Raw genomic sequence first — 986607 nt, 5'->3', positions numbered from 1 at the left:
AGGAGGGCTGCCGTTGCTAGTTGGTGCGAAGTACCGAGCATTGAGCTCTCGTCCTCTTCGTCTTGGTTTCTCTACTTAGGTAGAGATATTGATCTCAATGACAAAATGGCTGCTATTCAAAACAACCAGCCAAGGAATGCTACATTCTGCGAGTTTTACTGACGCTATTTTATATCACACGAGCAACAACTGCTAATATTTCGGGGAAAACTCAATAATTTAACTTATATTGTTGTTCATAAAATACAGGGTGGGCAAAAAGTCCGTGGAAATTTTTAAAATTCATAAAAACCGGAAAAATAACCGAAATAAAAAACGGTTTGCGGGGTTAGCATCCATGGAGGAAAGAATAACAGGAGGTGACGTGACCAGCGTGTCCGTTGAAAAAGCATGTGGAATCTGGGTTGCCAGATGAAGCCGGTGATGTCTCTATTAAAGGGACCAAGTAAGCCCAAACAAACCGTGGCTTCCAATGCTTTCCTACGAGAAACATCCCAGTTTTTAAAAATCATTTAAAAATTTACTATTCACTTTAGGAACTCGATTATTTTTCCTCAAATTCTTTGGATATATTTATACAATTGAACGAGAGCTTTTACAATTTTAGTTGTTATTTGTTTTCAAATATTAACTTCAACAACATGGAACTTTTTGCAAAAATAACCAAAATTTACCCATATCTTGTGCCACAAAATTTCTTCTCGGTATTTTAATTTAAAAAAATGTTATGCCAAAGCATGTAACACCTCAGTGCTGAGAGAGACACAATGTTTAAAGACACTTGAACAAGCGGTGTTTGAAAAAAATCTGACTCTTTTATGCGAAAAACATTAGCATATATAATGCCTTTCAGCTGTTTATATTAAAATATTGGAGAAATACTTCCAGGTAGAACAAAAACTCGAGCACAGACAATTTTAGATTTCAAATTCAATTCGAAACTGGTTTTTTTTTTCAAATTTTCGTACACATACCACTTTAAAAGCAAAGTAATAGGTACAAAATGAAGAGGAAAAAAACAGCCCTAGTGATTATTTTCCGAAATACTATAGGCTATAGGCCAGAGAGATGACTTATCGCGGCTCGTAAAAAAAGTTTTTTATTTTAATATTTTTTTTCTCAATACTACATCTACATAGCGGAAGGTTCGGATGGGCGGCATATATTTCAATCATACGTATTCAAGAATATACGGAAGAAGGGTGGCGAAATTTGTACATCCTACAGGCAGCAAAACCATAAATACACAGTGGCGAAGGACGCTCGAGCATTTCCAGTACTTTGAGGCACGGGGGCGGCAAAATGCTCTTTGCCCCGGATGGCAAAAATGCTAGCTACGTCCCTGTCAGAAGGTGCTCGAGCACCTCAGAATTGATTCAGAAATCAAAATTCCTCATGTAAAGCTTAGACGAGCGCCCACGGACCTCAAACATATCTAACTAATACATAACTCTATCATAATGATGAACGAAACAAAAAGGCAAAATAAACAGCTAAAAGAAAAAATTATGAAAATTGCATTTTATTGGAGCTTCATATAATTTTAATTAATCATATTCCCATAGACATTAATGTGATACATCGAATTTTTAAAATAAATTGAAGACACTGAGAACTAAAAACTTATGACGAGTTGAAAGTGAAAAATGATCTTCCCCCTTTCAAAAATAAATTAAAAATGTAAAAACCCCTTATATACAAGTATAAACTTTTATCTTTTCCCATTATTGGATCATGTAGATTACCTGAAGACGCATTAAACAGTCATGGTGCTTAAATTTATTTAGATATTAATATTTTAAAAGAATTTGATCTGGCAAAACACATGTTAAGTATAGGGAAAAGAGCGGTTTGTTTGGGTTTACTTGTCAGCCCATAGGGTTGCCACAACGGCTTCAATTTTCGTGCCTGATGTCACCTCCTTGTATTCTTTCCTCCATGGTTAGCATCGCTAAGGTCACGGGAATTTTTTTAAGACGGGAGAAAATAACTAAAAGAACAGCCGATAGGTGGTGCTGACGTACACAATTCAAATAAAAGATATGCAACTAACGAGCAGAGAATGCTCCAAATCGTTTATTACAGCAGTACGTGTTCCACAAGACCACCACCACAAGGGATAACACATTGCAGGCGAGTCCCAAATCCAGCAACGGCAAAGTGCAGCAGGTCCACATACACGGTTTAGAACGGCGAACTGATTGTGGATTAGGAGCGCAAGTTCTTATAACTGTCACATTTGCATTTCCACTGAAGTCGCTCGTACCTGTGCGAACTATCAGCTGGTGCCCCCCCCCCCCCCGTTTTCATCAAAAAAATTCCCGTGCCGAGCGATGCTAACCCTGCAAGCCGTTTTTATTTCGGTTATTTTTCCGGTTTTATGAATTTTTAAAGTTTCTACGGACTTTTTGCCCACCCTGTATTTAATAATATCATACTATATGTTTTTATGCGGCACATCCGGTCACTGATTCTAATCAAAGGATTTTAACAGTTTTATTTGATAGGTGGCAGCAGGATTCTATAGTTCAATGATGTTTCTTACTTGTAACGTAGGCCTAATACTGCACTGTATAGTTATTTTCAGCATTTTCTAGAAGGCATATTTTTGTTGATAAAATTTCATTTTATTGGTTATGGACAAAAGTATTTAATCATTTTTTTTATCATTGTTGTCGCACCACGGTCATTTTCTGCACACGAGGTATAATTAGACCGGGACTTTATTGCCGAACGGCAGCCTTTTTTATACTCGACTAGAGTTTGGTGCGCTAACACGCGATGTAGGACGCTCTGCGGTAACGATATTCTGTTGTACCCCTTGTGTATGGACAAAAGTAACCCAGAAGGATTTTTTAAGTAGTATTTTTTATATTTCATATATACATTTAGTATCTATATGATATGTTTTGAGGTAACGACCTCAAGAATACCAGAAAATTATTAAAATTGGATTTTAAACTTTGTATATTCAATATTAATGTTCTTGCTGCTTTTTAAGGAATAATTAAAAAAATTATTTACATCACATATTTCCTCCAGAGTAGGTTGTTGGTACAAGTCTATTATATCATTTTCATTGTTCATCAGCACTCAACTTTTTGAGGTCTTCCTCATATCCCTTATTCTTATAATTTTATAGTCATCAAGTCGTCGGAGGAAAATTTTTCCATCTTTTGCCCAAGCATACTTGAAGTCGTTGCTCTTGCTAAACTCTCTGGTCAGGAAAAACAAGCGTTTGCTCTCCTGTGAAAGATGTTCATTTATATATATTCTGTTGGATGCGAAGTTGGGGTTTATTGTATCAGCTGCCAATTCTTCAGACTTTGCTTTTTGTATCCACGATTTTTTGAGTGTTCACTTGCAAATCTTATTATTATAGGTTTGCTTTTATTTTCATTTCTTGTGGGTACTCTATGCAAGTTCTCTATTTCTGTGTTTTCTTGTATCCCTATTTTTTTCTTGCTTTATTGCATTCACAATTTCTATGATATTCTCTGAAGGCATCTCTGGAACTCCATTTATTTCAATGTTGTTTTTCCTGCTCTTGTTTTCTATGTCATTTATTCTAATTTTGAGCTCCTTCACTTCTTTTTTCAGGTTTCGATTTTCTGATTTAATTTCCTTATCAATACATTCAATGTATGATTTCATTTCACATATCTATTTCCCGAGATCCTCAACACACTGTGAATTAAAAGTTATTGCCTTTGTTATGTCAACTGTTCCTTTGTTCAGCTCCTCTTGTTTTGTTGCCAGTTTTCTGATTACAGCAGTAAAATCATTTTTCCTGTCGAAGTTTCTCAATGATTTTTTCCAGTTTGTCAAGTTTGTTGTCAAAGCCTGCTTTCATTTTTTCGATTCCCTCCGCATTAACACTTGGGGCATAAATAAGCATCCTTTTTTACTTTAGCCATTCTCTTTTCTGAAAGCACTCTCGCTTGTTCCTAAAACAAACAGGGTGTAGCATCAGAGCACATTTTTGCATTGAAAAACCTCAGTCTTGTCCACAAAATGGCACCTTTTTTTACACTTCTCACATTCCATGTTTCCCGATTTTTTTTTAAATTGCTTATGTTTCACTTTTTTACTCTGATGTCACTACGATCGTTGTTTTGTTATGTCAATTTGTTACATAAATTCACGTAAATTTTATAATTTCCATGCACTTGATACTTACATTTTTTCAGAATATAATCCCTATCATGCAATATCTTGTTAAGATTCGTCTAATATTCACAAAAAATAGAGAGCTCTTGAACGTACGTGTTTGTAAACAAATGCGGCATTGCCAACTTTAGAAATTAGACAGATACATACTTGCTGAATGCAAGCATGTATCTGTTAACAATCGGGGGTTCAACCCCGAAACTCGGCGATACGTGTAGTTGATGTAGGAATGAATTGCGACCAAAGAGCCAAACGTGTCTAAATAAGAAAGTCGTATTATGATATTATGAATGAGAGTCGTATTAACGGGTGTTCCACTGTACTGAGGTTTTATGGGTGTTTTTGTGTATACTGACCCTACTACATGAGAAATATAGCTATGCAATACTTGATGAGTGATTCCGTCACTATTGAATCTCAAATGCTCGTAAAAGTTAGAGGCGGGGGAAAGTGGAGAATGGCGCGGCGTTTGTCTTTAAGGATATGTTGGTAGCAGTCCCGCTTTGTGATGAAGTTATCCAATGGTCACCCACGAGCAGGGCCATAATTACGAACTTATGCCATTTGTCATTGCTTTTTAGGAGCATCCGAGCCGTCGTCCAGATCGTCACTGAAATTATCCTTAAATATGCCGCAGATCACTTAAGGTAATCTGAGAATGGGCCGCGGGTAACTTGAGTGTTGTAGAACTACGCTGCGGGCCGTTTAAGTGCTATAAAACTGTGCCTGTCACTTAAGGGATCTCTAAATGTTCCACGGACTACTTAAGTGTTCTGGAACTGTGCTGCGGATCACTCAAGTGATCTGAAAATGTGCCACGGGCGGCTTAAATGCTCTGGAATTGTGCCACTGGTCACTTAAGCGATCTGTAAATGTACCGCTTAGTTCATTTTAAAAAAATTACGTTTCAGGTGGCTGGCCACATTAGATAACTTTGGGGGGGGGGGGCCATGGGTTGAACCCAATGGCTTAAAGCAGTGTTTCTCAACCGCCGGGCCGTGACATCAATCGTACCGGGCCGCGAGAATATATTCATTACCCTTTCATTTTTCAAAGCATTTCCACGAATAACTAATTGGTTATTTCACTATTATGGTACATATTATTTTAATTTTTCAGTATAAAAATCATACAAGAGGAAAGATGAAAAACCCTCCTAGAGTTCCAGAACAATATTAACGGCCGTATTCACCAACACAGTTTCAACTGCGATCGACACGGATTGGTTAAAATCCTTAATTTAACCAATCCGTTTCGATCTTCAATCCTTCCACCTGCGATTGCAGTTGAAACTGTGTTGGTGAATACGGCCGTAAATCGTTCAATCGTTTTGTTGCTAGACCAGAAGGGAAATGTCTCTGGTCCTCCCTCCCCTCGAAACTAGTATTTTTAATTGTATTTTTTTTTTTTCTTTTCGTATTTTTGAGTATCCGTCTTCATGAGACCCAAACAATACAGAAGGGGTTTCCATACTCTCCGTGCTTTTCCCTCGAAAATATAATACTGCTTCAGGGCTCTGTTGAAAACCAGATGACCCTGTTGTTTGCGTGTTCACGGTTTGCCATTGTCGGCACCACAGAAAATGTCCTGAAGACAATAATGCCATGAGAAAACTCGGTATCCCACGTTCCTTGGAGACTGGAAAAACATCTGTGATAATCGCCACTGACCGAGCCGCATAACTTCAAAGGGGAATAATTGTGAGTGATTAGGAATTCCCGTGTAATATTATAGAAAACCACCTTCGACCATTGGACCCATTATTTATGGACAGTGGTAAATGCCTCTAGCAGTCATTATAACGATTTAATATGTATTCTCAGAAACGAACGAAGTATTTTACATATTCGTGGCAAATGTCAGCGACTAATGAGTGAAACACCTGCTGCACACAGAAAATAGTATGTTTTGAATTGGTCATCAAGGTGCACATAACTACTTGTGATAACTCGAATAGTGTTTTCTTTGCAAAAACGCAGTGAACTACGTTGCGAGGGTTTTCGTTTTGATTTCTTTTCCAGTGTGGATAGGTTCACAAATCTAAATTTTTGTTAAAAAATAGAGAAAAGTAAGTTTTAGAGTATATAGAAAAACCGCGATCAAAGTTTTGTAATTTATCAAGTTACGCAATTTAACATAAGCATCTATCGTGAATATACCGAAAAGAGTGTCTCGCCCAAAACTGAACAATTTTCTGCTCTTCAGTGGACTTTTATGGTGAGTTACAATATATAGCCTACATTTTTATTTTATATCATTACCTTCTCTCTAGCTGAGATTAAATACAAAGTTCGATCGTAAAATATATTTTACACTAATTACGTTATTAAAATAGTGCTAATAAATGAGTGCTGCGTCGATGTCAACACAAAAAATTCCATTACCCACTATGAATGAAAACTTGATTGATTTATGTAAGACCAATTAAATCTTTTAATGAGGTAGAGGCGCCGAAATGAAGAAAACATTGAGGGGGGCTGAAAGTTGCCATTTGTCCCGTATATACGGTTTCAAGCCCTTATGCAGGAGAGGGGGTGGATCGTTGCGTTGTATATTGATTATTGGTGGCTTAGCCATGTCGTAAAATATATTGGGGCGCTCAAACAGCCTTAGTACCCAGGTTCTGGCGCCTAAGCAATGAGGATGTTGCTGCAGTTGCTGATGAAACGCTTCGTTTGTTTGTCTGCACGTTATTAATACATTACCGAAAAAAAAAATGTTGCATCACTCCAAAAGATAATAATGGATTCAATTAATTAAACGGGTTTAAATTAATTATTTACAAGGGTTTAAATTTATTATTCAATTAAAGAGGGGTTTAATTAATTAATTGATTAAATGAGTTTTTAATTAATTAATTAGCTCGCAATCAAAAGGTAATTGGTTGTTTATTAACTATTAACTTATGAACGAGTAAGCTATTTCAGACCGGGCCGTAGACTCATAGAAATTTGATTCACCGGGCCGCGGTTCCAAAAAGGTTGAGAACCACTGGCTTAAAGAGTAGGTCGCAATGAATTTCTTAAAGATAAATTTTGGCGTTCTTTGCCTTTGAATAGCATTGAAAGTAATAGAAATTCATTAGAATGATATATACAATGTATTTTCTTCCGATGTATTTTAAATATTTTTTCATTTTTTAATTTAATTTTTCTTTTAAATATTTTTTGCATAAAAAACATTTCGATCGTTTGGGGCAGGCTTGTTCTCCCCCTTCCTGTGTACGACTCTGATCCGAATGTGCATTAGGAGATAGGGGGCAAAGCTGACGAAGTTTTGCTGACAGGTGGGGGGTCAAAAATGACTAAAAATCTGCTGACGTAATACTTGTATGGTCCCTTAGAGCGTAGGACTCGCAATCCAGAGGTTACGGGTTCGATTCCCGTAGTTGCAATTTTTTTCCCCTTCCATCTTTAATTTTTTATTTTTTCTTACTCTTCCCTCTTGTACTAGACTTCTCACACACACACAGTCCCGATAAAAAGCTCCCCTTCTAATTTAGGGTCAACCACGATTATCGCCAGAAATGTTTTGTGGACAAATCTGCCGCACAGGATATACTATGGATTATTACTAAAAAATTACAGCATTTAATTAAATTTCAAATATCTAAATTCAATTTTAAATAATTAAATTCAGTTGAGGTGAATCTGGTCATGTCAAACCTAGAAGTTTCAGTTACAGTATATCGCGCGAGATCCTCACGCAGATTTTTTTTTTTTATTTTCTGAAAAATCAGTAAATCCTCAGGAAATTTCAGAGGCGTTCCAGGGAAGATTGGTTAACACTGTCACTTGCCTCCCACCCATATCCAGGAGCAAGAAACTTTGCTGCTCATTGACTTGATTTTTGAATAAATATTTAGTGCACGAAAATTTTGTATGTAAGGGTTGATCTCTGAACCCCCAGGGGTCCGTCAGCCTCCCTATTTTTACAGGTTATATATTTTTACAGGATTTCTACAGGTTGTTCGACTAAATTGTAAAAGTAGTCATACTTTTCCTCTTCATATTTCTACTTATATGCTTCGCATCTGTGCTTTTTTACAGGTCTCTGAGGCGCCCCCCCCCCCCAATGACTTGTCGTGGCTTTCCTTCTACTTGGTTTTTACCCATCAGCTTCCTTAGAATATTCCAGGGGCTTCTAAAGAACCCTGATCTTTAGTTCGAACGTTCGAAACGCATTGGTTCTACTACCATCCTTTCCAAAAATCTTTTTGCCAGTGAGCTAGCTACATTGATATGTGCGTATTCAGTACTTTTGAATTGTTTTGTTTTTTTTTAAAGTATTCCGGGAAGCTGTGGATAAACATTATAGCAGGAGAGCAAAAGTTCGGGAACCACCGCTTTACTGCCATCCCAATAATTAATGAATATAAAATGCAATGCACCCCATCCCCACCTCAGTATGTGCTAGAGTCCCATATAGACCAAATGACTTTCAACATTCAGCCCCTCCCCCTCAATGTTTTCTTCGTGTCAGCACCTCTGATACTGCCCACTATGGAAAACACGGGTACTGACGACGCTACCATAACAACCATATTTTCAACATGCGAGCTGCTACAATGTACACTAATTGTATTTCCTTTTTACGTCACCATATTCAAATCAAATGTCCTACAGAACCCCCCTGACATACCAAAACGATACATCAGGGTGTCTTAGGGCCGCCCGCCCCCATAAAGAAGAGTGAACTCGCCATCCATCTTTGAGCAAAACAAAAGGTTTGCTGCTATAAGTGATGTCTCGGAAATCGTTGAAGAAAAACTAGGATAGGACAAGCATAGCGATAATACTGACGTCGCATTAAAAAAAAATGGCAGATGAGTCAGCCTGGTTTTTCAAGGAGCTCAAAGGAGAATGTCTCAAATCTAGAAAGGGTTTCGTGTTATTATTTGTCATCAATTTTTTTCAAATGCATCACAACCATTTTAATCAACCTATTGAATTAAATCATTTAATGTTTCAGGGGCATTTAAAGTCAGGGGCGTGATTCGGAGAGGAGCGCCACAAGTAATCTCTTTTAAAGAATTTGAGTTTCTAACCTTCAAAAAGCATAATATTAAAGTAACAAAAATTTGTTAAGCGTAAAAAGACATTTTCATTCGATATTTTTTTTACGAAATTTTAATTTTTGATCGTCTAGGGGGGGGGGGGAGTGGAACGGTACCCTATGTTTCTCCTCCCCCCTCCGTGTATGCCTCTGATTGGAGATTATTCCCCTTTCAGTGCCCATTTTTCCCAAGTGCCCCACCACTGAAACTTTCTTATAAAATGGCGTGAGCTAAACTCATTGCTCGTGAACCTGAGGATAAGGCCCATGATTACAACCACATCAGGGAGGTGCTCTTACGCCGTTTCAAGCTGAGTGCAGAAAGGTTCCGGCAGCTCTTCTGTACTCACAGAAAAGCACCAGGAACCTGTAACTACCTGTAAGGACTATCACTTTGAGACTATCATGTTTGAAGTGAGTGGACTACCTCAAAAGATATCGTGGAGAAGCTTGATGCTTATGACAACCTGCGAAAGAAAAAGAACGAGATTCAATGTGAGTGGAAGTTGCAGTCCAAGCAACATGAAATTTCTGCGTCTCCCGTGCGACGAACAGACTTTCTTTCTAATTAACGTGCGAATCCGGAATCGGAAGATGCAGGACGTCATCCTGTCTTACGATGTCATAGTTGTGGGGGAACCTGGTGTTACCAAGTTCCCGATGACGAACGTGTAATCCTCCAACGGATAGACCAGGATCCAGTGTCAATGCTTTGGACTTACAGTTTATCAACCCACCATAATACGGAATCGGAAGATACTAGAAGCAGTCTGTCCTAAGATGTTACGGCTGCGGAGAACCTGGTGTCAAGTCCCGATGTCAAATATGCAATCCTGCCGCCTTGGACTTTTACAGTTTCTCCACCGAGAGACGGCAAACAAATGCTATCGAAGTCATGTCATAGGTGCGGAGCGGTGTGTGTTGACACGGGTGTCACACATTCGATGCAAGAACATAGCTTGCCCTTTTCCCGCAACACTATCATTATGAGACTAGCCGATGGATATACTCATAGAGCAGAAGTCCTAACTATGACTGTGGACATCAACATCCAAGGTAGTGATTCATTTGGCTCATTATTTGGCGAGATTGGCGATCCGACACTCGATATTTGGCGATTTAACTCATTATTCGGCAATTTAATACGGCAAAGTTTCTAAATTAGCAATCGTAATTCGGCGGACATGCTCTTTTTACTCCCGGAATGAAATTTTTTTTCACGAAACATCGGGATTTGACGCAATGACGATCGACTACAGAAATTTCTACTGCTTCCAGTGGAGACTTTTTTTTTTGAAAACGGAAACTGTGTGTGCGACTCGCATTCGCGCTTTAAAAGCTGAAAGACCATTGCAAACCATCTTCAGTTGCACGAACACGGATATTATCGGGGTTTCGCGATGGAACATTAGTCAACAGAGGCAAATTTATTGTTTAGTCACCATACTCTGTGCTCGCCTAATTTACTTCATCATCCATCTGATTATTCCACCCATTACTTTGCCATAGGCCAGCGGTTCTCACCCTTTTTTGACTCATGGGGTTCTTTTTAGTGTATAATTTCTATGGTGCATCTTTTTTTTTATAAACTTATTTATATTTACTGGGTTTTTTTATTTCCCATAAGCGGCCGCAGCGTACATGGGAATTGCACAGACAGGACTCCACGGAGCACCAGTTGAGAACCGTTGCCCTAGGCTAGAGCTCGCTTAGCTCCTCTGTAAATGCATATCTGTTCATCACTATTCAGGTCAGCAAATGGTAAGAATGGTATATGCATTGTTTAATTAAAACTCAAATGACTTTTGTGTGTTCTGCAAACTTCAGCTAGAAAGCAAATTTCCCTAAAGTAAATAATTTGCAATTTGTAACAATGTCAGTGTAAAAAAAAATAATATTGTGTAGAAAAAGACTATCTGATCACACATAAAAATGAGAATTGTAAAAATCAACATTTTTTACTTTTAAGCACAGGATAAATTGAGTCTGGAATATTTTTTAATACAAAAAATGTAATCGATGGGAAGAAAGTTAAGGTTTGGTGTCATATGCTCATACTCTACAAATGAGACTTGATGCCATATAATATGAATCTTGAAATGTATTCAACATTTAAAATTTTTTTGCATTAATAAAATTAACTGTCTGTAAAATCAGACAAAATTTCATATGAAATACTAATACAGAATTATTTTTGTAATAGTTCTCTCTCTACCACAAATTTGTTCATTTTAAACTCCAACTCAGTGACTTTTTTTTTAAATGAAGAAAAAATATTACATCATTTATGAATTTTTTTTTTATATTTTTTCCCCCAATACATCTTGCAAAAACTAAGGACTAAGTCTAAACTAAGGACAGCAATTATATTGTGACGTACAAAATTTCATAAACTGAAAATAGCTTATGAAATATTTATTGTACAAAATATCTTACACGCATATAGGTATTAAAAATATCATTAAGCTGTGCATGATTAGCGGGGATGTGTTCGATATGTGCACTTCCTGGACGTATAAAATCTTCAGGGGTGGGAAATGACAAAGTCCATTTCGGAGCAGATATTTATAAATTGGAGCAGCAAAATGAACAATATTTTCTATTTTCGTTAACCCTCACCCTTTTTCAAAATAAAACTGCACCGTCTTTTGTCATCAAACATTTTTTCATCAGCTTGTTTTGTTTTTGGTGTTTCAGGCTTTTGACACCTTGTTTGAAAGAGCGGCTGTCATAAAATGTTTTGCACCAGTCTATTTAAGATGATTTTTGCTTACTAATGGCACTATTTGCTGTCTGGAACAGCCGCCCTTCAAATGGGCTAAAAATTTTCTAGTCTTTATATAGATATAAATTTTCTATATCAAGTTTTCAATTTTTTTATACTCAGAAAGAAATTGTTGCAAATGGGAGAGAATTTCGGAAGATTCAATCGTGGTTGGCAATTCAGCACTCATTACTTGGCGAGATTGGCGAACTTACTCGTTATTTGACGATTTAACTCATTATTTGGCGAGATTGGCGATCCGACACTCGATATTTGGCGATTTAACACTCATTATTCGGCAACATTGGCAATTTAACGCTCGTTATATTGCAAAGTTACTAAATTAGCAATCGTAATTCGGCAGACATGCTCTTTTTACTCCCGGAATGAAATTTTTTTTCACGAAACATCGGGATTTGACGCAATGACGATCAAAGCTGCATTAAGAGTCTTTCAAGCGGCTTTGATGACGATCGACTACAGTAATTTCTGCTGCTTCCAGTGGAGACTTTTTTTTTTGAAAACGGAAACTGTGTGTGTGACTCGCATTCGCGCTTTAAAGCTGAAAGACCATTGCAAACCATCTTCAGTTGCACGAACACGGATATTATCGGGGTTCCGCGATGGAAAGCCCGATAATTTAAATAAGGCGATAGTTGAAGTACAGTGAAATAAAACACGCTCTTTTCGGAAAGAATTGTTTCGCGGCAAGCAGGAACAAAAAATTTTTGACGTCCTTTCCGAAATTCCGGGCATACTGAAGCGAAATTCGCTATTTGGCGCAGAAAAATAGAAAATACGAAAAAAAAGTTTTTAGGTTGATGCAATGAAGCACCCGTACAATCTGCACACCAAAATACGAAAATACTCTATTGGAGCAGGATGGCGCAAGATGTTAATTTTGGTGCAGTGCGGCGCAATTGGCACAGAGTACCCACCCCTGAATCTTGTAGACCCAATCAATAATGTATTTCCCTGAAAATAAGGCCTGGTCTTCTATTAATTTTTGCTTCAAAAAATGTATTAGCATCCTAAAAAAATCACACTAGGGCTTATTTTTTGGTATAACAACTTTATCTTTTCGAAGACATTCTTGAATGATGGTTACACAAAAATCAACAAAAAATTTCAACTTCATAAAACATTTCTTTTGAGTGTTGTAGTTTAAAGTAAATAAGTAGTTACTTTATTTAGATTTTCAAACAAGGTGGAAATGCGTCCATGCCCACCAAAAATACTTGTCACTTCATTCAGTCCCTAGTGTCGAATTGTACCAGTTGTTTACTTATGGCCAGGACTATACTATAAAAGTTTGATAAAAGATCTTTCACAAAACTTCAAAAAAAGAACCAATATGCTTATTGGCTACATTCAGTCGAATGTAACCGATACGTTTATTGGTTGCATTTTTCAAGTTTTATCAAAAAGCTTTCATGAAACTTTTATAGAGTAGTCCCGGCCTATGACAACAGCATTCATTGGATATCCAGAATATGTCATGGAACGGAATTGCACTATAAAAGTTTTACAAAAGATTTTATAAAATTAAAAAAAACAACCACTAAGCATATTGAATACATTCGAACAAATGTAATAGGTAAAGTTCAATATGCTTATCAGTTGCATTTTCAAGTTTTATAAAATAACTTATATAAAACTGTTATAGTGTAATACTAAACTAGCCATATATGTTGCTTTTCTATTTATTATTAGGAACGCTGTGAGCAGTATAATTTTCTTCATTTTTCTTTAATAAAAGTCAGTCTCAAATTTATTTGTTTACATAGGCGATCACTTCTCGTCCAGGGAGGACTGCTTTGGTGTTAACGAAAATTTAATTTTTGTCCACATTATAATTTATTTCAAGTATAAATTTCAACGATATAATTTATATTTGATATTAATAAAACCATCATCATTAGTTCAATACATCCGTAATGTCTTGCAACAACATACTAAATGTGTCAAATTGACAATTTTAGCTAGGGTTTATTTTCCAGGTAGAGCTTATATTAGGAGTATCCTGAAAAATGTGTGTGATGTAGGACTTTATATTCGGGGTAGGTCTTACTTTTGGGGAAAACACTGTAGAAGTCTTCTATCAATCCCCAGGGGGGAAAAAAAATGTGTGAGGGCAAATTCAGGCGTTCTGCACTTCCTGCAGCAGAATTTTGGGTTACATGTGACGTCTAATCGATTCCAAGAGTTTTTAGGTTGATGCAATGAAGCACCTGTATAATCTGCACATCAATTTCTGCAGCTTCATCTTCTGGAAATAAAGTCTACAGCAGAATCAGAAAATGTACTGCAGCTGCAAACAGCTATTGTGACTTCTTTTCCAAGGATTAGCAGATAATTTGTGTCATAAAATTAATTACAAACATGGGGAGGTTCATCCCCAAGAAGGTGTACATATTTAACATACAGGTATCCTCCTTACAGGCTCTAATCATATACATACAGTGAAACACCCATACAACAATACTCAAGCAACTGGAGATATGTATTGTTATAAAGGAGTTATTATTATAGATGATCATTGATCATTTTTTGTCGCACCACGAACATTTTCTGCACACGAGGGCTAATTAGACCAGGACTTACAATTTATTGCAGATTCCAAACAGCAGGCTTGTTTTTAATACTCAACGAGAGATTGGTGCGCTAACCCCTCGATGGAGAACTCTCTGCGGTAGCAATCTTTTTCTGCGGTCATGTCGCCGTTTCTGTTGTACCCGTGTCTGGAAAGTTTTCTGACAAGGACGAACCGGATATCAAACTCGCAACACCTCTAAACATCATTTGGTACTTTAGGTCAGTATCTTATCGACCTGGGCTACCGAGCTCCTTATTATAGATGTTAAAGGAGTTATTGTTATATATATTAACACTATTCGAAATTGCATCAAAACCAGAGAGCAATATCATTAGTAAAGCCCGGAGGTTTGGCACTAAAAATAGTTGAAATAGATAGGCAAAAAGGTACTAAAAATGCTAAAATAGACACTAAAAAAGGCATTTATAATTTATGGAAGGAAGAAAAAATAAATATAAACTAAAGTATTAAGAGTTCAAAACTATCTGAAAAATTGGTTGCACTTAATCCGTCTACTGTTGTAATTAAAGTTTACAATAACTACATAATTATCCAAGTTAAATTGATTTCAAGCCCAATTTAAAATGCTAGTAGACCCTCAGAAATGGGTCAATTCCAGGGCGCACCGTTACCAGACACATAGCCCGTAGAGAAAATGAATCTCTTCTTCAAGTTGTGAATAATGTCTTATTAATTTGTCATATTATTTGGAATAATCATCATTTCTATAATTGAAACCTTGTTCTATTTTTTGTATAAAAAAATTCAACTTTTTCAAAATATAACCATACATGCGAGACTACTTCAAGCATGCGGCCACAGATTTTGTTTTTTAACATCATAAATGTAAAAAATTCAGGCATCATTCCTGAAAACAACTATGGCTCTATTTATTTTATATAAGTTGTTTTCAGGATGCCTGAATTTTTTACATTTGTGTTGTAAAAAACAAAATCAAAACATGCAAGCCCTGTCTGCTCCTATCCCACCTTGCATGAGCCATGACGTCAAATGATGACGTCTTGAGACAGCCATTGGTGAGTTATACATACACAATGAAGTCTAATGCCTGAGCGAGACATATAACATGTGAAGTAGAGAAACATAATCATTAACGTTTAACACCATCCAGTCAAAGCAAAGTTGCAGCATGGCAACACCAAGTTTTCTCTCTCTCATCACTTATTCGCCTTTATATGAGGCTGGGGGAAGGGGGGTTCTGATAACGGATACTGAGAGTTGAAAAATTTTAAAAAGTGCAATTCTTTTGTTCTCAATGCTCACAATATACAAGTTTTTCAGATTATGGCCTCTGAAATTCCATAATAAACTTAAAAGTATATTAAAATAGGAATTTATGGCAGGAAAAGTGCAAAAAAGTCATTTTTAACAAAAAGTTAGAAAATAGGCAAAAAAAGACATTTATGGCATTTTACCTGAACGTCCACGCTCTAATCATTAGTATAGCGATATGACCAGAGTTAGTGTTTGGTGAAGTAAAGAGCAATATTGTTACAGAGGCGATTATCATTATAGACTTATAAATATAATTTTTATATATTAATATAGGATTTTCACTGTACAGTGATTTCTTGGGAAACAAAAATAATCCAGTCCCAAATCATGTTCGTTAGCTGATTTTCCTTAGGCTTCTATGGAAAATTGTTTGGTCATTCTTGGTACTGCCCAAAATTTAGATATATTTTTCTAAAAACACTAAAAAGCATCTTAAAAAAGACAAAAATGCACCAAAGGCTGAACTGAACAGTTTCACAATTGGATAAATGTAGGCCTCCCACTCAAAAAATTAGAAGAAGTAGAACTAAAAAGTAGGGTGGGGGAGTAAGGGGAGGGTACCCCCTTAGACAACATAATCATAGCATAACAAAAAAATATTTAAAATTTTTTTACCCATTAATTTTTTTTATAGCACTATTTCAGTGTGTTATAAGATTGACTCAAGTCAAAGCAAAATGACAGAAATGGCTTGGTTACAAAAACAATTTTTGGCCAAAACAATGCACTAGCAACCACAGAAAATTCTTTTCTGTCCTCAAATTATAAATTACATTTTTTTTTTTTTTTTTTTGGAGTCTTCCAGTCCACCCTGTCCACCCCAACTCTCTTCGACAACAAATTATGAAGGCATGTAAGACTTTTAAGAATGACGCCCCTTCCAGACCACTTTCAAAAGCACAGTGCAAAATGTGTAAATTACAAGTTCTAATGTAAATAAGTCAAGATGTAAATATGTCAATTGCGTTGCCATCCTTTTTTAAAGGGATTTGTTTGCATTTTACTGTTCAATACCAGTGTAACTGTTTTTGAAAAATGAAGCAATTTCATTTCTAGCTCTTTGCTCAGTTATGTATACATTGTTTATGACTCTGCATGCCCCTAAAAATACAGAAGACAATTGAATGCTATTGGGTATCATCGGAAACACCAACCCTAAAATAGGCCTATGTATCCAACTGCTTTGTAATGCAAACTGTTGTTTTGATACCTATGCACAAAATGTGCACCATAATTTTGAATGATGACTGCTAGTTACTGTCCAAGACCATGAAAAGTAAATACAAAATTATTTTTTCCATCCAGACAGAAGTTTTTAATGACTACTCTACTTGTTGAACTCTCAAATTAAGCAAAAAAAAAATTAATAAACCAAATGGTCACATACAACCCCGAAATAACCTTGAAAATAATACAATTTCTGCTTTGGCAGGATCATTAATTGCAATCTATAACATCTGTACCATTTGGCAATATATATATATCAATTTGATATATTATGGATGATTTGAATTATTATGGATATATCAATTTGATATATATATATCAACGATTCCCTGCTCAATTAAAACTTATTACATGAATTTTGTAGACAGGATTTGGTAAAAATGTAGGAAAAGAAGAACAAAAACCAGAAAGTAGGATAAAAATAGGACATTTTACCAAAAAGTAGGAAGATTGGGAGCCCTGTAAATGTGAATTTACAGGAAGAGAGGAGATTTCGAGGCAGGGCCATTTTGAGAGCATCACGAGCCCCAGGGCCAAGTGATTTTTTGGAGGCCCTACCTGGCAAATTCTTGAAAAATTCAACTAATTTTAATTTTTTGAGGCCCCTGGGCCCTGTCCGGGTGGGCCCCATGCACTAAGACAGCACTGTATTGAGGATGTTATTTTACACTATGTACACAACCTCAGTTGGATTCATAAGTATCCTCATTTGTGATTTTGCCAGCTAATTCCTGTCTCATATATTCAGATGGAAAAGATATCCTATAGAATGTCCAGACTGTTTTATTTGGCACTAATAGTCCTACACTTGAAGAACATGCATAGGCAGATACAGGGAGGAGAAGCTATTCCACCTCCCCCGCTTCAGTGAAAAAGTTGTATTATTGACACAAAAGCAGGGGGGGGGGGTGGACATTCCCCCCACCCACAAGGAGTCTGTATCTGCTTCTGAGAACATGTCCAATGGAAGCATTCTCAGTGCATTTTCCCTCAGCTTAATCTTTTTAAATGAAATGGTTCATACAAAAACTTTCTGAAAGAGATATACATCTTTCAAGTTTTGAAGGGAACACAAGTTTTTGAAGGGAACTTCTGAAGAAAGATTCCCCAGGTACGCATGAATTAATATGGGATCATGTGACAATAATTCTGATGATGACTACCATGAAAATTCAGCTGACAACATGCCTGTATTAGGTAGGGCCATTTCAAGAGCATCGAGGGCGCCCAGGCCAAGTGATTTTTGTACCTGGCAAATTCTCAAAAATTTCAACCAGATTTCATTTTTATGAGGTCCATTCTTCTCTTAAGGTTCAGCTGAGTTAAGACGGCACTGGTGTTAGGTTACTTCACAAAAAAAACTCTTTGTTAACCAAAAAATACAAAGGCAAAAGGTATCACTGGTTTTTATTCCAGCAATGTATATAGAACATTATTATAGAATATTATGTACAATAAATATTTTATAAGTTTTCAGTGCATGATAGTTTGTGTGCACCACCCTGTAAAAAAAAATAACTCATTTAACTCTTTATAGCAAGCAAAAAAAAAATGTCCAAAAAAATAATAACTACCACATGGGTAAAAAAACAATTAGTGATGGGACGAATATTTAGCCAGTATTCAATATTCTACCCTTTTGCCAAATATTCGGTAATGCTTAGGTATTTGGCCGAATACCTGTGTAAAAATCGAAGCGCAACAAATCAATTTTAAAAACTATATTAATTGGAATTTTTCACATAAATTAAAAATTTGCAGATTATATTTTGTTATGTGATGTATATCCCCTTTCTGTAAGAGAGGCAATGTCAGAGTGAATTTCTGGGATATAGAAAACATGAAACTGAAAATAGAATCCTATTACAATAAGGTGGAAGTGAGCATGAATTAAACAAGTTCATTAACTGAAGGATGTACCTAGACAAGAAACATATTAAGCTACTGAAAGAGGCAAAAGGAGGATACAAACATTTAAACAGGGAAAAATAAGAAAATAGGTTGTAAATTAATTATTACGCACATTACTAATTGAGAGTAAATAATAGTTGACATTTTTTTTATTAGATGAAGAATTGCGACAAGTATTGAAAAAATTGATTCTTTAAGTAATATTAAATTACAATACAGTAGAACTTGGTTAATTCGAACTTGATAAGTTCACATTTTAGATCATTTGAACTTTTACGAACTCTTGAGTTTTCTGCCTAATTTAATGTTAAAATTTCTTGTTTAATTCGAATGTTTCGGATAATTTGAAGTTGGAGGGAAAAATTATGATACAGACTTTGTTTTATTTGACAAAGTTGTTAAATAAATTATCAAAACAAAAGTTTTTAATATTCTGTTTTTCTCTATTCTTTCTATGATAATTAAATGCCTATTCTGATATTGTTCAACTGGAGTGCACCGAGAATGTGTACCACTTGATACCAGGGTTGGCAGGTTTTTGGCACATGGCAGTCACATCAAAAACCTTTGTCAAAAACTGTCAAAAACCTCAAATATTGCTTTTTGATATAAAAATTCCCATTGGAAATGCACACGTTAATTGCATGTAACGTTTAAAGTGACTATGTTATACAAAGAATAAATATTTAATATTATTCTAAAATAATTTTCTTCACTCTACAGAATTATTTTGGACAATATATATATATATATGGTTTTTTTTCTTATAAAATTTGAAAGCATAACATGAACATTGAAGGGAAAACTGTGGAACGATTCGACATTCTTTGATGACATTCTAAGATGATTCTTGACCTTCCAAAATTTCTTCAACTGCTTATATGTGTTTGTACTGATATAAGCCGTCTGCTGTCCTCTTTTTATAACAGATAAGTGTTTAAAAAAGTTTATTACATCATGTATGTAATGTTGATTTCTGTTATTATTAAATTATCTAAATAACCACTGATACTTAAAAAGATACTCTTATTACGCATAACATTGAAATATATCTAGCGATCAAAATACTAAATTGTAGGACTAAAATGTCATTTAATTTGGCAATGCTAGCTTGTATGTCAAACTTAGTTATTCTTACTTTTGCACTATGATATGCTTTGGGTATCAAGTCTTGTCAGCTCTGCTTTGGTTGAAAATACTCTTTAAAACTCTGTGAATTTATACACCCTGATCTAAGAAATTTTTAGGTGAAAATAAATTAGTTTAATTAGTGCATTAACAGATGCTGCATGAGAATTTTTATATGGAATAAAATTTTGGGCGGATCAGAAAATTTAAAATATCAAAATATATATTTTTCCTCAGTAATTATCATTCTGAATATAAAGCCCTTTAATCTAAATAAAAGTGTTTTGTTATTTAACATATCTATCAAGTTAACAACAACTATTTGACATCATTGACAGTAATATTTTGATAGTTTTAATGCAGAGTTAGTTTCTGGGGTCAAAAACCTAACCCTGATGCCCTATCATACATATTTTGAATAAGCAGCTGTATTCCACTTAGCAAATTGAACACAGGTAATGAGTAGCTTAGATAAATAAACCATAAAATAATATTTTATATGTTCTAGGCTCTTATGTTGAATAATTGCAAATTATAATTAATATTTTGTTTTAATTATTGTAATAAATTAATGTTTAAAAATAAAACATTCTGGTATGCAAAAAAGTAAGTTTTTCATCATGTTGTATACCTATTGTGTTCAAAACATTATCAAAAGGCATTCATTTAGGTTTTTCACAGTTTTTGATGGTTTAAACCAGTTTTTAACGTTAAAAATCCAACCCTGCTTGATACCAATTATGTTGTTTAACCTATGGATCAAGGTGTACCATTAAAAATCTGAATCTTTTCATAGTCAAAGTACAAATTGTAATATGTTGCTGAAAGTGTATTTCACTGATAGCATAAGAATGACAAGCGAAATTTGAAAAAGTTTTTCAACTGATGATCATGAATTGTTTCCATAAATAAGGTTAAAAGCATAGTCAAGAAATTCTGCAGTGATGTTGATTCCAGAACAGTAGCCAAGATAAATTATTATAATTATAAATAATTAAAATTGGAGAAACAGTTTTGTAACTGATAAAATTTTAATATTTGATAATTATTATCCCCCCCCCCCCATGTGAATTCTAATGATTAAGTTGCAATTTGTAGCCTTTTTACAGGTCCAGGATATATTAATTGAATAATTCAAATTTTGGATAAATCGAACGTCTTTCCAATGACTCTGAATTTTGAATCAACCGAGTTCGACTGTATATCATCGCTAAATTTGACCGTCAGTATCATGACAATAAAAATCTTTCAATTACCACAGTTTTTAATATTTATTTAAATAATAAATTTCATAATTGTGAAATGCAATATCATTTTAAATTACCAATAATTTCATTTTCAATTAAGAACACTAATTTTACTAATAATTTTGTGAATTTAAAGAAAATCTATATTCGACCGCCGAATATTTGGTATTCAGACAAATCATTCGTCCCATCCCTCAAAACAATCAAACATTGTCATAACTGTTTGAGAAAATATTAAAATCAGTGCATTTATGTGTTACAATACAAAACTCAAAGAGAAAAAAAAAGAAAAACCACCAGATAACAGCGAGGTCTTGCCAATAGCAATTTAAAACAAAAACTGATTGCCTCAGAAAATAAATAAATATGCACACAAGCTCATAAGAAAAAAAAAATCAACAAATATGCATAACGAAAAAAAAAAAGCTTCAGCAACAGTGATGCAGTTTCTTTCATAACTTTGTTAATGATGAAAATGAACACATAAGAATGAGATCAAATGAATAAATCTGAACTCTTGAACGAATACTGATATTACTACTACTACTATATAACTATTTTACATAAAATAATAGAACAAATACTCTCCCTCAATTCATATGTTGGTTTGTCACATCGGTAAAGACTTGCCTGCCATCAGCATAAATACCATTCAGGGAATTGATGGCTTTTCCATCACCTTTTGCTGCTGGTGTTTTTCAACACCATTATCTCACTTATCAGCTGGTTCTCATTTTCCAAACTACTAGTTTCTGCATTTTTTTTATCATGACGAATGTCTTCAAAATTGTTTGCATCTACTGTTTCGCTTCCACTATCCTGAATACTACCATAGAATGGCATTCCAATTTTAAAAGCAATCTCATTATTATGAGGTTCTGTACCTTCTGATATCTTTTCAGCTCTTTTATTCCTCAAAATCTTATTAAGATCTGTAGAGCTTGAAAGATAAAACTGCTCCTCTGATGCATCACCAATAGCTCCTGGACTGGCTGGATAATAAAATGTGAACTGCTCATGAATAGAATCATTTATTTTCTGTTCTTCAAAAATAAGAGGTACAGCCATTCCAATTGCCTTATTAGATACATTCGATCCTGAAATATGTGGTTGGACAGCATTCTCCATTGAATTATACATTTTCCCACTAAGTTCTCTATTCTTTTTAAACTCTGCCTCATGGATTTCAAATACATGACTAAATTCACTAGATTTTTTCCTTTCCAAATTGCAGCAAGGACCTTCAATTCTAACTACGTTTTCATTAGCACTTTTCCATGGCTTCTTTTGGCAACTTCTGTGAATGATTCTACCAATATCTAAATCTGATCCAACACATTGTCCACATTTTTCAGCAGTTGGTTGACAAGAATGAAATTTTGTTTTTGCCAAAGCTATGCTATGAATCTGCTTATGCGTGCTTGAGAGTGTAGTATCTAAATCTTGAATTTTGCATTCTCTTTCAGAATACAAATTATCAGAAAATTGGGATTTTGAATCAAAATGGTGTTTCCATATGGTGTTTCCAATGGCAGGTTCTATTTCCATATTTATTATTTTGTTTCCGCCATTTACAGTTAATCTTGCTAGATCCTCATCACAAGAGACCTTATTCTCATAATCATCTAAATATAGCTCACACTGCTTATATTTCAATATAATGAAATTATTTATAGATAACTCAGATGTTTTAGCATCTGCTAGCATTTGCTTTGAGTCTTTGAAATATTTTTCATCTTGGTATTTAAAAAATGAGTTATCTGGATTGATATTGTGTTTCTCTTCTATAAAAACAGATTTAGAATATGAATTCCCTGAAAATTCAAAATTCTCCATATTTTGTGAAAGTTTGTGTTGACTTACAATAATGGGTTCAGGTTGCATTGTTTCCTCTTCACTTTGATGACAAGGAATAAACAATTTCCGTAAAGTCTGAATCAAATGATTTTCATCAGAGTCTTTACTGTGTGAACTAATATGAACAACATGCGGCCTCTTTTTCTTTACTTTCTTGGGAGTGTGCCTGGATCCTTTGCAGCTTGCCTAAAAGAAAAAAATATATATAATATATATATATATATATATATATATATATATATATTTATAAATATCTGTTCTTGTATTTTCACTACGGGTGTCCCTCACTTTATGTGATAAATTGGTTCCACAAAATAATTATATTGAGTTTAATTCAGCACGTGTAAGATGGGGATGCGTGTTCCTTCAAAGAATATTAAAAAAAATTAAACTTGAAACCCAGCAGTGCATAATACAAACAGGAGAAAATAAACTGCTGAGTTGTTTGCTTTTTAATTCGGATGACATAACTTCTTGAACATATACAACAGGCATTCCTTAGATATAAACTTCACTTTAAGTTCAAAACACACACATCACATTTTAATATGCATCAATTCATTAGAAGTTCCCCAGAAAGGTTTTTTGAGGTGCCTGTGCAGTTTAGTAGTAGTGATAGAAATGATATGACTGGTTTATTCCAACCTATCAATAAATTTTGAAAAAAAATTGTAATGATTTTATGCACAGGATATATTTTGCAGTCTTTAACCGGGTGAGTGTGGATCTCTGCTTCCTGATATTTCTGAGCTAATAACTTTTCCCAAGAAAATTGTTGAGATTTTTGTCAAGGAGGAAAAGTCACGGGACACTTTTCCCTCCAATTGACATGTGTGATATTTTAATCCAGAATTAGTCATGTCTTAAAAGTGTAATTTGTCCAGTATACGTGTTATTCAAATCACGAAAAATTAATTGTTTGCTCTCTGTTTGGTTGTGGTACGCCAAACAGAATCCTGTGGTTGTCCAGTTTCTTTTCTTTCTGTGTATCCATTCAGTTTAATATTCGAAAATGTCCAAAATTAAGCCATCACCATGTAAAGTAGGACACATACACACACTTGTGGTTCACACGGTATGTTTTCTAGAAAATTAAGAAAAATTGATATGATCCTGATCAGGGTTTAAGCTACAGTCACATTTTTAGTAAAATGCAAAAAAAAAATCTTAGAATATGAAAGTAAAAAGCTACTTTCACAAAAATGCGTACAGGAGGTACGAAACAAGTAGACACATCCAACCATCAATCATTAGCATTATAACATTTTGCAAAAGCTTCCCCCCCCCCTTTTTCGCTTTTTTGCTAAAGGAATTTTTTATCTAGCTTAAACCCTGATCCTGATGTCTGAGAAATCTGTCGACTTCACTAAAATAATCCTTGAATTTTTCTGATTCGTTGCGTAGAATTTTAAGCCAAGTCATTCTGATGAGAAAAGCAAAGATTTTCTCGAATTTGAGTTCCTCCTTTGTGTGGAAAAGGGAAATATTGATGCTGGCTAGGTTCCGCCTAGATATTTGAAGTATATTGAAGGTATCTCAAAATGTTATAAACAGTGGTCAGATTGCAAAATCTGGTGAATTGCAATCTCCAGCACATCCCCTATATGTTAGAAGTTAATCAGGAATGGGGGCGCATTTGGTTTAATAAAGCTGAATTGCAAGCACATCCACATCATGACCATGGCATACTCCGATTCTGTTGTTGAACAACAATTTTTGTGCTTCCAACCTCAGGTTGGACAACATATTTAACATTTCTTAAGTTGTAGTTTTTTGTGATGTTTCCATGAATTATGAAATTGTGGAATGCTATAATTAAGTTATCATTTTGCCATGACTGGCTATCGTTTCCATTCTGCAAGCAAATTTCCCAAGTGGTGGATGATGTCAAGCACATCCACATCATGACCATGGCATACTCCGATTCTGTTGTTGAACAACAATTTTTGTGCTTCCAACCTCAGGTTGGACAACATATTTAACATTTCTTAAGTTGTAGTTTTTTGTGATGTTTCCATGAATTATGAAATTGTGGAGTGCTATAATTAAGTTATCATTTTGCCATGACTGGCTATCGTTTCCATTCTGCAAGCAAATTTCCCAAGTGGTGGATGATGTCATTAATTTTACATTTTTAATTATCTTTTTCCCCTTTACCAAATAAAATTACATTTTTTCAGGAACATTCATGTCAATTTTCAAGTCATTCTGACAATCATTCTGTTTTTACAGTGTTTTGAAATCCAAACCTTAGTTATAATCACCCTGTATATAGTAAATCATCGCTAATTAATCTGCATTATTTATGCTTCATTAAATACATTATATTCACCTAATTTTTATTACTTTTTGCGAAATAGCTTCCTAATTAAGTATACTGAAAGTAACTGGAGAAAAACCTTTATATATTATATGATTAATAATAACATTAAAAGAATTTTCAAACACACAGTAATCCATTGAGTTAAGCAAAAAATAATTAAATTACAAAAGTTGGTTTTTGTTAAAATGTAATAAATATTTATTGATTAATTAACATGGGAATACTGTTAATTACATTAATAAACATTTTATTTTAGTTAATTATTGGAAGTTTGAATGATTTTTCAGAAATTTTATTGTTTTTAATGTTAATACTATTTAAAACAAAAAACCGGTTTAAACCAAAAAAACCCGGTTTTTTGGTTTTTTTTAAAAAAACCGGGTTTTTTACCAACCCTGCAATGTTGTCAAATAGTTTAAAACCTGATAGATATGTTAAATGACAAAACACTTACTTTTATGTATAACACTTATATAATTACTGAGAAAAAAATTATTTTGATATTTTAAATTTTCTAATCTGCCTAAAATTTTATCTGATATTATAAATTCTTGCACAGAACCTGTTAACACATTAATTTAACTCATTTATTTTCCCCTAAAAATTTCTTAACTTCAGTTGCATAAATCCAGAGTTTTAAAGAGTACTTTCAATCAAAGCTAGCAGGACTCAATACTCAAAGCATTGTTTTGCACGTTCAGATACAGCTTCAATTGGAAAAGCATTGCAAATTATTCTTACTTTTCACCAAGTATAAGTTACAGGAGTTTCTTACACACATCATATACAAGCCAGCACTGAGCAGTAGTAAAGGACATTTTAGCTCTACAATTTAATATTTTGATTGCTAGGTGGTTTATATTCTAATGTTATGCACAAAAAGGGTTTTAAGTATAAGTGATTATATCTAGATAACTTACCAGAAATCCATATTACATAAAATATATGGAATAAAATAACTTTTTAAACAACTATCTATTCTAAAAAGAGTACAACAGATTTTAATATCCATGCGCATGTACACTCGTGTGCAAAATTAAGAGTATTTGCACATCGTATCTATTTTCACAAAAAGTACTGAACCAAAGGTACTAATAATGCCACCAAAGAAGTATGCAAATACGTACTGCAGTGTCGAATACGTAAGTGTACACATACATGTGAACAGAGCTGTGATAAGGGCATGAGGCGTTTTTCGTGTGCTCGTACTCCTCTGCGACATTCACTGTGTTTCTCACAAGAGTTTGGTAAATTTTATAAGCTATCAGGTGAAATGGGTAGCCACAAACATATGGATAATGGAATGAGATGGAGAATCGTCGATAGATTGAAGGCAGGGCAATCACAAGTGCACATGGCTACAGAGCTCAATGTTACGCCCAGTGTCATCTGCAATTTGTGGAAACAGTTTGGATTGATATCAAGAAGACCTGCACAAGGTCGTTGAAGAGCCACTATGACCAATGAGCATCGTTATTTAGCACTTTCAGTGTGGCGCCACAGGACTGCTACAGCATCACAACTCTCACATGAGCTGCATGCTGCCACTGGAACTCAAGGTTCATGGCTGTTGCCCGAAGGATTCATGAGAGAGAGCTTTATGGCAGAAGACCAGCTGTTTGCATCCCGCTAACTGCAGTACACAAGAGAGTGTGTTTAGGATGGTGCAACATCAGCCTTGGACCAGACTTCAGTGGAGCACTGTGCTCTTTAGAGATGAGTCCACATTCAACCTGGATACTGATTCTCGATGTACACTCATTTGGAGAGCGCCTGGTACCCGATACCATCCCTCCCACAGCAGGGAAATGGACCACTATGGTGGTGGAGGTGTCATGGTCTGAGCAGGCATCATGTTGGATGGACGGCAGCATACCCCTCCATGTGTTTGGCAGAGGGTCTGTGACTGCTAGGAGGTATAGAGAGGAGATCTTAGAGCCCTATGTTTGACTTTTCAGGGACACAGTTTGCCCTCGATTCACATTCATGGATGACAACGCTCGTCCACATCGGGCTCACCTGGTCAATGACTACCTGGAAAGTGAGGATATTCGGCATATTGATTAACCAGCCAGATCTCCTGACCTAAACCCTATAGAACATGTCTGGAATGCCCTTGGGAGAGCAATTGTATCTTGCCATCCCCCTCCAAGAATCATCCCGGAACTGAAAACTGCATTGCTGCAGGAGTGGGACCGATTGCCACAGGAACTCCTCAACTGTCTCGTGTCCAGTATGCCGTTGCACTGTGCGATCTGTCTGACAGTGAGAGGGGAACATACCTCATATTACTCATTTTTGGTTCGATCTCGCAGCGTGGATTTCAGACATTCCTGCAATGATGAGCTTTACTGACAATCATGCGTGCATACTATGACTTTTGTATGGTACATCTGTGTGTTATATATAACTGTGTATTCATACCAAATTTCATTAAAATCTGTCTACTAGTTTTTTAGTAATTCGACATAGTGTTCTCTTAATTTTACAAACGAGTGTATAAGTGTAACACGTGTGTGTTATATATAACTGTGTATTCGTACCAAATTTCATTAAAATCTGTCTACTAGTTTTTTAGTAATTCGACATAGTGTTAATTCTCTTAATTTTACAAACGAGTGTATAAGGAATTGAAGAATATCATATTCCAGTTTTTTCTCAGCTTTTATGCAAATTGTATATTTTAAGAAAATGTACATACATATTGTCCAAACAATTCTGTAGACAGCAGAAAATTATTTTGCAATCATATTACGTATTTATTCTTTTTATAACATAGTTACTTTAAACACTACATGCAATTAATGTATGTTTCCAATGGGAATTTCAAAAATTGAAGAGCAATATTTGAGGTTTTTGACATGAAAGTAAACAGTTAAACCGTCAAAAACCTGCCAACCCTGGTGGATGCTTTTATTATGATGTGTTTTCAACTTGCATGATGTTGCTTAATAATTTAAACATTTTCATTTATTCAAGGTGCCATTATTTGATCCCTTTCTTTTGTTTGTTTCTTTGTTTTTGTGCTTTTTTCTCCGTCAAGTCTATTAGTGCAACCAGCCTTTTGTGCATGTAAATAAATACATTCTTTTACAGATTTAATGAGTTTCAATAAAAAATGAGCATTTTCCCGCATATACAGTCGAGTCCATGGCCCCCCACATCTTGTAGCGGGACCCTAGGCTGGGATCTTTAGAGGGCCCCCTCGGTCAGACTTTTAACTGGCCCTTTCTGTAGTTAATTTATAGCGTAAAAAAATAAAAAAACGATGATAACCATCCCGGGCCCTGTCAGCCCCCCCCCCCTATGTGGGGGCCATGGTAGAGTCCTATTTTAACGAATACCGTTATAGCAAAAAAATTTTAATTTAGCGAACACTTCTCAAATCCCCCAGATAAGTTTACATAGGAACAATGCAAAAACCTGAAATTCCTTTACAACAAAATTTTATTACAACGAAGTGATTTTTCCGTTCTCTAGAGTCCGTTTTAACGGGATTTGACCCTACTTTCTCAATTTTTCATATTAAAAAAAATTTTCACGTCCAACAGTATTTATTTGGTACAACATATACTAATATTTACATCTATATTAAATCAGCCATTTTTAGGGCACAGAATTCAATGCTGTTTTTTTTTTTTTTTTATCAGGGCAATCCCTAGTGCCTCATTATAATGAATTACAAATACTTATTGCAATTATATCTAAGTTTAGCTCCCTATATTTTTCTGCAATTTTTTTCCATGCACAAAATCTAGAAATATCTTTCTGCACCGTATCTAAAGATTAGGTTCAAGTCTATATTTACCAGATCTATATTTCTTTTAATTAACCACTGTACAGCATTTCAATAACATGTATATACCATATTCGTTATTTTTACTTCAATATCATTGAAGTTGAATAAAGGAAAAATGAAATTTAAATTTCGTTATTTTATTCAATGTTTTTAAAAAAAAATCAAGTGATTTAAATAGTGATTTTAATCAAGATTTAAATCAAGCTAATTTAAATTTTGACGTACCCTGACAAAAAATACAAAAATGGGAAAAAAAGTTTCAAGAGATAAGGTATGGAAATACCCTGTGACAATTTCATACAGAAGCTTAATATTTGCAACATGTTCCATCACCTTTGGTAGTTCATTTTCTACTCAAACAATTATTTTTGATACTCTGAACAATTGTTTTTTTGTGCAACTAGTTGCTGGTTACAGATCATCTGCTGCCAAAAAGATGAGAGTGAAAGATGTGGAAATTTTTCTAAACAATGGTAATGTTTTGCTAATTTTTTCTCTAAGCAATTTGAAATGTGTTTTCAAAATTCACATTTTTTTCTCTCAAGTATGGTTGAAATGATTTTTTATAACAGAATCAGGGGTGGGAAGACATGAAGTTCATTTTGGAGCAATTTTTGGAGCAGCAAAATACAGGATTTGGAGCATTTTTCGGAACTAAAAATTACTTTTAGAACAAGGATGTATAAATTAGAGCAACAATATTTGGGATTGATAACAAAAATGGAAATAAAAAACCACAAAAATTTATTTAAAAAAGCAGCCATATTTCCTTGAACTTTTCACACCCTTGTATTTATATTTAAGATGGCACACTTTTTGCTTGCTGATGGCATTATTTGTTGTCTAGAACAGCAGAAGTTTAAATAAGCTGAAAATTTTCTATACTAAGTTTTCAATTTTCTTCTTTAAATTAGCAATTTATTCAATAGAAAAATCTTAATTTTTGGTATTTTTATAATTTTGTGTACAGTAGTAGTTAGTGCCACCAATCTTCCAAATCACAATGCATGGATACGTAACTAGATACAGAAAAATCTCCCATTTGAACAAAGTTTGAGATTGGGAGGTGGCCATTATTGGAAGAGATGGTTTTTTTTCCAGAAATAAAACTAACTAAAATTTGAGATGCATGTACATAGAATGTGAAATGACAATCCATTCAAAAACTGATTACGATAGTTATATAGTTAATTATATTAAAATATATGATTATATTAAAACAACCCCAAATAGTTCTTTGTTCATATTGGACTTTCAACTACACCAGTGTTTCCCATAGTGGGCAATATCGTCCCTTTGGGGGCAGATGAAATGATCCAAGGGGCGGTAGAAGCTATGGGGTTCAGTATAGGATTCTATGGGTTGGCTTGAGTTGGGGGGGGGGGGTGATAAGAACAAAAAAAAATTTGAAGAGACACGATGGAGCAAAAAGTTTGGGAAACTATGAACTAGACTTTTCCAGGGCATTCTCGAGTCCAATCCAGCGCAGAGCAATCATGCGCTGGTTTTGAGTGATTCCTACAAACTAATTGAAAAATGAGCCTTAAATTTCATCTGGTGTAGCTGCCGATGCTTCCGCTGAATGGGACATTGGACACTATATCGATTCATCATTAAATGATTTTTCATGTGAAAAATTACTGCTAAATTGTTGGAATCCTCCTGAAAATTACTCATTTCCACCACAACACAGGTTGGCAAAAGAAAATTAAAGTTTCAATCTCTTGGCTCAAACAATTCAAGTGGTTAGCTTATTCGAAACATCTTCAAGGAGCATTTTGTAAACTGTGTGTTGTATTTTCCCATGAAAATTATGGCAAGGGAGGGCATCAGCGACTTGATGCCATGGTTAAAAAGCCTTATTCGAGGTGGAAGGACGCTCAAGAGGATTTTCTAAATCATACCAAAACTCGCTACCACCAAGCATCTAGCGAATATGCAGACAACTTTTTAAGAGTCGCTGAAGGCCAACAAGACAATGTCACAAATCAACTCAGCATTAAAAGAAGCAAACAGAACTTAAATATAACAGAAACAGTGAAATCTATCATCAAAACCGTGATCTCATGCGGTCGTCAAAAAATTGCCCTCTGAGGAAAATGTGACTCTGGAAACGTTACACATGAAACAGATGTGAATGATGGAAATTTTCTATCCCTTTTGTGTTTCCGTGTGGATGCTGGTGATATTGTTTTAATGAAACATCTGGAACATGGGCAAAGGAATTCCCAGTATATCAGTCCCATGATCCAGAACGAGATAATAGAGCTCTGTGCCAAATTCCTTCAAGAAGAGATAGTACGGAAAATAAATTTGTCACAGTATTTTTCGGTTTTGTGTGATGAAACCACTGACATTTCTGGAACAGAACAACTGAGTCTATGTGCGCGACATTTTGCTAAAGAGGAAAAAAAATATGAGAAGACTTTCTCCTTTTTGCACCTGCCACGTTACGGGCCATGGTTATTCACGTTTGATTCTACAGAATCTGCAATGTCTAGGCATAAACTGTGATTATCTGGTTGGACAAGGGTACGATGGTGCTGCAGCTATGAGCGGTTATTTACATGGAGCCCAAGCTTTCATTAAAAAAGAATATCCCCTAGCATTGTACGTGCATTGTGGAGTACATTGCCTGAATCTAGTGTAAAGCAATTCCTGTACGATTCCAGCGATACGAAATTGCATAGGCACTGTGCAATCAGTTGGAACATATTTTTCAATCTTCTCCAAAAAACAACGAAGTTTTAAGGAGGAACATTAAGGAACTAATTCCTGTTTCGAAACAAAAAACCTTGATATCGATAAGTGAAACTCGTTGAATTTGTAAACATGACGCTTTATTACGATTCCGGGAGATGTATGTTGCAATTGTTCTCTCACTACAAAGTTTGCAAGAATTGAAAAACCGTGAATCCACCCAAAATGCCCATCAATTATTATGCACTGTCACCAATGGTCAGTTCGTGATTGCTCTTTGCATACTTGATCTCATCTTCTCCTGAACCCTGCCTCTGTCTAAAACTTTGCAGGCTTTGAACTGTGATTTGGTATCAGCATTGGAGCATGTCGATCTGATTTTGACCACACTGAACCAACTAAGAGATATCGTGGCAGAAAAGTTCAGTGCAGTTTTCAACAAAGCTTTGAAACTTATCTCTGAGGTGGACGAAGAAATCAATGTGCCCAGAATAACATCAAGGATGACCCAGAGGGGAAATGTTGCGAGCAGTATTCCGGAAGAATACTTACGAATAAACTTGTTCCTACCTTTTGTCGACCATGCACAAATGCAGATAACTGATCGAGTCAATACTCACAAATCATTGGTAGTTGCAATGCAAATATTTCTCCCTCGTCACATCAATTCAAATTGTGGGAAACAACTCACTGCATGCAAAGAATTTTATGATAGTGTCCTTCCAGAAATTAGAACACTCGATGCCGAGTATTCTGTATGGCGGAATAAATAGATTAAAACTGACAAAAATTTCAGACCGGGAAATGCAATGGAAGCCCTTTTACAATGCAACGCAAATCTTTATCCTAATATCCATACGTTGCTGCAAATTCTTTCTGTACTGCCGATTTCTACAGCTACTCCAGAGAGGACATTTTCTGCTCTTAGATGACAAAAAACCTATTTGAGAAATACAACTGGTGAAAATAGAATTACCGGCTTAGCCCTTTTAGCCATACATCGTGACATTGATTTGAACCAAGAAGAAATCCTTGACAGATTCATCAAAAGCTCAAGACGCGCAAATTTCTGAGGTAAGAAATTACTGAACTTCTTGATTTTTTTAAATAAGATTTGTCACCATGAGCTTCGTTTCTGTCAGCTTGATAAAACGTAATTTTTCTTCCAATACCTGAATTACGATAGGTTATTTCACAAAAAATTGTAAACAAATATACAGTATATAACCCGTATATACTTATAACTTGTTGACAGATAACAATGCTCAAGGTTATGTATTTTAAGTTAAGAAAAAATTAATGTATGTCATTACTACAATACGGTTCGCATAATTGATCGTAGCTTGGAAGAAATTTTCTAGAGAAAAAAAAAAAGATTTTCGTAATAATCAGGGAAATACTCAGCGATCGACTTCTAGAGAGGGCACAAAAATTTTCTAATGGAGAAATTTTGAGTATTACAAACGTTCAAAAAGCATTTACAGAAGTTCTTTAATCCTTTAGGCAGCACAGCAGAAATCATTAAACCCCATTCAAAATGCCATCTTTTTTAATGAAATAAGCTTTCTGCTGATTTTCAGCAGGTGCTAACTAATGGGTATAGGGAAAAGTGTTCCACTGAGAAATCTACGTTACAAAATATCTGGGCTTGCCAATGCTAAAATAAGAAGCTTTTAGGAATGCAAGATATCACGTCAATGCCTCTTAAAGGGTTAAAATAGCATGCAAAACGAACATATTTTCTTCAGATATTTTATTTTTTTACAGATATTGAATTTTTTTAAATTTTTGGAGGGGGGCATGGGACCCCGGCGTACGTCTATGGTAAAATGGATATCGTCATGGAGGGGAGATTTACAGAAATGTGTGTTTTAAAAAAAATGCCCCCCCCCCCAAAATTTATTTCTGGCTACGCCCTTGAGTCTGGAGATTGCCCCACCCCCCATGGCAATATTTTTCTTTTTCTTTTCAAAGGAATAGAAATTTAAAAACCACAGAGTCATATTTAGCCAACCACCACTGGGAAGTGTACAAGGTGTCAAGCTGCACCTTAAAAAGTCCTGGAAAGGCTGCAGATTTTCACCCGCTCTCAATATTTTGATATATCCTACATTTCCTTCTGTTAGAATTATATTACAGAATCATTACATTGTAAATAGTTAGAACTTTAAAGATAATTTTTTTTTCACACTTTTTGACAGTAATTTTCTTCATTCCCCCCATACTTGGTGCCATTCATACAGTAGTGCCTGTCCTGTGCGGAGTATAGCCCTTGAGCCGCCCCTGTTGAGAAGGAGTGAATGAGTTGTGAAATCATAAAAACTTAAATGTTCTTCTGTAAATTAACTCTTTAACGCCCAGATAGAAAACCTGGGAGGGTCGTGAAAATACCAAGTTTTTTGTGTTCCAAGTGGACTCGTCCAAATTTCGGCCACTTTTCCTCTCCCCACCCTTTGCATTGACGTTCACCCCTTCATTTCAATGGATTTTCGGGAGATAATTTATCTCTATATATATATATATATATATATACTGAAAACACCCCTTTCCTCACAGTATTATCTCTTTGTAAAATGCATTGAGTACCCTTACTTCATTCTCAAGGAGCATTCTAGTACATCAGCTTTTAAAATCCCATTGATAGGGCATTGCAGTTGTCTTTCCCGTTCCCGCCTCTGACAAGAGCTTCCATCTTCTTCACCGTTGGTGACAAAAGCCCACCAAAACATACCCATACCCCCGAGCTGGGCCGACTTGAGGCGGTTATGGGCATTAACCTACTCGGCCGACTTCGGGCGATCTGGGCATTACAGAGTTAAGCAATGTTTATGTGTTCAAGGGTACTACCACTTATGTTCCAAATCAGAAGTGAGAAACTGATAATAGATGAATATAAACAATTGTTTGTTTTTTTTCAATTTTATGGGTATGAATTCTGCTGGCTTCTTGTTATACTCAGAAAGAAATTGTGCAAAATGGGAAAATTTTTTGGAAGAATAAACATGATCAAGGAAACATTTATTTTCTGGATATTATGCTGAGGTGAACTCAGAAAGAAAAATCATCTCGTCTCCTCCAGGACACGAACCCAGGATCTCTTGCATACCAGGCAAGAATGCTACTGTCTACCCTGAACACGATGTTTGGCGATTTAGCACTTATTATTTAGCGACATTGACAACTCAACACTCATTATTCAGAGATATAGACAATTCAACCCTCATCATTCGATGACATTGGCGATTTACCATTTGTTATTTGGCAAAGTTGACGAATTAGCACTCATGATTGGGCAAACTAGCTCTTTTATTCGCAGAATGAAATTTTTTTTCACAAAACATCAGGATTTCATGGAATGACGATCAACCAGTCATTTCTGCTGCTTGCAGTGGTAACTTTTTCTTCTCTTTTTTGTTTAATTAGCTATTTGGCTCTTGAAATATGAAAATATGAAAATACACTATAGGAGCAAGATGGTGCAGGATGTTAATTTTAGGAAATTGTGTGGCAATATGTGCAGAGTTCCCACCCCTGCAGAATTAGAGATACAGTTAAACATATTGAATTTTATAATATTTTGTACCTTTATTAGAGGTAGGAGGTAATTTTTTAAAAGTCTATCAGTTGTGCCACTTACACATTTATAAGATTTTTTTCCCCACACAGCCTCTTATTATGAAGTACCTCATAAACGGGTTTCCACTGCATCTCTATCATAGTTCGTAAAACACAATGAATCCTAAATTGCGGAGAAGAAACTAGATTCAAATCGACCAATTTAATAGATTCTTGGAGTTCAGACATTTAAGAAGTTTCCGGAATTTGTGATTCAAATTTCCCGTCATGCCAGAAAACCAAACATGTTTTGTCACTTCGACTGTTACATGTCTATACACTATTGAATCTTCAAATTTGCTTCAAACAAGGTAGTAGTATAAAGCAAGGGATACCTATGAATAAAATGTACACTAATGTCATAAGCTATCTGTCTGTGGAACAAAAATTCTAGTCTGATTACCTTGTTTATGAGACTTGCCTTCCATAAATAAAAAATATCCATAATGAATAACAATGTAATAACTAGAGCCAAGAAGTTTAGGCACCAGATATGATTGAAATAGACAGGCAAGAAGGCACTAAAATGCCTAAAATAGGCCTTAAAAAAGCATTTATAATTTATGGAAGAAAGAAAAAAATAACTAAAACTCAGGTATTAAGGGTCTCAAAACTAGATTAAAAATTGGTTGCATTTAATCCTTCTACTGCTTTAATTATGGTTTTATAGTAACTGCATTATTATAAGAGTTAAACTGATTTCAAGCCCAAAATAAAATGCTAGTAGACCCTCAGACATAGGTGAATTCCAGGGCTAGCATTACCAGACATGAAGCCCATAGAGAAAATGATCTGTGGGACTCATTCAAGTGGCAAATAATTCGTGTTTATTTGTTGTATTACTTGGAACAATCATTATCATCCCTATAGTTGAAATATAGTTACCTCTTGTTCTGTTGTGGTAAAAAAATTTAACTTTTTTTATATCACCACATATGCGAGACTACTCCAAGCACGTGGCCATGTGTGGCCATGTGTGGCCACATCTATCGCACACCCCTGAGGACAACTCTGGTCAATTTAATTGAATACTAAATATGTATGTAAAATAAATAGCCATGGTTGTTTGCAGTGCATCTATGGTGTAAAAAAACAAAATCAGAACAACATGGGGCCCCCAGAGCCCTGTCGGCTCCTACCCTACTTGTGTGAGCCATGACGTCAACTGATGACTTCTTGAGACAGTGATTGGTCAGCAATACATATACAATGCAGTCCAATGTCTGAGCGAGACATGTTATGGAAAGCTTGTGGAGAAGCAAAAATTTCTAATTTTCCTCTGCTTTTCTAATATGGGCTGCATTCATCTGAAACAAAATCATTCACGTCTAACACCATCCAGTCAAAACAAAGTCAATGCATGGTAACATCTGTCTCTCCGATCACTTATTCACATATAAATGGGACTGGAAGGTGAAGGGGGGAGCATTCTGATGGTAATTAGTTACCGAGAGAGAGAGAAAATTTTAAAAAGAGTAATTCTTTTCTTCTCAATGCTCAAAATATCTAAATTTTAGATTATGGCCTGTGAAGTTGAGTAGTAAACGTAAAAATTTGTTAAAATAGGCATTTATGGCAGTAAAATTTCAAAAAAGGTTGACAATAGATAAAAAAAAGACATTTGTAACATTTTGCCTAAACTTCCGGGCTCTAGTAAATATAAAACAGAGAAAAATCCATAATTATAATGACACACCATCATATACTCATCTGACAGCAAAAAGTATAATAAAAATCTTGTTTATAAACAATTAAGTAAAAAAAGAACTGAAGCTTTCATATAATCACATCAAAATTAAAATAAATTAATGTTCAATAAACGTTGCTTTACTATGCAAGATATTTTGTGAAACTATTACTGCACTTTTTTGAATGAAATGAGAGGGTAAGAAGATAGAATCATGTACCTTATGTTTTGCCACAAAAGAAGAAAAACTCAGCTTTTCATCAATTGTAAATTCATCTAAATGAAAAAAAAAAACCTTTGTTTAATATAAATTTAATTTGTACATTATCATAGACACAGTAAAAATTCAAGGACATTTATGTGCAATTTTCTGTTTTTTTAATGTTTTGCAGAGAGGTGTTTAAACTACTTACAGAAAGCATCTAGAGTTATACATTTCTTTTTTCCATTACAATACATACATTAATGAGAAAATTAGTTATATTCAGTAGAGGAAATTTAAATATTTTAACAACCAATTTGCAGCTGACAAAACTAATATTTATACATGTATAATTATTGGGTGGTTGTCGGAATGTTGGAATGCTCTCCTTCCCAATGCTCTCTCCTTTATGGGGATATGCAATGTGTTGTGTTCTCAATTAAACTTTACTTTCCAGATTAAATGCTTTAAGGGCAGGGGAAACAACACATAAAAGGGAGGTTTAATCAATACCTTTTTAAAGGTAGGTGGTACATACCATTAAAATAATAAAGGTAACGTGATCAAATGTTCCAGATTAACAAATTGAAAACTTGAGAAGCGCTTGAGGCCAAAACCTAATTGATGCCCATAAATCAAACAACAAACATAATGCATATTCTGAGGGATTTGTCAAAAATAACAGGCACTACTATTCAGTCACACATGAAATAAATACAAAATTATAATTATTATTTTAAGCTGCGCAACTTATTATGAACAGTTCATGACTCGCTGAGAATATGGAAGGAGCATCATCCTGTTAGGGTGGGCCAACGATCACAAGAACTGAAATGTTCTGTGGAGGATACAAGTGTCTGCTTGGCTATTCACATTGTTGACAGGTAATCACAAAGGGAAGATGGATAGAAAACTATGAGCAGGAACGTCTCGCACTATTGAGGGCTTATGCGATTACGAGTCTGAGAAATAGGCCGGCTTTGTTCAGGCGAGAACAGGAAAATATTCAAAGGAAAAAAAACTTACATGATGTCACGATGACTGCTTAGAATGGTGTTTTCCAAAGTGGGCAATATCTGTGGGTCATGGAATGATCCAAGGGGCAGTAGAAGCTTTGGGTTTAATATAGGATCCTATGGGTTGGTTCTCAGTTTGGGGATAAGAAAATATTTTTGAAGGGGACAATGGAACAAAAAGTTTAGGAAACTTACGCTAAGTACTACACAATGAGCACATCTACTCGTTTTTTTGAGCTAGAAATAACACTCTTGATACACTTTTGAAAATTCACTGCTACTAAACCATACATGCACTTTGTTCACATTCTTCACAGAACTTATATAAATATAACGCCACAACAGGCAAAATACTCAACGAGGTAACTGAGAAAAATATACCCATAATAACTTCTAATAAATTGGTACATGTTGGAATGTGCGTGTACATGTTGTGAACCTAACTTGAAGTTTGTTACTGTGTAATGTGTGTTATCATCACATCATCAGTTATGTTGCTACCATCAATTTTTCTAACTATGAGTGAAATATAATGATTGAATAATTGTACTGTTGTAGGCCTGTTGCTCTCTGTAGTGAGACTTTGTTAAGGGCAGATCGGCTTGCATTCGCACCTCAAAATTGGGAATGGGAAATTAGTGTAAAACTTTTTATGAACAAATTAACTGCAAATACGGTGTGGAGAATATGAGGTTTCACTCGAACACAAGGCAGTAGTCAGTAGTATAGTCATAGCTGCACCACACGAATTCAATCACTAGACTTTACCATAAAACTTCTTGAATAATTAATATAAGGAACAAACTTTGAACAAAAAATCATAATTCAGCTATTAACCGGTCCCAAAGAGAGCTACTTTTCTGTGCAACTACATTTTAAAAGAGAAAAGATATCATTGATCATTTTTGTCGCACCACGGTCATTTTCTGCACACGAGGGCTAATTAGACCGGGACCTACAATTTACTGCCGATTCCGAACGGCAGGCTTGTTTTTTATACTCATCGAGAGATTGGTACGCTAACCCCTCGATGGGGGACTCCCTGCGGTAGCAATTTTTTGCTGCGGTGAAGTCGCCGTTTTTTATTGTACCCGTGTCAGGAAAGTTTTCTGACAAGGACGAACCGGGTATCGAACTCGCGACACCTTTAAACATCCTTTGGCACTTTAGGCGTGCATCTTATCGACCTGGGCTACCGCGCCCCGAGAAAAGATATTATTAGAAAGTACAAACTAGCCTATGTGCCAAGGAATATGCTTGTACAAGGTTAAGGTATGAGCCATTGATATGGAAATAAGAAGAGAGAAAAAAAGAACATATTAAGATGGTGTTTATTATTATTATACAGCATGCATAGAAATAGTATTTTGAAAATTAAAGAAAATTCTATTAACCCTTTGAAGGGCGGTGGGAACCCCTTTATCCCACCTTTTTCAAAAATTCATAACTCCACGAAAAATAGGAATTTTTTGGTGCAAATCGAATTAAAATGTAGTTTATAATTCCAAAAGTTATCAGAAGATGGCTCCAGTTGTCCACAATCTTTTTTTCATATTACTAATGGTAGTTCTTTTTCATCAAATATTTTTGCTGACACTATAAAAAAAGTGATTGCAGATTTTTACCAAATTTTGCATCACCAACTGGGTGAAATGATACAAATTCAATGTATAGTATTATGAATTTTGTCTTGGAAGTAATTTTTGAATCCTCAAGATTTTTTTCAGAACGTATTTGCTGAAGAAAAAGGGTGGGATACATGCAGTCCCACCGCGCGTCTACAACATCCCCCCTACACAGGGCAGCACCAATTTCAACAGAAATCATTAAACCCCATTCAAAATGCCATCTTTTTTAATGAAATAAGCTTTCTGCTGATTTTCAGCAGGTGCTAACTAATGGGTATAGGGAAAAGTGTTCCACTGAGAAATCTACGTTACAAAATATCTGGGCTTGCCAATACTAAAATAAGAAGCTTTTAGGAACGCAAGATATCACGTCAATGCCTCTTAAAGGGTTAAAATAGCATGCAAAACGAAGATATTTTCTTCAGATATTTTATTTTTTTACAGATATTGAATTTTTTTAAATTTTTGGAGGCGGGCATGGGCCCCCGGCGTACGTCTATGGTAAAATGGATATCGTCATGGAGAGGAGATTTACAGAAATGTGTTTTTTAAAAAAAATGCCCCCCCCCCCCCCCAAAATTTATTTCTCGCTACGCCCTCGAGTCTGGAGATTGCCCCACCCCCCATGGCAATATTTTTCTTTTTCTTTTCAAAGGAATAGAAATTTAAAAACCACAATCATATTTAGCCAACCACCACTGGGAAGTGTACAAGGTGTCAAGCTGCACCTTAAAACGTCCTGGAAAGGCTACAGATTTTCACCTGCTCTCAATATTTTGATATATCCTACATTTTCTTCTGTTAGAATTATATTACAGAATCATTACATTGTAAATAGTTAGAACTTTAAAGATAATTTTTTTTCACACTTTTTGATAGTCATTTTCTTCATTCCCCCCATACTTGGTGCCATTCATACCATAGTGCCTGTCCTGTGCGGAGTATAGCCCTTGAGCCGCCCCTGTTGAGAAGGAGTGATTGAGTATGGTTGTGAAACCATAAAAACTTAAATGTTCTTCTGTAAATTAAGCAATGTTTATGTGTCAAGGGTACTACCACTTATGTTCCAAATCAGAAGTGAGAAACTGATAATAGATGAATATAAACAATTGTTTGTTTTTTTTCAATTTTATGGGTATGAATTCTGCTGGCTTCTTGTTATACTCAGAAAGAAATTGTGCAAAATGGGAAAATTTTCTGGAAGAATTTTTTGCAACACAATGTGTTTTGTAACATGATACTGTTGCGTCTGGGAAATTTTTTTTTTATTTGTGTGTCTTCTTTAGTACAGAGAATGGTCCCCTCTATAAAGTAGAAGAAAATTCAAAATGCTGCTGCTGAAGCTCTTGCTTTGATTGGAGAAATACCACCGGATCCAGAATCCTCAATTGAACTTGATGAAGAAGTGCAAGAATGGGAAGAATTTCGCGTATCGGAGATGAAGAATTGATTATCGTAGAAGAATCTATTGTTGATGAAACATCGACTCCAGGACCATCAACAATAGATATAATAACTTGAGTAAAACCCCACGACACAACACTGTTCCAGAATTCGGAGAAAGGACTGGGCCAAGTGATGAGATTTTGGACCTGGAAGAACAATCTCAATAATTCAGTCACTCGCACTTGATCCCATGCAATTAGTTCCGAACAGTGCTTAGCAGAAAAGTTTATTTTCGGAACATGGAATATACAGATTTCTGCTTCTGATAATCCTTCATTTCTAATTTTCAGAATTCTTTTGATTCCCAGTTCTTTGTAAATGAGGTTCTCATCTGAGAGTAATGAGAGCAATAAATTCTCTGGATAGGTGTATAAAGTGTTCCTTTGAATAACTGGGTCAATGATGCATAATATTTTGTCAGGTAAAAACCTGGATAACTCCACTAAATTGAACAAATGTTTTGCTCCATCAGCACACAATGACTTTATCTTAATGTTGAACCACATTGGTGCAACTTTCGTCATGTACTCAGTTAAAATGCTGAGATTTTCATTGGGCTTTCCTGTTACAGAGTATAACTTTAAAATAGCGTTAGCCACTTAGCATTTGAAAATTTACCTGGATTACAGTGTGATAACAAAAAGCAGGTAAATCACTCATTTCCAGGGTTGGTAAAAAAACTGGGGTTTTTTTTGGTTTAAACCAGGTTTTTCGGTATAAACCGGTATTTTTGGAATGTTTGTTTTTTTGTATTAACATTGAAAACAATAAAGTTTCTGAAAAATCATTCAAACTTCTAATAATTTATTAAAATAAAATAATTATTAATGTAATTAACACTGTTCACATATTAATAATAAATATTTCTTACATTTTAACAAAAACCAACTTTTGCAATTTAATTATTTTTTGCTTAACTCAATGGATTACTGCGTTTGAAAATTCTTTTATTGTTATTATTAATCATATAGGCCCTAATATATATATATACTAGCTATAATACTCGGCGCTGCCCGGGTTTTCTTTAATGAGGCTTTTGGATTATGCGATATCTCCCTCTTTCTTTGAGGGACATGCAAACCATGTCTAAGTTGACCAATATGGCGACTTCCTGCGTGACTTCATGAAATAAACAAATCTAGATTTAAAGAAACATAGAAACAAATATTTTTTTTCTTATAATCCCCTTAAAAAAGGGTACTAGGTATTTCGATCCCCCTAACGAACTTCAAGATAACTATTTCTGCCTGTTTCTGCTTCCAAAAATGCTTAATTAAAGCTGTGGAATTTCTTCAATGTACTTTACGAACCCATAATTGATTTTAAAACAACCTAAACTACAGTCAAATCCTTTTATAACGAACGCCAAGAGACTGATAATCAATCAATTCAATCGCTATTACAAAATTTCATTATAAAGGAATTCCAGGTTTAAACATTGTTCCTATGTAAGCTTACCTGTGGGATTAGAAAAGTGTTCGTTAAAACGAGATTTTCACTACATCAGTATTCGTTAAAACGGGATTCGACTGTATATCAATTTATGCAGTTGAATATCAAAAGACAATACTAACTTAATTTCCATGCTTAATAAGATATAAATAAAAAGTGGAAATTAATGTTATTGCCTGGATATCCAACTTAAAAGTATAGGTCCGGATAATTACTTCATATTTAATCTCCAGGACTTCGTATATCTCTAAGTATATCTCTGAGTGGCGAGACTCCCCGTTAAAAAGTCTCGCCACAGAGAGCAACAGTCCTACAACGGTAAATCATTCAACCATAACACTTCACTCATAGTTAGAAAAACTGGGGGCAGATGACAGCACTACACATAGCAAGCATTACACCGAAACAAACTTTACGTCAGGTTGCACTACACGTACATTCCCGCATGTACCGATTCGTTGGGGGGTTCCGCAGGGGGGGGGCGTGCATGTGTGGTGTAGCAGTAGCAGGTAGGGACTCCAAAAAAAAAAAAAATGGCTCTGGGATCCATGATGTCTTAAGTCAGCCACCTCGTTGGGCAATTTGCCTGTTGTGGCGTTGTATTTGTATTTGTATTGTATAAGTGAACTCAATATTTCAAAAATTGAGAATTCAATAAATTTTTTTAAATTATTGATGTGACAGAAAACACCACCAAATTTTCGCATTTCTACAGTAAAATCAGCGATTTTAACGCTGATTTCTATGAGGATCACCCTTTTCCTGACCCTCAAAGCGATTCTGATGATGATTATGGCACCTATTCAAAACGCCTCATTACTGGGAGTATTGAAAATGTGGCCAACCATTATAAAGGCATAAACTATTATACATATACTAACAGGATTAGAGAAGTGACAAACCATTGCAAAGGCATAAAACTAGTCTGAAACGCATTGCTAGGGAACCACGGTAACCAAAGTAAACATTCCGAAAGTGATTGTTGAGGTCCAAAAACCATTGTTGCCCGACAATTTTTAACCCATTTGGTGCACTTTCTCTGCACTGACGAAATTTCAAAGTAGCCTATCGTTCAAGTCGGGTTTCGTTTGGTATATATGCAAAGTTTGGCGGCGATCGATCTAAAACTGTAGATTTGTAAAGAGAACATACACACACACAGAGAAAATCAATTTTATATATAGATAAAGGGTTTTCTTCAGTTACTTTTAGTATACTTAATTAGGAAACTATTTTGCAAAAACTAATAAAAATTAGGTGAATATAATGTATTTAAGCATAAATAATCCAAATTAATTAGCAATTATTTACCATATACAGGGTGATTATAACTAAACTTCTGATTTCAAAACACTGTAAAAAAAGAACGATTGTCAGAATGACATGAATATTCCTGAAAAAATGCAATTTTATTTGGAGAAAAATACTTAAAAATGTAAAATTAATGATATCATCCAACATGTGGGAAATTTGCTCGCAGAATGGAAACGATAGCCAGTCATGGCAAAATGATAACTTAATTATAGCATTGCACGATTTCATAATTCATGGAAACATCACAAAAAACGAAGTAATTGAACAAATAACTATAACTTACTTAAGAAATGTTAAATATGTTGTCCATCGTGTTCTGGCTACGAGGTTGAAAACACAAAAATTCTTGTTCAACAACAGATCGTAGTATGCCATGGTCATGATGTGGATGCGCTTGCAATTCACCAGAGTTTGAAATCCGACACCTGACACCTGCACATAACATTTTGGGGTACTCCCAAAGCTAAAAATTACAAGGGTTAAGGTCAGGTGTCATGTCATCCTGTTATTGTCAAAATGGTTCTTCAGCAGCTGCTTTGCTGGTATTGCAATGTGCATCTTGATAGAAGTTGTACTATCATCCACACACTGATGATGTTGAAGTGCCCAAATGATATGGTTACACAAAATGATATTATCCTGCTGGCCAAGTACAGCATCATCTACTTGCACTTTTTTCTTTTCTTTTGCCAAAGAAATTTTCATTGCTTCAGGAGTACCCATACAAATTTTCAAGTCATTCTGACCAGTAGTTTTAATTGTGTAGTTTTGGAATCAAAACTTTAATTACAATCTCCCTGCGTATAGCTAGTTATTTTTCATAAAGCTATTACTACTATACAGTAGAACCTTGATTAACTGGACTTAATGGTGAAAGTATAAAAAATAAGTTATATTGAATATTAAGACTGGGTGATATACAGTACGAGATGTGGTACTTATGGGAAAGAAAATGAAAATGTGTGTGGGGTAATGTAACTACTAGTCTGTCTACCCTGGTCTTTGTCTTTTAGGGACAGCTGGTGTCTTTATTGGATTATAAGACCACTTGTGCCCCTAGCATGATGGTGTCACTACTGTTGCTGCTTCTTTGTGAAGGAAAAAAAAAACCCTGTGAGATAATGCACCACTATATTTAGATGTGTAATGCAATCCAAATTCATGAATTTGTTAAAAATAAAGCATCAGAATATAGCCAACGGTTAAAAAATGCAGTAAGAATGAGAAATTCTGGCTTCTGTACATCACTGTAAATAACTAAGATACTTTATATGAAAAAAATATATACATTTCAGGCCACTTTTGAGACTTTTTGGAAAAAGAACCACTTATACCATCAGAATGTGCCCAAGAATATAAAATGTGGTAAGAATGAAAAATTTTGACTAATAATGAACCATTATATATATATATTTTTTTCAGAGTATGCCATGGTCATTATGCGGATGCGCTTGCAATTAAGTTTTATTAAACCAAACGCGCCCCCACATTAATATTCCTGAGGAACTTCTAACATATCGGGGATGTGCTGGAGATTGCAATTCACCAAAGTTTGCAATCTGACCACAGTGAGGTACCCCCCACAGCCAGAAGTTGCAAAGGTTAAGGTGCATCCTGTCAAAATGGGTCTTCAGCAGCTGCTTTGCTGGTATTGCAATGAGCATCTTGATAGAAGTTCTATCGATACACTGATGCTGTGGAAGTGCCGAAATGATGTGGTTGCACAAAATAGATTATACTGCTGGCCAAGTACAGCATCATCTACTTGCACTTTTTTTCCTTTTGCAAAAGAAACTTCCATTGCTTCAGGAATATCCATGCAAATTTTCAAGTCATTCTGACCAGTACTTATTGTATAGTTTTGGAATCAAAACTCTTTTAATTATAATCACCCTGTATACAGCTGATTATATTTTTCATAAATCTGTTACTACTATACAGTAAAACCTTGATTAACTGGGCTTAACAGTGAAAGTATAAAAAAAAAAAGCTATTGAATATTAAGACTGGGAGATATACAGTAGATGTGCTACTTGTTGTGGGAAAGAAAATGAATATGTGTGTGAGGTAATGTAACTACTAGTACACTAGTCTTTGTCCTTTAAGGGCAGCTGGTGTCTATTGGATTATGGGACCATCTGCCCCTAGCATGATGGTGTCACTACTGTTGCTGCTTCTTAGTGAAAGGAAAAAGAAACCCTGTGAGATAATACACCACTACATTTAGATGTATGATGCAATCCTTATTCATGAATTTGCTATAGATATATAGAGCATCAGAATGTAGCAAAAGGTTGTAAGAATGAGAAATTTTGGCTTTTGTATATAACTTGAAATAACTAAGAAACTTCATATGAAAAAAAAATATATATATATATATATTCTGGCCACTTTTATGACTTTTTGAAAAAAATCCACTCATAAAATCTTATGTCATTTAAAGACATACCACCAGAATGTACCCCAAGGATATAAAATTTGGTAAAAATGAAAAATTTTGGCTAATAATGAATCAATATGATATTTTTCAAGGAAAAAATTATATTTAGGCCACTTTTATTTGATTTTTTGAAAAAAACCATTTGGTTTAAACCAAACAACCCTCTGCCCATTTCTATTGCCTGTACCATTTCCACAAGATATCTCTGATCTGCACTTAAATCACTGTTGTCACTATCCATTATCGGAAGGTTATTAGAGATTGGTTTAAATTTCACAATAGGTAATCTTTCACAATTTTCCAAACTTTTCCGATATCACCTTGAGGCCTGTGTGGATTGATGGAACATCCATCTAGATGCTTAACAAGATGCCTTAGAGATAACTCATTGAAGTAAAAAAGACAAATAAGCCATTGCAAGGGATGGCCTATTTCTTTCTCTATTAATCTGATAACACTATTTTTGTAACCAGTATTGGTAACAGTTCCGTCACATCTGTTCGCCATCAATTCTTTCCTATCAAAATCTTGCTTCATAAAGTCTAGGATTGATGACTTTATATCCCTTGCTCTACTGCTTTTTGGAGTTGTGTGACCAAGACAAATTAACCCGGTTTCCTGCAATATGGTTATGTGTTCTTCAGATATGGTCATGTGTTCTTCAGATATGGTCATGTGTTCTTCAGATATGGTCATGTGTTCTTCAGATATGGTCATGTGTTCTTCAGATATGGTCATGTGTTCTTCAGATATGGTTATGTGTTCTTCAGATATGGTTCTTCTATGGAAAGAATCACCTTCTTTGACATTAGTTAAGGTTTTGTCTTTTCGACCGTTATATTCCTCGCACATTTGTTCTAGGAATTTTATCTTGCAAAAGACCTCTCTGCGATGCTCTTTCATGCCTTATTTTCTTCCGGTCTATTGTCATATTTGGCTTCTCTTTCGTCAATAACCCAACATCTTCCAGCACAGTATTCGCAATAATTGCAGCTGATCGATCAGACACACCAGTTCTATCACAAGCAAGAGCAACATTTGGTAATTTAGTTCTTATCTGTGAGGATGATGGTAGAACTTCAAAGGCAAATGAAGTACTTGCTACAGCACCGATTGATGAACCAGCTTCAGTATTGGTAGATAGAAATGCTAACTTCAACAGTAAACTGTGTTTCGGCTTATATTTATTTATACAATAACGTTGGCGGAGGCCTAAACATGAGAATGGGGTTGATGACAGAAAAAAAGTTTTATATTTTTCGAAAATATAAATGCCGTGGGTGAATCAACGAAAGGGGAGGGGAGAGAGTTCCAGTTAGAAATGGTATGTGGAAAAAAGCTAAATTTAAAGCAGTCGGTGGAAGCGGAGATAGGGTTTATGAGCGGAGATAGGGCTGCTGGAGAGATATGTTGGCTTGGAAATAATACCGGTGGTATCAAAATTAAAAAGGCCATGGAGAATTTTAAAAAGCATGGTTAATCGAGAAAGAAGACGGTGAGTATTAAGAGGGAGAAGATTAAGTTCGGGTTTAAGTTCAGAGACAGACACATAGGAGGACCAACTGTCATAGATAAAATGGGCGTATTTATTTTGTATTGACTCCAGCTTCTCGATATTGCTAGCGGTGTAGGGGTCCCAAATTTCAGAGGCACAGGAGAGGACTGGAAAGATATAGGTTTGATCTTAAAAACAGAGAAGTCTAACATCATGAGTAGAGTGTTTTAGATTACGATGAAGGAAAAAGAGTTTATTGAGACATTTTTGACAGATATAATCAATGTGTTTATTCCAGCATAGGTCTGCGGAAATGATAATACCAAGGTATTTGTATTGAGAAACCTGGGATATGGATGAGTTATTGAAGGAGTATGAAAATTCGAAAGGTGAGGTCTTCCATGAAATCCTTATGAGAACCGTTTTAGAGATGTTGAGCATGGCTCTACATGGCATTTGCTTATTGTCATGAGGCTTATTCCGCTCTGTAGGAAAACAGTCATGCTGCTTTTCTTATCGGTGAGTGGACGGCGTGCCGCGCTGGATGAATTACGTTGCGCACAGCACAGGAAACCTGCTCCTAGGAAAACCCAGCTTTATTCTTCAACAACCCACATGTATATCAATACAGTACAATGTACAAAGTAATAAAACCAGTCCTTCAAGGTCGCGCGATCATGATGCATGGTAGGTAAAGATAGGGAAAAAAGTTGGAGAGGTTTTTCTCTCTACTTTTTTTCTTCTTAGAACTAGGAAAGAACGTGTCCTGGAAATGGCATCTCTGACGTGCCAATGTCTTGAACAAGTAACATTCATTAAATACCTTGGCGTTTATACTGACCAAAATTTGAGATGGAATTTGCATATTAAATACCTTCAAACTCAGCTCCATTTCATTTTATATAAGCTCTATCAGCTGAAACCATACATCAATAACCACTTTCTCATAACATTCTATTATTCAATGTTTCATTCATATTTAATGTATGGTCTCTCAATTTGGGGAGGAGATTATCTAACTAATATTAAGCCTATTATTTCTCTCCAAAAAAAAGCTATCAGATGCATCACTAATGATTATGTTATCCCACTATTTGATCAATTTCATCGATTAAAAATTCTCCCAGTGCATTACCACTACTTTTATAAATCCTTATTAATAATAAAAAAACACCAATACTCCTTACCTCTCACGTATCACGTACTTCTGCTTGTCTAAATGCCATCTTCTCACTGCCATTAGTTTATAAAAATATTCTTAAAAAGCACTTTTGCTTTCTGATTCCGAAATTCTATAATGATCTACCCAGAGAAATCACTGACACTACTGCATTTACTTCCTTTAAAAAATGCCTCAAACTTTACCTGCTCGAACTCTGCATTGAATCCCATTTATGATTACATCCTCTAACATTATGCTTAATAAAATCATATCTTTAAATCACCTTCCATAATCCTGTGCAAATTCATGTGCTGGCTCTATATTTATTATGTATATCATTAACATGTTATTCATATTTTTTTTCTTTTGTATTTGGGGTCAATATTAAGAATTCATGTTGATATTATTCATATGTAATTTTTATAGCACCTCCACCATTGCATGAGAATAGCATGAGAATATCCTTTGTTATTAATCTTTAACATATTTTATTTATTTTCTGTTAATTATACTATTTTTATTGGTAACTATCATCTTTTTGTATTGTTTTTTTTCCCCATCATATATCTGAAAATAATTCCACTGAACTATATTTTATAAACCTATTCATTGTAACAACCAGTATGGGACATTTCGTCTCCTTGGTTGCCAATAGTATCATGTAACATGTATTCACACAAATTGTAAAATAAATTTGAAATTGAAATTGAAAAAAAATTGAAATATTATAAAATACATTAAGTATAAAAAAAATTCAAATACTTACTAAAAACCCCACCTTCCAGATTTGACTTGAAATGTTCTAACCCAAGGTTAAATAATCGTATTCTACTCAAGGTATCATGCTGAAATTAAATTAATAAGAAATTAGAAGGCAATTATCTTAAAGATAACAAAGAATCATTACACAATTTTATAATGGATATATCTCTGCCCATCGTTGATCTTCAAATAAAACAGCAAAGCCTGTCAAATAATACCCTTACTTAGGTAAACTGAGTTACACAATTACATTATAGAAAAGTCCCAAATGTTTTCACATGAAAACTATCCTATGTTTTTTTAACAACCATTTTTGATGATGGGGGTCATTATAACAACCGTTTATAGCAGTTTCCCAAAGTGGACAATATTGCCCCTTGTAGGGGACAATAGAATAATCCAACGAGGGGGGGGGGGGGTAGAAGCTATGGGTTAACCCTTTCACTAAGGAAGGGTTGGATAATTTTTTAACCCTGTAACATTGCTTACATACGTTGTTGGTCGGTATGTTGAAGTATGTATAACTACTTAACGATTATCAGATGACAGCACAAACGTAGGACAAATACAACGCCACAACAGGCAAAATGTCCAACGAGGTGGCTGAGAAAAAGATGCCCATAAAAATATGGATGTCATATATTTCAAAAATACAGCAACCCAATTAAAAATGCAATTAACAAAAATTATAAACAATATATACACATGATAAAATATTATACAATGCCCATAGAGAATACTTATGGTTGTCTTATTATAAGTATGGATAGTTTTTCGATTTACCCCAACATGTTCATCGTATTTTTTTTTAAACGTGTCAATTGTCTTACAATTTACTACCTCCGAGGGTAAGCTATTCCATTTATTAACAACCCTATTAGAGAAAAATTCCCTGCAACACCATAACCCTGCATTGTCCCTCACCAATCGATACTGGTGTCCCCTTGTAAAAGCCAAGGGGTACTAAAAGTACCCCTAAAAGTACAAATGTACTAAAAGTTCATGGTCCATCCTATCCATCCCATTGAAAATTTTGAACACTTCGATCATATCTCCTCGACACCTGCGTTCATCCAATGTAAACATATTCAAAAAATGAAGTCTCTCTTCATAACTCAAGCCCTGTGTGCCAATAAGGACACGCGTAGCTCTTCTCTGCACCCCTTCAACCAAGTATATGTCCTGTAGGTATGGTCTCCAAAACCTTACAGCATACTCCAGTCCAGGACGAACTAAGCTCGAAAAAGCGGAAGAATGACTTTAGGAGAACGCGAAGAGACTTTTTTGAAAATGAGACCAAGCATTCTATTCGTTTTTTTTTACCACCGCTGAATAATGTTCAGAAAACCTAAGCCGCTCGTCAATGAGAATTCCCAAATCGGTTACCCTAGTTGCATCCGGGATAGTGACACCATTCAACTCATAAGAGAACCGTGGGCTATTCGAACCAAAATGAGCGACCATGCACTTATCAATGCTAAACCTTGTGCTCCATTCATTTGCCCATGCTGCAATCCTGTTTAGACTGGTCTGGAGCGACTCCCTATCGCTTTGATTCCCGATTACCCCCATTAACTTCACATCATCTGCGAATTTGCTAGTAATTCCATCGATACCCTGATCGAGTTTATTGATAAAAAGTGAAAAAGGTATGGGCCAAGGACACTTCCTTGAGGAACTCTACTTGTGATGTCTGTCCAACCAGAGAATTCCCCATTCCCCATACCTCGTTGTATATATATATATAAACTCAACTAGCTTTTTTTTTAATATATTAGGTAATTAATAAAATTCAGTTAGATCAGTGTTTCCCAAAGTGAGTGATATCACCCCCTGGTCCATATCCCTGGGGGCATAGAACCTACCGATCTAACGTAAGATCTCATGGGTTCACTTGAATTGGGAAGCAAGTTCGATGTTTGGCCTCTGTAAAAGTTTTTGCTGCATTACACTTCTGTGTAATGCAGCAAAAACTTTTACACTTACACTTACACTTACACTTAACATTACACTTCTGTGTAATGCAGTAAAGCCATGCTTTTACAAAATGTTCCCTAACAAATATAAAAAAAACAAATTATGGGTATTTTATGGTAAGTTAAATATTTATTATGGTTTTTTTTCATTTTTATTTTAAGCATATAGTGCTGACAAAACTTTCGATTACAAGGTTAATTAATTCATTATGTATTAAATAAATTTTTGGAAATTTTTTTTCAGCTTTAACTAGAACTAAAATAAACTATTAAAAAATTTACATGTTAATTATTTTATTTTTTGTGAAAGGGTTAATATAGGATCCTATGGGTTGACTTAAATCGAGGGCAATGAGGAAGAAAAATCTGAAGGGAGAGCAACTGAATTTTTTTTGGGAAACTATGGTCTACAGCAGTTTTCCACCCTTTTTGATGTTGCAGACTCCCTCTAGCAAAGGTCAATTTCGATACCGCTCCACCCCCACAAAATCAAAAATGTATTTTTTCTATAATTTGCATATCATAAAATATTGAAGTAATAAGTTGCTAGCCTCTGTCGAGGAACGTTTCTATTTGTCCCATTTAGAAGCATCTTAATGCGAGGGCTTTCACCATTCTCCCCTAGCTTAGATCAAAATTCATTCTAGCGTACTGTGAAAGAGTACGAATACCATCAGGACACCCTAACCTTGAGACCCAATCTTCTCAGGGCCGTCTTAAGAGCATCATGGGCTCCTGGGCTAAGTGATTTTTCTGAGGCCCTACCTTACAAATTCTAGAAAATTTCAACCGGATCTCATATTTGTGAGGCACCTCTTTTCCTGAGGCCCACCACGGGCCATACCCTGGTGGGTCCATGCGTTAAGACAGCACTGAAGCTTCTCCGTAGTGGCAATGCTCGTCAAAGGGATTACTGACCCAAATTTTCCTTCATGGCTATATTAAAAATTAAAATCAATTTTCTTATTTCTTGTTAAAGTTAAGATTTTAAGTTAAATTTCAAAAAAATAGAAAATTTTCTATTAACTAAATCATATCAGACATTTACCCAGCTCTGACAAGCATTTAAAGTAGCCTTTTATGTTTGGGCTTATTTGTTGTTAATATTCCTCACGAAATCAGACATTTTTTGGAATAGAATGCCATCACTGTGTTTCACTGTCATCGACATCCCTCTTCAGCTTTCTTTGTAGAAACTTATCCATGAAAAAATGTTATGAAGAAATTAGATAATTTATTAAACTTCTGCTCATTTGCTTTATATTTTTTTTCAATTCAGCAATCAAGACTATTTCGGTATAAGGGTCCAGCTGGGGGATTCAACTTGCAGATGTGCAGACAGGCAAACACAGCAAACTTTTTTAACAACTATCAACAACAAGGTTGCTTCAGTTCATTTAAAATTCAGCTCGATATTCATTCTTTGGAGATGCTGTCTTTGCGTGGCATCATTTTGCACTCGATAGGATAATAGAATTCAGAGAAATCTTCAATCAAAAACAAAAATACTTTTGAAAAACAGACTTCTGTAATATTTGGCAAGTACAGAATGTTCTACAATCGACTGACGGTTTCAAAACAGGAAAGCAAGGAAACAGTGACAGATATTAAAGTCATCCTTGTGGAGAATAAATGTGCAAAGTCAGAAATTCCGATATGTCATTCATGTTGCAAGATGTATAATTATTAAAATAAAAAAAAATTAACTTTTTATACGAACATCCTGAACATAAAAACCAAATAAGAAAGTTGTTACCCTGTCTCCGTTATTTTTTACTGATGCCAACAAAAAAAACACATTCCTGCAATATTCACACAGATATTTTAATTCAAAAATTGGAGGGAAGTTGGGAAAAAAGCAGTAAAAAAACTAATGATTCTTTCCCAACTTTTCTCTGATTTTTGAATTCAAATATCTCTGGGATTATTGCACTTAGAAATGTCTTTTTTTCTTTCTTTTTTTGCAGTACGAGAGACGGGGCAATAACTTGCTAATTGGATTTTTTGACACAGGGTGTCTGCATAAAAACTTAAATTTTTTTTATTTTAATAATTATGCATCCCCTTGCAACACGAATGACACATCTGATGTTCCTGACTTCGCACATTTTTATTGCACAAGAATGATTTTAATATCCGTCACCATTTTCTTACTATCCCATTTTGGAAATTGATTTCCATTTTTCAGTCGATTGTGGGAAAATATATATGTGTGTATATATATATATATGTGATGTTCTGAGAAAAACATCACTCGAAAATAGTGCAAAGTTTATTTCATTATTATCGCAGCAATAGCTCTCAATAAATTTACAAGGAACTTTTTAAAAACACACTAGCATACAAGTTGAATGCTCAGTAGGGTGGGTCGTGGTTCTATGTAAAAAAAATTTTTTTTAAATTTCTATCCGGCACAGCAAGAAAAGAGTGCCGAATGATGTCTTTAGCTCACATATTATTTTTTTTAAGAATGGGTTATCATCTTCTGTCCCCGAATTGACTTTGAAGAATACGTATTTTGAAAAAAAATTGATGATTACTTTATGATTAACTTTTATTGATGATTTTTCAAAGGTTTTTCTTAAAATAAATTTTTAAAGTGTGTCTATAAAACAAATACAAATCACATGAGTAACATTTATTTATTACAAGGAAAAAGTTTAAAAAAGTGGCATTATTATCATCATATTTCAAATAGCGCAAAAATCCTTCGAACTACTGAATTTCGGCAAAGCATTTCGAGACTTACTTACTAACCGAAACGACGACCCAGTCTATATACCGAAGAATTTCTAACCGATAGGTCACCGCCGAGGTAAAAGAGAGTATGACAGTGGATCAGATATATTCTACTTCTGGCAGTCAATGAGATCGATGTAAGATGATACATCAAATTTTACTACAGGAAGTTGCAACAGTCGGAGTCCATTTTTCTGAATGCAGCGGGCTGCTGGTTCACAGATGTGTGGTTCAGAGTTGGTCAGCATTGTGATCAATGAATTTTGAGGGTGTGTGAAGTAAGTGTTTCTTTGAGAATTACGGGATATATTTTACCTTTCAGTTCTGTGGGTAAATACCTAGTTGCAGTGATGAGCTTGATCAAGTGCCGTGTTCCATCTTTACAGGTGAGTTCCCCCCCCCCCCCCATATGAGTTTTCATAGAAAACCAAGTTGGAACATAAAACTTGATGACATACGTTGCTAGAATTATTAAATTTTCGGAAGGAGATTCCATGAAAACGTACAAATGTACAATTCGATTAGCACGAGTTAGCTATAGGGCATGAGATATTTTGCCTGGCAATTTGTTAATCATTTTGATCATTTTTGTCGCACCATGGTCATTTTTCTGCACACGAGGGCTAATTAGACCAGAACCTACAATTTATTGCAGATTCCGAATAGCAGGCTTGTTTTTTATACTCAACGAGAGGTTGGTGCGCTAGCCCCTCGATGGACGACTCCCTGCGGTAGCAATCTTTTTCTGCAGTCATGTCGCTGTTTTTGTTGTACCCCTGTGTTAAGAAAGTTTTCTGACAAGGATGAACCAGGTATCGAACTCGCGCCACCCCTAAACATTCTTTCGTTTTTAGGTGAGTATCTTATCGACCTGGGCTACCGCACCCCCTGGCGATTTGTTTGCTAAATCCTTAGGCCTTTTGAAACTGCTGAGACGTTTCTGTACAAATATGTTTGGTCTGCGCTAATACCTTAAATAGAAAACTTGGATAACTGTTGAAATAACTTTAAACGAAGCACAACTTTTTTTTCACATATTTCTATATCTTTGCCAATTCTCCCTGAAAATGTTTTGGGTCCTGTTGTGCTGCCATCAATATGTAGAAACAAGTGTCGGAAGGGTAATTTGTTCATATGCAGTAAATAGATAATCCACTGTAACGGCTTATCTAACTTTTTTTCAAGCAGACGTATGACACCACCTCCATATTTACCAACGTTCACATTAGTTCCACGACACACCCAACTACCACTGAAAACTCCATAGATATTTCTGATTCCAAGAAGAAATCGAAGATTGCTTGTTCTGTGCATTCAGATGTGTCAGAAGCTGGTGCTTCAACAATGTTTCCATTATCAGTGGAATATGCTCCTCAAGAATGCTCTGTCTATACATTTTTCTGTTTTAAACTTCCATCTGTCGAAGTATGAAGCAGTTATTTGTAGAACTTTGGTTGCTTGTTGGTCGATTAGGAAGCTTTTCTCTCTGACAGATATTTTTTGTATTTGGGGCAAATGCACTCTTCGATGTTCTTAAACTAGCAGGATGGAAATAAATGTCAAACAATAATTTAGGGGCGAAACTCTTCTAATCGCTTCTTTGGTATTTTAGGGTGTGATTTTAAAGGATTTTTGTATTTCATACATGATATGCATTTCACTTGTTTGTGTCGGACAGAAGGAATGTGGAAGCTCTTGACCCATATTTCTTCGATTTTTGCCACAGCAATGTCCTCTAGTTCTTTATACGTGGGCTCTTTATTAGTTTCGTTATCACGTTTTATCTTATGACGGTTTCACTCATAGAATTTCATAACATCTTCGTAGGTTGGTAATATATGGTAATTTAATGTCACTTGAATCACGAAATAACAAGCATTTCCACTTGGAACGAGTATGATCCATGATGAAAATGGCACAAGCGAGCGCAACACAACCTCGCCTTATTTCAGCCGGAGTTATACTGAGGAAACATGGGAGCCGCATGAGCATGCGCAGTGTCTTCCTAGACTATCCCCACTCTACCCACCCATCCACCCCTCACAACATGACGAATTGTCTATGTTTGTAGAAAGTAACGTAATTGGTTGAAACCCTAACTGAAACCTACCTTGAAAAAAAAATTCAAAAAAATTGAAAAAATCAATATCAATCCGGAGGCAGTTACACTAATCAGAATGTAAAAAAAAAAAATCACATGTGTTACTTTGAGACCATTTAGCCCCTTAAAAATTTGAATTTTATTTTTTTGACCCACCCTAATGCAGTCTATTTATAGCAAGAAACAAAAAATTTGACCCACACCATATATAACTAGTATTTAAATAGCAATGCATCTCAGAACTATTTCCAGAAGAAAATGAAACGGTTTATGCAGCACAAAATACTAACCACAGATTCCTTATCTTCACCTGGTACATACATAGATAATGTCATCAGTTGTTCTCTAGTATTGTGATATCTTGCCCTGAAAATATAAAGAAAATAATAACTGAATTAAACTAAATTTAAAATTTTCAGTTGGTACAAACAAAAAATATCACTCGAGATTTACAACTCATTGCACTTAAGTTATCCCTAAGTAATGCAACTGGCTACATACAGTAAAACCCCTCTTAATGGACACCCTTTAGATACGGTCACCGCTCCTTTATGGCCAAGTGATATTTTCCCCTTTAGCGGGACAAAAAATTTGTCCTTAAAGGTATAATAAAAGTATGCATTTCAAATCCCTGATTTATGGCCACCCCTCTTTTAAGGACAAATTTTTTTTTGTCTGGCCATAGACCGCAAAAGAACATATACAACGAGTAACTTCCAGCCCCCCCCCCCCCAACAATGTTTTCATGTCTGTGCTTCTGGCTGGGTCTTTTCTTAGCAGTCTTGAAAATTGTTATCTTTGTTTGTCACTTTCTCAATAGAACAACTTACTGCCCAGTCTTATGCTATTGATTTCATTTGTTGTTGGATGTTTGTGTGAAATAGTCTATACTAGAGATGTGAGGTGAGAATATTCTCGGAGAACGAGAATATTATGAGAATATTCTCCTGGATGTAAAATTTGGAGAATAATCAAGAATATTCATTTCTCTTTTAAATAATATAAATTTTTTTACTAATTTTGTTTATATTGTGAAATATAAATCAATCTGAAACATTTACAACAAAACAATTTTTGGTATAATCACCCCTCAATGACAAGTTTTAGTTCCAGGTCATGACGAGAGGTTTTAAAAGTTTGGTTACAAAGATTTTAGAAACCTTTACATTAAAACCTTAAAAAATTATTTCAAAATTAGATAAATTTTCAGAAATAAGTTCACAACAAAAGAAATTAAATCAAAGTTGATTGGTAAAAGAAGCTATTCTTATATAATCACCTTCATTCTAAGATACAGAACTGTTGTTTTCTTCAATGCACATACACTTAAATTCTGTATCACTCACATTTCTTTAAAAGTTGTGCAATTCAGCCCCGTTCGCTTAATTTTCTTGCTTTCAAACTTTAATATTGTGGTTTACAAACTCCAATATACCCATCTTCTTGACGGGAAGAGAGATGGGGACAGAGAATATTCGTGTGAATATTCTCTCAAAGGACTACAGTAGACTCTGTAACTCAATACCCCAAAAGTATAGACAAACATGGCGACTTAAGCGGATGTCGAGTTAACAGGGTTTCACTCTAAATTTTTGTCGGATCGTTTTTGTGTACTTAATTATATACATTCTAACAATTGTATTAAATAAAATGCTAATTCTCATTAATTTTAATTCAGGGTTGTTTCAAAATAGAATCAAAACGTATAAAAAAAATTTACTTCATGAAAAATAATCAAGTACATTTGCTTGTTTTTCTTTCCGAAGAGAAAACAAAAAATTTTTTACACTATTCAGTTTATACCGCGATTGTTCGGTTCTTTCCTGACTGCTTAGGAAGTGATGTTTTTAGTGCATCATGGAGAGATGGTGCAGATACTTCTTCATCTAAATATTCTGTGTGTGTGTGATTCTATTTCTTCGAAACATGAAGCACTTGCTTTGGGTGATTGATATTCTAGGATATCGTCATCTGCTAAAAGTCCTGAAGTTACAAGATCAGAGTCAATACTCACAAATTCATCGTCGATACAATCACCCATAGTGCTATTTATGCTTTCTCCACACTTAATCTGGGAGGAATTTTCAGAGAAATAATCGTTTTCCAAAGACTCAGAACAAAAACTAACATGATGGAAGCAGTTCCGAATCGTGGCACTCATGCTGAGTTCCATGCAGAATCAATCATTTCAACTGAACCAAATAGAAGTTTTAGTGTCAATTCTAACAACCACAAATTTTTTGTCTGTAATTTTCTGTAAAAAGTTTTCATATGTAGGATAATCCCTAATTTCTTTGATTGAGACTTTTTGCGGAATCTTCTGCTTTCTCTTGAATTATTGATCCTGATAATGGGATTGAGTGAGACTGGGGATTTGAACCACACAAGAGTTGCTTCCTCTACATCGCTGAATTCTGATTTCTTATAAGTTTTCTGCTTGGTTCATGATTCAAATGCTGAAAAAAAAATTTCCCTCATTTTTAGCAAATGTTGAAATGGATTCCGTGCAACTCCATATTCTTTGGCGAGTTCACTCTGAGTTTTTCCCAATTCTAGTTTTTTGAAAACTTCAACTTTTGATTTTAAAGTATGAAGTTCGCGTGGAGCCATTGCATTCATGTGTTATAGGTTGAAATATCACGGATGTGCCAATGTTATAATTAAATTTTTACGGTTATGAATAATCACGGCACCAATGTGACGGTGATTGTTTTTCACGGCACCAATGTTCTGATGGTGCAAATGTTTAGTCTCACCACTCTTAATTTTAAAATGAAAATGAAATTCACTTTTCGAAAAAAAACATCAATTATGTTGTGGTGAAAAGTTGTTACTGAGTACTGTTTAAGCTGACAGTACCCCAAGAAAGAAAACTTTTGGCCTGGTGATCATATTAGTGGGGTACCATTTTTGAGTTGTTACCGTATCCGCAACAACCCTTTGTGTGTCGGTGAGTAATTCTCCTGAATAAATATGTACTAGAGCAATTAACCCAAACTTTAACCCAAAGCTTTAACAAAGCTATAAAATAAGCTTTAACCCAAACAATTAAGTCACAAAGAAAAAGGAATATGTCCACACACAGAGGTCTAAATGCACATTAGGTTCTTTAATTCTTAATTCATATAACCAAAAACAAAATACCCAAAAAAAAAAAGATGCTGAAATACCTTACTTTACTTATCAAAAATTAAAAATTATTTGGGTGCGAAACAAAAAAATACTAAACATCGCTGCAGTTTGGTTTTGCCCAACCACTCAACAAAATTTGAAAGAGAAAATTTACTCACTATCTCCCATATTAACGTCACTTCATTCTTGACAACCGGATTTCGATGAACAGTTCCCTTTAACTTGAACACTCAGTACGGACAGTTCATTATTTCATGTCATCCTTAGACGGGCGAATTGAACGATTAATGTCCTCTGTATCTGCTGAAGCGATGGCCCGTGCACATTCGTTACGATGTCGGAGCATCAAAGTTCTCCATCTGTACTACCACTCACGGTAGTGTGGACATGGATGACGTAGCATCCTTAAATTGGACTGCAAGAGAAAGCTGCTGGGCTTCATCTTATATGACTTAGCTGCTCCTGGGTTCCTTGCATTTAGTACGAAGGTGTAACAGCCGGTGAACCTTCCTCGTGGATCAGTTGGGAGCAACTGATATTACGAAATGACTCTTCATACTGTTTTTTTTTTATAGCTGTTTTTCTTGAACTTACATCTGCAAGTAAAATGTTAAGACTTTTGGCAGTTCTAAATTAAATGTGGTTTGAGTGACTTGACTTGGGATTTGAGTTTCAGGGGATCTTCAAGTTTCGTGGGGGGGGGGGGGTGGGGGGGGGGGATTCTTCAACGGCGGGACAGCTCTTTCTCATACAACTGGTCCCGATGAACTGCACGCCTCCAAAGTTTTTCAGTGATAATATGTAAATTGAGTGATGGGCGGGGCTTGAGAAAACGCACCCTCTAATTCGTCGCGCAAACTGCGTCATCCAAAATTTTACCCAATTGCATCACGAGGCGCCAACACAAACATGAAACCAAAAGAAAAACATCTTCAGTCATCAACACATGACTATTCTAGGTTGAAAATATGCCAGGCTTCTTTGTCAAAAGGGGGGGAAAGTGTCCTACTTTTCCCACCGTGACATCACAGACGGTTTAAGAAAAAAAATTTTACCGCAGGAAAAATTTTTAGAGAAAACACTCCATAAAAAAAAAACAGATGTCAAGATCCACTCTCAATGATGTTACACAGTACTTGATGAAAAGAAAGAAAATGATTGAGTGATTTAGTTCCCTGGCAGTTCAAAGTGTTTCAAAAGAAGAACAATCGCAACAGTTACCATGACACATCTGATATTTGGGGACAAAGAAATGAAGACAATGTCTACACAGACGAACAAAATACAAAGTGTGTCACCTGAGTTATTCCAGTGTTTTACCTCTATACTGCTTCTCATACGATCGAAATATGACTTCGATTCAACGAATTTGTCCATGCTTCGGACTCTACACACGCATCATGAAAACGATACCAACACACCATGAAAATGAAACTAACGTAAAAGAAAGGACAATATCAATGAAAACGAAACTACTACATCTCAAGGTACAAACATTGAAATCATCAATACACAACAGTGATCTGGTGTTTCACAGATACAACAAAAGAGATCTGGTGTTTCACAGATACAACAAAAGAGATCTGGTGTTTCACAGATACAACAAAAGAGATCTGGTGTTTCACAGATACAACAAAAGAGATCTGGTGTTTCACAGATACAACAAACGAGATCTGGTGTGATACAACAAACGAACAAAATCTTTAAATCTACAAACCGACTTCTTCTGAGATTCATTTGATTGTCCTCAATCATACTCGATACACTAGCATATGTTTACGTGTCATCACAAAATTCTTTTTTTTTCCTGGAATACTCAAGCAACAACACATATGATTAATATTCGATTGCTGACATTATAAACAAATGATATTTGTTATACAAACAAAATAAACATGTATGTTACATTGTGACAAATTATACATTTGTGAGTCAATTTCCCCTTCCATTTTGTCTCAGTGGTCAGGCAAATGCAAATTGTTACATTGACAATTTTATGATATGATATACACAGAATGAAGAAAATTTTTTTTTCAATGTCAGTCTTTAAGGGATGCTGTGACTCGGTGAACTGGTTGAAATTGATTATGGTTACCATGGTCGCAGCATCAGCTTATGATACAACAGAGCAAATTAGAGTTGCGACAAACATTTAATTCTTATACAACACTTCAATGATTTGTATTCTCATTACGACATTTGTCATGTCTAGACATGCCGTTTCATGATATACAAACGATCAATGAATGTTCATGTTACATGAAAGTTTGTACTAGAGAGTGAGAGTTCGGATTGACCACACGTCCATTTGACAGGACAAGGGAAAAAATTTTACTTCATCTATCCTTATGAAGGATTTGACTCAAATTTTTTTTTTTTTTCATTTTATACACAGACTTTATGGTCTTTTTCCATTTTGAAAAGGTATAATCGGGCAACATTATCCTCCAAAGAGACACAGCACTTACATTGCTTTTTGTGTACGAAAGAAAAAGAATACTGAGCGAATATTCATGAGACCAACCCTGAGCATACATTGGCAAATTCTGTTTTTCGATTATACACACACACAAAAGAGAAAAAAAATTGCATGGAATTCTTACAATCACACATCATGCCTAGTGTGAACATGAAAACTACGGAGAACATAGAGGTGTTCACTCTTCTGGTAACAGATTTTTTTTTTGCGAAGCCACCTTCCCTGCACACTTCTGTAGCACAATGTTTTTTCTGTGGTGCATTCCACCCTGCCAATGCAACGAAATAACTCACGAGCTGAGGGTTCAGCTGTGCCAGAAAATATGGGCAAATTATTATATGCACCCATCAAAATAGGCCACAGGGTTTGTGGATCCTGTGCTTGTGCCATAGTCACTGTGTGTATGTGTCTGTTTACCAAAGGGTAAAGAATGAGCAGTAGAACCAAAACAATTATTTGTGCATCAAATGAGAGGTCACCCCTAAAGAATTCGATCAACATAACCTGTACATATGAATATATACACTATGTACTTAAATTATATCCACTTTATACCAACATGAAATTTTTCAATCGTAGGCACACCAAATATTCACATATTTCATAGCTAACCTCCACAATAAAATTTCTGTGTGTGTGACATTTAATTAGTATTTTACTTGACAAGAGAGCAGAATATTTTATATTTTCATGCAACACAAATGCATTTCTTAGAATAGCTTCAGGAGAAAAGATAATTACTCAGATTCGAGTTGCTCACGGCACCAATGTTATAGTGCAAAACAAAAAAAATTATGTTATCGCTATAGTTTGGTTTTGCCCAACCACTCCAACAAAATTTGAAAGAGAGAATTTACTCACTATCTCCCATATTAACGTCACTTCATTCTTGACAACCGGATTTCGAAGAACAGTTCCCTTTAACTTGAACACTCAGTACGGACAGTTCATTATTTCATGTCATCCTTAGACGGGCGAATTGAACGATTAATGTCCTCTGTATCTGCTGAAGCGATGGCCCGTGCACATTCGTTACGATGTCGGAGCATCAAAGTTCTCCATCTGTACTACCACTCAGGGTAGTGTGGACATGGATGACGTAGCATCCTTAAATTGGACTGCAAGAGACAGCTGCTGGGCTTCATCTTATATGACTTAGCTGCTCCTGGGTTCCTTGCATTTAGTACGAAGGTGTAACAGCCGGTGAACCTTCCTCCTGGATCACGAATGATATTACGAAATGACTCTTCATGCTGTTTTTTTTTTATAGTTGTTTTTCTTGAACTTACATCTTCAAGTAAAATGTTACGACTTTTAGCAGTTCTAAATTGAATGTGGTTTGAGTGACTTGACTTGGGATTTGAGTTTCAGGGGATCATCAAGTTTCGTGGTGGGGGGGGGGGGAGGAAGAATTCTTCAACGGCGGGACCGCTCTTTCTCATGCAACTGGTCCCGATCACAGAGTAATAATACTATAGAGTGCGCGCGAGGGGTTACAATGTGAAGCAAAGATCCGGAGTCACGTGACTCCAGTCGAAAGGCTGGTCAGGGAATCTCGCTGGCAATGCTTTCCTTATGGCTACTCGTATGACGATCTACACGCGCTGTCGTATTTTTGATTAGAATGGCCAACACTTGCGCAGCTTTCGGATGTTCTGAGCGGTTTAGGAAAGGGGGACCAGTATCCTTTCACAAGGGAATACTTTTTTGCTTATTCCCCTTCTTATAAATTAAAAATTGGAATATTAAATTGACGATGCAATGGATTTCTGACGTAATCTCAGTTTTTAACGACTCCATTTTTGATTTAATTCAATTAAAGTTCCAAGTTTTGGTAAAATTCAAATGTCATGAATCATTATTAAATGTTTTAATAGAATTTTTGGCAATAAATGATTGAAATTGTGAGTTTTATGAAGTTTTAACTGAAATATACGTCTCCGCAAGATTTGGCGAGCTAGTGAGTTCATTCGACTTTTGCTCAACTTGGAAGAAAATATGCTTTTCAGGAGGAGAAATTTATGAGAAATATTCTATTTAAATAGAATGTGAGGAAAACTCCCCCCCCCCCTATACAATTGCAGTTTTGCATAAAAATGCATAACAACCTCTAAAAATATTAGTATAATTCAGTATCATATTAGTATCATTCTAAAAACGATTTAATACCTTAAATTAAGATTAACATATGCATACTTTTGGAGCGAAGAGATTACATATGACATATATATATATATATGTAACATGTGTAAATATTATATTATATATATGAAATATTATATCCTAAAATATTATATATATATATATATATACATACACACTTTAAATTATTACATATATACTCTACATGGAATTTTAATTCTTATAATTTAGAGAAATTGATGATGAGATTCTGTAATTTTCTTGAGTAAAATCTATTTTAATCCTGAAATATTATGTAAGTGTTTACAGTTTTGTGTGATGAGGTTATAAAAGGTTTTTCAGGAATGTTAGAAATGAAACTTTTTCTTATTGTTTGAATATTATTTCATGACTGAATATGGTATGAGTGTGAATGTGTTACATTACATAACATAATATGATGCATTATAATTAATTATACATTAATTATGAGTATATAGAGTAATTGTAATGTTCTGGAAAGATATATTTTTGTTTTAATAACCCCTCGTATAAATAAATTTTCGAAATTAAAAGCGACAAAGTGAATGAAGAGAATATTTAAAGATATAAATGAATTAGGCTTTACAAGATATACGTTGTTCCGTTTTCCAATATTTGTTTATTTTATAGAATTTATTTTTTCAAATCTGATACTCCCTAAATATTTCACATAAAAATGAGTGAAATTCATTGAAAAAATGAAGGAAAGTTTTCATCAACTTGATCGAATTGAGTCAAATTTCGTTACAGCAACATCCTAGCTTCTGCGAAAACGCGCCAAATGTAATAGCGCAGAACCTGTTCTTTCCCCGACAATACTGCTCATCTTTTCTTCACGTTCGACAAGTTTTATGAATAGCGTGCGCGGTCTATTTATATCTTAAGTCTATGGTCCCGATGAACTGCACGCCTCCAAAGTTTTTCAGTGATAATATGTAAATTGAGTGATGGGCGGGGCTTGAGAAAACGTACCCTGTAATTCGTCGCGCAAACTGCGTCATCCAAAATTTTATCCAATTGTATCACGAGGCACCAACACAAACATGAAACCAAAAGAAAAACATCTTCTCTCAATATGGGGTCGATTTAAGAAAATGAACGGCTTTCAGCAAAGTTTATAATGACAACAATAATTTTCAATATAAGATTTCCGGGTTAATTGCACAAATATTCATCAAAATGAAAAAAACATTAACATCATTGTGTGGGGAAAAAAATTAGCTTTCCAACGATATGCGACATCATATATAAATATTCTTGTTTCGCGACATGCCGAAAAATTTAAATCCAAACAAAGGAAATTCTTAAAAAAATTCAAATTCAACACTTTCTCGATGACAGAGAATAATTTCAAGCATATATAACATTATTTCAAAAGTTTCTCTCCCTCAAAATATTTTACAACACAAGCCTTTTTTTTTTCTTCAAAGAATTGGAAACAGTGGAGAGAAAAAAGGGGAAAAAAAATATAAATTTTTAAAATTGAAATACTCACACGGTCTCAAAATTATTTAACTCTTGATTAACAAAAATGTTTGTTTCCCTTATTTAAAAAAAAAACATTGACTCAGAATATGCAAAAGGCGAAAAATCGGCTTTTCAAACATTTAAAAAAATATACAACAGATTACGACCAAGTGAGAAAGAAAAAAAAGAAAAGGAATCTTATCTTCCTTTTACATGTACGGGACGCATTTGCGTTCGAGCGGGAACAAGAAAACTGACTCATCAATATGGCGATGATATCTTTGATTATCAGTGAATCATTAGGTGTGTCTCTCTCACAAAAGAAAGGATATATTATTCAAAAGAACACGCATTTTCTTGTTCAATTTAACTCGGCATTTCTCAAAATTTTACAGGAAGAATCAGAAAAATTCAAGGAATTTTTTGTTGAGCTCAAATGATTGAGATGTCAAAGCAAAGCATTTAATATTTAGGATTTTCCGACACATACAGTGTGATGCATAAAGAGTGTGTGTCCACTCTATACAAACGATCTGTGGTTCAGATCTCGGGCATTTTATGAATATCAGACGGAATGATAACACAAGAGGGAAAAAAAATATACAACCACGAGATTCATCTCAGCCTTCCACATTAAAATGAAGACAGAAGCTCAATAATTATTTACACGACAAACACAATTAAATCTACATTTAGCAAATTTCACTTGACATGACTATTCTACGTTGAAAATATGTCAGGCTTCTTTGTCAAAGGGGGGGAAAGTGTCCTACTTTTCCCACCGTGACACATGGCCGTCGATACTCACAATGATAACCAAATGACATATTCAGCGTCTAACCAGGCTTTAGCTCTTTTTCTTTTATTCCTTTCCCAAGAAATCGTAAAACCGAGTTCTGCCAAAAACATTCTCCGCAACAGACAGTATCAAAACTCACAATAGATAAAATTTTTGTCCCTATTGGATGTTGAAATTGTCAACATCCAACAGGGATCACATTACATTTTAGAGATCATCCACACTTCTTTTGCCCATGAAAAGAATGAAAGACCTGTCCTGGAAACGGCACTAAAATGATAGGACGGCCATGAGGTTTAGAATATTCATTCTTCACATGCACGCTGCCCCCCCCCCATTGCACAAAAAATAGACCCATCATATAGAACAAAGAAACAAAGGATTATCAAAGTACCCACAGACAACGTCAAAAAATTCATAGAATGTTAATACACTGGAAATTGTGTAAAAACCAGCAAAAAGGGACAGTAGTCGACTTAAGCGGAGTTAAGCCAAACATGTGTCGAGTTAGAGAGTTTCCCCTTCATTGAAATTAGTATTGGGCCAACTAAGGGAATAATAGATGTTGAGTTATCCACGTGTCGAGTTACTGAGAGTCTACTGTATTATAAATTACTAGAGAATATTATAAAAATAATTATTCTCAAGTTATTTATCAAGATTATTTATTATAATACATGTTATTACACATATATTCTTGATAATACTCTCTGGAAAGATTTCGGTAACTGAAGAATATTCTCATCGAGGAGAATATTCTCTGGAAGGACTATTATTAAAAAAAATAACTTCAGAATATAATTATTATTTTCTATAAGAATATTCCCCAGTAATTTATGAAAATTGTCCTTCCAGAGAATATTCTCAAGGATATTATATGTAACTATATTATAAATAACAGGAGAATATTCTCATCAACAACTTATAAGAATATTCTCAAGTTATTTATAATAGTAGTAGTCCTCGATTACATCTCTAGTCTATACCAATGGTTCTCAACTTTTTTTGATTTGCAGAGCCTTTACTGATACATAATTTCTATGGCAGAGTAGCCCGTAAGCCTATTTTCTAGTTATTCGTCAAAGTTATTTTTATTATTTAAAAATAGTTATAATTATTTTTTTCAAACTCTTTTTTTTATTATTATTTTCCTTGGGCAACTGCAGGGCTCCGGAGAGTGCATGCAGAACCCTTGGGGCTCCGCAGAATACTGGTTGAGAACCATTGGTCTATACTTAAGGTCCCATCTAAGAACTCGCGAGTTTCATTGTGTATAAATCAATTATTGAGAATGTGGCTCAGCCTTCTCACAAAGTATTTATCTTATTGGGGGGGGGGGGGGGGAGCTGAAGTCAGACACCAATGGACATGACAATCAATTTTGTACTGAGGAGAGGGATTGAAATCCTCTCAAAAAATACTCATTTTAATGAGGTTCATTAAAATTAGTATTCAGCTCATCTATCATGGAGATGATACAATTAATTTTAAAGGTGTTTTTTCATGGCAAAATATATCAAAGCGTATAAGGTATATCTCAAGGTATCCGAGGTCCTCCGCAAGTGCTGGCAGGTTAGAGAGGTTCAATTGTAATTACCTAAGTATTTTAATAAATAAAATGAATAAAAATCTGATAAGAGTATTCAAGATTGTAATGTATGAATTTTTACCGCTCATTTGCATTGTGTACTAAAACTCGCTCACGTTCACTTCTACTATGATTCAAGCATTTTTTACTTTCTTTTGAAATCCTTCTGACTTTAGCCATTTTCTGATCCTAGCAACCTAATAATAAAAATTCAAATAAATGAGATTACTGAATACATTGAATTGCATAATTTTCTAGTTAGCAAAAAACAAAAATGATTGTACATGTTCTAATAAATTGATGCAAATTAATAGTAGGGGGCCTAATAATAATTATTTTATTTACACAATGGTGTTTGCCACCTGATTTGAGCCATCAAATGATATTTCATAAAGAGATGCCACTGGAAAAAATTAGAGAGTAAGATAAAATTTTGTTGCTTCATACAAAGAATAACAACACTGGTCAACAATTTTTAACTTTTTTTCCTAACATGAGTGAAATAAGTTTTTCCAGACTAATTTTGGGGTGATGAATTCAAATTTGAATGTAAAAAATCTCCATCATATATAGTTTTTTCTGTATGCATGATGATCATTTTTGGAAATACACATAATACGCTATGAAAAACTTATATATACATTTTATGAAAAAAAAAAACTTATCATAAAATGGAGATAATTGGCACATTCTTAATAAAAAATTATAATACATTTATTACGATAGTTATTTTATCATATCCATACATCATTATAAATGAAATAGCAAAACAATTTTTTTCTTCATACACATGCATATACACAAAACGAAATTCATATGCATTTTTCCGGTATTTTATAAAAATAATTCAGTTATGTATCGTGTTGCTTTCTTTTTTCTGCAAAACCCAGCAGTAATCACTCACCATCGAAGGGTCCTACTTTTTTTTATATCACCCACCTGTCTTCTCCATAGTTTGAATGTCTTGGTTTAACCTTTATCCTTGTTCATCACCGACTGCTCCCAGGTAAGAAGGGAAAAATAAAAATTGATTTTTGGAGTCATTCAATATCCAAGATTTTTGTACGACAGGGGCAGGTCTTAATTAAACAAGATGTTGATAATTTTCTTCTCTGTGGTTCCCTAAAAACCCATTCATTGTAGATGTCCCCTAAAGTAGAATATGCCAAAATCATTGCAAAACACTGGAAGAATTTCAAGAAAAAATTGTTATGGTGATTTTTACAGCAGAACATTTCCAGTCAGCCGAGGACTTGAGTGGCTGTGGGATGAAAATACCCAACATGATTTTGACAAATTAAAACAAATGATAGAGCAAGCTCCATGTCTACATTATTTTGATGTCAAAAAGTCAGTGACTGCTTCAGTGGATGCCAACCAGCATGGATTAGGAGCAGTTCTCCTACAGGATAACAAACCAGTTGCAAATGGATCTGCTACACTTACAGCAGCTCAAACACGCATAGTGTGTTTGAGCTATCAGATCAAGAAAGAACTGTTAGCTGTAATCTATGGGCTGAAACATTTCAATTATTACACCTATGGAAGACCAGTAGTTGTTCAAACCAATTACAAGCCCCTTCTAGGGTTGAGTAAAAAGCAATATGACACGATCTCTCCCAGACTTCAGCGCATGCTGTTGAGATTGAACAAATATTATGTTGAACTTCTGTTCAAACCTGGTAAAGAGCTAAAGATTGCAGATGCCTTGTCAAGAGCTCAATTGCCAAATGACAAATTTGAAGAGGATTACGAGCAAGAAGCAGCTGTCTCGATTAATCTCCTTGCATGTGCTACACCCAATAAGTGGCACGAATATGCTTTGATGACAGCGAGTGATGCAGAGCTGCAGGATGTGCTTCATCATGTTCAAAAGGGATGGCCAGAAAAGAGTAGAACCAGAGCAGCAGCTCAGCCTTACTGGCACTGTAGAGATGAGCTGTATTATTCTAAAGGAGGAATAATATGCAGAGGCCAGAGAGACTTGTTGTGCCACAAGTTGCAATACCAGAAGTCTTGGAAAAACTGCATGTCTCACATCGAGGTATTGTTGCTTGCAAATTGAAAGCTAGAGAATATTTCTACTGGCCGAAAATAAATGAAGATGTGGAAAACTACATCAATAGATGTAAAATCTGTCAGCAAAATCAGAGGGCAAATTCTAAAGAAGTCCTGTTCAAACAAATTCTGCCTGGAAAACCATGGGAAAAAGTGGCGTGTGACTTTTTCTACTTGAGAGGTCAACAGTATCTTTTCATGATCGATTATTTCTCAAAGTACATAGAAGTTAAAAACATGGAGTACTAATGCAAAGGCAGTAATAGAAGCAATGAAAAGCATCTTTGCAAGGCATCGCATGGAATACCAGAAGAATTGGTGAGTGACGAAGGGCCACCATTTAATGCAGAAAGTCTTTGAAAAGTTTTCAAAGAGTGGAATGTGACACACAGTATTACTTCACCTCACTTTCCCAGAAGCAATGGCCAAGTTGAGAGAGCTGTACAAACGTTGAAGAAGTCTCTCACAAAAGCTCTAGAAGAAGGTAAAGATCTACATACGGTCCTACTGGATTATAGGATACAACCTACACAGGATCTTCCTTCTCCGGCTGAACTGCTGATGGGCAGACGATTAAGATCCTTTTCGACAACTCATCCTCATCAACTCAAGCCAAAGTTTTCTACAGCTGAAGCCAGTAAAATCTTGAAAACTAGACAAGCATATCAGAAGGAAACATTTGACAAACATGCAATGCATCATTCTGAACTCAAATAAGGCTCAAGGGTCTGGTTCAAAAAAAAGACCTCGTGAACCATGGCAACAAGGTGTTGACACAACCTCGTTCCTATATCATCGAGGGAAAAGAAGGAGGTACACATCGAAGAAATAAAAACCACATAAGAGAAGACAGAACAACTAATGAAAAGACAACCAGAACAGTTGAAGATTTGTACCCTTTAACGCAGTTAAAAAGATGACATCTTCAACTTCAGATACAATTCCAGGAGCAGGTCAAATCCTGAGAAAATCAGTGTGGACTGTAGTTAAACCCATACGTTCTAGAAATTAAATTGAATATTCATTATCACATCATCATACATTAACTATAATAGAACTTTAATGTTTCTTTAAAAAAAAACATGTAAAATATCTACTACTTAATACCATTCATAGAGGGCAGCACTATCCTGCCTTGTAAGATGGTGATAGTAATAAAGAAGGGCATCATGCTCTGGATGTCATGCCAACTGGTTGTAGTAATCTATGTCCATCACTATAGTTAGTGGACCAAACAGTAAACAGCCAAGCTTCAATATATATCAATTGGCACTCAGAATCATTCAATGATATCACTAAAAAAATGCTGCATAACAACATTTATGTGATCAGTGGGATCCCGGGTTTCTGATAACAATAATTGATTCTTAATAATAACAATTATATCCAAAAAAAATCCCAGTTGTGAGTAGGATAACCACATGTCTGGTTTTACTAAACAGGATGTATGGAAACCTATTCATTGGACTACAGAGCTGGAGCCTCTGTCAGTTTACGTTTTTACCCTTTAAGCAGCAACAACAAGATATCTTGTCTCCATAAAAGTCTCTTATTTTAGAGGCTTTGGCAAGCCCAGGTGGGGTTTTTTTTTTCCATTTAATTATTGAACAAACAGCACAACAGACAAAACAGACAATAAATTATAAAGGAACACTTTTTGACCCAAAGGGATATAAACAAACTTCCATAGGTGGTACTAATGAATTATATACAAAATTTCTTGGCAACATAAATAACGAGTTTTAATCCCAATTCAATTGTCCATAGCATCTTTGTTACCTTTCTTGTACATAAGTGTAACACTTGACTTTTTTAGTTTGTTATTAAATATTTCAGTATCTAGAGATTTATTAATCAAATTGGTTATTAGTGATCGATGGTGATGATGGATAATCTTAATTATTCTTGGTGTCAGACCATCGCTTGTTGCCGGTTTATTAATATTAGTTGAGTTAAGCTTTCAGTTTGTGGTAAGCCTATTTTTTATGAAGAACAACTGAATTGGGATTAGAACTTTTGTTATTTACAAAGGCATTTATTTGATTTTTTACTTCAGTATCCTTCACTCGATTTATAAAACTATCATCAAAACAGTTAGCTAGTTTACTTTGGTCATTACAATTGGATAATTTCATATTTTTTTTTTTTTATAAATTTGTGGTTTATAAATTTCCACTTTTCTTTTATTTGATCCTAAATTGATATTGTTAACATTTGATTTCACAATCATGTCTATATGGATTTTTACGATAGGCCTACGTCATAGTTTTTCCTTAACATTTATCATTTTAATTAGGTCATCCATAATTCATTCATTAAGCTCTGCCTTACTTTTTTCTTTAACATATGGTTTTAAAGAAAAATGGTTTTAAAGGGTAAGTTAGAATTCAATTTATGGATGCTATAAAATGTATATAAGCCTGATTTGTATTGATAACCGCGTGAAATCAACACCTCTAATAAATCGTTTAAATAATTCACAATTTGTCCAGGTTTTTTTCATATAATTTAAATTATCATAATTATATGGTGAAAGTTTTTATATGTAATCAATTAGTAGATGATGATCAGTAATTCCCGCATCATAAATGCCCATTTTACAATGAAAATCATTTTTAGTGAACGGTAAATACATGGTAAACATCAGTTAAATCAGCAATTCTCTCTCTCTCTCTGACTCTTGTAACACATTTTTCAAATGAAGAAAAACCATTTTAACAGAATAGATTCAAATATTCACTAAATACGAATGTCAATATCATTAAATGGGTTCATATTTATTTCACTCATAATAACCGTATCTGAGTTTTTAAATTTGTTCAAATTTATTCGAAGTTCATCATCGAATTGTTCAATAATATAGTTATGAGATCTATAAAATACCAAAAAATATATTGAAATCACAAATTTTTAGTGTTAAATTCTCCTGCTGTTTGAAATTGACTTGAAATTGAATTAACTTTGTATACCTTCTCTAATGTATATGTAAACCTCTCCTAATTTGTTATATTCACAACAGTTATAAAAACTCTAATAGCCTGGGATTATATACATATTCACTTAGGCATATCTTCATAAATCAAAATCTTCATTAGTATAATTAAAAAATACTATAAAGTTACCAAAATTTTTCCTCTGTATTTATAAACTCTTTTATAGAATTAGGTGAATCCAAGACAGTCACTCTGTCTCTGTTCATTTCTATATAGCTTTTGAGTTGCTAAATCAAACATTGTTTATGAGTACTTTTTCCCAGTGCGCTAACTAGGCAGGCGCAACAGGTGCACCAGCACAGGGCCCACATGGAAGGAGGCCCAGAATAGGCCTAAATGGGCAATTCCCTCTGGGTCCAAGAATGAGCCAGAAGGGGTGTAAATGTAAATTCTTGCAAAGGGCACAGGAATGGCTAGTTACAGCACTGTTTTTTTTTTCCAACTGACTGGTGTTTCTAATCCTTAATACTGTTGTCTCCGACTGTCTTAAAAACACCTTCCAATTTTTGTCCAGGAATACTGGTAGTTTTGTTCATACTTGAATTTCCTTACAGCATAAAACAATTGCTTGATATGTTGAGAAAAATGTTCACTGATGTAAATTCTCTGAGGAATGAAGTTCTTGTTGATGGTATCAGTATTTAGAGAAGTATGCTTTGTAAAGTTGATTTCTCAATGGAAAACTTTTCCCCTATACCAGGACCAAAGTGCCTCTTCGGAGCCCCGGGGCAAACTTTTCCTTCGGGCCCTTTTTAAAGAGGTTGTTATTTTGCAAAATAAGTTAATTTTTTGGGTTCCCATTTGACTTGGGGACCCTGGGACAGTGCCCTCAGGGTTGCAACTAAGGGGGAGCAGGTGGCTCTCGTGCCCCAGGCGCTAGACCCGAGGGGTGCAAAGTTCATTCTGAAATCTCTCCTTCAACATTACAAGGGGACGTCAAAATGTGCGCTTGCCTGGGTGACCAAGCATCTAGTTACGGCCCTGAGTGCCCTCATTGCCCAAACCTAGTTACGATCCTGCCCTATACCACTTGGTTTGCACCTGCTGAAAATCGGAAGAAAGCCTACTCTATTTAAAAAATGATATTTTGAAAGGGGTTTTGGTGATTTCTAATTGCCACTTGAAGGGTAAAAGAGGCCATGGGTTGTGGCAGCCCTAATCCATAAAGAAAATTCAGCTACTGAATTCTTTATGAAACAGGTAAAGCCAGATTTCCCTAGGAGCAGGTTCATCTGCACCATGTTGACCGAAAAGGACAATTTTGCATTGGCAGAAATGTGTAACTTTATCTCGCTACGCATTTGTGTTTTCCTAGCATGGCACATCATCTGTTCTGTTGTCTGCTTCTACACATATTCTTGACATTTTGCATGATAAAAAAGGAGACAGAAAGAAAGGGAAAAGAAAACACAACAAAAATAAACACAAAATCGACAAAACTCTTGGCGCACGACACATTTGACTCCTCCAGAAGCAGTTGGTCAATCATGCTCGATGTAAAGTGCTGGTGTGTTGCGCTCTGCAGGAAAACAGTCATACTGCTTTTTCTATTGGTATACCGTGTGGGTACCGTGAGTACCAGAGTACCGTGTATTGTGCTGGGCAATTCACGCTGCACAGAAAACCTGCTCCTATGAAAACCCAGCTTAAAGACGAGTTTTCCTAAGATTAGGTATTTCGCACCATGTAAACCGAATTGGTCCATTTTACGTCTGCAGAAATGTGTTAATCAATGTTAATAATCATGTTACGCATTCGTGTTTTCCTAGCTTGGCACATCAGCTCGGGGCGACTATTTGGCCCTGGCATCAACTATTCTGTCATTTGCAGGCTCCGGTTTGTAGAAAAGAGAAAGAAAACACAACCAAAATGAAGAGAAGATCGGGAAAAGCGCGGCACATGCTGCTTTGACTCCTCCAGAAGCAGTCGTCCAACCACGGCTGTCGTAAAGAGCTGACGTGAGGCTTGTTGCCCTCTGTAGGAAAACAGTCATATAAGCAGGGTTTTCCTAGGAAAAGGTTTTCTACGGTGTGCTCAGCGTGAAATCGCTGGTTGGTTAAAAACCTGAAATTCACGTTTTTTTTACCAATCTGCGTTTTCACGCTGCACACAGTGCAGGTAACCTGTTCCTAGGAAACCCCGGCTGTACCGTGAGTGGACGGCATGTCGCGCTGGGCGATTCACGTTGCACGCTTCACAGAAAACCTGCTCCCAAGAAAACCCGGCTTAAGAGTAAGAATGAATACGTAGGTGCAACTTAGGACAATTATATTTCATTAAATGAGGCTGACAAGGCTCCAACCCAGTGGTCCAGGAATGGACACTCTACTTTCTTACTTCATATATTTATCCATGAAGTTAATATAAAGACCCCCCCCCCTTCCGTCTCAAATTCGTTTTCTATTATTTTCCTTTAGGATAATCCGAGGCGGTCGAGGTCCCATTTACCTCGGATTTTCGAAACTACTGTATTAGTCATACCATATTATTGCTGTTACACGAGTAGAGATGAAATATCAATAATTAAAAGAAAGCAATAAAGAGATCACCTCGTACTCTTATTCAGCAACTGCCGCTTTTCAGCTTCGAAGAACAAAGACGGACCAGCTCGACGTCCAATACTATCAGCCTAAGCTTTGTTCATGTTTCCCGCCAAAACACTTGAATAAGCAGACGGCAAAATACCACTAACAGTTGTAGTTGTTGTTTTTTAGCTGCCGTGAACTGACCATATGTTCTCGAGAGAAATATGGGCAGGTGAGATAAATCAACACTTCCTATAACAACAGATGGCGTTGGCTCCAGGCACTAGGGGTTAGTTATAGAGAGACGACTAAAGGCAACGCCATCTATAGCTAGTAGTTATAGGAGGTGTTGCTAAAGGCCCGTTTCACGACCTATGCGCATGCGCCAGTGTGCGTGACCTGCAGCTCTGGAGGCAAAGCTGCATTAAGAGCATTAATGTTTCATATTACATTTCAAGCGGCTTTGTCTGGAGGGGTCTTTTTGCTCTCTCACGGAGGGGTTTATTTTGATTTCAAGCGTGATCCTGTTCATACTCCGTCGTCTCCTGAAGTTTCGCTAGAATTCCGCCGAAATAGTGGATGGTGAGGTGGCCAGAGGACACAACCTTCAAGTTTATTGAAAAATATATTCGCCATGAATGTTTGTTGAACTATAGAAATGGAAATTACCTTGTTCAAGCAAGCTAAAAATTATTCGATGTTGGGAAAAGCTATAGAATATTCTGTCGACGTGATGTCAGGAGTTAAAAAAAATTGAAGATTCAAAAATATATATCAGGTGGGGAGGATTTATATATTAAAAACTGGAGGGGGGTTTCGAATATTTCTCTCGTCCAGAACGAATTTGCTGCCATCTGTTGTAAAAATAAATGATCAAATATTTAACATAAAGATATCTCTGTAGATCAAATTAAAAAATAATAATGATTTCGAAAATTTGGAAATAATTTTTGTTTAATGAATTTTGATTATTTAATTTTTAACCCTTAGAATTTCCTACGAATGCCAAGAATCTTCTCCCGTATTTTCGGCTTACATAATTCATAATTATCTCCTCTTTAACATCGATTAAAATATCATATAATCGTTATTTACAACTTAGAGGAGAAATAGAGAAATCTTATATTTCTTCTCGATGACTTACATAAGTTTATAATATGTTGTGTGTTCTTTTTCCCCCTGTGGCGTCATCTCTCGCCCCCTTGCGTGGGTGGCAGAGGCGAAAAGAGGGGACAAGCGAACTGTTTCCCTTGCGTGACCTACTTGCTCAGTGTGTTGCTCTCGCGCAAGTGAGAAAAAAGTTTCTCCTTTTTTATTATTTGGAATTAATATTGTTAACCTTTGTGAATAGTTTTTTAAAATTAAATGAACTTAAATATTATCAACCGTTTCTTCAATCAGAGTCAGAATATACATCGTCCTCAATGTGTATCATATAACTATACCCCCCTTGAGTAAGTGAAAGTGAATAAATTTATATTCTTTAAAAAAAATATCATATAATGTGGCTCTGATCACAGTATTCTCAAGTTCTACCTGATCATCTTCATCCATCGTTACGAAAGCTATGAGCTTTAAAAAAAAGCACCTCTCTGAATGCCAGATAAATAAAAAATTATTACTATTATTCTCCCGCGCGTTGTGCGTCTGTCTCTCCCCGTGGATTTGAGTAGACTGAAGCGCGCATGCGCCAACTGCGCCCACCTCCGTAAAAATTATCCAATGAGCGCCTACTTACCACTTATCGTGTGGACAGTTTCAAGAAGAATCGGTAAGTTGAAATTAAGTTACCAACTAAAGCGCTTGCCTCGTGTAAACGGGCCTGTAGGCGCCGAAACCTACGGGCTGACGACATTTGAGCCCCCCCCCCCCCAATAATTTCCGAAAAAACAATGCAATGCGCCTTCCCCAGTAGCACAACGATATAGTACAATATCTGGACCATATTGTTATATATCGAAATGTCAGAGGAATATCAGATGTCATAACTATGATATAGAACGATCTTGTCCTATATGGTGCAAATTATTTATGATGTTAATTGATCAAGTCTTTAATTTTTCAGCCGAATATGTATTTGATTCCATGTGAATAATCTCTACTTTGAAGGAACACAACTTGGGACAATAAATTATTTTAATATAGTTTGAAAAACATAGATTTATATCGTGAACCTGACAAAGATCTATATCAGATTCTCAATAAAGACCTGATATAGATCTATCAAAGAAGACATAGCTCTATGTCCTGAACATGACATACATCTATATCGTGAACCTGACAAAGATATACACTGCTGGCCACCCAAATTGCAACACCAAGAAAGGCAAGAGATATCGACAATATTTATTTTGTAGATAACATGTTGACCAAGCATCAAATGATTAAATTTATAGACTTCTGTGAAGTGTGGTTCCCGCCAAAATCAGTAGCCAGAGTAGCCGCCATTGTTGGAGATCACCGCTGCCACACGCCTCGGCATTGATTCAAAGAGACTTTGGATGTGTTCTTGGGGTACAGCAGACCAAGCAGCTTCCACGCGTTGCCAAAGTTGATCTGGTGTGGCAGCTGGGGATATAATCTGGGTCAACTGTTGAGCAACCATGGACCACATGTTTTCTATCGGCGAAAGATCCGGAGAGCGAGTTGGCCAGGGAAGCAATTCAATCTGGCGATTGACGAAGAACCTTTGGACAATGCGTGCCACGTGTGGTCGCGCATTATCCTGTTGAAATATGGCTGTGGGCAAGCCCTGAAGGTAAGGAAGGACAACTGGCTCCAACACCTCGGAGATGTAGCGCTGGCTTTTTAAAGTACCGGCAATGCGTACTAGAGGACTGCGAGAGTGATATCCAATACCGCCCCATACCATAATACCCGGTGCAGGACCAGTTTGGCGGTGCATAAAGCAGCTGTTCAGCATCCTCTCTACACGGTGTCTCCAGACTCGAATCCGACCATCGTGGTGTTGCAGACAGAAGCGTGACTCGTCAGTAAAGACAATTTCATTCCATTGTGCCGTCCACATCGTTCTTTCATCGCACCCTTGGCGGCGGAGACGTCTGTGGTTCTGCGTCAAGGGTAGACGAAGCAATGGACGTCTTGCGGACAGACCACTCTGCTGTAAACGGCGTCGAATGGTACGCGCAGACACTGGATGATGCGGTACAGACTGAATGTGCTGTGCTATGGTTCGTGATGTGGCTGAGCGATCCGTCACTGCCATACGCACAATACGCCTGTCATCACGTGAAGTGGTGCACTGAGGTCGATGCGATCGAACACGTCGGTCCGTCGTACCCTCCTGCATCCAACGATCACATATCCGCATTACAGTTGTTTGGTTTCGTCCAACACGACTACCGATTTCCCTGAAAGATAATCCACAATCTCGGTAGACCACTATCCTTCCTCTGTCGAACTCGGATACTTGATCAAAAGATGATCGCTGTTTTCTACGAGGCATAATTGATCGTTTTTTTGAAAAAACCACAAGAAAAACACAATTGCCGTACTTCAAATCGTCCAAATCTCCAAGCCTTAAATAACGCTTTGAAGTGGCGCCACTGGCGCGTGTGATGTGCGTCTGCGCTGAAATTCAAATCATTTGCATATCTCACCTCCGCTAATGCATGTTGTAAATTTCATATTATTTGCATGCTTCCTTCAGGGTGTTGCATTTACGGTGGCCAGCAGTGTATATCAGATACACAATATGCTGATATATCAACATATCGTGTGCATTTAAATGAAAATATTGCCTTCAAATAAAAATTTTGAGAAAATTTAAAGTCGGTACAATTTTTTGTTTGAATGGGAATTAAAAACGTTTGAATGATCAATTTTTCATATGAAATTTTGATTTTAGTAGGATTAATTATGTTGATATATCAAAATCATTTCATCAGTTATAATTGAATCCTTACTGTGTATGTTTTATATAGTAGATGTTGACGTGTGTGTAGGTGGAGCCAGTCCAAACAGGATTTATAAGCGCGCGTAAGTTAAGACCCATTTCGTTCGCTAGCACACCTTGGCGAATTTCTTGGTGTTATTTTGCAGCAATAGGTTAATTTCAAATTGTAACAGTAAAAATGAGTAACCACCAACGTTTAGATGATGAGATGAGGTGGCGAATTGCGGGGAGGCTAGAAGCAGGCCAATCTCAAGTTCAGATTTGTAGAGTTCAATTTAACGCCCAGCGTCGTGTGTAACTTATGGAAACAGTTTCATGATATCAGATCCATCGAGAGAAAGCCTGGGAAAGGTGGTCCAAGAGCCACGACGGCCAGAGAAGATCGCCATTTGTCGATTATAGCGATGAGGCGTAACAGGAGTGCTACAGCTTTTCGGCTCTCTCGTGACTTGTATGCAGCCACAGGAACCCATGTATCAAGTGTGACTGTTTCCAAAAGACTTCATGAGAGAGGGTTGTTTGCAAGAAGACCTGCTGTTTGCGTCCCGCTCACTTCCACGGACAGGAGAATCCGTTTATCATGTTGCAGAGAGCATAGGGATTGGAGTATGGATCAATGGGCGACCGTTCTCTTCACTGATGAGTCCCGGTTCAGCCTAAGCACCGATTCTCGCCGTACGTTCATATGGAGAGAACCAGAGACCCGCTACCCAGGGGCGTAGCCAGAAATTTCGTTCGGGGGGGGGGACCAAAGTGACAGAACAATGGATTTGGCCATCTTTTTCGCTTTTTTCGGCCATTTTCTCACATTTCGGGGGGGGGGGACCAGACCCCCAAGTCCCCCCCCCCCTCGCTACGCCCTTGCCGCTACCTACCCTCCAATGTCCGCGAAATCGACCATTATGGTGGAGGAGGTTTAATGGTCCGGGCAGGCATCATGTTGGATGGCCGCACACCTCTCCATGTCTTTGAAAGAGGCACTGTGACTGGTGTGAGGTATAGGGATGAGGTCTTGGAGTCCTTTTCAAGGGTGCAGTTGGCCCTGAGTTCATTTTAATGGACTATAACGCGAGGCCACATAGACCTCTTCTGCTCGACGATTTTCTAGAGAGTGAGGATATTCGCCGGATGGATTGGCCAGCCAGATCTCCAGACCTTAACCCTATAGAGCATGTCTGGGACGCTCTGGGGAGGGCAATGGCAACTCGCAACCCCTCTCCGGGAACCATCCAGGGAATGAAAACAGCGTTGCTGAACGAGTGGGACCAATTGCCACAGGAAATGATAAACTGCCTTAATTCAAGTATGAAATCACGCTGCGAGACCTGTATAAGAGGGGACCATACCCCCTATTAACCCATTTTTTTGTTTATTCTGCAACCGCTGTTTCATACCTTCCGACTCCAACGAGTGTTGTGTCGGGAATGTGTATTACAATTATTGAATGGTTATTTGTTTTGTATTGTATCAATATATGTACATATCAAATTTCATTAAAATCGGTACAGTAGTTCTAGAGCAAATCGACCAAGTCTGCAAATTCTCTTAATTTCTTACACCAGGGGGTGAACTATCTCTGCGGTCCTTGGGGTGAACTATCTCTGCGGTCCTTGGGGTGAACTATCTCTGCAGTCCTTAGTAACTACTAGTCCTAATGAACTACCGGTCGGAGGACTGAAGCTAAGGACCGCTTCAACTACTAGTAGTTAAGAGGTACTATGTACTACCAGTCCTTAAGGTCACGTGACGTGAAACAGTAGTTAGAGGGGGAGAAAATTTTTGGTTTCGAGAGTAACAGATCTCTAACCAATCGGGATGCCGTTTGAAGCCTACAACTACTACTAATTATTTAACAATCGTTTTTCCGCAGTGGGTTGTGGCAGCGATTTCATGTTTACAAACAAACATGTTGTAAACAAACTTTTTTTTTCCGAAGGACTCGCCATACACTTTTTTGTCACCCGTGTTTTGCAATTTTTTTTTCTCTAATATCGCTGGCTAGTCAAAGTATTTTTCTTGTCCGAGCTCATGGACCCCACTTTTGGATGCTTGAAGAAGCGAGTATATGGGACCCCAGCTGCATATAAGCGGGTCGCATACTGATGAAATCAAAATTTGAAAAAAAAATTCTTACAACCAAATATATAATTTTAAATTAAGGTTACCGGCACTAGTTGAGCCTATGGCCGTAATGTGCCTTTTCGGGGCAGACTTTCCCTTTTTTTTGGGGGGGCTCTTCTTGAAAGGGTTATTATGCAAAATAATTATAGATTTTTGGGCCCCCTATTCACTTCGGGAGCCGTACTTGAGGCCCCAGCTGAATACTGTTTTTAATATTGAGTGCTACTTTTTGTTAAATGATTTTTTATTATCCATTTTTATTCCTTTTAAATTCATTGAAACAACGAATTGCAAATTCTTTCTGGAGCAATTAAAATAATAAATTATTGATAATTTATAATTAAAAGAATTAACTGCCTTGCTGCGTATTGTAGTTCTGTATTTTAAACTATGGGTTTCTCCTCAGTATTAAACAATATTATCAGAACATGATTCTCTATGAATGAGCACTTACCTGTTAATGCAAGTGAATACTTCAATATTTAAAATATATATACTTCTATATTAAAGATCTTTCATCAATTTATCTGTTTCATATTTAGCTTCCAACAAATAACTTCACCTGATAACTTTCATTTGATCGTATATTTCATTTCAGTTGATTAGAAGATGAATGATTGAAGTTGATTAATAGAAACATGAATTGAATAACAACTTGCACACATGATTTGTCATACAAAAACATTTTATTTCAAACATATATTCATAGAAAGTTATCATAATCACAATTTATTTGTTGTACTTTTCTTAGAAATCGCATCCTTCAAGAATATAATTTTTTGAGATTCATTAATTTTCATTTGCATCTTCAAATGTTGATTTACCTGAAATTAGAAAGAGGAAGAAAAAAACACCTTTATTATGCTTATCAATCTTTAAATGTACTGTATATTTGATTTCAAATTATAACAGTCTTTATTTGCATAAGTAGAGATAATTCGTGCACAATAGCACTTTGTTGACTCGCCACCATTTTATCACAGTAGGATCCAAAATGCATCAACTGTGTTTTACAAGGGAGGCCTGGCATTGCACACAGATGCACTTGTTCATGTCTAGATCTTTTTACCTAGGGCTTCACAAATCTTAGGAGCCAACATTGCAAAAAAGAAAATCATACTGACACCTAAAATTTTCTATGCAGATCACAAAATATTTTGAGTTTATGTCCTGCATCTTCCGATATGTGAAGATCATCACCAAGTGCTAAAAAAGTTGAATATAATTTGTTTTTACTTTGGATTATTTCTCCTAAAAATATGCTTGGCTGCCAAGAAATTTGGCCGGCACCTAAAATGTTTTTCAATTTTTCGAGCCATGGTTCTACCCTAAAATTTTGGTCAGACAGATGAAGTGAAAAAACCTATTGGCACGCAGCTAACTTCAAATTTTCACTTTACTTTCAGCTTCGCTCTAAAACACATCCTTAGCAACCTCTTGTGGATCAGGGAACCCTATTTAAATTAACATAGAAATTTTGCAGTGTTGTATGGTCTTACTAGTTAAAAAGTATAATATTATTTGTCGTCAAACATATTGTTTTAATATTTCCATTCACAAAATTTGCTCATCAGTAAATATAACACGTTTTTCAAAGAATTAATATTGCTTTTCAGTTAGCAAAGCTTCTAAAGGTTTTTTTTAATGCCCTCCCTCTCATTTATATAGCCAAGACAGGTTTTTCAACAGTATACATGTTTTTACTTGCACTGGTCAAATTTTGAGTGGTACAGGTAGCCATTAAGAAATCTATCTTAATTTGCTCAATTCAATTATGTCAAAAAGAGTTGTTCTTTCAATAGTATCTGAAAAAATTATGATTATAAAGAAAATTACTCATAGCAAGATATTTCTCGAGAAAAACCAATATGGTATGGACTAAAAACAATACCACCTTCCCCCCCCCCTGCTTATTTTGTTTTTGCACATATAAAACGTGTTGCTGAAATTACAATAATTTCAGAGGGAAGTATGTTTCTGTTAAGTTTTATATTGAGAAATATTCAAGTGATTTTACAGTTTACAATTTTTATGAATTTTCTCAACTTAAAATTGAATGTGTATAAAATAGGTTATTTTATTCATCATGCAACATAAATGAGACACTGAAATACAACATTTCTTAATAAATATGTGAATTTATGTAATACAACCTCTCCGAAACACTGTTATGTCTGCGATCTGATATAACACCAAAATTCTTTGGGTGGGATGGTGGCATTAAATCGGGGGTTCAACTGTATTTGTTCCACTAGGGTTGTTGATACAAATGAAATCAGTGAAAATGATGCGACACAATGTTAAAATTTATGTCATTAAATCATGCATGGAAATATTTTATTTTACATGAAAATAATAATGGAAACTGTTGCTCAAAGTCAAATACAAAGAATTAAAATTACCTTTGTTTGCTCTGGTATAATTGTTTGGTAACTTTGAAAACCTTCACATAACTTCGTAGCTACCTACAGCCAATTTCCTGGGAAACAAAATTTTTCAAGAGTTAGAAAAGTCTCACAAATGTATATACAATATATATATATATCAGCTGTTTACTAACAACATCGTTAAAAAATAAATGCTTGTTAAAAGTTTAAATGTTAAAAGTTTCAGTTCCATAACATCTCAAAATGTTATATTTTAAAGTTCTTAAGTATTCGACATGGAAATTTTTTTTCTGTCGTTACCCATACACACAAAATCAAAAACAATTTTTGGCAAAAAATTCAATTTGAACACACACAGCAAGGCCATAACCCAAATACTGAAGTAGTAATATGTTTCAAACACTAATCTGCTTCCTTTCATTATAATATATATATACCTCAACACTAAAAACTGTGCGTGAAATTAAAACTTTGTTTTTTAGTCCCATTGTACGAACTTCATTTTTTATATCAACAAAACAATATAATGATTCCTTATTAAATATTCATCTCAGAGCGAGTTACAGAGTGCAATTTTTAAAGTAGTAGCATATGATTTTTTTCTGAAAATTTAACTTTCACTAAGTATTACAATATTGTTCATTTGAACAGTTCAAAATATCAAATCTATATTTTAATCCTTTACACTAAATTTAGTGCATGAGTTTTACAAAATTTAATATTTAACATTACTGCCAATTTTTACCATGCTTTATTTCAATTTCACCATTACTCATCACAAAAAAATTAATTAAAATTTTTGCCATTTAGGTGCTATAATTTATTATCAATGAATTGTATTTGTTATTATTTATTTACGCATGTGCTCAATTCATTTAGACATAATTTTTCATTAAAAAAAATTAATGTAGCAAAAAACATAGAATGTAAAATTTCAATCTGATATTATCGTAATAGAAGATTCATCTTTCATTCGCAATGTAAATATTTTCAATACAACCCAAAATATACATGGGCTATTTGATATTTTTCCAGCATTACCAAGTGGGATCCACTGCCCTATTGATTGCGTGACATTATGTCCATTTATATTTTTAAATAACGCATTTACCGAGCAAAAAAATATTAAGAATATTTCTAAACACTCTTCTTATATAGTTCGATAGCAATAAAATAATTCTTACCTCAGTAATGAACATGCTAGCACTTCGTCGTGGCTTCGATCGCCGATGTCAACATATACGTATGTATACTACAGCAGGTTTTTGAGGATATAACGATGAATCACTTCAACTTTGATGACACCGAAGATATAATCCAAGTTTTATCTGTCATTATTATCGTAAAAAAATTTTTAATTCGAAAAAAAACAGCATATTTCATCGCTAAATATCACAGCGAGAGCTCGCGGCCAGAGGCAAAATTTCCTCTTTTCCAAGATGGCCGCCGTGAACTACTTTTCTTGCTGCTTTAGGACTGGTGCTAGGCAGTCCTTAGCAGCGGTCCTAAGTAACTACTAAAAAAAAGTCCTTAGCTTAGAGATAGTATCGAAAAGTCGAACTACTGGCCATCTAAGGACAAATCGGGGCTTAACTACTTTTTTTCGGCTAAGGACCGCAGAGATAGTTCACCCCCTTAGCCGAAAAAAAGTAGTTAAGCCCCGATTTGTCCTTAGATGGCCAGTAGTTCGACTTTTCGATACTATCTCTAAGCTAAGGACTTTTTTTTAGTAGTTACTTAGGACCGCTGCTAAGGACTGCCTGACAGACCAGTCACGACCCGGGCTCGTGTGATATTTAGCGATGAAATATGCTGTTTTTTTTCGAATTAAAATTTTTTTTACGATAATAATGGCACATAAAACTTGGATTATATCTTCGGTGTCATCAAAGTTGAAGTGATTCATCGTTATATCCTTAAAAACCTGCTGTAGTATACATACGTGTATGTTGACATCGGCGATCGAATCCACGACGAAGTGCTAGCATGTTCATTACTGAGGTAAGAATTATTTTATTGCTATCAAACTATATAACAAAAGTGTTAGAGATATTATTAATATTTTTTTGCTCGGTAAATGCGTTATTTAAAAAAATAAATGGACATAATGTCACACAATCAATAGGGCAGTGGATCCCACTTGGTAATGCTGGAAAAATATCAAATAGCCCATGTATATTTTGGGTTGTATTGAAAATATTTACATGGCGAATGAAAGATGAATCTTCAATTACGATAACATCAGATTGAAATTTTACATTCTATGTTTTTTGCTACATTAATTTTTTTCAATGAAAAATTATGTTTAAATGAATTGAGCACATGCGTAAATAAATAATTACAAATACAATTCATTGATAATAAATTATAGCACCTAAATGACAAAAATTTAAATTAATTTTTTTGTGATGAGTAATAAAAATTGGCAGTAATGTTAAATATTAAATTTTGTAAAACTCATGCACTAAATTTAGTGTAAAGGATTAAAATATAGATTTGATATTTTGAACTGTTCAAATGAACAATATTGTAATACTTAGTGAAAGTTAAATTTTCAGAAAAAAATCATATGCTACTACTTTAAAAATTGCACTCTGTAACTCGCTCTGAGATGAATATTTAATAAGGAATCATTATATTGTTTTGTTGATATAAAAAATGAAGTTCGTACAATGGGACTAAAAAACAAAGTTTTAATTTCACGCACAGTTTTTAGTGTTGAGGTATATATATATTATAATGAAAGGAAGCAGATTAGTGTTTGAAACATATTACTACTTCAGTATTTGGGTTATGGCCTTGCTGTGTGTGTTCAAATTGAATTTTTTGCCAAAAATTGTTTTTGATTTTGTGTGTATGGGTAACGACAGAAAAAAAATTTCCATGTCGAATACTTAAGAACTTTAAAATATAACATTTTGAGATGTTATGGAACTGAAACTTTTAACATTTAAACTTTTAACAAGAATTTATTTTTTAACGATGTTGTTAGTAAACAGCTGATATATATATATATTGTATATACATTTGTGAGACTTTTCTAACTCTTGAAAAATTTTGTTTCCCAGGAAATTGGCTGTAGGTAGCTACGAAGTTATGTGAAGGTTTTCAAAGTTACCAAACAATTATACCAGAGCAAACAAAGGTAATTTTAATTCTTTGTATTTGACTTTGAGCAACAGTTTCCATTATTATTTTCATGTAAAATAAAATATTTCCATGCATGATTTAATGACATAAATTTTAACATTGTGTCGCATCATTTTCACTGATTTCATTTGTATCAACAACCCTAGTGGAACAAATACAGTTGAACCCCCGATTTAATGCCACCATCCCACCCAAAGAATTTTGGTGTTATATCAGATCGCAGACATAACAGTGTTTCGGAGAGGTTGTATTACATAAATTCACATATTTATTAAGAAATGTTGTATTTCAGTGTCTCATTTATGTTGCATGATGAATAAAATAACCTATTTTATACACATTCAATTTTAAGTTGAGAAAATTGATAAAAATTGTAAACTGTAAAATCACTTGAATATTTCTCAATATAAAACTTAACAGAAACATACTTCCCTCTGAAATTATTGTAATTTCAGCAACACATTTTATATGTGCAAAAACAAAATAAGCAAGGGGGGGGGGGGGGAAAGGTGGCATTGTTTTTAGTCCATACCATATTGGTTTCTCTCGAGAAATATCTTGCTATGAGTAATTATCTTTATAATAATTTTTTCAGATACTATTGAAAGAACAACTCTTTTTGACATAATTGAATTGAGCAAATTAAGATAGATTTCTTAATGGCTACCTGTACCACTCAAAATTTGACCAGTGCAAGTAAAAACATGTATACTGTTGAAAAACCTGTCTTGGCTATATAAATGAGAGAGAGGACATTAAAAAAAACCTTTAGAAGCTTTGCTAACTGAAAAGCAATATTAATTCTTTGAAAATGTTATCATATTTACTGATTAGCAAATTTTGTGAATGGAAAGATTAAAACAATTAATATAATTGACGACAAATAATATCATACTTTTTAACTAGTAAGACCATACAGCACTGCAAAATTTCTATGTTAATTTAAATAGGGTTCCCTGATCCACAAGAGGTTGCTAAGGATGGGTTTTAGAGCGAAGCTGAAAGTAAAGTGAAAATTTGAAGTTAGCTGCGTGCCAATAGGTTTTTTCACTTCATCTGTCTGACCAAAATTTTAGGGTAGAACCATGGCTCGAAAAATTGAAAAACATTTTAGGTGCCGGCCAAATTTCTTGGCAGCCAAGCATATTTTTAGGAGAAATAATCCAAAGTAAAAACAAATTATATTCAACTTTTTTAGCACTTGGTGATGATCTTCACATATCGGAAGATGCAGACATAAACTCCAAATATTTTGTGATCTGCATAGAAAATTTAAGTGTCAGTATGATTTTCTTTTTTGCAATGTTGGCTTCTAAGATTTGTGAAGCCCTAGGTAAATACATCTAGACATGAACAAGTGCATCTGTGTGCAATGCCAGGCCTCCCTTGTAAAACACAGTTGATGCATTTTGGATCCTACTGTGATAAAATGGTGGCGAGTCAACAAAGTGCTATTGTGCACGAATTATCTCTACTTATGCAAATAAAGACTGTTATAATTTGAAATCAAATATACAGTACATTTAAAGATTGATAAGCATAATAAAGGTGTTTTTTTCTTCCTCTTTCTAATTTCAGGTAAATCAACATTTGAAGATGCAAATGAAAATTAATGAATCTCAAAAAATTATATTCTTGAAAGGTGCGATTTCTAAGAAAAGTACAACAAATAAATTGTGATTATGATAACTCTCTATGAACATATGTTTGAAATAAAATGTTTTTGTATGACAAATCATGTGTGCAAGTTGTTATTCAATTCATGTTTCTATTAATCACCTTCAATCAATCATTCATCTTCTAATCAACTGAAATGAAATATACGATCAAATGAAAGTTATATGGTGAAGTTATTTGTTGGAAGCTAAATATGAAACAGATAAATTGATGAAAGATCTTTAATATAGAAGTATATATATTTTAAATATTGAAGTATTCACTTGCATTAACAGGTAAGTGCTCATTCATAGAAAATCATGTTCTGATAATATTTTTTAATACTGAGGAGAAACCCATAGTTTAAAATACAGAACTACAATACGCAGCAAGGCAGTTAATTCTTTTAATTATAAATTATCAATAATTTATTATTTTAATTGCTCCAGAAAGAATTTGCAATTCGTTGTTTCAATGAATTTAAAAGGAATAAAAATGGATAATAAAAAAATCATTTAACAAATTGGTTTTTAAAAAAAAGTAGCACTCAATATTAAAAACAGTATTCAGCTGGGGCCTCAAGTACGGCTCCCGAGGTGAATAGGGGGCCCAAAAATCTATAATTATTTTGCATAATAACCCTTTCAAGAAGAGCCCCCCCCCCCTCAAAAAAAAGGAAAGTCTGCCCCGAAAAGGCACATTACGGCCATAGGCTCAACTAGTGCCGGTAACCTTAATTTAAAATCTTACATTTGGTTGTAAGAATTTTTTTTTCTTCCAAATTTTGATTTCATCAGTATGCGACCCACTTATATGCAGCTGGGGTCCCATATACTCGCTTCTTCAAGCATCCAAAAGTGGGGTCCATGAGCTCGGACAAGAAAAATACTTTGACTATTATTATATACTGAATCTTATTCTAAAAAAAAAGTCCCAAGATGAAAAATGCAACGTCCTCATACGGTTACAAAATAATTAAACTAGCCAGCGATATTAGAGTAAAAAAAATTGCAAAACACGGGTGACAAAAAAATGTATGGCGAGTCCTTCGGAAAAAAAAAGTTTGTTTACAACACGTTTGTTTGTAAACATGAAATCGCTGCCACACCCCACTGCGGAAAAACGATTGTTAAATAATTAGTAGTAGTTGTAGGCTTCAAACGGCATCCCGATTGGTTAGAGATCTGTTACTCTCGAAACCAAAAATTTTCTCCCCCTCTAACTACTGTTTCACGTCACGTGACCTTAAGGACTGGTAGTACATAGTACCTCTTAACTACTAGTAGTTGAAGCGGTCCTTAGCTTCAGTCCTCCGACCGGTAGTTCATTAGGACTAGTAGTTACTAAGGACTGCAGAGATAGTTCACCCCCAGTGTACACTAAAAATTCATGAAAAAGTAAAAAATCATCTAAAAAGAAAAATATGCATTTAAAAAATCACAAAAAAATTTTATTTAGGCATTTTTGATTTCTAGTTTGTTGTAGCTGCTCAGAAAAAGAATACCAGTAACAAAAGAATTTCAACACTATTTCTAAAAAAATTTAACCGTTTTGACATCTCTAGGAATTGCCTTAATAATAGAACCCTTGATATTCAGAAAATAAGAAAATTGGAGTAATTGTTGCTCTCTATTAATTCATTAAATTCCACCTGTGGCAAAAAACCGATGTTATAAAAATACAGTGAAACCCCCCCCCCCCCTCAAATGCGGTCACCCTTCTTTTACGGCCAAATTATATTTTCCTCTTGTATATAACAGAAGTATTCATTTCAAATCCCTGATCAACGGCCACCCCTATTTTACGAACGAATTTTTTATCCCGCCAATGAACGCAAAATAGAGGTTTTACCGGTACCAAAATCATTTTTTCGATACGTCAATAATGGATGGGGGACAGTTGGCCCCCTCTCGATAGGAGGCTCTAGGGTAGAGAGCAATGTAGGCATGTGTAGTGCTTTCAATTAATTTTTTCGCGTCAGTTTTTAATGGAGATAATGATATTCGATACACGGGTGTTGCATGGGGTAATAAAACCCTCAACGATATTCAAGTAGAAGACGTGGAGGTCCTAAATCCTCTAAGAAATGTATGTGCAAGCAAAGCACCAGGACCAGATGATATCTATCCCAGGGTTCTCAGGGAATGTGCTAATGAATTGTTGGGGCCAGTCGCACAGATATACAGGAGTAGTTTTGCTGAGGGTACCGTCCCGAGAGGTTAGAAACTGGCTAACGTTGTTCCAATATTTAAGAAGGGTAGAAGAGAAGCGGTGTCAAATTATCGTCCAGTGAGTTTGACGAGCTCTCTCTCGAAAATTTTGGAAATTATCATCAAAAGGCAGTTTGTGAAGTGGATAGACGAGAATAATGTATTGTCGGATAATCAGCATGGGTTCAGGAAGGGGAAGTCATGTGTAACTAACCTCCTTTGCTTCTATGATTACGTGACTAAGGCTTTGGGTAAGAACAAAAATGTCGACGTTGTTTACCTTGATTTCCAGGAGGCATTCGATCGGGTCCAACATGGCAAACTTCTGAAGCGTTTACACGAGATTGGAATAGGGGGCAACTTGCTAAATTGGATAGAATCGTGGTTAAGAGATAGGTCGCAACGAGTTATGGTGAACGGGGGATTCTCTGGTTGGACAGACGTCACAAGTGCAATTCCTCAGGGAAGTGTCCTTGGCCCCCATACTTTTTTTACTTTTTATCGACAAACTCGATCAGGGTATCGATGGGATTACTAGCAAATTCGCAGATGGTGTGAAGCTAATGGGGGTAATCGGGAATGAAAGCGATAGGGAGTTGCTCCAAAGATTGCAGCATGGGCAAATGAATGGAGCATGACGTTTAGCGTAGATAAGTGCATGGTCGCTCATTTTGGTTCGAACAACCCATGGTTCTCTTACGAGTTGAATGGTGTCACTATCCCGGATGCAACTAGGGTCGCCGATTTGGGAATTCTCATTGACGAGCGACTTAGGTTTTCTGAACATTGTTCAGCGGTGGCCAAAAAAACGAATAGAACGCTTGGTCTCATTTTCAAAAAGGTCTCTTCGCGTTCTCCTAAAGTCATTCTTCCGCTTTTTCGAGGCTTAGTTCGTCCTGGACTGGAGTATGCTGTAAGGCTTTGGAGACCATACCTACAGAGGGACATAGACTTGGGGTTGAAAAGGTGCAGAGAAGAGCTACGTGTGTCCTTATTGGCACACAGGGCTTGAGTTATGAAGAGAGACTTCATTTTTTGAATATGTTTACATTGGATGAACGCGGGTGTCGAGGAGATATGATCGAAGTGTTCAAAATTTTCAATGGGATGGATAGGATGGACCATGAACTTTTAGTACACCGCCAATCGACTGCTTTTACAAGGGGACACCAGTAGTGAGGGACAATGCAATGCTATGGTGTCGCAGGGAATTTTTTATCTAATAGGGTTGTTAATAAATGGAATAACTTACCCCCGGAGGTAGTAAATTGTAACACAATTGACACGTTTAAAAAGAAATACGATAAACATGTTGGGGTAAATCGAAAAACTATCCATACTTAGAATAAGACAACCATAAGTATTCTTTATGGGCGTTGTATAATATTTTATCATGTGGATATATTGTTTATAATTTGTGTTAATTGCATTTTTAATTGGGTTGCTGTATTTTTGAAATATATGACAACCATATTTTTATGGGCATCTTTTTATCAGCCACCTCGTTGGGCATTTTGTCTGTTGTGGCGTTGTATTTGTACTGTATTATTTGCAATATTTATTTGAAAGATCATAAAAAAAAAGATTACGCTTTAATAAACTTTCAAAAATATGCATGTATTCTGAAAATTCTTCGATTTTATGCATTTATATGCATTATTGCTAAAAAAGGCCAAAATATCCAAATGCATTTGCATATAATCTGGGCTCTAGTCATAACCAAGACAGGACCGAAACCTCGTTCCTATATCATCGAGGGAAATGAAGGGGGTACATATCGAAGAAATAGACACCACATAAGATCACCAGAACTAGAAGAGTTGAAGATTTGTACCCTTTAACGCAGTTAAAAAGATGGCATCTTCAACTTCAGATACAATTCCAGGAGCAGGTCAAATCCTGAGAAAATCAGCGAGGACTGTAGTTAAACCCACATGTCATAGACAATAAATTGAATATTCATTATCACATCATCATACATTAACTATAATAGAACTTTAATGTTTCTTTAAAAAAAAAGCATGTAAAATATGTACTACTTAATACCATTTATAGATGGCAGCACCATCCTGCCTTGTAACATAGTGATAGTAATAAAGGACAGTCATGCTCTGGAATGCCATACTAACTAGTTGTAGTAATCCATGTCTATTGCTATAGTTAGTGGACCAAACAGTAAATAGCCACGCATCAATATATATCAATTGGCACTCAGAATCATTCAATGATATCACTAAAAAAATGTACCTTTAACCTTAACGCATGGACCGGGACATCATGACAATCAGATCTGGTTACAATTTTCAAGAATAAGAATATAAATTGGTGGGGGGAGGGGGGGATTCAGTTTTGGAGAGAGTAATTATGCAAATTGGTAGGAAGGTATTTATAACTAGGTAAGGGTGGAGGTCTCAGAAAAATCTGTTTTACTCAGGAGCCTATGATGCTGTTGAGATGGCTCTGAACTTACTTTATAGTAATAGAGCAAATTTCAATCCAAAAACTAAGCATAGTCTCGAGTTCTTGTTGGCTATTAACTCAGTTTCTCTGCTTTTTTGTCACCCTCAGGGCCGAAACTAGGAACTAAAATTTACCCCATTACTTAGGGGATCTGTATCCATTTTGGTGCCCCTCCCCACAATTTTTTATGAAAAAAGAGGAAATTCTGCATCTTTCCTGGTACAGTGCCCGGGCACCAGACCCACCTCCCCATACCCTGCCGTATCTTAGTTGCAGGCCTGGTCAACCTTTTGATAAAAATCTTTAACTGTACAATCAAGTGCTCTCAAAATTTTAAGATTTCCTACCGGATGGTTGATGCTTGAAAAAAAAATTGAATTAAAGGAAAAGTACTACAGTAGACTCTCTGTAACTCGACACCTATTATTCCCTTGGTTGGCACAATACTAATTTCAATGTAGGGAAACCTCTCTAACTCGACACATGTTTGGCTTAACTCTGCTTAAGTCGACTATAATTTTTGTCCCTTCACCACAACTAGTTTTTAAAATTGGCCTTCTGTTACCAGTTCTAAGAATTTTTTGACATTGTTTATGGGTACTTTGACAATCCTTTGTTTCTTTCTTCTCTATGATGGGTCCCTTTTCTGCATTGGGAGTGGGGGCGTGTACGTGAAGAATGAATGTTTAAAACCTGTTGGCCGGCTTATCATTTTAGTGGAGTTTCCAAAAAAGGTCTTTCATTCCTTTCATGGTCAAAAAAAGTGTGGATATTGTCAACATCCAATAATGATGAAAATCTTATCTATTGGGGGTTTTGATATCGTCTGTTGTAAAGAATGTTTTCGGTGGAACTCAGTTTTACGATTTCTTGGATGGTTTACCCGATTCAAAGAGCGCCATGGCATTGTTTTTAGGAAAGTTTGTGGAGAGAGCATATCTGCATCTCAAGAAACTGTTGATAATTGGAAGAATAATATTCTGAAACTAATGATAGAAGGGTATAAAGATGCAGAAGTGTTTAATTGTGATGAGACAGGTTTATTTTTTTGCATTTTGCCTAACCAAACGCTTGCCCTCAAAGGCAAAAAATGTGAAGGAGGTAAAAAACACAAAGATCGTGTGACAGTTCTTTTGGCTGCAAACTCAGACGGTTCTGAAAAATTGAAACCGTTAGTTATTCGGAAAATCAAAAAAAAACCCCGCAGTGCTTTAAAAATGTTAAGACTCTTCCTGTGGACTATGATAGCAACAAAAAGGCATGGATGGTTTGATCATTTTTGTCGCACCACGGTCATTTTCTGCACACGAGGGCTAATTAGACCGGGACCTACAATTTATTGCCGATTCCGAACGGCAGGCTTGTTTTGTATACTCGTCGAGAGGTTGGTGCGCTAACCCCTCGATGGGGGACTCCCTGCGGTAGCAATTTTTTGCTGCGGTCAAGTCGCCGTATTTTTGTTGTACCCCTGTGTCAGGAAAGTTTTCTGACAAGGACGAACCGGGTATCGAACTCGCGACACCTCTAAACATCCTTTGGTACTTTAGGCGAGTATCTTATCGACCGGGCTACCGCGCCGGCATGGATGGCATCAGAGATTTCCGCATGGTTGAGGAACATAGATAGAAAATTTTTAAGTGAGAAAAGAGAAAAGTTTTATTTATTTTGGATAATTGCACTGCTCACATCAAAAAATAGCGGACCTTTCTGCAATAAAATTATGCTTTTTACCACCTAATTCAACAGCAATTTCACAACCACTGGATCAAGGAATTATCCTAAGTATGAAAACTGTTTACAGAAAATTACAGACTAAAAAAATTTGTGAATTTGTGGATGTTGGAATGGACGCAAAAATTTCTGTTTTAGATGCTATTGAAATGATTGATTCTGCGTGGAAGTCTGTCACGACGTAAGCATTCGGAACTGCTTTCGTCATGTTGGTTTTTGTTCCGAGTCTTTGGAAAACGATAGTTTTTCCGAAGATTCCTCTCAAATTACGTGTGGAGAAAGCATAAATAACGCTACAGGTGATTTTATAGAGGATGAATTTTTGAACGTTGACTTTGTAACTTCAGGACTTTCAGAAGACGATGATATTCTAGAATCAATCAATCAAAGAGGAAGTGCTTCATGTTCCGAAAAAATAGAATCACACACAGAAAGTTCAGATGAAGAAGTATGTGCACCATCTCGCCATGATGCATTATAAGCTGTAGATGTGATACGTCGATTCCTACGCACTCAGGAAAAAGAATAACAATCGCGGGATAAACTGAAAAGTGCAGAAGAATTTTTGTTCTCTCTGCGGAAAGAAAAACAAACAAATATACTTGATTATTTTTGATGAGGTAAATTGTTTATATATGTTTTGATTCTATTATGAAGCAACCCCGAATTAAAATTAATGAGAGAATTATTATTTTATTCAATCGAATTGTTTGAATGCATATAATTACATACACAAAAACGATCGGACAAAAATTTAGAGCGAAACCCCGCTAACCTGACATCCACTTAAGTCGACATGTTTGTCGATACTTTTAGGGTGTCGAGTTACAGAGAGTCTACTGTATTTGATAATTTTTTGTGGTGCTCTTTTTCTCTTGATGCCGGGAGCATGTGCTTATTTTGCTTGATGGTTAATCCAGCCCTGAGTTTAAGTCTATATTTACTCCAAAGATCTGTGTCACTTCTTTTAATCACAAACTTTACATGTTATCAATAACATGCCTACAATAACACAGGTTACTTTTACTTCAATATCATTAAAAATATGTAAAGGAAAAACAAAATTTAAATTTTGTGATTTAAATCAATGATTTTTTTTTTAAAAAATCAAGTTATTTAAATCATGACTTAAATCAAGCTGATTTAAATTGGCATACCTTGCATTAATGTGGACACGCAATCAAACACATTTTACATATATTATCAATATTCCATCGATTATTTTTCCTAAGTAGAAACACAAAGGCTTAAATTGCTAAAATAAAAAAAAAAAGATGACTATTGGAAAGAGTAGCTGAGATAGCTACTACCACCACACCACAATGCAATAAATTTTAATACATCTTGACATTCTGAACTATCTGACACTTTCGCAGCCATGAGAAATTTATTCCAGTCATCTTTATTGGATACTTTACTTCCTATTTCTAGTTTATTCCGAAGTACTGGGTAGCCTGTAACAATGCAAGGTTGATAATGTCTTCCATTGGAAGAGATTAGAGATGCTTCATAAGTAGCTCTTTCATCTAGCGGCAAGGTCTGTTCAACTTGTTGATCCATAGATATAGCCAAAACCCATTCTTTCACTTCTTCATGCTCAGATTCAGTCAAATACATTTCAGATGGAAAAGAAATATTTGTTGGAATATCAGTTCCTTCAAATATAGAATAATCAACACTTTCAGGAGGGGCACTCTCTTCAATAGCCTCACAAATATCAAGATAGTGGTTCCAAAAAACAAAAGCCATGCTTTCCCACCCCACGCTTCGAGCTGCATAGCCAGCTTCAAAAAAAGCTTTGTCACACGGGATGTAGCTGCTGTAGCGTAAGAGACTTACAGACAGTTTTGCTGCCTGTTTCTCTAAATTTGGTTGACACATGGCAGCTGATCTCACTGCATAGTAATGGGACACCACCAACAATGTATTAAAATCTTGACTGGCGGGAATTTCAACATTCTGTATATTCTGACAAAGATCAAACAACACATCTCTTAAATTTGCCCAAGTCTGATAAGCTTCTGCTTTGAAGAGATTTTTAACCCTAAAGATTGCAGAAATTATTTTGTGATAAGTTTCTAAAGACTCTGCATATGCAGGTGCTCCAAATTTAACAAGAACCTGTAAAGATTCTTCAGGTTTTTTTTGATCAATTAGTTCTCTAACGAATAAAATCACATATTGATGGAGAATAGCAGGACCCTGCTTTTCTGCCATTTCAAGACACTTTCCCCATTGCTTCTGTTCAACAAGCATATCCAAAGCAGCGCCAACATCTAGATCAGCTAGCTGATCAGTTCTGCCTTGTGATCTTAAATAGCTTTTATAGCAATTGTCGACATATTCAATAAGCTGAGGACTTAGTTCATTAGCAACTCTTTTTGCTTTGCCCCATTCTTCAGCTAAAATTAGAGCATCAATAGCTGCTTTGACCTTGTTTACTTTTAGATACAGTTGGGCTGCAGATGTATGGCGCTTTATCTGCTGGAGCTTGGGTGCAATCTGTTCAACCATTTCTTCTGTTTTCTGTTGTCCAAGAAATTTCCATGATAAATCTGAAGCTCTCATCCAACACTTATCGACAAAATCATGATTGTCACATTTTGATGGAACAATTTGCAAATAGCAATTGACAGCTTTAGCATATTGCCCTGCTTCTTCCCATGTACGTGCTTGGGTATACAGATGTTCAATGTCTTTAGTTCCTCCACCAGATGTCTCAAGTTCGTATTCTTCTTGTAAGGTAGGAAGTTTTGCAGGAGTATATTCTTTGCAAACTCTCAAAGCATCACTCCACATGCCAGCCTCTTTATAGTATTTGACAGCAAGTTCTGGTCTTTCTGCTCTTAAAAGAAGAGATTCTGCACGTTGAAAATCTTGTTTTTCAAAAGCAAAACGAGCTTGACCTACAAGAACATCTGTAACAGATTCCTTATCATGTGTTTCAGCAACACGTTGAGCACATTCCCAATTCTGACAGTGCACATACATCAAAACAGCCTCTTTGGGCCTTTCTGCTTGGATGAATTCAAGTTCAGCTTCATGAAATTTGCCCTCATCTTCCAGAAACATGGCATATTTCAAGTGTATGTCAGGTAATTTATTTTTTGCAGCTGTTTGTGCCAGTTCAAATGCAAACTCAAATGCACAGTTTTCAGCTGCATAATCAATAGCACTTTCCAAAAGCCCAAATTTATTCAACAGTTTTACAGCTGAATCACCCCCAAGGTTCTTAGCCCAAAGATAGGCAACTTGTTTTGCAGCAACAGGAGTTCCTTTTGTATTAGCTACTCTGAATGCATCTTCCCACATATCAACATTTCGATACATATTAACAACTGCTTTCCAATCATCAGTAGCAAGATAGTATTGTTCTGCTTGAAAAAATGTTCCTTCTGACTCTAGTTGTTTAGCTAAATGCTGATATGTTTCTTGTAAGGTATGAGGGAAGTGCTGCTTAACCAACTGAATAACATGATCATATTGCTTACGATTTTTATACATAGTGACAGCAAGTTCAGGTTGTTGGGCTGAAATATATAGCTTTTCAGCATCTTTATAGTTTCCTTCCATTTCTAGATTTTTAGCCCGAGATAAATACATTGCAGTCACTTCTTCTGGATCTAAATACTGGGATGCTAATTTATATGCTTTGTCCCAAACACCAATTTTATTGTACATTTCAATGGCTTCTCTCACCATTCCTCCTTCTACTAGTAGATGCTCTGCTAGATCATATGAACCAACTAAATAGTAGTGTTGTGCCATAACTTTAAAATATTTACTGATTGAAACTGGATCATCAACTATTTCCATAATGTCTACAGCTTTCTTCCAAAGTTTCCCATTCACAGCAGCATCTAAAGCCTTTATAGTTTTGCCTGCTTCAATATAATGATGTATCGCTGCTTCTAATTGTTTAACAGACATTAGATAATCCCCCCATTCTTCTTCTAAGAGAACAACTTCCTCTGGGAAAGCTCTTCGAGCTAATTCAACTGCTCTGGAAAATGCATTTCCCAATCTATAGCATTCCAGAGCTTTTCTATAATCCGTTATTTTCTCATACAAATCTCCAGCATGTTCATAAAATTCACCTTTCATCAACGAAGAGGCTATTTTTTGTACAAGTTGATCATTTTCAGCAAGTACAGGCATGGTACTGATCACTCTCGCAGCACGAGAAGGAAGACCAGAAGAAAGATACATATCAATAGCATTCTCATAGTCACCTTCCCTTTCCTTCAGCTCTCCGGCTTTTTCCTCTTGATCAGTTTCCAGCAACCAATGAAGATATAGTTCTTGCAGCTCATTAAATTTAGGATGATCTCTCATTTTAGCAAGTTCTAAAGCTTGTTCCCATTTATGATGATCTTGATACATTTTTATAGCATCATCTATCTTGTCTTGTTCTAGATATATTTGTTCAGCAAGCTTGAAGTCTTTTAATAGAATAGCCAATCTGGCCTTCACTATATAATGATTGAAATTTGAGCCATTAACTGAAAATGATGCTTCTTCCATTATAGCAATCGTTTCTCTCAGGTACTGTGCTTTTGACATATTTCCCAGAGCTGCATAACAGCGTTCTGCAAGAGGCAACATCTGCGCATCCAATGCAAGTTTTGCAAGATTATGCCACATATCCTCTGTTTCTTCTGAATATCCTAATGTTTCTAAATACACTGCAGCTCTTTTGAAACCTCTGTTGTTGATTGCAGTTCCAAATTCAATTAAGCCTTCATCAAGGCCATACGTGATCGTAGACATTCCTTCTCGAACGATAACATCAGTTTTATTATCATAACGTTGGATTTCTGTAATTTCACCTTTTATAGGAACTACAGTTACTTTGTCAGGTGAATTGATGTTGTACCAAACACAAAGACTGCTTCGATTTTGGGCAACAACAACATCACTGTTTGGAACCCATTGAACGAAGGAACAATAATTTAGCATAGCTTTTTTTTCAGTAGTAGAAACACATGCTAATGTAAGTCGTTGACGTTTATCACGGAATAAAAGTTTGTTTCCCATCTCGTTTAGTTCCAACCAATCAATTTTTGAATCGTGTGATAATTGTGTCAATATCTGTTCACTGTTTATATCCATGATAACAATTGTTTTGAGATCAATCAAATATGCTAATGTCTTGTTTTTTTTTCCATTTTCTTGTTCCGAGAATCGAATACTTATGACGTGAGGACTAGTGAGCTCAGTTCGTACACACCCTGATATTTTATTAACGCCATATTCCACGATTGACATTTCACCTGCATTAAAAATCAAACAAACATTTTCATATCCAAAATAAAATTTTTCTCTACCACTTACAGAACTCCAAGGTATCTCGCTCATTTCTCCAAGTTCCATGTCTGCAACTAACAGAGTTAAGGCTGTTCTGCCTACAATATACCTATCTTTTCCATGAACTTTGATATCAATGATTTTATGACCATACTTTGATTTCAACACACATTGCAAATCATTGGCAACGTGTTTAATAATGGCTTGACTCGAATCAACAAAATTAATTAGAAACTTTTTTTTGTACATATACTTCTTTAAACTGCAGTTGAACAAATCTACTACTCCACATAAAGTGCCAACAGTCAACTTGGAGCCATCTCTTGTCCACGCAAGACAAGAGGTAGAATACCAATTTTCAACTTCTTTTGGCTTTCCTTCCTCCCACTCGACTGATTCCACATTGAATGAGAATATTCTCAATCTATTGAAACTGCCAAATACAACAGAATGGCCACTCGGACTGCATACTGCCGAAGCAAAATCAATGTCATTACTGTTGCGGCTGAAGTCAAACCTTTTCATAACTGATCCATCTAGCGAATAAACAATTATCATTTTATCACATCCTCCAGCAAGAATAGCATTTGATGCCCACGCTAATGCGTAGGGAGGACAGCTATGGGATAATATTTTTCCTTGAATCTCTCCAGAGCCTTCATCATCAAAAAAGAATCTTATAACAGATCCATCGGCATGCCCAGATAATACTCCTTTACCCGAAACATTTGTCGTAATAGCAACTACGTATGAATCTGATGAGTAAAGAGATGATGACTTGTTATTTTTCAAATGGGCTACTCTGACTTTGCCTTCCTCTAGGCCAATAACGAGAGGGCCTTCACTGGGCCAGACCATGCAAGTGACAGCACTGTGTAAAGCAAACTTATTACAGATCACCTTCTTGTCTCCCCACTCTTCCCCTATGCGATACACGAATACGATGCAATCCGTCTGCCCGATCGCTATTTTCGTCGAGTCGGGCGAAAAAGTGATGGCTTTCACATAATAGCTTTTTCTCGAGGCAGCGGGATCTGCCGGCTTGGTGGAAAATTTCTCCCGCCGCTCACCGAATTCATCGAAGAGTAGAATAACCCGATCCGATGTGCATACTGCCAGTTTTTTACAGTTCGGAGACCAACACATCGCCATTATTTTAGCTTCCTCGTTCTGGGCAGGCAGTATGCTTTTCACTCTTTTTAAGCGCATAATTTCTTCTAAAAAATAAACCGAAATTTTCTGTAGCAAACAATAAAAGTTGGAAGGGGAGGGGGTGTTCGAAAAACTTGGAATTTTCCGATTTAATTGTATTTTATGTTGATATAGCGTTGCTAGGCAACTGCCACTGATTATGTTGATTTGAATTTTTCTAATGAGGAAAACAATTTTTTACAGATATATGTACACGAAAAAAAAAATTTCCTAATGAAAATTTATTAGTGAAGTGAAGTTGGAAAAACAATTACGAATTTCTCTTTTTCCATTGAAAATTCGAGCTTCAATCTCAAATATTTTCATCCTTCTTTTCACAGAAATCGTGGCACCCGACTCCCTTCAACACGGAGCAAAAACTGAACTGAGTAAATACCTTGTTGGATAATCATTCCGTTCGCTTTCCGAAAGATCAGTGTGAATAAAAGTTGACAGAGCTTGGAATAAAGCCCTGTATAATTGAAGAAGAAGACAGAGCTTGGAAAGGGAATAAAATCAGATGCTCCAAGTCCCAATATGGAGTGCTTGGGTGAGTGCAATTAGAATATTTTCCGTGAACAATGAATTTTTCTTGTCTTCTCTGATGAATGTCATCGTCTGCTTGTCCTCCAACATGGCCCGGAAGCGAAGTTATGGTGGCAAAAGATCAGTTATTGTTTCTATCGTTACCCGTTCACGAACTATGTCTTTTTAGAAGTTAACGCTGGGCAAGCAAACCTTCCTTATTGTGCTGCGACTGAATGGATAGGTAGTAGTTTCAGGCAACCCCCTTCAACAAAGCTACACCAGATCTTACCGGATGGGGGAGGTTTATTCGCTTAAAACCACGTGTGTTTCAGATCAAATAAACAAATAAATTCTACACTAAGCCTACATGCACCGAAATTAAACCTTCATACGAAAAGATGTTTTGCTTTCTTATTTGAACAATTCCATACAGCGAGGGAGTTTGTTTACAAGAGCTGCAAACCCCTCCCCGATTTATTTTTTAAAATTATTTTAGCATTTCTTACTGAGGCTAGAGTACAATGGCATCATAAGAATCATACCTTTTTGTTGACAATTCTGATATTTCTCAGATCTTTCAAGTTGAAAACTAGATGTCTGCGGTCAGCCAGGGCTAGCAGGCATTTTGGCGCCCCCCCTTGTTATGGTGAAAGAGGTGTTGAAGGGTGAAATTTGCACCCTCTCTGGTACGGCGCCCGGCACACAAGACCCCACCTGCTCCCCCCCCCCAGTGGTGGCCCTGATTATTACCCATTTAACCAACTAGACAAAGCCTAGGTACCAGGTTAACATAGTTTACCCAGCGCGACCCAACCCGCAAGGGTAAAAGGCTTACATCCCTGGAGGGACAGAGTCTGGGCCATGTGTGGTTTGTCAGGTTAACATAGTTAACAGATAGAAATTTGTACTGGTGCCTAAAATTTTCTAGGACTAAATTTTCCTTATATTAAATTTTAGTCAGATGACAATGCAGAATTTTCTGATTTTTTATAAAAGGAGGGGTGGTCACAAGTCTCACAAAACTATTTTGAAAGCAGAGGATAGGGAGCCGAACATTTATTCACTGTACGGCAGAAGACTTGCAGTCAGTGGGGTAGCCAGGTTTTGGTCAGTGGGGGGAAACAAAATTCATAAATGCCATTTTTTTGTTCCTACTTCAGGCGCAAACTTAAAATTTTGCATTAGTAGAAAAAACTTGAAACACTTAAAATCAAATTAAATTATTTTCTGTTTTCAGTTGTTATTTTTCAAGTAAAATTAATTACTTTTCAAGTGATTAATTTATTTTAATCTTTTAATTAAGGGGCCATTCGAGTATTGCGTCAGCAAATTTTTAGCCATTTTTGACCCCCTCCTCTCCTTGTCAGCGAAATTTCGTCAGCAATACCCGTTACTTCCTAACATATTGGTGGGATCAAAAACGTATGCGGGAGGAGGAGCCTAGGGAGCTCGTGTGCCTCTCTCCCCACAGGAAAAAAAATTTGTTTAATGCAAAATATATATATTTTTATTAATTAATTTCGAAAGAAAATACCTTTATATGTTATAATCGATTTCGGTCGATTTCAATGTTATTTGAAGGGTAAGAACTCAAAAATATTTCTTTAAGAAATTCATTGCAACCCACCCCTTCTATTCATATATAGTAAATCCTTGACCTGCAGATCAAATGTGGCAAGGGCGTAGCGAGGGGGGGGGGACTTGGGGGGTCTGGTCTTCCCCCCCCCCCCCCCGAAATGTGAGAAAACGACCCAGAAAAGGGAAAAAGATGGCCAAATCCATTGTTCTGTCACTTTGGTCTTCCCCCCCCCCGAAATAAAAGTGGTTCCCCCCCCCCCCCCCCCCTGAACGAAATTTCTGGCTACGCCCCTGAAATGTTGTCCTGAAGTTTATCTGATATGGCTTGGCTCCTCAAACCTAATTTTGTGAAAATGAACTAAGTGGCACATTTACAAATCACTTAAATGACCCATTGCACAATTCCAGAGTATTTAAGTGGCCTGTGGCACATTTTCAGATCACATTCACATTCAAAGATCACTTAAGTAACCCACAACACAGTTACAGAACACTTAAACGATTCGTGGCACATTTAAAGATCCCTTGAGTGGCAAGTGGCACAGTTTTAGAGCACTTAAGTGGCCCCCAGTGCGGTTCTACATCACCCAAGTTACCCACGGAACATTACCAGATTACTTAAGTGATCCGTGGCATAATTATGTATCACTTGAGTGATGCGTGGCACAGTTCTAGAACCCTTAAGCAACCCGTACACATTTCCATAGCACTTAAGTAGCCTGAACACATTTCCCAATCACTTGAAAAATCTGTGAAATATTTAGAGATTACTAAAGTGGTTCTGTAGGGGACTTATCAATAGGGAAAATGTTAGTGGACGTGCCCAATAACTATCCAAACGTTTTTCAGAATAAGATGCCATTCAGAATATTTTAGATCTTCATGAAGGGGGTGGTTGATGACAGAAGTATCATCCAAACCCCCTCCCACTGTGTCATAAAAAGTCGGAAAACGGAAACCCCCTCCCCCATCGATGCTCACGTAATACTTGAAGAACCCCTAATTTTAAAAAGATGTAAATACTATTTCATGTTTTTTGTACTTTTTTTATACAAATACAAACACCAGAAACACAACTGGGAAAAAATTTTGATTCAAATATAAAAAAGTAGAGGTAAATAAAATAAAAAAAAAATTATACATTATCTTTAAAATTATTCCAAGATACGAAAGTACAGAAAAATCTTCAGTCTTCTATCCAATCGCTTTTACCATGTTACAATCTAATCGTAAGCACACATCGTACATGCACTTACAAGACTTTTCTCTTAAAGAATTTGTAACAAATTTGTGCGTGCTAGAAAGTTCTTGCTTATATTATGCGTGACCATAACGTATCTATTATGTCATATTTATGCGTGATTTGTGTTCGAGAAGTTTTGCCATCTGTCTTCCATAATAGAAGAAAAGCTGGCAGATGCTTGAAGTTTCGTGCTATGCAAATACCACGGTGAAAGCCTGCCTTCTCTCAGCAGGGAAACTTGTCAAATGAAAGATTGGTTAGCATTGGTACCTCGAAATGGGAAAAACAAAGAAAAAAAAACTCCTTCCAGTCAACCACCACTCTGCCGCTAGTAGGGTTTAAACTGTGATCATCGCGAAATAAGTCCATCACGATGCTCACACGACCGCACAGTGTCAATCACCTACTACTGGATTGCAGACGTACAAGCAGAGGGTGCTATAAATCCAAAAAAGTTTGGGAACCACTACTTCAAACGAATTGGTGTGTGCCGGAAATCTGTCATATGTGTCCATAATGTATTTTAAGTATGTCTGAGGCGTGTTTGAAATGCCACTGCATATCTTCCGAATCAAAGTAAAGGTGGCAGGTGTATGAATTGATTGAAATAATTTTTTTGTTTCATGGTCTAACCTACTTTCTTTGGAGAAACTGTTTGAAGAGGAGTTCTCTCGGATCGAAGTTAAAAAACCTAAGGCATTGTGTGCACAGTATATTTATATTAACGGTGTGTGTTTTATAACAAATCAGAGAAGAATGAAAATATATCGCATGATTAATGATGCTGACTAGCACTGGGGGGGGGGGGGCCCTCAATTTTTCCATGTGCGGCGTTCCCTTACCCTAATCAACGCTTGTTCTCAGCTCCCCAGAGCAGTTTAACAAAGAATCTCTTTTATAAACCCTCGGGTTGCTCCACGGTGCCCCAATAAAAATTGACGGCTCGCAGTTTGAGAACCCTTGGACTAGGGAGTTCTTGGTTTTTTCCCTTGTTTGACCAGAGGGTCTTCGGGTAAGTGTTGGCACACCGCTCGTGAGGAAAGTCCATATTAGTAAACATCATAAGCCCTCGGATAAGTGCTAATTGAAGAACATTAAGTAATCATTTAAGAGTAGACTGAAAATTTCGCGGCCACTTTTTGTTTTTCCTGAAATAATACACGTATGTATCATTAGTTACTTCTAAATTTTCTACATAATACCTGGGCAATTCCAGGCCCGGTACAGATACCTCAAGTGCAGAAGGGACTTCATAAAGATGAGATTCAATTAACATTTCCTAGAGTAAACTGTTAGGCAGGCATTTTTAAACAGGTGGGGGCCTCAAAAAAAATCCCTTTGATGCTCATAAAATGATCCTGTGTAGACCATCAATGTGTTGGTGTGAGAAATAAAAATAATGCCTGGAATTCTGCTCTAAAAAGCAATGAGTATATATAGTGCCTTTATATTTTATTTTGGAAATTCTCAATGGATTCTCAAATTGTTCATTGGGGCTCATTGCCAACGTTTTTTGAGGGGTATAACAACGCATTGATGCATGCTCATTCAGTTTTGAAGTGGTTCTTTTTTACATTAAGCCAGGGGTTCTCAAACTGTGCGTCGCTGCAAACTGGTGCACCTCCAATCTTTTTCTGGGGTGCCATGGAGCGGTGACTCTCACAAAGGTTCTTTAAAAATATTTTTTGTTAAAAAGCTCTAGGGAGATGGCATTGGACAAGCAAATGAATTGAATTGAATTGAATTGAATTGAATAAGGAAAAGGTGTGGCTTGGGTAGATAAAGTTTGAGAACCTCTGCGTTAGGCTATTCTAGGCAGCAGAGTTTAAGCTATGGTTGCATTTTTTGTAATATGCGAAAGAAATACTAGCCACTTTTTCAAAAATACGTACTGGAGGTACGAAACAAGTATACATCCATCAATCATTAGCATTTCAGCATTTTGCTAAAGCTTTTTCCCCTTTCTGCTTTTTTGCTAAAGGAATTTTTTATCTAGCTCAAACCTTGCCGGGCAACCGGAGATAAACGATGACATAGTCAGGGGCACCACGTATGCCAAAAGTTTAAGAAACACTGGATTAATTGGACATGAGTCATCACACACTACTTCTCCAAACACCAACTCTGGCCATATCCAGTGTCACAACTAGGGGGGAGCAGGTGGGTCTGCCGCTTCGGGCACTGGACCAAAAGGGATGCAAATTTCACGCTTTTACCTCTCTTTCAACATTACGAGGGGGCACCAAAATGCATGCTTGCCCCTTCTGACCAAGCTTCTAGTTGCGGCTCTGGCAATTTTTTGGAAATTCCTATCGCAATATTGCAATTTACTGCCATTAATGAGATGGGTTGGAAATGAAGGCACTGTCTATCTGTGGTCAACTCAAGTTCGTTAAGTAAATACTTTATATCCTACTAAATTGCAACTCCCTAATACTTTATAATTTACAGTTGTGTAATATATAAAAGTATGTATTTCAAACCCCTGATTAACGGTCACCCCTCTTTCAAGGATAAATTTTTAGTCCCGTCGGTGTCCGCAAAAGAGAGGTTTTACTGTATATACCAATAAAAATTTTCAGGTAGTTAAATTATTTAATTTTCTGTAACAATATTTGCTGTTTGAAATTAATTCGGAGTTGAAGAAAGACAACCCAAAAGTTGACCCATTTTTGACCACTCTTACAATTCGTGACCAAATCACTTTTTTTTTAATATATGGTGACTGGCTATTCGAATAACATATTTTTGAAGTTTCAAAAAATTGGACATGAATTGAGCACGTTTTTCTTCGTAATTAAAATAAATTTTCCAATTAACTGAATTTCTAATTAATGTTCTGTCTTAAGACTATTCCCCTTTTTGGATTCGCACCTGTCCGAGGGAGTTCCAGCGGCCAACATTTTTTTAATATATATTTGTGCAATAAATTTTGCTTTGACTAAATTCGATTCAACAAGGAAAAAGGGTCTCGCTCTTGGATGAGGGTAGAAGGTCCTGGGGAAACATGGGGGGCAGCACGAGAAGAGAATATGGTGTCTTAAGACTGTCATGGGCCCCCGGGCCAAGTGGTTTTCCAGAGGCCCAACCTGGTAAATCCTAGAAAATTTCAACCGGATCTCATTTTTGTGGGGCCTCTCTTCTCTTGAGGGCCCATGTGTTAAGACAGCACTGACTGATGCCCCGAACTCCGAGCTAGAGGGGTGCGTAAATGTTATCCTTTCATCTTTCCTCAATATTAAAAGGGGGGGGGGCCGAAATGAGTGCTTGTCCCGGCTGACCACGCATGTCGTTGTGGCCCTGTACATCAGTATTTATGTTGCAAGGTTTAAGGTTCATACAGGGCCGCAGCTGGATACTTTTTTAACTGGAGCTAGCAAGCTTTTGTCATTCCAGTGTAAGGAAAGGTTAAAAGGAGTGGTTAAAGGGATAATTCGGCATCCCTTTTTGTTCAGTACCCGTTACAATGGACCTCCTTTCCCTAGTTGCGGCTTTGTGTGTGTGTGTATATAAATCAAAAACTGCTTGAGAAGTGCAATATGGTTTTGGTTAGGTTGTGTGTGGGCAAATAATTAACGATTAGGTTTGGTGATTTCGATGATACCCAATAGCATTCAATTGTCTTCTGTATTTTTAGGGGCATGCAGAGGCATAAACCCTAGTTAAAACCCATACAAAACTCAGCAAAGAGCTAGAAATGAAATTGCTTCATTTTTCAAAAACAATTACACTGGTATTGAACAGTAAAATGTAAACAAATTCCTTTAAAAAAAGGGATGGCAATGCAGTAAAATCATCCAATTCACCTTGACCTCCAATGTAAATAAACATCGGAGCTTGTAATTTACACATTTTTATAAATCATTGTTTGTAGCAAAACGTCAAAATCTGGCTGTTCCAGCATTAAAAAAGTGTTAAACAAAGAGACGTGGTGCAAACCTGGAATTTTTTTTCAGAAAACGCAATCACATTTTATGTATGTGACATAGATGAATAAGCCTGACTAATGAATGAGGCTAATAAAATTTTGAAAAAAAAATTTTTTTTCTTATGAAAAACTATTTTTTTGTTCATGTCCCAAAGTTTTTCCCATTTTAAAATGTCCACTCTGTTACGGTCATTTGGGAAATATATTTTTATACCAGATTAAATCTGATAACACTTTGGAGCTCATTGAAAGGTTTACTTTTAATGCTTGATCAACTATTTTGGATTTGACTTTTGCAAAATGACTTAATATTCATTTTATGTCTTTAGTACCAATTTTTTCTCTGTCAGATGTCCACTCTGTTACGTCATTATCATAAATAATTAAGACCTTTTTTTTCATCTATATCAGCATGTAGTGATAGCACATGGAGATATGCTTCAAAATATAATAAAAGTTTTCACAAATCATTTAAATTTATAATGGAAAAAAAATAATTTAGGCTAATTTGTCCACTCTGTTACGTCTTCCAAAAATTCAACCAACCCAACAGAATGGAAACTATGATTTAAAGTAAAGTTTTCTTAGTTAAGAGGTTTTGAAGTTTCATGTTAAATTTAATAAGTTATCTATTCAATTTAAACCCTTTACCACATTCTCCATCATATTATTTCAGGGAAATTCAAAAATTAAATAGTATAGATCATCAAAGTCACTGCCAGGCACAGATCCAGGGAGATGTGGCGTAAGGGGCATTTTAGTATGAATAACGGTCGTTCTATGGGACAGCAGAACAATTATTTCCCTATATTATTTTTGTTTCCTGGCTCTATCCCCCCCCCCCCTCCAAGTCTCATTGGATATACTCTGGATCACTAATGTGAGAGAGACATAAACGCGAGATTTATACCAACATCAAATCTCCATTCAATTTCAACGAAAAATTTTGAAGTAAAAAAAAGTTGGGAATAAGGAAACACACACATATGCTTATGTTGGCAGCACAGTAATTTGGTATATAAATGGATTTCACTATATAAACTGAGATTAATCCAAACAACTCCTGAAACCATAGTTGATGATGTCATAGGTCTAATCCTGTATGTATGGCAAACGTTTGAATTGTCATGACAAGATGGTATCTATGAATGAAATTTCTAAATCACTGGATGGAATAGCACTGTACAGTGTGAAGAATGGCAGCGCAAACAAGAAAAAGTAGAAAAGAATGGTAAAATGATAGACGTTACAAAAATAACAAAAGAGCAGAGATTGTGGAACATAACAGACTTAATCAATGTTTTCCAAAAAGAAATGAAATTGTTCAAGAAACACATTTTTAACATCCAACACCAATATAGAGCTTACCAAATGTGTATTAGAAACATACAAAAACATGAAGCTGTCCTTCATGTGTATTCCAGTGAAAATTACAATTGCAAATTATCTGAAGAAGTGCAAAGTCATCATTTCAGTGGGTCAAGAAATCAAGTATGTCTTCATACCTGTGTGCTGTATGTTGCAGAATGTGAGAAGCAGGGTTGACAGGTTTTGACGGTTTAAACCGCCACATCAAAAACCCTCCATCAGAAACCTGTATCAAAAACTGTCAAAAACCTCAAATACTGCTTTTCAACATATAAATTCCCATTCAAAATACGCACATTGATTGCATGTAATGCTTAAAGTGACTATGCAATACATAATGTGTGATTTTAAAGTAATCTCCCCCCCCTCTACGTAATTATTTTGGACAATTATATACATGTATATATACTTGTAAAATATAGAATTTGAGTAGAGCATAGCATAAAACTACAGAAGGATATATAATGTATTCAAGATAGTTTCAACCTTCTAAAATTTCTTCAACTGTTTATTTATATATGAATATATAGAAGGGGGGCAAAGCCAACCCTCCATCCCAACTCCTTCAATGGAGCTAACTACTCCTCACATCTTCTTTAATTATAAAGCAAAATATTCCTCAGGCACTGCGAATGCTTGCGAAATAGTTATTCATTGCCAGTTTTCCATTCTGATTTCGATAAGAAATGCACTGCCATCATAAATACAACAGAATACTCGATGCACCACAATACATACGTGATGCACCACGATAGGCAATACAGCACAATAAGTAATGCACCACTATATGCAATGCACCACCATATCAGCAATACGGCAGATTAAGTAGTGATTCACTACATACGGTGTATCACAACACGCAAAGCACCACTATCGGCAATAAAGCACAATACTCAATCCACCGCTATATGCAGTGCACCACAATACAGCACAAAATGTGATGTACCACCATCGGCAATGCAGCGATAAGCAATGCACCAACATCAGCAATACTGTAAAATAAGTAGTGTACCACGCATGATAAGGAATGCACCACAATATGCAATACATCGCAATAGGCAAAGTACCATAATATGTACCACAATACACCATAAGCACATCATTACAATATGCAATACAGCACAATATGCAATGCACCACAGTATGCAATGTATCGCATTGAACAAAACAAAATAATACGCAATGCACCACAATACGCAATAAGCACTGCGTTGCAATAAGCAAGACAGCATGCGATGCGCTACAATATGGAATGCACCACTATTTGCAATACACCACAATAAACAATACACCCCAATATGAAATAAGCACTCATTAAAATGAGTAATACAGCACACGATGCACTACAATACGCAACACATTAAAATCAGTAATGCACCAACATTTGCAGTGCACCACAATAAGCAATACAGTATAATATGCAATCCACCACAATAAGCAATACAATATAATATGCAATCCATCACAATACGCAAACACGATGTATCGCATCAAGCAAAGCAGAATAATACGCAATGCACCTCAATACGCAATAAGAACTGCATTACAATAAGCAATACAGCACGTTATGCACTACAGTACGTAATGCATAACAGTACAAATCAACAACCAGCCAAATCAGAAATGCAATGCAATTAGTGAAACATCGCAATAAGCAATTTACCACAATACGCTATACAGACTTCATAGGACTGCATTATAATAAGCAATACAGCATGCGATGCACTAAAGTCAACATTGTATTGGCAGTGGACCACAATAAGTAATACAGCACAATACATAATACAGTGCATCACAATAAGCAATACAGCATGCAATGCACTATAATACGTGATGCATAACAATACACAATGCACCATATTGCAGTGCACTATAATACGTGATGCATAACAATACACAATGCACCATATTGCAGTGCACTACAATAAGGCCTACAGCACAATAAGCAGTAGACACAGCATTATAATAAGTAATACGGAACACGATGTACTACGTAATGCACACAATACGCAATGCAACACAATTAGAAGTGCACCACACAATACACAATGTACCATACAATGCGCATACTGCATTGATGCATAACAATACGCAATGCACCACATTCACCATATTGCAGTGCACCACAATAAGCAGTAGGCACGACATTATAATAAGCAATACAGCACACGATGTACGTACAACACGCAATGTAGCACAAAACGCAATACGTACTTCATTATAATAAGCAATACGGTATGCGATGTACTACGACACGTAATGCATAACAATACGCAAAACACACCATAATAAGCAATACAGCTCAATACACAGTAAATCACTATACATCGCAATAAGCACCACAATACGCAATACACACCATAATAAGCAATACAGCTCAATACGCAATAAAGCACTATACATCGCAATAAGCACCACAATACGCCGTAACCACTGAAGCACAATGAGCAAGCGATACACTATAATTATCAATGCATTATATAATCAGCGATGCACAACTATTTGCAGTACACCACAATAAGCAATACAGCCCAATGCGCCACAATACGCAATAAGCACTGCATTGCAATGAAAAATTCAGTACGCGATATACTATAATGCATAACAATTAGCAACGCACCACAATAAGCAATACAGAACGCGATGCACCACAATACATATAACTATATGCAATACAGTACAATACGCGATGCATCATATAAGCAAAGCACCATAATAAGCAATGCATTAGAATAAGCAATACAGCATGCGATGCATTACAATACGCAATGCACCAAAAATAGCAATATACCACTATTTACAGTGCCCCACAGTACAGCATAAAATGTAATGCACCACAATACGTGATGTATCTCAATAAGCGAAGCACCATAATATACGCATAAAGTACTGTATTACAGTGAGCAATATATCGCGCGATGCGCTGCAATGTGCAATGCACCACAATAAGCAATACAGCATAATACGCAATGCTACACCATTGGCGATTCGGTGCGATAAGCAATGCACCACTATATCAGGGCACCACATTAAGGAATACGGCACAATACTTAATGCACCTCCATCGGCAATACAGGACAGTGCTTATTGCACCACCATCGGCAATGCAGCACAATAATTAGTGCACCCCCATATTCAAAGCACCGCAATAAGCAATGCACTATATTCAGTGCATCACATTAAGCACAATACGCAATACACTACAATAAGCAAAACAACACAATGCGTAATTTACCCCCATCGGCAATACGGCACAATAACAAATACACCACCACCGTAGGCAATACAGCACAATAATCAATGCACCACAATACGCAATGAACCACAATACACCATAAGCACTGCTTTAGAATAAGCAATATGGCACGTGATTCACTAAAATTTGTAATGCATAACAATGCGCAATTGGCCAATATTTACAGTGCACCACAATAAGCAATGCAGCACAATACCCCCATGCACCGTATAATGCGCATCATCACAATGCATCACACTAAACAAAGCACCATAATACGCAATGAGCCAAAATAATCCATAAGCACTGCATTACAATAAGCAAAATCACCATGAAAAGCACTATAGTACGCAATGCACCACAATACGCATTACAATGAGCAATGCAGCACATAATGCACCACAATATGCAATGCACCACAATCAGTAATGCACCATTATTTTTGCAGTGCCACAATAAGCAATGCAGCACAATGCGCAATGAGAAGCAAGTATTCATCCTTGACTCAAAATGAAACCTGTCAATTTCCTCATAAAGAGATCTGTCCAATGCTCCGCCCGGACCCTGTGTGTTGGGAGCACTGGTGATGTACACATACCTCTGGGTACATGCACAAAGCGTGATCCTTACAGGTCAAGCGGTTCCCGATGTCCTCAGGAGTTGAATGAAAACTCGACCCAAAATCGTTACCGACTTCCGTAACATAAAAACGTCACCCATTTCCTTAACATAAAATCGTCACTATTTTGGTTGCTTCGAAACAGGCCCTTTTCGAGTTTGTGATTTTATATTATAGAGTAATATTTGCATATCAATATCAGCTCTACTTTTTTTTACAACAGATACATGTTTAAAAAGTTCTTTCATGCTTGCTATATATGCTAGCCGCTGTGGTGGTCGAGTGGTTATAGTGACGGACTCGCGATGCGAGGATCCGGGTTCGAACCCCACAGTGGTGGTCGGCTGAAGTTGGTTTTCTGTGGTTCCCAACTTCAAGGCGCAAATGCGAGCCGATCTCCCCGTTAAAAAGTCTCGCCACAGAGAGCAACAGTCCTACAACGATAAATCATTCAATCATAACACTTCACTCATAGTTAGAAAAACTAGTGGCAGATGGCAGCACTACACATAACAAGCATTACAGAAAAACAACAAAAACTTCACGTCAGGTTTCACTACACGTACACGCACATTCCCGCATGTACCGATTCGTTGGGGGGTTCCGCGGGGGGGAGGGGTGGGCGGAGTGCATGTGTGGTGTAGTAGTAGTAGGTAGGGCCTCCAAAAATGGCTCGGGGATCGATGATGTTCTTAAGTCAGCCACCTCGTTGGGCAATTTGCCTGTTGTGGCGTTGTATTTGTATATATAATGTTGATTTCTGTTGTTATTATATTATCTAGACAATCCCAGATATTTAAAACAATATTCTTATTGTACATAACATTAGAATATATATATATCCAGCAATCAAAATACCAAATTATACTAAAATAATTTTTCCCTTGAAAAATTAATTAGTTTATTATTAGTCAAAATTTTTCATTGTTACCACAGTTTATATTCTTGGGTTACATTCTGGTGGTATATTTTTAAATGATGAGTGTTTTTTTTCCCCTCCAAAAAGGCCTTATGAAAGTAGCCTGAATATACATATTTTTTATGTAAAGTATCTTAGTTACTTAACTTATATTACAATATCAAAATTGCTAATTCTTACATTTTCTCACCTTGGGCTATGCATTCTGACGTTCTATTTTTAGAAAATTCATGAATGGGGATTGCATCACGTCTAAATGTAGTGGTGTATTATCTCACAGGTTTTTGTTTTTCCTTCACCAAAAAGCAGTAACAGTAGTGACTGCATTATCATGCTAGGGGCAGATGGTCTTATAATCCAATAAAGACACCAGCTGCCCTTAGAGGACAAAGACCAGTGTACTAGAGAAAAGTCCAACTTTGCTATTTGTTGTTTGAATTGTAAAGTAGTGAGGATTAATATGGAAACCAGGTTCAGAAATTTCATTTGGTATTTTTTTATGTTTAGTGAAACCAATTTCTAAGAAATCATAAATATTTAGTCTATTATTAGTTTATAATATAATGAATCGTGATGGAAGGCCACAGCATATAGCCTGGCAAAATTTTAATAAAGTAGAGAAAAATGGAAAGATATATGCAAAATGCATTAATTGTGGAGTTATGCGATGTAATCGTGTGGACAGGATGAAGAGCCATATAGCTCAGTGTATTGAAAGGGGCAATGATGTTGAACAAATACGTGATGTACAAAAAGCAACTACATCAACATCTACAGAGTCCACTGCTTCACAGCCTATTATTTTGTTGGAATCAACAGAACCTGAAATTTTCACTCAAAAAAAAGAAACAAAAAATTGATGACTTCATTGTGAAATCAAATTCTGCTACAACTAAAAAAATTGATTTATTAGTGGCAAAGTTTTTTTATGCCAATAATATCCCATTCAGTGTTGTTGAACATTCAAGTTTCAAAGATCTAGTTGCTGCTTTGTTACCTGGTTATAATACCCCAAGTAGAAAAGCTTTGACTCAGTCATTGCTTGATGAAGTTACAAGAGAGGTTGAGAAAACTGCAAAAGACAATCTCAGTGGAAAAGCTGTAACTTTAATTGAAGATGGATGGAGCAATATTCATAACGATCCAGTCATAGCTACATGTATATATTCTGAAGGTAAATCCTATTTTCTTGAAGCTGTTGAGTGTGGTGCTATTATGAAAAATGCAGATTACCATATGCAAATAATTGACAATTCCTTATGTTTGGCCCACGATAAATATTCTTGTGAAGTAAAGGCAGTTGTAACTAATAATGCGAAAGTAATGGAGAAAGCCAGGCAACTTTTGCTTAATGAGATTGACCAAAATTTAATAGCATATGGGTGCTCTTCTCATTAGCTCAACTTACTCGGACAAGATCTAACACCTGAAGCTGTGCTCAAACAGGTGGTTAAAATACAAAAATACTTTAGAAACCATCATTTGCCTTCGGGATGGCTTAATGAACATATGGGGTCAATAAAACCCCTAATTACCTGATGATACTCGATGGAAGAGTACACTTACTTGTCTTGAAACATTTTTACACAATAGGCCATTTTTTCAGAAAATAGTAGAAGATCACGAAAATGACATTGACAAAGGAATTGTTATTTTAATCAACAATTATAATTTATACAAACAGTGTAAAGATCTTTCATTCCAACTCAAGCCAATAAGTGTTGCATTGGATATTCTTCAAATAGATACAGCTACAATTGCTGACTCATGCCGTGTTTGGCTAAGCCTTCTCAAAGAAAGTGCTCTTCAGCCTCATATTGAAAAGATACAAAACAGGATGGACCAGAGTCTGAGACCATTTCATTATTTGGCATATAATTTGCACCCAAAATATAAAGGTGAAGGACTGACTGATGTGCAAAGTGATTTGGCTTGCACATGGGCAACAAAGAAAATTAACGGTTGTCTGCCATTGTTAATTTCATATGAAGCAGAAGAAACTCCTTTTCCACCTTCTTATTTCAGTGCAGCAGGAAGAATGACAAACCCTGTGATTTGGTGGAAAGGACTTTCTAAATGTAATGCTTTTTCAGCTGAGCCTGCATCTGAACCCATAAAACTATAGTCCGTTTCAGGTTAACTTTGCAGTGAAGGGGAAGCTACGAGGGAACCGCATCACTCGTTGCTATGGGAACGAAAGCCTCTTAACCAATGTATCGATGCGCGGAATCGGTAAGGTATGGCCGATTCTCGCCAATCTCACTGAGAAAAATATTTTTTACGTGTAACGTAATTGCACAGTTAAATTAGTAATAATTATAGAATTAAAAGAAAACCATTGCCGATACTTTCAGAAATTAAAGTGAGGTTTTTGAAATCATTTGTTTTGTTTTTTGATCAGAAAATGTTTTAAAATTTAGAAAAAATAATTATCTTGTATCAGAGCGTGTCACTTAATCTTCATTGATATGCCTTAAGTAACATTAAAAATTTCAAAAAAGTCATATTTTTCTGCAATATTTCCCTTCCCTCAGCTGAAATTTATTTACAAAAAAAAATCCAAACAATATTATGAAAGCAACGTATAATTTTAAAATACTGTATATTAACCATGGCTCTCAAAAACTTGGGGATTTTTAATTTTTTCTTCAATTTATATGGAAAAAATTAATGTTAAATAAATTAAGAAGAAGCAGGCTAACTCTGTTTTCATGTGTAAATGCAGGAATAGCAGCAAATAATAATAATGATACGGAAAAGTTTAGAATTTTTTTACTCACTTTTCTTGCCGAAATTTCCGTCACTCGACCTCCCCCTTCCCCGAACGGTATACGTCGATGCCACTTGTTTTCCCGACAGCTTTAGTCTTTTGTTACGGTTGATGTGCTGCTCATGGTTATTACGGATTATTCTTATGGAGTTTTGTTTACAACGAATATTCAAAAACCAAAAATATAGTATTCAGGAATGGAAGAGCAGAGAACTTTAGCGTGGCTATCTCTGGGGAAAATTAAGACACAACTGTCACATAACAGATGAAAGCCCAAACCACTGTGGACCCCCCCCCCCCACTCATTTATTGTATCTGAAGAGACGCTAAAGGCAAGGGGCATGAGGAGAAACAGGTGGGTGGAAGATGGCGTCCGTTCGTGTGAGTGGAAGTCGCGACTCTGTCAACACTCTCCATGATCGGAAACTAAAACTATCCCATAAACATGGCAAAAAGTAAATAATTAAAAAAAGGAGGACCTATAACCCAAACTTCTGCACCCATAGAGGGCCTCTCGCAAGTCACAATAGTATCGGCACTCTCGTGGAAGAGAAACACTTCTTGTAATCTATGAGTGAATATCTGAACTCACTGAAGCCTATTTTTAGGAGAAAATAAAACTGATTGAATATTCGTGTGTATGTGTAAGCCTGTAACTGCATGTAAAACTGAATGAAAAATTGTATCGTTATGGAAAATTCAACCAAATAAGGAAAAAAAAAAAATGTATATATACAGTATACAATTGTGTAACGAAAAAAAACACGACAGTGATATTGGCGGGGAAAATTTCTAGGATATCGCGCCAGAGTGTCGTTGCCGTTGCTATGGATTTTTAATAATGGTAACCAATATTTTTTATAATTTAAAAATTTTAAACAAGCAAACATCGGTTCAAAACGATTTTTTTTCAGTATTTTTTTTAAAATCATAGAAAAAATTGAAATATTCTGTATAAAGGTTCATCTTAAACCTCCGATATATGAGAACTATATTTTGCGGCGAAGGAATACACTCTCTACCTTTCTCTTCACTGCAAAGTTAACCTGAAACAGACTATAGCAATGCTTTTGCTGTCCAGTCCCGCCAGCTCAGCCTCCATTGAAAGAGTATTTTCTAACTTTGGATTTGTCCATTCAAAACTTAGAAGAAAAAAGAAAAGAGTATTCAGAGAGTATAAAAGTGAACGAGGTGACATCATCGTTCATTTTTAAAAGAACAGCATTGAAGAACGCAATAAGGTATAGTAAGAAGGAAGTTGAATATAGGTTGGCAGATAAAATTGACTCTGACCCAAAATAATTTTTTAGATACGTCAATAATGGATGTGAGGAGACAGTCGGCCCCCTCTCGATAGAAGGGTCTAGGGTAGAGAGCAATTTAGGCATGTGTAATGCTTTCGATGACTTTTTCGCGTCTGTTTTTAATAGAGAAAAACATATTCAATGTATGGGTGTTGCATGTGGTAATAAAATCCTCAACGATATTCAAGTGGAGGACGTGGAGGTCCTAAATCTTCTAAAAAATGTGTGTGCAAGCAAAGCACCAGGACCAGATGATACCCAGGGTCCTCAGGAAATGTGCTAATGAATTGTTGGGCCAGACGCACAGATATACAGGAGTAGTGTTGCTGAGGGTATCGTCCCAAGGGATTGGAAACTTGCTAATGGTGTTCCGATATTTAAGAAGGGTAGTAGAGAAGCTGTGTCCAATTATCGTCCAGTGAGTTTGGCGAGCTCCCTCTCGAAAATTTTGGAAATTATTATTGTAGTGACCTTATGTTCTTTGAATAGTGAGCACTCATCATGACAAGCAAAAACAGAAATTTATTAATAAAAAAAAAAATAAAATAAGAACTTAAACACGAGACGATGATCCTACTCGATCGCCTTTCCACACACTTCTCCCTCTCTGTTTATTTTCGAATGTCCAATTTTGTTTTTGCAATCTTCCGTCTCCTGAGGCTTTTCTTCTTGCGCTCTCGAGCCTTATACCATATTGTTACGTCAAGGTTCTCAACTGAGAGACGCGCTACAGAACACTACAATTATCAAGAGGCAATTGGTGAAGTAGATAGACAAGAATAATGTATTGTCAGATAATCAGCATGGATTCAGGAAGGGGAAGTCATGTGTAACTAACCTCCTTTGCTTTTATGATCACTTGACTAAGGCTTTGGGTTAGGGCAAAAATGTAGATACAAGATATATAGAAGACTGGATGTTGTGAAGATATTTATTATTTGAGATGTTACTTTTTTAAGGAAGGAAAAAACTCATCTCTGCCTCTACCGGGAGTCGAACCCGGGTCCCTCGATTGCCGGACGAGTGCTCTGACCACTAAGCTACAGAGGAGATAGAGATTTTCCTTCGCTAGAGCGTATATATGCCGAACGGAACCGTGCAATGGACGGTGAAACCGATCAGCTAATAGCTCATGGACGACGAGCCACCAGAGGGCTATATATATGACATGAATGTCGCTCTCCACTTGTTAATACAAGATATATAGAAGACTGGATGTTGTGAAGATATTTATTATTTGAGATGTTACTTTTTTAAGGAAGGAAAAAACTCATCTCTGCCTCTACCGGGAGTCGAACCCGGGTCCCTCGATTGCCTATATCCAGTCTTCTATATATCTTGTATTAACAAGTGGAGAGCGACATTCATGTCATATATATAGCCCTCTGGTGGCTCGTCGTCCATGAGCTATTAGCTGATCGGTTTCACCGTCCATTGCACGGTTCCGTTCGGCATATATACGCTCTAGCGAAGGAAAATCTCTATCTCCTCTGTAGCTTAGTGGTCAGAGCACTCGTCCGGCAATCGAGGGACCCGGGTTCGACTCCCGGTAGAGGCAGAGATGAGTTTTTTCCTTCCTTAAAAAAGTAACATCTCAAATAATAAATATCTTCACAACATCCAGTCTTCTATATATCTTGTATTAACAAGTGGAGAGCGACATTCATGTCATAAAAATGTAGATGTTGTTTACCTTGATTTCCAGAAGGCATTCGATCGGATCCAACATGGTAAACTCTTGAACCTTTTACACGAGATTGGAATTGGGAATTGGAATTGTGTGCTGAATTAGATAGAATCGTGGTTAAAAGATAGGTCAGAACGGGCTATGGTGAACGGGGAATTCTTTGATTGGACAAGCGTCACAAGTGAAGTTCCTTAAGGAAGTGTCCTTCTCCTCATATTTTTTCACTTTTTATCGATAAACTCGACCAGGGTATCGATGGGATTGTTAGCAAATTTGCATATGACATGAAGCTAATGGAGGTAGTCGGGAATCAAAGCAATAGGGATTTGCTCCAGACCAACTCAAACAGGATTGGAGCATGGGCAGATAAATGGAGCATGAAGTTTAGCATTGACAAATGCTAAGCCACTCATTTTGGTTTGAACAACCCATGTTTCTCTTACGAGTTCAATGGTGTCACTATCCCGGATGCAACTTGGGTCACCGATTTGCTAATTCTCATTGATGAGTGGCTTAGGTTTTCTGAGCAGTGTTCAATGTTGGTCAAAAATGTGAATAGAATGCTCAGTTTCATTTTCAAAAAGGTCGCTTCGCGTTCTCTTAAAGTCATTCGTTCGTTTTTCGAGGCTTAGTTCGTCTTGGACTGGAGTATGCTGTAAGGTGTGGAGACCATACCTACAGAGGGACATAAACTTGGTTGAAGGGGTGCAGAGAAGAGCTACGCGTCTTCTCGTTGGCACACACAGCTTGAGTTATGAAGAGAGACTTCATTTTTTCAATATGTTTTCATTGGATGAACACAAATGTCGGGGAGATATGATCGAAGTGTTCAAAATTTTCAACGGCATCTATAGGATGGGCAATGACTTATTAATTCGCTGTCAATCAACTGACTTTACAAGGGGGACACCACTATTTTGTTGGCGCCACTCAGGTGCCGTGGTATACTCGTCTTCCACTATGAAGGTTACCATCAAGGTCCATGGGCTCGAACCCGGGCATAGAACGTTAGAAGCAAGTTCTTTACCTACTGAGCGTGAGGTGACCAGCGATGGAAGGAGCCTTCATTTCCCACCCAACTCCACTGGTTGGAAATTGCTGTATGGCGATATATGACCGGAGTTGGTGTGCGGTAAAGTAGTATTGTTTGGTAAGGAACAATGCTAGGTTATGGTATCACAGGGAATTGTTCTCTAATAGGGTTGTTAATAAATGGAATAGCTTACCCATTCTTATTGCATTCTTAGAATAAGGCAATGATAAATGCATTTTATGGGCATTGTATAATATTTTATCTTGTATGTATATTGTTTATAGTTTTTGTAATTGCATTTTGAATTGGGTTCCTGTATTTTAGAAATATGGCATTTATATTTGTTGTGGGCATCTTTTTTGCAGCCACCTCGATGCGCATTTTCCTGTTGTGGCCTTGTATTTGTATATGAAAGGATAAAATTGTAGGATGGTCATTGACACAGGAGCCACCGTGAGCATCGTCAGGACGGACCTGGCTCGGAAATTCCAGCAACGAGTTCTCTACGTACCACCATCGTTAACGCTGCAGACAGTCACAGGACAGAAAATGACTGTGCGAGGAAAATTCAGAGTCTCACTGAAGTTCGCCACGGTCACCTACCGGTACGCCGTCTTCGTGGCAGACATAAGGGATCCGTGCATCATCGGAGTGGACTTTTTGAGGAGATACGGATTTTCCTTGGACATGAGGAACGACCAGTTGCACACGCCGAGGGAACGTGTCGCCCTGCTCGGGTGTGGTCGTAACGAAGTACCTCCAAGGAAAGTGATGGACATTCCAGAAGCAGAAAAAGAGTGCATCGCCGATGCAGAGAAGACCAATGGCAGGACCGGAACTGTTCGCTCACCAGGGTCGATGGCTGATTACGATCCAGCCTCGTAAAGAAAAAGCGTCTGGAAATGCCGACGCCCTGACGAGAGGACCGAGTCAACAGAACCGTCGTCGTTGCTCCAAGGCAGAAGAGAAGTGCGGACCGGTGAGCCCTATAGTGAGACGGATAAAGTCTCAAGTGACGATCCTTGGAGCGATGAGAACACCCGAAAAGCCCAACTAGAAGATCCCGACATACGACCGATCATGGAGTTGAAGGAATCCACCGGGAGTAAACCAACATGGCAAAACGTCGCCTCTTCCAGTCCGACGACCAATAGGTACTGGGCGCTATGGGACTCTCTGGAGATGAGAGATGGCGTGCTGTACCGCAAATGGGAGTCGGAGGATGGAAAGACGTTTCGGTGGCAACTCGTCCTGTCAAGGAGCCGTGTGAAAAATGTGCTGAAAGAATTGCACGAAAGCCCGACCGGTGGACATTTTGGCATGATTAGGACTCTCCAGAAGGTCCGTAAACGATTCTGTTGGGACAAATCCAGGACCGATGTGCACGAGTGGTGCAAGAATTGCGACGCCTGCGCCGTCCACAAAGGAATCGCCCCGAACATCCTGCGACCGCTACCGAGGACCGCCCACGAAAGCACCGGATACTCGTCATCGCTGATGAGAAAGGACCTTCGCCAGTCAGGTGATCTGATGTTCCGGCGGCCGACAGATGCTGCTCTTCTACCGGAAGAACACCTCCAGGAGCACCTCGAGAACATGCATCGAATCGCCATACACCGGATCAACATCGGCCACGAAAAGATAAAGAACCGCTACGATGTGAGGTCTCATGACTTCAAGGAAGGGAACCTTGTCTGGCTCTGGAACCCGAAGCGCCGGAAAGGACTGTGCCCGAAACTTCAGACGTCATGGGAAAGACCCTACAGAGTCGTGAAGAGGCTGAACGACGTCATAGCTCGGATCCAGAAGACGCCATCCTCGAAGTGCAAGGAGGTCCACTTCAACAAACTGGCCTCTTACCACAGTGACAACCCGCCGAACTGAATTGTCGGGGCGAACAATTCTAAGAGAGGGGCAATGGTACGATCTGTAGGCGATAGATGGCGCGATTTGTTCGATGGCTCTCAGAAATATCGAAATCAGTTGATACCGGTTTCGGTCTAGCGCAGCGGTATGCGATTGGCGAAAGAATTGGCGGGAACATTCTAGAAAGTACGCCCCTCCAGACAGTGGTCCAACCCCTTCGTATGGTGGCGCCGCCAAATTGGAAACTGTAAAATAGAATGTTGTGGAATGTTCTTTTTCTCGAAGTTTCTCCGGGGTTATATATAGTGCGGCGCTCACAAGAGAGAGGCACAAGGAGATTCAGTTAGTCGTTTTTAAACTTTGCGAGAAAGTTGTTAGCTCTCTAGTTAGCTTGTAAATACGTGTAAATTGCTGTTCTGTAAATAAATCTGTTGGTCCGTCGAACCGCTTCTTGTTTTGCAATCTCGAAGTCTTGTGGAAAAATTATCCGGAACAATATTATTGAAAAAAAAGAATATATGTTTGTTTTAAGATAGAAATTATTTTAAAATTTGAAAAATGGACTGGGGACAGCCAGGATAAGGACATTTCTTTAACAAATGAAAATTTGTTCTAGCAAATTAAAAAAATATCTAGGATCTTGTACCAATCGTTTCATTTAAAATTTAAAAAATAATTTATGTATATGAACTTAAGAAATCACCTGGGCTTTGCAAATCAAAATATTTTGTGTCACCCTCAGAGTTCAATTTAGCTATTACATTTAGAAAATTTTAGGTACCAACACCGATTTTCTAACTATGGGGGACCTGACACTAGGATTTATCAAGCTCTTTGAATTATTATCTAATTGGCAGCCATATTAGAATTTGGTGGATCCAGGTTCGAACCCTCAGAGCTGCTTTTGCAATGAATTTCCAACAATGGAGGCAAACAAATGTATGATAAAAAAGAAAACTGCAGTTCTCGGTCAATCATCCAGATTCAGGTGTTGCTTGAAAGACTCTCAAACGAACTAAGAAACACACAGTACATGAATTAAATATACGATGACTGAATTAAAAAAAAATATTTTAGCTTAAAGGAACCCTCCCCCTTTCAGCATGATTACAAGAGCCAAGCACGATTTTTCCTCGAAACAGTCCTAAATAATGTTTTTTGATTTTTTAGGGACGTAATGACTCCTTTAAACATTCATTGTTACTCTCCACAAACATTGTGTTATTCTCGGATTCCAGTTTCCAATTTAGTGATAACACAAAATTTTAGGCGCCATATAAAAATACTGTATGTCGACAATCCGCAAATTTTCAGGTCCCTAAAATTAGCTGCCTTTTGTATTTTAGGCACATCCCACATGCCCCCTTCCCCTGTGCATGCCTCTGCCTCAAAGAACACTATACAGGGCCATTCTAAATGCATGGGACAAACTTTAAGAGGTGATACCTAAACATCAAGCATTTTTGATCATAGAATGTGCGGTCAAATCGCAAGAAGAGACTTTTCAGAAAGTGCACAACAGTACAAAACAAATATATTTTTCCGGCGAATTTGCTGCGATACGTTGAGATTATTATGCTATCAACTATTCGAGGGTGCATATGTACCTTCGGATCATGTACATCACCTCATAGAGATAGTAGGCCTCTGCAGTGTTTGCCATAAACGTCATTCAGACTACCTAACAAGTTTGCCACACAGCATCGTATTTTGGCGTCGATTCTTCCTGATTGCCTCACAAAAGCTGCATAGTGATTGGATGTAGGGCATAGAAATCGCCAGTTCTGAGCTCGATCATTTCTTTTCCTCACAAAACATGATACTGGCACGAGCAGGGAATTTTTTTCCCTGAATATTTTGAGGGAAAATAGACTACTTACTGAAGTCGCAGGCAGAGTGCGGAGACCTTCTATCTCTAGGAGGTGATGATTAGATTCGAGTTTTTTTTTAAATTGGTAAAAGGAATATCAAAGTTATGCTACGCCAAACAATTATCAAGCGGTATAATGACTTATGGTAGAATTTGTGCTACCCAGGTTGCACCAGAGAAGGCCTACCACGTTACAATACCCTGCACCCTCGAATGGTTGATTGCACTTATTGCAGCAAATCGTCAGAAAAATATATTTGCTTTTGATGAAGTGTTGTCATGCACTCTCCAAAAACACCCTCTACCGCTTTTGCTATTGCGATTTGACCGTACATTCTATGATCAAAAATGCTTGTTTGAGAGTCTTATATTGGGGCCTTCGTGATTTTTTTTTCCTTCTTACGGTAAGAGAAAAAAAACGAAAATCACGAAGGCCTCGCTTATATCACCTCTTAAAGTTTGCCCCATGAATTTAGAGTCACCCCGTATATATAAGGCCCCCCCCCCCCCCAAATTCATATTTGCCCAAATCCCCAACCTATGAGGAACAAGCCCTAAGTGGGTGGTTTCCTCTTGTTTATTCAGTTCTTTTGCAAAAAAATAAACAGCATAAGGGCTCCCACTCGTCCTACTTGTCCTACTTTCTCAGTTTTGTCATGCCTTCTAATTTTTGTCCTACTTTTCCTACTTTTTTACCAAATCCTATCGACAAAATTTGTGTAATTGATTTTAATTGAGCAGGAAATTATTGATATATTGCCAAATATTACAAATGTTGGAGAATGCAATTAATGATTCTGCCAAAGCAGAAATTGTATCATTTTTAAGGTAATTTAGAGGGGGGGAGGGGTATGTGGACCATTTGATTGATTAATTTTTCATTTGCTTAGTTTGAGGGTTCAACAAGTATAGTAGTCATTAAAAACTTCTGTCTGGATGGAAAAATAATTTTGTATTTATTACTTCGTGGTCTTGGACAGTAACTTTCATCATTCAAAATTATGGTGCAAATAGGTGAAACAACAGTTTGCATTTCAAAGGAGTTGGATACATAGGCCTGTTCTAGGTTTGGTGATTCTGATGCTACCCAATAGCATTCAGTTGTCTTCTGTATTTTTAACGCATGAACAGGCATAAACAATATTTACAATGCTCAGCAAAGAGCTATAAATGGAAGTGCTTCAAATGTGCGTCAAAAATGATTACACTGGCATACAGGGCCACAACGACATGCGTGGTCAGCCGGGGCAAGCACGCATTTTGGCGCCCCCTTTTAATATTGAAGGAGAGATGAAAGGTTAACATTTGCGCTCCTGTCTGGCTCGGAGTTCGGGGCATCAGTTAGTGCTGTCTTAACGCATGGGCCCACCCGAGCACGGCCCGGGTGCCTCAAGAGAACTAACATTTTTGGGAACTAAAAGGTCTAATGAGTATCATAATGTTTTTTAAAATTTGATTTTTTACAGTTTTTAAAACATGAAATTTTCAGAAATTTCATTCCGATTTCCTATCTGAATTTTTTTTCCTGATCATCAAAAGAAATATTTTTTTTTTTAAATAGGTGAAAATAATTTTTTCCTTGACTTTTTTTTTTTTTGGTCATATGGGGTTTCCCAAAATTACAATTATTATGCTTAATTTCCATAAATTAGAAATTTAGTTAATTGGAAATTCACTTTAATTACAAAGAAAAACGTTCTAAATTCATGGCCAATTTTTTTAAACTTCAAAAATATGTTATTTAAATAGTTTTTTAGTATATATGTTATTTAAATTAATTATGCTGATTCCAGTCATCACATATAAAAAAATTTGTGCGATTTGGTCACCAATCGTAAAAGCATCAAAAATGGGTCAACTTGTAGGCTGTCTTTCTTCAACTCTGAATTAATTTCAAACGGCAAATATTGTTGCAGAAAATTAAATTTCATTACATGAATATTTTTATTAGTATATACAGTAAAGCCCCTCCTTTTTGTGAACACGGACAGGACAAAAAAATTAAATCCATGTAAAATGGGTGACTGTTAAAAAGAGGTTTGAAATTCATACTTGTATATATTATACAACTGTAAATTATTATTTGTCCGTAAAATAGGGAGTATCCGTTAAGAGGGGGTTTTACTGCAATGCAGCTTATAAGCACGAATTTGCATGCTAACTGGAGCCAACTTCAGCTTGGCGAAAATAATTTGGCCAATCCCGAGATGTCACGTGACATTAAAACATAAAAAACCCCGGTTGCTAACAGCAGTGTGTGTTGTTTCACGCGAAATTCCACGGTTGCTGATAAGATCAGCCGAACCGTAGTGTGCCGGCAGCCTTATTCTACGCCCTATACACGTCGGATCTTGTAATTTACACATTTTTTGCAATGTGCTTTCGAAAGTGGTCTCGAAGGTGCATCATTCTTAAAAAATGTATGTCTTCGAAATTTGCCGTGCCTTGTCGAAGAGAGTTGACAAGCTCGTCACTTTGGAAGACTCCAAAAAAGAATGTAATACTATATATGAGGAGAGACAGCAGAGAATTATCTGTGGTTGCTAGTGCATTGTTTTGGCCAAAAATTGGTTTTGTAACCAAGTCATTTGTCATTTTGTTTTGGCTTGACTGAAATAGTGCTAGGGGGAAAAAAATTAATTTAAAATTAAAAAAAATTTTTTTAGGGATTTTTTGCCATTATGCTATGATTATGTTGTCTAAGGGGGTTACCCTCCCCATCCTACCTTTTAGTCCTGCGTTTTCCTACTTTTTCTCATTTTTTGAGTGGGAGCCCTGCGGCATGTATATTATCTATGTTTAATTAATCTGGAATATTTTTTTTTATCGGAAATGTTATGAGGAAAAAATTTGAAAAAAAAGAAAAGTGTTGTGTTAAACGCTAGATTAAAACTTAATACTGTACAACAGGAAATAATGTAAGGAAATGTCTGTTTTTTATTTTTGTCGACCTTGAGAAGTGGCGGAACGCCAGGAAAGGAAGTCGCCACCTTGCTCTCTCATTGTTTATACGTACTAGACAAAAAAGAAGAAAAAAAAAAGCAGTGGGTTAATACCCAAATGCACAGCCGAATCCTGTTAACCGGTTTTTTTTTAATCCTCTTCTACCCGTTCTTCTACAACTCTAGAATATTTGGCCCTTTCAACTTAGTAGTGGCATTACTCCCTCACCTCTGAGAGAGTCGTTACTGTAATTCTTTTCTCCCACCCTCTCAATCATTATTCACAGGATTACTAGGGCCGAGCTGTTTTTCTTTTTCCTCGGAAGATGCGAATCAGCGGATCAGAAGACCAAAATCATGTCAGTGATTCGGGTGAGGCGCTGAATTATTTTATGTATTTGATTTTTTTTAATTGAAAAAAATATAATAATGGGGTAATCATAGAAAAAATTAATTTTAGTGTTTGAAAGATTAATTGAAAAGAAAAATTGTGCTGACGCGTGTGTGTGTGGCGTAGAGTCGTAAATATAAATTTCGTTTTTTCTGCAGTAAGTTCCCAACGTGGGGCATTTCGATTTTTGAGGGAGGCGATTCTAGAATGAGTCATTAACTATGATTTGATTTTTAATACATTTCTCGTGATCAGGCCCGTCTTAAGAGCATCATGGGCCCCCGGGGCAAATGGTTTTACTGAGGCCCTACCTGATAAATTCTAGAAAATTTCAACCGAATCTCATATTTGTGAGGCCCCTCTTCTCTTGAGGTGCCCGGGTGGGCCCGTGCGTTAAGACGGCGCTGCACGTGGTTCTGGGGGGGGGGGGGGTCTCATACGCAATATAGTCTTTATAGTCTTTTGGCAAGCTTTCTGAATAATTTTTTTGTCGCGGCGCCTCAGGATTTCAGAGATGCTTGAGTGGGGCATGGCCAGTAAAAAATGAGAACCTTTGGTTTCCGTCAGTGGTTCCCAAAGTTTGGGATCGTTTTAATGAACTGGAGAGGATCGAGAAAGAATTCCCAAAATAAAATCGTCTTCACAATAAATCAATTTTATCTTTTGAAAAGTAAATAAAAATATATCAAGCCAATATGGCCTACAGTAATCTTGCTCTCTGGAATTGCCGCAGATTTTCACCCACTGTTCATGGGTGAACAAATCCTAGGCGCAGGTTGCCATGGCGACTAAAAAATTGTTATTGACACCTAAAATTTTCTTCGCGCAGCAGACCTGCCAGCACTCCGGATTTGGTCCGGCAATCCCTGATTTTTCAAACGTTTACAGGGTTTCCGGATTTTAATTGCATATTGCCGGGTTTGATGAAGAGAAAAAAATCGTAGAAAAATAAAAAACATCAAATTAATTTTTGGGTTACATAATCAAAATTCTTATAAGAGAATCAAAATATTCTTCGGGTATACGGATCCTCGATATCCGAATGCGGTTTTTCTTTTTTTACGGGAATCTTCAATATTCAAACTAATTGCAATACCAGAATAGGGAGCGCTTGCGACAACGTCGTACAACGGTGATTCCGGGGTCGGCAGGGTACCTTCATTGTGATATTTTCCCGGATGATAACGGAATTTTGAAGAGTGGTCAAAGCCATTCAAACTTGTGAACATAAACGTGCTTTGGAAGCTTTTCTTTGTGTGCGCAGTCGATAGCCCTGCACAAGTCAACTGGAATCTTTTTGTTGTGAGGTTTTGAGCACAATGTCTGGTCGAAAACATCAGTGTTTTCAAAAAATGTTTCACGGCAGATTATCCTTGTATAATCAGATCAAGGAATTCTATATTTTATTCCAGGTGCCTGTTCTGGTTGGTGATAGCACGAGGGAAAATATCTTTAAATTAGTAATCGGCTCTTTGGAAGAAAATAATATTCCATTAGGAAATTGTATTGTGTTAAATGTGGACAATGCACCTGTTATGGTAGGCAAATATAATGGTGTGGCAGCATGTTTTAAAAAAGAAGAATATCGTATTGATACTTTATTATTTTCAAAGGAGCCCTAAGCGATATGAGAAAAATAGTTTTTAGTTTCTTTGTGTAGCAAAGAAACTAGAATACTTAAACATGTACAACAAGGTGGCTCGCCTTACACAAATGTTTGGCAAGGTTGTTGGAGCAAAGGGAAGAATCATGCCCCCCCCCCCTATGTGGGGCTGACAGGGCTCTAACCTTGGGCCCGGGGCAGTTCTCGTCATTTTTTGCTTTTCTATGCTATAAATGAACTACAGAAAGGGCCCGTGAAAAGTCTAACTGGGGCCCCGCTTCAGGATGTGGGGGCCATGGGAAGAATTACTGTCATATTTCAAGGAAGAACTGAAACAGAATAAGGCAGATACCCCTAAACATTCTACCATCCCAAAAGTCAGTGAGAATATAACAAATTGCTGTAAGAAAAGAACAAAAGAACAACTATTGGAAATGTTGCTAAAAACTTAGTGTCTGAAAAGAAACCAAAAGAGTCTCAGAACAAAATGTCCTCTGTACTGACACGGGAGGAAAGAATTTTCATGTTTTTATACATAGAGCAATCTGTTCATTTCTGACATTTATTTTATCATCTTTCGATAAAACAAATTTACTGTTACAATCAAATGTCAGCAAGGCCAGATCAATTCTCTTTCACGTCTTAGAAGATGTATTGTCAAAATTTGTTTTGCCATCTGTCATGAAAAGTGCATCTTCAATTAAGAGTATCAAATATGATTGAGTTGTGAAAACCACACACACCCCCACCTGATGCAGATTTAATGATCGGTAGGGATCTTTAGAAAAAAATGGTTTTGCTTTTGAAAGATTGACAAAAACTGAAGTTCTTATGTGAGAAAATTTTGCATTGCTACTTGTTATTACATGAACCAAAAGTTTCCTATTGATCATGAAGTATTCATTAATGTTGAAGTGCCTGCCATCGATTTAGTAGAGAAATCTTCATTTTCTAAAGCACGGTTTTTTATGAAAAAATATTCATCAGTTATCTTCAGAGCAATTAAAATTTCACGTGAAGATGAGGCCTATGATATTATCCCGTCTGAATTTTGACATCTACAGCATGAAAAAATTCCGTATGAAATTCTCAAAGAAAAACTAACATTCAATAGAAATTGATAGACAAATGCAAAAGTAATGATGGTGCATTGAAATACACACGCACACACACAAAAGTGTAGAGCTTGATGCTGCTCATCCTAACAATTCCTCACAGCCGTGCCCAGTGTGAGAGAATTTTTAGTTATGTAACAAAGGCAAATGTAACAAAGACTCAGTTTAAGTCAACCACGACTGATAGTCAAATCTCACCAACAAGCACCATGTTTTGAACAAGAGTGATCTTTTGCAGAGGGCTAGATCTTCCACAACAAATGCATTGCATAAAAATTAGTCCCATTTATAAATAGCTTGTACAGGGTGATCAGCGAATAAGCCCTTATTTCAAAATTAAATCTCTACAACAAAGATCAATAGAATTATGCGGTAAACGGTACGTTTATTAGCAAAACTGTTGTACAGAATTTAAGAATGTTGTACAGAAATTTCGGAAATTTTGTTGTTTTTTTTTTTAATTTTTTAAAATTAAAAAAAAAAAACGAGATTTTGGGGTTCCGAAAATCCTCATTTGTGTGAAGAGAAACCACTGCATTCGCCTAAAGTTACTGCATGGGCTGCGGTATGCGCCAGAGGCATTATCGGCCCCTTCTTCGTGCGAGAAACGATTATTACTGAACGTTACATTACAATTTTGGAACAATTTGTCAGCACACATGACGCATACCGCAGCCCATGCAGTAACTTTAGGCGAATGCAGTGGTTTCTCTTCACATAAATGAGGATTTTCGGAACCCCAAAATCTCCAGTTTTTTTTTTTTAATTTTAAAAAAATTTAAAAAAAAACTAAATTTTCGAAATTTCTGTACAACATCCTTACAGTTTTGCTAATAAACGTACCGTTTACCGCATAATTCTATTGATCTTTGTTGTAGAGATATTTAATTTTGAAATAAGGGCTCATTCGCTGATCACCCTGTATATAGTTGTTTTCAAAGTTATCAAAGTGTTGATTTTTAATATATATGATGGTAATACTTTTCAAATACGATTGTTACGGAACATCAGAATTAACATGAAAGGTAAAATAATCCAATCATCATAGTTAATGTAATAGAGTTCTAGAATAGGCCTCAATATTTTATACCCGTGAATATTTCAAACATGCATAAAACATAGTTTACTGCAATAAATTACTCATTGGCATTTCGCTACTTTGAGAACAAAAAATTTCCTGTAATCTACATCAGTAAATTTTATTCCCCCTGTATATTTTATTATTTGTATTTTATTAGAATATTCTTCAGTTACCGGAATCTTTCCAGAGAGTATTATCAAGAATATATGTAATATAATATAATATAATATAATATATGTAATATATTCTTGATTCTTAATATATAAATAGTATATGAATATATGTAATAACATGTGTTATAATAAATAATCTCAATAAATAACTTGAGAATAATTATTTTTGATAAGAATATTCTCTAGTAATTTATAATAGTAGTTCTTTGAAAGAATATTCTCTGTCCCTGTCTCTCTACTAGTCACGAAGATGGGTATATTGAAGTTTGTAGACCACAATATTAAAGTTTGAAAGCAAGAAAATCAAACCAACAGGGCTGAATTGCACAACTTTTAAAGAAATGTGAGTGATACAGAATTCAAGTGTTTGTGCATTGAAGAAAACAGTTCTGTATCTTAGAATTAAGGTGATTGATACAGGAAACTATTCTTATATAAACTTTGGTTTAATTTCTTTTGTTTTGAACTTATTTCTGAAAATTTTAAAATAATTTTTTAAGGTTTTAATCTAAAGGTTTTTAAAATCTTTATAACCTAACTTTTAAAACCTCTCATCGTGACCTAGAGAATATTCTCGAACTAAAAGTTGTCATTGGGGGTGATTATACCAAAAATTGTTTTGTTGTAAATGTTTCATTCAGGCAATGAAAACTGATTTATATCTCACAATATAAACAAAATTAAAAATATATATATTCTCGATTATTCTCCAATTTTTACATCCAGGAGAATATTCTCACCTCACATATCTAGTACATCTAAAGAAATTAGTGTGACCTTATGCATCCGTATTTTAAAAGGCATTCACGTGTAATTCCTAAAAAATGACTTTTTATGGAATTCTATGAGTTTAACGTTCCCACTTATAACGTTTCCCCGCTTAGTACAACTTATTTTCGTGGCTTCAACTTCAAGTAATTCTCATTAAGATTTCTCGTTTAAAGTGTTTTCCCGCTCACAACGTTTTTTCGTGACGTTTTCTTTTTATTGGCTTGGGGGGGGGGGGGGAAAGCCGGATCTCATATTCGCCTCTCAGTTTTCCCGCTCTTAGAATGTTTTTTCATGACGGTTTTTCGAAAACGTTATAATGTGCGATTCACTGTATCCCTGTCATCTTTTTATACCTCACGAATCAACCTCTCAACTCGTAAGGAAGGGGGGGGGGGGTCACACACACACACACACACACACTTTGATTCTTTTTCCAAACTTGGGGCAAGCATTTTGATCATAGGATTTGGTTTTTTTTCTCCGCCCATCATTATTGATTCATTAAGAGAATTTGTATAAAATGTACCACTTTTCTTCGTCCACCGTTTTGGTTCGAGGGTAGATGGGTGAAAATGAAATGAAGTGAGGCAAAGTGAGACTTTTACTGCAGTAAAAGTCCGTTATAACGAGTGGTTTATAACGACAATCTCGCTATAATGATTGTCAACAGCTAATGTTAGATACAAAAAATATTCCTCTGTAGCAAGAATGAAATCGAATTCATGAATGAAAACCAGAACACATTCACTATAACCAGGGTTGGTAAAAAAACCTGGTTTTTTTGGTTTAAACTGGTTTTTTGTTTTAAATAATATTAACATTAAAAACAATAAAAAATTTTAAAAATCATTCAAACTTCTAATTAATTAAAATAAAATATTTATTAATTTAATTAACACTATTTCCATATTAACTAATCAATAAATATTTCTTACATTTTAACAAAAACTAACTTTTGCAATTTAATTATTTTTTGCGACTCAATGGATCACTGTGTTTTTGAAAATTCTTTTAATGTTACTATTAATCATATAATATATAAAGGTTTTTTCTCCAGTTACTTTCAGTATACTTAATTAGGAAGCTATTTTGCAAAAACTAATAAAAATTAGGTGAATATAATGTATTTAATGAAGCATAAATAATGCAGATTAATTAGCGATGATTTACTATATACAGGGTGATTATAACTGAGGTTCTGATTTCAAAACACTGTAAAAAAAGAACAATTGTCAGAATGACTTGAAAATTGACATGAATATTCCTGAAGAAATGGAATTTTATTAGGTAAAGGAAAAAAAAATACTTAAAAATGAAAAATTAATGACATCCAACACGTGGGAAATTTGTTTGCAGAACGGAAACGATAGCCAGTCATGGCAAAATGATAATTATAGCATTTCACGATTTCATAATTAATGGAAACATCACAAAAAAAACAAAGTAATCAAAAAACTACAACTTACTCAAGAAATGTTAAATATGTTGTCCACCGTGTTCTGGATATGAGGTGAAAGCACAAAAATTCTTGTTCAACAACAGAGTATGCCATGGTCATGATGTGGATGCGCTTGCAATTCACATTTATTGAACCAACCTCTTCCCCCCCCCCCCCCCATTAATATTCCCGAGGAACTGCTAACATATAGGGGATGCGCTGGAGATTGCAATTCACCAAAGTTTGCAATCTGACCACTGCTCATAACATTTTGTGTTACCCCTCACGCCAGAAGTTGCAAGGGTTAAGTTGCATCCTGTTATTGTCAAAATGGGTCTTCAGCAGCTGCTTTGCTGCTATTGCAATGTTCAAGAAGTTGTTCTATCCACACACTGATGCTGTGGAAGTGCCGAAATGATGTGGTTGCACAAAATAGATTATACTGCTGGCCAAGTGTACAGCATCATCTACTTGCACTTTTTTCCTTTTGCGAAAGAAACTTCCATTGCTCCAGGGGTATCCATGCAAATTTTCAAGTCATTCTGACCAGTACTTATTGTATAGTTTTGGAATCAAAACTTAAATTATAATCACCCTGTATATAGCTGATTATTTTTCAAAAATCTGTTACTACTATCCAGTAGAACCTTTGATTAACTGGGCTTAACCATGAAAGTAAAAACAACTATTGAATATTAAGAATGGGTGATATACAGTAGATGTGCTACTTCTTATGAGAAAGAAAATGAAAATGTGTATGAACGTAATGTAACTACTAGTACACTAGTCTTTGTTCTCAGGGCCAGTCTTAGACTTAGTGGCGCCTGGTGCAAAAACAGTAGTCAGCGCACCCTTCCCTAGGTACGAATCCAGAGCGATGTGTCAGAGGCAGATTCTTTCTACCATATTATCAGATTCTTGGTGTGGTGATCGTCCCCATCGCCCCCCCCCCCTCCCCCAATCTTGGTTGGATATTAAGGGACGAAGAAGTCGGAAAAAGCTTCTTCTAGAATGGGATTACGATTTAACTTTTAAAGAAGCATGAAAAACCAACTTGTTTGATTTAATTATGAGATTTAAAAACATTAAAAAAGCAAAACGTGACACATTTATGCAGGGTACTCATCACAAAGGATCTATCTTCTTCATACTTATTTTAATTGAATTTTATGGTAAAATTCGTGTATAGTGCACACATCACGTACGGGCTAAGCTGATAATAAAAGTGGTTAAAAGTGAAATTACGAGTGGTTAAAAGTGAAATTACGAGTGGTTAAAAGTGAAATTACGAGTGGTTAAAAGTGAAATTACGAGTGGTTAAAAGTGAAATTTATAAATGTGAAATTTCTTCCATATTTATAAAACTCATGAACTTGATTTGAAATTATCCCTTTCAGACCCAGTACTAAGAAACCGAAGCCTTTTTTCAAGAAAAACCAGCTAAAGCACCGGGATCTGCAACTTGGGAGGTTCCCCTAGCCGAATGGGGGGGGGGGGGGGGTAACTCCTCCTTTTTCTGAGCATAACCATTTCAAGGAGACTCAAAGAAAAGACTGCCCCCGTGAAAGCTATGGCCCTGGGAAGGAGCACGGCCGTCTTAAGAGCATCATGGGGCCCCCCGGGCCAAGTGGTTTTTCTGAGGCCCTACCTAGTAAATTCTAGAAAAATTTAACTGGATCTCATTTTCGTGAGGCCCCTCTACTCTTGAGGCTTCCGGGCCGCTCCCGATTGGGCCCATGCGTTAAGACGACACTGGGAAGGGGTTGTTTTTTCTCTCTGTAGATTTTTTTAACCTCAGGGACTTCGGCTTACAAAATTCTTGAAGTTTGGCCCTTTGAATCCCTGATGTTAAAAAACGAATATCTAAAGTAAAAAAAAAGCAACCCACACGTTTGTGCATACAGGGTCTAAAAAGGATTATGCATAATCACCAGTAAAAGTGATAAATGTTGCAAAATTTATCAAACTTACCGAGACGATTGGTGTTTGTGAGGCTTGTACAGATTGAACTGCTCTGAAAAAGGAGTTCGATCTATGTTTCTATTATTTTGATTATTTCAAATTTGCTCAGCTGATCGTAACTTCCAACTGTTCTTTCTACATCTCCTTTTAATGACAACAAAAGACCACTCAATCTGTACGGTTCACACACACATACGTTTCACTCAGGGGCGGCCCGAGACAAAATCTCGACCCTAGCGGGACCTATTTTTGGGTCCCCCGACCTCTCCAATTAAAAAAAAACTTCTGTTTCAATCGCTTCGTTTTGATGCGTTCAAAGGAACAGCGATATTTTATGTCATAATATGTCGAATTTTTTAGGTGCAGTGCCCATCGATTCTTTTCTTTTCGAAAAATAACTGTAATTATTGTGTATATATACATACACACACACTCAAACCTCCAATTTTTTTTTTCTACTCTCATTTTTCATGTATATTTTATGGTTATTTTTTCAAATACGTATCTTAAAGCTATTTTTCTAGTAATGTATATTTAACACGTTTCGGCGCCCCTTCTCATTTGACGCCCTTTATTGGATTATAGGACCACCTGCCCCTAGCATGATGGTGTCACTACTGTTGCTCATGGAGGAAAGAATAACAGGAGGTGACTCTACCAGCGCCTCCCTTGAGAAAGCATGGGGAATCTGGGTTGCCAGATGAAGCCAGTGATCGCTCTATTAAAGGGACCAAGTAAGCCCAAACAAACCGTGGCTTCCCATGCTTTCCTATGAGAAACATCCCCGTTTTTAAAAATCATTTAAAAATTTACTATTCACTTTAGGAACTCGATTTTTTCCCCTCAAATTCTTTGGATATATTTATACAATTGAACTAGAGCTTTTGCAATTTTAGTTATTTGTTTTCGAATATCAACTTCAACAACATGGAACCTTTTGCAAAAATAACCAAAATTTACCCATATCTTGTGCCACAAAATTCCTTCTCGGCATTTTAATTTTAAAAAAATTATGCCAAAGCATGTAATACCTCAGCGCTGAGAGAAAGACAATGTTTAAAGACACTTGAACAAGCGGTGTTTGAAAAAATCTGACTTTTTTTTTTTGCGAAAAACATTATATATGCAAAACATTAGCATATATAATGCCTTTCAGCTGTTTATATTAAAATATTGTAGAAATATTTCTCCATTCCAAGCAAAAACTCGAACACAGACAGAATTTTAGATTTCAAATTCAATTCGAAACTTTTTTTGTCAAATTTTCGTACACATACCACTTTAAAAGCAAAGTACATAATTGGTACAAAATGAAGAGGAAAAAAAAACAGCCCAGATTATTTTTCTAAATACTATAGGCCAGACAGATGACTTATCGCGGCTCGTAAAAAAAGTTTATAATAACGTGATCCTCACGTATTCCCAAGGGATCAGCATGATCCGTCCAGGGACTTTGTTAGTATTAGTAAACATCCATGCCCGAACCGGGATTCGAACCCAGACCTGCACAGTGAGAAGCTAGTTCCCTAACCACGATTATTTTTTAATATTTTTTTCTCAATACATCTACATAGCGGAAAGTTCGGATGGGCGGCATATATTTCCAGTAATACGTATTCAAGAATATAAGAGTGGAACGGAAGAAGGGTAGCGAAATTTGTACAGCCTACAGGCAGCAAAACCATAAATACACAGTGGCGGACGACGTTCGAGCACTTCCAGTACTTTGCGGCACGGGGGCGGCAAAATGCTGTTTGCCCCGGACGGCTGAATCATGTTCGCCAGGGGTGGCAAAAATCCTAGCTACGGCCCTGTCAGAAGGGCACCTCAGAATTGATTCCGAAGTCAAAATTCCTCATGTAAAGCTTAAGACGAGCGCCCACGGGCCTGAAACACTTTCGAAATGTCCCGGATCTATCATAATGATGAACGAAACAAAAGGCAAGATAAACAGTTAAAAGAAAAAATTATGAAAATTGCATTTTATTGGAGCTTCATATTATTTTAATTAATCATATTCCCATAGACATTAATGTGATGCATCAAATTTTTAAAATAAATTGAAGCACTGAACTAAAAACTTATGACGAGTCGAGAGTGAAAAGTGATCTTCCCCTTTTTCAAAAATAAATTAAAAATATAACAACCCCTTATATAAGGATAAGATTTTATTTTTCCCCTTTATTGGATCATGGAGATTACCTGAAGAGGCATTAAACAGTCATGGTGCTTAAATTTATTTAGTTATTAATATTTTAAAAGAATTCGATCCGGCAAAACACATGTTAAGTATAGGGAAAAGAGCGGTTTGTTTGGGCTTACTTTCAGACCATAGGGTTGCCACAACGGCTTCAATTTTCGTTCCTGATGTCACCTCCTGTTATTCTTTCCTCCATGACTGTTGCTGCTTCTTTGTGAAGGGAAAAAGAAACCTGTGAGAAATACACCACTACATTTAGATTTGTGATGCATTTCTTATTCATGAATTTACTGAAGATAGAGCATCAGAATGTAGCAGGGTTGTTTGGTTTAAACCACGGTTTTAACCAGCTGGTTTTTTTTTAAAAATCAGATAAAAGTGGCCTAAATATCATTTTTTTTTCTTGAAAAATATCATATTTGTTCATTATTAGCCAAAATGTTTCATTTTTACCACATTTTATATCCTTGGGGTACATTCTGATGGTATATCTTTAAATGACATGAGATTTTATAAGTGTTTTTTTTTTGAAAAAATCTCATAAAAGTGGCCAGAATATATATATATTTTTCATATGAAGTATCTTAGTCATTTAAAGTTATATATAAAAGCCAAAATTTCTCATTCTTACAACGTTTTCTAACCTTTGGCTACATTCTGATGCTCTATCTTTAGCAAATTCATGAATAAGGATTGCATCACACATCTAAATGTAGTGGTGTATTATCTCACAGGGTTTCTTTTTCCCTTCACAAAGAAGCAGCTACAGTAGTGAACACCATCATGCTAGGGACAGGTGGTCCTATAATCCAAAGCCAGGACACCAGCTGTCCTTAAAGGACAAAGACCAGTGTACTAGTTGTTACATTACCTCACATACATTTTCATTTTGTTTCCCATAAGAAGTAGCACATCTCCCAGTCTTAATAATCAATATTGATGTTTTTTTTTATACTTTCACACACACACTGTTAAGCCCAGTTAATCAAGGTTCTACTGTATAGTAGTAACAGATTTATGAAAAATAACCAGCTATATACAGGTCGATTATAATTAAAGTTTTGATTCCAAAACTATACAATAAGTACTGATCGGAATGACTTGAAAATTTGCATGGATACTCCTGAAACAATGGACGTTTCTTTCGCAAAAGAAAAAAGTGCAAAATGTGCAAGTAGATGATGCTGTACTTGGCCAGCAGTATAATCTATTTTGTGCAACCACATCATTTCGGCACTTCCACAGCATCAGTGTGTGGATAGAACTTCTATCAAGATGCACATTGCAATATCAGCAAAGCAGCTGCTGAAGACCCATTTTGACAGGATGCAACTTCTGGCTGTGGGGGTACCTCAAAATGTTATAAACAGTGGTCAGATTGCAAACTTTGGTGAATTGCAATCTCCAGCACATTCCCTATATGGTAAAAGTTCAATCATTCCTCAGGAATATGAACGAGGCAAAGGGGGCGCGTTTGATTTAATAAAGCTGAATTGCAGGCACATCCGCATTATGACCATGGCATACTCCGATTCTGTTGTTGAACAAGAATTTTTGTGCTTTCAACCTCATAGCCAGAACACGCGGTGGACAACATATTTAACATTTTTTGAGTAAGTTGTAGTTATGTGTTCAATTACTTCATTTTTTTTTGTGATGTTTCCATGAATTATGGAGTCGTGCAATGCTATAATTAAGTTATAATTTTGCCATGACTGGCTATCGTTTCCATTCTGCGAGCAAATTTCCCACACGTTGGATGATGTCATTTTACATTTTTAAGTATTTTTTCCCCTTTATCAAATAAAATTGAATTTTTTCAGGAATATTCATGACAATTTTCAAGTCATTCTGACAATCGCTCTTTTTTTACAGTGTTTTGAAATCAGAACCTTAGTTATAATCACCATGTATATAGTAAATCATCGCTAATTAATCTGCATTATTTATGCTTCATTAAATACATTATATTCACCTAATTTTTATTACTTTTTGCAAAATAGCTTCCTAATTAAGTATACTGAAAGTAACTGGAGAAAAACCCATACATATTATATGATTAATAATAACATTAAAAGAATTTTCAAACACACAGTAATCCATTGAGTTAAGCAAAAAATAATTAAATGGCAAAAGTTGGTTTTTGTTAAAATGTAAGAAATATTTATTAATTAATATGGGAATAGTGTTAATTACATTAATAAACATTTTATTTTTGTTAATTATTGGAAGTTTTAATGATTTTTCAGAAATTTCATTGTTTTTAATGTTAATAGGCCTACTATTTAAAACAAAAAACCGGTTTAAACCAAAAAAACCTCGTTTAAACCAAAAAAACCCGGTTTTTTAGTTTTTTTCAAAAAAACCGGTTTTTTTACCAACCCTGGAATGTAGCCAAAGGTTCCAGAACGAGTCTGTCGTTGAAGTTTCTATTTATCAGTCTGACTCGAAGTCTGTCGTGTTGAAATGAACCTTTTTCTTCGTATGAAGAGGTTGTGAAATCCTCGGATGAGGTGCTTGATTTTCGTTAGGTTTTCCATTGGCTTCAGATGAGTTGAGGTTCTCGGTGAAGCAGGGTTTCAACGGGTTTGTGGAGATGTTTTTTTCTTTACCGTTTACTGAAAGAGTATAATATTGCTCAGTCCTTGTGATGACTTTGTATGGACCTTCGTACGGAGCTTGAAACGGTTTTCTCACAGCGTCAGTACGAATGAATACACTAATGAATATAATAGTTTAACGCTGAAGAGACGAAAACATGCTGTGCTGAATGCTTTGAGGGCGAAGCTGGTCTAAGGTCATTGAAATGGTCACGAAGATGTTGAATGAAATCGGAAGAAGATGGAGATGAGGCAAATGTTTCTAGAAAATCCCCTGGCAGTCGGATGTTCGTGCCGTAAATCACTTCTGCCGGGATTGAGTTGAACTCTTCCCGAAATGTGGACCTTAATCCCAGGAGGACTGTAGGTAAGGCCACTGCTTATTGCTGTGACATCTGATTGCTGTTTTCAAGGTTCGATGCCATCTTTCGATGAAACCGTTGCATTTGGGATTATAAGCAGTGGTGCGCCGTCTCGTGATTCCGATGATGTGCGACAGTTCTGTAAAGAGGTGGGACTGAAATTGGGAACCTTGGTCAGTAATAATGACACTAGTAGCACCAAAGCGAGTGATCCATCCGTTGTATATCGCAGCTGCCACTGTGTCGGCTCGAATATCTGGAACTGGTATGGCTTCAGGCCATCTCGGGAACCTGTCAATCAATGTTATGCAATACTGATGTCCTTCTGAAGAGGGTAAGGGACCGATGATATCCAAATGTATGCGTCGAAGCGCTTGGAAACTGGTATATAATGTCCCACAGGTGCTCTGGTGTGCTTGTGTATCTTGGACTTCTGACATGTCAGACAGGATTTTGCCCATGTTTTGCAATCTTTTTTGATTGATGGCCAAACGAATTTTTTTGCAATAGTTGTGGCAGTAGCTTGGATGCCAGGATGTGAAAGTCCATGAACAGAGTTGAAAACAGTTTTCCGGATGGACTCTGGAACATACGGTCTGCTTTATCCAATGGAAACATCACAGTAGATTTGTAAGTTGGAACCAAAAACTGGAAATTTTTGAAGTTTGTGTTTGAAAAAAGTATCTTGATCAGTTCATCGTCATCCTCCTGTGCTTTAGCCATTTCAGTGTAGTCCACAGTTTGAGGCATATGAATTTCGTCGAGTCTGGACAAGGTATCAGCTACACATTATCTTTACCAGAGATATGTTGTATGTCTGCTGTGAACTGAAATATGAAATCAAGATGGCGTATTTGACGAGGAGAAGCCTTTTCTGCTTTTTGCTGAGTAGCGAAAATGAGAGGACGATTATCAGTATAGAGTGTGAATTTTCTGCCTTCAAGGAAGTAACGGAAATGCTTTATTGTTGAATACGCAGCGAGAAGTTCTCGGTCGTACGTGTTGTAACGAGTCTGAGTTGGAGAAGTCAGTCGTTGAGAGAAGTAGCTTAGCGGTTGCCAATCATTCTTGACTTTTTGCTGAACAACTCCAACAGCCATATCGGATGCATCAACCATTAGAGCAAGTTCCGCATCAGGGGACGGATGAGCGAGAATAGTGACATTAATGAGCTGTTGCTTGGTTGATTCGAATGCTGAAATAGCTTCTTCAGACCACTTGATTGGAGATTTGTCGTTTTTCTTGCTGCCTTTGAGGTAGTCGTTAAGAACAGCTTAAGTTTTGGCAGCACTGGGAATAAATCGCCGGTAAAAATTGATTATTTCGAGATATTTTCGTAGATCTTTTACAGTCTCTTGTACTCTTGGATGACATTGATTCGTTCGGATGTTGGACGGATACTTTCAGCAGTGATGTGATGACCAAGATAGGTGATTTCAGGTTGAGCGAACGAGCATTTTTCGAGATTGATTACAAGACCAGCATCTTTGAGTCTCTCGAAAACTTGTCGTAAATGGATGTGATACTCGTCTACACTTTTTGAAGCAATAAAGAGGTCATCAATGTATACGAAACAGAAGTCTAAGCCTCTGAGTACAGAATGAAGAAAACGTTGGAAGGTCTCAGCCGCACTTCCTAGGCCGAATGTCATTCTGGTAAATTCGAATAAGCCGAATGGTGTTGTGATGTCAGTTTTTTCAATGTCCTCTGGTGCAACTGGTATGTGATGATATGCACGAACCAAGTCGATAGTGGAGAAGATTATGCAACCGTGCAAGTTTGATGGAAAGTCTTGCAGATTTGGAATTAGGTATCGATCCGGTTGAGTGATGGCGTTGAGACCTCTGTAATCACCACATGGTCTCCAACTACCAGTCTTCTTTGGCACCAGGTGTAGAGGACTGGCCCATGAGCTCTGGGAGGGTCTGCATATGCCTTGTTGCAGCATATAGTCGAATTCCTTTTTGGCAATTTGCAACTTGTCAGGAGCCAAGCAACGTGTTTTGGCAACAACGGGCAGGCCTTTTGTAACAATGTGATGCTCGACACGATGGGGTACAGTTCTCAGAACGGGTGATTCATGAGTCAAACAGGAAAATTCAGCCAGTAGAATTCTGATGCGGTCGTCTCTGATGTCGTGAGAAGCAGTCGTCAGTGCACAAGAAGGACCAGAGACGACTCTACCTGATGAGCTAAGTGAAGTGACAGGATCGACGAGGCGTCGGCGTTTGATGTCTACGAGTAAGCCGAATACCTTGAGAAAGTCCGCGCCGAGTATTGGCTTAGACACGTCTGCCACGATGAAAGTAAAGAGAAATGTTCGTCTTAAACCAAAATCAAGGTGTAGACATTCGGTGCCGAAAGTTTGAACTTTGGTAGAGTTTGCAGCATACAAGGAAAACATTTTTCTGGAAAGGGTCGTTGATTTGCAGTTACCGGTATCACGGAAACGTCCGCTCTTGTGTCGACCAAGAAATGTCTATTACAAGAGCGATCAAATAGAAAAAGACGACTGGGGACTTGGCTGGTATCACACGTCATCATGAATGATGCCCCGGGTCGTTTCCCTGATTAGACGAACTGACATATGCATAGGGCTTTGTAAATCTCCGGGCGTCATTTCCGTAGCGCCTATGATACCAGCAAATGTCCTTTCCGCGATGAGTCACATCTCTGCTACTGCTTCGTTGAAATCGCGATCGACTGGTCGAGCCTTGTCGACTTCTAGCTCGTTTTAGTTCTTGCATCTCATTAGTTAATTTTGCGATCTGAGATGAAAGAGAGGTGAGGCATATTTCATGTGAGGATGACTGAGACGCGTCATTTTCTGGTTTCGCGATCGCCATGATATTCGGATTCGCGTGATCACAAGTTTCGAGAATTTTATCGGCCATGTCGGCTAATTTTGACAACGATTCCGAGCTCACCGATAAAATTGCTTGCGTATGCTGTGGCAAGAGCTTCAGCCATAGAGATTTGAGAATGTCGTCGCTTACCTTGTTTACCGCGAGGTTTCTCATCTCCCTGAGCAATTGTGATGGTCAACGATCGCCCAAATCTGAACCGGGGAGTAATTTCTTGATTTGGGTGCTCTCTGATTCGGACATTCTTGATGTGAGAGCCTCTTTCAACGCAGCATATGGACGATCATTAAGCGGAGACATGACGATGTCACTGATCACGTTGAGCAGTCGTTGGTCCATGGCGCAGACCACGATGTTGTACTTAGTTTCTTCACTGGTCACTCTTGCCGTTTTGAACTGGGCCTCCAAGTGCACGAACCATAACGCTGGCGTCTCACACCAGAAAGAAGGTGGTTTGATTGCCACACTGTCTGTTTGCAGGCCTCGCGTGGTGGATCCATCAGTAGAATCGGTTCCCATATCGGGCGGGTTCGGGAAACAGGGGTCACCAATATATAGTTATATGTGAGCTGACTTTGAGACAACTATATTATTCGAAGCAGTAGTTAACCCTTCGATGGGCAGCGCCGTATATATCCGCTCAAAAATGTTGTGGCGAATCTGGGCAGCGCCGTATATATCCGGCCGACCTGATCAGTTGCCTTCCCCTACTTTCTTTGTGTAAATCTGTCGCCCTGCAGTTGACGAGCTCCTCCTCCAGTATTCAGAAGAGATCATGACATTGTAGGACGCTCTATACAGGTACACAATACAGAAAGCACACGGTAACAATGCTATTATCTCTTGCATTGTAATTGCTATCTTGAGGTGCAAAGGGTTGTAGGGAAAGAGAATTCTTGAAGATGTTTCTGTGGTCTGAAGTATTTTTTTTTTCAGTCCAAAAATAGAGTATCGCTTTTTTTCCCTTTCACTCAGTTATTTCTTCTATATTTGATTTTTATTTTATTTTTGAAACTTTCGGGTGATGATTAGTTTAGAAATGGATATGATACAGAATTTATGTTCCAAAATAACTATGAACGTTAAACTAACACCTCTTGAGCTGAATTTTTTTTCGTAGTAAAGAAAGGACCCCCCCCCCACTCCTTCACCCTCTCATCATAAACTGACTTATTTTCCGCTAAACTATGCTATATAAAATTATCCGTGGTCAACTATGATACTGTAACTAAGCCATCCATCCTATATCTCTAACATAATATAAACCGTCCCCAAAAATTAAATCCTATTTCTGCATCTTCTGACTATCTATAGTCGAATGGAAAAACTCTCTCCCCTCAACTATCATTGATCACAGTCTGTCACAATCAAACACATTCTTTTGTATCGGTCTCGACAAACAATATTGTATGAGTAAATGTAAGGAATTTCGCAATTTCAGCATTTCTTTATTTTTTCAACTACAATCTCTCGTTATTATCTATGCATATCATTTCCTCAATAAACTCAGTCTATAAATCGAGTTTATTACACTGCTGATGTATTCCAAAAACATAGAAATTTTAGTATCCATTACACATCTTTCACGTTCTTTGCGAGCATCGAACTTGAATATTACCATAATTATTTTAAACTTCTGGAACTTTAGGTCGTACATTGCAGTCAGTTCTGTGAAGTTTTTGAAGTGACACTTTCCCAAGCCTGCACAATCTTCCAATCCTAACTTATCACATTCCTGAGTTAACGCAAAAGGGAAGGTCTAACCACCCCGATGAGCCACTATAATAGTGTTATTTTGCAGGAAAAAACGTAACCCCCCCACCCCCCAAGGAAATATTAAATTGTGAAACGCACCTCTCTCCCTCTGAGAAAATCCTGCCTACGCCCATGATCACATTCACCTCTTTGGCGTAGTCTTGTCTGTTATTTCTGTGATTGATAAATGTCAATATTGTGTTCAGAAAAGTGCTCTTGTAGCGAAACTGCGTGGATCACAGAATGCCCACTTACATGGGTTGTGATATACGATGCAGTTCATTGGAAAATTCCGTCGCTCTCAAAATAATAACATTTTGAAAGTACGATGAAACTTTTATGAAACGGCCGTTCGGTATTCCGAAAAAAAAGACCGTTTGTGAAGTTGATCACCGAATAGAAGTTGGGCGATGGTAGAAAGAAGAATAAGGTGGAAAGCGTGTGGTGTGTCAAAATTTCGGATTTCATTGTCACCAAAGAAAAAATCTCATGCTCAATATATTTTACAATGCCCAAGAAACAGGTGCATATACTTTGGGCAGAGCATTGAATACCAGATTATCCGATCAATTCTTGAATCTGTATTATCAGAGATCTGTTTTTTCCTCGTAGTGAGTCCCTCAATGAAAAGGAAAAGCCTTGTGTTCGTTCTTTCCTCGCATTATTTTATTCTCTCACTGTTTTTATACTATATGTCTGCGTGCTAAAAAGTAAAGAAAGCTCCCACAAAGAGCAAAAACTTTCACGTCCTGTTTCTATTCAGTAAAGATCATTGGTGATCTGTCGTATTTATCCTGGGCCATGGGCGAAAATTTTTTAACTGTCTTATCAGCTAGGATCAATTGTATAGCATTAGCTTTTGTCATCTTATTTACAATTTTTTTTAACCTGATAATGTCACAACTGAATAGGAAATTCGATTGAGCTGGAAAGGTATTTATACTGATGTCCGAAGATTATGAGGTTATACAAAGAGAACTATATAAGGTGTTAATGCATTCAAATAAAACGAAGAAAAACTTGGTTTTTTTTTTCCAACTCTTACGGCCTAAGTTTGAAAGAAAAAACAGCTTGACAAATGTGACGGGACCACGGATCAGTCTGGATTAGGGAGTTAACTCAATTTTTTTGGAAGAGACTCTGTGAACACTCCTTCTTTTCAATCCCACCAGTGTCTCTTTTTACCCCCTCCCCAAAGGTAGGTTTTGCGGACGCCCATGGAAGAAAGCAAGCAGTTCATTCAAAATAAATTGGTTGTATTGACCAGAGCTGATCATAACTGAACGAGGCAGAACTAAATTCTAGGAAGAGGAAGAATTTCAAGAAAAAGACAAGAATTTCTCATTTGGTACCCGTGAAGTTATCTGTATCCGCCCATTAGTATAAGCCTCTTATCATCGTGGCTTGTTATAGCCAACACCAGAGGTAAACACAAATAAGCATTTGGTTGTTTCAAACAATGCTTGTCTCGCGATCTCACACATTCCTACTTTCCCACCTATTTCCTTTCTCCTCGCTCTTCTTTTCTACTTTTTGAGCCATGTGTGTTTCACAATGGTTTTTGATGATTCTGTATAACATTCATACTATTTGACAGGCGAGTAAACGCAAACCCCCCCATAAGTACAATAATACTGGCTCTATTGAGTGAAGATGAATTCGATGAGAGAAGTTAATATCAAGTTCGGAGAACGATTGCTCGTATTGATCAGTTTCATCCGAATCTTAGGATGAACTCCAGAGTGTAAGAGACTAGTGCAGTCGTGTTGTATTGAAAATTCCACCACCACCTCGAGTACGCCATTTTAGTGGGAACCCAGGCATATAGGTCCCACTATACAACGTTTCAAATTCATTCAACTAGTTAAACCTTTTTTTATGAACCAGTTATTGAAAACATAGTAACGTAGATCAATGACTTTGCTGCAGAATATATTCAACAAAATAATGTGGCACCAAAATCAAAGCGTGTTGGTGCGACACGAACAATCCACAAAAAAATTCCAAGTTTCCAAGTGCTATATTCACAGAGATATTCAAATTCGAAAAGTGGAGGCAATTTGGGGAAGAACAGAGTTAAAAGCGTGTAAAACTGTTTTCCCGCATTTAACGCTGTTCTTTTCCGAAATCTCCTCCGTTTTTCGAATTCGAATACCTCTGTGAATATAGCATTTAGAAACCATGGAATTTTTTTGTTGGGCATCGGGACAGACAGGACAACAACTTTCTAATTGAAAGCACGGAGGACGGTATAAAAATTTAATTTTTTTTATTTTGCTACACACTGTATTTTCATTCTCAAAACTAGTACAGGGGAATTTTTGAACGCCTGCTGAACGTTTTTTAAATTGAAATCATACCTCTACGACGGACGGTTGATGAGATAAGGGCAGAGCTAGTACTAACAGACAGGACCGTAACTAGAATTTTTGCCGCCCGGAGCCAACATTATTTTGCCACCGCCACAACTTTAAAATTCGATATACTTTTTTTAAAGGTGCTCTTGTTACCACCTAAAACTACCTCCCCCTAAATTTTGCCGCCCGGGCAGTTCACTCCCCCACCCGTCTAGTTCCGGTCCTGCTTACAGGATACCTAGTATAAAGAGTTGATGAAAACTAACTTGTATATTGAAAATAATTGGGGCAGCTTAAGACAAACATTTCACGAAACTTTGTCGAAGACAAAATTATCCACGAAAAAATTATTTCATTTGTATGGTAACTAATCAACTGTTAATTATTAATATTTTTTTTTCAAAACATTTTACGGAAGTTTAAATATAGCGTACATATATAAATATTCGTATCATCGCATACTGAATACCAACAGATAAATTAATAGACTGACATTTATCCAGTAAACATTGAATGTCCACGATGTGTGTCACACAATAGAAATTGATTTTATATTGAGTATTCACGAAACTTTCGATTCAATCCCCGTAAATTCCGGTAAGGATGTATAAGCCACATCTAGAAAGGAAAAAAGAAAAGTTTTCGTGGAAAAATATTGTCGTCGAAGCCTCAAGTAAGACGCACATAATTTTCGTCAAAGAATTTAAAAAAAAATGATTAAAATTCTTCGTACGTTTCCACTTACGTTCTTTGATTTCTTTATTAATTTTTTTTACCATTACTTGATTAAAAAAAATAAATTAGTAAACATTGAGCGTTTTTCAGAAGTGAAAATTTATAGAATTTATTGGAATTCTCGAAGTTTTCATTATTTTCAATCGAATACTCTGTTGTAAATGAAAAAACGTTGACGCTTGAGATTTTCATGTAATAATAATTATTTACGATTATCTTTCAATTAAAATAATGATCTTTTTGCATGAATCCAAAAAATAGAAAGAAATTGGTGAAAATGAAAATTTCTCATTTTTCTCCAAGAAATCGGGGAAAAATGATTTCCTAGGTTTCATAAACATTTAAACACTCAGCGAGGCCATTATGGCTAACCTACAATAGGTCTATTCATGTTGTTGAGGTATTGTTGCGATGGGAGGATCCCCAATTACCGAAAATCCGGCTACCTGCTGGTGAGAATGGGGGAAAGCATCGTCTTTCCTGAACAGGCTCTGCCCATTTTCGAAGGATTTATCTGAATATGCGTAACTGTCGAAGGGTTAAACAATAAAACAATTATTTATTTGCAAATATAAACGAAGGTAAAATAATACGGGATTCGGACGAGAGCAGGGATATGTGCAAAGATGCGACCGGCAAATATAAACAACAATAGCTCTCTGGCCAGACGGCCTTGACATTAGATTTTTGTGGTATTGCCACAAAGAGGAAAATAATTTTTTTTAATGCTGGGAAGACAATCTTACATCATCCCCACTGTCGACAAGGAAGTGCAGTTTCAAATTTCTGTCTTTGACAAAAAGTCGAAACTTGCGACAATCTTGCAGTGTTGCTGCCGTAGAACTTGCCGCGGATCCTACTGCAGGTGGGAGTTTCCTCTCTTGAGTGATTTTGAACCCAAACTACATGGAGCTTTACATTTCTCAGAACATGTTTCGCGGAATCGGAAATGATAACAGTAATTTCCGTTGGGATTGAAACGTGATCGGGAATTGCTGCGAGACCTAGAACGGGAACGATTCGGTACGCGAAAACGTGATCGCACATTTAATTTCGATAAGTGCTGCTCCAGAAACGAAATTTTTTTCCAAAAGGTATTTTTTTTCATCGACACATTTTCATTATTGGCATTACAGCTTTAGGATCTTGGAGTTATATTCGATCAGCCATTGCAGCCAACTTAGAGGCCTTTCACACGGAGCGGACGCGGGTCCGGAAGAAGTTTAAACAATTGGAATATACTGAGCCTTTCAGACGAGCCGAAATATCTCCGCACCTAGGAAATGTTCATGCGGGTCCGGACGTCGTCCGCATGTGTCAAAACCTAAGTGCGGGCTCCGTATCCGCACATAGAAGTTTTGACAATTGGGTTGTTCGGGGCTATTCACACGACGCGGATGCGGAGCGAATTCGTCCGCATCTTTGGCTACTTTTTGAAGGTGATTTTGCACGGAATTTTTTAATTATTTGCCATAAATACCCTTAAAAACACCATATGAAGGTCCCTGTTCATCAAATATGATGCACACACGTCCATCCCTCCGTTTCCTTCTGACTTCTGAGATGGAGACATAGCAACTTTAACTGCCTTTTGTCCATACTTAACAATTTTATACAATAAAACTTGTCAACAACGGCCACTGACGAGATCAAAATTATAAGCCGTTCTGTTCATTACGAATATTTAATTGACTACATACTTTAAAATTTTTAAATTAAATTTAAAAGTTATTAATTTTTTTCTTTTTAAATTTTTAAAATTATTTAATAAATATTTATATTATATATATATATTTTTTTTTTTAATCTTTTAATTTTTTTAAACTTTAAAAAAAAATACTTTTATTAAACAATGTTATCCACGTACGGTGTTCACTCAGTACCAGATCAAGACGTTTGAAGACCCTAGCACTTGAATATTTTTGGTGGTTCCCCGATACCTAGAAGTATATTTTACTCGATATTCAGTCTATAAACTTGAAAAAATGAAATTTTATATTTCAGAAGTGACTAATCTAAGGATGGGATTTCACTCTAAAAGGTTTATGAAAGTTATTTTATAAAACTTGAAAAAAACTAATAACTGATTAGTTGCGTTTTTAAAAGAATTATTATAAAACTTTTATACTGTAATCTCGGCCTAAGGCTGGTATTACACTATCAAACTTTGATAAAAATTATTTTATAAAACTTGAAAAATGTAACCAATAAACACATGTGTTACATTCGAGCGAACTTAACTGATCCGCCTATTGGTTGCATTTTTCAAGTTTTAAAAACGATCTTTAATAAAAATTTTATAGTATAATCCCGGCCTAAGACAGAATTGTGATGTGAATATTTCTAAGCACAGACATTTTTTGAAAGTCTTCACCCCTCCCCTTTTTTCTACTTGCAAATTCTTTGATATCTCCTGAATTTATTTTTTATTTTTTGCAGCATCGAATGTTTTGGATGTTTTTGGAATTTTTCTTTCATATTTTTCTGAAAAGACAGATTTTTTTTCAAAATCTTTTGAAAATATTTTAAGACATTTTCTCCCATCGACTACTTGTGAGGATCGGAATGAAGGCATCTTTATACCCATATTCTATGAGGGCTCTAGATTAAACCACCAAAGAATGGCTCTAGGCTGCCTATGGGCACTGAATCAGGGGTGAAGGAGAAAAATAATTACAAAAATTGCAAAAAAATAGTTTTTATGCACGAGTTTCAAACTAAAGATGCGGGCGAAACACCCGCATCTTTGGTGCTCGTGTGAAAGGGTATGCGCTTAGACTAAAGATATAATAGACAGCGCACGCTATTAATAAAACTTGTCGAACGTGAAGAAAAGATGAGCAGTATTGTTGGGGAAGAACAGGTTCTGCGCTATTACATTTGGCTCGTTTTCGCAGAATATAGTGATTTCTTGTTAATGCTAGGATGTTGTTGTAACGAAATTTGACTCGATCGAGAGTTGATGAAAACTTTCCTTCATTTGTTCAATGAATTTCATTGAAAATATTTGAATTTAAAATATAATTTTCATTCTTTTTTGTAAAATATTTAGGGAATGTGGGATTTGAAAAAAAAAATCATTTCTATATAATATAAACAAATATTGAAAAACGAAATTTTTTTATTTTCCCAAAGGGATAATTCCTTATAATTTAAGACTTTTGAGTTTTTAAATATTATTATATATATATATAACCTATCTACAGCCTATTTCATTTATATTTTTAAATATTTTCTTCTCACTCACTTTGTCACTTTTAATTTCGAAAATTTATTTTAACTAGGGGTTATTAAAACAAAAATGATCTTCCAAGAACATTAAAATTACTCTAATCATACATTTATTTTGAGTATATGGTTATAATGCATCATATTATGTTATGTAATGTGACACATTCACACTCATACCATATTTAGTCATGAAATATTTAAATAATAAGTAAAAGTTTCATTTCCAACATTCCTGAAAAACCTTTTATAACCTTATCACACAAAAATGTAAACACTTACATAATATTTCAGGAATAAAATGAATTTTTCAAGAAAATTGCAATACCTCATCGTCAGTACTTTTCTAAATTATAAGAAATGAAATATCGTGTAGCGTATATATGTAATAATTTAGAGTACGTAAATATATGTTACATGTGGCAAATGCTTAACCTCTTCGCTCCAGAAGTTTACATATGTGAATCTTCATTTTTTTTTTAAGCATTAAGTAGTTTTTAGAATGATTCTTTCTTCAAGTTAATATCTGAGGTACACATAGTGACTTCAGATATTAACTCAGATGGTCCTAATAAAGATATTGACTAAAAATCAATTAATCAATTAATTAATTGATTTTCTTGTTTGAGGGCAATTTCACATACACAACAAACACCAATTAATCAATAAAAAAAATTTATTTTCTGTAATAGTTTTATCTCAGGCGTGAAGAGAGGTAAAAATACTATTTTTAGAGCGAGTTATACATTTTTATGCAAAACTGCTATTGTTTAGAGGGTGAGTTTTCATTACATTCTATTTAAATAAAAATATTTGCCATAAATTCCTCATTCTGAAAAACATATTTTCTTCAAGTTGAGTGAAACTCGAATAAACTCACTAGCTCGCCAAATCTTGCGGAGACGTATATTTCAGTTAAAAGTTAATAAAACTCATTATTTCAATCATTTATTACCAAAAATTCTATTAAAACATTTAATAATGGCTCATGACATTTGAATTTTACCAAAACTTGGAACTTTAATTGAATTAAATCCAAAATGGAATCGTTAAAAACTGAGACTACGTCAGAAATCCATTGAATCGTCAATTTAATATTCCAATTTTTAATTTATAAGAAGGGGAATAAAGTATTCCTTTGTGAAAGGATACTGGTCCCCCTTTCCTAAACCGTTCAGAACATACGAAAGCTGCGCAAGTGTTGACCATTCTAATCAAAAATAAGACAGCACGTGTAGAACGTCATACGAATAGCCATAAGGAAAGCATTGCAAGCGAGATTCACTGACCATCCTTTTGACCGGAGTCACGTGACTCCGATCTTTGCCTCACATTGTAACCCCTCGCGCGCGCTCTATATTATTCTAACTCTGTGGGTATGCGGACCCGCATCCGCTCCGTGTGAAAGGGGCCTTAGTAACGTCTTCCCCACTCACCATCAACACATTGCGAATCGGATCTGGTGATTTCTCAAGCACCAAGGTTTTTATTAAATTATCCGAAACATCAGCCGCTGCCAGATTTTTGAGGGCTTCAATTTCTGCAAAAGCTGGCTAGGTCACCTAGTTCGATTCCAGTGATGAGCCGTTTAATGCAAATAGTATCACTTTTCTTGAATAAATTCAGCAATCTAGATTTTGATTTCCGCATATTTATTGGCATTGTTGCTGCTGACAATGTCTATGTTTTCGGCATATTTTGGTGCTAACTGCGACACCATATGATTAAATTTCGTGTCGTCCGAAACGATACCATTGATCTTTTAAATGGCACCTCTGCTTGATAAATCCATGTCTCCGGTTTATCAGTCCAGAAGGGAGGAATCTTTACACTTTGTGCAGTTCCGACCGCGTGCATGTTGAGGTTGTGTGTGCGTGTTTTCTTTTTCTTCATCCATTTTGTTTATAGTAGATGGGGTTTCATATTCTCCCAAGACAGCAGTTCCCAACCGGGGGGCCGTTAGGGGGTACGCGAAAAGAAAATGGTAATGACGGCCATCCATCTAAAAAAGAAAAAATAATTTAAAAACATTAAAAAGAATTTTTAATGTAGGCAGAGGTTTTTACTAATATTGTCAGTTGTAATATATTGACTTTCCCTATCAATAAAATCTTCTATAACAGAGGGGTTGCGTCCGCTGAAAGGGGTTCGGCCCTCCCTCCTCCCGCCCGCGCCCAGGCTATGATCGGAATTCGTGAACTCCTTCCTCTCGACTCACTTTTCTTCGGCGTTTTAAATTTGATTGTTGACACATGCCGGGTTGCACATAAAAGCGAAGAATTAATTCGTGTTGTATTTAACTTTTGTTGTGGGCGTTTGTATTGAGGCGGGTGTGTGTTATTCCCACAATTTTCTACGTCAACTTTTCTACCAAGAACCTACTGCTCGTGATTTGCGCTATGGTTCAGCGGCTAAAAACTAGATCTGTGCGGAAGCGGACTGAAACACCAAAATGAAATACCGTGGACCTGTGAACGTGAAAACATATTTTGAATCTTCCAAAAGTGGTTCTGCCAAAGCTACCGAAACCTCCTACTACATTAGCTATCGTATTGCGAGACAAGGAAAAAATCACACTATTGGTGAAATGATGCTGTCAGATGCATGTTTGCAGAGGAAAGTGCTCTTATAATGAGTTTAATATCTCTGTCAAATAATACGGTAACTCGGAAGAATACAGGACATGCCAGACGATGTTGAGAGCACAGTCACAAGTCACGTCAAAGGTTGTGCATTTTTTGTCTATCCAAGTCGACGAAAGTACCGACGTTGTGCAATTTGTGCAATATTCTGTGCTACTTGTAATTACTATAGTTCGTTTCAAGTTAACTTTGCAGTGGAGAGAAAGGTAGAGAGTATATTCCTCCGTCGCAAAATATAGTTCCCATAAATCGGAGGTTTACGGTGATCCTTCATGCAGAATATTTTATTTTTTTCTATGATTTTGAAAAAAATACTGAAAAAATATCGTTTTGAACCGATGTTTATTCGTTTAAAATTTTTAAATTAGAAAAAATATTGGTTACCATTATCGAAAATCAATAGCAACGGTAACAACATTCTGGCGCGATATCCTAGAAAATTTCTCCGCCAATATCACTGTCGTGATTTTTTCGTTACACCCAATTGTATACTGAATTTACATACATATTTTATATTGCACTATTCGGTTGAATTTTCCATAACGATACAATTTTTCATTCGGTTTTACATGCAGTTATAGGCTTACATCAATACGAATATTCAATCAGTTTTTTTTTTTTTTTTTAGCTTAATTTTTCAAAACTTTGTAATTCAATTTACAGTCCCAAACATCACATTATTTTTCCCCCAATATTTGTGTTAATTTGTTTGCTTACTTGAAAAATAAAAAAAGCTAAATAATGAATTTATTTTATTTAATTCAACTTGTGCTTTTTTTTTAAGTTTTTTGAAAACTGTAATGGGTGAAAAAGATTGGGGGGTGAGAGTCTGGAGGATTCGGGGTGGTGGGGGGGCGGTACGCGGAAAGGAACCGAGCCAGCTGGGGGTACGCGGACTGAAAAAGGTTGGGAACCACTGTCTCAAGACAATATATAAATAAGGGGCCGTTCAAGTATTACGTAAGCAAATTTTTAGCCATTTTTGACCCCCCCCCCCGGTCAGCAAAATTTCGTGAACAGCTTAGAATATTTCATATCTTCAAAAAAGGGGTGGTTGATGACGTAAGCATTATCCAAACACCCCCCCCCCCGTCATCAAAAGCCAGCAAATCGGAAACCCCCCCCCCATCGATGATGACGTAATACTTGAACGGCCCCTAAACGTGTTTTGTAGTTTTTTTATTTGTTCTATTTCTCACTTCTATGTACAGTATATGTAAAATAGAAGGATTATGTGTGAAGAAAAGGGGCCATTCAAGTATTACGTAAGCAGATTTTCAGCAATTTTGGACCCCCCTCCCCCCTTCTTGTCAGCAAGAGGCAGCAAAACACTGACCCCCCCCCCCCCCAGCAAAATTTCGTGAGCAGCGTAGAATATTTCATAGCTTCAAAAAGGGGTGGTTGATGACGTAAGCAACCTTCAAATCCCCCATTGTCATCAAAAGTCAGAAAATCCGAAACTCCCTCCCCTCTTCGATGCTGACGTAATACTTTATTGACCCCAAAGGTGCATTGTGTGTGTGTGTGGGAGGGATGCCGTGGTGAACGAGAAGGGGGGGGGGGAAGATGAGGAGAATCACCATCGTAATCTCGTTTCTATATCACGACGGTGGTGGAGAATAGAGAGGGAAAACAGACACAATATTTTTTTCAGAGGGTTACAATAAAGCTTCATGATGAGGGAAAAAAGGTTGAAGAAAGTGTGCTGGATTGAATTTATTCCACTGGCATTTGGACAGTGTTACGTCCCTGATCGTAAACGAGTTAAATTTTGTCTATTATAAATTATATGAATTGTATAAGAAGATAAATTATATTTTTGTGAAGATAGTATAATATTGATTATATTATACGTGTGATGTATAATGATGATGTATTATATTGCGGGGTGTAATGTGATAGGCCTCCCCGTGGTGCACTCTGGGTAACGCCAAATCTATCACACGTCATTGTCATCGCATTTTTGTGCTCATATCTTTCACTTTCAATAGCCCAGATTACATGTATATTTCCACACATCTTACAGTACTTGCCTTAAGTCTCGTTTAGTTCCTGTTCTCGTCTTTAATTTATCGCCCCTCATTGTGGGCCCCGCTTAGGTGGGGAGGGGTCCTCCCAGATGGGGCATTGCTTTTAGCGTATGCCCTATCTGGGACGCTGTCTACCTGCGTGTTTGCCGTGCGTGGAGACCCGTAAGGCTGGAGATGGGGATCCTGGTTAGCCTGATGCGCTAGCTTTGGCCTCGGATTCAGCCGAAACGGGAGGCTTGGATTAGCCCCGTCCAGGTCAATCGGCTGTGGTCGCCTCGGTGGCTGAAGGGGTTACACTACTGGGCAGGTAGAGGGGCCGGGCCTGCCGGACGTCGTTGAGGTTTGTTGGTGCTGCTTCACGACGATCTTGGATCTTGAACGCGTCTGCTCGCCTGCTTTGGTGGTGTATAGCTCTCACTTAACCTGGCGTTGCTACTAACCTTCATTGGTTATGTGTGCGCGTCCCCTCGTAGGGCTCCATGGTGGGCATGGTGGGTGAGAGTCGAACAATACCCATTCAAATATGGGAAAAAATCAAAATACACCAAAACGTCAAAGAACTGCTTCGAACCAAACACATGTCACTGTAACTGCTGCTTCAAATTCATCAACTGCTTAATTCTTCTTTCTGCACTCTTCAGATACCGAGAAACAACTGGCCAAAGTATCACCATTTCTAATAGATAAAGCTCTCTATGGCACAGTAGGTACCTTAAAATCAGTGAAGGCCCTTCGTTCAGGAGACCTCATCGAAACGAACACATCCAAACAAGCCGTAACTCATTGGAAAGCTCACATCTCTCGGAGACATTCCAATAACAGTCAAAATCCATCCCACGTTGAATTATTCACGTGGTGTCATTTCAGATACTAACTTAATTAACATGGATGAAGAAGAACTAACACGAGAGCTGGCGTCTCAAGGCGTAACATCAGCCAAACATATTATGAGTCACAAAGATGGCAATCCAGCTCCAACACGTAATATAATTCTCACATTTTCATCACAACGTTACCGAAAGATATCAAAATAGGTTATTATAACCTCAAAATCCGTCCATACATTCCTAACCCTGTTCGATGCTTTAACTGCCAAAAATACGGTCACTCACGAACGGCGTGCCGCAGTCAACCCACCTGCGCAAAATGCGGTGAGAAGGACCACATTTCGGACAACTGCACTAATTTACCATTCAAGTGCGTCAATTGCGGTGGCAATCGCCCCGCATTTGACAGGAAATGTCCGAAATGGAATGAAGAAAAAGAGATCCAGAAGATCAAGGTCCTTAATAACATCTCATATATTGAAGCACGCCGTCGTATAACCTCTAACCAAGCTCCAATAGCTAGTAGATCATACTCTAATATGGTAACAAATCCCTCGTCAACTAATAAGACTAACACTGTCACCAAAGCATCTGTAACAACTCAGACTGAACCAATAGCTGATACATCAACTCAAACATCATCATCTAACCAACCGTGTAATAGTTGTGGCTGCTGTTGCACTGCTGGATTCCGGAGGGAGTCCACTACCTCCGAAGAAGAGGCAGGAAAAGCAACAGCGCACACATTCAAAAAACCTACTGGTACTAAACCCAAGATTAATTCTGGAAATAAATCTAAAACGTTAAAGACCGGATATTCAAGAAAAGCAATACAGAGAGCAATAAAATGTCCCACCCTCAAGAATGTGTCACTAATTGATGGCAAGTCAATTGGTGACATGGATCTTGATAATCCATCAGAATCTGGTGGTACTCGCCGGAAACTAGACCGGAATAAATTTAAAGACCTCGAACCGTCTACTTCTACCTAATTTATGGCCAACATAATCCAATGGAACATTCGTGGTCTTTGATCCAATTATGAAGATCTCAAGGATTTGATCAATCACTATCATCCTGTTTGCGTGGCACTCCAGGAAACTTTTACGAAGCCCTCGGAGACATGGAACATCAGGCGACATTCCCTGTTCCGTATCGATTACGATGACGGGAGTAGGGCTTGCCGCGGTGTTGCTCTGCTGGTTCCTCATCACGTGTCGTCGCGCGTTCTAACGCTGCGCACGAACCTGCAAGCCATCGCGGTGGAAATCTCTACAGGCCTAAGAATTACCATCTGTTCTATTTATTTGCCACCAAATGACACCATCTTACAGAGAGATCTAGAAGATCTGATTGATCAATTACCACCACCATTTTTTCTTCTTGGAGACTTCAATGCACATAATATGATTTGGGGTTCAGCAACACCCCTCGTGGGGAAATGGTTGAACGTCTGTTAGACAATATGTACCTTGCCATCATGAATGATGGCAGTTTCACTCATTTCCATGCCCGAAACAATAGTTTCACTGCAATAGATCTATCGTTATGTTCACCCACACTCTTGCCGAACTGGTCCTGGTCGGTTGATCCAGACCTCCACGGGAGCAATCATTTTCCTCTAGTGGTTAAGTGCCTTGACCGCCGCCATAGCATACCTCAGGGACCTCCTCGGTGGAAGCTTGTGTTGTGGCCGCCCGATTTGCTGATTTCACGGTCAAGGCAGAAATCACGGAGGATATGGTTTCGCAACCCGAAGTCGACCATTTTGTCGACCTTGTGACCAGTTGTATGATCTCAGCAGCCAATGAAACAATACCCAAAGTCTCCTCGAAACTTCCTAAATTCCCTAAACCTTGGTGGAATCACGAATGCAATCTTACAATTAAAGCTCAAAAGAAAGCATGGAGTAGGTTTCGGCGGTATCCTACCCATGAAAACAAGTTGGCATTTTTAAAAGCAAAGGCGATAGCGAGAAGAACCAGGCGCCAGGCTCAACGCGAGTCCTGGCAAAAGTTTACGACGGGAATCAATTCATCAACTTATTTGTTCATCAAATTTACTTATTTTTATTATTCAAAAATATTAATATATATATTTTTCAAATTTACTGTTTATTTTCCTCGAGCGGCCGCTGAGACCCTGGGAGTTCACACGGAACCCTTAGGGCACCGCGGAGCACCGGTTGAGAACCACTTGTCTATATGTTGTTTTTTTTTCATTGCAAAAGCAACAGATAGACAGCCACATTCATATACGATACAAAAATAAATACCGGTGCTACAGCGGAAAAAAGATGGCTTCAAAATGACCGGATCCGAAAAATCAATGGTCATTATCAGTCTCATCCCATCACCATTTTAAATACCAATGGCACTATCATCAGCGATGTGAGGGATATTGCGGACACCATCGCCGCCCATTTCGCCGCTGTCTACAGTGATGCGAACTATCCCCCATCGTTTCATCCCATTAAATCATCAGCCGAACGTACATCGTACACCTTCCGGCCTTTTACACCAGAGGGGTACAATTCATTGTTCACCCTTCATGAACTGACGACGGCCTTGCAGCGAAGTCTCCTGACTCAGCTGTAGGGCCCGATGCCATTCATTACTCCATGATTCGGCATCTCTCATCTGAATCACTCTCACATTTACTCATATTATTTAATCGGATCTGGGTTAGTCATTCATTTCCTGACACCTGGCGAGCAGCCATAGTTCTTGCATTCCCGAAGCCTGGCAAAAATCCTCAACAACCTAATAGTTTACAGACCTATCGCATTGACCAGCTGTTTGTGTAAACTTATGGAACGTATGGTCAACTTTCGCCTTATGCACTACCTTGAGGTTAACAATATTTTATCTAAACATCAAAGCGGCTTTAGACGGTTCAGGTCTACAACATGCAATCTGTTACGCCTTGAGACATCAATAAGACAAGCATTTGTGAAGAGGGAGCATATGCTAGCCATATTTTTCGACATAGAAAAGGCCTACGACCGTACTTGGAGGCACGGAATTCTTTCCGACCTCTATAATTGCGGCTTGCGGGGCAACTTGCCCATTTTTATTAAGAACTTTCTCGCTCGACGTATCTTCCAGGTACGGATCGGAAGTACATTATCAGCTCCCCAAATCCAAGAACAAGGTGTACCTCAAGGTAGTATTTTAAGTGTTACCCTGTTTATTTTAAGACTCAACGGTGTGTTGAACCAACTCCCGTTGTCTGTCACTGGCGCACTTTACGTGGATGATCTGTTGATATCATATCAATCAGTGAATATGAGGACAGCCGAGAGACAATTACAAACCGCACTCAACAAGAGCAAGTGGGCACATAATAACGGCTTCTCGTTCTCCGCTGACAAAACTGTCGCTATGCACTTTTGTCGGCGTCGAGACCTACATGATGACCCACGATTGTTTCTAAACAATAGTCAAATACCAATAGTAGAAAATACAAAATTCCTCGGCATCACATTCGATAAAAAACTTACTTTCAAACCTCATATTGCACAATTGAGAGCTCGTTGCGTGAAGACGATGAACCTCTTGAAGGTCATCTCGTCTACATCATGGGGAGCAGACCGTAAGTCGCTCATTCACTTGTATAAAGCTCTAATAAGATCAAAGCTCGACTACGGTTCCATTGTATACGGGTCAGCACCTCGGAGCTATCTGAGTGTGCTCGACCCAGTTCATCATCTTGCTCTCCGCATTTGTTCTGGAGCTTTCCGGACGTCCCCTATGGAGAGTCTATGTGGAATGCAACGAGCCATCTATTACAACAAGACGCCAACAGCTTTCTTTGAAATATTATATTTAAATGAAGTCTTTACCAGGTCATCCACTTCATAATGTCATTTTCAATCCGTCATTTCATAGACTTTTTGCTACTCGCCCTTCATGTGTTCCGTCTTACGGTCTTCGTATGAGGGCACTTGTGGAAGAACTAGAATTAGACATCAGTCGTGTCGCCCCAGTTGCTTGGCAACTGGCACCATTGGAGCAGGCTCTGCCAAATGTCTATCTATCATTATCATCATACTCTAGAGCCACCACGGCAGATGTCATACACTCATTGCCATAAAAATTTGCGCACCCAGAAGTCGTCGTCAAAATGAAACGAAATTGTACACATGTAAGTACTACGTTGATATAAGTAAGTGATTAGAAAATCCAAGAAAAAGGATCATTTATTGCAGAAAAAAGTACAGATGAACAGAAGTTTTAGTACTCTGTTGGACCCCCTCTAGCGTGAATGCACGATGCGATACGAGCGGGCATTGAGGCATACAAGTTCCGTATGATGCCCTGAGACATCTCGTTCCACAGTTGCTGTAAATGCGCCTCTAGTTCGACCAACCTCGTAGGGTGTCCAACTTGCCGTCCCAAATGATCCCAGATATGCTCGATTGGTGACAAATCTGGGGATAGAGCAGGCCAGGGAAGGGTGGTAATGTGTCGGAGGCAGTCTTGTGACATCCTTGCTGTGTGTGGCCTAGCATTGTCTTGTTGAAAAATGGCTCCTGGGAGCCCCGCCATGAGTGGCAACACATGTGGCTGAAGGATGTTATGGACGTACCGCTGGGCTGTCATTGTGCCATGGATCAATATTAGGGGTGACCGTGTATCGTAAGCAATGGCACCCCATACCATGACACCAGCTGTGGGAGCGGTGTGTCGCTGTAAAGCGAAGGCAGGATTGAAGCGTTCACCACGGGGCCTCCACACACGAACACGATTGTCATCACTGCTCGAGTTGAATCTCGATTCGTCGCTGAAGACGACCCGGTTCCATTCCGTTGCAGTCCAATCCCGTCGTGCTCGACACCACTCCAAACGGGGGCATGGTGGGTGGGTGTCATTGGCAGCACACGTAATGGGCGCCGCGATACCAGATGTCAGCCAGGCGCCTTGCGATGGTTCGGGAAAACACAGGGGCCCGTAGTGAAGCTGCTGCCTGTGTCTGGATAGCGGCCAATGAGGCAGTTGGTTCTACGCGTGCGTTTCGGATGATGTGACTGTCTTCTCGACGACTGGTCTGTCGAGTGCGTCCTGAACCTGGTCGCCGTGTAAATGACGTCTCTTCTGTCCACTGGTCCCAACACCTCCTCACAGTAAAATCAGAACGGCCTAGTTGACGAGCTACTCGCCGAGCTGACCACCCAGCTTCCATCATCCCGATGATTCTTCCCCTATCGAACTCTGACAACTGCTCATATGGTCTTCAACGGCGGCGTAACGGCATGTCTACCTCAGCATTTCCTTTGCAAATGATTAAATCCAGCAAGCTCTGCTTACCTGTTTTATACTCCAAGGAGAACGAAGTTCAACGCCCTCTATTTGCATTACGCAATGCGCAATCACGCTGCATTTCTAATCATTTGCATATCTGCCCGACATGTACCTTCAGGCCAACTTTCGTTTCGATCCCACAATTATTTCTTGGTGCGCAAATTTTTATGGCAATGAGTGTATATCGACAGATATTCTATAGGCACAGGGGTAGGTACAATAAGTACTTCCCCATATATACCGACGGCTCTAAGAGCCCTGGGCATGTCGGTTGTGCCTACATCTGCTGTGAGGAGACATCTTTCAAACTTCCCGACACATTCACTATATATTCGGCAAAACTGTACGTAATCCTTCAGGCTCTACGTCATATACGACGCAAACGCCACCGACGATGTATCATTTATAGCGACTCGCTCAGCTCATTTCAAGCACTGTGTTCTTTTACTTTTCACGAACTACATTACCTCACTCATCATGATACTACAGTAAAATTTTACTGGGTACCAGGTCATGTAGGAATACCGGGCAACGAAAAAGTAGACAACGCAGCTCGAACAACAACCAACATTGATAATAGCCTTTTGGTACCTGCCAGTGACCACTTCTCAATCCTCAGAGAAGTGATGCATCGCCGCTGGCAGGACCATTGGAACAATGAAATTAATAACAAATTACATGCCATCAAGCCCACACTTAGCCATTGGCGTTCGAGCTGCAGGACTAACCGAAAGGAGGAAGTTCTGCTTGCCCGGTTACGTATAGGACACAGTCGCATCACACAATCATATCTATTATTACGGGAGAGTCAGCCGGAGTGCCCTCATTGTCAAAGTCCATTGACCATTGTTCATGCTTCTATACTTGTCCACATCATCGTCACCATTTTACGACCGCTTTTGGTCATAGTCATCTTTCACTTCATGACATTTTAAATGACAATAGCGATGCGTCTCGCATTTTTAAATTCATCAAGGCCATTGGTTTTTATAACAAATTATAGTTTTACAATTCATGTCATTGTTTTACGTTTCACGTTGCTTCTTATCATGGACAGTTTTATTTTTTTTAACATGACCAAAGAACAATTTTTATGTTATAATTTTTTGGCGCAGTTTGACCAAATTGGTCCGTGCGCCAACAAATGTAAAATCCGTCCGTATTATATTGCGTGATGAATTTTCATAAAGGTATCCGACTACGTTGAAAACGTGATTTTGGAAGAAAATATGGATTTTCATTTTTTTACTTTTTATAAAAGCCCTATTTGTTGTGATTCCAAAACGGGCCTTGTTTTGTTTATATGATGCTTAGAATCAAAGTTACGTTCACTTTAGTGTTGCGTTTTTACATACAAGTAATACGCGAATAAAGACTTTAAACATGTTCTACGAAGAATGCTATTTTTTTGACATTTTACTTGAGTTTGTGACATGATTTGTAAAAATTGATTCATTGAATCCTTACGAAATTTTAATGTGATATTTTGCTATATATTGTTGAGGTTATGAACCAAAATCGAAGGTCTATCACATATATTTTTTTGAATTACAGTGTTTTATAGACAAAATGTAGGATGAAATTTCAAAAAATTCACACGTACTTAAACATATTTTGGTGTAACTTATGAACATATCATGCAATCCTTTAAATTTTTGTTCATAACCTGCAACATCACTAGCTAAATTCACTGTGAAAATCACGAAGCATTTCATTGATAAAATTTTTTGCAATCGTGTTTCGAATATCACATGAATTTTGCCTAAAATTTGACATGAAAACGACTTTTTCATAGAAAATATAATAGATAGACCAAAATTTGTCACTGTTTTCACCATTTCGAGACACGTTCTATCAAAAAATGTATTTAAAGTTCACTCTAGAACTATTTTACAGAAAAGTGACAAGAATACCTTAAATGCAAATCATTTTTTTGTTTCGATCGAAATACATATATGACTGTTATGTTTTTTTTTCTCCTTTTTTGAGATGAGAATTTACATTACCAAAAATTTTTTATAATCATTATCTGTTTTTCCATTCGTTCTCGAATATCGAAAGAAAAATCGAGTTTGACTGAAAATGCAGTTGCTCACATTTCCATATTTTTAAAGCCACGGATGCCAGCTATGTCTAATCATCTCTGTACGTGTATGAGTGAGCGTATGTGTATTTCGGATACATAATTTTGATGAACCTGTGGTTGTTGATTGGATTTTATTGTCCTGGAAATTTCCGCTTGGCTTCCTTTAGTCCCATAATCTAAAGGAATAAATGCGGGTGTCCTTGCTTTTAGAATCAGGTATCCTTGAAACTGCATATTGTAACATTTTTGTGTTTCGCTGCTGTTCACATGACATTGAAACTTCGCTGTCGTTGAGAGGTTTCGGAAATGAAGTATCGTGACAACGGATAGAGCATTCAGAATTTTTTTCTCTGCCAGATAAATACTGAAAAATAAAGTGTCGTAATAGGAATAATGGGAACAACCAGAATCAAAAGGGTAAACCCGGATGATTCCCATCAGGGTTTTTTTGTGCACCATCGTCGGATGTTTATTTCATTTTATCATCACTCTTTTCACTTCTTTTGCATAGATGCATGCGTAATTTTAGGGTTTTTCGTTTGGTTTTTTAAATAGAATTTTTCGTCATCTTGTTATTATGGAGTTTAAAAAAAACAGAAGCGCTGGGAAATCCTTTGACCTTTTCTATCGGAAAGATTTATTTTTCGTTGATGTGCCATTTAAACGAAATGTGTGCATTTAATGATGTGCATTGATTACGAAACCCTGATAATAAACGAAATGAATACATCTTTATTCTCTTATTTTTGATATTTTTCTCACCCAGGTGCGAATGCATTGAAAAGCCGTGGATACTAGGGTGGGTCGGGAAAAAAAAGGAGTTTTTATTTTGAAATAGTTATAGTGCGAAAAAGTTGCCTCCTTTAATAATAAGAAAAATGACGTAAAAAATTTAAAATCGTTTGACATCTTCTGTTCGCGCATCATATTTGAAATTTATGGAAATGAACGAAATCGGATATTTTTCTTAAATATTTCGATATTATTTAAAATTGTGCGATCGAAACGTAAAAGTTTATGATTTTCAACAAAGTTATTTCAAATTTATTTCAACGAACATCATTCAATGTTTATCGGTCGAGCCAACGTGTTCGAAAAACGGAAATTGGCCGAATTTTTGCAAGTTTCATTGTGCTGTTTCTCTTCGCCTGTTCTATCAGAGCAAAACGACCCAGAACTCACCACGAGGAGGTAGCTGCACATCGCGTTTCACCAACACAACCTATAGAACAAGGCCTCCGCACGAAGCTCGTGACGTCACTGAAGGCGGCCATTTCACCTTTCGCCATTGGATGTAGCAGGCTGACGCATGCGATATCTTTACCTTTTTTGCAGTATATCCAATTGCAATGTGAGAAATGGCCTTCATTGACGTCACAGGCTTCGTGCGGAGGCCTTGTTCTATAGATGGTGGTGGTTCCACTCGCACCCTACCTAATCAACCATCCAAAGTAGGAGAGTCTGTGTAATTTACATTATATTTTGACCCTAGTTACCAAATTGATGCTTTCAAAATCAGACTTTTGGGAGAAATCAGTCATAGATTATTTTGATAAAAGTGTACATCAGATTTAGCTTCGTATCTGTATACTTTGGTTGAGACGTTGGTAACAAGTTTGTCCCATATCTGAACCAGCTGAGTGTGGCAGGGAAGATTTTTGATGTCTCTGAGGTAGTGACGGAATTAATGTTGGAATATATCATCATCATCATCATCACACTTCCCATAGCTTTGGAGGAGGATGCAACAGGCCAGTAAGTAATCTATCTCAGTGTATGAAGGTTTTTAACAACTGGCCGAAGCGAAGATAAATTTAGGAAAGAGAGAAAATTCAACTATTCTTGCGGGGAATCAACCCACGTCCTTCCATTTTCCGGGTGAGCGCCCTAGACCCAGTGTCGTAGCCAGGTTTTTGTCAATGGTCGAGTGAAATTGTAAAAGGCGCCTTTTTTCTGTTCGTGAACTGAACGCAAATTTAAAATTATGTATTTGTCATGGCCGAAACTGGGGGGGGGGGGGGGGGCAGGGAGCAATTGCCTCGTGCTGCAGAATTAGGAGGCGGAAATTTTAGGTAGAAACAGTAGTGTTTTGGTCGTTTCTGGAGTGGTCCCGTTGTTTTTTGGTGTGTTTCTGGATTGGTGCCGTGCTATCTTCCTTCTCGGTTTGTAACCTTAGCGTAATGTGCTTTTTTTTTGGTAAAATTACTTTTAATTTCGATAAAAACATCAATTTTTAAATTTATTTTTATTTTCAGTTTATGTTTATTTTTAAAATTATTAAAATTACTTTTGATTTAATTGATTTCTATTTTTATAATCAATTTAAAATTTGACTGGTTGTCCAATGTCATAGTCCATGACATTTTGTGCACTCTGTTACGAAAGCAAATATCGCTTTAAAAAAATTATTATTTTTGTTGCTTTTATCTTTTAAAATAATGAAATCAACTTATTTCTTACACATAAATAAGCTTAAATTCAGGTTTTTAACCAATGTATGTTGATCTCTTATCCAAAAATTGTGGCCACAGTTTAAAACATGTCGGTGAATACGGCCCTAAGAGTTTTAACTTTCAAGCGGCTTTGGGCCGAACTGACGTTGACACGCTTCGGTGTTTAGCGATCGACTGACTATTCCCCCCTCCTGCGCTCACGCACACACAGATCGTCCGTGACGTCACAGCTCGCAGTTCTTATTCGTTGGAGGCGGCACCGCAGTATCCCCTTCGCATTGTTCTTGAACACGTTAAGGCACGACCCTGTCCACAAACTTGATTTTGCGACCGGACAGCGTCTTTAAAATGCCCTTCACTGGCGGGTCTTTGGTGGGTCGCTGTTGCGTACTTCTCGGCTTGATGACGGTGGGACTTCAGCATCATGTGACACGAAAGCGGGCTTGATTCGATCGATGCGCACGACGCACAGTGGTGCGTTTTGCGAAAAACGTGGTCAAACCTCTTTTCTCGCCTTGAAACTTTTAGCATATTCTTGAAAACAGTTTGGAACAATAAATATTGTGCTTTTTTAACGGCAGGGCGCAGATTATATGATTAAAAGGATTTTAAGGATATGAAATGGATAAAATATGATATGTTTGCATTATGGCTATTGATAGAATTGCGATAAAAAGCATAGCAGGGATTTGTTCATGATATCTCATCATCATATATATGACATTTGAATTGCAGTAACATGTAAGAATATTGCTGAGATGAATTAAAAAACTTATAACAACATAAAAATAATGCATAAAAAAATTAATTAAGAATTCAAAAAGAAGTAAAAACAGGAAATTAAAATAAGCATAAAACGTAATTTAAACACAGAAATTTGTAATGGATGGAAAATTGGTTGTGGTCTGGGTGTAAAATCTCATGGTCACTACTATACATTAATTGTGTATCATAATAATATTATAATAATTATAATTTATTAACAACTAGCTATAATACCTGACGTTGCCCAGGTTTTCTCAACATACTGCGAGCATTGAAGAAGTCACAAACCATTGTAAAGGAATAAACATATCTGAGGCACATTGTTAAGGAACCATGGTGAATAAAGTAAACATTCCAAAAGTCATTGTTGAGGCCCAAGAACCATTCTTGCCTGACAATTTCGGGCATTTGACCTGTTTTGTCGAACTTTTACAGTGGCCTATCGTTCGAGTCGGGTCCTGTTTCGTTTACAAGTATATGTAAAATTTGTTCCCAATCGATCTGAAATTGTGGATTTGTAGAGAACATATACACACACACAGACAGACACACACAGAAAATGAATTTTACATATATAGATATCGCTCAAACAGTCAAAACTTGTTTTGGGTTATTTTTAAGACGTTTTGCAACAATCTTAAATTTTTTTTTTTCGTTGTTTCCCCAATGCTAGACACGAATGGATAAGAAAAAGTTATTAATTCGTGCATCACATCTTGATAATTTTTGCAAGAAACTTTTTCGAATTTAATCAAGTTTTTGATGTATGTGCTGCTTCCTTAATGAATCAGTTATTGTCCTTGTTGTTCTCTTATTAGTCTCTGCAAATTCTGATATGTGTTCACCACCGATTCTTTGTGTGTACAGTACTTCGCAGAAAATGAGAACGGTTGTTAAGATCAGTCAAGATTTCCAATTCATTTTTTTACGTATTCTGTATACCCTTCAAATTTTACTTAATTTAAGCATTTAAAACGTCATTCTGTGTTCATTTCTTTACGAGATTTTCTAAATCTGTGCATTGCTGCCTAAAATTTGAGCTATGATCCTTTATAAGTATTTCGTTAAAAATATAAATTTTTTTCAGAGAGGAGCACCGAGTTTGAAAGTTGCAAAACATGCCTACGATTTTTTTTTTCTTTTTGTCTTTTTTAGTTTCAATGTTAAAGCTCAAATAATCTGCAGTTATCAGAGCAATAATCTGCCATTTTTAAAGAAATTTTCTCAAATTCAAATCTATTCCGCCTAAGGCAAGCCTCAGCTATGGCATGTTGAAGAAAAGTCACTGGGGTCAGTGGAGTAGCAGATATTAGCAGCTAATTTCACCTTTTTCATAAACTAAACATGTTAAAGTATGTTGAGAAATGAATTTCAGGAGGTCACATCAGGTAACTTTTTTCTACAGCCATTCACAAAAATGAACTTTTTTAAAAAATGACTTGGTATTAACAATAATTTATTTTTCAATAAAAATACCAAAAACGAAATTCAAAATGTATTTCTAAATTGCTAACACACTTGAAAGAAAAGAAATAACTTCCTAAAATTCCCCGGAGAACTACGAAATTTCTGAATGAGAGCAGCTTTGTAAAAGGTTTAGATTGATGTGCGGTATACTGCTACTTGAATCACCACATTGGAGCTCCTTCTGAGCGAAAACTAAGAGGTGATGAACGAAAAAAAACATACGTCGAAAGCCGGGGGATATTCACTCTTCATCTGTAAAAAAATCAGGGTCGAATGGCAAAACGTTTTTTTGGGGGTTTTGACCACGATTTTCGCAAAACGCACCACTGGGCGACGTACGGCTTTACTTTCTTCAGTATTTTGAAGCCATCTTTTTTCCGCTGTAGCACCGGTATTTATTTTTGTATCGTATATGAATGTGGCTGTCTATCTGTTGCTTTTGCAATGAAAAAAAAACAACATATAGACAAGTGGTTCTCAACCGGTGCTCCGCGGTGCCCTAAGGGTTCCGTGTGAACTCCCAGGGTCTCAGCGGCCGCTCGAGGAAAATAAACAGTAAATTTGAAAAATATATATATTAATATTTTTGAATAATAAAAATAAGTAAATTTGATGAACAAATAAAAAATAGGCCTACGGGGCTCCGCCATCGAAATTATATATTGGAAAGGGCTCCGTGTGTCAAAAAAGATTGAGAACCACTGATTTAGACAAAACGTTGTCTGCTGGTAAAATCGAAGAGTGCTCTAAAACAATTTTCACACCTACCGTTCTTTTCAAGCAGTTTTTGATTTACATACACACACAAAAAGCCGCAATTAGGGAGAGCAGGTCCACTGTACCGAGTGCTGAACTAGAGGGGGGGGGGTGCCAAATTACCCCTTTAACCACTCCTCCTAACCTTTCCTTACACGGGGACGCGAAAAGCTTGCTAACTTCAATTAAAAAAGTATCCAGCTGCGGCCCTGTATGTACCTTAAACCTTTACAACATACATACGACGAGCCACAACGACGTGCGTGGTCAGCCGGGGCAAGCACGCATTTTGGCGCCCCCTTTTAATATTGAAAGAGAGATGGAAGGTTAAAGTTTGCACATCCCTCTGGCTCGGAGTTCGGGACCTCAGTCAGTGCCGTCTTAACGCATGGGCCCAGGGGCCTCAAGAGAAGAGAGGCCTCACAAAAATGAGATCCGGTTGAAATTTTCTAAGATTTACCAGGTTGGGCCTCCGAAAACCACTTGGCCCGGGGGCCCATGATGCTCTTAAGACGGCCCTGGCATCAGTCCCGCCTACTTCTCCCTAGTTGCAGCCCTGGTGCCGTAAGTACAGGATGTTAAGCGGGAGGGATAGCAAGTTCGGAGGGGCGGCAAATTTTAGTAATTCGTGGTCAGGAACTTTAAATTATAACGTGAAAAAGGCATTCGAATAGCCAGCACGTGGCAGAGGCATAAATCTGTGTGCAAACGGATTTACACAGGTGAAATAAATGAAGAGAATTTGCATATTTTATCGAATTTCATGAAAAGAACTGAACTGAATGTAAAACCACTGCTTCTAGACAAAAATGCAAATCTTGTACGTCAAATACGTAAGCGTACACGTGTGTGTAGGCGGAGCCAGTAGAGAAACAGGCTTTATAAGCGCGCGTAAGTTAAGACGCATTTAGTTCGCTAGCACAACTCGGCGAATTTCGTGGTGTTATTTTGCAGCAATCGGTTAATTTCAAATTGTAACAGTAAAAATGAGTAACCACCAACGTTTAGATGATGGAATGAGGTGGCGAATTGTGGGGAGGCTAGAAGCAGGCCAATCTCAAGTCCAGATTTGTAGAGAGTTCAATTTAACGCCCAGCGTCGTGTGTAACTTATGGAAACAGTTCCAGGATACCGGATCCATCGAGAAAAAGCCTGGGCAAGGTCGTCCAAGAGCCACGACAGCCAGAGAAGATCGCCATTTGTCGATTATAGCGAGGCGTAGCACTCCAGCTCTCTCGTGACTTGTATGCAGCCACAGGAACCCGTGTATCCAAGGTGACTGTTTTCCAAAAGACTTCATGAGAGAGGGTTGTTTGCAAGAAGACCTGCTGTTTGCGTCCCGCTCACTTCTACGGACAGGAGAATCCGTTTATCATGATGCAGAGAGCATAGAGATTGGAGTATGGATCAATGGGCAACCGTTCTCTTCACTGATGAGTCCCGGTTCAGCCTAAGCACCGATTCTCGCCATACGTTCATATGGAGAGAACCAGGGACCCGCTACCTACCCTCCAATGTCCGCGAAATCGATCATTATGGTGGAGGAGGTTCAATGGTCTGGGCAGGCATCATGTTGGATGGCCGCAAACCTCTCCATGTCTTTGAAAGAGGCACTGTGACTGGTGTGAGGTATAGGGATGAGGTCTTGGAGCCCTATGTTCGCCTTTTCAGGGGTCCAGTTGGCCCCGAGTTCATTTTAATGGACGATAACGCGAGGCCACATAGAGCTCTTCTGCTCAACGACTTTCTAGAGAGTGAGGATATTTGCCGGCCAGATCTCCAGACCTTAACCCTATAGAGCATGTCTGGGACGCTCTGGGGAGGGCAATTGCAACTCGCAACCCCTCCGGGAACCATCCAGGGAATGAAAACAGCGTTGCTGAACGAGTGGGATCAATTGCCACAGGAAATGATAAACTGCCTTATTTCAAGTACGAAATCACGTTGCGAGACCTGTATATCCGTAAGAGGGGACCATACTCCCTATTAACCCATTTTTTTTGTTTATTCTGCAACCGCTGTTTCATACCTTCCGACTCCAACGAGTGTTGCACGATCATGCGTGTGTATTACAATTATTGAATGGTTATTTGTTTTGTATGGTATCAATGTATGTACATATCAAATTTCATTAAAATCGGTGCAGTAGTTCTAGAGATAATCGACCAAGTCTGCAAATTCTCTTAATTTCTTACACTAGTGTAGTAAGAAACATTTTAATGATTTCGTAAGGCCATTACGTTCCCCTCGTGTCATCGCATCCATCTGGTAAAAATCATCATCTGATATAGTCTTCGGATCCCGAGAAGAGTTACGCGAACCCCCTTCTCTGGAGAGGGTCAATTTTGGAGCGGGGAAAGGATAAAAATTATCCCGGGTTGCCAGTATAGGTCGTCTTGGCGCATCTCTCTGTATGCGGGTATTCTTCACGCTTCAGTGAACTCCGTCAGTCTTCACGCTTGAGTGAGCTGCGCTTTTTCTGTTGGCGTTTGTTAAAAGATGTACTCGAAAATTGTTATAAATTTTGGAAGTAAATTGAATCTTTTAATTTAAAAAATTTGAATTTTTATTAAATTTAATATTTTGAACTAAAATATTTGATACAGAAAAAAATTCGAAGGGAGTAGTGATCATTTAGTAATAAAGGGAGTAAAATTACTTTAAATTAATTACTAAATTCCTAAAATAATGAAATAAATTAATTGTTAAATTACATTAAATTAATAATTTAGTACAAAAGGAGTATTAATATAATAATAATAATTTATTACTACTGTAAATTATATGGCATTTTCTTCGGTTTAATTTCTATACCGCAGCAAGAGAATGCCACCTGCTAGCAATTAGCCGTTCTTCTGTTTACCTTCTCTTATAGCCATATCATCGTCTTTTTTTTTTTTTTTTTTGCTTTCTCGACGGAAGCTACTCATATGAGCTTTTTAAATAGGTGACAAATCTAGTAGTGACAAATAAAAAGATTGAGCATGCCTGCTTGTCAAGTTTGGAGTTACGTCTATAGCCACCTATAAGGGCATGTCCCCCAAGAGCAGGGCTGACAGGGATCCAGCCCTGGATGATTCTAATCATTTTTTACAACTACAAATTCATTTTAGAGTGACCCGTCAAAGATTCCAATCTGAGAGCCCGGCTGCAAGATGTGGGGACCATGCTTAAGGGCATCGGAAGAATGGTCCTCTCCTGCTGCAGCAGGGATCCTGGCTGGGATCTCTCACCGGCCGTCCATTCTGAGTTTACAGTGTGGGGGGGGGGGGGGGAATTATAAGAATTCTCCTATAGGCTGGATTTTGTCAGCCCATCTCTCATTTTCAGCTTGTCTGGACCACTACGAAGATTACATGCAAGGTCCATGGGTTCGAATCCGGACATAGACCATTCGAAGCAAGTTCTTTACCTACCGAGCCTAAGGCGACCACCGATGGATGGAGCCTTCATTTCCCACCCAACTCCACTGGATGGAAATTACTGTATGGCGATATATGACCGGAGTTGGTGTGCGGTGTAGTAGCACATCCTTCTGGGGGGCCATGGTCGAAAATGTTTTATACGAGCAGTGTTCGGCTTCAGCTTGATGCATGGAACTGATTATTAAAAAAGGCCGGAGTTTTCGATTTTTTCTGCGGAATAAAAAATATATTTTTTGTATTAAAATAATGTGCCGTAAGTGCTCGAGCAGCCGGGCCGTCTTAAGAGTATCACGGGCTTTCCCGGGCCAAGTAATTTTTCTGAGGCCCTACCACGTAAATTGTGGAAAATTTCAACCAGATCTTATTTTTGTGAAGCTAATGCGACAATGCCGTAAGACGACACTGTCGAACAGCCGGTGTTCACGCAACAAAAACACTGCGATGACGACGTTATCGAGAGCACTGCCGTGGTGCTTTTAGTGAAATTTCTAGGAGGCCAAAGTAGCGCTAAAGACGCCAAACGGGAAAGCGCCGTTGCTAATGCGCTGTTCTCGATGGGCAGTTGCTTTACCTAAAAGTAAATAATAGAATCGTCCGACGTAACGTGACGTAGCCAGTGTTGTTCTCGTGATCGGTAGACTATACTTCGGTATTTTAGATTTGATTTTTGACGCATGCTGGGCTGCAGCCCACATGCATTTTTGGATAAAAACAAAGAATAAATTAATTCGTGATGTGTTTAATTTTTGTTGTGGGTGTTTGCATTGAGACGTGTGCGTGTTATTCCTGAAATCCTTCTGTGTATGTCAACTTTTCTACCAACTACCTACCTACTATTCATGTGATTTACGCTATGGATAAGTGGCTAAAAACTGCATCCGTGCGGAAACGGAAGTTGACTGGATTTTGAATGGCTAGAGCCTTCGTACCAGAGTGATATTTTCCATCAGATTAATAAACTCAATCAAAAAATTGTAGCATTTTTCAAGTTGTTGACAAAATTGAATCCTTGAAAAAGAATTTGATTTTTGGGCAAAGTGCATTAAAAAGACAACCTGGAGTGTTCGAAACACTTCACGATTTCTTGTCTCAATTCGGTGAATATTTAATCCTTTTAATGAGTATTTTGAACCGGCTTCATTGTCGATTGCAAAAAAAGAGAAATTGCTAGAGCTCGCATCAGATACCACTCTGAAGAATCTATTTAATGGCGGAATAGTGAACCTAGTCAGTTTTAGGCACATCTCGGTGACGAATGCAGTGAACTTTCTAGAAAATCCACAATGTATTGTTGCCGTTTACTACCACGGAGTTTGTTGACTGCGCTTTTTCTTCGTATACTTATATAAAAAATAAATATAGAAGCAAATTGAATGCAGCTCCGGATTTGAGATTGTATTTATTCTCTTTTGAGCCTAATTTTTCAAAACTTTGTATTTCATTACAGTTTCAAAAATATCACATTTTTTCCCCTAATCTTTGTTAATTTGTTTGCATTGTTCAAAAATAAAAACTAAAATTTAAAAAATAAGACCATTTACTTTAATTCAACACACTTTTTTGGAGTTTTCGGAATCTGTAATGGGTGAAACAGATTGGGGAGGGGTCCCCTAAGGGTTTCACGGGTGGGGATACGCGGAAAGGAGCCTGGCCAGCTGGAAGTACGTGGATTGAAAAAGGTTGGAAACCATTGATATAAAGGAAGTATTTTAGAAATCTATCTGTGCGAGGTCTTTAGAAGGAAAACTTGATGAAAGGCATGCAGGAGTTCGTTGAACTGTCTTTCCCTCCTGATCAGCGTTCAAGTGAAAGAAAAGAAAGAATAGTGAAATCATCCCTTTTTCCGGCTTTGGCCTAAACGAATTTTCGTAGGAGTTGGTTTTTCCACCACGTGCTTCACCATATTTGGATGTGCTTCTCGCCTCTTCCCCCCCACCCCCCAATCCTCACGCTTCCCTACATACTTCCCTCGATTCTGATTAATTGATCTTCTTCATCTGTCAACTTGTTTTTATTTATCAATTAATAAAAGGAAATAGGAGATTTTTTCCCTGTTCTTTTTTCCTTATTATGATGTTTATATATGGCTGGATATCGGCCATAACCTTATTTTTTTGCAAAACACAATCTTGAAAGGATTAAAAAATTATTTTTATTAATTTTTTTAGGGATTTCATTAACAATTATGAAAAAATCATTTTGAAAAATAAAAAGCATCCCATAGGTGCTTAATTGGGGGAGCAAGACTCTAATTTTTCAATAGTTTTTCATATTAGAAAAATGAATAATTATAAAAAATAAAATTAAGCATTATAAAATTAAAAAAAAAATTTCTAATGATTGAAAAATTGAACCAACTGTAGTGGAGGAAATATCGGAACACAGCAAGACCATGCTGGTAACACTAGAATTGCATGATTAGCATTAGACTAAAACGATAACAAGTGTACATCTAAGCTGCTTAACTAGTAAAAGTAGTAGTGATCACATTCATCTCGCGACAATATATATGCTTCAAGTTAGGCGTGGCAATAGCCGCGCGCTCTCGTTGTTGATATGCAAATTAATCGGGAGTGTTGCCAGATCACAACACACCCTTTCCTCTATGTGACTTAGTCCTTTGACCACTTCGGACGGACGATTGTCCTTTTGGATCTCTCACTTGACCCAGTCACTGTTGGAGGGTCTAGAGCCATTGGATTGGGAGCTGCCTTGACACACTCTGCAGGTATGACAGGTTCAGGAACATCAGCTTGAGGACTAACTGATTTTTCTTCAGGCACTGTTGATTCTTATTGCTGGATTTTTATTTGAAATCTCCACGGCAGATGCACGCTGCAACATCTGGTCTGCATGTCACCTGACCAGATTGCCGTCCTCCGTAACTGCACGGTACGACGCAGGACCCGTTGGGTCTGACACTGTCCGTAATTTCGTAGGAGCACTGGTTCATCTGCAACAAAGGCTCGCGAAAAACGATTTCCGTTTTTTTTAGCAGTATCAATTCCCTGTTTGTTTTTCCTCTCGGAAGTCAGGTCTGAATGTTGATTCTCCAAGACAGTCTCCAGCCGATGAGAAATGCATGTGACGCACTTCCACCCACTTCGAAAATGCATCGACTACGATGAACTGCTGTCCTTGGAATGAACCTGCAAAGTCAACTTGCAAACGAGACCATGGTTTGCTTGGAATCTCCCATGGATGTACAGGAGCTTTTGGAGGGGAATGGTGAGTCTGTTGACAGAATACTGCAACGCTCGGGGCCAGTCCTAGAAATTCTGTCACCTGAGGCGAATAATATTGTGCCGCCCTTAAGATACGACTTTCTTGAAAATAGTTTTCTTTCTTCACCTCTATTACCTTAATGCAGTGGTTCACAAATTGTTGGTCACGACCCCTTGGGGGGGGGGGGGTAACATTGATAATTTAAGATATCGCGAGAGAATTTCCAACTAAAAACGTCCAGATGAGAGTAAATATATAAAATCAATATAATACCTCTTCCTTTTGAAGCGGAAGTGTGGTCCCATAGTGCATATCGCGGTTCTCAACTTCGAGGCGCGAATGCGAGCCGATCTCCCCGTTAAAAAGTCTCGCCACAGAGAGCAACAGGCCTACAACAATACAATTAATCAACCACTAGCTATAATACCCGGCGCTGCCCGGGTTTTCTTCAATGAAACTTTTGGATCCACGTGATATCTCCCTCTTTCTTTGAGGAACATACAAACCGTGTCCATGATAACTGATACGGCTTGTGGCCTCAAATGCATAAGGGGGGGGGGGGCAACCTCAGGTTAATGCGATGTGGCACTATTATTTTAATGATTGAGAGACGAATTCGTAGTACATAGATACTTCTAGCCTGGTACGCCCCCCCCCCTCCCGAATATTATTTGGCCCGGGAGCCCATGTTGCTGTTTTTACGGCTCTGCAGCCCAGCTTTGTAACAGTCTAGAATCTAGGCTGTATTGAGTAAGGTTTTTGATTTGAAACATTTCATTAAAGCAGCAGTATGAGGGCTTCGTGTTTTTTTGTCGTTAAACATCAGAACAACTTTAGGCAACATGCCGTAGCACATGCCACTGCGCCTATAGTTAAGGTGGTATAGGAGCTCAAACTATCTAGTCAAGGCGCCCATGAATAAGGCGGTATTTCTAGTAGTTCAAACTCTAGCCAAAGTGCCGATAAATAGTAGCACGTGCTCTCAGATGAAGAACTTGAAAACAATTTTAAAAAACGATAAGAAAAATTCTACTTTTGTATCTCTTCTCTGAAAGGAATAGGGCACAGCCAATCACAGTGAGATTGCAAGAGGAACATACGAAAGGAGTTTTTTATTTTTTCACTTATTCTTTCATTCAATATTCATTCTTTTAGCTGATGAAGACATAGCTTTGTGTTTTATGTGTGATGTATATATTGTATATAATCGTTTTCGTGGTCCGGGGGACCCAGGAGATTTGGGGGGGGGGAGACACTCATACTTCCGGCCTAACTCAATCGGTAGTAAATTGCCTACGGCGATAGACCGAAGTTGTGCTCGGTTTGAATGAATGAATGAATGATGAAGACATAAATTGAGTGTTTCCCAATTTTTTTTTTGAGCGATCAAAAATTACTAAGCACAATAGGTGCCAATGTAGGCAAAATTTTGAGGTCGCTCCCTCTGCTACCCCTTTGGTTACGCCACTGCGTATGACACCTCCATATTTACCAACGTTCACATTAGTTCTTCGTCACACCCAACTGCCACTGAAAACGCCATAGATATTTCTGATTCGAAGAAGAAATCGAAGATTGCTTGTTCTATGCATTCAGATGAGCCAGAAGCTGGTGCTTCGACGATGGTTCCATTATCAGTGGAATATGCTCCTCAAGAATGCTCTGTCTATACATTTTTCCGTTCTTTCCTGTTGTAATTAAAGTTTTATCCTTCCGTGTGTCCATCGAAGTATAAAGCAGTTGTTATTTGTAGGACTTGGGTCGATTAGGAAGCTTTTCTCTGACTGGTATGTTTTTTGTATTTGGGGCAAATGCACTCTTCGATGTTCTTAAACTAGCAGGATGGAAATAAATGTCAAAAAATAATTTAGGGCGAAACTCTTCTAATTGCTTCTTCGGTATTTTAGGGTGTGATTTATAAGATTTTTGTGTATTTCATACATTATACGCCTTTCACTTGTTTGTGTTGGGCAGAAGGAATGGAAGCTCTTGACCATATTTCTTCAATTTTTGCCACGACAATGTCCTCTAGTTCTTTATACGTGGGCTCTTTATTAGTTTCATTATCACGTTTTATCTTATGACGGTTTCAGTCATAGAACTTCATAACATCTTCGTAGTAATGTCTCTTGAATCACGAAATAACGGACATTTCCACTTTGAACTTGTACGATCCATGATGAAAATGGCACAAACGAGCGCGACACAATCTCTCTTATTTCCCTCCATGCCTTATTTCAGCCGGAGTTATACTGGGAAACATGGGCGTCGCATGCGCACGCGTAGGGTCTTCCTAGACTCTCCTCCACTCTACGCCCCCCCCCCACCCACCCCTCACAACATGTCGTCCATTTCGGGCATTTTCCTAGGTCTGACAAACTTTTAAAGTATTAGTAGCCTATCGTTTAAGTCGGGTCCCATTTGGTCTAAAATTGTAGATTTGTATAGAAAACACACACAAACACACAATTGTAGATTACACTTCACTCATAGTTAGAGAAATTGATGACAGGTGGAAGCACTACACACAATAAGCAATCCACAGAAACAAACTTCACGTCAGGTTCACTACACATACACACGTTCCAACATGTACCAGTTCGTTAGAAGGTCCGCAGAGGAATATTGACGAGGTGCATATAGCAGCAAATCCTTCTGAAAAATGTTTTTTGTGAATTGCTATTGTGCGCACACTCCGAAAACCACCCTCTACTGTCTTTGCTATTGCGATACGACCACGCATTTTATCGCCAAAAATGCTTGTTAAGTTGTCTTATATTGCCTCTTAAAGTTTTTCCCATGAATTTAGAATGACCCTGTATTACTAAGACGTAGCGAGAGGGGGGAACTTGGTAGTCTCCTACTACTACTGAACAACAGGAACCTCGTCCATATTCCTCTGCAGAACTTCTAACGAATTGATACATGTTGGAATGTGTGTGTCCGTGAGACCTGGGGGGTCTGCCACCACTGAAGAAAGGGGTAAAAGATGGCAAATCTATTGTTCTGGTACTATGGTTCCCCCCTCAAAAATTCAAGTGCTTCCCCCCCCCCCTCCGAACGATATTTGTGCCTACGGGGCTACTTATATTATTATATTACTAATTTAGGCCGTTCAAGTATTACGTAAGCAAATTTTTAGTCATTTTTGACCCCCCCCCCACCGCCGTCAACAAAAGTAGGCAAAACTCTGACCCCTCTTGTGAGCAAAATTTCTTCAGCACTGCCCCTTACCTCCTAACACATATTGGTGGGATCAGAAACGTACGCGGAAGGAGCGCATGGGGGGGGGGGGACTCGTGTGCCTTCCCCCGAGACGAAAAAAAAGTTTTTTTTTAATGTAAAAAGCATTTAAAAAAAAATTAAAATTTCGAAAGAATACCTTTATATGTGTGCGTACAATTATAGTCGATTTCTGTTAATTTCAGTGCTATTTGAAAGGTAAGAACTCAAAATTTCTCGTTAAGAAATTCATTGCGACCCACCCTTTAAGCCATATATGGTAAACCCTTTACCCGCGAATCAAATGTGGCCCTGAAGGTTATGTGATGTGGCTTGCCCCCCAAACCCAATTTTGTGAAAATTAACTAAGCGGCACATTTACAGATCGCTTAAGTGACCTGTGGCACAATTACAGAGCATTTAAGTGGTCCATAGCACATTTTCAGATCACTGAAGTAGGCCCGTGGCACATTCAAAAATCACTTAAGTAACCCGCGATGCAGGTCCAGAACACTTGAACGATCCGTGGCACATTTGGAGATCCCTTGAGTAACATGTGGCACAATTTTAGAGCACTTAAGCGGCCCCCGGTGCGGTTCTACATCACTCAAGTTACCCACGGAGCATTCGCAGATTACTTGAGTGATCTGATCCTCGGCATAATTACGGATCACTTGAGTGATACGTTGCACAGTTCCCAAGCACTTAAGCGGCCCGGAAACATTTCCAGAGCAATCGAAGGATCCATGAAACATTCAGAGATCACTGACGTGTCTCTGTATGGGATTTATCATTAGGGAGAATGTTAGTTCAGATGCCAACAAATGAGCAAAAGATTTTTCTCGTATTTGGCGCACCGGGTAAGATGACATCAAGAATATTTCATATTTTCATAAACGGTGGTTGATGACGTAAGCATAATCCAAACATCCCCCCCCCCCGTCACTTGTCATCAAAAGTCAGCAAATCAGAAACCTTTTCCTCCATCGACCTTGACGTAATACTTGAATGACCCCTTACGTGAGGAACATCAATGAACAAGAACCCCTTCCGCCACCTATCAAATAAAGCTGTTAAGCTGTTACAATTGTTCAATTAAAATCAGGGACCGGATTTTGATTAATGTACCGCTCAAAAAAAAATTATATATATATATATATATATATACAGGGTGGTAACTATCGACCGCCCAATAATTACACACGTGGTTCCTTGTGAAAAACTAATATGGAAAAGTGTTTTCCGTTTTTTGATCTGACCCATTAATGAGTTATAACGCTTTAAAAATTGATGACGTCACTTAAAAATCCGGCCAAATTCACCAAATGTATAACTTGGTGTTTTAGGCAATGCTAAAAATGTATTAACCCTGCTATACAGAAAACGAAAGATATAAAAACCAGTTTTTTTTTCTCGCACTTTTCAGGAAAGAGAAAAAACGTTTTTTACAAGTCAGAACAGGTTGTTTGCATCTCACAAAGCTAGCTTCACAGAGGTTATATAGATGAGCGTTTTATTCTCCAGAAAGTACTGCGTCTAACTATTTATTGTTATAATTTCTAATTTGATGGCATTCAGCATACAATAATATTGTGACGTGCACCTTATATTAGGTGAGTGCCACGGATCAGCCTTGCAAGCAGCAAGGTTATACAGTCAACGGTATCCGACGCGAAAGCACCCAGACCATAAAGTTATTTTGCGACTGGACCGCCGATTGCGCTAATTAGGGTGTGTATTACCACAACCAAACGTAGACGCTGAGCCAGTATCGTTCGTAAGAACTACCTCGTTTTCTGGAGAGATTGCCTCCCAGACTTTCTTGACGACCCTCCCTTGGCTATCTTGCGAAATCTTTGGGGCACCGGCCCATTACGGATCGAATGTCCGCGAGTGGTTAAATCAAGAATACCCAAATCGGTGGATTGGCCGCGGTGGCCCAATACAGTGGTCTGCTAGATTTCCTGACCTAAACCCTTGAAATTTTTTTTTTATGCGGCCATCTTAAAGCGCTTGTGTATAGGAATACGCTTGATTCGCAAGAAGACCTCGTAGCCGCCTTGCCTGCGGCAGTCACAACAATGACACCGTCCATGCTGGAGAGGGTTCAGCTCTCCATCCCACGTCGTGCATCTTCATGTATCTCAATGGACGCAGTACATTTTAAGCACTTACTAATGTAAGATGCAATCTTCCTTTTAACCACTGGGGTTGTTGAGTGATTATAGTGATCACACTCGCATCACGAGGTCTCGGGTTCAAACCCCACCGTCGTCACAGTGGTGGTCGGCTATAGTTAGTTTTCTGTAGTTCCCAACTTCGAGGGGCGAACCGATCTCCCATTAAAAAGTCTCGTAAAAGATAGCAACAGACCTAAAACGGTACAAATATTCAATCATTACACTTCACTCACAATTTGAAATATAGATGACAGCATTGAAACGTCAGAGACAACGCTAGATACTCAATCAGACTGTCAAGCACACTCACATTCCCGGCAAAACTCATTCGGTAGTGGCCATAGCGATAGATCGAAGTTTTGTTCGGTTTGAGAGAAAGAAACTTCTTCTTACCAAACTGACCTTAAAAAATTTTGAGAGTGATGAAATTATTTTTCAAAGTTCTTTTTTCGAATAATACTGGCTCTAATAACTACTGTGACGGTCAAGACCGACCGTATTCGTGAATATAGGTGGCGCGCCCGAGATTCGCTCTCGTGGCAGTCGTGTTCGAGAGTAGTTCGAACGAAGTTGTTGTGATGTCGCCCACGCGGTGTATATTTTGTTGTAAGCCGGATTTTTTTCCCCCAGATGTTAATTTTTAGTCCCTTCTTGAAAATAAATATAGTAGTTTCAACCCTACGAGGCTACAATTTGACGCCCAACGTGAAATATGACGTTTTTTTCAACTCGAGGGGAATCGGTGTTCAGCCTGAACGTACCTAGTAAGTGAAACTTTCGTCGCAAATGTTCGTTTTCAACCTGAAAGGATTTCATCGCATCAGCTGTTTCGAAATTCGCGAAAGTGTTCGTTGAGTGTGAAAATGTTTAATGTTCAGTTTTTTATATCGCTCCGCGAGTCTAAAAAGTGTAGATTTTTTTTTATTGTTATTGAAACATTGGCGCATATATATGGTGTGATATGGCTTATTTAGAAAAAGGAAAGAAGCAAGACCTCATCGTTCTAGCTCAAGCATTGGGAGTAGCAGTGTCAACCGACATGACAGTCGTTCAGATAAAATCTGCAATAGTCGACCACGAGGATTATGATGAGGACTTTATGAAAGAATTCCTGCTAACTGTCATCGTTGAGAGAATCTCGGACTCTAAACGCCAAGATCAAAGGGAACAAGCCACACTTCAAGCGGAAAAGGAAATCGAAATCCGAAAGTTGGAAATGCAATTCGAACTTGAAAAACTCAAACTTCAAACCGAAGTGGCTTATAACGGTGCCAGCTCTGTGTCAACGTCACCAGGACTTAGATTTGAACTTCATAAACTGCTCCCGAGTTTCGACGTTCAAAAGGAAGACATATCCTTGTTTCTATCTCTCGCTGAACGGCAACTCAAATTGACGAAGGTCCCTGAAGAATTTTGGGTATCCCATCTCATCACAGTCCTGCTGAGTAGTGTAACATCGCTCATCGCACAGGAACCTGAAGATAAAGCATCTGATTATCAACATGTAAAAGGGGTCCTCCTGAAACGTTTCCGATTATCTGCTGAAAAATTCCGTCAACTGTTTGCTACTCACAAGAAATCGAAAGACAGTATTTGGCGTGATTACTATTTCGAGCTCAGGTCGTTCTTCGAGAACTGGTTAACTGAATCGAACATCACAACTTTCCATGGGTTAAAGGACTTGATCATTACCGACCAGATGAAAAAGAAAGTCCCTCCTGAATGCAAAGAGCATCTAATGGATGAGTGGACAGAAGTAATCTCACCCACTGTTCTTGCCGATAAACTGAATGCCTGTGACAATATCAGAAGTGTTTTTAACCGAAACAATTTTTCGAATAAACCCGAACAAGTTCGTAAAACTGTGCAACCCCAAAAATCCGCACCTTTACATGACAGATCGTCTATCGTTTGCTATGGATGTCGTATGCCAGGGTTCATCAAAGCAAAATGTCCAAATTAATCTCCATCGACTGCGACAGCTGTGAAATCACCAAACAACGCTATTTTGTACAGCTGTCAACCCACAGACGCTCAGGTATCGCTACCGCTGATGGAAATTCAAGTATGTCGTGGAAATTCAAGATCGTGGTCTAATATGTATCGACACAGGTGCGACACACTCGGTTGCAGGGGAACTCTTATACAAGCTTTTCCTAAGTAAAAATATACCAATGAACAGTGCCACCACGACTATTTGTCTGGCTGATGGTACCCGGTCTATCAGCAAGGTCTATGAAGTAAAAGCACCTGTACGCGGTGGAAATCGAACTGTCAATACTACCTTTTTGGTGTTACCAGAAGCAAAGGGTAACCGATCACTGCTGGGATTGGACTTCCTGACGGCAGCAGGCTAAAGAGGAAATGTTGGTTTTCCAGTGACACTCCCCACTACCAATTCTCATTCCCACAGGTTCCAACGACTCCTGCAGTATCGGAATCAGTGGACCTCGTGCATTCATGCCGATTGCGTGCTGATGAGGGAAGAGACTTAGCTCCCTGTTAAGCGAACATCAGGATGTCTTCAAACCAGGGGGAGAGCCTACTCCATTCGTTCAGCATCATATCAACACTGGAAATAGTTCACCAACACCTGTGTCTCAGTACCGAATGTCTTCAGCGAAAACCAAGAGGGGTCGCAAGCCTGTCCCGCCTGGACTCGTGAACATCCGAAGCCAGAGAGAAAGGGGACGCAAAAAGGTCGAGGCCTTGATAGAAACAATGGGTCGCCGCGAATTCTCCGCTCGACGCCAGATATTTATTCAGATGTCACGTCTGCCAGTTCGTTCAGAAGAGTCAGTTTCAGAGACACGTTGACGAGCAACACTCAAGAAACCATTCTGTAAGGTTTCCCCCCCATCGGGAAGAGGCATGATGGGATTAGAAAGCGTGGGTGGGGGAAGAAGGGCCCCCACCGGAGAAGAGTAAAGAAGCTTGGTGTGTTTTCAGTAGTTAGAGAGTGGCTCCTGTGGACTCAGGAGGTAATTTCAAAGGCTCGGTGTAAGCGAGGAGGAGGTGTTAATAGTATAATGTTTATTGTGATAAAGTATGATTAAACCAAATATTATATATAAAAGTGGCAGAGAGTGCTTATGTTTGTGTGTGGCAGTTATTCATTGAAAACGAACCCTACACATTCCATGTCCACAAAGTCACCAACTTCAAGCAGTTGCAAGGTTGTGTATGCCAGTCGCTTGCAGGCTGCATACGTTTGCGGAACCTGCCAGTCCACATTCAGTCGGAAATTGCAGATGATAAAGCACGTCGTGACCCCACATGAACGAGGCGTATGCCGAGGAAACGACAGCGTCATTGCCAGAATCGCGACAGCCGATTCGCGTCCAGGGGATCGTCTGTCAATACTGTGAGATGACCTTCAAGGACGAATCCGTCTTCCAGGATCACGTAGAGTTCCACAACACGAAAGAAGAAGACGAAAACTGTAGACACTCATTGCCGAGGCGCTGAAATTCTGCGGTGTCCCAGAGATCTCCATGTAGACATGATGTGGCCAGTACATCTTCACCTCAGGTATCACTTGGAGTGAATCATACATCAGCATTTCGACCTTGCAAGAACATTGCACAGAAACCGGTGATGCCTATGCGTCGACGAGGCCGCCCTCCGAAAAAGTCGTAGATTGATCTACCTACAAGTCATCGTTCTCGTGAAGAATGAACTATATATATATTATTTTTGAAAATATGTGTGATTTTTATTTTTTTTGCCCGCCACTATTGAAATGTGTGCGTCAAATATTTTTGATTGTTTATATGCACCGTATTGTTTATGTTTGAAGACTCTTCCTGGTTTCATACCGAGACGGGTTCAAGAAACCAGAGGGGTAGTCTGTAACGGTCAAGGCCGACCGTATTCGTGAGTATAAGTGGCGCACAGAGTTGCCAGATTGGCGGTTTTCCCGCCAAATTGGGCTGGTTTGAAAACGGTTCGGCGGGAAATTTTTGGCTTTGGTGGGTGGCGGGTTTTTGGGCGGTTTTTCCAAAATTGTGTTCATGGCGAATTTCTCCCTATTTTTCTTTGCTTGCGAGCAAAGAAGTTTTTCTTTTTCACTTCAGTCCCCACCTCATGTTGTGTTTTCTTCCTGACAAGGCAGAAGGGATGGGGGGGGGGGGGGGGCATCTCACCCAACTATGGAAAGCCAGAACTTTCAACCATAATGCCTTTGCCACCCAATAATTGAAAACAAAAACTTGGGAACTGTCCTAGGCTCTAGATAGTGGTTTTCAACCTTTATGATACCACGGCCGGTCGGTTATCATATATCCAATGTAGTATAAGGGAAGTAGTATGTTGTATTTGCAACTATAAGGGAAATGGGAGACTTCAGTGACCTCACGAGCTTCGCACGGAGGCCGCCTGCTATAGAAGGTGTTGCTCTGACCCGACGGTTGGGAAACAGTATCTAGACCACAGAAGCCTGTGAAAGAAACCGTAGCCTTCACAAGCGTGGAGCTGGCAGAGCTCAAGCCCAGGAACCAGTTCTGTCTTAACGCATGGGCCCACCAGGGCATGGCTCGGGGGCCTCAAGGGAAGAGGGGCCTCAGAAAAACTAGAGGTGGTTGTATTTTTCGGGGATTTTCCATGTAGGAATCAGAAAAATCACTTGTCTCTCGGGGCCCTGGATGCTCTTAAAACGAACCCAGAAGAGTAGACAAGAAGACAACCCTCTTAAATTTTTTGTTTACTAGACCGTGAAAAATCTGGTCTGGGATTTAAAGCTCATACCTAATTTTTAAAATCATTGTACCAAATTTCGTAGGCACCTATGCACAATTTGAGGCAGTGCCGTCTTGACGCATTGGCAAACCCGGGCACGTCACGGAGGCCTTGAATGAAGAGCGGAGGGGGGGGGGGGGATAATGAGATATGGTTAAGATTTGCGACATTAAGCATGTGAATTGGTAAGTAGGCAATTGCAGTCTGGATAGAGGGCTGAGCAAAATCAATTTGCCCGGAGGCCCATGATGCTTTTAAGACGGCCTCCACTCCAGGCCATCTCTGGGCCGTTTTTCCAGGAAAGAAAATGTGTAGCCCTGACTTTCGCAACTTTTCGAAGAAATCAATTTATTCGGTAAACCCCCCCCCCCCCCATATTTTTACGGAAAAGGGGGGGGGTTACTGGACTATAATAAGAAAAGCTATTAAAACCACACATTTCCAGACTAGAATATCGCCAAACTGTAGCTCGCTTGTTGCTTCATAGATGGCAGCACAAGTTCAAATATTTTGGGCTACTTTTGAAGAGGATTTTGGCTGGAAATTTTTTAAGGACCTGGCAACTCTGGTGGCGCGCCCGAGATTCGCTCTCGTGGCAGTCGTGTTCGAGAGTGGTTCGAACGAAGTTGTTGTGATGTCGCCCACGCGGTGTATATTTTGTTGTAAGTCGGATTTTTTTCCCCCATGTAAATTTTTAGTCAGTTCTTGAAAATAAATATAGTAGTTTCAACCCTACGAGGCTACACTACCATAAAACTAAACGTTTGGGAATTAAACGTTTTGATTCAAATATCAAAATTTTAGGCCTCAAAATAAAAGTTTCCAAGGGAATTTTAATGGTTTTAGGGTATATTGAGGCTGCTGATTTCAAAACTGCTGATGGTTTCGGTACAGTATCAATACTTCAATGTAGTCTGCAGCCACTAACGTTTACGTAGAAATTTTTCTTTCCAATTTTTATTCACTTTCCTATTTTATTCAACACATTATCACATTACCAGACATCAGTGATCTTTATGTATGGATGTTAAGTTTAGTGGGCGCGCCCAGGGGGTACAACAGAAACGGTGACATGACCACAGAAAAAGATCGTTACTGCAGGGAGTCCCACATAGAGGGGTTAGTGCACCAACCTCGCGGTGAGTATAAAAAAAGGCTGTCGTTCGGAATCATCGGCAATAAATTGCCCGTTCTAATTAGCCCTCGTATGCAGAAAATGACCGTGGTGCGACAAAAATGTTCAAATGATTTTTTGTTTAAGTTTATAAATAATTCACACACGCCACACACATATATTACAATTCCAATGTATTTGCATGCTGGCTTATGACCTGAGCGGATCGAGAGCTCGCTGTTGGGAGAGGGGGATTTAAAAAAGATTTTTTATGATATAAAAAAATAAATAAAATGAGCAAATCACTGTGAATAGGGTGACCACATACCTCCTTCATTTTGCCTCGTATTTTTCGGAATAGTCCCGTTATTTCTGTGTTTTCCGTCCCGAATTTTTTTTTTAAATGTAGTGGTTTTTCCTATTTTTTAGTCAGTTTTCTTGAATTTGTTATTTAATCAAAAATGTTCATACAGGTAATTTTCAACGGATTGATTGAATGCAATATTATCATATAGAAGCTTCGAAAATTTCATGAATTATCGCATTTTGCTTCGCCTCCTCCCCAAATAGATACGCGTTTTGTTTATGGTGTTACCATCGAAATTCAACTTTCATTCACTCAAAAACTAGAGCCGATCTGATAAAACCTATGTCAGATTCAGTGTCAATGCTCCAGGGGTGCAAGAGCTGCGCCGAAACGGTTCTCTTGCTACATGGTGCGCCAAGGTGCCGAATCCCTGCGCATTTGCGCCAATTCTTGTTTGTGGTTCGCGGAGGTACCGCTAATGCACTTTAGTGCGTCAAATACCCGGAATTTAGGAAAAGGAAACATGTGAAAATTTTGTTTACAGGACACGTTCATTCCGAGGAAAGGAAAAAGATACGGGGGCGGGGGAACTTCAATTTGAGCTCTTTCCAAAGAATGTGAGTATGAGAGGGATTTACTTGAATTTGCCTAAACATCTTGCATATATCAGCAGAGAATGCATACAAATGCTTCCGAAACATCAGTATGATTGGAAATAAATCTTCTTGGATAACTCCTTCTTTTAGCAGAAAATCATTGAGCGAGTACCCATTAGTAGATTTAGCACTTGCGTTGAAAACAACGCGCAATTTCGTGCTAACCTTTTAACCTTTCAGATTTGTATACCCGTGATGTGGCAAAAAAGTAATCCGTTGCAGTTGCAGAATCCTGATTCGTTGTTTCTCCCATTTGGTGCAATTCCTTATATCCATTCATGAAATCACAATAAAATTCTTTCATTGGTGGATTTTTATTCAACCTTCTTCAAAGTTGATTTTACCTCAAAGTGGCTAGATCCTTGGAATCCCCCAACGGAAGTTTCCGAAATATCTGGTTTCGTAGGCATCTTCACCGCATAGTGCCCATCATCCATTCTATAATGAGTGGCTCGAAAGTGTTGATCACAATAGTTCAACTCTTCACTCGCGGGTGATTTGATGTCTTCCACCGACTCGATTTCCCAAACAGACTTGATTGAATCATGCAATGCATCCATGGTCAAAAAACAGTTCTGATTTGCATCGCAAAGTGATAGTCTTTTGGAAAGGTGAATGCTGCCCGTAACCAAATACCCGAAACAACTATCCTTCAACAAAAGTTCGTTATCTTCAAGACGAAAACTGTACGATTTCAGATATTGGAAAAACGCCCGCCCCCAGTAGCAGTTGAACTTTGCTTGGTTTATGAAAATTGGGGTCTGCCAGAGAAATGACAATTTCTGTTATTCAATTATCTGGAATATTCATCCGTGTAACGTCTAGATATTTAGATGGAGTAACATCTGTTATTTTTGGCATAATTAACAAATCCATACACCTAGTTTTTATCACCCGTGCGATCCGAAATCCGGGAAGAAATCAGAGATTTTAAATTGAACGCAAAGTCATTCAACCCACTTATCGGAACACCAACTTTTTCTTTTTTCAATTTGAAAAGACTGGCTGGTCAACTAGTTTATGAAATTCGATTGAGCAGCCGTGTCCAAAATAGCCCCGAGTGGACGTTTTACGTTTTGAGAGCCCCTGACAGACCATGGCAGTATTTACCAGAACATAATTTTCGAAAGATTTTACGTCTTGAGTAGCCTCAAAAAGAACAGATTGTCCCTTGTTATAGGGAAAACGTCAAGATCCTTCACCTTTGCCAAACCTACTTCTCCATGCTGTTCTTGGAAGTGTGGAGTTGACTCTCTAGACGGCACCCCCGTGCAACAGAATATGATGAGTTCCCGATTTACAAATGGAACATTTTGAATTTCCTTTTGCACGGCGCAGCCATATGCGAAGTGCACAGGCAATTTATGCATATCTTGTGTTTCTTTGCTACACAAAATCTCTCGTTCATGGGCAATTCTTTGAATTTAGGGCAGTTATAAACTACATGTGATTGATTACAACTCATATTATACAATTCTTATTTTGGAAATTTTGCAATAACCCTTTCTGTTTGGTTGGAACACTCTTGCACAATAAATTGAGAACCTGGCTCCTTTTCTTAAGAAACTGGAGGAATTCATCTAACGTAGGAATTTTCTGCCCTCTCATAGTCAACTCGAATTGCATGACAATATTTTTGTCTAATTTCGCCATAATCAGATTACATAATATAAGATCTGGCAGTTTACCTTTATCTGTGGTTCCCAACTTCAAGGCGCAAATGTGAGCCGATCTCCCCGTTGAAAAGTCTCGCCACAGAGAGCAGCAGACCTACAAACAGCACAAATGTAATTCAGTCATAACACATCACTCACTTCCCTTCTGAAACATAGATGGCAGCACTGAAAAATCAAAATACTACATATGCACTCAAACTGTTAGGTACACACAGTTACACCTCCGGCACAACTCACTAGGTAGTAAATCGCCCATAAATGGTGATAGACCTGAGTTGTGCTCGGATTGAAAAAAAAAGTTTACCTTTATCGAAATCTTTGCGTTAGAGCTCTTGAGTTTCTGTTCACAGTGTCTACCAGATCTTGCAAATCCTTCGCCGATTCGTGTGATATTTTGCGAAATTTTATGTTTTGAATGTAAGTGTCAAGAATACGACGATTTTCATACCTCTCTGTTAACGCTTTCGACAATGACTGATACGAGTCATCCGAAGTCTCAATGTATTGATCACGACCTTTGAGACATGAACGTAAATAATATATTTTATGATTGTCACTTAGTTTGGGATGACAACTCATAATACTTTACAAACTATTTTTAAATCTATTAAAATTTTCTATATTGCCCTCGAATGTAGGCTATGAAACTGTCGGCAAGGACAAATTGGTTGGTTTTGTATGTTCGAGACATTCATTCTTTTCATCTGCAATAACCTTGCTATCGGCATTAGACAATGAAGTGAAGTAAGTAATTAAACTTATCTGGTTCTTTTGAATCCGCTCTTCCAGTTCCAATAGCTGTCCGTCGATGGCAAGAAGTTCCTCATCTTCGGCTACACCATAGTAGCTGTCACGGAGCTTGGCAACCTCCGGAGTCATTTTCCGAAGACTTTCTAACTTCAAGTCCAATTACGCGAGAAGATAGATAGACCGCTCACAACCCCGGACTGATGCAAAGCACCTTACTTCCGTTATCTCAAAAGAGGCAGAGTTGTGTCGGAAAAGTTAGGAAACATTTATAGTGGTGGCTCCCCTTGCCCCGTGCTCGCAAGTTTCGAATCACTTGCGTCGTTCTCCCCATGAACACAGCCAGCACGATACAACGTACAAGACATTTGATTGAAATAGACAGCTGAACCAATTGACTAGGGAGAAAAATTGCACGTGCGCCCAGTGGCACATAAGAGCCTAAGACCGCAGCCAGGGATTTCGAAAGAAGTGTGGAAAAGATTTGTGGGCAAGAAAGAAGAAGCTGGCATGTTGAAGTAGGAGAGATTTGAGATTGGTCTAAATACACAATGTATATGTTACCGGCAAAGTATGAAATCTAAATGCCTAGTCGTTTCAGGCAAAGTATGAAATATCGGTTTTATTCTGCTTATATAATGCTGCTTATATACTTTGCCTAGACATTCTATAGAATGCCTAAAAACAATCAGGCAAAGTATGAAATTCTTCATCTGTAAAACAAACATTGACAAAATTTTCATTATATAAGCAGCAGGATGCCAAATGCGCCAAATAAAATGAGATTTTTGTTGAATTATACATTTTAATAGATTTCTGATGAATGACAAGTTCTCCAAAAAATTTTCCTTTTCGCTGTCGTGAGAAAGAATCTCTTTAGGGGCGGTATAAAATATTACAATTTCGTCAAATTAAAATTTCACAGAATCTTCATTTTTTTCAGGAAACGTTTCCCTTTGGCTCTCGTGAAAAGGGATCTGTTAAGAAGCGGTATAAAATATTCAATTTATACTTGTACGATTACAATTTATAATTTTTCTTAATTTTTTTCTGTAAACTCTTCCTTTTGTCTTTCCTGACAAGGGATCTGTTAATGAAGGATATAAAATATCACATTTTCGTGAAATTAAAATTAATTCGTCAAAAAAAAAAAATCACAACTGAATTTAAGCTTGTAATTTCCTTTTGGAATATCAAATTGGATACGGACAATATTTTATCGCTTTCGGACGCTTTTCGTGGAGTACCTTTTACTAAAATTTACTATGTTACTAAAAAAACCGGCATAAATTGATAATTACGCATAATCGCTTTAATTATACGTTACTATGCATAATCACCTATCAAAACGAATGAAATTATTGTGCATAATAACCGACGATTATGTATAATCACCAGATTCATCACAATTATACGGTATTTTATATATGGCACCAACGTGTAAATGTTGTCAAAATTAGTGCTCAGTGATAACAATTCTGAAAAGTGCCCCGTGGTCTAAAACGTTTGGAACCACTTTTCTATCACTTTGGTCTTCACGAAATAAAAGTGGTCCCCCTTCGAATGAAATTTCTGGCTACTGGCCTAATGAGACATAACGTCAATTATTTCACCACTGACGTAAGCCCCAAAGTTGAGGAAAATTATTTCATTGCTATCCAAAGAATTCACGTAATTTTGGTAGATTGTAAAAACCGTGTCATTAAGTTTTATTGCATACTGAGGCTGACCAAATTTCTTCAAGAAAAATACGAAATATCGCTAATCATTGCCATACATGACGCCAAATGTAAGCAAAGTTGCCAACTTTTTCAGAAATCACTAAAAAAACGCCAATGGCAGGAAACGGAGCATCACTCTGAATTGCAGTGGATAAAAATGGATTCCACGAAGTAAAACGTTTGAAGCGGCAAACGATTAAATAAACGTCTAATATTTGCCGTCGTGCTGTGGAATAGTTAGGGAGCTAGCCTTTTACTGTGAAAGTGTTAGTTCGAACCCCGGTTCGGGCATGAATGTTTACTAACATTAACAAATTCCGTGGACAGATCATACAGGATCTCTTGAACATATGTGAGGATATGAAAGTGAAAAAAACATGGCGTGAGGTGAATATTCTTATTCATAGTTGTAATTATCGTGATATAATTTATGAGTTGAAAAATACTTTCAATAGTTGATTTTAATAAAGTATAAAACTATAAGCATCTAAGTAGGCTATGTAGAACATTTGCGACAAACCGCGGCATTCTTGCAAAAAAGTCGGGACTGCTAAAATAACGTGGAAAATACTTTTTTTGTCCCGGGAAATGCGTGACGTATGGGACATATGCATAATGTCACCACGAAACGTGTGCTAGGTATATTTTGCTATTTATCTTTTATTTTCACTGTCCCGAATTTGGTTTTCAAAATGTCCCGTATTTTCGACTAAACTCACTCAACTCGCTCAATCTTGACTGAAAACGTGGAGGAAGATAATTTTAATTCCTTACAAATCACGGTGCGATTAATTATGATTGTAAACATAAACGTTCATGTCACATATTTGTGACGTGCTTTTTTTTTTTTTAAATAACAAGAACAAGACATTTTTTTATAAAAATAACAGTAACATAACATTTATTTCGTGCAATACATTTTTATTTACTGCAATTTATTGTACTCCTTCGTACATACCAATCGGCATTTCTATCCCATCAGTTTTAACCATATTTAGCAGTTTTTTTCGACATTTGACAATTTTTTATAAGATAGAATAGCAATAAGTAGGGTGACCATACATCCCGTATTTCCCGGGACAGTCCCGGTTTTTTCTGTTTTTTGGCTGTTTCGACTTTTTTTGCAAAAATGTCCCGGGTTTTCAAGTATTTTCAACCAGGCCAACTTGACTTTTTATTCTTCAAATTAATGATTAAAATTATCTTTCCAACTTAGAAATTACAAAAAATTCGAGAATTATATATATATATTGTAGGTGATTGAGTGTGCAAGACATAATTTATGTAATCGTGTCTAGATATGCTGTTGGCAGGACATGTGAAAATGAAATAGAGCAATCAAAACATTTCAAAATGCTAGGAAAATATCATTTCCATTATTTCAGACGTTTTTACATATTGATATATTTCATACTTTTTGTTAGTGTTGTTAGTTGTTTGGTACTCCGATTGGAAATAATTCATTATTTTAGGTGCATTGAAAGAGAAACTTTTCTGGAAGAGATTTTTTTTAGTTTTTGGTATTTGATATTCGTTTTTGTCTTACCGAGGTTCTATTTGTTTTTCTCTGTAACCATTCTTTGTTTCTTGTTAAGAAGTTAATCATTCTGAAAATATATAGCTGTCTGATGTTAAAAACATAGCTATTTATATTACTGTTTTCACGATATGTGTCCATTATCATACTTATTTTATTATATAGCCTATGTTGCTTAGTTTTTCAATGTTGGTTTGGTATGCACCAGGGTTGTTTGGTTTAAACCAAGGTTTTTTTCAAAAAATCGAATAAAAGTTGCCTAAATATTATTTTTTCCTTGAAAAATATCATATTGGTTCACTATTAGCCAAAATGTTTCATTTTTACCACATTTTATATCCTTGGGGTACATTCTGATGGTGTATCTTTAAATGACATAAGATTTTATAAGTGGTTTTTTTCAAAAAGTCTCAAAAAAATTTGTTGCAATGAGCACTCCATTTTAGGTCATCTTGAATGATTATTCCTAGATATTCATACTCGTAAACTCTTTCTATGAGTTCACAATTACAGTTATGGATTTTAACGTGAATTTCAGTGTCATGATGAATGCTTTGTGTTTTTATGCATTGATATTTTGTTTTACTAATGTTTAGTTTAAGTTTATTTTTTGTCATCCACTGATTGATATTTCTAAGGTCATTTTCAGTTTTTATTAAAAGATTTGTTATATCGTCATCTTCTATATATAATGCTGTATCGTCTGCAAATGAGATAAGCTGTCCGTTCAGGTGCATTTTGCAAAAGTCATTTATATAAAATAAGAATAATGTGGGACCCAACACTGATCCCTGGGGAACACCTTTTTTGGTTTCGTGGTAATCACTAATTTCCTTATTTATATTAACAGCTTGGTGTCTATGTAAATAATAAGTTTTGAACCATTCAAGTGTCCCCTGACTCCAGCTTTATATAATTTTATTGTTAATATATTATGGTTTAAGATGCAATAACATTGATTTCAACTTTTTATTTGTATCTTCTCAAGCACGGAAATGAAAATTAATATATATGTCTCCGCATTGTCTTAAAATATCCAATTGCATCAATCCATATAGTTTAGGATGTTTTGAAATTAATTATGGGCCCATAAATTACACTGAAGAAATTCCGCAGCTTTAATCAAGCATTTTTTGAAACAAAAGCGGGCAAATCGATAACTTGAGCTTCAAGAAAATTTTTGAAATATCTAGCACCCATAAAAAAGAAAAAAAAAATTCATTTCTGTGTTTCTTTAATTTTGATTTGTCTTTCATGAGTTGCGCAGGAAGTCGCCATATTGGTTACCTTGTCTACGATTTGCATGTCCCTCAAGAGAGGGAAATATCACGTGATCCAAAAAGCCTCATTACGATTACAAACAAGAATATTCATGTCACGCATTTGTCATGTGTTTTTTTTTTCATTCACTGCAATTTGAAGTGACGCTTTATTTCCCGCGATTGGCGACTTTTCTGTGATTTTAGCACGAGATAACGACTTCGCTTACTTTCGGCATTATTTAGCGATAACTGACATTGTCCCGTATTTCGAATCCCAATTTCACGTCTCTAGCAAGTATGATCAGCCTAGTAATAAGCAATTCTTTATTTAGGATCTCGAGGTATCTCGAATATCTCCCGTATTTCCACCGATAAAATATGGTAAACTTACGTATACCAATTTGTTTTCCGTGACCGACACACCACGGTCACTTTCCCTCGAATATGAGTTTACGCGCGCTTTATACATTATATTTGTTGTTCATGAATCCGTAGATAAAAATCTCGGTTACTTCAAGACAAAATGATGTCGCATAATCTGCATTTACAAGTTCCATTTATCAATGATGAAATATTAACACTAGAAAGACGGACGGGGGTCTTTATGACCCTGCACGCTGTTTAAGCTTACATATCTCTGCTAAAAATAAAACCGAACCACTTGAAATTTCTCGACTTTTCTTGAATTAGCATGTTCTTATTGTATACCAAAGTTTTTTTCGTTATCTTTTTTAACAACGAGGGTACGAGCGGATAATACTTAGAAAGACCGAAGGGGGTCATAGCGACCCTTCCCTATATTCTAGCACATTATGCGGTAAATACTACTATCGTCGTCACAATTGATTTCTAAGTAGGTTATAATTAAGGTGACCATACGTCCCGTATTTCCCGGGACAGTCCCGGTATTTTCTGTATTTTAGGTCGTCCCGACTTTTTCGCAAAAGTGTCCCGGTTTTTCCCGTATTTTACACGACGCTTACTTCAATTTTTATTCTTTATTGAAGTCAAAGATTGAAATTATTTTTCAACTAATAAACTATATTATGATAATTACAACTATAAATGAGAATGTTTATCTCCCACATTTGTCTTGGTGAACGTTTTTTTTCCGTGAAATTCATTTTAATCTACTGCAATTTGCAGTAACGTTTCATTTCCCGCCATTGTGATTTTACCGTAATTTTAACAATATTTGGCAACTTTGCTCTGTTTTAGCGTCATTTTTGGCGATAATTGGCGATGCCCGTATTTTCCCGTATTTGGAATCTCAATGTACCGTATTTCTCTCGAGGAAATATGGTCAGCCTAGTTATAATCCTTCTGAAAGTCTTTTTTTGCATTTGACCTTATGTGTGACCTTTCTTTTCCTCTCATTCTTATCTGCAAGTGTCGTCAGCAGGTATGTCATTTTTGGTTTTTGTCAAGTATTCTTGCCATATTATCCGATAAATTGTTTATTCTGGGACGTAGAAAATTTGAGTGCATGTGAACTTTTCAAACGGTGAGTTTAGAATGACGAGAAAACGTATATTTACTGAAGAAATACTCCAGGAGATTCAAAGATTACGTGAGAGAAACTCTGGAAGCAGTGATGATGAAAGTGCAGAAAAGCATAGATCTACCCTATGCCGAACTGTGGAGAAGCATAGATCTACCCTATGCCGAACTGTGGAGAAGAAAGTAGTGGTTCTGATGACGAAGATTTAAATCAAAATAAAATTATTTCTCCACTGGTGCCTCAGTTGATAGAAAATAGAACGCCATTTTGAGAAACAAGAAAAAAATCGTGAGAAAAGTTACTCGTTATACCTCGTTGAAGCCACAGTAACGATCTAAGAAACTGCAGCAGATGGGAGCATATGGAAAATTATAGAATCTTCTTCAATTTTAGGCCGTCGAAGAATAGACTAAAGATATAATTATATACTATTATAACTCTGTGCATCGAGGATCGCAAAATATACCGAGAGAAAATCAAGGCCCCACATTTTATGCGTCAAAAAACATAAATGAAAGTGTTCTGAGTTCGTGACGCCTTATTTTCAGAGGATAAAATGATGCGACATATAGGCCTACAGAAATGTACAGAAGCTGAGAAGCTCATCGTCGTCTAACTGAAACTTCTTGGTCAGTTTCTTTGCTTGCACTGGATGCAACGATATCCATTATGTACGCAAGAGGTCTATATGGTGCAAAAAACTTTCCCCTGAATTCATTGTAATCGTCGATTCGGGGGTCCCCCATTTTTTTCCCAAGCAATGACGAGATCGTTTCAAAGAAATTTTGAAAGGTCTGAAAGATTAAAAACTGACCAATTTGCTCTTGCATCTTCACTATGGAATTCATTCATAGAATACAGTGCGACTTACTACAACCCAAGGCCCAATCTAACAACTTTTACCCTCAAAAGCAATATGTCCATTTAAACAGCCCATACCCCAAGTAAGCCAGATGAATTTAAGATAAAATTCTGTCTTTTTGACTTCGTTGATTCCAAATACATTCTAAAGAAAATCCGTTTGTATTACATTGGAGCAGATAACACCAGACCAGCAAATCAACTTATCTATGAACATGCAATTCGATTAGTCGAACCTTATATAGGAGAAGGTCGAAACATAACAGATAATTATTTTGCATCACTGAGATTATGTGCATTTTTGAAATCGAAATCGACAAGCTTGGTTGGGACACTTCGAAAAGACCGTCATGTGGTACCTCCAAAAAAAGAAACACAGGATCTATACTCGTCGATAGTATTCAAAACTGGAACTGATATCACGCTGATATGTTTTCAGGGGGAAAAGATTAAAAGTGTTCTAGTTCTGAGTTCACTTCATACTGATGTAACTTTCAACGAAAACGTAAAAAAGACCCCAGAAACAGTTGCCTACAATAACGAAACTAAATATGGAGTCGACATCGTGGATCAAATGGCGCGATTATACACAACCAGGACTGGAAGTCGTCGCTGTTTCCGGAAAAAATGGCGGAAATTCTTTGAAATTTTAATTTGCGAAATTGATATTTTATACCGCCCCTTAACAGATCCCTTTTCACGAGAGTCAAAGGGAAACGTTTCCGGGGAAAAAATTAAGATTCTGTGAAATTATAATTTGACGAAATTGTAATATTTTATACCACCCCTCAAGAGATCCTTTCTCACGACAGCGAAAAGGAAATTTTTTTGGAGAAAAAAAAATCTTGTCATTCTCATCAGAAATCTATTAAAATTTATAATTCAACAAGAATCTCATTTTATTTGCGCATTTGGCATCCTGCTGCTTATATAATGAAAATTTTGTCAATGTTTGTTTTACAGATGAAGAATTTCATACTTTGCCTGAAATGACCAGGCATTTAAAATGTCGGATTTCATACTTTGCTGGTAACATATACTGTATACAGCGCCTCCACCGTGACGGGAAACGAAGAAACAAAGCCTCCGTCCACAGTGCTGGACAGTTTTGTTTCCCTTTCTTTTTGCAGAATATGCAGTATACACGCACACAGTATAAAACACAGAGCCTGCACTGCGACGGGAATAATCAAACAGACCCTCCGTTGACAGTGCTGAACATTCACATTTGAATTACACACAAACATTATTTACATTACAAAAATTTCCCTTTTTTTATACTTTTTTACGCGAGAAGAGGTTGCAGCTGCACGCCGACTCCATCATCGGATTCAACTAGCGATTCCAAGAAATGTTCTAACAAAGTCAGTTTGTTTGCCTGCAATGACCCGCACTGACGATTTAACTGCCGCAACGCCATTTTCGAAAGTTCAATGTCTCCGGGATCCAGAACCAAAATGTACGGGCCGAAAGTTCTGTCGATTGTTCGTGTTAAATCAAAAGCTAGTGGCTCTACTGAGAACATTCGCTAGTAGGTTTATTCTTTGTGAAAATCCCTAATAGTGGTTGATGATCGGTAATTATAAAAAAACAGGCGTCCATATACAAAAAGGTGAAATTTTTTAACTCCAAAAATAAATCCCAATTCTGACGCGAAGGCAATGGGAGCTTCATTACTATCAGGAAAAACGAGTTTCTCGTTTCAAAAGAGACGAGGACATCCTGTGATATCAAGTTTCTTAAGGATTCAAAAGCATCATGAATTTTTCGCCATTTGAATTTGGTATCCTTATCCAATAACGTATGCAAGCAGGGGCGATCTATAGTTCGCTTTTAGGGGTGATTTTTTTTTTTTAACATTGTTGTAAATGGAATGACTATACGTTCTGTATTTACTGGGATATTCGAGATTTTCTTCCCGATTTTTTTGCTCAGGCATTGTGCTACGGGTCATTTAAGCGATCTGTAAATGTGCCGCTTAGTTCAGTTTTACAAAATTAGGTTTGAGTGGGGCAAGCCACATCAGATAGCCTTCAGGGCCACATTTGGTTCGCGGCTCCAGGGTTTACCGTATACGGCTTAAAGGGTGGGTCGCAATGAATTTCTTAAAGAGAAATGTCGAGTTCTTACCCTTGAAACAGCATTGAAATGATTATAGCACAGAAATCGATTATAACACATATAAAGGTATTTTCTTTCGAAATTTAAATTTTTTTAAATATTTTTTACATTTAAAAAAATATTTTTTTCGTCTGGGGGGAGGCGCACGAGCCCCCTATGCCCCCCTTCCGCGTAAGTTTCTGATGCCAACGATATGCGTTAAGACGTGGGGGGCAGTTCTGACGAAATTTTGCTGACGGGGGGGAGTGGGTCGGAGTTTTGCTGACAAGGGGGAGGGGGGGTCAAAAATGGCTAAAAATTAGCTGACGTAATACTTGAAAAACCCCAAAGGCATTTGTTTTTATTAGTCCTCAATCTAGGTTACCAACTGATCGAAAACTTGCTCTAATCTTTCAGCTAATTGCTTCTCAGAGCATGCCCTGACTAAATACGTCATCGAAATAAGGATGACCCCTCTGAATTTGAAAAGAAATTTTCAATCAAATTTTGAAAAATGCCTGGAGCTACATTGATTCCAAATTGGAGACGCACCATTGAACGCACCCTTATACGTAACGATCGTTTGCGCCTCGGCTGATGCCTCGTCCACAGGAAGCTGAAAATAAGCCTGGGCTAAGTCGATTTTCGCATAATAAGCATCCCCTTTCAGATTTGAAAGCAGCTGATTTACAGCTGTAATTAGATAAGCAGAAATGCCGTTGTGCTTGCTCCACCGGGACCCAAGTTATTGGACAAATCTGGGTCCCTCTCGAAAAAAATAATTAAAGTATGGCCCCCATTCAATAGTATCATTTTGCTGTGAATCAAATAATTCATTTCTAAGAACATGTTCAATCCATAGGTCATTGAAAAAACATTAATTTACCAGCTTATAACTAGGTTCTTTTATTTTCATTTACCTACTTCTAAACAATGCGTCTCATGGGACGCGTGATCGAAATTTTTATGCATTCTTTTCCGAAATTCCAGGTATTTGACGTGCTGTATCACATCAGCGACATCTCCGAGTCTACAAATTATCTTCTGATTGATTTTCCATTTCAGAAAACCTTGGCTCTTTTAATAATATCGCCTGATTCAGTTAAAGCGGGTGATTCTGATGAATATAAGTCCTTGCCATGTGATTTCCGGCGGCAATGATTTTCTTTCACTTCCCCGATTCCACACACTCTTGTCTACCACCGGACATGAACTGCCGCACATTTCACGCCTGATTATGAGAGCCATGTCAGATTTATATTGGTGAAACCTGACAGCGTGCTTGTGTGTCTAGCAATTTAATGTCAGCATTTGTTTCTTCTGATATTATTCTTTCTTCGTTCTTTATCTTCTGATTCCCTATTCATATAAATTCTTGCAAAGCGATTTCCTAGTAGAATGATTTTATTTTCACTAAATGATAGTCCACCACTCTGATCTGTCGCCATTCAACTGCCACATATTTTCACACCTGAATATTGGAGCTGTCAGATTTGTGTTGGTGAAACTCAAGTGTTTTTGTATGTGTGCCCAGCATTCAGCGTGTTTTGTGTTCAGTTGGTAGTGCCATCTATCTAGGGCTGAAACTAGATACTTTCTCAAATGGGGCAAGCACACATTTTGGCACCCCGTCTAATGTAGAAAAAGCAGTTATAAAGGGTGAATTCGGTGCCGCCTCTAGTCCAGAACTCGGAGGGGGGGGGGGCACTAGATCCGCCTGCTCTCTCCCACCCTAGTTGCAGCCCTGCATTTATCCTCCAAATTGATAATGCAAATTTAATGTATACGTATTTGTGTTGTAGGTCTAGATGATTTTCGTGGCAACCAGAGCTTTTTCAAAGGAATAGCCAACCTAAAACCTTAGAAAATCGTATTTGTAGTCGATTACCACTGCGCAATCGTGGTTCCAGACCCGGATTTTCACCAAAGGCAAAATTATGGGGGGGGGGGGGTCCCGCGCGCGCGCGCTCCCCCCAAGAAAATGAAAAATATTTTTGTAGAAAATTAAAATATTGGAGAAAATAGTCTTATATACTATGTTAATTTAAAATTCTTTTTCAGCGTTGATAATCCAGAATTTCTGTGGAAGAAATCCTTCTGCCCCTCCAAAAGCCAATTCTGCGTACACACCAGTGATTTTCGCGATGCGAAACGGTGACTACCGTCATAGCAGCTAGATGACAAAACTGGACATTCAAGATATGAGATTCAGTTATTTTTGTCTGTTTTGAATGGTCTCGGAAAATGTTTTACACTTTAAACGGGTATTTAAAATCCTTTACAATTTTTCATAAAATGCTCATTCGGAAAGAACAAGACGAATTTCCGCCGTATAGACGCTGCCTTTGAATGCCAGCAGATAGCTGCGAAAGTACCGTTATTTCCGGTATGTAACCGGAGGGGGAAAAAGTCCGCAGCGGAATAGTAACTCCGAAATTTGGAAATTCTGTACACGGCCCCTCATTAAAAAAAGAAGCAAAATACCTGTATCTTCAACAACCGCGTGTATATCAATACAATATAGTATAAAAAGTGGTAAAACCACTTTTTCAAGATCGCCGATCGTGATGGACTAATAAAAGAAGAAAAAAAAGGGGAAAAAGAGGTGGGTAGTTTTTCTCTCTACTTTTTCTTAGAACCAATGATTTTTATTCGTCCTTTTCCGAAATTCCGGGTACTCAACGTGCTAGAAGGCATCTCTGGGCAGGGTACATATTATGCGATTAAAAAGATCTTAAGGATGTGAAATGGATAAAAAAAAATGATATGTTTATGTTATGGCTATTGATAGATTTGCCAAAAAAGAAAAGCTTGGATTTGTTTATGATATCATATCATCAGTGGAGGCCCCGGTTGCAAAAGAAAATATTGGGCCCCTCAAACTAAAAAATAATATAAAGTTTAAGTTTTCGGGTCCCCCAGGCGCCTTTAAATCTGCCTCTGCCCATCATCACATAATGATATTTGAATTGCAGTAACATTCTAGAATACTGCCGAGATGCATTAAAAACCTATAATAACCCAAAAATGCTGCATACAAAAAATTTATTAATAATTTAAAAATATGTAAAAACAGGAAGTTATAAAATGAGCATAAACATAATTTAAATAGAAATTTATAATAAAAAGTTTGTAATGGATGGAAAAGTGTTTGTGGTCTAGGTGTAAAATCATGCGGTCACAACTATATAATAATGTGTATCATAATATTTTGATCATAATTGTGATTTAATAACTAGCTATAATACCCTGCACTACCAAGGTTTTCTCAACTTACTGGGACCATTGAAGTGACAAGCCATTGTAAAGGAATAAACATGTCTGAGATGCATTGTTAGGGAACCACTGTGAATAAAGTAAACATTCCAAGAATCATTGTTGAAGCCCAAGAACCATTGTTGCCTGACTGTTTCTCGCCCTGTTCTGACAAACGTTTACAGTAGCCTATCGTTCAAGTAAGGTCCTGTTTTGTATACGAGTATATGAAAAATTTGTCAATGATCGATTTAAAATTGCGGATTTGTATAGCATGCACACAGAAAATCATTTTTAAATACATAGATATCGCTCTAATATTCTAAACTGGTTTTGTGTTATTGATGACGTTTTGCGTTTTAAGAATATATATATATATATATATATGCTTCACTTACAGAGATGTCGTCATAGGGTCGAGAGCATTTTACTAGTTTTTAGCTACTGCTCTCTTTCCTGTCCCAGCTTTCTTCATCACATTATGTCAATTATGTCTCTATTGTGTCAATTAAAATACTTTTTTTTCTTTCTCTCTTTGCATTTTCTTTCAAATATTGTAAAATATGTAATTTAATTGTAAACTCTAATTTGTATGGTTTTATCGAATTGACTAGGGACAATGTATAAATTATGTTATGGTTGTCTTAAATTTTTCTTCGCCGTTCTATTTCATTGTGCTAGATATGAATGGATCTGAAAAAATTATGAATTAATGCACATCTTGAGAATTCTTGCACAGGAAACTTTTTTGAATTTATTTAGGTTCTAATGTATTTGCTGTTTCTTTAATGAATCCGTTATTTTCCTTCTTTTTGTTCCGTTATTAGTCTCGGTAAATTCTGGTATGTGTTCACCAGCTATTTCTTGTGTGTACTTCACAGAAAATGAGAATGTTAAGATCAGTTGAGATTTGCAACTTATTCTTTTTTGCGTTTTTTTGTACACACCTCAAATTTTGCTTCATTTAAGCATTTAAAACTTTTCATTCTATGTTTATCTCTTTAAGAGATTTTCTAAATCGGTGCATTGCTGCTTAAAGTTTGGGCAACGATCCTTTGTAAGTATTTCGTTGAAATATAATTTTTTTTTTTCAGAGTGAAGCACCTTCAGTTTGAAACTAAAAAGACAAAAGAAAAATCTGAGGCATGTTTTGCAGTTTTCAGTGTTAAAGCTCTAATAATCTGTAATTATCAGAGCAATAATCTGCCATTTTTAAAGGAATTTTCTTAAATTCAAATCTTATCTGCATTTGTTTAGGTAAGCCTCAGCTATGGCATGTTAAAGAAAAGTTGTTACAATCAGCGGAGTAGCAGATATTAGCTGCTGATTTCCCTTTTTTCATAAACTAAATATGCTGTATCATGCATGTTGAGAAATGAATTTATGATGACGGATCAGGACATTTTTTTCTATCGCTACGCACGAAAATGAACTTTTCAAAAAAATTACTATGTTTTAAACATAATTTATTTTTTAATAAAAATACCAAAAATGAAATTCAAAATGCATTTCCAAATTGCTAACACACTTGAAAAAAAAGAAATAACTGCCTAAAATTCCCTATAGAGCTACGAAATTCTGAACGAGAGCGGTTTTGTAACAGGTTTAGATTGATGTGCAGTGTACTTTTACTAGAATCGCCGCATTGGAGCTCCTTCTGAGTGAAAACTTAGGTGATGAACGAAAAAAAAAAAAAAAGAAGCTGGGCATTATATTCACTCTTCATCTATGAAAAAATCAGGGTTAAACGGCTAAACTTTTTTTTTGTGGGGGGGGGGGGGGGGTTGGCCGTGATTTCCACTGTGCAATTGATGGTGAGGACAAAGATTTTTCCCCATGTAGAATTTCTGTTGATCCGATTCCGTTTACGTCACCAAAAATGAAGCGGGGATAGATCGAAACACATCAAGACCATGCTGGTAACTAACTAGAATTTATTGCATGATTAACATTAGATTAAAACGATGACAAGTGTATGGAGTTAAATTACATAGTTAAGCAGAAGTAGTAGTGATCACATTCAACTCACAACAATATATATGATTCAAGGTAGGCATCTCATTTGCCTCACATGCTTGTTGTTGATATGCAAATTAGTCTGGAGTGTCGTCGGATCACATCACCAACTTTGTGCAAAAAAGAAATCATTCATTTATGTGATTGATGAAACAAATTATTTTTACTCAGCAAAATGTTTTTTGTGCTTAACTTTACCCACAATGATCACCTTGAATCAAAAAATTTTCTGTGAAGAAATTATTGTTTGTTGTTTCTTAAAAGTTGCCAGCATCATTGCTGTTGGATTATCTTTACTTTTTAGCAAATATGGGGGGGGGGGGGTGTTATTGTTATGGAGTGAATATATAATGCATTTTATATGGCACAGATAGTGTCTGACTCATGCAATTTTTTTTTTTTTTTTGTAAACAATTGAATATGCATGGCTTGTGGTGTGGGCGGATACTCCTCTGCTTTTGGAGCAATGCCATATTATTTAGCTATAAGTATTGTGTTGGCCTTGAATATGATGGGTATGGAGGGGTGGGGGGAAAATCTTTAAAACTTTGTTTGTGTGCATCCTGCTTGAAAGCAAGCTCCACGTAAGATAAAAACAGAATATCAATAGCTGCCACTGAAACTAAGACTTAAGTTTGGTTTGGTAATCTGATGTTGAGTAGAGAGGTCTGTAAATTTAGAAAATGTAGTTAAGATATTTTCATGTAGATTGTGCATTGAAAGCTAATCTAGTGGAAAATGATTTTTTCTCCCAGTCAGTGTTTTATCTATGTTCTTTAATTTAATGATTATTTAATTTTTTATTTTTGAATTTTATTTTTATAGATTTTTTTAATAAAAATCTTAAAAATTAATGAAAGTATACATTGATAAAAAATTCTGTAGATGAAAGAAACAAAACAAATTGTATCAGAGTATAAACTGTGAAACAATGGCAGGTTTCAGGCTGCTTCAGTCATTCCAATTCAAGGTTTCATTTCTTATTTCTTTTTGCAGAAGACATCTTGAATCATGACAATGATGCCCTAAGAGAACGTGTTTTCGATCTGGAAAGAAAAGTTCAAGAGCAAGCTGATGAAATCGTCTGTTTGAGGGGAACATTAGCAGATGTTTTAAGAAGAGTCACACAACTTGAAGGCAGAGGTTTGTACCTCAGTGAATGTTACTTTATTTACGACGACTCAAGAAAACATGAAATATACTGGAAATGCTTCCATTAAGTTTGAATATTTTCTTTATGATATTATCCATGTCTTAAAATTTTGATGCTGAAATACTTTCAGCTATTACACTAGAATAGAATTGCTTGCAAAAAAAGGTAGTTGAAAAATGAATTTTTATACAAGTAATATCTGCGCTTGCATCTCGTTGACTTAGGTTACCCTGCGTTTTTGCCTTGAATTTTTTTTTTTAATTTGGCGCACTTTGAGCAAATCCTGAAGGCTTTTGACATCACATTTTTAGAAGGGAAATGTTTCCTTAGGAAGAAAGTCACATTTAAAAGATGAATAGATAGAAAATAAAGGAAACCTGCACATTTGCCTCACTTCTTTCAAGGAGGGAGTGACATTTATCAGTGGAAAAGTTTACCTTGAAATTAATTACAGGCATAAATTGGGTATCACTGTAATCTGAAGTTTTGGAAAATATGCATTTGCATATATATATGTATGTATATAAAACACATAACACACACCATGGGTGTTCTAGAGAATCACAGCTACTTTGTGCATGTCCCTTATAAACATTCCTCTGGAAAATTTGTGATACATGTTCGAGAAATGCTGCCACCTGTCATGAACTGCCATCTGTCTACCATCTGAAATGCTAGTTGTAGATGCCTAACTTATTACGTTTATGTAAGTATTGTGTTGAAGGTCTTCAAGCTCTTTGTGGAGAGTCTGGAGTAACAGACTATGGCCATATTCATCAAAAGCGCAAGCACCCATGTAACAAATTATTGGGACTGGTGTCAAATTGGTGTGATTTGACTTTTCTGATTAATTAGATTGCTCAGAATGGATCCTGTTCATAAGTAAGGGAATGGCAATGTTAATATTTCTGGTTTGTGGCATATCTTGATTGTGAAATAATTTACTCCATCATTGAAGCAATGATGGAGAAAAACAATTCAAACAAAAATTCTTTGTTTGAATTGTGTTCATAGTTGGGGTATTGTGACAGCAAACAATGGGTATTGTGAATAATAGCTGTAAAATAGAATCTGTTATGCATATTTCATTCAATACCTACATGGGAAATTTTTAAATTATTTCATATTAATTGATATGTAATCAGTCTTTTTATTTTTCAGCAACTGTGATAACTAGTAATAATAATCCTGCCAAAGCCACAAATAATTCTCTACCTGTGCGGCCATCAAATATGAATTCGTCGAGGCAGCTAACCTCTCCAGTCATGAACACAAACAATCATTACACTCCACCGACACCACCGACTCCAAGCAATGTCAGCTCATCGAGAAGGCTTACCCAGTATCCTTCATCTGGATCCTTGCATAGTGAAGGAGGACGTAGCTCAAGTTCGGCATCACCAATACCATCACCATCAGTATCAAATACCAGAAGCTCTCCTTCGCCAAGACATACACCATCCCCAAGTCGGCATATTTCAATGTCCACATCAAATCTCATTCCAATGAAAAAGTTTTCTTCCAGCCAAGAATACATGCCTAATTTGAACAACCATTCTAGGTGAGTTTATCTTTGTGTTACAGAGGTTTATATATACAAGGTACATAGTTAACACCGCAAATTACTGACAAAACTATCGATCCTAAAGGCATACTTCCACTTAGAAAAGGTATCCAAATAACATGTGGACCTTTTACATGTGGTCATATACATTGCAAGGGGTTATAGTTATTGAGATAAAAAAAATTAACATTTAAGAAATTAACTAACCTAATATACAGACACCATGTGCTTTAAAAATACAATTAGAAGGTTGTTGCCCTGTCTCTCTTGGGGCAAACAAAACAAAATAAAATTCTCGTTTCTAAGTGCAATATTCGCTGATTTATTTGAATCCAGGTAAAACATTAAATTAAGGTAAAACATGTTTTACTAACGTTAATGCTGTTTTTCCTAAATTTTCTCAATTTTTTGAATTTAAATATCTCAGTGCACGGAAATGAAATTAACACTTAGAATCACTGAACATTTTTCTTCTTACTCCCCCTGGAGAAACAGGAAAACAACTTTCTAATTGTGTGTTCATATAAAAAGTTACTTTTTTTTCAATAACTATTATATAGCTTTTTCTTCTCTGAGGTTCTTCACGTTATTTGGATACTTTTTCTAATTGGAAGTATACTTCTAGGACCAATTAGTTGGCAGTAATTTGCAGTGTCAGCTATGTACCCTGTATATATATTAGCATTCGTCAAGAGAAGAAAAGTGTTGCTGTGTGAATATCTTATCAAGACACTCTGATCACTTCAGGTCTAATTTGTTTCTTTTGCTCTGTTCTTCGCAGACGAATCACTAGTGGTTCATTGTTCAATCTGAATATGAGAGGGTCATCTATTAGTCAAATCAGGCATGGGTAATACCAATTTTTACATACGATATAATTGTGGTGGTGATGGTTATAATAAATGTGGTGGTGGTATAGTAAAAAAAGTATAATCATAATGACTTTAATAGTATCAATTTAACCTAATGTACAGCATATTTATGAAAAGGCTTGTATTAAGTTTTCCCCCTTGCATAACATATATTAACTGATATCTCTTCAACCTGCTCAAAATAAGTTGTATTTTTTGCTCATTATCTTAATGAATTATCTTATTAAAAATTGTTAGTAAAGCAAATTATTGGTCCTTAATTGCATACTGTCAAATCTCATTAAGACAAATTGCTTAATATGAATTAAATATTTGTCATACCAGATTAATAGTGGGAATTATAAAAACAATGTATCTTTGTTTTCTACAAACACGTAAACTCTGGACTCTAATTTAAGATGAATGGCAATTTGTTAAAAGCAATATAGAAAAAAAACCCTACTGATATAGATGACATGAAACCCACAGAATGAAAAAACTTAGACTTTGTTTCATGACTTACAGCAACATTGAAGGAAATGTATCCATACATTCCCAAACCATAATCTTCCTATTTTATCATTCATTAGCAGGTCCTCTCCTCCAAAAATGTTTGAAATGTGCAGTGTGCTTTTGCTGAGGCAAATGTTATGATCATCTGATTCAAAGACCACAAATCATGACCAGTTCATGACCATGCTCAATTTATTAACGATTAGGAAAGCAAATTTGAGTGGGGCAACTATGTTATTTACATAAAGAGTTATTAGTTATCTTGCCATAAAATTAGAAAAAAAGACATTCTTATTTTTATACAAGGTGAATGTTCCTAGAAATGAAAGATGGAAATTTTTAATTTCTCAATGATGAGACATAGCCAAAAAAAAAAAAGCCCATATTTTGGGACATTTGAACAACTTCAAAGGAAAAAATCAAATAATAATAACACATTGCAGTGGCAAGTTTCAGGTTTTCATTGCATTTGTTCAAGCTATTCAGAAGAGAATGTATTCTATTAATTACTTTGCCGTATGTTAACAACTGATCAATAAAAATCATCAGAGTCCTATATTTTCTCACTATCTCAATACACAACACTTTCTGGCATACATGGATTGTTGGAAATTCCTTTTAGTAATGATTAGGAGGTGCTTGTGTTGTCTAGTAGTATGCATGTTGAGGCTAAAACATTAGCCCATGCTATTTTATCACTTAGGCTGTGAAAGTTTACATTCTTCATTGTTGAATCATTTCTATCAGTTCTAATTCAATACCTTTACACACACATGGAAAAAATTCATAGTTCTTAATACCAAATGTTTCACTCTTTTATGTCAAATTGAACTCAGTTATATTATGTTTATTTTTAATCATTGATTCTATTAGTAATAATTATATACATGATTATTTTTTTTATTAGCACTCGAGAAGCAATGATGATGCAAGGTATGTTTTAGAATAGCATTTTTAATTTACGGACTGTGTGCATCTTGATAGATATATATATATATATATAAATTTTTTTATTTATTTCCCAATGATGAAAAAGATCATAGCTAATTGATTCATTAGTCGTATACAGTAGTTTCTTGAATAAATAAATATTGTTTTTTATTGAACACAATGGTTTATGAACATAATTTATTCTGTGCTCGTAATCCGAATCACTCTTTCCATATTCCTTCGCATTAGCAGCATGTCAAGGAACATTGAGGGGTGGTGTCCCTCAAGTTTGGCGGCTTGTTAAAATGCAAGGGTTAACGATGATCATTGCTTGGCTTGTCAAATACAATAAAAGCATCATCTTCAACGTTTGCTTATATCATAAAATCCCATTCATTTACTTTTCTTTCCTTCACTCTATCCCATCTTACAAACTCGCCCCTGAACATAATTTTAACAAAGTAAATTGCCCACTAATGCAAATATTCTTTGCTCCCACTTCAATGATTTCTTATCCATATCCTCTTTTAACAATATTCACACCCTTTGGACCACTTTCAAATGTATTATAGTCAAATGCTCAGCTACAGTACCAATTAAAAAAGTTTCGTCTAAGTATTTTCTTAATCCGTGGATCACTAGGGATATTCATATAAATAGGAAAATCGGGACTTCGTTTTCGTAGCGTTTATCAGCAATCATTTATCAAGGGGGAAGCCCTCAGTTGCCGAAATTCCTGTGTAATCGTTATTGTATTCCATTAACAGCCGTGCGGTAAACATGTTTTTTCGTGGGCAGCTTTGTAATTTGTGTGTTTTTAAATTGTTTATTCCGATTAAACATGTTCAGAAAGAAAATATATAACTTTAAGCTATAATAAAGGTAAAATATAAAGCTTATAAGAGTTTATATACCCAAGATAAATATAGAATCACTGATAGCATTAACAGAAGGAAACATATTTTATGAACAGTATTTAGATGTGATTTCTCTATTCTGCATGGAATGGATATGGAATTATATTCTGCTCAGAGGCAATGCAGAACCGGCCTTGGGGGGGGGGGGAGAGAGAGATGTAACGTTTTCTTAATTGATTGGGGGGGGGGAATTCGAATTTTTTTTTGATCCAGTCTGTGAGTGCCCCCCCCCCCTCCTCAGGAGAATCTCCGGATTTCAAAAGTTGGCACGTCTGCTATTCTGTTTTTCCTGATGACATCCCAAATTCCATTCTTAAATTCTGTTCTGATGCAGTCTCAAATTATCTTTTAATCCTGTTCAATGTATTCCTAAATACTGCTATCCTTCCCAATGACTAGAAAATCAATAAAATTATTCTAATCCACAAATCAGGTCCACTTTCCAATCCCCTTAACTTTAGGCCAATAGCAGGGGTGCAAGAGCTGCGCCAATTGCGCCGAAACGGTTCAATTGCTACATGGTGCCGAATCCCTGCGCATTTGCGTCAATTCTTGTTTGTGGTTCGCGGAGGTACCGCTAATGCACTGTAGTGCGTCAAATACCCGGAATTTAGGAAAAAGAAGTATGGAAATTTTGTTCATGGGACGCGTTCTTTCCGAGACACGAAAAAAGATTCGGAGGGAGAAACTTTAATTTTTTTCACTTCCCGCCATCTACCACAATCGCGTTATCTCGTGACCTTGGAAAGTAGTTCTACTACCTTGAAGTATAAAGTCCTATCTGTTATTGGTTAACCGGCGGGCTATCAAAGTCCCTGAATGAATATGCCGAATTTTCCGATTTCGGAGACCGTTTTTTCTCCTGCGGGTTATATACTGAAATTAACGGTAATTTCGCGGCTGCCATCCTACGTTCAAAGACGGCATACATCGAAAAGGGGGATTAGTTTACTCGTTTAAATTACCGACATTTTTCGAAGATCATTGGGAAAAAACGGGATCTGTAAAAACTCCAGCTAAAATATTCATAGTTTTGTCATCTAGCCAGTATACGGTCGTGTGGTTATCGTCGGCGGTTGCCGATCGTGACAATTTCACATTGCGAAAATCCGGATTTGGTGAACAGGAGCGGCTGGAGGAAAAAAAATTCTACCCATGCGGAATCTATTTTTGGCGCTATTGACGACTTTTTTTTGGTCAACAAAGCTTTTTTCACCCTTTCAACTCCATTTTGCACCCCTCCTAGAGCGACGCCTGATATGGCCACACGGTCCGCCACTGCATTGGTGGGGGAGGGGCATGCTCTTAACAATAGTCAAAGAAAGAAATTTGTACTAGCAACATGCTCATTTTACATAACTTCTGTGAGATACCTTTTTTATATTAATGTCCTACCATTCAAAACATGTTGGAGAGAATGAAACGTTTGCACTCTTTCTTGTTTTTTGCACTCCTTCGTGTGCATTGCTGGGATGGTACATTACTCCTTCACATATTGCTGGGATGTTGCTTAACATTGTATCACCAACAGAACTATTAATTATGTGTGATGAATGGGTTGCACTATAATGCAAAGAATTACAAGAAGTGAAATCAGTTCAGAGAATAGAGAGATAGATATTGGGCAGACATATTCAAACTTTGCAACCTTGAAAGCAGCCCAAAGTTCAAAATTTTGCCAGTTTTGGTGAAGCCTTTTTTATCTTTAGCACATGGTAACGCAGACAGTGAAAGAGAGTTCATTGTTAACAAATAAGTAAAAGTCTGTTCGAACATTGAAAAATCTGTCCATCCAATGCTTTAATGGAATGAGACATACAAAATCTTCTGTTCAAGGGCATGAAAAATTTGAAAAAAATTGTCATTGAGATGCTGAACTTCTGAAAGCGACTTCATAATCTATTAACATGCTATTAGGTTGAGAAATTGTTTAAGTAAGTAAGGTATTTTTTTTACAGTGTCTGAGGAATATTTTGTTTTATAATTAAAAATGTGATGAGTAGTTAGGTCCATTGGAGGAGTTGGGGAGGGGGGGGGTGCCCCCTAGCCATATTATAATATTATATACAGTATATAATTATGTAACAAAAAAGAGCACAACAATGATATTAGTGGGGAAAATTTTTAGGATATTGTGTCAAAATGTTGTTGCGCTTGCCATGGATCTTTCATAATGGTAAACAATATTTTTTCCAATTTAAAAGTTTTAAACGAATAAACATCGGTTAAACTGTATATTTTTTTCAAAATCAAACAAAAAATTGAAATAGCCTATAAATGATCATCATAAAGTTCTTATATATGGGAACTATATTTTGTAGCGAAGGAATACTCTCTACGTTTCTCTTCACTGCAAAGTTAGCCTAAAACAGACTATAGTTCATTTATTGACAACCCTATTAGAAAAAAATTCCCTGCGACACCACAATCTAGAATTGTCCCTTACCGAGATCGATACTGTTGTCCTCTTATCAAAGCAGTTGATTGATGGCGTATGAATTATTCATGGTCCATCCTATCTATCCTGTTGAAAATTTAACACTTCAATTATATCCCCGACACCTGTGTTCTTCCAATGTAAACATATTCAAAAAATGAAGTCTTCATAACTTAAGTTCAATGTGCTAATAAGGGCACGCATAGCTCTTCTCTGCGCCCCTTCAACCACGTCTATGTCCCTCTGTAGGTATGGTCTCCAAAACATTACAGCATACTCCAGTCCAGGACGAATTACTTCAGAAGAACGAGAAGAGACCTTTTCAAAAATGAAACTGAGCATTCTATTGACATTTTTGACCACCGCTGAACAAAACAAGGCTCACAAAACCTAAGCCACTTGTCAATGAGAATTCCCAAATTGGTGATCCTACACTGGTGTAAGAAATTAAGAGAATTTGCAGACTTGGTCGATTATCTCTAGAACTACTGTAATTTTAATGAAATTTGATATGTACATACGTTGATACAATACAAAACAAATAACCATTCAATTGTGTAATACACACGCATGATCGAGCGCAACACTCGTTGGGGTCGGAAGCTATGAAACAGCGGTTGCAGAATAAACAAAAAAATGGGTTAATAGATGGTTTGATAGTGGGTATGGTCCCCTCTTACAGATATACAGGTCTCGCAGCGTGATTTCATACTTGAAATAAGGCAGTTTATCATTTCCTCTGGCAATTGGTCCCACTTGTTCAGCAATTCTGTTTTCATTCCCTGGATGGTTCCCGGAGGGGGGTTGCGAGTTACAATTGCCCTCCCCAGAGCGTCCCAGACATGCTCTATAGGGTTAAGGTCTGGAGATCTGGCTGGCCAATCCATCCGGCAAATATCCTCACTCTCTAGAAAGTCGTTGAGCAGAAGAGCTCTATGTGGCCTCGCGTTATCGTCCATTAAAATGAACTCGGGGCCAACTGCACCCCTGAAAAGGCGAACATAGGGCTCCAAGACCTCATCCCTATACCTCACACCAGTCACAGTGCCTCTTTCAAAGACATGGAGAGGTGTGCGGCCATCTAGCATGATGCCTGCCCAGACCATTAAACCTCCTCCGCCATAATGGTCGATTTTGCGGACATTGGAGGGTAGGTAGCGAGTCCCTGGTTCTCTCCATATGAACGTACGGCGAGAATAGGTGCTTAGGCTGAACCAGGACTCGTCAGTGAAGAGAACGGTTGCCCATTGATCCACGGGTTCCTGTGGGTGCATACAAGTCACGAGAGAGCTGGAGTGCTACGCCTCGCTATAATCGACAAATGGTGATCTTCTCTGGCCGTCGTGGCTCTTGGACGACCTTGCCCAGGCTTTTTCTCGATGGATCTGGTATCCTGGAACTGTTTCTATAAGTTACACACGACGCTGGACGTTAAATTGAACTCTCCACAAATCTGGACTTGAGATTGGCCTGTTTCTAACCTCCCCACTATTCGCCACCTCATTCCATCATCTAAACGTAGCTGGTTAGTCATTTTTACTGTTACAATTTGAAAGTAACCGATTGCTGCAAAATAACACCAAGAAATTCGCCGAGGTGTGCTAGCGAACGAAATGCGTCTTAACTTAACACGTGCTTATAAAGCCTGTTTCTCTACTGGCTCCACCTACACACACGTGTACACTTACGTATTTGACGTACAAGATTTGCATTTTTGTCTAGAAGCAGTGGTTTTACATTCAGTTCAGTTCTTTTCATGAAATTCGATAAAATATGCAAATTCTATCATTTATTTTACCAGTGTAGTTGCATCTGGGATAGTGACACCATTCAACTCATAAGACAACCGTTGGTTGTTCAAACCAAGATGAACCTGAAAAAACAATACCCTGATTCAGTTAAAAAATGTGGGGGCCAAGGAAACTTCCCTGAGGAATTTCACTTGTGACGTTTGTCCAGTCAGAGAGTTCCCCGTTCACCATAACCCATTGTGACCTATCTCTTAACCACAATTCTATCAAATTTAGCAAGTTACCCCATTCCCAATCTTGTGGACACGCTTCAAGAGTTTACCAAGTTGGACCTGATCGAATGTCTTCTGGAAATCAAGATAAACACCATCTACATTTTTGCCCTCACCCAAAGCCTTTGTTACGTGATTATAAAAGTGAAGGATGTTGGTTGCACATGACTTCCTCTTCTTGAACTCATGCTGATTATTCGACAATACATTATTAGCGTCTATCCACTTCATTAATTGTCTTTTGATAATAATTTCCAAAATTTTCGAGAGGGAGCTCATCAAACTCACTGGACTATAATTGGACACGGCTTCTCTACTACCCTTTTTAAATATCTGAACTATATTAGCAAGCTGCCAATACTGTGGGACAGTACCCTCAGCAACACCATTCCAGTAAATCTGTGCAACAAATAGGAGATGTGTGTACTTTTGAGCCCATTTTGCTGATGATTACGAAAACCTCATGAACAGCTCACAAGTAAAAATTTAAACATTTATGAGCTTACATTGCTTAGCAGTATCAGTGCCGAAATGGGAATCAAAATATACAATGTCTTTACTTAAGAAATTCGTTGCTTGAGCGCAATGCAGTCAAATAACGAGTTGAATCATCTATTAGAGTAAACTAGATTTTTTGTCATTTCAGGTTTGTTATAACAAGCTTCAACTGCATTTATTATTAAGTACAAGTTTAATAGCAGTGTAACTGCTACTCTATTGAGAAATCACCACTTCGTAAAGAAGGTTTTTTATCAATTGGTGGTGGGTCTCCACAAAGAGCTTTTGAGTTTGATTATACCAACAAGAGTAATTATTTTTATAGAGTTAGTTGATTACTTTACTCTTCAAAATTTTCATATATCTGTATATTGTTTGGATTTTTTCTATATTTATTTTGTTCTTTGGAAATTATAGAAGAAGGAATTATAAAGATGTACCTGAGAGGGAGACCTTTGGTAGCACATATACCAACAGAATATTTACAAGAATATTCCATAAGTAAAGTGAACAGTGCTCCGTCACAAAGGTTGAAGTTGGAGTGGGTGTATCCTTTTCTAATTTAATTCTTTGGTATTTTTTTTGTTCATATTTTTTATAGTACTTTTATTAATCAAGCTTTGTAGTTTAATCCTTTAATATTCAGATTGGCCAAAGATGGCCCAGTAGCGGATATGTTTAGAGACTCATATGAAGGACAGAAATGAAAATGAAATCTGTTTCTTTCCCAAAGGCTGGAACAGAAAAGATAATTTTACAGGCTTTAAGTCAGTGAACATTTGGATGAATCCGGCTCACAGATCTCAATACTGAACATCATAATTATGCTAGATAAGTACTCTGACTGTTTGGTACACACTTCGTTCCTGACTATGCCACGAAGCTGGGCTGGAAGAGATTTAAGCAACGGTATAAGTCTGGTCCTGGCATTCATTTATTCAATCATTGAAGCCATAATTAAATTTTATCTCAAAAGTGCAAATAAATTTTATTTTATTTTCAGTGTCAACCAACTTATGCATCTTTAAACAAACATTGAAAACATAGGTTTATTACATGTGGCTTGGTATTTTTATTTTTTTACTAATTGTAACAATGTGTGACAGAAGGGGATCACCCGGCCATCCCCCTCACCATGGTCTTCACAGTGACGACAATCTCCACCAGACAAGAAATACAGCAAGAACAAGAAAGAGACATATACAAAAGAATAGAAAGAAATACATGCATACATATAAATGATGAAAAGAATATATGCAAAACCCACAAAGTGGTAAACAAACAGAACAAACCCCAAAATACATATACATACGCAGCAATGTATACATATATATACAAAATACAAGAAACAGACACCAAAACAATCAAAAAGAAACAAAGCAACCAACAACAGGCATCGAGAAACAAAACAAAAAAAAACAATAGAGTCATAAAAACAGTCATGACTATCGACGAATCGCAGGACGACGGAATGTGGCTCTCTGGAAAGCACAGAAACATGCCAGATTCCCAGCAAGAACATGTGTTGAGATCACGGGTATGTCTCGCTTCTGGATGAGCCTGCAGTACACGAGCTGATCGGCTGACAATTTAGACCAAACACCATGCCACGAAAGTGTAGGTGAAAGTACGACAACGAACTCTGCGTTAAACCCCTGACATAACATCTGGCTCTGCACAGTGGTGACTTTTAAAGAAAACCCCTCATATTTCAAGAACCAATCAGACAGTAGAATCTATAACCTGTAAAAACTTAATTGAACAGCAAAACTCATTTACATATCATATGGAATAAACCACTATTTTAAACTTTTGACATATGGAAGTTGGCAACACAGAAAAGGTAAACATTGAAGACCTGGCCAGGGTCCGCAATAATAGGCCTATTGCACATTGAAATTCTAATGAAATTATTGACCGTGAAGTGGTATGCGGACCACAGATTGAATGAAGGTAAACACATTGTACATTATTCTTGTGTAATTGCATTGCAACATATTTATCACAATTTGATATTTCACATTAATATTTTAATTTTACAGAGTTAGACGACGATCCTGCGCGGCGACCCCGCCGGTGATCCGTGGGACTTCCCATCAGCAACTGGAGGGCCCCTCATGTTACAATGGGCCCAAGTTAACTTATATAACCGTCCATCTCCCTATTTCACACCAATCTTTAAGGATGCTATCTACCTGGTGTTTTCTAGTTGAAAAAGGTATTTGAGATGCTTTGTAGTGAAAGCAGCGCCTCATTAACATAATAATCAGGCACCAGCACTGTGTTTGTAATACTTTCTGGACCAGCTGTTGATATCATTAGCTCCCCAATTTGTGAAAACTTATAAGTTTGTTTTGTCCACATTTTTCTTTAATTTGAATTCAGCTATGGATACAGAGGCAGGGATTGTCGTTCCAATCTGTATTTTTTGCCCACTGGAGAAATGGTTTACTTCATTGCCTCAGTTGTAGTTTTGTATGATGTGGAGGATCAGATACAACGACATTACCTTGGCCATTCAGATGACATAAAGTGGTGAGTATTGAGATGGCTCTTTTTCAACTTCAAAAAAAAGTCATTTCAACTCTCTACCTAAAACCCTAACCGGTAACATTGAAATCACAGTATTTTTGTGCATATAATCTACGGACAATATGTAAAAGGAAACCATAGGAATTTGTTAATGCAGATTACATACCGTTGCATCTTATTTGATAATTCTTTTCCCTCGAATGGTTGAAATAATCAAGATAATTATATAGAATATCCAGGATTGGTGTTTTCCCATAGATGGAAAAAACTGCAGTAAAAAATGTACTGGCGATTATGGGTTTTTCCAAGCATCAGGGGTGCAAGAGCTGCGCCAATTGCGCCAAACTGCGCCGAAACGGTTCTCTTGCTACACGGTGCGCCATGGCGCCGAATCCCTGCGCATTTGCGCCAATTCTTGTTTGTGGTTCGCGGAGGTACCGCTAATGCACTGTTGTACGTCAAATACCCTTAATTTAGGAAAAAGAAACATGAAAATTTTGATCACGGGACGTGTTCTTTCCGAGACACGGAAAAAGATACGGGGGCGGGAGAAACTTTTTTTTTCACTTCCCACCATCTACCACAATTGCGTTATCTCGTGACCTTGGAAAGTAGTTATACTACCTTGAAGTATTAAGTCTTGTACTGTTATTGGTATAACCGGCGGGCTATCAAAGTCCTTGAATGAATATGCCAAATTCTCCGATTTCGGAGACCGTTTTTTCTCCTGCTGGTTATAGGTTATATACTGAAAATAACAGTAATTTCGCGGCTGCCAACCGGTGTTTAAAGACGGCATACATCGAAAAGGGGATTGGTTTACTCGTTTAAATTACCGAAATTTTTCGGAGATCTTTGGGAAAAAATAGGATCTGTGAAAACTCCAGCTAATATATTCATAGTTTTGTCATCTAGCCACTATAAGGTCGTGTGGTAACGTCGGCGGTTGCCGATCGTAACAATTTCACATCGCGAAAAACCGGATTTGGTGAACAGGGCCGGCTCGAGGGAAAAAATTTTCTACCCATGCAGAACCTTTTTTTTTGGCGCTACTGACCACGTTTTTTTGGTCGACAAACCTTTTTCCACCCTTTCAACTCCATTGGGCACCCTTCCTTGAGCGGCGCCCAATATGGCCGCACAGTCCGCCACTGCATTGGTGGGGGAGGGGCATGCTCTTAACAATAGTCAGAGGAAGGAGTTTGTATTAGGAGCATGCTCATTTTACATAACTTCTGTGAGATACCCATTATATATTAATGTCCTACCTTTCCAAAACATGTTGTTGGAGAGAATGAAATGTTTGCACCCTTTCTTGTTTTTTTCACTCCCTCTCGTGCATTGCTGGGATGGTACATCACTCCCTCACGTATTGCTGGGATGTTGTTTAACATTGTATCACCAACAGAAATATTAATTATGTGTGATGAATGGGTTGCACTACAATGCAAATAATTACAAGAAGTGAAATCAGTTCAGAGAATAGAGAGATAGATATTGGGTAGACATATTCAAACTTTGTAACTTTGAAAGCAGCCCAAAGTTCAAAATTTTGCCAGTTTTGGTGAAGGCTTTTTTATCTTCAGCATATGGTAACGCAGACAGTGAAAGAGAGTTCATTGTTAACAAATAAAGAAAGTCTGTTTAAACATTGAAAAATCTGTCCATCCAATGCTTTAATGGAATAAGACATACACAATCTTATGTTCAAGGGCATAAAAAATTGGAAAAAAATTGTCATTGAGATGCTGAACTTCTGAAAGTGACTCGCGATTCATATTCTATTAACATGCTATTAGGTTGAGAAATTGTTTAAGTAAATAAGTAATTTTTTTTTTTAAATATTTTTCTCGTTTTTTGCATTTTGCTTTTAAATTTGATAATTCCTTTAAATTCTGTGAGAAGCTAATTATTTTTTCACGGAAACCCTTATTATATTCTGCATGCACTTTTTTTGCTATATCAGGATGAGTAAGATTTTGGTATTCAAGCAGCAGAAATTCTTGTTGCCTAGGTTTTTAGTATGCATGTTGCTTAATTTGAAAAGTGTGATTCGTAATCTATTAACATGCTATTTTAGGTTGAGAAATTGTTTAAGTAAATAAGGTATTTATATATTTCTCGTTTTCTGCATTTTGCTTTTAAATTTAATAATTCCTTTAAATTCTGTGAGAAGACAATTTTCCACGGAAACTCTTATTATATTCTGCACCCACTTTTTTTGCTATATCAGGATGAATAAGATTTTGGTGTTCAAGCTGCAGAAATTCTTGCTGTCTAGGTTTTCAGTATGCATGTTACTTAATTTGAGTCTAATAATTTTTATTCATCATTTCACTAATGTATGTTTTATTAGTGACAGATAAGATAATTCAGAAAAAATTTTAATGAATTTTAATTTGTGAGTGAAATTTATTTAGAATTATTTGTTCCAACCATTTTTGGCAAAACTATGGGCATTTCACAGAAAAATTACTCCTTATATCGCAGATATAGTTCGTGTTTAGTTCTGCTCCATTTTCAAAATTGCTGCTCCAAAAATGAAATTTGCTGCTCCAAAATGGATGAGGGGCACTTGCACCCCTGAAGCATCAAAAATTTATATGCTTCATATATTCATACATTTTTTTTAGCATAATTTCAGAAAAAAATTGTTTCAAACACACAAACTCTTGTTGAACATACTCTTTGAATTATATTAATGCAGCGTTTACCAACCTTTAAAAGTTCTGGGCATCCTTCCTTGAATACAGAGAATATAGTTTACTACAACAAAAATCACTGAGTAAAAATTCATCAGTAGAGTTTTGTTCAATTAATAGTTAAATCCACATTCATGTGAAACTTGTGATTGATGCTTCTAGCACCAGATACAGTCGAATCCCATTTTAACAAATACTGTTATAGAGCAAAAATCTTGTTTTATAACGAACACTTTTCTAATCCTCCAAATAAATTTACATAGGAAAAATGCAAACACCCGGAATTCCTTTATAACGAAGGGATTTTTCCGGTCTCTTGGAGTTCGTTATAACGGGATTCGACTATACTTGAAAAATCAGGCCTTACAGTTGGCAACAAAACACATAAATTGTCCTCAAGGTCTTGAATTCTTATTTTTTAACACGTGGCAGCACTACACATAACAAGCATTACACAGAAATAAACTTTACGTTAGGTTCCCAACACATACACGCACATTCCAGCAATTAAAAATTCGTTAGAAATTCCATAGAGGAATATGTACATAGTGCATTTACAGTTGAGTAGTAGTAGTCTATTTCTTTCTTTGTATTTTATTGTCTCTATAGTAGAGAAGGCTTGCTCGCATAGATACAATGTTGAAAGGGCAAAAATGTGTTAATTGCTTTCTTCGTTAGATTAGGATACTCCTCTCTCAGTCCAAGCCAAAAAGCAGCCAATGCCTCACTCTTGGTGAACTTTTCTTTCAGTGTAGAAATGGCGCAAAGATAAATAAATTCATCTCGTTCGTAAGCACTGTCTGCGAAATTAAATGGTGAGACAAGCCAGTCGAGATTCTCAAGGGATTGAAAGTACATATCTATTGCATCTTGCAATCTTGATAAGTATTGACAAATGAGGTCTTACAACTTATCTGAAGGTATGTGTGTGTGATGTCACTCTTGTTGTTAGTATGAAGGTTTCGACAGCTGGTTGATGCGAAGATAAATCCAAGAAAGAAAATTGGTCTTGCGGGAACCCAGGTCCTCTCACTAAACCATTAAACTAGAAAGTCATTGAATCCTCTTTCCATATAGCTTGTGTGCACTGAACGGAGCCATACATGGGCAGCCAGAACTTAATCAGGCCAAATCTCACATTGCTGAAACTGCCACCAGATGATGACTTATCCAATAAGTATGTCATGCATGAGAGTAATTAATTTGACTTAATTAATTTTAAGACCTTAAGTGGACCATAATATTTTTTGATTTATCTTCATATTTCATGGCACCCTTTAGCGGATATCGAGATACACCATTTTCGAAGAAGACTGTATTACTTTTATCAAAGAATAAGCATAAATTATGTTTTACAAACGTATTTAAAACATCTAATACCCTACCATTCACACAATTTTATTTGCAATGAAAGTATCAAATTTTGTCCAAAATAAACTAATTCTTTCTAAAATAGACGATAACTGCTTAAGTCATGGTACTGTTTTCCCATAGAAATACATAAAGCTATTAGTTAATTGGGACCAAATTTTAGAAAGAACATAAACCTTTCAGAAAAACTATGTAAGCCATAAAGACCTAACCTGTCTTTTACTTTCTTACTATGGGTAAAATACTATGGTACTCTCGGAGATGCCAGTGATGCGCTATAGTGCTTCAAATGCCCGGAATTTTAAGAGGACGCATAAAAATTTGGTTCCCGGGATGCGTTCTTTCCTAGTTCCAAGAAGAAAACAGGTATAGAAAGAAGAAACCCCCCCCCCCCCCTCCCCAAAACTCTTTTTCTTCCCCTTTTTTCTACTGCTCATCAAGATCGTGCAACCTTGGAAACTAGTTTTGCTACTTTCAGGTGAAGCATTTTACTGTACTGAGTTTTATCGATATAATCCACAGGTTGTTGAAGAATAAGATGACGAGGCATGAAGTTGCATCCCTGAATGAGGGGCCCTATAATGAATTTTTCAATTTCGGAGAGTTTTTATTTATCTACAAAGAAAGTCTATACGGCGTGAATTCACTTCATTCCTCCAAGATTACGAATGCATATTTTTTGAAAAATCTTTAATATTTGGAACGCCCATTCAAATTGTAAACAATTTTCCAAGATCATTGGGAAGGGGGACCGAATCTGTAAAAACTGTACATCGAATATCCAGTTTTGTCACCTAGCTGCTATGTGGTTGTCACCATTTGGTATTTATGTATTAAGTGGCGTAATTATGATCAGCAGATGGTTTGGTACAACATTTGGGTCTTAAATCTACGAACTCTTAGAGCTATTCCAGATTCCTATCATAATATCGACCTTCAGAGTTATGTACACCCTAAAGAGCAGCTCATGTAACTATTTGCTCACCATTTCGGATTGCAAAAATCAAAGGTGTGTATGCAGAATCAGTCTTTGGAGGTGGGTCATGGCCCCCACATCCTGGGGCAGGACCCTTAGGCTTGGATCTTCACCGGGCCATAAAGTCGGACTTTTCATGAGTTTCTGCAACAGTGAATTTACAGCATGAAAATACAAAAAAATAATGGTATTTGTCCCATGTCCCAGCCCTGTCAGCTCTACCCTTGTAGGGAGCCAAAGGGTTTCTTTTACAAAAATTTTTGGTCACCAACTCTCAAAAAGAATTTTAAATTAACAGATTGCACAAAAATATATTTTTTAAATATTTTTAATTTTCGATCTCCTTGGGGGGGGGGGGGGGTTGTACAGTGGTAATAGACTAAATACAATTGTCTAAGGTTTCCCAACTTTTGTGTTTTGAAAAAAACTGTTGCCACAACGATCACACAGACCTACAACACAAATATGTATATGTTACTGCCAAAGGCAGAAGTGTGGATTGAGGTGGGGCCGGCCATCCCTGGCTAAAGCTTGATGTGCTGATGTAAGATGGCCCTGTAGGAGCCAAATTGATTTTTTTTAATCGCCAATGTGTGTTACATGTCTATTGTGATGAGAGGGGAAAAAATTGAAATTTAAGACAGAACTATAAAAATAATTTTATAAACATATTTTTTTTCTTCCAAATTTTTGAGAAAAAATGATTACCGCATTGTGACTGCAGGTTGATGGGTTGCCATAACTAATGTAGACATAATTATCATGAAAAAATACTCCAACTTGGCAATGACCCTGAATCATGTCTTTATTTTATCATATACCATATGACCATAATACTTAGTTCTCTTTTAGAGGCATATGCAGGGAGCTGCTGAGGGAACCCGTTTTGCCCCCCCCCCCCAAGTTAATCAATAATTAGAAAAAAAAATTTACTATTGAAAAAATAGAAATAGCAAAAGAAAATACCCTTTAAATGCTATATTAACTAATTTAACACCTTTTGTGCCCCCCTCAAAGCGTTGATCCTGCATATGCCCCTTCTCTCTTCAAATTCTTCTTTTTCATGACTCAATTCATCTTGAGTATGTACAATCATGGTAAAAAAAAATAATGCACCAAAAAATAACAGTCACATTATTATGAAAATTGGCAGGCAGTTATATTACATGTAGTTAAGGAAATTAAATTAAATTTGTGTTTAGAGATCATGCAAATATTCTCGCCACCAGATGGCACGGAAGTGTTTCACGTGCTCTTCAAAATAGCTTTAGTGAATTCTCTAATGAGGAAAGAAAAACATAATAATATTTACAATTCCAATATCGATGATGAAAATGATAAATGATTGTTATCACTTTGTTCTTTTCATTTCCCATAGAATATTTCAAAGATCATTATGTTGAGGTAATTTTTCTATTTTATTTTAGCTTAGCTGTGCACCCTAACAAACTCCTAATAGCTACTGGCCAAGTTGCAAGCTCAGAAAGGAAAGGAGAAAGAAGGGTGAGCTAAAGCAGTTCATGTATTACTCAATATTGTGTGTAACTAGCTAAAGGTGTATATTAGTGAAGCGTGTTTGAAACAAAATTGTTGATGCTAGTAATAATGACCTTGGTTCCGTCGAAACGTGATGAAAATTTTTTTTTCATTTTTTCAGCTATGGATGCAGACTTTTCATAGTAAAATTCAGTAAATTTAAACTCCAAAGCGAGATTCTAAAAAATGCCTCCAAACTCAAAAACAGCAATATATCTATCTCAAAAGATTTCTCCTTCGATACACGCAAACTTTGTGGTCAAATCTGGAGGGCCAGTCAAAAATTCCAAGACGAAGGTGTTAAAGTAAAACTTATTCACAATTTTTCACTCATTAATAACACTAAATATGTCTGAGATCCCACAATATTAATTAGATTCTCCCCATCTTCCCCGCTCACGCTTCTTTAAACCCTTCCTTGCCCTTCCTCTCTTATACAAATACAACGCCACAACAGGCAAAATGCCCAACAAGGTGGCTGATAAAAAGATGCCCATAAAAATATGGATGTCATATATTTCAAAAATACAGCAACCCAATTAAAAATGCAATTAACACAAATTATAAACAATATATACACATGATAAAATATTATACAACGCCCATAAAGAATACTTATGATTGTCTTATTCTAAGAATGGATAGCTTCTCGATTTACCCCAACATATTTATCATATTTCTTTTTAAACGTGTCAATTGTGTTACAATTTACTACCTCCAGGGGTAAGCTATTCCATTTATTAACAACCCTATTAGAGAAAAATTCCCTGCTACACCATAACCTTGCATTATCCCTCACCAATCGATACTGGTGTCCCCTTGTAAAAGCAGTCGATTGGCGGTGTACTAAAAGTTCATGGTCCATCCTATCCATCCCATTGAAAATTTTGAACACTTCGATCATATCTCCTCGACACCTGCGTTCATCCAATGTAAACATATTCTCTTCCCATATCCCTTCAGAGGACCCCTTTAGGCTACTCTCCCCCCTTCCCCCGGAGCAACTCCGTCCACACAACCTCCAAATTAAAAAATAATACCTTTCAATTGGGAGCTATTAACACTCGCAGCCTAAAAAAAAAAAACCAGATTTTCTTGAATCATTCCTACTCATCCATAATCCCCATTTTCTTGGAATTACAGAATCATGGCTACATAATACTGTCTCTAATTCTGAAATTTTACCACCTGAACACAATGCTTTTCGAAAGGACAGAAACTCTTGGGGGGGGGGGGGGTTCTTACTTAAATTCTATCCCTTTAATTGAAACTCTGTTACATTCCGACCTCCAAATTGTTGGAACTGAATGGCTTCAACCTAACTGTTCTTCACTTGCCATCTTTTCTATTTCCCGCCCTCTCCAGACTTCCACCTTTTTGAAAAACTGAGAATTATTGTTGAAAAGTTTACCAATGCAAATTCTATTATTATGTCTGGAGACTGGAATCTTCCTGGTATTGACTGGAAAAATATGGAATCCCTGTCCGGCAATCACAGAATTAATAACAAAGTTTTAGATATCTTCCTTAAATTTAACTTGGTCCAATTCGTCTTAGAACCCACAAGAACTACCTTTTACTCTAGCTCTACCTTAGACCTTATCGCTACCTCCAATCCAATTTCAATTCTTTCTACTTCCATCTTCGAGGGTCACTCCAACCATAAAATCTCAGTCATTAACTTTTCCCTCCTCCAATCTTACAAACTTGCATGTAAACGTAATTTCAACAAGGCAAATTATCCACTTATGCAAAATATTCTTTGCTCTCACTTCAATGATTTCCTATCCATATACTCTTCTAACAATATTCACATCCTCTGGACCTCTTTTAAATGTATTATAGACAAATGCTTAGCTACAGTTCCAATTAAAAAAGTTTCTTCTAATTATTTTCTTAATCCGTGGATCACTGGAGACATCATCTAGAGAGAAAAATCTGCCATACTTCTTTCAAATATAAAACCATCAAATCCAATTCGCTCAAATACGTAATTTCAGCCTCCACTCAAGACCTCAGAAAACTCATTTCCACCCAAAAGACCAAATATCTATCCCGTTCTCTACCCCATTACTTAAAAACTTATCCAGCAAAATTCTGGAGTTATCTTAGACCTAAATCTGGTGGTCCCATTTCCCTCATATGTTCAAATAAACATACATCTTCTCCTTCAGGGATGGCTGCCGAATTCAATTACTTTCTGATCACTTTTCTCAATAGACCTCTCCAATACTTTTTTTTGGTTCTATCCACAACTCATCCCCAGAATCTTTCTCCAAACAGGGTATTCTAAAATTATTGAAAAAACTGATTCTATTCTTATTGCCGCTGTGGTGGTCGAGTGGTTATAGTGACGGACTCACGATGCGAGGATCCGGGTTCGAACTCCACAGTGGTTGGCTGAAGTTGGTTTTCTGTGGTTCCCAACTTCAAGGCGCAAATGCGAGCCGATCTCCCCTTAAAAAGTCTCGCCACAGAGAGCAACAGTCCTACAATGATAAATCATTCAATCATAACATTTCACTCATAGTTAGAAAAACTGGTGGCAGATGGCAGCACTACACATAACAAGCATTACAGAGAAACAAAAAACTTCACGTCAGGTTTCACTACACGTACACGCACATTCCCGCATGTACCGATTCGTTGGGGGTTCCGCGGGGGGGAGGGGTGCGCATGTGTGGTGTACCAGTATACCAGTAGTAGGTAGGGCCTCCAAAAAATGGATGGGGGATCCATGATGTTCTTAAGTCAGCCACCTCGTTGGGCAATTTGCCTGTATGCATTGTATTTGTATTTATTGTATTTTGTCCATGATGACATCCCAAATTCCATTCTTAAATTCTGTGCTGATGAAGTCTCCGACTATCATTTAATTGTGTTCAATGTTTCACTAAATACTGCTATCCTCCCCAATGACTGGAAAATCAATAAAATTATTTCTATCCACAAATCGGGTCCACTTTCCAATTCCTTTAACTTTAGGCCAATAGCAATCATCCTCGAACGTATTGTAGCAAAAGAAATCTATCCACTCAGACTCCATCAACTTCCCCCCACAACCAACACGGCTTTAGACAATCTCTCTCTACTGCCTCTCAATTGGCCCTCTTTATCCATGACCTCTTAGGAGCCATTGATAAAAGCCTACAAACTGATATTGTTTTCCTAGATTTCTCTAAAGCTTATGATAAAGTTTCCCATGATAAACTTCTTCTTAAACTCTAATGCCTTGGCCTCAACGTGCAATTACTTAACTGGTTGGAGGCTTTCCTAAAACATTGTAAACAGTTTGTCCATTTTAATGATCATAACTCCCTATCCACCCCTGTAAAGTCTGGGACCCCTCACGGATCGGTCCGTTCCCCGTTACTTTCCTTAATTCACATCAATGACCTCCCAAAATCCCTCAACAGCACCACTAGATTATTCGCTGATGATTGTGTAATTTATCGTATCATTCACCAACAGTCTGATCAATAACTTCCCCAACACAACCAAACAACACGGACTGGTGTTCTTTATGGCAAATGCTAATCAATATCTCAAAAATGGTTCACATGAAAGTTACCCATAAAATACTTCCTCTTGAATACTCGTAATCTATCAATAATTTAACATTAGCCTAAGTTTCTCAAATCAAATACCTTGGTGTCATAATGGTCAGCCAACCTACGTCGGAACAAACATGTTGACTATGTTTACCAGAAGTGTCTAAATAAACTATTCTTTCTCCACCGCAACCTTAAACACTGTACTCGGAATATCAGCTACTCTGTTACCAAACTTATATCTCCCCCATTCTCTCCTATGGCACTGAAATCTTGGACCCCTACACCTCCAGTAATATAGAAAAACTTAAAACAATCCAAAATAAATCCATTCGATTTTCTCACGACTGCTGGTCTTCTTTCGTTTCCCCCGTGTTCAAACTTGAAAACAAACTTCATCTCCTCCCTCTCTCTACTCTTCATCTCATTTCTCGATTAACATTGCTATATAGAATTTTCCATGGTCAATTCAACATAGATACTTCTGGTATCTTAGCCAAACCACCCTACATCTCTAGAAGACTCGACCATTCACTTAAATTAAAACCAATTTTTGCTTCCACTGACTGCTTTAAATACAGCTTCTTTCCTCATACCATTGGTGAATGGAACAAACTTCCAAGATCTATTGTCGAATCCCCCACTATCACTCAAGTTTTATGTCCAATATCAAACAATATCTTTGGCATTTCCAATCGCATCCTCTTGTATATGCCCCAGGGCCAACAATATTGTATAAATAAATGGGGCATACAAAGCATGTGACACAAGTAAAAGTTGGCAGTATCTACCAATAGATCATATTAAAAAAAGTTACTGGAACTCTGTTTATGTGAATATGCCCTGCTGAAGTTTGGGTACTAAGCCAGTTGTACTTTCACATGATGATCATAATGTACTATATTAAAAATATCAGAAATGTGGTTTAATTGCAGATGGAAGTAAAGTTAGTGGTGTCTATGGATAAATAACAAAGTTAAGACGAATGCAATGGTAACCCATTGATATTAAGAAATCTTTAATTTTGTGTATCAAGTTGCTAAATCATAAGTATATATCATAAAGTTACTTGAAAAGTACTCTATAATCACATGATAAATTCAAATAAATAATATTTTCTATTATATAAATATGTGTTCAAGTGTGCAGTGCAACCTTGATTATCCACAGTAATTTTGAAGATGATCATGGATGTTACCAAAATCCATGGTTAAACCACTAGAAAAAAAAAATAGATCATAGCACAATAGGATTCACAAAACAGTTCAAATAAAATAAGTATTTTTGCATTTCGCCTTTTCAAAATTAATATTTTGTTTATGTCCTCATGTTATTCATGTCACAACCATGATTCAAATTAAGGAAAGCAAAAATTGAACACAAAAAAATTAAACATTTATGTAAATTATACTGTCCACACTAGACCTGATTTCTGCATCATGAAGTTAGGCATTCGCCCAGGCTTTCATGATTTAATCCCTAAAATCAACTCTTGAACTGTTCCCATCATATAAAGAGAATTAGCTTAGTAGCCTGTTCAATTACTTTCCGATCATTTGGGACATGCACATTCAATTTATGAAAGAAAATTTTTCTCACATACAGGACAGTATTTCCAGCTATTTGTGCAGCTCAAAGGTTAAACAGTAAACTGTATTCATGAAGGGGCTCCTAAGTGCCAGCTTTTTCCAGGGAACCCTTTCCCATCCTTTCCCAGTCAAAGTTCCTAACTCAATTTTTGAATGATTCATAAATAATCATGTTTTCAATAACAATATCTTATAGTTACCAAATAATATTACTCTTCTTCACTCAACCTTAAATTATCTGTATATGCTTAGCTCTCCTTTACCTTCTTTGAGGTTCCAAAATTTTTGTACCTTGATAATCTGTTTCTTGGATAATCGAGGTTATACTGCATTACTCATATATACTGTATATATAAGACACAGTAGAACCTCGATTGACTGACATAATTGACATGAATCTATAACTCAAAATTTCTGTTTTACTGAATGTGGATCAATTTAAAGATTCAGTATTATATATGCTGATTGTTATTGGATATACATTCAACTGACACATAGAAAATTAGATCAGTTGTTGCTTTTCAGCTGTATTATGAAGTTTTTTACATTATTTCTGATAAGTAACAATTTCTAGCCAACAGTTTCCTCAAAAACATCACTCAAAAGCTCACTTCAACTCTTTACTTGTACCACTCATTTTTTATCATTGCTCTCATTTGATGTTGCCATATTTCCCATGTAAAGGATCTTATATTTAGAAGAAATGCTCCAGAATTCTATACTAATTTTCTATTTTCCAATTTTTATTTTCTATTAAATTAAAACTATTAAAATAAATAAATATATATGTATTTCAAAACATTTTTGTAATTCTCATTTGTGTAGCTTTGAGTATATTGCAAAATTTTAAAATTTAATGAGAGAAAATTTCCCTCATTTTAGTACCATGATGTGCCACTAGTGACATGCATGCCACTCATTGGCACCTCCTGTCTAACAGTATTTTTGATGGTTATTTACACTTGCAAAGTTTTTTGATTTCATTTGCATCAGAAAGAGGATCTCAAGCTTCTGTTGTAATTTTCAAATTTCTGTAAATGAATAAATTATCACTGAGAAAACTGATGACTCTTAACAGAGCTTCCTGAATAAGTGAATGTCAGATAATCGAGGCCCTACTGTATGTGCACATGCTAGCACATACATAACTTTCTCTTTTTTCCTTTTTCTTTCTAGCACCGTATTTCAAAGAGGGTAAAACTTTTTTTTTTAAATTAATTTGTCTATGCATGTTATATGATCGTGTTCGTATTTAGCCTAGGGTTTTGTTTATTTGACTTCATAGATCAATTCTCTTTATGTTTATATAGTTTTGGTACGAAGTAAATGCCTGTCAAACAGAATTGATGTGTATAGCATTGCATGACTAACCTCAAACTAATGCATATGAATCATTAAAACCTGTTCCATGAAAAAAGTAACAAAATATAGTCTAAAATAATGGTGATGTGAAGGTGCACTAACAGTAAATGGTGTCAGTGCTTATTATATTGGTTTAGTACTGTAAAAAATATTAATGGGGTGGGGGGGAAAGGTTGAAATAAATATATTTCTATGCAGTGGTGAATAGGAGCAGCTTGTACATAGTCAACATATTTCTGTAGCTTTTCCCTTGTAAAGAGTGTCGACATCTGTTTTTAAGTTTGATTTATGGAGAGCATGATTAAAATTTTATGAGAAAGATTTGATATTAAAGGAGAGAGTATTCTTTGAAAAACTGAAAGTACTCTTGTAAAATATTTACTTCAGATTGTGCAGTGCATTGACATAAAATTTTATTAAAATTCCTCATCGTTCCCTTAATCATTGTTCACAAAGTCACAAGTTCACAAAAATTTTTTGACTGACTTTCTTTCAAACTGAATACAACTCAAATCTGTCACCATCTATGGGTGATTTACTACCTAGTGAGGTTTACCGGAAATGTAACCGTGTGTGCAGTGTTGTGTTTGATTTTTCAGTGTCGCCATCTATATTTCAGAAGTGAAGTGAGTGATGTGTTTTGATTGAATTTACATTTGTATTGTTTATAGCCTATTGCTTTCTGTGGTGAGACTTTTTAAAGGGGAGATTGGCTTGCATTCACACCTTGAAGTTGGGAACCGCAGAAAACCAACTTCCGCTGACCACCACGATGGCAACAGTGGGGTTTGAACCCGGGACCTCGTGCTGCAAGTCCCTCACTATGACCACTCAACCACCACCGCAGCTTTTTGACAGACTACTACAGTTGATTAGAATTTTTAATTATTTCATCAAATGAACAGTTATCAACCACAAACCAGTTGTATAAACATCAGCATATCTACTGTAGGAGTTAAAAATCTTTGAAATATTTTTTACCATTTTTCATAACTAGAGTCTGATGTGTTGGGGGGGGGGCAATTTTTTTACAGTGAGGCCCAACAGTGTTCGTAGATGCCAAACATGCATAAAATATAAAAAGTAATATTTTGAAAAATTAATTAAAAATTAAAATTATTTATACTTTTAAATTATTCAAATTTAAATAAATTAAAAATGAAAACTAAATTAAAATTTATATTAATAAAAATTATATATTTTTCAATAAGCAACACACTTATTTAAGGAATTGCCTGTAGTAACTAATGTTACAATTAATGAATTAGCTGTTTTTTTACAATAAATTTGAGTATTTGCTCCTGCAACACTCATCAAAAATACTGTACACAATAAAAAGTTTGAGGAGCAAACTGAATGTGTTATATTTATAAACATGGTAAGGTCTCATTAGCTACCTGGAAGTTGAGTGGTTAGGGAGCTACTGTGCAGGTCTCTGACTGTGCAGGTCTGGGTTCAAATCCTGGCTCGAGCATGGATGTCTACTACCACTAACAAAGTCCCTGTAGAGATCATGAAGATATCTTGGGAATACGTGAGGATCGCGTTAATTCTGATGCACATTACCAGCTGAACAAAATTTTATTAACACTATCAAGTGCAATTGTACAAATAAATGAATACTTTGCAGATGAAAAGAGAGCAGAATATAAAAAGCATGTGAAGAATTGTTTTTTTTTTTTTAATGTTCCTAAAATCCTACTTCCTTCTCCTTTGCTTGATAAAACTTACGACTCGTTAACTGGACACAGCAATATACACAAAAATACATCGATATGTATTTGATACATTTTTTTCCAACTTTACGTGTCAAAGTATGTAGATACGTTGTTTATATATATTGATGTAATTTATTGGTCCCCATAAAAGTATTAAACGTTTCTCTTTGCGATGGAAGTTGATAACAATTATGCAAAATAATGTGAATAAAATAAGGATCTTGGCCAACAAGAGGAAATGAATTCTGAGCTACTTCAGATACCAGAAATCGAGTTTAATAAAGACAATACTTGAATATTTTAATTAATACAAACCCCATCACACAAAAAGAAAGCAGTTATCTGTTAAGTATGTACTTCGGACACACAATGATAGTCCCTTACCCGTAACGGGTCGCACTGTTCTTGCGAAAAATGTATGTGACCGCTGAAACTTTAAATGCCACATGCTATCAGAAAAAAAGCTTAACCTACGCTGTATAGCTTTTGCCCTCTCACTTGCCCTTGAATAGAACAAGAACTCAGCAAAACATGCCTACGTGGCATGTAGATGTAGATTAAGATGTAGGATACTTACGGAACAGAAATGTGTGCCTAGAATGAGCTAAAACACCTGAGTGTCCAAACATTGGCTGACTTGGACCAGGACTCCATGTGACGCAAACATGACACCGATTTGTCGATGTACGTCTTGCAATACTAAAACTTGTGACATCCAACGAACATGGACGGACCGCCACAGACGGAACTTTGGTTATTGAGTCCATACATACCAAGGACGATACAATATCAATTCTTAGACCATGGTTCATCATGATTATTTCGTTGATTAATACTCCTGTAATCTGACTAGTTATTCTGTTATACAAATTTTTATAGATATATATACATGCACTCATTTAACAAAATACCTGATGCACCCATCTTTCAGGAATGCTTCAATTAGGCCAGGTGGACCCCTCTGTGGTCTCTGCTTGTCTCGTACTCTATTCATATCAGCTCAGTATTTGCTACCCAGCACTGGACCTGACCAAAAGGAACTTTGTTTCCCATCCATGAGAGATCCTCAGGTAGGCCCTCTGTGTTTGCTCGGTACGTTGTTTAGTTTTTACCCTTGATCTGCTTGCTGTATGCGCAGAAAAGTTGAGGAACCACTGCTGGAAACTCAAGCATCCATAGCGAGCTCTGCTCACTTCAGCAACTTTTGGTGTTCACGAATATGCTTTGAAGACTTAGCAATTTGTTTGGAGAACTTTGAACATTCTTCTTTCAATTACTCACATTCTGGACAGTTAATTTGTCTTTCTCTGAACGATTTTAGAAATTCAAAGAAAATTTTATAACACCAAACTTATATCCTCTCTTTGAATAGAAAGAGACACTAGACTACAGTAAAAGCACTAAGCTTTTGCCCATTGATGATATGTCTGTATTCACAAATAATATATTTTAACTTCCTCATTCATTTCTCATTCTTTTCAACTTATAATTTTCAAACAAGACAAGAAAATTCATTAAAAATTTCCAGTTTTTTATACTCTATTTATGAAAATTTTTGCATCTGAAACCTATATTCTTTGTCTTCAAATAAATTATTCCATACTACTACGTATATAGATACTCTCAATAATCCCTTCAGTAATCTGGTGTTTTTAGGCCTGTTTTCTTTGAGCATAGAAGAGGAAAACATATAACATGTCTATGAGCAGAGCAGAAGTTTATATTATTTAAAGGGATTCATTCAGTTTTCAGTAATTCTGCGATTTCAGTAACCAATCACAACCTAGTCTGATATGTGCCAGATTAGCGAAAGTCTACTGTATTAATAAATCGTATTAAATCTCTAGTAATTCCAGAAAGATTCAACTCGATCAGAGTTTTTGTTTTGCTGTTATTTTTTGTTTTCTCCTCAATTTATTTTCTGCAACACTCGGATTTCAAAGCCACATGCCCTGCTACTGAAGACAGTGTCATATTTACGGGGAGGGATTGCTTAGCGAGCTATAGTCCACGGGAGCAACTTCAGATTGGCCAAGAAAATTAGTATAATGGGAGATGGGTGGTGAAATTTGTATAACCCTTAATAAATCCATTTCCATGACAGCAAGTGAGAAACAAGGCAAAGTGACCTAGAGAGTTTGCAAGCACATGAGTGAGCAAAACAGTTTCTTAAAGGGAGAGCAAGCACGTGATTGACCAAATGAGTGACCTACAGAGCAAAAGACCAGTTCAGTGAGTGGCATAGAATCAACTGTCTTAAGCACATCCTGGGCTTGCAGGCAAAGTGATTTTTGTGAGGCTCCCTTCCCGCCGCGACATGTTTACTTTCAAAAATTTTAACTAGGTATAATTTTCACGAGACCTTCCCCTCCCTGCACTTGATGTCCTTGCCTGTGGAGGTGTATGCATTAAGACAACATTGCCTAGAGCAGTGTTTCTCAACCATCGGGCCATGAGGTCAATCGTACCGGACCGCGAGAATATATTTGTTACCCTTTCATTTCTTAAAACATTTCTACGAATTGGTTTATTTCACTGGGACATATTCGAATTTTCAGTTTAAAAATCATACAAGGGAAGAGATGAGAAACCTTCCTATAGTTGCAGAACAGAGGCTTTCAGCTGCAAATTAAAGGAATTTGGAAAATCCTCCTTCCCTTATCACACTGAAAATCATTCGTTTTGTTGCAAGGCCCCAAGGAAGAAAAACATGTGCCTCTGCCCCCTTGAAACTAGTATTTTTGATTGTTTTTTTCTTTCTTTCCGAAATTTTAAGTATCCGTTGTCATGAAACCCGAACAATACAGAAGGGGAAAAAATTATTTTCCCATACTCTTCATTCCTCTTTTCTGAAAATATCCTACTGCTTCAGGGTCATCTGCTTCTGTTGACAACCGATGACCCTGTTGTTTGCATGTTCACTGTTTGCCATAATAGGCATAATGAAGACAATAATGTCATGAGAAAACTTATTATCTGTAGAATAATTCCTTGGAGACTGGAAAAGCATCTGTGCTAATCGCCAGTGACCAAGCTGCATAACTTCAAAGGAAGGGGAATAATTGTGAGTGATCAAGAATTTCCGGGTAATAGAAAACCACCTTCAACCATTGAACCTGTTATTTATGACTAGTGGTAAAAACCTCTAGCAGTCCTATTATAACGACGGAGTATGTAGTCACCTGCTCTCAGAAATGAGTGAAGTATTTTAGATATGCATGGCAAATGTCAGCGACTAATCAGTGAGGCACCTGCTTTGTTATTAATTCGTGATAAGTTCAGGAATCAAAATTTTTCCAATTTTAGAGTAGAAAAATTGTGTGATCAAGGTTTTAAAGTTTATTAAGTTTTACACAATTTTACATAAGCATCTATCATGAATATGTCGAAACAAGTGTTTCACCCAAAATTGAACAATTTTCTACTCTTCAGCTGACTACTTTTTTGGTGAGTTACAATGTAGACAAATTTTTTTATATTATTACTTTCTTTCTAGCTAAGATTAAATACAAAATTCGATCATAAAATATATTTCACACTAAATTATTAGAAGTGCTAATTAATAAATGCTGCATTGATGCCAGAATAAATAAATTTAATTGCCCATTGTGAATAAAAACTTTGTATTTTTGCAAACTATGTAAAATTATTCTATAAAATTTAATATTAAGACAGTTTCGATTGATTTGCGATCAATTAAATTTTTAAATGAGGAAGACGTGCTGAAATAAAAAAACTATAAGGGGCTGAACGTTGCCACATACAAATACAAATACAACGCCACAACAGGCAAATTGCCCAACGAGGTGGCTGACTTAAGAACATCATGGATCCCCGAGCCATTTTTTGGAGGCCCTACCTACTACTGCTACACCACACATGCACCCCCCCCCCCCCCCGCAGAACCCCCAACGAATCAGTACATGCGGGAATGTGCTCATCTCCCACGTAAACTCTCGTAAAATTAATTGCAGTGCCAAACAGCCTCAGTAACCATGTTCCGGCACCTCTTCAATGAGGATGTTTGCTGCTGTTGATACGCTTCGTTTATGTTTGACTTCTGCATGCGATTAATACAGTACCAAAAAGAAAAAATGTCTTATCACAGTCCATAGGATAATAATGGATTCAATTCATAAGTTCATCAAAAGTATTTTGATTAATTTATTGGTGTAAATTAATTAAAAAAGTTTAATCAATTGATCAATTAGATGATTTAATTAATTAATCAATTAGTCATTTTAATTAATCAAATAAAAGGTAATTGTTTATCAATTGTTATCTTATGAACGAGTAAACCATTCCAGACTAGGCCGATAGAATGCAACAAACAATGACCAAAACAGTGTCAAACACCTGATGACCAAACAGTGTGCAAGCATGTGAATGATGAAAACACTGACTAAGCATGTGTACTTGCAGAAGTGGGGTAGAGGCAAGCGGGTTATATCACAAGGTGGTAAATTCGAGGAAAGAGTAGTCACAAGAAAATTAGACTAGATTAGAAGAAAGGTGGCAACATTTGTGTAGCCCACTGGCAGCAACCCGTAAATGCACGTCTGACTGAAAAACATCAAAATTACTCTCAATCTTCAAACCTAAATTTCTCTGGGTTTTTTTTTTAAATAAACAACTTGTAAATAATGAAAACTTCAATTTATAAACTACTGAGTGGTAAATCAAATTCTTATGAGAGTAGAAAGTCAAGATAAATATCTTCATATTTTATCTTGACTTTCTACTCTCATAAGAATTCATGATTCACCATTCAGTATTTTGTAAATTCAAGTTTTTAATTCTTAAATATGAATATAATATTCTTAATAATCTCAAATATTTCATTCTTAAAATATGAAGATATTTTATAATTATTAAAATATAACATTGAAGTATAGGTTGTTTTCGATAACAAGAAATGATTAGCGCTTATTTCAATAGTATATGTGGGTACCAACTTGTGATTATAATTAGGAAAAATTTGAGAGTAAAAAACTTCATAATGAAATTCTAATTTCACGATTTAAAGTAATATTTTTTAAATAATACTCTTTTAATTTAGTGTAGACTAGGGTTGTCAGAAACCTATTCAAAAACATGTTTTCCTGCCACAGCTTTGTTAAATATAGAAAGCTTACTTTCGTGCATAATGGAATGATTTGCATTTTTTAAATAATTTATTATGATTATCAAGTGCACAATATTAATTTTAAGATTTTTTGCATGGTTAAATTTAATTCCCGCAGAACATCCCGACTCCACACAATCAATTTTATATAGTGGATTCCGATTATAATATTCGTCAGGGACAAAACTTGTAGGGGGGGGGGGCATATTTCAGAGCAGTCTTAAAAGCATCATGGGCCCCCGGCCAAGTGGTTTTTCTGAGGCCCTACCAGGTAAATTCTGGAAAATTTCAAACAAATCTTATTTTTGTAAGGCCCCCTCTTCTCTTGAGGTCCCCCGGGGCATAGGCCAGGCTATATGAAAGATGAGACTGGTGTATTTCACCCCTTTACTTCCTTTCATTAAAGGGGGGGGAGGGATCAAAATGTTGACCAAGCATTTGGTCGCTGCACTGCTCTTAGAACCTTTTCCCACGTAGTACGATTCATTTTCGTGATCCCACCTTTCATTAATACTCATTGATATTTCCCATATAAAGTGTTTTTCCACTTACATCATTTTTTATGACAGTTTCTTTTTAGAAATGTTATAAGTGGAATCCCCATTTTCAAGGTTTAATCCAGGTATTTATTTATTCGGGCCTGAAAGATTATAAAGGCTTCAAATTATTGGATGGGGCCGAGGCCTATATTTTCAGGTATTATAGAGAGGCTATGTGTAAAAGCTCACCTTCTGAAGCAGGGCTCTTGAGCTAGAGATTTTTTTTTAGGGGGGGGGGGGGTCTTTGCTCAGATTTTTCGTATTTTTAGGCCTCACTATAACGAATTTATAGACTTAAAAATAAAAAAATGATAAGAAGGCCTGTTACACACCCTGTGAGGGGCCCCTGCAGTGGTGCATTTATAGGAGGCTTAGCGGGCCATATCCCAGAGCAGCAAGTTCAGAGGGGTCTCAGATTTGAAGAATGATTGGCCAAGAAAATTGGGAGAAATGTTGCGAAATTTGTATAACCCTCAATAAATCCACCTCTGCCTAGATAGCTAGAGGCTAGGTCAGTGAGTGACTAAAAAGTGATCTAGAGAATTTGCAAGTTCGTGAGTGAGCAAAGGAGTTACGTAGTGTGGCATGCAAGCATGTGAATGACCAAAGGCAGGACCTAAAGAGTGTAGAAGCATGTCAATTGCCAAGAGTGATCAACCTGCAGAGCGAGGGACCAGGTCAGTGAGTGACCTAGAGCGTGGGCAAGCTTGTGAATGACCATGAGAATAACCTAGAGCAGTGGTTCTCAACCGGGGGCCATATAGCCCCCTTGTGGTACTGGGATACTTCAAGGGGGCCACGGAAGAAAATAGACAAAGGGGCCATGACAGGTGGTTTGGAGAGCTGAGAATTAAAATTAAGGTGTGAAGAAATAAAGATTTTATATTAGTGACTAACACTTATGCGGTGAGAGAGAGAGAATCCAACAAAACCACCCATAAAACCAGGGCAGCGTCTTTAGGGCATGGACCCACCGCCTACATTTTGCAACAAGTTCCCTAGGATGGGGTTTTTCTCAAGTCCCCGGCTAAATTTTTCAGACCCCCTTCCCTATATGAAAGTTATTGTATGAAAAAAAAAATGATGAAAACCATATTAGGCTCCCTCCCCCTGGCTCTGTCAGTCCCACTCTTGTGAGGGGCCTCATGCCCATAAGTGACCCCACCTTATGATATTTTGTATAGTACTTTTTTTAGTATTTTGTATAGTAATACTTTTTTTGAAAATAAGTAGGAAATATATAGGCTGTTTATTTCCAGCTAAAGTATGGGACTACCATAGCATCACTTTGTCTAAGGAGGGGGGCCCTATGATATTGAGACGGTCCTGATAGAACTCGGACTAGCGGGGAGATCAATAAATTCTAGGCTAGTGGTCTGGAGGCCAATTTTCTTTGCAAAATTTTCGTTCAGTGTAAATTCACTGAAAAAAATCATTGCAATACGTGTAAAGTGTCTTGCTTCTAGATGAGAGTTGAAAACTCTGGGTAAAACAGGGGAGCCACGAGAAAAAAATATGGTTCAAAGGGGCCCACGGCAAAAAAAGGTTAAGAAACATTGACCTAGAGCATGTGTTGATGGTCAAAAAGTAACCCTTTAGTACAGTGAAAAAAAACTGGTTCCTTGTTTTCGGAGAACTAACTTTGATGTTTTGAGAGGAAGGTTAGCGGAAGTTTTCAAAGACCCGTTGGAATCAGTCAGGATGGTAAGTCAATGGGAAAAATTTAGTAGGAAGCTGTCCTGTTTTGCACAACGTCATACCTTTGTTCGAAAAAGTGTGTTTGTACTTCACACCCCTATAGTTCATGGATAGCGTGTGTAACCTTTATCTTGGAAAGAAAAGAGCATTAAGGGTGGTATTCACCGACATGGTTTAAACCTGTAGTTACAATTTTTTGATAAGAGATCAACATAGATTGGTTAAAACCCTGAATTTAACCAATCCGTGTCGATCTCTTATCAAAAAATTGTGACTATAGCTTAAACCATGTTGGTGAATACCGCCCTCAGTGAGTCTAGGTTGGCAGATAACAGTGGCTCTAACCCAAAATCAGATAGATACATCAATAATGGATGTAAGGGGACAGTTGTCCCCCCTGTCAATAGGAGGGTCTATATAGGTTAGAGAGCAATGTAGGTATGTGTAATGCTTTCAATGACTATTTTGCGTTGGGTTTTAATGGAGATAATGATATTCGATATACGGGTGTTGCATGAGGTAATAAAATCCTCAACGATATTCAAGTGGAAGATGTGGAGGTCCTAAATCTTCTAAAAAATGTGTGTGCAAGCAAAGCACCAGGACCAGATGATACCCAGGGTCCTCAGGAAATGTGCTAATGAATTGTTGGGCCAGACGCACAGATATACAGGAGTAGTGTTGCTGAGGGTATCGTCCCAAGGGATTGGAAACTTGCTAATGTTTTTCCGATATTTAAGGGTAGTGGAGAAGCTGTGTAAATTATCGTCCAGTGAGTTTGACGAGCTCCCTCTCGAAAATTGATTATTGAAAATTATCAAAAGGCAATTGGCGAAGTGGATAGACGAAAATAATGTATTCTCGTATAATCAACATGGGTTAAGGAAGGGGAAGTCACGTGTGACTAACCTCCTTTGCTTCTATGATCACGTGACGAAGGCTTTGAATAAGGGCAAAAATGTAGATGTTGTTTACCTTGATTTCCAGAAGGCATTCGATCCGGTCCAACATGATAAACTCTTGAAGCATTTATACGAGATTTGGATTGGGGGCAACTTGCTGAATTGGATGGAATCGTGGTTAAGAGATGGGTTATAACGAGTTATGGTGAACAGGGAATTCTCTGGTTGCACAGGTGTCACAAGTGGAGTTTCTCAAGGAAGTGTCCTTTGCCCTATTTTTCACTTTTTATCGACAAACTTTATCAGGGTATCGATGGGATTACTAGCAAATTCGCAGATGACATGAAGCTAATGGGGGTAATCTGGAATCAAAGCGATAAGGAGTTGCTCCAGACCAACTTAAACAGGATTGCAGCATGGGCAAATGAATGGAGCATGACGTTTAGCGTTGCATGTGCATGGTCGCTAATTTTGGTTCGAACAACCCACGTTTCTCTTATGAGTTGAATGGTGTCAGTATCCCGGATGCAACTAGTGTGACAGATTTGGGAATTCTCATGGACGAGTGGCTTAGGTTTTCTGAACATTGTTCAGCGGTGGTCAAAAAAGCGAATCAAATGCTTAGTATCATTTTCAAAAAGGTCTCTTCGCGTTCTCCTAAAGTCATTCTTCCGCTTTCCCGAAGCTTAGTTCATCCTGGACTGGAGTATGCTGTAAGGCTTTGGAGACCATACCTACAGAGGGACATTGACTTGGTTGAAGGGGTGCAGAGAAGAGCTACGTGCATCCTTATTGGCACACAGGGCTTGAATTATGAAGGGAGACTTAATTTTTTAAATAGGTTTACATTGGATGAAAGGAGGTATTGGGGAGATATGATCGAAGTGTTCAAAATTTTCAGCGGGGTTGGACTGGATGGACCATGAATTATTACAAGGTTTGCACATCCTTACAAACTCCTTAAAAAGTCCTAACTTTTCATTTCCTTCTGGAAGGGCCCTTATAACTCCTTACTTTTTGTAGCCAGTCCTGAAAAAGTCTTTATTTTTGCTCTGAAGGGATGATTGGCAAATAATAGGCATTCCCCATGATGATGCATTGCCTAGGAAAATAAGGAGCTTTCCCAAATATAAAGAGGGAGAAAAGAGAAAAACCCTCCTTTGTAATAGGAAACGTGAAAGCACGGAATGGGATTGAAACATCCAATTGTTGTGCGTACCTGCCACACAACTGTTACGATTTTATCAAATTAATATGATCGATCGTACGTTTTTGCTTCAAAAATTTTTTTTTTTACCGAATCGCTAATATTAACGTTTTCCTGCCTATGTCACAAACAAAGCTGGTTAAAGAATACTCTTTAACCAGGTTTGATCGCAAACTGGTCATCGTTAAAAATCGGTGGTCTGTTTAACGACATCACTCAGCGGAACCAGTATACAGTGCCGTCTTAATGCATGGGCCTACCTGGGCATGGCACGAATGCCTCAAGAGAATAGGGGGCCTTTTAAATATGAGATCCGGTTGAAATTTTCTAGAAGTTACCAGGTAGGGCCTCAGAAAAACCACATGGCCTGGGGGCCCCATGATGCTCTTAAGACGCCCTGCCAGTAGCCGAAAATTCCCCTACTCCCAGTGGTGAGGAGAAAGTTGAACACCGCTGGGTGTTTTTTTTTTTATTGGTGCAGCAAAATGATGTCTCAAGTCGCCTATCAGTATACTGAGTGGCACCTCAATCCTTTAGCATCCGTTTGATGGATCAATATTTTTGCAAAATTTGCATGCCATCCTAACCTTTTATGCTTTCATTATTAACCCTAACCCTTTATGCTTCTTACAACATTATACTTTTTTCAATTCAGGTCGAATTTTCTGAATGAACTTTTGCCAAAAATAGAGTTCATAATTACACATTTTTGATAGATTTACAATAATAAACAATTATTTTCTGATATTTGAGTATCGTCAATTTTCTCATGTCTGAAATTTATAAAATTACTTTTTGGATTACTTTGGAAACTTATTTTCGGAAATTTTTGACAAAAAATAATATTGCTCTTGATATAGTTCTATTAATATTGATCATTCAGGTGACTAGAATGTCTAATTTTGAGTTATGAATATCAGTTGATTTTCAACCCTTTAGCATCCATCTAATTTTGGAATTAGAATTTTTATGTTTTCACATGATCGGGGGACTGTGTCCCAGTGAGCGAAATTGTATTTAATTTTAGATAAAACATTACAGTAGAACAAAAGATAGACACAAGCAAACAATTTTTTCGTTTAATTTTGTAAAATTAAACCATACCTTCTTTTCTCATGCAGCGATTATCTTCTCTGATTGTAATTATGTAACTTCCTAATCAATTTTTAGTATGGGGTCCCAACTTGCCTCTTTTATTCCGTGAATTGGAAAATGGACTGTGTTAAAACTTTTTATGAATACAGTGGGATTTTTTTTTCAGACAGTGTGAGTTTGGCAGGTCTCTTGCGTGTGTGGGAGAGTCATTAACAATCCGATCATTTCCCGGGAGGGGGGGGGGAGGCTGGATGAATATTGTTTTTTTTTTGTTATATAACATTGTAAAATTTGCAGCAGTGGAAGCCCAAGATAAATCAAGTCAGGTGACCCTGGAATTGTTGTGAAATTAATACAAGTGAAAAATTTTCGTGACGCTCACGGGGGCAGGGGAGTCGATGGGGAAGTTGACAGGTTTCATTTTGGGGGCCCTGGATGAATCTCAATTGTTTTTTGTTGTTTAACATTGTTGTAAAATTTGCATCAGCGGAAGCTCGAGATAAATCCAGTCTGGGGCCTCCACTAAAAATCTGCAAATTGGGTCCCGGGTCCTCGGTTACGGACCCTGGATTTTATACCTTGGATAAATGAATACAAATGAGAATTTTTTTTTTTGCCCTCACGGGGGGGGGGGGGGGGGGGAGTCTGACAGGCCTCCAGGTTGGGGTCCCGATGGGGAAGTTGACAGGTTTCATTTCGAGGCCCTGGATGGATCTCATTGTTTTTGTAGCTTTAGCAGTAAACTTTGCTATAAATCCATGTATCGGGCCCATAAAAATACTCTGCATATTGACTTTCTGCGCTTTGATTGGGGCCCTTAGATTTTAGTTGTTGGTAAAATTAATATGAATTATAATTTTTTGGGGTCCTCATGGGTTGGGGGTACAACAAGGCTCCAGTCTGGGGACCCTCATGGGGGAAGTTGACTCATTTTGGGAGGGTGCTTGATGAATCTCATTGGGTTTCTTTTTGTTGTTTTAAGATTGTAAAATTCCCCAGTAAGCTGGTGGTTTCACATGCCACTTTTCATATCACTCTGACAAAGATATGATGTGACGAGAAAAAGGGTGTTGCCGCCGAAGGGTGCAAACGAGTTTTGTCCCCAGTATAGCTACAAACTTTTCCCTGATATATAAGTTTTAATGAAAATTTTTTGACTCATTCACAAATGCAGAACATATAAAGCTGTCATGACTTGTAGAAGAAAAAACTAGTTAAGTTTTCTTAAAAATACATTTTGTGGCTTTTTTTAGAGAAAACAATGTATATGAAAGGATTTGAATAAAAAATGAAGTTGTTAGTTATGTTACCGGCAAAGTATGAAAACCAGGCATTCTATAGAATGCCTGGATTTCATACTATAGAATTGTATATATTACATACTTGTACACATACTCATTGTATAGAATGCCTGGTCGTTTCAGGCAAAGTATGAAATACCGGTTTTATTCTATACTTTGCCTAGGCATTCTATAGAATGACTAGTCATTCTTGCCTAAACATAATCCAGGCAAAGTATGAAATATCTTCTTCCAACAAATCTTTTGGGGGGGGGGGGGGGTATAAAATATTACATAAAATTGAAATTTCACAGAAATTTTCGTCATTTTTTTCCCGCAACCATTTCCCTTTCGCTCTCGTTAAAAAGGATCTGTTGAGGGGCGGTATAAAAAATTACAATTTCATCGAATTTTTTTCATTTTTTCCCGGAAATGTTTCTCTTTCGCTCTCGTGAAAAAAGATCTGTTGAGGGGCGGTATAAAATATTACAATTTCGTCGAATTGAAATTTCACAGAATTTTTTTCGTCATTTTTTCCCGGAAACGTTTCTCTTTCGCTTTTGTGAAAAAGGATCTGTTGAGGGGTGGTATAAAATATTACATAAAATTAAAATTTCACAGAATTTTCGTCATTTTTTCCTGGAAACGTTATCCTTTCGCTCTCGTGAAAAAGGATTTGTTGAAGGGCGATGTAAAATATTACATAAAATTAAAATTTCACAGAATTTTTGTAATTTTTTCCTGGAAACGTTACCCTTTCGCTCTCGTGAAAAAGGATCTGTTGAGGGCCGGTAGAAAATATTACAATTTCATCGAATTAAAATTTCACAATTTTTTTTCCGTGATTTTTCCCCACAAACGTTACCCTTTCACTCTCGTGAAAAAAGATCTGTTGAGGAGCGGTATATAAAATATTACGATTTCATCGAAGTTTTTTCATTTTTTCCCTGAAACGTTTCTCTTTCGCTCTCGTGAAAAAGGATCTGTTGAGGGGCAGTATAAAATATTACAATTTCGTCGAATTGAAACTTCACAGAATTTTTTTCGTCATTTTTTCCCGGAAACGTTTCTCTTTCGCTCTTGTGAAAAAGGATCTGTTGAGGGGCGGTATAAAATATTACATAAAATTAAAATTTCTCAGAATTTTCATCATTTTTTCCTGGAAACGTTACCCTTACGCTCTCGTGAAAAAGGATCTGTTGAGGGGCGGTATAAAATATTACATAAAATTAAAATTTCTCAGAATTTTCATCATTTTTTCCTGGAAACGTTACCCTTACGCTCTCGTGAAAAAGGATCTGTTGAGGGGCGGTATAAAATATTACATAAAATTAAAATTTCACAGAATTTTCATCATTTTTTCCTGGAAACGTTACCCTTACGCTCTCGTGAAAAAGGATCTGTTGAGGGGCGGTATAAAATATTACATAAAATTAAAATTTCACAGAATTTTCATCATTTTTTCCTGGAAACGTTACCCTTACGCTCTCGTGAAAAGGGATCTGTTGAGGGGCGGTATAAAATATTACATAAAATTAAAATTTCACAGAATTTTCGTCATTTTTTCCTGGAAATGTTACCCTATCATTCTATAGAATCATCATTCATATCATTCTATAGAATGCCTAGGCAAAGTATAGAATAAAACCGGTATTTCATATTTTGCCTGAAACGACCAGGCATTGTATAGAATGCCTGGATTTCATACTTTGCCGGTAACAGTTATTTTGTAGCTTATGAGCATATTTTCATTAACAGTTTACAGTGATTTAACTCTTATTTGGTTAACATCTGTTATCTCTCTCTCGCAGAAGTGGCCACTGCTGAAGCAAGATAAAAACAAAATTTATTGCAAACTCAGTGCACTTCAGATTTCTTTAAATCATTTTAATACTACTACTGCAACTCTCACTCTCCTTTTTCTTACTACACTTCTCAATACCTAATCCTGATCATCTAGAATTTGTGTTCTCAAACAATCGCTTGTTATTCGCGCATACAGTCACAGCATATCTCTTTTCAGTAGCTGAAATTCCTACCTATCATACTTTTAATTTTGGAAGTTAAAATCTTGGAACCATTGAAATATAAATTTAAAAAAAACATTTAAATGAAAATCAATCCGCATGCAGGGCATCTTTTATTTTCAGTCTAGTGGTGTAATTTTTTTTCTGGGGGGGGGGGGGGCATGACTCCTTTAAAAACTCCTTACTTTTCATTTGAAAAACTTCGTATGAACCCACCCTGTATTAGTACACCGTCAATCGACTGCTTTTACACAGGGACACCTGTATCGATTGGTAAGAGACAATGTAAGGTTATGGTGTCGCAGGGAGTTTTTCTCTAATAGGGTTGTTAATAAATGGAATAGCTCACCCCCGGAGGTAGTAAATGGTAACACAAATGACATGTTTAAAAAGAAATATGATAAACATGTTGAGGTAAATCGAGAAGCTATCCATACTTAGAATAAGACAACCATAAGTATTCTTTTGGACATCTTTCTCTCAACCACCTCGTTGGGCATTTTGTTTGTTGTGGCATTGTATTTATATTAATTCTGCTTTTGGCCAGATGGTGTTAGGCATGAATGCTTTTATTTCAGACAAATGCAGCTATGCTTGATAGAAGTTAGAAGTTCGTTTTTTCCCCTTATAACATTATCTTCCCTTATTCTTTATCATGCATTGGACTGCATTGTACAGTTAAACCCGTCTAAGATGGATACTGTATGAGACGGAAACCTGTCTTAAACGAAATCAAAATGTAGTCTGGTCAACGATTAGCACTTTGATTTGCACCTTTATAAAATGAAATATTATTTCAGTCTCTTGACGTTCCGTTTCATACAGATTTCACTGTATATGCGCAGCTTACCGATGACTGTCCCAAGAGGTCATCAGTTTACATCTCGGCTCTCCCAAGCCGTGCAAGAGTTGAGAGGGCTCTGGTCCTTTGCCCATATTGTAATTGGGGCCTATTTTATTTTATTTTTTACACCAGTACTACAAACAACCATGGCAAGTTATTTTAGGTCATTCTATTGAATTGACCAGAGATTCCCTAAGGGCTGTGTTACAGGTGCAACCACACTGGGCCCTACCCATAAAGTACATGTCCACATACTGTATGTGGTATTATGAATAAAAATTTTTTTATTTTTTTTACAACAGTAAAGCATGGTAGCTGTGTTTCAATTATAAAAATGATTGAGTTTTCCAATAATAATTCAACTTAATTCATTAATTTTTCCAAACAATTCAACAAATAAATGAGAATCACTCATAACTCAAAGGATCCCCATAATCATTTTCTTTACAGGCACCACATCTGGTAATGATGGCTCTGGGATTAACATAATCAGAGACTACAAACACTTTATTTTGACATAAAATCAATTTAATTTTGAAAATAATGCAGCTATTATGAGCTATAATTGGAACAGTGGACGCAGTAAATACAACCAATTTTTAGCCATTTTTTGAACACTTAATATCTAAGCATTTAGTTATTTATCCTTTCTTCTATCAATTATAAATGCCTATTTGCCTGCTTATTTTGATCATTTTTGGTGCCTTTTAGGGCTCTATTCATAATGAATAAAAAGTTCAAAACTGATGAAATCTCAAAACTGAACTTAATGACTTGTGGTTGAAAGTGCTGACTATATGCAGGGGTAGGAACTCTGTGCCACACTGCGCCAAAATTAACATCTTGCGCCATCCTGAGCCAATAGTGTATTTTCGTATTTTTCTGCGCCAAATAACGAATTTTGTTTCAGTATGTCCGGAATTTCGGAAAGGACGCCAAAAAATTTTTGTTCCTGCTTGCCGTGAAAAAATTCTTTCTAAGAGCGTGTTTTATTCCACTGTATGCCTTATTTAAACTATCGGCCTTTCCATCGCGAAACCCCGATAATATCCGTGATCATGCAACTGAAGATGGTTTGCAATGGTCTTTCAGCTTTAAAGCGCAAATGCGAGTCACACAGTTGGCGTTTAAAAAACATTTCTGCCACTGGAAGCAGCAGAAATTACTGTAGTCGATCTTCATTACGTCAAATCCCGATGTTTTGTGAAAAAAATTTTCATTGTGGGAGTAAAAAGTGCATTTCTGCCGAATTACGAATGCTAATTTAGAAACTTTGCCAAATAACGAGCGTGAAATCACCAAATAACGAGTGTCGAATCGCCAAATAATGAGTGCTTAATCGCCAAACGTCATATTGATTCTTCCTAAATTCTCTCCCATTTTGCAACAATTTCTGTCCGAGTATGAAAAAATTGAAAACTTACATAAAATTTTTAGCCCATTCGAAGTGCTGCAGTTCCAGACAGTTAGTGCCCTCAGGAAGCAAAAATCATCTTAGACTGGTGTGAAAAATTTTATGACAGCCGCTCTTTCAAACAAGGTGTCAAAAGCTTGAAACAAAAAACAAGCTGATGAAAAGATGTTTGATAACAAAAGACAGTGCAGTTGTTTTATTTTGAAAAGGGGTGAGGGTTAACGAAAATATTCTTGGTAATTTCCCTGCTCCAATTTATAAATATCTGCTCCCAATCCTGTATTTTACTGCTCCAAAACTGCTCAGAATCCTGAATTTTGCTGCTCCGAAATGGACTTTATCACTTCCCACCCCTGTATATGTTTAAATTCAGTTTTTTCAGGAACTTTCTTGTTAGTTTTAGAAAAATGCAGTTAAGCTAAGAAAACTTGACATGAACTGTTGTGGTCACTGAGAGATGAAGGCAATTTTAGCAATCATGGTGAAACCACAGTGCTATGCTTTACTGGCTTTGATTGCAATTCATCCCTGTACGTTTTATCCCTTTAACTGTTTTATCTTGTTCTAAAATCTTGCTTGACTGTTTATCTTGGTTTAATTAGCTATGAAAAGCCATGATCACCAGCATATTCAGTGGGAGGAGGAGCTAACCCCGCCCCCCCTCCCTTTTTCCTCATTAAAATATTCTGCGAGATAAAAATTCTGGATATGCTATTGGCCATGACAGTCTGTAGTTAGCATGGCAAAATAACCAACATATCACACAATATCTAATGACTATTCTGAGGAAAATAATAAGTTGGGGCGGAGGGAGCAGGTTAATGATATTTGCAGCAAACCAACAATTGGTATTTTTTTCTGCTGAGATTCTAATTTATTTTTAATGTTTAGTTTCATGTTATATAGTGCATTCACTGTTTTTCTCTATGTTTCTTAGCCTCACGTGCGAGTATGGGATTCTGTGAGTTTGAATACACTTCATATTATTGGAGCTGGGGATTTTGAAAAAGCTGTCTGTTGCGTTGCTTTTTCGCATGCAGTAAGTTACATTAAGTGAAATGAGTTTTGTGCAGATTTAAAGAATCACATTTTTTGATTTTCTTAACACACCCCCCCCCCTTCCTCCCAGACCTATTTGAAGTTTATTAAGTCATTGTTATGAAATTTTTATTTTCTTTAAATGCTGATATTTTTTTTCAATGCATTGACTCATTAAAATTACTAAATATTTAAATCGCAAATCAGCCTTTTTTTCTCTCCCTCATATAGGATGGTGGTACCTTACTTAGTGTGGTAGATGAATCTACAGAGCATACATTATCTCTGTGGGATTGGCAGAAAGGTGAACGGGGATGCAAAATTACAGAAACAAAAGTAAGTAAACTGATTATGTTTGGTGTCTCTCATGGTATATTAGCAGCACACTTACTCAGCTTGTGAGAGGATCAAGGTTCAATTCTCGGTGGCAACTAGTTGTCAGTTCACCTAATCAATAATAATTACAAAGTGTCTTTCCTATAAAATAATTAAATTAGGGGATTACACAATTATTGCCTGTACAGCGTAACTTTGGAGTATTGCTGTATTTGAAAGTTGCTACATGAATTTCTCTGTTCATTACATTCATATGATTTTCATGTCTGGGGTTGTTTTTCAATTTTATAACTTGAGTCATCTGGTGTAACCTTGTACAGGCTTAAAACTTCAATCAGGCTGTCATTAGCAAATAAGAAGCAAAATTTACAAAATATCCGGTGGTTTGAGCCTAAATGTAATTAATTTTAATTTCATATCATAATACAGTTGGCGCTCATTTTTCCAACCGTATGAACTTGATAATTAGTTCATAAATGCGAGAGACAATAGAAAAAGTGTGGGTAATAAAAATGAGTTAGTCATTAACCTTTATTGATGATTTCCATAAAAATCACTAATTTTTGTTTGCTTCATCACAACATTTTGATAAATATAAGATTCCATGGAATTGGTGTAGGATAACATTTCACACAAATCTCGCTTCTCTGAAATATTTTCAGGATGGTGGAATACTGCTGGAACCACTTGCCATAGAAATTATCTTTTGCTGATCTTTGATTAGAAGACTCAGTGTAATTTTTTGAAGCCCTTACTTTATGGCAATTTTTGTCTTTGTGAGAGTTTGCACATTAATTTCTTTCAAAATACTTTTTTTCATCCACTGTCAAGCACAGAATCGAGTTTAACCAACTCTTGAGTTAAAAATAGCCTGTCAATAATCTAATGTATCATACCATTTCTGAAATGACTAGTTTATCCAATCATAATGCACAAGAAGTGAATCACGTTGTCAATGCATATTCAATTCATGACAACAATCGAACCCTACATCCTGGCACATGTTGGTAATACACCTGTACACTGATGATTAACTCTTAAAATGTGCAGTATGTCTGAAGGTTACTTTCAATTACAACAAACTCGTAGGCGTCTGCAAGAATAGAATAACCTAAAAATAGCAGAAGGAAATTAAAGTTCGTAAAATGTAGGCAGATAAAATATCAATGAGACATCTCCTATAATTGCAAAATTGAAGTACCAGAAACACTTGGGCCCTCCCCACACGGAGCGATTACTGGGCGAGCGAGTCACGAGCTATCTGGACAAAATTCCAACGATATGGAACGATTATACGATTGGCATCCGCCAATGGGCCGATTTTTTTTTGCAGCGAACTTGCAGATTTTCCGCCTTAGTACCAGTGTGCTCTTCCTATTTTCCTGCCACCACTTCCCCCAGCCTTGCGGGATTTTTTCTTTGTTGTTATTCCGTGTGTGTGTGTGCGCTACATAAATTTTTTTTCACATTTTATTTTTCGTTACGTTAAATATGGAAAGTTCAAGGGATTTTAGAAGGCTCATTCATTTCATACCGTGCATCGCCCAGGAAGGATATAGGCTATCGTTATGTTCTATTTCTACAAAAAAAAAAAGCATTGGGTCCATATCTACATTGAAAGGAACCTGCATAGCAGGCTGTTTGTGGTGGCAAGAACTGTAGGAAAGTGATACAAAACCTATGGAATTTTATAGAATGTTAAAAGTAGATCCAGAACTGGGGGGCAGAAAAATTTGGGATGTGGCAAATTTCCGGTCGAAATAAGGAACACCATTATGGAGTTATCAAATTTTAAATTGGTGGGACGGCAAAAATCCTAGTTACAGCCCTGTCCAAAGAGGCATACAAGGAGCTAATGGAAATGATTTCGCCAGCCATAGAAAAACAAACATGCGAGAATGCGTGGGTTCACAATCCCATTGAGTTTAGGTTTTATATATTAATTCATATAAAATCAAAATTTGAACAATGAATACAAATCATAATTTACTCAAACATGAATTTTTTAATTTAGGAAAGGACATAAAAAATACTTTTTTTGGTACATAAAAAGTCAATATAATATTTCTCCAAGGGGCAAAAATAACTATGTTGGGAAATTAAAAGGCACATAAAAATAAATTATATATTACACAAGGAGGAAAAAAATATTGATAAATAAAAATTCAATAAAATTCACAAATCTGTATAAACTTTCTCCAAGGAGCAGCTAGATACCTACATTGGGAAATTGCGAATCAAGTAAACAGAAGTGCACCATCTAATATTAAAATGAAAAATATATATTGGTCATTATCCCATAACTGGACAAGAACTTATCGAAAATATTGATTGATCCCTTTATATGGGTCATATAAAGGGATAAACGGGTCTGAAACACATTGTTTTATAACTAAAGTAAACATTCCGAAACCCATTGTTGAAGCCCATGAAACTATTGTACTCAACCTCCAACACTTTTTTTGGCTAGCTCTGCTAAACCACGATTCGCACAGTCCTTGAAAAAAAAATAATAATGGTTTTAAAGTGCTTAAAAAAATTATTTTGTGTGAATTTCTTCCATAAATTTTTGTCCTCCTTCAACTCGATCCCCTCTGAACCATATTCTACTAGAGCGAAAATGTGTAGAACAACAAGGGTACAATGATTATGTGACAATGTTCAAAGCAGGACATATGGTCACGCTTACCTGAGGTATTTCTATGTTTAAAAAGATGTTGCCTAAAATATAGCAGCAAAAAATTTCATAGCGTCCAACGGGTCCATGATCCATGGGCCACCCCTGCATTGGAGGGGGCATGCTACACTGTCTCCTCTTAACAATAGTCAAAAAAAGAGGTTTGTACTAGGATTATGCTCATTTTACGTAACTTCTGTGAGATCCCTGTTATAGGCTAAATCAGTGTTTCTCATCCTATGGTCTGTGGAGCAGAGATGGTCTGTCAATGGCGGAGGTGGTCCACAAACAGATTTGATAATTAAATTCTAACTGGAGGGAAAATTAATCAATTGTTATTGATATTATAGTGACATATCCATATGGATTCACAAATAAAAATTGTACCTTTACTTAGGTTCATTATACCTCATCAAGGAAAATGCGGGGAATTGCAATCCTTAATACAGGATATAACTCATTTGCAGCCCAAAAATGCAATTTATGACAAATTTGCTAATTACTGCAAAAAGGGGGTAAAGGGTGGAGAAATAAAAGGTTGCTACAAATCACAGTAAACAAAAATTTGATGGAAAAAACATTCAAACAACCCGATTACTGTAAAATACAGGTCATCACCAATTGTCTTTAAAAACGTTGTCATAAGTCAACAAAATCCTGTAGTTGTAGTTAAAGTGGAGGAAAAACAGTTTAACTTGACAATGTGTGAGATGGATATTTTTATTTATACCTACATTACTATTACTACATTGTTACCATCAGCAGTAATCCAGACGAACTACAAAAAAGAAATGATACAAGAACTGGCGAAGGCAAGTATTCATGTGAGCTTGAAAATGAATCTGCAAAAGACTATAGTTATGTTCAATCCCTTTGTGTTGAAGAGGACAATCTTGCTCAATAACACAGATAGAAGAAGTAGAAAGCTATGTATACCTGGGATAATGGAATCATTAATGAAATAAACAGAAGGATCAGGATTGGATAGAGCACTTTTGGCAAAAACTAAAATGCTGAAGAGTCACATGCCATTATGACAAAAGAAAAGTGTTCAACCAGTGTGTGCTACCAGAACTGACTTATGGAGCTGAAACATGGACACTCAAAAGCAAGATGATACAAAGGCTACAGACAACACAAAGGAGCATGAAAAGATATATGCTAGGCATCACAAGGAGAGACAGAAAAGTAATCACTTGGATAAGGAACCACACAAAGGTATATAATATTATGGAAAGAATTAAACGTCTAAAATGGAAATGGGCTGGATATATATTGCACCATAAGTATTCTAGACTTGTACCCCTGTGGTGTTAAACGTCCTTGAAGGCGTCCCCACGCAAGTTCGATCAAGATCAGAAAAGTGGCTGGAGTCAACTGGATGGCTAAAGCACCAAACAGAGCAAAATGAAAAAATTCGGAGACCTTCATCCAGCAGTGGATTGAAAATGGTGGTTGTTGATGATCATCATTGAGGTATATATCCAATATTTATTTTCAAAATATCATGTCTGATATTTTTGATATTTTCAGTTGGAAATATATATTAAATGTGTTAGTATGTATTATATTGTATATTTTCATGATTTAAAAATCAATGAATTTACACATGAATTCTTTGAATTTTTCGATCAGAAATTGGTTAATCAGTAAATGAATAGATTTGTTCAAAAATAGATGTTGTATTCACAGTCTGAAATGGTTTGATATTTTCAGTCTCATATTTTCATTTGAGAATGATTTGTTATTTTCAGTTGAGAATGATTTGATATTTTCAGTTGAAAATGATTTGGTATTTGAACTGAAAATATCAAACCATTCTCAAATGAAAATATGAGGCTAAAAATATCTAACTCTTGTCAAATGAAAATATCAAAACCTTTTCCAATGAAAATATCAAAACCTTTTCCAATGAAAATATCAAAACCTTTTCCAATGAAAATATCAAAACCTTTTCCAATGAAAATATCAAAACCTTTTCCAATGAAAATATCAAAACCTTTTCCAATGAAAATATCAAAACCCAATGAAAATATCAAAACCTTTTCCAATGAAAATATCAAAACCTTTTCCAATGAAAATATCAAAACCTTTTCCAATGAAAATATCAAAACCTTTTCCAATGAAAATATCAAAACCTTTTCCAATGAAAATATCAAAACCTTTTCCAATGAAAATATCAAAACCTTTTCCAATGAAAATATCAAAACCTTTTCCAATGAAAATATCAAAACCTTTTCCAATGAAAATATCAAAACCTTTTCCAATGAAAATATCAAAACCTTTTCCAATGAAAATATCAAAACCTTTTCCAATGAAAATATCAAAACCTTTTCCAATGAAAATATCAAAACCTTTTCCAATGAAAATATCAAAACCTTTTCCAATGAAAATATCAAAACCTTTTCCAATGAAAATATCAAAACCTTTTCCAATGAAAATATCAAAACCTTTTCCAATGAAAATATCAAAACCTTTTCCAATGAAAATATCAAAACCTTTTCCAATGAAAATATCAAAACCTTTTCCAATGAAAATATCAAAACCTTGTCAAATAGAAATATCAAACCCTTCTCAACTGAAAATATCAAACCCTTCTCAACTGAAAATATCAAACTCTTTTAACCTTCTAAACGGTGAAGACTCATATATGAGTTCGAAGACAACTACCGTCATTTCGGCCTGAACTCATATATGAGTCCGAAGACAACTACCGTCATTTCGGCTCGAACTCATAAATGCGTTCGCCAGGAACCAGTTCCTTCCCCCATCTCATTGTACGGTTAGTGACAGGTACACAGTGTCGTCAAACTGCCCCTTCCTGCAACAATGCAGTCCTCTCCTCCCCAAACTTATCAATGTTTGAAAAGAAGAATAGCTTATTGAGAAAAGAAGGATTACTTGGTTTGAAAAGGGCGCAAATACCCACATTGTAGTTGAAAAAAAGAAAGAAAGAAAAGGAAAGTTTTTACCAGTAAATTAGAGATTGTTAATTGATTTGACAAAAATATTTATTATTCGTATCTATGAATATATATTGAAACCTATGAAATTTAACCCTTTGTTCTGAGGTTTATTCCGAATCCAATAATTCATTCATCATCCACGCAGAAAACTACAGCTTGTGCTAAGAGAACTAGTTATTAGTTCTTCCTCCAGTTATTACTAATTATATTTGTGCTAATTCACTCGTTAGTAGCTTGGTTAGGGCAGCGGTTCTCAACTGGTGCTCCGTATGCATTTTCCAGGGCTCTGCGACCGGTCGAGGAAAATGAAATGAATAAACAAAATATGATAAATCAATTAAAATGAAAGGCCCACGGGGCTCCGTGAGTGAAAAAAAAATTTAAGAACCGCTGGGTTAGGGTGTGTTCGTGTATATTTTTTAACGAATGTTCTATATATCATTTGTTTTATGTACTATGATTCTTGGGCAATTTAATGTTCTACTGAAATTGTCACCAAATTATTGAAGCATCTCATGGAAAAAAAATCTCCAGCGTGGCTTCGTTAACCTCTTGAGCAGGACCGTCATTTGGGGGGGGGGGGGCGTTGCCCCTCCCGGCTTTTGAAAATACACTAAAAATGGTATATATATATATATACACACACACACACATTGAGTGAATATGCTTTGCCCCCCGTCGTTCTCGTTGGTACGTTGCGTCGTTTCAAAAGCCGTCCGTTGAACAACGTTCTAAAGGGTTTTCGATATTTTTTGCTTTGAATTATTATTATCTACTCTATAATATAACATCCCAAACTCGAAAAGGGCCTGTTTCTAAGCAACAGAAATTAGTGATGATTTTATGTAACGAAAATCTGTTACGTTTTTGGGTTACGAAAGTCGGTTACAATTTTGGTTCAAGTTTTCATTTAACTCTTGCATATCGGGACCAACTCTTGCATGCCCCCCATCGGGACTAATTTATGTGTACGTACCGAGAGGCTCCCACTTCCTACAGTAGGGACCCCTAGGATGGGAGAGATAGCGGGCCCCAAACCAGCTTTTTCACGGGCCCCTCTGTGGTTAATTTATAGTGTGAAAAATCAAAAAGTGATAAGAATCGTTCCAGCCCCTGTCAGCCCTGCCCTTGTGGGGGTCATGCCGACATTGTATAATATACATAAATCACCGGTGCTCCCAACATACGGGGTCTTGGTACCTTGGTACATTGCATATGTACCTTCATGGGGAAGTTAAAAGGTTTAATTTCCAGAGGCCCTTGATGGACCTCATTGTTTTCTTGCTGCTTTAAAACTGAAAAATTTCCGATAGCGGAAGCTGAAGATATTTCCAGTCCGGAATTCGGTCCGGAGTGATTGCGTGGGGCGCTGGATTTTATTCGTTGGTAAAATGAATACAAATGAATATTTTCCATGGCCCTCACAGGGTATACCCGATAAGCTTCCGAGTCGGGGACCCCGTTTCATTTTGGGGGCCCAGGATGAATCTTATTATCTTCTGGGTCCGACGTATTTTGTTGGGGGCGATGGGTTTTATTCGTTGGTAAAATTAATACAAATGAAAATTTGTCGTGGCACTCGCAGCTGTGGACGTCGGAAAAGCTTCGAGGTCGGTGACCAGGGCCGTCATTTCAACTTTTTCCGGGGGGGGGGGCAAAGGACATGTACTGAATATATGTATATATATAACCCCCCAATGACGAGCCTGTCGGGGGCCTCGTGTGGAAATTGACAGGATTAATTTTGGGGACCATGGATGAATATAATTATTTTCCGTGCAATTTTGCAACAGCGGAAGCCCGAGATGAATCCAGTCTGGGTCCCTCACTAAAATTCAGCGAATTGGAGTCTGGGGACCCTCGTGGAGAAGTTTTTCGGGGTTACTTGATGAATCACATTTGTTTTTTGTTGCTTTATTATCTTAAAATTCAGTAAGCTGATGCTTTCACGTGTCCTTTTCCATAGCACGCTGATGAAGTGGGACGACATAAACAAGATATGTTGGGAAGGGGGGGGGGGTTGGCCGCCAAAGCGGCAAGGGGGGCAGAGCCCCCCTAGCATTAAGATATTCTTATACAGGGTGCATGTCATTTTACTTGCGAACCAGTAAATTCAGACTCGTAAATACAGCAAAATAACAGGTGCTTGAGTTTAAAAAAAAATCTCATCTCTGTTGTACTTTCAATTGTCTATTGTGTGCCAATACAACAGCTGTTTTATCGGACTTCTTAAAACTGGCTATTCTTCTAGTACCCACAGTAGGTACAACAGATAAGTGTGCACAAAATGACCATGGTGCAACAAAAATAAATCCAAAATGAAAGAGGGAGAGAACTAGCGAACGCTTTTTCTCAGAAAAGGAACTTGTATTGTATCAAATAAATGCCGAGCCAAGTTGGCAAACCCCTTTTTTTTTGACAAAATGGTTGATGCAAAGATGGAATGTCCTGTTTTTTCTCCTTTGTGATGTCACTAATAGTTTTCTTTGTAAAGATTCGCGATCCCCAAAAAAAGTTGAGGAATGTAAACTTCCTGGAAAATATGCAGAAATCTCTCTTGTGATAAGATTATCTGCCTTAGGCGGAGATAAACTTGGAAGTCTGGGGGGCGCGGTCAGTATTGCTGTGGGAGCAAGGTGATGATGATATCTATACACATATACATTAGACTAGTCGACTTAACCTTTGACGTTGGGGGGGGGGAGGAGCGAAGTGCACCCCATGCCACCTCCCCGTATCTCCGCCCATGTGATCTGCTATTTTTTAAATTCGAATTCAGTCATTTCCTTGGATTCCATGCCATTTTTCACAAAAATAAAAAATACCAAACTATTACTTGATTCTCGAGTAAAATAACTTCCCCTCATTCAGTTTTTCGCTCGATATAATCAGATAACTCAATTTTTTTTTAAATAAAGTATTTCACCATTGACTATTGTTCATTTTGAGGCATATTTCTGGAAATTTTTAAATGCATATTTTTGCACTATAAATGCGTTTTCTTTTTTTAGCATATTTTTCATTTCTGACTTATTTCTGAATTCCGAAATGGACGATTTTTTCTTTTTTTTTTCCTGGGTGTATTTTCTCTTAGGGAAATTTCATATTATACATATCATATCATTAAAATTACATATATAAATAAATAAATATATATATTTTAATTATACGTATATTTTTCAATACCCCTTCCCCCCCCACATATTCTGAGCCTTTAGGGCAGGCATATTAACGCATTTTTAAGGCACATATTTTTATATTTTATGCATATTTCGGCATTATAATATGAGTGTTTTTGCTTCTTTTTTTGATTTGTTGGAACATTCCAATTCATTTTTTATCTCTTTCAAATGCATACATAATTTTTTTTTTTTCAATTTTGCGTGTATTTTTCATTTTTGATGCCATAATTCGGGATTCTTCGACGATGGTTTCAATTTTTCGCATATATACATCCTTTCCAAAAAAATTAGAACACCCAGAAATTTACGAGTTTCCTTTTTTATCATGATCATATCATATGAGCTTTCGTATCTTGAGCATATCGGTGGCAAAAAATTTTCATAAAGTAGATTAAATGCGTCGTAAAATACCAAATTAATTTTTTCCTCTTTGTTTCAAAAAATTGGAACACTCCGAAAGCTGTTTGAGAAAATTAGAACAATTGGCTTAAAACCTATTACTGTATTACATGAATATTTTCATGCAAATTTACATCAACTCGATCGAATAAGTGTTTCATATCTTTCCTCATTATGTATGCAAACCTACAATCATTCAATGTTCGCAATACGGGTAGAAAAACGGTAAATTTCTGAAAAACGCATAATTACGCATGTATTTGCTAGGACTGCGTGGGGGGGGGGGGACGCGTGCTGATATCGTACGAATACATTGTATTTGTACTGTGGCCATCTTTGGTCTTGGCCATGGATTTTATGCATCAAGACATTCAATTTATGAGTGTCCGGCACAGACCCGAATCGGGCCTCAGCTATAAATCCCATCTTCGCTATCGGCTCCCCGATAGCGGTTTGTAATTGATCAGTTTTTATTAATTTATTTATTTTATCCCGAGTCCGCAATCTCTTGATAACATTAGTATCAGGTACAATCATCAGATATCACGAAGCCATCGATGAGGATTGATACACATTGGCGAATTCTTGATACTATCTGCGTTTTTCATCTTCAAACGAAGTCTTTAGTGGAAACAAAAAATAGAGGCCAATGGATTAGAAGACATCTCTGGATGGAGGTGTGAACGTTAGGCTCTCTACCTTTTGATTCCAGTTGATGAAACGTATGGTATGGAGAAAGAAATTGCATTTTCTATCATGATTTTGACTCTTTCTAAGCTATTACTTAATTGCTGCAGCAAGTCACATAGGTGGAAAGATGAAAATGTAAATTACAACCATACCCTTAATTTGAGCTTTCCAACTTGAGCTCTTTATGAACTGCTCTCGTAAATTTCTAGGGTGTTCTAATTTTTTGAAAAAGATCGGGTATTTTTATTTCATGGTGTAATTCAACTTTATTTTTAGTGCATGTTTCATCCGGGCTCTAGTTACAACTTTCTTTCACGTTTTGAATTCCAGAGACTTTATTTACTTCGAGTATTTGTGTATTTAAACTTTTTCTCAGTATGTCACTGTGTGTTTTCATGTATTTTTTTTTTTGTAAGGTGATTTAATGCACCAAATTTAAATATTTCAGAGAGAATTCTTTTATTATATTCCGATGCAAATGACTGTATATCTAATATGCGTATTCAATCTCACTAAACCTACGCTCATTTTTGAAATTAATTCCACGATCATAAGATATCATGGAAAAAAAGAAATGAATATTCAAAAAGAATGTGAGTAAAGCATTGAGAAGCAGTTTTATACCCGAAAGTTTTGATAAATTAATTATTTAATGATGTTCCAAGGTTGGGAAGTAGCTGTAGTTTTGCTCGAATAGATTTGTATCAACTGACAAATATCAGTTGTTACAATGCCTTGCCTCGAATAGTAGTAATTCCAACAACACTGATTTAATCAACGCACATTATTTACGAAAAAGCTTTTCGATTTTCAAAAATAATTCACATTTTAGGTGAACCTCAAAATCGCGAGAACATACTTCAACACTTGCAAATTTAAGAAATACAATTAAAATATTAAGGGGCATATATATAGAATGCTTCTCGAGATTCAGAATATTTATAGTGTTCAACTTGAAAATATTGGGACATTTTCAAATACCTAGTGGATGGATTAGTAATTTCTTTTTAGTACGCTGTGACATTTCGTTACTAAGTTAATCATATCAATATTTCACAAGCGAAAGCAAGTAAATTTTATTGCCTGTTAAAGCTAATCTATATTGATAGAGTTATTTACCATAGAATGCTGAGCATCTATAAACACGCTACAATAATTTCGTTCAAAATTTTGAGTATATCCCGCCTTTATGTGTTTTTTATTTAGTTCGGAAAATAGAAAAACTTTGGAGAATGAAAGGAGAAAGTACATTTCCGGGAAGAAAGGGTCAATCACCGGGCGTTACCAGCCTGTCACTTCGGTTCAGCCCCCTCTCGACGGCTTATCATACATGCCAAATACCCATTGTCACATACTGGGGGGAAAGCATTCTAGAATCACGTGACCCTGTGGTCATTTTGAAAAGATTTTGTGAAAATAAGTAGCTTTTTTTGAAGAGGTTTTGTGTTCGACCCTGAGCCGTCGATAGGGTTAAAATGAAAATATCAAACCCTTGTCAAATAGAAATATCAAACGCTGCTCAACTGAAAATGTCAAACCCTTCCCAACTGAAAATGCCAAACCCTTGTCAAATGGAAATATCAAACCCTTGTCAAATGGAAATATCAAACCCTTGTCAAATGGAAATATCAAACCCTTGTCAAATGGAAATATCAAACCCTCGTCAAATGGAAATACCAAACCCTTCTCAACTGAAAGTATCAAACCCTTCTAAAATGAAAATATCAAACCATTCTCATAATATATTTTTATATATGTAGAAAATATCAGATACATATTAAAATATTGGTTATACATGAAAATATCCGATGAGAGAATCTGCGGGCCAGATATGCAGCAATTCTGTCACTGCTGGGACAGAAACTTGTATGTAGTTGATAGATAGAATTTAGGCGCCAGCCAAATTTCTAAGAAGCCAAGCATGGCCCCCCCCCCCCCAAAAACAGCCATAAGAGATGAGATTTAAAATATTTTTTATTAGTGTGTGTGTGAACAGCAAAAGGAAGTATTAATGTGAAGTGAAATGTTCTCATTTTTAATTTATATCATGTTTAAAATATTTATAATAAACAGTCGGTTGACCATTGTATGGAAAATATCAGATATATATAAAAAAATATTGGATATTTTCTTTATTTTCAAAAATATCACTATATTTATTTGCATAATTAATGCGTCAAATACAAAACTGTTTTTCTGTTTAGATAAATTGTAAACATGACATGCTATTTTGATTTATTGCTTTTTCATGGTGTTTTCCAAATAACCCATGCATACATGTTTGTAAAGTTAAGAAAAAACATTGAATCTCTCAATTGTCTCTCAGAGTTCAGCAGAAACTGTGCTGGTTGCAGACTTCCATCCCATAGACAAGCACACCTTAGTTACTATCGGAAAGAGCCATATCAACTTCTGGGACTCTGAAGGTGGAACATTAGGGAAGAAGCTTGGTTTGTTTGAGGTAATTTATACTTAAAAATTTGATATTTATATGATCATAGGCATACACAGGGAGGCATTTTGGGTGGAAACCAAATATAAGACAAAATTTCAAATATTTTCATTAAAAAAATTAAAGTATTGAAAGAGTATACCTTTTATTTGCTATTTTAATCAATTTATGTTAATTTCAATTTTTTTTTATGGTTTTTAACTCAAAATTTCTCTGAAAGAAATTTGCAGTGCTTCCCTTCAAAACATTTGTGCTCCTCCTAAGTATGTCAATGTTCTAAGGCTGTCAATCCTATGTATGTCACTGTCTCAGTTCAAGATTCTGCCTTTGTAGGCATCAAAGCAATTGAAATAATTTTGGTTTATTTAGTATCAAAAATTTGAGTGCCCTAGTAGCGTGATGGTAAGATGGTTGTGTACCACTGTGAACAATTGCCTTCAGGTCCCAGGTTCAAACCGGAGGAAGAATATAGATAACCAAACATTTCCCCTAACGAGCTTGAGGTGAACACCGATAGCTGACACCTTCATTTCCAACCCAACTGGTTAATGGCAGTAAATTGCAATATAACAATATGGCCAGAGTTGGTGTTGAACTAATATCAAAACTTCATGGTTTATTTGCGAATTGTGGTGCTGTAGGAATATCACTTTGAGGTATTGAAAATTTAAGTTTAAGAAATTTGACTGTAGTTAGAAAGCTGAAATTTTCAAGTTGTAAAATTTTTCTTGCAATCATATGATAAATATCTAATAGTCCATGTGCCTGTCCTTTCTCTGATTCATAACTTCAAGATAAAGTGAATCAGTCATGTGACTTGAAGGTACTTTATTTGTTTGCAAGCTGATGAGCTTGATATACCCACCGAATTGAAATGGCTTTCTAATTACAGAAAAAACAAACATCTGAAGTAGGGGGTGACCAACCTACGGTACGCATGCTGTAGTATCGGGAATGGTACACAAACCATTTTCAAAAATTATAGAAGGTATATTTTACAATCAAAGAAATTCTCTCAAATTCTCAAGCAATCCTTTTCTTATGAGCCTTGTAGGCTGGCAATCCTTTTCTTATGAGCCTTGTAGGCTGGCAAACCTATAACTTATTATGGTAGGCACTTTTAAAATAACTAAGTGATTACTTTTTCTATTTAATGCATTTCTGTATAGTTTTCCTCTTTGGGCATAGTTACTTTACATCCCATATGCATGCTATTTAGGATTATCTGCCTTGAGTCGCAAATTTGAAAAATGTTTTGTACTGATATTAAACTTTTAACGTTACAGAAGAATGAGAAGCCACGATATGTTTTATGTATGGCTTACACTGAGATAGGAGAACTCATCACTGGAGATTCAAATGGAAATCTTTTGGTATGGGCAAGAGGTATGTAAAATTTGTATTGTTGATTACATATGTGCATTTTAATGTTATGAACATGTTGTATAATTGTGTAATTATAATAATAACACCACGGTTTTTATTAAATTTGTACAAAAACATTTAAATAAAAAGATTTAGTATTACTTTTTTAGCCTGCACATTCCGATGTAGGGCATCATAAAAATTTGAAGAATGTATGCTCCCATTGATGACACAACTGAGATAAAATCGAAAATGCACCCATGATGAAATTATAATAAAGATCTGGTTTTTTATTGTCACCACAAAGTGATGGAGTTAGCCCTGTTTGATATTTTTTATAGCCACTTGGTCCATTGGCTGAAGCAAAGATTTTGGAAAGTAAAAAAATCACTGTAATTTCCCCACAATTGTTTTGCCCATTGGAAAACGAAATTATCTAGTCTGCAACTTTTATCCCACCTGTAAGGATATTCACTATTATTAAAGTTTAAAAAAAAACCATGTTTAAAAGACAAACCCTGGTAATCCAAACTTTTTGCTAATCCCAACAGGTGTCGGTCCCAATTGGTTGGGATTACCTAGGTTCTACTGTACAAAACATACACAATACTTGTTTTCTTCCATCATTCAACACTTCTTACTTAATGGCCACTTAGGGGGGACCCTTTGAAGGGTCACCTTTTTTTTCTCTTCTTCAAAACTGGAAAGCCTATCCTTTGACCATTCTATACCACCTGCAAGCAATTGAGTTTTACAGTTTTGTGTCATCTTTTGCACATCCCTTCCATGGTAATATTTGTCTTGTTTCTGATCTTTTTTCTTTTCGCCCTCTCTCTTTTTTTTTTTCTATTTCTACAAACCACCCACAGAAAAACTTCCCTTCCAAATGCATGGCCAAGGCATCGTAGATCATCGGAGGGGAATTGACCAATAATAGTAAATTTAATATTAATTAGAATACATGTAAGTCTCACTATCCAATAGAAGAGTCTTTTTTGAAACCAAACTTCCAATTGAAAAAAAAATTATTGTGGACTGTCAGGATCATTTTTATTTGTTTTCTTCCTTTTTATTTTTTAATTATTGTCTTTATTATAGTTTTGTAAGATTGGCAACATTGAGTCAAATTTTAACCATCATAGTGTTAAGTCACACATGTATTTTGCTTGCATATTTTTGTATTCAAAATATAGTAAAACCTCATAACGACCACTTCTGAACAGCTGTAATTTCCGAACAACTGTCATATTTTGTTACAACCTAACATGTCCCATAGACTTAACATTACAAGAAACCTCTGAACAATGATTTCAACATAACAGCCACTTTGGACCTGGAGTCGGGGGGGGGGGGGAGAGGGGAAATTACGCATATCGGTATGAGAAAAATAATTTTGAAGCTGATTTTAAAGGGAGTTTTTCTGCTCCCCAAACTTTAGGGGGGGGGGGGAAGGTTATGTATGCTTTCTTTTCTTGGGTATAAATGATAGATGGGTATATTAAAGGGGCAGTGGTGAGGAAAAAATCTTTAAAAGATGATATAGGGGACAGCAGAAGAGACCTGTTGTCAGCACTCTTAATGGCTAGAGGGATATGTAAGTTCTCGGCAGTCCCTAGTACAAGGGATGGTTCCATCCAAAAGAAATGGTGCTCGCAAATATTAATAGAAATGTAAATATTATAATTGTAAATTAATATGGATATTAATTTTTGAGAGAAATGTAAAGGGTATTAATTTTTTCAGAGAAATGTTTCAATCTTTTTTTAAACAACAATGTACGTCAGCGCCTATGTCTTCAGCCATTAGAATGGACTCGGAAATATTGTGGAAAGGTCTAGTTCAGTGGTTCTCAACCTTTTTTTGTCCATGGCCCCCTTTCAACCATTTCTCATTTCTGTGGCCCCCCCCCCTTGCGAACATGACTAACTTTCCACCCCCCCCCCTTCCCCCGTTTTCCCATTAGAAGATAGTTATTCAAAAATTGTCTGAAGTGTAAATATTTTTGAATTTAATTTCATTGATTCGTTATTAATGAAAATAACGAAAAAGCGAAACGAACAGAATACAGTAAAAAAAATAGAATACATTATTTTTAATCAATGTAAACTCTGGGCTGGAAGACGGTACAATGTCATCAAGTTATTGTACTGGATGAAATTTGTATTATTTCCAAATTAGTTTTTTTTGTGTAAAAGATTATGGTTTCATTGAGAAATGTCAGTTGTAGCTTCCAAAATACGCATTCTTGGAATGATAAAACGGCAAAAAGCGCTAGCAAGCAGTTTTGTTAATTTTATTCTCTTCATGCGGATAAAAGTAGTAATGAGGGAGTAGCCACACAAATGAATCACAATTGAAAAGTTCGACCTTTCACATCATTTTCAACAATAATACATGTACTAAGGATATAGGTTCATATTGTAGTCCTGCTATGAATTCAAAAAAATGAACGTGTGAAAAATTTTTAAATATTAGTTTGAACCATTTATTCCAGAGAAATCATGTACGCAGTGACAAAACTGTTCGTGCGAATATAATAATGATTCATTATCAGGATTTTAAGCCCATCGGAAAATATAAATAATCAGATTCTCAAATAAGAAAATTATCAGTTTGTTGACTTCAATTTCGAAACTGTGAAAATATGATTTTTTCGTTTGATGACAAGCTACCTTCAAGTGGCTTTTTGGTTCATAATGTGGCCGCTCTCTCACAGGCGGACGAAGCAACGTGTGAGTTGGCTTAAACACAACACAATATTTCACATAACAGTCTGCACTATATTTAATATACAGGGCGCAAAGGTAACAGGGCATATGACATTTTACTGGCGAACCATTGGTCCTTGAGGCATACTTCCAGTTGGAAAAAGTACCCGAATAATATGCAGTACACAGATATTTCATTCATATTGCCAGGGGTTGCATAATTATCAAAATAAAAATGTTAACTTTTTATATGGACACCCTGTGCCAAAACCCAGTTGGAAAGTTGTATCCCTGTCTCCAACAAAAAAATTCAACATTTACAAGTGCAATATTCCCTGAGATATTCTGAGAAAGTTGGAGGAAAAAAACAGCATTAGATGCGGGGAAACCATTTTACTCACATTTAACGCTGTTTTTTTTTCAAATTTCCTCAATTTTTCGAATTTGCGTATCTTGGTGATTATTGCACTTAGAAACGTGAAATTATTTTAGGCATCAGGAAAGACAGACAACTTTGGGTTTTTTGGCCGACGGGGACGATATAAAAAGTTTTTTTTTAAATTTCATAACTATACAACCCCTTACAACATAAATGACATGTCTGAGTTGTACACGTGATTCGGATATTTTTTCTAGTTGGAGGTATTTCTCTATGACCAGCTGCTCTCAACCGGTGCTCAAAACTTCCCAGGGGCTCCGCGACCACTCGAGGATAATAAAATAAATAAATAAATTTGATAAACAAACAAAAAAAAAAGAAAAAAAAGAGTCCTAAAGGGTACCGCGATATAAATAATATAGAAAAAAGGGCTCCACATAGAAATTATACACTGAAAAGGGCTCAGCAAATCAGAAAAGGTTGAGAATCGCTGCTCTAAGACTAACGAAATACAGTCGACTCCCGTTTTAACGAATACCGTTATAACGGGAAAAATATCATTTTAACGAAAACTTTTCTAATCCCCTGGATAAGTTTACATAGGAACAACATAAAAATCTGGAATTCCTTTGTTACGGAATTTTGTTATTACACAGTAATTTCTCCTGTCTCTTGGAGTTCATTATAATATGGTTTGACTGTATTTCCCTCCCCCCCCCCCCCCGGTCCCAAAAAAAAATCTGACATTTTTGCGCTAAAGTAATTGAACTTCGGCAATTTAATCTGAAAACAGTTTTAATCTTTTTTACTTTTGTAAATTTTGGAAGGAAACAAAAGGAAGAAAGGGTGGGGAGAAAAAAAAAGGAAAATGGCCAGGAGGGGCTCGATTGTGCGTAAATGCCTCGAAATTTCACTTTTGCAAAAGGGGATTCAAAGCTCACTCTCAGTTTTATGACAAAATTTCACATTTATGAGACGTTTGACTACGGTCACGATTAATCTCTATATATAGGTTTCAATATTAAAGTATTTCATTTATATGAAGCACAATTTTAATTATTTGACATTTTCATTTTAATTCGAACTCCAAATCTTTGGCGTTTAGACATCATTTCCAGCTGTCAAATCCATGCATTTTTTTGCAGATTGTGAAAACGCGTCGGTGAATTGGTTTTGGATGCGTATTATCAACACTAAAAACCATAAATTTTAGGTTGACAAATAGAAAAAGACGCATTGACGCGGGTTATGGACATTTGAAAGTGAAGACTTACGTGAGAATTCATTGCACTTTTCTGAGAAATCAGCAGACGCAGTGAGTCTCAAATAAACGGATTTAAATTGCTTTAAATGTGGTCATACGCCCTTTTAGAAATTTTTTTCTAATGTCCACAATATTGTTCTTGCAGGATAGGAAAATTTCATTGAAATTATTTGGGATGTTGCAGGCCAGCAGCAGGCTTAAGTAGTAGGGCTGTTAATAGGAAGCTTTACAGTATCGATTAAAAAAACTTTAAAGATGTGGTGTCGATCTTAGAGGAAGTCCCAATACATTATCTGCTTGGATTGCTTATAAAAACCAATCAGCAAACCAAATGACGTTAAGACCGTCTTAAATATGTTCAAAATTACATTTTCCTGTTAAATTGAAAGGAATGGCACATGAACATTTGAGATTGAAACAACAGTAATTTTATGCATTTACAGTTTCTTAAGTTATACCGCACAATGTAGTTTAAAGTAATTAAATTATGCGGGTTCTTTATTCAATTTTTATAAATATATTCCCACTCAGTGCCTGCTGAAGATATCTTTGTGCTAAACTAGATGGCTATCCGTCTGTAATTGCATGAAAACAATGAGTTTTTTTTTTTACAAGCTTTCATTTTTCACCCATCTACTTCTTGGATTACATTTACTACCAGCACTCAAAAGAATGTCAATGAATGGTCAACATATATCTCTGTCAGCTTTTTTTATGGCAGCCCTCTTTGAATGAAAAGCCTTTGAACACACTCAATTTTTGGTCTTTACAGTTACTCCATTTTGCTTAAAATTCTATAGTTTGTGTCAGGGCATACTGTCACCCCATCGAGTCGTAAAACCATCGAGATTACATGCAACACTTTTTTTTATTTCCTTCCTCATGTTAGTATTACTTGAATAGGGGGAAAATTGCTAAAAAGATATTCTATGCACCCATTTTGTTTGAAATTAATTTTTTTTAGTCAGAGTGACAAAAAAATTTAATTTCATAAACTTTTTTTTCTCTCTTCGTGGCCCCCGTATCAGTAGCCGTGGCTCCCCTTTTGCGAGATTTTCATCCGTGGCCCACCTGGGGCCATATGGCCCCCGGTTGAGAACCACTGGTCTAGTTCATAGTTTCCCAAACTTTTTGTTCCATCGTGGGTCCCCCCCCCCCCCATCATTTTTTTGTTCTCATCACCCTCCAAACTCAAGCAACCCATAGGATCCAATACTAAACTCATAGCTTCTACTGCCCCTTGGATCATTCCATCACCCCCAGGGACTGATATTGCCCACTTTGGGAAACACTGGTCTAGTTGAAGGTCCAATGTGAACTGGAGCTTCGTCTGTATCAGTATTTCTCTTGCTGTGTTCTACCTGAGCACTGCATGCCTGAATTTTAGAATACCATAATAATAGTGCTGAAGATCGATTAATCAATTATTATAATATCAAAATATAATCATACTAGCTATAATACCCGATATTGCCTGGGTTTTCTTTAATGAGGCTTTTTTGGATCACGTGATATCTCCCTCTTTCTCTGAGGGACATGCAAACCGTGCCTAAGTTCACCAATATGGCGACTTCCTGCGCGACCCATGAAAGAAACAAATTCTAGATTTAAAGAAACGTAGAAAGTAATATATATTTGTTTACTTTTTTTAAAGGGCGCTAGGTATTTCGACCCCCCCCCCCCCCCGCTTTTGAACTTCAAGTTATCCATCTCTGCCTGTTTCTGCTTCAAAAAATGCTTAATTAAAGCTGTGGAATTTTTTCGATGTAATTTTTACGGGCCCATAATTAATTTTAAAACACCCTAAACTATATGAATTTATGCAGTTGAATATTAAAAGACAATACGGAGACATTAATTTTCATGCTTGAGAAGATATAAATAAGAAGTTGAAATCAATGTTATTGCATAGATATCCAACTTGAAACTATATATAGGTCCTGCTAATTACTTCATATTTAATCTCCTGGGCTTCGTATATCTCTAAGCGAACTCAGTATTTTAAAAATCGAGTATTTAATACAATTTTTAAAATTATTAATGTGTGTGTGACAGAAAAACTCACCAAATTTCTGCATTTCTATAGTAAAATCGACAATTTTAACACTGATTTCTATGAGGATCACCCTTTTCCTCACCCTAAAAGCGATGATTATGACGTCTATTCAAAAAATCTCATTACTGGGAGAATTGAAAATGTGGCAAACCATTATAAAGGCATAAATATTATACATATACTGACAGCGTTGAAGAAGTGACAAACCATTGTAAAGGCATATAAACGTCTTAAACGCATTGCTAGGGAACCACGGTAACCGAAGTAAACGTTCCGAAAGTGATTGTTGAGGCCCAAAAACCATTATTGCCCTACTGTTTTTTGCCTATTTGGGGCATTTGCCCTGCTCTGACGAAATTTTAAAGTAGCCTATCGTTTAAGTCAGGTCCCATTTGGTATATATGCAAAATTTGGCGACGATCGATCTAAAATTGTAGATTTGTATAGAGAACACACACACACAGAGACAGAAAATCAATTATATATAGATATTGATAATATAATATGAAAATGTAATCATATATTTTATTATAATGAATTATGTAACTATGGTAATCAGTTACAGAATGGTTTATCATTTCACATGCTATGTACATGAATCACAAATTTTAGTTTTTTTCCAGAAATAAAACTACCTCTCCCTAAAGGGGCCATATTTTGATGGTCCCATTAGTGTCCTTTGTTTGGAGATTTTACTGTAAATCTATTTCTATCCTAATCATAATTTGAAATTTTTGAATTTTAGTTGCAATAAAAAAAAATTTGAGAAAAAATTTTTCTATCTCAAAAAATGTACCAGATTGCACACAATTACCAGATCCGCGGTAGCCCCCAAAATTATATGCAACAACCCAGGATTCTGATCTGGCGAAATCGGTACAATCGATACACAGTAAGAGAGAGAGAGAAATGATTTCAAGAGAATTTCCAGATTTTAACATAAGTAACGGCTAGAGCCGAGGTGACGACCAGGCAGTCTGAAGAGACGATCGACGCCAAGCCAAACGATGGACCAGCGATGACAGGAACCGGGACGACAGCAGTGACAACGGATGACTAGAGAGGAGGCATGATAAGGTCCATCGGTTAATTTAAAATTGTAACAGTAAAAATGAGTGACCACCAACATTTAGATGATGGAATGAGGTGGTGAATTGTGGGGAGGCTAGAAGCAGGCCAATCTCAAGTCCAGATTTGTAGAGAGTTCAAATTAACGTCCAGCGTTGTGTGTAACTTATGGAAACAGTTCCAGGATACCGGATCCATCGAGAGAAAGCTTGGGCAAGGTCGTCCAAGAGCCACGACGGCCAAAGAAGATCGCCATTTGTCGATTATAGCAAGGCGTAGCACTCCAGCTCTCTCGTGACTTGTATGCACCCACAGGAACCCGTGGATCAATGAGTGACCGTTCTCTTCACTGATGAGTCCCGGTTCAGCCTAAGCACCGATTCTTGCCGTACGTTCATATGGAGAGAACCAGGGACTCGCTACCTACCCTCCAATGTCCGCGAAATCGACCATTATGGTGGAGGAGGTTTAGTGGTCGACAGTGGTTTTAATGGTTAAAGACAGGAGTGATTTTGTGCCTCGCTCAGGCACTGGACTGCGTTGTATGTGTATAGCAGGCCGATGATTGTCCCAAGAGGTCTTGAATTGATGTCATAATTCACACAAGGCAGGGGTAGGAGCAGACAGGTTTTGAGGTCTGAGGCCCCTGTTGTTTTGATTTTATTTTTTGTGCCATAAATGCTCTGAAAACAATCGTGACTATTTATTTAACATGCATATTTAATATTCGATTAAATTGACAAGAGTCGCCTTCAGGGATGTGTGACAGATATGGCCACACAAGTCCCCGCGCTCAGAGTCCCACATACGGGGTAATATGAAAAAACTTTTTTTCCTTTTTACAAAAATAGAACAACATAGCCATGTTTCAACTATAAAAATGATAATGATTATTCCAAATAATACAACAAATAAACGAGAATTATTTATAAATTGAGAGAACCCCCACAGATAATTTTCTCTACCGACTCCGCATTTGGTAATGGTGGCCCTGGAATTGGCCTATTTCTGAGAGTCTAGTAACATTCTATTTTGGACTTGAAATCAATTTCATTTGGATTATAATGTTATTATAAACTATAATTAAAAACAATAGATGATTAAATGGAACCAATTTTTCAGCTAGTTTTCAGACCCTTAATACCTTTGTGTTTAGTTATTTTTTTCTTCCTTCAAAAAATTATGCTGCTGTCTATAGTCATTGTTTTCTGCTGTTTTTTGCTTTTCGTTATTCTGATTTAGAAACCAACATATACACAAAACACTTTTGAATAATCTACATAATTATATCTTCAATAACAATATGCTGTATTTTCTTCTAACTTTTACCAAATAATACATATTACCCCTCAACCTCATGTTAGCTTGACATTAATTTCATGATTGTCTCTCTTCCAACTCTCAAAAACTTCAAGTTTTCAAATTTTTGTACCCCTGTTAATTCACTTCCCAGACAATCGAAGTTCTACTATACTTTGGATTGTGTTAGCCACCCTTGTTTCCATTGATATTTGTCACAAGAAAGCTTTTGGCTTCAAGAATATTTATATGAACATGTGATGTACTTGCTAATGCCCCCAAAGTTAAACTGTTGATGAGATAGCACTTACCAAGATTAAGTCATGGTCGATAGCAATGTATTGATGATCTGCTCCCAGTTGAGTCTTGATGAATTATGAGATGATCAGCTGAATTGAGATAACTAAAAAAAAAAATTAAAGTAATGCTCAACGATGTTAAGAAATAAATATCAGTGTTCTATGTTTTTTTCCTCCTCTTATATAGTATATACACCACTTTTCGGTATCCTAAATAAAAATTTCTCATATCTTCGTGAACAACAATTTGTCGGCTTTTACCCTTTATCACTACAGTAGTTTTTGAGAAGATTTTCGTCTGGTCCATGAACTATACTAATACTTCTGTGAAGGCTGTCTATGCATTTTTCTGTTTTTTTCTTATGGTTGGTTCGCTTTTGGACACCATAAACACTGTGCTGACATTGCTTGAAGGAATGACAATAACCGGGTAGTCACATTGATGTGAATTACATACATGAAAAGATTGTTCAGAAATTAGTTGGTGGCGCCTGAAACTTTCTAGGAAGTTCTCGCGCCTTCTTTTAGGGAAAGATCAGACACTTCCAGGGAGGTGTGCTTCACAGATTACTACTGCCCATATACTTTATACAACAATCAACGTTGCGTTACTCCAGGGCAGTCATTGGTGATGCAGGCCACTGTGGAACATCAATGGTCAAAGCACCGTTGAAAAAAACAACAACAAAGAAATGGCATTCACCTTGAATGCATTATTGCTGTCCCCAGAGCAGTGCACGCGATGGGGGGGGGGGGGGAAATGTAAGCTTTAATAAGGATCAAGAAGAAAGGAAGAAGGAATAGAGCATTATATATCCTTGTAATACAAGTGAAGTTCCCACCCGTTTCGGGGGGGGGGGAGGGAGGGGGGAGTTGTACATGCCGACTAAACAGTGAATGTCTTGTCGGCCGTGGTTCAGCTATTCAGTTTTAGAGTTTTTCTTTTCAATTCATAATAGTATCTACCTTAGACAGAGTGAGTGATAAATACACTGGTGAAATAAATTAAGAGAATTTGTATATTTTATCGAATTTCATGAAAAGAACTGAACTGAATGTAAAACCACTGCTTCTAGACAAAAATGCAAATCTTGTACGTCAAATACGTAAGCGTACACGTGTGCAGAGGCGGAGCCAATAGAGAAACAGACTTTAAAAGTGTGTGTAAGTTAAGACGCATTTCGTTCGCTAGCACACCTCGGCGAATTTCTTGGTGTTATTTTGCAGCAATCGGTTAATTTAAAATTGTAACAGTGAAAATGAGGGACCACCAACGTTTAGATGATGGAATGAGGTGGTGAATTGTGGGGAGGCTAGAAGCAGGCCAATCTCAAGTCCAGATTTGTAGAGAGTTCAATTTAACGTCCAGCGTTGTGTGTAACTTATGGAAACAGTTCCAGGATACCGGATCCATCGAGAGAAAGCTTGGGCAAGGTCGTCCAAGAGCCACGACGGCCAAAGAAGATCGCCATTTGTCGATTAATCCTAATTATACTTTCACGAATTATGTAGCATTTATTTTTTAATTCAGGCCAAATTTTTTAATTGAAGTTGTGCCAAAAATTGAGTTCATAATTCACGCATTTACAATAATAGACCATCATTTTCCAATATTTGAGTATCGCTAAAAAATTTTTACGTCTGAAATTTATAAAATTACTTTATATTGTTGAGTTATTCAGGGTCTGGACTTTTCGGAAATTTCCAACAAAAAATGATATTGCACTTGATATAGTTCTATTGATATTGATGATTCAGCTGACTTGACTATCTAATTTTGAGTTATGAATATCTGTGTTGATTTTCAACCCTTTAGCATCCATCTAATGAATTATCTTTATATTTTCATGTGATTGGAGTACTTTGTGTCCCAGTAAGTGAAATCATATTTAATTTTAGATAAAACATTACGCTGCTGCAAAAGATAGTAGCGAAAAAATTATTTGCTTGTGTCTGAGCTGCTCTCTTCCGGTGAATGTTTTTTTTAAATGAACCATACCTTTTTTCTCATGCAGCAATTACTTTTTCTGATTGTAATTATATACTTATAACTTCACCTAATCAATTTTTAGTATGGGGTTCCCCACCTCTCTTTTTCCATGAATATTAAAACAGGCCTTGTTGCGCATTTTATGGATAGTGTAGAATTTTTTTCTTCGGAGGCTGGCAGGTCTAATATGTGTTATACTATAACGTACACAATTCAATATTATAATAAAAAGTGAACGTGTCCTCTTACCCCTTGTTCTGGGAGATCCGGACAGCATGACTGTTCCTGTTGTCATTTTCTGTTCTGTCACCATCCTCTACATGATAATACTTCTGGTGTTGCCAGATATTTCAATCTATATAAAATTGTTTGTATTGTAATTATGTTACATACTGTAGTTGCAAGTTTTTCTAATGCTCAGATCAACAATTTCAGATAGTGAGTGCCATTTGTGGCGAACTGTGGGAGATGTAGTCAAGCCTGCTGCTAACAAAATAGAATATTACAGAGTATCGGTTATAACAAATTTTTTTCTGTCCTAGTGATGCTGCAATATCATATTTACTGTTAAAAAATATTGCTCGTAACATTTTATGAATATCGGATATAGCAAAGTTTTCTGCAAGAATGGAGTTTTTTTTATAGGATTGAGAGGTTTTCATAAAATCAGAAATTCTCTTTAAGAGTACTATTTCAAGAAAGGCTATGGGTGTGTCAGTGCCATCTATAGCTAGATGGAAATCTCTAGCTGTAGATAGTGATGGTTCTCTTAATACCAAGAACTGCTCGAATAAAAAGGGATTGGCATAACCACATTTTTATTTATGTCAGTGTTTCTGTTTTTGTAAACCTTCAGGACCATTGAAATGTTTGTAACAATTCAATGGACCACTTGTAGCAGTGGTTTGTTAAATTTCTGTCACCCATGGCTTCCTTGCTTTAGATAGCACACATCAATATTGACAGCTTGCCTCTGTCATAGGTTGGAAATGCTCACTTTAAGAGTCCCCAAAGCAGAATTTGTCAAAATCTGTTGCACAGCAATTGGTGCTCCTGCAGAATAATCTGAAAATTTTTTGGGAAAGTGTAGAAAACACTATTATGGAGATTTTTACCACAGAACATTTCCACTCAACTGAAGGGTCATTGCAGAACAATGAAAAACATCCTGCTTTGTGGGTTGGAGTTGAGAACTGCTGACTAGTAGCAAATGAACCTAGTATTTCACATATTGAAACCCACATGACTATTTTTATATTTATGACATGCATGAATGATTTTAATTGAATTTTCAAATCTATTTGAGGACCGTGTCTTGTACCTAGATTATAGGTTGATAAGCAATGCTTCAAGTGGATTCCTCTGATTAAACTTGAGTATTTTATTTATCATGCATTGGTAATAACTAGGGCTCGGATTTCTATGCCTTTGCATATTTTTGTATTTTTTTTTGCATATTTCGCTATTTTTATGTAATAGAGCATATTTTCAAAATTTTAAGGCATATTTTGCATATTTCATGATTTTCTATAAAAAGTAAATTATTTTCTTCGCTATTCCAGTTCCGCTTCAGACTGGTTTTTGCGGTTCCCACCTCTGTTGAGAGCTTTTAGGGTTAGGATTTTATGCACTAAAAATGGAATGTCATTGCTGATTGGTAAAAAATCCTGAAATTCAGGTTTTTCAACCAATCAACAATGATATTGAATTCTTAGAGCATAAAAATATTAACCCTTCAACGACACTGGTGTGTGTGGCTGTAAATAGATTAATCATCTGAATCGGTGAAAAATTAGCTAAAATTGGTAAATGGGGAAAATTTTGAGTTTTTGTAAAATAATAAAAATTATTATATTTTTTAATTTTGTGCTTTTCTAAAGATAAATACACCACTTGGCTAGATATTTTTACCTATAGATAGCAGCACATTAATTCTAATTTGGAGGGGAAAACTTGCGCAAAAGGGAAATTTTGGCTCGATGAGGTTAGTTAGTAAAACAAAGAATTGCTATTCATATAATAAGTAATGGTTTAAAATAGTCTAGACTGCATCAACACTTCTCATCATATTATTTTGTTAAAACTAATGTTATTTGAGATAGGAATGAAAAACTTTTTAAAAAGTTTTTAGGGCAAAAATATCCTAGCCCTAGTAATAATGAATATCAAATATTGTGAATGTTTTTCAAGTTCCCGTACGACTTCATTATATCCTGGGTCAACTGTAATAGTAACCGCATAAACTCTGTGATGTTGCTGTGGCAATGATAATGGATATATATTCTTCTATGCAGGTACAAATAGAGTTTCTCGAGCTGTTCATGGGGCGCATGATGGTGGTGTGTTTTCCATATGTTCAATGAAAGATGGAACCTTTCTCTCTGGTGGTGGACGGGATAGAAGAATTGTCGAATGGGATCATACAATGACACCAACTGGGAGAGAAGCAAAGGTAACCCTAGACAATTTTAGTTATCACTAATTGGAAGATTTTTAATTTGCTAAATGAAATAACTTATATTACCAGGGGAAAATAAATTCAAATGATTGGTTTTAGTAAGTGCGTATAAAATAAATAAATTATAAGGACTTAATTCTTTTAACTCACTTCTTATTTATTGTGGGTATTTATTAGCACGGATTTTGAATTAACTTCTAAATTATGTGAAGAACCAATCAAGTTTCTTCTTTATTCATAAATTGAGAAAATATGAGAAATATTTTTAAAAACCAAAGAAAACACTTAATTATCAGTACATTCTAATGCAAGTTTTAAGGTCCCCCACCTATGTATGTAATAACTAACAGGGCTGGACAAATCCCAGGTGCCAGGTCACCATGGCGACTAGAAAATCTGTATTGGTGTCTGAAATTTTCTAGATTGTGGTTGCTAAATTGGAGTGTAAGGGTAAAACAAAATTTTATGATTTCATTACGCTACATCTTTTAACATGGGAAAAGTAAAAGAAAACATTATTTAGGACCGTTTTTCTAGAGCAAAATACCATGCTTGGCTCCTAAAGAATTGGGCTGACAGCTAAATATTTTTTTGATTTGTCAAGCCCTGGTAACTAACACATATGACTACTTAATTGTACATGCACCTTTTTCTAAACATTCTTAAGTGGAATTTCTAATGAATGGGTACCTGCAGGAATGTGTTGTATGCATTGGCCCTGGTGTATTTATGTTGTTGGAGTTATGCTTGTTTTGAAGTAAAAATGGCAAATGCATGAACTAGACTAATAATAGTATAAACATGAAATAAATAAGAGGTATTGCATTTATATTTTTTTAAAGCTTCCTGAACAGTTTGGAGGGGTTCGTGTGCTGGCACAAGGAAAAGGAAGTATGCTTCTTGTTGGAACAACAAAGAACTGTATTTTACAAGGAACTCTATCCTTGAATTTTTCTCTTGTTGTTCAAGTAAGTATAAAATTAAACTTTTTATATTTTAATATTTTTAGCATTACTTATATGACCACATGAATTTTTTATTACTTTTACTTGAAACTAATTACATGAACGTACATGATAAATAGTAGCAGGTTTTGTGATCACATGTAATTTTTCATCTTTAAGGGCCATGTAGAGGAATTATGGGCACTGGCTGTTCATCCTTTGCAGAGCCAATTTCTAACAGGAGGCTATGACCATTATGTTCATCTGTGGGATACCATGTCTCATTCTGTTGTTTGGAGCAAAGATTTAGGGGCAAGTTTCAAACATTTTATATTTTTGAGTTCTTACATTTATGCTAGAGGTAAAGGGCACCATGTTACAAAAGGGAAATTTTACAGGAGAGCCAGATTTTTTTAGTATGTCTTTCCATAGATCTCAATTGTTTTATGAAATGAATACTGTGTTATATTTATTGAAATAGGACTTGGTGTCATATACCAATGTGTAGTGTAATGAAAGTACTGCAAAATTAATAGTGTTATCTCAATATTGATGAAAATGGATATAGTGCCCTTCCCCAAAGCAGATTGTTTAGCACTGTTCTGCAGTAAAAATCCCCATACGTGTAATAGTGTTTTTTGCACTTTTTCTTAAAATTCTTCCAAATTGTTCAGTAGTAGCGGTAATTGTTCTGCAACGTACGTCGCAGATTTCAGCACATTCTGCTTTGGGGGTGCCCTTTACCTTCGGCACACATGCAGATATACTTTTTTAGTCTCTATCTTTTCAATGAATGGTCAATTTTGGTACTGAATATAAAAGTTGATACTGTGTTATCCTGCATTAGTCGGCATGCCATAAAAATCAATATAATAATCAGAATAATTATAATGAAATTTTTATGCATTCATCCATTTAGTAAGTTATTTGAAGAAGTAATATATATATATAATTAATTCTTCAAATAACTAACTAACTAATATATATATATATATATATATATATGTATATATATATATATATATATATATATGTATATGTATATATATATATATATATATATATATATATATATATATATATATATATATATATATATATATATATATATGAAATTGATCATTAAATTGGAAGTCCTTAAAAGCAAGGTCTATCAAAACTTTGATTGAATTCATTGAAAAATATTTAAGCTTTAAGTATGATTTTCTTTCTATTTTTCGTAGGAACCTATCCAGTCTGCTTGTTTTTCTCCTGATGGTAACGTAATAGTTGCAGCAATGAGTTCTGGACACTGGATTGTTATGGATGCGTCTACTCGACTAGTCCATTCTGTACATGCTGATGGGAATGAAGCTATTGATTGTGTCAGGTTTTCTCCAGGTAATTCACACTCGAGTGAGACCCTCGAGGACTTAGGTGGAGTAGGGTTCCATGTGAACAGCAGTTGAACATGGGTCAGTCAGTCCTTGGGAATCGGCGAAAGCCGTTCCGAAGCGGGGCATTCTAGCAGCCGGTCTGCCCTGCTGCTACCGAAAGGGAAAGGGTTACTTAATATTTCCCTACCGGGACACGGAGAGTGGGGCCTTCTCGCCACCGGTGCGGTAACACAACCAAACTCGCTGACGTCGGCGGGAACTCCGGGGAGAGTTGTCCAGGTAATTCATGTGATATCCCTAAATTTGCTGTAGAAGGGAAAAATTATTTTCATATTGACATGATAGTTCAGCAAAAATAAATTATGTGTCAGGGTTTTTGTTCTTATTTCTTTGAAAAAACAAACTTTTTGACATTTCAAAGTGCTTCTGAAAATTGCTATCACTTGAAATTACCAAAATTTTGAATTTTAAAGTTTGACAGCCATGCTCCATAATATTGAATAGGCCAAATTCCATCGATTTGAGAAATAATTTTGTAGTGTTTTAAATTATGTAATCTTTTGAAACAGATAAGTAGTTCACTTTTACATTGTAATTACATTTCAGTCATCGTTTTTGAGTTCAAAAGCATGTGCAAGTTTTCACAATTATATTCTTGAGCATTGTTTTTTGTATTTTCACATATTTAGATGGAAGATTTTTAGCTGTAGGATCTCATGATAACAATATATATGTATATCAAGTTGACGATGAATTTAGGAAGTACAACAGAATAGGACGGTGTATGGTAAGTGTGTTGTATTCTATTCACATATTGTAGATAAAAAGTGAAATTTACCTGTTTAAATCTGCACAGTTGGAAATGTGATAACCCCTTGGTAAGATGTATCAGAAGAAAATAATTGTGTCAAATGCTATGGATTTGGCAGTTAATTATAGGTCTCAGTCTAATGAAGCCTTATGGGCAAAACTTGTTTCAAAAACACTATTACCACAGAATCAAATATATTACATCCACTATCAGGTCTGAGTTAATCAATAAAAACCATTTTTATATACCCTGTTGTATTCTAATTATGTTAAAATACAAAGGCGAGGATGGTGGTGGCTCGAGTCAAAAGAAGACAGTTTTAATGCCACTCTTGTTATGTACAGCATTCCCCCCACGTTAGTCAGCATGCTGTGAAACAATGAGGGAGACCAGCATGCTATTAATACCTGTATTTTCTGGCATGCTGGGAAATTTTAAATTCTGGAAATTTCTTAAATACTTTATTCTAAAATTCCATCGAATTTGCTGAATGCATACTGCGATCCTTGTTAAACCTTACTTTTCCCTGGTATGCTGGGAATGGACCAGACCCCAACAACAAAAAGCTATTGTTCCTCGAGTTTTATGGTATGCTGGCTAATGTAGGGGAAATACAGTCAGGGCCATCTCAAGAGCATCATGGATCCTGGGCCAAGAGGTTTTTCTGAGGCCCTACCTGGAAAATTCTTGAAAAGTTCAACCAGATTGCATTTTTGTGAGGGCCCCCGGGCTGTGCCTGGGTAGGCCCATAAGTTAAGACAGCACTGAATACAGTATATGTAGGATATGCATATAAGCTGCACCAAGAAAAAAATGAAAAACTACTGGAACACAGTGCATATAATATTGTGAAATATAACACAGGCAATTCGTAGCCGGTCAATTTGTCGCACTCAACTTGTCGCGCTCAACTCATCGCGCCTCAATTTGTCACGGTACAAGTTTGTCGCAGTATCAATTCGTCGCGGTACAAATTTGTCGCAGCTCCAATTCGTCGCGATACAAATTTGTCGCAGTGTCAATTCGTCGCAATACAAATTTGTCGCAGTGTCAATTCGTCGCGATACAAATTCGTCGCAGCTCCAATTCGTAGCTGTACAAGTTTTCCACCGTGTCAATTCGTCGTGACGTCAATTTATATATTACAGTGCAGAATCAATTTGTCGAACCGTTGATTCTTCACTGTACATGTTCCACGTGAGCTTGTATGTAGGTTTTTGTCTTACACGTGAAATAAAAACATGAACAAAAGTGTACACGCAGTTAACTGAAAATAATTAATTTTTGTCAATGGAGAAAGGTCATCGAAATTAAAATTACAATATCAATTATATTTAAAAATTTAACTGCATATAAAAGTTTAGTTATATTTGAAAATTCGGTTAGAAAAATTTGAAATGTTAAATAATTGATTTTTTCTGTGATAAAATTTCAATATCAGGTGGAAAAATTTCGGTTTTTATGATATTCCCCAAATTATAGTGAGCCTATCTTTAACGGTAAATTTCTATCTGCCCCATTACAGTATTACCATTACAGTATCTCCATAAGAACCTGAAATATTTAATTAATTAATAATTCTATTAAATTAATATTTAATTTTCACCGTATAAGCCGCACTTCCCGCTTTTGTTGGGATTTCTCACAGCGAAGGGAGTTGGGCGCAGATCAAGGGTAGAAATGTACAGTGCTTTTTATGAATGATGATTCGATGAAGTTTTCATAATGCCTACAGGATCAGCACCGACAAAGGCAATGTAATCACCAATAAGAATGATGTGTATGGGTCAGTCGCATAGATATAATATAACCATTAATCTTATGTTTATAATCAGTCGCATATCTTTGGGTGGCTTGTTTGAATATTTTCACATAGTTTTCATTAGCGTCTAAGCTTTTGGTACAAGGTTGGTGTGCTCGGTCTACATATTTCTGTTGGCATAAACATCGAATATTGCAAAACCGAACGTGGAAATGATATATTGGTTTACGTGTGTGTTTAAAAGTTTTTCCCCCATAATTCATGTTCCAAAATTAGAAAAACTTTTAATGCAATTCAAAATGAATTAGACTATTATTAATTTTCTTTATTTGAGTTTTTTGTTGTATCTTAAAGAGAGATATAGGTTATACGGATGACAAAAAATAATGTAGTACTTTTTAAAATTAAATTGTTTGAATTCAATTTAAATTGCAATAAATTGAAATCTTCTATGTATCTTAAAAAAAAATTATGGTAGTTCAAAATACCATCACGTATTATTCTATAAATCATCATCGGGTTTTTACTGTAAATAAAGGTTTAGATATTGTGGAGTGTTATATGTACGACACGAATTGTTTTTAAAATTAAAATTATCCTAATAAATGTAGGCGGATTTATAGTTTTCCCACCTGTGGGCTATTCAAACCTTGCCTTCCTTCTTCCTTTCTAATTCATGTTCTTGATCACCAATTACTTAATTTTGGTCACGCCCTTTCACTTGAACTTGTCATCTTGGGATAAAGCCCGCATACCCCCTCCCCACCCAGGAAATATACCTCTGAATATAATAATCTTACATTGTTTGTTAATGTTAATTCACTTGTATTGTAAAAAGAAATTTTTACTAATCGTTGACTGGAGCCGTACACCAAGCACACCAGCCTTGTATCAAAAGCTTAGACGCTAATGAAAACTATGTGAAAATATTCAAACAAGCCAGCCAAAGATATGCGACTGATTATAAACATAAGATTAATGGTTATATTGTATCTATGCGACTGACCCATACACATCATTCTTATTGGTGATTACATTGCCTTTGTCGGTGCTCATCCTGTGGGCATTATGAAAACTTCATCGAATTGTCATTCATAAGCACTGTATATTTCCATCCTTGATCTGCGCCCAACTCCCTTCGCTGTGAGAAATCCCAACAAAAGCGGGAAGTGTGGCTTATACGGTGAAAATTAAATATTAATTTAATTGAATTATTAATTAATTAAATATTTCAGGTTCTTATGGAGATACTGTAATGGGGCAGATAGAAATTTACCATTAAAGATAGGCTCACTGTAATTTGGGGAATATCATACAAACTGAAATTTTTCCACATGATATTGAAATTTTATCACAGCGAAAATCAATTATTTAACATTTCAAACTTTTATAACCGAATTTTCAAATATAATTAAACTTTTATATGCAGTTAAATTTTTAAATGTAATTGATATTGTAATTTTAATTTCGAGTGTCATGTACATGAAGAATAATGATCTAATTAAAAGTCTGATTTCATTCTTTTCACTCGGGAGTTGTTACTTTAGAGTTGAAAAAAATAAAAAATCGATTGACATTTGCAGTGGTGTCAGAGACAGACATGCTGTTGGTGCCCAGGGTACTTTATGGAATGGGTATGAGCACCCAGAGAAATGATTCAGCAATCAAAATTTCCTACTTCAAGATCAAGACAAGAACCCACAAGTTCCAAACACTTCCAGCATGCTTGGCCAGTCAAAGGTGCCGACATGAAGGAAACATTGAGGAGGTGTGGGGGGGGGGGCTGAAAATCGCCATTCATTCCGTTTATAAGGGACTCAAATCCCGACAAAAAGTGGGAAATGCGGCCTATACAGTGGAAATTAAAATTTAAAAATTTATTTGATCTCAATTTTTTATTTGGGTGAGCTCTTCAACATCCCTCACTGCGAGAAATGGAAATCCCAACAGAAATGCGGCTTATATGGTAAAAATTAAATTTTAAAAATTTAATGACTTCAATGAATACTTTCCTTCATTTGTTAAAAATTAAAACAGATGGGCAGGGGGCATTTCCAATAAATGAGAAAAAAAATTAGTTCCATTTTTTACGCCTAAAGCACCTATCCTATTTATAAGATCACAACAAACATATGAATTTTAAAGCAATTCAAATTTGTCGGCGATGAAATGAGCTTGCGACTAATTTGTACTGCGACGGAATAAGCCTGCGACAAATTTGCACCGCGACGAAATGAGCCTGTGACAAATTTGTACTGCGACGAAATGAGCCTGCGACAAATTTGTACCGCAACGAAATGAGCCTGTGACAAATTTGTACCGCGAAGAGTTTGTAGCACGACGAATTGACGCTGCGACGAATTGTCCCGCGACAAGTTGAGCGCGACGAATTGACCTAGACCCCAGGCAATTTAGTTAAAGTTTCCAATTGCTCAGTATACTGGCACATATTTATTTTTACCCAGTTCTTTATCTATATTCTCCATCCAAATTGAATGCATTAGAAATTGCAGTACTACTGTATTTCTCTGCAGCAAATGGTTTCATTTTTCAAGAATGAATAATGAATGCAGTCACCATTTTTAGATGAGAAGGTTATCCGATGCACATGTTTTAAGGCCTGGTCAACATTGGGTGGATCAGCCATGATCATTGTACATCCTACAGTACCTATTGTAAATAATTTTTCCAAGTTGTGTATTTAGACCTGTGCTTTGGTACTTACACTCCATCTCAAAAGTTTAGATAATGCACTTTTCTTAAAATAACGAGAAAAATATGGTGAGTAAAATTAGCACTTTTTAATGGATACTACCCACAGCATTTCTACATTTATAGGAAAAAAAATTTACAAAGATCCTCTATGAATATAACTAAATTCTGTTGGGTTTCAACATCAAAAATATATCATGTTTTCTGGATAGATCTCAAGTCACCAGCAGTGGAATACTGTATTTCATTTGCACACATATTTATTGTAAGTATGCCCCAAACATTCCTAATAGAATTCAAATCAAGGCACATCATTGGCCAACCTAAAACCAATACATTTTTGTCTATTAAAGAGCTTTTTTTTATGGCAGCACATTTTTGAATAGACACGTTATAATAAGGGATATGTAAATTTCGCAAAAAAATAAAAATAATAAATTTTACATTTATTCACGAAAAAAATTCAGGTCAGAACTTTTGTATTTGTTCACAAAGAATAAAAATTTGAAGGGAAAAAAAAAAAAAATATATATATATATATATATATATATAAAATAGCATATCATAGGCCCTTGGCTAAAATGATTTTTCTGAGGCCCCTCCCCTTACCTTGCTAAAAATGCTCTCGATAATTTGAACCAGATCTCATTTTCATGTGGCCCCTTTGCACTTGACGTTTCTGGGCCATGCTTGGTCAGACCCATGCATTAAGACGACACTGTCACGTGTAAAGTCAATTTATTTTAACTCTTTTCTGCTGCAGTGTCTTCAGCAGAATGCTATGCTATTCATCAATTCCAACATACAGTTGAGTCTCGTTTATCAGACCTTCCGTATTATCCGACGTCCCACTGCAAAAAAAAAAAAAATCAAGAACCAACTATTGAGCTTTCAGAATTTTGCATAACGCCAGATAGCAACTGCAATTATATACATTGAGCAACAAGAAGAAGCTGCAGGAATCGACATAATGATGCTGCAAAGATGGCGAGATTTGCCAGCGAAGAAACGGCACTCGTCAGAGAAACAGACTGCGATCAAAAATTGTTTTAAATCACCACAGGACTGAACTTCTCTAAGTACTGTATTTAACTTCAAAATAGTCTGTAAGTGTAAGTTCATTTTCTCATTTAATTTTTTCTGTTGTTTTGCTGTAAACATTATTATTAGGTTCGTAATGTCTAAAATTATAACATAGTTTGAGATTTAAGAGGCTTTTCTTTAACACCTCCGTATTAACCAACGTTCTGCCGGTTCGTTTATGCTGGATAAGCGAGACTCGACTGTACTCATTTGTAAATTTTTTTTCCGTAAAAATGTCCTTGAAATTTGAGCCTAAAAGATTTCAAATCTATCAACTTACTCCACAAAACATGTGCGAATGGAAAGTTTGATCCTTTCAAATTGTCGATTAGCATAATTTTCCTACAGAACTCGGAAATGAAAGTCAACAGAACCTGTATTTTAAGAGCTAGAATTTCATTGCCAAAACTTTTTTAAGAAACTTATGCTGGTGTAATCGTCTTTATATTTATTGAGAAAAGCAGCAATATATGATATTCGCTCAGGTGAATGACACCTTTGAACCACAAAATAATTTGAAGCACACCGTCATGTTACATGCGAAGTCTGATACTAGATCCTTTATTTTAGTATTTAGTTTCGTATTCTTTTAAGGTGTCAATTATAGCTTGGAAACACATGGGAGAATTAACAATAAAATTTAAATTATCGAAATTTCACAGAAAAGTAGTAAAAATTCAAATTTTTGCATTTATTCATTAAAATTGGCAAATTTTGCATTTATCGCATTTGTTTTGTGAATTTTGCATTTATCGGGGTTATTTGGTAAATACGAAATTTACGTATCCCTAGTTATAATGTTTAAATGTCAAGTTTGGTTCCCCCAAAATCTTTTTCAGTAGGTAAGTAAATTGTTCTTGCGGATCACCTTTAAGCATCACAGTTTTGACAACCAATTTCAAAAGTTAAGGAAACCTGACCATTGGAAGCAAATGCTGCCTATACCATTATCAAAACTCCACCTTACTGTCTGCTGAAAACATTTGCAGACATGCCAACTCTCCAGATTTAGGCGGCAAACTAGGGATTTTTCATCCTTCTTCCTGCTCTCCGGATCTGTTAAAATTTCTCTGGATTTTAGCAGAAAATTAGATTTTACGGGAGCTTTGACGTTGGCATGACGTCAATGACTGCCATCGTCATTAGGGAAAACACCCATAGAGGAAAGCCGCCGCAAAAAAAAGTCTTGGTGACCGCATTTAAGCAATTGGCAAAGACATGACTTCGTTTATGTAGCATTTATCTGCAATCATTTATCAGGGGCATGACCTTGGTTGCCAAAATTCCTATATAATCGTTATTGTATTCCATTAACAGCCATGCGGTAAACACAAGTTTTTTCATCAGCAACTTCGTATTTTGAAATTTTTTAAATTGTTTCCTCCAATTAAATATGTCTTCAGAAAGAAAATATAAAACTTTAAGCTATATGAAGCTAAATTTAAAGCTTTGGAGAGTTTCATTATACCCAAGATTATCTATCACTGATAGCATCCACGAAAGGAAACACTTATGATTTATGAACAGTATGTAGATGTGATTTCTCTATTCTGCATGGAAAAACTGATATGGAATTATGTTCTGCTCAGGGACAATGCAGAACCTGCCTTGGGGGGGGGGGGGAGGAATGGAACTTTTTCTTAATTGATCAAAAAACTTTTTTTTTTGATGGAGTCTGAGTGCCGGAGGGCCCCCCCTTTGGGAGAATCTCCGGATTTCTGGATTCCAAAAGTTGCATGTTCTAGACAAATACAGACATTTCAAGTTCCATTTTATTTTTGCATCACTAAATATATTACCACATTATTTGTCTCTATAAAACACATGATTTCATGGCAATTTCAGTCTTTCTTCTGCACCTCTCTTTAGTACTTTATTGTGACAGGCAATTTCCTAACCACTCTTTTATTAATCAAATACAAGCTTCTTTGATCTGTCTATGAATTGTATCTGTTGAAATTTTCACTTCACATAAACTTTAATTGCATTACCTATCACAACCAGGTTTTGGCTGGCGTTTAGGAGCACACATTGGGTCAATTTACAGCAGACACTTCATTTTAACCTTCTCAAAGCAATAGCAATGCCTTTTAGGCTGAGATTACACTAAAAGTTTATAAAAGTTCTTTTATAAAACTTGAAAAATGCAACTAGTGATTGCATTGGTTACATTACGAATGTAACCTTATTGGTTTATTTGGCGTGTTGGTTTTTTCTTCTTCAAATTTTGGAAAAGGAGTTTCATAAAACTGTTGTAATCTTGGTCTTGAAATCTTTCTCAAATGAAGTACTTGAAGGATTTCATTGTACAAAATATGCGACGACTTCTGCAATTTTTTTTCCTTGAAAACCAATCCGATAGCTTTCCACTTTTATATTATTACATCTCTGATATGACATATAGACACAATCTTCAAAATTTGCATGTAATCAGAAGTTTTTCTAAACTTCTGAGACAGCTATTTTTCAAAATTTTGATTTTAAAAAAATCCAAAATTTATTTTTGTGGACAATGACTAAAGTTTAAAGTAGGCTTTTGCATTCTTTCTTGATCGCAAGAAATCAAAATTTGAAATGGTATCCATGGCGCAGTTAAAAATCTATAGTGTCTAAACTTTTGGGAAGGACTGTAGTCTTATGAAGTTAGTTTTGTGTTCCAATAATTCAATGGCATTGTCCATTGTAGATTGGAGCTGTTAAAATTTCCCAATTATCAAAACTCGAAATTTGAAATTGACATACATACTCGTATTTATGGGGGGGGGGGGAATGTTAACAAAAATGTTCTTAGACAAAGGAGAGAGTTTTCAAAAGAATTTTAAGCAGCTTGGATTATCTGGAACCTCAAACTTTCGAAACTCAGATTATCAAGATTCTACTGTACACGAATGTGTAGTAGTGATTTGGAATAAATGGGGAACATTTTTATTCATAAGGGGCCCACTCCATGAGTATAGCTTAGAGGAAACATCAATGGCTCGTATGTACTTGAATGTAAGCAGTTCCGTTCTTTTGCAGGGCCATTCCAGCTTCATCACGCATTTGGATTGGTCAGAGGACAGTACTTACCTTCAAACTAACTCAGGAGATTATGAGTTGTTATATTGTAAGTACATATATTCACTTTGATCATTCTTTTTATTTTTCACATTAGTTGAATTTCAACTAAGTAAGTTGTTTCTGTTGTATTTGAGTTCAACTGAAAATCTCACCTGTTCTGAATTCTTAAAGGCTTGAATTTGATACCCGATTAGGCACGTTTGAATGCCTGTAAGCAGCTTTCAATGTGAATCCCTGTCTAATTAGCCTACAAGTAAAAGAAAAGAATATGTTTAAAAAAATATAATGAAATTACCGTTTTTCCACTTTTGATACTATTTTATTACCCTCGTCCCAGCAACATTTTCAGTGGGTATTGTGCCAATGTTTTTGCGAAGGATGGAGAGTGATTTCTTTTTATCTAAAACTTTAGTCTTTCTGGAAAGAAATGAAAGGTATTTACTAATTGAGAGATGTTTTGATTGGTCCAAAGCATAAGGGTAAATTTTTTCTTTTTAAAAATATCAAGTATGCACACATTTCTTTTTCACAGACTTCATATATTTCAGGGAATGCTGGAGTTTGCCGACAAGTCAGCAATATGTCTATAGCTCGTGATATCAAATGGTGTACACAGAGTTGTACTTTGGGTTTTAGCGTTTTAGGTAGGTAATATTTCATGTGCATAAAATTTAGTTTCCATTCATTGCTCACACAAATATTGGTTCTTGATCCAAGATTTCTGTATTAGAGATATTTTATCATATCGTTTAATTTTTTTTAAATGGAAAATTGCTCATTTCATGTCACACACGAATGGATGATTTTATGCAGGTATTTGGCCAGAGAATGCCGATGGTTCAGATATTAATACCTGCTCAAGATCTCATAGCCGCAAGATAATTGCCACGGGAGATGATTTTGGCAAAGTTAAAATCTTCAGTTATCCTGCTTGTCAACCAAAGGTAAAATTGAATTCTAGTTTGAATAATGTGTATAAACTCTGTTCGCTCTTACTTGGGTCCTGATGTAAATAAACCGCTGTACCAATTTTTGATATCACTCCGCGTCCTTTATCTCTATTGGTTGTAATTTTACCTGCCCTTGTGACGATTGGTGAGGTGTATACGAAGCGACAAACATGAAGCATTCCTTTATGTTGCATTAACATGCGAAACACACAACCCTTCGTGATGAAGGTTAAAATCGAACTCCTCGAGAATGTCTTCGTCTCTCCATACAACTTAAATCTCACGTGTCTCAGGAATAAAAGTATTACTGTACATCATTGTTAACAGCTTGCCTGTTACACCCTTTCATTACGTGTTCCGAACACGTGCGTTTTTTCCTCAAGCCGAGATTGTAAATTTGTTATGAAGAATTTTCCCGGAAATTTTTTTTTTCACTGTTCTCCAAATTTTGTTGAGATAAAAACTGTTGATAACACTAATTAAAATAGATAGAGGTATATATCTCCCAAAAAAAAATTCGATAAGGTATTCTGTCGTCATCATGACACACTCCTCAAGAGTTGGGATGACAGGGCTCCAGTCCGGACATTGCCTGCGACAATTCTTGTTATTTTTTTATTTTTTACGTTGTCATTATTTTACGGCAGATAGTGAGAAAAAAAGTCCTAATTTTTTCTTATTACTTCTTTTTCTTCAGAATTTTACAATTTTATTTCTGAGCTAATTTGCGCCGTATGATTTTCCTGGGCCAGATATGCTACCAATTATAATGTGAAATAAATTATGAACAACTTACCGTTGTGTTGCTGCTTTTTATTTTTCTTGCGGGTCTGTATAATTAAATATTTCATAATAATCCACGGGCTGTAGCAGTTCCAATTTGACGAGAAAGTCATCCACATTATTTTGTTTCTTTACTTCAACCTGTTGTTGATATCCTGTTTTTTGTCAAGACAATTTAGGTTTTTTTTTATCTGTGCGTATGTTGCGAGCCATGACCCCAACATCCAGCAGCAGGAGCCCCTGGACTGGGATCTTTAATGGGGCCCCCAGGCCAGGCTTTCTCAAGGGATCTATAGTGTCTGCCATAATGAGGCTAACTGAATCAAAAATGAGCATTACGCTTACGAACCAGATTTTCAAAACTTTACCTTCATGTCTTCGTGATAATCCTCAGATTTTTTCGGCTTGCAGAGATGCTCCATTACATAAATTGGCATGTTTATTATGAACCACTGTATCTCAGTGTCTTATTACTGTTACTCCATAAATAAAATAACCTATTTTATGCACATTCAATTTTAAGTTGAGAAAACTCTTAAAATTGTAAGCACTGTACAATTAATTAAATATTTCTCGATATGAAAATCAACTAGTCATTTGCTCTAAACTGCTGTTATGTTGGCTGATAATAATAGCGGAGTGAAAAAAGGATAAATCCTCTACACTTTTTGAAAAAGGAAAAAGAAATGTAATGGAAGTGTGGAAATTTTCTTGGAAAATTGCTTATTGACTTTGCATACATGCAAACAGTTGGCACTAAAACAGATTTTTTTGCATTGTAATCTGTATACAGAAGATTTGTTTAGTGGAAATTTGTAGCATTAAGTAGGGTTGGCACTACAACAGTGTTTGACTGTATTTTGCATGATTTTTTTGCATGTTCAGAAACTAACATCTTTAAATAGCATGTCAAGAATATGTTGTTCTTGTGTTTCACCATCATACTTTGCTGTGCATTTTTTTGAGCTTATGATCACAAATAAAATACAAAATTATTTTGCATTTCTAATAATACGTAGGCGTTTCAAAAAGTAAGATAACAAGAGCTCTGATGGGTGTACAAATTCCCCATGTGAATCAAATGCTATTCGCATATATCTATATATCAAATGAATTCGAATGCTACAGATAGAATAACCATTAGCCATTGAAATAAGAAGTTTTAAAGAAAACATCCCCAGCTTGAATTCATCTGTAACTGGTGGAAGTGTACTGAGTCACGAGCACAGGTTTGGATTTAGTGCACAGAATTCAATAAAGGCAAAACAGGTGCCTGAGACGAGCAAAGATCAGGGTGACATTTATTATTACAGGCACGTCACCACAGATGACAAAGTGTGCTGTGCTGAAGCTTTGATTTAAGCAGATTGTTGGATTCATCTGGGGGAGATTGCACAGGAACCCAACATCTTCATTGGCAGTGTACACAATATCGTGTATGAACAATTGGGCTACCAGAGGTGGTGTTCTCACTGGATACCACTGCAACTTACAGACGAGCATAAAGCCACACGAATGGGATTGTCTTTCTGGCACTTGATGTAGTTTCAGGCGGAGAGTTTTCCATTCATGCACTGTATTATTACAGGGGATGAAACGTGGGTACATCACATGACACCTGAGACGAAGCACGCATCAATTGTCTTGGAAACATCTCTTATACAAGGATGACGTCACTCTCCGCCACCATACGAAGATATATTTTGGAAAGAGAGAAAATTCAACTTTCCCTGCGGGGAATTGAACCCATGTCCTTTCACTTTCTGGGTGAACACCCTGAATCACTAAACTAGTTGTTAAAACCTTCGTATTGTGGCGGAGCGTGACGTCATCCTTGTATAAGTCGCCATCTGGTGGCAGTGTCAGCAGTTGTGAGCTTGGCCTGAGTCTGGTCCGGCCGCCCATGTACGGTCCCTTTCAGTGTACACAAAGGAAAGATTGAGAGATTCGGTGCCTCTGTAGTCTAGTGGTCTATGGCGTTACCTTAGTTTTTGAACTACTCTCATATTTCTATTTAACTTCAAGATATGAACAGTGCATCTAACATATTAAGTAAACTAAGATAATACAATGATATCTCGCTTATGCACAAGTGCAAGGGTTTCCAAGGGGAAAAAAGTGCATCAAGAAAAAATGCATTGGAAAAAAGTCTTAAAAATATCCATGACATGAAAATTGACAGATATAGTGTACATTAAAGTAAAATATAGGTTAATATCATTAAAACATAAAATACTATTATTTCTACATCAAAATCATATGAATACACTATATTATGATGTGATTACAACACTACCTGGTTAACAACTGTAGTATTTTATAATTTAAAATGGATTTTTGTTGTCAGCTGTCCTGGAAAATCACCTTTTTGATTTGTATGATTAGGAGAAAGCCTCACTATCACTAATTTCTGAAATTGGTTGAATGAAAATTGCAAAGAATTTCTGGTACTTCTTTTTTTTCCAAAACTTTTGCAAGTGTCAATTTTTTTTCCCTTCAAATTTTCCTCTGCATCAATTTCTTCATCATTGTCATGTGCCATTCTGTCACAGTGTTTTGTAGCTCCATTTAATAAAATGGATTGATTATTGAATCACAAGCTAAGTTTTTCACTTTTTTCTAAATCCTACGGATAATATGCCACCGTGAATTATACTTTTTTCCTTCAAATTTCACATGCAGATTATACACACTAAAATATGGTACTAATTCAATAGATATTCCATAAAGAAATGTGTGGATGAGGTGCACACACACAGTTGAGTACTAATCTCTTATGAAAATTAAAAATTGTGCTACCTTTCTAAAAATTTGGTATTGGTTATAACCTTTCTCTCATCACCTTCAATTCAACTAACTAACCCCTTCATTTAAAATCTCTAGCACCTGTGAAGGTTTATGGTTTATTACCTATAAGCCCACTAGACAAGGTGATCATGGGTACTAGAATCTTATCTTATCATGAAATTGTTCCTAACAAACTGGAAAGTCAGGGAAATGAAAATGTAAAATATTTGTTTAAGTCCGGGGAAAATGGAAATATTTGATGAATGTCAGGGAAAAGTTCTTTGAAGGGGAAAAAATGGAAACTCAAAAAACACAATTCGGAGGTCAAAGATGTTGAATTATATATTTTTCTTCTTCTGATAATTTGGTCTGGGGAAGTCGGAAATTTTTTGAATTTTCGTCAGAGTAAGCAAATTTTGTTGGGAACCCTGCATGAAAAATTCTGTTATAGCAAAAACAAACATGAAGCTTGACTTATCAGAATGCTGTTTATAGAACAGGAAAAGTCCTGTGAAGGCGGAGAACAAGGTTCAGACTAGAAAGTTTTTTACTGTGAAGTGATTAAATCCAGTAAAAATATTTTGTAGTATTGTTCAGGCATGTAAATACTTATATATTTGTCCAGCCTCGCTGCATTTGTTCCTATCTGTGCAAATGGGGGGGGGGGGGTTACAGCTTTGATGGGGTTTTTGTGATCAATATGTGTTTTCTTTTTTCCCTATTTACTGAATTGTGTGTATTTTAAATATTTTTGAACAGGTTTTAATTGTTGATATCTTATTTTTTCAGTCTCTGTCTCATACTTATAGTGGACACAGTAGTCATGTAACCAATGTTGACTTTACACCTGATGACTCTAGACTTATATCCCTAGGAGGAGCAGATTGCAGCATAATGCAGTGGGCCATATCGTGAGAACTTGAATAACAACAAAAAAAAGTATTCATATATGCAGCTTTTATGAGTCTGACATCAGTTGAAAGGTTTTGCACAGTATTATATGGTCTTATGAGTACTTTACAATGAATGATACTCGAGGGAATTAACTTTTCCTCCCCACTTCTTCGAAATTATTGACGAACATTTGAAACGATAATAATAATTATTATTTTGATTATATGAGTTTATCGATAGAATTTAACGTTGCCTGCCTTTGCTAGTTCATATAAAAGCTTAAAAAAGGTTTGGGTAGAATAATATTTAAGAATTTTTCAAAATTAAGTACATTCATTCTCGTAGTGTCATGTATACAGGGTGGTAACTATCGACCACCCACACCTAATAACACATTATGAAAAGTAATATAGAAAAATTTTTCTGTTTTAGGATTGGATGACTATTAAACTATTACATTTTTCAATTTTGTGATGTACTATTTTTCTAATGGTCAGTTATGTGCCAAACACCGAACAAAGGTAAATTTCTTCCTTAGCAGTAATGGGGAGGGGGGGGTTGCACTTTTCGAAAATGAACTTAAATATTCAATCCAATTAGAAACAAAGTTTGATCGTCTTCTTACACGATTGACTTTTTTTCTCTTCATGAAGATTAATGTTATAACCTTGTTATTTCATGATAAATTTACCCAACCATATTGGCAATTTTTTCACCAAATTTGTAAAGCATTAGCCAAACAAGATCTGTTGAAGAAATTGTTTGTTGAAGAATTGTTGATTTTTTGGGAGAAAGGCACTGCATACAGTGCATAGTAATTACTGCATGATCGTCTTTTTTTTTACACTGTCGTTTTCATCAGATTACATATTGATCAATAAAACGGGCAATATTCTTGTTATTTTAAAATTATTAGTTATTTTAAAATTTCATCAAAACTGTTACGTGTAAAATGCTTCAATGAAGGATATAAAAATGGTAGCTTTGACAAAGGTGACTGGTGGGAACAGTAAAATAATAGCAACGATTTAATCAGAAACTTGTATTCAAACTAATTATTTTGTGAATTGACATATTCAAAACAATCAGTGATTGCAGATTTTTTCTATTGATTATTCATTGGGTCACATTTTCATATCAAATTCTACATGTTGCAATAAAGATTTTTAATTTCCTTGCAACTGCAACTGATTTATATCGTGCTGAAGTTTTAATATATTTTTACTTTACCTTTTTACAAGAAATATTTTGAGGACTTCAAAATTTATTTCATTCTGCATGATTCGTGAAGAACTTGGTAATTTTTTCAGATAAAGTTTCATTCAAGGGCATATTTATAGGGGGCTGTAGTCCCAGGTCATTTTAGCAGAAGACAGACTTCAGGCTCACGCAGTTCTAGGCATGAACCTGCCTAGGACATTCTAATTTTTCTGCCCGTATGAGATAGATGAGCTTTATGATGCTCTTATGTTTCGTTTCTTGTTTTGTTTTTTTCTCAAAAAATTATGCCCTCTCTTTCCATAGCTTTCAGTTTTCAAAATGAAAGCAATATCTTTACTGCTTGTTTTTCTAAATATAGTTTTGAGTTTTGCTTCATACACGAACAACATAAATGGGATGCCATAAAAAATTTAAACTGTAGTTGTGAAACTTCAGTGTGACAATTTATAATTGTGATCGATTTCATTCAACATGCTTATCGTGTTAATGTAGTTGATTGTGTTGCAGAATTACAAACACAGGCAGTGGCCCAACCATGGCTCCCATATCCAGGAAACGGATCCTAGACTTTGGGGGGGGGGCGGCTAAGCCAGACTTTTCACAAGGCCCTCCTATAGTGAGTTTATAGCATGAAAAAAAATCATTGTTTTGGGTCCCAGGACAAGAGCCCTTTCAGCTCCACCCTTGTGAGGGGGCAGAAATACATGGGCATCCTTGCCAAGTCATTTTTCTGAGACCTCATTACACAAATTTACATGCATACTCATCGAAAATTTCAACATCTCATTTTTGTGAGACCCTTCTCTCAAGGTGCCCAGGTGGGCCCGTGCCTTAAGATGGCACTGCATGGATGCAACATGTAAATCTTCGGAAACTTCTAAGGTGGAACTTAAAAAAAACCTCATTTCTCAAAATTGTCAGTGAAACTTTATTCATTTAAATGAGACAAATCAAATTAACACATTGACATACAATTATACACAATTTAATCAAAGCAAAAACATTTTTATCTTCGGATACAACAACCCTAAAAAAATTGGAAAAATGCACTCTCACATAAAAAAAACTTGTTTGTGTTTTTTTTCTTTGATTTCTCCGTTATGATTATGAAGTGATGTAATCAATTTTTAAAGTGTTAATTACTGGTCAAACCAAAAACTCTGAAAACACTTTTCCATATTAGTTTTTTGCAAGGAATCATGTGTGTAATTATGGGCTGTCGATAGCTATCACCCTGGAAAATTATATTTTGAATCAACTTTCAAGATAAAAATGGAATCATTAATTTTGAATTATTAATTTCTGTAATTTTTTTTTCTTATTTCTAAGAAATTTTATCCGATTATGCTTTTGGTTTTTTTAATTGCAGTTGAATATGATAGTTTCTGTAATTGTTTGTAGAAATTTATATAACAGTAATATAAATTATCCGAATGGACTTTGGGATGTCTGACTGTATCTGATTTTTGTGATAGTTTTTGTACGTTCATGATAGATAATCATTCATTAAAATATATGGATCTAATTTCTCAAAATATTAGTCTTTAAGAAATGCTCTTGAAGTATGAAAGGTAGCAAACTACTGCTTTAGGCCTTGCCATATTTTCATGCATGTGATTAGAATTGATTTTGAGGTCGAAATAGTTTTGAAAACTAATTTAAAAATTTTTTGTTGGAAAAATCTAATTAGGGTCGTTTATATTTCGAAGTGCAGTCACTTTTTGTTATTTATAGCAACCATTCATTTTGAATTCAAAGGATATCATTTGATGAAAAATCATTATTCTCGTGCCATACTATTCAGAGAAATAAATATGTATTAAATTAAGTTGCCTGCAAACACAATATAAAACCAACAATAATGACATTTAGTAGAACTGCATTATAATGGACTAATAAAGGCTGGAGGTTGTCCATTTTAATGAAAGTCTAGTTTGTAACAAATAATTCTCATATAGGGGTGTAGTGCAACAAGGTGTACATCTATGAAAGTACAGTAGTTAGCTATAAAAAATGTTTATTAAATATCAAATAAAAAATATCCCTCAACATAGGTTGAATTGAGAAAGATGTACACGTGTACAGGGCTGTAACTAGGTAGGTGCAACAAGTGCACCTACACAGGGCCCACTTGGAAGGAGGCCCAGAAGGGGCCTAAATTCAAATTCTTGCACAGTAATGGCTAGCTACGGCCCTGCACGTATACACTGCATTAATCTTAATTTTTCTGGCTGCCAAATGTATGAGTCATGCAGTGCATCCATGTGCAGGAGAAGTATGGACGAGGTGCATGTCTGGTTTAGTAGTAGCAGTGCAAAACAACGCAAAGATTGATGTTTAATTGCCTGCTTGGAAATGTATAAAACTTTTCAGATAAAAATAAGAACCCTTAATTATCATTACAGTTTTTTAAATTGTCCGTTATAAACAAAATCTGTTATAATCAGGTCCTATACAATGAAGTTCTATTGAATTTTCTATTTAAGTGGTGAACATAGAAGCTAGGCTGTTTCTTAGGGAAAATTTTGGAGCTAAGTTTAATGAAAAATTAATAAGGAAAGATTTTTTTTTTCTCCTATTCACACTAGCCTTTCTCTTTCCAATCCACCCTACTTGTGCAAGAGAGTATTTTTCGTATGCTTACAATTTGCACAATCAGGAAGCTTCTTGGTGCATGAATGAGTTCGACTCACTGTTATTATTTGTAACTTTGCTGCACTCCTAAGATAGCCAAATTTGTTTAGTTAATTTTTTTAATTGCTTGTTTCTAATTGATTTTTTCTAATTGCTTTTCGCTAGAATTTGTTTACTGGTATGACATTTATAACCATGATTGATTGCATGATGTGGCATGCATCATCTTGTGTACTTCAAAATCACATTTTATTAGGGATTTTTTTGATATTGAATTTAAATTGAATATATCTTGCATCATTCGCTTATGAAGAATCTTATTAAAATTCAAGAAAAAGATTAAGCAACTCGTTTATCATGTGTGTGCATTATGTATCACACTAAAATTAGAATATATTTATTAGTATTAAACAGGGGAAGAATAGATTAGCCTATTCTAGTGTATAGATAGTAATTTACATGCTCTGATATGTTAGATCCTGGGTGCACAACCTCTTGCCCATTTGAAAGTTTTATCTGGCTTGCAAAGCAATTCAAAAAAATATTTCAATACATGAAAATATGATACACGATAAAAAGTTACATGCAATATGTATGCAAAATAGAAATGAGGGGAAACTATATGAATATTGATTTAAAAAAACCAAGATCTGTCTTCACCAATAAAATCAAATACATTTAAATGGATTTCATCTGTGTTTTAAATTCCATATTGGCCTCAAGGTGTAATTTGGCTCTTATATGACTCGTAAAAGCATTATTAGAAGAGAATCTTTTATGAGCAGAAAAGTCTGTGCATCCACGTTGTATAATTTGATCATGCTAGAAATTAGAAAAAATCAATATTTGTTGGAGCGAGGTCAATTGTATATGAAATAGTTTGTTTCAAGATTCTAGTTTTTTTTTATGATAAGAGTAACTTTTGGAAATGGATTTAACTTAAGGTACACTGTTTTACACTCTATTACAGGCTTATTTTCAATGTTTGCATGCTTCGTAATTCAAGTATTTCTGAACAAAAAGTATCTGTTGGTAAATTCTGTAAATACTTGAAACTTAAGAAAATGTGTGTTTTTTTCTCTTATTGTTAATAATTATTTCAAATAATACCTTGTTGATTTTGGCAATTTTTATTACTTTCTTTTGATGTTCATTAGAGCAAACCAGGGCTAGTTTGCATACAGCTTCTCTTTTCTACCACAGTGAGCACTGAGTACTAGTATTACCACTGTCAAACCACCTGAGGGTTGTTGCATCATTTATTGTAGTTTCAGTGTGATGGAAGAACCAAATTCCAAAGAGGAAGAACAGAGCAAGTTTCCTGCAGGAAATTTTTTTTTTCACTCCAAGTTTTTGTCACTCTGAAGTCCATCAATATGTTGAGGCATTTTCAATAGTTGTGATGGGTAGGGTGGTTAATATTGTTTTGTATTCAAATACTTCATAAGAATTTTTTTGGAACAACAAAGCTTGTCTAAAGTCCTGTTGGGGTGAATTGGCATCCCCACTAAGGTGCATGTTGACTTAAAACACATGCTATATGCTAACTTATGTGGTATAAACGCAGCAGAATTATGCAAAAATTACAACCACCTGTTCAAGTGTAGCAATCGACCTACTTTCTTGGTGGACATGAAGCTGTGAATGATGACTTTCTTGTTCTCTTTTGGTTTTTATAACTTTTCTCTCTCTTTTTACATTAGTTTTCTACTTCAAAATATTGAGTACTTATCATGCATTTCATTTTTTTTCTGCATTTTTGTAATAAAATAACATTTTTGTAGTTACTAACTTAAGTTTGTTCTTCAGATCCTCATTAACCATCATGCTATGCTAACTTAACCCAGGGGTTGGGTTAACTATGCTAACTGACCCCACATCTCTGGTAAGTTGGCATGGTTGGAACAATTTTGTAAATAATTTTTTACAAATTGAGCATGCAATTTTAACTGATTTTCATCATTAATTTGTAGCCAAGAAGTACCGCTATCCGCAATTTTAATTGCATTTGCTTTGATCGTATTACAGGAAGAAATAGAAAAATCACAAACTAAAAACTATGCCAACTAGTCCTGGTCTCCCCATTTGTTATAAACATATACCCTCTGTAGATCTCTGGAATTTATTCGTGCAAGTTGAAAAAAATTGATTTTTTTTACTCAGTTTATATGTATCTTTATCGCACCTTTTTTGTTACATCCTGAAGAAAAATTCCACCTCTGTTATAATATTTGTTACATGTTTATAAATTTACTTTTTAGTTTGTTAATATAAATGCAAACAGAAAAGTTGTTTAAGGGTTTAAAAAAAAACTTTCGAAAGAAGTTTCACCATGTTATCTTGCTATCTTTTGCACGCAGCACTTATTTTTCCCAGAATATTAGGGGGGGGGGGGCCATTATTAATATGTCTCTTTACATCGGGGCTTGACAAATCCCTGGTGTCAGGTTGCCATGAAAACTTGAAAATTTGATAATGGTGCCTAATACTTTTTATGAATTAGAAGTGTGAAGATAGCACAAAATTATTGGAAATTATGCCTGAAAGCATGAAAAGGGGTCCCAGACAAGTGAAAGAATAAACTATTTTTGACTGATTTTGCAGAGGAAAAAGTTCTTGGCATCAATAAACCTTTGCTGGCACCTAATTTTTTTTTTGCAATTTGTCAAGCCCTGCTTTACATCAGCTCAAAATCATATGAAGTTATTGATGTTGCAATCTAATGTATTAGTATAACAAGAATTACATATGCACTTGTACAATTCTCGTTATAAATTAAAATTAAATAATGTGCTGTTGGAATAATATTGTGTACAAATAATAATATCTAAGTATATTTTTAAATATTGTAGCAAAATTATGTTTCGGACGAGAAATGTCCATGGAACGATATTTGGATATAGAGAAATTTACATGTTGTATGTTCTACGGTTATCTGTAAATTTTACATGTAATTGGAGCTTAAATCAGTGTTTGTTGCCCGTTATCAAAATTATAAAACTAAAGTTGATAAGTCATCATCAAATTTAACTTTTCAACTTTGAGTGATTTTGTATGTTTAACTGCTTTCTCGATTTTTTTTCCCTGGAAAGTTACGTATATTCTGTTGTTGTATATTTCGCAAGCTTTTATTCAAGGTACGGCAGAAGATCTGTATTTTTTTTTCAACCGGGCCACAGTCGTGCGTTTTGCAAAAATCGTGGCCAAAACCCCAAAAAAAGTTTTGCCATTCGACCCTGATTTTTCACAGATGAAGAGTGAATAACCCCCGGCTTCTCAACGCAAGTTTTTTTTCGTTCATCACCTCTTAGTTTTTGCCCAGAAGGAGCTCCAGTGTGGTGATTCAAGTAGCAGTATACCTCACATCAATCTAAACCTTTTACAAAGCTGCTCTCATTCAGAAATTTCGTAGTTCTCCGGGGAATTTTAGGCAGTTATTTCTTTTCTTTCAAGTGTGTTAGCAATTTAGAAATACATTTTGAATTTCGTTTTTGGTATTTTTATTGAAAAATAAATTATTGTTAATACCAAGTCATTTTTTAAAAAAGTTCATTTTTGTGAATGGCTGTAGAAAAAAGTTACCTGATGTGACCTCCTGAAATTCATTTCTCAACATACTTTAACATGTTTAGTTTATGAAAAAGGTGAAATTAGCTGCTAATATCTGCTACTCCACTGACCCCAGTGACTTTTCTTCAACATGCCATAGCTGAGGCTTGCCTTAGGCGGAATAGATTTGAATTTGAGAAAATTTCTTTAAAAATGGCAGATTATTGCTCTGATAACTGCAGATTATTTGAGCTTTAACATTGAAACTAAAAAGGACAAAAAAAAAAAAATCGTAGGCATGTTTTGCAGCTTTCAAACTCGGTGCTCCTCTCTGAAAAAAATTTATATTTTTAACGAAATACTTATAAAGGATCATAGCTCAAATTTTAGGCAGCAATGCACAGATTTAAAAAATCTCGTAAAGAAATGAACACAGAATGACGTTTTAAATGCTTAAATTAAGTAAAATTTGAAGGGTGTACAGAATACGTAAAAAAATGAATTGGAAATCTTGACTGATCTTAACAACCGTTCTCATTTTCTGCGAAGTACTGTACACACAAAGAATCGGTGGTGAACACATATCAGAATTTGCTGATACTAATAAGAGAACAACTAGGACAATAACTGATTCATTAAGGAAACAGCACATACATCAAAAACTTGATTAAATTCGAAAAAGTTTCTTGCAAAAATTATCAAGATGTGATGCACGAATTAATAACTTTTTCTTATCCATTCGTGTCTAGCATTGGGGAAACAACGAAAAAAAAAATTTAAGATTGTTGCAAAACGTCTTAAAAATAACCCAAAACTAGTTTTGACTGTTTGAGCGATATCTATATATGTAAAATTCATTTTCTGTGTGTGTCTGCCTGTGTGTATATGTTCTCTACAAATCCACAATTTCAGATCGATTGCGAACAAATTTTACATATACTTGTAAACGAAACAGGACCCGACTCGAACGATAGGCCACTGTAAAAGTTTGACAAAACAGGTCAAATGCCCGAAATTGTCAGGCAAGAATGGTTCTTGGGCCTCAACAATGACTTTTGGAATGTTTACTTTATTCACCATGGTTCCTTAACAATGTGCCTCAGATATGTTTATTTCTTTACAATGGTTTGTGACTTCTTCAATGCTCGCAGTATGTTGAGAAAACCTGGGCAACGTCAGGTATTATAGCTAGTTGTTAATAAATTATAATTATTATAATGTTATTATGATACACAATTAATGTATAGTAGTGACCATAAGATTTTACACCCAGACCACAACCAATTTTCCATCCATTACAAATTTTTATCATAAATTTCTGTGTTTAAATTACGTTTTATGCTTATTTTAATTTCCTGTTTTTACTTCTTTTTGAATTCTTAATCAATTTTTTTATGCATTATTTTTATGTTGTTATAAGTTTTTTAATTCATCTCAGCAATATTCTTACATGTTACTGCAATTCAAATGTCATATATATGATGATGAGATATCATGAACAAATCCCTGCTATGCTTTTTATCGCAATTCTATCAATAGCCATAATGCAAACATATCATTTTTAATCATATAATCTGCGCCCTGCCGTTAAAAAAGCACAATATTTATTGTTCCAAACTGTTTTCAAGAATATGCTAAAAGTTTCAAGGCGAGTAAAGAGTTTTAACCACGTTTTTCGCAAAACGCACCACTGTGCAGGCTTTAGATAGGGTGTTAGGAAATATAGGGAAAAAAATAAGTATATTCCTTCATAGGGGGTCATTCAAGTATTACGTCAACATCGAGGGGGGGAGGGGGTTTCGGATTTGCTGACTTTCGGATGACAAGGGGGGGAGGGGCGTTTGAAGGTTGCTTATTGCTTATGTAATCAACCATCCCTTTTTGAAGCTATGAAATATTCTAAGCTGCTGACGGGGGGGGGGGGGGGGGTAAGGGGGTCAAAAATGACTAAAAATTTGCTTTAGTAATACTTGAACGGCCCCTTACGTAATACTTGAATGGCCCCTATGGTCTGTTTCAGGTTAACTTTGCAGTGAAGGGGAAGCTACGGGGGAACCGTATCAGTCGTTGCTATGGGAACGAAAAACGAAAGCCTCTTAACCAATGTATTGGTGCGCGGCTTTGGTAAGGTATGGCCGATTCTCGCCAATCTCACTGAGAGAAATCTTTTTTTACGTGTAACGTAATGAGTATGAAAAAATTGCACAGTATATATATTAGTAATAATTATATAATTTAAAAAACCACTGCCGATATTTTCAGAAATTAAAGTGAGGTTTTTGAAATCATTTTTTTCTTGTTTTTCTTTATTAAAAAGTGTTTTAAAATTTAGAAAAAAAAATTATCTTCTATCAGCGTGTCACTTACTCTTCATTGATGTGCCATAAGTAACACTAAAAAATTTCGAAAAACATGGTAATATTTTTCTGCAATACTTCCCTTAGCTGAAATTTATTTGTAAAAAAAATTCTAAACAATAATATGAAAGCAACGTATAATTTTAAAATACTTTATATTAACCATGGCTCTCAAAAACTTGGGGATTTTTAGTTTTTTCTTCAATTTATATGAAAAAAAATGCACGTTAAATAAAATTTTTGAAGCCAATCAAAAACGAAATTAAGAACAAGCAGATTAATTCTGTTCTCACATAAAAATGCAGGAATAGCACCAAATAATAATAATAATGCGGAAAACAGTGGAGTCTATATGCAGCATATATATGTTGGTAACAGTGTTAAAATTGGATCATCTCAATAAAGTTTGATAAATTTTGCTACATTTACCAGTGATTATGCATAATTCTTCAATTTTCAACCCATAAATATCATGATCGATGGGTCATAAATACTTCAAATTTTTTATGTCATGGGAACTTGAAGATTTAACAATATTTCTGAGTTTAAAAATTGAGAGAAAATTTAATTTTTCTCACAAAATACGTGAGAAGAAGCTCTAATCGGCCAAAATATAATTGCACGTAAATATAAAAATCATTATTAACCTGCTGCTGTGGTTTTTTTTTCCACTTACTTCAATGTATGTAAAAAAGCCAACATTACAGAAGCGATGTCAATTTTTAATATTACTGTGTATTATCTGATCACTATTATTTTTTATTTGACCATGAAGCAGCTATATGATGCATGTATAGTACCATATGCATTTTGCCATGAAAGCTAATTTAAGTAAACATGAGGTATATTATAAAAATTGTTAGTCTTGCAATATTAGCTTTACTTGCATACACAATGTAAACATAACGATGACTCATTCATCACATTAACCATGGTTTGACAATTATGCATAATGACCTACAAATGTGATAATTTGTGGTATCTGAAAAAATTCATCGAACTTATACCTAAATGGCCAGTGATTATTCATAATAACAGCTCTTTATCATTTTCACAGTAACACATTGTGAAACCTGTATAAAACGGAAGGTCAAGAGACTGAAATTATTTTCCGTTCCACACAGGTTGTCGTAGATATATTGCAGGAATTTATCTCTATCGTTCACAAAACTTGTTTTGAGAACATTACCCTAACTTCTATAAACCAGCAAGTTTTAAACAGAGACATGTATATTATTATTTTCAATTTTTTCATGTTTGCTGTTTCAAATAACTATACATCTGAAATTTTATATTTAAAATACGTTAATAGTTAAACTTCAATTCTACATATCTGTAACATTGAAATTTTTTCAAATTCAATACGCGCTTCTTGTTGCTGATGGCCATCTCTACACTGAATGAAAATCTCTGCAGTAGCCAAAACACGGTATTGTTAAATTGTGAACAATCTTTCTGTCTCCCTAAATCCACTTTTTCTCAACCCCCCCCCCCCCCCCCCCCCCCCAGAACCAGTTCAGCTAGATAATAAGCATTTATCATTTATCATTTTTCCAATAAGTGAAAGAGTTTGCCTAACAAAAAGGGAATCAGAACGACTTAACTTTGCTCTCGTCCAAAGGGCAAAAACTTGCACATGACCAGAAATTCTTTCAATTTTAGCAGGTTTTGCATCTACGAATGAACTAAGTATGCCTTCCATTTCCGCGTTAGACAGTTTCAGTCTTAGAGGTTTCCTACGATTGAAAAAAACAAAAAAACATTAATTATTCCCAAGACTATTTGTTCCATTTAAGACAGGTTTCCATCTCATAGTGTCCATCTTAGACAGGTTTTACTGTATATATAGCATAACCCCTCCTTTGTGAAGAGTGGCAGGGCTGCATCCCGGTGAACATGGGAAAAATCTTTTATAAATCATATTGGATAATTGTTTTGGTTTTTACTGCAACATGGCTCAAAAAGTATTATGCATTTATCATTTCTTCTCAAATATATTCATATTTTTTAAAATAAACTCTATTTTTTTCAGGCTAACATTGTTTTAAAATTCCTCTTCCCCCCCCCCCCCCAACTTGTCAACAACACATTAATTTTTAGCTGGGGACTGATTTATCAGTGACGAAATTCCCCAAACAGGAAACTTTTCTGCCGGTCCATCTTCCTGTGACCTTAAAAATTCCATTTAACAATCACATCATAGTTGCATTTGAGGCTTGATTCTTATTGCGATTCTTACGAACCGATTCTATGGAGGATTGGTTATTAATAATCACAAAGTGGTATATGCCCAGTACTAGTAAATATGATGCAGGTAGTGATGTGCGGATTGCCTGACTTAAATGTTTTGTACTCCTATTGAGAGATGTCGCTACAAGTACAATTTTTGTCAGATCATGATATTACTACTGCAGTCTACCAACATCGCAATGGTGTTTTTGTGAGTTAATTTAATTGAAACTTTTCTTTTTAAGTATTTATTATTAGTATTTTCAACTTAGCATTAATTTTTTTTTCATTATTTTACAATTGAGCTGTGGACCCCTCGGGGTCCAGGCACCCCCAATTGGGAAATGCTTGGGCTTATCTGATGTTATAATGTAATGGCCGCTATAATGTGAGGAATGGTTATAATGAGTGTCAAAAAAGAATTTATTTTAAATATTTTTTACATTGATCAATAAGGAATGATGCAAGTCTTGAAAAAAGTAAAGCGTTTTGATGTGCGAATATCTTAATTTTTCATATAATCTGCAGCAGTGTACGATTTGCTATTATTGAGAAAAAAATGCCATAATATGATCTGCGGTGGCATATAATTTTCTTACGGAAATTTCATTCATCAATAGCGAAATTTTTAAGGAATGGTAAAGGTTGCTGGTCACGTCTTTTAAAAGTTGTTGATTCTTCTACTAACATCTATGTATATTCTATCAGTATCTCTTCAAAAAATTATTTTTCAGAAATTGTTGAAATTATTTTTTCCTACTCAAACTTCTCAGGAAAACACTGCAGATAATACATAGCTGAAATCCACAAAGAAATTCAGGTGCATTTTTAGTATATGATTTATGGATTATATGCTAGAAAATACGGTAAATAAACATGATCCAAGTTTGAACAAATTTTTTATAGAAATTCTGAGTATTATGGCATCAAATGCATGGAATTGTTTTGAAAGTACATATAAAGTCCTCTAGCACCCCGCTAATCCCGAACAGCTCAGAAAAAAGTGCATGAAAAAGAAGGGAAAAAATACCCATGAAAACATGGCCCTTTAGGTTCCCAAAACTGTTAGCCCGTTCGGGTTTGAGACTGTTCTCGTAAGTACGTAAGCGAATACCGTTCCCTGATTTCAATTGCGTTGTGTTGTGTTTATAAAGTATGTAACCCAGGCAAAGTTTACACAAAGTAGTCATACACGAGATGCTGGAAGTTAATTACTTTATTTACACTGTAGTTAATTGAATTAATGCAAATTGTATTCGTCATATCACCAACCTTATTAAAAATATTAATACATATTCCATTCAAAGATACTTAACAAAATCTTCGGTTGGCCCCCAAAACAATTAAGCTCTTGGCCCTGAACATTATATGACCCGTGATTTTCCATTACATCTCAGTTCGCCCCCAAAAAAATTAATTACTAGTACCTACACTATATGTCACATATGGGAGAGAGAATATAATCCATGCATCACTCACCAAGTTGCAGAGAGAGACCCTTCTCCAGTCTTTAGCTTTAGCCCCTTAGACACTCATCGCAGCCAAGAAACCGATTCCTCTGATTACAACTCTCGTCTTCACAAATCATCTTTTTTTCAGTCTAGTTTCGTTACTGCATTTTTCTCTAACTCTCCAATTCTCAATTCCCCGTATCCAGATTTTCTCCTCCCTTTAAGATTTCATTTCGGACGTCCCCCGACCCTTGGAAAACTCCACCCATTTAATTTGATTTGATATTTTACCCATCATCTCTAAGTTTCTATTCGTTTCTTGAAGGTTTATTCATAAGACTGGCCACTGCCGATCCATCCCTAATTTCTTTGTCCAAAGGACTCGCCCTTCAGGACCCAGAGAACCCCAACGGCCATGGCCTAACCTACATTGAAGCTTCCCATGACTAACACTCGGCATTTTAGATCCTCTGTTATACTTTAATTGCACCCCCTAAATAAAGGGATTCTACTTCTACTTAAATGGCCGTCATCTATTCTCAATCTTGAAAATTTGTCTATTCATTCGTTGGTTCCCTTTATTTTCTACGATTCCCCCGCTTTTTCTCCAAGAAAACACTCCTAGGACGATCCCTTTTGCCTAGGGCACCCCTGAAGTACAACCGACCAGATGCTTTGTGATGGTAACTAAAAGATTCCCTAATGAATGGTGATTGCCCCATCTACTTACATCGGCCTGTGATTGTATTTCTTTTAATTGGGACTATGTTCCCACCGCTTGGACAAAGCTTCTTCCATCGACATGACGCCACTTACTTTAAACCCTCAAGAAACATGTCTACCATCCATAGACAACCATTCTTATTTATGTTCCTATTGTTCAATTATTTGTTTGCTGTACTATAGTATATCGGTTACTGTCGCCTGCTATCGGCGCCTGACCTACAGTTCTAAATAGTTAAATCCAAAACAAATTAAAATACTCCAAACTATCAATTTTAAATATATCTGAAAATAATAATTTTAAATATTCCCCCTATTCTATATTTCTATTTTAACTAGCACAAGCTAGTTAACATTCCTCCCCTTTTTCTAAAAAAAAAAATCCATTTTTTTCCCCCTTTCCATGGTGAGCGATGATGATGATACTCTCTTTCCCTTACAATGTGTCAGCATATCAGCAAACTACCATTCATGTTGCTGGAAATGAACATTCAAACAATCTAATATTCTCTTCATGTCAACTCATCTTCTTTCTATTACATACGTTAATAACGCATGTTGTACACTCCCACCAAAATGTAAACAAATATCATGATACTTCAATTGAAATGCACTAAGCAGTACCTGAACTAATAAAACAAAATAAATGCGCCAAACCTGTAAGAAATAAATATAACATAATATATATAACACAGTAAGACATACAAACACACGGATTTCAACCTATGATACTTCTTAGTATATTATTCACTGTTTGCTATCAGAAAGATGTAGCTTATACAGTATATTGTACATAGACACTTGAACAACACCTGACGTGTTATTCAGAAATTCTTGCTGCATTTTCTACTCGCAAGAGTATTTATCTTGTTATGATTCTTAATCTAAAAATCGTCCTGAACGAAACACTAAAATGTCACTATTTCGACGTTCAGTGTCTCTTAGCGTCACACAGTCACAAATAGTTCGTTATTTTCTTTCATGATGAAATGTACCAATTGGACAACACTCCAATTAGAGAACAACTGTCAGCCGTCATGGTTCCAGAAAACCAAATTGAAAATTGAGATGCTGCTTTTCCCAGTGCACCACTGTTATTGGAACTACGCGTTACAGAGTTTGTCTTTTCTCCGAGGTGAACTTTGAACACACCTGTTGGCTTCATCCACTACAACCCACGATAATCGCAGATTTCTAAGGTATATGAAGATTCACTGCTCACTGGATTCGATTATAAAAGTTCGGAAGACATTTTAGGCTGGGCGCTCACAATAAGCTCCCAGCTGCTAGTCTGGTCGCATTCATCGAATACAGTTCATATTGGCCGCGTAAAACGTAGGACTCCATGCGAATTTGTGATGGAATTACTCCCATCTGATGTATGTCCCTGCTATTAAGTTTTTACCTAGCAGTGACACTAGGCACTGTGTTCACAGGTAGTCCATGGCATACCTTCTGAACTCGTACATTGTGATCCTTTAGACGTTTGGCATCAACACACAACGAACCACCGCTGACCAATGGAAGGCTTGGATGATTTGGAATCTTTGCGCTTCCCATCATGACAAATAGCTGCCCATCTGCTGAAGTTGCAATGATAATGAGCGTTTATTCATCGAACTACGCTCTTATTTTTGGCTACTGTTCATTGTCACGTGTGGCGCACACCCAAATGTGACACCAAGTGCATTTAGGTGGAGATGCTTAGGTCTCTTCCGTTCCCTCGTGAAATAGCATCAGTGCTCTGGTCGGCACTGTTACACTGTTTACAGTACTGCATGTAACTTATAGGCAAAGTGATTAACATGATATATCTCTCTCCCAATTGTTAATATGTTACTTATACTAATTCACACAATTACACATTAGTTTATACAATTGCTTTTTTTTTTTCTTTTTTTTTTTAAATCTATATACAAGTGATATATATCTCATATCTTCCCAACGGATGTACAGAGGATCAACCTTTAGGGGAAACAAATCTCTTCCAAAGAAATTTTGCCTTCAAAAAATATGTTAAATTTACAGAAATAGGTTAAGATGGTATATAAAATTATATTCTCTCCATATTTTGATTCTTTTTGATTCTCTTGAAGGGGGAACGACTCCATGCTTCTCCCCCCCCCCCCCTGCTTGCACCTCTGTCCCTTCTGGGATGTAAGCCCGGCTTACAGTGTTTTTCACAGTGGCCAGCCATGTTTTTTGTCAAAACAGTCCTGCCCATGTGTATATTGCATGCTTGCTCAATCAATAAATACATCTATGGTAATTGCTAAAGAAGAAATATGGCCACTAATCAATCACTGTTAATTACAGTGTCATCTTAGTGTCATTGACAGTGTCATTATCTGTCAATTATTGCTATTTACAGTGGCATCTTAGTGGGTGAACCCAGAAGCTCAAAAACCATTGAAGAGTTTCATTCTGAATTACTTTTTCTAATTTCAATTTTTCATTTGTTTTTTTAGTTGCAGTTAAGTCTTTGACAACTTTGGAGCCAGCAGGCACTCGTATCACGTTGCCTTACAGCGTTATCACCCATTGACCTTACTGACGTGGGTATCTCTGAGACACGCACTTTTTTACTCAAGAAATATTCAAATATAACAAGTAAATCATCAAAATTTCATAAGATGGGGAATTCATTAACACTTGTGAAAAGAATTATTGAAATCATGTTAATTATTTACTGGCATACTGTACGTCCATGATAGAGCATCTTGTCTCTTACAGATTGAATTGCCAATTTCCTATTTTTTTAAATACAATTTGAAATCATCTATATGGATCTCATCAGTGATTAATAAATAGTCAAAATCTCTGTCTGGAATCATCATTAGGATGCAAACTTTCCATGTATCATTTGTCCCAGTCTGCATCAGCAGACATAGGTATTAATTATTAAGATCATCTACATTTCTTTGCCTTTACTTATAACAACACTAGTTTTTTCTATCCACTCTAATTTGTATCCATAATATTCCAGATTTTGACCATATCCTGGTATGAAAAAATCTGATAAATTTGAGTTAAATCAGATTTGTTGTAAATTTAAATTAACTGATTGCTTTTAAGCAAAATTAATCTTGTAATTCGTTAAGAATGCATAATTTTTTCATCAAATTTAATATAGCATCAATGTATAGATTAATAATCTCTTAACAGGCAAAGGAAATGAACACCAAAAATTTGCTTATGTAACATGATAGTTTGTAGAGCCTGAATCAACTTCACCGATAAATATTTTTTTGTGAAGAAAGGTGCTTTTATTCACGAGGACTACCATCTTTTGTGAAACAAATGCCTTGTGGCGACAATTCACCATCACATATTCTGTAGGGTTTCTCTTTTCACTAGTTGTACAATCAAAGGGTCTTCTGCATGAACTAATTAAAAAACATTATATTGGCAATATTGTTTTGTTTGAAATTGAATTCATGTGTTTTTAACTAGCATGTTGCTGCTTAATAATTACACAATTTTATTCTTCTATGGATTTTTGGTAAAAATGTAATCCAACTGTACTAATGTTGTTTTGTTAGAACATTTATTATTCTTTCCAATCAGCACTAAGGTGTTTTTCTGAAGTCTTAAAACAAAAAAATAATTATCTCCAGAGTTAGCTGAGTGCTTACCCAGACATGGAAAATAATTTTTCAACAGATGCAGAAGTATGGCTCTTTAGTCTGCTGTTTCACCCCCAATGTTTTGCATTGTACAGCAAAATGTCCTCTGTTGATTGGAAATGTTCTGTGTGGTAAAAATGCACATAATAGTATTTTCTACACTTTTCTCAAAAATTTTCCAGATTGTTCTGCAATAGCACTGATTGTTCTATGATGTACGTCATAGATTTCTGCATATTCTGCTTTAGGGTATTTCACCACACACACAACCCTTAATTAAATTAAAATGTGTAGTACACCAATCCGAAGGATATGTCTGTGACACAATGTTTCTTCAAAGATGAAATCATGAAATGGATCAGCCTTAGCTATGAATTTTACGATTATTGATACTTATTATATTTTAAGCTCTGTCAATTTGCTCCACAAATAGAGAAAATTAGTGGAGCTGATTGCTTCCTTTTTTAAATATAACTCTACTCCAAGTATTTTTAACACCAGAAGGACCACACCTGTCATTGTGACTGTTTTCGATCCTCACTTGATTTTCATGATGAACCAGATCGTTTAGAATGTTGAAATTTCTCTAAAAATATGGACCTTATATGACCTTTCCTAAAAATACGGAAACATTATACTGTCCAAATATTATCAATTTAAAAAAAAAAATTGGCTGAGATAATTTTAGTTATACCTAGAAGAACCAGTAATGTTATAGGCACTTTCATAGTCATATGCAGCAAATATTTTGTCTAATCATGGCATCAAATTTCTCCTAATATAAATATGCTCACTTTGGCTAATTAAGAGTATCTTTAATGATCAACTAATTATGAAATAAAAATACTAAAAAACTGTGGTTAAAAATTTATTGATGGGAATCATTGAATCTTACCTGAAAGCGCTAGTAGAAATTTGGGCACATGATGATTGTTTATCTTCATAAATATTTGCTGAAATACTTGAGAGAACAAAACTACCTTGGTAGGTAGAATAATAAAAGACAAGCGAAATTTTATCTGACCTGAATGAAGCCTTTTTCGGCAGTACCGCTGCATCTGGGCAGCTCTGCCGCACTTAGCAAGCGGGCCAATGTGGTGGCCTGAAATTAATCAGAATGCGATCCCTTTATATGAAACACATTTGGCATGTTTACAGACAAAAACATTACATTTTTCTGGTTTCTGGGAAAGAAAAAGGAAAATATTCTACGTTCAATGCATATGAATTGAAATATATATTCTCAAAGTGAGAAAAATTGCTGAAACCATCTAGTTTTATAATGGAACGAAATACAGTGCTAATCAGATGGCTCAAGAGCATTCCATGCGCATATCATTCATTTGTTAGTGTGCGTTTCCTGCAGCATTTGATGCAGCCTAAAGAAATGCTTTGGTCGATTTGTACAAAAAAAATAAAAAATAAAACTGTGAAAGTTAATTTTTTTTGTTGAAATTAGCTAAAAAGCTTAGAGGCCCTTATTTGTTCAAGAATTATAATTTTTCTAGCGCTACTCTACCAGGAAAAAGACAGCAATATCAAGTGCTGCTATGCAATAACAGAACAAGCGATAAATTTCCAATGCATAAAAAGTATGTACCCGGAAATTGTGTTTCTAATTTAATGAAGGCATTTGAAAGTGTGATGTGCAAATACAATGTGTTTCGAATGTAAATATTTTTTTGTCAGTTGTGCCACGAGCAACTTTTTAGTAATAATGCTCTTCAATCTTCTATATTTCTTTTAATCAAGAACTTTATGACTTTACTACAGTACACAAACACAAATACTATGCTAGGTTATATTTACTTGGATATAATTAAAGTTAAAATAAAATTTTAGTAGAAAAAATAGAATTTTTAAATTTCTTGATTTTAATCATGATTTAATCTGTGAACCCTGCTGGGCGGGGATGCACGATTCCTTTCTGATGATGCTGTAGATGCTCTAGATCGTGTACATGGTAGCGAGTAGTCTGCGTCTACAAATGAGCTGGGATGGTGGCTATTTGCACATCTTTTGATGCTGTGAAGTGAATGGAGATTTTTCACTAGATACCCAATGAGATCTTTCAACTTTAAGGCGTTTATTTGTCTGTTTAACAACTGGAAGACTTTTTTTACGAAAATTGAAAAGCGGTGCCAGGTATTTTTAGGTTCATCAAGGCAGCTCTGATTGACCAGAATCGGTAGGTCTGGAGCTTTTGTCCAAGTATACTTGCAATTAAAGGTGTTAAATGTGAAAAAAAAAAACTCAAATATTATCTGAAGAGGTCCATTTCCCAGTGAGTTTGGATTAGCGGGATTGCATTGCCCTGAGCTTAAGTAATTGGTTTTAACAGCTCTTTGAATGCCAAAGTTTGAACGTATATACGTAGTCGCAGAATTTTATATGTAATGCAAATATAATTTTTGTTTTGGATGATGATTGATTGTTTGTGATTTTGACATGTATATAAGTGCCTCACAGGTAAGGTGATAAAATAACTTTAGTTTTTCTTCAGATATCATGGCTTATCAGTGTTGGTCCATCAGAGAATAATATTTATATATATTTAATGTATTGAATGTGTGAATAAGAAAAATTGTTGAAGATGCACACTTTTTTATATTGAAATAATTGTTTAAGTTTTTATCAAAACTGTGTGGCCTTTTATTCTTTTACAGGTTTTATTTTAGCAAGGCATGAAATCACAATTTTTACCACTAATATGTAATAATTTTGTAAATATTTATGTATAAACCTTTTTTTTGTCAGCCAATATCTTTTCACAAATAATAAATTGATTTTGTTTTCACGTTTCATGCATTTGTTGTTCGCCTGAAAGTACTTAGTTTGTGTTGTTTCAGTATCTCCTCTGTATGGTTTTGTGGGCATCGTGCGGGGACTCTCATCGCAAGGTTCCAACACCTTGTTGACGGTACTATTGTTTGGTCGATCGAAGCTGGTTTTTCAACTTTGAGGTGTGACTGCGAGTACGTAGACTTTTAACATGATAGTTACATGTAAATTTACGCATTTGCATAGCTGCCAAGTCTCTCGAATTTTAGCTTTATACCTCGGCCTCCCGAAAAGATCTTAAATCTCCTGAATTTTTACAAAAATCACAAAAGATCCCTAATTATCCCTAAAATTCACAACTTTAAAAAAAATTCCCTCTTATGAAAACCATCCCTAAGGAATTGTGGGGCAGTCTTTTGCCTGTTTTTTACCCTTTCAAAATGATGTCACATGTCTTTTGCCTGTTTTTTACCCTTTCGAAATGATGTCACATGTCCTAATGGAGAAATTCCCTTTTTAAGTAAGTTTTACAAACCTTCTGATGGTAACAAGAAAGTTGTTTGTCTTATCGTGCAGGGAAATAGCTTAGCAGCCAATAGTCCTGGATAATAATTGAAGATTATAGTGATGTGCATGTGGTCGAAATTTCTTTTGTTGAAGTTACGTACGTGCGATATAACAAAACATGAATACTGATAAGCAAAAACATATTTAATCAATTTTAAAGATACTTATTCAACGATGAATTTCCTTTCATCAAACGTTCCAGAAAAAGACGACTTTTCCTTTTTGTACAAGTTATGTGACGGACATAAACATCGGTCATGGTGGAAAGACTGACATCACTCATGTGAAATGAAAAAAAAAACATCAATCAATTGTCACAAAAAGTCAGTGCTGTTTAAAAATTGACACTTTTTTTTCCCTTCATGTTCCGATGATTTTGGGGTCATTCACACAGAATATTTGTTCACAGCATTTCTGATTGAACACAATATTTATTTTTTTAGATCACCATTTTGAAGTTTTAGCCTCCAATTTTTTGCATAGGGATTTTATTACCAAAGGTTTCACTTCCATGTGTGTAAAATCCCTATTTTATTTGGAAAAAATCCCTTTTCTATTTATTAGGGAGTGGTTTTAGCATAAAATACGGGTTCGTGAGAAAATCTCCCGAATTTTCATTTTCAAAAGTTGGCAGCTATGCATTTGGCACATCCGTGGAAGGCAGGCACCAATATAACATGAAATAAGCATAACTCTGACAACATAAAAATGTTAGGACCACAGAGGTACACCACAACACATTCCTGCATATAATCAATACTTTACAAATTCCATAGCATACGAGTTGCACATATGATCAAATAGTAGTAGTTCTTTAAGTATTGTTAAGGATTACGAGAGGTGGTGGGGTATTTTAACATGAACATTCCTCCCATACCATCCTTTTGAATCACAGAAAGGATTCTAAAAACAATTGAGGGCGAGACCTGATTCTTCTAGTTATTTTTCTGTATAAGGCGCTGCATATGCATCTGCGGTTCAAATGGTTCCCTATGGCACTACATCACATGTCCCCAGACGAGACACTTCCACTTTGGCCAACTGCCAGAGATGCTGGCTTGGAAGATAAGAATTCTAGACAGCCCTCTGAAATTTCAACGTTTGCAGAGGTTGATTCGATTCCGGGACCATAACCTAAATCTATTCCACAATAAGACGCGAGCTGTGGGATAAAGGGGACGACATTCACGATCTGAGGACCCGTCTTACGAGCCAACAAGAGTGGTAACATGATTACCTATTAAAAAGTATAATTTACGGCCAAGAAGAAAAGCATCGGTTGTTTCACCAACACCTAATAATCTATATAATTTACGCCTAAGAAGACAAGTGTCAACTGTTTCATCCTTTTCTGGCAGGTGTGAATAAAATGGAGATGCTGACTATATAGATGTCAATTTATATCTTATTACAGCTTGATTGCTGAGATTGGTATATTCTAGATTGGATAAACTCAGTTTCAGATTCTATGACATACAAGACAAAAATTATTCTTTAATTATTTATATACGGACTATTACGATTACTCACCGATTATCTGTGGATAATGTGCTATGATCACAATTTTTACTCCTGATTCTTTATTGTATACGTATACAATTGTATATATGTATATCATTGTTTGTTATTTTCACATAAATTAATAAATTTCCGGATATCTCTCTGAGATGGGAATCGAGGTGTGTCCGGTCCTTCAATGCTCAATGTATAAGGCACTGATATAGCATGTCTTTCTCAGAATACTACTGTAGTATAGGATTTCACATTTTATTTCTGAAAGAGAATTTCTGATCTTTTGGAACTTGATCCTATAAAAAAACCAGGGTTGTTTGGTTTAAACCACGTTGGTTTTAACCAAGTGGTTTTTTTAAAAAAACCAGTTTGGTTTTTTTCAAAAAATCAAATAAAAGTTGCCTAAATATAGTTTTATTCCTTGAAAAATATCATATTGGTTCATTATTAGCCAAAATGTTTCATTTTTACCACATTTTACATCCTTGGGGTACATTCTGATGGTATATCTTTAAATGACATAAGATTTTATAAGCAGTTTTTTTCAAAAAGTCTCATAAAAGTGGCCAGAATATATATATATATATTTTTCATATGAAGCATCTTATTTATTTAAAGTTATATACAAAAGCCAAAATTTCTCATTCTTACAACATTTTCTACCCTTTGGCTACATTCTGATGCTCTATCTTCAGCAAATTCATGAATAAGGATTGCATCACACATCTAAATGTAGTGGTGTATTATCTCACAGGGTTTCTTTTTCCCTTCACAAAGAAGCAGCAACAGTAGTGACACCATCATGCTAGGGGCAGGTGGTCCTATAATCCAATAAAGACATCAGCTGTCCTTAAAGGACAAAGACCAGTGTACTAGTAGTTACATTACCTCACATACATTTTCATTTTCTTTCCCATAAGAAGTAGCACGTCTCCTACTGTATATCTCCCAGTCTTAATATTCAATAGTAGTTTTTTTTATACTTTCACACTGTTAAGCCCAGTTAATCAGGGTTCTACTGAGTAATAATAACAGATTTATGAAAAATAATCAGCTATATACAGGGTGATTATAATTTGAAGTTTTGATTCCATAACTATTCAATAAGAACTACTGGTCAGAATGACTTGAAAATTTGCATGAGTATTCCTGAAGCAATGGAAGTTTCTTTCGCAAAAGGAAAAAAAAATTCAAGTAGTGCAAAATGTGCAGGTAGATGATGCTGTACTTGGCCAGCAGTATAATCTATTTTGTGCAACCACATCATTTTGGCACAGCATCAGTGTGTGGATAGAACTTCTATCAAGATGCACATTGCAATACCAGCAAAGCAGCTGCTGAAGACCCATTTTGACAGGATGCACCTTAACCCTTGTAACTTCTGGCTGTGGGGGTACCTCAAAATGTTATAAACAGTGGTCAGTTTGCAAAATTTGGTGAATTGCAATCTCCAGCACATCCCCTATATGTTAAAAGTTCCTCAGGAATATTAACGGGGGGCGTTTGATTTAATAAAGCTGAATTGCAAGCACCTCCACATCATGACCATGGCATACTCCGATTCTGTTGTTGAACAACAATTCTGTTGTTGAACAACAATTCTGTTGTTGTCAACCTCAGGTTGGACAACATATTTAACATTTCTTAAGTAAGTTGTAGTTATTTGTTCAATTACTTCGTTTTTTGTGATGTTTCCATGAATTAGGAAATCGTGGAATGCTATAATTAAGGTATCATTTCCATTCTGCGAGCAAATTTCCCACATGTTGGATGATGTCATTAATTTTACATTTTTAAGTATTTTTTCCCCTTTATCAAATAAAGTTGAATTTTTTCAGGAATATTCATGTCAATTTTCAAGTCATTCTGACAATTGTTCTTTTTTTACAGTGTTTTGAAATCAGAACTTTAGTTATAATCACCCTGTATATCGTAAATCATTGCTAATTAATCTGCATTATTCATGCTTCATTAAATACATTATATTCACCTAATTTTTATTACTTTTTGCAAAATAGCTTCCTAATTAAGTATACTGAAAGTAACTGGAGAAAAACCTTTATATATTATATGATTAATAATAACATTAAAAGAATTTTCAAACACACAATAATGCATTGAGTTAAGCAAAAAATAATTAAATTTGAAAAGGTGGTTTTTGTTAAAATGTAATAAATATTTATTGATTAATTAGCATGGGAATAGTGTTAATTACATTAATAAACATTTTATTTTAGTTAATTATTGGAAGTTTGAATGACTTTTCAGAAATTTCATTGTTTTTAATGTTAATACTATTTAAAACAAACCGGTTTAAACCAAAAAAACCTGGTTTTTTGTTTTTTTTTTTTAAAAACCGGGTTTTTTACCAACCCTGAAAAAAAACTCAAACTCCTGTGAGAAACTTAGAACTCAGTTCTATCTCATAATTCATGGATGCCGCAATTCGTTTTAAGAGATTATTTACAGTATTTTGGTATTGTAGGCTCATTGGGCAGGGAAAAAAATCATAACTGATGCTTCATAATACATTTGGACTTGGTTAATACAAACCAGTTTAAGTTATACCAAATATGAATTATCTAATCTATCCTGGACCCATAAAATGACTACAAATTGCCAACTTAGTCATTAATATTCACATAAGATTATTATTATATTAATATATGGATGGTAGCTTACATTTATTCCACCGTTCTGGAATCGGTATCACTAGTTTCTTGACCATGTGATTTATGGAAACAGTTACTGATATCATCAGTTACGAAACTGTTTCCCAAATTTTGTTAATCATTTGTAAGGTAAAAGAGAAAATATGTATTTTCATTAAAATCTTATTAGAAAAACTGCCCTGAAATCTGTTTCCAGAGGTTGAACAACACAATTCAAATCAAGTGGTACACCATTTTGATACATTCCGGCTGAACAATGTTAAAATGGGCATTAAATTATCAAAACATCAAAAATTTACAAATAATAATTTTCAATTCTTTCTACATGGACACTTTTTCTGAAATTGCTCCCCAATCCAATCAATTTTGGCAAATTAATTCAGCACAAATAATCTTTTTACAAATTTATTTAGATCGTATGGTTCTGACAGTTTCCAATCATCAAAACTAATCATTCTTTTTGAACTGAGTTGCTAACCAATAAATCCAATGTAAAAAGCAAATTCTGACATATGTTTTGGCATATAAAGGATGCAGTTTTTAAAGAAAAAGAGTTATCTTCAGGACTGACCTAACAATCAGTGGACAGAATAACGCCTGAGTGGTGCACAGGTTCGAATCCGAGGGAATAACGTCAAATACAAGTTCTTTATGTACCAAGCCTGAGAAAACCAACAGATGACACCTTCATTTTCCACCCAACTCCACTAGTTAGAAATTGCCATATGGCGATATATGACTGGAGTTGGTGTGCAGTAAAGTAGCGGACGGGATAATTCAGCATGGTTGTCGAGCCAGAAGTTAAGGTAAAAAAAACGGCACTCATTGTGCTTCTAAATTCAGAAATGGCAGAATTCTTTAACCTTTAGTTTTGAATATTTACGCTTTAACAAATTGGTCAGCAGCCAATAGCCCTGGATAATGAAGATAGAAGAAACTAGTCAAGAAAAATAATGTCTGGCACTGCTGGTGGATTTTCTTCCACTGTCGTCATTTGTTCATAATCATAATATTTTTCTCCCTCCAACTTTGAATTAGAAAAAATATTCAAAAAAATCGATTTAAACAAGAAATTTTAACATTAAATAAAGTAGAAACTTGATTTGTAAAAGTTTGAACTAATCAAGTTCCACTGTTCGGTTATGAGCAGGCACAAATGAATCAACTAATTTTTAAAAAAAAACATTTTTTATTAACTTAGCATACAAAAACATGTTAATAAATATATTCAAGCAACATATTGTTTGGTGAAAAAATAAATACTTTTTGCAATGAACCTAGAAGATCCAAATGAAGAATAGCGAAAAAAAACAAAACCAATTCAAAAGGATAAAAAAATTCTCTAAATAACAACCAATTTTATTATCAGTAATAACGGAATGTGTTGTTGCCTTTAGTTTAAATCAAGCTTCAAACTGCTCCCATATCATATCTGTATGCTGGCTGCAGGTGAAGGGCACCATGTCTCAAAAAAAAAATTTCACAGGAGAGCCATTTGAAGATTTTTTTTTTAGTTTTTAGCATGTCTTTCTATGAAGCTCACTTGTTTTATAAAGTGAATATCTGTTATTTGTTGAATTAGGGCTTAGTGTTCTACACGCATGTATAGTGTAACAAAAATAATGCAAATTAATAGTGTTATCCCAATATTGATGAAAATGGACATGGTTCCCCTTTACTTTTAGTATACAGAAGGCATACGTGAAGAGGATGAGCATAGTAGTCCTGCTGAATCCCTTTTGAACGATTTGTGATAAATAGTGAATTGGAAGCTTTATACTGGATCAGCACCTGGGACAATATCTTTGCCTCCTCAACCTCTTAATGATAAGAGAGACCGTGATGACCCCCCACATCATGGAGGAAGGCCTCGGCCAAAGAGTCCTTTTTACTGGCCCTTCAAGACCAGACTTTCACAGACCCCCTTTATAATGAATTCATAGCATGAAGAAACAAAAAAAAAAAAAATGAAAATCATTTGGAGCCCTGTCAGCCCCATCCTTGTGGGGGGCACAGTCTCAGACCAACACAAATGGAAGAACTCTATTCCAGCTCCCCCTGTATTCTTTACTTCTTAACACATTTCAAAGCTTCATTATAACTCTATTAACAGAAGTTTTTCCTCTCTACCCATTTCTACTCCTGTTTGGTGATCCCCCCACTTGTAATGTATTTTTCTATTAATATATGCGGGCGGGCAAAGGAAGTGTTTTATCACGAAAGAGAAATCTACTGCACTTATCTATTTTCCCTACTATTTCTAAAGTGCAAACAAAGAAACCAGTTTTTGAGATTTATTGCTGATATTTCAAATACAGATCCTTCAAATAGATTACCAAAAGCCTGTACGCGAATTGCTGCCTTGTTTATTTTATCCTTGCCAATGAGGAAATTCTCCAACTGATCAAAGTGAAGGTGGCCAAGAAGCTGTCTGGACACACTGTATCCAGACTTTGTTAGAGATCAACAGGAGAAACGGGTTGATATCAGCAGCATCCAATTTACATATTGGATCGCAACAAAGGTGAGGAGATTGCAAGAGCAAATAAGCTACAACTATGCCTTTGAGTTTTTCAAGAAAACATTACTCTAAGCAGAAACAACATTGTCTGATCAAAAATAATGCTTGTCAAAAACTTTGCTGCTTTTTAAGCAGAGGATAACAAAATTGTCTATCTGTTGAATACACTGCATATTCAGTCATCTGGAAATTTTCGGTTCACAGATGTGGGCGCATCTCTAGCACTTAGTAAAATGTACGTTCTTAAATTTGCCAAAAGATCTGAATGGTTAATTTTGTCAAAAAATACCCTGTTACATAATTATTTGTACAATAATATTAAAGTATATTCCTATAATTTACATGAATTTATACAGTTTCACAGATCTTTTTCCCTCGAAAGTTAGTGAAGAATGAAATATCATTTTTGAGAAAAACCTAAAATTTCAAAAAACACGATACTCATAATGTGCCAAAACGTCTATGAAAGTCTTCAAGAGTCATCACACTGCCCATGCCTCTCTCGGGATTCATGCTTATGTAGTCTTCTATATTATTTGTTGATTCTGAAAAACAAGAAAAATATATATATATATTATTTTGTCCCCATTTTATATTTTTTCACCAATCAAACTTAAATTAATCAAAGAAAAAGGAAGAGTAGAAACTAGACAAAAATTTTTCTTTTGTTTTCAAAATATGGTAAAGGATTACACTTCAGTGTAGCAACTTCCTACACCGGAAGAAAGTTTAACAAATTTTATATTCAAGTGAGACAAGGTTGGACTGAGATCTGTCTTCTGCTTGTGATGTGTTAATATAGTAAAATTTTGCCGAAAATGGACATGGTGTCCTTTACCTCTGGCACATAGGTTTATTGTAACATTTCTTTCAGCATCACTGACAATATATTTTGTGAAAACAGGATTCCTATCCACCTCAAAAATCAGGAAAATGGTCAGGGTAACACGCAAATGTTTGATAGAAGTCAGGGAAATGTTCTGTGAAGAGAAAAAAAAAACAAAATTCGAAAGTTGAGATTTGGAATTATAAAGCAGATTTTGCTGGGAATCCTGGAAAAATGTAACTAAAGCAGATTTTTCTCGAATGAACTTTTTTTGTGATGACAAAAGGATAATTAAATAACAATACAACATGTATGAACTCTCCCTATAAGGATAACAACTATAATATGGATTAAAATCGTATGCACAAATACAGGGTGATTCATAATTCTCTCCGGGGTTTCGGAATGCTATAGTGGGGAAACTGATGAGTGCAGCGTTCTGTATTCAGCCTTGCACTGAATACAGAAACAATTAAAGTTTAATTACAGAACTTACAAGTGTTGGATGTGTGAACCTTTTACACACAGCATACATCAATTTGATAATCCAGTTCTTGCCATATTCTTTCCAACAATGGCATGATCCACGGTATAGACAGCATGAGTGATCCGTCCATGCGGTTCTGCTAAATCAAGCAGCAACGCAGGATACAAACACAAGATCTTTGACATAGCCCCCGCAAGAAAAAGTTGCATGTTGTTAAGTCCAGTGAACAGAGAAGAGGAACTTCATCTCTGGAAGCTCGTCCAATCCAGCGATGAGGCAATTCAGCATTAAGGTACTCTTGCAAATTCTGCAGGAAATGGGGGATCTCCATCTTGTTAAAAATGAAGTCATCATGATGTAACTGTAGCATATCTAGGTACACTACAATGGTAACACTTTGCTCCATAAAAAAAATGGCCCGTATGCATGTGGGCCTGGCTGCAATGTAGCAAATTCTAACACACAAAGTTTTTTGTTTGCCCGTGAACACCATTTCAATTCACTGACTGCTTTTAGTCAAGTGCGTACTACTATCTACCATCAACTGCTGTTATAAAAACTTGAATTGTTACTGCATTCAGTACAAGGCTCCCCTCCACTGCACTTGTCATAGCTTCCCCACTATAGCATTCCGAAACCCCGGAGGGAATTATGAATCACGCTGTACATAAAATCTAGATTGAAGGACTTGCATCTTGAAGACACAGATTTGACCCCATTGGTGGCACAGTGGTGGTCAGCTGAATTTGGCTTTCTGTGTTTTTTCCAGTTTTGTCGTGAATGCAAGCCAGTCCCCCATTTGAGGAAGTCTTTCTGCAGAGAACAAGTAAACCTTCAACAAGATACTTATATAGCATGAAAATCTAGGAATCTGACATTTTCGATTCAAATATGGCAGACAGATGGCAGCGCATGACTAGAAAACTACTTAACCATACATCATACATACAGCTAGAGAACATTCTTCTGGGGAATTTCTAACCGATTGGTGTATGTGTAGCCTTAATATATTTATTAGAATTGTCAGCATCACCAGTACATGAAGCACATATATCTCTGACAACATAAATATGTGCCATACATACATACAGAACACACGTTTTTCTGGTATGCTCCGATTCATTAGAAATTCCCAGAGGAATGTTTATATGAGGTGCAGTTACAATTTGTAGTAGTTAAATGAAACAGTGCATAGAATATTTCATATTTTCTATAAAAGTATAAACATGTAATATTGATCCTCTGCGGCTGACACACCTCTAACCTTATTGCCCGGATGAGAAAATGCCATTTTATTTAATATATATATATATATATATATATATATATATATACACACAAAAGGGGGGGGCAACCCCCCCCCCTGACGCTTATAGTGTCCACCCCCCCCAACTCCTCCGTATTGTGATGCATTGCATATTATTGTGTTTTGTTCAATGCGGTACATTGAGTACTGTTGTAACATGACGAGTTGGGATCTCTTACAATCCTGTTGTTCAATTAATCTTGTTTAGGCCCCAGGGTTCGTTGGTTACCGGAAACCACCCGAGGCTTCCGCTGACATTCCGGTTCGGGTCAGTTACTTCGCTTAGTCTGACGGTCAGGGGTGGGGTCTCCTAGCTGTCGGGCTGCCAACGTCCCATATAAATCCCACTTTACATCCATGTCAGAGATCCCAATAGCTCGTCTAGTTACCTTCTCTTTCCCTCTGGGGGGGGGGGGGGTTCCCGTAGTTCGTCGGTGGGGGCCACGTCGAGTCGTCAAACTCTACTTTAATTGTGCAATATAATATAAATGTTCAGCAAAGTGTTACATAAATGTATGATATATTTTACCTCCACGCCGTCGGTGGTTCCTAGGACCATCTCACGGTTTATAATGTCATGAGTTTATACAATGTGCAATAGGCCTAAAAGTTATGGATCCTGGCCAGATCTCCAATTTGTTATGTTTGGTTGCCAGATTCAATATCAGAATGTTTACAATATTTCCTTTTATCTCATGAAATTATGTAAATTAGATACAAGCTAATGCCGTACCTTCAATGTTGTGATTGGTTCTTCCGTGAGGCATTATGGGAATGCTACTATATAAAAGCCAGTTAGAGATGTTCTTCACTGCTTACTACCTCACGACCGATTCGGCTACTTAATCACTAAGGCGTCACGCCATGTTATGGTGTGAGCTAGATCGTCTCATAAATACAATGAAGTTATAATTGCAGAAGTGTGCCTTGGCACTTAACCCGTCTCATCGCTTGACTTCACGTGAGGTTTCAACGTCGTCGTGATCCAGTGGATTGGTTAGTGGCCAGACCGGCTACCCGTGAACTTTCGCCTCCAGTTCCATGTGCAGCGGCTGAGCTCTGGTCTCAAGGAGTGTTTGAAGACATCAAACCCGACTGAAGCTGGTACCGGGAGTCTTTGGCTGTGAGGTAGACACCTGGGAGTGTCTATCGGACGATGAGAACTAACACGTGAAAACCTGGACATGGCGGTGAGATCGATCCCTTTTATTGTAACATTGAGAGAAAAGCCTAACTGTGATAATTGTTGATAAAACGTAACATTAATAGTTTAACATATAATTGAATAAATGTTTATAGTTCAATCAAAACCTTTGTCATCATTTTATTGTTGTCATCCACTCAATGGTTACTGGGGGAAAAATATTAAAGAACCGGGAAGTAACGATTACAATACGTTACACTGTGGTGCACTGCATATTGTGCTGTATTACTTATTGTAATGCAGTGCTTAGGGTGTATTGCGGTACATATCATGGTACTTTGCCTATTGCGATGCATGGCGTATTACACTGTCACCTAACCACTCGTCACATTTTCTTTAATTATAAAGCAAAATATTCTACCAAAATATGCACCACAATAAGCAATACAGTATAATATGCAGTGCACTACATTACGCAAACGTGATGTATCGCATCAAGCAAAGCAGAATAATACGCAATGCACCTCAATACGCAATAAGAACTGCATTACAATAAGCAATACAGCCTGTTATGCACTACAGTACGTAATGCATAACAGTACAAATCAACAACCAGCAATGCACTGCAATCAGCGAAACATCGCAATAAGCAATTTACCACAATACGCAATACTGCAATCGGACTGCATTATAATAAGCAATACAGCATGTGATGCACTAAAATCAGCATTGTACCACAATAATACAGCAGCACAATAGCAATAAACACTGCATTAGATTAAGCAATACAGCTCAATACGCAATAAAGCACTATACATCGCAATAAGCACCACAATACGCCATAGCCACTAGAACACAATAAGCAAGCGATATACTATAATCAGCGATGCACAACTATTTGCAGTACACCACAATAAGCAATACAGCCCAATGCGCCACAATACATAATAAGCACTGCATTGCAATGAGAAATACAGTACGCGATACACTATAATGCATAACAATTAGCAACGCAACACAATAAGCAATACAGAACGTGATGCACCACAATACATATAACTATATGCAATACAGTACAATATGCGTTGCATCATATAAACAAAGCACCATAATAAGTAATACAGCATGCGATGCATTACAATACGCAATGCACCAAAAATAGCAATTTACCACTATTTACAGTGCCCCGCAATAAGCGAAGCACCATAATATATGAAAAAAGTACTGTATTACAGTAAGCAATATGTCACGCGACATGCTGCAACAATAAGCAATACAGCATAATACGCAATGCTACACCATCTGCAATTCGGTGCAATAAGCAATGCACCATTTTAGGCAATGCAGCACAATAAGCAATGTGCCACCACAGGCAATGCAGCACAATATGCAGTGCACCACAATACGCAATGAACCAAAATACGCCATAAGCACTGCATTAGAATAAGCAATATGGCACGTGATTCACTAAAATACGTAATGCATAACAACGTGCAATTGGCCAATATTTACAGTGCAGCACAATACCTCATGAACAGCAATACCGCATATTATGAGATGCATCGCACTAAACAAAGCACTATAATATGCAATGACCCACAATAATCCATAAGCACTGCATTACAATAAGCAATACAGCACTCAGCGCACTACAACACTTAAAGCATCACAATCAGTAATGTAGTAATGTGTATAATCAGTAATATTGTACACCACAAATAAGCAATGCAGCATAGTATGCTATGCATCGCAATAAGCAATACAGAACGTGATGCACCACAATACATATAACTATATGCAATACAGTACAATATGCGTTGCATCATATAAACAAAGCACCATAATAAGTAATACAGCATGCGATGCATTACAATACGCAATGCACCAAAAATAGCAATTTACCACTATTTACAGTGCCCCGCAATAAGCGAAGCACCATAATATATGAAAAAAGTACTGTATTACAGTAAGCAATATGTCACGCGACATGCTGCAATGCACAACAATAAGCAATACAGCATAATACGCAATGCTACACCATCTGCAATTCGGTGCAATAAGCAATGCACCATTTTAGGCAATGCAGCACAATAAGTAGTGCAGCCTTATATTAAGGGCACCACAAAAAACAATGCACCACTATATCAGGGCACCACATTAAGCAATACAGCACAATACTTAATGCACCTCCATCAGCAATACAGGACAGTGCTTATTGCACCACCATCGGCAATGCAGCACAATAAGCAATGCGCCACCACAGGCAATACAGCACAATAATTAGTGCACCACCATATTTAAAGGCAATACAGCACGGCACCACCGTAGGCAATACAGCACGGCACCACCGTAGGCAATACAGCACAATATGCAGCGGACCACAATACGCAATGAACCAAAATACACCATAAGCACTGCATTAGAATAAGCAATATGGCACGTGATTCACTAAAATACGTAATGCATAACAACGTGCAATTGGCCAATATTTACAGTGCAGCACAATACCTCATGCACCGCAATACCGCATATTATGCGATGCATCACACTAAACAAAGCACTATAATATGCAATGACCCACAATAATCCATAAGCACTGCATTACAATAAGCAATACAGCACTCAGTGCACTACAACACTTAAAGCATCACAATCAGTAATGCAGTAATGTGTATAATCAGTAATATTGTACACCACAAATAAGCAATGCAGCATAGTATGCGATGCATTGCAATAAGCAAAGCACTATAGTACGCAATGCACCACAATACGAATTAAACGTGGCATTACAATGAACAATACAGCATGCGATGCACCGCAATCAGTAATGCACAATTATTTTTGCTGTGCCGCAATAAGCAATGCAGCACAATGCGCAATGAGAAGCAAGTATTTATCCTCGACTCAAAATGAAACCTGTCAATTTCCCCATAAAGAAATCTGTCCGATGCCTGCCCCGCCCTGGGTACCCGGACCCTGTGTGTTGGGAGCACTGGTGATGTATACATACCTCTGGGTACATGCACAAAACTTGATCCCTACAGGTCAAGCGGTTCCGATGTCCTCAGGAGTTAAATGAAAACTCTACCAAAATCGTAACAGACTTCCGTAACACAAAAACGTCACACATTTCCGTAACATAAAATTGTCACTAATTTCAGGTGCTTAGAAACAGGCCCTTTTTGAGTTTGTGATTTTATATTATAGAGTAGATATAGGGTGTTCATAAACTGTTAAGAAAAAATTAGAGAGGGCGATAGTATCCATCAAGACGAACAATATTTACAATGGAGCCTATGGTTGCAATCCACTCGTCATCACAAAAGCTAAACTTCAAAACACATCCAACAAACACAAGTGTCTTCCTGGAGATAGTCGAATCCCATTTTAACGAATACCGTAAAATCTTGTTTTAATGAACACTTTTCTAATCCCCAAACAAGTTTACATAGGAACAATACTAGGTAACCTGGAATTCCTTTATAACAAAATTTCGTTTTGATGAAGTGATTCCTCCGGTCTCTTGGCGTTCGTCATAATGGGATTCGATTGCAGTACTTTCCAGATTGTTGCAGCCTGTTCTGTTCATCACTCAGGGACATGTGGTTTTTACATGGTGGAGCCCCAGCATACTTTGGCACAACTGCCTTATGTCCTGAATGCCCGTTATCCTGGTCATGGTGAACCTGTGGTGCGAACCTCACACTCGCCGGACCTAAAACCACTGAATTTCTTCGTTTAGGGGCACCTCTAGACTCTGCTGAAAATCGTGTCACAAGAATACTTTTGTTGTTGCAGCCAAGATCAATATCACACTGAGAGTCTACAATAGAGTGGTCGTCTTTTATTCGCCGACGTAAAGTGTGCAATCACACCCTCAATTTGAGCATGTTTTGAATCTTTCGCTGATCTGTAACTTATGATTGTACAATTTATGATTTCATTGTCTCTTTTTCTTCACTGTTGAAAATTCAACTTTCTGGCACCACAGGTAAGGGGTTAAAGTCCAAGTTATTTAAAAATTAAAACCCATTTTAAATAGTACAAATTATAGCATTGGAATCTTTTATTCTTGAGTAAAATTCAGCTTCTCTGTTATGTGCGGTACAGGCAACCAGTGTTTAAACAGAAACATGGGGGGGGGGGGGGGGAATTAAAAACTACAGTAAATTCAATTATGATTTGTCATTCTTGAACATGATTAGAATAAAATATTGCTTACCCTTTGTGGTGATGCAAGGATATATTGGGGGAGGTTTTATCCATGTACCATCTGGTCTCTTCATTCGAGAACGATCAGAAGAAAAATTGTTCAAAAATGCTTCAGCAGACATCACGCGAAACGACCTGCAGAAAATTATTTTCTTCGCATCAGCATACTTTGATAAAAACAAGCGGCTCGAAAATAAAAGTAACTATAGCGATAACTCAACTTTATCAAATATTTTTTCTATAGTAATAAAATACAGTAAAACCTCTTTTGCGAACACCGGTGGAACAAAAATTTGTCCGTTGATCAAGGATTTGAAATGCATACTTTCATAATACAAGGGGAGATTATTGTTTGGGTGTAAAAGAGAGGAGTAACCACATCTGAGAAGGGTTCGTTAAGAGGGGCTTCGCTGTATAATATTATAATGCATAGTATCCTATTTATTCTGTATTATACTACAAATAATTTTTATTCTATACAGAACAAATAGATTTGTTTATAACATTTGCCAGAATTTTCAAGGGCAGTAAAACATATTTTTCTGGAAATTCGGTCTCGTAGCAGAGACAGAGAGGTCTTTGTTTTTTCAACCCAGGCAAAATCCATAAATCTCTGAGCAGGACTACTACCTTTATCTAGCTACTAGCTATAATAAGGGTAAAAACATGTCCCACTGCAAGGGTTTTTCTTCATTTACTGGCAACTGGCAGCATTAAAGAAGTGACTGTGGCGGTACGCTAAGCACCTCTACTTGAGATATCTGGGGGCCCCAGCGATAACCGAGAAATGACAAACCATTTGAAAGGAATAAACTTGTCTGAAGCCCATAAGCAAGATACAAGGTTATGGAAGCTTCCTTTCACCCCCAGCATGAATGTAAGCCAATCGATCATATTGCCCATTTTTCTATCTTCCCTCTTGATTTCTATGATGAACCAGATCATTTAGAATGAAATTTCACAACTTTGCCTAAAACTCTTGAAGACTAGAAAGACGGATGGGGGACCCTACACACTGCTAAGAATAAACCAAACCACCTGGAATTTCTCGATTTTTCCTGAATTAGCATGTTCTTATTGTATACCAAAGCTTTCTTCGTTATCTTTTTCAACAACAAAGATACGAGTGGATATACCTAGAAAGATGGGGGGGGGGGGGGGTCATAGTGACCATTATATTCTAGCACATTATGTGGTATAAATACTACCATCATCACAATTGATTTCTAAGTAGGTTTTAATCCTTCTGAAAGGATTTCTTTTTTTTTTTCTTTTTTTTTGCATTTGATCAGTGGGACCTTTTTTCTCCCTTCATTCTTATCTGCAAGTGTCTGTCAGCAGGTGTGTCAGTTTTGGTTTTTTGTCAAGCATTCTTGCCATATTATCCAATAAATTGTTTATTCTGGGACGTAAAAAATTTGAGTGTATGGGATGGGATCTTTTCAAGCAGTTAGTTTAGAAATGGCAAGAAAATGTATATTTCCTGAAGAAATTTCAATTTATTTTCAATTTTTATTAATATGTTAGATGAATGATAACAATACATTAGGTTAGTGAAAACCACCAAGGAGACACCAAGGTCCCATACTGGTTGTTACAATGAAGTTAATTCAATAACATTTCAATTATCATACAGTGTAAAATAGTCACTATTTACTGATTTTTGAGATTGAAAACAAAAAATCATGAAAAAAACATCAAAATAGGAAGGGGGGTTGGGGGGGGGGAATGTGATTACACAAACACATATAATACATAAAGTACAAATATATATAAATAATGCAATAATGCAACGGTCACAGGGGGGTGCTTTAGTGATCATAAAAAAAAACTATAAATCAACATATGATTATGTATGAATTGGACTGGCAGAGCAGAGTTGACAGCAAGGATATTTTAATGAATAATTCGACAGCTGGAGGTGAAAAGACAGTAATACACACACAACAGGGAGTGATTGAGATTCCGTGGATGAAATCAGAAATAATTTTCAATATTGAAAATTTGTAGCATGTGTTTTTTGAGGTTTTTTCTGAAAATTGAAAATGAGGGGGACTGTACAAGATCATTTGGAAGGCTATTAAAAAATTTAGGAATGAGAAAGCTGAAATGTTTTTTGAGGATAGTTTTATGAACTAAAGGCATTGAGTAAATAAAATTGTGTCTATTAGATGTTCTTGACGAGTTCAGAGGTAAAGAGAATTGGTTTTTTTTAATTATAAGTATGGATCGGTAAAAGTATAGATGTCTTAAAGGAAGGATGTTTAATTGAAGAAAAAGTTCATTTGTTGGAGTGATGTAATTGCTTGCCAAAATTCTAACTTTTTTTTGTAAAGAAATAATGGGTGCAATATTGGTGACATAATCACTTCCCCAGAGTGGCAGACCATAAAGTAAGTGTGAATGAAACATTGAATAATAATAGGTTAACAAGAAAGATCGGTTTACATATGGTTTCAGGTTGAAGAATTTGTATAAAATGAAACAAAGTTTTGATTTTAAATGATTACAATGAGATATCCATTTTAGATTTTGATCAATATAAATACCTAGATATTTTATAGAGGATATTTGTTGTATACGTTGACAGTCACATGAATTATTACTAGTACAATTTGGTTCATGGAAAATTATGTCATAGTCAATATGTGGAATATTGTGTAAGGAAAAGTTGATAAATTTACTTTTGGAAATATTGATATGAAGATCATTAGCAATAAACCAATTACGAACTGTTAACAGATCGGTATTTATATTGTTGATAAGTGTTGGGTAGGCATCTCCTGAATAAAGAATTACAGTATCATCTGCAAACGTGATGATTTTACCATTGATATTTAAATTACATAGATCATTGATAAAAATTATAAATAATAATGGTCCTAAATTAGATCCCTGTGGGACTCCTTTGATTATCTTCATGGCCTTACTTAAACAATTATTGCATTTAACTTTTTGAGTTCTATTAGTGAGATAAGAATGGATAAAATTAAAAGTATTTCCTCTAATTCCATAGGAGTACAATTTTGAGAGCAAGATTTCATGATTCACGCTATCAAATGCTTTTCTTATGTCCAGAAAGATACCTATTGTTTTTCTAGATTGGTCAATATTCTTGTAGACATATTCAGAAAAGTTTAAAAGAGCAGATTCAGTATTTCTATTTGGTAGGAAACCATGTTGATTATTGGAGAAGAAATTATTGTTATTTAAAAAATACTAGAAATACTCCAGGAGTTGCAAAGATTAGATGAGAGAAACTCTAAAAGCAGTGATGATGAAAGTGCAGAAGAGCATGAGATGCATGCCCTATGCTGAACTGTGGAAAAGCAGGTAGTGGTTCCAATGATGAAGATTGATATTAAAACAAAGTTATTTCTCCAATGGTGTCTCAGTTGATCTAAAATAAAACACCATTGAGAAACAAGAAATGTAAAATTTTGAAAAAAGATATTTCGTTGAAGCCACAGAAGCATTTTAAGTCACATGATTTCTATCCAAGAGCCCAATAATATCCCATCCGTCACTGGTGAAGAAACTGCAGCAGATGGGAGCATATGGAAAATCATAGAACCCTCCTCATTTTTAGGACGTTGAGGATCGCAAAATATATTAAGAGAAAATCAAGGCCTCCCCATTTTATGCATCAAAAAACATAAATGAAAGTGTTCTGTGTTCATGGTGCCTTATTTTCAGTGATAAAATGATGAGACATACATAAATGTACAGAAGCTCAAGCTTATTGTCGTCTAAATGAAACTTCTTGGTCAGTTTCTTTGACTGAACTGGATGCAATGATATCCATTATGTATGCAAGAGAAGTATATCCGATGCAAAAACTTTTCCCCGAATTCATTGTGGTTGTCAGTTTGAGGTCCCCTATTTTTTTTCCCCAAACAACAAGATTGTTTCAAAGAAATTTTGAAATTCATGAGATTTAATTTAAAAGGTCTAAAATATTGAAAACTGACGAATCTGCTGTTGCATCTTCACTATAGAATTCATTCATAGAAAACAGTGCGACTTGCTACAAACCAGGGCCCAATCTGTCTATGAACAACTTTTACCCTCAAAAGCAAGATGTCTATTTACACAGCATATAAAAAAAAAATTCTGGCTTCTTGCCTGCGTTAACTCTAAATATATTCTAAACAGATTTTTCCTTACACTGAAGTAGATAACACCAGACCAGAAAATCAACTTGTCCATACACATGTAGTGATTTGATTAGTTGAACCTTATCCAGGAAAAGGTCGAAACATAACAGATAATCATTTTGCATCACTGAGATTATGTTCATTTTTGAAATAGAAATAGACAAGCTTGGTTGGGACCCTTCGAAAAGACCACCATGAAGTGCCTCCAACTGCAGAAACATGAAAATGGCCTATACTTGTCAATCATATTTAAAACTGGAACTGATATCACACTGACATCCTATCAGGGGAAAAAAGGATAAAAATGTTCTATTTCTGAGTTCACTTCATACTGATGTAACTTTCAACAAAAACGAAAAAGAGACCCCAGAAACAGTTGCCTACTATAACGAAACTAAATATGGAGTCAACATGTGGATTAAATGGTGGGATTATATACACGACCAAAACTGGAAGTTGTCGCTGGTCAATGCATGTATTTTCTAACATTTTGGATATGTCAGCGATAAATGCTTGAATTTTGTACAGACAAAGGACAGGAAAAAAATCACTCTGTGAACTTGCATATTGCAGTTATGTGAAGAACTCTGTGATGAGTATTTCAAATTGAAAACTACAATTCAAAATGTAATAATATGCAAAACACCTATTGATGGAGACAAAAAATGACAGAAATGCCAAGTAAAAAAGAACTGCAAAGACAATAAAACTCTTCAATCTTGTACGCAATGCAAAAAACCAGTGTGCGGCAAATGTGCATCACAAGAGGCGATTTGTACTTAGAATGTATTGAGTGCTAGATAAAAACAAAATATATTAACAGTGGTTTCACCCTTTATTTTTTGTTTTACAACTCTATGTCTTAAAAATGATACATCGCGATTTAAAACATTAAGGTATCAAAAATTGCAAACAAAACCTATGGGGATCATATAGACCCCATCCCATCTTTCTAGGTATAGTCCCACGATCCGTCTTTCTAGTGTTAAATAATATGCTGTACAACTATAGTAAATTTAAGTAAAAAATTGGCAGAAATATTTTTAGTTGTAGCTAGAAGGACCATCACTGATCAATTTGACCAGTAACATTATAGGCACTTTCATAGTCATGTGCAGTAAATATTTTGTCTAATAATGGCATCAAATTTCTACTAATATAAATATGCTCACTTTGGCTAATTAAGAGCATCTTTAATGATAGACTAATTATGAAATGAAATTAATAATATGGTCAAAATGTAGTGATACAAATCATTGAATCTTATCTGGAAGCTCGTAGAAATTTGAGCATGTGTGTGATGCTTGTTTTTCCTCAATACTTGCTAAAGTACAGAAGCACAATAATATTACTGTAGTAGGTATTAAGTATAACAATAACAGATTCAAAAGAAATTTCACATGAAATTCTTTAAGAAAAAGAGGTATTGACAGAGGAGGAAGTAATGCAGTTGACTGCTCCTGAAATAAGAGGTACCAGATCAAGATAAAGAAGTAGAAGACAAGTTCACCATAAGTAATATAGCGGAAGGGCTTCGTACGTTCAAATCAGCAATAGATTATTTTCATGACATAGATCCCTCTATGGCAGTGGTTCTCAACCAGGGTTGGGTTTTTGACATGACAAATGTCAAAAACTGGTTTAAACCATCAAAAACTGTCGAAAACAGTCAAAAACCTAAATGAATGCCCTTTCATGTTTTGAACACAATAGGTAAACAACATGATGAAAAACTTACTTTTTTGCATACCAGAATGTTTTATTTTTAAACATTAATTTATTACAATAATTAAAACAAAATGTTAATTATAATTTGCAATTTTGAATTCTTCAACATAAGAGTCTAGAACAAATAAAATATAATTTTATGGTTTATTTATCTAAGCTACTCATTACCTGTGTTCAATTTGCTAATTGTAATAGAGCGGCTTATTCAAAATATGTATGATAGGGCATCAGGGTTAGGTTTTTGACCCCAGAAACTAACTCGGTATCAAAATCTTACTGTCAATGATGTCAAATAGTTTTTGTTAACTTGATAGATATGTTATTCACAGAGCTTTAACTAGCGGAGGGGCCGTGATGCATATGTGAGTCAAAACTCTAGTGTACCAAAAGGGGCGGCAATATGCGTTCACCAAAAATGGTTTCGAAAGTGCCAGCAACGCACATCTGCGTCGAAGAAAACCAGTTCCTTCCCCCCATATCTTTTGTATTGCACCGGACACTAATACTGCCATGTCATACGCCCCTTTCCTTTCTCCATTTTTAATCTTTCAGACTGCCCCTCACTTGAAGATCTCTAAAATAAAAGGGCACGGGAAAAGAAGAGTTGTGGGGCACATGTACCTTCCTACACATTGATAAAACAAAAATACTCATACATAGACGAACACAAAGGAACAATTGAGTGTTGTTTGACATCGGTTTTCTTCGAGGATTATCACGAAGACTACTTTGGGTTGGGGAGGTATTAGGAACTCAGCAGTGGAATAGAAGCATTCTTGGATATCAGATAATTCCCGTCAACAAAGGGAAACAGATTTTCTTGTAAAAAGCCTTGATAGACTGTAGAATATTTCATTCTGTCAATTTATCGATGTCGCCAATTTTTATTAAACGTTGTGTTCATCATAGAAATTTTATGCAACCTTTCAATAATTGTGAGTTGCAATTGAAAATTAAATACCTATAGCAGAGCAATAAAATCATGAGAGGAAACAGGGGATTGGTCGCCTCTAGCAAGTGGCGTATGCAGGATCAACTTTCGAGAGAGGCCTAACAGACTTCGGGGGGGGGGGGGGCACAAAAATTTTCTTCCTGAGAAATTCTGAGTTACTACCCTTCAAAGAGCATTTATATTAACAGAAATTGGTAAATATAATATATAAAGAGTATTTTCTTTTGATATTTCAATTTTTTTACATAAATGTAGTGAAACTTTCATAAGCGGCCAACCCTATTCTCTGGCCAACTTACCTTTGCGGCAAGTTTTTCTCGGAACGGAAAATAGGCTCCATAGACAAAATACAAAAATAACCCCTATTTCGCGGCCACCTCTATATGCGATAAGCGGCCAACCTGTCGTCTTAGAGGAGTTTCACTGTATAATTTCTTTTACGAAGGCTTTAACAACTGGATGCTGCGAAGATATATCTTCGCAGCATCCAGTTGTTAAAGCCTTCGTATGATAGCGGAGAGTGAGGTCATCCTTGTATAATTTCTTTTTCTTAATTTTTAATGGGATTGGGGGGTCAGTGCACGGGCCCCAGCCTCCCTGTCCCTACCGCCCTTCGTTTCCCCAAAAATAAATCTGTATTATCATAGGTGGAGAGTGGAGGAGGGAAATCCGCCCCCTCGTTCGAAGCGCCTGCATCCGTTTATGAATGAAATACAGTGTGAATCCCCTCTCTTGCGGACACCCTGCGGAACAAAATAACTTGTCCGTAAAGGAGGAGTTTTTCATTTGTGATTGAGAAATTACTCTTTGAAAAAAATTCATCATTTGAACATCGGTGACAAAGGGTCCATACGTGGATCCTTTGATCTGAGATTTATTTTTCTTGTAATGTTGCACATAGTAATGAGCAGTGATACGGAAGTTCACGTGGGGGGGGGGGGGTTCAACATAATTGTTAGGAATTTATTCAGCTTTATTAGCTTTGCGTTGAGATAAGTAGACCATTCTTCAAATACAGATAAATACCCGTACGTATTACCTTTACGAAATACATTCCTATTCATTGTACTAGCAAATTTGAAAGAAACGTAACGTCAGTACAAGTGAAAAGAGATAAAGATTTTCCTTTCCCCTCTAAATCCCTCTTCCTGAAATTCTTTTTTTTCCCTCCTTTTATTGTTAGCTAAAATTGTTTCTTTCCTGATGCGTAATCTGATAAGAAACTATCTCAAAAATGGTTATTCAGTTGCCTATAATCAATTGACTGCTTCATCACCTTCATTTTAACTTGCGACAATATTGAAACAATGTAAAAAAAAAAAAATGAGTGACAGAGAAGAGCTTTTATCAAGCTCAGAAAATGAATCATCTAAAATAATCCGTTTCCGAGTCGGAAGAGGAAGACATAAATGATGTAATATGGACTGGTGCAAACTTAATGCAAGAAATCCTCGAGAAATATGCGAGAATATTATTAATATTGCAAATGTGATGCTAGTTCTCAATGCCTTGCAATACGGAACATTTTACTAAATTTTTGTAGCCTACTGTATTTTTATGGGATTTTTTCTCATTCTTTTATTTTTCTACTATCGGTTCAATTCACAAATTTAATAATTGCTATTTCAGGTGTCTTTCTTATATTCATTATAATTTTCAAGTACTTTGTTTACCCCACATCTGTATGTTAGACAAAATACTTCATTGAAAAGCTATCAAAACTCATTTTGTGAGAATGGTATGAACTCATGTGTGTATATGTTGCAGTAAATATGAAAAATCAGTGATTACCCATAATCGCCAGTTATTATGTGTAATCACCAATCGCGTCGGTATAAAGTAGATTAATTTTCCTACATTTATCACTTTTATCAGTGATTACTCATAATTCCCGAATGTAGTTGATAAATAACATAAATATGGAACAAATCATGCAGAAATATCCCCAAATTCAACCACTTATCAGTTTTTCCCATATGTGATGGGAGGAATTAAATTAAATTACAATAATGTTATAATGATAAAACCATAAAAATTATTATCAATCTTGTAATGTTAGCTATCGTTAGAATTTTACCTTTAGAATGTTGGAATTACCTTTTGGGTGAGACTGTTCTCAACCTTTGGAAGCTTGCGGCCCGGTTGATTTTTTTGTGGGGGGGGGGGGCGAAGACCCTCGCATACACACGCGACTAATAGGGAATAAATGGGGGGAAATGAGACAGTGTATCATTCATGGCCCGGTTTGACTGATGTTGGGGCACAGTATCAGGCCACGGCCTGGTGGTTGAGAAGCACTGCTCTATGGCACGCTCTTCACATGTAGAAAAATTGGTACAGGAAGCCTTGTCATCATATTCCAACATACTTGATGATATGAAGAAACAGCAAACAGAAATCACCATGTTCTTTCAGAAAACATTGCCAACAATCGCTGCACCCTCTTTTACATTCCCTTATACCTCTGCGTTACCCTGCTCTCTCATGCTGTTTAATTAATAAAATATAAAAGCAAAAACTATGGTTTCAGTTATTCGCGGTCTCACCCCCGGAACGTAACCCAGCGGATACAGAGGGCCAACTGTATAATCACAGGATAATTTTTGAATCGGTAGCAATTATAAATCATAAGCATCTGTTACCATGTGGAATTCATGTTCATAGGAGTGGTGCAAAAATATCTAAACAAAGTTTTGTTTGGATAGTTATATATTATCCCCCCCCCCCTTTAGTTACGGCCCTGAGCTGAAGCTGGTTTTATTTTATAATGCAGATACCCACACTAAGACTAGATTTCTGAAAAGTCAACCCACAAGGGGTCATGAGGCATCTAAACATTATGTGGGGAACCATCGCAAAGTGATTTTCAAATTACCAAATCCACACAAGCGAAGCTGCAGGTAACAACTAGTTCCATATATAAACGTAGGGCCGAGCACTTATGAGTGCATACGCATTCACAACACCTCCTGATCCCAGTTAATTTGGTATAGATGAATTATGTCAAAATTGCGCATTAATGAAAATGAAAATTAATGTAAGAAGAATTTATTGAAAGCCATAACGCAGCATTTATTAAAATTTCAAAATTGATTAAAAATTATAGCAAAAATTAGGGAATAAAATAAAAAAAATTTAAACTTGCATCATTTTTTAACTTTTTCTAAACTTTGTGAGAACACCCGTTTAACCTGTAAATGATGTGATATTAGTAATCAAAGGTTTTTGTATCTCATTTCAGCAAGAAAAAAATGAACTAGTTTAGAAGATATTTGTTGAATTTAACATGTAACGACCTAGAAGTTTGACATCTATCGTGCCAGATTCTTAGTTTTTTCTTTTTTTCACCCTGAAGAAAAAGTATCAATGAATAATCTTAAATTCACTGAGCGGAAAAGTGGAACAGTGATTTTCTCCCATGAGGAGAAAAATCTATTCCCAAAAAATTTTCTGGCCAGGAAAAACATTTCTCTTTGTTGCATCTATCGTTACAACATTTTATGTTACACAACATTTATATCACATTTGAATAACACACCTGTGATATTCTGGTTTTAAAAAATTGTCACATCTTAAAGCTAATGAAGAATAAACACTTATTGTAGTTGGATAAGGAAGAACAGAGTCCAAGTCATAAACCAGTGCTTCGTCATCCCCCAGTGGTTCATATATGAAGATAACATGATAGTCCTGTGAAAATGAATAAATGTGAATGAATAACAAATGTTGCAACACATCTACAGACAGCAATAAATGTCTTACGTAAGTTGTTCTCAAACTTTTTCCACCTGCAGCACCCCTTTCCCTAATCTTCAACCTTTTCCTAGTTGCCAGCACTAACTGTATCCATCATCGAAAGAAGAGCACCCTTTTCGGCAAGTTCAACATGTGAATGTACGAAATAAGGATGGTTTCAATCCTATAATGCAAATTTTCTTTCATACAGCATCTAAAAGCCACCATATCACAGGCTTGCTATGATGTTTTGTGGCACTCTCATTGGTTTTGTTGAATATATGCCAAATCACTTTTTTTTTTCTTTGATTAGCAACATAGGTGGTTGTACAAAATTTTGATTTTGGTAAATTTATATATAATTTGTTTGAATTTTATTTCAATTTTCCCTCAAAAATCAGTACATGTCTTATAATTCTGTCCATACCGTATTTTTTGTTTCTCCATAAAATAATATGAAAATATTTTTTTTTAATTCTTACATTCTTAAATTGGCATAGTCATTTTGTACCGTCAGCTTGGAATTTTTCATATTTTTTATGCTGCTCCTTAATTTCACTAAAATTTAAGAGTGTCTTACAATTGTCTCACGCTGTAGACCACTTTTGTGAATAAGAGCTTTGATGGGGTGCTTGTATAACTTATGTAATCGAGCAAACATTTTAGCAAGAACTAACATACATAATGTGATAACAAGATCACCCCGTTCTCCAGGATAGAAGTTGTGTAGTAAGTGCTCTTCCATGTCAAAGGTTTTTCCTTGTTCTATGAGAGGCAATACATGCAACCGCTATTTTTGTAAAATGATATACAGTGAAAGGCCTATACAGGTTGATTGAATAATTCAGCATGCTGTTTTTTACTGGCAAACATACTTCCTAGATATTCTTCCAATTAGAAAATGTATCAAAATAACGAGTAGACTTCTGATACGTCATTCACATTGCAGGGATTTGTAAAATTAAAATAAAAAGTTAACTGTTTATACGGACACCCTGTCCTAAAAACCTAATTTAAAAGTTTTAGCAATATTCGCTGGGACATTAGAATTTTTTTAAAAAAATGGAAAAGAACCTGATGAATAAGGGAAAGAAGTGTTGTCTGTTAGTTTACTCTGTTCTTCCTAACTTTTCTGTGATTTTTGAATCCAAATATCTCAGCAAATTTTGCACTCATGGAATTTTCTATGTTACCCTGAGTAGAGACGGGGTATCTGAGTTTTTCTGAACAGGGTGTCTGTACAAAAAGTTAAATGGTTTTATTTTAATAATTATACAACCCCCTGCATCATGAATGATGTATTTGAAGTCTACACGTTATTTCAAAACACTTTCTAATTGTCCGTATGCCTCTTAGGATCGAAGGTTTGCCAGTAAAAAGTGACAAGGGGAATTATGGAATCGCCCTGTATAATGATATGCAATAGATCAGAACATTTGTTATAAGGAGTTATTATTATACATTGAATATATAAAGTCTGAAAAGTGCATCAGGACCATAGAGTAATATTGTCATATAGGCGATTATTGTTATAAACAATTTTCTCTGTGGTGATGCATTTGCTATCTTACTTGTTACATTTAAAATGCCTAAGTTGTCTTTGAAACAATTTTTTTTAGTTTGTCATAATTAAACGTCAGCATGGTGAATTTATTTTGTTACTCAGTACTGAATAAGCATTCCACAAAACAAACTAATAGTTATGGTATTAAACATAAGAATTTTTTGCTTTCGATACCAAGATAAATAAATACCCAATCCAATAAATTACCATACCCATATCACTGGTTTCTCTGCATCTGTTTCAGCTTTTTGGCACCATAGAGGTATCTGTATAGAAAATAAACAATTTTGTTACAGAGAAAAAGATCAAAATATGACATTTTATAGAACGCTCAAAATTGATATTGCTTCAAATGAGTAACTATGATTCCATTATCATTTGATTGCGATTCCCCCCCCCCCCCCAGAAATTCCAACGTTACACAACATTACACAGGGATTTCTAGCTGGTATGTGAAATTTTGCCTAATTTATGAAGTCCCTACATAATTCACCTATTTCAGTTATTATTTGCTTTAGCTGTCAGTGTATTATAAGATGAAAATTATTATTTGGCTATAAAAGTTCATCTGCAGGAGGACTATTAAGAGGGGTTTTGCTGTAATTACCACGTAAATTATTTTGGTAGGCCATTTTAGTTCTGATTAAAGACAAAAAATAAATACTTTTTTTAAACAATTAGTCAGTACATATTATTAGTCATAAGAACTATTGGTAACAATTAGTAGGAAATTATCTAACCTGGCAAGTCCAAATACCGTTAATAGATAAAGGGGGCTAAAGCTCACTAGATTCACAGTTTTCAACCTAAAGACTGAAGAGATCTACAGTACTGACACATCTATTAAAAAACTATGATAATCTACAGCAAACTCCCAACTGTTTCAACTCCTCGTACTGATTGAATTAAAAAAAGACATCTTAGCTTAAAAAAAAAATTCATGCTTTAAAACAGATGACAAGTTTACAAAAAAAGAGGCAGTGGAATGCAGTGATATGATAGAATATTTTTCAACTAGTATTGTGCAAAAAGAAGAGCTGTACTATTTTCACAAGAGATTGGATCATCTTCATGTTTCATTCTGATCATTCTATCCTGTATTGTCTTTGCTATGCTTTAAAATTGGTAAATAAAAGCAATTATCAATTTCATTGAAAATGGTCAAATGAAAGTTTCATGATAAAGTTGTTTATGAGAATTACATAATATTGGACAGTAGAGCACAATTGCAACAGTGAAGGGATAGATGCAGAGGATGATTAGAAAAAACTCTCACATCATTTGCAAAAGCTTTAGAAGCACTAAAAACTCTTGATGATTACATAAAACTTCATGAAAAATGGCACAATTTTTTTTCTAATCATACGAACTTGGAAGAAGCAGTTTTCCGGGACAGACGGCAACAAAAGCAGTGTTCAGTTTAAAAGTATTTTAAAAAATTACACAAATTTAGTTTGCTTTGTTAGTTTTTGTTTTAGTAAAATAGTATTGCATATTTTGCATGTTTCATCCAAATTCAATGAAGAAATATCATTTTCCAACATTTTAAGAATATCCAACATTGAAATGCAGCCAACGCCTGTATTTCATTGAAGTGCTTGTGTATATCCATTTTCATGTTATATATTTAAGTGAAATTTTTTTCCTCATTTTCACTCGTACATCTTTTTTTCCACCAGCGCAATGGAAGTGAGAGATTACTGCACATATTGATTTCGGGCTCAAACATATGATGAACAAAAAATAAGAAAATGTGGTACTTTATGTTTCAACACCTACTGTTTCATTCTTGTTTGAGATGAATACTACATAGCAGCGAGATAAGAAGCCTATTTGATTAATTTTCACATGTTGACACAGTTTCCAAACATTTTCTTCACTGAAAAGAACAAAATAGAAAATTAAATGACAGTAAAAGAGGGTGAAAAAATCTTCAGAAAAAAAAATACAGCTCAGAATGCTAGATTAATAATTCAGATACTTCTTGAGACGAGTTTCAATAATGTTTAAGCATTGTAATCCTCCTTCCAAGAAAAGCTAAAATCTACGGTGTTGTCTCGTAATTCAATACTAATCTGTCACTGAATCACACAACTGTTGATTAGTGGAACAATATTTTTCATATTGTGCATGCATGAAATTGCATGAGTAAGATGGAGGAAAGAACTGTAGCAATGAATATTGAGCCATTGATATGCTAGTTGAGGCACTGTGATATGCTAGTTGGATCCACTTCAGGCAATCAATATCTATAGATGAATATCATTCCCAGGTTCAACATTTAACACATTGCAAGCGGGGGACTGAGATCTCAGTTGAACCTCGTCTGACTATAATTCGAAATTCATTCTTCAGCTGCAGAAAGTGGTAGTGTGTGGAATCCTGTTCCTCACATTCTTAAAATGGGGTGAAAGAAATAGTATTCCAATCAGATCTTTTTTTCTTCTCTTCCCTTTCTCTGCTGATGAGAGAGGGTAATAGGGCAACAGGAAAGTAAGAAGGGCAACAGGGTTGCAATATTGCGCCAGTGTTGTGCCTAAAAGAAACAATAAAAACTTTACTGTTACAGTTTAAAATCGCCCACATAAGAAGAGTTAATGTTGAACTCAAATTCATTAACCCAAACGCTGGAATATAACACAAAACAATCTAAACAATGCAAACCATTCTTTAAGATTTAAAATAAAAGTAGTCTGATCTCTATGAGCAAACAGTCGAATAACATTTTTTGGACTTCACGTAAGAAATAGTTTTTTTTTTGGTGTTTCATTTTTGTGGAGTTTTGCAAATTATTCATTTTTTTTAAAAGAGGTCATTTGATGATCTTTGTTGCACCACAGTCCTTTTCTGCGTATGAGGGATAATTAGACGGGGACCTACAATTTATTGCTGATTCCAAACGGCAACATTAGACATTTTACCTTTTTTTTATACTTAACAAGGGATTGGTGTGCTAATTGCCTCAATGTGAGAATCCCTGCGGTAGCAATTTTTTTCTGTTCTTGTTGTCGCTGTATCTGCTATACCTCCACATCAGGAAAGTTTCTGACAAGGTCAAATCAGGTACTGAACTCGCAACACCTCTAAACACCCTTTGGTAATTTACAGGAATATCTTATCAACCTGGGCTACCGTGTCCTTTTTCAGAAGGCCCATTAATATGTGTTATATGAATGAATTAATAATTTAAAAAAAGTGATGCAGTCAATTCTCAATAAGTTCAATTCCAATAACTCGAATACCTGTTTCTCTGCTCCAAAACCTTCAATATTATTTTGGTGTTAGAATTTTTTATTAAGTAAAAGTTTTCCTCCTTTAAGTCAAAGTTTTGGGATATGAGACAAATTTTAAAAATAAATTTCTCACTGGGAGGATCAAATGCAATTTTAAGTGTGGTATGCATAAAAAAACTTTCCCTCCCTCCACCTTCATTTTTTAAAAATACTGATCAATGGCAATGAAATTGTTCATCTGCACTTACAAATCTGTTGTGCATCTGGGCTCTCAATATTATTGGTTGGGGCTGAAGTGGTTTTTTGTGGTTTTTTTCCGAACTTTGAGGAAAGAATGTAAGTCGATCTTCCCGTTAAAAAAGTATCGTCACAGAGAGCAACAATCCTACAAACCAGGGTTGAGTTTTTGAAACTGGTTTAAATTATCAAAACAGTAAAAACCTAAATGAATGTTTTTGAATAATATTTTGAACACAATAGATTGATAACATGATGAAAAACTTATTTTTTGAATTTTTTTTTTTTAAATACTATTTTATTACAATAATTAAAACGAAATATTAATAATTTTGAATTTTTTGGCATACAAAAGAGTCTACAAAAAGTCTAGTCTATTAGTAGTTTTAGCTAAACTACTAATTACCCACATTCAATTTACCAAGTGAAATAGAGCTGTCTATTCAAAATATGTGTGATAGGGCATCAGGGTTAGGTTTTTTGGCTTTCAGAAACCAACAAAAACTTATTTACTTACGTGTATTAAAACAGTCAAAAATTTATTGTCAATGTGTCAGTTTTCACCTGATAGATATGTTTTAGAAAAAAAACTTATTTTTATGCAGATTAAAGTTAAAGATTTTTGATTATGACATAATTACTGAATATAAAATATCTATTTTTATATTTTAAATTTTCTGATCTGCCCAAAATTTTATTCCATATTGAAAGTTCTCCAGCAGCATCTGTTATATGCACAAAAAAGGTATTATTTTAAGTATCAGTGATTATCTAGATAATTTAATAACAGAAAATCAACATTACATATATGGAATAAAAACTTTTAAACACCCTATCTGCTATGAAAAGAATACAGCAGGTAGTGTTATATATTAATGTAGCGCTTAGAAATTCTGATGATCTTGACATTACCAGCCAATCAGAGTTAAGCAACTGTGACGTCATAGAAACGTCACAGTAGCCCGCGAGGCTACCGTAGCTTTTGATCCATTTGGCGCCACCATATTCCATAGCGACATTTAATAATGGATATTCTAAATTTAACTTCAGTTCGGCAACCAGGGTTGATGCAGTGGGAAGTTCACGGGGCGCTCAAACGAAGGTTATGAGTTTGAGTCCCTTCGTAGTCATCCAATTTTTTTTTCTAACATCTTCGTTTGAAAAGTTTAATTTCTTATTACATTTAATTTTTTTCTTTTAACCGTTGCACGGGATAAATATGATTTATTATATTATAATTCACCACCAATTGTCAGATGCACGGGAATGAGTGGGGGGGGGGGGTGTTCCCAAACAGCGAACTTGGCGATACAATGGGGGGGGGGGACATCCCCGTATAATAAGTTATCGTTTATTGAATCACTAAAAAATGTTTTCATTTTTTTTCTGATTTAATCCAAATGTGGTTCAGTTGCATCAAATTGACAATAGTAACGGCTCGCGAAGCGAGCGCCCAGCGAAGGTGGGCCCTGCTATCATTTATTGATTCATAATGCTAATAGATTCATTAGAAAACCAAACATAGAAATTGTGTTTCGGCAAGCCACTGTATTTATTGCATGTCAATATAATTATTATTATATAATATACATCATTATTATTATGATCGTTATAGTATTGTTAAATTATATCATTGTAATATTATAGTGTGAGCAAACGAGACGTAATGACAAAATAAAAGCGAAATCGTTAATAAACGCTGGTGTTTGGCGATAAGTTGCCAAACGTATCAGCAGGAGGTACACTTTACACATACGGTGATGTTTCTATAACGTCACATTAGCCTGATTCTGATTGGCTGATAATGTCAAAAATATAAAAACTTAGAATTTCTAAGCGTTAGTATATATTAATACACATATATCAGCAGTTGAAGAAATTTGGAAGGTCAAGAATCATCTTGAATTGAAGAATATCAAATAGTTCCATAGCTTTTCCTTCAGCTTTTATGTTATGCTCTATTCAAATTGTATATTTTGCAAGAAAAAATACACTTATATTTTGTTTAAAATAATTTTGTAGAGAGTAGAAAACCATTTTATCATATTAAGTATTTATTATTTTTATAACATAGTCACTTTAAACTTAGTGTGCAATTTATGCTCATTTACATGCTATCAAATGAGAATTTTCAAATTGAAAATATTTGAGGGTTTTTTAGAATTAGAATTTATTGACACAAAATATACAAAACGGGGGAGGGGAATAAAACACGAATAAAGAGAAAACAAACACAATGGGAAGGGGAGAAAATCAATGCATATATCCATATTAGACCCAAGAGTCTATGTGATCATCCAAGATGACCATCATTGATGACCCAAGAGTCATCTATGTGATCTGTCCAGGGTCGAACTACAAATAATTTCAATGTTGGCAAACACATGCTACTGAACACTATACTCAGCATTATAAATATACAACCTCTGACAATAAAGTTTGGTGAATAGTCCTGTAACATTAACGTAGATGAAATGTTAACAAAAGTTACCTTACTGTTCTTTGAAATAGTCACCTCCCATTACTATGCACCGCTGAGATCTCCTATACATGTATTGAAACTTTGGAAACTTTGCAAGAAGTCTTCTTTTGGGATGGAGTTCAAAAGGCTCGTCACGTTTCGTTGGATGTCAGGAATATCGTCAAATCTCTTTTCTTTCAAAGCGAGTTTGAGTCATGGGAATAGGAAGAAGTCTGGAGGATTGAGATCTGGCAAGTATGGCGGATGTTCAATTTGCACGACCCCCTTTTTTGCCAGGAACTGTTTGACAATACTGGCTGTGTGAGGGCGAGCATTGTCGTGAACAAGAAACCATGAACCTTGTTGTGCGTACTGAGGTCGTACATTGCGTAGACGTTTCATGAAATGGGTAAAAATTTCAATGTACCTTGCAGCATTTATCGTCGTTCCCTCAGGTAGAAATTCTTTGTGGATAATGTTTTGACTATCAAAAACAGTGATTAGCATCGTTTTGATGCGTGATTTTTCTGCTCTGACTTTTTTCCGACGAGGTGATGCAGGAGAATGCCATTCCATGCTTTGCCGTTTCGTTTCAGGGTCGTACCTGAGACACCAGGACTCATCCTCAGTGACAATACAGTTCAAGAAATTTGGTGTTGCATCCGCTGTTTCAACAAAATCCTGTGAAGCCTGTAAACGTGCCTGCTTTTGATCGTCAGTCAAGTGATGTGGCACAAGAGGACAACATGCCTTTCGCATCCCTAAATTCTGGGTAACGATTTGTCACACGGATTCACTGTTAATCTGCAGTTCATCAGCTATCATGCGCACAGTTAATCAACGATCTTTCGTGATCATTTTCATCACTTTCTCAATGTTTTCGTCACTGACGGAGGTTGCCGGTCTTCCGCTACGGGGGTTGTCAGAAACACTTTCCCAGCCTTCTCTAAAACGGACGAACCACTCATACACACACTTCATGGACAGTGCTTGATCTTCATAAACACATACCAGCATCGCGTGAGTTTCTTTCGGTGTCTTGCCAAGCTTAAAACAAAACTTTAAATTGATCTTTTGTTCGTTCATTTTCCTGTTCTCAGTTAAGAACCAACGCACTAAACAAGCACTTTGTAAAACAAGTCTTTCACGGAACACAAACGACGCTCAACTGAACAACGGTGGCGGCAGATTGTCAACACCTGCCACTACGCATGTGCAGTGTTTTGCTTCACCAGTGTTACCAGATCGTCCGTTCTGACTTCATTCACCGAACTTTATTGTCAGAGGTTGTACATAAATGATACAAGTTGATCAAACAATAAGTACAGTACAAGGTATGGTTAATATTTTTATCCAATGGGGTGTGTGTTTCTTGCTTTTTTCTTTCTTTTCTTTACATAGAAGTGTAAGAGAGACAAAACAAACTTGTTCAAACACTTGGCATATATTGATGCTTTTTTAGAATTTTGAGTTTAGGTTAAAAAAATTTTAGAATTAAATTATAAGGAGTTAATATAATCTATAAGCAGTTTTTAAAGCAATTTTTTAAAGCGGTTTATGTTTCTTTCAAATTTTATATCATTGCTTAATGTGTTATAAAATCTTGGTGCTAAATATAAAAATTGTTTCTGAATGAGTGTCTTTTTAGGTTTTATGATATATTGAATTCCATATTGTCTTGCTTTTTTGAAAGTTGTGTCGCAAAGTGAACCACCTAGGTTTTTTTTTTTAGAAACAGTAAAATTCGATATAAAAGAAGTTTATGTATGTCATATCTATAATCAGCATTATAATTAATATTTGAAGAATAAGAATATTGATTAGATATTATATATATATTGATGGTTTTCCTTAAATTATTCATTATAAGTTCTAAATTAAATCTGTAGTCACCACCCTTATTAAGATTCAAGAGACCAGTTTATTACTCTATTTAGCCAGATATTTATTTTATATAGATCTGCTTCTGCATGGTTTTTCAAAACATAATTTTCTGCTGCTATGGTTATTGCAGTGTCATCAGCGTATCAGTTTGAACGAAAAAGAGGTTTATCTGTTAATTTGTTTTAGAGTGAATGTGCTGGTATAAAAACAGTATTATCACATCATTTCGTTTTTACAAGCATAAGCTACTTTTGTTGCTTTTGTATCAACTAAATTGAGCCTGGAGGAATATGTTAGAGAAACTCAGTAAATAGCAAAGAATATAATTTTGTTTTTGTAAAATGCATCGAAATGTCTGCTACAAATGATATAAAAACGTGATTTTGCTTCAAAACCATTGCAGCATAGCTGTTGAAATTAAAATGTATCAAGAGTAAGGTGCAGTTTTTCAATTTACCGATACCTTCATTACAGAAAATAACCTCTATAACAGTAATCGCCTATAAAATGACATTATTGTCTGCCCCAACATACTTCATAGTGTTAATATATATTCTATTTTTTTAATGATAAGTCCACAAAACGATGGTCTCTTGAGTATTGTTATATAGGCATTTCACTATGTCATATAATTTTTCTCGAAGAATTTCATTATTTCTTCCATATTTTCCAAGATTTATATTAATATTATCCACATCCACTAAAGGCCCATTTATGTGAATTAAGTGATCAAGTCAATTATATTTAAGTCATCAAGCACTAAAATGTATGTAGCTGTAAAGAACCGTTTACACACGTTTAGTTGATAAGTGAATAAGTTCAATAGAAGAGCCAGTCTATTTTTTTCAATTAAGACTATGGGATGTGCCAGTGGGCATGGCCTCATATTATCTAATGAGCATTCACTACTTAATTACTTATGTTGGGACAGTTTTTTGAGCACTTCAAGACTTAAAATTTAGTTAGCCATTCAATCACTCAACTTGTGGAAACAGCTGTATCCCTTGCTTCTTTGGCAACTTTTGATGATTTTCTTTCTAGTCCATTGGCTCTTTTCTTCCTGGTCATCATTATCTTCTGTTGTCATTTTTTTTTCTCTCAGCTATTATTATTTCCTTCAGTGCCTTTTTTTTACTACTATCCTGTATTGTCGTTGTCTGAAAATCAAGTCACCCCAGAGGTCACTAGTAATAATAGGCTTTTATGTTGAAGAGTGCAGCATTTGAATCAACTGAGCTTTTTTTGTTTGTCTCACTGTAACGTATATAGTGTTTTCTTAGTATGTTACCTTCAGTTTTTCTTACCAGAATATCTTGTTTTATCTCAGGTTGTACATTTCATACTGTCATTTATATTAGTAATTTTTTGAATACTAACCGAGTTTTAATCTTGCAATCAGGGTCTGTATTGAACACAGACTGTTTTTGACTAAACCCAATAGTTAGCCTATAGTTTCCTGACCTGTCTTTCTAGTGTTAACCATGGATATCAGTTCATCCTCATGTATATTGATTATTTTAAGACGTGGGGGAGGCAACTTCTCCCCTTCCACCCCCTTTCTCCGGCTATGGCTTTGGTCATGATGCTCAGTTTATGAACCAGTTGTTCACATGCATTAAGTGATTAAGTAGGAAACTAAATTTAAAATTGTCAAATAGTTTAAAATGTATGCAGACGACAAGGACCATTTACACATCATTTAGTTGGTAAGTGGTAGGTGATTAAGTAATTTAGTGAAATAAACCAGATTTTTTCTGCTGAGACCTATGCACATGCGCTAGTGTACATAGCCTGTCACTCTTGGAGGTTTCTTTTTGCTCTCTTGGAGGGGGGGGGGGAAAGTTTGATCTTAAGAGTGAACCTGTTTATGTTCCGTCGTCTCCTTCAGTTCAGCTAAAATTCTACAAAAATATAGGATGGATAGTGGCCGGATGACACAACTTTCAAGTTTGTTGAAAATATCTTTACCATGAATGTTTGTTGAACTACAAAAATGAAAAATACCTTAAAAAACAAACTAAAAACCAATCGATGTTGGAAATAGTGGAAGCTAGGGATTATTCTGTCAACGTCCTCCCAGGAGTTAAAAAAATTAAAGATTCTAAAAAATCAGGTGATGGTGTGGAGGATTTATCATACTATATTCAAAACTGGATGGGTTTGGAATATTTCCCTTATTCAAAACGAATTTGCTGCCATCTATTGGTAAAAATTTGTACTTAAGTATTTAACGTTAAGGAAAGCACTGCATTAAATTTTGAAAAAATAAAATTTCACATAATTGTTATATTTAATGAACCCTTAGAATTTCTTACAAACACCCAGAAGTTTCTCACATTCGGGGCATGGGCAGAGATACAGGGGGCGTGAGGTCATTGCCCCCAGTGTCAAAGGTGGAGTTGACTGATTTAATGCATATATGTATATACAAATTGACATCATCACTGTGCCCCCCCCCCAGACTTCCAAGTCTATCGCCGCCTATGCATGGCCTCCAAAAAAATCATATGGGGAGCCTACCAACTAATGTGTATATGAATGTATATGTATGATGAGGAATTGACATCATCTTGCTCCCCCAGGAGTCTGTCTCCACCTTTGTAGAGGGGGCGGAGCAACTTACATGGGAACAAAGATCATAATTATAAAATGATCGAATTTTGAAGTTGTGGGGGCGGCGAAAATCCTAGTTAAGGCCCTGACGTATTTTTCCCGTGTGAAATTTCTTATGAATTCGGTACATTATTAAGTGTGGGAGATAGCTATAAGCTTAAAAAACCTCTCCCTCCCTTTGAACATGCGCTTGACCTCCAAAAAAATTATCCAATGAGCATCAACTTAATTACTTATCGAGTGGAGACTGTTTCGGTAACTTAAAATTTCTTTTTCATTTAACGGGCCATTGATAAATGAGGTAAACAGACGAATTACCAGAAGCAAGATGTGTAAACGCTTTCGCCTGGAGGTGGTAGATTCAGTTTGCTGAGAGTGCTCATTTCGACAAAACGCCTCGAATCGGTTTTTTTTGACAACAGGAAATTGAACATTTCACTGCGCTGATTGCCGACCAACCAACATTCAGGAAGACTAATGTTGCGACAGAGTAAACATTCACGGCTGTGACAATCGCAACCTGTTCGTGTATTTCATTGGGTTGACCATAACTTATGCAGTCGAAAGCGGAATGTTCAGCCATTTACAAGAAGACTGGCTATATTTCACACATCCAAATACATGAGACCAGTGATGGTAAAGGCCCCTACACATGTTCAGTTATGCCTTGAACTGTTTGGTACATCCACACTACTGAGTTATACCTGTGCAGGCGAAGTCTCTGGAACCGCTTCTAGGTGATCTGTGGGGATATTTTCATTCTTCGATCTCTTTCTTCGCGTCTGTCAATCAGTTCGGATTTTTGCAGCGCAAGTGCTCTAAAGTTCAAAATTTTCTAACATGATTTCTACAAATGATGCTTTGGATATAGTTCAGAGTCGTAACTAGGCTGGGGCAACCGGGGCCTCTAACCGAATGGGCTAATCATAAAAAATAAATACTTATTTTGTATTTTTTTTTCCTTTTTTCAGGTGGGAAGCAAGAAAATATCTGCCCCGGGACCCCGAGAAGGTGTGCTACGGCCCTGGTGTAGGTGGATTGGTTAAGGCAGTAAAAGATATCAATTCCAAAAAAAAGACGGGTAATGTGATGCAAAGGTTGGTTAAGGAAAAGGCAACAATTTTTCGCTCGTTAAGTTATTACAGTAATTGAAATTCGCACCAAAAAATCGACAAAATTTTCTCAGAATGGATGAATTCATCCATTATGAAATTATCACTTGCATTCATTTTGGAATTATCTCTTTCATTAATTCTGGAATTATCTCTTTCATTAATTCTGGAATTATCTCTTTCATTAATTCTGGAATTATCTCTTTCATTAATTCTGGAATTATCTCTTTCATTAATTCTGGAATTATCTCTTTCATTAATTCTGGAATTATCTCTTTCATTAATTCTGGAATTATCTCTTTCATTAATTTTAGAATTATCTTTCATTAATGCTAAAATTATCTTTAGTTAAAATTTCGAAGGTTTTTTCAAGTTATCCATCTCGGCCTGTTTTTGCTTCAAGAAATGCTTGATTAAAGCTGCAGAATTTCTTCAATTAATTTATATGGGCCCATAATTAATTTCAAAACATCCTAAACTATATGGATTTATGCAAGTGGATAATATAAGACAATATGGAGACATTAATTTTCGTGCGTGAGAAGATATAAATAAAAAGCTGAAATTAATGTTATTAATGTTATTGTATGGATATCCACCTTAAAAGTGGGTCTGGCTCATTATTTTATATTTAGTTTCCTGGGCTTCGTATCTCTAAGCGAACTCAATATTTCTAAAATCAAAAATTCAATTCAATTTTTAAAATTATTGATGTGGCGGAAAACCCTACGAAATTTCCGCATTTCTATGATAAAATCGGCAATTTTAACATTGATCTCTATGGGGGATCGTGTTTCTTTACACCGAGTCACGTGGTATCCTTGCATTAGATGTAGACGACGTCGCGGCGGTGGCTGGATGCTCCCATGGAGGAAAGAATAACAGGAGGTGACATCAGGCAGGAAAATTGAAGCCGTTGTGGCAACCCTATGGACTGACAAGTAAGCCCAAACAAACCGCTCTTTTCCCTATACTTAACATGTGTTTTCCCGGATCGAATTCTCTTAAAATATTAATATCTAAATAAATTTAAGCACCATGACTGTTTAATGCCTCTTCAGGTAATCTACATGATCCAATAATGGGGAAAGATAAAATTTTATCCTTGTATAAGGGGTTTTTATATTTTTAATTTATTTTTGAAAGGGGAAGATCATTTTTCACTCTCAACTCGTCATAAGGTTTTTAGTTCAGTGCCTTCAATTTATTTTAAAAATTTGATGCATCACATTAATGTCTATGGAAATATGATTAATTAAAATAATATGAAGCTCCAATAAAATGCAATTTTCATAATTTTTTCTTTTAACTGTTTATTTTTCCTTTTTGTTTCGTTCATCATTATCATAGATCCGGGACATTTCGAAAGTGTTTGAGGCCCGTGGGCGCTCGTCTTAAGCTTTACATGAGGAATTTTGATTTCTGAATCAATTCTGAGATGCTCGAGCACTTTCTGACAGGGTCGTAGCAAGGATTTTTGCCACCCGGGACAAACAGCATTTTGCCACCTCCGTGCCCGTGCCTCAAAGTACTGGAAGTGCTCGAGCGTCCTCCACCACTGTGTATTTATGGTTTTGCTGCCTGTAGACTGTACAAATTTCGCCACCTTTCTTCCGTTCCACTCTCATATTCTTGAATACGTATGATTGAAATATATGCCGCCCATCCGAACCTTCCGCTATGTAGATGTAGTATTGAGAAAAAAAATATTAAAAATAAAAAAAATCTTACTGGCCTATAGTATTTAGGAAAATAATCACTTGGGCTGTTTCCCCCCCCCCCTCTTCATTTTGTACCTATTACTTTGCTTTTAAAGTGGCATGTGTACGAAAACTTGAAAAAAAAAACAGTTTCGAATTGAATTTGAAATCTAAAATTGTTGTTGTTGTTCTACCTAGACTGGAAGTATTTCTACAATATTTTAATATAAACAGCTGAAAGGCATTATATATGCTAATGTTTTGCATATATAATGTTTTTCGCAAAAAAAAAAGTCAGATTTTTTCAAACACCGCTTGTTCAAGTGTCTTTAAACATTGTGTCACTCTCAGCATTGAGGTATTACATGCTTTGGCATAATTTTTTTAAAATTAAAATGCCGAGAAGGAATTTTAGGGCACAAGATATGGGTAAATTTTGGTTATTTTTGCAAAAGGTTCCATGTTGTTGAAGTTAATATTCGAACTAAAATTGTAAAAGCTCTCGTTCAATTGTATAAATATATCCACAGAATTTGAGGGAAAAAAATCGAGTTCCTAAAGTGAATAGTAAATTTTTAAATGATTTTTAAAAACGGGGATGTTTCTCATAGGAAAGCATGGGAAGCCACGGTTTGTTTGGGCTTACTTGGTCCCTTTAATAGATCGATCACTGGCTACATCTGGCAACCCAGATTCCCCATGCTTTCTCAACGGAGGCGCTGGTCGCGTCACCTCCTGTTATTCATTCCTCCATGGGATGCTCATCTCCAGTAATATAAGCTCGATGTTCGTTGACATTAAGAGATGGGCAAAACGGTTCTTTTCTGTGAGCGGCTCTGAACAGCTCGTTCATCGAAATGAACTGCAGCTCTTTCGAAGAGTTGATCAAAAGTACCATCTAGCGAGGGTTTTTATAACTGTTGTGGTTTACCCCCTCCTACCCCCACAAAACAAAATCTAGATTTTCTTTCCAAATTACAGCACATTGCGTTTAAGCCAGGTTTTCCTAGGAGTAGAATTTCTGCGCTGTGTGCAGCGTGAAAATGCTGGTTGGTTAAAAACACGAAATTCAGGTGTCTCGACCAATCAGCGTTTTCACTCTGCACGCGCTGTAGAAACCTGCTCAGGGACGCCGGAACATATCTGCTGGTGTTGCTAAAGCAATACCAATCATTTGAATGGTATTGCTGAGCAATACCAATTATACCAATCACCATTTGAACATGGCTCAAATATTTCACTGAAAGCGCTTTTTTTTTTTTAAAATTAAAATTTTTGAACACATATCCGTGAGACCCTTTTCTTGTAAGGAGTTGCATTGCTGTAGCTCTTTCTGTTTACAAGTCATTTCAGGTCCAAGGGACTTTCTCTATATGTCCATTAAGTATGAAAATAAAATGAGCATCATAGAATCTCAATTCCACAACGGTAGTCGCTGATTTCAGACGGATCTCAACCCTTTGAGTGGCATTGACAAGATATCTCGCCTTCTTATTTTAGCAATGGCAAGCCCAAATAAACTGAAGAGCCAAAAAACTGGTACAGGCATGCGTATGCAAATAAAGAGATATGGAACCAATCATAGTGCGGCGCTGCGGTCGGCAACACCTATATAACACAACAAGTGTCTGGCGTAATTGTTAGATCGGTTACTGCTGCTACAATGGCAGGTTATCGAGATTCAAGTGAGTTTGAACGTGATGTTATAGTCGGCGCACGAGAGAAGGGACATGGCATCTCCGAGGTAGCGATGAAATTTGGATTTTCACGTACAACCATTTCACGAGTGTACCGTGAATATCGGGAATCCGATAAAAAATTAAATCTACGACATCGCTGCGCCCGGAAAAAGATCATGCAAGAACGGGACCAACGACGACTGACGAGAATCATTAAACGTGACAGACGTGCAACCCTTCCGCAAATTGCTGCAGATTTCAACGCTGGTCCATCAACAAGTGTCAGCATGCGAACCATTCAACGAAACATCATCGATATGGGCTTTCGGACTCGTGTACCCTTGATGACTGCACAACACAAAGCTTTACGCCTCGCCTGTGCCCGACAACACCGACATTGAACTGTTCAGGACTGGAAACACGTTGCCTGGTCTGATGAGTCTCGGTTCCAATTGCTTCGAGCTGATGGACGTGTACGGGTATGGAGACAACCTCAAGAATCCATGGACCCTACATGTCAACAGGGGACTGTTCAAGCTGGTGGAGGCTCTGTGATGGTATGGGGCGTGTGCAATCGGCGTGATATGGGACCCCTGATACGTCTAGATACGACTCTGACAGGTGACTGGTACATAAGCATCCTGTCTGATCACCTGCGCCCATTCATGTCCATTGTGCATTCCGACGGACTTGGACAATTTCAGCAGGACAATGCGACACCCCACACGTCCAGAAATGCTACAAAGTGGCTCCAGGAACACTCTTCTGACTTTAGACACTTCCGCTGGCCATTTAAACCCCCAGACATGAACATTATTGAACATATCTGGGATGCCTTGCAACGTGCTGTTCAGAAGAGATCTCCACCCCCCCCCCCCCTTACTCCTACGGATTTATGGCAGCCCTGCAGGATTCATGGTGTCAATTGCTTCCAGCACAACTTCAGACATTAGTCGAGTCCATGCCACGTCGTGTTGCGGCACTTCTGCGTGCTAGCGGGGGCCCTACACGATATTAGGCAGGTGAACCAGTTTTTTTGGCTCTTCAGTGTATTTTGCTAAGTTAATCCCTCTCAGTGGAACACTTTCTTAATCTATTCCAATGGTTCACAAAATTTTGTCAACCACGGCTCCCTTGCCTAGTTCATGATTCATCAGCGGCTCTTCAGGACATATTTATATATATTTTCCCGTATAAAAGAACTTCTTCAAAGCATAAACAAATCAATATCTTATGAACGTCGGTGAAAGAATCCATAGACACATTATGTATAACATAAACATTTACTACACATAATAAAGTAAAGCGGGATTATAACAAAGATACAAACGTACGTACGGTTAGCTACTGACAAATATTCCACATCACCGCATGAGGGCGCTGAATGAATGAATGAACGCCAGAACTTTGCCACTGGACTTATCCCGTTGCCGAGATCTCTTCCAGCCCAGCTTCGTGGCAGAGTCTGGAACACTTTATTTAGTGTCAAAAAAAAACCATACAAACTTTTTTACAACATATTTTCCCCGGACAATTGGGTACTGTCGCGATTAACAAATTTTGTGGTGATTACAGACGAGGTGGGATTAGGAGTTGGAGAAGTTTCGGGGTTTAGTTAAGATGAATGTACACATATTAGGATGGAGGTATGTTTTAAAAGCAATTGAGCCCCCCCCCCCCACCAGCCATATCATCTGTTATCTTACACTTGCCATATTATATACACAGAATACAAAAAGGAAGAGAAATGAGAATCTTATTGTGAAATAAAAAATATATACACCCATATGAGCGAGTCATCTCGCTTAACACCTTATTGGTGAGCAAATGGGTTTGATAACTTGCGACTAGAAGCCAGCATCAGTTTTATTGGGTTGAGCTCACTCGCTCCGGTGGATTTAATGAAAATATACAAAATAGAAGTATTGTGTGGGGGAATATATACAATTAGGGAGCACCCGTGGCATCTCGCTTAGCACCTTATTCGGTGAGCAACATGAATCCGACAATATGAGTTCGCACGTGTGTTGTGGACATGAAATGCATGGACAACTTGAATGGAGGAAAGAGAAATACACACATTTATATACATATATATAACTGCCAGGTCGAGTCGTCTCGTCCTAAACCTATTTTGGTGAGCAATGTGGGCTTGATTTAAATGGGGGATTGTCTGGAGAGAGCCTTAGCTAAGGATCAGCTTCGGTCTTGGTGTTTTGGTTGACTCGATCTGGCTGGTTATATTTATATTAAAAAAAAAAATATATATATATATATAAAATATAAACTACATGTGTAATGGTTATTATGAAACCATTCGTGTCGTTCCGCCTAGCACCCTAGCTAGAATAGCGGCATGAAGGACACTTGTGGTTATCACATTTACATCATTGTAACGGGAATGTCATAAAAATTCTTGTTCGGGTCCCGTTAGTGCATGCTATATCATGTATTAGTAGTGGCAGTCATGTGGATATGATTTTTGTTGTTGTTTTTATCCATTTCTGTTTTTTCTCCCACTTATTTTTACAACATTTAAAACATTATTTTATAAATCTGGTGGACAGATTTCTTGTTTTTCGTTGGCGTGTATATATCTGACAAGGCTTGTAATCCTTGCTGCTGTGTTTTTGTTTTTGATTATTTGAGTGAACCATTGTTTTCTATTGTTTTCGGAATATTTGTACATGTGTAGATGTTTTGTAAATTTGCACTCTGTTGCGTAGTGAACAGGAGTACCCACTATACCGCAGGCACATTTGTCTGTTCGGCGGCGTTTCCGTTCGTGTAGATATATAGGGAATGGGCCGTGTCCTGTTATGAAGATAGTCACCTCCCTATTCCAGTTTAGTGTGTTGCATGTGACTCGAGGGACAATTTCGTGCACTTTCCTAGCTGTTGTTCCTTGGTCCCAAATTTGCTGCCATTTCTGGAGGGTTGCTTGTTTAAGTTGTCGCTTCAGGAGCGTTAGTGGGAAAGGGTTATCAAGTTTACTGTCACAGTTGATTGCAGCTTTGGCTAGAGAGTCTGCTCTCTCGTTTCGAAGATTACCTACATGGGCCTTGGTCCAACCTAGGAAAATGTTTGGGTTATTTAATAGACGCCGCCTTAATTCACGTACTATTGTGTTTCTATTTGTTGGATCTAGAAGTGCTTGAAGGGAGGAGCGGCTATCAGTTATTATTAAAACTCGCTGTTCTGCTCCCGTTGCGTATTGTGCAGCTGCTTCTATCGCTAACAATTCTGCTTGGAAGTTACTATTGTTTTTATCTAGCGCTGCTTGCCACGTTTGCTTTTCTGTATTGTTTGTGTATACACAATAGGCTGCCCCGACGCCTTCATCGGTTTTGGAGCCATCTGTGTATATGTGGGTGTTTGTTAGTTTTATATCGCATGAGGGCGCTGTGCTCAATACGGAAATTGCATTCCATAACATCAACACTTCCCCTGAATGTAAATTTCGATTGCTTACAAAAAATTATATTTCGGAAACATTACGTACACCAAGCAATTTCAGACAGTTTACATGTTTACATTGTGAGAGACCTTTGGTTAAAATATCACCTCCCATCTCAGTCGTTGACACATGTTCTAATGATATAATATTTTCATTCAAAGCCTCTCTAACAAAATGATGTCGGATATCGATATATTTAGTACGACTATGATACACAGAGTTTTCAGCCAACTTTACGGAACTACGGTTATCAACAAATATTTTAGTTTCACATGTATCATGCATTCCTAACTCTGAAACCACTTTTTGTAAATAAATGGCTTCCTTAACTCCTTCTGTGAGTGCCATGTATTCTGCTTCAGTTGAAGCAACAGTCTTTTGATTACGGGATTCCCATGAAATTAGTTCCACTTAGTACAAAACAATTTCTAGTATAAGATTTACGATCATTATTATCATTTCCCCAATCTGAATACAAATACAAATACAACGCCACAACAGACAAAATGCCCAACGAGGTGGCTGATAAAAAGATACCCATAAAAATATGGTTGTCATATATTTAAAAAATACAGCAATCCAATTCAAAATGCAATTAACACAAATTATAAACAATACATACACATGATAAAATATTATACAACGCCCATAAAGAATACTTATGGTTGTCTTATTCTTAGAATGGATAGCTTCTCGATATACCCCAACATGTTTATCGTATTTCTTTTTAAACGTGTCAATTGTGTTACAATTTACTACCTCCGGGGGCAAGCTATTCCATTTATTAACAACCCTATTAGAGAAAAATTCCCTGCTACACCATAACCTTGCATTGTCCCTTACTAATCGATACTGGTGTCCCCTTGTAAAAGCAGTCGATTGGCGGTGTACTAAAAGTTCATGGTCCATTCTATCCATCCCATTGAAAATTTTGAACACTTCGATCATATCTCCTCGACACCTGCGTTCATCCAATGTAAACATATTAAAAAAATGAAGTCTCTCTTCATAACTCAAGCCCTGTGTGCCAATAAGGACACGCGTAGCTCTTCTCTGCACCCCTTCAACCAAGTCTATGTCCCTCTGTAGGTATGGTCTCCAAAACCTTACAGCCTACTCCAGTCCAGGACGAACTAAGACTCGAAAAAGCGGAAGACTGACTTTAGGGGAACGCGAAGAGACCTTTTTGAAAATAAGACCAAGCATTCTATTCGCTTTTTTGACCACCGCTGAACAATGTTCAGAAAACCTAAGTCGCTCGTGAGAATGAGAATTCCCAAATCGGTGACCCTAGTTGCATCCGAGATAGTGACACCATTCAACTCGTAAGGTGAATGGTAATAAATGAATGGAGTATGACGTTTAGCGTAGATAAGTGCATGGTCGCTCATTCGAACCAAAATTAGCGACCATGCACTTATCTACGCTAAACGTCATGCTCCATTCATTTGCCCATGCTGCAATCCTGTTTAAGTTGGTCTGGAGCAACTCCCTATCGCTTTCATTCCCGATTACCCCCATTAGCTTCACATCATCTGCGAATTTGCTAGTAATCCCATCGATACCCTGATCGAGTTTGTCGATAAAAAGTGAAAAAACTATGGGACCAAGGACACTTCCCTGAGGAACTCCACTTGTGACGTCTGTCAAACCAGAGAATTCCCCGTTCACCATAACTCGCTGCGACCTATTTCTTAACCACGATTCTATCCAATTCAGCAAGTTGCCCAATATTCCAATCTCGTGTAAACGCTGCAAGAGTTTGCCATGTTGGACCCGATCGAATGTCTTCTGGAAATCAAGGTAAGCAACGTCGACATTTTTGCTCTTACCCAAAGGCTTAGTCACGTAATCATAGAAGCAAAGGAGGTTAGTTACACACGACTTCCCCTTCCTGAACCTATGCTGATTATCCGACAATACATTATTCTCGTCTATCCACTTCACAAACTGCCTTTTAATGATAATTTCCAAAATTTTCGAGAGGGAGCTCGTCAAACTCACTGGACGATAATTTGACACCGCTTCTCCACTACCCTTCTTAAATATCGGAACAACGTTATCCAGTTTCCAATCTGTCGGGACGATACCCTCAACAACACTACTCCTATATATCTGTGCGACTGGCCCCAACAATTCATTAGCACATTCCCTGAGAACCCTGGGATAGATATCAGCTGGTCCTGGTGCTTTGCTTGCACATATATTTCTTAGAAGATTTGGGACCTCCACGTCTTCTACTTGAATATCGTTGAGGGTTTTATTACCCCATGCAACACCCGTGTATCGAATATCATTATCTCCATTAAAAACCGACGCGAGAAAGTCATTGAAAGCACTACACATGCCTACATTGCTCTCTACCCTAGAGCCTCCTTTCGAGAGGGGGCCAACCGTCCCCTTACATCCATTATTGACGTATCGAAAAAATGATTTTGGGTCAGAGCCAATGTTATCTGCCAACCTAGAGTCAACTTCCTTTTTACTATCCCTTATCGCTTTCTTCAACAGTCTTCTTCTATCAGTATACAATGATAGGTCACCTCGTCCACTTTTATACTCTCTGAATGCTCTTTTCTTTTCAAGATAAAGGTTCCGCACGCTATCCGTGAACCATACAGGGTGTGATGTACAAACACGCATGCAAAACAGAGGACAGCTTCGTACTAAATTCTTCCCATTGACTTACCACCCCTACTGATTCCAACCGGTCTTTGAAAACTTCCGCTAACCTTCTTCTCAAAACATCAAAGTTAGTTCTCCGGAAACAAGGAACCAGTCTTTTGTTATCAACCTTACCCTTGGAAAAGTTACAGTGAAATCTGACGATACGACGATCACTGGAAGAAAACTCTTCCCCCCACCGAAACATGCTCCACTAGATCCTCAGAACTAGTAAGAACTAAATCCAAAATAGCAGTACCCCTAGTGGCTTTTGATACATGCTGATACAAAACATTTTCGAGCACCAACTTAAGGAAGTCTCTTTCATACTGATCTCTAGATGAAAGGTTCTCCCAATCAATACCTAGGTAGTTGAAATCCCCTAGTATGAGAATCCTCTTACGCTTACACATGTAGGAAATTTCATCATGCAATTTGGCGATGTAGTTTTGATCCCTATTCGGTGGATTGTAACAAACCCCAACAATAAGTTTATGACGTCTTTTGTTCTCAAGTTCAACCCATATGGTTTCAATATCACTTCTCTGCACGTTACACTCTCTAGCCTTCAAACAGGATTTCACGTATATCAACACTCCACCCCCTTTCCTATCAGATCTATTTCTCAAAAAAGTATCGTATCCTGAGATGTGTAAGAAAGATTCATCCCCATCTTTTGCCCAAGATTCTGTAATGGCTATAAGATACCAAGCCCTCCACAACTATCATCCCAAGTAGCACAAAGATATAGATCTATATCGTAAAATTTCAGTTTCCAATATATAGATATATATATCGGGCCACGATATCGTTCTGGCTAAAAAAGGCATAGTCGGAGATAAATAGATATATATCGTGAATGTGATATATTCAAATACTTCAAATTTTGAACGATACATGGCGTCCTTTCGGAAGAAATAAAAAAAAAAGTGTAATTACCTGGAGATGGGTGGGTTTGAACCCATGTAATCCTGAAATCTTCCCATCTCTAATTCCATATCTTACCAACTCACCACTAGAGTACTGGTTATTGATTGTTACTATAACATTAATCTACAAGTAATCTTTTTTTTACTTGTATTTTCAACAAAATTTATTCATTTTCATGTATACACAAAAATTACAAAATAGAAATTGTGAGACATATTTATCATTTTGAGGCAGATAATTGAAAAAATTGCATTATAATTAAGGAAATTATATATAATACAAAAAACACTAGAAACAAATTAATGTATTGTGTAGTATATCAATTATTTATTTAAAATTATTAATTTATGCTAATAAAACAAAAAATACAGAATAAAAAATATGCAACACAAAAAAGTTAAAATTCTCAAAATATGGTAGAAAATGAAAACATCAAAGGAAAAAAATAAATAATTGTAAGAAAAACACACATACAACAAAAACAAGAGCAATTTTTTTAATTAAAAAATATCTGCAATTATAAAGTGGCAATTAAAGTTACGGTGGATAAGTTCTCGCTCCTCCTAAAATACCAACATCTACGATGTAAAACATACATAGTAACGATTCAATTATAACTGACGAAATGATTATCCTATTAAAATTAATAGGATAATAGGATTTAAATTGACGAAATTAATCCTATTAAAATAAAAATTTCATATGAAAAATTATTCATTCAAACGTTTTTAATTTCAATTCAAACAAAAAATTGTACGCTCGACTTTAAATTTTCTCAAAATTTTTATTTGAAGGCAATATTTTTATTTAAAGGCACACAATATGGTGATATATCAGCATATTGTGTATCTGATATATATCTTTGTCAGGTTCACGATATAGATGTATGGCATGTTCAGGATATAGAGCTATGTCTTCTTTGATAGATCTATATCAGGTCTATATCGAGAATCTGATATAGATCTTTGTCACGTGCACGATATAAATCTATGTTTTTCAAACTATATTAAAATAATTTATTGTCCCAAGTTGTTGTCCTTCAAAGTAGAGATTATTCACATGAAATCAAATACATATTCGGCTGAAAAATTGATCAATTAACATCAATTAAAGACTTGATCAATTAACATCATAAATAATTTGCACCATATAAGACGAGATCGTTCTATATCATAGTTATGACATCTGATATTCCTCTGACATTTCGATATATAACGATATGGTCCAAATATTGTACTATATGGTTGTGCTACTGGGGATAGTTTCTAAAAATCTTTCTCATTACCCAAGCTCCTGGCATTTATTAACACACATTTTAATTTGCCCAGTGATTTAGTGTCAATCGAGAAGCCATCCAAGTCAGAGGTGGGTAATTCCCCGCCAGTACTGTTGTGATTATCATTAACTAACCCGCATTCCCGACTACGTGGTCTGGGAGTAAAAAACCTGACCTAAGAGTATTGTAAACCTCCCAGACCCCCTCCCCCCCCCCTTCTATTTAGATTGATCCCATCCGAACGAAGCTACCTATCGGTAAATGCGGGAAGCTCCAAGAACGTGACCCCAAGTGAGGAGCAAATGTCCGAAAAATCCGAAAATCCGAAAAATCAATGGTCATTATCAGTCTCATCCACTCACCATTTTAAACACCAATGGCACTATCATCAGCGATGTGAGGGATATTGCGGATACCATCGCCGCACATTTCGCCGCTGTTTCCAGTGATGCGAATTATCCCCCATCGTTTCATCCCATTAAATCATCAGCCGAACGTACATCGTACACCTTCCGGTCTTTTACACCGGAAGGGTACAATTCATTGTTCACCCTTCGTGAAATGACGACGGCCTTGCAGCGAAGTCCTGACTCAGCTGTAGGGCCCGATGCCATTCATTATTCCATGATTCGGCATCTCTCACCCGAGTCACTCTCACATTTACTCATATTATTTAATCGGATCTGGGACAGTCACTCATTTCCTGACACCTGGCGAGCAGCCATTGTTCTTGCATTCCCGAAGCCTGGCAAAAATCCTCAGCAACCTAACAGTTACCGACCTATTGCTTTGACCAGTTGTCTATGTAAGCTCATGGAACGGATGGTCAACTATCGCCTTATGCACTACCTTGAGGTTAACAATATTTTATCTAAACATCAAAGCGGCTTTAGACGGTTCAGGTCCACAACATGCAATATGTTACGCCTTGAGACATCAATAAGACAAGCATTTGTGAAGAGGGAGCATATGATAGCTATATTTTTCGATGTAGAAAAGGCCTACGATCGTACATGGAGGCACGGAATTCTTTCCGACCTCTATAATTGCGGCTTGCGGGGCAACTTGCCCATTTTCATTAAGAACTTTCTCGCTCGCCGCATCTTCCATGTACGGATCGGAAGCACATTATCAGCTCCCCAAATTCATGAACAAGGTGTACCTCAAGGTAGCATTTTGAGTTTAAGACTTTTTATTTTAAGACTCAACGGGGTGTTGAACCAACTCCCGTTGTCTGTCACTGGCGCACTCTACGTGGATGATCTGTTGATATCTTACCAATCAGTGAATATGAGGTCAGCCGAGAGACAATTAGAAACCGTTCTCAACAAGATTAGCAAGTGGGCTCATGATAACGGCTTTTCATTCTCCGCTGACAAGACTGTTGCTATGCACTTTTGTCGGCGTCGAGACCTACACGATGACCCACAGTTGTTTCTCAATAACAATCTAATACCTATTGTATAAAATACTAAATTCCTCGGCATCACATTTGACAAGAAACTCACTTTCAAACCTCAAATTGCGCAATCAAGAGCTCGTTGCATGAAGACGATGAACCTCTTGAAGGTCATCTCTTCTACATCGTGGGGAGCTGACCGTAAGTCGCTCCTCCACTTATATAAAGCTTTAATAAGATCGAAGCTCGACTACGACTCCATTGTATACGGGTCGGCACCTCGGAGCTATCTGAGTGTGCTCGACCCGGTCCACCATCTCGCCCTACGGATTTGTTCTGGAGCTTTCCGAACGTCTCCAATGGAGAGCCTGTATGTCGAATGCAACGAGCCATCACTGACATCAAGACGCCAGCAACTTTCCTTGAAATATTTTATCAAGATGAAGTCTTTTCCAGATCATCCACTTCATCGTGTCATTTTTAATCCCTCATTTCATAGATTATTTGCTGCTCGCCCTTCATGTGTTCCATCTTACGGTCTTCGTATGAGGGCACTTGTGGAAGAACTAGAATTAGACATCAGTCGTGTGGCCCCAGTTGCTTGGCAACTGGCACCATGGGAGCAGTCTCTGCCAGATGTCTCTCTTTCATTATCATTATACCCTAGAGCCACCACAGCAGATGTCATATATCGACAGATATTCTTTAGGCACAGGGGTAGGTACAACAGGTACTTCCCCATATATACCGACGGCTCCAAGAGCCCTGGCCATGTCGGTTGTGCCTACATCTGCTGTGAGAAGACATCTTTCAAACTTCCAGACACATTCACTATATATTCGGCAGAACTGTACGCAATCCTTCAGGCCCTACGTCATATACGACGCAAACGCCACCGACGATGCATCATCTATAGCGACTCTCTCAGCGCATTACAAGCACTGTGTTCCTGTACGTTTCACACTCATCCATTCATTCATGCCATTTTTCATGAACTGCATTACCTCATTCATCATGGTACCACAGTAAAATTTTACTGGGTACCAGGTCATGTAGGAATACCGGGCAACGAAAAAGCAGACACCGCAGCTCGAACAACAACTAACATTGACAATAACCATTTGGTTCCTGCCAGTGACCACTTCTCAATCCTCCGGGAAGTGATGCATCACCGCTGGCAGGATCATTGGAGCCATCAGATAAATAATAAACTTCATGCCATCAAGCCCACACTTGGCCATTGGCGTTCGAGCTGCAGAACTAACCGAAAGGAGGAAGTTCTGCTTGCCCGGTTGCGCATAGGACACAGTCGTATCACACAATCATATCTTTTATTACGAGAGAGTCAGCCACAGTGCCCACATTGTCAAAGTCCATTAACCATTGCTCATGCTTTTACTTGTTCATATCATCGTCATCATTTTACGACCGCTTTTGGTCAAAGTCATCTTTCACTTCATGACATTTTAAATGACCATAGCGATGTATCTCGCATTTTTAAATTCATTAAAGTCATTGGTTTTTATAACAAATTATAGATTTTTACAATTCATGTCATTGTTTTATGCTTTACGTTGCTTTTTATCATGCATAATTTTAGTATACTCTGACATGACAAAAGGATGATTTTTCTTATTTTTATAATTTGTTTTGGCGCAGTTTGACCAAATTGGTCCTTGCGCCAGAAAATTTAAAATCCAATCCAATCCGTTTAAATTATCATCACGAAGTTATCGTCTAAAACAGTGTTTCTCAACCGTCGGGCCGCTCTATATTCATTACCCTTTTATTTTTCAAGCATTTCCACGAATAAGTAATTGGTTTATTTCACTATTATGGTACATATTATTTTAATTTCTCAGTCTAAAAATCATTTACAAGGGGAAAGATGAAAAACCCTCCTAGAGTTCCAGAACAAAGGCTTCCAGCCGCAATTGTAAATTATAAGAATTTGGAGGATCCCTCTTTCCCTTATCGCACTGAAAATCCTTCATTTTATTGCAAGGCCCCAAGGAAGGGAAAAATGTCTCTGGTCCTCTCGTCCCAAAGCCTCATAGTAGTATCTAGGAGGCTTTGCTCGTCCCCCTCGAAACTAGCATTTTTAATTGTGTTTTTTTTTCTTTTCGTATTTTTGAGTATCCGTCTTCATGAGACCCAAACAACACAGCAGGGGTGGGAAAAATGTTTTTCCATACACTCCCTCCCTTTTCCCCGAAAATACCCTACTGCTTCAGGGCTCTCTGTTCACAACCAGATGACCTACTTCTTCTTCAGTGTGTTGCTCTCGCGCAAGTGATATAGTTTCTCCTTTTTATAATGTGAAATTAATATTGTTAACCGATGTAAATAGTTTTCTAAAATTAAACGAACTTAAATATTATCAACCGTTTCATCAATTGGAGTCAGAATACATTTCGTCCACAATGTGTGCCATTTCTCTAAAGTGGTGAACTCGGATTACAATGGACAACGCAACAGCACAGTAAGTGACTTTTGAAGGTTTCTCATCTTGTTTCTTAAAAGCACGCTAGTTTCGTTGACGCATACTAAACTCCCGATGCCGAATACAAAGGAAGTTTCAAGAGTGGCAGTTAAGCCACCTCCGTTATGGCGTGATAATATTGAGCTATGGTTCTCGAATTTAGAATCGCAATTTTCTATCGCGTCCATTACGTCATCTGAAACTAAATTCCATTATGTCGTCACCTCCCTCGATAGTGAACTCTCGACGTTCGTCGCTGATATCATCACTAATCCTGCGTGGGATGATCCATATGCGGTAATAAAAGCACGTTTGATCGTGGTAATTCGCAGAATCGGAAACTGCTCGTATTCGCACTCTACTTTCCGATATGACATTAGGTGAACAGAAACCTTCACAGTTGCTACATAAAATGACCCAACTGACTTCTAAGAGACTCTCCGATGATGTTCTCAAAATGCTTTTGCTACAACGCCTGCCAGTAACAGCACAACAGATTCTTTCAGCGAGTACTGACAAATTAGATGGCTTGGCAACTGTGGCTGATAAAATTGCGGAAGTCTCACAAATGACATCTTCTGTTTCTTCTATCCATAACGATTCCAATGATAGAATTAGTAAATTAGAAACTCGCATTGTGGATTTAACTGAAATGGTTAACAAACTTTCGCATGGTATTAGATCGCGATCTAGCGAGCGCAACCAACGCACAAAATCACCATCGCGGAAAAAATTTACAAAATGCTGGTTTCACTACAAATTTGGAGATAAAGCTCATAGGTGCATTCCACCATGTGATTTCCAGGGAAACTAGTCAGCTCGCAGCTTTATGCGACGAAATCTGCGGGTGAGACACATAGTCGCTTATTCATTAAGGATCAAAATTCAGGTCTCAAATTTTTGGTCGACAGCGGCGCTACAGTTTCGGTTCTTCCTGCTACTGGAAATCTCAAACCTGCTTCGAATAAAAATATTACGTTATTCGCAGCAAATGGTTCGGAAATTAACACCTATGGAACGCGCGTATTGAACTTAGATTTAGGATTCCCACGAAAATTTCGGTGGACTTTCATTATTGCTGACGTATCAAGACCCATTTTGGGAGCGGATTTTCTCGAACGTTACGGACTTCTATTCGACATCAAAAATAATCTGTTGATTGATCGCATTAGTTCAGACAGCGTTCGTGGTAAACATACATCCCATCCTAGCACGGGCATAACAGCAATAACTGGTAACACGAAATATCACGCGTTACTTTCAAAGTTTCCTAATCTAACTAATTCTTCTACCAATGTTGTTCCGAAGGATAATGCTACCACACATTGCATCACAACTCAAGGTCCTCCAATTTTTTCATGAGTTCGTAGACTGCCACCTGATAAATTAACAGCAGTTAAGAAAGAATTTGAGGAATTGGTGGATCAGGGAATTTGTCGCCCTTCTAAAAGCTCGTGGTGCAGTCCAACTCACTTGGTACCAAAAAATAGCCGCTGTGGTGGTCGAGTGGTTATAGTGACAGACTCGCGATGCGAGGATCCGGGTTCGAACCCCACAGTGGTGGTCGGCTGAAGTTGGTTTTCTGTGGTTCCCAACTTCAAGGCGCGAATGCGAGCCGATCTCCCCGTTAAAAAGTCTCGCCACAGAGAGCAACAGGCCTACAACGTTACAAATATTCAATCATTACACTTCACTCACAATTTGAAGTATAGATGACAGCACTGAAATATCGTACACAACACTAGCTACACACTCAGACTGTTAGGTGCACTCACTTTGTTCCAGACTCTGCCACGAAGCTGGGCTGGAAGAGATCTCGGCAACGGGATAAGTCCGGTGGCAGAGACCCTGGCGTTCATTCATTGGTACCAAAAAATAACAGTGAATGGCGAATATGCGGTGACTACCGACGATTAAATGCCATTACAGAACCTGACAGGTATCCAATACCACATATTCAGGATTTTGCAGCTGAACTAAAACGTGCATATCATCAAATTCCGGTAGAACCTAGCGACATTCCTAAAACAGCCGTCATAACACCCGTAGGTTTATTTGAGTATTTATACATGCCTTTTGGGTTACGGAATGCTGGACAAACTTTTCAAAGATTCATACATGAAACTTTGAGAGGACTTCAATGTTTTGCATATCTCGACGACATTCTCGTCGCCTCTACCAACGCTGAAACTCACTTGTCTGATTTGGAAGCAGTTTTTATAAGGCTGAATGAAAAAGGTCTTATTTTAAATCTTGACAAGTGCATATTTGGTGTTCAAGAACTACCATTTCTGGGTTGCTTAATTTCAAAAGAGGGTATTAAACCCGCACCCGAAAAAGTCTTAGTTCTCACAAATTATCCAAAACCAACATCAGCTCGTGCATTACGACGTTTTTTAGCTATGGTTAACTTTTACCGCCGATTCATTCCCAAGGTAGCTCTACAACAACTACATCTGTATGATCTCATTAAGGGTCGTAAAAAGAATGATTCTACTCCCCTTCAATGGACTGAGCAAACTAACAATGCTTTCGAAATCTGTAAGCAATCAATTGCAGACGCAGCCTTGTTAGCACATCCAGATGGTAAAATGTCCTTACTCGTTGATGCATCCGATTTGGGTATTGGCGCAGTGTTGCAACAAAATGTTAATAATAAATCAGAGCAATTAGGATTTTTTTCTCGTCGTTTAACACCTGCTGAGAGCAAATACAGCACATACGATAGAGAACTGTTAGCGGCATACTGTGCTCTAAAGCATTTCAGTTTCACTCTTGAAGGTAGACTGTTTACAATTTTTACAGATCATCGTCCGTTGATCTTTGCTATGCAGCAAAAGCATGATAAAAATTCTCCTCGTCAACAGCGGCAATTAGACTTCATCAGTCAATTCACTACCGATATCCGTTTCATTTCTGGTGACAGGAACTGTGTGGCTGATGAATTTTCACGCTTAGAGCAAATAGAAATGCCCAGTGACATAGATTATGCAGAACTCGCTGAGGTACAGAAACTTGATGAAGAACTTCAGCACTTGCAAAATGATTCTTCATTGACTTTCAAACCAATAATTCTGTCCTCTGGAACTCCACCATTGCATTGTGACGTCTCAACTGGACATGTACGCCCGTACGTTCCCAGAGACTTTCGGAAATCAGTGTTCCAGACCATTCACAATCTTGCTCACTCTGGTCCTCGACCAACTACTGCCGCAGTAAAAAAACGCTACATATGGAAGTCTTTGAAAAAGGACTGTTCACAGTGGTGTAAAGAATGCATGGAGTGCCAACGATCTAAAAGCAGCCGTCATACTAAATCTCCAATGGGATCTTTTCCCTTACCTAGTGATAGATTTAGCCATGTGCATCTCGATATCGTTGGACCTCTACCTCCATCACAAGGATATTGCTACTTTCTCACCTGCATTGATCGTTTCACTCGCTGGCCAGAGGCTATTCCGTTGAAAGATCAATCAGCGCAAACAGTGGCCGAAAATTTCTTTTCAGGTTGGGTAGCCAGATTTGGTGTACCAAATGTCATCACGACAGATCAAGGTCGCAATTTCGAAAGTGATCTTTTCTCAGCTTTGGCCAAATTCATGGGAACGAAAAAGAATAGAACTACTGCCTACCACTCTTCAGCCAATGGGATGATCGAACGCTTCCATAGACAGCTGAAAGAAGCTCTAAAATGCAGTTTGACTTTTACCGACAGATGGACCGAGAAATTACCAGCGGTCATGCTCGGCATTCGAACTGCACTCAAGGAAGACTTAAATACTTCCCCAGCTGAACTAGTATATGGTACTAATCTCCGCTTGCCTGGAGAGTTTTTCTTTCTTTTTCAGGTCCGAAATCGCAGAAGCAGACCCTACATAACCTGAGGGAGCACTTCCAACAGATTCGACCGAAACCTGCTTCAGATCACAGCTCGAAGTCAGTCTTCGTCCATGATGACCTACCCAAAGCTTCGCACGTTTTCGTCCGCCAGGATATGGTCCGGCGCCCACTGCAACAGCCATACGCTGGTCCATTCGCAGTTCTTGGGAGGAAGCCAAAATTTTTCCAGCTTCAGATGGGGAGCCGCTGTGGTGGTCGAGTGGTTATAGTGACGGACTCACGATGCGACGATCCGGGTTCAAACCCCACAGTGGTGGTCGGCTGAAGTTGGTTTTCTGTGGTTTCCAACTTCAAGACGTGAATGCGAGCCGATCTCCCCGTTAAAAAGTCTCGCCACAGAGAGCAACAGGCCTACAACGTTACAAATATTCAATCATTACACTTCACTCGCAATTTGAAGTATAGATGGCAGCACTGAAATATCATACACAGCACTAGCTACACACTCATACTGTTAGGTGTACACACTCACTTTGTTCCAGACTCTGCCACGAAGCTGGGCTGGAAGAGATCTCGGCAACGGGATAAGTCCGGTGGCAGAGACCCTGGCGTTCATTCATTCAGCTTCAGATGGGGTCAAGCAAGAAGTGGATCTCCATTGATCGATTGAAACCGGCCCATATGCTTCAAGAATCGCCTGCGAAGTCTGAACCAGTGAAGTCGCTCCGATCTGCCATTAAATCGTCCACAACTACAAGATCCGGTAGACGCGTATGTTTTAGGTTTCCACTATCATGAAGTTGTGGACTGGTGGGGGAGTCCTGTGGCGTCATCTCTCGCCCACCTCCTGATGTGTGGGTGGCAGAGGCGAAAAAAGGGGACAAGCGAACTGTTTTCCCTTGCGTGACCTACTTCTTCCTCAGTGTGTTGCTCTCGCGCAAGTGATATAGTTTCTCCTTTTTATAATGTGAAATTAATATTGTTAACCGATGTAAATAGTTTTCTAAAATTAAATGAACTTAAATATTATCAACCGTTTCATCAATTGGAGTCAGAATACATTTCGTCCACAATGTGTGCCATTTCTCTAAAGACCCATTCAACACATGAGTTCAATTAACAATATTGAAGATTTCGGTCTCTTTTTTTACTCAGCAAAAATAGAGCAGCTGATAGCATACAATTAGTATTTCGGCTAAAATTCCCTGGCTTTTTCCTTGAATAGATATACAGTATACCTACCACATGAGGGGGAAAAAATCGTTTCTGCTGTACAGCAATACGGATTCCTATGCTGGGCCACAACTGGATGCTTGGTCACCCGGGGCAAGCGCGCTTTTTGACGCCTCCTTGTAATTGAAGGCGAGGTTTCAGAATGAAATTTGCACCCCTTCGGGGCTAGCGCGCGGGGCACGAAATCCGTCTGCCCCTCCCCCCCAGTTGCTGCCCTGGCTGGACTTCCTATAGTGGATAATTTTTTTTTCGCTCAATGTCTGTCGGATGACCAGCTGCATCTAGAGAATCGAACCATTCCTCGCCGTTCGTGTAAGATTGAACTATTTATGTCAGATAGTAGTAATCACAAATTTGCTCTATTGGAATAATGAAACGCTCCTATGTGAGCAAAAAAAATGGGTTTTTTATCAAAGTTCAAAGGATTTCATATATATTGATTTCATATTTATTCTACTATATATATATATATATATATATGTAGTAGACGCCCGATTTCCATATGGTCAAGTTCGGCATTTGACCCAGCCCTGGGACAATTATCCTAATTTTTTGGGGTTTATTTCAAGCTGTAAATTCACTACACAAGAGCCCGTGAAAAGTTTTGCTTGGAGGGGCAGATGCGGATTAAAGTCAGTTGAGGCCCTGGACGCAAAAGTAAATACTGGACCCCTTAAATTAGAAAAAAGTGTAACGTTTGGGTATTACGTGGCCCAGGGTGTGCACCTGGTGCGCCCGCCCTTAAATCCGCTTCTGTTTCGGACCACCGAAAATCCCAGCCAACGGGATGTGAGGGCATAGCCCAGCCAAAAAAATTTAAACAGATATTCACTGACAAACGGTTGAGGCTGTCAAAGAGAAATGAGGAAAAGTGATTTCCGCTGTGGAAGTGAAAGCCGCTCTTAGGAATGTGCGACAGGATTCATTTCTATGTTTCTTTAAATCTAGATTTTTGTTAAAAAAGCCTCATTCAAGAAAACCCGGGCAGCGCCGGGTATTACAGCTAGACATTTGGCCAAAATCCTTAATATTTAGATTACAGGGTATAATCTATATCTATCATCTAGATTTATCTCCCGCATTTTTTTAATTATACAAATTCACATTCCTCTACCATTTTGGCAATTGTGCAAGTTCGAAACATGTTCCCTTATTTATTTTTGTAATTATGCAAAATGTTTTTCTTTCATTTTTGTCGTTATACAAGTTCATATATAGCGTGTTTTTCTCTCATTTTTTATATTATGCAAGTTCGCAACATGTTTTCTTTCCTATTTTTGTACCCGGGCAACGCCGGGTATTACAGCTAGTATAAAATATTTTTAAAGGCATCTTACTCGGTCCGTCAAAAACGAAATTTTTTTTTTGATATATTAAGGGCGCCTGAACTAATTATCCAAATGATAAATTCCTTACAGAGCGTCTTCAGCGAACTCTAAATGTTTCACGGATCCTTCAAGTGCTTATCGGGAATTATGAGAGGCATCGGTTGCGTGTAATTACAAGACAGAGACATGCATTTATATCTTACACAAGGGACGGACTTTATTTTACACGACATACTATATACAGGACGAGAAACGAACTGCGCAATAACTAGAATAATCACCTGATGGCGCTTTGAGCGCGTACATCAATCCTCGCTCTGAGGAAGTGGCTTTCTTTTCCCACACGTGTCGGCTGTCGGCGGCGACGCCACAGACTATCCCCCCAGTGAGCGAGCGAACGCTAATGTAGGAAATACAAGATTGACATTCACATATTGATGATACAAAATTATAACAAATAATAAGCAATGTGCATGTGTGTATAAATATTTGCGACAGCTGAGAATTCAATATTTTGCAAAGACAAATGAAAAATACGAATGTATACGATGTTAACATATTTGCAATGATTTGAAAAAAAAAATAATGTAAATTAACACTTATGCGAGAAATGCGAAAATAATATATACACATATGCGAAAATGTAAAGGCATAACACAAGAATATAAATGGGTGTAAAAACATATGCAATCAAAAATACGAAACAAATCGTTCTGGAAAATGGACTCTTTGTCCATAACGAGTTGTTACTGTTTTTTCTGTCGTTGACACTGGACTTTTGGAGTCCTGTTTAGAACTGATCTCCTTTGGTAGTTCGGTGACTGCAGGTGGTTCTCTGTCATCCATGGCGAATGCAGGTGGTTCTCTGTCATCCATGGCGAATGCAGGTGGTTCTCTGTCATCCATGGCGAATGCAGGTTTGACTCTGTCAATAGACACTGAGATAGATTTACCATTTACTTTGATTACAAAAACTTTGTCGGTCCTTTGCACTACAGGATATGGTCCAGTGTAGGGTGCGCTTAATGCAGGTCGAACTTTGTCTACGCGTAAGAACACATGAGAACAAGATTTTAAGGAAGGATGAACATAAATCTTGAAAGTATTCTTATGAGATGGAGAAACGGGTGATAAACTCCTCATGAGCGAAGACAGCATTGGTGCGTAGGTAGCGGTTGGTGTAGATTTGGACACCTCATCTGAAAGTAGGTCAGATGGCAATCTAATAGTGGTTCCATACACCAGTTCGGAACAGGTAGCTTGAAGATCCTCCTTGAAGGCGGATCGTAGACCCAGGAGGACTATCGGAATCGATTCTGACCATTTGGTATTGTCGTGAGCAATGATGGCACTTTTTAGGGTGCGATGAAATCGACCATTGGCAATTGGATGATATGCAGTGGTTCGTATGCGATCTGTTCCTAGTAGTGCTGCGAGCTGCTGGAAGAGATGAGATTCAAATTGAGTTCCACGATCTGTGGTCACTGTTGAGGGACAACCAAAACGACTGATCCATGAATCATAGAATGCTTTGCAGATGGTTTCGGCGAGTATGTCCGGTATCGGAGTTACTTCGGGCCATCTTGTAAATCTGTCTATCATGGTAAGACAGTAGATGTTCCCGTTTGATGGTGGATAAGGGCCTATAATGTCAATGTGCACATGTGAAAAACGAACGTCGGGAAGCGCGAAGGTGCTCAGAGGTGCTTTTGTGTGCCTCTGGATTTCCGATCGCTGGCATGATTGGCAACAGCGTACCCAAGCTGTGATGTTTTTGTTCATGTTTGGTCACACATATCGTGAGCAAATGAGGTTTTTTGTTACAGCGATTCCGGGATGCGATAGATTGTGAAGGTGGTCAAAAATCAGCTTTCGCTACGAGTCTGGAAAGAAAGGTCTGGGTGAGCCAGTTGAAATGTCACACCATAATTCACCATCTGTTAGATGACATGGCTTCAGTTCCAGCTGTAGAGATGTGTTGTTACCCTTCAAAATTTCTTTCAGTTCCGGGTCGCTTGATTGAAATTCCCCTAATTCTTTGAAATTAATGTCCTTAGAACCAGTTATTGCGTCAATTTCGATTCTTGACAGTGCATCTGCGACATAATTTTGAGAGCCTTGGACGTGATGGATATCGGTTGAATACTGGGATATCAAGTCCAAATGACGAAGCTGTCGCGGCGAACATTTGTTTGGATTCTGCTTGAAGGCATAAATTAGGGGCCTCTGATCTGTGTAGATAATGAACTCCTTGCCTTCGAGCATGTGCTTGAATTTTTTTATAGATGAATAAATTGCAAACAGTTCTCGGTCGTATGCGGACCATTTGTTTTGACTTTTGGACAATTTCACAGAGAAAAATACGATGGGTTCCCATTTGTCGGCTAATTGCATGAGAGCACCACCCACTGCGACATCTGAAGCATCTACCCAAACAATTTAGCTCCAGGAAGTGGATGTCTCAGTAGTGTGGCATTTGCCATGGCATCTTTGGCCAAAGTGAACGACTTTGTTGCTTCATCGGTCCACGCGAGTTGGTCGTTGGCACGAGCAGAACGAGGTGATTTTTTATTTTTATGACCTTCGAGAAATTTTATTAACGGATGTAACAAATCGGCAGCTTTCGGAATAAAACGTCGATAAAAATTGTACATACCGAGAAATCTTCGAAGTTGTGTCAAGGTCGTTGGCTGTGGATAATCCAAGATACACTGAACTCGATCTGTCAGAGGTTCGATGCCGCTTGTAGATAGCCGGAATCCAAGGAAGTCGATGGTTTCTTTACCGAAGTTGCACTTGGAGACGTTGACGCAGAGTCCATATTCTTGAAGTCGGTTGAAGAGAGTCTTGAGATGATGGATGTGTTCATCAGGATCTTTTGATGCAATCAGGATATCGTCGACGAATGTGTAAACCCCAGGAAGTCCTCTGGTCACTTCATCGATGAATCGCTGGAAGGTTGCAGAAGCATTGCAAAATCCGAATTGCATCCTGGTGCTCTCAAACAATCCGAAAGGTGTGCATATTGCTGTTTTGTGGATGTCATCAAGATTTATTGGGATCTGATGGTAGGCTTTTATGAGATCCACATGGCTGAAAATTTTAGTACCATGCAGTTCAGCAGTGAAATCAGCAATGCAAGGAATGGGATATTTGTCTTTTAATGTTTGTGCATTTAAAGCACGGAAATCTTCGACCGGTCGAAATTCCAAGGTACCCTTTTTTGGTACCATATGAAGTGGTGAGGCGTAATTACTCCTCGAAGGTCTCAAATGCCCCAGTTGCAGCATGTTGTGAAATTCCGATTTCGCTATTTTTAATCTGTCTGGAGCTAATCTACGAGGTTTCGCCACCACAGGCGGTCCTTTTATGGATATATGATGGATGGTGTTGTGCTTTACTGGTGCATTTGGATTAGGAAGTTTAGTGATCTCCGGGAATTCAGAAATCAGCTTGTGATACACTGAGTCACCGGTAATCGTTTTCACCGAATGAATGCACGTTGCGTTTGAGACGCGTCCGGGACGTTTCAATTTCGTTTTCAAGTCGTAGGAACTTGTTGCGAAGGTCCGGGACTAAGTCGAAATAATGAAGGAAGTCCGCACCCAGTATAGGAGTTGACACATTGGCGATGTAAAATGGCCAGGAAAAATTTCGTCTCAAGCCGAAATCCACGGAGAGAATACGTTGGCCGTACACCTCGATGGATGATGAATTCGCGGCTGCGAACGCTTGAACAGGCCGTTGTTTGCGCCGAGAAAGGCTTGCCGGCAAGATCGAAACATCACTGCCCGTATCAACGGGGAAAGATAGATTCGTTTTCATGTCTTTCACAAACAGGCGACGTGACGTAGATAGCAAAGAGCAGGTCGCCTCTACTCTTTGCTGAGTTCGTTTCCCGAATATTTGCAGGGAGAGACACATTTCTTGGCATCGGTGCCGAATCGTCGATGATACCAACACTCGTCGCGATTTTTCGATCTGCTACGCTGTCGCGGGTAGCGGTTTCGGTACGGGCTACGACTTCGCCCTCGGGAAATCTCGTCGATTCGCAGATGGAGCTTTTCGATTTCCGACAACAAACGTTCCTCGATGGAATTCGCGGAAGAGTTAGAACAGGCACTTACCGCTTGTGGTGCTACGTCCATGACGCGATCGGCGATTTCGGCCGCTTTGTCCAACGTTATCTCTTAGTGGTGTGACCACAGCCAGGATAGATTGCACAGATGTTGGCAAATGCTGAAGAAACAATTCCAACATGAGCTCGTCCGGAACGCTGTGTGATTCCGCGCGACGCCGCATGACGCGCAAAAGTTCACTTGGACGACGATCACCGAGTTGCTCCCCAGTGAGAAGTTTCCGTATCTCTTGCTGTGACGATTCACCACTGCGCTTGATTAACTCCGATTTCACGTGTCCGTAGGGATCTGTTGCCGTTGGATTCGTAATGGCATCGCGGATGATGGAAGCTGCTTCCGGTGGTAGATGGGCCACTATGTAGTTGAATTTTGTGCGACTGTCCGTTACCGGTTTCGGAATCCCCAGTTCGAAAGTTGATTCGCACATCAGGAACCACAGCGTAGGATCGGCGAAATTGTACGGTGGTATCTTTGCCGCTGCAACGTCCGCCATGATTTCGCTTTTGCGTGGGCGAGAATGTTCAACACGTGTTGTTTCCGTTGAGATGCGCCCGCTGTTTCTTTTTTAGATATAATGTCTCAACTGATGATCAGACTTTCCAAGGTCACCAATATCGGGAATTATGAGAGGCATCGGTTGCGTGTAGTTACAAGACAGAGACATGCATTTATATCTTACACAAGGGACGGACTTTATTTTACACGACATACTATATACAGGACGAGAAACGAACTGCGCAATAACTAGAATAATCACCTGATGGCGCTTTGAGCGCGTACATCAATCCTCGCTCTGAGGAAGTGGCTTTCTTTTCCCACACGTGTCGGCGGCGACGCCACATGCTCAGGAAATGTGTCGGGCTGCTTAAGTGCTATGGAACTGTGCGTAATTATGCCACGGAAATGGCTCCCACATCCTGAAGCAGAGCCCCTAGGCTGGGATCCTTCACGGGCCCCAGTAGTATAAAAAGGACAGTTCAAACACAGGGGGAGGCGCGGAGGCGCGCGCCTCACATCCGGCCCCCTCACGCGCCTCACATCCGCTCCCTCACACACCTCACATCCGCCCCCTCACGCGCCTCATATCCGCTCCCTCAATCCTCTTATCACCCTAGCCAATGCACCGCGCCAAACAACGTAGACTTTGATTTTTGGGGAACAATTTCATGCAAGCGGTAAACGCCAACTTGGCGTAACTCGTCACATATTTATTTAAACGCGCCGCTGTTGCACTGCAACCACTTCATTTTACTCAACGTTTCGCCTGTTTGAGTACTCTCAGTCTCTACACTCCACAGCTAGCATTACCTGTAAGTAAAGTATTTTCCTTTTTGAATCGTCATGTCTTGTGTGTTAGATATCGAAGGTTTTAGATTGAATTCACGTGAATTCATCGTGAAGGAATTAAGTTTTTCCAATTTGGAATCAAGTGAAACTTATCACACCGTTTATAAGCCGCCATTCGACGTACATGATTTATCAGATTGGGAATTAACCCAAGTTTCATGGGTGTATAGGAACATACATAACATAAATTGGTCTAAGGGGTTTAACCCATATGAGATGGTGACGGTTGACATTAACCGAATTAATGAGAACTTCAACACCATCTACGTGAAGGGCGAGGAAAAGGCAAATGTTTTGAAGCGGCAATTCGGCCTTCACTCCTTCACGCTACTGGATTGTCCTAAATCTATTTCAAAGAGTAGGGCTTCATGCCCATATCACCCAAAGCAGAGAGGTCATTGCACTTTAGCCAAAGTTGCTGCATTCAGGGAATGGTTGAACTGCGTTCATTAGCAGGAGAAAAAAAAAAATTCTTTTAAAGTAATAATAATAAAATAAAATATGTGCTAGCAACTTTTGTGGAGTGTAGAGACTGAAATCTAAAAAAAAAAAAAAAATTCATTCAATTAGCTAAATCCATGGACGTGAATTATCAAGAAAACATTCTGACTTCGCCTGATGACGTCTTCGAAAAGTTGGAAAGAGAAGTTGATTACCTACCTCCCGAACAGTCTCGAGTCACGGTGCAAGGAAAGGTTTACCAAATACCACGTCAGCATGCAGCGTATGGAGACCGAGGTGTTTCGTACAGCTTCAGTGGACTTACGTTAACGGCGAAAGAATGGCTTCCAGTGCTCCAAAAAGTACGAGACATTGTTCAATTAGCTACGGAGTGCAAGTTCAACTTCGTCCTCGTAAACAGGTACTCCAATGGTAAGCATCGCATCGGCAGTCATCGAGATGATGAAGACTCAACTGTTGCCACTATCTCCCTCGGTGCACAACGCAACATCGTCTTCACTCGCTCTGGATTCGAACCCGTGAACTATGTACTGCGGAACAACTCTCTTCTGGTGGTACGCCCGCCCACTAACCAATTTTGGTTCCACAGCATTCCAAGCGATCCCGAAGTTAAAGACGTTCGGATCAGCCTCACGTTTTTCAACATCAACACCAAACGCGCTCGCGATGTTGAAGTCTTCGATACCGTGAAACGTCCGCGAATTGACCCACAACAAGAGAATATTTTCCATGTGCACGACGGTGTCTACCTCTCTGTGAACATTTTCAAAAAGACTCTGCGAGTGCATCTGCGACAATACGAATACAACGAAGAGGGTTATCTAATACCCACCAAGAAAGGAGTCTCAATGAGCCCTTTCGTGTTCGAGTCACTGAGAGAATTAATTCCTACGCAACCACGAAAACGATTTTTCTTCACGGTGTGTCAGGATTTATTAGTTTGGTCTAACGGAAGCGAAGTGTCATTCCAACCCATTATGAAAAAGGACGACGGTTCCTACATAACGTGCAAGAACTTTATCTCCATCCGCAGTGAGTATCTCAATACTCTAACTGATTCAAAGTGCTCTTCTTACCTACGCCGTGTAATGTGCACCGACTTCATGCGCGAATGTATGGGGGTGAAAGAACATTTCGTGCAACTGCCTGATCCTGAAACCGAGTTCGCGAAACTGCTGTGTGATAAACTTGAACTATGCATAGGTGAAATAATCGAGTGCGATGGATGTGATATCGAAGCGGGGAGTCAACTCTCCCATGACTGCCTGCAGTTTTCTCACGAGACACGGCTTCTCAAGTATTTCGATCGGGCTTTTGTGAAGATAAATATCAAAGACGTTGCTAAGGACTTTAACGTAGATCCAAAATTTTTACATGGAATAAACGTCGACAAGTTTTTATCAGCGGTAAAGGAAATGTATGTAAAAAAAGACCCGCTGATGTCCTGGTTCACATTCTAAGATTAAATGTATTCTCTATCCTATGTTTGCTCCTCGTTTCGTTCTACGTATTGTTGTGACTTTATTTTTGGCAATGTGTCGTATCGTTATCTGTGTTCAGATGACCCCAACGCGCCTCATATCCTCCCCCTCACGCACCTCAAAAATCCTCACCCTCATTCCTCAAATATACATCCCTCACCGTGTTAGATAAGAGGGTTTAAATACTCGGGGTATACCATGATAACCATCTCACTTTTAGTCGAGTCCACCTCAGTCGTTTTTTTTTTTCGCTTCGAGTTTCTGCTTTTAACGATGTCGCAGTTTATCAACTTCGGAATTTCGGAACTGGAGTTCCATGATTTAACTGTTGATGATAGAGCATCAACCTTAACCAACTTCGGCATTTCCGAACGGGAATTCGATTCTATATTTGAGAATTCGAACATGTCTGATGACTTTATAATACCCGAGTTGGAAGAAGATTTTTTTTGAAAAAAAAATAATCAATTCATCTGTGTTAAAAGACCGGCAGAGGATTTGAATCCAACGGTAAAGAAGACGAAAGTCACCGTGAGTACTTTTTTTTTTTTAAAAATTCAGTTCGTGTAATTTTTTAATAACCATAATTTCCGATAATTAAGTTGATAATATAATTATCCCTCGTCGTGGTTAATTTTCGGTGCTCGTTTTCAGGAATGTGAAATCAATGTCGGGGCTAGTTGCTCAACTGCAGAGCAACCCGTAGGAATTGTGAGTGTTATTTTTTTAAAATTTCATTTATCAAATTTTTTTAATAACCGTAACGTACCCTCGCTCGCGAACATTGATAATATAATTCGCCCAAATGGTAGTTAATTTTCGGTACTCGTTTTCCGGTATGCAAAGGGGCTGATCGTGCGATCGTAGAGCAACCCCAAAGAATATGTGAGTTCTGTGCGAAGGAGTTTGCTAAACCATGCGACCTCATTCGTCACCGTAAACTCCACACAGGGGAAAAAAAACTTGTCGTGTGGGGAGTGCGGCAAACACTTCTCAAGGAAAGATAACATGAACTTACGTGTTCAAGCATCCAACGGGGTGAAGGTGACAGACTCATTAATGCATCTCCCCTTTGTGAGGTTTGCGGAAAAACTTTCCGAAACAAATATCACTTTAACAGGCATGTCAAGCAGCACACAGGTGAAAAGAAATTCGCGTGCAGAAAATGTGGAAGGTATTTCGCACGAGATGACAATCGGAAGAGGCATGAACTTACATGCATCCGTGAAACTCCAGTTGCAGAACAACCTCCTATAGTAGTGGAGCCCCCGCTTGCAGAAGCGGAGGTAGAACCACAACAAGAGGCGTTAAATACATTTAGCGTTTTTACGATAGAACCATCACCTGATAATCAGTTTGATTTGATAACATTTTTAAATCATACCCGGGGTCAGCTGCGGGATATTTTGATCCGAGAATTAGAAGAAAGGAAGGGTGTGAAGTTTTATATAGTGGTTAAGGTTCTATTTTCGAGACAAACCGAGTTGGGGGAGATAGAATACGCTGAACCATTTTTTAGATCGAGGGTTGAGGTTCTACTTTCAGAAGATGGGCTTGATGATAAGATAGACACCGCATGCAACAAAATCTTATCCTCATTCGACGAATACATCAAGCGGTTGGGTCTTCGAAAAAGTGTTGAAGTTAGACATTCATGTTGCGTCATATATACCCCTAGCACCGGCCTCATATATTCCTCTTCCTCCATCGATTGCGAAAAAGAAAGCTGTCATCAACATACAGAATGATGATAACAAGTGTTTCCTATGGAGTGTACTGGCCGCATTACATCCACCTGTTGTGGCGTTGTATTTGTATGAATTTATGTAGTTGAATATTAAAAAACAATAAAGAGACATTAATTTTCATGCTTGAGAAGATATAAATAAAAAGCTGAAATCAATGTCATCGCATGGATATCCAACTCAAAAGTATAGGATAGGTCTGACTAATTATTTTATATTTAACTAGCTATAATACCCGACGTTGCCCGGGTTTTCTTCAATGAGGCTTTTTTGGATCACGTGATATCTCCCTCTTTCTTTGAGGGACATGCAAACCGTGTCTAAGTTAACCAATATGGCGACTTCCTGCGCGACTTCATGAAATAAACAAATCTAGATTTAAAGGAACATAGAAACGAATATATATTTTTTTCTTTTTTAAGGGGTGCTAGGTATTTCGATCCCCCCCCCCCCCGAACTTTAATTTATCCATCTGCCTGTTTCAGCTTTCAAAAATGCTTAATTGAAGCTGTGGAATTTCTTTGATGTACTTTACGGGCCCATAATTAATTTTAAAACATCCTAAACTATGAATTTATGCAGTTGAATATCAAAAGACACTACGGAGACATTAATTTTCATGCTCGAGAAGATATAAATAAAAAGTTGAAATCAATGTTATTGCATGAATGTCCAACTCAAAAGTAGGTCCGGCTAATTACTTCATATTTGATCTCCTGGGCTTCGTATATCTCTAATCAAACTCAATATTTCAGAAATCTAGAATTCAACACAATTTTTAAAATTATGTATGTGACAGAAAACTCCACAAAATTTCAGCATTTCTACAGTAAAATCGGCAATTTTAACACTGATTTCTGTGGGGCATCATCCTTTGCCTTACCCTCAAAGTGATGCTGATGATGGTGTCTATTCAAAAAGCTCTCATTACTGGGAGGATTGAATAAAGTGGCAAACCATTATAAAGGCATAAATATTATACATATACGTACAGCATTAAAGAAACGGTAAACCATTGTAAAGGCATATACACGTCTTAAACGCATTGCTAGGGAACCACGGTAACCAAAGTAAACGTTCGGAAAGTGATTGTTGAGGCCCAAAAACCATTGTTGCCCTACGGTTTTTTGCCCATTTGAGGCATTTGCCCTGATCTGACGAAATTTTAAAGTAGCCTATCGTTCAAGTCGGGTCCCATTTGGTATATATGCAAAATTTGGCAACGATCGATCAAAAATTGTAGATTTGTATAGAGAACATACACACACACACAGACACACACACAGAAAATCAATTTTATATATATATAGATAGATTTTTTGTGGGCTTCGTATATCAATATATCAAGAATTCAATTCAGTTTTTTAAATTATTGATGGGACGGAAAAATCCACTAAATTTCCGCATTTAAATCGGAAATTTTAACATTGGTTTCTATGGAGATCATCCTTTGCCTGACCCTCAAACTGACGCTGATGATGATTCTGACGTCTATTCAAAAAGCCCTATATAATGGGAAGATTGAAAAAGTGCTAACCATTATAAAGGCATAAACTATTTTAGATATATACTAACAGCATTGAAGAAGTGGCAAACCATTGTAAGGGTATGTATTGAAACGCACATTGCTAGGGAATCACGATAAGTAGAATAAACAGTCCAAAAGTGATTGTTGAGGCCCAGGAACCAGACCCGTCATTTGGGGCAGGGTCAGGGGGGCCCCTGGCTTTTGAAAATACACTAAAAATGGTGTATATATATATATGTACATAAGTAGTAGAAAACCAATGTTTTTTTTTGTTTTTTTTTTTTCAAGATAGAGCAAACCGTTGTCGTGGTAAAACCGGTAGCTGTTGTGTTCCCTAGGATGAGGGTTACTCCGGAGTCATCATCAGAACCATCCGCTGATCTTTGACCTTCCCCCACCCGCAGAGATGATGATGCACGATGGTCACCCCCTCATGATGAAGCATCAACGGAACCATTTCCAAACCACGGGGATCCCTCAAGCCCCGAATCGCCCTCAAACCCTGGATCACCTGGGGATCCCTCAACATCATCGATGCCTGAGATTGAGTATTTAGGCAGGTTGTGATACTTGTCAGAAAGCGACGACGATTTTGAATAAATTTTTTATTCATTTCCAAATGTAGTTTATCAAGAGACGCAATTGTTTTGAATTCAATATTATCTGCGTTTTATTATTCACAAACATTCTAACATCGTATGTTGTGTTACAGTGAGTTAAAAAAACATTATCACCGAGCGGCTCGGAAACAGTACAGTTCTTTGATATCAGCACGATATGTTCAGAGACAAGTGTCACTACCGTTATCAGCGAGAGAAGAGAAGCCGCGGTTAACAGCCCTCTAAATACACGCAACTTCACAGAGTCAACCATTTCTTCTTGAACTTCTTGTTTCTTATCAAGTGTTGCGGTAGGCGTATCTTTTGTAAACCATCTAAGAATTCTTTTTCGGCTGGAAGGCTCTTCTTTTTTTGTACACTAACAACTTTCGATATCAAATCGGAAATGTTTGAGTTTTTCATCTTCACACCTTTATATATGAGTCGACCATTCGGCGACCATCGGATGACGTCTGGAAAGTCTTTTAAATAATTCAAAATTTTTCCTGAAAAAGGACGGTGAGATTTCGGTATAGTCAGCAACGGGTCCGGCGGTTTGTCGAGATCGCGCACTTTCGGTTTTTCTTCTTCTTCTTCCTCTTCAATAAGCGAAGAAAGATTTAACGGTGAGTTATTCTCCAGCGTGGTGTTCCTCTTATTCAAAACTTGTTGATAAAACTTTATCTTAACATCGTCGGGTAGTTTACTGTTTATTATCTTGTCCATCTCGCGGTCAAGTTCCGAAAGCTGTGACTCTTTGACAACGTGACGATTTACTCTTTCTTCTGGGACGGTGACCACCATTTTTTTCGTGAATTCCATATCCTATTAGGTTGGATATCAACCCGATAGCCGCCGGTAATAGAACTTGTAAAAACCCACCCTTTTGTATAAGGACTTCTCTCTTTCTATACAAAGGTACCTTCTTCTCTGCTAACACTCGGAGTGTGTTCTTATATTTTCGAAGTTTCTCCTTCTCCTTGACCGATACCGGAATATTACCGTGCAGCAAGTTCAACGCGCATTCACAAACTGTTTTAACATCTGATTTTGAAAGTCTTTTTAATAATGTCGCACGTTGTTTTTGAGGACATGCGCGTAACAACCTCAACACTTGTTGCTTTCTCGTAGACATGACGTTAAATAAGAAGCTCCGCTCATTGCCGCAGTCTTTTAACGTCTCGGTTGATATACGTATTGCACCTGCGTAGGTAACACGTTAGTGCGTAAACGCATTTTTTCATCGGTCTCTTGTCGGAGATCAATCAAGAGGTATGAATAAGCGGATTTCGTAGCATCTGCGTAACTTTCTTGGAAGAACTTAATTTTTGTAGGATACAGCTGTCTACCCAAATGAGTGACTTGGTTCAAATCTCTCCTATTTTTGAACAAAAATATATAATGTGAATTTAGCGTAATTTCCCGCAGCCCTTTATGAAAAAAGTTCTGAGTTATAAAAATCACTGATAAATTTCTATGATGACTGTATTTAGTGAATAGTTTAGACATCTTCTGCTCGGACGAAAGCTCAGACATAAGATCGTCAAAAATGAGCAACGCGTTATTAACCCCCTCAAAATCATAGTCGTCTCGGAATTCGACATCTTTAATTTCCGCGTGCAGTGGTTGGGATTCACCGTAGAACCATATTATTCGTTCCGGTAATGGTTTTATGAGTTTATCACGGTGTTCAAGCAACCCTTTCAGAAAATAAGTTTTTCCGCTGCCGCTTGCTCCGGCACAGACTGCCGTGAACGGGTGGTGTAATGTTAATGGTTCCATTTTGAATAATGACGAGATGCGTACTATGTAAATCAGTTTTATTAGAAAGAAAAATATTTTCTTACAAAATTGAACACGCGCAAATCGTTGGTTACATTGAAGCGGGATACAATCGAATTCATGCTCTCTCCCAGACATTTACAGTGCACGTAATAAATGACGTAATGTCCACAAACTTGTGTATCAGCCGACTGTAGCGCCACATCGTTGTAGTTGAGTCGTTGATATCTTTTCAGGAATTTCGTTATGTTACCTTTCTGGAAATTAGAAGGCGGTCTTCCGAATGAATCGAAGAATTCTGCAGTCATGTTATCGTGGAGATAAATCGCCAACCAGTGTGTTCCGGGTTCAGTGTTAGTATCAGTGTTAACGATCAAAGCTGCTGGATACTTCTGTATTTTCAAGGGTAAAGTATTACTAGCGTAAACATCTGTAAATGTTTTCTTAGTTATCGGGTTTGTTCGAAGAGCACGTCGAATTTGATCGGAATCCATTAGCTTGAGAAATCACACAAGACACTTCTAGACTTTGTAACCTCTATTAGACTCTGAAATTCACCGTAAATGATTACCGAGATGGTTTTGGGTAATGCCTGTGCAAATTTCAGTTCCACACGTAAGTTACCCTGTCGGACTAAATGTAGGTGTCCGCAGTCACTTTGATCGGGGAGCAGCGAGAAACAAAAGAGGGTATAGCCGTTTTGGAATTCCTGTTGGCTTATATCGATGCCACGATCTTCCTCGATTCTGAATAAGTTGTTGTATGCTCTGACTGTGTTCCCGGTTTCAAAGTTGGGTTCCAAAGGTTTATGAGGCACCGGACGTCCGTCTACGTATACGGAGACAAAGGTGAGGTTGTAATGCTTGAAATCAAACGGGTTACTTGTAAAGGTACCATTGAATGCTTCGTTATCCACTAAACCAATTGTAACTCGACGCGGCATTGCACCGAGGTACACATTATCTTGCACGAATGACATGCTACCCTGAGCCACTGAATAGACTTTTGTGAGAACCCTATCGATGGGGTATTTAGCTGTGGTCTTCTCCAAAGCTTTTGCATGTCCGATGGCAACGGCGGGACTAACCCTTACTTTTCTTACGTAGAGGCTGGCATGTTCAATGATGATGTCATAATTGCTAGTTGCTGCGATTAGGAAGAACGAAGGTTTAGAACGCACTAGACGGACTTTCAAATCCACCAAATTGAGTAACAGTCTTTGTTGGAAGAATAAAGAGCAGTGAATTCTTCCCATCATATCGTAAGATCGGCTGTTTGCGATTTTTTTGGTTCTCTTCTTCATACCATCATTATTTGTTGCGTCGGCCATATGTCCCGCGGTGTCCTTGTGATAGCCTTCCATCGTGAGCGGCCCAATCTTCGCATCTCGACCGTAGTTTAATAAGGTTTCTATGTATGCTCTATACGGATAGGTGTGAGACGAATTCGTGATGTTCCTCCCGTTTAGAGATACATCAACCTGAGAGAAGAGAGAATGTAGCGAGAGGTTAACGAGAGAGACCGGATCTTTATCCGGTAGAGGATTACCATCTTTCGTAACTTTCAACTTGATATACAGTTGTGTAGCTGATAAGTCGATGTAATCTTCAGTGCTTCCAGCAATATTAAACTCCAGCGGACCGTCTCTGATGCCTGAGAGCGGGAGAAATTCGATCCATTCACCTCCTTCAATAGCGGTTTGCGTGGGAGGTAAAGCAAACAAGTCCACTTCGCTTTTCAAGCACTCGGGTGAGTTTGTCATGATTAGAGTCATCTTTTCAATCAAAAATATCGTGTGTTGTTACTTTCCTCGCTTTCTTGCGAATGACGTTTCTCCTCGCTAAACGCTTTCTTTTATGACCTCCAAGCATTTTCTTTACCTTTGTTGACGCTTTGTCGCTCAGCGAACGACCCGCTTCTTTGGCTCTTTCCAGTGCTGCCGTTTTCGCATCTCTACCTTGCACGACATCGTTCGCAAAATCGACCCCGGATTTCAGAACCTGTCGACCTAAAACTTTTGCTCCTCTTTTCAGTAGCGGCATAGCAGATCGGAATAAGGAGCTGAAAATGGATCCAAAACCATAACCTCGTTGTAGTGGTATACCCTGATAATATCCAAGTCCTTGACCTGCCTGGTTGACGTAATAATCGGTAACGCTGGTTATACAGCAGCGGTATGGTTGATACGACATGTTTATAAATGTTTCAGTCTAAAGTGTAGTTTAACTATCACCTTCCCACGTTCAAATGACACGAGATGACCTGTATGTGTCCTTATATGAACGTGAACTGTTTCAAAACTCCTTCGGGCTAAAGGGATGTAGTGACCTCTCTCGAATGCAGCATTGACGATGTCGCCATCATGTCCTTCGGTTTTCACGATTCTTAGTAATGGGGCGAGGGTGTTGCCAACAATCTGCGGTTCTACTATATCACAATAAACGTACAACAGATGAAAGTCCAGTTTCGGATCAGCCGTGAAAGGTCCTTCGGTCACCATTCCCTTATATTCACCGGGTTCAAAACCTAGGTTCTCTGCTATCCCTGTATGCAGAATTAACTTGGCACTTTTCCTCGTAAACACCTTTACTTTTTTCGTGGTTTTGTTGAAAGTCAAATCAATGTCTTCCTTTCTAAAATTTCTCGTTATCGCCTTAATGAGGTCGGTGGTAGTCTCGTAGAAACCGCAAGGAATGACACCTTTATTTAACTCACCATCTCCAGAATCAAATTCAAAGCCGTTAGACCGTTCCGTTATGTTGTGGAAAGAATGGGGAAATATCAGCTCCGAGAGAGCTACTTCCATGTTAGACTCGAGTTCCAATGCATTCGGGAGCTTTATGGTGAAGTTTGAGAGAGTATTATCGGGGAAAAAATTCATGCTAGCATCGCTGGGCAACGTGAGGTAGAAAGAAGACATGTCGATGTAATGAATCCAGATCATCGCGGAGTGGGGTATTTATAGCTCAACCCACATGTTAAATTTGTCACCGTAATGTTGAAATTTCACAAGATGTTCCGTTTTCCCATTCCGCTTTCTTTTCCTCAACACTTTTTCAATGGGGAACGTCTCATCCAATTTCACCTTCACCAACTCATCTGTATAAAAAGTCCCTTTAATTTCTTCACCCATTAAATCTTTCAACTTATATACGGGTACCTCTCTCTCGATACATTTATCCACTACGAAAATTTCATGGGAAAAATTAGACTCGTAACCTTTTTCGAATGGGTGTTTCGAGCGGGTAATGCGAACGTGGTCACCAACTTGAAATTTTTGGTAAACTTTTTTCCTATTCTTTCGCATGTATAGGTTCTCCCATACCAACTTCTCGTTTTCTTTATCTACTTCCGAAGGGGTCATCTTTATGCTGCTATGATGAGTGTTATTATAACTAAATATTAAGTCCGGTAAAACGTCGATATATCTATACGTGCTCTTCGCTGTGAAGTGCCGCCACATCTTAGATTTCAGGGTTCGGTTGAATCTCTCGACGATGGCAGCCTTCACGTCATCGTTCTCAGTCGTGAAGAATTTTACGCCCTTCTCTTTCAGAAACTTCTGGAAAATCTTGTTTTTGAATTCGGTGCCTTTATCGGTCTGTAACACTTGCGGTTGTCTTTCCTGGAATATTTCCTGAAACGCTCCCACGACAGCCCTCCCCGTTTTATCTCTCAGCGGGATAGCCCAAGCATATTTTGAGAATACATCGATACAAGTCAGGATGTATCGCTGACCATCGTTGAATTTCTCTAGATTTCTCATGTCCACCAGATCGGCTTGAAACTGTTGGTCGATGGCACCTACCAAAATGGGATTCCTGGTAAATTTTTTCCTTCTCTGACGGTGAAGAGTGTAAGACTTTTCTCCTTCCAACCACTTTCTTATTTTTGCTCGTGTCACCTGTCCTTTCAACGCTCTGTACAACGCATCCACTCCACCGTAACTTCCGACGCTCCTCGGATTTTGATAAATATTCTCCATCGATTGGAGGGAGACAACGTTCAGCTGATGAGGGTTGGGTGAATGAGGTTTTGGATGAAGTTCACGGTGAGGGAGCGGATGTGAGGCGCGTGAGGGGGCGGATGTGAGGTGTGTGAGGGAGCGGATGTGAGGCGCGTGAGGGGGGCCGGATATGAGGTGTGTGAGGGAGCGGATGTGAGGCGCGTGAGGGGGCCGGATGTGAGGCGCGCGCCTCCGCGCCTCCCCCTGTGTTTGAACTGTCCTTTTTATACTACTGGCCCCTTTATGATAAATTTATAGCGTGAAAAACAAAAAAATGATGAAAATCATCCCGGGCCCCAGGGCTGGAGCTTTGTCAGCCTACCCCTTGTGGGGGCCATGGCCACGGATAACTTAAATAATCTGGCAATGTTCCGCGGGTAACTTGGGTGATGTAGATCCGTACTGGGGGCCGCTTAAGTGCTCTAAAATTGTACCACATACCACTCAAGGGATCTATAAATGTGTCACAGATCGTTTAAGTGTTCTGGAACTGTGTCGCGGGTTACTTAAGTGATCTTTGAATGTGCGACGAACTTACTTCCGTGATCTTTGAATGTGCGACGAACTTACTTCCGTGATCTTTGAATGTGCGACGAGCTTACTTCCGTGATCTGAAAATGTGCCGCAAGCTTACTTCAGTGATCTGAAAATGTGTCATGGGCCACTTAAATGCTCTGGAATTGTGCCACGGGTTATTTAAGGGCCCGTCAAAGATCCCAGCGCAGGCAGTGTTGGAGGATGTGTGGGGCCTTTTATACACTTATATTATGTCAGGGGTTCTCAAACGTTTTCTACCCGTGGCACCTCTTTTCCTAATCAACGCTTATCCGCGGCTCCCCAGAGCAGTTCAACAGTCTCTTCAGAAAACCTTTGCAGGGTGCCGCGGCACACAGTTCGAGAACCCCTGCATTATGTATTTGTATCACTTTCTGTTTTCAATGTAAGCTTCCCCAATATTCTGAAACTCAAATGACCCGCAACGTTACTGTGTGGTGATGGTTGTCAATTTATATTATCGGGGAACTTGAAATGCGAATTCAACTAAATCATCAGCAATCCAATCTCTCATTGATTAAAAACTGTAAAATACATACAATAGAACTATTCGATCTCAGAATACGCATTAGCATGGTTTTAAAGAATTGATGATCAAAACCATCATTGATTAATGATTAAACCCATTTTCCACCACTTAATAGATTTATAATAGAATTTCACTGTTTTATGTAAATATTATGAGGGGAACCCAGGGCATCTGTCTCAGAGACATTTTGAATTCATTACCTTCAAAAAACATTTTAAATTAACAGAAATTGACAAATATAGCACACATAAAAAGGTATTTTCTTTCAATATTTTAATTTATTCAAAAAATAATTTTAATTTTTGGTCTTGGGCAGGGCCGTCTTTAGAGCATCATGTGGGCCCTAGGGCCAAGCGATTTTACTGCGATCCCACCTGGCAAATTCTGGTTCTCATTTTTGTGGCACTGGTTCTCATTTTTGTGAGACCCGCGTTTTTTTGAAGCCCCCGGGGTGGTGGGCCCACGCATTAAGACGGTACTGGTCTTTAGGCAGGGACCCCTATACCCCTCCTGCATAGGTTTGTTACATTTTACTGTAGTAAAAATCTTACCACTACTACAAAAAGTAGGTTGAAGCAGGGGCGTCGGAAGTGTTTCGAAACTGTGGGTGCTCATCTTTAGTTTTATATCGGAAATTTTAATTTCTGAATCAATTCTGGGGGTGTTCGGATGCATTTCACAAATTATCGTGGGTGCTTGAGGACCCACTGCTCCGACGCCACTGGGTTGAAGGACGGGTCATCACTAAAATCAAATAGATTCGAAAAAAAGGGACACTCTACTTCAAAAAAGGGACGTATGGTCAGGCAAAAATATATATGTTAATATTATAGCCTGTACAGAGAAATGACTCGCATACTTTGAGCACATCAATCATTTCTGACTTCCGGCGTCCCTGAACCTGCTCCTACGAAAACCAGACCAGACTCAGAATTTTCCGATGGTGACTGGCCCTTAAAGCGGGCCATTAGCCAACAAACAGGCTGGAGCCCCTTGGGGACCCCCGGTGAAGGGAAAGACAAGTGAGTAATGTATGTGAAGTTGTGTAAGTGCATGTATGAGGAAGGAAGGTTTGGGAATAAATCCTCTTTTTCAAAAAACAATGGTCAATTAAATGGTCTGGCGATTAATTTAAGTTTAACGACGGTAAAATGCCACCACTGCCTTACGTTGTTAGTATTGTTATGATTAACTTCGCTTGTGAAGAAGCCCGGTCGGGCAACGCTTTGATGTTGACCTCGGCGTCTCTCATTGGTTGAGACGCTTACTCGATTCCCTATTGGCTGGAACCTGCAAATACATATTTTATACACTGAAAAAATATTAGTGGCAACTGGCAAGGAGTGGAAAAAAAGAGATAGTGTTAATACGATTATTTTTCAAAGTCGAGAAAAGATAGGTTATTCGATGATGAGAAAGTTTAAAAATCACGATTTTTTTTTTTTGACACAAAAAATTTTTCAAAGTTTTTTTGAAGAATGGTTTTTTTTTTTTTTTTTTTTTGACAGAAAAAGAAAGATGGGGGAAGGAAAAAGAAAAAAGAAGAGTATACTTTACTTTCCGATTATTATGAGAGTTTCTTCGAAATTATTTCCAAAAATACACTATCTACCAATAAGTATTTGGACACCTGTGATAGAAAAGAAAAACTAACTTTATTCAAAATCAATAGTTGGTAGAGCCTCCATGAGAGACAATTACAGCGTGAACCCTTCGGGGCATACTTTCCACAAGTCCTTGTGTGACGGCTAGTGGTATTTTCTTCCACTCGGCTTGGAGAAGACATGTCAGTTCCTTCACCGATTTTGGACGGGTAGGGCACCCCTTAATTCGGCGATCCAACTCGTCCCAGAGGTTCTCGATAGGGTTCAGGTCTGGGCAGGCCAGTCCATTCGATGAACCCCATTGGCACCATACCAAGCCTTGGTTAACCTCGCAGTATGACAGCTGGCATTGTCCTGGAAGTAACAGGGGTCCACCCCGAAAAACTGCCACAACGTAGGAAGCACATTGTCATCCAAAATAGTGCAGTAGGCATCGGCGTTGAGCTTACCATGAATGGGGACCAAGGGTCCCAGTCCATACCAGGAGAAACACCCCCAGACCATAATTCTACCTCCGCCGAACTTGACTGTTGGCACAATGCATTCTGGCAGGAGACATTCTCCAGGCAGACGCCAGACCCAGCCATCCGAACGGTAGAGGGTGAACCTTGATTCGTCGTTCCAAAGAACCCGTTTCCACTGATCTACGGTCCAATTTCGATGTGCTTTGCACCACATTAACCGAGCAACGCGGTTGGACTTTGTGATCAAAGGCTACGGGCAGCAGCGCGACCATGAAAACTAATCAGATGTGCTTCCTTACGGATGGTATTCATTGAAACAATACTCCCGGATGCCTGTTGAAACTCCTCGCGGATGAGGGCCATCGGTTGGGTGCGGTTCTTCCGAATTTCTCTGGACAGCACCCGTCGGTCTCTATCTCCCAGTTTCGTTGGTCTGCCGACTCGGGGCAAATTCCGACAATCACAGCTCACCTTCCATTCCTTAATCACATAGGCCACTGTCGATTTTGGGTACTTCAGCTCGCTAGATATGTCTCTTAAGGATCGGTCATTTTTGTGATACCCGAAAATTATACCTTTCTCGAAATCAGAGAGCTCCGAACTGCGCGGCATCTTGCATGCGACTAATGCCGATGTTGTTTCCTACACGATATATACCGGCGGAGGGCGTGACGTATCTCAGGACCGCAGATATCGTCATTTGCATAGGTGTCCAAATACTTATTGGTAGATAATGTATAAGTGTTTCGGAGGAATTCGACGTGGAGGCCTAGTCTTTTTCAAGAATATTTCCTGCTTCGGAAATGAACTTTTCGAAAACAGCTTGCCTCTCTTTTGTGGTTTTCACTTTGAGAATGTCCTCGAAGCAGTTTCGCATACTCGAATACGTAGTAAGTCGAGTTTGGGCAGTTATCTATCTCGGAGTCAGAGGAAGAGTCCGATGGTTCAGCTCGGCTGTTGGCTGATGGTGCCGTCGGTGGTTCGGCATGTTTCATGTTGATGTTAAGCACTTGCTGTCATTTCTGTTCAGTGCTTCCATGTGCCATGTATGCATGTTTTCTTTCAGGTGGCAAAGAAGCTGAAGCGAGTGATTGGCAACCGAGATCCCACGGGTCCATCTGCGGATGGATTGGTGGGGACGGAGTGCGGTGTTGGCATGGACGGGCGCGGGCTGCCGGAGGGGGACGGACGTTTGGTTCCGTTCTGTTGCTCCTTCGAGCGATGAGTGGCGGACGGGGGTGTTCCCTCGTGGACTGGGGGAGCCGAGTGCCTCGGAATGTTTTTGCTGGGTCGGAGATCTGGCGGGCGGTCCACCTGTACTCCTTCTTGACCATCGGAGGTTTCCGGGAGCTTCCCGGAGTGTGGCTGCTTGGGATGGAGTGGGGTCCCGGCGGGACGGACCCGGTGGCTTGCGAGTCGGGGGATGTTCGCATGGCCCGGATGTCAGGAGAGTTCTTCCAGCATGGCCCAGCCGCAAGGTAATCCGCTTATATCCCGCAAGGGACAGAGCGGGGCCCATGTTTGGTGTTATGGCATGTTTCGTCTGCTTAACGGTGACTGGACTGCTCCCGGCAACTGGCTTCTGGATTTTTTCAAAGTTTTTGCGGAAGTCCGTAGATTGGTTATTCGTAGCGCGATTGGACGTTTGTGTCTCGCTGGACTTGTACTTTTTCGCTCGGACGACTGAACTTGGATTTTCGGCGACTTTTTGGGAATTTTCTGTGGGAGATGTGCAAATTTTCTGCCGTGGTGCCGAATTTTGAGGATGGAGGCACGAAGATTTGTTCAGGTTAAGTTGAACACTTCTCGGTATCATGGTGATGGCACTTGTCCCGTTTTTTTCCATCCGTGTTTTCGGGCTGGCTTCAAAGTTGTTTTTCGGTGAGTTAAGTGGGATTTTTACGGCTTTCATTTTTTTTAGCTCGTCAGAGTAGGCGCTGCACTTTTTATAGCTGGCTGGGTGACCGCTAGATTCACAGTTGACACAGGACGGTTTGTCAACACCAGACTTTTAAGCACGGCTGTCCCGTATGCTTTTCAGTGCATTTAATGCATCTTTCCTCGAAGGTGCAGGAAGCCGCTCGGTGAGACCAGCGTTGGCAACGGGTGCAACGGACCGGCGAGGGGCGACTGGGAAAGCGACGGAATGGTGAGAAATTCACTGAAATGAATTTGAGAGTGGAGACATCAGAAATTCGTCAGGACGGTTGGTCACATGGAAGTGTGATTTTCCAAAGTGGAAGTTTCCTCCGTCGAGCCGATCTTTTTTTAGAAGACATCTGGGAAATGTTTAAAACGTTGAAACCAAGTTTTTTAAGTTCAGCTTCGATGTCTGAGGTGGGCGTTTTGCTGCCAAGGCCTTTTAGCACAACACTAAAGGTGTCTTGGCTGCCATTTGAGATGCGGGAAATTTCTATGTTTTGTTTGTGAAGAAAGTTTAGTGCACTGTTAAGATCCGTCTTGCTCTGGAATGAAATTTTATAAAGTTCACTTTCAAGCTTGACTTGGAAAATTATTGGTGCAGATTTCTTGCAGGGGGTCCGCGATTTCGAACCAGCGGTCATCCGACGAGATGTAAACGGCTAGGCTAGTCTTGTTAACCTCCGGCGGCTTGGATCTGTGTCATCACTGTGGGCGTGATGTCTTTAGCGGGGACGCGTTTTGATTGGTCCTCAGTGGCCGTCTTTTCGGATGGGGCCTGGCCACGACCTCCTATATAACCAGGTTATCTAGGTGGTCGTGGCCTGGCTTGCCGCTTGGGATTGTGGGATAGCTTGTGCTGTCGAATTTACGAAGGTGACCGTTAGAATTAGAACTCCTTAATACATACTCCTTCATATACTCCTTAGTATATGAAGGCGTCTTAGTTGGAATAAGTTCTGGTTCTCCGGAAATGTCACTGGGAACGGGATTTTCCCGGGAAACGTTCGATTTTCCTGGAACGGTGCTTGGTTGTGGGACTTCGGTTGTAGTTTCGAAGTCTGCGCAAGTGCCTTTCGGTTTTTGGCTTGCTTCAGCTAGTGTGAAGTCTAGCTTGTTGATACCAAGTTTTTCCGGATTTCTAGCTTTTTCATTTTTGCGAGTCCAGGGTATTCGTCATAGAAGCACGGGCTGGGGAAGTTGATCAAATATTTGATGACACCTTCTGTGAGAAATTGAAGTCGTTTAATTTCCTTGGGTTCCGATGCTTCTGTGATTTTCCCAAAGTCCAGGAAGTCATTTTGGAAGGTGAGACCTTTGTTGCACGCTTTGGAAGACGTGCTATCTGCTTGCAAGAGGCAGTTGAAGTCGTCTTTAATGCCCTCGAAGAATTCTTTCATGGACTGTACGAAAATTCTCGGTGAGTCGGTGCCAACCGGAGTTGTTCGGTTTTGCTATCACATCGTGAAAAACGCACACAGGGATATTTTCAATATCGTTTGAGAGAGCCATATCGGTTATGAGTTAAACTAGAAGGGGGAAAAGTTAAATGTTATTGAGGCCCGGCTGAGTACGGGCTGTGAGCTAAGGGGTGATTTTTGCTCCTACGAAACCAGACCAGACCAGCATCAGAGGCTTACCCCCATCCCCAGCCTTAGAGGGCTGATAGTGGGACATCCAAACGGGCCAAGATAGGCCTATGAAGAGAGAAAAAATTTGTCTGTTAGTAGTGAGAGTGTGTGAATGTGCTGAAAAAAGAGGACAAATCCGTGCGTCATGGTCATGGCCATCAGATCTTTCTGCCAGGTAAGGAAGTCAAAAATATGCCACCACAACCAACAGTCACAAGCACCCTACACCAGCAAAGGAGGTTAGCTGAAAGAGGCAGTTAGCATGTACATGTAAAAAATAGAAATTTGCGAGTTCGAAAAAAAAGTCCACCACATCAAAAAGATAATTACACCAGTTCAAAGCATGTCCCCTCCATTAAGTTTTTTTTTTTTTTTCAATTTTTCATATAAATGCGAGTAAATGCGAGTAAATATGTGAGTAATGTGAGTATATGCGAGTAAAATAAGCAGTGCAAATGCAGATATATGGGTAAGTTACAATAATGCAATACGAGAACTATATACAAATAACCAACTCAGCTGATTGTTTATCTAAGATTTTCCCATCTGAGATGAAAAATCTGTTTCGGCCTACGAAAAGTGATTCTTCTAGCCGAAGTTCTAGGGGTAGGAGCCACATTATAATTGACCAACTCTTTGATGTGTTCAAAATTTGAGTTTTCCATGGCCTCATACTGTTTCTTATTAAGCTGCTTAATGTAGGTAAAGATTTTGTCTAATCGAAGGTCTCTGCGGATGTTTTCATTCTTGACGTACCAAGGGGCACCGGTAAAGCGTCTTAGGATTTTGTTTTGAGATCGTTGAAGAATTCGAATGTTAGTTATCGAGGCATGCGCCCAAACAGGGGAGGCATACAGGAGGGTGGGTCGAAGAATTGACTTAAAGAGTAAAATTTTATTCTTAATCGAGAGCTTCGCCTGAGGGAAAATAATCCTGTTGAGAGCCCCCAAAATGTTATTGGTCTTGTTACAGGCATACTTAATATGAGGAGTAAATGTCATAGTCTTGTTCAAAATACACCCCAGATATTTAACCTTGCGTGAAGGTCTCAAGGGGTGCTCACCAATAAACAACCGTCTGTAGGGTGGGATCTTAGTTCTACTAGCAAACCATGCAAACTGACATTTCTCCTGATTGAGTACTAGGTCGTTTTCTTCACACCAATCCATAATTTCATCAGTTGTCTCCTGCAGGTTGTTTACGGCTTGCGAGGCTTTCCTGGCGTTACACAGCACCACAGCGTCATCCGCAAAAAGGGCAAGTATGCCCACCTGTGGTGCCGGAAAGGAGTTGATGTATATCAAGAAAAGCTGAGGGCCGAGCACACTACCCTGAGGGACCGATGCTGTTATTTTTTTAACTGTGGATACCCTGTCACCATGTTTGATTTGAAATGTTCTCCCGATCAAGTAATAATAAAAGAAAAGTATATAATGAGGAGGGAAGCCAAGATCAATGAGTCTAACAAGAAGGGTCGGGTGATCACATCGGTCAAAAGCCTTGCTAATATCAAGGAAAGCCACCGCCACAAACTCGTAGTTATTTTTTGCAGTGGTGATAAAATCAGTGACCCGCATGAGCTGCGTTACACAAGAGTGCTCATGGCGAAAGCCGTGCTGTTCGGGTCTAATGATGTTGTTAGTGGTTAAGTAGGTCTCCAGTCGGGCTGAAATGACCCTTTCAAAAATTTTACTAATATTGGAAAGCAGACTTATGGGTCGGAAAGAAGCTGGCAGCATGGGGTCCGAGCCCGATTTGTGTATAGCTTTGATCATCGCATGCTTCCACGGCTTGGGGAAGTAATGCTTTTTTATGGCTGCATTAAAGATGTTCGTCAAGTTGAATAACATGTTACTAGGAAGATTTTTAAGAGTAAGGTTACTGATGCCGTCTGCTCCACAAGCTTTTTTTGTATTGAGATTGGAGATGATATCAGACACCTCCATGACATCAATAAGTTGTAGATGTTGAGGATTAGAATGGAAGTGATGATGGATGTATTCGGCAGCTTTCCTTCTAAGTTCGTATTGGGTGTTAATATGTTGTATATGGTTGGGGGAAAATTGCTTCTGGAATGCGCTAGCAAACGTCTCAGCAATATCCTCCGCCGAAACTACAATTCCCTGGGGCCCCAAGAGCTTGTTCACGCTGTTCAGACCCTTGGGTTTACACAACTTCCAAGCCTTCCAGATGTTGTTGTTTTCAGTAGATGCATTCTCAATAAATTCGGAGAATCTACTGTTCACATGGTGTTGAATTTCATTATGAATTTCCCTGTTAAGTCTATTGAGAGCTATTTTATCAGACCTGCGACGAAAACGTTGCCATAGCCCTCGTATACGGTTTTTATGACGAATTTTCTGTAAAATTTCCCTCGGGAGACCAAATTGATGTTCGGGGCGAATGACTTCCGTGGATGAATTCCTCAGAGCAGTAGAAATAGCGTCCGTGAAATTGGACACCGCACTGTCCAATTCCATTATTTGATCTGTATCATAATTGACTGTAGGTTGAGCTTGTAAAAGTTCCTGGAATTTATTCCAGTCAGTCTTCCTCACAACATGTCTTTTTCGAGGGCATAGGAAATTTATTACAAAGAAGACAGGGTTATGCGGGGAACTGAGGATTTTTTTTGTAAACGTATTGATATCAAATAGGAAATTTTTCGATATGCCAAAATCAATGACATCAGGCCGATATCTTCTTTGCGACGGAACATGGGTGGGTGTTTCCGAAGAGTGTATATTGAGAAAATTATTCAGACAGTAACGCCTGAGGACCCTGCCCCCTCTGTTGGATCCGATACTGTAAAAGATGCCGTTCTTGCAATTCCAGTCGCCCCCCATAAATGTAGGTAACTGGGTACTAAATATGTGATCGAGAAGAGTAATGTCCAGACTATTTCTTGGAGGCTTGTAAACTGCACAAAAAGTCATGGTTGATCTGTTGATATACAGGTTAATCGCAATTACCTCCATTTGTGTAGATGAGGGGAGGGAAATTTCATGAAATGAGAAGGTATTCCTCACAAAAATTGTCACACCACCTCCTCGATTCAAAGTGCGATCTTTTCTGACCCCTGTAAATCCATTAATTTTAATGGATTGGCTAGGCAGTAGCCATGTTTCACTTATTAAAATTATGTCCACCTGATTATTGTATAACTCTTCTTTTAATTCGTGTATTTTGTTTTTTATGCCATTGGCATTCCACGCCATTACCATGAGAGGACGTGGTAGTGAATCTCGTGTATTACTAATTGTTGGGGAGGAGAAGTATTTCTATCAGAGCTTGTAGTGTTAAATTAATTTTGTGAGTAGTGAATCCAGCAGTCTTAAGAAAATTCGTAAAAAAAACACTAAGCTGCTTGTATTCAACAGAGTCCATAATTTGCATTTTTTGTGACACACTGGGTTCAGGGATATTTCCCTGTTCAATATCAGGACATACAACATTTGCATCGGATAATGCAACAGGATTTTCCCCTCTAACAGTTTCTTCTGTCACTTCATTTGTTGAAGGGGGAGTTCGCGAGGGTGTCAGAATGAGGTTAGAAATTTCGGATCCACATCAGATACTGAGGATATATTATGTCTGTGCGTGAAGAACAACAGCTGATGAAGGACTTCTCTGTATGAAATCCTAGCATGTATCTCAGTGAGAGTCAGCTTGGCCTCAGACACAGATTGCACTAACGTTTTTTTTAGCGCAAGTGGGTGAGTGCCAGGCCTAGTGACACTATGGAGTTCTTTTTGTTTGTCTATATTAAGTTTAATCTGATTCACATCCACATTTTTTTCAGTGTCAATAATGTTCCACCTCTTTGATTGTGTAGAGGGGCTGATTGTAATTGGTCCAGTATTCAATACAGTGTTTTCATCCAAATTTCCACCAGCAGCCTGTGTAGCCTGCACATCCCTATGCATGTGTGAGTTATCCACCAGTTCAGGGGGAATTTTAGGGATAAAAGTTCTTCCTCTATTTAGGCCAACTGTGGACCTGGATGGACATCCCGAATAAGTAGATGTGTGGGGGCCCCCACAGTGACAGCATTTGATTTTTTTCTGATTGCCCTTGTCTACACAGTTTCTTGTCTCATGAGAGCCACTACAGAATGCACACACAGGGGCTCTCCTGCACCTAAAGCTGCTGTGCCCGTACATTTGACAAGAACGACATTGCAGAGGGCCCTGAACCCCCCTGTACCTCTCAACCTGTATAGTGATGTCGGCGATTTCTGTAGAATTTGCAAAGCTTTTATCCGTGACCGGCACCTCTACCAGAAATAGAGGAAGGGCCCTACCCGTGTGAAAGTTTTTCATGTTGGTCACCTTCACCGGTTTGAAGTTTTTGCTTTCAATGTTTTTTTTTATTTCATCCGGATTAACATTCGCCGGCAGTCCTCTGATAACAAATTTAATAGTCCTTTCACCAGGTGTGTGATAGGTGAAATATTGGAATTTTTTTTCATCAAAAAATTTAGTGACCAATCTGTGGTCCTGTTCAGTATATACTTGAAAGATTAAGGTGTTAGATGTAGTCTTAAATTGAGGGGGTACAGCACATTGACGTTTAATTGTTGCAAAATCAGAGAGCCAATCATTCCCCCACGTAGAGAGGACAATAGCAGGAATGTTTTTGTGTCCCATCTGTTTGTTAGCTCTCGTATTGCCAATGTCATTGGCACCATGGGTAACATTGTTGACATTACTTCCATCGGAGGGGGGTTTTAAAATTTTTTTCCTTCTGTGGGTGACTGTAATAAAGTCCTTATCTATAATAGGATCCATAACCTCATCCTTATTTGTCAAGGGGGGCTCCTGTGATGTTGTTTGTACTTGGTCATTAGGTAATTCATCAGAATTAATTGTGTTAGGAATATCATTAGCATTTAGTGTAACTCTGTGTGCTCCAGAGGTGCTAGCATCTGTATTCACAGTTTGTATGTCATTAATATTGGTGGTTGAACTAGGTTCAGGGGAAATTGTGTGCGGGGCAGATGGCCTGAGGTTACCGTCGTCCTCTTCGCTATTTGAACTGGGTCCATTTAATGTTCCATCACTACTAGTGCTATTTGAAGTTGAAGAACCCGAAGAGCCATCTGTACTGCTCATTGTAGCACTATTTGAACAGTCAGGGTCATCCACAGAGGAGTTTTCCTCAACATTACCTGAAATACGGGACAATTGGTCAGTAAGATCACTATGTTCCCTATTTTCATCCTCAATACTTGATGAACGATCATTGGGTAGTGTATGTGTAACATCAGAATTTGCACCAGACAGGGATTCGTTTTTAGCATCTTGCTTATCTGGGGATTTTTCCTTTTTTTTCCTAACACCAGGCTCCCCGATTCTGCTAGAATTTTCCCTGGGAGTAGAAGTTAGGGGAACAAAATCAGATTTTTTCCTGAACCGGGCAGCCTGTTTATGCTTACAGGACTCAATATTGAGTGCATCGAAATAAGTAATAGAATGCAGTATGAAATTCTTAAATTTTTGGGACTTTTCCTCCACATTCGAGGTTTCCCATAATACAAAATCGTTCATGACAATGAGTTCAAACTCACAAGCAAGTTTGAATTTTTGCCCGACATGACCAAGGTCATCACTTTCAACCTTTTTTTTTTTAACAAAGTCCAATAACAAGGATTGAAATTTGTCCCTATATGAGCTAAATTCATTGGCTTCAGAGGCCCTAGAACACAAATTCCTAACAACATCAACTTCAGAACTTGCAAATGGACATGTACGTCCCATTTTTCACATATACAATACCACTTACCTCGGTCCTAGAAGATTCCAGCAAAAAGAAAAACACAGGGGGGGTAAATAGGGGCAGACGTAACACTGGGGACAGGGAAACACATTTCTTCATTCACTGGCGAAGCACAGGCCACATCCATAGACACCGGCTCGAAGAAATCACGATGCGGCACAATTTTCGACTGTGAATGCGTATCCAAGGCGATTCCCAAGTAGCACGGTGGCGAAGACTGGAGATTCGTAGACCGACGAACGCAGGAACTCCGTAGCGTTATGTATCTAACGCCCGTCGAGTCGATTTCTTGACACAGCAGCGGAGAGAAATAGTAGGAGCAGGTTTCCTGTGCCGCGCGCAAAGTGATTCGCCCAACGCGACACGCAGCCCACTCACCAATAAGAAAAGCAGCATGACTGTTTTCCTACAGAACGCAATACCCCTCACGACAGCGCTTTACGTCGGGCGTGATTGGCCGATTGCTTCTGGAGGAGTCAAATGCGTCGTGGTTTCCGATATTCTCTTCACTCTTGTGTTTTTTTTCCCTTCCCTTCAAACCGGAGCATGCAGACGACAGAGTAGCTGATGCCAAGGCCATGCACTATAATATAGCCGCCCTGTTCTGATGCGCCACGCTAGGAAAACACAAACGCGTAGCGTAATTATGTAACACGTTTCTGCCGGCGCGAAATGGTCTAATTCGGTTCACGCTGCGCAAAAAACATATTCCTAGGAAAACCCGGCTTTAGAGGAGAAACTTTATTTCTTCCCGATGCATGTCACCATCTGTCACATTTTGAATCGAGTTGCCATACGTCTCAAATTTTTCCGGTTTCCCGGGACAGTACCGGTTTTTTTTGTCTTTCTGGCTGCTCTGACTTTTTTGCAAAAAATGTCTCGGTTTTTCACGTATTTTCAATAAAGTAAACTTGATTTTTTTTCTTCATTTTATTCTTCAAACCAACTAATTAAAATTATCTTCTAAACTCAGAAATTACGCTACGATAATCGCGACTACAAATAGGAATGTTTATCATACACATGTGTCTTTTTTTTAAATCCACTGCAATTGGCCGTAGCACTTCATTTCCCACGATTGGCAAATTTTCTGTGATTTTAGCACGAGTTGGCAATTTTGCGTGCTTTTAGCATAAGCTGACCATATTTCGTCGAAAGAAATACAGTAAATTGGGATTCCAAAATACGGGACATTGCCAATTATCGCCAACCATGCAAGTGCAGAGAAATATGGCTTCAATGCTGAAGAAAGTAAGTGCAAATTTGATTTTCATTCAAATTTTATCACAATTTTTTTTCTATTAAGGCGGTCTTTAACACACGTAACTGCAAGTATGCATGTTTAGTCTTTTTTGCGCAAGCATGCACAAATTTCCTTCACATTGTACGAGCACAAGTGCTCAGATATGGAGATCCGAGGATGATGCCCTGCTCTGTCTGCTTTTCTCTTTGCATGCAGAAGTAAAACACTAAACAAAAAACGTGAAATGTGGTGTAAACCTATTCCCATATAATATAAGTGAATATATATTGCTATGAGTGAATTGAAGATAAATCCACGGGATAGGATATCTCGGTATGACTGAAGAAATTAATTTTTCCTTTCGTCATTCGCCCCGCCTTTGATTAAAATGAGGGACGGTGGCATGCAAGGTCGTAGCGAAGGGGGTTTGCCCCCCTCCCCCGAAATGTGAGAAAATGACCGAAAAAAGAGAAAAAGATAGCCAAATCCATTGTTCTGTCTCCCCCCCCCCCCCCAATGAAATTTCTGGCTGTGCCCCTGGTGGCATGCATAGGCGGAGATAGACTTGGAAGTCTGGAGGGGGGCATGATGATGATGTCAATTCACCTATACACATCATATGCATTAGATTAGTCGACTTCACCTTTGATGCTGGATCCCCGTATCTCCTGGGGAATGGCTGTCTTCCGGCTTCTTTTCCTTGGAATGTGTTCTACAGTAGACTACTCTTGCTAATCCGACATATATCAGACCAGAACGTGCCAAATTATGAAAATCGCAGGATTACTTAAAGTTAGTTAAAAAACCCATTTGAATAATGTAAATTCTGCACACAGACATAGTGAAATGTTTCCCCCCTTCCATGTTTGAAGAAAACCCACCTAAAAAATGCCCAATTTACTGGATGGGACGGATGAACGAACAGCATGATTATCGAATTCCTACTGTATTTGTCACCTCTTTGAAAAGCCCATAGAAGTAACATCTGTGAAGAAATTAAAAAAAGAAAAAAGGCGCAGTGAGAAAAATAGAGAAGGGGGGGAAATTTTTTTTTCAGAGTGGCGGGCAGTCATGAGTGGAGATACAGCCCCCCCCCCACCAATGTGAAAAATGTGTGTGTGCCCCCAGAACTTTGAATCTATCTCCTCATTATGGCCATAAGAGAAGGTGAACAGGAAAAGGGATAGTTTCTGGCAGGTGGCCTCCTTTTGTTGTGGCATAGAAATTAAACCGTTTAAAAATATTTCTGTACACCGTCATAATTTTTTTCTATATTTCAATTCAAAATATTCAAATTATATTTAATAAAATTCTAAAATTAAAATTTTTTGAATCTAAATATTTATCTACACAATTTATCATTGAAAAATCCAAGTAAACCATTCAACAACGCCAACACAAAGTGCATTCCATCAGCCCCCTGCTCACCCCCAGTTGCGGCCCTAATCACAGATGTAAAAATCACTGTTAATCTGCGAAGGAATAAAAATTCAGTTGAAACTTGGAGTTTATCACAAAACAGCTTGAATAAAATATGCATTCATTCTGTTTACCTGGTTAACATGAATACAGTTTTATCTTGTTATTTATTTTGAACAATTACAGTTTTAGTTAGGAACAGTGAAAATACAATGCAGTCAAAACTCTCAGTTTGAGAACGTAATCCTGAAGCCCATTTGTGAAATTAATTTCTTGCAAACCGAAATAATTTCTATAGGAACCAGTGTAAAATTAATAAACATATTTGCAGGACCATGATGATTTTTAGCGTGCACTCTGGTATTGGCACCTAAAATTTGTTTTTGCTTACTAAAGAGTCATAAGCAGGGTCGTCCTAGGGAGAAGCAGGTCGCAGGGCAGGATCTTTAATTCTGCGAACTATGCAGCTATAGAACACATTGTGTTCATTCTTGAACACGTCTTTTGAAAGCACTATTTCATCTTTACTGGGTATCCATACCCTGTAGCCATTTTTATCATAATACCCAACAAAATATCCTTTCTGAGCTTTCTTATCAAACTTTTTCTTTCCTGTTTTGGAACATGCACAAAACATTCAACACCAAACACACATAAGTGACTGAATGTTGACTCAGTGTGTTATACCACAGTTCATAAGGAGATTTTTCCTCAATACTACTTGGTCCAGTTTGGTTGATAACATAGGCTGCGGTATCAACAGTTTCTGCCCATAGCTTTTCTGGCAATTCTTTGGCATGTAGCATAGTCCTGGCGGCTTCCTTAAGAATCAGATTTTCCCACTCAATTGCTCCATTTTGCTCTAGTGTGTATGGCATTGAGTTTCATTGAATCAATCCAATTTTTTTACAGTGGATTCAACTTCGGAATTCTTGAACTCTGAACCACCATCAGTCAGTAGCTCTTTAACAGTATGACCTTGAGTTCGTACTTCAGCAAGAAAGTGTTTAACCTTTGAAGGAACTTCAGACTTTGCTTTCAAGAAGTATACCGATCTGTACCTCGAGAAGTCATCCTTGAATACAACATAATATCTGCTTCCACCCAACGATTTTTCAGGCATCGGCCCACAGACATCTGCATGGATCAGTTCACCAACTGTATTTGGCCTCGTTGTTCTGGTACCGAAACTAAATCTATGGATTTTACCTTATGCGCATGCATCACAAAAATTTAGACTAAACTGAATCTCCATACCTTTACTTTTGAGGAATTTCTGCACATGTTGATTGTTCTGGTGACCTAATCGCTCATGCCACAGTTGAATGTCAGAATTTTTCACAGCAAGACAAGCTTTAGAAATTATGACACACATCAAAAGCTTGTACACACTACTGACTTGACGAATTCCAACAGCTTTGCATTTCGGAACTCTCTTGTGCTTTGTGTAGCAACTTCGATGAAACCATGATTCAGAGCAGATCCCAATGAGAACAGATTCTGGTCAGATTTATGGACATTCCAAGCATTTTTAAATTGACCTGGTTTCCACTTCCCACATACCAGCATTTCTACATCAATCGTGCTGTATCCTTCAGCATACATGAAAGTTCCATCACAGAGACGAAGTGGTTTTGGCTCATCAAAAGGAACATATGAAGAGAAGTCAGAACGAGTCTGTGATGAGATGATGCCCCTGAATCAGTTATCCAACAGTCCTTGTTAACATCTGTGACAGACATGAATGCTTGTCACTGAGAACTCTGGTCAGAAGTTTCATAGTCTTTACTTGAATGGTAGTTCTTTTTGATATGACCTATTTTTCAGCAGGAGTAGCGCTTCATTAGTTTCTTCTTGGACTTTTGAGTTTTCGAAGTTTCGAGCTTTTTCTTAGCCGTCGAACTAGCATTTTCTGCAATAAATGCTACAGTGCCCGGTTCGGAACTTTTTTTTCTTTTATTACCAGACGTGCCCCGCTCCCCATCCGATACAGACATCAGAGCGTTCCTGAAGGTCGGGCACGCCTGGAAAATCCAGGCAATTTTTTTTTTGTCTCGTCAACAGGCGAATAATAAATCATAATCACCGTCTGCGAACAGATGTATATAAAATCTGAATCGTTAATAGAAATCGAAGAAGAATAGATGACTTGATAATCTTCGTCTTAAGCATCCTGTGCGCACCCGTCATCATGCCGGGATCTATTACGTCTAAAAATAAAAATAAAATCGCAATTGACAATATATGATTAGGATCTTGAATCTTCATCAGTAATGCTAACGATTGATCTGTTCTATTTTTGACGTCTGAGGGTTGAATTCTTGATGCACTTCCGTTTGTCCACAATTATCTTATTGCTCCTGTCTTCTACTCTTGCCCAATTTCCAAGTCTTAAATGGGAGGGTTCAGCTATTTTTCGATCGTGATCGAGTTACTGGGGGAGAACTACGACCTTGCATATAATGTGCCGTCGATCTTGTTCAAGGAGGAGAATATAACGGATCTATTTCTTTGTTCCGACCTCTGTAGTAACTTGCTCTTTTGTTGCCCGGTTCATAACTGCTAGATCGCTGTTTTTCAAGTCTCTGTTCCTGAAGCCTGAGAGGTTCAGTCAAAGTCGGTACGTTTCTTTCGTTATGCGGAACTGACTCCCAAGTATTTTGGAACTCCAGATACTCAATCAGAAGGGTATTGGGTATCCTATTCAGCAACATTGAAACAGGAAGACTTACATTTTCTTTGAGCTGTTCTTGCAAATCTTGCCGAATTTGTTGCAGTTTTGACACATGGGAGGCGATATTGTCAGCTGGATCCTTGGTATAGTTAAATTACTATGAATACAATAAGTCCCAGCGTCTCTAATTTTTCTGTTCATATGAAGTGTGAAATGCATTCCACATATCTCTGCCAGATTTGCGGGTAAGAATATGCTGCTTTGAATCACCACGAACACTCGACCCGATTAGATATTGTGCAATAGCATCAGCCTCCTCAAACGCTTTGACATCAGCGGCAAACTTCATGCGTTCAGGCTCGGTTGCATTTTCATCCAACGAAGCAGGATACGTGACTTGTCCCGAAATGACCGGCATCACTTTTTGGATAGTCAGCTGCAGTTCCACATCAGATTTCCAGCTTGTCCAGTTCTGTATACCTTCCAACTTATCGATGGAATGAAGCTTCTCCATTTTCCCACTTGAATTGGAAACTTAGCTCGAAAAGTAAACAGATACTAAATTTTGTTTCCGAAGTCAAAATTCCGCAACCGTAGACACATGACCATTAAACAAACTCACTACGAAGTGGAGGGTCACTGGACCCATAACCTATTCAAATTATTAAAGTACGAGTGAGCAGAGAAACGAATTGAAGTTTAATGGATACACAAAAACAAGCCGTCCAAACTTAACGAATGCAAAACAACGAAAGTAAATAAAACATGTGTTGCCACAAATAAAGCATTAAAGTATATCACGGTTAACGGTTAGCAGGTAATTTTTAAATATTCAATAAAAACAAACTATGTAGCTCTCAATTTGACTGAAGCTGAATATATGTCTCAGGAACGCTCATTCAGCAGCTCAGGAACGTGCCTGGTTGAGAGGAATAAAGTGTGAGCTGAAATTGAAAGGACATCAAAAACCCACTGTGATTTATTGTGACAATCAATCTGCAATAAAATCTGCAGAGAACCCAAAATTCCATCCTCGCACTAAACATATTGATGTAAGGCATCATCATATTAGATCCAAGATCAGAGAAGGGGACATACTCCTTGGATATGTCCAGAGTCAAGATATGATTACTGGCGAAAGGACCGTCAAGACCAGCTCATCAAAAGCTTTGCAAAGAACTGGGACTTGTCATACAATTTCCACTAAGACAATTCAGACAGACTGCATTAATGGGGGGTTAGTGTAAATAATGCCTGATAGATGGCAGCATGTGTAATGTACTTTTTATACCCTGATCTGATACTGTTTATCTTCCCATTCCTCTTGTAACCATGGTCATGTGTGTTTTGTAGTTTGTAGTGATGTTTCTGTAATAAATATATCTTAATAGGATCCACACACTCATTCTTCTAACAATTCCAGCACCCATGAAAATTGGAAAATAGGGAAAAGAAATAATGGCAGCACCCGTGGAAATCCAGAATTAGTGCAAGAAATAATAATAAAATTGATAAAAGTTCAGAACAAAAAGTAATTCCATAATTGATGAAAACTCCGAATAGGTCATTCCAGAAATTGATTCAGAATTTATGAAATAATTTATTACCTCTTCAAATTAGTTGCCGAGGCCCGACACTTACAGTAAGGCCCTCCTCACACGGGGAAACTAAAATCGAGCTCGAGTTGCTTCAACTTGAGAGTTGAGTTGACTAGAACGAGTCGAGTTGACTAGAACGAGTCGAGTTGCCCGTTCTCCCTCACACGGTGCTACTAAAAAAATATTCAAAGCCCGGGAAACTGAGTAAAAACAGCACAGTCTATTAGTTTTCCTTCTTATCTTCCGGTACTATCTTGTTAACCGGGTTAGGAAAAATCGAAGCAAATAAATAAGAAAAATAATTTCTATTATACGTGAAATTGCTGCAGAATTTCAGCTCACAGGTAAATACAAAATTTCATTATTTAAATTGATATCATTTTGAAATGACAATAAAATGGTAAAAATTAGATAATTTTTTAGTATAATTTCATTTCATTTGGAAAAAAATTCGTCTGTTTTTCCCCCTATAAATGTGCCTTTCAGTACCTACATATGTTGGATTTAATATATTTTTATTGTTTATTAGTTAAAATATAAAATATTGTCATGCAGAATTTTAAGTAGTTTCATGAGATGAAACGGCGAAAGCTGGTTCCCAGAGGCAAAAAATAAACTATAGGCAAAACTAGAGACAAACAACACATGAATTGTTGTTTATGTTTCAGGGAATGATTTTCCCCGAATACTCCCACACACAGATGTGCGTGTACATGACCTAGATTATAGACATTCCAAGCAAGGGGGAAAATCGGGGACCATCCCTATGGAACACGTGCTTGTTTAGGTACATGTAAAAGTAGACAGTATTTTGAAATTTTCTGCAGGTTCTTATCCAGGGTCGTCTTAAGAGCAACATGGGGGCTCCCAGCCATTATTTCTTTTTTCTGAGATCCTACTTGGCAAATTCATTTGGTTATTCCTGAAATTTTTTACCAGATATAATTTTTGTGATGCTCCATCTTCTTTTGAAATCGCCCCCGCAGGGGAGTGTCTGGGTGGGCCCATGTGTTTACCACGGACCCATCATCTAAGGGATCAGGGGGCTATTGTCCACCGGCTTTCAAAAATACACTATAAATAGTATATATACGTACATAAAGTGAGTATATGTTCTTTGCCCCCCCCCCCCGAAAAAAGTTGAAATGACAGTCCTGGTTTACCATTCAGTGGCGTCAGAGCCAGGGGTGCAAGCTCAAGCACCCACGGTAATAAACTTTCCGATATAAAACTAAAGACGAGCACCCACAGTTTCGAAACAATTCCCACGCCCCTGATTTCATTATAATTTCAAAATAATATCAATTTAAATATAGAAATCGTGTATTTACCTGTGAACTGAAATTCTGAAGAAATTTCATTATATCCTTTCAACTGATAATTTATTATATATACTCTGGATTGTTTTTCAATATGAGTGCTAACTCGCATGACGAAAATATGAAGGAATGCCAAAGGCAGTTTCTCTAGTTTCTTCAACAAAAGTTGGCGGCGGCTAGCATGTCAGTCGCCAAGTGACCGAGTCGCTTTCGATATTTCGTCGCCAAGACGCTAATTTCCTCATGTGAGGGCGTCTAGAGCGATATACGTACTGGTCTAAGGGAGACGGTTTCTCTTATCAGTTACCGAACTTTAGTTTCCCCGTGTGAGGAGGGCCTAAGTCAGTCCAGGCAACCGCACCTTTTGCTCACCTCTAAGGGCTCTTCTGGTCATAAGGATGGCATAAAATTTTATGATTTCATAATAATCTTTCAACATCGGAACAGATCATTAAGCCCCAAAAAAGTTGAAAAATACATTATTTAGGGCTGTTTTTTTTGAAAGAAAACATGCTTTGCTCCCAAGAAATTTGGCTGGTACCTAAATTATTTTTTATTTGTCAATGACTGTTGTAGCCAGTGTTTGCCAATATGTATAAATACATGATTCATTTATTAAAATTCAAATTTTGTTAGGAATTAAAATATTCCTCAATTAATCCTTCAGAATTTTAGGTAATTTTTTTTTAAATAGAGTTACTTCTCACTGATAATAATTAAAGAAAAATACCCTAAAATACTTTTAATAATTTTTAAGAGTGAAATTACTCTTCAAAATTATTCTTTTGGGTTAACACTGCTTTAGGGCACTATTTTGGTCTGTCCCATGACTTTGTAGGTCACTCATGCTTACACAGACTCTAGATCAGTGTTTTTTAACTGCCAGGTCATGGCTGGGTACTGGACCCCGACATCAGTAAACTGGGCCATGAGTAATTTGTTTAATTTTTTCCTGTTTACTTCTTTTATGTCGCATGTATGATCAGGTCTTCTACTCACTAAATGTAATCAAATACGCAGGGCTTTGGTTTTGTCCTACTTTTCCTACCAAATCCTATCAACAAAATTTCGGTAATTTATTTTTATTGAGAAGGGTATCATAGATATAATGCCAAGTATTACTACTTTGTGCAAAACCTAAAAATAATTTAGGTTAGATTGCAATTAATGATTCTGCCAAAGTAAAAATTGTATCGTTTTTAAGGTTATTTGGGGGAGGGGAGTGTATGTGGCCCATTTGGTTTATTAATTTTTCTTTTGCGTAATTTGAGTTCAACAACTAAAGTAGTCATTAAAACTTCTGTCTGGATGGGAAAAATAATTTTGTATTTACTACTTCATGGTCTTGGACAGTAACTAGCATTCATCATTCAAAATTACAAACATTGGTGAAACAACAGTTTGCAGTACAATGCAGTTGGATACATAGGCCTATTCTAGGTTTGTAGCATTCAATTCTCTTTTGTATTTTTAGGGCATGCTGAGGCATAAACAATATTTACAATGCTCAGCAAAGAGCTAGCAACGAAAGTGCTTCATTTGTCAAAAATGATTACACTGGTATTGAACAGTAAAATGTAAAAGAATCCCTTTAAAAAAGTGCAGTAAAACCATCCAGTTCACCTTGACTTATTTACATTGGATCTTGTAATTTACACATTTTACACTGTGCTTTTGAAAGAGCATCATTCTTGAGAAAAGCATGCATGTCTTTATAATTTTCTGTGCATTGTTGAAGAGAGTTGGGTCTTCCACCTCTGCACTTTGGAAGACTCCAAAAAATAAAGAATGTAATTTATATCGTGAGGAGGGACAGAAAAAGAATTATCGGTGGTTCTTAGTACCTTGTTTTGGCCAGAAATTATTTTTGCAACCTGCAATTTGCATTTCTGTCATTTTGCTTTTTCATGAGTCAATCTTATAGGATACTTCAACACCAAGATCGTTGACGAATTAAGTAGAAAATTCTTGAAACCGGCACGAGGAACCACTCTAGAAAATATTACAGAGAGACCACTCAGAGAAAGTGTAGTCATATCCTACGATCCAGTGCTCTCACTGAAGATCAAACCGATTCTTAAAAAGTTTAACAACCATAGATGTGCCCACTAAAAACTTTGGTTTCATGCCCCCTAAGGATGCTATACCGGAGAATAAACAATGGGGCATTTATTACATTCCATGTGGTGATTGCTCTCTTGGTTATATAGGACAGACAAGGAGACCCATAAAAGCAAGATTAAATGAACACGCTCGCTGTGTTAAGAATCAGGAATGTGAAAAATCGACCATCGCCGCTCACTGTTGGCAAGAAGGCCACAAATTCAAATTTCAAGAAGCGAGAGTTTTTCACAAAGTCAAGCCCACAGTTGATCTAGATTTCTACGAAGGCACATATATTCGGGCCTTCAAAAATATACTAGTGAACGATAATAAATCTACACCCCCGATCGCAACACCATGGCTTAAATTCATTTTGAGCGGGAATTACAAGAAAATTCGAATGGACCAATCGGATAGCACTATTCCGCAAAGGTCCAATCAGGACGCTGCATTAGTATCTCACGCAGGCTCACAGCTTCATTCTGACCACGACGTTTGAAGTGAACAGACGTACTTCTTCCGCTGAGCAACCGAGCGTGAAGATTTGGTATTCAACCCAAATGGGAAACTCGGTCAGCGACACTAGTGGTTAAATTTTTTCCTCTGAAGACGGCACCCATTGGTGTTGAAATGCATTAGGACTTTTAATTATTTTTTGTGTATTTGCCTTATTCGTTGGTGTCTTCTAAATACTGAAATAGTACTATAAAAAAAATATTTATTTAAATTTTTTTTTATTATACTATGATTATGTTATGTTATGGGGGGGCGGGTACCATCTCCGTCCTACTTTTTAGTCCCGCTTTTCATTACTTTTTCTAATTTTTTGAGTGGGAGCCCTGAATACACCACGGCTTGCCCAAAGTTTGAGAACCACTCTTCTATAGGTCACACTTTCTTGGACCACTCTTTTTGTTACTCACTGACGTCGTTTCACACTTTCTAGGTCACTATTTTGATCATTCTCATGTTTGTACGTGCTCTGGGTTGTTCTTTTGGATACTCACATGGGTGACTCTTGTTATCATTCATATGCTTGCAAACTCTCTAGGCCATTCACTTGACCTAATCCCTCACTCTCTAGGAAAAGTCGGATTTATGGTGGGCTATATACACAAATTTTTCCTAGGCGGCTGCTTCTCTGGCGTTCCTTTATTCTTGTAGCAATACTTCTTTTTGTTGTAAAAATAGAAAGTTCAGCCATTGCAGAAAAATGTGGGAAACCGGTCACAAAATTAAATTTGAAAACAGCCGAGTAATATTGTCCGTGGTGCACCACCATGCTCGTCTTCATAGAGAAGCCATTGAAATATTCAAGCACCATAACATAAATCAAAATTAGGAGATGATGAAGGTGCATCCCACTTGGGTCCCATTACTTCATCGGCGCAGAGCCGAGATGTGCCGCCGATTAGAGTCAGAGGAAATGACCTAGACAGCCAATCACTACTCGACACCACACACAACCAATCAGAGCACAACACATGCACACAAGCTATCTAATGTTGTTTTTCTACTGCTGATCAAGTTTCAGAAGTGCATATAGCAAACACGTCGATGATACTTGATGTACAAAGCATTTCTTGCTTTTCGCGGAGACCTACGTCCGTTTGACCTCATAAGATGCCTGCCACAGATGTGGGCAAAATGTTAGGAAGAAAATGTCCTAGACCATAGCCGAATCGCCCGGAAACCGCTTGCAAGTCATTGAACACTGGCCATGAAAGCCTCAGACAATACTTCATTTCAAAGTAATTTTTAGATTACCAAATTCATCCGAGCAAAGCTCTGGGTAACAGCTAGTTAATATCCATAATCTCAGTGTCAAAGACCTCAAAATCTCTTCCTGCAACACAATCTGACCACAATATCCTCCAAGCCAGATTGATGGTTCTGTAAGTTTCTTGCTGCCAAGCTATGCCAATAAGAAGTATGCAATGAGGGATGGAATTGAAATGACGTTTTCCGAGGTCATTGAGTGTTTGTTGTTAGTTCTATATCAGAAACTATTGCAAAACATCTTTGGAGAAGTTCTATGGTGTAGAACTGCTTAAAATTTGAAATGACCTGCAGATACATGAGCTGGGTAAAAGGGGTCAGATTTGAGAGCGGGAACTGTGTGGAACTCTGTGGTGAAATCTAATTGTTCAAGCGGAAGACCAGTTTCAACCACAAGTGATCAAATTTTTTGCTATTAATTCTCAATGAGTAGTTACATGAGACTGCCTTAATGACCCAATTTGTCTCCAAGTCTGGCCCTGTCTTAAATTGGTGTAAGCAAGTAGACTAGAGTAAGAGGAGGTTTGTTTTAGTTTCATTTCTAACTGATCAACTAGACCAGCGATTCTCGAACTGTGCACTACCGCGGCCTGGTGCACTTTTTCAGGGCATCAAAAGTTTTTGAAGAGATTCTTTGTTAAACTACTGTGGGGGAGCTGTGATTAGGGAAAGGAGACCTATTAGGTGGAGACCTAAAAGTTCTCAACCCCTGAACTGGACTGCTGTGGTCAGCAGTGGTGTCGGAGCTGGTGTTGTTTGAGTAAGTTCTCCAAGTAATTTTGTATGTGTCCAAGCACTCTCAGAATCTCTCTCATGTATTATTCCCCACTTAACGCTCAAAGAGAGCACCCTCAGGTTTGAAACACTCATGACGCCTCTACATGTCATTGTGCTTCATACTGTTTCATGAAAGGAATGTTGTATTGTTTGTGTTTTTTTCCAATAAAACTTATTTGACTTGTATATTTTCTAGACTACAAATCTTACTGGTTTACCGGTTGCCAAGTATCCACATCAAGTAAGTATTTATTATTACTCTTTGAAATCAACTACTCTGTCTAACTGTATGACTTTCAATAGGCCACGGCAAAACATCATATAAATGGGGAAGTTGTACAAATGAAGATTCTCACACCCTTTCCTGAAACATTTAATGTTTTCATTTAATTTTCAGATTCTGTTTTATCTCTTAACTTAAAGGTATGAGATATCTCTTCCCTGTGTATGGGTCATTCCTAAAAAAATTTTATAAACCGCTTCCAAGACTAAATATATAAATAATAAAGAAATAATTTTTTTTATAAAATTTATGAGCCCTCTGGTAATTTTAATTTCTTTCTAGTTCTTCATTTAATCCTCTGTCATATTTATTTAAAATAAAAAGCTACAGGTTTAAAACCCAATTACAGCTTGCAGTAAAAATAAAAATTAGCAGAGAATAGAAAATACGACTACACATGATAAAGTACACAAAAGTAACAAAAATTATGCAAAATACAAAAATTCTACACAAAGCTATATATGCAAAACGCAATCACAGCAAAAATCTTCTTAAGTCGGGGTAAGAGCAGTTAAATTCCATATGATTTCTTCCATATTTATAAAATTCATGAACTTCATTTGAAATTATCCCTTTCGTACCCAGTACTAAGAAACGGAAGAGGCTGGCCCTCACAACTAGGCTGAGGCAACTGTTGTGGTGCCCAGAGCCAACACCAGCTAAAGCAGAAAGCCTCGCCCTGAGACTTGTGATGTCATCGAGCCATCCTCGAAACCCATCTTCCCTGTAAATAGTTTTCCAGCAGCACCACCCACTGTAATGCTGATATGTTATATATTTGACCCACATTGCTATTATATTTTTTCTTAATATTATAGAAAAAGGTTGAATTAGCTAAGAATTGAGCACTAGAATACATGAGTTTATACTTATAATTCAACATTATTTTCAAGTATCAATTAGGGTCAGAGTTTTCAATAAAAACTTGACAATATTTGAAAAATTACCCTTTGACCACAAAATTTCCCAAAAGCATTAATATTTTGGAATGTCATTTCTGTTGATGTTATAAGTGTGTTTTTTTAATGTTACTAGTTTCTTCTTAAAAATGCATTTTTATTCGAAGATACTTTAGAAATAAGTCAGAAAAAATCCACAGAATTTTTTTCCCCCACATTCTACAACTTATCTCAAAGAAATATTGTTAGTACCTGTCTATATTTCCCAAACCTTTCTATTAAATTAATATTTGTATTTATTTGCCAGTTAAAACACAGAAATAACTATTTTGCAATTTCTAAAGCACGCAAAGTTGTGTTCATCATAACACATCGTGGGTCTATTTCGAAATGCACCTGCTGTACACATCATTTGCAAACGCAGATTAATTTTGAGAATTATGTTATAAAGCAAAGTGTGATCTATGTTCAAGACAATAAAATATGAACCTGATGATATTTATAGGGTGGGGGTGGGGGGCGGCAAAATTCTATTTAATCCATCGACAGCTACGTATATTCAGATAAAACCTTTGAAAATAGGCAGGGTCTGTCCAGGAAAGACGATGCTTTCCCCCACTTCTCAACAGCAGGGAGCCAGATTTTCGGTGAATGGAGATCCTCTCACCGCAACAATAACTCGACAACATGAATAGGTCTATTGTAGGTAAATAATGGCCTATAACACAATGGCCTCACTGAGTTTTTAAAGGCTCATGAAGCCCATTAAATCAGTTTCCTTAGATTTCCTGGAGAAAAATGAGAAATTATTATTTTCAGATTTCTTTCTCTTTTTTTCAATTCCTACAAAGATCATTATTTCAATCAAAAGTTTCTAGTTTTTGTAATTGTATTTCTAATTGGGTTGTTGTATTTTATAAATACAATGACATCCATATTTGTTATGGGAATCTTTTTATCTTGTTGGGCATTTTGCCTGTTGTGGCCTTGTATTTGTATTTCAAAGATATAATTATATCAATATTATTACATGAAAATCTCGATTATCAACATTTTTAAGTTCACAAGTGAGTATTTGATTGAAAATAATGAAATTATATACGAGCTTGTAACATTACATGGAAATATCTAGTAAAGCTCATTTGTGTTAAAAAAAATTCTTTTACCACAATTTTCCGTGATAAAGTTGTGGCTTATATAACTTTAAAGTTAATCAACAGCTCTCATGGCGGATTCAAAGTCGCAGCCTGTCCAATAACATTTTTTTAGTCTTCTAATTTTGTGGGATTCCAATAAATTCTGTAAATACTCTACTCCAGGGAAACGTTTGATGTTTACTTATTCATTCATTTTTTTAAAATCAGTAATAGTAAAAAAAATTACGAAGGTGGGGGGGGGGACCACAGAACACATAAGCGAAACTTACAAAATAATTTTATTCATTCTTTTTTTTTTAATTCTTTGACGAAAATTTTGTGCATCTTACACGAGGGTTCGACGTGTAAAAAAGTAGTGTTATTTTCATTAAAACTTTTTTTTGCGGTAATGTTTTTAGATGTGGCTAATATATCCCAGTACCGTCTTTACCAGAACTTACGGTAAATAATTAAAAGTTTCTTGAATACTCAATCAGTTGTTTGGAAAATTGATGTTCAGATAAACGAGGTTCTTTCTTGTGATTTCGTATTTCCTGTTAGTAAAAGTAATTTGAAGTTAATAAATAAAGAACTTTTTATTCAAATATACAACTAATAAAACCTTTTAAAACGAATACTATATTAACATTTTACCATTGATAAAATCCTCCTGTAACAGCAGTAAATTTAGATTATGATTGCATGTGTATGAAAGAAAGTAATTTTTTAGAAATCAGTTTTCCATTTCTTCCACATTTAGTGGAAGAAATCTATTTCTTCCTGCTGTTTTTTCCATCGTGGAAGGAGCTTCCTAATCTTGGCAGCAAGGTATCTGATGAACTTGGTAGCCTAGATAAGTCAAAATGCTCTTCAGCACCCTTTCAAGTTCTGCAGAACTCAACAGAATTTCCTCATCTTTTTTGCATTCATTCATTCTAAGCTGAGAAATTGATTACAGCATACAACTGCAGACCTCGCAGCTCTCCTATTTTTTAGAAATGTCCTCCAATTTTCCTATTTTCGTCGCAATCATCCTTTTTTACCACAATTCTCTCCTACTATTCCTAGTTTAACCCTCCCTTTTGTTTACAGCCGATATCTCACTACAAAAATTCTGAGAAATTTCACTGCTTTCCCTTCCTTTTTGACGTGTTTTATTCATATCACAACTTGCTATTGAAAAAAGAAGAGAAAAAAAATTAAGTTCCACTGGAGTAGGGGATGATGACAAGTTTATCTTTTCATCACCCCGCCTTATAGTCAAAGTGCTAAAAACTGAAGTTCAGTGGGAATTCTGTTTCGCAGATTGGTTGCCATAAATAAGAAGGCAAAAAAGGGGGAGGGACAGACTCTGTTAACACGCGAGAGATTCCATGAGAGGCCAGGTTTCTCTCCCTGGATCCCGTAACGAGCGTTCATCCCTAAAGCCAGGTTTTCCTAGGAGTAGGCTTTTTGCGCTGCATGAACCGAACTGAATCATCTTGCTTCGGCAGAAATGTGTTACATAATCACGCTACACATTTGTGTTTTCCAAGCATGGCCCATCAGCTCAGGACGGCTATACAGGATAGGGGCCATTCAAGTATTACATCAGCATCGATGGGGGGAGGGGGTTTCCGATTTTCTGACTTTTGATGACAAGGAAGGGGGGCTTGGATAATGCTTACGTCATCAACCACCCTTTATTAAAATATGAAATATTCGTAATGGCATCTTACTCGGTCCACCAAAAACGAGAAAAACCTTTTGATAGTTTGTGGACACTTGAATTCCCCCCATTGATAAATGCCCTACAGAGCCACTTTATTGATCTCTAAATTTTTCGTGGATCTAAGTGATCTATCAATGTTTCCGGGCTGCTTAAGTGCTGTGGAACTGTGCCACACATCACTCAAGTGATCCGTTATTATGCCGCGGATCACTTAAGTAATCTGGAGCAGTATCGAGGGTCACTTAAGTGATGTAGAACCGCACTGGCTAAAAATTTGCTGACGTAATACTTGAACGGCCGCATATAACCCTGGCGCCAGCTACTCTATCGGCTGCATGCTCTGGTTTGAAGGGAAGGGAAAGAGAATACAACACAAAAATAAAGAGAAGATAGATGAAACAACGTATTTAACTACTCCAGAAGCAGTCTGCCAATTATGCTCGACGTAAAGCGCTGTCGTTAGCCATATTGCGCTCTGTAGGTAAACAGTCTTACTGGTTTTCTTATTAGTGAGTGGACGGAATGTCGCGCTGGGTGATTCACGTTGCGCGCGGCACAGAAAACCTGCTCCTAGGAAAACTCAGCTTTAGGGGGGACAGAGCCTGTATCACTAAATATAAGTAATATTAAATAATTTAATTCAAGCCTTTTTGAAAGTAATAAAATAAAACAATGAAATTTGAGAAGTCAAAAAAACTGCCCGAAACCACATGCAAAAATAAAGAGATAGAGAAAAAACCACTGCTCAACTTCGCCAAGAATTTCACTGAGTGACGTATTGGTTCATCACTAACTTTAACTAATCATGATGCGCAAAATTTCTATAATGTTGCTCGAAAGTAGGATTTGTTCTTACGCAGCCCGAGCCACTACAGGAGGTGGGGGAGACGAGCCGATTAGCTGCTAGTTGAACCCACTTTTTTTTCAACTTTCAGAAAATAACTTTTGGGTGTCTTTATGTTAGGGGCCATTCAAATTCAAGTATTACGTCAGCATCGATGGGGGGGGGAGGGGTGCTGATTTGCTGACTTTCAATGACAAGGGGAGCGGAGGGGTTTGGATGATGCTTATGTCATCAACCAAACTCTTTATAAAAATATGAAATATTCTTAATGGCATCTTACTCTGTGCGCCATAAACGAGTAAAACTTTTCACTAGTTTGTGGGCACCTGAACTAACATTCTCCCTATTGAGTCCCCTATAGAGCCACTTCAGTGATTTTCAAATACTTAGCAGATCCTAGTGATCTGGAAATGCGCCAACTTGTGCTGTGTGTTAAGTGCTGTGAACTTGTGCCATATGTCATACAAGTGATCCATGATTACGCTGCGGATCACTTAAGTAATCTAATCATGGATCAGAAGGTGGGCCGCACCAGTGCTCTAAACTGTGCCAAATGATACTCAAGGGATTTCTAAATGTGCCATGGATCACTTAAATGGTCTGGAATTGTGCCATGGGTTACTTAAGCGATCTGTAAATGTGCCGCTTTGTTCATTTTTACAAAATTAAGTTTGAGAGGACCAGGCCACATCATAATCCTCAGGGCCACATTTGGTCTGCACTGACCAAGTGTTTATTGTGGGTCTAGGGTTACCTATGTGGCTTAGAGGTAGGGTTGCAATGAATTTCTTAAAAGAAATCTGAAGTTCTTAGGCCCTCCTCGCACAGGGAAACTGAAGTCTGGCAACTGATAAGAAAAACCGTTTCCAGAAAACCAGCAGGCATATTTCAGTAGACGCCCTCACATGAGGAAATTGGCATATTGGCGGCGAAATATCGAATGTGACTCAATCAGTTGGCGACTGGCATGCTAGTCGCTGCCAACTTTTGTTGAAGAAACCAAGAAACCGCCTCTAGCATTCCTTCATATTTTCTTCATTCGAGTAAATTGAAAATCAATTCAGAGTATATGTATTATATGTAATAAATTATCAGTTGAAAGGATATGAAATTTTGACAAATTTCAGCTCACAGGTATATATGATTTCTTCATTTAAATTGATACTATTTTGAAATTATAATAAAGTCAGGGGCACCGGAATTGTTTCGAAACTGTGGGTGCTCGTCTTTAGTTTTATATTGGAAATTTTAATTTCTGAATCAATTCTGGGGGTGCTCGGATCCATGCCACAAATTACTGTGGGTGCTTGAGCTCCTCCGGCTATGATGACACCACTGAATGAAATAGTAAACCCCAGGCCTGTCATTTCAACTTTTTCCGGGGGGGGGGGGGGCAAAGAACATATACTCACTGTATGTATATATATACACCATTTCTAGTGCACTTTGGAAAGCCGGGGGGGGGGGGGGGGGTTAAAGAATCAATAGTCCCCTGATCCCCCCCCCCCCCCAGATGACGGGTCTATGGTAAACACATGGGCCCACCCTCCCTCGGGGAATTTCAAAAGAAGATAGGGCATCACGAAAATTAGATCTGGTGAACAATTTCAAGAGTAACCAAGTGAATTTGCCAAGTAGGGCCTCGGGAAAAAAATACATGACTCAGGGCCCAAGATGCTCTTAAAAGACGGCCCTGGGTAAGCACCTCCAGAAATTTTCAACAATACCGTCTACTTTCACAACATGTACCAAAACAAGCACGTGCCGTATGGGGATGGTCCCTGATTTTCCCCCTTGCCTGGAATGTCTGTAATTTAGGTCACATACACGCACATCTGCGTGTGGGAGTATTCGGGGAAAATCATTCCCTTAAACGTACAACAATTCATGTTGTTTGTCTGCCTACAGATTATTTTTTGCTTCTCAGAACCGTAACTTTCGCCATTTCATCTAATGAAACTACTCAAAATCCTACGTGACAATACTTTAACTAATAAACAATAACTTTTTTATATAATAATCAATCCTACATATATGTACCGAGAGGCATACTTATTGAGGGGAAACAGACATTTTATTGCGAATTTTTTTTCCATTGAAATCACTCAAAGCAAATGAAATTATACTAAAAAATTATATAATTTTGCAATTTTATTTTCATTTCAAAATGATATAATTTTGAATAAAGAAATTGCATATTTACCTGTGAGCTGAAATTCTATAGTAATTTCACTTTTATAATAGAAACTATTTCACTTATTTCTTTGTAACGATTTTTATTTAAATATAAATAAATAAATTTCGATTTTTCCTATCCGGGTTAGCAAGATAGTACCGGAAAATAAGAAGGAGAACTATTGACTGTGCTGTTTTTACTCACACACACACACAATTTCCCGGACTTTGAATATTTTTTTAGTAGTGTCGTGTGAGGGAGAACAGGCAACTCGACTCGTTCAAGTCAACTCAACTCTCAAGTTGAGGCAACTCGGGTTCGATTTAGTTTACTCGTGTGAAGAGGGCCTTAGTCTTCAAATAGCATTGAAATTTGGGTTCGATTAAAAAAAAAATCTTTGGTTCTGGTTACATAGCTAAAGGTTTTATTTTTGACGTATCAGGACACTTTTGGATACATTTTCTGCGGGGTTTGAAAAATTTGGAGAAAAGAAAATTCAGTCACCATTCCAATTTCTCAGAATTTTCATTATCCAAATTCATATATTTTACCACAAACAATCTTCTTGCTGCATACAACTCAAGGTTCAGATACAATTACACAGAAGTTGGTGTGTTTGTGTGTGAACAATTATTCCCTTATAGTATGGTCACTTTTATTGATGAAATACATGCGCCAAAAATTTCTTTTTGATATAAGATGTACACATAAAGGATGTACATTAGGGTGTGTCAAATTTTTTTAAATTTTAAAATCGCATATAGCGCGGAAAAGTAGCCTCCTTTAATAAAAAGAAAAATTTCGTAAAAAAAATTTTTTGCATTAAATAAATAAATTTTTGATCGTCTGGGGAGGGGACCATGAGCACCCAATCTCAGATCCTCCCCAGCACGTATGTCTCTGAGCCCACTAATATGCCTTGCGAGGTAGGGGCACAGCGCTGATGAAATTTTGCTGATGGGGGAAGAGTCAGAGTTTTGCTTACAAGAGGGTGGTGGCAGGGGGGGGGGGAGAGGTTCAAAAATGGCTAAAAATTTGCTAACGTAATACTTGAATTACCCCTTATTTGAAAGCATACATGTGCTCAACCCATGGCCTAAATGTGGCCTGCCTCAAGTAGCCACAGATTAATTAAGTTGCTTGCGGCACATTTTTACCCCATTTAAATGACCTGAGGCATATTTCCGGATCACACAAGGGGCTCGCAACGCATTCTTACTTCAATTAAGTGGCCCGAGGCAAATTTCCATATCACTTAAGTGGCACATTCTCAGATTACTTGAGTGACCCTTGGAACATTTGCTGATCACACAAATAACTTGCGGCGCTGCTCTAGATCACTTAATTAAGCATGGTTCGTATGGTCCGTGAAAACCTTGAAAAGTCCTTGAAAAAAAATTCCATTTTCAAGGCCTTGAAATTCCTTGAAAATCCACAAGAGTCCTTGAAAAAGAAATTTTTTTCAAGAATTCTGCTAGAGTCCTTGAAAAAAATCCAGTTTTTCTAAATAGTTTTCGCCACTTTTTTTTTACTTCATAAGTGATGTCCTTAAAAAAAAAAGTGCAAAGCACAGGGAAACAGCCTTAGCAGCCAATAACCCTGGATAATTGGATTTAAAGCACGTTTTCTTTTTCCATTATTCTTAAGTCTGGTTTTCCTAGGAGCAAGTTTTCTGTGCCACATGCAAAGTCAATCGCCATCCACACGAGTAATAAGAAAATAGATTCAACTGTTTTCCTAGAGAGCACCGCAAGCCTCATGCCAGTGTTTTACATCTGATGTGATTCGCCGACTGCTTCTGGAGGAGTCAAATGCGTTGTGCTGCACGCGTTTCACTGATCTTCTCTTCATTTTTGTTGTTTTCTTTCACTTCCCTTCATTGAGCTTGATGCTTCCCTTGAAACCGGACCATGCAGACGACAGAGTAGCTGATGCCAGGGCCGTGAGCTGATGCGCCACGGTAGGAAAACACAAACGTGTAGCGTTATTATGTATCACGTTTCTGTCGACATGAAATGGCCTGACACAATTTGTAAATCGCTGGCGGCGTGCTCTCACCTTCACGAGAGCTCGGCTTTATATTGTAGGCTGGTTTTTTTCCGCGTATATGTCAGGATTGTTTCCCTGAGATTGCCGGTTGTTGTTTGTCGTCCGTTTTATTTATTTTTTTAATGATCGTAAATGATCTTGTTTTTTCCTTGTAACGTTTATGGAATAAAAGCTAGAGTTCAAAATGAACTTCCGATCGCTGTTTTTTTTCTTCAACTCAGGCGGCATGCTCTGGCCCCCAACAACCCACTTCTAGGAAAACCCAGCTTTATGGTAGCATGTATCCTGTGATCGTATGAAGACGTATTTGGAGTCGTTGGAAGTTATTAAATTTTTGTACTAGGTATTTTTTCTGGAGGACTTGAGAAATCAATATCTTAAAAAAAAGTTTCATAAATTTTGCTGAAATAATTTCAGCCTTTCGGTCCGTAAGTGAGTGAAGCTACCTCTGATTAGTATCAACAAAATATTAATTATTTTTAATTGAGAACAACCTATGAAGTGCTTGTACAAGGTTCTTTAAAGAAAGAAAAAAAAAATGAGTGGCAAGTGTATGTACTTATAATAACTTGTGGCTGAAAAATCCCTGCTATCAAGATTGGTTGCTGAAATTCAGACAAAAGTGCTGCCAAATGCAAGATATTGTTACAATGGATGAATTGGCGCTGAAATCCATTGAGCTTATATTACTGGAGGGAGTATGATGCAGGTCCATAACTAGGATTTTTGTACTGTTTTGGTACAACCTAAGGTACTCACCTAAAAATTGCCAATTTATTCATGTGAAAAATAATGGCTCTTTTTCATGTGAAAAATATACGTTTGTAAAAAAAGAGTCCTTGAATTCTTAAGTTTTACCTTGAAAAGTGCTTGAATAGTCCTTGAATTTTTTTTAGTTGGACGAGTACGAACCATGTTAAATGAACTAGAAAAAAATTAAAATTACTACCAGAGTGCTCTGAAATTTTGTAAAAAAATTGTGAAGTCTCGGAAATGGTTTGTACACTTTTTTTGGGAATGACCCATATATGGAAAAAACTTAAATCATGACGAGGTGATCATATTTCATTGCAGAAAAATACTGAAAATTGTGATCTTAGTTGCAGTAAAAAATGAGAACCAAAACCGTTACCATAACTTGACAGAATCGATATAATCTTAGTTAAAATTTCTGAAAAATTAATGACAGATGGAAAATAAAAGGCTACTGGAAATTGCAGTGTAGTAAATTTAAATGTAGCTCCGGGGAGAAATAGAGCAATATAATTCATATATAGTGATAAGTATTGTGACTGATCATTGCCATAATTTTTTTGTGAGTTGCAGGGTGACTTTGCTTGTGACTTGTAGTTCACAGAATTATTTTTCAGGTCAAAAACAGTGGAAAGTGACTCTATTCCCAGGTGTGAAGAATATTCATAAAAACAGGCGCACCAGAAGTGTTTCAAACCTGTGGGTGCTTGTCTTGAGCTTTATATAAGAAATTTTAATTTTTGAATAAAGAACTTCCAGCTCTGACGCCACTGCATGTAAAAACGATGAAACAAAGAAATGTTTTGAAACTTGGCCAATGCATAGGTAATTTGAAAAACTAATGGTGATAACAGCACAAATTTTAGTTGACTTAAACAGGGTTTAGACATCTTATGTTGAATATATATAACAAGGTTTCTCCCCATTGAATTTGGTTTTGTGCCAACTATGAGAATGTCATCACAAATATTGACTTATGAAGGTAGTCACTTATTGAGGTTCTGTTGCATTTATTTTTAAACACATCAATATAATAAAAGGGCTGGGATTTCTAAAAAAATTTCAGAAAATGCGACGGGGAAATTGTTATGCCGACCTAATTCATTTATTAAATCAAAGTAAAAATAACATTTTTGAATTTTTTAGCAAAAAATATTTAATTAAATATTATTTAATTTTTTAGCAAGAAGATTTAATCATGATAACATTGCATACCCGGCTCAAAGCATGTGGTTTAGCCCCCCCCTCCCCCCGGCTTGAATTTCTCATGACCCCATCAAAAACAAAGCCTGTTGTATTAAGCCAAAAAATAAAAATTCATTCTGTGCTGACCAGGGTTGTCAAATTTGCTCCCTGGGTAGGTACCCAATTTCTTCTCTCCCCCCCCCTTCCCCCCGGCTGGGTTTTTTGGGGATTATTGTTTGTTTTCAAAGAAAATGTGTTACTTTCAGGTTAAAATTTTAGTTTGAGCTTAGTTTATATATTCCAAAAATTGCTGCATAGTGCATTGTTTAGAATATGTGTATTTTGAAATATTTTTAAATGACTTTTTTTAGGAACAAAAATGTGATAATAAATAATTTCTTAGAATCACAAACAAACTTTTTTATAATTCTTCTGACTTTCTTTTTTTATGTAAGCATTTAGGTATGAGATTCACATATTAAAATGTTACAAGAAATTGCAAACAGAAAATGTAACCATGGACCTTAGTTTAACAAATATACCTGATATATGTGATACGCATACCCACAGAAATTGCTTATTTATAAAACGCAATAATTTGTCACACACACACAAATCCTTGCATAAATAAATTGAAGCGTCTGTGAAGAAATAAAATGTATGAAAACTGAATTTTCATTCAAAAAATATTTACATGTTTGCATTACTTTTTCATAAGTTTTATGCAAGTACATCAGACTTTCATAACTGAAATATCAAGAGACAAAAATAGCATTATCTCATAAAGAAAAGAAAATAACTTTGTGAGATTCTTGAATTGAACATTGGTAATGAACACCTTCAAGTGAAACAGAACAAAAAGTATAGTTTTCCTCCAAAAATAAGACCTAACCGGAAAATAAGTTTGATTTTTCGAGATGCTCATAATATAAGCCCGACCCCGAAAATTTGCCTATTAAAGTCTTCAGTGAGATGAAGGCATTCTGTAGGTCTGTTACTATACATGACACGTTTTCTTGTATAAAGTGATATTAATATACAATAATGTTATTGACATTTGTGTTTAATGATAATTCAAGTTATTCTGTAGTTTTAAGTTTCCAAAAATGGCTAATTTGGACAAGTGGAAAACACCTCCAGACTAATGAATCCTCAGAATGACTGCTATCTCCTCCTCTTAGCCAGATCATTTTTTAATTATTACTGCTTCTTTAAAAATATTTCAAAATTTAATTTAATGAAGTAGGGATATGCTTTAACAGTGAAGAATTCAAGAAAAAAAGAAGCATGAGACTTTAGCTACTGAAAGTTTGGGTTCGATTTAAAAAAAAAATCTTTGGTTCTGGTTACATAGCTAAAGGTTTTATTTTTGACGTATCAGGACACTTTTGAATACATTTTCTGCGGGGTTTGAAAAATTTGGAGAAAAGAAAATTCAGGCACCATTCCAATTTCTCAGAATTTTCATTATCCAAATTCATATATTTTACCACAAACAATCTTCTTGCTGCATACAACTCAAGGTTCAGATACAATTACACAGAAGTTGGTGTGTTTGTGTGTGAACAATTATTCCCTTATAGTATGGTCACTTTTATTGATGCGCCAAAAATTTCTTTTTGATATAAGATGTACACATAAAGGATGTACATTAGGGTGTGTCAAATTTTTTTAAATTTTAAAATCGCATATAGCGCGGAAAAGTAGCCTCCTTTAATAAAAAGAAAAATTTCGTAAAAAAAATTTAAAATCGGTTGACATCATTTTTAATATTACCTAAAATTGAACGATCGATGTGCAAAAGTTTGTTATGCTTATTTTATGGTTCCATAAAGTAAAATAAATTAAAACAGCATTATTATTTCAATGTTTATTGGTCGTGCAATGTGTTCGAAAAATTGGAATTCAGGGGTGAGAACTCTGCGCCAAAATTAACATCTTGCGCCATCCTGCTCCAATAGGGTACTTTCGTAATTTTCTGCGACAAATAGCGAATTTTGCTTCAGTATGCCCGGAATTTCGGAAAGGACGTCAAAAAATTTTTGTTTCTGCTTGCCGCGAAACGATTCTTTCCGAAAAGAGCGCGTTTTATTCCACTGTACTTCAACTATCGCCGTATTTAAACTATCCATCGCGAAACCCCAATAATATCCGTGATCGTGCAACTGAGGATGGTTTGCATGCGCAAATGCGAGTCAGTTTCCGTTTAAAAAAAAAAAAAAAAAGTCGCCACTGCAAGCAGCAGAAATTACTTTGGTCGATCGTCATTGCGTCAAATCCCGATGTTTCGTGAAAAAAAAATATTCCGGGAGTGAAAAGAGCATGTCCGCCGAATAACGAGCGTTAAATCGCCAATGTTGCCGAATAATGAGTGTTAAATCGCCAAATAACGAGTGTCAGATCGCCAATCTCGCCAAATAATGACTGCTGAATCGCCAGCCATCGTGTTAATTCTTCCGAAATTCTCTCCCATTTTGCAACAATTTCTTTCTGAGTATAAATAAATTGAAAACTTGATATAGAAAATTTATAATATCTATAAAGACTAGAAAATTCTCAGCCCATTTAAAGGGCTGCTGTTCCACACAGCAAATAGTGCCCTGAGTAAGCAAAAATCATCTTAAATAGACTGGTGCGAAAAATTTCATGATAGCCACTCTTTCAAACAAGGTGTCAAAAGCCTGAAACACCAAAAACAAGCTGATGAAAAGATGTTTGATAACAAAAGACATTGCAGTTGTTTTATTTTGAAAGAGGGTGAGGGTTAACAAAAATATTGTTGCTAATTTCACTGCTCCAGTTTATAAATATCTGCTCCGAATCCTGAATTGGCTGCTCCAAAACTGTTCAGAATCCTGAATTTTGCTGCTCCGAAATGGACTTTGGGAATTGACCTCCTGGACCACTCATGGGAATTGACCAAATTTTCGCAAGTTTCATTGTGCAGCTCTTTGCATGCTTTGTCAGAACAAAATGAAACGGAATTTACCACATTGGGGTGGCTGCACATTGAGTTTCACCCACACCCTATCCAAAGTAGAAAAGTGTGTGTAATTTACATTATAGTTACCGAAATTGACTAGGATTTAGTGGTTTACAGTTTCTTCTATTGTTTCTTTTTCAAGTGTTCACATTCAAAGTCTAACTTTTGGGAGAAATTAGGCATGACTGATTTTTTGATAACATCATAGATATGGTATAGCAATCTCTATAGCTTCATCTCCACATACTTTAGTTGAGGATTTGGTAACAAGCCAATCTCTCGACTGCCTGAGTGGGACTGGAGCACATGTGAATTCAACGTGGGAAGACCACTACAGTGGATCGTGTATCTACACCATTTCAACAAACTCCCTGTCCATCATATTTTTCAGCATATAGATGGTGCACCCAACAGGGCCAAAATCTTTTTCTGGGCTCATTGGATAACAGCTTACTGTGCTTGAACTGTGGTGGAGAGATTTATCATGAGATTATTTGATTCTAGAAGTAGGCCAGAAAGATGCTGAGCAAAAACCAGCAGTACTGTATTTATTAGTAGAGATGTAAAATTCTCCAGAATAATCTTTCGGAGAGTAAGAGGACTATACTTTCATAAATTACTGGGAAATATTCTTATAGAAAATAATAAGAATTATTCTGAGGTTATTAATAATAGTCCTTCCAGAGAATATTCTCTTTGATGAGAATATTCTTCAGTTACCGAAATCTTTCCAGAGAGTTATCAAGAATACATGTAATAACATGTATTATAAATAATCTCGATAAATAACTTGAGAATAATAATTATTTTTGTATAATTATTTGTGATAAGAATATTCTCTTGTAATTTATAATAGTAGTTCTTTGAAAGAATATTCTCTGTCCCTGTCTCTCTACCAGTCACGAAGATGGGTATATTGAACTTTGTAGACCACAATATTAAAGTTTGAAAGCAGGAAAATCAAACCAACAGGGCTGAATTACACAACTTTTTTAAAAAAGGGAGTGATACAGAATTTAAGTGCATTGAAAAAACAACAGTTCTTTATCTTCTTAGAATGAAGGTTATTGTATAATAATTGCTTCCTTTATCAATCAACTTTGATTTAATTTCTTCTGTTGTGAACTCATTTCTGAAAATTTATCTAATTTTAAAATAATTTTTTAATGTTTTAATTTAATGGTTTCTAAAATCTTTATAACCAAACTTTTAAAACCTCTCATCATAACCTGGAGAATATTCTCGAACTAAAAAAGTTGTCATTGGGGGTGATTATACCAAAAATGTCATTGGGGGTGATTATACCAAAAATTGTTTTGTTGTAAATGTTTCAGGCAATGAAAACTGATTTATATTTCACAATATAAACAAAATTAGTAAAAAAATTTAAATTATTTAAAAGAAAAATGAATATTCTCGATTATTCTTCAATTTTTACATCCAGGAAAATATTCTCAGAATATTCTCACTTCACATCTCTAGTGTGGATAGTACAACTTCTATCAAGATGCACATTGCAATACCAGCAAAGCAGCGGCTGAAGAACCATTTTGACAATAACAGCATGACATTTATATTTCACAATATAAACAAAATTTGGAAAAAAAATTTAAATTATTTAAAAGAAAAATGAATATTCTTGATTAGTCTCCAATTTTTACATCCAGGAGAATATTCTCACCTCACATCTCTATTTATTAGACATATCCAAAGCAATAAAGTCGAGACATTGTCCAGAGGATTTGCTAATTCGAGATCCTGGTCCTCTGTCACAGTTCTACATCAAAAATATAAAGCATTTTAGTGATGCGCTAAACATGTTTATCCACTCTACTATGTGGGACGATGTCCCACCTTCTCTATCCTGAGAAGGAACTACTTTGGTGACCATCAGGTGACACTAAGTGAAGTTGTAAATGCTGCCAGCATTTACAACCTAGTAAATTTTCTTTACTAATTACTAAATTCTTAATTACACTAAACATCTGAATTCATGGTGAGCATCAATTCTGTGCTCTAGCTTGAACTCTCATTCGTTATTTTTCAATTACTTCATGTTGAGTTCCTGGCCATATCTTTCGGAGCCCTCCTCTGCTCCTTTTCTTAAAAAGGGTATCACAGACAGGAGCAGCCGCAAATATTTTAATATGGACGTTATATGTTGCGGTTTTCCATAATTACCCACATAGAGATTCAGTAAAAACAGATACTATGACTTTCATCCCCAGAGCGGTTGCAAAACTCTGGGAATTTTCCACAGAATGATGTTTCTTCATATCTACATTATTCACAACTCATGTTTAGGGATACGTAAATTTCATATTTACGAAATAACCGCAATAAATGCAAAATTTGCCAATTTTGATGAATAAATGCAAAAATTTCAATTTTTTCTACTTTTCTGCAAAATATAGATAATTAATTCTTCCGTGTGTTTCCAAGTTATAATTGACACCTTAAAAGAATACGAAACTAAATACGAAAATAAAGGATCTAGTATCAGACTCCTCGCATTACATGACCGCATGCTTCAAATTATTAGAAACACTTCTTGGTGACAACATTTTGCACTGCCAGTGCTGGGCGCATAAAGTGAATCTTGTTGGTGATGCATTCATTAAAGAATTCAAAGAATTTAATTCTGTTGTGGCCAAGACGAAGATAACTTTTTTTGCCCTGAAGAAAAATGAGCAGTGCGTATTTAATCTACCAAAAAGAAAAAAATATCACTGTATAGCCCTGTCGCTCACATGTGCAAATTTTCAGTAGCATTGGGAGTGCTGCACCCACTTGACGACTTTTTTCCTTCGTAAAGAAGGAAATGGAGAGCAGTCATTGGTGAAAATTCTTTAAGCGGGTTTTAAACCTGCTTTTCTATTTCCCATGTGAACAGGGCTTAAAAGTAGGCTATTACTAGCAGCAAAATTCTTCCTGACGCAGGAATTCGTGGTTCAAAGGTGTCATTCACCTGAGCGAATATCATATATTGCTGCTTTTCTCAATAAATATGAAGACAATTACCCCAGCATAAGTCTATTAAAATTAAGTTTTGACAATGAAATTCTAGCTCCTAAAATACGGGTTCAGTTGACTTTCGTTTCCAAGTTCTGTAGGGAAATTATGCTAATCTACAATTTGAAAGGATCAAACTTTCCATTCACACATGTTTTGTAGAGTAAGTTAGTAGATTTGAAATTTCAAGGGAATTTTTACGGGAAAAAAAATTGAGTACAGTAGAGTCTCGCTTATCCGGCATAAATGGACTGGAAGAATGTTGGATAATACGGAGGTGTTAATGAAAAACCTATTAAACGTCAAACTATGTTATAATTTCGCATATTACGCACCTAATGATCATGCTTACAGCAAAAAAAAAATTGAGTAAGAAAATGAACTTACAGTTACAGGATATTTAGAAGTTAAATACAGTACTTGAAAAAGTCTGGTCCAGTGATGATTTAAAAAAAAAATTGATCGTAGTCTGCTTTCCTGACGAGTGCCGTTTCTTTGCTGCCAAATCTCTCCTTCTTTGCAGCATCATTATGTTGATTCCTGTAGCTTCTTGTTGCTCAATGTATTTAATTGCAGTTTCTAGAGCCTTAACTCCGTCGTTATGTGAAATTCTGAAAGCTCAACAGTGCTCAACAACTCGGTGCTTGATTCTTTTTTCTTTTTTTTTTTTGCGGTGGGACGTCGGATAATACGGAAGGTCGGATAAACGAGACTACTGTATGTTGGAATTGATGAACGTCATAGTATTCTGCTGAAAACACAGCAGCAGAAAAGAGATAAAATAAATTGACTTTACACATGGCATCCAACCAGTGTCGTCTTAATGCATGCAGAGATGCCACTGTACTCTAATTTACCTGGGTCCCGGGACTCAGGTTATTTGAAAAATCTGGGTCCTTTTTGAGTGAAAGTGGGTCCCTCTCAAAAAAAAAAAATTATCTTGAAAAAAATTATGCCCCCCTTGTAATTCGCTGGTATCTCCATGAATTTTCTTCCAGCATGCCCCAGGTCTCTGATCACCTGCTTATATTCCTTCGTTGAGACTGAGCAGTGGGTCACATAGGCGTAAACTTGTATCCGGAACATGGGCCCGAGCCCCCTCCCAACATTTTTGAAGACCCGGCTCAGCCCCCCCCCAAAAAATTCGTATGAATATGGTTTCCTCATTTTGCAATGATGAAAAAAAATTGTAACCAATAGTTGTCCTAATTATGAATTAGTTAATGGAAACAATCTGCTGAAAATTTTAGTTCTTTTAAAAACTTTGGATGGTCTTCAGCTTTCTTGTTCCATGACAATATATGTTTATCTCATTTCTTTCCTGCCATTCAATCCCTAATTGCACCCTCCATCAGTGGCAGGGTTGTAAAAAATCAGATAAAAGTGGCTTAAATATCATTTTTTTTCCTTGAAAAATATCATATTTGTTCATTATTAGCCAAAATGTTTCATTTTTACCACATTTTATATCCTTGGGGTACATTCTGACGGTATATCTTTAAATGACATAAGATTTTATAAGTGGTTTTTTTTGAAAAAGTCTCATAAAAGTGGCCAGAATATATATATATATTTTTCATATGAAGTATCTTAGTCATTTAAAGTTATATATAAAAGCCAAAATTTCTCATTCTTACAACATTTTCTAACCTTTGGCTACATTCTGATGCTCTATCTTTAGCAAATTTATGAATAAGGATTGCATCACACATCTAAATATAGTGGTGCATTATCTCACAGGGTTTCTTTTTCAATTCACAAAGAAGCAGCTACAGTAGTGACACCATCATGCTAGGGGCAGGTGGTCCTATAATCCAATAAAGACACCAGCTGTCCTTAAAGGACAAAGACTAGTGTACTAGTTGTTACATTACCTCACATACATTTTCATTCCCATAAGAAGTAGCACATCTCCTATTGTATATCTCCCAGTCTTAATATTCAATAATTTTTTTTATGCTTTCACACACACACTGTTAAGCCCAGTTAATCAAGGTTCTACTGTATAGTAGTAACAGATTTATGAAAAATAATCAGCTATATACAGGGTGATTATAATTTAAGTTTTGATTCCAAAACTATACAATAAGTACTGATCGGAATGACTTGAAAATTTGCATGGATACTCCTGAAGCAATAGATGTTTCTTTCGCAAAAGAAAAAAGTGCAAAATGTGCAAGTAGATGATGCTATACTTGGCCAACAGTATAATCTATTTTGTGCAACCACATCATTTCGGCACTTCCACAGCATCAGTGTGTGGATAGAACTTCTATCAAGATGCACATTGCAATACCAGCAAAGCAGCTGCTGAAGACCCATTTTGACAGGATGCAACTTCTGGCTGTGGGGGTACCTCAAAATGTTATAAACAGTGGTCAGATTGCAAACTTTGGTGAATTGCAATCTCCAGCACATTCCCTATATGTTAGAAGTTCCTCATTCCTCAGGAATATGAACGGGGGAAAGGGGGCGCGCTTGGTTTAATAAAGCTGAATTGCAAGCACATCCACATTATGACCATGGCATACTCCGATTCTGCTGTTGAACAAGAATTTTTGTGCTTTCAACCTCATAGCCAGAACACGCGGTGGACAATATATTTAACATTTTTTGAGTAAGTTGTAGTTATTTGTTCAATTACTTCATTTTTTTTGTGATGTTTCCGTGAATTATGGACTCGTGCAATGCTATAATTAAGTTATAATTTTGCCATGACTGGCTATCGTTTCCATTCTGCGAGCAAATTTCCCACATGTTAGATGATGTCATTAATTTTACATTTTTAAGTATTTTTTCCCCTTTACCAAATAAAATTGAATTTTTTCAGGAATATTCATGTCAATTTTCAAGTCATTCTGACAATCGTTCTTTTTTTACAGTGTTTTGATATCAGAACCTTAGTTATAATCAACCTGTATATTGTAAATCATTGCTAATTAATCTGCATTATTTATGCTTCATTAAATACATTATATTCACCTCATTTTTAATACTTTTTGCAAAATAGCTTCGTAATTAAGTATACTGAAAGTAACTGGAGAAAAACCTTTATATATTATATGATTAATAATAACATTAAAAGAATTTTCAAGCACACAGTAATCCATTGAGTTCAGCAAAAAATAATTAAATGGCAAAAGTTGGTTTTTATTAAAATTTAATAAATATTTATTGATTAATTAGCATGGGAATAGTGTTAATTACATTAATAAAAATTTTATTGTTAATTATTGGAAGTTTGAATGATTTTTCAGAAATTTCATTGTTTTTAATGTTAATACTATTTAAAACAAAAAACCGGTTTAAACCAAAAAAACCTGGTTTAAACCAAAAAACCCGGTTTTTTGGTTTTTTTTACCAACTCTGATCAGTGGTAATCCTTACTGCCAGACGGCACAGTTGACGAAGTTTCTTTTTTCAGTGGGGAGGGGTCTTTCTTGTTTGCCTGACAAAAACTGAGTGTCTCTTCTTTTGCTCACTGCGACTGGGAAGGGGGGTGGGGGTACATGGCGCCGACATGAAAAGAAGCTCAATTAAAATTATGCATGATGGGGGTTAAAATTGGAAAGCAATGATATTGAAACCGAAATAAAAAAATTACGCTCTATGAAGAATAGGTGCCAGAACCTAGAGGTTGAGGCCATTTGAGCCTCCCATGCAATCGATTTCGTAAGAGGACTGAGCCCCCACCCCCAGTAATTACTGAAAAACCATTGCAATGCATCCTCCCTCTCCTTCATACACGCTCGAGTCCTGTATATACGAGAGAATAAAAACTTTTAGCCCCCCACCCCCCGATGTTTCCTTGAAAAATATTGGGAAAAAACAGCAAATTCTAAATGTCCATTCATAACAGATCTTGAGGGCCGATGCCGAAACATTTTTCGAGCCTCTTTACAACAAAATTCGACTGGGAGTAGAACATAGAATCAAATAAACAACTAGTGAATTATAATATTGATTAAAAAAAAGGAAATAAAAATAAATGATAATTTTTCGAAGGTTCAGGAGCCTCTCCACCAGAACCAAGAACCTCGACTCCTCGAGAACTTCCGAAGATTATGTTGATTTTATAGTTGATTTTTTATTGTATATTATGATCCGCCCGTTGTGGAGCGTTATTATGCGAAAAAAAAATTCCACCACACCTGTCCTCCGGGTACGCTTGGATATCTCTGAGTTGTGAAGCGGGGTGTGTCCGGTCTTCAAAGATCCAAGGAGCCATAGGTGTAAACTTGTATCCGGCCAGCGGGCCCAAGCCCCTCAATTAATTTTGAAGGACTGGTTCAGTCCCCCCCCCCCCCCCAAAAAAAAAAAATCGTGTGGATACCTTTTCCATATTTGGCTCGAAAAAACAATTTTTACGATTAAAAAAATTTTCCCCCCCCCCAAAAAATGGTTTAATAAAAAAAAAAAATCGCAAAATTTTATTTCAGTACATCGCAATCAAATTGTCCTTGGCTTTTTTTTTAAACAATTTGTAGTATTTTTCTCACGGTCAACAACGACACTTGATCTCCAATTATCATTCTCCCTCAGTGCTAGTCGTAGGTGCCCGAAGGCATGCATGTCTGGATGACATCTGGAGACAATATGGGGTGGAGGTGCTTTGGTCCTTTCTTGTTCCCGCTGTTTGGGAAGGAGGCTTCCAGACGATATAGGAGGAAAAGAAAGGTAAAAAAATAGGCCAGTAATGATTGAAACCGAAACAAGTACACTCGGAGAGCCATATTTCACTTATCGAATTCGGGAGCCCGGGCCGAAACATTTTTGACAAAATACTGTATGACTAATAACACAGATAAATAAACAATAGCTAAATGAAATGCAGTGAAGCCTCGATATAACGATTGCGGACCAAGAAAAACTATTGTTGTAGAGGGATTATTGTGTGTTATATATCGAGAGGTAACATTATCATCACATGCCCTGAAATTTCTGTTGCTGTTGGCATCTTTTCTGAATCACGTTGTTAGTACCACCAAAAAAATGTGCTTTTGAGTATTTATTCACCGCAAAAACAATTTAATTGATTAATAAAATTCATTTAGATGCATTGTCCTGTAAAGAGCTTAATCGCAATACGTGCCATGGCCCTCATATCCTGTAGCAGGGTGCCAAGGCTGAGATCTTTGGCGGGCCCCCTTAGCCATACTGATTCTCATGGCCCATACATAGTAAATTTACAGTGTGAAAAATAAAAAAAAATGACAAGAATCATCCCGGGCGCCAGAGCTGGAGCCCTGCCAGCCCACCAGCGTGGGGGGGGGGGGGGGAGAGCGGCGGCATGCAGAGGCACCCACATGAAGAAAACATTGAAGGGGGCTGAAAGTTGCTGGTCGTCCCGAATATACGAGAGACAACCCCGTACGCAGGAGAAAGAGAGGGTGCCATGGTCTCCACATCTTGGTGCAGGGCCCCCTAGGTTGGAATATTTGTCGTGCTCCCTAACCAGATTTTTCATGAGCCAAAATTTATAGCATGAAAAATCAAAAAATGATAATTGTCCCGGGCACCAGGGCTGGAGCCCTGTCAGCCCTATGAGGGAGCCATGGAGGGTGCATTACATTGTTTTTACAGAAATTATTGGGGCCCTCAGTTCCCTCACAAAATGTATTGGGAGGGGCCTCAAATTTCTCCGTCGGGCCAGGGAACAGGGAAAATAAATCTCAAAGAAATTAAGTTTTTCATTTGAATATCATTATTTCATCTTACTGCTGCGGTGGTTGAGTGATCATACATCGCATCGTGAGGATCCGGGTTTGAACCCCACCGTCACCGCAGTGGTGGTTGGCTGAAGTTGGTTTCCTGTGGTTCCCAACGTCGAGGCGCAAATGTGAGCCGATCTCCTCATAAAGCTATGTCTACACTGGTGTGTTTTTTCTGCGTCAATGCACTTTCCACTGGCACACCTGTCATCAAGCATGTCGTAAATCACTCAGGCGTGACTCAAACTTGTTGAAAGGCAGCCATTTTTTAAGAGGCATTATTTTTCCTTCTGCTCCACCAGGTATGGATTTTCGTTGAATTTCCCTTTCCTTTTTGTGAAGATTCAGTGTTTAGGTAAATTTAAATTAACGGTAATTGTAATTGTAAAATTATAAATTAAATGATTGTCTTGAAAATTATTTTTTTGGTAGAATTTCATAATAAAATGCTGGTCGATTTCTTTTTCATGTTTTTGCGAAGAGCTCGCGCTACAGAGGTTTGCTGTGTAATTATAAAATAATTCACGAGCTCTTCGCGGGGCCACTTCAATGCATGGGGCAATCCAGACATGGCGTGAGAACTTTAACCAGATGTGTTGGAGGGCTATTTATGATAATAAGATCTAATGGTAATGATTTTTCAAAGCATGTAAAGTTTGCACGCCTTCCGATTATCACTTTCATCGGAGGTCCACGGTGCTGTTGAAACACTTGACTTCACATTTTTCCAAACATTTCGTGGAGGCACACGAATAATACTTAGTCAACTGTTGGAGGATCATCCTTATCGGAATGCAAGACTCCTTTACCAGTGCCTGTTTCTTGCATGGGCAAACAGGGCACGTGCCCTTGCAATTTTGGGTGCCCACAAATTGGATTTCCTTTTCTTTATTTTTTTACCATTCCTTTCCGTAGAAAATTTCCAAATGTGGAATTTAATTTGAGGGGAATTTAATTTAATTTTTAATTTTTAAAATTGCTTTTTGCATAATTATACTCTGTAACAGACATATTCAACCTGCTGCTCGTGGGCACTGTGGTGCTTTCAAAGTGATTGATGCTCATGTCCGATTTCATGTTTGCGAGTACTTGATTAACATCCCAATTTGAACACTTAGTACAAATTACATTCAACTATTAAAATCATTCTGATTTCAAGCAATCGTATGCCAAACTTGATAAGGGTGCACCCTTTTTGATGATGGGAACAAGCATTGTGCTTGCGACTGGAAAAAAGTTGCCTCAAAGAACGTTATATTAAAGGGGAGTGGGGAGGGAAAAAATTTATGTTTGCACAGGGCCCGAATTTATGAGGAACAGGCTGTGCCCTTCAACGCACTAATAATATTCGCTATTTTCTCAAAAATTGTACAGTTTTATGCAGATTTTATTTTCATTAATATTGTTAGAGCTGCAACCAGAAGCGTACGCAGGAGCAATCTTTCGAGTAGCACGCCAAGTTTAGGGATGAGCGCACAAGAAATTCTCTTCTAAAGAAATTTTCTGTTACTGACTGTCGAAAGTACAGTATTTCAAGTTTAAAAATTGATTGAAACAACATATATTAAATAATTTTGTTTTGATATTTGGATTTGTGTGTGAAAATATTTTAAATCTGATCATCTTGGGCTATATATTCTGCTACTTTTCCTCATATTCTGCTACTTTTTATTATGAAAAATTATTTAATCTGGAAGTTTCAAGTTTTTCACTTCTATTACCACGGATTTAGTACTTTGGTGTATGAATAAACACTTGAGAAAAATAATGCTTCGCTGACTATAATTTTGAACGAAAAAAATTATTTAAATACATATGAGATTACGACTTAGCAAAATAGAAGTATACAGTTTTCTTAATTTCTTTGACTCGACTATATTCGGGTAAAGTTGACGAATGACTTGATTTAATTTTTAATTTATTCCGCAGTTGAGCAATTTTGAATAATTTCATCTATATATTCCGTCTTTTATAGAGCAGTTTTCCCTCACATATTTTTGCATTAAAATGTGGAAATTGTATCCACTGCGACAGTTGCATCGGCATCTGAATTGAAAGGTTTAGCCATATAGGTGAAGACAGAAAAAAGGCACAGCACTTGAGGCATGCGATAGAGTTCAGCGGTACAGAAAAAAAAATAATCAAAATTGAAAGTTGAAAGCTGTTTAAAGAAGACACACCAGTGAGGACATACCTTTAAAAAGTCTCGCCACAGAGAGCAACAGGCCTACAACAATAAATTATTCAATCATTACACTTCACTCATAGTTAGAAAAATTGGGGGAAGATGGCAGCACTACACATAACAAGGGGTGTAATGTGATAGGCCTTCTCGTGGTGCACTCTGGGTAACGCTAAATCTATCACACGTCATTGTCATCACATTTTTGCGCTCATATCATTCACTTTCAATACCCCAGATTACATGTTTATTTCTACACATTTACAGTACTTGTCTTGCGTCTTGTTTTGTCCCGTTCTTGTCTTTTATGTGCAACCCCTCATTGTGGGCCCCGCTCAGGTGGCATTGCTTCTAGTGTATGCCCTATCTGGGACGCTGTCTACCTGCGTGTTTGCCGTGCATGGAGACCCGTAAGGCTGGAGATGGGGATCCTGGTTAGCCTGATGCGCTAGCTTTGGCCTTGGATTCAGCCAAAACAGGAGGCTTGGATTAGCCCCGTCGAGGTCAATCGGCTCTGGTCGCCTCTGTAGCTGAAGGGGTTACACTACTAGGCAGGTAGAGGGGCCGGGCCTGCTGGACTTCGTTGAGGTTTGTTGGTGCTGCTTCACGAAGATCTTGGATCTTGAATGCATTTGCTCGCCTGCTTTGGTGGTGTATAGCTCTCACCTAACCTGGCGTTGCTGCTAATTTTCATCGGTTATGTGTGCGCGTCCCCTCGTAGGGCTGCATGGTGGGTGAGAGTGGAACAATACCCATTTAAAATGGGAAAAAATAAAAATGCACCAAAACATCAAAGAACTGCTTCAAACCAAACACACGTCACTGTAACTGCTACAAATTCATCAACTGTCTCATATTTCTTTCTGCACTCTTCGGATACCGAGAAACAGCTGGCCAAAGTATCACCATTTCTAATAGATAAAGCTCTCTATGGCACAGTAGGTACCTTAAAATCAGTGAAGGCCCTTCGTTCAGGAGACCTCATCGAAACGAACACATCCAAACAAGCCGTAACTCATTGAAAAGCTCACATCTCTCGGAGACATTCCAATAACAGTCAAAATCCATCCCATGTTGAATTATTCACGTGGTGTCATTTCAGATACTAACTTAATTAACATGGATGAAGAAGAACTAACACGAGAGCTGGCGTCTCAAGGCGTAACATCTGCCAAGCATATCATGAGCTGCAAAGATGGCAATCCAGCTCCAACACGTAATATAATTCTTACATTCTCATCACCAACATTACCAAAAGATATCAAAATAGGTTATTATAACCTCAAAATCCAGCCATACATTCCTAACCCTGTTTGATGCTTCAACTGCCAAAAATACGGTCACTCACGAACGGCATGCCGTAGTCAACCCACCTGCGCAAAGTGCGGTGAGAAGGACCACATTTCGGACAACTGCATTAATTCTCCATTCAAGTGCGTCAATTGCGGTGGCTACCACCCCGCATTTGACAGAAAGTGTCCGAAATGGAATGAAGAAAAAGAGATCCAGAAGATCAAGGTCCTTAATAACATCTCATATATCGAAGCACGCCTTCGCATAACCTCTAACCAAGCTCCAATAGCTAGTAGATCATACTCTAATATGGTAACAGATCCATCGTCAGCTAATAAGACTAACACTGTCACCAAAGCATCTGTAACAACTCAGACTGAACCAATAGCTGACACATCAACTCAAACATCATCATCTAACCAACCGTGCAATAGTTGTGGCTGCTGTTGCTCCGCTGGATTCTGGAGGGAGTCCACTACCTCCGAAGAAGAAGCGGGAAAAGCAACGGCTAACACATTCAAAATATCCACAAGTTCTAAACCAAAAATCAACTTTGCAAACAAATCGAAAAAGAAACCATTCAAGATCGGATATTCACGCAAAGCTATACGGAGAGCGCTGAAATGTCTATCCATGAACAATGTGTCACTAATTGATGACACATCAATTGGTGACATGGAGCTTGACAATAGATCAGATTCCGGTACTACTCGCCGTAAACTAGACCGGAATAAATTCAAAGACCTTGAACCGTCCACTTCTACTTAATTCTTTAATTTATGGCCAACATAATTCAATGGAACATTCGTGGTCTTAAATCCAATCACGAAGATCTCAAGGATTTGATCAATTGTTATCATCCTGTTTGCGTGGCACTCCAGGAAACTTTCACGAAGCCCTCGGAGACATGGAACATCAGGCGACATTCCCTCTTTCGTATTGACTACGATGACGGGAGGAGAGCATGCCGCGGTGTTGCTCTGCTGGTTCCACATCATGAGTCGTCGCATGTTTTAATGCTGCCCACGAACCTGCAAGCCATCGCGGTGGAAATCTCTACAGGCCTAAGAGTTACCATCTGTTTCATTTATTTGCCACCAAATGACACCTTCTTACAGAGAGATCTAGAAGATCTGATTGATCAATTACCACCACCATTTTTTCTTCTGGGAGACTTCAATGCACATAACATGATATGGGGTTCTAATAGCAACACCCCTCGTGGGGAAATGGTTGAACATCTGTTAGATGACATGGACCTCGCCATCATGAATGATGGCAGTTTCACTCATTTCCATGCCCCAAACATTAGTTTCACTGCAATAGATTTATCCTTATGTTCATCTACACTCTTGCCCAACTGGTCCTGGTAGGTTGATCCGGACCTCCACGGGAGCAATCATATTCCTCTAATGGTTAAGTGCCTTGATCGACGCCACAGCATACCTGAGGGTCCTCCTCGGTGGAAGCTTGTGGCCGCCCGATGGGCAGACTTCACGATCAAGGCAGAAATCACGGAGGATATGGTTTCGCAACCCGACGTCGACCACTGTGTCGACCTTGTGACCAGTTGTATGATCTCTGCAGCAAATGAAACAATTCCGAAAATCTCCTCGAAACTTCCTTAATTTCCTAAACCTTGGTGGAACCACGAATGTAGTCTTGCAATTAAAGCTCAAAAGAAAGCATGGAGTAGGTTCCGGCGGTATCCTACCCATGACAATAAGTTGGCATTTTTAAAAGCAAAGGCGATAGCGCGAAGAACCAGGTGCTAGGCTCAACGCGAGTCCTGGAAAAGGTTTACCACGGGAATCAATTCATCAACTTCATCTAAAATCATTTGGGACCGGATCCGAAAAATCAATGGCCATTATCAGTCTCATCCCATCACTATATTAACTACCAATGGCACTATCATCAGTGATGTGAGGGATATTGCGGACACCATCACAGCGGTCTCCAGTGATGCAAACTATCCCCCATCATTTCATCCCATTAAATCATTGGCCGAACGTACATCGTACACCTTCCGGCCTTTTACACCGGAGGGGTACAATTCATTGTTCACCCTTCACGAACTGACGACGGCCTTGCAGCGAAGTCCTGACTCAGCTGTAGGGCCCGATGCCATTCATTACTCCATGATTCTTTATCTCTCACACACATCTGAATCACTCTCACATTTACTCATATTATTTAATCGGATCTGGGCTAGTCATTCATTTCCTGACACCTGGCGAGCAGCCATAGTTCTTGCATTCCCGAATCCTGGTAAAAATCCTCAACAACTGAACAGTTACAGACCTATTGCTTTGACCAGTTGTTTATGTAAGCGCATGGAACGCATGGTCAACTATCGCCTTATGCACTACCTTGAGGTTAACAATTTTTTTATCGTAACATCAAAGCTGCTTTATACAGTTCAGGTCTACAACATGCAATCTTTTACGCCTTAAGACATCAATAAGACAAGCATTTGTGAAGAGGGAGCATATGCTAGCCATATTTTTCGACATAGAAAAGGCCTACGACCATACTTGGAGGTACGGAATTCTTTCCGACCTCTATAATTGCGGCTTGCGGGGCAATTTGCCCATTTTTATTAAGAACTTTCTCGCTTGCTGAATCTTTCAGGTACGGATCGGAAGTACATTATCAGCTCCCCAAATCCAAGAACAAGGTGTATCTCAAGGTAGTATTTTAAGTGTTACCCTGTTTATTTTAAGACTCAACGGTGTGTTGAACCAACTCCTGTTGTCAGTCACTGGCACACTTTATGTGGATGATCTGTTGATATCATATCACTCAGCGAATATGAGGACAGCCGAGAGACAATTACAAACCGCACTCAACAAGATCAGCAAGTGGGCACATAATAACGGCTTCTCATTCTCCGCTGATGAAACTGTCGCTATGCACTTTTGTCTGCGTCGAGACCTACATGATGACCCACAATTGTTTCTAAGCAATAGTCAAATACCAATAGTAGAAAATACAAAATTCCTCAGCATCACATTCGATAAAAAACTCACTTTCAAACCTCGTATTGTGCAACTAAGAGCTCGTTGCATGAAGACGATGAACCTCTTGAAGGTCATCACTTCTACATCGTGGGGAGCAGACCGTAAGTCGCTTCTCCACGTATATAAAGCTCTTGTAAGATCGAAACTCGACTATGGCTCCATTGTATACGGGTCGGCACCTCGGAGCTATCTGAGTGTGCACGACCCAGTCCACCATCTCGCCCTGCGGATTTGTTCTGGAGCTTTCCGGATGTCTCCAATGGAGAGCCTGTATGTCGAATGCAACGAGCCATCACTGACATCAAGACGACAGCAACTTTCCTTGAAATATTATATCGAGATGAAGTCTCTTCCAGATCATCCACTTCATTGTCTCATTTTTAATCCCTCATTTCATAGACTTTTTGCTGCTCGACCTTCATGTGTTCCATCTTACGGTCTTCCTATGAGGGCACTTGTGGAAGAACTAAAATTAGACATCAGTCGTGTGGCCCCAGTTGCTTAGCAACTGGCACCATGGGAGCAGTGTCTGCCTCTTTCATTATCCCCCATTTATTATTATACCCAAGAGCCACCACAGCAGATGTCATATATCGACAGATATGCTTTAGGCACAGGGGTAGGTACAATAGGTACTTCCCCATATATACCGACTGCTCTAAGAGCCCTGGGCATGTCGGTTGTGCCTACATCTGCGGTGGGGAGACATCTTTCAAACTTCACGACACATTCTCTATTTATTTGGCAGAACTGTACGCAGTCCTTCAGGTTCTACGTCATATACGATGCAAACGCCACCGACGATGCGTCATTTATAGCGACTCTCTCAGTGCATTGCAAGCACGATGTTCCTTCAGTTTTCACACTCATCCTTTCATTCATGCCATTTTTCATGAATTACATTACCTCATCCATCACGGTACCACAGTAAAATTTTACTGGGTACCAGGTCATGTAGGAATACCGGGCAACGAAAAAGCAGACACTGCAGCTCGAACAACAACTAACATTGACAATAGCCTTTTGGTTCCTGCTAGTGACCACTTCTCAATCCTCTGGGAAGTGATGCATCGCCGCTGGCAAACGCATTGGGACACTCAAGTAAATAATAAATTACATGCCATCAAGCCCACACTTGGCCATTGGCATGCAGCTGCAGGACCAATCGAAAGGAGGAAGTTCTGCTTGCCCGGTTACGCATAGGACACAGTCGTATCACACAATCATATCTATTATTACGGGAGAGTCAACCAGAGTGCCCTCATTGTCAAAGTCCATTGACCATTGCTCATGCTTTTACTTGTTCACATCATCGTCATCATTTTACGACCGCTTTTGGTCATAGTCATCTTTCACATCATGACATTTTAAATGAAAATAGCGATGCATCTCACATTTTTAAATTCATCAAGGTCATTGGTTCTTATAACAAATTATAGTTTTACAATTCATGTCATTGTTTTACGTTTCACGTTGCTTCTTATCATGGACAGTTTTAGTTTTTTGACATGACCAAAGAACAATTTTTATATTATCATTTGTTTTGGTGCAGTTTGACCAAATTGGTCCTTGCGCCAACAAATTTAAAATTCAATCCTACACATAACAAGCATTACACAGAAACAAACTTCTCATCAGGTTTCACTACAAGTACACGCACATTCCCACATGTACCAATTCGTTAGAGGTTCCGCGAAGGAATATGGACGAGGTGCATGTCTAGGTTGTTTAGTAGTAGCCACTGCAGAAGAATAATGTGCGGTGCGTAAAACGCTGTGATGTATCCACAAAAACTTTTGGCACATTTGTTTCAGCCCCCCCCCAACTCGACAGCAATAATCTACACTCTTAGTTACGGCCCTGTCCGCAACACCCAGCAGAAAGTGCTGCAACAAACAGATTGGGAATCACAGCCCTATAAAAATACCGTACAATGTACTGTGCATTCAATATAATTTATCTGCAAAGTATTTCTCAGCAATAGGCCCCCACGTCATCGAACAAGGCTTCTGGATTGAGATGTTTTGTGGGTATCAGGGCAGTATTTCCCAATCTTCCCCCCCCCCCCCAGCTGTTGCAAATTTATATTAAAAAAATCCTCCTGAGACTTAAGCCAGGAGCTCTGTGGAACCTTCCTTCATGAGAGATCCATATGGCTCTCCTTCTTGGGAAATAATTCATATACAGTAAGACCTCGGTATAACTTCAACCACTCTTAACATCAACATGCCTATAATGTCAGTTTCTTAGTCCTGCTAGCTTAACTGGTAAAACGTTTATTCGTTAGTAAATAACCCCTTTAATGAAGTCATATTTATTCGGCCCTCAGGTGTGACGTTATACCGAGGTCTGACCGATGATGAAATGGTGTCAGACTCGGAAAAGCGGTTTGTTGCAAGGAGCGGAGCACCCCCAGATTCAGAAATAAAAATTTGTTATAAGTATAAATTTGTAATTGTTTCCGCAAATATTGAACACACATGGCCCTCACATCCTAGAGCAGGGCCCCTAGGCTGGGATCTTTTGCGGGTCCATTATGGTGAATTTATAGCGTGAAAAAACAAAAAAATTATGCGAATCGTCCCAGGGCTGGAGTCCTGTCAGTCTTACCCTTGTGAGGGCCATGATTGAACAAGGGAAGAATGAAAATCAGAGTTTGCTATCTGTGCGTTTTGAATCCCCCCCCCCCCTGAAACTATTGCTTGTCTTCAACCGCCAATAAAAAAAGAGGCATTTTTCCCACACCACCTTTTTCTTTCTCTAAATTTTTGGTTGTGAGGAGACACGTTTTCTACACACTACTTGCCACAGGCCAAGCTGCATAACTTCAAAGTAGAATAACTGGTGAGTGATTGGGAATTTCCAATATTTATGACCAGACGCCAAATCCAAATCGAGAAAAATTTATGGCAGGGCCTTCTGTTTACAGACATCTGCTGCCCTCAAAATGGGAACCCTTGGGGAACTCGTATGAAGAAAAAGACGAGATCGTATGTATATGTTTTGCGTTTAATGCATGTATGTCAGTAGGGGATTTTGACGGCCAGCCGCAGACACCTAAAAATATCTGGCAGTCCAATTATAACGATGGAGGACGTATTAACCTGTCATCAGAAATTGACGTGTGCATGGCAAATGTCAGCGACTAATTAGTGAAGTACCAGCTGGTGTACTGTACAGTTTTCTTTGCATTCAGTGAATTACGTTGCGAGTTTCCATTGTGATTTTTTCAAGTGCTGTATTGTTCATTTATTCAAACGATAGGTTCACAAATATAAATTTTTTTTACAAATTTAGAGAAAAGTTTTCAAATTTTAGAGTAGGAAAATCGCTTGAAATTTATAGTTGCACAATTTATATGAGCATCTATCGTGAATATACCTAAATGAGTGTTTCGCCTAAAATTGAACAATCTCCTGCTCTTCAGCTGACTTTTGTGGTGAGTTACTATGTATAGAATTTTTTTATATCATTACTTTTTTTCTAGCTTAGATGAAATACAAAATTCGGTCATGAAATGTAGTTTACACTAAATTGTTAACAAAACGTGCTAATAAATAAGTGTTACGTCGATGTAAGTCAGCAGAAATAAATTCAAATGTATTGCAAGATTTTCATTTCCCACTGTGAATGAAAACTGAAAAATTATTCTATGAAATTCAATATTAAGACCTTTCGATTAATTTTGTGATTAATTATATTTTCCAATGAGGATGTTTTTACAGTGGCTGATGAAATGCTTCGTTCATACGTATCTATTTTGACTTCTGTGCGTTGTTAATACAGCACCAAAAAAGAAAAATGTTCTAACAGTCTGTTAAAACCGTAAGATAATAATGAATTCAACTCATAAATTGATTAAATAAATTTTAAATTAATTAATCTCTTAAAAGTGTTTAAATTAATTAACAATTTGTTTGTGTGAATGGTTTTAACTAATTAATAAATTAATTTACACTGAATTAAAAAGTAATTGGTTGTGTTTATTAATTATTTATTACCTTATGAACGAGTAAATTATTGCAAGAGAGACTGGGCCGTAGACTCATAGAAATTAGATTCATCTGGTCACGGTTTGAAAAAGGTTTAAAATCACTGTTTTAGGAAGATTTTTGGGAACTCATATCATGTCTAGGCCTGCTCATCTCTCACTACTTTCTTCGAATGGATGCCATGTCCGCCCCCTTCCTCCAAGGGTGGTGCTGACAGGGCTCCAGCTTGAGGCAATAACAATTACTTGATACGTGGCCCACTATTTAGAGGGCTAAGAAGGGTGGAGGGGGGGGGGTACGAATTCTATTATTGTGTTTTATTTTTTACATCATAAATTTATTGAAGGGGGGGGGGGGAGGAAAATTTTTAATGTAGAAACCCACCAAAACTCCCAGCTTGTGAGTCGCCAACTTTTAAATTTTTTTCGCTGATTCAAAATGATAATTGACCACAGATCATTGCTGCCTTAATGCACGGACCCAATCGGACATGGCCTGGGAGCCTTAACAGAACAACAGAACAGGGGCCTCACAAAAATGACAAGAAATTTGAACAACAAATGACAACGTTTGATATTTTTGGAATTTGCCAGGTAGAGCCTCAAAAAAATCACTTGGCCCGGGGGCTCATGATGCTCTCAAGAAGGCCCTGCCACAGATATGGATTAAAAGTGGAACTAACAAGCAATGCGCCTAAACACGTGAACCAAAGGTTTAAAATCAGCTGTTCTTAATTAGGGATCCTTGGAGATCAGTGAGCTTTAGTGAGAAAACAATTAACTCCTTTTTCTTATACAGTAAAACTCTTCTTAACGAACACCTCTCAGATGCTGTCACCCCCTTCCCCCTTTTACGGCCAAATAATAATTTACCCTTGTATAATAAGAGTATGCATTTATTTCCAACCGCTGATTAATGGTCACCCCTCTTTTACGGAAGAATTTTTTTGTCTTACTGGTGTTCACAAAAAATAGGTTTTACTGCGTTATACTGTGACCTACGTGAGTGACAAGGCCAACTCAATACCCATCAACATATCTCTGACGTCACCAACCTTGGGGCTAACAGGATCGGAAAGACCCCTAGTCAAAGCTGTATTAAGAAGCTTTGCCCCTAGTAGAAACAGGTTCTTCTGCCATAATGTTAAGGAAACTCCATTACTCCGTACATTTTCCTACTAGTTCTACGACACAAAGCATGTTGAGGAACATTTTTTTTTCAAGAATTTCCAGTTTAAACATCAAATTAATAGTAGTTATATATGTTGTGAAATATGCCACAAACTTGTTCAGTAGTAAATTGTAGGGGAAACTACAAAAACGGCCCCAAAGTAAAGGTGTTCGGTTTTCCAAAAGAAGAGCAACTAAAAGTCAAGTGGTTGAATGCTATAAAGAGGAAAGACTTTACTCCAACAAAAAACAGCAAGGTGAGTTATGTATTTTTTTCTTCACGTGAAAAAAAATTATTACGCGCATGTTTTTTTTCTTTTAAATTGATTACATATTTTATATTCTATCTCTATATTCTGATGTCCTAGCCGTAAGGGAGGATCTTTTTGGGACCGGTATATAGTAAATTTATAGTGTAAAAGAATTTACATAGGCCTATATAACACTGGTAATAGTAAAATGTAATAATTATAATTTTGTACGCATTTACTTAATGATACGATTGTATTAGTTGACATAGGCGTACGCAGAATTTTCTGGTGGGGGGGGGGGTTAAATTTTTTCTTACAAAATAACGCTATAATCTCGGGGGCCCCCCTTTGCGTACGCCAATGTTAGTTGATAATTATTGTTGATTTAATGATAACTACAATATATTTTCATTTTAAATGTATAGGTATGTGAGAAACATTTCAAAGAGGACAATATAATCAGTGAAGTGACGGAATATGATCCTAAATCAGGAAAGGAAATCACAGTGAAGCTTCAAGTGTCACGACCAAGAGCAGGAGCGATTCCCACAATTTTTCCGGATTGTCCGAGCTATATGTCTTCCTACAGTCGCTGTAGAGAAGCACCGGAAGAAAAGAAAAAAAGAATAGAGTTTCAAAATTTCAATAAAGCTATAGAAGATAGCAGAAAAGAAAAAGAAAGGTTTGACAAAGAACAATTTTTGAATACTTCAGATGATTTGAAATCAAAATTAAGTGTTATTGATACTAAAGAGTGGAGCACAATAGTTAAAGAAAATAGTGTTATGTTTTTACTGATTGAGCAATCACCTGCTTCTCAGATTAGCTCATCAGTTGTAATTGACAATGAGTTAAATGTTTCTGCATATATTAGAAATGTGCCTGTACCGAAAATTGCAAATATAAATTTACCGGTGAAAATTAGTAGCTGCCAAACATTGAGTGAAATTTTGATAGCCTTAATTGCTGTGTGTAACATTTCAAAATCTGATACTGGCAGTGATAATATCATTCTTCTTTTGAAAAATTTATTGGAATATTTTCTCAAAGAAAATTCTAAAGATGAGTTTTTAAATTTTTTTTATGATCAGATAGTTTTGAAATCGTCTAAAAAACCAATTTATTCCCCAGAAATGATAATATTCAGTACCTTGATTCACACCCGGTCACCTCATACATATAAATTCATTAGACAAACAAACAAACTAATTTTTCCCCATACATCAACTATTCAAAGGTTATGCTCAGACTCCAGCTTGAGTCCTCATTGTGAACAAAATGATTCTGACTTTCTTAACTATCTAAAACAAAAAGTACCACATTTAAAACCACCTGATCTAAACGTAATCCTAATGATAGATGAAATTCATTTAAAATCATATTTGGACTATAAAGGAGGAAGTATTGTTGGCATGTCTCATGATTCATCAAAACTAGCATCCAGTGCTCAAGTGTTTATGATAGCGTGTTAAATCTTCCTATAAAGATATTGCTCATGTGCTCCCCGTGAAAACAATAACTTTTGATAAATTACATAATTTCATTAAAAAGCTAATTCTTAACTTAGAAAATATTTGATTTCATGTGTTTTGTGTTATAACAGACAATAATGCCATTAACAGAAAATCTATGTCTCAGTTTGTAAATCCAACAAATTTTCAATGCATTTACCCACACCCTGTTGATCATGGAAGACCATTATTTTTTTTAATTGATCCTGTTCATCTTCTAAAAAGTATAAGAAATAATTGGATAAACCAAAAGAACCATAAAAAATGTATGCATTTTCCATCCTTTGATGGCATGACAGATGCTCAAAATTTTCACACTGCAGCCTTTAATTCTCTCAGAAAATTGTATGAGTGTGAAATGAATGGCTTGATCAAATATGGTAACTTAACGTTAAAAGCTCTTTTCCCATCATGTCTTGAACGCCAAAATGTAAATTTAGTACTGAAAATTTTCAATGAAAGTATCATTAATGCCCTTTTAGAAATTGGTGAAAAGAAAGAAATTCCACACTTCAAAGACACTGCAAACTATATAAATATTCATTTAAATTGTTGGAAAATAATGAATGTCAAATCTAAATGCATTGGAATTTGATTACATGATCAGCTCAAAACCCCATTAACTTATTCAGCTGATGATGAAAAGTTGATATTTTTGCATAACTTTTTGAATTGGTTGGAGAAATGGGAAAAGATGAAATGCACTACAGGCATGTTAACAAAAGAAACACACACTGCACTAAAAGTAACCACATATGATATAATTGAAATAACATCATATTGTAAAAATGAGCTCAATACGGATTACATCCTTCCAGGAAAATTTCAGACTGACAATCTCGAGCTCAGATTCAGCTTATATCGACAAATGGCAGGAAGTCTATCATATAACTATTCGTCAACTGTTCGAATCTGAAAACAAGCTGAGAATTCGAGCAAATATGAAACTAGGCATCATTTCAAAAAAATATACCATCCCTGTGAATGACGTAATTTTAAATGATAATTTTGGAGATATAAATTCAATTGATGAAAGATCTGAAATAACCAATTTTGAAGTAGATGAAGTAAGAGAAAATGAAATTGAACAAGCACATGAATATTTACCAGTTTTGGCATACATAGCTGGATACAGTGTATTCTCAGTTTTGAAACACAGTAAATGGGATAGCTGTAAAACTATATTAACAGTCGATAAAGAATTTGATTTTGAAGAAATTCACAGTTTAATTATGAAATTCGATCGTGGTAAACTTCTTTTTCCATCACCTGCAGTAGTGAATGTGGTGTTATATAGTTATCTGATTATTAATAAATTACTTAGCAATAAAGAAAAGGAATTATTGAAAAACAAAAACCATCGAGACCTTCTATTCAAGGTTTCAAAGAAATACATAACTGATGAAAATCTGTTTGTGTTTGATGAGTTTTGTTCTTTTGGACACAATTCAACAGAAATTTTAAGTAAAATTTTGTGGTCATCTACAAACATATTTTTGAACTTCTGTAAGCAAAGAAACGATTCTTCAGTCGAAAGAAAAAGTCAGAAGCGAAAATTAAATACTTTAATTTCGCAATAAGATGCTCTAGAGGGATTATTTAATCATTTGTGCTGTTACGTAATCGGTTATAAATACTTGTATGTTTTGCTTGTAATTAATGTGGTTTTTGTACATATTGTATATATAATATTTTATTTGTGTGTGTGTAACTAAATAAATTTCTAAATTTGAAATTTCAGATGTGCCAAACATTTGCTTTTATTATTTTATCTTGAAATAAAAAGTTTGTTCTATCTGATCATTGATGTGTTTTAGTTTACTTACTCAAACATAATTTAAAGGGCTTTAAAATGCATATTGTTTTTTCAAAAACTGATATGATATTCTGACTATTGTTTTAATGTTCACATTTATACACTTCTCAATCCTCTATAGGAGCGATTCTCAACCTTTTCTGACTCGCTTTTCAGTGTATAATTTCTATGGCGGAGCCCTGTTTAGTATATTATTTATAGGCGGTACCCTTTAGGCCTCTTTTTTTTTGTTAGTTTATCAAATTTACTGATTTATTTTATTATCCTCGAGTAGCCACTCGAGCACCAGTTGAGAACCGCTGTTTGGTATATATCTGAATATACTTGGCAAATATATAGTCAGAAAAAGAAAACTTCTTATACCAATTTATTTTAAGGTATACGCAAATACAATACTTTTCATCCAGAACCAGTGGATTCCGTGTTGGCGAATTTTTTGAGATTTTGCTGGTATAGAAATTTATAAAATTGCATCAAATTCATGCAATTGGAAGTAAAATTCTGGTTAACTATTAATCAACTTTGCTAAGCAAGATGTTATCGATTGAAAGATAACACGGTAAAATAAAGGCAAACTGTATGTTTCATCCTCAAAGCCATTGTAACTAATTAAAATGCCTATTAAATTTAGTTAAATTCCTGTGTTGATGCAAGGTTTAAATTAAAAATATGCTATCACAAATTTCATCCATATTTGAAGAAATATTCACTATGTTTTTATGGAAGTGAGCCACACGCATCAAGGTTAATATTCCGTCAAAAACACAACTTTAAAAAAAATCCAACAGTTAAAGAGAGAATTTTTCCCCTCTCCAGCGACGCGATGCCTCACGAGTGCTGACGTAATTTTCGATTTAGGGGGCCTTATTACTTTCAAAGGTAACGGTTATACACTGAGTGGCCACATTATTCTGACTATTTGACAGTTTTGAGCAAATGAACTCTGTTGCTACAATGAACTATGAGCCACACTGTTGCCGCTAGAGGGCTAGGCTGTCATAAAAAAAGGAAAGCTTAGTTCCTGAGTACAGAGCCTCAACTAGAGGGGAGCAAATGGGTCTGCCACAGGCGCCGGGCCAGAAGAGGAGAAAATTTCCCCACTTTACCTATCATTCAACATTACAAGGCGGTGCGAAAATGCATGCTTGCCCCGTGCTGACCAAGTACCTATCTAGGCGTGGCCTTCGTAGTATAGGTCAGGCGTTCTAAACATTTGGAAGTGTGTGGCCTGGTAAATCTCTTTTGTGTAAGTGAGAGACCTGGCTTCGCAATGCAAATATAAGCCAATGATAGACATTTTTAATACAAATCTAATGGTACTACCAGGGCCACAACTAGGGGGAGCGGGCTGATCTGGTGCACCAGGCCAGTGGGGGCAAAAATTTTACCATCTAACCTCTTTTTCAGCATTATAAAGGGGCGTCAGAATATCTGGGTAAGCGTCTAGTTGCGACCTTGGGCACTCTACTCTGGTTTAAATAGCTTTCCCGGTCTGAACACCAGGCTCGCGTCCCACTTTCTTAGCGAAATTATTTTATGCGCTTTATCTCAAAAAGTTCATTATGTTATTATATTAAAGTTAAATTATGTCAGTAGTGACAACGTTGTGTATTGTTTATAAAAATTTTCTCCTACAGGGTCCCGCCCCTTCACAGGGGCAATGGCTAAAATTGGCTAAATCCGATAGAGTCTGGTCAGCGTGTTCTTTTTGAAAGAAAGAAAGTACCGACAGCGAGATTCGAGGCACAAAGAAAGTGTTCATATCGAAACTTGCAGCCTTGTCCACAACACACAGCCTACCACAATTTTTTTCCACAGAAATAGAAACCAATGATTTTTAATTAAAATCATTAAATTCTTTAAAAAAGGGCTATAGCTGAAGAAGGAAAGGTGTAATTTTCAAAAAATTTCAGTAAAATGACTTTCACATTTATATGATGTTTTGACCTGTATGAGCGTACAAACTTTTCTACGACGCGTCGTATAAACGAGGCTTTGTTATATTGAAACTGAGCCTCCCCCCCCCCCCAACATTTTGAATAACTTTACGCCTATGGTGGGTCATGTTCTGGGAAGGAGAAGAAGGTATCTCTGTGAATCAAGTAATTAATTTCTAAAAACGTGTTCTATCCAAAGGTTCATTTACTTTCACTGTCTACACTTTCACTGCTAGTAGGAAAAGCTTGCAAAGAAGCTCATTATCACTGAGAATTTAATGTATGTAATTCCGCACATGTAATAAATCTAAAACAAATATACAGTTGATCCCGCTTATAACGTTTCTCCCATTTAGAACGTTTTTCCACTTAGTATAACTTATTTTCGTAGTCCTAACAATAAGTAATTCTTATTAAGATTTCTTGTTTGAAGTGTTTTCTTATTTACAACGTTTTTTATGATGGTTTATTGAAAAACGTTATAAGCAGGATCCACTTTAATTAACAGTTGGAGTCACACATTTATATATTTACTAATAATCAATTTATAAATTCCCTTCTGATTGATATTATATTTCGTTAAAAAAATCTTAGCACTTTCAATGTCTTCTGATAAAATTTAAAGCAAATTAGATTCTCTCTCTCTCCTCTCTCAGACACTTATCTTCTAATTCCCTATTCATACTTTGGTTTTCCTGGTAAAATGATTTTATTTTCCCTTTTTGATGGTCCACCATTCTGATCTGTCGCCATTTAACTGCCACATATTTTCACACCTGAATATGGGAGCTACATCAGATTTGTGTTGGAGAAACTTAACAGTGTGCCCAGCATTTGGCATGTTTTGTGTTCAGTAGGTGGTGCCATCTATCTAGCGCCATAACTAGATACTTTTGCAAACATGGGTGAATTTGGTGCTCCCCTCTAATCCAGACCCAGGACACTAGACCCGCCTGTCCCCCCTCCCAGTTGCGGCCCTGCATCTATCCTCCAAACTGGTAATGTGTGCATTTGAAGTTTAATGTATGCATATTTGTGTTGTAGGTCTGTGTGATCACCATGGCAACCAGAAGTTTTTCCAAAGGAATAGCCAACTCAAAATTTGAAATCTTTGGAAAAATCACATATTTAGCCGATAACCATTATGCAATTGCAAGTTCCAAACTCAGATTCTCACCAAAAGCGAAATTTTATTTAGTGGTGGTGGGTGGGGGGTGTATAAGGGGCCTCTTCCCCCCCCCCCCCTGGAGATCGAAAATAAAAAATATTTTTGTGGAGAATTAAAATATTGAAATAAAATAATTTCTATGACATGAATGTCGCTCTCCACTTGTTATTACGAGATATACGGAAGACTGGATGTTGTGAAGATATTTAGTATTTGAGATGTTAATTTTTTAAGGAAGGAAAAAACTCATCTCTGCCTCTACCGGTAGAGGCAGAGATGTTGTTTTTCTTATTAAAGGAGGCAACTTTTCCTCACTATAGCAATTTGAAAATAAAAACTTAATTTCTTTCAATGTACATACATGTTTAAGTTACATATTTTGAAGTTGTGGAAAAAAGGGAATTCAATTTTCCTCCCATTTTGCCCAAAACTGGGCTGTAAGTGAACAATTATCCCCTTATTGTATGGTCAATTTTATTAATCAAATACATAGTTTAACATGCACTAAAAATATATATTTAGGCATAATGTAAGATGCACACATAGCACACATGATGTACATATATGTTTAAATTAGATATTTTATGGTTGTGTGGGGGGAAAGGAAATTATTCAATTTTTCCCATTTTGCCCAAAAACACGGGTTTTTTAGGAAAAACCTGCCTGGGTTGGGTTTTTTACAACCCTGGTGCTAAGGAATGCCATGAATATGTGTAATTTTTTCAGCACATTCATATATGTAAACAATGAAAAAATAGCTACACTGTGATGAATAAGTATTGTTTATTATACATATGAAAAAACGTTACATACCTGATAAATTTACTTCCTTGCCTATTTCACTTCAGGCTTTCTCAACAGCATCCTTCCTGGAGTAACTGGGCCTTATGTAATCATATAATTCTGGATACCTCTCAACCAAATCGACGAATTTCAGATTGAAGAGCTCCATTTTTTCCTGACAATGTAGGTGATTTGATAAAGATCACACTTCTTTTCGTGTCACTCGAAACACCAATCACTCTGTCAGCAATTGCGATGGGTAAAAGCTGCCAAGCAATCGTGCCATTGGCGGTCTCCAACTCATTTAGTTGAGAAGAGAGGGAAAGAAAAATCGTAGCTCACTCGCCAAGGAATTGCTCTGTGTGTGGAGATTCTTACATGGGAACTCTGACAACAAAAAACATAATCTGCTACATTTACCAGAAAGAGAAAGTAGTGATTCTTGAAGTGACTGGTCTGAATCATATAATACTGATGGAAAAGAAAAACAAAGATGCATTTTTTTAAATTGTCTATTCTTTATAAGTTAATTTGTAATATGAAATTTTAATAGTGCCCTAGCTTTTCCTCGATAGTGCAAATTTACTGTTGCATAACAGTATATGTTATCTATATCCTGCACGAACAACTAAATAAATGAATAAAAAAAACCATGATATATACATATAAGAAGGTGTACATCATCGCAATGGGCAATGTGATGTTAATGCAATGTTTAGGTTTTTTTTCATTGTAAATCTTGTCCACATTTGCCCTTTAAATTCTCATATTTATAGTTGGAAAGTTGTTTTATGGATGCCCTGTATGCTTAAGAAAAGGTAAATTTCTTAAAAATTAACAAATTAACCATGTGGGATAATGCTTGTTGTTTTTTATTGTTAAAAAATTAGTGTGATTAAATATATTGTACTAAAAAGAAGCAGCAGTCACAAAATGACTGCCATTGGCCCTTTTAGGTATAATGTATAGTCTGACCCTTCTTGTGTTAAGCAAGAACTACTCCTCAAAGAGTCACACATCATAAATGCTCTGAAGAAACTAGACATTTTTTGCTGAAGTACATCCCTCCTATCTGCCATCAATAGTTTAATAACATAAAAGTTCCAATGCTGCAGAAAATATTAACTTCCTTTCAGATGAAAAAGACAAATTTATGTTGCAAATGAATGAAATATTAAAGATACAGTTTTTATTTCTAAAGCACAATAATGATGTTTACTGTAATAAATCAACAAAGAACTTAGTTTTGTAACTCTTTTTTTTTAAACATTTTATAAACACATACTTGTTGTTTTACTCAACAATACATCACTTGTTTAATATCAAGTGGTTCAAGTCATTTATTCCTTAAAATTTACTGCTATTACCATAGATACAACTAATTGTATCAATGCAAAAAGTTACATTGGTCTTTCCTGAAAATGTTTTACAAGCAAAAAAAAAGCATTTCAAGGAAAACTGATTTTTTGGGAGCTTTCAGGAAAGAATGCTTTGTGATGTAAAATTGCACTTTAGTGATTTATAGACTACTTTGATTCTCAAAGCCTCATTTGTAAATAAAACTTTGAATTATCCAAAACATTTGGAGAAAAATTTGAATTGAACATGTGATTCAAATGGGAAATGAAATAGGAAACTCAAGGGGAATTTCTAAAATTCAAATTAGACATGTTGAAATTTAACAAGCTCAACTGCATTTAATAAGTTTTTGGAATCTGACTTTCCCAGCATGCTGAGAAAACCTGATTTTCTAGCATACAGGTGTACTTTGATGTTTTTTGGCATGTCAGCTGATATGGGAAAATGTGGTACAGGCTTGTGTATTTTTTTCTGATTATATTTCCAGGGCATTCATTTATTTTTTAGTCAAAAAATCAAAATCTACATTTAAAATCATGTCAGCAATTGTTGAAATATGTGTATGTGTGAAAAGAATGCGTGATGTGGTGAAAAGTGGAATGGGGGAAAAATGTTCTGCAAATCATGTATGTTAAAAACTGCAGTTATAAACATGTAAAAACTTTTTTTTTCTTTTTTTTTTTTTTTAATTTTCAGGTTCTTACTGGATATTATCATAAAATTCTTAGAGCACTCCAGCATGTCCCTGAAAATTCTGCATATCGTCAGCATACAAATAAAGTCATTACTGAGAGACTTCAGATTGTGACAATGGTAAATAATGTATAAGAATTTTTAAAATTCTCTGCTGTTGTACAGTGAAATTTCAATATAATGATACTTGGGGACCAAGAAATATTTTTGAGTGGTTATCATTATACAGTCAGTGCTCATTATAACGACCCCACATTACACCGATCATTCTTTTACAGTGACCATAAGTCCCAAATGTAACTGAGGGAAAAGTCCCTCGGATTAGAAGGTGGTGTTTTTGGAGCTTTTAACAGACCTTTCAACCTCATCCCACAAATGCTCAATCAAGTTGAGATCGGGTGACTGAGAAATGGCCATTGAAGCAGTTGAAACTCGGAATCATGTTCCTCAAACCAATCTGAGATAATTCCAGCCCCGTGGGAGGATGCATTGTCCTGCTGGAAATATTGAATAATATATTTCGTCATAGGGATATATAGAGAACACCAAAATTGAACACTTGACGCATGGAAGGAGGTTGTCTGGTCTGGCTTTTCTTTATAAAAGATATCTTTTCCATAACATTGATGGCAGGATCCGTGTGTGGCACAAGCAGCATGAAGCCAAGGATCCAGCATATATCGTCATTGGGAAACATGGCCATAAACAGGTGTATGTGGTCAGCAACGATGTGGAGGTAGGCACTGTCATTGACAGACGGATGTTTCCAATGGAAATAAGGGACGGAGAATATACCAGGAAAATGCTGCTTGAATAGTCATGTGGAATGCCGGATCCTTGGCTTCATGCTGCTTGTGCCACACATCACACATGGATCCTGCCATCAATGTTATGGAAAAGATATCTTGACTCGCCAAACCGGACAACCTCCTTCCATTCATCAAGTGTTCAATTTCGGTGTTCTCTAGCCCACAAAAGCTGTTTTCTTTGGTTTTACAGTGAAATCAAAGGGACTCTTGTTGGTCACCGTCTATTCAATTCATTTTAAGATCCATCTTGTAGAGCATACGATAGGTTTAGCCATGATCCTGTGTTGTATTGTGCTACAATTTGTTGCATTGTAGTTCTTTTGTTGCTGCACACAATGTGTGTCAGTTGCCTGACACCTTTTTCGTTTCACATATGATTTCCACTTGAAGTTTTTTGGCTTAGCTGCCATTCTTTGAAGACTCGAGATATGCGTTTCAGACATGCATATGCCTTTACAATGGTTTGTCACCTCTTTAATTCTGCCAGTATATGTATACTGTTGTACGAGAAAAGCCAAGAAGGTTAGCGGCTTCAGAGATACTGGAACTGCCTTTTCTGGCTCCCACAATCATGCCACGTTCAAAGTCACTCAAATCTCTTGTTTTTCCCAAGAGCAGGCAAATTGAACGTAAGCTGGTGCTTCTGACCAGGAAAAAGTTTTTTTTATCAGCAAATCTGGTTTATTGCGTTAGCACACGTGCTGCATGGATGAGTCAAAGTTTGAGTGAGGGGTGTTTTTAATTTTTTGGCCACTGAGAGTATATAAAATTGATTTTCTGTGTGTATGTGTGTTCTCTATACAAATCTATAATTTTATATCTATCATCGTTAAAAATTTTGTATGTATGCCAAACGGGACCCAACTTGAACGATAGGCTATTTTAAAAGTTTATTAGAGCTGGGCAAATGCCTGAAATGAGCAAAAACTATTAGGCAACAGTGGTTCTTGGGCCTCAACAATCACTTTCAGAATATTTACCTTGACTCCCTAGCAATGCGTTTCAGACATGCATATGGTTTGACACTTTACGTTTGACACTTTACATTTCTTTACAATGGTTTGACACTTCTTTAATCCTGCCAGTATATGTATAATATAGAGATGTGAGGTGAGAGAAAGAATATTATCCTGGATGTAAAAATTGGAGAATAATCGAGAATATTCATTTTTCTTTTAAATAATTAATTTCTTTACTAATTTTGTTTGTTATAAAATATAAATCAGTTTTCATTGCCTGAAACATTTAAAACAAAATTTTTGGTGTAATCACCTGATAATGACAACTTTTAGTTCGAGAATATTCTTTTAGTCATGATAAGAGGTTTTAGAAGTTTGGTTACAAAGATTTTAGAAGCCTCAAGATTAAAACCTTAGAAAATTATTTTGAAATCAGATAAATTTACAGAAATAAGTTCAACAGAAAAAATTAAACCAAAGTTGATTGATGAAGGAAGCTATTCTTATATAATCATCTTTGTTCTAAGAAGATACACAACTAATTTTCTTCAACATACGTACAATTAAATTTTATATCACTTGTATTTTTTTTGAAAGTTGTGTAATTCAGCCATGTTGGTTTCATTTTCTTGCTTTTAAACTCTGATATTATGGACTAAAAACTTCAATATTCTCCGTCGTCTTGACGGGAAGACAGATGGGGGGACAGAAGAATATATTCTCTCAAAAAACTACTGTTATAAATTTAGTTTACTAGAGAATATTCTTATTGAAAATAAAAATTGCTCAAGTTGTTTATAGAGATTATTGATTATAATGTTATTACGAATATTCTTGAGAATACTCTCTGGAAAGACTACTATTACAAGTAACTGGAGAATATTCTCATTGAGGAGAATATTATCGAGAAAGACCTGGAGATAACTGGAGAATAATTCTTAATAAATAACTGGAGTTATTTATTTTTATTGATAATAATAAAAATAAATAACTGGAGAATAATTCTTATTATTTTTGATAAGAATATTCCCCAGTAATTTATAAAATTTATTTCCTTCCAGACAATATTCTCAAGGATATATATAACTATATTATAAATAACAGGAGAATATTCTCATCAGGAATAATAAGAATATTCTCAAGTTATTTGTAATAATAGTCCTTCCAGAGAATATTCTCTTCGATGAGAACATTCTATATATGCCTTTATAATGGTGGGGTGTCACTTTTTCAATCCTCCCAGAAATTGAAGAATACTCGCGCAGTGCTGGGTATAATAGCTAGTCTTATCTTATATATAAATGTGAAAGTATGTATGTATGTTCTTTATACAAATCTACAGTTTTAGACCGATCGTCGCCAGATTTTGCATATATACCAAAGAGGTCCGGGATTGAACCGTAAGCTACTTTAAAAGTTCGTCAGAGCTGGGCAAATGCCTGAAATGGGCAAAAAACTGTCGGGCAACAATAGTTTTGGGGCCTCAACAATTACTTTCGGAACGTTTACTTTGGTTACCGTGGTTTCCAACAATGTGTTTCAGACGTGAATATATGCCTTTACAATGGTTTGTCACACCTTTAATTCTGTTATTATAACAGCACTAGCTCAGTGTAAAACAGTTTATTCCTTTATAACGGTTTGTAACTTTTCCAATCCTCTCAGTAATTGAAGAAAACCCGGGAAGAGCGCCGGGTATTTCTGCTAGCCTATATACGGAGTATCCTGTAAGTGCTAATGCGGCCTTTATCTCATCAACCGCCCATCGTAGAGGTATAGTTTCAACTTAAAAAATGTTTAAAAGGCGTTTGAATAATATTCGCTGCACAAGCTGGACGTATGACGTCACTAACAACAGAGAACAACAACTACGCTGACAAAACTGGGAATAAAAATGTTCAATGCCAACTGATGAACTCAATGCTTGCCTCAAATCATCAACACTCTGGCACGAAGTTAAAAAATTATCATTATCCACCAACATGCGAGTTCAACTGCAAAATGACTCAGCACTGCTATCATTTTCACATCAGTTGACCAACCAGTAGACCCAAACACTGGACCGATTATGTTCCCAGATGGATTTTGCCAGTTGTTAAACTCAGTTCAAGAAATTGCAGACAGTCTTCCCAAACATTCAACAAAATGACCAAAACCATGAGTGGCTTTCTGAGAGCGATTCTGGCACCGAAAAATGACAGTGTGAACAAGATCAACGAAAAAAATCCTGAAACATTCCGGGAGACTCCACATCTTATAAATCGGTTGACACTGTCACAGACAGTTCTACACACCAGATGGACAAACAAAAATATTGTGTACCCACAAGAGATTGCCTGAAGTTTCTAATTAAAATATTTAAAAATGAAAGTAATTTTTTCTTACTTAATGCAGAAATATTTTTATTAAGAAATAATTAATATAAGCTATATATATGTAAATTTTCTACCGGGCGGGCTACGTCGCCAGGTATCAGCTACTCTTATATATAAATGTGAAAGTATGTATGTATGTTCTTTATACAAATCTACAGTTTTAGGCCGATCGTCGCCAGATTTTGCACATATACCAAACAGAACCGGGATTGAACCGTAGGCTAATTTAAAAGTTCGTCAGAGCTGGGCAAATGCCTGAAATGGGCGAAAAACTGTCGATCAACAATGGTTTTGGGGCTTCAACAATTATTTTACGATTAAACAACAATTTATTTTACAATTATTAATACTTTCGGAACGTTTACTTTGTTACCATGGTTCCCTAACAGTGTGTTTCAGACGTGTATATATGCCTTTACAATGGTTTGTCACACCTTTAATTCTGTTATTATAACAGTTTATTCCTTTATAACGGTTTGTAACTTTTCCAATCCTCTCAGTAATTGAAGAAAACCCGGGAAGAGCGCCGGGTATTTCTGCTAGCCTATATACGGAGTATCCTGTAAGTGCTAATGCGGCCTTTATCTCATCAACCGCCCATCGTAGAGGTATAGTTTCAACTTAAAAAATTTTTAAAAGGCGTTTGAATAATATTCGCTGCACAAGCTGGACGTATGACGTCACTAACAACAGAGAACAACAACTACGACAATAAAACTGGAAATAAAAATGTTCAACGCCAGCTGATGAACTCAATGCTTGCCTCTAATCATCAACACTCTGGCACGATGTTAAAAAATTATCATCCACCAACATGCGAGTTCAACTGAAAAATGACTCAGCACTGCGATCATTTTCACTTCAGTTGATCAAACTTGGCAATGGAAGAATTCCTGTAGAGACCCAGTGCAGTGTTTTGCTGACAAGGGGAGGGAGGGGGGTCAAAAATGCTGAAAATCTGCTTACATAATACTTGAATGGCCCCTATCTCAATTATCACTGAAGAAATGCCATTCACTTTCAAGCGATTACAGTTCCCGATTCGTTTAACTTTTGCCACGACAATCAACAAAGCGCAAGGCCAGTCGTTAGCAGTGGCAGGTATCAACCTACTTGAGCCCTGTTTTTCACACAGACAGCTTTACGTCGCCTGTTCGCCTGTTGCTAATCCCAAAAATTTGTACATCTACACACCAGATGGGGAAACAAAAAATATTGAAATATTGTGCATCCACAAGTGATTGCATCAAGTTTTTAATTAAAATATTTAAAAATAAAAGTAATTTTTTCTTACTTGATGCAGAAAATTTTTTGATTTAGAAATAATAAGCTATACGTATATAAAATTTTTACGGGGCGGGCAACATCGCTGGGTATCAGCTAGTAATAATATAAGAGACAGTCCAGTGTTGAAGCTCAAAAATAATGATTTGAAACACCAAACAGCTATTTCAAGGCTAATATTGTCTCTTCTGGACAGTCTTTTGACCACTGAAGAAGGAGCTATATTAACCTTGAAATAGAAAGAGAATTATTGAGACCTCTTCTAAATTTGTTTTGTTGGTATCACTAGAAAAATATACTTATTAACATTTTCTTGCTGCACAAAATCATAACTATTTTTATATCATTTTTTAATACAAATATGAATATAAATTACTGCTGTTTATAGCATATTTTTAATTGGAACAATATATCAACATTAAGCATTTGCATATTCTAACTTGCAGAAATACCCGATGCTGCCCGAGTCTTCTCCATATAGAAGGATTAAAGAAGTTATAAACAATTGTAAAAAAAAGATAAACATGTCTCATTGTTTGCGAACCACTGTGATCGAAGTAAACATTCCAAAAGTCGCTGTTGAGGTCCTCAAACCATTGTTGGCTGACATTTTTTAGACCATTTCAAATATTTGCCCGACTCTGATGAACCCGAGCCCCTGGGTAGGAGCCAGGGCTGGAACTAGGGGGGGGGGCAATTTTAGATGGGAACGAAGAACACGTATAGAATTATCAAATTTTAAAGTTGTGGGGGCGGCAAAAATCCTAGTTATGGCCCTGGTGGGAGCATATATATATATTGTCAGCCCTACCCTTGTGGGGACAATAAGGGGGTCTCCTAGTAAACTTTCTAGTTATGCTGTATATATGCTGTAAAAATCCATATTGACTTTATTATGCACCCACCCATCCAGCTATTGTGGCGAGTCTCAAAATGACTTGTCCCAGTAGGGAATACAACAGAAATTGCGACATGACCACTGAAAAGATTTCTACTGCAGGGAGTCCCACATTGAGGGGTTATTGCATCAACCTCTCAATGAGTAAAAAACAGGCTGCTGTTCGGAATCTGCAATAAATTGTAGGTCACGGTCTAATTAGCTCTCGTGTATGGAAAACTACAGTGGTGCAATAAAAATGATCAAATGACTTGTCCCAGCCTTGTGGTAATTTCAGTAAAAATTAGTCTTTTAAGGTCTGCATTTCAAATGTCACAAGAAAGGGGATGCTGGAGAAACACTTGCACCACCCCTGATCATAATCATAATAAAAATACAAAAGTGTTTTGGTCTTTTTTTATGTGCCTGCATTGAGCTTGTGGTTGAAAAAAATATGTGCTGTAATAATTTTAGCATGTTAGGCGATAAATTTGTCCAGCCTTGCGATGGACACATACAGAAAGGATATGGAATATATCCGCCCTCCCCACTAAAATAATTGTATTATTGGCCCGGTAGGGCAGAGAAGGAAAATCACTGAAAATAAAAGCACTACATAAACTAATGAACTGGCGTATTTTATATATCATATGCTGTCCTTTCTCTAATTTTTAGAGATTTTTGAGCTCAAATATCTCAGTGAATATTGCACTTAAAAATGGATATTTTTTCTTCTATTTTTGGGCTCATGAGAGACAGGACAACAACTTTGTAATTGGGCTTTTTAGGACATGGTGACCAAATAAATAGTTAGTTTTTTATTTCATTTATTAAAATACAACCCCCCTTGCAATATGAATAGCAAATCTGATGTCTATACATTATTTGGATAACTTTCCAATTGGAAGTATGCTTCTTTTGGATCAACAGTTTGCGAGTTATTCTAGGATAAAGGAAATTTCCTATGCGCCCTGTATGATAAATTAAAACTTATAGTAATGGTTATGAGGACCTACTTTTCACTTTGTTTTTTCTATTCCTCATCTCAGTGGTCTAGTGATGTTTCATCGACAGTCTAAAAAAATCAGATTTGTTTTACCTGCTCAGAGCCTTGGAAATGTTAGAGTGTATTTTTGATCCTAAGTGGAGCAAACACACATGCAGATAGCTTTTACTTATGTTTAATTCTTTGTTAAGTTATCACAAACTTGTTTTTTGATATACTGACAGCCTCTGCTATCTGTTTTACCTTGATTCAGTGGTTGTTTAGTGTCATTTGTTGAACTTTTTAGATGTTATTGCTAATAGTCTTATCAGACAAGATGACTAACCATGTTTAAAGTCAAACGTTCATCTTTTCACTGTGGCAAAAGATGATCCAGCCACCATAGACGACATCCAGGTTGGCTGGAATTTGAGCGGATGTGTTACCATTCAAAGGCAAAAATTAAAAATCATTCCTTGATATTTGATTTTTTTTTTTCATTTTTGCAAAAACACTGACTGATAAAAATGATAAAAGTGTCTATAATGGCTGAAATTTTTCACTTGTATCTTTCAGAAGCGAGTGCAATTGCAGTAACATACTTGTTTTGAGGAGCAATATAATTTTCATGTTGAGACTTACAACTTTTCAGACTACCGTTGTAATGTGACCATTGGTGATAATATGCAAATAAGTCTCTTAACTCTATAAAAACCAATCCGGCCGTAGACGGCTCTACATGCAAACAGCCAAACCGCCCGTAGCCGGCCGAGATGGGGGGTATGGGTATATAAGACATTTTTGTGAAAGGGCAGGGAGGGATGATTGACAGCTGTCGTCAGAGGCGGGAACGAGAAAGACAAGCGTATACGCCCCATCAGTTGGATTCCGGAAGCTCCACTTCGATAAAGCTGACTGTTGTTTGCAACAATATAACAAAACGAGAGGTTACACTATCATGTTGTTACCCACGATGTTGGCGTAAATAATTTTGGGAAAATAATTTTAAAATTATCAAGATGCGTTAAATTTTATTGCTTATAATAGATTATATTGTTTAGATATTTAGAATTTATGGTATCTTGTACTTTTGCGATTGTTGCGTTTTCCTGGAACTTACAATTAGAGCCAGCTTATGTGCAAAAAAAAGGACACGCAGCATCAAATAATTTTGTTTTATTAGTTGCATACCAACACAATTTATTGAGCCTGTCATAACAGGTGCTCTATCTGAACAAAATCCTGGCAATTTATTAATTGGAACATTGCTAGATTTCCGAAAGTTCGGTGTCATTTGTGTAATGTTATCCGTACTGAACTTCTGAAAGCCTCCATCTTCTGAAATTTTCAGAAAATGTTTTATTCTTTTTTTTATTACAATTATGGCGATACTCTCATGAAAAGAACTTTCCTTTACCCAAAATTCGGAGAAGTATTTTACTCCTAATAAGATTTTTAGAAGTGAAAATGAATTTTAATGTACTATTGTAACAATTATTGTTATGGGGATGATGCCCCTCGTATCGAATGAAAAACATGAAAAGATTCTCTACATAAGCTGAAATGAATTTTTACTAGGAAACTGGGAACGGTCCTGCTTGAAAACGTTCACAACCTTGAGACTCCTTTCCTAACGGCCATATGCTTCGCAAGTTCTGTTACTTTGTCTAATGGTTATATATTTGGATCATGCGTTAGGGAGGGACAGCTGCCCCGTACGGAAAATTTGAGGGGGTGGCAATTTTAGTGACAAAAATGTATAAAAGCACTTTGTTGTGATTCTGGGAGTTGGAAAATCAAGCCGCAAAAATTAGCGCCCACTCCTCCGGGGCAACATGTCCGCCTGTCCCCCCCCCCCTAGTTGCGGCCCTGGTCATCAATACGCATATTTTCAGTTCACACAAAGAAAACCTTCTATGTTTGGATAAACATGACTAATCGCCGACCGATATTATTTACTAGGACTGTAAAAGCAATAAAGAAAAATTTGTAAAAAGCAAAAAAATTACGGTATGTTTTTTTGTGTAAAAAAACATAAGGGCATGTTGCAAAGGGACATTAACATGCACATGAACTGAGCCCGTGATAGTAGTATAATACTAAGTAGTATATTTCATTTTGTGCACAATTTTGCAAGTGTTGTTTTATTTCTTTAGCGTATTACTAAGGTTTTTGATTGTTAGTTGAGAGGTTAGTACACAAACCTGTAGCAATACGATTTGACTTCCTTCTGGGACGGCTGCCTTTAGGATTTGTCACCAGACTGCACAGGCTCAATTATGCCCATTTTTGTGCATAAAATGGCCGTGCAATGATAAAAAAACACCTAAATAAAGAATGTGGGTGGGGGGGGGGGAACACATTGTTACAGGGGGAGCCTAGCCAGCTATAGCAAAGGGCGGCAAGTTTGAGGAATGAGTGGCCGAGAAAATTAGTAGAATGTGAAAAGAGTGGCAAAATCATAAATCAGTTTCTGCCTAGAGAGTGAGTGACCTAGAGCAGGGTTTGACAAATCAAAAAATAATTTAAACACCAACCAAATTTCATAGGAGCCAAGAATTTTTTTTAAAATAATGGCTTTATTTTGAAAATAATGTTTTTTTTTCAGCTTATCTAGGAATCAGCAACCTTTCTCCATGTTGGTAGACACACTGACATAATTACCAAAAACTTTGTTATCCTAACACTTCAATTTAGCAATCAAACATATAACATTTTAGGCACCAATGCCAAATTTCTATATTCGTCATAGTGACCTGGTGCCTGGGAATTGTGAAACTCTGACTTAGAGCGTGTGCAAGTACGTGGATGACCAAAAGAGAAAGCGAGTGACCCCAGGTCGGTGAGCGATCAAAAGCGTGAATTGTTGCAAGCGTGTTAATGACCAAGCAAAGAACTACAGAGCGAGGGACCTGGTTAATGAGCGATCAAAATCGTGACCTTGATCGGGTGCAAGCATGTGGATGACCAAAACGTAACCTAAAGAGCGACTATGCCAGGTCAGTGAGCGATCAAAATCGTGGCATAGAGCGTATGCTATCATGTGAGTGACCAAAAGGGGGGGGGGGAACGTAGAGATTGTGTGAGCACGTGAATGACCGAAACAGTATGCCAGCATGCGAGTGGCCCAAAGCGTGATTTACTGATTTACAGACACAGGCGTTTTCACAAGAGCGGGAGTCCAAGACGGATATTTCCCAGGGTGGTGAATTCTAGGAATAAGTGGTCAAGAATATTAGAATAGAATGGGAGAAGAGAGGCAAAACAGTAAATACGCCTCTGATTGTTGCCCGATTGTAGTGGTATATGACTTCCTCATTTTCTACGGAGATCTAGCGTTTTGATAAACATCTGCGTTTACTACCAACTGGGGTTAGAATTATTGATAAGAAGACAGTCAACGTGAGCAAAAAAGGCACGGCTGTAATTTGTTCAGGGGATTTATGTCCTTTCATTGTCAAGTTTGAAAAACTCATTTTCGCAAAAGGGACAATTCCACATAGTGATTTTACCTCTTTTTCTTACGAAGCAGATAATACCTTATAAGTGGGCTGTTTTTATGGGAGTGTTCCAAATAAAGTACACTGGCACCGGATTAGTACGTGAATACATACAACAAAATTGATTGTAAAGTTTTCGTATGGCTCCCAAATTGAGTTTTCTATCGCTTCTAGGTAGTGCATTCAGAAAATGGCCAGCCCCTTTTCTTCCCCACAGATACAATCTTATCCAAAGGTCAACGTTGGTTTTACTAATAGATATTTTTCTTCAAAACTCACATTCCATTTCTATCCAAACGTGAATAGGTTGACCTTTTTCCTTACTCTTGAGAATTTTAAATGTTTACCATTTCTATGCTTAAGTTGTCAATTATCGATTTGAAGCATCACTTTCGATTTGGAAAATGCCTAAAGAAAGTCTCGTGTATGAAGAAATTCGTCGTATTTTGTTTGATGAGGATTCAGGTGATTCCGATTTTCCAATTGAAAGTTCCGACAGCGAGTATATAGTCACGAACAAGAGACCACAAGTACACGTATATCATAGCTATAAGGAGATAAGATAGTGGATAATATATCGTCATAAGCAGAGGCGTAAGCAGGGAGGTGCATAGAGGGTCTGTATCCCCTCCTCCAAGTCAACCAAAAATTACAAAAAAATTATTTCGGTAAAAAAATGCTATATCGAAACTAAATACCTTTTATATGCTATGTTAACCAATAAGAAGGGGATTCCCTCTCTGATTACTTTTTATCACAAGCATAAGCGTGGACAAAGATCATTGGCGTACGTGGGGGGGGGATATTGAGGTTCTAATCCCTCCCCTCAAACCGAGATTATAGTGTTATTTTGCAGGAAAAAACGTAACCCCCCCCCCAGAAGGAAAATATTTTGAACCCCTACCCCCTCGAGAAAATTCTGCAGACGCCTATGACGGAGATACACTGAAAATGCAAGAGGGCCACAGTTGGGAGGAGGGAGGTTGAATTACGATTGAAGGGTTATCCGTATATTTGTGAATATCATGTCGCTTTTGTATGCATGGGTAAACATAATGCCCTGTCATATCACCCCCCCCCCCCAATCACAAGAGTTGGAGGAAGTTCAATATGGCTGGAACTAGAGACACAGTAGCAGGGTGAAGTTTTTCAAGGAGATATACTGTGCATAAGCACTTTTTGCAACTTTGAAAGCGGAAAAATTAAGTTTATCCCCGCACCTCCAATACGTTGCGATCATGTTCCTAGTTGTACGCCTGTAAGTTTCAACAATCACCAGCAACAAGTGTGCGAAAATATTTCGTTACTTCTTCACTTTTTGTTTTCTAATGGAGGAGGCGAACCAGAGCCGTAACTAGGGGGGAGCAGACGGATCTCGTGCCCCGCGCGCTGGACCAGAGGGGGCGCAAATTTCATTCTCAAACCTTACCTTCAACATTACAAAGGGGTGGCAAAATGCGCACTTGCCCCAGGTGACCAAGCATCTGGTTGCGGCCCTGGGGAGAACGTCAGTTATTCGTAATTTCTCTGACAGAACCAAAAATAAATTAGATTCCTCTTTTGTCGGCAGAATTTTGCCAATATTTTTACTCCTCTGTCTTTGTCAAAAGTCAGCATAGCACAGACACTCCACTCAAAAAAATGACACCAGGCTGGACCCAATTTCATGTTTTTACAAGCTTCGTACTGTCGCCCTTCTCGTAATCAAAAAATCAACGAATACACCCCCTCCCCCTCCTGATGCTAACGTAAAATTGGAATGGGGCCCAAATTTTTTTTGGTAAAGCTTATTTGTTTTCATATCGAGATACACGAAAGTTTATATCTGGAAGCACTTGTCTTTTCTAATTTTTGAAGTTGTCTTTTGAATTAAAAATTCATATATTAATAGTTCACTTCTACAAAATAAAAAAAAATCGAGAAAAGGAAAAAAATAATTGGCAAAGTTGGCGAGAATATCTTGAAGAGAAAGGGCGATATACCACCGCTCACGAATAAATAACTAACCGGACCTTCAGCTGGACCCGTATACGCGTACAGGGATAAAATTGACTCGTACGCATATATACATGTCTTTCATGAAGAAAAAAGAGTTGGGTGAATACTCCTTTACATAAAAGAAAAATGCTGTATAAAGAAGGGTGATTTCAGTTTACAATTTGTCTCCACAGGGTATCTTGAAATGAAAAAATGAACAGCAACGCTGTGGCCGGCATGAATAAGAACTGAATGGAAGGAAGGACGGGGGATTAGGTGAGAGGTGAAAGTTTGGACGAGTCCATTTCAGAAAGCAAAAATAGGTTATTTTCACGAACCTCCCAGTATCCTTCAAGAATCGGTAAAGGGTTAACACTGGAATCACAGCACTTTCGGTATACTTAGACTGCAGACTAGGTCAAATTGACCTAAACTGTGAAGAAACAGTGTTTCAAAACATAAACAGGAATTTCTCTTTGGTTTCTCGGTTTTTCCCTACAGTCATTCAATGTTGTTTAGTTGTTTATTCATAACGGGAAACTATGTTTGTTTAGGAATATAAAATGGGCTTCAAAATTAGCTAAAAAATTATATAATGCAGTAAAAATAAGCTTTAGGTACACATTATTTATGTTACTCAGTACAAAAACTTTTTCAGTAATCCCATAATATGACCAAGATGTAAAATTAAAATAAGCTTGTCAAATTAAGTATGAGATAGTCTATAATGATTCTGTCAAATAAGTATCGATTTCTTACTGATAAGTGAAATTTATGATGAGCAGTTTGGAGCAAATTTTTTTCATTGTTCTTGTGCACATTCACCACATGTTGATGTTGCACAACCAATGTAAAAATTAACAGTTTTGTTTTCACATGACATCAGATGTTACCCGACATCAGACTCGTTTATTTTTATTTTTTCTGATGGCTCACGAACAGTTACATGTTCAAGAGCCCACAAATGTTTTGTCTTCTTGACGCAGCTCTTCAATAAGATTTTAGAGAAACTGCATTCGGAAAATAATTCTGGAATTCTGTTCTATACAAAATGCAGCAATTTTTTTATAGTGAGATCTAGAATGCTGTAGAAAACGCGAACAAGTCACCCCCGTGATGCTACCTTCATTGAATATTTTCTGGCCATTTGATTGGCTACAACTTCTGCAAACTCTGTTGAATTGTAGTGTGAAATAGTTTCTGGAAGCTTTTTAGAGCTTCCACTGCCAATATCGACTTTCAGATGAAGCGTGCTAAGTAATAAAACATTTTTATCTTTTTTCCTTGATAAATTTTCATTATGGCATCACTTTTTTTCTGTAACAATGTTTCATGCAAATTTAGTTTCACTATCTTCATTGCATCAGATAATATTGCTCTTCGATTACGTCTCACCCTCCCTACTAAGCTCATATTTTTTGGCTTTTAGCATTTGAGCCAGCTTCAGTGTAGTGAAAAAAATGTGTTGGTTGCAACATTTCTGCCCTTGCTCTCAAATTTCTTGATCAGCTACATCACTATATGCTCTGAACGAGAGATTTGGGAACGCTGATCATTCCCAAGGTTTGGAAATCCACTCAAAACTTATTCGTGCAAGCCAGAATTTTATTCTTTTTCTGTGACATCATTTGCCTACAGAAATTTCAGCTACATGTTTTTTCTAGAGTTAAGCTTATACTGTCCCAAAACCTTTCTTGGTCCTATCAGAATACCAGGTATTCAAGTTTACAAAGAAGAAGAAGAATACTTAGCTCTACTTGCCATTTCTTCATTGAAAAAAAGATAATCTCCTCGGACAATAAATTAGCATTGACCTTGAAAGACCTTTATTCTTCACTATCTTCGTTTAGAAATACTTTTTAGAAAGGGTAACTACTTCCAAGAAAATTCTACACCCCCCCTTTTTCATGTAGAATAGCATGTTGGGTCAAAATGACCCAAACGACAGTTCTAGGTATAAGTGCATCTGAAACATGAGATGGGAATTAATTATTATTAATATTCATATGATAGTATAGATATTCATATGATATCATGAAACGTCACAAAATTTTTTTATCATCTACTCTTAAGTTTTTGAGACAAATTAAAACGAAGTTTAATTTGGGTCTAATTGACCTACTCCGCGGTTCTAGTGTTAAAGCTTATAAAAACATGCATAAAATGAGTTGTTTTTTCAGTGGCTTGTTATCTTATTGTAGGAACCAGATGTAGAACAAGTTGAAAAAAAAATTAATGGTGGTCAAGTGGAAGAATTGATAGCTCAGGTAAGCTTTCATTAAAAATATTAATACATGCACTTTATATGATATAAACTGAAGAGCCAAAAAAACTGGTACAGGCATGCGTATGCAAATAAAGAGATATGGAACTAATCAGAGTACGGCGCTGTGGTCGGCAACGCCTATATCACAACAAGGGTGGTCGGCTGAAGTTGGTTTTCTGTGGTTCCCAACTTCAAGGCACAAATGCGAGCCGATCTCCCCGTTAAAAAGTCTCGCCACAGAGAGCAACAGTCCTACAACGGTAAATCATTCAACCATAACACTTCACTCGTAGTTAGTAAAACTGGGGGCAGATGACAGCACTACACATAACAAGCATTACACAGAAACAAACTTTACGTCAGGTTGCACTACACGTACACGCACATTCCCGCAGGTACCGATTCGTTGGGGTTCGTTGGGGGGGGGGGCATGTGTGGTGTAGCAGTAGTAGGTGGGGCCTCCAAAAAATGGCTCGGGGATCCATGATGTTCTTAAGTCAGCCACCTCGTTGGGCAATTTGCCTGTTGTGGCGTTGTATTTGTATAAGTGTCTGGCATAGTTGTTAGATCAGTTACTGCTGCTACAATGGCAGGTTATCGAGATTTATGTGAGTTTGAACGTGGTGTTATAGTCGGCGCACGAGAGATGGGACATAGCATCTCCGAGATAGCGATGAAATTTGGATTTTCACGTATGAACATTTCACGAATGTACCGTGAATATCGGGAATCCGGTAAAAAATTGAATCTACGACATCGCTGCGGCCGGAAAAAGATCATGCAAGAACGGGACCAACAACGACTGACGAGAATCATTAATGAATCATAATGACAGACGTGCAACCCTTCCGCAAATTGCGGCAGATTTCAATGTTGGGCCATCAACAAGTGTCAGCGTGCGAACCATTCAATGAAACATCATCGATATGGGCTTTCGGACTCGTGTACCCTTGATGACTGCACGACCGACACAAAGCTTTATGCCTCGCCGGGGCCCGACAATACCGACATTGGACTGTTGAGGACTGGAAACACTTTGCCTGGTCTGACAAGTCTCGGTTCCAATTGCTTCGAGCTGATGGACGTGTACGGGTATGGAGACAACCTCATGAATCCATGGACCCTGCATGTCAACAGGGGACTGTTCAAGCTGGTGGAGGATCTGTGATGGTATGGGAGGCGTATGCAGTTGGCGTGATATGGGACCCCTGATACGTCTAGATACGACTCTGACAGGTGACGGGTACGTAAGCATTCATTAATAATGTGCTGCACCCATTCATGTCCATTGTGCATTCCGATGGACTTGGACAGTTTTAGCAGGACAATGCGACACCCCACATGTCCAGAATTGCTACAAAGTGGCTCCAGGAACACTCTTCTGACTTTAGACACTTCCGCTGGCCACCTAAATCCCCAGACATGAACATTATTGAACATATCTGGGATGCCTTGCAACTTGCTGTTCAGAGCAGAGATCTCCACTCCCTCTTACTCCTACGGATTTATGGACAGCCCTGCAGGATTCATGGTGTCAATTACCTCCAGCACTACTGCAGACATTAGTCGAGTCCATGCCACGTCGTGTTGCGGCACTTCTGTTGGTTCGCGGGGGGGGGGGGGCCTACACGATATTAGGCAGGTGTACTAGTTTTTTTGGCTCTTCAGTGTAATTCATTCTTGTTCTTTCATCTTAGCCAACCTCTCTGAATATTTTGTTCCTATGTGCAAGCTGTAAATTATGGAATTTTTTTTTATCTATATACAGTAGAATCTCGCAATCCGACACATATCAGACTATAGAGTGCCAGATTACTAGAAGCTAGTTGAAAAAGCCCATTTTTGAAAGATGCTGATATTACGCTATAAAAGTTCTTGGACAGAATTCTCTTATAAAAAGAACAGACATGCAGTACCATTATTTCCTTTTCTATCAGGGGCGACTCTTGAAGGAGACACGAAGGCTGCCCCCCTCTGCAAATTTCAAGTTATTAATTTAGTTTCTCAAATGTATTTGATACTAACTTAATATCATTGAATTTCTTCATTTTTAAATAAATTTGATTAAATTAGAAAAGAAATATTTTCGGAAGGCACTGATTAAAAACACAAAAGTGTTCTCTGTAAAGTGCGGGTCATATGGTCAAGGTTCGGTGGAGCCTTCCACGGAGAGAGCTCTGTATTATTCTTTCCCACCGAGCTATAGAGAAACTTTCTTTATATATCTCAGTGTTCTTTCCTCTTTAAGCACTTCCCATCCTGCGCAGACACGAGGTACCCTTAGCACTGAGAAACCACGAGAGAAGGGACAAAGGGGATTATTAGCACAGGTTATTATACTCGTTTTGGCCGCGCCGAGAAAACGCTGCACAGATACTGATGCTGCCATCTATCTTTTATCTTTTAAATCTGTTTTATCTTTTGTATGTTTTAAATTAGAATATATTTGAGTATAAAAAAATAATATATATTCAGACCTGCCAACTCCCCCAAGTAGTCGCCTGACGTGAAAATTTGGTAATTTTCTCTGAATGACGTCAGTCAAAAAAAAAATCACGTCATTTCAAAGTCATTTAATGACCACGAACAATAAAGGTCAGGAAATAACGTGATTCTTGATGACCTTATTAGCCATGAAGACCATGAAATGACGTGATTTTTTATGGCGTAAACAATTTTGCATCATAAAAATCACGAATTTCTTTCCAACTGAAAAATTCTGTTCCGGATGAAAATATCAAAATTATCCAAAATGTTTGTTAATGAACCTTCAGAGGGTGTTTCAAAATTACCCTAGGCCTATTCGTTACTGGTTGTCACAAGATAAATGAAGTACTTTTAATTGCGATTTCGTTTTGAATGGAAATGCAAAATTTTTCAATGAGTAATTGTTCATATAAATTTATCAACGTACGTTATATAAATTATAATTGCATCCATATAATGTTTTTTACGAACGATCAGAAGATCTGTGAAATCTGTCAAAAAGATGCAACGAATTCATTGATCTAAAAAAAATGAATTTTTTAAAAACTTTTTTTTTCGATAATTGTAAATAACGCAAATAATTATATTTATAATTATATTACTATATTTTTCATGGATAAAAAAATAAAATAAAACGAAAAAATAACTGCCATCGGCTAAACTCAGCAAGAGATTAAACGGTAATTGTAATATAACTAATCAATACTTTTGAAGTCTTCATTAAATAACATCAGTTGGTTACTGCTACGATAGCGTGATCGGTTAAGTCATGGCGTGAGATACATAGGACACCCCGGAGAGAAACCAGGTTCGACTCCGACCTGCGCCAGAAGGTGATACTTTTTTTTTTCCGTCTCTTCAAAAAACGCCATCTATCTTCTGAAAGTCTAACTATTTGCAAATGGTAATTTTTTGACGTCATTTTTGACGTTTCCAAAATGGACATAATGACCATTTTATCACGTCATGTTTGAGACATTTTCTGACTTCCAAAAAACGTTTTTATTGACGTCAGGTGACAACTTGGGTCTCCGGCAATGCAGGATTTTTTAAGGGTTTCAGAATTTTAATTACATATTGCCTGGTTTTGATGAAGAGGAAAAAATGAAAGAAAAAAAAAAATAAAATTATTTTCCGGGTTAAATAATCAAAATTCTTCTTAAATAACCAAAATATTCTTTGGTAAACATTTATTTTAGGGAAATTGCAATTGTTATGATTCTTAGCAGAATATTTGTCCATTAATAATTTCCTGCACTTTTATTATAATTGAGGTGGGGGAGGGCACCAAAATATTATTCGCTTACATTTGAAAAATAGAATACTAGATCCGACCCTTATGGAGTTGTGACCACTCCTTAAGGTCTTGGCCTATGGGGGCAGGGGCCAGTACCCTTGTCTCGCCACATTCACACTTGGGGTTGACCCCTTTACATCAGGGTTATCAAATTTGCTCCCCGGGTAGATACCCAATTTCTCCCCCCCCCCCCCCTTCCCCGGCTGGGTTTTTTTGGGGAAAATTGGTTTTTTTTGGGGAGTATTGTTTGTTTTAAAAGAAAATGTGTTGCTTTCAGGTTAAAATTTTAGTTTGAGCTTAGTTTATATATTCCAAAAATTGCTGCATAGTGCATTGTTTAGAATATGTATATTTTGAAATATTTTTAAATGACTTTTTTTAGGAACAAAAATGTGATAATAAATAATTTCTTAGAATCACAAACAAACTTTTTTATAATTCTTCTGACTTTCTTTTTTTATGTAAGCATTTAGGTATGAGATTCACATATTAAAATGTTACAAGAAATTGCAAACAGAAAATGTAACCATGGACCTTAGTTTAACAAATATACCTGATATATGTGATACGCATACCCACAGAAATTGCTTATTTATAATACGCAATAATTTTTCACACACACACAAATCCTTGCATAAATAAATTGAAGCGTCTGTGAAGAAATAAAATGTATGAAAACTGAATTTTCATTCAAAAAATATTTACATGTTTGCATTACTTTTTCATAAGTTTTATGCAAGTACATCAGACTTTCATAACTGAAATATCAAGAGACAAAAATAGCATTATCTCATAAAGAAAAGAAAATAACTTTGTGAGATTCTTGAATTGAACATTGGTAATGAACACCTTCAAGTAAAACAGAACAAAAAGTATAGTTTTCCTCCAAAAATAAGACCTAACCGGAAAATAAGTTTGATTTTTCGAGATGCTCATAATATAAGCCCGACCCCGAAAATTTGCCTATTAAAGTCTTCAGTGAGATGAAGGCATTCTGTAGGTCTGTTACTATACATGACACGTTTTCTTGTATAAAGTGATATTAATGTACAATAATGTTATTGACATTTGTGTTTAATGATAATTCAAGTTATTCTGTAGTTTTAAGTTTCCAAAAATGGCTAATTTGGACAAGTGGAAAACACCTCCAGACTAATGAATCCTCAGAATGACTGCTATCTCCTCCTCTTAGCCAGATCATTTTTTAATTATTACTGCTTCTTTAAAAATATTTCAAAATTTAATTTAATGAAGTAGGGATATGCTTTAACAGTGAAGAATTCAAGAAAAAAAGAAGCATGAGACTTTAGCTCCTGAAAGTTTGGGTTCGATTTAAAAAAAAATCTTTGGTTCTGGTTACATAGCTAAAGGTTTTATTTTTGACGTATCAGGACACTTTTGAATACATTTTCTGCTGGGTTTGAAAAATTTAGAGAAAAAAAATTCAGGCATCATCCGGATTTTTCAGAATTTTCATTATCGAAATTGATTTATTTTACCATTATTGATTATTTTACCAATACATAGTTTAACATGCATTAAAAATATATATTTAGGCATAATGTAAGGTGTACACATAAAGGATGTATATTAGGGTGGGCCGAAATGTTTTTTCTTCAACTCGCTATAGTGCGGAAAAGTTGCCTCCTTTAATAAAAAGAAAAATAACGTAAATATTAAAAATCTGTGGACATCTTTTGGTCGTGCATCGTACTTGAAGTTTATGAAAATTGACAAAATTGAACATTTTTCTTAATTTTTTAATATTACTTAAAATTTGAAAATTGACAACCTGACAATGAAAAACCTGGTTTAAATAAAAAAAAACCTGTTTCTTTAACAACCCTTTGTAAAATTGAACAATCGACACACAAAAGTTTGTTATGCTTATTTTATGGTTCAATAAAGTAAAATAAATTAAAACATCATTAATATTTCAATGTTTATCGGTCGCGCAATGTGTTCGAAAAACTGGAATTGACTAAATTTTTGCAAGTTTCATCGTTGCATGCTTTGTCAGAACAAAATGACCGAGAATTTACCACATTGAGGTGGCTGCACATTGAGTTTCACCCCTATTCTATCTAATCAACCATCCAATGTAGGAGAGTGTGTGTAATTTACATTATAGTTACCAAAATTGACTAGGATTTAGGTTTAAAGTCTCTTCAATTGTTTCTTTTCCAAGTGTTCACGTTTAAAGTCTAACTTTTGGGAGGAATTAGGTATAACTAATTTTGATAACAGCGTAGATATGGAGTAGCAATCTATAGCTTCATCTCCACATACTGTAGTTGAAGATTCGGTAACAAATCAGGCACATCCCTTGACTGTGGGAAGACCACTACAGTTGATCGTGTGTCTACTCCATTTCAACGAACTTCCTTTCCATCATATTTTTCAGCATATGGATGGTGCACCCAGAGACCAAAATCTTTTTCCTTGGCTCATTGGATAACAGCTTACTGAGTTTGAAAAGCTTACTGTGGTGGAGTATCAATCATGAGATTATTTGATTCTAGAAGTAGCCAAAAAATTGTTGTGCAAAGACCAGCAGCACTGTATTTATTAGACACCAGCTATAGTACCCGGCGCTGCCCGGGTTTTCTTCAATGAGGCTGTTTGGATCACGTGATATCTTCCTCTTTCTTTGAGGGACATGCAAACAACGTCTAAGTTAACCAATATTCTCCTCCGCAAATCATCAAGTAAAGAAATCTAGATTTAAAGAAACAGAAATGAATACTTTTTTTCCTTTTTTAAGGGGTGCTAAGTATTTCGATCCCCCCCCCCCGAAGTTCAAGGTATCCATCTGCCTGTTCTTTCTTCCAAAAATGCTTAATTAAAAATCCAAAAATGCTGTGGAATTTCTTCGATGTACTCTAGACGCACATAATTAATTTTAAAACAACCTTAACTATATCCATTTATGCAGTTGAATATTAAAAGACAATACGGAGAACTTAATTTTCATGCTTGAGAAGATATAAATAAAAAGTTTAAATCAATGTTATTATACGGATATTCAACTTAAAAGTAGGTCCGGCTAATTACTTCATATTTAATCTCCTGGGCTTTGTATATCTCTAAGCGAACTCAATATTACAAAAATCGAAAATTCAATGCAATTTTTAAAATTATTGATGTGACAGAAAACCCCACCAAATTTCAGCATTTCTACAGTAAAATCGGCAATTTTAACACTGATTTCTTTGAGGATCACCCTTTTCCTGACCCTCAAAGCGATGCTGATGATTATGATGCCTATTGAAAAAGCCTCATTACTGAGAGTATTGAAAATGTGGCAAACCATTATAAAGGCATAAACTATCATACATATGTACCAACAGGATTGAAGAAGTGACAAACCATTGTAAACGCATATACACGTCTGAAACGCATTGCTAGGGAACCACAGTAACCAAAGTAAACGTTCGGGAAGTGATTGTTGTTGCCCAAAAACGATTATTGCCCGCCCGACAGTTTTTTGCCCGGTTGGGGCATTGGCCCTGCTCTGACAAAATTTTAAAGTAGCCTATCGTTCAAGTCAGGTCCCATTTGGTATATATGCAAAATTTAGTGACGATCTATCTAAAATTGTAGATTTGTATAGGGAACATAAGCACACGCACACACCCAGAAAATCAATTTTATATATATAGATATCCAAAGCAATAAAGTCGAGACATTGTCCAGAGGATTTGCAACTGAGATTCTGGTCCTCTGTCACGGTTCGACATCAAAAATAAAAAGTATTTTAGTGACGCTCTAATCATGTTTTTCTAGCAGTTCAAACATTGCAGTATTTATTTGACGACTTAATTCAAGTTGTTAATCCAATAATTGAGCACAATGCATTCTTTGCACACCCTGAAAATTTACTATTGGAGAGATTGGGTATAGGAGAATTTTAAAAGCAAGATAACCTGCCTCTGAATTAAGAACTACTAAACACTCCATGCTAAGCTTAATTACATTAGCCTTGCTTAATTGTTATAATTTTCTGTTATATTTTTAGTTTCCTCTTTTTTTCTTTCCTCTTGATTAACCGGTCGGACTACCTACTGGAGTTTTTTCTGGCATCACTGCGCCCTGCTGGGCACTGAAGTTACATCACTAATGTGACAGAGCCTGGTTTGTTCTGTTCAGTTCAGACACTCCATGATACCTAAGATTGACTTTAAAGCTACCGATTACCTTCAGATTATTTACTGGAATACTGGCCTGTTGTATCCCCCAATGCTACGGGAAGTATGTAATGATATTATATTCATCAATTTCGACACTAACATCAGAGCCATCAAAAAGTTTCCATCACACTCGGACAGTCCGGAGATGTGTAAAACTTGTTACAGAGGCCTCAACTAAAGTATGTAGACATGAAGCTAGAGATGACTACATCAGATCTACACTATTATCAAGATCAGTTACGCCTGATTTCTCATGATCGTCAGATTTTGAATATGTCAATTTTGGTAAATAGTTTTAAATATAATGTCAATTACACACACTTTCCTACTTTGGATGGTTAATTGGATAGGGTGTAGGTGGAACTCGATGTGCAGCTACCTCTTCATGGTAAGTTTTGGGTCATTTTGTTTTGACCAAGCAGGCAAAGAGCTGCACAATGATACTTGCAAAAATTTGGTCATTCCCGTTTTTCGAACACATTGCGCGACAAGTAGACATTGAAATGTTAATGATGTTTTAATTTATTTTACTTTATTGAACCATAAAATAAGCGTAACAAACTTTTGTGTGTCGATCGTTCAATTTTAAGTAATATTAAAAAAAATTAAGAAAAATTTTCAATTTCGTCAGTTTTCATAATCTCCAAGTAGTATGCATGACCGGAAGATATCAACCGATTTTAAATTTTTTTATGTTGTTTTTCTTATTAAAGGAGGCAACTTTTCCTCACTATAGCAATTTGAAAATAAAAACTTAATTTCTTTCAACCCATCCTAATGTACATACATGTTTAAGTTACATATTTTGAAGTTGTGGAAAAAAGGGAATTCAATTTTCCTCCCATTTTGCCCAAAACTGGGCTGTAAGTGAACAATTATCCCCTTATTGTATGGTCAATTTTATTAATCAAATACATAGTTTAACATGCACTAAAAATATATATTTAGGCATAATGTAAGATGTACATATAAAGAACGTACTTATATGTTTAAATTAGATATTTTGTGGTTGTGGGGGGAAAAGGGAATTCAATTTTCTCCATTTTGCCTAAAGAGCCTGGGTTTTTTTACAACCCTGCTTTAAATCCCTCCCACTAGTAGTTTGATAGTACTGTCTTAAAGAAGAACACAAAAGAGTTTATATTAAAATAAATGTGATGATATGCAATCAATTATTAAGGAATCATTATTAATTAATAAGTGTCACAAGCTAATAAGTTCATGATAGTAAATTGATTCATTAAGAACAGCCTTTTACTGCTTGCAAGGCTCCCACTTGTTTTACTTTTCTTACTTTTTGGTAAAATGTCCTACTTTTGTTCTACTTTTCACCAAATCCTATCTACAAAATTTGTGTAATTTGTTTTTAATTGAGCAGGGAATCATCGATATATTGCCAAATAGTACAAATGTTGTAGATTACAATGAATGATTCCGCCAAAGCAGAAATTGTATTGTTTCTAAGGTTATTTGGGGGAGCGGGGTGTATGTGGACTATTTGGTGGTTTAGTAGTTTTTCATTTGCTTAATTTGAGGGTTCTACAAGTAGAGTAGTCATTAAAAACGTCTGTCTGGTTGAAAAAAAAAATTGCACTTACTACTTCATGGTCTTGGACAGTAATCAGCAGTCATCATTCAAAATTATGGTGCACTTTTTGGGTATAGGTGAAACAACAGTTTGCATTACAAAGCAGTTGGGTACATAGACCTATTCTAGGTTTTGTGACTTTGATGATACCTAATAGCATTCAGTTTTCTTTTGTATTTTTAGGGCATACAGAGGCACAAACAATGTTTACAATGCTGAAGTAAAGAGCTAGAAATGAAAGTTCTTCATTTGTCAAAAACGATTACACTGGCATTGAGAGCACTAAAATTTAAACACATCCTTTTTATAAAAGGGATGGACAACACAGTAAAACCATCTGGTCCACTTTAACTTATTTATTTTGGACCTTGTAATTTACACATTTTGCTTTTGGAAGTGGTATCCAAAGAGCGTCATTCTTAAAATACTTACATATCTTCATAGTTTGCCTTGTGTATTGTCGAAGATAGTTGACAGACTGGAGTTTAGAAGACTCCCCAGAGAAGAATGTAATATGTATATTGTGAGGACAGCAGAAAAGAATTATCTGTGGTTGCTAAGACCCTATTTTGGCCAAAATTTTTTTTTTGTAACCAAGACATTTGTCATTTTGCTTTGACTTGAATCAATCTTACAGGATACTAAAATAGTGTGCTATAAAAAAAATTAATTTTAAAATTTTTCAAAAAAAAAAATTCTAGGGATTTTATTTATTTATTATGACATGATTATGTTGTCTAGGGGGTGGGGAGTACCCACCTCCCATCCTACTTTTTCTAATTTTTTAGAGTGGGATCCCTGCGAATGAGAAAAAGTCACAGAAAAGTTACCAAAACGTCCCCAAAAAGTCACAGAATTTTGCTTTCGATATTTGGTAGATTGAGTACAAAAAATAAACAAACAGTTGCTATGAACACAATATGTGTAGTTTATTCATCACCAAGACATACTACCTTAGACTTTGTGGAAAGAAGTAGTTATGGAAATATTGCATATATATTTGCATATACATTGCAAAATATTGGAGGTATGTTTGTAGGAGTGTGGCGGTTGAAGACAAACACTTCCTTCTACAATTCAAAGATATAATTAACACATGCCTTCTACGTGTTAAATTGCACTTACTTATTTGGCAGTTCCTAAGCCTTAAAAATAATGATAATATTATCACAAAAGAAGGAATATTTAGGTTTCCTTAAGTTTTCAGAAATAAAATTTGGTTTGATTGGATGTAGAAGAAAAAAAATTTTTTAAAGAAAAATTCTTGTATTAAGTACTTGAGCAATGTTATTTGGGAATGTGAGAGAATAGACCTATTATTACACCAATTTCCTGCTTGTAATTCACTGATGCAAATTTAACTACTTTGAGAAAAAAATATTATTGTATTTTCTGCAGTGGTGCATGGGAAAATTTAATTCATGAATGAATCTTAAGGAACAGGTTGTTTGTCATATTTTTGCAGAAAAACAATTTGATTTTTTTTACTTTTCCACACACAAAATAGGAAACCATCTTTGCTCGCCTGTACAGCAAAAGCTGGAGAGCGAATGAGATATATATATTGGTTTTTTTTTTCTTTCTTCGTCTATTCAGAGATGCGATAGAAAATGCAAACATCCAAACTTAAAAAAAAAAATAGGAGGTTGGCAAGTTGGGTGTGAATCCTCACATACAGGAGCAGCTAAGGTGCCCAAGATTAAAATGAGGAATTCAGCCAATAAGGTATTCATTCCAAAAATGAACTGGAGCATTACCATGAACCAATTACCATTACCAATCACAGCCTGGCAATTTTATCCAAGCGTATGTATAAATATCAGATGAGAGCTCGAAAATGTCTCATTTAGTCTCAAATGGTCTTACACTCCAAAATTTTAAAATTTCTCCTGATAATGTCAACCACTGAAGTTGGGGAAGTTTGAGTTAAAACTCCATCCTCTGATGGCCTCATAGCATCAATGAGTTGTCAAAAAAATTATAATTTCACGTCTTTGATATCTAAATATTGCATTGAATAATACAGATTTTTTTTTTGTAAATGATTTTTCATGGCAGTTCAAATTTCACTGAATAGAAATTTCATTACGCGAGACCAAGTTAATTTTTTTCCTTAACCCGTTTAAGTGGTTTTTAAAATTTTCCTGAGAGAGATTGGCATTATAACTGCCACATTGGAAATGAAAGCATGTTAAGAACCCAAGATATTTCGGGGTGACCAAAATAAAGCATATCAAGTTTGACGAGATATCTCAAGATTGCCGCTGTAAGGGTTAAATGTTATCCCTTGGAAAAATTTTACAAAACCTCATTTTGTTTGGAAACTTTTTACAATTAGAAGTATATTTGTAAGGTCAATGGTTGCAATGATGGTCCTGTGGACTAACAATTTGAAACAACTTGTGTTCAGTGTAACCTTGTTTATATGATGTTCAAGAGGCTGGGTCAAAACGTAGTATGACTATGTGAGTCGCACAACTGAGACTTTGCTTTGAAAAAATTAGCTCCTCTCCTCCCAACAGACATACAAAATATTATAAAATTCAATGTGTTTGATTGCATCTCCAATTATGTTATTTAAAAAAATTATTTCAATTATACTTGAAGGAAAAAAAAAAAGACTTAAAATCCATTCAAATTGCTTAGGGGTACAAATCTGGCAGAATATTACCTTTGCTTAGGAAAATTTCCTATGTTAAACTCTCATCTTTTTAACAGCAGATGATGTATAACCAGCAGCTTAGTCTTTGATTTTCTTTCTTTGCTTTATAATCTTTTTCAAAGTTGGCACAGGGATATTCAATTGTTTTCCAAGCTCAACTTTCATCATTAATTTAAAATTCTTGTTAGATTTTTTAGAATTTCCAGTTTATCTTTCAGAGAAAGCACCTTTCGTTTTCTTGACATCATGAACGGCAGATGGGACACAGCTGGCAAGCAAAGAACTACAATGAAAGAATGTTTCAGTCGAAATGATCAAAAAAATTGATAAAGTAGTGTGTGTGTGTACCATATATGTCTCTTATTGGCAGACCTGTACTCTCCAAATGCGTATAAGGGACCCTCTAAAGATAACTAAAAACATTGGGGGGGGGGGGGAAATTCTGAACATACATGGCTGTTTTTCAAACAATTAAAATTAAAACCTGTTTCTTTGGGACTCGCTGTATTCTCAGAAAAAAGCTATACAAATCACTCTAAGTGGTCATCAGCCAGCTATTTTTGTTTATATCAACGATCACCCTAAAATTTATGTCTTTTGCAAGAAGAACTGTTTCAGTAATGCACTGTCCAAAAAAATTGCATGCATTTGATGGATATAAATGAGTTCTTGAACCAAATTAAAAGATTTGGAGTTTGATTTGAATTTAAAAGATCAAATAATTGAGGTTTTGCATCAAATAAATGAATTATTTTAACATTAAAAGAATAGGAAACAATTGCAAATAAAGCCAAATGTCAGTAAATGTGAAAGTTGTGTAACTGAACAGTGTGTAAACGAGGTTCCATTGTATTTTAAGTGTTTCGTTGTGTCATGCTGCATGTTTTTATCCATAGTTATATTTTGCAAACTTTGTTCTTGAACTTATTCTTCTTGTCAAACTTTCTCTTTTTGATTTCTCTATCAACTTTGTTTTTTCTTATTTGCTTCTGTACAGGCTGAGAGAGAATTGACTTTAGTTAGAAAAATGGTTGTGTGGCAGCCATGGGAATTTTTGCAAAGTCAAGCTACTACTTGTCAATGGAAATGGCCTGTTTGATCTATACTTGTTATAAAAATTAATTGTGATTGCACCATGTGGGGGAAAAAAAAGGTTTCTCCTAAAACAAAATTAGTTTACAATACCTGTGTTGATAACCTGTATCTCTACAGTTTTGAATTAGACAAATAAAAGTATGATACTCACAATCTTTTGACTTGTCATATTTTTGCTTTTCTATAAGTAAAAGGATTTATTAAAAATCATGTCGCTTTTTCCTGTTTTTGTATGCGTTACAGAAAAGTGTTCCAATACTGATAACTTATAATTGGCATTTGCAGCAATTCCATCTGGGAATGTTTACAAGGTACAAGTGAGTAGTAGTAGTGATTTCATCTTCATAAGTTTGTTAATTTTTGAAGTTTTGTGAAGTTTAAATTCATGCATTGAACATTTTCTTCACTAAATAAAATGAATGAATAAAATTCATATATATATATTTATAAGTGTCATACAGTCGGACCTGTATATAACAAAGTTATAAAAAACAGCAATTTTGTTCATTATAGGCACACTTTGTTATTTAAACTGAAGAGCCAAAAAAACTGGTACAGGCATGCGTATGCAAATAAAAAGATATGGAACCAATCGGAGTACGGCGCTGCTGTCGGCAACGCCTATATAACACAACAAGTGTCTGGCATAGTTGTTAGATTGGTTACTGCTGTTACAGTGGCAGGTTATCGAGATTTAAGTGAGTTTGAACGTGGTGTTATAGTCGGCGCATGAGAGATGGGACATAGCATCTCCGAGGTAGCGATGAAATTTGGATTTTCATGTACAACCATTTCACGAGTGTACCATGAATATCAGGAAACCGGTAAAAAATTAAATCTACGACATCGCTGCGGCCGGAAAAAGATCATGCAAGAACGGGACCAACAATGACTGACGAGAATCATTAAACGTGACAGACGTGCAACCCTTCCGCAAATTGCTGCAGATTTCAATGCTGGGCCATCAACAAGTGTCAGCGTGCGAACCATTCAACGAAACATCATCGATATGGGCTTTCAACTCGTGTACCCTTGATGACTGCACGACACAAAGCTTTACGCCTCGCCTGGGCCTGACAACACCGACATTGGACTGTTGAGGACTGGAAACATGTTGCCTGGTCTGACGAGTCTCGGTTCCAATTGCTTCGAGCTGATGGACATGTACGGGTATGGAGACAACCTCATGAATCCATGGACCCTGCATGTCAACAGGGGACTGTTCAAGCTGGTGGAGGATCTGTGATGGTATGGGAGGCGTATGCAGTTGGCGTGATATGGGACCCCTGATACGTCTAGATACGACTCTGACAGGTGACGGGTACGTAAGCATTCATTAATAATGTGCTGCACCCATTCATGTCCATTGTGCATTCCGACGGACTTGGACAATTTCAGCAGGACAATGCGACACCCCACACGTCCAGAATTGCTACAAAGTGGCTCCAGGAACACTCTTCTGACTTTAGACATTTCTGCTGGCCACCAAAATCCCCAGACATGAACATTATTGAACATATCTGGGCTGCCTTGCAACGTGCTGTTCAGAAGAGCTCTCCACCCCCTCTTACTCCTACGGATTTATGGACAGCCCTGCAGGATTCATGGTGTGAATTACATCCAGCACTACTTCAGACATTAGTCGAGTCCATGTCACATCGTGTTGCGGCACTTCTGTGTGCTCGCGGGGCCCTACACGATATTAGGCAGGTGTACCAGTTTTTTTGGCTCTTTAGTGTATATCCGTACTGGCTTGGAAAATTGCATGATTAAGAAAAATGAAACAATTTATAAGTACATGGCCATTTTTTAATAATACAAGTACTTTAAAAATAGATTGTTACAAAAATTAATTCTGCTAAAAAATGCTATTGGCTTAGGTTCTGTTTCATAATTGGCTTAGCAGGTGGCACAGTGGTAGTAGGGTGAATTTGGTTTTTGGTGGTTTCTCAACTTTTAGGTACAAATGCGAGCTAGTCTCCACTTTGAAAAATCTCACTACAATGTTTTATATCGAACCACTGGAAGAATAAATATATATGTAATTATCTAGATTAACCCAGGCTCCTAGTGGTCCAATATACATTTAGAATAAAATGATGACTCATGAAAAAAAAGAATCAGTTAAATTTCAATGGTATTTAATCAAATGATCATATAAAAAGAACGATTTATATTTACACAAATAAAAAGTCAATTAAAAAAACCATTTCCACAATACCAAAATCTGCTCACGATAGACAGAATACTATATGTTCAATTATAATAATTTTAACTTGATGTTGGATTAACTCTCTTTTAATCACTCTTTATACCTAATTTCGCCATCTGCCCCCTGTTAATTCCTCATAATTTAGGTTTTAATTAAACCTCCATAATTTACTTAAAATGTGGTAAGAATTTCTTTCCTACCTTTCCTCCATCCCTTTCATCACGGATGATCGCGGCTCCTGATGCTAATCGTTGCACTGTGTAAAAACAAAAATTTAACTACATCTTTTTTCAACTTGATTTCTAGCTTGCACTAATGAATCTACTTTAATTTTTCAAAGATTCCAAAAAGTAAAGTTTTGAGGGGTACCAACCCCCTATTTCTAATTGGTAGTCCAGCTTCAAAGAAAGATCCTTCCATTGGGTGATGAGGATTACGTAGGTACAAATTAGTATTAGTATTGACATCATTGGTCAAGGTTCACCCCCTACAATCATGTGAAGCATATAGGAGGAAGACATTTTTTTCTGTGGGGGGGGGGTGTACAAGAAAAAAAGAGAAGGAAAAGAAGAGAGGAAGCAAGAAAGTCAGAAAAGGCACATATTCCCTGGAAGGGATGCGTAAAATAGATGAAATAAAGTCATCAAATCAATTGCCTGCAGGTGGCAATACAATGATGAAGAGATAGGTTTCAGTATTATAGGGGAGAGAGAGAAGAGAATAATACGGAGCGGTTATTACGCAATCTTTGAAGGGGCCCCTTAAGTAAGTAGCCATAAAATTAAGGAGTGTTGATGATGGAGGCAAAGAGCATGTTTTGTAACATTTAAATGGCCTAAGTCTCTTTTTCTCTTATTATTATTATATTATATTGGGCTGGAAATTGGAACTCTCCCGCTTCATCTGATAGCAATGGCTATCGACGCCATAGCAAATGAATATGGGGAAAAAAAATTTTGCATGTCTGTTGGACAACATGTAAAATTTTTACCACAACTTTTCCGGAGTTTAGTTGAAAATTTCATCAATGCATTTCTTGCATCAATACAATTCAGATGTGCTAAGCAAGTTCAGCATTTGTGGAACTTTTGAAAAACTGACATTTTTTTCACTGAGATATGGAAATGTTTGTGATAGTATGGATGTAGCGAATACATTGACCTGCGTCTGACGACCAATGAAAGTTAAACATCATCTGTCAAACCTGGAGATTAAAATTTTTGAGGCTGTTTTTCTTTTAATTATAACAACTCTGGCATATTGCTGGAAGAAATTTACATCCTCCTCGTAGAGGAGGGTGAGCTGAAGTTGGAAGGTAGCCATTTATGGAGAGAAGAGGGGAAAGGAAACACAGAAGGGGCCCCTTTTGTCATAGTACATAATATTTCATTTTATATCATACTTGATATTCATATTTACAGGGCTTGAGAAATCGGAAAAAATTTTAGGCACCGGCCAAATTCCTTTGAAGCTGTTCTAAAAAAATGTTTTTTCAAATTTTTTTTGAGTTGGTGACTTTTTAACGTAGATTTTTTATGTGTAGGTAATAAAAATACAGTAGACGCTGCTGCTGCTGTGGTAGTCGAGTAGTCATAGTGACGGACTCATGTCGCGAGGTCCCGGGTTCAAACCCCACCGTCACCACATGGGTGGATGTCTGAAGTTGGTTTTCTGTGGTTCCCAACTTCAAGGCGCGAATGCGAGCCGATCTCCTCTTTAAAAAGTGTCGCCACAGAGAGCAACAGACCTACAAACAGCACAAATTCAATCATAACACATCACTCACTTCACTTCTGAAATATAGATGGCAGCACTGAAAAATCAAACACAGCGCTACATATGCATTCAGACTGTTAGGTACACACACAGTTACACTTCCGGCACAATTCAGTAGGTATTAAATCGCCCATAGATGGTGATAGACCTGAGTTGTGCTCGGTTTGAAAGAAAGAAAGTAGACGCTGCTTATTAAAACCACAGATAATGTTATAATTCGGATATTGTTATCACTAGGGCTCGGACTTCTGTGTTGCATATTTTGAGCAACCCTATGTTGCATCTTTGCATTTTTTTTTCTTTTTTTGCATATTTTTCTATTTTTGCATGACAGAGCATATTTTTGAAATTTTAAGGCATATTTTGCATATTTCATGACTTTTGATAAAAAGTAAATTTTTTCCTCGCTATACCAATCGCACTTCAGACTGGTTTTTGCAGTTCCTGCCTCTGACAAGAGCTCTTAGGGCTAGGATTTTTATGCACTAAGACTGGAATGTTGTTGCTAATTGGTAAGAAATCCTGAAATTCAGATTTTTCAACCAATCAGCAATGACATTGAATTTCTGGAGCATAAAAATACTAGTCCTTCAACAACACTGGTGGCTGTAAATAGATTAATCATCGGAATTATTTTCTGCGATGGTAACTCGTGGGAGAAATCAGCTAAAATTGGTAAATGGGAGGAATTTTTTAGCATTTGTGGGAAATTGTGAGTTTTTATCAAATAAAAAAAATTATTTATTTATTTATTTTTTTGCTTTTATAAAGCTAAATACACTACTCGGCTAGGTATTTTTACCTATATATGGCAGCACATTACTTCTGAATTTAGAGGGGAAAAACTTGCTCAAAAGGGAAATTTTTGAGTGAAATTTTGGCTCGATTAGGTTAGTTAGTAAAATAAAGAATTTATGTTCACACAGTAAGTATTGGTTCAAAATAATTTAAACTGCATCAAAATTTCTCATCATATTATTTTGCTAAAACTAATGTTATTTGAGATAGGAATGAAAAATTTTTTAGGACATACATTTTTTGTTCTATAGGGAATATTTAGTTTTTTTAAGAGCATAAATGCATATTTTATAGAGAATTTTTTAGAGTTTTTAGAGCATAAAAATCCTAGCCCTAATAATTCCAATGCATGTATAGTAAAACCTCGCTACAACAATACTTAATATAATGATATATACCTCTACAACTATATTTTTGCAAACCAAGTCCATAGCGAGGGGTGGGTAGAACTAGAGGGTCCAATCCCCCAACATTTTAGAAAATGGCAGATTTCTATGGAATGGCATGGTAAATCTATTGTTTGGTCATTTTGGTTCCCCTCTTAAACAGTTATCCCCCTTCCGAAAGAAATTTCAGGCTACGGTGCTGTTGCAAACCTTGTTTGCAACTTCCTTAAGTCTGATGGAAAACTCCTTTTGATACAACAATATCCTTTACAGAGGTTAATATAAACTCCTCGAAAAAGATATTTTTTGAAGATACATATTTCGAAACCGCTGAAATGATGTGTTTTATATTTCACTCAAAATCACTCAATATATTTCGGAATTCCTCACCAGTTCTTGTTCTTTCGTATCACCCACCCTCCGAAAGAATGAATGAAGTTGCGGTGAAGCTACTTCCTGAGTAGTACCAAAGCCTCCTAGATGTACAAGCCATAATATATCACTCTGCCGAGGTTGTGATGTCACAATCCGGGTCCTTAGCGTGGCTGTTTTGTATGTTTTTAACGAAGCACACTACTTGCATTTATTGCATATTGTATTTAAATTCAAGTTTTTACTATTAATTTTACTGTTTACGTGTTGTTACTACTTTTTGATTTGTTGCAACACATTAGCCGGAGAAATTTTGTTTAAATAGTTGTAAAAGGGGCAGAGAACTTCAATAACAATCTGACAATGGACAACAAAAGGGTATGTAGCTATTTGTACATAATTCAGTCAATATATCTGAAATATTGATTTTTGTCGACTTTATTTTGCGTAATTAATTTGAAAGTAGATATACTCGCTGCTGTTTCGTGTCAAAATTTTATTTCCTTCTGTATTGATATCAAATTTTTCTGGTCTGTAGTTAATTAAAAATACAAATATTATGGGCTGAGTGACATGAAATTTAATGAAGGGATAGGCTACTTTTTAAATAAATATTAAAATATTTTGCAAATTTAACTTGCATTTTAAACCATTAAATTTAAATGTGTGTCATCTCCCTGTGTTAGCATTCTCGCACACACACACAAAAAATGCAGAATATTTTATAATTCAATAATTTTGTTGCCTATATGCTGTATATTATAAATACTACACCTGTAGCATTTTACATTTTCTTGTAGGTGTCTTGGTGCTGCTGCCTTTTTAGCTGTAGGTCAAACTGCAAGGGGACCGAATAGAACCCTTATTGTACTGAGGAAGGAAATCCAATTTTAGCACCCCTGATGTGATAATTGCTGAATAACCATCGTGTTTGACAACAAAGTTACCAATCAAAAGAAAGTCACCAAAGGAAAGAAATAATGAAATCAATGGCAAACAAGAAAAGCGGTTCACAGAGTGTCACTGTCTTGCACGATAATCATCTTGTAACCGAGTCTTCTTATGAGTAGGAAAAAACCCAAAGTGTACTTCATGGTAAAATAAGCGAATTTATCCTTTCTGCATGAATAGTTGGAACTGAGTTTTATGAAAGCTGTTCGCTATTCCCCACAAATGATATTATGGACATCAATATTTTATTAATCCAGCTGCATATCACCTTGTGAGGAATTCAAATAGACTGATACTACCTCATGCATATTACTTCAAGTATTGCTGCAAAACGTAGGTGTCCTAGAGTATGGTACAGAACTCAAATGTGAAACATCTAGCAGGAAAATGTTGTGAACTTCTTGAAATCAAGAAGTTAGTTGGCTCGATAATGCCCAAAATTTATGTTAAGCTAGGAACATTTTATAAGAAAGCTTCAATTAAAGGTCTGGCTATCAATTTGATGTCGATACAATATTCAAAGATATTTGTGATTGTGGTAAGTCTGTCATGAGTGTATCAAAATAATATCTGACGTATTCCTGAATAATTACAAAAAAACTAAAAATGATAACTTTACTGCCAAGTCTTCAGTTACGGGGTCTCGTACGTTTTAACATGGTGAAAAACTATGATCTAATAGAAATATCATTAAAAATACTGTTTAACCATCTATTTATTCCAAAATTTTTACACATGTTCTTGATTGTATGTGCTATCTTATGCTGGTATAAAGTTTTACATATCTTAAATACTTAATTTTTTGTAAATTTTCAAAAAAATGCATTAAAAACAGCTTGCAGGTATGATAAAATACTATGACATCAATGTAATTGAATAAAAATAAAGTAAATTGTTCAATTCATGGCTATTCTCTATAACCCTTAGTTTTCACTTGCTGAAAACTGGCGGAAAGTCTTTTTCCTTTAAAAAGATACGGTCTCTTACTGGGAGTTCAACGATTCCTGCTGTGCCGCTTGAAGGGTTAATGTTGTTGCAAAATCTTTGTTTCAGTCAGGAATAGCATGAATAGAAAATGTGGAATTCTAGTTTATCTGCATTCTTTTTTTATTCCTATTGGTGCTACATCATGAATGATATCACAAAGTTAAAACATTCTGTAACGTGCACCCAATAGTGATTGTAGCATTGGGTTCATAGGATATGCAAATTTGTAAGGCACGTGATACCTTATCGGAAATCATAAAATAGTAGTAAAGCAAGAGTTTGAGGTGTTGTGATAAAGGCACCGTACTGTAAGAAAATTATATTGTGATAAAGTAGCGCTTGTAACCTATTGTAATGATAGATTATTCCAATGAGGAGTATTGCGAGATGATGCTGTTATACGGGGAATGTGGCCGTCATGGGCGGAATACGGGGGGGGGCATTGCCCCCCCAGCATCAAAGGTGAAGTCGATAGATCTAATGCATAGATGAATGGACATCATCATCATCTTGCCCACCCAGACTTCCAAGTCTATCTCCGCCTATGGTGGCCGTTATGCAAGAGAATACGCACGACATTTTCTTGCTCGTCATCCGACTGCGACGACCATCTCCTGTGTTTTAGCGTATGTTCTGCGCCCCCACCCCTGTTGCAGTACAAGAGATGTTGGTGCGGAGTCTGGCCCAACATCCACATGTGTATGGCAAATTTTTCGGCAACTGGGTGCTCACCCGTACCGCTCAATACCAACGCCATACTTATTCCCGGGGATTTTCAGCGACACATTGATTGGTGCACCTTTGCTATGAACACTTTGCACATACAGCCTACCTTAAGTAACGTACTGTGGACCAATGAATCTAAATTCACCAGAAACATGGTTCTAAATAGGCATAATAACTATTGCTGGGAATTGGAAAACCCTTCATGGAGACGTCAAGTGCGAAATTGTGGTAAGGTGGTCAATCAATGTTTTGTGTGGAATAACAGACGCTTACGACCTGTGTTCTATGAAGGAACGTTGACGGGTCAACGATATTTCGAGCTGTTACAGAGTGTCTTGCCAGACTTTTTGTACAACGTGCCGCTGATCCAATTAAAATATCTATGGTTCCAACATGACGGTGCTTTTGCTCACAAGCCTGATTAAAATGAGATTCCAGACCGGCACGTTCGGCCAAGTCATCGGCTACGCTAGTAGTGTAGAGTGGTCTCCATGATCGCCGGACTTGACTCAGCTGCTTGACTCCCCTTGATTTTTTCTGTGGAGATACGTGAAACAACAGGTGCATCAGACGGAACCTGAAAGTGTGCGAGAATTACGACGTCGCGTTATGCAGGGCTCGGCACGGGTCACTTTTTTCACTAAAAGTAACTTTTTTAGTAACTGGTCACTTTTATTACGTATTTTCAGGCCCAGGTCACTTTTTTGGCAAAAAAACCTCGGTCTCGCGCGCTTTTCTGCTGTCAGTGTTTTTCTTTTCTTCAAGGAGGAACTTTACCTGTTCAATATCGCTAATTTTCTCCCTCCCTTCATTGAACTACGATCGAAGGCATCTTATCTTCCCGGGAGCATACCGTGTGACGTCAGCATAACTTGATTTCAAGGCGCTTGGAAAAAGTAAGCTCCTTGGTTAAAGAATCGTCATTTTATGGAAAAGCCGGTCGGAAAAAAAACTAGCATAAAAGGCGTACTTACAACAAAGAATTTTTTCCCCCCCTATACTACCATTCTTTCTTATTTCCCCACGTGCTCACTCGTTCTTTCATTTTCATCTTATTTTAAAATTGATCTGTTATGAAGGGTTCATTCGAAATTTCTTTCAACTGTGCATCTCTACCCGAGAAACAAACGCAGTTGTCTTTTGACACGAAGGATGAACTGGATTAAAATATTATTTAATACACATGATACATACTGTACAAATTCTCTAGCACATTCGAAAAAAGACTGCTTCCATTCGAGCCGAAAGCATCGTTTCAACTATATCTTGTACACAAAAACAGTTGATGTCCAACTTTTTCGAAACATCCAATTTTTTCAAATTATTGATGAACCTTAGGATCCAAGCCAGCATTCGTACTATTTTCAAGTACGATGAAAAATACCTGTAATACCAGCTATCTGGTTTCGAACTTTCATTATGTGCAATCAATACACCTTTTCGCTTTTCAGAATTGACAACTTCTTCATCTGGCAATTCGACAACCCGTTGCCAAGTAGACTCGGGCTCACTCAACCATGCTGGTCCCTCCCACCATCTTAGATTTAATAGATGTTCAACCGAACAACCTCTTGAGGGAAGGTCAGCAGGATTTTGTTTTCCAGCGATATGCCTCCATTCGTTTATATGAGTCAACTTTCTTATTTCAAGTACACGATTATAAACGAATACACCCCAGTGTACATCTCTTTGGATCCAACTTAAAGCAGTTGTCGAGTCACTCCAATAGTAAACCTTCAGTTCCGGTATGTCCATGTCAGAAATAACGGTGCTGCCTAATCTCGCCCCAATACAACATGCTAAAAGTTCTAAGCGAGGAATTGTTATGCTCTTCAACGGAGCAACTCTGGTACGTGATTGAACGAAATTCACTGAAACACAGTCCGTTGTTTCGATTCTCAAAAAAATGCAAGTAGAATAAGCATATTTGCTTGCGTCACAAAATATGTGAATACTGACTTTCTTATCAGTAAATCGACCTAGATTCACCCATCTCGATATACTAATAGTAGGAATTAATCGTATGCCTTTTACCCATTTCCAAAATTGTTTGGCCAAATGGTCGGGTAAATTTTCATCCCACTTCAACTCTAGTTTCCAGCACTCTTGTAAAATTAACTTGGGAATACTCTATTTGCCAATACTCTATTTGATCGAATACTCTATTTGCCAATGAAAGCAAAACTCGTTTCGTAGCTACAATTTTCTCTTCTTCCGGTAGCTCGACTCTGCAGGAAAGTAAGTCATTCTCTGAATCCCAGTTTAGGCCAAGAACTGGAACGGGATCCGTACTATGTGATGTAGTGATAATACCAAGAGAATGATTGGACCTCCAGTCTCTTAGATTGAATTTTGCGGATGAAAGAAGTAGTTGCGATTCTATTATAAACTTATTCGCTTCATCAACTGAGTTCAGGCTGCACACACAGTTGTCTACGTAAAAAGATTCTTTCAGAGTTCTAGCTGTAGTGGATAGGCCATCAGGAGCCTTGTCAAGATGATGATTCAGTGTAGCAGCTAATAAGAAAGGACTGCAATTGACTCCGAACACTACACGCTTATGCCTGTACACAACTATCTGATCTTTATCCCTTTTCCACAAAAATCGCAAATAATCTCTATCTTTTTCTCTAACACTAATCTGTAGAAAAGCTTTTTCAATGTCAGAGGTTACTGCAATAGGAAATTTCCGGAAGCGATTCAATAACGTTGGAATTATCTCGATTAAATTTGGACCCTTACATAAGCAGTCGTTCAGTGAAGGAGACCCAGTAACGTGAGCTGATGCGTCAAAAACAGGTCTCACTTTTGTAGTCTCACTCGATTCCTTGAATACTGGTCTATGCGGGAGAAAATTAACCTGCATTTGTTTTTCGTCAGTCACCCTTTCGATAATTTGCTCTTTCAACCACGAATCAAAAACTTCCTGATAGATATCAGTTTTATTCGAAACAATTAGTTTCTTATAAGTAGTTGAAAGTCGTTTCTCTGCCAAGCCTTTGTTTGTGGGCAAATGCGAATTCATACCTTCCATCACAATCAACATTTAAGGTATTTTTCAAATATTGTATTGTCTGCTCATGGATTTCAGATGTTGTTTGTGACTCAACGGGATCAGTGATGCCTAAAGTGTCCAATCTCCATAATTCTGTACAGGAAGCATTGAGAAATAACGATGTTGTTAACAAAGCATGATTTGGAGTGTTTTTCTCAATTACTCTGGGCATTTTTCCCATTAGAGTCCATCCCAGATGGGTTTGTACAGCAACTGGACCACTTTTCAATGATTTAATATTTCCCGTTAGCAATTTACCAGCTATATCTGCACCTATAAGCAATTTGATATCGGGTTCAACGCGATATGATAGATTTTCCATGTCAGTGATATGAATACCACATTTGGTCAATTCACTGATCCATGGACCGTTTGATATACTCCTGATATCGGAACATATTTTTGTCTGATCTAAACAGAACATATTGCAACTCCATTGGTTGTTAAGACTCTTAACATGAACTTTGTATTTATGGTGTAATTTTTCTTTTGTCTCAACACCACCAAACATTTTATGGACCAATTTAATCTCGTCACAACTGTCAAGTTTCAAAAAATCAATGACATCTTTTTTCAAATATGTTCTCTCGGATCCGATATCAATGATGGCTCTAATAGATTTCTCTCGATCACCATGCTTTACTCTAACTATCAGAGTCTGCAATAAAACATCAGAATCGGTTGCTTGATTTGTCAGTACGTTATCTCCCTTCTCTAATTTAGTACTTTCTAATTCTACATTTTTAACCTCAGTGGGAAAGTCCCCTTGACACATTACTGACAAATGTCTTCTATTGCAATTAGAACATCTGACTTTGGCTCTACAGTTTCGCGAGATATGATTTCTCTTAAGGCATGCAAAACAAGCTCCCCTTTTCATAATCAAATTTCGCTTTTCATCGTATGATAGTGAGCTTGTCTTAAAACACTTATCTGACGAATGAAATTTACCCCAAAATATACAAGATTCGTCAGTCTTTTTAAGCATGCGTTGTTTATCAATCTTATGATGGACCATTAAATCATTAGCTGTGGCAATACAAAGCTCTTCAGCGACGAGCTTGTTTGGTCTCTTGGTTTTTTCAAAGCCAAGTCCGGCATGAGCCAAAGCAATTCGCTCTTCCGATATCACTTCGTTTCTCAAAAATTCTAAGATAGAATCCAAGTCACTCTTACCTTCTATCTTTCCCAAACTCTCAAGATATCCACAGGAAGGCATGATTCAACTAGTGGAAAAAGAATACTTGCAAATTTATCCTCAGTGACACCTAGAGTCTCTAATGATCGTAATTTTGTCTCCAGGCTGTCGTATAGATTTGCGAGCTTGAACTCCTTCCTGGAACCACTGTTGTTGCTCAAGACGAGATGAAGAAGATCGCGCACATGAACTTGGATTAGTGTATCCTCACGACCGAAGCGATTCTTCATTTGCGTAATAGCCTTTTCGTAGTCATTGGGAAACTGTTGATGACCTGCGAAGCTCGAGAATTCGGAACCATACACTGCGAGAGATAGTGAAACTTGTCTTCCGTAGCGATATCTGGATCTTCGTGAATTTTTTCAAACTGGCTCCAGAATCCAAGATATTCTCTGGCATCCCCAGAAAACTTTTTTAGTTCCAGTTTCGGAAGCTTGAACTTTCGCTTTGTTGTAAAAGCAGCTACACTCACCACGCTATCGTCATCGACTTGCGATTTCGCTCCTTGTGAAAAAACCTTGTTTTCTAGTCTCAATTTGAGAGCTAGAAATCGATCACGGTAGGTTTCAGCTTGAAGGAAGTCTCTTTCAAATTATTCTTCCTCAAACAGTTCAGAAATGCTTGTTTGGACGGAATCCAATCTCTCAAATTTATCGCACATCTGATTGAGAAGAACTTGAAGATTTTCTGAATCACAAGTGTCTTTTTGCAGCTCTTCTGCAATAGCGTTCATTGCTACCGTCAGCGACGTGCGAAGAGATTTTCTTTTTACTTTCAGTGCTTCCATGGTCGGCTCAGCGAAACTCAAAATAAAAAAAAGAAAGCACTATGTATCTGTGTTCGTAAGTTCACGATGTCCTCCGTGTCTCTGTTCGGGCGCCAAAAAATGTTATGAAGGGTTCATTCGAAATTTCTTTCAACTGTGCATCTCTACCCGAGAAACAAACGCAGTTGTCTTTTGACACGAAGGATGAACTGGATTAAAATATTATTTAATACACATGATACATACTGTACAAATTCTCTAGCACATTCGAAAAAAGACTGCTTCCATTCGAGCCGAAAGCATCGTTTCAACTTTAAATCTTGTACACTACAGACAGAGAGAGAGAAAAAAGCAAAAACAAAACACACAGGGAGAGGGGTTTCGTTAATGACATCACAATCGTCTGGGTCAAATCTGACACCACAAAATATATGAGAAAAACATCATCTCTCTCCCACGCACATACACTCATACACTGATTCGCGACATCCTCCCACCTTGAGTTTATGCCAATTAAACTCAATATTCTCAGATCAAAATAAACATTATACTAATTGCATAAAATTTTCACAAAAATATTCAGATATATCACAATACTTACCAAAATAAATGATAAAGAGTTTTCTCGAAGCATAATGACATGAACTCTCAAAAAAATGTAAAAAATTCCGAATAGCATATTAAAATATCGAAATCATTAAAAAAAAAATCATCACAAAGTACGCAATAAAATTTACTATAACTCAAACGTTCAGGAACAGTCACTGCAGCAGAGATCTCATCCCAGTTAATGCTTGAGAATGCCTTATTCGCTCCAACGAAATTTGTTCCATTGTCCGAATAGATTGTTGATGGTCTTCCCCTCCTAGCAATGAAACGTCGCAAGCTTTGGAGAAAGGCTTCAGTTGATAGTGATGTCACAAGCTCTAAGTGTACAGCTCGGTACACCGCACATGTATATAACACGATCCATGATTTCAGGCCCTCTTTCAGATACAATGGACCGGCCAGATCAACTCCCACTATCTGAAATACTGCTGCGTCTTGCACTCTGTTTTCCGGCAAGGCTATAGGAACAGACTCTACTTTACGTGCATTGAACCTTTTACATGTCACACAACGTTGAACAACAAACCGAACCGTTTTCCTTGCTTTTATGATCCAATATTCTTCACGTAAACTGCTCATCAAGAGAGAAACTCCGGCATGTAGAAGTTCCTTATGTTTCCACGAAATCAGGGTATGTACAACTGGATGATCCGAAGGCAGAAGGACTGGATATCTGAAATTTTTGGTGTCTTTTCTGTACATAACTGGCGTTTTTATTCTGATTATACCAAATTCATCAACGACTGGCCTCAATACTCGTATTTTTTCATCATCGAAACCCTTGAATGCTTCCTTCTGAATCAGTATAACAAGCATTCTTTCTGCGCGCTGTATTTCAAAACAGTTGATGTCCAACTTTTTCGAAACATCCAATTTTTTCAAATTATTGATGAACCTTAGGATCCAAGCCAGCATTCGTACTATTTTCAAGTACGATGAAAAATACCTGTAATACCAGCTATCTGGTTTCGAACTTTCATTATGTGCAATCAATACACCTTTTCGCTTTTCAGAATTGACAACTTCTTCATCTGGCAATTCGACAACCCGTTGCCAAGTAGACTCGGGCTCACTCAACCATGCTGGTCCCTCCCACCATCTTAGATTTAATAGATGTTCAACCGAACAACCTCTTGAGGGAAGGTCAGCAGGATTTTGTTTTCCAGCGATATGCCTCCATTCGTTTATATGAGTCAACTTTCTTATTTCAAGTACACGATTATAAACGAATACACCCCAGTGTACATCTCTTTGGATCCAACTTAAAGCAGTTGTCGAGTCACTCCAATAGTAAACCTTCAGTTCCGGTATGTCCATGTCAGAAATAACGGTGCTGCCTAATCTCGCCCCAATACAACATGCTAAAAGTTCTAAGCGAGGAATTGTTATGCTCTTCAACGGAGCAACTCTGGTACGTGATTGAACGAAATTCACTGAAACACAGTCCGTTGTTTCGATTCTCAAAAAAATGCAAGTAGAATAAGCATATTTGCTTGCGTCACAAAATATGTGAATACTGACTTTCTTATCAGTAAATCGACCTAGATTCACCCATCTCGATATACTAATAGTAGGAATTAATCGTATGCCTTTTACCCATTTCCAAAATTGTTTGGCCAAATGGTCGGGTAAATTTTCATCCCACTTCAACTGTAGTTTCCAGCACTCTTGTAAAATTAACTTGGGAATACTCTATTTGCCAATACTCTATTTGATCGAATACTCTATTTGCCAATGAAAGCAAAACTCGTTTCGTAGCTACAATTTTCTCTTCTTCCGGTAGCTCGACTCTGCAGGAAAGTAGGTCATTCTCTGAATCCCAGTTTAGGCCAAGAACTGGAACGGGATCCGTACTATGTGATGTAGTGATAATACCAAGAGAATGATTGGACCTCCAGTCTCTTAGATTGAATTTTGCGGATGAAAGAAGTAGTTGCGATTCTATTATAAACTTATTCGCTTCATCAACTGAGTTCAGGCTGCACACACAGTTGTCTACGTAAAAAGATTCTTTCAGAGTTCTAGCTGTAGTGGATAGGCCATCAGGAGCCTTGTCAAGATGATGATTCAGTGTAGCAGCTAATAAGAAAGGACTGCAATTGACTCCGAACACTACACGCTTATGCCTGTACACAACTATCTGATCTTTATCCCTTTTCCACAAAAATCGCAAATAATCTCTATCTTTTTCTCTAACACTAATCTGTAGAAAAGCTTTTTCAATGTCAGAGGTTACTGCAATAGGAAATTTCCGGAAGCGATTCAATAACGTTGGAATTATCTCGATTAAATTTGGACCCTTACATAAGCAGTCGTTCAGTGAAGGAGACCCAGTAACGTGAGCTGATGCGTCAAAAACAGGTCTCACTTTTGTAGTCTCACTCGATTCCTTGAATACTGGTCTATGCGGGAGAAAATTAACCTGCATTTGTTTTTCGTCAGTCACCCTTTCGATAATTTGCTCTTTCAACCACGAATCAAAAACTTCCTGATAGATATCAGTTTTATTCGAAACAATTAGTTTCTTATAAGTAGTTGAAAGTCGTTTCTCTGCCAAGCCTTTGTTTGTGGGCAAATGCGAATTCATACCTTCCATCACAATCAACATTTAAGGTATTTTTCAAATATTGTATTGTCTGCTCATGGATTTCAGATGTTGTTTGTGACTCAACGGGATCAGTGATGCCTAAAGTGTCCAATCTCCATAATTCTGTACAGGAAGCATTGAGAAATAACGATGTTGTTAACAAAGCATGATTTGGAGTGTTTTTCTCAATTACTCTGGGCATTTTTCCCATTAGAGTCCATCCCAGATGGGTTTGTACAGCAACTGGACCACTTTTCAATGATTTAATATTTCCCGTTAGCAATTTACCAGCTATATCTGCACCTATAAGCAATTTGATATCGGGTTCAACGCGATATGATAGATTTTCCATGTCAGTGATATGAATACCACATTTGGTCAATTCACTGATCCATGGACCGTTTGATATACTCCTGATATCGGAACATATTTTTGTCTGATCTAAACAGAACATATTGCAACTCCATTGGTTGTTAAGACTCTTAACATGAACTTTGTATTTATGGTGTAATTTTTCTTTTGTCTCAACACCACCAAACATTTTATGGACCAATTTAATCTCGTCACAACTGTCAAGTTTCAAAAAATCAATGACATCTTTTTTCAAATATGTTCTCTCGGATCCGATATCAATGATGGCTCTAATAGATTTCTCTCGATCACCATGCTTTACTCTAACTATCAGAGTCTGCAATAAAACATCAGAATCGGTTGCTTGATTTGTCAGTACGTTATCTCCCTTCTCTAATTTAGTACTTTCTAATTCTACATTTTTAACCTCAGTGGGAAAGTCCCCTTGACACATTACTGACAAATGTCTTCTATTGCAATTAGAACATCTGACTTTGGCTCTACAGTTTCGCGAGATATGATTTCTCTTAAGGCATGCAAAACAAGCTCCCCTTTTCATAATCAAATTTCGCTTTTCATCGTATGATAGTGAGCTTGTCTTAAAACACTTATCTGACGAATGAAATTTACCCCAAAATATACAAGATTCGTCAGTCTTTTTAAGCATGCGTTGTTTATCAATCTTATGATGGACCATTAAATCATTAGCTGTGGCAATACAAAGCTCTTCAGCGACGAGCTTGTTTGGTCTCTTGGTTTTTTCAAAGCCAAGTCCGGCATGAGCCAAAGCAATTCGCTCTTCCGATATCACTTCGTTTCTCAAAAATTCTAAGATAGAATCCAAGTCACTCTTACCTTCTATCTTTCCTCGCTCTCTTTCCCAAACTCTCAAGATATCCACAGGAAGGCATGATTCAACTAGTGGAAAAAGAATACTTGCAAATTTATCCTCAGTGACACCTAGAGTCTCTAATGATCGTAATTTTGTCTCCAGGCTGTCGTATAGATTTGCGAGCTTGAACTCCTTCCTGGAACCACTGTTGTTGCTCAAGACAAGATGAAGAAGATCGCGCACATGAACTTGGATTAGTGTATCCTCACGACCGAAGCGATTCTTCATTTGCGTAATAGCCTTTTCGTAGTCATTGGGAAACTGTTGATGACCTGCGAAGCTCGAGAATTCGGAACCATACACTGCGAGAGATAGTGAAACTTGTCTTCCGTAGCGATATCTGGATCTTCGTGAATTTTTTCAAACTGGCTCCAGAATCCAAGATATTCTCTGGCATCCCCAGAAAACTTTTTTAGTTCCAGTTTCGGAAGCTTGAACTTTCGCTTTGTTGTAAAAGCAGCTACACTCACCACGCTATCGTCATCGACTTGCGATTTCGCTCCTTGTGAAAAAACCTTGTTTTCTAGTCTCAATTTGAGAGCTAGAAATCGATCACGGTAGGTTTCAGCTTGAAGGAAGTCTCTTTCAAATTATTCTTCCTCAAACAGTTCAGAAATGCTTGTTTGGACGGAATCCAATCTCTCAAATTTATCGCACATCTGATTGAGAAGAACTTGAAGATTTTCTGAATCACAAGTGTCTTTTTGCAGCTCTTCTGCAATAGCGTTCATTGCTACCGTCAGCGACGTGCGAAGAGATTTTCTTTTTACTTTCAGTGCTTCCATGGTCGGCTCAGCGAAACTCAAAATAAAAAAAAGAAAGCACTATGTATCTGTGTTCGTAAGTTCACGATGTCCTCCGTGTCTCTGTTCGGGCGCCAAAAAATGTTATGAAGGGTTCATTCGAAATTTCTTTCAACTGTGCATCTCTACCCGAGAAACAAACGCAGTTGTCTTTTGACACGAAGGATGAACTGGATTAAAATATTATTTAATACACATGATACATACTGTACAAATTCTCTAGCACATTCGAAAAAAGACTGCTTCCATTCGAGCCGAAAGCATCGTTTCAACTTTAAATCTTGTACACTACAGACAGAGAGAGAGAAAAAAACAAAACACAGAGGGAGAGGGGTTTCGTTAATGACATCACAATCGTCTGGGTCAAATCTGACACCACAAAATATATGAGAAAAACATCTTCTCTCTCCCACGCACATACACTCATACACTGATTCGCGACAGATCCTTTATTTTATTTGTTTTAAAAAGTTTTAGTCCTAAGGGCCAAATTCCTTTCTCTGAGCATCGAGCAAGTTACATTTGTTGTTTGTTCTATCGTTACTTTTGTTAATTTTTTTAAATGTTATTTGAAATGACGATTAGAGAGCCCGTGTAGAAACTAACTTACGCGCAGCGGGAGAATACCAAAGCGCGTATTAAAGACGCGTATTATTAATACGTATTAAGCGTATTATTAATACGCTTTGGAGAATACTCTTGTAGCTGGCCAAGGTTAAAGAAGCTCGCATGTATTTTGAATTTACTTACAATAAAAAAAAAATCATCCGATTGAAAATCGCGATCTATCGACAAATAAAATTCGTACTATTTTTCTAACTGGATTTAAATCTCAGCACGAAACAGAACCCCCAAATTTGATCGAAAGGAGAACTATTTATGAAAATATCACAGAATCCTGCAATTCAACATTTAGTTTAACACAAGGGTTTCCAAATCAGATGAAAATTTGTCATCAGGCTGATAAAAACTCGGTTAACGTGCATGCGAGCCGTAACTGAAGGCGGATTTAACGATGGGCACACCGAGCGCGCCTTTGGCCCCTACTTCACATTTTTTTCCTAATTTAAAGGGCCTAATATTAATTTTTTTTATGCCCGGGCCGTAACTTAATTTAGAGCATCTTCACGATACCGATTGTTGACTTAATATTGTTGGATTGTTTTCCTTTTTTTTTCTCTCCATGCACGTGCGGGAACCGGTTGTTCCGACGCTGTATGCAAATCGGCGGCGGCGTACCCTCACGGGAACACGGATATATAGACTGGTTTTTTCTCTATAGGTGAGATATCTGTTTTTTCCGCATGGATGTATGTCGGGATTCGATTTGTTTCTCTCTTTTGATTGCCGGCCGTATTTTTGATGAACGAAAATGATCTTGTTTTTTGTTTTTGCAACTTTTATGGAAAAAGAGTTCAAAATGAACTTCTGATCATTGTTTTTCTTCAGCTCAGTCGGTACGCTCTGCCCCCCAAGAAATATCGACATCTTGCGCGCCATTCTTGATGTGTAAAAAAATCTTATTTTTAGACATCGGAAGTTATTAAAACTTTTGTCTCGAGTCTGTTATGACCGCAATAGGAGAGGGCGGGGGTCTGGTTCCACGGGTGTTGAACGAGGAAAGGTGCCGAGTTTACTCATTTTCTGTTAAAAAGAGTGGATACCGGCCCCAAGCGATAGTAAATTTTCGTTCGTCATTGCGACCCGGATTGCTACATACCGTGATCAGATCCAAAAGCGGGGGGGGGGGGGGGCAATGCCTTGGACGGCGTTTTTGATGGAATGGTATATTTAAGAAAAGGCAATAAAAATTCCTTTGCAAAATTATCGAATTTCACAGTCAAGGGGCAGTAAAATTACGTTTCCCCTCCAGAAAAAACAATTGTATTACGGCCATGGTAAATCGGGTGTCCCAGATGGGGACGAATTCACTATTTTTGTTCGTTGAAAGTTACGGGAGGAGTCAGCGCTAACGTGGCGACTTGTTTTCGCGCTAAAATAGGTAGCCCTGACAGCAGCATCCATAAACCCCGTATGTTGTTGATTCGATTTTTCTGTTCATTTCATCCTAATTTTCCGTATTTCCCGATATGTTTCTATCGATTTTCGCATATTGCCGCATATTAGGTTAATTCATATTATAAATTATATATTTTTTTGTAATTTTTTATGTGCCCTTTGTCAGCCATCTTGAATTGACTACCGCAAAACGGCGATTCCTTGGCGCGAAAAAAAGTCACCACGTTGGTGCTTACAAGGTTCATGGGAAATTTACCGGGGAAGGCCGCTGAGTCTTTTTTTTCTGTTAAAAATTACGGGGGGAGGCCAAAATTATACTGTTTCCAGGGGTAGGAACACTGCGCCAAAATTAACATCTTGCGCCATCCTGCTCCAATAGTGTTTTCGTATTTTTCTGCGCCAAATAGCTAATTTTGCTTCGTATGTCCAGAATTTCTTAAAGGACGCAAAAAATTTTTTTGCTCCTGCTTACCGTGAAACGATTCTTTTTAAGAGCGTGTTTTATATATATTCCACTGTACGCCTTATTTAAACTGTCGGCCTTTCCATCGTGAAACCCCGATTGTGCAACTGAAGATAGTTTGCAATGGTCTTTCAGCTTTAAAATGCAAATGCGAGTCAGTTGCCGTTTTAAAAAAGTCGCCACTGGAAGCAGCAGAAATTACTGTAGTCGATCGTCATTGCGTCAAATCCAGATGTTTCGTGAAAAAAAATTTCCATTCCGGAAGTAAAAAGTGTGTTTTCGCCGAATTACGAATGTTAATTTAGAAACTTTGCCGAATAACGAGTGTCAGATCGCTAATCTCGCCAAATAATGCGTACTCAATCGCCAAACGTCGTGTTGATTCTTCCGAAATTCTCCCCCATTTTGCAACAATTTCTTTCCGAGTATAAAAAACTTATAGAAAATTTTTTGCTCATTTGAAGTGCTGCTGTTCAAGACAGCAAATAGTGCCCTCAGTAAGCAAAAATCATCTTAAATAGACTGGTGTGAAAAATTTTATGACAGCCTCTCTTTCAAACAAGGTGTCAAAAGCCTGAAACACCAAAAACAAAAAACAAGCTGATGAAAAGATTTTTGATAACAAAAGACAGTGCAGTTTTATTTTGAAAAGGGATGAGGGTTAACGAAAATATTCTCGTTAATTTCCCTGCTCCAATAAATATCTGCTCCAAATCCTATATTTTGCTGCTCCAAAACTGATCCGAATCCTATATTTTGCTGCTCCGAATCCTGAATTTTGCTGCTTCAAAGCTGCTCCGAAATGGACTTTGTCACTTCCCACCCCTGTGTTTCTGGGTAAAGGAGTAAATGTGTTTTTTTTTCGCACGGGTGTATGTTGTGTGTAAAAAAAGGGAAAATATATATTTTTACAAATTTTTCTCTCGAAAACAAACAATTTCAAAACTGGTTTATTTTCTCCCTCACCCAAGGACAGTATTATTTTGGTGCCCCACCTGTAAAATAGTACTCGCCCACTTTTCTCAGTCCAGCCATAGGTGGAGATACTTTAAGGTCTTAGGGGTGGCACGATGACAATTGATATACATCATATATATCTTTGACGTATCAATAAATATTGGTTTTGCCGGAGATGCCCTGGACCTCCCCCTTTCAGGGGGGGGGGACCCGAAGATCTTACGTTGCGTCTATGTATACATCAGTAGGCTCTGCCATTGACGCTGGGGGGAGGGTGGATTGCCCCTCCCTCAACATATAATAATTAAAATAATTTAGTTAATTTAATAATTTGAATACTTTAAATTGAATAAAGTATTCAAATTATTAAATTGAATAATAATTTGAATACTTTATTCAATTTAATAATTTAAATATTTTATTCAATTTAATAATTTAAATAATTTATAAAATCAGTAATTTAAGTAATTTTTTAATTTAATAATTTAAAATGTTAAAAATTTAATTTTATGGTTTTTAATCATTAAGTAAATTTCTTAAAATTTGTTGGAACATATTATACAAACCTAGGTATGTAAATCAAATTTGTACTAGTTAAAAAACGTTTGAGTACATTTTGTATACTGTCATTCATAGCATAATAGCCGCTGTGGTGGTCGAGTGGTTATAGTGCCGGACTCGTGATGCGAGGATCCGGATTCGAACCCCACAGTGGTGGTCGGCTGAAGTTGGTTTTCTGTGGTTCCCAACTTCAAGGCGCAAATGCGAGCCGATCTCCCCGTTAAAAAGTCTCGCCACAGAGAGCAACAGTCTTACAACGGTAAATCATTCAACCATAACACTTCACTCATAGTTTGTAAAACTGGGGGCAGATGACAGCACTACACATAACAAGCATTACACAGAAACAAACTTTACGTCAGGTTGCACTACACGTACACGCACATTCCCGCATGTACCGATTCGTTGGGGGGTTCCGCGGGGGGGGGGGTGCATGTGTGGTGTAGCAGTAGTAGGTAGGGGATCCATGATGTTCTTAAGTCAGCCTCCGCGGGGGGGGGGTGCATGTGTGGTGTAGCAGTAGTAGGTAGGGGATCCATGATGTTCTTAAGTCAGCCACCTCGTTGGGCAATTTGCCTGTTGTGGCGTTGTATTTGTATTTGTATAATATGAATGAAAAATCCACTGGAATGTAGATGGGACAAATTCTCTCATCAAATTTTGTGTTATTTCATTTTTTTCCCTTCTTTGAAAGGGAAAAATTTTTCCCGCTTTGAAGTTTTTCCTGCTTAAATTGATTTTAAGATGGGTTGTGGAAAGCAACATGGGGGAAGGCATTGCTGCTGTTACTTTAAAAGGATGTAATGTAGTTATTCTCTCGCACATAGTTGTTGATAAATTTGATAAGTTATTCAAAACTTTTCTGGTTAGCAGAATGCGTTTGAGTTTGATTTAATTATTTCACGCTATTATGTAAAAAAAGCAATTTCAATGAGTTCTATTGAAATGCAAAGTTAAAACTAAATTCAATTTCAATTCATTCAATTTGGTAATAAAAATTCATTGTCCATTTGGTCTCTCTCTCTAAAAATATTTTGGTCACTATTTGGTCACTTTTAAACATTTCGGTCACTATTTGGTCACTATTTCAAACATTTTGGTCACTATTTTCACTAATTTTGAGGCCATGATCCGTGCTGACCCCTGCATTATGTCGTTTGTTCCCACGTAACACACACCTGAAATATTAATTAACGTCCAGTGAAGAGTTCTGTTACGTGTACAAAAGTATTGTGGCCGATGGTCGGCATATAGAGTAAAATGCGAATTTTATTGTAGCATAATGTTTGATGACTATACGTAGCTCCGCATCTCCAAAGAGCTTCAGTCACTGGTTATTGCTATTCTACTGAGGTTTCTCCAGCTCATGAACGTTTTTTCAGATGTGCTGTAGGTTCTGCGTCCTTGTAATATAACATAGCCTGCCAAGCGGGCGTTTTTGCCCTGCATTGCTCGTACTCAATTTTCCAAAAAATGTCCTCTGCATTATTTTAATTGTTTTATTAGTGGGCGTTTTCTGCATTTTCCGTGATCTTAAATAGAGACGTACTATTGTATGCGTTGCATCGATTTGCAACACTGCTTTATGTAGTATATGGGAACAACACTGCATTGTGGTCTTTGATTTTTTGCAAACCTGTATGTAACCTTATATCCCCCCTAACCTTATGCTTTACATTCGACTGTAACGTGGGTGTGGAAAAACCCGCCTGAATTTATTCTATGGTTTAAAATGTGTTTGTGTGTATATCAAACTAGAGATCTTATTTAACTCCCCCCCCCCCCCATATATGGTAACATAGGTGAGTAGTAGTGATTGAGCACGTGTTCTTTCTCTCATTTTCAGAAATTTTCGGACTCATATCTCAGCGATTTTTTTAGAAACATGCTTTTTTTTGGGGATAAGAAGAGACACGGCAACATCTTTCTAATTAAAAGTTAGAAGATGGAGGGCCGTATAAAAAATTAAATTTTGTATCTCGATACACACACACATTTACGGCTGCTAGTAAAATAAATGACATACTGAGATGGACATGCTATTTGGATACTTTTCCAATTGAAAGTATGCTTCTGTAACCAACGGTTCAAAAGATAAAGGGTGTCTAAGAACTTAACTTCACACCCGGACATATGCCTCACGTTGCATGTATAATTCGTTATACATTTTTAGGCAAACACTCGCAAATAAGTTACTAATCTATCTCTTTCTGTATATGGGGTATTTATATTCCATCTCCACACAACCTCAATCGGGATTGTTTTCTTTTTCACCGAAAGGCGAAAGTTCAAGACCTTTTTTCATGACCCGTTGCGCGATGATGACGCCAAAAATTAATCGCCCATAAATAGGTTTCATGATAAATGAAAAAAGGGGGGGGGGAAGCTTGAGGTGGCGTTGAATTATATGCTTGGGATCGTGGCTCTCGCGTATTTTATCTTATCAGAATTGCAACGGATTTAGTGAAAGCTGACCAATTGAAACGGTGATAACAAATATTGCTTATTCGACAACAGGCCGACTTCTACATTCCCACCCATTCGATATGCAATTGCTCGATCGCAGAGATTTCTCATTCAATCGATTACTTTTTCGCATATACATCGTACTGTCTTCACGCAAGACGCCTTAAAACCCTAGTGGTACGATAGACTGGTACCCAAGCGGAAATGAAGTTCGAAAAGAAAATTCACAGTCTGTTTGGAATCGAATCAGCAACCTCTCACTTTCCGGGTGAGTGCTCTACCATTAAGCTACGAAAAGGATAGCTATTTCCTTTCCTTAGAGCGTATATGAGCGTTGATAGCCTCCGGACGCAGCTAATAGCTCTTACGACAATAGTCTCCAGATGATGACATACACAGTTTAACTGACATCGTTTCTCTCTGTACTCTTCTGATAATTTCCCTAGCTACTATATCTATACTCTTTTGTAAACTTGTCTGAGTAAATTTCTGGAAATTAAAAAATTCTTCAGCTAGGGCGTAGTGATGGTGGCGAGCGACACAAAATTAGTTTTACATTCTTGGCGTTTGGGAGCTGTGATTATAATATACAACTATAATATCACAAGGCACTTCGATAACACAGAAATAAGGGTTTCTAAATTCCTGGCATTTTGAAGCTTTTGGGAACGGGAAATCGTATTTCCTGATAATTCTCGGTAACTCCTTAAATCACTTATTTACATTGAAAACCCGTTTATACGACCTTTTCTCGACCTCGTATACTCTTTATACTTTTTAAAGTTAAGATATTTCATTTTTCCCCGCATAACTTCAATCACACGAATCTAAATTTTTTATAATTAATTTTTTAATATTAAATATTGTTACATTATTAATATTATTGTATTATGATGTTAATAATGCATGCAGTAGACATAATGAGCTTGGAAATCCTTGGCAAATCGGGCTTTCGTTCCTGTGTACCCGACACTCCCGGTGGCGGCACGGCATCAGGTACTAAATTTCATTGAAGTTTGGCAAGGCTGAGAAAAACATGCAATTTCATGGGAAATTAAATTTTTTGGATGTTATGCCGAAACTGATATTTGGAAAGAAAAGTGCAGTTTTCGGCATAACATCCAGGAAATTCAATTTCTCAGTATATTTCAGGCCGAAAAAATACCGTCTCTTCATACAATTTTTTCCCTGTTGCAGATTAAGTTAAATTTATACAGGATGAAATTTTATTTTCTCTAATTGTTTTACCCTTTTTTATAGTTTGAATTCCAACTTGCCAAAACAGTAAGCCTACTGTACTGTGATGGCTTCATTCCGATTTTGCTTACATCACTCTTAGAGGGCCATTCAAGTCGGCATTGATAGGGTCGGGGAGGGAGGGATTTCGGATTTTCTTACTTTTGATGACGGGTGGGGGAGATTGAATGACGCTTACGTCATCAACCACTCTCTATAAAAATATGAAATATTCTTTATGACATCCTTACTAGGAATGCCAAAAATGGGAAAACCTTTCCCTGGTTTGTGTGCATCTGAACTACCTTACCCTGTTGAAAAGTCCTCTATAGACCTTCTCTAGTAGATATCTTAGACCTCTACAGACCACCCCCCCCCCCGTCCTGTCTCACAGAGGGGGATGGGGTCGGCTAAACTATTTTGTGTCCATAGTTAACGCCATCTATAGCTAGAGGATAGATGTAGTTATGAGAGGTGTTGCCACAGCGTGTCACGTGTTGTTCGTGAGTGATTTGCCTGACTCCAATACATCAGTGGATACATACTCTTCGAACGGAGGGGATGTGGTTAACCGAGGATGTGCATGGTAATCGGGAGTGTGTGGGGGGGAGAATCGTCTAATTTCGCCCTCCTCCTATGCCAGTGATACAATTTTTCAAGAATGGCGGATCGCCCACCCCCGTACCATCTATGTTTCTGTACGATGTGGCAGGGGTGGAAAATCTGCTACAATTGCTACAATTCCCGACATCTGCTACAATTTCGACAATATCCCCTCGTTTACTACATTCTGCTGCAAAAACACCGAAATTCTTTAATTCTGCACCATCTCGAGCCGAAAACAAAATTTTCCCTTAAGAAACGTTGAAGTTGCGTCACAATAGAAGCTGGCTTTTCGATGACGTCATTTGTCCTCCCTCGGGGCTAACGAGAAAGCTAACTGAATCAGAGACGTACACGGGGGTGGATATGGGGGGGGGGGGGGCTCGTGTCCCCCGACGATCAAAAATCAAAAACTTATTTTTTGTAATTGAAATTTCAGAAGAAAATGACTTTATATGTTATTATAATCAATTTCTGTTAATTTCAATGTTATTCGAAGGCTATGAGCTCAAAATATATCTTTCATAAATTCATTGCGATCCACCTTCTAAGCCATATAATGATAAATCACATAAACGCCCTTGACCCGCGGACCAAATATGGCCTTGGGGGTTATCTAATGCGGCCTGCCCTCCTCAAAACTAATTTTGTAAAAATGAACTAAGCGACTGAGCATTTAAGCTGCCCGTGGCACATTTTCAGATCACTTAAATGACCCGGGACATGGTTCCAGAATACTTAAGCGATCCGTGACACATTTAGAGGTCCCTTGAGTGACGTGACGTAGTTTTAAAGCACTATCCGACTACCTTTCTTGTCACTTTTCTTTAAAATGGTTCTGGAGTGAACTTTAAATACATTTTTTGATAGAAAGTGTCTCGAAATGGTGGAAACAGTGACAAATTTTGGTCTATCTATTATATTTTCTATGAAAAAGTCGTTTTTATGTCAAATTTTAGGCAAAATTCATGTGATATTCGAAACACGATTGCAAAAAATTTTATTAATGAAATGTCTTGTGATTTTCACAGTGCATTTAGCTAGTAATGTTGCAGGTTATGAACCAAAATTTGAAGGATTGATATGTTCAAAAGTTACACCAAAATATGTTTAAGTACGTGTGAATTTTTTGAAATTTCATCCTACATTTTGTCTATAAAACACTGTAATTCGAAAACTATATGTGATAGACCTTAGATTTTGGTTCATAACCTCAAAAATATATAGCCAAATATCACATTGGAATTTCGTAAGGATGCAATGCACCAATTTTTACAAATCATGTCACAAAGTTAAGTAAAATGTCAAAAATAGCATTCTTCGTAAAACACGTTTAAAGTCTTTATTCGCGTATTACTTGTATGCAAAAACGCAACATTAAAGTGAACGTAACTTTGATCCTAAGCATCATATAAACAAAACAAGGCCTGTTTTGGAATCACAACAAATAGGGCTTTTATAAAAAAATAAAAAAATGAGAATCCATATTTTCGTCCAAAATGACTTTTTCAATGTAGTCGGATACCATAGGCCCCTTTCACACGGAGCGGATGCGGACGCGGGTCCGCATACCCTTTCAAACGAGCGCTAAAGATGCGGACGAATCGCCCGCATCTTTAGTTCGAAATTCATGCATAAAAACTGTTTTTTCGCAATTTTCGTAATTATTTTTCTCCTTCACCCCTGATTCAGTGCCCATAGGCAGCCTAGAGGCATTCTTTGGTGGTTTAATCTACAGCCACATAGAATATGGGAATAAAGATGTCTTCATTCCGATCCTCACAAGTAGTCGATGGGAGAAAATGTCTTCAAATATTTTCAAAATATTTTGAAAAAAACAATTCGTCTTTTCGGAAAAATATGGAAGAAAAATTCCAAAAACATCCAATGTTCTAAAAATCAAATCTAAAAACATCCAAAATATTCGATGTTCCAAAAAAAAAAAATTCAGGAGATATCAAAGAATTTGCAAGTAGTAAAAAAGGGGAGGGGTTGAGACTTTCAAAATGCCTGTGCTTAGAAATATTCACATCACAATTCTGTCTTAGGCCGGGATTACACTATAAAAGTTCGTTTATAAAACTTGAAAAATGCAACCAATAGGCGGATCAGTTAAGCTCTCTCGAATGTAACAGATGTGTTTATTGGTTACATTTTTCAAGTTTTATAAAATAACTTTCATAAACCTTTTAGAGTGAAATCCCATCCTTAGATTAGTCTCACTTCTCAAATATAAAATTTCATTTTTTTAAGTTTACAGACTGAATATCGAGTAAAATATACTTGTAGGTATCGAGGGAACCACCAAAAATATTCAAGTGCTAGGGTCTTCAAACGACTTAATCCGGCCCTGAGTGAACACCGTACGTGGATAACGTTGTTTAATAAAAGTATTTTTTTTAAAGTTTAAAAAAACTAACAGTTAAAAAATTTAAAAAAATAACAAATATTTAAAATTATATTTCAGATATTTATATTTTTTAAATAATTTTAAAAATTTAAAAAGAAAAAAATTGAAATTTTTAAATTAAATTTAAAAGTTATTAAAGTATGTAGTCAATTAAATATTCGTAATGAACAGAACGGCTTGTAATTTTGGTCCCGTCAGTGGCCGTTGTTGACAGGTTTTATTGTATAAAATTGTGAAATATGGACAAAAGGCAGTTAAAGTTGCTATATCTCAATCTCAGAAGGAAACGAAGGGATACACGTATGTAGGTACATTATATCAATGAGCAGGGACCATCATATGGTGTTTTTAAGGGTATTTATGGCAAATAATTAAAAAAATTCCGTGAAAAATCACCTTCAAAAAGTAGCCAAAGATGCGGACGAATTCGCTCCGCATCGTCTGAATAGCTCCGAATAAACCTATTGTCAAAACTTCTATGTGCGGATGCGGAGCCCGCACTTAGGTTTTGACACATGCGGACGACGTCCGGACCCGCATGAACATTTCCTAGGTGCGGAGATTTTTCGGCTCGTCTGAAAGGCGCAGTATATTCCAATTGTTAAAACTTCTTCCGGACCCGCATCCGCTCCGTGTGAAAGGGCCCTTAGGGCGCGGTAGCCCGGTCGATACGATGCTCGCCTAAGGGCCCTTTCACACAATGCGGATGCGGATGCGGGTCCGGAAGAAGTTTTAACAATTGGAATATACTGCGCCTTTCAGACGAGCCGAAAAATCTCCGCACCTAGGAAATGTTCATGCGGGTCCGGACGTCGTCCGCATGTGTCAAAACCTAAGTGCGGGCTCCGCATCCGCACATAGAAGTTTTGACAATAGGTTTATTCGGAGCTATTCAGACGATGCGGATGCGGAGCGAATTCGTCCGCATCTTTGGCTACTTTTTGAAGGTGATTTTTCACGGAATTTTTTTAATTATTTGCCATAAATACCCTTAAAAACACCATATGATGGTCCCTGCTCATTGATATAATGTACCTACATACGTGTATCCCTTCGTTTCCTTCTGAGATTGACATATAGCAACTTTAACTGCCTTTTGTCCATATTTCACAATTTTATACAATAAAACCTGTCAACAACGGCCACTGACGGGACCAAAATTACAAGCCGTTCTGTTCATTACGAATATTTAATTGACTACATACTTTAATAAATTTTAAATTTAATTTAAAAATTTTAATTTTTTTCTTTTTAAATTTTTAAAATTATTTAAAAATATGAATATCTGAAATATTATTTTATACATTTGTTATTTTTTTAAATTTTTAATCTGTTAATTTTTTTAAACTTTAAAAAAAATACTTTTATTAAACAACGTTATCCACGTACGGTGTTCACTCAGGGCCGGATTAAGACGTTTGAAGACCCTAGCACTTGAATATTTTTGGTGGTTCCCTCGATACCTACAAGTATATTTTACTCGATATTCAGTCTGTAAACTTAAAAAAATGAAATTTTATATTTCAGAAGTGAGACTAATCTAAGGATGGGATTTCACTCTAAAAGGTTTATGAAAGTTATTTTATAAAACTTGAAAAAAGCAACTAATAAATTGCAAGTGCAACCGATAAATTTATTAGTTGATTTTTTAAAAGAATTATTATAAAATTTTTATAGTGTAATCCGTACTTGAGGCCGGGATTATACTATAAAGTTTTGTAAAAGATCTTTTATAAAAGTTAAAAAATTCAACCAATAGGCGCATCGGTTGCATTCAAGCAAATGCAACCGGTGATCTTAATGTTTGAATTTTTCACGTTTTATCAAAGAGCTTTTACAAAACTTTTATAGTGTAATCCCGGCCTAAGACAGAATTGTGATGTGAATATTTCTAAGCACAGACATTTTGAAAGACCCAACCCCTCCCTTTTTTTATACTTGGAAATTCTTTGATATTTGCTGAATTTTTTTTTTTTTTTGGAGCATCGAATGTTTTGGATGTTTTTGGATTGGATTTTTCGAACATTGGATGTGTTTTTGGAATTTTCTTTCATATTTTTCCGAAAATTTTTTGAAAATATTTTAAGATATTTTCTCCCATCGACTACTTGTGAGGATCGGAATGGAGGCATCTTTAGGCTCAATGATAAAATCCACCAAAGAATGCCTCTAGGCTGCCTATGGGCACTGAATCAGGGGTGAAGGAGAAAAATAATTACAAAAATTGCGAAAAAACAGTTTATATGCACGAATTTCGAACTAAAGATGCGGGCGATTCGTCCGCATCTTCAGCGCTCGTTTGAAAGGGTATGCGGACCCGCGTCCGCATCCGCTCCGTGTGAAAGGGGCCTAAAATACCAAAGGGTGTTTAGAGGTGTCGCGAGTTCGATACCCGGTTCGTCCTTGTCAGAAAACTTTCCTGACACAGGGGTACAACAAAAAACGGCGACTTGACTGCAGCAAAAAATTTCTACCGCAGGGAGTCCCCCATCGAGGGGTTAGCGCACCAACCTCTCGATGAGTATAAAAAACAAGCCTGCCGTTCGAAATCGGCAATAAATTGTAGGTCCCGGTCTAATTAGCCCTCGTGTGCAGAAAATGACCGTGGTGCGACAAAAATGATCAAATGATCAAAATGATCGGATACCTTAAGTGGCTCCCGGTGTGGTTCCACATCACTCAAGTCGCTTGCGGAACATTCTCAGATTATTTAAGTGATCCGCGGCATATAATTACGGATCACTTGAGTGATGCGTGGCACAGTTTTGGAGCACTTAAGCGGCACATTTCCAGATCACTTGGATCCGCGAAACATTTAGAGAGCACTAAAGTTTCTCTGTAGGGCACGATGATCAAAGCTGGTTAAAAAGTAAAGCGTCACTGCTATATGGAAAAACCGGTCGCGAACTAGCGTCAATATCGGCAGAGAGGCGAACTACAACAAGACATTTTTTCTTTGCAACGAAAATGAATGGGCTGTCGTCTTAGCGCTTTGGTTGGCGCCAACATATTACCTGGCTACGTTTAACGATATACTTAAGGTATAAATTATACTTAAGGTATCCGACTACGTTGAAAACGTGATTTTGGATGAAAATATGGATTTTCATTTTTTTATTTTTTATAAAAGCCCTATTTGTTGTGATTCCAAAACGGGCCTTGTTTTGTTTATATGATGCTTAGGATCAAAGTTACGTTCACTTTAGTGTTGCGTTTTTGCATACAAGTAATACGCGAATAAAGACTTTAAACGTGTTTTACGAAGAATGCTATTTTTGACATTTTACTTGACTTTGTGACATCATTTGTAAAAATTGATGCATTGCATCCTTACGAAATTCTAATGTGATATTTTGTTATACACTGCTGGCCACCCAAATTGCAACACCAAGAAAGACAAGAGATATCGCAACAATATTTATTTTGTAGATAACATGTTGACCAAGCATCAAATGATTAAATTTATAGACTTCTGTGAAGTGTGGTTCCTGCCAAAATCAGTAGCCAGAGTAGCCGCCATTGTTGGAGATCACCGCTGCCACACGCCTCGGCATTGATTCAAAGAGACTTTGGATGTGCTCTTGGGGTACAGCAGACCAAGCAGCTTCCACGCGTTGCCAAAGTTGATCTGGTGTGGCAGCTGGGGATGTAATCTGGGTCAATCGTTGAGCAACCATGGACCACATGTTTTCTATCGGCGAAAGATCCGGAGAGCGAGCTGGCCAGGGAAGCAATTCAATCTGGCGATTGACGAAGAACCTTTGGACAATGCGTGCCACGTGTGGTCGCGCATTATCCTGTTGAAATATGGCTGTGGGCAAGCCCTGAAGGTAAGGAAGGACAACTGGCTCCAACGCCTCGGAGATGTAGCGCTGGCTTTTTAAAGTACCGGCAATGCGTACTAGAGGAGTGCGAGAGTGATATTCAATACCGCCCCATACCATAATACCCGGTGCAGGACCAGTGTGGCGGTGCATAACGCAGCTGTTCAGCATCCTCTCTCCACGGTGTCTCCAGACTCGAATCCGACCATCGTGGTGTTGCAGACAGAAGCGTGACTCGTCAGTAAAGACAATTTCATTCCATTGTGCCGTCCACATCCTTCTTTCATCGCACTATTGGCGGCGGAGACGTCTGTGGTTCTGCGTCAAGGGTAGACGAAGCAATGGACGTCTTGCGGATAGACCCATCTGCTGTAAATGGCGTCGAATGGTACAAGCAGACACTGGATGATGCGGTACAGACTGAATGTGCTGTGCTATGGTTCGTGATGTGGCTGAGCGATCCGTCACTGCCATACGCACAATACGCCTGTCATCACGTGAAGTGGTGCACTGAGGTGGATGAGATCGAACACGTCGGTCCGTCGTACCCTCCTGCATCCAACGATCACATATCCGCATTACAGTTGTTTGGTTTCGTCAAACACGACTACCGATTTCCCTGAAAGATAATCCACAATCTCGGTAGGCCACTATCCTTCCTCTGTCGAACTCGGATACTTGATCAAAAGATGATCGCCGTTTTCTACGAGGCATAATTGATCGTTTTTTTGAAAAAAACACAATTGCCGTACTTCAAATCGTCGAAATTTCCTGCCTTAAATAGCGCTTTGAAGTGGCGCCACAGGCGCGCGTGATGTGCGTCTGCGCTGAAATTCTAATCATTTGCATATCTCACCTCCGCTAATGCATGTTGTAAATTTCATATTATTTGCATGCTTCCTTCAGGGTGTTGCATTTACGGTGGCTAGCAGTGTATATTGTTGAGGTTATGAACCAAAATCTAAGGTCTATCACATATATTTTTTGAATTACAGTGTTTTATAGACAAAATGTAGGATGAAATTTTAAAAAATTCACACGTACTTAAACATATTTTGGTGTAACTTATGAACATATCATGCAATCCTTTCAATTTTGGTTCATAACCTGCAACATTACTAGCTAAATGCACTGTGAAAATCACAAGGCATTTCATTCATAAAATTTTTTGCAATCGTGTTTCAAATATCACATGAATTTTGCCTAAAATTTGACATAAAAACGACTTTTTCATAGAAAATATAATAGATAGACCAAAATTTGTCACTGTTTCCACCATTTCGAGACACTTTCTATCAAAAAATGTATTTAAAGTTCACTCCATACTAAAGAAAAGTCAGAACCATTTTAAAGAAAAGTGACGACAAGAAAGGTAGTCGGATACCTTAATTTTACATAGGACTCGCAGCCCCAATTGGTAATCGATTCCCCCTTCGATTAACGTAAGAGACTCTAGTATCGAAGGTTGTATCTGTATCTAGTAGGCATCTTTATGTGCTTTCTTCTCTCATAGCAGTTGCCACTTTTGTAACGGGTCATTTTTAGCACCCGTTTGATGTGACTGCGTGGCAGCAAGAGTTGTTTTTCCGTTGTGAGATTAAGAGCCTCTTTGGTCAATCTGTCTGCAGTTTCATTCCCCGCTATTCCTGCATGGCTTTTGACCCATTTGATACTGATAGACGGATGGTTGCATAAATGCTTGCGTATTCATCGAGTACTTTCATGTGGAGTGCGTTGATCACGAATCGCATTAATGCTAGACGCGCTGTCAGTATATATCGTCGTCTGCTGATTTTGCTTAATCGCCCATGAAAGATGCCGTTCCCTTGACGCAACCGTCGACTTCAAACTTCTTCAACAGATCCATCTGTATTCATAACTACATATGCACAGGCCGTGGCTGTCTCTGTTTTTGAGCCGTTCGTGAATATACTAATAGCTTCATTCGATGAGCATTGTTCCGCACCAGGCAGCGGAACTTGATTCTGGAACAAGTCCACACTGGGATGATGAAGCCAACTCTTATTGTTCCCTTCGTAGGCATCAGGTGTTATAAGAATTCCGTCCATCCAAACCTCCCTGCCCAAATGCAGGATTGTAGATCGACGAGCGTCATATTCAACATATAGGCTGAGTGGAGGGTTTCCTGTAGCAGTATACAGGACATCATTGGCTGTAGTTCTGTATGCACCAGTTACATACAATAAGAACGGACGTTGGGCAACATCTAGTAATTTACGGAGTCTCTGTGTCGGGTTTTTATACCAGATGGCGCTTGCGTATGAAATTTGCCGTTGTACAACCGATCTGTACAAAATGTTCCTAAATTTTTGGTGTATACCCCACCACATTGGGCCTGCTATGCGTCTTAATTTTTGCATGGTGTCAATTTGCTTCGCCACATGCGTCGTGAATTTGAATTGATGGTCAATATGCACTCCAAGATATTTCATACATTTAGATATTTGCAGTCGAACACCATTGATTCTTATGCAGGGACGCTTTTTCTTGGGGTGTGGCCATAGTAATTTAGTTTTAGTCACCTCCATGCTGAGACAATGGTCTTCTAGCCATTTTGACAGTTCGTCAAACGTGGCATCCGCACGTCCGCATGCTGGTGAGAAATTCCTGCAACGCGCGCCCTCTTGGATCCGTCTCTCGATAGCCCCACCACGAAGAATGACAATTTGCGCCCGCACAGAAGATAATGTCGATACCTGGTGCTGACTCGCAAAGATCATCCATCTCCTCTATGGCTTCGTCTACTTCTTCGTACGGAGAAATGTAGACACTAGCAATTATAAGTTCACGTCCTTGCAGACATATCTGAATAGCTACCAGGTGGCGGCCGATCTTGTACATAGTCGGTCTAATATGAGTCGATGGGACTAATATAGCACTTTTGCATTGTTGCGCCATCCACGATTGCCATGATTGTGGAATACCACGTAATAGACCTCTATTTTGCCATGGTTCTTGGAGTAGAACCACATCTACTGACTGTACTCTTACGAAAGCCTTCATATGTTCGATACAGATCTTAGCTTTGTCTGCGTTTAATTGGAGGAGGCGAAGTCCGTGCCTCACTTGGTTGTTTTTTGCCGAATGTGACGTCATCAGTTTCGTGTTCATTTACTGCCCAGATTCAGGCCCATAGTTAGTAACTTACTGTTACACCTTTCTCTTCGAGCGTCACGCATTACCAATCTCTGCGTCGCTGATTCAATAACTCGTGAGTCGACCGCAGACCTATTGTGAGGAGAAAACTGGTACATTCTCTGCTCCTCGATCTGTGGTCCGTGCTAAAGCGGAGGTCTTGCGCCATATTCATGAGCACACAGTCAACACATCTGCCCGTTCTGTCCATATGAGTGTTGACTGGTTGATTATACCCGGTCATCTGCATTCGTCTCGTCGATACGTCTCGTATATTTTGCGAGTTCCGATGGCGATGGCGTCCGAGTTCACGTGTGTCGACATATACCCGCCTTTCCTCACGTACTACTCCTTGTGAGAGATGGTATTTTCTTCGTCGTTCGTCTTGTCGGAAGTGTTCCCTCGCTGTACCCAGTGTACTGTTCCTATAGTCGGAAGTATAATGGTCAGACGTAATATGTTTCCGTCGGTATGGTGGATGACAGTCACGCCCACGAACTCGAGGCGACCACCGATAGACAGCGCCTTCACTTCCAACCCATCTCACTAATGGCAGTAAATAGCAATATAGCGATATGGCCAGAGTTGGTGTTTGGTGAAGTAGTAGTCACGCCCACGAGGATCATAATCAAACCTCCTGACATTTCTTTGAGCATAAAAATTGGGAGGGTTTGTGGCCTTCCTACTTGACGGCTGAGCCAACTGTTCTTTTGCGTGTTGTACCTGACTACATACATCTACAGTATATACCTTGAAAGAGTTTAATTTCGCCGCGCCGCTGCTAGTGTTGGGTAGGTAGCTAATTCGCTGGTGACGAGCCTGGGGGGTTTCTGTTGCGTAAGTGTTTTTGGCATGCCGACTATTTTTACAGCCCTGAAGTTCTTCTCTCAGTTGCTTACGGCCATGTGTTGTTGTTACGGTATCAGTCCCTTTCATAGTCTTCACAACGTTCAGCCCAGGACAGTGGGTTGGATTGTCTTTTTTCGTTCACGTCACACATGCGATGAAATAACCTCAGCTTGTACATCTGATTCCACTGGGTTTGACAAGTGTAGCGAGGAGATGTCAACTCCCTTAGTCCTTTCAGATGCAAGCCGCCTACCCGATAATATTTGATATTTTGACCACTGTCCCCCATTTTTGCAACTTCTGCCCACGTTCTCTTTGATCCAAGGGAGGAAGGTGACAACATTTTCTCAGCGTGAACACACACGATATTTTCGATCCGTGATGACTTTTCTCTTGAAGGATTCTCCTCAACTGGCAAAATCTGAGCTCAACCTTTTCACTCTACCCGGAACACAGACTACCATAGACATCGGAAAATGGATCACCTATTACCCGTTTTCAAACGTCTCCGATGGAGGCCCTCTGGAATTTAACATTGGAGGAAGTCTCGACGAGTATCTGGATCTCTCTCAAACGTTAATCTACGTGAAAGGTGATGGGACTTTTCTAGAGAAAGGGAGTAAAGTCGCACCCGTGAACCTGTTCTTGCAATCCAAGTTTTCCCAGGTTGATGTTTCTCTGAATGACCGTTTCATATCATCCTCCAGTAACACGTACCCCTACCGAGCTATGATAGAAAAACTCTCGAACCACGGTAACGAAAGCAAAACCAGCCAACGGACTACAGAACTCTTTTATAAAGACACTGCCGGAAAAATGAGTAATGTGGACCGGACGTCAGAGGAGCCCAATGAGGGTTTAATACGGCGAGCAGCGTTCATCGAAGATAGTAAGACCGTCGACATGATTGGTTCGATTCACGGGGACATTTTGTCAACAGCGATTCTTACTGAATCTTGTATCTCTAAGAATAAAAATGATTCGTAGCAAGTCAGAATTCTGACTGCTTTCATCAGGCAAAGGTGACAAACTTCAAAGTTGTTCTCCGTGACGCATGTTTATACATAAGACACGTCAAAGTGTCTCCTGGTGTATTTTTAGGACATGAGAAAGCTCTAAGAGTCATACTTCAGCCAAGTATCCGATAGACAGAGTAGTGTGTAAAGTTTACTCGCTACATCAAGGAAGCATGTCGTGGGTTCAAGACAGTGTCGTCGTTGGACAATTACCCAAGAGAGTGGTAGTCAGAATAGTAGACGACACTTTTTCGGGATCGTATAGCAAATCACCGTTCGAGTTTAAGCATTACGACCTTAACTTCATAGCCTTTCATACTGAGGGACAGCCAGTACCTTTCAAGCCTCTAGAGCCTCAATACGATCAAGGATTATATGTTAGAGCCTAGAGCGTATCACAGTTTGTTTTTAGGGACTGAAAAAGCCTGTCAAGACAGGGGTATAGATATCTCTAGAAGTGAATTCCCACTTGCGTACGCTATCTACGCCTTTGATCTGAGCGCCGATCTCTACCAGGGCGATCATTTCAACCTGATCAGAAACGGCAACCTACGACTGGAAACAAAGTTTAAAGCTCCGCTCGTCCAACCAGTTTCCGTCATTATCTACTTGGAGTTCCACAACGTCATAGAAATAAATCAGGCACGAAACATCCTCTACGATTTCAGCAGTTAAATATGTACTCGTCTCAAATAAAAAACAATTTTCGAACGGGAAACACCATATTTCATCGATGTGTTTCCACGTGACATGCTGCTACCTGTGCATATTCAAACCTATCCGGCATCTTTAGTTGTGAACACGGATAAGCATACAGAACCTGGTTCTCACTGGATGGCAATCAACATTCCGGACAAGAACACCTTGGAATTTTTCGATTTATACGGACAGAAGCCAGAGACTTACAGAAAAGAAATTGTATCATTTACAAGAACATATAAAAACATTCTATGGAACTCGACTCCTTAACAATCGCCTACCTCCAATGTATGTGGACAATACGCTGTGTTCTTTGCTATTTATACAGAGAAGTAGAAATGTAGCTTTAGAAAGTATTGTTAAGAAACTAAACAGAAAAGGAAATGATTTTGCTGTTTATCAGTATGTGATAAAACATTTTGCTGTACGATTAATATTCAAGAAATAAAATATTTTGTCTAAGAAAAAAATTGTCTTATTGGTTATTTAAAAAACAATACGCAAATGAAACACGACAAACGCATTTCTCAGTGAATATATTCAATCTTTACATACATTTACGTACATTTTTTTTGTATCTTTCTATTCCAGAGGTCTTCAACCTTTTCTAGTCGCGAGCACTGCCTGTACCCATCATCAAAGACGAGTACTCTTAAGGCAAGTTTGACATACGAATGCATGTAATCAGGATCATTTCAATCCTTGAATGCAATTTTTCCAAGGTGTTTTAATTGGAACATTGATCAAGTGCTTGCGAGCACGAAATCGAATACGAGCATCGAGTACTCTGGGTACTTCAGTGAGCGCAGGGTTGAAAATGCCCGTTCTATTCTTTATTAACCTGAGTCCCAGAAGAGATTTAAATGGAAGCGTCGGTTTTCGCAGATGTTTAGTAAAGAAATTATAACTTATATAAAACTAATCATTGAATTAATTTGAAACTTATTATGTTTATACATAAAGTAGGGTCTTGTCTGAAATATAAATATGACTTGTGTTATATAAAAATTCATATGACATTTTCTTTGGTAAAATTGTTTTTTCCATTTCTAGGGCTGCCAAAAATCGTATTTATATCACAGCATTTTCGCTGCAACAAATAACTACTAACTCAATTATACAAGGCATTTAGCTCAACCCTCATTTAGCATGTTTAGATCAACGGGCTAAAACATGCTCTTTACAATAATATGCTGTCTGATCCCCACGTGTTAAGCAGAAAACGTTCATCACTCACAATAAAATATGATGAATGAAAATAATTTAATAGTAATAATTGTACAATGCTGCATTATTCCTCTTTCGAATAATATCAAACATGCAGAAATCGTGAAATAATATAATGGACTAGCTACAATACCCAGCGCTGCCCGGGTTTTCCCCATGTATTGGCAGCATTAAAAAGTGACAAACGCTTAAAGGGCATATACATAAAGGACTGACCATATCTGCTCGAGAAAAATACAGAAAATCGAGGTTCGAAATACGGGACATTATTTATTACCGCCAAAAATGATGCCAAAAATAAGCAAAGTCACCAACTCGCGCTTAAATCACAGAAAAATCGCCAATCACGGGAAATTAAGCACCACTTCTAATTTTAGTGAATCAAAAAGAAAAAAAAGACAAATGTGTGTGAGATGGATCAATTCTTGTTTGTAGTCGAAATTATCGCAATGTAATTTCTGGGTGGGAAAGATAATTTTAATCGTTGATTTGAAGAAAGACAGTCAAGTTGGCTTCATTAAAAATACGTGATAAACCGGGACATTTTTGCAAAAAAGTCGGGACAGCCGAAAAAAACAAAAAACCGGGCTGCCCTTGGGAAATACGGGACGTATGGTCACGCTACATATACATGCCTGAAATGCATCGGCATAGATAGGGAACCACGGTAACGAAAGTAAACATTCCAAAAATCATTGTTGAGGCACAGGAAAAAAAGTTGCCCGAGCGTTTTTCCCCATTTCGGACATTTGCCCAGCTATGACAAAATTTTAAAGTTTTATCGTTCGAGTCAGGTTCTGTTTGGTATATACGCGGAATTTGGCAACGATCGGTCAAAAATTGGGGAATTTTATGCAGAACATACACACGCACAGACAGAAAATCAATATTATCTACTGAATCAATATTATATCTACTCTATAATATATAATCACAAACTCGGAAAAGGCCTGTTTCTAAGCAACCGAAATTAGTGACGATTTTATGTTACGGAAATGAGTGACGAAAATCTGTTACGTTTTTGTGTTACGGAAGTCGGTTACGATTTTGGGTCGAGTTTTCATTTAACTCCTGAGGACATCGGCAACCGCTTGATCTGTAGGGATCAAGTTTTGTGCATGTACCCAGAGGTATGTATACATCACCAGTGTTCCAACACACAGGGTCTGGGTACTTAGGGCGGAGCATTGGACAGATCTCTTTATGGGGAAATTGACAGGTTTCATTTTGAGTCGAGGATGAATACTTACTTCTCATTGCGCATTGTGCTGCATTGCTTATTGTGGCACTGCAAAAATAATGGTGCATTACTGATTGCGGTGCATTGCATATTGTAGTGCATCGCTTGCTGTACTGCTCATTGTAATGCCGCGTATAATTCGTATTGTGGTGCAATGCGTACTATAGTGCTTTGCTTATTGCGATGCATCGTATACTATGCTGCATTGCTTATTTGTGGTGTACAATATTACTGATTGTGATGCTTTAAGTGTTGTAGTGCACTGAGTAATGTATTGCTTATTGTAATGGTATTGTATTGCTTATGGATTATTGTGGGTCATTGCGTATTATATTTCTTTGTTTAGTGCGATGCATCGCATAATATGCGGTGTTGCGGTGCATGAGGTATTGTGCTGCATTGCTTATTGTGGTGCACTGTAAATATTGGCCAATTGCGCATTGTTATGCATTACGTATTTTAGTGAATCACGTGCCATATTGCTTATTCTAATGCAGTGCTTATGGTATATTTTCGTTCATTGCGTATTGTGGTGCACTGCATATTGTGCTGTATTGCCTACGGTGGTGGTATATTTGTTATTGTGCTGTATTGCCGATGGTAAATTACGCATTGTGTTGTTTTGCTTATTGTGGTGTATTGCGTATTGTGTTTAATGTGATGCACTGAATATAGGGGTGCATTGCTTATTGCGGTGCTTTAAATATAGTGATGCACTAATTATTGTGCTGTATTGCCTGTGGTGGCGCATTGCTTATTGTGCTGTATTGCCGATGGTGGTGCCCTGATACAGTGGTGCATTGTTTTTTGTGGTGCCCTTAATATAAGGCTGTACTACTTATTGTGCTGCATTGCTAAAAATGGTGCATTGCTTATTGCACCGAATCGCCAATGGTGTAGCATTGCTAAAAATGGTGCATTGCTTATTGCACCGAATCGCCAATGGTGTAGCATTGCGTATTATGCTGTATTGCTTATTGTGGTGCAGTGCAGCGCATCACGTGATATATTGCTTACTGCAATACAGTACTTTTTGCATATATTATGGTGCTTCGCTTATTGCGATACATCGCGTATTGTGGTGCATTACATTTTATGCTGTATTGCGGGCACTGTAAATAGTGGTAAATTGCTATTTTCGGTGCATTGCGTATTGTAATGCATCGCGTGCTGTATTGCTTATTCTAATGCATTGCTTATTATGGTGCTTTGCTTATGTGATGCATCGCGTATTGTACTGTATTGCATATAGTTATATGTATTGTGGTGCATTGCGTGCTGTATTGCTTATTTTAATGAGTGCTTATTGCATATTGGGGTGTATTGCTTATTGGGGGCGTACTGCAAATAGTGGTGCATTCCATATTGTAGTGCATCGCGTGCTGTATTGCTTATTGCAACGCAGTGCTTATTGCGTATTGTGGTGCACTGCGTATTATTGTGTTTTGTTCAATGCGATACATTGCGTACTGTGGTGCATTGCATATTGTGCTGTATTGCCTATTGTAAGACAGTGCTTACGGTGTATTGTGGATTTTAGTATGGTACTCTGCCTATTGCGATGCATCGCGTATTGCGCTGTATTGCGTATTGTGGTGCATTCCTTATCTGGTACACTACTTATTTTGCAGTATTGCTGATGTTGGTGCATTGCATATAGTGGTGCATTGCTTATTGCTGCATTGCCGATGGTGGTACATTGCGTTTTGTGCTGTATTGTGGTGCACTGCATATAGTGGTGGATTGAGTATCGTGCTTTATTGCCGATAGTGGCGCTTTGCGTGTTGTGATACACCGTATATAATGAATCACTACTTAATTTGCTGTATTGCTGATATGGTGGTGCATTACTTATTGTGCTGTTATCGTGGTGTATCACGTATGTGTTGCGGTGCATTGAGTATTCTGTTGTATTTATAATGGCATTGCATCGAAATCAGAATGGGAAACTGGCAATGAATAACTATTTCGCAGGCATTTGCAGTGCCTGAGGAATATTTTGCTTTATAATCAAATAAAATGTGACGAGTGGTTAGCTCCATTGGAGGAGTTGGGGGGGGGGGGGGGGGTGGACGCCGTAGGCGTCCAACTAGGCTCCCCTAGTGAATATATATATATATATATATATACACAATATTATCCCTCCGTATTCGCGGGGGTTATGTTCCAGAGGTGACCGCGAATACGGAAAATCCATGAGTAACCCAAACATTTTGTTCTTTATTTTCTTTATGCATAGTATCAGTTTTTAGTATCTGCTTTATGTGAAAGAAGAAGGGTGGAGAGCTCCCGTGATTCAAGGCAATGCTTTCTGGAAGACACCATCATGTCTTGTGAGAAATTGAATTTTCTGGATGGTATGCCGAAACTAAGGCCGAACACATACTGGAGATGTGAGCGGAGAGGTACGCTTCACACACTCGGGCAGCGAGACGAGGAGGAGAAAGAGGCAGCTCCAAGAGGTACGCGACTCTTTCAAGCCCGTTTATTTTTACCGCGAGGTAAAATCAGACGCTATTTGGGGATTTGTCAGTTTTCTCCTCGCTCTCTTGGAAAAAAAAGAGAACTTCTGAGGGGGATCATCATCATCACACCCATTTGGTTTGGAGGGAGCGCTTGGGATGTTTTTCCACTTGTGGCGCTCTCTCTTCTTTTCGATTGTGCTTAACCCAGTCTATCCTAATTTAAAAGTTTGACGATTGTTGTGGTAGCATTTTACGCATTAATTCCCCCCGTCATTTTTTTAGACGTGAATATTTTTCAAAATTTTACTGGGACTACGAGATAGCATAAATATTTCGCAAATTTCCGCCCATCCCATATTGCGCTTTTTGCATGGAAAACTACACTATGTGCAAGAGAACTTCTTTCTGACGAACGAACAGTGCTGCAACTAGGAGAGGAGCAGGGGGGGGGGGGGGTTGGTGCGGTTTCCCGGGCGTAGTATCAGAAGGGGCGCAAATTCCATCCTTCAAATTTCATCTTTTCAATTGTCCCTGAATAGCTTTTAATCAGAAATGTACTGCCATGGGACAAAGGCACCAGAACATGGCGGGGGGGGGGGGGTATTTCAACCCCCAATAAATTTTGTGTCGGGGGGCTGAGAACCCCCTTCCCCAATTAATGAACAAATAAAGCGTGGCACTGCATCCTTCTACATACGAGCTCGAGGCTCGTCACGGGACGACTGGCAACTTTCAGCCCTCTCAATGTTTTTTCATGCCCATGCCTTTGCCCTGGGCTGCAAAATGTAAAGGGTGGCAAATTTCTGTCGGAAACTGGAAAACCACTATAAAATCATGAGTTATATACCACTATAAATCATTATACAGTCGCTGGGGCGGAAAAATCCTGTCTTCCCCACAAACACATCAAAAATCTTTTAGAAAGAAAACTTTATCTATGTACTGTCTATACCAGCGGTTCTCAACCAGTGCTCCACGTGCACTGGTTGAGGGGGCTCTGCGTTCACTCGATTAAGGTAAAGTGAATCAGTAAATTTTATGACCAAATAAAAAAAAAAAAGTAGCGTACGCGGCTCCGTGACTCAGAGAAAAGGTTGAGAATTGCTGGTCGACACTAATTTTCTACTGAATACTGAACATGTTCTTAGAATTTCAACGAAAATTTGTAGAGATTTTTCCAGGAACGTCATTTCAACGTTTTCCAGGGGAGGGGGACAGGCAAAGAACATGAACTCAATGTATGTATATCTACTCTATAATATAAAATCACAAACTCGAAAAGGGCATGTTTCTAAGAAACCGAAATTAGTGACGATTTTATGTTACGGAAGTGAGTGACGTTTTTTGAGTGACTGAAATCGGTTACGATTTTAGGTCAAGTATTCATTTAACTCTAGCATATTCGGGACCCATTTGACCCATCGGGACCAAGTTACGTGCATGTACCGAGAGGCTCCCACATCCTACCGCAGGGCCCCTAGTCTGGAATAGATGGCGAGCCTCCAAACCAGCTTTTCAGGGGCCCTCTGTGATTAATTTATAGTGTGAAAAATCAAAAAGTGAAAATCGTTCCGGCCCCTGTCAGCAATGCCCTTGTGGGGGGAGGGGGTCGGGGCAGGGCGTCATGCCAAGAGGTATGTATATGTATCATATACATATAACACCAGTGCTCCCAACACACAGGGTCGGGGTACCCGGGGGGATTGCACATATACCTTAATGGGGAAGTAAAAAGGTTTGATTTCCAGGGCCCTTGATGGATCTCGTTGTTTTCTTGCTGCTTTAACATTGAAAAATTTGCGATAGCGGAAGCCTAAGATATATCCAGTCTGGGGACCCCATAAAATTTGCGAATTTGGCCACGGATAATTGAGGGGGGGGGGGCTGGAATTTATTCGTTGGTAAAATGAATACAAATGAACATTTGCCGTGGCATTCACAGTGGGGATGTATGATAAGCTCCGAGTCAGGGGACCATTTCATTTTGGGGGCCCTGGATGAATCTCATTATTTTCTGTTATTTAACATTTTAGAATTTGCAACAACGAAAGCCCAAGATAAAGCCAATCTGGGGCCCCACTAAAAGTATGCGAATTGGTGTCCCAGGTAATTGGTTGGGGCACCTGAATTTTATTCGTTGGTAAAATAAATACAAATGAAAATTTTCATGGCGATCGCAGTGGGGGATGACCGACAAGCTTCCAAGTCGGGGGCCCGATGTTTACAGGTTTCACTTTGGGGGCCCTGGATGAATCTCATTCTTTTCTGTTGTTTAACATTGTAGAATTTGCAACAGCGGAAGCCCGAGACAAATCCAGAATTCAGTCTGCGTCCCCCACTAAAAATCTGAGTATTGGGTCCCCGCTACTGGATGGAGGCCCTGGATTTCATTCGTTATAAAATTGATAAAAATTTAAAATTTTCGTGGTCCCTCACCGGGGAGATGTCCGACAAGTCTCCAGGTCGGGGCCCCATGGAAATGTTGATATGTTTCATTTTGGGTGTCCCTGTATGAATCTCATTGATTTTTTTTGTTTAACATTGTAAAATTTGCAACACATCGGTAGCCCGAGATAAATCCAGTCTGGGCCCCATTAAACTTCAGCGAATTGGAGTCTGGGGACCCCCATGGGCAAGTTTTCTGGGGGTACTTGATGAATCACATTTGTTTTTTGTTGTTTCATTATTATAAAATTCGCTTCTTCAGTAAGCTTGTGCTTTCACATGTCCCTTTCCATGGTACGCTGATGAAGTGGGACGAAATAAACAAGATATAAGCCCCCTAGTATATATATATATTTGTATGTATATATACTATTTTTATATAGTGTATTTTCAAAAGTCCCCCTCCCTCGAATGACGGTCCTGGATTTGTCAACACGTTGATGGATTAGCAGGGGTTCTCAAACTGTGCGCGCCAACCTTTATCTGGGGTGCAGCTTCGCAGTGGTCCTGACAAAGGTTTTTCAAAGAAATGCTTTACTTACAACTGCTCTTCACATAGGCGTACGCAGAATTTTCTCGGGCGGGGGGGGGGGGGGGTCGTTACGTTTTTTCCGGCATAATAACACTATAATGTTGGCTTAAGGGGGGGGGGGGTTAGAACCCCAAATCCCCCCCCCCCCTTGCGTACGCCAATGGCTCTTCATAAGGGAAATGGGCGGCGCCGGTGGAAAATGTTTGAGATTGAGAGCCAGTTTTTAGGAAAACGGATAAACACTGTGATGATTGCTCATCGCTTACTAACATTGTCGAAACACGGTTTCTGTTTTTTTCTCTTTTATTTTATTGTACTGAATATCTGTTATTTCCGTGGATTTGAATTGGAATGCCGTGTGTTATGAGAGAGGCACGAGCTTTTTTTCTGATACAAATAATGAAAATCTCACACACAATACATATCTCTGTATTTCTCACAAAATCGAAACCAGTTTATTGCATCATCCGTGCGTTCATTGACATTGGCTATGCACGGAAATGCCGGACAAAAGCAGTGCCGTCTTAAGGCATGGGCCCACCAGGGCACGGCCCGGAGGACCTCAAGATAAAAAAGGCTTCACAAAAGTGAGATGTAGTTGAGATTTGCCTGGTAGGGCCTCAGAAAAATCATTTGGCCCTTGGGCCCATGATGCTCTTAAGACGGCCCTACCTATAGGAGGAATCTATAATTCTGGGATGTCATAAATAATGGATCCACACTGATAATTTGTGATTAACGACCACGTATACATTTATCGCTAATAACAATCATTTTCATAATGATACACTGGCCATAAAAAAATTACGGTTTCATCATCGAAGTGTATGGATAACTTCTCGCTTCATCTCATTAACGGTGATATTTTGTTTAGAAAGTATCGAAATTAGCTTCTGCGGATTATAGGCATGTATTTTTATTCAGTGTCTAACTGCGTTGTCTCTCTATCTTGATTGAAGTATAATTATTTAAATCTTTATACACATATTATGCAATAATATTCGAAACAACGGTTTGATACAAGAAGTCATTAAAAACATATATCAGAACTTGTAGTCTTTTGAGAATTAACGCGTTTATTGCAGCGCTTCTCAACCTTTTTTAACCCTCGGAGCCCTTTCTGGTACGTAATTTCTATGGCAGCCCTAGACGACTATTTTTTATTTATTCATCAAAGTTTCTGACTTATTTTTATTATTCACAAATATAAATAATTATTTTTATAATAATAATTATTTAATAAGGGAGGAAAAAAAACAGTAAAGATCACAGCGCCATCTAGTGTCCCTCTTATCGGGGCCTCCCTTATCGCGTGGGAGCAAAGGGGGAGCAGGTGCGGATTATATGCGGATGCCCATTGTTCCCGGAGCCCCAATTCTCCCCTACGGACGAAGACGGAAATTTCGTTCGGGGGACCAGTTTTATTTCGAGGGAGGGCAAAGTGGTGGAATTATAGATTTGGCCACCTTTCTCCCTTTTTTCGGTCATTTTCTCAAATTTCGGGGAGGGAGACCAGACTACCAAGTCCCCCCCCCCCCTCCCGTCGCAACGCTCTTGAGGAATTGAAAAGCGTGTCTCTGGTGTAGTTGGCGCAATTGCCCGGTATGCGAGGAATTTCATGTTCGATTCCCGGAGGAGACATATCACTTTTCTTTCCAAATATTAGTTTCGGCATAACATCCAAGAAAATTCAATTTCCTCAGTATATATCTGGCCGAAAAAACACCATCTCTTAGTACCATCATGTCTGCAAGTCGTTTCTACTTAATTCCAGTCAATTTGTTAGAGTATAAGTAACAAGAGAAAGATAGATGGATTTTTCCCAGCTCAAGATATCAAGGAACAGATATTTTCTTTATATTATGCTCAGGTGAACTCGGAAAGAAGTCATCTTGTCTCCGTCGGGACTCAAACTCAGGCCCTCTTACCATTTCACGGTTCGTTAGTTAGTAGTGTAGATCAGTGTTTCTTAACCTTTTTCAGCTCATGACCCCCAAGGATCACATTTTTTTCTCGTGGCCCCCCTGTCGTATCCAGGCCCCCCCCCCACCTACCCTCATCCAAGATTGAGATACTTTCTATTTTTTTATTATGAATGGAATTGTAATAAATCAGATCAATCTCTGGAATCCTGGCTAGGCACGGACTCAAATGGTGGATTATCATCTCTCCCAGGAGTCAAATTATATGTTAAAAAACGGTCTGTGTAAAATACGGTACGATCCAACAAACATGCACGATAAATCAACACGCCCAATGCATCAACGGCCCTCTCAATGCTCTGGCGGCCCTCCATACTTAGCTGGAAGTAACAGCTTACATATGAAAATCATAGTACCAGTTCCCATATAATGCAGTCCCCCTCCCACCATTGTAGACATGAAGACCCGGGTCATGCCCACATAGACCCAAGGGTTAAGATGACCCTGGTTCTATGAACGGATCTGATGAATTCTGAAGAAAGTAGTAATATTTTTCTCAACCATGTTTCACTTAGGGTTACCCCAAGTGAAATGCAATAATTCCCATGAAAATTTTCGGAACTTCTATATATGATAATATTGCAACAACAAATTCAAAAAAATTCGACTAAAAATGCGTATAACCGGGTCATTTTTCAAAAAAGTCGGGACGGAGAAAAAACAACTTTCACGAAAAATACGGGACATATGGTCACCACATGGAGAGACTTATTTTTAGGCTATTTGTAAAATTACCCCTCCCAAGAGTAAGCTCTATATCCAACCCTGCACCTGCGACTCCCTAGAATATTTCAGCAGATATTTTGATTTACAACAGAACCTCATAAAAATGTAAATATAAGAGCACAAGGGGTCCAAAGAAACCTGGGAAAGAGACCGCGAATATGAAATCCGCGAATACTGAGGACTGACTGTATATAGATTGAAAAATTAAGATAAGCAGTTGGCCGCCGCGACCTCCTGGGCTCGACGTTGAGGGGTCGATATAAGTGCCAGCCTAATTTTGTGAAAGACCGACTTGAATCTTGAAGATATGATGATATTTCATCCAAAAATAATAATAATAATGCCAGACAAGGGGGAACAGAAGATATGAAAAGTTTTCTTTCTTCTGAATATACAATATATTTTAATGCAGTTGATTTCAAAATCATCTACACCAGGGATGTGCAACATCTGGCCCGCGGACCAAATTCTTCCCGTCGAGTGCTTCCATCCGGCTCGCGAAAGTGTAAACACGCGCACGCACAAAAAACGCCATTTATCCTACTAAGGCCGGTATTACACTATAAAAGTTTTATAAAAGTCCCATTATAAAACTTGAAAAATGCAGCCAATGAGGTCAACGGTTGCATTTTCTAGAATGTAACCAATAACCTTATTGGTTAGATTTTTCAACTTTTATAAAAGGGATTTTATTAAACTTTTATAGTGTAATACCGGCCTAAGACTGCCCGTATATCCGAAAAAAAATTGCGGTAGATCGGGAAGAGAGTTGTAGAGTACTTAAAAAAGAATAGAATAACTTAAGAAGCACATTCTTTACTTCGCATCATTGTTATCAGAGCATTTTGTTTTATATTTTAGTGCGCTGGTTCTAAATCTTTTTTGTTTGGCTCGGAAATTATAATTAATAAAATAAATCAGGGGTTCGTTAAGAACCCCTGATTTATTTTATTAATTTTGTGTTTCACGGACCCTTTGTGCCAATAAAATAAAGGTGACGGTATAACACCGTTATCAACGGTCCGTTAATAATATAAGACCACCGATAACATTCAGTAGTACATATATAGGCTATGCAAAAACAATGATTTGATCAGGGCCGGAACTAGAGGGGACAACTGCCCCGAATGGCGAAATTTATGGGGGGGGGGCGGTGGCAATTTTAGGTGGGAACAAAGAACACAGTTATAAAATTATCGAATTTTGAGTTGAGGGCAGCAAAAACCCTAGTTACGGCCCAGGAGTTAATTGTTTTTCACATCCTACGGCACGGAGCCCCTGGTTAAGAAACCCTTCTAGAAATAATCAATTAATTGTCATAGTACATTCTTTGAATATAGAGTTTATGTGTGTTTCGGACTTTCAGTGTATAATTTCGGGCAAATTTATTGAAAATAGACTGATTTCAGAAAAAAAAATTGCGAATTTGAACGAAGTATATTTCGAAAATTTTATTTCGATTCCTTTATTCGCTATGAAATTGTACGAAAATAAATACCGCGAAAATTACGCCATTAGAAAAATTTCTCCTAATTTAAAGGCAATCCATCTCCAAAACAATTTACTCAGTTACCATTGTTCAGCTTTGTTATCAGTGATAATGAAGAGGAGAAGAAAGAAGGGCAGAATAAGAAAGGGGAAAAAATACTGCGCAGTTATACCTGGTGGCTCCTACACACGCTCAGTTATACCTGAACAGGCATAAATATACAGTTATACCTGAACAGGCATAAATATACAGTTATACCTGAACAGGCATAAATGTGCAGTTATACCGAATGGAAAAACGATTCCCTTCAGGTCACCTGTGCAGGTTAGCTGACGGCCCCTACACACACTCAGGTATGCCTGCACAGTTGGCCTGTACAGACATAACTGCACAGGTATAACTGAGCGTAGTTAGGGTCCTTTATACAGTATATGAAGCCTGTGTACACTGGTTGTACATCCTCTTCCTTTCTCCACGAACTTTCATTTTTGGCTTTTTGTGCTCCTACAATTGGACGGCTTTTATATAAAAGCGCCATTAAATCTCAAAACTGCGTAAAAGCTATTTAAAGTTTCTTCGATTCAGTTATCTCTTCAGTTTGGTAGTTGGTTCAAGTGCACACAGACGGCATCACAGCTTATACGTCACTTGGTTCTATTTAGATAAAAATTCTACCGCTTTCAGATGTAGGCATATCTCGAAAATGTTAAAAATGGCGCTTGGTTCCTTTTATATAAAAGCCGTCCAACTGTGAAACAGCCTGGACAATTGTGATCGGAAAGGAAAGTCAATCAAAGATCATAACGGGATCCAGTTGCAGCCTGCCGTGTGATTTCTAGGAGAGCAAAAACCCGCGTTTTTTTTAAATCAGATCTTATCTCTTGCGTTCACCTGTGGTGTTTTCTACCATGGTCATAAAAATTAGTCCCATGGAAGAGGAAAGAGAGACTTTTTTTCCCTTCGAAATAGTTTTTTAACTATATTAAGATTTGTAGTTCTGAAGTACAGGATTTGGAACTGGAGAATCTCCCCACTCATCTTTTTTTCTTTCCTCTATTTCAGTGGTTCTCAAACTTATGTCACCAGCGGCTTTCTCGCCCAATTCATTGTGGTTCATCTGGAGAAACCGCGAGACACCCAGGCTCTGCCGCAAGAAGCAACGTAACATTTCGAAGGGGGGAAGGTCTAGGGCATCTCCAGCAAAACCAATATTTATTGATACGTCAAAGATTACATATAGTGAAAGGAAATTAAAAATTATGTAGAATGAAGAATCAAATTAATCAAGTTAAAGTCAAAGTGCAACGAGCACGGATAATAAATAATCATAGAAAGTTGTATAAAGTTGCAAAAGGCGCAATCAGAAATTTGATTAAATTAAATAAATTGAAATTAAATAATAAATAAATTGAAATTAAATAATAAATAAATTGAAATTAAATAATAAATAAATTGAAATTAAATAATAAATAAATTGAAATTAAATAATAAATAAATTGAAATTAAATAATAAATAAATTGAAATTAAATAATAAATAAATTGAAATTAAATAATAAATAAATTGAAATTAAATAAATAAATAAAGTACGGGAAATATGAAGCATTTCAGGGGACGTATATATAGTAGTGGCAGAAACTATGGACAGCAGATTTCTGGCACTACTCTGGAAAGCCCGGGGTCTACTACGCTCATGTCGTTATGCGCGCGTTTCAAACGTGTTTGGGGTTTGCGGTGCATTGTGGGATAGATTTACGTCGCCATCGCTAAAGGTTGATTTTTCTCACATCGTTACTAGCGATTTTCGCTATAATAGTCATCGCTACGTGAAACGTTAACTAACGAGAACCGAAGACCACTCGTTATGGAAATAAACATGGCCGCTCGTGCGTACATTTTTCGATAAAGGTGAGAGCAACGGAGACAAATTAGTTAGAATTGGAAATTATTCATTCATTATTAATTTCTCAAGTTGTTCATTATAATGAATAATAATTCTCTGAATTACGTTCCTTAGTAACATGATTCAGAGACAGCATTATCGTTAAAATGTTATCTGTACACATACTGATTGGAAAAAATTATTCATAGTGGTAAATCATTATACTCGGTACAAAGATAAATCACCCTGCAAAACGGGTTTTTTTTAAATCTTGCATGGAAATGCCTTTATTCTAATCTTAAACTCATCTCAATATAAGAATATTGTTTAACTGGTAAATCTCGATCGCGATGTTTTCAAGACATTTTGAAATTCGCTCAATATTTTTTTTACATCTCGTTCAAAATCGACGTCAATATATATTTAAACGTCTCCAGATTTTCCCCTTCTTAATTCGTTTAATAACATTGATATTTTGCAAGGGCGTAGCGAGGGGGGGGGGGCCCCCCCTCGATACGCCCTTGTGAGAAAATGACCGAAAAAAGGGAAAAAGATGGCCAAATCCATTATTCTGTCACTTTAGTCCCCCCCCCCCCCGAACGAAATTTCTGGCTACGCCCCTGATATTTTGTAATATACATATATCAATTAAGTATTGCTACTTTCTGTGCAGTACACAGAAGTGCAATGCAGTAAACACCATTTCACACACACACTGTACTCTGCGCACTAAAAGTACACTATAAAAAAATCAAAGTAAATTTTATTAATCAACAAATAAATTTTTTCTAATCCTTGAGTGCATTTTCTGATCGGAGTATAAAAAATGTCAACAACAGTGTAAATTTGGTGGTACTTCATTTTCATGTGTGAAACAAAGAAACCAATTTTCTAATTAATGATGTAAATAAAAGGTTACTTGTTCTTGATTTTGACTTAATATCAAGACGGTAGATAAATGTGTTAAAAACATGGTAAGATATGATATTTTTGATAGTCGTTTTGGAAATTCATAACATCATTGAACTTCGATAGAAAATCTTTTTTTAAACGTAATAATTTAGAAAATTTCCCCGCGCCAGTATCATGTGCGTGCATAGCCTACATTTTTCTCAAATATTTGATGAAAATAAAAATGCAGCGTAGAAAATTAGGGACACACACAAACGCGCACAAATAAAATAATAATAACGCACGTGCTGCAGCACTCGTTGATAGTGATGATGATTATCAGCAGCGGAGAAAATTATCCGATTGGTCCATCCCTTCCGGAGCTAACGCAACTCTCGGACCAGGGAGTTTTTCGTAATACGATAACGACATACCGCGGGTTGATGAGAAAAATCAAGTTTCTGACGATGGTCGCTGAGATTTACGTTATGAGGCTCGTTGAGAATTTGCGTTAAGGGCGTGACGTCACTAACGACCTCGTTGTATAACGACGTGAGCGTAATAGACCCCCAGATGGTTCATATGGGGGTTTCCAGAATAGTTTGGTAGATATTTTCCCTTAAAAAAGCACTACTGCAAAGCATGAGTAGGCACACAAATCAATGTCTCCAGCTCACCCCTGACAAAGGTAGGTGACTCCCCAAGGATCCGCGACGCACTTTGAGAAACACTGCTCTATTTTATTCCCAAAAGTTAGAGAAGATTAATTTAATTTTCAACGAATATTTCCCATTTATCTTTTTTTTAAAATTTTTTATATTTCATTGCAAGTATCAAGTGTTGCAAAAGTGATTCTCATGATTTCTCGAGAATTTTTTTTCGGGATTTGAAGAACGGGAAATCATAAAAAATTCCTGAGAACAGGCGAAAAGAATTCCAATCGGAAATTCTATCTAAAATGCTGACAGCTGATTCGGAATCACAGCCTCAATATCTATGAGGTAAAATATAATTTTACCCACGAAACATTTCGTGGCACCCGATCTTAAAATACATTTGGTCATCGCGTTATTGTTTAGGAAATCTATGTTCCTAAATATTTTACTAGCAGTAAAAAGTCATTTTTTTCTCCGGTTTCTTCCTGTTGTACTAGCTTTATTATCGTTTCATTTTGGTGCGTTATGTGGTGCAGACAGAGATAAAGGTGAATGCAAGAGATAAGATCTGAAAAAAAAACTGCGGGTTTTTGCTCTCCTAGAAATCACATGGCAGGTTGCAACTGGGTCCTGTTGTGATCTTTGATTGACTTTCCTTTCCGATCACAATTGTCCAGGCTGTTTCACAGTTGGACGGCTTTTATATAAAAGGAACCAAGCGCCATTTTTAACATATGCCTACATCTGAACTATTGAAAGCGGTAGAATTTTTATCTAAATAGAACCAAGTGTCCTTATGCGTGCAGCTGTGGTCTTTTTTTTCGTGTTCCTGATTGTGGCAAAAGACATACAAAACGAATGCAAAATATAAACAAACAAAACATGGAGCGGACAAAAAAGAATAATTAGTTTTTTTTAAAGACATTCTTTATTCTTTTCAAAACACACGGGTGGGCATATAACTCTCACACACGTTATCGTTTTATCAGGAAAATGATCAAAAAGCTATTTTATTCAGACTCGTTTTGCAGTCTAGCCTGCATTCTCTCATTGTGTGAAATTGGCGGCAATGATTCAGGAAATGCTGACCTTAATGTGAATACGGAAGTGTGATTAACATTAACTTGGTGACGAACTAGCTGGCATTTAGCAGAGAGTGTGGTTGACTACTTATATTATCAAGGACAATATTGCGTCCACACGCCAGTGGAATAAATTCAAAAAAGTTCTCTCTGTTTTCCTTCCTCTCTCCTCATCATCGCAAAGTTTTGTTGCAACCCTACGAAAACAGTAGTTCTTTTTACCTCCGTAATGTATCCTTCTACTATATACATCTGAGAGAGAAAGAGAAATCTATTTCGTACCTACTTACTTATGTCTAAGTATCACAGATAAGAGTATGAATAGATAAGTATATATATCTCTCCTTTTTATACTTATGTATTATACTGTTTTCCTTTCATCTGTTGTTTTTTCTTACTGTTCTACTTTTTCTTTCCTTCCTTTTTCTAACATTAGGTTAAGACAAGGTTACCATATTTATCGCCGATTAACAGACATCATCCGAATTTCTTGCAATCGCTTTTAAGAGAAGCGGTTAACACTCGAAACAATTCCGTTCAGTGAGAAAATGTAACATACAGTGATATGAAATGGTTTTCGTCAAGAGGTGTACGGGTGCCATCACCGCCAAGCACAAGCACTTCTTCCGTTTTAGCTAGAAATGCTTCGTACTCGGTGTACCAACCAATGCAGTAGTTATTAAACAAGTGCCTATTGCTACTAAGAGCGTCACCAATGTTTTCAGGGCACCGCGATTATCTGGCGATATTTATTTTGTTCTCATTGCTTTGAAGTGGCTCTCTAAACACTATTCTGGGGAGTTATGGATGAGCGGATCAAGCTTGGACGGAGATAAGGGGGTGGGGGCCATGGAGCAATGCACTTTTCCGCCGTTGTCAATGGTTGGGTCGACTTAAGTATTGCTAAATATCCTCCTAAATATGGGACCTAATGAACATACTGGTATCATCATCGTGCCCCCCCCCCCGATCCCTTTAAGTTTATTTCCCACTCATGAAGAAGAGAGCCACTGGTGGTAGACGTTCAGGAACCATATTGGATGAAAATATCAGGATCGCCCTCGGGAAAATATGATGATCCATCTAACATAATAAAAATGGAAGTAAATAATTAATACTGAGCCGCAGGCGATGTGCACGTTCGTTGGATCCGTAGTCCGAGTGACTAGTTTCATGCTCACTTCTGATGACAGAACTTCCACGCACATCGATTTAGGAGCATTCGCACGTTTCGACAACCATGTTGGGCATATTTTTCTCGACGTAAATTCCGTTAGAGTTGAGATGTATGAAAGGAAGACCCGACATTTTAGAGGGAACGCATGATATTTGCACGCCCATGGTCTCGGCCGCTGTCCTGTTCTGCCTCATGAAATTTGCTATGACATTACCGTGAGGGAACCTTATGAGCTCTATATTGTTACGGCAGGATCCGCGACAGAAGTTGGCCTCGTAGCCCTCTGGCTCTAGGATCCAACTGTCAAACCCTATGCTTTCGAAAGGAATGTACAGTCTCTGTCTGCAACACGTCGACGAATTTTGCACGCAATCGACGGCATTGCGCTTCCTTCGTTTTCTCTGTCCTTCGCCGCTGAAAACGATCAGGAAGGGTCTGTGTTCGATGCTCGTGGATATGAAGTCATTGGGACAATTATCTTTATCCTCGCAGAATATCCGAATGTCCATGCAGTTTCTCGATATCGTAGATTTCACTAGGGACGAAGCGTCAAACCTGATCCAACCGCGATACATCCTTTGGTGATCGATTTTGAAACCCCAAGTTTCGTCCGGAGAAGCGTTCTTCAGTTTGAATGAGTCCATAGTATTGTTTTTGAAGAGCCACAGCTCGTACAAAACTTGATTGGTGAAATCGATTTCTGTCGGCAGACTGAAATTCAATCGGATAGACGCTTCTCCTCTTTCTTGGGTGTCTAAGGTCAGAAAAGAAAAAAAGAATAATGGGTGTTAAGTTATATTCTCACATACGCGACAACTTCAAGGATTCATTCGTCTACAAACACAAACGTAAATGGCATAAGTTATGGTCAATGTGATAAATCGGTAAAATCATGCATAATATGTTGTTATTATGCACATTTACCAATTGTCTTTGTAAATTTGTTAAACTAATATGAAAGAAATCATGTCAAAATGATTGTCATCATGTCACATGGAAATATCACCGTAGCCGGTCAATTTGTCGCAATCAACTTGTCGCGCTCAACTCGTCGCGCATCAATTTGTCGCAGTGCCAATTCGTCGCGATACAAATTCGTCGCGGTACAAATTCGTCGCAGAGCCAATTCGTCGCGGTACAAATTCGTCGCAGAGCCAATTCGTCGCGGTACAAATTCGTCGCAGAGCCAATTCGTCGCAGAGCCAATTCGTCGCGATACAAATTCGTCGCGGTACAAATTCGTCGCAGAGCCAATTCGTCGCGGTACAAATTCATCGCAGAGCCAATTCGTCGCGGTACAAATTCGTCGCGGTACAAATTCGTCGCAGTGACAATTTGTCGTGTAACCAATTCGTCGGGACGTCAATTTATCGCAGAGTCAACTCGTCACGCGATCTGCATGTAGGTTTTTTGTCTCATACGTGAAAAAATAAACATGAAGAAAAGTTTTTTTCCATCAAGAAATGCACACAGTTTACTAAATTTTTTTTTTTGTCATTTCGAAAAAAATCATCGAAATTACATCGAAATTAAAATTACAATTGATATTAATGTTTTATTATTTAATTATTGTAAATGTTAAAAAAATCATTTTTTCTATGATAAAATTTTAAAATTCTGTAAAAAAATGTCGGTGTTTATGATATTCCCCAAATTACAGTACAGCGGAGGCTGTCTTTAAGTGTAAACTTGTATCTGTCCCATGTGGAATCGAGACTCCCACCAACATTAACCACTACAGTATCTCCACAAGAACCTGAAATAATTAATAATTTAATTTAATTAATATTTCATTTTCACCGGATAAGCCACACTTGTCGCTTTCTCTCGAGATTTCCATTACTCGTAGCGAGGGGTGTTGGGGCGCACACCGAGATGATAAATTGCGATCACATACATTTTCAAAATTTAATTTGCACCGGATAAGTTGCTCAAGTTAAAAACTCAAAAAATCCAACCAATAAAGTTCATAGGTTACATTCGAGCAAATGCAACAGATAATCTTATTGGTTGAATTTTTCAAGTTTTATAAAAGGACTTTTAGAACACTTTCATAGCGTAATGCTAGCCTTAGATATATTGTCGGTAAAAAATTCCTCAAAGATGTATTCCCTACATGGCAGATACATATTCAATAGTGAATTAGGGCCATTCAAGTATTACGTAAGCAGATTTTCAGCCATTTTTGACCCCCTCCCCCTTGTCAGCAAAAATCAGCAAAACACTGACCCCCATCCCCTCCCCCGTCAGCAAAATTTCACCAGCAGCTTAGAATATTTCATATCTTCAAAAAGGGGTGGTTGATGACGTAAGCGACCTTCAACCCCCCCCCCCCCCGCCATCAAAAGTCAACAAATCCGAAACTCCCTCCCCGATCCTGACGTAATACTTGAATGACCCCTTAGGCAAATTGTGCTTTGGGATGGGCATTGATCCTAATTTATCATCTTGGTGTGTTCCCGCAACACCCCTCGCTGCGAGAAATGGAGATCCCGCCAGAAAGCGGGAGTGCGGCTTATACGGTGAAAATTTAATTTTGAAAATTTATTTTATCGTAATTTATCATCTTGGTGTGTTCGCCCAACGCCCCTCGCTGCGAGAAATGGAGATCCCGCCAGAAAGCGGGAGTGCGGCTTATACGGTGAAAATTTAATTTTGAAAATTTATTTTATCGTAATTTATCATCTTGGTGTGTTCGCCCAACGCCCCTCGCTGCGAGAAATGGAGATCCCGCCAGAAAGCGGGAGTGCGGCTTATACGGTGAAAATTTAATTTTGAAAATTTATTTTATCGTAATTTATCATCTTGGTGTGTTCGCCCAACGCCCCTCGCTGCGAGAAATGGAGATCCCGCCAGAAAGCGGGAAGTGTGGCATGAATACCATGAAAACTGAATTTTGAAAATTTATTTGATCGGCGTACTGACTCTGCGACAAATTTGTACCGCGACGAACTGATTCTGCGACAAATTCGTACCGCGACGAACTGATTCTGCGACAAATTTGTACCGCGACGAACTGACTCTGCGACAAATTTGTACCGCGACGAAATGAGTCTGCGACAAATTTGCACCGCGACGAACTGACTCTGCGACAAATTTGTACCGCGACGAACTGACTCTGCGACAAATTTGTACCGCGACGAAATGAGTCTGCGACAAATTTGCACCGCGACGAACTGACTCTGCGACAAATTTGTACCGCGACGAACTGACTCTGCGACAAATTTGTACCGCGACGAGTTTGTAGCACGACGAATTGACGCTGCGACAAATTGATTGCGACGAATTGTCGCGCGACAAGTTGATCGCGACGAATTGACCTAGACCCAAATATCACCACTTAACAGTTTCGCCCTTACGTGATGCACGTATTTTGCTATAAAAATTAAATTGAAATAAGTGTAAAGAAGATAGAAAAATATTTTTTTACCGATCTTGTTAATGTTTGCTTTCTTCATATTAATCAGCATGTTGCAAACCTAACCAACATTACCGATCAAATTCATCTTCCTGGACTGAAGTTCATGCATAACGTCCAGAAAATTAAAGTAATTTGTTGACGATTTATAACATGTTATTATCTATTTCAGCGCTATTTTCAGTTCATATTGTAGATTTTAGGAAGAAATGAACGTTTTTACCTTTGGTCTATAAAAGAAGGGGTCAGCCCCTATTCGATATTCGATGCCTTTCCTCTACTTAGTACCACGGATAATTAGTATTAATCTGCGGATTATACATTAAAATATTATCTGAATTTGTTGGTGTAGATTTTGGACCGTGCTTATTATTTGCATTTTCTCTGAGAGGTTGGGTTTATTCCGGAAAAAAACTATTTCTTCCGAGACAGTGGAAGAAAAGGGAAGAAACTGAAAGAAATGAAAAAAAATTCATTAATTATATTGTGTGATTACAGTACATAAAATTAATGCTTGTAATTTCACCTATAGCCCCCCCAAGGGTGGGCTCTCAGCGCTCCGGCCCGGGGAAATTACCACCATTTTTTTGTTTTTTCATGATATAAATTCACTATAAAATGGCCCGTGAAAGCTGCCTCATCTTAAGAGTATCATGGGCCCCCCGGGCCAACTAATTTTTCTGAGGCCCTACCAGTAGTATATACATGATCATATCTGTGCCCAGATATGATCATGTAATAGAGGGCTCCAGATATGATTATGATCATGTTTATGCCCTCGCTTCATTAATTATCATATCTGAACCTTCATTTGTTCATTATTATTAAAAATAAAAATATAAAACTGTTTCTCGCTTATTTTTAACTCTTACATCTCTTTTTCTGATTTTCCTAAAAACTCTACAGCAGTGTAGGTTAATGTTTATGACTATAACCACTACACTACCGCAGAGTTGATAGAATTACTGCTTATAAACTTAAAGCTGCTTATAAATTTTATTATCATTAATAAAACGAGGAGGCATGATCATATCTGGGAGACTCCACCTGCTACATGATCATGTATATACTACTCCTACCAAACAAATTTTCAAAGTATTCAAAGTATACATTCAAAGTATTACGTCAGCATCGATGGGGGGTTTCCGATTTGCTGAATTTTGTTGACAAGGGGGGAGAGGGGGTTTGGATGTTGCTAACGTCATTAACCATCCTTTATGAAGATATGAAATATTCTTAATGGCATCTTATTCGGTCCGCCAAAAACGGAAAAAAAAACACCTTTCGATAGTTATTGGGCACCTGAACTAACATTCTCCCTATTGATAAGTCCCCTACGGAACCACTTTAGGGATCTCTAAATGTTTCACGGAACCTTTAAGTGCTCTAGAAATGTTTCCGAGTCGCTTAAGTGCTCTGGAACTGTGCAATGCATCACTCAAGTGACCCGTAATTATGCCGGGGCTCACTTAAGTAATCTGGGAATGTTCCGCGGGTAACTTGAGTGATGTAGAACCGCACTGGGGGCCGCTTAAGTGCTCTAAAACTGTGCCACATGTCACTCACGGGATCTCGAAATGTGCCACGGATCGTTTAAGTGTTCTGTCACTGTGTCGCGGGTTACTTAAGTGATCTTTGAATGTGCCACGGGCCTACTTCAGCGATATGAAAATGTGCCACCTTCCACTTAAATGCTCTGGAATTGTGCCACGGGTCATTTAAGCGATCTGTAAATGTGCCGCTTAGTTCATTTTTACGAAATTAGGTTTGAGGGGGCAAGCCACAACAGGTGCGCGGTTCAAGGGTTTACCATGTATGGCTAGAAGGGTGGGTCGCAATGAATTTCTTAAAGAGAAGTTTTGAGTTCTTCAAACGGCAATGAAATTAACAGAAATCGATTATAATAACATATAAAGGTATTTTCTTTCGAAATTTTAATTTTTAAAATAAAATGTTTTTTGCATTAAAAATTTTTTTTTTTCGTCTGTGGGGGGAAAGCGCACGAGTCCCCATGCCCCCCCCTCCTACGTACGTTTCTGATCCCCAATAATATGTGTTAGGAGGTAGGGGTGGCAGTGCTGACGAAATTTTGCTGACAAGTAGGGGAGGGGGGTCAAAAATGGCTGAAAATTTGCTTACGTAATACATGAACGGCCCCTTATAAGCCCCGTTAAGGGTCGAATTTGGAAAAACACCCCTTCCTATTTAGTCTTCACATCATGGAATAAAGCTTCTGACCAAATTTCAAGACTATAGGATCAGCGGTTCCGGCTTATCAGGATTTCTCTATGTTACCTCTGAACCCACTTTTGACTCCCCTTAGGGGGTGAATTTCGAAAAACCTTTTCTTAGTTGGTGTTTACGTCATGAAATAAAACCTCTGACCAAATTTCATTCATTTCAACGGATTCGATTAGGAGTGATTCCTCTATGTTATATTTGAATTTCCACCCCCACCCCCCGGGGTCGAATCTTGAAAAAGAAGAAAAACTTTCTTAGTAGCTGTTAACGTCATGGCACAGAACTTCTGACCAAATTTCATGAATAGGTTCAGCGGTTTCGGCTTGGAGTGATTTTTCTCTGTTACATTTGAACTCCCTTATGACCCCCCCCCCCCACGGGTCGAATTTCGAAAAACCCTTCTTAGTGAAATAAAACTTCTGACCAAATTTCACGACTTTAGATTCAGCTGTTCCGGCTTGACGTAATTTTTCTGTTACCGTGGAAATCTCTTTTGACCCCCCTTAGGGATCGAATTTCGAAAAGCCCCTTTTTTTAGTGAGTCTTTATGTCATTAAACAAAACTATTGACAAACTTTGATATTTATAGCTTCAGCGGTTTCGGCTCGGAGATGATGAATCAGTCGGGACATGTTATTTAATATATATATATATAGATTTAAAGTATGGTTAATAAATACACTCATGTCCGTAAATTGAGGATAATGCCAGCTCCGGCAAATAAAGGTTCAGAAACAAAACAAACGTTACTTATTCATAAAGCCCATTTATTAAACAAAAGATAAAGAACAAAAGCGATGGTGTATGTATGATACCATTCATAAAAACTACGATTTTTGCTCCCTGGAGCAATTGCAAAAAATATCTCCTTTACAAAAACTTACTATTGCATGGTTGGTATGATGGTTAATACATTGTCTGTCTCCCATGCGATGAAATACAGTCCGTACAACGCCTAGGCATGCTGAGTATCAAATTATCGATCTGATCTTGGGGAAGATCACTCCACTCAGCAAGCAATGCTCTCCGAAGTTCCGGTACACATGTAGGAGGGGGTTGACGGGCTGCAACTCGTCGCCCAAGCATGTCCCACACATGCTCTATCGGATTCAAGTCAGGCGAGAATGCTGGCCATTCCATACGGGTTATATCCTGTGATTCAAGGCATTCGTTTACGATGTTTGCTCGGTGAGGACGGGCGTTGTCATCCATAAACACAAATTCTGCGCCCATGGCACCCCTAAACAAACGTACATGTTGTTTCAGAATGATGTCCCGATAAATTTGGGCTTTCATGGTTCCGGTTTGAACAGGCAGATCTGTTCTGGAACCCAGTATAATTCCACCCCAAACGAGCAATGCTGCACCACCGTAACGGTGTCGTTCAATGATGTTGTCTTGGTGGTAACGGGTACCTGACGTTCTCCATGTGAAAGTCCGACGTGAATCAGACTGCAAGCTAAAACTGGGCTCGTCGGAAAACATCACACAAGCCCACTGTGACGATGTCCACATTGCATGTTCTCTACTCCAGGCTAATCGCTGCCGACAGTGAGTTGCCGTGAGCGGAACACATCTGACAGGCCTGCGAGCATATAGAACAATATCTCCCAAACGTCTGTACACGGTTGGCCTTGAAACTGTGGTACCCATGGCTGCAGATAGCTGACGAGACAGGTCGGATGCTGTGCTCCGTCTGCTTCTTTTGGCAGTTACTGCCAAATACCGGTCTTCATTCGGCGTTGTAACTCGGGGGGCGACCTGTACTGTAACGTCTACTGACATTTCCGTTATCTTGGAATCGTTGCCAAAGCCTAGAGATGACACTTTGGGCAATTCCAAGTTCCTCGGATACTTCCATCTGAGTACGCCCACATTCGAGACGGCCGATAATTCTACCACGTAAAAAATCATTCACATGCGTCCTCTGTGTCATAACTATTCGCTTATGGCACTGAGCGCCTTACAGAACTCTTGTGAACAATTTTACTTCTTTGCCACCATTCCTTATACACCCCCCCTCTTACACTCTCGTCATTGTGACGTACTATCGGCATCATCTGGTGGCTTCCTGAAATTTGCATATCATTCCTGCAGATGTGTGTGATAATTCTACAGGTGAAATTTTTACTTTAGAATTCGATTTCCGTGTGATTCTGAATTATCCTTAATTTATGGACATGAGTGTATTTGTGTGTACAAAATAATTGCATTTCATAATGATTTTATGTAAAAATGTGTTAAGAACTTGAAGAAGCTGATGGTCAGCTTTCTTCACGATTTAGTTTCGGATGTTCAGAACATTTTTCCAATCACTCAAAAATATTTTATCGATTTTAAAAATATTCAGTCGCGTGTAACAAAAGTGTTTTAGGTATCATCATAGGATTGATCAAATTCCTCAATGCAATAAGACGTAAGGCCAGCCAACATATTTATTTGACAATAAAAAGGCAAAATACTTGCTCTCAGAGTAACTGTGATGCCTAGACATGAAATTTCGAGAAAAATTAAAAGATTAACAACTCTTGGTTGAAGTTTCATAAAGGGGGGTTTAGTTGATCTATGAAATGATTTCGTTTATATATTTACACTTTATTTACAACGGATAATATTTACATAATACAAACGGGAATGCTGGTAGAGAAAAATGTGGCCCGTGCACGGCCAGACACAGACACGCGCGTCGGAGAGTAGGACAACATCAACCATAAACAACCAGAGCCAGAAGCCTTTGACTCCCGATTTCTGTTGTGATGTCACCAGCAGAAAATAGAATAACTATACAAGCTGGGAAGATACACCAGCGCCATCGTGCCGGCAGCACTACAGTACCCCCTTTGCAGTCCGAAGGACGGCCGCTATGGTGGTCGAGTGGTCATAGTGACGGATTCTCATCGCGAGGACCCTGTTTCGAACCCCACCGTCGCCATAGTGGTGGTGGTCGGCTGAAGTTGGTTTTCTGTGGTTCCCAACTTCAAGGCGCGAATGCGAGCCAATCTCCCCGTTAAAAAGTCTCACCACAGAGAGCAACAGACCTACAAACAGCACAAATTCAATCATAATACATCACTCACTTCACTTCTGAAATATAGATGGCAGCTCTGAAAAATCACACACAACACTATATGTGCCCTCAGACTGTTAGGTACACACACAGTTACACCTCCGGCACAATTCACTAGGTAGTAAATCACCCATAAATGGTGATAGACCTGAGTTGTGCTCGGTTTAAAAAATGAAAGAAAAGAAAGTCCGAAGGACGAGGACAGAAGAGAAAAAAAAATTAAATTTTAAAAGTCATGCACTTCGATGAACGTAGACGGTTTTTCCAAATATTTTTGCTGGTCGTCTTTTTCAGGATGCTTTTCGGAACAGTAAACTTTCCCCCGACTTCTTATCAGTCGTAGGTCCTCGGCTGTACCTCCACTACGATTCCAGGACGAAATAACTGGATTCTACACTCCCAAAAGAAGAAAACAACACTTTATTTAATTTATTATCGAACACCTCCAATGAAACCGTCCTGTCTCTTCGGTACAAACTTTTATCCTTCTCTCTTTTTCGAATGTCTCAAAACGTTCTCGTTTCTCTCTCTCGCGACTCCTGTTTCTCCTCGGCCTTTTTCCAACCTCTTTTCTCCTGAACCTTACACGTCCCATCATCGAAAAGCACATCCATCATTTTTAAATGATGATGATGCTTCAAGAGCGTAACTCGGTTTCTCACGGCTACCATGACAGGGCGTCGGCATTACCTTGCATATCCCCCTTCCGGGTGCCTCAGGCCAACGCATGACACTATCCGGTAGGCGAGCGTTGTATCGTGCAGCAGCAGCTACTTTGGCGGCGGCGGCGGCCATACCATCCTTGAATGGCAAATAACGGTTGTTCATCCAAGAGTTCATGGGGTGGTGGTCACCACCGGCATAAGAGAAGGATGGCATTTCCCTGCCCTGATTCCTGGGCACGCCGTTGTTATCGATTGAAGATTTAACCGGTTGGCTTCTAGTCGGTTTGCACTTGATAAGGGCGAACGTCTTCTTCACCATATTCCCGTTGACGCAGAGACAGCGCCTCGTACAGACATCCGGTATCTTAGATCGTCGATTGACGACTGCCACGTCGACGACTTCTCCGTGTTCTGATATAAACTGCGACACTGACTCGGGTGTCATTTCCTCGAACGGCATGTTGCAGACCAGGATCATTTTTGCGCATCTGGTCTCGAAAGCCGGTACGGGCACAATCCAGCGCACTTTAGTGCCTCCTCCGTTGACTTGGAATTTTTTCGAGTTCCTGAGACAGTACCGGACGACCCTCCAGTCCTTGGTCAGGGTCTTGACCTTCCTGAAAGATGAGACCAACCTCAGGCTGATGTAGCCCTAATTGTTCTTCTGGATTTGTTTCAGCAGAAAGTTGTTCTTCATGATGTTGAAGTCGGTGAAGTAGCTCTCTACTTGGGATATGATCCTCTCTTCAAGTTCTTCGTTAGGTATGCAAAAATCGTTGTTATTGCCGTTGTTGGCCTTCTGTTTGCCATCGGCAGGTGAAGTACATACACCGTCCCTACGGCTTGGCTCATTGATCGGACTTGGAACTAGTACATTTCCCAAGAGTGCGTCGTACGCCGTCGGACATATTAACATTTCATTTATCAAGCGACTCGACACTGCGCCAGAAATCGGCACGCACCCGTGTTTGCCGTCGCTGATCTTCATCATACATATTTTCAGAGGGGCTATCTCACTTTGCCAGGAACGATGGAGGAAGTTTTTGGCACGGATACATCTGTGTTTTTGTTGGTTGGTTGAGGCACACTGCCGGTGAGCAGAAAGGCAGGTTTTAACCTGTCGACCGATACCGTGGAAGGTTTTCCTTTTATGAGAAGGCAAAATGTCTTCTCACCACGTTTCAGCACTTCGTACGGTCCGTTGTAAGTGGGGACGAGTGCTCGTTTCACTGTGTCTTGTAGGAAGCTGTTGAACAGTCGCTGAAAAGGAAGAAATGTAACGTGACTTTGTGCTCGAGCGAACGAGCGATCTGTAAGAACGTGAAGCTTAAAAAAAAAGTATGAGAGCAGTAGTATTGGAGAGATTGAATTAATGGATGGTAGAGGAAAGTAGGCGTATTTAGGCTACGTTTGTAAATGTTCTAAATTCGAATAAAGTCTGTTTTTTTGAAATCGTTAGTAAAATCCCGGAATACTTTGATTTGAAGCCGCGGCCATTTCCTTAGGAGCCAACAGTCTGACCGCAGGAAGACGTGGGTGGTGTTATTCATTCCGAATGTATGTACAGTCTATTTTCCCCTTGCGCCGTTGCAGGAGCTGGTTGTAGCTGCTGGATCTGGTCCTTTAGAATAGAGACGAACTCTGTGGGACACGGTATGTTGTTACTACTGTTGGTGATTAGATCGCCAGGCAATCTGAGCTCTGTGCCGTATACGAGTTGTGCTGGTGTGGCTTTGAGGTCTTCTTTGTAGCAGGATCGTAGCCCTAACAGGACTGTTGGAAGTGTGTTCACCCAGTTCCTGTTTGTCCTAGCTATCAGAGCTGTTTTCAGTTGTCGATGAACTCTTTCTATCATCCCGTTAGCTTGAGGATGGTAAGGTGTAGTCCTGATTTGCTGAATGCCAAGGAGTTTGGTGAGTTCGTGAATGATGAAGCTTTCGAACTGTCGACCTTGGTCTGTTGTTATTTTCTCTGGGGTTCCGAAACTACTGATCCAACCAGAATAGAAAGTTGAAGCAACAGTGGCTGCTGTCATGTCCTTCATCGGTAAGACTTCGATCCAACGGCTGAATCGATCGATGCAGGAGAGGCAATATGTGTAATCTTGGGATGACGAAAGTGGACTAATGATATCGATGTGAACGTGCTTGAAACGAGCGTCTGGCATTTCAACTTTTCCTGGAGCGGAAACAGTATGTGTGTGCACCTTTGACTTTTGGAAAGGCACACAACATAGAGTCCAGGTGGTGCAGTCTTTCCGAATTGAAGGCCATACAAAGCGATTGCAGACAAGTCGTGTCGTGGCTTTGATGCCTGGGTGACATAGATTGTGAAGAACATCGAAAACGTGTCTTCGAAGAGTATTCGGTATATATGGACGTACTCGATTGTAGGATGTGTCACACGAGAGTGGTTTGTCTATACCAACTAAATTGCAGATGTTAAGTTTTAATGAGGAGGAATGCTTGAGAGAGTCAAGTTCGCTGCCGGTCACTTGAGCTTCTGCGATCTTAGAATAGCCTATTGATGGAGGACATGCAATGGCTTGTATTCTAAAAAGAGCATCAGAGACTTGGTTCTGTACGCCTGATACGTGTCGTATGTCGGTGGTGTATGCTGTCCGATGAAGTCAAGGTGTCGTATTTGTTTGAGAGATGTCTTGTGAGCCTTTTGACAAAACGCAAACGTCAAAGGTTTCTGGTCGGTGTAGAGGATGAAATGTTTTCCTTCGATCATATGTTGAAACTGTTTCACTGCTTCATACGCTGCTAATAGCTCTCTGTCGTAAGCGCTATAATTCATCTCAGCTTTGATAAGCTTCCTGGAGTAGAAAGCGAGAGGTTGCCAGTACGAGTTGACAAGCTGTTGTAGGCAAGCACCGATTGCTGTGTTGGATGCGTCTACCATGATAGAGAGTTCGCCTGATGGATGTGGAAAAGCAAGAAGGGTTGCAGAAATGAGTTTTTGCTTGCAATTTACGTACGAAAGTTTGATTTGATGTTTCCGTCCACTCGATCTTCGCGTTGCTTTTGACTTTATTTTGAAGATATAAACATAGTGGAACTTGTATTTCTGCTAACCCAGGAAGGAATCTTTGATAAAAATTCAGCATTCCTAGAAAACGTCGAAGTTCTGTGATGGTTGCCGGTCTTGGGAAATCTTTTATCGCCTTCACTATCAGGAAGAGGAGAAATCCCTTTTGATGATATCCTGTGTCCCAGAAATGTGACTTCATCTTGGAAGAATTTGCACTTCAGAGAGTGGATCTTTAGACCATGCTCGGCCAGTCGTTTGAAAACTATGTCCAGGTGATGTTTATGCTGTTCAGAGTTGGTTGATGCGATGAGGATGTCATCTATATATCCCGCTGAAAAATTGAGACCAGCCAACACTTGGTCGATGTACCTCTGGAATGTCTGGGCGGCATTGCAAAGTCCGTAGGGCATGAAAGGAAATTCATAAAGCCCGGAAGGCGTGATGACGCCAGTCTTGGGAGTCTTGGGCACGTTAGTTACTGCCACTGGAATTTGTTGATACGCCGAAACGAGGTAGATGGTCGAGTATATTGCAGTCCCATGAAGCATGTGGGTTAGGTCATGGATATGAGGAATGGGATATCTGTCTGGTGTGGTGATCTTATTTAGCTGACGGTAATCACCGCAGATACGCCACGCACCGTTAGGTTTCTTGACCATATGAATTGGACTGGCCCATGCACTGTTTGATGGCCGACATAATCCTTTTTTTTTCATGTCCAGAAATTGCTTTTTGGTGCAAGATAACTTTTCTGGAGAGAGACGGCGAGCTTTAGCAAAAATTGGCCTATCTGTTGTCTCGATGATATGCTCACAGCACGGTTTGGAGTTCAGCGAAGATTTGCTGAGCAGGCTTCGATAAGTTGCGTCACCGTCGAAAAGTTTGATTGAGTGCACTTCTGACTTCTTTAGTTGACAGTGTGCAGTGAATTTCGTCCTCATGTCGAGGAGACATCGTCGTCGTAAGTCCGGAAGCAAATTGAAGTTGTACAAGAAATAAGTTCCAAGAATCGGTTTCGGTACCGCGGCCAAGAGGAAAGTCCACCGGAAGACTGAGTTGAAAATCTAAAGTGACTGTTCGCTCACCATAGACGTTTATTGGAGACGAATTTGCAGCGGAAAGTTGGGGAAGAGTGGTTGACGTTTGTCAGTGCTGTATGCTGGGAGTATTGAAATGTCAGATCCGGTGTCTACAAGGAATGAAATGTTGGTGCTTCGATCGACTACAAATAAGCGACGAGATGTTGTTGGTAGGGAGCATGTCGCGAATACTCTCCGTCTTCGCCGTTTTTTGTAAATCTGCATGGTGAAGTGCACCTTCTGGCTTGATTGCCAAATGTCTTATGGTACCAACAAAATTGCCTATCCGGCAACGTAGGTGGTGTTGTTGATCTCTTTGAACGGGAGAAACACGAGCGCGAAACACTACGTATCTTGAAGGGTGGTTAACAGAAGTTAAGGTTACAACATTCGAGGACTTGATTAATCTAGTCATAGCTGATCAGATGAAGAAGAAGTGTCCTCCACAAGTGAAAGAACATTTCATCGATGTATGGGCCATGTTGATCTCCCCATCGGAACTAGCGGAGAAACTCGACGCGTATGAAGATGCTAGGAGTACTTTCACAAAGAAATTCAACCAGCAGTACCATGTCGAGGGTCGTCGAAAGCAAACACCGAGGAAATATCCATGGACGTCATCAAAACCAGTGATTCGTGTAGATGAACAGACACTTCCCATGATCATCCTGGATGAACAGCGACCTGTAAGCTGCTATGGATGTGGATATCCGGGAGTAATTAGAGCGCAGTGACCGACCTGTAATCCTGAAACGACAGCAACAACCGCTCAGTTTGGTCAGTTGGAACTGAATCTATGCTCTTCTGTAATAAAACCTGTAGCATTGTTAAAAATTCATGTAAATGGCAAATAGGGAACTGCCTGTGCCGACAGCGGTGCTACGCACTGTATCGCAAGTGATACTCTGCATCGTATTTTGAAAGAGCAAAACGCCAAATTCCATCGGGAAACTATCGAGATGCGTCTTGCAAACGGACAGCAATCAATGGTGAATGTGTTGACCACAACGGTATTGGTCAACATCCAATGGAAGCGACTAAGGACGAAATTTATAGTTGTTCCTGGAATCGTCGGTAACAGAACTCTTTTGGGAATCGACTTTCTAGAAAAAGCTGGTATCGTGTTGGACCTCAAGCGAAGGCAATGGTTCTTTGGGGAAAATACTCGGAAGCGATTCCACTTTGTGAACGAGTCTACGATTAAAACTGTCCAGGGGGAGGGAACACTCCCGAAGGCAAACTTCACCATGGTGATATGACATCCGAACCCCAGCGGTGGGATCCGTCAAGACGTCTCAGGAACCAAACAGGTCGCGTCCGTGACTATCCACGTCATGTTTCTGGCTATCCACGCCCTGTTGTCTATAGCGAAATCCACTGATCCGCAAGAAGCTTTCATCACCAATCGGTGCAAGGGCAACCACGAGTTACTCCGACAGGCAGGAAAGTACTAGACTTACGCTTCCGCAGGAACGAACGAGTCGAACTTTCCGGTGCCAGGTGACGCAATCCAGGATCACCAGGATATTATCACATACGGCATCGTTGTAAACTACCAAGCCAAACAATAACGTCTAGCAATAGCTTCCGTGAGTCAAAGACCCAAACTAGTATAAGCAGTGCTAGAGAGGGGAACGATAAATGTAGGGGGAGCGGCTTTAAATATTCTGATCAAAACCCTAACGCGCGTCGATCAGAAGGTCGCAGCCATGCCCTCACTTTTTCCGGCATGCGGAAAGTGGCCGAGACCACAACATTCAAAAAGCTGGTGCCCTCGTGTTTTACGGCATGCCGGCCAAGGCGTGGGAATACGGTAAGTTTATTAAAATTTTTGAGTAAAATAATTTGATAGTCGTTCAAATCAGCGCTCGTGTTATCAGTTCCATTTTGCCCTTTACTTGAAAGTAAAAAATACGTTGGCAGAGGAATGGGAAAAAAGACGAGCCCACAAAAAGCCAAGTATTGTACTTAGTTTGAATTCTTTTACGAGAGAACACACCTTTTCTCTTCCTCTGCTACAAAGAAGCATTCAACAGTGGGCGGAACAAAAATTTTGAACCACACAACACTAAATCCGATATCCCGCTGTTTGTACGGGGGGAAGGGAAAATGGTTGGATTTTTTTCGAAGTAGTTTTGTGACAATTACCTGAACGTTTTTCAAGTCGATTTTCTCAACACCCTAAAACCGTGAGTCGGTTAATTCACGGAGAATGTCAGACGGTTTCCGATCTCCTAATGCCTCACAAGCGAGAAGTTTCCTAAGCTGTGTAGACGAGGATTCACTACAACACGTGTGACTAGTTCGCGCTTTAGTTTTTCGTATAAGGCTAATAAGTATATTTTTAAGGCTCCGAAGCTGGCGGGTTCATGAGAATGTCTCGTGCTAGTGATGCGTTATCTGGAGGAAGATTTGCAACGATGTAGTTGTATTTTGTTTTGACTCTGTTATCGGTTTCGGAGCAGCCAACTCGTCACACATCACGCACGTTGAATGGCGATATAACAACGCCACTCACCTCTGCCATGGTGGTTTCTTTTGTTTTAAGTCCGATGTCGCCAATCATTAGTCGATCTATGAAATGGTTTCGTTTATATATTTACACTTTATTTACAACGGATAATATTTACATAATACAAACGGGAATGCTGGTAGAGAAAAATGTGACCCGTGCATGGTGAGACACAGACACGCGTGTCGTTGAGTAGGACAATATCAACCATCAACAACCAGATCCAGACGCCTTTGACTCCCGATTTCTGTTGTGATGCCACCAGCAGAAAATAGAATAATAATTATACAAGCTGGGAAGATACGCCATCGTGCGGGCAGCACTACAGGGGCTTGAGAATTATGGACTGAAAGCTTGCACAAGAGGGCTTTTTTTCTCTTACCATTCATAAAAAAAAAAAAAAAAAAAAAAAAAGACGATTATTCTCAGTTTTTACGTGAAAAAGAAAATGTAATTCAGAAGAAATATAACTTGCCTCGCACACGTTGAAGTGTGCCTAATGTGATTTAAAAAAAAAGTTCAAATGTTTCAAATTTCTGGTATGCCAAACCAAAGTACGACCTCTCCTTATAAAAAAATTCAGAGAAAAATGATGCAAATTAGCCAAACAGCATGATATGTATCTTTCGGTGCCAAATGGGATAAGGAGGTTTTCTTTAATGAGAAGTAATCATTTGATTATTTTTTGTCGCACCACGGTCATTTTCTGCACACGAGGGCTAATTAGACCGGGACCTACAATTTATTGCTGATTCCGAACGGCAGGCTGGTTTTTTATACTCGTCGAGGAGTAAATGCGCTAATACTTCGATGGGGGACTCCTTGCGGTAGCAATTTTTTCCTGCGGTCTTGTCGCCGTTTTTTTTTGTTGTATCCCTGTGTCAGGAAATTTTTCTGACAAGGACGAACCGGGTATCGAACACGCGACTCATCTAAACATACTTTGGTACTTTAGGCGAGCATCTTATCGACCTGGGCTACCGCACCCGATGAGAAGTAATTTAGATGGACTCGATGGTTATTACTGACCTATGCAATGACAGCCATAATTTGGAAATATGGGAATATCAATTATTAGGGTGAAGGATTAAATTTCTGAACAGCAATAGGTAGCAATAAGCTGTAGCAAAATATAGTAGCTTGTAATTTAAAAAAAAAGAAAAAACACGTGCAAAAAACTTGTATCAGTAATACCATTCGAATCAGGTAACATGGTGGAAAAGAATGTGTTAAATATCTGAAATTCTCAAAAAGCTATGTTTGTGTTGAAGTGCTTCTAAGTTAATCCGCTAGTTCATTTGTTTAAAAACAATTTATTATTATTATTATTTCCGATTTATCCACTCAATTTTGACACTGGCAAATGGCAGCCACGTTGTGAACTGAATTTTTGCCGCAAATATCACCAAAATTATTATTATTCAAACCCGATTACTTTATGTCCACTTTGGAATTCCTCTTCAGATACTCTACCCTCACACACACGCACGCACACAAAATATACTCCTTCAGATACTCTACCAAAAGTTTTCAAAAACGTTCTAAAAGAGTAACAGAGGGTAGAGTATGTTATTTTATGAAACGATTAAGATATTAGAAAATGCTTCAAAAAAAAAAAAGAAAAAAGAAGTCTAGACTTGAATGTTTTCCGTGCTCGCAGTGAAAACTCTCAGCATCAAACTGAATGATTTGGACATTCCAGGACATTATCTATTTCATCTGTATGTATGGGACAGAGAAATGAGCTGAACATATCACATAGCACACCACCACACGCACATATTTGTATTTTCACTTTGACCCATGAAACCAACTGAGTTGTTTAAATAGTGTAGAATAAAAAGATCTTCAGAGTTTTTCATCTTCCTGTGAATTCCTCTTCTAATTGTTAAGTTTTCAGCTTTCAGTCACTTTGCATTTTTTATAGTGCTTCTCTGTGTTTTATGAAACTCGATCTAAACTTTTTGGGCAGCACTTAGAACGAAATAAGCGATTTTCCACAGAAACCTATGGCAAATCGCGTTTTGGCTAGCGAATGTGATCCTGGAATTAATTATCTTTCTTAGCCGAGGTATCATTATATTCATGTGAAAGTTCCAATGCAACATACCAGTCTTATTGTTGTTTTTTAAGAGAGAGAAAAAAAACAACTTACCAATTTCAGAAAAAATGGCAAAACTCTGTAGACCCTTCGTAGTTTGTTGCGAGACTAATGGTGGTCCTAAGGACTGCAACGGTGGCTTAGGATACAAAACTTTCGGTTCTTCTTTCAAACCCAATTTGTTGAGGATATCAGTCTTTATCTGGCGGACCAATTCGGAGTTTAGTTGTGGAGATGCGTCTTCTTTGTTGCTGATGCTATCGTCTTTGATTACATGCGAGTTTATCAGCATTTTTTCGGAAGACAAAAAAATAACCAATACGAGTGCGCTATACTGAAATTTCATACTGGGATAATCACGATCGGTGGGAAAGCGAACAGTTCGTTTGACGATTGCGTCACCAATTAGTACGGGTATTGACGGTGCGTGCTATCGAAGTTTAAAAAAACAATTGTTTTAGAATGAACTGACTTTTGGTAGCGATACATCTCTAACTTATGAAGTTTCAGCTATTTGATCTTATCTGGATCTTTTCGGCAAATTTGTTTTACATCCATTTAACATTTGCTTTACTTCTTTCTACAGAGAAACTCAGTCTCAATTACTTATTTCTAGATCGTATTTGACGGGAGTTGCACTTGCCTATAACGTAATTGAAATAGTATTACACATTTTTTTTCAGCGCTATTTATATTCTTAACCTATGGTGTCTTGGAGTTGACCTCCTGATGTCAGCGGCTTCGGGATCGCGTCACGAAAATCTAGATAAAACATCGAATCTATAGAAAGCGAAATGCGCGATCGAAAAAAAAAGAATCAACGAATTTCAAACGCTTTTCTTAAAAATTTAGACAATCGCTTACGTACGTTTTACCAATATAAGCAATGCATTGTTTATTGTATGTTTTTGTTCCCATCTGTTAGATAAACTGGAATGTTTTGTTTGCGGGATCACATTGAGTTTGAACAATAAGAAGTGCGAAGAGAAAAAAATAGCAAAAGCCGAATTGCCATGTCTGGACAAAAATACTCCTTTCCTGGAAAAAAATCAGTTTGCTTCTGTCTTCGCTTTTTTTTTTTGCTTTTTTGTGTAATTTTCCTTTTTTATTTCACCATCCGAGTACTTCTCAACATTTTTATTTTTGGTGCTTATTCGAAGCAGGGAGAATGCAAACAAACAAAAATTTAACAAAACAAATGCAGAGACTGTTTAGATCATCAGCTTTTTGACGAGTTGTCATGTTGATTTTTTACCAATAATGAAATAATGCTTCGTTTTTTAGGGGGGAATATATATATATATATATATAGGCGTCTAAGATACTTTGGACAATGGTGTGGGTCGACACTTTATAAATGGTCGTACTGTCCGTGGGACAGTTTCTCATATTAATCCTTTCACTGACATTTACGAACTATCTCACCTCTTCACGATCACTTAATAATACGTCCAAACACCAAAGGAATAAATTCGAACAAGTTCTCTATGTTTGCTTTCCTCTCTACATCATCGTGAACATCGTGAAGCTTTTTCGTAACCCTATCTGCAGAAGTTGCTTTTCCTTTCTCTTCTTTCTTTATTCCTGTTCATGATTCCCCCCCCCCCACACACACATAATGGTATCTTCCTGATTATGTATCCTTATTTATTCTATATTTGTTACTTTAGCGTTTTTTCTTTCCCCCCTCTTCTTTTTCTAACGGGAAGTTAGGTTAGGACAAGGTTACCTGATTTATCGCTGATACGATATATAGAGATGATTTAAATTTCTTGCCAAAAGCTTGTATGTGAAGTGGTTAAAACCTTTGATTTCGGCAATGACGAGCCCAGAGATTTTTCAAAGCGTACTTCCCAATCGAATATTTGTTTTAATCATCCCTTGCTTTATCAGATCAACGTCAATGGCCGGGATCTTCCTTTTGTTTAAATTTTGATAATTGGAGAAAAAAGACCTCTTTTTGTTCAAAGTTGTCTTTGACTACCTTGGTCGAAGGTGGTGAAATTTAAGTACGTGCTGTATAATACTAGAAGTTCATTTACCATGGAATAGGCTACTTATTCACATGGATTAACATGCAAAAATATCAAACGAATGTAAACAGAAACTATTTGTGATGTAGTTGTTATCAAAAATTAATTGTAAAACTTTTATTGTTAAAAAGTGAAAAAAAATTATAAAACCCACCCTCGAACAGTGTCGAATAAATTGTGACACAAATTTAACAATAATTTTGAAGCAGTTTACTCTTACATAAGGGAGAATCGGCCAAAATATATTTTCAAAAACGGTCAATTCACTAACCTGGTTCTGGCACAGGCACTTGTTAGTCGTTACTGGGTGCCAAGGAAAAGTGGGAAGGACAACAGGTTGAAGGTCGTTGGTTATGAAGCTGGATCCATACAGGAGGGTAACTATCGATCGCCCAATAATTACACACGTGATTCCTTGTGAAAAACTGATATGGAAAAGTTTTTTCAGTTTTTGATCTGACCCATAATTGATGAGTTATAAAGCTTTAAAAATTGATGACGTAACTTCAAAATCCTGCCAAATTTACCGAACGTACACCAAACGTATAACTAACTTGTCGTTTTTTTAAACTAAACAATCATATAATCCTAAGAAAAAGAGAAAGCAAACCAGTTTTTTTGTTGTTGTATGTGTGCGCGTGCACTTTTCAAATTTTTACGCTGTTGTTAATTATTACGATTTTTGAAGACTGAGTTCATCCGTGAGATTAAAAGAAAAGAAAAACTACGGCCTTCAAAAATTCTGAAATTTTGCAGAACCATGTGTTAGTAAAATGAACCTGAGATTTAGAAATTAGTCCATGGGAAAAGCACTTCTTTTATAAAATGTTCAATTCAGATTTTTGAAATTTATACATTTTTGTAAACTTTGAAATTCATAAAATTCTAACGAATGATCAGGTATCGAAGTTCGAGGTTAACTTTTTTGTCATGTATAAATAGTCCTACAAAATGTTGGAATTTTTGGTGCAGTTGGAATTTTTTTTCATTCTTAACGGATGAGCTCAAAAACTGAAATTCGAGAGAATCGCGTCCAAAGCGTTTTTTTTCTTGTTTATGTTTACATGAATGAATGAACGCCAGGGTCTCTGCCACCGGACTTATCCCGTTGCCGAGATCTCTTCCAGCCCAGCTTCGTGGCAGAGTCTGGAACAAAGTGAGTGTGTACACCTAACAGTCTGAGTGTGTAGCTAGTGTTATGTATGATATTTCAGTGCTGCCATCTTTTGTATACTTCAAATTGTGACTGAAGCGTAATGATTGAATATTTGTAACGTTGTAGGCCTGTTGCTCTCTGTGGCGAGACTTTTTAACGGGGAGATCGGCTCGCATTCGCGCCTTGAAGTTGGGAACCACAGAAAACCAACTTCAGCCGACCACCACTGTGGGGTTCGAACCCGGATCCTCGCATCGCGAGTCCGTCACTATAACACCGACCACAGTGGCTTGTTTATGTTTACAGTAGAATTCATTAATTTTAAATTTTATTTTGGAAAAAAATTAACCCGATTGGCACGAAAATTTTTGCAACTAATTTTCACAATTGAATAAAAAAAATTTTAAAGTCATGTTTGAAAATTGGACTTCAATGCTAGTGGCCCCATTTGACTCTTTAAGCGGTTTTTAAAATTTAACTGCCACATTTGAAACTGCAAAACCTTCGCAAACTGTCATCTCTTTTCAAGAAGAAATATTATTTTTTCCGATTGCGAGCTGATAACTATTTTCTCCTCAAAAAAGAGAATTTATTCCACCCATCGCTTTTATTTTCCTCACTATGATACAAAAACACCTGCCATCCTGTCTATAGAAAGAGAATATACTCATCAATTACTGGAGGGAGTATGACGTCAGCGGTCTAAACATTGGCAGCACTGAGAACGGTGTCGCCAACATCATTTTTCGGAAGATCACGTGACTTGTTGAATATCGGCGCAATCTCCTTTATTTCTAATAGTATAAATAGGAGTTTAAAATAATAAACGAAAGGAAATAATTTCAGCATCGATGAAATTATTCCAAAATCAATGAAAGAGATAATTTCAGTATTAATGAAAGATAATTTCCGAATTAATGAAAGATAATTTCCGAATTAATGAAAGATAATTCCAGAATTAATGGAAGAGATAATTCCAGAATTAATGGAAGAGATAATTCCAAAATTAAAATGAAAGCAATAATTCCAAAATTAATGAAAGCGATAATTCCAAAATCAATAAACGAGATAATTCCAAAATTAATGAAGCGATAATTCCAAAATCAATGAACGAGATAATTCCAAAATTAATGAAGCAATAATTCCAGCATTAATGAAAACGTTAATTCCAGCATTAATGAAAGCGTTAATTCCAGCATTAATGAAAGACAATTCGAGAATTAATTCACTCCTGAATTAAGGAAAGAGGTACTGTAATTCCAAAATGAATGAAAATGATAATTCCAACATTAATGAAAGAGAATTCGAGAATTAATTCACTCCTGAATTAAGGATAGAGATAATTCCAAAATCAATGAAAGAGATAATTACGGCATTAATGAAAGATAACTCCAAAATTAATGAAAGACAGTTCCAGAATTAATGAGATATAATTCCAGAATCAATGAAAGAAATAATTTCAGCATTAATGAAAGGAACAAATCCAGAATTGATGAAAGAAATTATTCCAGAAGTAATGAAAGAAATAATAATTAATAAAGGAAATACAAGATATACGAAAGACTGGATGTTGTGAAGATGTTTATTATTTGAGAAGTTAATTTTTTTAACGAAGGAAAAACTCATCTCTGCCTCTACCGGGAGTCGAACCCGGGTACCTCGATCGCACTCGTCCGGCAATAACTCCAAAATTAATGAAAGAAAATCCCAGAATTGATGAAGGAAATTTTTCAGCTTTAACAAAAAAAGTTATTCCAGCATTAATGAAAGAAGTTATTCCAATATTAATGAAATAAATAATTTCATCTTTCTTTTATCTTTTTAGATGAGTTCTCTATCCTTTTCTATCTTTAAAACGCAATATTTAGAGTGGGGAAATTGCCAGGCAGGAACTTTGTTATTAAACGAGTCACGTGATTTTCTTGCATTCGATATTGACTTCGCCGCCGCTGCGCTTTCCAGTATACATGGTAGTTCGATGGAAATAGGACGCATTACGGGGCTAACGAGAAAGAGAGGGCTATGGCACTCAGAGCAGAAACGACGATCACGTGACCAACTGGGTCCTAACTTTTTTTTCCCCTGTTCCCCCGTAACATGGCTTTCTTGCAAAACATCCTCTGCAATAGCCAAGTTCTTCCAACTTTGCAGAACATTCGATCCCTACGATCTTTCGCAGCATATAAATACGCATTCTGTTTGCAAAATATGTTCTGCCCAAAGGAGTTTAAAGAGAAAAAATGACATAACACTCATATAACGAAATATTAAGCTTCCAAGTCCTTCTACACAAATTTGAATGTCATTTTCCCTCAAATATTGGATATATTTTCTTCTTACTAGACAATGACTGTATACAAATCTCATGGCCCCTACATCCTGGAGCAAGGCTCCTAGGCGATATGGGGCCCCCAATGTCAAAGGTTGAGTCGACTGGTCTAATATATATACGCAATATGTTATGCAAAAACCTGTGAATAAGACTGTTTTTTGAAAAATGATGCACCGATTTACCTGCTTTTAATAGCTCATATACACTTCATAAACTCTAGAAATAAAGATATCTGGAAAAGAACCCTTCAAGTAAATTTTATCAGGTTCACTAAGTATTATATTCCTATGCATTTTCATAACTCTCAAATGACAATCTATTGGTCAAACACATACTGAAATAAAGTACATTTGCATTAGCGATTCAAGATCTATAGCTTAATTCTATGCAGTAAAATACAACTTTTTGCCCATTAAAGAAATTTTGTAAACTGCTTATTCACTGTGAAAAAATACTGAAGCATGAGAAAAAAAAACCAGACAGATGTGTACAAAATTTTTATTTTTCAATAATTCAATGCATAATTTGTTACAAAGCTGAAGTTTCGCAAGAAATAAAAACCACCAAAGTGTTGAAGCTACCAAATACTACAAACGTAAACAACAATTTCCCAACAACCACAGTTGCTCCAATTTTCCTCACACCCCCCCCCCCCTCCCCTCCCCTCCAAAAAAAACCACTCAGGTGGGTGGGTTTCTAGATTTCAAAATGATAGAATCCTATCCGCTGTGGTGGTCGAGTGGTTATAGTGATCGACTCGCGATGCGAGGATCCGGGTTCGAACCCCACAGTGGTGGTCGGCTGAAGTTGGTTTTCTGTGGTTCCCAACTTCAAGGCGCAAATGCGAGCCGATCTCTCGTTAAAAAGTCTCGCCACAGAGAGCAACAGTCCTACAACGATAAATCATTCAATCATAACAGTTCACTCATAATTAGAAAAACTGGTGGCAGATGGCAGCACTACACATAACAAGAATTACAGAGAAACAAGAAACTTCACGTCAGGTTTCACTACACGTGCATGCACCGATTCGTTGGGGGGTTTCGCGGGGGGGGGGATGCATGTGTGGTGTAGCAGTAATAGGTAGGGCCTCCAAAAAAATGGCTCGGGGATCCATGATGTTCTTAAGTCAGCCACCTCGTTGGGCAATTTGCCTGTTGTGGCGTTGTATTTTTGTCTTGAACATGGAGAATATTTATTTTTGTTTATTGTGTGCTGTTTTGCAACCTACTTTGAAAATTTTTCTAAACAACATGAGTTTGATCAAATATAATATTTGAAAGAAAGTTTTTTCTAACTAAATTTTTCTATAAATAAAATACTTTTGTGGGTGCATACTACCATCTTGATATCTTAAATCAGTGATTCTCAACCAGTGCTCCGCGGAAACCTTGGAGCTCCGTGTGCAATTTTTAAGGGCTCCGCAGCGACTCGAGGAAAATAAAATAAATCAGTAAATTTGATAGATAAATAAAAAAGGTCTACAGGGGTCCGCCGTAAAAATTATATGCAAAAAGGGCTCCGCCATAGAAATTATATACAGAAAGTCGAGTCACAAAAAAGGTTCAGAACCACTGTCTTAAATAATGCTTAAAGGAAAACCTATCTTAAAGCAGTTCTGTGTGTTTGGGAATTCCAAATTATTCTCTACTGAAACTACAGATTCTGCTTCATAAGCTCAAAAACCAAACAAGAGTAATAATCTTTCAAGTTGTTTTAATTATTGAATGAGAAATGCACACCAAAATATAGTATAATATTTTAACGTTTATAAACATGGATGAAAAATACAGGATCTTTTCCAGAAGAGGAAAACGTCAACTACCGCACTTTCTTTCTGGAATAAACATTACTTACTTGAAATAAAGGGCCTTCAACTCACTCACAATAAAATGTCATCTTAAGAAACAGTATCACAAAAATTGCAGATCACCGTAATGACATCAAGAAATTGACGTGCACGATTTGACACTCACAGGAATGAAATCACCACTCGAAACACTGGGACCAATTAGAAACGTAATACTTGAACCACTGGAACGAATCTAAAACATCTTGCCATGCCCCAGTCGAAGATAGGGCCAGTGGGAATCTCGTCAATCAATCCATGCGCATCACTAATCACATGCGCATCACTAATCAGATGACAAGGCATCAAGAGACCACAGGGATTCTCGAGTGAGGCACGAGAGAGGGAAGATGCTCAGCATGAGCTCCTAAAAACTTGCACGTAAATTAATCAAGTAATATGCTGGACTAGTACAGCTCGGGTTAGGCACTATCCGTACTCAGTCGGAGGATAAGATAGCCATCACCTAACATGGCACCGAGAAAGAACTTAGCTCCACAACCAGTCTGTTTCTTACATGAAGTGATTCTTGATGAGGACAACGAGAATGCCGAGTGGGCCAAGCTGCTAGCGGTTTATAGCAGAAGGAAAGCACGCAACGCTGACCTAAACAAGGCTGCAATCGCATACCTCGGGACCATCAGGGACCACTTCAACAGCTGGAATGAGTCTCATCCCAGGAACAGACGCCCGGACACGGAAGTGTTTTATTGCACGGGCGACGACTTCCTAAGGAAAGCTATGGAGGACTACAACACAATTATGGAAAATCCAGATGACCCAGAAGTGCCGCTGTTCAAGCAGTCACTGCGGTGGAACTTGCAGCAAATAATCATCATCGGTGAAGACTGCTTCTTTGATGAAGATGCGAATGAGGGCATCTGGATAGACTATTACAATGAAATTAACAAACATATTTGGAAGCGGGCAAAGAAGTGGGACGAGATCCCTGTATTTATGCGGAAGAAACCCGTCCCGGATTCTGAGGCCCAGCCTGACCAAGAATTACCACCACCAAACCTGGGTTCTGCTGAACCCCCAGAAGAGGGAAACAAGGCCCAGACCACTGAAAACTCTCAACAAAAAATTCAGGACCGTCAGTGGCGTAGTATTGCCCAAGTGATAAAAGATCAATGTTGTGCCCCAGTAAAAGCAAAAATAGTGCGTGATGAATTTAAAATGGACTTCCGCAATTTAAAGGACTACGAAATAATCCTTAACCACATAGAATATTTTTACTTAATAAAATTGCATATCATGTGCCTTTTTTCTTCCAATCAAATACAGGACCGCAACCGACGAATGAGGTGCGACCATGGCGCAGAGAAGATGACGTCAAAGGAGTGATCACTTTTCCTCCGAAATATTAACAAGTAATATAACTAACAAGCTCGTCCAGACATGTTTAATTTGAAGTTCCTGGTTCATTAATTAACCGTGGGTCCCTCACTTAGACAGTGCTCCCAACTTCTGACTGACGTACACGCATTTTTCACATACACACACACTGCTCCCTTGCCTTTCCTTCACATTGGTCCTAAGCGGACCTGTTATGAGGGCAGCTAATGACGAAGACGACAGGTACTGCCATAAATTCGTATCGTATCGTAAGAGACCACAGGAGAGTCATAGTAACTCCAGCTGTTTAACCCGCACTCGATCACAGGCTCATCAGAAACATACAGCAACACGTCAGCGAGAACAACTACATAGAAGAAACCAGCATCCCCTTTCCGACGAAACAAAACTGTTCTCAGATGCATTCAAACCTTCAGAAAGTTCCCTAAAAAACATTAAAAACAAATTAAGCGATATCTCCAGGATTTGTTACAGATGTTAAAACATTGTCATAAAAGATACAACACACAGCAGGAAACAAAATCAGGGTGTTTTTCAACGGGCCCCCATGGCCCTGTGACAATTATTTACTATTATTACACAAAGAACACATTTAGTGCTGTGCAATTGTAATTTAGTACTTCAATTTTTTGATATATAAATTATTAAAAAAACACATTTTGGATTTCAGGGGAAGGTAACATGGAATTTGCCCTTCGCTACAGGAGTCTGTGTGTCTTGACATTCACTAAGGGGTCCACTACATCAAAAAGGTTAGGAAACACGCTCTACAGTACAAATACAAACACTTTCAAAATGAACAAAGCATAAACATATAAAATGTAGGCTAAGTTCTTACAAAAACTATTCAAACTTATTTTACTGTTCATTAATAAATGATTACACAAATGTGTATCAATGAAATCTGCATGAATATTATACTTGAGTGTAACTTTTACAGGGCGTTCAATTGAAGCGTTGATGAAGTGCTCGCGAGCATGAAATCAGACATGAGCATTGAGCACCTTGGTGCTTCTGGGAGAAGACTGCTAATGCATAACATTTGCAAACCTGCTACACAACATTTGTAATTGTAATATATACAGTGGATCCCGCTTATAAGGTTTTTAAAAAATCTAGCATTGAAAAATATTGTAAGTGGGAAAACGCTTTGAATGTGGGAAATCTTAGTACTTACAAAGTAATTCTTATTAAGCATTATAAGCAAGAAAACATTATAAGCGGGATCGACTTTATACGGATAAACAGAAGAAAAAAAAATTTATCCAATATTGAATTTGAAGGAAAATTGCTTACTTTTTTTACTGTGACCTCAGAGGCTCCTCGCTTGGCGAACAAATCGTTGATCACCAACTTGCCACATACATCACTTGGGCAGTGCAATCTATCTATAAACAGAAAAAATAAAAACCTATTAGCCAATATTGAATTTAAAGAAAAATTGCTTTTTTAGTTTCTTGAAATATGCAATAATAAAAAAATTATACACAATTCTAATAAAAAAGGAACGATTTTACTTTCCTTAATATACCATTACATTTTAAATTGATAAACCCACTCATCTTTTAAAATTCTATTTGCATTATACTAACCATAGCCATAATTTTATTTAAGTGATATGAGTGTATATGTGCATTTTATTTACATTATACTCTCATCATAGGCAAAAAATTTGCACCATACATGTGTATCAACGCTTTTCTAGATGATTTGAATAACAATTATTAGGTACTTTAGTCAAGCTGTTCATCATTTCGCAAATTTATAAAATTATAAGGTATAATAATTAAACTTAATTAATTATTATACCCCTACTGATTAGTTAAATCATGCAATTTCCATGCCAGAAATACGAACAGCTTCGCACGTGGTAACATACGCAATTTCATTTACTTTATACAGACAAATATGTTAAATTAATAATAACAAAGATGGTAGTATTTAACACTCACCTATAAGGGGACGTCGTGTAGGAGGTGCGTCTCTTTCCCGGGAGATGGCGGGATATTTCGGAACCCTTGATATTGGAGGGGTGTCCAATTAAAGCACGAAACTGCGGAACTTAAAGAAGAAGCCTTTATTTCGAAGCACACCCAAAACAGACAACCGTACAGAACGGAAGCCACATTCCAACTCATGTTCTCTTCTCTTGGAAGATAGATTTTCTCTCCTCAACTTCTTTTAACAACGTATAAACAAAATGTGGTATAAGGCCACAGGGTTAGTAAAAATGTCCATACTGGAAAAATAGATTTGTTACAATCTCCCCCTCTGGCTCCGACGACGCCTCGGCGAGGAGCCAGTAACAGCCATCTTTCGTTTGGGAGTAGTTCCGGACGAACAGAACGGGAAGCTCCGGGCAACTGCTGACACTCTTGTGTCAGGTCGAAGTTCAGTTTTCGAGTCAAACCGGTTTTGGGGACGTCGACTAGGGTTCGGATGCACTTTTGATGAACGCCGCTCTCTTGGGGTCCGGGTAACCATGGTTGTGGTCTCAGCATCTCGTAATGGAGTCAACTCCCCTTGGAATCGGTACTGCGTTAAGGGATTCAAGACGAGTTCTTGTTTCCTCCCGTTCAGGAAATCTTCAGCTTCCTGAGTAGATTCAACGTTTTCAATGATCTTTTCCAAAACATCATTCCCACTTTGGGACTCGCGGAGAGTCCGTGAACTCTTCTCCACTACAATGAAGTTGAACAGCTCACACTGCTTGGCTCCTTTACCAATTGGGCTGGATAGCTTATCAGTGTGGCTGCCTGGACAGTTACGGGCAATATGACCACGATTTTTACACTGATAACACACTATCGGATCCCAACATCTTCGGGCAACGTGTCCACGTCGACCGCAGCTATAGCAAGCATGCCTTCCTCGCGAGGTCGAGCGAGAATTTGAAACACGACACTTTTCGTAGTCTTCTCTAGGGCCACCTTCACAGCGGTGTACCCTGTCATCACCACTCTTGTTGATCTGGTGCTTGAGAAAAGGTCTTCCTCCCCCTAACTTGGAGCACCTATGGGATTCTTCTGAGAAGGAATAAAGTTCTCGCTGCTCGATGAAAGGTATCGGGCCTCCCCCTGGCTTGAAGCATCGCTTGAACTCCGGCGGGAATGAATCAAGTTCTCGTTGCTGAGAAGTAAGGTGGGTACCTTTATCTTCACGAAGTCGACACGAGGGTGACTCAGCAGGTAGTTCCAGGAGAGCACTGCTTTCAGATGGGCTTTCGACGAACGGATGTCGCTTCTCAGGAGCTTCAGAGAAGTACCACTTTCCTTGCTGAACAACCAGGACGATACCAGCATCACTGAGAAAGTTGGTACCGAGAAGGGTTCGGTTTTCTCTGGCCTGTGGTAGCACCATCATCTCGGTGGGAATCACTTTACCTTGGACGTTAATGTCCACAGTCGTAGTTAGGACTTCGGCTCTACGAGCATATCCATCGGCTAGTCTCATAACGATAGTCTTGCGGGAAAAGGGCAAACCATGTTCCTGTAGGAGATGATATAGCTTCTTCCCTGCCACCGAATGTGTGGCACCCGTGTCAGCACACACTGCTCCACGCTTATGACAGATCATGACTTCGATAGCATTTCTTTGACGTCTCTCTGTTGAGAAACTGTAAAAGTCCAAGGCGTCGACACTAACTTCTGGGGTGTTCGTGGCAGGATTGCACGTTCGACATCGGGACTTGGTAACACCAGGTTCCCCACAACCATAACATCTTAAAGCAGGATGACGTCCTGCATCTTCCGATTCCGGATTCGCACGTTGATTAGAATGAAAGTATCTTTGTCGCACTGGGGACCTAGGGGGTTCATGTTGCTTTGACTGCAACTTCTTCCTCTCACATTGGATCTCGCTCTTTTTGTTTCGAAGGTTATCATAAGCATCCAGCTTCTCCACGATCTCTTCAGGGGTAGTCCACTCACTCCAAACATCCAGAAAATGTTCTTTAACTTCAGGTGGGATCCTCTTCTTCATCTGATCCGAAATCATCAGATCTTTCAGCTCGTCAAAGTTTCCAATATTCAGTTCGGACAGCCAGCCTTCAAAGTAACTTTGGATCTCAAAGTGATAGTCCTTCCAGGTACTTCCAGGTGCTTTTCTGTGAGTAGAGAAGAGCTGCCGGAACCTTTCCGCACTCAGCTTGAAACGGCGTAAGAGAACCTCCCGGATGTGGTCGTAATCATGAGCCTTATCTTCAGGTTCTCGAGCAATGAGTTTAGCAACTTCATTCAAAACTCCCAGCAGATACGCAACCCAGTTCACCTTCTCCACTTTCAAGAATTTTAGCTGTCTTTCAAACAACTTTGGGAATAGCGACATATCATCTTCACTCGGATTGAAATTCGGGATCAACCTCTTCACGTCGAACTTGGGCTGATCGATGAGAGCGACGGATGACTCTTCTGCCGGTTGCGAGAGTCGTTGAAACTCAGCTGCAACCGCATCTTTTCAAGTTCAAACGAACGTTCTAGTGCGATTCGTTCTTTCTCTTCAGCGATTCTAGAGCGATTTCCCCCTCTCTCTCTTTCTTCGGCTATTCTGGCTCGTTCTTCTTCTCTTTCTCTTTCTCCGATAATAGTAGCCAGCAGGGCTTTCACGAATTCTTCCTCATAACCGGAGGACTTTGTTATTATATGCTTGAGATCTACTACACGCGAATCATTCGGAACTTCCTCTCCTAATTCTAGAGCGAGTAGGATCAAATCACGTTTCTTACCTTTGGCCAGGTAAGCCATTTCTTCTAGGCACTATCAGGAACCTCACAACCGAGTTCGAATGTCCGTTTCGTACTGCCCTGAGTTCGAGCCACGACGTTGGGCGCCAGTTTTATAAGGGGACGTCGTGTAGGAGGTGCGTCTCTTTCCCGGGAGATGGCGGGATATTTCGGAACCCTTGATATTGGAGGGGTGTCCAATTAAAGCACGAAACTGCGGAACTTAAAGAAGAAGCCTTTATTTCGAAGCACACCCAAAACAGACAACCGTACAGAACGGAAGCCACATTCCAACTCATGTTCTCTTCTCTTGGAAGATAGATTTTCTCTCCTCAACTTCTTTTAACAACGTATAAACAAAATGTGGTATAAGGCCACAGGGTTAGTAAAAATGTCCATACTGAAAAAATAGATTTGTTACAATCTCCCCCTCTGGCTCCGACGACGCCTCGGCGAGGAGCCAGTAACAGCCATCTTTCGTTTGGGAGTAGTTCCTGACGAACAGAACGGGAAGCTCCGGGCAACTGCTGACACTCTTGTGTCAGGTCGAAGTTCAGTTTTCGAGTCAAACCGGTTTTGGGGACGTCGACTAGGGTTCGGATGCACTTTTGATGAACGCCGCTCTCTTGGGGTCCGGGTAACCATGGTTGTGGTCTCAGCATCTCGTAATGGAGTCAACTCCCCTTGGAATCGGTACTGCGTTAAGGGATCGGTACTGCGAAGCACACCCAAAACAGACAACCGTACAGAACGGAAGCCACATTCCAACTCATGTTCTCTTCTCTTGGAAGATAGATTTTCTCTTCTCAACTTCTTTTAACAACGTATAAACAAAATGTGGTATAAGGCCACAGGGTTAGTAAAAATGTCCATACTGGAAAAATAGATTCGTTACACACCTGCATTTGGATGTTTCTCAGAAGCTAAAATTGGCAAAGATAAAATATTATAAAGCTTGATTATTAGATCGCATATTCGAAGCACTGAAAAAATGCCTTCCTCTCAGAAGCTAAAACAAGCAGCAACACGAACGAGCAACGAAAAAAAGTAGGACCCAGTTAGCCCCGATTTCATGCCCATGACGTCAGGTCGTTATTCTAAAAGATTTTTTTCACAGGGGTCGTTCTTGAATTATCCTTTACACGTCATTAAATTATCGATTGGAAAACTTTTCATACTGATATGTTTTTACCATCCTGTAACTTCTCTTGAAATACGAGTTCGTTTACCTGACTGAGAGAATTTTCCAAGCGGTAAAATAAAAGAGTTACTACTTTTCTACAAATCAAGTTTTCATTTATATATTCAATATTTTAAATAATTTTCTTCAACCATACATTTCAAATTTTCATAATTAACCAAATAATTCTCCGTGACGTTATGATTTTCCACTAGAATTTCAGCGATGTCATGAAAGTCAATCAAAGTCATGATCGTAATATTTGTAATAATGTTAAATTATCACGCAACTGTAGGTATTCGTACCCAGCTGATAGCCCATAACACATCCCCACGACAACTGAATACTTTTTTCCCCCCTACGAAATCATAACTTCTTTTTAACTTCCGACTATAGCATCGGTAATGTAGAACTTGTGTTCATCACTTTAGCTTGATTTTTTTTTTTACGCTAACTTCTGTTATTTTTTCCAATGGCATCCTCTCTAATATTCTGGTTACAGTAACATAAAGTTAGTTTTTGTTGGGAAAACTATAAATTGCGAAAGAAGGAGGGAAAGCTCCAATGCAATTCTTCCATCTACTCTAAACCGAGATATCACACTTAGTACGAGAAGAGGTCAAAGAGAAATCGAATTAGCGTAAAAACTCTTGATCGCTATAGTTCATTCTTTCTTAAGTCAACCAGCAAGTACACTTTTTGCTTTCATAAAACATAATATATAAATTTTTTTTTTTCGCATGCATTTGTTAATCTTGAAGAAACCCCCACGACGTTTTAGTGATCTCAGTCAAATAGTGTGATAAGACAAAATATTTTATCCGATTTTATATGATTTCCTGAAGTAACAAAAAAAATTAAAGGTCATCTTTCAACGAAGAGTCGAGAATCACTTACCAAGGTGGATACTCATTTATCGTTTATTGAGAACATGCAAAAGAGTTAGCTTACATCGTTTAGTACTAACTTCAATCTTTTACTTGCAAACTTACGCATTTGTCAACATCGGGGGAAAAATAACAGCGAAGAAGATGCTATAGAAACAATAAAATCAAAAAGATAGTAATACCAAGAGGCTTTGAAATACTTTTAACATTTTTATTTTTATTGATTATTCCAGATAATTTCTTTGAATCGTATCATCTTCCACCCAACTCAGCATCATCATCACCGTGATTCATTAGTGGATCTCCATTTGGATTTGCCCACAAGTTTCCATCCCACTCGTCATTCGTAAGACGTTCTGGATACAGCTGTGAATCTGATAATATCAGGGCTGTCGCCTTTGATGGTTAACTTGAGATGTCGATTAAAAGAAATTCCTTGGCTGATTCACGATTATTCGCCCAATCTCGAAACGTTGTTGAGTCTAAAAATGAAACATTTGGGAAAAAACCTTTAATTTTAAAAATAGATAAATTTAAAGAATAATTTTGCTATTTTTGAGTTTCCCTACAAAAAATTTGAATTCTAGGGATGAGGATTATATAGACAACTGAAGAAAATAACTTTTGTTTTATTTATTTTTATTGTCCTCCTATGATCACAAAACAGTTTGTGAAACCATGACGGTGAAATTGAATAAATCATGCAGATCAAAAGACGTGTCGGACTTCGATAGTACACTGCTCAAAACAATTAGGGGAGCACATGGTTTTAACAAAATTATGCAAAGATGTATACCGATAAGTAACATAAAATGAATCATCCATAATTTAAAGCCTAGCAGGAAACGGAAGAAGAAAACTTCATATGCAAATCAAAGTTCATGACGTCAAAAACCAGAAAAAGGAGATAAGGGCAGAAATCGGGATGTTGCAGAAACGTCTGTTTTACTGCCGTAACTGTGAAATTCGATTGCGCAGTATTTTTTTTTGAGACAAGGTGACTTGAGGATGTCTCAACAACGTGATTTACCGGAATCCATGGCATGGCGTGTTATAGGCAGACTGGAATCCGTGCAAACACAACGTAGTGTCGCGGACGCTGTTGGAGTCGCCAGAAGTGTTGTTGCAAGGCTGTGGAATCGATTCCAAGAAACAGGAAATGTTAGACGTCGACCAGGGCAAGGTCGGCCACGCGCCACTACAGCAACTGATGACCGGTATATACGGCTAACAGCCTGTCGAAACAGAACAGGGAATGCTACGCAGCTGCAAAGATGGTTGCTCTTGGCAACAGGACGAAGGGTGTCCAGCCAAACAGTACGTAATCGGCTTCATGAGGGAGGGCTCTATGCACGTAGGCCAATGGTCTGCATTCCGTTGACCCCACGTCACCGTGCGGCCCGAAGAAGATGGGCTGCTGAACATCGAGACATGATTGGAGCCAAGTGCTGTTTACAGACGAGTCCCGATTCAGTCTGGAGTGTGACACCCGACGTGTTCTGGTATGGAGGGACAGGGGCACTCGAAATAACCCCGCATTCGTTCGTGAAAGGTCACAATACAGACGAGCTGGATGGATGGTATGGGGTGGAATCAGCATAGGCGGACGTACGGACCTGCATATCATTCGGAATGGCACTTTGACGGCCCGAAGGTATGCAGACGAGATACTGCGACCTCATGTCATCCCTTACGCTGGAGTACCCGGAAACACAAATTACTGGGAGTACACGGGAAAAGTATACACACTGTTTGCTAACACTAACGTCCAAAAAACCCACGAATTTATATCAAAGAAGCGGGGAAAAACAAAAATCCGGCGAAAGTACAATGAAATGAGAGCGAGAGAAAAATCAAGTCAATCAAATCGAGTCAAATCAATATATATATATATATATATATATATATATATATACTATATATACACAACAAAAATTTTAAAAAAAAATTGAGTGCAATAAAAAAAAACACTTTGCATTTTATCTCGCAAATCCATTAATGAGCAGAAAATCCGGTGACAAAATCAAATTAAAGAGTAAAGTAAACACACAATCTATATAGAAGAATAACGGAAACACCGCTGAATATGATAAAAAGAAAATAACATATGCCGTAAAAATTTCAAACTGTAATTATAATTGTTAGACTTCAACGTGACAATTTGTAACTGTGATCGATTTCACTCAACATGCTTATTGTGTTAATCAAGTCATACGTTAGAAGTTCTTTTGAATATTAACGTGGGAGTACGTCTAGTTTTTCTGTGTTAATAAAGTCAATTGTGTTGCAGAGTTATAATCAAAAGTTGTGATGACACATGTAAATCTTCCAAAACTTCTGAATTGGCACTAGCATTTTTTAGAAAAAAATCTCATCCCAAAATTGTTAGCGATACGTTATTCATTTAACTCTTTTAGCGGCAATCACGAGATATCTCGTCAAATTGATCTGCTTTATATATTTCAGCCACTCCAAAATATTCTCTAAAAATGCGTCGTAATCTCCAACTTCGTCTTCTAAAAACGTGTTGAAGGTATTTCTACCGTAAGGCCGGGACGCGAATAAACAAATCCTACTCTGCTAGTAACATTATAGAAATTTTGTGCATCGTGATTGGTCGAAGTTAGTGATGAACTTTAACTTAGCGATATTTTTTTCTCTATAACGTTTTATTTTCTCTCGTTGTTTCAGGTGGTTTATCGATTCCTCAAATTTTATTGTTTTATTTTATTAATTTTAAAAAGGCTTAACTTATATTATTTAATATTAATTACATTTAGAGATACGTAAATTTCTCAACAAAAAAGTTTTAAAATAAGAAATTTCACATTAAAAAAAACCGGCCATATTACTGGAAAGTGTTAAAGTTCTTGATTGAAATCTGACATTGTAGTACAGTCGAATCCCGTTATAACGAACTTCAAGAGACCCGAGAAATTTCTTCGCAATAACGAAATTTCGTTACAAAGGAATTCCAGGTTTTTGCAATGTTCCTATGTAAAGTTGTCTGGGGGATTAGAAAAGTTTTCGTCAAAATGAGATTTTCACTGTAACAGTGTTCGTTAAAACGGGATTCGACTGTAATATCTCTACTTTCTCCCTAATTTAACCTCTCTTATTTTTCAAATGTTTTTTATATCTTTTTTCGAAATTCCAAAAAGTTGCATATACTGTCCAGTACACTTATAACATATCCCGCATATAGCATAAACCGTGGATATAACATAGGTAGTGTAATCCTTAGAATTTGGCCCCATTTATACCAGACCAGAATTGAACGTTTTCGTCGGTTCCTAGTCTTATTACAGGCTATCTTCCGACCTACAAATTGCCTGGGATTGGCATATGAAGGAAAAGACAAGTTGTGCTTGCGTATCAGTGGTGTAGTGAGTGTATGTGTAGAGCGAAATGGATTTTAATGATAATCCAAGTGGGCAATTTACAAATCTTTGAATTCAGAGAATCTCACTCATCACGAGAAATAATACTATATTCCAGTGATGGTAACCTTGTCAAGCAAAATTTCCCTCGAAAATTCCGAAAATTATCCTGCCATCGATCGGTAAAATTATGCAGTCAAGTATTTTACACTAGAAAAGCATTTGTTTTGCATTTATATTTTTTTTCAACGAAAATTCTTTTCTTTGATGAACCCTCAAAATTTCCCACAAACACCAAGAAATTTCCCATGTGGACCAACTTTTCCCACGAATATGGGAAATTTCCCACGAGTTACCATCACTGCTATATTCTGAAGGAACATTTGTTATTAAGGGGGTGAAAAGAGTAGCTGGTGTTATGTTACCCAAAAACCCCCCACGGATTATGTGACATAATTGACAGATGGTAATAAGAGATTTATGTTTACAGAGCGTGAGTAATTTTTTTTTTAAATAGCGTTCATTCATTAAATGGTACAATAATTATACACTTTTCATTTTTGCACTGTCTGTGAAAACCCCTCAGTAGTCAACCCTCTTATATGGGTTGTTACTAAATTGCACAGACCTTGTAATACTTTACGTATACATTCATAACTATACAAGCAAGACTCAAGACTAATGCCGTTAACATAATAATTATCAAAAACTGACTGTAATTTCAAAAAAAAAATTATAATAATTTTTACAATTACAACAATTAATTTTTCAATATACACCTTTTTTTTTTTTTACCACAATCCCCAAATGTCCGCAAAATAAAAATAAGTGTTGTCTTATAAGTTTGCGAAAAGGAATAAATGAGAATATATGAGTTTAACATGAGAGTATACATGGGAATAAATGCGATTACAATTCAAATAGATACGGGTTACTATATTTCACCAGAGTACTGAAATAGTAAATATGTAACACAGGTTGTTGTTGTTTTTTTTTAAAGTTCAAAGCTAGTTCATTGTCCAAGTGACATCTAACGTATCCATAGATCTGGGATGCGTTTCGGGAACTCAATGGCTCATTCATATTCTATATATTTTTACCTCTGTTATAACATACCCTGCTTAAAAATACACTGTGGATATAATAAACCAAAAGAATGGTCTTAACCAAGAAAATAATCCGAATACAGTCGAATCCCGTTTTAAGGAACACTCTTCTAATCCCCCAAATAAGTTTACATAGGACCAATGCTAGGTAACCTATAATTCCTTTTCGTTTAAACAGAGTGAGATTCCTCCGGTCTCTTGGCGTTCGTTATAACGGGATTCAACTGTATGACATGCTGCAAAAAAGTCCCTAGAAAAATAGTCAAAAAACAGACTTTTGTACACTGCTCAAAAAAATTAGGGGAGCACATGGTTTTAACAAAATTACGCAAAGATGTATATCGATAAGTAACATAAAATGAATCATCCATAATTTAAAGCCTAGCAGGAAACGGAAGAAGAAAACTTCATATGCAAATCAAAGTTCATGACGTCAAAAACCAGAAAAAGGAGATAAGGGCAGAAATCGGGATGTTGCAGAAACGTCTGTTTTACTGCCGTAACTGTGAAATTCGATTGCGCAGTATTTTTTTTTTGAGACAAGGTGACTTGAGGATGTCTCAACAACGTGATTTACCGGAATCCATGGCATGGCGTGTTATAGGCAGACTGGAATCCGGGCAAACACAACGTAGTGTCGCGGACTCTGTTGGAGTCGCCAGAAGTGTTGTTGCAAGGCTGTGGAATCGATTCCAAGAAACAGGAAATGTTAGACGTCGACCAGGGCAAGGTCGGCCACGCGCCACTACAGCAACTGATGACCGGTATGTACGGTTAACAGCCCGTCGAAACAGAACAGAGAATGCTACGCAGCTGCAAAGACGGTTGCTCTTGGCAACAGGACGAAGGATGTCCAGCCAAACAGTACGTAATCGGCTTCATGAGGGAGGGCTCTATGCACGTAGGCCAATGGTCTGCATTCCGTTGACCCCACGTCACCGTGCGGCCCGAAGAAGATGGGCTGCTGAACATCGAGACATGATTGGAGCCAAGTGCTGTTTACAGACGAGTCCCGATGCAGTCTGGAGTGTGGCACCCGACGTGTTCTGGTATGGAGGGACAGGGGCACTCGAAATAACCCCGCATTCGTTCGTGAAAGGTCACAATACAGAAGAGCTGGTTGGATGGTATGGGTTGGAATCAGCATAGGCGGACGTACGGACCTGCATATCATTCGGAATGGCACTTTGACGGACCGAAGGTATGCAGACGAGATACTGCGACCTCATGTCATCCCTTACGCTGGAGCCATTGGAGATTCCTTTGTTTTCCAGGATGATAATGCCCGACCGCATAGAGCTCATCTGGTGGAGAACATGCTTGAAGCTGAAGCAATACAGCGTATGGAATGGCCAGCGTGCTCTCCTGACCTGAATCCAATGCTCGGACGACGCATTGCTGCGCGACCAAGGCCGCCTGTTACTGTCAGAGACTTGCAGATTGCACTTCTTGAGAAGTGGAACAGTATTCCCCAAAGTCTGATCGATAACCTCATCGCACCCATGGCAAACAGGTGTGCAGTAGTCTTAGCTGTTCGAGGAGACCACACGCCCTATTAAAACTCATGCATCATGTCTAAACAGTACTTCTTTTTTTTTATCGTTTACATGTAACCAAATTGTTGCCCTAAATCATGTTTTCATGTTTTTTCCATATTTTCAAAGAATTAAAGCTTAATTCCAAATTTTTTTACGTCTTTTTTCTGTATTGCGCATTGATACGCGTGTACTATCCATTGTATGCCAATACGTGGCTGTCTCGCACGGTTTTCTTCACTTTTTTGCTTGTTCCCCTAATTGTTTTGAGCAGTGTACATTTATTTGGGTGATATTTTGACCGTTTTCCCACAAAAAGACCTAAATTTTTTTTTAGTAATTTAACACATTGCCAGAATACAAAGATATATACTGATAGAAATGTAACAGGATACATTGCCAGTTACAGTTCTGATCAATAGATGGCAATAAATAAGTTTTTAATTTCAACGCCATCTTTCGATGAAACATGTAACTATTTTAGCAATAAAATTTTTGACAATTAATAAAATCCCGTCTTCTGTGTAAAACTGTATCGTCTAATGCTTTTTGAATTATTGCATTTTTACTTATTTTTCATTACTTTGTGGTCTTTTTATTGGTGACGATGATGGCAGAACAATTGTTGCAAATCAACTCGGTCACTTGAAAAGCTATGCTAATGCAAGTGTGTTGGTGACGTGTATATCAAATTCATAAAAATCAGTGGGGATTATTCAATCTAATTATCAGTTATATCAATTAAGGCATATATGCTATTGCTACGTAAGATAATTTCAACTCCTCGCTTATAACATACACGTCGGTTGTTACATACACTTCTCGAATTACCTAGGGGCTATGTTACAACCGAATTTGACTGTATTTACATCTAAACACAACGTCAGACGGGAAAGAAGCGCACGCACACACGTACTGAGCAAAATTACGAGTTTCCACTTCAAAAAGTGCAAATTGCGAAGATTTCGTGAAAAAGTTGTAAAAATAAAATTTTAGCATTTATTCGTCAAAATTGGCAAAGTTCTCATTTATCGTGGTTACTTCGTAAATACGAAATTTACGTATCCCTAATTATGTTATATTATTATTTTCATAACTAATTTTTGTAGCGTCAACTAAGAACAGCTTAGCGAGTTATTTGGCGAAATCGAATTTCACCAAAAGCTCCACCCCTCGTGACGTCTTCGTATCTTTCTTCCTCGTATAACCAATTACCTGCGTGTTAACGCTTCCTGTGTTACTAAGAGAGTAGGGATTGTAATTACGCGGCCGGGACCTGACTGCGGCGCGGTTGCACGCGGTTGAGGTTGGGGGGGGGGGGGGAAGGCATCATCTATAGTTTTATTCTGTGAACGCACAGATACAACTGCAACCGCTGAGGGCGCTTTTTTCAACCGAGAAAATCCACATTTTTTTGGACGGTTGGGGTAACCCATGGACTAAAGATATAAATAGACCGCGCACGCTATTCATAAAACTTGTCGAACGTGGAGAAAAGATGAGCAGTACTGTCGGGGGAAGAACAAGTTCTGCGCTATTACATTTGGCTCGTTTTCGCAGAACATAGTGATTTCGTGTTAATGCTAGGATGTTGCTGTAACGAAATTTGACTCGATCGAGTTGATGAAAACTTTCCTTCATTTATTCAATGAATTTCATTCATTCTTTTGTAAAATATTTAGGGAATGTGGGATTTGGAAAAAAAAATCAATTCTATATAATATAAACAAATATTGAAAAACGAAATTTTTTTATTTTCCAAAAGGGTGTGGTGAGATTCGTATTTTATCTCACAGATGGCGGCACTTGTAAAGCCGACGCCATTGGATTGTCACGCGGGAAATCGGCAGAGAAGCGATCGAACCATCAAGAGCTTAACATGTCGCTCCGTAGATTTTTTATTTCGTCTTATGTTTCGTGTTGTAAATAAATAATTATTTTAAGAAATTAATCAATTATCCTGATCCATCATTTTATCCAAATCACGCAACCTCATAACCCAAAGTATGGTGACCGCGGACTTCAAACAAGTTCCAGTTTCTTCACTGCAGCACGAGGCAATCTACTGGCGTTTCCCGTGAGTGAACTTTCGCTTTCCGGAACTTGACATCACTTTTCCTGGATTTTCATCATGGAAGTAAGTGCCGTTCAGGTACCACTTTTTAACCACCATGATCCAGCGCTGTGGTTTATCATGTGTGAAAGCACTTTCGCTCTCGCTGTTCCGAAACCGATAACCGAATCTGTCACAAAGTACAACTATGTTGTCGCGAATCTGCCTCCGGAAAGTGCGGCTCTTGTCCGGGACATTCTCGTTAATCCGCCGGCCACGGATCCGTATGAAAGGCTGAAATCGGAACTGATTAAACGGTCGAGCGAGTCGTCGTCCACTCAACTTCGAAAGCTCTTAACATGCGGGTCATTGGGAGATCGGAAACCATCCGACATGCTCCGCGAATTGCGACGACGAGCAGAATCGCATTCTGTCTCCGACGAATTGCTGATGGAGCTTTTTCTCCAACACCTACCGGCATCAACTCAGTCCATTCTCGCTGCTGTCACTCCACTCGTTCTCGAGAAAGCTGCTCAACTCGCCGACAAAATTCATGAAGTGAACCCTCAGCATGTTAACGCAGTTGAGAAACCCCAACAGCCGGATTCCGTCGCGCAACTTCGGGACGAAGTGGCTCAGTTACGCCGCGAGTTGAAAAACGTCCTGCGTTCGCGTAGCAACTCTCGCCAACGTACCTCACGTGCGCGCAGTCCGCATCCACGATCGGAAAACTGCTGGTATCACAACAAATTCGGCAACAACGCCAAAAAGTGCATGTCGCCGTGCAAGTTTCAAAAAAACGGGGCGGGCGAGGAGTAATCGCGACATGCTCCTTGCCACAGGCATCTCGTCGCCTTTTTACCATGGACAGAAATTCCAAAATTCGATTCCTGATTGACACTGGATCCGATGTTTCTATCCTTCCAGCATCACCATCACAACGAAGCTGCGACGCCACTATGAAGCTCTCTGCTGCTAATGCTTCATCCATTAGTGTTTATGGTCAAAAGAGGGTGACATTAGATTTCAATCTCCGTCGTAATTTCACTTGGACTTTCCTACTGGCTAATGTTTCCACACCCATCATTGGGGCAGACTTTCTGTTCAACTTTGATCTTGTTCCGGATCTCCGACGACGATGTTTACTGGATAGGACAACAAAACTCAATGCTGACTGTGATCTTCACATTGCAGAAGTTCACTCAATCAAACTCATCGAAGGTGACACCATCTACCACAGCCTTCTCAGCAAGTTTCCCGACATCATCAAACCACCACAACCAGGACAACCTGTGAAACACTCTGTCGTGCATCATATCGAGACTGTTGGTCCACCTGTGCATGCCAAACCAAGACGTCTAGCTCCTGATCGATTGAAAATCGTGAAGCAAGAATTTCAGCAGATGCTTGACCTCGGCCATTTACGACCATCGAACAGCTGCTACGCATCACCTCTGCACTTGGTCCCAAAAAAGGACAGTGATGAATGGCGTCCAGTTGGTGATTACCGAGCTTTAAATGCACAGACTGTGAAAGACCGGTACAGTGTTCCAAATGTTCTGGACTTTACATCTGAATTGCATGGTAGTAAAATCTTTTCCCCACATAGATCTCATCAGGGCCTATCATCAGATTCCTATACTTCCTGAAGATGTCCATAAAAGTGCTATTATCACACCATTTGGGTTGTTCGAGAGCACTCGAATGCAATTTGGCCTTTGCAACGCTGCAGCCACATTCCAAAGGTTTATTGACGAGGTCACTCGTGGACTTCCATTTGCATATGCCTTTGTTGATGACATACTGGTAGCCTCGAAATCACCAGAAGAGCACATCGAACATCTTCGGTTGTTATTCGAACGTCTGCAAATATATGGCCTCAGCATCAAGCCCTCTAAATGTGTATTTGGTGTTTCATCAATTGAATTTTTGGGTTACCAAGTTTCTGGATCTGGCATCGAGCCTTTAACAGATCGTGTTGATTGCATCCTGAACTTTCCTAAGCCAAACACCATCACTCAATTACGACGTTTTCTTGGTCTCTTCAACTTTTATCGTCGTTTTGTGCCCAGAGCTGCACACATCTTAACACCTCTACACAAGTTTTTGGAGGGAATAAAAAACAAAAAGAAATCCAAAAGAGCTACTCAAACCAAGCCAGCTGATATCCTTCAGTGGACTGATCCAGCCGAGCAAGCATTCATCGATGCGAAGCAAGCTTTAGCGGGTGCAACATTACTTCACCATCCAATTCCTGGTGCCAAGCTAAGTCTTTGGGTCGACGCCAGTGATTTAGCAGTCGGTGGTTCGCTAATGCAATCAAATGGAAAAGGATGGGAACCCATTGCATTCCTGTCCATGAAACTGACAAAGAGTCAACAGAAGTTCTCCACTTACGACCGAGAACTGTTAGCAATATACACTGCTGTCAAAAGATTCCGACACATGCTAGACGGCCGTGAATTCACAATATTCACGGATCAAAAACCTCTCGTCTTCGCCTTCAAGCAAAATCCTGATAAATGCAGTCCACGTCAATGGCGACACCTTGACTTCATCTCGCAAATTCAGCACTGATGTTCGTCATACTAAAGGTGCAGATAATGTGGTAGCTGACGCTCTTTCAAGAATAGAAATCAACTCGATTTCCAAATCACCATTCCTGGATTTTGACCTTTTTGCAACCGCTCAACGAGAGGACCCTGAATTAAAACAGTTACAGCAAGACAACTCGAGTTCACTGACTTTCAAGTCAATGCCAAGTCCATTTACCACAACAGAACTGGTATGTGATGTGTCTACAGGCTCACCAAGACCATTTGTTCCAGCGAGCTTCCGCAAGACTATTTTTCATCATTTCCACAATCTTGCTCATGCAGGTGTAACATCATCTACTCAGCTGATATCTACAAGATACGTTTGGCCTAACATGAGAAGGAACATCAAAGATTGGGTAAAGTGTTGCAATGAGTGCCAACGCTCAAAGGTTCATAAGCATACCAAAACACCTTTAGGCACCTTTGCAACACCCGATGCAAGATTTTCTCATATTCATATCGATCTGGTTGGACCTCTGCCTCCTTCAGAAGGAAAGACATACTGCTTAACAGTAATTGATCGCTACACCAGATGGCCGGAAGTCATACCTGTAGCAGACATCACAGCAGACACAGTTTGTCGTGCCTTGTTCGATGGTTGGATTTGCCGTTATGGATGTCCATCAACCATAACAACCGATCAAGGACGGCAGTTCGAATCATCGCTCTTCAGAGAACTGATCAACCAGCTTGGCACTAGCAGGATTCGTACCACTGCTTACCATCCACAGGCCAATGGCATGGTCGAACGGTTTCACCGTGTCTTAAAAAGCTCATTGAAGGCACATGAGAATCCAAAGTGGACCGTCACATTGCCAGCCATCTTACTTGGTCTCAGGGCAGCCGTCAAGCCGGATATCAAAGCCTCTAGTGCCGAGTTAGTTTTTGGTACATCTTTGAGATTACCTGCAGATCTCTGCACGGATACACCCGGTCAGCTCTCATCAACATACACATACGTACAACAGCTCAGAGAGCGTATGAATAGTATCAAACCATGCAAAACATCAGCTCATGGTCAATCCAAAATTTATGTGCATCCTCAACTGCAAACTTGCTCACATGTGTTTCTTCGAATTGACAAGATCACACCACCTTTGACACAACCATATACTGGACCCCATGAAGTGATTTCTCGTAATGAAAAAAATATCACTTTAAATGTAAATGGGAGAAAGACCTGTGTTTCACTTGACAGAGTGAAACCCGCATTTATCTTTAACGATGTCTGTGTGGAACTTGACAAAAACAAGCTCGAAGAAAAGAAAAATGACACTGTGCCAGTACAACCATATGTCACTAGGTCTGGCAGAAAAGTCAAATTCAGTCCTAGGCTGATAACCGAAATTAATTTTGTTTCGAATTGTGCATCATAATATTTTTTTGCATCATATAATTCTACATTTCATTGATTTTTTTTTGGATCTTGTATTTCATGCATCTCATTTATATTATGCATCCGATATATATTTTGTACAGCTTATTGAATTTTCTGCATTTAATTGTACATTTTGCATCATATTTTTTTTAAGTGTATACTTATTGCACATGATTTCCTGCATCATTGTATTATGTCTTGCACATCTATTATTCTGCATCTTATGATTAATTTTTTGTATCACATTTTCATTTTGTATCTCATTTATCGTTCTCTCACCATGTTCCTTCACTGGGGGGAAACTCATGTGGTGAGATTCGTATTTTATCTCACAGATGGCGGCACTTGTAAAGCCGACGCCATTGGATTGTCACGCGGGAAATCGGCAGAGAAGCGATCGAACCATCAAGAGCTTAACATGTCGCTCCGTAGATTTTTTATTTCGTCTTATGTTTCGTGTTGTAAATAAATAATTATTTTAAGAAATTAATCAATTATCCTGATCCATCATTTTATCCAAATCACGCAACCTCATAACCCAAAAGGGATAATTTCTAATAATTTAAGGCTTTTGAGTTTTTAAATATTATTATACTGTATATATAACCTATCTCTTATATATATAACCTATTTCATTTATATTTTTAAATATTCTCTTCTCATTCACTTTGTCACTTTTAATTTCGAAAATTTATTTTAACTAGGGGTTATTAAAACATAAAAATTATCTTCCAAGAACATTAAAATTACTCTAATCATACATTTATTTTGAGTATATGGTTATAATGCATCATATTATGTTATGTAATGTAACACATTCACACTCGTACCATATTCAGTCATGAAATATTTAAATAATAAGTAAAAGTTTCATTTCCAACATTCCTGAAAAACCTTTTATAACCTTATCACACAAAAATGTAAACACTTACATAATATTTCAGGAATAAAATGAATTTTTCAAGAAAATTGCAATACCTCATCGTCAGTACTTTTCTAAATTATAAGAAATGAAATTTCGTGTAGCGTATGTATGTAATAATTTAGAGTACGTAAATGTATGTTACATGTCACATATGTGTAACCTCTTCGCTCCAGAAGTATACATATGTGAATCTTCATTTTTTTTAGGCATTAAGTAGTTTTTAGAATGATTCTTTCTTCAAGTTAACATCTGAGGTACACATAGTGACTTCAGATCTTAACTCAGACGGTCCTAATAAAGTTATTGACTGAATATTAATTAATCAATTTATTTATTTATTTTTCTTGTTTGAGGGCAATTTCACACATACAACAAACACAAATTAATCAATAAAAAAATTTATTTTCTGTAATAGTTTTATCTCAGACGTGAAGAGAGGTAAAAATACTATTTTTAGAGGTAGTTATACATTTTTATGCAAAACTGCCATTGTCCAGACTCTAGAGGGTGCGTTTTCATTACATTCTATTTAAATAAAATATTTGCCATAAATTCCTCATTCTGGAAAGCATATTTTCTTCAAGTTGAGTGAAACTCGAATAAACTCACTAGCTCGCCAAATCTCGCCAAATCTTGCGAAGACGTATATTTCAGTTAAAAGTTAATAAAACTCATTACTTCAATCATTTATTACCAAAAATTCTATTAAAACATTTAATAATGGCTCATGACATTTGAATTTTGCCAAAACTTGGAACTTTAATTGAATTAAATCCAAAATGGAATCGTTAAAACCGGAGACTATGTCAGAAATCCATTGAATCGTCAATTTAATATTCCAATTTTTAATTTATAAGAAGGGGAATAAGCAAAAAAGTATTCCCTTGTGAAAGGATACTGGTCCCCCTTTCCTAAACCGTTCAGAACATCCGAAAGCTGCGCAAGTGTTGACCATTCTAATCAAAAATAAGACAGCACGTGTAGGTCGTCATACGAATTGTCATAAGGAAAGCATTGAAAGCGAGATTCCCTGACCAGCCTTTTGACCGGAGTCACGTGACTCCGGATCTTTGCTTCACATTGTAACCCCTCGCGCGCGCTCTATATTATTCTTACTCTGTGGGGTAACCAGAAAGCTGCTATCAACTATTGGAAATGTTTGAACACCCTGATGACGGTTCGCCTGGACCTGCGGTTGCTGTCTCCCATTGTCTATTAAGTGGTTTGACAAGGAGGGTGATGGGATTTCAGATGCACTGGACAAAGGAATTGCTCTCTTTCTCAGGTTACCATAAAAATAATGAGGGGAAAAGACAAATTCGAGGAACTGTATGGTGAAGTTCCAATCGACAGAAACTAATTCTTTGTGTGTCGCTCTTGCACTGATAACAATAAAAAAAAAACAATGAAGAAAAAATTAAATTTTTCTAACTAATGAAATTTTTTTTGCTTTTCTACATGAGCATACATTAAAACATAGAAGAGTTGATCCACTTTGCCCAAGAATATTTAGAAGACACCAACGAATAAGGCAAATACACAAAAAATAATAAAAGTCCTATAAATAATATAAGGACTTTTATTATTTTTTGTGTATTTGCCTTATTCGTTGGTGTCTTCTAAATAAATAAATAAACATACATTAAAACTCGGTTATAATGACATTCATAAACTAACGTGATTACGCTAAAACCGAGATTTATATTTTAGCACATTTGAATGAAATGCATTGGATCCCGATTATAACGTTTTAGCAAAAAACCAATTAGTTACCTCATCCAAAAAAGTACAAATTACCACGGGGCCCAACCATTTATAATAAATTCATAAAAAATTATCAGAAGTAAAAATAATTAGACATCTGAAGGAATATATTTTTATATTTGCAAATTCCCATATATCAAACTTTTGAAACATTTATTAAAAGCATAAGTATGAGCTGCGGAGGAAATATGTCCCTAAGAGCTGCATTGTGTGTGTGTTTTGCTTTCATTATTCTGTCTTTTTGGTATTTATTTTTGTATCGTATATGAATGTGGCTGTCTATCTGTTGTTTTTGCAATGAAAAAAAAACCATCTAGGCCAGCGGTTCTCAAACGGTGCTCCGTGTGAACTCCCAAGGGCTCCGCGGCCCCCGAGGAAAATAAAAAAAAGAACCAGTAAATTTGAAAAAAATAATTATTAATATTTTTGAACAAGAATAAATCAGTAACTTTGATGAATAAATAAAAAATAGGCCTACGGGGCTCAGCCATAGAAATTACATACTGGAAAGGGTTCTGTGGGTCAAAAAAGATTGAGAACCGCTGATCTAGACAAAACGTTGTACGCGGGTAATATCGAAGAGTGCACTAAGACAATTTTCACACCTACCGTTCTTTTCAAGCAGTTTCTGATTTACATACACACACAAAGCCGCAACTAGGGAGAGCGGGTCCACTGTATCGAGTGCTGAACTAGAGGGGGCGCCGAATTACCCCTTTTACCACTCCTTCTAACCTTTCCTTACACTGGGACGCCAAAAGCTTGCTAGCTCCAGTTAAAAAAGTATCCAGCTGCGGCCCTGTATGTACCTTAAACCTTGCAACATACGTACTGATGAACAGGGCCACAACGACATGCGTGGTCAGCCGGGGCAAGCACGCATTTTGGTGCCCCCTTTTAATATTGAAGGAGAGATGAAAGGTTAACATTTGCGCTCCTGTCTGGCTCGGAGTTCGGGGCATCAGTCAGTGCCGTCTTAACGCATGGGCCCACTCGAGCACGGCCCGGTTGGCGTAGTAGCCATGCTTTTGATTCTCGCATTAAATCATGGATTCAATCATGGAATCAATGATTGAATCGAATTGAAGAAATAATTTTAGAATAATTGAAAAAAGTAATTTTTTAGGATAAATGAAAATTTACAACTAATGAAAAAATAGTCACAGAATTACTGAAAGCAATAATTGCTGAACCACTGATAGAAATTAGAATTATTGAGAATAACTTACGAATTGTCAAGAGTAATTTCAGAATTGTCAAAAGTTTTTTTAAAAAAAAAAATTTATGAAAAAATTAAGTTTTTGAAGGAAATAATTTCATAATTGATGAAAATTTAAAATTAATGGTTCCGAATTCTCGGGACAAATTTCATATTTAATGAAACACATAATTGATCAAAATAGAGTTAATTAATTAATGAAAAAGTTATTTATACAAATACAAATATAATTTGTATTTGTATATTTGTATACAAATACAAATACAACGCCACAACAGGCAAAATGCCCAACGAGGTGGCTGAGAAAAAGATACCCATAAAAATATGGATGTCATATATTTCAAAAATACAGCAACCCAATTAAAAATGCAATTAACAAAAATTATAAACAATATATACACATGATAAAATATTATACAATGCCCACAAAGAATACTTATGGTTGTCTTATTCTAAGTATGAATAGCTTCTCGATTTACTCCAACATGTTTGTCGTATTTTTTTTTAAACGTGTCAATTGTGTTACAATTTACTACCTCTGGGGGCAAGCTATTCCATTTATTAACAACCCTATTAGAGAAAAATTCCCTGCGACACCATAGCCTTGCATTGTCCTTCACCAATAGATACTGGTGTCCCCTTGTAAAAGCAGTCGATTGGCGGTGTACTAAAAGTTCATGGTCCATCCTATCCATCAGACCCATTGAAAATTTTAAACACTTCGATCATATCTCCTCGACACCTGCGTTCATCCAATGTAAACATATTTAAAAAATGAAGTCTCTCTTCATAACTCAAGCCCTGTGTGCCAATAAGGTCACGCGTAGCTCTTCTCTGCACCCCTTCAACCAAGTCTATGTCCCTCTGTAGGTATGGTCTCCAAAACCTTACAGCATACTCCAGTTCAGGACGAACTAAGCCTCGAAAAAGCGGAAGAATGACTTTAGGAGAACGTGAAGAGAACTTTTTGAAAATGAGACCAAGCATACTATTCGTTTTTTTGACAACCGCTGAACAATGTTCAGAAAACCTAAGTCGCTCGTCAATGAGAATTCCCAAATCGGTGACCCTAGTTGCATCAGGGATAGTGACACCATTCAACTCGTAAGAGAACCGTGGGTTGCTCGAACCAAAATGAGCGACCATGCATTTTTCAACGCTAAACGTCATGCTCCATTCATTTGCCCATGCTGCAATCCTGTTTAAGTTGGTCTGGAGCAACTCCCTATCGTTTTAATTCCCGATTACGCCCATTAGCTTCACGTCATCTGCGAATTTGCTAGTAATCCCATCGATACCTTGATCGAGTTTATCGATAAAAAGTGAAAAAAGTATGGGGCCAAGGACACTTCCTTGAGGAACTCTACTTGTGACGTCTGTCCAAACAGAGAATTCACCATAACTCGTTGCAACCTATCTCTTAACCACGATTCTATCCAATTCAGCAAGTTGCCCCCAATTCCAATCTCGTGTAAACGCTTCAAGAGCTTACCATGTTGGATCCGATCGAATTCCTTCTGGAAATCAAGGTAAACAACATCTACATTTTTGCCCTTACCCAAAGCCCTCGTCACGTGATCATAGAAGCAAAGGAGGTTAGTCACACATGACTTCCCTTTTCTTGAACACGTTCTGATTATCCGATAATACATTATTCTCGTCTATCCACTTCGCCAACTGCCTTTTGATAATAATTTCCAAAATTTTCGAGAGAGAGCTCGTCAAACTCACTGGACGATAATTTACACAGCTTCTCTACTACCCTTTTTAAATATCGGAACAGTATTAGCAAGTTTCCATCCCTTGGGACGATACCTTCAACAACACTACTCCTGCATATCTGTGCGCCCGGCCCCAACAATTCATTAGCACATTCCCTGAGGACCCTGGGATAGATATCATCTGGTCCTGGTGCTTTGCTTGCACATACATTTCTTAGAAGATTTAGGACCTCCACGTCTTCTACTTGAATATCGTTGAGGGTTTTATTACCCCATGCAACACCCGTATATCGAATATCATTATCTCCATTAAGAACCGACGCGAAAAAGTCATTGAAAGCACTAAACATGCCTACATTGCTCTCTAACCTATAGCCTCCTATCGAGAGGGGGCCAACTGTCCCCTTACATCCATTATTGACGCATCGAAAAAATGATTTTGGGTCAGAGCCAATGTTATCTGCCAACCTAGATTCAACTTCCTTTTTACTATCCCTTATCGCTTTCTTCAACAATCTTCTTTTATCAGTAAAATTGAAATAAATAAAAATTTGAAAATAAATAAAAATTCAAATTTATATAATGAAAAATATACAGTAGAATCTTCGCTAACAGACACTTCCCGTTAACGGCCACTTTTCTGATTCCCGGTTCCGTAGTATAGCGCTTTAATGTATTTCACTCCCCGTTAGCTAACACTCTCGATAGCGGACATTAAAATGAGAAAAACTCTGAATTATTAACTTTTGGTCATAAATCGTGAATTTATCACATTCGATTATGTCCCAAGCTCGTGTTGGTAAATATGATAAATAACCAATTAATTACTTAATCAATTGAATGCTCAAGGATGGGGGCAAATTCGAATGGTGATGTTGAATTTTTTTGTTTATACATTGTGACGTTATAAGACAATGTAACATTATAAGACTGATAATATTGTCATGAATGTTTTTATCTTCTTCACACTCATTTTAATTTAATTTGATTTTTATTACAAAATATGTTCAGTGCACGTATCATGTACGGGTTAAAATAATTAATTGGTTTAATGAAGAGATGGAAAATTTATCATAGCATACAAAAGGGAGTTATGAATATTTCATATTTATCAGACTTTTTAACTTTATTTGGGAATTACACATAATTGCCGGTAAAAGTGATGAAAATGTAGTGAAATTTAATCAAACTTTCATTGTGTCGAAACGATTCGTGATTAGGCATAACCACCGGTGTATCACATTTGCAGTAATTAAAATGTATAAGAACCAATAGCACAGGAGCCAAAACGTCGTGCAAATGAAAAAGAGTATTAATGAGATTCCGGTGTATATTGTTACACCCCATCAGCGGACAAAATTTTGGTCCCATTTCCGTTATCAAGAGGTTCTACTGCATATCAAAGCAATTAGGCCAAACGCACGTGAACGGATAGCATGCCAGAAGTGAAAGCACTCATAGCTAATTAAAATTAGAGACGAACTATTTATATATTTTTAACATTGCGTGTTCACAAGAGTTTGAAGTTTTCATTTCAAGAGCTCGCAAGTCTTATTTGATCATATTTTTTTTTAGAAAAATAATTTAAATAGAGGCTTATATCCCCTACGTCCTACGGCGTTTTCCTTTATAATCTCGCACAGCTCATGTTCGTTTGGAATCAGAGCTGCCGGCCGTGACGTCACCACTAATGCGTCCGGGGCTAAGACGCCTTCATATTCAGTGTATTAATGAGTTCTATCCGGGGCTAACGAGAAAGAGAGGGCTACGGCACTCGAAAGTCACGTGACCAACTGGGTCCTACTTTTTTTCGTTGCTCGTTCGTGTTGCTGCTTGTTTTAGCTGAGAGGAAGGCATTTTTTCAGTGCTTCGAATATGCGATCCAATAATCAAGCTTTATAATATTTTATCTTTGCCAATTTTAGCTTCTGAGAAACATCCAAATGCAGGTGAGTGTTAAATGCTACCATCTTTGTTATTATTAATTTAACATATTTGTCTGTATAAAGTAAATGAAATTGCGTATGTTACCACGTGCGAAGCTGTTCGTATTTCTGGCATGGAAATTGCATGATTTAACTAATCAGTAGGGGTATAATAATTAATTAAGTTTAATTATTATACCTTATAATTTTATAAATTTGCGAAATGATGAACAGCTTGACTAAAGTACCTAATAATTGTTATTCAAATCATCTAGAAAAGCGTTGATACACATGTATGGTGCAAATTTTTTGCCTATGATGAGAGTATAATGTAAATAAAATGCACATATACACTCATATCACTTAAATAAAATTATGGCTATGGTTAGTATAATGCAAATAGAATTTTAAAAGATGAGTGGGTTTATCAATTTAAAATGTAATGGTATATTAAGGAAAGTAAAATCGTTCCTTTTTTATTAGAATTGTGTATAATTTTTTTATTATTGCATATTTCAAGAAACTAAAAAAGCAATTTTTCTTTAAATTCAATATTGGCTAATAGGTTTTTATTTTTTCTGTTTATAGATAGATTGCACTGCCCAAGTGATGTATGTGGCAAGTTGGTGATCAACGATTTGTTCGCCAAGCGAGGAGCCTCTGAGGTCACAGTAAAAAAAGTAAGCAATTTTCCTTCAAATTCAATATTGGATAAATTTTTTTTTCTTCTGTTTATCCGTATAAAGTCGATCCCGCTTATAATGTTTTCTTGCTTATAATGCTTAATAAGAATTACTTTGTAAGTACTAAGATTTCCCACATTCAAAGCGTTTTCCCACTTACAATATTTTTCAATGCTAGATTTTTTAAAAACCTTATAAGCGGGATCCACTGTATATATTACAATTACAAATGTTGTGTAGCAGGTTTGCAAATGTTATGCATTAGCAGTCTTCTCCCAGAAGCACCAAGGTGCTCAATGCTCATGTCTGATTTCATGCTCGCGAGCACTTCATCAACGCTTCAATTGAACGCCCTGTAAAAGTTACACTCAAGTATAATATTCATGCAGATTTCATTGATACACATTTGTGTAATCATTTATTAATGAACAGTAAAATAAGTTTGAATAGTTTTTGTAAGAACTTAGCCTACATTTTATATGTTTATGCTTTGTTCATTTTGAAAGTGTTTGTATTTGTACTGTAGAGCGTGTTTCCTAACCTTTTTGATGTAGTGGACCCCTTAGTGAATGTCAAGACACACAGACTCCTGTAGCGAAGGGCAAATTCCATGTTACCTTCCCCTGAAATCCAAAATGTGTTTTTTTAATAATTTATATATCAAAAAATTGAAGTACTAAATTACAATTGCACAGCACTAAATGTGTTCTTTGTGTAATAATAGTAAATAATTGTCACAGGGCCATGGGGGCCCGTTGAAAAACACCCTGATTTTGTTTCCTGCTGTGTGTTGTATCTTTTATGACAATGTTTTAACATCTGTAACAAATCCTGGAGATATCGCTTAATTTGTTTTTAATGTTTTTTAGGGAACTTTCTGAAGGTTTGAATGCATCTGAGAACAGTTTTGTTTCGTCGGAAAGGGGATGCTGGTTTCTTCTATGTAGTTGTTCTCGCTGACGTGTTGCTGTATGTTTCTGATGAGCCTGTGATCGAGTGCGGGTTAAACAGCTGGAGTTACTATGACTCTCCTGTGGTCTCTTACGATACGATACGAATTTATGGCAGTACCTGTCGTCTTCGTCATTAGCTGCCCTCATAACAGGTCCGCTTAGGACCAATGTGAAGGAAAGGCAAGGGAGCAGTGTGTGTGTATGTGAAAAATGCGTGTACGTCAGTCAGAAGTTGGGAGCACTGTCTAAGTGAGGGACCCACGGTTAATTAATGAACCAGGAACTTCAAATTAAACATGTCTGGACGAGCTTGTTAGTTATATTACTTGTTAATATTTCGGAGGAAAAGTGATCACTCCTTTGACGTCATCTTCTCTGCGCCATGGTCGCACCTCATTCGTCGGTTGCGGTCCTGTATTTGATTGGAAGAAAAAAGGCACATGATATGCAATTTTATTAAGTAAAAATATTCTATGTGGTTAAGGATTATTTCGTAGTCCTTTAAATTGCGGAAGTCCATTTTAAATTCATCACGCACTATTTTTGCTTTTACTGGGGCACAACATTGATCTTTTATCACTTGGGCAATACTACGCCACTGACGGTCCTGAATTTTTTGTTGAGAGTTTTCAGTGGTCTGGGCCTTGTTTCCCTCTTCTGGGGGTTCAGCAGAACCCAGGTTTGGTGGTGGTAATTCTTGGTCAGGCTGGGCCTCAGAATCCGGGACGGGTTTCTTCCGCATAAATACAGGGATCTCGTCCCACTTCTTTGCCCGCTTCCAAATATGTTTGTTAATTTCATTGTAATAGTCTATCCAGATGCCCTCATTCGCATCTTCATCAAAGAAGCAGTCTTCACCGATGATGATTATTTGCTGCAAGTTCCACCGCAGTGACTGCTTGAACAGCGGCACTTCTGGGTCATCTGGATTTTCCATAATTGTGTTGTAGTCCTCCATAGCTTTCCTTAGGAAGTCGTCGCCCGTGCAATAAAACACTTCCGTGTCCGGGCGTCTGTTCCTGGGATGAGACTCATTCCAGCTGTTGAAGTGGTCCCTGATGGTCCCGAGGTATGCGATTGCAGCCTTGTTTAGGTCAGCGTTGCGTGCTTTCCTTCTGCTATAAACCGCTAGCAGCTTGGCCCACTCGGCATTCTCGTTGTCCTCATCAAGAATCACTTCATGTAAGAAACAGACTGGTTGTGGAGCTAAGTTCTTTCTCGGTGCCATGTTAGGTGATGGCTATCTTATCCTCCGACTGAGTACGGATAGTGCCTAACCCGAGCTGTACTAGTCCAGCATATTACTTGATTAATTTACGTGCAAGTTTTTAGGAGCTCATGCTGAGCATCTTCCCTCTCTCGTGCCTCACTCGAGAATCCCTGTGGTCTCTTGATGCCTTGTCATCTGATTAGTGATGCGCATGTGATTAGTGATGCGCATGGATTGATTGACGAGATTCCCACTGGCCCTATCTTCGACTGGGGCATGGCAAGATGTTTTAGATTCGTTCCAGTGGTTCAAGTATTACGTTTCTAATTGGTCCCAGTGTTTCGAGTGGTGATTTCATTCCTGTGAGTGTCAAATCGTGCACGTCAATTTCTTGATGTCATTACGGTGATCTGCAATTTTTGTGATACTGTTTCTTAAGATGACATTTTATTGTGAGTGAGTTGAAGGCCCTTTATTTCAAGTAAGTAATGTTTATTCCAGAAAGAAAGTGCGGTAGTTGACGTTTTCCTCTTCTGGAAAAGATCCTGTATTTTTCATCCATGTTTATAAACGTTAAAATATTATACTATATTTTGGTGTGCATTTCTCATTCAATAATTAAAACAACTTGAAAGATTATTACTCTTGTTTGGTTTTTGAGCTTATGAAGCAGAATCTGTAGTTTCAGTAGAGAATAATTTGGAATTCCCAAACACACAGAACTGCTTTAAGATAGGTTTTCCTTTAAGCATTATTTAAGACAGTGGTTCTGAACCTTTTTTGTGACTCGACTTTCTGTATATAATTTCTATGGCGGAGCCCTTTTTGCATATAATTTTTACGGCGGACCCCTGTAGACCTTTTTTATTTATCTATCAAATTTACTGATTTATTTTATTTTCCTCGAGTCGCTGCGGAGCCCTTAAAAATTGCACACGGAGCTCCAAGGTTTCCGCGGAGCACTGGTTGAGAATCACTGATTTAAGATATCAAGATGGTAGTATGCACCCACAAAAGTATTTTATTTATAGAAAAATTTAGTTAGAAAAAACTTTCTTTCAAATATTATATTTGATCAAACTCATGTTGTTTAGAAAAATTTTCAAAGTAGGTTGCAAAACAGCACACAATAAACAAAAATAAATATTCTCCATGTTCAAGACAAAAATACAACGCCACAACAGGCAAATTGCCCAACGAGGTGGCTGACTTAAGAACATCATGGATCCCCGAGCCATTTTTTTGGAGGCCCTACCTATTACTGCTACACCACACATGCATCCCCCCCCCCCGCGAAACCCCCCAACGAATCGGTGCATGCACGTGTAGTGAAACCTGACGTGAAGTTTCTTGTTTCTCTGTAATTCTTGTTATGTGTAGTGCTGCCATCTGCCACCAGTTTTTCTAATTATGAGTGAAGTGTTATGATTGAATGATTTATCGTTGTAGGACTGTTGCTCTCTGTGGCGAGACTTTTTAACGAGAGATCGGCTCGCATTTGCGCCTTGAAGTTGGGAACCACAGAAAACCAACTTCAGCCGACCACCACTGTGGGGTTCGAACCCGGATCCTCGCATCGCGAGTCGATCACTATAACCACTCGACCACCACAGCGGATAGGATTCTATCATTTTGAAATCTAGAAACCCACCCACCTGAGTGGTTTTTTTTGGAGGGGAGGGGAGGGGGGGGGTGTGAGGAAAATTGGAGCAACTGTGGTTGTTGGGAAATTGTTGTTTACGTTTGTAGTATTTGGTAGCTTCAACACTTTGGTGGTTTTTATTTCTTGCGAAACTTCAGCTTTGTAACAAATTATGCATTGAATTATTGAAAAATAAAAATTTTGTACACATCTGTCTGGTTTTTTTTTCTCATGCTTCAGTATTTTTTCACAGTGAATAAGCAGTTTACAAAATTTCTTTAATGGGCAAAAAGTTGTATTTTACTGCATAGAATTAAGCTATAGATCTTGAATCGCTAATGCAAATGTACTTTATTTCAGTATGTGTTTGACCAATAGATTGTCATTTGAGAGTTATGAAAATGCATAGGAATATAATACTTAGTGAACCTGATAAAATTTACTTGAAGGGTTCTTTTCCAGATATCTTTATTTCTAGAGTTTATGAAGTGTATATGAGCTATTAAAAGCAGGTAAATCGGTGCATCATTTTTCAAAAAACAGTCTTATTCACAGGTTTTTGCATAACATATTGCGTATATATATTAGACCAGTCGACTCAACCTTTGACATTGGGGGCCCCATATCGCCTAGGAGCCTTGCTCCAGGATGTAGGGGCCATGAGATTTGTATACAGTCATTGTCTAGTAAGAAGAAAATATATCCAATATTTGAGGGAAAATGACATTCAAATTTGTGTAGAAGGACTTGGAAGCTTAATATTTCGTTATATGAGTGTTATGTCATTTTTTCTCTTTAAACTCCTTTGGGCAGAACATATTTTGCAAACAGAATGCGTATTTATATGCTGCGAAAGATCGTAGGGATCGAATGTTCTGCAAAGTTGGAAGAACTTGGCTATTGCAGAGGATGTTTTGCAAGAAAGCCATGTTACGGGGGAACAGGGGAAAAAAAAGTTAGGACCCAGTTGGTCACGTGATCGTCGTTTCTGCTCTGAGTGCCATAGCCCTCTTTCTCGTTAGCCCCGCATGAAATCAGAAAAAAGGTAGAACGTTAGGGAGAGATGTGAGGTCGGAGTTGTGACAAATTTCACAAAAAAAAAAATTTCGAACGATGCAACCCCTCTTCGAAAAAAAATCCCATCGCGGAGTGTTCTGACGTCATGGTATTAGTGAAAACGATAATTTGGAAGGACGTATACGTGATTATATACCGTATATACTCGTTGCATAAGCCGAGTTTTTTTTGTAGAAAAATTCGTTCCTCAAGTGGGGGGGGGGTCGGCTTTGACTCGGGTCAGTTTTTGATGAGAAAATATCGACCCCCGCCGCAGTATCAGTAATATCATGTCATTTTCGTAGGAGTGTTCGAGAAACCGGCATTATTGCTATGGGATATGTTTAAACCCCACAGAACCGATAACGTCAAAGCCGAGGCAAAGAAATCGAAAACATCATTGGCTTTGATACCAGGTGGGCTAATGTCGATTGTAAAGCCTTATGTGAGCATCAACAAGTCTCTCAAAGACTATTTGAGGAATTTGTGGATCGAATGGATGAGTTCCAATGATAAAGTGGGAACTTTATCATCGGAAACTAGTATCGAAAACTACAAAAAGTGGGGCCTTGAAGAAACCTGACATTGGCCTAGTGTGCCAATTGTTTGGCGAATGGTGGGGCCAAGCATTTTTGGGTACATGAGGAGTGGAATTCTGTTTCCGCCGAAATTATCATCTGATCCTTCAAAAAGTGTTGCATCAGCAATGCGATGGACGGAACTGAAGATGGTATCCTCTTTCAAAGTGACAATGGCGATGACAGCCCAGATGAGGATAAAAACGAAGATGCCGCACCCCTATGATGATCTGATGGATAGTTTACGGAAAATACTCCGCCGGAAAATTCACCGACAACAATTCACCGCCATGCAATTTACCGCTAGGAAAATTCACCGACCAACAATTCACCGCCATGCAATTCACCACTAGGAAAATTCACCGACCAACAATTCACCGCCATGCAATTCACCACTAGGAAAATTCACCGACCAACAATCCACCGCCATGCAATTCACCGACCAACAATTCACCGCCATGCAATTCACCGACCAATAATTCACCGCCATACAATTCACCGACGACAGTTCGATGCGAGTCAGTTAGCGAGGGAATGAGCGATTGAGTTACTGAGTGAGTGACCCAGTGAGTAAGTGATTCAGTGAGCGAATGGGTTACTGATTCAATGAGCGAGTAAGTCAGTCCGTAAGTGAGTGAGCGATCTAGTGAGTGAGTGATCTATTGAGTGAGTAAGCGCCATATCCTAAAGATATGGCGGAAAGTTTAAATAATGACTTTATGAGAAGAAATTCAGATGATACGGATTTGGGTTGCTGTATTTTTGAAATACACTGCTGGCCACCCAAATTGCAACACCAAGAAAGACAAGAGATATCGCAACAATATTTATTTTGTAGATAACATGTTGACCAAGCATCAAATGATTAAATTTATAGACTTCTGTGAAGTGTGGTTCCTGCCAAAATCAGTAGCCAGAGTAGCCGCCATTGTTGGAGATCACCGCTGCCACACGCCTCGGCATTGATTCAAAGAGACTTTGGATGTGCTCTTGGGGTACAGCAGACCAAGCAGCTTCCACGCGTTGCCAAAGTTGATCTGATGTGGCAGCTGGGGATGTAATCTGGGTCAATCGTTGAGCAACCATGGACCACATGTTTTCTATCGGCGAAAGATCCGGGGAGCGAACTGGCCAGGGAAGCAATTCAATCTGGCGATTGACGAAGAACCTTTGGACAATGCGTGCCACGTGTGGTCGCGCATTATCCTGTTGAAATATGGCTGTGGGCAAGCCCTGAAGGTAAGGAAGGACAACTGGCTCCAACGCCTCGGAGATGTAGCGCTGGCTTTTTAAAGTACCGGCAATGCGTACTAGAGGAGTGCGAGAGTGATATTCAATACCGCCCCATACCATAATACCCGGTGCAGGACCAGTGTGGCGGTGCATAACGCAGCTGTTCAGCATCCTCTCTCCACGGTGTCGCCAGACTCGAATCCGACCATCGTGGTGTTGCAGACAGAAGCGTGACTCGTCAGTAAAGACAATTTCATTCCATTGTGCCGTCCACATCCTTCTTTCATCGCACCATTGACGGCGGAGACGTCTGTGGTTCTGCGTCAAGGGTAGACGAAGCAATGGACGTCTTGCGGACAGACCACTCTGCTGTAAACGGCGTCGAATGGTACGCGCAGACACTGGATGATGCGGTACAGACTGAATGTGCTGTGCTATGGTTCGTAATGTGGCTGAGCGATCCGTCACTGCCATACGCACAATACGCCTGTCATCACGTGAAGTGGTGCACTGAGGTGGATGCGATCGAACACGTCGGTCCGTCGTACCCTCCTGCATCCAACGATCACATATCCGCATTACAGTTGTTTGGTTTCGTCCAACACGACTACCGATTTCCCTGAAAGATAATCCACAATCTCGGTAGGCCACTATCCTTCCTCTGTCGAACTCGGATACTTGATCAAAAGATGATCGCCGTTTTCTACAAGGCATAATTGATCGTTTTTTTGAAAAAAACACAATTGCCGTACTTCAAATCGTCGAAATTTCCTGCCTTAAATAGCGCTTTGAAGTGGCGCCACAGGCGCGCGTGATGTGCGTCTGCGCTGAAATTCTAATCATTTGCATATCTCACCTCCGCTAATGCATGTTGTAAATTCCATATTATTTGCATGCTTCCTTCAGGGTGTTGCATTTACGGTGGCCAGCAGTTTATATGACATCCATATTTATTGTGGCCATCTTTTTCTCGCTGGGCATTTTGCCTGTTGTGGCCTTGTATTTGTATAAATTACAAATTGCTGTTGCCCAATACAAGATAGTAGTATATTCAACAAAATTCCATTAACTCTGTTTTACTCAGAACCTTCTAATGGAATGTTAAAAGGGATAATAACAGAATTAAAAGATAATAAAGTAAGTGGATAAATCAACCCCCTAAAAATGCTTAAAATCATCTCCTGTTATCTCTTTGATATTATAAAAAACATCGTTGATCAACAGTAACCAATGGGGTTTTTTTTATGCTGAACTAGCTGTTACCCGCGATTTCACGTGATGAACTTTCAGAAATCCCGCCTTAGTGCGTATCTATATGTACTATATATACTTCCTATGCAACGGAAATTAGTGACGATTTTTTTATTACGGGAGTCGGTGACGTTTTTTGAGTGATGGAAATCTGTTACGTTTTTGTGTTACGGAAGTCGGTTACGATTTTGGGGTCAAGTTTTCATTTAACTCTTGCATATATCGGGACCAAGTTATGTGCATGTACCCAGAGGTTCCCACATCCTACAGCAGGTCCCCTAAGCTGAAATAGATGGCGGGCCCCCAAACCAGCGTTTTTACGGGCCCCTCTGTGCTTAATTTATAGTGTGAAAATATCACAAAGTATAAGAAACGTTCCGGCCCCTGTCAGACCAGCCATCGTGGGGGTCATGCCGAGAGGTATGTATACGTAAAATATACATATATCACCAGTGCTCCCAACATACAGGGTCGGGGCACCCGGGAGATTGCACATACACCTTCATGGGGAAGTTAAAAGGTTTCATTTCCAGGGGTCCTTGATGGAACTCATTGTTTTCTTGCTGGTTTAACATTGACAAATTTGCGATAGCGGAAGCCCAAGGTATATCCAGTCTGGGGTCCCATAAAATTTGCGAATTCGGTCACGGGTAATTGCGTGGGGGGGGGGGGGGGGGGGGCTGGATTTTATTCGTTGGTAAAATGAATATTTGCAGTGAGCTTCACAGGGGATGCCCGATTAGCTTCCGAGTCAGGGGCCCCGTTCCATTTTGGGGGCACTGGATGAATCTCATTCTTTTCTGTAGTCAATATTGTAGAATTTTCAACAGCGGAAGCCCGAGATAAATCCAGTCTCTGGGTGCCCCACTAAATATCTGCGTATTGGGTCTCCGTTACTGGATGTGGGCCCTGGATTTTATTCGTTTTAAAATTGATAAAAATTAAAAATTTTCGTCGCCACTCACAGGGGGTATGTCCAACAAGAATTCAGGTCAGGCTCCCATGGAAAAGTTGACAAGTTTCATTTCCCTGGATGAATCTCATTGATTTTTGTTGTTTAACATTGTGAAATTTGCAACACATCGGTAGCCCGAGATAAATCCAGTCAGGGCCCCACTAAAATTCAACGAATTGGAGTTTGGGGACCCCCATGGGGAAGTTTTCTGGGGTTACTTGATGAATCACATTTGTTTTTTGTTGCTTTATTATTATAAAATTCGCTTCTTCAGTAAGCTGGTGCTTTCACGTGTCCCTTTCCATAGCACGCTGATGAAGTGGGACGAAATAAACAAGATATGTTGTGAAGAGAAAAGGGGAGGGGGGGGGGTTGGCCGCCAAAGGTGGTGGGGGGGGGGGCAGAGCCCCTAGTACTGTATATAAAATAACATGTCATGACTGATTCATCATCGCCGAGCCAAAACCGCTGAAGCTGTAAATATCAAATTTTGTGAATAGTTTTTTTCACGACGTAAAGACTCACTACTCGCTAAGAAATGGTTTTTCCATATTCGACAACCTAACGGCGTCGTAAGAGGGGGGGGGGGGTCAACGTCGAAATCATGCCGAGCCGAAACAGCAGAAGCTATAAATATGACATTAGATCATATTGTAATATAGACTCACTTGGGAAGGGATTTTTCCAAATTCAACCCCCTAAGGGGGGTTTCAAAAGTTATATGGAGCAATCAGCCCCGCGCCGAAGTCGCTTAAGCCATAAATATGAAATTTAGTTAGTATTTTATTTTATTATGTACATACAAACTAAGACAGGATTTCTGAAAGTTCATCACCCATGGGGATTATGAGGTGAGAGTAATTTTGAGATTGCAAAATCCACGCGAGCGAAGCCGCAGACAACAACTGGTATTAAAATATAATGCTCACTAAATTTTATATTTATGGCTTCAGGGATTTCGGCTCAGTGATGATTACTCCATATAACCTTCGAACCCCCCTTTACTAGGGGGGTTGAATTTTGACATTTGACTTACAGTCTTAGACTTAAAACGAACATTCGATTATGTTGATTTAAAATATTCTAACAAATAAAACCACTTCTCAGCAGGCAATGTACTATATTGGTTTAAAACATATTACTACAATAGGAAACAAGCTGCCATAATAAATGGTAAAATCAGCACATTTGAAATATAATGAAAGGAGTCCCACAAGGATCGGCCCTTGGGTCATAATTATTTCTAGTTTATATTAATGATTTATGTAAAATGAAGTAGAACGGTAAAATAATTTCATTCGCAGATGACACAAGCCTATATGTTGAAGACGGGGGTGGATTTAGAGCTCGCTGTTGGTAGGGGTGATTTTACAAATCTTTAAAAATCTAGTCTAAGTATCGGTGACCACATGTCCTGCATTTTGTCTCGTATTTTCCGTGACAGTCCGGTTTTTCTGTTTTTTCTTCTCCATCCAGACTTTTTGAAAAATGCCACGGTTTTACTCGTTTATAGCCGAAGTTTCCTTGAATTTGTTGTTGCAATATTACCATATAGAAGTTCCGAAAATTTCATAAAATATCGCATTTCGTTTGAGGGGAAATCTAAGGAGGACACCTACATCCAGCAGTGGATTGAAATTGGTTGTTGATGATGCCACACCTATTAAAACCAGTATTTTAAATACAGTTAAACTCGGTTATAACGACATCGAAGATTCCGCGGGATTTCGGCGTTATAACCGAGTCTGGCTGTATAGCTTTCACTTTTAGAATATTGTTCTAGAGCTCTTTTAGTTATTTTCTAACATTTACCGGTGATTATGTATGATCCCCACCTCGTATTAGTTCGCTACGACGCAGTTCGTTTTGTAGAGGCCATATAATTATGTCCTACTACTGATGCTGGAAAAAAAATTAATGGAATAAAGTGAATATAAAGATAAGTTTAATTTTCTCCATCAGCAAAACTGGTAAAAGAAAGCCATAGACTCATATTGTTTAAAGTTATATGCGTGAGTTCAAAAATCGTATGAAATTATCTCGTTTTAAACATCCAATTCTTGGACATAAGTGGACTCTTGGGTGACAAATAACATTTTCGAAAACTGAAACTCACGGAACCACAGCTTCAAAAAACGATATAAAAAATGGCATTCTTTTTGGGCAATGTTAGAGGAGTATTTTAGAAGGATAATTTTCACACAGTTTTCAATACATGCATATTTAATTGGTAATTTTCAATCAAAACCTACAATATTTAATTAGTAATATCTGACATAATTTTCATTCAAAACATACAGTATTTATTTAACAATTTTCGACGTGATTTTCTTCCTTACATATTTATAATTAAAGGGTTCCAATCTACTAATCTAGAAAAACAGATAACACGCAAATGTAAGAAAAAACGGGAGAAAAATATTCATTTCTCACAAATATTGATATCATAATTAAAATGATACATTATGAGCTATACCTCTCAAATAGTCTTAAATGTCACATCCTTGATGATACTTATCAACTAAATTCTTTAATCTCTGTGCAGAGTCCCGGTATTTCTTTGTCCTAATGTGATGGTTTTGTCCACTTACAATTTGCTCCATCCGAACTTCATTCAAACTTTGTTCTCTTTTTATGGCACCGGTGAACTTCCATATATCTGGGTGGTGAGCAGATAATTGCTGCTGGAACGCTCGATGCCATCCTTCTATAGAATTGTTGGTAAATCGTTACGCGTTCCTTGAAAGCAGTTCCAAATGTCGATGTCAAAGCGCGGCTGACGACGACCACCACGACGAAGAGGACGCCCGATCCAAGTGTCTTCAAATCTACACTTCATCATAAATACGTTTTCGGAACAATCGGATTGTTTAATCATTTGTGACACTGCTAGGTTAAAAAGTAACTAACTAAGCAATTCACTCACTAACCAATTTACTCGCTCGCTCAATCACTGACTCGATGAATCACTTACTTACTCGGTCACTCAGTCACTCACTGGGTCACTTAATCACTCACTGGGTCACTCAATCACTTACTTACTCGGTCACTCAGTCACTCACTGGGTCACTCCATCACTGACTCGGTCACTCAGTCACTCACTGGGTCACTCCATCACTGACTCGGTCACTGGATCAATCACTCGGTCACTCAATCACTTACTCACTCGGTCACTCACTCACTCAGTAACTCAATCGCTCACTCCCTCGCTAACTGACTCGCATTGAACGTTGTCGGTGAATTGCTAGTCGGTGAATTTTCCTAGCGGTGAATTTTCCTAGTGGTGAATTGTCGGTCGGTGAATTTTCCTAGCGGTGAATTTTCCTAGTGGTGAATTGTCGGTCGGTGAATTTTCCTAGCGGTGAATTGTTGGTCGGTGAATTTTCCTAGCGGTGAATTGCTGGCGGTGAATTTTCCGCACACGCTGATGGATTACAATGAGCTTGGAGACTCAGAAGAAACGGATGAAAAAGTTTGAATCACATTTTATATTGTAAATTTCTGCAAGCTATTCATTTTGCATGAAAATATAAGAATTTGTTTTCTCTAAAATGCACGGATTTTTTGGGGTCGGCTTATACCCGGGGTTTCAATTTAATGCGGTTTTGGTGGTCCTGAAGAGGAGGGGTCGACATATACACGAGTATATACGGTATATATATATATATTACTATTCAAATATTTTGTTGCGTAAGATTCAAAGTCTTGTTACATGCATTTGAAAGATCCTTCTAGAAATCCTATCACGGAGTATTGTGACATCATCGCTGAGACTTGGGGGGAAAACTTTTTAGGGTGTGTTGGCTCCTAAGGAAAATGGCCGCGGCTTCAATTCAAGTATTCCGGGATTTTACTAACGTTTTCAAAGAATCAGACTTTATTCGAATTCAGAACATTAACAAGCGTAGCCTAAATACGACTACTGTCCTCTACCATCCCTTAATTCAATCTCTGCCATACTACTTCTCATACTTTCTTTTTTAAGCTTGACGTTCTTACAAATCGCTCGTTCGCTCGAGCACAAAGTCACGTTACATTTCTTCCTTTTCAGCGGCTGCTCAACAGCTTCCTACACTCGGTCATCCTGACCTGCAATCGTCCCGATTGCCCCACAGTACTGGTCTTTACGTGTCGACCTCTTCGGATTACGTCTTGGTAACACTGGCTCATCTTCTTCTTGCACTGAAATGTCTTCATCATCGGACTCAGACTCACACCTCCAAGCTTTTAGTTGGCTCACGTGCGCTGTTGTCGTGTACAGATGACCTTTCACTGTTGATTCCAATTCAGTCACCCGATGCGTGTCATTCGGTAATACAGCCGTGACAGTCATCGGTCCTCTATACTTCGGTTGAGTCTTCGTCGGTTGCCCCATGGCTCTCGGACTTTTCTTCATAACAACAACCTCGCCTGGTTCGAACACTATTGTAGCACATCTGCGCTTATCGAAGGTGCTCTTCATTTTTCTTTGATTCTCCACGATTATATCTCGAGCTTCTTTTCTTACTTCCTCTGGATCCATCCAAGAGTTATTCTCCTCATCTGCTAACCGTCTCAACATTCCATCATTGAATCTTGGAGAATATCCATGCAACATCTCAAATGGTGTCTTACCAGATGACTTGTTCACAAAGTTGTTCAGATTTCGTTCTACCAACTTGATTTTCACGTCCCAGTCCTTATGGTCTCTGTTCTCCATACCTGTAGTTATCGACGACAATATAGTTCTATTTGCTCTTTCGACCATCCCATTTGCTCTAGGGTGTTTCGTTGAATTGAGCGTATGGTGAATTCCGTTATCCTTGCAGTACTTTTCAAACCGCTGTGACGTAAAACAAGAACCACGATCGCTTATAATTCGGTCCGGTAGTCCAAAGTCATTCACAAAGATGTCGACCGATTTCATTACATAAGTAGTTGAAGTATTTCTAACTGGAAATAATCGTACGAATCTGGTAAGGTTGTCAATGATCACTAGTAGCTCCTGATTTCCCTTCGAACTTTTGACAAAAGGTCCCAGATGATCCATATGTATCACTGCAAACGGTCTTTTTCCGGGTTCGATTGCGTGCAGCAATCCCTGTTGCTTACCTGCCGGTAACTTATTGACCAAACATTCCAGACACATAGCTATATGACGTTTTACATAGCGTTTCATGTATGGGAACCAGTACATTTCCTTGATCTTCCCAACTGTTCTGTCTGTGGCGAAATGCCCCATAAGATCATGAAATTTGATTACAGTACCTTTCCGCATGCACTTCGGAATTACATACAGTAGTTTCAATTTTCCTTTATCGTCCACCTTCCTGAAGAGTCGGTTATTCTTCAGCTCGTACCCAAGAACTAATTGTTTTTCCTCCTTGGTCCGGTCCGTATCGTTTTTCTGTAATATTTCTATCTTTTTCTTCAGTTCGTCATCTGTATGCTAGATCATTAGGATTTGATCTTCCTCAGTGAGAGTTAAGCATATCTCTAATTTCTGATCGATAAATGAGTCTAGAGTATCTTTTGACTCTGCAATAGGTGCTCTACTAAGTGCGTCTATATGTGCCATTTTTGATCCTGATCGATGTTTCACCTCGAAGTCATATTCCTGAATTAGATCAAACCATCTGGTTATCTGTGGATTCATGCATTTCTTTGTATTCATGTAGACCAAAGCTTGACAATCAGTGACGATAGTGAACTTGATCCCAATTAAGAATTGTCGCAATCTGTCCAACGTCCAAACAATCGCCATCAATTCCAATTTACTCGAGTGATATTTACTCTCAGTTTCAGTGGTCTTCTTGCTCACACAATATACTAGATGCCACTTGCCGTTCGTCCCTTTCTGCAACAACATTCCCGCTAACCCAATTGAGCTCGCGTCACAATGGACTTCGGTTTCCGCTCTCGCATCATAGTGTGATAGTATGGGTTGGCACATCAACGCATACTTCAGTTCTTCAAAAGCTCTTGTCTGTTCCTCTTTCCAAGTAAACTCTTCGTTCTTTCGAGTCCATCGTGTCAATGGATCAGCTTTCTGTGCATAGTTTTTTATGAATCTTCTAAAATAACTAGTCAATCCTAGAAATCTACGTAGTTCATGAACGTTACCGGGAATCGGAAAGTCTTTGACAGCTTTCAACTTCCTCGAACCTGGCTGAATGCCTTCTGCATTGACAACGAATCCTAAAAACTCCAGTTCTCTTTTCCCGAATTCACATTTTGTCAACTTCAGCGTCAATCCGGCTGTTCTCAGTCTTTCAAACACTTCTCTAATTCGCTCCATCATATCTGTCCAATTCTTCGCTGGTATCAAGATATCATCGAGATAGCATAAGACCTTAGTGTTCATGAGTGGACCCAACATTTGACACATCAGTCTTTGAAACTCTGCTGGTGCATTTGCTAACCCGAATATCATACGTTCAAACTGTCCTGTTTCATCTGGAGTGATGAATGCTGTTTTCAACTTCGCTTCCTCCGTTAGCGGTATCTGCAAGTATCCATGAGCTAGATCCAACGTCGTAAACACTTTACACCCAGCCAAATTTTCCAGTAAATCATCGATTCGTGGCAATGGGAATTTGTCTTTCACTGTCTGATTATTCAATCGACGGTAGTCCACAACTAATCGATTTTCACCTGTCTTTTTCTTCACCAATAATACTGGACTAGCATACGGTGACCTAGTTTCTGTAACTCTACCATTATCTTTCCATTCTTTCACGATATCGCTGATTGCCGTCCTCTCAGACAAACTTGTTCTATACGGCGGTGCACAAATAGGTTTGCTGCCTTCCACTTCCTTAATGTCCATCTTAGTCAACGATGTACACCCAAGTTCCTCAATGGACAATGCAAAAACATCTCTATACTCATTCACCAATGACCAAACTTCACGCTTTTCTTCTTTCTCAGTTGAATCGTCGAACTTTATCTCATCTAAACGAATTCCCCTTCTCTTACGTCCTCGTCCCTCACACTTAGTACCCACATTAGCAAATTTCTTATCGCGAGACTGTAATTCATCACACAGTTCATCCTTCAAGGCCACAATTGAAATGATATCATTCTCACAGATTACTTCAATGTCCCTCGATCTTATGACGGCTTCACTCACGCAGCAATCAGTCGAAGGACTCACTTCTTCATCCACCAGAACATCCAAGTTTTCACGTAGCTCATCACACACAAAAGAGTTTCTGACTTCGGGGTTTCCTACAGCTTCATCAGATTCTTCTAATTCCCTCATGCTCAGTTTATCAACAACGATTGACGCACGACCGATACACTGTTCTTCACCAAACTTCACAACATGTTCTCCTAAATTCAAAATAGGAACCTTCGTTTTCCCCTTCACGACTTCTAGCAAGACATCAGTATTTCCTTGGCTTCCTTTCATCAGCACCAGTCCGTCCTCCACATCTTCTGTTCTGGCATCGATGACCTCCATCGTTGCACCGTCAACTTCTTCTGGATTCATGGTCATCAGCTCTATCCTTTTCTCCTCGACTCCGACATCTCGAACACATGGCAACTCACTTGCGTGCCACACGCGCAGTCTTCCTCCACTCCCGGCAAACTCAATTTCCGGCGACATCAGATAGTTCCGTCCAACTATCAAATCATACGACTGTGCATTATCATCGACGACCAACACATCCACAGCTGACTTTGCACCATCCACTTCCAAATCCACGTTAAGTTTCCCAAGTGCAACTGCTGATGGCTTCACCAGATCTCCATAACCGAATAATTCTTCTGATTTCGGCACATACTTGAGCTTCATATCCTCCGCTACGGACTTCTTCAACAATGTCACACTACTTCCAGTGTCGATCAAACATGAGATGAGACGCCCATCATTGATCCTAGCATTTTTGATGCAGTTCCCTTCGTAACAATCAGCACAACCATTTGCTGCCAAGTTGACTTTCTTCGTTGTAGTCTGATCACAGTGCTTTTGAATATGACCGGCCACACCACACAGGCGGCATGTTAAATTCTTCTTTCTTGGACAATCACGCGACACATGACCCAGGTATCCACACGAAAAACATCTGGGCTCCCAGTCTTGCCGCTTATTGTCTCTCGGAACCGTTGGCCTGACACGTTGTCCCTCGCCGTCACGAACTTCACTCATACGAGGTCGATTGTTCCGGTTCAAAGTCGTTCCCATCATCATGTCTCTCCTTGGATCCACGTGCACAATTCGATCCTGAGCAACGGTTCTTCGGTGAGCATCTACCCTTTGGTCATCCCGAAATCCGGATCTCCGTTCATCAGTCCCGGTGAACTTGTGACTTTTTACATCCTCGATCTCGGATCTCACGACTTCGTATTCATCGAGCTTCTTCGCTAATTCATCAGGGTTCACAAAACTAGACCATTGATCGATGAAATGTTCGCGAATTTTCGTCGGTACCCGCGATTTCATCTGTTCTGTGACGATCAGTTTCTTCAATGATTCAAACTCGGTAACATTCAGAAGAGATAGCCACTCGGAAAAGAAGACATTCAATTCATATCCAAAGTCCTTCCAAGTCGACTTCAGACGTCGGGAGTGCTGCATAAACTTTTGCCGTATCTTCTCTGTCGTCAGCTTGAATCGATTCAGCAACAGTCCCTTGACGAAACCATAGTCGTTAATCCTCTCTTTGGGTTCACGGATCACGATTTCGGACACTTCGTAAGTCAGTAACACTAATAAGCTAGTAACCCATTGTTCCTCTGGTACTCTCGCAAGTTCGGCTTGGCATTCGAAGTACTGTAAATACAGACTCAAATCCCCGTTATCCGCGTCGAACTTCTGTATCTTCTTGGTCAAATCGCACGGTACGATGCGATGACTTTCGGTGTCATCATCGATATTTCGCGACGCCGCACATGTTATCCGAAGACGCTCCAGTTCGAACTGCCGCTCGGCCTCTCGTTCCTGTCGCTGAGCTTCATCTTCTTTCTTCTGTCGCAGCACTTCGGCTTCTTCTTTCCGTCGCAGAGCTTCGGCTTCTTCTTGACGGGTTTCGATGATCTGCTCGAGGAGTCCTCTAACAAAGTCCTCTTCATAGTTCTTCGACATGACGATGAGATTCTTCAGATCGGCGACTCTGTCATCTGAAGACGGCTTCTCTCCCAACTCCAACGCCAGCATCTCCAAGTCTTTCTTTCGTCCTCTCACGAGAAATGACGTTTTCGAAAAACAGACTTTATTCGAATTCAGAACATTAACAAGCGTAGCCTAAATACGGCTACTTTCCTCTACCATCCCTTAATTCAATCTCTGCGATACTACTTCTCATACTTTCTTTTTTAAGCTTGACGTTCTTACAAATCGCTCGTTCGCTCGAGCACAAAGTCACGTTACATTTCTTCCTTTTCAGCGGCTGCTCAACAGCTTCCTACATAAGTTACTAAAAGTATATCTTGTATTAACAAGTGAAGAGCGACATTCATGTCATATATATAGCCATCTGGTGGCTCGTCGTCCTGATCGGCTCACCGTCCATTGCACGGTTCCATTCGGCACATATATACGCTCTAGCGAAGGAAAATCTCTATCTCCTCTGTAGCTTAGTGGTCAGAGCAATCGTCCGGCAATCGAGGGACCCGGGTTCGACTTCCGGTAGAGGCAGAGATGACTTTTTCCTTCCTTAAAAAAATTACCATCTCAAATAGTAAATATCTTCACAACATCCAGTCTTCCGTATATCTTGTATTAACAAGTGAAGAGCGACATTCATGTCATATTAAAAGTTGTTTTAGCCCCACTGTTTGGGATGGTCAGCTCAAGTTGGTTTTTCAATTTTAAGGTGCAAATCTAAGCCAAACTCCCATTTAACCCTTTAAGTGGTTTTTGAAATTTTCCTGATCAGCATTATAATTGCCACATTTGAAATTGCAAAACCTTGCCATTACGTGTGTGGCTTTCTATGAAGAGAACTCTTTTTGTATTGTTTATATATTGAGCACATATTTCTCTTTTTATTTCTCGCTTCTTCTTCTTATCTAACCTAGAACAATAGCTAACTCTGCCCACTAACAGTTGATTGGTTGGAGGGGAATGGAAAACATTTTATTGTAAAAACAATTTCACTGCATTTTTATAGAAGACAAAATATTTCGGGGTGACAGAAATAAAGCAGATCAGGTTTTTTGACAAGATATCTCAGGATTGCCACTGAAAGAGTAAAAAAGGTATCTTTGGGCAGAGCAATACGGTCTATAATATTGAAAATTTAATTCATGATCATGTTTATTTTTAATATTGTAGAATCGTGTCTGCAATGTCTTATTGATGGCCTTATCCTCTCGTCTGTTAGAATAATTGTTTATTCTACAGTTTATATCTCTTTATCTACTGTATATATATGTTTATCTTAAATGTTATAGAATGTCGTATCTCATATTGATTTTGATGGTCTGATCCTCTCTGCTATATCAGGAAATCGCTTATTCTATAATGTATAAAAATTCAAAACACCACGTACATCTGCACAGTATTACAGAATACTATGAAAAATAGCATTTTCAATCTATGGAAATACAAGCAACAATTAAAAAAAAAATTAATTTCAAAATATATAAAATCATGTTTATTTCTAATTGCCTTTGGGACTATGACATAGTGTGTGCAACTTTGTTTATTTATGTTAAACGTCATTCAATAACATATGACTTAATAAAAAATTTTGTGTTCAAAACTTTTTTCCCTCTCACTGTTTAAATATTACGTGAGCACCAATAGGGAAAAATAGGGTTTTATATTTGTTTTTAATAACAAGGAAGGGAGGAATTGGAATGAAGATTATCTAAGCATTTGGATGAGAACATATTGGCATGGCTTTATTCAAATCGGATTTGAAGAAAATTGAATATATCAGTTTATCGAGGATATATAACTACAGTACCTTGGCTAACAATTTTTTTTTTCATAGTTTTTCTGCCTTGGCTAACGGATGCGATTAATGAACATTTTCTTTGATACAAATGCAAGCAATTACATAAATCAGCTGCATCATGAGATGAATTTAAGCTAATCATTGTCAGAATGTCACTCGAGCATTGATTTACTCACATCCCCTTTTTTGTAGTCTTTTCTCCAGATGTACCAAAACACAAATTGATGGGGGACATATACACACTCGACTGTGTTAACACTGGCTTAAGCAGAATAAAGCTGGTGTTTGTGTGCATAGTTTAAAATTAAAATATCTGTATCTTATACTCCTATAAATTCTCATTTATAACACTCAAAACTATTAATTTTAGCGTTTGGTCAGTTTTTATCGTCTTTATAACATTCCTTGGTATTTTAAATTTTGAGCCATACCTGGAATAAATCAAACAATATTTCATAGAAACTTATGGGAAATTGTGTTTCAATAAACAAAAGTGATGCTGGAGCGAATTGCTTCATACAGTACTGTATCCTCATTCAGAGCTGCAACTAGATACTTTGTCACCCAGGGCAAGCTGGAATTTTGGTGCCCCTTGCATGTAGAGGAAGCAGTTAAAGAGTGAATTTGGCGCCCCTTCTGGTTCAGCACCCAGGGCACCAGACCCGCCTGTCTTCTCCCCAGTTGCAGCCCTGTCCTCATTTCCAACCAAATCTAATACAGTATCTCATACTAATAAAGACATAATTATCAAAAATTTCCTGTTAATTGAGCATTCATCGCACTGATATAGATTTTTAATAGAATCATTTTTCATCTTTTTAATCAAAGCATTGATATGTGATTTGGAAAATGATGCATCAGATTTGACCAGATTTTGACCACATTTGACATTTTAATGAAATGAAACTCACAGGGCACTTAGATATGCTACACATATTAGTAAACAGCTCAGCAAACCATGCATTGAAGATGAAAGGGGTGGTTGTTATTGTTTAGATGAAAGGGGTTTTGAAACCAACTTGATCGATGCTCTTCTGGGCATCCAAAATGTACATGCACTATTAAGGAATCAAAAAGTTATTTTTTTAGTTTTTCTGGCAAAAGATGTTAGTAAAATATTATAAAGAACAATGGCAGTTGATGGTTGTTTTGTTTATTGCTAGAGGTGCTCACCTCAGCAGTGCAATGTCCTGAAATCCCGATCTATTCTACTAGATTGCTTCAGATCAACAAGAGAAGTAAAGAGGGGCCCGGGGGGGGGGGGGCTTACACAGGACCTACCTTTAAGGGGGGGGGTACAGGGTAAAATATTTCCTCTCATCACAAGCTTTCAAAAAACATTTTAAATTTACAGAAATTAATGAAAACAGTACAGATATTTTTATACGATATTTCATTAAAATTATTTGAATTTAAATGTTTAGATTCAAATTTTATCTCTTGGAGGTCACGACGGGGGTATACATTATACAATATATTATTATATCCCCCACCCGCGTATCTCTCGAGAATGGGGAGTGCAGCCGAAGCCCCCTTGGTTAATAACGGTACTAATCTAGAAGGTTTTGGTCCAGTTCACTTGATTTTGCTGACAAGTGGGGTTGGGGAGAGGTAAAAACCCATAAAATTTTGCTTAAGTAATACTTGAACGGTCTATAGTTACGGCCCAACCACTTCCTTCTGGAACTATTTTAACTTTTCTCCAGCTCGGAAGGTTTCAATCTGTTGTTTACACTTCTCTTACAGTGTTTACGCCGCTAAATTTACGGTTCGAGAGTAACTCATTCCTGCTCCTCTGTGATTAGTCGAGTTCACTAGGGAATGTCACTAGTGTTTATTTTCTCACATTCGTAGTTAGAAAATTAGCCGCTTTAGAATTGGCAACGTAATGTTTTTGCTTCAATGGAAATGGGTTGGGCTTTGATGAAAACTGAAAAATTAAGATTCCCGAATTTCTCAAAAAATGTTTTAGCATGAATTGAAATGTTGCGTTTCAACCGGTGGGCCTTGTGCCCCAAGTTAATGAAGACTCACATTAATACGAATATACTGTGCGCACTTGTACGTGACAACATTTCTCAGCCTATGATTCAAGAACCAGAGATGGTTTGTGACGATGGCATAGGCCAGAATACACAATGAACCGAGGACGTCCAGGCTCGATCGCTATTGCAATTTAAGAACAGTGGTCATAAGACCGCAGACGTGTCGGGAAAACCTACTGGTTTATCAGCCAAGCGAAGCCACCCGCAGCCAACCCACCACCCCAGGGCGCCCCTCGCCAACTCTCTCGCCACCCTGTCCCCATCATATTCCCAACCCAACAATAGCCCAGCACCACCAGGGGGTCTATTACGCTCACGTCGTTACACAACGAGGTCGTTAGTGACGTCACGCCCTTGACGCAAATTCTCAATGACCACCGTTAAAAACTTGATTTTTCTCAGCAGCCGGCGGTATATCGTTATCGATTTTACGAAAAACTCCCTGGTCCGAGAGTTGCGTTAGCTCCGAAAGGAATGGACCGATCAGATAATTTTCTCCGCTGCTGATAATCATCATCACTATCAATGAGTGCTGAAACACGTGCATTATTATTATTGTATTTTTATTTATTTTGTGCCGTTTGTGTGTTGATTGTCCCTAATTTTCTTGTAAGCTACATTTTTTTTAAATTCATCTGAATTCTTTCTATTTTCGTCAAATATTTGATAAAGGGGTAGGCTATGCACGCACATGAAATTGGCACAGGGAAATTTTCTAATTTATTACGTTTAAAAACTGTTCTATTGAAGTTCAATTATGTTATATATATGAATTTTCAAAACCACTAGCAAAAATATCACCATCCCATGTTTTTACATATTTATCTACCGTCTTGATATTAAGACAAAATCAAGAACAAGTAACCTTTTATTTACATCATTAATTAGGCAATTGATTTCCTTGTTTCACACAACATGAAAATGAAGTGCCACCAAATTGACACTGCTTTGTTGACATCTCTTTTATACTCCTATCAGAAAATGCACTCAAGGATTAGAAAAAAGTTTGTTGATTAATAAAATTTACTTCGATTTTTTGTGTACTTTAAGTGTACTTAGTGCGCAGAGTTATAGTGTGTGTGTGTAAAAGGGTGTTTACTGCATTACACTTCTATATACTGCACAGAAAGTAGTAATACAATTATTTTAAAACTATCAGTGATATTACAAAATATCGATGTTATTAAACAAATTAAGAAGGGGAAAATCTGAAGACATTTAAAAGCATAGACGTCGATTTTGAACGAGACAAAAAAAATATTGTAGCGAATATCAAAATGTCTTGAAAATATATCGCGATAGAGAGAGAGATTTACCAGTTGAATAATATTCTTATATTGAGATGAGTTTAAGATTAGAATAAAGGCATTTCTATGCAAGATTTTTAAAAAAAATAACGTTGTAGTGATTTATCTTTGTACCAAGTATAATCATTTATAACGATTTATCAGTGAATAATTTTTTCTAATCAGTATGTGAACAGATAACATTTTAACGATAATGCTGTCTCTGAATCATGTTACTAAATTAAGTAACGTAATTCAGGTAATTATTATTCATTGTAATGAACAACTTGATAAATTAATAATGAATGAATAATTTCCGATTCTAACTAATTTGTCTTCGTTGCTCTCACCTTTATCGAAAAACGTACGCGCGAGCGGCCATGTTTATTTCCGTAACGCGAGCTTAACGAGTGGTCCCCGGTTCTTGTTAGCTAACGCTTCACGTAGCGATGATGATAACGAAAATCGCTAGTAACGATGTGAGAAAAATCAACCTTTAGCGATGATGACGTAAATCTATCCCACAATGCACCGCAAACCCCAAACACGTTTGAAACGCGGGCATAACGCCATCAGCGTAATAGATCCCCAGGACGTTTGCGCCCCCAAACCCCAACTAAACATCCTCAGCCAAGTCCCACAACAACCACCACCCGAAAACCCCACATCACTCTCCGCGACCTGATTCTCCCCGGCCCCAGACCCATCCCACCCCCCTTCCTTCCGGAGCTTCATTTTAAATCAAAACAATAAATTGTTACACACAAAACACATTTACTGACATCTGGAGGCTTCACGACACAGGCCTTTACGGCGCATCCGTTTGTAGTAATGTCAATTCTCAACAGTTCCTCAGATATTTACAGCATTGCGTGTAAGGCCCTTATGGCCTGGCTACACAGTAATCCGTCTTCTTTACGTACAGGGCCTCAGTGGCCAGTCCACACGGGTGCCTTCCTTCTTCACGTGCAGGGCCCCCCATTGTCCTAACTACACGGGTATTCCTCTTCTTCACGTGTAAGGAGGCCCCTGTGGCCGGTTTACACGGGTATCTATCTCCTTCACGTGCAGGGCCCTATTGGCCTGACTACACGGGTATCCAACTTCTCCACTTGTAGTTCCCTCATCCTAACAATTCCTCGAGGGGAAAACGGGCCTCTTTTCCCTTATTGGGCCGGCCGAGCTAAATATCTTCTTTTCCCCTCTTGTTCATCGTCAAGGTAAGATCTGAGGGTATGCCGGTGGGCATATTAGCCTCTTTTCCCAAAAAAAGCCAGCTGAGGTACGTAGCTCCTTTTCCCTCTTGTATGAAAGGTCAGAATACTTATTTTCACACTACTATCCTGGAAGTTGTCCGGTGGGTTCAGATACCTCATTTCTCGTTAGGACCGGCTGGGCCATTCGGCCACCTTTTACCCAATTACATCCTTCTCCTCCTCTGAATCCTGGCCACTTCCTAAGTCGGTGTAGGAGGTTAGCCTGTTTGCTAATCTAGAGGATCATCTGGGTGTGGCTCTGGTCACTGATGTTTGATTATCATCTAGATCATTGTCGAGTGTCATCTTCACTTTTTCGCGGTGCAGCTCGATAAATTTTACCATCCGGACCAGTTTTAGGGTGGAATCCGGTCTGTTGTTCTGCCCTGAAGTACAGTTCCCTGATGAGGACGCAGCTTGTGGCGTAATGCCACTTTGATCCCAGAGCCCCACAGTTGCATCTGTCACTTGTTAATTTGGATCTTTTCAGGTTCTCTGAGAATGGTCCATGTCCTGTCGCAAACATCGTTACTTCTCGTTTCCAGTAGTTCCTTCGTAGTCCGACTTTTTTAATTACCGCATGTGTAGATCCGAATCCCATTTCGCTTGCCATTTCTTAAGCATAAATGATCTTAGTCGTAACTTGGCTGCCGAGTGTGGGAGTTTAACATTATCTCTTAATGATCCATTGATAGTAGCATCCTTGGCCAACTGATCCGCTATCTCATTGCCCCATGTGCCATCATGGGCTTTAACCCATGATATCTGTATTTTCTGGTACCTGATCAGGAGTTGGCGAGCTTTCCTGACCATCTCATGCTCTGTCGTTGAACTCTTCACTGCCATCAAGATAGAGAGGCTGCCAGATCTGATACTAGCAGGTGTTCCCTTCTTCACTGCATCCTTGATAGCCTCTAAAATCGTCAGAAGTTCCGCCTGAAAGAGTGTGTGTTTCCGTGTTAAAGCTTGGCCTTCCAGGTCTCCCGCACTTCATTCCCTGTCGTAAGGATGTAAGCAGCTCCTGTGGCATTGTCCATCTTGGATCCATCCATATAGTACACATTTTCTTGTGGAATTTCTTCCGCTTGTCCAAATTATGTAGATTTGCTTCTTAAGCAGCTCTTTGCTAGGATGCATAGCCCATCTTTTCATCCTTCTGCAATAGTTTTCCGGGTGGACTTGTTCTCCCCCATCCATTGTGATAGTCCGCTTGAACCTCAATAATCTCGTGCATTTAGCCTCATATTCAAATTTGAATCTTAGCGGAGGGAGACCTAAAATGACCTGTAAGGCATTAGTTGGCGTAGTGTTATACGCACCCGAGATGTGTAGTAGGTGGGGTCTTTGTAGTGTATCCAGTCTATCACCTAAACGAACTTTTGGAACTTCAAACCAAATAGCTGCCCTGTAAGCTGCAACCCTCTCTGTGACTGATAAGTAAATCTTCCTCCTTAGACTTTGTGGCAGAGTCCACTGCGGTCCTGCTAACTGTTGAAGCTTCTGTAGCACCTCTAGCGTCTTTTTCTTCTGCATATGGATGTGGGGCTCCCACTTTATATCCTCATCAATCCTTAGACCTTGGTAGTCAAGTGTCTTTGTTCTCTTAATTGGTGTCCCACCCAACCTGATAGTTGGTGGTCTTTTAGAGGAAAACCAAATGAACTTGGTTTTCTGCTTAGATATAGAAAGATGGTGTCTCTGCATCCAGTCTTCTAGGTGTAACAGGGCCTACTCGGCAAGCCTCCCTGTCCCTTTCACCGTCTGGGTGGATGCTACAATGGCTATATCATCACCATATGCTTGCAGGTGTATCCCCCACTGGCCATTGTAACTTCAAAAGTTCGTTGAGGGCCACATTCCAAAAGAACGGACCTGAGCATGATCCCTTGGGTGCTTTCATTACTCGTTGCTTGGCTGTTTCCATGATTGCCATTCTGTTTGTCAGGATGTCTGCCGTAGTCGTTATGATGTCCCCGGGGCCGGTATCTTCTTCGGATTTTTCCATATATCCCATGCCGAAGATTGTCATATGCAGAATGCACATCCACCGATATTACTGCGACATCCTTTTTCTCATTTCGTTTTTTCGTTACTTCTTCCATGAGATCAATCGCTGCCTCTGTTCAGCTTCCCCGTCTGAATCCATACTGTGCATTACTCCACCACCATGGCCCCCACATGCTAGTGGCCCCCAGGCCAGGATTTTTCGCGGGCCCCCTACCCCCCCCCCCCTCCGAAAAGTTTTGTGCACCTCACTTGAGAAAAGATTATGGTGTATTTTTTCAGTAAAAAAAAAAAAGAAACCCCTTTCGGGAAGAAAAAAATGTTGAATGCCCTTCTCCCCCCCCCCCATAAGAAATCCTGCATACGATACGGCATTTGTATATGCAGCAAAACATCGCTACAACGATAATCGATAATAAATACATCTACAATGATATTTTTTTCAAATCTTGTTTGGAATTGCCTGGCTTAATGTTAAACTCTCAGTACAACGACATCATCTACTATGATAAACGCCTCTATAACCCGATATTCTTAGGAGAATTTTTAAATCGCTACCACAATATTTTTCACTAAATGATCACCGAAAGCTAACGTTATTTGTATTACTGCACTATGTGTACGGCACACAAAAGCACTATGCGGTAAGCTTCTGTACAGGGACAATACACATCTAAGTGAATTTTATAAATTAATCAATTACAATTTTTTGCAATGAATAAATACATAAAAGCGTATTTTCCGATAATATTAACAACTAGCTGATACCCGGCGACGTTGCCCGCCCCGTAAAAAATTTATGTATGCATAGCTTATTAATTATTTCTTAATCAAAAAATTTTCTGCATCAAGTAAGAAAAAATTACTTTTACTTTTTAATATTTTAATTAAAAACTTCAGGCAATCGTTTGTGGATACACAATATCTTTTGTTTTTCCATCTGGTGTGTAGACGTACAAATTTTTGGGATTACCAACACGCGAACAGGCGACGTAAAGCTGTCCGTATGAAAATCAGGGCTGAAGTAGGTTGATACCTGCCACTACTAACAACTGGCCTTGCGCTTTGTTGATTGTCATGGCAAAAGCTAAACGAATCGGGAACTGTAATCGCTTGAAAGTGAATGTAATTTCTTCAGTGATAATTGGGATACGTGAAATAAAGATGTCTTCTCCTTTGGCACATCCAATTAGAATCGTTGCTTCAATGATGTAATTGTGCAATTTCTTCACTGAGAATTTGGTGCAATTGCAGAGTCTCGGTGTCTGTAAATTTCTTAAAAGCATTATAGGTGCTCCAACTTTGAGAATCAAGTTGTGTGGTGGCATACCCGAAATATCCAAAGAGTTCAGAAATTCTGCAGGATACAGAACTGCGCTGAGTCTGTGACAGTGTCAACCGTTTTGTAAGATGTGGAGTCTCCCGGAATAGTTTTTAGGATTTTTTCGTTGATCTTGTTCACACTGTCATTTTTCGGTGCCAGAATCGCTATCTCACAAAGCCACTCATGGTTTGGGTGATTTTGTTGAATGTTTGGGAAGACTTTGCAAGTTCTTGAACTGAGTTTATTTTCCCAAATGGATTTTGCCAGTTGTTAATAAGTCCAGCGCTTCGGTCTACGGGAATTCTTCTGTTGTCAAGTTTGATCAACTGATGTGAAAATGATAGTAGTGCCGAGTCATTTTGCAGTTGAACTCGCATGTTGGTAGATAATGATAATTTTTTAACTTCGTGCCAGAGCATTGAGTTCATCAGCTGGCGTTGAACATTTTTATTCTGAGTTTTGTCGTCGTAGTTGTTGTTGTTCTCTGTGGTTAGCGACGTCATACGTCCAACTTGTGCAGCGAATATTATTCAAACGCCTTTTAAGCATTTTTTAAATTGAAACTATACCTATACAATGGGTGGTTGATGAGATAAAGGCCACATTATCACTTACAGGACACCCTGTATATAGGCTAGCAGAAATACCCGGCGCTTCCCGGGTTTTCTTCAATTACTGGGAGGATTGGAAAAGTGACAAACCGTTATAAAGGAATAAACTGTTATAATAACAGAATTAAAGGTGTGACAAACCATTTTAAAGGCATATATTCACGTCTGAAACGCATTGTTGGAAACCACGGTAACCAAAGTAAACGTTCCGAAAGTGATTGTTGAGGCCCCCAAAACCATTGTTGCCCGACAGTTTTTTGCCCATTTCGGGCATTTGCCCAGCTCTGACGAACTTTTAAAGTAGCCTACGGCTCAATCCCGGTCCTGTTTGGTATATATGCAAAATCTGGCGACGATCGGTCTAAAACTGTAGATTTGTATAAAGAGCATACATACATACATACATACATACATACATACTTTCACATTTATATATAAGACTAGCTGATACCCGGCGACGTTGCCCGCCCCGTAAAAAATGTATAGCTTATTAATTACTTCTTAATCAAAAAAATTTCTGCATCAAGTAAGAAAAAATTACTTTTATTTTTAAATATTTTAATTAAAATCTTCAGGCAATCGCTTGTGGATACACAATACTTTTTCTTTTTCCATCTGGTGTGTAGATGTACAAATTTTTGCTATTACCAACACGCGAACAGGCGACGAAAAGGTGTCCGTGTGAAAAACAGGGCTCAAGTAAGTTGATACCTGCCACTGGCCTAACGACTGGCCTTGCGCTTTGTTGATTGTCATGGCAAAAGCTAAACGAATCGGGAACTGTAATCGCTTGAAAGTGAATGACATTTCTCCAGTGATAATTGGGGTACGTGGAATGAAGACGTCTTCTTTTGGCACATCCAGTTAGAATCGTTGCTTCGATGATGTAATTGTGCAATTTCTTCACGCAGAGTCTGTTGCTATTGCAGAGCATTGGTGTTTCCAAATTTCTCAAAATCATTATAGGTGCTCCGACTTTGAGGGTCAAGTTGTGTGGTGGCACACCCGGAATATCCAAAGAGTTCAGACATTCTGCAGGATACAGAACTGTCTGCGCTGTGTCTGTGACAGTGTCAACCGATTTGTAAGATGTGGAGTCTCCCGAAATAATTTTTAGGATTTTTCCGTTGATCTTGTTCACACTGCCATTTTTCGGTGCCAGAATCGCACTCTCACAAAGCCACTCATGGTTTCGGTGATTTTGTTGAATGTTTGGGAAAACGTGGTCTGCAAGTTCTTGAACTGAGTTTATATATATAATAACTGGCAAAATCCAGTTGGGAACGTTATCAGTCTAGTGCTTGGGTCTACGGGAATTCTTCCATTGCCAAGTTTGATCAACTGATGTGAAAATGATAGCAGTGCTGAGTCATTTTGCAGTTGAGCTCGCATGTTGGTGGATAATGATAATTTTTTAGCTTCATGCCAGAGTGTTGATGTCCTAACAAACTCGAGGCGACCACCGATAGACAGCACACCACCTTCACTTCCAACCCATCTCACTAATGGCAGTAAATTGCAATGTAGCGATATGGCCAGAGTTGGTGTTTGGTGAAGTAGAGTGCTGATGATTTGAGGCAAGCATTGAGTTCATCAGCTGGCGTTGAACATTTTTATTCCCAGTTTTATCGCCGTAGTTGTTGTTCTCTGTTGTTAGTGACGCCATATGTCCAGCTTCTGCAGCGAATATTATTCAAACTCCTTTTAAGCACTTTTTAAATTGAAACTATACCTCAACGATGGGTGGTTGATGAGATAAAGGCCACATTAGCACTTACAGGACACCCTGTATACATGCAAGCAAAAATATCTGGCGCTTCCAGGGTTTTTTTTTAATTACTGGGAGTATTGGAAAAGAGCCAAACCATTATAAAGGAATAAACTGTTATGATGGCAGCGTTAAAGATGTGACAAACCATTGTAAAGGCATATACACACGTCTGAAACGCATTGTTGGGAACCACGGTAACCAAAGTAAACGTTCCGAAAGTGATTGTTGAGGCCCCCAAAACCATTGTTGCCCGACAGTTTTTCGCCCATTTCGGGCATTTGCCCAGCTCTGACGAACTTTTAAAGTAGCCTACGGCTCAATCCCGGTCCTGTTTGGTATATATGCAAAATCTGGCGACGATCGGTCTAAAACTGTAGATTTGTATAAAGAGCATACATACATACATACATACATACATACATACTTTCACATTTATATATAAGATGCCCATTTAGAAAAAATGACAATAGCATAAATTTGATCACACGTGAGGATAATGTTACCTCTTTAATCTCTCTACCACAATATTTTTTTTTTTGGTCCGTAGAATATTGTTATATCGAGGTTTCACTCTCTATTTAAACTAAATAATAAAATATAATTGTGTGTGTGTGTGATAAATATTATCACATTTCGAGATATGATTATGTGATTTGTATATAATTTTACGCAATAAAATAGAGCTCCCCTATGGGCCAGTTAAAAGAACGAATTGGTTAGGCGATATGGTTTTCTCATAGAAACTTGTGATTGCCATAGGCGTATTGCCATTTTCACGAGGGTGGGGGGTTACGTTCTTTTTTCCTGCAATAATTTTATATTAATTTTCCCTATAATCTCGGCTCTGGGGGGGGGGGGGTTAGAACCCTAAACCTTCTTTGCATACGCCAATGGTGATCGCGATCCATGGTCGGCAGGGCCGCAACTGGGAGGGGGGGGGGGACAAGCAGGTATCTTGCCAAGGACAAGAAGAGTGCGCAAAATTCACCTTTAATAGCCTCTTCTTCAAAATTAGATGGGGGGGGGGATGTCAAAATATGTGCTTACCTCAGCTGATCAAGCATTTAGTTGCGGCCCTGATGGCTAGTGTTCAATGTCAAAGTCTCTCGATTAACGATAATACCTCTATTATGGTATTTTTCTTCGTCCGCAGAATATCGTTATATCGAGATTTCACTGCAATTTTATCATGCATAATACTAGCTACAATACCCGGCGCTGCCCGTGTTTTCTTCATTTATTGGGAGGATTGGAAAAGTGACAAACCATTACAAAGGAATAAATATATAATACTAGCAGGATTAAAGAAGTGACAAGCCATTGTAAAGGCACGTGTAAAACGCATTACTAGGGAACCACGGTAATCAAAGTAAACATTTCGAAAGGGATTATTGAGGCCCAGAAACCATTGTTGCCCGACGATTTTTCGTCCATTTCGGGTATCTGCCCTTCTCTGACGAACTTTTGAAGTAGCCTATCGTTCAATCCGGGCCCTGTTTGGTATATATCCAAATTTTGGCGACGATCGATCTAAAATTATGGATTTGTATAGAGAACATACACACAGACAGAAAATCAATTATATATAGATATACACTGCTCAAAACAATTAGGGGAGCAAGCAAAAAAGTGAAGAAAACCGTGCGAGACAGCCACGTATTGGCATACAATGGATAGTACACGCGTATCAATGCGCAATACAGAAAAAAGACGTAAAAAAATTTGGAATTAAGCTTTAATTCTTTGAAAATATGGAAAAAACATGAAAAGATGATTTAGGGCAACAATTTGGTTACATGTAAACGATAAAAAAAAAGCACTGTTTAGACATGATGCATGAGTTTTAATAGGGCGTGTGGTCTCCTCGAACAGCTAAGACTGCTGCACACCTGTTTGCCATGGATGCGATGAGGTTATCGATCAGACTTTGGGGAATACTGTTCCACTCCTCAAGAAGTGCAATCTGCAAGTCTCGGACAGTAACAGGCGGCCTCGGTCGCGCAGCAATGCGTCGTCCGAGCATGTCCCAAACATGCTCGATTGGATTCAGGTCAGGAGAGCACGCTGGCCATTCCATACGCTGTATAGTTTCAGCTTCAAGCATGTTCTCCACCAGACGAGCTCTATGCGGTCGGGCATTATCATCCTGGAAAACAAAGGAATCTCCAATGGCTCCAGCGTAAGGGATGACATGAGGTCGCAGTATCTCGTCTGCATACCTTCGGTCCGTCAAAGTGCCATTCCGAATGATATGCAGGTCCGTACGTCCGCCTATGCTGATTCCAACCCATACCATCCAACCAGCTCTTCTGTATTGTGACCTTTCACGAACGAATGCGGGGTTATTTCGAGTGCCCCTGTCCCTCCATACCAGAACACGTCGGGTGCCACACTCCAGACTGCATCGGGACTCGTCTGTAAACAGCACTTGGCTCCAATCATGTCTCGATGTTCAGCAGCCCATCTTCTTCGGGCCGCACGGTGACGTGGGGTCAACGGAATGCAGACCATTGGCCTACGTGCATAGAGCCCTCCCTCATGAAGCCGATTACGTACTGTTTGGCTGGACACCCTTCGTCCTGTTGCCAAGAGCAACCGTCTTTGCAGCTGCGTAGCATTCCCTGTTCTGTTTCGACAGGCTGTTAGCCGTATATACCGGTCATCAGTTGCTGTAGTGGCGCGTGGCCGACCTTGCCCTGGTCGACGTCTAACATTTCCTGTTTCTTGGAATCGATTCCACAGCCTTGCAACAACACTTCTGGCGACGTTGTGTTTGCCAGCATTCCAGTCTGCCTATAACACGCCATGCCATGGATTCCGGTAAATCACGTTGTTGAGACATCCTCAAGTCACCTTGTCTCAAAAAACAATACTGCGCAATCGAATTTCATAGTTACGGCAGTAAAACAGACGTTTCTGCAACATCAAGATTTCTGCCCTTATCCCCTTTTTCTGGTTTTTGACGTCATGAACTTTGATTTGCATATGAAGTTTTCTTCTTCCGTTTCCTGCTAGGCTTTAAGTTATGGATGATTCATTTTATGTTACTTATCGGTATAAATCTTTGCGTAATTTTGTTAAAACCATGTGCTCCCCTAATGGTTTTGAGCAGTGTATATGTTACGGTAAAAGCCCGAAGAGTGGTAAAACCTAGGTTTTACCAAGTCGAGTTGGCAAAAGCCCGAAATACGCTTGAAAATGTATACATTTCGGGCTTTTACCATTCACTTCGGTAAAAGCTGACATTTCGTAACTTTCATGAAAATTAGTAAAAATGTGAATTTTCTAATTTTTATGAATTTGAAAGATTGTAATTTAGTAATCGCAACGATCCAGATGCTAATTAAAATATTAATTAATTAACTTATTAGTGATTAAAATTCGTAAAAATTAGTAAAATTGCGAATTTCTTAATTTTCATAAATTTGAAAACTTGTAATTTAGTAATCACAATGATCCCGATGCTAATTAAAATCATAATTAATCAACTAATTAGTGCTTCAAATTCGTCAAAATTAGTAAAATTTCGAATTTTTATAAATTTGAAAACTTGTAATTTATTAATGACAATGATATTGATGCTAATTAAGATCATAATTTATTAACTAATTAGTCATTCAAATTCGTGCAAATCGGTATAATTGCGAATTTTCCAATTTTCATAAATCTCAAAAGATTTTATAGCTAGTCCCGGGGGGGGGGGGGGTTACCAGTTGCAATCTGTAAAACAAATGGTGGCCATGGTTCGATACGCTCGCGTGATATAAATTAGAGCTTGTCTTTGAATCACGTCCATCTTTGCCAGGCACCGAGCAGAGGGGGAAGAAAACCAGATGGGAGCCCCAAGGGCAATCTTTCGATACAGTACAGTTCTGTAGAGGGTGTTCCTCAGATTACGATGGTATCCCCACCCTGCACCCAATAATCATCTGAAATGATCTAGCGTATTGATAGCTTTTCTGAGTAAGTAATGTGAGTCTAAAAAATATTAGCTTGTTGACGAACCATATTCCTAAAATTTTGAGACCTTTTTCGGCAAACTTAATTTGTTCCCCGTTAGTTTTCATAGTGGGACTCTTTTTCCTCTTGTTTTGCCAGAGAAATGATGACTTGGATGGTTCCACTTGCAGATCATTTTGTTGTAAACATTTGGAGATCTGTGTCAACGCAGCGTTGACAGAGGCTGTAATTTCAGTGGTTTCCTTAGCAGACATCAAGAGAAAGAAGTCATCGGCAAAGGCTTATGCTGTGTTCCTCGAGGCCCACTGGAGTAGAAGTAATGAATCGAATGTAGTATTCCTAGAAAGCGGGTCCGCCACATAAGCCCTGGGGGCAACCTTAAACCAACGTTTTGGATACTGGTGCTGTACTTATATTAAGAGTGATCGGGTGCGTCCCGAGAAAATGTCCTCCAAAATTTTTCTTAGCTGAAGAGGAGTAGACATAATTCGAAGGCTATTAGTTATTACCTCATGAAGCACACAATTAAAAGCTCTCTTAATGTCGAGGGAGATAACGATGTGAGTAGATGTTCCTTCCTCATATTCTCAATCTGTTCCATTAAATGAAGGGCATCATGTGTTGAGTGAGCCATACAAAAACCAAATTGAAAAGATGAAGGAGGCCGTCCTGGTCAACATAGTAGGAGAATCTTTGTATAAAAAGTTTTTCGAGCACCTTTCTTCTGTCCATCTTCAGGGTGATTCAGAAATAATGGAAAAACTTCAAGAGGCGATAGTACACACCAACACAAACAATTGTCATCAAAGAATGCATGGTTTAACATGAAACGCAAACGCGGGAGCGCGTTTCGAAACGGCTGCTCCGCAAACCTTAAAACGGCATTCCTGTTGAAAATTATCTGGAGATAAAGAACACCATGTGTGTGCATGCAAATGTAACCTGGGAAAAAAGAAGAAACAGTACTCAAATCTGCGTCACAGTGAATAAAAGACGCGGACTTCAGCCTTGTAAATTTATGCCAGCGTGCAACCGTTCTAACAGTTGTAACGTACTGGATAATGGCGCACTTTAGTAATACTGAGTCCACGCCTTTTATTCACTGTGACGCAGATCTGCATACGGTTTCTTTTTCTTCCCCAGGTTACATTTCCATGCATGTATGGTGTTATTTTTATTCCGATAAATTTCAACGGGAATGCCGTTTCAACGTTTGCGAAGCGGCCGTTTCGAAAAGCACTAGCTCGTTTACGTTTGATGTTAGATCATGCATTCTTTGATGACAATTGTTTGTATTGGGTGAACTATCACTTCTTAAAGTTTCTCCCATCTTTTCTGAATCACCTTGTATTATTCGTAAGACCTCATGTCCTTCAAATGGTGGCTATGCAAGAGGGCTGTTCAGATGGTTGTTTTGGATCGGTATTGATGTACACAACTCTGGGAAAAGGCTTGCCAGATGTTTCTCTGTTATAGCTTTTGGTGTGGAGCTGGACTGCATTGGAAGTTGCAACCGCGTTCGCCTGGGTCGAAATACTGCCTTATAGGGCATACCATATTCCGTAGCAGCTTGCGTGCAGAGCCTATTCCAGGAGCTGGATTTGGTTTGTATTATTGCTCGTTTGAAAAGTGTTCGAGCCCTTCGAAAGAAGGCCATAGTGATTCAAGTCCAGCCATTTGAGATTGGTACATTCTAAGAGGAAAAGGGAGATTAAAAAGACAGCATCTAGCTGTCTTTTAACAGGGCCGGATTAAGATGTTTGGAGGCCCTGAGCACTTGAATGGTTTTGGTGTCCCCCACCACCCGGTCCTTACAAGTATATTTTACTCGATATTGAATCTATAAATAAATAAATGAAATTTTATACTTCCGAAGTAATTAATCTGAGGCAGAATTATAGTGTGAATATTTCTAAACACGGGCATTGAAGGTGTTTCCCCCTTTTCGCTAACACTTTTTTTTTCCTACTTTCAAAGGCTTTGATAATATCCGATGATGATGTCTCTCGCCGCTATTACTACGAAGGTTTTGACTGCTGGAAGATAAATCCAGGAAAGAACATTTAAGCTCCCTTGTGCGGACCCACGTCCTCTCACTTGCCGGGTTAGCGTACTGGACCACAAAACCAACGAATCCTCTTAGCTTGGAGCTTGTGTACGCTGAATGGAGCCGTACATGGACAGCCAGACCTAACTCAGGCCGAAGCTCACAATTTCTGACATTGCCACGAGATGGTAATTTATCCGAAAATGATGTCACTCTCTGCTGCGAAAGTTTTGACAGCAGTCTGGCTGTCTATGTACGGTCCCGTTCAGAGCACGCGAGCTGCAAGGAAAGAGGATTCGTTTACTTTGTAGTTCGGCGTGCTCACCCGGCAAGTGAGAGGAAGTGGGTTCAATTCCCCGCAAGGCCAGTTGAATTTTCTTTTCTGGATTTATCTTCGCATCAGCCAGCTGTTAAAAAAAACCTTCGTATGGATAGCGGAGAGTGACACATCATCTTCGGAAAAACTAAACTGTCTCACGACGGTCCCAGGCGGCGGATAAGCTCGAACCGCCCCTGGGAGGGGGACAGTGCTAATAAGATAATGCCTCACGCGTGAGGCCTTTCAAAATATCCATAGTAAAGCACACTTTAAAAGAGCTTCAAAACTTCCCGTAGAGTAGATAACTGTCCGACAAAATTTAGCAATTTTGTTGTGAAAAAAAGAGTAAAAAGTTATTGATACAGGATAGTTTAGACAAGTGGTTTTGAATATGGCTGGCTTTTTTTTTTCACACAAGATTTCTAGCAGTTCCAAAAATTGTAGAAAATAAAATGGAACAACTCCTACTCACTGCGCTTGGAACCCACGCTGTTTAAGCAATGACAATGATTTAGAGAACATTTCTTTAAACCAACTTTGATTGGAAATTCGTTTAATGATAATTAATAGGAATAAGATTTTTGGCTATTCGAAAAACACATTAGCTGGAACAATTACTATAAATTAAATTCAATAAATTTCCCAAGACAATCGTAATCAATCATTTTCAGAATTTGTAAATTACAGTTATTACGATTGAATATATCACAACACTATATAATAACATACTTTTTCCAAAATTTGGTTTTGGTTGTTCCCGAGATGAAAAATCCCGAAATGAGCTGTATAATTACTGTTTACTGCCTGATCATTAAAATATCCGGAACGTGTGCACTCGATGGCGTTGAGAAAATTAGAAAACTTCATGAACTTGAATGACTAAATAGTTAATTAATTATGATCTTTATTAGCACCAGGATCGTTGCGATTGATAAGTTACAAGCTTTCAAATTTATGAAAATTAAAAAATTCGCAATTTAACAAATTTTGATGAATTTGAACGGCTAATTAGTTAATTAATTAAGATTTTAATTAGCATCGGGATCGTTGTGATTAATAAATGACAAGCTTTCCAATTTATAAAAATAAAAAAATTCACAATTTTACTAATTTTTACGAATTTTAATCACTAATTAGTTAATTAATTAATATTTTAATTAGCATCTGGATCGTTGTGATTACTATTTAAGTGTACTTTTAGTGCGCAAAGTATAGTGTGTGTGTGTGTGTAATGGTGTTTACTGCATTACACTTCTGTGTACTGCACAGAAAGTAGCAATACTTAATTGATATATGTATATTACAAAATATCAATGTTATTAAACGGATTAAGAAGGGGAAAATTTGGAGACGTTTAAATATATATTGACGTCGATTTTGAACGAGATGTAAAAAGAATATTGAGCGAATTTCAAAATGTCTTGAAAACATCGCGATAGAGAGATTTGCCAGTTAAATAATATTCTTATATTGAGATGAGTTTAAGATTAGAATAAAGACATTTCCATACAAGATTTAAAAAAAAAATAACGTTGTGTAGAGTGATTTATCTTTGTACCGAGTATAATAATTTATAACGATTTACCACTATGAATTATTTTTTTTCCAATCAGTATGTGTGCAGATAACATTTTAAACGATAATGCTGTCTCTGAATCATGTTACTAAATTAAGTAATGTAATTCAGAGAATTATTATTCATTATAATGAACAACTTGAGAAATTAATAATGAATGAATAATTTCCAATTCTAACTAATTTGTCTCCGTTGCTTTCACCATCGAAAAATGTACGCGCGAGCGGCCATGTTTATTTCCGTAACGCGAACATAACGAGTGGTCTCCGGTTCTCGTAAGTTAACGTTTCACGTAGCGATGACTATAACGAAAATCGCTAGTAACGATGTGAGAAAAATCAACCTTTAGCGATGGTGACGTAAATCTACCCCACAATGCACCGCAAACCCCAAACACGTTTGAAACGCGGCCATAACGACATGAGCGTAATAGACCCCCAGGTCTGAAATTGTACAGTTGAATCCCGTTATAACGAACTCCAAGATACCGGAGAAATCACACTTCGTTATAAGATAATTCCAGGTTTTTGCTTTGTTCCTATGTAAACTTAGCTGGGGGATTAGAAAAGTTTTCGTTAAAACGAGATTTTCGCTATAACGGTATTCGTTAAAACCAAATTTTCGCTATAACGGTATTCGTTAAAACCAGATTTTCGCTATAACGGTATTCGTTAAAACGAGATTTCCGCTATAACGGTATTCGTTAAAACGAGATTTTCGCTATAACGGTATTCGTTAAAATGGAATTCGACTGCATTAGAATTGTCAAAAAGTATTGGAAAAAAAACCATTCTTTTTAGTCCGCAAAACGGACTTTGAATTATCGAGAGAAAGAAGGAAAAAAAGAAATAAAATCAGAGTTCGTGAATAAAATTGGAATTTTCGAAAAATACTCCAAAAAAATCCAAATCCATGAAATAAACATTAAAGAAAAGTGGAAAAAAAAGAAGTCCGAAAACACACTAATCGCGCATGCGTTAACATACCTGCTATTTTTTTTCTGATAGCAGAGTATTTTATTTTTAATCAACTTGTATTAAATATTTTGATGTCGGAATTACCATCATAACACAGGCATGTTGCCCACTTCTCAACAGCGACCGAAACTATTGCAACGAGTTCCTCTTCGGATTCAAGGGGATTGTCACACACCACACACACACACACAGCCTCATATAGAAAAGTCCTCTCCACTTGTTAATACAAGATTAGCACTCTTCCAGCAAGCGATAGACCGGGGTTCGAGTCCCCGTGGGAGCAGTGATGAATTTTCTTCCTTGTAATCTTCATTTCCACAAATAACCAGTCTTTCAATGAATCTTGGATTGTCACATAGGCATACGTTGTTGTCCTCTTCAACCGTAAAATCACAAATAAAATGATGCTTTTCAAGTTTTCAGAGCAGCCACTTTTCAACGAGTAAGTGCCTTGTAACGGTATCGCGTCAAAACATCGCGAACAAAAACATCGCCCGTCAAACAATCGCCGGGACAAAAACATCGCTGTCAAAACATCGTCGTCAAAACATCGCCGTGACAAAAACATCGCACGTAAAAACATCGCCGAAAATTAATATATATCTCTATATACACCCATTGCCATAAAAATTTGCGCACCCAGAAGAAGTCGTCAAAATGAAACGAAATTGTACACATGTAAGTACTACGTTGATATAAGTAAGTGATTAGAAAATCCAAGAAAAAGTATCATTTATTGCAGAAAAAAGTACAGATGAACAGAAGTTTTAGTACTCTGTTGGACCCCCTCTAGCGTGAATGCACGATGCGATACGAGCGGGCATTGAGGCATACAAGTTCCGTATGATGTCCTGAGACATCTCGTTCCACAGTTGCTGTAAATGCGCCTCTAGTTCGACCAACCTCGTAGGGTGTCCAACTTGCCGTCCCAAATGATCCCAGATATGCTCGATTGGTGACAAATCTGGGGATAGAGCAGGCCAGGGAAGGGTGGTAATGTGTCGGAGGCAGTCTTGTGACATCCTTGCTGTGTGTGGCCTAGCATTGTCTTGTTGAAAAATGGCTCCTGGGAGCCCTGCCATGAGTGGCAACACATGTGGCTGAAGGATGTTATGGACGTACCGCTGGGCTGTCATTGTGCCATGGATCAATATTAGGGGTGACCGTGTATCGTAAGCAATGGCACCCCATACCATTACACCAGCTGTGGGAGCGGTGTGTCGCTTTAAAGCGAAGGCAGGATTGAAGCGTTCACCACGGGGCCTCCACACACGAACACGATTGTCATCACTGCTCAAGTTGAATCTCGATTCGTCGCTGAAGACGACCTGGTTCCATTCCGTTGCAGTCAAATCCCGTCGTGCTCGACACCACTCCAAACGGAGGCGTTGGTGGGTGGGTGTCATTGGCAGCACACGTAATGGGCGCCGCGATACCAGATGTCCTTCAGCTAGGCACCTTGCGATGGTTCGGGAAGACACAGGGGCCCGTAGTGAAGCTGCTGCCTGTGTCTGGATAGCGGCCAATGAGGCAGTTGGCTCTACGCGTGCGTTTCGGATGATGTGACGGTCTTTTCGACGACTGGTCTGTCGAGGGCGTCCTGAACCTGGTCGCCGTGTAAATGACGTCTCTTCTGTCCACTGGTCCCAACACCTCCTCACAGTAAAATCAGAACGGCCTAGTTGACGAGCTACTCGCCGAGCTGACCACCCAGCTTCCATCATCCCCATGATTCTTCCCCTATCGAACTCTGACAACTGCTCATATGGTCTTCAATGGCGGCGTAACGGCATGTCTACCTCAGCATTTCCTTTGCAAACGATTAAATACACTCCAGCAAGCTCTGCTTACCTGTTTTATACGCCAAGGAGAACGAAGTTCAACGCCCTCTAGTGTCATTATGCAATGCGCAATCACGTTGCATTTCTAATCATTTGCATATCTGCCCGACATGTACCTTCAGGCCAACTTTCGTTTCGATCCCACAATTATTTCTTGGTGCGCAAATTTTTATGGCAATGAGTGTATATAAAATTGATTTTCTGTCTGTCTGTGTGTATGTTCTCTATACAAATCTACAATTTTAGATCTATCATCGCCAAATTTTGCATATATACCAAATGGGACCCGACTTGAACGATAGGCTACTTTAAAATTTCGTCAGAGCAGGGCAAATGCCCCAAATGGGCAAAAAAATGTCGGGCAACAGTGGTTTTTGGGCCTCAACAATCACTTTCCGAACGTTTACTTTGGATACCGTGGTTCCTTAGTAATGAGTTTCAGACGTGTTTATGCCTTTACAATGGTTTGCCACTTCTCTAATCCTGTTAGTATATGTATATGCATAATAGTTTATGCCTTTATAATGGTTTGCCACTTTTTCAATACTTCCAGTAATGAGGCTTTTTGAATAGACGTCATAATCATCGTCAGCATCGCTTTGAGGGTCAAGAAAAGGGTGATCCTTATAGAAATCAGTGTTAAAATTGTTGATTTTACAGTAGAAATGCTGAAATTTTGTGGAGTTTTCTGTCACATCAATAATTTTAAAAATTGTATTGAATTCTAGATTTCTGAAATATTGAGTTTGATTAGAGATATACGAAGCCCGGGAGATTAAATATTAAGTAATTAGCTGGCCCCCCAAAGCAGAATGTTTAGCACTGTTCTGCGACGAGCCCTCGGCTGACTGGAAATGTTCTGCGGTAGAAATCCCCATACAAGTAATAGTGGTTTTTTGCACTTTTTCTTAAAATTCTTTCGAACTGTTCTGCAGTAGCGCTAATTGTTCTGCGACGTACGTCGCAGATTTTGGCACATTCTGCTTTGGGAGCTGGACCTACTTTTGAGTTGGACATTCATGCAATAACATTGATTTCAACTTTTTATTTATATCTTCTCAAGCATGAAAATTAATTTCTCCGTATTGTCTTTTGATATTCAACTGCATAAATTCATAGTTTAGGATGTTTTAAAATTAATTATGGGCACGTAAAGTACATCGAAGAAATTCCACAGCTTCAATTAAGCATTTTTGAAAGCTGAAACAGGCAGATGGATAAATTGAAGTTCAGGGGGGGGGGGAATCGAAATACCTAGCGCCCCTTAAAAAAAGGAAAAAAATATATATTCGTTTCTATGTTTCTTTAAATCTAGATTTGTTTATTTCATGAAGTCGTGCAGGTAGTCGCCATATTGGTTAACTTAGACACGGTTTGCATGTCCCTCAAAGAAAGAGGGAGATACCACGTGATCCAAACAGCCTCACTGAAGAAAACCCGGGCAGCGCCGGGTATTATAGCTAGTATATATATATATATATATATCGTATTTACCTGCATGTAATCAGCGGCTTTGAGTTTCAAAAAGACATCGGATATTTTTAATTGCGCTTCATTATTTTATTATTGCTTTATTCCGTAAGATTATACGCTATCGCATATTTTTCTGAGATTTTATTACAGAAATTATAAAGGTACAGGTGAACTTGGCTAGTTCGAACTTGGTTAATTCGAATATCAGGAATTCCCTTTGAGTTTCTTGCAAAAATTTCAATTCAATTTGAAATTACTTGTTTAATTCGATTTCTTCCCCCCCCCCCAACGTTTTGGATAATTCGATGTTTGATGCAGATAATATGTCATTTGCAAAATGTCTCTTCTATATGTGTGTGTTACTGCCAAAGCCCGAAGTTGTCTAGTTCTCGAACTGGCCGGCACAGTTGAAACGGCCATTGTCTGAATTTCGGCCTTTCGTTGAACTTTGGCCGGTCCCTATATGTCGATCATTATATATCCCTCCATATATGCATCACCATAATATTGAATAATTTCTAATAAAAGAATAATTTCTTCTACGAACAATCCTCGTAATGAAAGAGTATCGACAGCTCAATTATTGTAGTAGCTACAAATATTGCAGTTTGATGAAGAAAACTATAGTGAAAGGTTTATTAATTTAACAGTTTACCAGAAAATTTGTACCCCTTTTTTTGGAATCTGGAAACCATATTTCCATGATGGGGTGGTGCGAAATGTCTCCCCGGCTTAAAAAGCGCCTTAGAACCTCTCTGGGTACAGATATTACAAAATCCGAGGATGATGTCACGCTTATCCATACAAACTTTATTAACAGCTGACTGATGCGAAGATATATTGTGGAAAGAGAGAAACTTCAAATGCCCTTGCGGGGAATCGAAACCACGACCTTTCACTCTCCGAGTAAAAGGACGTGTTCAGTGCACACGAGCTCCAAGGAAAGACTGAGATATTCGTTGCCTCTGTATAGTCTAGGGCGGTGGTTCTCAACCGGGGGCCCCAGGATATTCCAGGGGGGCCATGGAGGAAAATATCGAAAAAGGGGAGCCATGACTGCTTATAAGGGGGCCATGAGGAAATTTATTAAAAAAGTGGCCAAAAAAATTTAATTTCAAACAAAATACATAGAATATTTTTTTTCGCAATTTTTTCCCTATTTAAGTAACCGTAACATAAAGATTTCATTGATTTTTGATTGGTGGGCAGAATATTTCAATACCGAGCATAAGGATTTGAGTAGTTGAAAGATGAAATTTAGCACTTGAAATATCAAAAATTTTAAGAGTTCCACAAAACCAAGCACAATGATTTTTTTGCGTGTGTGTGTAACCAATTTCTCATAAGTAGGGCTCTGATTTTTACCTAAAGATGAAACGTCGTTGCTGATAAATTATTAGCTACAACGTTTCTTCTTTAGGTCATAAAAATCAAAGCCCTTGTCATAAGCTTGTGTTATCAATAATTATAAGGTTTCGAGATGAATGTACTGTATATATGCTAACAGTGTCACTTTATTGACAGTGATTGACAGTAACATTTATTTGAAGACAAACAACCAAAAAACAACGTTAAATGCGGATAAAACGGGTTTTTTTTGGCGTCAAAGGAGACGGGGCAAGAACATTGTAATTGGGTTTTTGAGCACACGTGTCCGTATAAAAAGTTAACATTTTTATTTTAATAACTATACACCCCCTTGCAACATGAATTTCATATCTGAATACTACACATAATTTTTCTAATTGAAAGTATTCCTGTAGGGTGAACGAGGTTTGCCAGTAAAGTAAAATACCATACGTCTTGTTACCTATGCCCTCTGTACATTACATATAGTAGTGTCTGTTATGTGAAATATTGTGTTGTGTTTAAGCCAACTCACACGTTACTTCGTTCGCCTGTGGGAGAGAGGTCACATTATGATCCAAAAAGCCACTTGGAGATAGCTTGTCATTCAGCGAGACATCAATAAACCGATAATTTTCTTTTTCGAAATCTTATTATTATATAATAAGATCTTCCTAATTTTCCTGATTTGTTTGAGATTCTGATTCACCCAAATTCAAATTTACGCAAGAAAAACTAATTTGTAAATAATTCAAACTTCATCCTGAACAGTAACTTGATGACATTATGCCGTCTTCAAGCGCAATGTTTTGATTGAAAATAACTTATTATATATATTTTTTTACTGTGTTGTAATTTTCATAAATTAAAAATAAATTCAAACACATATTTATACTGCAAACAATATTTGAACAATTGTCATTTAACGGGAAAACGGGGGGGGGGGGGGGTAGGACATGAATGATCATGGTCGCAGGGTGGGGGGCACAGGAATGAGAAATGGTTGAAAGGGAGCCATGAGCAAAAAAAGTTTGAGAACCGCTGGTCTAAGGCGTTTACTCGATTCGTGAAAAGTAGTGTGGGTTTGATTCCCCGCAGGGCATAGGCGTAAACTTATTGAAAATGTTGGGGGGGCTCCGGCTCTAATAGAACCTCGTTTATACGACGCGTCGTATAAATGCGAAAGCAGTACGCAAAACGAACTTTTTCCGAAAATTACCCCCCCCCCCCACCTTTTTTTTACAGACGTTTCCGAAAAAAAAATTGTGAAAATCTGTCGTTTTGATTCAAAATCTTATGCTTGAGAAGAAATATACTTATAATACTATCATAACATTACTGTTGCTAAAGTCTCAAGCAATTTTACGGTATTCATTTCAAGATTCAACAGAAAAAAAAAGTGTTATTTAAACGTTATGTAAAACGTCCTTTACTTGACAGAGAACACCGTTACAAAATTATCGAATGTGGGGGCGACAAAAATCCCAGTTACAGCCCTGGCTATCAGCATACCGTAGCCCGTTCAATAATTATTTCAGTACCTGTCAAAAGCCATTGCACACAGGGCCACAACTAGGGAGGAGCAGGCGGGTCTCGTGCCCCGGGCGCTAGACCGGATGGGGTGCAAATTTCATTCTAAAACCTCTCCTTCAACATTACAAGGGGGGCGTCAAAATGCGCGCTTGCCCCGGGTAACCAAGCATCTAGTTGCAGCCCTGATTGAACCAGTCAATCATCTTAAATTTTATTACTTTTTCAGTAAAAAATATGCATGAGAAACTACAGTCGGTCCCGCTTAGTTTTTCCGCTTACAACGTTTCTTCATGATGGGTTTTTGAAAACCGTAAAACACTGTATTTCAGTGACACGTTTTCACCAATTGAAAAATTATGTGATTCGATTGATAGAAAAGGTGTTTTCCAAAGACTTGGGAGTTCGAATCGAAGTGAAAACGTCGATTAATTGAAGTGTATATAGGCAGGGCCCTGGGTAAAGCAGGAATTAGGAGGCTCTTGCGACAAGAGTCAAAGATGTTAATTGGTCAGTGAATGTATGTTGTTTGAATTTCGGGGACTCAAAGTTATAAAGGCTTCATTTGCCCATGAAGAAATTAGGACCTGTATACAGGGATAATGTATAGAAATGTATAGCAACTGAAGCAAAACCTCGTACAAATAAGTAAGGTCAGAAACGTAATAGGGAGATATATACAAAGGGTTCCATTACATTTTCCTAAATACAGTAAAATCTCCACAAATGATCCCCTGTACTCAAACACAAATATGCATCAGTGGTCGCCTCTATTCGGCGTAAAATTTCTATGGTGGAGCCCCCGTACGCTCTCCTCTTATATTCATTTATCGGATTTACTGATTTATTTTCATCGAGTGGGTGCGGAGCCGCCGGGAAGTGTACACGGAGCACCGGTTGAGAACCGCTGCTTCAGTGAAAAGTTTCCCAAACTTTTTGTGTTCCATAGCTCTTCTTTAAAAAAAATTTATTTCTCATTTCTCCCAACTCAAGCCCACCCATAGGATCCTATACTAAACCCATAGCTTCTATCGACCCTTTGGACAATTGCATCGACCCCTTCCCCCAGGGGTCGATATTTCACACTTTGGAAAGCACAGCTTCAGTGGCCATTCTTGGTTATTATACAACTTAATTTAATGAAAGGTCACGGGAAATTGACCTTTTTATTTTTGATTTATTCTTTTTTTTTTTTGCACTATTTATAAATTTGTTATGATTAGTCCTGTTTGTTGCATTTATATAAATTAACCTCTTTTTAGCATTAATGTGTGTATAAATGTATGTAATTGAAGAATTTTCAGAATAAGTGCAAATTTTCAAGTTGTGCGGAAGATTAATAAAATTTTGTAATTTTTCAAATTAATATTGCTCATAATACAATAAAAGTTCGTTATAACAACAGCTCACAACCACAAGAAAAGTTTTCGCTGTAACGTAGTTCTCATTATTAACGAATTTTCACGTTTCGCTCTGTAAGGACATAAAATTATTGAAAATTGCTGCTTTATCTGCATTGGGACGTCTTTGAGATCATTTCGTTCTAATATTAACGATTGAACGGAACTCTAGTCATGTGAAATTGATTTTTGATCTCAAATCAGTTGATTCTCTAAGAGTATAAGACGTTTTCCATAGAATTTCGTATCATCAAAGCGGTTTAGATGACCAACTGAACAATTAAAAGTCAGAACTTATTACATTCATGCTCACTTCCATGGATTTATGGATCAGGCAACATCGTCTATCGAATCGGAAATTCGACATTTTCAAATAGTTTGGTTGCTCAACTCCAAGGACCTTCTAGCTACAATGGACCATACCCGAAGCCCGGGTGCTTTATTTGCTTGTCATTTCTTTTTTTTTCAAGTAAAAAGAAGTAAAATCTCAGGAGAAAAATCCGCCCATTTTTGTCATTATTCATGTTTTGTTACTTGTGTGCACGTGTAGTTTGCTTCGTTTTCGAGCAACTTTTTCTTTCTATTAGTGAGCAGCTACAGTACTAATAACTAGAAATTCCTAAATAAAATACATGTAGAAATCATTTGCATGAGAATGTTTTTGCAAATGAATATGCACCGAGATAAATAGAAAAGATGCATTTAAAAACGCATTTGCGTTTTTTGCTTGGTTATTTGTTCTTTAGCACATATTTTCTCAGTTTTAGTTCATATTTAGCCATTTTTTTTAAGTGGAAAATTCGGGCTCTAATTACACTCGAATCCCGTTTTAACGAATACCGTTACAGCGAAAATATCGTTTTAACGAATGGTTTTCTAATCCCTCTAATAAGTATACATAGAAACAATGCAAACAATCTGAAATTTCTTTATAACGAAGTGTTTTCTCCGGTTTCTTGGACTTCGTTATAACAGGATATTCGACTGTATAACAATCATTTAATGTATTGTTACCAAAGTGAATGGGACAAGGGCGTAGCCAGAAATTTCGTTCGGCAGGGGGGACCAAAGTGATAGAACAATAGATTTGGTCATCTTTTTCCCTTTTTTCGGTCATTTTCTCACATTTCGGACGAGGGGACCAGACCCCCAAGTCTTCCTCTTCGCTACGCCCTTGGAATGGGACTACCCCTGAGCATGAGCTACCCAAGAAAACCAATCTATTGGGGGGGGGGGGACACGGAATTTCTTCCAGAGAATTTTTGAGTTGGTGCCAATTTTCCAAAAGCATTTAATTAACAAAAATTTATTTGATTGTTGGGGGCGTAGCCTTTGCCCTTGAGCCCCATTCTAGTTTGATCACGGTCCAAGTAAAAATATACTTTCATTCTCTCTCTCTCATTGAAACGAGCACAACTCCGGTCTATCACCATAGGCAATTTATTCAGATCTAGTCATGCCGTAAATCTGAGTATATCCTCCCAGGATCCCCCAGATCTCATGAATCCCGAAATCCCCTGGGCGGGGTCATGAAAATGACTATATACAAAAAATATATTCAGAACAGTATATGCATCTTTATTTATTCCAGGGTTGGACAAACCCCAAGTGCCAGGTCACCATGGTGACTGGAAAATCTGTATTCGCGCCTAAAATTTTGTATATGTGATTGCTACATCAGAATCTAGTGATGGCTCAAAATTTTCCGATTTCATAATTGTCTTCCAACATGGAAAGGAGCAGAGCCACAACTAGAGAAAGCAGGTAGGTCTGGTGCTCCGGACGCTGGACCAGAATGTGAGTCGAATTCACCCTTTAACTGCTTCTTCTACATGCAAGGGGCGCCAAAATTCCGAATTGCCCCAGATGACAAAGTATCTAGTTGCGGCCCTGGGAAGGGGTCATCAATTCCCAGAAAGGTTGAAAAAAGATTATTTAAGATACTTTTCTCGTGAAAAAACCATGCTTGGCTCTTACAAAATTTGGCTGGTGCCTAAATTTTTTAATGATTTTTGTCGAGCCCTGTATTTATTTATATTTTATGATACAGTGTATATTTCCCCCAAAATCAAATTACATGTCACTTATTTAAGATTTATTTTACTCTCATATATTGAGTCATATATCAGGTTTTAAATTAGAAAAATAATAATTTTTTTAGTTGCATAAATTTCTTATTAAAAACTCGATTCAAATATTGTCACTTTTACAAGTACGCAAGCCAAATGGAGTTTAAATTTTTCTTAAATAAATTTTAAATATGATTGAAAAAAATAAGACATATAGTAAGTTTTATTAATTTATTGATGTGTCTAACAGAAAAAAAATTATTTTATACTACGCTTTTTTGATTATAAGTATTAGAGGGCTGCAAAATCTAGATTGTTTTTGAAGATTCTGAATAAATTATCATTGAAGAAAATGCTTAAAATGCATGAATTTATCAAAAATGTGTAACTATATTTAATATTGCTTACTTTTTCTGTCAGGAAACTGTGCGGAATCACGAGGAACTTTTCCGTTTTCTTGTAATACAACATGTTTTACTAACAGAAGGTTTATACTGCACGTGCACAACCGAATGTGGTCCACACAAACCATAAAATACTGTGGAACTGTCTATCTCAACATTTGTGGGGGGTGGGGGGGGGGTTTCAGTGGAAAAACAAGGAGTTTACTTCAAGTGGCTCCAAACACGGCTATTCTTATTTTGCAGAATCACAAACCTCGTCTAGATTTTTCTTCACCACCGTAATTTCTTTATATTCCAATTAGGATCATCTATGTCGGCGTCCTTCACGGATGGCCATTAAGCACAAAAGCTTTTAAAGCCTTGACCGGCGGCGTCAAGAAGAATGTAGTTTTCAGGATCAGAAGGGAGGTCCCCATATGGACGGATGCCTCCAGGTGACATATTCCCCACATAAAAGCGACACGCTATACACTCCCCGTCCTTCTAATTAGGAAATGGTGATTGTATTCAGTAGACCTGCATTGAAGCAGCCGAAACTGAACCCTATTGAAATGCTCTTTGTCAGCTGCAGAAGGTGCGGCCCCTTTATCATGAAAAAAAAAAAAAAATACATGGAATTAAAAGTCCGCCAAAGATCCCAGGCTAGAAGCCCTTCTCCAGTATGTGGGAGTCCATGGCCGTGCTTATAGCTCGCTGAGTGCCCCCCCCCCCGGGAAACACGCCACTAGATGCCACGGACGGGCTGTAACTAGGAGTGAAGATCATTTCATTGTCGGGAAAGGGGGGGGGGGAAGCATCGAAATGCCTCCTTGAGATCGACTGTGATGCCGCAAGATATTTAAAATTTCTAACAGTGCTGCGAACGTAAACAGGGTATGTAAAACCCCCTCTTTGAGGTCACCGGCTGGACAAATAGAAATTCGTCCGTAAAAAATAATTGATCGGGAAAGGAGGAACCCTATTAAAACCTTGAGAATAATTCTTCATTTTGAAATAAACACAATTTTTTGAATAACATAAGTAAGAAATACTACATCCTTTTTAGAAAAATTCCCCAATTTAATTTGCAATGGAACATAGAAAAAATTACAGTATTTTCCGATAAATAGAGGTCGCATCCTGTAAAATGGCCGGAAAAAGTGTTTGTGGAAAAATCGCCACTTTTTTTTTTACATGTCACAGCTTCGTATAAAGGCCGAAACTCACTGTACTGACGTGACGTGATTATTCCGAGTCCAGGTGTGGAAAACGTGTCCATGCGATTTTTTTGGGGCGGGGGAAGAGGGGAAGATTGAGCCAGCTCTCCGAAATTAATAAGAGGGGGGGGGGAGTCTCGATCCCATTGGCTTAAAACAAGTTACGACAGGTAATACAAGTTACGACTTAATGCACTTAACATACGACTTAATACAAGTTAAGCTTACGACAGGTCCAAGCACTTCCCTGTGAAAAATCGGGGTCCTCGCGAAAGATCTGTCTAAAAGCCCGGTCCAACGGAGACAGGATCATTTTAGTCGTGGAGGGAGGGAAGAGTATGTAATTTTTTCACCCTCTCCCCACTAAAAAAACGATCGAAGCGATATTTTTCGTTCTTCCACCCCCCCCCCCCAGAATTAGCAGTCCCCACAAGAATTCCGCCTGTGAAAACTGCCTTCTTCCCTAGTTCCGGCCCTGGCTACCTAAGTGTTGGAGTACTGGAAACAGGGCTGGGGGGAGGGGTCAAATGTCTAGGGTGCCGGACCAGAGGGGGGGAGGACGCAAATTTCACCTTTTAACCTCTCTTCAACATTTATTGAAATACCGTATTTAAAATTTCTATATAAGAGTGCTGCTAACGTAGATAGTTTGAGAATCCCTGATTTATAAGGAGGAAATTTCATATTCCTAGTATTAGAATGCAATGGTACCCGGCTCAGGGGGCTTTGAAATTTTCCATTCATTTCTTATTTTCTTTTTTTTTTGTGTGTTAATTTTATTTTACTATTATTTATTTGATTCCCCTCAAAGGCACCGGAACCTAGGAGTGGAGGATATTTGAGCCCAAAAAATTTTGTAAGGCGGTTGAGCCCCCCCCCCCCGCCCAATAGTTTTTAGAAGAACAATGCAGTGCGTCCTCTGTTTCCTGCGTGTGTGCTTCATTTCATCCCCGTATATAGGGGACGGCCAGCAACTTTCCGCGCTCTCTCCCCACCCAATGTTAGTTTCTTCATGTCAGCGCCTCTGTTGTGAAGAACTTGTTAATAAGCTTAATCATTGTTCACTTTACCTCCTCCCACTTTTTTTCTTTTTTTGTGTTGTATCATGTCCCCATCCCCAAGGGTCACACTCAACAAAAGAAGGAAGAGATGCTCTTGAGTTTACCGACAGTGCAAGCAAGAGAAAGGATCCCTCCCCCCCCCCCCCCAAGTTATCTACACTGGTGCCTTCAGGCACCACTCTGGGAGGACGCAATTTAGGATGAATGGATACTGGATTGATTCGGAGATAAGACTACTATTGTCACAGAACAAGTGCGTTGAGATTCTGAAGAAAAGTAAAAAAATAAAATTTCGAGCAGATGGATTTCTACTATTTAAAGGAATTTTTTGTCAAAAAGTTTTTTCTGAGCCAAGTGTGAGAAACATATCCACTGGAATTTTTTTTTTTTTGGGGGGGGGGGCCGAGCCGGCTCTTCTAAAATGTTGGGGGGGGGGCTCGGGCCCATGGGCCGGATACAAGTTTACGCCTATGTTCTACCCCTACCCCCAGTCAAATTTTGTTGTAAAGGGGCTTGAAAAATGTTTCGGCATCGGTCCTCAAGATCTGTTATGAATGGGCATTTAGAATGTGCTTTTTCCCCAATATTTTTCAAAAAAACATTGGGGGGGGGGGGGCCTAAAAGTTATTGGTCCTCCCGCATATACGGGACTCAAGCGTGTACAAAGGAGAGGGAGAATGCATTGCACAATGGTTTTTTTCAGTAATTACTGGGAGGCTCAGTCCCCTTACAAAATTGATTACGGGGGGGGGGGGTGCTCAAATGGCCTCAGCCTCTAGGTTCTGGCACCTATTCTTTATAGAGTGTAATTTATTTCAGTTTCAATATCATTGCTTCCCAATTTTCAACCTCTCCCCTCCCCCCCACCATGCATCTTTGGGCTTATTTTCATGTCGGCGCCATGGCCGTCCTCCAGTCGCAGTGAACAAAAGAAGAGACACTCAGTTTTTGCCACAGGCAAAGAAGAAAGAGCCCCCTCAACACCTCAAAGAATCTTTCTCTCAGCCGTGCCTTCTGGCAGTAAGGATTGGAACCGATGGAGGGTGCAATTGGGGATTGAACGGCAGGGAAAAATGAGATAAACGTATTGTCATGGAACAAGAAAGCCAAAGACCATCCAGATTTTTTAAAATAACTAAAATTTTGAGCAGATTGTTTCCATTAACTAATTCATAATTAGGACAACTTTTGGTTAAAAAAAAATTTTCATCATTGCAAAATGAATAAGCCATATTCATACGAATTTTTGGGGGGGCTGAGCCGCGTCTTCAAAAATGTTGGGGGGGCTCAGGCCAATGGGCCCTATAGAAGTTTACGCCCCTGCGGCGCAGGGGCAGTTAAATTTTCTCTCTTTCCAAAATATATCTTCGCATCAGCTAGCTGTTAAAAAAACCTTTTTTTTTGTATAATACAGAATTTATAAGAACTCTCTCTATTCATTGCCCATTACTCAAAAAAAAGGCCGAATTGAGAGAAACTAATACGTGTGGAAACAGTCGAACACAGACCTACACATGACAGTTTGGCTTTGTCACAACCAAAGCCGCTTGAAAGTTTAATGCACTTTTAGTGCAGCTTTGGTTACCAGTTGAACAAAAAAAGGGGATGAGGGGATTTCCATTACAATTTTTAATTTAAAAATTTTTCATAAAGCGATCTTTTTTCCAGGGCCATGTTCAGGCGATGTTTTGACCTGCGATATTTTGACGTGCGATGTTTTGACCTGCGATATTTTGACGTGCGATGTTTTGACCTGCGATATTTTGACATGCGATGTTTTGACGTGCGATGTTTTTACGTGCGATGTTATGACGTACGATGTTTTGACGTATTTGGCGATATTTTTGTCACGGCGATGTTTTGACAAGCGATGTTTTGACAAGCGATGTTTTGACAAGCGATGTTTTGACGGCGATGTTTTGACGTATTTGGCGATATTTTTGTCACGGCGATGTTTTGACAAGCGATGTTTTGACGGCGATGTTTTGACGGGCGATGTTTTTGTTCGCGATGTTTTGACGTAGACCCCCTTGTAACGGCTTTACATTTCATTTACGATTCTTTAAACCAGTAATTCCCAACTTGGACGTTAACGCCCCCTGGGGTGCGATGGAATGTTTCAGAGGGGTGGTAGAAGCTACGGGTATAACAAAGTATCCCATGGGTTAGATTGCGTTGGGGGGAGGGGGGGCGATGGGAGAAAAAAATTTCTGAAGAAGGGTGCGATGGGACAAAAAAGGTTGGAAACTATGCTGTAAACTGTTAAATGTTTGATTTAATGTACGTTACTACCTCTTAAAGGTTAACTCATTTTTTTTGAAACATCCTGTATATATCAGATATCGGAAAATTGGTACTGCTCTGTAAAGGCGTTTAAGATGAAACACTGTTGCTCTGTTGTTGCGGAATGAATGGAATACAGATTCTTTCCAATCACAGGAACTAGAGGCAAAGAAGGCACCCAAAGATTTTCAAGATATTTAATCTCTCGGAAAATATAAATCGTATGAATCTGTGGCCATCCACTTGTCCGTGCAAAAATCACGCCCAGTTTAATCCTGTGTATTTTTGAATCGAAGAACTTGAGGTCTTATAATTATTAGCGGAGTCTTTTGAAACTAAGCTTGAACTTATTCACTACATATATTTCGTGCTGAAGAATGAAATAAAATCTGATTGAAATGGACCTTCGTTATCAAAGTTGATTAGACTCTAATCTTCAACGAAACCCAAAACATACCGTCGACTCTTTTTACTTCCTATTCGCTTATCTTGACTATCTGCTGAGAAACTCGTTACTTATTTATTATTTTAACCGTTGACCACCACTGTAGCAAAGGATCATGAAAGGTGAGAGGGCTATCGAGTTTAGATTTTGGTTTTCGGAAGGTTATTTTGATGCTATTTATTCGGAATCTGACTAAGCTATGGTGGGATAATTTTCTATGGAGTTTGTGTTCGTTGGTTTTTTTGCCGTGTGAAACTGCAGATTAGCTGGATGTTCTACCTTGAGTTTCTTGTTTCGAGGGCATGCCGATGGCCGGCTACGTGTTTACAGAGCTGTTCATTATTTCATTAGGCTTACTAAGATTCTTCCATTCCGGTTTGTGTGGTCCCTCGAATATCCGCTTCCATTCGTCACCGAGCTTCAGAAATGGTGCAAACGCAGTAACGGATCACGAAATAACCCAGAATCTTTCCAAATTGCAAAAAATCGAAGGAAAAAGGAGGTCTGAAAATTGCGCGAATTGTTTTAGGCAGCAAAAAAAATGGACATCGGAACAGGTGTCTCTTTTGAGATTGGAATACGTCAAAAGTCGAATTCTTCAGAAACTTCAAATGACACGACCACCGCGTCCCAAAAGTCCTAGAACGCTCCCTCAACCTCTTCTTTTAGCAGCTGACGGGATAATAAACGACAATCCGTTCGGAGATAGAGAACACGTAGTCGAGCAACCATACGGCACACAAATCCACGACACCATGAAAAGCTACATAATTTATCCAAATGAAGATGGCAAGTACATTTTTTTATACACGGTTTCGTTTTCATTTTTTCCCCTTTGATGATGCTAGTAGATATGGAATGTTATGAAAGTGATAAGCTCATAAGTTTATGTTATTTTTAAGAAAGACCATATGTGGCTTTTACAGAGGAATCACATTGAAATTAGCACGAAAACCTTTTTTTTAAATCAGATTATACGTTTGATTTGGTGGGAAAAAAAACCCTGTACATCAGGGAAACCCAACCTTAATGAGTTTTACCTTTACCTTCCCCCCCCTCTCCCCCAGTTCAATCATTTTTCAGTATTGAAAATCTTGTACATTATGCACGTGTTGATATTAAAAATCATCGATAATTTGGGGGATCGCAGTTTAACTGAGACCCTGAGTTCGTTAACCAACTGTTACATGGTGTAATATTCTCTCTTGAATACATCACATACTTTTTACAATTCACGATGTCATGTTGAATGGTCTTTAGATACTTATTATTAAGCAATCTTTAGGTCTCCTCGTTATTTATCAAATATGAGTGGTTTCCAATTTGTAGCTCTGGTGGTGTTGATGGATCATTCTTGTATTGCTGAATTCCATTATTCCGAAATTTTTGAAATTGGATTAGATATCAAATTATAGAAATAACACAGTTAAGCAGGTACCCATTCAATTTATTACTTGTTTACACGTTAGGTTTCTGATTTTTAGCTCCAAAATATTTTAAAAGTCATCCGAATAAGCATACACTAATGAATATGTGTGTAAAAAAATAATAAAAATACACCTCGTTTTTTATTTATTTTCATTTTATTTTATTCAGTGAAAAGCTGTTGGAGTTAGGCGAGGGAAATAAATTCCATCGACAAAAGACCGCTATGCATGTACAGAATCAGAAAAGGCCTACGTAATCCGGATCGACGGCACTGAGTACCGTTTTCGACACTTACATTATAGCCTACGTCAATTTTACTTCAGTAGCGGGGGACACAAACTTGATGATTACATCTACACAGTGTTTGCCAATCAAAATTAAATTTTACTCCTCCAAATTTCAAGGAGTGAAAATACTACTCCAAATTTTAAGTAATTTTTTTCAAAAGAGTTATTTGTCATTGATAAAAAAAATAACCCCCTCGTTAACGAAATACCCCTTAAAATTTTGGGAGAAGAGTGAAATTACTCTTAGAAATTAAATTTTCGGATAACACTTACATACAGCATATTTAATCATTCTGTATCTAACTTTTGAGGTTCAATGTAAGTTTGATAAAGGCAGAATTCAGTGTTGCTATTGTTTGGGATACGTCTTTGGTGAACCAAGGGAGTTCGCATGTATTGTTATTGAGCATATTTGAAAAATCCAACAATTTTCTCATAATGTTATTCGAAGTTTTCTAAAGCTCTAGTTGCAGTTTCCTCGCTCGTTAATATCAGTTTCATCGGCGTAAATCGCAGCAATACGTTTTATAGATCCTGAAATATTGATGCAAACTGAGAATAACCACCAAATTCAAATCTTTCTCATTTTTAAAGATTGACCTTTTCTAAATATTTGCCGAGTTGAACTTGAGAAAGAAAAGTTTTGTTGCCTCCACCGGGAGCAAGCAAACTTTTTTTCCTAAGTTCACCTCGGCATAGCCAGAAAGTCTCTTGATTTGTTGGATTGAGGACCGGGAAAAAAAACTTCCATCTCAACCACCCAAATCCTTGACAGACAAGCTTTTATTAGTCTAAAGTGGAAATAACATTCAGTATTTTAACATTAAAACGATCAGTGAGATTGGTAACACTTGATGGTGAATACAGTAGTCTTATAAATTTTTATAAAAGAGCGGTGGTCAGAGTTTTACCGAATACCTTCGAGATGTCGAGGAAAACATCCTGTACCAATACTCTTTGTTGTTGATAGTGTCCAATATGTACTTTGAGACTAGCCAGTTTCAATAAAAATAAGTGGCCACGTCTAAAGCCGTGCTGTTTGATTCTAAATCAGTTTTCTTGAATGTAGATGACAAATCTTTCAAGCCATACATTTACCAATGTTTTCTGCCAATCTGAATTCAACTTTCTTTTTACTATCCCTTATCACGTTCTTCAACGATCTTTTTTCAGAAAATGATGACGGGTCAACTCTTCTTTCTTGTGGGTACTTGATTTGAGCTTTATAAAATAATTTTGATTTCTAAATTTAAACTTAAAAAAATACTTTTTTTTGGAAAAAAACAAAAAACGAAACACCACGAAGATAGTGACTGTTTTTACTGAAATTAAATATGTACAAAGTTCATACACAGATAATGAAATGGTTAAAAATTCAGAGCCGTAGGACCTATAATTGTCTGGAAATTGAACATTGAGTGTTCAAATCAGTAATTGGTGAAACGCCCCCCTGCTTTGTATACGTCGACATAAGGAGTGACAAAGATTCCTAATCTCATTTTGCGCTACGTTTGACCAGGCATTCATCAATAGTTGCTCCAGATCTGCAACATTTTGGAGGTGCACGAATCTGGCGGCCTACTATGTCCCATATATGTTCGATTGGCGAAAAGTCCGGTGACCTTGATGGCCAAGGAAGAGTATCAACAGCACGAAGGCAGTCAGGAGAAATGTGAGCCGTATTTGGCCTGGCATTATCTTGTTGGAAAATTTCCCCAGGGTGACGTGTTATGAAGGGTAACGCGACCGGCAACAGGATGTCATCAACATCCGTAAGAAAGCTAAAGTTAAAGCTCTACACAGGATGACTAGAGGTGGACTGCTGTCGTAAGAGATAGAAACCCACACCATCATACCAGGGGTATTGGCTGTATGCTTCCGTAAAACAAAGGATGATTGGTATCGCTGTCCCGTCCCCTCCACACACGGGTCCGATGGTTATCTGCTCCGAGACTGAGGTGCGATTCATCGCTGAACACTATTTTGTTCCAGACTCTACAACGAAGCTGGCTGGAAGAGATCTCAGCAACGGGATAAGTCCAGTGGCCAAGTTCTGGCGTTCATTCATTCACTGAACACTATGTGATGTCAGTCTGCTGGTAGCCATGATGATCGGCAACGATACCACTCTAGACCAGTTGTTCTCAATCACGGGCCCCAGGATATTCCAGGGGGGCCATGGACGAAAATATCGCAAAAAAACAGGCGGAAGGTGATCCATGACTGCTGATAAGGGAGCCATGAAGAAATTTATTAATTTAATTTCAAACAAAATGCATAGAATATTTTTTTTGCAATTTTTCCCCTATTTAAAAGGAATTAACATAAAGATTTGATTGATTTTTGATTGGTTGGCAGGATATTTCAATGCCGAGCATAAGGATCTGAGTAGTTGAAAAATGAAATTTAGCACTTGAAGTATCAAAAATTTTAAGATTCACGAAAACAAACACAATAATTTTTTTGCGTAACCGGTCAATTTGTCGCTTTAGGTCATAAAAATCAGAGCCCTTGTCATAAGCTTGTGTTATCAATAATTATGTTTCGAGATGAATGTATAAATGCAAACAGTGTCACTTTATTGACAGTGACATTTATTTGAAGACAACCAACCAAAAAACAACGTTAAATGCGGATAAAACGATTTTGTTGGCATCAGAAGAGACGGTGCAACAACATTGTAATTGGGTTTTTTGAGCACACGGTGCCCGTATAAAAAGTTAAAATTTTTATTTGAATATACAACCCCTTGCAACATGAATGGCATATATCTGAGTACTACACGCTATTTTGATAATTTTTCTAATTGAAAGTATTCCTGTAGGGTGAACGTGGTTTGCCAGTAAAATACCATACGTCTTGTTACCTATGTACAGTACCCACAACTTTCAACCGAACGATGGCGATGTCTTGGGTTCTATTTATTGCAAAAGAAAAAGAAAGGCACCATTCGTCTTCGTTTAAGATCTTCCATAAGTGTATTGAGTTTATTTTTTCTTAAGGGGGATCTAGATGTTAAAACTAGATCCAACTTTTGCGTACAACAGCGTTCGACAGCAACCCCATTTTTTTTCTTCCATATTTGGATTTAGTATCTCAAGAAATGCCCAAATATCAAATTTCATCAATTTTGAACGAACAGTTAGTGAAATATAAATTATTGAAGAACTAATGTCGAATTAATCGAACTAATTAAACAGAAACATCTTGTTTTTGAGCATAATTGCGGAAATAATATAGGTATCTCATTACTTTTTATTTTAAATGATAGATTCTAACGGACCAAACATAATTTTATTATTCATTTTGAATTTGGCTTTTTTTTTAAATATGAGTTTTGAATTATTAAAACATATTTTAAAAAGTTATGAATAGAAGCATACATTAATTTTTATTTCATTCGAATGAACATAGTCGAAAACCCAACGGAATCAATTTTCATTCCAATCTGACCTCTATATTTCGCAAGATATGAGCGATTATATGAAAATGCCCACTTTTAGGGACCATATACTAGATATAAATTTGAAACTCATTGAAAAATTTCTCACGACAAATTATGCAAAAATGTTAAAATATGAAGCTCATAACTTTACTGGAATGGGCAATTATTGTTTTAAGTATACGGTCATACGATACATAAGTCATCCATCCAGTTTCTCAAACATTTTTTTTTAAGTATTCGAGTAAACTAATAAACAACGAAATTTTGCAATTTTTCACCATTTCAGAAATTCGTTTCATTCCTTAGACAACATTCATGAGCTGAAATGGTAAATATAATAATGTGCAAAGAATTCACAAATTAATACTATACAATTATATTGATGTTAATATTTATGGAGATAATAATCAATAAATAACGGTTCTCCCAATAGCGTTAATCATCTTAGTGCGCGCCAAGTTTAGGGTAGTGGCTATTAGTGGAGTCGACGGCATTTCGTTTCATCCGTATTTTTTTTTAGCGTTATTAAAAATTGCGGAATTACAAAATGAAGCAAAATTATAAAATAGTGCAAATGTTCGACGGAAAATTCTTATATTTTTTTTCTAAATTGCTGAAATTCTCGTCACAAAGAATTGCTTTGTGACACATCGTTTGAAATAATTATGGTATAAATATTCGTTCAATCACGGATATAAAGTCACTAAAATGAAGAATAATAAAAGAAAGTTTGTTTTTCACCTCCATAAAATAAAAACTATTTATTTTTTAAGAGCACTAAATCCAAACACTCGCGTAGCATATGGAGTATTTATCGTTCGAAACCTTTTTTTGGTGTGTGTGTTTCCCTCCCCCTCCCCCGCAATCAACCTTCAACTTCAGTTTCTGCAATGTTGAGAGCGTTCCCAAACACATTTTCACTCATGTCTCTCTCATTTTTATACTTACAGCGATGGAATTTTATTTTTAGGGTAAATGCAATGCGATAAATCAGATAAGATAGAAAAAAATAAGGGTTTATATTGAAGATTTTGAAGTTTGAACAATAATAAATATGTAGATGACCCCTCATCAAGACGAATTGCACATAGTCGGGTAGAAAATCACAAGCCATAATTTTTTGTGAAAACCGCTTCATTCTGCAACTTTTGGAAACCAAGATATCGCCATCGTTCGGTTAAAAGTTGTGGGTACTGTACATTATACACTGCTCAAAACAAGTAGGGGAGCAAGCAAAAAAGTGAAGAAAACCGTGCGAGACAGCCACGTATTGGCATACAATGAATAGTACACGCGTATCAATGCGCAATACAGAAAAAAGACGTAAAAAAATTTGGAATTAAGCTTTAATTCTTTGAAAATATGGAAAAAACATGAAAACATGATTTAGGGCAACAATTTGGTTACATGTAAACGATAAAAAAAAGTACTGTTTAGACATGATGCATGAGTTTTAATAGGGCGTGTGATCTCCTCGAACAGCTAAGACTGCTGCACACCTGTTTGCCATGGATGCGATGAGGTTATAGATCAGACTTTGGGGAATACTGTTCCACTTCTCAAGAAGTGCAATCTGCAAGTCTCTGACAGTAACAGGCGGCTTTGGTCGCGCAGCAATGCGTCGTCCGAGCATTGGATTCAGGTCAGGAGAGCACGCTGGCCATTCCATACGCTGTATTGCTTCAGCTTCAAGCATGTTCTCCACCAGACGAGCTCTATGCGGTCGGGCATTATCATCCTGGAAAACAAAGGAATCTCCAATGGCTCCAGCGTAAGGGATGACATGAGGTCGCAGTATCTCGTCTGCATACCTTCGGGCCGTCAAAGTGCCATTCCGAATGATATGCAGGTCCGTACGTCCGCCTATGCTGATTCCACCCCATACCATCCAACCAGCTCGTCTGTATTGCGACCTTTCACGAAAGAATGCGGGGTTATTTCGAGTGCCCCTGTCCCTCCATACCAGAACACGTCGGGTGTCACACTCCAGACTGAATCGGGACTCGTCTGTAAACAGCACTTGGCTCCAATCATGTCTCGATGTTCAGCAGCCCATCTTCTTCGGGCCGCACGGTGACGTGGGGTCAACGGAATGCAGACCATTGGCCTACGTGCATAGAGCCCTCCCTCATGAAGCCGATTACGTACTGTTTGGCTGGACACCCTTCGTCCTGTTGCCAAGAGCAACCATCTTTGCAGCTGCGTAGCATTCCCTGTTCTGTTTCGACAGGCTGTTAGCCGTATATACCGGTCATCAGTTGCTGTAGTGGCGCGTGGCCGACCTTGCCCTGGTCGACGTCTAACATTTCCTGTTTCTTGGAATCGATTCCACAGCCTTGCAACAACACTTCTGGCGACTCCAACAGCGTCCGCGACACTACGTTGTGTTTGCCCGGATTCCAGTCTGCCTATAACACGCCATGCCATGGATTCCGGTAAATCACGTTGTTGAGACATCCTCAAGTCACCTTGTCTCAAAAAAAAATACTGCGCAATCGAATTTCACAGTTACGGCAGTAAAACAGTCGTTTCTGCAACATCCCGATTTCTGCCCTTATCCCCTTTATCTGGTTTTTGACGTCATGAACTTTGATTTGCATATGAAGTTTTCTTCTTCCGTTTCCTGCTATAGTCCGTTTCAGGTTAACTTTGCAGTGAAGGGGAAGCTACGAGGGAACCGCATCACTCGTTGCTATGGGAACGAAAGCCTCTTAACCAATGTATCGATGCGCGGCCTCGGTAAGGTATGGCCGATTCTCGCCAATCTCACTGAGAAAAATATTTTTTACGTGTAACGTAATTGCACAGTTAAATTAGTAATAATTATAGAATTAAAAGAAAACCATTGCCGATACTTTCAGAAATTAAAGTGAGGTTTTTGAAATCATTTGTTTTGTTTTTTGATTAACAGATTAACTCTGTTTTCACGTGTAAATGCAGGAATAGCACCAAATAATAATAACGATACGGAAAAGTTTAGAATTTTTCTACTCACTTTTCTTGCCGAAATTTTCGTCGCTCCACTTTCCCCCCTTTCCCGAACGGTATACATCGATGCCACTTGTTTTCACGACAGCTTTAGTCTTTCGTTACGGTTGATGTGGTGCGTGGCTATCTCTGGGAAAATAAAGACACAACTGCCACATAAAAGATGAAAGCCTAAACCACTGTGGACCCCTCCCCCCTCTCTCATTTATTTTATCTGAAGAGACACTAAAGGCAAGGGGCATCGAGAGAAACAGGTGGGTGGAAGATGGCGTCCGCTCGTGTGAGTGGAAGTCGCGACTCTGTCAACACTCTCCGTGATCGGAAACTAAAACTATCCCATAAACATGGCAAAAAATAAATAATTAAAAAAAAAGGAGGACATAAAACCAAAACTTCTGTACCCATAGAGGGCCTCTCATAACAATATCGGTGCTCTCGTGGAAGAAAAACACTTCTTGTAATCTATGAGTGAATATCTGAACTCACTGAGCCTATTTTTGGGAGAAAATAAACTGATTGAATATTCGTTTTTATGTAAGCCTACAACTGCATGTAAAACTGAATGAAAAATTGTATCGTTATGGAAAATTCAACCAAATAACGAAAAAAAAATATATATACAGTATACAATTGTGTAATGGAAAAAACACGAGTGATATTGGCGGGGAAATTTCTTGGATATCGCGCCAGAGTGTCGTCGCCGTTGCTATGGATTTTTGATAATGGTAACCAATATGTTTTTTAATTTAAAAATTTTAAACAAGTAAACATCGGTTCAAAACGATGTTTTTTCAGTATTTTTTCAAAATCATATAAAAAATTGAAATATTCTGTATAAAGGTTCATCTTAAACCTCCGATATATGAGAACTATATTTTGCGGCGAAGGAATACACTCTCTACCTTTCTCTTCACTGCAAAGTTAACCTGAAACAGACTATAGGCTTTAAGTCATGGATGATTCATTTTATGTTACTTATCGGTATACATCTTTGCGTAATTTTGTTAAAACCATGTGCTCCCCTAATGGTTTTGAGCAGTGTATATACATACACGAAATAAGATTCAAAGTCCAGGAAATGAAAATTGAATGTCTTCATTATTATTACATATACAGCCGATGCACTTATAACGTTCCCACAACGTTTTCTAGCTTTCTAAGACTATTTTTATGCCCCCCCCCCCCCACATCCTAGAACAGGACCCCTAGGCTGGGATCTTTGGCGGGCCCTTCTATATGCATTTATAGCATGAAAAAAAATTATGTTAATTGTCCCGGGCGTAGACGTACGCGGAATTTTCTCGGGGGTTACGTTTTCTCCTGCAAAATAACACTAATCTCTGCTTGAGAGGGAAGAACCCCCCCGCCTCCCCCTTTGCTTACGCCAATGGTCCCGGGACTGGAGCCTTGTGGGGGCCATGGTCGCAACTCTATTTATTCTCTATAACATTCGCCGTTTAAAAAAGCGTTTTCTCATAATGGTTTATGAAAAATGTTATAGGCGGGACATATCCACTGTTTATATACACTGAAGAGCCAAAAAACTGGTACACCTGCCTAATATCGTGTAGGGCCCCCGCGAGCACGCAGAAGTGCCGCAACACGACGTGGCATGGACTCGACTAATGTCTGAAGTAGTGCTGGAGGTAATTGACACCATGAATCCTGCAGGGCTCTCCAGAAATCCGTAGGAGTAAGAGGGGGTGGAGATCTCTTCTGAACAGCACGTTGCAAGGCATCCCAGATATGTTCAATAATGTTCATGTCTGGGGATTTTGGTGGCCAGCGGAAGTGTCTAAAGTCAGAAGAGTGTTCGTGGAGCCACTTTGTAGCAATTCTGGACGTGTGGGGTGTCGCATTGTCCTGCTAAAATTGTCCAAGTCCGTCGGAATGCACAATGGACATGAATGGGTTCAGTTTCTTGTTAGATATAACGAAATGCTATTCGACGGTTTCGTACGAGGCGTTGTTCACACTAGCAGGTATACCTCCAATCAACATTACTCTGAAAAATCGAATAAGATGGTATAATATCAGTAAATGGAAAGAGTCTACACAATTTGAAGAACAAATTATAATGCACTCTCAAATACAAGAGCCAGACTGCTCTAATATTCCACCATGGAATAGAATCAAGATTGAATGGGACGAAAATGCTAAGGACAATAACACACATTCTTTTTATACAGATGGCTCCAAGCAGAGCGGGCTGTGCGTACACGTACTATCATGAAAACAAAAGAACATTGGAAAAAATGTACAGATTGTCAGACAATAGTACCGTCTTTTTGGCAGAATTATTGGCAATATATAATGTGGCAAAACATATCCTTGGAAATAAAATATATGAGGCCCACATATATACAGATTCAAAATCAACTTTATGTGCAATCGGTAATCCAAATTACAAAAACAACAGAGTGCTCATAATACAGAAGATCTTTAAAAAAATTTAATACAAAACTACATTGGGTTAAAGCACACCACGAAAACATTAAAAATGACTATACTGATACAAAAGCAAAACAAGCCACGCAAAAGAATGAAGTAGACATCAACAACAAATATACAAAATCATATATTCGACAAGTTATCAAGAAAGACATCCTCAAAGAGTGGCAAGAATATTGGGATGATAGCAACAAAGGAAGGGTCACATATGCTATCTTCCCTAAGATTAGCACCACAAGAATTCAAGGAGACTTTTATATAAATCAATTACTCACGCAACATGGTGCCACAGGAATTGCTCAAGCTAGGTTTCATGGAAAGTCCCCGATGTGCATTTTCTGCAACAAAGATAGTGGCACCACCCAACATCTTGTATATCAATGCGAATATTGGGAAAGCCAGAGAAAGAAGATAAACTTCACAAGCACTAACATTCCAATTACGGCGCTGATTAAAATCCAAAAAACAAGAACCCTTCTTTCTGGTATAATGGACTTGGCAGTGCAAAGGTACTTAGGAACAGAGTGAAATGTTCCCGAGAGAAACAAATAGATTGAAAAGTGGTAATCGGGAACACCAAATTCCTGCTCGCGGGTTGTTAATGGTGTTGCCCGAGTTTTGTAAGGTGAATTGTAAACCTCGGACCAATGGTGCTCCGGTGATATAGAATGTATATATTTTTAACATGTAATTTTTTTTTTTTTTTTGATTGAGAAAATAAATGCTCCCTTCGGGGAACCCCCGTATAGCGAATCACATTCGCCGAGTCGGGGTATGTAACTCATGAATGGGTGCAGGCGATAAGACAGGATGCTTACGTACCTGTCACCTGTCAGAGTCGTATCTAGACGTATCAGGGGTCCCATATCACGCCAACTGCACACGCCCCATACCATCACAGAGCCTCCACCAGCTTGAACAGTCCCCTGTTGGCATGTAGGGTCCATGGATTCATGAGGTTGTCTCCATACCCGTACACGTCCATCAGCTCGAAGCAATTGGTCGTGTTTCCAGTCCTCAACAGTCCAATGTCGGTGTTGTCGGACCCAGGCGAGGCGTAAAGCTTTGTGTCGTGCAGTCATCAAGGGTACACGAGTCGAAAGCCCATATCGATGATGTTTCGTTGAATGGTTCGCACGCTGACACTTGTTGATGGCCCAGCATTGAAATCTGCAGCAATTTGCGGAAGGGTTGCACGTCTGTCACGTTTAATGATTCTCGTCAGTCGTCCCGTTCTTGCATGATCTTTTTCCGGCCGCAGCGATGTCGTAGATTTAATTTTTTACCGGATTCCCGATATTCACGGTACACTCGTGAAATGGTCGTACGGCTTTAAATTATGGTTGATTCATTTTATGTTACTTATCGGTATAAATCTTTGCGTAATTTTGTTAAAACCATGTGCTCCCCTAATTGTTTTGAGCAGTGTATATAGTAGTATTATCACAACAATGAGAAACTTTGCCTGGTTTTAATTTATACAAAAATTGCCAATGTTTTTAAGACAAATAAATTCAATTAGTCGAATGGTCGACGCGTTTCGGCTCTTTAATGGAGAGCCGTCATCAGGACCTTGTGGTCAGAATTCACACGAATCAGTCGTGGAGGGGTGATGTTTACGTCTGGTCGTCCGAACAGTTCGCGGGGTGTAATGTGATAGGCCTCCTCGTGGTGCACCCTGGGTAACGCTAAATCTATCACACATCATTGTCATCGCTTATTTGTGCTCATATCCTTCACTTTCAATAGCCCAGATTACATATATATTTCCACACATCTTACAGTACTCGTCTTGCGTCTCGTTTTGTCTTGTTTATGCCCTTGTCTTTTGTGTGCAACCCCTCATTGTGGGCCCCGCTCAGGCGGGGAGGGCTCTGAAACATCCCACAACTAAAAATATGTCACTTATCGATGATACATCGATTGGTGACATGGATCTTAACAATCCTACAGAATCCGGTACTACTCGCCGCAAGATTGACCGGAATAAATTCAAGGACCTTGAACCGTCTACTTCTATTTGAAATTTAAATTTATGGCCAAAATAATTCAATGGAACATTCGTGGTCTTTGATCCAATTATGAAGATCTCAAGGATTTGATCAATCACTATCATCCTCTTTGCGTGGCACTCCAGAAAACTTTTACGAAGCCCTCGGAGACATGGAACATCAGGCGACATTCCCTGTTCCGTATCGATTACGATGACGGGAGTAGGGCTTGCCGCGGTGTTGCTCTGCTGGTTCCTCATCACTTGTCGTCGCGCGTTCTAACGCTGCGCACGAACCTGCAAGCCATCGCGGTGGAAATCTCTACAGGCCTAAGAATTACCATCTGTTCTATTTATTTGCCACCAAATGGCACCATCTTACAGAGAGATCTAGAAGATCTGATTGATCAATTACCAATACCATTTTTTCTTCTTGGAGACTTCAATGCTCATAACATGATTTGGGGTTCTAACAGCAACACCCCTCGTGGGGAAATGGCTGAACGTCTGTTAGACAATATGGACCTCGCCATCATGAACGACGAGATCTATCTTTATGTTCACCCTCACTCTTGCCGAACTGGTCCTGGTCGGTTGATTCAGACCTCCACGGGAACAATCATTTTCCTCTAGTGGTTAAGGGCCTTGTTCGACGCCATAGCATACCTGAGGGTCCTCCTCGGTGGAAGCTTGTGGCCGCCCGATGGGCAGACTTCACGATCAAGGCAGAAATCACGGAGGATATGGTTTCGCAACCCGACGTCGACCACTGTGTCGACCTTGTGACCAGTTGTATGATCTCTGCAGCAAATGAAACAATTCCGAAAATCTCCTCGAAACTTCCTTAATTTCCTAAACCTTGGTGGAACCACGAATGTAGTCTTGCAATTAAAGCTCAAAAGAAAGCATGGAGTAGGTTCCGGCGGTATCCTACCCATGACAATAAGTTGGCATTTTTAAAAGCAAAGGCGATAGCGCGAAGAACCAGGCGCCAGGCTCAACGCGAGTCCTGGAAAAGGTTTACCACGGGAATCAATTCATCAACTTCATCTAAAATCATTTGGGACCGGATCCGAAAAATCAATGGCCATTATCAGTCTCATCCCATCACTATATTAATTACCAATGGCACTATCATCAGCGATGTGAGGGATATTGCGGACACCATCGCCGCCCATTTTGCCGCTGTCTCCAGTGATAGTTCCTCCGAACTATCCCCCATCGTTTCATCGCATCAAATCATCGGCCGAACGTACATCGTACACCTTCCGGCCTTTTACACCGGAGGGGTACAACTCATTGTTCACCCTTCATGAACTGACGACGGCCTTGCAGCGAAGTCCTGACTCAGCTGTAGGGCCTGATGCCATTCATTATTCCATGATTCGACATCTCTCATCTGAATCACTATCACATTTACTCATATTGTTTAATCGGATCTGGGTCAATCATACATTTCCTGACATCTGGCGAGCAGCCATAGTTCTTGCATTCCCGAAGCCTGGCAAAAATCCTCAACAACCTAATAGTTTACAGACCTATCGCATTGACCAGCTGTTTGTGTAAACTTATGGAACGTATGGTCAACTTTCGCCTTATGCACTACCTTGAGGTTAACAATATTTTATCGAAACATCAAAGCGGCTTTAGACGGTTCAGGTCCACAACATGCAATCTGTTACGCCTTGAGACATCAATAAGACAAGCATTTGTGAAGAGGGAGCATATGCTAGCCATATTTTTCGACATAGAAAAGGCCTACGACCATACTTGGAGGCACGGTATTCTTTCTGACCTCTATAATATCGGCTTGCGGGGTAACTTGCCCATTTTTATTAAGAACTTTCTCGCTCGCCGCATCTTCTAGGTACGGATCGGAAACACATTATCAGCTCCCCAAATTCAAGAACAAGGTGTACCTCAAGGTAGCATTTTAAGTGTTACTCTTTTCATTTTAAAACTCAACGGGGTGTTGAACCAACTGCCTTTGTCTGTCACTGGCGCACTCTACGTGGATGATCTGTTGATATCGTATCAATGAGTGAATATGAGGACAGCCGAGAGACAATTACAAACCGCACTCAACAAGATCAGCAAGTGGGCTCATGATAACGGCTTCTCTTTCTCTGCCAACAAGACTGTCGCTGTGCACTTTTGTCGGCGTCGAAACCTTCATGATGACCCCCAATTGTTACTAAACAATAGCCAAATACCAATAGTAGAAAATACAAAATTCCTCGGCATCACATTTGACAAGAAACTCACTTTCAAACCTCCTATTTCGCAATTAAGAGCTCGTTGCATGAAGACGATTAGCCTCTTGAAAGTCATCTCTTCTACAACATGGGGAGCAGACCGTAAGTCTCTTATTCACCTGTATAAAGTTCTAATAAGATCATAGCTCGACTACGGCTCCATCATATACGGGTCAACACCCCGAAGCTATCTGAGTGTGCTCGACCCAGTCCACCATTTAGCCCTCCGGATTTGTTCAGGAGCTTTCCGAACTTCTCCCATGGAGAGTCTCTATGTGGAATGCAACGAGCCATCTCTTACAACAAGACGCCAGTAGCTTTCTTTGAAATATTATATTAAAATGAAGTCTCTGCCAGATCATCCACTTCATAATGTCATTTTCAATCCCTCATTTCATAGACTTTTTGCTGTTCGCCCTTCATGTGTTCCATCCTATGGTCTTCGTATGAGGGCACTCACAGAGGAACTACAAATAGACATCAGTCGTGTGGCACCTGTTGCTCGGCAAGCCGTGGCAGCAGTTTCCCCCAGATGTGTCTCTTTCATTATCATTATACCCTAGAGCCACCACAGCAGATGTCATATATCGACAGATATTCCTTAGGCACAGGGGTAGGTACAACTGGTACTTCTCCATATATACCGACGGCTCTAAGAGCCCTGGCCATGTCGGTTGTGCCTTCATCTGCTGTGAGGAGACATCTTTTAAACTATCAGATTCGTTCTGTATCTACTCGGCGGAATTATATGCTATCCTTCTTGCTCTACGTCATATACGAAGCAAACGCCACAGACGTGTATCGTTTACAGTGACTCTCTCAGCGCAGTGCAAGCACTGCGTTCCTGAAGTTTTCACACCCATCCTTTCATTCAAGCCATTTTTCATGAATTACATTACCTCATCCATCACGGTACCACAGTAAAAATTTACTGTGTACCAGGTCATGTTGGTATACCGGGCAACGAAAAAGCAGACACCGCAGCTCGAATAACAACCAATATCGATAATAGCCTTTTGGTACCCGCCAGTGATGACTTCTCAATCCTCCGGGAAGTGATGCATCGCCGCTGGCAGGATCATTGGGACAATCAAATTAATAACAAATTACATACTATCAAGCCCACACTTGGTCATTGGCGTTCGAGTTGCAGGACTAATCGAAAGGAGGAAGTTCTGCTTGCCCGGTTGCGCATAGGACACAGTCGCGTTACACAATCTTATCTTTTATCACGAGAGAGTCAACCGGAGTGCCCACATTGTCAAAGTCCATTAACCATTGCTCATGCTTTTACTTGTTCGCATCATCGCCATCATTTTACGACTGCTTTTGGTCAGACTCATCTTTCGCTCCGTGACGTTTTATCTGACCATTGCGATGCATCTAGTATTTTTAAATTCATCAAAGCCATTGGTTTTTACAACAAATTATAGTTTTTACAAGCCACGTCATTGTTTTACGTTTATAAATATTTTTACTCTTTGACATGACAAGAAGAAGTCTTGTATGAATTTTATATGCACATTTGTTTTGGCGCAGCTTGACCTAGATGGTCCTTGCGCCAAGAAAATCAAAATCCAATCCAATCCAATCCGAAGAGTTCGCCTTTGTATTTATCGTTCGAAAATACATAATGGTCTTTGGATGCGAATTGGGGAGCCATCTGTTGAAAAGTGTTGAAAGTTTTGTCACGACTGATGTTGACGGTTCTCCATTGAAGAGCCGAAACGCGTCGACCATTCGACCAATTGAATTTATTTGTCTTAAAAACGTGGCAATTTTTGTATAAATATATAGTAGTGTCTGTTATGTGAAATATTGTGTTGTGTTTAAGCCAACTCACACGTTGCTTCGTTCGCCTGTGGGAGAGGTGTCACATTACGAACCAAAAAGCCACTTGGAGATAGCTTGTCATTCAATGAGACAGATTTACACGATGAATGTAAATCTCACCGTATCGAAATTATAATCAATAAACCAATAATTTTCTTATTTGAAACCTGATTATTTATAATTTCTGATTAGTTTGAAATTTTGATTTACCAAAACTCAAATTTACCCAAGAAAACTAACTTACAAACTAATTTGTAAATAATTCAGACTTCATCCTGTACACTAACTTAATGACATTATACCGTCTTCAAGCACAATGTTTACATTGATTGAAAATAATTTATTATATTTTTATTTTACTGCGTTGTATTATGTTTATTTTGCTCTTTCGTTATTTTCATAAATTAAAAATAAATTAAATTCAAACACATATTTATACTTCAAACAATATTTGAACAATTGTCTTTTAACAGGAAAACGGGGGTAGGAAATTGATCGTGGTCGCAAGGGGCCACAGGAGTGAGAATAGGTTGAAAGGGAGCCATGGGCAAAAAAGGTTGAGAACCGCTTCTGTAGACCAGCGTTTCTTAACCTGTTTTGCCCGTGGCCCCTTTGAAGCATATTTTTTTTCTTGTCTCACCCAGAGTCTTTACTCATCTAGAAGCAAGAAGATCCTTTATACGTATTGAATTGATTTTTTCAGTGAATTTATACTGAATGAAATTTTTGCAGATAAGATTGGCCTCCAGACCACTGGCCGAGAATTTATTGAGGTTCCCGCTAATCCGAGTTCTATTCAGGACCAGGGCCGGTCTTAGGCCTAGTGGATCCCGGTGCAAAAAACAGTAGTCAGCGCCCCCCTCCCCCAGGTGAAAATCCAGAATGATGTGTCAGTGAATTTTTGCTAGTCATTACTGTCCCTTAAAATACGGGACAGATTCATTCTACCATATTATCAGATTCTTGGTGTGGGGATCGTCCCCATCCCCCCCGCACACCACTTGATTGGATATTAAGGGACGAAGAAGTCGGAAAAGCTTCTTCTAGAATGGGGGTTACTGCTATTTAACTTGTAAAAAGCATAAAAACCAACTTGTTTGATTAAGAGATTTAAATTGTAATAATAATTTTGATTGTAATTAACAGATTTAAAAACATTAAAAAAGCAAAACGTCACACGTTTAATGCAGGATACTCATCACAAAGGATTTCTTCATACATATTTTAATTGAATTTTATTGTAAAATTCGTGTAGTGCACGCGTCACGTACAGGCTAAACTGATAATAAAAGTGATTAAAGTGATATTTCCGTATGATTTATTTCATATTTATAATACTCATGTGTGAACTTCATTTGAAATTATCCCTTTCAGACCCAGTGCTAAGAAACAGAAGGGGCAGACAAACACTAGCTAAAACACCGAGCCCTGCAACTTGGGCAGGTCCGTAACTATTTTGAGGCAACTTTGGCGGTTAAAACGAGCCGAATGGGGGAGAGGCGCTTATAACTCCTCCCTTTTCTGAGCATAACCATTTCAAGGACACTCCAAGAAAAGACTGCCCCGAGAAAGCACGCTACGGCCTTGGGCCATCTTAAGAGCATCATGGGCCTCCCGGGCCAAGAGGTTTATCCGAGGCCTTACCTAGTAAATTCTAGAAAATTTTAACTACTGTAGATCTCATTTTCGTGAGGCCCCTCTATTCTTTACGCTCCCGGGTAGGCCCATGCGTTAAGACGGCATTGGGAAGGGGTTGTTTTTCTCTCTGTAGATTTTTTTTTAACCTCAGGAACTTCGGTTTTAATTTCAATGATAACGCACAATTCATGATGTTTGGGCTGAACATCCCTGATGTTAAAAAAATAATATCTAAAGTAAAAAGAAGCAACCCGCACGTTTGTGCATTCCAGGGTCTAAAAGGAATTATGCATAATCGCGCCGGTAATGTTGCGAAATTGATCAAACTTATTGAGACGATTGGTGATTATGTATTACCGATATGCTTTACTGATTCAACGCGCGCACGCACGCACGCACACACACACACACACACACTTACCATAATATTCATTTAATTCTATATTCCATCAGCTTCAAAAAACCTCATTTCAAATACACGAAGATACATATCCGAAATTTCTCTAATACGAAATGGATTTGCCGCTGCCCCCACCCTTCCTTGTTTTGAATATGTGAGGTACACTACTTTATTTCCATATTTCCATGGAAGTTCCAATTAACCTACCTATTCTGCTGCGTATAGTCCGTAGATTATACGTTTAAAAAAGTTACGTTGAAATAAAAACAAAACGTCGGAAATGAATTTCTTACTGTGGGTCGAAGTTGCATGAGAAGAGTCTTAACTTTGAAGTGGCTTTAGTGCAGATAAACCGGTGCGTCTTACTACGGCTTTATTATTTTTTTTTCCGAGAGAGGTTTCATTAGTTATAATTACGTTAATTACGTTAAAAAATTATTAACAAAAACATATATTTTTTAAATATTTATAGATTGAGTGGATGCCGGTACAAAAATTGACATTTTCTCTACAAAACCGTGTTAAAGAGCACCCCCCCCCCTCTCCCCCTTGAGAGCGATTTTATATTGATAAATGAAATTTTCTCATGTGGGTTATATACCGCTGCGGACTATTCATGGTGCCTTTTTTTTCCTCAAACTAGCGAAGTTTGCGGATTATAAGCAGCAAAATTCGATAGGTTTTGTTTAATTCTTATTCAAGATTAACGTCGAGGAAATGACTTACCTTCAAAATGACTTTCTTTAAGATGATTAAAATTCTTACAACTCTTATACAGGGTGATCAGCGAATAAGCCCTTATTTCAAAATTAAATATCTCTACACCAAAGATCAATAGAATTATGCGGTAAACGGTACGTTTATTAGCAAAACTGTAAGAATGTTGTACAGAAATTTCAAAAATTTAGTTTTTTTTTTAATTTTTTAAAATTAAAAAAAAAACAAAACTGGAGATTTTGGGGTTCCGAAAATCCTCATTTGTGTGAAGAGAAACAACTGCATTCGCCTAAAGTTACTGCATGGGCTGCGGTATGCGCCATGTGTTCTGACAAATTGTTCCAAAATTGTAACGTAACGTTCAGTAGTAATCGTTTCTCGCACGAAGAAGGGGCCGATAATGCCTCTGGCGCATACCGCAGCCCATGCAGTAACTTTAGGCGAATGCAGTGGTTTCTCTTCACACAAATGAGGTTTTTCGGAACCCCAAAATCTCCAGTTTTTTCTTTTTTTAATTTTAAAAAATTTAAAAAAAACTAAATTTTTGAAATTTCTGTACAACATTCTTACAGTTTTGCTAATAAACGTACCGTTTACCGCATAATTCTATTGATCTTTGTTGTAGAGATATTTAATTTTGAAATAAGGGCTTATTCGCTGATCACCCTGTAGGAAACTAATACAAAAAAAATTAAAATCGTAAATTTCCCTACGATCACCGGATTTTCATTTCGATCGAATTTATATTGAGGTTTTTCCGACCCTTCTTGAAAGTCGGTTGGAAAAAAATCAAATTGAATTTCCGACATACGTTCCTCATTAGTTTCTCGAAAAAGATGTAGATGTCTTTTTAGAATCTCGTTGTGGCCACTCCTTGCCAAGGTATCCTGGACAGAGACACTGTCTAGAAGTCTCATAGGAGCCTTTATCGTTACTCACCGGGTATCTGGAACAAGATCCATGAAACTCCGAAAATATGTTCAGCTGTGTATATGTACGGTTTGTTAAAATTTTCGACACACACACACATACGTTGCACTGAGGGTCGGCTCGAGACAAAATCTCTACCTGAGTGGGACCTATATTTGGGCCCCCTGACCTCCCTAATTAAAAGAAAACTTTTGTTTCAATCGATTCGTTTTGATGCGTTCAAAGGAACAGCGATATTTTATGTCAAAACATATGTCGAATTTCTGTTGGCCTTTTACCTTGGATTTGGCGCTCCTCCTAGAGCGGGCAGAAATCATTTTCCCATTTTTTCGCCCTTTTACCTCGAACTTAACACCCCTCCTAGAGAGGGCGCAAAAAAGTTTTCCTAATTCTTTTTTTGTGTTTCCACTTCGGATATAACGACCCTCCTAAAGCGAGCAGAAATAATTTTCTGTAATTTTTTCACCCTTTTACACCGGATTTGGCGCTCCTACTAGAGGGGGACAGAAATCATTTCCCCTAACTTTTTTTCACCCTGTCTACCTCAGACTTGGCGCCCCTTCTACAGCGGGCACAAATAATTTTTCCAAATTTTGTTTTGCCCTTTCACTTCGGATTTGACATCGTTCTAGAGCACACCCAGTGCAACCGAGCTGCCCCTGGTTGAACTAATAGGAAAGTCTGGCGAGTCGGGAGACTGGCGAGTGATCGGGGGCGCTAAAGTGCATGGGTTTTCTTATGTGAGCACATTTTTGTTTCTCCTCGTGTGACAGGTAGGAACGTGACCCAAGTGCAGGATCCCTATTTAAAATGGTCAGCTAATCATAGATTTTAATTCATTCGTTTTTTTAAATATTTTTTTAGAAATACTGTACTGTATTGAGATCCGAATCTGCGTTTTTAATAAAAGTAATACAAGTCGGGAAAAAAGAGGCATGAAAGGCTTTCTGGCTCAAAATATTTCCCACATCAGAGGACACCTTCGATTCCTGTAATACTCCCCACAACACAGGAAGACACTTTTGCTTTCGTTAGTAGAAAAATTGGGTGACCACGAGGGCGATTCCTCTATCATTTTTATTTTTTACTGCACAACAACAGAGAAAAAAATTGCTTCTCCTCCCCCCCAAAATCTCCAGCAGGGGGTAACGAAAAGAGCTCGAGAGAGAGAGTGTGTATTTTTATCTGACCAAAATCGCTATGTACCGTACGTATATAGATGCACTGCCCATCGATTATTTTCTTTTCGAAAAATATCCGTAATATTATATACACTCAAACCTTTTGTTTTTTTTATAAATTCTCATCTCTGTAATTTTTCATGTATATTTTAGTTTTTTTTTATAAATACGTATCTTAAAGATAATTTTTCTAGTAATGTATATTTAACGCGTTTCTGCGCCCCTTCTCATTTGGCGCGCGGTGCAAACTGCCCTAAGACCGCCCCTGTTCAGGACCATAGGCGTACGCAGAATTTTCTCGAGGTGGGGTTTCAGATTTTTTTTCCTTTTGAGGGGGGTTTAGTTTTTTTTCCTGCAAAATAGCACTATAATCTTGGCTCAGGGGGGGGGGGGTTAGAACCCAAAACCCCCCTTTGCGTACGCCAATGTCAGGACCATCTCAACATCATGGGCCCCCTGGCAAAATGTAGACGGTGAGGCCCGGGTGGGTCCATGCCCTAAGACGGCCCTGGTTTTGTGGGTGGTTTTGTTGGATTCTGTAAGTGTATAGTCACTAATATAAAAGCATTATTTCTTCACACCTTAATTTTTCTTCTCAGCTCTCTGCAGCCCTCTAAACCCCCTGTCATGGCCCCTCTCTAAATTTTCTTCCGTGACCCCCTTTAAGTATCCCAGCCCCCGGTTGAGAACCACTGCTCTAAACGACTCTGCTGATTTTGTGGGGTTAAAGACCACTGTGAGCGTAACCCCCGCCTCAGCCAAACGCCATGAGATGGTGGAAGGTACCACGGGTAGTATAGAAGAGGCTGTAGCACGTTGGATAGCGGACAATGATGTTGTTGGGGAAATGCGGGCCTGTCGCTCAAACATACGATCTTACCTCACACTCGTGCACCCTGGTCTTCCAGGACCTTCATTCTGTTGGTGACTTCCTCGTAACAACCATTGCTGCCAGCATCTTCGCACAGCCGTGTCCGTACGGTGCAAGTTGCGGCCTATTGCTCGGTGTGGCCAGCCAGCTTCACGCATCCTGACTATGCGACCACGTTCAGTCATCCAATTGACTGTAAGGTCTTCGACAACGTCGTGATGGCATTATTGGTTTTGTTGCCAGGGAAATGCAACGCCGACAACGAGAAAAATAAGCCGTCCGCGATTGTTACCTGTTTCATACAATGCTAGTTTTGCAGTAGAAACGTGCTAGTTAACATTCAAAATTGAAAATTCAAATCATTGAAAACTTAAACATTTCCATTGTTGATATAAAGGAATTTTCATGTGAAATTTAGAGATGATCGCATTATTTTTAGGGGGGTGTTTGTCCTTTTTGCAAAAGAGTGTAATTATGGCGGTGTTCGACCCTACGATACAAAATACTGGGGATGCTCGACGAAGACCGAAACCAGGATTGAAAAGGAGGAATAAAGCGTGATTTTGCCGCCGCTTTCACTGTAAAATTCTATAATTTTACACCAGTATTTTTTTCGTTTCCCCCTAAAATTCGCCGCCAGGGCAGTTGTCCCCTTTGCCCCCCCCCCCCACTCTAGTTCCGGCCCTGTGCTCGAGCACTCGCAGCTCCGATGGCACTAACTGAGGTAAAATGACGGATAAAATGAAATTTGAACCAATGAAAATATCTGCCAATAGGTTTTATATTACAATATACCCCACGATAAAGTTGAAACGATCCTTACAATTCTCGATAACTTTAAGGGGTGTCCTACCTTTTAACATGGTGAAAATCTTACTTGCATGATAAAATAGCATGGCACCTCCATATAATTGAGTTAAAATTGATTCAAAATAAAGTAAATTGTTCAGTTCATAAAATGACGAGAAAAATGCTTTCGATCTATTCATAAGTACTAAAAAAATTATTTTTTTTTAGTTTTAAAACTTAGTTTTGAATAAGATAGAGTCAATGAAATCTCAATCCTTTTCATCATTTTTATGAATTGGAGTTTCCTTTATTTTGACAGAACATACGTGAAGCCGATTTTCGCAATAGTACGGTAGTACTTCAGATTCGGGGTTTTTTCTTGAAGTAAAACTTTTGATTTTATGCAACTTAATCCATTGAAACAAAAATCGATCCACCAGTGTTTGGCTTCCCAAAGGAAACCTTGGAAACAACCCCTTCCTCTAAACTTAGCGGACTCCATGACCCTGCCCCGTCCTAGCTATAACCCATGTCTGTAAAACGTAAGAGCATCGTGAGGCAGGTCCCCAGGCCGAGTGATGTTCTGGGTCCCCACTACCTGATTGCAAAAGTACCAGAAGTATGAGCAGGGCCGTCTTAAGAGCATCATGGGCCCCCGGGCCAAATGATTTTTCTGATGCCCTACGTGGTCAATTCTCGGAAAAGCAACCACATTCCATTTTTGTGAGGCCCCTTTTCTCTTGAGGCCCCGGGCCGTGTCCGAGTGGGCTCACGTGGTAAGATGACACTGAATAAAAGACCTTCCAATTTACATATATGATTTCCGAAAGTACAGTATTTATCACTTCATATATCTACCAAACAAATATATATACCAAAATTTCATATATATACCAGCCCAACATATACCCAATTTCATATTTCCCTACCTCTATTGCTCACACAATCATCAATTGAACATCCCCCTCCAACTTGTCATTAAAAGTCAGCAAATGTCCCCCTCACGATTGGTGACGTGTTACTTGAAGATGACCCCTTATATCCCATGGATATAAATATGTCCATTCGTTATAACGATATTTTCAACATTATTTTATTATTGTATTGCAGGTTCATTAGGACGGAATTAAATTCGTTACAACCGATAAGCATCCAAACGCGTTTGTTTCTGTTTTTTTCATTCAGCTAGAGAGATTCAAATCTGATATTCACATAGGGAATTAAGGCCTTTGTAGCTCCCACTAACTTCAGTGTATGTGATGGAAGTAAAAAAAAATATTTTTTTCTTTAGTTTATTTAAAACCATTTTTATATTTTTTTATATTGTTCAAATCGTTTGAACTAATTCAGTTCATCGAGACGAAAACTTGGATATCCAATTGATACCTACCACTCATTTTTTAATTATTTTATCAACTCGCAAAGTACATAGTATATAAACTTGAGCAATTGAAACTGCAGCATAGAAAGCATCAACATCAATCTTTTTTCAAATATTGGATGAGGAGGCTGACTTTGGTAAAAGAAACTTTGATAAAGAGCGTTTTTTATCAAAGTTGCCCATTACACTACCAAATTTTTTTGTCAAACTTATTTTATAAATTATCTTTGACAAAGAACTTTTATAGTGTAATACCGGCCAAAGAAAAGCCCGACAGAGAAATTGCCCCGAACTTTTCACAAAATATATTCAACTGAAAAAATCTTTACGTGATTCATGCATTCGCAAAAAACATATATATTTCCAGGAAATCCACCACAAAATAAGAAATGCAACTAATTCCTCTGAATTTTGGAAAGCTTTGAACATTTTTATGCGAAATACATATTTCAACCCCTTACTAATTTCTAAACAATGTTGGTTCGATCATTTCTCTAATCTCTTTGCGGCTCCCTCACCAACTAACCTAACCCACTCCTTTGCCCACCCCATGGCCCCCACATCCTCGAGCAGGGTCCCTAGGCTGGGATCTTTTGCGGACCCCCCCCCCCCCCGACCAGACTTTCACGGGCCCCTTTATGATGAATTTATAGCGTGAAAAAGCAAAAAAATTGTGAAAATCATCCCGGGCCCCAGGGCTGGAGCCTTGTCAGCCCACCCCTTGTGGGGGCCATGGCCCACCCCTACTTTCATAACTCGTGCAGTTTTTTAGAAGCGTCCATCTCAGTTTTCGAATACTTTTCATGTGTTTCTCGTTAGTTCGTGTTAACGTTGAATGTGTGCTCTCGTTACTGAAGCGTAATAAAGCCCCAGGGAGCGATAGCATCTCCAATGAATTCTTGACGAATTTGCTTCCTGACGGACACACATTCCTCATTAACTTGTTTAATTTCATTTTGGAAAGCAGTGACATTCCTCGATCTTGGTCCGAAATAATAATCTCACCAATTATGAAAAAAGGCTCTCCGTTGGACCCCGAGAAATTACAGAGCTAATTACTCTCTTGATTTGCACCTCAAAAGTTTTCTCCCTTATACTAACGACAAGGTTATATCAATGGTCGGAACAGAACGGGATCCTCCTTGAATCTCAGGGCGCATTTTGTAAGAACAGGGGTTGCACTGACCGCATTTTCACACTTAGCTCTATTGCGCAAATTCATCTTCGAAGACCTGCTCGCAAAGTTTTTGCGTGTTTTGCTAACCTAAGTCAAACTTTCGATTCTGTTAATCGAAGCATTTTGTGGTGGAAGCTCTCTGAGACCTTGGAATTAGCCATAAAATTATTAAAATTTACGATCTGCTTTTCAATGATGCCGTGCAAGAGTAAGCACTGATGGATTAACAAATTCTTTCCTTGTAGCCAGGGGAATTTTGCAGGGCGAACCTGCCTCCACTCTTCTTTCCCTTTTTTTAGCTGACATTGAAAAATCTTTTTGTCAGCCTCATGTCCATGGCATTTCAATTAATAACTCCACTGAACTCAACATCCTCCTGTACGCAGATGATATTGTAATACTGGGTGATTCAAAAATACAGTTGCAAAGAAAAATCAATCTTCTTGACTCATACTTTAAATTTAATCACCTTACTGTTAATTTAAGCAAAACAAAAATCATTGTATTTAGAAAGTCTGGCCGTCTCGCAAAAAATACTAACTTTTTTTGGGGTAACGTTAAACTCGAAATAACCAGCTATGTCTACCTTGGCCTCCCTTTTTCATCTTCAGGAAAATTTTCATTAGCAGCTAATTTCATGATTAAAAAGGCTTTCGCGACCATGAATCAACTACGTGACTTACTGCGTAGCTCCAGAAACCCCTCGCTGTGTGTGGCATTAAAATTATTCGATAGCCTCGTACGATCTACTCTGTGTTATGCTGCACCAGTTCTTTCTGGGGTTTCTTCTATGCTGATATGCTGGAAAAAGTTCATACGGGTTTTCTGAAAAAGTTATTAAATATAAGCAAATATTGTCCTGGTTATCTTGTTAGAATTGAGCTTGGTCGCCACCCCATTGCCACTCAAATGTTTAACCAACTTATCACGTATTGGCTTAGGCTTCAAACAATGGACGAAAATCGTCTACCAAAAATTTGCTTTCTTCAACTCTGCCGGCACGCAGATTCGCAAAACTGGGCAAATTCAGTCATGACCCTTCTGAATAACTGCGGTCGACCTGATATCTGGCGCACACCCACTCTTTACCTCACTCCAGTAGCTTTAACATCCCTTACTAATAATTATACTGATATCTCTCCAAGAAGACAAATCTCGACTGTCTGCTTCAACATTATTTCATTTTGCCGATAATTTTGAATTTTCGCTGTCCCTACAGTGTTACCTTCTCTTCAATCTCCCCTTGGCGGTCCGTAAGAATATGGCCAGGCTTCGCCTTTATTTTTTTATACTTTATACTAACAAAGGTATATTGCACAAACTTAACCCCGATGAACCTTGTCAGTATTGCAATCAACTAAATAGCTATAATGATCTTTTTCACCTGCTTAAGGAATGCACATTCTTTGTCTTTCAAAGACATACTCATATCTCTAAATACCTTCGCCATATCTACTCCCGATCGAACTTTTATCTAATTTTTAGCAACCCCTCTCCTTCTATGTGTCTACATTTTTTTCGATTTATCGGGGATATATCAAAAATTGTATTTTTCTTGGGGCAGTAGTTTTGACGCCCTCTCCCTTTCTGTTTTCGTTTGCTCCCCATCTCTGCCCATGCGCATTTATTTATTTATTTTATTTTTCAATCTATTTATTTGGATTCGAGACTATATTATGCATGTATATTTTTTGTGTTTAAACCTTATGCATTTGTTTCTGCCTTGTGTGTGTATCTCCAATAATCTAATTACTAATATTTGTACTTGCCATCCACTGGTGTATTGATAGGTGCGATTGTACAAATCATTAAAGGTTCAGTTCAGTTATCCGAAAAAAATTCGGGATTGGCAGATACAGATTTAGGCGGCAAATTGATTTTGTAGCAAAAATCCTATAAGGTGATATCTCTATCAGGGTATATGGATTTAATGGCGAGCTTCTGGGAGATTGGTGAAGTGGAAAATCGAATTATCGCCAAAATCGATAAGGTATCTACTTTGACAAAGTCTAATTTCAGGGATGTATTACAAACAAAAGGCTAAATTTCTGCTGAATCAGCAGACCGATATGATTTATTATAGGCTCTTTCAAATGGACAAAGTTTTTGGCAAATTTAACCGATTGTAGCTGGATGGGCGTTTGCGATATTAGCGATTAAAAATTTTGGCGACAATTCGAATTTGAACTTTGCCAATATTTTAGCACTTGCAGCTCGACATTAGATCTAGATACAGGTTAGTATCACCTTACAGGATATTTTCTGCTCTTTTCAAATATGTGCTTAGTTTGCGTATAGGTCATTCAGAAATTTTACAAATTTTGGTTTTTTCAGACTTGAAGCATTTCAAACGGTTCAAGAAAACAAGGGTTGGTAGGATGTTTTGTGCTCCACTTGGGCGTTTTCGTTCGGCAGATTGATTGATTGATGACTCACGCCCAGAGCTGTTGTGCAAGACAACTTCCTTTCTTCACTTCCTAGGATGCTGGGTCGTGTCGGAGAGCATCTTCGATTTATTCAACAAATGAAAAATTATATACATTCTATGGAAACAATCCATCAGAAGACATTGAGGATACATACAATCAAGATTAACTAAGAGAGAAATGAAATAAAAATGAAATATTTACCAGCGAAAGCAGATTAAATACACGCTAATTTGCACGCAAATTAGCGTAATTTGCACGCAAATTAGCTATGCACTATTATATACATTCTGTGGAAACAATCCATCAGAAAACTTTGAGCACAATTCAATCAATATTAACATGAAATAAAAATGAAACATAATTATGTACCAAAGAAAAACACGCAAATTTACATAAATTGGCTATGCACCATGATATACATTCTATGGAAAGAATCCAACAGAAAACATTGAGCACGATACAATCATAGGATTATCATACATACAGGATTATCATAAGAGAAAAATGAAATAATAATATATATATGAACCAAAGGAAATAGGATTAAGCACATGCTTATTTACACTTATTACCCATGCACTGTTATATACATTCTATAGAAACAATCCATTGGAAAACATTGAGCGCAATACAATCAAAATTAACATAAAATAAAAATGAAATAATACTGAAATATATATATACCAAATTCGTTCGGCAGAACAGTCACCCTGTATGAGTATGAAATATGAAATAAATTAATGATTAAATAATATTTTTAATAATATTAACTACCAGAGCATATTGTTTTACCATGTTAAAAGGTAGGAGACCTCGTAAGTTCGGTATCATATTCGGTAACACATTAGAGTGTTTTTCGCTTTACAAATTCGTGCATATTCGTGAAAAAAATGTCTTTTTTTTTTTGTTTTGGTCGTCCTGGTCTTATTGGTCTTTTTGTTTAGTTTTATATTTATGTGCTTAATGTCGATTAACACTAGAAGCCTTAATATGCGAATTTATATTTTACAGAAACACCATCTTGCGTCGCAATATCAAACGAGCCTTGCAGCAGATTCCGTTATCGTTTGCCTACTGATGTAGAGATAAGCGGAACATCCGTTTCGGCCGATTTTTGGTTTTACAAACTTAATTTAAATGCACTCCTCAAAATTTCGGAAATAGATATGGATGACTATGGCATCGTGACACTGAGGGACATAAATGTGGAAAAGGAAAAAAATGATCTGAATCTGAGAAAAGTAAAACTAACGTCAATCACGACGCATTCCGAATCGAACGATACTCGCATAATCGATTTCCAAGTATCTTGCCTTTCCGGTTGCCAGTCTGGTTACGTTCCGACTGTGTCGACGCATAAGGAAAAAACACCTTTCTTGATGCTGGATTCTTCGAACGTGAAAAAACTATCGGCAAGGAATCGCCGAAGTGTCGATTGCGTACAAGGGCGTACGACATGCTGTAGGGAGACACTAACAATATCGTTTGCGCAAATCGGTTGGGACGACTGGATAATCGCTCCGAGAAGTTACGAAGCAAATTTTTGCAAAGGTACGTGCGTGAGTGACGTGAGTAGCAGCATTCATCACCACAGCACGGTCCTTCGTCGGTTCCTTCACAGTGACAGTGAGGTGGCTGAGCAAATTGGCTTGAACATGTGTTGCACTCCTTCGAAATTGTCGCCGCTGTCTATTCTGTACCAGGATGACAATGGCACTATAATCAAGGCAAGCCTACCCGACATGAAAGTGGAAGCTTGCGACTGTGCATAGACTTATTTCCTAACTATCAAAAATCCCAACGATGTTATAAAAAAAATACAACGTTCCATTGTTTTATCTAACGAATACAGAAATAAAATCTTTCATTCCGATTACGCTTCTAATAAATTCTGCGATAATGTCTGAGCATGCATTTGTCCGAATCGTATTTTCATTTACTTCAACTTCGCTACATATTCAACAACGCTTATACTGTCATGTATCGTTTGAGGAAGTATGGGGGATCATAATAAGGATAAGGGAAAGTGCTCGAATACCGCCCCCCAAGTAAAAACCGTTGATTCTGAAAATTTGTTAAGAGTTAAAAATAATTTAAAAACTGATTAAAGTAACTCAACTCTATACTTACTAGTGCTGCAAGTGTGCTTGTACTAAATACATTTTTCTAACCAATAAAATAATAATAATTAGAGCTCGGAAGTTCAGGCAAAATTGCCATATAAATGCCTTTTTTCCTATTTTTAAACATTTTTGGTAAAACACCTTTTTCTGACATTTTCATACCATAAATGCCTATTTTAACATAGTTTAAAGTTCATTAGTGAATTTCAGAATCTGTATAACTTGAATATTTTGTTCATTGAAAACTTCAAAAGAATTGTTATTTTTAAAATTTTCCAACTCTCAGTTATTAATTACCATCAGAAAGATCCACCTTCCACCCCGTTTAGACGCAAATAAGTGATCTGAGAAATTGGTGACGACGTGCAATTGACTTCGCTTAGACCAGATGGTGTTAGACGAATTTTGTTTCAGATAAACGCAGCCCATGTTAGAAAAGCATAAAATTAGAAATTTTTGTTTCCTCAATAGGCTGTACATAATATGTCTCGCTCAGGCATTGGACAGCGTTGTATGTGTATAGCAGATCGATGATTTTTCCCAGAGGTCTTGAATTCACGTCATGGCTCACACAAGGCGGGCTAGGAGCAGACAGAGTTCTGTTACCCATGTTGTTTTGATTTTATTTTTTGCACCATAAATGCACTGCAAACAACCACGGCTATTTATTAAACATACATATCTAGTATTCAATTGAATTGACAAGAGTCACCCTCAGAGGTGTGACAGATGCGGCTACACATGGCCCGCTTACGTGGTAATATAAAATAGTCACCTTTTTAAAAAACAAAAATAGAACAAGCCATGTTTCAACTATAGAAATGATAATGATTATTCCAAATAATACAACAAGTAAACGAGTGAGCCCCACAGGTCATTTTCTCTACCGACTCATTTTCTTACCAGCTAATGGTGGCCCTGGAATTGGCCTAATCCTGAGGGTCTACTAACATTTTATTTTGGACTTAATTTATAATATTTGGACTTAAATCAATTTAACTTGGCAGTTATTATAAATTACAATTAAAACAATAGACGGCTTAAATGCAATTGATTTTTCAGCTAGTGTTTGGACCCTTAATACCTTTGTTTTCAGTTATTTTTCTTCCTTCCAAAATTACAAATGTCTTTTTCAAGGATTTTTAGTGCCTTTTTGCCTGCCTATTTCGACCGTTTTTAGTGCCTAAATTTCCGGGCTCTAATAATAATCAAAACGAAAATAATCAAACGCAATGCATGCGAACGAATGTAACTGATTATCTTATTAGTTGCATTTCTCAAGTTTTATATTAAAAAACTTTTATCAAACATTTATAGAAGTTGAAAAATGCAACCAATAAGAGCATTGGTAACATTCTAGCAAATGCAATCGATCACCTTATTGGTTGAATTTTTCGAGTTTTATAAATGAACTTTTATGAAACTTTTATAGAGTAAGGCCGGGATTACAGTATAGTAGGGGCGAAGGGGGCTTCTGCCACACCGCAGCCGCCGCATCCACAGCCATCCCCCTTTTTCCGCAGACAGCACCTAATTCATGAGAGATTTTCTTGTGTGATAGGAAACTTCACTTCCAAGAATCACTTCTTTTTTTCTTGATTAGACGGGTCTTTCCTAAATTAAACTTTTGTCTTTGACGTCAAGTCTTTCAACGCAGCTGCAATGATAAGATATTTTTTTCAGTCTATGACGTCACCCTAGAGGGGTTGCGTTATCAAACTAGATATTTAAATTTCTACTAGGTGTTGTTCTTAAATTATCGTTTCTACTTTATTTCAACCATCTCGTTAGGAATCTTTCCCAAATTATCGGTTTTTAACTTAATTTTTTTCCGTCGTTATTGTAAGACGGCTAAATTATTTTGAAATAAAAATTTACCAATATTATCGTTTTTATTTTTACCACTGCAAGTCGTTCTTGAATAAAACTTTTTCATGTCACCTGTAGGAAGCTGTTGAGCAGCCGCTGAAAAGGAAGAAATGTAACGTGACTTTGTGCTCGAGCGAACGAGCGATTTGTAAGAACGTCAAGCTTAAAAAAGAAAGTATGAGAAGTAGTATGGCAGAGATTGAATTAAGGGATGGTAGAGGACAGTAGTCGTATTTAGGCTACGCTTGTTAATGTTCTGAATTCGAATAAAGTCTGGTTCTTTGAAAACGTTAGTAAAATCCCGGAATACTTGAATTGAAGCCGCGGCCATTTTCCTTAGGAGCCAACAGATTTATCAGAAGTGGGATTTAGCACCGGACTGCGATAGAAGAAAATGTCATTTCTCGTGAGAGGACGAAAGAAAGACTTGGAGATGCTGGCATTGGAGTTGGGAGAGAAGCCGTCTTCAGATGACAGAATCGCCGATCTGAAGAATCTCATCGTCATGTCCAAGAACTATGAAGAGGACTTTGTTAGAGGACTCATCGAGCAGATCATCGAAACCCGTCAAGAAGAAGCCGAAGCTCTGCGACGGAAAGAAGAAGCCGAAGCTCTGCGACGGAAAGAAGAAGCCGAAGCTCTGCGACAGAAGAAAGAAGATGAAGCTCAGCGACAGGAACGAGAGGCCGAGCGGCAGTTCGAACTGGAGCGTCTTCGGATAACATGTGCGGCGTCGCGAAATATCGATGATGACACCGAAAGTCATCGCATCGTACCGTGCGATTTGACCAAGAAGATACAGAAGTTCGACGCGGATAACGGGGATTTGAGTCTGTATTTACAGTACTTCGAATGCCAAGCCGAACTTGCGAGAGTACCAGAGGAACAATGGGTTACTAGCTTATTAGTGCTACTGCCTTACGAAGTGTCCGAAATCGTGATCCGTGAACCCAAAGAGAGGATTAACGACTATGGTTTCGTCAAGGGACTGTTGCTGAATCGATTCAAGCTGACGACAGAGAAGATACGGCAAAAGTTTATGCAGCACTCCCGACGTCTGAAGTTGACTTGGAAGGACTTTGGATATGAATTGAATGTCTTCTTTTCCGAGTGGCTATCTCTTCTGAATGTTACCGAGTTTGAATCATTGAAGAAACTGATCGTCACAGAACAGATGAAATCGCGGGTACCGACGAAAATTCGCGAACATTTCATCGACCAATGGTCTAGTTTTGTGAACCCTGATGAATTAGCGAAGAAGCTCGATGAATACGAAGTCGTGAGATCCGAGATCGAGGATGTAAAAAGTCACAAGTTCACCGGGACTGATGAACGGAGATCCGGATTTTGGGATGACCAAAGGGTAGATGCTCACCGAAGAACCGTTGCTCAGGATCGAATTGTGCACGTGGATCCAAGGAGAGACATGATGATGGGAACGACTTTGAACCGGAACAATCGACCTCGTATGAGTGAAGTTCGTGACGGCGAGGGACAACGTGTCAGGCCAACGGTTCCGAGAGACAATAAGCGGCAAGACTGGGAGCCCAGATGTTTTTCGTGTGGATACCTGGGTCATGTGTCGCGTGATTGTCCAAGAAAGAAGAATTTAACATGCCGCCTGTGTGGTGTGGCCGGTCATATTCAAAAGCACTGTGATCAGACTACAACGAAGAAAGTCAACTTGGCAGCAAATGGTTGTGCTGATTGTTACGAAGGGAACTGCATCAAAAATGCTAGGATCAATGATGGGCGTCTCATCTCATGTTTGATCGACACTGGAAGTAGTGTGACATTGTTGAAGAAGTCCGTAGCGGAGGATATGAAGCTCAAGTATGTGCCGAAATCAGAAGAATTATTCGGTTATGGAGATCTGGTGAAGCCATCAGCAGTTGCACTTGGGAAACTTAACGTGGATTTGGAAGTGGATGGTGCAAAGTCAGCTGTGGATGTGTTGGTCGTCGATGATAATGCACAGTCGTATGATTTGATAGTTGGACGGAACTATCTGATGTCGTCGGAAATTGAGTTTGCCGGGAGTGGAGGAAGACTGCGCGTGTGGCACGCAAGTGAGTTGCCATGTGTTCGAGATGTCGGAGTCGAGGAGAAAAGGATAGAGCTGATGACCATGAATCCAGAAGAAGTTGACGGTGCAACGACGGAGGTCATCGATGCCAGAACAGAAGATGTGGAGGACGGACTGGTGCTGATGAAAGGAAGCCAAGGAAATACTGATGTCTTGCTAGAAGTCGTGAAGGGGAAAACGAAGGTTCCTATTTTGAATTTAGGAGAACATGTTGTGAAGTTTGGTGAAGGACAGTGTATCGGTCGTGCGTCAATCGTTGTTGATAAACTGAGCATGAGGGAATTAGAAGAATCTGATGAAGCTGTAGGAAACCCCGAAGTCAGAAACTCTTTTGTGTGTGATGAGCTACGTGAAAACTTGGATGTTCTGGTGGATGAAGAAGTGAGTCCTTCGACTGATTGCTGCGTGAGTGAGGCTGTCATAGGATCGAGGGACATTGAAGTAATCTGTGAGGATGATATCATTTCAAGTGTGGCCTTGAAGGATGAACTGTGCGATGAATTACAGTCTCGCGATAAGAAATTTGCTAATGTGGGTACTACGTGTGAGGGACGAGGACGTAAGAGAAGAGGAATTCGTTTAGATGAGATAAAGTTCGACGATTCAACTGAGAAAGAAGAAAAGCGTGAAGTTTGGTCATTGGTGAATGAGTATAGAGATATTTTTGCATTGTCCATTGAGGAACTTGGGTGTACATCGTTGACTAAGATGGACATTAAGGAAGTGGAAGGCAGCAAACCTATTTGTGCACCGCCGTATAGAACAAGTTTGTCTGAGAGGACGGCAATCAGCGATATCGTGAAAGAATGGAAAGATAATGGTATAGTCATAGAAACTAGGTCACCGTATGCTAGTCCAGTATTATTGGTGAAGAAAAAGACAGGTGAAAATCGATTAGTTGTGGACTACCGTCGATTGAATAATCAGACAGTGAAAGACAAATTCCCATTGCCACGAATCGATGATTTACTGGAAAATTTGGCTGGGTGTAAAGTGTTTACGACGTTGGATCTAGCTCATGGATACTTGCAGATACCGCTAACGGAGGAAGCGAAGTTGAAAACAGCATTCATCACTCCAGATGAAACAGGACAGTTTGAACGTATGATATTCGGGTTAGCAAATGCACCAGCAGAGTTTCAAAGACTGATGTGTCAAATGTTGGGTCCACTCATGAACACTAAGGTCTTATGCTATCTCGATGATATCTTGATACCAGCGAAGGATTGGACAGATATGATGGAGCGAATTAGAGAAGTGTTTGAAAGACTGAGAACAGCCGGATTGACGCTGAAGTTGACAAAATGTGAATTCGGGAAAAGAGAACTGGAGTTTTTAGGATTCGTTGTCAATGCAGAAGGCATTCAGCCAGGTTCGAGGAAGTTGAAAGCTGTCAAAGACTTTCCGATTCCCGGTAACGTTCATGAACTACGTAGATTTCTAGGATTGACTAGTTATTTTAGAAGATTCATAAAAAACTATGCACAGAAAGCTGATCCATTGACACGATGGACTCGAAAGAACGAAGAGTTTACTTGGAAAGAGGAACAGACAAGAGCTTTTGAAGAACTGAAGTATGCGTTGATGTGCCAACCCATACTATCACACTATGATGCGAGAGCGGAAACCGAAGTCCATTGTGACGCGAGCTCAATTGGGTTAGCGGGAATGTTGTTGCAGAAAGGGACGAACGGCAAGTGGCATCTAGTATATTGTGTGAGCAAGAAGACCACTGAAACTGAGAGTAAATATCACTCGAGTAAATTGGAATTGATGGCGATTGTTTGGACGTTGGACAGATTGCGACAATTCCAAATTGGGATCAAGTTCACTATCGTCACTGACTGTCAAGCTTTGGTCTACATGAATACAAAGAAATGCATGAATCCACAGATAACCAGATGGTTTGATCTAATTCAGGAATATGACTTCGAGGTGAAACATCGATCAGGATCAAAAATGGCACATATAGACGCACTTAGTGGAGCACCTGTAGCAGAGTCAAAAGATACTCTAGACTCATTTATCGATCAGAAATTAGAGATATGCTTAACTCTCACTGAGGAAGATCAAATCCTAATGATCCAGCATACAGATGAAGAACTGAAGAAAAAGATAGAAATATTACAGAAAAACGATACGGACCGGACCAAGGAGGAAAAACAATTAGTTCTTGGGTACGAGCTGAAGAATAACCGACTCTTCAGGAAGGTGGACGATAAAGGAAAATTGAAACTACTGTATGTAATTCCGAAGTGCATGCGGAAAGGTACTGTAATCAAATTTCATGATCTTATGGGGCATTTCGCCACAGACAGAACAGTTGGGAAGATCAAGGAAATGTACTGGTTCCCATACATGAAACGCTATGTAAAACGTCATATAGCTATGTGTCTGGAATGTTTGGTCAATAAGTTACCGGCAGGTAAGCAACAGGGATTGCTGCACGCAATCGAACCCGGAAAAAGACCGTTTGCAGTGATACATATGGATCATCTGGGACCTTTTGTCAAAAGTTCGAAGGGAAATCAGGAGCTACTAGTGATCATTGACAACCTTACCAGATTCGTACGATTATTTCCAGTTAGAAATACTTCAACTACTTGTGTAATGAAATCAGTCGACATCTTTGTGAATGACTTTGGACTACCGGACCGAATTATAAGCGATCGTGGTTCTTGTTTTACGTCACAGCAGTTTGAAAAGTACTGCAAGGATAACGGAATTCACCATACGCTCAATTCAACGAAACACCCTAGAGCAAATGGGATGGTCGAAAGAGCAAATAGAACTATATTGTCGTCGATAACTACAGGTATGGAGAACAGAGACCATAAGGACTGGGACGTGAAAATCAAGTTGGTAGAACGAAATCTGAACAACTTTGTGAACAAGTCATCTGGTAAGACACCATTTGAGATGTTGCATGGATATTCTCCAAGATTCAATGATGGAATGTTGAGACGGTTAGCAGATGAGGAGAATAACTCTTGGATGGATCCAGAGGAAGTAAGAAAAGAAGCTCGAGATATAATCGTGGAGAATCAAAGAAAAATGAAGAGCACCTTCGATAAGCGCAGATGTGCTACAATAGTGTTCGAACCAGGCGAGGTTGTTGTTATGAAGAAAAGTCCGAGAGCCATGGGGCAACCGACGAAGACTCAACCGAAGTATAGAGGACCGATGACTGTCACGGCTGTATTACCGAATGACACGCATCGGGTGACTGAATTGGAATCAACAGTGAAAGGTCATCTGTACACGACAACAGCGCACGTGAGCCAACTAAAAGCTTGGAGGTGTGAGTCTGAGTCCGATGATGAAGACATTTCAGTGCAAGAAGAAGATGAGCCAGTGTTACCAAGACGTAATCCGAAGAGGTCGACACGTAAAGACCAGTACTGTGGGGCAATCGGGACGATTGCAGGTCAGGATGACCGAGTGTAGGAAGCTGTTGAGCAGCCGCTGAAAAGGAAGAAATGTAACGTGACTTTGTGCTCGAGCGAACGAGCGATTTGTAAGAACGTCAAGCTTAAAAAAGAAAGTATGAGAAGTAGTATCGCAGAGATTGAATTAAGGGATGGTAGAGGAAAGTAGTCGTATTTAGGCTACGCTTGTTAATGTTCTGAATTCGAATAAAGTCTGTTTTTCGAAAACGTTAGTAAAATCCCGGAATACTTGAATTGAAGCCGCGGCCATTTTCCTTAGGAGCCAACACTTACCACTAATCATGAGCTAATCCCAAAATATTGGTCTGAGGATGTTGTATCCACAGTGTGTACCAAGTCAAGAAAAACCTTAAGGGTTGTGGAAATGATTAGTTTTCTAAATTCAAAAGTCATAAGCTTGTCACAAATGTTCAGCGATACAAGCAGAAATTGTAGTAAACCACTTTGAAAGTGCTCGAATGTTAATGAATTTAGACAGCTTTATTTTTTTTTGGTTCCTTTTTTTTCCCCACATTGAATAAATCATGGAAACGGCATGCGCGAAGAGACTTAGACATTGTAAATTCTATTTTATTTCACATCCCAAAGATTTCTTTAATTATATTGATTCATATTTAAAAGGGGTTGACAGAAATTAAACATATAGTTAATTACAGGAAAGCATAGGTGTACGTAGAATTTTCTCAAGGAGAGGATTTTCAGATTTTTTATCCTTCTTTGCAGGAAAGTATACTTACTGTAGAAAATATAATTACAAGAAAATGTACTTAATATGCAGGAAAAATAAGAACAGAAAGGTACATGTAATGTAGGAAAAATTGCAGGAAAATGTACTTTTAATATAGGAAAAATAAAAACACATTTAATGTAGGAAAAATAAAAAAAATATACGTAATGAAGGAAAAATAATAACAGGAAAATGTATTTAATGTAGGAAAAATAAAAACAGAATTATACACAATGTAGGAAAAATAAAAACAGAATTATACACAATGTAGGAAAAATAAAAACAGAATTATACACAATGTAGGAAAAATAATTATAAAAGAAAAATCAATTAACCTCAAATGCATGAACCCAAACCAACAGGAAATTGATAAAGAAAAGAGAACTATGTAGAAAATATTGATGGAAAAAAATAAAGATGAGAGCCAGAAAAAAATGAGAAAAGAGCGCAGAATATTACAAAATTACGGAGAACGCGCTTGCGCATTGTAAGTTCCGAACAGTTTTGGAAGTCACGACAGCATCCGAAGTAACGACCGGTTCGAGAGTAACTCACTCCCGCTCCTCTGTGATTGGCCAAGTTCACCAGGGAATGTCGGATTTTTAGCCGCTAGTAAATAAACATGCTGTCAGAACAAAGACTTTGTTGACGATGAGGCGTTGGTTGCTAAGAAGTAGATCTGCATATGTTACGGTAAAAGCCCGAAGACTGGTAAAACCTAGGATTTACCTTGGTAAAGGCTCAATTACATTTACTAGCTACTCGCTTACAGTTTTACGCGCTGCTACTAAACTCGCTCTGTGTAATAACGTTAGCAAGTAAAATCGCCGCTCGCTCTGCTAGTGCGAGAAAAGTTGAAGGGTAGGCTACTTTTCTCGGTACTCGCCGGCGTTTTTGTTATCTCTTGGGTGCTATATGGGTGTGGCTACTTTTTTTTCCCTCTCGCTTTGGCCAATACCTCCTAGACACTAAGCTATCTAGGAGGTATTGCTTTGGCTCGCACCAAAAAGAGAAAGACGACAATGCGCAAAAAGGAAGGGAAGGAAAAAGAGTTGCTAGCTCATCTAGTGAGCGATTTTACTCATGGAGGAAAGAATAAGGCTGCCGGCACACTACGGTTCAGCTGGTGCGGTTGATCTTATCAGCGACCGTAGAATTTCGCGTGAAACACACACTGCTGTTAGCAACCGGGGTTTTTTATTTTTTAATGTCACGTACCCTAAGGACGTACCCTAAGGGTACGTCCATAGTGAACCGCTTCTCGCTTCTCGTCTCATCGCGGCGGGCGAGCGGGGAAAAAAAGATCGTGAAAACTCATTGAGGTGGTCATAGCGCGCCCGCCTACCTGCATTTACTGGCTCAAACCGCTTTTAACCGCTTTAACCGGAATGAATTATTATTTCTTTTTCTCGCTTGAACTGCTCACCGCTTGAACACGCTCGGTGTGTGTTGTTATCTTCTGGTGCACGTGGTGTTCTTGTCCTCTTGAGACTGCACGTTTTTCTCTGTTTTTTATATTTTCTCTGTTCATTTTATATAATGGACGTGGATAAAGATATTTTAATTGCGAAAGTATTCCTGAAAAGTGTCATTTGGAACAAAATGTTGAAAGGCCACGCCAACCGCAACGTTGTTGACAAAGCATGGAAAGAGATAGCTGCTGAATTGAATGTTGAAGATGGTAAGTGAGAAATAATGTTTCATTATTATTCGTTTTTGACTCAGCTTATTTATAGATCATTATTTTTCACACAACTAGAGCAGTATTTACTCAACAAACCTATTCACTGCATTTCACAATATTGTGTGGTTAGATTTTGCTGAATATTTTTGAATGGGACTAGAGCAGCCAGTTATTAACAACTAAGTTGAGTAAATATTCAAATTCAGTTTTATTTATTTCACATCATAATTATTAATCAATATCTTTGTTTGCATGCATAGACCCATGACAACATAAATATACGTTAAATTACATATTGGCAATTACAATAGAGCAATGAAATGGTTAAAACAAAATTACAAAATATTAATCGGTGAAAACAAGATATAAGTAAAAACACAAAATAACAAATATTAAGAATACAAACTATACAATGCATAAAACAAAATAAATGAAATGTAAGCACATAAAACACCAGGAAAACTGTGTAAGGGGTTTCAGTCAAACAAAGTACGGAAGTTATTCAACACAGAAGAAAACGGAAGATACTATTACAATTTACTGTGCATTAAGGTTTGCATAAGGCAATTTAAAGACAGTCTCATCGTGTATAACTTTAGAAAACTGAAGCCAGTCTCATCCAAAGTTCTTCAAACATTGCATAACCAGTTGCAGGGATTATTTGGGTCAAAATCCATCAACAACATAAATACTACACAACAGGCAAAATGCAGACCGAGGTGACTGAGAAAAAGTTGCCCGTAACAAATGTGGATGGCATATATTTCAAAATTACAGAACCTAATTAAAAAGGCAGTAAAATGGTGTAAAAACAGTTGATTTATAATGCATTAATAATTCATGTTCCATTCCATTGAAAATTTTAAACGCTTCAATTGCTTCATATCTCCCCGACACCTGCGCTCATCCAATGTAAACATTTAAAAAATGAAGTCTATTCATAACGCAAGCACCGTGTGCCAATAAGGACATGCGTAGTAGCTCTCTCCTCTGCACCGCTTCAACTAGGTCTATGTCCCTCTGTAGGTATGGCCTCCAAAACCTTACAGCACACTTCAGTCCAGGTCGAACTAAGTCCTCGAAAAAACAGAAGAATGACTTTAGGAGAACGTGAAGAGGCGTTTTTGAAAATGAAACCGAACATTATATTTGATTTTTTGATCACCGCTGAACAATGTTCAGAAAACCCGAGCCGCTTGTCAATGAGAATTCCCAAATCTGTAACCCTAGTTACACCATTCAACTCATAAGAGAAATGTGGGTTCGAACCAAAATGAGCGACCATGTACTTATCAACGCTAAAACATATTAAACTGATGTGATAATCACGTCCCGTCAGAGACGTTGTGTATTCTGATTCCTAGCAAGTCTGTGACATGAAAATTATGTGACATGGAATTCTCACGTCACACAATTTCCACGAATCAGAACTCACAACGTCTCAGACGGGGCGTGGAATCACATCATGTCAGTGTAATGTGTTTCGGCATAAAATGTCCTGCTCCATTCATTTGTCAAGCTCCAATCCTGTTTAAGTTGGTCTGGAGCAATTCCTTATCGCTTTGATTCCCGACTATGTCCATTAGCTTCACATCATCTGTGAATTTGCTAGCAATCCCATTGATACCCTGATTGAGATCAAGTTTATAGATAAAAAGTGAAAAAGGTATGGGGCCTAGGACACTTCTTTGAAGAAGTCCACTTAATTGTGTAAGTAGGTTACATAAAACAAATTTCTTGTCAAATTTAAATGGTCAGAAATTAAACATTAAATTTTATGTACGCGTTTATGCATTTACTTTTCACACATAACTTAAAGGATATTTTTGGAAGTATTGCGCAAATGTGGATCTGACGTTTTCTGCTTGAGTTGCAGGCCTCCCTCTTCTTTCCCAACTGACCTCGTGTCCTGCAATGTGAACATCAGACAGGTTTCTATGCATTCCTTCTCGGTCAATTACGACATTGTGCAAAACACAAATGCATTTGACTATTTTATCAGCGAGACGTGCTGAGGTCTCTATTGATTTCGAAAGTATGCGCCATTTTGAGTATGTTATTCCAAATGCACATTCCACAGTCTTTCTGGCACGTGATAATCTTTCATTGAACATTTGTTTTGTCTCGGTCAGTCCCTCACGTTTATAAGGCTTCATGATGTACGGAAGCAAAGGGTATGCCTCATCCGCAAGAATAACGAAGGGAGCTTCCATTTGACTGTGCGGCAACATTTCTGGTGCAGGAAACTTTATCAGCTCTTGGCTGATGAAATTAAATAACTCAGATGCTAAATATGTGCCTCCATCGCTCTGTTTTCCATACCCTCCTACGTCAACAACTATGTACTTGTAATTGGCATCAACAAGGGCCTGCAGTACCAAGGAAAAATGCTGTTTGTAATTGTAGAACATTGAGCCTGAGTTTGCTGGACAAACTAAACGCACATGCTTTCCGTCCAAACAGCCAACTACATGCGGAAAATTCCAAATGTTGTAGAATTCTGTTGAGTTTCTTTTCAGTGACTCAACAGTTGGAACTGGCATGTGTAGTGGGCACAGTTCAATCCATATCGCTTCCACTGTTTCCTTGACTATGTCAGCAACAGTGGATTTGCCCATCCGGAAACTGAAGGCCAATGCTCTGAACGATAGTCCAGTCGACAGATACCTAAAATGAAAGGATATTGAATTTATTCAGTTTTACTTGCATATTTATTAATATTAAATGAAAATAGAATGGAAGAGAAAAAACGAAACATGTATGTTGTGGTTGAAAACATTTAGAGAAACTAATAATTTTGTTTGTTTTTTTCAGATGGGGTTCTGCGTAAAAAGTGGAAGTATCTGAGAGACCAATTCGCAGTAGAAATGGGAAAGTTCCCTCCTAGACGTTCAGGTGATCCTGGCAGTCAAACGGTATCTAAGTGGCCATATTTCAAATCGCTCATGTTCTTAGCGGGCATCGTCAAGCCAAGAGCCTCATCGAGCAACTTGAACAGCAGCAAAACTGATCAGGGCAGTGAAAATTTTGAAATGATAGCTCACACTGCTGAGAGTGGAACAGAGCTTGCGGATGGTAGTCAGGAAACAGAAATGCAAGATTCTGACACCCAAAACACAGCTCAAGAAATGCAGCTGGATGAAACCCCAGATCTGCCAATAAAAAGGAAGCGAAATGATTCAAACTCCAGGTGCAATCAGCAAATGATAATAATTGAGGAAAAAAAGACGTCTTTGTTGGAACGCATAGTGCAAGAACGCAAACGTGATGACACGGATGATGCTTTGTTTTTCCGCAGCCTTTTGCCTTACGTAAGCAAAATACCGCAGGAGGTGAAAATGCGATTTAGAAGTAGAGTTCAACAGCTAGTTGACGAGTTCGCTTTCCCAGACACTCGAGACATTCTATGTGCACCCAGCCCTAATTCAAGTTATGGTACCTCAAACGACCAAACTACTCAAATATTACCGCATGAAGAAATTATTGTGGAGGTGAACACCGCCTCAAATACAATTGCGTGGTGAATTTTTTCTTATATTAAAAAGGGTCATCTATATATATATATATATGATTGATTTTCTGTGTGTGTGTGTGTGTGTGTTCTCTATACAAATTTACAATTTTAGATCTATCGTCGCCAAATTTTACATACATACCAAAAGGGACCCGGCTTGAATGATAGGCTACATTAAAAGTTCGTCAGAGTGGGAAAAAGACCAAAAAGTGCAAAAACTGTTGGGCAACAATGGTTTTGGGCACTCAACAATCACTATCGCAATGTTTATTATGGTTCCTTAGCAATGCGTTTCAGACGTGTATATGCCTTTATAAAAGTTAGTCACTTCTTCAACGCTGCCAGTATATTTATAATAGTTTATGCCTTATGGTTTTGCTATATTTTCAATACTCCCAACAATGAGGCTTTTTGAATAGAGGTCAGAATCACTTTGAAGGTCAGGCAAAGGATGATTCTCATAGAAATCAGTGTTAAGATTGTCCATTTTACTGTCAAAATGCAGAAATTCAATGGGGTTTTCTGCCACATCAATAATTTTATTGATTCCAAATTTTTGAAATATTGTTCGCTTAGAGATACGAAGCCCAGGAAATAAAAGTAGGTCCGGCTAATTACTTTGTATTTGGAGTTAGATATCCATATGCATATTCAAATTGCATATGGTTATGAAATTGGTTATGTATTCAAATTGCATATTTCATAAGAAAAAACCATATATATTTTTTGTTCAAAATAATTCTGTAGAGAGTGGAAAATTATTTTAGAATCATATTAAATATTTATTCTTTGTATAGCATAGCCACTTTAAACATTACATGCAATTAAAAGTGTGCATTTCCAATGGGAATTTTTATATTGAAAAGCAATATTTGACGTTTTTGAAGTAACAGTCTAAACCGTCAAAAACCTGCCGACCCCGCCATAAAATATATTTAAAAAAAATTCCAGTTTTAATTAAGCATTTTTAGAAGCATAAACAGGCAGATGGACAATTCAGCATAGTGATTGTGTTTTGTAAATAATAATATTCCCTTCCCACTTTTTCCAGATTTAGAACTGGCATACCCTGAAAATGCTTTGAAATGATTTTGAAAGTAAGATAAGTTAGTATCAATTCAGTTACATGGTATCTCGAACACTTCACACTCATTGTCCAACCCACAGTAAATTGGTGCTAATTAATTATCAGCTGAGATTCCTAGGCATTCAAGTACATGCAACATGGCTGCATGGCCAGAATTAAAAAGCAGAACTGCAATACGTGTCCGCAACAGCATTGTTTGTAGTTCACTTAGACAAAATTGTCCAAATCACACTATTGAAGCTTTTTTGGACTTCAGCGCCATACCATGCAAGCACTTTGAAAGTTTTTTTTAAGAGGAAAGGTAATTCCGAAGTAACCAGGAACTTCCTACCAGTGTAGCTTTTACTAATCATTCTCAATTTGAAGACCACTAGAATATATAACGTTTTTGCTGCTGTTTTTCCACTTGAAGCGAATGCTTTTGAATAATCACATTTCACAGTGACGTTTCAGCACAATCTGAATCTCGAATCCTTCTTCAGTGTTGCAAGTCAGATACCAATATAGAATTGTGAAATATTCTATTTCCTTTCAACTTTTCACACTGATCAGTTGTTGTGGATTCCTTCATATCAGCAGAAATGTTCAATTCTGATGAATGAACAATCCTAATAGGCCTATCAGTGGTGGAAATGTCAGCGGGGGTGTCCAGCATCATGGATGTTCAAAAAAGCATTAGCAATTGTTTTTTACAGAGATAGAAGTTATAATAACAGCAATTTCTTATAAAATGTGAAACTGCAATGTAAACAAGCACAAAGATTTTGATTGGGTTGCCACTAACCTGATTATGCATTTAACATTAATATTTATTCATGAGCATTGCACAAAAATATTTTTAACTAATACATGAATTTAAAAAAAAATGTGATTCAAGTTCATTTCTATGCAAGATAAGTATTTATTGCAGCTAAAAACCTCATTGTTTACTTTTTTGGGCCCTTTAAACAGTACTTCAGGTGCTTGAAATTTTCACTTCCCGTTAACTGAATGAGCTATAACTTCGGTTCTAATTATCATTGGAACAAAAACAAACCATTTTAAGATTACTGAATGTTCTTTGACATGAGCATATAAAAAAACCAATTTTTTTTTTTCTTTTCAGAAAAATTTTTACTTCTTACGCTCCCACCCTACATTTTTATTGTTGAAATAAAATTGTTGACATTATTATTCACTTCTATTCATAACCCCCTTCCTCATCATCTTTTAGCATTTTTTTTGTAGAAACAGAGCAATCAAAACTAATAATTCAAAACGACTTACCTCAGAGTTAGCATGAGACGTTCTTCAGGAAGAATTCTCTGTTGGTGAAAATTGCACCACCTTTTCTTCAGCCTGCATTCGATTTTCTGCAGAATATATTCGAATGTTCCCTTATTCATTCGAAAATATTCGAAAAATTTCTCTGGGTGAGATTTGAGCTGGGGAAACAAAGTGTGGTATTCACCTACTTTAAGGCGTGTGCTATTAATTTCATGCACGTTTGTTTCTCTTTCATGTTTAATTTTATTACAAATATTATCAGTTGTTAGCAAAACACACAACAGATCTTCATGCGACAGCTCCATGATGCTAACTGATCATGCAGGCGGACGCTCCCGCGAGCTGTGCACTATAACCCCCACCCGCTAGAATCGCGCAGGATCATCTCGCTTTCTGCAACTGCCGCTGTTTCAGCGATAAAACGAGAAGCGAGAAGCGGTTCACTATGGACGTACCCTAATAACGTTAGCAAGTAAAATCGCCGCTCGCTCTGCTAGTGCGAGAAAAGTTGAAGGGTAGGCTACTTTTCTCGGTACTCGCCGGCGTTTTTGTTATCTCTTGGGTGCTATATGGGTGTGGCTACTTTTTTTTCCCTCTCGCTTTGGCCAATACCTCCTAGACACTAAGCTATCTAGGAGGTATTGCTTTGGCTCGCACCAAAAAGAGAAAGACGACAATGCGCAAAAAGGAAGGGAAGGAAAAAGAGTTGCTAGCTCATCTAGTGAGCGATTTTACTCATGGAGGAAAGAATAAGGCTGCCGGCACACTACGGTTCAGCTGGTGCGGTTGATCTTATCAGCGACCGTAGAATTTCGCGTGAAACACACACTGCTGTTAGCAACCGGGGTTTTTTATTTTTTAATGTCACGTGACATCTCGGGATTGGCTAAATTATTTTCGCCAAGCTGAAGTTGGCTCCAGTTAGCATGCAAATTCGTGCTCATAAGCTGCATTGCAGTAAAACCCCCTCTTAACGGATACTCCCTCTTTTACGGACAAATAATAATTTACAGTTGTATAACATATAAAAGTATGAATTTCAAACCTCTTTTTAACGGTCACCCATTTTACATGGATTTAATTTTTTTGTCCTGTCCGTGTTCACAAAAAGGAGGGGTTTTATTGTATATACTAATAAAAATATTCATGTAATGAAATTTAATTTTCTGTAACAATATTTGCCGTTTGAAATTAATTCAGAGTTGAAGAAAGACAACCTACAAGTTGACCCGTTTTTGATGCTTTTACGATTCGTGACCAAATCGCACATGACCAAAAAAAAAGGCAAGGAAAAAATTATTTTCTCCTATTAAAAAAAATATATATTTCTTTTGATGGTCAGGAAAAAAAATTCAGATAGGAAATCGGAATGAAATTTCTGAAAATTTCATGTTTTAAAAACTGTAAAAAATCAAATTTGAAAAAACATTATGATGCAACATTATGAAGGGTCGTCTTAAGATTATTATGGGCCCCCCGGGCCAAGTGGTTTTTAGGAGGCCCTACATGGTAAATCCTTTAAAATTGCAATCGGATCTCATTTTTGGGAGGCCCCTCTTCTCTTGAGGCACCCGGGCCGTGCTCGAGTGGGCCCATGCGTTAAGACGGCACTGACTGATGCCCCGAACTCCGAGCCAGACAGGAGCGCAAATGTTAACCTTTCATCTCTCCTTCAATATTAAAAGGGGGCGCCAAAATGCGTGCTTGCCCCGGCTGACCACGCATGTCGTTGTGGCCGTGTACATCAGTATGTATGTTGCAAGGTTTAAGGTACATACAGGGCCGCAGCTGGATACTTTTTTAACTGGAGCTAGCAAGCTTTTGGCGTCCCCGTATGAGGAAAGGTTAGAAGGAGCGGTGTTAAAGGGGTAATTTGGCACTCCCCTCTAGTTCAGCACTCGGTACAGCGGACCCGCTCTCCCTAGTTGCGGCTTTGTAAATCAAAAACTGCTCGAAAAGAACGGTAGGTGTGAAAATTGTCTTAGTGCACTCTTCGATATTACCCGCATACAACGTTTTGTCTAAATCAGCGGTTCTCAATCTTTTTTGACCCACGGAGCCCTTTCCAGTATATAATTTCTATGGCGGAGCCCCGTAGGCCTATTTTTTATTTATTCATCAAAGTTACTGATTTATTTTTATTCAAAAATATCAATAATTATTTTTTTTCAAATTTACTGGTTCTTTTTTTACTTTCCTCGAGGGCCGCGGAGCCCTTCGGAGTTCACACGGAGCACCGGTTGAGAACCGCTGGCCTAGATGGTTTTTTTTTCATTGCAAAAACAACACATAGACAGCCACATTCATATACGATACAAAAATAAATATCAAAAAGACAATAATGAAAGCAAAACACACACACAATGCAGCTCTTAGGGACATATTTCATCCCCGGTTCATACTTAGGCTTTTAATAAATGTTTCAAAAGTTTGATATGGAGAATTTGCAAATATAAAAATATATTCCTTCAGATGTCTGATTATTTTTACTTCTAATTTCTTATGAATTTATTATAAATGGTTGGGCCCCGTGGTTATTTGTACTCTTTTGGATGAGGTAACTAATTGGTTTTTCGCTAACACGTTATAATCGGGATCCAATGCATTTCATTCAAGTGTTCTAAAATATACATCTCGGTTTTAGCGTAATCACGTTAGTTTATGAATGTCATTATAACCGAGTTTTAATGTATGTTTATTTATTTATTTAGAAGACACCAACGAATAAGGCAAATACACAAAAAATAATAAAAGTCCTTGTTAAAGCCCGTGCGTATCCATGTATTTGTGGTTCGCCGTGGGGGGGCGCTTTGGGAGAGGGTGGGGGGATCGACCTCTCCGGGGGGGGTCGGTCTTTCCTTCTCTCTCTCTTGCAGCGCGCTCCTCAATGGGTTGAGTTTGGGTTCTCTACTTGAGAGACACGCACGTACTTTACGGGGCCTCCGTTCGCCCATCTTAATGATTGTTTCTAAGCTGTTTTTAAGCAATTAAATTAGTTATTATTGTTACTCCATAGTGTTGCGAACTTATGTGACTCGATTCTCTGTCTCTGGTGAGAACTAGTTAGCTACTGAAAACAAACATACAGTCCACGAAAATACATTGGTCCGTCGGAGCACCGGAGGTAGTGGAAAGACGCCATTCAAACCACTATGGAGCGCATCACCGTCCTAAATAGGAAAAGAGGGACTATCAAGGCGAAAGTCTCACGTCTTGAAGGACAGCTAACTGATGATGCTGAACTGATGGACATCGTTCAAATTCGCAACAAATTGAGCAGTATCGCTGAAATCGCGGCTGACACCAGAAATCTACGAAACGACTTCCTTGAAGTGCTCAAGGACGAGGAGGTAGAAAAAGAGGAAGAAGAACTCCTTTGTCTTGAGGACAGGATAGAAGGAATCAAGGTTCGACTAGATAGACTTCTCTTAGATGAAGTGAGCATAGGCTCAGAAACAGAATCATCTGGGAAGGCTCAAGGCAGGCGAGGGCTACAAATGAAACTCCCTGAGATCCAGTTAGCCAAATTTTCTGGTTCATTCGAAGAGTGGAACACATTCAAGTGCCACTTTACTGCGGTCATCGGCAACAACGGTGGACTTTCGGATGGACAGAAACTGCTTTACCTACGATCATCGCTAGAAGGAGAGGCAAAACATGTGGAAACGCCAGATGACACCTACTCATCACTGATGAAGGCCTTGGAAATGAGATATGAAAACAAGCGATTCATAGTGAACAGCCACATCAATGCCATTATATGTTTCCAGAGGCTAGAAAGAGAATCCTCGAGGGATCTCAGAAAGCTAGTGGATGAACTTTGCAAACATCTTAGAGCACTGAAGCTCGTCGGATTGGGGACCGACAAGCTCTCAGAGTCGCTTCTGATAAACATCGTGCTTCAAAGGGTTGACAAGGAAACAAGAAAGAGTTACGAAATGTCCTTATCTTCCAATGAAGTGCCTGAGTGGAAGGACTTTCTAGAATTTCTCCAAAAACGTTGCGCTGTGCTAGAGAACATCGAAAGATCAAACATCGATTCTTCTTCGGTAAGAGTGAAAGCACCAAAATATGCCGGAGGAGTAAAAAATTTGGTGTTGGAGACAAAAGAGCGCGAATCTTGCCTAGTTTGCTCCGGAAAGCATGCAATTTACAAATGCCGGAAATTTCTGAACATGCCAACGGGGGAACGCTTTCATTTAGTGAGAGAGAAAGGTCTATGTTTCAATTGCCTCTCGAATTCACATCGCATAGCCAGTTGTCAAGCAAGAAGTTGCAGCCGGTGTGACAGAAAACATCACACCCTTCTCCATAGGCAAGAAGTAAGCGACAATACGTCAAAAGGGAAAAAAGAAAGTGAAAGAGGTCGGGAGGAGAAACAGGACAGCGAAGAGAAAAAGATGACCCCTTCAGCTGAGCTCGACCCTCCAAGTTCAACATCGGGGTGTTTTGTTTCGGATAGCTGCAAGCAAACGCTATTGTCCACGGTGGTGATAAGCATCATGGATATCAACGGGGAAAGGAGACCCTGCAGAGCACTTCTCGATTCTGCCTCACAATCGAATTTTATTACCATCTCATGTGCAAGATCGCTGGGGCTGAAAGAAGAAAGAACACATATATCTGTGTCCGGGTTGAACGGAGCAACAAACATCATCAGCAGGAAAATACGAGCTACGATTGTTAACGAGGAGAGAATTGCTGAGGAGATAGAGCTGCTTTTAGTTCCGAAGATCACTGGTTTAACTCCAATGAGGCCTGTCAACGTTGCCTCCCTCCGTCTTCCAAACCACATAAAGTATGCGGACGCCAATTTTCATTCTCCTGGAAAGATTGATGTATTGCTCGGAGCGGAGAACTTCTTCCAATGGATAAGGGAGGGAAGAATAAATTTAAATTCCGGGCTGTTACTCCAAGAAACCGTTTTCGGCTGGATCGCCACTGGCAGAGTCCCACAAGATGGGAATAATATTTCTACGTGTCACTTACTGACAGAATCCTTAGAGGAAAACTTGAAAAAATTCTGGGAAATAGAAGAGGTGAATGACCTCTCCCCTTGCCTTAGTCCCGAAGCCATTCAATGCGAAGAAGATTTTTTGCGTAGCTACTCCCGCAACAACGATGGTAGATTCATTGTCAAGATGCCGCTGAAGGTAGACGAAAATGCTCATCTTGGACATTCAAGGAGGACCGCTGAGAGATGTCTCAATTCTCTGTGGAGACGTTTCGAAAAAGATCCAAATCTCAAAAAATTGTATGTGGACTTCATGACGGAGTATAAGGAACTACATCACATGAGTGAGGTTACCGATGAAGGTGAGACAAGCAAGGTGTATTATCTGCCTCATCATGGAGTCTACCGGCCTGAAAAAAGTACAACAAAGCTACGGGTTGTATTCAACGCATCGAGCCCTACATCCACAGGTGTGTCACTGAATGACATAATGCCCAAGGGTCCAGTGGTGCAAGATGATCTATTCTCAATTTTGCTCAGATTCAGATCGCACAAGTATGCATTCACAGCGGACATCGAAAAGATGTACCGGCAAATATTGGTGGACGCAACCCAACGAGACTTGCTGAGAATTCTATGGAAAGATTCTCCTCAAGGTCCCAACAAAATGTTCCAACTGAACACCGTCACATATGGCACGTCCAGTGCCCCTTTCCTAGCAACTAGGACTCTTGTGCAATTAGCGCGGGATGAGGGAATGCGATTTCCTTTGGCAGCAAACTGTTTGCTCAATGATTTCTACGTCGATGATGTCCTAAGTGGTGCATCGAGTCTGGAAATAGCCAAGAAGTTGCAAACGGAGCTGATAGAGCTACTCCAGTGTGCACAAATGAACTTGCGCAAGTGGTGTGTGAATGTGGAAGACTTGATGCCTGCATCACCAACCTACAGTGCCCAGGATTATCCAGTGCCAGACGGAACCGAGTCTACTGTGAAGACCTTGGGACTCTGTTGGAACTCCACTCAGGACTACTTCTCATTCAAGGTAACCCCTAAATCTTCTCAGTACACAAAGCGAGCTGTATTATCTGGAATCGCTACGATATTTGATCCTCTTGGCCTTATCGGCCCCGTCGTTGCTAAGGGAAAAATATTCATGCAAAAACTATGGCTACTTAAACTTGATTGGAATGAGCATTTGCCTCACCCCCATGCTAGAGAGTGGCATAAATACATTTCGGAGTTGCACGAAATAGAGACCTTTCGAATTTCCAGATTCGTTGGCATAAATCCTGAAAATACGGTTGAGTTGCATGGGTTCGCAGATGCATCTCAAAACGCTTATGGCGCAGCTGTTTACATCAGATGCATTTCTCGTTCAGGTGACATAACCGTCAGGCTGTTGTGTAGTAAGTCTAGGGTTGCACCCCTGAAATCGCTTACAATACCAAGATTAGAGCTATGCGCAGCACTGCTATTGTCCAAATTGATTCGTAAATCAACAGTAGCATTACGAACGTCCTTCGGAAGAGTTATGTTGTGGTCAGATTCCACTATTGCTTTGGCCTGGATCGGCACTTCGGCACACCAGTTGAAGACCTTCGTTGCGAATAGAGTATCAAGCATACAGGAGCTGACCAAGGAATATCATTGGGGTCATGTCTCTTCGTCCCAGAATCCTGCAGATCTTGTATCTCGAGGCGCAAACCCTAAAGAATTGCTTGATAATTCACTGTGGTGGAATGGACCTGAATTTTTGATGCAACGCATTGATGTTCCTCTCCATGATTGTGAAGATAGTGTTACAGATGCTTCGTACTTGAAGGAACTAAAACCGATTGCGGGCACCACACTGACCATTGTCAACGACGAAAAATTGTTAGATTATGTCCTGAATCTGTCGAATAACTATTGCAAGCTTGTGAGAATTGTTGGATACATTCTCAGATTTGTACACAATTGCAGAAACAATGGTTCTTATCGAAGCGGGCCCATTTCAAGTAATGAATATGAAGGAGCAGAAACTACACTGTTGCGCTGGATTCAGCTTAAGGAGTTCTCGCAAGAAATAAATCGTTTGAAAAATAGTAAATCTCGTCACCTTAAGGGGTGTTTGAAATCCCTTAATCCGTTTATTGATGACAAAAACCTTCTTCGCGTAGGAGGGCGACTCCTCCATTCTTCATTAGATTTCGATCAAAGGCATCAAATCATTCTTCCAGCGAAGAATAAGTTGACTGTTCTAATTTTTGAATTTTTCCATAAGAAGTACCATCACATCGGGCCGCAAACATTGCTGTATTATGTTAGACAAAGATTTTGGCCGATTAATGGAAGGAATTTGGCCAGAAAGGTCGCTCACAATTGTGTTGCGTGTGTAAAACAGAAACCAGTGGTGGTAGAGCAGTTGATGGGAAATCCTCCACCGGAAAGGGTTAATATGAGCTCACCATTCACCAACACCGGCGTAGATTTCTGTGGTCCTTTCTTCGTTAAGTATAGGTTTCAGAGAAAAGGTGCTCTTCATAAGGTTTATGTGGCAATATTTGTGTGCATGGCCACCAAGGCTGTTCATATTGAGATGGTTTGTGATCTAACATCAGAAGCATTTGTGTCAACTCTAAAGAGATTCTTTGCCCGACGTGGCAAATGCAAAACACTATTTTCGGACAATGCCACAAATTTTGTCGGCGCCCAACGGGAAATAACGAGACTTCACAACCTGGTGAAGCACCCAGACGACAAGTTGGGAAATTTTCTCGTCTCAGATGGAATACGTTGGAGATTACTCCCACCCAGGGCCCCACATTTCGGTGGGTTATGGGAGGCTGGAGTCAAATCATTCAAACATCATTTGAGGAGGGCAGTGAGCAACTCTCATTTCACCTATGAGGAATTCACGACAGTTATTACCGAAATTGAAGGTATCCTCAACTCTCGTCCCCTCACCCCAATTTCATCGGATATCAATGATTTTGAAGCCTTGACTCCTGGGCATTTCCTAATCGGGCGCCCAATAAATGCTATGCCCGAACCTGAGCTTATCGGTGTTCCCGAGAATAGACTTTCTAGGTGGCAAAGAGTGGAAAGGGTAACTCAGTTGATCTGGAAAAGGTGGAGTTCTGACTACCTAAGTAATTTCCAGCAACGTAACAAGTGGCAATTTCTGAAGGACAATGTCAAGCCAGGAATGATGGTCATCTTAAAGGAGGACAACCTTCCCAAGTGCAATTGGATCCTTGGAAGAATACTAGATGTAATCCCTGGACGCGATGGCTGCATCAGAGTAGCTAACGTGCGTACGGCCCAAGGCACAGTCAAAAGACCTGTTTCTAAACTGTGCATTCTTCCCGTAGTTATCAGCACCAATTGTTAGACAGTGACCAATTGGAATTACTAGTAAATATTGCAAACATTTTATTTAATTCATTGTGCACTTCGCATTGATTCGTATTTACCTTTAAATTGCACATGTCATATGTTTGCATAATTTGAATTCATCTGCAACTTATGTATAGTATGCAAATCATTAGTATGTATAGAGTGCAAATCATTATGTTAGTATTTTTAGTATGATAATCATTAGTATGTTTAGTATGATAAATCATTAGTTTGTTTAGTAGGATAAATCGTTAGTATGTTGTATAGTTCAAGTGTAGAGTAATGTGATACGTAATTTGAATGTGTTGAAATATAAATATTTCAAGGCCGGGCGGTATGTTAAAGCCCGTGCGTATCCATGTATTTGTGGTTCGCCGTGGGGGGGCGCTTTGGGAGAGGGTGGGGGGATCGACCTCTCCGGGGGGGGTCGGTCTTTCCTTCTCTCTCTCTTGCAGCGCGCTCCTCAATGGGTTGAGTTTGGGTTCTCTACTTGAGAGACACGCACGTACTTTACGGGGCCTCCGTTCGCCCATCTTAATGATTGTTTCTAAGCTGTTTTTAAGCAATTAAATTAGTTATTATTGTTACTCCATAGTGTTGCGAACTTATGTGACTCGATTCTCTGTCTCTGGTGAGAACTAGTTAGCTACTGAAAACAAACATACAGTCCACGAAAATACAGTCCTTATATTATTTATAGGACTTTTATTATTTTTTGTGTATTTGCCTTATTCGTTGGTGTCTTCTAAATATTCTTGGGCAAAGTGGATCAACTCTTCTATGTTTTAATGTATGCTCATGTAGAAAAGCAAAAAAAATTTCATTAGTTAGAAAAATTTAATTTTTTTTTCATTGGTTTTTTTTATTGTTACCAGTGCAAAAGCGCCAAACATAGAATTAGCTTCTGTCGAATAGAACTTCACCACACAGTTCTTCGAATTTGTCTTTTCCCCTCATTTTTATGGCAACCTGAGAAGGAGAGCAATTCCTTTGTCCAGTGCATCCGAAATCCCATCACCCTCCTTGTCAAACCACTTTAGACAATGGAAGAGAGCAACCGCAGGTCCAGCCGAACCGTCATCAGGGTGTTCAAACCTTTGCAATACATGATGGCAGCTTTCCGGTTACCCCAACCGTCCAAAAAAATGTGGATTTTCGAACGAAATGTGGTGTTGCGAACGATTCTTGAGCTGTTTTCACCGGACCCACCTGGAATCGGTTTTTTCAACGAACACAAAGGAAAGAAAGGAACACAAAGGAAGTTTGTGTACCCACGAGCGGATTAGAACTACTGCAGGGGGTCGTGCGTTGCAAGATCTGCCCGCTAGTGTATACGCGCCTTAACATGTGTTTTGCCGGATCGAATTCTCTTAAAATATTAATATCTAAATAAATTTCAGCACCATGACTGTTTAATGCGTCTTCAGGTAATCTACATGATCCAATAATGGGGAAAGATAAAACTTTATCCTTGTATAAGGGGTTTTTATATTTTTAATTTATTTTTGAAAGGGGAAGATCATTTTTCACTCTCAACTCGTCATAAGTTTTTAGTTCGGTGCCTTCGATTTATTTTAAAAATACGATGTATCACATTAATGTCTATGGGAATATGATTAATTAAAATAATATGAATCTCCAATAAAATGCAATTTTCATAATCTTTTCTTTTTACTGTTTATTTTGCCTTTTTGTTTCTATTCAATAGCTCAGTTAAAAATGTAACCTAAAAATGCTACTACTGTGCATTAATGAGATTCAATCACACAATTTAACTTAAATACGTACTCCTATAGTACTAACTTTATTTTTAAAGGGAGAGCCTACTGCTCGTCTCCTTTCCTGGTTAACGACTTATTTCGTAATACAGTCACAGAAAAACGCTCGCTACAATTGGCGTACAAAATAGCCGCCAACTCACATAATTTGATGTATCGGCCTAACAGTTTCGTTCATCATTATCATAGATCCGGGACATTTCGAAAGTGTTTGAGGCCCGTGGGCGCTCGTCTTAAGCTTTACATGAGGAATTTTGATTTCTGAATCAGTTCTGAGGTGCTCGAGCATCTTCTGACAGGGACGTAGCTAGCATTTTTGCCACACGGGGCAAAGAGCATTTTTGCCACACGGGGCAAAGAGCATTTTGCCACCCCCGTGCCTCAAAGTACTGGAAGTGCTCGAGCGTCCTCCGCCACTGTGTATTTATGGTTTTGCTGCCTGTAGGCTGTACAAATTTCGCTACCCTTCTTCCGTTCCACTCTCATATTCTTGAATACGTATTACTGGAAATATATGCCGCCCATCCGAACCTTCCGCTATGTAGATGTAGTATTGAGAAAAAAAATATTAAAAATAAACTTTTTTTACGAGCCGCGATAAGTCATCTCTCTGGCCTATAGTATTTAGGAAAATAATCACTTGGGCTGTTTTCTTCCCCTCTTCCTTTTCAAATACAAATACAAATACAACGCCACAACAGGCAAATTGCCCAACGAGGTGGCTGCATCATGGATCCCCGAGCCCCTACCTACTACTGCTACACCACACCCCCCACCCCGCAGAACCCCCCAACGAATCGTTACATGCGGGAATGTGCGTGTACGTGTAGTGCAACCTGACGTAAAGTTTTTTGTTTTCTGTGTAATGCTTGTTATGTGTAGTGCTGTCATCTGCCCCCAGTTTTACTAACTATGAGTGAAGTGTTATGATTGAATGATTTATCGTTGTAGGACTGTTGCTCTCTGTGGCGAGACTTTTTAACGGGGAGATCGGCTCGCATTTGCGCCGATGAAGTTGGGAACCACAGAAAACCAACTTCAGCCGACCACCACTGTGGGGTTCGAACCCGGATCCTCGCATCACGAGTCCGGCACTATAACCACTCGACCACCACAGCAGGCTTTTGTACCTATTACTTTGCTTTTAAAGTGGTATGCGTACGAAAATTTGAAAAAAAAACCAGTTTCGAATTGAATTTGAAATCTAAAATTGTCTGTGCTCGAGTTTTTGTTCTACCTGGACTGGAAGTATTTCCACAATATTTTAATATAAACAGCTGAAAGGCATTATATATGCTAATGTTTTGCATATATAATGTTTTTCGCAAAAAAAAAGTCAGATTTTTTCAAACACCGCTTGTTCAAGTGTCTTTAAACATTGTGTCTCTCTCAGCACTGAGGCATTACATGTTTTGGCATGATATTTTTAAAATTAAAATGCCGAGAAGGAATTTTGGGGCCCAAGATATGGGTAGATTTTGGTTACTTTTGCAAAAGGTTCCATGTTGTTGAAGTTAATATTCGAAAACAAATAACAACTGAAGTTGTAAAAGCTCTCGTTCAATTGTATAAATATATCCACAGAATTTGAGGGGAAAAAATCGAGTTCCTAAAGTGAATAGTAAATTTTTAAAAGATTTTTTAAAAACGGGGATGTTTTTCATAGGAAAGCATTGGAAGCCACGGTTTGTTTGGGCTTACTTGGTCCCTTTAATAGAGAGATCACTGGCTTCATCTGGCAACCCAGATTCCACATGCTTTTTCAACGGACACGCTGGTCGCGTCACCTCCTGTTATTCTTTCCTCCATGGATTTTACTAGCCCTGTGTAATTGAAATTCGCTGCGCTAGTTGAAACCGGTTCGCTCGCCAGCTACTTTATTCGCCAGAAAATAGCTAGTAAACTCGCCCAGTGTAATTGAGCCTTTAGACGTAGGTTTTACAAAGGCGAGTTGGTAAAGCTCGAAATACCCATGTAAACGTTTTCAAGTCAAAGACCGTTTTCAATGAATCAATAAACCATCATCAGCTTATTAGTTCCTGCCGCTTATTAATTAATTGATATTTGTAATTGTCCAATAATTACAATTAGCTACTAAATAAAAAATTAACCAACGTGAACTTGTCAGTTCCTGACGCTAAATATATAAGTAAATCATAAATTTATGAATTAATTGATTTAAAGTTCATACTGCTCGGAGTAAACTAAAAAGTTTACTTTTTAATTGATTCATTAAAAACGGGCTTTTACTGTTCAGAGTAAATTAATCGATAAATTAAGTAATTATCGTGGAACTAATAAATTCGTTTTGGTTAGGTAATTCATTTGTTAATTATTAATTATAATTAGTAAATTGTTATAATTATTCATTAATAAATAAATGACAGAAACTAATGTGTTAGCATTAAAAAAAGGTAGTGACTTGCGGTAGTGAGCATTAAAAAAAGGTAAAAGTCAGGAATGAAAACGTTCACAAACGTATTTCAGGCTTTTACCAACTCGCCATGGTAAAACCTAGGTCTTAATAACGTTAGCAAGTAAAATCGCCGCTGGTTGAAAATAATTTAATTAAATAAATAAATTTTCGTAAATTCTAGGTTTTACCAGTCTCCGGGCTTTTACCGTAACATATATATCGTTTTTGTAACTATAAGACATGCGTCATGTGAAGAATGAATTAAATTAACGTTAAATGGGATATTTTGTTTTCTAATATGTCTAACAATTGTGAAATAAAACATTTCACATTTCATACCCTGGAGGATTTTAAATTTTTTTTAAATTCATCTATGGTTATTGATCATAAATCAATATTATCAAAACTAAATACTGTACATATTCGCAGTGTAAGATCAAATTTTAATTTACTTTTATCATACCTAGATTTAATAATTAACGAAATTGACGTTCTTGTTTTGTCTGAAGTATGGGTTTATACTGATGAAGTTGATTTTTACAAAATTTCAGGTTTTAACTTAATTTCTTGTTGCCGTGATTATAATAGATCTGGAGGTATTTTTGTGTACACAAATAAATCCTGTTCATTTTTTATTAACGATTCATTAACCATTCTTACCGCCGAAATGATTGTTTTATCTTTAATTGAATTACAAACTACTATACTCTGTCTACACAGATCTCACTCTTACTCAATTAACAATTTTGCCGATCAATTAGATGCTATATTGAGAAATGTAAAATGCAAAAATTTTATTTTCTTGGAGATGTTAACATTGATTTATTAAGTTCTGATTCTAGTGATATTCAATATTACATTGATATGCTTTCCAGCCAGGGTCTATTACCTTTAATTAATGTTGTAACCAGACCATCATCGTAATCCTGTTTAGATCACATTTTTATTCGTAATTTAAAAAACATTACTAATATTCATTCTTCTGTATTTACTACTGATATAAGTGATCACTATCCCATTCTTTGCAAGTTTATATTTTCATCTAGATTAACGGCTGCTTTAAATTCTCCTTCTACTGTGAAACTTATCGATTATACAGCTATTTCTTCCTATCTTTATAACCATAGTTTTAATTCTCGTTCAAATGACCCGGCCAAGGCATTTGATGATTTTATTCTCTCCCTTGAAATAATTGTTAATAATCATTCCTGTTGTCACTTGGTAAATTCGCGTAGGACTCTTAATAAATGGTTTACGAGAGATCTTTATGAACTGATTAAAATCAAGCAAAAAAAAAAGCTGTATTTAAAATCCAAAAAAATATCCATTGGATAATTTGATCTTATCTGCATACAAAAGTACAGTTTCCCATGCTAAATTAAAAGTAAAAATTGCCAAACAAAATTTGCCAAGCAATTTCACCGATGCAATAACCCAGACACGAAATGGAAATTTATCAATAAATTATCAGGTAGTAAAGATAAACAATCGAAATTGCCTTCTGTATAACTAACCTGTAACCTTTCTCTACTAGCTAATAATTTTAACTCACATTTTATAAATATATCTCGTTCTAATTGTGTTATACCTTTTGACTTCAAGTTCTTTCTCGTAATCCAAATTCTATTTTTTTTCTCTCCTACTAACCCTCACGAAATCCTTCAAATTATTCGAAAATTATATACTTCTGCTTCCTCTGGTATTCTAAACTTCCCTATTTTAAAAATTCTCCCTTTTTGCACAGTCTCCACTCTGTCTACTCTTATCAATTCTTGCATTTCAGAAGGTGTTTTCCCGGATAGTTTGAAAATTGCATTAGTTATTCTAATTTATAAATCCTGTAATTCTAACGATCTTAATAACTACAGGCCTATTTCAATCCTTAATTCTGTTTCCAAGCTGTTTGAAACCATAATAAAATCTCGACTGTTCCCTTTTCTACTTAAATCTAACTCCCCCCCCCCCCCCAAACAACATGGATTTCTACCTGACAAAAACACAGAATCTGCTCTTCTAGATTTTACTTCAACTGTCTGTACTAATATTGATAAATCTTACAAAACAGTTGCTATTTTCTTAGATATTAGAAAAGCTTTCGATAGCGTCTCTCATTAAATCTTGATAGAAAAACTTAGTTTCTGTGGTATAAGAGGTGTTCCTCTTAAACTTTTGCGATCTTACCTCAATAATAGGTACCAATTTGTTAAGTATGGTGATAAATATAGCAATATTATGAAAATTATTAATGGAGTCCCTCAAGGCTCTGTTCTTGGCCCTTTATTATTCCTCATTTTCATTAATGACTTTTGTAACATTAACATTGTTGGTAACATAATAACATTTGCTGATGATACAGTCATTATTTATAGTGCTAAAAACGACCAAACGTTGACTAATATGATTAATCAAGACTTAATTAAAGTACGCAACTGGTTTTTAGCTAATAAATTAACTATTAATGTATCCAAAACCAAATTCATATATTTTTCATTATTTAATAACCTTCTACATAATATTAATACTGTTTTCCATGATTCTAACTGCTCCCTTAATGATTGTCATTGTAATCCTCTTGAACAAGTATATTCTATCAAATATCTTGGTGTTTATGTTGACTCTAACCTTAAATAGAATTCTCATATCACAAAACTTCACAGTAAACTTCGTCATTTGTTGTACAAATTTTTTTACTTCAAATTTTATGTCAATATCTCTTTTCTTTTAGTCCTCTCTCTCCGTACTACTCATTTTTTCACTCTCAACTACTTTATGGTCTATCCGCCTGGGGTAGTGACTACATTATTAACTTATATCCTTTGGTCACTTTGCACAAAAGAATAATTAGACTGATAACTAATGATTATTGTGCTCCCTCACTACAACTTTTCCATTCTCTAAACATATTAAAACTTCGACATCTCCATTTCTTCAAAACAATAGTTATTTTGATATTTATTATATTTATAAAAAGCAACATTCTTTACCTTTGAACACCTTTCGTTCTTCTGCAAGAATAAACTCCACCTATTTACTCCATAGAATCTATAAAACGATTGGTAAGAAACATTTTTCATATCTTATCCCTAAATTCTATAACTCTTTGCCTAATCAACTCCCTAACAATACTTCTTCATTATTAGTTTAAAAAAATAATTAAAAAATTAAAATGCTACCTGTTTTCAATAAATAATATTGAAGAGTTTTTTTAGGATGAATTTCCCACCTCTCTATAACTTCTTTCTTTTACCTTACTACATTTGGACTAACTTTTCATTTTAAATAAACTTCTCTCCCCTTACCTCTACAACCGAAATATTATCACCACATGCCTGCGGCCACCATGATCTATCATGTTATATTGTGTTTAGTTTTTTTTTGTTTTCTTTTTACATTCTGTTCACTCATGTTCTGTCAATTATTTTTTATTTATTTATTTTTATGTTTATATAAGTTTCATATCAAATTGTAAATTGTGATAGCTAGTAAGGGCCATTTGGCTCCTTGGTAATTTTTTTTTCTCCCCTTTCTTCTGTATTCCTCAATTCGGACTAATAAAGTATTTCTGACAAATAAAAGAAATTGAAGTAGTCTTTACACACTTAGTTTTCTTTACCGCATACCTGTGTCATTTTTATTTCGCACAATAAATGTAACAGTGAAAAATGAAAAGCAACAAAATCACGTAGACAAAGATTTGATACATATATATCACAGACATTGTAACGCTCGTCATCTTCGTACGATGTGAACAGCATTGAAAGATGGCAAATTGAGAACGAGGAAGAAAGTCATTGAAAACACCGTTTTGCTGGCCATGAATTTCGAAAGCATCGAAGAAAAGTCTAATAGACAGCATGAAGCTAGTACCCTGCACCAGGGCCGGAACTAGAAGGGTGCGGGGGAGGGGAAGCTTCCGTGGGCAACAAAATTTAGGGAACGGCAATTCTACGTGGAAACAAAGAAAACCATAACAAAATTTTCGAATTTTAAAGTTGTGAGGGCGGCAAAATCATGTTTGCCCCTGGAGACAAAAATTCTAGTTGCGGCCCTGTCCTGCACAGAACAGAAAAAGAGCATAACGCGGCTTTTGTTCAAACGAGTTTGACGGAATTCGAGAGAGAGTACCTTTGGCGTGATATCTTTGGATCTAAGGAAGCGATATTATGTTTTTGGTTATTTGGCATCGAATACCGAAGTTTTTCCCAAAACCTTTTGTCCCCCCATCTGAAGATCGGCGCACTTTTCAAACACATTCTCGCGTCGGAATCGATCAGTTTGACGGATAATTTATCCAACGCTACGACGACGATCTTGTGGTTGCCGTTGCGTCGAGATTCCCGATAAGAGCTCTTTAACTCGAAACGGCACCAATCATTTCGCAAGAAATGCTCGGATAGCACGATTATAGTTCGGTGACTACACTCGATGGCCTCAGTTATGGCATCAGCTAGGTAAGAGGGTAACGGCAGATCTCTGTATCTCAAGCAAAGTCGGTACGAGGGTGCTCCACACTCCAACTCGGGGGCGAGCAACTGCGAAACAAAATTTTCGTCTTTTTTGCTGTAAGACACGAAAGCATCGAAGAGTTTCTCGCTATCTGCCACGAAACGTCTTGCCGCAAACAACCTATGGAACCACATGTTCAGATGACGTCTGAATATAAATACCAGGATCAGCGCTAGCAGCGACAAAAGGCCGACACTACCCGCAATTATGGTAACGGGCGTATTATCGGTCGTGAGGACTGCTTGAAAATGAGTAACGTCGGAGAAATTTGAGCATAAATAAAACTGATGCCCGTTCGGACCAACAGTTACCGTCACGTTATCCCGACTGCACATGATGGATTCCATGTCAACCACGAATATGCTGGTCAAACGAAACCACTCGACGAACGACACGAGATACGAGCATTCGCAGTTGTATGGATTATTACCCAAGCGAACTTCAAAAAGACGGTGGTTCCAGTTCAAATTCACCATTTGGAATTCGGCTATACTATTATGATCTATGTGTATCACTTGCAGCGATCTCAGGTTCTGGAAAGTGGTGTTCGAGATAGTTCTGATCTTGTTGTTGGACAGGTAGAGCTCTTGTAGCAATACCAGGGTTTCGAATTCGTATCCGTGAAGTTCGGTCAACTCGTTTCTTTCCAGATGAAGTATTCGAAGGGATAGTAGTCCGTTGAACGTGCGGTTATCAATCACGTGGATGTTGCTGTTGTTCAAAAAAGCGATTTTCATGTTTTTTCGCCCAATAAAAGTGTGACTGCTGAGCTTACGTATGTCGTTACCATCCAAATACAGTTCTGTCACATCCATTGGTATCACGGATGGCATGGAATGGAACTCGCGCCTAGCACAGTCAACGATGTTCGTATTCCACGTCTGATCAGAGTAACAAGTGCAATTGTCGGGACATACCATTTCACAGTCACACGCGTCAAATTCACAGCAGTTGCAAAGCGCGAAACAGTGACTGCGATAGCTGCACAGGAAATCGGACGGCTCAGACTGAACCAGCGGTATTACGGAACGATGACGCGTGAATGATAAATGGCAAGCAACGTCGTTAGTGTCGACTATACGAGGGTACAACGTGGCTCCGTCCAATCTGTTCATGAGTTGCAGCCACTCCATACCGCAATCACAAAAATAAGGATTACCCGCCACGTAAAACTCGGGAAATGGTTTGCGAAGCACTTGAGAACTCAGCCGAAACGCATTGATGTCCAGAGATTTCAGCCGATTATTAGTTACGTCCACCACAGAAAGGTTTGTTTTCGACACAAAGGTGAACGGACTGATGTTACCGATGTAGTTATATGATACGTTTAGCACTCGAACGAAGTTGGGAAGAGATGCCGCGTTCAACTCTTTGATTCGATTGTGCGACGCGTCTAGTGTCGCGAGCTCGAGATTAGATTCCAACTCATAGTAATTGCCGAGCGCGTCGATTTCGTTCTCATGCAAGTCGAGTGAGCGGAGCCCCGTTGGGATCAGAGCGAAGTCAAACCAAGAGAGTCTGTTTGAAGAGACGTTGAGAAGTTTCAGTCCTCCGAGATTCATGAATAAACCATTGATATCCGACAAAAAGTTGAAACTCAAATCGATTTTCGTTAAAGCTTGCAATGCATCGAATACTCCATGCTCTACCTTGTAGATTTCGTTGTGCGACAGAAACAAGGTCTGCAACGAATTCATCGCTCCGAACGAACCTTTGCTGAGGTTGCCGATATGATTGTGAGACAAATCCAGATCGATGAGCTGTTGGAAGTCTTCGGACGACGAATTGAATGCTGTGTCATTCGTCAAACCGTTATTCGCGATGCTTAGGATTTTGAGAAACTGTAGGGAACTCAGAGCAACAGGAACGTTTCCGAGTGAATTGTCATGAACATCCAGCTCTTGGACGCTGCTGCAATTCCGAAAAGCGTCCGAGTGTATGCCGTGAATATTATTGTGAGATAAGAACAGAGAGTTCATGACGTAGAGCCCGTTAAGTGTATACTCGTCGACGTATTCGAGAACGTTATAACTGAGGTCGAGAGTATGTAGGTTATAAAGAGACGAGAACGCGTTGTCAGCAACGCCACTGATCAAGTTGTGTGATAGGGACAGCATCTGCAGCGAATATTGGGACTGGAAAATCGAGGCATTGATGATGTGCAGTCGGTTGTGATCCAGTTCCAATATGACGAGGCGGATAAGGTCGACGAACGCATCGGTAGCCATAGAATCGCTGGTAATGTGGTTGTGACTCAACTTCAAAATTACGAGTTGCGATAATCCATTAAAGAAGCCGCAGGGAATCCACGTCAAGGAATTGTTTTGAAGATATAGTTTCCGCAAATCGGAAGTGTTTCGAAGCAAAAAAAGCGAAACAGAATGCAGCTGATTGTGCGATACGTCGAGTATCTGTAACCTGTGAAAATGGCGGAACACGTCATTTTCTAGGGTTGCAATGAAATTGTTCCGCAGAATTAAAACACGAAGTTTTATGAAGCTCTTCAGTGAATCACTTCTCAGATTCGCTATTCTATTATGGGACAGATCCAACGCTATCAAGTCTGTCATGCAGTGACCATCGCTGAATGTCGAATTCTCGTCATTGTTAAAAAGTTGCGCAAGGTTGTTGCGCGTCAAATTTAGGGTTTTCAGAGAGTTCAGATCACAAAAGACGCGGCGTGTGAGCCTATCTATCATGTTATAGCCGAGGTCTAAATATTCCAAAGAGCGAAGATCCGAGAAGCTCCTGGGATCAAGAGCCAGAGTAAAAGAGCCCCATTCGTCGTTGTGCGTTCTAACTGTCAAGTTTCGTAGCTGTTCCAACCCGAAAAACGCATCGCCAGGGATCTCTCGAAGTTTACATCGTACGATATCGAGAGACTTCAGGAAACGTAGGTGATAGAACGACGATGGCGACAAGGTGCTTTCGAAAAAAAGTGGTTCGCACTCCAAAGATAGTATCGTCGTGTGATCCGCTTGTAGTAGGCTGAAGTTCGTCGCCAGAACACCAGAACTGATGATAGTTTCAAGGCAGCATTTGACGGAGACGTCGTTCGAGTTCAAAGATGTCCATTCACAATCGTCAGGTGCACTGTAAGCACTGCAATCGACCGGACAAGTGCTGAAACTGATCACTAGTAGGATCATAATTTCCAAAGCGTGAGCAAACATCAATGATGCCGATCTCCAGTTAGAAGTGCCATGACTTGTCATCGTTGCACAATTTCCACGGTGCACGACATGCACACAACAAGATCGCTTCGCAACTCGTACATTGAAACATTGCAAGTAAGAATGCATTCTTATCGTGTATTTTACATCGGGCTGGAATTCCAGAGGAAGAGCGCGCTTTTTGGGAAGTGAACAGAATACGCAACTCCTTCTCTTCTTATCGTCGATTCCGGCATGGCTTCATTTGTTTATATCCGAGAAGACGGATAAGAGCCGAATTTTTATTCGTCTACCTCGTCCCATCCTAGATTTATTCTTTTGATTCGTTTCGACAATTCTCTTTCTCTCACTTTCCTGCGAGGAAAATAAAATCAGCGAATCACCTTGCATGAGCTCAATCAAACACCTGATAAGAAAGAAAGAGAAAAAAAAAAAACACGGAATGAAAACTGATCGATAATTTCTTTCAAAAACAAAAACTGCAAATATAAGAAGTATTCTACATTTCAGATATGTTACATATTTTTTGGAATACAATGAAACTTCGCTACAATATTCGATAATTCCCCCAAAAACGAAAAATCCCTCTACATCGATATTTTATTAAATCATATTTGGTATTGCCTATATTCTAATGATACACTCCTCTCGATACCTTCCCTTTACTATGATAAATCCCTCTACAACGATATTTTTTATTTTCGCCTTCAATATACGCATTTTATAATTCCTCACTAGTTTTTGTTCTTTCGAGGGTGTCCAATTGCATCGGTATGTTGCGCTATCTACTCTTCAAAAGAGTTAATAAAATTGTCGAGAAGCTATATGTATATATATATTCTGTGTACAGTAGAACTTCGTTAATTTTAATTTTGGATAATTCGAACTTTTACGAACTCTCCTTGAGTTTTCTATCTAAATTTAATGTTAAAATCTCTTGTTTAATTCGATATTTTTTCTCGAATTTTTTGGATATTTTGCAGTTGGGGGGGGGGGGGTGATCATGTTTTTGTATGAGCAAAGTTAGTTTCGAAAATTTCTACAAGAAGTCAGACTTTTATTTTCTCGATACAGTTTTTAAACAACAAATTTTTAAAGTTCGGGATTACAAGAATTTTTTAAAAGTTTCATAAAAGTTCATTTATAAAACTTTTATGGTGTAATCCCATCCTAATAAAAGTTTGAAAATCCCGTTTTCCCTCTACTCTTTCTTTGATAATTTAATGCCAATTTTTAACATTGTTCAGCTGGAGTGCATAGAGAATGTGTACCACTTGATCTGAATCTTTTTGTCGGCATTAAGTATATGGAGAATATCGGAAATTACAAATTTTAATACGTTAATGAAAGTATATTTCCTTTATAGCATAAGAATGTTAAGCTCCGTTTCGTAACTATATTTCCTTGCAAAAAAAAACAAAAAAACTAAGCACCCCTAAAAAATAATTCGATCGTCTCGAAATTTCGCATGCAAATTTCTTTATACCAAGTATACAAACGATTGAACTTTCAAGGCCAATGAATAACTTCAGTCATAGCGCGCTACTACTGTGAAACTAGCATTGTATAAAACAATCGCAGACGGCTTATCTTTTCTCGTTGTCGGCGTTGCATTTCCCTGGAGACAAAACCAATAATGCCGTTACGACGTTGTCGAAGACCTTACAGTCAATTGGACCAAGGAGGATATAATACTACGGAGGTAACATCAGGCACGAAAATTGAAGCTGTTGTGGCAACCCTATGGGCTGACAAGTAAGCCCAAACAAACCGATCTTTTCCTTACCCTTAACATGTGTTTTCCCGAATCGAATTCTTTTAAAATATTAATAACTATAAGGGGGGGGGGGGGGACGTCGTGTCGGATGGTACGTAGGCTGACCATATTTCTTCGAGAGAAATACGGGACATCGGGATTCCAAATACGGGAAAATACGGGACATCGCCAATTATCGCCAAAAACGACGCCAAAACCAAACAAAGTTGCCAAATATTGTTGATATTACGGAAAATCACAATGGCGGGAAATGATGCATTACTACAAGTAGCAGTGGATTAAAATGTATTCCACGAAAAAAAAACGTTCACCATGGCAAATGTGGGAGATTAATATTCTCATATATAATAGTAATTATCATAAAATAATTTCTGAGTTGAAAAATAATGTTAATCTTTGACTTCAATAGAGAATAAAAATTCAAGTAGGCTTCGTGCAAAATACGGGAAAAACCGGGACACTTTTGCCAAAAAGTCGGGACGGCCAAAAAAACAGAAAATAACGGGACTGTCCCGGGAAATACGGGACGTATGGTCACCCTAATGGTACGTCTCTTTTCAAAGAGGTGGCGGAATATCCCTAGACACTTGATATTGGAGGGGTGTCCAATTAAAGCACGAAACTACGGCACTTAACGAGAAAGACTTTATTTCGAATCACACTCAAAACAGACAACCTTCCAGGACGGAAGCCACATTCCAATTCACGTTCTCTTCTCTTGGAAGATAGATTTTCTCTTCCCAACTTCTTTTAACAACGTATAAACAAACAAAACGCATTATGTGCTGTAAGGCCACAGAGAGTTATAAAAGTCTATAATAGACTTTATAATTCCATACTGGGAAAATAGATTCATTACATAACTAAATAAATTTAAGCACCATACTGTTAAATGCATCTTCCGGTAATCTACATGATCCAATAATGGGGAAAGATAAAGCCTTATCCTTATATAAGGGGTGGTTATAATTTTAATTTATTTTTGAAAGGGGAAGATCATTTTTCACTCTCAACTCGTCATAAGTTTATAGTTCAATGCCTTCACTTTATTTTGAAAATTTGATGTATACCTTAATGTCCATGGAAATATGATTAATTAAAATTTATATGTCCCATACTTTAAATTATTTCATATATACACATCCAGTACACATATATTATTACACATCCGATCCAGTTTTCCGGACATTATGCATAATCGCCGACCATTTTTGTAAGTTTGATAAATTTCATTGCATTTACCACTTTTTACCGGTGATTATGAATAATATATAGCTCGTATTGATGAATATGACAAATCGTCAAACAATTACTAAAGTTTTCCGGACATTAATTTATTAACAATTACTAAACTTCCATCTAGGATGATGAATTCGATCGGTAATGTTGATCAAAGTTGCATATGTTGATAAATACAACAAAAGCCAACATGGATTAGGCCGATGAAAAAATTTCTCTCCTTCCTTTACTTTCTTCACTAATTTCAATTTAATTTCCATGGTGTAGTGCACGCATCTCATACTTGCAGATCTGTTAAGTTGTTGAAATAAAGTGATTTCTGCACGATTTCTCCCACATATATCAAACTTACCAACTCCATTTAGGAAATATTTATAATCTCCGGTAAAAGTAATAATTGCAATGAAATTTATCAAACTTACTAAATCTATTGGTAAAATTATGCATAATTACTGATTCATCATACTTGCCGTAACATATACATCATATATTTGTTGTATACAGTATTTTGTTTCCTGTGCGGTTATGTGAACATATTTAAAAAGCTGTTAAAACTGCTAAAAAATTTTATTTCATTAATTTTTTTTTTTATATCCACTTCCTTTAAATATTTACGAGAATTAAAATGTAAAAACTCAAAAGCCTTAAGAAATTATTAGGAACTGTCTCCCAATGGAAAATTGCTTTCTTTTTTTTCAAAATTTGTTTATATTATTGAACTTTCTAATCTGATACGTCCTAAATATTTTACAAAAGAATGAAATTCATTCACAACGAAGGAAATTTTTCATCAAATTTCATTACGCAACATACGTAAATACGAAATCACACCAGGGGGTCTATCGCGCTGCAGTAGTTATACAACGAAGTTCTTGGTAGAAATGAATTACCGTTTGGGTTAGATAATACAATTGGATGACCGACGTTAGTTGACCCAAAATTGCAAAAAGGAAACACGGCTATACGCGTTTTAACCAGTAGCAGAAATAAAGAAAAATATGGTGTAAAATACTCCTTATATCTACTCTATAATATAAAATCACAAACTCGAAAAGGGCCTGTTTCTAAGCAACGGAAATTAGTGACGATTTTATGTTACGGAAATGAGTGACGGAAATCTGTTACGTTTGTGTGTTACGGAAGTCGGTTACGATTTTGGGTCGAGTTTTCATTTAACTCCTGACGACATCGGGAACCGCTTGACCTGTAGGGAACAAGTTTTGTGCAGTGTTCCAACACACAGGGTCTGGGTACCCAGGGCGGAGCATTGGACAGATCTCTTTATGGGGAAATTGACAGGTTTCATTTTGAGTCGAGGATGAATACTTACTTCTCATTGCGCATTGTGCTGCATTGCTTATTGTGGCACTGCAAAAATAATGGGGCATTACTGATTGCGGTGCATTGCATATTGTAGTGCATCGCTTGCTGTATTGCTCATTGTAATGCCGCGTTTAATTCGTATTGTGGTGCATTGCGTACTATAGTGCTTTGCTTATTGCGATGCATCGCATACAAATACAAATACAAATACAAATACAACGCCACAACAGGCAAATTGCCCAACGAGGTGGCTGACTTAAGAACATCATGGATCCCCGAGCCATTTTTTGGAGGCCCTACCTACTACTGCTACACCACACATGCACCCCTCCCCCCGCGGAACCCCCCAACGAACCGGTACATGCGGGAATGTGCGTGTGCGTGTACGTGTAGTGCAACCTGACGTAAAGTTTGTTTCTGTGTAATGCTTGTTATGTGTAGTGCTGTCATCTGCCCCCAAGTTTTTCTAACTATGAGTGAAGTGTTATGGTTGAATGATTTACCGTTGTAGGACTGTTGCTCTCTGTGGCGAGACTTTTTAACGGGGAGATCGGCTCGCATTTGCGCCTTGAAGTTGGGAACCACAGAAAACCAACTTCAGCCGACCACCACTGTGGGGTTCGAACCCGGATCCTCGCATCACGAGTCCGGCACTATAACCACTCGACCACCACAGCGGCTAACCACTCGACCACCACACTACCACACCACCTACTATGCTGCATTGCTTATTGCGATGCATCGCATACTATGCTGCATTGCTTATTTGTGGTGTACAATATTACTGATCACACACATTACTACATTACTGATTGTGATGCTTTAGGTGTTGTAGTGCACTGAGTGCTGCATTGCTTATTGTAATGCAGTGCTTATGGATTATTGTGACTCATTGCGTATTACAGTGCTTTGTTTAGTGCGATGCATCGCATAATATGCGGTATTGCGGTGCATGAGGTGCTGCATTGCTTATTGTGGTGCACTGTAAATATTGGCCAATTGCGCATTGTTATGCGTTACATATTTTAGTGAATCACGTGCCATATTGCTTATTGTATTGCAGTGCTTATGGTATATTTTCGTTCATTGCGTATTGTGGTGCACTCCATATTGTGCTGTATTGCCGATGGGGATAAATTACGCATTGTGTTGTTTTGCTTATTGTGGTGTATTGCGTATTGTGTTTAATGTGGTGCACTGTATATAGAGGTGCATTGCTTATTGCGGTGCTTTAAATATGGTGATGCACTAATTATTGTGCTGTATTGCCTGTGGTGGCGCATTGCTTATTGTGCTGTATTGCCGATGGTGGTGCAATAAGCACTGTCCTGTATTGCCGATGGAGGTGCATTAAGTATTGTGCTGTATTGCTTAATGTGGTGCCCTGATATAGTGGTCCATTGTTTTTTGTGGTGCCCTTAATATAAGGCTGCACTACTTATTGTGCTGCATTGCTTATTGCACCGAATCGCCAATGGTGTAGCATTGCGTATTATGCTGTATTGCTTAATGTGGTGCATTGCAGCGCATCACGTGATATATTGCTTACTGCAATACATTACTTTTTGCATATATTATGGTGCTTCGCTTATTGCGATACATCGCGTATTGTGGTGCATTACATTTTATGCTGTATTGCGGGGCACTGTAAATAGTGGTAAATTACTATTTTTGGTGCATTGCGTATTGTAATGCATCGCGTGCTGTATTGCTTATTATGGTGCTTTGCTTATGTGATGCATCGCGTATTGTACTGTATTGCTTATCGTTATATGTATTGTGGTGCATCGCGTGCTGTATTGCTTATTGTGTTCCATTGCTGATTGTGGTACGTTGCTAATTGTTATGCATTATAGTGTATCGCGTACTGTATTTCTCATTGCAATGCAGTGCTTATTGCGTGTTGGGCTGTATTGCTTATTGTGGAACATTGCGTATTGGGCTGTATTGCTTATTGTGGTGTACTGCAAATAGTTGTGCATTGCTGATTATAGTGCATTGCTGATTATAGTGTATCGCTTGCTTATTGTGTTTCAGTGGTTATGACGTATTGTTGTGCTTATTGCGATGTATAGTGCTTTATTGCGTATTGTGGTGCTTATTGCGATGTATAGTGCTTTATTGCGTATTGTGGTGCTTATTGCGATGTATAGTGCTTTATTGCGTATTGAGCTGTATTGCTTATTTTAATGCATTGCATATTGTAGTGTATTGCTTAATCTAATGCAGTGTTTATTGCTATTGTGCTGTATTGCTTATTGTGGTGCACTGTATTACGTATTGTGCTGTATTGCTTATTGTGCTGTATTGCTTATTGTGGCGCATTACGTATTTTGCTGTATTACTTATTGTGGTGCACTGCCAATACAATGCTGATTTTAGTGCATCGCATGCTGTATTGCTTATTATAATGCAGTCTGATGCTCTGTATATTGTGGTAAATTGCTTATTGCGATGTTTCGCTGATTGCAGTGCATTGCTGATTTTACTGGTTGTTGATTTGTACTGTTATGCATTACGTACTGTAGTGCATAACGTGCTGTATTGCTTATTGTAATGCAGTTCTTATTGCGTATTGAGGTGCAATGCGTATTATTCTGCTTTGTTTGATGCGATACATCGCGTTTGCGTATTGTAGTGGATTGCATATTATAATGTATTGCTTATTGTGATGCACTGCAAATGGTGGTGCATTCCTGATTGTAATGCATTGCGCGTATTGTAGTGCATCGCGTGCTGTATTGCTTATTTTAATGAGTGCTTATTGCATATTGGGGTGTATTGCTTATTGCGGCATACTGCAAATAGTGGTGCATTCCATATTGTAGTGCATCCCGTGCTGTATTGCTTATTGCAACGCAGTGCTTATTGCGTATTGTGGTGCATTGCGTATTATTGTGTGTTGTTCAATGCGATACATTGCGTATTGTGGTGAATTGCATATTGCGTTGTATTGTTTATTATAATACAGTGCTTACGGTGTATTGTGGTACTTATTATGGTATTTGCCTATTGCGATGCATCGCGTATTGCGCTGTATTGCGTATTGTGGTGTGTTCCTACTTATTTTGCAGTATTGCTGATGTTGGTGCATTGCTTATTGCTGCATTGCCGATGGTGGTACATTGCGTTTTGTGCTGTATTGTGGTGCACTGCATATAGTGGTGGATTGAGTATTGTGCTTTATTGCCGATAGTGGCGCTTTGCGTGTTGTGTGTGTTATCATCGTATATAGTGAATCACTACTTAATTTGCTGTATTGCTGATATGGTGATGCATTACTTATTGTGCTGTATCGCCTATCGCTGTGTTTCACGTATGTATTGCGGTGCATCGAGTATTCTGTTGTATTTATGATGGCAGTGCATTGTTTATCGAAATCAGAATGGGAAACTGGCAATGAATAACTATTTCGCAGGCATTTGCAGTGCCTGAGGAATATTTTGCTTTATAATCAAAGAAATGTGACGAGTGGTTAGCTCCATTGCAGGAGTTGGGGGGGGGGGGGGTTAGACGCCGTAGGTGTTAGGGGGGCTTCGCCCCCATAGTATTATATATAGCGGGAGTTACTCGCTAAAAGAGTCGAATTCAAAATGAACCGGCAACAAGAGCAGATGAGGAGAACGTAATAGTGATCCCCAAAGCAGAATGTTTAGCACTGTTCTGCGACGAACCCTCTTCTGACTGGAAATGTTCCGCGGTAAAAAATCCCCATACATGTAATAGTGTTTTTTGCACTTTTTCTTAAAATTCTTCCGGAATGTTATGCAGTAGCGCTAATTGTTCTGCGACGTACGTCGCAGATTTTGGCACATTCTGCTTTGGGGATAGTGATGTTGATGGAGAAGAATAATTATTGTAGAAACTGTTGCCAGATTTTCGAGAAGGGTGGTGTGCTAGTTAGGTCGTTGACCAACTGGTTTGTGTTTTTGCTGACGTGGAATGATTCGAAGAAGTCCAAGACAGACGGTGAGGGGCCTTTTTGAATGTTTTTGGCAGAAGAGAAGTCATATTTATGGTCAAAGGACCAGCAGTATTGGGCTATGGGTGAGCGGTTAAAGTCTTGGTTGGTTACGTATCTTCTATGCTCATTTTAACGGTATTTTAGGGCAGCTATATATGATAATCCGCATTGCCATGAAATGCTGTAGACGCCCCAGTTGTTGAGTGGGTCAATGGAATCTTTTAGTTTAGAGAAGCTAAATTTATTGACGGGTGTGAAAACCACAGAAAAATTGTATTTTCGAAGGATTTTAGCGATGTGTTGGCTGGTTTTTGGGAAGAAAGGCAAAATGATCAAGTTTTTGTGTTCAGGTATAGGCTTGGTTGCGGAAGTATTTTTAATAAGTTTGCTGTGCCAAAATGAGAGCTGCGGTAGCCACGATCGACTGCTATTGCTCTTAGGATATACAGTTCAGCTAGAAGTAGCGTCGGTGAAGAGCAAATATTAATGGCTCGCTTCACGTATGTGTAGAACGAGGCATACTTTTGTGCCGGAGGATGCGCAGAGAGGTTGGGGGGGGGGGGTAGAGAAACAGCAAACGGTTTGCGAAAGACAGTGGTAGAGAAAGTTTGTTCGTGGCGGGCGACCAATACGTCCAGGAATGCAATTTGGTTATTGTTTTCTTCCTCTATAGTGAATTGAATGCAGGGGTCAATGGGATTGAGGGTATTTAGAATATGGTCAATGTTAGCGTTACGGTCGAGAAGGACGAAGCAATCATCAACATATCTGACGTAAAAATAAAAACGAATTTCACGGAAGAGTTTTGTTTAAAAATAGTGCATGTTGATGTCACTATGTATAGGGCTGAGAGGATTTCCCATGGCAGGCCTTCAGTTATACGACAGAATTGTTTGTTGAAAGAGTACGTATTTTGGTTGAGACAGACCCGAGTAAGGTCTAGCAGTTCAGAGATTTCAAATTGGGAAAAATGGAATTCGGTTAGTCTAGTTTCCAGACCTCGAAGAGCGCCTTCCACAGGAACATTTGCGAAAAGAGATTTTACGTCAAAAGAGGCCATTTTTGTGTTGAGGGAGTTAAAGATATGGAGTTTCTGTGCGAATTCAACTGAATTTTTCGTAGTGTGTGTTGTATTGCAAGAGAGTGGTGAAAATATTGAGACGAGGTGTTTAGCAAGCTGGTAAGAGGCAGTGCCGATATTCGAGACTATGGGTCGCTGTGGGATGTCTGGTTTGTGGACTTTGGCCAGTGTGTAAAACCTGACGCAAAACTTTTAGCTGAACTGAATATCCTAGAGCAATAGCAGCGCAGGGCCGTCATTTCTACTTTTTCCGGGGGGGGGGGGGCAAAGCACATGTACTCAATGTATGTGTGTATATATATATATATATATATACCATTTATAGTGTATTTTCAAAAGTCGGGGGGGGGGGCAGTGGCCCCACCCTGACCCCCCCAAATGACGAACCTGAATAGCAGTCGATCGTGGCTACCGCAGCTCTCATTTTGGCACAGCAAACTTATTAAAAATACTTCCGCAACCAAGCCTATACCTGAACACAAAAACTTGATCATTTTGCCTTTCTTCCCAAAAACCAGCCAACACATCGCTAAAATCCTTCGAAAATACAATTTTTCTGTGGTTTTCACCCCCGTCAATAAATTTAGCTTCTCTAAACTAAAAGATCCCATTGACCCACTCAACAACTGGGGCGTCTACAGCATTTCATGCCAATGCGGATTATCATATATAACTGCTTTTCTAAAATACCGTTAAAATGAGCATAGAAGATACGTAACCAACCAAGACTTTAACCGCTCATCCATAGCCCAATACTGCTGATCCTTTGACCATAAATTTGACTTCTCTTCTGCCAAAATCATTCAAAAAGGCCCCTCATCGCCTGTCTTGGACTTCTTCGAATCATTCCACATCAGCAAAAACACAAACCAGTTGGTCAACGACCTAACTAGCACACCACTCTTCTCAAAAATCTGGCAACAGTTTCTACAATAATTATTCTTCTCCATCAACATCACTATTACGTTCTCCTCATCTGCTCTTGTTGCCGGTTCATTTTGAATTCGACTCTTTTGTCTACAACAGTAAGTAACTCCCGCTATATACACTGAAGAGCCAAAAAAACTGGTCCACCTGCCTAATATCGTGTAGGGCCCCCGCGAGCCCGCAGAAGTGCCTCAACACGACGTGGCATGGACTCGACTAATGTCTGAAGTAGTGCTGGAGGTAATTGACACCATGAATCCTGCAGGGCTGTCCATAAATACGTAGGAGAAAGAGGGGGTGGAGATCTCTTCTGAACAGCACGTTGCAAGGCATCCCAGATATGTTCAATAATGTTCATATCTGGGGATTTGGGTGGCCAGCGGAATTGTCTAAAGTCAGAAGAGTGTTCCTGGAGCCACTTTGTAGCAATTATGGACGTGTGGGGTGCCGCATTGTCCTACTGAAATTGTCCAAGTCCGTCGGAATGCACAATGGACATGAATGGGTGCAGGTGATCATACAGGATGCTTACGTACCTGTCAGAGTCGTATCTAGACGTATCAGGGGTCCCATATCACGCCAACTGCACACGCCCCATACCATCACAGAGCGTCCACCAGCTTGAACAGTCCCCTGTTGACATGCAGGGTCCATGGATTCATGAGGTTGTCTCCATACCCGTACACGTCCATCAGCTCGAAGCAATTGGAACCGAGACTCGTCAGACCAGGCAACGTGTTTCCAGTCCTCGGTGTTGTCGAGCCCAGGCGAGGCGTAAAGCCATGTGTCGTGCAGTCATCAAGGGTACACGAGTGGGCCTTCGGCTCCGAAAGCCCACATCGATGATGTTTCGTTGAATGGTTCGCACGCTGACACATGTTGATGGCCCAGCATTGAAATCTGCAGCAATTGGCGGAAGGGTTGCACGTCTGTCACGTTTAATGTTTCTCGTCAGTCGTCGTTGGTCCCGTTCTTGCATGATCTTTTTCCGGCCTAAGCGATGTCGTAGATTTAATTTTTTACCGGATTCCCGATATTCACGGTACACTCGTGAAATGGTCGTACGTGAAAATCCAAATTTCATCGCTACCTCGGAGATGTCATGTCCCATCTCTCGTGCACCGACTATAACACCACGTTCAAACTCACTTAAATCTCGATAACCTGCCATTGTAGCAGCAGTAACCGATCTAACAACTATGCCAGACACTTTTTGTGTTATTGTGTTATATAGGCGCTGCCGACTGCAGCGCCGTACTCTGATTGGTTCCATATCTCTTTATTTGCATACGCATGCCTGTACCAGTTTTTTTGGCTCTTCAGTTTATATGTAAGGAGTATTTACTTTTTTCTTCATTTCTGCTACTGATGAAACGCGTATAGCCATGGTTCCTTTGTGCAATTTTGGGTAAACTAATGTCGGAAGTCGTTAGTGACGTCACGAGCTTAACGCAAACCTCAACGACCATTGTTAAAAACTTCATTTTTTTCATCACCCGTCGGCTTGTCGTTGTCAATTTTACGAAAAAATGCCTGTGCCATGGTTAGCGTTAGTTACGAAGGGATGGACCAATCAGATAATTTGCTCTGCTGCTGATAATCACCATCAGTACCAACGAATGCTGTAGCACGTGCGTTGCTATTATTATTACATTTTGGTGTGTGTTATCCCTAAATTTTTGTTACCTGTTATAAGCCTTTTTTTTACATGTCAACTGGTGGGGATTTTGCCCCACTAGCTTTCTACATATTTGCCCCACCAGTGAAGATAAAAAATGACCACTGGTGGGGCACAACCCTTTTCTTGTTTTGTTGGAGGCGCTTCAACTTCAAACCCTACTAATATGATGGAAGTCAAAGAAAAAAACCCAAACAAAAAGTTTTCACCATTTGCGAGGCCTATTTTTTATGACCGATTTTCTTTTTTTCATTGAGGAAACGGAAAGCTATAGATGCTATAAATCAGGGGTGGCCAACTTCTTTCTGCTCATGGGCCAACATAACGGTCAGCTATAGCGTCACGGGCCGCATCAGTGGTGCAGCTTCAGTGTATAAGCCGCTCCAGTATTAATTTAATTAGTTAGTTATTAAATTAATTTCGTCACTAGAAATAAGAAGTTTGTAAGCAGTTTGTTAATCAAAAAATCTGCTGTTGGAACCGATAGTTAAAATAATGATCACAAATTTAATTTTTTCACGGTACTTTTACCTTGTCGCGGGCAGCACAAAATCCTTTCACGGGCCACACCCGCGAGCCAGCTGTTGGCCACTCCTGATATAGATCAACTAAAAAGATAAGCTCTTCAGGGACGGACTTCTCTGGGTCTTTTGCTCTTGTAAAAAGTCAGACAAAGAGCATATGTAGGACCGCCGAAGCAAAGGTCATGCTTGCTGAATGTAAGCATGTATCTGTTGATAATCGTACTAAAAATTATGGCTTTTCTGGTGATAATATTCATAAAAAGATTAATTTCTGTGACGTCTTTATACTATCTAAAAAAATGTAGTTGATGTGCGTCTAATTTCTAATAAATTAAATATTTCATTATTAAAATGTATAGGAATGAATTGCGAAAAAAACCAAACGTGCATAAATAAGAAAGTCGTATGAATGAGAGTCGTATTAATTTGTGTTCCACTTGTGTATACTGAACCCCACTACATGAGAAGTATAGCTATACAATACTTGATGAGTGATTCCGTCACTATTGAATCACAGATGTAAAAGAAAGTGGAGAATGGCGCGACGGCTGTCTTTAAGGATATGTTGGTGACCGTCCCTCTTTGTGATGAAGTTAGCCTATAGACACGCAAGAGCAGGGCCATAATTACGAACCTATGCCATTTGTCATTGCCTTTTAGGAGCAGCCGAGCCAAATGATCGACACTTAAGGAATCTCTAAATGTGCCACGGACCACTTGAGTGTTCTGGAGCTGTGCTGCGGCTCACTCAAGTGATCTGCAAATGTGCCGAGGGCGCACTTGAGTGATCTGAAAATGTTCCACGGGTGACTTAAATGCTCTGGAATTGTGTCATGGGTCACTTAAGTGATCTGTAAATGTATCGCTTAGTTCATTTTTAAAAATTAGGTTTTAGGTGGCTGGCCACATCAGATAACCCCGGGGGACCATGGATTAAGCTCAATGGCTCAAAGGGTAGGTCACAATGAATTTTTTAAAGAGAAATTTTGAGTTCTTAGCCTTCAAATAGCATTGAAACTAATAGAAATTTATTAGAATGAATTCAATGTATTTTCTTCTGATATTTTAAATAGCTTTTCTTTTTTAATTTAATTTTTCTTTTAAATATTTTTTGCATAAAAAAAAATACATTTTTGATCGCCTGGGGGGCATGGGGAAGGCTCGTTCTCCCCCTTCTTTGTACGACTCTGATCCGAATGTGCGTTAGGAGGTATGGGGCAGAGCTGACAAAATTTTGCTGACAGGGAAGGCCAGAGTTTTGCTCACAAGTGGGGGAGGAGGTCAAAAATGACTAAAAATCTGCTGACGTCATACTTGTATGGTCCCATAGAGCGTAGGACTCGCAATCCAAATTTTACGGGTTCGATTCCGGCTCGTCACATCTGTTTAAATTTTTTTATCTTTCATCTTTAATTTTTTACATTTTCTTATTCTTCCCTCTTGTACTAGACTTCAGTCCCGATAAAAAAGCTCTGACCCCTCTGATTTAGGGCCAACCACAATTATCGCCAGGAATGTTTAGTGAACAAATCTGCCAAGCATGGGGTATACTATGGGATTATTACAGTATTCAATTAAATTTAAAATATCTAAATTCAATTTTAAATAATGAAAATTAAATTCAATTGAGGTGAATCTAGTCATATCAAACCTAAAAGTTTCACTTATAGTATATCGCGTGAGATCCTCACGCAGATTTTGTTTTACTAAATTTTTTTAAATTTTCCAAAAAATTTAAAATCCTCAACTTCCACGGTATATATCGATGTTCCACTATTATTTTAGAATGCATTTTTTATTCTGTGTAGTTTTATTGTAATGAAGAAAAAATATATAACTTCTCAAAATTTATTCAAAAATTTTTGAGTACTATATCTATATATGTAAAATTGTTTTTCTGTCTATGTTTCTGTCTATACAAATCTACAATTTTACATCGATCTTCGCCAAATTTTGCATATATCAATCATATAAATATTGCTGTCCCAACCCTAGAGCATACAGCGGAATTTTGCATATATACTAAATGGGACCCGACGTGAACGATAGGCTACTTTAAAATTTCGTTAGAGCAGGGCAAATGCCCCAAATGGGCAAAAAACTGTCGGGCAACAATGGTTTCTGGGCCTCAACAATCACTTTTTGAACGTTTACTTTGGTTACCGTGGTTCCCTAGCAATGTGTTTCAGACGTGTATATGCCTATACAATGGTTTGTCACTTTTTCAATCCTCCAAGTAATTAGAGCTTTTTGAATAGACGCCAGAATCATCATCAGCATCACTTTGAGAGGCAGGCAAAGGATGATCCCATAGAAATCAGTGTTAAAAAATTAATTGGCGATTTTACTGCAGAAATGCGGAAATTTAGTGGGGTTTTCCACCACATCAATAGTTTTAAAAATTATATTGAATTCTCGATTTTTGAAATATTGAGTTCGCTTTGAGAGATATACGAAGCCCAGGAGATTAAATATGAAGTAATTAGCCGGAGTTAACTTTTGAGTTGGATATCCAGGCAATAACATTGATTTCAACTTTTTATTTATGAAAATGTGTCTGTATTGTCTTTTAATATTCAACTGCATAAATTCATATAGTTTAGGTTGTTTTAAAATTAATTGTGGGGCCATAAAGTTCATCAAAGAAATTCCACAGCTTTAATTAAGCATTTTTGGAAGCTCAAACAGGCAGAAATAGATAATTCGAAGTTCAAGGGGGAAATCGTAATACCTAGCTCTCCTTGAAAAAGGAAAAAAAATATTTTCATTTCTACCTTTCTTTAAATCTAGATTTGTTTATTTCATGAGTCATGCGGGAAGTCGCCATAGTGGTTAATGTGGACACAGTTTGTATGCCCCTCGAAGAAAGAGGGAGATATCACGTGATCCAAAAAGCCACAATGAAGAAAACCAGGGCAGCACCGGGTATTATAGCTAATACAGTTATAAATTTCATTATTGTGTCACGTTTGATTAATTGGCCAGTATTTCCAACGTGATAGGCCACATAGAGCCATTGATGGTTAGAATGCCCCACGGAGCTAAACCAAACATTAATATACCTTTAATACAAATATTATTTAGATTGCTGCTGCAAAAATGAAAAAAATGCTTTTAATTCATTGGGCAATTTGCCTGTTGTGACCTTTGTATTTGTATAATATCCCACCATCACCCCCACCCCCAAAAAATCGGAACTCTAAGCAGAGCACCAATTAGACAGCGATAATCTGAAATCATCTGAATCGGTGGTTTCCCAACTTTTTGCAACTATGGCTCCCACGAGCTTCCGAAATTTTTTCGCCCCTCTGTTTGCTCTGTAAATTCTTAATAAATCTATTTATCATATCTATTTTATATGATAAATCTATTTATAAAGGCACAGTTATGCTAAATAAAAGCTATATATATACTGTATATATATATATATATATATATATATATATAAAATCACAGAGTTTCAATATTCTTTTTCTCAGGAAATTTCAGAGGCATTCCAGGGAAGCTTGCTTAACACTGTCACTTGCCCCCCCCCCCCCCCATATCTAGTAGCAAGAAACTTTGCTACTCATTGACTTCATTTTTAAATAATTGCCCAACGCCACCTCGTTGGGCATTTTGCCTGTTGTGGCGTTGTATTTGTATTTCAAAATATTAAAATATTTAGTGTACGAAAATTTTATATGTAAGGGTTGATCCCTGAACCCCCAGGGTAGGATTTCTACAGGTTGTTTGACTGGATTGTAAAAGTAGTCATACTTTTTCTCTTTATACTTCCACTTATATGCTTCACATCTGTTTTCACAGGTCTCTGAGGCCCTTCCCCTATCACTTGCCATGGCTTTCTTTCTACTTGGTTTTTACCCAAAGGCCCCCTTAGAATATTCCAGGGGCTTCTAAAGAACCTGGTCTAGATTAGTGTTCGAAACGCATTGGTTCTACTACCATCCTTTCCAAAAATCTTTTTGTCATAGTGAGCTGGCTACATTGATGTGTGTGTGTATTCAGTGATTTGAGAATTGGTTTTTTTAAACTATTCTGGGGGAGCAGTGAGTTATAGCAGAAGAGCAAAAGTTTGGGAATTACTGCTTTACTTCCCTCCCAATAATTAATGAATATAAAATGCAATGCACCCATCCCCTCCTGAGTATGTGCTAGAGTCCCAAATACACCGAACGACTTTCAACTTTCAGCCCCTATCTTCAATGTTTTCTTCATGTCAGCACCTCTGATACTGCCCACTATGGGAAACACGGGTACTCACGACGTTCATAACAACCATATTTTCAACATGCGAGCCGCTACAAAGTACACTAATTTTATTTCATTTTTACGTCACCATAACCAAATCAAATGTCCTACAGCACTCCCCTGACATACTAAGGCCCCCTATAAAGAAGAGTGAACTTGTCATCCATTTTTGAGCAAAAAACAGGTTTGCTGCTATAAGTGGAGTCTCGGAAATCGTTGAAGAAAAACCAGGATAGGACAATCATAGCGATAGTACTGACGTCACATTAAAAAAAAAAAAATGGCAGATGAGTCAGCCTGGTATTTCAAAGAGCTCAAAGGAGAATGTCTCAAATCTAGAAAGGGTTTCGTATTATTATTTTCCTCAATTTTTTTTTAATGCATCGCAAAAATTGCAATCAATCTATTGAATTAAATCATTTAATATTTCCTTAAACTGCCCAACTACGCACAAAATTCATGATTCTATCAATTTATAGGTATGTCTTGAAAAGTATACCGGGGAAGAGTGTGACTACTTTCAACTTTTTTTTATCCATGCGGACGGGTACCTAGCCTTGAGGGTACAGAGATTCAATAAATAATGGAATTTTTTTTGGACATCAGTATTGCACAACTACAATATTTATTTAAATACGTAAGTGCTGAAAAAATTGAAGTTAAATTCGTAAAATTTGACATTTTGGCCCGATATTCACATTTTTACAAACACACTGGAGTCAGGAGCGTAATCAGTATTGATCTTTGAAGGGGACACACAGGATTAAGAGAGGACGGGCCACAAGTAATCTCTTTCAAGGAATTTGAGTTTCTAACTTTCAAAAAGCATAATATGAAATTAACAAAAACTTGTTAATGTAGCATAAAAAGACATTTTCATTCGATTTTTTCTTACGAAATTATTTAAGAATATTTTAATTTTTGATCATTTCTCGGGGGGGGGGGGGAATGGTATGCTCCTCCCGTGTATGCCTCTGACTTGGAGATGATTCCTCTTTGAGTGCCCATTTTCCCAAGTGTCCCACCAGTGAAAATTTCTTATAAAATAGTATGTGTGTGTGTGAGCTGTTATATATATATATATATATACACACTACGGCGTCTAACAACCCCCCCCCCCTCCAACTCCTCCAATGGAGCTAACCACTCGCCAAATTTTCTTTGATTATAAAGCAAAATATTCCTCAAGCACTGCAAATGCCTGCGAAATAGTTATTCATTGCCAGTTTCCCATTCTGATTTCGATAAGCAATGCACTGTCATCATAAATACAACAGAATACTCGATGCACCGCAATACATACGTGAAACACAGCGATAGGCGATACAGCACAATAAGTAATGCACCACCATATCAGCAATACAGCAAATTAAGTAGTGATTCACTATATACGATGATAGCACACACAACACGCAAAGCGCCACTAACGGCAATAAAGCACACTACTCAATCCACCACTATATGCAGTGCACCACAATACAGCACAAAACGCAATGTACCACCATCGGCAATGCACCACTGTATGCAATGCACCACTGTATGCAATGCACCAACATCAGCAATACTGCAAAATAAGTAGTGTACCATGATAAGGAATGCACCACAATACGTAATACAGCGCAATACGCGATGCATCGCAATAGGCATAGTACCACAATACACCGTAAGCACTGCATTACAATAAGCAATACAGCACAAATACAAATACAACGCCACAACAGGCAAATTGCCCAACGAGGTGGCTGACTTAAGAACATCATGGATCCCCGAGCCATTTTTTGGAGGCCCTACCTACTACTGCTACACCACACATGCACCCCCCCCCCCCGCGGAACCCCAACGAATCGGTACATGCGGGAATGTACGTGTGCTTGTACGTGTATTGAAACCTGACGTGAAGTTTTTTTTTGTTTCTCTGTAATGCTTGTTATGTGTAGTGCTGCCATCTGCCACCAGTTTTTCTAACTATGAGTGAAGTGTCATGATTGAATGATTTATCGTTGCAGGACTGTTGCTCTCTGTGGCGAGACTTTTTAACGGGGAGATCGGCTCGCATTTGCGCCTTGAAGTTGGGAACCACAGAAAACCAACTTCAGCCGACCACCACTGTGGGGTTCGAACCCGGATCCTCGCATCGCGAGTCCGTCACTATAACCACTCGACCACCACAGCGGCAAGGTAATTTAAAATCCCCCCATATGGATTCGAACCCGATCTCTTCGGTGCATCACACCGAGACTATACCCACTCAGCCAACCAGACATAAAATAATTCGAGTGGGTTTACATTGTAATTCGAACCCACAACCTTCGATACACTAACCCTGTACTCTAACCATTACACCGACTGGCACACAATATGCAATGCACCACAGTACGCAATGTATCGCATTGAACAAAACACAATAATACGCAATAAGCACTGATTAAAATAAGCAATACAGCACGCGATGCACTACAATACGCGCAATGCATTACAATCAGTAATGCACCACCATTTGCAGTGCACCACAATAAGCAATACAGTATAATATGCAATCCACTACAATACGCAATAAGAACTGCATTACAATAAGCAATACAGCACGTTATGCACTACAGTACTTAATGCATAACAGTACAAATCAACAACCAGTAAAATCAGCAATGCACTGCAATCAGCGAAACATCGCAATAAGCAATTTACCACAATATACAGAGCATCAGACTGCATTATAATAAGCAATACAGCATGCGATGCACTAAAATCAGCATTGTATTGGCAGTGCACCACAATAAGTAATACAGCAAAATACGTAATGCGCCACAATAAGCAATACAGCCCAATATGCAATAAGCACTGCATTGCAATGAGAAATACAGTACGCGATACACTATAATGCATAACAATTAGCAACGCACCACAATCAGCAATGCAACACAATAAGCAATACAGCACGCGATGCACCACAATACATATAACGATAAGCAATACAGTACAATACGCGATGCATCACATAAGCAAAGCACCATAATAAGCAATACAGCACGCGATGCATTACAATACGCAATGCAGTACAATACGCAATGCACCAAAAATAGCAATTTACGACTATTTACAGTGCCCCGCAATACAGCATAAAATGTAATGCACCACAATACGCGATGTATCGCAATAAGCGAAGCACCATAATATATGCAAAAAGTACTGTAATGCAGTAAGCAATATATCATGTGATGCGCTGCAATGCACCACATTAAGCAATACAGCATAATACGCAATGCTACACCATTGGCGATTCGGTGCAATAAGCAATGCACCATTTTTAGCAATGCAGCACAATAAGTAGTGCAGCCTTATATTAAGGGCACCACAAAAAACAATGGACCACTATATCAGGGCACCACATTAAGCAATACAGCACAATACTTAATGCACCTCCATCGGCAATACAGGACAGTGCTTATTGCACCACCATCGGCAATACAGCACAATAAGCAATGCGCCACCACAGGCAATACAGCACAATAATTAGTGCATCACCATATTTAAAGCACCGCAATAAGCAATGCACCCCTATATTCAGTGCACCACATTAAACACAATACGCAATACACCACAATAAGCAAAACAACACAATGCGTAATTTATCCCCATCGGCAATACAGCACAATAACAAATATACCACCACCGTAGGCAATACAGCACAATATGGAGTGCACCACAATACGCAATGAACGAAAATATACCATAAGCACTGCAATAGAATAAGCAATATGGCACGTGATTCACTAAAATACGTAACGCATAACAATGCGCAATTGGCCAATATTTACAGTGCACCACAATAAGCAATGCAGCACCTCATGCACCGCAATACCGCATATTATGCGATGCATCGCACTAGACAAAGCACTGTAATACGCAATGAGTCACAATAATCCATAAGCACTGCATTACAATAAGCAATACAGCACTCAGTGCACTACAACACTTAAAGCATAACAATCAGTAATGTAGTAATGTGTGTGATCAGTAATATTGTACACCACAAATAAGCAATGCAGCATAGTATGCGATTCATCGCAATAAGCAAAGCACTATAGTACGCAATGCACCACAATACGAATTAAACGCGGCATTACAATGAGCAATACAGCAAGCGATGCACTACAATATGCAATGCATCGCAATCAGTAATGCACCATTATTTTTGCAGTGCCACAATAAGCAATGCAGCACAATGCGCAATTGAGAAGTAAGTATTCATCCTCGACTCAAAATGAAACCTGTCAATTTCCCCATAAAGAGATCCGTCCAATGCTCCGCCCTGGGTACCCAGACTCTGTGTGTTGGAACACTGGTGATGTATACATACCTCTGGGTACATGCACAAAACTTGTTCCCTACAGGTCAAGCGGTTCCCGATGTCCTCAGGAGTTAAATGAAAACTCGACCCAAAATCGTAACCGACTTCCGTAACACACAAACGTAACAGATTTCTGGTACTCATTTCCGTAACATAAAATCGTCACTAATTTCGGTTGCTTAGAAACAGGCCCTTTTCGAGTTTGTGATTTTATATTATAGAGTAGATCTAAATTCATCCGGATTCCTTTTATTTTCACCAAATGGCTGAGAAAGAGGTAGGCCATGCACGCACATGAAAGTCGCACAGGGAAATTTTCTAAATTATTACATTTAAACAATATAATACTCAATTAATTTTCAAAATAACTGGCAAGATTTTCATGAAATTCTCATATTTCTACATATTTATTTACCGTCTGTATATTAAGATAAAATCAAGAAAAGTAACCTTTTATTTACATCATTAATTAGAAAATTTGTTTGTTTCACACAACATAAAAAGTTTCACCAACTTGACACTATTGTTGGCATCTCTTTTGGATCGGTGTTTATACTCCGACCAGAAAATGCACTCAAAGATTTAAAAAATTTATTTGTTGATCAATAAAATCTATTTAGACTTTTTGTATTGTAATTAGTGCGCAAAGTATACAGTGTGTGTATGTGTAAGGGTATTTACTGCATTATACTTCTGTGTACTGCACAAAAAGTAGCAATACCGACAACATTCTAAACACTATCATAACACTATCAATGATAAAATTATGTGATACAAGATATCGATGTTATTAAACGAATTAAGAAGGAAAAAAAAAAATCTGGCAATGAGTTTAAATATATATTGACGTCAATTTTGAACGAGAAATAAAAAAAATATTGTAGGGATTTCAAAATCTCTTAAAAATATATAGCGATGGGGAGATTTACAAGTAAAATAGTATCCTTATAGTGAGATGAGTGTAAAGAGAATAAAGGCATTTCCGAGCAAGATTTGAGAAAAAATATTGTAAAGAGAATTATCGTAGCGCCGTATTTTTAGAACGAGGTATATACATTTATAAATAATAATATTTTTAGATCGAGAATAATTTTTCTTATCAGCATGTGTAATTAAATAACATTTTAAACGATAACGCTGTCTTTGAAACATGTAACTAAATTAAGTAACGTTATTCAGAGAATTATTATTCATTATAATGAGCAGTTCATGAATTAATTATAAGTAAATAATTTTAAATTCTAATTTGTCTCCGTTACTCTCACCTTAAATAATTATAATTACTAGTGTTAATGACGCTTATTAATGAATTAATAGTAATAAGTATTTAAGTAAAACTTATTTCGTCATCATCTCGCGCCGACGCACGGAGTGCCGAGTCGGAGAGGTTATATAGGAGGCCGTGGCCAAGTGCGCTTCTCCCACTGATCCTCCTCGAAACGCAGTGAGCGCATCATGACCCCGCACCCCTCTGGGAAATGTCGGGACACTAACTAATGGCCTTGAGTACAAGTGAATCTAAATTTGGATACGTGGCATCATTTAGGAAAACCGATAAGTTCATTATCGTTTTTTATTCTTTAAAACGGGTTTTTACTGTTGAGAATAAATAAAATAATTAATTAATAATTGATAATTAATTTAATTTTTAATTGCTATATTTATTAAGTAATTAATAAGGGTCAAGAACTAATAAATAAATGATGGTTTACTGACTGAATAAAAACGGTCTTCGACTTGGTAATGAGTCCCAAATAAGAACGTTTGCATAATTTTTCAGACTTTTACCATCTCACCTTGTCTCCGAGCTTTTACCATGGACCGTGGCATATAGTACATCGGAGTGGATGCAGCAACTGAACATTATATTGACCCGCGAATAGAAAGAAGTTGGCCACCCCTGATATATAATGGATCAATTTTACAATAATCTCCACCATCTCCGATGATAATTACATAAATGTATCATTAATGTGAACCATCAAATCCAGTGATGTGATATGACAGGGTTTTTCAAAGTATGCTCCCCTTCTAGGGGCGTCCCGGCGAGATGAAGATCTTCATTTTTGTGTCTATTTTTGCTTTGAATTAGTACTTTTTTAATTGAAAACACCATTTAACTATTCTGGGGAGCAGCAGGAAAACCATGAACTGGGCAAGTGAGCCACTGGTGACAAAACTAATTTTCTATAAGGCCTTATTGTGTCTTTTCGGGGGTCCCGGGGCCGACTTCTATTTGCGGTAAGCAGGGGTTTGCCCAGACTTTTTCGCAGGGTCCTGTTTTTGTGAAATTTCCTTTATTTTTGTGAAAAGCAGGGTTGGTAAAAAAAACCGGTTTTTTTAAAACCGGTTTTTTAGTTTTAAATAGTAATAACATTAAAAACAATGAAATTTCTGAAAAATCATTCGAACTTCTAATTAATAAAATAAAATAAAATGTTTATTAATGTAATTAACAGTATTCCTATGCTAATTGATCAATAAATATTTATTACATTTCAACAAAAACCAACTTCTGCAATTTAATTATTTTTTGCTTAACTCAATGGATTACTGTGTGTTTGAAAATTCTTTCAATGTAATTATTAATCATATAATATGTATGGGTTTTTCTCTAGTTACTTTCAGTATACTTAATTAGGAAGCTATTTCGCAAAAAGTAATAAAAATTAGGTGAATATAATGTATTTAATGAAGCATAAATAATGCAGATTAATTAGCGATGATTTACGATATACAGGGTGATTATAACTAAGGTTCTGATTTCAAAACACTGTAAAAAAAGAACGATTGTCAAAATGACTTGAAAATTTACATGAATATTCCTGAAAAAATGCAATTTTATCTGGTAAAGGGGAAAAAATACTTAAAAATGTAAAATTAATGAAATCATCCAACATGTGGGAAATTTGCTCGCAGAATGGAAACAAAATTATAACTTAATTATAGCATTTCACGATTTCATAATTCATGGAAACATCACAAAAAACGAATTAATTGAACAAATAACTACAACTTACTTAAGAAATGTTAAATATGTTGTCCACCGCGTGTTCTGGCTATGAGGTTGAAAGCACAAAAATTCTTGTTCAACAACAGAATCGGAGTTTGCCATGGTCATAATGTGGATGTGCTTGCAATTCAGCTTTATTAAACCAAACGCCCCCCCCCCCCGTTAATATTCCTGAGGAACTTCTAACATATAGGGAATGTGCTGGAGATTGCAATCCACCAAAGTTTGCAATCTGACCACAGTTTATAACATTTTGAGGTATTCCCACAGCCAGAAGTTGCAAGGGTTAAGGTGTAACCTGTCAAAATGGGTCTTCAGCAGCTGCTTTGCTGGTATTGCAATGTGCATCTTGATAGAAGTTCTACCCACACACTGATGCTGTGGAAGTGCCGAAATGATGTGGTTGCACAAAATAGATTATACTGCTGGCCAAGTACAGCAACATCTACTTGCACATTTTGCACTTTTTTCTTTTGCGAAAGAAACTTCCATTGTTTCAGGAGTATCCATGCAAATTTTCAAGTCATTCCGATCAGTACTTATTGTATAGTTTTGGAATCAAAACTTAAATTATAATCACCCTGTATATAGCTGATTATTTTTCACAAATCTGTTACTACTATACAGTAGAACCTTGATTAACTGGGCTTAACAGTGCGTGTGTGAAAGTATAAAAAATAACAACTATTGAATATTAAGACTGGGATATACAGTAGGAGATGTACTACTTTTTATGGGAAAGAAAATGAAAATTTTATTCTGTCAACGCACAGATACAACTGCAACCGCAGAGCGCGGTTTTTTCAACCGGGAAAATCCACATTTTTTGGGACGGTTGGGGTAACCGGAAAGCTGCCATCATGTATTGCAAAGGTTTGAGCTCCCTGATGACGGTTCGGCTGGACCTGCGGTTGCTCTCTTCCATTGTCTATTAAGTGGCTTGACAAGGAGGGGGATGTGATTTCGGATGCACTGGACAAAGGAATTGCTCTCCTTCTCAGGCTGCCATAAAAAAATGAGAGGAGAAGACAAATTCGAGGAACTGTATGGTGAAGTTCCATTCGACGGAAACTAATTCTTTGTTTGGCGCTTTTGCACTGATAACAAAAAAAAAAACCAATGAAGAAAAAATTAAATTTTTCTAACTAGTGAATTTTTTTTGCTTTCCTACATGAGCATACATTGAAACTCGGTTATAATGACATTCATAAACTAACATGATTACGCTAAAACCGAGATGTACATTTCAGAACACTTGAATGAAATGCATTGGATCCCGATTATAACGTTTTAGCAAAAAACCAATTAGTTACCTCTTCCAAAAGAGTACAAATTACCACGGGACCCAACCATTTATAATAAATTCATAAAAAATTAGAAGTAAAAATAATCAGACATTTGAAGGAATATATTTTTATATTTGCAAATTCTCCATATCAAACTTTTGAAACATTTATTAAAAGCCTAAGTATGAACCGGGGATGAAATATGTCCCTAAGAGCTGCATTGTGTGTTTTGCTTTCATTATTGTCTTTTTGTTATTTATTTTTGTATCGTATATGAATGTGGCTGTCTATCTGTTGTTTTTGCAATGAAAAAAAAACCATCTAGGCCAGCGGTTCTCAACCGGTGCTCCGTGTGAACTCCCAAGGGCTCCGCGGCCCTCGAGGAAAATAAAAAAAGAACCAGTAAATTTGAAAAAAATAATTATTGATATTTTTGAATAAAAATAAATCAGTAACTTTGATGAATAAATAAAAAATTGGCCTACGGGGCTCCGCCATAGAAATTATATACTGGAAAGGGCTCCGTGGGTCAAAAAAGATTGAGAACCGCTGATTTAGACAAAACGTTGTATGCGGGTAATATCGAAGAGTGCACTAAAACAATTTTCACACCTACCGTTCTTTTCAAGCAGTTTTTAATTTACATACACACACAAAGTCGCAACTAGGGAGAGCGGGTCCACTGTATCGAGTGCTGAACTAGAGGGGGCGCCGAATTGCCCCTTTAACACCACTCCTTCTAACCTTTCCTTATACGGGGACGCCAAAAGCTTGCTAGCTCCAGTTAAAAAAGTATCCAGCTGCGGCCCTGTATGTACCTTAAACCTTGCAACATACATACTGATGAACAGGGCCACAACGACATGCGTGGTCAGCCGGGGCAAGCACGCATTTTGGCGCCCCCTTTTAATATTGAAGGAGAGATGAAGGGTTAACATTTGCGTTCCTGTCTGGCTCGGAGTTCGGGGCATCAGTCAGTGCCGTCTTAACGCATGGGCCCACCCGAGCACGGCCCGGGTGCCTCAAGAGAAGAGGGGCCTCCCAAAAGTGAGATCCGATTGAAATTTTAAAGGATTTACCATGTAGGGCCTCCTAAAAACCACTTGGCCCGGGGGGGGGGGGCCCATAATACTCTTAAGACGACCCTTCATAATGTTGTATCATAATGTTTTTTAAAATTTGATTTTTTACAGTTTTTAAAACATTAAATTTTCAGAAATTTTATTTCGATTCCTATCTGAATTTTTTTTTCCTGACCATCAAAAGAAATATATATTTTTTTAAATAGGTGAAAATAATTTTTTTCTTGATTTTTTTTTTTGGTCATATGGGGTTTCCCAAAATTACAATTATTATGCTTAATTTCCATTAATTACAAATTCAATTAATTGGAAATCTACTTTAATTACAAAGAAAAACGTGCTAAATTCATGGCCAATTTTTTTAAACTTCAAAAATGTGTTATTTAAATAATTTTTAATATATGTTATTTAAATTAATTATGATAATTCCAGTAATGATATATAAAAAAATTTGTGCGATTTGGTCACGAATCATAAAAGCATCAAAAATGGGTCAACTTGTAGGTTGTCTTTCTTCAACTCTGAATTAATTTCAAACGGCAAATATTGTTACAGAAAATTAAATTTCATTACATGAATATTTTTATTAGTATATACAATAAAACCCCTCCTTTTTGTGAACACGGACAGGACAAAAAAATTAAATCCATGTAAAATGGGTGACCGTTAAAAAGAGGTTTGAAATTCATACTTTTATATATTATACAACTAAATTATTATTTGTCCGTAAAAGAGGAAGTATCCGTTAAGAGGGGGAGCACGAATTTGCATGCTAACTGGAGCCAACTTCAGCTTGGCGAAAATAATTTAGCCAATCCCGAGATGTCACGTGACATTAAAAAATAAAAAACCCCGGTTGCTAACAGCAGTGTGTGTTTCACGCGAAATTCTACGGTTGCTGATAAGATCAACCGCACCAGCTGAACCGTAGTGTGCCGGCAGCCTTAATTCTTGGTTTGGCGCTTTTGCACTGATAACAATAAAAAAAACCAATGAAGAAAAAATTAAATTTTTCTAACTAGTGAAATTTTTTTGCTTTCGTACATGAGCATACATTAAAACTCAGTTATAATGACATTCATAAACTAACGTGATTACGCTAAAACCGAGATGTATATTTTAGCACATTTGAATGAAATGCATTGGGTCCCGATTATAACGTGTTAGCAAAAAAACCAATTAGTTACCTCATCCAAAAAAGTACGAATTGCCACGGGGCCCAGCCATTTATAATAAATTCATAAAAAATTAGAAGTAAAAATAATCAGACATCTGTAAGAATATATTGTTATATTTGCAAATTTTCCGTATCAAACTTTTGAAACATTTCTTAAAAGCCCAAGTATGAACCGGCGAGGAAATATGTCCCTAAGCTGTTTTACTTTCATTAGTCTGTCTTTTTGGAATTTATTTTTGTATCGTATATGAATGTGGCTGTCTATCTGTGTTTTTGCAATGAAAAAAACCCCATCTAGGCCAGTGGTCCTCAACCGGTGCTCCGTGTGAACTCTCAAGGGCTCCGCGATCCTCGAGGAAAATAAAAAAAGAACCAGTAAATTTGAAAAAAATAATTATTGATATTTTTGAATAAAAATAAATCAGTAACTTTGATGTATAAATAAAAAATAGGCCTACGGGGCTCCGCCATAGAAATTACATACTGGAAAGGGCTCCGTGGGTCAAAAAAGATTGAGAACCGCTGATTTAGACAAAACGTTGTACGCGGGTAATATCGAAGAGTGCACTAAGACATATTTCACACCTACCGTTCTTTTTAAGCAGTTACATACACACACAAAGCCGCAACTAGGGAGAGCGGGTCCACTGTATTGCGTGCTGAACTAGGAAGCGCCGAATTGCCCCTTTAACACCACTCCTTTTAACCTTTCCTTGCACGGGGACGCCAAAAGCTTGCTAGCTCCAGTTAAAAAAGTATCCAGCTGCGGCCCTGTATGTACCTTAAACCTTGCAACATACATACTGATGTACAGGGCACCAACGACATGCGTGGTCAGCCTCGGCAAGCACGCAATTTGGCGCCCCATTTAATATTGAAGGAGAGATGAAAGGTTAACATTTGCGTTCCTGTCTGGCTCGGAGTTCGGGGCATCAGTCAGTGCCGTCTTAGCGCATGGGCCCACCCGAGCACGGCCCGGGTGCCTCAAGAGAAGAGGGGCCTCCCAAAAATGAGATCCGATTCAAATTTTCAAGGATTTACCATGTAGGGCCTCCTAAAAACCACTTGGACCGGGGGGCCCCATAATACTCTTAAGACGACCCTGGCACCAGTCCCACCTGCTCCTCTCTAGTTGCGGCCCTGATGCCGTATGTACAGGTTGTTAAGCGGGCCGGGGTAGCAAGTTCAGAGGGGAGGCAAATTTGAGTAATTCGTGGTCAAGAACTTTAAATTATAACGTGAATAGGGGGGCAGAGCAATTCGAATAGCCAGCACGTGGCGAAGCCATAAATCTGTGTCTGGAAACGGATTTAGTGTGAAGCATGTAAATAATTTCGTATAAGGACATTACGTTCCCTTCGTGTCATCGCTTCATCTGGAAAAAATCATCTGATAACTGATCGGGAGAAATGATAAACGAAGAAGTTTTTCGTTACCACGGTTCTTCGTGTTCATCACAACGAATTTACTAATCCTCCGTTGATGGATGTTCTTAGTATTATTATACAGCGTTATATCATGTGTGATTGAATAAATTAAAAAAAAAATTACATTAAACGAAAATATCATACGTTCCAGTGGTTGCCAATTTTTTTGTGAGCTAATGGCCATTTGTACCGTATTTCCTTCTCGTGCTGCCCCCCCCCCCCCATCTTTCCCCAGGACCTTCTACCCCGGGTGGGCACTTTTCACTTCTTGGTCGAAAATTGAACTGCAGCTTAATCCCATTATAGCAAATTTCCAAGAGACCGGAGAAATCACTTCGTTACAACGAGATTTCCTCGGATAGGAATTCCAGGTTGTTGCCGTTGTGCCTATGTAAACTGTTGTGGGAGGTTAGAAAAGTTTTCGTTAGAACGAGATTTTCACTGTAACGGTATTCGTTAAAACGGGGTTAGACTGTATTTGCTTTACTCCATAAATCTCCCCACGGTCTCATTGAGATATCCTGAAAATGTACTCGGTTAAGCAGATTTTGAGGAAAAACTACTCGAAGTACGAGAACTTAAACTGTAATCACCCATTATGTAATTACTTACACTCTAAACCGGAGGTCCTCAACCTTTTTCTAGTCGTGAGCACGGGCTGTACCCATTATCGAAAGGTGAGCACCCTTACAAGTTTGACCATACGTATGCATGAAAAATTAGGATGATTTTAATCCTCGAATGCAATTTGAACTAGGTAATTTGATTGAAACGTCGATCGAATTCTATCAAGCAATTATTGGACAGGAGCTTCGAGAACTCCAGTTGCTTCAGGTAGCACCGTGGTGCTCGCGAGCAACAGGTTGAAGATGCCTGCTCCAAACCATTATACTACATCTAGTCTTTGGAATGGCTCTTGCTATTCTTACGAGCAGGTCGAAGAAGCCGCGAGTGGCAAAAGTTTCAAGAACCCCTGCCAAAGTCTTCCAAACGGGTATACCAGTCGGTAACCGTTTTTCAGTTTGTTTGTCTTCATCCGGATTTCTGAGAATTATAAGAAAAACCATTATCTATTTTAAGGGCAATAGACCTGTTGGGAAAAGTCATAAAATTTAGATACTGTACTTCCATTTAAGTTCAATTGACTAGCCTTCCATGCACGCCCTTGGGAAAACGAATGGTCTTTTAAAAAAAGGGACTTCGCGAAACATAAAACAAATTTCGTGGAACCTGTCATTTCGGACATCTCCTACATGAGACAACTTTGAAAGGCACCGTCATAATCCTACAACACAGAATGTCGACAATACCGAACGACTTAATTTAATTGTAGTGGTACCGTAGAGATGTCCACTTCAGACAGGTTTTGGTATCAGTAAGCCAATCTGAAGCCGCAGCTACGCTTATTATTGGAACCCCTCTTAATGGATATCCCTCAGATGCGGCACTCATCTCAACATGAGTTTTTTCCTTCCTTAAATAAAAAAATTAGCATCTCAAATAATAAATATCTTCACAACATCCAGTCTTCCGTATATCTTGTATGTAAATTATTATTTGGCCGTAAAAAAAGGGGGAGGGGTGACCGCATCTGAGGGATATCCATTAAGAGGGGTTTTACTGCAATGCAACTAACGAATTGCATGATAATCGTAGCCAACTTCAGCTTGGCGAAAATAATTTAGCCCATCCCGAGATGTCACGTGACATTAAAAAATAAAAAAAAACCCGGTTGCTAACAGCCGTGTGTGTTCCACGCGAAATTCCACGGTTGCTGATAAGATCAACCGCACCAGCCGAACCGTAGTGTGCAGTTAGCCTAAATGTAGTGGTGTATTATCTCACAGGGTTCTTTTTCCCTTCACAAAGTAGCAGCTACAGTAGTAACACCATCATGCTAGGGGGTGGTCCTATAATCCAATAAAGACACCAATAAGGATAACGACACACTACGGTTCGGCTGATGCGGTTGATCTTATCAGCAACCGTGGAATTTCGCGTGAAACACACACTGCTGTTAGCAACCAGGGTTTTTATATTTTTATGTCACGTGACATCTCGGGATTGGCTAAATTATTTTCGCCAAGCTGAAGTTGGCTACGATTATCATGCAAATTCGTGCTCACAAGTTGCATTGCAGTAAAACCCCTCTTAATGGACACCCCCCTCAGATGCGGTCACCCCCCCCCCCCACTTTTACGGCCAAATAATAATTTACAGTTGTATAATATATAAAAGTATGTATTTCAAACACCTGATTAACGATCAGCCCTCTTTCACGTACGAATTTTTTAGTTCTGTCAGTGTCCGCAAAAGAGGGGTTTTACTGTATATACTAATAAAAATTTTCAGGTAATTAAATTATTTAATATTCTGTAACAACATTTGCCAGGAAAAAAATTTTGCCGTCCCTCCGAACTTGCTATACCGGTCCGCTTAACACCATGTACATACGGCACCAGGGCCGTCTTAAGAGTATCATGGGCCCCCGGGCCAAGTGGTTTTCCGGAGTCCCAACCTGGTAAATCCTAGAAAATTTCAACCGGATCTCATTTTTGTGAGGCCTCACTTCTCTTGAGGCCCCCGGGCCGTGCCCGGGTGGGCCCATGCGTTAAGACGACACTGACTGATGCCCCGAACTCTGAGCCACACAGAGGGATTCTTTTTTTCTTTCGTCTCTCCTTCAATATTAAAAGGGGGCGCCAAAATGCGTGCTTGCCCCGGCTGACCACACATGTCGTTGTGGCCCAGTACATCAATATATATGTTGCTGGGTTTAAGGTACATACAGTGCCGCAGTTTGATACTTTTTTAACTGGAGCTGGCAAGCTTTTGGCGTCCCCATGTAAGGAAAGGTTAGAAGGAGTGGTTAAAGGGGTAATTCGGCGCCCTCTCTAGTTTAGCACCCTGTACAATGGACCCGCTCTCCCTATTTGCGACTTTGTGTGCGTGTATGTAAATCAAAAACTGCTTGAAAAGAACGGTAGGTGTGAAAATTGTCTTAGTGCACTTTTCGATATTACCCGCATACAACGTTTCATCTAGATTATTTTTTCATTGCAAAAACAACAAATAGACAGCCACATTCATATACGATACAAAAATAAATAACAAAAAGACAGAATAATGAAAGCAAAACACACACAATGCAGCATTTAGGTACATATTTCATCCCCGGTTCATACTTACGCTTTTAATAAATGTTTAAAAAGTTTGATATGGAATTTGCAAATATAAAAAATTGTTCCTTCAGATGTCTAATTATTTTTGCTTCTGATAATTTTTTATGAATTTATTAGAAATGGTTGGGCCTCCTGGCAATTTGTACTTTTTTGGATGAGGTAACTAATTGGTTTTTTGCTAAAACGTTATAATCGGGATCCAATGCATTTCATTCAAGTGTTCTAAAATATACATCTCGGTTTTAGCGTAATCACGTTAGTTTATGAATGTCATTATAACCGAGTTTTAATGTATGCTCATGTAGGAAAGCAAAATTTAATTTTAAGTTAGAAAAATTTAATTTTTTCTTCATTGGTTTTTTTTATTGTTACCAGTGCAAAAGCGCCAAACATAGAATTAGCTTCTGTCGAATAGAGCTTCACCACACAGTTCTTCGAATTTGTCTTTTCCCCTCATTATTTTCAATTCCTTTGAGAGCAATTCCTTTGTCCAGTGCATCCGAAATCCCATCACCCTCCTTGTCAAACCACTTAATAGACAATGGAAGAAAGCAGCCGCGAGTCCAGCCGAACCGCCATCAGGGTGTTCAAGCCTTTTCAATACATGATGGCAGCTTTCCGGTTACCCCAACCGTCCAAAAAAATGTGGATTTTCTCGGTTGAAAAAACCGCCCTCAGCGGTTGCAGTTTTATCTGTGTGTTGACAGAATAAAACTATAGATGATGCCTTTCCCCCCCCCCCAACATCGACCGCCTGCAACCGCGCCGTAGTCAGGTCCCGGTCTTAGATATGTGATGCAATCCTTAGTCATGAATTTGCTAAAGATAGAGCATCAGAATGTAGCCAAAGGTTAGAAAATGTTGTAAGAATGAGAAATTTTGGCTTTTATATATATATAACTTTAAATAACTAAGATACTTCATATGGAAAATAAATATATATTCTGGCCACTTTTATGAGACTTTTTGAAAAAAACCACTTATGAAATCTGATGTCATTTAAAGATATACGTACCCCAAGGATATAAAATGTGGTAAAAATGAAACATTTTGGCTAATAGTAAACCAATATGATATTTTTCAAGGAAAAAAATGATATTAATGCAACTTTTATTTGATTTTTTGAAAAAAACCACTTGGTTTAAACCGAAAAACCCTGACTGAAAAGTGTCATTAATTTTGTGAGAAATGAGTAATTTTGTAGAAGCGAAATAATCTAGTTGATCTATCGCAAAAGAAATGAAATTTCAAATTTATGCATTCATTATTTTTTATTTCGTGAAGGGTTCGTTTTTCTGATCCGGGATTTTGTGAAGGGTTCGTTTTTCTGATCTGGGATTTTGTGAAGGGTCCAGAAAACGGATCCAAATTTTGGATGAACAGACCCCTGGTAAGTGTAAATTTTTGTGGGCTCCATTTGGCTCGGAGAGGCCCCAGCCTAGTTACGTTCCCGATTTTCTATCACATTTATTGTTGAAAACACAAGTTTTTTTTAATCCAAGATATACACACCGCGCGGAAAAGATCATCTTTTTTTTTCTCCCCAGAGAGAGAAGGGAGTGGCAAGTGAGAGAAGTAGAAAGAACAGGTTTTTGAAGAGTTAATACGTCACAGTACAGGATGGAAGTGCATCAGCGTAACTCTTTTATCAAACATTGATGAGGAGACAATGTTGGATAAAAGATTTTACACCTCACGTAATGTATTGGCTCACTTTCAACCATCTCAGATGATAATGAAATAAATGTATCTCATCAATATGAACCAACAAATCCATTGATGTCATACATAAACAGTCGAACCCGGATATAACCAAGTCGTACGGGGACGTGAAAACATTCGACAAATCCGATATTCGTGAAAACCGATACACCATAAATATTCGAATTTAATGAGAAAAACTACTCGACCTATATTCACGATGGGTCTGTACGAGGAACAGGTGGTCCACGTACAGACTTGAAAATTTGAGAAAATTAAAATTATTTATGTATGTCATAAACATTAAAGGTATTCGCGTAAGGTTTGCATTAATACCCGTGTACTGCAAATCAGAGTTTCTCAAAAACATTAAAGCCGCAGCTTCGAGGGTAGTCACCAACCTTTACCAGAGGCGAGCTGTCTATATTGATTTGTTCAGTGCTTTGAAGTGCTACTTGAAGTAGTCTGGGCAGCCGTGGGTACGGACGTTGGACGGTGGGTTGGACGTTGTGACAAGGGTGAAATGGAAGGCAAATTTTTAAAAATCACGGATGTAAGTGGTCCGTCGAATTGTTACCACCACCACCAAACCAGAACATGGCTCCCACTCTGTCCCAAGATAGGAATATAAGCGGTTAACGAAGCCACGCTGGAGAAAAAGAAAAGGGGGGGGGGATCTAAAAATAATAATAATGATAAAAAAAAAATAATAAAAAATACATAACAAAAAATAAAATAAAAAAAAACAAAACTGCAGCAATTCTTGCAGACACACATGCAAAGACACCTGCCACACCAGCGAGGAACCAAGTCAAAAAAAAAACACACAGCAACGGGAATACAGCATTGTAAGGATCCTCATGGATCAACACAGAATTAAACATACATAGCAGAAATCAGTGGAAATTGTTACCGATATTTTATATATACCGTCGAATCTTTACCGATATTTCAATAGTTCTGACGTTTACAAAGACTTTCTTTCAAACCGAGCACACCTCCGGTCTATCGCCATGGGGAATTTATTAGCGAATGAGTTTTACCGGGAATGTGAGCGTGTGCCTAACAGTCTCAGTGCGTATAAGGTGTTGTGCCTGATATTGCAGTGCTGACATCAATATTTTAAATTGGGAGTGAAGCGTAATGAGACTGAATATTTGAACCGTTGTAGACCTGTAGCTCTCAGTAGCGAGACTTTTAACGTGAGCTCGACTCACATTCATGGCTCGAAGTTGAAAACCAACTTCAGCCGATGACCACTGTGGTGCATGTTTTACAAAGACTGAGGACGTCTGACACAAACCTGTAGTTATGTCGATTCTTCTTCGGGTGGTTCTGGGAATGAACAGAACCAGCGTTATCTATTATATATCCATTTAGCTATAACGTTGACAGAACACACCTGAAGCCGATTTTCGCAATAGTACGGTAGTACTTCAGAGATTCGGACTTTTTTCTTGAAATACAACTTTTGATTTTATGCAACTTAATTCATTGAAAAAAAATCAATCCACCAGTGTGGCTCCCCAAAAGAAAACTTGAAAACAACCCCCGTCCCCTAAAATTGGCGGACTCCTAGATTGTCACCATGACCCTGCCCCGTCCTACCCCGATCTTGCTATAACCCATATCTGCAAAACCTAAGAGCATCATGAGGCCCCTCTACCTGATTGCAAAATTACCAGAAGTATAAGCAGGGCCGTCTTAAGAGCATCATGGGCCCCCGGGCCAAATAATTTTTCTGAGGCTCTATGTGGTGATGTTCTGCGGCCAACCCAATTTCCCGTCGTTCCCAAACCCGTCGTTGTTTTAGTCGATTTAATGATATTTATTGGCCGTTATATTGCAGCGTTTCCCAAACTTTTTTATATCACCGACCAAGCCCCCAATAAAATTCAAAATCATAGACGCTGGAAGCTGGGGACTGTAGCTATATGAGACCTCCGGAAATAAATTTTATGAGAAGGCTGACCTTCCCCCCCCCCCCCAATAATTAATTATTGTACAATGCAATGCACCATTTCGCCACTTCCGCGTACGGGGTTGTATAAAATTATACAAGAAGAAAAATGATTTTCATCTCCCCTCAATGTTTTCTACATGTCGACGCCTCTGTCTAACATATATTGGTTTTGATAATTTGCATATAAAAAAAATAATTCCCTGGTGTAGTTGGGGAATTTTATAAATATGAAAAAAAAATCCAAATGAGTTATGTCTGATGAATATAGTCGGACCTCGATATAATAACAAATTTGACGAGCGTACCCCGACGTAATGATAACAAATTTTATGATCGTGCCCCAATATAATGATAATAAATTTTACTATCGTACTCCGATATAATGATACAATACATTTACGAATTATTATGTATATCATATAGTACGTTTTATCATGTTTACCAACGACGCGACGCATGGTTATTATGCATAATCGCCAGTAAAAGCTACAATTTTTTATTAGTTATTAAATTTACCAATGATGCTTGGGTACTATGCATAATCACCGGTAAAAGTGATAAATTTAGGGCAATTTATCAAACTCACCAAGACGATTAGTTAGACGATAAGCACCAAACCGCATAAATAAAATTTACCGTAACATATATGTTTAGTTATCTCATATTCAGATACACTTGTTTAATTTTACAATTTCAAAGGCTAAATAAATAATTTGTTTACTGACCTGAAACTTCATGTTTTCTCCGTGCATTTTGATTTCTGTATTCTCGGTGGGTCATAGAGCAGAGAATTCGACCGAACGTGTTCGATCAGGTGCTCTTCCATCATCAACACACGAGCAAAAAACAAATTAAATGAAAACACGAAAAAAATTTAAATACAGTCGGCCCCCCGTATAAGCGGGGGTTACGTTCCGGGAGTGACCGCGAATACGGATATCCGCGGATAACAGAAACCATAGGTTTATTATTGTATATCTCGTTTATTGAATATCATGAGAGAGAGCAGGGTGACGCAGAGGTAGAAGGGAATGTAAAAGAGGATGCAGCGATTGTTGGCGATGTTTTCTGAAAGAACGTTGTGATTTTTCTGTTTGCCGTGTCTTCCTTATTTCATCAAGTATGTTGAAATATGTTGACAAGGCTTCCTGTACCAATTTTTCTACTTGTGAAGAACGTAAAATAGAAGGATTTATGTTATGAAAATAATCTATTGCTGATTTCAACTTGCGAATCCCTTCCGCTATGTTACTTGTGGTGAACTTGTCTTCTACTTCTTTTTCTCGATCTTCTTCATCTGGTACTGCTTCAGCTTCAGTACCAGTTAGCTACATTAACTCCTCCTCGTCAACCCAATATCAAAAGAACTTTGAGAATAGCATGTATTCACTCTCAAGGTACCACCTGATTTCCGAAACGAAAAACCGTTTAAACCAATCCAGGGAAAGTGTTTTCATAGTCCAAGCCTTTTTATTGTTCGTCCAAAATACTGGGAGCTTTGGCTTATCCTTCCCTTCAACGCTCGCGGATTCGCAGATTTGAAAATGATGGTGGGCTTTATCATGTACTCATACGCATTTGCGCAAAACAACATAGTAAGTCTATCTCTACTTGCCTTAAAACCAGGAGCTCGATTTTTTTCTCTTGCTTACCTTCTTTGCGGCATTTTCTTCCAAAATAATGTAGTTTCGTCAGCGTTAAACACCTGGTGAGGTGCATAAAATTTCTCTTCAATGATTTTCTACAAAGTCTTTCGAAATTTTCTAGCTGCCTCCTGGTCGACAGAGGCTTGATCGCCAGTGCTTTTTACATTTCGCAATCCGAATCGTTTCTTAAACCTATGAAACAACCTTTACTTGCATAAGATTCTGATGAAATAGACGTTTCACCAGCCCTTTCCTTATGGAAGAGTAAAATTTTTCGCATTTTCTGTTATAATATTACAATCAATTGAAATACCTTTTTGTGTCAGTCTTGTACCCACAAAAAACAGCATTTTCTGTACATGAAACACATGGATCCCATAGGCGCTGCAAAGTTTTGACTGTCACAGGTGCAGCTACAGCTACGGCTGAACGAATTTCAGATTCCATTTTCTTGATATATCTCACCGAACATTCGTTGATTCCATAATGGCGGACCACAGAAGGTATTGACTTCGCCAAGCAGTCAATATATCAAATTTTTCTTGTCAAGTTTTCACTTTTATTCACCTTTTCAAAGCATTATCAGTAGCATTAGCAGAATGCCACTGATCCTAACAAGCATCCTAAACAAGCACAACTCAAATTTTGTAAAAAAAACACGTGAACGACGATTGCTGAATATTTTAAAGAAAAATTCCAATAAAGGAAAAAAACCGCGAATACGGGGGGCCGACTGTAAATCAAAAAGCGAACGAAGCAAAAAGTACGAGGAAAACAAATATGGCGGCTTCACATGCCATCACACGACTGACGAAAATCTGAACGATTTTATTTTCTTGTGACACGCAATAAGGCGTGTTACGCCGGATTTCATAATCCGACACATTCACACGTCATGTCAGCACAGTGTGAATGTACCTACAGAAGGCTCATAGGTGGAATTTATATCGCACGCATTTCTACGTGGTCCCAAGTCACGTCAGAGTAGTGTGCACGGATTTTTGTGTGTTATGTCAGATTACATCATCACAGACTTTACCACGTTGCGTCAGCACAGTGTGAACGTACCTACAGAAGACTCATTGGTGGAACTTTATATCACACGCATTAACGTGTGGTAACGCGCCACGTCAGTGTAGTGTGTATCCGCCTTAACAGTCTCAGAGCGTATAACGGCTTTTTACTTGAAATACAACTTTTGATTTTATGCAACTTAATCCATTGAAGAAAAAAATCGATCCACCAGTGTGGTTCCCCAAAGGAAAACTTGGAAACAACCCCCACTCCCTAAAATTTGCGGAATCCTAGATTGTTACCATGACCCATGACATTCCCCGATCTTGCTATAACCTATGTCTGTAAAACTTAAGAGCATCATGAGGCCCCCAGGCCGAGTGATGTTCTGGTTCCTCACTATCTGATTCCGAGTACCAGAAGTATAGGCCTTCCAATTTACATATATGATTTCCGAAAGTAAAGTATTTATCATTTCATATATACCAGCCCAACACATATAACCAAATTTCACATTTTCCTACCTCTTTTGCTCACACAATCATCATTTGAACACCCCCCCCCCACCTTTTTATTAAAAGTCAGCAGATGCGAACCCCCCCCCCCCTCCACGATTGGTGACGTGTTACTTGAAGATGACCCCTTATATCCCATGGATATAAATATGCCCATTCGTTATAACGATATTTTCAACATTATTTTATTATTGTATTGCAGGTTCACTAGGACGGAATTAAATTCGTTATAACCGATAAGCATCCAAACGTTTGTTTTTTCATTCAGCTAGAGAAATTTAAATCTCTGATATTCACATAGGGAATTAAGGTCTTTGTAGCTCCCACTGACTTCAGTATGTGATGGAAGCAAAATAATACTTTGTTTGTTTAGTTTACTTAAAATAATTTTTATATTTTTTTATACCGTTCAAATCGTAGGCACTAATTCAGTTCATCGAGACGAAAACGTGGATATCCAACTGATACCTACCACTCATATTTTTAATCACTTTATCAAATCGTAAAATATATTGTATGTAAACTTGACAATTTAAACCGCAGCATAGGAAGCATCAAATACAAATACAAATACAACGCCACAACAGGCAAATTGCCCAACGAGGTGGCTGACTTAATGGATCCCCGAGCCCCTACCTACTACTGCTACACCACACATGCACCCCCCCCCCCCCGCGGAACCCCCCTACGAATCGGTGCATGCGGGAATGTGCGTGTACGTGTAGTGCAACCTGACGTAAAGTTTGTTTCTGTGTAATGCTTGTTATGTGTAGTGCTGTCATCTGCCCCCAGTTTTACTAACTATGAGTGAAGTGTTATGGTTGAATGATTTACCGTTGTAGGACTGTTGCTCTCTGTGGCGAGACTTTTTAACGGGGAGATCGGCTCGCATTTGCGCCTTGAAGTTGGGAACCACAGAAAACCAACTTCAGCCGACCACCACTGTGGGGTTCGAACCCGGATCCTCGCATCACGAGTCCGGCACTATAACCACTCGACCACCACAGCGGCAAAATTAATCTTTTTTCAAATATTGGATGAGGAGGCTGACTTTGGTAAAAGAAACTTTGATAAAGAGTGTTTTTATCAAAGTTGCCCATTACACTATCAAATTTTTTGTCAAACTTATTTTATAAATGATCTTTGACAAAGAACTTTTATAGTGTGACACCGGTTTTAGACAAAGACGAGCGTTAAAAAAGATGTTTGTGAGTGAAAAAAAACGTGTTTTTAATCTCTCATGCGAGAAGTTTTAGGGTGGCTTTGTTAGGCGCCCACACGCAACATAACAATAGCAGCGCGAAAGAATGATGTGTTTCTATTTCTTCTATTCAACTCCAGACATATTACATCATAAACACTAGACTGGTTAAGAATGAATTGGAAAAATATTTGAAGTTTGCGTTTTGACCACTTGAAGTGGTCGAAACTGGCTAAGACTAATATTGACCAGTCCGGTTTTGACCATGTTTCAAACTGCCCCTGGTTAAAACCGATTCAACCCTCCGACAAATACGTGAGATGGTAACCATAGCCATGTCTCGCATAGGTGGGAATTCTGTCTCGAGCCGACCCTGAGCATTTCGGTATCTAGGAGGTAATGACCTTTATAGATTGCGGCACCTGAACACATACCTGCGTGAAACCCAAGCATACAAAAAAAAAAGAATAGTTGTAGGTTCCACTATCGTTAATTCCGACAGATCTTCGAGAGAAAATGATATTAAATTGCTTCTGTGATGATAGGACTAAAGCTATGTAGGCCTACTATTGTTAAAATAAAGGCCCTTAACACATTTTTGACTGATGTTGCTTTTGCGAAATGCTTTGTTTAAAATTTTTTTCAAGTAATTTCCGAATGAAAAAAATATTTTTCAGAATTAAAAAATGTTCAGAATTAAGAAAAAAATATTTTTTCCCTAAAATTCTTTGTTACGAGGTGCATAGCATTTTCTAAAATCATAATTATTAATTATTTTTATTTCAAAATTAATTTATATTATTTGAAATGTAAATTAATTAGAAAGTTACATTAGTTACAAAGAAAAACATGCTAAATTAATGTTCAATTTTTTTGGAACTTCTCAAATATGTTATTTTTAAGCAGTCACATCATACATACAAAAATTGCGCAATTTGGTGAAGAATTAGTCAAAAATGGGTTAAGATGTATCTATATATGTTATACAGGGTTGTTGATTTTTTTGATTTTTTTAATAAAATATATATTTAAATATATAACTAGCACACCAATAATTAATCTATATGTTCCTAGAATATACAATTGAAGAAATTTTAATTTATAAAAATAACGACTATTTTAAAAACATTTGCAAATTAAAGATAAAGAATCTGCTTGTGAGATATATCAGAACATTTTTTTAAAGAAAACGAGACAAAAAAGACTTGCACTTCTTATATAGATATCGTTTCTTACGTATATCGTATTCAATAACTTTACCCTCAATAATTGTTCATTCGCTTCATTAGAAACTTTGATGCTTTGCCTACTCCTAATCTGTTTCGCAATCTGGAATGAACTACACCAAATGTTGAAAATATCCTTTCAGCACAGGCAGTCGATGCTTTGCCTATGATTAGCAGTTCAAACATCGCATATACAGTCAAACCTCGTTAATGCGTCACTCTTGGGAGAGCAAAAATATGACTTAGTAAGCGGAGTGACTCGTTAAACGGAGTAAGCCATGGCTGTGCCAATTCCTGTCCGAGGACAATTGGGAATTTCAAAAAGTGACACGGAAAGCGGAGTGACGTGTTAACCGGGTGACGCACTAACGAGGTTTGACTGTATATCACTCTCCATAATTACATCTTTACCCAAAACGTTATAAAAACTATTTAACCACTCAAAATCAGACACTGTATTAACAACCTTAGGGTAAGAAAAAAAAGACATTTTGGCATAAAATGGTTCCAACTTCCCCAAACATTTTAATGTATGGAAGAAACCTAGAGCCACAGTTTTGTTTGATAAATTCAATACCCTTATTTCTCTCTTCTTTTGTAACATCAATTCCCATTAGAAATTAACACTGACTAGCATAGGCCCCTTTCACACGGAGCGGATGCGGACTCGGGTCCGCATACCCTTTCAAACGAGCACTGCAGATGCGGACGAATCGCCCGCATCTTTAGTTCGAAATTCGTGCATATAAACTGTTTTTTCGCAATTTTTGTAATTATTTTTCTCCTTCACCCCTGATTCAGTGGCAATAGGCAGCCTAGAGGCATTCTTTGGTGGTTTAATCTAGAGCCACATAGAATATGGGAATAAAGATACCTTCATTCCGATCCTCACAAGTAGTCGATGGGAGAAAATGTCTTCATATATTTTCAAAATATTTTGAAACAAAAAATCCGTCTTTTCGGAAAAATATGGAAGAAAAATTCCAAAAACATTCAATGTTCGAAAAATCAAATCCAAAAACATTCGATGTTCCAAAAAAAAGAAAAAAAAATTCAGGAGATATCAAAGAATTTGCAAGTAGTAAAAAAAGGGGAGGGGTAGAGACTTCCAAAATGCCTGCGCTTAGAAATATTCACATCACAATTCTGTCTTAGGCTGGGATTACACTATAAAAGTTCGTTTATAAAACTTGAAAAATGCAACCAATAGGCGGATCAGTTAAGCTCTCTCGAATGTAACAGATGTGTTTATTGGTTACATTTTTCAAGTTTTATAAAATAACTTTCATAAACCTTTTAGAGTGAAATCCCATCCTTAGATTAGTCTCACTTCTCAAATATAAAATTTCATTTTTTTCAGTTTATAGACTGAATATCGAGTAAAATAAACTTGTAGGTATCGGGGGAACCACCAAAAATATTCAAGTGCTAGGGTCTTCAAACGACTTAATCCGGCCCTGAGTGAACACCGTACGTGGATAACGTTGTTTAATAAAAGTATTTTTTTTAAAGTTTAAAAAAATTAACAGATTAAAATTTATAATTATAATTTAATATTAATTAAATTTCCGATATTTATATTTTTAAATAATTTTAAAAATTTAAAAAGAAAAAAATTAAAATTTTAAATTAAATTTAAAAGTTATTAAAGTATTTAGTCAATTAAATATTCGTAATGAACAGAACGGCTTATAATTTTGGTCCCGTCAGTGGCCCTTGTTGGCAGGTTTTATTGTATAAAATTGTGAAATATGGACAAAAGGCAGTTGAAGTTGCTATATCTCCATCTCAGAAGGAAACGGAGGGATAGACGTATGTAGGTACATTATATTAATGAGCAGGGACCATCATATGGTGTTTTTAAGGGTATTTATGGCAAATAATTAAAGAAATTCCGTGAAAAATCACCTTCAAAAAGTAGCCAAAGATGCGGACGAATTCGCTCCGCATCCGCATCGTGTGAATAGCTCCGAATAAACCTATTGTCAAAACTTCTATGTGCGGATGCGGAGCCCGCACTTAGGTTTTGACACATGCGGACGACGTCCGGACCCGCATGAACATTTCCTAGGTGCGGAGATTTTTCGGCTCGTCTGAAAGGCTCAGTATATTCCAATTGTTAAAACTTCTTCCGGACCCGCATCCGCTCCGCGTAAAAGGGCCCTAAGAATAAATGCAGCAAAGTGTGCATCTGTTAATATAATCGTTCATATCTATTTTTGAATGCTGCAAACAAGACCTTTTTATTGTTTGATGCTTCTTTTATCTTCAATTGCAGCATTTTCTATGCTTGATTTCAATGAACTAAAAACGAAATTTGCTAAATAATTTCCAGTATGTGATGAGCCAGATGTGTCAATAGTTACACTGTTTACCACACTGTTTGATAACACGCACACAATTGGTTTATTACGGATGTTCATCCATCCATCGATTGCCTTGCAAACTGTCTGCATGGCTTCCACGGTCATTTTCTGCACACGAGGGCTAATTTTAGACCAGGACCTACAATTTATTGCCGATTCCGAACGGAAGGCTTGTTTTTTTTTAATGCTCATCGAGGGATTGGTGCGCTAACCCTTCGATGTGGGACTCCCTACGGTAGCAATTTCTTTCTGTGTTCATGTAGCCGTTTCTGCTGTACCCCTGTGTCAGGAAAATTTCTGACTAGGACGAACCGGGTATCGAACTCGCGACACGTCTAAACATCCTTTGGTACTGAGAAATTGAACTTTCTGGATGTTAATGCAGAAACTGATATTTGGAAAGAAAAGTGATTTGCCTCCTCCAGGAATCGAACCCGGGTTTCCTTGCATACCGGGCAAGTGCGCTAACCAATACACCAGAGACACACTTTTCAATTCCTTATAACACGCATTAGTAGCGTGAAGCGCTGAGTGGAGTGATAGCAGCCTCCCTTAACTACAGAAAGTTTCGCCCCAGTTGGCGTTTTGTATGCAGAGATGGTATTTTTTCGGCCTGAAATACTGAGAAATTGAATTTTCTGGATGTTAATGCCGCAACTGATTTCAGGCCGAAAAAATACCATCTCTGCATCCTTTGGTACTTTTAGGCGAGTATCTTATCGACCTGGGCTACAGCGCCCAGCTAAATCGGTACGACTATGGCATCTCTGATATTTAATATGTGTGTGTGTGCATATATATTTAATAATACAGATATTTACAATTATAATAATAATTAAAATCAATAAAAAAATTAAATCACTTTTTAAAGCCGCATAAATAATTTTATTTGATTAAAACATATATTTTTTTCATATTTGAAATAAATTGATTTAAATCACTACAACCCTGGGGTGTTATGTTTTGCAAAATCTATACAAATAAACCACATTCTACGAAATACAGTCGACGCTTGTTATCACGGTCGTTCCGCCGAAAACTGACGTTGTATCGGGTAGTCGTTATATCGAAATGAAAACATACAAGATAGTCATTATATGAAAGAATCCGAGACTTATCATACAGGTCATTATAAACGAGACGTTGTAACGAGCGTCGTCTGTATTTTTATTATGATTTAATGGCATTATGTAATGGTATACACAGAACATAATTTTTATGCTGCTCACTTTCTCAACCTCCGTGGCACATTATTGCAAAACTGATATACGTACAATAGCAAAAACATCCAGCTAAAGACCCTAATTATCGAAAGTCATAGTACTTCCATCGCATGTAATGACAAAACTTAATAAATCCGATAGTCATCACAGTTACCACGTGAGGAAGTGAGTTCATAGGTAATTAATAATAGGTTATTAATATCAATTCATAATGAATTTTGAAGATTTGCGAATCCAGTCATATGATTGTCTTTTTCCACTGTGCTCGATCATCACCGCGTGTGAAAGAGAAACAATTTATTTCAAACCCGATTTCCAATCTAGGAAGTTTTCTTTTTCATATATGACAAGGTCTTAAATTTCGCATTCATAAAATAGGGTACGCGCTAAACAGAATGTTTCCTTTCCTCCACCCACCAATTTTGAAATGAAAGTAGGTCACGGCAAAATATGAGGGCCATTATTTAATTTCTTTATGCATAATGAGTTTCAAAAATTCTCATGTCCGAATTAACTCCGATTTTCAAGGGAGTACTAAGAACGCTTATCTCTCTCTCTCTGAGGTCACGCTCTCAAAACCACACCCTAACAAAAAAAAAGGGCGAACACAAACAAAACAGACTTCTGCTAAACGCACTGTATTATAGTAGTATATTTTCTACGAAGTAAAGTGAGAAATCTAATTCTCTGATAATAGATCTAACAAATAAGGACTAAGGCTGGTATTACACTACAAAAGTTTGATAAAATCCATTTTATAAAACTTGAAAAATCTAACCAATAAAGTTATTGGTTACATTCTAGAAAATGCAGCCGTTGACCTTATTGGCTGCATTTTTCAAGTTTTATAATAGGACTTTTATCAAACTTTTATAGTGTAATACCGGCCTAAAACATTTTATTGTTGTCATCACAACTACGGGCGTATGTACGAATTACGGGTTAAAAAAAAAATCTGAATTTTCTAGTGAAAATGGATGTTTTTGCACACTAAGGCGTTGCCACACTATAAAAGTTTAATAAAATTTCTTTTATAAAATTTGACAAAAATCTTTTATAAATTTTATATTCAAATTTTTTTTATAAAGGAAATGGACCACATTACACTATAAAAGATTCATATAAATTGTTTTTGCAAAAGTTTTCGTTAGTTTGTCATTTCGTCAGTGTTGTGCTGTTGCTGGTAGTAGTTATGGATGAAGAAATTTTTTTTACCATTTGCTATGGGGGGAAATTTATGTAATCTGTAATGGCTTCGGTTTTAAAAACATGAAGCTTATGTGGATGCAGAGGCGTCGAAAGTGTTTCTAAACTGTGGGTGATCGTCTTATAACTGAAAAATTTTAATTTCTGGATCAATTCTGGGAGTGCTCGGATCCATGCCACAAATTACTGTGGATTTCGGACCCCCGACTCCGACGCCACTGTGTGGATGATTGTATTGGATGAAATAATTTGCGGAAGAAGCTAATTATTTTGATGTATTACATCTATCTGGGAACGCAACTTAATGAATAATGAATATGTCAGTTTATGAAGAAGTTGGGGAATACACACACAACGCCCAGAGTGAATGTTTAGCGACTAAAAATTGTCCATGTTTCATCATATTACTTATTGCGCCTCATATGTCACGGTAAAATCCCAGAGACTCGGATTTTGTCAAGGTGAGTGGGTGAAAGTCCAAAAAACGCTTGTAAACGTTTTCATTTCGGATTTTTACCAAGTCAAAGTCCGTTTTAAATGAATGAATTAATCACTAGGAACTTATTAGTTTCTGAATAATAATTTAATAATTATAAACAAATAATGAATTAAACGAAATAACCACCATGATGAGGTTTTGACGCTATTTAAGTAATTGATACTCATAATTAATTTGCTCCTACCAGCTGAAGCCCGTTTTAAATGAATTAATTTAACATCATTAATTCAATAGTGCCCCACCCGTCTTGATTAATTAATAATTGTTCAATAGTTATATAATAACTAGTGAGAATAACACTTATTAATTGAATTAATAGTAATAAGTATTTGTGACGGTCAAGGCCGACCGTATTCACGAATATAGGTGGCGCGCCCGAGATTCGCTCTCGTGTTCGAATGAAGTTGTTGTGATGTCGCCCACGCGGTGTATATGTTGTCGTAAGCCGGATTTCCCCCCCCCCAGATGTAAATTTTCAGTCCCTTGAAAATAAAAAATATAGTAGTTTCAACCCTACGAGGCTACATATTTAAGTAAAACTTATTTCGTTATGAGATGGCTCGCTTCTCGCGCTGACTCACAGGGGTGCTGAGTGCGCTTCACCCACTGATCTGCCTCTCCACGCATTGCATCATGACCCCGGACCCCTCTGGAGATGTTGGGACACTAACTAATTAGTACAAGTGAACCTAAACCTGGATAAGTGGCAGCATTTAGGAAAATTAATAAGTTCATTATCGTTTTTTTATTCTTCAAAACGGGTTTTTACTTTTGAGAATAAAATAAATAATTAATCAACACATTAATTTCTAATTAATTTAATTTAAACTGTTCAATTACGATGTTTATTGAGTAATTAATAAGCGTCAAGAACTAATAAATTAATGGTTAATGGACTGAATAAAAACGTTCGCATCATTTTTCGGATTTTTAGCATCTCACCTTGTCTCCGAGCTTTTACCATGGACCGTGGCATATACATCAGAATGAATGTAGCAACTGAACATTATATTGGCCCTCGAATAGAAAGAAGTTGGCCACTCGTGATATAATAGATTAATTTAATCTCCACAACCTCAGATGATAATTAAATAAATGTATCATTAATTTGAACCATCAAATCCAGTGATGTGATATGATAGGGTTTTTCAAAGTGGGCGCCGTGGCTTCTAGGGGCATCCCGGCGAGATGAAGATATTGATTTGTGTGCCTCTTTCTGCTTTGAATTGGTGCTTATATAATTGAAAACACCAATTAACTACAGGGCCGTCTTAAACGCATCATGGGCCCCGGGCCAAATGATTTTTCTGAGGCCCTACTAGGCAAATTTTTGAAAATCTCAACCAGATCCCATTTGTGAGGCCCCCTTTTCTCTTGAGGCCCCCGGGCCGTGCCAAAGCCTCCTAGATACTGCAAACCTGAAACATGTTTTCGTGACGTCACAACCCGGGTCCTACCGCGTACACGCTTCGCATTTAAAACACGCTACCAACATGTATTTTTTGACAATTAGAAAGAAAAACTGACGATTTTTTTATTGCAATTATTACCTATTATGATATACGGAAAACAATGAATGTTAAATTAATGAATAATAAAATTATAAAAAGAGGTAATTTAACAATTATTTAAAAAAATAGAGGGTTTCACAAATTCTCTGCCAACACGCATTTCTAGGTGGTTTTTTTTTTTTTGCTCCCAAGCAAATATTTTTGAAAAATCAGGAAATATATATTTGACTTTTCATTTTTTTATTTATATGACGTTAGAATTTGTATTTAAAATAAAGGGATACACAGGCAATGTACAAAAATGTCAACAACAATGTCAGAATACTTTTTATTCACTGAGCTACATTCATATCATCAATTCTAATTCAAGGGGAAATTAGTTGCTGCTCTAAACATAAAATTTTTGTAAATGTTCAAATTTATTAATCTATGAGGGGAACTTCGAAAACACATTTCAAAATCCTGATGGGATTTCACATTATGAAAAGTCTCTCGTTGCACTCATTTATAAAATTTCCATAAAATAAATTTTAGTTTCTAATTTTAAATAGTGAATTGTGAACACTTAGAAATAAATATTCAACTAAAATTCCGAAAATAAAATGTTAACATAGGATCAATGTTTTTTTTAAATATTAAGTTTCAAAATTAAAAAGATATCTCCTGAAATATGCAAAAAATGTTTTTCATGTCTACTCAAAATGCACATAGACACTTTTTTTTTTAAATACTCCAAATTTAAAAAATAAACTATTCAATGCAATATTACAATTGTTTTATAGAAGCAAGTTTCTTTTAATCTAAGAGTTCTTTTATGAGGTGTCATTATTTTAAGCATGGCAAAAACTATACTCTAGTAGAAATATTAAAAATACTATTTAACCATTGACTTATTCTAAATTTTTTACACATGTTCTTGATTATATGTGCTATCTTATGCTGGTATAAAGTTTTACGTATCTTAGATACTTAGTTTTTTGTAAATTTTCAAAAAAAAAAAATTCATTAAAAACAGCTTGCATGCATGATAAAATATAACAATGTAATTGAATAAAAATTGATTAAAAATAAAGAAAACTGTTCAATTCATGAAATAAATCGAAATGTTGAGATTTTATTGACTCAATCTTATTTAAAATTAAATTTTAAAACTTAAATTTCAAATTCAAAAATTTTTTAGTTAAAATTTAATTTTAAATAAGATTGAGTCAATAAAATCTCAACATTTCGCTTTATTTCATGAATTGAACAGTTTTCTTTATTTTTAATCAATTGCATTGATGTCATGGTATTTTATCATGCATGCAAGCTGTTTTAATGCTTTTTTTTTTAAATTCACAAAAAATTAAGTATCTAAGATATGTAAAATTTTATAACAGCACATACAATCAAGAACATGTGTAAAAAAAATTTGGAATAAATCGATGGCTAAATAGTATATTTAATGATATTTCTATTAGAGCATAGTTTTCCACAATGTTAAAAGGTACGAGACCCCGTAATTGAAGATTTGGTGTTAAAGTTAGTGCCTATCATTTTTAGTTTTTGTGTAATCATTCAGGAATACTTTAGATATTATTTTGATACAATAATGAGAGACTTACCTTGAATATTTTACCTTTGAATATTATACTGATGTCAAACTTTTAATTGAAGCTTTCTTATAAAATGTTCCAAGCTTAAAATAATAATTACACATATTTTGACCATTATCAAACCAACTAACTTCTCAATTTCAAGAAGTTCACAACTGCAGCACTTTTTGTGTTATATGTCTCACGTTTGAATTCTGTACCATACGCTAGGACACCTACTTTTTGTAGCAATACTTGAAGTAATATGCATGAGGTAGTATCAGTTTATTTGAATTCCTCACAAAGCGATATGAAGCTGGATTGGTGAAATAAAATATTGATGTCCATAATATCATTTCTGAGTAATAGCGAGCAGCTTTCATAAAACTCAGTTCCAACTATTCATGCAGAAAGGATAAATTCACTTATTTTACCATGAAGTACTCTGAGTTTTTTCCTAGGAACCACTCATAAGAAGACTCAGCTACAAGGTGATTATCGAGCGAGACAATGACACTCTTCGAATTGCTTTTCACTGATTTCATTATTTTTCCTCTGGTGACTTTCTTTTAATTGATAACTTTGTCGTTCCTTTCTAAGTACGACGAGGGTTCCATTCTGTCTTTCGCTTGCCCTTGCAGTTTGACCTACCGCTGCAAATACATCAGCACCGAGACACCTAAAAGAAAATTTCAAATGTTATAGGTGTAGTATTTATAATATTCAGCATATAGGCAACAAAATTATTGAATTATAAAATATTCTGAATAGTGCAAGAATGCTTACACAGGGAAATGACTCACATTTAAATTTAATGGTTTAAAATGCAAGTTGAATTTGCAAACTATATTATTTATTTACAAAGTAACCTATCCCTTCATTAAATTCCACGTCACTCAGCACATTAATATTTGTATTTTTAATTAATTATAGACCTGAGAAATGTGATTTACTCAATATTAAAAAAAATATATTTATATATTAGATCTGAAAAATGTGCTCCCATGATTAAACAAGTGGATAAAAACTGCTCTCAATGCAGGGGGAAATGAAATTCCAACACGAAACAGCAGCGAACATATCTACTTTCAAATTAATTACGCAAAATAAAGTCAGAAAAAATAAATATTTCAGATGTATTGACTGAATTGTGTACAAATAGCTACATACCTTTTTTTTGCCCGTCGTCTGATGGTTATCGAAGTTCTCGGCTCCTTTTTACAATTATTTAAACGAAATTTCTCCCGCTAATGTGTTACAACAAATAAAAAAGCAATAACAATAAGTAAATAGTAAAATAAGTATTAAAAACGTGAAGAATTTAAATTAAATATGACGATAAATGCATGTGACGTGCTTCGTTAAAAACATCCAAAATAGCCACGCTAAAGACCCGGATTGTGACGTCACAACCTCGGCGGAGTGATACATTACGGCTTGTACTTCTAGGAGGCTTTGGCCGTGGCCAGGTGGGCCCATGTCTTAAGACGGTACTGCTTAACTATTCTGGGGAGCAGCAATAAAACCATGAACTGGGCAAGTGAGCTGCGGGTGACATAAAACTCATTTTCCTATAAGGCCTTATTGTGCCTTCACGGGGCCGACTTCTATTTGGGGCAAGGGCGTAGCCAGGGGGGGGGGGACTTGGGGGTCTGGTTCCCCCCCCCCCGAAACGAGAGAAAATGACCGAAAAAAGGGAAAAAGATGGCCAAATCCATTGTTCTGTCACTTTGGTCCCCCCCCGAAATGAAAGTGGTCCCCCCCCCCCGAACGAAATTTCTGGCTACGCCCCTGATTTGGGGTAAGCAGGGGTCTACTGAGACTTGATTGCAGGATCCTGTTTGGGAAAATTTTCTTTATTTTTGTGAAATGTGTCATTAATTTTGTGAGAAATTAGTAATTTTGTAGGAAGCGAAATAATCTAGTTGATCTATCGCAAAAGAAATGAAATTTCAAATTTATGGATTCATTATTTTTTTATTTCGTGAAGGGTTCGTTTTTCTGATCCGGAATTTCGTGAAGGGTCCGGAAAACGGACCCAAATTTTGGATGAACAGACCCCTGGTTAGTGTAAATATTTGTGGGTTGTATTTAGCTCGGAGTCCTGGGACACAGTGCCCCAGTTGTCCCAGCCTAGTTACTTCCCGATTTTCTATCACATTTAATGTTGAAAACACAAGTTTTTTTTAATCCAAGATATACACACCGCGCGGAAAATATCTTTTTTTTTTCTCCCCAGAGAGAGAAGGGAGTGGTAAGTGAGAGAAGTAGAAAGAACAGGTTTTTGAAGAGTTAATACGTCACAGTGCAAGATGGAAGTGCATCAGCGTAACTCTTTTATCAAACATTGGTGATGAAGCAATATTGGATAAAAGATTTTACACCTCACGTTATGTATTGGCTCGCTTTCAACCATCTCGGATGATAATGAAATAAATGTATCAACAAATCCAGTGATGTCATGCATAAATAGTCGAGCCCGAATATAACCAAGTCATACGGGAACGTGAAAACATTCGACATTTCCGATATTCGTGAAAACCGATACACCATTATTATTCGAGTTTAATGAAAAAAACTACTCGACCTATTCGCGATGGGTCTGTACTAGGACCAACTGTTCCTCGTACACACTTGAAAATTTAAGAAAATTAAAATTATTTATGTACGTGACAAACCTTAAAGATATTCACGTAGGGGGTTTGAATTAATACCCGTTTACTGCAAATCAGTGTTTCTCAAAATATCAGTCGCAGCTTCTAAGGTAGTCACAAACCTTTACCAGAGGCGAGCTGTCTATATTGATTTGTTCAGTGCTTTGAAGTGCTACTTGAAGTATGAAATGGAAGGCAAAAATTTTAAAAATTACGGATGTAAGTGGTCCGTCGAACTGTCACCGATATTTCAATAGTTCTGACGTTACAAAGACTTTCTTTCAAACCGAGAACAACTCCGGTCTATCGCCATGGGGAATTTGCTACCGAATGAGTTGTGCCGGGATTGTGAGTGTGTGCCTTAGTCGCAGTGCGTATAAGGTGTCGTGCCCGATATTGCAGTGCTGACATCAATATTTTAAATTGGGAGTGAACCGTAGTGAGACTGAATATTTGAACCGTTGTAGGCCTGTTGCTCTCAGTGGCGAGACTTTTAATGGGAGCTCAACTCACATTCACGGCTCGAAGTTGAAAACCAACTTCAGCCGATGACCACTGTGGTGCATGGTTTACAAACACTGAGGACGTCTGACACAAACCTGTAGTTACGTGGATCCTTCTTCGAATGGTTCTAGGAATGAACAGAACCAGCGTTATATCTAAAGCTAGAGATAGCCATCTAGCTATAACGTTGACAGAACATACCTGAAGCCGATTTTCGCAATAGTACGGTAGTACTTCAGATTCGGGCTTTTTCTTGAAATACAACTTTTGATTTTATGGAACTTAATCCATTGAAACAAAAATCGATCCCCCAGTGTGTGGCTTCCCAAAGGAAACCTTGGAAACAACCCCGCCCCCCTAAAATTTGCGGACTGCATGGCCCTGCCCCGTCCTAGCTATAACCCATGTCTGTAAAACTTAAGATCATCGTGAGGCAGGCCCCCAGGCCGAGTGATGTTCTGGGGCCCCACTACCTGATTGCAAAAGTACCAGAAGTATAAGCAGGGCCGTCTTAAGAGCATCATGGGGCCCCCGGCTCAAATGATTTTTCTGAGGCCCTACGTAGTCAATTCTCGGAAATTCAACCACATTCCATTTTTGTGAGGCCCCTTCTCTCTTGAGGCCTTGGGCCGTGTCCGGGTGGGTTTACGGAAAATTCACCGACAACAATTCACCGCCGGAAAATTCACCGACGACAGTTCTATGCGAGTCAGTTAGCGAGGGAATGAGCGATTGAGTTACTCAGTCAGTGAGCGAGTGAGCTACTGATTCAATAAGCGAGTAAGTCAGTCCGTAAGTGAGTGAGTGATCTATTGAGTGAGTAAGCGCCATATCCTAAAGATATGGCGGAAAGTTTAAATAATGACTATGAGAAGAAATTCAGATGATACGGATTTGGGTTGCTGTATTTTTGAAATACACTGCTGGCCACCCAAATTGCAACACCAAGAAAGACAAGAGATATCGCAAGAATATTTATTTTGTAGATAACATGTTGACCAAGCATCAAATGATTAAATTTATAGACTTCTGTGAAGTGTGGTTCCTGCCAAAATCAGTAGCCAGAGTAGCCGCCATTGTTGGAGATCACCGCTGCCACACGCCTCAGCATTGATTCAAAGAGACTTTGGATGTGTTCTTGGGGTACAGCAGACCAAGCAGCTTCCACGCGTTGCCAAAGTTGATCTGGTGTGGCAGCTGGGGATGTAATCTGGGTCAATCGTTGAGCAACCATGGACCACATGTTTTCTATCGGCGAAAGATCCGGAGAGCGAGCTGGCCAGGGAAGCAATTCAATCTGGCGATTGACGAAGAACCTTTGGACAATGCGTGCCACGTGTGGTCGCGCATTATCCTGTTGAAATATGGCTGTGGGCAAGCCCTGAAGGTAAGGAAGGACAACTGGCTCCAACACCTCGGAGATGTAGCGCTGGCTTTTTAAAGTACCGGCAATGCGTACTAGAGGAGTGCGAGAGTGATATCCAATACCGCCCCATACCATAATACCCGGTGCAGGACCAGTGTGGCGGTGCATAACGCAGCTGTTCAGCATCCTCTCTCCACGGTGTCTTCAGACTCGAATCCGACCATCGTGGTGTTGCAGACAGAAGCGTGACTCGTCAGTAAAGACAATTTCATTCCATTGTGCCGTCCACATCCTTCTTTCATCGCACCATTGGCGGCGGAGACGTCTGTGGTTCTGCGTCAAGGGTAGACGAAGCAATGGACGTCTTGCGGACAGACCCATCTGCTGTAAACGGCGTCGAATGGTACGCGCAGACACTGGATGATGCGGTACAGACTGAATGTGCTGTGCTATGGTTCGTGATGTGGCTGAGCGATCCGTCACTGCCATACGCCTGTCATCACGTGAAGTAGTGGATGAGATCGAACACGTCGGTCCGTCGTACCCTCCTGCATCCAACGATCACATATCCGCATTACAGTTGTTTGGTTTCGTCCAACACGACTACCGATTTCCCTGAAAGATAATCCACAATCTCGGTAGGCCACTATCCTTCCTCTGTCGAACTCGGATACTTGATCAAAAGATGATCGCCGTTTTCTACAAGGCATAATTGATCGTTTTTTTGAAAAAAACACAATTGCCGTACTTCAAATCGTCGAAATTTCGAAGCCTTAAATAGCGCTTTGAAGTGGCGCCACAGGCGCGCGTGATGTGCGTCTGCGCTGAAATTCTAATCATTTGCATATCTCACCTCCGCTAATGCATGTTGTAAATTTCATATTATTTGCATGCTTCCTTCAGGGTGTTGCATTTACGGTGGCCAGCAGTGTATATGACATCCATATTTATTGTGGCCATCTTTTTCTCACTGGGCATTTTGCCTGTTGTGGCCTTGTATTTGTATAAATTACAAATTGCTGTTGCCCAATACAAGATAGTATATTCAACAAAATTCCATTAACTCTGTTTTACTCAGAACCTTCTAATGGAATGTTAAAAGGGATAATAACAGAATTAAAAGATAATAAAGTAAGTGGATACGCGATAAATCAACCCCCTAAAAATGCTTAAAATCATCTCCTGTTATCACTTTGATATTATAAAAAACATCGCTGATCATCAGTAACCAATGGGGTTTTTTTTGTGCTGAACTAGCTGTTACCCGCGATTTCACGTGATGAACTTTCAGAAATCCCGCCTTAGTGCGTATCTATATGTACTCTATATTTACTATATACGTACATATATACTTATTATATATGGGGGGGGGGGGGGTCAGAGCCCCCTAGTACTGTATATAAAATAACATGTCATGACTGATTCATCATCGCCGAGCCAAAACCGCTGAAGCTGTAAATATATCAAATTTTGTGAATAGTTTTTTTCACGACGTAAAGACTCACTACTCACTAAGAAATGGTTTTTCCATATTCGACAACCTAAGGGCGTCATAAGAGTGGGGGTCAACGTTGAAATCATGCCGAGCCGAAACAGCTGAAGCTATAAATATGACATTAGATCAATATTTGACTCATAATCAACAATATTTGACTAATATAGACTCACTGAGAAGGGATTTTTCCAAATTCAACCCCCTAAGGGGGGTTTCAAAAGTTATATGGAGCAATCAGCCCCGCGCCGAAGTCGCTTAAGCCATAAATATGAAATTTAGTTAGTATTTTATTTTATAATGTACATACACACTAAGACAGGATTTCTGAAAGTTCATCACCTATGGGGATTATGAGGTGAGAGTAATTTTGAGATTGCAAAATCCACGCGAGCGAAGCCGCGGACAACAACTGGTATTAAAATATAATGCTCACTAAATTTTATATTTATGGCTTCAGGGATTTCGGCTCAGTGATGATTACTCCATATAACCTTCGAACCCCCCTTTACTAGGGGGGTTGAATTTTGACATTTGACTTACAGTCTTAGACTTAAAACGAACATTCGATTATGTTGATTTAAAATATTCTAACAAATAAAACCACTTCTCAGCAGGCAATGTACTATATTGGTTTAAAACATATTACTACAATAGGAAACAAGCTGCCATAATAAATGGTAAAATCAGCACATTTGAAATATAATGAAAGGAGTCCCACAAGGATCGGCCCTTGGGTCATAATTATTTCTAGTTTATATTAATGATTTATGTAAAATGAAGTAGAACGGTAAAATAATTTCATTCGCAGATGACACAAGCCTATATGTTGAAGACGGGGGTGGATTTAGAGCTCGCTGTTGGTAGGGGTGATTTTACAAATCTTTAAAAATCTAGTCTAAGTATCGGTGACCACATGTCCTGCATTTTGTCTCGTATTTTCCGTGACAGTCCGGTTTTTCTGTTTTTTCTTCTCCATCCAGACTTTTTGAAAAATGTCACGGTTTTACTCGTTTATAGTCGAAGTTTTCTTGAATTTGTTGTTGCAATATTACCATATAGAAGTTCCGAAAATTTCATAAAATATCGCATTTCGTTTGAGGGGAAATCTAAGGAGGACACCTACATCCAGCAGTGGATTGAAATTGGTTGTTGATGATGCCACACCTATTAAAACCAGTATTTTAAATACAGTTAAACTCGGTTATAACGACATCGAAGATTCCGCCGGATATCGGCGTTATAACCGAGTCTGGCTGTATTGCTTTCACTTTTAGAATATTGTTCTAGAGCTCTTTTAGTTATTTTCTAACATTTACCGGTGATTATGTATGATCCCCACCTCGTATTAGTTCGCTACGACGCAGTTCGTTTTGTAGAGGCCATATAATTATGTCCTACTACTGATGCTGGAAAAAAAATTAATGGAATAAAGTGAATATAAAGATAAGTTTAATTTTCTCCATCAGCAAAACTGGTAAAAGAAAGCCATAGACTCATATTGTTTAAAGTTATATGCGTGAGTTCAAAAATCGTATGAAATTATCTCGTTTTAAACATCCAATTCTTGGACATAAGTGGACTCTTGGGTGACAAATAACATTTTCGAAAACTGAAACTCACGGAATCACAGCTGCAAAAAACGATATAAAAAATGGCATTCTTTTTGGGCAATGTTAGAGGAGTATTTTAGAAGGATAATTTTCACAGTTTTCATTACATGCATATTTAATTGGTAATTTTCAATCAAAACCTACAATATTTAATTAGTAATATCTGACATAATTTTCATTCAAAACATACAGTATTTATTTAACAATTTTCAACGTGATTTTCTTCCTTACATATTTATAATTAAAGGGTTCCAATCTACTAATCTAGAAAAACAGATAGCACGCAAATGTAAGAAAAAACGGGAGAAAAATATTCATTTCTCACAAATATTGATATCATAATTAAAATGATACATTGCTCCATCCGAAGTTCATTCAAACTCTGTTCTCTTTTTATGGCACCGATGAACTTCCATATATCTGGGTGGTGAGCAGATAATTGCTGCTGGAACGCTCGATGCCATCCTTCTATAGAATTGTTGGTATTAGGGAAATCGTTACGCGCTCCTTGAAAGCAGTTCCAAATGTCGATGTCAAAGCGCGGCTGACGACGACCACCACTACGACGAAGAGGACGCCCGATCCAAGTGTCTTCAAAGTAGTCAAGCACTTCTTGTGCTTCAGTTGGAAATAAATTACTTCCGCATATCTCCTCGAAAGGATCAATTACCTTTGCTACGGGAACGAAAGCAAGTGCTGATAGTTGTCGCATTACTAACGCAAAATCCACCTCGGTTTCATATTTTTCTTTCAAGCCACTTGTAATTATCTTTCTACACTGACAAAAGTGGAAAAAACAGCCTCGGATTTGAACATTAGGCAGTTCAAATTGAATCGCCTCTATCATAGAGATTTCGAAATCAACCATTATAGATATGGGCATAATGGACGTCTCCGGTTCTTTTATTTTTTTCAATAGCCGAACGTAAGATTTTACCTCCTTATCTGGAAGCAAAGCATATACCAATGCTATGGACACGTTTTCTTTTATTCCGTGTATCGTGTATAACTGAGAAAAAATTTCAGGCACAGTTTTAAATGTGCCATCTGCATACCAGTGTTCGGACTGACCCAGTATTTCCAAATTTTTCGTCGTGCTGTATACGATCGTCATTCGATCCGGAATCATAAATTAAAAAATTCTCACCTTTTTCGGTTTTAATGTAGTCCGGGGGCAAAACTATGTCCTTGCGACGACGAGGAATTGCTGGTGCACAATTGTTTCGTTGCCGCACATTTCTGATGGTCCTCTTCAAACTATCTATTGATGGTAGATTCGATGAAGTACTTTGACTTATTTCACTAGACACTGCAGATATTAAGTGGGGTGAATCACGCGTTTCGATTGCAGCTGCATGAATTTTGTTGATAAATATGCCTGCTTTGACTTTAGCAGCATCTCCACCATGGTTATGTTCATTTAACTCTCGGATGATGTCATCACCTTGCGTTCTCACGCGAGCTGGGTACTTGATTCTCTGGTATTCCTGGCATTTCCAAAATATTTTCTCCGCCGATAGTTTGCCTTTATAAAATAAATGTCCACCAACAATTGACTTTGGTTTGCGCTTTTCACTACTAGCAAATTCAAGAGGCATTTTTTACGTCCGAATCCAACGAAAAATCAAAAACTTGACTGGAATGAGCAAATCTGAGATAAGTAGAATAAAAATATCAACTCCCTACAGTATTCAAGACCACGATCAGTTTGAAATGAACTCCCGACCAAAATGCGTCGTAGAAGGTGGTCTCATGGTCACGTGATTATTTTTTTTTTTTGTCCTGACTGTTACTGCTAATCAATCAAAGTCTCACCGAAAGGAAACTAAAGAACATTCTTAACAGGGGAGGGGGTACGAATCACCGCGGATGTATTCCGTGGACAGAAGGGGGGGAGGGGGGGGGTAAATATCCACCTACACACCCTCCACCTGTGCCAATAACACATTCTTTTTTACTTTATAATCTTTACACTTCATCATAAATACGTTTTCGGAACAATCGGATTTTTTAATCATTTGTGACACTACTAGGTTAAAAAAATTAACTAACTAATCAATTCACTCACTCCCTCACTAACCAATTTACTCGCTCGCTCAATCACTGACTCGATCGATCACTCTCTCAATCACTGACTCAGTCACTCAATCACTTACTCGGTCACTCAATCACTTACTCGGTCACTCGCTCAATCACTGACTCGGTCACTCGCTCAATTACTTACTCACTTGGTCACTCGCTCAATTACTTACTCACTTGGTCACTCGCTCAATTACTTACTCACTTGGTCACTCAATCACTTACTCACTTGGTCACTCAATCACTTACTCACTCGATCAATCACTTACTCGGTCACTCACTGGGTTACTCATTCACTCAGTAACTCAATCCCTCGCTAACTGACTCGCACTAAAACTGTTGTCGGTGAATTGTCGGTCGGTGAATTTTCCTAGTGGTGAATTGCATGGCGGTGAATTTTCCTAGTGGTGAATTGTCGGTCGGTGAATTTTCCTAGCGGTGAATTGCTGGCGGTGAATTTTCCGGACACGGTCCGGGTGGGGCCATGTGGTAAGACGGCACTGAATAAAAGGCCTTCCAATTTACATATATGATTTCCGAAAGTACAGTATTTATCACTTCATATATCTACCAAACAAATATATAAACCAAAATTTCATATATACCAGTCCAACATATACCCAATTTCATATTTCGCTACCTCTATTGCTCCGTGTCCGGAAAATTCACCGCTTGGAAAATTCCCCGACCGACAATTCACCGACAACAGTTTTAGTGCGAGTCAGTTAGCTAGGGAGTGAGCGATTGAGTTACTGAGTGAATGAGTGACCCAGTGGGTGAGTGACCCAGTGAGTGACCGAGTAAGTAAGTGATTGAGTGGGTGAGTGAGTGACCCAGTACTAATTGAGTGACCGAGTGATTGAGGGAGTGATCGATCGAGTCAGTGATTGAGCGAGCGAGTAAATTGGTTAGTGAGGGAGTGAGTGAATTGATTAGTTAGTTAATTTTTTTAACCTAGTAGTGTCACAAATGATTAAAAAATCCGATTGTTCCGAAAACGTATTTATGATGAAGTGTAAAGATTATAAAGTAAAAAAGAATGTGTTATTGGCACAGGTGGAGGGTGTGGAGGTGGGGATATATTTACCCCCCCCCCCTTTTCTCTTCACAACATATCTTGTTTATTTCGTCCCACTTCATCAGCGCGCTATGGAAAGGGACGCGTGAAAACACCAGCTTACTGCAGAAGCGAATTTTATAATAATAAAGCAACAAAAAACAAATGTGATTCATCAACCCCAGAAAACTTCCCCATGGGGGTCCCCAAACTCTAATTCGTTGAATTTTAGTGGGGGCCTTGACTGGATTTATCTCGGGCTACCGATATGTTGCAAATTTTACAATTTTAAACAACAAAAATCAATGAGATTCATCCAGGGACACCCGAAATGAAACCTGTCAACTTTTCCATGGGGCCCCGACCTGAAGGCTTGTCGGACATATACCCCTGTGAGTGGCCACGAAAATTTTTAATTTTTATCAATTTTAAAACGAATAAAATCCAGCCCCCCTTCACGCAATTACCCGTGACCGAATTCGCAAATTTTATGGGACCCCAGACTGGATATACCTTGGGCTTCCGCTATCGCAAATTTGTCAATGTTAAACCAGCAAGAAAACAATGAGTTCCATCAAGGACCCCTGGAAATGAAAACTTTTAACTTCCCCATGAAGGTATATGTGCAATCTCCCGGGTACCCCGACCCTGTATGTTGGGGGGCACTGGTGATATATGTATATTTTACGTATACATACCTCTCGGCATGACTCCCACGAGGGCCCAGCGAGGTGGCTGAGAAAAAGATGCCCACAATAAATATGAGTGTCATATATGTATTTCAAAAATACAGCAACCCAAATCCGTATCATCTGAATTTCTTCTCATAAAACATTATTTAAACTTTTCCTTTAAGATATGGCACTTACTCACTCAATAGATCACTCACTCACTAATGGCCGTATTCACCGACGGCTGTTAACATGCAAGCGCCTCTAAAACGATGGTTATTTGGAAAACGGTATTCTCCGCGCTTCACAGACCGGTTAGCAGTCGGTTTTTTCGTGAAAATGTAGCCACTGCTATTTGGGCTGTTAAAAAATGACAGGCATGTTAACGCATGCGCGATTAGTGTGTTTTCGGACTTTACCACTTTTCTTTAATGTTTATTTCGTGGACTTCGATTTTTTTGGGGTATTTTTCGAAAATTCGAATTTTATTCGCGCTCTAAAGTTTCGTTTTTTTCTTTCTTTCTCTTGGTAATTCAAAGTCCGTTTTGCGGACTAAAAAAGTTTTTCTTTTTCAATATTTTTGACAATTCTAATGTAGTCGAATCCCGTTTTAACGAATACCGTTATAGCGAAAATCTCGTTTTAATGAACACTTTTCTCATCCCCCAGCTAAGTTTACGTAGGAGCAAAGCTAAAACCTGCAATAACTTCATAACGAAATTTCGTTATAACGAAGTGATTTCTCCGGTATCTTGGAGTTCGTTATAACGGAATTCGACTGTACAATTTCAGACTTGAATTTTTTTTTTGGTAATTTCTTTTGCGGAATTCAAATTCTTTTTTTCGGTTTCTTTCTTGGGTACTTCATAGTTTCATGAACTCTGAAATGCATATCGCGCTTTTGGGCAATTCGAAGTTAAATTTCACGGACGTTTGAATTACCAAATATATATTTATACAGTTGGATCCGCCTATATAACATTTTTCATAAACCATCATGGGAAAACGCTTTAAACGGAAAATCTTATTGTTGAGAATGATTGGGACCGTGGCCCCCACACATAGGCGGAGATAGACTTGGAAGTCTGGGGGGGGGGCACGATGATGTTATTTCATGTAGACCTTTGACGTTGGGGGGGGAGAGGAATGCCTCCCCGCCCATGTTTCCACAAGGACGGGGCTGACAAGGCTCCTGTCCCGGGACAATTACTATAATTTTTTCACGCTATAAATGCACTATAGAAGGGCCAGCCAGATCCCAGCCTAGGGGCCCTGCTCCAGGATGTGGGGACATGAAAATAATTAGTCTTAATAATCGAGAAAACATTGTGGGGATGTTATAAGCGTATCGGCTGTATATGTAATATTAATAATAATGAAGACATTTAAATTTCATTTTCTGGACTTTGAATCTATATTCGTATATATATATATATATTAGAAACGAATTCTATTTCATTGTCTCTGCATTCAATTTTTTCTGTTCATTTGGTAATTTAAAAAAATATACTTTAAACCATCGGTTCTCAACCCCCTTTTCTGACTCGCGGAGCCCTGTGGAAAAATTTAATTACTGATCAAAGTAACTGATTTATTTTTACTATTTAAAAATATTTCTAATCATTTTTTTAAATTTTACTGTTTTTTATTATTTTCCTCGAGCCGCGGAGCCCTAGGGAGTGCACAAGGGCTCCGCGGAGCACCGGTTGAGAACCGCTGCTTTAAACTATTGAAAGAAAAAGAATTGATCACTAATTTTTTTCCTGTATTTTTGATGATTCGAAGTTCATACACTGATTAAAATTTCTAGGTGTTTTTTTCAGAGCCACATTATAAATTTCATATGGCACATAACTTCTCATGTGTTTTTCAAATTTTTTGTTCTGTTGCTAATGTCATGATGGAGCAGTGTATTGTAGTTATACTGTGCAATTTCATTATGTATTTGAATATTACACAGCACAGTATATATTTTGCATAACTGCAAAATGTGGGTAACTATATAAATTATGTACTTCTGGATGCTCAATATGAGTGTGCATTCATATAGCATTTTTCGAGCATAACTCTTGATATAATTTTTTTTTTGTCAAACTCAGCTTCTCAATGCAAAGATAAATGGTGCTTCTTGATACAATCTGTTCGTAGTCCAATGTTATTAGTAATCTAATGCACAGATGAGAAAATGTATTTCCATATTTTGTCATTTCCAAGATTTTTTCAGCCCACAAATCTCATACGAGGTGGCATGTTTTCGAATACCTTGAACATAGAGACGTTTAAATTTTTCCTGCAAAATGGTGAACATATAAAACATGTTTTTGTAGTGTAAAGACACTGTACTCTGAAATAATATTTAAAAATCAATTGAAAAAAAAATTGACAATTTCGAAAAAAAAAGTCAATCAAACTTTCAAAACTATAATTGCTATTTATTGTACTCATAAATGTATTGATAGAATAATTAAAGGCAGAAAAAAAATTTGCATGAGCCCGTCTTGTTGTATGACCATCTCAGACAAATTGTCGAATTATCTTTTGTGAAAAGAAGTGCAGAATCCCCAAGAGTGTTGCCTGTAGACTGCTTGCTTAGGAGTTGAGAGGTTTACTTGATTTGATCAAATTCTGTAATAAAGTACAGTAGCCAGAAATTAATGTGTATCAACTTTTGAAGTATCAACTATATTTCATACTACTTCAGGAATTTTACTTTATACATGAAACAATGACAGTGAACTAATAATGTAGATTACAATTTTTATAGCTTATTTAAAACTCAAAACCAATGAAAATAACTACAAATAAGAAATAATCTAACACTCATGAACTCTTAACCTATTTTTCTGTTTGCACAACACTTATTTACGTTAAACTCTTTCTAAACGTATTTTTTTATTCCATATAATTTTATTAGAGATGTGAGGTGAGAATATTCATTTTTCTTTTAAATAATTTACATTTTTTTACTAATTTCGTGTATATTGTGAAATATCAGTTGCCTGAAACATTACAACCAAAACAATTTTTGGTATAATCACCCCCCCCCCCCTATTAATCCTGGTCATGATGAAAGGTTTTAAAAGTTTGGTTATAGAGATTTTAGAAACCTTTAGATTAAATTATTATATAAACAATTATTTTAAAATTAAATACATTTTCAGAAATAAGTTCACAACAAAAGAAATTAAACCAAATTTGATTGATAAAGGAAGCTATTCTTATATAGTAACCTTCATTCTAAGATGTTTTGCATTGAAGAACTGTTTTCTTCAATGCACATACACTTAAATATTCTGTATAACTCACTTTTCTTTAAAAGTTGTGCAATTCAGCCCCACGTAAAAATCATAAATTGAAACAAAAATCATTCACAAAAATTAAAGTATTTGTGTGCTCGACACTGGGTCATAAAATAAAGGGTAGAATTTATCAAATGATTTCATAATTGCTTTAAATTAACCATGCCATCAATAAGTTGCACAAATTTTTCTCGGAATGTAATTTTTTCTACATTTTTAATAGTAATTATACACTTGCAAATGATGTTTCCCAATTAAATCGCATATTCTCTTCCCATCCCCATTGGCACTGTTTACAAACAATGCAGAGTATTGTTTACAAACTGGCATTTCTTTGATGGCCCAATCGAATACACATACATAAACCTCTGCTTTTGAATAGAAAAGTATTTGTAATTTTATATGGAAAAAATAGAAATCTACTTTTTTTTTTTCTCGTGAAATCGGACATTAATATTGTTTCAGCATTTGTAATATTAAAAAAAGCACTAGTCGTGACATGGGAAAATGAGGTGGGGATGTTGACAGAGCTTCAGCCCTGTGATGGGTTGATCATAATTTTTTGTTTTTACATTCTAAATTCACATCAAAGGGCCAACAGAAAATCCTGGCATGGGGCCCGGCTTCAGGATGTGGGGGGGGGGGGGGACCTTGGTTGAGGGGTAATCAGGGACCACTCAGCAACATTATATATCACACTTTGGATACTTCAATTTGTTTATATAATAATTTTATAAAAGGAAATATAAATAACTGTTGAATAAAGCGTTACACATACCTCATCAACTGCTTGAGAATCATAATCAGATTCCTCCATCTCCCAGAAATGCGATCGAGCATGTTTCTTGTGACGAGGTCGAAGCGGATGAAGAGCTGTACCAACGTTACAAACATCTGTTTCTTGAAATTTCTCTAATTCGTTACTTTATTCAATAAAATAAAACTACCAATAACAAAAATAAATAACATCTTGCGGCGATAGCCTACGCGATCGTCCTCCATCTTGTTTTCAAAAACACTCGCAGCAGCAGAAGAAAAAAGAATAAACACGTGATCGATATTGACGAATCAGCATCAAGATCATCATCATCACTTGTTAAACGCCGTGGCCTTGTCACAGCCGCTCACTGGTTAGCCGAGAATACCGATTTTTTCTAACATACGCGATAGCAGTCATCCGCATGTTATTCGACCGGCCGTTTAACAGTCGCTCCGTGAATACGGCCATTAGTAGCTCGCTCACTCACTCACGGACTGACTTACTCGCTTATTGAATCAGTAACCCACTCGCTCACTGACCCACTGAATTACTTACTCGCTGGGTCACTCACTTAGTAACTCAATCGCTCATTCCCTCGCTAACTGACTCGTATAGAACTGTCGTCAGTGAATTTTACGGCGGTGAATTGTATGGCGGTAAATTGTTGGTCAGTGAATTTTCCTAGCGGTGAATTGCATGGCGGTGAATTGTTGTCGGTGAATTTTCCGTAAACTCTATTGCTCACACAATCATCAATTGAACAACCCCCTCCAACTTGTCATTAAAAGTCAGCAAATGTCCCCCTCACGATTGGTGACGTGTTACTTGAAGATGACCCCTTATATCCCATGGATATAAATATGTCCATTCGTTATAACGATATTTTCAACATTATTTTATTATTGTATTGCAGGTTCATTAGGACGGAATTAAATTCGTTACAACCGATAAGCATCCAAACGCGTTTGTTTCTGTTTTTTTCATTCAGCTAGACAGATTCAAATCTGATATTCACATAGGGAATTAAGGCCTTTGTAGCTCCCACTAACTTCAGTGTATGTGATGGAAGTAAAAAAAAATATTTTTTTCTTTAGTTTATTTAAAACCATTTTTATATTTTTTTATATTGTTCAAATCGTTTGAACTAATTCAGTTCATCGAGACGAAAACTTGGATATCCAATTGATACCTACCACTCATTTTTTAATTATTTTATCAACTCGCAAAGTACATAGTATATAAACTTGAGCAATTGAAACTGCAGCATAGAAAGCATCAACATCAATCTTTTTTCAAATATTGGATGAGGAGGCTGACTTTGGTAAAAGAAACTTTGATAAAGAGCGTTTTTTAGCAAAGTTGCCAACTTTAATAGTGCAACACCGGCCTTACTTAAGATCATAAAATTTGGTATCATTCGTAGAATCAAATTTAGCAATCAGAGAGAGGTATTGGCGCCTGAAATTTCCTATTTTCTAGTCGACCAGGCACCTGGGATTTGTCAAGACTTGTGATATTTTTTTTCTCAAAATAGTGAAATTCACTTGTACGCAGGAAATGGCAGCAATCATGGTATACGCGTGATCCAACAGACTTGTGCAGCTGTTTCTGACAGCGGCTCTCCTGTGCTTCACCAAGACAATTTTTCAATTTTCAAATTCTCATTAAAGGAAAATGTGAATAACTCGTGTCTCTAATTATATTCATATATACCAGGGGTCTTCAACGCATGCCCAGCAGGCCATGAAGCTTTTTTGCTGTGGCCCACTAATGAAAACGCTTTCATAATTATATAATTTATAGATTTTTTTTCAGAATAAATCAAAAAGATGTTTCTAGAATTAATGAATATTCATATTTAATGAAAAAATATTTCCGGAATAATGAAAACCATTTTAAATGAAGAAATAATTTCGGAATCTCAATTAAAATTCATATTTACTGGAAAAAATATCTGAATAAGTACAAAATCTCAAATAACATAGCATCTCCCCCCTCGTTTGACTCAGAGCGCTGGGCCACATTGCGTCTAAACATTAAAAGATTCCACTGTGTGAATTTGGATACCACCGTAATGACTTTCTGACCCTTGGGGTTGATGGGGAATTTTTTTTTTGACCCGCTATTATCGAACGAGCTTGTATTACTGAAGAGGAAGGAGCCGTCGCACAGTGGTCCAAATCGGGAAATGAGCTGGAAAAAAATAAAAAATGAAGTTCTTGCTTCGGAGAAAAAAACCAAATGGGGGGTGGGGGGGGGGTGTATAGAGCAGTGGTTCTCAACCTTTGGAAGCTCGCGGCCCGGTTGAGTATTTTTTTTCGAGTGGAAGGCCCGTTCATAAGCACGACTAATGGGAAATGAATGGGGAAAAATTAAACGACGAACCACTCACGGCCCGGTTTAACTGATGTCAGGGCCCAGTACCGGGCCGCGGCCCAGCGGTTGAGAAACACTGGTATAGAGAAATGTCTGGTGCATCTTGGGGTGATATTTGTTCACATCGGGGGTCCCGGGGGGGGGGGTCAAAGGAGGGTAATTACTCACTCAAATGAGGCTCTCGCCGAAATGTGATGAAAAGCTTAACTTTCTTAGGTTGTTACTCGGTTGCGTTTGAATGGAATCATGAAATTCTTTTTGCTATTCATTTTTAGTTCTGTGTCCTTTTCGGTTCGTTATTTTTCAAGGTCCGAGTAGAGGAAATAATTTTCGTAATTCGTCCTTAAAAAGTTGGCTTATTTTGAGTAGTTTTGAGTACAAAAAGTGAGTCGTAAAAAGTTTAACTTTGTTCAATCGTTAAATATTTTATCGATTTTAAATGTTCAATCGGTAATCAGGCGCACATATCATAGATTTTGTTTATATTTACACTATGTTTTTTCATTGTTTTGTGTTATAAGAGAATAATTTATTTTTTGAGTGAAAATCTTTATTTTTTACATATTAAACTTCAATTAAGTGTTCCCCAAGTTTTCACGGCAATATTTTGTTTAGAATGTGCTTTGGTATTATTATATTTTTTTAAATATTATTCGTAATAAATATGAGTGATGCATTATTATTTTGGAGATCAGAAAAGTAGGAAACATCAGTAAAAAAGCTGGAAAGGTTGATTGAAATAAGTAATTATTTCATTGAAATGGTAGGAATTGCAAAAATGTAGAAAACATAGTGATCATGCTAAAGTAGTTTTAAAATTACCAAACGTTATTATTAAATTATACTTCTCAGCCTGTGTGGATGCCTATTTTTGATGTGAAGCAAAAAAAAAAAAAATTCAAAATATTCATTAGTTTTCGAGAAAAATTTTTTTTTCTTCCTAAATTCGCTATATTGACCACTGTGCGCCGCCTCCTGGAGATGGGCAAAGGGTGAGTGATGATATTCTGTTAGTCTCTGTTAATCCAGCGGCTGTTTACAAATGTGCAGCAAATATTAGCAATATGTGATAATTGTTCTTGGGCTCGCAAATGCATCAATTGCTAGAGGTCAAAAGTCTCCAGATACACCAAAAACAAGCCTGCCATTTTTCACCCATGTAGTTTTAGGTTTGAGCATGTAATGTACATATTGACTTAGTCGGACCGCTTCCTCCATCCGAAGGATTTTGGTTCTGTCTCACTATGATCGACCATTTTTCTAAGTGGCCAAAAGCTGTACCTCTTGTGCAGCGGTTCTCAACCGGAACTCCCAGGGGCTTCGCGGCCGCTCAAGGAAAAAAAAAAAAAAATACCCAGTAAATTTGAAAAAAATAATTATTAATATCTTTGAGAAACAAAAATAAGACAGTAACTTTGATCATTTGATCATTTTTGTCGTACCACGGTCATTTTCTGCACACGAGGGCTAATTAGACTAAGTTCCGCCAACACAGTGGCAGACATTTTTTACGCCACCTGGGATGCTCGTTTCGGCCCTCTTCTTCGGATTCCTTGAATACAACCAGATGAATGATGAATTCCATTTCGAATCATCTCTCTTGTCTGCTCTGGTTCCCTGGCTTGGTTCTATCCTTCATCACCCGGCTGCTAATGGGCAGGTGGAAAGATTTCACAGGCAATCAAAATCCGCAATTAATGGCTCATGCTACAACAAACTGGAGTCAAATTTTCCATTTCATTCTCTCTGCTAGGCTGCCGCGCTGCTTGGAAAGAAGATAACCAATCTACAGCAGCAGAAATGCTATATGGGGTTCCAATTCGCCTTCCAGGAGAATTCTTGACGCTTCAAAGTGACAGCCCAGATCCAGCAACTTTCATTGGTAGGTTGCCATAAGTTGTGCAGAACTTGTGTCCCACTTCAAATCAGGCGCATGTATCAACAAGTCTTTCTTCGTCAGCAAAGACCTGAAAACATGCGTGGAGCCTTCAGCCTCTATACACTGGTCCATATCAGGTTGTCTCTCGTGGTGATAAAGTTTTCAAGATTATTGTACAAGGTCGTACGGTGACAGTGAGATTTGATCGTATCAAGCCTGCATATGTGTTGAAAAATCGGCCAACCACAGTCACCTCATCTCAAACAGTTGACTGTCCTCCTGTCAAGGACTTACCAAGTGATTCCAATGCGAAGCCTCAGGTGGTGACCAGATCTGGTCGCGAATTGAAGTTTAACTGAGGATATCAAAATTGATGCACTTTGTGTAGCAATCATCTCGCTGTGCGGGGGGCCACTGTAGGGACTATCAAGTAAAAATGCGGGAAATATGGTCAAGATAAAATATTGCGGGTGAGGAGAAATTTAGATAAGTCAAAGCCGTCCTGAATGTGACATTCCTTGTTGCTTATGGGCACCGATTCTATCATCTTCCTTTACCACATGCTTGATTACACACACAATTTGATGCTTTCAACTGTACTATATTATTAAAATTTCGTTTAATCTTTAATTTTTTTCAAAACCAGTAATTGGGAATTAAAGCTCTGGAAAACCTGAAAAATTCACCTTACTTTGGCCTAACATGTTGATGTGCTGTGTTGTAGGTCGTATTTTTGAGAGCCTTGGTAATTTGTTTTTGAGTACACTTAAAAACATAACTATACATTGTATCGAGTGGGAGGACCAAAAGATGCCTGCCCGCCCCAAAATGTTGTAAAATGGCCGATATATTGGCAACGCTGTAGCGAGGGTGGGGGGACTTGGGGGTCTGATTCCCCTCCCGTGAAATGTAAGGAAATCATCGAAAAAAGATGGCCAAATTTATTTTATCACTTTGGTTCTCCTCCCACCCCGAAATGAACGAAATTTCTGACTACGGGCTTGTATATAGGGAATAGCGATGTTCATGTCTATTTTTCTATCACTTTGGCCCCCCTTCCCCGAAATGCCATTTGTCCTCCTCCGAAATAAATTTCTGAATACAGCCCTATTTATGTGATGTTATTATACATGAACTATGTTTTTTAATGTGTATATGTATTTTAAAATGTATTTTAAAAGTTTTTGTTTCCAAACTGGAAAAATAGCGTATAAAAAACAAGCGTCAAACTGGGAAACGAAGATATGCAGACTACAGCAATGACAACTTCACAACCGTTTAGATGCTGTTCGATCTCGTGAGATGACCACATGCAAGCTGGAGAAACTGGAGAAACCGCGAGACACCCAGGCTCTGTCGCAAGAAGCAACGCAACCACTTTGCCCCCCCCCCCGAGGGGGGGGAACAGGGCATCTCCGGTAAAACCAAAATTTATTGATTCGTCAAAGATTACATATAGTGAAAGGAAATCAAAAATTATGTAAATCGAAGAATCAAATTAATCAAGTTAAAGTAAAGTGCAACGGGCACGGATAATAAATAGTCATGGAAAGTCGTATAAAAATCGTATCGCAAAAGGCGCAATCATAAATTTGAGTGATCAAGGATTGAATCAAATGACAAGAAGGGCAGAGCATCTCATTGCACTCCGGCAGTTCAATACAGTCAGTCTAATTTCTCCGAGACGTCATTAATTAGGTTTGGGATTCATCCTGCTCCTCGCTCGCAAACAGTGCCACCAGCGCACTGTCAGGGTGAAGACGCGGCGATCTCCTTACCGGCGCTGGTACTGGAGTTGCAGGAGCTGGAGGAGACGGATCCCTTAACTTCTCGGGATGTTCCTCAAGGAATTTCACCATTTTTCTTATCTTTTCCTTTGATTCTTCTCGACGTAGTATGCCAAGCATCCATGGTCTGTGTAAATGGGCAGCCGGCGAACAGAAGTGAAAGGGCATCGTTTCTGGACAGCATGTGGCGTAGTGCAGGGGCGTGCCAGGCTCAAGGCAAGAGCATTTATCGCTGGCAATCACTTTAAAGCGATGTAAGGTTGCTGGGAAAGGCCCATGACCGGTGACAAATAAGATGAGTTCTCGTGACCAGCCCCTGCTCCTAGTATCTACTTTCTTTATAACTTCGTGAGTTGATCTTCCTGACGCCTCCGGCATATCCCAATGCAATTGCCAATTTGCTATCATGTCCCTCCAGAGGAGTGATTTTGCGTGAGAAGCTGGGTATAAGAGTTCGTCGTAAAAGACTCCGGTATTGGTCGCTTCTTTGGCCGCCGCATCCGCAAGCTCGTTTCCCCACTGGCCGTTGTGGGCTTTTACCCAGGAGATGCGTATTGATGGGTGAGATACAAGTATACTCCTTATCTTTCTCGCCATTGCGTTTTCAGAGAGCGGGTTTAGAATGGCCTGGAGACTTGAACGGCTATCCGATCTTATTACAGTCTGCCTCCTGTTTGTAGCTGCATCCAGAGCTGCTGTGAATATAGCGAGCATCTCAGCTTGATATACTGAATTATTTTCTTTTAGTTTAGCAGCCCATTTACGCACGATCTCCGTTCCCACGGTTTTTATACAGGCAGCTCCTGTACCTGATTCCAGTTTAGAGCCATCCGTGTAATATACGACGGATTTCTCCTCAGGTGTATCATCCTCCGAAGATTCTATTAATACTTGATTGGCCTGCAGAGATTCTGCAGGATGCGAGGTCCAGCCTATAGTTTTTTGCTCGAAGGCGTCCGGGACTAATGTTTCCTCTAACAATGGACATGGCTTGTGAAGCTTTAGAAGACGTGCGACTCGTGCCAGGAATTCTATCTTGAGAGATAATGGCGGGAGTCCCAAGATCACCTGAAGAGCATTCGTAGGTGTAGTTCTATACGCACCAGAGATATATAGAAGGAAGGGTCTTTGTATAGAATCGAGCCGTCTGAACATCTGGACCTTGGGAGAATGCCATATTGAAGCTCCATAAGCTATCATAGGCTCAACCACTGTCAAGTAGAGGGATCTCCTCAGAGCCCGTGTCAGTCCCCACTGTGGTCCAGCCATCAGGCGCATCTTCTGAAGAACACGTGACGCCTTTCTCTTCTGTTCTTTGATGTGATCTTCCCAGCTAAGTTGCTTATCGATAAAAACGCCTAAATAACATAGCACGTCCGTTTTCTAGATGGTTTTCCCTTGGAACCAGATGGTGGGAGGTCTTTTCTTTGATATCCACAAGAATTTTGTCTTAGCGATAGAGAGAGTGAGCTTATGCATGTGCAGCCAATTTGACACTGTTCTAAGGGCTTCTTCTGCTAGATCACCTGATCCCTTAACAGTAGGGGCAGATGCAATTACCAAAAGGTCATCAGCATAAGCCTGAACTTTGACGTTTGAGGGCCAATTAATTTTCAACAACTCATCCAGAACAAGATTCCATAACAAGGGGCCGGAACATGAGCCCTGAGGTGCACCCTTTTGAAGCTCTTTCACAGCTTTTCCCGCATCCGTGACCAACACCGCTCGACGGTGGTACAAAAGATCCGATAAAATTACCTTGAGCTGTTGTGGTATGGGCGCTATTGCTAGACGGCGGCGTATAGACGAGTATCTGAGGTTATCGAACGCCCCTTCTATATCCAGGGATATGATGGCTACGTCATTACCTCGATTTCTTTGCGTCTTAACCTCTTCCATCATGTCTGCAAGCGCCATTTCTGCTGAACGACCTTGTCGGAATCCGTACTGGTTGGCATGCCAGAATCCTTGCCTCTCCGTGTAAAACATGACTCGTTGTACCAAAATTTTCTCCAGTACCTTCCCGAAGCCAGAGAGTAAAGAGATAGGGCGGTAAGCTTTTGGGTCTCCTGGACGTCTTCCTTTCTTCAATAAAAGGAGTAGCTTACCTTCTTTGAAATGATTTGGAAAACATCCCAGTTGCAGGCACTTATTGTATAGGGAATGTAAAAGATCTGGAAATGCTTTATTTATCGCCTTGACCATCCTGTTGTTCACCCGGTCTAGACCCGGGGCTTTCCGCATATTAAGCTGGTCAACGATTCTTTTTATCTCTTGCTTAGATATTGCTCTCATATTCAAATCCGGCTCGAAGTACATACTAGAGCTCATATAAGGAGGACCATAGTCATCGGAGTCAACATCGGGGTAAATGTCATTAAGGTGTCTTTCCCCCGCCTGCAAAATTGTTTCGTCACCAAATTGGCTCATAGTCAGCTGCGGCTTCGTTTTGCGGGACATAGAAGCACGATATACGGTACCAAATTCAGAGGCTGTTTTTTCACATAGTGCACGCCAGGCAGATAATTTTGTTTTACGAATCTCTTTACGGTACTGAGCCTGATATTTATTAAATGTCATGCGCAGGCGAATTTTGTTCTCCTGATCTTTTGCTCGTATATATCGTCTTTTCAGAGCTCTGAGCTTCTTGCGTGACACTTCCAGTTCAGTTGTCCACCATGTGCTTTTGGATTTACCTGGCATCTGCGATCCGTTGCTCCCAGGAAGCAACGACCTATTACCTGCCTCTTCTATTACTTGATGCACAGTGTTTGTAATATGCTGAAGTTGATCATACGTTCGGCACTCACGAATCTGCCTTATCAGGACTGGTGTTGTACTTCTGAGGATACGAATAAAATTGAAGAGCTTACGCTGCGTTGTTTTGAAACAAGGGGTTTTAGTTGATGGAGATGAGTCACATATCACCATGTGAATATAGGAGTGACTACTTGCCGAATATTCCTCTCCCACAGACCATTGTATGGCATTTGCTAGAGACACGTGATTGCATAAAGATAGATCCGGCCAGCCGAAGGATCCGGTGTGTCCATAGGTCGGTGTGCTGTTGTCGCCATTCAAAAGGAAGAGGTCTTTGGACATAAGGAAGTCTAGGATGTCTTCACCTCTTTCATTATTATCGGAATAACCCCATAGAGAGTTGTGTCCATTCCAGTCTACGGCAATAATGATCCCGTGCCTTCCATTCTTTACCACGATCTCCTCAATCTCCTGGATGGCTTCTTTTATGTCCTTTTATGGAGAGGAATATGAGCTAGCCACGATCAGCTCCCTTCCGTCTACATGCAGTTGCACCGCCACCGAGTTATTCATAACCGACAGCACAGCTCCATGAAGTGCTCTGTTGCGGATCATGATCGCAGCCTTCCCATTATTTGATGTCCAGTGTGACCAAGTCAAGGGGAGACCCTTGAGTTCCGGACCTTGCGCTGTGGACCAGACCCAGGGCTCTTGGGCCAGTACTATGTCCACGTTCATTTCGTTGGCAGTTTTTTCCAATTGGTAAGTAGCCGCTTTAGAGTGATCTAAGTTAATCTGAAGTAATCTAATTCCCTGCTCTTTACTCAGTAAATTATTATTGGCCATTACACAATCTATTTCATGATATTTCGTCTACCCTTGATAAGAAGAAAACTGGTGCACATACGATCATTGGCACGGTGATAGACATCGAGATTTGTGCCATGTGCTAGGTTTTGGAAACAGCACTCCACACATCGGTCCTTTCCTTCTCTCCTGAAATCGAGGATCGACGGGAAGTTATATTGATAGAGTTGAGCACCGAATCGGAAACGATCAGCTTCTTGGCAAGATCTGCCATTATCATAATTTGCCTGCCGTCTATAGTTTTTGCCACTACTATAGCTATTTCCATTAAGATGCTTCATATTTCCCGTGCGTCGCTGACGATCTGAGTCAAAGTGATGTCGCCATCTACCACAATCGTGCTGCTTCATAAATAAGCCGCCGGTGCTACCGGATTTGTGATTTGTCAATAGAAATGTTGGGTGAAGCGGGTTGGCCGACATAAATTTCGAGCATCGGGATTCACTTTTTATCTTTCGCAATCGTTGAGGCCTCGGAGAGTCAATGAACTTTTGGTGCGAGTTTCCCCTCGACTCACACGTATCATTCGAAGGTGACCAAGTGTCAAGGACTGTGTATCTCGAGATAGTGTTTTCATTAGGTATCTCTTCGATACCCTTCAGCGGTTCAGGATTAGCTTGCCACTGGCGTTCTCCACTGCACTTTTTTAGTATTTCGGAGGCAGCTCTTATATGTGGTGTTTGCAATTGGCTCACCGTTGTTGTCCCTTCCAATGTCCTGAAGATGAACCGGCCATTCAGAATTACATTGCCGTGGAATTTTATTTCCACTTTTCTGGGCTCTAATCTGCTGTTGTGTTATCTGGGGTGGCCACGAGTCCAAGGTACGTACCTCTAGCTCCTCCTCTTTGGTAGATCTTTCATACCAGTCCGATATGGGTGTACTGTGCTTCGATACTTCTGTTACATGGTCGAACTTACCATATGGACTATTCAAGAGCTGATCACTATGTTGGTCTTTGATAGAGTTCGTGTTGCTCTTCTTTGTACAAGTGTCAATTATTAGAAAGGATGGGCGTGGAGATGCAAGCTTCTTTTGGCGTTGCTGATCTGGCTGGATTTCCTCATTCAGCTCCTCCTCAAATTTCCCTCCAGTTTCTGGAAGCTGTAAAGACACCTTTGCTCCCATCAGGACAACCGGATTTATCTTTTCTGAGAACCTTAGCTTTTTTCGTGCAATTTTCCTGATATCATTACATTTTGGACTGTTGTCTTGACTTTTGACGCTTTTTGAGGCACAGTTAAATGCGTCACAGGATGGTGGGGCATTCTTTCCAGAGTTCCCTGTAGAAAAGATATCAGCTGGAGGCCCATAATGTTCAATCGAATGACAATTTCTTGGTGTTATTTTCGTCGATGATCTTTTCTTGTTCCTGTCATGCACTGCCTTTACTTCGTCAGTTGTGGCGGAGGGTTGATCGGTGTTTTTCTGGGCCAGCGCTGAATCCTCAGAAGAAAAACTCTGCTGTTTCGACCACCTCTAACATTTGTATCCCAGAAGTACCACTTTGTGATCCTAAGGGCGGCTTTGGGTTCTCCAACGAAAGGAACACATGTGTATTCTTCAGAGAATCAGCACCAGTGATTGCCACACCATTTTCCTGAATCGATGTTGCAGATGCCTCTTCCATTTTTAATTTGTGATCAACCTGGTTTATCTCCTCAGCAACTATTCCAAGATCCATCGTTGCAAGTCCTTCCGGGGTCTTCTTAGAAGCCACAGGTGATACCACAGTATGCTCTTCCCTCGGTAAGACGATGTTCATATGCTGTTCCTGGCAGTTGAGTGATTGTTCCAATTGGTGAAATTGTATAGGCAATTCTTCCTGGGCGTGTAAAGGCACAAATCACATGCAAGCTGCAGAGCATTTTAAAATGCCCGAAGGGTTTACGGAAAATTCACCGCCGGAAAATTCACCGACAACAATTCACCGCCATGCAATTCACCGCTAGGAAAATTCACCGACCAACAATTCACCGCTAGGAAAATTCACCGACACCGACAATTCAAGGACCAACAATTCACCGCTAGGAAAATTCACCGACCAACAATTCACCGCCATGCAATTCACCGCTAGGAAAATTCACCGACCAACAATTCACCGCCATGCACTTCACCGCTAGGAAAATTCACCGACCAACAATTCACCGCCGGAAAATTCACCGACGACAGTTCTATGCGAGTCAGTTAGCGAGGGAATGAGTGATTGAGTTACTGAGTGAGTGACCCAGTGAGTAAGTGATTCAGTGAGCGAGTGAGTTACTGAGTGAGTGACCCAGTGAGTAAGTGATTCAGTGAGTCAGTGAGCGAGTGAGTTACTGATTCAATAAGCGAGTACGTCAGTCCGTAAGTGAGTGAGCGATCTAGTGAGTGAGTGAGCTATTGAGTGAGTAAGTGCCATATCCTAAAGATATGGCGGAAAGTTTTAATAATGACCTTATGAGAAGAAATTCAGATGATACGGATTTGGGTTGCTGTATTTCTGAAATATATGACATCCATATTTATTGTGGGCATCTTTTTCTCGCTGGGCGTTTTGCCTGTTGTGGCCTTGTATTTGTATAAATTACAAATTGCTGTTGCCCAATACAAGATAGTAGTATATTCAACAAAATTCCATTAACTCGGTTTTACTCAGAAACTTCTAATGAAATGTTAAAAGGGATAATAACAGAATTAAAAGATAATAAAGTAAGTGCATACGCGATAAATCAACCCCCTAAAAATGCTTAAAATCATGTCCTGTTATCACTTTGATGTTATAAAAAACATCGCTGATCATCAGTAACCAATGGATTTTTTTTATGCTGAACTAGCTGTTACCCGCGATTTCACGTGATGAACTTTCAAAAATCCCGCCTTAGTGCGTATCTATATGTACTCTATATTTACTATATACGTATATATATACTTCCTATGCAACGGAAATTAGTGACGATTTTTTTTATTACGGGAGTCGGTGACGTTTTTTGAGTGATGGAAATCTGTTACGTTTTTGTGTTACGGAAGTCGGTTACGATTTTGGGATCAAGTTTTCATTTAACTCTTGCATATATCGGGACCAAGTTATGTGCATGTACCCAGAGGTTCCCACATCCTACAGCAGGTCCCCTAAGCTGAAATATATGGCGGGCCCCCAAACCAGCGTTTTCACGGGCCCCTCTGTGCTTAATTTATAGTGTGAAAATATCACAAAGGATAAGAAACGTTCCGGCCCCTGTCAGCCCTGCCATCGTGGGGGTCATGCCGAGAGGTATGTATACGTAAAATATACATATATCTCCAGTGCTCCCAACATACAGGGTCGGGGTACCCGGGAGATTGCACATACACCTTCATGGGGAAGTTAAAAGGTTTCATTTCCAGGGGTCCTTGATGGAACTCATTGTTTTCTTGCTGGTTTAACATTGACAAATTTGCGATAGCGGAAGCCCAAGGTATATCCAGTCTGGGGTCCCATAAAATTTGCGAATTCGGTCACGGGTAATTGCGTGGGGGGGGGGGGGCTGGATTTTATTCGTTGGTAAAATGAATATTTGCAGTGAGCTTCACAGGGGATGCCCGATTAGCTTCCGAGTCAGGGGTCCCGTTCCATTTTGGGGGCACTGGATGAATCTCATTATTTTCTGTTGTTTAACATTGTAGAATTTTCAACAGCACAAGCCCGAGATAAATCCAGTGTCTGTGTGCCCCACTAAAAATCTGCGTATGGGGTCCCCGTTACTGGATGTGGGCCCTGGATTTTATTCGTTTTAAAATTGATAAAAATTAAAAATTTTCGTGGCCACTCACAGGGGGTATGTCCGACAAGCCTTCAGGTCGGGGCCCCATGGAAAAGTTGATAGGTTTCATTTCGGGTGTCCCTGGATGAATCTCATTGGTTTTTGTTGTTTAACATTGTAAAATTTGCAACACATCGGTAGCCCGAGATAAATCCAGTCAGGTCCACCCCCCCTAAAATTCAACGAATTGGAGTTTGGGGACCCCCATGGGGAAGTTTTCTGGGGTTACTTGATAAATCACATTTGTTTTTTGTTGCTTTATTATTATAAAATTCGCTTCTTCAGTAAGCTGGTGCTTTCACGTGTTCCTTTCCATATCACGCTGATGAAGTGGGACGAAATAAATAAGATATGTTGTGAAGAGAAAAGGCGGGGGGGGGGGGTTGACAGATGGCAGGGGGGGGCAGAGCCCCCTAGTACTGTATATAAAATAACATGTCATGACTGATTCATCATCGCCGAGCCAAAACCGCTGAAGCTGTAAATATATCAAATTTTGTGAATAGTTTTTTTCACGACGTAAAGACTCACTACTCACTAAGAAATGGTTTTTCCATATTCGACAACCTAAGGGCGTCATAAGAGTGGGGATCAACGTTGAAATCATGCCGAGCCGAAACAGCTGAAGCTATAAATATGACATCAGATCAATATTGTAATATAGACTCATTGAGAAGGGATATGTTTTTGGAACAATCGGATTTTTTAATCATTTGTGACACTACTACGTTAAAAAAATTAACTAACTAACCAATTCACTCACTCCCTTACTCACTGAACATTCACTCACTCACTCCCTCCCTCACTCACTTACTGAACATTCACTCACTCACCCCCTCTCTCACTCACTTACTGAACATTCACTCACTCACTCCCTCCCTCACTCACTAACCAATTTACTCGCTCGCTCAATCACTGACTCGATCACTTGCTCAATCACTCACTCGGTTACTACTGGGTCACTCACTCACCCGCTGAATCACTTACTCACTCGGTCACTACCGGGTCACTCACTCACCCGCTCAATCACTTACTCACTCGATCACTCGCTCAATCACTTAATCACTCTGTCACTCGCTCAATCACTTACACAGTCACTCAATCACTGACTCGGTCGGTCACTCAATCACTGACTCAGTCACTCAGTCACTCGTTCAATCACTGACTCAGTCACTCAGTCACTGACTCGGTCACTCGCTCAATCACTGACTCAGTCACTCAATCACTGACTCGGTCACTCGTTCAATCACTGACTCAGTCACTCAATCACTGACTCGGTCACTCGCTCAATCACTGACTCAGTCACTCAATCACTGACTCGGTCATTCGCTCAATCACTTACTCGGTCAGTCGCTCAATCACTTACTCACTCGGTCACTCAATCACTGACTCGGTCACTCGCTCAATTACTTACTCACTTGGTCACTCAATCACTGACTCGGTCACTCGCTCAATCACTTACTCACTCGATCACTCGCTCAATCACTTACTCACTCGATCACTCGCTCAATCACTTACTAACTCGGTCACTCAGTCACTCACTGGGTCACTCACTCAGTCACTCACTGGGTCACTCACTCACTCAGTAACTCAATCGCTCACTCCCTCGCTAACTGACTCGCACTAAAACTGTTGTCGGTGAATTTTCCTGTCGGTGAATTTTCCTAGTGGTGAATTGCATGGCGGTGAATTTTCCTAGCGGTGAATTGCATGGCGGTGAATTGTTGGTCGGTGAATTTTCCTAGCGGTGAATTGTTGGTCGGTGAATTTTCCGGCGGTGAATTGTTGTCGGTGAATTGCTGGCGGTGAATTTTCCGGACACGTACCCGAAGCACCATCAAAAACTAACTTAAAAATGAATTTTCTGGCACATCAGGTTATCCCAAGGTTTTCAGTGCCGAAGTTTCAGAAAAAGCGGAAAGAAGCAAAAACTGTACTGCCAAGCCGAAAGAAAAAATTAAGGCTACGGACACACACGGGCATGAAGAGGGAAAGGGAAAAAACTGCAGAAAAATTAACAATAGAGAATTGTACGGGACTGGTCACACACAACGCGAGTTTCCCCGCGCAAAATGCGCGTTCTCAAGGTCGCACGCACAAAAACACAACTGGTTCCATTTTTTTCGCGTGTTTTTCATCAGTTCGGTGGCACACAAGAATTTTATCCGCTGCGGTTCTTTTTTCCTTTTTTTTTTTCATCCCTTCCATTTATCTTCTTTTTGCCAGAAATGGAGCATTTGGATAGCGAGTTGATTATTATAACTAGAGCCCGGATTATATGCAAATGCATATGCACTTGCATATTTTGGCCTTTTTTAGCATTAATACATATAAATGCATAAAATAAGAGAATTTTCAGAATTTTTTTTCCGGAGGTAGGATTCAATGAATTAATAGATATGCTTGCAATACAGTATTTTCAAAATATCAACCGTTTTATTGTACCGTATTTTCCTGCGTATAACCCGCGGTGGCCATAATCCGCATGCGAAATTTTAAGAAAGAAAAAAAACCCACGTATGTATATATATATATATATATATAATATCCGCGGCAGCGTATTATACACAGGATTTAAAAAAATAATAATAAAAACTTACCTTGTGTTTCAATAATCAATCCAATACGCTAATTAATGGTCGCACTGTAATAAAATCACTGTAAATAAGGCACTTGTTTATTTACGTTTTGTTTACATTTCAATCAAAAACCTTCAAATTTACTAATCACTAGAGCCCGGATTATATGCACTAAAAAGTGGCGAAATATGCAAATATACACTTAAAAATGCCAAGATATGCATTAAATCCCAAATATGCACTAAAATATCCTGATAAACGAAATATTCCGAAATATGCACCAAAAATGAGAAAATACCTTTAAAAAAGCTGCTCCAGTAACAAAATACCAATAACAAAATAATTTCGACGCTATTTCTAAAAAAAATTAAACATTTATGACATATCTCTAGAAATAGCGTTACAATAAAATGATTGATATTTGGAAAATTTATATGCATTAATGCTGAAAAGGCTAAAATATACAAATATATATATGCATATCATTTTATATATATATATATATATATTTTATATATATTATGCATATAATCCGGGCCAGGGTATGAAAAAACCATTTTTTTTAAAATGAAAAAAATCGGTTTTTTTAAAATTAAATAATTACTTATTAATTTCAACAAATTAAACAAATCAATTAAAACAAACTAATTATAAATGCCTATAATTACCAGAAAAATACGCGAACGGATCGATGACCCCGAATCATAGGAATCGATATAGGGATATATAAGGCAGGTAAAAGCTCGAATTTCGGACATTGGCCGGGTCAACTGGGCTGGCCTCTTCGCGAAGGGGCAGCGTCTGTCTAGAACTCCTTAATACACAGCCTTGCGCATGCGCCATTTTGGCCCTCGGTAGCGTGCTGCTCAATGTTATCTTACCGTAGGATTCTTAGAACGTCTTCCTTTTATTTAATATTATTAATGTTTCTGAATCATTTTTGTCAATTTTTTTCGAAATTACTGCAAAAATTCCGTGATTTTCCGTGCTCCAGAATGTCAAAATTTGGATAAAAAAAGGATTTCTAGAGTTTTATAAAGACCAATGCAAGAATCGTGAACTGTGCATTAGAGCGCCAAGTTCCTCACGGAAACGGAGCTTCCCTATGCGAAGTAAGTGAAATTTAATTATTTTTTTAAATAAATTTTTTTACAATCATATTTATGATACATATTTGTGATAATGTTGTTAAATTTTAGAACTAAATAATATTAATGAAAGTAAAAAAATCAGTGGAAAATAGCAGACGATCTTTGGCGTCATAATTTTGTGTTGTGTGTAGCATGAGTTACGGTGATTTTAATATGCGCAATAAATTTTCTGGTTTTTCCATTCCGTTTTATTTTGGATTTTGGAGAAATAATGCGTAGGAGTAGAGGATTTTTAACGAACAGAATTGTTGAATCCTGAATTTATTGTAAGTTAATCCTGAAACATTTCTGATTGCTTACGTTTTTGATTCCTAGTTTAGCGAGTTATCGCTACTTAGTAACGACCTATCGCTGTTTCAGAGAAAGATTCGTAAGTTATTTTATTATGCGTTTAAAGCAAATGACATGTTTGAATCGTAAATAGTTTATAAATTTTGAGATTTTTAATTAACAAAAACAAGTCGAAATCGAATTAATTGGACGTCAGCCCCGCAATCTTGCTTGATCACTCAAGTGAGCTTTTCCGATTTGGCGACTTATCGCTTGTACATTGAGAGTATTCCGTGGAATTAAAAATGTAATATATAGTAAAAAACTTTTTCAGTTTATTTTCATTTCTGTCCGTATTATTTTTTTTTTACAATAAGCAACATAATTATGTGTTTGTTGGCAATCGTTAATTAGTGTTACAGTACTGAGCAAAGTTAAGGGACCATTTATCAAAGATATTTCTAGGGGCTCTATATATATAGCCAAATTAAGTATAGTGGAGCCTCAATATGTGAGATGATTTTCATTTCATTGTTATCAGTCATAATCTCCCAAACATTAGTCCAGGAAAATAAATTAAAAGGACCCCACCCCGTCAATGTTAGATAGGGATTACACCACAACTTTATTTTCAAGTTCTTTTTCACATATTTATTTTTATAAATGTACAAGATGTTTCAAAGCTCATTCATTCTACCCTTAATCTTCACTTCGAGACAATGCCATAATTTGGGAAGGGTTAAAGTTTATGCTGTATTTTTTTTTTGGTGGTAGTGATGGAGCAAAGGTGTTTATATCACTTGTTAGATAACAGGTAAACATATGCTGTTTAATGTGTATTTAATATATTTACGTTGTTAGTGTTCAATTGAAATTCAAATGCTTTATTCTGAAACAGCTTCAGACAATTTCTTATCACTTTTACTTAAAATAATCATTTGAAAATAACTATTAAAACTTGTATAAGTGTCCATTGTTCAGAGATAAATTACTGAAATTCTTATTCCAAAGAACTGGCACAGAGATATTTTAGCATGTAAAAGAGACGTCTCTTAAAAGGAGGTTTGGCTGTATTTCAGTTGATAAAGAGCTGTACAATAGGAAGCAATTAGAAATATATGTCATAGAATTTACTATATAGTCTACTGTATATTTATTCGTACATGTTAAGCGATATGAACTTTTTTTTGTTTGACATTGTTTTTTTTTTTTTTATCTTGATTTAAAACATTTTTTTTATTCATTTTTTCAAATCAGGTACATTTTAAAGAAAGCCTATTTGAGCTCAAAAGGCAAGAATGGCTGGAAGAAGTTGAAACAAACTGCTGTGTCCCATAGTTGAAGGATCCCAATCCTCCAAAACCTCTCACTCCTCAACAGAAAAAGAATATAGGCGTTCCAAAATTTCTGAACAGACAGACAGAAAGACATGACCACTGACAGACCAGAGAGACTATCTTGGGATGATTTACGCTCTTTCCCAAAAAAAAAAGTCCTGAGCAATGATTTGGTATGTAATGTGTTCGAATAACCTTATTTTCTCTATTCCCTTTATTATAAAGCCAGAAAATGAACAATTAACTGTTTCGTTTAGTGCGGTTCATATCCTCAAGGCGACACAGGATTTCATGCAAGGCATATACAAATACAAATAAATACAAATACAACGCCACAACAGGCAAATTGCCCAACGAGGTGGCTGACTTAAGAACATCATGGATCCCCGAGCCCCTACCTACTACTGCTACACCACACATGCACCCCCCCCCCCGCGGAACCCCCCAACGAATCGGTACATGCGGGAATGTGCTTGTACGTGTAGTGCAACCTGACGTAAAGTTTGTTTCTGTGTAATGCTTGTTATGTGTAGTGCTGTCATCTGCCCCCAGTTTTACTAACTATGAGTGAAGTGTTATGGTTGAACGATTTACCGTTGTAGGACTGTTGCTCTCTGTGGCGAGACTTTTTAACGGGGAGATCGGCTCGCATTTGCGCCTTGAAGTTGGGAACCACAGAAAACCAACTTCAGCCGACCACCACTGTGGGGTTCGAACCCGGATCCTCGCATCACGAGTCCGGCACTATAACCACTCGACCACCACAGCGGCAATATGCAGTGATTACTCTGCTAAATTATTTAGAATTAGTTTAATGATTATGTTTTAAAATGTGCATCATATGTTTAACTTGCATCATTATCTTGCATGGAAAATGCTTTTAAGTTTTTCATACACACCATGAGTTTTGAAGAAAAAAACTTGCACGTTAAATTTTGCCTCTGCAAAAACATAGGTGTTTTGCACGCATGATTAAATAAGTAATTTTTACTTAGACCTATGGCTTGTGCTTCCTTCCAAAGGATATGAATGTGGAATTTCAATGAATTAGGAGTTCTAAGAAATTATGGAGGAAAGTATCTTTTTTTTTTTTTTTTAAATTTTCACATTTTTTACAATATTCAAAATTTTTAATTTCCTGTGAATCTCAAAGATTCTAGTTCCTTCTATAGCCCTAAGTTAGTTTAGTAAGTGTAGAAAATTTCATAATAATTGGTCTAACCATTTTTGTGTAATCGTGTGCGCAATTGTAAAAATTGACATTTCGCGAAAAATGCATTCAAAAATTGTGAATTTTGATGAAATTATTTTTTCCTCAAACCATAGATACACGAAAATATCCTCAATATTCAAAAATATTATTAGTTTTTAATATTGCCAGCAGGACCGTCATTTCAACTTTTTCCGGGGGGAGGGGCAAAGAGCATGTACTAAAGGTACGCATATATATATATATATATACCATTCGTAGAGTATTTTCAAAAGCCGGGGGGCAACGCCCCCCCCCCCCTAAATGACGGGCCTGATTGCCAGCACGTTTTCTTTCTTTAATTTATCATTTTAGTGCTTAGCGAAGCCTGCAGTTTCAAATGCTCAACACACAACAAGTTAAAAAAAAAAACAGATTTGAGAAATAATGAAGCAAAAATTCACTTAATTTATTTTGCAGTCTGTATTTTACATTTAATATGTTGTGTGAGTAAAATTTGAGGGGAATTAGAAACTGATGTAAGAAAGATGACAAAAAAAAGAAAGTTAACTGGCATTGTAATCGTTGATTTGTTAATTTTTGACTTTGTGGTTAAAAAGTGACATTTTAATAGTGACATTTTGGTAATGAATTGAATGGCTGGAAGAAGTTGAAGCAAACTGCTGTGTCCCATAGTTGCAGGTTCCCAATCCTCCAAAACCTCTCACTCCTCAACAGAAAAAGAATATAGGCGTTTCAAAATTTCTGAACAGACAGACAGAAAGACATCACCACTGACAGACCAGAGAGACTATCTTGGGATGATTTACGCTCTTTCCCAAAAAAAAAAGTCCTGAGCAATGATTTGGTATGTAATGTGTTCGAATAACCTTATTTTCTCTGTTCTCTTTATTATAAAGCCAGAAAATGAACAATTAACTAGTGTGGTTCATATCCTCAAGGGGACACAGGATTTCATGCAAGGCATATGCAGTGATTACTCTGCTAAATTATTTAGAATTAGTTAAATGATAATGTTTTAAAATGCATCATATATTTAGCTTGTATCATTATCTTGCATTGAAAATGCTTTTAAATTTTTCATACACACTATGAGTCTTAAAGCAAAAAACTTGAACGTTAAATTTTGCCTCCGCAAAAACATAGGTGTTTTGCACACCTGATTGCAGGAGTAATTTTTACTTAGACCAATGGCTTGTGCTTCCTTATAAAGGATATGAATGTGGAATTTCAATGAATTAGGAGTTCTAAGAAAAATTATGAAGGAAAGTACTTTATTTCTTATTTAAAATTTTCAAATTTCACACTATATTAATTTTTAATTTCCCATGAATCTCAAAGATTCTAGTTCCTTCTATAGCCCTAAGTTAGTTTAGTAAGTGTAGAAAATTTCATAATGATTGGTCTAACCATTTTTTTGTTATCGTGTGTGCAATGGCAAAAATTGACATTTCGCAAAAAATGCATTCAAAGATTGTGAAGTATGAATTTTGAAATTTTTTCTTCTTCAAAACCATAGATACATAAAAACAACCCAATGCTCAAAAATATTATCAGTTTTTAATATTGTCAGCATGTTTTCTTTCTTTAATTTGCCATTTAATACTTAGAGAAGCCTGCATTTTCAAATGCTCAACACACAGCAAGTTAAAAAAGCCACAGATGTGAGAAATAATGGAGCAAAAATTCACTTAATTTATTTTGCAGCCTGTATTTTACATTTGATATGTTCTGTGAGTAAAATTTGAGGGGAATTAGAAACTGATATAAGAAAGCTGAGAAGAAAAAAAAGTTAGCTGGCATTATAATCGTTGATTTGTTAATTTTTGACTTTGTGGTTAAAAAAAAAGCATGCTCAATGCTATTGGGTTTTTCTTAATAGTGACATTTTGGTATATCATGGTAAGTGTAATACAAAAAATATGAATACAATTATTTCAGAAAATAAACATTAATTGTCCACTGTGTATAAAAGATTCAGAAGGCGGGAAAGTTTTCGACAACTGTCAACAACAAATCTCATTATAAAGACGTACAAGCACATAACACATTATTATGATGCAAGAAAAACGTGAGAATCAGGTTTCTCTCATTCACTGGTGGACACTTTTCTGATGTCCATTACACACAATTTCATTACACACAATTTCTGATGTCCATTACCATAACATCAGAACACGTGAATTTTCCCAACTAATCACATATATGTATGTAAATATGTATTCCCCCGTTTCATGAAAATGGTTTTATATTCATTGTCCAGATTCTAATCACACTAATGATGTTCACTGAAAATATGAACTGTTGCATGCACACAAATTAAATCTTTCTTGTATGCTCAATATATTCCCATTGTTGATATTTTTCCTTTACCATCCCATAAACTGGGTTACGTTAAAAGAAAACTCTATTCACTTATTTACTATTTCTATTGTGATCACTTATTTCACTTATCTTTATTGTCACTTATTTCTATTGTGATTAATTGAAGGATAATTTTACTGAACAAGAAACAAATAATTATTTAGGAAATATAATTTACACAATAAGCTGGTAATGTAACTGAAAAGTACACTATGGACTTTATGGTACACATATACGAAATGGAAGTATAAATAAAAAGGATGTAGGTCAGGGATTAACAAATCAAAAAAAATTTTAAGTGCCAGCCCAGTTCTTAGAAGCCAAAGATGATGTTAAGCTCAAGAAAAGTCCTAAATATTTTTTTTTACTTTTTTTGGTACTTTCTATCATTTTTCTATGTTAAAAGACAACTTTTAAAAATCAGAAAATAGACTCCAATTTAGTTATCACAAAGAAAATTTTAAGTACCAATATAGATTTTATAGGCATCATATATGTGTGTGTGGACTTAGGGTTCAACACATCTCCAATGCTGTGTAAGTAAGTTTTTCTTCAACTAAATGAAAAGACTCCCAGGCAGGTATTGCGAATTGGCAGACAGACAGAATTTTTATTGTTAGGCCGTGAGCCTATTACAATGGTGGTGGCATTTGAATATATATCATACACTGAAGGGAGAGAGACAATACATCAATTTGAGATTGGGGATTAGGATTGCACTGAGTTAGTTACATTCGTGACAAACAACATATTGAATAAAGCAAGAAAAAAATGCATAAAAATATTTAAAACAAAAACGCATTGAATAGGAACATAAAAAGATTCTTTGAATAGGAAAAAAAAAACACATATATATCAAAGAGTGCATCAAAATATATTTATGTCTCGGATTCATTTGCATACTCGCTTTCTGTGAGAATAAAATTTTTTAGTCTTTGAGCAGCTACAATGAAATTGAAAATTGAGTGATATTGTTTAGGAGATAATTTTAAGAGACCATTCAAATCAAAATGACTTATGAGGTTAGACAGATATTTTCGTCTATATGAACGATAGATTGAACAGTTGAAAAAAACATGGTGCCAGGTTTTGAGTTCGTTCAGATTACACATATTGCAGAAATTGTGGGGAGATAATGCAAAAATTTTTCCATGAAAAAAGATTGAATTATGTTTTATTCTAAGTTGAAAAAGGACTCTTTTCACTGTGATATCAATTTTTGATGTCATGTAATCCTCAACAAATGTATGCGATTTGAGAAACTTATAATGAGGGTGGTTATTACTATTTACCATAGCACTCATGTCAATTTGGAGATTTTGGTCTACAAGTGTTTGCAGAATCTGTGGCAGAAACTTAACAGCTGTGTTGGGATCCTGAGCAAACCAAACAAACCCAAAGCCAGATTTTTCAAGTAACAGTTTGACGTCTGAAGCCCAGTTAAATTTTGACTCAGTGGACGAGTTGCTATATTGGTGTAAATATGATTTCTTACTAAGTCTAGAGTCCGGCATTTTGAGAATACGTATCCAGAATTTAACAATCAACTTTATAAATGTAATAGATAAAGAGGTATATCCGAGTTCCAATCGCAATATGTAATTTGGAGTATATTTTGACAAATTAAATAGTTTCTTAATAAAAAAATAGAAGCATTTGTCGAGTTGTAGAAGATAGTGCATTGACCAAATTGGTGAGCCATAGATCAAAACAGAGGTTACCATACCGTTAAATAGTTTAAACCAGCTATAAGGTGAATTAAGTTTGGCTCCAAGAAGAATAGGCCATAATGCATGTATTGCAGATATACCCTTCGCTTGGAAGTGATTTTTTGCCAGATGGTATGTTCCAGAGGAAGAAAAGGGAATTCCGAGGTAAGTATAAGAATTAACGGTATCCAATTTTTTATTTTGGTAGAAGAATGTATCGCTTTTGGACTTCTTCCCCCCCCCCCCTTACGGAAGACCAAGACTTTTGTTTTGTTCACATTGACCGTTAGTTTAGTCCTTACAAAATTGCTCTAGAATATCAATTTTTCTTCTTAAATTCATAGGGGAGTCCGCCAGTAACACTGCGTCATCCGCGTACAGCAAGATGTTGAGTTGTGTTCCATCAGGGAAAGACAAATCTTTTATTTCTGCAGAATTTAAGCGAATTATGAGGTCATTCAAAAACAATGAGAACAAAATGGGACTCAGAATTTCTCCCTGAAGAACACCAGAGTTAATGTTGAACAACTCAGTGTATCCTAATGAGCAGCGCACCCTTGCGGCGGCTTTTTTGTATATGTCAGCGAGCATGGAAACAAATTTTGCACTAAGATTAAACTCTTGGAGAACCGACCAAAGAATTTGATGGTCCACTGAATCAAATGCGCTCTTGAAGTCAATAAAAGCTGAGAACAGCTTTCCTCTCTTCCGTTTTAATTTGTTTTGAATGAAGTAGTTTAAAACGAACACTTGATCCATGCAACCATGTTCCTTTCTGAAACCTGCTTGTTCCTCAAGGAGAACGTCATATACGTTTAACCAATTATAGAGTCTGGAGTTTAAGATTGATGTAAATATTTTTGTAATTACTGGTATGAGGGAAATTGCTCTAAAATTTTCCGGATTGTTAAAATCACCCTTTTTATGTATCGGGGAGATAATTATTTCGATCCAAGATTCGGGTAGATTAGTTGAGGTATAGATTTTATTGAAGGTATCTGTAAGAGTAATCACGGAGGAATCTCCTAAAAACTTAAAAAATTCGGGTTTTAAGCAGTCCCAACCTGCGGCCTTCCCACATTTTAGTTTCTGAATAGCGTTTTTTACTTCATGAAAAGTAATATCGGGATCCAAAATTGGGTCAATTGCACGACAGCTATTATTTAATGGAGGTTCCATTCGTGTTGTATTATTATTCGCTTTGAACGCAGTTGAAAAGTAATTGTGCCATGTTGATATGTTAATTTCAGAATGGAGGGATTTTTTTCTCTTGAATTTTTTGATAACCTCCCAGAAGGATTTCGAATCTCTGCTGGAACAAATTTGGTCGTTTAAGTTCTTGAAATATGCCGCTTTTTTTTTATTGCATAAGTACCTATAAACATTCCGTTGTAGTTTGTATTGCGTAAAATTATGATTATTATAGCACCTGCTCAAAATCCTGGTTGTTTTTCGTAACTCCCTTCTAGCAGTCTGACACTCAACATCGAACCAACCGAAGCGTCCATTCCGTGTATTAAGGCCCCTCGATGACCTTGATTTTTTTATTAACCCATGATTTCTTGCGGTCTGCATCAGAAATCGAACGATTTCTTCGGTGCCGATATCTGGATCAGCGGAAAATCGTGAGTCGATATCGTTCACAAATTTAGAGCCATCTTCACTATTCCAAAAGGATTTTAAAAATCCGGTATTTATATTTGGTTTCGCGAAATAATTAGTATCCATTAAATATAAGGTTGCTCTAATAGGGAAATGATCGGAACCGAGTTTCGGGATAACCTCAAATTCAACTGTTTGACGGTACACATTTGCAGATACAATAATATAATCAACGACACTAGCACCATTTTGATTAAAGAAGGTGAAATTACCTGGGTTGTCTTGGGGAAAAGTGCCGTTCAAAATAAATAAATTATTTAACATGCAGAGCTCATTCAGGAGCTTACCTCTATGGTTTAAGATAAGGTCGTTTGATCTGTGATGAATGAGTTGATCATCAAAGAAAGAGGGATTAAGAACCAGGGTTGGGTTTTTGACATGACAAGCGTCAAAAACTGGTTTAAACTGTCAAAAACTGGTTTAAACCGTCAAAAACTGTCGAAAACCGTCAAAAACCTAAATGAATGCCTTTTGATAATGTTTTGAACATAATAGGTATACAACATGATGAAAAACTTACTTTTTGGCATATTACAATGTTTTATTTTTAAACATTAATTTATTACAATAATTAAAACAAAATATTAATTATAATTTGCAATTTTGAATTCTTCAACATAAGAGTCTAGAACATATAAATTATAATTTTATGGTTTATTTATCTAAGCTACTCATTACCTGTGTTCAATTTGTTAAGTGGATTAGAGCTGCTTATTCAAAATATGTATGATAGGGCATCAGGGTTAGGTTTTTGACCCCAGAAACTAACTCGGTATTAAAACTATCAAAATCTTACTGTCAATGATGTCAAATAGTTTTTGTTAACTTGATAGATATGTTAAATAACAAAATACTTACTTTTATTTAGATTAAAGGGTTTTATATTCAGAATTATAATTACTGAGGAAAAATATATATTTTGATATTTTAAATTTTCTGATCTGCCCAAAATTTTATTCCATATAAAATTTCTAACGCAGCATCTGTTAATGCACTAACTAAACTCATTTATTTTCTCCTAAAAATTTCTTAGATCAGGGTGATTAGATTCTTAGATTCACACAGCTTTAAAGAGTATTTTCAACCAAAGCAGAGCTGACAAGACTTGATACCCAAAGCATTTGTTTTGCATGCTTGAATACAGCTTCAATTGGAAAACCATTGCATTATAAATACTAGTAAATGTACCATATCATAGTGCAAAAGTAAGAATAAACCAAGTTTGACATATACAAGCTAGTATTGGACATATAAAAGCTAGCATTGCCAAATTAAATGACATTTTAGTCCTACAATTTAGTATTTTGATTGCTAGATATATTTCAATGTTATGTGCAATAAGAGTATTGTTTTAAGTATCAGTGGTTATCTAGATAATTTAATAATAACAGAAATCAACATTACATACATGATGTAATAAACTTTTTTAAACACTTATCTGTTGTAAAAAGAGTACAGCAGATAGTTTATATCAATGCATATATATAAGCAGTTGAAGAAATTTTGGAAGGTCAAGAATCATTTTGAATCAAAGAATGTCAAATCGTTCCACAGTTTTCCCTTCAATGTTCATGTTATGCTTTATTCAAATTTTATAAGAAAAAAAACATATATTGTCCAAAATAATTCTGTCGGGAGTAGAAAATTATTTTAGAATCTTATTAAATATTTATTCTTTGTATAACATAGTCACTTTAAACATTACATGCAATTAACGTGTGCATTTTCATTTGGAATTTTTATATCGAAAAGCAATATTTGAGGTTTTTGACAGTTTTTGACAAAGGTTTTTGACGGAGGGTTTTTGACGTGACAGTTTAAACTGCGGTTTAAACCGTCAAAAACTGCCATGTGTCAAAAACCTGCCAACCCTTGTAAGAACATATGGATTACCAATGCGAGCGTTCAGATCACCCATGATAATAATGTTTTCACAATTAAATGTATTTATGAAAATAAACAGGTCCTCAAAATCTTTGTCGAAATTGGGGTAGGGCGGAAAGTAGCAGGATACAATGTGGAGTTTTCTAAAATCAAAATAATCAGCTGATAAAAAAATGAAAAGATTAGTAATTTTTAAAATGTTAATATTTGTTAATTTATTCTGATCGTATCCAAAAATTAGGCCTCCACTGGGTCTACCAATACGTGATCTAGACGCCAGACTTTGGATAATTTTATAATTCTGCATTTGGGTTGGCAATTTAAATACCATAGTATGCCAGGTCTCTACAAGTGAAAAAAAATCGCAATCCGTGAAATCATTCCAGAAATCAGGATATTCATATTTGTTATACAGTCCAGCAATATTAAAGTGCAAAATATTTCTGGGGAATCTTGTTTTTTGATACACTTTTGGGACACTCAATTTTTTCCAAAGTTATAAAGTTTTGATTAGAATTTGATTCATCATTATAATTACAAGGATCTATATTGCAAACAGGCCGGCCATAATTTATAAATTTGAATTCTGTACTTTAACTATGCCTGAACATTCCGGATTACAGATAAAAGTCTCGTTATCTATTATTAGTTTGTCCATGAACATTTTTGCACTCTTACCTTCTGTGACCGCCATTTTTCTTTCAACGTTCAGCAGACTCCTTCTCTTTCTCACGGCCGGTGAATAATCCTGGGAGACCGATATACCAAGGGATTTCAAATCCTTCCATTTTTGCAGGATTGTATTGCGATCGATGATCGGGGCCAGTTTTTCACTTGTAGATTTTCCTATCCTGTGTGCCCTGTCGATGTGCACACGGGACACTCCCACTTTTTCGCATAAGTTCTTGATTTTGACTTTACACACATCCCAGGTTTCAGCGGATTGATCACAGGGAACCCCGAAAAACACCAGATTATCACGACGAGAACGGTTTTCAAGGTCGTCGATTTTTGATTTTAACTCGATTACATTTTTATCGTGATCCAATCGATGACGAAGTTCTTGTATTTCTGCAGCCATTTTGGCATTTTCAGTACGGAGGTCATCTCTCTCTCTCGTTTAGCCACTTCCAAGTCCATAGAATTCTTGACAGCGAGTTTTCAACCGATTCAAATCGTCGCGACAAATCGGCAAGCTCTCCAGTATTCCGCAGTGCAAAAGTTCTCAGCTCTATAAGTAGATCTCTGTCACTCTGATTCGCATCATCAGAGACAGCAAGAGTAACATCAGGTGATGAATTATGTCTGGGACGTTTTGAAAGATTGTTCGAAGACCGATCAGCAAGGTCAGGAGGTGTTCTGTCAAGTTGACGTTGAGAGCGAAATATTTCGTCGATCTTCATTTCTTCAGTATTTTTGTTATTTTTCGCCATTCTGGTCATCAGCTTATGATCGGTAGAGACGATCAACATTGAGGGCCAGGATTCAAATTAAATATTATAAGTGTTTAAAAGATTGTATAAAAAAAAAATATATCTTCCGTTTAAAAGCTATTTAAAAAAAATTCAGAAATATAGATTTTATAGGCATCATATATGTGTGTGTGGACTTGGGGTTCAACAAATCTCCAATGCTGTGTAAGTTTTTCTTCAACTAAATGAAAAGACTCCCAGGCAGGTATTGCGAATTTAGAAGGGATATAAAAAGTCTATATAGCAAAATTTACTCTCTGGTTACGAGTTGACACCATGTTTAAAGTTTTTTAGATGCTCTTGTGTTGCATATGATTGAAACACCCATGATCATTGTAGATTTCTACCAGGAATCATTCTGCATTCCTTCACCAAATAATTAGTGCTGAAGCAATTCTGTAGTAACACTTATGGAAGCTAAACACAGTGTCATGTATAGAATACTCTTGTGTTGCACATAATTTAAACCCCCATGAACGCACTGGATTCTTACCAGAAATAATTGCTTGATCTGAATAATTTTAATTTTTTTTTCTAGGTGAATTGCTGTTGGGTCACACAGTTTGGAGCAAAGCACTACATATGATTTATATTCGTGTCAGTAACTTGTCTGCAATAAAATTCCAAATTTCCTGATCTATTATTGAAGATTTTTCTGTAATTCAAAATTTACTGGCTAAATCCTCTAAAGTAGGGTGATATTTCATTATATGGTGTAGAAACGGGTGTGGTGTTGCAAATATGATATTTGTCAGGAAATGGCCCCCGGGTGGGACGGTCTCTTAGAGTTAAGAGAGGCTACTAATGTCTCTACTTCAGCGCCTCACGACACAGTGCGTGAAATTAGGAAGGCAGATTCATGTGTCTCCAGTGGTGTAGATGGTAGCATGCTTGCCCGGTATGCAAGAGGGCCTGGGTTCGAGTCCCGGCGGAGACGTGATGACTTTTCTTTCCGAGCTCACCTCAGCATAATATCCGGAAAATAACTGTTTCCTTGAATGGGTTGATAGTTTATAATTCAACATCTTTGTTTGTGTGTGAAGTTGTAAAGTTCCGCTGTTGTTCGTCAGCGAAACCTTTTCTTCAATAACAGAAAATAGTCGATTTTATCATACCAGCACGCTGCACTTTTCTTTCTGAGATTTTAATAACTCTGACCACATAACAAAACAAAACTCGTGTGTACAAAAAACTACCAACACATTTTATCCACAATTTCATTAACCATCCCTTTTCTTTTTTTTCGTCACTTCCAGTAGCCTATTTTTCTATTTTAAGTCCGCCCCCAGGCAGATCCCGACACCAACTGTCCGTTTTCTCTCGTCTCTTCATAATCAATTCATCTCTCTCTTTCACCCCCCCCCCCCCGGTGAAAGAGAGAAGTTTCTCTCCTTCATACCTCACAGAAGTGTTAAATTTTCCTGCCTCTTTTTTTTATGCTTCCTATAAAAGAGTGGACATCATTGTTGTAACAGAGTGCACAGAAATGCTTAACTGAGAGAAAGATACCTCAAATTTTCTAAATAGGCCATGCAAACACACTTTTATTTTCTTAAAAAATTATGTAAAATTATATACAAAATGTGATAGGTGACCCAGAAAGTCCTCTTATAACCCTTGAAAAATGTCCACAACATGACCAAATTCTAATAACATGCCTATAACCCCGTCGTAGTTTGAGTTTTGGTTTAGTAAAATTATTAAAATCTGGTCAGAGTGGACTTATATATTATATCCCCCCCCCCCCCCCACACACACACACTTTAATGTTAGTATATGTAAGGTTCAGGGTAGAAAAGAGGTTGGAAAGAGAGAGGCCGAGGGGAGACAGAAGTCGCGAGAAAAGAAAAGGTCATGAATTGAGACATTGGGGTCATTTATGTATTACGTCAGCCATGGGCGGGGGTTTCGGATTTGCTGACTTTTGATGACAAGGGGGGGGGGGGAGTTTGAAGGTTGCTTACGTCATCAACCACCCTTTTTGAAGATACGAAATATTCTAAGTTGCTGACGAAATTTTGCTGACCTGGGGGAAGGGGGGGGGGGGTCAGTGTTTTGCTGACTTTTGCTGACAAGGGGGGAGGGGGGTCAAAATGGCTGAAAATCTGCTTACGTAATGAATGGCCCCATTCGAAAAGGCAGAATAGTGTGAAATTTTGTACCGAAGAGACATGGCGGTTTTGTTAGGGATATACAATACAATACAAATACAACGCCACAACAGGCAAATTGCCCAACGAGGTGGCTGACTTAAGAACATCATGGATCCCCGAGCCCCTACCTACTACTGCTACACCCCCCCCCCCCCCGCGGAACCCCCCAACGAATCGGTACATGCGGAAATGTGCGTGTACGTGTAGTGAAAACCTGATGTGAAGTTTTTTGTTTCTTTGTAATGCTTGTTATGTGTAGTGCTGCCATCTGCCATTGGATAATAAATGAAATAAAGTGTTGTTTTCTTCTTTTGGGAGTCTAGAACCCAGTTAACCCCGCTCTAAAATCGTAGTAGAAGTACAGCCGAGGATCTACGACCGATAAGAGAAAGTCGGGGGAAAGTTTACTGTATAAATCTCGCGTTTATGCCTCTCACATTAGTGATCCAGAGTGGACAACAAAAATAATATATGAAAATAATGGTTCTGTCCCATAAAATACGGAATGAATTATCATATAACGTATCATATCTGTACTCATACTAAAATACCCCTTCTAACACATCTCCCGGATCTGTGTCTGGCAGTGATTTTAACGATCTGTACTACTTTACTTTCGTATGTAACTGAAAAAATAACATGATAGAGAATATGGTAAAGGGTTTAAATTGAATAGATAACTTATTAAATTTAATTTAAACACGATCTATAAACGATAGATGACGTGATTTGTTCGATGGCTCTCAGAAATATCGAAATCGGTTGATACCGGTTTCGGTTTGGCGGAAATACCTGTAATTGACGGAGAACTGGTGAGAACATTCTAGAAGGTCCCGCCCCTCCAGACAGTGGTTCCGTACCACCGTACGGTGACGCCGCCTACTTGGAAAGTGTAAAGTAGAATTTTGTATGTAGAATGTTCCTTTTCTCGAAGTTTCGACAGACCTATAAATAGTAGGGAGTTGTGAGACATCCCACAGAGAAAAATCTTATACTAGAGACTGAATATTAAGTCATTTTGTAAAACTCAAATCCAAAAAAGTTGATTAAGCAGTAAGTAAAAGTAAACCTTTCAATGAGCTTAAAAAGTGTTATCATCAGACTTAATCTGGTTTAAAAATATATTTCCCAAATGAGACCGTAACAGAGTGGACATTTTAAAATGGGAAAAATTTCGGGAAATGAACAAAACAATAGTTTTTCACAAGGAAAATTGTTTTTCAAAATTTTATTGTTAGTTTTGTACATCTATGACACATGTATAAAATGTGATTCGAATTTTTTTTTTTTAAAGTTCCGGATTTGCACCAAGTCTCTTTGTTTAACACTTTTATGAAGCTGGGACAGCCAGGTTTTGAGGTTTTGCTACAAACAATGATTTTTTAAAAGATTAGATACCAACTGAAACAAATTAAGAAAGGCCGATTAAGACAGAGAATTAAATGAAGTACTAGAAAAAAATTAAAATTACTACCAGAGTGCTCTGGAATTCTGTAAAAAAATTAGTCGCGGAAACGGTTTGTACACATTTTTTGGGAATGACCCATAGATATAATTACAGAATTTACAGAAACACCATAAAACATTTAATGAAAGAAATAGTTTAAGAATTTTTGAAAAAAATAATTTCATAATTGATGAAAATTTATAATTAATAAAAAATTGTTACAAAAATTGTCTGAAAGAAATAATCGTAGAACTACTGATAGAAATAATTTCAGAATTGTCAAGAGTAATAATTTTCCTGAAAAAAATTAAGTTTCAGAAAAAATTATTCCATAACTAATGAAAAAAATTTTAGGATTATCGGCACAAATTTCAGATTTAATAAAAGAAATAATTGATTAAAAAGAATTAATCAATTAATGAAAAGAAGTTATTTAAAAATGAATAAAAATTCAAATTTAACGAAATAAATTCAGAGTAAATAAAAGTGGTTAATAATTTAGGGAACCCTGGACTTGGGTTCCCCACGGGAGCTTCATGGTAAGTTTAATTTAGCTCGCAATGTCTGAAAGGTTGAAAATACCTGGCCTAGAGCCACCCTTTTGTGGTTTGATCTAGAGCCCCCTACAATAAAGGTATAAAGACTCCTTAGTTTGATCCCCTGAAAAAGTAAAAGAAATGCCAACAGATGTAGATTACCGCTCGAAAATGCATCAGAAAGAGAAGATGCCAAATTTCTGTTATTCGCCAAAAATAAGGTAACTGTGAGTAATATCGGAAATTTTATAAGATTCAGTGGTTATTTTTGAAGCAGGTTTATGAAATCCTAACAAGCAGTCGATGGGAGGAAATATCTTAAAATGTTTAAAAAAAATTCAAAAATAAAAATCTAAAAAACTAAGGTCTGTGTTTTTGAAAACATGAAAGGAAAATTTCGAAAAACTTTGAAAGATGTTCAAAAAAAAAAAAAAAAATCCAGGAAATATAGTATCAAAGACTTTGCAAGTAGAAATAAAAAGGGGAAAGAAAACAGACTTTTTCTGTCTTTGCTTAGAATTATTCATACCATAATTCTGCCTCAGATTAGTTACTTCAGAAATATAAACTTTCATTTTTTTTTTAAATTATAGATTCAATATCGAATAAAATAGACTTGCACAGGGAACGGGGGCGGGGCGCCAAAACCATTCAAGTGCTTAGGGCCTTCAAACGTCTTAATCCGGCCCTGGGGACCTGTACTTTTATTCCAGAATAGATTGGATGACACTTTTGAGCTCATTGAAACGTTTACTTTAATGCTCGATGAACAATTTTGGATTTAACTTTTGAAAAACGACTTTAGTACAAGATTTTTCCCTGTCGAATGACACACTGTAATGTCATTATCATAAATAATTAGTTTTTCTTCTTCTGTATCAACATTAAGTGATATTACATTTGAAGACATACTTCAAAATATAATAAAAAAATTTATCGATCATTTAAATTTCTAATAAAAAATAATAATAATTTAGGCTAATTTGTACAAACTGTATAACGTATCCACTCTACATCTTCCAAAAACTAAAGCAACGTAACAGAATAGAAACTATGAATTAAAGTGGTTTTAACCTAATTTAAACCCTTTACCACACTCTCCATCATGCTATTTTTGTTCAGTTAAGTACGAAAGTTGAGTAGTGTAAATCGTCAAAATCACTGCCAGGCCCAAATCCAAGAAGATGTGTCCACTTCGAACAGAACCAAAATTCAAACTAGAGGGGGAAGGGATGCGTGTTTTTTGAATTTCCTCATGGCTTGGATGTTTTGCAAAAGTTATAAAGGAGTCTCTCGGACACCTATCACATTTTGTATACAATGTTTGGGAAAATAAAAGTGCATTTGCATAGCCTGTTTAGAATATTTGAGATGTTTTTCTCTTGAGTATTACATTTCTGCCCACTTTGTTACGGGAAGCATCTTTACGGTTCACAGGCAAAAAACTAAAGAACACATCAAACTAAGATATTAAATTATAAATTACCAACCCATTGTCTGTCAGAAAAGAAAGTTTTGATTTTAAGTAGTTAAATATTTCTAAAAAATAAACTTTTCTACATGCTATTTCGAAAAAATCATGAAAATCCATCAAAACAGCAGAAAGAAAAGTTTTTGTCTTTTTTATCTGCATATGCGTAAGAAATGGATTGATTTCGTTACTTTAAGGGGGGCACAAACAGCAAAAATATTAATTATTTTTTACGGCGATATTTGTTTTCGTAACAGTGAACAAAATCCATTACTTTCAGTAATAAAACTTTACTTCAGTAAAAAAAAAATAAAATATTACTACAAAATAAAAGTGAAAAATATATGTAAAACATTAAATTTAAAGTCATTGTCTGTAATTTGAGATCAATTTTATTGTGAAAATTCAACTTTGAATTTTCCATTTTCAAAATGTGGAATGTACTTTTTTTGGGGGGGATTTTCACTTACATTCAAAAACTTTAGGGGAAAATACAGAAAAAATTCTTTAGGAAACTCCGGTGGGCAGTGCTGTCTTAACGCGTGTGCCCGAACGGGCAAGGCCTAGGGACCTCAAGGTCCTCCCAAAAATTAGATCATGAGATCTGTTTGAAATTTTGCAGAGTAAGCATGTAAATTTGTCAGGGAAAAATAATTTGTCCCGGGGTCCATGATGCTCTAAAGACGACCCTGTCGACGGGACAAAAAAATCGTCGGTAAAATATAGGTAACTCTTAATGAATGGTTTTAAAAATATAAGTTTATTATACAAGAGGTCATAGGCGTACGAAGAATTTTCTCAAGACGGGTTGCAATTTTTTTTTTTCTTCTCGGAGGGGGGGGGGAAGGGTTTCCTACAAAATAACACTATAATCTCGGCTTGGGGCGGGATTAGAACCCCAAACCCCTCTTCCCTTTGCGTACGCCAATGCAAGTGGTGACCACATATGAGGGGGTTAGTTATTATAGGTACTTCCGTCGAAAGGACGAAGGAATGGACACACACAGTGGGACGTGACGTCATCGCAGTAGAAAAGAAAAATCACTTTTACGCAATATTATTGATATGAGCATTCTTTTCTGTCTACAAAAAGCAGCAAAAAAAATTAACCCTACCAGAAATAACGGGAAAGAAGAGTTGATGACATCTGTGTTTTGAGAGAAAGGTAACTGCGTTATTAATAACGGAACAGTCAAGAAAATTTCATTTTACCTGAGCGATCCAGTCGGCAGAACTGCTGTCTCACAGAAACACCACAAAAATCCGTCGGCATCCAAGATGATGGCAAAAAAATTGTTTTTTCATACTTTCCTGAGAGGTGAGAACTATTTCTCAGAGAGAACGAAAACGGAATTGACGCCACGTATGGCACAATGCGACAACAATTCAACAACAACAATGCCTGCTTGTCTGACGATTCGTTGTTGAGCGGAAACTTTCTGAAAAGTAGTTTCTTCTTTTTTTCTTTTTCACTCCGAGCTAGGAAAGCGAAGAAAGAAGCAAAGCTCCGCCTTCTTCTTCACCAGAGACATCTGGCGGAATGTTCGTTGGATGCGAAAACCGCACATCTCAATTAATCTAATTAGTATAGTATACTTTTTCAGAGACGATTGGCGATTGTTACGAAGGAGAGGAAAAAAAGTGTTTAGTGGAGGTGTGTGGGGGGGGGGGGGGATCGAATCGCGTTCCTCAGCGTCCACTTTCGTCATTCAAAAGCACTGTTTCCCCACCGCCCAAAACACTTTTGTTTTTCTATTTCTCTCTTCCCTCTCGTTATCCTCCTAGAGTTGGAAAAGAAAACTTTACTGGGCGAGCGAATCAAGCGGCCAGTCACGAGCGATCGCGGCGAATTTCCAACGATACGGGCGATGATACGATTCATACGATTGGCATACGCCAATGGGCCGATTTTTTCTGCAGCGAACTTGCTGATTTTTCGCCTTGTTATCAGTGTGCTCTTCCTATTTTCTTGCCACCACTTCCCCTCTGCCTTGCGGTATTTTTCTTCGTTGTTATTTCGTGTTGTGTGCGCTACATAATTTTTTTTTTCACATTTTATTTTTCGTTGCGTTAAAATATGGAAAGTTAAAGGGATTAGAAGGCTATCGTTATGTTCTATTTCTACAAAAAAGAAAAGCATTGGGTCCATATCTACATTGAAAGGAACCTACATAGCAGGCTGTTTGCAGTGGTAAGAACTGTAGGAAAGTGATACAAAACTTATGGAATTTTTAAGGAATGTCCAAAGTAGGCACAGAACTGGGATGTGGCAAATTTCCTGTGGAAACGAGGAACACCATTATGGAGTTATCAAATTTTAAATTGGCGGGACTGCAAATATCCTAGTTACAGCCCTGTCCAAAGAGACATACAAGGAGCTAATGGAAATTATTTCGTCTAACATCCGAGAATGCGTGGGTCCACAATCACATTGAGTTTAAGTTTTATATATTAATTCATATAAAATCAAAATTTGAACAATGAATAGAAATCATAATTTATTCAAACGTGAATTTATTAATTTAGGAAAGGACATAAAAATACCCTTTTTTTTTGGTACATAAAAAGTCAATATAATATTTCTCCAAGGGGCAAAAAAAAATATGTTGGGAAATTGAAAAGCACATAAAAATAAATTATACAGGGTGGTAACTATCGACCGCCCAATAATTACACACGTGATTCCTTGTGAGAAACTAATATGGAAAAGTGTTTTCCGTTTTTTGATCTGACCCATAATTAATGAGTTATAACGCTTTAGAAATTGATGACGTCACTTAAAAATCAGGCCAAATTAACCAAACGTACACCAAATTTATAACTTGGCGTTTTTTTTAAACTGCAGAATGACATAACCCTATAATCGAGAAAGTAAACCAGTTTCTTTTCCATCTTACGTTGTGTTCACACCTGTGGCGTCGGAGCCGGGGGTGCTGTGGGTGCACACTCTCTTGTAGAACGGGGCAGAGCACCCACAGAATTTGATTCAGAAATAAAAATTTCATTTTCTTCGCAAATACCGAACGTGGAAAAAAATTTAAAACAAAATAAGAATTGCCTATTTCTCCCTCATAATGCGTCTTGAATCATGCTGGAGCCTCTGGTTTCAAAACTACTGATAGAGCCTTTAGGCCGGGATCTGACTACGGCGCAGTTGCAGGTGGTTGAGGCTGGGGGGGGGGGGGAAAGGCATCATCTATAGTTTTATTCTGTCACAAGAAAATCCACATTTTTTTGGACGGTTGGGGTAACCGGAAAGCTGCCATCATGTATTGGAAAGGTTTGAGCACCCTGATGACGGTTCGGCTGGACCTGCGGTTGCTGTCTTCCATTGTCTATTAAGTGGTTTGACAAGGAGGGCGATGGGATTTCGGATGCACTGGACAAAGGAATTGCTCTCCTTCTCAGGCTGCCATAAAAAAATGAGGGGAGAAGACAAATTCGAAGAACTGTATGGTGAAGTTCTATTCGACAGAAGCTAATTCTTTGTTTGGCGCTCTTGCACTTATAACAATAAAAAAAAACCAATGAAGGAAAATTAATTTTTTCTAACTAATAAAATTGTTAATTACATTAAAACTTGGTTATAATGACATTCATAAAGTAACGTGATTACGCCGTTAAAATCGAGATGTATATTTTACAACACTTGAATGAAATGCATTGGATCCCGATTATAACGTTTTAGCAAAAAAACAAATTAATTACCTCATCCAAAAAAGTACAAATTGCCAGGAGGCCCAACCATTTCTAATAAATTCATAAAAAATTATCAGAAGTCAAAATAATTAGACATCTGAAGAGTTAAATTTTTATATTTGCAAATTCCATTTCAAACTTTCGAAACATTTATTAAAAGCATCATTTTAAACGGGGGGGGGGGGGATATGCCCCTGACAGCTGCATTGTGTGTGTTTTGCTTTCATTATTCTGTCTTTTTGGTATTTATTTTTGTTTCGAATATGAATGCGGCTGTCTATCTGTTTTTGGAAAAAAAAAACCATATAGACCAGCGGTTCTCAACCGGTGCTCCGCAGAGCCCTAATGGCGTGCGAACTACCAGGGTCTCCGCGGCCACTCGAGGAAAAAAAAAATTAATATTTTTGAATAATATATAAAAATAAGCAGCAACTTTGATGATTAAATGAAAAATAAGCGTACGGGGCTCCGCCATAGAAATTATATACTGGGAAGGGCTCCGTCCCGTGTTATATACCTTAAACCATGCAACATACATACTGATATACAGGACCACAACGACATGCGTGGTCAGCCGGGACAAGCACGCATTTTGGCACCCCCTTTTAATATTGAGGGAGAGATGAAAGGATTACAATTGCGTATCCCTCTGGCTCGGAGTTCGGAGAATCAGTCAGTGCCGTCTTAACGCATGGGCCCACCCGGGCATGACCCGGGAGGCCTCACAAAAATGAGATCCGGTTGAAATTTTCTAGGATTTACCAGGTTGGGCCACCGGAAAACCACTTGGCCCGGGGGCCCATGATAGTCTTTAGACGGCCCTGGTATCAGTCCCGCCTGCTTTTCCCTAGTTGCGGCACTGGTGCCGTATGTACAGGGTGTTAAGCGGGACTGGAAGCAAGTCCGGAGGGCGGCAAATTTTAGTAATTCGTTGTGAGGAACTTTAAATTATATCGTGAAAAAGGCAGAGTAATTCGAATAGCCAGCACGTGGCAAAGCCATAAATCTGTGTCTGCAAACGGATTTAGTATATAAAAAGCATTTAAATGATTTCGTAAGAAGGACACTATGTTCCCTTCGTGTCTCATCGCACCATCTGGAGAAAATCATCATCTGTTAACTGATCGGGAGAAATGGTAAACGAAGAAGTTTTTATGGTCCCGGCACGGCGCGGTTGCAGGCGGTTGAGGTTGGGGGGGGGGGAGGCATCATCTATAGTCCGTTTCAGGTTAACTTTGCAGTGAAGGGGAAGCTACGAGGGAACCGCATCACTCGTTGCTATGGGAACGAAAGCCTCTTAACCAATGTATCGATGCGCGGCCTCGGTAAGGTATGGCCGATTCTCGAAAATCTCACTGAATAAAAATCTTTTTTACGTGTAACGTAATTGCACAGTTAAATTAGTAATAATTATAGAATTAAAAGAAAACCATTGTGCCGATACTTTCAGAAATTAAAGTGAGGTTTTTGAAATCATTTGTTTTGTTTTTTGATTAGAAAGTGTTTTAAAATTTAGAAAAAATAATTATCTTCTATCAGAGCGTTTCACTTACTCTTCATTGATGTGCCGTAAGTAACACTGAAAATTTCAAAAAAAAGTCCTATTTTTCTGCAATATTTCCCTTCCCTCAGCTGAAATTTATTTACAAAAAAAAAATCCAAACAATATTATGAAAGCAACGTATAATTTTAAAATACTGTATATTAACCAGGGCTCTCAAAAACTTGGGGAGTTTTAATTTTTTTCTTCAATTTATATGGAAAAAATGAATGTTAAATAAAATTAAGAAGAAGCAGATTAACTCTGTTTTCACGCGTAAATGCAGGAATAGCACCAAATAATGATAATGATACGGAAAAGTTTAGAATTTTTCTACTCACTTTTCTTGCCGAAATTTCCGTCGCTCGACCATACCCCCTTCCCCGAATGGTATACGTCGATGCCACTTGGAAAATTTCTAGGATATCGCGCCAGAATGTCGTTGCTGTTGCTATGGATTTTTGATAATGGTAACCAATATTTTTTATAATTTAACAATTTTAAACAAGTAAACATCGGTTCAAAACTATGTTTTTTTCAGTATTTTTTTCAAAATCATAGAAAAAATTGAAATATTCTGTATAAATGTTCATCTTAAACCTCCGATATATGAGAACTATATTTTGCGGCGAAGGAATACAGTCTCTACCTTTCTCTTCACTGCAAAGTTAACCTGAAACAGACTATAGGCAGTTTTATTCTGTCAACGCACAGATACAACTGCAACCGCTTGCAGCGGTTGAGGGCGGTTTTTTAAACCGAGAAAATCCACATTTTTTTGGACGGTTGGGGTAACCGGAAAGCTGCCATCATGTATTGGGAAGGCTTGAGCTCCCTGATGACGGTTCGGCTGGACCTGCGGTTGCTGTCTTCCATTGTCTATTAAGTGGTTTGACAAAGAGGGTGATGGGATTTCGGATGCACTGGACAAAGGAATTGCTCTCCTTCTCAGGCTGCCATAAAAAAATGAGGGGAGAAGACAAATTCGAGGAACTGTATGGTGAAGTTCTATTCGACAGAAGCTAATTCTTTGTTTGGCGCTTTTGCACTGATAACAATAAAAAAACCAATGAAGGAAAAATTAAATTTTTCTAACTAGTGAAATTTTTTTGCTTTCGAACATGAGCATACATTAAAACTCGGTTATAATGACATTCATAAACTAACGTGATTACGCTAAAACCGAGATGTATATTTTCGAACACTTGAATGAAATGCATTGGATCCCGATTATAACGTGTTAGTAAAAAAACCAATTAGTTACCTCATCCAAAAGAGGACAAATTACCACGGGGCCCAACCATTTATAATAAATTCATAAAAAATTAGAAGTAAAAATAATCAGACATTTGAAGGAATATATTTTTATATTTGCAAATTCTCCATATCAAACTTTTGACACATTTATTAAAAGCCTAAGTATGAACCGGGGAGGAAATATGTCCCTAAGAGCTGCATTGCGTGTGTTTTGCTTTCATTATTCTGTCTTTTTGGTATTTATTTTTGTATCGTATATGAATGTGGCTGTCTATCTGTGTTTTTGCAATGAAAAAAACCCCATCTAGGCCAGCGGTCCTCAACCGGTGCTCCGTGTGAACTCTCAAGGGCTCCGCGACCCTCGAGGAAAATAAAAAAAGAACCAGTAAATTTGAAAAAAATAATTATTGATATTTTTGAATAAAAATAAATCAGTAACTTTGATGAATAAATAAAAAATAGGCCTACGGGGCTCCGCCATAGAAATTATTCCACTGTATCGCGTGCTGAACTAGGGGGGCGCCGAATTGCCCCTTTAACACTACTCCTTTTAACCTTTCCTTGCACGGGGACGGCAAAAGCTTGCTAGCTCCAGTTAAAAAAGTATCCAGCTGCGGCCCTGTCCTTAAACCTTGCAACATACATACTGATGTACAGGGCCCCAACGACATGCGTGGTCAGCCTGGGCAAGCACGCAATTTGGCGCCCCATTTAATATTGAAGGAGAGATGAAAGGTTAACATTTGCGTTCCTGTCTGGCTCGGAGTTCGGGGCATCAGTCAGTGCCGTCTTAGCGCATGGGCCCACCCGAGCACGGCCCGGGTGCCTCAAGAGAAGAGGGGCCTCCCAAAAATGAGATCCGATTCAAATTTTCAAGGATTTACCATGTAGGGCCTCCTAAAAACCACTTGGACCGGGGGGCCCCATAATACTCTTAAGACGACCCTGGCACCAGTCCCACCTGCTCCTCTCTAGTTGCGGCCCTGATGCCGTATGTACAGGTTGTTAAGCGGGCCGGGGTAGCAAGTTCAGAGGGGAGGCAAATTTGAGTAATTCGTGGTCAAGAACTTTAAATTATAACGTGAATAGGGGGCAGAGCAATTCGAATAGCCAGCACGTGGCGAAGCCATAAATCTGTGTCTGGAAACGGATTTAGTGTGAAGCATGTAAATAATTTCGTATAAGGACATTACGTTCCCTTCGTGTCATCGCTTCATCTGGAAAAAATCATCTGATAACTGATCGGGAGAAATGATAAACGAAGAAGTTTTTCGTTACCACGGTTCTTCGTGTTCATCACAACGAATTTACTAATCCTCCGTTGATGGATGTTCTTAGTATTATTATACAGCGTTATATCATGTGTGATTGAATAAATTAAAAAAAAAATTACATTAAACGAAAATATCATACGTTCCAGTGGTTGCCAATTTTTTTGTGAGCTAATGGCCATTTGTACCGTATTTCCTTCTCGTGCTGCCCCCCCCCATCTTTCCCCAGGACCTTCTACCCCGGGTGGGCACTTTTCACTTCTTGGTCGAAAATTGAACTGCAGCTTAATCCCATTATAGCAAATTTCCAAGAGACCGGAGAAATCACTTCGTTACAACGAGATTTCCTCGGATAGGAATTCCAGGTTGTTGCCGTTGTGCCTATGTAAACTGTTGTGGGAGGTTAGAAAAGTTTTCGTTAGAACGAGATTTTCACTGTAACGGTATTCGTTAAAACGGGGTTAGACTGTATTTGCTTTACTCCATAAATCTCCCCACGGTCTCATTGAGATATCCTGAAAATGTACTCGGTTAAGCAGATTTTGAGGAAAAACTACTCGAAGTACGAGAACTTAAACTGTAATCACCCATTATGTAATTACTTACACTCTAAACCGGAGGTCCTCAACCTTTTTCTAGTCGTGAGCACGGGCTGTACCCATTATCGAAAGGTGAGCACCCTTACAAGTTTGACCATACGTATGCATGAAAAATTAGGATGATTTTAATCCTCGAATGCAATTTGAACTAGGTAATTTGATTGAAACGTCGATCGAATTCTATCAAGCAATTATTGGACAGGAGCTTCGAGAACTCCAGTTGCTTCAGGTAGCACCGTGGTGCTCGCGAGCAACAGGTTGAAGATGCCTGCTCCAAACCATTATACTACATCTAGTCATGTAGACCCTATGTGAACAAGAAGCCCAGGGTCACGCGAATATGGGTGGCTTTAAGATACCTTGGTTCCACGAACAGCTTTGCTGAGTTCGCAAAGTAGTCCCCCCCCCTTTCTGATGTACACCCCACACCCAAAACAGAAGTTCTCGATGTGTGGGTCGCTTTTTCTGGGAATTTCCGGCATTATCGCTCGGAAGGGCGTCACGACGACTTTGCGTTGCCGTGAACCCCTGCAGTTCTTTGGAATGGCTCTTGCTATTCTTACGAGCAGGTCGAAGAAGCCGCGAGTGGCAAAAGTTTCAAGAACCCCTGCCAAAGTCTTCCAAACGGGTATACCAGTCGGTAACCGTTTTTCAGTTTGTTTGTCTTCATCCGGATTTCTGAGAATTATAAGAAAAACCATTATCTATTTTAAGGGCAATAGACCTGTTGGGAAAAGTCATAAAATTTAGATACTGTACTTCCATTTAAGTTCAATTGACTAGCCTTCCATGCACGCCCTTGGGAAAACGAATGGTCTTTTAAAAAAAGGGACTTCGCGAAACATAAAACAAATTTCGTGGAACCTGTCATTTCGGACATCTCCTACATGAGACAACTTTGAAAGGCACCGTCATAATCCTACAACACAGAATGTCGACAATACCGAACGACTTAATTTAATTGTAGTGGTACCGTAGAGATGTCCACTTCAGACAGGTTTTGGTATCAGTAAGCCAATCTGAAGCCGCAGCTACGCTTATTATTGGAACGCGCGAGGGCGCTTGCACAGTGCTGCAGTACTAAAATCATATTTTATCCATCTTATTTCTTATTTACCAGTTCCATTAGTCAGCTGTGTCAACGAAATTTTTTTGTGCCACCATGTCTTCAGCAGATTCTGAGTCGTTAATGGCTAGCGATAGTTATTCCGAAAAAATCATGAGCGCGGTTGAAAAAAGACCGGGTTTATATGACAAATATATGTTATTTAAATAGCTTTTTAATATATGTTATTTAAATTAATTATGATGATTCCAGTCATCATATATAAAAAAATTTGTGCGATTTGGTCACGAATCGTAAAAGCATCAAAAATGGGTCAACTTGTAGGCTGTCTTAATTAATTCAAACGGCAAATATTGTTACAGAAAATTAAATTTCATTACATGAATATTTTTATTAGTGTATACAATAAAACCCCCTCCTTTTTGTGAACACGGACAGGACAAAAAAATTAAATCCATGTAAAATGGGTGACCGTTAAAAAGGGTCGTTTAAAAGGGCTGATTCTGAGTCGTTAATGCCTAGCGATAGTAATTCCTAAAAAATCATGAGCGCTGTTTTATAGAGAAAGAAAGAGCACACATCCTTTTTTTTTTCTAGATTGTGTCTCAGCAAGCGTCCCTCCTTTGCCTCAGGGGTAACAGCGTGTTTTATTACAATAAATGAAATTCTGCATTGACGGGTAGATCCAGGCACATGTTTTCAGAGGACCAAGTGAATGCCCGAAGAGAATGCTGTTTTTTTTAGAAAAAATTTTCTCCTTGTCTGTGACTGATACCGGCGGATATATGGGGTAATTTGCTTATATGATCTTGACAGAGTGGCTTGGCCATTTATGCCGTTCATTTCCTTTAAACTGTTAAAGATAAGACTTCTTATGCGTGTTTGGACCATCTTTTTGAAGCAACTAGGTAAGTAATAATTCCATTTATACAGTATCAAGTGGTTCTCGAAGGTTTGTCAACCCTCTTTTTTCCTAGCCATCGTTTCTCCGCGGCCTTCTAGAACAGTTCAGAGAAACAAAAAAAATTTTAGAGCACGAAACACACGTATCAATGTCGCAAACTCACAGTGACACCCCTAGGAACCTCGAGGCACACTTTGAAAACCACTGCTATTTAAAATTCTTTATGTAAAAAACTTTATATTAATGTGAGCAATTAAGTGACTTGTGCCACTGATTAGGGGGTTAAAAGCGGACGAGACATATGCGGACATTTTATGTTTACCAATAATCAAACGTTACTGGCGAGTAATTCTGTCGATTTTTAAGGTACGTTCTCTGGTCGCGATCGGGTCAAAATCGGACATTTTATGTGTACCGATAATTTAACACTTATTGGCGAATGATTCTGGCGATTTTCCGAGCTACATTTTCTATATGTGTTGAATGGGGGGGGGGGGGGGAGAATAAGTTCCTGGAAAGTTTGAAGAAGAATCAATATTTGTCGGCTGCCGACCCCATGGGAGATTGTACTATGAAGAAGAATGAATTGACTGAGAGCTGGGAGGATTAGAGTCAATTGTTGCCTTGTTTTCTTCTGAGGAACGTCGTTTTCTAACATTGCCGTCCGTACCTCCAAATACGACTCTTATCCAGCCCATGGATAAAAAAGTAATTTTAAAACTTTGAGAAGGTTTAAATCAAAGGACTTTTAAGAAGGTGTTTTGCAATAATCTCTGCCACAATCGCTGACTTCTGCAAACATAATTTAATACACTAATACACTACATTCCTCATAATTTTTATTCGTGAAGCTTTGCAAAAAGTGACTTACACAGGGGCGCCGTTATCAGACATGGGGCCATCTCAAAAATTTCGAGGCATCAAAAATGTTTAGGACACCCTTAGCCCCGATTTTATATATTTTGTGGGGGGGGGGGGAGAGATCATCAGCTATTATTTCAGAATATGCAGGAATGCTGAGAAATATCCTAACAAAAAATTTTAAATACGCAATAAAATGTAAATAAAAAAATGAATGATAATTAAGTACTTAAAGGTAGTCTCAAAGTAATGAGAGGAAACAATATTCCAGAAACTGATGAAAATTTTAGAATTGAAGAATTAAAAATAACTGTAAGAAATGGATCCAATACCAATGAAAATTCAGAATGAATTAGGAAAATAATAACAGAATTGATTTTTTTTAGAATGAACGGAAGAAAAAATTCTAGAATTGATGAAAATTCGGAATTAATGCAAGACATAATTTAAGAATTGATGGAAGCCTCCAATAAGTTACCGTGAGTGCGGGGCCCGGTGCAACCGCACCTGCCGCACACCTCTAAGGGCGGCTCTAGACTTACTGAACCATGAATTCCGTTTGGGACGCATTATAGCTAGATTGCTTTTCAGGCAGAAATTTCGAGTGCTTTGACTCGTAGACTGCTCAACACTAATTTTATTGCCAAAAACTTTTTAGTGATTTCAAGGTAATTTTGAGTGCTGATTCTGTGTGTGAATCTGGCATTATTTGTTTTTCAAACGCTCTAATTTTTAACATAAAGTGAAAACTAAATTTCAGTAGTACTACATAAGCAGCACACAAATCGCATTTTAATCTGCGAGCGGAGTTTACATCACTAGAAAGATTGAATCAATGGAATGAATCAATTTAATTATGAAAAGTAATCAATACATAAATCGGAAGATAAGTCAATACTGATGATACTTAGGGCCGGACTTGGGCAAGTGTGAAGGTTGGCCGCAACCGGGGCGTTAAATGTTAGGGGCCGCAAAAACGTGATGAAAGAAAATACTTTCATTGCATTTTAATTTAAAAACTTCGTTTTCAACAAAGCGAATGCATTTAAACCTCGCTACAACGATACTCAATATAACGATAAATTACTCTACAACGATATTTTTTCAAGCCTTGTTTGAAAATGCCTATACTCTAATGTTAAATTGTTACTTCTCGACATAACGATATATAATCCCTACATAATCTACAACGACATTTTTTCTTGGTCTGCAGAGTCGTTGTATCGAGGTTTCGCTATAGCTTAAAATTTTGTCTAAAACCTTTAAAATTCAGACATCGAACCCTATTCCTCTTGCCTAGGGTTTTCACAGAACCCCTTCCTCCAAGTCAAGTAAAGGATGGAGGTGGATCTAGTGCTCCGGATGATGGGTTGCTAAATTCTTCTTTTAAAATTTAAAAAATTACACAAGGTAGACATAATGCATACTTGACCGGCTGAAAGAGTATGAAGTTGAGGTCCTGGGTAGGTAATCGGTTCAATTTCCCCGACAGCTCTCCAACCTTTAAATGCCTGGAAGCAGCGGGCAATATCGTTTAAATTTATTGTCGAATAATTTTTTTTCTATGACCATGAAATAGTAGTTTGATGTTCATTCTGCCTATGTAAACCTGGCGTGCTCCAGGGTGTTCATAGTTACTCAGGGGGTGAACTATCTCTGCGGTCCTTAGCCGAAAAAAAGTAGTTAAGCCCCGATTTGTCCTTAGATGGCCAGTAGTTCGACTTTTCGGTACTATCTCTAAGCTAAGGACTTTTTTTTAGTAGTTACTTAGGACCGCTGCTAAGGACTGCCTAGCACCAGTCCTAAAGCAGCAAGAAAAGTAGTTCACGGCGGCCATCTTGGAAAAGAGGAAATTTCGTCTGTGGCCGCGAGTTCTCGCTGTGATGAAATATGCGGTTTTTTTACGATAATAATGACAGACATAACTTAGATTATATCTTCGATGTCATCAAAGTTGAAGTGATTCATCGTTATATCATGCAAAACTAGATGTTGACATCGGCGATCGAAGCCACGACGAAATGCTAGCATGTTCATTACTGAGGTAAGAATTATTTTATTCAAGATATGTAGAAGACTGGATGTTGTGAAGATATTTATTATTTGAGATGTTAATTTTTTTAAGGAAGGAAAAAACTCATCTCTGCCTCTACCGGGAGTCGAACCCGGGTCCCTCGATTGCCGGACGAGTGCTCTGACCACTAAGCTACAGAGGAGATAGAGATTTTCCTTCGCTAGAGCGTATATATGCCGAACGGAACCGTGCAATGGACGGTGAAACCGATCAGCTAATAGCTCATGGACGACGAGCCACCAGAGGGCTATATATATGACATGAATGTCGCTCTCCGACAGAGCAGAGAGATATGCAGAAGACTGGATTCCAGTCTTCTGCATATCTTGTATTAACAAGTGGAGAGCGACATTCATGTCAATTATTTTATTGCTATCGAACTATATAAGAAGAGTGTTTAGAAATATTCTTAATATTTTTTTGCTCGGTACATGCGTTATTTAAAAATATAAATGGGCAATGTCACGCAATCAATAGGGCAGTGGATCCCACTTGGTAATGCTGAAAAATATCAAATAGCCCATGTATACTTTGGATTGTATTGAAAATATTTACATGGCAAATGAAACATAAATCTGCAATTACGATAATATCAGATTGAAATTTTACATTCTATGTTTTTTGCCGTATTAATTTTTTTCAATGAAAAATTATGTCTAAATAAATTGAGCATGTGTGTAAATAAATAATTTGAATATTGTAGGCACAATAAAAATTGTGCTTGGATGACTATGCTATGAATAATCGCCTATAAATAAGGAAATTGAAAATTTGTGTTTTAGATCAACCTCCCTTCAATGCACAAAGTAACTAATAAGCTACAATTCATTGATAATAAATTACAGCACCTAAATGACAAAAAATTTAATTATTTTTTTGTGATGAGTAATGGTGAAATTGAAATAAAGCATGGTAAAAATTGGCAGTAATGTTAAATATTTTGTAAAACTCATGCACTAAATTTAGTGTAAAGGATTAAAATATAGATTTGATATTTTGAACTGTTCAAATGAACAATATTGTAATACTTAGTGAAAGTTAAATTTTCAGAAAAAAATCATATGCTACTACTTTAAAAATTGCACTCTGTAACTCGCTCTGAGATGAATATTTAATAAGGAATCATTATATTGTTTTGTTGATATAAAAAATGAAGTTCGTACAATGAGACTAAAAAACAAAGTTTTAATTTCAGGCACAGTTTTTAGTGTTGAGGTATATACATTATAATGACAGGAAGCAGATTAGGGTTTGAAACATATATTACTACTTCAGTATTTGGGTTATGGCCTTGCTGTGTGTGTTCAAATTGAATTTTTTGCCAAAAATTGTTTTTGATTTTGTGTGTATGGGTAACGACAGAAAAAACATTTCCATGTCGAATACTTAAGAACTTTAAAATATAACATTTTGAGATGTTATGGAACTGAAACTTTTAACATTTAAACTTTTAACAAGCATTTATTTTTTAACGATGTTGTTAGTAAACAGCTGATATATATACATATATATATTGTATATATACATTTGTGAGACTTTTCTAACTATTGAAAAATTTTGTTTCCCAGGAACTTGGCTGTAGGTAGCTACGAAGTTATGTGAAGGTTTTCAAGGTTATTAAACAATTCTACCAGAGCAAACAAAGGTAATTTTAATTCTTTGTATTTGACTTTGAGCAACAGTTTCCATTATTATTTTCATGTAAAATAAAATATTTCCATGCATGATTTAATGACATAAATTTTAACATTGTGTCGCATCATTTTCACTGATTTCATTTGTATCAACAACCCTAGTGGAACAAATACAGTCGAACCCCCGATTTAATGCCACCATCCCACCCAAATAATTTTGGCATTATATCAGATCGCAGACATAATAGCGTTTCGGAGAGGCTGTATTACATAAATTCACACGTTTATTAAGAAATGTATTTCAGTGTCTCATTTATGTTGCATGATGAATAAAATAACCTATTTTATACACATTCAATTTTAAGTTGAGAAAATTCATAAAAATTGTGAACTGTAAAATCACTTGAATATTTCTCAATATAAAACTTAACAGAAACATACTTCCCTCTGAAATTATTGTAATTTCAGCGACACATTTTATATGTGCAAAAACAAAATAAGCAAGGGGGAAAGGTGGCATTGTTTTTAGTCCATACCATATTGGTTTCTCTCGAGAAATATCTTGCTATGAGTAATTATCTTTATAATAATTTTTTCAGATACTATTGAAAGAACAACTCTTTTTGACATAATTGAATTGAGCAAATTAAGATAGATTTCTTAATGGCTACCTGTACCACTCAAAATTTGACCAGTGCAAGTAAAAACATGTATACTGTTGAAAAACCTGTCTTGGCTATATAAATGAGAGGGAGGACATTAAAAAAAACCTTTAGAAGCTTTGCTAACTGAAAAGCAATATTAATTCTTTAAAAATGTTATCATATTTACTGATTAGCAAATTTTGTGAATGGAAATATTAAAACAATTAATATAATTGACGACAAATGATATCATACTTTTTAACTAGTAAGACCATACAGCACTGCAAAATTTCTATGTTAATTTAAATAGGGTTCCCTGATCCACAAGAGGTTGCTAAGGATGGGTTTTAGAGCGAAGCTGGAAGTAAAGTGAAAATTTGAAGTTAGCTGCGTGCCAATAGGTTTTTTCACTTCATCTGTCTGACCAAAATTTTAGGGTAGAACCATGGCTCGAAAAATTGAAAAACATTTTAGGTGCCGGCCAAATTTCTTGGCAGCCAAGCATATTTTTAGGAGAAATAATCCAAAGTAAAAACAAATTATATTCAACTTTTTCAGCACTTGGTGATGATCTTCACATATTGGAAGATGCAGGACATAAACTACAAATATTTTGTGATCTGCATAGAAAATTTTAGGTGTCAGTATGATTTTCTTTTTTGCAATGTTGGCTCCTAAGATTTGTGAAGCCCTAGGTAAATACATCTAGACATGAACAAGTGCATCTGTGTGCAATGCCAGGCCTCCCTTGTAAAACACAGTTGATGCATTTTGGATCCTACTGTGATAAAATGGTGGCGAGTCGACAAAGTGCTATTGTGCACGAATTATCTCTACTTATGCAACTAAAGACTGTTATAATTTGAAATCAAATATACAGTACATTTAAAGATTGATAAGCATAATAAAGGTGTTTTTTTTCTTCCTCTTTCTAATTTCAGGTAAATCAACATTTGAAGATGCAAATGAAAATTAATGAATCTCAAAAAATTATATTCTTGAAAGGTGCGATTTCTAAGAAAAGTACAACAAATAAATTGCGATTGTGATAACTCTCTATGAACATATGTTTGAAATAAAATGTTTTTTGTATGACAAATCATGTGTGCAAGTTGTTATTCAATTCATGTTTCTATTAATCAGCTTCAATCATTCATCTTCTAATCAACTGAAATGAAATATACGATCAAATGAAAGTTATCAGGTGAAGTTATTTGTTGGAAGCTAAATATGAAACAGATAAATTGATGAAAGATCTTTAATATAGAAGTATATATATTTTAAATATTGAAGTATTCACTTGCATTAACAGGTAAGTGCTCATTCATAGAAAATAATGTTCTGATAATATTTTTTAATACTGGAGGAGAAACCCATAGTTTAAAATACAGAACTACAATATGCAGCAAGGCAGTTAATTCTTTTAATTATAAATTATCAATAATTTATTATTTTAGTTGCTCCAGAAAGAATTTGCAATTCGTTGTTTCAATGAATTTAAAAGGAATAAAAATGGATAATAATTTAACAAATTGGTCTTTAAAAAAAAATGGCACTCAATATTAAAAATAGTATTCAGCTGGGGCCTCGAGTAGGGCTCCTGAGGTGAATAGGGGGCCCAAAAATCTATAATTATTTTGAATAATAACCCTTTCAAGAAGAGGCCCCCCCCCCCAAAAAAAAGGGGAAAGTCTGCCCCGAAAAGGCACATTACGGCCATAGGCTCAACTAGTGCCGGTAACCTTAATTTCTTACATTTTGTTGTAAGAATTTTTTTTTCTTCCAAATTTTGATTTCATCAGTATGCGACCCACTTATATGCAGCTGGGGTCCCATATACTCGCTTCTTCAAGCATCCAAAAGTGGGGTCCATGAGCTCGGACAAGAAAAATACTTTGACTATTATTATATACTGAATCTTATTCTAAAAAAAAGTCGCAAGATGAAAAATGCAACGTCCTCATACGTTTACAAAATAATTAAACTAGCCAGCGATATTAGAGTAAAAAAAATGTATGGCGAGTCCCTCGGGAAAAAAAAGTTTGTTTATAACATGTTTGTTTGTAAACATGAAATCGCTGCCACAACCCACTGCGGAAAAACGATTTTTAAATAATTAGTAGTAGTTGTAGGCTTCAAACGGCATCCCGATTGGTTAGAGATCTGTTACTCTCGAAACCAAAAATTTTCTCCCCCTCTAACTACTGTTTCACGTCACGTGACCTTAAGGACTGGTAGTACATAGTACCTCTTAACTACTAGTAGTTGAAGCGGTCCTTAGCTTCAGTCCTCCGACCGGTAGTTCATTAGGACTAGTAGTTACTAAGGACTGCAGAGATAGTTCACCCCCAGGGATTAGGAAACTCCGTTTTCGAGGGCCACAAAATGCTTAAGCCCGTCCTTGATAATAAAATAATGCGTATTTGTAAATCAATAAATGCACATCTTTAAAAACACTCCACTCAATTATCAGATTTCAATATGCAGGCAATGCACGTCACACGAAATTTGTGGTACATTTATGTTCAGAATAAAAGTAAAACAATACATGTATAATATACATTATACATATCGTGTATACATTTATATATCGTATAATATATGGAATGAAAATAAGGGAATATATTTAGGATATCAGAATAGATCAATGCAGTAATGATATGCTCTATAATGTTGCATTTTGTCCACTAAAATGAACACAAAATGATATTAAATTAATTCAAGGGGAAGCACTTGCATGATTTTCTGTTATGGGTTTTGAATGTCTTTCATAGGAGGCTTCGGTAGAGTAATCAGCCATCATACGCGAGGCTCGAGCTTGCCTTGACAATTCTGTTCCATTACTTTCATATCTTGATGAAACCGCCTCTCTTGTCATTAAAATGACTCAGATTGTCTGTGAAATTGGACCAAGTAACTAAGAAGAAAATGCGCCTTTGTGCTCATATTAACAGCCTATTTTTCAAACGTTTGAAAATTTTTAAATTCAAATTACAAATTAATCGTATTTTACTGTAATTCTTCATCGTTCTCTGCTTTGTAATCAGTCAAAAAATTCTCAACAACCGATACGAAACATGATCAAATTGAAGATCGACCGGATTGGACGGATATTGATTAATATCCGTCAAAAATGCTGAAAATTTCGAATCTTTAAGAAATTTATGAATTTGAGAACCATCAAAAATCCCTGCTCACAGCTTTTCATTGTTCAGTCCAGGAAAACGTTTTACAAATTAATTGGAAGCACTCGCCACTTTATTTATTGAGCACCTTTATCGAATTGCTTCACTAAGCCGAGTTTTATATGAAGTGTTGGGAGATGTATTTTGTCTATGAACCGCTGGCTCTCTAAAAATATTTTCTTTGTTGTCCCAGTAAGAGGTTCATCAGCTCAAGATCATGACATATAACGAATGTCTGATGTGATATACGTAAATCTTGCGCATAAAATTTCGAAATTTCGCAAAAATAAAATTTTCTAAATCGGAGATTTTGCATTTATTCGCAAAAATGAACAAAACTAACGATATATTTTTCCTTCAGGTTTCATTTTGAAGCGAAGTAATAAAGTACTTAATTAAAAGCTAATATTTCAGTAGTCTCTCCATATCTCCTTCTTTAACAGTACTTCCCTCTGTGAGTAGTAACGGCGTTGTAGGTACATACTACGTAATACAGTCGACTCTCGGTTTACGAAGTTAATTCGTTCCTGAGGTAGGTTGGCAAACCGAAACACATTTACCCATAGGAATTAATGTAAAAATAGATTCATTCGTTTCTAAGACCCCGAAGATTCCTACAGTGTCAATTTTTGCACTTTTCACGCTCAAGTGAATAACTCGAAACCTATTGAAATAATCATACTGACACTAAAACACTTTTTTCCAGAGAAAATCCAGACTTTACGAGAAAACGGGCATATATGCTATATATGGGCAGAGCTGTACCCATGTCTAGTCTGATTAATTCCATCTATTAATCTCAGTGTCAAAGCTCTCGAAATTTCTGCCTGCAAAGCAATCTGGCTGCAATGCGTTCCAAACCGAATTCATGGTTTTATAAGTCACTTGTTGCCAAACTTCATCAATAAGTTCTATGAGCAATGTGGGACATTAAAATGATGTTTCTAGAAATCAGATAGTAGTAAGTAGTAATTATATATGTGTCAGAGGTTATTGCAAAACGTGTTTCAAAAATTTCTTTGATGAAAACCGTCCCAAAATTTTAAATGACATGCTGATCTATGAGCTGGATAAAAGGAGTCGAATTCGGAGGAATGTATTTGAAAAAATCGAAATGCGGCCGTAGACACTTCAATTTCTCCATTATCATTTCGAATTTAGTAAAATATTTTCCTGCTTGCGTGTTCGTAAACCGAATCAATTTTTGTTGTTGATAAACCCAATTTCACGCAAACCGAGACGTTCGTAAACCGAAGGTTGACTGTGTCAGCATTCTTGCTATTAGCGGGACTACGAAGACTTTGAATAACTGCCTTTGCAAAGTAGGTAGTAGAATTTCATGTGCATGGCCATCAACAGAAGTCTTTTAGATGACTACTGAAAGTAGTATGATTCTATTTATCAATGACTTCATACCATGCCATAACGTTGCAAAAAATATTATCTTGGAGAAGCTTTCCAAAGTACAAAATTTGGGTGTAAAGTTGATGTAAGTGTTGTCACGGCGTCAGATAGGCCCAGCATAAAACCACTGTATATGCTGCAGAGGTTAATTTGTTGCGTCGAATATCGTGTAAAATAAATGTATTTGAACTCTTCTGCTGCTGTCAAACTTTTTTCTGTCTTTTCGAAAAAAATGGCTCTGACTTTTGCGTTCATGAGAAAATTAACTTGATGCGCAAAACGTGCGCGAATGGATATATAGTTTGGTCCTTCTATAAATAGTCAATAAGATCCATAATTTTCGGACAGAACTCAGAAACGGAAGGCAACTGAACTCTTAATTCACGAGTTAGAATTCAAAAGCATTTTACTCAGCAAAATCACAACCCATTTTCGCTTAAAATTGTAAATCTTCGAAATTTTGAGGAAAAGTTATAAAAATCAAAATTTACTCATCTACATCGGCTAATTTCACTTTTATCGCATTTACTCCGTAAATATGAAAATTACGCTTCCTTAATGATGATATGAACGCAATAATATTGAGAATAAGTTAGGAAAATAAATAAAAAAACACAAAAGTAAAAATCTGCCGCAAAAAATAGTGATTACAGACTGCATTGGAATGTTGAGAATATGTATTATCTCAAAACTAGTTTCGCCGTGCATTTTTGGGTGTTAGGAAAACTTGATATCGTCCATATTTCCTACACAGTTCATATAAACATTTAGAGTCACACACATTTCGTCAAAACCAACACCAGTTTTAGAATCAGCAGCCCACTAAAACCTAAAACCTTTACCCTAAAACCATTGAAGTTTCTTTGGTAAACCGATTTTTTTTTGTTTTGACCAGTGTTATAGAGGATATTTTAACACTTCCAACGAAATTAGACATTCCCTGTCTCTGCCCCAGTCTGGCTGTCTATCTCTGAGGGAATTCGTTTTTATTTATTTTATTATTATTTTTTTTTTATTCATTATTCAAAGTTCTTTATGACTTTTTTTCAAAAACGTTATAAGCGGGATCCGAATTGGACAAAAACCGAGACTGCCATGTAAAACCAACAGATCTATCCACCCTATTTTGTAAGTTAACTATCATTCTCCTTCGACGAAAAAAAGTTTACTCCCCTCCCCCGCACTCATGAGAAAATCTTCCGTACACTACTGAATGGAATTCGCTGCACACACAATGTACTTACAGTTCCCGTTTGAACTAGACTGGGACAGAAGGAGTCTTCTCCTGAACTGGGGTCTTCCGTGTACCTATAATAATTAGCTAAAAATTTTCACAAGCATCTTTACAGTTAATTTACTGTGCTATCAAACAAAAAATATAGCATTCATATATCTGCAAACAATGTCAGTCTCCCTTATAAAGATGTCATGGGTCTTCGCAGTCCTAATCTGTAACGAATTAAGTTATTGAATTAATAACAAAGCAGGGGAGATTGTGTCTGAATAGGCAGGTCCAAAGAAGAGAAACTAGAAAAATAATTGTTTTAATGTAATTATTATACAGTATCTCATCAAATGGAAGTAAGTTCCTTATAGCCGTTAACTGCTCATGTTTCAAATGCCGCTACGCAAGTAGAACGCGGATGGGGCTCCAGCTTTGTGACCCAGGATAAACGTAGTATTTTCTTAACATTTTTTATTATATTTACCTTTAAATAAATATAGCCCCCCCCCCCTCTCGAGAGTCGTTTTCTATCGTTTTTCGGATAATCCGAGTCGGTGCTGTGGGTTCTGAGCACCCATGGTAATGGTAATTTTTGGCATGCATCCGACACCTGCAGAATCGATCAGGAAGCAAATTTATTTGTTTAAAACAAAGATGAGTACCTACTGGTTCAAAACACTTCCGAAACTCCTGATCTTAGTCCTTGGTAATTTGAGGTAGTCTCGGTGCCATTCACCCCCAGATTTTCGACCAGTGACCCCAGTAATTTTTCTCGAACGATTGAATATAAGCAAAGGGTGTCCGGCCTCCTCCTCCGGTCCGTACTCCTCTGGAGCATTTGAAATAAATTTCTTAGTAAATGTAGTTATTCGTGCTCTTCACCCATTTTCGGACAAGTGTAACTAATGATGGTTCATCAATAAGAGCTGCAATGTGGATCAAGTTATCAAGCATAATCAAAAACAATAAAAAATCCTGGACCACAAAACGGATAAGTTTATTCAAACGTGGGACGTACGGTCACGCTTATTTTTTTCTTCAATAAGGTGGAAGCTAGCATGAATTACGCAAGTTCCACTAACTGAAGGTTGTACCTAGACCAGATACGTATTGAGCTCCTGAATGAGACAAAGAACATGGAAAGAGAGGAAAAATAAGAAAATAAGTCGTAAATTTTATGATACATTACTATATAGTTGGGAGTAAATAATGGCTGAGACATTTTCTTGATTAAAGACGTGAAACTGGTAACGAGTGTTGAAAACAAAATTGATTCCATAAGTAATATTGAAATACAGTACATCATCCTTAAATTTGATTGTCATTATCTTGGCAATAAAAATCTTTTAATATTTATTTAAATAATAAATAGTATAACTAAAATTCAATGTCAATCATTTGAAATTACAAATAATTTTATTTTCAATTAAAAACACCAGTTTTATATATGATTGTGTTGAATTTTAAGAAAATACATACTCGGCCGCCGAGTATTCGGTTATTCGCTCAAATCACTATTCGTCCCATCCTTAATAAGACAGTAATAGAATTTCAATTCTGAATCAATTAAGCATGAAGATCGCATGTATCTAATTGATATCTATCATTTCGATTCATTATGCTCAACTCAAAGATTTTTTAATAGACTACCTATTATATGCAAATGCATAAATATTAAATAATGCAGTGGATGCCGCTGTGGTGGTCGAGTGGTTATAGTGCCGGACTCGTGATGCGAGGATCCGGGTTCGAACCCCACAGTGGTGGTCGGCTGAAGTTGGTTTTCTGTGGTTCCCAACTTCAAGGCGCAAATGCGAGCCGATCTCCCCGTTAAAAAGTCTCGCCACAGAGAGCAACAGTCCTACAACGTAAATCATTCAACCATAACACTTCACTCATAGTTAGTAAAACTGGGGGCAGATGACAGCACTACACATAACAAGCATTACACAGAAACAAACTTTACGTCAGGTTGCACTACACGTACACGCACATTAACGCATGGACCGATTCGTTGGGGGGTTCCGCGGGGGGGGGGGTGCATGTGTGGTGTAGCAGTAGTAGGTAGGGGCTCGGGGATCCATGATGTGCTTAAGTCAGCCACCTCGTTGGGCAATTTGCCTGTTGTGGCGTTGTATTTGTATTTATAACGTTTTCCAAAAAACTCTCATGGAAAACTTTGTAAGCGAGAACCGCTTTAAATGGGAAATCTTAATGACAATTACAGTCGATCCTGCTTATATAGTTTTCCCGCTTAGTACGACTTATTCTGGTGTTTCCAACTCACTAATTCGCTCTAAGATTTTCCATTTGAAGCATTTTCCCGCCTACAATGTTTTTGTGACAGGTTTTTTGAAAAATGTTATAAGCGGAATCCACTGTACTTAGAGTTGAGACCACAGAAATAAGTCGTACTAAGCGGGAACGTTAAAAACGGGATTGACTGTAATCGGAATAAGTTTGTGTGTGTGCATAGTTTTAGATCACTTCATTAGAATAAAATCTTTTTTTAATGTTTTTGTCGAACTAGTTCACATGTTTTCTATATTATCATATTTCTATCCACGTGTGACATCTGTGAATTGCCGTGATTTTTATTGATTAAATTTAGTTCAGTTGATGTAGTTATTTTTCTTTTCCCACGATATATCTTGCATGTACGATCAATCGATATCGTTTATGTATATGATCGTATAAGTGCTCATTAATTTATGTATGATTTTACTAATTTTCCCTCTTATGAAACGATCAACTTTCTTTGGTTTGACAATGCCGTAGTCCACGCACTGTGCTGATAATACTCAGGCGAGATTAGTTGTAGAGACCCTTCCTAGGATAGAAATCCCTCGGGATAAGGACTTATGATCACCTCCGCGCCGAGCCCAGTAATAATAATGACAATAGTTCTACTGAAGCTATATATTTATTATTATAGTGTTGGTTATGTCGGCGTTTTTTTTTTTTTTTTTCGTGTAGCAATCCATCACTTGTCAGTGGTTCAAAGAGGACGGGTTTTTCTTAACTTGTTCTGGCGACTGGTAGACGACTCATGTCTTTCATTGTTCAAATTTCATCAAAAGTTTCTCTGTATGTCTTTATAATGTCCATCCAAGAAAAAATCGCCACTTAGCAGCTTGGTGGAAAAATTATGGATAAACCGCCAACATCGCCGGCTCGGCAAAATTTGTCCGATTTTGACCCGGTTTCTTGTTGTATCCATTTTGTCACCATTTAACAGGTTGGAGAAACAAATTGGAGATACAGCGCCAACATCGAGGGCGCGGCAAAATTTGTCCGATTTTGACCCTATTTCCATGTTGTCCGCATATGTCCCGTCCGATTTTGACTCGCTACCGTGCCACTCTTAGTATCGTATTTTGTGAGTCTATCGTGATCTTTGACACCCAGGTTCAGAAGGGCTGAAAAGGAAAGCGTTAAGTGACTCCAAAAAAAAAACTCAAACAGATTGAAAGGTAGAAATGAGGTATTTAATTAGGTTTCTCTTTAACCTCGTTGCTGTTGAAAAAACAAAATTACATTCCTTAATTTTTTTATATAAAACTTCACATAGATATCACATTATTAACATCCCTTTTTTTTTATGATTATGAGATCTCAGTATTACACGGGCAGGTGCACCTAATCAAAAACAACACAATTAAATTCTCGATTGTTAATTAATGGTTAATCAATTCATTATTAATTCTCGGAAGGGGTGAGGTTTCCAACCAAAAGGAGCATCAAAGAATTACTAGTATGCGATGGATGAAACGGAGGGTTGGGCGATCATTCCTGGTAGTAGTGCTATGGATTAGTAGATGGCGTACGCGATGGCTCGGTTGTCCTCCTTGGACGTCTCTCGATGGTGAACAAGGTTGTTTGATATCATTATGTGATCTTTACGTCTTGCTTGTTTGGGGAAAGGTCTAATTCGTTTTTCTAATTTTTTTTTTCTCTGTTTTTATTTTGATTTTATATTATCACGGCAATATTACGACGGACCGCCATGGATTACTCAAGGCCCGCCCGGCACAGCCACCAGAATCTTTTGCCCCGTTCGTGCTTGTGCTTCGCTCCAACTGCCAGGAAAAACCAGTACTCATCGAGTATCCTCCCTCGATTCCACGTGATCGGAGATATCCTATTGGTCGAGGTCCCCTGTACACAGGGGCGTAGCCAGAAATTTCGTTCGGGGGGGGGGACCAAAGTGACAGAACAATGGATTTGGCCATCTTTTTCCCTTTTTTCGGTCATTTTCTCACATTTCGGGGGGGACCAGACCCCCAAGTCCCCCCCCCCCCCGTACGCCCTTGCCTGCACACGAGCTCTTCTCTAGGCATTCCCTGTACAAGATCACGTGCTTGGTTTGGGAGCGTCAGCTTGATGATGATGACTGGTACATTTTCTGCCGATGAAGTTTTCATGAACAAACATGTTGAGAAATCTGCACGTACAGGGTGCTCTATGGCGTGTGTGTGGTACTATTCAGTACCATATATATATATAATTTTTTTTCGAAATTAAACAGTGCCGGGTAGAGCAGTGATTCCTGAAGAGGTGTGCCGTGAGATAGGTCAGGGCAGGGTGCCGCTATACAGTGTTTCCGAGGTAGAATTCAGTGGCAGTTCCTGGCAGGAAATTTTTTTCAGGATGGAGGGGGGTTGCCGAATCAAATATTCATTGTTAGATACAGGTGGTCAATTTTCAAAAACATTATAATGTTAAATGTTATAATGTTAAATGTTATAATGTTAAATGTTATAATGTTCTGGCATAGTTGTGTAGTGGGTGCTAGACAACGGCGATTTATATGTTTTATACTGGCAATTGCATCACTTTTGGATGGTGGTCGAACAGCGCATTCAGCACTGAAATTGCCGTTGAATTTGCAAACCACTGAAACGCCAACATGCAATATCACCAAAAATTCCGGAATGGGCAATGTTCTCCAAACATGTGAACTTATCATATGGGACGAATGCACAATGGCTCACGAAAAAGCATTGGAAGCGCTTGATCGTACACTGGACAGCCCTTCGGTGAAGCACTCATTTTATTGTTTGGTGATTTTCGGCAAACTCTGCAAGTCATACCACGTTCAACACCCGCTGATGAACTTAATGCATGTCTCAAATCATCAGTTCTATGGCGACATGTAAAGAAATTGACGTTGAAAACCAATATGCGTGTTCAACTACAAAATGATGCATCCGCCGAACGTTTCGCAAAACAATTGCTGGATATTGGGAATGGGAAGATGGCAATCGACAGATCTACACAATGTATCACATTGCCAACAAACTTTTGTAAGACGACATCAACCAAAGACGAATTGATTCAAAAGGTTTTCCCAAATATTGCGTGGAATTACAAAAATCATCAGTGGCTCAGCACGTGCTATATTAGCAGCTACGAACAACGATGTCAATGCCATCAATTTCAGCATTCAAAACGGAATACCAGGTGAAGTGACAGTGTATAAGTCCATCGATACTGTGAAGAATCAAGACGAAGTTGTCAATTACCCAACGGAATTCTTGAATTCACTCGATTTGTCAGGTATGCCACCGCACACTTAAACATTGAAAATTGGCGTGCCTATCATTCTTTTCCGAAACATCAATCCCCCACGACTTTGCAACGGTATAAGACTCTTGCCCTATTGCCCCTTTTTCGGTGAAAAAGATGATGAACAATGTCATCGAAGCTACAATTTTGAATGAGAAATTCAAGGGGAGAGATGTATTTGTGTTGCCACGTATTCCAATGATCCCAACAGATATGCCATTTGAATTCAAACGTTTACAGTTTCTGGTGCGACTCGCTTTTGCAATGACCATCAACAAAGCACAAGAACAATCGCTGAAAGTGTGTGGGCTAGATTTGGAGAATCCGTGCTTCTCACATGTATGTGGCCAGCTCACGCGTGGGAAAACCTTCTGATTTATTCGTGTACGCACCAGACGGAAAAACAAAAAAATATCGTGTATCCACAAGCACTCTAATAAATAAATAGAATTAAAACGACGCTTTGAAATTTTTTCCATATGAAAATGAATAAGTTTCAATAAAAATGGCACAATGTCAATTGAATGTTATTATAACGAACCTTGAATTTCCTTTCTTCTGAGATCGCAGCAACGCGCGACGGGTCAGCTAGTATGTTATATATACAGGGTGATTATAAAAAAACTATCCCGACATATGGGCCCCTAACTATCATACCATTCAAAGAAACTGAATGAAATTTTGACATAAGGTATTTTGATGTATGCGCTCAAGAATGATATGGAAAACAACAGTGTCACTCTAACAGTTACGGTTACAGTGAGAAAATTTCGAAAATATCAAATGGCAACACCAAGTTTTTTGTATTGGAATGTGATCTCCATTGTGAAAAACCCTAAATAGCGTTCGAACGGCAACTGTAGCATGAAAATCACCGGCGGTAGATAGGCTAAAAGTGAGGACAACCAATAAGGACAGAGAAGCAGCATAAAATAAAGCATTTTATTGTGTTTCACAAATTTTCCACGTGACCTTGTGGAGGACTAATCAGGCTGGGATCTCAGCCGAAGAAACGGTGTGACGAATGAAACGAACATTAATGCTCTGGTGCACGGCAAAGTCCTTTTTACTTTTTCCTTGCTTAGCTCCGGGGATTTTCGTGCTACAGGTGCCATTCCAACGCTATTTAGTGTTTTTCAGTATGGAGATCGCATTCCAATACAAAAAACTTGGTGTTGCCATTTGATATTTTCGAAATTTTCTCACTGTAACCGTAACTGTTAGAGTGACACTGTTGTTTTCCATATCATTCTTGAGCGCATACCTCAAAATACCTTATGCCAAAATTTCATTCAGTTTCTGTGAATGGTATGATAGTTAGGGGCCCATATGTCGGTACAGTTTTTTTATAATCACCCCGTATATATATGCAGTATTATTTATATTTTCCTGGAATACAAATGTAATGCAGGAAACAGTTTTGCGTAACAAATGAATGATTGGCTGTTCATACGCTGCAGTACTAAATTTTTTGTGTTTTTAATTTTTTTTTGTCATGCTTTATGTTATCCACACTCGAATACATTGAATTATCATATACTGAATATTATCCTATAAGGGGGTATCTGCGACCACCACAAAGGGTCCGTGGAATACAGAAGTACCCCTTCCTCAAACCAATAGAAATCTCGTCGTCCTTCCATTCACGTTGACTTTTCATTTTGATGTTTGTGGAAAAAAGACACAAAAGTCCTAATCCCAATGGGAAATGTTTTGTTATGTTCTTTCATGGTCAAATATATGGTTAGCTATTTTCTCAGTGCTTCTTCCCACCCCACTATCATCTGTGCATGTTGTCTTTTATTTGGCGGAACTTGCCAGCATACCTAACAAAACCTGCCGTTGTGTTCCAGGCATAACAATCACCATTTGAACCACCCCACTCGAAAATGTCACTGACAGACGAATGTCAGTGTGCTCGTTATGACTGAACAAAAAAACCTAAAAGAGAAAGAAAGGAAACTTGCCTAGGCTAATCTCCCAGATCTCCTTCGTATTTTTAGAAGAAGAAAAAATGTTTTGACTGTGAAATTATCTGTAAAACTATATTGGACTGATGATTCTCGGAGAAAACTAATTTCTGTTAGATTGGGAGCGGTAACTTCCCTAAATTACCATATAAGGATCGTTAGAGGTGTCACGAGTTCGATGGCCAATTTGTCCTTGTCAGAAACATTCTTGACACAGGGGGAACAACAGAAATGACCACATGACCACAAAAAAAGATTTCCACTGGAGAAGTCCCACACCGAGGGGTTAGCGCACCAGCCTCTCGGTGAGTATAAAAATAGGCTGTCATTCGGAATCGGCAATAAATTGTAGGTCCCGGTCTAATTAGCCCTCGTGTGGAGAAAATGACAGTGGTGCGACAAATATACGAAATAAAAATATACCGAAAACAAATATACGATAAAACTATACATTTTATCTAGCTGAGAAAACATTTGCGAATTTTTTGAGTCTCTTTACTGATGCGCCAAAGGGACGCTGAACCAATGTTTCGTATGGATGAAAATTTTCTCTTGGTTCAGCCTGCCTAAAATATACAGCAGCTGCTCTTAACTTTTTTTGTGACGCGAGCTCTTTTTAGTACGTTATTTCCATGACGAAGCACCGCACACAAGCCTCTTTCTATTTATCAGATTCTCTGATTTATTTTATTGCCCTGGAGCAACCGTGAGCTCTCGAGAAGTGCACATGGAACCAGAAGGGCTCCGTGGAGCACTGGCTGAGAACCGCTGTTATACAGTGTTTCTACAAAAATATAAACAGGAAAAAAATTAAAATTTTTTTTACAAATACATTTTCAATTTTTTATATCCTTCAGAGAAGGGGGGGGGAGGCCCCGTGCATCAGTGTGAGCACGCACGGGTTGAAAATACTTCCGACGCCCCTGGGGGCAAGCAAGTATCTTGCCCAGGACCAGAAGGGTGCGCAAAATTCACCTTTTATAGCATCTTCTTCAAAATTACAGGGGGGGGGGGATGTCAAAATATGTGCTTACCTCAGCTGATGAAGCATTTAAGTGTGGCATTAAGTAAACATTCCGAAAGTGATTGTTGAAGCCCAGAAATCATTGTTGCCCGACGGTTTTTTGTCCATTTCGGGCATCTGTTGCCCATTTCGGGCAACTTTTAAAGTAGCCTATCGTTCAATCCGGGCTCTGTTTGGTACATATCCAAACTTTGGCGACGATCGTTCTAAAACTGTGGATTTTTACAGAGAACACGCAGACAGAAAATCAATTATATACACTCATGTCCATAGATTAAGGATAATGCCAGCTCCAGCAAATAAAGGTTCAGAAACAAAACAAACGTTACTTATTCATGAAGCCCATTTATTAAACAAAAGATAAAGAACAAAAACGATGGTGTATGTATGATACCATTCATAAAAACTACGATTTTTGCTCCCTGGAGCAATTGCAAAAAATATCTCCTTTACAAAAACTTACTATTACATGGTTGGTATGATGGTTAATACATTGTATGTCTCCCATGCAATGAAATACAGTCCGTACAACGCCTAGGCATGCTGAGTATCAAATTATCGATCTGATCTTGGGGAAGATCACTCCACTCAGCATGCAATGCTCTCCGAAGTTCCGGTACACATGTAGGAGGTGGTTGACGGGCTGCACCTCGTCGGCCAAGCATGTCCCACACATGCTCTATCGGATTCAAGTCAGGTGAGAATGCTGGCCATTCCATACGGGTTATATCCTGAGATTCAAGGCATTCGTTTACGATGTTTGCTTGGTGAGGATGGGCGTTGCCATCCATAAACACAAATTCTGCGCCCATGGCACCCCTAAACAAACGTACATGTTGTTCCAGAATGATGTCCCGAGAAATTTGGGCTTTCATGGTTCCGGTTTGAACAGGCAGATCTGTTCTGGAACCCAGTATAATTCCACCCCAAACGAGCAATGCTGCAGCACCACCGTAACGGTGTCGTTCAATGATGTTGTTTTGGTGGTAACGGGTACGTGGCGTTCTCCATATGAAAGTCCGACGTGAATCAGACTGCAAGCTAAACCTGGACTCGTCAGAAAACATCGCACAAGCCCACTGTGACGATGTCCACATTGCATGCTCTCTACTCCAGACTAATCGCTGCCGACAGTGAGTTGCCGTGAGCGGAACACATCTGACAGGCCTCCGAGCATATAGATCAATATCTCCCAAACGTCTGTACACGGTTTGCCTTGAAACTGTACGTACCCGTGGCTGCAGATAGCTGACGAGACAGGTCAGATGCTGTGCTCCATCTGCTTCTTTTGGCAGTTACTGCCAAATACCGGTCTACATTCGGCGTCGTCAAAAAAACGTCGCTCCTAATTTTGATGTGCCTATGATCGATGCTACCACTCGTCCACGGAGTTATTGGTGAAAAAGGCGAATATTGTGAACCATATCTACTGTTTTTCAATTATTTTCACACTAATTTTCCACAAACCTTTTTTCTTAAATAAATTAAAACAAATTTTCTCAAGATGGTCGATCACGTGACCCACGTTGATGACGATACTAGATGGCAGAACTACCGATATTTAACTTCCGTGAAAATTATTCACTATGTCGTTATATAAAAAATTTTATCAAATGTCGTCCCGATTTTCTCTTTGGACATGAAGTTGTATTAGAAATGAATTTAAAAGAGAAAAAATTAAGTCACCAAATTACGGAAATATCAATTTTGGCACCAAACTAACCAAGATTTTTCTCTAGCTGTTTTCAATCCTCAAGTTTGAAAAGATATAGTTCGTTTGTGGTTGATGATGATGCTAATTAACCACTATTGTTCAAATTATGCTGCTTCGAGAAAAGCCTTTTTATAAAAAAAAATATCCAAGTTAGTCAAACATGATCCAAAAAAAACGCTCACTTTCCAAGCGTTATTATTTTTACCCATTGTCTTTGGATCGTTAAGAGATTAGACACCAAAAATATGCACAAAAAACACACACAAGTTTTCATTGTCAACATTTTCATATTTCCTTCCATAACGAAACGAGATTTGTAACAACAAATACAAATACAACGCCACAACAGGCAAAATGCCCAACGAGGTGGCTGATAAAGAGATGCCCATAAAAATATGGTTGTCATATGTTTCAAAAATACAGCAACCCAATTAAAAATGCAATTAACACAAATTACAAACAATATATACACATGATAAAATATTATACAATGCCCATAAAGAATACTTATGGCTGTCTTATTCTAAGAATGGATAGCTTCTCGATTTACCCCAACATGTTTATCGTATTTCTTTTTAAACGTGTCAATTGTGTTACAATTTACTACCTCCGGGGGTAAGCTATTCCATTTATTAACAACCCTATTGGAGAAAAATTCCCTGCGACACCATAACCTTGCATTGTCCCTCACCAATCGATACTGGTGTCCCCTTGTAAAAGCAGTCGATTGGCGGTGTACTAAAAGTTCATGGTCCATCCTATCCATCCCATTGAAAATTTTGAACACTTCGATCATATCTCCTCGACACCTGCGTTCATCCAATGTAAACATATTCAAAAAATGAAGTCTTTCTTCATAACTCAAGCCCTGTGTGCCAATAAGGACACGCGTAGCTCTTCTCTGCACCCCTTCAACCAAGTCTATGTCCCTCTGTAGGTATGGTCTCCAAAACCTTACAGCATACTCCAGTCCAGGACGAACTAAGCCTCGAAAAAGCGGAAGAATGACTTTAGGAGAACGCGAAGAGACCTTTTTGAAAATGAGACCAAGCATTCTATTCGATTTTTTGACAACTGCTGAACAATGTTCAGAAAACTTAAGTCGCTCGTCAATGAGAATTCCCAAATCGGTGACTCTAGTTGCATCCGGGATAGTGACACCATTCAACTCGTAAGAGAACCGTGGGTTGTTCGAACCAAAATGAGCGACCATGCACTTATCTACGCTAAACGTCATGCTCCATTCATTTGCCCATGCTGCAATCTTGTTTAAGTTGGTCTGGAGCAACTCCCTATCGCTTTCATTTCCGATTACCCCCATTAGCTTCACATCATCTGCGAATTTGCTAGTAATTCCATCGATACCCTGATCGAGTTTGTCGATAAAAAGTGAAAAAAGTATGGGGCCAAGGACACTTCCCTGAGGAACTCCACTTGTGACGTCTGTCCAACCAGAGAATTCCCCGTTCACCATAACTCGTTGCGACCTATCTCTTAACCACGATTCTATCCAATTCAGCAAGTTGCCCCCTATTCCAATCTCGTGTAAACGCTTCAAGAGTTTGCCATGTTGGACCCGATAAAAACACCCTTTAAAAGCTTATTCTTTAGACATCACTTCTTATACCACATAAATAAGAAAGATATTGTGTCTTCCCGGACTTTATTATTTTATTTCTATATTCCATTCAGCTACTTAAAAATTATTTATTTCACTTGTTTTATTTTCATTCATATTATTTTTTAAATTTAAGCCTATTTTTAGTTTTTCATTATGTCACTTTATTCATAGCTTTTATTTTATTTTATCACTTTTATTTTATTTTATTTTTTTATTCACTTCAAACACTTAAATTTTTTTTTATTTCACTTTACTTTATTTTATCCAACTTATTCTACATGTTTTACTGTTCCCTTTACCCCCTGATCAAGGGGCTGAATGATAGATGTTGATTAGGAGGCATATAAAGGACCCCACCATCAGCTTCGAACACATTGATATCTTGTTATCCAGGAACATTATCCAATATCAAAAGAACTTTGAATGACATGTCTTCGCTCTCAAGGTACCTCCTGACTTCCGGAACGAAACACCATTTAAACCAATTCAGGAAAAGTGCTTTCATAGTCCAAGCCCTTTTATTGTTCATCCAAAATACTGGGAGCTTTGACATCCTTTCTCCTCAATGTTTGCGGATTCGAAGATTTGAAAATTACGTTGGGCTTTATTATGTACCCATACGCATTTGCACAAAACAGCATAGTGATTCTATCTTAAAACCAGACGCTCGCTTTTCTTCTTGATTGATAAATGTTCTTGAGGCATTTTCTTCCAAAATAGTGCAGTTTCGTCAACGTTAAACCCCTGCTGAGGTGCATAACTCTACTCTTCAATACTTTTCTGCAAAGTCTTTGGAAATTTTATAGCTGCCTCCTGGTCGGCAGAGGCTTGTTCGCCAGTGATTTTTACATTGCGTAATCCGAATCATTTCTTAAACCTATGAAATCAACCTTTACTTGCATAAAATTCTGATGAAATAGACGTTTCACCAGCCCTTCCTTTTATAGAAGCGTAAAATGTTTTATCACCTTTTCCGTTATAATATTACAATCAATTGGAATACCTTTTTGGTAGCACTCTTGTACTCACAATAAAAAAAAAACCCAGCATTTTATATACGAGAAACACATAGATTTAAGCGATGCAAAGTTTTCGCTGCCACAGGTGCAGCTATACTCTGTTCGTTCTAACTTGGGTCCTGATGTAAATAAAAGCACGTGTGCGATGCCCAAAATGATTGGTTGAAGAACATTTCACCTTTTCTTACTGCGCAACACCGCCAAGAATATAGTCCTTTGTCGTTTGCCCCTCATACTATAAAATACCTCATAATTTTTTTTTTTTTTTTTAAATATTTATTTCATATTATTTCAAAGTTATCTGGAAGACGGGGAAAAATATTTTTTAAAGATCGGTCAAAGCGTTTTTGCTGCTATGTCTTCAGGGTGGGTGTTGACAAGATACGCCTTTCTCACTCAAACATTACCGTCCCCTTCTTAAACGAAAGTTTCATTTTATTATTATTATTCCTATTCGCAAACAGGGGGTGTACCACCTTCTGATTCTTAATAACCAATCATCCATACGTAAGAATCGGTTCGTAAGAATCACGTTAAGAATCGAGCTCCGAATGCAACCACGATGTGATTGTTAAAAGTTATTCTTAAGGTCACGTGACGATGGACAGGCCGATAAATTTCCCTTTTGGGGAATTTCGCCATTAACCCAGCTAAAAGTTAACAACAGCTTGTTGTTGACAAGATAAGGAGGAAAAGAAATTTTAGAGCGACGCTAGCCTGAAAAAATGGCGGAGATTATTTCAGCAAATGTGAATACGGTTTTGAAGAAATGATAAATACATAATATTTTTTTAACATGTTACAGTAAAAAACAAACATATCCATACTTAATCATCCGATATGATTCGAATCAAAGATTCATCCCACATTCACTGGGATGGATCCCTGCCACCCTCCATGAAGAGGGGCTATGCTATATATGTTATGGTGAAAGTGATAAAGAGCTGCGGTTATTATATAAATAATCACCGGCCATTTCGGTAAGTTTGATAAATTTTGCTCATATACCGTGAATCTATCACATTTGTAGGTCATTATGCATAATTGTCAAACCATGGTTAATGCGATAAATGAATCATCGTTGTGTTTACATTATGTATGTAAGTGAAGCTAACATTACAAGGCTAACAATAATTTTTATAATATGCTTCATGTTTCTTTAAATTAATTGTCATGGCGAAATGAACGTGGTACTGTACATGTATTGCATAGCTGCTTCTTGGCCAAATAAAAATAATATATAGTGATCAGATAATACACCAATATTAAAAATGGTCATCGCTTCTGTAATGTTGGCTTTTTCACGTACACCGAAGTATGTGAAAAAAAACAAACGCAGCAGCAGGTTAATAATGATTTTTAATTTACATACAATTATATTTCGGCCGATTGAAGCTTTATCTCACATATTTTGTGGGCGAAATTCAATTTTCTCTCAAGTTTTAAACTAATAAAAATTTTCAAATCATATATGATTTGAATTTAATAATTCCATAATATGAGTTATATTAAGTTCCCATAATATGAAAAAAATTGTGTTTACGACTCATCGATCATGATATTTATGGATTGAAAATTTGAGAATTATGCATAATCACTGGTAAATGCGATAAATGTAGCAAAATTTATCAAACTTTATTGAAATAATCCGATATTTTATCACTATTATCAACATATTTGTGCTGTATATAGACTCTAACACTGTTTTCAACTCTCCCACACAACCTTCAGATAACTTTTCGATAACTTAAAAAGTCTGAGAATTCCTTATTTTGAAATAAAAATGCATTGTTAATTTTTTTTTCCATTTTTTAAAATATGAATCATAGAAAACTTCTATTAAAGAAAGAATTTAAGTTATCTCGCATAGAAGAAAAAAAATGTTTACTAAGAATCAAGCTAAGAAGTGGGTAGCCTTGGTTCTTAACTCGATTCTTAACTATGGAACAAAAACGATTCTTAGTTAAGAATGTGGTAGCAAAGTTCTCTCTCGATTCTTAACTAAAGATCAAATCCATAGTTAAGAAGCGGATTCTTATTAAGAATCAGAAGGTGGTACATCCCCTGATTTCATATACACTTGTATACGCTTCTTCAAGAGGTCTTGCAAGAAAAATAGTTTTCTTTATCGTTTAATGACATAAATGAAATATGCGTGTCTATCTTGTTTGGCAGAGCCATTTGAAAATGCATTTCTTTGCAGCTGCTCTGGACTCCTATGAACAAAGTTTCTGTCAACAAGATTTTTTTTCTCACCCACGCGCTTTGACGTACACTGAACGGGGGGGGGGGGGGGTTCGTGGTGAATGTACGCATTTCAAAAGAATTCTCACTTCTGTTGAGCAGCTTGTTGGGAGGAAGTGATATTGGTTTCGTCGAAGGCAGCGAGCCGAAGTCAGGATTATCACGTAGACGTGAAGGTAACATTTTGAAACTCTGGTTCGAAAGAGTAATGCTCATTTTTGATTTAGTTAGCCTCATTATGACAGACACTATAGATCCGGTGATAAATCCTGGCCTGGGGGACCCATTAAAGATTCCAGTCCAGGGGCTCCTGCTACTGGATGTTGGGGTCATGGCTCGCAACCCTACACACGGAGGAAAAACCTAAATTGTCGACAAAAAACAGGATATCAACAACAGGTTGAAGTAAATGCGGATGACTCTTTCATCAAATTGGAACTTCTACAGCCCGTGGATTATTATGAAATATTTAATTATACAGACCCGCAAGAAAAATAAAAAAGCGGCAACACAACGGTAAGTTGCTCATAATGTTTCACGTTATAATTGGTAGCATATCCGGCCCAGGAAAATCATACGGCGTAAATTAGCTCGGAAATAAAATTGCAAAATTCTGAAGAAAAAAAAGTAATAAGAAAAAATGATTTTTTTTCTCACTATCTGCCGTAAAATAATAAACAACTCGCACAAACTTTTGTAACGACCATGGCCCCACATCCTCCCGCAAGACTCCCCACCCCCAGGCTGTGTCCGGGCTGGAGCCCACTCTTGAGGAGTGTGCTATGATAACGACAGAATACGTTATCGAATTTTTTTTTGGGAGACATATATATACCTCTTTCTATTATAATTAGTGTTATCAGCAGTTTTTATTTTAAGAAAATTTGGAGAACAGTGACAAAAAATTTCCAGGAAAATTCTTCATAAATTAGAATCATGATTTACAATCTCGCGTTTGAGGAAAAAATGCACGTATTCGGAACACGTAATGAAGAGGCGGGTAAAATTACAACCAATAGAGATAAAGGATGCGGAGTGATATCAAAAATTGGTACAGCGGTTTATTTACATCCGGACCCTAGTTAGAGACGTTCCGAAAGTGATTGTTGAGGCCTAAAAAACCATTGTTGCCCGACAGCTTTTTTGCCCATTTGGGCCATTTGCCCTGCTCTGACGGAATTTTAAAGTAGCCTATCGTTCAAGTCGGGTCCCATTTGGTAAATATGCAAAATTTGGCGACGATCGATCTAAAATTGTAGATTTGTATAGAGAAGATACACACACACACACACAGAAAATCAATTTTATATTTATAGTAGATAGATACATGTCGCTGAATGTAAATCAAATAAAAACGAGACAGATTAATCATGAAACAACGAGAGGTAATTAAAAGATTGATTACGTTAGGTGTGTTACGAAAGGTCCGTGGAATTCGAGAGGTGTGTCACCATAACTTTAACAAGATAGTCACGTTAATCAGATAAATTAATTTGTGTATCTGTTTCAAATTAAAAAACGTTCAGTGTCGCCCTCTTTTGTGGATTTAAAGAATCATATCTGAAATAACGCGGGGTGTCTGTTTCAGATACCCGGGGGCTGATCACGTGACTGCCCCTCCCCACCGTTTGGAAAAAATAATTTTTATGGGGAGCGAACTATGTCTGATGAAAACAAAATAATCAGATCCGTCACATCAAAAATAGAACGCTGTATTTTTTATATACTATAGTAGCAAGCCTGTTTGGTTCAGACATGAAACCGACATCTTGAGAAATCGGGAACAAAATAATTAGATCCTATCCTCACATCAAAAATAGAGCTACGCATTTTTTTATATACGACTAGCTTACACCTCGCGCGTTGCTGCTATCTCAAAAGAAAGTAAATTCAAGGAAATGAAGGAAAGGAAAAAACAAAATTAAAAAAACAAAAAAAATGCCAGAAACCTTCGCGGGAATGCACTCAACAACTTCCCAAAGTTTCAAAGCGATCAGATGAATGGTGTAGTAATGCATAAAGGACGCACTCGACCTGAGGTTCGGAGAAAATTACCTCTAGGATTTCCACAGGCTGCAACTGAAGACCCGGCAGCAGAAAGCGGGAGAGACATTGCAAGAACTGGCCATGGACATTGAGAGACTCTCGCAGCTGGCATATCCCGATTGCCCGCCGGACATCAGGGACGGATTGACGCTACAAGCCTTCGTCGATTCTGTCAAGGACCCCGACATCCAGCAGGCGCTGCGTCTGGGCGAGTACAAGGACGTGAAAAGTGCCCTCGTCTACGCCATGAAGTTCGAAGCAGCCCATCAAGCTTCGAGACGAGAGCGACGAGTGGTCCGTGGCGCTGTGGCGGAGGACGCTACGGCAACATCATCAGAGAGTTGAGGGAACTTCTGAAGAGTGCAAGGAACGACCGCGAAAATCGGAGAGATAAGCCCTTGGTCTGCTGGAGGTGCCATGAGGAGGGCCACTTATGAAGATCATGTCCGATGACAGTTCCCAAGAGAGGGGACACCTCCCGGAGCTCCGAGCCGTTAAACTGAAACGCGGCCATCTCGCGGGGCGGAGGTTGCTGCAAGGAGGAGATGCCCCATCTAGTATCTACCATATCTCGCAGCTGAGTGGCGGAGACCATGGAATGTACGTGGAAGGTGACATTGACGGATTTCCTTGCCGGATGGCCATCGACACCGGAGCCAATGTGAGTATCGTCCGAACCGATGTGGCTCAAAAATTCCGATAACGACTTCTATACGTGGCACTTTCACTGACGTTACAGACCGTTACCGGGGACAAGATGACCGTGCATGGGAAGATAGAAGCATCGGTGAAACTCGCTGCGGTCCCCTATCGTCACACCGTCTTCTTGGCTGACATTCAAGACTCATACATTATAGTATTGGACTTTCTCAGGAAATATGGGATCTCCCTTGCCTTGAAGAATAACCAGCTGCACACGCCAAAAGAGCATGTCGCCATCTTTGGGTACGACAGCGAAGAGATCCGTCCCCGGGAAATATTGGCTGTTCGGGACTTCACGATTCCACCAAGAGGGGAAAGCATCATCTATGGCACAGCCGGGATAGCCAGGGACTTTCAGCTCGGACTAGTGGACTTCCCTAGTGAAAGCAAGAATGGCCTGCTGATTGCTGCTGCTCTTGTGGATTCATCGAAGGACGTCGCCCTGTCAGACTAGTCAATATTAGCGACAAGCCGAAGGAGATTCGGAAGGGCGAAGAGATCGCTAAGTGTGTCCCCGTCACGTGTGTGGTTCGGGACTCGTCGGGAAATCAACCAGAGGACTCCGGAAGTTTGTTCAAGAACCTGATAGAAGACGCCCAACTGGATCCGGACCAGAGAAGACGTGCAAAGTCGACTATCGAAAAATTCCGAGATGTCTTCTCCACGTCATCAGCTGATGTTGGCCGAACCAGCTTAACGCAGCATCACATCGACACTGGGGACCATTCACCAATCAAACAACATCCTAGAAGGCTTCCATTTGCCAAGCAAGAAGAAGTTGGTAAATTGCTACAAGAAATGCAAGTCAACAACATAATCGAGCCTTCAACGAGTCTATGAGCGTCGCCGATCGTACTAGTGAGAAAGAATGACGGTTCCACGCGATTCTGCGTCGACTATAGGAGATTGAACGACGTCACCAAGAAAGACAGTTATTCACTGCCAAGGATCGACGACACTCTTGACACACTTTCCGGACATCAGTGGTTCTCTACCCTGGACCTGAAGAGTGCATATTGGCAAGTGAAAATACACCCGGAGGATCAAGAAAAGACGGCTTTCACGACCGGACAAGGACTGTGGCAGTTCAAGGTGATGCCGTTTGGCCTGTGCAACGCCCCAGCCACTTTTGAACGACTGATGGAGACCGTTTTACATGGACTGTCGTACGAATCGTGTACTTAGACGACATAATCATTGTGGGGAGGACATTCTCAGAACATCTAGAGAATTTGAGCTGAGAGATGCCAACTTGAAACTGAGCTCGACAAAGTGCCGTGTCTGTTTATACACGAAGTCACCTACCTGGGTCACATCATCTCCCGATAAGGAATAATGACAGATCCTGAGAAGAATAAAACCGTAGAAGACTGGAAGCGACCAGAGAATGTGCACGAGCTTCGGAGCTTCCTGGGACTTTGCACGTATTACCGAAAATTCGTCCAAGGCTTCTCTAAGATAGCGAGACCCCTCCACCGTCTCACTGAAGCGAAGCAAAAATTCTTGTGGACTGACGAATGCGAAAGGGCTTTCACATCTCTAAAACAAGCCCTAACATCGGCTCCAATATTGGCGTTGCACGAGCGGAGAGAGAATTTATCCTCGACACGGACGCAAGTAACAACGGGATCGGAGCTGTTCTATCGCAAGAAGTGGACGGCAAAGAACACGTCACTGCCTACTTCAGCAAGAGCTTGTCCAAGCCCGAAAGAAATTATTGCGTCACAAGGAAAGAGCTGCTCGCAATCGTCAAGGCCGTCGAGCATTTCCATCTCTATCTCTACGGTCGAAAATTTCTCCTTCGCACGGATCACGCCTCCTTGAGCTGGCTGAAGAACCCCGAGGGTCAAGTCGCTCGATGGATACAACGGTTGCAGGAATACGATATAGAGATCCAGCATCATAAAGCAGCCTCACACGGAAATGCCGACGCTCTATCGAGAAGACCGTGTCCACAAAACTGTCACCATTGTCTCAAGGCAGAGGAGAAGTAAGCGCCGGTGAAACCTCTAGTGAGACAGATAACATCACAAGTATCAAGTGACGATCCGTGGAGCGATGAGAACACCCGAAAGGCCCAACTAGAAGATCCCGACATACGACCAATGATGGACCTGAAAGAATCCACCGGGAGTAAACCAACGTGGCAAAACGTCGCCTCTTCCAACCCGACGCGCCAAAAGATATGTTACGCGTTGGGGGCGCGGCGTCGTTCGGTAGGCTCGCTCACAAGTATAATATAGCGATTGTTAATTATTTACATGTTTTCCCGCTGTATGCCTCTAGGGGCGGGACAGCAATATATATGATTGATTATTTACATGTTTTATTTACAATTTATACAACCATTATAACTTTAATAGCAGGAGCGTGTGGCAGACGTACGGAGAAGCCGAATGCAAAACAAACAATAATGAAAGTCGGCTTTGACTACATAAAAATACACATGTTGCCACACTGACATAAATAATAATAATAATAAAAAAGAATGATAATAAACAGTTGAAAAAGGGTCGCTACATGACCCCCTCCCAGTCGAGAGGATCATAGGCTCTCGACGAATTATAAAACGCACTTTCTTTCCGGAACGCAGTTCCATTTCTTTTTGGCCTGAGGGTACAGTCTTCCGTGGAATCGAAATTATGTCCTTTGGCTTCATTGAGAAGGCAGGTTTCAGTCTGTCAACACTTATGGTAGTGACACGGTCCGGGAACTGCAATGTGAAATGTCTATCACCTCTGCTGATGACCGCGTAAGGGCCATCATAAGGCGGCCGCAAAGTAGGCTTAACTGCGTCACATCGCACAAAAACATGAGAACAGTCATCTAGAGCATGGATGCCAGAAGATTTTTTGCGAGCCATGTGTGGTTGTAGGAACTGGACGAATTTGCGACATAGTGTTGCGAAGTGTTTCCACAAATTCATCGGGCGGAATATCGTTGGAGAGCTGGAAAAACTCCCCAGGTAAGCGAAGTGGCGTCCCATAGACGAGTTCTGCTGATGAAGCTTCGATGTCCTCCTTTACACACGAGCGGATACCTAGAAGAACGTTAGGAAGCATGTTGGTCCAGTGGTCAGTTTCGAGGCAGCGTAACGCTGTCTTCAGGTCACGATAAAAACGTTCAACACAACCATTTGCGGCCGGATGATATGGTGTGGTACGAATTCTTTTAATACCAAGAATTGTAGCAGGGGCTCGAAACATGGAACTTTCAAACTGTCGACCTTGATCACTGGTGATAGTTTCAGGGGTACCAAAACGGCTGATCCAACCTGAAAAGAAACATCTTGCAACAGTTTCTGCTGTCATGTCCTCCATGGGAATAACTTCCGGCCATCGAGTGAAACGATCCACTATTGTTAGGCAGTACCGGAATCCACGGGAGGGTGGGAGTGGTCCCACAATGTCTATGTGCACATGTCTAAAACGTTTATCACACAACGGGAATTTTCCAAGTGGCGCTTTGGTGTGTTTGAGGATTTTAGATTTTTGGCATGCAAGACAAGTCTTGCACCATTCTGCACAGTCTTTTTTCATATCTTTCCAAACAAAACGGCTGCAGAGCAAGTTTTCAGTAGCTCGTTTACCACGATGATTCAAGTTGTTGACAGTGCTGAATGCTTCAAGTCTGAATGGTTCAGGAATGTAAGGTCTAACCTTTCCAGTTGAAACGTCGCATAAAATTTCAATTTCGCTGTTGATCAGCATGGGTTTGAACTCTAAGCTAGTAGAAGTGCGAAGTTGTTCCAACTCTTCATCTTCCCTTTGAGCTTTGGCAATTTCCTTATAATTGAGAGGAGAAGGAGATTCGATCGAACTGATACGGGAAAAAGCGTCAGCAACAACATTTTCAACACCAGATATATGACGAATATCGGTGGAGTATTGCGATATAAAGTCCAGATACCTTATCTGCCTGGCTGAGTTGTTCTTACTGATGTGATTGAAGGCATAGGACAATGGTTTATGGTCACTAAAAATTATAAAGTGCCGTCCTTCTAATAGGTATAAAAAATGCTTTATAGCAGCGTATATGGCTAATAGTTCTCCCTTCGAACGCACTGTAGTTCTGCTCAGATTTTGACAATTTACGAGAGAAAAATGCGATGGGTTGCCAGTCATTTCCAACTTGTTGTTGAAGGGCACCTCCAATCGCATAGTCGGATCCATCGACCCTCAGTGCCAACGCAGAACTTTGCTGTGGATATGACAAAAGGGTTATATTAGCCAAATCAGTCTTGCAATTTTCAAAGGCGATTTTGGATTCTTCAGTCCATTGGATGAGACGTTTATCGTGCCTTTTGCTATCTTTAAGATACGCGTTGAGCAAAATTTGCTTTTTTGCGGCGTTTAGGATGAAGCGTCTGTAAAAATTAAGCATCCCGAGAAATCGGCGCAGCTCTTGGATGGTCTGCGGTTGTGGATAGTTCAGGATAGCTTCAACTTTATTTTCCAATGGTTTGATACCGTGCTCACTTACAGTATGTCCTAAAAATGCTACTTCAGATTTTCCGAAAATGCACTTATCAATATTCAAGACAATTCCGAATTCGGAGAATTTCTCGAAAATGTATCTTAAGTGAACGAGATGTTCCTCTGGAGACGTCGAAGCGATGAGTACATCATCCAAGTAAGGAAAACAAAAGTCAAATTCCTGAAGTACAGAGTTCATGAATCTTTGTAGTGTTTGACCGGCATTGCACAAACCGAAAGGCATGTAAAGAAACTCGTACAGTCCGAATGGAGTGATGACTGCCGTCTTCTCAATATGGGCTGGCTGTACAGGAATCTGGTAGTAGGCTTTAACCAAGTCAAGGGTACTAAATATCGTTTTTCCAGCGAGAAAATTAGCAAAGTCATGCACGTGTGGAATTGGGTAGCGGTCGGGTTTCGTTCTGGCATTTAACATGCGATAATCCCCGCAACAACGCCATCCTCCATCTGCTTTCGCAACCATATGCAAAGGGCTGGCCCAATTGCTTTTTGAGGGGCGACACCAACCTTGACTTTCCATGTAAGCGAATTCGAGTTTAGCGATAGTAAGCTTGTCCTGTGCCAAACATCTGGCCTTGGCAAACACAGGTGGGCCTGTTGTCTCGATAAAATGCGTAACGTTATGTTTAACAGACTTGGTCGAGAAATTTATCTTAGTCAGTTCGGGAAATTTGGATAACAGCTTATGATAATCAGTAGTATCATGCATAGCAAATGTCACACCAGTGGAGGGTACTTCTGCCCTGGATCCGGATATGGACAATTTTGAATCTTGTGAAACTAATCGACATTTGTCAACCAAAAAGCTGTATCGACGCCTAGAAAATCAGCGCCTAGGATTGGCTTAGTGATTGAGGCCACAACAAATTTCCAAACGAAATTCTTATGCAGACCTAAGTCCAAGTTCAGTATCTTAGTACCAAATGTAGGAATCTGAGTGTCATGAGCAACAGTTAACTGAAAGGAATTGGTTTTGTTTGACAATTCAGATTTTTCAGCGGGTAACACAGATACCGATGCTCCAGTATCAACAAGGACGTACAATCCGTTTTTACGATCATACACAAATAGGCGACTTGCAATATTAGCATTTTCGCTGTGCGCCCCCAACGAATGCTCTACTCGTTTTTTGAGTGCTTGTAAGAGCAGGGCGCTGTGCCTTTGTGCGCTTTTTCTCTGAATTTCCTGTGGTACCAGCAAATTTGAGATGTCTGTCCCGCTGAGAGAGATTGGCGAGACCTAGATCGCGAACGATAACGAAAACGCTGACCATGAGGTTTAGTTTCTAATCTAGACAGGCGAGTGCAGATCTCATCTAATCTGGTATCGATTGGACACGGCTGGACTGAACTGGCTTCAGTGGGCTTGGTAACGCCCAATATGCCGTCTGCTATCTCCGCAAGCTTCGGCAAGTCGTCAGTGCTTACGGCTAATATCTGCTGAACAGCTACTGGCAATTGTTGTAACCAAAGGTTTTCAAAACTTTATCATCAAAATGCTTGCCAGCTAAATCGCGCATCTCCAATAGCAAACGTGACGGGCGCTTGTCACCCAAAACTAGGCCTTGCAAAAGAGCCTTTAACTTAGAAGATTCGGAATCGGCATACTGGGATATCAACCGCAATTTCAGGGCATCATAGCTATTTTGAGCCGGTGGATTCATTAAGATATCCGAAATGACAGAGAGTTCCTGCTGATCTAAACTAGTAATTACATAGTTGAATTTCGTCGAGTCAGCGCTAATTTTGGAGAGCAAAAATTGCGATTCGATCTGTTTGAACCACAATTCCGGGCGATTTCGCCAGAACGGAGGCATTTTTACCGCGACTGGGTTGATTTCCATCGATTCGGGTTGAGTCGTTGACATCGTGGCGTTTGCGACACACAAATCAAGAAAAGTTCAAAAAGAGTCTACCGTATGCTTGACAACATCTTCAGAAGGTGAGATGACAGCATCTGTTTTCATCGGAAACCGTAAAACGCCGGTAGCCGAAAACGCACGCAAGTTCACGGTCGTAGCACAAACAACGTGGTCGGGAAAGGGAAACAGCAACTTGCATCTCACATGTTCAAAAAAAACATTTCACCACTGTTACGCGTTGGGGGCGCAACGTTGTCCGGTAGGCTCGCTCACAAGTAGAATATAGCGATTGTTAATTATTTACATGTTTTATTTACAATTTATACAACCATTATAACTTTAATAGCAGGAGCGTGTGGCAGACGTACGGAGAAGCCGAATGCAAAACAAACAATAATGAAAGTCGGCTTTGACTACATAAAAATACACATGTTGCCACACTGACATAAATAATAATAATAATAAAAAAGAATGATAGTAAACAGTTGAAAAAGGGTCGCTACAGATACTGGGCGCTATGGGACTCTCTGGAGATGAGAGATGGCGTGCTGTACCGCAAGTGGGAGTCGGAGGACGGAAAAACGTTCAGATGACAACTCATCCTACCAAGAGCCCGTATGAAACAAGTTTTGAAAAGAGTTGCACGGAAGCCCAACCGGTGGACATTTCGGCATCACCAAGACGCTCCAGAAGGTCCGTGAACGGTTCTATTGGGACAAGTCCAGGACAGATGTAGAAAAATGGTGCAAGAACTGCGGCGATTGCGCCGCTCGCAAAGGACCTCCGAAGCGCACCCGAGCCCGCCTCCAACGGTACAACGTTGGTGCGCCATTCGAGAGAATCGCCCTGGACATCCTCGGACCGTTACCCAGAACCCACAACGGCCACAAGTACATACTGGTGACCATGGACTATTTTACCAAGTGACCGGAAGCATATCCCGTTCCTGATCAAGAAGCAGTAACGCTGGCTGAAGGTCTGGTGCGAAATTGGGTGTCTCGATTCGGAGTCCCCATGCTGATCCATTCCGACCAGGGAAGGAACTTCACTTCAGCGGTTTTCGGCGGCATGTGCAAGCTCCTAGGAATGGAGAAGACGCAGACAACTCCGCTCCACCCGGAATCCGATGGGATGGTCGAGAGATTCAACAGAACCATCCTGAATCATCTCTCGCTCTTCGTGTCGAAGAACCAACAGGATTGGGACGTAAAGTTACCGCTTTTCCTGCTGGCCTACCGAACTGCCGTTCACGAGAGCACCGGATTTTTACCAGCACAGATGCTGATGGGACGAGATCTTCGGCTGCCTGCTGTTTGGGCGACCGCCTGATGCTTCACTTCCACCAGAAGAGAAGGAACTCCAGGAGCGCCTCGAGGACATGCATCGAATCGCCAGAGACAGGGTCAACATCGGCTCCGAAAAGATGAAGAACCGCTACGATGCGAGGGCCACGTCTCATGACTTCAAGGAAGGGGACCTCGTTTGGCTCTGGAATCCGAAGCGCCGGAAAGGACTGTGCCCTAAACTTCAGACGTCATGAGAAGGACCCTACAGAGTCGTGAAGAGACTGAACGACGTCGTAGCTCGGATCCAGAAGACGCCGTCCTCGAAGTGCAAGGTGGTCCAATTCAACAGACTGGCCCCTTACCGCAGGGACAACCCGCCGATTTAAGGACTGAATTGTCGGGACGAACAATTCTAAGAGAGGGGAAATGTTACAAACTATCGACGATAGATGGCGCGATTCGTTCGATGGCTCCCAAAATGTCGAAATCAGTCGGTACCGGTTTCGGTCTAAGCGCAGCGACATGCGATTGGCGGAGAACTGGCGGGGCGTGTAGAGAAAAATCTAGAAATTCCCGCCCCTCCATACGGTAGCGCCGCCGACTAGGAAACTGTGTAATAGAATTTTGTGGAATGTTCTTTTTCTCGAAGTTTCTATCCGGGTTATAAATACCGTGGCGCTCACAAGATGGCAGACTGAGAGAGGCTAGACAGGCTAAAAGAGACTCGAATAGACTCGAATTGCTGAAGTCAGTTGCGTTTATACTTCGCGAGAAAGTTGTTAGCTGTCTGATTAGCTTGTAAATACGTGTAAATTGCTGTTTTGTAAATAAATCTGTGTTTGTCCGCAAACCGCTTCTTGTTTTGCAACCTCGAAGTCTTGTGGAAAATTATCCGGAACAATGTATATTTTTTTTCTTTTAAATCTCAATTGGATAAATTTCATAACATAGTGGATGAAACTAACACGTAATTACACGTAACAACAAGGTTATAATATCACACTACATCGAGAGAAAAAACACCAATCGTGAAAGAAAAAGGCCGAACTTGGCTTCTATAATATGATTGAATATTTCAGTTCATTTTCAAGAAGTGACAACTCGCTGCTGGTGGAGAAATGCACTTTCGTTCGGAGTTTGGCACGTAACTGACCGTTAGAAAAATGACACGTCACAAAATTTTAAAGCTTTATAACTCACTTAATATTCGACGGATCCAAAAACGGAAAACACTTTTTCGTATTAGTTTTTCACAAGGAATCACGTGTATAATTATTGGGTGGTCGATAGTTACCACCCTACATACAGAATACTTCTTGAGATATGAACGTTTGAATTATTTCGTTTTCGAAAAGTTTCGCAACTTTTTCCGGATGCACCCAGTATCGTCAAATGCATTAAAAGACGTAATCGCCTAAAAAAAACACGTTGGATGAAATTTTATATTAAAGTGAACTATTATCTTTGAGGAAAAATATAAATTATGTAATGTGAATATTTCTACGCACACACTTCATTTATTTGAAAGGTTCACCCTTCCTTCCCCCCCCCCCTCTCCTCCGCTTTTCTAGTTTTGCAAATTCTTTGATGACATCGTCAAAATCAATGGCAATGCCACATAACACATCTGCTTGTACTTATAGTTGAGATGAGACATCAAGCTCTTTATTGTTCTCGAAATTTTTTGTTTCAGTGTTAGACATAATTCTGTCTTGAAAAAGTGGCAAAGCTTCTGCAGCTTTTTCATTAAAATTTTTCTTATTCGATATTTCTCGTAATTAAGATGTAAAATTTATTAGAATTTTTATTTGTTGAATTGAGCAAACTAAAGAAACGCAAGTCAATATTATTATCACTGTTTTTGAATTTTTCGAAACGTACTTTTTGTAATTTTCATTTCATGTTTTCGAAAAAGACAGACCTCAGATTTTTACCTTAGTTCTAGCCCAGTGTTTCCCAAAGTGGGTGATGGAATGGGTCCGGGGGGTGGGGCAAAGCTATGGATTTAACATGGGAATCTATGGGTTCACTTAAGTTAGGGGCGATGAGAGGGAAAAATTTCTGAAGAATCGGATGAGATGAAATGAAGAATCACCCGATCACGCTTCGAGACCTTGAGGCCCTTTCACACGCAATGATTTTGTGGTGCCGTTCAGAAACCGTGTCGCCCATTCCTACCTTTCACACTCCCTGATTCCTTGTCAGATTTTAATCGAAGTTGAAGAGATAAATTATGAATTATGTAAGCCGAAAATACGGGAGAAGACTCTTGGCATTCGTAGGAAATTCTAAGGGTTAAAAATTAAATAATAAAAATTCAATAAACAAAAATTATTTCCAAATTTTCGAAATCATTATTATTTTTTAATTTAATCTATAGAGATGACATCTTTATGTTAAATATTGGATCATGTATTTTTACAATAGATGGCAGCAAATTCGTTCTGGACGAGAGAAATATTCGAAACCCCCTCCAGTTTTTAATATATTAATCCTCCCCACCTGATATATATTTTTGAATCTTCAATTTTTTTCAACTCCTGACATCACGTCGACAGAATATTCCATAGCTTTTTCCAACATCGAATAATTTTTAGCTTGTTTGTTAAGGTAATTTTCATTTCTATAGTTCAACAAACATTCATGGTGAAGATATTTTTCAATAAACTTGAAGGTTGTGTCCTCTGGCCACCTCACCATCCAATATTTCCGCGGAATTCTAGCGAAACTTCAGGAGACGACGGAGTATGAACAGGTTCACGCCTGAGATCAAAATAAACCCCTCCGTGAGAGAGCAAAATGACCCCTCCAGCACGGCAAGTCACGCCCACTGGCACATGCGCATAGGTCTACTTAACCGGAAAAAATAGAACCGTTCTTATCTCACTTACCACTAAATCACTTGCGCACTTGCCAACTAAAGCCGTGTAAACGGCCCTTATCGTCTGCATACATTGTATCGTACTTGGCAACTAAAAATTAAGTTACCAACTAAAGCGCTTGCGTCGTGTAAACGGGCCTTTATCGTCACCATTTTCCCATCTTGAGAGTTCTGTTCCCTCAGTAGGTCGTTCACCCGTGACGTATGTTCATTCGTTGTTTTTCACTAGTAAAGCTTTCATCTGTATGCGCCATGTCTCGTAATTGCTTTTTCCTAGTGCTTCGATCTTCCCGAATGTAACCGCCGCCATCTCTTTCGTCCCCACGTTGTTTCTTATCTCAATCACGAATCTTCGCTTTCACCAAGGTCTATGGGTGTGTGCCTGGTGCCCGTAACCAATGAACGTCGGTGAAAGAATCCATAGACACATTATGTATAATATAAACATTTACTACACATAATAAAGTAAAGCGGGATTATAACAAAGTTACAAACGTACGTACGGTACAACCGCCAAATAGCAACTGACAAATAGTCCACATTACCGCATGAGAGCGCTGTGCTCAATACGGAAATTGCATTCCATAACATCAACATATCTCAAGCTCACCACGACACCCCACATAAAGGTTGGCGATGCCCCTAGGAACAGCGAGCACACTTTGAAAAAGCTGATCTATACCCATTACTTTTTATTACTTTATATACTCATTTACTGCTGAAAATCCTAAGGAAGCTTATTGCTATTATGATGTGTAAAGGGTTAAAAGGCATCTATCAATAGTCTCATCGATGTAGTTAAAAAGTACAAAAAAAAGCCGCTGAGAAAATAAAACTTGTTAAATAAAACAAAAAATAATAATAAATGCAATAATGGCATAGCTTTGTTATCTGAAGTCTGTACCACAAAAAAAAAAAAAAAAAAAAAATATCATACTACAGAATCGTTTATTCCTGTGCTATTATCAAAATTAAAATTCAAAGCTCAACATAAGTTTAAATAAACAAATACAGACATAGAAACATGTATTAAAAAAACATCTTAGTGAAATGAGATGCTGTATATTGAGATTAGAAGACGAAGGAGAAATGGTTCGACGTTTGTTTTTCCATTTTTCACGACTTCTAGCAGTGTGAGGGATAATTTGTGGAAAAAAAACCACATAAATGACTTCAAATATATATATATATATATATATATATATATATATATATATATATATATATATAAAGAAAAGATCACAACGTTTTAATTAGCATCATGAAGTTATCGTCTAAAACAGTGTTTCTCAACCGTCGGGCCGCTCTATATTCATTACCCTTTTATTTTTCAAGCATTTCCACGAATAAGTAATTGGTTTATTTCACTATTATGGTACATATTATTTTAATTTCTCAGTCTAAAAATCATTTACAAGGGGAAAGATGAAAAACCCTCCTAGAGTTCCAGAACAAAGGCTTCCAGCCGCAATTGTAAATTATAAGAATTTGGACGATCCCTCTTTCCCTTATCGCACTGAAAAGGCACTGGTCCTCTCGTCCCAAAGTCTCATAGTAGTATCTAGGAGGCTTTTCTCGTCCCCCTCGAAACTAGCATTTTTAATTGTGTTTTTTTTTCTTTTCGTATTTTTGAGTATCCGTCTTCATGAGACCCAAACAACACAGCAGGGGTGGGAAAAATGTTTTTCCATACACTCCCTCCCTTTTCCCCGAAAATACCCTACTGCTTCAGGGCTCTCTGTTCGCAACCAGATGACCGTGTTGTTTGCGTGTTCACAGTTTGCCATTGTCAGCACCATAGAAAATGCCATGAGAAAACTCGGTATCCCACGTTCCTTGGAGACTGAAAAAAGATTAGGGGTTAAAAGCGGACGAGACATATGCGGACATGTCGGAAATCGGGACATATGCGGACATTTTATGTTTACCAATAATCAAACGTTACTGGCGAGTAATTCTGGCGATTTTTAAGGTACTTTCTCTGGTCGCGATCGGGTCAAAATCGGACATTTTATGTTAACCGATAATTTAACACTTATTGGCGAATGATTCTGGCGATTTTTCGAGCTACATTTTCTAAATGTGTTGAATGAGGGGAGGGGGGAAGAATAAGTTCCTGGAAAGTTTGAAGAAGAATCAATATATGTCGGCTGCCGACCCCATGGGAGATTGTACTATGAAGAAGAATGAATTGACTGAGAGCTGGGAGGATTAGAGTCAATTGTCGCCTTGTTTTCTTCTGAGAAACGTCGTTTTCTAACATTGCCGTCCGTACCTCCAAATACGACTCTTATCCAGCCCATGGATAAAAAAGTAATTTTAAAACTTTGAGAGAAGGTTTAAATCAAAGGACTTTTAAGAAGGTGTTTTGCAATAATCTCTGCCTCAGAATTAACAATCGCTGACTTCTGCAAACATAATTTAATACACTAATACACTACATTCCCCTTAATTTTTATTCATGAAGCTTTGCAAAAAGTGACTTACACAGGGACGCCGTTATCAGACACGGGGCCATCTCAAAAATTTCGAGGCATCAAAAATGTTTAGGACACCCTTAGCCCCGATTTTATATATTTTGTTGGGGGGTGGAGGGGGAGATCATCAGCTATTATTTCAGAATATGCAGGAATGCTGAGAAATATCCTAACAAAAAATTTTAAATACGCAATAAAATGTAAATAAAAAAATTAATGATAATTCAGTACTTAAAGGTAGTTTCAAAGTAATGAGAGGAAACAATATTCCAGAAACTGATGAAAATTTCAGAATTGAGGAATTAAAAATAACTAAAAATGGATCCAACACCAATGAAAATTCAGAATTAATTAGAAAAATAATAGAATTGATTTTTTTTAGAATGAACGGAAGAAAAAATTCTAGAATTGATGAAAATTCGGAATTAATGCAAGAAATAATTTAAGAATTGATGGAAGCCTCCAATAAATTACCGTGAGTGCGGGGCCCGGTGCTTCCCAGCGCGACCCAACCCGCAAGGGTAAAAGGCTTATATCCCTGGAGGGACAGAGCCTGGGCCGTGACTGGTTTGTCGGGCCCGGTGCAACCGCACCTGCCGCACACCTTTAAGGGCGGCTCTAGACTTTTGGGAAGCATTATAGCCAGATTGCTTTTCAGGCAGAAATTTCGAGTGCTTTGACACGTAGACTGCTCAACACTAATTTTATTGCCAAAAAAATTTTAGTGATTTCAGGGTAATTTTGAGTGCTGATTCTGTGTGTGAATCTGGCATTATTTTTTTTCAAACGCTCTAATTTTTAACATAAAGTGAAAACTAAATTTCAGTAGTACTACATAAGCAGCACACAAATCGCATTTAAATCTGCGAGCAGTTTACATCACTAGAAAGCTTGAATCAATGGAATAAATCAATTTAATTATGAAAAGTAATCAATTTAATCATGAAAATCAATACATAAATCGGAAGATAAGTCAATACTGATGATACTAAGGGCCGGACTTGGGCAAGTGTGAAGGTTGGCCGCAACCGGGGCGTTAAATGTTAGGGGCCGCAAAAACGCGATGAAAGAAAATACTTTGATTTCATTTTAATTTAAAAACTTCGTTTTCAACAAAGCGAATGCATTTAAACCTCGCTACAACGATACTCAATATAACGATAAATTACTCTATAACGATATTTTTTCAAGCCTTGTTTGAAAATGCCTATACTCTAATGTTAAATTGTTACCTCTGGACATAACGATATATAATCCCTACATAATCTACAACGACATTTTTTCTTGGTCTGCAGAGTCGATGTATCGAGGTTTCGCTGTAGCTTAAAATTTTGTCTAAAATCTTTAAAATTCAGACATCGAACCCTATTCCTCTTGCCTAGGGTTTTCACAGAACCCCTTCCTCCAAGTCAAGTAAAGGATGGAGGTGGATCTAGTGCTCCGGACGATGGGTTGCTAAATACTTCTTTTAAAATTTAAAAAGTTACACAAGGCATACATAATGCATACTTGCCCGGCTGAAAGAGTATGAAGTTAAGGTCCTGGGTAGGTAATCGGTTCCATTTCCCCGACAGCTCTCCAACCTTTAAATGTCTGGAAACAGCGGGCAATATCGTTTAAATTTATTGTCCAATAATTTTTTTCTATTACCATGAAATAGTAGTTTCATGTTCATTCAACCTGGCGTGCTCCAGGGTGTTCATGGTTACTCAGGGATTAGGAAACTCCGTTTTCGAGGGCCACAAAATGCTTAAGCCCGTCCTTGATAATAAAATAAAATAATGCGTATTTGTAAATCAATAAATGCACATCTTTAAAAACACTCCACTCAATTATCAGATTTCAATATGCAGGCAATGCACGTCACACGAAATTTGTGGTACATTTATGTTCAGAATAAAAGTAAAACAATATATGTATGTATAATATACATTATACATATCGTATACGTTCACTACACGTACACGCACATTCCCGCATGTACCGATTCGTTGGGGGTTCGCGGGGGGGGGGGGGAGGTGTGGTGTAGCAGTAGTAGGTAGGGCCTCCAAAAAATGGCTCAGGGATCCATGATGTTCTTAAGTCAGCCACGTCGTTGGGCAATTTGCCTGTCGTGGCGTTGTATTTGTATTATATATGGAATGAAAATAAGGGAATATATTTAGGATATCAGAATAGATCAATGCAGTAATGATATGCTCTATAATGTTGCATTTTGTCCACTAAAATGAACACAAAATGATATTAAATTAATTCAAAGAGAAGCACTTGCATGATTTTCTGTTATGGGTTTTGAATGTCTTTCGTAGGAGGCGTCGGTAGAATAATCAGCCATCATACGCGAAGCTCGAGCTTGCCTTGATAATTCTGTTCCATTACTTTCATATCTTGATGAAACCGCCTCTCTCGTCATTAAAATGGCTCAGATTGTCTGTGAAATTGGACCAAGTAACTAAGAAGAAAATGCGCCTTTGTGCTCATATTAACAGTCTATTTTTCAAACGTTTGAAAATTTTTAAATTCAAATTACAAATTAATCGTATTTTACTGCAATTCTTCATCTTTCTCTGCTTCGTCAAAAAACTCTCAACAACCGATACGAAACATGATCAAACTGAAGATCGACCGGATTGGACGGATATTGATTAATATCCGTCAAAAATGCTGAAAATTTCGAATCTTTAAGAAATTTATGAATTTGAGAATCATCAAAAATCCCTGCTCGCAGCTTTTCATTGTTCAGTCCAGGAAAAGTTTTACAAATTAATTGGAAGCACTCGCCACTTTATTTATTGAGTACCTTTATCGAATTGCTTCACTAAGCCGAGTTTTATATGAAGTGTTGGGAGATGTATTTTGTTTATGAACCGCTGGCTCTCTAAAAATATTTTCTTTGTTGTCCCAGTAAGAGGTTCATCAGCTCAAGATCATGACATATAACGAATGTCTGATGTGATATACGTAAATTTTGCGCATAAAATTTCGAAATTTCGCAAAAATAAATTTTTCTAAATCGGAGATTTTGCATTTATTCGCAAAAATGAACAAAACTAACGATACATTTTTCCTTCAGATTTCATTTTGAAGCAAAGTAATAAAGTACTTAATTAAAAGCTAATATTTCAGTAGTCTCTCCATATCTCCTTCTTCAATAGTACTTCCCTCTGTGAGTAGTAACGGCGTTGTAGGTACATAATACAGTCGACTCTCGGTTTACGAAGTTAATTCTTTCCTGAGGTAGGTTGGCAAACCGAAACACATTTGCCCATAGGAATTAATGTAAAAATAGATTCATTCGTTTCTAAGACCCCGAAGATTCCTACAGTGTCAATTTTTACTTTTTCACGCTCAAGTGAATAACTCGAAACCTATTGAATCGGAATATAATCATACTGACATTAAAACACTTTTTTCCAGAGAAAATCCAGACTTTACGAGAAAACGGGCATATATGCTATATATGGGCAGAGCTGTACCCATGTCTAGTCTGATTAATTTCATCTATTAATCTCAGTGTCAAAGCTCTCGAAATTTCTGCCTGCAAAGCAATCTGGCTACCTTGCGTTCCAAACCGAATTCATTTTATAAGTCACTTGCTGCCAAACATCATCAATAAGTTCTATGAGCAATGTGGAACATTAAAATGACATTTCTAGAAATCAGATAGTAGTAATTATATATGTGTCAGAGGTTATTGCAAAACGTGTTTCAAAAATTTCTTTGATGAAAACCGTCCCAAAATTTTAAATGACATGCTGATCTATGAGCTGGATAAAAGGAGTCGAATTCGGAGGAATGCATTTGAAAAAATCGAAATGCGGCCGTAGACACTTCAATTTCTCCATTATCATTTCGAATTTAGTAAAATATTTTCCTGCTTGCGTGTTCGTAAACCGAATCAATTTTTGTTGTTGATAAACCCAATTTTACGCAAACCGAGACGTTCGTAAACCGAAGGTTGACTGTGTCAGCATTCTTGCTATTAGCGGGACTACGAAGACTTTGAATAACTGCCTTTGCAAAGTAGGTAGTAGAATTTCATGTGCATGGCCATCAACAGAAGTCTTTTAGATGACTACTGAAAGTAGTATGATTCTATTTATCAATGACTTCATACCATGCCATAACGTTGCAAAAAATATTATCTTGTCTTGGAGAAGCTTTCCAAAGTACAAAATTTGGGTGCAAAGTTGATGTAAGTGTTGTCACGGCGTCAGATAGGCCCAGCATAAAACCACTGTATATGCTGCAGAGGTTAATTTGTTGCGTCGAATATCGTGTAAAAAATAAATGTATTTAAACTCTTCTGCTGCTGTCAAACTTTTTTCTGTCTTTTCGAAAAAAATGGCTGACTTTTGCGTTCATGAGAAAATTAACTTGATGCGCAAAACGTGCGCGAATGCATATATAGTAGTTTGGTCCTTTTATAAATAGTCAATAACATCCATAATTTTCGGATAGAACTCAGAAACGGAAGGCAACTGAACTCTTAATTAACGAGTTAGAATTCAAAAGCATTTTGCTCAGCAAAATCACAATAATAACCCATTTACATAACCCATTTTCGCTTAAAATTGTAAATCTTTGAAATTTTGAGGAAAAGTTATAAAAATCAAAATTTTCGTATTTATTCATCTACATCGGCTAATTTCACTTTTATCGCATTTATTCCGTAAATATGAAAATTACGCTTCCTTAATGATGATATGAACGCAATAATATTGAGAATAAGTTAGGAAAATAAATAAAAAAACACAAAAGTAAAAATTTGCCGCAAAAAATAGTGATTACAGACTGCATTGGAATGTTGAGAATATGTACTATCTCAAAACTAGAGTCATTTCGTCAAAACCAACACCAGTTTTGGAATCAGCAGCCCACTAAAACCTTTACCCTAAAACCGTTGAAGTTTCTTTGGTAAACTGATTTTTGTTTTGAGCAGTGTTATAGAGGATATTTTAACACTTCTAACGAAATTAGACATTCCCTGTGTCTGCCCCAGTCTGGCTGTCTCTCTCTAAGGGAATTCGCGCGTTTTTAGTTTATTCAAAGTTCTTTATGACTTTTTTCAAAAACGTTATAAGCGGGATCCGAATTGGACAAAAACCGAGACTGTCATGTAAAACCAACAGATCTATCCACCCTATTTTGTAAGTTAACTATCATTCTCCTTCGACGAAAAAAAGTTTACTCCCCTCCCCCGCACTCATGAGAAAATCTTCCGTACACTACTGAATGGAATTCGCTGCACACACAATGCACTTACAGTTCCCGTTTGAACTAGACTGGGACAGAAGGAGTCTTCTCCTGAACTGGGGTCTTCCGTGTACCTATAATAATTAGCTAAAAATTTTCACAAGCATCTTTACAGTTAATTTACTGTGCTATCAAACAAAAAATATAGCATTCATATATCTGCAAACAATGTCAGTCTCCCTTATAAAGATGTCATGGGTCTTCGCAGTCCTAATCTGTAACGAATTAAGTTATTGAATTAATAACAAAGCAGGGGAGATTGTGTCTGAATAGGCAGGTCCAAAGAAGAGAAACTAGAAAAATTATTGTTTTAATGTAATTATTATACAGTATGTCATCAAATGGAAGTAAGTTCCTTATGGCCGTTAACTGTTCATGTTTCAAATGCCGCTACACAAGTAGAACGCGGATGGGGCTCCAGCTTTGTGACCCAGGATAAACGTAGTATTTTCTTAACATTTTTTATTATATTTACCTTTAAATCAATGTAGCGCCCCCCCCCCCCTCTCGAGAGTCGTTTTCTATCGTTTTTTGGTAATCCGAGTCAGTGCTGTGGGTTCTGAGCACCCATGGTAATTTTTGGCATGCATCCGACACCTGCAGAATCGACAGAAAGCAAATTTATTTGTTGAAAACAAAGATGAGTACCTACTGGTTCGAAACACTTCCGAAACTCCTGATCTTAGTCCTTGGTAATTTGAGGTAGTCTCGGTGCCATTCACCCCAGATTTTCGACCAGTGACCCCAGTAATTTTTCTCGAACGATTGAATATAAGCAAAGGGTGTCCGGCCTCCTCCTCCGGTCCGTACTCCTCTGGAGCATTTGAAATAAATTTCTTAGTAAATGTAGTTATTCGTGCTCTTTACCCATTTTCGGACAAGTGTAACTAATGATGGTTCATCAATAAGAGCTGCAATGTGAATCAAGTTATCAAGCATAATCAAGAACAATAAAAAAATCCTGGACCACAAAACGGGTAAGTTTATTTAAACGTGGGACGTATAGTATAACTAAAATTCAATGTCAATCATTTGAATTTACAAATAATTTTATTTACAATTAAAAACACCAATTTTATTTATGATTGTGTTGAATTTTAAGAAAATACATATTCGGCCGCCGAGTATTCGGTTATTCGCTCAAATCACTATTCGTCCCATCCTTAATAAGACAGTAATAGAATTTCAATTCTGAATCAATTAAGCATGAAGATCGCATGTATCTACTTGCTATCTAGCATTTCGATTCATTATGCTCAACTCAAAGATTTTTTAATAGACCACCTATTATATGCAAATGCATAAATATTAAATAATACAGTGGATCCCGCCTATAACGTTTTCCAAAAAACTGTCATGGAAAACGTTGTAAGCGAGAACCGCTTTAAATGGGGAAATCTTAATGAGAATTACAGTCGATCCTGCTTATATAGTTTTCCCGCTTAGTACGACTTATTCTTAAGATTTTCCATTAAAAGCATTTCCCCGCTTACAATGTTTTTGTGACAGGTTTTTTGAAAAAATGTTATAAGCGGGATCCACTCTACTTAGAGTTGAAACCACAGAAATAAGTCGTACTAAGCGGGAACGTTAAAAACGGGATTGACTGTAATCGGAATAAGTGTGTGTGTGCATAGTTTTAGATCACTTCATTAGAATAAAATCTTTTTTTAATGTTTCTGTCGAACTAGTTCGCATGTTTTCTATATTATCATATTTCTATCCACGTGTGGCATCTGTGAGTTGCCGTGATTTTTATTGATTAAATTTAGTTCAGTTGATGTAGTTATTTTTCTTTTCCCACGATATATCTTGCATGTACGATCAATCGATATCGTTTATGTATATGATCGTATAAGTGCTCATTAATTTATGTATGATTTTACTAATTTGCCCTCTTATGAAACAATCAACTCCGTTTCGTTTGACAATGCCGTAGTCCACGCACTGTGCTGATAATACTCAGGCGACATTAGTTGTAGAGACCCTTTCTAGAATAGAAATCCCTCGGGATAAGGACTTATGATCACCTCCGCGCCGAGCCCGATAATAATAATAATAGTTCTACTGAAGCTATATATTTATTATTATAGTGTTGGTTATGTCGGCGTTTTTTTTTTTTTTTTTACGTGTAGCAATCCATCACTTGTCAGTGGTTCAAAGAGGGCGGTTTTTTTTTACTTGTTCTGGCGACTGGTAAACGACTCACGTCTTTCATTGTTCAAATTCCATCAAAAGTTTCTCTGCATGTCTTTATAATGTCCATCAAAGAGAAAATCGCCACTTAGCAGCTTGGTGGAAAAATTAGGGATAAACCGCCAACATCGCCGGCGCGGCAAAATTTGTCCGATTTTGACCCGGCTTCTTGTTGTATCCATTTTGTCGCCATTTAACAGGTTGGAGAAACAAATGGGAGATACAGCGCCAACATCGAGGGCGCGGCAAAATTTGTCCGATTTTGACCCTATTTCCATGTTGTCCGCATATGTCCCGTCCGATTTTGACTCGCTACCCTGGAAAAATATCTGTGCTACTCGCCAGTGACCAAGCTGCATAACTTCAAAGGGGAATAAGCTTCTTTTTTTCCTCGAAACCAAATATTTCTATAGGGAGAGGAAAAGTCCTTTTGTGCAGACCCATTCAACACATGAGTTCAATTAACAATATTGAAGATGTCGGTCTCTTTTTTTACTCAGCAAAAATAGAGCAGCTGATAGCATATCCGATTTCCATATGGTCAAGTTCGGCATTTGAGCCAAGGGTAGGGCCGACATGGGAACAGCCCTGGGGCCTGGGACAATTATCCTAATTTTTTGGGGTTTATTACAAGCTGTAAATTCACTACACAAGAGCCTGTGAAAAGTTTTGCTTGGAGGGACAGATGCGGATTAAAGTCAGTTGAGGCCCCGGACGCAAAAGTAAATACTGGACCCCTTAAATTAGAAAAAAGTGTAACGTTTGGGTATTACGTGGCCCAGGGTGTGCGCTTGGTGCTCCCGCCCTTGAATCTGCTTCTGTTTCGGGCCACCGAAAATCCCAGCCAGCGGGATGTGAGGGCATAGCCCAGCCAAAAAAATTGAAACAGATATTCACTGACAAACGGTTGAGGCTGTCAAAGAGAAATGAGGAAAAGTGATTTCCGCTGTGGAAGTGAAAGCCGCTCTTAGGAATGTGCGACAGGAGCGGTCGCACTGGGCACCGTGCTTTGTGGGCACCCGCACTCACGGTAAACTATTTGAGGCTGTCATGAATTCTGAAATTACTTCTTGCATTAGTTCTGAAGTTTCATCAATTCTGGCATTATTTCTTTCAACAATTCTTCCCCCGCAAATTCTGAATTGGTGCAGCAATTATTTCTTTCAATTATTTTTGATTCATCAAGTCCAAAATTTTTATCAGTTTCAGGATTTTTTATTTTCTTTCATTAGTTTAAAATTACCTTCAGTGCTGAATTTTCGCCAGTTTTTGTGTTTATCTATTGAATTGTGTATTCAACATTTTATATATGGATATTTCACAGCATTCGTGCATATTTTGAAATAATGTATGTCGATTCCTCAGGGGCGAAGCCAAAATTTCTTTCGGGGGGAACCAAAGTGATAGAACAATAGATTTGGCCATCTTTTTCCCTTTTTTCGTTCATTTTGGGAAGGGACCAGATCCCCAAGTCCCCCCCCCCCTCACTACGCCCTTGCGATTCCTACCCCCAAATATATAAAATCGGGCAAATATTTTTCGTGTCCGAAACTATTGAGACGTACCGGGCCCCTTAAGTAAAGGGTCATTCAAGTATTACGTCAGCATCGATGGGGGAGGGGGTTCCCCGATTTGCTGACTTTTGATGACAAGGGAAGAGGGGGGTTTGGATGATGCTTATGTCATCAACCACCCTTTATGAAAATATAAAATATTTTTAAAGGCATCTTACTCGGTCCGTCAAAAACGAAAAATTTTTTTGGATATATTGCGGGCACCTGAACTAATGATCCTAATGATAAATTCCTTACAGAGCGTCTTCAGCGAACTCTAAATGTTTCACGGATCCTTCAAGTGCTCAGGAAATGTGTCGGTCTGAAAGACCAGACGCGCCTCCACGTTAATATTCGTGAGAACCTCTAACGTATTGGAGACGCGCCGGAGACCGTTTATTGAGTAAAAGAAATTCTGACTGCAAGAGCCATACAGAATGGACACAACCGTGGAAGACAATACTGTCCCATCACGAGTCCAAGATTCTTGGATAGATATATGTGAGAAAAGGAAAGGTGACAGAGCAGCGCGTCCGCTTTCGAGGGAGCTTGGTGTCCAGACCTAGGCTCCCACCCGGGCCGTCTGCGCCGGGGAGCATCTCTGCTGGCCGTCTGCCAGAGAGTGATGGCTCCCATCTAGCCGTTGCTAGAGAGCGCTCCCATCCAGGAAGCTGGAGAGCCAAGTTTTACCAAGGGGGGACACCGCGCCGTCCCTCTACGACGGTTACAGAAAGAAAAAAAAAAACGATTGAGCGAAGCAGAGTGCCCGTGCTGTGCAGATTTCCAAAATGATGAAAAAAAAAAAAAATAGTGCAAGAAAGAACAGTATACAAATATACAAAATGTACAGGAGATCCTATAATACACACTATATACACACGATAATACACATGTGATCCTATAGTTACGGCGTCGACATCAGGGAGCTTACACAAGCCCTGGGTGTGGTGAGTTGGTCGTATCGCATCTCGTTGAGGGGTTTCGGATTACACCAGCATAAAATGTTGACCGGTGGAGCGTGATCTGGTAACTGGCGGGTCAAGATCATCCGTATTTCCGCTGTCAGAGTCGCTAGACGGGGGGTCAGACATGGTATCTTGACGTAGAAGGTGCGAAAAAGCTTCCAAGAAGTTAATTAGTGCAGCAATTTTGTTGTAGTTGAAGGGGCTGCGAATCATACGTCGTTTCCATGCATATTGGTGCACGCTCCAGTCTCCCAAGAAGAAGGAGTGGTACGATTCCGTAAGGGTACATATGGAAACGTAGTGATGGAGATCGCCGATTCCCCCGCAGGCGCAGAAGTGGTTATTCGAGGCCTTAAACCTCTTCAAGTACGTCGGGAAGGGACCATGTTCCGTGTAAAAGATGATTTTCGTCCTTGACCACACCTCCCGACCACGTGAGACCGTTGGGACAATGAGGTTAACGTTGGTGGAAGTCTCCTCCGCATTCCATATGAGTTGCCACCTACGGAGGACCAGCGAAGCAAAATGTGACTTCGCGTGCGAAGCTGGCAGCGGGAGAGTGATGGCAGAAGTGGCTGTCGTGGCGCTTTTTGCTAGGGTGTCGGCCTCCTCGTTGCCTTTAAATCCTTGGTGGGCTTTAATCCATGAAAGGCGTATGCGTGGGTGCAGGAGGAGGGTATTGCGAGTGTCGTTCACCAGTTGGGTTCGGTTGAACGGGTTTGATATGGCGTGGAGGGAAGAGAGGCTGTCAGTGAAGATCATAGAAGGTTCAGAGCATGATGAAGCGAAGCGGACCGCTTGGAGAATGGCAAAAATCTCGGCTTGGAAGATCGAGTTGAAATTGTTGAGTCGGGAGCTCCAGTCTTGTACTCGGACATGGTTGCGGAATGCCACGAATGCAGAGGCCACGCCGTCGGAGTTCTTGGAGCCATCTGTGAAGATCTGCCACTGTTGCTCGTTGAATGGCGCCTGGAAAAGAGCAATTTGGTCCGTGGGCAGCTCCTTTGACGGGTGCTGGGGAACGCTGGGGACCGGGCGTTCAAACCTGTCGGCCAGGAATCTCGTATTAAAAAACGTGACGTCTTCCCTGAACCTAAGCAGCCGAACCTGGCGATTCTCCGCTTGCAGAACGAGGCCCAGAGGAGGGTTGTGGGTGGCCAACTGGAGTACCTTGTTCGACGTGGACCTGTATGCTCGAGTGATGAACAGGAGGTGCGGGCGCTGAAGAGCCTGAACCGCCCTTGAGAGCCTGACGCCGGGGTCGGAATACCATATGGATGCACCGTAGGCCACTTGCCTGACAATTATCTGACGATAGAGGGTATTCCGAAACTCCTTGCCGTAGCCCCAATTCGAGCCTGAGAGGCGCCTGAAGTCTTTGAGCATCTTTGCCGTCTTCTTCTGCAAGTACGACACGTGCGAGAGGAAGTTAAAGTTCTTATCAATAATTATCCCTAGAACCTTAATTGGTGAGGCATGCTTTAGCCTGACGTTGTTCAGTTTGAACGAGGGCTTCTTCAGGCGCTTGTTTGGCCACAGGACCAGTGATTTGGATGGTTCCACCTGAAGGTCGTTTTCCTGGAGCCATCTGGAGATCGTAGGGAGAACGATGCGTCCCAGTGACGTGACATTCTCCGGTTGGCGAGCGGCTAGGACTAGCACCAGGTCGTCGGCATAGGCTTGAAGGAACGCCTTTGTGCCAGGGGGAAGGGGGAACGATGAGTGAAGAAGAGGATCGAATGCGAGGTTCCAGAAGGCCGGACCGGTGCATGAACCTTGCGGGCAGCCACGCACTAAAGTGCGTGATACCTCGCCCATGTCCGTAGACAGGGTGACCTCTCTGTCCGGCAGGATATCCTCTAGGAGCGCACTAAATGGGGCTGGGACATCAAGGTTGCGGATGGCGCTGATGACTTTCTCGTGGCGTACGTTATTAAAGGCTCCCTTGATGTCCAGCGAGATGACTGCCGTAAGGAGATTCTCCCTGCGGTTTGCCTCGATCGAAGTCAGCAGGTGGCGAAGGGCGTCGTCTGCTGATCTTCCTGCCCTGAAGCCGAATTGCATCGGATGAAGCGCCTCTCCTTGCTCCAAGTAAAACGTCAGCCTCTGTGCGATTAGTTTTTCCAGTATCTTGCCCAGATTCGAGGTCAGCGTGATAGGCCGGGATGACGTTGTTAGTGCGGAACCAGGCTTAGGTACAAGTACCAGGCGGCCCTTTTTGAAGATGGATGGGAACAGGGAAAAATCCAGGCACTTGTTGCACACTCCTGTCCAGTAGTCCAACATTGTCTGGACAAACGCCTGTACAATTCTGTTGGAGAGCCCGTCTGGACCGGACGCCTTGTTGAGTTTCAGTGCCTTTGCTATGCGGAGGACCTCCTGTGGGTGGAAAGGCGACTCATGGTGTGTATTGATTGTCGGTGCTTGGATGTGTATGTTTGTCTCCACGTCGGGAAAAAAGTCCCTGAGCTGCATGGCTGCCAGTTCTTTTGCTGAGAGATGGGGATGAGGCGTAGGAGGCGATGGCGACGGTTTCTTTGAACGAAAGATAGCTTTGTAAGGTGTTCCGAATGTTGTGTTTGTCGTCGTGCAGAGCTTTTTCCAGGATTCGATCCGAGTACGTTTAACCAACCGTTTGAAATTGGCGCGAAGTTGTCGCAGGGAGAGAGTTTCTTCCGTCGTGTCTTGTTGGCGCCTTTTGCATCTGGAGATGCGCCTCTCCAGGGCTCTGATGGCCCTTTTCTGTGTCGAAAGTTGGGGGGACCACCAGCGTATGCCCTGCGTGAAGGTTGGGGGTAACTTGACTCCGAGAGTGGATGCGCAGGACGCTTGAAGAGCAGAAACCAGCGTGGTAACGTGCGTGTCGAGATCCGCTTTTGTGGAGATGAGGGGCAATTCCCGGCAGAGTTGATTGAGTGCTGCAGGGAGATGAGCGCGGAGTCTGAGCAGGCATCGTTGCGTGTCTTTATACCGGATAGGTCCTGGCAGGTTGTGTTGAAGATGGCGATCGTGGACGTGAATGTCGATGTACTTGTGGCTGGAAAGGGATTTATTCCTTGTGTCCACGGCCCACATCGTGCGATCAAAGATATGCTTGGAACTTGTGAATGCGATATCTGGCCAGCCGGAGCCCGTTCCATGCGTGTATGTGGCAGGTGAAGAGGGGTCATTCAGCAGGAAAAGGTCAAAAGACGACAGGAAATCCAAGACTTTTCTGCCCCTGTCATCTTGATTTCTATAACCCCAGACAGGGCTGTGGGCGTTGAGGTCTGTAGCAAAGATAGTGTCTGCCGGGCCTGCTGCCTGGATGAGAGAGTCCAGTTCGGCAATGGACGCATCAATGTCAGCTAATGGCGAACAGTATGCCGAGCAGAGGACCACCGTAGAGGATGGGAGGGACAACTTGATGGCAACTGCCCCTTGGCTGTGGAACAGGAAAATGGGGGAAAAGGACTGGTTGATTTGGATGATTGCCGCTTTTGCGTTTCGGGACTGCCAGTAACGCCAGTTATTGGGGCAGTCCAATCTGTGGTGCAGTAGGGCTGGCTCTTGCACAAGGAGGAAGTCGTATTCATGTTTCCTGGCGTGGACGTAGGCGTTGGAGGTGGCGGCATGTGCCTTGTCCAGATTGATCTGTAGGATCTTAAGGCCTCTCCCAGAAAGCGAGGAAGGGTCCAGTAGGGAGTCTGAGTCAGAGTTTGAGGAAGTTGTTGATGAAGACATATAATGGCTGGGAGGAGAACAGAAAAAAGTTAGGCAATGTAGATGTTATGCTTAAGCTTAAAGTTGTTTGATATCTCCTGTACCACTTGGCGACGGAATGTTGTGGTCTCTCCCGTGATGGTGATGCCACTTGAGGTAAGTTTAGCAGCGACTAGTGGTTTGGCTTCCAGCGAAATGATGTTGGAAAGGAGGATTTGCTCCATGAGGTCGTCGTAAACCTTCCTATTGGTGCCCTGTCCCGGGGAGAAGAAGTATGCGTGGAGGGCCCACTGCCTGGAGAAGTGCGAGGTTTGATGGGCGTTGCCCACTGCCCTTGCATACGTGGTATAGCGAGGAGGATCCATTGTAAAAGACTGTTGGGGGCGGCTGTTCAGATGCGGGGCGCTGGAGGGGTGGTCAGTAATGCGAGGGCGGTCCCTCTGGAATTGCGTCGCTCTGGTTCGTTTCGGGCGCTGCCCATGCGTGGGTGTTGTTCGGGCCCAGTCGTTGCCTCTCACCATGTTGGGGCGCCGGTTGGGGTCAATAGTCCGCTCCTGTTGCTGACGCCTTCGGTCAGGGTGCTGACGAAGGTTCTGTTCTTGATGAGGGGTTGCCGTGTATCTATTGCGAATGGGGGGGTTCCGAGGGCACGTCGAGGGGTGTTCCTTCAGGTATCTGGGCGTTTCGAAGTGGACGTGGCGGGATCGCTTTGGCGCATGACGCTGTCGACGACGGAACTTTTGGCTGGTGACCTCGGTCCAAGGGTTCTCCCTTCGGTATTGTAAATCCGGTGCCGATCTGTCGGCCAGTTCCAAAAGTCTCAGTTGAAAGGCGGTCGGCTGAGGTAACACATGGCCCTGTGTACTCGCTGGGGGATTGTCCTGTCTTGTCGTGTCCGCGGCTCTGTTGGAGGTCTCGTCCGCTGCTGTCGCTTGCATGATTGTCGGCCCTCTAGTGGTGTCCGCAAATTCCGGGGGGGAGGGATGGGTGCATCGTCCTCGTACGCCACTGGCGAGTCCGCTGGAGGGTTCAAGGCGTCCTGTGGAGGCGTGCCAGTTTTCTCCAGAAGTCCCAGGGCCCGGTTTTCTCACAAGGGGGGCGTAGGGTGCATAGTTGATACGTTGCGGCCCCTAATGCGATTTCGTTGCGGTCTCTGGGGCCTGGGTGATGGAACGTTTTCCTTGAGGGTGTTATCCTGTAGGCGGGTGGCAGCACTGAAGATTCCATCTCCTTCCATGATGTCCTGGATAGTTCTTTCCCTTATTTCGTCTGTCTGGGTCTGTTGGTTGTGCTTGTACTCTTTCGGGCGGGCGCCAGAGTTCATTGACGTTGGCGAGGTGGCGTAGTACCCTGTTCCGGCAGGCGGTGTCGCTGAGCTCGTGGGGACAGGCATCTGGTCCGCCTTGTCGGCCCACAGAGCGAGGGTATCTAAGTGCCGGAGGGCAGTCTTCCTATGGGCTGAGGGGACGCCGTAGCGGAGATTCTTCCCCTTCCCTGAAGCGTGCAGGACAATCTCCCTGACTTCTTGGATGATATCCGAGACGTTGATCAGCGTACGGCGCGTAGGGAGGTCGCAATCTGATCTGGGCCCGGCTTGGGAGCGTCAGAGTTCGCAGTGATTTTCGATTGCCCATTATGCCTTTCCAGGGGGGTAATTGGGTCAGCTGGCAGCGTTGTCCGGCGTGTTCGTGCCATATCTCTGGGGCTGGGGGCGTTCGCTGCAGGGGGATCTATGTGGGGGAGCGTGTAACGACGAGGGGGGGGGGAGTCCGCCGGGGGGGATCAAAGTCTTCTCCGGAGTCCGTAGCGGAGTACGGGATTCCCAGGTTGTTGTCCAGGGCTCTCCTTCTCTTGGCTTTCTTGCTTAGACTCTCGCCCCTTAGACTCCCGGCGGCGGGGGAGCATGACGGGTCTTCGTGTATCTTTGCTGCCAGGAAGTCCGATGACGAGGCTTCCTGCGGGGGGGCAGACACATGCTTGGCTGTGCGAACGCACAATGTGGGCGGGGGGAAAGATGACGAGTGTTCGTGAGTTTCTCCTTCTGATCGTTCTTCGTCGTGAATGTCGAGCGGCGAAACGAAGAACGAGCTCACATTCCCAGTGGGCGTTGTTGGTGAAGCTGATTCCTTCTGGGGTCCGCCCCTTGGGTCGTTCGACGACTCCCGAGGCTCGTGAGACCGGGCCTCGACCTTCCTCTGGGTCTCGGAGGTCGCAGGCGCTTGGGAAGTGTTGGGGGGCCGGGACAGGATGTCCTCCATGGCTGTTGAGACAACGGCGGCCACGTCTTCGGTGTGTAATCTTGTTTTCTGACTCTCCGGGAGAATCGGGGAGGATGCCAGGGTTGGTGAAGTGCGTTTCGAGGGTAGCTTACCCCCGGGCGAAAGGGGGGTTGAGCAGAAGAATTGTTGCAGGCCAGGCTCGTCCAGCTCTCGCGAGAGATCCAGTGATCCGCTGCTATTGTCTTTCAGGGAGGCCTGGCACGGCCGGGCGTCCGTAGAGACTGGGGAAAGTCCGTAGAGACGATCTCAGCGATTGTATTGGTTGGTGGTGCGTCTAGGAGGAGGGATCCATTGGAGCTCGAGATCGATGAAATGGAGACGACAGTAGCAGTTGATGACTCACTTCCACTGTCATCCTCGTAGGCTGTGGGGGTGTGAAGGGAGTCCTTCAGCTCACTGGGCCACACCTGTGATCGGATGCGTGCCCGCATGCGCTTCTTCATCATCCTATAGTCCTGATTTTGCTTGTTATCCGCGGGGGCAGGGGTCTTCCCCTCAACAATGCTCAAGAAGCACTTAGAGTACATGCCGTTCGGGCAAGAGGAAACGTATCGAGCAGAGCAAAACGGGGGTGGAGAAAATACGGGCTCGAAAACAAGGGGGCGGGTACACAGAAATGCACAGAATGATAGGTGTGGGGCACTAGAAAATTATCACAATGCAAAAATACCCAATGCAAAATATACACTGCAAAAAGACACGATGCAAAATATACACTGCAAAAAGACACGATGCAAAATATACACTGCAAAAAGACACGATGCAAAATATACACTGCAAAAAGACACGATGCAAAAAGACACGATGCAAAAAGGCACGATGCAAAATATACACTGCAAAAAGACACGATGCAAAAGACACGATGCAAAAAGACACGATGCAAAAAGACACGATGCAAAAGACACGATGCAAAAAGACACGATGCAAAAAGACACGATGCAAAAAGACACGATGCAAAATATACACTGCAAAAAGACACGATGCAAAAAGACACGATGCAAAAAGGCACGATGCAAAATATACACTGCAAAAAGACACGATGCAAAAGACACGATGCAAAAAGACACGATGCAAAAAGACACGATGCAAAAGACACGATGCAAAAAGACACGATGCAAAAAGACACGATGCAAAAAGACACGATGCAAAATATACACTGCAAAAAGACACGATGCAAAAAGACACGATGCAAAAAGACACGATGCAAAAGACACGATGCAAAAAGACACGATGCAAAATATACACTGCAAAAAGACACGATGCAAAAAGACACGATGCAAAATATACACTGCAAAAAGACACGATGCAAAAACACAGAAATATGTACAATATCACAAAAAAAAAATAAAAAAAATAAAAAAATAAATTAAAAAAAAATCCAGATAACTCAGGAGCGGGACGAGCAATCTGAATGGGACAACTTTGACAGTCCCTTATACGATGTGAGCAGTCTCCTCACCAAGTACAGGGATGATCGGATCAGCCGGAGAGAAGTTAGCTCCTACAGCCCCAGGCGGAGGGGGAGGAGTAGACCATGTCAAACAAAAAAACAAAAAAGAAAGAAAAAAAAATGTTCGTATAATACCCAACTATCCGATGAATACACACGCACAATGTAGACACTATGATGACACTTACTCACAATGGCCGAGAAGAGACGCTACGAAACTGGTGATATCCGGAGAGGGGACAATACAGTCTTTGTGTGAAGAGAGCGAAGTGGCGTGGGTGGCCGATGCGCACAGGATTCCAAAGCGGAATATTTGACGAACCATTGGTCGCAGCAGGAAACGGAGAACGGTAAAAAATACGGGAGCAAATTGTTTACCTTCAGTAGGAATCACAGGAGCGTTCGTTCTCGGGAAGGGACGCAGGCGGAGGGCAAACTTCATCGTCCATAGGAAAACATTGAAATCCGCTGAAAAGAGGCGATCCGGGAAAATACACGTAGCTTTTTCCACGTTGAACGCAGGATCACAAACTTCGACACGAAGATGGTCGGAGGATCACTTTACACACTCGCGAAGGAAGAACGAGGAAATATCCAATTGGCGACGAGTTATTACGTTAAAAAGATCACTTCGCGAAAGAAGGAAATTTATCCTTTCGTTGTCGAGTAGCTCACGACGAAGTTAGGCCAATGCCTTAACACCACACGTCGGCAGAGTTAAAAAGGAAGCCCACGTCGGCGGGAGCTCATTTTAGCATGACCTCACTCCTCAAAGGTCCGAGTCGTTCAGCCAAATGTGTCGGTCTGCTTAAGTGCTATGGAACTGTGCAACGCATCACTCAAGTGATCCGTAATTATGCCACGGAAATGGCCCCCACATCCTGAAGCAGAGCCCCCTAGGCCGGGATCTTTCACGGGCCCACCCCTTGTGGGGGGCCATGGCCACGGATAACTTAAATAATCTGGCAATGTTCCGCGGGTAACTTCGGTGATGTAGAACCACACTGGGGGCCGCTTAAGTGCTTTAAAATTGTACCACATATCACTCAAGGGATCTCTAAATGTGCCACGGATCGTTTAAGTGTTGTGGAACTGTGTCGCGGGTTACTTAAGTGATCTTTGAATGTGCGACGAGCTCACTTCCGTGATCTGAAAATGTGCCGCAAGCTTACTTCAGTGATCTGAAAATGTGTCATGGGCCACTTAAATGCTCTGGAATTGTGCCACGGGTTATTTAAGGGCCCGTCAAAGATCCCAGCGCAGGCAGTGTTGGAGGATGTGCGGGGCCTTTCATACACTTATATTATGTCAGGGGTTCTCAAACTTTTTCTACCCGTGGCACCTCTTTTCCTAATCAACGCTTATCTGCGGCTCCCCAGAGCAGTTCAACAGTCTCTTCAGAAAACCTTTGCAGGGTGCCGCGGCACACAGTTCGAGAACCCCTGCATTATGTATTTGTATCACTTTCTGTTTTCAATGTAAGCTTCCCCAATATTCTGAAACTCAAATGACCCGCAACGTTACTGTGTGGTGATGGTTGTCAATTTATATTATCGGGGAACTTGAAATGCGAATTCAACTAAATCATCAGCAATCCAATCTCTCATTGATTATAAACTGTAAAATACATACAATAGAACTATTCGATCTCAGAATACGCATTAGCATGGTTTTAAAGAATTGATGATCAAAACCATCATTGATTGATGATTAAACCCATTTTCCACCACTTAATAGATTTATAATAGAATTTCACAGTTTTATGTAAATATTATGAGGGGAACCCAGGGCATCTGTCTCAGAGACATTTTGAATTCATTACCTTCAAAAAACATTTTAAATTAACAGAAATTGAAAAATATAGCACACATAAAAAGGTATTTTCTTTCAATATTTTAATTTATTCAAAAAAATAATTTTAATTTTTTGTCTTGGGCAGGGCCGTCTTTAGAGCATCATATGGGCCCCAGGGCCAAGCGATTTTACTGCGATCCCACCTGGCAAATTCTGGTTCTCATTTTTGTGGCACTGGTTCTCATTTTTGTAGCACTGGTTCTCATTTTTTTGGCACTGGTTCTCATTTTTGTGAGACCCGCGTTCTTTTGAAGCCCCCGGGGTGGTGGGCCCACGCATTAAGACGGTACTGGTCTTTAGGCAGGGACCCCTATACCCCTCCTGCATAGGTTTGTTGCATTTTACTGTAGTGAAAATCTTACCACTACTACAAAAAGTAGGTTGAAGGACGAGTCATCGCTAAAATCAAATAGATACGAAAAAAACGGGACACTCTACTTCAAAAAGGGATGTATGGTCAGTGAACGATCGGGGATCGTTTTATTTTTGTTTTCTTTCTTTTTATCGTTTATTCTCATTATTACTGTTTTGTAAGATGGCAACAGTTGCGTTCAAAACATCGTGGTAACAAGTCGCACTTGTATGTAGCTCGCATGCTTTATATCTGAAGAAATTAAATCTAATTCTAAAATGTCGTCTCATAATTCCGAACAAGCGACTGCGAAGCAAGCCCCAAAGAAATCAGCAGGTGAGGTGCATATTGTGAAGCGCCATGATAAATGGTCCGTCGAGAAGCCGGAGGCTCTTCGTGTGTACTTGTTTCGATTTGGAAGCCGGACAGCTCGGTGATCGGAAAGGAAACTTAGGCCCTCCTCACACGGGGAAACTAAAGTTCGGCAACTGATAAGAGAAACCGTCTCCCGAACACCAGTACGTATATCGCTCTAGACGCCCTCACACGAGGAAATTAGCGTCTTGGCGACGAAATATCGAACGCGACTCAGTCACTTGGCGACTGACATGCTAGTCGCCGCCAACTTTTGTTGAAGAAACTAGAGAAACTGCCTTTGGCATTCCTTCATATTTTCGTCATGCGAGTTAGCACTCATATTGAAAAACAATCCAGAGTATATATATAATAAATTATCAGTTGAAAGAGTATAATGAAATTTCTTCAGAATTTCAGTTCACAGGTAAATACACGATTTCTTTATTTAAACTGATATTATTTTGAAATTATAATGAAATCAGGGGCGTCGGAATTGTTTCGAAACTGTGGGTGCTCGTCTTTAGTTTTATATCGGAAAGTTTAATTTCTTAATCAATTCTGGGGTGCTCGGATCCATGCCACAAATTACCGTGGGTGCTTGAGGTTGCACCCTGGCTCTGATGCCACTGAATGAAATGGTAAACCAGGACTGTCATTTCAACTTTTTTCGGGGGCGGGGGGGCAAAGAACATATACTCACTGTATGTACGTATATATACTATTTATAGTGTGTTTTTGAAAGCCGGGGGGGGGGGGCAATAGCCCCCTGATCCCCCTAGATGACGGGTCTGTAGTAAACACATGGGCCCACCCAGGCACTCCCCCGCTGGGGCGATTTCAAAAGAAGATGGAGCGTCACAAAAATTATATCTGGTAAAAAATTTCAGGAATAACCAAATGAATTTGCCAAGTAGGATCTCAGAAAAAAAAAATACATGGCTGGGAGCCCCCCATGTCGCTCTTAAGACGGCCCTGGATAAGAACCTGCAGAAAATTTCAAAATAATGTCTACTTTTACATGTACCTAAACAAGCACGTGTTCCATAGGGATGGTCCCTGATTTTCCCCCTTGCTTGGAATGTCTGTAATCTAGGTCACGTACACGCACATCTGTGTGTGCGAGTATTCGGGGAAAATCATTCCCTGAAACATAAACAACAATTCATGTGTTGTTTGTCTCTAGTTTTGCCTATAGTTTATTTTTTTGCCTCTGGGAACCAGCTTTCGTCGTTTCATCTCATGAAACTACTTAAAATTCTGCATGACAATATTTTAACTAATAAACAATAAAAATATATTAAATCCAACATATATAGGTACTGAAAGGCACATTTATAGAGGAAAAACAGACATTTTATTGCGAATTTTTTTTTCCGAATGAAACATGAAATTATACTAAAAAATTATCCATTCTTTACCATTTTATTGTCATTTCAAAATGATATCAATTTAAATAATGAAATTTTGTATTTACCCGTGAGCTGAAATTCTGTAGCAATTTCACATATAATAGAAATTATTTTTCTTATTTATTTGTTTCGATTTTTCCTAACCCGGTTAACAAGATAGTACCGGAAGATAAGAAGGGAAACTACAGACTGTGCTGTTTTCACTCAGTTTCCCGGGCTTTTAGTAGCGCCGTGTGAGGGAGAACGGGCAACTCAACTCGTTCTAGTCAACTCAACTCTCAAGTTGAAGCAACTCGAGTTCGATTTTAGTTTCCCCGTGTGAGGAGGGCCTTAGTCAACCAAAATAAGCGAGTGTTATCGGTGAGTGAACTCAACTCTTTTCCGTGGCGTTTCTGTTCGAATTAAATCGTTCTCCAATATGCCGAAATCAAAATCTAGTGATATGCTCTCAGAATTCAAGCTCTGGACGAAGGAAATTCGAACGGCGGAGGAAGAGGTGTCAGCCATTTTAGAATCCAATGACGTGTATTTGCTACGGGAATTCAACCGCGAGCTAAAAAACTTGAATCAGAATCTAGAGAGGTGCTACCGCGATATCGCGAAATCGAATGAATCACTCGGTGAAGTGGAGTATGACGGCTACGTAGAGCTGAGACGAAAAATTCGCGAGATGACAAGTTCGGTGTCGATGGCTGAAGATAGTTTCAGCCAGTCCAGTGAAAAATCTCAGTCGAAGGACAATAATCTCAAGCTGCCAACGTTCGAGTTACCGGAGTTCAAGGGCGAGTTCGGAGGTTGGCTGAGCTTCAAGGAAATCTTCGAGGGTTCTATCGGCAACAACCCCAATTTATCAGATGTCCAGAAGTTCCAGTATCTGAAGGCGGCCCTGAAAGGTGAAGCGGCGAGATTAGTGTCGGGATTTGCGATTACGAGTGCGAGTTATTCTCAAGCGTGGGATTCTTTGAAGTCGAGATATGACAACAAGCGTGAACTCGCGTATGCACAGTGCGCCAAGATCTTCCAACTGAAACAAGTGAAAATCGTGAATTCAAGAAACATCTTGGAACTGCTGGACACCACGAACGAGGCAATACGAAATCTACAGTGCTTGGGACTTGAAGTAAGTGGTCTCTCGAATGTACTGTTGGTGTACTTTCTAAAACAAAAATTGGATGATAATCTAATCAAGCAGTGGGAACTAAGTCAAGGTCAAGATTATCCCGAGTATGATGAATTCATAGCTTTCCTTGAAAAACAGGCCAGGTGTCTAAAGTCTGTCCAAGATGGTCCCAGACCAAGGGAAGAGTCGAAAGGCAATTCTAGACTTGCTTTTTCCTGTGCTACTCGTAAACAAGCTAATGTGTTGTGTATAGTGTGTAAACAAGATCATAAGCTCAGTGATTGTAGCAAATTTAAATCCATGACATTCAACGACAGGTGGATTTTCGTGAAGTCAAATAAGCTATGCTTCAATTGGTTGAGGAATAATCACTCAGCTGCAAAATGTTTGTTTACAACCCGCTGCCAGTGTTGTAAAGGAAAGCACCATACTCTCTTGCATGAATTCAAGGTACAGCCTCCTGTCGTAACACCTACGAGTGAAGAAGCAGCCGTGTCGAGCACTTTCAATGTTTCCAAAGCAAAATCAAGTCAAGTATTGCTGTCTACAGCACTCATAAAGGTCCGCGGGTGCCGGGGTGATTATGTAAAATGTCGAGCACTCCTGGATTGTGGCTCCCAAACATCTCTCATAACCAAGGACTGTTGCAAGAAAGTAGGAATGATATTCAAAAAATCTAAGCATTCGATTCTAGGGGTCAGTGATGAAATATGTGACGTTTCGACAGCACAAGTGAATCTGAAGTTCATCGCAAGTTGCGGCAAGGGTCAAATCCATACAACAACAGCATTAGTTGTCGAAAAACTGTCTTCAAAAATCCCCAACTTCGAGATATCCGTTCCTGAGGGAATATTCGGTGACATTCAACTAGCCGATCCTGAATTCTACAAGTCGAGGCCGATCGATATAATTCTGGGTGCAGATGTTTTCTTCGATATTCTGGAGCCGGAACGACTCTCAATGCCTGGAGCTCCACTTGCAGTGAGGACAAAACTGGGATGGATACTGACTGGAAGGGTGCCGGCTAAGGGGACACGGCAAGGACTCGAAATTAGCTGCACTCAGACTCAGTGTTGTAGTGCCAGTGTGGACGAGATTCTCAACCGGTTCTGGGAACTGGAAGCGATTCCCGCCGAAAGAGAAGAATTGTCCGATGAAATGATGTGCCAGGAAATTTACGCTACAGATGTCAAGAGAAGTGATTCGGGACGTATGTAGTGAGTCTGCCATTCAAATCTACAACTGCTGAGTTGGGAGAATCTAGATCCATAGCAGTCAAACGATTCAAGACACTGGAGAGACGTTTGTCTAGCCAACCCGAACTCAAAAAGAAATACGTGGACTTCATGAACGAGTACCAAGAACTGGGTCATATGGAGCTCATTCCAGAATCAAGCGTGAGTACTCATTGCACTGAGCATTTCTATATGCCGCATCATGGTGTCCTGAGAGAGCAGAGCAGCACGACTAAACTGAGGGTGGTGTTCGATGCCTCGTGCAAGACGTCATCAGGTATCTCACTAAATCAAATTCTGCATTCTGGTCCGAGACTCCAGGAAGATATCTTTGATGTTCTTATACGATTCAGATCGCATGCTGTTGCACTCACCGCCGACATAGAAAAGATGTTTCGACAGATTCTCGTTCAGAGGAATCACTCCGAGTTTCAACGCATAGTGTGGAGAAACGATCCAAGTTTTAATATGAAGGACTATAGACTGACTACAGTTACTTATGGTACAACCTGTGCTCCGTTCTTGGCCATTCGAACAATTCAGCAGCTGATTCAAGATGAAGAGCAACAATTCCCAGATGTTTCAAGGATTGCATCGAAGGATTTCTACGTCGACGATTTGCTGACCGGTGCTGCAACCATCAGTGAAGCAAGGATGTTGATGAACAAAATGATAAAACTCATGCAAAGGGGAGGCTTCCAGTTGAGGAAGTGGAACTCTAACATCAAGGCGGTTATGAATGACCTTCCCCCGGAACTTCAAGGTTCTACAAATCTGGTTCAATTCGAAAAAACTCCGTTCACAAAAATTCTGGGAATTCTATGGAATACATGTGTAGATACCTTCAGTGTTCAAGTTGATGAAAATTCCACAGAAATCCAAACAAAAAGACAGCTCCTATCCCAGATTGCTAGGGTTTATGATCCTCTGGGTTTTTTGAGTCCGTGATCCTAAAAATTCTGATGCAAGGTCTGTGGAAGGATCATAGGGGTTGGGATGAACCCTTTGATGCCTCATGTCTTGTCGGATGGAGAAAAATTAGTGAGGAGTTTTCTCTCATGAAGGACATTTCTGTTCCCAGATTTCTTATGGGGAGTACAAGGACTGTCAGGAGTATGGATATTCATGGATTTTGTGATTCATCATGTAAGGCATATTCTGCAGTTTGTTACCTTCGCACTGAGTTTACAGATGATGAAGTGAATGTAGCCTTGATATGTGCAAAGACAAAGGTTGCCCCATTGAAATCTACAACCATACCACGTCTGGAACTGTGTGGAGCAGTGTTGCTGGCTAAACTATCTGAACGAGTGAATGGAGCTTTGAATTTGAAAATCAACAACACAATTCTGTGGGCTGACTCGAAGGTTGTACTTCATTGGATAAAATCCGATCCTACTAGGTGGAGGACATTCGTCGCGAACCGAGTGAAACAGATTCACGTATCAAGTGATCCAAATCAATGGCATCACGTTCCCGGCAAGGAGAACCCAGCTGATTGTGCCTCCAGGGGGTTACCACCGTCACAGCTGAGAGAAAATTTCTTGTGGTGGAGAGGGCCAGATTGGTTAAGTGAAAGTGGCTTGGTGATACCATCCAATTCCGCCCCTTCAGACCAGTTGATGGAGGATGAATCGGAATTAAAGAAGTCGGTGAATGCAACCCAATCTCACGAAATCGTGGAGGAATGGAGTGTGATCAGCAAGTATTCATCGTTTGTTAAACTTCAACGTGTTGCTGCTTGGAGTCTTCGTTTCATCCACAATTGTAAATTCAAGAACAAAATCGTTGGTTCACTAAGTGCTGCTGAATTAAATGATGCTACTCTAGCATTAGTTCGGATCATGCAGAACTCAGAGTTCAAGGACGAACACAGTTTTCTTGATAAGGGAAATCCCCTTCCACCCACAAACAAATTCTTGTCACTAAGTCCATTCATCGATTCAAGGGGTTTGATACGAGTGGGTGGTAGATTGAAACATTCGGATCTTAGTACAAGTGCCAAGCATCCATTGCTCCTGCCTAAAAATCATCATCTGACATCCCTGATAGTGGAACATTTCCATCTCAAATACCTTCATGCTGGAGCTGAACTGGTTCTCTCAATGATTCGACAGCAATTCTGGATTACGTCGGGTAGAAGCACCGTAAGAAAAATACTCAATAGGTGCGTAACCTGTTACAGATTCAAGGCACGACCTGAGACGTCAATGTTGGGTAATTTACCCGCACACAGAGTCTTGCCCTGCAGACCGTTCCAAAGAACTGGTGTAGACTTTGCCGGACCGATTACAACGAAGCCGATATTGAAGAGGTCAAAGGTTCGACTCAAGTCATACTTAGCGTTGTTCGTATGCTTCACAACAAAGGACATTGAAATAATGTCAGAGCTAAGTACTGCAGCTTTCCTTGCAGCATTTAGAAGATTCATATCCAGAAGAGGGAAGCCCACAGATATGTATTCGGACAATGCAACCAACTTCAAGGGTGCTGCCATTTATTTAAAGGTGCAGTTCGATTTCTGTAAATCTCAAGATGTACAGAAGGTTATCTCTGAAGAAAAAATCAATTGGCACTTCATTCCTCCGTTATCACCTCACTTTGGTGGACTGTGGGAATCCAACATCAAATGTTTAAAGCGTCATCTGTTGAAAACGTGCAAGGGAAGTGCTCTCACTTATGAGCAATTAACTACTCTGACTGTCCAGATTGAAGCTTGCATGAATTCAAGACCCCTAACTCAACTGGGCCAAGATCCAAACGAGCTGCAAGCTTTGACTCCTGGACATTTTCTCATCGGTACTCCAATGACTGCTGTACCCGAAGGTGATGGTGAAGCATCGGGAAGTCTACAAGCCAAATGGGCCAAGATACAAAAATTGCAAAAGGATTTCTGGAATCGATGGTCCAGGGAATATTTGACCAGTCTTCAACCAAGGATGAAGTGGAAACGTGAAACGTCAAACATAGCAGTCGGCGATCTCGTTATCTTGAAGGAAGACACACCTCCCCTCAAGTGGCACTTGGCTCGAGTGACCCAAGTCTTTCCAGGTGACGACGGAAAGGTCAGAGTTGTGGAAATCAAGACTGTGAATGGTTTATACAAACGTTCCGTGAATCATCTATGTCGTTTGCCAGTAGATTATTGACTGTCACCTTTTTGGGGCGGGAGTATGGACGATCGGGGATCGTTTTATTTTTATTTTCTTCCTTTTTATCGTTTATTCTCATTATTACTGTTTTGTAAGATGGCAACAGTTGCGTTCAAAACATCGTGGTAACAAGTTGCACTTGTATGTAGCTCGCATGCTTTATATCTGAAGAAATTAAATCTAATTCTAAAATGTCGTCTCATAATTCCGAACAAAGAAATCAGCAGGTGCATATTGTGAAGCGCCAGTCAGGAAAAAATATATGTAAATATTATAGCCTGTACAGAGAAATGACTCACATACTTTGAGCAACACCAATCATTTCTGACTTCCGGCGTCCCTGAAACGTTATTAATGTTCAATTATACTTCTCAGTCTGTGTAGATGCTTATTTTTGATGTGAAGTAAAAATAATTTTTCAAAAATATTCATTAGTCTTCGAGAAAACCTTTTTTTGGCCTCCTAAATTCGCTATATTGACCATTGACGGCGGACCACATTGAAACTTCCCACAAAGCTCGCGGGTAACCTGATGTAATTTAGTGAAATCTTAACAGAGTCTATAGAGCCCTGAGTCCATTAGGGAGAAAAATAATTGAAGCCTTTTATTAATTCTGAAATTATATCTTTTATTAATTGTTAATTTTGATTGTTCTGTAATATCATATTTTGATCATATCGAAAAAAAATAGTGCACTATGGACAACAGACTTTAACAAATCGTGGCGTGTGAATGCATATACTGAGTCACGTACTTGACCATCAACACGGCGACGACACGACGTCGTCCATTGTCAGTCGTTGGGACGACTGCATCAGCGCCATCGGACGATTTTGTCGTCCGTCGTGCTTTGTGAAAGGACTCTATTCTTTCTTCACTTGACTGCTTCCCCCCAACGACGAAATGGCTGCCGGCACCATAGACTAAAGATATGCTATTATTATAAAGATACTAGCTATAATACCCGGCGCTGCCCGGGATTTCTTCAATGAGGCTGTTTGGATCACGTGATATCTCCCTCTTTCTTTGAGGAACATGCAAACCGTGTTAACCAATATGGCGACTTCCTGCGCGACTTCATGAAACAAACACATCTAGATTTAAAGAAACATAGTGCTATGGCGTCGATAGCCATCGCTATCAGATGAAGCGGGAGAGTTCCAATTTCCAACACCGTACGGAAAATCCGCCGTTTTATTGGGCTGGTTGGGTATTACAGGCGTTTCATACAAAATTTTTCAGATACTACGGCACCTATTACTAACCTCACTAGAAAGAGTAGAAAATTACAATGGTCAAGAGGCTTCAGTATATAGGGGAGAGAGAGAGAAAAGAAGAATACGGAGCGGCTATTACGCAAACTTTGAAGGGGCCCTTTAAGTAAGTGGCCATAAAATTAAGGAGTGTTGAGGGAGGCGAAAGAGCATGTTTTGTACATTTAAATGGCTTAAGTCCCCTTTTCTCTTATTATTATATTATATTGGGCTGGAAATTGGAACTCTCCCGCGTCATCTGATAGCGATGGCTATCTACGCCATAGCAATAGAAACGAATATATATTTTTTTCCTTTTTTTAAGGGGCGCTAGGTATTTCGATCCCCCCCCCCCCCCCCCTGAACTTATCCATCTGCCTGTTTCAGCTTTCAAAAATGCTTAATTGAAGCTGTGGAATTTCTTCGGTATACTTTATGGGCCCATAAGTAATTTTAAAACAACCTAAACTGTATGTGAATTTATGCAGTTTAATATTAAAAGACAATACGGAGACATTAATTTTCATGCTTGAGAGGATATAAATAAAAAGTTGAAATCAATGTTATTGCATGAATGTTCAACTCGAAAGTAGGTCCAGCTAATTACTTAATATTTAATCTCCCGGACTTCGTATATCTCTCATCGAACTCAATATTTCAGAAATTAGAATTCAATACAATTTTTTTAATTTATTTTATTTATTTACAATAACCCCAGAAGGCATGAAATGCACTTATACTGGAAGAAAAATAATAATAATAATAGTCAGTACGGGAAGCACTTCGCATACGGAGCCAGGTCGAAATCCCCAATAGTGGAAGCAAATCTTGCGTAGGAGGCACATACAAGTTCTGATGGAAGACTGTTCCATATTCTTGCCACACGGCATCTATATCCGTGGAAAAAGCACTCCCTTCTGGCCGTTGGTATTCTTATTTGGAAGCGATGCCTACGTAGGTTAACTCGCCTGTCTATGATTTCAAAGAAAGGCTCTCTCGATGGTAGATAAACAATTTGGTGGACTAGTTTGTAGCACATCTTCAGATCTGCAGCGATTCTACGCCATTCCAGCGAGTGTAAACCCAGAAATTGAAGTCTCTGGCAATAAGATAGACCGCTCATTATTGATGTGACAGAAAACTCAGCATTTTTTCAGCATTTCTACAGTAAAATCGGCAATTTTAACACTGATTTCTATGAGGATCACCCTTTTCTTGACCCTCAAAGCGATGCTGATGATGATTATGACGTCTATTCAAAAAGCCTCGTTACTGGCAGGATTGAAAATGTATCAAACCATTATAAAGGCATAAATTATTATACATATGCATATACTAACAGAATTAAAGAAGTGAGAAACCGTTGTAAAGGCATACACTCGTCTGAAACACATTGCTAGGGAACCACGGTAACCAAAGTAAATGTTCGGAAAGTGATTGTTGAGTCCCAAAAACCATTGTTGCCTGACAGGTTTTTGCCCGTTTGGGGCATTTGCCCTGCTCTGACGAAATTTTAAAGTAGCCTATCGTTCAAGTCGGGTCCCATTTGGTATATATGTGAAATTTGGCGACGATCGATCCAAAATTGTAGATTTGTATAGAGAACATACATACACACAGACAGACAGACAGAAAATCAATTTTATATATATAGACTACTATTATATTACTCTATGGTCGGCGCTTTTCTCGGACGACCAAATTCGTTGCGTGTGACTTAGGTGCAGAAAAATTAAATCCTAATGACAATTAGATAAGAGAATAATTTTCGAGAGAATATTTTTAGTTGGGGGGGGGGGGTATCGGAAAAATCACTTCGCCTTACAGATCTTCCATGATTGACCTTTTGAGGGGTCACAAGAAATCTTTGCAGAGGAATTTTGAGTAATTTACCTTCAAATAAACAGAAATTGATTTAATAACATAGAAAGGTATTTTCTTTCGATATTTTAGTTATATTTTGGTACAAAAATACTTAAAATTTTTCAATCATCTTTTGGAGGGGGGGGGGGTGCGGGCTCCTAAGTCCTTACCTGCGTAAGCCTTTGGAGTCTATGATGTTGATTAAAGTACTCTGAACTTACTTTATGAAATTTTTGTGACATCTTTCAAAAACTCAGCTTAAAGTGAGCTCTTGTTAGCTCTGGATTTGAGATTTAAATATTGTTGCTGAGGCCAGGGCCGTCATTTCAACTTTTTCCGGGGGGGGGGGGGGGCAAACATTTTCCAGGGGGAGCAAAACACATGTACTCAATGTATGTATATATATACCATTTTTAGTGTATTTTCAAAAGCCAGATCCTATGAGGATCCTATGAGGATTTTCTACCAAAGAGTTGATGCTGGGGGAAAAAATGAAAAAAAATGCAATTCGATAATTTTTTGTGGTGCTCCTTTTCTCTTGATGCCCTAAGCACGTGCTTATTTTTCTTAATGGTTATTCCGGCCCTGGGCCGACTTAGGCTCAGATACGACGAAATGGGAAGGATGAATCGGAACCTCACATCACCTCTCATTTCGTTTCAAGCTCGTAGATGTACAAGTAATGTAATGAGTATGTACCGTATAAAACAGGAAAAAGAATGCATAAATTGATCCTACATTCAGTTTCCAGACGTTTCTTGGCGGAATTTTATCATCACATCAAAACGTTTACAGCGTACAATATGACGACTGTATAATGATTATACTTTATGTAGCACGTTTAGTGAACGACAGGCGAAAAGCCCGCCTCCGTTCGAAAAAAACATCATGTAGATGTTTCCTGCAGCTGCATAGGCACCACTCGTGAAAATCGTGCCTGTCCAATGTTTTCGTTGGCCTTATTCGATCGTAGACTTGTCTTCGCGCGGCTATTTTATTCATTAGGTCGGAACTTGACGCGGGAAGAGGAGAAAAAAAAAACCCACACCGTTCAGACCATAGAAAAAAAAGTAAAAACAGCATCTGCCACTATTTGGACGCAATATAATATAATCTCTGCATCTCTCCGATTCTTTTCTCCCCCTCAAAAATAAAAAGGCGTCATACGAGTATATTTCCGATAGTCTTGACCCTCCTTTTTAATTCGTAGGAGAACACCTGTCGTACGAGTGGCTTATGAAATAGGGAAAAGCTGTACGTGTTGCATCATGTACATGTATGTCCTGTGAAGATGATCCTTCTCGTAAAAACAAGTCTAAATTATGTATTTATAATAAAGGTCGTGGCGTGCGAGTAGAGTGCGCTCCTATATTGTTGTTGTCTGCACCTGCCGACTCTGAGGTCGACAGCTAGTCTCGTTCACTCGTCATACAATAAACAACGTTCTCGCTCGAATATGCAATAGTTTCTAGCCTGTAAGTCGTCAAGTCGTTGTCTTGAGGACAAATCTTGGCCTAGAATTCACCGAGTTCAGCCTGCAATAGTTCGTTCGTAACTTGTTGTTCAGTATATTAGCGGTGACGTCCAGCTTTTTACTGAAAAGAAAGCAAGATACAATAAGGCAGGCAGGGACGCTAGAGATCAAAAATGTTGCTCAAAGTTTGAAACATTTCTCTGTAGGGTCATAACAACATATGTTTCCCATTGACCATACGTCCTTTTTTCAAATAGAATGTACCGTTTTTTTCCCGAATCTGTAGTTGATGTCAGGGATGAAGATTCAACCTACTTTTCTGGAAAATGTTAGATTTTTGGCTCAGTAAAATATGGTAATCCTATGGGTGTCTGCCCCAAGATGATCAAAAATTTAAAGTTTTTTTTTAACAAATTAAAATATCGACAGAGAAGTTGTATATAAGCTTTTTATATGAATTTTTTTTATTTCGGTTAATTCTGAATCCCTTTTGAAGGTTAGTGATTCAAATTTATCTGGGAGAGATACCATCGCACCCTCCCACAAAGTTAGGTTCTGCGCATGTCCCTGAGCCTGCATACAGTATATGCAGGCCCAGGGCCGTAGCTAGCCATTCCTGTGCAAGAATTTGAATGTTATAAAAATACGCTCAAATACATGAGCATATGTTATGGCAAAAGCCCGAAGAGTGGTAAAACCTAGGTTTCACTTTTACCGGTAAATCCTAAGATTCCGAGTTAGAAAACGCCCGAAAAACGCTTGTAAACATACATTTCGGGCTTTTACGAAGCACTACGGTAAATGCTGACATTAGCAACTTTCATGAAAATTAGCAAAATTGCGAATTTTCCGATTTTTATAAGTTTGAAAACTTGTCATTTATTAATCACAACGATCCGGATGCTCATTAAGATCATAATTAATTGACTAATTAGTCATTCAAGTTCATGAATTTTTCTAATTTCCCGCACGCCATCGAGTACACATGTTCCGGATATTTTAATGATAATTTGGCAGTAAACTGTAATTACAGCTCATTTCGGTCTTTTTTTACCTCGGCAACAACCAAAACCAATCGGCAAATTTTGGAGAAAATATGTTATTATACAGTTGTGATATCAATCGTAATAACTGTAATTTACAAATTCTGAAAATGATTGATTACGATTATCTTGGCAAATTCATTGAATTATGTATAGTAATAATGTATAGTAATTTCGCCTGCTAATGTTTTTCGAAATAGCTATAAAAACCTTATTCCTATTAATTATCTTTAAACGAATTTCCAATCAAAGTTGGTTCAAAGAATTATTCTCTAAATCATTGTCATTCCTTAAGCATGGCAGCTATTTCAAATAGTAATTATGTAAATATAAAATCGGAACGCTGAATGTGGATGAAAGAATATCGGAAAAAGTACAATCACATGGAACTGCTAAATGAACTCAAGTTGAGCTATCCTGAGGATTTCCGGAATTGTTTACGGATGAGTAGTGCATCTTTTGATGAGTTGGTGGATTTAATCGGAGAAAAAAATTACCAAATTGGACACAGTGATGCGAAGCAGCATCTCGGCTGAACAACGTTTAGCAGCTGCATTAAAATTTCTTGCAACGGGCCGTTCCTACGAAAATTTAAAATTTTTCACCGGCATTTCTGCTCCATTGCTGAGTATCATCATACCCAAGGTGTGCAAAGCGATTTTTGATGTTCTGCGCACGGAGTACATGAAGGTGAGTGTAAAATATTTGTGCATTTAATAATTTTAATGAGAAAGTTTTTAAGTAAATGAATTTGAATTCATAAAATTTTGGTCAAGTGCATTCAGAATTTTTTTCTTAAATATAGTAATTTCTTTTTTAAAATGTAAAAAAAATTCTCATTATATCCACTTTTATATGTTCCCCTACCTTCTGCCAGAACCGGTAGTGATTTTTTCTGTATATGACCATCGTATGAGACAAGCATTTGGCTTAACGCATGTAAACAATAACATAATATTAATAAAGTGATCGTAAAATATAGTGTACCGTTACAATGCCCCTTATGATAATAAACTTTAGTCCCACAAGGTTATATTATTTCTCTTGTTTCATATTATTAACAGACTAAATGGTAAAAAAAATATTCCTAATGTGAAGAAAAAAGAAATTAAAATACAATTTATATATATATATATATATATATATATATATACACAAAAATTGTGTTCACGGCTTATATATCTATATATATATATATATAAATAAATAAAAAAGCCGTGAACACAATTTTTGTTACAGCATAAATAAAAATAAGGATTCGAAAACTGGAAAAATATTCTTGATTTCTTTAGATGTATTTTGGATATTTTATTAGGGAAAAAAATTGGACGTAGTAAAAATAACAATGCAAGGAAAAAAAAATCAAATATTTATAAAAATAGATTATTATCTTGAGGTTCTCAGCTGAGGTACTTGCAGAATGTACAGGAGTGATATATAAATTGCATTTGTGACTGCAAACATCACTGGTTTGGTCCAAGGTATTTAATAGTCCTCTCCTCTGTGCCAAATTGATTACGGATTCTGCGTAAATAGCTTGAAGAGGGTCCATCCGTTTTAACTTTTTGGCAACCATTATGCCAAAAGCTTTATGTTCACCAATGTCAATTTTGTCTTTAGCCTCATCGGACAACACATTTGTGCACAACTTCATGAAATTCATGGCAGCATCACCAACTTCATTCTTTTTTTTTTCGTTTTTGTATTTGCTGGACCTGAAAAAGTTAATTGTTTCTCCCCTTAAAATAAGATGGTATTAAAAATTCAAATCACTTGATAGTGAAAAAATAAGATAGCTCTACTGTTATTTTAAGAAAAAAGTGATTACACAGGATAAAAACATTGTCACGGTGGGAAAAGTAGGACACTTCCCCCCCCCCCTTTGACAAATAAGCCCGAGATATTTTTAACCTAGAATAGTCATGTCAAATAAGTGTAATTTGCTTAATGTAGAGATGATTGTGTTTGTCATGTGAAAAATATTTGAGCTTCTGTCATTATTTCATTGTGGAAGGCTGAGATGAATCTTGTGGTAGTCTATATTTTTTTTCTTGTGTTATCATTCCTTCCGATATTCATAAAACGTCCAAGATCTGAACCACCGATCGTTTGTGTAGAGTGGACACACGCTCTTTATGCATCACACTGTATGTGTTTGTCGGAAAATCCTAAATATTAAATGCTTTGCTTTGACATCTAAATCTTTTGAGCTCAACAACAGATTAATTGAATTTTTCTGATTCTTCCTGTAAAATTTTGGGAAACTTCGAGTTAAATTGAACGAGAAAATGCGTGTTCTTTTGAATAATATATCCTTTCTTTTGTGAGAGAGACACACCTAATGATTCACTGATAATCAAAGATATCATCGCCATATTGATGAGTCAGTTTTCTTGTTCCCACATGAACGCGTTCGGTACGTGTAAAAGGAAGATCAGATTCCCTTTCTTTTTATTTTCTCTTTCTCTCTCACTGTTCGTAATCCGTTGAATAATTTTTTTTATTCTTGAAAAGCCGATTTTTCGCTTTCAGCATATTCTGAGTCTGTTTTTTCTTTTTTAAAAAAAAAATAAATAAATAATTTAAGGGAAACAAACATTTTTGTTAATCAAGAGTTAAATAATTTTGAGACCTTGTGAGTCTTTCAATTTTAAAATTTATTCTTTTCTCTCCACTGTTTCCGATGCTTAAATAAATAAAAAAAAGGAAAAAACTATGTTGTAAAATATTGTGAGGGAGAGAAACTTTGTGATAATGTTATGTGGTATTAGTGAGATTCGATTTGTATTTTATCTGACAGATGGCGGCACATGTAACGCCGACGCCATCGGATTGTCACGCGGGAAATCGGAGGAGAAGCGATCGAACCATCAAGAGCTCAATATGTCGCTCCGTAGATTTTTATTTTGTCGTATGTTTCGTGTTGTAAATAAATAATTATTTTAAGAAATTAATCAATTATCCGGAATCCTTCGTTTTATACAAATCACGCAACCTCATAACCCAAAGTATGGTGACCGCGGACTTCAAACAAGTTCCAGTTTCTTCACTGCAGCGCAGCACGAGGCAATCTATGGGCGTTTCCCTGTGAGTGAACTTTCGCTTTCCGGAACTTGACATAACTTTTCCTGGGGGTCTATTACGCTCACGTCGTTATACAACGAGGTCGTTAGTGACGTCACGCCCTTAACGCAAATTCTGAACGAGCCTCATAACGCAAATCTCAGCGATCATCGTCAAAAACTTGATTTTTCTCAGCAACCCGCGGTATGTCGTTATCTATTTTACGAAAAACTCCCTGGTCCGAGAGTTGCGTTAGCTCCGAAAGGGATGGACCAATCGGATAATTTTCTCCGCTGCTGATAATCATCATCACTATCAACGCGTCAGGGGCGTAGCCAGAAATTTCGTTCGGGGGGGGGGGACCAAAGTGACAGAACAATGGATTTGGCCATCTTTTTCCCTTTTTTCGGTCATTTTCTCACATTTGGGGGGGGGGGGGGACCAGACCCCCAAGTCTCCCCCCCCCCCCCCCCGCTACGCCCTTGCAACGAGTGCTGCAGCACCTGCGTTATTATTATTTTATTTATTTGTGCGCGTTAGTGTGTGTTGGTTGTCCCTAATTTTCTAAGCTGCATTTTTTTTTAATTCATCCGGATTATTTTTATTTTCATCAAATATTTGAGAAAAAGGTAGGCTATGCACGCACATGATACTGGCGCGGGGAAATTTTCTAAATTATTACGTTTAAAAAATGATTTTCTATTGAAGTTTAATGATGTTATGAATTTCCAAAGTGACTATCAAAAATATCATATCTTACCATGTTTTTAACACATTTATCTACCGTCTTGATATTAAGTCAAAATCAAGAACAAGTAACCTTTTATTTACATCATTAATTAGAAAATTGGTTTCTTTGTTTCACACATGAAAATGAAGTACCACCAAATTTACACTGTTGTTGACATTTTTTATACTCCGATCAGAAAATGCACTCAAGGATTAGAAAAAATTTATTTGTTGATTAATAAAATTTACTTTGATTTTTTATAGTGTACTTTTAGTGCGCATAGTACAGTGTGTGTGTGTGAAATGGTGTTTACTGCATTACACTTCTGTGTACTGCACAGAAAGTAGCAATACTTAATTGATATATGTATATTACAAAATACCAATGCTATTAAACGAATTAAGAAGGGGAAAATCTGGAGACGTTTAAATATATATTGACTTCGATTTTGAACGAGATGTAAAAAGAATATTGAGCGAATTTCAAAATGTCTTGAAAACATCGCGATAGAGAGATTTGCCAGTTAAATAATATTCTTATATTGAGATGAGTTTAAGATTAGAATAAAGACATTTCAATACAAGATTAAAAAAAAAAAACGTTTTGTAGAGTGATTTATCTTTGTACCGAGTGTAATAATTTATAACGATTTACCACTATGAATAATTTTTTTTCCAATCAGTATGTGTGCAGATAACATTTTAAACGATAATGCTGTCTCTGAATCATGTTACTAAGGAACGTAATTCAGAGAATTATTATTCATTATAATGAACAACTTGAGAAATTAATAATGAATGAATAATTTCCAATTCTAACTAATTTGTCTCCGTTGCTCTCACCATCGAAAAATGTACGCGCGAGCGGCCATGTTTATTTCCGTAACGCGAACATAACGAGTGGTCTCCGATTCTCGTTAGTTAACGTTTCACGTAGCGATGTCGATAACGAAAATCGCTATAGTCTGTTTCAGGTTAACTTTGCAGTGAAGAGAAAGGTAGAGAGTGTATTCCTTCGCCGCAAAATATAGTTCTCATATGTCGGAGGTTTAAGATGAACCTTTATGCAGAATATTTCAATTTTTTATATGATTTTGAAAAAAATACTGAAAAAAAAGCGTTTTGAACCGATGTTTACTTGTTTAAAATTTTTAAATTATAAAAAATATTGGTTACCATTATTAAAAATCCATAGCAACGGCGACGACACTCTGGCGCGATATCCTAGACATTTTCCCCGCCAATATCACTGTCGTGTTTTTTTTCGTTACACAATTATATACTGTATATATGCATTTTTTTTTCGTTATTTGGTTGAATTTTCCATAACGATACAATTTTTCATTGTTTTACATGCAGTTGTAGGCTTACATAAAAACGAATATTCAATCAGTTTTATTTTCTCCTAAAAATAGGCTTCAGTGAGTTCAGATATTCACTCATAGATTACAAGAAGTGTTTCTCTTCCACGAGAGTGCCGATACTATTGTGACTTGTGAGAGGCCCTCTATGGGTGCAGAAGTTTTGGTTATAGGTCCTCCTTTTTTTAATCATTTATTTTTTGCCATGTTTATGGGATAGTTTTAGTTTCCGATCACGGAGAGTGTTGACAGAGTCGCGACTTCCCCTCACACGAACGGACGCCATCTTCCACCCACCTGTTTCTCCTCATGCCCCTTGCCTTTAACGTCTCTTCAGATACAATAAATGAGTGGGGGGGGGGGGGGTCCACAGTGGTTTGGGCTTTCATCTGTTATGTGACAGTTGTGTCTTAATTTTCACCAGAGATAGCCACGCTAAAGTTCTCTGCTCTTCCATTCCTGAATACTATATTTTTGGCTTTTGAATATTCGTTGTAAACAAAACTCCATAAGAATAATCCGTAATAACCATGAGCAGCACATCAACCGTAACAAAAGACTAAAGGTGTCGGGAAAACAAGTGGCATCGACGTATACCGTTCGGGGAAGGGGGAGGTCGAGTGACGGAAATTTCGGCAAGAAAAGTGAGTAAACAAATTCTAAACTTTTCCGTATCATTATTATTATTTGGTGCTATTCCTGCATTTACACGTGAAAACAGTTAACCTGCTTCTTCTTAATTTATTTAACATTAATTTTTTCCATATAAATTGAAGAAAGAATTAAAAATCCCCAAGTTTTTGAGAGCCCTGGTTAATATACAGTATTTTAAAATTATACGTTGCTTTCATAGTATTGTTTGGATTTCTTTTTTTTAATAAATTTCAGCTGAGGGAAGAGAATATTGCAGAAAAATATGACTGTTTTTTGAAATTTTTAGTGTTACTTACGGCCCATCAATGAAGAGTAAGTGACACGCTGATAGAAGATAATTATTTTTTCTAAATTTTAAAACACTTTCTAATCAAAAAACAAAACAAATGATTTCAAAAACCTCACTTTAATTTCTGCAAGTATCGGCAATGGTTTTCTTTTAATTGTATAATTATTACTAATTTAACTGTGCAATTACGTTACACGTAAAAAATATTTTTCCCAGTGAGATTGGCGAGAATCGGCCATACCTTACCGAGGCCGCGCATCGATACATAGGTTAAGAGGCTTTCGTTCCCATAGCAACGAGTGATGCGGTTTCCTCGTAGCTTCCCCTTCACTGCAAAGTTAACCTGAAACGGACTATAGTAACGATGTGAGAAAAATCAACCTTCAGCGATGGTGACGTAAATCGATCCCACAATGCACCGCAAACCCCAAACACGTTTGAAACGTGGGCATAACGACATGAGCGTAATAGACCCCCTGGATTTTCAGCATGGAAGTAAGTGCCGTTCAGGTACCACTTTTTAACCACCATGATCCAGCGCTGTGGTTTATCATGTGTGAAAGCACTCTCGCTGTTCCGAAACCGAATCTGTCACAAAGTACAACTATGTTGTCGCGAATCTGCCTCCGGAAAGTGCGGCTCTTGTCAGAGATTTTGACTGTAGTGCATATTCATTATTCATTTAGGAGAATTACTCACCGACACACAAAGGGTTGTTGCGGGAGCGGTAACAACTCAAAATTTTACTCCCAACTAATATGATCACCACGCCAAGAGTTTTCTTTCTTGGGGTACTGTCAATTTAAATAGTACTCAGTAACTTTTCACCACAACATAATTGATGTTTTCTTTCAAAAAGTGAATTTCATTTTCATTTTAAAATTAAGAGTGGTGACTCAAAACATGCACCATCACATTGGTGCCGTGATTTTTCCCACCACCACAACATTATTAATTAGACCCATTTAGAGAAATGGTGTTTTTTAATTGAAGTTCAGGTGTTTATTACATTTGATTGTTTTGTCCTTTTTCTTCAGATGCCTGCCAGTGAAAAAGAATGGTTAGAGATAGCTGATGGTTTTCGAAGCAAGTGGAACTTCATAAACTGTGGCGGTGCCTTAGATGGAAAACATACGAATTGTACCACCACCACATTCAGGATTATTATATTTTAATTACAAAAACTTCCATAGTATCATCTTGATGGCACTGGTGAATGCAAATTATGAATTCATATTCGTTGATGTCGGCAAAAATGGAAGAGTATCTGATGGAGGAGTTTTTGATTATACTGAGTTTTCAGCCGATCATTGAAAGCAAGGCAATTGCAATTACCACAATGTGAAAAAACGTCGAAAATTTAAATTTCTTGTTTTTAGGGATGAAGCCTTTTCTTTGGGGGAAAATTTTTTGAAACCATATTCCCCCAGCGGGAGTTGGACTATGCCAAAAGAGTTTTCAACTATAGGCTGTCACGTGCTAGAAATGTGGTTGAAAATGCTTTTGGCATAATTTCATCACGATTTAGAATTCTCCAAGCGCCTATAAATATGAAGGCTGAGAATATCAATTACGTAATAATTGCCATTTGCACGTTGCACAATTTGTTAAGGAAGAGAAACACTGACTACATTTGTGCAACAACTTATGACAGAGGATGTGGAAAATCAAATAGTGCATGAAGGATACTGGCACACAGACACTTTACCACTAACTGATTTGCAACCAGTCGTACTGAGAAATACGACTCTCGAAGCAAAACAGAATAGAGAGGCATACAAAAATTATTTCATGACAAAAGGAAAAGTGTCATGGCAGGATGCTATGGTGAAAGCATGAAATTTCCATTTATTATAAATATTACGACTTTTAAAAGTCATGTATTTAAATATTGAATCTGAAACATGTGTATTTCACTTTGACACCTTGAACATACCGTTTATTTTGAAACCACAAACTATAATTACCTTGGAAATATTGTACAATTGAATTATGCACCTTGAGATTATTACTTTGAAAATATTTTGCATTCAAATTATGCACACCCGCTGAATGTCACTTTGAAAATATTGAGCATTTAAATTATGCGCACCCGCAGAATGCCACTTTGAAAATATTTTGCATACAAATTATGCACTTGCAGAATATTACTTTGAAAATATTTTGCATTCTAATTATGCACCTGCAGAACATCACTTTGAAAATATTTTGCATTCAAATTATGCACCTGCAGAATATCACTTTGAAAATATTGAGGATTCAAGTTATGCACACCCGCAGAATGTCACTTTGAAAAGATTTTGCATACAAATTATGCACTTGCAGAATATTACTTTGAAAATCAAATCTGAAATAAAGCAATCTAAAAAAACAGTACTACTCTTTTAAGTTCTCGGAATGTCGTAACAATACTGAGCGTTGGAAGTTTGTTAACCGAATATTAGGCACTGAGAACAAAGAGAATGTACTTCCAGAAAATATCGAACCTCTGATTCTTGCCAATCAATTTAACTTGTATTTCAATAGTATTGGAAGAAATACTGTAGTTTCCATGGATGACTATAAAAACTATACGTACATGGTTTTCAATTTTCTTTCTTCAACTAATATTTTTGAAATAAAGAAAATTATTAACAAACTAAAAAATTCCGTATCGTCCATCGATGTAATGAACTCAAAAGTTTGGAAGCGTTTTCCTGACAGCGTCATTCAGATATTCTCTGATCTAGTTAATAATTGTTTTCACAAGTGGTGTTTTCCCAGAATCACTCAAAAAAGCAATCATTACCCCTATCTATAAAACCGGTGACAAGAATGATCTCAGCAATTATAGTCTCAGTTCTCAGTACGGCATCCAAAATATTGGAATCTATCTTAAAATGTAGATTATACTCTTTTTTAAATGCTAATAATTTTTTCTCAGACAATCAACATGGTTTCCTGCCAAACAAAAGCACTGAAACTGCACTAATTGAATTTAGCAAATTTGTAGCTGATAGCTTAGATAACTCAAAACAAACAATAGCAATTTTTCTTGATATACGAAAATGTTTTGACAGCATCAATCACAATATATTACCTGCTAAATTGCATACATATGGAATTAGAGGTACTGCTCATAAATTATTTGAATCCTATCTTAATAATAGATCTCAATCTGTTGAGTGTGGTAAGCATATTAGTAGTCCAGTGAACATGCACAGAGGAATTCCCCAAGGAACTACTTTGGGATCGTTACTTTTTACTATTTATATTTGATTTCTGTAACCTTGAACAAAATGGCAAAATAATCACATTTGCGGATGACTCTGTACTTCTTTATTCTGGGAATGATCATCAACCATTGGATCATATTATTAACAACGATTTAATCAAAGTCCGAAATTGGTTTCGATCAAATGATCTCGAAATAAACATTCTAAAAACAAAATACGTTAGTTTCTCAAACCTCACTAATTTGGATAATTGTAACCTCATTTTTCATAATAAAAACTGCCCTAATGATCTGTTATGTACCTGTACTCCATTAGAACAAGTGAGCTCCATTAAATACCTAGGTATTGTTATAGATCGAAATTTTAAATGGAAGTCCGATGTAAAACATATCCAATCAAAACTTTGTTTTATAGTGTATAAATTTTATTATCTAAAACATTATCTAAATACCCATTTTTTGCTGTCATATTATTATTCCCTTTTTCATTCTTATCTATTATATGGACTAACTGTTTTGACTACATCAATACATTGCGACCCATCATCCACACCCAAAAGAAAATAATCCGATCACTAACTGGCAATTACTCAACTCCGTCATTTGATCTCTACCGGCAACTTAACATACTCCCTTTGCGGTATTTATACTTTTATAAATCGATTCTCCTACTTAATAAAAAACAAATTAGTCTTCCTCTTAATTTATCAAGGACATCAAATAGATACAATAACATTCTAAATATTCCCTTGATACATAAAACAGTGAAGAAAAACCATTTTACATATCTTATTCCGAAATTTTATAACAAACTGCCGCATGATATTATTTTTCCCCCTTCAATACCGTTACTGAAAAAACGTTTAAAAAAGTATCTTTTCTCAATAGCTAACATCAACGATCATTTTTGAAAAACAAGAAAAAAAAAACAACAAAAACACAGCTCTATCGATCAGTGATAAATCGAATTTTATAAATGTTTAAGTACACTTCCTACTGTTTGCCTCCACATGTCGAAGTCGCTGAACAATTCTCGCATCAATCTAGCATTCCATAATCTTCATTTATAATGTATATGAAAACATACTGTATATCTGAAATGCTGTATTGTATCCTAATTGTATACTTGCTCACAGATGCAGAATTATTTCGATATAATTATTAACCTTTTTCCCCCCTTTTTTATTTTTTTGTTTATGTTTGTTCTGTCCTTGAAATTGTAGTAATTACTCATCGATACTTTGTGTTCATCAGTACAGATCCACGGGATCTCTTCATGAATTTGTTTCATTATTAGGTGCTATTTCATCATGTTAAATAAAGTTCCAATGCAGAATATTAATTTGAAAAGATTGAGCATTTAAAGTATGCATCTGCAGAATATTACTTTGAAAATATTTTGCATACAAATTATGCATCTGCGGAATATTACTTTGAAAATATGGAAGATTCAAATTATGCACTTGCAGAATGTCACTTCGAAAATACTGTGCATTTCAATTATTCCGTACATATAATATTTCATTCAAAATGAATGAAAATAATATCTTCAATCTTTCTGTGTGTTTGTAAATATTGAAGATTAAACTTATGGGTTCGGAATATTGCACATTAAACATAATTGTCATGTACTGAAAATAAACTGAAGAGCCAAAAAAACTAGTACAAGCATGCGTATGCAAATAAAGAGATATGGAACCAATCAGAGTTCGGCGCTGCGGTCGGCAACGCCTATATAACACAACAAGTGTCTGGCATAATTGTTAGATCGGTTACTGCTGCTACAATGGCAGGTTATCGAGATTTAACTGAGTTTGAACGTAGTGTTATAGTCGGCGCACGAGAGATGGGACATTGCATCTCCGAGGTAGCGAAGAAATTTGGATTTTCACGTACGACCATTTCACGAGTGTACCGTGAATATCGGGAATCCAGTAAAAAATTAAATCTACGACATCGCTGCGGCCGGAAAAAGATCATGCAAGAACGGAACCAACGACGACTGACGAGAATCATTAAACGTAACAGACGTGCAACCCTTCCGCAAATTGCTGCAGATTTCAATGCTGGGCCATCAACAAGTGTCAGCGTGCGAACCATTCAACGAAACATCATCGATATGGGCTTTCGGACTCATGTACCCTTGATGACTTCCAAACCAAACATGGCCCCTGCTCTGTCCCTTGCGGGATATAAGCAGATTACCTTGCGGCTGGGCCATGCTGGAATAACTCTCCCGGTATCCACGCCCAGCAGGCATTTCGATGCGATAGCCGCAGGGTCCGGCCCCGCCGTTCCAAGACAGCGATAAGCACGCTCGTGGAAGCACACAGAGCACTCTCTCCAGTCCATTGAACCAACAAGACAGAACCATGTGGCTGTCCTCATCCTACGACACACGTCCATCCATTCCCATCACCGCACCTTGTCCCTTACCACCCATCGGTTGATGGGTACGGAGATCAAGTCCCCTGTCCCAGTCCCTCCGGCCGCCGGTGTCTATCATTCTGGAAAGAGATAATTTTATGCGCATATACATACACACACATATATATACATACACAACAAAACACAGTATATGGAAATAAGACCGGAGTTACAGTTGGAAAATTGACGTTGAGTTACCACGCAGGGCAATCAATGGCAAACATCACAGTTATGGGAAGGGTGGATGGTACAAAAGCAATTGTAGAATATTGTTCATGTTCAGTTGTTTTGAGAGCATTCTTTCTCCTCGAACATCAAAGTCCCAATTAGAATGGTTAATTTACATTTAGTTCGGCAACGGGAATTCTGAAGAAAGTTGGTCACTGAATGTTATACGATACATGTCATGATATCACTTATATTTGCACAAAATAGTAAATTGAAAAGATAAAATGTGAAAAAAAAAAATGAATAGACAGTTATCAGTTCATGTTACCATTCATCAGTTCAGTTATGAATGGCTTTTGTGGTTTTATGGCTCGAAATCAGAGTCTGAAAAAGAATCTGATAAATAGTCAGCTCCACCTTCTGTCTGTTGTACCACGGATCTTGGGAAAATCAGTTCATCCTCATGTTCTTCTATATAGTTGATAAGTCTCTTAATCTTGTTGTGTGTGCTTGGATTTTTGTACGTATTATTTTTCCAAGTCTGCATATCATTGGATTGGTCTGATACATGGAAGTTTGCTGTAAGTGAACAGACTGTAGTGTAGTGAAAGGGCCCTCTCCTCCGCTCTTGCACCTGTCAGTCCGCCGGTGGAATCTTGCTAAGTATGTTGGAAATGGACCATGTTCTGAAAAGAAAAGGATCATCTCTCTGGTCCATCTCCTCATCTTACTTTTGACCGTAGGTAATAGGGCGAAGATTTTTCTACCTGTTTTTCTTTCATTTGTCCATCTATGTTGCCATCTAGTGTGCATCTCTTCCAGCAGAATTTTATTAGCCCAGGATCTTCGTAGGAAGAGGGAAAAGTCTGATGATTCTCTCGTTGCTGCAGCTTTAGCTAATGCGTCAGCTTGTTCATTACCCCCAATGCCCGCATGGGCTTTAACCCCTGCAAGCCTGAGCATTGGGTTTTTACGAAGCTCTGATCTAATCTGTCTTGCCACCAAGTGTCCCGAGAGAGGGTCTTTAATTGCATGTAGAGAGGAGAGGGAGTCGGTGAATATCACTGTTTTTTTCCCTTAGTTCTGTCGCTTTCTTACATGCCATATGAATGGCAAAAAGTTCTGATTGAAATACTGAATTATGTTCATTGAGTTTGCATGGCCACTGGCAAATTATTAATTCATTTCTGCAATAAGAAATGCTGCTGCCACATTATGTTCTGACTTAGAGCCATCCGTGAAAGCTAGCAGTTCGTTGGTGTCCCCATATGTCTCAATATCCGATGTTGATGTAGTTATTTGGTAGTCTGCTGGACTTTCAGCAGGGTGTTGTGTCCAGCCAGTTAATGTTCTCCGGAATTGCAGATGCCCTAGGCTGTTGTCATCAGAGAGAAGGATGTTTTTTCCATTTCTAAGAAAAAGACCCTTCTTTGCTTCGTATTCAACGAAAAATCTGAGAAGAGGGAGGCCTGCGATAGTCTGCAGAGCGTTGGTTGGTGAAGTCGAATATGCCTTTAAGATGTATAGAAGACAACCCCTTTGAATTGAGTCCAGTTTACGTCCTTGCGCCTCTGTGAGGTGACTTCCCCAAACCACGGCTCCATATACGATTATTCTCTGTGCTACTGTGAGGTAGAGAGTGCGTCTCATGGATGCATTAATTCCCCACCTTTCCCTGTAGAACACCAGAGTTTTGGAAGGAGAATGTTGATTTTGTTGGAGATTTCCGCGATGTGGTTTTGCCAGCTCAAGCGTTCATCAAAGATGACCCCAAGCAGTGGCGTCGGAGCCGGGGGTGCTGTGGGTGCTCGAGCACCCACGGAAGTTTGTAGAACGGGTCCGAGCACCCACAGAATTGATTCAAAAATCGAAATTTCCTACATGAATCTCAAGACCGGTACCCACAGGTTCAAAACACTTCCGACGCGCCTGACCCCAAGTATCTTGACTTGGCTTTTTTTCTTGATGAAATGTTCTCTAATTTTGATCGAGGGAGGTCTTTTCGAGGATATCCAGAGGAAATTGGTTTTTTCCGCTGATAGTTGAAGGCCATGATGTTCCAACCATTTACTGATCTCGTTAAGAACTGTTGTTGCTTGTTTTCCTGTTCTCTCTACCGCTGGGCCCGAGACCATAACCGTAATGTCGGCCGCTGTGGTGGTCGAGTGGTCATAGTGACGGACTAACATCGCGGGGACCCGGGTTCGAGCCCCACCGTCACCACAGTGGTGGTCGGCTGAAGTTGGTTTTCTGTGGTTCCCAACTTTGAGGCGCAAATGCGAGCCGATCTCCCCGTTAAAAAGTTTCGCCACAGAGAGCAACAGTCCTACAAACAGTACAAATATTCAGTCACTACACATCACTCACTTCACTTCTGAGATATAGATGGCAGCACTGAAAAATCATACACAACACTAGATACGCACTCAGACTATTAGGTACTTAGGTACACATACTTACACTTCCGGCACAACTCACTAGGTAGTAAATTGCCTATGGCGATAGACCTGAGTTGTGCTCGGTTTCAAAAAAAAAAAAACCGTAATGTCATCGGCATAGGCCTGGACCCGGACGTTATTTGGCCATTATATTTGCAGAAGATCATTGAGGAAGAGGTTCCACAGTTGAGGTCCTGAGCAGGAACCCTGAGGGCACCCCCTCGTCATTCTATGTTGCACAGGTCCTTCCGGCGTATTCATCTGTACCACTCTGTCTTGAAGGATGTTGATCATCATTTCTGCTAGATTTGATGGGATTGGAAGATCATGTAATTTATTGCTGATGATGTTATGATTAATATGATCAAAGGCTCCCTGTATGTCGAGTGTGATGATGACCGCGTCGTGTTTTTTCTCTCTTTGTCGTTGAATCTCACTCTTGATTGCCATTAAAGCTTGTTCCGTTGACTTTCCGTGGCGGAAGCCATATTGATGTGGGCTCATGACATTTGATCGGTCCAGAAAAAAGATGATACGTTGGCAGATCAATTTTTCGAGAAGTTTGCCAAATGTAGAAAGAAGATGAATAAGTTGGTACGAGTTGGGCAATGAAGGGTCTTTATCTTTCTTAAGTAAGAACAGTACATTGCTTATTTTGAAGTGACGAGGAAAAAATGAAAAGTAAAGACATTTATTGAAGAGCCTTGTGAATAAATCCGGGAAACGTTTCAGTAGGGCCAGCATGAGGATATTATTTATTGCATCTAATCCTGGTGCTTTCTTTTTATTCAGAAAGGATGGTATTCGCCAAATTTCTGAAAAAGTAATCCTTTTGTCATCCAAGCTGGGGATGGAAATGCGTCTTGAATGAGGATTAGAGATATTAAAAGTATTGTTTGGCAGGTTCTGTTCTTCTGGGAAGAAAAGTTGCAGTTGCTTTCTTGCCTGTTCCCGGATTTGTAGATTTTCATCTTGATTTGTTTGTACAAAAATTTGCGGCGAGGAAGATGAAGCTTGCTTAACTGTGGCCTTGTAGAACCGTCTATATGGGTCTGTAGCTAATGTACAGAATTCTTTCCAAGACTCCTTTTTTGTTTTACGGATGAGTTTCGAGTATAGGGCTCTATTTCTGTAGAATATGATCCGAAGGGTTTCTCTGTTATTGTCGTTTGCCTTCAGGAATTTTCTCTTACTCGCTCTTGCTTTCCTTCTTGCAACCTCCAATTCTTTGCATCACCAGTTGTCATAGAATATTTTTCTCGGGCGGGAGACAAGAAGGTATTTATTACCATGATGTTGAATTGTTTCAAATAACTTGTCTGTCGCCTGATCAAGCTGATCAACGTTCGAAGCGGCCTGGATATCCTGCATGTTGATATGGACATCATTTTCCATAGCACCAAGGAACTTTAGAATGCGACGTTGTGAATTTGAGAATTTATTGGAGAAACAGGGTGTAGGGGGTTTCTGGAGAGTTATTTCGATGTAGAAATGGGGGCTATGGGCTACATCATGTTGTAACACCTTCCACGAGATGTTATCCAGAGGGGGAACACAGTTGGACACAGTGATATCTGGGGCTCCCGTAGCTCCACAATGTTCATATGTTATCGATTTGTTATTATGTATTATCAGGTGATTTGCTCGTAAGTCGAGCATTGTCCAGCTTCTAGAATTATCATCACTGTAACCCCAGCTCTGATGATGAGCGTTTAGATCTGCCGAAATCAAAATCGGAGATTCTTTGGCAATTCCGCAGATGTAATTAAGTTCCTGAATGGTATGTTCTAATTTTTGAGCTGGGGATGAATAAGCAGAGACCAAGATGACTTCTCCTTTGAGAGTATTGATTTTGGTGGCCACACAGTTATCCAAAATTGTGAATGTAGCTCCAATTATGTTCTTGTTCGTGAAAACTATTGCTGTCTTCTCATTGTTCGACACCCATTTTAGCCAGTATGATGGAATTTCACGCAATTTACCATTTTTAACAAGTGGTTCCTGAAGAAGCAGAACGTCCCATGAGTTCTTTGCAGCTTTGAGAGCGATGAGTGCCATAGCGTTCTTACATTTGTTAGCGTTAAATTGTAGAATCTTTAGCATGTTGACCAGACGTAAGAAAACTTGAATTTTGAATTTTAGATGAAGCGTTGTAATTAGTTAGTCTTTGTTAAGGGTATACAAGTTGAACTTTAACTTGAAGTTATTGGCCACTTCTTGGATGGCCTGGAGTGCAGCTTTTGTTTGGCATAGGATGGAAATTCCATTCTTATGCATTTTAACGTTGATGACTTTGCCATCCAAAAATGAATACCACAGCTGTTCCATTAAATCTCCTTTGATTTTCCTGTTGAGGTGGTATTCTGGTTGAGTAAAGAGAGTTTGTAACCAGAGATCGTTTGGGACGTTCTTTCTATAAGATGAAAGGGATCTCTGATCCATACTTCTCCTTGAAGCACCCGCAGTTCGACGAGGCTGATATTTAACAGTGTTATTGCCAACAAATGGTGTTCTTGATTTACCAAGGGGACCAGAATTAGAAAATTTATTTTGGGTCGGTCTTGTGCGGATGTTTTGGAGGTTGTGATTGACTTCCGTAGTACGTCTTTCTTGTTGTTTTTTCCAGAAATTTCGAGGTATCGGTTTCCTGACGATTTGGCGAAATTGTTGTCTTGTCTTTTTCTTTTTGAATTTTGAAGCAGCCACTGTCCATGTTTTGTTGAAGATGGCTCCATCTTCCTGTTCCTGTAGTTCATTGTCATTGTGAACTATGTTGGTTGTGTTCGATGGGTTGTATTTCGCCAATTCAAACATTTTCCTCTGAATAGAAGTGAGTATTGGTTTTGATCCATCCTTATGTGTCCTTTTGTCTAAATGTTGAGTGGCCTCTACACGTGAGTGCACGTTATCTCTCTTTACTCTCCCAATATCTTTTTGTGGTAGGGATTCAAAGGTTTTTGTTTTTTCCCTTTTCTTTCTATCTCTTTGGGGAAGAGATTGTGAAGAGATAGCAAGTCGGTTGATTTCGTTCTGCTCAGAGTTAGGATGCATTATTGAGTTCTGCACTATATCCACAGGTTGTCTGCATTGAGTCTGTATAGTATATGTTGTATCTTGTTGGGCATTCAGTTGGGAATTTCCCAGGATTTCGTCTTGCGCAGAATTAGGATGTATTGCTGAATTTTGTACTTTGTCTACGAGTTGTTTATCCTGGGTCTGTACTATAAATGTTGCATCTTGTTGAGCGTTCGGTTGAAAATTTCTAGGATATTCTTGGACCTTGTCTGTTGTTTGTGTTGCTTGGTCTTGATGTTCTGTTTCCTCATTGTGCGTTCCGATGGCCCAAATACTGATAATCTCCAAGAGTTTTTCAGCTCTTTTTCTCTGAAGAGTGGGGATCCCAAACCTGAAATTTTTCTCTTCTCCAGTGGAATGTCTGAAGATTTGAATCAGCTCCCCGAAGATATCCTGGATGTTGAATACGCCTTTTATGAATGTTTTAGGCGGAGATACGTCCAATTGGTTCAGAAGACACTGAGAAGAATTTGGAAGGGAAAACTTGTGAATTGATCGAGTCAATCGGCTGTGTCATCCGTTGTACATTCTTGGATGGGGATGTTAGCAAAGATATCCACGGGCTCCATGGTTGAATTCCCCGTCCAATTTTTTCTCGTTCGTTGTGTGCTAAGGCTCCATCAATTAGTTCCTGTAAAATGACTGCAATTTCATTTTTTCCGCGGCTTCCATTGCCCTCTTGTGGAGTAGAGTGACATCTATAATCTAGATTGATGAGGTCTTGAATCGTTTTTGATTCTCTCGGAGTTGTGCAGTTGAGTTCTCTAATTGTAGTATCATTATAAACAATATCAGAGATTTCTATTTCCCGTTGGGATGGTACATTTGGTGTTTTCAGAAATTCTAGATTTTTTGTATCCTTCTCTTGATACTCCGATTGATTCTGTAATGTATTATTCTCTGAGTCTGTGGAAGAACCAATCGTAATCTCCAACGTCGGGGTGAAGTCTTCCTTAGTATCCCCGTCATCCATTAGGTTTTGATGAGTTTTCCTATATTCCATCAATGAGTCATTCAACACTCTTAGTTTGGTGTGAGAGCGAAGACGGTATTTCAGTCTCTGCTGCATTGTTCTGAGATCATTGGTAATCTCATTCATCATTATTTTGCTTGGGGTATTCTGTTCCATGTTACAAAATGCAAAAAGTAAAGAAAAAAAAATTGCGGAGTTTGTCAAATTATGACAAAAAAAACCCAAAATTTCAAGAGGACGTATAAAAAAAAAATATATATATATATATATATAAAGGAACAATATTGTGCACAAGACTCAAAATGCAGGAAAGCGGTATATGCATATGCAAAGAAAATAAAGTAAAAATCACATTTTGCAAAAAGTTGCAACCAAAAAAAAAAAAAAATCAAAGATTTTCGTAGAAGATAAACAACTCGTATACCGATATAAGCTGGTCAAAAGAAGATAGTCATGTTCGGTATCTACAGACTTGGGTCACTGAGCACTTTAATTTGGCACCAATATCAGCACAGTAGGTTAATTAGGAAGCTTGATTGATTCCCATTAATTAACTATTGACATCAAGAGTGCAGTTTTAAAACTGATAGTTAGCAAGATCAAAATCAATAATATATGCAAACACCAGATAAGGTTATTCGCTCAATAAGGTTACGAGATATTGAAAAATTTAAAGTTTGCCAAAATTTTTCAACATTTTTACGTTGTCAACCATGGAAACACAATGAAGGCCAAAATATTGTTTCAATATTTGATTATGTAACACCGCGAGACGCAGACGGTGTTACAGTTTCTGGCGCCTCGACGGTCTCTCGTAATAATAGAGCCGCCGACATGAAGGGAACCGGCGAGTTCCGAGAAGGAGTTCTTCTGAGGAACCGCTGGTACCATCGGGCCTATATAAGGTGACACGCTGCTAAAAACGGGGTCTTTTTCCCCGTAGTCGTGAAGGAGGTGAGAGGAGAACGAAAGAGGGAATCTCTGGTGGTGAATATGGACGATCAGGATTGAGATGGGTCCGAAAGATTTGGTGGTGAGTGCCGTATAAATATAGTCTCGGAATTATCTCTCTCAGTAAATAATCTAAGTTTTATTTCTATGCAGATAATTAATCACTTAAAATTCGGCCTGTCAAGTTCATGTATTTGCGATGGCGTTATATCATGTTGGATAAGGATCTCCTCTTTGAATAGCTCTTATTTTTAATTGTTAACTGAATAAATTAATTTGTTATTACTAACCCCTTTGTGTGAATTCTATTAATTTTCAATGGTCAATTTCTTTGTTGACGGACGTCACAAAACACAACGCAAAAATAGTCCTTAATCGTAAATTTAATTGGTTTCCTTTTTGTGCCCCTTCCGCAGTCGACACCGTCACAGTGGTGCCAGGTGACCAGGATCCATATCCAACATGATTAAAGTATTATGTATTTTATATGCCGGGCTGTTAATTGTTAAATTTTGTGCCTAGTATTCGCTTATTAGTGAGGAAAGTTGATTGTTTGGTATATGTTGGAAGTTTTATTTTTGATGAATCTTAATGAGAATTACTGCTGTGTCCATATTTAGTTTAGTAATTTCGTATTAATTATAGTTAGAAATAATGGCGAATGAAGAAATTTTGGGGGATGTAAATTCTTCGAACGGTTCTATGGGTCGGGCGTTAGTTAATAGTAGTATAGAATTGAGAGAATGAGAACAGGGGCGCATCCGGGGGCGCACCTGTGTTCCGGAAGTGGTTTACCCCCTCCCCCACTGTTCTCGTCTCTCCCCTCCCTCCTATTTTTTATTTATTCTTCAAAGTTACTGATTTATTTTTATTCAAAAATATCAATAATCATTTTTTTCAAATTTACTGGTTCTTTTTTTATTTTCCTCGAGGGCCGCGGAGCCTTTGGGAGTTCACACGGAGCACCGGTTGAGAACCGCTGGCCTAGATGGGTTTTTTTTCATTGCAAAAACAACAGATAGACAGCCACATTCATATACGATACAAAAATAAATAACAAAAGGACAGAATAATGAAAGCAAAACACACACACAATGCAGCTCTTAGGGACATATTTCATCCCCGGTTCATACTTAGGCTTTTAATAAATGTTTAAAAAGTTTGATATGGAGAATTTGCAAATATAAAAATATATTCCTTCAAATGTCTGATTATTTTTACTTCTAATTCTTTATGAATTTATTATAAATGGTTGGGCCCCGTGGTAATTTGTCCTCTTTTGGATGAGGTAACTAATTGGTTTTTTGCTAACACGTTATAATCGGGATCCAATGCATTTCATTCAAGGGTTCTAAAATATACATCTCGGTTTTAGCGTAATCACGTTAGTTTATGAATGTCATTATAACCGAGTTTTAATGTATTCTCATGTAGGAAAGCAAAAAAATTTCACTAGTTAGAAAAATTTAATTTTTTCTTCATTGGTTTTTTTTATTGTTATCAGTGCAAAAGCGCCAAACAAAGAATTAGTTTCCGTCAATGGAACTTCACCATACAGTTCCTCGAATTTGTCTTCTCCTCTCATTTTTTTATGGCAGCCTGAGAAGGAGAGCAATTCCTTTGTCCAGTGCATCCGAAATCCAATCACCCTCCTTGTCAAATCACTTAATAGACAATGGAAGAGAGCAACCGCAGGTCCAGCCGAACCGTCATCAGGGAGCTCAAGCCTTCCCAATACATGATAGCAGCTTTCCGGTTACCCCAACCGTCCAAAAAAATGTGGATTTTCTCGGTTGAAAAAACCGCGCTCAGCGGTTGCAGTTGTATCTGTGCGTCGACAGAATAAAACTATAGATGATGCCTTCCCCCCCCCCAACCTCAACCGCGTGCAACCGCGCCGTAGTCAGGTCCCAGCCTTTGTGTTCAGCTTAACGACGACGCCAATGGTTTGCCGACATCTGGAACATGCTGATGGAAAAGTCGGCAGGTTCATTGCAATGCCAGGTGGTTACTATGATTGGGCGCCGGCTCATAGTTGTGATAAGATGACCTGATGGGTCCCTGAGGAAGACTGGGTAGGTCTTCTTATCCACAACACCTGTGGATTGATGGGTGGCCTCTCCGACAATGCGAAAGCCGCCCGGTCAAGTCGGCCTGTGAAAACAAAACCACAAAGAAGACGAACATCAATGTGTGCGCGAAGAGACTGTGTTGTCTTGTCGGTCGCTCGAGACGGCTTGTCGCCATGTCGGAATCGATATGCTTTGTGTCGCGATAAAGACTCCCATAGAGAGACTTGATCCACAAAGAGACTTGAAAAGAGGAGTGCGTGTGTCGGCTAAATGACGGAATTCTGTGTTGTTCAGGGAAAGAACATAACTTCTTCACAGTGTTTTCGGGTTTGAAAGAAGTGTCGGTATTAGTGAACTAAGAAGAAAAAAAATGATGGAGACTATTCCGAAAGTGTTTTGTGTACTCTTTCCATAGCAAAGCCCTTTCTTTTCCTCACTCTACAATTTATTGTTGAGATAAATTTTTATTTTTGCTTGTATGAGAATTATATATATCGTAATATTGGAAGTTGTTATGCATGGGACTGAAGTTTATCATTGTGTTGCAAAAGAAGAAATTAATAGTTATGTATGTAATCTGCATAGCCAATGTATGTAGAGTGAGTGATTGCATATTGTTTTTTTTTGCAAGAATAGGTTGACATGTATGTTTCTGTTGAATTTGAGTTTTACAGGGAATTTATATACCTAGAGAGATAGAATTATGAAGATCAGGGCCTCACCACCATTAGGATATTGATTTTTATGTTTAATATGTGAGCTATATGACGATGAATACCGACGTATCTATAAATCTACGGTGTAGATTTCCATGAAGGGGAAAGGTATGTAACACCGCGAGACGCAGACGGTGTTACAGTTTCTGGCGCCTCGACGGTCTCTCGTAATAATAGAGCCGCCGACATGAAGGGAACCGGCGAGTTCCGAGAAGGAGTTCTTCTGAGGAACCGCTGGTACCATCGGGCCTATATAAGGTGACACGCTGCTAAAAACGGGGTCTTTTTCCCCGTAGTCGTGAAGGAGGTGAGAGGAGAACGAAAGAGGGAATCTCTGGTGGTGAATATGGACGATCAGGATTGAGATGGGTCCGAAAGATTTGGTGGTGAGTGTCGTATAAATATAGTCTCGGAATTATCTCTCTCAGTAAATAATCTAAGTTTTATTTCTATGCAGATAATTAATCACTTAAAATTCGGCCTGTCAAGTTCATGTATTTGCGATGGCGTTATATCATGTTGGATAAGGATCTCCTCTTTGAATAGCTCTTATTTTTAATTGTTAACTGAATAAATTAATTTGTTATTACTAACCCCTTTGTGTGAATTCTATTAATTTTCAATGGTCAATTTCTTTGTTGACGGACGTCACAAAACACAACGCAAAAATAGTCCTTAATCGTAAATTTAATTGGTTTCCTTTTTGTGCCCCTTCCGCAGTCGACACCGTCACAGTGGTGCCAGGTGACCAGGATCCATATCCAACATGATTAAAGTATTATGTATTTTATATGCCGGGCTGTTAATTGTTAAATTTTGTGCCTAGTATTCGCTTATTAGTGAGGAAAGTTGATTGTTTGGTATATGTTGGAAGTTTTATTTTTGATGAATCTTAATGAGAATTACTGCTGTGTCCATATTTAGTTTAGTAATTTCGTATTAATTATAGTTAGAAATAATGGCGAATGAAGAAATTTTGGGGGATGTAAATTCTTCGAACGGTTCTATGGGTCGGGCGTTAGTTAATAGTAGTATAGAATTGAGAGAATGAGAACAGGGGCGCATCCGGGGGCGCACCTGTGTTCCGGAAGTGGTTTACCCCCTCCCCCACTGTTCTCGTCTCTCCCCTCCCTCCAACCCTTCGGCTGGCGACGGACTTCTTTTTTTCGCGAGTGGGTGACGGACTTCCGGTATATAAATGTCTTCTCCTCTATTTTTTTAGAGATGGAGAACGTTTACGATAATCCTCGTAGTGCAGCAAGCTATGGTGGTATAGAAGCGCTGTATAAAGCCTTGAAAGGGAAAGTTTCTCGTGAAAAAATAAAGGAATGGTTGGAAGGTGAGAAGTCGTATACTCTTCATAGGAAAAGAAATAACAAATTCGCTCGTAATCGGATAATAGTAGGGCGTATAGATCAGCAGTTTCAGGCGGACCTGGTTGATATGCGAAATTTAGCTCAGTATAATGATGATTATCGATATCTATTAACATGTATAGACGTGTTATCGAAATACGCATGGGCCGTGTCGTTAAAAGATAAAACGGGAAAGAGTGTTGTTGAAGCGTTCCGAAATATATTTAATGAGAGACAGCCAATGGCTTTGCAAACTGATAAAGGTACGGAATTCAAGAACAGAATTTTTCAAAAATTTCTCAAAGAAAGAAAAGTCAAATTTTTCACCACTGAGAATGATACTATTAAAGCGGCTATAGCGGAAAGATTCAACAGAACACTGAAATCTAAGATGTGGAAGTATTTCGAGGCGAAAAACACCTACAGATATGTGGAGGTTCTTCCGGATTTGATGCACAGCTATAGTAACACATACCATCGAAGCATAAAGATGTGCCCAGTGGATGTTAACAAAGAGAACGAGAAGCAGGTGTGGGGTAACCTGTATGGAAAACATGGAAAAAAAGTGAAACAGAAATTTCAAGTAGGCGATTACGTGCGTATTTCACGCTTTAAACACACCTTCGAAAAAGGTTACGAAACAAATTTTTCGCACGAAGTGTTCGTGGTGGATCAGTGTGTGGACAGAGTGATACCAGTGTATATATTGAAGGACCTGATGGGAGAAGAGATAAAAGGGACGTTTTACGCAGAAGAACTAGTGAAAGTCAAACTTGATGACACGTTTCCAGTGGAAAAGGTGCTGAGGAAAAGAAAAATGAAAAACGGTAAAACCGAATTTTATGTGAAATTTTTACACTACCCGAAAAAGTTCAATTCGTGGGTAGAGCTATAAATACCGGCCGCATCAAGTGAACGTGATTATTTTAGCAAGATGTCTTCGTTTTACCTCACGTGTCCCAGCGATGCTTCTTTAAATTTCTTCCCGCAAAATACGTTATCCGAATTTACAGTGAAACTTCCCAACGCGTTGGAATTTGATTCTGATGTTGAAGTTGCCCTTACGGAACTTATATTCCCGCATTCTTTCCATAACATAACGGAGCAAACTAATTCATTCAAGTTTGATGTAGGAAACGGAGTGCTCAAAAAGGGTAAAATCCCATGTGGTTTTTACGATAGCACTTTGGATCTTATAAAAGCAATATCATATAATTTTCAAGACAAAATATCGGTTACGTTCAACAAGACTACGAAAAATGTGAAAGTGAATTTGAGGAAGGGGTCCAGACTTATTCTTCACACCGGTATAGCCGAAAACTTGGGATTCGAGCCCGGTGAGATAAAGGGACCAATTGTGGAAGGTCCGTTCGCAGCTGATCCTAAACTGGATTTCCATCTTCTCTACGTATACTGTGACATAGTTGAACTTCAAATCGTTGGTAACGTATACGCGCCTCTGCTTCGTATAGTTAAAGTGCACGGCCAAGACGGTGAGATAGTGAACGCCACTTTCGAAAGAGGTCATTACATCCCGCTCGCTCGAAAGAGTTTTGATACCCTTCATATTTATATAAGGACGCACACGGGTCGTAAAGTTTCATTCAAACGTGGGAAGGTGATCGTGAAACTTCACTTCCGATTGAAACACTTGTGAATATGCCGTACAAAAAGTACTGTTGCTGCATTGACGACATAGCTGGTTATTATGTTAGTCAATCAGGTGGTGGCGGTAATTATCCATATTATCAAGGAGTGCCGCTGCAGCGTGGATCGGGAGGTTTCGGATCGATTTTCTCTGCCCTTTTTCGTTCGGCAATACCTCTACTGAAAAGTGGCTACCTCTACTGAAAAGTGTCACTGTTCACTTTTCTTTCAGGAAAGGCTGCTTCTCAACCTAGTGGATATGAAAGTTCGGCTGGTGCGTTCAAAGCCATCGTTCTGTCTAATCGCCGCAACTACCGATTACGATGTTTTAATCGAACACGCGAGTTTATTTGTTCGCAAAGTCAAAATCAATCCGGCTGTTGCAATCGGCCACGCGAAAGCCCTTGAAAAGACAACTGCCAAATATCCAGTCAACAGAGTGCTATGCAAAGTTTATTCAGTTGCACAAGGAAGCATGTCATTTGTTCAAGATAACGTTTTCCTCGGGACTATGCCGCGCAGAGTTATCATAGGCATTGTGGATAATGACGCTTTCAACGGAACTTACACCACCAACCCTTTTGAATTTAAACACCATGATCTGAATTTCATCGCAGTTTACTTGGACGGGCGACCGATGCCCCATAAACCCCTGGAACCAAACTTCCGGAACGGCAACACTGTTAGGGCTTATAAAAACCTGTTCAGGGTTGACGAGGACCACGGAATTGATTTGACCCGAGAAGAATTCGAGAAGGGGTACTCATTATTTTGCTTTTCCCTGCTTCCTGATCAGAGTGATTGCGGACATCTACAGTTGGTGAGACAAGGAAACCTCCGCGTCGAATTAAAATTCGATAAAGCGTTGCCGAAAACCATTTCTGTTATAATATACGGAGAATTTCAGAATCTCATAGAGATCACGAAATCGAGGAGCGTGTTGTGTGATTATTCCAGCTAATGGATACCAATCAGATACGTCGAGCCCTCCGAAAGAATCCAATCACAAGAGAAACATTTAGAGATGTTTATGCAAGCAACACCCTACCATCGCATATACGAAGTTATCCAACTGCTCTGGTTGTGAACACAGACACCAGCTTCGAGGGTGGAGAACACTGGTTAGCAATATATCTGCATGACGATGTTAATGCAGAGTTCTTCGACTCCTTTGGAAGAGCACCTACGGACTTTCAAAAAGGTGACATCGTCAACTTCCTGAAGCGATATCAACGAGTCCGCTACAATGATGTAGCGCTGCAGTCACCGGATACGGAAATATGCGGGCAATACGTGATATACTATATATATTGTAAATGTTTGGGGGAGAGCATGCACGCCATTGTCTCGCGTTTTAATGTGAATAACGACAAGCGAGTGCATAATTTTGTGAAAAAGAAATTTTTCGTCTAATAAAAAGAAATTGCATTGTGAAAGTTTTGTCATTATTCAGCATGCAACCGTTAACGTTGCATCCATCACCCATTCACAGCTGTGTGTGCAGGGGCGAGTGGAAGTGGGAAAACTTTCTTTTTAAAAGAATTATTAGAGCATAGGGAAAGACTCATGAAACCAATTCCAAAGAGGGTGCTATGGTTTTACAGCGAATCTCAACCAATCCACGACGAAATAAAAAATGTCGAATTCAAAGATGATTGCGATTTCGATAACGTTTCTGACGCGCTACTTATTTTTGATGATCTTATGTCAGAGCTCTCGGGTGATCAGAAAATTATTAAACTTTTCACCAAATACAGCCATCATAGAAATTTATCAGTCATTTTCATAACCCAAAACTTTTTTCACAGGGGGCTGCGAGAGATAACGCTGAACGCGCACTACATTTTCTTGTTCAAAAACAGGCGGGATTTGAATCAGGTTACTCATTTGGGGAGGCAACTGTATCCCACAAAGCTGAAATTCTTTCAACAAGTATACGAAGACGCGACGAAAGATTGCTATTCGTATCTCTTGATCGATTTACGTCAAGAAACGGATGAGAAAATGCGCCTGCGCACTAACGTGCTGCCCACGCAGACCCAGTACGTTTATCTACCGCGAAGATGAAATCAAGCACCATTCCAACCATGACTGCAGTGATAGAGGTCGAAGGTTTCCAGCTCTCAAGTGGAACTTTCATAATTAAAGAGCTAGCATACTGCTGTCTACAGACGGGTGAAACGTTTCGTGGGTCTTATAGACCCCCGTGTAAATTCGACGACCTGGCCGACAAGGACCAACGTCAGATTCGATGGGTCACAAATAACATACATCACATTCCATGGACTAATGGGCAATACTCATTCGAGATGGTGGAGATTGTGATGGAGAAATTGAGAAAAAAATTTACAGTGCTGTATACGAAAGGTTTAGAGAAAAGCCGTATGCTGGAACAGCAATATGGTTTACACGCTTTCAATTTGGATTGTGTCTTATGCCCCAACATCATGGAGTTACCCGAAATCGAAGTTGACTGTAATTTACATCACTCGAAACACTGTGCGTTAGCCAAAGCGGTTGCGTACGCTGAATGGTTAAAAGAATGACCTCTCGAACTCTCGTGTTATTCAACGTTATGACGGTGCGGAAGCAACATATGCTACGTCTCCTGTGCGCTTGCCCACAGAATCAACGAAAAAAACTTTTGAAAAAACTACCGAATAGCGGGATAAAAACAGTTTGTGAATGCGCTTTGAATCTGCTTAAGGGGAATATTCCCGTAACAAGCGCTCAGAAAACAAAGTTACGAAAGCACAAGCTGGTTATTCGCAGATTAGCAGACCGGAAGCTCCCGCTGTATAAAAAGAAAAAAATCATAGTACAAAAAGGAGGTTTCCTGAACGTGCTGCTGCCGCTTGCATTGAGTGCGATAACTTCGCTAATCTCTAAATGAATATGGAATTCACAAAGAAGATGATTCTTGTACCCGAGGAACGCGTCAATAGTCACATAATCCCAGAACGTTATCTCTCTGAGATGGACATGGAGATGCAGAAAATATTGAAAAGCAGACAACCTGATTACATTAAAATAAAATTGTATCAGCAAGTGTTGAACAAGCGGATATCAGCTAATGAAAACAATCTACCTCAAATTGAAGAAAAGGAGGATGAGAACAAAGAAGAGCCCAAGCCGGTGACGAATCCCCCAAAAACCGAAGAGAAGAAAATGCCTAAGACAATGATGGAAAAGAAACCGGATCTCGAAGATGTGATTCTTCTTGGAACTCCAAAATCCAACAGACCGGCGGTAGAAAAAATACTTTCTTACATGAAGTTACATCCGCGAATCGTGAGATGGACACCAGAGGGAGAATTGGTATATAAAGGACGGAAAATTGTAAATTCTAACATAATCGACCTTATGTCCAGTGTCGTCAGCTCGGGAAAGAAGAAAGTTTTTCCAGCCCAGAAAGAATTTTTGAATGCACTAAGTGATATCAACCTTCCATCCACGTACATAAAAAATAAGGTTTATCAAAAGAAATGGATCATGCTGTAACAACACGAAAGAGACACTTCAGCGTTGATGAGACAGGAAAAGCCTTAATATCGGTCATCATTGTGCTCATAATTATTATACTAAATTTATCCAGCCTGGCATTGCTCGCGTACGACGAGAGAGGTAAAGAGTTCCGATTTGGAGGAAACTGTTCACGTTCCAAATCTCTTGGCGATGGCGTGTTTTTCACGAAATGCAATACGGTTTATGATATTCGAGTTTTTGCAAATAATACACCAACGATTAAAGGAATCAATTTAAATTCTAAGCAGATGTACAAATTAATTGAACATGCAATTGATATTTTAATCTAAAGAAATAAAAAAAAATTTTATTTCAAAATAACTTGTTGTTTGCTACATTACTGTGCGTATTTTACTCCTTTATTTTATGATTATTAATTATCTTAAGGGGGAAAAAAGGCTTCTTTTATGAAACGGTGAATGAAATGAGGGGGGGGGGGCTTAGCCTGGACGCCACTCCAGTTACCGAACTCAGGTGAACAGATTCCAACCATCGGCATTAAAAGATGGATGGAATACAGTCTCGGACCTGCCGCATGAATTCATCACGCAAACCTTTCACACACACATGCACACACACACATACAGGTACCCTAGAAGGGTATTCATTCGACGTCGCTCCAATCCTCGAAATCAATCTGATCGAGGTCATCAGAATCCATCTGATCATCATCATCATCATCATCGAAGATATCATCCCATGGTTGGGGAAGAGTTCTTGCGAGAATTCAAAATCATTGCTCTGCGTCGGCATCTATAAAGAAAGAAGATATATTCTGATAATTGTATCGAAAGCATAAAAGTAATTAAGTTTTCTGTAATGTAAAAATTATAGTAACAATTATAATGGCAGAGAAATATTACCTCCAGAATCGACGCATCTGCAGATGAATATCCATCGCCTTCGCTCTGTGTCGGCTCAATCTACAAAGAAAAGAAATTATAAAATTTCCAAAAGTGATGAAAAAAAAAAAATTATTCGAATTTTCTCTACTGTAGAAATAAAGATATTAATAATAAAGAAATTACCTCTTCAACAGACGTATCAGAGTGCGCCAACGGATCCCAGATGATGTCCATTTCAATCAACTGACTGCGGTGGAATGATATATCTTCCGATGAAGATTCTATTACTTCCTCCTCGGGGACATAGCGAACATCTCGCTGCATTTCTGCAAAGTCCTCCAAATCAATAAACTCAGGCTCCCTAGAACGTTCAACGGTCGCCTGCGGCCTAACCGTCGGGAAGACAACGGCAACGGGTATGGGAGCGTCGCTAGGTTTCTTCGCTGATGGTACCAGAGACTTCGACATCGTTTGCAACCGAGACTCAAAAGAGAAATGAAGTATTTTTTGGCGTTGATGCGGAGTAGTATGCCAATTTGCAGTATATTCCCATATAAAATACATTCGCAGGAAATAACTCTTTGACCGCCAAGTTGACCCACATGTGCGTCGTGACAGGAAGTATTTCCGCGGTATGGATTGATGGTATCGAATCAGTTTAATTCCTATAGAAGTACCGCTTTCTGCTATTCATTAGCATCTAATGCCGCAAATGGGCATGCGATATACAGTATATATGCCACATGTCCTCGCGGATGTTAAGAGCCACCGCTGATTAACACCGGATATCGGAAGTGAACGGTCATCGTTGATTAACATCGGGTGTCGGAAGTTAAAATACTAAAATATATTTTCAATATCCTCAAGGATGCATCAGACATCGTTCATTTACACGCGATGTCCGTAGTTTAAATATATGTATGGTATGATTAACATTAACATTACATCGCTGATTAACACCGGATGGTGGAAGTTAACATACTAGAATATATTTTCAATATCCTCGAGGATGTATCCAGACATCGTTGATTAACAAATGATGTCCGGAGTTTAAATATATCCTCGCGTTTCATATCATGGCGGATACAGGCTTACTTCCCGTTGATATGGGGTATGGGGAGGAAGTTGATTTGATTGGATATAACCGATGCGGAAGATGGTTGTTAGCATATCTACTTCCCGGATATCGACATCTAGTATTTAAACGCGAGCTCAAACGACTCCGATCACATTTGCAGTTTGTTCATAGTAAAGTTGCTTAGCTGTTCCGAAATGGAATCCGGATTGAATTTGGAGTACATTGCTAACGTTCTCAGGTCGCCTTACGCAATTTTCGAAGAACTGGAGAAAGATGTCCACTACTTGCCGCCAGAGCTATCCAGAGTCACCGTGAATGGGAAAGAATATCCAATTCCTCGCCAACATTCAGCTTATGGGGATCATGGAGTAAAGTATTCTTTTAGCGGTCTTCGATTGACGGCGAAGCAGTGGCTGCCCGCTCTACAGGAGGTGAGAGAAGTTATCCAGACCGCTACAGGATGTGAATTCAACTTTGTTCTCGTCAACCGCTATGCTGATGGAACACGCCAGATCGGGAATCATCGCGACAATGAAATTGATCTGGAGAAAGACTACCCGATAGCGACTGTTTCCCTAGGAGCTGAGAGAAAGATGGTTTTCCTTCGAAAGGCTTTCGAGCCAGTGACCCACATCCTGGAGGACAACTCTCTCTTAGTCATGAAATCACCAACCAATCAACTATGGTCTCATGGCATTCCTGCCGACCCGAACGTCAAAGGTGTGAGACTCAGCCTTACTTTTCGCAAAATACGTGTTGCGAAGCGGCATCGAGAGGGTGACGGCCAAGTTGCTGCCGTGAAACGCCCACGCCTGTTCAAGCTCAACGCCCTACCGGAGAATGCAATTCATGTGGGTGATAGACTCTTTGCCGTCGTTGACTCGTTCAAGTCTGAGCTGAAAGTCAGTATACGCGAGTACCGTGACGGCGAGAATGGTTATCTCCTCCCCACAAAAAATGGTATATCCATAACTCCCTACGTGTTCCAATGCCTGATCGAGAAGATGTCCGAGATGCATCAGTCAAAAAAAAATTTCTTCGTCGTTTGTGAAGATCTCCTAATCAAAACGAGTGGACGCGATCTCGTGATTCAGCAGATGTATAGGAGGTTGAATGGACCCTACCAATTGTCGGAAAACGTCCTCACCATCTCTCACGAATGTCGCAGCTCTCTGTTCAACGGTGACGTTGGCTACAAATGCTCGTCTTTCATACGCCAATACATGTGTGTGGACTACATGCACGAGTGTCTTGCGGAAAAAGATGAACTTTCAAGTGATGACCCGTGTAATGACTTCGCGAAACTTCTCTCGGAAGAACTGAGTCGCAACATTGGAGAGATTTTTGAATGCAGCGGTTGTGATCGAGGAGCCGGTGGCCAAAATTCGCATGATTGTATTCAAATGTGCTATGTGTCTCGTCTAGCTATATACTACGAGCGTGCATTCGCGAGAATCGATATCCGAAAGATTGCCGAAAACTTCCATGGAAACTCGAACTTTTTGGAAAAAATGGACGTTGACCATCTCTTAAGTATTGTGAAAGATTTGTATGTCGCTAAAGACCCCCAATCTACATGGATGTTCCCACTAATTGAATAAATTCCATTACCTTTAAATTTAACTGATGTTTCTTCTGGTTTTTTTGAAGTTTCATGCTTTCGCATCCTCCTTTTCACGAAGCATCATGTCTCTAACCCATTTCCTTTTAGATTCAACTGGAGAAGCAAAGTCTATGGTCAGTATCCGTTAAAATCGATGTTAGAGGAAGCGGTCTTCCACATGTGGTCAATTTACACCTCGTGCTTATCGGATACTTAGTTGGCGATATCCGGTCACCAAAACATAGAAGAAATACATGTGAAGTACAGACATCCAATTCTAAGAAACTTGGCTTTATCTTAAAACTTGACGCATTTTAAAGTTTATTCTACGGTCTATATATACTCATGCAACTTGGGAAAAACCATCTGAGCTTGTCTTGTGCACCTCCAGATACTTTTGCATTAGCAAAACTAATCTTTTTCTTTTTTTCGTGAATTTCACCGAGAATTGTTTTTTCTTCGAGTTTTCGAAAATGTCTTCGCCTTCGTTTATAGATTTTGGAGTGCATGAGCCTGTAATGCAGGATATCGATGATTTCGTGAGTTTCGGCTTATCTTGGGATGAATTCAACGGATCATGTGATCTTTTTGAAGTGCAGGAGGAATTTTTTGCTATGGATATGAGTGAGCAGTTGGGAGTATGTCCCGAGTCATCGAAGCGGGCAGCTGAAGATCCATCAGGACCAGCATCGAAAAAGCAGAAAATGCTTTTCAATGTTTCATGATGATTTTGGGGGGGTAGTTAAGTGACCCCGTAAAAGTAACGCAGTGTTAGCATGTTTGAAACAATGTATATACGCATTTTAAATTTGTTTCCTTTATCAACTGAATCGTCCGGGAATTTAGCGAGATACCCTTTAAATATATATTACCGGTTTTAGATTTGCAATTGATTATAGTTCCATGTTTTCTACGGTTTTGGTTTTGGAGAATTTTTCATATATTCGGTTATTCATATTATATTGATTATTTGCCAAACATCTGACAAGTTAAAAAAGAAGAAAAAAAAAACCGTTAATTTACATTCTTAATTGATGCGACTTTTTTCAGTTAATGAACTTTTTAATCAATATATATATATTAATTAATTTTTTTAATGCGAAATAACTAATAATTACAATCATTGGAAGCCTTGTGTATCATGCAGTTAAATAATTATGAAGAAACTTTCTTATTTTATTTATTTGAGAGATTATTTCTCAGAAATTTATTTTCGGAAATTTATAAAAAATTTTGATCCGTAAACGGAAAAAAAAAATAATAATAATAATAAATAAATAAATAAAATATAAAATCTAAGTATGGTTTCTACTAGATACCACCGTTCACTTTTCATGGTTTGGTTTATACCATCACTGTAGCTTATTTTCGGGAAATTATGATAATACAGGAATCCATGATAATAATAACTCCACGTTAGGCTTTGGTATAATGGTATTTATTTTAAATTGGTCGGCTATAAAATTAGTTTTACCAGGCTTCCCGCCAACGTAATAGGTAAATAAGAGTTGTTTGTTAAGTCATTCTTATGAAGTAATCATTCTTCGGAGATGATACCATACCGAAGTATATGATAAGATGAGGCATTTTCCGGATAATTAAAAGGGGGTATCCTTTCTATTTTCTTTCAGGGTTATACGTGAGATTTGCGGGAAGGTTTTTTCGAAGAAATTTGATTTGAATCGGCATTCCACAACGCATACGCATGAAAGACCTTATGAATGCATGAAATGTGGGGCTCGTTTCACAAGGCGTGATGAAAGAGTCTCTCATGAAAGAAGATGCACAATCAATCAGCGCGGGGAGGGGTCGACTCATCCGACCATTGTCAATGACCCGCAAATGGCAGCGAGAGACTCAGTTGTCAATCAACACGGGGAAGGATCAACTCATCCTGGAGCGATCGCTCATTCTGATGCTCGACCGCCAGCTGTCAATCAACCGACTGCAGATTCACCAATCAATCAACGTGGGGCGGGGTCTCCTGAAGCGATTGATCAACCTGATGCTCGACCGCCGGCTGTCAATCAACCTGCTGCAGATCCACCTCCGCCAATCAACAAGCCTGCCGACGTCGCACAGCATGCTTTGAATGCCTTTACAATCACAGTCATCCGCCCATCCGAGAGAAATGAGGGTGATTTGATGTTTTTTTTAAATGAGGTGCGAGAACAACTTCAGCGCATTTTACTACATGAAACCCAAGTGAGAGGGGGGGGGGGTTAAATGGTACATTGCCGTTAACGTTCTTTTCTCTAGAACCAACGAATCGGGGGAAACTCAATTTATCCAACCGTTTTTCCGCTCCAGATGTGAAACGGCACTTTCTGCACAAGATTTAGATGATTGCATCGATGCACAGTACGAGAAAATCTTGTCGTCATGTGAAGATTTCACAAATCTGGGGAGTGGATGGGAATTTGAGAAGGTGTTGAAGATGGATGTGAACATTGCCACGTATGAGCCGCTAGCGGCCGCATCATATATCCCCCTTCCCCCATCCATTGCATGCAAGATGGGCGTGATTAACGTACAGAACACTGACGACAAATGTTTTCTCTGGAGTGTGCTCTCTGCGCTTCACCCGCAAGCGAAAAACGCACATCGCGTTACAAAATACGTGCAATTCGAGCGGGAGCTACACATGCATGGGATATCATATCCTGTTAAATTATCACAAATATCTCGGTTTGAACAGCAGAACAATATATCCATCAACGTGTATGGCATCGATGATGGCCATGTCGTCCCAATGAGGGTGACGAAAAATACCCGGTGCTCCAAACATGTGGATTTGCTATTTTTAACTAATGGGACTGCATGTCATTATGCGTGGATAAAGAGTATGACTCGTCTGTTGTGCTCACTCACCAAACATAATGGCCGAGCCTTTTATTGCCCATACTGTTTACACAGATACAGGAGTGAGCGTTTACTAACCGAGCACAAGGTTCATTGTGAACCGCATGGGCCACAACGCATGGTGATGCCAGCAGAAAATGAGAAGTGGCTCCGGTTCACGCAACGTCAGTTTCAGCTGCGTGTGCCTTTCGTGGTGTATGCCGACTTCGAGTCGGTGTTAATGAAAATTGATGGCTGCGCATCCGACCCGGCATGTTCTTCCAGCACCGACATTCAACATCACGTCCCCAGTGGTTTCAGCTACGTGGTCGTTGGACCAGATGGGTCTCTTCATAAATCCCCGGTGGTGTATAGGGGCAAAAACTGTGTTCCGGTGTTTATGGATATGCTCATGAAAGAAGACGAGGAGATACAGAAGTTGTTGGGCACCATAAAGCCATTGAAGATGTCACCCGGTGATGAACTGAAGTTTGAGCAGACGTCCGTCTGTGAAGCTTGCGGTAAACGTCTTGGTGTCGATAAGGTGCGTCACCTATCGGGAAAGTTCACTGCCGCAATTCACAATGCCTGTAATCTGCAGTTGAAGTATTCAAACCATGTACCGGTGATTATGCACAATCTGCGCGGCTATGATAGCCATTTGATTATGCAAGCCGCCGAGTCGTTCAAGGATAAAAATATTTCAGTGATTCCAAACAATATGGAGAAATACATATCATTTTCCATTGGCAATCTCCGGTTTCTAGATTCTCTACAATTCTTGCCAACATCTCTGGAGAAATTGACGGCGAAGCTATCCCGGTGTGAGTTTAGACTCATGGACGATGTTTTCCCGGTGAGAAATGTCGACCTACTTGTTCGAAAGGGAGTCTACCCATATGAATATATCAACACCTTCGCCCGGTTCGATGAAACGGCTTTGCCACCCCGCAAAGAATTTTCCAGTGTATTAACCGGTGAAGAGCTCAGCGTAGAGGACTACACTCATGCTCAGCTCGTGTGGGAAACTTTTAACATAAAAGATTTAGGGGAGTACCACGACCTATATGTGAAGTGCGATACCATATTACTCGCCGATGTGTTCGAAAACTTCAGAGATCTGAGTTTACGATACTATAAAATTGACCCCGCCCACGTGTATACATCCCCAGGATTAGAATTTGTAGCTCTTGACGGATTACGATATGTACCTGATGTTTGAGGAAGGTATCAGAGGTGGCGTTTCAACCGTCACGCACCGTGTTGCAGAGGCCAACAGCCGCTATTCCTCCAACTACGATCCCAGTGAACCAACTCGTGAAATTGTTTACTGGGATGCGAACAATTTGTATGGATACGCGATGTGCCAGTATCTACCAGTGTCAGGATTCCGGTGGCTCTCCAAAGATGAAATTGAAGGAATCAACTTTCGAAATATCCCCGGTGATTCGCCGAAAGGTTATGTATTGGAGGTGGATTTGTTGTACCCCAGTGAATTACATGACCATCATTCTGAGTATCCTCTCGCACCCGAAAATATCGAGATAACGCCAGAAATGTTTTCACCGCACATGTGGAGTGCATGGAGAAAAATGAACCCTGTGACTAAACCGGTGAAATCAAAGAAACTTGTCCCCAATCTCTACGATAAACAAAATTATATCATTCACTACAGAAACCTTCAACAATATCTGGATCTGGGCATGAAGCTAACCAACATCAAACGAGTGATTGAGTTCGATCAAAGTCCATGGCTCGAACCGTACATAATGTTCAACACCCGGTGCCGTGAAGCAGCTTGAAATGATTTCGAAAAATCATTTTTTAAATTAATGAACAACTCTGTTTTTGGCAAAACCATGGAGAACATGCGGAAATATGTGAACGTAAAGATTGTGAACAGCGAGAAAAAGGCTAAGAAACTCATCGCCTTACCAGCTTTCGAAGCCTTCAGAATATTCAATCCAGATCTTGTTGCCGTAAAGATGAAGAAGATGACCCTGAAACTGGTACGTCCGATGTACGTGGGCTTTACGATACTAGATAACAGTAAGACCCTGATGTATCACTTTCATTACCGGTGGGTGAAGGAACGTTTCGGTACCAAAGCCAAGCTATTGTTCACCGACACTGATTCGTTGGCATATCTGATCGAAACCGATGATCTGAATCGTCATATCCTCCAGAATATGGACGAGTTTGACACTTCAAATTTCCCGGTGAACCACCCCCTGTACAGGGGACAAGTTTCTTTGATTTCACCGGTTTAGTCACAGGGTTCATTTTTCTCCATGCACTCCACATGTGCGGTGAAAACATTTCTGGCGTTATCTCGATATTTTCGGGTGCGAGAGGAACTGAACATAGCCGTCCTGGGCAAAATGAAAGACCAATCCCCAAATGCCCCGATACTTTCATTTGTGGGTCTAAGATCGAAAATGTATAGTATGCTGACAACGGAAGAAGAAAAAAGAACTGCAAAGGTGGTGTGCAGAGCCGTCAATAAAAAACAGCTGCGGCATCATATGTATCGGTCTTCCATAGATGACCTCGTGAGGTATCGGCATGACATGGTAAAAATTTCGCACCGAAACCATCAGCTTTTCACCACATCCACGAGAAAAATTAGTCTTTGCCCTTTGGACAATAAGAGATATATCCTCGATGACGGTATCTCCACGTTGGCATACGGACATTGGCGAATCAACGACTCTCCCCCTCTCACTTAACCCCCGGTGTTTTTTTTTTTCACTCGTTTGATGTTGGTTAGCTTCATGCCCAGATCCAGATATTGTTGAAGGTTTCTGTAGTGAATGATATAATTTTGTTTATCGTAGAGATTGGGGACAAGTTTCTTTGATTTCACCGGTTTAGTCACAGGGTTCATTTTTCTCCATGCACTCCACATGTGCGGTGAAAACATTTCTGGCGTTATCTCGATATTTTCGGGTGCGAGAGGAACTGAACATAGCCGTCCTGGGCAAAATGAAAGACCAATCCCCAAATGCCCCGATACTTTCATTTGTGGGTCTAAGATCGAAAATGTATAGTATGCTGACAACGGAAGAAGAAAAAAGAACTGCAAAGGTGGTGTGCAGAGCCGTCAATAAAAAACAGCTGCGGCATCATATGTATCGGTCTTCCATAGATGACCTCGTGAGGTATCGGCATGACATGGTAAAAATTTCGCACCGAAACCATCAGCTTTTCACCACATCCACGAGAAAAATTAGTCTTTGCCCTTTGGACAATAAGAGATATATCCTCGATGACGGTATCTCCACGTTGGCATACGGACATTGGCGAATCAACGACTCTCCCCCTCTCACTTAACCCCCGGTGTTTTTTTTTTTGTTTTTTTTTACGAAGCAGGTAGAAGACCCATATACCAGTGAATTCCCGGTGCGGTGGTTTTATGGAGGGGACCCATTTCCCACCTTTAAAAAAAAAAAAGGGATGATCTGAAGAGGCTGCGTCCGGACGATGGTTGGGGTCTGTCCACGCTCAGGTCGGTAGCAGACGTGGCGGTCTGGCTAATCGCCTCATGTCCTTTTCAGGGCAAAACACGGTAGGTTCAAAAAAAGAATAAAACTTTTTTTTTTTTTCCACATAACTCAATATTTTATTTATATATATTTTAATAACCATACCTTCTCTTTCAGACAATTTTCTTAACGGGGGGGGGGGGGGGGTTCGTCACCCACTCGCGAAAAAAGAAGTCCGTCGCCAGCCGAAGGGGTGGAAGGAGGGGAGAGACGAGAACAGTGGGGGAAGGGGTAAACCCCTTCCGGAACACAGGTGCGCCCCCGGATGCGCCCCTGTTCTCATTCTCTAAATTCTATACTACTGTTAATCCTATTGCAGGATATTTTTCATTGTTAGGCAGTTACAGTGGAGCAGAAGATACTTTAACAGCTTCTGTTTTCATTAAAAATTTGGAGGATATAGCTGCATTAGCGAATTGAGGTGATGTTGAGAAGATAATTGTGCTGAAAGCGAAATTGAAGGGTAAGGCGGCGGAATTTCTTGTCGATAATCCCGATGTATCTTCTGAAACCAATTTTGAGACTTTCAAGGCTAGGTTTCTAACACATTTTGAGGAAGAGATCCCGTTGGCTTGTAGGCTTCAACGGTTTACCACATGTAAGCAACTGCCGGGTGAATCGGTGAAGAATTTTTCGTCTCGATTGAAAAGATTGGCCTTTGGCTTCTTGCAGGGCAGCAATTCGGATGACGAGCAAGTGAAAAGACTGTCCGACAGGACGAAATTATCCCAATTCTTGGCCGGATTAAATCCCGGATTACAGAGATTTGTAGTGCACCAGAATCCCGAGGATCTCGATGCGGCTATTCGCATAGGCTCCCTCATCGAGGCGAACGAAGCCATGATACAGAAATCCTCGTCCTCGGTGTTGTGCAATGAAGTCGAAGCAGGTTCCCAGCGAGATGGATTGACATCACTGTATAATTTAATAGCTGAAACCAAACAATAGACAGACTCCCAAACTCCTCTTATAGCCCAGTTGACTAAAGAGATAGCGGGCCTAAAAATGGCCCATTCTGTTCATCCTCAGGCTTCTCAGCCCATAAACGGCACTAATCAGGGGGTAAACGGGCTTCCTGGGATGCAAATCATTTGTTTTTTTGTAATAAACCTGGACATACCTGGAGGTTCTGTAGGGCGAGGGTACAGGCGGATGAAACCAACCGATACGTATCCCCTCCCAACCCCACACAATGGCATCAGTCGGGAGGACGTTTTCCCAATGACAATGGGAGTGGGAGTGCCGGAAAGAGATGGGTTCTTCGGAAACGAAATCGGCAAACATGACTAGATCAGCGAGGGAGGGAAAAAGCCAGGATCAGAGGATCAGGGCCTGTTCGTTCCAAGGGGTGTCCGGAAATACAAACAGAGTGAACGAGAGAGAGAGAGAGGCCGAAGTGGAAGAGAAAGACGTTTTACCTAAGATAACAGCTGAGATTGGCAAGAGGTCGTTCACTATGTTGATTGACAGTGGGGCCGCTGTTTCCCTCCTCAGCCAGACTTTGGCCCAGGATCTTTTTAGGAGAAATTTATGCAAGCATGTACCATCCGAAGAACTGGTAATAAAAGGCGTTACTGGAACATCCTTGAGGTATAGCGCTTGTGTCCAGGTGATGTTGACTGTCGGAGGCAGAAAACAGCTTCAAAAATTCTATATATTGGATAGGGAACTAAGCCCCCATTTCGAAGCACTGGCTGGCTTTGATTTTTTAAGAAATCAAAAAATGGTTCTGGACTTTAACAAAGCCATTCTGTTTAATGATGAGATTCGCTTGCCCCTACTGCCATCTGGACAGGCCACGGGTGTGGCAGCTCATGTTGCTGAGGTAGCTGTTTTGAAGTTAAATAAAAAGCTAAGGCTACCGGCCCGAACCCATAAATTGATTTTCGTGAATAATCCCGGAGTGCAAAATACGGGTCCTCTCCTAGTTGAGCCCTCCCATTCACAAGGTGAAAAGGAGTGGCTAGTCGCTAATGCCATCACGAAAATTAATGAAAACGATAAAATTGGTATACTTCTTGCTAATACATCTAACCGGCCCAAGCATCTGAATAAGGGAACAAGAGTGGCTTACGTGTACCACATGGATGATAAAGTCGACCAAGAAGAACCAATACCCTTATCGAAAAAGAAATTGCCCCCACTAAGTGACAGAGATTTTAATTTGAGTGAGGTGCCCAGTACCATGAAAGGACAGCTAGTGAAGTTACTTCTTAAGTATAAAGGTGCTTTTGCTAGAGATATCACGGAAATCGGAAGAACTAATTTGGTCCCGCATAAAATAAATTGGAATAATAAAAAACTGAAACCCTCGCCAATGTATAGGACACCATACGCATTACGCAATGAGTTGAAAAATCAAATGAATGATTTGCTGGAGGCTAATATTATTGCTAAGAACAATAGCCCTCTCCCTGCACCTACCCTATTGGTGAAAAAGAAACCCAGTGGGTACAGGTTGTGTGTTGATTTGCGGAGGTTAAATGAAACCATTGAGCCGGACTCCTATGCTATGCCCCGTTTGGAAGATATATTTGTCCAACTCAACACACAAAAGACTCGCGCCCCAGATTCTGAAGGGGACGGTCGTGTTTTTGCTCGCTCCAACTAGGGAGCCATTTCTTCTTTTTATTTCAGGTTCGGACATGGCCAGAACAAAAAGGAAGCCGAAGCCAGCCGCACCTAAGTCGGCGCCCGCCACCGTGATGAACCACAAATGCCTGCTGCATCACGAGTCCTTCTCGAAGCGCTCAATCGAATGGTCGAAATTCTTCGCGGAGGTGGACTCCACTCGGCGTGCCTTCAAGCTACGCTCCAGAGAGGAAACGGCTGACGACCCTCATCTCCAATGCCAGGCCGTGGATCTCCTCGTAGACATTGCAAAGGATGCCAAATCCTGGATCACCAACGAGATCCGGTGCGAATTGGAAAGACAACTCATGGATATTGTCATTAGTCACAATAGCACCTGCTACGAATGGGACCTGGTGGTCAGGCTAAAAGATTTCGAGGGCACCAGCTGTGTCCTCTACGAAGAGCCCACGAACGAAATCCTCACGGTTCCGGATAAACCGGAGACGAACGAGGTCAGCGACTCTTCTCTTTTCAGGTCAGAAACGAGACCAGACCGGGAGCCCAGGTGCACTCTGACGCCAGAAGCTGCCCATTCTCTCTCTCTCTCTAGATCTGCTGAACAGGCCCCAACCATAGATGAACTCGCTGAATCAGAAAAACCTGTCCCAGAGACAGAGGTAATCGCAGAACCAGCTCAACAGATGGACCTAACCTCTGATCCAGGACTGCTAAATTCGGTCCCGTATGCTTTTTCCGCGGGTGATATGGCATCCCCGGTGGAGAAAACAGCTTGCTCCTCTGCTATTGGCCCATCAGACTCTCTCTGCCAATCGAACGAGGACTTACAGAAACTCACCATCTCGGTTGTTTGCAACGGAAAATGGCTACAAACCGACGCTCAGCTCGCCCGCATATGCAACAGCCCTTACTCGGCTAAGCTAGATGGCAATCAGATCAACATCTCTTTCACCACAGCAGATGATCTCACCGCTGCTCAAAAGTGGCTTGAGAATGAGCGTATCCTCATTAGACCTAAAGAAAAAAAAACAGACTTTTTCGCTGTCCTGCTGCGGGGTCTCGAGCCGGGCACCCCGCTAAAGGACATACAGACCGCCCTCAGCCAACTTGGCTTTTCAACTAAAAAAGTTGAGGTCTTCAGAAAAACAAAATCCATAGCTTGGAGAATTACACTCAGAAAAAGCGAGGCTAACTTCAAGATTCTCCAGCTAAAGTCCATCTCACATCTCGATATCACCATGGAAAGATTTATCAGGAACTTCCAGGAATTCCAATGCAGACGATGTCTTCGGTTCTCGCACTTTGCTGACACCTGCGTCAATGCCTACAGGTGTGTCAAATGCACGGACACTCATGAGCCCGGGCAATGCGGCAAGGTGCGAGGACGGGATACGCCGACCTGTGTTCTGTGTCTCGGTCCACACCCAGCAAATTATCGCAAATGTCCCGAGTTTCTAAAAATTCGGAAATCCCGTAAACCCTCGACTCAGCTTGCAAAGGACATTACCATCTCATCCCAGACTTTCTCCCGAAGCAAGACCAAAACTGCAAGTGCTTTCTTACCACGGCCAGTGCTGTTAAAATTCAACGCTTTTCTCCGAAAGCAAAACACGACTCAAGCGGCAGTACCGATGGACACACCCGCGCAAGCAGCAGCGGAACAGCCCTCGGCCAAGCTATCGGTCCTGAAGGAACCAGCTACCGTCGCCTCTCCCGTGACGTCTCCTAGCCGACCGAGAAATTTTGAAAACCTGGCTAAGAAATCCATCAACGAGATCAGATCACTAATCTCGATCATGGCCGAAGAAAACATAGCCGATGGTGTCTCTCTCTCTTTATATAGAGACTTCTCGAACCTGGCCGAGAAACTCTGTGGGAAGATCGCCGAAACTTAGACTATTTCGTTTCAGGTCCTTCCTGCTATTTCCCTTTCACGGTATCCCCTTTAAAAAATACTTAAAAATCTACTTCAAAAAAATCTCATAACTTAAAAAAAAAAAAAAAAATATTTCCTTTTCATTTAACTAACATTTACATTATTTTTCTAACATATCTTTCCCACCGTCTAGGAACTTTGTTTTTTCCTATCTCTATTTTCAGATCCTAGATTGCAGAGAGGTCCAGCCAATCCAAGGGCTCCATCCAGCGGTCCAATCACAGGAGACCAGTCTCTCCGGCTTTCTTCACCAGCTGTTATCTCTTCACTAAAACGACTAACAACATGGGGTTGTGACGGCATTACTCAGCTCCGGAATTAATTTCTTTTAATTCCGAGATACAGATCCACTCTTCAAAATTCACCACGACGCATATTCCTGTCGCATTGTCTGCTAAATTCTCTCCCCCGGCACTTTTGTGCAACACTGCAAAAAATTACGAAATTTAAACTTCATTAGCGGATTCTACCCAATTTCGACCATGGCCCTTGGGTCAGGAAATTTATTTCTTGGCCCATTGACTCTTAGCTGCCAGGCCTTTTGTAAGCCGCTGCAATAGCCCTGAGGGCAGGACTCGGCACAAAATTCTTGCAATTCGCATTTGTCCAACTCAATGGAGCAAAATATTTTAGTTGTTTGGATTTGAAGTGCTCCTATTTCCAACAAGAAGTGGCTCAGGAAGACAGACAAAAGTTAGCATTCAGAAACGAAGAAGGTGTGTTTGAATTCCAAACTACCCCCGTGGGATTGAGATCGGCATCCGCCGCTTTTCAGAGATTGGCTGATGCGTTGGTTTCGGAAATGCAAGATGAGAAAATATTCTCGTTTGTGGATGATTTGTTAATAGCGATTAGATGCTCATCTAATTAAGTTGGAAAAGGTTCTTCGTACGCTTAGCAAACATAATCTAAAGCTGGCTCCCTCTAAGTGTCAATTTTTGAAAGAAGTATGTTTTCTAGGACATAAAGTTAGTGCAGCGGGCATAAGTCCTAGTGATGATCACCTGAAAGCTATTGAAAATTATCCGCGACCCACATCGGCAAAACAATGTAGACAGACTTTAGGCCTATTCGGATTTTTTCACCGTTTTGTGAAAAAATTTTCCGACCTGGCTAAACCTCTCACAGATTTGACGAAAAGGAATGTGAAATTTGAATGGGGTGAACGGGAAGAACAATCGTTTCAGAGCCTAAAACAGTGTTTAATGTCTCCGCCCATATTAGCGTTTCCCATATTTGACCAGTAATTTTTTCTCAGTTCAGATGCCTCTCAAACTGGAATAGCTGCGCTGTTATTCCAGGAGCATACTGATGGACCACATGTAATCGGGTACATGTCTAGGAAGTTGAAACCCCCGGAAACAAGGTATGCAACAATTGAACAAGAATTTAGCCGCTGTGGTGGTCGAGTGGTTATAGTGCCGGACTCGTGATGCGAGGATCCGGGTTCGAACCCCACAGTGGCGGTCGGCTGAAGTTGGTTTTCTGTGGTTCCCAACTTCAAGACGCAAATGCGAGCCGATCTCCCCGTTAAAAAGTCTCGCCACAGAGAGCAACAGTCCTACAACGGTAAATCATTCAACCATAACACTTCACTCGTAGTTAGAAAAACTGGGGGCAGATGACAGTACTACACATAACAAGCATTACACAGAAACAAAACTTTACGTCAGGTTGCACTACACGTACACGCACATTCCCGCATGTACCGATTCGTTGGGGGGTTCCGCGGGGGGGGGGGGTGCATGTGTGGTGTAGCAGTAGTAGGTAGGGCCTCCAAAAAAATGGCTCGGGGATTCATGATGTTCTTAAGTCAGCCACCTCGTTGGGCAATTTGCCTGTTGTGGCGTTGTATTTGTATTTGTATAAGAGCTCTTGGCAATTATAGAGGGAGTTAAATATTTTACAGAATATCTGATTGGACGAAAGTTCACTATAGTTAGCGATCATCGCCCGTTGACATATTTGTTGTCTTTGAAGAATCCCTCATCACAATTAACTAGGTGGAGTTTGGTCTTGCAAAAATACGATTATGAAATAAAACACAAGCCTGGAAAGGAAAATTTTGTCCCCGATGCTCTCAGCCGATGTTTCCATACCACTGACGTAGACAAGGATGATAATGAATTATATGACCGTGTCAAGTCTTCGCAATATGGTGATCCGACAATAATGGCCATTATAGAAACGCTGCGTGGATCAGTTAATCCCAGGAAGGTTTCTGATTCGTATTTTTTGAATGAAGGGCTCTTGTACCATTTTGCCCCACCCCACATACGACCTACTAAAGAGCGGTACATAGAGCAGTTGGTGGTCCCGCAGAGCATGAAGAAAGAAGTGCTTGAAAAAACGCATGACAATTTAGGCTCCCATCAGGGGTTTGAGAAGACATTTGAGCGTTTGAGACAGGATTATTTTTGGATAAACTATAATGCGGAATGTAAGCAATATGTGAACACATGTAAAACTTGTATAGAGCGTAGAGGATACAATGCTAAACACAAAGCACCTCTTATGCGTAATGTTTGTGCCTCCGAACCATGGGGGGTGTAATGTGATAGGCCTCCTCGTGGTGCACTCTGGGTAACGCCAAATCTATCACACGTCATTGGAATCGCTTTTTGTGCTCATATACTTCACCTTCAATAGCCCAAATTACATGTTTATTTCTACACATCTTGCAGTACAAGTCTTGCGTCTCGTTTTGTACTGTACATGTTTGTCTTCTGTGTCCAACCCCTCATTGTGGGCCCCGCTCCGGCGGGGAGGGGTCCTCCCGGATGGGGCATTGCTTCTAGCGTATGCTCCATCCGGGACGCTGTCTACCTGCGTGTTTGCCGTGCGTGGAGACCCGTAAGGCTGGAGATGGGGATCCTGGTTAGCCTGATGCGCTAGCTTTGGCCTCGGATTCAGCCGAAACGGGGGGCTTGGATTAGCCCCGTCCAGGTCAATCGGCTGTGGTCGCCTCGGTGGCTGAAGGGGTTACACTACTGGGCAGGTAGAGGGGCCGGGCCTGCCGGACGTCGTTGAGGTTTGTTGGTGCTGCTTCACGACGATCTTGGATCTTGAACGCGTCTGCTCGCCTGCTTTGGTGGTGTATAGCTCCCACCTAACCTGACGTTGCTACTAACCTTCACCGGTTACGTGTGCGCGTCCCCTCGTGGGGCTCCATGGTGGGCATGGTGGGTGGGAGTGGAACAATACCCATTCAAATATGGGAAAAACAAAAAATTCACCAAAACGTCAAAGAACTACTCTAAGTGAAACAATTGTCACAGAAACCGCTTCTTCAAATCTGTCATCTGTCTCATTCTTCTTCTTGCATAGCTCTGATACCAATAAACAGCTGTCAAAAGTATCACCATTCTTGATTGATAAAGCTCTCTATGGCGCAGTTGGAACTCTGAAATAAGTGAAGGCTCTCCGTTCAGGAGACCTTCTCGTCGAAACTAACACTCCCAAACAAGCCGAACTCATTCAAAAGCTCACATCTCTCGGGGACATTCCCATAACAATCAAAATCCACCCCACGCTGAATTATTCACGTGGTGTCATCTCAGACCCTAACTTAATTAACATGGATGAAGATGAACTAACTCAGGAGCTAGCGTCTCAAGGCGTAACATCTGCCAAACATATCATGAGCCGCAAAGATGGCAATCTAGCTCCATCACGTAATATAATCCTGACGTTTTCATCCCCAACATTTCCCAAAGATGTCAAAATCGGTTACTATAACCTCCATATCCGGCCATACATACCTAACCCTGTAAGATGTTTCAACTGCCAAAAATTCGGTCACTCACGAATGGCGTGCCGTGGTCAACCCACCTGCGCAAAGTGCGGCGAGAGGGACCACATTTCGGACAACTGCACTTATTCACCATTCAAGTGCGTCAATTGCGGTGGCGACCACCCCGCATTTGACAGAAAGTGTCCGAAATGGAATGAAGAAAAAGAGATCCAGAAGATCAAGGTCCTTAATAACATCTCATATATTGAAGCACGCCGCCGTGTAATCCCTAACCAAACTCCAATAGCTAGTACATCATACTCTAATATGGTAACAAATCCATCAACAGCTAATAAGACTAACAATGTCACCAAAGCATCTGTGACAACTCAGACCGAACCCATAGCTGATACATCCACTCAAACATCATCTAACCAACCATGTAATAGTTGTGGCTGCTGTTGCTCTGCTGGAATACGGAAGGAGTCCACCACCTCCGAAGAAGCAGGAAAAGCAACAGCGAACACATTCAACGTAACTACAGCTACTAAGCCAAAAATCAATGCTGGAAATAAATCTAAAATAAATCTATTCAAGACCGGATATTCAAGAAAAGCCATTCAGAGAGCAAAGAAGAACCCTACAGTACAAAACATGTCACTGCTTGATGACAAATCAATTGGTGACATGGATCTCGATAATCCGCCAGAATCCGGTGGTACTCGCCGGAAATTAGACCGAAATAAGTTCAAGGACCTTGAACCGTCTACATCCATTTAAAATTTATGGCCAACATTATTCAATGGAACATTCGTGGTCTTAGATCTAATTACGAAGATCTAAAGGATTTAATCGATCGCTATCATCCTGTTTGCGTGGCACTCCAGGAAACTTTCACGAAGCCCTCGGAGACATGGAACATTAGGCGACATTCCCTGTTTCGTATTGACTACGATGACGGGAGTAGAGCCTGCCGCGGTGTTGCTCTGCTGGTTCCACATCATGTGTCGTCGCGCGTTCTAACGCTGCGCACGAACCTGCAAGCCATCGCGGTGGAAATCTCTACAGGCCTAAGAGTTACCATCTGTTCCATTTATTTGCCACCAAATGACACCATCTTACAGAGAGATCTAGAACAACTGATTGATCAATTACCACCACCATTTTTTCTTCTTGGAGACTTCAATGCACATAACATGATTTAGGGTTCTAACAGCAACACCCCTCGTGGGGAAATGGTTGAACGATCGTTAGATGACATGGACCTTACCATCATGAATGATGGCAGTTTCACTCATTTCCATGCCCCAAACAATAGTTTCACTGCAATAGATTTATCATTATGCTCACCTTCACTCTTGCCGAACTGGTCCTGGTTGGTTGATCCAGACCTCCACGGGAGCAATCATTTCCCTCTAGTGGTTAAGTGCCTTGATCGAAGCCATAGCATACCTGAGGGTCCTCCTCGGTGGAAGCTTGTGGCCGCCCGATGGGCAGACTTCACGGTCAAGGCAGAAATCACGGAGGATATGGTTTCGCAACCCGACGTCGACCATTGTGTCGACCTTGTGACCAGTTGTATGATCTCAGCAGCCAATGAAACAATACCGAAAGTCTCCTCGAAACTTCCTAAATTTCCTAAACCTTGGTGGAACCACGAATGTAATCTTACGATTAAAGCACAAAAGAAAGCATGGAGTAGGTTCCGGCGGTATCCTACCCATGACAACAAGTTGGCATTTTTAAAAGCAAAGGCGATAGCGAGAAGAACCAGGCGTCAGTCTCAACGCGAGTCCTGGCACAAGTTTACCACGGGAATCAATTCATCTACTTCATCTAAAGTCATTTGGGACCGGATCCGAAAAATCAATGGTCATTATCAGTCTCATCCGATCACTATTTTAAACACCAATGGCACTATCATCAGCGATGTGAGGGATATTGCGGATACCATCGCCGCCCATTTCGCCACTGTCTCCAGTGATGCGAACTATCCCCCATCGTTTCATCCCATTAAATCATCAGCCGAACGTACATCGTACACCTTCCGGCCTTTTACACCGGAGGGGTACAATTCATTGTTCACCCTTCATGAACTGACGACGGCCTTGCAGCGAAGTCCTGACTCAGCTGTAGGGCCCGATGCTATTCATTATTCCATGATTCGGCATCTCTCACCAGAATCACTGTCACATTTACTCATTTTATTTAATCGGATCTGGGTCAGTCATTCGTTTCCTGACACCTGGCGAGCAGCCATAGTTCTTGCATTCCCGAAGCCTGGCAAAAATCCTCAACAACCTAACAGTTACCGACCTATTGCTTTGACCAGGTGTTTATGTAAGCTCATGGAACGCATGGTCAACTATCGCCTTATGCACTACCTTGAGGTTAACAATGTTTTATCTAAACATCAAAGCGGCTTTAGACGGTTCAGGTCCACAACATGCAATATGTTACGCCTTGAGACATCAATAAGACAAGCATTTGTGAAGAGGGAGCATATGCTAGCCATATTTTTCGACATAGAAAAGGCCTACGACCGTACTTGGAGGCACGGAATTCTTTCCGACCTCTATAATTGCGGCTTGCGGGGCAACTTGCCTATTTTCATTAAGAACTTTCTCGCTCGACGCATCTTCCAGGTACGGATCGAAAGTGCATTATCAGCTCCCCAAATCCAAGAACAAGGTGTACCTCAAGGTAGCATTTTAAGTGTAACACTTTTTATTTTAAGACTCAACGGGGTGTTGAACCAACTCCCGTTGTCAGTCACTGGCGCACTATACGTGGATGATCTGTTGATATCATATCAATCAGTGAATATGAGGTCAGCCGAGAGACAATTACAAACCGCACTCAACAAGATCAGCAAGTGGGCTCATAATAACGGCTTCTCTTTCTCCGCTGACAAAACCGTCGCTGTGCATTTTTCCCGGCGTCGTGAGCTTCATGATGACCCACAATTATTTTTAAATAATAGTCAAATACCTATTGTAGAGAATACAAAATTCCTCGGCATTACATTTGACAAGAAACTTACATTTAAACCTCATATTTCACAGTTGAGAGCTCGTTGCATGAAGACGATGAACCTCTTGAAGGTCATCTCTTCTACATCATGGGGAGCAGACCGTAAGTCGCTCCTCCACTTATATAAAGCTCTAATACGATCAAAGCTCGACTACGGTTCCATTGTATACGGGTCAGCACCTCGGAGTTATCTGAGTGTGCTCGAACCAATTCATCATCTCGCTCTTCGCATTTGCTCTGGAGCTTTCCGAACTTCTCCCATGGAAAGCCTCTATGTCGAATGCAACGAGCCATCACTGACATCAAGACGCCAACAACTTTCTTTGAAATATCATATCAAAATGAAGTCTTTGCCAGGTCATCCACTTCATAATGTCATTTTCAATCCGTCATTTCATAGACTTTTTGCTGCTCGACCTTCATGTGTTCCATCGTACGGTCTTCGTATGAGGGCACTTGTAGAAGAAAAACAAATAGACATCAGTCGTGTGGCCCCAGTTGCTTTGCAACTGGCACCATGGGAGCAGTCTCTGCCAGATGTCTCTCTTTCATTATCGTTATACTCTAGAGCCACCACAGCAGATGTTATATATCGACAGATATTCTTCAGGCACAGGGGTATGTACAACAGGTACTTCCCCATATATACCGATGGCTCCAAGAGCCCTGGGCATGTCGGTTGTGCCTACATCTGCTGTGAGGAGACATCTTTCAAACTTCACGACACATTCTCTATTTATTCGGCAGAACTGTACGCAATCCTTCAGGCTCTACGTCATATACGACGCAAACGCCACCGACGATGCATCATTTATAGCGACTCTCTCAGCGCATTGCAAGCACTGTGTTCCTTCACTTTTCACACTCATCCATTCATTCATGCCATTTTTCATGAACTACATCACCTCATTCATCACGGTACCACAGTAAAATTTTACTGGGTACCAAGTCATGTAGGAATACCGGGCAACGAAAAAGCAGACAACGCAGCTCGAACAAAAACTAACATTGACAATAGCCTTTTGGTACCTGCCAGTGACCACTTCTCAATCCTCCGGGAAGTGATGCATCGCCGCTGGCAGGATCATTGGAACAATCAAACTAATAATAAACTTCATGCCATCAAGCCCACACTTGGCCACTGGCGTTCGAGCTGCAGGACCAACCGAAAGGAGGAAGTTCTGCTTGCCCGGTTACGCATAGGACACAGTCGCATCACACAATCATATCTTTTACTACGAGAGAGTCAACCGCAGTGCCCTCATTGTCAAAGTCCATTTACCATTGCCCATGCTTTTACTTGTTCGCACCATCGTCATCATTTTACGACCGCTTTTGGTCAGAATCATCTTTCACTTCGTGACATTTTATCTGACCATTGCGATGCATCTCGCATTTTTAAATTCATCAAAGCCATTGGTTTTTATAACAAATTATAGTTTTACAATTCATGTCATTTTTTTTAGTTTGTTTTCCTTTTTATATGTTTTAGTTTCTTGACACGACAAAAGGACATTTTTCTTATTTTTGTGTCATGTTTTGGCGCAGTTTGGCCAAATTGGTCCTTGCGCCAAAAAATTCAAAATCCAATCCAATCCGAACCATGGGAGGTTGTTAGTTGTGATATTGTCGGCCCCCTAGATCTGACAATTGCTGGTAATAGATACATATTTGTCATAGTTGATCAATTTTCCCGTTTTATGGAAGCTGTGCCTCTGGCTGATACTAAATCTTCCACGTTAGCAGAAGTGTTTTTCCGGGAAATTATCTGCCGGTATGGGAGACCCGAAGCTTGTTTAACCGATCAAGGTAAAAATTTGAATGAGTCGGTTTTTAGAGAAATGCTTGCCAAGCTAGGTATCCGCAAATTAACAACCAGTGCATTCAGGCCATGCTCTAATGGTATTAATGAAAGGTCCCATGCATCTATATTACACATGTTAGCTTGCATGTCTAATAACACGGAGGAATGGGATAAAATGCTTCCTTATGTGCTAATGTCATATCGTAGTGCGATACACGCCACTCTCCGGGATTCTCCCTATCATTGCCTTTTTGCAAGGGATATGCGACTTTTTCCATCTGTATTAAAGGAGAGAATTGCTTGGGGTTATTTCGATTACGAAGATTATATTAAGACCCTTAAGATAAGAATGCAACGTGCTCACGAGATAGTAAGGCAACACCTCGAAGAAGCGGCTGAAAAACAAGAACAACAACGAGCAAAGCATTCCATAGACAAAAACATTCAAATAGGTGATCTCGTATACTTGTATACGCCCCAAGTGAAGAAGGGCCAGGGGCGCAAATTGGCGCGTTATTCTAAGGGTCCTTATCGGGTTGAAAAACAATTGAGTCCTGTTCTCTTCGAGATAAAACACACTGAAGATAGAAAAGATGTTCAAAAAGTTCACTCAGATAGGTTGACTAAGGCTTCACTGGATAGGACATTTTTAGAAGTGAGAGAGGGCCCTGACACTGTAGAAAATGAGGAAACCCTCGAAACAAACCAAGATGCGGAATCTAGTTCTTTAATGGTTTCAGAAAGGGAGGAGTGCGATACTGAATCGGATGAGACAGAGATTCTGCCGTGGGAATGTTTACAATCTTTTTGTCGGCCGATACAAACGCCCCAAGGTTCCGATAGCGCAAGGGAGGTTTCATTATCAAGTAATGTAGGTAATGAGGAACCGCAGTATGGGCCTGAACAGCAATCGACTGAGGCCACTCATAGCAGATATAATCTCAGACCACGACACACTCGCATAGCGCATGTAGAAAGCACTGATGTAAATCAAACAGCTGTTAAATACCCTGCCTCTCTGACCGAGAGAGTGCTGAAATGGTTCTGGGATGACGAATAATAATTGAAGAGTGAGAATTTTTTTTTTAATGTTAGAAACATGTGTATGTAGTACTTGTTTTCGAAGTATTTGGATTATTTCATGGCATTATGAATTTGAAATGCCTTTTAATGTGTTGTTAATAATTATTAGGGGTTGTATTTGTAGCGTAAAAAAATATATAATTATATATATATGTATATCTTGACACATGTAAATTGCAATGACATTTTAACCTTGTAATGAGAGAGAAATTTCTTTTTTCTTCTTATGGCACTCACTACTTTATGTATACATATATGAATATGTCTCTATTATGTTTAATGACAGTTTACACCACCAAAGTGACCATTGTGAATGCGGATTCCCTAAGCAAACAATAGCTCTGTCCCTCAATGTCGGGACTTTCACGATGATGATGGTAGCTAAAGTAAACAGCCCATCCCTCTTCGCGGCAGTTTTCTCTCGTGATGTGTATATACTCAAACAAAACAGTCCGGAAGCAGTTCTGAAACATTTTTTTTGGAACCGCACCTCTTTGGCTGCCGGCACACTACGGTTCGGCTGGTGCGGTTGATCTTATCAGCAACCGTAGAATTTCGCGTGAAACACACACTGCTGTTAGCAACCGGGGTTTTTTATTTTTTTATGTCACGTGACATCTCGGGATTGGCTAAATTATTTTCGCCAAGCTGAAGTTGGCTCCAGTTAGCATGCAAATTCGTGCTCATAAGCTGCATTGCAGTAAAACCCCCTCTAAACGGATACTCCCTCTTTTACGGACAAATAATAATTTACAGATGTATAATATATAAAAGTATGAATTTCAAACCTCTTTCTAACGGTCACCCATTTTACATGTATTTAATTTTTTTGTCCTGTCCGTGTTCACAGAAAGGAGGGGTTTTACTGTATATACTAATAAAAATATTCATGTAATGAAATTTAATTTTCTGTAACAATATTTGCCGTTTGAAATTAATTCAGAGCTGAAGAAAGACAGCCTACAAGTTGACCCATTTTTGATGCTTTTACGATTCGTGACCAAATCGCACAAATTTTTTATATACGATGACTGGAATCATCATAATTAATTTAAATAACATATATTAAAAACTATTTAAATAACATATTTTTGAAGTTTAAAAAAATTGGCCATGAATTTAGCACGTTTTTCTTTGTAATTAAAGTGAATTTCCAATTAATTAAATTTCTAATCAATGGAAATTAAGCATAATAATTGTAATTTTGGGAAACCCCATATGACCAAAAAAAAGGCAAGGAAAAAATTATTTTCTCCTATTTAAAAAAATATATATATTTCTTTTGATGGTCAGGAAAAAAAAAAATTCAGATAGTAAATCGGAATGAAATTTCTGAAAATTTCATGTTTTAAAAACTGTAAAAAATCAAATTTGAAAAAACATTATGATACAACATTATGAAGGGTCGTCTTAAGAGTATTATGCGCCCCCTGGGCCAAGTGGTTTTTTGGAGGCCCTACATGGTAAATCCTTGAAACTTTCAATCGGATCTCATTTTTGGGAGGCCCCTCTTCTCTTGAGGCTTCGGGTGGGCCCATGCGTTAAGACGGCACTGACTGATGCCCCGAACTCCGAGCCAGACAGGAGCGCAAATGTTAACCTTTCATCTCTCCTTCAATATTCAAAGGGGGCGCCAAAATGCGTGCTTGCCCCGGCTGACCACGCATGTCGTTGTGGCCGTGTACATCAGTATGTATGTTGCAGGGTTTAAGGTACATACAGGGCCGCAGCTGGATACGTTTTTAACTGGAGCTAGCAAGCTTTTGGTGTCCCCGTATAAGGAAAGGTTAGAAGGAGTGGTGTTAAAGGGGCAATTCGGCGCCCCCTCTAGTTCAGCACTCGATACAGTGGACCCTAGTTGCGGCTTTGTGTGTGTATGTAAATTAAAAACTTCTTGAAAAGAACGGTAGGTGTGAAAATTGTCTTAGTGCACTCTTCTATATTACCCGCATACAACGTTTTGCCTAGATAAGCGGTTCTCAATCTTTTTGACCCACGGAGCCCTTTCCAGTATATAATTTCTATGGCGGAGCCCTGTAGGCCTATTTTTTATTTATTCTTCAAAGTTACTGATTTATTTTTATTCAAAAATATCAATAATCATTTTTTTCAAATTTACTGGTTCTTTTTTTATTTTCCTCGAGGGCCGCGGAGCCTTTGGGAGTTCACACGGAGCACCGGTTGAGAACCGCTGGCCTAGATGGGTTTTTTTTCATTGCAAAAACAACAGATAGACAGCCACATTCATATACGATACAAAAATAAATAACAAAAGGACAGAATAATGAAAGCAAAACACACACACAATGCAGCTCTTAGGGACATATTTCATCCCCGGTTCATACTTAGGCTTTTAATAAATGTTTAAAAAGTTTGATATGGAGAATTTGCAAATATAAAAATATATTCCTTCAAATGTCTGATTATTTTTACTTCTAATTCTTTATGAATTTATTATAAATGGTTGGGCCCCGTGGTAATTTGTCCTCTTTTGGATGAGGTAACTAATTGGTTTTTTGCTAACACGTTATAATCGGGATCCAATGCATTTCATTCAAGGGTTCTAAAATATACATCTCGGTTTTAGCGTAATCACGTTAGTTTATGAATGTCATTATAACCGAGTTTTAATGTATTCTCATGTAGGAAAGCAAAAAAATTTCACTAGTTAGAAAAATTTAATTTTTTCTTCATTGGTTTTTTTTATTGTTATCAGTGCAAAAGCGCCAAACAAAGAATTAGTTTCCGTCAATGGAACTTCACCATACAGTTCCTCGAATTTGTCTTCTCCTCTCATTTTTTTATGGCAGCCTGAGAAGGAGAGCAATTCCTTTGTCCAGTGCATCCGAAATCCAATCACCCTCCTTGTCAAATCACTTAATAGACAATGGAAGAGAGCAACCGCAGGTCCAGCCGAACCGTCATCAGGGAGCTCAAGCCTTCCCAATACATGATAGCAGCTTTCCGGTTACCCCAACCGTCCAAAAAAATGTGGATTTTCTCGGTTGAAAAAACCGCGCTCAGCGGTTGCAGTTGTATCTGTGCGTCGACAGAATAAAACTATAGATGATGCCTTCCCCCCCCCCCCCAACCTCAACCGCGTGCAACCGCGCCGTAGTCAGGTCCCAGCCTTTGTGTTCAGCTTAACGACGACGCCAATGGTTTGCCGACATCTGGAACATGCTGATGGAAAAGTCGGCAGGTTCATTGCAATGCCAGGTGGTTACTATGATTGGGCGCCGGCTCATAGTTGTGATAAGGTGACCTGATGGGTCCCTGAGGAAGACTGGGTAGGTCTTCTTATCCACAACACCTGTGGATTGATGGGTGGCCTCTCCGACAATGCGAAAGCCGCCCGGTCAAGTCGGCCTGTGAAAACAAAACCACAAAGAAGACGAACATCAATGTGTGCGCGAAGAGACTGTGTTGTCTTGTCGGTCGCTCGAGACGGCTTGTCGCCATGTCGGAATCGATATGCTTTGTGTCGCGATAAAGACTCCCATAGAGAGACTTGATCCACAAAGAGACTTGAAAAGAGGAGTGCGTGTGTCGGCTAAATGACGGAATTCTGTGTTGTTCAGGGAAAGAACATAACTTCTTCACAGTGTTTTCGGGTTTGAAAGAAGTGTCGGTATTAGTGAACTAAGAAGAAAAAAAATGATGGAGACTATTCCGAAAGTGTTTTGTGTACTCTTTCCATAGCAAAGCCCTTTCTTTTCCTCACTCTACAATTTATTGTTGAGATAAATTTTTATTTTTGCTTGTATGAGAATTATATATATCGTAATATTGGAAGTTGTTATGCATGGGACTGAAGTTTATCATTGTGTTGCAAAAGAGGAAATTAATAGTTATGTATGTAATCTGCATAGCCAATGTATGTAGAGTGAGTGATTGTATATTGTTTTTTTTTGCAAGAATAGGTTGACATGTATGTTTCTGTTGAATTTGAGTTTTACAGGGAATTTATATACCTAGAGAGATAGAATTATGAAGATCAGGGCCTCACCACCATTAGGATATTGATTTTTATGTTTAATATGTGAGCTATATGACGATGAATACCGACGTATCTATAAATCTACGGTGTAGATTTCCATGAAGGGGAAAGGTATGTAACACCGCGAGACGCAGACGGTGTTACAGTTTCTGGCGCCTCGACGGTCTCTCGTAATAATAGAGCCGCCGACATGAAGGGAACCGGCGAGTTCCGAGAAGGAGTTCTTCTGAGGAACCGCTGGTACCATCGGGCTTATATAAGGTGACACGCTGCTAAAAACGGGGTCTTTTTCCCCGTAGTCGTGAAGGAGGTGAGAGGAGAACGAAAGAGGGAATCTCTGGTGGTGAATATGGACGATCAGGATTGAGATGGGTCCGGAAGATTTGGTGGTGAGTGCCGTATAAATATAGTCTCGGAATTATCTCTCTCAGTAAATAATCTAAGTTTTATTTCTATGCAGATAATTAATCACTTAAAATTCGGCCTGTCAAGTTCATGTATTTGCGATGGCGTTATATCATGTTGGATAAGGATCTCCTCTTTGAATAGCTCTTATTTTTAATTGTTAACTGAATAAATTAATTTGTTATTACTAACCCCTTTGTGTGAATTCTATTAATTTTCAATGGTCAATTTCTTTGTTGACGGACGTCACAAAACACAACGCAAAAATAGTCCTTAATCGTAAATTTAATTGGTTTCCTTTTTGTGCCCCTTCCCCAGTCGACACCGTCACAATTATCCGAATATCTCAATTGTATAATGGCGCCCTCTATGCGTATATGCAGTCGGTTACAGCAAAATGGTTGACAACCATGGAAATAAAATATACACAATGAATCGATACAAAGAATAAATCAATATTATGAGAATAGAGTGGTGATATAGCAGTTAGACAACTCTTCAAGGTGATCCTATCAGTTTAAATGTTCATTATCTATCCAGTAATGCACAGTAATATTCAGTGGTCTTGATTTGGTGAAAAATGATATCGATGTATTGCATATGACAAATATAAAAAAATTATTATTATCTCAACGAAAAAATTATTATGTAGAAGGAACCCTATAAATTAGTAGTATGACCTTAATGAGGTATCCAATAAACCATATACTCTGCTTATCTCTCACAAAATTGTGGACCCTCAAAAACAAATATGTAAAAAAATATTGCAAAGATGAAAATACAAAAAATAAAACAATCAAAATGTTTATAGTCATCAATGCTAAAACGATATGGTACGGATTATGCGATGAGTATTTACAAACAATTAAGCCAATAATTTCCGAACTGTTCGGAATTAAGACATGAAACAACTTTTAAGCGTTGGCAATATGATTGTAGAATCATATTTTCAAAAGAATACACAAAATATTTAAATGACAAAATGATTTTGAGATTGTTTTTTATTCTATGCCTTTGGCAATACTAGTGGGGCCCTGAAGGTCTCTGTTGACATAATCGGCAGTATCAAAAAAATTATCGGCCGATATTCATAGACTGAATTTCAATTAAGAGATACAAAGATCGCCGACAAAACCGAATTCAAAAAAGCATATGTCGTCACAGAAAAATTTGTTTTATTCCAAAAGTACTCACGATACCCAGCTCCCATAGGCTTCCATGTTAAACATCCAAAGGTGAAGTTCCACTCTCGCGGTCAAGTTCACACGCGCCAACGCGATCACGCGACTCAAAACACTGACACTGTAAGTCTATTGGATGCGCTTGCAAGTGATAACGCTGTGCTGCTACCGTACTTTTCTTCTGTGTCGTCATCAGACTCTCCTCAGGACTCTTGTTCCATTGGCTGTCCATTGAAATCTCCACGCAGTTCGCATACCTTACAACACGGCCGTTTATGGTTGGGAAAGCTTGGGGGTTAGGCAGGGACCTGACTACGGCGCGGTTGAGGTTGGGGGGGGGGAAGGCATCATCTATAGTTTTATTCTGTCAACGCACAGATACAACTGCAACCGCTGAGGGCGGTTTTTTCAACCGAGAAAATCCACATTTTTTTGGACGGTTGGGGTAACCGGAAAGCTGCCATCATGTATTGAAAAGGCTTGAACACCCTGATGACGGTTCGGACTCGCGGTTGCTTTCTTCCATTGTCTATTAAGTGGTTTGACAAGGAGGGTGATGGGATTTCGGATGCACTGGACAAAGGAATTGCTCTCCTTCTCAGGCTGCCATAAAAAAATGAGGGGAAAAGACAAATTCGAAGAACTGTATGGTGAAGTTCTATTCGACAGAAGCTAATTCTTTGTTCGGCGCTTTTGCACTGATAACAATAAAAAAACCAATGAAGGAAAAATTAAATTTTTCTAACTAGTGAAATTTTTTTGCTTTCCTATATGAGCATACATAAAAACTCGGTTATAATGACATTCATAAACTAACGTGATTACGCTAAAACCGAGATGCATATTTTAGAACACTTGAATGAAATGCATTGGATCCCGATTATAACGTTTTAGCAAAAAAACCAATTAGTTACCTCATCCAAAAAAGTACAAATTACCACGGGGCCCAACCATTTATAATAAATTCATAAAAAATTAGAAGTAAAAATAATCAGACATTTGAAGGAATATATTTTTATATTTGCAAATTCTCCATATCAAACTTTTGACACATTTATTAAAAGCCTAAGTATGAACCGGGGAGGAAATACGTCCCTAAGAGCTGCATTGTGTGCGTTTTGCTTTCATTATTGTCTTTTTGTTATTTATTTTTGTATCGTATATGAATGTGGCTGTCTATCTGTGTTTTTGCAATGAAAAAAAAACCATCTAGGCCAGCGGTTCTCAACCGGTGCTCCGTGTGAACTCCCAAGGGCTCCGCGGCCCTCGAGGAAAATAAAAAAAGAACCAGTAAATTTGAAAAAAATGATTATTGATATTTTTGAATAAAAATAAATCAGTAACTTTGATGAATAAATAAAAAATAGTCTTACGGGGCTCCACCATAGAAATTATATACTGGAAAGGGCTCTGTGGGTCAAAAAAGATTGAGAACCGCTGATCTAGACAAAACGTTGTATGCGGGTAATATCGAAGAGTGCACTAAGACAATTTTCACACCTACCGTTCTTTTCAACCAGTTTTTCATTTACATACACACACAAAGCCGCAACTAGGGAGAGCGGGTCCACTGTATCGAGTGCCGAACTAGGGGGGCGCCGAATTGCTCCTTTAACACCACTCCTTCTAACAAATACAAATACAAATACAACGCCACAACAGGCAAATTGCCCAACGAGGTGGCTGACTCAAGAACATCATGGATCCCCGAGCCCTTTTTTACCCTACCTACGAGCCCTACCCACTACTGCTACACCACATGCACCCCGCCCACAACCCCCCCGCGGAATCCCCAACGAATCGGTACATGCGTCTACGTGTAGTGAAACCTGACGTGAAGTTTTTTTTTGTTTCTCTGTCATGTGTAGTGCTGCCATCTGCCACCAGTTTTTCAAACTATGAGTGAAGTGTTATGATTGAATGATTTTTCGTTGTAGGACTGTTGCTCTCTGTGGCGAGACTTTTTAACGGAGAGATCGGCTCGCATTTGCGCCTTGAAGTTGGGAACCACAGAAAACCAACTTCAGCCGACCACCACTGTGGGGTTCGAACCCGGATCCTCGCATCGCGAGTCCGTCACTATAACCACTCGACCACCACAGCGGCAACCTTTCCTTACACGGGGACGCCAAAAGCTTGCTAGCTCCAGTTAAAAAAGTATCCAGCTGCGGCCCTGTCCTTAAACCTTGCAACATACATACTGATGTACAGGGCCACAACGACATGCGTGGTCAGCCGGGGCAAGCACGCATTTTCGCGTGCCCTTTTAATATTGAAGGAGAGATGAAAGGTTAACATTTGCGCTCCTCTCTGGCTCGGAGTTCGGGGCATCAGTCAGTGCCGTCTTAACGCATGGGCCCACCCGAAGCCTCAAGAGAAGAGGGGCCTCCCAAAAATGAGATCCGATTGAAATTTTCAAGGATTTACCATGTAGGGCCTCCTAAAAACCACTTGGCCCGGGGGGGCCCATAATACTCTTACGACGACCCTGGCACCAGTCCCACCTGCTCCTCTCTAGTTGCGGCCCTGATGTCGTATGTACAGGGTGTTAAGCGGGCCGGAGTAGCAAGTTCAGAGGGGCGGCAAATTTGAGTAATTCGTGGTCAAGAACTTTAAATTATAACGTGAATAGGGGGCAGAGCAATTCGAATAGCCAGCACGTGGCGAAGCCATAAATCTGTGTCTGGAAACAGATTTAGTGTGAAGCATGTAAATAATTTCGTATAAATGAATCGTCCCCAAATGAACATTTTTGGGAACTAAAAAGTCTAATGAGTATCATAATGTTTTTTAAAATTTGATTTTTTACAGTTTTTAAGACATGAAATTCAGAAATTTCATTCCGATTTCCTATCTGAATTTTTTTTTCCTGACCATCAAAAGAAATATATTTTTTTTAAATAGGATAGGAATTTCCTTGACTTTTTTTTGGTCATATGGGGTTTTCCAAAATTACAATTATTATGCTTAATTTCCATTAATTAGAAATTTAATTAATTGGAAATTTACTTTAATTACAAAGAAAAACGTGCTAAATTCATGGCCAATAATTTTCTTCAAGCCAAAACTTCAAAAATATGTTACTTATATAGTTTTTTAATATATATGTTATTTAAATTAATTATGATGATTCTAGTCATCATATATAATAAAATTTGTGCGATTTGGTCACGAATCGTAAAAGCATCAAAAATGGGTCAACTTGTAGGCTGTCTTTCTTCAACTCTGAATTAATTTCAAACGGCAAATATTGTTACAGAAAATTAAATTTCATTACATGAATATTTTTATTAGTATATACAGTAAAACCCCTCCTTTCTGTGAACACGGACAGGACAAAAAAAATAAATACATGTAAAATGGGTGACCGTTAGAAAGAGGTTTGAAATTCATACTTTTATATATTATACATCTGTAAATTATTATTTGTCCGTAAAAGAGGGAGTATCCGTTAAGAGGGGGTTTTACTGCAATGCAGCGTATGAGCACGAATTTGCATGCTAACTGGAGCCAACTTCAGCTTGGCGAAAAAAATTTAGCCAATCCCGAGATGTCACGTGACATAAAAAAATAAAAAACCCCGGTTGCTAACAGCAGTGTGTGTTTCACGCTAAATTCTACGGTTGCTGATAAGATCAACCGCACCAGCCGAACCGTAGTGTGCCGGCAGCCTTAGGCCGGGACCTGACTACGGAGCGATTGCAGGCGGTTGAGGTTGGGGGAAGGCATCATCTATAGTTTTATTCTGTCAACGCACAGATACAACTGCAACCGCTGAGGGCGGTTTTTTCAACCGAGAAAATCCACATTTTTTTGGACGGTTGGGGTAACCGGAAAGCTGCCATCATGTATTGAAAAGGCTTGAACACCCTGATGACGGTTCGGACTCGCGGTTGCTTTCTTCCATTGTCTATTAAGTGGTTTGACAAGGAGGGTGATGGGATTTCGGATGCACTGGACAAAGGAATTGCTCTCCTTCTCAGGCTGCCATAAAAAAATGAGGGGAAAAGACAAATTCGAAGAACTGTATGGTGAAGTTCTATTCGACAGAAGCTAATTCTTTGTTCGGCGCTTTTGCACTGATAACAATAAAAAAACCAATGAAGGAAAAATTAAATTTTTCTAACTAGTGAAATTTTTTTGCTTTCCTATATGAGCATACATAAAAACTCGGTTATAATGACATTCATAAACTAACGTGATTACGCTAAAACCGAGATGCATATTTTAGAACACTTGAATGAAATGCATTGGATCCCGATTATAACGTTTTAGCAAAAAAACCAATTAGTTACCTCATCCAAAAAAGTACAAATTACCACGGGGCCCAACCATTTATAATAAATTCATAAAAAATTAGAAGTAAAAATAATCAGACATTTGAAGGAATATATTTTTATATTTGCAAATTCTCCATATCAAACTTTTGACACATTTATTAAAAGCCTAAGTATGAACCGGGGAGGAAATACGTCCCTAAGAGCTGCATTGTGTGCGTTTTGCTTTCATTATTGTCTTTTTGTTATTTATTTTTGTATCGTATATGAATGTGGCTGTCTATCTGTGTTTTTGCAATGAAAAAAAAACCATCTAGGCCAGCGGTTCTCAACCGGTGCTCCGTGTGAACTCCCAAGGGCTCCGCGGCCCTCGAGGAAAATAAAAAAAGAACCAGTAAATTTGAAAAAAATGATTATTGATATTTTTGAATAAAAATAAATCAGTAACTTTGATGAATAAATAAAAAATAGTCTTACGGGGCTCCACCATAGAAATTATATACTGGAAAGGGCTCTGTGGGTCAAAAAAGATTGAGAACCGCTGATCTAGACAAAACGTTGTATGCGGGTAATATCGAAGAGTGCACTAAGACAATTTTCACACCTACCGTTCTTTTCAACCAGTTTTTCATTTACATACACACACAAAGCCGCAACTAGGGAGAGCGGGTCCACTGTATCGAGTGCCGAACTAGGGGGGCGCCGAATTGCTCCTTTAACTCTTTCCCTACTATATCCGGCCGATCCGGCCCGTCATGCAGACTACCAGATCCGGCCCAGCCGGCCGAGGTAGGGGGGATAGGCATTTCACATTCTTTTATTCCGTGGGCGGGACGCAGTGACGGATTGTTGACGGCTGCTGAGTGGGGTTCTTGCCGGAGAAAGATGATTATTTCAAAGCTAGTTACCTATGAAAGAATGACTATTGACAATGACAATACCTCGGATGAGCTTTGAGAAAGACGCGTGGTTACTATCTTTTGAAATTTCGCCAACATTCTGATTTTCATTGAAGGTTTATTTCGTTTTCTTTGAAACTAGTAAAAGATCCGCCAGCTAGCTATAGGCAAAGCGCTTGAAGAGGCAAGCGCTTTGGCTATAGGTTTAATTAGTAGTCGAAGAATTTTTTCCGTAATACAATAGAAAAAAAAGAACATTAATTTAAATACATCAGAATATCTTAATTTCTTTTTCTAATTAAAAACTTACGAAAATTTTATTTTTGACATTTTTTATGAAACACTCAAAAAGTTCAGATGCACTGTACATCGGACCCATTAAATTTTGAAGGAATCAATGTCGAAAAAGACAACTAAATATTATTGTATTTGCACATCACTGTCGTTATTGTTAATTAACTTACGTACAATTTCAAATGATTTCTAGAACTAAGATTACCGAAGTTCGATCTTTCCCTATTTTTTCTAGCTGTTTGTGTTTTTCTAGCAAAACATACGCACACCAAGAAAATAAGATGTTTCCGTCAAAAAAGTAATTAAATATCGGTAAAACTGAAAGGGAAATTTTTATTTTTTATTTGTTTTGGATTTAGTGCGAATTCCATCTTCCACATCCAACTGCAGTGGTTCTCAACCTTTCGTCACTCGTGGCAATGCCCCCCCCCCTCCCTCCCCACATATTGAATCAGATTGGCTCGGATCTCTTGCATCACGGGCCTTCTTATGCGGGAGGGGGGAATTAAGAATCATCCCGGACCCCGGGGCTGGTGTCCTGTCAGCTCTACCCTTGTGAGGGTCATGCCAACATCTACTAGAGAATTTTCAAGGCCGCAACACGAGCTCGTGACGTCACTAAACTTAGGCGACTGCTTGCGCTACGCACTGTGGAATCGACTTGATATATGTACCGTACTCATTTATTATTCCGCGAGTAAAATTGGCGCTATGAAATATTTCTGCCTTAACGTTTTACTAGATGAATTTAGATTATATATATTTATATTTTTTTATTTTACTCACCTTTCCCCCCCCCCCCCATTTTTCAGTTCAGACAAAAATACAAAAAATTCCCTGTACTTGTCTAGGTTCATAGGTAAATATGAGCCACAGAAAAAAATTATCCTTTTCCTCCTTGAAAATGGTTTTAGGAAAATAAATTTATAACTGAAAGGAAATTTTTCTCAATCAAGTTTCATATCACACACCTACAGAGAAAAAAAAATCAACAGAAAGTGGAAGTTTTTTTTAAATTAATATTTTCTAGTGGGTTTATTATGTTTTCTAGTGAGTGTTGGTCATGCTCGTGCCTCCCTTGCCCTGTTCATAGTTCATCTGTGGCTCGCAAAATAATTTAATATAGATATTGTACATCCATAAAAGAACCACTTCAAAGCATAAATAGGCACACACATACACCTCAGTATTTCCAGCTCGTCGTGACGCCCCTCACAAAAAAGTGGGAACACCCCCTAGGAGCCACAACGCACACTTTGAGAAACACTGCCCTGCCGGCTTAAAATTGGTGATAACAAAACTAGAATAGATTTTGATAAGCACCACTCCTTGTCTCCAACATTTTCAGCTTCTAATCCACTTGACAGAAGGTTGAGATGCTTGAAGAATTCACTATCGCAAAGTGGACAATACATGTATGAGAAGATAAGTAAGGGCTGTTATACAGGCGAGTTCCAAGAAAAATTGGCTTGGCCTATACTCAATACATATGTGCTTGTAACAATAGCAGAATTTGGGTTGTGGCTCTCACCATCGGTTTGTTGTGCTGTTTGTTATCCTGCTGCTTTTTCGTGTTTGGACATCTCTTTTCATTTTTAGCTCTCGTTTTGTTTGTATCAAAACAACGGCTGGATTAAGGAAAATATTCGCCCACGGGCAGGGCACTGCAAAAGAAAGACTTCTTGAAAACAGAAAGACTTATGGTGAAAAGATTCGGGGCTTCAAATGATTTGAATGATTTCCTACTGCGATTGGAGTTTGGGAGGTCCTTACTTATCTGAAAACACGGTATTTAAAATTCTTTTCAAAAAAGAGGATTTTTTTTTTATCGATTCATAGATTGGGAGTGGAGAACTACGGCTCTGTGGGTACGTACACGTGGCTCTTCAGTAAAACTAAGAAAAGCATAATACAGTGTAGTTTACTAGCAAAAAAAAGAAAAACTTTTTGTCTCGTGAATAAGTTTTGAGTTATTGTGAAAGACAGCTTTGAGGCTCCTTGGACTGAAAAGCTAGCTGACCCCAAGTGGCGTGTAATTCAGAGATCTCTATAAGTATTTTGTTGGGAAATGCAAAGGTGTTGTATTAGAGAAAATCTACCTTTATTCTCGTGTATTTCCCAGGGCACCTTTTTTTGACCACCAATGCGTCTGGTATTGGGTTCCATTGTGTGATAAATAAGGATTAAAAGTTTGTGGGATGTTTATATAGTCTAAACTCTGTCTTCTACTAACAGACATGCTACTAGTTATAAGCAATCTTCTTGAATAGATAATGTCCACAACATAGGCGTACGCAGAATTTTCTCGAGGGGGTTTTCAGATTTTTTTCCCTTCTGGGGAGGGGTTTTTACTTTTTTTCCTGCAAAATATCCTGCACTATAATCTTGGCTCAACTCCCCCCCCCCCCCCCCCCCCTGCGTACGCCAATGGTCCACACAATTCTGTAATGTGATTAGTTTAGGGATTATTTTTAAGCTTTACATTTCTCTAGTTTTAGTCATCTTGTCTTGATACATATTCTGTTTAAAACAGTAGGTCGTAAAATATTTTGTCACTCAGCCTCTTAAATCTTTATCGATTAATAAGTTTAATCCGATTTCTGCTGTCACAAAATGCCGTTGATGAGGGCGATTGGCGAAGTTGGTTATGTCAAATAGCATAAGTAGCCAAAACTTTGCATCACGGGAAATTTACTGTGTGAAGAAAGACGAATCTTCTTTTCATACCCGTTCGCTTTGTTTGGTCGGAGAAGAGAGCGTTGAAATACTTTGCTTTCTACGAGTAATCCAGTCATTGTTGCGAAAGGTTCTACAATGTGCAGCAGAAGAATAGACGAAATGAATATGGGGGGAAAGAAATTTGTCTCGAAGAAGCTCTCCGAAATTCTAGGGTCCATAGATTTGCACCCCTCTGGTAGGTAAAGAGTTAACACCACTCCTTCTAACCTTTCCTTACACGGGGACGCCAAAAGCTTGCTAGCTCCAGTTAAAAAAGTATCCAGCTGCGGCCCTGTCCTTAAACCTTGCAACATACATACTGATGTACAGGGCCACAACGACATGCGTGGTCAGCCGGGGCAAGCACGCATTTTCGCGTGCCTTTTTAATATTGAAGGAGAGATGAAAGGTTAACATTTGCGCTCCTCTCTGGCTCGGAGTTCGGGGCATCAGTCAGTGCCGTCTTAACGCATGGGCCCACCCGAAGCCTCAAGAGAAGAGGGGCCTCCCAAAAATGAGATCCGATTGAAATTTTCAAGGATTTACCATGTAGGGCCTCCTAAAAACCACTTGGCCCGGGGGGGCCCATAATACTCTTACGACGACCCTGGCACCAGTCCCACCTGCTCCTCTCTAGTTGCGGCCCTGATGTCGTATGTACAGGATGTTAAGCGGGCCGGAGTAGCAAGTTCAGAGGGGCGGCAAATTTGAGTAATTCGTGGTCAAGAACTTTAAATTATAACGTGAATAGGGGGCAGAGCAATTCGAATAGCCAGCACGTGGCGAAGCCATAAATCTGTGTCTGGAAACAGATTTAGTGTGAAGCATGTAAATAATTTCGTATAAATGAATCGTCCCCAAATGAACATTTTTGGGAACTAAAAAGTCTAATGAGTATCATAATGTTTTTTAAAATTTGATTTTTTACAGTTTTTAAGACATGAAATTCAGAAATTTCATTCCGATTTCCTATCTGAATTTTTTTTTCCTGACCATCAAAAGAAATATATTTTTTTTAAATAGGATAGGAATTTCCTTGACTTTTTTTGGTCATATGGGGTTTTCCAAAATTACAATTATTATGCTTAATTTCCATTCATTAGAAATTTAATTAATTGGAAATTTACTTTAATTACAAAGAAAAACGTGCTAAATTCATGGCCAATAATTTTCTTCAAGCCAAAACTTCAAAAATATGTTACTTATATAGTTTTTTAATATATATGTTATTTAAATTAATTATGATGATTCTAGTCATCATATATAATAAAATTTGTGCGATTTGGTCACGAATCGTAAAAGCATCAAAAATGGGTCAACTTGTAGGCTGTCTTTCTTCAACTCTGAATTAATTTCAAACGGCAAATATTGTTACAGAAAATTAAATTTCATTACATGAATATTTTTATTAGTATATACAGTAAAACCCCTCCTTTCTGTGAACACGGACAGGACAAAAAAATTAAATACATGTAAAATGGGTGACCGTTAGAAAGAGGTTTGAAATTCATACTTTTATATATTATACATCTGTAAATTATTATTTGTCCGTAAAAGAGGGAGTATCCGTTAAGAGGGGGTTTTACTGCAATGCAGCGTATGAGCACGAATTTGCATGCTAACTGGAGCCAACTTCAGCTTGGCGAAAAAAATTTAGCCAATCCCGAGATGTCACGTGACATAAAAAAATAAAAAACCCCGGTTGCTAACAGCAGTGTGTGTTTCACGCTAAATTCTACGGTTGCTGATAAGATCAACCGCACCAGCCGAACCGTAGTGTGCCGGCAGCCTTAGGCCGGGACCTGACTACGGAGCGATTGCAGGCGGTTGAGGTTGGGGGAAGGCATCATCTATAGTTTTATTCTGTCAACGCACAGATACAACTGCAACCGCTGAGGGCGGTTTTTTCAACCGAGAAAATCCACATTTTTTTGGACGGTTGGGGTAACCGGAAAGCTGCCATCATGTATTGAAAAGGCTTGAACACCCTGATGACGGTTCGGACTCGCGGTTGCTTTCTTCCATTGTCTATTAAGTGGTTTGACAAGGAGGGTGATGGGATTTCGGATGCACTGGACAAAGGAATTGCTCTCCTTCTCAGGCTGCCATAAAAAAATGAGGGGAAAAGACAAATTCGAAGAACTGTATGGTGAAGTTCTATTCGACAGAAGCTAATTCTTTGTTCGGCGCTTTTGCACTGATAACAATAAAAAAACCAATGAAGGAAAAATTAAATTTTTCTAACTAGTGAAATTTTTTTGCTTTCCTATATGAGCATACATAAAAACTCGGTTATAATGACATTCATAAACTAACGTGATTACGCTAAAACCGAGATGCATATTTTAGAACACTTGAATGAAATGCATTGGATCCCGATTATAACGTTTTAGCAAAAAAACCAATTAGTTACCTCATCCAAAAAAGTACAAATTACCACGGGGCCCAACCATTTATAATAAATTCATAAAAAATTAGAAGTAAAAATAATCAGACATTTGAAGGAATATATTTTTATATTTGCAAATTCTCCATATCAAACTTTTGACACATTTATTAAAAGCCTAAGTATGAACCGGGGAGGAAATACGTCCCTAAGAGCTGCATTGTGTGCGTTTTGCTTTCATTATTGTCTTTTTGTTATTTATTTTTGTATCGTATATGAATGTGGCTGTCTATCTGTGTTTTTGCAATGAAAAAAAAACCATCTAGGCCAGCGGTTCTCAACCGGTGCTCCGTGTGAACTCCCAAGGGCTCCGCGGCCCTCGAGGAAAATAAAAAAAGAACCAGTAAATTTGAAAAAAATGATTATTGATATTTTTGAATAAAAATAAATCAGTAACTTTGATGAATAAATAAAAAATAGTCTTACGGGGCTCCACCATAGAAATTATATACTGGAAAGGGCTCTGTGGGTCAAAAAAGATTGAGAACCGCTGATCTAGACAAAACGTTGTATGCGGGTAATATCGAAGAGTGCACTAAGACAATTTTCACACCTACCGTTCTTTTCAACCAGTTTTTCATTTACATACACACACAAAGCCGCAACTAGGGAGAGCGGGTCCACTGTATCGAGTGCCGAACTAGGGGGGAGCCGAATTGCTCCTTTAACACCACTCCTTCTAACCTTTCCTTACACGGGGACGCCAAAAGCTTGCTAGCTCCAGTTAAAAAAGTATCCAGCTGCGGCCCTGTCCTTAAACCTTGCAACATACATACTGATGTACAGGGCCACAACGACATGCGTGGTCAGCCGGGGCAAGCACGCATTTTCGCGTGCCCTTTTAATATTGAAGGAGAGATGAAAGGTTAACATTTGCGCTCCTCTCTGGCTCGGAGTTCGGGGCATCAGTCAGTGCCGTCTTAACGCATGGGCCCACCCGAAGCCTCAAGAGAAGAGGGGCCTCCCAAAAATGAGATCCGATTGAAATTTTCAAGGATTTACCATGTAGGGCCTCCTAAAAACCACTTGGCCCGGGGGGGCCCATAATACTCTTACGACGACCCTGGCACCAGTCCCACCTGCTCCTCTCTAGTTGCGGCCCTGATGTCGTATGTACAGGGTGTTAAGCGGGCCGGAGTAGCAAGTTCAGAGGGGCGGCAAATTTGAGTAATTCGTGGTCAAGAACTTTAAATTATAACGTGAATAGGGGGCAGAGCAATTCGAATAGCCAGCACGTGGCGAAGCCATAAATCTGTGTCTGGAAACAGATTTAGTGTGAAGCATGTAAATAATTTCGTATAAATGAATCGTCCCCAAATGAACATTTTTGGGAACTAAAAAGTCTAATGAGTATCATAATGTTTTTTAAAATTTGATTTTTTACAGTTTTTAAGACATGAAATTCAGAAATTTCATTCCGATTTCCTATCTGAATTTTTTTTTCCTGACCATCAAAAGAAATATATTTTTTTTAAATAGGATAGGAATTTCCTTGACTTTTTTTTGGTCATATGGGGTTTCCCAAAATTACAATTATTATGCTTAATTTCCATTGATTAGAAATTTAATTAATTGGAAATTTACTTTAATTACAAAGAAAAACGTGCTAAATTCATGGCCAATAATTTTCTTAAAGCCAAAACTTCAAAAATATGTTACTTATATAGTTTTTTAATATATATGTTATTTAAATTAATTATGATGATTCTAGTCATCATATATAATAAAATTTGTGCGATTTGGTCACGAATCGTAAAAGCATCAAAAATGGGTCAACTTGTAGGCTGTCTTTCTTCAAGTCTGAATTAATTTCAAACGGCAAATATTGTTACAGAAAATTAAATTTCATTACATGAATATTTTTATTAGTATATACAGTAAAACCCCTCCTTTCTGTGAACACGGACAGGACAAAAAAATTAAATACATGTAAAATGGGTGACCGTTAGAAAGAGGTTTGAAATTCATACTTTTATATATTATACATCTGTAAATTATTATTTGTCCGTAAAAGAGGGAGTATCCGTTAAGAGGGGGTTTTACTGCAATGCAGCTTATGAGCACGAATTTGCATGCTAACTGGAGCCAACTTCAGCTTGGCGAAAAAAATTTAGCCAATCCCGAGATGTCACGTGACATAAAAAAATAAAAAACCCCGGTTGCTAACAGCAGTGTGTGTTTCACGCTAAATTCTACGGTTGCTGATAAGATCAACCGCACCAGCCGAACCGTAGTGTGCCGGCAGCCTTAGGCCGGGACCTGACTACGGAGCGATTGCAGGCGGTTGAGGTTGGGGGAAGGCATCATCTATAGTTTTATTCTGTCAACGCACAGATACAACTGCAACCGCTGAGGGCGGTTTTTTCAACCGAGAAAATCCACATTTTTTTGGACGGTTGGGGTAACCGGAAAGCTGCCATCATGTATTGAAAAGGCTTGAACACCCTGATGACGGTTCGGACTCGCGGTTGCTTTCTTCCATTGTCTATTAAGTGGTTTGACAAGGAGGGTGATGGGATTTCGGATGCACTGGACAAAGGAATTGCTCTCCTTCTCAGGCTGCCATAAAAAAATGAGGGGAAAAGACAAATTCGAAGAACTGTATGGTGAAGTTCTATTCGACAGAAGCTAATTCTTTGTTCGGCGCTTTTGCACTGATAACAATAAAAAAACCAATGAAGGAAAAATTAAATTTTTCTAACTAGTGAAATTTTTTTGCTTTCCTATATGAGCATACATAAAAACTCGGTTATAATGACATTCATAAACTAACATGATTACGCTAAAACCGAGATGCATATTTTAGAACACTTGAATGAAATGCATTGGATCCCGATTATAACGTTTTAGCAAAAAAACCAATTAGTTACCTCATCCAAAAAAGTACAAATTACCACGGGGCCCAACCATTTATAATAAATTCATAAAAAATTAGAAGTAAAAATAATCAGACATTTGAAGGAATATATTTTTATATTTGCAAATTCTCCATATCAAACTTTTGACACATTTATTAAAAGCCTAAGTATGAACCGGGGAGGAAATACGTCCCTAAGAGCTGCATTGTGTGCGTTTTGCTTTCATTATTGTCTTTTTGTTATTTATTTTTGTATCGTATATGAATGTGGCTGTCTATCTGTGTTTTTGCAATGAAAAAATAACCATCTAGGCCAGCGGTTCTCAACCGGTGCTCCGTGTGAACTCCCAAGGGCTCCGCGGCCCTCGAGGAAAATAAAAAAAGAACCAGTAAATTTGAAAAAAATGATTATTGATATTTTTGAATAAAAATAAATCAGTAACTTTGATGAATAAATAAAAAATAGTCTTACGGGGCTCCACCATAGAAATTATATACTGGAAAGGGCTCTGTGGGTCAAAAAAGATTGAGAACCGCTGATCTAGACAAAACGTTGTATGCGGGTAATATCGAAGAGTGCACTAAGACAATTTTCACACCTACCGTTCTTTTCAACCAGTTTTTCATTTACATACACACACAAAGCCGCAACTAGGGAGAGCGGGTCCACTGTATCGAGTGCCGAACTAGGGGGGCGCCGAATTGCTCCTTTAACACCACTCCTTCTAACCTTTCCTTACACGGGGACGCCAAAAGCTTGCTAGCTCCAGTTAAAAAAGTATCCAGCTGCGGCCCTGTCCTTAAACCTTGCAACATACATACTGATGTACAGGGCCACAACGACATGCGTGGTCAGCCGGGGCAAGCACGCATTTTCGCGTGCCCTTTTAATATTGAAGGAGAGATGAAAGGTTAACATTTGCGCTCCTCTCTGGCTCGGAGTTCGGGGCATCAGTCAGTGCCGTCTTAACGCATGGGCCCACCCGAAGCCTCAAGAGAAGAGGGGCCTCCCAAAAATGAGATCCGATTGAAATTTTCAAGGATTTACCATGTAGGGCCTCCTAAAAACCACTTGGCCCGGGGGGGCCCATAATACTCTTACGACGACCCTGGCACCAGTCCCACCTGCTCCTCTCTAGTTGCGGCCCTGATGTCGTATGTACAGGGTGTTAAGCGGGCCGGGGTAGCAAGTTCAGAGGGGCGGCAAATTTGAGTAATTCGTGGTCAAGGACTTTAAATTATAACGTGAATAGGGGGCAGAGCAATTCGAATAGCCAGCACGTGGCGAAGCCATAAATCTGTGTCTGGAAACAGATTTAGTGTGAAGCATGTAAATAATTTCGTATAAATGAATCGTCCCCAAATGAACATTTTTGGGAACTAAAAAGTCTAATGAGTATCATAATGTTTTTTAAAATTTGATTTTTTACAGTTTTTAAGACATGAAATTCAGAAATTTCATTCCGATTTCCTATCTGAATTTTTTTTTCCTGACCATCAAAAGAAATATATTTTTTTTAAATAGGATAGGAATTTCCTTGACTTTTTTTTGGTCATATGGGGTTTTCCAAAATTACAATTATTATGCTTAATTTCCATTAATTAGAAATTTAATTAATTGGAAATTTACTTTAATTACAGAGAAAAACGTGCTAAATTCATGGCCAATAATTTTCTTCAAGCCAAAACTTCAAAAATATGTTACTTATATAGTTTTTTAATATATATGTTATTTAAATTAATTATGATGATTCTAGTCATCATATATAATAAAATTTGTGCGATTTGGTCACGAATCGTAAAAGCATCAAAAATGGGTCAACTTGTAGGCTGTCTTTCTTCAACTCTGAATTAATTTCAAACGGCAAATATTGTTACAGAAAATTAAATTTCATTACATGAATATTTTTATTAGTATATACAGTAAAACCCCTCCTTTCTGTGAACACGGACAGGACAAAAAAATTAAATACATGTAAAATGGGTGACCGTTAGAAAGAGGTTTGAAATTCATACTTTTATATATTATACATCTGTAAATTATTATTTGTCCGTAAAAGAGGGAGTATCCGTTAAGAGGGGGTTTTACTGCAATGCAGCGTATGAGCACGAATTTGCATGCTAACTGGAGCCAACTTCAGCTTGGCGAAAAAAATTTAGCCAATCCCGAGATGTCACGTGACATAAAAAAATAAAAAACCCCGGTTGCTAACAGCAGTGTGTGTTTCACGCTAAATTCTACGGTTGCTGATAAGATCAACCGCACCAGCCGAACCGTAGTGTGCCGGCAGCCTTAGGCCGGGACCTGACTACGGAGCGATTGCAGGCGGTTGAGGTTGGGGGAAGGCATCATCTATAGTTTTATTCTGTCAACGCACAGATACAACTGCAACCGCTGAGGGCGGTTTTTTCAACCGAGAAAATCCACATTTTTTTGGACGGTTGGGGTAACCGGAAAGCTGCCATCATGTATTGAAAAGGCTTGAACACCCTGATGACGGTTCGGACTCGCGGTTGCTTTCTTCCATTGTCTATTAAGTGGTTTGACAAGGAGGGTGATGGGATTTCGGATGCACTGGACAAAGGAATTGCTCTCCTTCTCAGGCTGCCATAAAAAAATGAGGGGAAAAGACAAATTCGAAGAACTGTATGGTGAAGTTCTATTCGACAGAAGCTAATTCTTTGTTCGGCGCTTTTGCACTGATAACAATAAAAAAACCAATGAAGGAAAAATTAAATTTTTCTAACTAGTGAAATTTTTTTGCTTTCCTATATGAGCATACATAAAAACTCGGTTATAATGACATTCATAAACTAACGTGATTACGCTAAAACCGAGATGCATATTTTAGAACACTTGAATGAAATGCATTGGATCCCGATTATAACGTTTTAGCAAAAAAACCAATTAGTTACCTCATCCAAAAAAGTACAAATTACCACGGGGCCCAACCATTTATAATAAATTCATAAAAAATTAGAAGTAAAAATAATCAGACATTTGAAGGAATATATTTTTATATTTGCAAATTCTCCATATCAAACTTTTGACACATTTATTAAAAGCCTAAGTATGAACCGGGGAGGAAATACGTCCCTAAGAGCTGCATTGTGTGCGTTTTGCTTTCATTATTGTCTTTTTGTTATTTATTTTTGTATCGTATATGAATGTGGCTGTCTATCTGTGTTTTTGCAATGAAAAAAAACCATCTAGGGCAGCGGTTGCTTTTTTCCATTGTCTATTAAGTGGTTTGACAAGGAGGGTGATGGGATTTCGGATGCACTGGACAAAGGAATTGCTCTTCTTGTCAGGCTGCCATAAACATGAGGGGAAAAGACAAATTCGAGGAACTGTATGGTGAAGTTCTATTCGATAGAAGCTAATTCTTTGTTTGGCGCTCTTGCACTGATAACAAAAAAAAAAAATCCAATGAAGAAAAAATTAAATTTTTCTAACTAATAAATTTTTTTTTTGCTTTCCTACATGAGCATACATTAAAACTCGATTATAATGACATTCATAAAGTAACATGATTACGCCGTTAAAACTGAGATATATATTTTAAAATGCATTGGATCCCGATTATAACGTTTTAGCAAAAAAACCAATTAGTATCTCATCCGAAAAGTACAAATTACCTGGGGCCCAAACATTTCTAATAAATTCATAAAAAATTATCAGAACTATGAATCGTGGAGGAAATATGTCCCTAAGAGCTGCATTGTGTGTGTTTTTCTTTCATTATTCTGTCTTTTTGGTATTTATTTTTGTATCGTATATGAATGTGGCTGTCTATCTGTTGTTTTTGCAATGAAAAAAACATCTAAATAAAACGTTGCATGCGGGTAATATCGAAGAGTTGCACTAAGACAATTTTCACAACTACTGTTCTTTTCAAGCAGTTTTTGATTTACATACGCACACAAAGCCGCAACTAGGGAGATCGGGTCCATTGTACAGGGTGCTGAACTAGAGGGGCGTCGAATTACCCCTTTAACCACTCCTTCTAACCTTTCCTTACCCGGGGACGCCAAAAGCCTGCTAGCTCCAGTTAAAAAAGCATCCAGTTGCGGTGTATGTACCTTAAATCCCCTGCATGTACCTTAAATCTTGCAACATACATATTGATGTACAGGGCCACAACGACATGGGGGTCAGCCGGGGTAATCACGCATTTTGGCGCCCCCTTTTAATATTGAAGGAGAGATGAAAGGATAACATTTGCTCACCCCTCTGGCTCGGAGTTCGGGGCATCAGTCAGTGTCGTCTTAACGCATGGACCCACCCGGACAAGGCCCGGGGGCCTCAAGAGAAGTAAGGTCTCACAAAAATGAGATCCGGTTGAAATTTTCTAGGATTTACCAGGTTGGGACTCCGGAAAACCACTTGCCCCGGGGGCCCATAAATACTCTTAAGACGGCCCTGGCATCAGTCCCACCTGCTTCTCCCTAGTTGCGGCCCTGGTGCCGTATGTACATGCTGTTAAGCGGGCCGGGATAGCAAGTTCGGAGGGGCGGCAAATTTCTTTTTCCTTAAAAATCCTGACCATCAACAGAAATAATTTTTTCCTTAATTTTTTTTGGCGTTTCCCGAAATTAAAATTTGAGGTTTCCCGAAATTATAATTATGATTAATTTCCATAAATTAGAAACTTAGTTAATTGGAAATTTACTTCAATTACAAAGAAAAACGTGCTAAATTCATGTCCAATTTTTTGAAACTTCAAAAATATGTTATTTGAATAGCCAGTCATCATATACAAAAAAAATTGTGCAATTTGGTCTTGAATTGTAAGAGCGGTCAAAAATGGACACTTTTGGGTTGTCTTTCTTCAACTCCGAATTAATTTCCAACGGCAAATATTGTTACAGAAAATTAAATAATTTAATTACCTGGAAATTTTTATTAGTATATACAGTAAAACCCCTCTTTTGCGGACACTGACAGGACAAAAAAATTCGTCCGTGAAAGAGGGGTGATCGTTAATCAGGGGTTTGAAATACATACTTTTATATATTATACAACTGT

General features: G+C 38.2%; 13 protein-coding genes, 2 long non-coding RNA genes and 1 pseudogene across 24 annotated transcripts; 9 read left to right on the top strand and 7 right to left on the bottom strand.

Moving 5' to 3' along the window:
* Window positions 1–18518: 18518 nt before the first annotated feature.
* On the bottom strand, window positions 18519–76476 carry LOC149069445 (uncharacterized). Of its 3 annotated transcripts, XM_089249895.1 has the most exons (7): window positions 76337–76438; window positions 68819–68933; window positions 57399–57474; window positions 50297–50375; window positions 37596–37651; window positions 23258–23437; window positions 18519–18610 (listed from the first exon to the last, which is right to left on the bottom strand). In XM_089249895.1, the coding sequence occupies exons 2-7, from the start codon at window positions 68914–68916 to the stop codon at window positions 18572–18574; spliced, it is 528 nt and encodes a 175-aa protein (XP_089106021.1). In that variant the 5' UTR covers window positions 68917–68933; window positions 76337–76438; the 3' UTR covers window positions 18519–18571. The 3 variants fall into 3 exon arrangements, with proteins under 3 accessions (XP_089106021.1, XP_089106019.1, XP_089106020.1); XM_089249893.1 differs by having other exon boundaries at window positions 18548–23437; window positions 76337–76476; XM_089249894.1 differs by having other exon boundaries at window positions 18548–23437; window positions 76344–76422.
* A 1379-nt stretch (window positions 76477–77855) lies between these two features.
* LOC149069437 (uncharacterized) lies at window positions 77856–607457 on the top strand. The gene is made up of 2 exons (XR_016195078.1): window positions 77856–78136; window positions 607276–607457. It is a non-coding gene; the product is annotated as an uncharacterized LOC149069437 (long non-coding RNA).
* On the bottom strand, window positions 97130–102591 carry Oseg2 (intraflagellar transport protein Oseg2). The gene has a single exon (XM_089249727.1). It carries the CDS (start codon window positions 102457–102459, stop codon window positions 97222–97224), a length of 5238 nt encoding a protein of 1745 aa, XP_089105853.1. The 5' UTR covers window positions 102460–102591; the 3' UTR covers window positions 97130–97221.
* LOC149069443 (uncharacterized) lies at window positions 102817–124961 on the top strand. Its single transcript, XM_089250080.1, has 2 exons — window positions 102817–102991; window positions 123019–124961. The coding sequence occupies exon 2, from the start codon at window positions 123734–123736 to the stop codon at window positions 124535–124537; it is 804 nt and encodes a 267-aa protein (XP_089106206.1). The 5' UTR covers window positions 102817–102991; window positions 123019–123733; the 3' UTR covers window positions 124538–124961.
* LOC149069442 (echinoderm microtubule-associated protein-like 2) lies at window positions 129579–298340 on the top strand. 3 transcript variants are annotated; one of them, XM_089250076.1, is made up of 22 exons: window positions 129579–129703; window positions 208834–208980; window positions 210152–210551; window positions 211336–211404; window positions 212826–212851; window positions 219141–219270; window positions 221109–221258; window positions 227732–227807; window positions 234157–234174; window positions 253129–253230; window positions 253461–253565; window positions 265806–265940; window positions 267218–267317; window positions 280654–280811; window positions 281660–281785; window positions 281942–282073; window positions 282985–283141; window positions 283827–283924; window positions 292524–292611; window positions 293114–293209; window positions 293379–293509; window positions 297875–298132. In XM_089250076.1, the coding sequence occupies exons 1-22, from the start codon at window positions 129658–129660 to the stop codon at window positions 297998–298000; spliced, it is 2616 nt and encodes an 871-aa protein (XP_089106202.1). In that variant the 5' UTR covers window positions 129579–129657; the 3' UTR covers window positions 298001–298132. The 3 variants fall into 3 exon arrangements, with proteins under 3 accessions (XP_089106202.1, XP_089106204.1, XP_089106205.1); XM_089250078.1 differs by lacking the exon at window positions 234157–234174 and having other exon boundaries at window positions 297875–298340; XM_089250079.1 differs by lacking the exon at window positions 211336–211404.
* tun (N-terminal glutamine amidase tungus) lies at window positions 324476–357087 on the bottom strand. Its single transcript, XM_089249390.1, has 6 exons — window positions 356680–357087; window positions 347713–347812; window positions 346146–346199; window positions 344173–344324; window positions 333808–333932; window positions 324476–326367 (listed from the first exon to the last, which is right to left on the bottom strand). The coding sequence occupies exons 1-6, from the start codon at window positions 356793–356795 to the stop codon at window positions 326264–326266; spliced, it is 651 nt and encodes a 216-aa protein (XP_089105516.1). The 5' UTR covers window positions 356796–357087; the 3' UTR covers window positions 324476–326263.
* Window positions 410157–494366, top strand: ND-13B (NADH dehydrogenase (ubiquinone) subunit ND-13B). 2 transcript variants are annotated; one of them, XM_089249362.1, is made up of 5 exons: window positions 410157–410282; window positions 422140–422184; window positions 465866–465982; window positions 480830–480895; window positions 494116–494366. In XM_089249362.1, exons 1-5 carry the CDS (start codon window positions 410244–410246, stop codon window positions 494215–494217), a joined length of 369 nt encoding a protein of 122 aa, XP_089105488.1. In that variant the 5' UTR covers window positions 410157–410243; the 3' UTR covers window positions 494218–494366. The 2 variants fall into 2 exon arrangements, with proteins under 2 accessions (XP_089105488.1, XP_089105489.1); XM_089249363.1 differs by lacking the exon at window positions 422140–422184 and having other exon boundaries at window positions 410192–410282.
* Window positions 549393–569517, bottom strand: LOC149069439 (protein dawdle-like). Its single transcript, XM_089250009.1, has 2 exons — window positions 568908–569517; window positions 549393–551488 (listed from the first exon to the last, which is right to left on the bottom strand). The coding sequence occupies exons 1-2, from the start codon at window positions 569197–569199 to the stop codon at window positions 550770–550772; spliced, it is 1011 nt and encodes a 336-aa protein (XP_089106135.1). The 5' UTR covers window positions 569200–569517; the 3' UTR covers window positions 549393–550769.
* On the top strand, window positions 603822–605694 carry LOC149069438 (uncharacterized). Its single transcript, XR_016195091.1, has 3 exons — window positions 603822–603996; window positions 604561–604652; window positions 605525–605694. It is a non-coding gene; the product is annotated as an uncharacterized LOC149069438 (long non-coding RNA).
* Window positions 607458–658758: 51301 nt separating the features above from the next.
* LOC149069436 (protein dawdle-like) lies at window positions 658759–688739 on the top strand. Its single transcript, XM_089249531.1, has 2 exons — window positions 658759–659436; window positions 687849–688739. Exons 1-2 carry the CDS (start codon window positions 658950–658952, stop codon window positions 688607–688609), a joined length of 1248 nt encoding a protein of 415 aa, XP_089105657.1. The 5' UTR covers window positions 658759–658949; the 3' UTR covers window positions 688610–688739.
* Window positions 688740–707794: 19055 nt separating this feature from the next.
* On the top strand, window positions 707795–712972 carry LOC149069435 (uncharacterized). The gene has a single exon (XM_089250061.1). The coding sequence runs from the start codon at window positions 707795–707797 to the stop codon at window positions 712970–712972; it is 5178 nt and encodes a 1725-aa protein (XP_089106187.1).
* A 7802-nt stretch (window positions 712973–720774) lies between these two features.
* LOC149069433 (toll-like receptor Tollo pseudogene) lies at window positions 720775–826570 on the bottom strand (annotated as a pseudogene). 4 transcript variants are annotated; one of them, XR_016195051.1, is made up of 3 exons: window positions 826178–826466; window positions 806321–806378; window positions 720775–725256 (listed from the first exon to the last, which is right to left on the bottom strand). The product of XR_016195051.1 is annotated as a toll-like receptor Tollo pseudogene, transcript variant X2 (transcript). The 4 variants fall into 4 exon arrangements; XR_016195053.1 differs by lacking the exon at window positions 806321–806378 and adding an exon at window positions 813100–813299 and having other exon boundaries at window positions 826178–826404; XR_016195052.1 differs by having other exon boundaries at window positions 806321–806364; window positions 826178–826377.
* Window positions 794876–797589, bottom strand: LOC149069434 (uncharacterized). The gene is made up of 2 exons (XM_089250060.1): window positions 796555–797589; window positions 794876–794947 (listed from the first exon to the last, which is right to left on the bottom strand). Exons 1-2 carry the CDS (start codon window positions 797587–797589, stop codon window positions 794876–794878), a joined length of 1107 nt encoding a protein of 368 aa, XP_089106186.1.
* Window positions 826571–870179: 43609 nt separating the features above from the next.
* Window positions 870180–870599, bottom strand: LOC149069432 (uncharacterized). The gene has a single exon (XM_089250058.1). The coding sequence runs from the start codon at window positions 870597–870599 to the stop codon at window positions 870180–870182; it is 420 nt and encodes a 139-aa protein (XP_089106184.1).
* Window positions 870600–899028: 28429 nt separating this feature from the next.
* Window positions 899029–900948, top strand: LOC149069431 (uncharacterized). The gene has a single exon (XM_089250050.1). The coding sequence runs from the start codon at window positions 899029–899031 to the stop codon at window positions 900946–900948; it is 1920 nt and encodes a 639-aa protein (XP_089106176.1).
* A 104-nt stretch (window positions 900949–901052) lies between these two features.
* Window positions 901053–904114, top strand: LOC149069430 (uncharacterized). Its single transcript, XM_089250049.1, has 2 exons — window positions 901053–901880; window positions 902117–904114. The coding sequence occupies exons 1-2, from the start codon at window positions 901077–901079 to the stop codon at window positions 904112–904114; spliced, it is 2802 nt and encodes a 933-aa protein (XP_089106175.1). The 5' UTR covers window positions 901053–901076.
* The last annotated feature ends 82493 nt before the right edge of the window (window positions 904115–986607 follow it).

Source organism: Pholcus phalangioides, unplaced genomic scaffold (genome assembly GCF_987345545.1).
Source record: "Pholcus phalangioides strain wild (caught in Gottingen) unplaced genomic scaffold, Ppha-v1.0 ptg000022l_1, whole genome shotgun sequence".
NCBI lineage: Eukaryota > Metazoa > Arthropoda > Arachnida > Araneae > Pholcidae > Pholcus > Pholcus phalangioides.
This window is presented reverse-complemented; position numbering and strand designations above follow the sequence as displayed.

Excerpts from the sequence above, each read along its gene's own strand:
- LOC149069445 (XM_089249893.1), bottom strand. The coding sequence starts at position 68,916 with ATGGCTAAAGTCAGAAGGATTTCAAAAGAAAGTAAAAAATGCTTGAAT. Across the intron at positions 50,376-57,398 it reads GTGAAGATAAGGAATCTGTG|CATGATACCTTGAGTAGAAT; the intron begins GTTAGTATTTTG and ends ATTTAATTTCAG. Across the intron at positions 23,438-37,595 it reads CTTTTGTGGCAAAACATAAG|GCAAGCTGCAAAGGATCCAG; the intron begins GTACATGATTCT and ends TTTTTCTTTTAG.
- Oseg2 (XM_089249727.1), bottom strand. The coding sequence starts at position 102,459 with ATGCGCTTAAAAAGAGTGAAAAGCATACTGCCTGCCCAGAACGAGGAA.
- LOC149069443 (XM_089250080.1), top strand. The coding sequence starts at position 123,734 with ATGGAGTTGAAGGAATCCACCGGGAGTAAACCAACATGGCAAAACGTC.
- LOC149069442 (XM_089250076.1), top strand. The coding sequence starts at position 129,658 with ATGCGAATCAGCGGATCAGAAGACCAAAATCATGTCAGTGATTCGG. Across the intron at positions 212,852-219,140 it reads AGAAGCAATGATGATGCAAG|AAGAAGGAATTATAAAGATG; the intron begins GTATGTTTTAGA and ends TGGAAATTATAG. Across the intron at positions 293,210-293,378 it reads TTTGGGTTTTAGCGTTTTAG|GTATTTGGCCAGAGAATGCC; the intron begins GTAGGTAATATT and ends GATTTTATGCAG.
- tun (XM_089249390.1), bottom strand. The coding sequence starts at position 356,795 with ATGTTCAATTTCCTGTTGTCAAAAAAAACCGATTCGAGGCGTTTTGTC. Across the intron at positions 347,813-356,679 it reads GTTTACACATCTTGCTTCTG|TGAAGAAAATGTTTGGAAAC; the intron begins GTAATTCGTCTG and ends TGTTCTTTTCAG. Across the intron at positions 326,368-333,807 it reads TCCTTGCATCACCACAAAGG|AATCAACAAATAATATAGAA; the intron begins GTAAGCAATATT and ends CTTGTTTTTCAG.
- ND-13B (XM_089249362.1), top strand. The coding sequence starts at position 410,244 with ATGCAAGTGCAGAGAAATATGGCTTCAATGCTGAAGAAA. Across the intron at positions 422,185-465,865 it reads TTGCCAAGTATCCACATCAA|GTTCTTACTGGATATTATCA; the intron begins GTAAGTATTTAT and ends TTTAATTTTCAG. Across the intron at positions 480,896-494,115 it reads TGGAAGAATTGATAGCTCAG|GCTGAGAGAGAATTGACTTT; the intron begins GTAAGCTTTCAT and ends GCTTCTGTACAG.
- LOC149069439 (XM_089250009.1), bottom strand. The coding sequence starts at position 569,199 with ATGAAATTTCAGTATAGCGCACTCGTATTGGTTATTTTTTTGTCTTCC. Across the intron at positions 551,489-568,907 it reads TGCCATTTTTTCTGAAATTG|ACACCCAAGAAAGAGGAGAA; the intron begins GTAAGTTGTTTT and ends TTCTGACCTTAG.
- LOC149069436 (XM_089249531.1), top strand. The coding sequence starts at position 658,950 with ATGCCGATGGCCGGCTACGTGTTTACAGAGCTGTTCATTATTTCATTA. Across the intron at positions 659,437-687,848 it reads AATTTATCCAAATGAAGATG|AAACACCATCTTGCGTCGCA; the intron begins GCAAGTACATTT and ends TATATTTTACAG.
- LOC149069435 (XM_089250061.1), top strand. The coding sequence starts at position 707,795 with ATGGAGCGCATCACCGTCCTAAATAGGAAAAGAGGGACTATCAAGGCG.
- LOC149069434 (XM_089250060.1), bottom strand. The coding sequence starts at position 797,589 with ATGCGCCTGATGGCTGGACCACAGTGGGGACTGACACGGGCTCTGAGG. Across the intron at positions 794,948-796,554 it reads CAACCTTACATCGCTTTAAA|TCCCTACAGTGGCCCCCCGC; the intron begins GTGATTGCCAGC and ends TTTACTTGATAG.
- LOC149069432 (XM_089250058.1), bottom strand. The coding sequence starts at position 870,599 with ATGTCAACGACTCAACCCGAATCGATGGAAATCAACCCAGTCGCGGTA.
- LOC149069431 (XM_089250050.1), top strand. The coding sequence starts at position 899,029 with ATGCCGAAATCAAAATCTAGTGATATGCTCTCAGAATTCAAGCTCTGG.
- LOC149069430 (XM_089250049.1), top strand. The coding sequence starts at position 901,077 with ATGAACGAGTACCAAGAACTGGGTCATATGGAGCTCATTCCAGAATCA. Across the intron at positions 901,881-902,116 it reads TCCTATCCCAGATTGCTAGG|GCATATTCTGCAGTTTGTTA; the intron begins GTTTATGATCCT and ends TCATCATGTAAG.